Genomic DNA, 1,090,325 nt, shown 5'->3' with positions numbered 1-1,090,325 from the left:
TTACACAGTACTGCTTTAAAACTTAAAAAAAACATGGTAGTGAGGATTTCAAAACGGGAAACAGGGAAAAAAGAAAGCACAAGGTTTGATTGTTAGCCAATGGCATCCTAGCACTAAGACTCAGTAGACTTTGAAAATGTCGAGGACAGTTCTGTCTGTTATGCAACACACGTGCTTACTGCAACTGAAGAAGAAATGGCCAAAGTGAACGGGATTCATCAAACTTGCAGGAATGAAGGGGCTGACATTTTAACATTGTTAAAAGCATTCATAGTCACTGAATGAATTGTGCTGAAGGTAGATCCCTTAGAATGACATTAAAAAGCTTTTCTTTTTAAATTCACAAGTTTATTGAAAATACCAAGTATGTCCCGAAATCCATTGATTTGAAAGTTTTATTATTGTTTTATTTTTGGCTCAAAACTTTCCCGTTGTGTCAAACATCAAATATTCACATTTTCCAGCATTTCTCTGTTTACTTGACAGGTTAACCTGTTACCCGCCGTCCCCCCTGATCAGGGTGTAAGGGTTAACCCTAATCAGGATATGATTAGGGTTGTGTTTCACTCACACAGACCTCACACATATTTTTAGAAACTAGAAGGTCTTAGCTTTCAAATAAGGTATGACACTGGCATATCGACTGTAAACTCTCCAGTCAATATGCTAACCCTAATCCTAACCCAAACCCTAAGGTGGCAGTTAACAGGTTAAGAAATCTCAATGATAAATATGTAGACACTATTGTGTTCAGGCAGTACAAAGCAGTACATTTGCCTGGATACGTGCGGCAGGAACCCTGAAGCTCAGAAAGTTGATTTTGGATAAAATGTCCACTGTATATTTTATTCCGTATAAATATTTGGTCAAGTTCCGATGGGCAGCTCTACCTCTGCCGCTCAGTCAATCAGATGTTAGATACCTTATGTCACCTTCGCTTCGCCTACCGGCAGCCAAACACAAGGTAAACCTATTCATTGAAATGAAAAATATGTAGAAAAGTTAAAAAAAATGTTTAAAAAAGCTTTTTGTGTTTGAATCAAAGACGACCTCTTCGTACAGGGTGGACCCTGCGTTGCGTCAGTGGCACAAAGCTGCCTTTAGTTGGACCACGGGCCTCTCTGACCGCGGGCCGGACGTGTGCCTGTTGTGGTGTAGCTGTGACCAGTGTAGCCTTATCGCGTGGCTGTTGCTGTCCCGCTGTAGCCCACAGTGGCACGTGTTCTGTGTTTGTACAAGTGTTTTATAAAAGTTGTGTTCGATGTTTAAAAGTAGAAAAGTCCACTGGAAAGATTCGTGAATTCTTGTGACAGTGGGCGGAGTTTGACCGTGAGCTCATGTCGTTGGTGCTGCGTTCAGGTGCAGGAGAGAAGCTCGTCACTGTCTGGTTTGGACTGGAACGAGGCGCCGCAAAGACAAACTGACTGATCAGCGACATTAATACTTTACAACGTACATGAAATCATTATTTTTAAAATCATTTTTATTGAACTGATTTATTAAACAGATATTTGATATTCATTAATATAAAGATATGATTAAATATCAAAAATCTGTTTCTAATTTCATGCTTTATTCTTTCACACCCCACTAACATCCGTGTTCATACCAGTTTTGAATTACACTCATGTTTGTACCTTCCTTTGACCAAACAAAACTAATGGCTGTGCTCATTTCCCAAGTTTCAAGGACTGTGGCGGTTCAAAACAGAACAATTCCACCATTACAGAAATGTTTATTCTATAGATACCATGTGTTTTCATGAAAACAACAGGCTCACGTTTAGGGTGTCACGGTGGTGCAGCTCATGCCTCATAACAGGTCCCAGGTTCGACCCCCAGCTGGGCGAGGCCTTTCTGTGTGGAGTTCCCATGTTCTCCCAGGGGCTGTGTACTCCTGTGGCTCTACCACTAAAAACATGTACAATAGTGTTCAAACCCGCGTCTATCCAGTAGTATCCAGATTATGTTGCTACAAATGTGAACAATTTTGTTATTACACATGAAACATCTTATTTCCATACAAAAGGTTGCAATATATTTTTTCCTCATATTTAAAGCCACACCGCGTAGAATTTTACCCAATAAATAAAATTTAAATACAAGCATTTATTTTATGACAGATATTTTCACCATTAAAACATACCTCATAAATGTACAAACAAACATTTATGAGGCTCACCTCTCCTAAGATATGACTGTAAACTTTTTCCGGGTGTGGGTGTGTCTCCAGCTCGTTTCCATGGAGATGTGACGAAAGGCAGTAGAATTTGAGATTTAAACAGGCTAGGTTCTCATCCAAATCCATTCTTTTATTACTCATTGCACTAATAGCATTAGTGTTGAGCTGGTCATTAGGAACATGTTTTGTTTTGCCGGCAACAGTATAGTTTAAAATGTTACGCAGTGTACCTTTAAGTCAGGAAAGGTTGTTCTGTTCCCCTGTAACGTCTCTCACCTCATTTTGAACCCTTTTAGTCAAAATGTGATGAAGTGGGTCTGTTCTTATCACGGCCGTCCTTCAGAGTCACCATGTTAGTCATATATTGACTGTTTGACCACACACGGCATCCATGATAATACAGCACAAACTTCACGCATCAGGATGATTTTTCAAAAAAATGATTACTTTTACAACAAAAATGATTTCACCCTACAAAAAGAAAAACATGTCAGGCATAGCTCCTTTAAGGTCCTGTATTTTTGTGTCAGGTCATGTTTCGTCATATTGTGCGGCTCTTTATTATGGAAACTCAAAAGCAAACCTCAGAAGAAAGGCCCGGTCAGTGTTCGTCTTGAATGTTCCGTACGCTCCGTGTGCTCTCGTTATTTATGTTTGTTATAATGCCACTCTTTATGTACAATTTGTATATTAAAATGATTTATATTTCATGTGAACTCGTGTCTGGTTGTTTTTCCTGATTTTTTTAAAAACCCTCAGGTAAAACACAGGCCGACCGTTTAGGCCTAAACGTTTGTACTACAGGTGTTGTGTCGCCTCAAAACAACTCTCCTTTTTCTTTTGCAAACATACAAGCTTCACATACTGAAAACAAACATACATACAAACACACATACATACATACATACATACATACATACATACATACATACATACATACATACATACATACATACATACATACAAACATACATAAGATAAGATAAACCTTTATTGATCTCACAAAGGAGAAATTCACTTGTTACAGTCGGCGTTCAAGAAGAAGAGTTAATAAAGTGCAGCTGGTACAGAGATTATTGCACATTTTACTTCACAGTCTTATTGCACAGTCTGACAGCAGTGGGGATGAAGGCTTTGCGGTAGGGCTCCGTCCTGCACTGAGGGTGTCTCAGTCTGCCACTGAGAGAGCTGCTCAGCTCTTCTACAGTCCCGTGCAGTGGGTGGGAGGTGTTGTCCATGATGGAGGTGAGCTTGGCTAACACCCTCCTGTCCCTCACCTCCTCCACAGAGTCCAGGGGGCAGCCCAGGACGGAGCTGGCCCTCCTGACCAGCTTGTTCAGTCTGTTCTTGTCCCGCTCTGTGCTGCCCGGGGCCCAGCACACGGCAGCGTAGTGGAGAGCAGAGGCCACCACATAGTCATAAAAAGTCCTGAGCAGAGGCCTGCTCACTCCGAACGACCTCAGTCTCCTCAGAAGGTGGAGGCGACTTTGGCCCTTCTTGTACAGGGCGTTGGTGTTGTGGGACCAGTCCAGTTTATTGTTGAGGTGAACACCCAGGTACTTGAAACTGTCCACCTCCTCAACGTCCTCCCCCTGGATGTTCAGCGGTGTGTGCGGTAGTGGCTTCCTCGTGAAGTCGATCACCATCTCCTTCGTCTTACTGATGTTCAAGCACAGGTGGTTGCGCTCACACCAGTCCACAAAGTCTAGGATGACTGACCGGTACTCCAGGTCGTTCCCCTTAGACACACAGCCCACGATGGCGGAGTCGTACATACATACAAACATACATACATACATATATTGCAAACATTCATTCATGTAAATATAACAAATAAACAAAAAGGACAACGCCACCGGAGAAAAGGCACATAGGTTCATTCATTGAAAGACGACAGAAGATGTTCCAAAAGTATGACATTTATTTGATCATGTTTGCTTGATTTAAAATCTGTTGTTCACATTCCAACATTTTGATTTCAGATGTGTCGTTGAGTTCGTAGTGTCTTTTAACAGGTGGTTGTATGAACTAAAAGTACATACTCACAAGGCAGCAGGAGAAACAAAAGCCGGGACGTCACCAAACCCCTTGACCTATAAATTAAAAGGTTAGTCAGTAACGCCTACACAAGCTCCTGGGCTGGCCTGGTGCTTTGACAGTGCAGGGGCTACATCACACGAGGACCCCTGCAGACCCTGGACCGCCTTCCACCAGGCAAAGCCTTGGACGCCATGGGATGGAAGACTCTACAGAGGAGCTCGTATTAGCTGCCATACGAAGCACGGCGATAAATCTGCAAAATCTGCAATATACCTGACTGGAGACGTACGCCCTGGACACACACAGACGCCCTGGACACACGCGGCCCAGCAGACCAGAGACGTACGCCCTGGACACACGCGGTCCAGCAGACCAGAGACGTACGCCCTGGACACACGCGGCCCAGCAGACCAGAGACGTACGCCCTGGACACACGCGGTCCAGCAGACCAGAGACGTACGCCCTGGACACGCGCGGCCCAGCAGACCAGAGACGTACGCCCTGGACACACGCGGCCCAGCAGACCAGAGACGTACGCCCTGGACACACGCGGTCCAGCAGACCAGAGACGTACGCCCTGGACACGCGCGGCCCAGCAGACCAGAGACGTACGCCCTGGACACACGCGGCCCAGCAGACCAGAGACGTACGCCCTGGACACGCGCGGCCCAGCAGACCAGAGACGTACGCCCTGGACACACGCGGCCCAGTGGACCAGAGACGTACGCCCTAGACACACACAGACGCCCTGGACACATGCGGACCAGAGATGTATGCCCTGGACACACACGTACGCCCTGGACACATGTGGACGCCCTGGACACACGTGGCCCAGCAGACCAGAGACGTACGCCCTGGACACACGCGGACGCCCTGGACACATGTGGCCCAGCAGACCAGAGACGTACGCCCTGGACACACGCGGACGCCCTAGACACACGCGGCCCAGCAGACCAGAGACGTACGCCCTGGACACACGCGGTCCAGCAGACCAGAGATGTACGCCCTGGACACACGCGGACGCCCTGGACACACGTGGCCCAGCAGACCAGAGACGTACGCCCTGGACACACGCGGACGCCCTGGACACATGTGGCCCAGCAGACCAGAGACGTACGCCCTGGACACACGCGGACGCCCTAGACACACGCGGCCCAGCAGACCAGAGACGTACGCCCTGGACACACGTGGCCCAGCAGACCAGAGACGTACGCCCTGGACACACGCGGACGCCCTGGACACATGTGGCCCAGCAGACCAGAGACGTACGCCCTGGACACACGCGGACGCCCTAGACACACGCGGCCCAGCAGACCAGAGACGTACGCCCTGGACACACGCGGACGCCCTAGACACACGCGGCCCAGCAGACCAGAGACGTACGCCCTGGACACACGTGGACGCCCTGGACACACGCGGCCCAGCAGACCAGAGACGTACGCCCTGGACACACGCGGACGCCCTGGACACACGTGGCCCAGCAGACCAGAGACGTACGCCCTGGACACACGCAGACGCCCTAGACACACGCGGCCCAGTGGACCAGAGACGTACGCCCTGGACACACGCGGCCCAGCAGACCAGAGACGTACGCCCTGGACACACGCGGCCCAGCAGACCAGAGACGTACGCCCTGGACACACGCAGACGCCCTAGACACACGCGGCCCAGTGGACCAGAGACGTACGCCCTAGACACACACAGACGCCCTGGACACATGCGGACCAGAGATGTATGCCCTGGACACACACGTACGCCCTGGACACATGTGGACGCCCTGGACACACGTGGCCCAGCAGACCAGAGACGTACGCCCTGGACACACGCGGACGCCCTGGACACACGTGGCCCAGCAGACCAGAGACGTACGCCCTGGACACACGTGGCCCAGCAGACCAGAGACGTACGCCCTGGACACACGCGGACGCCCTAGACACACGCGGCCCAGCGGACCAGAGACGTACGCCCTAGACACACGCGGCCCAGTGGACTGGAGACGTACGCCCTGGACACACGCGGACACCCTGGACACACGCGGCCCAGCGGACCAGAGACGTACGCCCTGGACACACGCGGACCAGAAGTATGGAGAAAGACAAGAGGGCAAATGAATGAAAGAGAGGGGATTTTATAAGATTTTAAAGGGTTGGCGCCGCCTGCTGATGTTCAGAGTTATTTATAGTGGGAGGAAAAAGTGTGTGAACGCTTTGAAATTTCTCACATTTCTGCCAAAATTGGTCACTAAATATGGTCTGATCTTCATCAAAATCACAGGAATGATTAAACGTGTCTGCTTAAACTAACACCACCCAAACATTTACGTTTGATCATATTTTTATTGGCCATTAGATCGGCCATCACAATACAGCGTGGAAAAAGTAAGTGAACGCCCAGAAATCTCACTGAACTGCAGCAGTTTTGTAAAGAGGAATGGTCCGAGATTCATCTTGATCCTTGTGAGCGTCTAATCTGTAACTACAGAAAAACAGTTACTGCTGCATAAGAAGAGTCAGCAGATATTTTAGTACAAGGGATTCCACGCTGTTGTGAATGTCTCAGGTTTTTTTGCAACATATCTTGATAAACTTGTGAATAATTGTTTCTATTGATGAGATCACATTGTCCAGGCCCTGAGGCAACAAAACGGCCCCACACCATGATTCTCCTGCTCCAGACTTCACTGTGGGGATAAAGTTTTGATGTTGATGTGTTGTTCCATTTGTCCTCCACACATGACTTTGTGTCTTCCTCCCAAACTATTCAACTTTGGGTCCATCAGTCCACTGAATATTTGTCCAGTAGTGCTGTGGAGCATCCAAGAGCTCTTTCACAAACCAAAGTTGAATAGTTTGGGAGGAACACACAACGTCATGTGTGGAGGACAAAAGGAACAACACATCAACATCAAAACTTTATCCCCACAGTGAAGTCTGGAGCAGGAGAATCATGGTGTGGGGCTGCTTTGTTGCCTCAGGGCCTGGACAACCTGATATCATCAATGGATGAATTTATTTAAGTTTATCAAGATATTTTGCAGAAAAACCTGAGACATTCACAACAGCGTGGAATGGAATACCTTGTATTAAATATCTGCTGACTCGTCTTTTGCAGCAGTAACTGCTTTCCTGTAGTTACAGATTAGACGCTCACAACGATCAGGATGAGTCTTGGACTATTCCTCTTTACAAAACTGCTGCAGTTCAGTGAAACTCAGGCGGTGTATTTATTTATTCCTCCCTGTCCTGTGAATGTTTACATGTTATGGCCAAAAAAAACATGATAAAATGTAAATGTTTGGGTGCTATTAATTAGAAAATTATTTAAGCAGAGACTGTTTATTCCTTCCTGTCATTTTAATAAAGATCAGACCACATTTTATGACCAATTTAGGCAGAAATGTATGAAATTCCAAAGCGTTCACACTTTTTCCTCTATTAATAATAAAATTAAATGTTAAAATCCACTAACCTATATTCAACAATAAAGCTGGTAATGCCACACACACTTTAAAGCAGTAGCGTTGCTGTCTTTCTACATCTACAAATCTATTTGAAAATAAACACACACTTTAATAAGTCAAGAGCAAAGTTGAGGTATATTACTTTAAAATGGCTTTGCTGTCGTGAGGCCCATGAAGGTTTGTGTGGCCCTGAATGTTGGCCAACGGTGTTTCTTTCTGAATTACGGTTCTCTGGCGACCTCTAGTGGACATTCAGTGGAACTGATTGGTGCACATTGAGAAGCCATCTTTATTTTACACTACCCTTGATACATTGTACCTGCCCAATTTAGTACAATATAATATTCTCTGTAACAATGGGTAATAACCAATGGGTTACATATACAATGTAATAAAACATAAGACCCTAACCTCACCTTAAGTTAAATTATACTTTATTCATCTTAAGCCCTCACTTTAAAGTCTCATTACAAGTCTGACTTATGATTTTTGATTTTCCAGAGGATATGCCAGAAAAATATACACAAAGGTTTTCTCTGAAGAATAAAGTTCATGAAACACAAACTACATCTATTTTATGTGTCACAAAAAGCTTTTGCTTTTTAAAGATGTCCTTACTGTGGAACGACTATTTGTTTTTACTCAAGCAACAGATGCTGCAATACAATACTACTCATGTTGAAGTAAAAAGCAAAAGTAAAACATATTCAAGTAGTGTTTATGTAGTACATAACTTCTATCCGTGCAACAGCCTTGGTTTGGTTTACCAAATACACCGAGGAGACTGAGAAAAGTCAACAGTCGTATAGTTAGACACTCGGCACACACACGAACTGAAGACAGGTTAATAGCCAAAGAATAAAAGTGGGGGTTGGATTACTACGGGCACGTGACCGCAGCGGAAGCGCAGCCGTGCGGTGGATCTGATAAAGTCAGTCATGTCACGATACGAGTCGACCTTTCCTCCAGGAGTTTAGTGATTGTCTTGCCACTTTCCGCTGTTCGTGCGCGCCACAGGACACCGGGACTTTCCGTCCTCCTCCGGCCGTGACCCGTGCGTATAGAGCGTGCGTCAGAAACAAGGGACTTTCGGTTTCGCTTCGGTCCGCCCTCAGTCCGCGGAGAGCGTCGCTTGGGAAGAAGGAGCTGTCCTGAGTTTTAGGAACAATTTGAAGAGTCTTCTTTACATCTGAGGCGAAAACCTGGAGGGAACAGCAGTAAGTGTTATTTTGGCATGTTTCACTTCGCAGCTGTTAGCACTGAGCAGCAGTTAGCAGCAGTTAGCAGCAGTTAGCAGCAGTTAGCAGCAGTGAGCAGAGCCCACACTGTTTTTCTGAAAGTTTCATGCCTGCAGTGAGTTTTGCTGACGTTCCGAACAGTTTGCTGGCATTACTATGAGCAGAACGATACAAATATGACGCAGAGGCGGTGTGACTGAGCTGCGCGCGCGCGGGCTGGATGATACAGGATAAGACTTGATCCACTTTTTCCAAATATAAATATGTTAGAAATACACTGACATTGTTTTCAGGCTATGCAGCTGTAAGAACACTGCTTCTGTTTTAAACAGTGTTTCTTTGAGCAAGAGAAACCGAAAGTGAAATGTTGTGAGGGGAGCGTGAAGCTGCGTCATGTAAGAATGAATACAAGTTCACATTGATTCTGTCATTCTGCAGAATAAATAGCACTGACATTCATCATTTACAAGACTTTTACAAAGAGTTTCGTGACATGCGCACCGGGAGTCTGGTTAAAGTGATCGTCTGTAAGTTTGCAAAGTGAGAAGAGATCAAATGTGGCGGAAAGTAACAAAATAGAAAGTACAAGTAAAAAGTACAAATTATAGGTACTTTTACATAACTTTAGTACATTTTATGATGAATACCTTTTACTTTCACCTCACTACAGTTAAGTGCCACTGTCTCTGTACTTTCTACTACATTGGGTTAAAAGCAAAAGTATTTTATTTTCCAGGTGACCTCTCTATGATGAACTGGTTTAGTCCCAGTTTAGACTTGGTTTAGTGGTTTACTCCTTTAGACCTTGTTTAGACCTTGTTTGTACCTGGTTTAGACAGCTTTAGACCTAGTTTATACCGGGTTTAGACAGCTTTAGACCTAGTTTATACCGGGTTTAGACAGCTTTAGACCTAGTTTATACCGGGTTTAGACTTGGTTTAGTCCAGCTTTAGACCTGGTTTATACCTGGTTTAGACCTGGTTTATACCTAGTTTAGACCTAGTTTAGACCTAGTTTAGACCTAGTTTAGACCTTGTTTAGACCTTGTTTAGACCTTGTTTATACCTGGTTTAGACCTAGTTTAGACCTAGTTTAGACCTAGTTTAGACCTTGTTTAGACCTAGTTTAGACCTAGTTTAGACCTAGTTTAGACCTAGTTTAGACCTTGTTTAGACCTTGTTTATACCTGGTTTATACCTGGTTTAGACCTGGTTTATACCTGGTTTAGACTTAGTTTAGACCTTGTTTAGACCTAGTTTAGACCTTGTTTAGACCTAGTTTAGACCTTGTTTAGACCTAGTTTAGACCTTGTTTAGACCTTGTTTAGACCTTGTTTAGACCTGGTTTATACCTGGTTTAGACCTAGTTTAGACCTTGTTTAGACCTTGTTTAGACCTTGTTTAGACCTGGTTTATACCTGGTTTAGACCTGGTTTATACCTGGTTTAGACTTAGTTTAGACCTTGTTTAGACCTAGTTTAGACCTTGTTTATACCTGGTTTAGACCTTGTTTAGACCTTGTTTAGACCTTGTTTAGACCTGGTTTATACCTGGTTTAGACCTGGTTTATACCTGGTTTAGACTTAGTTTAGACCTTGTTTAGACCTAGTTTAGACCTTGTTTATACCTGGTTTAGACAGCTTTAGACCTAGTTTATACCTGGTTTAGACCTAGTTTAGACCTAGTTTAGACCTTGTTTAGACCTAGTTTAGACCTTGTTTAGACCTAGTTTAGACCTTGTTTAGACAGCTTTAGACCTTGTTTAGACCTTGTTTAGACCTGGTTTATACCTGGTTTAGACCTGGTTTATACCTGGTTTAGACCTGGTTTATACCTGGTTTAGACCTAGTTTAGACCTTGTTTAGACCTAGTTTAGACCTAGTTTAGACCTTGTTTAGACCTTGTTTATACCTGGTTTAGACAGCTTTAGACCTTGTTTATACCTGGTTTAGACAGCTTTAGACCTGGTTTATACCTGGTTTAGACCTAGTTTAGACCTTGTTTAGACCTGGTTTATACCTGGTTTAGACCTGGTTTATACCTGGTTTAGACCTAGTTTAGACCTTGTTTAGACCTAGTTTAGACCTTGTTTAGACCTTGTTTATACCTGGTTTAGACCTGGTTTAGACCTGGTTTAGACCTAGTTTAGACCTTGTTTAGACCTAGTTTAGACCTGGTTTAGACCTTGTTTATACCTGGTTTAGACCTGGTTTAGACAGCTTTAGACCTAGTTTATACCTGGTTTAGACCTAGTTTAGACCTTGTTTAGACCTAGTTTAGACCTTGTTTAGACCTAGTTTAGACCTTGTTTAGACAGCTTTAGACCTTGTTTAGACCTTGTTTAGACAGCTTTAGACCTTGTATAGACCTTGTTTAGACCTGGTTTATACCTGGTTTAGACCTGGTTTATACCTGGTTTAGACCTGGTTTATACCTGGTTTAGACCTTGTTTAGACCTTGTTTAGACCTAGTTTAGACCTTGTTTATACCTGGTTTAGACAGCTTTAGACCTAGTTTATACCTGGTTTAGACCTAGTTTAGACCTAGTTTAGACCTTGTTTAGACCTAGTTTAGACCTTGTTTAGACCTAGTTTAGACCTTGTTTAGACAGCTTTAGACCTTGTTTAGACCTTGTTTAGACCTGGTTTATACCTGGTTTAGACCTGGTTTATACCTGGTTTAGACCTGGTTTATACCTGGTTTAGACCTAGTTTAGACCTTGTTTAGACCTAGTTTAGACCTAGTTTAGACCTTGTTTAGACCTTGTTTATACCTGGTTTAGACAGCTTTAGACCTTGTTTATACCTGGTTTAGACAGCTTTAGACCTGGTTTATACCTGGTTTAGACCTAGTTTAGACCTTGTTTAGACCTGGTTTATACCTGGTTTAGACCTGGTTTATACCTGGTTTAGACCTAGTTTAGACCTTGTTTAGACCTAGTTTAGACCTTGTTTAGACCTTGTTTATACCTGGTTTAGACCTGGTTTAGACCTGGTTTAGACCTAGTTTAGACCTTGTTTAGACCTAGTTTAGACCTGGTTTAGACCTTGTTTATACCTGGTTTAGACCTGGTTTAGACAGCTTTAGACCTAGTTTATACCTGGTTTAGACCTAGTTTAGACCTTGTTTAGACCTAGTTTAGACCTTGTTTAGACCTAGTTTAGACCTTGTTTAGACAGCTTTAGACCTTGTTTAGACCTTGTTTAGACAGCTTTAGACCTTGTATAGACCTTGTTTATACCTGGTTTAGACAGCTTTAGACCTAGTTTATACCGGGTTTAGACCTGGTTTAGTCCAGCTTTAAACTTGGTTTCATTCAAATGATAAAAAAAAAACACTTAATGAACCATATTCAACACTTAAACACTTTTACTTTTCACTTATAAAGTACAAGATAACACTTTATGGTACACTACCTTTGATACATTGGACCTAACTTAATTTAGTACAATGTAATATTCTCTGTAAGAATGTGTAATAAGTTGTACCTATGGTTTAGATACACAATGGAATAATATGTATTTGTAGCTTGTAGGTACATCATTTAATAAGACATAACTCTAACCAAAACCTTAAGCCCTATCCCTGAGTGTCTCGTGTCCTATTACATTATGTACTTACACAGTGTTAATACAAGTTATTCCATCTAACCCGTAGTAGGTACAAGTTACAGTTACAGTACAGTTACAGTAGTTTACAGAGCACATTACATTGTACTAAATTTAGTTAGGTACAATGTATCAAGATAAGCCAATTACCAAGTATCACATTATATATGTATATAATACCAACTATTACTTTGCATACTTTTACTTGCGTAAAACTTTTATCAGACACTGTTACTTTTTTGGTCCTGTATCTGCACTTTTACTTAAATAAGAATATTGACCACTTCTTCCACCACTGCCCCTCTTTAACCAGAAGTTTATAAAAGAGGGAGAGCAGGAATTGTATTTTCTAAAGAAAAATGGTCAAGCTCCTCCCCCTCCCTCCTGATTGGACCTGACAGGCTGGTTCACAGGAAAAGCTTATCTCATTGGTCAGTGCAGGAGGATACTCGACTCTGACAGGTTGCTGAGATCTGGGAAGAACAGACTTTACAAAAATCTATGTTTATAACAGAGTCTGAACTTATTCACTGACTGAACAACAAAGTAAACCCTATTTAGCTGCTTATAAATGAGTAACAAACGATGAGGACAGTGTTGTAAAAATGTTGTAAATTATTAATGATAAAATAAGTATTTATACATGGATTTATAAATATCTCAGTCTTACAGGAGTTGTCTATCTAGCTGCTACTACTAGCCTTTTAATAGAGGGGGGGACTTACCCAAGCTAACCCCTCCCACTGGTCTATCTACTCAGCGTGAGAGCTGAAAACATTTGTGTTGCTGACGAAGCCAGTTGGAAAAGAAGCAAAACATCCTACACTTCAACTACAGTACAGACGATGACTCAAGAACCTTCATCTAAGATTTTTACAGATGCTTTAATACTGCACAGTCATCATAAAGTGTTGCCACACATTTTATTGCATTAAAATTATTACTAAATGTGGTTTCATTACACAAAGAGGTCGAATGTTGTTAATACAAAAAACCTGAAGGATCGAAAATTCATGACAGCCGTGGACTCACCAAAATATTTACTTGTTTCTTTAAAGAGCAGTGAGCCATCTAAATGTTCAAGTAAAAGCAAAAAACTAAATCTGAAGTGAAGTAAATCAGAACAAAAGTACCAAATATGCAGCGTGAATGAAAAGGAACAGAGATAGACATTTTCACTATTTCATTTCACAAACCCCATTTTTCGCACAAAACTTGGGCTACACCATAAACATATAATGAGCAGTCATTGAATAAATAAACATTATTTTTAAATTGCAAATGTCACAATGAGTCTCTACACAGAAAGGCCCACTAACCACTGAGCCATTGTGGAGCTCGCACAAAGTGATGAAACGGCAGCACAAGTGAAAGTAGAAATGCAAGATAATATTCTGTTGGCTTGTCTCTACTTTCACTTTTGCTCAGGGGATTTCCAGCTAAATGACGGTTGCTGTGCTGCTTGCATCTCTGACCCATCACGGGTATAAGGGATTCACCTGGAAAGTGACTTGACTATATATATATATATATATATATATATATATATATATGTATATGTATATATATATATATATATATATATATATATATATATATATATATATATATATATATATATATATTATTATCAATTATATAATATATATAATTGATTTTTTGGTTTATTTATGTTCTACAGAACCACATTTTTGTCGTGGAACATGTTACTGTTGTACTGATCAGTGCTGTCAAGGATCTAATCTAATCCTTTGCTCAAATTTCATGACAAACTATTCCTAGAGCTGCAGTTTGTAATTTGTAATTGTATAACTCTGGATTATATTACAAAGGTGTTCTCTAGTGATGGGCCTATGATTGATCTGATCATTCAAACAACAATGTCCGCTGAAACACGCCTGTTTGAAACTTCAGTCGCTCACATCGATTTGATCGTGTTGGTTATTCAGTCGTGTTTATGAGAAGTCGCAATAATGAGGCTTGTCCACAAGAGGTCAGTGTCTCGGGGATCATGAAGGGAACCTATTTCACATGTTGTTACAGTTGTTGTAGATCAATATTAATTATTCATATTAATAATCTAACCAACAAAGTGCAAAACCATGATAAAGATGTTCGACATTCTTCCTGAATACCTGCTAAATAAACTTAATGTTCCAAATACAGACGTGCGTTTGATCTAAACATACAACATCCATTTTCCTTTGATTAATCGTGGGTTAAAGAAAAAGTGAATTAGACCAAATGAAAGATGAATAACCGTCCTGTTCTGTCCCAGCCCATGATGCTCTGCAGGGCCCCCCTGCTGTGTGCGTGCCTGGACGTCCTGGTGGTCTATGGACTTCAACTGGCCCTGGTCTCTGTGCCCCTGTACCCCCGCCCGCTCCTCGGCCTGTGGGGCGGGGCCTGTGCCAGGGCCGCTGCGCTGCTGCTCTTCTGTGGCTCTATCACCGGGGCCCCTGCCTGGATGAGTGGCTCCCGCGGCCTCCAGAATCTGTGCGTGCTGTGCTTCCACTTCCCGGTCTACGCCAGCCTGCAGTGGGCCCTGGAGCGGGCCTTCCTGGAGGACCTGGGGGGCTTCACATGGATCAGGGTGAGGACATGCTTTAATACAGTGTTCTGCTGTGACTGATGATGTCTGATGAAGGTGATGTCTGATGAAGGTGATGTCTGATGAAGGTGATGTCTGATCAAGCTGCAGAGGCATAAGTTTGAAAAGCTTTGATCTAAAACCATCTAGCAGCATGCAAACCATATTCAAATTTTCACTCATGATCATCTTGAACAAAATAATTGATGATTAACGACAGTATCAGGATAAGTATCAAACTATTTCTTATGGTGAAATGAGTTCACAATTTTTTTTTTTTGAGTTGAGCACACTTTGCTTCTATTCTGTTGAGATCAGGTGAACATCTTTCCTTTGTTAATAATGCATACATGAACATAGTTTTGCTTTGCTCGGATGGCTTTGACTAAATATCTAATATCAGAGTTCATATACACATGTCCTGACATTGATTAAACATCTGTTTTTTTACCTGATGTGAAGAGTAAAGAGTAAATCAGTGGACTCGTCACATTAGTATTCTCAGTCTCTCACATCCTGACGTCTGTTTAGCCTTTTTGAAACTCCACAAACTAACAACAGCTTTCCCATTTCATTTTGAGTCGCCAGGGAAAAGTCCTGTTGCAAAGAGTCGTCCAAAAAAAAAGAATATTTGCATAATCCAGCAGTGTTAGCTAGTTCTCCTATGGTGTGGCCATTGAAGAGTGTGAAGCCTCTGCGTGTGCCTAGCCCTTCCCCCAGACCTCGGGTTGCCAAATGGATAAATGAAATCATTTTAGAATAGGCTGTGTTCGCTGAGCGACTCATTATGTTCCTCTCCAGGCACAGGGCCTTTAGTCTTTAGTCCTCCCTGACTCTGATGCTCTATGTTCAGGTTCTGCAGGGTTACGCCATCACTGTTCTGGCCTGCATTTACTGGAGCCGCTACATCTCCTCGCTGCTGCACTCGTCCACTCACACTCTGCTCTCCTGCGCCAGAGGGGGCGCTCTGGAGTGGGATGGCCGTTTGCTGAGGCTGCTGGGATACATGCGGCCGTACTTCTGGAGGTTCACTGTTGTGCTGGCTCTGGTTGTCCTCTCCTCGTATGGTCAGTGCACTCTGTCTGTCATCAGTCATATCACTGTTGCAATAATAACATTTCCCAAATCTGAGCTGCTGTTGGCTAAAGAGGCTGAGTCTCTGACAAGCTGTTGAAATATTTCATTCAAAATGTGGATATTTTTTAGAGGTAGCTATAATTCAGTTTTCACCAGTGTAAATGATCATTTCGGACATTTCTACCATGCCAACATCGTGCCATGCTCTTTCATTTGCAAATATTGACATATTTGGATCCATGTGCTGCTTGAGATGACGCTGTAATTCAGAAAGGCCCCGTCCAGGTGGGAATCCAACCTGAGACCTTCTAGCTGTGAAGCACAAATGCTAACCACTGTGTTGCCGTGCCGATGTTACAAAACTTCAGGGCCGTTTTCTCCAAATGAGGTTTTTATTCCACACCTGCAACAACATCTTCACTTCAGTCGCTCTTATAGACTCTAAACCTAGCAGTCTTGAACTCAACAACATTCCGAAGATTTTTGCAGAGGGATTTTTAAATATCTGACTCCGAGCCTGATTTATTGAGCTTCAATCCCCCTGAAATACAAATGTATTGATATTTGTTTGCATTCATGTTATTTCCTCACGTTTTGTAGTGAGTTTTAATTGGTCTTGCTCTCGTCCCCAGGTGAGATGGCCTTCCCTCAGTACACGGGGCGTGTTGCCGACTGGATCATGAATGAAGAGGCTCCCGATGCCTTCACTGAGGCCATCACATGGATGGTCTTCCTGACTGTGCTCAGGTACTGAGCTCCAACATCCACATCACTGTCACGTCATTCAATTATCTCCACACCCCACCACAAGCAAAAGTATTCAAACAAAAATCTGATTTAAAACTCAATAAATCAGGCAGGAGTTAGAAATTGAAAAATCCCTCTGAAAAAAAACTCTAGTTTGTACAGTTTGGAGTCTGTATGAGCCACTGAAGTGAAGAGTTTGTAAAGGCACAACACTGCTGAGTGACTTAAGACATGTGGAATGACATATACAGTAGTGTTGGTCCATATCATATCATGATACATGATAATACCAGTATTGATTTTTTAACACCGGTGTAACTTGAAATCTCATGATATAAGCAAGTCACACATGCATGCGCTTTGCGGATGTTTTGGTCTATCGGCTCATACAGCATGGGAAAGAAGCATGGCGTGTGTGGAGACAGAGGGCAGTGTGGTGGAGGAGGAGGAGCGAGTTTGCACAACGGGAGCATCATCAATAATTTGGAAATGGTTTGGATTTCGACTTGCAAACAAAGAGCAAATTACCGTCATTTGCAAGATATGCAAGCACATCGTCACTGCCAAGAGAGCTCGTTCTGTGAGGCCAAGAAGCAAAACAAAAGCCCTAGTTCAGCCCACAATCGCTGGAGCTTTGAGCAAACGCACGCCTTACCACAAAAGTAGTAAGTATTGGACACAGTCACATACTGTTTAGGGAAGGACATGATGCCCATACAAAGAGTGGGCTTCACAAAAATGTTTGACCCCAGATATAAACTACCCGGAGAGAGACACTTTTCTGAAGCCACACTGCCTGCATTGTCTTCTAAATGCCGTGGTGAAGTAGCGAGTGACCTATTGTCAGTGGAATATTTTGCATCAACTGACATGTGGTCAAGCTGGACAGTGGAACCGTATATAAGCTTAACCCTACACCACGTGAACAAAGAGTGGCAACTGAAGGATGCGTGCCTTGAAACAAGGTTTTTCCCCGAGGACGATACTGGGGAAAATATTGCTAATGGCTTGAAAGAATTCCTGAACTCGTGGAATCTGGTACATTTAAAATGTAACACTGACATGTGTAATCTAACTGTTTGTATTGTTTTAAATTTAGTACAGGTTAAAACATGTTGCCTCTGTTTACAAGGCACTATACCTGTGCCTTTAGGATCTTAACAGAGGCAACATGTTTTTTTTTTGGAAAGTAAATTTGACACAATGTGCCATTTCTTCCTTTAGTATATTGTAAACTCAGACATTTGTGGAGAAAACACTGTACATCTCATTAGTAAGCCTTTGGATACATTTGCAGGCTACTTTTCTAACAATATGTGTGACAGTGACACTGAAAAGTGACTCTGCAACTTCTGAAATAATCCTATAAACTCTTCCCTGTGAAGAATTGGGATGCCACAAATATGTTAGGAATTAATTTAGACCACTACTAACATTTGAATTTGTGCTCATTCTAGGCGTCAAAAGGAGGTTCTATTACATAATATAAAGTTGCTGATTAAACAGCGAGGCACCTTGTTTTGACATGGCAAGACCAAGAGGTGTTTGATTCAACAATGCGTGAAGTCTTTTGGAGTTTTGAAGCCTTTTCTGCTGAAGAATGTGTCACCATTTCATGTGTAAAGCCAGTGCTTCAGTTATTCAACAATGACTTTCTAAAGGTAAGAGATGGTGAAACTCAGCTGACCAAAGATATCAAAACAGCAGTACTAGGCTACACGAACAAAAGTTACTGAGACACTGTCACAGACAGCCTTATAAACGTGGATACTGTGCTTGATCCACGCAGTGTCTCAGTGAAGGTGAATGTAAAGCTGCACAGGTTCGAGTGATAGGTGAACTAGAGGCTCCTATGTCTGAGCAGGCAAGGCAGGGCAAGGAAACTTTATTTATACCGCGCATTTCGTACACAAGGCAACTCAATGCGCCTACAGCAGGGTAGTGATGAAGCAGGTGCAGATGTCACTGAAACCTCCCCATCTTCAGAAGGGCAGTTGACCCAAGGAGTCAAAAAGTCAACGTCGCTTACACGAAGCTGATGCTGTTTAAATATAAGGTATTTTAAATGCAAAATGGTTAAAACTACTCTATCGACACAGACATTTATATTGTTTGTCTGGTGTTATAAGTAATTTGCCTCAGGTGCTCTGTGGAGCGGGTCAGACTGTTTTTAAGGCAGGCTAGCTGATACCGTAGAAATGCTGCTGCTTGAATTACAAAAAAAAATATCTCCAGAAATTAGCAGCACTCTGGATAACTAGGAAATGAGGCCCTATGTCAAAAATCCTGAAATATCCCTTTAATGAACCACCAACAGTTGCACAAAAATGAGGAATCGCTGTTAGTGTTTACTTCCGTATTTTCTGGCAAGAGCTGCTGGGTTGACTTGCGGCACGCCATTGGTCAGCTTAATGGCTGGAAAAAGTAGTTCATGTACATGTTAAAAGGTTACGTTCCGTCACATTTCACTTCAGTTTCTATGTTAAGAGAGTAGACTGATGTGAGCAAAACTCTTGAGTATGTGGAAGCATAGCAAAGCCACAAAAGTGAAGATTTAAGGGCGCACTCACACTTGACATCCGAACCGTGCCACACTCCAGCTCGTTTGAGGAAAGGCCTGGATGCCCCGAACGGCCTGCGCTCACACTTACACAAACGAACCGAGCCGTGGCCGAACACGAGGAGTTGTTTACAAGTGTACGTCAGCAGCAGCAGCAGCGCAACATAATGCGGAAGAAAAAAAACCTTAAACAGCTGCATGAAATGTCTACTATGAGCCCCTGTCAAATCTCTTCACTCCACTTTTCTTTGCATTTTACTACAGTTTAACAAAAAGGGCTATGGTGAATATAATAGTCGATTTTAATAAAGCAGAGAAATAGAGAAGTGCGTCCCTCTGTCCCGCTCAGCTGAGGCTGGGGGTGGAGCAGCACCTGCCGCTCTGAGCCTTTCTTTGGAGTCATACAGCCTTCAAAACAACGCTACGAGAACAGAAGATATGAGTTTATGTCATTCATTGCTGCTTCGGCCCGGTTAAACAGCTTTATGTTGGTGAACTCCTGGAAGTATAGACTATACTTCGTATACGCTACATTGCGACAAAGCACTTAACACGAACACGCACCGAAGTCACAAGCGATAAAAGCACCGGCAGGTTTTATCTGTCCGACTAAAGCCTGCGGCCAAACCGGGTACAGCAGCAGAGAAGCACAGACGGTCCCGTAAAGTCAGCCCGAGACGTGCGTGAAGCGGCCAGGGCGTCGGGAGTGAGTGGTCGGGGAGACGAGCGGTATGTGGCCGGGGGTCCGGGGAGCCGCCCGGGAGAGAAGCGTTCGGGGGCCGGGGAGACGAGAGCGAGGCAGCCGCTGCTCTGTTTGATAAATACAGCCTTTTCTCACTGTTTTACGTGACAAATGCACCCGCCCATACAACCGCTGCTTGTATCTGTGCGTGTGCGCAAACACGAGCAGCCGAGCCGCGCTCTGGCCCCCCTCCTCTAAGCGGCCAAAGTCCGGAACCGAGTCCGACTCGGGCACGGATTGATTGCACTCACACTGCACAAACGAACCGCGCAGAAGGGGCTTCCAGCGCTTGGGCGCGGTTCGGATGGACAAGTGTGAGTGCGCCCTAAGTGTACATCGTCATGATTAACCTTTACTACTGTAGTAAATGTAACTTGTAACTTGATTTAAGTTATTTTCCCAAAATTAAGAGCCAAAGTTGTTTGTTCACGACCAATGTTTGACGGACATTTGGGCTGGTCGCAGATGTGCTACGGGTATTGCACTGATTTTACAACCAAGTTGCTTGTTATGTCGTTTTAAAGGGATTGTCGTCTTAATAAAATGTGCAATATCAAAGTATTTTGTCTCGCGTGAATTATATCGTCATTTATACCCTTTTCATAATATACCTTAATTATATTGTGATATAATATTTAGGCCATATCGCCCTGCCCTATTGAATATATCATCTTTTTTTTTTCTAGTGCAGTCTTTGAGTTCCTGTGTGACCTGACGTACAACTGGACCATGAGCCACATCCACACCATCGTCCAGGGCGAGGTGTTTCGCGCCGTGCTGAAGCAGGAGATTGCGTTCTTTAAGGCCACTACGACAGGTGAGGGGGTTACAGCTGTACTTTTTCATTGTAATCATATGACGAGCACTTGTTTAAGGGCCACTCAATGGTGTCTGTAGCTGAGCTGGAACTTCCAATAATCCCCCCTAGTACGTTTATGTACGTTTGTAGCAATGGGTGTTTCATTAACAATAGGATGATATAGTTATGAGTATTGTCACTATCTTGCTCTTTGGTGGTTAGAAAATGTAATGTTGATCTAAAACAGCTGAAACAAACTATCCAGTAGATCCACTTCCTGACTAAACTCTAAGGTTTGGTCTCCAATGCCTCTCAGTTTTTTAAACATATGCATTATCTGGAACATAGCTACATGTTTTATGTCACCTCTGGGCTATCTCTGTCCTCAGCTGCAGTTTCTAGCCAGATTCTAAACGTGAAGAAGCTTGTGTTTTAGTGTTGTTCTGTTCACATTCTACATCTCTGTAGACTGAAAGCAGTTCTAAATCCCTCTGAGCTGCCCTTTACCAGTGCTGAAGTGCCCTCAGGCGACCGGTGGAAGCACTGTTGTTTGTACGCAAGATACCAACTTCGTCTTGAGCAGCGCTTTTGTTGGGCCAGGCCAGGGCCGTGGGAAGACATTTTGGCTAGGGGGTGCTCAGAGACAAGATTGCCCCCCAAAACGCTATTTCTTTGCTTATTTCCTATTTATTTAATATTGCTTGTAATGCATAGACGATCCACCAGGGGGTGCTGTAGCGCCCTCAGCACCCTGGGTTTGGGCCAGGCAGAAGGTCGCCCCCTAAAATGTTCTCAGTAGGAAAGGCCACATGTTCCATGCCTTTTTCTCAGTCATTTGCGTGACATACAAGCTTTAAGGCTTATGTGGAAGAGATGTCCTCTTCAAGTACAGGGCAGTGAACCAAGCTCCTCTTAAATGTCCTTTAACTAAATGTCTTTGATGCCCGTCCTCTTTCTTCTGAACTCCAGGTGAGCTGGTGTCCCGTATCACAACAGACACCAACGACATGAGTGAGGCGCTGAGTGAGAAGCTGAGCCTGCTCATGTGGTACGCCGCCCGCTTCGCCTTCATCCTCTTCTTTATGGTGTGTCAGTCTGGGAAGATGACACTGCTCACCCTCATGGCCCTGCCTGTCATCTGGGTTGTCCCAGAGCTCCTTGGGGACTTCCGACAGGTACCACCAGCCACCACAGCACCACATTAACTGTTTTTGCCAGTGGCCCATTTTGAGTTTTAATGTCAAAAAGCTGACCAAGGTCTGCCTTTATGATCTGTATTTAAGTGTCAACATATTTCACACACGTATCCTTTCAAAAACAGTGACATAGGTATCCACGTGACACAACAATATGTAATCCAAATACGGTCATTTCTTTTGTGAACTTTGTGGCACGTGAATATCCCACTATCCATCTCACTATGTATTAGACCTTTTTGGAGAACTGCTCACAGTTGTTGTTTTATTGAGCCAATTTGTATACGTTGTAATACTTTTAAAGGGACTATACGGAGTTTAAAAATGTTAAAATGATGGTGTTAATTCGGGTCCGAAGTGCCGTCATGCACGATTTTAATATAGAAGCTGCAGTTACGCAAAAGGTCTGAGGTGGCAGTAGTAAGTATAAAATCACAAACTTGCGTCTAGCCCCTTTAACATGAGTTTGATTTACTTTGAAGGATATTTGTGTTTTATATATTTATATTTTCACTCATAGTTAGTGAGGAGCCATTAATGGTCAAACAACAAGTTTAGACTTTTTAAATCGTAATGATAATTGAAAAATGAAACGAAACTGTTCAAAACAGAGATATCTGCTTTTGCAAATGAGCTCTTTATATATACACTGCGTTCCAAATTATTATGCAAATGACATTTTTCTAAGATTTTCTAAATTGTCAACTAAAATGAGAGTCAGCATAATTTTCAAGTCTTTAACTGGTAGAGGATCATTTAAATGTGGTTGAAAAAATCTCCCAGTGATAACAGAATTTTTTTCAAAAATGAATGTAGCAAAAACCTCAAAATCCACTGTTCCAACTTATTATGCAACTCATCGTTTCAATACATTTTAAAGCTTGTAAATAACAGAAAATGGTAATTTGTTGAATTTGTAGCATTAGGAGGTCATATTTACTGAAATCAAAAGCTATTTCAATCAAAAACATCTTAACAGGTCAAGTTATATTTTACCATTGGAGCTTGTGTGATAGCAGCTTAAAAATTCTTAAATTCATTAAACTTGTGAGTTTTTGGACAGTTTCTGCTTGGATTTCTTTGCAGGATGTTAGAATAGCCTCCCAGAGCTGCTGTTTAGATGAAAACTGCCTCCCACCCTCATTGAAGTTTTTTTTTTTTGTTGAGGCTCCAAAGGTTCTCAATAGGGTTGAAGTCAGGGGAGGAGGGGGTCCACATCATGAGTTTCTCTCCTTTTATGCCCATAGCAGCCAATGATGCAGAGGTTTTCTTTACAGCAGGACATGGTGCGTTGTCATGCATGAAGATGATTTTTGTGGCCAAGAAATGGCCATTCATCAACTATCCACTACTCCATTGATTTGACCATCCAGGGCTACACGGCCTCATCAGTGAACAAGACTGTTTGAAAATGAGTCCTCATGTATTTCTGAGCCACTGCAGCCGTTTCTGCTCATGAGCTTCAATTGACAGTTTAGGGGAGGCCGGATAGAAGGTTTATGCACAACTGCAGCCTCTGGAGGGTCCTACACCTTGATGTTCGTGAGACTCCAGAGTCACCAGCAAATACCTGCTGCTTTGTAGCATCTGTTCTCTTAATCTGATGTGTTTGTCTGGCAGAAACCGTCCATAGTGTGCCTTTATCTGCACAAACCGGAGTGTGCTCAGAATCATCCACAAATCTCTTATCAGTATGATGATTATGCTTAATCTTTCATGAAATATCGAAGGTTTTCATACCTAGACCAAGGCATTCAACTATTTCACGCTTTTCATCAGCAGAGAGATCGTTTTTCTTTCCCATATTGCTTGAAAATGATGGTCTGCTTAATAAAGTGGAACAGCCTTTTTCAGTAGTTTGTCCCTTAACTGGGCATAACCTGAAAACTAATCATCCCAGGTCTCTGATATTAATGTCAGTGATTCACAGAGCCCCAAGGCACAACGCCATCCATGAGTTTCATTATTATTGTTTTTTTTTTTTACCTTTTTGACACAAAAATCCAATTTGCATAATAATTTGGAACACAGTGTATATAGTTCATCCAGGGTCATCATAGGCTTCTTGGTAACAGCTGTGGTCAGTGCTGTCCTTGTTCGGTCAGTAAGTTTAGGAGGACGGCCGGGTCCTGGTAGGTTTGCAGTGATGCCATACTCTTTCCATTCCTGGATGGTGAATTTAACTGTACTTTGAGAGATGTTCAAAGCTTTGGAAATCTTTTTAAGGCTGCAGTCTTCCCCATATTGATCCTAACTGAGACAATTGAACCAAAGTGAAGCTATTTAATGACACCTGGGAAAACCTGTGCTTTGTATTTAGGAGATGAGTAGTGAGTTTAAAACATTCATACCCTGTAAAATTGGGCTAATTTCTTCACAGTATTAACATTTTTGGAAATCCTGTTTTGGTGAGTTTTGTGAGCTAGAAGCCCAAATTATGTACAAATAAACAACTAAATACTTGAAATGGTTTAAGTTGTGGGCCCTGAATCTATAATCTATGGAAGTTTAACTTTTTGAATGGAATAATAGAAATAAATAAACATTTCCATGATATTCTATTTTTTTTTTAGAAAGGGTCTGTACAGTTCAACTACCTTTTCTTGCAGATCCTCTGACAATTCTTTTGCTTTCCTCATGACTCAGAAACCAGAAATGTCAGTGCAGCACTGGCTGAAAGATGCAAGGGTATGTCAGGAGCCCAAAAACTCACTGACCTTTTGTACGCACAATAATTACAAACACAGATCACAGGTGAGGATGGGAACCTTTAACAGCCATTCAAACCCATTTTATCAGGCCAAGAACACCAGGAATCTCTCTTTGAGCACAAATGCATTAGTGCAGTAGCTTAGTCATTGTAGTTCATTCTAACCAAGTTTCATTGGAGACAGAATTTATTTGTCAAGATTTAATTTTGTTTTCCTTGTTCAGGGCATTTCTGCCAAAGTCCAGGAGTCGTTGGCCAAATCAAACCAGGCGGCGACTGAGACCTTCACCAACATGAAGACGGTCCGCAGCTTCGCTAACGAAGACGGAGAGACACGTCGCTATGGCAACAGTCTGGACCACACCTACAGCCTCAACAAGCGGGAAGCAGCTGCCTATGCTGCTACCACCTGGGCCAACAGCGTGAGTCATGCTGTACATAAGGGCCGACAGCGTGAGTCATGCTGTACATAAGGGCCAACAGAGTAAGTCATGCTGTACCCAAGGGCCAACAGAGTGAGTCATACTGTACCCAAGGGCCGACAGCGTGAGTCATACTGTACATAAGAGCCGACAGCGTGAGTCATACTGTACATAAGGGTCAACAGAGTGAGTCATACTGTACCCAAGGGCTGACAGAGTGAGTCATACTGTACATAAGAGCCGACAGAGTGAGTCATACTGTACATAAGGGTCAACAGAGTGAGTCATACTGTACCCAAGGGCTGACAGAGTGAGTCATACTGTACATAAGAGCCGACAGAGTGAGTCATACTGTACCCAAGGGCTGACAGAGTGAGTCATACTGTACCCAAGGGCCAACAGCGTGGGTCATCCTGTACCCAAGGGCCAACAGCGTGAGTCATACTGTACATAAGGGCCAACAGAGTGAGTCATCCTGTACCCAAGGGCCAACAGCGTGAGTCATACTGTACCCAAGGGCCGACAGCGTGAGTCATGCTGTACCCAAGGGCCGACAGAGTGAGTCATACTGTACATAAGGGCCGACAGAGTGAGTCATACTGTACCTAAGGGCCGACAGAGTGAGTCATTCTGTACATAAGGGTCAACAGAGTGAGTCATGCTGTACATAAGGGCCAACAGAGTGAGTCATACTGTACATAAGGGCCGACAGCGTGAGTCATACTGTACCCAAGGGCCGACAGCGTGAGTCATGCTGTACCCAAGGGCCGACAGCGTGAGTCATACTGTACCCAAGGGCCGACAGAGTGAGTCATACTGTACATAAGGGCCGACAGAGTGAGTCATACTGTACATAAGGGCCGACAGAGTGAGTCATACTGTACCTAAGGGCCGACAGAGTGAGTCATTCTGTACATAAGGGCCGACAGCGTGAGTCATACTGTACCCAAGGGCTGACAGCGTGAGTCATGCTGTATATAAGGGCCAACAGAGTGAGTCATGCTGTACATAAGGGCCAACAGCGTGAGTCATACTGTATATAAGGGCCAACAGAGTGAGTCATGCTGTACCCAAGGGCCAACAGAGTGAGTCATACTGTACCCAAGGGCTGACAGCGTGAGTCATGCTGTATATAAGGGCCAACAGAGTGAGTCATGCTGTATATAAGGGCCAACAGAGTGAGTCATGCTGTACATAAGGGCCAACAGCGTGAGTCATACTGTATATAAGGGCCAACAGAGTGAGTCATGCTGTATATAAGGGCCAACAGAGTGAGTCATACTGTACATAAGGGCCAACAGCGTGAGTCATACTGTATATAAGGGCCAACAGAGTGAGTCATGCTGTACATAAGGGCCAACAGCGTGAGTCATACTGTACATAAGGGCCAACAGAGTGAGTCATACTGTACCCAAGGGCTGACAGAGTGAGTCATCCTGTACCCAAGGGCCAACAGCGTGAGTCATACTGTACCCAAGGGCCAACAGCGTGAGTTATACTGTACCCAAGGGCCAACAGTGTGAGTCATACTGTACATAAGGGCCAACAGCGTGAGTCATACTGTACCCAAGGGCCGACAGAGTGAGTCATACTTTACCCAAGGGCCAACAGCGTGAGTCATACTGTACCCAAGGGCCGACAGAGTGAGTCATACTTTACCCAAGGGCCGACAGCGTGAGTCATGCTGTACATAAGGGCGTGAGTCATACTGTACCCAAGGGCCGACAGAGTGAGTCATACTGTACCCAAGGGCCGACAGAGTGAGTCATACTTTACCCAAGGGCCAACAGCGTGAGTCATGCTGTACATAAGGGCCAACAGCATGAGTCATACTGTACCTAAGGGCCGACAGAGTGAGTCATACTGTACATAAGAGCCGACAGCGTGAGTCATACTGTACCCAAGGGCTGACAGCGTGAGTCATACTGTACCCAAGGGCCGACAGATTGAGTTATACTGTACCCAAGGGCCAACAGCGTGAGTCATGCTGTACATAAGGGCCAACAGCGTGAGTCATACTGTACATAAGGGCCAACAGCGTGAGTCATGCTGTACATAAGGGCCGACAGAGTAAGTCATGCTGTACATAAGGGCCAACAGAGTGAGTCATACTGTACATAAGGGCCGACAGAGTGAGTCATACTGTACCCAAGGGCCGACAGAGTGAGTCATACTGTACATAAGGGCCGACAGTGTGAGTCATACTGTACATAAGGGCCAACAGAGTGAGTCATACTGTACATAAGGGCCGACAGCGTGAGTCATACTGTACCCAAGGGCCGACAGAGTGAGTCATACTGTACATAAGGGCCGACAGAGTGAGTCATACTGTACCCAAGGGCCGACAGAGTGAGTCATACTGTACATAAGGGCCGACAGAGTGAGTCATACTGTACATAAGGGCCAACAGCTTGAGTCATACTGTACCCAAGGGCCGACAGAGTGAGTCATTCTGTACATAGGGGCCGACAGCGTGATTCATACTGTACCCAAGGGCCGACAGAGTGAGTCATACTGTACATAAGGGCCGACAGAGTGAGTCATACTGTACATAAGGGCCGACAGAGTGAGTCATACTGTACCTAAGGGCCGACAGAGTGAGTCATACTATACCCAAGGGCCAACAGCCTGAGTTATACTGTACCCAGGGCCGACAGCGTGACTGTACCCAAGGGCCAACAGAGTGAGTCATACTGTACATAAGGGCCGACAGCGTGAGTCATACTGTACATAAGAGCCGACAGCGTGAGTCATACTGTACCCAAGGGCCGACAGAGTGAGTCATACTGTGCATAAGGGCCGACAGCGTGAGTCATACTGTGCATAAGGGGCCGACAGCGTGAGGCATACTGTACCTAAGGGCCAAGAGTGAGTCATACGTTTCAAGTCAGGGACATGTTTGCTCCTGTGTTCGAGGCTTTGACGTTTGAACCAGGTGTTGTCGCTTCCATTCCACATTGTTGAACCCAGCCTGACCCTGTCTCTGTCTTGCAGATGACCACTTTGGCACTGAAGGTGTGTATCCTGTACTACGGGGGCTCCCTGGTGACGCAGGGTGCCGTGAGCGGAGGTGAACTCGTCTCCTTTGTCCTGTATGAGCTGCAGTTCGCCTCTGCAGTCGAGGTAGGCTCGAGACGTTCCACATCTGGACAAATATCCAACTGTATCTCCTCAGTTTTTTTTTTTTTTTTTTTTTTTAAATCTGTCTCAAGTCAGTTTCAAGCACATTAAGAAGCGTTAGAGGAAACCCAGTTGTGTTCTACCTTTTCAGACTTTTGCCACGCTATGGACCATAAACATTCATAATTGAAATTTTATGTGACAGACACACATTCACGGACACACAATCGTGAAGCATTGTGCACATACGTGGGCAGGTTGAGAGTTGTGTGCGGTGTGGAGCAGGACGCGCAAGAGCAACAGCAGCAACACAGGCTGTCAGTGTCTCTCTCTTCTCCACCTCGTTGTTCATAAACATCGCGCTACATTTGCAAAAGCCTGCTTTTTACGCACAAACACGGACCAAACTGCATATTTATCCAGTTAAACGCTGTCCTGAGATAAAGAGTGAATAGCGATGTTCTCTGTATAGCGCCGGTATCAAAGCAATTTTGTCCCATCACGGAAGCCAGGGACACAACTCAGTTTTGGGGCATTTTGAGTTGGACATAGACTCAGAAAGTCTCCAAGCATTCCAATGATGTGTAACACATAATATTTGGAGAAACTGTGGCAAAGCTAGGCACTCAGAATATCTCTAAGCAGAGGAAACAGCTTCTAAATCACTATCACTAGTGCCATGGACAATGACTATGTTATATTATCCTTAACCTGCACACACAACTTACAACCAGAAACAAAACGCAAACAAATCCAATCAACTGGACGCACCATGTTAGCTTACAGCACCCCTCCCGGGTAACTGCTCCAACCAGCAACCCTGCGTAGGAAAGTCATTTCAGTCGCTTGTATCCACGATCTTGTCCTTTCGGTCATTACCCAAGTGAATCGAGAGCTTTGCCCCCAACTCAGCTCCCTCTCTACAGCGATCGCATCACTGCTGACGCCGCACCGATCCGTATGTCGATCTCACGCTCCATCCTTCCCTCACTCAAGACCCCGAGATACGTTAACTCCTCCACTTGAGGCAAGGACTCTCCACCGACCTTTTTCCGATGGAGAACCATGGCCTCGGAGTTGCTGATCCTCATCCCGGCCGCTACACACTTAAAACTGGACCGTCTTGCCTTAAGGCATGTTTATTTATACCATGCATTTCAGACACTAGGCAAGCCGCCTTGAGTCACCTTTGTGTGCAGTGACATGTCATGAGTGAGTCCCCAAACCGTTCCAATTGTGAATCTGATTCTACTACAATTAACTGTGCTGTCTAAATCATATAACATATTTGTACTTTCAAATCACGTGAGTAACTTGTTCATTTGTGTCCCAGGCCGTGATGCGTTATTATCCCGAGGTGAAGAAAGCCATTGGATCCTCTGAGAAGATCTTCGAGTATTTGGACCGTAGGCCTCAGATTCCTCCTGACGGAACCCTGGCCCCCGAAAAACTGGAGGGAGACATTGAATTTAAAGATGTCAAATTCTCCTACCCTGAAAAAAAGGATGAGAGTAGCCTGGTTCTGAAGGTATGTAGTCTGTCGTGAGAAGAAGTGGGCTGGGAATTTTGAGTGCAGCAACTTAAAAAAAAACAAAAAAAAAACAAGAAATGCACAAACTTTTGCTCTTAATGGCCTTGCCCATCCTTATTCCACAACACTGACAGTGTGTTAGTGTCCACAAACCAGCTCTTGCTGAAGTCCCCAGAACCAGGTACAAACACTGGGCCCAGACTCTGGAACAAGCTGCCCACTGCATGCACCATCACTGACTCAAAACCTATTTAATCAGACTGGCTTTAATCTGAGCACAACTGAGCGTGCTTACATGCACTTGAGCTTCCTGGTTATCATCAGTTTTAATATTCCAGATTTGTCTTTGATCATATATTGTAAATTCCTGATTATAGAAATCTGAAAAATAGCAGTTTCTTTAGTCTTTATGACTTTTATGCAGTTCCTTAACTATAAAAGATAGAGACTTACCCTTATTTGTTCTTGAATCTGCTGATTTTTGACAGTCGACCTCTAAAAGACATGTTTCTATATGCAGTATTTCTGTGATGAAACCTTTACCAAATTAATTAACTTAATATATCGGCCTATATATCGGCTATTGGCCCTGTCAACCACCTTCATATCGGTATTGGACCCCAAAAATCCATATCAGTCAGGCCCTTGTGCAGGAGTACAGGGCTGGTCTCACAGACACTGAGGAGCAAGACCATGAAGACTTTTAAAAACCAATGAGATTTTAAAATCAATACGATAAGAAATGGGGAGCCAGCGCAGACCTCAAAACAGGTGTGATGCGCTCTAATCTAGACGATTTGTGATAGAAGCATGGATCTCGAATAGATGCTAAAGAACAAAGAGTATTGCCTTGGACAGTGATGAACAGTTTTCCCTGCATAATGTTTGCTCAGGGCACGTCGTTCAAGATTGTTCTGGGGAAGACCAACGCTCTGGTAGGACGGAACGGTTCTGGAAAATCCACCTGCGTCAAACTGATGGAAAGGTTCTACCAGCCCCAGGAGGGACAGATCCTGCTGGGCGGAGAACCTCTGAGCAGATATCAGAGCCAGTACCTCCACGACAAGGTAACACTGGGACAGAGGAGGGTAATATCAGCAGTAACAATGGGCCTCCTTCATGAAATCTTCTTAGTGCTCTTTTGGAAGAACAAGTCCTAAGAACAGTTAAAACTGCAGATTTACAATATTATCACAGTCAAAATGGACTAAAAAAATATATAATTTCTTTCTCATTCTCAATAACATTCTTAATAAAATAATTTCAGAGAATACACGTGATTAGTCTATTAGGCCCGAGCCTAATCTTTTTTTTCTTTTTTTTTCCGTTGAAGAGAATTATTTTTATTGTGAAATAACGCCAAAGTTTAGCGATAAAACGCAACACACACACACACACATACACACACACACAAACACACACACACACACACAAACACACATCTACACACACACACACACACACACACACACACACACACACACACACACACACACACACACACACACACACACACACAACACTCATATATGATAGACTTATTACATGCAAACTGACATATGTATAGCTGACAATGTATTTGTTCAATTTGATTATTATGGCTCACAGCTTGTTAAAAACCCCAAATTCAAAAACTCATAATTATATATATATATATATACTGTATATATATCAGAATATTTTTTTAATGGACTGTAAGCCATAATCATCTAAATTATAACAAACAAAAGCTTGTCATCTGTCACTTTGCATGTAATGAGTCTATATCATATATTAGTTTCACATTTTAAGTTGAGTAATAGAAGTAAGTGCATGTATGTATGTATATGAGTAGTCTTCAGAGTGGTCCTATGAAAGCTCATTTTCACCGTTCCCCTTTTGCTGAGGTCAGATTGCTGTGGTGAACCAGGACTGCCTGCTGTTTGCACGCTCTGTGGAGGAGAACATCAGATACGGCTGTGCATCGGCCTCTGAAGCAGACATCTGTGCGGCTGCAGAGCAGGCCCGTGCTCACCAGTTCATCACGACTCTGCTGTCGGACGGATACAACACAGGTCAGTCCATGGAGCAGGTGGATCCTGATGGAATACACGCCGGCGCCACAACTGTCCCTGCACAACCAGAGCAATACAGACTTAACAGCAAACAAGTCCATTAGTGTTGTCCTGAGGGCAGACTGGGTTTCCATGGGACGTTAAACGGAGCAAAAATAAAAAACATGAAGGCCTTAAATGTAATTCAACCATTAGAACTGCCATTAAATCTAAATTTTTACAAATGCTGACATTTCTCAACCATTTTTACTCTGTTAAAAATTACACTCTGCACATTTTGTTTGGAAGTCGCCCGTTACATCCAATTTGCTTCAAAATGTTCAAAACTGTCCCTCATTCCTCTCTGTGATGGAGTGTTTGCATTTGTGGCATTAAAAATCTAGTATTAGGACATTTAAGTATGATCAGTTCAGTCTGAACAGTACAATGTAACTTATTCAGCCAGTTAAGAGCTTCACTCATTTACACTTTTCTGTGCCCAGACGCCGGGGCGAAGGGCGGCCAGGTGTCGGGAGGACAGAAGCAGCGCATCGCCATCGCCAGAGCCCTCATCCGACGTCCGCAGATCCTCATCTTAGACAACGCCACCAGCGACCTGGACCCAGAGACCGAGAAGGAGGTACACTTTTTTGAATGGGATTTTCTCCTAATTGTCATTCAGCACTAGGGATGGGCACCGTTAAACGGTTCCTACTTGGAACCGACCGAAAAGCTCCGGTCGGGGGCGGCATCGAAAAATTTTAATTCTTTCGGTGCCAACTTTCGGTTCTTTTTCTCTCCAGACGTCAATATGTGACCAGCAATGAGTCTCAAAAAAGCTACATGAACGTGTGCGCAGATACTGACCCGCTTCAGCGCAAATGGAGCGAAGCAAAGATATATTTTATAGATGTAACTTATAGCGAAGCAAAACTTGCTAAACTTTTGTAATAGTGATGACAGAGCCGCGGTCTGCGTCAGGACTGAGCCAGGACGTATACTACACCGGTTGTAAAACCCAGAGCTAAACAAAACCAGTTATAAACTAGGACTAAACCAGGACTGAATAAGAAACTTGAGCTTTAGTCAAAGTGAAAAGCAAAAAAGAGCAGTGACAATAAGAAAGACGTCTTTACCTTTAGTGACAGACCCACGGAGGCTGAGCTTACGTGCTCTTGTTTACAACTGCGGCTGCAGCGACAGGAATATCGAAGATGGTTTGTTGAACGTGAGCGCTCACTCTGTATTAGACATTGTTGGTCCAGTTTTGGTAAATTGTCAGTGGCAGAGTGAGCGCTCACACCATGTGAGGATCTTTGACGTGTGAAGTTGCTTTCGCTTCGTCGAACAGCGCAGTGTGTTTAGAAAAGTTTAGCTGAAAGAAAAGCATGTCCTGATGTGGATCTGTCCTGTCTCTGCAGCTTAAGAGGTAATAACGTCCTTTCTTTCTTTTTATTACTGCTTAAGTGGAAATTGTGCTCAAAACACGAAGTCACAGGCGACGCTGCTGCTCCTGTGTAGCTTCTGCTGTGCCGTTTTAGGATTTTTTCCTGAACTATACTTTTAATACACGTTATTTTTATTGAATTAAAATAACATAGGTATCGAAAAAAGTACCGTTAAGGCACCGGAACCGAAAAGCAGGTATCGTTAAAGTACTTGGTATCGAAAAAAAACGAACGGTACCCATCCCTATTCAGCACCTTGGAAAGCTGTGGGTATCTCTTTCTGCGGATAGAGCAGCTACAGCCTCCTTTAAAAAAAAAAAGGAAGCAGCTAAGAATGCTCCTATAAAAAAAATATATGACACTCAGTCGGCTCTGAATATTGTCTAAAGAAGTGGTAGATAATTGATTTGCCTTGTTTTAGATTTGTATAGAAATAGATCTCAATGTGACTGAATGATGTAAGCTTGGTGTAAACCATATCAAAGCCAGAGAACACCAAACTTTACGAAAACACGCCCCACAGCTCACAGACCACTGGTCACAAGCACCTGCTAGTAGGGCTGGGTACCATTAAACGGTACCTACTTGGTACCAACCGAAAATGATCGGTGCTTTTTCTCTCCAGACGTCAATAAATGATCCACAGTGAGTCTAACAAAGCCGGAACTCCTGAGCAGCTTCAGCGCAGATGCAGATGTTTTCTTAAAGTGAAGCAAAGCTACAACTTACTAACACTTTAGTCATTATCAGAGATAGCAGAGCCACAGACTGAGCCAGGACTAAACCAGGACTAAACCTGGACTGAATAAGAAACTAGAGCTCTTAGACAAAGAGAAAAGCAGTGACAACAAGAAACACATTGGCTCTTTACCTTTAGCTTTAGCCCCACAGAGCCTGAAGTTACTGCTGTTGTTCCTAAACTCCAAATGGCTGCACCGGAGTATTTGGGATCAAAGATTGTTTGTGAATACTCACTCTGCCTTAGCCATATTTGGAACAGTTTTGGTAAATTTTTAGTGACAAAGTGAGGGCTCCCACTATGTACCACAGATCTTTGAAGTGTGAGGGCTTTCACTTTGTCGAACATCATTTAGCAGAAAGAAAACCGTGTCCTGATGTGGCTCTGTCTCTGCAGCTCAGGAGTTAATAATGTCCTTTGTCTCTTTGTATCGCTGCTTAAGTGGGAATTCTGTTACAGGTTACAGGTGACGCTGCTGAAGCCTGTGTTCTTTCTGTTGTGCCATTTTTGGACTTCCTCCTGAGCGATACTTTTCATGACATTATTTTAATTAAATTAAAATAACATAGGTATCGAAAAAAGAACCGTTAAGGCACCGGTACGGAAAAGCAGGTATTGTTAAAGTAGTGGTATTGAAAAGAAAACGAACGGTACCCAGCCCTAGTGCACCTATTGTGCATGTTTTTGGTTGATGTGGTAAAACAACATGTACACTCCACAGCCAGTGTTGGAAGGATATCCCTGTCAGCTCCTCTGCACCGTCCCCTTTGGAAAGAGGAAAATTATTATTATTATTATTATGGTTCTTCACGTTAATGAGTGTATAGAGAGGATGTGCTGTGCAGATCCTAAAACAGCAGATATTTGTTTGTGAAGAAGTGAAAATGGTGCATGTATCTGCAGTGTTGAATCTGCTGCATCTCCAGCCTGCAGGTTGAATATTATCTGAGAATTCTTTTTTTTTTTTTTCATTTAGACTTTTTAATATGAAACAATAGCGCAGGATCTGGTTTACCCATACACCCGCCACAGTTCCAGCTGCATGCAAACAAACTTTGAGATGGCTTCTGACAATGGGAAGTGAGGCACTAGGAGCCAGAGGATTAGAGGGAACAGACCATTCCAATGGATCGCTTGAGGAAAACCTGTCCTAGTTCTAGTTGTACTCCTAACTAACGCATTACCTCTGACACGGACCAACACTTCGGCTTTGTTTTTCCAGATCTATGACACGCTGCTGAAACTGCCCGGTAACTGCACGCTGCTGCTGATCTCCAACAAGATGGAGGTGGTAAAGAACGCGGCCCATATCGTCTGCCTCCACGATGGTGCGGTGCAGGAGCAGGGCTGCCACGAGGAGCTGATGGAGCGAGGGGGAATCTACGCTCGGCTGGTGGAGCAACAGAACACAGGCTTCCACAAACCGGGACAGACGCAGAGCTGAGGAGAGGTCGGCAGAAGAGCTGACATCGGGGATTTCTGTTTTGGTGACAGTCACAATTTTGTTTCTGTGAATAAAAATGTGTATGGACAAATACTAAATTAAAGCTGCAACAAAAGCCTATACTTTTCCATTCAAAGTCAATTTTTTTGCAATCTACTTGTTTTGTCGGCACGCTTTGGGGCCCCACTGCAGTGAGTTTGAGGCCCACCAGGTGGCCCCAGACCCCCCTTTGTGAACCACTGCTCTAAAAGCCTTGCTGTTCAATGTTTAGGATTCAGGGTGTGTGTAAACCTGGACATAAGCACCAAACAATGCTAGTCTCCTGGGATGAGTTAGAATGTCATGACATTTTATACTGTGTGTCCAGTGTTGCTTCTTTTTTTTTGGGGGGGGGGGGGATTTTTGTTTTTGTACAGAACCATGCTTTTTAAATAAACTTTTCCCAAAGAAGAATTGGAATCTTTTGAACTTTTATGGACTTGGTCTGGACTTTGTATAGGCATTTTTTGTTGACACACGATTATTCTACATTTTAATTTAAAGACAATTCAAATATAATATCTGTATATTATTATAATAATTAATCATATACTAATATTTGTATATCATTTCCTGACTTAATTTGCACTAACAAATATGTTGTTATAAAACAGAATCAAAGCATTGCAGTTTCTCATATTATCATTCAGATAAAACCACATGATACCTCTGGGTAGAACAGACACTCTCGTCCATTGAAATGAATGGACAGAAACTTGTTCTATTTATTTGTCCGAAATCAACACTGCAGTTTCTCTGCGTGGCCTGAAAACAGCTTTGTGTCCGTGTAGAACAGATTTTCTATAAATATGTGGAATGCAATCTCCAAATACATTTTTAATCATATTGGCGGAATTGAATTCCTACTAAAATGTAATTATAAACCCAAAAAACTACCCAACAAACTCTCAGACTTCCACAAGCAGGCGTTGCTCTCCTGGAGGCTGATGAACAAGCACAGTTTCTGGAACAATCAATATATCAAACATCACAGCGACTCACGTGGGTGCCATCATTAATTGTGCCCGCCCCTTTTCTCCTCTCTGTTAACATGGGACTGGAGAAGTTCACATAAAATCAGGAAACAAACACGAAAACAAAGCTGTTTTTCGGCTGTGTAGAGAAACGGTGCAGTGGTGACTTGTTGGTGCAAATGAACATTGGACTTTTTACACAAATCAATCTACTAAACATCAGATTTGAGCAGAGAATATTTTAAATGAACGGGCTTCGCGCTCGACCGGAAGTGTCTGTACAACGGAAGTGCCGAGACAAAGCAAAAAGTTGCAAAAGTAGGCGGGGCGGAATAAGGTGAATGCAAATCTCCAATTCTGCAGCGTGAATATGTTCAAGTTTGTAAATCCATACCAAAAGGAATAATGCATTTCTTAAAAAATACCAATTTAATAATGAAACACAGAAAATTCAGAACAAATTGTATGTAAGAGAAATTGGTGAACGTCGCACTGGAACTCAGTATTTGGGGAAATAAACTGGAGCAGGGCTTGGCTGGTTGGTGAGAAGCTGTGCATTTTTAATAAAGAAATCTCATATAAAATCCTACATAACATATACCCTGCCAAAAAAAACACGTGAAAGATTCAAACTTGACATAGATTACAAATGCGACTTTTGTCAAGCTGAACAAGAAACCATCATCCACCAGTGTTATCACTGCCCTTACAGTCAAGACCTATGGTCACATATACAGCAACTTATCCAGAACAAAGCTGGCCATGTGATCAGCCTCCAGGAGAGTGACATCATGCTTTATTTTGAGAATCCAAATATTCCCAAAGACCTTTCCGTTCTGATTCAGACTATTATCCACCTGGCCAAATATCATATTCATAAAACTAAGTGGGCACAAACAAAGTCAAAGCCAAATGGACTTCATTTCATGAACGAACTCAATCCGTATCTCAGAACAATAAAGACTGTGGCTAATCATACAGCCATCAAAGTCCATAATGCATCCTGCAAATACCATATGTTGCCACAGTAAAGGTTATATCTATATGCCATCCTGTATTCTAATGTCTTGATACAAACTTCACATGGTCTGTTATGTATGACTTTATTTGATGTATTTCTCTTTTCTCTTCATGTTTTTTCTCAGTTTGTTTTGTTCTGGCTCTATGTCTCCCTCCTGGCCTCTAAACTTGTGAATATGTGTTTACATGTAGCCTATACCGTACTTTTGCAGCACTTTTATTTTGTTATTACATTTCTGTTAAATATGCTCAACACTGATAATGCTTTTACTGCGGTGGGTAATCAAAGAGAGGATTTGGATGAGAACCTAACCTGTTTAAATCTCAATTTATTTATTTATTTATTTGAGCATACATTTTGTTCAAAGGAGTAGGCTGAAGCAAAAGCTTATGAGCGCCTACCCCCAACTCAAAATGATGAACTTTTCATTTCTCATAGTATAATCAGTGTAAACAAAACAACAACAAGGAACAATAGCAAAGAAAACAAAAGAAAACATGAAGAACTTGTTTCCTTTCAGTACAGCTTTTTGACTCGCAACCACTGTTTGAACTATTCACATAATAACAGAACCAAACACTATTACACTATTACTATTTCCTGCAAGATCGCTACAAAGCAAGTAACAAAGCGACCATTCATATATTTCTTTCAGTTTCCAATGCCAAATCAGCCACATTCACTAGTTTTCATGACATAAGGGCACATTAATACACGTATTATAGTCCGTGTTCTTGTTGCTCCAGTTGTCATTACCAGGCTCAAGACAATTTTAATTTATGTGCATTGTATTGTATTAGTATTATTTATATATATTTTATTATGTACAGTGTATGATGTGACCCCTACATCGAGTGGTGCGTTAAAAAGCCGGGTGTAGAGCGGGCCAGTTGAAGAGGGCAGTACCTCCCCATCAACAAACCTGCCCCCAGCCGCCCTAACAGCTGATTTTGTAGATGATGTTCGTCTGCTGTAAAGTGCATTAGCCAATGAGGTTTTTGAGCCCGTTGGAGGGGCTCATTCTTTGTTTTGTTTTGAGCAATAGAAATGACACATTGATACATTGCTCTTTTTATCTGTATGCTGTGTTTGTGCTGAGCTCCATGTCATGTAGGCTTTCATAATAAAGGAAACCGAAGCCTATTTACTGACATTTTTTAAATAAACTCATTACCTCAGAACATCAAATGTGGGGACTAGCGGAGCTAGTGTAAAAATAAAAATATGAAGTATCAATAAAACCTCTGGCGGACAACAACCAATCAAACAGCCGAACAGCTCTCACTTGACAGGAAGTACTCGCTGACCCACGTGACGGGTATAAAATCCAGAAAGCGGAAGTGTTCGGGCGCCATTTGGGCAGCGGCGGCTCCAAGTGATAGTAAGAACCGAGGAGCCGCTGTGGTGCAGACCCCCGAGTGTTCCCCGCTGCGGCTGCATGGAGGCTCCTGCCCTGCAGCCACACGACACGTAAGACCGACTGACTGCACACTCTCAACCCCCCCACGGAGAAGTTTAACCTGGGAGCGAGAGCCAGTTTCCACTGCTGCTGCAGCTAACGTTAGCTTAAAGAACAACTAACCCCCAAATCAACTTTTTTTTCTAGCTAAGTTGTATAAATGGGTATCTTATAGTGTTGTCTACGTGTATATGTCACTATTTTAACAATTTAGTGCAAATTTGTTGAAATCCTGTCTTTGTGTCCCAAACCGTCTGTGTGGCGCCATCTGCAGCGAACTGTCGGTACTGCATTTGATTTTTTGAATTCGGCACCCAATTAGCGGAGGGGAGAGAGATGATGTCAGGAGGCGAGAGATGATGTCACGGGCTCTGCCGCTCTGGGGTATAAAAAGGCTCAGTCTCGCTCACGCCCCCGTAGCGAGTTGGTGTTGGAATAACGAGAGAATATTTTCATCGATTGTCAGGTTTGCGATTAGTTGTCATAGCATTTAGGTAGATTTTATTAGGATAGCTTTTTTATTATAAATAAGTGTATAGTTTTAGTAGTGTTAGTTGTTGAATATTGTAGTTGTAATCACTAGTTGCTTTTATTGTTAGATTAGTTAGCTCAATTTAGCTTAGGGCGTTTGTTAGTATTGCTTTTAGTGGTCTATCGTGTATAATTTAATTGTTAGTTGTTAATTGTACTGTGTTAGGATGGGGAGGAAGTGTAGCGTAGTGGGGCTGGAGTTTGCAAAGACCATTTTACGTGCTGATTCCTTCGCCAACTTCACCGAGGTTGAACTGGGCTATGCTAGTCTTCTGCGTTTGAAGAGCGAGGCCGTCCCCACCGACACTCCTGCCCCGCCAACAATGTGAGGTGAGTGAGAAAAATAATGATTTACCCATTTTGGGTTTGGTAGTAATTGCATTGATTGTAGCTGCTGTAAAAAGAGGCACTTGGTTCACTCTGTCCCGGTCATTTCTGTCAGTAGTAGCTACTTTGCTCACAGATTGAGTCATGTACAGTATATAGAATTTTTATGTGCACGTCAGAATAGATCGTTATTGTAGTATCTCAAACAAATTCGCCGGTTTGGCCTCTGATAACACCAATCACATGAGTCGTGTAGATCTGTTGAAAAAATATGGCGTGTAAATAGACTCTGCAGCCTCAGCTCCAGGCGACGTGTCCCGCACTCGCTCACTGTGGCTGAGGAACAGCAGCCACCGGTTATAAGCGCGTCTACTCGCTGCCCGGGGCAGCCTGCTAATGCATCAGTCTGCAAAGTTACGCCAACACTGCGCAAATGTGCACGAGTCTGAGCACCAAACTAATCTAAGTTTGACATGACTGTAGCTTTTGACAGTAGCTACAAGCTAGCCTGTATAGCTAACGTATAGCTAGAACGTACTGTGTGTCGGAGGCTAAACTGACCCGCTCCGTGCGCGCTCTGCTCCCGTTTGATGCTCGACTGCGGTCAGTGAGGAGAGGGCTGACCACTCCAGGTGGACCGTGTGGTCAGTGAGGAGAGGGCTGACCACTCCAGGTGGACCGTGTGGTCAGTGAGGAGAGGGCTGACCACTCCAGGTGGACCGTGTGGTCAGTGAGGAGAGGGCTGACCACTCCAGGTGGACCGTGCGGTCAGTGAGGAGAGGGCTGACCACTCCAGGTGGACCGTGTGGTCAGTGAGGAGAGGGCTGACCACTCCAGGTGGACCGTGCGGTCAGTGAGGAGAGGGCTGACCACTCCAGGTGGACCGTGTGGTCAGTGAGGAGAGGGCGCTCACAGATGTGAGCTGTTCTTACGTGGTTTCAGAATCAGTATAGTTGTTATTGCCATTGTTGTTGAACAGGTTCACAAAATAGGATCAATTCTGATAATTATGTTCATGTTGACAAGTTTTCTGAACTGAACCAAAGTTTACACCTATTTGGACGCAGCTATTCAAAATGCCAAACCATTTGGAAGTTTTTAGTAGCCGACTGTAGCCAGAATTAACCTGATACAAATATTTGGTTGATCTGCTATAGGGTGGCATATTCTGAAGTATATCCTAGGTTGTATTCCTATAAATCATCAATACAAACAATGTGTTTGCATGTCACTTGTGTGTGCACTTTATAAATATTATTTATTGTTATGTTTTCAGCCAAAAGTGAGCAGAGAGAAATGTCCAGACTGATCCAGTCATTACAAGGCATGCAAGTGTCCAGGCCAATGTGAAGCCGAGCAGGCGACGCAAAGGTGAAATCTATTTATCCTTTATACAGTACTGTCATTTTATGTATAAAACAGTCTACACTTTTGTTTTTTTTATATACTGTAGTTAGACACAAGTTGTGTAATTACTGCCATTTTAAATGTGTTTTTTTTGTTTGTGTTTTGTACAGCTACTCAAGCCCGGACCGCTTACACAAGCGTCGGTTGTGGGACAGGGGACCTGATGGAAATCCCTCTTCCTGACAGTCCCAGAGCAGCCTCTACACCTTTAAAAAGGAGAAGGTGTGAGGTGTCAGCGTCTGACCCCAGCTTCCACATCGATGACAGTGCCAGCACTGTGAACTGTTCAAGGTACAAAGAAAATCTAGAGTTTTAATTGAAAAAATATATACAGCGTCCTGGTTTTTTGAGGGATGAAATATCCTTTATTTTATATAGCATTCCCACTGAAGTCCCTCCACACAAGGACAAAAAATATATTGTTCTTGAGGACCAACTGCTGGAGCTGTTTAGGCGATGTCCTGTCTGGGTCACTCAACAGTGTCCTCGCTGTGAGTTCTCCAGTCAGTGGTCCAGTCAGCCCATGGTGAACAACATCCCAGCTGGAAACCTACAGCTCTGTGCTGTTCACCAGCTCATCCTTTAGCCAGATTTCAAAGGCACTACAAAAACATTTTGTTTTTCCATATATTATCCGATGATAACAGATGTTTTAATTTTATAGTTCTTGGGGGCCTTCAATATTCAGGGACTGTCAGAGCAGTGCTTCTACAGGCATCAGGCAAAGCTCCTCATCCCTACAGTCAACTGGCAGTGGAAGCTGGAGCAGGATGACCTCATCAGGGAGGCTCTTGAAAGCGGCTCTGTGTCACTGGGCGGGGACATGCGGGCAGATTCACCTGGTAAATACATTTAATAAACATTTATCTGAAGTATTAAAAGTCAGCTAATGTATAACTTGCATTCATGTAGGACATTCAGCCAAGTATGGCAGTTACACCATGATGAATCTAACGAGTAACAAAGTCATTGACATCGAGCTAGTCAAGGTAAAACATTACAATACAAACATAAATATGTAACTTTGGATAACTGTGCATTATGATAGAACTCATATTCTTATTTTTTTGTCTTATTAGAGCAATGAGGTTGGAAACAGCGTGTGCATGGAGAAGGAGGGGTTTGTGTTTTGTGTCCCAGAGATTGGAAAAAAATGATGCGCTGGGCCAGAAAAGGTGAACGGAGGAAATGACGAGGTGGAAGAAAAGCATTGTGAACCATCTATATGAATCATCTCTACTGGTCACCATCAAAGGCTGTGGCTGAGTGGACATCTGGGCAACTACATTCAGAATGTCCACGGAAAACCCCCTGTCCCCTCGCTGTCTTCACAGGCCTTTGGTTGGGGATGATGCAAGAGTGTGGCCAAAATCAAGTATGTGTAATTACAACTACTCCTCCCAATATCTAATTTATATTGATGTATTTACACTTCACATATCAATTTATTATTCTTTGTAATTCTTTATAATTCTTTGTAGGCACAGCAGCATGCGAGAGACTCTTACTCTTTTGTTAACACCACGTTTTTTGAAAGATTAAGCTAAAATAAGCCCACAATACCACACTTCAAATATTGAGGCATTCCATAGTCTGATTCTCTCACAATAGTCTGGGCCTCTTATTCAAAGGAATGCTGGCCAGGTAATGATTCCTAAAGGTTCAACAAATATTCACTAGTTATTTTATCACTTTGAAATGTTTAGAAAATAGATACTGCATATTAATGTTTATTTGTGAAATTTTAGGGTGCAGGTTGGTGCCTTGAATTTTGATTTAAAAAAGGCAAATCGTCATAGTGTATCCAAAATTCAAGCGTGGAGACTACACAGTGAGAGCCATGAAGACCAGAGCTACCTCAGGTATGTCACATTAAAAACAACACAACCAATGCTTTTACAAGGACAAATGTTTTGTGCTTTGTTTACAGTCTACTTTGACCAACTAATGGCCCTGCTGTTTGAAAGTGTGGTCGAGGATCCTCTCCCATATCAGGAGCACACAGACAAAGGACCTGTGCCTGAACCATTCTGTGCCCATTGGACAACGTAATAGATTAAAATCAATGTTTCATGCAAGATTTAATTGTGGGCAGTAAAAAAAAAATGAAGCCTGTATATGTTCTGTCAGATATGTCACAGGAAGGTATATGCAGCACCACTGTTTCTAGAAGCTGAAAACTTACTGCATGTATATTTATTACAGTTGGTATTGTATAACATAACCAGTCAACTTTGTCTGTTCAATTTGTTTATTGCACACATCTATGTAGGCCAAGTGAGTGGCACATGCAGCTCAACCTCAAGTGAAATGTGAGCTGTAAGTTTGTAGTAAGTTTTACCAAAGAAATTGTGCTATAATTTGGAAATTGCACTGTTGTAAGAGCCAGAAGTGCAGAATCAAGTACTGGTACAAAACAAGATCTATAATTTTCATTAATATTTCAATATTCAACTAAAAAAAGCATACATATAAATACTTCATTATAGTCTTTACTCTACAGTGTCATCATTCAGTGGTAGTTTAGTGTATGTGTTAACGTTGGTTAAACCTTTTAGTTCACTAAATTTAGTAATAGAAATTACTTCAGGCTATTTACTTAGGGCTAACTGGCTCTTTGGGTTCACAATGTTACAGTCAAGCCTTTAGAGAAACATGACCTGAATGATTCTGTCTCACATCTTCAATGGCAAACCAAAAACAATTTCAAAAAGACAGTGTTCCTGCTCAATAATACAGGCCTACATTTATTTATTTGATATGTTTTGTGCACTTTGCTGTAAGAAAAATAATAAAAATCTTTGTAACACAAATAGCCACGTCTCTATATCACACACTCTGCTGAGGACACTGAGATACATCTCCCATGTTAACGTAGACCACAGCAAAAGTCTACATCTAAAATAGATCGGTAAATTCTGAAGCAGCCAGGACAGTTACGTCCCTTAGCTGCGATGCTAACGTCGATCGAGCTCAATGCTAAGCCGCTAGCTTTGTAAATGACAGAGGAATAAATGAGCCAGCGCCTCAGGTACAAGGCCGCTGTCTGCCACGATGCCCCCCCTGTGTAGAGAGAGCTGTCGAGCTGTCCCAGTGGAACAAGTTGCTAAATAAGTTAGCTCGCTGGAACTCCATGCTCCCATGCTCGGACTTTGTTTACGAGGAGCGCTGCAGGTGCAGCGTCGAAGTCAGAAGCCTCAAGCCCCTCCCACCCCTCACCCCTCCCGCGTGCCCCTTAGTCCTCCAGGCAACGCCCCCTTTCTGTTGAGATTTTCAAATCTGAGGCTCTGATACTGAGGCTCTGGAAGGAGGGGTTAGTAGCCCTTTAAGCCCCGTTTGGCGATTGTTTTGCTTTTGACATTTTGGCTTGTCTGAAGCTCTGAGGGTTTATACGCCGTGTGACATGGTTTGAGATAATGAAATGAATAAAGCATGATGAAATAAAGCGTTTTGCTACACTGTCACCGTGCACCGTGCATATCATCCATGCAGCAGGTCTATTCATTCAGCGCAGGTGGCAGCTGTCAAATTGTCACTTCTTAAACTGTCAGCGCTAGTTAAGTCGTAATAACTGGTTTGTCAAATAGTTACATCTTTTGACTCTTATTATGCAAATCGAATTCGCTGATGATAATGAAATTATAGCTGTTCTAGTCCATTGTGTGATCCAATTTGATGCGAAACTGAATTGAGATTGCACTAACTATTCTCCTGCAAAACACCTCGGAACAGGCAGGTTGCTTTCCGAACAGTTGGATCATTTGTATTCGTTGTTGAAATGCTGAGGTTGTAGAGGTATGCATGTCGTCACGTCCGAGGTGGGCATCTTAATTAAGTACATATTAATATTTCTACCGTGGGTCAAAACATCGTTCACAAACAAAGCGTTGCATCTGTGAAAAGATCGGTGCTGTACAAGATCGGTGATTTAAATGTGCCCGTCTGCTAAGGGATCCTTCGGCCCTGGGTCTCTATAGCCTGTCCGTCCATGGGAATGGATCTCTCCTTCTGTGGTTCTCCCCAAGGTTTCTCTTTTCTCCTGCCTGGTTTTCGAGTTTTTCTTTGCCGTGCTGGAGAGTCTAAGGACAGGGGACACCCGCGCCGCTCGTCGCTACCTCCTATTGGACATTATATTTGCCATTATATTTACCTGAACTTTTAATTGTCATATTTATTGCTCTGTTTTATTGCCTTAATGTTTGGAGCAGCCCTGTGAGGCGACTTCTGTTGTGATATTGGGCTACACAAAACCATTGAACTTGAAACTTGAAACTTGAAATAAACAGCTCTTCAAGCTCGGAATAATTACCTGTTTGCCCACAGTCACCAAAACATCAGGTGAAAATCAGTAACAGAGATCCTCCCTATATGTCTCTACACACTGCTGCTGTTTACTAGCACGGAATGGGGTCTTAAATCATGAGATACACACGGACAAACAGGCCCTAAAAGTCATTTAAATAGCATAAGATACATTTTATTGGAGTAAATAATGGCTTTTTCCAGGGGCGATTTTAGAGTTTGAAAAGATGGGGCCTCAATCCAGCTGTGTTCATTTAACAACACCAAATAAAGGGGGTCTGACATTTTTGAAAAAATAAACATAATTCCCTGCATTCTGGTGAATTTTGGTAGTCCTGGAACAGATATTGAGGGGTGGATACATTTTTCGTTTGGTCTTGTGAATTCATAGTTTTAGCACACTTACTGCCTGATTTACTGAGCAATATGGTTAATTGCAAGTGCTACTTTAAATTAGCACGATTTTATTACATGTTGCATCTGATATATGATTACAAACTGAGATATTAGTGGCACAAATTTGACATACATGAGTTGGTGCTGTGACTTTTTTGCTCTGATTCTGTGCTCTCTGACTCTGTGCTCTCTGACTCTGTGCTCGCTGATTCTGTGCTCGCTGATTCTGTGCTCTCTGTGCTCTCTGACTCTGTGCTCGCTGATTCTGTGCTCTCTGATTCTGTGCTCGCTGATTCTGCGCTCTCTGAAATCTGTGCGCTCTGACTCTGTGCTCTCTGACACTGTGTGTACTGTGCTCTGACTCTGTGCTCTCTGACTCTGTGCTCTCTGACTCTGTGTTCTTTCTGACTCTGTGCTCTCTGATTCTGTGCTCTCTGACTCTGTGTTCTTTCTGACTCTGTGCTCTCTGACTCTGTGCTCTCTGACACTGTGTGTACTGTGCACTGACTCCGCTCTCTGACTCTGTGCGCTCTGACTCTGCGCTCTCTGATTCTGTGCTCTCTGACTCTGTGTGCTCTGACTCTGTGCTCTCTGACTCTGTGCTCTCTGACTCTGTGTTCTTTCTGACTCTGTGCTCTCTGACTCTGTGCGCTCTGACTCTGTGCTCTCTGACACTGTGTGTGCACTGACTCTGCGCTCTCTGACTCTGTGTGCTCTGACTCTGTGCTCTCTGACTCTGTGTTCTTTCTGACTCTGTGTTCTTTCTGACTGTGCTCTCTGACTCTGTGTGTGTGCACTGACTCTGCGCTCTCTGACTCTGTGCGCTCTGACTCTGTGCTCTCTGACACTGTGTGTGCACTGACTCTGCGCTCTCTGACTCTGTGTGCTCTGACTCTGTGCTCTCTGACTCTGTGCTCTCTGACTCTGTGCTCTCTGACTCTGTGTTCTTTCTGACTCTGTGCTCTCTGACTCTGTGCGCTCTGACTCTGTGCGCTCTGACTCTGCGCTCTCTGACACTGTGTGTGCACTGACTCTGTGTTCTTTCTGACTCTGTGTTCTTTCTGACTCTGTGTTCTTTCTGACTCTGTGCTCTCTGACTCTGTGCTCTCTGACACTGTGTGCGCACTGACTCTGCGCTCTCTGACTCTGTGCGCTCTGACTCTGTGCTCTCTGACACTGTGTGTGCACTGACTCTGCGCTCTCTGACTCTGTGTTCTCTGACTCTGTGTTCTTTTTGACTCTGTGCTCTCTGACTCTGTGCGCTCTGACTCTGCGCTCTCTGACTCTGTGCTCTCTGACTCTGTGCTCTCTGACTCTGTGCTCTCTGACTCTGTGCTCTCTGTGTTCTTTCTGACTCTGTGCTCTCTGACTCTGTGCTCTCTGACTCTGTGCTCTCTGACTCTGTGCGCTCTGACTCTGTGCTCTCTGACACTGTGTGTGCACTGACTCTGCGCTCTCTGACTCTGTGCACTCTGACTCTGTGCTCTCTGACTCTGTGCTCTCTGACTCTGTGTTCTTTCTGACTCTGTGCTCTCTGACACTATTTGCACTCTGACACTCTGCACTCTGACTCTTCGGACCATGGACTGACATTCAATTGATTGGAGGCAGTAATTGTCAATCATCCTGATTGCTGGGAATTTCTCATTCGCTCTCTCTCTCCAGGGGATTGGTTGCAAAAGGAAGCTTTGTGGCAGTGGACAGTTTATGGATTGAAATCTTTGTGGATTCTATTTTATTTATTTTAGTTTATCAGGATCATTTCTCGTGTTTATCAAACAGCTCAAGAGGAAATACTGAGGCCATGATGGATGGATAGATTTTCTTTATTGTCCCACGGGGGGATATTTGTTTCAGTCAAACAAGGCAGCAATGTAGAGATGTGCAGTTGTAATTTTGAGGCTAAAAATAAATATATATTTCGGGGTTAGAGTGAAAACATCAGCCCCGGTAAAATAGCCTGGCAACGCCGCTGGCATTTTCAAATATTATTATCGCACAAAGTTTGTTGTAAATCCAAAGTTCTGGTCAAACTTATTTAGCTGCAGTTTTGGCAGAAATTGGCCAACATTTTTGGGAGAGAGAGTTGTTGTGTTTTGTCCAATGTGCTTTTGAATGTCGGGATCCATTTGTTTAATGGAATGTTTGCAAACCTGAAGAAATGATGTTGGCCTATGCCCAGATTTTTTGAAATTGTGATATTAAGTAAAGTATCTGGGCATTAGCTGCCTGCAGAAACCTTGGCTTTATGACGGTAAGATTGCTGATTCGAGTCCCTCCTTTGACAAGTGCATGACGTCGGTGTGTCCTTGGGCAAGGCAATTCACTCACATTGCATATATGCGTATATGAATGCGGTGCATGTGTGAATGAGTGCTTAGTGGTGGTCGGAGAGACCAGTTTGGAAGCCTGCCCAGGGCAGCTTTAGCTACAATTCCTGGAGTAGTCCAGCAGAAAGGAAGTCAAGAGAACTAGCATCATCATATAGTGTTAATCATTATCCTATCATCACTGTACTAAACTGTGTTTCAGTCAGCGGTGGAACAAGTCCTCAGATATGATTTCTTTTATATTATATCTTTCTTAAATCTCACAGCACTTTGGTCTACTTTGGTTTAGACATAAAACATGATGATAAAACGCCACATGTCAATAATAGACGGATGTGGATCTGTCTCACTGATGTTGCCCTGTGTCCTCAGCTCTTGTGTGGGGCTGGCAGCGGGGGACAGCATGGAGCAACACAGCGGGAAGCGTATCCGTAAGCCCTCCCTGCTGTACGAGGACTTCGAGCGGCCTTTCCTGCCCCTGTCACCGCCTCTCCATTCCAGCCCTGTGCCCGCCGTCACAGACTCGCTCTGCGGAAGCCGCCTCACCAACCAGCTGCAGTACCTCCACCAAGTGCTGCTCAAGTTCCTGTGGAAGCACCAGTTCGCCTGGCCCTTCCGCGAGCCCGTGGACGCCTGCAGGCTCAATCTGCCGGTGAGTGTATACCAGGGAACATGAAGGAAGGGGCGAAGCTGGACATAAGCGCGTGTTTGCCTTAGTCAGTGTATACCCAGGTCAATAAAAAGCATTAAAAGTCAAATTACATCTACATTTGATCTACATTCTTATAATGACATGGCGCAAGTATTTAGTTTAAAGCATAGTATTAGTAATATTTTTGGTATAGGCTTGTCAATTACAGAAATGATGGTTTGAAACCATTTGAGCTGCAGTTTTGGCTGAAATTGTACACAATTTTTTGTCAAATTCCTGTTCAATTTGCTTTTGAATATCACATTTTAATACACGAATATCATTTTTTTGAGATGTTTGTAAATTTGAATAAATTATTATAATAAAAAAAAAAAACTCTTCCTCACCCTCCGCGGGCGGTCTCTTTTTCCTCCTGCTCGGGTCCTCTACCAGAGGCCTGGGAGCTTGAGGGTTCTTTCGCAGTATCTTTGCTGTTCCTAGAACTGCACTTTTCTGGACCGAGATGTCTGATGTATTTCCTGGGATCTGCTGGAGCCACTCCTCCAGTTTGGGGGTCACTGCCCCGAGTGCCCCAACGACCACGGGCACCACTGATGCCTTCACCCTCCAGGTTTTCTCCAGCTCTTCTCTGAGCCCCTGGTATTTCTCTAGTTTCTCGTGTTCCTTTTTCCTGATGTTGAAGTCGCTTGGTATTGCTATGTCGACCACAATGGCTTTCCTCTGCTCTTTGTCCACCACCACAATGTCCGGTTGGTTCGCCATTACCATTTTGTCCGTCTGTATCTGGAAGTCCCACAGGATCTTGGCTCGGTCATTCTCTACCACCTTTGGAGGTGTTTCCCACTTTGACCTTGGGGTTTCCAGCCCATACTCTGCACAGATGTTCCTGTACACTATACCAGCCACTTGGTTATGGCGCTCCATGTAAGCTTTCCCTGCAGCATCTTACACCCTGCAGTTATGTGCTGGATTGTCTCATTGGCCTCTTTGCACAGTCTACACCTGGGGTCTTGTCTGGTGTGGTAGATCTGGGCCTCTATTGCTCTGGTGCTCAAGGCCTGCTCCTGTGCAGCCATGATGAGTGCCTCTGTGCTGTCCTTTAGTCCGGCTCTGTCTAGCCATTGGTAGGATTTCTGTATATCCGCCACTTCAGTTATGTTTCGGTGGTACATGCCGTGTAGGGGCTTGTCCTCCCATGACGGGACCTCCAGCACCTCATCTTCTGTTCCCCATTGTCTGAGACATTCACTGAGCACGTCATCTGTTGGAGCCTTGTCCTTGATGTACTTATGGATCTTGGATGTTTCATCCTGGATAGTGGCTCTCACACTCACTAGTCCTCGGCCTCCTTCCTTACGGCTAGCGTACAGTCTCAGGGTGCTGGATTTGGGGTGGAACCCTCCGTGCATGGTTAGGAGCTTTCGCGTCTTAACATCTGTGGTCTGTATCTCATCCTTTGGCCAGCTTATTATTCCTGCAGGGTATCTGATTACTGGTAGGGCGTAGCTGTTTATTGCCCGGGACTTGTTCTTGCCATTGAGCTGCTTCTTAGGACCTGCCTTACTCGTTGGAGGTATTTGGCCGTAGCCGCTTTCCTTGTCACCTCTTCGAGGTTGCCATTTGCTTGTGGGATTCCGAGGTACTTGTAACTGTCCTCAATGTCTGCTATTGTTCCTTAATAATAAATTATTATAATTATAATTATAATATGTATATGTATATATATATATATATATATATATATATATATATATATATATATATATATTATAATTATAAGAACGAGTTTCTCAAGTCAGGTGTTGCGTTAGACCAGAAGCTTATCTCCTGTTTCCAAAATGCATCACAAACTGCTTGAGAACGTTCTACTATGATAATTGGTGTTGAAAATAATTCATGTTCAAGAAGATGCACTTGTGTTTACTAACTGTTTATTCAGTTAAACATTCATTTTGAACTGTAGGCCGACTACATAAGAGGTCCTAATGAACTGTTTACAGTCAGTAGCTTTGTGTCAATCAATTTTCTGGTGACAAACTAAATCTCCTCTTCTGCAACTATGACCTGCTAAAGAACATGGGACAGTCCCAAGTATTTATTTACGGGTAATGTGGGCCATCTTACCAGATCAGATAATATAGGCCTCTGTTTGTGAGCGTGGGAAACATGTGCGCGTCTCCTGATTGGTCAACAATGTCACGTGATCACTGTCACAACAGCGCAGTTCATGCTGCTGCAGCTGCTGCTACTACGAGCTTCAACCTGGCGATAGTTCTGTCAAAATGGAGATAAACGTCGACAACACGAAGATGCAGGACGTATTTCTTTGGATTTTATCAGAAAAGTAAACGGGTGGAGCGGAGAAAGAGAAGCTAACGGACTCGGAGAAAAGGAGCAGGAAAGTTCGTCTCCAAACTCCGTAAGTGCTGCGGTTAAACTCTGCTCGCGGTTGAGATGTAGCTGGAAAAGGCTCTTGTGAACTTTTGGTGATAAAGTTGCGCTGTTTTGTGTGGGGCTGTTTTGTGTGGGGCTGTGGCCATGAAATGAGTTGTTTATGTCGCTGTTTCGAAAGAGGGAGGCGCCGTGTTGTTTTTCTGTCTTTTTTTCACTCTGTCATTGGCCGCTGCTTCTGTGTGTTCGCTTTGGAGATGCTATATTCACTCAAGTTTCTTCTGTGCGACCGAAATTGGGCATAAAAGTCGTGTAATGTGTGCTGACCATAAAATATCACGGTGAAAGTCATTATAGCTTGCAGAGTATAGACCCAGCTCCCAACCCAGCTTTGAGAATAGATTAACGGCGCTATTTTTTTTATCGCCCGATAAGAGTCTCGCGTTAACGCAGCACGTTAACGCCGATAACGGCCCACCACTATATATATATATATATAGTGCCTAAAGAGATACACGAGAGACAACAAAGCCAGACGAGTAAATCGTCTGTTCTAGGGATGTCACGGTAACCGGTGTAGCGGTAAACCCCGGTAAAAATTTTGACGGTGAAAATTACCGTCTTGTTTTGTGTTTTTATTATTATCTCGGTGAATAACCGCACTCGCGGTGTAGGCACGGTGAGCCTCACCAGCCACCGTCTCATCTGCTGCAGTTTCCGCGGCTATTGTCAAATATAAAGCTACAGGCATCACAAAACTTAGATCAGTTTGGTGCTCAGTCTCCTGCACAGTTGCGCGCTGTGTCAGCGTAGCTTTGTTGTGCAGATGCATTAGCCGCTCCCGCTAGCTACGAAGTAGAAGCAGTAAAAGTTCACTTGTCGTAATATAAAGCCGTATAACTTTCACCTCAGCGTCAGCGCGATGTCTCATGCGGTTCATCGCCCTCAGTGGTGCGTCTGTTAGAGCGGGGTTAGTTTAATATAATAGATCCATGGGTTAGCGAGTAGACGAGCCTACAGTCAGCCGGCGGATGTGGGCGGCTGTAGCGCTGCCCAGGTGAAGTGAGGGAGCGAGAGGGCGAGCGTGGGGCAGCGGGGCTCACTCAGCCTGGAGCTGGAGGCTCCTACGGCTGAAGCCACGGGGAAATGGCATAATTGTATGTTATAGCAAGTAAGTTAGCGTTTTAGCTGGAATGCTGATGTGAGACTTTGGGTTGAAGGAGAATGTAACGAGTCGCCCCATAGTGCGGCTGCAGCGCCACCGCCAGTACATAAACATGTCGCGGATACCTCTGCACGATGGCACAATGCGTTACGGGGCTCCCGGTGGCAGATTGCAATAGATTCACTCTCGCCGCAGTATTATGAATTTAATAATGATGGTATTTTCCCAAATCTGCAAAGCGAAAGCTCACTGGAAGGACAACAAAAATGTTCCTGATATAGACGGTTTATCTTCGTTTCTGACGCTATAAATAGTACATGTAATACCCTCGAAACGATCAACAACACATCGTTATAGTTCCTTTACTTTGATGTGAAAAGGCTTTGTCTGTATTTTTTTATGTAACAAGCACAATTAAACTTTTTTGAAACGATTTCAGTTTGTGTAGGACTATCAATGCTTTCTGAACATATTAACACACATTTTTAAAAAATACCGCGATAATACCGAAAACCGTGATAATTTTGGTCACAATAACCGTGAGGTAAAATTTTCATACCGTGACAGCCCTAGTCTGTTCGCAACAACCAGCGAAAGTGTACGCTATATATATATTTTGTGTGTGTTTGTGGCGTTGTGTATTTAAATCGCACTAAAAAAGCATCAAAAGAGAAAGATGCAAGTTTGCCATTTTATACTCACTACTGCCACCTCAGGTCATACGTGTAACTGCACCTTCTATATTAAAGGGATATTTCAGGATTTTTGACAATTTTGTAATTCATGCAGTTAGTATGTTTGAAGAGTTTCGTGGCGCTAGGCTAATGCAGGGCTAGTGCATTTCTACGATATCAGCTAGCCTGCATTAGAAACAGTCTGACCCGCTCCACAGATCACCTGAGGCAAATCACTCATAACGCCAGACTATCGATATAAATGTCTGTGTCGATAGAATAATTTTTGGAATATAACTGACCTTGCATTAGGGCTGTGCAATTAATCGAAATTCGATTACGATTTCGATTATTACACTAGACGATCACAAAAATTGCATAATCGAGAAAAAACGATTATTAAGGATGCCCTCCCGCTCGTCCATCCAAAGCGCAAAAGGTCCGTCCTGCGCGGTTTGTGTGAGCGCCTCTGATCAGCTGTAATACCAGTGCAGCGTGATAGAACTGTAAATAATATCGTACTAATATTTTTTTTTACCTAACTCTTTAGATAACGCCACTGTTAAGTGCTCACCTTGTGCTGAAAGGAGAACAGCTGTTTAGAAGCCTTTGCCCAGGCGCTGGTTTTGTTTAGTAGAAAAGTCTAAAACTCTTCTTCAGGAGCAGATCTCAACGGAGCTCAGACAAACTCTTATTACTTCATGATGCTGTGATGATTGTTTCTGTTCCCTTCGCATTTCACGTGCGGAAGGCTCATGCTTTGGTCTGACATAAAAACATTAGCGCTGTGTGATGATGTCATCAGGCCGCGCGGCTCTGTTGGACAGGTGTGAGGGGTGGCCAGCAGGGGGCAGGTATCCCTACAGAGTTAGTTTAGAAACGAACATATAAAAAAAAAAAAAAAAATGTTTTTATTGTCCAAAGAAAATATATTCCATAGTTGTTTTTTAAAATAATAATAAAAATGAATAAATAAAATAAAGTTGTTTTTTTTAAGGCAACAAATAATCGTTTGAATAATCGTGATTTCAATTATTACTAAAATAATCGTGATTATTATTTTTTCTATAATCGAGCAGGCCTACCTTGCATCACATGAATGATCACATTTTAGGGACTATTTTCTAGCAGGTCACTCCGCCGCAGCGTAGCTTATACAAACACGAAGCAGATGCTGCTCAAATATAATGTATTTTAAATGCAAAATGGTTAAAATTATTCTGAACATGACCGAAAGGTAATGTTCACGTGTCATAGCCTTTAGCCTGTTAGAAGCTATGCTAGCGCTAACAAACAAAGAAACCTTTGCAACACTCACCACTCAGATATAGCGACAAACCATCAGAAAATGATTCCTGTTAATCCTGTCTCAAAATGATGTCCATGGAGGCAGTTTTAGTCCAGTTTGTTGCAGCAGCAAATCGTGGCTCTTTATCTCTGTGGTGTCCTAGGGTTGGGCGATGTTCCCTTAATTGGCCGTTGACGATGTTTACAGTGAACCATCGTGATGGACGATGATATCGTCCATTTCTCATTATAAGCATTTTTAAAGACATTTACATAGCCCATATAGAAGCTGCATATTACTATGTATGCTAGGAAATGTGAGATTGTAGGAGAAATGGATCTAAACAAAACATGATCTGAACAGAGTCATGGAACAGAATTTTCAACAGAAATGTGTTAAAACTCGTGCGTAAAGTCTGAGAGGAGAACGACTTATTCAGAGCATCAACTCCTCCTCAATACCAAGACTCTTATCACACTAACAAATGTAAATGTTTAAGAAACAGTGGGTGAACGGGACAATATTTACAAGTTTGCGTTGTAGCTTACGTTTTTGAAGCCGCTCCACGCGGCGCCCGGTCCGTGAGCTTGTAACCTCGTAACTCCTGCACCGCCTCTTTCTCTCCTCTCTCTCCTTTCTCTCCTCTCTCGGTCCTTCGTGAGAATAATCTAAACCCATGCGTGCTCATCTAGCTCCGATGTGAGAGCCATCTCGTCATTTTAAAACGGTTTAAGTTTCTGTACGAAGCAAAGCAAAGCAAAACCACGCGCTGGTAAACCCTGAGCAGCAGAGAGAGAGAGAGAGAGAGAGAGCCCCGGGCTTCAGAAACAGAGCAGCTGCGTCTTACTTTAATAATTATGGCTAACACATCATGGCTTCTGGCAGGCTACTGAAACTAGCGCGCATATTAGTTTTATCCGTGATTTAATTTACCGTTCAATCCCTGCAAAGTTTGTAGGTTTACAAGGCCCACAGAAGACCAGTGCGTGTTTCTGACAGGAGGGGGCGGGGCATCACGATGGTGGCTCTCCATCGTCATGTTGCTCATCCATCGCGATGGACGATGATATCGTCCACAACCTTATGGTGTCCAAGTGTCAGCACCACTTTGTTTAATCTTAGTAAAAACATATTTTCTTTTGAAGACGTGTGAATTTATGCTGGACGTTCTTTATTTTTAGGGACCACTGTTTATTTCAGATAATTTGAATAAATTGTTACCCCAGTCAGCTCGGTGCAGCCCGTCTACACTGCTGCTGCATTCAGGTGACATTACGGTGCAGTAAATAATAAAAAAAAAAATATATATATATCGGCCGATATTTTCCCATATCGGACCGATACCGATATGTGAAAAAAAAGATGACAAATGTCGGTTTCAAATTGAATTCTCTAAATTGAATTTTTTTCCCTATTCACCTGCAGTGTCTCGCCTTAACACCTTTCTGAGTGACAGTGCAGGATTTTAGAGGCAGTTGTGGGCTCATTCTACACATTAGTACATGGCTGGAACATGTAGGGGGAGGAAAATACATCATTTTAACATTTTTAAACTCTGTATAGTCCCTTTAAATTTGATCTGCTGCTGCGGTATAAAGCCTTCATTAAAAGGCATTAAATGAATTCTGCCAAAAATGTGCCTTACCTTTGATCAAAAAGCATCAAATGTTTTCCCAATTGACATGAAATCTATTTTCCTTCTAAAATAATGGCACAACTTAATTTACAGTAAAAATACGAAATCTTTGGTCCAAAACATGTACAACTGCAGCTTTCGAATCCAAATTGATTAGGTATGGCAAGACAACTTTATTTATACTGCGCGTTCGCACATATTACAAAACTTTGGTGGCAAATGTGGTGGTCTTTTTCATTTGCATTAAAAATTGCTTTTTAATGCCATTTTAACGGCAGTATGAAGCATGAAATGAATTGTGCCAAAATTAAAGCATTAAATTACAACTGACATTTAATCTGCATTCTTATACAACTAAATGTATTTTTAGTTTAAAACATAGTCTTAATGGTATTTTTAGTATAGGCTTGTCAATTACAGCAATGATGGTTTTAAACCATTTGAGCTGCAGTTTTGGCAAATTGAGACAGCAGGCTGAGGCTGCCCACATACAAAGGCGTGTGGATGTGTTCTGTCAGACCTGTTTTTTACTCCCCCATAGTCAGTCACAGTCTCGAAGTGCTTCATCATACATTACGTAAAATAATGACACTGCCCTTTTAACAGTTAAACAGAGCTCAGCAGTTGACTGAAAAAAAGTGGGGGAAAACACCGAATTTAGGAACTCTGATCGCAAATGCTTGAAACGTTTACTTGGCATGCACATATTAATTTCCTGAATTGTGCTGTTTTTCTGGTCAGGATTACCACACGATCATCAAACAGCCCATGGACATGGGCACCATCAAGAAACGTCTGGAGAACCACTACTACCATGAGGCCAGCGAGTGCATCCAGGACTTTAGCACCATGTTCACCAACTGCTACATCTACAACAAGGTCTGGGTCTGTGTGCTGTGTCCTGGGAGCCGCAGGGTTTTGTAGACACAAATGTTGCAAATCATATGTAAAAGTTTGTAATAGTTTTTGACGTTGTTGCAATTATCATCCCAGGTTTCCACAGGAGTCTAAAAAGTGGTAGTGGGCAGTGAGAATTCTACTGCTAACTAGGGATGATTATGGTTAAGGATTTATTGTTGTTAATCTTCAAAACTACTTTAAAAACAAAAAAAATATTTACACACATTCTTTTTGGACTTGGCTTATTTCCATTTAACTTATACCATTGTTATATAGGGTGTTAAACACAAATATAAACCATAATGGGAAATGATTTTTTAAGTAAATGAAGTCTCGTAAGTGTTTTGTTATTCCCAGGCTCTCGGTTCGATTTGGCTGTAGCTGTGGGAATGAGCCTAAATCAAAACTTACAGCTGTAAAATAACAACTCAGAGCCACAGTCTCTTTTCTCTATATTGTGACGCTCATTGGTTTCCAGTGGGTCAAGACAAAGTCACGCTGCTGTGCACGTGGGTGCTTCCACGGATGAGCTCTTTCATGCTGCAGTGTGAGCCGTTTTGTGGAGATATAAACTCCTCCTGTTCTTTTAATTTGGATATTTGTGAATGAATACGAATGTGTGAGGCTCGTCTGTCTGTACAGACATAAAGCTTTTCATAGTGGCCTATTTTGCATTTCTTGGATTTAACTTGACCCCTGCTGAATCCCTGATTCTTTCATGTTGTGTCGCAGCCGACAGACGACATTGTGCTGATGGCCCAGTCTCTGGAGAAGCTCTTCCTGCAGAAGGTGGCTGAGATGCCGCAAGATGAGATCGAACTTCTTGCTCCAGCTCCTCGCTCCAAACCAGGCCGAGGAAGAGGCCGCAGAGCCAGCGGTGAGAAGCACTTTGTGGGAGATGTTGGAATAGTGTGTGTGGATTTGTAATGGAGTGGTGTGTGTTACAGCCACCCGAGCGCAGCAGGTGCCTGCAGTGTCCCAGTCGGCCTACTCGCCCTCCTCCTCAGACACTGGGGACTCCATGTTGGCCAGCTCTCCTACCACGGTGCTCACTCAGAACCTGCCTCCCGCCAACATCATGAGCCTGCCCCCGACGCAGCCCACCACCAAGGTACTCACAGGAGTTAGTGATGCGCGGGTTGTGGGTTCCACTGCAGTTCGGGTAGGGTCATGAAATTCTCCTTTGATTCACAACTTATTCCGTCATCTTCAGAGCAGGTTTTTGACATAAATATGCGGCGGATTTTCATAAAACAAGCAGAGTTTTGCAAGTTATAAAATATACACAACGTTGCGGGGCGGGCCGGGGGCATGTTGCACCTGCTCCAAATGCGGCCCCCCGCGGGCTGGAAAAAACCCTGACCCGTTCATCACTAACACGAGTACTTAACATACATGCTTATACCCTGCGTAAATACTCTGTCCTGTGATTTCTGCAGAAGAAAGGCGTGAAGCGTAAGGCCGACACCACCACCCCCTCCACCGTGGGGCTGTCAGTTGCGCTGCCCGTGGAGCCTCACATGGTAGGGCTGGGGAAGGGCGGTCACCGGAGCCGCGAAGGGGCTCTACACTCCTTCTCCCACCTGGAGACCCTCAACACTCCCGACCTAATCCAATCCATGTTGGGGGGGCCCGGGCGCAGAGTGGGCAGCGGGCGGCCAATCAAACCCCCTAAGAAAGACCTGCCAGACTCCATTCAGCCACAGGCGTCGCGCAGGGGCAAACTGAGCACGCAGCTGCGCTACTGCAGCGGCCTGCTCAAGGAGATGCTGTCCAAGAAACATGCTGTGTACGCCTGGCCCTTCTACAGCCCTGTGGACGCCACAGCGCTGCAGCTGCATGACTACCACGAAATCATCAAGGTCCCCATGGACCTGAGCAGCATGAAGGTATGACCCTGTATCACTCGTGTCATGCTCTTAAGCCCCTGTGCTGATGTTTCTAACTGTGCTCTGTCCAGAGAAAGATGGACGGCCGTGAGTACAGAGACGCTCAGCAGTTCGCCAGCGACGTCAGACTCATGTTCTCCAACTGTTACAAGTACAACCCTCCGGACCACGACGTGGTGGCCATGGCCCGCAAACTCCAGGTCTGTTCTTTCGTTACAGCGTTTGACTGTGTAAATGTGATGTACAGTGCCGTGAAAAAGTATTCTTACATTGTTATATTTGTTTATATTTACCACACTTAAATGTTTCTGTTCATCAAGACATTTTTTATATTACAGAAGGACATTCTCAGTGAATGCAAAATGCAGTTTGCCAGTGATTATTACATTTATTAGGGCAAAGAAAAATCCAAACCTCTCACGCCCTGTGTGAAAAAGTAAATGCCTTGCACTGCGTTCCATATTATTATGCAAATTGTATTTCAGTGTCATAAAGGTAAAAATACAATGTTTTTCAATGAAACTGACATCAATCTCAGATGATGATTAGTTGTTGGTTAAGCCCAGTTAAGGGAAAAACTACTGAAAAAGGACGTTCCACATTATTAAGCAGACCACCATTGTAACAACCCTGTGGTGTTGCCCCATGTATGGGGCGATACTTACCCTCTCTGCCCCCACCGTCCACTCCATTCCGAGCATTTGCCCCTGGGCCTTGGTCAACACATCCCATTTGTCCACCATTCACGCCACCGGTCGAGCTGCTTGCCTTCCTGGTTCCTAAAATGTCAGTCTGCTGAAAGCAGTGGCAGGAGCAGCAGTGCAGCGCAGGCTCATGTAAGGCTAGAATTGGAGGCCTTCTTGTCCCTCGGTAGCCGGGTATCTACTTCAACCTCAGTCAGTCCAAAGAAATATTGTTTTGCACAGTTAGAAAGCATCCGTAAAAACGGAAGTCCTATATGTCAATGATGTCATCACGTCACGCATCATTGGACTACATGTCCCGTGAGTTTTCTTAGATTTGGGTGCCCCATTGTGATATGCTTTGTGTTTTGGGGGTTTAATATAAGTACATTCTCCCATTTAGATAATAACACTGCGCCTGAGTGACCTATCTTGTACACACACGCCCAGACAGTGGCAGTGAGTTTATTTCATGTCACTGAATGATGTTATAAATTGATGTCCTTGCCTCATATGTAAATATTTGTAATCCCTAGCGTGGGGTTACTTTTGCTGGTTTTAAACCAAAATAAGAACTGAAACGTATCCAACTTGTGCGCCTTGTTGTCATTCAGAAAAGGGTGTATGCCAAGTAGTGTATGTCCTTGTGTGTGTATTGGTCCAAGATATTTAAAACTCCAATATCCTATGTTCCAGGAGGGAGACCTGGATGGCACCCCAGAAAAAGAACCTAAGATAGTACAAACATAATAGGGCCAATCCGTCACACCATTGTCAAGGGAAAGATAAGGGATCTCTCTGCTGATGAAAAGCGTGAGTGCCTTGGACTAGGTATGATAACCTTAGATATTTCACGAAAGATTAAGCGTAATCATCGTACTGTTAAGAGATTTGTGGCTGATTCAGAGCCCACACGGGTTTGTGCAGATAAAGGCACAATGAGGACGGTTTCTGCCAGGCAAATGCATCAGATTAAAAGAACAGCTGCTACAAAGCAACAAACAGGTATTTGAACCTGCTGGTGCCTCTGGAGGCTCTTGAACATCAAGGTGTAGGGCCCACTAGAGCAGGCGTCTCAGACATGTAGTCCGGGGGCCAAATGTGGCCCACGAGGTAATTTGCATTAAACACGTTAGAACTACATTTCCCATGAGGCACCGCGCGGTCGCGCCAATGCTGCTGCGGACGCGAGAATGTCAACATCAGACAAGGGAAGGGAGATGCGGCGCTTCTGCTGACAACTTATCAACTTTTTTCAACAGAGAAACAGGAAAATGGCATTTGGAGAGTGTCCAAGTCAACACATTCATTGATGTATTTATTATATGACAGGTTCATTGAAAATGAACACAGTACAAAACAAGTTTGTAGCTGATACTTTTTGCTAGCGCTCATTATCAGCTCCAATCCCTGCTTGGGCTTTTCTACACTAAATTAAAATGACAATTGTTGTACATTTTGCATTTCTTTAATAGGCTCACAGACAGAAACTGGACCTGACTCCTGAAAGATCACTGATGCCCTGAACCAAAATGGGATTAATTACAAAAAAACTAATTGTCTAAGTCTGTAATTTCAAATTTAGAAGCTCAGCAAATGTTTGGCTGATTGGAAACCTCGAGAAGCTTAAAAATATGCAGATAGGTAATGTACAGTCTATTTAAGTTATATTATAGCAAACAATAAAAAGTTGCTAAATCATAATTGACTTAATATAAAAGGCTTCGTCTTTTGCGGCCCCCTACCAACACTGGGTTTGCATTTTTGGCCGCCAGACCAAATGAGTTTGAAACCCCTGCTCTAGAGGCTGCAGTTGTGCATAAAGCTTCTATCCGGCCTCCCCTAAACTGTTCATTGAATGCTAATTGAATTGAATGAATAAGTTGTAACCACTAATGTCATTCAGTCAATCTGTTCCTTTTCTTTTGATGAAGTGAATCTGCTGCTGTGTCTGCAATGAACTGATTTTATAATGTACTTTGCTGGGCAAATGTATTGAATGTGTGAGCAAGCCAAAGGCACATTTCTGCCATCATTGTGCATGGTAGACAATTAACATTTTCGATTTGATTCGAAATACATGAAGACTCATTTTCAAACAGTCTTGTTCAATGATGAGTGCCATGTAACCCTGGATGGTCAGATGGATGGAGTAGTGGATGGTTGAATGGCCACCATATCCCAACAAAGCTGTGAGTTCAGTAGGAGGGGGCAAAGTCATGTTTTGGGCCAGAATGTGGAGAGAGCTGGTTGGCCCCTTTAGGGACACTGAAGGTGTGAAAATGAGCCATGCTTTCCCTAACAAAATCATCTTCATGCATGACAACACACCATGTCATACTGTCAAGAATACCTCTGCATCATTGGCTACTATGGGCATAAAAGGAGAGACGTTCATGATGTGGACCCCCTTCCTACCCTGACCTCAAGGTTGAGAACCTTTGGAGCCTCAAGCAAAACATCTGAGACTGGGAGGCAGTTTTCATCCAAACAGCAGCTCTGGGAGGCTATTCTGACATCCTGCAAAGAAACCCGAAAACTCACAAGTTTAATGGATGCACGAATTTTGAAGCTGCTATCAAATTCATGATGGTTATTGCTTCTGATCTCAGTAAATATGACCTCCTAATGCTGCAAATTCAACAAATGTTCAGTTAAATACAACCTAATTACAAAAAAATACTGTTTTTTTCAAACACATTCATATTATCCTTTAACAGTTAAAGGCTTGAAAATTATGCTGACTGTCATTTGAGTTAACCATTTAGAAAATCTAATAATTTGGAACGCAGTGTAATAACTGGTTGGGCCGCCCTTTGCAGCAATAACTGGTGAAGAGTTTGTCACATCACTGACGATGGATTTGAGCCCACTGTTCTTTGCAGAATTTGTTGAAGTCAGCCATATTAGAGGGCTTTTGTGCATGAACTGTCCTTATGAGGTCACACCACAGCATCTCAAATGGATTTAAGTTTGGACTTTGACCTGATCACTCCAAACTTTAATTTGTTCTTTTTGAGCCATTCAGAAGTGGATTTGTTCGTATGTTTGGGATCCTTGTCCTTCTGCATGGACAAAGAGCACTTGAACTGATGGCCGGGCGTTCTCCGCCAGGAGTTCCTGGTAGACCTCCTAGATGAGTCGTTGTTGCACTCTTGGAGTCATTTTGTGGCGTTATAGGTTTTGTTATGAGAGATTTTGTTGCCTACTTTATTTGACCGGTCTAAGTGTGATATTTTCTTGACTTAACTTGGTGGTAATCAGACTTGGGAGTTGGCCAAAGAAAATGAACTCAGAACCAAAAATGTGGTTATTCACAGCGAATCACAGAGGGGGCACATACTTTTTCACACAGAGCCATGGAGGTTTGGATTTTTCTTTCCCTTAATAAATGTGAAGATCATTTTGAAACAGCATTTGCTATTCACTGGGAATGGCCTTGTATGATATAAAAATTGGCGTGATGATCTGAAACATTTAAGTGTGGTCAATATAAACAAATGTAAGAAATCAGGAAGGGGGCAAATACTTTTTCATGGCACTGTAACATTACCAGCCAAAGTGCCATTTTGAACGTCGCAAAACTTTAATTTCAGTTAGATATATCATTTCAGCCTTAACCCTAGCTGTTTGTCTGTGTAGGATGTGTTTGAGTTCAGCTTCGCAAAGATCCCGGACGATCCTCAGTCAGAGCTCACAACCCCCTCCCTCAGTGCTCCGCCCACATCCTCTTCCTCCTCCTCCACCTCCTCTTCCTCCTCCTCCTCAGAGAGCGAGCCCAGCACCGAGAGCGAGGAGAGCGAGAGCAGCCCCAGCGAGGACAGTGAGGAGGAGCGAGCCCAGCGCCTTGCCCAGCTGCAGGACCAAGTGTGCACTCAGGTGACATGTTCCTCCTTCCTCTGTTTGACCACACGTTTGCAAATCTTAAGGAATTATTTATATACAGTATATATATATATTTTTTTTTTCCATTTGACCAGCATAGTCGTTCAAACATCTGTTACAGATGGAAACAAAAACTAGACTATTGTGCTCAGAAGTTATAAAGTATAATAAATGTATTTGTTTATTAAATAAACCATGGGTTAAAGTTCTCCGTCCCTGCGACGGATTTCCGTCATTTTGACCAATTTGGGAAACATGTCCGTCGCGTCCCCAGAAATGGTTAGAAATAAATCATTAAAAGTAATGTTGAGATAGTGTTGATGTAGTGAGCTTCTCATATTTATGCTATAACCGCGCATGCACATTATATTTTTGAGCACAACATAGTGAAAATATGAAAAACATAAATATGTGGCTTACTGTGGGGCTTGTTCTTTTGAATGCTCACTTTAGACTGAATGTTTTTGCTTATCCACTAAATCCTGAGCTACGCCATATGACAGCGACGGCCATGAGGATAATTCCTTACTGTTACCTTTCCTTGGGCTGTCTTTGCCACCGATGCGTACCACCGAGCACTAGGAGAAGGTTTGAAGCCGGAACTGGTGTGAGAGCGTGGGAGCTGATGAAGTTCACTGCCAACCTGTGGTCAACCTCTCTGTGCATCCGGAGGAAAACCAGCCACCTTGGAATGGTTGCCGAGAGTTTCACTTAAATCCACATTAGGACGCTTCTTTCATTTAAAATATTCACCACTTTTAGTTCGATCATGGTTAAAATAAAAACCTCAGTCGCCTCTAGACTCCAAAAATAGGAGCTCTTCGGACAAGCTGCCGTCATGTTTGTTTATTATTAGCGGCGCATGCGCAAGAAATGGGAAGGTGCTTTAAACCGGAAAATATTGTATACATGGCGTTATATCCCAGTTACTGTCGGAAAATCCCAGCCGAAATATCCGGGTTTCTCATAGCCCTTAGAGTCCAGTGCCCACATCTCTATGTGTCCTGTGTCCTCAGCTCCGAGTGGTGCACGAGCAGCTGGCGGCGCTTTCCCAGGGACCTGCAGTCAAACCCAAGAAGAAGAGGGAGAAGAAGGAGAAACGGGACAAAAAGAAGAAGAAGAAAAAAGGCAAGCGAGGGCGAGTGGGGCGCAGCCGGGCAGGTTCTGAGGAGTGGAAGCTCCCCAGTAAGAAGAGCAAGTCTGCCAGGGCCCCCCAGGCACACAGGGGCCTTGCTAAGAGGAGCCGAAGCACGTGAGTGCCACAGTCCATACATTCAACACACAAGTGAGGGAACAGTGGGGAAGTACTGTCATACATGTCACTTTGAATTTAAAACGTAAATAAGTAAAACGTAGTACAAGCCATATAGAACCATCAATACCAAAATAATGTTCCAAAACAGAATTAGCTGCAGCTTGGGCTGAAATTTGATTTCACGATTTAACATTTTTCAGTCACAGCTTTAATATTTGAACTTTCCCTCTTCTAAAAATAAAATGCTTCAACACTATTTTGTACACAAAAAAAATAATAATAATGGGAAACAATTGTAAAGTGCTTTGCCAAATGTTACAATGAACAGACTAAAGAAACGTGTAGTCTAACGTGCACTAACTGGCCTCACTTTTGAATAGACCTCAGTTTAGTATGATATAGGACCGCATTTGTATTGTTTTGTATTGTTTTTTCTCCAGGTTTTCTCCAGCTCTTCTCTGAGCCCCTGGTATTTCTCTAGTTTCTCGTGTTCCTTTTTCCTGATGTTGAAGTCGCTTGGTATTGCTATGTCGACCACAACGGCTTTCCTCTGCTCTTTGTCACCACCACAATGTCTGGTTGGTTCGCCATTACCATTCTGTCCGTCTGTATCTGGAAGTCCCACAGGATCTTGGCTCGGTCGCATTATCAGGCATCAGAAGGAACCCAGGGCCCACAGTACCAGCATATGGTCTTACAATAGCTCTGAGGATCTCATCCCGGTCCCCAATGCCAGTCAGGGAACCTCTGGCTCACACATGGAGGGCTGTGCGGCCCTCCAATGAAATGCCTCCCCAGACCATCACTGACCCACCACCAAACCGGTCATGCTGGATGATGTTGCAGCAGCAGAACGTTCTCCAGGGCGTCTCCAGACTCTGTCACGTCTGTCACATGTGCTCAGGGTGAACCTGCTCTCATCCGTGAAGAGCACAGGGCACCATTGGCCAAGCTGTACGGTGTTGGGCAGCAAGCACCGACCCAACTGGTGGACGTCGGGCCCTCATACCACCCTCATGGAGTCGGTTTCTGACCGTTTGAGTACCAACATGCACATTTGCGGCCCTCTGGAGGTCATTTTGTAGGCCTCGGGCAGTGCTTCTCCTGTTTCTCCGTGCACAAATGAGCAGATAGCGGTCCTGCTGCTGGGTTGTTGACCTCGGTGCCCCCCCCCGAATGGACGTGCCATTTTGGATGAGCATCACTCCCTGGGCAACTTCTGTGGGTTGTAGATGCCTCCTCATGATACCTCTAGTGGTGAGAACACTGGACAAATGCAAAAGTGTTCCAAAAATACGGTACAAAGGATGAAGACAGGGAAATGGTCTGTGGTCACCACCTGCAAAACCATGCCTCTTTTGGAGTGATCTTGCTAATTGCCTCTCATTTCCACCTGTTGTCTGTTTCATTTCCACAACACCAAGTGAAATTGATTCACAATAAGCGTGGCTTCCTAACTGGACAGTCTGATATCCCAGAAATTTGACTGACTTGGAGTTACATTGTGTTTTTTGAGTGTGCCCTAAGTTTTTGTGAGCAGTGTATATATACATATATACATATATACATATACATATACATTTATACAACTAATCATGTCGACTGTGTCGATCTGCATTTTTGTCCTTGTATCAGAGTCGGCCTGTAAAGATAATTTTATTTTTGACATCGATTCACCTTTTTAAATTGATTTTAAATCGATGAAATCGGCATGGTGAATATTTCTGTGTAGGTCAGTTAACAGTAGCCCCAGTGGTAGATGATGTAACAGTACAGCATAATTCTATATCTTATCTAGAATTATGGAATCAGTATCAGCCAGCATGAAGTGTCAAAGGACATCCCAAGTATTTATTTTTAGTGGGTGAGATGTATTCAGGTTTAGAAATGTTCTCTATAGAGGACACATTTGCATTGCTGGTAGTCAGGAGGTTAGACACATTTCAAAGTGCACACCTTTGTGAAATATCACCCTAGCACAAGAACCAGTTGCATAAAAAATCCACCCTTGAAAGTGAAAAATTATGCCAAATGAAGAGGGCCTGAAGGTTTTATTGTTTTAGCGCTTTGTACTTTGGCTAAAACGAGGTGGGCATGATCCAATCACAAGGCTTGAAACTTAGCCAAACAGCAGCAAAAGTCCTGCTGAATGTCCATCCTCTCAACCGGAGCCGTTCCAGATCATTATTACTGTGCTAACTTTATTCTGCCCAGCTCTTGCAGAGCTTTCTCATATAAGTATCGTGCACTACTTTTCAGAGGAGCTAAGAAGTCGTCGCCTGCTGTATTCTCCCCGCTGCCTCCTCCACCACCACTGCCTCACTATGACTCCGAGGAGGAGGAGGACCTGGTGCCTATGACCTATGATGAAAAGCGGCAGCTCAGCCTGGACATCAACAAGCTACCCGGGGAGAAGCTGGGCCGAGTGGTGCACATCATCCAGTCCCGGGAGCCTGCGTTGAGGGACACCAACCCCGAGGAGATCGAGATCGACTTCGAGACACTCAAGCCATCCACGCTGAAGGAGCTGGAGCGATACGTGCTCTCCTGCCTGAGGAAGAAACCGCGCACACTCAGCCACCACACAGGTACTGGCACAAACTCAGCCACCACACAGGTACTGGCACAAACTCAGCCACCACACAGGTACTGGGACGCACTCAGCCACCACACAGGTACTGGCACAAACTCAGCCACCACACAGGTACTGGCACAAACTCAGCCACCACACAGGTACTGGGACGCACTCAGCCACCACACAGGTACTGGGACGCACTCAGCCACCACACAGGTACTGGCACACACTCAGCCACCACACAGGTACTGGCACACACTCAGCCACCACACAGGTACTGGCACACACTCAGACACCACACAGGTACTGGGACGCACTCAGCCACCACACAGGTACTGGCACAAACTCAGCCACCACACAGGTACTGGCACACACTCAGCCACCACACAGGTACTGGCACACACTCAGCCACCACAAAGGTACTGGCACACACTCAGCCACCACACAGGTACTGGCACAAACTCAGCCACCACACAGGTACTGGAACACATTCAGCCACCACACAGGTACTGGCACACATTCAGCCACCACACAGGTACTGGCACACACTCAGCCACCACACAGGTACTGAACACATTCAGCCACCACACAGGTACTGGCACACATTCAGCCACCACACAGGTACTGGCACACATTCAGCCACCACACAGGTACTGTCACACACTCAGACACCACACAGGTACTGGCGCACACTCAGCCACCACACAGGTACTGGCGCACACTCAGCCACCACACAGGTACTGGCACACACTCAGCCACCACACAGGTACTGGCACACATTCAGCCACCACACAGGTACTGGCACACACTCAGCCACCACACAGGTACTGGCACAAACTCAGCCACCACACAGGTACTGGCACACATTCAGCCACCACACAGGTACTGGCGCACACTCAGCCACCACACAGGTACTGGCGCACACTCAGCCACCACACAGTTACTGGCGCACACTCAGCCACCACACAGGTACTGGCACACACTCAGACACCACACAGGTACTGTCACACGCTCAAACACCACACAGGTACTGGCACACACTCAGACACCACACAGGTACTGGCACACACTCAGCCTCCACACAGGTACTGGCACACACTCAGCCACCACACAGGTACTGGCACAAACTCAGCCACCACACAGGTACTGTCACACGTTCAGCCACCACACAGGTACTGTCACACGTTCAGCCACCACACAGGTAGTATCACAAGTTCAGACACCACACAGGTACTGGCACACACTCAGCCACCACGCAGGTTCTGTCACACGTTCAGCCACCACACAGGTACTGTCACACATTTAGCCACCACACAGGTACTGTCACACATTCAGCCACCACACAGGTACTGTCACATGTTCAGCCACCACGCAGGTACTGTCACAACTTCAGCCACCACACAGGTACTGTCACATGTTCAGCCACCACACAGGTACTGTCACAAGTTCAGCCACCACACAGGTACTGTCACAACTTCAGCCACCACACAGGTTCTGTTACAAGTTCAGCCACCACACAGGTTCTGTTACAAGTTCAGCCACCACACAGGTACTGTCACAAGTTCAGCCACCACACAGGTACTGTCACACGCTCAAACACCACACAGGTACTGTCACACGTTCAGCCACCACACAGGTACTGTCACATGTTCAGCCACCACACAGGTACTGTCACAACTTCAGCCACCACACAGGTACTGTCACATGTTCAGCCACCACACAGGTACTGTCACAAGTTCAGCCACCACACAGGTACTGTCACAACTTCAGCCACCACACAGGTTCTGTTACAAGTTCAGCCACCACACAGGTACTGTCACACGCTCAAACACCACACAGGTACTGTAACACGTTCAGCCACCACACAGGTACTGTCACAAGTTCAGCCACCACACAGGTACTGTCACACGTTCAGCCACCACACAGGTACTGGCACACGTTCAAACACCACACAGCAAACTCGCATCACTTCATGCCACTGGGATGATTTTTTTCTGTTCCCTTCGCATTTCACGTGCTAATGGCAAATGCTTTGGTCCGACAAAAATAAACAGCACTGTGTGATGATGTTTGCTTGAGGGCTGGCCAGCAGGGGGCAGGTGTAACATAGAGCTCTCAAAAGAGGATTCGTTTAGAAACGTGAGCATATTTTATATTATTTGGACTTTTTTAGTTGTCCAAAGAAAATGTTTTGCCTGTTTTTATTAATAAATATATAAAGGCGACAAATAATTATGATTTCAATTATGACTAAAATAATTGTGATTATTATTTTTTCTATAATGGAGCAACCCTAGCAACACTGATGAAACACTGTAACAAAGGTTTTCTGTGTTCTGAAGGGAAGAGCGCGAGTGTAGGCAAGTCTAAGGAGGAGCTGACTCTGGAGAAGAGGAAGGAGCTGGAACGGAGGCTGCAGGACGTGAGCGGACAACTCAACTCTGTCAAGAAACCTGCCAAAACTAAAGGTAAACTGTTCATCCTTTAGTTTAGGTTCAGAACAATTTTCCCAAAAATCCATGTTGTAATTTTTTATTTTTCTGTTGCAATCAAGGATTAGTTTAGGCTTGATATCATTTTCCCTGAAACCCCTGTGTGTTTGAGACAACAGATGCAAATTAGCCCATGGCGACAACTTGGCGTGGTGTGTTTACACATGCATGAGTCACATGTGTATTCATTAAAGGAATAGGCCACCGTTTTTAAATACTGAGATATGTTCTTTCCTTAGCTTAGATGAGTTGATATGTAGCTGTCTGGTTTTTACTGGAATAGCAATGGTCTATTCCTTAACAGGTTGTGTCCAAATTAATACACAAATAAACCATTAATTAATAAGACATTTTGAATAATCAAGGTTCGTGCAAATAACTCTTTTGTCGATGTTGTTTTTTGTAGTTGTTTGAGTAATAGCACAGGTCTTCTGCCCTGTGTGCACCTGAACTTTATATTTTTATATTTATTACTCTGTTTTACTGCCTTAATGTTCGGTGCAACTCCTGTTGTAATATTGGGCTGTACAAAACCTTTGATTGATTGTTTAGTCTGACATTTAGCGCCTCCTGGTGGTTATTTACTGTAACACAGGCTTGACATAACCGGCTAACTAAAGCTGCGTCCACACCAAACGCGTTTTGGGGCCTCCAAAGCGTCAGGTTTACTTTTAAAATACATGGAGGACGCGCCTCCGGGGGGGGGTCAAGATGTCCCGCAGCGCGTCACACGCCTGCTGTGCGGCTCTTTGTGAACCGGAGCTACAGCAGCTCTGGGACTTTTAGAAAGACACACATCAGTGCTTCTTTATCTAAACACCCAGGATTAAAAGTGGCAACAAGAAAGGTTATTTCAGTGGCTGAATCTGCGCTGGGAATGTGTTTGAGCCTCGAGGATGCCTGTTGTTACATTAGCACCGGAGAAAGCTAATGCTAAGCTAAACCTCCGGTCCTCACGTGAAAACGAGAAATATGCACAAATAAAGTCAATAAAGAACAATGATCACACACTGAGCTGGGCTGATGTTGTAGTTTATTACTCACATCATCTACAATTAGGTCCGGGAGAAAACCACAGCTTGTTAGCTCAGTTAGCTCGCATTGAGCTCCGGTTTTCTCCCATGACAACAAGCATTAAGCACTAATAACGTCAATGAATCCGTAACGACATAGAGCAGCTTTAGGACGTTCACACACTGAGCCGGCCTTCACGCATTTGTGGTTTATTGCAGACTTTCAATCAACAATGAGATGTAGCAAGTGTATTTCAGGCAACAGCTACTTCCAAGATGCTACGAACAGACTCTGAGCTGACGCGCGGCCAGAGCGTTTTGACGCTCGGTGACATTTGTGACAAGCGTCTGACTTTATTAAGCACAAGCGTCCAACAACGGGCGTGAGGCGCGTTTTTGACGCCCAAAGCGCGTTTTGGTGTGGACGCAGCATTAATGAGCCTTTGTAACTATGTAGTTTCTCACAGGGGCACATTGAAGAGCAAGAACTAATGGCGATGTTTAATTGTTGCTGTTGTTATGCAGCGGAGCCAAGTGTGGAGCCCCAGCCACAGACGTCTCAACTGAGTGGCAGCAGCTCTAGCTCAGACTCTTCATCGTCCTCCTCAGCTTCGTCTTCGTCAGACTCCAGTGACTCGGACTCCGGCTGAGGCTGCTTTCTTTTATAAAGAAGACATGTACAGTTTCCTCTGAGACACCAGAGGGCGCTCTCTCAGGAGGTCAGTGTGGGGCTCTCCATCTGAGGCGAGTGTGTGAGGTTTGGGGCAGCAGCAGCGTCACAGGAGCTCCAAACGTTCCTCCTCATGCACTGCAACACTTCAGTAAATGTCAGATTGTGTTTGGTTTATAACTTATGGACAAATTACTTTATTTTCTTTGTCAATGTACTTACTCTATTGCAGGACATTGTATTGCCCCCAAAGTATCGTGATTTATATTGTATCACAACAAACTCGTACGGGCTATATGCTATATTGTAGCAGTGCCTTGTAAAAAAAAAAAAGGTTACAGGCAGACAGTGAGTTACTAACGGAGGCGCAGCATGAGGTTAACATTGTGTCAGGAGCACATACTTTGACTGGAGGAAACTTCCTGCTCATCACTGTTTTTATCTTGAAGCTAACACTAAATGAAAATGTATATGGCACCAAGATTTTGAACGAGCCTGCTCAAAAAAGTAATAGGCCTGTCTTTAGTGTAAATATTTTTTGTTTTTTAATTGTTTTGGTGCTGTTTTCAGCTCTGAGATAAAATCTCCTCAATGAACACAGACGTTTCCTGCCAAGTATTTACATCCCACGTCATGTTTTTAACACGTCCCAGTGACTTCATACGTACCTCACTGTCCATTATGTTTTCTTGAACTAAATTTGTTTAGTTGTTGGGAAAATAGCAAGACCTCCGGAGGTCGCAATTGGAGTCACATGTCACTCGCCGCTTAGAGTCTATTGTCCCAGCCCGAGCGCTCTGCCCACAGGAGGCTCTGGGTCCTTCAGCCTAATCCATGATGGAGGTTCTGGCTCCTTCAGTCAGATCCATGACGGAGGCTCTGGTTCCTTCAGTCAGATCCATGTTGGAGGTTCTGGGTCCTTCAGCCTGATCCATGATGGAGGCTCTGGGTCTTTCAGCCTGATCCATAATGGAGGTTCTGGGTCCTTCAGCCTGGCTCGAGGTCCTTCAGACTAACCTGACTGATTGCAGTGTCACTGCTGCTGCAGCACCTTATCCTCACACACTCTGCAAACTTCAGCCCAGCTCTCCACTGCTCCTGGGCCTCCTCATGGGGCTGGACGTCCTTGGGGGGACGGGGTTTTCTTAAGGCTCTCAGGAGCCGTCTCTGGAGTAACGCGTCTAAAAAAAAGTGACTGTAATGACAGACGAAGCACAGGCCAAGGTCCAGACCCTGTTTACGACTAGGCCTGTCACAATAATAACATTTAAAGTTCAATATAATGAGGCAAGAATAGATTGTTTCAGCATAAAATGGTCTTCAATATCATTTACTGCAATCTCATATCTTCAAAAACACATGAGCTGCAAGAAACACAATGAAACACTTTTTACTTTATTAAAGTTGTTTTATTGTTACAAAAATAGAACAAAAAATGTGTAAAAATGCAACTAAATGTACTGAATATGATTATTGATCCCAAAAATCAGCTGTCATTAGTTGAACCATCATTATTGTGCCAGGCCTCATCTGAGCTGTGAAGATGTCTCTTTGCTCCTGACTGAATATGGACGTTAATCCATAGTTGTGCTTGTTATTTAAACTAATATAAGTATGTTTTGCACATTGATGAAACGTTTACAGTCCCAGACTGTAGTATTGTTACTGTTACACTGGAGAAGTATACAGTATTGTTGAATACTGTTGGAAGTACAGTTGTGAGAGTTTGTGGTTAAAGACTGAATGTTCTGTACATTTCTGATCTGCTTTAGCTGTTTCCTTTGACTCATAAGTTGTGGATTGGCACTTTGCTTATAACCAATTGTTTTTTAATCATCTGAGCAGTTCATTAAAACTGGTTGTGTATTTACAGATTGAGTTTGTTCTTGTTTTCAGGTCAAACACTCTCTCTCTCTCTCTCTCTCTCTCTGATTGGATCATATTGAACCTGAATCAAACTGTGAAAGTCAAAGTTTCTTGAGTAGAATCTCTCAGCTGTTGCCTAAACTCGTTTCTAGCTCTCACGGTCCCTCCTCACATCCTGATAGTTCACTTGAGTTCATTAGCTCTTCTCAGCCGGAGTTCATAGCGAGACAGTTGAGACGTGAATAAGACCGATCGCTAATGCTAACACGATGCTAATATAGCCTCCAACTTCCTGGTTGGCTCCAGAGGAAATGCTCTATATTATGACACATAACGGGCACATGATCTGTTTTTCTGTATTTACAATATAGATCTATGGTGCCGATAGATCTATCCTGCAGCTACTTTACTCTGCTACAAGAAAATAATTTGATTACTACAGCAAGGTTAAATAAATTGAATAGAAAATAAACTGCTCATGGAAGTTTGAGAATTGAGAATCAATGGGACAGAAATGTACAAACAAATTTTGTATCCTGCAGCTACATAATACTGTAATACAAAAATGTTTTAAGAAATCTGAAAACAGATTCTCCCACAAAGTTCTTAAAGAGGGGGTATTATGCTTATTTCAATCACATAGCACCAGTCTATAGCACACTACAATGATGACGAAACCTTCTGTTGGTTTGTAAATGCAGTAAATTAGAATAACTGCCTTGTATAAAATTGCTCTCTCAAAATGGCTGTAGCGAATGTCTTGAAATAGGCCTCTGTCTCTTTTTGTTGTTTGTTGTTTTTAATGAGGGAATGGCATAATATTATGATGTAAAGCTTGAAAAAGTCAATTTTGCATAATACCCCCCCTTTAATGGAACCTCTCTCCATGGTCTTTTCTCTGAACTTCTATCACCACCACAACTTGAAGTTCAGATACATCTTTCTGTGAATAATATGGACTAGTGTAATGCAACCACTAGGTGGTGGCAGAGAGCTTTGTAAACAGTACAGAAACGCCAAACCAAGTGTTCATCCTGGAAACAAGACAACAATTGCCCCCCTCTTCATTTTTAGGTTTGTATTAATACTTGCGAAAGAAAAATAGAAATCAAGTTCAATCATGGACAGACTTTATTATTTGAAAGCAAATGAGAGCAGGCATCAGAAGCTCCGCCTCCACATCAGCACGGTCCGGTCATCACTGTCAACACAAGAACACATGGTCAGAAATATCCAGGAATGGCGTAGTTCCACATGTCTGTTAACTCTGTTGTCCAGGACTTCAAGTGTGAACTAGGGCTGATTTTTTTTTTTAAAGCTCTATTTTAAAATCGCTTTGTTAATAAGCGATTTTAAGTTTAGTTGATAATAAGCTTGGTATTGATGAGAAATAAGTATAGATACTAAATTAGGCCTACTTGAAACCCTGAAAATAATTGTATATATGTATATATATATAATATATATATATATATATATATATATATATATATATATATAATATATATATATATATATATATATATATGCTGGCAGGGAAAGCTTACATGGAACGCCATAACCAAGTGGCTGGTATAGTGTACAGGAACATCTGTGCAGAGTATGGGCTGGAAACCCCAAGGTCAAAGTGGGAAACACCTCCAAAGGTGGTCGAGAATGACCGAGCCAAGATCCTGTGGGACTTCCAGATACAGATGGACAGAATGGTAATGAACCAACCGGACATTGTGGTGGTGGACAAAGAGCAGAGGAAAGCCGTTGTGGTCGACATAGCAATACCAAGCGACTTCAACATCAGGAAAAAGGAACACGAGAAACTAGAGAAATACCAGGGGCTCAGAGAAGAGCTGGAGAAAACCTGGAAGGTGAAGGCATCAGTGGTGCCCGTGGTCGTTGGGGCACTCGGGGCAGTGACCCCCAAACTGGAGGAGTGGCTCCAGCAGATCCCAGGAAATACATCAGACATCTCGGTCCAGAAAAGTGCAGTTCTAGGAACAGCAAAGATACTGCGCAGAACCCTCAAGCTCCCAGGCCTCTGGTAGAGGAAAAAGAGACCGCCCGTGGAGGGAGAGGAAGAGTTTTTATATATATATATATATATATATATATATAATTTTAAAAGCCAGAAGTCTTTTCTATTGTTTACAAAAATGGGAATAGCCTAAATCATGTCTGCATGTCTTGCTATTTGCTCTTAAGTGTGTCTTAGTGCTGTGAAATAATTAAGTTCTTGTCATTATCCAAAAACAGTCACCTATGAATCTCAAAGCTCACTCGAAGCTTACTGAGAATAAACTTAGTCCTTCCCGAAGGCTTTATTATAAACACTGATATTTTCACAGTACGTGCACGATTGAGACTGAGAAAATCAACTAAAGCACATGGTGGTTGTGCGCCGCCATCTGTCGCTGCTCCAGATCTGAATCTGTGGACAAAGCCATCAGCTGACATAAGCCAAAAATCACGTGCCTCTGCGATTTGGAAATAAAATTTAGAAATATTGTGATAAAATTGCAAATGCAACTAGAAAATTTTGCAATTGCTGCGCAATTGCGATTGACTGCGGAATCCTAGGCTACTAATGCAGAAATGGCAAAAAATGCATAAAAATTGTGAAAAAATTCATAATTGCATAAGAGTGCTTTTATCGTGAAAATCCTCATTTAGTTGCATTATAGTGCTTTTATTGTGAAAATCCCTATTAAGTTGCATTATAGTGCTTTACATGTGAAAATCCCTATTAAGTTGCATTATAGTGCTTTTATTGTGAAAATCCCTATTAAGTTGCATTATAGTGCTTTTATTGTGAAAATCCCTATTAAGTTGCATTATACTGCTTTATATGTGAAAATCCCTATTAAGTTGCATTATAGTGCTTTACATGTGAAAATCCCTATTAAGTTGCATTATAGTGCTTTACATGTGAAAATCCCTATTAAGTTGCATTATAGTGCTTTTATTGTGAAAATCCCTATTAAGTTGCATTATACTGCTTTATATGTGAAAATCCCTATTAAGTTGCATTATACTGCTTTATATGTGAAAATCCCTATTAAGTTGCATTATAGTGCTTTACATGTGAAAATCCCTATTAAGTTGCATTATAGTGCTTTTATTGTGAAAATCCCTATTAAGTTGCATTATAGTGCTTTATATGTGAAAATCCCTATTTAGTTGCATTATAGTGCTTTTATTGTGAAAATCCCTATTAAGTTGCATTATAGTGCTTTATATGTGAAAATCCCTATTAAGTTGCATTATAGTGCTTTATATGTGAAAATCCCTATTTAGTTGCATTATAGTGCTTTATATGTGAAAATCCCTATTTAGTTGCATTATAGTGCTTTTATTGTGAAAATCCCTATTAAGTTGCATTATAGTGCTTTTATTGTGAAAATCCCTATTAAGTTGCATTATAGTGCTTTTATTGTGAAAATCCCTATTAAGTTGCATTATAGTGCTTTATATGCGAAAATCCCAATTAAGTTGCATTATAGTGCTTTTATTGTGAAAATCCCTATTAAGTTGCATTATAGTGCTTTTATTGTGAAAATCCCTATTTAGTTGCATAATTGTGTTGTAATTGCAAAAATCCCTATTTTGTTGCAGAAACTGTAAAAACTGTTGAAATTGCAGAAACTTGACATTGTATAAAGTCTTAACATTGTATAAACTGTTTAAATCACTCACAGACTTCACTGTATCAGAAATCCTATTAAAATGAATGGGCAGAATTCCCCATACAAATCAATGGCAGAATTCCCAAGCCCGTAGAAAAAAACTGGAAAACTGTAGAACTCTAATTTTTTCAGAAAACTGACAAGTTGTGGAAGCTGAACAAGCACAAACTGCAGAAATTGCTGAAACTGTGGAAAAAACTGCAGAATCTGTGAATTTGCGGGAGCCCCATTATAACGAATAGGAAAAATCGGCCGAATATCGGCCGATTGCGGAAAAACCGGAAGTTGCAGAATTCCCAAAAGTAATAGCAGGATTCTCTCCAACATGCTGAACGTTTTGATGTATAACTTGTGGAAATCGCTGAAATTGTGAAAGTTGTGAAAGCTGCAGAAAATTTGGAAAAAAATACTATAATAATAATAATAAAGAACGTGAAAACCATTTATTGACTGCGGAAGGATTCCGCAGTCAATCAATAAATGATTGAGCCCTAGCGTGTGCACTGGGGCGGTTTGCCACCGAGTGTGAAGCGACTGGGATGAAGATCAGCTCCAAATCCGAAGCCATGGTTCTCCACCAAAAAGGCTAGAAGGTAAGATGGACAGACGGATCGGTCACTGTATGGGACTGTTGTGAAGAGGGAGCCAAGTCTGGAGCAAAGCTCTCGATTTACCAATCCATCTACGTTCCCACCCCATAGTTATGAGATCTGGGTAATGACCGAAAAAACCAAGAATGTGGATGGGTCAGTCTCACGACGCCACCTCTTTAAAACAATTCTCATAACTTAAGTACTTCCTGCATGTAGAAATAATTCACTGGCTCAACCAAATACAATTGCCACAACCTTTTGCGATACTTTTTTTTTTTGTATCAAATTGTGTTGATTCGTTGTACATTTCTTAGTTTACCAACTCAATTATATAAAACAAGAAAACATTATTATTTTAAGTTCAGCCAGCTTGAATTTAATGATTTATTTTTTGTTAAATTTGAGTTGTAAAAATACAGAATTTCAGCCATTTCCCCCCACAGAATTGATTCTGTTCAGCTCAAATATTGTTTATGTGGAGTTTCTGACTGACCACTGTCTTCTATGCTACAAAAAGAAGAGCCGTGCTTTCCCTAACAAGATCATCTTCATGCATGACAACCCACCATGTCATACTGTAAAGAATACCTCTGCATCACTGGCTGCTAGGGGCATAAAAGGAGAGAAACTCATGATGTGGACCCCCTCCTCCCCTGACCTCAACCCTATTGAGAACCTTTGGAGCCTCAACAAAAAAAACTTCTATGAGTGTGGGAGGCAGTTTTCATCCAAACAGCAGCTCTGGTTGGCTATGCTGACATCCTGCAAAGAAATCCAAGCAGAAACTGTCCAAAAACTCACAAGTTTAATGGATTTAAACATTTTGAAGCTGCTCAAAGAAGGGCTCCTATGTTAAAATATAACTTGATCTGTTAAGATTTTTTTTATTGAAATAGTTTTCAAGCTCTGATTTCGCTGTACGCAAGTTTGAATGGAATTATAAAATGAGTTAATGTTCACAACAGCCACCAAAGCAAATAGTAGATCCCTTTACCCTGCTCTGCCCTGTAGCTGATACAGTTTAAATGCTCGGCTGTGTCCACATACCATACATGACAGTGACACAGACATTTTGAGAGGCTCAACCATGAAAAAAGGCACTCCTGTCCTCCAGTCGAAAAAATACATAAATCACGATTTCACACTGCCACTGACATCGATATTTAATATAACATGCACAATACAATGTTCCATGATGTGGACCTAATAACTAGTTAGTCCTACCCTCATCCTATAAAGTCTGTCAAGACTCTGCATTATTTATTAGTATTAATACTCATCATAAATGCAAAGGTTTTATACACTTAAAACATACATCTGGTCTGTCCATGTCTTTGTTTTAACCATATAAAAAACAATAATAAGTCTTAAATAATAATAATAATTCACTGGGCTGTTCCTTTTGCTGTGCTCCCCCTCACAGGGGCACCTCCCCTCCCCACCCTTCCCTCTCCTCACCTTCCTGTCTCCTCTGGCCCTGGTCTACACTCTGCCCTGACTTAGCCTCTGTAATAGAGCTCATTTTAAATCCATTTTATAGTGCAACAAACAGCGGTAGAAAGTCAGTAACTTTAGCGATTCTGACACGGTCCGGACGTTCTTGACACGCAGCACTGACGTCCTCATACGATCGGACCTTTTGTTTCCATTCCCAAAATAATCCAGTCTTGCTGCACAAGTTTGTTCACGAAGTTGATCAAATGTGCTGTTTACTTTACTCCTGCGTCTTATCATCCATCCATCCATCCATCCATTTTCTTCCGCTTTATCCGGGGCCGGGTCGCGGGGGCAGCAGTCTCAGCAGAGATGCCCAGACTTCCCGATCCACACACACCTCCTCTAGCTGTTCTGGGGGGACCCCGAGGCGACACCAGGCCAGCTCGGAGACATAGTCCCACCACCGTGTCCTGGGTCTTCCACGAGGCCTTGTCCCACTAGGACATGCCACCTCAGCTGGCTCCTTTCGACGTTGAGGAGCAGCGACTCTACTCCGAGCTCCTCCCGGGTAACTGAGCTCCTCACCCGATCTCAAAGGTGTGCGCCCAGCCACCCTGTGAAGGAAACTCATTTCGGCCGCTTGTATTCGCGATCTTGTCCTTTCGGTCATTACCCAAATCTCATGACCATAGGTGAGGGCGGGAACGTAGATCGATCGGTAAATCGAGAGCTTTGCCCCGACTCAGCTCCCTCTTCACCACGACAGACTGATACAGCGACCGCATCACTGCTGACGCCGCACCGATCCGTCTGTCGATCTCACGCTCCATCCGTCCCCCACTCGTGAACAAGACCCCGAGATACTTGAACTCCTCCACTTGAGGTAAGGACTTCCCACCGACCTGAAGAGGGGAAACCACCTTTTTCCGGTGGAGAACCATGGCCTCAGATTGGGAGGTGCTGATCCTCATCCCGGCCGCTACACACTCGGCTGCAAACCGCCCCAGAGCAGCTGAAGGTCCTGGTTCGTTGAAGCCAACAGAACAACATCATCCGCAAACAGCAGAGATGAGATCCTGAGGCTCCCAAACCGGACACCCTCCGGCCCCTGGCTGCGCCTAGAAATTCTGTCCATAAAAGTAGTGAACAGAACCGGTGACAAAGGGCAGCCCTGGCGGAGACCAACACGCACCGGGAACAGGTCTGACTTACTGCCGGCAATGCGAACCAAGCTCCTGTTGCGGTCATGCAGGGAACGGACAGCCCTTAGCAGGGGGCCCCGGACCCCATACTCCCGGAGCACCCCCCACAGGGCACCACGAGGGACACGGTCGAACGCTTTCTCCAGATCCACAAAACACATGTGGACTGGTTGGGCGAACTCCCACGAACCCTCGAGCACTCGATGAAGGGTATAGAGCTGGTCCAGTGTGCCACGACCAGGACGAAAACCGCATTGTTCCTCCTGGATCCAAGGTTCAACTATCGGCCGGATCCTCCTCTCCAGCACCCTGGAGTAGACCTTACCGGGGAGGCTGAGGAGCGTCTTATCAATCAAACTTTATTTATGAAGCGCTTTTCATACCGAAAGGCATCACAAAGTACTTTACAGATTACAACATTTAAAACAATACGCCTGGCACAACCTCCCATATATATTATATTTTATATATTATATATCTGCAGCCCTGAGCTCCTCCTCAGGTCGTTCCAGAGGCGAGGGCCGTAATATTGGAAAGATGCCTCACCATGAGTCTTTTTGTTGACTTTAGGAATAACTAGGAGACCCCTGCCGGAGGAGCGAAGGGGCGTGAAGGTTCATAAGGTAAAAGCAGTTCTGAAAGAAGTTGAGCATTGAAACTGTATTTTCAGCACATATTGGCTTTGTAGGGCAATATTAATGAAAATAAAATAAATAATACTTATTTTTGGGAAGAAAAAATAAGCTGTGGTCATGAGAAGGGCACTTAAAAGGGCACAGGGCAAAGGGGCAGGTACTTGAGCACCACCTGGGCTCCATCTGTGCACGTCTCCGATACACAAGCATGGCCTCACCTGTGGGCTCTTGGCGCAGCAGTGGAAGCGCACGTCGTTTAGGGTGGAGTCGTCCAGACCCCACTGGTACTCCTCCATCTTAGTCTCCACGCCGCAGATGCCACCTTCACACTCCTGGCTCCAGTGTCCGTACTCTCCCCAGGACGTCCCAGGGCCCTCCAGCGTAGGGTGGCTGCTGCAGCGGAAGCGGATGTTGTTGACGGCTGTGTCATCGCCGAACAGCCCCTGGTGCGGCTCCACACGGAGCTGAAAGGAGCTGAGAACTCCGGAGGGGCAGTACTGAGTCGTGGACCAGTCACCAAAACTAAGGACAGAGAAACAAGTCATTCATGTATAAACAACCCATCAACACAGAATTTAACCTAGAACCACATTGCTCAAAGTTGCATAGAAAGTATATTATAGTCTCAAAAGAATTCACCCAAATCAGTCGTCTCATAATGGTTCATTCCCAGCCAAGGTTTGTTGTGTGTGTCAGTTATGGCGTGAGTAGGACACAAACAAAGTGGTGCGCAGGTCTTCAATATCATAGTATGTATTAGAAATACTCAGATGTTCAGCTATGAGGAGCTGCTCAGGGCTGCAGAGAACGTTCATGTTTTTAAAAGTAGGCTCAAGACCCACCCGCCCAAGGTACTTCACTTTGGTGACAACATGCAAAACATCATTACACAAATTAAAGTTTGGAAAAGTCATGTCTTCCTTGGTTTTACAAATCATAACCATACTCTTCAAACTATTGTACTTTATCTGCTCAACCTATGGTCTGGAACATGACACTGAGGAGCTGCTGTAAACCAGCCGCACTTGGACTAAACACGACTAAATCGTCTGCATACAAAAGATGATTCAGAACAGTATTTCCAGAGACACAGCCAGTGTTACAGGCTCTGAGTTTAGTCGACAGTTCATCTAAATACAGGTTAAATAACACTGGGGATTGAACACCCCCCTGTCGACCCCATTGCTCACTGTAAAGGGGCCAGATACACGGTTCCCCCATTTCATTTGCACTGTTTGCTGAGTACCAGTATGCTAAAAAACGCATAACATAACTGGGTAAACCTTTTTAAATCTAAACTGGTTATCTGTGGATCTCACAAGTTTTAAAATCCTGTCCAAAAGGACAGTTTCAATCATTTTGGACACTATGCTAGCCAAGGCTATCGGTCTGTAGTTATCTGAACAGCCAAGCTTCCCAGTTTTGTTTTTAATGACTGGAACCAATAACACAGCTAACATGGAGTCTGGTATAAAACCGTACACAAGAAAAGCAGTAAAACAGATAGAAAGCAGTGGGACAAGCCTCATACTAGCAAAGATACTCAGTAGAGATACCATCCAATCCTGTACTTGTGTTATTAGACAAGTTGGTTATTGCCTTAAAGACCTCATTTGTCGTATTGACGTCAACATTATTCATAGTATAGGATTCATTCGGAACACAATTAAACAAACTGCGGTAATGCTGCCGCCACAGTTCTAAAATGTTCTCAGTACCAGAGGCACCATCCACCACACAGGGCAGAGATGTTTAACTCGAGGTTATACCTTTCACTTCTTTCCCAAAGTTGTATGTACACTGCGTTCCAAATGATTATGCAAATTACATTTTTCTAAGATTTTCTAAATTGTCAACTCAAGTGAGAGTCGGTAGAGACTGGTAGAGGATCATTTAAATGTGGTGGAAAAAAAATCCTAGTGATAACAGTATTTTTTTCAAAAATAAATATAGTAAAAACCTCAAAATCCACTGTTCCAAATTATTATGCAACTCATCGTTTCAATACATTCATTCAATTCATTCATGCTGTATGAATACTTATGCACGCCCCACTTTTCACTTTTCTATTTTTTGATGTATCATGTTGCTTTCACTTCACAGTTGTCTGTTACTTGTGTGTGAACGTTCAGTAAAAAAATCAAAATAAAATCTTTATGTTTAGGGTTGTAAACATGACAAAATGTGCATAAGTTCAAGGTGTATGAATACTTTCGAGAGGCACTGTATCTTATCAGTATGATGATTATGCTTAATCTTTCATGAAATATCAAAGGTTTTCATACCTAGACCAAGGCATTCAACTATTTCACGCTTTTCATCAGCAGAAAGACCTTTTTTCTTTCCCATATTGCTTGAAAATGATGATCTGCATAATAAAGTGGAACACCCTTTTTCAGTAGTTTTTTCCTTAACTGGGTTTAACCTGAAAACTAATCATCCCAGGTCTCTGAGATTAATGTCAGTGATTCATAGAGCCCTAAGACACGATACCATCCATGTCTCCAGGAGGTGGGGGCGTTCCTAGGAGGACTCAGGCAAACCTATCCCTAAAATGGGTTAGGGTTAGTTGTCAGAAATTACTTCTGAATAAATCTTTGTAGCTAATATATCAACAAAATAAAACCATACATTTAAATCCATTCATTATTTTGTTTGTTTTTTGTCACTGAAAATATAGGTTAATTTTCACAGAAAATGCCTTATTTTTAAATGAAAATATGAAATGATAGAAATCCTACAATACAAAAGTTTCAAATTAATAAAACTTAATTACATTTTTTCCCTATTCATCTGTAGTGCCAGGCCTTAAAGTCTCAATTAAATAAATTAATCACCCTGATATTTTTCACAGTTTGAGAAACACTGATATAGACAGTTCTGTTTTCAAGTTCAGAAAACTTGTTTTTATTTTTAAATCACCAGCCCTTAGCGTTAAATGTTATATTTTTTGTCAAGAAATTGCTACATTGAATCAATCTTTGATATTAAACATGGATATTTATTGAATATCTAAATATAACACAAAAGAAGAAAAACATATTTTTAAGCTTGAAATATCCGACAGGAAAGGAAACAGCTAAATACATCTTTTTATCATATAGAATTCACCAGGATACAGGATAAAGGAAAAACATAATGGACTTCCAGAGCCCCTGTTACGTGGTCTCTGACCACAAGTCCACATCAAGGGCCAAGTCTCTGACCACAAGTCCAAGTCAAGTCCAAGTCTCTGACCACAAGTCCAAGTCAAGTCCAAGTCCCATGGTTTCTATATGTTTTACACTAATTCAAATCACGGCACAGTAAAAAAAAATTATAATAAAAAAAAAAACACCTGTAAATTATAAACAACTATCAGACAAATACAAGCCCAGGGCTTCCACACACAAATAATCAACATCACAATATTTCTGTGAAGTATAAGGCCATTCACAGTCAAATCCAGTGCAATGGTAAGTTTGGAAAACACACAGAAATAATATGAACTATTTAACACTGTCTACAGCTGTGGCCAAAGGCAGGCCCTGTGTCATTCATTCAGCTATTCCTCACACACCACTACATTTCTTAGTTCAGTTTTGTAACATCAGCATAAATTAGTTCACAGCTGTACTCTGTCACAAACATGTCTGCAGAATTAGCTTCAGCATGTTACTGAAGTTCCCTGTATCATACAGCCCAAAATGTTTCAACCATTTTGGTTGGATGTGTTACTGTTTGAATGTGATCCAGCACAAGTGACATTGCATTTTATTTTGTTTTTATTGTGTGCTGTGTTTTTAGTGTGTTTTATCTTTGCAGTGTACTTTAAAACTATCAATAAAGTTAGAGTCACATGCTTATACCACCTGATGTCATCACAAGACTTTTCACCCCAACCCCTGACGCAACAATCAGCACACCTGTGTCTGGCGGGAACGGGGTACAAACAAAGTAAGCACGGGGCAACGAGACGGAGGAAGGATGAGAACCAATGTGGACAAATGCTGCCCTCTGGTGGGACTTATAGAATCATTCAGAGGAGCCAAGCTGTATTAAAACAGAAAAGAAACCGCTAAATACAACTATGAAGGTAAGCTACATGCAAATAATATGCTAACATCAGCTAATGATGCGCAAACAGCGACTAAATGCTAATATCGGCAAAATCCCCTTTTAGAACAACCATATGATGTTGTGAAATATTAAATCCGTATGACCTGCGTGTCAATCGTGAGGGCTGTCCACTCTCTCATTGCCAATCAGAGGCCAGAGTCTGTTCACGTCACATCAGACACAGCCAGAGGTCGGTCCCAAAACATACACCTGGTCAGACCAGTTTGGCCCTGGCCTTCGCTGTGGAAAAGATCGACAAAGCAGGTGAAAGAGCCATTCGGCCGACACGCGCCTGTAAATGGAAAAGGAGCTTTTGGGAACGTAGTAGCACTTGTCGGATAAAGCTAGATCGAGAATACTACTGGTTAGAACATTTGACTGCCGCTAGTTGTATCCATGTAGGTGTCTCAGCGTGTGGAGGACGGGAGCCAGCCGGGAGGGATCGAGACTGAGTGAAGGAGTGCTGTGACGCTGAAAACACGCAGGCGCAGAGGATAACTCTGCCTTATGTGTAAATATTGTCGCAACACTCCACCATCATAGCCTAAGGCCCCGTAGTCTCAGACCTCTGTGCTGCTTTGCATTTCAGGGGCCCCGTGTGCGTGTGACCAGAGGGATCTACTGCCCTGGACCAGGAGGGAGTAGGAGGACGTACCTGCTTGTACACCGCACTTTACCGTGGACGGTGCCCTTTTTAGTATTGCAGTTTTATCATTTTATAGCCCACTTGGACTTTTAGTATAACGTTTTTATTTGTTCCAACACCTCCACAGCCCCCCTCTTACATGAACAGCTTTAATTCATAAAACAGTTGTTTTTGTAAGCATAATTTGATATTTAATCACATGATTTGACACGTGACATGACACAGCTGCTTGTTCTGGAGGCTGTTCCAATTGAGCTCAAATGCAGCAGTAAAAGGACACTCGGCTCGGTTTTGGAGGAGCCCACCCTCGAGGACATCAACGAAGTGGACAACGGAGGAAGGATCCTGGACGTTGAGAAAAAGCCACTGTGACATGTCTTTGTCTGCTGACATGGATTAGCTAGCAGTCAAAGCTTGCGCCCACTGACTGAGGCCTTTCTCCAGGACAGACAAATTACGGTCACTATCTAAAGTGCGGTCACTAGCTGGAGTGCGGTCACTATCCAAAGTGCAGTCACAATCCAAAGTGCAGTCACTATCTGGAGTGCGGTCACTATCTAAAGTGCAGTCACTATCTGGAGTGCGGTCACTATCTGGAGTACAGTCACTATCTGGAGTGTGGTCACTATCTGGAGTGTGGTCACTATCTGGAGTGTGGTCACTATCTGGAGTGTGGTCACTATCTGGAGTGTGGTCACTATCTGGAGTACAGTCACTATCTGGAGTGTGGTCACTATCTGGAGTGTGGTCACTATCTGGAGTGTGGTCACTATCTGGAGTGTGGTCACTATCTGGAGTACAGTCACTATCTGGAGTGTGGTCACTATCTGGAGTGTGGTCACTATCTGGAGTACAGTCACTATCTGGAGTGTGGTCACTATCTGGAGTACAGTCACTATCTGGAGTACAGTCACTATCTGGAGTGTGGTCACTATCTGGAGTGTGGTCACTATCTGGAGTGTGGTCACTATCTGGAGTGTGGTCACTATCTGGAGTACAGTCACTATCTGGAGTACAGTCACTATCTGGAGTGTGGTCACTATCTGGAGTACAGTCACTATCTGGAGTACAGTCACTATCTGGAGTGTGGTCACTATCTGGAGTGTGGTCACTATCTGGAGTGTGGTCACTATCTGGAGTGTGGTCACTATCTGGAGTGTGGTCACTATCTGGAGTACAGTCACTATCTGGAGTGTGGTCACTATCTGGAGTGTGGTCACTATCTGGAGTACAGTCACTATCTGGAGTGTGGTACTCACTATCCGGAGTGCGATTCGATGGTGTAAAGGAAGCTGCGGCTCTCGTCTTTGGCACAAATGAGCCTCACACCATTCAGAGCCGTGTCATCTGCTCCATATTGGTTCGATTCCACCTGCACACATGCAACAACTTCAATTAGAAACTTTTGCAATGGCTGCGGCCACTGTCGCCCGGAGCGCAGATTAAACTTGTCCTGTGCCGATGAAACTGGGCCATGCGTATCCATGGTAACACTCTGGGGTTACATGGCCAAACATCAGCTCTAGGAAAGACTTTGCTGCTGCAAAGAACTTTTGAATTTGATCTGGGCCCTGTGTACTACTCAGTACCCTTTACCCTCCAGTTCTAATGTTGCTAACTAGCTGCTGATGGGTCTGGCGACACTCAGCTTTTAATCCTTAGGGAATCTCAAAAACAGATCTAGCTACTAACATTTTGTCAGGGCGTTTAAAATAGATGTTATACTGAGCAACATTTAGCTGCTGCAGCAAAAATAACCAAAATGTTTGCAAGTTAGCGGGAGCTCGCAAAAACATGGCCAAATCCACGGAGTTGTGGTGAGGCTACTGCAAACTGAGGCAAATCAGAAATAACAAGGAACAGTCTCAACAGTATTTAAGGTTGGATTATATTTGAAAAGTATAGAAAATGTTGTCATTTTCTCAAACACGGCCCTTCTAATACCTACTTAAACCGTCTGTACATCTAAATAGGCCCCAGAGGCCTGCTGCTGCAAGGGCCTATTGTAATCGCAATGTAGTGCACTGTACCGAGGTGCAGGGAACAGGTGCATGGGTCCTTCATACTTATTATTGCAGGAAAATGAATGGGGGTATATGGCCAACAGTCATACGGAGGTGGATGACGAGAGCGAAGCCAAGAAACAAATCACTGCATAAAGGTTTAGAAAAAAATTATGAATAATTCACCCATCCGCTATGAACAAGTCAGTCTAAAACCTAATGATGTTTGAAGAAGGTATACTTGCACCAGCATTCGGTATCGGCACATACTCAAATTAAAGTACTCATACACGTATTGGTTGTAGGAAAAGTGGCTAAGTCCCTTCACTATTTAAAAGCACTTTACCTGATTTTATTTGTTTGTCCTCCATATCATAAAAACATTTGTGGGGAAAAACACTGTATCTAATTATATTATATTATCTTATATTTGTATCAATTTCATGAACTTGCAGTCTAATTTTCTTGCATTTCTGTGACGGTAACCCAGAAAAACGTCCCTGTAAGTTGAGAAATGTGCTCAAAAACTTGTTTCTGTGAAAAATTCAGAAGTTTGGAATGAGTTTAGACCACCACATTTTAATATAGTGGTTTCCTCTTTCAGCATAAAATCGGGTATAGGGCCTTTAAGCTCCACATCTGACTATAGTCAAACCAATGCAGAAAATCTCCATGAAAACTAGCTGGTGACGTCGTGGCTCCTGCAGAGTCAAGAGTCAGCTCACCGTAAAGATATTACTTTCGAGGTATTGCTCACGTATATATACAAATGCAGTAAAATAAAAGCTTGTATTGGTTAATTCCTCACCCTGACACTGAAGCCTACGGCGAAAAAGTTTTCCGGGCACGTCTCAGGCCAGGTCCAGTTGCCGAAGCGCTCCCCGTTTGTGACTGTGAGCAGAGAACTGTAGCTACGGGAGTTGAAAGCCATCCCTGCTCGCTGGAGGAAGACCTTCTCCTGGGCCTGAGCGCAGAGCAGCAGGGCGGTCAGGACGGTCAGCGTGGTCAGGGCCATGGTTCCTTCGAAAGCTCTGGACTTCCACATGTGCCGCGGTTTAAGTATACAGCGCTTTTCTCCACCAATCATTGACAGACTTCACACAGCTGCAGCTCGGGGACATTTTCTCTGCTAAATTTGGAAATATTTCAGCAGGACGGACCACAAAACTCTGAGTTTATGTCAGGATATTCTGGAAATCTCATGAGTGCATAACCTGAGAGGACTTTAGTGACACAAGAATCAACTTTTAGTCCAACTCTTTCAGAAAAGTAACATTAATAAATCCACTTCATTTAGATTCCTCGGGCAGAAACAAAATGTTGCTGATGAATTGTTTCTAGGCTAATTATGACCCTAGAGTTTTTCAATTTAGGCTCAATTCTCTTTTCTACCCCTACCACTTATAACACAGGGCTAAGAAGTGAGACAGCCCTCGATTTATCAGCATTACAACTGACATAGATATGGAGATCTAGGTTTTTTTCATTTTGTAATGGAATGGAAGCTTATTTGTATATTTTGATTAATTAGAACACAAAGAAAAAATAATGTCTCCAATTGTCTCTATACCAGAATATGAACCGCTTAATTTTTTTAGATTTAAATGACTCTCACGTGCGTTAAGTAGATCAATGTCACCCTTCCTAAAAGCTGATCCAGCAATTAGACACTGGACCATGAAAGCAGTGGGTCATGAGAATAATGATGATGTACCAAAGTGTTAAAATTAAATGCAACATGAAAAATGTCACGTGTAGCAGCAGCAAAGTGGAAATGTAGAATTCACACGTTTACAGCAATGTACTATTTTAATTATTGCACAAAGAGAACAAAGTCAAGGACAACGAGTTCTATAACTTTATAAGTGTTGTGAAAGTGCTTATTGATTCATTTTTCCAGCTTGTTCCATTGTTGTGTCAAACTACCCCTCCGTTTGGAGTCTGCATCAGTTTAGAGGGGTGTAAACCCTACGCCTCGCTGCTGAAAAGAACTGGGACACGCCTTCGTCTCAATGAATGCGAAAAAACGGAGGGGAAGCGGAAAGGGGGAGATTGAGACTGGGCCTTTAATGGTGCCTACACACCTAAGCACGCTCTTCAGGCGGAGCCACTGCTGCGCGATTCTGTAGAAAAAACTAAAATCTGCGCAGTTGCTGCTAAGCATTAAGATATGAATGAAAACGGTTTCCTGATTCTTTGTTTGTGCTTTTGAGACAGTGGAATAGTTTGACTAGCCTACATTTCTCTGACACTTGAGGCAAATCTTGCCTCTTTCCTCTCTGACATTTGCCTGGCTCTGCCATACCATTCCCTGTCCACACGAGCGATCGCAATGTCGTCACATCCTTTGGCCGTGGTAGGCATATTACATTTTCATGTACAGAACGTGCATGTAAAGTGTCCAGCTAGTTTTGTTGACAGATGAGTAGATAGTCTGCTAGCCTAGTATTTGCAACAAGTGAAAATAGACCATTCATCTGGCAGCCATGTTGACTGACAATCATGATTATGGGAGTCATTTACCAAGTGTTTGCTCAAGTGCAAAATAAGTCACACATGCAAAAGCAGAGTCAGTGTGTCTTTTTTCCTGACCCAGCAATCCTGCATTTTTATGATCTTTATATGTTGTACCCAGAAATAATTTTTCTTTTTGCACTTGCTATAAAGCGTCTGTCTTGTTAAATGGCTCTTTTTGGTGGTCATGTACGCCAGAATATAGAAGACTGTTTTGTTCAGCTGTTAATGCAACATAAAAAAAAAATATCGGTATCAGCTGATAGTTAGAGATTGATATCGACTAGCCCTTCGCTGCTGCTAACGCTAATACTGGATGGATGCTACAATGAGCCGTGGACAGACCTGGAGCAACGAGGAGACGCTGAGGCTGTGTCCGAATGTCCACACTATTCCCTATAGAGTGCACTATATAGTGGTCACGCCATTTTGTAGGGGTAGGTAGAAGTGGCACGAAAATCAAGGCACGTTCTGAATAATCTAGATGCAGATATTTCATTAATTGATTTTTCTTATTTTATTTAAAGCAGTACTAAGTAACTTATTTACCTTAATAAATCCGTTTCGTAGTCCCTGTGGGGGTAATACAAGTGTTTATGGGATGATTGGAGGGTCTTTCATCTCCCCCTGGTGTCTCTGGCCAGAAAACCATGTTTACAACTTGACTGCCACCGGTGCGGAGAAAGCAATACACACTAATGGAATCACGAAGGGGCAAAGCTAACTGCGGGCTAACGTCACTTTAAACAGTATTTACAGCCAAGTTTGAGTGAAAAAAAATATTTCTATTGTATAATTGGATGCACAGTAACCCTCTCGCCCTTCCTGTCTACTCTCCAAGACAATTAATAAATTAAAAAATGTAACTTTCTACTACACCTGCAGTTGCGCTTATGGCCTTTAGGGGGATGAGTTACTTAGTACTGCTTTAAGAAAAATCAATTAATCATTAATACGTAATAACGAATACAGTATAAATTGTATAAGCCACTCCAATAAACATCTCTAAAAAAAACATTTCGAAAAAAACCAATAACATCTGTGTGCGCTGGTACGTCACTGATAGCTAGTCACGTGATCTCTGGGGGGGGGACGACGACACATTCGGACACATCCTGAGCCTCCTGGATATTTGGGCAGATGTGCACAAACCCAACTGCTAGCAAAGACAAACAAAAATGTGTTTGTGTTCAGCGTGTTTAGCGAGAAAATGAAGCAGAGGCTTTGAGCGTGTTCTGAACAGCTGCGGCGTCAAAGTGGAAAAAACTTCGCCAAACTTAAATGAAAGTACGAGACGCTTTAATGAAGAGTCGAGGAACAAGACCAACAGTTTGTCCCATGGGCATAATAGAAACAAACAGCTCAGCAGACGAACAAACAAGCGGAGCTTGGACTTTTGTGGTCTGAATACACCCTCAGAGTGCAGACTCGGTACTTGTGAACTCTGGGGTACAGACTTGTGGGTGCAGACTCAGAGAGCAGACTTGAGGAGTTCACGAGTGTGGACTTTGGAACGAGTGAACTCGATGACATCACAGGAAGTAACTCATGAATATGGGGCTGCGAGCTTTTATAACATTAAATAACCTATCATATTAAAAGGGTGAGACAGTAGGCCAAGAGGAAAGATGTTTTAAAAACATAAATTACACACTTTTGCAGTAAACAAAAATATACTTTTACATTTTAGCCAATTCCACATTATTATTACAATTATATCCTACATAAATAAGGTGTTATGTGTAAAGTAATTCAAAATATCTATCTGATGTGCAAACTGAAACAATAAAAAAAAAAAAATAGGTCAAATATTATTTATTAACTTTTTTGGGGGGTTGCAAATTATTCTGAAAAAACGAACAAACAATTTAAAGTTTAAAGTATGAAACTGTTTTTGAAGATCCCATATAAAGATCTGTCTGCAGTGCCCCCTTAATAAAACAATGTAAACATAAAATGCTCAATAACTTGACGATGCGCCTTAGTATTGCTGAGCGTTGTGAGAAAATGAAAGCATGAACAAAGTTGTTTCAACACATCTGCTCAGAAAACCATCTTGAACAGGAGACACTTCTCTGAGGATAAAACTCTTCATAACTTCCTCTCAATTAATTGTACATAATACAATCATTTACTATTACTTCTTTGAAAATGATGTTTTTCTTTGGTTGCACATACTTTTTCTGACTATTTCCATCCCATTGTGAGATCAACCTAACCTCTAAGCCCTGTGAGACAACAATATTGGGCTATACATAACGATTGATTTAATTAATGTATTTTACTGAATGTTTCGTATTATCATTGAATTTATTAAGTAAATAACAGGCCATATCACGAGTTCTAAAGAAACATAGATTTAATGCAAGTTGTAATAAAATGTATGCTTTTAACTTAATTTTACCACAATATTTCATTCAATAGCTATAGAGCGTGCCATCGTGGTTTTCCTCTTTGGCTTCGTTTTGACCGTTTTGCTACTAAGCTTCAGGAGCATCTGCGGAGGTTCCCAGGGTCCAGCTGGAGAGGGCCACCTCAGGTCACAGGAGAGTGTGTGGTGCGTATGTCAGGAGGGGTTTGTGTCTATGGCTTAAATGGTGAGTATAGATGTAATGGTCGAGTTGTTGGTAGGGGAATACACTGGTGGTGATTGCGGTTGGTGTGACCAAAAAGAGGCAAACAGTTAAAAAAAAGTTTAAAATTTATTAAGAAATTTAGATAAAATTTGACAAGATAAAAACCCACAAAACAAAGTTTAAAATAGCTAGTTTAAGGGCACTATTAAAAAGTTAAACTAAAAGGAGAGTCCCATAGCGTCCTGTCCAGGCCGGGTCCGCCAACGAAGTCTGGACACAGAGCAGAGCAGAACAGCCGGGACGGAGAGTCTCAAAAGGCACTGAATGCACTCGGCCGTAGCGGCACTTAAGCGCCAGGCAGGGCTTCTCCACCCTGCCACTGCGTCTTCAGGTCCTGCTTTAATGTCACGCTCCTCTTCGCGACAGGCACAGCTCCACTCCAGCAACAGCTCCGCAACAGCGACAGGCACAGCACCACTCCAGCGACAGCTCCGCGACAGCGTCTTGTGATCGGAAGGTTGGAGGTTTGAATCCCTGTCCCCCCCTCAAATGCAGAGAACAAATTACTCTTCAGAGATTAATAAAGGATAACTTAACTTCCCACTATACGTACATTTTTACATGGCACCATTCCAGGAGTTCCAGGAATTGCTAGAACATTATTGAAGCTCTAGCAGTCGGGGAAAAACGTCCTCAAAGCCAGAAATGAAGCCAGCAGTTCAGTTACAGCCACTTGTTGAAATTCAGCTTTTATCAGAGAACAAAATACAAATAATGTATATTAGCAAGCACGCAAAAAAACAAAACAAAAAACAGTAAACCGTTACACCACCTCATCACTGACAAGCTCTCTCTTCCACTGGGCCCACCATCGGTTTTGTCATGAATGGGGCTGTTTTTACGAATTTTCCTCCATTTCTTCTTCACAGTCACCTTCTTGAGGCTCCTTTTGAAATATGTTAAGATTAGACCTACTTAATCTCAAACATACAGCATAAATAAGCACACAATTGAAACACGTTTGCTACATATCCAGGTTGACCCAAGTTGTGGAATTTTATAATCCAAGTTTATATGCTAACACATTTGAAGTAATTACTTTTTGTCATGTGCCAATAAATAAAACCAAGGGTTACTCCCTCAATTTAATTCCCATTCTTTAATAGGCATTTTGAAGCACGCCAGATAGATAGTAGTATAGACAGATAGTATTTAAAAGAAGTAAGAACACTGAGCATTTACTCAGAATGACGACAGAATAATCATTTCATTCTAACATTGACGCACAGACGTTTGACGAGCATTTCATGTAAAACTGGGCCAAAACGCAGACCATACTGACAGTGAAAGAATCACTAGCAGGGCTGCCAACTTTTCACCAAACTTTGGAGGGAGACATTGGTCGGTCCTGAGCTGGGGGGCTTTTTCATGGCAATAGTGTCTCGTAATCGTACTAAATTCTAAGCCAAAAGCAAGTCTACGATCTACATGACTGAGCACATCAGGAGCTGCATATGGATCAGAGGGGGTTTGGCACCACCCCACATGGCCATCAGAACCTATTGAAAGTGTGGGAGGGTACTCTGAAGGGGGGTTTAGGGGTCCTCCCCCAAGAAATGTGTTATTTATAGCCCGGCCTACCACAACTGCTAGATGCACTCATGCAGTGTTCATTTGAATTGAGTTTTAGCGCTTTGAGATGGAGCACGTTTTGAGAGAAATCATTATTATAGGGGCGACAGAGGTGCAGCTGGTAGAGCGGGTCGTCTCACGATCCCACCTCCTGAAAGTGCACACTGTCGTTGTGTCCTTGGGCAGGACACATTGCCCCCAGTGTCTGCGTACATCGGTGTGTGAATGAGCGTATGATCCTTGCTGTAAAGCGCTTTGAGTGCCTAATGTGAAAAGCGCTTTATAAGTTGAGACCATTTGCAATTTTCAGTTTTAGCCACGTTGGTGTAATGTACCATGACCTTTGACCTGGGAAAGTGGAATCTACCTTGTAACCTAGCATTAGGTCATATTCCAAAATGTGTCATGACACATTCCTTCCTGCTCCATATGGAATGCTGTGTCTGTTGCTATGGTGAGTCCAGGTCATTTCTGCCAAACTGTTGGTTTAGTTCACATTGCGACTCCGTCTTAGCAAACGCTCAGCACTTTCTCACAGTTTTTGATCGACTTTTACAAACATTTGTGACATTAGCAAAATGGAAAACGCCCAAGACACTTCTGACAGTGTTACAGAAGGAGCTGAAGCGTTTTCTGAAAAAGACCAACTCAAACAAAAGATCCAGGAGCTCCATGACAGAGAGCGTCAGTGGAGAGAGGAGAGATCAGGTCTCCTTCAGAGAGAAAGATGGAGACAGGAGCGTGACAGGCTCTGGTTGTCGTTCTTTCATGCCAGAGAACGACAGTCGTCAGAGACGCAATTTGAGAATGAAAGACGTTGGTGTGAAAGTCACAGTTACAAGACTTTGAAAGCGTCGCACGAGAGTCTGCAGTACGTGAGGAGCTTCTCTTAAACGTGTTAAAAGAGGATGAAAGGCATCTCATCATCGAAATTGAAAGAACATCAGAAATATGAATCCCTCAGACGACGAACACACAGGGTTCAGGAGCAGAAAACGTCCAGCAAACATTTGAGCCAGCGAACAGCGCCAAAATGAGCGAAGGCCACAATAACCACGCTTTGCTCACATTTGGGGATTTTCCCCCAGAACAAGGACAATTTCTGAACGATCCTTCAGTGACAGTTGTAGAAATGGTGCCACTAAGACCTAAGCATCAACAAATTAATATGTAAATAGGTCAAAATTACTTAAACTCAAAACTCAAAACTTTACAATAACTTTTACTATTAAGTCAAATGAAAACTGTGTCTCCTAATATGAATATATTCTTCTCAGGGATAAACACACATCTCAGCTCCCGTTGGTTTCCTCCGCAGGCCGGAGCACTGAGGCACCAGGCGGCCGTCCCAGGAGGAGAGCGCCCCCTACAGGAGACCAGGGCCCAGACAACGTTGAGCTGAGGAAACAGCTTAATGCAGGTGCAAGGACGATGCTGCTCGAACGACAGCGGCCACAGAGCAAGGACCTGCAGCTGCGTCTGGAAGCCTCTGACCCCGAGGTCCCGCACGGTGGGGTGGGAGGGGCCTCTGCCGCGAGCGGACCCTACGAAAAGCTGATTGGTCGTCAGGGAGGTAAATTTGCTGCCATTGGTGTGACAGGGCCGGTGTTAGGACAGGTCAGTGGTTGTAGGACTTGAGGGCGGGGGGAGGATTAGGACAGGATGGTGGTCACAGGAGTAGGGGGGGGGGGGGATTAGGACAGGACGGTGGTTACAGGAGTAGGGGGGCGGTTCTCTCACATCAATGGCATAAAATTTGCTTTTACTGAGCTAAGTTTGGTAGAGATTTGATAGTCCAGGATGGGACGGCATGAGGTAAATTAGCGAGGGGTAGGACATCGCGCGGCCTTTAGCGAGGGCTAGGACATCGCGCGGCCTTTAGCGAGGGGTAGGACATCGCGCGGCCTTTAGCGAGGGGTAGGACATCGCGCGGCCTTTAGCGAGGGGTAGGACATCGCACGGCCTTTAGCGAGGGCTAGGACATCGCGCGGCCTTTAGCGAGGGGTAGGACATCGCGCGGCCTTTAGCGAGGGCTAGGACATCGCGCGGCCTTTAGCGAGGGCTAGGACATCGCGCGGCCTTTAGCGAGGGCTAGGACATTGCGCGGCCTTTAGCGAGGGCTAGGACATTGCGCGGCCTTAGCGAGGGGTAGGACATGGCGCGGCCTTTAGCGAGGGCTAGGACATCGCGCGGCTTTAGCGAGGGCTAGGACATCGCGCGGCCTTTAGCGAGGGCTAGGACATCGCGCGGCCTTTAGCGAGGGCTAGGACATCGCGCGGCCTTTAGCGAGGGCTAGGACATCGCGCGGCCTTTAGCGAGGGCTAGGACATTGCGCGGCCTTTAGCGAGGGCTAGGACATCGCGCGGCCTTTAGCGAGGGCTAGGACATTGCGCGGCCTTTAGCGAGGGCTAGGACATCGCGCGGCCTTTAGCGAGGGCTAGGACATCGCGCGGCCTTTAGCGAGGGCTAGGACATGGCGCGGCCTTTAGCGAGGGCTAGGACATCGCGACAGAGGATAGGGTGTGACAGTATGGGGCGTGAGGGTTCTGTGTGTAACCGGACTGGGCAGCGACAAGTTAGCTTTTCTGAGTTCAGCTCTGGGACAGATGAGTCACAAAACCCCCCCATGTGCAGGACCCGGGGCAGGGCTCCACGCAGCTGCAGTGGACCTCGTTCTGTGGCTGCTGTCGCGGGCAGCATCGCTTTGTACCTGCGTTTAGGTTGTTTCTTCAGCTCAACGTTGTCTGGGCCCTGGTCTCCTGTAGGGGGCGCTCTCCTCCTGGGACAGCCACTTGTCGCCTCAGAGCTCAGGCCTGCAGAGCAAAATAAGGGGAACAGCTGGTGTGAGTTTAATCACTCCTTCCCTCTTAAACTCTGTATAGCTTCGGTAAGAGTGTAAGAATGTATGACAAATGTTTAGAGGTGATCAGGAACTGTCTGTTTTTGAAGTTACAAAGATGCTTTTACTCAAGTAAAGTGCTTGAACTTATTTTAATAGTAAACGTTGTTCGGTCAAATGAAAACTGTGTCTTCTAAAATATGAAAATATTCTTCTCAGGAATAAACACACATCTCAGCTCCCGTTGGTTTCCTCCGCAGGCCTGAGCACTGAGGCACCAGGCGGCCATCCCAGGAGGAGAGCGCCCCCTACAGGAGACCAAGGCCCAGACAAAGTTGAGCTGAGGAAACAACTTAATGCAGGTGCAAGGACGATGCTGCTCGAACGACAGCGGCCACAGAGCTAGGACCTGCAGCTGCGTCTGGAAGCCTCTGACCCCGGGGTCCCGCACGGTGGGGTGGGAGGGGCCTCTGCGGCGAGCGGACCCTACGAAAAGCTTTAGTCGTCAGGGAGGTAAATTTGCTGCCATTGGTGTGACAGGGCCGGTGTTAGGACAGGGCGGTGGTTGTAGGACTTGAGGGCTGGGGGAGGATTAGGACAGGATGGTGGTCACAGGAGTAGGGGGGGGGGGGGATTAGGACAGGACGGTGGTTACAGGAGTAGGGGGGAGGGGGGAGGTTTAGGACAGGACGGTGGTTACAGGAGTAGGGGGAGGGGGGAGGTGTAGGACAGGACGGTGGTTACAGGAGTAGGGGGGGGGGAGGATTAGGACAGGATGGTGGTTACAGGAGTAGGGGGGGGGGCGGCTCTCTCACATCAATGGCATAAAATTTGCTTTTACTGAGCTCAGTTTGGTAGAGATCTTATAGTCCAGGGTGGGACGGCATGGGGTAAATTAGCGAGGGGTCGGAAACCGCGCGGGGCATTAGCGAGGGCTAGGACATCGCACGGGGCATTAGTGAGGGGTAGGACATCGCGCGGGACATTAGTGAGGGGTAGGACATCGCGCGGGACATTAGCGAGGGGTAGGACATCGCGCGGCCTTTAGCGAGGGCTAGGACATCGCGCGGGGCACTACCGAGGGCTAGGACATGGCGCGGCCTTTAGCGAGGGCTAGGACATCGCGAGAGAGGATAGGGCGTGACAGTATGGGCCCGTGAGGGTACTGTGTGTAACCAGACTGGGCAGCGACAAGATAGCTTTTCTGAGTTCAGCTCTGGGACAGATGAGTCACCAAACCCCCCCATGTGCAGGACCCGGGGCAGGGCTCCACGCAGCTGCAGTGGACCTTGTTCTGTGGCGGCTGTCGCGGGCAGCATCGCTTTGTACCTGCATTTAGGTTGTTTCTTCAGCTCACCATTGTCTGGGCCCTGGTCTTCTGTAGGGGGCGCTCTCCTCCTGGGACGGCCACGTGTTGCCTCAGAGCTCAGGCATGCAGAGCAAAATAAGGGGAACAGCTGGTGTGAGTTTAATCACTCCTTCCCTCTTACCCAAACTGTACAGAGTTTAAGAACGTATGACAAATGTTTAGAGGTGATCAGGAACCGGGTCGTCTTCAGAAGTTTACCGTCATATTTTTGAAGTTACAAAGATGCTATTACTCAAGTAATGACATAGCATAATGAATTCTTTGGGACTGAACTTAGAATTAAACTCCTAGGATCTAATCAACAAGATGGATGACTTCCATCCTCTCCAGACTGGCACTCCTTTGTATCTCCTTTTGCCAGAAGCAAGACCCCCACTGGGATAGCAAGGAACCCGCTAAAAGTAAAAACAGGAACTGATACTAATGTTAAAACTCATTCACAAAGATGAAACTTCCTTGAGCTTTTAACATCTGCTGAAAAGCCACACTCCTCTGGATTCAGGATTGAAACCAACATCTTGGCTTTGTGTTTGAGGTCAGACAAAGTTCCCCCCCACAGACAGTGGATTTCCATGCAAAGACTGTCCTATCACAAAGAAAGAAACAGATTTCAACTGTTTGTTTCTTTGATGACACTCATGAAACAGGTCTGAAGCTGCTGGCCATGGACCCTCTGGACGAGACCAAAGACTCTTTACTGACAATGTGACTAATGTACATATTAACTGCCTCACTATGTGTGTCACACAAATGTTTGACTCTTTGTTGAATATGTATCAGTAATTGATGGAGTATTAACGTTGCCTTCAAAATTAGAGGTACGGCCTGATCTCGCTCTCTTATAAAACTTCTCTTTGTTGTGGTGACCATCCTCGTGGTCACACTCGTCTTCCCTCCATTTCAAACCTTGTGTTTCTCATTTATTTTTCTTTAAAAATATATTCATTTTTGAGCTCAGTATAATCGTATACGCTCCTTTTAAGTTGACAATTTACCATTTGGAGCAAATCCTGGTAAAAAAAAATAGCTTTACAAATTTAATTTTGTCTTTAATTTTGTAATTAATTAATTTATTGGTTTATTTGGTCGGGACAGTGCGTGTTAATTGACATACATGGGTCTCGTGCATGTAAACATGCCACACTGGATTGCAGCCTTGGGCTAATTCCATCCGTTTTTAGTGGTAGGGGAAACTGTTTTTTGATCACAATTGTTAAAAGCACTTTATGCAACATAATGAAGCCCTGGACGGGCTCGACCGAGCGCCGGCCGCAGTAGCTCTAAAGAGCAGCTCAGCGCGGCTCCACGAGAGTACCCGCGCTGGGCCTGAGCGAGTATACTGGAGAGCCTCTGGGGACCCACACAAGGAGAGAAGTGGTCAAACCAGGCGCACCTGGCTCCTCTCGGGCGCCACCAGGCTGACCACCACGGTGCCAAACCCGTCCTCCAAAACAAGTGCTGTCCACCTCCATAGCCTCCAGGTGAAAGATCGCCTCCATCCTGCGGTGTCTGTCGGCTTGGTGTTGAGCGCAGGCTACTCCAGCTCTGACCAAAATGTCCCCTTTGACCTCGCCATCGCCATCCGTAACTCCGGCCAATGATTATGTCCCTACATGTTTCGTGTGGGTCGGATCTCAGTGGCCGCGTTACATCGGTTGATTTTCAACCTACCAATCAGCGAGCAGGGGAGGCGGGGCTTGTAGAAGTAGCATTTGATCGCTCACTTCACTCACTTGGGCGCATTACATCGCCTACATGAAATCAGATCCAATCGTCTCAAACTATAAAAAGAGTTCACCCCTACCCCCTTAAAATGGAGCTCAATTGTGAAGATCCAGACCCTCTGTATGAAATGAGTATGAGGTAAGACCAGGCTACCTTTGACAATTTTTATTTAATTACTTTTAAAAACCCTTTGTAAATCGATCAGGCCAAACCGTATTAAAGATAATTAGACCAATGTAACAAAGATACTCCATCCACTACTGTAATTGTCATTCACCCCATTTAAGACCTGTTATACATTAAACCTTAATAATGTTGATGCTTAAGTGTGTGTGTGACCTCAAATTTTGAATAAATATTCACATTTGCATTTCTACGTGTTATTGTGCTTTGATTTCGTCAGTATAGTTAAAAGATTCAAGATTTCATTCCTTCAGATGTGTTTATAGATTTCTATAAGACTTTCTTCCTGAATGTCCATATTACTCTGTCAAAGAACAGAGTTTGAGCGATAGTGTTCTAGGGTTTGTTAGGATCTGGTTCTTTTGTATCACGCGAGAACAGTTATTTGGATATGGCCAAAGCAAACACTGGAGATATAAGTTTTCTCAAAGAAAAGGCTTTTACTGCCATTGTTCCAGTTACAAAGAAGTAAAACCAGCTGGTGACTTCAGAGAAAGAGAAGAAGTCCAGACCTTTTATCTCCTTTTATCAAAGTCTTGCTCCTCTGTGCTGAGAGGGTGACTGTCTATCTGTGAGTCAGTTGTTTGTGTCTCTGTGTTTGCAGATTATCTGTACTTTACGTTATGTTCAGAATGGTCACGTTCAAACCTCCGTACGGAGCACGGGCTTTACCAGCCCAGTGACCGAGACGGGTCTGCAGCCAGATACACTTGCAGTGACCGCAGAGCGTAGCCTGTTCTTGGGCTTAAACTGCGCTAGCTTAGCTTAGCTTAGCACCCCTGCTAGCTTAGCTTAGCACTGCCGCTCCACTAAGCAGAGAAAAGTGGCGCACAAACACAAATAATAACGTAATGCGGAAATGATCGGCAGTAAAGTCATTGCTTCGGTCATAGTACTTGCTAAACAGTTAAATGACAGCCTTAGTACTAGTTTACCTTTGCCCAGACACAAACTCAGATGAAACCTGTGGCATGACTAGCCCAGTAGCTCCGCTCTTCCTTGTCTCTCTCCTTTCTGGGAGATTGGCCTGGACATCGCCTGCTGTGTTACACAAGAAAATATTACCACGAAGAAGCTTTTAAAGCAAATTAAAAACCCCACACTTTCTTCAAATAGCCCACCCCTTTTGAAGCTAGCTGGCTTACTTTACAAAAATATATATCCATATGTATATATATGGGCAAGACATGGCTTAGGGTGATATTGAACATATATTTTATTTGGCTAAAACACAAGTGAAAGATTGTTTCCTTACTTTAGCGCGATCCTCAGCGAAGAAACGTCCACTTCATTTGAAAACAAAACTGTTGAAATGTACCGCAGGACGGACTGATGTGGATCGTATTCTTCCGCCAGTTTTGTCCAGATTGATTTTTACCAACAACATTTCTTAAGCTGTTACAGTAAGAGTTATTATTAAAAATAAGTATTCACTCTCAAAAAAGCTGAATATTATTTTATATTATTTTCTAGCACTATATGTGTGGCGCAGTAATATGGTTGTGGGGTTACAAGATCCGGTCTCTTTCTAAAACTTACCAAACTAAGTCAAGTTCATGTATTTAAATGTTACCCCAACACACCTCAAAGAGTTTTTCACCTTTGAACTTACTGACATAAGTTAAAGTTTTAAAACAATCATTGTCATGTGAAGACAAACTACACTCTTCCGTTACAATAACAAAATGGGCATGCGACTTTTAACAGTGCACAGCTCCGCGACAGGCACAGCTCCGCGACAGCGACAGGCACAGCTCCGCGACAGCGACAGGCACAGCTCCGCGACAGCGACAGGCACAGCGCCGCGACAGGCACAGCTCCGTGACAGCGACAGGCACAGCTCCGCGACAGGCACAGCGACAGGCACGACAGGCCTCAAATGCCCCCCCCCCCCCGTTTCTGCCCCTTGTGTAGCTCCAAACACTCCTTTTGTCTTCCCTTGTCCCGCCGTAGCACAGGTGTGTTGAGTGCGGGCGCAGGGGATTGGACAGTTGTTCTACACCGGGTGATGTTACTGTGGTGACGGGCCAGGTGCGCAAAACTAAAAAGCATGCATTTAAAGGTGCAGCAACAAAAACACAGCAAATGTAAAACATGTCCCAGGCACCAGATTACATGTAGTTGGCCCTGTTCTGGTTAGGGACAGCTTAGCTTTAGCTACAATCTGCCATGTTTTAAGTGTATTGTACTTTCTGTAAATCCAACCATCCGTCCGTCCGTCCGTCCATCCATCCATCCATCCATCCAGTATCTTCCTCTTATCCAGGGCCAGGTCATGGAGGCAGCAGTCTCAGCAGAGATGCCCAGACTTCCCGATCCACGCACACCTCCTCCAGCTGTTCGGGGGCCCTGAGGCGACACCAGGTCAGCTCAGACACATAGGCTGTTTCTCAATTGCGAGGATCTGTCCTCCGTTTGGCCACTTCGTTGACGTCCTCGGTGGTGGCTCCTCCAAAACGGAGCGGAGTGTCCTTTCCCCGCCGCCTCTGAGCTCAAATGGAACGGCCTCCGGAGCGAACGGCTGCGTCAGGTCACGTGTCAATCTATGCTCATTAAAACAACTGTTTTATGAATAACAGAGGCCAGGAAACTGTTTATGTGGAACAAAACTTTTTTAAAGTGAGTTCAAACTAGTAAAGTTTTGCGAGAAAAGAAAAAAGAAACTATGTTGCAGTGCATCATGGGTAATTTCAGCTCTCCGAGGCAGCGGAGGATCCACTGCTGTATCCAAAAATGAGTATGTATCCGTAAATGAGCCAAACGGAGGAGTCGAGCTGCGAGGGGGCGAGTGGTCCAGGTGAAATGGAACCACTTGGCGGCGCCGTGATGACGCGAATGACGTCCGAAGTGGTCGAGACGCCGAGGATCCTGGCAATTGGGAAACAGCCATTGTCCCACCAGCGTGTACTGGGCCTCTTCCCAATAGGACAAACTTCCTGAGGGAGGCGGCCAGGAGGCATCCCTAGCAGAACAGATGCCCTAGCCATCTCAGCTGGCTCCTTTTGATGTGAAGGAGCTGTGACTCAACTCCGAGCTCCTCCCTGGTAACTGAATTCCTCACCCTATCTCGAAGGGTGCGCCATGCCACCCTGTGAAGGAAACTCATTTCGGCTGTGATCTTGGTCGTTTAGTCGACTACTTGGTTGATGACGTTGTGGTCGACCAAGATTTTCATTGGTCAACTAAATGCACGCACTTTTGCAACAAATAAGATGCTATTTATTTACATGACACCAGGGCCTGTGGCAGATCTATCATTTACCTTGGGCTAAAATTTCATTATAAAAACAGATATATCAACGTTTTACAAACAGAGTGATGTTTGAATTGTTTGTGTAAAATGCTTTTGCAAAAAAAAAAAAAACATTGAGGAGAGAAATGAGGACGGGAGAGGCCGCTCCTGTGTGCACATAAGCAGCTGAGATCAGGGGCCCTGTGTCTTGGCGAAATGTTGCCTTATAGGCCAGACTTCTACAGTTGTTTAAACCTCAAATACCCTGGTTCTAGTAAAATAGCCGATACGTGAGTCTGACGCCTGTCTTCTGTCTGCGGCGCTACTGACACACTGACAACGAAACCGGAAGTACTGTAGTTCTGTCTTTATCCGAGATAAATAAGACGAGGAGCTCCGTGTAGCGTGAACAGATTCAACACTACACTGTACAGCGCTCGTGTTTACATTACGGCGAAAAAGAGACAAGTGTCTCAAGGAGATAAAAGGTGAGATTAATGTGACTTTTTTCCACATAAATGTGCGTTGACGTTGATGTATAAACAATAGTTACGGTAAGAGCTCCTGTAATTTTATGTCTAATGAGTGCAGTTTGGGTCAGAAAAGTTGTAGTTTTATCAGCGTCATGCCACGCCCCCTTTTAGTCGAATAATCGCTGCTCAGGGCAAGTTTTTGGTCGACCATGAAAATCTTTGGTCGGGGACAGCCCAACACTGCATCACTGCTGATGGTGCACCGATCCGTCTATCAATCTCACACTCCACCCGTCCCTCATTGAGGTGGAGAACCATGGCCTCGGATTTAGAGGTGCTGATCCTCAACCGCCCCAAGAGCACGCTGAAGGTCCTGATTTGATGAAGCCATCGTCTGCAAACAGCAGAGATGAGATCCTGAGGTTCCCAAACAAGACACCCTTCGACCCCTGGCTGCGCCTGGAAATTCTGTCCATAAAAGTAATGAACAGAACCGGTGACAAAGGGCAGCCCTGGTGGAGGCCAACCTGGGAACAGGTCTGACTTAATGCCGGCAATGTGAACCAAACTCCTGCTGCGGTGGACTGGTTGGGCGAACTCCCACGAACACTCAAGCACCCGATGAAGGGTATATACAGTGTGCCATGCGGGGCTGCCTTATCCACTGGGCTTGCATGGGCTGAAGGGGCCCAGGGTCCTACAAAAAAATAAATATATTATAGCTCAGGCAAGAACATATCTCAGTATGTAAAAACGGTGACCTGTTTCTTTAAATAGAGGGACCACCACCCCGGTCTCCCAATCCAGGGGCACTGTCCTAGCCTGGCTAACACCAGACTAAAATCACAAGTGATATTTAGTCTGGGGACCACCAATTCATTTTCTCGTAGGAGAGGTGTGGTTTACGATCGTCCATACTCGTTTATTGGGCGATAAGAAAAAAAAAAAAAAAGTCTATCATGCGTCTGCACGTAGCCATGGCCAATCGTATCATCGTATCCGATGATGTATGACGTACCCGCTGTAAACTTTTGAGCTAAATTATTTAGAACAAGGTCTAAAGCTTGATTGAAAAATACCATCGTGTCTGCTGCTGTCATGTTGGATCCGTAAATAAACTTTTTTTTTATCCGTGAATAAACTACAGGCTTCCGTATATCGAATAGTGCGTCATCGTCTTGCCGTCCCTCCTCGCTCTGTGATTGGTTCCCAAATCCACCGGAAAATTTGGGCCATGGTCCCCAGGCTGTTGTGCAGTTCGAAATAATTCGAGCGCACACAGCAGCATGGCGTTAGCCAGGTTAGCACTGTCCCAGACCGCCATGAGATGTTGTGAAGACATGTCAGCCAAGACAGTCCTACAACATCCAGAGAGAGAAATCTCTGTGGGGAAATTTGTTCTCTGCATTTGACCCATCCTCAATGTCGCTGGGTGACCTGTAGGAGCAGTGAGCTGCCAGCATGGGCTGGCTCACAAATCTCTTCGAGGCCGACCGATAGCCCTCCTCCATGGCTTCTCCAAACTCCTCCCATACCCGAGTTTTTGCATCCGTGACCGGACAAGCTGCAGCACGCTTGGCCTGCCGGTACCTCTCAGCTGCCTCCGGAGTCCCAAGCCAACAAGGCCAGGTAGGACTCCTTCTTCAGCTTGACGGCATTCTTTACTTCTAGGCGCCACCACTGAGCAAGCTGCAAGTGGCCACGCCGACAATGAAGGTGGAGAACATGGTCCACTTGGTCTCTGTTAGAGGATAACATTAAATCGCTATTTATCATACTGGGTCAGGCTGTACAGTCGTACTATCTCTGTCATAGCCTTGACTGTGGTGCTCAGGCGCCCACTCTCAGCCACTGAATGCTTGCGTATCAGTATGACGCTCTGAGAGGGTATGTATCCCTCTTCTGTGGAAGCATAGACAGACTTGAATGGTAGGACTTGCGCAATGTCTCGAGTTCATGTCTCTGGTCCCGCACCGATGGTAAATAAACTTCTCCTGCATAAGACATCCAGACTGCTGCCTGTTATTCATCTATCCTCTCGAACACCATTGTTATTTCTCTAACAGTCTCCATGTCTCCAACCTCCCTTGGAATTACGGAGGTGGGAGTTGAAGACCGTACTGACAGAGGGCTCCACCATACATTCCCAACATACCCTTACAACACGTTTGGGCCTGCCAGGTCTGACCAGCTTCCTCTCCTGCCAGTGAATCCAGCTCACCACCAGGTGGTGATCAGTTGACAGCTCAGCCCATCTCTTCACCCAGTGTCCGACACACATGGTCGGAGGTCTGATGACACAACTACAAAGTCGCTCATCTAGTGCCTCTCCCAGGGACTCCAAGAAAGCGGGGTACTCTGCACCGATGTTGGGCCCGTAGGCCGAGACAACGGTGAGAGACCTGTCCCCAACCCGAAGGCGTAGGGATGTGACCCTCTCCTTCACCGGGGGGAACTTCCAACACGTGGCGGCTGAGCTGGGGAGCTATGAGCAAACCCACCCCAGCCCGCCATCTCTCCCCCTGAATGTAAATGCAATGTCCATTGAGATATTATCATTATTAAATATTATTCCTAATATTCTGGTTATGAAAGGCTTATTGACTGCACGTAAATGAAGTTACTGGTGCCTCTTGGGGCAGTAACCCCCACTGGAGCAGACTCCTGATCCAGGAGAACATTAGACATCTCAGTCCAGAAAAAACCTAAGTTTATAAATAAACTTTATTTGTATAGTACCTCTCACAAATAAAATCACAAAGGATCACAAAAACATTACATTACAGAAAAATGAACATAGAAACAAACACAATCACAGCCTTGTCAACTTAAAGCTCAACAACAGTGTCTTCAACTGCTTTTTGAAAGGATCAGCAGAGTCAGCTGATGAATTTACAAGTCTCAGGGTGAAGAGTCGTGACTCTTGGCTCAGTGACTTAATGTTTCTCTTTTGTCCGTCAGCACCTTTTTGAGGTTCTGAGTGTCTTTGAAGAGTCTATTTTAAACTTGTTCCGATGTGGACAAACCACTGCGGTACCCAGACTTTGAACCTGTGACCGTTTCCTATGTTTCCTTTACGTTTTGAAACTGCAGGAGGCGTCCAGATGGACAGGAACTATTTAAAGAGTAGATTTCTCACATGTTACTTTTTACTTCTACTTAACAAACACTATATTTAAGAATCTATAAGTAGAGCAAAACATTTGATGTGCTTGGTCCACTCTAAGCATATGGGTACGTTACGTACATACAGTACACAGACATTTACAAGTATGTATATGGATGGATTGAACCTTATGGGCACCCCTCTGGGCAGCACTCGCTAAGTTGTGTTTTGGACAAATTCCAATGTCAGTTTTTACAAAATACGACAAAACAGAATGTTGTCTTCAATGAAAAAAAAAAATGGGTACAGAGCCTTTAAAGCTTGCATAACTGCCTTGTGAAATGTTCCGCAGTGTGGCTTTAATGCTGATCAGACTTATTCCTCTACATCAATCGTTCTTATGTTGTTGGCTTTTATTACTCGGCTCACAGCAATTCGGTCCTGTGTGCACGGCGTGTCTATAATCCAAAGCTTTTCAAAGACCCAACTCATTCCACGCAGTTAGTCTTTGTATTTTAAAATGACCCACTGAGGCAGAGTGACCTTCTATTCTTATGCGCACAGTTGCAGGAAGTCGTCCAGTATCCTGTGCTGTGGGGAGGTGCACAGTGAGGAGGGCAGACCCTCCTGCTGCAGTAGCTGTAGCCTGGAAAAGAAGCTCCAGACTTGGGCAGGGATGGCAGTGGAGTGGACCCTGTGGATGGTGGTTCTCCTGGGACTGAGCTGCACAGGCCATGGTAAGATCAAACTATGTTTATAAAAAATTGTAACTTTGAGCCTACTGTGTCAGGTGCATACAACAGTTTTCCATTTGTGAGTCTGAGGGATGCACCACATAAGGTTAAATACAAATAAGTAAAGTTCTTGCCCTTGATTTGAGCAAGAAGTCAAATCTGCCTTTGGAACAAGTATTCCTGCATTTAAAACAAACAAACAACAAAGAACAACTTAAAGCCACTACACCTGTATTTCTCTTGTAGTGGAACAACATTTGTTTTTTCCTCTCGTTTCCTTCTACGAGTCTGTGGGAGCTACTAAAGTGGAGACGTTGCAACAGTGTGAGAAAAGTGTATTTGGACAAAACAGCTTTTGAATATACAATTTCCCAAATAAACATTGAACAAAATTGAATTGGTGCAATAATTAAACCCTTATTGTTAGGGGTGTGTATCGCCTTGTCTCAGGCGATACAATACGTATCCCGATACACATGTCGCAATACAATACGATATATCCCGATATTGAAGTATTAGACGATTATTGCTATTATTTTTTATGACTTTGGAAACAACTTTTCAGTAAACTAGTCCACCTTCATTAGATTTGTATGAAATACTATCTATCTAGCTATCTAGCTATCTAGCGCTCGTGCTTTATGGTGATTATGTAACTTTGAACGGAAAATAGACTCTTGGAAACCTAGTAATGAAACCAACTGAACTGGGGATGCACGTGTTCTAGTATTTATATAGTGATCAGTAATAATGGATGAAACCAGACGGGTTATTCAAAACCTCATCTACTCCATAACGGGTGTCACTCGTCTCATCTCTTCAAAATCTTTTAGTGTTAGCAGCAGCAGCACAAACAAAGTCAAGGGGAAACTAAACACAGCAGCTCATGTTAAACTTGTGTCGTAGTAGTGCAATGGCGAGACACGGCTTTGTTTAATTCCGTAATAAAATGCTACGAAGCTAAATCCATGCTACGAAGCTAAATCCTCTCCGAACGCAGCGTTGACACACTCCGCAACATCTGAACACAGCTGGTGGATCTCGTAATAATCCAGGGCCGTTTCTCAATTCTCAGAGTGCAGACTCCGTACTTGTGAACTCCGGGGTGCGGACTTGCGGGTGCAGACTCGGAGAACGGACTTGAGGGGTTCACGAGTGTGGACTCGGCCTTTTCAGCATTTGGAACGAGTGAACTCGATGACATCACAGGAAGTAGCTCCTGAACATAGGGCTGTGAGCTTTTATAACATTAAATTCGCGTTTTTTTACATGCGCGCGATAAGCTGTAGTTCAGCTGGAGCGGCTCGGTGCGCGCGGAGGAGGGGCCGCTGCAGGCGGGGGCTCGCGGTGAGCCACGTGCTCAAAACGAAACGGATTGTGGGAAATATAGCTGGCGGAGAACGCACAAGTCTCCTCTGATGCATCCTCGGTAAAACGGGCGGAGCAAGTTCTCATCCGGGGATTTACAGCGAACTTGCAGACAAGCGAACTTTGAATTGGAACAGGACTTGGGCCGCGAGTCCACGAGCACAGAAGTCCACACAAGTACACAGATTGAGAAACGGCCCTCTCTGTCTTTGCTGTAAAAGCCCAAGGGGGGTGTAAAGTTTTAAAAGAGGGGGAGTCTCTCTCCTCCATGGTAGCACTCTTCGTGTGCTTCTCTAACTCTCACTAGATTCTAGTGAAGCGGGCTGCGTGCGCTGCCATCTAGCGGGCGGGAGTAAAGTGCAGGACCAAAGAGAGACGCTGCAATGAATGTTTCCCCAAAAATAGATGTTTAAATATCGATACGGCGCTTTTTGGATTGATACGAGAATCGTGCGACGCAATATCGCGATATATCGGCGGCTCAATATTTTTCAACACACCTACTTATTGTGAAGATTAGAGCATTTACTCGGCCCAGGTATAGTTACTCAAGTACATTTTACATGTTACTCAAGTACATTTTGATATATCACGATTTGTTTTGTTTCACACAATTTATGGTGTCATCGAAAATAAATCTTTTTCCCTCAGTTACTCACAGTACTCATGTAACTTTTTTTTAATTTTACTTGAGTAATTGTTTTGGCCACTACTTTTTACTTTACTTGAGTAAAATAATTTCAAAGTAATGTTACTCTTACTTGAGTAAATATTTTGGCGACTCAACCCACCTCTGGATCTTGGAAGCTAAGCAGGTTGAGCCTGGTTTGTACTTGGACCATTTGGGAACACCTGAGTGAATGTAGCGCGTGAGTTTTTAGTTTAGTTTAGGTCTGTTTGAATAGTGATTATGTTGCATAAGCTCATGTTGAATACTACAACATTTTAGCCAAAGCTAATCCTCAGTGTTCGTCTCTAGTGGGCCTTTACATAAAAATTAAACAATACTTAATAATACAGTACAACACAATAAAAACACAGCGGACAGTCAGTGGTCACATTCTGTTCTCTGATTAAAGAGTCTCTAAGTTTGTGTTTGACTCTCCCTTCAGTTCAGTGGGTGAACAGTTCCAGGCTTTTAATGCCTTATGCAGAGAAAGCTGATTGTCCAAGTAAAGTGTGATGTTTTGGGATCTGACAGTTCCCGTTCTGAGCTCCTCTAGTCCTCGAACCCACAGCCCTGAGAGAAACTACTCACTCACAGAAGACCTGTGGGGCTTGCCGATTCAAACATTTGTACATGTGCCCATTTATCTGTAAATTTAGTTTTACAGAGATGGACTTGGATCTTGAAGGAAAACAAACAGACACGGTCCTTTAAATATTCAATGACAGACTTGTGTTTTGAAACCACACTGCCACAGTTTGCAGGTGTTTTACCAGAATGAGTGGTTGGTGGTCAGAGCTGATGGCCGATGGTGCAGACTGGGCACTTCCATCAGTCTACTCTGTGGCAGCTTCGGCTACAGTAGTAGTACGGAGTGAATGTCCGGAAAAGAGCTATATAAAACCAATTATTATTAATCATTATTATCATTATCATTACTATTGTAGCCGAAGCTGGTCGCCTCCCGCGGGAGGTGTTCCAGGCATGTCCTAGTGGGACAAGGCCTCGTGGAAGACCCAGGACACGGTGGTGGGACTATGTCTCCGAGCTGGCCTGGTGTCGCCTCGGGGTCCCCCCAGAACAGCTGGAGGAGGTGTGTGTGGATCGGGAAGTTTGGGCATCTCTGCTGAGACTGCTGCCCCCGCAACCCGGCCCCGGATAAAGCGGAAGAAAATGGATGGATGGATGGATTATAATTATTATAATTTGTTTCCAGGTGAAAGTTTATTGTTAAGCGCAAATGGCCCCAACAAATAATAATAGTTTTGCTGCAGTGTCTCAGTGGTGCAGGAGTTTTCCATCAGCTTGAGAACAGTTTAATTCCCAGACTGTAGACCTGTATTCTCATTCGCTCTTGAGCCTCACACCTGCCAAAGGATTGTTCTGCTCCATTGCTTTCCCACCCAATCCAGACTGTAAGCCTGCCCCCACCCACTCCATTTCCTGTGACTATTCACTTCTGCCGAACACTTCCTGTTTGTGTGCAACCCACTTCCCCCTCGTCCTCCCTCCGCTCGCAGTGATGGTCGGGCTCCGTCTAGCCTCACTGTTAATGTGTGTCGTGCAGAGTTGACTTTTTGAACTTATGTCCAAAGCGCCAGCGCACACTCCGTTGGATGTCAGAAATCAAAATTCTGAATTCTTTTTCATTTTACTGAATAGTCGACGTATTCGCCTCTTTCAGGAGCTCGGCTTGCGCAGCGCCGTCTTTTGTTCATGGCCAAACTGCAGGTCTCAATTTGGCCGTTCTGCTCTCCCAAAATTTCATCCACTGAGCGGTGCTGTGATCAAAAAATGACTCAGTTTGTTGCGAAGCACACTTCCTGTTGCTGCATACTGCATTCAGACCAAACGCAATGGAGACATTTCTGTTCTGTTTTATTGCCTTAATGGTTTGTGCAGCCCTGTGAGGAAACTCTTGTTGTAATATTGGGCTTAACAAAACCATTGATTGATTGAGACTTCAGGGGCGAGTGATTTTAAATGTGTTCTGAAGTGTAGGAAGGAGCTCTTGACTGAAAAAGAACTGCTGTTTTGGTTCTAACTAGTTCCTCTTTGTTACTACCATGTCCTATGGATCTTTAACTACAGCTATACACACGAGCTACGCAAGGATCTCCATAGTATTTAAGCACATATCCAGCCCATACGTCCGAATAAAGGACTATTATTTGTGCCAGTGGACAATGGTGATTCCAGGTTAGCCCCGTTAGCTTGTTACAATCGCCTACAGCTCATTGTTGATGAAAAGTCCTCAATAAACCACAAATGCATCGAGCCGGGTTCAGTGTGTGAACATCTCAAAGGCTGCTTTATATAGTTACCGGCTGTATTGACGTTATTATTGCATAATACTTGTTTTCACCAGATCTATGCGCTGCTAAGGAGCTAGTTAGCTCCGGGCGAGCGGTTAGCAGCTCGGCTACGGACTTATTTTTTGACATGGCTGATGTTCTCACGGTGAAAACACAGACACGAGTTGTATTGGGCAGAGAGAAAATCAGAGGCTGTCAGTGCTTATGAAATGGCTGCTTTTTACTATAGTCTCCCAGGGACAGCTCACAGACCCCAGGGGCAACGCTTAGCTATCCTGCCTGGCCTTCGAGGCTCCGAGCCGGGCGGGAGACCGTACAGCGGGGCAGTGTGTGGCTGAGTGTCCGCTGAAGGCAGGCGGGGAGGTGGGAGGTACGAGCCCCAAATGCACAGAGTCAGAAAACATTGTTTTCTATTGACGTCACACTCCGCACAGTTCCATATGGCGCCATCTTGTGTGTCAAGGGTCTGATTGTTTGTGTTACGGATCATTAATAATATGGTGAAGAAATAGTGCTCAAACCTGTGTTGTGTGGGGCTAATCCCGACACGACGAAGAGAAAACGTCTCAAAATCCCAAAAGTAATTCATCACTAAGGAACAGAAACAGAAAAACTTTCGTACAAGAGATTTAAACTATGGCCACGCATCGCTCGTCCCGGGTGTCGAGTCTGACTTTACGGGGCAGCCTGTGCTTATTCTGCTCTGTGTCTGTGTCTGAGTTAAGTTAAGTTAAGTTAAGTTATACTGTATTAATCTCTGTAGAGAAATCTCTGTAGAGAAATTAGTTCTCTGCATTTGACCCATCTTCAGTGTTGCATGGGGCGACCTGTAGGAGCACTGAGCTTCCAGCCAGCATGGGCCGGCGCTCGGGGACCCATCTCCATGATGTGGAGCCAGGAGGATTTACCTATTGCACATGTTTTTTTTTAATAACCTACCGCTAACCTACGCAGACACGGGGAGAACATGCAAACTCCACACAGAAAGGCCCCATCCAGGTGGGAATCGAACCCTTTCGAGCTGTGTAACCGCTGCGCCACCGCGGTTAGCGCGTATCTTGGCTGATGTTCCCTGGTTTGGCCAGGGTCTGTCAGCTTTTATCTGACAGGTAGATGAGAAAAAGTGGCATCATACAGATTTGACAGCGGGGCTAGCTGGTAGCATGAAATAAAGCAAGTCTACGATGAGCTCATAGACTTATATTATTTCATGCTGCTGCCAAACGAAACCAGGTACAGTTAGCAGCTAGCAGAGAAATGAGACTCGGACAAATCGGCCGGGGAGAGTGTGAGGAGAAGGCCGGGAGGCGAGAGCGAGGCGGCCGGGGAGGAGCGCGAGTCGGCCGCTGTTACTCTCTTCGTTGATCAGGAGGTAAACAATACACGTTCTAAATACAGCCTTTTCTTATTGTTTAACCGCTCACATGACAGCTGTTTGTTTGGTTCGCTGGACAAGTTTAAGTGCACGCTAGGGCCAATGTCTTTCACTGTCATGATTACCGTGCATGTGTACATCACGATGATTATGTTAGCCTACCCATCACATGGCTCATTGTGAGTTAAATAAAACACATTAGCGGCTACAGAACGCCTGTAGTAGACACAATTACTCATTAAATGTACATGCGAGTCGTGCATAAACATTGTCGAACGCCACACAACATGGCGGCCGCTGCTGTGGACCGAGAAACGGAAAACCATCTATAGTCAAAGTCTGCATCATGAAATATCTACAGAATTGTATTCCTTTTTTAGAAGAAGATGAAGCAAGGAGAGCGAATGAAAACGCTACAGCTGACAGAACCAGAAGTTGCAAAGTCACATGTTACCCATAATGCAACGCAAAATTCAGTCGCTCCCCCGCCCATCGGATTAAATTTTGGGAGAGCAGAACGCATTTCTGACAAACCATTGTGCAAGTGTAATGGTCGGCTTCGGTTAGATCCTCACAGCCAAACCATGAATCTAGAGTGACAACAGAAATATTGCAAACAATATGACGCCACTTTTTCACCTGCTGCGACGCTGAATTATTCTCATTATATTTTCTTGACTCTCTCTGATGGACAACAATGGAAATCGCGCTCTCAGGATGTGCAACCGGAAATGCCTCCACCAGAAAAATGGGCGGGCAAAAGCTGCATTTCGAAGACGTAAGAACAGTGGGATCCCTCCTGAGAGCTGGGAACAGAAGAAGAACTTAACAAACCTTATCGAGCCACAAAGGAAACTGCACTGTCACTGTAGCTCAATAATAAAATCTTACAAACAATGAACTGCAAAACTACTTGTGAATATGGATAACTTTGAAGGAAAAGAAAACAAATAATTGGTAAAAATTGGGTACGTTGCACATTTCACATACACATTTACAAGTATGCAATAGTATAATATAATTTACAACAAGATGGTACAGATAGAATTATATGGCAAAATAACAGTTTTCATCATGACTTTAGCTTTTTAGGCCCATTTAAAACTCATTCAACAATAATGTGTGGGAAGACAGTATTTTACATCGTCTATAACCCTCTACGCCCGATGGAGAGGGTGAGCAGGAATGTCCGTTTGTCACGTGTCCTCTTGTCACTGTCCTAAATGTCTCCAGCTCAGAGCCGGTGCTGGCCGTTCTGGGGCCCTAAGCAAAAATCCACACGGGGGCCCTGCAGTAGCGCCCCATGGCTATTCGACGAAGAGAGAATCCATTTATGGTCAAAACAGTTCCACTGTTCAAGGGCAGAAGCAGAACATACAGACCTCAATTCAGGCCCCGCCCCCCTGTGTGAGGACCACTAACCACTAAACCACTGTGAGACTGGTATTTAGGACTACTACTAGTGTATTTCCCTTTTTAAAATAGTAAATGACAAATGGTCCTATTCTCTCACCTCTGGTCCCTGACCCACAGATTGGGAACCACTGATTTAAAACTAACTGAAACCTGCACCTGACGGTTATTTCTGTCCACTGACCACTGAAAATTAGCCTGTGAGTCGCCCAACCCGTTTTAGACTGTGCACATTCAGAGAACCAGAGTTACTGTAAGTTACTGTACTCGTGAGAACCATGTGGATTCAACTCAACAAAAAGGCCATGGAGAACGGCTTTTTACTCTCGTCTACTCGTCAAACTACTGTCCTGATACTCTAGACTCACCAGACACAATAAGAAGAGAGTTTAAATGAGAGTGAGGCCCAGAGTTGCAGCCCAGAGTCCGCGCAGAGAAAACATGAGAGCTGCGCCCGGACACAGGTGACATGATGCAGCCGCGCATGAGGCGAAGCACCGGGAGACAGACGCCGAGCGGGACACGAGCGGAGAAGCACTCGCGCTTTGGAAGAGACAGGGGGAAGGCGGTCGGTCTCTCCTGCTCATTCACTTGCAGGCTGCTCCGTGTTGGTGTTATATGTGGCGACGTAGGCGGAGAGTGAGTGCGCGCTGTCAGAGAGCCTGTCCTCGTAACAACGCGTTGATTAATCAGTGAAACAACACCGTAGTTTGACTGAGATGCGGGGCCCTTGCGGCTGCGGGGTCCCTACGCACCTTGCGTAGTTTGCGTATAGGAAGAACCGGCTCTGCTCCAGCTGACCGCCAGTCGCCTGTCCAGCTTTATGGGCTTTATCAGTGTGTGTTGTAGCCATCAATAAAAAGCACCAAAAAGAGCAGAAAAAAGCCCCAGGAGAGGCAGAACTTTTCTATTTGTCTGTGTCAAATCCTATCACTGTTGCAGATGACCAGAGTATGGAGAGTTAGTCTGACCTCACTGCTATGAAAAGTGCTAAATGTCAATAAGTGCTTTATGTGTCATTGTACAACCGTACAACTAAATTGTGCTCAGGTGTTAGTCCTGAGCCGCTACGACTGCCACTGTGTTTTGGAGGTCGGGGGAAACCGTAGCACCTGAAGGAAACCTGGCTGGCTGCCTTCAGTCTCCTCTGAAGCGCCTTCTGGGTTTGTTCCTGTTTCAGACCACTTCTTTCTTCCTCTTCCTCCTGTGCAGCTCCCTCCGCTCCGCTACACCCCAGAGAAAGGACTAAGGCCGTCTGAATATTGAGGACATTGAACATGTGCATGTGTGTGCACGCACAAGGCTGCCTTTTAAGGGGTCAGTACCCTGGGGGCTGAGGGTTGCCAATCTGGGCCATTGGCTTGCCAACCACCACTCACTGTCACATAGACCCTAATGTACATGTTTTTAGTGTTAGGGGAAACCGAAGCACTCGGAGGAAACCTAAGCAGATATGGGGAGAACATGCAAACTCCACACAGAAAGGCCCCGCCCAGGTGGGAATCGAACCCATGACTTCTTGCTGTGCGGCACAAGCATCAATCGCTGCACCACTGTGCCTGTTGTCCAAAGAATATTACAGTAAATATTGATGCACGATAATGCCAATTTGACCCAATAACTGATCCTTTCCCATGTGCCGAAACTGATAATTATGTATATATTTGCTCTTTATTTTATGACAAGAAATCAATGTAGCAGTTCACAGTTCTGCCCAAATTTTGTAAACTCTACCAAAAAATATGTGTATTAAAATACACTGCTCACAAAAACTTAGGGCACACTCAAAAAACACATCCTAAATGTCAATCAATTCGATATTTCGGATGAAAATCTTTATTCATAGTGTAGGGCAATGTGTTGAGAACAAAATAACATAAGAATGATAAATGGAAATCAAATTCTCAGCCCCTGGAGGTCTGGATCCAAAATTATAGTCAAAATCAAAGTGACAAATCAGGTCACTGGTTGATCCAAATTCTGTAGAAATGCCTCAAAACGAGTCTGTATCATCCTCAGTCGTGTGTGTGGCCTCCACGTGCCTGAATGCACTCCCTACAATGCCTGGGCATGCTCCTGATGAGACCACGGATGTCCTCCTGAGGGATCTCCTCCCAGACCTGGATTAGAGCATCAGTCAGCTCCTGGACAGTCTGTGGTGCGACGTGGCGTTGATGGATGGACCGAGACATGATGTCCCAGATGTGCTCTATTGGATTTAAGTCTGGGGAACGGGCAGGCCAGTCCATAACATCAATACCTTCATCATGCAGGAACTGCTGACACACTCTTGCCACATGTGGCCTGGCATTATCATGCATCAGAAGGAACCCAGGGCCCACAGCACCAGCATATGGTCTTACAATAGGTCTGAGGATCTCATCCCGGTCCCCAATGCCAGTCAGGGAACCTCTGGCTCGCACATGGAGGGCTGTGCGGCCCTCCAATGAAATGCCTCCCCAGACCATCACTGACCCACCACCAAACCGGTCATGCTGGATGATGTTGCATCAGCAGAACGTTCTCCAGGGCGTCTCCAGACTCTGTCACGTCTGTCACATGTGCTCAGGGTGAACCTGCTCTCATCCGTGAAGAAAACAGGCACCATTGGCCAATCTGCCAATCGCTGTGTTCTCGGGCAAATGCCAATCGGGCTGCACGGTGTTGGGCAGTAAACACCGGCCCAACTTGTGGACGTTGGGCCCTCATACCCCTCTCATGGAGTCGGTTTCGTTTCCGTTTGAGGACCAACATGCACATTTGTGGTCTGCTGGGTTGTTGATCTCGGTCGACCCCCCCCAGGTCTCCTGGTGTACTGGCCTGTCTCCTGGTATCTCCTCCATGCTCTGGACACTGCGCTGGGAGACACAGCAAACCTTCTTGCCACAGCACGAATGGACGTGCCATTTTGAATGAGCATCACTCCTTGAGCAACTACTGTGGGTTGTAGATGCTCCTCATGATACCTCTAGTTCCTCTTTTGGAGTGATCTTGCTAATTGCCTCTCATAACCACCTGTTGTCTGTTTAATTTCCACAACACCAAGTGAAATTGATTCACAATAAGCGTGGCTTCCTAACTGGACAGTCTGATATCCCAGAAATGTGACTGACTTGGAGTTACATTGTGTTTTTTTGAGTGTGCCCTAAGTTTTTGTGAGCAGTGTAGATAAAATAAGCAGTTTTACTTTGGGTTTGGGTCTCCACCGTTTCTAAATTAATCAATCAATCAATGGTTTTGTACAGCCCAATATCACAACAGGAGTTGTCTTACAGGGCTGTACTGAACATTAAGGCAATTAAACAAAACAAAACAAAACAGTCAATAAGACAATGTAAAGTTCAGGCGAATGAAGTATCTAGGCTAACATAATGTCCAAATAAGTGTCAGCATTGTCCTTAGACTCTCCAGCACGGCGAGCAAAAACTCAAAAACCCAGGGGGAGAACAGAGATCCACTCCCATGGACGGACAGGCTATCGAGACCCAGGGCCGATGGGAGCCCCTCAGCAGACGCGCCAAGATCACAGAACGTCCAGTCCTTGTTGGAGCTCCGTTCGGCCAGGGATCCCCGCCAAAGCTTAGGGTTTTTTACGGTTCCATCGTCTGAGCAGGTCTGTCTCAGTCTCTGCTCACCTGTGTCACTTTTTATTGAAAAAATAAGAATATACTACTTGCTACTTCGTATCTTTTTCTTTTTGTTGACATCATACTAATGAATTCTTGGATACAATACTGGAATATAGACAGAATACAGAGGCGTGTTTTCGTCTTCCCTCCCCCTGCTGTTTTGTGCGGTGCTGCTGTAACCTGCCGCTGACATGAGAAAGAAGTGATGCCACATCTGTGCCTGTGACGGTTTCAAGTTTGACTAATACGATACGACAGCACCAAAGCAAGACACTCTCTCCTGCTTTGGGCTCATGTGTCGTGTGGGAAAAACACAAGCTGCGTAGCTTATTTCATAAATCTAAGACAAACTTTTTCTTTTATAGTTTTCCAGTTTATTTCTACGGTATTGGGAATTCTGCCATTGATTTGTATGGGGAATTCGGCCCATTCATTTTAATAGGATTTCTGATATAGTTAAGTCTTTTAGCTATTTAAACAGTTTATGCAATGTAAAGAGTTTATGCAATGTCAACAGCTTTTACATAATAATATAATGTAGTGATGGTCTGAAAAGACATGACGTGAGTTGCACAAAAATGAATTCCAATATTAACTAGAAATGCTGCGCCATTGCGATTGACTGCGGAAATGCGGGAAGCGAATGCAGAAATTGCATAAACTCTTCAAATTGCATAATCAAATTTGCATAAACTGTATAAACTGCATAAAGTGGTAAAATGCATGAATGGGATAATTCGTATAAATTATGTAAACTGCATAAACGCTTTAAAATGCATAAACTGGTTAAATCCCATAAAGTGGTTACTTTGCATAAATTATTAATATTGCATAAACTTTTTAAATTCCATAAACTGGTCAAACTGTTGAAATGGCCTCAGCTGATTGGCAGAAGCTGCACAAATGGCTGAAAGGTCTGGAGTCTCTCCATTGGCTGGATTCCCCCATACACACTAATGCGACAGGTCCACATACACACCAATGCAAAAATTTCAAACTCCCGTATAAAAAAACTGGAAATCTGCAGAAGGCCAATTTTTTCTCAGAAGTGCAGAAATAGCAGAAAATGCAGAAAAAAGTGCAGAAAAGCATGGATTTGCGGCAGCCCCATTATAAGTCAATGGGAAACATCTCCGACATTTTGGCAGATTGTGGAAAAAACGTAAATTGCAGAAGTCCCAAAAGTAATAGCACCCTTCTCCTCAACATGCGGAACGTTTTGATGCATAACTTGCATAAATTGCACAAAGCATGAAGATGCTGAAAGCTCTAGAAAATCGGGAAAAAGATGGAAGATGAATAATAATAAAGAACATGAAAACCAATAATTGACTGCGGAAGAATTCCGCAGTCAATCAATTAAAATAAAAAATAGATACCTGAGATAGGTGATGCTGGCAAGTGAGATTAGCGGCTTGGCTGGTCTTGTGGTGTGAAGAAAGGTCCAGAGATCCTCATCTCTGCTGCACATTCGGACTTAAGCTTCCTTACCTTATTCCCACTCAAAAACCCAATCATTTGATGCTCCTCAGATGTAAGTGCTGGTGTTTTTAATGAAGCCAGACTCACCCAAACAGCCTCTTTTTGTTCAGACATTCTAGCCAACATCTGAAATGTGCTGTTCCAGCGTGAGGTACTTAATTCATGAGTTTTAATACCTGCTGTCCCATTTGCTCTTGCAATTCAGCAAGAAAGCTTATAAGTGCCTACCCCATATTCAAGATACTTTCATGCAACTAATGATTATTTTGTAATCGATTAATCTATGGATTATTTTTTACGATTAATCGATTAATGGCTTGGCTGTGAATGGTGTAGGAAAATAGTATTTATTATTTTATTTTTTATCACATAGCGCTACTGTGGCGTCGCTGAAGGATGTGCTGATGGAGTAAACTTAAAGTAAATGTTTCTTGGAGGCTCTTGGGGCTAATTCTGCTTTCTGATTGGATGAGACAGACAGATATTCATAAAATTGCCAATATACACAACACTAAGATAAGATAAGATAAGATAAGATAAGATAAGATGATACTTTATTGATCTCACAGATGGAGAAATTGCATTCGATGAGAGAGCATCCGGCAGCAGCACCCATTCAGTGCGCACCCACAGATTTTCATTAAAAAACTACATTTTCATGTAATTTTTGTAATTTTTGTTCTATTTGAGTCTGTGTGAACCAGAAAACGATTAATTGATTACTAAAATAGTTGTCGACTATTTCAATAATTGATTAGTCGTCGATTAATCATTTACTAGTCATTTCAGCCCTACTTTCATGCGTTTCAGGATTATTTGTAAGAGAATACAAACATAGTAGAAATCTGAAGATATACATGATTAAAACGCATGTGTCCAGCTGCAGGCAAAATTTCACATTACATTATGCCTGTTTAAATAAAAGTAATTTGCAAATAACAAGTTCATTCATCTTTTTTCTTTTTTTCTTTTTGTTTCTCATATATGGGTATACCCACATTACTCTGTGGGTGTACAGATCAATGATTTACAGCGATGTTGTTGCAGATTTCAACAGCACAACTGTTGATTAGCAGCATTGATAATTCGAAGCTTTTACATGTCACAGGTTGAAAATCTGAGGAGACTTACAACAAGACAACTTACATGTATGGAAAACGTAGAGCGAAAATAGGAAAGTTTGTGATTACTGATAGTTACTGATAGTACTGATAGTAATTTATTTATTTCATACTATATCTTTACTATAAAATAAATAAATAAACTATCATATAATATTGTAAGTGCAACAAATGCAGGATATAATAAACAAACCTCTGCAATGTTTTCAGCTGTGTGGCTTTGTGGAAAGTGTTCCCAGCACTCCCAGTACTCCCAGCAAAGTGGTGCAGATGTTATTTGTGTCATCAACAAAGTTTTTCCTCTTCATATTTTTGACACACATATCCTTGAGAGCCTAAAAGCGAGGGACAGATGAAACACAGAGATATTGTTTAGTTACTACACTGTTAGTGTAATGTGCACCTGGCATTTCATACTGTACCTCCTAGTTGGTATAATGTATGAGGGCTCAAGTGTCTGCAGCATCGCCCTGAAGCCCTCATCTTCAACTATGCTCAAAGGCCTTGATAATGATGTTTACAAGGCACCGACTCAGCACCTCCTAACTAAAAGCTTAGAAGGAAAAGGAAAAATATGTTTTTACTACAGGAAATAATTATACAAATCCAGACTTACCGGTGTCCGTTCCTGGAGCATTTCCTTTATTTTCGTGTCGCACCCTGTAATGCCGTAGCATAGATGATGTGTTCCTACACTGCATTCCAAATTATTATGCAAATGACATTTTTCTAAGATTTTCTAAATTGTCAACTCAAATGAGAGAATTTTCAAGTCTTTAACTGGTAGAGGATAATTTAAATGTGGTTGAAAAAATCTTCCAGTGATTTTTCAAAAATAAATAGTAAAAACCTCAAAATCCACTGTTCCAAATTATTATGCAACTCATCATTTCAACACAAAATGGTCATTTGTTGAATTTGTAGCATTAGGAGGTCATACTTACTGAAATCAAAAGCTATTTCAATCAAAAAAATATTAACAGGTCAAGTTATATTTTACCAAAGGAGCCCTTGTGTGATAGCAGCTTCAAAATTCTTAAATCCATTAAACTTGTGAGTTTTTGGACAGTTTCAGCTTGGATTTGTTTGCAGGATGTTAGAATAGCCTCCCAGAGCTGCTGTTTGGATGAAAACTGCCTCCCACCCTCACAGATGTTTTTTTTGTTGAGGCTCCAAAGGTTCTCAACAGGGTTGAGGTCAGGGGAGGATGGGGTCCACATCATGAGTTTCTCTCCTTTTATGCCCATAGCAGCCAGTGATACAGAGGTTTTCTTTACAGTATGACATGGTGCGTTGTCATGATGAAGATGATCTTGTTAGGGAAAACACTGCTCTTCTTTTGTAGCATAGAAGACAGTGGTCAGTCAGAAACTCCACACATTTTTCAGAGGTAATTTTCACACCTTCAGGGAGCCTAAAAGGGCCTAAAGGGGCCGACCAGCTCTCTCCTCATGATTCTGGCCAAAAACATGACTCCGCCACCTCTTTACTGACGTCACAGCCTTGTTGGGACATTGTGGCCATTCACCAACTATCCACTACTTCATCCATCTGACCATCCAGGGTTACACGGCCTCATCAGTGAACAAGACTGTTTGAAAATGAGTCTTCATGTATTTCTGAGCCACTGCAGCCGTTTCTGTTCATCAGCATTCAATTAACAGTTTAGGTGAGGCCCGGATAGAAGGTTTATGCACAACTGCAGCCTCTGGAGGGTCCTACACCTTGATGTTCGGGGGACTCCAGAGGCACCAGAAGCTTCAAATACCTGTATGCTGCGTTGTAGCATCTGTTCTCTTAATCTGATGCAGAAACCGTCCATATTGTGCCTTTATCTGCACAAACCCGTGTGTGTCTGAATCATCCACAAATCTCTTATCAGTATGATGATTACGCTTAATCTTTCATGAAATATCGAAGGTTTTCATACCTAGACCAAGGCATTCAACTATTTCACAATTTTCATCAGCAGAGAGACCCTATTTCTTTACCATATTGCTTGAAAATGATGATCTGCATAATAAAGTGGAACACCCTTTTTCAGTAGTTTTTCCCTTAACTGGGCTTAACCTGAAAACTAATTATCCCAGGTCTCTGAGATTAATGTCAGTGATTCAAAGAGCCCTGAGACACGATACCATCCCTGAGTTTCTTTTTTTTTTTTACCTTTTTGACACAAAAATACAATTTGCATAATAATTTGGAACGCAGTGTAGGGACATTTAACCTGTAAAAGATCAACAAACAAAACAACAAATAAACACAATTCTATTTATACCATACCCTCGTACTTACTTCGTTTCGTACAAGGGTCTCTAACTTCTCAATTGAGCTCCGTTATCAGGTGGGAGGGGTGAACTCCTTTGAAACCATTGGATCTGATTTTCGCTAGTGTTTGGTCGTGACGTATGTATTGCGCCCGAGTGAGTGAAGCAGCACTCACTCGCTATTTCAGATCCAGACACAGTGATAGAAGGGGTCAGAGAAGCCTGCACAATCAAAGGATCACAGAGGCTAGATAATACAGCAAAATACATTAGAAATCACTTTTGTGCTGCATGTCTGCTGGTTTTAGATGTTTTTTGAGAGAGTTTGGGGTCTCTCCCCCGGAAGAGAACAGCAGCCACCACTGCTTGAAACGTTTGCAGGTGATGTGCCTGAAATGACATTGCCCTGAAGTGACAAAGGCCCTGTGCTCATCTGTTCTTCCACAGCTGTGTCTAGTGACCCCTGGGTCCAGTGTCCTGTCAGCCGGAGGTGTAAGGACAAGTTTGGTGACGGAGCGTGTGACCGGGAGTGTAAGGAGGCCGAGTGTCTGAGGGACGGCTTCGACTGTGAGCCCGAGCGCACCATCTGCAAGTGAGTGTGGAAGGGTTAGTATGAACTGTTAACGTAATAGCGGTCAATAACATAATAACGATTGACTGATAACGTAATAAGTTAGGCTGGTTATTACGTTATGGGCTGGTTATTACGTTATGGACCTTGCAACAAGAAAATCCATTTATAATGTAATAACTGCAGCCAATAAACATTAATCAAGTTATTTGATACATCAACACAATGTGGTCTTCTTTTGGGTTTGTGCAATATGCTAACAAGGAAAAGACACTTTTTTTCTTTAAAAGCATTTAATTATAACACCATGCAAAGATTGTAAAAAAAGAAAAACATTGGCTATATAGAACTCGGACATGACGTCAGTGTTGCTGAGTGGTCAGGCTGAACAATTTTAAACACACCTCCAGTGAGCAATATATATATACATATTTTTAAAAAACTTGTCGCCCTCCGTGGGTGGTTTCCTCCAAGCTCGGGTCCTCTACTGTCGGCCTGGGAGCTTGAGGGTTCTGCGCAGTATCTTTGCTGTTCCGAGAACTGCACTTTTCTGGACAGAGGTGTCTGATGTATTTCCTGGGATCTGCTGGAGCACTCCACCAGTTTGGGGGTCACTGCCCCGAGTGCCCCAATGACCACGGGCACCACTGATGCTTTCACCCTCCAGGTTTTCTCCAGCTCTTCTCTGAGCCCCTGGTATTTCTCTAGTTTCTCGTGTTCCTTTTTCCTGATGTTGAAGTCTTGGTATTGCTATGTCGACCACAACAGCTTTCCTTTGCTCTTTGTCACCACCACAATGTCTGGTTGGTTCGCCATTACCATTCTGTCCGTCTGTATCTGGAAGTCCCACAGGATCTTGGCTCGGTTATTCTCTACCACCTTTGGAGGTGTTTCCCACTTTGACCTTGGGGTTTCCAGCCCATACTCTGCACAGATGTTCCTGTACACTACACCAGCCACTTGGTTATGGTGCTCCATGTAAGCTTTCCCAGCAGCATCTTACACCCTGTAGTTACTGTATGTGCTGGATTGTCTCAGGGGCATCTTTGCTCAAGCGATAGCGATAGTTGTTGTAACTGTACTTTATAAATAAATTTGACCTTGACCTTGATTAATCACACATTTGAAATTTGATTAATTACGATTAGTCTGACAGTGGCTTAGTGGTCACTGGTTCTCACACAGGAGGGGCAGTGCCCAAATTGAGGTCATTATTTTCCACTGCTTGCACTTCTGCACAGTGGAACTGTTTTTGACAAATAGCCTTGGGATGTGTACTGTCAGGCCCCCCAAGTGGATTTTTGTTTAGGGGCCCAGAAGGGCCAGCACCGGCTCGGGTTGTCAAGCACATTAATTGTTCAAATCTTTCCACAAATTGCTGCACAGAACATTCATTATTTTAGGGCTCCCAAATGCGCCGTTATAGCTTTACACACCTGCCTAAAAATTGTGAGACAACATATGCCGTGACAAACAAAATGCATTTGCCGTTTTTGTAATCTTCCGTCAGATAAATAACTCAGTGTGCAAGCAACTTCCTTGACCAGACTGACCTCTGATCGCTGACTGTAGGCAGCAGTGGGGACCGTGACATTCGTCTCGGTGTTTCCTCCGGGAGGACGACTTCATCTCAAAGTTCTCCGGCAGAAGTGTGTCCCAGTCTGAACCAAAACGACTGTTGGTGTCTTTGGCGAACAGGTGGGATGGTTATTTGGCGTAAAATAATTGATTGTAAAATGCTCCTTCGCCTGCACGCTTCGACTTAAAGCAGAACTTGAGCTAATAAAAAAGCGCCAGAACAATCGATAAATCCAACTTGTGGGTGTCATGGTATGAAAATTTAACCTCCCAGTTATTGTGACCAAAATTATCACAGTTTCCGGTATTATCACAATATTTTTGTGTAAGTAAGTGTGTTGCATATGTTCAAAAGAATTGATAGTCTTACACAAATAATTTAAATAATTTCAAACAACTTAATAGTGTTTATTATATTTCAGAATAATACAGCAAGAGTGAATCTATTGCTTTGGCAACCAACTCTTATCTGCCCCCTGGGAGCCCCATAATGCATTGCGCCATTTCAGTATGGAGGTACGTGGACACGGCTTATATGCCGGTGGTGGCGCTGCGGCCACACTATGGGGTGACTCAAGGCATTCTCCCTCAACCCAAAGTCCCCACATGATGCATTTCAGCTAAAACGCTAACGTTAACATTGGCTATAGAGTTGTTGATTGAGATGAGTCATGAGGTTTGAAGTATTGCTGCCTTTAGCAGACACTTTTTCCCTGCACGTTCTGCAAACAGAATAACCGTCTTCCATCAACTGTCCCTCGGCATTCTTAAAATACCCAAAATATGCCCATACTTCAGACTTGGTCCTCTTCTCCTTCGAACATGATTCCAGCTTCAAGAAAGTTTTGGTTGTAAACCACAAAGCGCGCCTGCACTTTGTAGTTTGCACCTGCACTTTGTATGTTCATCAATCCACTGAATACGTCATGTGTCGAGGAAAAATGAAACATCAAAACCCTCTCCTCGCTGTGAAGTCTGGAGCAGGAGAATCATGGTGTGGGGCTGTTTTGTTGCCACAGGGCATGGACAACGTGATTTCATCAATAGAAAAACTCATTCATAAGTTTGTCACGATATTATCCAGAAAGACCTGACCTGAATTTTAAGTGTACTGCACAGGGACGGCTGAGACATATGTCCCGAGACGAGACACGAGATTAAGTTCACAACAACATATTATGTTAAATGACTGTTATCAAATGGTTCTTCTCTCTGATCCTCATCTCGCTTCCCTCAGTCCAGGCCACATCCAGTACTGTCGCAACCACTACAGCAACTCCCACTGTGACCACGGCTGTGACAGCGCCCCCTGCGGGTGGGACGGGGGTGACTGTGTGCTGCAGCAGACGCCGCAGTGGGCCAAAGGGACGCTGCTGGTCCACACTCGCATCCCGCTCAGCCACGGGACCTTTGTGAACTCATCCGTGCTGTGGGCCCTCAGCATGGTCCTACAGTCCCCCCTGAGGCTGAGGGGGGCCGCTCCGTTTGGCCCCGGTAGAGACCTGTTCCAGTACGGCCCCGGGCAGCTGGAGGAGCTCCTCGCGCAGGCGTCCACCGCAGACGCTAACGGGTAAGTGCACCTCTGTAAATCAGGGCTGTTTTTGTGACAACGGATCAACAATAAAACTCGAGAAGCTTCAATTTAAAACTACCCAGGCCATACAAACACGAGCTGCATTGTTTGGAATAATCAAAAATGTTATGAAAAATACCTTTGCTGCTGCTAAAACGTAAAACTGTCGAGGCTGATAGAAAGACTATTATTTATCAGGGCTGGAAATCGATCGATCATTGTAACGGATTAATTACAAATCAGCAGTATTTCAATCAGAATCAGAATAGTGTTTGTTGCCATTGTTTGAGAACAGGTTCGCAAACTAGGAATTTTTCAAGGTACTATCGTGCAACATGAAACATAAGACACAGAAATTAGATAAAATAGCTATAGAAAATTTAAAACTATAAGGCTTTAAGAGCATGCATGAAGAAGATTAAATTGACAGAAACAATCAGGATAAATTATTGTAACCAAAGTTAATCGTGACTGATTGCAATATTGCTCGTCAAACAAGTAGTGGCGTAATGGTTTGGTCAAGTAAAGTAGGAGTGAAGTAAGCAAGTAGCCTGGTTTTGCTATACCTTCATACTCATTGCGTTTCGTACAGAGGTTCTGGACCTTCACAACTGAGCTCCGTTATCAGGTGGGAGAGGTGAACTCCTTTGAAACGATTGGATCAGATTTTCGCTAGCGCTTGATCAAGACTCAAGAAGGGGTCGACAAGTAATGCGCCCGAGTGAATGAAGCAGCTATCATACCTTTGGGGGCATTCCTTGCACATTCCAGTTATCATCATAAAGGCTGCTCTTTGTAGTTACGGCTTTATTGGCGTTTATTAGTGCACAATGCTTGTTTTCACGGGAGAAAAGGGGATCTCGATGCAAGCTAACTGAGCTAACAAGCTATGGTTTTCTCCCGGAGCTAATTGTAGATTATGTGAGCAATAAACTACAACATCAGCCAGCCCAGCTCAGTGTGTGATCATTGTTGAATGGTTCTTTATGTAGATGGTGGTTTTGGTGACTTTATTCATGCATGTTTCTCGTTTTCACGTGAGGACCGGAGATTTAGCTTGTAGCATTAGCTTTTCTCCGGTGGTAATGTTACAACAGGCATCCTCGAGGCCCAAACACATTACCAGCGCAGATTCAGCCACTGAAATAAGTTTTCTTGTCGCCTTTTAATCCTGGGTGTTTAGGTAAAGAAACACTGATGTGTGTCTCCGTGTTCCAAATGATTATGCAAATAACATTTTTCTCTGATTTCATAAATTGTCAACTGAAATGAGAGTCAGCATATTTTTCAAGTCTTTAACTGTTCGAGGATCATTTAAATCAAATCAAATCAAATCAAATCAAAACTTTATTTATAAAGCGCTTTTCATACAGAGTTGTAACACAAAGTGCTTTACAGATTAAAAGCAGTTCCCGCCCACCCAACCACCCACTCTTCCAAACAGACAACACTGCTCTCCCCACCCCCCTCCCCATAGCCACACACACACACGCAGCCACACACACGCAGCAACACACACACCCATACACGAAATAATGGACGTAGTGCTGAGGCTGGGTACAGATGAACCAGGTAAGGAAATGCCAAATGTGGTTGAAAAAACCTCCCAGTGATAAAATAATTAAAAAAATTAAATATAGTAAAAAAAACTCAAAATCTACTGTTCCAAATTATTATGCAACTCATCGTTTCAATACATTTTAAAGCTTGTAATTAAATAAAAATGGTCATTTGTTGAATTTGCAGCATTATGAGGTCATATTTACTGAAATCAAAAGCTATTTCAATCAAAAAAAAATCTTAAAAGGTCAAGTTATATTTTAACATAGGACCTTCTTTGATAAGAGCTTCAAAAATTCTTAAATCCATTAAACTTGTGAGTTTTTGGAGAGTTTCTGCTTGGATTTCTTTGCAGGATGTCAGAATAGCCTCCCAGAGATGCTGTTTGGATGAAAACTGCCTCGCACCCTCATAGAAGTTTTTCTTGTTGAGGCTCCAAAGGTTCTCTATAGGGTTGATGATTACGCTTAATCTTTCATGAAATATCAAAGGTTTTCATACCTAGACCAAGACAACTATTTCACGCTTTTCATCAGCAGAGAAATCCCTTTTCTTTCCCATATTGCTTGAAAATGATGATCTGCTTAATAATGTGGAATATCCTTTTTCAGTAGTTTTTCCCTTAACTGGACTTACCTGACAACTCATCATCACAGGCGTCTGAGATTGATGTCAGTGATTCAAAGAGCCCTGAGACACAATACCATCCATGAGTTTCATTGAAAAATGTTTCTTTTTTTGTTTGTTTCCTTTTTGACACTGAAATACAATTTGCATAATAATTTGGAAGTGAGAGTTGCTGTAGCTCCGGTTCACAATGAAGCTAATCCTCCGTGACTTGTTTACATCGGTGGGCCGACATAGCATCTGCCCTGGTGGCCCAGCTACAACGTATGTCACTGCTGGGGAAAGCACCTGATAGGGCGACGCTCGCGAACGCCCTGGAGGCGCATCAAATAGGGTTGGTCCAATACGCTACTGTCACCCCTCTTTCCTCTAGGTTACTTCTTCTTCTATTGTTGAAGCTCCGAGTGCAAGCTAGAAGCGAGCGTATAGCAATTTATAATAATGTTTACATTTATCATTTGAAATGGACTATGACAGTATCAGGGCCCCCAATCTGATGTGTAAATGAGAGTGTATAAAATGACTTTGCTGCTGATCCACTTTTGCACTTGCTACTCATTTTATATGTCTAATCTGATATGACCTGTACCTTTTGTGACCTCCACCTGGAGGTGTACTTACATTTTCTCGCCACTGTATATGCAATGTGGCAATGCAATTCATGCTGTTTAACACTGTTTTCCAGCACTGTTTAGTTAAAGGAATAGGCCACCGTTTTTACATACTGAGATATGTTCTTACCTAACCTTAGTCGAGTTAATATATACCCGTCTGGTCTTTGTCCGTGCACTCTGTCACGCAAACAGAGCACATACGCAGCCTCTCCCACATGTCATATAGCTCCAAAAAAGCTCACGATAGAAGCTACAAAGCTCTTCCACGTGTTCCCTATTTAAATAAAGTTACGTGAAGTGTTTTCATGCGAAGTATATTTACACAGAAATGTAGCATGTCGATTTTGTAAGCAGATAAAAAGGGGTACTATATTGTGAGGCGTAATGATACGAGGAGCACAGCGTCCGCGCAGTAACTCCTAAAGACTTCCCCCGCTCACTTCCGTCAATAGAAGCTGCGTGACTTGTAACTACTGACTTGACTTGAGTGACTTGAGCTATATGACATGTGGGAGAGGCTGCGTATGTGCTCCGTTTGCGTGACAGAGCGCATGGACAAAGACCAGACGGGGATATATTAACTCGGCTACAGTTAGGTAAGAACATATCTCAGTATGTAAAAACAGTGGCCTATTCCTTTAAGTTGGTGCATTGTGTACACCATTTCCAGACTTGGTGTATACCTGTTTATTTGACCGTACGCTGCGGTCAAATAAACAGGCATTTATCAGTGTTTTGGCAAAACTGCCAAAACCGGCACAAACACTTTGATTACGCTGTGCACACGTTTGATAAATGAGGGCCAGTGGGTGAGAGATGAAGATGAACTAAAGTCTGTGTAAAGTGTTGCTTCAAGTCTGTTTTTGAGGGAACATTAGAACATGGTTTAAAGCTCAAAAAGGTATATTTTGCAGATGTCTCCTTTAAAGGGGCTAGATGCAAGTTGGCCATTTTATACTCACTACTGCCACCTCAGGTCATACGTGTAACTGCAGCTTCTATATTAAGCTCGTGCATGATGCCACTTCAGACCCGAATTAACACCTTTTTGAGTGACAGTGCAGGATTTTAGAGGCAGTTGTGGTGAACAGGTCTGAGGTCATTCTACACATTAGGTCATTACTGGAACATGCGGGGGAGGAAAATACATAATTTTAACATTTACATTTTTAAACTCTGTATAGTCCTTTTAAGCTAGTAAATGTGAGCAGTTATAATAACCTCCTCTAAACTAACTCTTAACTTTGATGCATTGGCTATAAAAGGATGTTTTACTGCCGTAGTTCCCAAACTTTTTGGAGCCGTGGTCACTTCCCCAGGCCTAAGTGGGAGACAGAATCTTCCCCAAGATGAAGTAATTAAATGTACCTGGATGTAATCTGTTGTTGATCTGATGTTGATCTTCTATGCAGATCGCTTGTGGCGCTGCAGGTGGACAACCGGCCCTGCTCCTCGCTGCCCTCCACATGTTTCCTGTATGCCACAGAGGCGGCCAGCTTCTTGCGGGCGGCGCTCCAGCTGCAACCTGCGCTCAGAGCCTCGCTGCCTGAGCTGCAAGCCGTGCTCAGCCTCCGCGGGCTCCGGGAGGAGATGGGCAGCAGAGACAACGACCAGGTCCAGGTGGAGGTCACAAAAGGTACAGGTCATATCAGATTAGATATATACTTGTGTTTACTAACTGTTTATTCAGTTAAACATTAATTTTGAACTGTAGGCCGACTACATAAGAGGTCCTAATGAACTGTTTACAGTCAGTAGCTTTGTGTCAATCAATTTTCTGGTGACAAACTAAATCTCCTCTTCTGCAACTATGACCTGCTAAAGAAAAAAGTCTCTCACATGGGACAGTTGTGGCAGGAGTCCCCAAGTATTTATTTACGGGTAATGTGGGCCATCTTACCAGATCAGAAAATATAGGCCTCTGTTTGTGAGCGTGGGAAACATGTGCGCGTCTCCTGATTGGTCAACAGTGTCAACAGTGTCATGTGATCACTGTCACAACAACGCAGTTCATGCTGCTGCAGCTCTTGCTACTACGAGCTTCAACCTGGCGATAGTTCTGTCAAAATGGAGATAAACGTCAACAACACGAAGATGCAGGACGTATTTCTTAGGATTTGATAAGAAAAGGAAATGGGCGGAGCGGAGAAAGAGAAGCTAACGGACTCGGAGAAAAGGAGCAGGAAAGTTCGTCTCCAAACTCCTTAAGTGCTGCGGTTAAACTCTGCTCGCGGTTGAAATTTACCTGGAAAAGGCTCTCGTGAACTTTTGGTGATGAAGTTGCGCTGTTTCGTGTGGGGCTGTTTCGTGTGGGGCTGTGGCCATGAAATGAGTTGTTTATGTCGCTGTTTTGAAATAGGGAGGCGCTGCGGTGTTTTTTCACTCTGTCATTGGCCGCTGCTTCTGTGTGTCGCTTTGGAGACGCTATTCACTCACGTTTCTCCTGTGCGTCCCACGTTGGGCATAAAAGTCGTGTAATGTGTGCTGACCATAAAATATCACGGTGAAAGTCATCATAGCTTGCATTAACGCAGCACGTTAACGCCGATAACGGCCCACCACTAGTTTAGATCCATTTATCCTGCAATCTCACATTTTTCCTAACATAAACAATATGCAGCTTCTATATGGGATATGATAATGTCTTAAAAATGCTTATAATGAGAGAGGGACGATATCATGGTTCACTGTAAACATCGTCAACGGCAAATTAAGGGGACATCGCTCAACCCTAGTAGAAGGAATCACCCATTACTTCTGACTGGTTCTGGTGACTGCTGTGAAGTGCTTTGGGCCTGATGAAGGTAGAAAAGCGCTATATACAGTTGTGCCATTGATGGAGGAGCCGCTTAGCTCCTTTACATTCGACTCTAAACGACTCCCTCAGCTCCTCAACAGTCTCCTCTGAAGGAGTCGCTCAGCTCCTCTTCAGTCTCGTCTCAAGGAGCCGCTCAGCTCCTCTACAGTCTCCTCTAAAAGAGCCGCTCAGCTCCTCTACATTCTACTCTGAAAGAGTTTAAATCACTAATGAGGTAGGAAGTATACTCCGTGAAATTTCTCACATTTCTGCCTAAATTGGTCACTAAATGTGGTCTGATCTTCATCAAAATCATAAGAATTAATAAACAGTGTGCCCCCATGGTGCCCAACACCATGATTCTCAGTCTTAAAATGAACATAGTGTTTTGATATTGATGTGCTGTTCCGTTTATCCTCCACACATGACATTGTGTGTTCCTCCCAAGCAATTCAACTTTGGTTTGCGAAAGAGCACTTGGATGCTCCACAGCACTACTATAAAAATATTCAGTGGACACGTCATGTGTGGAGGACAAATGGAACAGCACATCAACATCAAAACCCTATGCTCACTGTGAAATCTGGAGCAGGAGAATCATGGTGCCGGGCTGTTTTCTTGCCTCAGGGCCTGGACAACGTGATCTCATCAATAGAAAAATGAGTTTATCAAGATATTTTGCAGAAAAACCTGAGACATTCACAACATGCATGGAATAAGTAAGTGAACCTCTGTATTAAATGTCTTACTGTCTCTTCTTTTGCATCAATAACTGCTTTTACTGTAGTTGTAGATTTGACGCTCACAATGATCAGGATGAATCTTGGATCATTCCTCTTTACAAAACTGCTGCTGTTCAGTGAGATTTGTACTTACTTATTCCTCCCTCTCCTGTGAATGTTTACATATTATGGCCAATAAAAATATGATAAAATATAAATGTTTGGGTGGTATTAGTTTAAGCAGACACTGTTTATTCATTCTTATGAATTTGATGAAGATCAGACCACATTTATTGACCAATTTAGGCAGAAATGTGAGAAATTCCACACGGTGTACTTACATTTTCTCGCCACTGTATATGCAATGTGGCAATGCAATTCATGCTGTTAAACACTGTTTTCCAGCACTGTTTAGTGTAGTGTGTGTTTAGTTAAGTTGGTGCATTGTGTACACCACTTCCAGACTTGGTGTATGGCTGCTTATTTGACCGTATGCTGCGGTCAAATAAACAATCATTTATCAGTGTTTTGGCATTGATAAATAAACACTTTGATTCCGCTGTGCGCAAGTTTGAGTGAGAGTTGTTGCCCAAGACGAACAAGATTAGTCCAAGTCTGTGTAAAGTGTTGCTTCAAGTCTGTTGTTGAGGGAACATTAGAACATGGTTTAAAGCTCAAAACGGTATATTTGCAGATGTCTCCTTTAAGCTAGTAAATGTGAGCAGTTATAATAAACTCCTCTAAACTAACTCTTAACTTTGATGCAATGGCTAAATGTGAGCAGTTATAATAAACTCCTCTAAACTAACTCTTAACTTTGATGCAATGGCTATAAAAAAGGATAACAAACTCAAGGAAGTTTTCCACATTCAAACTATTTTGGCTTGTCTAAGGCTATTAAAAATATGTAAGCCTAATTACATATATTAAAAGCAGGGCTATCGATCGATACATTTTTAAAATCACGATTATATCACACTTGTGATATTCGATTAATCGTGGTTAAGTTTTCTCTAATAATTATATTCATTTTTAATACTTGTCCAACATAAAACACTTACATTTGAAGTATTTGATTCTTGATTGCACATTTCATTAACCAAATATTCACAGTTTCATAATTATGGGAAAAGCCCAAGAGCTTATAAGCGGGATCTCTTCACCCCTTGATAAGTCACATTTTAGATACATTTTCTTTGAGGCTGAACATTGAATTCCCACCTGAACGGGGGCCTTGCTGTGTGGACTTTGCATCTTCTCCCCCTGTCTGCATAGGTTCCCTTTAGGTACACCAGTTTCTCCTACAACTAAAAACATATAAGCCAGGTGATACTGACCATTAGCCTGACTCCACACTGGAGATGGGTCCCTCACCCACTGCTCCATACGGATTGCATAACAGGATGGGTTAAATGCAGAGGACAAATTTCAATACGTGGACAATAAAGTGTGATTTAACCTTAATCTCCACGATCTGGGAACCAAACCAGAGGAAAGAGTACTAACCCCGGACTCATTTCTTGGTCTAATCTAATGTCTAAAGTCCACTCACTACTGACCTGTGACCTTCCGCAGTGCCCCTGCCATCATGGACGTGGGCTGTTGTGGCGGTAGCGGTCGGGCTGCTGCTGCTGCTGTCTGGCGTGGTGCTGATCGCGATGAGAAGGGCGAGGCGCCGTTCGATCGAAGGGGCTGCCCACAGAAACCGTGCCCTCTCCCCGAGCTCCGCCCGTCCCTCCAAGTCCAAAGCCTCGTCCTGGGGCGGCACAAACCCTGTCCATGACCACAGAGCCCACTCCGGGAGGGACCGGGACAAGACGGGTCTGAGGAAGAAGAAGAAGAACAAGGAGGAGGAGAAGAGGCGACGTCGAGAGCCGTTAGGAGAGGACGCCATCCGCATGAGGTCTCACACAATGCACAATCAACACACGACAAACTAAACTACACTGTAATTCGAATATGGCAATTTCAGGAAAAATATGTGCATGATGTTACACTTTAAGTTACTCTAAGCTACTCCGTTTTGCTGGACCGGCATGGTTGCATTCCCACATTGTATCGCCACATTTGCCAACAGCGAGTGAACTTTGTACCACAAAAGAAGACCAGCATTGCACCTCTACCATCTCACAGGACACCCCCTCCACACCCCCCACCTGCCCCTCACCATGTAAACACTAACACGTGCAGAGATCACAAGTGTTTGAAGCAGCAGAAGCAGCTAACACAGTCAGAGTTTAGCATTATGATAGAAGTTCACAAAATATGATGAACTGATAAAACATATGAGCGACCTGCTCTGATGCAGCTGAATCCTCATCAAATGTCCGTTTGTTTAATAATGCAGGGAGCCGTCACCTCCTAAAGGTGCGTACACACCTAACATCACGGACCGCGCTGCTGTCTCTATTTTAACGCTTGAAAGCCTTGCAATCAGACGCTCGTATGCAGTGGGGTAGCAAGGGTACAAAGAGGCCCCAAGCAAGAATGTCGGTAGGGGGCCCTCTGGTGGCCGCTCGGTGCACTGCGCACTGGGAGAGCGGGCATCATTTGGGCTGGAGCGGGTCACCTGCTTGGATTTCTTTGCAGGATGTCAGAATAGCCTCCCAGAGCTGCCGTTTGGATGAAAACTGCCTCCCACCCTCACAGAAGTTTTTTTTTTGTTGAGGCTCCAAAGGTTCTCAATAGGGTTGAGGTCAGGGGAGGATGGGGTCCACATCATGAGTTTCTCTCCTTTTATGCCCATAGCAGCCAATGATGCAGAGGTATTCTTTACAGCAGGACATGTTGCGTTGTCATGCATGAAGATGATCTTGTTCGGGAAAACACGGCTCTTCTTTTTGTAGCATAAAAGACAGTGGTCAGTCAGAAACTCCACATATTTTTCAAAGGTCATTTTCACACCTTCAGTGAGCCTAAAAGGGCCTAAAGGGGCCAACCAGCTCTCACCATGATTCTGGCCCAAAACATGACTCCGCCCCCTCCTTACTGACATCACAGCCTTGTTGGGACATTGTGGCCATTCACCAACTATCCACTACTCCATCCATCTGACCATCCAGGGTTACACGGCCTCATCAGTGAACAAGACTGTTTGAAAATGAGTCTTCATGTATTTCTGAGCCACTGGAGGGTCCTAGACCTTGATGTTCGGGACACTCCAGAGGCACCAGCAGCTGCAAATTACCTGTCTGCTGCTTTGTAGCATCTGTTCTCTTAATCTGATGTGTTTGTCTGGTAGAAACGATCCTCATTGTGCCTTTATCTGCACAAACCCCTGTGTGCTCTGAATCATCCACAAATCTCTTATCAGTATGATAATTACGCTTAATCTTTCATGAAATGTCGAAGCTTTTCATACCTAGACCAAGGCATTCAACTATTTCACGCTTTTCATCAGTAGAGAGATCCTTTTTCTTTCTCATATTGCTTGAAAATGATGATCTGCTTAATAAAGTGGAACATCCTTTTTCAGTAGTTTTTCCCTTAACTGGGCTTAGCTTGACAACTAATCATCACAGGCGTCTGAGATTAATGTCAGTGATTCAAAGAGCCCCGAGACACAATACCATCCATGAGTTTCATTAAAAAAAAAAAGTTTTTACCTTTTTAACACAAAAATACAATATGCATAATAATTTGAAATGCAGTGTAGGAACCATGACTCACTAAAGCATGCAGCAGGACAGGGATGAAAAGCGCCTTGGTGGAGAGATAATGTAACTGCATCACCAAAATCATTAGGAAGACTGTGTATATCAAGCGTTTTCTGCAGGCCTCTGAATAACGGACTGTTGGGGGCCCCAGGCAGCTGCCTGCCTTGCCTTATGGCAAGCTACGCCTCTGCTCGTATGTGTTCACCTCAGGTGGAGCCACTGCTGCTCTCTGATATTATTTCAATATGTGTCCCAGATAGCAAAATTGGTATGGCCCAGATGTGGCCCACATAAGACACGTTGATTTGGCCCACATACCGCGTGGATTATCGGCCATAACGCGGTCCACATCCGGTTACCACATCTGGCCCACAATAAACCCAGAACAGGTCCAACTCTTAGCCAGTAGTAAACCAGATTATTCAAAGGTGGTCCAGACATGGCCCACTGATGTTTGCCACCATTGGCCCACAGATATTTTGCCATTTTTGGGCCATTTTTGATATTTTGTATATGGGCCATATTTGGTTTGCCTCTGGTTATTCCGGTTTAAACTATCCTGGAACTGCCATGTTTAGCCATAAGTGGCCCATATATGTGTTTTCATTAATGGGCCATAGTTGGTCATTTGCATGTGGACCACATTTGGTTAACTGCTGGTTTATCTGGAGATATTGAGGCCACACGTGCCATGTCTTTGCCATGGCCCATAAACGTTATTCCAATAATGGGCCATGTGTTGTTATGTTTTACATGGCCCACTTCTGGTTTACATCTGTTTCCCGCGGGCCACACCAATGCCACAAGTGCCACTTCTTTGCCTGATGTGGGCCACATCGGCTTGCTATCTGGGGTGGGTTTGAATGTGCAGTACCTGTCTGTCCAGTAATCATGCCATGATAAAATCCCCTGTTAAACATGTTTGTAATCCAGCGCCTTGTTAAATGTGCCCGTGTTTTCACAAGTTTTTTAAAGCGTTTGATTCCTCCGATCCGAATGCCTGGGCTCGGGAAAGGCATTTCAAACCACAGCTGCTGATCGTTATGAATACTTCCTCTTCTCAAATGGTGTCTCCGTTTCACTTACAAGTGAAGAGGCAGTTATGTTGCTCCAAATTCAGATAATCAATAAATATTTCCTGAATGTGTTTATACTCCTTCTGCCTCCTCCCGCTCGTTCACGCCGCTCTGAACAGCTAGCCTGGCATCCAGACTAATCTCCGATGCTTATTAATTAATAAACAGGAGACTAGTCTGGCGACCCCGTCGTAGAAAAGCTACTGCTTGAGGCGGGACTAATGTGGGACAACCGAAGCGCATAGCAGCCAATGAGAACATAGCGGATGTGACGACAGAAACAGCGACAAGCAAGTTGTATCATTCGGACATTAACAATGGCGCTCCCTGCCACACGGAGTTCAGTAAATGACTTCTGTCGTTTATGTCAGAAAAACGTAAGAATACAAGCAAACTGGAGATTACGTGAAGTGGTTGCTTGTGTTGAAAAACTACAAAACAAAGGCGCAACAACGTGACGCCCGTTAAGGTAGCTGCTCTGATTGGTCGGTAGGCTCCATATCGCTGCGTCACTTCCTTTGAAAGCGCGCAATGGAGTGTTGCCAGACCCTCTTCTGTAAAGAAGCGAAGTCTGGTTGGTGAGACTACTGAACAGCTGCCGTGCGTTGCCGCTGAAGGACACCGCTCTGACGCACCTGCACACTCATCACCCGCACATACATACCTGCACTTACTGCACTTACACCGACAATACACAGGAATCAACTGCCCCACCGTGTGAACCGCGTTTGGTGTGCACACACTTTTGTGATCACAAAGCAAAGCAGCACTAGGCTCGTTCGAGATGGGGTTGTGGCTCGCCTGGATGATCAGCGACAGTAGAACGACGCAACGGGGGCGGGGAAAAAAAGTCTGAAGACCATCCGACCGCTCCACATGCAGAGAACAGAGCAGGGTTCACTTCTGACTCCTACTGACAAAAAAATTCAAAAAGACATAGCTTAGTGCAGCTTTAGGACCCGTTTTCTCAAATTAAGATTTTTCTATTTATTTATTTATTTATTTATTTATTTATTTCAGGGACAGTACATGTTCAAGGGGCTAAATGCAAGTTAGCCATTTTATACTCACTACTGCCACCTCAGGTCATACATGTAACCACACCTTCTATATTAAGCTCGTGCATGACGGCAATTCATAACTTTTTGAGTGACATTGCAGGATTTTAAAGGCAGTTGTGGTGAATAGGCCTGGGCTCTGAAAACCCTGTATAGTCCCTTTAATCAACATTTCTGTAAAAATGTCAGAATTAGCTACAAGCCTATTTTTCATGTATAGACCCAGGACAGATGTTACTTTCAGCCTAAAATCAAGAACAATAAAATAACATTTCTTAGGTAGAACAGAGAATGGATTAAATGAAAGAAAAGAAAACGTAACTCCATCTGTGAAAAACCTACAAAGCTAAGGGCCTCAACACAAGGGTAAAAATTGTAAACACAGCTCAAAATCCACAAACATCATTGAAGATCTGTGTGACAGACAGCCCAGAAATCTCTTATTTCTGGAAGACTTTTGGAAGGAAGAATCTTGGCTGCCTGTGTAAAGTGTTTAAAGTTGTAACATTTGCCATATTTTGAGCTATGAGGTATACACAAGTACCTTAAGTCTCTGGATGTTGTAGGACTGTCTTGGCTGACACGTCTCTGCAACATCGCGTGGCGGTCGGGGACAGTACCCCTGGATTGCCAGACCGGGGTGGTGGTCCCTCTCTTTAAGAAGAGGGACCGGAGGGTGTGCTCCAATTACAGAGGGATCACACTCCTCAGCCTCCCAGGTAAGGTCTACTCCAGGGTGCTGGAGAGGAGGATCCGGCCGATAGTCGAACCTTGGATCCAGGAGGAACAATGCGGTTTTCGTCCTGGTCGTGGCATACTGGACCAGCTCTATACCCTTCATCGAGTGCTCGAGGGTTCGTGGGAGTTCGCCCAACCAGTCCACATGTGTTTTGTGGATCTGGAGAAAGTGTTTGACCGTGTCAATCGTGGTGCCCTGTGGGGGGTGCTCCGGGAGTATGGGGTCCGGGGCCCTCTGCTAAGGGCTGTCCGTTCCCTGTATGACCGCAGCAGGAGCTTGGTTCGCATTGCCGGTAGTAAGTCAGACCTGTTCCCGGTGCGTGTTGGTCTCCGCCAGGGCTGCCCTTTATCACCGGTTCTGTTCATAACCTTTATGGACAGAATTTCTAGGCGCAGCCAGGGGCCGGAGGGTGTCCGGTTTGGGAGCCTCAGGATCTCATCTCTGCTGTTTGCAGATGATGTTGTTCTGTTGGCTCCAACAAACCAGGACCTTCAGCACGCTCTGGGGCGGTTTGCAGCCGAGTGTGTGGCGGCCGGGATGAGAATCAGCACCTCCCAATCTGAGGCCATGGTTCTCCACCGGAAAAAGGTGGCTTCCCCCCTACAGGTCGGTGGGGAGTCCTTACCTCAAGTGGAGGAGTTCAAGTATCTCGGGGTCTTGTTCACGAGTGAGAGGCGGATGGAGCGTGAGATCGATAGACGGATCGGTGCGGCGTCAGCAGTGATGTGGTCGCCGTATCAGTCTGTCGTGGTGAAGAGGGAGCTGAGTCGGGGGGCGAAGCTCTCGATTTACCGATCGATCTACGTTCCCACTCTCACCTATGGTCATGAGATTTGGGTAATGACCGAAAGGACAAGATCGCGAATACAAGCGGCCGAAATGAGTTTCCTTCGCAGGGTGGCTGGGCGCACCCTTCGAGATCGGGTGAGGAGCTCAGTTACCCGGGAGGGGCTCAGAGTAGAGTCGCTGCTCCTTCACGTCGAAAGGAGCCAGCTGAGGTGGCTAGGGCATCTGTTCCGGATGCCTCCTGGCCGCCTCCTGCGGGAGGTGTTTCAGGCATGTCCTAGTGGGACAAGGCCTCGTGGAAGGCAGGACACGCTGGTGGGACTATGTCTCCGAGCTGGCCTGGTGTCGCCTCGGGGTCCCCCCAGAACAGCTGGAGGAGGTGTGTGTGGATCGGGAAGTCTGGGCATCATCCCGGCCCCGAATAAAGCGGAAGAAAATGGATGGATGGATGGATGGAGGCATACACGTTTTTTGTATGTTATGTGTCTCATCTACGTTCTCAAGCCTTTTGGAAATAATTTCACCTTTTCATTATTCACATTATTAGACATTTTGATATGGGGTGCTAAACTTCCACTGTAAATCAGATTTTATTTGATTTATGTGCACAACATTTTTGGAGACTTTTCTTCACACTTTTAAAGTCAGAAACTGATGCGGTGTTGTGATTGAGGCCCCAGATGTGTATCGAGTTTAGGATCACACAAAGGAGTGCATTACAACCTGACTTTCGAACATTTGCACCCTCAGTTTTAGTTGCTTCACAATGTATTTGCGCCGTTTTTGGAACTCAGATGCACCCTCAGTCAAGGGTCAAGAAAAGATGTGACACTTGGCAAAAAAAAAAATTTGGATTGGAAACATTTCTACTACACAGTGTCTGGTTGAATAATTTCCACATAGTTTGTTTACTGTTCTGTGTAATTGGTCCACAGGCCTTTGAGGAGGGAGCAGGACGTTGGCAGTGACACAGACGTGACCCAGAGTTCGATGGAGGATGTTACCAGCCGCTGCCCCAAACGGCACGAGGCAGCGTTTGTGTGTGACCACAGAGGGGCAGCAGAGAGGGGCTACAGAGGGACATCGGGTCAGGGCCGCACTGTCCCACAGGGTAAGCTAAGTTTTAGTACTAACACATCTCAAGTAGACAAATTACATCAATTATTCATAATAACAATGACAAGTCTTTTTATCATTTATCATTTTTTTTGGCAAATTGCTACATCTTACCAAATATTATATAATATTGGAATTATTTGAAAATGTTAAGTCAACCTTTTGACCCTGTTAAGTGATTGTAAAACAGTGTTATTGATCTAATTAACAGGGTTATGTGTAAAAATGTAACATAACACTTTCAATTAATTTCAACATTTATTTCTTAGACTGCTGGGTAATGCTTTAGAATACAGCCCGCATTCCAGGTGTAAGTACGTGTATCAAGGGGAACAATGTGTAACAAGGCAGTACAAAGTGTAACACGGGGGAACAATGTGTAACAAGGCAGTACAATGTGTAACAAGGCAGTACAATGTGTAACAAGGCAGCACAAAGTGTAACAAGGGGGAACAATGTGTAACAAGGCAGTACAATGTGTAACAAGGCAGTACAATGTGTAACAAGGCAGCACAAAGTGTAACAAGGCAGTACAATGTGTAACAAGGCAGTACAATGTGTAACAAGGCAGTACAATGTGTAACAAGACAGTACAAAGTGTAACAAGGGGGAGCAATGTGCAACAAGGCAGTACAATGTGTAACAAGGGAGAACAATGTGTAACAAGGCAGTACAAAATGTAACAAGGGGGAACAATGTGTAACAAGGCAGTACAATGTGTAACAAGGCAGCACAAAGTGTAACAAGGGGTAACAATGTGTAACAAGGCAGTACAATGTGTAACAAGGGAGTACAATGTGTAACAAGACAGTACAAAGTGTAATAAGGAGGAACAATGTGTAACAAGGCAGTACAAAGTGTAACAAGGGGGAACAATGTGTAACAAGGCAGTACAATGTGTAACAAGGCAGTACAAAGTGTAACAAGGGGGAACAATGTGTAACAAGGCAGTACAATGTGTAACAAGGGAGAACAATGTGTAACAAGGCAGTACAACATGTTACAAGGGGGAACAATGTGTAACAAGGCAGTACAATGTGTAACAAGGCAGCACAAAGTGTAACAAGGGGCAACAATGTGCAACAAGGCAGTACAAAGTGTAACAAGGCAGTGCAATGTGTAACAAGACAGTAAAAAGTGTAACAAGGAGGAACAATGTGTAACAAGGCAGTACAAAGTGTAAAAAGGGGGAACAATGTGTAACAAGGCAGTACAAAGGCGTAGTAAAGATATTCAAAGAGCAATTAAGGGTGCTGAGCTATCACATAGTTGTGGCAAAAGGGAATGTGTTTTTTTTTGTAAATTGTGCATTAATTTTAATGTTGCAGGACAACAGCATTACTGTTGTGAAAGTGAAGACATGACTTTTTAGAGTGAGACACCGTTGCCTGTAACAAGCAGAAACAAGAGTGAACAGAGAAAAAATAAGCAGAAAAAGAGTCCAAAAATGATCACACTATCAAAGTGCATGTACACCATAAGTACATGTGATATGATGATGCAGTGGTTAGCGCTTTTACTTCACAGCTAGAAGGTCCCGGGTTCAATCCCTAAGTCAGACGGAGCCTTTCTGTCTAGATGTGCATGTTTTTCCTGTGCCAACATAGTTTTCCTCCTGTTTCCCTGACAACTACAAACAATAGGCTGCTCATCAGCACAGAAAGGCTTCGTCTGACTTAGAAATTAAGTGTGATCATTTTTGGACAATTGTTATTTTTCTCTGTTCACTCTTGCTTCTGCTTGTTATAGTCACATGTAAGAGTACCTGTACTTACATGTGTAATTACTTTCACTATACAAAATAAAGAACAATCAATAAAAATGCCCGGAGTTATGTCTTCACTTTCACCACAGTAATACTGTCCTGCAACATTAAAATGTATGCACAATTACAACGTTCCCTTTTGACACAACTCTCTGATAGCTCAGCACCATTAATTGTTCCGTTTCATTCATACTGTATTGGCTTGACAGTTTTGTTATGATTGTATGATGTCACTTTTGAATGAAATAAATAAAAAATGAAAATGAATACTTTTACTACACCACTGACGTAGTTACACATTGTTACATGTTGTACTGCATTGTTACACATTGTTCCCCCTTGTTAAACTTTGCACTGCCTTGTTACACATTCTTCCCCCTTGTTACACTTTGTACTATCTTTTTATACTTTGTTCTCCCTTGTTACACATGTAAGAGTACCTGTACTCACATGTGTAATTACTTTCTTGTTACCCGTACTTACACCTGGAACGCGGGCTGTATTCTGAAGCGCTACCGACTGCGGTAAAAGCAACAATCCATAACTCTAACTTTGACTCAACAGCTCCACCTCGAGGCTGGGAAAGGAACGCCATGCCTCCGCCTCTGCTCAGCCCTCCACAGCATGTACGTCCACCTTTTCACATGTTTCACACAAAGCGGGGCAGAAAAAGAGTTTAGGGAATGCAGCAGGGTGGGAGCGCTTCACTGAAGGGAATGAAATAATTGTCAAAGACTCTTTATTCGACATAGGCACGCAACAGACAACAAGCACACAAACCTGACCTGAAAAAAACTTTTAGAAAAAGACAAAAAGTTAGAACTACATCACTACATCACTTTATCTGACTTTATCTGAGGAATAGATCCCAAGAGGACTAAGGATGAATAAATTCCCTTCTTTTGGTACAAACAACAGATTTTAAAAAGAAATGGGAGGCCATTCTTAAAAAATGTTCGCTGCCAAAGTGCAGCGACGGGAACTACGCATCAAAACTTTTTAGCACATAAGCTAAGCGGTAAGAAACCGTCACACTTGAAAACACCCTCCGAGAACACATTGACGAACTATCGCAGTCCTTGACCCGCACCAAATTGGAGCAATATAGCGTGACCTGCAAGACTACCACGAAAACACTGTGTATTCCTGGTATAAGCGGCACTCCAGAACAAAAGTTTACTTTGTGATAAAAGCACCACAGAAGAACACTCTTCTTCATCTTATTCTTTCAGAACTGCTCCCAAAAATCTAAATGGAAAAATTGCCACTACCTGTTTCTGTAAACTATTTTCAATGTTTGAAATTGTAAATCTTTCACAACTCTATTTAATTAGAGAAAAGTGTAAATAATAATTACAAAGGTAAAAAATGATTGCGAAGCGCCATCAGCCATTGGAAATACTGGAAATATAATTTCTCTTTGTGCGCAGTCAAATATTTCAATAGCACGCTGGCCTACAGGTACATTTACTTTATAAACGTGTGTCAGAAACCAATAGTTCATAAATTTGATTATAATATGGAGAAATGTATCCGTAAAGTGAAATTTCATTCGCTAGGCTGTTACCAAATGGTCTCCCATCCAAGTACCGACCAGGCCCTTCCTGCTTAGCTAAAAAAAGGTCTGACGGGATCAGGCATAGCAAAGGTGGTATGGCCACAATAATAATAATAATAATAATAATAATAATGCATCGGTTTTATATAGTGCTTTTCTGGACACTCAGAGACGCTTTACATTGCATTATTCATTCATTCCATACTTGGTGGTGGTAAGCTACTATTGTAGCCACAGCTGCCCTGGGGTAGACTGACAGAAGCGAGGCAACCACTTACTCACTCACTACATTCGCTAGGCTTCCTGGTGTCCCCAATACAATATATGTATATATATATATATATATATATATATATATATATATATATATATATATATATATATATATATATATATATATATATATATATATATATATATATATATATATATATATATATATATATATATATATATATATAAAACGCTCTGAGGAAGGCTTATGCCGAAATGCGTTAGCGTTTACTCTATGTTGTAACCAAATACCCTTTACATTTTTTCTACAATAAATATATAATCTTGTCTTAATTTTACTTTTTTTTTTTTTAATGACATTTACGGCCTTAATTGTGGCACATCTTTTGTTGAATGAGATTGGATGCCCCATGGAAACACTGTATATTCAGAACAATTTCTTCAGAAACACTCTCCGAAAGCAGCATTTCCCGTTTAAGAGTTAAAGGGCCTATATCATGCAAAATCGACTTTTTGGAGCTTTTAGCCATGTTGTTATGCTATCTCCTTATAAAAAAAAAAGTGTTTTTTGGCTTCATTCACGCAGTTCTCAGCAATCCTCCTGAATCCTGCTCTCTGAGCAGCTGCTCCGCCCTCTCCTGGTGAACGACTGACCTGCTCAGTTGTGTCGTCACAGCGGAACGGAAGTGCTCGACGTCTGTAATATAATGTTTCAATTCTATGCTTATGGCCTGATTTTAACAGCTTTTTCATTATTTCGGTTGTAAGAAAGAAATAAAGGGAAAAAAAGAAGAAAAAAAAAAAGGATGTGCCGAGGTGCTTCCAGGTCAGCTGGGGCCAAAACAAATGAGATGTCATGTTTGCGCTGCAGCTGTGAAGATGGAGCTCGTTGTAACTTACTCTGGACACACCTGTTCATTTTTCTTACCTAACGATAATGTCACGGAGAAAAAGAAGCGCGTTTGAGGCCACTCGTCAGAAGTTGTTTTTTCTCTTCGGGATTCAGCGACTATCAACAAAATAGTGTTTTTCTGTGACTGTCACTGATGGATGTTTGGTGAACCTTCGCCAGAATCAAAGTGGATTAACTTTTATAACCAACGTATGGAAGCCCGTTTCCGCCATGTTAAAAAATAAAAGCCCAACAGGAAGTCGAAATTACGAGATTTAAAGTCATAATTTTGTGTGTTTAAATCACCAAATTTCATGTTTAAATCTCGAAATTACGACTTTTAAACTCATACTACGAGTTTAAATCTCGAAATTACGAGTTTAAATCTCAAAATTACGACTTTTAAACTCGTACTACAAGTTTAAATCTCGAAATGACGAGTTTAAATCTCGAAATTACGAGTTTAAATCTCGAAATTACGTCTTTTAAAACTTTTCAGATCCGTGATCATAGACGTCGGTACGGTGGGGACAGCGGAACCACTGGTGCAGATGTAAACAAACAGTCATGGAGGATTAACTTCATCGTGTTGTGAACCGGAGCTACAGCAACTCTGGGACTTTTACAAAGACACACAGAAGTGTTTATTTTACCTCAACACCCAGGATTAAAAGCAGTGACAAGAAAACTCATTAAAAATGGCTGTATCCACTATAGGAATGTATTTAGGCCTTGATGATGCATGGGCATTCCCAAAGCTAATGCTACGATCGTAGCATCATGAACTTCGATGAACTTCGGATGATCATGATCATGTGAAAATGGGAAATATGCATGAATAAAGGTCAATAAAACCACGGTCTACATAAAGCATCCCTTTAACAACGATCACACACTGAGCTGGGCTGGTTGATTTTGCAGTTTATTTCTCACACTTCATGTACAATTGGCCGTAGCCGATTGCTTAGCACCCGCAGCTAACTAGCTTCTTAGCAGTTCTAGCATCCAGCTCCAATAATGGATCTTGTGGAATTAAGAATTATACACTAAAAACGTCAATAAAGCCGGTAACCACATAATTCAGCCTTGAAGATTATCACACACTGGGTCGGGATTGACGCATTGGTGGTTGATTGCAGACTTTTTTTTTTTTGTCAACAATGTCGCCGATTGCACATGCTAACCGGGCAAACTAGCCATTGTCCACCGGCATCGCCCTTTTATCAAGCGGGTAGACCATAGGGGGGGTCCATAGGACATGGCAGAGGCAAAGAGGCACGAGTTTGCCCCAAAATAGCAGTTGTTTTTCAGGCATGATACGATTCCAAGATAGGGCTATGCCGGCTAGATCAAGCTCCACTGTTCAGACCGCATCAGACAGGAAAGAGAACGGCAAAAACATCCGGATTTTCAAAGTAAAATAGGGCTGGCGTCTATGATTACGGATCTTAAAAACTCGTAATTCCGAGTTTTAAAAGTCGTAATTTCGAGATTTAAACTCGTAATTTCAAGATTTAAACTCGTAGTATGAGTTTAAAACTCGTAATTTCGAGATTTAAACTCGTAGTATGAGTTTAAAAGTCGTAATTTCGAGATTTAAACTCGAAATGTTGTGTTTTAAACACAAAATTATGACTTTAAATCTCGTAATTTCGACTTCCTGTTGGGCTTTTATTTTTTAACATGGCGGAAACGGGCTTCCATACCAACGCAAGTCCCATAATGTAAAAACCCAATGGACCAGAGCGGTGAGTTTATCAAAACATGCGTTAGCTTGTGTGTTAGCGTGTGTGTTAGCGTATTAGCTTGTGTTTAGCCATTTATGAAGCTGTGTTGTTGTTGTGAAGTAACTTCACTTATTGCTGTTTATTTATATTACGGTAAAGTTGTATGTGTGGAGAGAGGGGGCGGAGTTAACTGAATCGAAGCGTTGTGTCTTCCGGGTTTGAAAAATACCTCCAGAAAACACTTATATTTATCACAAAAATGAGTGCTCTATAGTGGTAGAGGTACAATATATCATATAAATGCCTATACTTAACTTTGCAATGGCTAAAATAGCATGATACAGATCCTTTAACGCTGTGTTAAAGTAATCCACTCCACATTTATGAATGAACTGTTGTATGATGTGTAGGTGTGGTCAGGTGTGTTTGATGTGTATGTCTGTGGTCAGTCGGCAGAGTGGTGTGGTCCGGACGGCTCGGTGGTTCTAATCCGCGCAGTCAGGAGTGGACTGGACCGAGTGGTGCTGGAGCTGCTGAGGGCAGGAGTCCCAGTCAACAATACAGACCACACAGGTAAGAGGTCCACACCAACACAGACCACACAGGTACGAGGTCCACACCAACACAGACCACACAGTTAAGAGGTACACACCAACACAGACCACACAGGTAAGAGGTCCACACCAACACAGACCACACAGGTAAGAGGTCCACACCAACACAGACCACACGGGTACGAGGTCCACACCAACACAGACCACACAGGTAAGAGGTCCACACCAACACAGACCACACGGGTACGAGGTCCACACCAACACAGACCACACAGGTAAGAGGTCCACACCAACACAGACCACACGGGTAAGAGGTCCACACCAACACAGACCACACAGGTACGAGGTCCACACGAACACAGACCACACAGTTAAGAGGTACACACCAACACAGACCACACAGGTAAGAGGTCCACACCAACACAGACCACACAGGTAAGAGGTCCGCACCAACACAGACCACACAGGTAAGAGGTCCACACCAACACAGACCACACAGGTAAGAGGTACACACCAACACAGACCACACAGGTAAGAGGTCCACACCAACACAGACCACACGGGTAAGAGGTCCGCACCACCACGGGTAAGAGGTCCACACCAACACAGACCACACAGGTTAGAGGTCCACACCAACACGGGTAAGAGGTCTGCACCAACACAGACCACACAGGTTAGAGGTCCACACCAACACAGACCACACGGGTAAGAGGTCCGCACCAACACGGGTAAGAGGTCTGCACCAACACAGACCACACAGGTTAGAGGTCCGCACCAACACAGACCACACAGGTTAGAGGTCTGCACCAACACAGACCACACAGGTTAGAGGTCGGACCAACACAGACCACACGGGTAAGAGGTCTGCACCAACACGGGTAAGAGGTCTGCACCAACACAGACCACACAGGTTAGAGGTCGCACCAACACAGACCACACGGGTAAGAGGTCTGCACCAACACGGGTAAGAGGTCTGCACCAACACGGGTAAGAGGTCTGCACCAACACAGACCACACAGGTTAGAGGTCCGCACCAACACAGACCACACAGGTTAGAGGTCTGCACCGACACAGACCACACAGGTTAGAGGTCTGCACCAATACAGACCACATAGGTTAGAGGTCGCACCAACACAGACCACACAGGTTAGAGGTCGCACCAACACAGACCACACAGGTAAGAGGTCTGCACCAACACCGACCACACAGGTAAGAGGTCTGCACCAACACAGACCACACGGGTAAGAGGTCCGTTCCAACACGGGTAAGAGGTCTGCACCAACACAGACCACACAGGTTAGAGATCCACACCAACATAGACCACACAGGTAAGAGGTCTGCACCAACTCAGACCACCTGTCCATTTCGTGCTCGAGAGTTTTGAGCCAGTTGTTGCTCATGGACCTTAAAACAGCTCTTTACGAGCTCAAACCCACCACACCCACAACCTTGAGATTGTTCCAGCCAGATTAAGGAAGGAATCCTCTGACAGTTTAGGGCCCTGGCTCGTCTCCTTCGTTTTCACACCTGCCGTTCCTGTCCACAGTGTTGGAGAAACTTGCCTTCTTCAAGCTTCAGTCACAGACAAGGTTCAGTCGTGATTTAGAGCCGGACACAGCACCAACTCTGTGCTGTTGAGCGTGCAAAAATTAATATTGCTTTTTTTTTTTATATATATATATATATATATCCATATACACTGCACAAAGTAATCTTGTAAAAGTAAAGTTTTGTTTTCTTGAAATACGTACTTTTGTCCTTGATTTGAGAGTCTTATTTCTGTAACTCTGTCCATGGGGCAAGATATTTACACTTAAATTAAGATAACAGAAATCACTGCACTCAAAACTTTACTTTAAATCAAACTGCTGTAGTTGTTTTATCTTTATTTAAGGATAAATGTCTTGCCCCATGGACAAACTTCTTGAAATTGGACTCTCAAATCAAGGTCAAAAGTACCGTATTTTCCGGACTATAAGTCACACTTTTTTTCAGTTTGGCTGGGGGTGCGTCTTATACTCCGGAGCAACTACTGTGTGATTTTTTCCCCCTTTTTTAAAAATTCAAAATACTTTCACGTGCCGCTAGAGGGCACTGCAGGCTAATCGAGCAGCAGAAAGAAAGTTTGGAGAGAGCGAGAGACCCGAGGTTAAAGTAACATGTGCAATAATCTCTGTATCAGCTGCACTTTATTAACTCTGAGTGATCTTCTTGAACGCCGACTGTAACAAGTGAATTTCTCCTTTGTGAGATCAATAAAGGATTATCTTATCTTATCTTATCTTACAGCAATGAAGTAAACAAAACAAGCTAATCAGGGGCTAAAAGCTAGATGGCCACAGCTAAAGGAACAAGTTTGCTGATGAGAGCTTGAAAACATGGGAGAGGCATGTCAACGGTGCAGTTACATCTCCGTGCCAGGTAGTTTCCAAGGCGATTGATTTGGGTTTTCAAGAGTTTGTTATGTTCTTCATGCTATAGTTATCTAAACTGTTTATGTGACATTAACATACCAGACACCTATTGTTTATGCTTCATGTTATTAACCATCAATGTGCTATGTTAGCAAACTGTACGCCTATTCAGCCTGTTGTTTTTTCTTCATTAGGCAATGTTTGACAAGTGCGTCTAATACTCTGGAGCGACTTATCTATGATTTTTTCTTCTTCATTACGTATTTTTTGGCTGGTGCGTCTTATACTCCGGAGCGACGTATTACTTATTTCAAGACAACTTTTTGCAGTGTACTTAGCCGCAGTGCTGGTGCTACTAGACCTGACAGCTGCCTTAGATACCGTGGACCATGCTTGTCCTCATCTCCAGCCTCCAACACTTTGTCGGACCTCCACAACACCAAATCTCTTCTCCTCAAGTGTGCTGCAAGACTCTATTTATGGGCCTGTCCTCTTCTCTGCGTACATGCTGCCACTGGGACAAGTCCCCTCCACTCTCAGCATCAGTTCTATTTATATACTGATGATGTACACTTTTACCTCCGTGTGATCCCGAGTGTCTCCACAGCCACGTCCGTGAAATCAAAACGTGGCGTTCTCAAAACTTTCTCCACCTCAACGAGGGAAAGACTGAAAACATGATCTTCAGCCCGGACTCACCCCACAGCATACCTTGCTCGTCTACCATAGTTCTGTACAGTTGTAAAGAACTATGGGCCACTTTTGGCAATGGCCTTGAGATTGAATAGCAAGGCAGTGGCATTGACTTAATGAGGTCGCAGGAAAAAAAAACAAAAAAAATCGTCACTCCAATGCTTTCTGAGTCAGTGCAGGACAAATTAGATCCCTATCAGTTTGCCTACAAGCAGGCAAGGAATAACTGAAGTGAACGCTGTGAACGCTCTCACGCACACCTGGATGATTTTGAATGATGTTGTGTTTTAAGGGGCTCTATGGCAACTGTGAAAACCAAATTTCTGTTTTTTTGCACACAATACATTTTTATCTTATCAACAAAACACACTCCATATGTGAACACAAGTCTCTGGAACCTGTTTTGAATTTGGAGTGAATGGGGCAGATGGACTGACTCCGTGTTTCCACCTCCTCTTTTTGTCTCTGTACCTGTCTCTCCATGATTCCCCTTGTGTCCTGGCTCCGTCCAGCTGTCCCTCTCTTACCGCGCCCGGACTCTGAAGGCGTCTAAAGCACTGTCTCCTCGTTGTCTACCCTCCGCTCATCTCGCCTCTAAGCTTTCTTTTCTCCACTTGAATTGGCTCGTTGGGCGATATGGCTACGCTAGTTCCGCTAACCTAAAGTTGCTTTTTCATTTCCTATGGAGATTGTCTTAAGTCGCAACTAGATAAAGCTGAATTTACTTCAAGACTTTGGTAATGTTTCATGGGCAAGTTATGTCAGTAATCCACTCATTTTTATAGACATGTTCTGGTAATGGCAGGCAGATAACAATGAACTGTGACAACAATCCTGACTATCTTAAGGAGCTCAGCCGTTTGTTACACATGCTACGATGTACGGCATCATGTCTTTGGTGTTTTGGTTTTCTCATATGAAAACTCTTTCCTTTCTTTTTTTAATCTGTTCATTCTGATGCTCCTACTCTATCTGAACTGCCCCAAACACAACCAAATTTGATTCATCCTTATTGTACACATTTTTATGCTAGTGGAATCTGAAGTACCCAGGGGAAACCTAAGCAGACACGGGGAAAACATGCAAACATCACACAGATAGGTCCGTCCGTAGTGACTCAAGAGCGCTGGGCCACATTATCACAATAAAGTATAAAAAATATAGACAAGAAATTCATTTCATTTGCAGTTCCTTTATACATTTGACAATTCATCAAATTATAATGAGCCCATCTTCTCTGCTGAGGTTTTTACATCCTACATCAAGTATTAAAAACGCAGTGAGTGATCGTCTATTTGGAGCTCAGAAAATATGATTATTCGAGTGAGTCTAAGCTAATCTCTATAGAAAGGACAGGTCAGCGGAAATAGCAGCATGGGCCAACAGAGTTTGCTCCCTTCTCTTCTGGGTTTTCTTATGGGATGGTTGTTGTGGCCATCTGATCCTTTGCCTGCCCCCTCCTCTTTCTCGTGTCCCACCTGCTCTCATGCTCGCTGTCTCTCAGGGAGGTCGGCGCTTCACTGGGCATGCTCAGTAAACCACCTGTCTCTGGCGAGGACGCTGATCCGCTATGGAGCCGTGGTGGATCTGCAGGACAACAAGGTATGAATGCTTCATTCCCATGTCCAATGAGTTTTGTTGTCCAAAGCTACAGATCACTCTATTGTGCTTTTATTTACAGAATTACTCATTAAATGACTTATTTCTGAGAACATAAATCATAAATGTACAAAACAATTTGCAAACTCAGCTGATTTTTATATGGATACACAGTGGGAGGAAAGTATATGTGAACACTTTAGAATTTCTCACATTTCTGCCTAAATTAGTCATTCAATGTGGTCTGATCTTCATCAAAATCATAAGAATGAATATTGAATGTCTGCTTAAACTAATACCACCCAAACATTTTATCATATTTTTATTGGCCATGTAAACATTCACAAGACGGGAGGAAAAAGTATGTGAACCCAGGAATCTCGCTGAACTTCAACAGTTTTGTAATTCAAGTCAATTGATTTTATTTGTCAATTCATTTCACAATGAATTGGAATAGTTCATTCTCTCGTCCTTGAAAGTCCATCCTAAAAAGTCACATGACTGAAACCATCTACCTCCTACAGTTAGCCACTCTTTTTTCTCTTTCAGGGTGAAACAGCACTCTTCCTATCGGCGCTCCACGGTTGCTATGACACCGCCAGGCTCCTCCTCCTTCACGGGGCAATCCTGGACCTCCGGGACAGACGGGGACGGCATGCGGTGGAGGCAGCGCAGGAGGGCATGCACCACGCGCTGGTGGAGCTGCTGCTTGCTCATCAGATGCAGCGGAGGCCGGTGGAGAGCAGCTGTGACACTCTGTGGGACGACCGGGTGGCAGTGTACCCCTCCTCCTCCTGCTGGGGCACCGCTCAGGGCCTGCCCGGGCGGAGCGCATCCTTCTCTGGTGGAGTTGCCGCCTTGCCCCAAAGGTTAGCGCATTTTTGTTCAGATCTCATGTAACTGAGTGATTGTCACAGTTCTTCAGTATTTCATTAATATTAAACTAGGGATGGCCAAAACTAAAAATGTTCTTGATCGACCACCGAGCCTCATTAGCCAGTTGAAACTAGCCTGGTTATACCAGACCCTTGTACTCACTTCGTTTCGTACAAGGGTCCGGAACTTCTCAATTGAGCTCCGTTATCAGGTGGGAGGGGTGAACTCCTTTGAAACCATTGGATCTAATTTTCGCTATAGCGTTTGTAATGCGCCCGAGTGAGTGAAGCAGCTATCAAAACTCTTGGGGACATTCCTTGCACATTCCAAAGCTCCGATTTTAATTTCTGGATTTTTGGGAGCCGAGCCAGGACGGATTGAAGAGCTTCCATTTATTTCGTATCCGCCGCCATTGCCAAACTACAACCCGCAAATCGGCGCAAATGCTTGACGTCACCTAAAGCCTCCCCCCTTCGCTGAATGGTAGGTAGAAAGTCAACCGATGTAACGCGGCCACTGAGATCAAGCCCAGACGTACATAGATAGATAGATAGAAGATACTTTATTGATCTCACAGATGGAGAAATTACATTCGATGAGAGAGCATCCGGCAGCAGCACCCATTCATGTAGGGTAATTACAATTGACCGGAGTTTACGGATAATGTCCATAATGAGCGGGCTGAGGCAAGGAAGGCAGAGCTTGACCAGTGCAGATGGGATGGGGTCCAGTGGGCAGGTTGTGAGGTGAATTTTATTGAAGTGGTTAATGAGGTCAGATTCTGTGATGACTGATAGGGAGGAGAGAGTGGTATGAGATGGAAGGGATGAGTCGGGTTGAGGGTCTGTACTGGGAGAGATGTTCATGGAGAGCTCTTGGTGAATGTTGTCAATTTTGGATTTAAAGTAGTCTATGAAGTTATTGCATTTGTCTGTGGTGAATGAGTGAGTGATATTGTCAATGGGTTTGAGTAGTTTATTGACTGTGGCAAACAGAGTCCAGGGGTTGGAGGATCCAGAGTGAATGATACCAGAATAAAAAGCTGTGCGGGCAGATGTGCTGAGTGCTGATCTGTAATGATGACTGTGGTCCTTGTAGGCTTGTAGGTGTACAGTGAGTCCAGTTTTCTAATGTCGGCGTTCCAGTTGTCTGCGTTCTTTTTGGAGTTTGTGAAGTTCGGGGGTAAACCAGGGAGCAGAGCGGGAGAATGTGACTTTTGCAGTTTCAACTGGTGCAAGAGTATTGAGGCTGGATGTGAGTGTGTGATTGTAGTGAGCTACTAGGTCGACGGTGGAGTTTTCGGGGATGCTGGGTATGGAAACTGTGTTTGCAATATGGGAGGAGAAGGAAGTGAGACAGAGGGACTTTAGATTTCGGTTCGGCTAATTGTAAGTCCAGGATGAATTCGTTGAGTATGGGGCTTTTATTGTTGAGGGATCTTGTGTTCAATAGTTCAATCTTGAGAGTCTCTTGTTTTAAAGGGGGTGATGCGGAAATGGGAAATGACCGGAGGTTGAAGTGGTTCACGTGACGTTGGCTCGGATTACGTTGTGTGTTGCTGTAGAGACGCAGGGACGCAGGGACGCGGAAGAGAAGCAGTGAGGAGGTGTTTTGTCGTGGCTGTTATTCCCGGTGGATATGTGGATTAAGTTTCTGCGGGAGCCTCTGTGGATGTAGCGGTGGCGTTGAAGTAGTCCGAAGGTTTTTATTTCAGCGGTGAGCTCCGGAGTAGGCGATGGATAGCGGTTTAGCTGGAGTAGATGTTTAGTTGAGTACCGGAAAGCCATGAAGTTGATGGTGGAGTTTTTCAACCGTGGAAACAGGATGGAGAGCAGCAGAAAAACCAGGACCAGGTACTGCATCATCTGGGAGGGAAGGTTGAGCCGTCTTGGGCCAGGAGAATAGCATAGCCGCCCGAAAGTGCGGGTGTAAACCCGAACCACACGGGTCGGGTCCCTCGGTAGCAGAGATGTGCAGGTGGACAGGTCCAGGTAAGTGCTCCCGGCCTTCTCGCTCTCGTCTCCCCGATCGCCTCATGCTCGTCTCGGGGCTGACTTTACGGGGAGCGGCCTGTGCTTCTTCCGTGATTAGTCCGAGTCTCATTTCTCTGCTACTGTACCCTGGTTTGGCAACAGGCTTTGATAGATATGCTAAAAGCTGCGGGTGCATTTAGATCGCTTGTGATTTTGGTGCGCCCTTTTGCACGGGGGGTGCAAAAGGGTGCATTGCAACCTAATTTTGAAATGTTTGCACCCCTTAATTTTAATGGCATCCCAATGTACACTGCTCACAAAAACTTAGGGCACACTCAAAAAACACAATGTAACTCCAAGTCAGTCACATTTCTGGGATATCAGACTGTCCAGTTAGGAAGCCATGCTTATTGTGAATCAATTTCACTTGGTGTTGTGGAAATTAAACAGACAACAGGTGGAAATGAGAGGCAATTAGCAAGATCACTCCAAAAGAGGAATGGTTTTGCAGGTGGTGACCACAGACCATTTCCCTGTCTTCATCCTTTGTACCGTATTTTTGGAACACTTTTGCATTTGTCCAGTGTTCTCACCACTAGAGGTATCATGTGGAGGCATCTACAACCCACAGAAGTTGCTCAGGGAGTGATGCTCATCCAAAATGGCACGTCCATTTGTGCTGTGGCAAGAAGGTTTGCTGTGTCTCCCAGCGCAGTGTCCAGAGCATGGAGGAGATACCAGGAGACAGGCCAGTACAGCCTGGGGGGGGCCGACCGAGGTCAACAACCCAGCAGCAGCACCGCTATCTGCTCATTTGTGCACGGAGAAACAGGAGAAGCACTGCCCGAGCCCTACAAAATGACCTCCAGAGGGCCACAAATGGGCATGTTGGTACTCAAACGGCGTCCACAAGTTGGTTGCTTACTGCCCAACACCGTGCAGCCCGATTGGCATTTGCCCGAGAACACAGCGATTGGCAGATTGGCCAATGGTGCCCTGTGCTCTTCACGGATGAGAGCAGGTTCACCCTGAGCACATGTGACAGACATGACAGAGTCTGGAGACGCCCTGGAGAACGTTCTGCTGCTGCAACATCATCCAGCATGACCGGTTTGGTGGTGGGTCAGTGATGGTCTGGGGAGGCATTTCATTGGAGGGCCGCACAGCCCTCCATGTGCTAGCCAGAGGTTCCCTGACGGGCATTGGGGACCGGGATGAGATCCTCAGACCTATTGTAAGACCATATGCTGGTGCTGTGGGCCCTGGGTTCCTTCTTATGCATGATAATGCATGATAATGGCAAGAGTGTGTCAGCAGTTCCTGCATGATGAAGGTATTGATGTTATGGACTGGCCTGCCCGTTCCCCAGACTTAAATCCAATAGAGCACATCTGGGACATCATGTCTCGGTCCATCCATCAACGCCACGTCGCACCACAGACTGTCCAGGAGCTGACTGATGCTCTAATCCAGGTCTGGGAGGAGATCCCTCAGGAGGACATCCGTGGTCTCATCAGGAGCATGCCCAGGCGTTGTAGGGAGTGCATTCAGGCATGTGGAGGCCACACACACTACTGAAGATGATACAGACTCGTTCTGAGGAATTTCTACAGAATTTGGATCAACCAGTGACCTGATTTGTCACTTTGATTTTGACTATAATTTGGGATCCAGACCTCCAGGGGCTAAGAATTTGATTTCCATTTATCATTCTTTTTTTGAGTGTGCCCTAAGTTTTTGTGAGCAGTGTATTTTAATGGCGAGAAACTTTTGAAACTTGGATGGATCAGTTTGTTCTGGAGCCGGTGATGAGGTGCGCATTTGTGTTTTCTGGTTATATTTAGTCTGGGGACCACCAATTCATTCTCTCATAGGAGAGGTGTGGTATAGCCGTTTATTGGGCACTACGAATGTCTATCTATCTGCAGTAGCCATAGCCAATCGTATAATCGTATCAGATGACGCATGACGTACCAGCTGTAAAGCTTGTTTTCTGGCAACATATAGCCTACTTTCAGGAGTTATAATGCTGTAGCAATGAATGACATAAACCGAGCGTCATATCTTCTGTTCTCTTAGTAAGTAGATTTGACAACAGGTCTCAGAGCCTCTATACTGTTCACAAACCAAAAATGACAAAGAAATTGACAAAAATACGTTGCGAGAATGCGGCGCTGAGCCAGGATAAATGGCGCTCACGTCTGACACAAGGTTTATTTTTTAAATGGTACAAAACTGTCGGCTTGTTGATTATGTGATTATGACTGACTGATAAAAAATAAAAAGCGATCTGAAGCACAAGGGAGGCACAGATCATTGTTCTGTGCCTCCCTTCCTCCTGTCTGAGCGCTGCTCTCTGCTGCGCTGCAGGGCCGGTGGGCGGAGCGTTGAAAACACACGATGAACTAACACGTTCACAGGGCATGTTCATTTTGGATTTAATTTATTAATTTAAGCTAATAAGGCTTATTGGGACAAAACCAATGATAAGGACCCTGGCAAGGCTTTGGTTAAACAAACTATAATACAAATAAATAAAAGGTATGTAGGGAAAACGGCACTTCAGGGCATGGAGCAAAAGGGGCAGGGGCTCAGGGGCTGTTTCTGCGTCGTAACCCAGCAGCACAAAACCTGAACCAAACGAAGCAAGTCCATTTTCAGTGCAAATAAACTTCTCTTTTGTTTTCGTCAGTGATTGGTCAGCTGGCAGAGCGCAGTATCCTGCCCCTCACACCTGGAGGCCTCAAATCAACCAATCAACAACTGCACTGGTCCCGCCCAGAATCATGGGCCGCTCACCTCGACCAATCAGCACTCTGCAGGAAGTGACCTCGGAAGACGAGGACCGCGAAAGGCCACAGGACATCTCACGGGCCATAACTCCTCATTTCCTGTTCCCTCAGCCCGCACCCCGCCAGCGCTCCTTCTCCTGTACCCAGCATGCCCTTCAGCGCCGCGGAAGTGCCCCGCAGCCTGAGCCCAACTATGTCATTGTGACGCCACCAGCCACCAATGAGCTTGTGGAGAGGGCAACGTCGCCTCCAGTGGAACCCAACATCCGATCGCACCCTGAGAATTCACACAGGGAAGAGTCAGCAGCCACAAGCCCCGCCCACTCTGAGCAGAAGAGCAGGGAGCAGCTGCAGAGTCACAGCGACGCAACACAAACCACACTTTGAGCGGACTTTAGACAACACGTTTACACGAGCCAAGAGAAACATTGCTCAAATTAATCTAGAAATGAGACACATTTTGTTAAAATAAGCAAAGAAAAACAATCTACCAGAAGAAGTATTGTAGCACTTAATTCATTTTGGATTGTACTGGTGCCAATCAAAAACCTGCTCCTAATGAGTACCTGGACACAATAACGCCTCATTTTGCAGTGGGTAATAAAAGGATGGACTTGGATGAGGACCTAGCATATTTCAGTGGCAGATTTTTTTACTTGGCAAATGAGAATTACTCAAATTGAGGTTTTTTTTTGACATTTCAAATTTTGACATTGACCGCCCCTGATGTGTCAGATCCACGTCAGCTTCAGCTGTATACTGATATCTCTGATTGTCTTGTTATTACGCACCCTACCCTTAAGTTCAAAGTGAAATAAATCACTTAAAGTCTTACGCGTAACTGCAGCTTCTATATTAAGCTCGTGCATGACGGCACTTCAGACCCGAATTAACACCTTTTTGAGTGACAGTGCAGGATTTTAGAGGCAGTTGTGGTGAACAGATCTGAGCTCATTCTACACATTAGGACATGGCTGGAACATGTAGGGGGATGAAAATACATAATTTTTACATTTTCTAACTCTGTGTAGTCCCTTTAATTAAAGCAGTACTAAGTAACGTGTTTACCTTAATAAATCCTTCCCGTAGTCCCTGTGGGGGTAATACAAGTGTTTATGGGATGATTGGAGGGTCTTTCATCTCCCCCTGGTGTCTCTGGCCAGAAAATCATGTTTGCAACTTGACTGCCACCGGTGCGGAGCAAGCAATACACACTAATGAAATCACGAAGAAGAAGCTAACATGCTAACGGGCAAAGCTAACTGCGGGCTAACGTCACTTTAAACAGTATTTACAGCCAAGTTTGAGTGAAAAAAAATATTTCCATTGTATCATTGGATGCACAGTAACCCTCTGTCCCTTCACCTTTCCTGTCTACTCTCCAAGACAATTAATAAGTTAAAAAATCGTAACTTGCTACTACACCTGCAGTTGCACTTATGGCCTCTAGGGGGAAGAGTTACTTAGTACTGCTTTAAATACTGAAAAAGTTTCAATGGCTTTTAGTTACAATTTCTCATATACTATAAACTATAGGGAAACATAGAATCAATGTTATATTTAAGGTTTAGTTGAGTTGAGTTTACAGATTTATTTATTTGACAGGGACATGTAATCAGCATGAAAAGGTGCTTTGTACCAGACTTTAGCTCTTGAAGCTAATTTCCATCTGCAGTCCCCACATACTGTACAATTACAAAACAATGTGCAAAAAACATAAAAAATACAGTTCAATATATTTACAGTATTTACATTTTAGTTTAAAAAAAAAGTACATTTAATCAAAGGGAAACGTGTTCCTCTATAGTCTATACCCACCCCCTACCCATCTCAGATGTAAAGTTTTTTTCTTTTTTTTCTTTAATTCCTAACATGTCTATGGGCGTTTTCACACAGGCTCTAGTTATGTCGACCAAAAGGGACTTTCGGGCCGAGAGCGGCACTTTAGGGTCAGTGTGAATCCAACTGCAGCACGTCAAGCCGCTCTAAACAACCGCTCCGAGTGCGGCTGAAGCAGGTGGTCTCGGAGCGGCCTGACTGCGTCGGAGCTGGTGCGGCCGACCTCTGGTGAAGTATTCTGGCTTTGATGCCTCTTTTTTGTGCGAAGACATTATGAATACTTGCTGCATGAGGACGTTTGGACTACTGCTCTGATGAGGCGAAATGGATAAACTTTAAATTATCAAGGTACTCCTCTTTTCCCCGTCTTTCCCTTTCTTCTGCTGCAGTGACACTTTCCTCTTCATGAACTGATGAAAGTTCATTTCTCCTCGCTTCGCATCTATCACCCTCACTGTATTTAACCATGAGGGAGAGGAGTGTGCATGTACGTGCACGTGTCGGCACATTGACAGGTTGAAAAACCTGAAAATCATTAAAAAATTGGAACGACCAAATCATTAAAATTTTGACTCTCCATATAATTTCTATAGGGGGTGCTATCACTCCCCAATTTGAATTTTCCCAAATGAAAGTGTTTAGGACTGGGACTTTAACAACTGATAACAAAATGTAATGTTTGTTTGTATACTATATTTTACCCTTAGGGAAATTTGTCCCGGAAGGGCCCGGGGACCCTTCTCCATGATGTGGAGCCAGGCTGATGGTCAGAATCACCTGGCTGGAGGATTCACCTACCCTCATAGTTTTACTGTTTGAGCGAGATGAGTGCCGACACATGCTAACGTTCACAAAAGGCAACCAGATACGTTTATTTGTTTATTACTTACCCTTCCTGTGACCAGGAACATTTGCGCTTCTTCACCTGATGTATCTTGGCATCTGTAACCCATCCTGAGATAAAGCAGTGATAGTCCGGCTTCACCGGTGTATGAAGAGGGATTATGGACCACATAAATGCAGATAGATGTCCGCAAACGTTACGGCGAACTTTCACTGGTTTTAAGTGGCGTTAAACAGTTGATAAGGATCAAATCCGAAGGTTTCGATCTTCATTGTGTATCTGTTCAGCTCCTCTGCTGTCAAGTGTGCAATTGCTGGGTTGCAGGTTCTAGAATGTGATGATGTCATCGGACCCAGCGGGGGGCAGGAGCCAGTTTTTCCTATTAATAACATTACACTTTCACAAGTCATAGCTAAAAAGAAAATATATGAATTTAAAAAATGATCTTTAATATCAGTCACTGGGTCCAAGATCTCTCTGTACAAGACCAAAAATTTCCTCAAAACCAAAATATTTTTTCCTCTATATAATAGTATAAGCCTTTAGAATGCTGTGATGTCACCTGCAACCCAGCAATTTGTTGAAGTAGTATTTTGAATTCAACTAGTTGAGACGCAGATAGATACTGTTGCATTAGCCAGCGGTGTTCAAAATGGCGGCTAGAACTACAGAAGTCACGTGACTGAAACGCATGTATACTGGCTAGAAACTATGATTAAGAAGTCAGAATAGGGGCCAGGAGGTCAATCAATGATAGCAAATAGTGAAGCTTTTTGATTTCTCCATTTGGGACAGGTAAGAGACAGCGTTTCAAACAAATTAAACTTTGAATTACTTTTGGGATTTAGAACAAGATTAGAGTGAGATATCACTACAACTCCTCCACCTCGGCCTGTGCTAGAAAGCAGTCTGAAAATGGATATAGCTAGGAGGGTTAGATTCATGAAGCCTAACATACTGTAGTCATCCTGCTGAAGCCACATTTCATGACTTGCCTTCCACCCGTCTGTGACCTATACGCTACCATCAAAAGAACACATTTCTGTGTGCTCGTCAAAACATTTGACGGAGGACAGTGGCTACCAAAACGAACAAAATAAATATACACGGTGGTGCAGCCTCACAGCTAGAAGGTCCCAGGTTCGATTCCCACCTGGGACGGGGCCTTTCTGTGTGGAGTTTGCATGTCCCTTCCGGGTACTCCAGTTTCCCCTACCACTAAAAATATGTACAATATGTGTCTTATATGTCCCTTCTGTGTTTCTGTATGGCATGCAGCTCAGCTGTGTGTTGCAGGTAAGCCGCCCTGCCCTTTGTGTCATGCTTTCATACTACTGTTCTGTTTGTGCTGAGGTCTGAAGGTGCGTACACATCAAACGCTTTTCAGGCGTCAAAAACGTGCCTAAAGCCCGTAGTTAGACGCTTGTCACAAATGTCACCAACGCTCTGGCCGCACGTCAATGTGTGTTCGTAGCGCTACAACAGGCATCGTCGAGGCCCAAACACATTCACAGTGTAGATTCAACCACTGATATAAGTTTTCTCTTCGCCACTTTTAATCCTGGGTGTTTAGATAAAGAAACACTGATGTGTGTCTTTGTAAAAGTCCCAGAGCTGCCGTACCTCCCGTTCACAATGAAGCTAATCCTCCATACTTCTTGACATCTGCGGGCCGGTGTCCGACTTTATCTTACTGGCAGATCAACTTACTAGCATGACAGCCAGCTGTGTCTCCTCAACACCTGACGTGACTTCACGTCGTCTCAAAGCACGGATGTAAATAATGTAACTTTTGCCACATTTGAGCGTCTTTTTATATGTCTTCAAAGAGCATCGCTGCTGCGCTAGCAATGTGGAGCTTTTGAGGACAGCACCTCAGCGCATATGCCTAATGCAGGGGTGGGCAATTAATTTCATAAGGGGCCACATGAAAAGCCTGAATTGAGTCGGAGGGCCGCATCAACAATAACTAAAACTTACATCGGGATAATATATGGTGTGTATCGCCAGGGTCCATAAAGAAAAGCTCCAAAATAAAAAAACTTTTGATTGGGAAAATACAATGAGGACTTTTTGAATCAATGATAATAATGAGCCCGACAGGACTGTAAGCCTCATAAAAACGGCTCACACTTATTGCACTTTACAAGCCTGTGTCACAAGTCTCTGCTACATTATAGTCAATATTCATTCACTCCACACTCCGTGGTAGTAAGCTACTATTGTAGCCACAGCTGCCCAGGGGCAGACTGTCCATTTCCCACTTGCAAGTCACACAATGTGTTGTTTATATCCTGATTTCTTATTATGTCAGTTCCCTCTGCTGGACACCTGTGGAATCATTTCCTTTTATTCTTATTTAATCTGCCCCTAGTGGCTGGAGTGACATTCTGGTAATTAAAAAAATATCATAACTCCGCACAGGAATGGGCTTATGAATTTATGCTCTACAAGTTGTGGGCCGGACTGAATCATCTCCGTATATTTCTGGACGTATTTTGCCCAGTTCTGGCCTAATGGAACATTCTGCAAGTTGATCTACCAAAGCTGTTCTCTCACTTGTTCGCTCATATGAAATGTTTATGCACTGTCTGATGATTTATGCTTTATCGATCTGTCAATAAACTTATCATCCTCTGTACTTAAACTCTAGTTTAGGCTACATGTACTATTATTTGGGTTATTTTATGACTTTAAAACTGTATGTTTTACTCCTTTCATTGTATTTTGTAGGACAGTGCCTTCATTTGTTCAACAGAGACAATATTTTGGAACCAAATCACATTTTTATTGTGGTAACAGGCTATTGCTGTAATCAGTAAAGAAAGGAGAGAAATCATTGGGTCAATAATGTTAGCTTGCAGATGCAATAACAAAGTAAAAAATAACATTTGTACCGTCAGGGTCTTCCCTGTTTCCTAAATTCAGCAGCATCTTTCTGTCAACTTCACTAAAACAAAAGATCAACACTGATGTCATTAATGTGTAAAAATCAAATGTTGTAATTCTGGGCTAATAATAATAATAATAATAATAATAATAATAATTAATACGGTCAAAACTAGTCTGGAATGACATATACATGCAACAATGTGTTAATAATGGTGCCATAACTTTTTTTTTTAAATTGTATTTGTCCTTTATTTATCCCGGATAAAACTCATTGAGATTAAAAATCTCAAGAGTGTCCCGGCCAAAATTCTTTAAAATTAAAAAATGCAATAATTTGCCACAGAAAGTAAAAGGTACCCGTAATACATAATTATGAATAAATTATATTGTTACTTTACAGCCTGCAATTGCATCTTTTGGGTAGCATGTAACTGGGATTAAATGGCCGTATCGCCTTTGCTATGCCCAATCCTGACAGACCTAAGAAGCATGAGTGAGGTTAAGGTAAGGTTAAGGTATACTTTATTAATCCCTGTAGGGGAATTCATTCTCTGCATTTGACCCATCCTTGGGTTCGATTCCCCCGTCCCCGGTGGGAATCAAACCCGGACCTTCTAGCTGTAAAGCATGAGCGCCAACCGCTGTACTACCGTGCCGCCGAGTGAGTGGTGCTGGTCTGAGGGGCCGATGGCGCAGACTGGTTGCCTCACTTCCGTCAGTCTACACCAGGGCAGCTGTGGCTTCAATAGTAGCTTTCCACCACCGAGTATGGAGTATACGAATAGTGCAATGTAAAGCGTCTTTGAGAGTCCAGAAAAGCGCCATATAAAACCAATGCATTATTATTATTATTAAAGGCACTTGAAACACAAACCTGCGGGGGCTGCTCCTCCCTAAGTTAACCGGTCCGGTTCTGTCAAATTACCCCTATATTGATCCATCTCTCGTCTTTTTCTGAAGAGGAAATTATTTGTTAATATCTCAACAGTCCTTGGTATCGGACACCAAAAATCCATATTGCTTATAAAGATTTGCTGTGTGAGCAAGGGACAGAAAAAAGTTATGTGAATCATGTTTTTGGGGCCTAAAGTGACTCCAACTCCAACAGAGTGTAAATATCCAGATTACATTATAAAGTAGTGTCTGTACAGAGGGTATTTGCTTGCTGTGTGCAATCTGAACAGTGGAGCCTGATCCTGCCCGACTCTGACAGAGCTCAAAATTGCCAAATCGTCATTGTCGAGGATGGAAGTACAACACACAAGGACCGTGACGTCGCCCGGCATGGCGCAGCCGGGGCCCCACCCTGGAGCCAGACCTGGGGTTGGGGCCCGAACGCGAGCGTCTGGTGGCCGGGTCTCTGCCCACGGGGCCCGGCCGGGCCCAGCCCGAAGGGACGACGTGGGCCCGCCCTCCTGTGGACCCACCACCCGCAGAGGGATCCGTAGGGGTCGGGTGCGGAGAGGACTGGGTGGCAGTCAGAGGCAGGTGCCTCGACGACCTGGTCCGCATGCACAGCTTCTGGCGTTCGGGACATGGAACGTCACCTCGCTGGGGGGGAAGGAGCCTGAGCTTGTGCGGGAGGTTGAGAGATACCGACTAGATATAGTCGGGCTCACCTCCACGCACAGCTTGGGTTCCGGATCCCAACTCCTGGAGAGAGGCTGGAGTCTCCATTTTTCTGGAGTTGCCCGCGGGGAGAGGCGGCGGGCTGGGGTGGGTTTGCTCATATCCCCCCAGCTCAGCCGCCACGTGTTGGAGTTCACCCCGGTGGACGAGAGGGTCGCGTCCCTACGCCTTCGGGTCGGGGACAGGTCTCTCACCGTTGTTTCGGCCTACGGGCCCAACATCGGTGCAGAGTACCCGGCCTTCTTGGAGTCCCTGGGAGGGGTACTAGATAGTGCTCCGACTGGGGACTCCATTGTTCTGCTGGGGGACTTCAACGCCCACGTGGGTAACGACAGTGAGACCTGGGAGGGGGTGATTGGGAAGAACGGCCTCCCCGATCTGAACCCGAGTGGTGTTCTGTTATTGGACTTCTGTGCTAGTCACAGTTTGTCCATAACGAACACCATGTTCGAGCACAAGGGTGTCCATAAGTGCACGTGGCACCAGGACACCCTAGGCAGGAGGTCGATGATCGACTTTGTAGTTGTGTCGTCTGACCTCCGGCCGCGTGTCTCGGACACTCGGGTGAAGAGAGGGGCTGAGCTGTCAACTGATCACCACCTGGTGGTGAGCTGGATCCGCTGGCAGGGGAGGAAGCCGGTCAGACCTGGCAGGCCCAAGCGTGTTGTGAGGGTCTGCTGGGAACGTCTGGCGGATCCCTCTGTCAGTGGGGTCTTCAACTCCCACCTCCGGAAGAGCTTCACCCAGATTCCGGGGGAGGCGGGGGACATGGAGTCAGAGTGGACTCTGTTCTCCTCCTCCATTGTCGATGCGGCTGCTCGTAGTTGTGGCCGTAAGGTCTCTGGTGCCTGTCGCGGCGGCAATCCCCGAACCCGGTGGTGGCGCCCGGAAGTAAGGGATGCTGTCAAGCTGAAGAAGGAGTCCTACCTGGCCTTGTTGGCTTGTGGGACTCCTGAGGCAGCTGAGAGGTACCGGCAGGCCAAGCGTGCTGCGGCTCGGGCGGTCGCGGAGGCTAAAACTCGGGTCTGGGAGGAGTTCGGGGAGGCCATGGAGGAAGACTATCGGTCGGCCTCGAAGAGATTCTGGCAAACCATCCGGCGCCTCAGGAGGGGGAAGCAGTGCTTCACCAACACTGTTTACAGTGCGGGTGGGGGGCTGCTGACCTCGACTGGGGATGTCGTCGGGCGGTGGAAGGAGTACTTCGAGGACCTCCTCAATCCCGTCGTCACGTCTTCCAATGAGGAAGCAGAGGCTGAGGACTCGGAGGTGGGCTCGCCCATCACCGGGGCTGAAGTCACCAAGGTGGTGAGAAAGCTCCTTGGTGGCAGGGCTCCGGGGGTGGATGAGATTTGCCCTGAGTACCTTAAGTCTCTGGATGTTGTAGGACTGTCTTGGCTGACACGTCTCTGCAACATCGCGTGGCGGTCGGGGACAGTGCCCCTGGATTGGCAGACCGGGGTGGTGGTCCCTCTCTTTAAGAAGGGGGATCGGAGGGTGTGTTCCAATTACAGAGGAATCACCCTCCTTAGCCTCCCCGGTAAGGTCTATTCCGGGGTGCTGGAGAGGAGGATCCGGCCGATAGTTGAACCTCGGATCCAGGAGGAACAATGCGGTTTTCGTCCTGGTCGTGGCACACTGGACCAACTCTATACCCTTCATCGGGTACTCGAGGGTTCGTGGGAGTTCGCCCAAACAGTCCACATGTGTTTTGTGGATCTGGAGAAAGCGTTCGACCGCGTCCCTCGTGGTGCCCTGTGGGGGGTGCTCCGGGAGTATGGGGTCCGGGGCCCTCTGCTAAGGGCTGTCCGTTCCCTGTATGACCGCAGCAGGAGCTTGGTTCGCATTGCCGGCAGTAAGTCAGACCTGTTCCCGGTGCGTGTTGGTCTCCGCCAGGGCTGCCCTTTGTCACCGGTTCTGTTCATTACTTTTATGGACAGAATTTCTAGGCGCAGCCAGGGGCCGGAGGGTGTCCGGTTTGGGAGCCTCAGAGTCTCATCTCTGCTGTTTGCGGACGATGTTGTTCTGATGGCTTCAACGAACCAGGACCTTCAGCACGCACTGGGGCGGTTTGCAGCCGAGTGTGTAGCGGCCGGGATGAGGATCAGCACCTCCAAATCCGAGGCCATGGTTCTCCACCGGAAAAAGGTGGCTTCCCCTCTTCGGGTCGGTGGGGAGTCCTTGCCTCAAGTGGAGGAGTTCAAGTATCTCGGGGTCTTGTTCACGAGTGGGGGACGGATGGAGCGTGAGATCGATAGACGGATCGGTGCGGCGTCAGCAGTGATGCGGTCGCTGTATCGGTCTGTCGTGGTGAAGAGGGAGCTGAGTCGGAGGGCAAAGCTCTCGATTTACCGATCGATCTACGTTCCCACCCTCACCTATGGTCATGAGATTTGGGTCATGACCGAAAGGACAAGATCGCGAATACAAGCGGCCGAAATGAGTTTCCTTCGCAGGGTGGCTGGGCGCACCCTCCGAGATCGGGTGAGGAGCTCAGTTACCCGGGAGGAGCTCGGAGTAGAGTCGCTGCTCCTTCACGTCGAAAGGAGCCAGCTGAGGTGGCTCGGGCATCTGTTTCGGATGCCTCCTGGTCGCCTCCCGCGGGAGGTGTTCCAGGCATGTCCTAGTGGGACAAGGCCTCGTGGAAGGCCCAGGACACGGTGGTGGGACTATGTCTCCGAGCTGGCCTGGTGTCGCCTCGGGGTCCCCCCAGAACAGCTGGAGGAGGTGTGTGTGGATCGGGAAGTTTGGGCATCTCTGCTGAGACTGCTGCCCCCGCGACCCGGCCCCGGATAAAGCGGAAGAAAATGGATGGATGGATGGATGGTCATTGTCGAGGATGAAGCCAGAAAAGTTAAGCAAAAGAAGTGAGGGATGATTAGCAATGTGTAACTTATTTGTGAATCGTGCTGTCAAAAAGACATCCGAGACACTCCATGTACACAAAATTGTCAGTCATTTATTAACATGGACAGATGTTTTTTCAGCGAGGAACAGAGCATCAGAACAGGCGGCAGAGGCCTTTGGAGTGGAGAGGAGGATTTGGAACCATTTAACTAAAATAAAAGAGGTGGAACTTGAGAATGTGGAATCTGGGGGTTAGATTTGTTCAGTCACAATTACAGAGAATAGTATCTAACTCTTCACAAATGAGATGAGTTCAAGTTAAATGAGCCAGTTAGCAGATCCGATTCTGTCAGTAATGTCACGTCAGAGGAGCTGGGAGGCGGCTGGTGCTGGAGTGGGGCCAGTTCACAGACGGGATACCACCAGGGCTCAGAGTGAGAGCCAGAGGGAACCCCAGACACAGGGGTGTACTGAGATCCGGATGTGGGGCTGTGGGTGTGGGTCTGCAGGCTGTGGTCGTGGCTCTGTAGACGTGCCATCTTGCGTGCGTAGTACCTTCGGGAAGCGGCTCTCCATGAGGCCCTCCTGCGCCTCATGGCGTCCTCTGACTGGTCTCTCCGTGAAACACTAGACCGGCCCCTGCCCGGGACATAAGGGCACACAGGGAGACACAGAAAGTCAAGGAAAGCTGTTTTGAGGTATTGTACTTCGTGCCCCCTTTCATACTTTCAAAGGCAAGACACTGCTGGTGAAGAGGGGGGAAAATTAAATGTAGGTCCAATAAGGCAGAATTCACTTTCAAATTTCACTCTTTCTCTCTCCTCACCATCTTATAGACAATCACTTGAATTGAGAAAACTACAGCTAAAATCTCAACGTTGAACACAGCGTGAAAACTCTTTTCACCTGCCGTGTCTTGCCTTAAATGCATTAAAAAACAGCATTTGGAAGAGCCACTCACCGCCATATCAACTTTTTTGGGCTGATCACCTATATAGTAAATGTATAAATGGTTGTTTAATAGTGCTGTGTACATGTCTCGGTCATTATTTTGACATTCAAGGGCATATTGGTTTAAATCTTAATTTTGAGCCTAAAACGGTGTGGCGCTATCAAGTGGTTAAAAATATACCTTGTTGAATTTTGAATAATTGGCTCTGAATCCTTCTCTTTCTGTGTTGACCGACGTCAGCCAGCCTCACTCTAACACAGCCAATATCATGCTCCTCCAGGAAACGCCTTCTTAAGCGTATTTTTCAAATTTTGAATGTGGATGGAGTAAAGCTCTAGTCGGGGGTTAGTTGTTATTTAAGCTTTGGAGGCATAATGGGAATTTCCTCCATTAAACGTCAATACACAAGATACAAATGACTTGCATGTCAATTCACATACGACTAGAATTAACCAGGGACCTAAGAGTTTTCTGTATTACCCTGGGGAGATGTCAAACGTGGAGTTCATGCAAGACAGCCCAGGAATTTATAGGAACTGGAGGCTTTTGCCAAGAGGAATGGCCAGTTATATCATCCAAGGAAATATAGAGGTACATTCACAGCTACCACAAAAGAATCCAAGCTGTCATTGATGTTAAAGGGGACAACACACAGTATTACGGACTGGGATATGTAAACTTCTGGGTAGTTTTGGTAGTTTCTTATGTCATAATTCAAAAAGAGCAAACTCAGTTGTTTGACCATAACTGGCTTGCAACAACCTATAACTTGTTAAGTATTTTCGCTGTTTTAATGTATTTGCAATGCAACTGTATGCAGTATTACACTCGCATAACTGAGTGGAAAAGTACAGAATAAAAAAGCATTCAAAGCTTGCTGCAGCTCACACAAACACACATCCAAGGTCAAGTCAGGTAAAACAAATGTTGCAAACAAAGTACAGTCCAAGCACACATGCATTGTCTTAACTGTAGTCACTCTTGCACAAGTGGACCACTTCATATTAGGTAATGACGTTCAGCTGTCTAAAAAAAGGGACATCACGTTCAGTGCAGAGAGCTCTCATGGGAAGGCGCTGGGGGGGACATGCTGTGGGGCTGCTTTTCCTCAGCGGGGACTGGGAAGATTGTAAGAATAGTTGTGAAGATGGATGGAGCCAAATACAGGGACATTTTGGAGGAAAACCTGCTGGAGTCACAAGAGAACTGAGGCTGAGGCAGAGATTCACCTTCCAACAGGACAATGACCCTAAACACAAAGATAAATCTACAATGGGATGGTTCAATAAAAACATATTAATGTGTTAGAATGGCCCAGTCAAAGTCCTGACCTATATCCTATTGAAAATCTGTGGAATAATGTGAAAACTGCTGTTCACAAACACTCTCCTTCTAATCTGACTGTTTTGTAAAGAGGAATGGGCTAAAATGTCAGTCTCTACATGTGCTAATCTTGTAGAGTCAAACCCCAAAAGACTTGCTGCTGTTATTGCAGCAAAAGGGGGTCCCACAAAGAATTCATTCATGCTGTATGAATACTTATGCACGCCCCACTTTTCGGTTTTCTATTTTTTGAAAAACAACAGAATCATGTATCATTTAGCTTTCACTTCACAGTTGTCGGTTACTTGTGTGTGAACGTTCAGTAAAAAAATCAAAATAAAATCTTTATGTTTAGGGTTGTAAACATGACAAAATGTGCAAAAGTTCAAGGTGTATGAATACTTTCGAGAGGCACTGTATATGAGAGAAGACTGAGTTCAGAGACATTTTCACTGGTGTAGGCTGCCTATAAGAAGAGTTTAAGATTGAAATGGATAAAAGTGTCTCACTAGTGAAACTACCAAGGCGCAAAGAACCTGCTTCATTGATGGCACCGCTCAAGGAAGAACTTGAAGAGAAGCACCATTTGCACCAGCTGAGCGCAGCACATACTGGGTGAGCAGTATGGTGTCAGTGACTAAATCAAATGGAAAAACCAAGGCAAGTCTGCATTGACCCTAAACCTCTAAACAAAGCGTTGAAGAGGAGTCATTTCCCTTTTCCCACCATTGGAATTTGGCATGTTAAACTTGTGTGTACCACTCAAGAAAATCAACTTTGAGTTATCAGTCTACTGAATATTTTGCCAGTAGTGCTGTGGTGTATCCATGAGCTCTTTCGCAAACCAAAGTAGAATATTTTGGGAGGAACACACAATGTCATGTGTGGAGGAAGTTGTCACAGCATCATACACAGGATTAGATGAGTCATAAAAAATAAAATGCCAAAAATATCAGTAGTACGAATTGGCCAATCAAAATCTCTAAAAACCTGGTCGACCTCTAATAGATATATTTTACTATATATTTCTAGGTTTTGAAACCTTTACAATAATAAAACATGTTTAACCATAGGCTATTTGAGACATAGAAAAACCCATCAAATTAAATTATTTAAAATATCTGCTTATATATCAGCAATATTTTTACAAATCCCAGACAGAATATTCACAATTTCATTATTTTGTAAATTTGTAATTTGTAATTTTCTTTGCTCTTTTCACAAAACATTGCCAATAGGAAACAAAACAATATTTTGGAATGGGTCCAAATTAAGTACACAGCACTAAAACACTTATAATCAATAATCCATAAATGTGTGCAATTAATTAATATCAAATACCATGACCTTTTGTGCAGGCTGTTGTACTGTGTTGTGGTGTTATGTTTTTGGCCATTTGTGCCCGTTTTGTCTCCCTCTTGTGGTGCTTTGTTTTTTCTTTTAGGCTTGGTCCTTGTGGGGCGTGGACGCCGAGCAGGCACACCTGGCTCCAATTGCTCATCACTGCAATACAAAGACCTCAGACTTACCTCATACTGTGGTACTTCTGCTCTGAGGTATCTAGTAATCTGTGACTGTTGCAAAGTTCTAATTTTTGGCTCTGGACTTTTTATTCCTTTAGTACCCGTGCCTGCTCTTGAGCCACTCCCTGGACCAAGCCAAGCCACGCTTTGGGTGTTGTGTCTGTTTATGTGTCCAACTTTAAGAAGCCATAACATTGTCCATTGTTATTAAATAATCCACCATGTTTACTTATTACATAATACGGCAAAATGTATTACATAATGCGTTGGGCAGGTTTATTACAAAATATGGCAGTTTATTACAGGATGTGGCTTTATTAGAAAGAAATAAAAGGACAATCTTACTACATTTTGGACTTTTATTACATTATGCTGTGTAATTACATAATGCGGCTTAAAATCGGTATCTGACCCGAAAAATCCATATTGGACAGACTCTAGATGTGGTCATACATAATGTTAAATAAAATTGAACTTACAAACTATTTTGTCCATGCTGTATGGTCTAAGGCAGAATGAACAGAATAAAACAGTATGTACCTCCACGGGACAGAATGTGAGACAGGAGCAGCATGTGGGACAACAGGTGCAGAGTGTGGGACGACAAGGGCGGCGTCTTCAGCCTGTGAGGATGCACTCTGCCACAACTCTGAGTGCCCCAGGATGCCTGAGGGACAGACAGACATTCTTCAGACAGCGCAAAAGCATTTTTCTGTAAATAGATTCTCAGGGTGTTATCAGTATTGGGGCCATTTCCATTTGATCTGAGCACTTTTGAAGTAAGCATAAACCACAAACTTATCCAAGAAGTAAAACAAAAAAACAAAACAAAAACTTGGAATTATATGTGTGCAAAAAAGGTAAACTTGTGAGTTGTTTTAATCAGGAGGAATCTGTCCCATTAGGCTCTGTGATCGGTCTTATTGCTCTACATTCTGGTCACAAACCATTCCCTTCCACACTCAATTTTGAAGATTTAGATGACTATACCAAAAAAAGGAAATCACAGATATAGATGTTGTATGATGTGGGCGTGGCCAGTGTAAATCTCTTTATCTGAGACAAAGACACTCTTTGAATTGAACAAGTAATCACTTATACACTTGATGGCCCTGAATCAATTTACATGACCACAATGATGTGAGCCATATTATAGAACCCCCCGCTGAAACACACACTGGGATTTTGAGTATTTTTGGACGGGGGACACTCCAGGCATTTCCATCTGCTGCTGACTGCTTATTTGGACATTAACTGTATTTGGACATTATATTGCTTTGTTTATTATTTCATTGTTTTAATCTTTGTGCAACCCTGTGAGTCCTAGCCGATTTCAGGACCAGAGGTAGATGACGATTGCAGCTTATATAATGCTATGCTCAGCGTCAAAGCAGAAGCATAAACATGACTGTGGAGGCTTCAGAGGCCGGCGTTAAAAAGATCTTATGATATGAATGAAGCATGCTGCTTGAGCATGCTTCATTCATATCACCAAGGGAAAGCCCTTTCCTCAAGGGAAAGGGCTCAGGCTTTGTGTCTTGGATAAACTCCGACAAGCTGTAGCATCACAAACGTGGTTAAAGGCTAATAACATCCTTCTCATCTGGAGCAATAGTCCGATCTCAAGCAAGTCTCAGGACAAGCTAAGCTCCTCTCCCTCGCTCTCTCTCTTTCCCTCTGGTGCATATGTGTGGCGAGGAGAAATAGTGGAAGCATTGAAAAGTGCAATTCGTTTTCAGCATGTTGCTGGCAAAGACCTCTCACAAATACGTTCTGACCCACAGGTTTATCCCCAGTCTTCTGACAATAATAAAACATGTACTGTAAACTGCATAGAGACAAGTGAACAGAAGCAGAGCAGGAGCATTGTGATGCAGCAGTTGTAGCAACATTATTTTATCCTATTCTTCGTCTTCTTCCAGACGAAGGTAGAATAAAATAGGTTTAAATGAATTTGCCCCATCAGGTGTAAATTATATTGCCAAATAAATTGTTATTGTGATATTTCTTTTTATATCGTGACATACATTTTTGGCCATGTCGCCCTTCCCCATTAACTGATCCACTTTCATATGGGACTAAAATATTTAGTTTTGCAGAAATAGCTGTTGCTTTGCAGATTATTTCCGTTAGTGCCTCTGATCAAAAAGAGCTAAAGACCAGTGCCCTATTTTGATTGGTTTGGCCAGTATGAGCTTCAACATCTGCCACTATAATCTTAACACATTGAGTGCCATTTACTACGAAACTAGACACTCTAATACACTTTATGTGTGATTTTGGTAGCTCTGTGATGAGCAGAAGTGAAATAAATGACGATCAAATCTTGTAAAAAGTCAAGATCTGGACATTTCATATATATTACTGCGTTTCTTTTCATTATTTTTTTTTTAATCTGAGGGGGCGTGGTGTTGCATAGCGAACAGTTATAAACCCTACACTTCTCTCTCGCTCTCTGGAGTGCATTTGACAAAGCAGAGCGGCTTTCTGTGTATACATGTTTAAATGCACATGCGATAAAAGCGATCAATCTGCGGCAACAAGCGGTGTTTCAATACGAGTCAACAATGTTGTCGTTAAAAAAAAGGAACTTGAAACAAATATATTTTGGCATTTGAAACGAATATATTTAAGCAAATATATTTAGGCACATTTATGCAGCTGTAATCATCCTGAAATGTACGTTTGTTTATTAAGCCAAGATCTACAATAGCTGTCAGGTATTTTTCCTCCTCATGATCACAAAGCAAAGCAGGCACCAGAGGCTGAGGCGTTCAAGTATTGTATTCTAAATACCAAAAAATATAGGTCTGAGGAGCGTGAGTGACAGGGGAAAGCCAGGTGAGGGGAAGGGGGTGGTGGTGGAACAGAGCAGGCTTCACTACTCCACCTAATGATGAAAAAAAATAAAAAAGACATAACTTTAGCTTCAAGAGGTCATAAGATTTCAAAACTTTCAGAAGCTGCAGCATAACAGTACACAGTAGGTGGGCTAGACTGCGATGGCTAAACCTAAGGAGAGTCGCATGGACATGTGAAACACTAGTACTAGGGATGTCCCGATCCGATCACGTGAACGGAAATCGGGCCCGATCACGTGGCTACGGACTCGATCGGAATCGGGCAATACCTCCCGATCAGGACTCAGATATTTATGTGTGTCCATTCTCGTTGCTTTTGATCAGATTTCGAGCTACCGCGAACCACTTTCTGTCCCCCGTGGCCCAGCGCCTCGGTCACTCACTCACACCTGCTGCGTCAAACCACTCGCACCATCGCTCAGTCCGTGTCCCCCCCTTCGTCTGAGAAATCCACCAAGTGCCAGCGCAGGAGAACAATAACAACATCTCCGATAACCCGTGCAGAGTTTACTGTAGGCTAAGCTCTGTGTAAAACTATATTACACTGTAAAGACTAATAATCTTGCTTACTTGAGAAAAACAGACAGAGTTACTCTCTATATCCAAAACCATGAATGAAAACAAGTTGAATAATATAGTTTTTTTCCTTAATTTTTAAAACAATGTATTAGGTGTCGGATCGGGACTTGGTATCGGGCAATTCTCAAAATCAAATGACGGACTCGGGGGCAAAAAAACCTGATCGGGACATCCCTAACTAGTAATGCCCACTACTTTAAAATGAGTACGACTGCATGAAGTCACGTTATTTTTTTGTTTAGTGAGGGGCCTACACTGGAGCTCTTTTTCTCCCTCTTCACTCACTGCAAATCTCACACATCACGCAGCACGCGTCACCATCATGTGATCGTCTGTTCAATCAGTGCCAATCAAGGGCATCATGCGGCATCATGGCAGAGGCAGGTTTTCTGCCGGTATCTGATGCAGATAGCCCTCCATGTTGACGTTTAGCTCAGAAAGATTCCGGAAAGAAACAAAAGTAACTGCAGAAGTACAAACAAGAGTGGGAAGAACAACATGCTTGTTTAGAAAGTGTGAGTAGCGCTGGTAATCTCTACCAAACAATTGCCAGTAGCGAGAACAGGGCCTGAGCGGGACAGAGGCCATAGTGACACTGGGGCCAGAGCAAGAACGGGGCGACGGAGAAGCCGGGAGGACTACCTGTAGGAAATTAACATTGGAACAGCACTTATTAACATATCTGTGAATGTGAAATGTGAAGTCATAATCCTCACCATGGAGCTTGGGGGACACGCTCGCATTCACTGCCCTCTGGAGAAACACCACAGGACTGTCCCCCACTGCGTCCTGATGTGGCGGTCCATACTCTGGGCTGAGGGGCTCCGCTTTGACGCGTCCTGGACTGGGACAGAGCCGCTCCTGTTTGACCTGTGTCTCTGTGGGGTGGGACAACTCTTGGACACGCCCCTCATCCCTGGGTCGAATGTGTCCTTCAATCGCACAGCGGGCACCCTGCCCCAGACAGAGTGGTGCAGACACACTCTGGTCCCCAGACGAGCTGGTCAGGTCCTGATCTGGTTCATCTCGGGGGTTGGTGAGCGGTCCCGTAAGCAGATCCACTGTGGGGTACAGAGATTCATTTTAATATAAATAAATATATAGCATAGATTAGTTTAGATCAGGGGTGTCAAACTCATTTCGGGTCACGGAACGAAATCAAGCTCCCACAGCGGGTCGCGGGCCGCACATAATAGAATGAATGAATAATAATAATAAACTGTAGCTTCATTATAAACAATGGCTTACACTTGTATTGCACTTTACAAGCCTGTGTCACAAGTTCCTCAAAGTAGTAGTTATTGTTCATTCACCCCACACTCGGTGGTGGTAAGTTGTTATTGAAGCCACAGCCGCCCTGGGGCAGTATGTCCATTTACCACGTGGCTATATAATGTGTTGTTCATATCCTGAGCTCTTATTATGTCAGTGCCCTCTGCTGGACATGGGTGGAACTCTTTCCTTTTTTTTAAATGTAGTGCCCCCTAGTGGCTAGAATGAGCATTCTGGTTATTCTTTGAAAAATCCTAACTCCACACAGGAATGGGTGAGATACTTTTTTTTGACATACTCTAGAATTTATGCCGGATTAAATTCTCTTGCGGGCCGGATCAGGCCAGGTGGTTTAGATTATCCTGTTGAATACAACAAAAATATGGCAGCCCATAGAGCACAGTCACACCCGGCAACATCACACCTGGGGGCAACATCCAGGCCTAAGCTTGGTAATGTTCATGGTGTTTAAGTGCCGCAGGCTTCTTTTATTCAGACACTAGGATTAGAGATAGAGATAACGGCTGAAACATGTATGTTATGTGCAGCACTTTGGAAACACTTGTTTATAAAATGTGCTATATAAATAAAGTGGATTGGATGTACAGGTAAAGAATTCAACCTCTTTAATCTTAGTGTCTGATTTAAAGAACGATAAAATCCAGACCTCCAGATAATTTTGAGAAATATCATGACATAAAAAGAGTAAAAGAAAGCCAACGGTGGGTCTTTTTTTTATACCGGGAGCATCATAAATGTGGCCTTTCCTTGACTAGCAAGTAAACAGATGCTGTGGTCGGACTGAAAACGGCAGCTAACTCTGTCAGACAGCAGCAAAAACAAACTCCACACTTATAGCCTCACAGTGCAACATCCGCATGTCTCTTTCACCTGTCCCGCACCATACAACACACACACATCTGCCAAGGAGACACACAAAAGTGGAATGTTTTAAGAATGTCAGACGCAGACAGTGAGAGTCAGCGTATGGTTTGTGTTAAGAGTTTAACTTGTAGCTACATATAGGCTACATAAAGAAATTCAAGTAAACTGCGCATTGTATATTTTAAGTTCAAAAGACAATCAGACTTACAATTCACTGTTAGAAGTCCAGCTGATCCGTGACTGCAGCCTAAAAAATAACCCACATGGTCCAAATAGAGAGCAATAGTTTTCCTCTTGGAAGGTAAACTTTTGTCCTCAGACGACTCCTCGCATGTTTCCGTTTTGCCCATTAGACGAGTTTGTAGCTGATTTTACACTTAAATTCACCAGATCCTCTCCTCTCTTGCGTCCTAATAATCATAGATCCATGCGTAGCGTGTGGCTTCCTGTTTGTTTAGCCCGAGTATTCCCTGGGATTGAGTTGACAGGCGCTACAGCATCACAGTGCCTGGATTAAAAGGCACCACGCAATTATCGAGATCGACCTTTATTAAAATTGCAATTAGATTAAAATGAGATTAATTGCCCAGCCTTAATCGGGATACAAATTGTATTGGGACTAGGCAAAACACAACCCTATTATGTACATCAGATTTGATAAATAACTCAATTTCTTTCAACGACTATGAAACAATTGTTCAGTGTATTCCAAGCTTACAATTACAATTAATGAAAGAATGCTGACTAGCAATAGACTAAAGAGATTTTCTTGAGTATGAACTATCAGGCATAATCACAATACACTTCAAAGCGAAAAACTAATTCAGCCAAGAGAAGAAGGAAAAGCTTTTGGAACTCATCATTCTGTAATAGTTGGTAACATTATTATATATAATACTATACACTCAGTATTCTGGTATTAGTCTGTAACAATTTGGACGTGATGGTGGTGCAGTGGTTAGTGCTCGTGCTTCACAGCTAGAAGGTCTGGGTTCTTTCTGTGCGAAGTTTGCATGTTCTCCCCATGTCTGTGTAGGTCTCCTCCGGGTACTCGGCCTTCCCTCGCCACTAAAAGCATAGGCCTGAATGAGTGAGTGAGTGAGTGAGTGAGTGAGTGAGTGAGTGGTCGGAGGGGCTGATGGCACAGACTGGTTGCTTCACTTCCGTCAGGCTACCCCAGGGCAGCTGTGGCTACAATAGTAGCTTACCACCACCGCATATGGTGTAGATGAATAATGCAATGTAAAGCGTCTTTGACTGTCCTGAAAAGCGCTATAAAACCAATGCCTTATTATAAGCCGAATGCCCATCTCGACTGTGCATGCGTGGGTCAATCAGCCTAATTTCTGCTACCAAACAAACCACTTCGCCATTGAAATGTGTGAGCGAGTTCAGGTAGCGGAGCGTGAACACTGAAGTATATTGAGCCATAACCGTGAATTATAAGGCTTTATTATACGGCTCTTCACAACATAAGTAGAAGCTCCGTTGATTTGAATGGGATTTCCCAACGTTCTACCGGTCATTATTTTCTGATAAAGGACCTCTGAAAAAAATAATGACCGCTGCCCATGGCAACGGAGTTCGTGCTTTCATATCACTCCGCGCGTACGTAGTAGCGACACTATCTCTGTCCCCGTCACCGAGAGAGAAGTTGGGGGAATTGCTCGTGAAGTTAGAGTGAGTCTGACTTTCAATTTACCCAAAGATTCACCACCATTCCTCCAACTGCGCCTTCAACTAAGTAGCTAGGCTAGCTGCTAGCCTTGCTGCTTCTAGCCTAGCCAAACGCTGCAGCGCAACGCGCAAACTTTTGGGAACTATTTGTCGCGGAAGTCATTAAATAAACCTTTCGGCCTTCATAAAAGCGTACGAAGTTTATGTTGTGTGTGTTCAGTTGGCAAATGGCCGTATAATAAGCGGGATAATGTATAAAATAAGTACCTTCAGGGCGAAACAGACCCCTCCGCTTCGCGTCGGGGTCCGGTTCGCCCTGTCGGTACTTATTTTCCCGATAATGACCAGCGTTCTATACATTATCCCTTACTTATTTGTTTAAAGACTATAAGTATCAAGTGACATTTCTTGCAAATATTTGTTGTCAATATCTTGAAAGCGGGGGAAAAGTCAGGACGGCGGCTCCGTAGGCAGGAGCGGACCACAGCGGACCACAGCGGACCACAGCGGACCATAGCGGACCACAGCGGACCACAGCGGACCATAGCGGACCACAGCGGACCATAGCGGACCATAGCGGACAGGGGGACGACAGGACATGGGATCAGCCTGACACAGACACTACCACTTTTTAAATCATTTAAATTCGTCTTGACGTGCAGGGAAAAGTTTCAAAACGGTGTTGATGTTAAATATAGTGGGTACATTATTTCCGTCTGTCAAATTAGTGATCGATTAGCCATGTTGTTCACCATCAGATCACTCATAAAAAATACAAATGAAGTCATTTTAGATGGCATAGCCTATATGTGTATGTGCATCTCTTTGGTCACAAAAAGTTTAAATGTTCTGAATATCGGCGACATGAGGCCACAGTTTCAGACCCTGGACTTTGTCCAACAGTCGCTTCAAGGGTCACAAATGTTTTTCTCACATACATTTTCAAACTAAGTGAACAAGGACAGGTCGTCACTTTGACAGCATCTCTACATATGAACGGCGGTTCAGTTCCTTCAGTTTCTGTCTATCTCCGTGCGCAGCCGAGGTTGTAAAAATAGACTTTGTGCTAATATCGTAACAAGCTCCACGGTGACGACAAAAGCATTTTATATCATCAACTTTCCAGCGGTTAAAACGGTCCAAATCAGAGCGTTCTTCGTTGCTTTACGCTAACTATCAATATTGTTTGGTAGCCGAAACAGATTCCATTACCCATAATGCAACGGGCGACCCGAGATGGGCATTCGGCTTATTCATAACAATAGCCTATAAATTGACATTTCCTATGTCCAATACCATGCCCTCTAATCCAGCTTCTCTGGTGTAAACAGATCTATCAATCCCGGTTAGAGCAGGAGAACATGTTCAGGCTACAGACTCACGGGAGACGCGCACTTCACACTCCCGCTGCTCTGTACTGCTCCCCGCCTCCACACCGCTCTGCTGCTCGGGGACACGGCTGCGCACACGGCTTGGGGAGCTCGGTCGAAGCAGCAGCCGCAGCTCGGCTTCAGCCTCCCGCACACGGCCCTCCAGTCGCTGGATTTGCCGCTCTCTGTCCGCCACCAGCCGCTGCAGCTCATACGTCCTGGCGCTGTTTACAGCGCTCAGCACGTTCATCACGGACTCGATAGCGAGTCGCACGGCCTTCTCCACCACCGCGGACTCGTCTGCGCGCAGCTGCATGGTCCTTTCCACCAGTCCGTCAACGTGCGAGGCTCAGCGGCACAGGGACAGCGGCTTGAGAGCCAGAAAATCCAAACCAAAACAGGGGAGCTGTATGTACCAAACGTCCACAACTGAACCAAGTTTCCTGCGGACGACGTTGCTAACCGGGCGAGCGAGCTGCGTGATTGGCTGATCATCTTCTTTTTGTTGCTTTACGGCGGTCGGCGCTCAACGTGAGGGTGCATTACCGCCACCTATGACAGAGTGTGGGCCAGAGTATCTATCCATTTTAATTCAATTAAACTACACTCCAGACACCAGGAGATCCAAATCCACCTCATTATTTTAAACGCTGTTTAACTGGAAATACTCAATCCCCTGCCTTCTATTATTGTAAGGGGCTAACGACGTGTGGTGCGTTATTAGTGGTTATACCATGGTCTGGGTGAATACTCGATTCTGATTGGCTGGTGGGTGCTAACAAGCGTGCATTATTTTCGTATAACCGCACACGTAGTCCGGTAGTTAAATCACTGGGATATCACTCCGCTGTGGGCGTCGCCATAGCAACGCATGACACAGCTGAATCAGATAAACACGTAATTAGTGACTGACAAGAACGTATGAGATGGATTTTGTTTAATTTCAACGTTTTGGGCCAAAACAAAATGTTTGATAAATGGGAAGTAGAGGAGAGTGAGCAGCTAGGTTAGCTACTGTTAATAACATATGAGCTTTACATTTCTATTGAAAACGGTTAAGGCACTATTCATGATTTTCAGGCGTACATAAAATGATCCTGCATTTAAACATATTTGTCTGGATTAGTAAAGTCAATCATAAAAGTTTCAGTTCGTGGGGGCCAGGTGTAAGCGACTCCACCGCAGCTGTTTCCATAAACAGTTGAGCTCGTTGAACTAGCTAGCTAGCTTCAGGTTAAAAACATGGATCTATTAAACAGCGTAAAAGTGAAACAACTCCTGCCCACGAGTGCCGCACATCGGTGTTTACTTCCACGGAAAAGTGCCGGGTTAGTCCTGTTGTGTTGTGATTCCGGCGATGCAGCGTGTGCTTATGTTGTTTGGTTGCGCCTGACTGAGATCCTCGTAGCTGCGGAGAATGACTCGCCCTGAGACGAGCCTTCGGTGACCGGCTAATAACCAACACCACTCCGCTGCGCGTCGTGGTGTTCTTGACTCCGCGTCGTGCATTATAACCGTCGAATGCACGGCTCCTCGTTGTTTAATCCTTACTTACCACCAGGACAAATAGGAAGCAGATGAATCTTTGGAGGACGGGAATGCGTTTTAGTTTATTGAGTTTAACAGAATCAAGGGGCAACTGGCAAGAGAGAAAAGACCCTATAAAAACATGCATTTATGCAGAGGATGCAGGGTCTAAGTTGATGAGAATGTGCATCTACACACCACTCCGATTCTTGCAAAATTACCCCTTACTAAAGAAAATGTCCCCATTTCAAACAAACAAACAAACAAAACAAAAAACACTCAAGACACAGTACAGGCACATGACAGAAACACTGTAGGCCTACATCTGACACATGGCAACACAAGGACCCCATTGAAAAGCATTAGACACGTTAAAAACAACTTTAACGCCTGGTTTCTAATTTTTAAACACTTTCTAGGCTAGATATTCCACCTGAGATAACGCTGGGTTAGTCACAATTAAAGAAACCTGGTTGGTTTTAGTGAGAAGAATTTTTGAAATCTCGTACTTAATGAGGGTCGGACTGTTAGCATTGGAGCAGCGCGAGCTACACGTCACGCAAGGGCCGAGTCTACAGTGAAGATCCCGCCCTTATGCCCATTTTAGGAACATGCTTCGTCAGAGCAGGGGAGGGGGAGTCTGTAAATCTGCCATGATTTCCCCCTCGAACGGGGAGGAGTAGTCTATTCTTTTTAACAGTCTATGTGTTGCACCCATGAAATAAACGAAGATGAATGTGATGGGTGCATCACATTCATCTTCGTTTTAGGCAACTGTTAATTAATAGTCCTGGGTGGTTGACTCATAGATTGTAAACAAAAATTGACGTCTTATGCTCACTCCTCCCCGTTTACCATAATGACCACGGCCGTGGGGGAATTCATGGCGGATTTACAGACTCCCCCCTCCCCAGCTCTGACAAAGCATGTTCCTAAAAAGGACATACGGGCGGGATTTTCACCGTAGACTCGGCCCTTGCGTGACGTGTAGCTCGCGCTGCTCCAATGCTAACAGTCCGACCCTCATTAAGTATGAGATTTCAAAAATTCATATTACGAAAACCAGCCTGATTTCATGTGATTAACCCAGCGTTATCTCAGGAGGAATAGCTAGCCTAGTCTAGGTTTGAAAACATTGAAACCAGGCGTTAAAGTTGTTTTAAAGGTGTCTAAACTCCAATGCTTTTCAATGGGGGCCTAGTGGCGATATGGAGGTACTACAGCAATGGCGGAGCGATGGCAGCCCCCACGTTCGTGGTCAAAAAGCAGGGCAGCCAGCGGCCATTGGGTTGACTTCAAGCATTTTTCCGTTTTCTTCTATCTAGTACAACATAATACTCAATTTCCCATGAGTCCTTTCGTCTCTCATGTTCTTAAATGTACATTACTATGTTATTACACCGTTTTAGAATTACAATAAAAGTATATTCACACTTTGTAAATATATGGATAATTAAATGTTTTTAACTGTTGTCTGATCAAAGGTGAAAAGTGAATTATGTATTTAAATTATACTAAACTAAATATTATGTCCTATTACGATGTAATTAGCTTTTAATAAATGTATTCACTACACCCTCTCCCACTAAAAAACTAAATAAAATGTTGCCAAAACATTTTACATTGAATTAGAACAAATAAGTGTTTTGTTATCCTTAGCTTCTAGCATTGAACATACTATTCAATTGTATCTTTCTCATCAGAAATAACTACACATCTGGTGACTACAACTCCATGAATACAGGATAAACAGTACATGTTTTACCTGTTTTGATGTATTGACTGAAATTACTTTGTAGTGGTTATACTGTAATTCTGCAGGCCTTCTAGTGGTCATACGGCGTATGCGCATCACGTAGACTACACCACTGGATGGGCCTCCCAAGACCATTAGGTCACATATGGCTATCTACCATTCCATTTTACTTAATGCCTTGACATTATATCATGCTTAGAATGTAATATTCTCATTCACAGACTACTTTTGTATTACCTATAACCACACACTTATTTCTGGGAATATATCATTAACTCGCGTAGTGTAGTATTTACTCTTAAATTACTAGAAATACATTTCTGTAAAGCAACCTTTCTAAATAAAAGGTAAAAAGGTGAACATCCAGTAGATTCATGAACAGTTGAGTTGTATGCGTGCACAGTAATGTTCTGTTAAAGCGCTCAGCTGGATTTGACTGGGGATGGTAAGGCGTTGTCCTTGAGTGTTTAATCCCACAATAGCTTCGCAACTGTTTGAACAACTCATTCTCGAATTCCCTCCCCTGATCGTGGTGAATTCTTGCAGGGAAACCGAATCTGGGAATGAAGTCATCAAATAATTTGCGAGCAGCTGCCTCACCAGACTTGTTTGATGGAGCATACGCCTGCGCAAACTTAGTAAAGTTCTATTACTAAGATGTACTCCCCTCCAACGTTTCTTGTCTCTAGATGCAAATAATCAATAGAAATAAGTTCAAATGGGGCTAAGGTTGAGATGTTCTGTTTTGGAGTTTGAGTCTTTCTGTTGGGTTTTTTTGCTTAAAGGGAATATACGGAGTTTAAAAATGTTAAAACTGAGTATCCCCCCCACATGTTCCAGCAATGTCCTAATGTGTAGAATGAGCTCAGACCTGTTCACCATAACTGCCTCTAAAAATGCTGCACTGTCACTCAAAAAGATGTTAATTCGGGTCTGAAGTGCCGTCATGCACGAGCTTAATATAGAAGCTGCAGTTACGCATAAGACCTGAGTTGGCAGTAGTGAGCATAAAATGACTAACTTGCATCTAGCCCCTTTAAGCAATAACGGATAGCTGCAGAGCCGAAGCCGAGGCAGATCTACCGTGAAAAGCGAATCCACAGTTATAGTGCGCCCTCTGCTGGTAAAGACGGATATACAACGGTATTTAGCTTATGTTTTACAGTTGTATTGTTGGGATTATTTTGTGTAATTTAGTGTTGACATGTAACTTAGTTTACATGTACTATTATTTGGGTTATTTTATGCAATTAAAACTGTATGTTTTACTCCAATATTTCATTGTATTTCGCAGGACAGTGCCTTCATTTGTTCAATAAGGGACAGAGACAATATTTTGGAACAAAATAAAATGTTTACTGAGCCAACAGGCTATTGCCGTAATTAGTAAAGAAAGGAGAGAAATCATTGGGTTAATAATGTTAGCTTGCAGATGCAACAAAAAAGTTAAAAATACAATTTGTACCTTCAGGGTCTTCCCTGTTTCCTAAATTCAGCAGCATATTTCTGTTGAATTCCTCAACTTCACAAAACAAAAGATCAACACTGATGTCATTAATGTGTAAAAATAATAATAATAATAATAATAATAATAATAATAATAATTAAAGCCGCAAGCGGCATCGAACGGCCCTCGCGGGCCGTGCCTCCTTTAGCGCCTCTATTGCCGCGTCTATGTAACCCTACCGAGGGCGCCAGCGTTGCCAGACTGCATTTTATTGCCCCGCTGTGCCATTAATCTTTGTCAGTAAACATCAAAAATACATTTTTAGCCTCTCCATGTGAATAATGGCTCCAGCCTGCAGAGGGCGCTAGCGCGCCCATAATGTTTATATTTTCACAATTAGCATCAGACAGCCCTGACGGGCCGTACTTCCATGACCACTGTCCACAAGCTCCTGACAGAGGGCGCTAACGCGCTGAAATGTTGTATAATGTGAGATTTATGTTTCAGCCCCATTATGATAACATTGGGGGCCCCGGGCGTCACCATGGCGACACCGTACAAAATACGATATGGGTCTCATTGGCTTTTTGGATCGGGATGCCATCAACTATTTTTGTGCCGAATTTCATCCATTTCCGACAAAGTAATTTTTTTCCCATAATGCAATTTTTATTTTGCACCTGAAGGGGGCGCTACCACGCCCAGTGTCACTTTTTCACATTTGTTGTGTCCAGGGGTGAAAGGTCAAAAAAATGCATATTTCCGATTTTTAATCGGAGTTTGTTTGTGCGAATGGGAGCAATTTTTAGTTTCTGATGAATCGCAAAATACTTCGGAAAGATTGCGGCTTCGCCGCAAACAAACCGTACCACTTAGCCAAAAAATTTGGATAACTTTTGATGCCCCACATCTCGAGATGAGCTGGAGTGATTTTGAGCTCATTTGGTGAAACGCCCAAGGAGGAGTTCGTTAAAATGTGATGTCAGCGAAAACGCTGACTCAGCATTTTCCAGATTTCCTGTCATAATGGCGGACTTCCGGTTGGTCAGGGGGTGTGGCCACAATAATATTTTTTGTTTGTCGTCACATGACGAATGTCTGTACCGAATCTCGTCGCGCTGCGACAAAGTTGACGTATGTCCCGCCTCCATGGACGCAATGTATTTTGATTCACCATGGCAACACCGTACAAAATACGATATGGGTCTCATTGGCTTTTTGGATCGGGACGCCGTCAACTATTTTTGTACCTAATTTCATCCATTTCCGACAAACTAATTTTTTTCCCATAATGCATTTTTTCTTCTGCACCTGGAGGGGGCGCTATCGCGCCCAATGTCACTTTTTCACATTTGCTGTGTCCAGGGGTGAAAGGTCAAAAAAATGTATATTTCCGATTTTTAATCGGAGTTTGTTTGTGCGAATGGGAGTGATTTTTAGTTTTTGATGAATCGCAAAATACTTCGGAAAGATTGCGGCTTCGCCGCAAACAAACCGTAAAACTTAGCCAAAAAATTTGGATAACTTTTGATGCCCCACATCTCGAGATGAGCTGGAGTGATTTTGAGCTCATTTGGTCAAACGCTCAAGGAGGAGTTCGTTAAAATGCGACGTCAGCGAAAACGCTGACTCAGCATTCTCCGGGCTTCCTGTCAAAATGGCGGACTTCCGGTTTGTCAGGGGGCGTGGCCACAATAATATTTTTTTTTTGTCGTCACATGACGAATATCTGTACCGAATCTCGTCGCTCTACGACAAAGTTTACTTCGGCCCCTCCCCCATTGGCGTAATGTATTTCGATTTTTGTAGGTGGCGCTGTCGCGCCATTTTTTTTTTCCCCAACATGAAACACACATTTTAATTAATTTTTCGCCGGACCTGAATTTTGGGCAAAGTTTGGTGAGTTTTCGACTATGTTCAGGGGGTCAAATTCCTGCTCAAAGAGCAGAAGAAAGAAGAAAGAGGAAAGAATAATAATTAAAGCCGCAAGCGGCATCGAACGGCCCTCGCGGGCCGTGCCTCCTTTAGCGCCTCTATCTATCCACGCCATAGCCCTACCGAGAAAGCCAGCGAGGCCACACTACTTTTTATTGCCCTCATATGCCATTAATCGTTGTGAGTAAACATCTAAGCTACATTTTTAGCCCCTCCATGTAAGCAATGGCTCCAGCCTGCAGAGGGCGCTAGCGCGCCCGTAATCTTTTTAATTTCACAATTAGCATCAGACGGCCCTAATGGGCCGTACTTCCATGACCACTGTCCACAAGCTCCTGACAGGGGGCGCTAACGCGCTGTGATGTTGTAGAATGTGAGATTAATGTGTCAGCCCCATTAGATTAACATAGGAGGCCCTGGGCGTCACCATGGCAACACCGTACAAAATACGATATGGGTCTCATTGGCTTTTTGGATCGGGACGCCATCAACTATTTTTGTACCGAATTTCATTCATTTCCGACAAACTAATTTTTTTCCCATAATGCATTTTTTCTTCTGCACCTGGAGGGGGCGCTATCGCGCCCAATGTTACTTTTACACATTTGTTGTGTCCAGGGGTGAAAGGTCAATAAAATGTATATTTCCGATTTTTAATCGGAGTTTGTTTGTGCGAATGGGAGCAATTTTTAGTTTTTGATGAATCGCAAAATACTTCGTAAAGATTGCGGCTTCGCCGCAAACAAACCGTAAAACATAGGCAAAAAATATGGATAACTTTTGATGCCCCACATCTGGAGATGAGCTGGAGCGATTTTGAGCTCATTTGGTCAAACACCCTAGGAGGAGTTCGTTAAAATGCGATGTCAGCGAAAACGCTGACTCAGCATTCTCCAGGTTTCCTGTCAAAATGATGGACTTCCGGTTTGTCAGGGGGCGTGGCCACAATGATATTTTTTGTTTGTCGTCACATGACGAATATCTGTACCGAATCTCGTCGCTCTATGACAAAGTTGACGTTGGCCCCGGTTGGTCCCGCCTCCATAGACGCAATGTATTTTGATTCACCATGGCAACACCGTACAAAATACGATATGGGTCTCATTGGCTTTTTGGATCGGGACGCCATCAACTATTTTTGTGCCGAATTTCATTCATTTCCGACAAACTAATTTTTTTCTCATAATGCAATTTTTCTTCTGCACCTGGAGGGGGCGCTATCGCGCCCAATGTCACTTTTTCACATTTGTTGCGTCCAGGGGTGAAAGGTCAATAAAATGTATATTTCCGATTTTTAATCGGAGTTTGTTTGTGCGAATGGGAGCGATTTTTAGTTTTTGATGAATCGCAAAATACTTCGGAAAGATTGCGGCTTCGCCGCAAACAAACCGTAAAACTTAGCCAAAAAATTTGGATAACTTTTGATGCCCCACATCTGGAGATGAGCTGGAGCGATTTTGAGCTCATTCGGTGAAACGCCCTAGGAGGAGTTCGTTAAAATGCGAAGTCAGCGAAAACGCTGACTCAGCATTCTCCGGGATTCCTGTCAATATGGCGGACTTCCGGTTTGTCAGGGGGCGTGGCCACAATAATATTTTTTTTTTGTCGTCACACGACGAACGTCTGTACCGAATCTCATCGCTCTACGACAAAGTTTACTTCGGCCCCTCCCCCATTGGCGTAATGTATTTTGACTTTTGTAGGTGGCGCTGTCGCGCCATTTTTTTTTTCCCCAATATGAAACACACATTTTAATTAATTTTTCGCCGGATCTGAATTTTGGGCAAAGTTTGGTGAGTTTTCGACTATGTTCAGGGGGTCAAATTCCTGCTCAAAGAGCAGAAGAAAGAAGAAAGAAGAAAGAAAGAAAGAATAATAATATTTCCGAGAAAAACAATATAGTCGCTTTCGCGACAATGTTATATTATACATTTTTGGAAAGCTTTCAACGATCCGCACGCACCCGTGGGGTTCCTGGGTGGATGACGAGCGCTTCGCGCTCGTCATCCACTATATACCCCCATTCACACTATATACCCCCATTCATTTTAATACAATAATAAGTATAAAGGGCCCACACCTCCGGTGTGGGCTGTCACTGTTTTACATGGTGAGTTTACGGTTGACATGGGGACAGCGCTTCGCGCTGTTTTTGTGCGCTCCGCGCACTTAGGTTCAGTGCGCTGCGCGCACTGCGCTGTGATTGCGATTACAATAGGCCCTTGCGACGGCAGGCCGCTCGGGCCTAATTAAAGCCGCAAGCGGCATCGAACGGCCCTCGCGGGCCGTGCCTCCTTTAGCGCCTCTGTAACACCACTACATTTTATTGCCCTGATGTACCATTAATCCGTCAGTAAACACAGACGAAAAGTTGCATTTTAGCCTGTCCTTGTGAATAATGGCACCCACCTGAAGAGGGCGCTGGCGCGCCCACTATATTTTATTGCCCTTGAGTGCCATTAATCTTTGTCAGTAAACATGAAAACGGCATTTTTTGCCTCCATGTGAATAATGTCTCCAACATGCAGAGGGCGCTAGCGCGCCCATAATCTATTTAATTTCACAAGCAGCATCGGGCTCTATTTCACTGACCACCGTCTGTGCCTCGATTGTTGCATCTCCATTGCCGCGCCTCTGTAACCCTACCGAGGGCGCTAACGCGCCAACTACATTTTATTGCCCTGATGTGCCATTAATCTTTGTCAAAACTAAATATTTAGCCTGTCCATGCGAATAATGGCTCCAACCTGTAGTGGGCGCTAGCGCGCCCCAAATCTTTTTTGTTTCACAAGCAGCGTTGTACGGCCGTACTTCAATGACCACTGGCCACAAGCTCCTGACAGGGGGCGCTAACGCGCTGTAATGTTGTATAATGTGAGATCTATGTGTCTGTCCCGTCAGAAAAACATGGTGGGCCTCAGTCGTCTCCATGGCAACACCGTACAAAACACCGTGTGGTTCCTGTTAGCTTATTTTATCAGGATGCCATCAACTATTATTCTGCCAAATTACATACATTTCCTACAAACTAATTGTTTGACTACCAATGCATTTTTTCTTCTCAAACTAGAGGGGGCGCTATCGCGCCCACTGTCATTGGTTTACATTTGTTGTGTCCAGGGGTGAAGGGTCAATATACTGTTTATCTTTTTTTCATGGGAGTATTTTCACTTTTGTAGGTGGCGCTGTCGCGCCTTTTTTATTTCCCACAAATGGAACACATGTTTAAAAAAAATAAAAATCATTTTAACATTGAGTAAAACTTTGTGACTACACATACAGAAAGCACCAGCGTGCCTGGCATTTCTGACTTTACTTACATTAAGTGTGATTAAATCATGTGAGCGATCAGGCAAACACAGGATCTCATTATGCATCTCCACCTGTCATCAATGAACCACTATTCCACAGATTTAGCTTCTGTGTTGATTTATTTGAGTAACCCCCCCCCCAAAAAACGACTTAAATGTTCAATAAATGTCATGCTATTGTTGCAAATGCAAATATGCATTCTCTGGCCACTTTCTGTCCTTTCTTTAAGAGCAAATATTTTCCATCAGTATAATACATGTCTTATTTAATTATTGTAAATCACGTCATCACAGGAGTAAAAGTATATCTGTATAATATCTGTATATAAAGTACAAAGAACTCCCAGTTTAGAAACTACATCTCTCAAACTCCAGTCTGAGTGATTAACCATTGAGCCAAAGAGAAACAGAAATCTACTAAGAATTGTGATAAAATAACTCTCCCCTGATCACACAGCTCTTGTGCAGATATAAGTATCTCAGAAACAAATAATCTCTCCTGTCCTGGTTTATATTTGTAGTCCTTAAACTCACTAAACTAATCATGTCCAAACGGAGGCTGTTTCTGTGTCTGTTTCTGCTCCGCACAGAGCACGTCTCCTCAGCCCCTCCCATCCCTGTGTATTTTCTGCCTGGCAACAGCGCCCCTCCCCTCCCCCACGAGCCCCACCCTCCCCTCCCTCCGCTCTGATTGGTGGAGAGACGGCGCTATCTGTGACTCACTGGAGTCTATAAATAGAAGGGGGAGAGGACAGAACGTTCCAGACTTCTGCTGAAGTCACTTGTGAGTGAACCAGATTTGTCTTCTCAAACCTTGGCTTGCCTTTGCGATCATCGGATCATTGGATTACTGTTTTTTGGTTGTTAGTCTTTTGTAGTCTTTTGTGAGTTTTATCGTCTTTTGTGTGGACTTTTTTTTTGGATTGAGGACATCTTCTTCGGCTGGAGAAAGGACCGTCTGATCGTCTTTGACTTTCAGCAAAGAGCCACTTTCCCAGGAGAAGGTAAGAAAAAAAAATGTTTTACTCTCTTTATTGCTGTTTATTTCAAATGTGGGGTAAAGTGCTAGCTTTTTTGTGATTAAGTTTAGTTTAGTTTGTTAGCCTATTGTTCTCAGATGCTAATGTTGCTAGCAGGTGGTGTTTGAAGACCTTGTGCATTAAGGCTGGCTTTTGTGTGATTTAATTTACTTCTGCTGGATGCTTATTGTTGGCTAAATGTCTATCACACTGTTGTAGGTTGACAGAGTTCATTAATGTTGGCTTTAGTTTGATTTTCGTTTAGTTGTGGATGGAGGCCTCGTGTTTTCTTCAAATGCTAATGCAGCTAGCAGGCTTTTTTTCTGTCCCTGTGCCCTGTGCCACATGTTCAGTGATCACATAATAGAGCTAAAATACTGGCATAAAGATGCTAAATGTGCTATCACGCTGTTGTAGGTTTAGTTGTGGATGGAGGCCTCGTGTTTTCTTCATATGCTAATACGGCTAGTAGGCTTTTTTTCTATGTCACTGTGCCTTTGAAGTTGCGTCTCATGCTCCGGCGGCCATTACGTCTCTTCCATGTGCTATTATCTGCATAATAGGACACGGGCGGCCATTTTGTGTCTCATATGTGTAACAGGGCTCTGTTTTATTGATCCATGTTAACTTTACTGTCGTGTTCTGACCTGGCTCATGGTCCAGTCTCAGTGTGGTACTGGTTCAGACCTAATGTTCCTCCTCGTGAGAGATGTCTGTGTGATGGAGAGCCGCCATTTTGATTCTGGGACTGTGTTTGCATTAGACCTGCTGGTTCATCTTTTTTCATTCGTCATGTTGTAAATATGTTTTGGAACAGTTTTATAGTGTCACTTAACACCTAATGTTTCTTAAACAAAATAGCATGTTTTTTTAAAAACTGATTTTATGGAGATTAAGTTGGCTTTTCTATCCTTTTCAAATCACTATCTTATTGAAGTTGAATTGTTTTGTTAGTGAGGAACACTCTTATTTCTTGTTTGCATTAGGTGAAATGGTCCAGTTATTAACAGTTAGATCCTCTGTGGTGATGTGTTTTTTTGTGTTTCTCTGCTGTGAGAGCGTGTGTGATGAGGCTGTTTTATTGTGTGATGTGAAGGTAATGTAATGTAATTGTGTAATGTTCTGACTAAGGTTATGGTTCAGACCTGCTGTGAGGGGGAGGATGCTGCTCCTCTGTTTGTTATAGCAGCCAATGCTGTCGACCTGTTGGTTCATGACTTGTCGTCTTTCATGATGTGGAACATTCAGATTTATTGCACATGTTCTCTATGAAGATTTCTGCTTTAGTTCTGATGTTCTAGGTTAAGATTGAGTTGGTGTTTTGTGTTTTAAGTTGCATCGTGTATTTCTGATTAGTCCACTTTTTGCAATTGCTTATCTGATCTGTTTGTGAATGTTTGAAATTAACAATAGTTTTCAGTTGCTCATATAATCTGGAATGTTCCCACTGTGTGGCTTTAAAGTGATGGTCTGTACATTTCAGGCTAGTTTCTCGTTCTGTTAATGTCCTTGTGTTTTACTTAAAGCTTCATTGTGTAACTTTTAGGAGTGTTTTAAAGACCACTGTGATGGAAAGTAAAGGTGCCATGTTGACCACTCATATACAGCCGCTGGGTCACTACAAGGTCAAATACACACATTTGATCTGTTTTTACTGTGACACCTCACAAGTAAATTATCATTTAAAACTGTTGTGAAGAAGTCTTTGTTCTTGGTTTTGCCTGTTTGCATTGGGTGAAATTTGGAGCACAGTTAGCCTCTGTGTGGTGGTGTTTTTTGCTGAGACTCTGCTGTGGTAGCGTGTGTGATGTACAGGTGTTTATATTATAATATCTGAAGTGCAGTGCTGTGGGCAGCCATTTCGTCTTTGTAAAAGGTTCATACTGTCTTGTTAGGTTAAGTCTATTCCAGTTTTGTTCTTTTAGTAATACAGAAGGTTTAGTTTACCTGCTTCACTAGTTTCAATCACTTCCTGTGATCTTCCTCTGGAAGGAGGGAGATGAAGAAGATCACAGGAAGCGATCGAAACTAGTGAAGGAGGTAAACTAAACCTTCTGTGTTACTAAAGGAACAAAACTGTAATAGGCAGCCATTTTGTGTCTGCAGGACAGTTGCTCAGGCGGTTTTATTGCAATGTGAATATACATGGGTAACACTTTATTTTACATTACCCTTGATTACTTTGTACCTGCCACATTTAGTACAATGTAATGTTCTATGTAACCATAACACATGGTAACAGAGCAGATTACACTGTACTAAATGTGGCAGGTACAATGTATCAGTGGTAGTGTAAAATAAAGTGTTTCCTATAAATGTAATGTATTGATTCATGTCAACATTACTGTAGTGTTCTGGTACTGGTTCAGACCTGATGTAGGGTTTGTACTTGTGAGAGGAGGGACGATGTTCTGTGTGTTTAAGGACAGCCGCCATTTTGTGTCAGATATGATACTGCTAATGTGTTTGCATTAGACTTGTTGGCTCGACTGTGACACTTCACAAATAAATCATCATTTAAAACTATTTTGTTCTAGTAGCTTAACTGTTTGTGGGGAACAAGTCTTTGTTGGTGTAGCCTGTAGTGTGAAAATGTCCAGTTTTGACACAGTTGGCACCTATTTGTTTGCTTTTTTCTGGTTCTCTGTTGTGAGATTGCATGTGATGAACTCTCTGAAGTGCAATGCTTTGGTAAAGCAGCGTAAGGCTTGTTTCTCGTTCTGTTTGTTAATGTCCTTGTGTCTTAGTTAAAGCTGCATTATGTAACTCTCATGTGGAAAAAAAAGTTTATTTTTGTGGGTATTTGACTTGGTAGTAACCTGGTTCTCTCTTGTGAGATTGCATGTGATGAACAGGAGTACATATTCTCTGAAGCGCAGTGCTCTGGGTGTTCATTGTGTGCATTGCAGGTCATTTGTCCTTGTTTGAACACGTCTGTGCTGAGCTGTGTTTGCATTAGATGTTTTAGTTCATGATTTAAACATCTTAAATGTTGTGCAGCTGCTGTTTTACCAAGTCATGTGAATGTTCATGCAGTGATGATGAGGCTTGTTGAAGACTTGGTTTAGTTCTGTGTTTTGTGGATCATTTTAATATGGCAGGTCTTCTATTCACAATGAAGTCTGACCCTGGTGGGTCTTATTGTTTGTGTAGGCCTTGCAGAGTTCTGGTTCTTGTTTAGTCCTGTAGTGTCACGTTTTTACTGTACAGTTTTGTGCAACAGTTAAGTTGATCTGTTTGTGTATGTTTTACAGTGACAATAGTTTTTAGTTGCTCATATAATCTGAAATGTTCCCACTGTGTGGCTTTAAAGTGATGGTCTGTCCATCTTTGCCTGTTTACCTTATCTGCATTTAATTAAAATCTGTCTATGACCACTTTTAGACAGTTAGCCTCAGTATAGTTCTGGTCCATGCTTAGTGCGGATGTTGTTTCAGTGTAAGGTTTGTTAATGTCCTTGTGTCTTAAAGCTGCATTATGTAACTTTCATGTGGAAAAATAGTTTATATTTGTGGGTATTTGACCTTGTAACCCAGTGGGTGTATGAGTGGTCAGCATGGTGCCTTTACTTTCCATCACAGTGGTCTCTAGGACGCTCCAGGATCAATTGTTTGGAAGGTTTTCACTGCTGACTGAGCCTCTCACCAGAAAACCTCCAAAACAATTGTATATATATTATAATATCTGAAGTGCAGTGCTGTGGGCAGCCATTTCGTCTTTGTAAAAGGTTCGTACTGTCTTGTTAGGTTAAGTCTATTACAGTTTTGTTCCTTTAGTAATACAGAAGGTTTAGTTTACCTGCTTCACTAGTTTCAATCACTTCCTGTGATCTTCCTCTGGAAGGAGGAAGATGAGGAAGATCACAGGAAGCGATCGAAACTAGTGAAGGAGGTAAACTAAACTGTAATAGGCAGCCATTTTGTGTCTTGTAGGACAGTTGCTCAGGCGGTTTTATTGCGATGTGAATATACATGGGTAACACTTTATTTTACATTACCCTTGATTACTTTTTACCTGCCACATTTAGTACAAGGTAATGTTCTATGTAACCATAACACATGGTTACAGAGCAGATTACACTGTACTAAATGTGGCAGGTACAATGTATCAGTGGTAGTGTAAAATAAAGTGTTACCTATAAATGTACTGTTATAGTGATTCATGTCAACATTACTGTAGTGTTCTGGTACTGGTTCAGACCTGATGTAGGGTTTGTACTTGTGAGAGGAGGTTCTATGTGTTTAAGGACAGCCGCCATTTTGTGTCAGATATGATACTGCTAATGTGTTTGCATTAGACTTGTTGGCTCGACTGTGACACTTCACAAATAAAGCATCATTTAAAACTATTTTGTTCTAGTAGCTTAACTGTTTGTGGGGAACAAGTCTTTGTTGGTGTAGCCTGTAGTGTTGTGTGAAAATGTCCAGTTTTGACACAGTTGGCATCTATTTGTTTGCTTTTTTCTGGTTCTCTGTTGTGAGATTGCACGTGATGAACAGGAGTACATATTCTCTGAAGTGCCGTGCTCTGGGTGGTCATTGTGTGTATTGCAGGTCATTCTGTTTTATTGTGTGACGTGAGGATAAATGCTATGAGAGCGTGTGTGATGATATAAATGTAATGTTCTGACTAAGGTTATGTTTCACACGTGTTTGTCCTTGTTTGAAGAACACGTCTGTGCTGAGCTGTGTTTGCATTAGACGTTTCAGTTCATGATTTAAACATCTTTAATGTTGTGGACAGTTTTATCAAGTCATGTGAATGTTCATGCAGTGATGATGACAGTCTTGTTGAAGACTTGGTTTAGTTCTGTGTTTTGGGGATCATTTTAATATGGCAGGTCTTCTATTCACAATAAAGTCTGACCCTGGCTCATGGTCCAGTCTCAGTGTGGTACTGGTTCAGACCTAATGTTCCTCCTCGTGAGGGGTGTCTGTGTGATGGAGAGCCGCCATTTTGATTCTGGGACTGTGTTTGCATTAGACCTGCTGGTTCATCTTTTTTTATTCGTCATGTTGTAAATATGTTTTGGAACAGTTTTATAGTGTCACTTAACACCTAATGTTTCTTAAACAAAATAGCATGTTTTTTTAAAAACTGATTTTATGGAGATTAAGTTGGCTTTTCTATCCTTTTCAAATCACTATCTTATTGAAGTTGTTTTGTTAGTGAGGAACACTCTTATTTCTTGTTTGCATTAGGTGAAATGGTCCAGTTATTAACAGTTAGATCCTCTGTGGTGATGTGTTTTTTTGTGTTTCTCTGCTGTGAGAGCGTGTGTGATGAGGCTGTTTTATTGTGTGATGTGAAGGTAATGTAATTGTGTAATGTTCTGACTAAGGTTATGGTTCAGACCTGCTGTGAGGGGGAGGATGCTGCTCCTCTGTTTGTTATAGCAGCCAATGCTGTCGACCTGTTGGTTCATGACTTGTCATCTTTCATGATGTGGAACATTCAGATTTATTGCACATGTTCTCTATGAAGATTTCTGCTTTAGTTCTGATGTTCTAGGTTAAGATTGAGTTGGTGTTTTGTGTTTTAAGTTGCATCGTGTATTTCTGATTAGTCCGCTTTTTGCAATTGCTTATCTGATCTGTTTGTGAATGTTTGAAATTGGCAATAGTTTTCAGTTGCTCATATAATCTGGAATGTTCCCACTGTGTGGCTTTAAAGTGATGGTCTGTACATTTCAGGCTAGTTTCTCGTTCTGTTAATGTCCTTGTGTTTTACTTAAAGCTTCATTGTGTAACTTTTAGGAGTGTTTTAAAGACCACTGTGATGGAAAGTAAAGGTGCCATGTTGACCACTCATATACAACCGCTGGGTCACTACAAGGTCAAATACACACATTTGATCTGTTTTTACTGTGACACCTCACAAGTAAATCATCATTTAAAACTGTTGTGAAGAAGTCTTTGTTCTTGGTTTTGCCTGTTTGCATTGGGTGAAATTTGGAGCACAGTTAGCCTCTGTGTGGTGGTGTTTTTTGCTGACTCTCTGCTGTGGTAGCGTGTGTGATGTACAGGTGTTTATATTATAATATCTGAAGTGCAGTGCTGTGGGCAGCCATTTCGTCTTTGTAAAAGGTTCATACTGTCTTGTTAGGTTAAGTCTATTCCAGTTTTGTTCTTTTAGTAATACAGAAGGTTTAGTTTACCTGCTTCACTAGTTTCAATCACTTCCTGTGATCTTCCTCTGGAAGGAGGGAGATGAGGAAGATCACAGGAAGCGATCGAAACTAGTGAAGGAGGTAAACTAAACCTTCTGTGTTACTAAAGGAACAAAACTGTAATAGGCAGCCATTTTGTGTCTGCAGGACAGTTGCTCAGGCGGTTTTATTGCAATGTGAATATACATGGGTAACACTTTATTTTACATTACCCTTGATTACTTTGTACCTGCCACATTTAGTACAATGTAATGTTCTATGTAACCATAACACATGGTAACAGAGCAGATTACACTGTACTAAATGTGGCAGGTACAATGTATCAGTGGTAGTGTAAAATAAAGTGTTTCCTATAAATGTAATGTATTGATTCATGTCAACATTACTGTAGTGTTCTGGTACTGGTTCAGACCTGATGTAGGGTTTGTACTTGTGAGAGGAGGGACGATGTTCTGTGTGTTTAAGGACAGCCGCCATTTTGTGTCAGATATGATACTGCTAATGTGTTTGCATTAGACTTGTTGGCTCGACTGTGACACTTCACAAATAAATCATCATTTAAAACTATTTTGTTCTAGTAGCTTAACTGTTTGTGGGGAACAAGTCTTTGTTGGTGTAGCCTGTAGTGTGAAAATGTCCAGTTTTGACACAGTTGGCACCTATTTGTTTGCTTTTTTCTGGTTCTCTGTTGTGAGATTGCATGTGATGAACTCTCTGAAGTGCAGTGCTTTGGTAAAGCAGCGTAAGGCTTGTTTCTCGTTCTGTTTGTTAATGTCCTTGTGTCTTAGTTAAAGCTGCATTATGTAACTCTCATGTGGAAAAAAAAGTTTATTTTTGTGGGTATTTGACTTGGTAGTAACCTGGTTCTCTCTTGTGAGATTGCATGTGATGAACAGGAGTACATATTCTCTGAAGCGCAGTGCTCTGGGTGTTCATTGTGTGCATTGCAGGTCATTTGTCCTTGTTTGAACACGTCTGTGCTGAGCTGTGTTTGCATTAGATGTTTTAGTTCATGATTTAAACATCTTAAATGTTGTGCAGCTGCTGTTTTACCAAGTCATGTGAATGTTCATGCAGTGATGATGAGGCTTGTTGAAGACTTGGTTTAGTTCTGTGTTTTGTGGATCATTTTAATATGGCAGGTCTTCTATTCACAATGAAGTCTGACCCTGGTGGGTCTTATTGTTTGTGTAGGCCTTGCAGAGTTCTGGTTCTTGTTTAGTCCTGTAGTGTCACGTTTTTACTGTACAGTAGGGCTGCAACTAACGATTATTTTGGTAATCGATTAATCTACCGATTATTTTTACGATTAATCGATTAATCGCTTTACTGTGAATGGTGTATGAAAATTGTATTTTTTCATTTATTTTTAATCACATAAAGCTAAAGTGGCATCTCTTGAGGACATATTGATGGAGTAAACTTAAACTGTGTTGTAAAGTGTTTTTGTGGTGCCAGTTCTGCTTTATTAATTGGATGAGACACAGACAGATATCTATGAAATTTTCAATGTACAAAACTCTACAGACCCTAACTTGAAAAACAAAGTAGGTTTCCATCAAAAATAAAAACATTTCATGTAATTTTTGCTCTTTTTAAGTCTGTGTTGACTAGAAAACGATTAATCGATTACTAAAATAGTTGACAACTATTTCAATAATCGATTCGTTGTCGATTAATCGATTAGTTGTTTCAGCCCTACTGTACAGTTTTGTGCAACAGTTAAGTTGATCTGTTTGTGTATGTTTTACAGTGACAATAGTTTTTAGTTGCTCATATAATCTGAAATGTTCCCACTGTGTGGCTTTAAAGTGATGGTCTGTCCATCTTTGCCTGTTTACCTTATCTGCATTTAATTAAAATCTGTCTATGACCACTTTTAGACAGTTAGCCTCAGTATAGTTCTGGTCCATGCTTAGTGCGGATGTTGTTTCAGTGTAAGGTTTGTTAATGTCCTTGTGTCTTAAAGCTGCATTATGTAACTTTCATGTGGAAAAATAGTTTATATTTGTGGGTATTTGACCTTGTAACCCAGTGGGTGTATGAGTGGTCAGCATGGTGCCTTTACTTTCCATCACAGTGGTCTCTAGGACGCTCCAGGATCAATTGTTTGGAAGGTTTTCACTGCTGACTGAGCCTCTCACCAGAAAACCTCCAAAACAATTGTATATATATTATAATATCTGAAGTGCAGTGCTGTGGGCAGCCATTTCGTCTTTGTAAAAGGTTCGTACTGTCTTGTTAGGTTAAGTCTATTACAGTTTTGTTCCTTTAGTAATACAGAAGGTTTAGTTTACCTGCTTCACTAGTTTCAATCACTTCCTGTGATCTTCCTCTGGAAGGAGGAAGATGAGGAAGATCACAGGAAGCGATCGAAACTAGTGAAGGAGGTAAACTAAACTGTAATAGGCAGCCATTTTGTGTCTTGTAGGACAGTTGCTCAGGCGGTTTTATTGCGATGTGAATATACATGGGTAACACTTTATTTTACATTACCCTTGATTACTTTTTACCTGCCACATTTAGTACAAGGTAATGTTCTATGTAACCATAACACATGGTTACAGAGCAGATTACACTGTACTAAATGTGGCAGGTACAATGTATCAGTGGTAGTGTAAAATAAAGTGTTACCTATAAATGTACTGTTATAGTGATTCATGTCAACATTACTGTAGTGTTCTGGTACTGGTTCAGACCTGATGTAGGGTTTGTACTTGTGAGAGGAGGTTCTATGTGTTTAAGGACAGCCGCCATTTTGTGTCAGATATGATACTGCTAATGTGTTTGCATTAGACTTGTTGGCTCGACTGTGACACTTCACAAATAAAGCATCATTTAAAACTATTTTGTTCTAGTAGCTTAACTGTTTGTGGGGAACAAGTCTTTGTTGGTGTAGCCTGTAGTGTTGTGTGAAAATGTCCAGTTTTGACACAGTTGGCATCTATTTGTTTGCTTTTTTCTGGTTCTCTGTTGTGAGATTGCATGTGATGAACAGGAGTACATATTCTCTGAAGTGCCGTGCTCTGGGTGGTCATTGTGTGTATTGCAGGTCATTCTGTTTTATTGTGTGACGTGAGGATAAATGCTATGAGAGCGTGTGTGATGATATAAATGTAATGTTCTGACTAAGGTTATGTTTCACACGTGTTTGTCCTTGTTTGAAGAACACGTCTGTGCTGAGCTGTGTTTGCATTAGACGTTTCAGTTCATGATTTAAACATCTTTAATGTTGTGGACAGTTTTATCAAGTCATGTGAATGTTCATGCAGTGATGATGACAGTCTTGTTGAAGACTTGGTTTAGTTCTGTGTTTTGGGGATCATTTTAATATGGCAGGTCTTCTATTCACAATAAAGTCTGACCCTGGCTCATGGTCCAGTCTCAGTGTGGTACTGGTTCAGACCTAATGTTCCTCCTCGTGAGGGGTGTCTGTGTGATGGAGAGCCGCCATTTTGATTCTGGGACTGTGTTTGCATTAGACCTGCTGGTTCATCTTTTTTTATTCGTCATGTTGTAAATATGTTTTGGAACAGTTTTATAGTGTCACTTAACACCTAATGTTTCTTAAACAAAATAGCATGTTTTTTTAAAAACTGATTTTATGGAGATTAAGTTGGCTTTTCTATCCTTTTCAAATCACTATCTTATTGAAGTTGTTTTGTTAGTGAGGAACACTCTTATTTCTTGTTTGCATTAGGTGAAATGGTCCAGTTATTAACAGTTAGATCCTCTGTGGTGATGTGTTTTTTTGTGTTTCTCTGCTGTGAGAGCGTGTGTGATGAGGCTGTTTTATTGTGTGATGTGAAGGTAATGTAATTGTGTAATGTTCTGACTAAGGTTATGGTTCAGACCTGCTGTGAGGGGGAGGATGCTGCTCCTCTGTTTGTTATAGCAGCCAATGCTGTCGACCTGTTGGTTCATGACTTGTCATCTTTCATGATGTGGAACATTCAGATTTATTGCACATGTTCTCTATGAAGATTTCTGCTTTAGTTCTGATGTTCTAGGTTAAGATTGAGTTGGTGTTTTGTGTTTTAAGTTGCATCGTGTATTTCTGATTAGTCCGCTTTTTGCAATTGCTTATCTGATCTGTTTGTGAATGTTTGAAATTGGCAATAGTTTTCAGTTGCTCATATAATCTGGAATGTTCCCACTGTGTGGCTTTAAAGTGATGGTCTGTACATTTCAGGCTAGTTTCTCGTTCTGTTAATGTCCTTGTGTCTTACTTAAAGCTTCATTGTGTAACTTTTAGGAGTGTTTTAAAGACCACTGTGATGGAAAGTAAAGGTGCCATGTTGACCACTCATATACAACCGCTGGGTCACTACAAGGTCAAATACACACATTTGATCTGTTTTTACTCTGACACCTCACAAGTAAATCATCATTTAAAACTGTTGTGAAGAAGTCTTTGTTCTTGGTTTTGCCTGTTTGCATTGGGTGAAATTTGGAGCACAGTTAGCCTCTGTGTGGTGGTGTTTTTTGCTGACTCTCTGCTGTGGTAGCGTGTGTGATGTACAGGTGTTTATATTATAATATCTGAAGTGCAGTGCTGTGGGCAGCCATTTCGTCTTTGTAAAAGGTTCATACTGTCTTGTTAGGTTAAGTCTATTCCAGTTTTGTTCTTTTAGTAATACAGAAGGTTTAGTTTACCTGCTTCACTAGTTTCAATCACTTCCTGTGATCTTCCTCTGGAAGGAGGAAGATGAGGAAGATCACAGGAAGCGATCGAAACTAGTGAAGGAGGTAAACTAAACCTTCTGTGTTACTAAAGGAACAAAACTGTAATAGGCAGCCATTTTGTGTCTGCAGGACAGTTGCTCAGGCGGTTTTATTGCAATGTGAATATACATGGGTAACACTTTATTTTACATTACCCTTGATTACTTTGTACCTGCCACATTTAGTACAATGTAATGTCCTATGTAACCATAACACATGGTTACAGAGCAGATTACACTGTACTAAATGTGGCAGGTACAATGTATCAGTGGTAGTGTAAAATAAAGTGTTACCTATAAATGTACTGTTATAGTGATTCATGTCAACATTACTGTAGTGTTCTGGTACTGGTTCAGACCTGATGTAGGGTTTGTACTTGTGAGAGGAGGGACGATGTTCTGTGTGTTTAAGGACAGCCGCCATTTTGTGTCAGATATGATGCTGCTAATGTGTTTGCATTAGACTTGTTGGCTCGATTGTGACACTTCACAAATAAATCATCATTTAAAACTATTTTGTTCTAGTAGCTTAACTGTTTGTGGGGAACAAGTCTTTGTTGGTGTAGCCTGTAGTGTTGTGTGAAAATGTCCAGTTTTGACACAGTTGGCATCTATTTGTTTTCTTTTTTTCTGGTTCTCTGTTGTGAGATTGCTTGTGATGAACAGGAGTACATATTCTCTGAAGTGCCGTGCTCTGGGTGGTCATTGTGTGTATTGCAGGTCATTCTGTTTTATTGTGTGACGTGAGGATAAATGCTATGAGAGCGTGTGTGATGATATAAATGTAATGTTCTGACTAAGGTTAGGTTTCACACGTGTTCATGTTTGAACACGTCTGTGCTGAGCTGTGTTTGCATTAGATGTTTTAGTTCATGATTTAAACATCTTAAATGTTGTGCAGCTGCTGTTTTACCAAGTCATGTGACTATTCATGCAGTGATGATGACAGTCTTGTTGAAGACTTGGTTTAGTTCTGTGTTTTGGGGATCATTTTAATATGGCAGGTCTTCTATTCACAATAATGTCTGACCCTGGTGGGTCTTATTGTTTGTGTAGGCCTTGCAGAGTTCTTGTTTAGTCCTGTAGTGTCACGTTTTTACTGTACAGTTTTGTGCAACAGTTAAGTTGATCTGTTTGTGTATGTTTTGGTTCTCTGTGTGAGATTGTGTGTGATGAACAGGAGTAATTCTAAGGCTTTGTATTTTAAAAAGGCATTATGTTTACTCTTGTTGTTTCTGTGGTGCTGTGGCCATGTTGTGACTCACAGGACAGTGGTTTTGTTGTATTGATTCATGTGAACTTTCCTGTAGTATTCTGGTACTTGTGAAAGCGTGTAAGAGGATATAATGTTTGGTTCTCTTTCTGTTCGTTTATGTCCTTGTGTCTTAAAAGTGCATTGTTCATATTTTAGATTTAATCTAAATGAGTTCTGTTCTTGGGAGGACTCTGTTTACATGGTTGTTTGTAGTTTGTTGAGTTCTGGTCCAAGCTTAGTGCGGATGTTGTTTCAGTGTAAGGTTTGTTAATGTCCTTGTGTCTTAAAGCTGCATTATGTAACTTTTATGTGGAAAAATAGTTTATATTTGTGGGTATTTGACCTTGTAGTAACCCAGTGGGTGTATGAGTGGTCAGCATGGTGCCTTTACTTTCCATCACAGTGGTCTCTAGGATGCTCCAGGATCAATTGTTTTAAAAGGTTTTCACTGCTGACTGAGCCTCATCAGAAAATGAAAGTTACGTATGTAACTACGGTTCTATGAATCCCGGATGACCGCCAGAGCTTCTCGGCCTCTGGCGGTCAGGAGGGAACCTACTTAACAATTGATCCAGGAGTGTTTTAAAGACCACTGTGGTGGAAAGTAAAGGTGCCATGTTGACCACTCATACACAGCCGCTGGGTCACTACAAGGTCAAATACACACATTTGATCTGTTTTTACTCTGACACCTCACAAGTAAATCATCATTTAAAACTGTTGTGAAGAAGTCTTTGTTCTTGGTTTTGCCTCTTCGCATTGGATGAAATGTCCAGTTTTGAACAGTTAGCACCTATTTGTTTGCTTTTTCTGGTTCTCTGTTGTGAGATTGCTTGTGATGAACAGGAGTACATATTCTCTGAAGTGCAGTGCTCTGGGTGGCCATTGTGTGTATTGCAGGTCATTCTGTTTTATTGTGTGATGTTTGGATAGATGCTGTGAGAGCGTGTGTTAAGAACAAGAGTGTTGGCATGGCTGAAGGTTCAGCCTCAGTATGGTGCTCATTCAGACCTGATGTAGTGTTTATTGTTGTGGGTGGCCATTGTGTGTATTGCAGGTCATTCTGTTTTATTGTGTGATGTTTGGATAGATGCTGTGAGAGCGTGTGTTAAGAACAAGAGTGTTGGCATGGCTGAAGGTTCAGCCTCAGTATGGTGCTCATTCAGACCTGATGTAGTGTTTATTGTTGTGGGTGGCCATTGTGTGTATTGCAGGTCATTCTGTTTTATTGTGTGATGTTTGGATAGATGCTGTGAGAGCGTGTGTTAAGAACAAGAGTGTTGGCATGGCTGAAGGTTCAGCCTCAGTATGGTGCTCATTCAGACCTGATGTAGTGTTTATCGTTGTGACAGCACATCTGTGTGATAGAGAGCGGCCATTTTGTCTCAGATGTTTTGGTTCATGATTTCTCATCTTTCATGTTGTGGAACAGTTTCAATGTGTCGTGTATTCATGTTTGTTTTGGTGCAGACTTGGTTTGGTTCTGTGTCTTGTTGATTTGATTAATTGTTTTCATTTTAAGCTAATTTTAACTTGATAGATGCCTCTAAGATTTAATCTAAATGAGTTCTGTTCCTGGTGGAACTGTCTACATGTTTTGTATAGAGTTTGCATTCTGGTCCAAGCTTGGTGCGGATGTTTCAGTTTAAGGTTTGTTTCTCATTCTGTTTGTTAATGTCCTTGTGTCTTACAAGCTGCGTTATGCAACTTTTATGTGGAGAAAAGAGTTGATATTTGTGGGTATTTGACCTTGTATTTGACAGTGGCTCTGTTTTCTTGATTGATGTGATCTTTACTGTCGTGTTCTGACCTGGCTCATGGTCCAGTCTCAGTGTGGTACTGGTTCAGACCTAATGTTCCTCCTCGTGAGGGGTGTCTGTGTGATGGAGAGCCGCCATTTTGATTCTGGGACTGTGTTTGCATTAGACCTGCTGGTTCATCTTTTTTCATTCGTCATGTTGTAAATATGTTTTGGAACAGTTTTATAGTGTCACTTAACACCTAATGTTTCTTAAACAAAATAGCATGTTTTTTAAAAAACTGATTTTATGGAGATTAAGTTGGCTTTTCTATCCTTTTCAAATCACTATCTTATTGACGTTGTTTTGTTAGTGAGGAACACTCTTATTTCTTGTTTGCATTAGGTGAAATGGTCCAGTTATTAACAGTTAGATCCTCTGTGGTGATGTGTTTTTTTGTGTTTCTCTGCTGAGAGAGCGTGTGTGATGAGGCTGTTTTATTGTGTGATGTGAAGGTAATGTAATTGTGTAATGTTCTGACTAAGGTTATGGTTCAGACCTGCTGTGAGGGGGAGGATGCTGCTCCTCTGTTTGTTATAGCAGCCAATGCTGTCGACCTGTTGGTTCATGACTTGTCATCTTTCATGATGTGGATCATTCAGATTTATTGCACATGTTCTCTATGAAGATTTCTGCTTTAGTTCTGATGTTCTAGGTTAAGATTGAGTTGGTGTTTTGTGTTTTAAGTTGCATTGTGTATTTCTGATTAGTCCGCTTTTTGCAATTGCTTATCTGATCTGTTTGTGAATGTTTGAAATTGGCAATAGTTTTCAGTTGCTCATATAATCTGGAATGTTCCCACTGTGTGGCTTTAAAGTGATGGTCTGTACATTTCAGGCTAGTTTCTCGTTCTGTTAATGTCCTTGTGTTTTACTTAAAGCTTCATTGTGTAACTTTTAGGAGTGTTTTAAAGACCACTGTGATGGAAAGTAAAGGTGCCATGTTGACCACTCATATACAACCGCTGGGTCACTACAAGGTCAAATACACACATTTGATCTGTTTTTACTCTGACACCTCACAAGTAAATCATCATTTAAAACTGTTGTGAAGAAGTCTTTGTTCTTGGTTTTGCCTGTTTGCATTGGGTGAAATTTGGAGCACAGTTAGCCTCTGTGTGGTGGTGTTTTTTGCTGACTCTCTGCTGTGGTAGCGTGTGTGATGTACAGGTGTTTATATTATAATATCTGAAGTGCAGTGCTGTGGGCAGCCATTTCGTCTTTGTAAAAGGTTCATACTGTCTTGTTAGGTTAAGTCTATTCCAGTTTTGTTCTTTTAGTAATACAGAAGGTTTAGTTTACCTGCTGCACTAGTTTCAATCACTTCCTGTGATCTTCCTCTGGAAGGAGGGAGATGAAGAAGATCACAGGAAGCGATCGAAACTAGTGAAGGAGGTAAACTAAACCTTCTGTGTTACTAAAGGAACAAAACTGTAATAGGCAGCCATTTTGTGTCTGCAGGACAGTTGCTCAGGCGGTTTTATTGCAATGTGAATATACATGGGTAACACTTTATTTTACATTACCCTTGATTACTTTGTACCTGCCACATTTAGTACAATGTAATGTTCTATGTAACCATAACACATGGTTACAGAGCAGATTACACTGTACTAAATGTGGCAGGTACAATGTATCAGTGGTAGTGTAAAATAAAGTGTTACCTATAAATGTACTGTTATAGTGATTCATGTCAACATTACTGTAGTGTTCTGGTACTGGTTCAGACCTGATGTAGGGTTTGTACTTGTGAGAGGAGGTTCTATGTGTTTAAGGACAGCCGCCATTTTGTGTCAGATATGATGCTGCTAATGTGTTTGCATTAGACTTATTGGCTCGATTGTGACACTTCACAAATAAATCATCATTTAAAACTATTTTGTTCTAGTAGCTTAACTGTTTGTGGCGAACAAGTCTTTGTTGGTGTAGCCTGTAGTGTTGTGTGAAAATGTCCAGTTTTGACACAGTTGGCATCTATTTGTTTGCTTTTTTCTGAGAAGCTCTGGCGGTCAGGAGGGATGAAATAGAACGAAAGTTACGTATGTAACTACGGTTCTATGAATCCCGGATGACCGCCAGAGCTTCTCTGTCAGTGCTTACAGCACCGCCTCTGGCGGTCAGGAGGGAACCTACTTAACAATTGATCCAGGAGTGTTTTAAAGACCACTGTGGTGGAAAGTAAAGGTGCCATGTTGACCACTCATATACAGCCGCTGCGTCACTACAAGGTCAAATACACACATTTGATCTGTTTTTACTCTGACACCTCACAAGTAAATCATCATTTAAAACTGTTGTGAAGAAGTCTTTGTGCTTGGTTTTGCCTCTTCGCATTGGATGAAATGTCCAGTTTTGAACAGTTAGCACCTATTTGTTTGCTTTTTCTGGTTCTCTGTTGTGAGATTGCTTGTGATGAACAGGAGTACATATTCTCTGAAGTGCCGTGCTCTGGGTGGTCATTGTGTGTATTGCAGGTCATTCTGTTTTATTGTGTGATGTTTGGATAGATGCTGTGACAGTGTGTGTTAAGAACAGGAGTGTTGGCATGACTGAAGGTTCAGCCTCAGTATGGTGCTCGTTCAGACCTGATGTAGTGTGTATCGTTGTGACAGCACGTCTGTGTGATAGAGAGCGGCCATTTTGTCTCTGATGTTTTGGATCATGATTTCTCATCTTTTATGTTGAACAGTTTCATTGTGTCGTGTATTCATGTTTGTTTTGGTGCAGACTTGGTTTGGTTCTGTGTCTTGTTGATTTGATTTATTTGTTTTCATTTCAAGCTAACTTGATAGATTCCTCTAAGAATTTAATCTAAATGAGTTCTGTTCCTGGTGGGACTGTTTACATGTTTTGTGTAGAGTTTGTAGATATCTGGTCCAAGCTTGGTGCGGATGTTGTTTCAGTTTAAGGTTTGTTTCTCGTTCTGTTTGTTATTGTCCCTGTGTCTTACTTAAAGCAGTACTAAGTAACGTGTTTACCTTAATAAATCTGTTTCGTAGTCCCTGTGCGGGTAATAGAAGTGTTTATGGGATGATTGGAGGGTCTTTCATCTCCCCCTGGTGTCTCTGGACAGAAAACCATGTTTGCAACTTGACTGCCACCGGTGCGGAGAAAGCAATACACACTAATAAAATCACGAAGAAGAAGCTAACATGCTAACGGGCAAAGCTAACTGCGGGCTAACGTCACTTTAAACAGTATTTACAGCAAAGTTTGAGTGAAAAAAAATATTTCCATTGTATAATTGGATGCACTGTAACCCTCTCTCCCTTCGCCTTTCCTGTTGGCGTAGTATTTACTCTCCAAGACAATTAATAAGTAAAAAAATCGTAACTTTCTACTACACCTGCAGTTGCGCTTATGGCCTCTAGGGGGAAGAGTTACTTAGTACTGCTTTAAAGCTGCATTATGTAACTTTTATGTGGAAAGAGTTGATATTTGTAGATATTTGACCTTGTATTTGACAGTGGCTCTGTTTTCTTGTGTCATGTGAACTTTACTGTAGTGCTGTAGTACGCAGGTTCTGGTTCAGACCTGATGTCGTGTTCTGGTACATGTGAGAGCGTGTCATGTAAGAGGATGTAATGTTTGGTTCTTTCTCTTTGTTAATGTCCTTGTGTCTTACTTAAAAGTGCATTGTTCATATTTTAGATTTAATCTAAATGAGTTCTGTTCTTGGGAGGACTCTGTTTACATGGTTTGTTTGTAGTTTGTGGAGTTCTGGTCCAAGCTTAGTGCGGATTTTGTTTCAGTGTAAGGTTTGTTAATGTCCTTGTGTCTTAAAGCTGCATTATGTAACTTTCATGTGGAAAAAGAGTTTATATTTGTGTGTATTTGACCTTGACCCTGAAGTGCAGTGCTCTGGGTGGTCATTGTGTGTATTGCAGGTCATTCTGTTTTATTGTGTGATGTTTGGATAGATGCTGTGAGAGCGTGTGTTAAGAACAGGAGCGTTGGCATGGCTGAAGGTTCAGCCTCAGTATAGTGCTCATTCAGACCTGATGTAGTGTTTATCGTTGTGACAGCACATCTGTGTGATAGAGAGCGGCCATTTTGTCTCAGATGTTTTGGTTCATGATTTCTCATCTTTCATGTTGTGGAACAGTTTCATTGTGTCGCGCATTCATGTTTGTTTTGGTGCAGACTTGGTTTGGTTCTGTGTCTTGTTGATTTGATTTATTTGTTTTAATTTTAAGCTAATTTTAACTTGATAGATTCCTCTAAGATTTAATCTAAATGAGTTCTGTTCCTGGTGGAACTGTCTACATGTTTTGTATAGAGTTTGCATTCTGGTCCAAGCTTGGTGCGGATGTTTCAGTTTAAGGTTTGTTTCTCGTTCTGTTTGTTAATGTCCTTGTGTCTCACTTAAAGCTGCATAATGCAACTTTTATGTGGAGAAAATAGTTGATATTTGTGGGTATTTGACCTTGTGTTTGACAGCGGCTGTTTTCTTGATTCATGTGAACTTTACTGTAGTGTTCTGGTCTGGCTTAGGGTTCAGCCTCAGAGTGGTACTGTTTCAGACCTGATGCAGGGTTTGTATTTGTGACATGTCTGTGGTAGGAGGAGGAGCTGCCCTGTGTTTAAAGGCCCTATGTGACTTTGTTGATTGCAAACACAGAAAAGGAAATCACTAAATTAAAATGTTGTTTGTGGGCCAAACTCATTCCTAACTTTCGGAACATATTTGTAGCATCCAAACTTGTCAGTTTAAAGGCAATATATTAGACCTGTTGGTTCTTTCTTGTTGTGGAGCAGCGTCATGTTTAATGTAGTGATGATAACACTGTTGGTGCAGACTTGGTGTGGCTCTGTGTCTTGTGTACGTCTTTTTTGTTTATTGCCTTATACCTGATGGGTCCCACTAATGATGAATTCTACAGTTCAGATGAATTCTACAGTTTAGATCATTTGACTGTTTTGAGTTAATAGTTTTTAGTTGCTTATGTTATGTGGAATGTTTGGATGAAACGGGCCGTAAATGACTGTCTTCTTGGTACAACTGAGATAGTGGCTTACTACTGCTTGGGATAAGGTCTTTCTTTTGTTACTCTTTGGTGAAAATTTGGGAAGTGGAGCGTTTTCTGTTGTCAGATTTGGAAATGTATTGTCTGTGTCTGGCAGGTTGACTAAATCTCACTTTAGGCTATATTTGGTGTTAAACTAGATACATCTAGGATCATGTGGTTTTGGTTTTGCTGGTTCTGGCTTGGTCCATGTCTGGTCCTGTCTGTGAGGACACTGAGGACAGAAGTTGTTTCACATTAAACCTGAATTAAATCTTTAGCTGTTGACAGTGTGGACTGAGTCATACCAGTCCATGCTGTGGTCGTCTCTGCCTCAGTCCATTGATGCCAGAATGAGGTCAGTACCTTCTACAGCACCATCACAAGACTGAGGCTAGGATGATATGAAGTGTTGTTTCTCTATGCGTCTGACTTTAGATTTGATTGTTTGACCATTGTGTTGTTTACTCATTCCACTTTTGTATTTCAGATGCCGCGCGGCAAGGGGTCCAGGCGATCCCTTGCGGCCAAGAGGAGGAGGGAGAAGCAGCTCGCGGGGCAGTGCGCTGTTCCTGAGGAGGAGCTCGCGGGGCAGTCTTCTGTTCCCGTCGAGCTGCTCCCGGGGCAGTGCGCTGTACCTGACGAGCTGCTTGCGGGGCAGTCCGCTCTTCCCGAGGAGGAGCTCGCGGGGCAGTCCCCTGTTCCCGTCGAGCTGCTCCTGGGGGAGTCGTCTGGTCCCGTCGAGCTGCTCCCGGGGCAGTCGGCTGTTCACGAGGAGGAGCTCGCGGGGCAGTCCGCTGTTCCCGTCGAGCTGCTCCCGGGGCAGTCGGCTGTTCCTGAGGAGGAGCTCGATCCCTCTCCTCTTTGGCCCCCCGTCGAGGAACGTAAGTGGATTTCAGAATACTTCCACCTCCTTTTTAATTCTGTTTGATATTACAATGATTTCTCTTGTCTTTGAAGCCCGTGGACCCGGCTACCGACACCGTCCCCAGGTTTGGCCCACTGGAGTGTCCGGGAAGCAGCACCGGCTGGTGCTCCCGCAGGAGTCTCCCGACAAGAAGGCAAGTTCACGAGTTTGAGAAGGAAATAAATGTGTGACTTTTGATGTGCTGACAATCACTAAATACAGATTGTTTCTTTTTTGGTCTTAGTTCATTCTGCTTGTCGGGAACTCCCATCTGCGAGCCATCGTGGACCAGCACGTGCCGATGCAGGAGGGGCACTATTCCTTCGGCTTCAGCGCGACGCCTGGTGGTGGACCCTCGCACATCCACAGGGAGCTGGCTGGGACCACCCTGCCCCGAGGTGGGTACAGTTGTACTAGCAACATTTTTGACTTTAAAAAAAAAAAAAAAAAAATTTTTTTTTTTTTTTTTTTGACTTTGTCTCATATAGTTCAGCACGTTTGACCTCTGACCCTTCTCTTGTTGTCAGAGCCAGCTCTTGTCGTTCTGATGGCACCCTGCAACGGACTGACGACGTGCCGGACGTTGGACCAGGCTGCGAGGGAGTTCGGCCAGCTCCTGGCCTACGTCTGTGGACGCTGGCCCAAGGTGTGTACTTCACTTCTATGAGGTCTGAAAGTACTTCATTATTGTATTTAACATGTCTAAATTGTAATTTTGTGTTCGTAGGTGTGTGTCGTGGATTTTCCACCTCGGCTTAGCGCTGGGGTGGAGATTCAGACCCTCCTTCGGCAGGCGTACCACCGCATCGCTGTCGGCATGGGTATGTATAAAAAATGCAACTGTCATCACTATTTTCCTTAGAGTGGCGCATACTTTAACATGTTCTTTTTGTTGCTAACATCTGTTTTAGGGATCCGCTACTTCCGTGTAGCACACAAGTTTCCCCGGAGCGATGGGCATCTGTGGGCCAGGGATGGTGTAAGTACAGTCTCTCTCTTTAAAGTTGACCATTTTAATGACTGTTGTTTTATTTAACGTGGGTGAATGATGTGTTTCAGACTCACCTGAGCGACGACTTTGGCATGCCCATCCTCGTCCAGCTGCTGTGGCAGGCGTGCTACATGCAGCTGGAGCTGGATGACGCTGCCGCTGTTGCGCCGGTGTCTCCTCCCCCGCCCCGCCCGGTCACCAGGAGGGTTTCCCCAAGAGTGGAGGTGCCCGAGCCGCCGCCCGTGCCACCTCCACCCCCTCCTGAGTGGACCGAGGTTCGACGGGGCAGCAAGGTGAGAAACTGTTCCTGTTTTGTTAAAGCATTGTTAACTGAAGTTGCATTTTACTGACTGCTTTGTGTTTATCTCTGTCACTCAGCCTGGGATCTCCCCCGTGAGCCCCAAGGGACTGCTGCAGGCGCAGGAGGTTAGTGTTCTACTCTATAAAGCTATGGTTAGATTGTGAGTGCTGTAACTAAACTGTCTGTTTCCTTTGTTTTGAGGTGGAGACCGTGTTCTCCTTTCCCCTGTCGCCTTGCCTCTTCAGCCCTGCCATGCTGGTGGAGATGGAGCGCTTCTCTCCATCTCACGGCGGCTGTGGCCAGGGCATCGGCTCCTTTCCTTCGGGAAAGAAGGTAAGTATCAGATCATGTGTGAAATGTTGTTGTTTAATCATGATTTCTGAGCTGGTGAAATAACACGTTTTTTTTTTTTAGACGTCTCGGGCGAGGCGTCGCAAGCGTGCTGCCCCAAAGAGACGCCGGCCCACGCGGCAGGTAGGTGTTTTTAAGGCTGTGCTCTTTATACATTCTAAAGAAATTAATGTATATTTGTTATTTTGTTTATTGTAGGCGCGGGCAGCACAAGAGGTTGTGGCGGTGAGACCCGGCTCATCTGCCAGCTCCGTGTCTACTATGGAGGAGTACCAGGTCAGTGTCGTTTAAAGTGGCTGAATAAGTTTATACATTGTAACTTCTTTGATTATTAACAAATGTTGTCCTCTAGGTGGCGGCAGCTGTCGTGGAGGTGACACCAGGAACGTCACCTACCAGCGTGGTCATCCTGGACGGCTTCCTGGAGGACGAGGTGTGTGTACTTTTTATTAATTGACGTTCTATGATCTGTCACGGAATAGCATCTAACCCGTTATTCTTTTTGCAGCTGCAGTTCGTGGATGTGGGGGTGATTCCAGGAGCATCACTCACCAGTTCCCCCGACGCCCCAGTGGTCTTCGTGGACCAGGTGAGATGATGATTTTTATGTATCATTTTCAAAAGCAGCTACACTGAACAGAGTGAGATCCGCTTTAGTTTGAGAGATGTCTAATGGTTATGTGTTTTCTTTGTGACTTGTAGATGAAGAGGACCAGCCCCCTTTCAGCCAGTCAGCCTTCTCCACGCCGCAGCATTCCACCAGCTGTCCACGGGGAGAGCGCTTCTGACGCCAGGGACCCAGATAAGTCTTGCATTTGTTGTGCACAGTCTGACATGGATGTTAGTGATAGTGAAAGCCTTATCACGTTTGGTAGTAGCGATGTAGAGATGGAGGTTGATAGTCCTGTTGTAGCGTGTGTTGATATAGTTATGGAGGATAGCGTTCCCGTTGGTATGCCGAGTTGCGTTAGGGGTAGTTTTCATCAGGCTGATGACAGGTTCCCGTATGGAGGGGCTCAGTGTGCAGCCATAGCTCTGGTGGCATTAGCTCGGCACACTGTGTCCAGTGTGTTTACATGGCAGCAAAAGGATTTAGACAGGACTTTAGTGATTGGTGATGCTGTTTACACAGAGCTTAGGGATAATGACCTGACTCATGGGCACGAGCTCTTACTAGCTTCTGACTTGCCCAAAGAGTCAGTTATTGATGGTCAACCGTTTGAGTTTGAGTTCAGTCAGCCGGTCGCTGGGGCTGCAAATGTACTAGAGAGTGAGCTGATTGTTTCCGGTACCTGTGTGACCTTAGATGGTGGTTTAAGAGAGATGTTGGCACACTATGATGCATGTCTACTGACGATGTGTGGCAGCACTTGTGCAGTCATTAAAGACAGCGGTAGGTACGCGGTGGTGGACTCACACAGTCGTAGTGCGACTGGGATGGTTGACCCTGATGGTAAAAGCGTTGTACTGTACTTTAGCAGCCTGGATGATTTATATGCTCATTTTTGCGCGTTAGCTGATTGTTATGAAGTTGAATATAAGTTGTTTGAGATTACAGGTGTTGTTGTTGTGGTTGTTGGTTTGAAGTGTGAAGCGTCTGAGGTCATTTTGCCTCAGACGCCTGACACTTCTGACCAAAGGCCAAAGCGTAAAAGGTCAGTTAAAGCTAAGTCGTCTGTTCCCAAACGCACACTCACAAGTAAGAGGGTGAAACGTGAACGTGAATGTGATGATTTGGATGTTGTGGGTGCTGATATAGTTATGGAGGATAGTGTTCCAGTTGATAGTCCTGTTGTAGTGTTTTCTGATATAGTTATGGAGGATAGCGTTCCCGTTGATATTCCGAGTTGTGTTAGGGGTAGTTTTCATCAGGCTGATAGCAGGTTCCCGTATGGAGGGGTGCAGTGTGCAGCCATAGCTCTGGTGGCATTAGCTAGGCACACTGTGTCCAGTGTGTTTACATGGGAGCAAAAGGATTTAGACAGGACTTTAGAGATTGGTGATGCTATTTACACAGAGCTTAGGGGTAACGACCTGACTAATGGGAAAGATAACTTACTACCTTCTGACTTGCCCAAAGAGTCAGTTATTGATGGTCAACCGTTTGAGTTTGAGTTCAGTCGGCCGGTCGCTGGGGCTGCAAATGTAGTGGAGCATGAGTTTATTGTTTCTGGTTCTTGGGTCACCTTAGATGGTGGTTTAGGAGAGATGTTGGCACACTATGATGCATGTCTACTGACGATGTGTGGCAACACTTGTGCAGTCATTAAAGACGGCGGTAGATACGCGGTGGTGGACTCACACAGTCGTAATGCGACTGGGATGGTTGACCCTGATGGTAAAAGTGTTGTAGTTTACTTTAGCAGCCTGGATGAGGTGTATGCTCATTTTTGCGCGTTAGCTGAGTGTTATGGACTTGAATATAAGTTGTTTGAGATCACGGGCGTTGTTGTCGTGGTGGTTGGTCTGAAGTGTGAAGCGTCTGAGGTCATTTTGCCTCAGAAGCCTGACACTTCTGACCAAAAGCCGAAGCGTAAAAGCTCAGTTAAAGTAACGTCGTCTGTTCCCAAACACACACACGCACCTAAAAAGACCAAACATGATCGTGAATGTGATGTTGATTGGGATGTTGTTTGTACCGGTACCACAGATGATGCTCTTGATTTTATTCCTCTTCAGGAGAATGTTTGTAGGGCACTGTGTGAGAACCTTAACATTGACTATGAGAGACTCGCTGTAGCAGAACCAGAAACAACAGATCCTTTGAGATCGTTAAAGTTAGATGTGCCGTGTACAAATGATAAAATCGTTGCCGACGGTAACTGTTTCTTTCGCTCGATCTCGCAGGCTGTTAGTGGCACGCAGAAACATCATAGGAAACTTAGACTTGCGGTCGTTAAACATCTTAAAAGTAATGCATCAAAATACAATAGTCTTTTGCGCGATGGCTGCTCTTCTGTGGCCCAGTATATTAACGATAGTAATATGCATAGAGTTAACACGTGGGCCACTGAGATAGAGATCCAAGCAACAGCAGATCTTTTATGTGTAGATATATATACGTTTTTGAGTGGACGTTGGCTTAAATATGGTTGTACTACCAGGCCTTTGTCAACCAGCGGCATCTACCTCGAAAATATTAACAATATTCATTATGAAAATGTAACTTGCGTTAAAAACCCTGTGACCCATAGTTGTTACGGAAGCTGCCAAATTAATAGTTCTATTCTTATGGGTTACAACACTAGGTCTAGACAGGCAGATGCCCAATCAGTGGTTAGTCCAAACACTGAAACGAATGTACAACACAGTAAATTATCCAAGTACATTCAAAACAAAAAGCATAGAAATTTAAAAAGCAAATATGCCACAATTAAAGATAGACTGCGTGAAACATTAAGAAGTAGATATAGGGAAAATGTAGATTATAGACAGGAAAAGAAGGCTGCAGGCAAACTTAAATATAGAGACGATGTAGATTATAGACAGGGAAAGAAGGCTGCAAATAGAGCTGCAGTCAACCTTAAATATAGTGATAATGTAGATTACAGACAGGGAAAGAAGGCTGCAGACAAAGTTAAATATAGAGAAGATGTAGATTATAGAGAGGGAAAGAAGACTGCAGACAAAGTTAAATATAGAGAAGATGTAGATTATAGACAGGCAAAGAAGGCTGCAGTAAATCTTAAATATAGAGACAATGTAGATTATAGAGAACAAAAAAAGTCTGCAAGCAGCGCTGCAGTCAATCTTAAATATAGAGAGAATGTATTTTATAAAGAGGAAAAGAAGGCTGCAAGCAGTGCTGCAGTCAATCTTAAATATAGAGACGATGTAGATTATAGAGAGAAAAGGAAAGTGGCAATCAAGGCAGCAAATAAAGATAAATATTGTGCTAATCCAGAGTATAGACAAAAGAAAAAGGCAGCTAGCATTAAAAAGTATGAAGATAACTTAAAGCACAAACACGATGTCAGGGCCGCCAGTAAACAGAAGTACAAAGATAGTCCCAAACATAGGCAGAAAGTAAAAACCTATAGTAAAGTGAAATACCACAAAGATGAGCAATACAAAGCTCAAACTCGTGTTGCTTACAGAAATCGTAAAAGGCAAATTAAGCAACAATTGGCCGATAATTTTGATTTGGTTAAGGAACGCTTTTGGCGGGAAGTTGAACACGGTCCTGAACACATTTGTTGCGTGTGCTTTAAATTATTATTTATCAACCAGGTCTTACCTTGTAGAAAGGATGATTTTATGGTTGATCCGAAATGTGCTGCTGTTGCTGAGGCCTGTATCTCAGATGCCTATTTACATACGTGCAGTAAGAGTTGTCCGTCACCGTGTCCGCTGTCTGATTGTAGAGGGAGTTTGTGGATCTGCTACACTTGTAACTCTAAACTCAAAAAGGGTCAAATGCCGGCTGAATGCTCAATAAACAATTTACAATTAGATGATATTCCTCCTGAACTCGCGTGTTTGAACACAGTCGAACAGCATTTAGTGGCGCTCAATATAGTGTTTATGCAGATGTACGCTCTGCCAAAAGGGGGTCAAGGGGGGACTCATGGTCCGGCCACCTGTGTGCCGTCCAATATTATTGATACCACTAAGCTGTTACCGCGTCGTAGCATGGACGGATGGTTATTACCTGTGAAATTAAAGCGGAAACTTACTTACAAAGGCCATTATGAATATCAATACGTCGACACGGGTCGGATAAAGAGCGCGATAGCTTTTCTCAAAGCAAACAACCAGCATTATTTGGACATAGAGTTTGATGAAGAGTGGGTTAATGAGTTCATGAGGCAGGAAGAGGAAGCTATGGATACGGGGACGACACCGATGGAACAGGCGGGTCAGGGACAGGCGGGTCAGGGACAGGCGGTGCAGGGACAGGCGGTGCAGGGACAGGCGGTGCAGGGACAGGCGGTGCAGGGACAGGCGGTGCAGGGACAGGCGGGTCAGGGACAGGCGGGTCAGGGACAGGCGGTGCAGGGACAGGCGGTGCAGGGGCAGGCAACGCAGGGGCAGATGGGGACTGCACAGGGACAGGAAGCACAGGGACAGTCGGTGCAGGGACAGGCAACGCAGGGGCAGATGGGGGCTGCACAGGGACAGTCGGTGCAGGGACAGTCGGTGCAGGGACAGGAGATGCAGGGACAGGCAACGCAGGGGCAGATGGGGGCTGCACAGGGACAGGAAGCACAGGGGACGAAGGGGCGACCGACGAAGGGGCGACCGACGAAGGGGCGGCCGTCGAAGGGGCGCGCAGCGAAGGGACGCGTAGCAAAGGGACAGACGAAGGGACAGGGGGGAGAGGGACAGGCAGCACAGGGACAGGAAGGAGAGGGACAGGCAGCACAGGGACAGGCAGCACAGGGACAGGCAGCACAGGGAGAGGATGAAGATTTAGATGATGAGCATCTCCATGACCGTCAGCGTCATTGTATGTTCCAGGACACCTTCTTTATGCCTGCAGATATGGCTCAGGAGGCTCTTGACCACTACTTCCAGGGTGTACTGAATTTGGCTCCGGCAGAGGGGAACAGTCCAGTTAGCTTGCTCACTGATAAGGAAAATAAGGCTAAATGCTTCCCAAAAGAGTTCCCCTTTGGGCGTAATACGTTTCACACCCGTAGGCCTGTTCGTATTACTTTGTGCCGGTATTTCATTAACAGACTATTGCACGCGGACGGTCGTTTCGCGCGTAATCTCAAATTTCTATTCATGGCTCTGTACATGTTGGAAGTAGAGCAGGTTGTATCGAAGGTCTCCATAGCTTTGCGAAAGGGACATGCGTGTCAGGGTTCGGGTAATGCTGCTGCAGAAGAAGAATCTTTGGAAAATTTATTACAGTTTGATAGTGGTTATCGTTTTTTAAAGCCTATTAGAGGCACGCCCCCATACTGGCAAGCCACACTCAAAGACTTAATCGCGATGGTGCGCCAGCTTGGTATTCCAACATGGTTTTGTTCATTTAGTTCGGCAGATATGCGTTGGCCAGAAGTCCTCGAGGCCCTGTTAAAAATAGAAGGTAGTACCAGGAGCGTAGAGGACTTAAATTGGGCAGACAGATGTGATCTTTTGCGTCGCCACCCCACAACTGTCGCCCGTATGTTTGATCAACGGTGGCATAGATTTCAAAATACCGTCCTGAAGTCCCCGGCTCACCCGATAGGCGAAATTATAGATTCCTTTTATCGTGTAGAGTTTCAGCAGCGCGGAAGCCCTCACGTCCACTGTTTATATTGGGTTAGAGACGCCCCCAAGCTAGGAGTTAATACAGACGAGGAGGTAATTGACTTTATTGACAAGTACATTAGTTGTGAATTACCCTCTGATCCAAAATTATTGGAAAAAGTTACTTCAGTGCAGCAGCATTCAAAGCGTCACTCAAAAACGTGTAAAAAGGGAAAAAAGAAGTGTCGCTTTAATTTCCCGCGTCCTCCGTCCATGCGCACATTTATTAAAAAAGTAGACCCGGAGAGCGAACCGATTATGCCTAAAGAGGAAGCTGTGGCGTTTATGACTGCACTTAAAGATGCTATTGTAGATGAGAATGTTCCCATTGATAGTGTGGAGTCATTGTTTGCAGCTGCCGGTTTAACACAGGACTCGTTTGAAATGGTGTACCAGGCTTTAGGCGGTCACACTCATGTAGTTTTAAAGCGGGGGATTGAGGAAGTTTGGATTAATAATTATAACACGAAATTGTTGGATGCTTGGGATGCGAATATGGATATTCAGTTTGTTGTAGATGCGTGGGCGTGTATAGTTTATATAATTTCATATATTTCTAAGGCAGAGAGGGAGATGGGTTTGCTCTTGGGCGCTGCCCAAAAAGAAGCTTCCAAAGATAATGTTAGTGCAAAAGAGGCATTGAAAAAGTTAGGACGCGTTTATTTGCATAATCGGGATGTCTCTGCGCAGGAAGCTGTTTATCGCGTTACAAACATGCACCTTAAGGAATTCTCACGTAAAGTAGAATTCATTCCGACGGGAAACAACATTGTTAGATTGAGCAAACCTATCAGTCAGTTAGATGGTGATTCGGCTGCGGACGATATTTGGATGACCAACATTATAGATCGCTTTAAGAGTAGGCCAAACGATAGTACTTTTAATGACATGTGTATTGCTTCTTTTGTATCTGAATACCGTGTACTTAGTCAAACAGATACTTGTCAAAAGGCTATTCCTTTACTAAATTCTTTAGGTGCTGTCGCTAAACGGCAGAACACCAAGCCTGCAATTGTTAGGTATGCACGGTTTTCAGAGACAAAAGATTCAGAGTTATTCCATCTAAGCATCCTTCAATTGTTTTTACCGTATCGCGATGAAGCCGACCTTAAGCCGGCTCCATACGAAACATATAAGGACTTTTATGAAAATGGGGAAGTGCGCTATAGTGACGGGTCGGTGCATTCGGTGAAGGCGATAGTCGATGCGAATAGGTGTCGTTTTGAAGTGGAGGCTGAGGATCTGGATGAGATCCAAGAGGCAATGAACTCTGAAGAGCTTTTGGAAGAGGCATGGGCCGATCTCTGCCCAGAGCTGGAAGTTGAAAGGTTGGAGTCGAAGGAGGAGTTTAGGGAGATGTTGCAGGAGGTCCTCTCTGAGCATGAGCAAGAGCCCATCCCTGACTTGGCTGTAAGGAACGAGGACATTTGTCATTTGGAGAGGACAAATGTTATGAGTCGTCCAGAGGGTCTTGCACTTTTGCGAAGCCTGAATGAGCAACAGCTGTCAATTTTTTACAAAATACGGCAATGGTGCTTAGATAAGGTTGCCGGTAACAACCCTGAGCCATTGCACGTATTTATATCAGGTGGAGCTGGCACTGGGAAGAGTCACCTGATTAGGGCTATTCAGTACGAAGCGTCGCGGTTATTGGCTCCTATTTGTCATAGTCCGGATAACATTAGCGTTTTATTAATGGCTCCGACCGGGATAGCAGCGTATAACTTAGAGGCGGCGACAATCCATACGACGTTTTCTATCCCTGCGAATCCTCCAGCAAAGTATGGTAAGCTTGGAGAGGAAAAGTTAAGTACACTGCGCGCTAGATACATCGATGTTGAAATTGTTGTAATCGACGAAATATCGATGGTTGACAAAAGGGTTTTTGAGTGGATTGACGGTCGTTTGGGTCAAATTAAACAGACGGATGAGGAGATTAAATTTGGAAACGTTTGCGTTATTGCAGTTGGGGATTTTTATCAGTTAGCTCCTGTGGGGGGGGAGGTTCTGTATAAAGAAAATGTAGGCGTCGATTTTTTCAACGATTTGTTTAAAGTAGCGGAATTAAAAACTGTTGTTAGACAACAGGATAGTACTTTCGCGGACCTCTTAAACCGGTTAAGAGTGCGCACGAGAGGGACACCCATGCTCCAAAGCGACATAGATATATTGAAGCGTCGTGAAACAGGCGAAGAGCCCGACGTATTGCATATTTTCGCGAGGAGGGTTCATGTTGGGGAATATAACTTAAGAAAGCTTAGTAGCGTTTGTTCAGAGGTGATGACCATAGAGGCGCGGGATTTTGGGATTGATAAGGGCTCCGGTAAAATTAAGGAACTCCATGGTCATCTGTGTTTCCATAAGTCCAAAAAAATGAAACCTAGTTTGGCGGAGGCACTGCATATCGGCGTCAATGCACGCGTTATGCTTTGTAAAAACATAGATCTTTCTGACGGTCTAGTAAATGGGGTATGTGGCATTGTAACTTATATAGTCGAAGATCCCCAGAACAAGAGGTTTCCTTTAGCTATTTATGTGAAATTTGATGACGATAGAGTAGTGCGAAGACAAGGAAACAGACCCGTACCCCTGCAGACCTGACTGGTTCTACCCGCATAGGACCAGCTGAAGAACAGGTGAATAAACGCACCGAGAGGCGTAGACAGTTTCCGCTTAAACTCGCGTGGGCCTGTACAGTACACAAAGTACAAGGGGTTACTGTAGATGAAGCTGTGGTGTCCCTGAAGAAAATATTTACCGCGGGTCAGGCGTATGTGGCCTTAAGTCGCGTCCGAAGTTTAGAGGGTCTTGTAATTCAAGACTTTTCGGAAAAGGCCATTTACTGCAAGGACAACATTAGAGCCGCGTTAGAGAACCTGCCTCCCTTTGTGGTCGACAGTTTGCCCTGGCACAGACAAGAGGCACATGTTTTGACAGTATTTTTTATGAATGTACAGGGATTAGCCCGGCATGTGTCTGACTTAGCTTCACGCACACAGCTTTTGCAGCCTAACTGTATCGCTGTGGTAGAGACATGGTTATCTGTAGACTCATCTTTTGATGGTTGTCAAATTGAAGGTTATACCTTCCATAGTCGTCCCCGTAGTATCTCTTACCAGCGCAGTAACCACACAGCGTTGGTTAGTTTACGTGGCCAACAGTACGGTGGAGTTGGCATGTACTGTGAGGAAAACCTTAACTATGAAATCACAGTACGAGATTTCGATTTGGAGTGTTTAGTTAATTATTTTGCAGAGCATCAAATCATCATAGCAGTAATTTACAGGCCACCGTCTTATCCCATGTCTCTATTCAAATATAACTTTGACAGGTTATTGAATTGGCTGAGCTCACATTGTGCCACTGTGGCTGTGATGGGAGATTTTAATGACGACGTATTGAAATCTACAAGTCTCTGCAATTTTATGGTAGAAAGAGGATATGTTCAATACGTTACATCTCCCACAACTGAGAGAGGGACATTAATTGATCATTTTTATCTGAAGTCTAGTGAGTATGACATTGACTGTTCAGTTGTGCCAACATACTTTAGCGACCATGAAGGGATCGTTTGTTCTTTTAGGGGGAAGTGCGTTGAAATGCCGCGTTTAGATTAAATTTACTTTATAGTTTAAATGGACAGCTGTTGTTTGTCGTGTCGGCTCATCACATTGTTCCTTACATGTGACTTGTCTTTTGTTGCTTACAACTTTGTCTTCCCATGCCTTTTCATCATGCCCCAAGCAGTTCATTCCTCTCTTGATTATTGAGCATTCAGGCTTTGTCAAAATTGTATATAATATTTTCATAATTGGCAGCAATCATGTATTTTGACTTTTGTGTGTGTTTGTCTTTGGAAACACTTCGAGTGTTGTATATATTTATGTGTTGGTTCGTTTTGATGATAGCTTTAGATGTTGGATCATGGAAATTCAGTGATGGAGTATTTTGAGATATTTATTTGCAGAGGTTTTCTCTTTGCTGACAGGTTTTTTGTGAATCATGCATTACAATATTTGTCTTCCTCCTCTCGTTCTCTTTATTAGGTGAAGCTGTGCTCAGTCTTGTAGTTTTCTAATGTCATTTTGTCAGACTGGGAAAACTTATCTGTGACCATGCAGTTAAAGTTTTCCCATTTTGTCTGACAAAAGTACATTAGAAGATTACAAGCCTTTACACAGTGACATCATGTGAAGAGGGAGGTGTCTGAGGAAAACCAAACTTGTAAAGCAGGCGAACAAACAAACCTGTCTGTGAAGAGACTGCTTAGCTTTGGATCATGTGTTTGCTGATTTAGGCATTGTAGTTTTAGGGATTTCGGTTGTAATTGTTGTTGCTGTTGATTTAGTTTTGGCTTTATTGTGTGTTGTACCTTTACAGTGATGCGTGCACACATACTGTAAGGTTTGTTGTCTCTGGTCTTGAACCATTCTGACTGGTTCAAAGGGTCCCTCGAATGATAAATTATGTAATGTATATATAAATGCCAAATAATAATGTATGAATTGTATTTATAATGTATATTTTTATGTAATTTATGTAATGTTATGTATTTTATAATGTATTATTGATAGCAGAATGTAAATCATGTATTCGATTGTAATGACACTAATAATGTTAATAAATTTTCCTCTCCTTGAACCACCACCTTATCGTGGTGGAGAGGTTTGAGCGCCTGAAGGATCCTAGGAGCTATGTTGTGAGGGGCTTTATGCCTCTGTAGGGACTCCCAGGGCAAATAGGTTCTAGGTGACAGGCCAGACCAAGAGTGGTTCAGATAATATTAAATTAAACTACAATGAAGTGTTCACTGATTTATCCTCATTTTTTGTTGTTGTGTATGATGTAAATAGGTTTGAATGTATTCACAAGCTTTTTTAAAATGTAGTTATTTTGTAATAATGTGACAGAAATTGAAAATGTTTTGTGTATTTTAAGCGACAGTTGCTATTGTTTGAAACATATCTATAAATGATTTGTCAATGTCAATTTAAAGACTTATTCAACTCAATAAATGTTTTGTTACACTTGCTTACTTTCAAGGCTTGGTTATTTTTCTGGTGTAGAAATTTTATGACAAATTACAAAGGCAGCAGATGAAAGAATTCACAGACATATAGAGCAGATTAAGTGTTTCAGATACATGTCATGTTTATCTTAAATGGTCAAATACTGTCAGGTCTTTTATATTGTTTCCTGCCATTTTAGCTGCAACTTCTGAACACAAAGAAAACAAAAGATGTCATAATTGATTTTGGGAGAGAACGAGAAAACGCCTCACAGTGGTCTGTGGACTGATGGGGTGGAGGTGGAGAGGGTCTCAGACTTCATGTCAGTGTAAACACCTGCATTATTAAAGTCCCAATACCTGATATTTTTATTTCAAATAATCGGCACTTTACACAACTTGTAGGGTCACTTTTCAGGATCACTTTCGCCTATCATTTTACCATAGAAAGCATACTGCTTACATACATACTGCTGCACAGCATGGTATGCGAGCTGCTGCTGAGAAGGACCTGCAGTGCGTGATAAGGACAGCAGACAGGATCTTGGGCTCCGCTCTGACAAACCTGGACGACATCTACGCCACTCGACTCCTCACACGTGCAACCAACATAATGTACTGCAGGATCCCACTCACCCAGGAAACTCTCTTCCCCACTCTCTCCTCAGGCAGACTCCAAAATCCCAGGGCCCACACAAACGGGCTGCATAAAAGGTTAACCCACGATCAGTGGAAACATGGCCCAAAGTGCAATAACAGTTGTGTTTGTAATCCTTTTACAACTGAAGGTGTACTTTTAAAATAAACTCATGTTTGGTATTGGGATGAACGGGGTAGAGACTGAGTGCACTTTAGTGAGCTCCATCAGTGTTCTGGTCTATGGTTCCATTGTATAAAGATCTGTCTTATCTTTTCTACTTCTAAAACAAAAATTGCATCATTAGGTTGTGTTCTCATGATGTCACAAAAACAGCCTACAATTTAAAATCAAGTTGGCACAGTTACGAATTTTTTTGTGGTAACCATGATTACTATTGGTTTATGGCTGGACCTATCCATATGAAAAAACGTATCCCAAGGTCCAGCGTCTTCTCTCTCAGCACTAACGTCACATGACTTTCTCATGAAGGCATCCAAAAGTGCTGATATATTTCATTTGTCTTGATTTTTGGCTAAAATCTATCACAATGTTCAGGATTTTCTGTCAACATGTATGAAATTAGGTCAATGTATTTTCCCATAAATGTTCAAAGATTATTGTAAAAAAAACTAATAATAAGCTCAACGTGACTGAGTGGCACTTTCCAGCAACAACAATATGTTTGGTCACTGAGATGATGAGATTACGTATGAATGGGGGACAGTGCATTTTACCTTTCTCAGGTAAAATGTTAGCCTCTCCATGTGAGAAACAGCTCCAACCCAAATTCCGATTTTTAATCGGAGTTTGTTGCGCAAATGGGAGCAATTTTTAGTTTACAATGAATTGCAAAATTCTTCGTAAAGATTGCGGCTTCGCCGCAAACAAACCGTAAAACTTAGCCAAAAAATGTGGATAAGTTTTGATGCCCCACATCTCGAGATGAGCTGGAGCAATTTTGAGCTCATTTGGTGAAACGCCCTAGGAGGAGTTTGTTAAAATGCGACATCAGCGAAAACGCTGACTCGGCATTTTCCAGACATCCTGTCAAAATGGCGGACTTCCGGTTTATCAGGGGGCGGGCCTCTCCATGTGAATAATGGTTCCAAACTCCAGAGGGCGCTAGCGCGCCCATAATGTTTTTTATTTCACAAGCAGCATTGGACAGCCCTTACGGGCCTTACTTCAATTACTACTGTCCACACGCTGCTGACAGAGGGCGCTAACGCGCCGTGATGGTGTATAATGTGATATTTATGTGTCCATCCCATTGGAATAATATGGGGGTTCCCGGTCATTCCCATGGCAAAACCGTACAAATTACGGTATGGGTCCCATTGGCTTTCTTGATCGGGATACCATCAACTATTTTTATACCGAATTTCATCCATTTCCGAGAAACAATTTTTTTTCCCATAATGCATTTTTTCTTCTGCACCTGGAGGGGGCGCTATCGCGCCCAATGTCACTTTTTCACATTTGTTGTGTCCAGGGGTGAAAGGTCAATAAAATGGTTATTTCCAATTTTTAATCGGAGTTTGTTTGTGCGAATGGGAGCGATTTTTAGTTTTTGATGAATCGCAAAATTCTTCGTAAAGATTGCGGCTTCGCCGCAAACAAACCGTAAAACTTAGCCAAAAAATTTGGATAACTTTTGATGCCCCACATCTCGAGATGAGCTGGAGCGATTTTGAGCTCATTTGGTGAAACGCTCTAGGAGGAGTTCGTTAAAATGCGATGTCAGCGAAAACGCTGACTCGGCATTCTCCGGACTTCCTGTCAAAATGGCGGACTTCCGGTTTGTCAGGGGGCGTGGCCACAATAATATTTTTTGTTTGTCGTCACATGACGAATATCTGTACCGAATCTCGTCACTCTACGACAAAGTTGACCTTGGCCCCGGTTGGTCCCGCCTCCATAGACGCAATGTATTTTGATTCACCATGGCAACACCGTACAAAATACGATATGGGTCTCATTGGCTTTTTGGATCGGGATGCCATCAACTATTTTTGTACCGAATTTCATCCATTTCCGACAAACAAATTTTTTTCCCATAATGCATTTTTTCTTCTGCACCTGGAGGGGGCGCTATAGCGCCCAATGTCACTTTTTCACATTTGTTGTGTCCAGGGGTGAAAGGTCAATAAAATGGTTATTTCCGATTTTTAATCGGAGTTTGTTTATGCGAATGGGAGCGATTTTTAGTTTTTGATGAATCGCAAAATTCTTCGTAAAGATTGCGGCTTCGCCGCAAACAAACCGTAAAACTTAGCCAAAAAATTTGGATAACTTTTGATGCCCCACATCTCGAGATGAGCTGGAGCGATTTTGAGCTCATTTGGTGAAACGCCCTAGGAGGAGTTCGTTAAAATGCGATGTCAGCGAAAACGCTGACTCAGCATTCTCAGGACTTCCTGTCAAAATGGCGGACTTCTGGTTTGTCAGGGGGCGTGGCCACAATAATATTTTTTTTTAGTCGTCACATGACGAATATCTGTACCGAATCTCGTCGCTCTACGACAAAGTTTACTTCGGCCCCTCCCCCATTGGCGTAATGTATTTTCACTTTTGTAGGTGGCGCTGTCGCGCCATTTATTTTTTCCCCAATATGAAACACACATTTTAATTAATTTTTCACCGAACCTGAATTTTGGGCAAAGTTTGGTGAGTTTTCGACTATGTTCAGGGGGTCAAATTCCTGCTCAAAGAGCAGAAGAAGAAAGAAGAAGAAGAAAGAAAGAAAGAATAATAATATTTCCGACAAAAACAATATAGTCGCTTTCGCGACGATATCATATTATACATTTTTGGAAAGCTTTCAACGATCCGCACGCATCCGTGGGGTTCCTGGGTGGATGACGAGCGCTTCGCGCTCGTCATCCACTATATACCCCCATTCACACTATATACCCCCATTCATTTTAATGCAATAATAAGTATAAAGGGCCCACACCTCTGGTGTGGGCTTCACTATTTTACACGGTGAGTATACGGTTGACATGGGGACAGCGCTTCGCGCTGTTTTTGTGCGCTCCGCGCACTTAGGTTCAGTGCGCTGCGCGCACTGCGCTGTGATTGCGATTACAATAGGCCCTTGCGACGGCAGGCCGCTCGGGCCTAATAATATTTTTTACAAAAACAATATCGTCGCTTTCGCGACGATATCATATTATACATTTTTGGAAAGCTTTCAACGATCCGCACGCATCCGTGGGGGTCCTGGGTGGATGACGAGCGCTTCGCGCTCGTCATCCACTATATACCCCCATTCACACTATATACCCCCATTCATTTTAATGCAATAATAAGTATAAAGGGCCCACACCTCCGGTGTGGGCTTCACTGTTTTACATGGTGAGTTTACGGTTGACATGGGGACAGCGCTTCGCGCTGTTTTTGTGCGCTCCGCGCACTTAGGTTCAGTGCGCTGCGCGCACTGCGCTGTGATTACGATTACAATAGGCCCTTGCGACGGCAGGCCGCTCGGGCCTAATAATACGGTCAAAATTAGTCTGGAATGACATATACATGCAACAATGTGCCATTAATTTTAATTATATTTGTCCTTTATAAAAACTAAAACATGCAATAATTTGCCACAGAAAGTAAAAGGTACCCGTAATACATCATTATGAATAAATTATATATTTACTTTACAGCCTGCAATTGCATTTTTTGGGTAGCATGTAATTGGGATTTTTCATTGTTTTTACTAATTTACAACTACGCATCTACAATTTCAAAATTGGTTCACAAGAAATCAAAAAATGAAATAACTCGGTTACAGTTTTCTCCAGTAGCACCTCGTCCTCTACAGAAGCATCCTGCAAATAATGCTTAACATCCACCCTTTTACTGCCATTCTTTTGTTTTAGATATTTTATTTTGCCTTAAGCATATTTTTCCATGTCACTAGGACATTTATTTGAATATTCCTTGGTAGGAACATTTTTTTGTTATGTTGGTTCCGCTGGGGCATTTTAGTGTGTTGCACACCCCCAAGCATGAAAAACAGTGAGACAGCATAAGACCTCATTTCTGCCTTGTGGTTATGGGTCAGCCAGCGAGGTATGTTTGTGTATTATTTATACAATTTTATGTCTTTATTTTTACCTTATTGTAGCTCATGGTATTTTTATGTTGCACCTTTTAGTTCGACGGTGGCGTCGGTGACGACTGTGATGGTGTTGTGATCAAGCTCAAGTTGTGAACAGCATTAAACATTCTCAAGTCATCAGTATAAAGAACTCTTATTGACTTTTTAAGTAGTAAGACGAGGTGGAAGTGATAGTCGAACTCGGACCTGCATGATTCCCGGGCTCCTGGTGGCGACATCGTGTCATTGCACCAAGGACCAAGCTGCTGCAAATGTTTATGGAGACGCGCGTTCACCAGTTGCTACCTCATCAAGAAGTCCAGAAGCCAGACATTTAAGTTATGTTTGGAAAAGTGACACAAGGAGGTGGAAACAATAAGGAACTGTGTTAAGCCTGACAACAACAGCAAAACAAGGTAACAAGAAGGGAATTAATGCAACCAAGTTCAAAATTAATTTCTCAAGTCAAGTTAATAAGTTAAAAGGGACATTTTCATTAAGTATTAAGTATAACGTTTCAAGAAAGCCAAAATGTCAGAAACAAATGAAACAGAAATTGAAGTTGCAGAACAAGCTGCAGAAGAAGAGCAAATTGAAGAAACCTTAGAGCAAACAGTAAGAGTTGAGCAGCGTAAAAGTGAAAGGCCTCGCACACTTTCAGAAAAAGGAAAAGAATTTCATAAGAAAAAGTTGCAAGGGCTGCAACGTCACTTTGACAGCATTTATGACAGATTTCCATCTGGCATTGATTAAAGTTGCTAAAAAATCTGTGATAAAGGGAGATCCAGTGGACATTCTTGAAAGACATATAGACACTGTTCAAAGAGAAGTAGCTGAGCTTAATGATGTTTATGATGAATATAGAACAATTGATGGCCCACCACATAACATGCGTTCCAAGATAGACAAGTGCACATCAGTGACTGACGCAGTTGTGAAAAACGCTAAATCTCACATTGAAGGAGAAAAGCAAGAGATTGTATGGCCTGATGCTAGTTCTATATTTACATCTTCTAGCTCTGTTAGTAGTTCAGTTCATAGTCTGTCTAAGGCCAATACAGTTGTTTCTAATGCCTCTTCAGCCAAAAGACAAGAAGCTGCTGCAGAGTATGAAGCTACAAAGGCTGTGTTGCACATAATGACTGAACAAGAGAGACATAGAGAAAGAGTGCAAATGCTCGAAGAAGAAGACAAACGCATAACTGCAGAACAAGAAGCAGCTGCAGTGTCACAGCGCCTCCTAGAGGAGAAGGAGGAAACTGAGCGCAAGTTGATAAAGAGACAACAAGAAGAAAGTGCTGCAAGGAGAAAGTCGCTTGAGGACTTGAAAAGAGAAATTGAAAGACTGGAAAATCTAAAAAGATTCAATGCAGCGAAAGCAAAACTACAATAGTTTATGATGAAGACTACTTTTCAGTAAAGCAAGAAAGTTTCACTCTAAATCCTGCAAATGTACAGGCAGCAGAGCTCAAGAACACTACTTATCAGCCCTTACGACCACCAAGAGAGTCAAGCATCACTCATGAGAGTACAAGTGAGCTTGTAAAGGTTTTGGCAGAAGCTATGCCAGCCAACAGGCTATTGCCTGTTGGCTACCTAATAGACTACCTATCCCAGAACCCTCAGTATTTAGTGGGGATCCACTTAAGTTTAAGCATTGGAAGTCGTCTTTTCAAACTCTAATAGAGAGAAAGAACATTCCCACTGCAGAAAAGATATTCTTCCTACAGAAGTATGTTGGTGGTTCTGTTAAAGAAGCCTTAGATGGCTACTTCCTGATTGGCTCTGAAGATTCATATGAAGCAGCATGGAATATGCTCAATGAACGTTACGGTGAGCCTTTTGTCATTGCTAAGGCCTTTAGGGACAAGTTACACTCCTGGCCAAAAATCACTGGAAAAGATAGTGCAGAGTTAAGAAAATTTGTGGACTTTTTACAAAGCTGTCAATCTGCAATGACTAATAATGAGAATCTGAACGTCCTCAATGATGGTATTGAGAACCAAAGACTTGCTACTAAACTGCCAGACTGGTTAAGTAACAGATGGAATCGAAAAGCCACTGAGTACCAACTGGAGCGCAAACAGTTTCCACGTTTCAGTTACTTTGTTACTTTCCTGTCAATGGAGGCAAGTATTGCATACAATCCCATTACATCATTCCAAGCCATAAGACAAAGTGACTTTGACAAACCCAAGACAAAACCTCAGTTTACACCCCTTCAGAAGAGACAAGATACAGCAAAAATCTTCACAACCAACTCTACTGAAAGGGGCACGGTCTCCTGTGTCTTTTGTAAAAAGGCAGGACACAGTTTACACAAGTGTAGGAAGTTCACTGAGAAACCAGTAACTGAGAGAGTTAAGTTCATTCAAAGTGAAAGACTATGTTTTGGCTGTTTAAACACTGGCCATCTCTCCAAGAATGACATGCAGCACATGTTCCAAACGCCATCCCACTTGCTTGCATGAAGAAAAACAAAGACAAGAGACAACGAAAGAACAACATAAAGAGCCACAAGTAAGTGAACAAAAAGAAACCAAGCAACAAGTGACACAGGCACAGGACACGGTCAATGAAAGCACATCTAACAGAGTGACTCATGAAAGTAATAATACTCAGACATCTGCAATAGTACCTGTCTATGTATCCACACACAGTGAACCAAGCAAGGAAGTACTTGTCTATGCTCTGCTGGACACACAGAGTGATTTATCATTCATTCTCAATGAAGTAGCAGACAACTTGGACACAAACAAAACTCAAGTCAAGCTCAAACTATCTACAATGTCATCTAAGAAAACAACTGTCCCATGCACAAAACTTGAAGCTCTACAAATAAGAGGACTGTTTTCTAAGAAGAAACTTACTGTGCCAGTTGCTTACACACGTGACTTTATACCTGCAAGTCGTAGTCACATTCCTACTCCAGACACTGCGAGGGTTTGGCCACATTTGGAGCATCTCACTGAACATATTACTCCACCACTGGACTGTGAAATAGGGCTTCTGTTGGGGTACAACTGCCCACAAGCTTTGATGCCCAGAGAAGTTGTATGTGGAGAAGAAAACCAGCCATATGCCCAGAAAACTGATTTAGGCTGGAGCATCATAAGTTACTGTGATTCATGTGAAGCAGTCAGTGATGTGATTGGAGTAAGTCACCGCATCATTGTAAGACAAGTAATACCAGAGACTGAGTCAAATAACAAGCTAAAGAATGAAGTTCATTACATCTGTAAGACACAAGTTAAGGAAGTAACATTTCCGGATGTAATCAAAGCACTCGAATCAGACTTCACAGAAAGAGCAGTGGAAGAGACAAGCATTTCACAAGAAGATCTTCGCTTCCTCACAAAGCTACATGAAGGAATCAAACAAAAGCAGGACGGACATTATGAAATGCCGCTGCCTTTCAAAAGCGACAGACCAAATCTTCCCAATAACAAGTCAAGTGCAATGCAACGTTTAAGCAGTCTCGAACGCAGATTCAAGAAGGACCAAAGGTACTACACGGACTATGTAAATTTCATGAAGGACATAATCGCACGTGGTGACGCAGAGAAAGTACCAGAGAAGGAACTCTGTAATACCCCTGCCTGGTATATTCCCCACCATGGGGTATACCACCCCCAAAAGCCCGGCAAGATACGCGTAGTCTTTGATGGCTCTGCACAATATCAAGACACCTCACTGAATGAGCACCTGCTTACAGGACCTGACCTTACCAACACCTTGGTGGGAGTGCTCTGTAGGTTCAGGAAGGGCTCAGTAGCTGTAATGTGCGACGTGGAACGTATGTTTCACCAGTTTCATGTGACCCCTCAAGACCAGGACTACTTACGGTTTCTATGGTGGGAGCATGGCGACCTAAGTGCTCCGCCCTCAGTCTTTCGCATGAAGGTTCATCTCTTTGGCACTGCTTCTTCACCTGGCTGTGCCAACTTTGGTTTAAAACATCTAGCCTCACAAGGAGAGAACAAGTTTGCCCCAAACACAGTTAAGTTCATACAGAAGAACTTTTATGTTGACGATGGACTTGTCAGTGTTATGTCGGAAGTAGAAGCAATCAAACTGGTCAAAGAAGCAAGAGAGCTGTGTAGCACAGGTAAACTAAGACTACATAAGTTCATATCAGACAGTGAAAATGTGATAAAGTCACTGCCAAAGGAGGAGTGTGCTGAAAGTGTCAAGGACTTGGATCTGGCACTTGGAGAGCCGCTGATAGAAAGAGCACTCGGTGTACAGTGGTGCGTTTCTTCTGATGAGTTTCAGTTCAGAATAACTGTGAAAGAGCTCCCAATAACAAGAAGAGGAATCTTGTGCACAGTAGCATCAGTCTATGACCCACTAGGATTTGTAGCACCATTCGTCTTAAGAGGTAAACAAATCCTGCAACAGTTATGCCAAGAGAAAGTAGGATGGGACGAGCCACTCTCGGATCAACTCCGCACACAATGGGAAGCCTGGCTCCTCGATCTTCAAAACTTGTCAAAGGTGAGAATTCAAAGATGCATTGTACCTGCAAACACAGACATTGCACAGTGGGATTTACACCACTTTTCGGACGCTAGTGTGACAGGCTACGGACAATGTAGTTATTTAAGAACAGTCACTTCCAATGGGGATGTTCATTGTGCCCTTGTTATGGGAAAGGCACGCGTTGCCCCAACCAAAGTCACTACAGTTCCGAGACTTGAGTTAACGGCTGCAGTAGTCTCAGCAAGGACAAGTGTAATGTTAAGGAATGAACTGGAAATAAGTGATCTGCAAGAACATTTTTGGACAGATTCGAAAGTTGTGTTAGGATATGTGAATAATGATGCTAAGAGATTTCACGTGTTTGTGGCAAATAGGATTCAAAGAATAAAGTCACTCACAGACCCACAACAGTGGCATTATGTGCCATCTGAAAGTAATCCTGCAGACCACGCATCAAGAGGGCTAAGTGTCCAACAGCTACTCAACTCTAACTGGTTTAAAGGTCCAGAGTTTTTGTGGCAAAGAGAGCTACTCATTGAAAACGACAAGGATACTGAAGTCATGTCTAATGACCCTGAGCTTAAAACAGTTCATGTGCTCAACACCAAGGTACAAGAAAAGAGAATACTAGACCGTCTCACCAAATTCTCAGACTGGAGAAGAGCTGTTAAAGCTATTGCTCGTCTAAGGACATTTGTGAAAGATTTTAAAGGAGTCTCACAAACAAAAGGTGAAGACACAAACGTTGAAGACAGACAAGAACCAGAACTGTTCATAATAAAACTTGCACAAGAAAACACATTCAGCAAGGAAATCAGAGACTTAACACAAGGAAAAGACATTCAACTCAAGGATAAGACACACAAGTTGTACAACCTAAGTCCATTTGTTGATGAGCAGGGAGTACTTAGGGTTTGAGGACGTTTAACAAGATCTAGTCTTCACCCACATGTCAAACATCCTGCTATTATCCCCAAATCAAGTCATGTGTCGTTTTTACTCATTAAACACTTCCACGAGAAAGTGCGGCATCAAGGAAGAGGAATAACTGTCAATGAGCTGCGCTCCAATGGACTATGGATCACAGGATGCAGCAGTGCAGTTGCTTCACACATCTACAAGTGCACATCCTGCAGAATGTACAGAAGAAATACTCAAGATCAACGGATGTCAGACTTACCAGAGGATCGAATGGAAACGACACCCCCATTCTCATACTGTGGTATAGACTGTTTTGGACCTTTTTATGTAAAAGAGGGTAGAAAAGAACTTAAAAGGTATGGTCTTCTCTTTACATGTATGTGTTCTAGGGCAATACATATTGAAATGCTAGATGATCTCACTAGTGATGCTTTTATTAATGCGTTACGTTGTTTTATTTCTATTCGTGGACATGTAAGACAAATCAGGTGTGACCAAGGCACTAATTTTGTAGGTGCTAAGGGAGAGTTTTTGAATGCACTGAAAGGCTGTGACAAGGAACAGTTGAAACAATATGGATGTGAGTTTGTTCTGAATACCCCCTCTTCAAGCCACATGGGAGGTGTTTGGGAGAGGCAAATACGGACTATTCGAAGTGTTTTAACTGCGATTCTAGATCAGACCTCTAAGAGACTTGATAGTGCCTCCCTTAGAACATTCCTTTATGAAGTTATGGCTATTGTGAATAGCAGGCCATTAACAGTAGAACACCTATCGGATCCAAGTGTAGAACCTCTTACACCAAATCATATTCTCATGATGAAATCCAGCATCATACTGCCCCCTCCTGGCGAGTTTGTAAGTCAGGACCTGTACCTAAGAAAAAGATGGCGCCAAGTTCAGTTTTTAGCCATTGAATTCTGGACAAGGTGGAAGAAAGAATATCTTCTCAATCTTCAACAGAGACAAATCTGGCAAAAGGTTAAAAGGAACACAAAAGTGAATGACATTGTTATTCTTCAAGATGACAATTCTCCAAGGAACAAGTGGAAATTGGCAAAAGTAACGGAAATATATCCAAGCGCGGATGGAAGAATCAGAAAAGTAAAGCTCTTGCTCAGCGATTCAACCTTGGATAAGGACGGAAAAAGGACTGTCAAACCGGTGTATCTTGATAGACCAGTACACAAAACAGTTTTATTGCTAGAAGCAGAGTAAATATGTTTGTATAATGTTATATTTTTAAGTGAAATCACAATAGGTTTGTGATTGGTGGGAGTTTTACTGCCATTCTTTTGTTTTAGATATTTTATTTTGCCTTAAGCATATTTTTCCATGTCACTAGGACATTTATTTGTTTTTTTGTTAAGTTGGTTCCGCTGGGGCATTTTAGTGTGTTGCACACCCCCAAGCATGAAAAACAAGCATGGCGCGTCAAGGCCACGGCTTAAATAAGAGTGTGAGACAGCATTCTGCCTTGTGGTTATGGGTCAGCCAGCGAGGTATGTTTGTGTATTATTTATACAATTTTATGTCTTTATTTTTACCTTATTGTACCTCATGGTATTTTTATGTTGCACCTTTTAGTTCGACGGTGGCGTCGGTGACGACTGTGATGGTGTTGTGATCAAGCTCAATTTGTGAACAGCATTAAACATTCTCAAGTCATCAGTATAAAGAACTCTTATTGACTTTTTAAGTAGTAAGACGAGGTGGAAGTGATACACCCTTATAGCATAATCTTGTAAACCAAGGCAAGGCAAGGCAAGTTTATTTCCATCCATCCATCCATTTTCTTCCGCTTTATCCGGGGCCGGGTCGCGGGGGCAGCAGTCTCAGCAGAGATGCCCAAACTTCCCTATCCAAGTTTATTTGTAGAGCACAATTCATACACAAGGCAATTCAAAGTGCTTCACAGTTGCATAAATACAAGAAGGCAAATAGAATCAATAAAAACATCAACATAAAATTTAGCAACTACAGCAAAAAGCAAGAGTGCAGATAAAATACTTTCAGTCATATGCATCGGTAAAAAGAACTGTTTTCAGCCTGAACATTGTCAGAGTTGAGGCCTGTCTCACATCCTCATGAAGACTGTTCCAGATTTTAGCTGCATGAAACTGAAACGCAGCCTCACCGTGTTTATTATTGACTCTGGGAACCACCAGGAGACCCCTCCCTGAAGTTCTCAGGGCCCGAGATGGTTCATACGGCTGTAACATGTCAGAGATGTACTTTGGTGCTAAACCATGAAAAGACTTGTACACAAGCAGAGCTGTTTTAAATTCTATTCTCTGAGTGACAGGAAGCCAGTGTAGAGGCCGGAGCACTGGACTAATATGGTCGTATTTCCTGGTTCTTATCAGGACTCGAGCAGCAGTGTTATGGATGTGCTGCAGCTGTCTGATTGCTCGTTTAGAGAGGCCAGTGAGCAGGCCGTTACAGTCGTCTAACCTGCTGGAGACAAACACATGGATAAGTCTCTCTAAGTCTGGTTTTGACACTATTCCTCTGATCTTAGCAATGTTTTTTCAGATGGTTAAAAAGCTGCTGATGTTATTGCTTTGATGTGGCTGTTTTAGTTCAGGTCTGAGTCCATAATTACTCCTAGATTTCTGACCTGATTTTTTGGGTTTAGAGAGAGAGACTCAAACCAGTTAGTATTGTTTGCAGAAACTGGGTTTGCACAAGTTCAGGATTGTATTTGAGTCCAACCATGGCTCTTTCTGATGCAAACAACACTTTTTGTCTGAGATCCATAGCACGTATAAGAAACTGAACAGGGGTTTCTTTAGGCTCTTGTACTGCTCGAGTTAAGGCATGATAGAGTTCTGTAGCATCTTTCTCCATGTAATGTGTCCTAAGCACTTACCTTAAGGAGTTTAACGATAGCACTGCTCTACTTTCTAAGTAACTCTTTAATTTCACATCAGGCGCAATGGCTTGGATCACTGCCTAAACTATCTCTCCTTTATCATATCCTTTCTTTAGTCCACGTTCGATTTGTCTTTCAAGGCATGTGAAGTTTAACTTGTCTTTTTGTCCAACGTCTTCAATTTGTCATGGAATCAATATGCACTTGCTGCCAAAAGTACGGCTAAACCATTGTCTTCCAAAGATGTAACATTATGGCTTTCCGTGATAATTATCTCGGGGGAACGAGATAATTATCACGTTCTCCCAAGATAATTTTTTTGGGGAAAAAAAACAAACAAAAAAAACTTCTTTTTTTTTACCCCGAGATAAACTTGTTCCCCGAGATAATTATCACATTCGCGCAAGGTAATTATCACGTTCTCCCGAGACAATTTTTATAATTATATAATAATAATAATATATATATATATATATATATATATAATTATTTTTTCACAGTATAATATATATATATTATTATTTCTTAAAAAAAAAAAGAAAAAAATCACCCCTCAAATTTTTTGTTGTCTAATGTCACTTCCAGGGCTCCGTAGGTGGCAGTCAAGTTTCTGGCCATAGACACCAGGGGGAGATGAAAGACCACCCCCCCCAATGATCCCATAAACACTTATTACCCCCACAGTAACTACGAAAAGGATTTTTTAAGGTAAACGCGTTACTCAGAGCCCGAGATGGTTCATACAGCTGTAACATGTCAGAGATGGATTTCAGAGCTAAACTATGAAAAGACTTTTAACAAGCAGATCTGTTTTAAAGTCTATTTTCTGAGTGACAGGAAGTCAGTGCAGAGACCGGAGCACTGGACTAATGTGGTCGTATTTCCTGTTTCTGGTCAGGACTCGAGCAGCAGCATTTTGGATAAACTGCAGTTGTCTAACAGCTCGTTTGGAAAGGCCTGTGAGCAGCCGTTACAATAGTCTGACCGACTGGAGACAAATGCATGAATTAGTCTCTCCAAATCAGGTTTAGAGACTAGTTTCTTATTTTAGCAATGTTTTGAGGTGGTAATAGGCCGCTGATGTAATGGACTTAATACGACTGCTCAAATTCAGGTTTGAGTCCATGATTACCCCGAGATTTCCAACTTGATTTATAGGTTCTAGTGAAAGAGCTTCAAGATGACCAATGACAACCTCTCTGTGTTTTTGTGGCCAAAGACAATTATCTCAGTTTTATCTGTGTTTAACTGGAGAAAGTTATTTTGCATCCACACACTAATCTGTTTAATACAACACTGACTCTGCATATGAGATGGTTTTCCGCTGTGACAATGCAAAAAGCTGCAAGTTCCTCAAAGTGCGTATTGTCAGCGAGAGAACGCGTTTGCGGCCATAAAAACAGAGATTGCTGTTTCTCCAAAACCATGAATGCTAGATGGCTGATTCTTTAGTCTGTTATACAGGGTCCCACCCCGTACAAGAAACCAAGGTTTGGTCAAGTTCGATCTCATAGTTTTTCCACAAAGTCAGTTTCAAGTTTCTGAATAACCGTCAGTTTTCTCAGGTCTCACTTATGAAAACAACCCAAAACCACACTTTTGTTGACTGGCATGTTCATCCCTGCCACTGACTCTGCATATGAGATGGTTTTCCGCTGTGACAATGCAAAAAGCTGTGAGTTCCTCAAAGTGCGTGTTCTCAGCGAGAGAACGCGTTTGCGGCCATAAAAACAGAGATTGCTGTTTCTCCAAAACCATGAATGCTAGATGGCTGATTCTTTAGTATGTTATACAGGGTCCCACCCTGTACAAGACACCAAGGTTTGGTCAAGTTTGATCACATAGTTTTTCCACAAAGTCAGTTTCAAGTTTCTGAATAACCGTCAGTTTCCTCAGGTCTCACTTATGAAAACAACCCAAAACCACACTTTTGTTGACTGGGATGTCCATCCCTGCCACTGACTCGGCATATGAGATGGTTTTCCGCTGTGACAATGCAAAAAGCTGTGAGTTCCTCAAAGTGCGTGTTCTCAGCGAGAGAACGCGTTAAGGCCATCAAAACAGAGATTGCTGTTTCTCCAAAACCATGAATGCTAGATGGCTGATTCTTTAGTATGTTATACAGGGTCCCATCTTGTAACAGAAACCAAGGTTTGGTCAAGTTTGATTACATAGTTTTTCCACAAAGTCAGTTTCAAGTTTCTGAATAACTGTCAGTTTTCTCAGGTCTCAATTATGAAAACAACCCAAAACCACACTTTTGTTGACTGGAATGTTCATCCCTGCCACAGACTCTGCATATGAGATGTTTCTTCCGCTGTGACAATGCAAAAAGCTGTTAGTTCCTCAAAGTGCGTGTTCTCAGCGAGAGAACGCGTTTGCGGCCAAAAAAACAGAGATTGCTTTTTCTCCAAAACCATGAATGCTAGATGGCTGATTCTTTAATATGTTATACAGGGTCCCACCCTGTACAAGACACCAAGGTTTGGTCAAGTTTGATCACATAGTTTTTCCACAAAGTCAGTTTCAAGGTCCTAAATTACCCGTCAGTTTTCTCAGGTCTAACTTATGAAAACAACCCAAAACCAAACTTTTGTTGACTGGGATGTTCATCCCTGGCACTGACTCTGCATATGAGATGGTTTTCCGCTGTGACAATGCAAAAAGCTGCGAGTTCCTCAAAGTGCGTTTTCTCAGCGAGAAAACAGGTTTGCGGTCATAAAAACAGAGATTGCTGTTTCTCCAAAACCATAAATGCTAGATGGCTGATTCTTTAGTATGTTATACAGGGCCCCATCTTCTAACAGAAACCAAGGTTTGGTCAAGTTTGATTACATAGTTTTTCCACAAAGTCAGTTTCAAGTTTCTGAATAACTGTCAGTTTTCTCAGGTCTCACTTATGAAAACAACCCAAAACCACACTTTTGTTGACTGGGATGTTCATCCCTGGCACTGACTCTGCATATGAGATGGTTTTCCGCTGTGACAATGCAAAAAGCTGTGAGTTCCTCAAAGTGCGTGTTGTCAGCGAGAGAACGCGTTTGCGGCCATAAAAACAGAGATTGCTGTTTCTCCAAAACCATGAATGCTAGATGGCTGATTCTTTAGTATGTTATACAGGGTCCCATCCTGTAACAGAAACCAAGGTTTGGTCAAGTTTGATCTCATAGTTTTTCCACAAAGTCAGTTTCAAATTTCTGAATACGTCAGTTTTCTCAGGTCTCACTTATGAAAACAACCCAAAACCTCACTTTTGTTGACTGGGATGTTCATCCCTGCCACTGACTCTGCATATGAGATGGTTGTCCGCTGTGACAATGCAAAAAGCTGTGAGTTCCTCAAAGTGCGTGTTCTCAGCGAGAGAACGCGTTTGTGGCCATAAAAAGAGAGATTGCTGTTTCTCCAAAACCATGAATGCTAGATGGCTGATTCTTTAGTATGTTATACAGGGTCCCACCCTGTACAAGACACCAAGGTTTGGTCAAGTTTGATCTCATAGTTTTTCCACAAAGTCAGTTTCAAATTTCTGAATACGTCAGTTTTCTCAGGTCTCACTTATGAAAACAACCCAAAACCAAACTTTTGTTGACTGGGATGTTTATCCCTACCACTGACTCTGTATATGAGATGGTTTTCCGCTGGGACAATGCAAAAAGCTGCGAGTTCCTCAAAGCGCGTGTTTTCAGCGAGAGAACGCGATTAAGGCCATAAAAATAGAGATTGCTGTTTCTCCAAAACCATGAATGCTAGATGGCTGATTCTTTAGTATCTTATACAAGGTCCCATCCTGTAACAGAAACCAAGGTTTGGTCAAGTTTAATCACATAGTTTTTCCACAAAGTCAGTTTCAAATTTCTGACTAACCGTCAGTTTTGTCAGGTCTCATTTATGAAAACAACCCAAAACCTCACTTTTGTTGACTGGGATGTTTATCCCTACCACTGACTCTGTATATGAGATGGTTTTCCGCTGGGACAATGCAAAAAGCTGCGAGATCCTCAAAGCGCGTGTTTTCAGCGAGAGAACGCGTTTAAGGCCATAAAAACAGATTGCTGTTTCTCCAAAACCATGAATGCTAGATGGCTGATTCTTTAGTATGTTATACAGGGTCCCACCCTGTACAAGACACCAAGGTTTGGTCAAGTTTGATCTCATAGTTTTTCCACAAAGTCAGTTTCAAGGTCTTAAATAACCGTCAGTTTTCTCAGGTCTCACTTATGAAAACAACCCAAAACCACACTTTTGTTGACTGGGATGTTCATCCCTGCCACTGACTCTGCATATGAGATGGTTTTCCGCTGTGAAAATGCACATAGCTGCGAGTTCCTCAAAGTGCGTGTTTTCAGCGAGAGAACGCGTTTGCGGCCATAAAAACAGAGATTGCTGTTTCTCCAAAACCATGAATGCTAGATGGCTGATTCTTTAGTATGTTATACAGAGTCCCACCCTGTACAAGACACCAAGGTTTGGTCAAGTTTGATCTCATAATTTTTCCACAAAGTCAGTTTCAAATTTCTGAATAACCGTCAGTTTTCTCAGGTCTCGCTTATGAAAACAACCCAAAACAGAGATTGCTGTTTCTCCATAACCATGAATGCTAGATGGCTGATTCTTTAGTATGTTATACAGGGTCCATCCTGTAACAGAAACCAAGGTTTGGTCAAGTTTAATCACATAGTTTTTCCACAAAGTCAGTTTCATGTTTCTGAATAACTATCAGTTTTGTCAGGTCTCGCTTATGAAAACAACCCAAAACCACACTTTTGTTGACTGGGATGTTCATCCCTGCCACTGACTCTGCATATGAGATGGTTTTCCGCTGTGACAATGCACAAAGCTGTGAGTTCCTCAAAGTGCGTGTTTTCAGCGAGAGAACGCGTTTGCGGCCATAAAAACAGATTGCTGTTTCTCCAAAACCATGAATGCTAGATGGCTGATTCTTTAGTATGTTATACAAGGTCCCATCCTGTAACAGAAACCAAGGTTTGGTCAAGTTTGATTACAAAGTTTTTCCACAAAGTCAGTTTCAAGTTTCTGAATAACTGTCAGTTTTCTCAGGTCTCACTTATGAAAACAACCAAAAACCACACTTTTGTTGACTGGGATGTTCATCCCTGCCACTGACTCTGCATATGAGATGGTTTTCCGCTGTGACAATGCACAAAGCTGTGAGTTCCTCAAAGTGCGTGTTGTCAGCGAGAGAACGCGTTTAAGGCCATAAAAACAGAGATTGCTGTTTCTCCAAAACCATGAATGCTAGATGGCTGATTCTTTAGTATGTTATACAGGGTCCCATCTTGTAACAGAAACCAAGGTTTGGTCAAGTTTGATCTCATAGTTTTTCCACAAAGTCAGTTTCAAATTTCTGAATACGTCAGTTTTCTCAGGTCTCACTTATGAAAACAACCCAAAACCTCACTTTTGTTGATTGGGATGTTTATCCCTACCACTGACTCTGTATATGAGATGGTTTTCCGCTGGGACAATGCAAAAAGCTGCGAGATCCTCAAAGCGCGTGTTTTCAGCGAGAGAACGCGTTTAAGGCCATAAAAACAGAGATTGCTGTTTCTCCAAAACCATGAATGCTAGATGGCTGATTCTTTAGTATGTTATACAGTTTCCCACCCTGTACAAGACACCAAGGTTTGGTCAAGTTTGATCACATAGTTTTTCCGCAGTCAGTTTCAAGGTCTTAAATAACCGTCAGTTTTCTCAGGTCTCACTTATGAAAACAACCCAAAACCACACTTTTGTTGACTGGGATGTTTATCCCTGGCACTGACTCTGCATATGAGATGGTTTTCCGCTGGGACAATGCAAAAAGCTGTGAGTTCCTCAAAGTGCGTGTTGTCAGCGAGAGAACGCGTTTAAGGCCATAAAAACAGAGATTGCTGTTTCTCCAAAACCATGAATGCTAGATGGCTGATTCTTTAGTATGTTATACAGGGTCCCACCCTGTACAAGACACCAAGGTTTGGTCAAGTTTGATCTCATAGTTTTTCCACAAAGTCAGTTTCAAGGTCTTAAATAACCGTCAGTTTTCTCAGGTCTCACTTATGAAAACAACCCAAAACCACACTTTTGTTGACTGGGATGTTCATCCCTGCCACTGACTCTGCATATGAGATGGTTTTCCGCTGTGACAATGCACATAGCTGCGAGTTCCTCAAAGTGCGTGTTTTCAGCGAGAGAACGCGTTTGCGGCCATAAAAACAGAGATTGCTGTTTCTCCAAAACCATGAATGCTAGATGGCTGATTCTTTAGTATGTTATACAGAGTCCCACCCTGTACAAGACACCAAGGTTTGGTCAAGTTTGATCTCATAGTTTTTCCACAAAGTCAGTTTCAAATTTCTGAATAACCGTCAGTTTTCTCAGGTCTCGCTTATGAAAACAACCCAAAACAGAGATTGCTGTTTCTCCATAACCATGAATGCTAGATGGCTGATTCTTTAGTATGTTATACAGGGTCCATCCTGTAACAGAAACCAAGGTTTGGTCAAGTTTAATCACATAGTTTTTCCACAAAGTCAGTTTCAAATTTCTGACTAACCGTCCGTTTCTCAGGTCTCGCTTATGAAAACAACCCAAAACAGAGATTGCTGTTTCTCCATAACCATGAATGCTAGATGGCTGATTCTTTAGTATGTTATACAGGGTCCCACCTTGTACAAGACACCACGGTTTGGTCAAGTTTGATAACATAGTTTTTCCACAAAGTCAGTTTCATGTTTCTGAATAACTATCAGTTTTGTCAGGTCTCGCTTATGAAAACAACCCAAAACCACACTTTTGTTGACTGGGATGTTCATCCCTGCCACTGACTCTGCATATGAGATGGTTTTCCGCTGTGACAATGCACAAAGCTGTGAGTTCCTCAAAGTGCGTGTTTTCAGCGAGAGAACGCGTTTGCGGCCATAAAAACAGATTGCTGTTTCTCCAAAACCATGAATGCTAGATGGCTGATTCTTTAGTATGTTATACAAGGTCCCATCCTGTAACAGAAACCAAGGTTTGGTCAAGTTTGATTACAAAGTTTTTCCACAAAGTCAGTTTCAAGTTTCTGAATAACTGTCAGTTTTCTCAGGTCTCACTTATGAAAACAACCCAAAACCACACTTTTGTTGACTGGGATGTTCTTTCCTGCCACTGACTCTGCATATGAGATGGTTTTCCGCTGTGACAATGCAAAAAGCTGTGAGTTCCTCAAAGTGCGTGTTGTCAGCGAGAGAACGCGTTTAAGGCCATAAAAACAGAGATTGCTGTTTCTCCAAAACCATGAATGCTAGATGGCTGATTCTTTAGTATGTTATACAGGGTCCCATCCTGTAACAGAAACCAAGGTTTGGTCAAGTTTGATCTCATAGTTTTTCCACAAAGTCAGTTTCAAATTTCTGAATACGTCAGTTTTCTCAGGTCTCACTTATGAAAACAACCCAAAACCTCACTTTTGTTGATTGGGATGTTTATCCCTACCACTGACTCTGTATATGAGATGGTTTTCCGCTGGGACAATGCAAAAAGCTGCGAGTTCCTCAAAGCGCGTGTTTTCAGCGAGAGAACGCGATTAAGGCCATAAAAATAGAGATTGCTGTTTCTCCAAAACCATGAATGCTAGATGGCTGATTCTTTAGTATCTTATACAAGGTCCCATCCTGTAACAGAAACCAAGGTTTGGTCAAGTTTAATCACATAGTTTTTCCACAAAGTCAGTTTCAAATTTCTGACTAACCGTCAGTTTTGTCAGGTCTCATTTATGAAAACAACCCAAAACCACACTTTTGTTGACTGGGATGTTTATCCCTACCACTGACTCTGTATATGAGATGGTTTTCCGCTGGGACAATGCAAAAAGCTGCGAGATCCTCAAAGCGCGTGTTTTCAGCGAGAGAACGCGTTTAAGGCCATAAAAACAGAGATTGCTGTTTCTCCAAAACCATGAATGCTAGATGGCTGATTCTTTAGTATGTTATACAGTTTCCCACCCTGTACAAGACACCAAGGTTTGGTCAAGTTTGATCACATAGTTTTTCCGCAGTCAGTTTCAAGGTCTTAAATAACCGTCAGTTTTCTCAGGTCTCACTTATGAAAACAACCCAAAACCACACTTTTGTTGACTGGGATGTTTATCCCTGGCACTGACTCTGCATATGAGATGGTTTTCCGCTGGGACAATGCAAAAAGCTGTGAGTTCCTCAAAGTGCGTGTTGTCAGCGAGAGAACGCGTTTAAGGCCATAAAAACAGAGATTGCTGTTTCTCCAAAACCATGAATGCTAGATGGCTGATTCTTTAGTATGTTATACAGTTTCCCACCCTGTACAAGACACCAAGGTTTGGTCAAGTTTGATCACATAGTTTTTCCGCAGTCAGTTTCAAGGTCTTAAATAACCGTCAGTTTTCTCAGGTCTCACTTATGAAAACAACCCAAAACCACACTTTTGTTGACTGGGATGTTTATCCCTGGCACTGACTCTGCATATGAGATGGTTTTCCGCTGGGACAATGCAAAAAGCTGTGAGTTCCTCAAAGTGCGTGTTCTCAGCGAGAGAACGCGTTTGCGGCCATAAAAACAGAGATTGCTGTTTCTCCAAAACCATGAATGCTATATGGCTGATTCTTTAGTATGTTATACAAGGTCCCATCCTGTAACAGAAACCAAGGTTTGGTCAAGTTTAATCACATAGTTTTTCCACAAAGTCAGTTTCAAATTTCTGACTAACCGTCAGTTTTGTCAGGTCTCATTTATGAAAACAACCCAAAACCACACTTTTGTTGACTGGGATGTTTATCCCTACCACTGACTCTGTATATGAGATGGTTTTCCGCTGGGACAATGCAAAAAGCTGCGAGATCCTCAAAGCGCGTGTTTTCAGCGAGAGAACGCGTTTAAGGCCATAAAAACAGAGATTGCTGTTTCTCCAAAACCATTAATGCTAGATGGCTGATTTTTTAGTATGTTATACAGGGTCCCACCCTGTACAAGACACCAGGGTTTGGTCAAGTTTGATCACATAGTTTTTCCACAAAGTCAGTTTCAAATTTCTGAATAACCGTCAGTTTTCTCAGGTCTCACTTATGAAAACAACCCAAAACCACACTTTTGTTGACTGGAAGGTTCATCCATGCCACTGACTCTGCATATGAGATGGTTTTCCGCTGTGACAATGCAAAAAGCTGTTAGTTCCTCAAAGTGCGTGTTCTCAGCGAGAGAACGCGTTTGCGGCCATAAAAACAGAGATTGCTTTATCTCCAAAATCATGAATGCTAGATGGCTGATTCTTTAATATGTTATACAGGGTCCCACCCTGTACAAGACACCAAGGTTTGGTCAAGTTTGATCACATAGTTTTCCCACAAAGTCAGTTTCAAGGTCCTAAATTACCCGTCAGTTTTCTCAGGTCTAACTTATGAAAACAACCCAAAACCAAACTTTTGTTGACTGGGATGTTCATCCCTGGCACTGACTCTGCATATGAGATGGTTTTCCGCTGTGACAATGCAAAAAGCTGTGAGTTCCTCAAAGTGCGTGTTGTCAGCGAGAGAACGCGTTTGCGGCCATAAAAACAGAGATTGCTGTTTCTCCAAAACCATGAATGCTAGATGGCTGATTCTTTAGTATGTTATACAGGGTCCCATCCTGTAACAGAAACCAAGGTTTGGTCAAGTTTGATCTCATAGTTTTTCCACAAAGTCAGTTTCAAATTTCTGAATACGTCAGTTTTCTCAGGTCTCACTTATGAAAACAACCCAAAACCTCACTTTTGTTGGCTGGGATGTTCATCCCTGCCACTGACTCTGCATATGAGATGGTTGTCCGCTGTGACAATGCAAAAAGCTGTGAGTTCCTCAAAGTGCGTGTTGTCAGCGAGAGAACGCGTTTGCGGCCATAAAAACAGAGATTGCTGTTTCTCCAAAACCATGAATGCTAGATGGCTGATTCTTTAGTATGTTATACAGGGTCCCACCCTGTACAAGACACCAAGGTTTGGTCAAGTTTGATTACATAGTTTTTCCACAAAGTCAGTTTCAAGGTCCTAAATAACCGTAAGTTTTCTCAGGTCTCACTTATGAAAACAACCCAAAACCAAACTTTTGTTGACTGGGATGTTCATCCCTGGCACTGACTCTGCATATGAGGTGGTTTTCCGCTGTGACAATGCAAAAAGCTGCGAGTTCCTCAAAGTGCGTTCTCTCTGCGAGAAAACGCGTTTGTGGCCATAAAAACAGAGATTGCTGTTTCTCCAAAACCATGAATGCTAGATGGCTGATTCTTTAGTATGTTATACAGGGTCCCACCCTGTACAAGCCACCAAGGTTTGGTCAAGTTTGATCTCATAGTTTTTCCACAAAGTCAGTTTCAAATTTCTGAATACGTCAGTTTTCTCAGGTCTCACTTATGAAAACAACCCAAAATCTCACTTTTGTTGATTGGGATGTTTATCCCTACCACTGACTCTGTATATGAGATGGTTTTCCGCTGGGACAATGCAAAAAGCTGCGAGTTCCTCAAAGCGCGTGTTTTCAGCGAGAGAACGCGATTAAGGCCATAAAAATAGAGATTGCTGTTTCTCCAAAACCATGAATGCTAGATGGCTGATTCTTTAGTATCTTATACAAGGTCCCATCCTGTAACAGAAACCAAGGTTTGGTCAAGTTTAATCACATACTTTTTCCACAAAGTCAGTTTCAAATTTCTGACTAACTGTCAGTTTTGTCAGGTCTCATTTATGAAAACAACCCAAAACCACACTTTTGTTGACTGGGATGTTTATCCCTACCACTGACTCTGTATATGAGATGGTTTTCCGCTGGGACAATGCAAAAAGCTGCGAGATCCTCAAAGCGCGTGTTTTCAGCGAGAGAACGCGTTTAAGGCCATAAAAACAGAGATTGCTGTTTCTCCAAAACCATGAATGCTAGATGGCTGATTCTTTAGTATGTTATACAGTTTCCCACCCTGTACAAGACACCAAGGTTTGGTCAAGTTTGATCACATAGTTTTTCCGCAGTCAGTTTCAAGGTCTTAAATAACCGTCAGTTTTCTCAGGTCTCACTTATGAAAACAACCCAAAACCACACTTTTGTTGACTGGGATGTTTATCCCTGGCACTGACTCAGCATATGAGATGGTTTTCCGCTGGGACAATGCAAAAAGCTGTGAGTTCCTCAAAGTGCGTGTTGTCAGCGAGAGAACGCGTTTAAGGCCATAAAAACAGAGATTGCTGTTTCTCCAAAACCATGAATGCTAGATGGCTGATTCTTTAGTATGTTATACAGTTTCCCACCCTGTACAAGACACCAAGGTTTGGTCAAGTTTGATCACATAGTTTTTCCGCAGTCAGTTTCAAGGTCTTAAATAACCGTCAGTTTTCTCAGGTCTCACTTATGAAAACAACCCAAAACCACACTTTTGTTGACTGGGATGTTTATCCCTGGCACTGACTCTGCATATGAGATGGTTTTCCGCTGGGACAATGCAAAAAGCTGTGAGTTCCTCAAAGTGCGTGTTCTCAGCGAGAGAACGCGTTTGCGGCCATAAAAACAGAGATTGCTGTTTCTCCAAAACCATGAATGCTATATGGCTGATTCTTTAGTATGTTATACAAGGTCCCATCCTGTAACAGAAACCAAGGTTTGGTCAAGTTTAATCACATAGTTTTTCCACAAAGTCAGTTTCAAATTTCTGACTAACCGTCAGTTTTGTCAGGTCTCATTTATGAAAACAACCCAAAACCACACTTTTGTTGACTGGGATGTTTATCCCTACCACTGACTCTGTATATGAGATGGTTTTCCGCTGGGACAATGCAAAAAGCTGCGAGATCCTCAAAGCGCGTGTTTTCAGCGAGAGAACGCGTTTAAGGCCATAAAAACAGAGATTGCTGTTTCTCCAAAACCATTAATGCTAGATGGCTGATTTTTTAGTATGTTATACAGGGTCCCACCCTGTACAAGACACCAGGGTTTGGTCAAGTTTGATCACATAGTTTTTCCACAAAGTCAGTTTCAAATTTCTGAATAACCGTCAGTTTTCTCAGGTCTCACTTATGAAAACAACCCAAAACCACACTTTTGTTGACTGGAAGGTTCATCCATGCCACTGACTCTGCATATGAGATGGTTTTCCGCTGTGACAATGCAAAAAGCTGTTAGTTCCTCAAAGTGCGTGTTCTCAGCGAGAGAACGCGTTTGCGGCCATAAAAACAGAGATTGCTTTATCTCCAAAATCATGAATGCTAGATGGCTGATTCTTTAATATGTTATACAGGGTCCCACCCTGTACAAGACACCAAGGTTTGGTCAAGTTTGATCACATAGTTTTCCCACAAAGTCAGTTTCAAGGTCCTAAATTACCCGTCAGTTTTCTCAGGTCTAACTTATGAAAACAACCCAAAACCAAACTTTTGTTGACTGGGATGTTCATCCCTGGCACTGACTCTGCATATGAGATGGTTTTCCGCTGTGACAATGCAAAAAGCTGTGAGTTCCTCAAAGTGCGTGTTGTCAGCGAGAGAACGCGTTTGCGGCCATAAAAACAGAGATTGCTGTTTCTCCAAAACCATGAATGCTAGATGGCTGATTCTTTAGTATGTTATACAGGGTCCCATCCTGTAACAGAAACCAAGGTTTGGTCAAGTTTGATCTCATAGTTTTTCCACAAAGTCAGTTTCAAATTTCTGAATACGTCAGTTTTCTCAGGTCTCACTTATGAAAACAACCCAAAACCTCACTTTTGTTGGCTGGGATGTTCATCCCTGCCACTGACTCTGCATATGAGATGGTTGTCCGCTGTGACAATGCAAAAAGCTGTGAGTTCCTCAAAGTGCGTGTTGTCAGCGAGAGAACGCGTTTGCGGCCATAAAAACAGAGATTGCTGTTTCTCCAAAACCATGAATGCTAGATGGCTGATTCTTTAGTATGTTATACAGGGTCCCATCCTGTAACAGAAACCAAGGTTTGGTCAAGTTTGATCTCATAGTTTTTCCACAAAGTCAGTTTCAAATTTCTGAATACGTCAGTTTTCTCAGGTCTCACTTATGAAAACAACCCAAAACCTCACTTTTGTTGACTGGGATGTTCATCCCTGCCACTGACTCTGCATATGAGATGGTTGTCCGCTGTGACAATGCAAAAAGCTGTGAGTTCCTCAAAGTGCGTGTTCTCAGCGAGAGAACGCGTTTGTGGCCATAAAAAGAGAGATTGCTGTTTCTCCAAAACCATGAATGCTAGATGGCTGATTCTTTAGTATGTTATACAGGGTCCCACCCTGTACAAGACACCAAGGTTTGGTCAAGTTTGATTACATAGTTTTTCCACAAAGTCAGTTTCAAGGTCCTAAATAACCGTAAGTTTTCTCAGGTCTCACTTATGAAAACAACCCAAAACCAAACTTTTGTTGACTGGGATGTTCATCCCTGGCACTGACTCTGCATATGAGGTGGTTTTCCGCTGTGACAATGCAAAAAGCTGCGAGTTCCTCAAAGTGCGTTCTCTCTGCGAGAAAACGCGTTTGTGGCCATAAAAACAGAGATTGCTGTTTCTCCAAAACCATGAATGCTAGATGGCTGATTCTTTAGTATGTTATACAGGGTCCCACCCTGTACAAGACACCAAGGTTTGGTCAAGTTTGATCTCATAGTTTTTCCACAAAGTCAGTTTCAAATTTCTGAATACGTCAGTTTTCTCAGGTCTCACTTATGAAAACAACCCAAAATCTCACTTTTGTTTATTGGGATGTTTATCCCTACCACTGACTCTGTATATGAGATGGTTTTCCGCTGGGACAATGCAAAAAGCTGCGAGTTCCTCAAAGCGCGTGTTTTCAGCGAGAGAACGCGATTAAGGCCATAAAAATAGAGATTGCTGTTTCTCCAAAACCATGAATGCTAGATGGCTGATTCTTTAGTATCTTATACAAGGTCCCATCCTGTAACAGAAACCAAGGTTTGGTCAAGTTTAATCACATAGTTTTTCCACAAAGTCAGTTTCAAATTTCTGACTAACCGTCAGTTTTGTCAGGTCTCATTTATGAAAACAACCCAAAACCACACTTTTGTTGACTGGGATGTTTATCCCTACCACTGACTCTGTATATGAGATGGTTTTCCGCTGGGACAATGCAAAAAGCTGCGAGATCCTCAAAGCGCGTGTTTTCAGCGAGAGAACGCGTTTAAGGCCATAAAAACAGAGATTGCTGTTTCTCCAAAACCATGAATGCTAGATGGCTGATTCTTTAGTATGTTATACAGTTTCCCACCCTGTACAAGACACCAAGGTTTGGTCAAGTTTGATCTCATAGTTTTTCCACAAAGTCAGTTTCAAGGTCTTAAATAACCGTCAGTTTTCTCAGGTCTCACTTATGAAAACAACCCAAAACCACACTTTTGTTGACTGGGATGTTTATCCCTGCCACTGACTCTGCATATGAGATGGTTTTCCGCTGGGACAATGCACATAGCTGTGAGTTCCTCAAAGTGCGTGTTGTCAGCGAGAGAACGCGTTTGCGGCCATAAAAACAGAGATTGCTGTTTCTCCAAAACCATGAATGCTAGATGGCTGATTCTTTAGTATGTTATACAGAGTCCCACCCTGTACAAGACACCAAGGTTTGGTCAAGTTTGATCTCATAGTTTTTCCACAAAGTCAGTTTCAAATTTCTGAATAACCGTCAGTTTTCTCAGGTCTCGCTTATGAAAACAACCCAAAACAGAGATTGCTGTTTCTCCATAACCATGAATGCTAGATGGCTGATTCTTTAGTATGTTATACAGGGTCCATCCTGTAACAGAAACCAAGGTTTGGTCAAGTTTAATCACATAGTTTTTCCACAAAGTCAGTTTCAAATTTCTGACTAACCGTCCGTTTCTCAGGTCTCGTTTATGAAAACAACCCAAAACAGAGATTGCTGTTTCTCCATAACCATGAATGCTAGATGGCTGATTCTTTAGTATGTTATACAGGGTCCCACCTTGTACAAGACACCACGGTTTGGTCAAGTTTGATAACATATGTAGCAGCCGAGGCTTAACTTAAATCAAAAGTGTATCTACTTTAAGAATTACCAACAACGCCACCTTGGATTCTGGGCCCAAGGAACCACAATTATTTGTTTACAAGGTCACAGGTTCGAGAGGAGCGTGAAAATGGACAGACAGCAAAAGTTATTATACAAAATACTTTATTTTTAGTTTTATAAGAAAAGCATTGTTTTGTTAAATTTGTAAGTCTATTTTAAAAGCATTTAACACACGCAACCGCATTCACACTCATTCGTATCCACATCCACTCAAACAATGAATAAAACAAAACAAAACCTAATAATCCTATTGCAGTGTGGCGCTCAGGGCCAAGCTCCACAACTTGGAGACCAGGATAGGAACGAAGTCTTACAGCAGCCGTTGCGTATTAGGGCCACGCGGATGGCGATAGCCTTGTTACCTTGTTTGTGGAGGAGTAGTTCGTGAGACCAGCGGGGAGCGCACGCAGGTGCGGGAGCCCTCGCGCCCTGGTCAATTGAGTTCAGTTCAGTTCGTACGCAGCTTTAACTTTGTGCGCCGGGTGGGCGCTTACTTTAACCAAGCGACCAGCAGTTCGAAGCGATCACGACCATATGGCAAAAGGAAGGGGAGGTAGGAACAGGATCCTATGAAAATATGACTTGTTTTAGAAGGAGAAGCACGCATACATTTGTTTCCTGGAAGCACTGTGAAAACATACCGTCAATTGAAGCACTCCGCACACGATTCGCCCGGTCCTCTCTCAATACGACCGCGTTGCACCGCATACGCACGGCGAGGAAAAGCCCCAACGCCACAGCCCACGGGGACGGCAGGTAGAGCACGCGCACGGCAGAGGCGTGAGCTCGAGACAACGCCAACATGCTACAAACAGCACGGTTTTAGGACAGATCGAACTAGATTTAATGAATGAAAACCACACGAAAACTTACCAAAGACGCATACGGCGAAAGCGTAGTTCAGTTGCGCGGCCTTACGCCTTGTACAACTGAATCGTGTGTTTGGCACGAGACGCCGGCCAAACGCAGCAGCTCCGTCCCCAGGCTAAGCTATGCGACGTCAGAGGCGAAAGGGAGGGCAGAAGGTGCGTTGCGCCCCTAATATAGCATCGGGTGTAGCGGTGATTGGTTTGCCAGCGGAAGTGCGTACTACCACATTCCACCCCTTCTCCCTGGATCGTCGCCCCGACGATCGACCTTACCAAACGACTAATGCGGGCTCCTTGCTCGAACAAAAGACACTGCACTAGACATAGGATGGGCAGATCGCGGCAAATTATGTGGGTTTGGATGGCGACCGGCCGTGGGACGTGTGGACCTACGCACTCCTGTGTTGTCAACGGGAAGAATGAAAGGAGGATCAAGAGGGCCCTGCACTGACGGGCCAGCCACGGGCTCGTCTGAAACAACTGAAGGTAACTGGACAGGAGGAGCCTGTGTCGCAACTATTTGAACTGGAAGTGATTGTGGTGCAGCTTGAGCTGGCACAGAAAGCAACAAGTCTCCATCACCAGACAACTCATCCGACGGACGTCGCGGTACCATCGCTGGTACATCGCAAGGAGCCAACTGTAAAGGATCCGCCCCATATAGCGGCTTCACTACTGAGCGATGAACTCGTTTCACCAATGTTTGATTCTTCACCGGAGCAATTGTATAAACAGCTCCACCCTGAGAGGGGGCCTGCAAGACAACATAAGGGTCGGACTGCCACATATCACGAGTCTTACACCGACCCCGGACACCCAAATTTCTCAACAACACGAGCTGGCCTTCTCCTAAGGGTGCATCTCGCACACGCTGGTCATGTTGCACCTTCCTGCGATCCGCAGCTCCCTTTGAGCGTACCCTAGCCCTCTCAAATGCTAGTTGCAACCGGGTCTGATGTTCGACAATCCACTCGTGTGGTTCTCGGACTGCCACATATCACGAGTCTTACACCGACCCCGGACACCCAAATTTCTCAACAACACGAGCTGGCCTTCTCCTAAGGGTGCATCTCGCACACGCTGGTCATGTTGCACCTTCCTGCGATCCGCAGCTCCCTTTGAGCGTACCCTAGCCCTCTCAAATGCTAGTTGCAACCGGGTCTGATGTTCGACAATCCACTCGTGTGGTTCTCCGCCCACAGGATCTTCAACTCTTCCCAACAAAAAGTCTACAGGGAGCCTTGGCTCTTGGCCGAACAACAAAAAGAATGGAGATTCGCCGGTAGACTGGTGAGGAGTTGTGTTGTATGCGTACAATAGCTGAGGTAAGCTGGAGCACCAATCGCGCTTCCTAGATTCGGGCAGTGTACGAAGCAGGTTGTGCAGTGTTCTATTGAACCTTTCACACTGGCCATTCCCCATAGGATGGTAGGGAGTGGTTCGCGATTTAGCAACCCCATAGAAACCGCAAAGCTGTTGAATCAAACTACTCTCAAAACAACGTCCCTGATCTGAATGGATCCGAATGGGGACCCCGAATTTTGAGAACCATTCTGTAACTAAAACATGAGCCACAGTGGTGGCGCGCTGGTCACGAGTCGGGACAGCTAGTGTGTATTTGCTGAAAACATCAGTGATGACTAATACATTTTCAATTCCGTTTCGGGACGGTTCCAACAGGGTAAAGTCAAGTGCTATAATTTCGTTGGGCCTCGACGCCAAGAGATGACCCATGGGGGCGCGCGCCGGAGGGCGAGAATCTTTCGCAACCTGACACCTTTCACATTCACGACACCACAGTGCCACATCCCTGGCCATCCCTGGCCAGTAACAACGAGGTCTGAGAAGGGCCAAGGTTCGCTCAACGCCTTGATGGCCGTGCTCCTGGTGGACCTGATTTAAAACATCCTTAATTAGGGAGTTTGGCAGGAGCAGTTGTAACACCCTTTCGCCACCATCAGGGCGGAGCACCTGCCTGTAAAACAGCCCATCCTTCTCGACCAAACGATCCCACTGACGGAGTAACCCCTGGGCGGGCAGAGACATTTGCTGTCGCTCTGCATAACTAGGATGTCTCCTCTGCTTCCAAAAGGACACCACTTCCTGAATAACCAGGTCACTCTCCTGGAGAGCACGAACGTCGGATGGTGGGTGTCCAGGAAAGGCTGCCACTACTGCCTGGACTACCTCCACCTGCGGCTGGCACACAGCTTCCCGGAGAGACGGTGGCATCAAAGTCCCTGGTACAAGAGCTGCCAGTTGGTCTACACTAGGGCCATGCTGGCGCGACAATGCATCGGCATTGCGGTTGCTCTTCCCTGACCTATACCGCAATTCGAAATCGAAAGAGGCCAGTTGGGCTGCCCAACGTTGTTCAACGGCGCCTAATTTTGCTGTATTGAGGTGGCTCAACGGGTTGTTATCGGTAAAGACGACGCATTGATGACCTAACAGGTATTCTCGAAACTTTTCGGTCAAGGCCCATTTTAGAGCCAGTAGCTCCAGCTTCATGGAGCTGTAGTTGGACATATTTCTCTCAGTGGGCCGCAAGCCTCGACTAGCATACGCTATAGGCCGCACCTTCCCGCCCTGCTCTTGTGAGAGCACTGCGCCTAAGCCACTATGACTAGCGTCGACCTCAAGCACAAACGGCAACGAAAAATCTGCATAAGCGAGCACCGGTGCGGCGCAGAGCTTTGCTTTCAGAGCGCTGAAACTTCCCTGACACTCCTCATCCCAAAACTCTGTTCCCCATTTAGCAGCTTTCCTCTTTGCCTGACCGGACAACTCCGCGACCCGTCGATGTAATGGTGCAGCTAATTTGGCAAAACCCTCCACAAATCTGCGATAATAGCTCGCAAATCCTAAGAAAGAGCGGAGCTCCGAGACTGTGGTGGGAACCTGCCAATCGGCTACCGCCGCGATCTTATCTGGATCAGTAGACACGCCCTGATCGGAAATAACGTGACCCAGATAGCGAACCTCCCGCCTGAAAAAGCTGCACTTCGAGAGCTTGACCTTCAAGTTTTCCTGTTGCAAACGCCCCAGCACCCCCTCCAGCCGCTGCAGATGCTGCTGAACGCTAGATGAAAAGACCACGATATCATCCAGGTACAGCAACAGTGACTGTCCCTGCTGAGCCCCAAAGATCCTCTGCATAAGCCTTTGGAAGGTGCTGGGCGCGTTGCACAGACCGAAGGGCATCCGGTTCCACTCAAAAAGACCGAACGGAGTGCAGAATGCCGTCTTCGGCCGGTCGGCTTCAGTAACCGGCACCTGGTTATAACCACTCGCCAGGTCCATGGTTGAGAACCAGCAGGCACCAGTGAGGCTGTCTAGGGTTTCCTCAATCCTGGGGAGCGGAAAAGCGTCCTTACGGGTTTTAAGGTTTAACTGCCGGTAGTCCACGCAGAGCCGGAGACTACCATCCTTTTTCCGAACTAACACAATCGGCGACGCATAGGGGCTCGAGCTCTCGCGAATGATCCGGGCCTCTAACAGATTGTTTATGTGTTCCTTCACCAGTTCGTATTCGGACGGCGGGATTCGTCTATGTCGTTGACGTACAGGGGCATCGTCTAACAAGGGGATGTCATGCGAAATCAAAGTGGTGCAACCTAAATCCTGATCTGACGCTGCAAAGACCGACTCATACTGCCGGAGAAGGGTCCTAGCTGCAACTTGCTCCTCCTGAGGCAAGCTTGACAAATCGACGGCATCAACTTGATCTGCCACGGTGGACGCGGTTTGAGATGCTACATGTGCAGAAAAAGGTGGAACCTCGTCCACTCCTGCTGGCATGCTGATCACGTTGACATGGTCAAGAGTGCCCATTACAGTATGGGGATGGAGCAACAACTCTGTAGTCCCTACATTAACGACAGGAATATAGGCTGTTCCACGCACAACATGAACCAAGGCTGGTGATGCTAGCAACCCAGCTGGCAAGCCGAATTCAGGAGGCTCAAACAACACCGGAGAGTTCGAAAACTGTTCAGAACAGGTGGCCGTTATGATCTTCATGGAGCCACCCGGAATGCGACAGGCTCGCTTTCCGCGCACCCTCACCTTACCCGGATGGACTAATGGAGCCTGCAGGCTAGCTGTGTGGCACTTTTGCATGGCGTCCATAAGAAAAGTAGGACAGGAATCTGGAGTCATCTGAAAGAGTGAGGGGCCATACTCGCCAAACAGCTCTTGATAACACTTTTGAATTATATTCATTCCTAGAACACCGGGTGCCTGTGTAGATGTACTTCCAGGGGGGTCCCGCACAACCAGAACACCACAGTGAGGCATCTGTTTACCACATAGGACAACATCAAGCTCTAAGTAACCGATGTAGGGGATGGATAAGCCGTTAGCAGCCTTAAGCTTAAGCCAGTGGCAGGCCTTAAGTCGGTCTTCTCCCAGAGGTGCGAAATGTTCCATAAAGCAGCGTTCCGTGATGGTCGACACCATCGATCCTGTGTCCACCAGACATGGCACCGAAACACCACTCATACAAACCTTGATATGTGGACAGGAGGAAATGAGCTTCGGCGCGTCTTCCAAACCATTCGAAACATTGTCCGAGCCAGTGAGTGCCCCACCCGAGCCGTGGCCCTGCAACCCGGTGGGCACTAGTTTTCCGGATGTGACCGAGATTGCCCCTGCATCGGCAGCTGCGAACGATGAGGGTCACGTTGTCTGTCACAGTCCCGGGAAATGTGTCCAGGCTGTTGACATCGCCTACAGATAATAGGGCCAAAGCGCGGGGAGCGGTTACGCTGACGAGGATTGTGAGATTCCTCCAAGCGGGCAATGCTTTGTGTCAGACGATCAAGTTGCTCTTGTTGTCGCCGCAACATTTCCTTCATTTCGTTTACCTCGGCCCCCGGAGGAGCAGTAGTGGTACGCTGGTAACCACCCTGAACGGCGTACTGGATACCAAAGGCGGAGGGGACAGAATTACTGCGGGCACGCACCCCCGCTGGCAACCCCTCACGCTCCCACCTTAATGCTTCACCTCTGACGTCGAGCAAAGTGGCGGCGGGAGTATTACGGACATATTGCTTTAGCTCGCGACGGAGAGCGCCATCTAAGACTTGTTCGACGAATTGATCGCGAAGCAATGTTTCCGCGTTGGTCATGTTGTTGGGAGCGCGCTGTTTTACCCTCTCCATTAAAGCCATAAGCGCAAGGGAATACTCTAGCAAACTTTCGCCCTCTTGCTGCCGTCGGGAGAAAAACGCCTCCTGCAGTGAAACATAAGACTCAACGCATCCATAAAGGTCCTGCAAAATGGAAATTATCCGATTGGGATCCGATCGCTCCGCACTTGAACGATACTTAATTTCTTCTCTAGCCTCCCCTTCCAAATGGTCATATAAAAAGAACGCCTGATCTGCGGCAGATAAGTGCCTAGCACGTATACACGCTTGAGCTTCTTCTAGCCACTCACCTAGACTAGGACCAGACCTACCTTTGAACATTGGACATTTTCTGTCCCGCGGCACAAAAACTAGTCGATCCGTATTAATTGGGTTAGATGTAGAAGCAGCGATTGACGACGCACCTGATGTTGAGGCTGTATCACCAACAGTAGTCGGCACAGGTTGTGTACGTTCGTTACGCAATTGCTCATTGTCAGCCCTCAACTGAGCTAACTGTTCACGCAACTCCTGTGAAGCTTCCTCCATAATTTAGATGAAAGGGCAAAACAAACTGCTGTAATCCTGTTCACTATACAAAAAATGTATCAGAATGTTGACACGGACCAGCTATTCCCGGTAGCCGCGACAGTAGTAACCTAAAGGTGTTAACAAAGCAAAAAAACTATATGCAAGCAATAGTTTACACACAAAAAGAAACACAGCAAAACTAAAACATGCAAATAATCAAATGAAAAACCACAAAACATGCACAAAAATAATGCTTTAACTCAAGCAGTAAACAAAAATGCTTAGCACAGGAATTAATTACTTTTGTATAGACCTACTGGCTACAACTATCTAGTACCAAGTATTAGCAAAATCCTAAATACCCTGATTAAACCCACCAAAAGAAACGTTTTGCCTTTGTCCACTTTCAGTCCATCCTGCCTGCAGCGCCAAGAATGTAGCAGCCGAGGCTTAACTTAAATCAAAAGTGTATCTACTTTAAGAATTACCAACAACGCCACCTTGGATTCTGGGCCCAAGGAACCACAATTATTTGTTTACAAGGTCACAGGTTCGAGAGGAGCGTGAAAATGGACAGACAGCAAAAGTTATTATACAAAATACTTTATTTTTAGTTTTATAAGAAAAGCATTGTTTTGTTAAATTTGTAAGTCTATTTTAAAAGCATTTAACACACGCAACCGCATTCACACTCATTCGTATCCACATCCACTCAAACAATGAATAAAACAAAACAAAACCTAATAATCCTATTGCAGTGTGGCGCTCAGGGCCAAGCTCCACAACTTGGAGACCAGGATAGGAACGAAGTCTTACAGCAGCCGTTGCGTATTAGGGCCACGCGGATGGCGATAGCCTTGTTACCTTGTTTGTGGAGGAGTAGTTCGTGAGACCAGCGGGGAGCGCACGCAGGTGCGGGAGCCCTCGCGCCCTGGTCAATTGAGTTCAGTTCAGTTCGTACGCAGCTTTAACTTTGTGCGCCGGGTGGGCGCTTACTTTAACCAAGCGACCAGCAGTTCGAAGCGATCACGACCATATGGCAAAAGGAAGGGGAGGTAGGAACAGGATCCTATGAAAATATGACTTGTTTTAGAAGGAGAAGCACGCATACATTTGTTTCCTGGAAGCACTGTGAAAACATACCGTCAATTGAAGCACTCCGCACACGATTCGCCCGGTCCTCTCTCAATACGACCGCGTTGCACCGCATACGCACGGCGAGGAAAAGCCCCAACGCCACAGCCCACGGGGACGGCAGGTAGAGCACGCGCACGGCAGAGGCGTGAGCTCGAGACAACGCCAACATGCTACAAACAGCACGGTTTTAGGACAGATCGAACTAGATTTAATGAATGAAAACCACACGAAAACTTACCAAAGACGCATACGGCGAAAGCGTAGTTCAGTTGCGCGGCCTTACGCCTTGTACAACTGAATCGTGTGTTTGGCACGAGACGCCGGCCAAACGCAGCAGCTCCGTCCCCAGGCTAAGCTATGCGACGTCAGAGGCGAAAGGGAGGGCAGAAGGTGCGTTGCGCCCCTAATATAGCATCGGGTGTAGCGGTGATTGGTTTGCCAGCGGAAGTGCGTACTACCACACATAGTTTTTCCACAAAGTCAGTTTCATGTTTCTGAATAACTATCAGTTTTGTCAGGTCTCGCTTATGAAAACAACCCAAAACCACACTTTTGTTGACTGGGATGTTCATCCCTGCCACTGACTCTGCATATGAGATGGTTTTCCGCTGTGACAATGCACAAAGCTGTGAGTTCCTCAAAGTGCGTGTTTTCAGCGAGAGAACGCGTTTGCGGCCATAAAAACAGATTGCTGTTTCTCCAAAACCATGAATGCTAGATGGCTGATTCTTTAGTATGTTATACAAGGTCCCATCCTGTAACAGAAACCAAGGTTTGGTCAAGTTTGATTACAAAGTTTTTCCACAAAGTCAGTTTCAAGTTTCTGAATAACTGTCAGTTTTCTCAGGTCTCACTTATGAAAACAACCCAAAACCACACTTTTGTTGACTGGGATGTTCTTTCCTGCCACTGACTCTGCATATGAGATGGTTTTCCGCTGTGACAATGCAAAAAGCTGTGAGTTCCTCAAAGTGCGTGTTGTCAGCGAGAGAACGTGTTTAAGGCCATAAAAACAGAGATTGCTGTTTCTCCAAAACCATGAATGCTAGATGGCTGATTCTTTAGTATGTTATACAGGGTCCCATCCTGTAACAGAAACCAAGGTTTGGTCAAGTTTGATCTCATAGTTTTTCCACAAAGTCAGTTTCAAATTTCTGAATACGTCAGTTTTCTCAGGTCTCACTTATGAAAACAACCCAAAACCTCACTTTTGTTGATTGGGATGTTTATCCCTACCACTGAATCTGTATATGAGATGGTTTTCCGCTGGGACAATGCAAAAAGCTGCGAGTTCCTCAAAGCGCGTGTTTTCAGCGAGAGAACGCGATTAAGGCCATAAAAATAGAGATTGCTGTTTCTCCAAAACCATGAATGCTAGATGGCTGATTCTTTAGTATCTTATACAAGGTCCCATCCTGTAACAGAAACCAAGGTTTGGTCAAGTTTAATCACATAGTTTTTCCACAAAGTCAGTTTCAAATTTCTGACTAACCGTCAGTTTTGTCAGGTCTCATTTATGAAAACAACCCAAAACCACACTTTTGTTGACTGGGATGTTTATCCCTACCACTGACTCTGTATATGAGATGGTTTTCCGCTGGGACAATGCAAAAAGCTGCGAGATCCTCAAAGCGCGTGTTTTCAGCGAGAGAACGCGTTTAAGGCCATAAAAACAGAGATTGCTGTTTCTCCAAAACCATGAATGCTAGATGGCTGATTCTTTAGTATGTTATACAGTTTCCCACCCTGTACAAGACACCAAGGTTTGGTCAAGTTTGATCACATAGTTTTTCCGCAGTCAGTTTCAAGGTCTTAAATAACCGTCAGTTTTCTCAGGTCTCACTTATGAAAACAACCCAAAACCACACTTTTGTTGACTGGGATGTTCATCCCTGCCACTGACTCTGCATATGAGATGGTTTTCCGCTGTGACAATGCACATAGCTGCGAGTTCCTCAAAGTGCGTGTTTTCAGCGAGAGAACGCGTTTGCGGCCATAAAAACAGAGATTGCTGTTTCTCCAAAACCATGAATGCTAGATGGCTGATTCTTTAGTATGTTATACAGGGTCCCACCTTGTACAAGACACCACGGTTTGGTCAAGTTTGATAACATAGTTTTTCCACAAAGTCAGTTTCATGTTTCTGAATAACTGTCAGTTTTGTCAGGTCTCACTTATGAAAACAACCCAAAACCTCACTTTTGTTGACTGGGATGTTTAACCCTACCAATGACTCTGTTTATGAGATGGTTTTCCGCTGTGACAATGCGAAAAGCTGCAAGTTCCTCAAAGTGCGTGTTTTCAGCGAGAGAACGCGTTTAAGGCCATAAAAACAGAGATTGCTGTTTCTCCAAAACCATGAATGCTAGATGGCTGATTCTTTAGTATGTTATACAGGGTCCCATCCTGTAACAGAAACCAAGGTTTGGTCAAGTTTAATCACATAGTTTTTCCACAAAGTCAGTTTCAAATTTCTGACTAACCGTCAGTTTCTCAGGTCTCGCTTATGAAAACAACCCAAAACAGAGATTGCTGTTTCTCCATAACCATGAATGCTAGATGGCTGATTCTTTAGTATGTTATACTAAAGAATCAGTAAACTTGACCAAACCGTGGTGTACAAGACACCACGGTTTGGTCAAGTTTGATTACAAAGTTTTTCCACAAAGTCAGTTTCAAGTTTCTGAATGTCAGTTTTCTCAGGTCTAACTTATGAAAACAACCCAAAACCACACTTTTGTTGACTGGGATGTTCTTTCCTGCCACTGACTCTGCATATGAGATGGTTTTCCGCTGTGACAATGCAAAAAGCTGTGAGTTCCTCAAAGTGCATGTTTTCAGCGAGAGAACGCGTTTAAGGCCATAAAAACAGAGATTGCTGTTTCTCCAAAACCATGAATGGTAGATGGCTGATTCTTTAGTATGTTATACAGGGTCCCATCCTGTAACAGAAACCAAGGTTTGGTCAAGTTTGATCTCATAGTTTTTCCACAAAGTCAGTTTCAAATTTCTGAATACGTCAGTTTTCTCAGGTCTCACTTATGAAAACAACCCAAAACCTCACTTTTGTTGACTGGGATGTTTATCCCTACCACTGACTCTGTATATGAGATGGTTTTCCGCTGGGACAATGCAAAAAGCTGCGAGTTCCTCAAAGCGCGTGTTTTCAGCGAGAGAACGCGATTAAGGCCATAAAAACAGAGATTGCTGTTTCTCCAAAATGATGAATGCTAGATGGCTGATTCTTTAGTATCTTATACAAGGTCCCATCCTGTAACAGAAACCAAGGTTTGGTCATGTTTGATCACAAAGTTTTTCCGCAGTCAGTTTCAAGGTCTTAAATAACCGTCAGTTTTCTCAGGTCTCACTTATGAAAACAACCCAAAACCACACTTTTGTTGACTGGGATGTTTATCCCTACCACTGACTCTGTATATGAGATGGTTTTCCGCTGGGACAATGCAAAAAGCTGCGAGATCCTCAAAGCGCGTGTTTTCAGCGAGAGAACGCGTTTAAGGCCATAAAAACAGAGATTGCTGTTTCTCCAAAACCATGAATGCTAGATGGCTGATTCTTTAGTATGTCATACAGTTTCCCACCCTGTACAAGACACCAAGGTTTGGTCAAGTTTGATCACATAGTTTTTCCACAGTCAGTTTCAAGGTCTTAAATAACCGTCAGTTTTGTCAGGTCTCACTTATGAAAACAACCCAAAACCACACTTTTGTTGACTGGGATGTTTATCCCTGGCACTGACTCTGCATATGAGATGGTTTTCCGCTGGGACAATGCAAAAAGCTGTGAGTTCCTCAAAGTGCGTGTTCTCAGCGAGAGAACGCGTTTGCAGCCATAAAAGCAGAGATTGCTGTTTCTCCAAAACCATGAATGCTAGATGGCTGATTCTTTAGTATGTTATACAGTTTCCCACCCTGTACAAGACACCAAGGTTTGGTCAAGTTTGATCACATAGTTTTTCCGCAGTCAGTTTGAAGGTCTTAAATAACCGTCAGTTTTCTCAGGTCTCACTTATGAAAACAACCCAAAACCACACTTTTGTTGACTGGGATGTTTATCCCTGGCACTGACTTTGCATATGAGATGGTTTTCCGCTGGGACAATGCAAAAAGCTGTGAGTTCCTCAAAGTGCGTGTTCTCAGCGAGAGAACGCGTTTGCAGCCATAAAAGCAGAGATTGCTGTTTCTCCAAAACCATGAATGCTAGATGGCTGATTCTTTAGTATGTTATACAGTTTCCCACCCTGTACAAGAAACCAAGGTTTGGTCAAGTTTGATCACATAGTTTTTCCACAAAGTCAGTTTCATGTTTCTGAATAACTGTCAGTTTTGTCAGGTCTCACTTATGAAAACAAACCAAAACCACACTTTTGTTGTGGGATGTTTATCCCTACCACTGACTCTGTATATGAGATGGTTTTCCGCTGGGACAATGCAAAAAGCTGCGAGTTCCTCAAAGCGCGTGTTTTCAGCGAGAGAACGCGTTTAAGGCCATCAAAACAGAGATTGCTGTTTCTCCAAAACCATTAATGCTAGATGGCTGATTCTTTAGTATGTTATACAAGGTCCCACCCTGTACAAGACACAAAGGTTTTGTCAAGTTTGATCACATAGTTTTTCCACAAAGTCAGTTTCAAGATCTTAAATAACCGTCAGTTTTCTCAGGTCTCACTTATGAAAACAACCCAAAACCACACTTTTGTTGACTGGGATGTTCATCCCTGCCACTGACTCTGCATATGAGATGGTTTTCCGCTGTGACAATGCACAAAGCTGCGAGTTCCTCAAAGTGCGTGTTTTCAGCGAGAGAACGCGTTTGCGGCCATAAAAACAGAGATTGCTGTTTCTCCAAAACCATGAATGCTAGATGGCTGATTCTTTAGTATGTTATACAGGGTCCCACCCTGTACAAGACACCAAGGTTTGGTCAAGTTTGATCTCATAGTTTTTCCACAAAGTCAGTTTCAAGGTCTTAAATAACCGTCAGTTTTCTCAGGTCTCACTTATGAAAACAACCCAAAACCACACTTTTGTTGACTGGGATGTTCATCCCTGCCACTGACTCTGCATATGAGATGGTTTTCTGCTGTGACAATGCACATAGCTGCGAGTTCCTCAAAGTGCGTGTTTTCAGCGACAGAACGCGTTTGCGGCCATAAAAACAGAGATTGCTGTTTCTCCAAAACCATGAATGCTAGATGGCTGATTCTTTAGTATGTTATACAGAGTCCCACCCTGTACAAGACACCAAGGTTTGGTCAAGTTTGATCTCATAGTTTTTCCACAAAGTCAGTTTCAAATTTCTGAATAACCGTCAGTTTTCTCAGGTCTCACTTATGAAAACAACCCAAAACCTCACTTTTGTTGACTGGGATGTTTAACCCTACCAATGACTCTGTTTATGAGATGGTTTTCCGCTGTGACAATGCGAAAAGCTGCGAGTTCCTCAAAGTGCGTGTTTTCAGCGAGAGAACGCGTTTAAGGCCATAAAAACAGAGATTGCTGTTCTCCAAAACCATGAATGCTAGATGGCTGATTCTTTAGTATGTTATACAGGGTCCCATCCTGTAACAGAAACCAAGGTTTGGTCAAGTTTGATCTCATAGTTTTTCCACAAAGTCAGTTTCAAATTTCTGAATACGTCAGTTTTCTCAGGTCTCACTTATGAAAACAACCCAAAACCTCACTTTTGTTGATTGGGATGTTTATCCCTACCACTGACTCTGTATATGAGATGGTTTTCCGCTGGAACAATGCAAAAAGCTGTGAGTTCCTCAAAGCGCGTGTTTTCAGCGAGAGAACGCGATTAAGGCCATAAAAATAGAGATTGCTGTTTCTCCAAAACCATGAATGCTAGATGGCTGATTCTTTAGTATCTTATACAAGGTCCCATCCTGTAACAGAAACCAAGGTTTGGTCAAGTTTAATCACATAGTTTTTCCACAAAGTCAGTTTCAAATTTCTGACTAACCGTCAGTTTTGTCAGGTCTCATTTATGAAAACAACCCAAAACCACACTTTTGTTGACTGGGATGTTTATCCCTACCACTGACTCTGTATATGAGATGGTTTTCCGCTGGGACAATGCAAAAAGCTGTGAGTTCCTCAAAGTGCGTGTTCTCAGCGAGAGAACTCGTTTGCGGCCATAAAAACAGAGATTGCTGTTTCTCCAAAACCATGAATGCTAGATGGCTGATTCTTTAGTATGTTATACAGTTTCCCACCCTGTACAAGACACCAAGGTTTGGTCAAGTTTGATCACATAGTTTTTCCGCAGTCAGTTTCAAGGTCTTAAATAACCGTCAGTTTTCTCAGGTCTCACTTATGAAAACAACCCAAAACCTCACTTTTGTTGACTGGGATGTTTAACCCTACCAATGACTCTGTTTATGAGATGGTTTTCCGCTGTGACAATGCGAAAAGCTGCGAGTTCCTCAAAGTGCGTGTTTTCAGCGAGAGAACGCGTTTAAGGCCATAAAAGCAGAGATTGCTGTTTCTCCAAAACCATGAATGCTAGATGGCTGATTCTTTAGTATGTTATACAGTTTCCCACCCTGTACAAGACACCAAGGTTTGGTCAAGTTTGATCACATAGTTTTTCCGCAGTCAGTTTGAAGGTCTTAAATAACCGTCAGTTTTCTCAGGTCTCACTTATGAAAACAACCCAAAACCACACTTTTGTTGACTGGGATGTTTATCCCTGGCACTGACTTTGCATATGAGATGGTTTTCCGCTGGGACAATGCAAAAAGCTGTGAGTTCCTCAAAGTGCGTGTTCTCAGCAAGAGAACGCGTTTGCGGCCATAAAAACAGAGATTGCTGTTTCTCCAAAACCATGAATGCTAGATGGCTGATTCTTTAGTATGTTATACAAGGTCCCACCCTGTACAAGAAACCAAGGTTTGGTCAAGTTTGATCACATAGTTTTTCCACAAAGTCAGTTTCATGTTTCTGAATAACTGTCAGTTTTGTCAGGTCTCACTTATGAAAACAAACCAAAACCACACTTTTGTTGACTGGGATGTTTATCCCTACCACTGACTCTGTATATGAGATGGTTTTCCGCTGGGACAATGCAAAAAGCTGCGAGTTCCTCAAAGCGCGTGTTTTCAGCGAGAGAACGCGTTTAAGGCCATCAAAACAGAGATTGCTGTTTCTCCAAAACCATTAATGCTAGATGGCTGATTCTTTAGTATGTTATACAAGGTCCCACCCTGTACAAGACACAAAGGTTTTGTCAAGTTTGATCACATGGTTTTTCCACAAAGTCAGTTTCAAGATCTTAAATAACCGTCAGTTTTCTCAGGTCTCACTTATGAAAACAACCCAAAACCACACTTTTGTTGACTGGGATGTTCATCCCTGCCACTGACTCTGCATATGAGATGGTTTCCGCTGTGACAATGCACAAAGCTGCGAGTTCCTCAAAGTGCGTGTTTTCAGCGAGAGAACGCGTTTGCGGCCATAAAAAAAGAGATTGCTGTTTCTCCAAAACCATGAATGCTAGATGGCTGATTCTTTAGTATGTTATACAGGGTCCCACCCTGTACAAGACACCAAGGTTTGGTCAAGTTTGATCTCATAGTTTTTCCACAAAGTCAGTTTCAAGGTCTTAAATAACCGTCAGTTTTCTCAGGTCTCACTTATGAAAACAACCCAAAACCACACTTTTGTTGACTGGGATGTTCATCCCTGCCACTGACTCTGCATATGAGATGGTTTTCCGCTGTGACAATGCACATAGCTGCGAGTTCCTCAAAGTGCGTGTTTTCAGCGAGAGAACGCGTTTGCGGCCATAAAAACAGAGATTGCTGTTTCTCCAAAACCATGAATGCTAGATGGCTGATTCTTTAGTATGTTATACAGAGTCCCACCCTGTACAAGACACCAAGGTTTGGTCAAGTTTGATCTCATAGTTTTTCCACAAAGTCAGTTTCAAATTTCTGAATAACCGTCAGTTTTCTCAGGTCTCACTTATGAAAACAACCCAAAACCTCACTTTTGTTGACTGGGATGTTTAACCCTACCAATGACTCTGTTTATGAGATGGTTTTCCGCTGTGACAATGCGAAAAGCTGCGAGTTCCTCAAAGTGCGTGTTTTCAGCGAGAGAACGCGTTTAAGGCCATAAAAACAGAGATTGCTGTTTCTCCAAAACCATGAATGCTAGATGGCTGATTCTTTAGTATGTTATACAGGGTCCCATCCTGTAACAGAAACCAAGGTTTGGTCAAGTTTAATCACATAGTTTTTCCACAAAGTCAGTTTCAAACTTCTGACTAACCGTCAGTTTCTCAGGTCTCGCTTATGAAAACAACCCAAAACCTCACTTTTGTTGATTGGGATGTTTATCCCTACCACTGACTCTGTATATGAGATGGTTTTCCGCTGGAACAATGCAAAAAGCTGTGAGTTCCTCAAAGCGCGTGTTTTCAGCGAGAGAACGCGATTAAGGCCATAAAAATAGAGATTGCTGTTTCTCCAAAACCATGAATGCTAGATGGCTGATTCTTTAGTATCTTATACAAGGTCCCATCCTGTAACAGAAACCAAGGTTTGGTCAAGTTTAATCACATAGTTTTTCCACAAAGTCAGTTTCAAATTTCTGACTAACCGTCAGTTTTGTCAGGTCTCATTTATGAAAACAACCCAAAACCACACTTTTGTTGACTGGGATGTTTATCCCTACCACTGACTCTGTATATGAGATGGTTTTCCGCTGGGACAATGCAAAAAGCTGTGAGTTCCTCAAAGTGCGTGTTCTCAGCGAGAGAACGCGTTTGCGGCCATAAAAACAGAGATTGCTGTTTCTCCAAAACCATGAATGCTAGATGGCTGATTCTTTAGTATGTTATACAGTTTCCCACCCTGTACAAGACACCAAGGTTTGGTCAAGTTTGATCACATAGTTTTTCCGCAGTCAGTTTCAAGGTCTTAAATAACCGTCAGTTTTCTCAGGTCTCACTTATGAAAACAACCCAAAACCACACTTTTGTTGACTGGGATGTTTATCCCTGGCACTGACTCTGCAAATGAGATGGTTTTCCGCTGGGACAATGCAAAAAGCTGTGAGTTCCTCAAAGTGCGTGTTCTCAGCGAGAGAACGCGTTTGCGGCCATAAAAACAGAGATTGCTGTTTCTCCAAAACCATGAATGCTAGATGGCTGATTCTTTAGTATGTTATACAAGGTCCCACCCTGTACAAGAAACCAAGGTTTGGTCAAGTTTGATCACATAGTTTTTCCACAAAGTCAGTTTCATGTTTCTGAATAACTGTCAGTTTTGTCAGGTCTCACTTATGAAAACAACCCAAAACCACACTTTTGTTGACTGGGATGTTTATCCCTACCACTGACTCTGTATATGAGATGGTTTTCCGCTGGGACAATGCAAAAAGCTGCGAGTTCCTCAAAGCGCGTGTTTTCAGCGAGAGAACGCGTTTAAGGCCATCAAAACAGAGATTGCTGTTTCTCCAAAACCATGAATGCTAGATGGCTGATTCTTTAGTATGTTATACAGGGTCCCACCCTGTACAAGACACCAAGGTTTGGTCAAGTTTGATCTCATAGTTTTTCCACAAAGTCAGTTTCAAGGTCTTAAATAACCGTCAGTTTTCTCAGGTCTCACTTAAGAAAAAAACCCAAAACCACACTTTTGTTGACTGGGATGTTTATCCCTGGCACTGACTTTGCATATGAGATGGTTTTCCGCTGGGACAATGCAAAAAGCTGTGAGTTCCTCAAAGTGCGTGTTCTCAGCGAGAGAACGCGTTTGCAGCCATAAAAGCAGAGATTGCTGTTTCTCCAAAACCATGAATGCTAGATGGCTGATTCTTTAGTATGTTATACAGTTTCCCACCCTGTACAAGAAACCAAGGTTTGGTCAAGTTTGATCACATAGTTTTTCCACAAAGTCAGTTTCATGTTTCTGAATAACTGTCAGTTTTGTCAGGTCTCACTTATGAAAACAAACCAAAACCACACTTTTGTTGTGGGATGTTTATCCCTACCACTGACTCTGTATATGAGATGGTTTTCCGCTGGGACAATGCAAAAAGCTGCGAGTTCCTCAAAGCGCGTGTTTTCAGCGAGAGAACGCGTTTAAGGCCATCAAAACAGAGATTGCTGTTTCTCCAAAACCATTAATGCTAGATGGCTGATTCTTTAGTATGTTATACAAGGTCCCACCCTGTACAAGAAACCAAGGTTTGGTCAAGTTTGATCACATAGTTTTTCCACAAAGTCAGTTTCATGTTTCTGAATAACTGTCAGTTTTGTCAGGTATCACTTATGAAAACAAACCAAAACCACACTTTTGTTGACTGGGATGTTTATCCCTACCACTGACTCTGTATATGAGATGGTTTTCCGCTGGGACAATGCAAAAAGCTGCGAGTTCCTCAAAGCGCGTGTTTTCAGCGAGAGAACGCGTTTAAGGCCATAAAAAAAGAGATTGCTGTTTCTCCAAAACCATGAATGCTAGATGGCTGATTCTTTAGTATGTTATACAGGGTCCCACCCTGTACAAGACACCAAGGTTTGGTCAAGTTTGATCTCATAGTTTTTCCACAAAGTCAGTTTCAAGGTCTTAAATAACCGTCAGTTTTCTCAGGTCTCACTTATGAAAACAACCCAAAACCACACTTTTGTTGACTGGGATGTTCATCCCTGCCACTGACTCTGCATATGAGATGGTTTTCCGCTGTGACAATGCACATAGCTGCGAGTTCCTCAAAGTGCGTGTTTTCAGCGAGAGAACGCGTTTGCGGCCATAAAAACAGAGATTGCTGTTTCTCCAAAACCATGAATGCTAGATGGCTGATTCTTTAGTATGTTATACAGAGTCCCACCCTGTACAAGACACCAAGGTTTGGTCAAGTTTGATCTCATAGTTTTTCCACAAAGTCAGTTTCAAATTTCTGAATAACCGTCAGTTTTCTCAGGTCTCACTTATGAAAACAACCCAAAACCTCACTTTTGTTGACTGGGATGTTTAACCCTACCAATGACTCTGTTTATGAGATGGTTTTCCGCTGTGACAATGCGAAAAGCTGCGAGTTCCTCAAAGTGCGTGTTTTCAGCGAGAGAACGCGTTTAAGGCCATAAAAACAGAGATTGCTGTTTCTCCAAAACCATGAATGCTAGATGGCTGATTCTTTAGTATGTTATACAGGGTCCCATCCTGTAACAGAAACCAAGGTTTGGTCAAGTTTAATCACATAGTTTTTCCACAAAGTCAGTTTCAAACTTCTGACTAACCGTCAGTTTCTCAGGTCTCGCTTATGAAAACAACCCAAAACCTCACTTTTGTTGATTGGGATGTTTATCCCTACCACTGACTCTGTATATGAGATGGTTTTCCGCTGGAACAATGCAAAAAGCTGTGAGTTCCTCAAAGCGCGTGTTTTCAGCGAGAGAACGCGATTAAGGCCATAAAAATAGAGATTGCTGTTTCTCCAAAACCATGAATGCTAGATGGCTGATTCTTTAGTATCTTATACAAGGTCCCATCCTGTAACAGAAACCAAGGTTTGGTCAAGTTTAATCACATAGTTTTTCCACAAAGTCAGTTTCAAATTTCTGACTAACCGTCAGTTTTGTCAGGTCTCATTTATGAAAACAACCCAAAACCACACTTTTGTTGACTGGGATGTTTATCCCTACCACTGACTCTGTATATGAGATGGTTTTCCGCTGGGACAATGCAAAAAGCTGTGAGTTCCTCAAAGTGCGTGTTCTCAGCGAGAGAACGCGTTTGCGGCCATAAAAACAGAGATTGCTGTTTCTCCAAAACCATGAATGCTAGATGGCTGATTCTTTAGTATGTTATACAGTTTCCCACCCTGTACAAGACACCAAGGTTTGGTCAAGTTTGATCACATAGTTTTTCCGCAGTCAGTTTCAAGGTCTTAAATAACCGTCAGTTTTCTCAGGTCTCACTTATGAAAACAACCCAAAACCACACTTTTGTTGACTGGGATGTTTATCCCTGGCACTGACTCTGCAAATGAGATGGTTTTCCGCTGGGACAATGCAAAAAGCTGTGAGTTCCTCAAAGTGCGTGTTCTCAGCGAGAGAACGCGTTTGCGGCCATAAAAACAGAGATTGCTGTTTCTCCAAAACCATGAATGCTAGATGGCTGATTCTTTAGTATGTTATACAAGGTCCCACCCTGTACAAGAAACCAAGGTTTGGTCAAGTTTGATCACATAGTTTTTCCACAAAGTCAGTTTCATGTTTCTGAATAACTGTCAGTTTTGTCAGGTCTCACTTATGAAAACAACCCAAAACCACACTTTTGTTGACTGGGATGTTTATCCCTACCACTGACTCTGTATATGAGATGGTTTTCCGCTGGGACAATGCAAAAAGCTGCGAGTTCCTCAAAGCGCGTGTTTTCAGCGAGAGAACGCGTTTAAGGCCATCAAAACAGAGATTGCTGTTTCTCCAAAACCATGAATGCTAGATGGCTGATTCTTTAGTATGTTATACAGGGTCCCACCCTGTACAAGACACCAAGGTTTGGTCAAGTTTGATCTCATAGTTTTTCCACAAAGTCAGTTTCAAGGTCTTAAATAACCGTCAGTTTTCTCAGGTCTCACTTAAGAAAAAAACCCAAAACCACACTTTTGTTGACTGGGATGTTTATCCCTGGCACTGACTTTGCATATGAGATGGTTTTCCGCTGGGACAATGCAAAAAGCTGTGAGTTCCTCAAAGTGCGTGTTCTCAGCGAGAGAACGCGTTTGCAGCCATAAAAGCAGAGATTGCTGTTTCTCCAAAACCATGAATGCTAGATGGCTGATTCTTTAGTATGTTATACAGTTTCCCACCCTGTACAAGAAACCAAGGTTTGGTCAAGTTTGATCACATAGTTTTTCCACAAAGTCAGTTTCATGTTTCTGAATAACTGTCAGTTTTGTCAGGTCTCACTTATGAAAACAAACCAAAACCACACTTTTGTTGTGGGATGTTTATCCCTACCACTGACTCTGTATATGAGATGGTTTTCCGCTGGGACAATGCAAAAAGCTGCGAGTTCCTCAAAGCGCGTGTTTTCAGCGAGAGAACGCGTTTAAGGCCATCAAAACAGAGATTGCTGTTTCTCCAAAACCATTAATGCTAGATGGCTGATTCTTTAGTATGTTATACAAGGTCCCACCCTGTACAAGAAACCAAGGTTTGGTCAAGTTTGATCACATAGTTTTTCCACAAAGTCAGTTTCATGTTTCTGAATAACTGTCAGTTTTGTCAGGTATCACTTATGAAAACAAACCAAAACCACACTTTTGTTGACTGGGATGTTTATCCCTACCACTGACTCTGTATATGAGATGGTTTTCCGCTGGGACAATGCAAAAAGCTGCGAGTTCCTCAAAGCGCGTGTTTTCAGCGAGAGAACGCGTTTAAGGCCATAAAAAAAGAGATTGCTGTTTCTCCAAAACCATGAATGCTAGATGGCTGATTCTTTAGTATGTTATACAGGGTCCCACCCTGTACAAGACACCAAGGTTTGGTCAAGTTTGATCTCATAGTTTTTCCACAAAGTCAGTTTCAAGGTCTTAAATAACCGTCAGTTTTCTCAGGTCTCACTTATGAAAACAACCCAAAACCACACTTTTGTTGACTGGGATGTTCATCCCTGCCACTGACTCTGCATATGAGATGGTTTTCCGCTGTGACAATGCACATAGCTGCGAGTTCCTCAAAGTGCGTGTTTTCAGCGAGAGAACGCGTTTGCGGCCATAAAAACAGAGATTGCTGTTTCTCCAAAACCATGAATGCTAGATGGCTGATTCTTTAGTATGTTATACAGAGTCCCACCCTGTACAAGACACCAAGGTTTGGTCAAGTTTGATCTCATAGTTTTTCCACAAAGTCAGTTTCAAATTTCTGAATAACCGTCAGTTTTCTCAGGTCTCACTTATGAAAACAACCCAAAACCTCACTTTTGTTGACTGGGATGTTTAACCCTACCAATGACTCTGTTTATGAGATGGTTTTCCGCTGTGACAATGCGAAAAGCTGCGAGTTCCTCAAAGTGCGTGTTTTCAGCGAGAGAACGCGTTTAAGGCCATAAAAACAGAGATTGCTGTTTCTCCAAAACCATGAATGCTAGATGGCTGATTCTTTAGTATGTTATACAGGGTCCCATCCTGTAACAGAAACCAAGGTTTGGTCAAGTTTAATCACATAGTTTTTCCACAAAGTCAGTTTCAAACTTCTGACTAACCGTCAGTTTCTCAGGTCTCGCTTATGAAAACAACCCAAAACCTCACTTTTGTTGATTGGGATGTTTATCCCTACCACTGACTCTGTATATGAGATGGTTTTCCGCTGGAACAATGCAAAAAGCTGTGAGTTCCTCAAAGCGCGTGTTTTCAGCGAGAGAACGCGATTAAGGCCATAAAAATAGAGATTGCTGTTTCTCCAAAACCATGAATGCTAGATGGCTGATTCTTTAGTATCTTATACAAGGTCCCATCCTGTAACAGAAACCAAGGTTTGGTCAAGTTTAATCACATAGTTTTTCCACAAAGTCAGTTTCAAATTTCTGACTAACCGTCAGTTTTGTCAGGTCTCATTTATGAAAACAACCCAAAACCACACTTTTGTTGACTGGGATGTTTATCCCTACCACTGACTCTGTATATGAGATGGTTTTCCGCTGGGACAATGCAAAAAGCTGTGAGTTCCTCAAAGTGCGTGTTCTCAGCGAGAGAACGCGTTTGCGGCCATAAAAACAGAGATTGCTGTTTCTCCAAAACCATGAATGCTAGATGGCTGATTCTTTAGTATGTTATACAGTTTCCCACCCTGTACAAGACACCAAGGTTTGGTCAAGTTTGATCACATAGTTTTTCCGCAGTCAGTTTCAAGGTCTTAAATAACCGTCAGTTTTCTCAGGTCTCACTTATGAAAACAACCCAAAACCACACTTTTGTTGACTGGGATGTTTATCCCTGGCACTGACTCTGCAAATGAGATGGTTTTCCGCTGGGACAATGCAAAAAGCTGTGAGTTCCTCAAAGTGCGTGTTCTCAGCGAGAGAACGCGTTTGCGGCCATAAAAACAGAGATTGCTGTTTCTCCAAAACCATGAATGCTAGATGGCTGATTCTTTAGTATGTTATACAAGGTCCCACCCTGTACAAGAAACCAAGGTTTGGTCAAGTTTGATCACATAGTTTTTCCACAAAGTCAGTTTCATGTTTCTGAATAACTGTCAGTTTTGTCAGGTCTCACTTATGAAAACAACCCAAAACCACACTTTTGTTGACTGGGATGTTTATCCCTACCACTGACTCTGTATATGAGATGGTTTTCCGCTGGGACAATGCAAAAAGCTGCGAGTTCCTCAAAGCGCGTGTTTTCAGCGAGAGAACGCGTTTAAGGCCATCAAAACAGAGATTGCTGTTTCTCCAAAACCATGAATGCTAGATGGCTGATTCTTTAGTATGTTATACAGGGTCCCACCCTGTACAAGACACCAAGGTTTGGTCAAGTTTGATCTCATAGTTTTTCCACAAAGTCAGTTTCAAGGTCTTAAATAACCGTCAGTTTTCTCAGGTCTCACTTAAGAAAAAAACCCAAAACCACACTTTTGTTGACTGGGATGTTTATCCCTGGCACTGACTTTGCATATGAGATGGTTTTCCGCTGGGACAATGCAAAAAGCTGTGAGTTCCTCAAAGTGCGTGTTCTCAGCGAGAGAACGCGTTTGCAGCCATAAAAGCAGAGATTGCTGTTTCTCCAAAACCATGAATGCTAGATGGCTGATTCTTTAGTATGTTATACAGTTTCCCACCCTGTACAAGAAACCAAGGTTTGGTCAAGTTTGATCACATAGTTTTTCCACAAAGTCAGTTTCATGTTTCTGAATAACTGTCAGTTTTGTCAGGTCTCACTTATGAAAACAAACCAAAACCACACTTTTGTTGTGGGATGTTTATCCCTACCACTGACTCTGTATATGAGATGGTTTTCCGCTGGGACAATGCAAAAAGCTGCGAGTTCCTCAAAGCGCGTGTTTTCAGCGAGAGAACGCGTTTAAGGCCATCAAAACAGAGATTGCTGTTTCTCCAAAACCATTAATGCTAGATGGCTGATTCTTTAGTATGTTATACAAGGTCCCACCCTGTACAAGAAACCAAGGTTTGGTCAAGTTTGATCACATAGTTTTTCCACAAAGTCAGTTTCATGTTTCTGAATAACTGTCAGTTTTGTCAGGTATCACTTATGAAAACAAACCAAAACCACACTTTTGTTGACTGGGATGTTTATCCCTACCACTGACTCTGTATATGAGATGGTTTTCCGCTGGGACAATGCAAAAAGCTGCGAGTTCCTCAAAGCGCGTGTTTTCAGCGAGAGAACGCGTTTAAGGCCATCAAAACAGAGATTGCTGTTTCTCCAAAACCATTAATGCTAGATGGCTGATTCTTTACTATGTTATACAAGGTCCCACCCTGTACAAGACACAAAGGTTTTGTCAAGTTTGATCACATGGTTTTTCCACAAAGTCAGTTTCAAGATCCTAAATAACCGTCAGTTTTCTCAGGTCTCACTTATGAAAACAACCCAAAACCACACTTTTGTTGTGGGATGTTTATCCCTACCACTGACTCTGTATATGAGATGGTTTTCCGCTGGGACAATGCAAAAAGCTGCGAGTTCCTCAAAGCGCGTGTTTTCAGCGAGAGAACGCGTTTAAGGCCATCAAAACAGAGATTGCTGTTTCTCCAAAACCATTAATGCTAGATGGCTGATTCTTTAGTATGTTATACAAGGTCCCACCCTGTACAAGAAACCAAGGTTTGGTCAAGTTTGATCACATAGTTTTTCCACAAAGTCAGTTTCATGTTTCTGAATAACTGTCAGTTTTGTCAGGTATCACTTATGAAAACAAACCAAAACCACACTTTTGTTGACTGGGATGTTTATCCCTACCACTGACTCTGTATATGAGATGGTTTTCCGCTGGGACAATGCAAAAAGCTGCGAGTTCCTCAAAGCGCGTGTTTTCAGCGAGAGAACGCGTTTAAGGCCATAAAAAAAGAGATTGCTGTTTCTCCAAAACCATGAATGCTAGATGGCTGATTCTTTAGTATGTTATACAGGGTCCCACCCTGTACAAGACACCAAGGTTTGGTCAAGTTTGATCTCATAGTTTTTCCACAAAGTCAGTTTCAAGGTCTTAAATAACCGTCAGTTTTCTCAGGTCTCACTTATGAAAACAACCCAAAACCACACTTTTGTTGACTGGGATGTTCATCCCTGCCACTGACTCTGCATATGAGATGGTTTTCCGCTGTGACAATGCACATAGCTGCGAGTTCCTCAAAGTGCGTGTTTTCAGCGAGAGAACGCGTTTGCGGCCATAAAAACAGAGATTGCTGTTTCTCCAAAACCATGAATGCTAGATGGCTGATTCTTTAGTATGTTATACAGAGTCCCACCCTGTACAAGACACCAAGGTTTGGTCAAGTTTGATCTCATAGTTTTTCCACAAAGTCAGTTTCAAATTTCTGAATAACCGTCAGTTTTCTCAGGTCTCACTTATGAAAACAACCCAAAACCTCACTTTTGTTGACTGGGATGTTTAACCCTACCAATGACTCTGTTTATGAGATGGTTTTCCGCTGTGACAATGCGAAAAGCTGCGAGTTCCTCAAAGTGCGTGTTTTCAGCGAGAGAACGCGTTTAAGGCCATAAAAACAGAGATTGCTGTTTCTCCAAAACCATGAATGCTAGATGGCTGATTCTTTAGTATGTTATACAGGGTCCCATCCTGTAACAGAAACCAAGGTTTGGTCAAGTTTAATCACATAGTTTTTCCACAAAGTCAGTTTCAAACTTCTGACTAACCGTCAGTTTCTCAGGTCTCGCTTATGAAAACAACCCAAAACCTCACTTTTGTTGATTGGGATGTTTATCCCTACCACTGACTCTGTATATGAGATGGTTTTCCGCTGGAACAATGCAAAAAGCTGTGAGTTCCTCAAAGCGCGTGTTTTCAGCGAGAGAACGCGATTAAGGCCATAAAAATAGAGATTGCTGTTTCTCCAAAACCATGAATGCTAGATGGCTGATTCTTTAGTATCTTATACAAGGTCCCATCCTGTAACAGAAACCAAGGTTTGGTCAAGTTTAATCACATAGTTTTTCCACAAAGTCAGTTTCAAATTTCTGACTAACCGTCAGTTTTGTCAGGTCTCATTTATGAAAACAACCCAAAACCACACTTTTGTTGACTGGGATGTTTATCCCTACCACTGACTCTGTATATGAGATGGTTTTCCGCTGGGACAATGCAAAAAGCTGTGAGTTCCTCAAAGTGCGTGTTCTCAGCGAGAGAACGCGTTTGCGGCCATAAAAACAGAGATTGCTGTTTCTCCAAAACCATGAATGCTAGATGGCTGATTCTTTAGTATGTTATACAGTTTCCCACCCTGTACAAGACACCAAGGTTTGGTCAAGTTTGATCACATAGTTTTTCCGCAGTCAGTTTCAAGGTCTTAAATAACCGTCAGTTTTCTCAGGTCTCACTTATGAAAACAACCCAAAACCACACTTTTGTTGACTGGGATGTTTATCCCTGGCACTGACTCTGCAAATGAGATGGTTTTCCGCTGGGACAATGCAAAAAGCTGTGAGTTCCTCAAAGTGCGTGTTCTCAGCGAGAGAACGCGTTTGCGGCCATAAAAACAGAGATTGCTGTTTCTCCAAAACCATGAATGCTAGATGGCTGATTCTTTAGTATGTTATACAAGGTCCCACCCTGTACAAGAAACCAAGGTTTGGTCAAGTTTGATCACATAGTTTTTCCACAAAGTCAGTTTCATGTTTCTGAATAACTGTCAGTTTTGTCAGGTCTCACTTATGAAAACAACCCAAAACCACACTTTTGTTGACTGGGATGTTTATCCCTACCACTGACTCTGTATATGAGATGGTTTTCCGCTGGGACAATGCAAAAAGCTGCGAGTTCCTCAAAGCGCGTGTTTTCAGCGAGAGAACGCGTTTAAGGCCATCAAAACAGAGATTGCTGTTTCTCCAAAACCATGAATGCTAGATGGCTGATTCTTTAGTATGTTATACAGGGTCCCACCCTGTACAAGACACCAAGGTTTGGTCAAGTTTGATCTCATAGTTTTTCCACAAAGTCAGTTTCAAGGTCTTAAATAACCGTCAGTTTTCTCAGGTCTCACTTAAGAAAAAAACCCAAAACCACACTTTTGTTGACTGGGATGTTTATCCCTGGCACTGACTTTGCATATGAGATGGTTTTCCGCTGGGACAATGCAAAAAGCTGTGAGTTCCTCAAAGTGCGTGTTCTCAGCGAGAGAACGCGTTTGCAGCCATAAAAGCAGAGATTGCTGTTTCTCCAAAACCATGAATGCTAGATGGCTGATTCTTTAGTATGTTATACAGTTTCCCACCCTGTACAAGAAACCAAGGTTTGGTCAAGTTTGATCACATAGTTTTTCCACAAAGTCAGTTTCATGTTTCTGAATAACTGTCAGTTTTGTCAGGTCTCACTTATGAAAACAAACCAAAACCACACTTTTGTTGTGGGATGTTTATCCCTACCACTGACTCTGTATATGAGATGGTTTTCCGCTGGGACAATGCAAAAAGCTGCGAGTTCCTCAAAGCGCGTGTTTTCAGCGAGAGAACGCGTTTAAGGCCATCAAAACAGAGATTGCTGTTTCTCCAAAACCATTAATGCTAGATGGCTGATTCTTTAGTATGTTATACAAGGTCCCACCCTGTACAAGAAACCAAGGTTTGGTCAAGTTTGATCACATAGTTTTTCCACAAAGTCAGTTTCATGTTTCTGAATAACTGTCAGTTTTGTCAGGTATCACTTATGAAAACAAACCAAAACCACACTTTTGTTGACTGGGATGTTTATCCCTACCACTGACTCTGTATATGAGATGGTTTTCCGCTGGGACAATGCAAAAAGCTGCGAGTTCCTCAAAGCGCGTGTTTTCAGCGAGAGAACGCGTTTAAGGCCATCAAAACAGAGATTGCTGTTTCTCCAAAACCATTAATGCTAGATGGCTGATTCTTTACTATGTTATACAAGGTCCCACCCTGTACAAGACACAAAGGTTTTGTCAAGTTTGATCACATGGTTTTTCCACAAAGTCAGTTTCAAGATCTTAAATAACCGTCAGTTTTCTCAGGTCTCACTTATGAAAACAACCCAAAACCACACTTTTGTTGACTGGGATGTTCATCCCTGCCACTGACTCTGCATATGAGATGGTTTTCCGCTGTGACAATGCACAAAGCTGCGAGTTCCTCAAAGTGCGTGTTTTCAGCGAGAGAACGCGTTTGCGGCCATAAAAAAAGAGATTGCTGTTTCTCCAAAACCATGAATGCTAGATGGCTGATTCTTTAGTATGTTATACAGGGTCCCACCCTGTACAAGACACCAAGGTTTGGTCAAGTTTGATCACATAGTTTTTCCACAAAGTCAGTTTCATGTTTCTGAATAACTGTCAGTTTTGTCAGGTCTCACTTATGAAAACAAACCAAAACCACACTTTTGTTGTGGGATGTTTATCCCTACCACTGACTCTGTATATGAGATGGTTTTCCGCTGGGACAATGCAAAAAGCTGCGAGTTCCTCAAAGCGCGTGTTTTCAGCGAGAGAACGCGTTTAAGGCCATCAAAACAGAGATTGCTGTTTCTCCAAAACCATTAATGCTAGATGGCTGATTCTTTAGTATGTTATACAAGGTCCCACCCTGTACAAGAAACCAAGGTTTGGTCAAGTTTGATCACATAGTTTTTCCACAAAGTCAGTTTCATGTTTCTGAATAACTGTCAGTTTTGTCAGGTCTCACTTATGAAAACAAACCAAAACCACACTTTTGTTGACTGGGATGTTTATCCCTACCACTGACTCTGTATATGAGATGGTTTTCCGCTGGGACAATGCAAAAAGCTGCGAGTTCCTAAAAGCGCGTGTTTTCAGCGAGAGAACGCGTTTAAGGCCATCAAAACAGAGATTGCTGTTTCTCCAAAACCATTAATGCTAGATGGCTGATTCTTTACTATGTTATACAAGGTCCCACCCTGTACAAGACACAAAGGTTTTGTCAAGTTTGATCACATGGTTTTTCCACAAAGTCAGTTTCAAGATCTTAAATAACCGTCAGTTTTCTCAGGACTCACTTATGAAAACAACCCAAAACCACACTTTTGTTGACTGGGATGTTCATCCCTGCCACTGACTCTGCATATGAGATGGTTTTCCGCTGTGACAATGCACAAAGCTGCGAGTTCCTCAAAGTGCGTGTTTTCAGCGAGAGAACGCGTTTGCGGCCATAAAAAAAGAGATTGCTGTTTCTCCAAAACCATGAATGCTAGATGGCTGATTCTTTAGTATGTTATACAGGGTCCCACCCTGTACAAGACACCAAGGTTTGGTCAAGTTTGATCTCATAGTTTTTCCACAAAGTCAGTTTCAAGGTCTTAAATAACCGTCAGTTTTCTCAGGTCTCACTTTTGAAAACAACCCAAAACCACACTTTTGTTGACTGGGATGTTCATCCCTGCCACTGACTCTGCATATGAGATGGTTTTCCGCTGTGACAATGCACATAGCTGCGAGTTCCTCAAAGTGCGTGTTTTCAGCGAGAGAACGCGTTTGCGGCCATAAAAACAGAGATTGCTGTTTCTCCAAAACCATGAATGCTAGATGGCTGATTCTTTAGTATGTTATACAGAGTCCCACCCTGTACAAGACACCAAGGTTTGGTCAAGTTTGATCTCATAGTTTTTCCACAAAGTCAGTTTCAAATTTCTGAATAACCGTCAGTTTTCTCAGGTCTCACTTATGAAAACAACCCAAAACCTCACTTTTGTTGACTGGGATGTTTAACCCTACCAATGACTCTGTTTATGAGATGGTTTTCCGCTGTGACAATGCGAAAAGCTGCGAGTTCCTCAAAGTGCGTGTTTTCAGCGAGAGAACGCGTTTAAGGCCATAAAAACAGAGATTGCTGTTTCTCCAAAACCATGAATGCTAGATGGCTGATTCTTTAGTATGTTATACAGGGTCCCATCCTGTAACAGAAACCAAGGTTTGGTCAAGTTTAATCACATAGTTTTTCCACAAAGTCAGTTTCAAACTTCTGACTAACCGTCAGTTTCTCAGGTCTCGCTTATGAAAACAACCCAAAACCACACTTTTGTTGACTGGGATGTTCATCCCTGCCACTGACTCTGCATATGAGATGGTTTTCCGCTGTGACAATGCACAAAGCTGTGAGTTCCTCAAAGTGCGTGTTTTCAGCGAGAGAACGCGTTTGCGGCCATAAAAACAGATTGCTGTTTCTCCAAAACCATGAATGCTAGATGGCTGATTCTATAGTATGTTATACAGGGTCCCATCCTGTAACAGAAACCAAGGTTTGGTCAAGTTTGATCTCATAGTTTTTCCACAAAGTCAGTTTCAAATTTCTGAATACGTCAGTTTTCTCAGGTCTCACTTATGAAAACAACCCAAAACCTCACTTTTGTTGATTGGGATGTTTATCCCTACCACTGACTCTGTATATGAGATGGTTTTCCGCTGGAACAATGCAAAAAGCTGTGAGTTCCTCAAAGCGCGTGTTTTCAGCGAGAGAACGCGATTAAGGTCATAAAAATAGAGATTGCTGTTTCTCCAAAACCATGAATGCTAGATGGCTGATTCTTTAGTATCTTATACAAGGTCCCATCCTGTAACAGAAACCAAGGTTTGGTCAAGTTTAATCACATAGTTTTTCCACAAAGTCAGTTTCAAATTTCTGACTAACCGTCAGTTTTGTCAGGTCTCATTTATGAAAACAACCCAAAACCACACTTTTGTTGACTGGGATGTTTATCCCTACCACTGACTCTGTATATGAGATGGTTTTCCGCTGGGACAATGCAAAAAGCTGTGAGTTCCTCAAAGTGCGTGTTCTCAGCGAGAGAACGCGTTTGCGGCCATAAAAACAGAGATTGCTGTTTCTCCAAAACCATGAATGCTAGATGGCTGATTCTTTAGTATGTTATACAGTTTCCCACCCTGTACAAGACACCAAGGTTTGGTCAAGTTTGATCACATAGTTTTTCCGCAGTCAGTTTCAAGCTCTTAAATAACCGTCAGTTTTCTCAGGTCTCACTTATGAAAACAACCCAAAACCACACTTTTGTTGACTGGGATGTTTATCCCTGGCACTGACTCTGCATATGAGATGGTTTTCCGCTGGGACAATGCAAAAAGCTGTGAGTTCCTCAAAGTGCGTGTTCTCAGCGAGAGAACGCGTTTGCGGCCATAAAAACAGAGATTGCTGTTTCTCCAAAACCATGAATGCTATATAGCTGATTCTTTATTGTGTTATACAAGGTCCCATCCTGTAACAGAAACCAAGGTTTGGTCAAGTTTAATCACATAGTTTTTCCACAAAGTCAGTTTCAAATTTCTGACTAACCGTCAGTTTTGTCAGGTCTCATTTATGAAAACAACCCAAAACCACACTTTTGTTGACTGGGATGTTTATCCCTACCACTGACTCTGTATATGAGATGGTTTTCCGCTGGGACAATGCAAAAAGCTGTGAGTTCCTCAAAGTGCGTGTTCTCAGCGAGAGAACGCGTTTGCGGCCATAAAAACAGAGATTGCTGTTTCTCCAAAACCATGAATGCTAGATGGCTGATTCTTTAGTATGTTATACAGTTTCCCACCCTGTACAAGACACCAAGGTTTGGTCAAGTTTGATCACATAGTTTTTCCGCAGTCAGTTTCAAGGTCTTAAATAACCGTCAGTTTTCTCAGGTCTCACTTATGAAAACAACCCAAAACCACACTTTTGTTGACTGGGATGTTTATCCCTGGCACTGACTCTGCAAATGAGATGGTTTTCCGCTGGGACAATGCAAAAAGCTGTGAGTTCCTCAAAGTGCGTGTTCTCAGCGAGAGAACGCGTTTGCGGCCATAAAAACAGAGATTGCTGTTTCTCCAAAACCATGAATGCTAGATGGCTGATTCTTTAGTATGTTATACAAGGTCCCACCCTGTACAAGAAACCAAGGTTTGGTCAAGTTTGATCACATAGTTTTTCCACAAAGTCAGTTTCATGTTTCTGAATAACTGTCAGTTTTGTCAGGTCTCACTTATGAAAACAACCCAAAACCACACTTTTGTTGACTGGGATGTTTATCCCTACCACTGACTCTGTATATGAGATGGTTTTCCGCTGGGACAATGCAAAAAGCTGCGAGTTCCTCAAAGCGCGTGTTTTCAGCGAGAGAACGCGTTTAAGGCCATCAAAACAGAGATTGCTGTTTCTCCAAAACCATGAATGCTAGATGGCTGATTCTTTAGTATGTTATACAGGGTCCCACCCTGTACAAGACTCCAAGGTTTGGTCAAGTTTGATCTCATAGTTTTTCCACAAAGTCAGTTTCAAGGTCTTAAATAACCGTCAGTTTTCTCAGGTCTCACTTATGAAAACAACCCAAAACCACACTTTTGTTGACTGGGATGTTTATCCCTGGCACTGACTTTGCATATGAGATGGTTTTCCGCTGGGACAATGCAAAAAGCTGTGAGTTCCTCAAAGTGCGTGTTCTCAGCGAGAGAACGCGTTTGCAGCCATAAAAGCAGAGATTGCTGTTTCTCCAAAACCATGAATGCTAGATGGCTGATTCTTTAGTATGTTATACAGTTTCCCACCCTGTACAAGAAACCAAGGTTTGGTCAAGTTTGATCACATAGTTTTTCCACAAAGTCAGTTTCATGTTTCTGAATAACTGTCAGTTTTGTCAGGTCTCACTTATGAAAACAAACCAAAACCACACTTTTGTTGTGGGATGTTTATCCCTACCACTGACTCTGTATATGAGATGGTTTTCCGCTGGGACAATGCAAAAAGCTGCGAGTTCCTCAAAGCGCGTGTTTTCAGCGAGAGAACGCGTTTAAGGCCATCAAAACAGAGATTGCTGTTTCTCCAAAACCATTAATGCTAGATGGCTGATTCTTTAGTATGTTATACAAGGTCCCACCCTGTACAAGAAACCAAGGTTTGGTCAAGTTTGATCACATAGTTTTTCCACAAAGTCAGTTTCATGTTTCTGAATAACTGTCAGTTTTGTCAGGTCTCACTTATGAAAACAAACCAAAACCACACTTTTGTTGACTGGGATGTTTATCCCTACCACTGACTCTGTATATGAGATGGTTTTCCGCTGGGACAATGCAAAAAGCTGCGAGTTCCTCAAAGCGCGTGTTTTCAGCGAGAGAACGCGTTTAAGGCCATCAAAACAGAGATTGCTGTTTCTCCAAAACCATTAATGCTAGATGGCTGATTCTTTACTATGTTATACAAGGTCCCACCCTGTACAAGAAACAAAGGTTTTGTCAAGTTTGATCACATGGTTTTTCCACAAAGTCAGTTTCAAGATCTTAAATAACCGTCAGTTTTCTCAGGTCTCACTTATGAAAACAACCCAAAACCACACTTTTGTTGACTGGGATGTTCATCCCTGCCACTGACTCTGCATATGAGATGGTTTTCCGCTGTGACAATGCACAAAGCTGCGAGTTCCTCAAAGTGCGTGTTTTCAGCGAGAGAACGCGTTTGCGGCCATAAAAAAAGAGATTGCTGTTTCTCCAAAACCATGAATGCTAGATGGCTGATTCTTTAGTATGTTATACAGGGTCCCACCCTGTACAAGACACCAAGGTTTGGTCAAGTTTGATCTCATAGTTTTTCCACAAAGTCAGTTTCAAGGTCTTAAATAACCGTCAGTTTTCTCAGGTCTCACTTATGAAAACAACCCAAAACCACACTTTTGTTGACTGGGATGTTCATCCCTGCCACTGACTCTGCATATGAGATGGTTTTCCGCTGTGACAATGCACATAGCTGCGAGTTCCTCAAAGTGCGTGTTTTCAGCGAGAGAACGCGTTTGCGGCCATAAAAACAGAGATTGCTGTTTCTCCAAAACCATGAATGCTAGATGGCTGATTCTTTAGTATGTTATACAGAGTCCCACCCTGTACAAGACACCAAGGTTTGGTCAAGTTTGATCTCATAGTTTTTCCACAAAGTCAGTTTCAAATTTCTGAATAACCGTCAGTTTTCTCAGGTCTCACTTATGAAAACAACCCAAAACCTCACTTTTGTTGACTGGGATGTTTAACCCTACCAATGACTCTGTTTATGAGATGGTTTTCCGCTGTGACAATGCGAAAAGCTGCGAGTTCCTCAAAGTGCGTGGTTTCAGCGAGAGAACGCGTTTAAGGCCATAAAAACAGAGATTGCTGTTTCTCCAAAACCATGAATGCTAGATGGCTGATTCTTTAGTATGTTATACAGGGTCCCATCCTGTAACAGAAACCAAGGTTTGGTCAAGTTTAATCACATAGTTTTTCCACAAAGTCAGTTTCAAACTTCTGACTAACCGTCAGTTTCTCAGGTCTCGCTTATGAAAACAACCCAAAACCACACTTTTGTTGACTGGGATGTTCATCCCTGCCACTGACTCTGCATATGAGATGGTTTTCCGCTGTGACAATGCACAAAGCTGTGAGTTCCTCAAAGTGCGTGTTTTCAGCGAGAGAACGCGTTTGCGGCCATAAAAACAGATTGCTGTTTCTCCAAAACCATGAATGCTAGATGGCTGATTCTATAGTATGTTATACAGGGTCCCATCCTGTAACAGAAACCAAGGTTTGGTCAAGTTTGATCTCATAGTTTTTCCACAAAGTCAGTTTCAAATTTCTGAATACGTCAGTTTTCTCAGGTCTCACTTATGAAAACAACCCAAAACCTCACTTTTGTTGATTGGGATGTTTATCCCTACCACTGACTCTGTATATGAGATGGTTTTCCGCTGGAACAATGCAAAAAGCTGTGAGTTCCTCAAAGCGCGTGTTTTCAGCGAGAGAACGCGATTAAGGTCATAAAAATAGAGATTGCTGTTTCTCCAAAACCATGAATGCTAGATGGCTGATTCTTTAGTATCTTATACAAGGTCCCATCCTGTAACAGAAACCAAGGTTTGGTCAAGTTTAATCACATAGTTTTTCCACAAAGTCAGTTTCAAATTTCTGACTAACCGTCAGTTTTGTCAGGTCTCATTTATGAAAACAACCCAAAACCACACTTTTGTTGACTGGGATGTTTATCCCTACCACTGACTCTGTATATGAGATGGTTTTCCGCTGGGACAATGCAAAAAGCTGTGAGTTCCTCAAAGTGCGTGTTCTCAGCGAGAGAACGCGTTTGCGGCCATAAAAACAGAGATTGCTGTTTCTCCAAAACCATGAATGCTAGATGGCTGATTCTTTAGTATGTTATACAGTTTCCCACCCTGTACAAGAAACCAAGGTTTGGTCAAGTTTGATCACATAGTTTTTCCACAAAGTCAGTTTCATGTTTCTGAATAACTGTCAGTTTTGTCAGGTCTCACTTATGAAAACAAACCAAAACCACACGTTTGTTGTGGGATGTTTATCCCTACCACTGACTCTGTATATGAGATGGTTTTCCGCTGGGACAATGCAAAAAGCTGCGAGTTCCTCAAAGCGCGTGTTTTCAGCGAGAGAACGCGTTTAAGGCCATCAAAACAGAGATTGCTGTTTCTCCAAAACCATTAATGCTAGATGGCTGATTCTTTAGTATGTTATACAAGGTCCCACCCTGTACAAGAAACCAAGGTTTGGTCAAGTTTGATCACATAGTTTTTCCACAAAGTCAGTTTCATGTTTCTGAATAACTGTCAGTTTTGTCAGGTCTCACTTATGAAAACAAACCAAAACCACACTTTTGTTGACTGGGATGTTTATCCCTACCACTGACTCTGTATATGAGATGGTTTTCCGCTGGGACAATGCAAAAAGCTGCGAGTTCCTCAAAGCGCGTGTTTTCAGCGAGAGAACGCGTTTAAGGCCATCAAAACAGAGATTGCTGTTTCTCCAAAACCATTAATGCTAAATGGCTGATTCTTTACTATGTTATACAAGGTCCCACCCTGTACAAGACACAAAGGTTTTGTCAAGTTTGATCACATGGTTTTTCCACAAAGTCAGTTTCAAGATCTTAAATAACCGTCAGTTTTCTCAGGTCTCACTTATGAAAACAACCCAAAACCACACTTTTGTTGACTGGGATGTTCATCCCTGCCACTGACTCTGCATATGAGATGGTTTTCCGCTGTGACAATGCACAAAGCTGCGAGTTCCTCAAAGTGCGTGTTTTCAGCGAGAGAACGCGTTTGCGGCCATAAAAAAAGAGATTGCTGTTTCTCCAAAACCATGAATGCTAGATGGCTGATTCTTTAGTATGTTATACAGGGTCCGACCCTGTACAAGACACCAAGGTTTGGTCAAGTTTGATCTCATAGTTTTTCCACAAAGTCAGTTTCAAGGTCTTAAATAACCGTCAGTTTTCTCAGGTCTCACTTATGAAAACAACCCAAAACCACACTTTTGTTGACTGGGATGTTCATCCCTGCCACTGACTCTGCATATGAGATGGTTTTCCGCTGTGACAATGCACATAGCTGCGAGTTCCTCAAAGTGCGTTTTTTCAGCGAGAGAACGCGTTTGCGGCCATAAAAACAGAGATTGCTGTTTCTCCAAAACCATGAATGCTAGATGGCTGATTCTTTAGTATGTTATACAGAGTCCCACCCTGTACAAGACACCAAGGTTTGGTCAAGTTTGATCTCATAGTTTTTCCACAAAGTCAGTTTCAAATTTCTGAATAACCGTCAGTTTTCTCAGGTCTCACTTATGAAAACAACCCAAAACCTCACTTTTGTTGACTGGGATGTTTAACCCTACCAATGACTCTGTTTATGAGATGGTTTTCCGCTGTGACAATGCGAAAAGCTGCGAGTTCCTCAAAGTGCGTGTTTTCAGCGAGAGAACGCGTTTAAGGCCATAAAAACAGAGATTGCTGTTTCTCCAAAACCATGAATGCTAGATGGCTGATTCTTTAGTATGTTATACAGGGTCCCATCCTGTAACAGAAACCAAGGTTTGGTCAAGTTTAATCACATAGTTTTTCCACAAAGTCAGTTTCAAACTTCTGACTAACCGTCAGTTTCTCAGGTCTCGCTTATGAAAACAACCCAAAACCACACTTTTGTTGACTGGGATGTTCATCCCTGCCACTGACTCTGCATATGAGATGGTTTTCCGCTGTGACAATGCACAAAGCTGTGAGTTCCTCAAAGTGCGTGTTTTCAGCGAGAGAACGCGTTTGCGGCCATAAAAACAGATTGCTGTTTCTCCAAAACCATGAATGCTAGATGGCTGATTCTATAGTATGTTATACAGGGTCCCATCCTGTAACAGAAACCAAGGTTTGGTCAAGTTTGATCTCATAGTTTTTCCACAAAGTCAGTTTCAAATTTCTGAATACGTCAGTTTTCTCAGGTCTCACTTATGAAAACAACCCAAAACCTCACTTTTGTTGATTGGGATGTTTATCCCTACCACTGACTCTGTATATGAGATGGTTTTCCGCTGGAACAATGCAAAAAGCTGTGAGTTCCTCAAAGCGCGTGTTTTCAGCGAGAGAACGCGATTAAGGTCATAAAAATAGAGATTGCTGTTTCTCCAAAACCATGAATGCTAGATGGCTGATTCTTTAGTATCTTATACAAGGTCCCATCCTGTAACAGAAACCAAGGTTTGGTCAAGTTTAATCACATAGTTTTTCCACAAAGTCAGTTTCAAATTTCTGACTAACCGTCAGTTTTGTCAGGTCTCATTTATGAAAACAACCCAAAACCACACTTTTGTTGACTGGGATGTTTATCCCTACCACTGACTCTGTATATGAGATGGTTTTCCGCTGGGACAATGCAAAAAGCTGTGAGTTCCTCAAAGTGCGTGTTCTCAGCGAGAGAACGCGTTTGCGGCCATAAAAACAGAGATTGCTGTTTCTCCAAAACCATGAATGCTAGATGGCTGATTCTTTAGTATGTTATACAGTTTCCCACCCTGTACAAGACACCAAGGTTTGGTCAAGTTTGATCACATAGTTTTTCCGCAGTCAGTTTCAAGGTCTTAAATAACCGTCAGTTTTCTCAGGTCTCACTTATGAAAACAACCCAAAACCACACTTTTGTTGACTGGGATGTTTATCCCTGGCACTGACTCTGCAAATGAGATGGTTTTCCGCTGGGACAATGCAAAAAGCTGTGAGTTCCTCAAAGTGCGTGTTCTCAGCGAGAGAACGCGTTTGCGGCCATAAAAACAGAGATTGCTGTTTCTCCAAAACCATGAATGCTAGATGGCTGATTCTTTAGTATGTTATACAAGGTCCCACCCTGTACAAGAAACCAAGGTTTGGTCAAGTTTGATCACATAGTTTTTCCACAAAGTCAGTTTCATGTTTCTGAATAACTGTCAGTTTTGTCAGGTCTCACTTATGAAAACAACCCAAAACCACACTTTTGTTGACTGGGATGTTTATCCCTACCACTGACTCTGTATATGAGATGGTTTTCCGCTGGGACAATGCAAAAAGCTGCGAGTTCCTCAAAGCGCGTGTTTTCAGCGAGAGAACGCGTTTAAGGCCATCAAAACAGAGATTGCTGTTTCTCCAAAACCATGAATGCTAGATGGCTGATTCTTTAGTATGTTATACAGGGTCCCACCCTGTACAAGACACCAAGGTTTGGGCAAGTTTGATCTCATAGTTTTTCCACAAAGTCAGTTTCAAGGTCTTAAATAACCGTCAGTTTTCTCAGGTCTCACTTATGAAAACAACCCAAAACCACACTTTTGTTGACTGGGATGTTCATCCCTGCCACTGACTCTGCATATGAGATGGTTTTCCGCTGTGACAATGCACATAGCTGCGAGTTCCTCAAAGTGCGTGTTTTCAGCGAGAGAACGCGTTTGCGGCCATAAAAACAGAGATTGCTGTTTCTCCAAAACCATGAATGCTAGATGGCTGATTCTTTAGTATGTTATACAGAGTCCCACCCTGTACAAGACACCAAGGTTTGGTCAAGTTTGATCTCATAGTTTTTCCACAAAGTCAGTTTCAAATTTCTGAATAACCGTCAGTTTTCTCAGGTCTCACTTATGAAAACAATCCAAAACCTCACTTTTGTTGACTGGGATGTTTAACCCTACCAATGACTCTGTTTATGAGATGGTTTTCCGCTGTGACAATGCGAAAAGCTGCGAGTTCCTCAAAGTGCGTGTTTTTAGCGAGAGAACGCGTTTAAGGCCATAAAAACAGAGATTGCTGTTTCTCCAAAACCATGAATGCTAGATGGCTGATTCTTTAGTATGTTATACAGGGTCCCATCCTGTAACAGAAACCAAGGTTTGGTCAAGTTTAATCACATAGTTTTTCCACAAAGTCAGTTTCAAATTTCTGACTAACCGTCAGTTTCTCAGGTCTCGCTTATGAAAACAACCCAAAACAGAGATTGCTGTTTCTCCATAACCATGAATGCTAGATGGCTGATTCTTTAGTATGTTATACAGGGTCCCATCCTGTAACAGAAACCAAGGTTTGGTCAAGTTTGATCTCATAGTTTTTCCACAGAGTCAGTTTCAAATTTCTGAATACGTCAGTTTTCTCAGGTCTCGCTTATGAAAACAACCCAAAACAGAGATTGCTGTTTCTCCATAACCATGAATGCTAGATGGCTGATTCTTTAGTATGTTATACAGTTTCCCACCCTGTACAAGACACCAAGGTTTGGTCAAGTTTGATCACATAGTTTTTCCGCAGTCAGTTTCAAGCTCTTAAATAACCGTCAGTTTTCTCAGGTCTCACTTATGAAAACAACCCAAAACCACACTTTTGTTGACTGGGATGTTTATCCCTGGCACTGACTCTGCATATGAGATGGTTTTCCGCTGGGACAATGCAAAAAGCTGTGAGTTCCTCAAAGTGCGTGTTCTCAGCGAGAGAACGCGTTTGCGGCCATAAAAACAGAGATTGCTGTTTCTCCAAAACCATGAATGCTATATAGCTGATTCTTTATTGTGTTATACAAGGTCCCATCCTGTAACAGAAACCAAGGTTTGGTCAAGTTTAATCACATAGTTTTTCCACAAAGTCAGTTTCAAATTTCTGACTAACCGTCAGTTTTGTCAGGTCTCATTTATGAAAACAACCCAAAACCACACTTTTGTTGACTGGGATGTTTATCCCTACCACTGACTCTGTATATGAGATGGTTTTCCGCTGGGACAATGCAAAAAGCTGTGAGTTCCTCAAAGTGCGTGTTCTCAGCGAGAGAACGCGTTTGCGGCCATAAAAACAGAGATTGCTGTTTCTCCAAAACCATGAATGCTAGATGGCTGATTCTTTAGTATGTTATACAGTTTCCCACCCTGTACAAGACACCAAGGTTTGGTCAAGTTTGATCACATAGTTTTTCCGCAGTCAGTTTCAAGGTCTTAAATAACCGTCAGTTTTCTCAGGTCTCACTTATGAAAACAACCCAAAACCACACTTTTGTTGACTGGGATGTTTATCCCTGGCACTGACTCTGCAAATGAGATGGTTTTCCGCTGGGACAATGCAAAAAGCTGTGAGTTCCTCAAAGTGCGTGTTCTCAGCGAGAGAACGCGTTTGCGGCCATAAAAACAGAGATTGCTGTTTCTCCAAAACCATGAATGCTAGATGGCTGATTCTTTAGTATGTTATACAAGGTCCCACCCTGTACAAGAAACCAAGGTTTGGTCAAGTTTGATCACATAGTTTTTCCACAAAGTCAGTTTCATGTTTCTGAATAACTGTCAGTTTTGTCAGGTCTCACTTATGAAAACAACCCAAAACCACACTTTTGTTGACTGGGATGTTTATCCCTACCACTGACTCTGTATATGAGATGGTTTTCCGCTGGGACAATGCAAAAAGCTGCGAGTTCCTCAAAGCGCGTGTTTTCAGCGAGAGAACGCGTTTAAGGCCATCAAAACAGAGATTGCTGTTTCTCCAAAACCATGAATGCTAGATGGCTGATTCTTTAGTATGTTATACAGGGTCCCACCCTGTACAAGACACCAAGGTTTGGTCAAGTTTGATCTCATAGTTTTTCCACAAAGTCAGTTTCAAGGTCTTAAATAACCGTCAGTTTTCTCAGGTCTCACTTATGAAAACAACCCAAAACCACACTTTTGTTGACTGGGATGTTTATCCCTGGCACTGACTTTGCATATGAGATGGTTTTCCGCTGGGACAATGCAAAAAGCTGTGAGTTCCTCAAAGTGCGTGTTCTCAGCGAGAGAACGCGTTTGCAGCCATAAAAGCAGAGATTGCTGTTTCTCCAAAACCATGAATGCTAGATGGCTGATTCTTTAGTATGTTATACAGTTTCCCACCCTGTACAAGAAACCAAGGTTTGGTCAAGTTTGATCACATAGTTTTTCCACAAAGTCAGTTTCATGTTTCTGAATAACTGTCAGTTTTGTCAGGTCTCACTTATGAAAACAAACCAAAACCACACTTTTGTTGTGGGATGTTTATCCCTACCACTGACTCTGTATATGAGATGGTTTTCCGCTGGGACAATGCAAAAAGCTGCGAGTTCCTCAAAGCGCGTGTTTTCAGCGAGAGAACGCGTTTAAGGCCATCAAAACAGAGATTGCTGTTTCTCCAAAACCATTAATGCTAGATGGCTGATTCTTTAGTATGTTATACAAGGTCCCACCCTGTACAAGAAACCAAGGTTTGGTCAAGTTTGATCACATAGTTTTTCCACAAAGTCAGTTTCATGTTTCTGAATAACTGTCAGTTTTGTCAGGTCTCACTTATGAAAACAAACCAAAACCACACTTTTGTTGACTGGGATGTTTATCCCTACCACTGACTCTGTATATGAGATGGTTTTCCGCTGGGACAATGCAAAAAGCTGCGAGTTCCTCAAAGCGCGTGTTTTCAGCGAGAGAACGCGTTTAAGGCCATCAAAACAGAGATTGCTGTTTCTCCAAAACCATTAATGCTAGATGGCTGATTCTTTACTATGTTATACAAGGTCCCACCCTGTACAAGAAACAAAGGTTTTGTCAAGTTTGATCACATGGTTTTTCCACAAAGTCAGTTTCAAGATCTTAAATAACCGTCAGTTTTCTCAGGTCTCACTTATGAAAACAACCCAAAACCACACTTTTGTTGACTGGGATGTTCATCCCTGCCACTGACTCTGCATATGAGATGGTTTTCCGCTGTGACAATGCACAAAGCTGCGAGTTCCTCAAAGTGCGTGTTTTCAGCGAGAGAACGCGTTTGCGGCCATAAAAAAAGAGATTGCTGTTTCTCCAAAACCATGAATGCTAGATGGCTGATTCTTTAGTATGTTATACAGGGTCCCACCCTGTACAAGACACCAAGGTTTGGTCAAGTTTGATCTCATAGTTTTTCCACAAAGTCAGTTTCAAATTTCTGAATAACCGTCAGTTTTCTCAGGTCTCACTTATGAAAACAACCCAAAACCTCACTTTTGTTGACTGGGATGTTTAACCCTACCAATGACTCTGTTTATGAGATGGTTTTCCGCTGTGACAATGCGAAAAGCTGCGAGTTCCTCAAAGTGCGTGTTTTCAGCGAGAGAACGCGTTTAAGGCCATAAAAACAGAGATTGCTGTTTCTCCAAAACCATGAATGCTAGATGGCTGATTCTTTAGTATGTTATACAGGGTCCCATCCTGTAACAGAAACCAAGGTTTGGTCAAGTTTAATCACATAGTTTTTCCACAAAGTCAGTTTCAAACTTCTGACTAACCGTCAGTTTCTCAGGTCTCGCTTATGAAAACAACCCAAAACCACACTTTTGTTGACTGGGATGTTCATCCCTGCCACTGACTCTGCATATGAGATGGTTTTCCGCTGTGACAATGCACAAAGCTGTGAGTTCCTCAAAGTGCGTGTTTTCAGCGAGAGAACGCGTTTGCGGCCATAAAAACAGATTGCTGTTTCTCCAAAACCATGAATGCTAGATGGCTGATTCTATAGTATGTTATACAGGGTCCCATCCTGTAACAGAAACCAAGGTTTGGTCAAGTTTGATCTCATAGTTTTTCCACAAAGTCAGTTTCAAATTTCTGAATACGTCAGTTTTCTCAGGTCTCACTTATGAAAACAACCCAAAACCTCACTTTTGTTGATTGGGATGTTTATCCCTACCACTGACTCTGTATATGAGATGGTTTTCCGCTGGAACAATGCAAAAAGCTGTGAGTTCCTCAAAGCGCGTGTTTTCAGCGAGAGAACGCGATTAAGGTCATAAAAATAGAGATTGCTGTTTCTCCAAAACCATGAATGCTAGATGGCTGATTCTTTAGTATCTTATACAAGGTCCCATCCTGTAACAGAAACCAAGGTTTGGTCAAGTTTAATCACATAGTTTTTCCACAAAGTCAGTTTCAAATTTCTGACTAACCGTCAGTTTTGTCAGGTCTCATTTATGAAAACAACCCAAAACCACACTTTTGTTGACTGGGATGTTTATCCCTACCACTGACTCTGTATATGAGATGGTTTTCCGCTGGGACAATGCAAAAAGCTGTGAGTTCCTCAAAGTGCGTGTTCTCAGCGAGAGAACGCGTTTGCGGCCATAAAAACAGAGATTGCTGTTTCTCCAAAACCATGAATGCTAGATGGCTGATTCTTTAGTATGTTATACAGTTTCCCACCCTGTACAAGACACCAAGGTTTGGTCAAGTTTGATCACATAGTTTTTCCGCAGTCAGTTTCAAGGTCTTAAATAACCGTCAGTTTTCTCAGGTCTCACTTATGAAAACAACCCAAAACCACACTTTTGTTGACTGGGATGTTTATCCCTGGCACTGACTCTGCAAATGAGATGGTTTTCCGCTGGGACAATGCAAAAAGCTGTGAGTTCCTCAAAGTGCGTGTTCTCAGCGAGAGAACGCGTTTGCGGCCATAAAAACAGAGATTGCTGTTTCTCCAAAACCATGAATGCTAGATGGCTGATTCTTTAGTATGTTATACAAGGTCCCACCCTGTACAAGAAACCAAGGTTTGGTCAAGTTTGATCACATAGTTTTTCCACAAAGTCAGTTTCATGTTTCTGAATAACTGTCAGTTTTGTCAGGTCTCACTTATGAAAACAACCCAAAACCACACTTTTGTTGACTGGGATGTTTATCCCTACCACTGACTCTGTATATGAGATGGTTTTCCGCTGGGACAATGCAAAAAGCTGCGAGTTCCTCAAAGCGCGTGTTTTCAGCGAGAGAACGCGTTTAAGGCCATCAAAACAGAGATTGCTGTTTCTCCAAAACCATGAATGCTAGATGGCTGATTCTTTAGTATGTTATACAGGGTCCCACCCTGTACAAGACACCAAGGTTTGGGCAAGTTTGATCTCATAGTTTTTCCACAAAGTCAGTTTCAAGGTCTTAAATAACCGTCAGTTTTCTCAGGTCTCACTTATGAAAACAACCCAAAACCACACTTTTGTTGACTGGGATGTTCATCCCTGCCACTGACTCTGCATATGAGATGGTTTTCCGCTGTGACAATGCACATAGCTGCGAGTTCCTCAAAGTGCGTGTTTTCAGCGAGAGAACGCGTTTGCGGCCATAAAAACAGAGATTGCTGTTTCTCCAAAACCATGAATGCTAGATGGCTGATTCTTTAGTATGTTATACAGAGTCCCACCCTGTACAAGACACCAAGGTTTGGTCAAGTTTGATCTCATAGTTTTTCCACAAAGTCAGTTTCAAATTTCTGAATAACCGTCAGTTTTCTCAGGTCTCACTTATGAAAACAATCCAAAACCTCACTTTTGTTGACTGGGATGTTTAACCCTACCAATGACTCTGTTTATGAGATGGTTTTCCGCTGTGACAATGCGAAAAGCTGCGAGTTCCTCAAAGTGCGTGTTTTTAGCGAGAGAACGCGTTTAAGGCCATAAAAACAGAGATTGCTGTTTCTCCAAAACCATGAATGCTAGATGGCTGATTCTTTAGTATGTTATACAGGGTCCCATCCTGTAACAGAAACCAAGGTTTGGTCAAGTTTAATCACATAGTTTTTCCACAAAGTCAGTTTCAAATTTCTGACTAACCGTCAGTTTCTCAGGTCTCGCTTATGAAAACAACCCAAAACAGAGATTGCTGTTTCTCCATAACCATGAATGCTAGATGGCTGATTCTTTAGTATGTTATACAGGGTCCCATCCTGTAACAGAAACCAAGGTTTGGTCAAGTTTGATCTCATAGTTTTTCCACAGAGTCAGTTTCAAATTTCTGAATACGTCAGTTTTCTCAGGTCTCGCTTATGAAAACAACCCAAAACAGAGATTGCTGTTTCTCCATAACCATGAATGCTAGATGGCTGATTCTTTAGTATGTTATACAGTTTCCCACCCTGTACAAGACACCAAGGTTTGGTCAAGTTTGATCACATAGTTTTTCCGCAGTCAGTTTCAAGCTCTTAAATAACCGTCAGTTTTCTCAGGTCTCACTTATGAAAACAACCCAAAACCACACTTTTGTTGACTGGGATGTTTATCCCTGGCACTGACTCTGCATATGAGATGGTTTTCCGCTGGGACAATGCAAAAAGCTGTGAGTTCCTCAAAGTGCGTGTTCTCAGCGAGAGAACGCGTTTGCGGCCATAAAAACAGAGATTGCTGTTTCTCCAAAACCATGAATGCTATATAGCTGATTCTTTATTGTGTTATACAAGGTCCCATCCTGTAACAGAAACCAAGGTTTGGTCAAGTTTAATCACATAGTTTTTCCACAAAGTCAGTTTCAAATTTCTGACTAACCGTCAGTTTTGTCAGGTCTCATTTATGAAAACAACCCAAAACCACACTTTTGTTGACTGGGATGTTTATCCCTACCACTGACTCTGTATATGAGATGGTTTTCCGCTGGGACAATGCAAAAAGCTGTGAGTTCCTCAAAGTGCGTGTTCTCAGCGAGAGAACGCGTTTGCGGCCATAAAAACAGAGATTGCTGTTTCTCCAAAACCATGAATGCTAGATGGCTGATTCTTTAGTATGTTATACAGTTTCCCACCCTGTACAAGACACCAAGGTTTGGTCAAGTTTGATCACATAGTTTTTCCGCAGTCAGTTTCAAGGTCTTAAATAACCGTCAGTTTTCTCAGGTCTCACTTATGAAAACAACCCAAAACCACACTTTTGTTGACTGGGATGTTTATCCCTGGCACTGACTCTGCAAATGAGATGGTTTTCCGCTGGGACAATGCAAAAAGCTGTGAGTTCCTCAAAGTGCGTGTTCTCAGCGAGAGAACGCGTTTGCGGCCATAAAAACAGAGATTGCTGTTTCTCCAAAACCATGAATGCTAGATGGCTGATTCTTTAGTATGTTATACAAGGTCCCACCCTGTACAAGAAACCAAGGTTTGGTCAAGTTTGATCACATAGTTTTTCCACAAAGTCAGTTTCATGTTTCTGAATAACTGTCAGTTTTGTCAGGTCTCACTTATGAAAACAACCCAAAACCACACTTTTGTTGACTGGGATGTTTATCCCTACCACTGACTCTGTATATGAGATGGTTTTCCGCTGGGACAATGCAAAAAGCTGCGAGTTCCTCAAAGCGCGTGTTTTCAGCGAGAGAACGCGTTTAAGGCCATCAAAACAGAGATTGCTGTTTCTCCAAAACCATGAATGCTAGATGGCTGATTCTTTAGTATGTTATACAGGGTCCCACCCTGTACAAGACACCAAGGTTTGGTCAAGTTTGATCTCATAGTTTTTCCACAAAGTCAGTTTCAAGGTCTTAAATAACCGTCAGTTTTCTCAGGTCTCACTTATGAAAACAACCCAAAACCACACTTTTGTTGACTGGGATGTTTATCCCTGGCACTGACTTTGCATATGAGATGGTTTTCCGCTGGGACAATGCAAAAAGCTGTGAGTTCCTCAAAGTGCGTGTTCTCAGCGAGAGAACGCGTTTGCAGCCATAAAAGCAGAGATTGCTGTTTCTCCAAAACCATGAATGCTAGATGGCTGATTCTTTAGTATGTTATACAGTTTCCCACCCTGTACAAGAAACCAAGGTTTGGTCAAGTTTGATCACATAGTTTTTCCACAAAGTCAGTTTCATGTTTCTGAATAACTGTCAGTTTTGTCAGGTCTCACTTATGAAAACAAACCAAAACCACACTTTTGTTGTGGGATGTTTATCCCTACCACTGACTCTGTATATGAGATGGTTTTCCGCTGGGACAATGCAAAAAGCTGCGAGTTCCTCAAAGCGCGTGTTTTCAGCGAGAGAACGCGTTTAAGGCCATCAAAACAGAGATTGCTGTTTCTCCAAAACCATTAATGCTAGATGGCTGATTCTTTAGTATGTTATACAAGGTCCCACCCTGTACAAGAAACCAAGGTTTGGTCAAGTTTGATCACATAGTTTTTCCACAAAGTCAGTTTCATGTTTCTGAATAACTGTCAGTTTTGTCAGGTCTCACTTATGAAAACAAACCAAAACCACACTTTTGTTGACTGGGATGTTTATCCCTACCACTGACTCTGTATATGAGATGGTTTTCCGCTGGGACAATGCAAAAAGCTGCGAGTTCCTCAAAGCGCGTGTTTTCAGCGAGAGAACGCGTTTAAGGCCATCAAAACAGAGATTGCTGTTTCTCCAAAACCATTAATGCTAGATGGCTGATTCTTTACTATGTTATACAAGGTCCCACCCTGTACAAGAAACAAAGGTTTTGTCAAGTTTGATCACATGGTTTTTCCACAAAGTCAGTTTCAAGATCTTAAATAACCGTCAGTTTTCTCAGGTCTCACTTATGAAAACAACCCAAAACCACACTTTTGTTGACTGGGATGTTCATCCCTGCCACTGACTCTGCATATGAGATGGTTTTCCGCTGTGACAATGCACAAAGCTGCGAGTTCCTCAAAGTGCGTGTTTTCAGCGAGAGAACGCGTTTGCGGCCATAAAAAAAGAGATTGCTGTTTCTCCAAAACCATGAATGCTAGATGGCTGATTCTTTAGTATGTTATACAGGGTCCCACCCTGTACAAGACACCAAGGTTTGGTCAAGTTTGATCTCATAGTTTTTCCACAAAGTCAGTTTCAAGGTCTTAAATAACCGTCAGTTTTCTCAGGTCTCACTTATGAAAACAACCCAAAACCACACTTTTGTTGACTGGGATGTTCATCCCTGCCACTGACTCTGCATATGAGATGGTTTTCCGCTGTGACAATGCATATAGCTGCGAGTTCCTCAAAGTGCGTGTTTTCAGCGAGAGAACGCGTTTGCGGCCATAAAAACAGAGATTGCTGTTTCTCCAAAACCATGAATGCTAGATGGCTGATTCTTTAGTATGTTATACAGAGTCCCACCCTGTACAAGACACCAAGGTTTGGTCAAGTTTGATCTCATAGTTTTTCCACAAAGTCAGTTTCAAATTTCTGAATAACCGTCAGTTTTCTCAGGTCTCACTTATGAAAACAACCCAAAACCTCACTTTTGTTGATTGGGATGTTTATCCCTACCACTGACTCTGTATATGAGATGGTTTTCCGCTGGAACAATGCAAAAAGCTGTGAGTTCCTCAAAGCGCGTGTTTTCAGCGAGAGAACGCGATTAAGGTCATAAAAATAGAGATTGCTGTTTCTCCAAAACCATGAATGCTAGATGGCTGATTCTTTAGTATCTTATACAAGGTCCCATCCTGTAACAGAAACCAAGGTTTGGTCAAGTTTAATCACATAGTTTTTCCACAAAGTCAGTTTCAAATTTCTGACTAACCGTCAGTTTTGTCAGGTCTCATTTATGAAAACAACCCAAAACCACACTTTTGTTGACTGGGATGTTTATCCCTACCACTGACTCTGTATATGAGATGGTTTTCCGCTGGGACAATGCAAAAAGCTGTGAGTTCCTCAAAGTGCGTGTTCTCAGCGAGAGAACGCGTTTGCGGCCATAAAAACAGAGATTGCTGTTTCTCCAAAACCATGAATGCTAGATGGCTGATTCTTTAGTATGTTATACAGTTTCCCACCCTGTACAAGAAACCAAGGTTTGGTCAAGTTTGATCACATAGTTTTTCCACAAAGTCAGTTTCATGTTTCTGAATAACTGTCAGTTTTGTCAGGTCTCACTTATGAAAACAAACCAAAACCACACGTTTGTTGTGGGATGTTTATCCCTACCACTGACTCTGTATATGAGATGGTTTTCCGCTGGGACAATGCAAAAAGCTGCGAGTTCCTCAAAGCGCGTGTTTTCAGCGAGAGAACGCGTTTAAGGCCATCAAAACAGAGATTGCTGTTTCTCCAAAACCATTAATGCTAGATGGCTGATTCTTTAGTATGTTATACAAGGTCCCACCCTGTACAAGAAACCAAGGTTTGGTCAAGTTTGATCACATAGTTTTTCCACAAAGTCAGTTTCATGTTTCTGAATAACTGTCAGTTTTGTCAGGTCTCACTTATGAAAACAAACCAAAACCACACTTTTGTTGACTGGGATGTTTATCCCTACCACTGACTCTGTATATGAGATGGTTTTCCGCTGGGACAATGCAAAAAGCTGCGAGTTCCTCAAAGCGCGTGTTTTCAGCGAGAGAACGCGTTTAAGGCCATCAAAACAGAGATTGCTGTTTCTCCAAAACCATTAATGCTAGATGGCTGATTCTTTACTATGTTATACAAGGTCCCACCCTGTACAAGACACAAAGGTTTTGTCAAGTTTGATCACATGGTTTTTCCACAAAGTCAGTTTCAAGATCTTAAATAACCGTCAGTTTTCTCAGGTCTCACTTATGAAAACAACCCAAAACCACACTTTTGTTGACTGGGATGTTCATCCCTGCCACTGACTCTGCATATGAGATGGTTTTCCGCTGTGACAATGCACAAAGCTGCGAGTTCCTCAAAGTGCGTGTTTTCAGCGAGAGAACGCGTTTGCGGCCATAAAAAAAGAGATTGCTGTTTCTCCAAAACCATGAATGCTAGATAGCTGATTCTTTAGTATGTTATACAGGGTCCGACCCTGTACAAGACACCAAGGTTTGGTCAAGTTTGATCTCATAGTTTTTCCACAAAGTCAGTTTCAAGGTCTTAAATAACCGTCAGTTTTCTCAGGTCTCACTTAAGAAAACAACCCAAAACCACACTTTTGTTGACTGGGATGTTCATCCCTGCCACTGACTCTGCATATGAGATGGTTTTCCGCTGTGACAATGCACATAGCTGCGAGTTCCTCAAAGTGCGTTTTTTCAGCGAGAGAACGCGTTTGCGGCCATAAAAACAGAGATTGCTGTTTCTCCAAAACCATGAATGCTAGATGGCTGATTCTTTAGTATGTTATACAGAGTCCCACCCTGTACAAGACACCAAGGTTTGGTCAAGTTTGATCTCATAGTTTTTCCACAAAGTCAGTTTCAAATTTCTGAATAACCGTCAGTTTTCTCAGGTCTCACTTATGAAAACAACCCAAAACCTCACTTTTGTTGACTGGGATGTTTAACCCTACCAATGACTCTGTTTATGAGATGGTTTTCCGCTGTGACAATGCGAAAAGCTGCGAGTTCCTCAAAGTGCGTGTTTTCAGCGAGAGAACGCGTTTAAGGCCATAAAAACAGAGATTGCTGTTTCTCCAAAACCATGAATGCTAGATGGCTGATTCTTTAGTATGTTATACAGGGTCCCATCCTGTAACAGAAACCAAGGTTTGGTCAAGTTTAATCACATAGTTTTTCCACAAAGTCAGTTTCAAACTTCTGACTAACCGTCAGTTTCTCAGGTCTCGCTTATGAAAACAACCCAAAACCACACTTTTGTTGACTGGGATGTTCATCCCTGCCACTAACTCTGCATATGAGATGGTTTTCCGCTGTGACAATGCACAAAGCTGTGAGTTCCTCAAAGTGCGTGTTTTCAGCGAGAGAACGCGTTTGCGGCCATAAAAACAGATTGCTGTTTCTCCAAAACCATGAATGCTAGATGGCTGATTCTATAGTATGTTATACAGGGTCCCATCCTGTAACAGAAACCAAGGTTTGGTCAAGTTTGATCTCATAGTTTTTCCACAAAGTCAGTTTCAAATTTCTGAATACGTCAGTTTTCTCAGGTCTCACTTATGAAAACAACCCAAAACCTCACTTTTGTTGATTGGGATGTTTATCCCTACCACTGACTCTGTATATGAGATGGTTTTCCGCTGGAACAATGCAAAAAGCTGTGAGTTCCTCAAAGCGCGTGTTTTCAGCGAGAGAACGCGATTAAGGTCATAAAAATAGAGATTGCTGTTTCTCCAAAACCATGAATGCTAGATGGCTGATTCTTTAGTATCTTATACAAGGTCCCATCCTGTAACAGAAACCAAGGTTTGGTCAAGTTTAATCACATAGTTTTTCCACAAAGTCAGTTTCAAATTTCTGACTAACCGTCAGTTTTGTCAGGTCTCATTTATGAAAACAACCCAAAACCACACTTTTGTTGACTGGGATGTTTATCCCTACCACTGACTCTGTATATGAGATGGTTTTCCGCTGGGACAATGCAAAAAGCTGTGAGTTCCTCAAAGTGCGTGTTCTCAGCGAGAGAACGCGTTTGCGGCCATAAAAACAGAGATTGCTGTTTCTCCAAAACCATGAATGCTAGATGGCTGATTCTTTAGTATGTTATACAGTTTCCCACCCTGTACAAGACACCAAGGTTTGGTCAAGTTTGATCACATAGTTTTTCCGCAGTCAGTTTCAAGGTCTTAAATAACCGTCAGTTTTCTCAGGTCTCACTTATGAAAACAACCCAAAACCACACTTTTGTTGACTGGGATGTTTATCCCTGGCACTGACTCTGCAAATGAGATGGTTTTCCGCTGGGACAATGCAAAAAGCTGTGAGTTCCTCAAAGTGCGTGTTCTCAGCGAGAGAACGCGTTTGCGGCCATAAAAACAGAGATTGCTGTTTCTCCAAAACCATGAATGCTAGATGGCTGATTCTTTAGTATGTTATACAAGGTCCCACCCTGTACAAGAAACCAAGGTTTGGTCAAGTTTGATCACATAGTTTTTCCACAAAGTCAGTTTCATGTTTCTGAATAACTGTCAGTTTTGTCAGTGTTAGAGGATAACATTAAATCGCTATTTATCATACTGGGTCAGGCTGTACAGTCGTACTATCTCTGTCATAGCCTTGACTGTGGTGCTCAGGCGCCACTCTCTGCCACTGAATGCTTGCGTATCAGTATGACGCTCTGAGAGGTTATTCATCCCTCTTCTGTGGAAGCATAGACAGACTTGAATGGTAGGACTAGCGCAATGTCTCGAGTTCATGTCTCCGGGTCCCGCACCGATGGTAAATAAACTTCTCCTGCATAAGACATCCAGACTGCTGCCTGTCATTCATCTATCCTCTCGAACACCATTGTTATTTCTCTAACAATTTGGCGTCAACGAACATGTCTACAGCTGATCTGGTAAGTGCATTTTTATCCTTCGATAAAAGGGAGGGGGAATGGCCTTACCAGATTCACGCTTGATAGAAAAAAGAACAATGCAATGGGAAACGTACAATTAGTAAAAATGACATAATCTCATGTTATTGGTTAATTCTGGATGTTTGGTTCCGGTCGAGAGTAGGGACTTTAGGTCCACTAGGTGACTGGGGTATTCCGATGCACAAAGCTTGAACTGAAATAGCTGCAATAATCTGTGAAGCTCCATGCATACAGTTTAGAGTAGGTCAGGTTTTAAACTTGTTGACTCTACTGTTTATCCACATAGCCGTCATAGGCAAGAGTGAGGAACACATATTATAGACTATCTTGAGTGTAAAGCTTTGTTTAATGTTAATTTTAGTGTCAAACAAAAGGCCTCACACCGACATAGCCAGGAAGCTAGAATGCTCCAGAAAGCTGTAAACGAGTCTGGGTCCAGGTCACTGGTCTCTATGTCTGGTTTACGGATAGCAAGTGTGGGTCAAAGCAAAAGCTGTGGGCTACTGTGTAAAGCTGTTGTTTCATGTTACTTTTAATTTTGAACTAAGTGCTGAATATTGAGTCGGTAATAATTACATAGGCCGTGTAATTAATTACTAAGGCAGTTGGACTTAGAAATACGCCACAGTCAGAGGACTGTGACCACAGGCTGGTGTGAAAACTTGAATAGAACTATCTGTTTTTAGTGGTCATAAAAGCTTGTGGTTTAATATACATCTGCTGATTTTTCTTCTGACTATAGAATAGTTACAAGAAGTAGAGAGAGTAGTTGTACTGGTGCTAAGGGATTATGGGTAGGAGATGAACCTAGGATATTTTTCTCCTAAGAGAGATAACCCGCTTAGCACCGATTTTTGAGATGTGCACAAAAGAGAGGAACACGTACGCTCCATATACAACCTATGGAGGCTGTTGTGTTTGTTCATTTCTAATCTAACTGTGAAACTCCAGAATCAACTGATGAACATTGAGAGAAATGTAACTGATGGCTATGGCTCTGGATGCAGCGAGTAGATCTTTATTTCCATGTTTTTATATTTCATATTCTGTGCTTCCTTGCTTGGTTTGCTTTGTTTGCTTGGTTTATTTGATGTTTGTTTGAATTTTTTTCTTAGGGCCATAATGGACACACAGAGAACATAAAGTGTACTGAGTCATTTTGCGATAACAACATGCTTATTTGAGTAAAACTGTACATTCTTTGGTAATAAGATTACACTGACACCAACAAAGTAAAATAGAGGCAACACCATCCTCACAGTTACTCAGTACTCACAGCATTCGAGTACACTTGAGCGAGTAAAATCCAGTGGTGGAGGAATTGCTCGACACTCTTACTTAAGAGTTCAGATACAGATTCTTTTACTTGAGAAGAAGTGAAGGTATCTGACATGATTTTGACTTAAGTAGAAGTGTTGAGTTATGCATTGTGGAATGTGCTTTATAAGCGGAAGGTGAAGGTATTTAAGAGATTATTGTGCAGGATTTTAAAATCATTTGAATCCGGTTTAAACAAGGTCTAAAACAAGGTTTAAAGGAGTAAACCATTGGACTAGGTTTGAACCGGGTTTAAAACAAGGTTTAAAAGACTAAACCACTAAACCAAGTCTAAATTGGGTCTAACCAGTTCATCGTAATGAGGTCACTTTGAAAATAAAATGCTTTACTTTTAACCCAATTGAAAAATATAGTGAAGTAAAGTAGAGGTTCATTCATCATAAATTTACTAAAGAAAAGTAAGATGCCCATACCTTTACCTTTTGCTTGTACTTGTGCTTTTACTTTGTTGCTTTCCACCACTGCACTTGAGCGAGTAAAAACTAAATTATTTCAAAGTAATGTTACTCTCACATAAGTAATTTGCCAGAGATTTCACCTATATCTGGACTTATAAGTGAAGGTCTTGCTGTATAACACCGACCGTGTTCACAAGCAACAAACTACGAGAGTAGAGAGTTTTCACGGACACAGGGTCAAAGAAGAACAAGGGTCTGAATGAACAAAGTAAGGGATCTGTCAGTTTTATACAAAGGACAGATTGTGTTGTTAGGGGTGACCTGATGCTGTTCGGTTTCTTTGACATTCAGCAAGATGCAATGACATAATGTTAGACCAAATTATGAACATTTTCACTTATTTCAAAGTAAGAATAATTCAGGGAGAGTGATGCTCACATTTTGTGTCTCTGCCTTGTCTCCTCTGTCCACATCTACTGTTTCTCCTATCTGTTATTGTTTTGTCTCTGTCTGTGAAGGTCCATGAGCAGAGCGTTCCTGATAAACTCTTGCCTCGGAAGATTGTTGAGTCAGTTTAACAAAACAAAATGCCAACATTGTTTGCTATAACTATTTCATAGAATAGGGGGGTATGCTTTTGAATAATGATAATGCATTGGTAAAGCAATGATACAAGTTAAGAGTCCCCGTAGGGTAAACAATGTCCGCATTTTGAATCACAATCAATTGATGTTCACATGACGGTGATGATGAATTGAAAAATGTGTTATTTTTGTGAATTGATGCTGCTTTATAATCTGTTACAGGCCACAGGAACTGTGTGGAGGACTGATTTCCGGTGTCACAATGTCACAATGTCTCTGTTTTAGCTGCAACTTGTGAGTATAACAACTGGGTTTTAAAATACACAAGGAAAAATTCTATGAGGGAAAGATGTATAACTACAAGTAGTTATGTTAGTAAAAGGTATGACTTGGGTGTGATGAGCAATAAAAACAAATGATATTGATCACAGTCAGACAAATTTAAAAGTAAAATGCGCACAATCGAGAAGTTGAAATGGCTTGCATTTTTAGTTTATTAGCCCAATAATAGAATAGATGGATAAATGTTGTTCTGCTGTGATTTGCTTGAGAAGCCTGAGTTTGTAGGCCTGGTTCTAAAAGTACCAGGACCTGAAAAATATTATATTTTGTTATTTTGTCTTCACTGTTTAGACTTGTGGTAAAGTGAAATTTAACTCTGTCTTTCTAGGCTCTGAATGTCTATATAGGCTCTCAGTTGTACAGGAGTTGCACATCGTTAATCTTTATAAAAGATTTGAATATTGAGAGATGCCCAGATTACGGCAGGTTGGCTTCCTGGTTCCTTTAAAGATAGTTTAAGTATTTGCTTTGTTACATTTTGTGCCCAAGATTAGATTGGAGTAGTCAAAACACTTCCTTTGCTCTTCTAAGTAATGCCTCGAGAACAAGGTTCAAGACAAGGTCAGCTGGAGTCCAAACTGTGTTTAGGAGAAACATATTTGCGACAAAGGTAACCAGAGGTTTAGAATGCAAACTAAGTGTCTTAATAAATTCCAACATTAGTCGGAACAGTTGTTCCCAAAGTAGGGGTTAGGATCCCCCAGGAGATAGCGAGCACTGAGATAATATGAATTTTAAATAATTCCTAATTGCAAACAGCACTGATTTGAATATAAGAGGTCAAATAAAAGAAAATTATGCAAATAATATAAAAGAGTTTAAGTGTTGTTTTGCTTGACATTGTCTAAATTACTAAACACTTTATATCTCGAATAGTTCGCAAAGGGTTTTTGGGGGTCCTGACCAGAAATGTGTAAATTAAACTTTAGAGACCAATTTAATTTAAGTCTGGAATAGACAATTGAATTTAATATAGTAAAATATAGTTAAAGGTTTAAAGAAAACTTGTAGTACAGTATCTCAATTCTTGATGTTTTAATCTTAGTGATGTGGTTTTAAGAACCTAAAGGCAACTAAAATTAAACACATTAAAGACAAAAGGAGAAATGAATAACACTATGCTTACTTTCAAGCATGCTGCATTGACTCTTTTGAGGATGGGCCTTTTTTGATAAAGTACAGAATTTTTGCTTTTATTTTTGTGATGCTTTGCGTAATAGGACATGCTGAATTTTGTAGGTTTTAGATTTTAGATTTTACTTTGCCATTTTTGGTGGTGATGGGAAAAGGCAAGGGCCTGTTGCGCGTTGCGTGGGCATTGGTCCAAGTGCATTGCTCAAAGACCCTGAAATGAAAGTTCACCGAATCGATAGTCTGCCGAAGAGAAAGTCCGCCAAACTGATCGTCCACCGAACTGAGAGTCTGCTCTGCCTCGCTGAGAAACTGTCCTCGAAAACATGCCAACAAAAGCCCCGCTGCTGCTGCCCCTCGAAAGCCTTGAACAGTCGTCTGCAGGAGGACTAGTGCTCACAATTTGCCCAGGTCTGATGCCTTGCTCTCTGTACCACTTGGACCTACATTTTTTAAGTTTTTTTGCTATATACTTATTTTATATTTACTTTTTTTAGCAATTTTTGGTGTTTTTGCCGATGGGTCAGCGGCCCATGGGATCCTCTTTTGCTGCGATTTATAATTATTATTTTTTTTCTCATTTTGATATTTTTGACTATAGAATGCTCAAATTGGTCAATGAGTCTGCATCTTAAACAGCAAAAATAATCAAGTTAAAATAAATAAATAAATACATTTTATTGGATATTTTAAGAGATAACAATTTTTTACAAAAATAAAATAATAAAACGACAGACAGAGAGATTTGAATGTTCAGTCAGTAATAGTATGCAATAAACAACATTTTAGCCTCTCAAAAATAGAGTAATTCCCAAATTACTGTGTAGCGCAGTTGCATTGATCTGTAACAGCCGATAACATAACTTTGAAAGATAAATATCCACAAGTTACCACTCGTGTGAAATAGTTTTGTTGATAGGACTGTAGGGATTAATTTTTTGTTAGTACCCAAGGAGGGTTAAGGCTTAACAATTTGTTGTTTGTGTTTATGTTCTTTCTGAACTTTCTGAAATTGATAAAAGATGTCGTGAATTTAATTTAAGTAAATTGAGTGAGTTTTGCACAGAAATTGACTGTGCAGTTGATTCTGGATTTTGTTGTTGGTTTCGGTTTTAGGTAAAATGAGAAGTCCTAAATTTTGATCAGTGGAGATACTGGTGTATGTTAATTTGAAGCGTTTATGATAAAGGTGATCATTTACATTGGAAGACTTTAGGATGCTTAGGTTGAGATATTGTGTTGTTTGCAAAGAATTGTCAGTGGAGGCTGAATCCAGATTTGAACGCATCGTGTGTTCTTAGATTTAGATCTGAGGCTGTGATTTCGAGCTGTATGCAGCCTAATGAAGAGGTTTGCATACAGTGTAAGTAAAGCGGTGTCTTCAAATTTGAAATTTGTGCTGGCAAACATGTTTTACTTCGGACTAGCAAGAGTTTTCAGTGTAATCCAGTATCCCAAGAGTCACTCAAAAGGTCACACTTATGGCCCCAAAAGTATATTGCCCAGCTTTCAACACTAATCACGACTCTGGGTGCACACGGAGCTCGTTATAATTGTTGAAAAAAGGAGGGGCCAAGAAGCAGAGGAGATTTGCTCTCTGTAGAAATAATTGTGACTCTTTCTGATCTAAATAAACAAATAATGAGAAAACAAAAGTTACAGCAAGTAGTTTAATTTCAAGTCTAAAACCTGATAATTAAACACAGGGAAAGTATCAGAAATAACGCAACATAATAAAGAATAAAGAAAAGTTGTGTAAGTGAAACCCAGTTGTTCTGAAAATAGAAAATGTGTAATGCCATTATTGCTTCATACTAACAATACTAATGCCATGATTTAATTTTTACTATATTTTTACTATATTTACTATAAAATGATATTAAAGAGTGTGATTGTTTTGATTGTGAGTGTGTAACATGTTTTAATCCATATTATTTCCAGGTTGATGACGTTAATTTCCCACAGAGACAGGGAATTTACAGGAGGAATTCTGATGCAGGAGGGTCTGATTCAGGACGGGAGCTGATGAGCCGAGAACAATAATACCAATGGCATGATATAATATGGCCTTATGCAGGCCGGAGTGTGCTTCTTTATTGTTGCAGGAGGCAACGTGGAAGAAGAAAATGTTGGTTTGTTCTGGATGTCTGGAGGCCGTGCCTGAGCATCAGTATCCTTTGTGTATCTATTTTGTGTTTCCAAGCAAGAGAAAGAAACACTTATTATCTCATCAAATATTTTAACTTGCGAATGATAGTAATGATTGATATTCATGTCATGATGGCTGAAGCTGACTCTGGTGAAAGGTCATACTTAATCGGTAAGTTTGTAGAAATTATACTGATGTGTTGATGTTTGCAAGGTATAACATTCTTTCCACAGGCGACCTGAGAGACAGGTTGGATCTGGCAGGAAGGCAAACACACATCCATTGGAGTTTGAATAAAGTTTAAATGGAAAGATTCATCTTACACACTCCCACTGTTTTTTACATTTACTTCATATTTCATTATTATTTTCATCTATATATTCATAAGTGCTTTCATTTTATATTTACATTTTTTACATTAATTATTTTATATTTTATTATTCATTTTTCCTTATTATTTTCATTTATATATTCATAAGTGCTTTTATTCTATATTTACATTTTTACTTAGCTATATATACTTTATTATTTTACATTTTATTACTCTTTTATAGTTAATAAGCTTTCATGTATTTTTAATTTTACAGCATGTATTTTAGGTTTATTGTTCATTTATTTAGTGTTCATTTATTTAGTGTTTGTTTATTCTTTTCTGGCCATATCACTGAAGTCCGTCACTAGTGGCCAACACCGAGGGAGCGTTAAAGGCATATAGATTGATTAGGACTTAGTGTGAGGCTAGATATATATATTTTTTTAAATACTTTATTTCTATATTTACCTATTTATTATTATTATTATTATTATTATTATTATTATTATTATTTTAGCATTTTCTATTTTTCTATTTTATTCTTTCTATATATCATTACTCATTTTGGTCCAGTCAGTTTTCAGCTTATATTTTGATTTTGCATTTATATTTTTTAATCTTTGGTGCTTATTCTTTATGGCTTAGTTATTCAACTTACCAATTTCATTTTATTTCAATTCATAACTTTGCAGGTACAGATTCACAAGATAAAAGGGCAGGTATTCAATACTTGGTTATCTTGTGGTGAGGTTCTTTCATGTTATGTTTTGTGTGTGTTGCTCATTGCAGGTATGTTTAGGTCAAAAAGGAAGGGTTTTAAGCTCTATTTCAGAGGCCATTACGCCTGAAGTATAAGAGGATTTAATATATTTTGTCCTGAATGATGGTTTCTTGCTTAGCAGTTTTCAGTAACATTATTTTTAATCTTGATTAAAACATTGGAAGCAAGGGATAACAAATAATAAGACTTACGATCTCGTTAGATTTGAATTTTAAGGAAAATTCATTATGCACGAGTGTATGAGCTTGCACCCTTTTCAATGGACGCTGCCAATTCTCCACGCCATTCTATTTCAACCTGAAGACTTGGAAGACAATAGGGAACTCTTGGTGTGTGTGGGCAGAATAATCCCAAAGACACACCAAGAGGTGTTACGGCACGATAGTCTACTCGTGATCCGTATAGATCTGAAGCACCTGGAGGTGTTTTGACGGGCCTCACAAGTGTTGTGTTGAAATTAACCATCCGGTATGAAGATTGTTTCATGATTAATAGTTTGCTATGAGCATTCTCTTAATAAGTGAATATGATTTTCATGAGAATTGATTGATTCATATCTTTGAATATTGTGTTGTGTTTGTATTTTATTGTATGTACATTTTCTGACTTGGACCAATAATATATCATTTGCAGAAGAAACTGATTGGCGGCCATGATCTTTTACTTATCCCTGATAATTGGCAATCAGGTCGGGGATTTGAGGTTTGGTCATGGTACCCCCTTTCACACGCCTTTAGTACTTGATGCATGTGTTTTTATTGGTAGCAGTATTTGCCCCGATTGGGTGATTAGTGAATCTAATGATGCACATGTCTCAGTACTTTGGGGTCACTGGGAGGGGGGTCATTTACTTCCATCACAATGACCCGTATAACTATGTACTGTGGTACTTCACATGAAGTGTTGAATGTTGTTTTGAAATGTCAATTCTGTGTATGCTTCCACTTAGGGCATAGATAAACCATTTGAATTTTGATTTTATTCTAAAATCTTGGTTTTGGATTAAATTGAAACTTAGGTAGTTGATTCAGGTTTATTTTATGCTGGCGTTTAATTTTGATTTTTTTCACTTAGTCAAAACCACTAGAAAACTGTAGTTTTGAAAGGGAGGAGTGTTAGAGGATAACATTAAATCGCTATTTATCATACTGGGTCAGGCTGTACAGTCGTACTATCTCTGTCATAGCCTTGACTGTGGTGCTCAGGCGCCACTCTCTGCCACTGAATGCTTGCGTATCAGTATGACGCTCTGAGAGGGTATTCATCCCTCTTCTGTGGAAGCATAGACAGACTTGAATGGTAGGACTAGCGCAATGTCTCGAGTTCATGTCTCCGGGTCCCGCACCGATGGTAAATAAACTTCTCCTGCATAAGACATCCAGACTGCTGCCTGTCATTCATCTATCCTCTCGAACACCATTGTTATTTCTCTAACAGTCAGGTCTCACTTATGAAAACAACCCAAAACCACACTTTTGTTGACTGGGATGTTTATCCCTACCACTGACTCTGTATATGAGATGGTTTTCCGCTGGGACAATGCAAAAAGCTGCGAGTTCCTCAAAGCGCGTGTTTTCAGCGAGAGAACGCGTTTAAGGCCATCAAAACAGAGATTGCTGTTTCTCCAAAACCATGAATGCTAGATGGCTGATTCTTTAGTATGTTATACAGGGTCCCACCCTGTACAAGACACCAAGGTTTGGTCAAGTTTGATCTCATAGTTTTTCCACAAAGTCAGTTTCAAGGTCTTAAATAACCGTCAGTTTTCTCAGGTCTCACTTATGAAAACAACCCAAAACCACACTTTTGTTGACTGGGATGTTCATCCCTGCCACTGACTCTGCATATGAGATGGTTTTCCGCTGTGACAATGCACATAGCTGCGAGTTCCTCAAAGTGCGTGTTTTCAGCGAGAGAACGCGTTTGCGGCCATAAAAACAGAGATTGCTGTTTCTCCAAAACCATGAATGCTAGATGGCTGATTCTTTAGTATGTTATACAGAGTCCCACCCTGTACAAGACACCAAGGTTTGGTCAAGTTTGATCTCATAGTTTTTCCACAAAGTCAGTTTCAAATTTCTGAATAACCGTCAGTTTTCTCAGGTCTCACTTATGAAAACAATCCAAAACCTCACTTTTGTTGACTGGGATGTTTAACCCTACCAATGACTCTGTTTATGAGATGGTTTTCCGCTGTGACAATGCGAAAAGCTGCGAGTTCCTCAAAGTGCGTGTTTTTAGCGAGAGAACGCGTTTAAGGCCATAAAAACAGAGATTGCTGTTTCTCCAAAACCATGAATGCTAGATGGCTGATTCTTTAGTATGTTATACAGGGTCCCATCCTGTAACAGAAACCAAGGTTTGGTCAAGTTTAATCACATAGTTTTTCCACAAAGTCAGTTTCAAATTTCTGACTAACCGTCAGTTTCTCAGGTCTCGCTTATGAAAACAACCCAAAACAGAGATTGCTGTTTCTCCATAACCATGAATGCTAGATGGCTGATTCTTTAGTATGTTATACAGGGTCCCATCCTGTAACAGAAACCAAGGTTTGGTCAAGTTTGATCTCATAGTTTTTCCACAGAGTCAGTTTCAAATTTCTGAATACGTCAGTTTTCTCAGGTCTCGCTTATGAAAACAACCCAAAACAGAGATTGCTGTTTCTCCATAACCATGAATGCTAGATGGCTGATTCTTTAGTATGTTATACAGTTTCCCACCCTGTACAAGACACCAAGGTTTGGTCAAGTTTGATCACATAGTTTTTCCGCAGTCAGTTTCAAGCTCTTAAATAACCGTCAGTTTTCTCAGGTCTCACTTATGAAAACAACCCAAAACCACACTTTTGTTGACTGGGATGTTTATCCCTGGCACTGACTCTGCATATGAGATGGTTTACCGCTGGGACAATGCAAAAAGCTGTGAGTTCCTCAAAGTGCGTGTTCTCAGCGAGAGAACGCGTTTGCGGCCATAAAAACAGAGATTGCTGTTTCTCCAAAACCATGAATGCTATATAGCTGATTCTTTATTGTGTTATACAAGGTCCCATCCTGTAACAGAAACCAAGGTTTGGTCAAGTTTAATCACATAGTTTTTCCACAAAGTCAGTTTCAAATTTCTGACTAACCGTCAGTTTTGTCAGGTCTCATTTATGAAAACAACCCAAAACCACACTTTTGTTGACTGGGATGTTTATCCCTACCACTGACTCTGTATATGAGATGGTTTTCCGCTGGGACAATGCAAAAAGCTGCGAGATCCTCAAAGCGCGTGTTTTCAGCGAGAGAACGCGTTTAAGGCCATAAAAACAGAGATTGCTGTTTCTCCAAAACCATGAATGCTAGATGGCTGATTTTTTTAGTATGTTATACAGGGTCCCACCCTGTACAAGACACCAGGGTTTGGTCAAGTTTGATCACATAGTTTTTCCACAAAGTCAGTTTCAAATTTCTGAATAACCGTCAGTTTTCTCAGGTCTCACTTATGAAAACAACCCAAAACCTCACTTTTGTTGACTGGGATGTTTATCCCTGGCACTGACTCTGCATATGAGATGGTTTTCCGCTGGGACAATGCAAAAAGCTGTGAGTTCCTCAAAGTGCGTGTTCTCAGCGAGAGAACTCGTTTGCGGCCATAAAAACAGAGATTGCTGTTTCTCCAAAACCATGAATGCTAGATGGCTGATTCTTTAGTATGTTATACAGTTTCCCACCCTGTACAAGACACCAAGGTTTGGTAAAGTTTGATCACATAGTTTTTCCGCAGTCAGTTTCAAGGTCTTAAATAACCGTCAGTTTTCTCAGGTCTCACTTATGAAAACAACCCAAAACCTCACTTTTGTTGACTGGGATGTTTAACCCTACCAATGACTCTGTTTATGAGATGGTTTTCCGCTGTGACAATGCGAAAAGCTGCGAGTTCCTCAAAGTGCGTGTTTTCAGCGAGAGAACGCGTTTAAGGCCATAAAAGCAGAGATTGCTGTTTCTCCAAAACCATGAATGCTAGATGGCTGATTCTTTAGTATGTTATACAGTTTCCCACCCTGTACAAGACACCAAGGTTTGGTCAAGTTTGATCACATAGTTTTTCCGCAGTCAGTTTGAAGGTCTTAAATAACCGTCAGTTTTCTCAGGTCTCACTTATGAAAACAACCCAAAACCACACTTTTGTTGACTGGGATGTTTATCCCTGGCACTGACTTTGCATATGAGATGGTTTTCCGCTGGGACAATGCAAAAAGCTGTGAGTTCCTCAAAGTGCGTGTTCTCAGCAAGAGAACGCGTTTGCGGCCATAAAAACAGAGATTGCTGTTTCTCCAAAACCATGAATGCTAGATGGCTGATTCTTTAGTATGTTATACAAGGTCCCACCCTGTACAAGAAACCAAGGTTTGGTCAAGTTTGATCACATAGTTTTTCCACAAAGTCAGTTTCATGTTTCTGAATAACTGTCAGTTTTGTCAGGTCTCACTTATGAAAACAAACCAAAACCACACTTTTGTTGACTGGGATGTTTATCCCTACCACTGACTCTGTATATGAGATGGTTTTCCGCTGGGACAATGCAAAAAGCTGCGAGTTCCTCAAAGCGCGTGTTTTCAGCGAGAGAACGCGTTTAAGGCCATCAAAACAGAGATTGCTGTTTCTCCAAAACCATTAATGCTAGATGGCTGATTCTTTAGTATGTTATACAAGGTCCCACCCTGTACAAGACACAAAGGTTTTGTCAAGTTTGATCACATGGTTTTTCCACAAAGTCAGTTTCAAGATCTTAAATAACCGTCAGTTTTCTCAGGTCTCACTTATGAAAACAACCCAAAACCACACTTTTGTTGACTGGGATGTTCATCCCTGCCACTGACTCTGCATATGAGATGGTTTTCCGCTGTGACAATGCACAAAGCTGCGAGTTCCTCAAAGTGCGTGTTTTCAGCGAGAGAACGCGTTTGCGGCCATAAAAAAAGAGATTGCTGTTTCTCCAAAACCATGAATGCTAGATGGCTGATTCTTTAGTATGTTATACAGGGTCCCACCCTGTACAAGACACCAAGGTTTGGTCAAGTTTGATCTCATAGTTTTTCCACAAAGTCAGTTTCAAGGTCTTAAATAACCGTCAGTTTTCTCAGGTCTCACTTATGAAAACAAACCAAAACCACACTTTTGTTGACTGGGATGTTCATCCCTGCCACTGACTCTGCATATGAGATGGTTTTCCGCTGTGACAATGCACATAGCTGCGAGTTCCTCAAAGTGCGTGTTTTCAGCGAGAGAACGCGTTTGCGGCCATAAAAACAGAGATTGCTGTTTCTCCAAAACCATGAATGCTAGATGGCTGATTCTTTAGTATGTTATACAGAGTCCCACCCTGTACAAGACACCAAGGTTTGGTCAAGTTTGATCTCATAGTTTTTCCACAAAGTCAGTTTCAAATTTCTGAATAACCGTCAGTTTTCTCAGGTCTCACTTATGAAAACAACCCAAAACCTCACTTTTGTTGACTGGGATGTTTAACCCTACCAATGACTCTGTTTATGAGATGGTTTTCCGCTGTGACAATGCGAAAAGCTGCGAGTTCCTCAAAGTGCGTGTTTTCAGCGAGAGAACGCGTTTAAGGCCATAAAAACAGAGATTGCTGTTTCTCCAAAACCATGAATGCTAGATGGCTGATTCTTTAGTATGTTATACAGGGTCCCATCCTGTAACAGAAACCAAGGTTTGGTCAAGTTTAATCACATAGTTTTTCCACAAAGTCAGTTTCAAACTTCTGACTAACCGTCAGTTTCTCAGGTCTCGCTTATGAAAACAACCCAAAACCTCACTTTTGTTGATTGGGATGTTTATCCCTACCACTGACTCTGTATATGAGATGGTTTTCCGCTGGAACAATGCAAAAAGCTGTGAGTTCCTCAAAGCGCGTGTTTTCAGCGAGAGAACGCGATTAAGGCCATAAAAATAGAGATTGCTGTTTCTCCAAAACCATGAATGCTAGATGGCTGATTCTTTAGTATCTTATACAAGGTCCCATCCTGTAACAGAAACCAAGGTTTGGTCAAGTTTAATCACATAGTTTTTCCACAAAGTCAGTTTCAAATTTCTGACTAACCGTCAGTTTTGTCAGGTCTCATTTATGAAAACAACCCAAAACCACACTTTTGTTGACTGGGATGTTTATCCCTACCACTGACTCTGTATATGAGATGGTTTTCCGCTGGGACAATGCAAAAAGCTGTGAGTTCCTCAAAGTGCGTGTTCTCAGCGAGAGAACGCGTTTGCGGCCATAAAAACAGAGATTGCTGTTTCTCCAAAACCATGAATGCTAGATGGCTGATTCTTTAGTATGTTATACAGTTTCCCACCCTGTACAAGACACCAAGGTTTGGTCAAGTTTGATCACATAGTTTTTCCGCAGTCAGTTTCAAGGTCTTAAATAACCGTCAGTTTTCTCAGGTCTCACTTATGAAAACAACCCAAAACCACACTTTTGTTGACTGGGATGTTTATCCCTGGCACTGACTCTGCAAATGAGATGGTTTTCCGCTGGGACAATGCAAAAAGCTGTGAGTTCCTCAAAGTGCGTGTTCTCAGCGAGAGAACGCGTTTGCGGCCATAAAAACAGAGATTGCTGTTTCTCCAAAACCATGAATGCTAGATGGCTGATTCTTTAGTATGTTATACAAGGTCCCACCCTGTACAAGAAACCAAGGTTTGGTCAAGTTTGATCAAATAGTTTTTCCACAAAGTCAGTTTCATGTTTCTGAATAACTGTCAGTTTTGTCAGGTCTCACTTATGAAAACAACCCAAAACCACACTTTTGTTGACTGGGATGTTTATCCCTACCACTGACTCTGTATATGAGATGGTTTTCCGCTGGGACAATGCAAAAAGCTGCGAGTTCCTCAAAGCGCGTGTTTTCAGCGAGAGAACGCGTTTAAGGCCATCAAAACAGAGATTGCTGTTTCTCCAAAACCATGAATGCTAGATGGCTGATTCTTTAGTATGTTATACAAAGTCCCACCCTGTACAAGACACAAAGGTTTTGTCAAGTTTGATCACATAGTTTTTCCACAAAGTCAGTTTCAAGATCTTAAATAACCGTCAGTTTTCTCAGGTCTCACTTATGAAAACAACCCAAAACCACACTTTTGTTGACTGGGATGTTCATCCCTGCCACTGACTCTGCATATGAGATGGTTTTCCGCTGTGACAATGCACAAAGCTGCGAGTTCCTCAAAGTGCGTGTTTTCAGCGAGAGAACGCGTTTGCGGCCATAAAAACAGAGATTGCTGTTTCTCCAAAACCATGAATGCTAGATGGCTGATTCTTTAGTATGTTATACAGGGTCCCACCCTGTACAAGACACCAAGGTTTGGTCAAGTTTGATCTCATAGTTTTTCCACAAAGTCAGTTTCAAGGTCTTAAATAACCGTCAGTTTTCTCAGGTCTCACTTATGAAAACAACCCAAAACCACACTTTTGTTGACTGGGATGTTCATCCCTGCCACTGACTCTGCATATGAGATGGTTTTCCGCTGTGACAATGCACATAGCTGCGAGTTCCTCAAAGTGCGTGTTTTCAGCGAGAGAACGCGTTTGCGGCCATAAAAACAGAGATTGCTGTTTCTCCAAAACCATGAATGCTAGATGGCTGATTCTTTAGTATGTTATACAGAGTCCCACCCTGTACAAGACACCAAGGTTTGGTCAAGTTTGATCTCATAGTTTTTCCACAAAGTCAGTTTCAAATTTCTGAATAACCGTCAGTTTTCTCAGGTCTCACTTATGAAAACAACCCAAAACCTCACTTTTGTTGACTGGGATGTTTAACCCTACCAATGACTCTGTTTATGAGATGGTTTTCCGCTGTGACAATGCGAAAAGCTGCGAGTTCCTCAAAGTGCGTGTTTTCAGCGAGAGAACGCGTTTAAGGCCATAAAAACAGAGATTGCTGTTTCTCCAAAACCATGAATGCTAGATGGCTGATTCTTTAGTATGTTATACAGGGTCCCATCCTGTAACAGAAACCAAGGTTTGGTCAAGTTTAATCACATAGTTTTTCCACAAAGTCAGTTTCAAACTTCTGACTAACCGTCAGTTTCTCAGGTCTCGCTTATGAAAACAACCCAAAACCACACTTTTGTTGACTGGGATGTTCATCCCTGCCACTGACTCTGCATATGAGATGGTTTTCCGCTGTGACAATGCACAAAGCTGTGAGTTCCTCAAAGTGCGTGTTTTCAGCGAGAGAACGCGTTTGCGGCCATAAAAACAGATTGCTGTTTCTCCAAAACCATGAATGCTAGATGGCTGATTCTATAGTATGTTATACAGGGTCCCATCCTGTAACAGAAACCAAGGTTTGGTCAAGTTTGATCTCATAGTTTTTCCACAAAGTCAGTTTCAAATTTCTGAATACGTCAGTTTTCTCAGGTCTCACTTATGAAAACAACCCAAAACCTCACTTTTGTTGATTGGGATGTTTATCCCTACCACTGACTCTGTATATGAGATGGTTTTCCGCTGGAACAATGCAAAAAGCTGTGAGTTCCTCAAAGCGCGTGTTTTCAGCGAGAGAACGCGATTAAGGCCATAAAAATAGAGATTGCTGTTTCTCCAAAACCATGAATGCTAGATGGCTGATTCTTTAGTATCTTATACAAGGTCCCATCCTGTAACAGAAACCAAGGTTTGGTCAAGTTTAATCACATAGTTTTTCCACAAAGTCAGTTTCAAATTTCTGACTAACCGTCAGTTTTGTCAGGTCTCATTTATGAAAACAACCCAAAACCACACTTTTGTTGACTGGGATGTTTATCCCTACCACTGACTCTGTATATGAGATGGTTTTCCGCTGGGACAATGCAAAAAGCTGTGAGTTCCTCAAAGTGCGTGTTCTCAGCGAGAGAACGCGTTTGCGGCCATAAAAACAGAGATTGCTGTTTCTCCAAAACCATGAATGCTAGATGGCTGATTCTTTAGTATGTTATACAGAGTCCCACCCTGTACAAGACACCAAGGTTTGGTCAAGTTTGATCTCATAGTTTTTCCACAAAGTCAGTTTCAAATTTCTGAATAACCGTCAGTTTTCTCAGGTCTCACTTATGAAAACAACCCAAAACCTCACTTTTGTTGACTGGGATGTTTAACCCTACCAATGACTCTGTTTATGAGATGGTTTTCCGCTGTGACAATGCGAAAAGCTGCGAGTTCCTCAAAGTGCGTGTTTTTAGCGAGAGAACGCGTTTAAGGCCATAAAAACAGAGATTGCTGTTTCTCCAAAACCATGAATGCTAGATGGCTGATTCTTTAGTATGTTATACAGGGTCCCATCCTGTAACAGAAACCAAGGTTTGGTCAAGTTTAATCACATAGTTTTTCCACAAAGTCAGTTTCAAATTTCTGACTAACCGTCAGTTTCTCAGGTCTCGCTTATGAAAACAACCCAAAACAGAGATTGCTGTTTCTCCATAACCATGAATGCTAGATGGCTGATTCTTTAGTATGTTATACAGGGTCCCATCCTGTAACAGAAACCAAGGTTTGGTCAAGTTTGATCTCATAGTTTTTCCACAGAGTCAGTTTCAAATTTCTGAATACGTCAGTTTTCTCAGGTCTCGCTTATGAAAACAACGCAAAACAGAGATTGCTGTTTCTCCATAACCATGAATGCTAGATGGCTGATTCTTTAGTATGTTATACAGTTTCCCACCCTGTACAAGACACCAAGGTTTGGTCAAGTTTGATCACATAGTTTTTCCGCAGTCAGTTTCAAGCTCTTAAATAACCGTCAGTTTTCTCAGGTCTCACTTATGAAAACAACCCAAAACCACACTTTTGTTGACTGGGATGTTTATCCCTGGCACTGACTCTGCATATGAGATGGTTTTCCGCTGGGACAATGCAAAAAGCTGTGAGTTCCTCAAAGTGCGTGTTCTCAGCGAGAGAACGCGTTTGCGGCCATAAAAACAGAGATTGCTGTTTCTCCAAAACCATGAATGCTAGATGGCTGATTCTTTAGTATGTTATACAAGGTCCCACCCTGTACAAGAAACCAAGGTTTGGTCAAGTTTGATCACATAGTTTTTCCACAAAGTCAGTTTCATGTTTCTGAATAACTGTCAGTTTTGTCAGGTCTCACTTATGAAAACAACCCAAAACCACACTTTTGTTGACTGGGATGTTTATCCCTACCACTGACTCTGTATATGAGATGGTTTTCCGCTGGGACAATGCAAAAAGCTGCGAGTTCCTCAAAGCGCGTGTTTTCAGCGAGAGAACGCGTTTAAGGCCATCAAAACAGAGATTGCTGTTTCTCCAAAACCATGAATGCTAGATGGCTGATTCTTTAGTATGTTATACAGGGTCCCACCCTGTACAAGACACCAAGGTTTGGTCAAGTTTGATCTCATAGTTTTTCCACAAAGTCAGTTTCAAGGTCTTAAATAACCGTCAGTTTTCTCAGGTCTCACTTATGAAAACAACCCAAAACCACATTTTTGTTGACTGGGATGTTCATCCCTGCCACTGACTCTGCATATGAGATGGTTTTCCGCTGTGACAATGCACATAGCTGCGAGTTCCTCAAAGTGCGTGTTTTCAGCGAGAGAACGCGTTTGCGGCCATAAAAACAGATATTGCTGTTTCTCCAAAACCATGAATGCTAGATGGCTGATTCTTTAGTATGTTATACAGAGTCCCACCCTGTACAAGACACCAAGGTTTGGTCAAGTTTGATCTCATAGTTTTTCCACAAAGTCAGTTTCAAATTTCTGAATAACCGTCAGTTTTCTCAGGTCTCACTTATGAAAACAACCCAAAACCTCACTTTTGTTGACTGGGATGTTTAACCCTACCAATGACTCTGTTTATGAGATGGTTTTCCGCTGTGACAATGCGAAAAGCTGCGAGTTCCTCAAAGTGCGTGTTTTTAGCAAGAGAACGCGTTTAAGGGCATAAAAACAGAGATTGCTGTTTCTCCAAAACCATGAATGCTAGATGGCTGATTCTTTAGTATGTTATACAGGGTCCCATCCTGTAACAGAAACCAAGGTTTGGTCAAGTTTAATCACATAGTTTTTCCACAAAGTCAGTTTCAAATTTCTGACTAACCGTCAGTTTCTCAGGTCTCGCTTATGAAAACAACCCAAAACAGAGATTGCTGTTTCTCCATAACCATGAATGCTAGATGGCTGATTCTTTAGTATGTTATACAGGGTCCCATCCTGTAACAGAAACCAAGGTTTGGTCAAGTTTGATCTCATAGTTTTTCCACAGAGTCAGTTTCAAATTTCTGAATACGTCAGTTTTCTCAGGTCTCGCTTATGAAAACAACGCAAAACAGAGATTGCTGTTTCTCCATAACCATGAATGCTAGATGGCTGATTCTTTAGTATGTTATACAGTTTCCCACCCTGTACAAGACACCAAGGTTTGGTCAAGTTTGATCACATAGTTTTTCCGCAGTCAGTTTCAAGCTCTTAAATAACCGTCAGTTTTCTCAGGTCTCACTTATGAAAACAACCCAAAACCACACTTTTGTTGACTGGGATGTTTATCCCTGGCACTGACTCTGCATATGAGATGGTTTTCCGCTGGGACAATGCAAAAAGCTGTGAGTTCCTCAAAGTGCGTGTTCTCAGCGAGAGAACGCGTTTGCGGCCATAAAAACAGAGATTGCTGTTTCTCCAAAACCATGAATGCTATATAGCTGATTCTTTATTGTGTTATACAAGGTCCCATCCTGTAACAGAAACCAAGGTTTGGTCAAGTTTGATCACATAGTTTTTCCGCAGTCAGTTTCAAGGTCTTAAATAACCGTCAGTTTTCTCAGGTCTCACTTATGAAAACAACCCAAAACCACACTTTTGTTGACTGGGATGTTTATCCCTGGCACTGACTCTGCATATGAGATGGTTTTCCGCTGGGACAATGCAAAAAGCTGTGAGTTCCTCAAAGTGCGTGTTGTCAGCGAGAGAACGCGTTTAAGGCCATAAAAAATGAGATTGCTGTTTCTCCAAAACCATGAATGCTAGATGGCTGATTCTTTAGTATGTTATACAGTTTCCCACCCTGTACAAGACACCAAGGTTTGGTCAAGTTTGATCACATAGTTTTTCCGCAGTCAGTTTCAAGGTCTTAAATAACCGTCAGTTTTCTCAGGTCTCACTTATGAAAACAACCCAAAACCACACTTTTGTTGACTGGGATGTTTATCCCTGGCACTGACTCTGCATATGAGATGGTTTTCCGCTGGGACAATGCAAAAAGCTGTGAGTTCCTCAAAGTGCGTGTTCTCAGCGAGAGAACGCGTTTGCGGCCATAAAAACAGAGATTAATGTTTCTCCAAAACCATGAATGCTATATGGCTGATTCTTTCTTGTGTTATACAAGGTCCCATCCTGTAACAGAAACCAAGGTTTGGTCAAGTTTAATCACATAGTTTTTCCACAAAGTCAGTTTCAAATTTCTGACTAACCGTCAGTTTTGTCAGGTCTCATTTATGAAAACAACCCAAAACCACACTTTTGTTGACTGGGATGTTTATCCCTACCACTGACTGTATATGAGATGGTTTTCCGCTGGGACAATGCAAAAAGCTGCGAGATCCTCAAAGCGCGTGTTTTCAGCGAGAGAACGCGTTTAAGGCCATAAAAACAGAGATTGCTGTTTCTCCAAAACCATGAATGCTAGATGGCTGATTTTTTTAGTATGTTATACAGGGTCCCACCATGTACAAGACACCAGGGTTTGGTCAAGTTTGATCACATAGTTTTTCCACAAAGTCAGTTTCAAATTTCTGAATAACCGTCAGTTTTCTCAGGCTCACTTATGAAAACAACCCAAAACCTCACTTTTGTTGACTGGGATGTTTATCCCTGGCACTGACTCTGCATATGAGATGGTTTTCCGCTGGGACAATGCAAAAAGCTGTGAGTTCCTCAAAGTGCGTGTTCTCAGCGAGAGAACGCGTTTGCGGCCATAAAAGCAGAGATTGCTGTTTCTCCAAAACCATGAATGCTAGATGGCTGATTCTTTAGTATGTTATACAGTTTCCCACCCTGTACAAGACACCAAGGTTTGGTCAAGTTTGATCACATAGTTTTTCCGCAGTCAGTTTGAAGGTCTTAAATAACCGTCAGTTTTCTCAGGTCTCACTTATGAAAACAACCCAAAACCACACTTTTGTTGACTGGGATGTTTATCCCTGGCACTGACTTTGCATATGAGATGGTTTTCCGCTGGGACAATGCAAAAAGCTGTGAGTTCCTCAAAGTGCGTGTTCTCAGCAAGAGAACGCGTTTGCGGCCATAAAAACAGAGATTGCTGTTTCTCCAAAACCATGAATGCTAGATGGCTGATTCTTTAGTATGTTATACAAGGTCCCACCCTGTACAAGAAACCAAGGTTTGGTCAAGTTTGATCACATAGTTTTTCCACAAAGTCAGGTTCATGTTTCTGAATAACTGTCAGTTTTGTCAGGTCTCACTTATGAAAACAAACCAAAACCACACTTTTGTTGACTGGGATGTTTATCCCTACCACTGACTCTGTATATGAGATGGTTTTCCGCTGGGACAATGCAAAAAGCTGCGAGTTCCTCAAAGCGCGTGTTTTCAGCGAGAGAACGCGTTTAAGGCCATCAAAACAGAGATTGCTGTTTCTCCAAAACCATTAATGCTAGATGGCTGATTATTTAGTATGTTATACAAGGTCCCACCCTGTACAAGACACAAAGGTTTTGTCAAGTTTGATCACATGGTTTTTCCACAAAGTCAGTTTCAAGATCTTAAATAACCGTCAGTTTTCTCAGGTCTCACTTATGAAAACAACCCAAAACCACACTTTTGTTGACTGGGATGTTCATCCCTGCCACTGACTCTGTATATGAGATGGTTTTCCGCTGTGACAATGCACAAAGCTGCGAGTTCCTCAAAGTGCGTGTTTTCAGCGAGAGAACGCGTTTGCGGCCATAAAAAAAGAGATTGCTGTTTCTCCAAAACCATGAATGCTAGATGGCTGATTCTTTAGTATGTTATACAGGGTCCCACCCTGTACAAGACACCAAGGTTTGGTCAAGTTTGATCTCATAGTTTTTCCACAAAGTCAGTTTCAAGGTCTTAAATAACCGTCAGTTTTCTCAGGTCTCACTTATGAAAACAACCCAAAACCACACTTTTGTTGACTGGGATGTTCATCCCTGCCACTGACTCTGCATATGAGATGGTTTTCCGCTGTGACAATGCACATAGCTGCGAGTTCCTCAAAGTGCGTGTTTTCAGCGAGAGAACGCGTTTGCGGCCATAAAAACAGAGATTGCTGTTTCTCCAAAACCATGAATGCTAGATGGCTGATTCTTTAGTATGTTATACAGAGTCCCACCCTGTACAAGACACCAAGGTTTGGTCAAGTTTGATCTCATAGTTTTTCCACAAAGTCAGTTTCAAATTTCTGAATAACCGTCAGTTTTCTCAGGTCTCATTTATGAAAACAACCCAAAACCACACTTTTGTTGACTGGGATGTTTATCCCTACCACTGACTCTGTATATGAGATTGTTTTCCGCTGGGACAATGCAAAAAGCTGTGAGTTCCTCAAAGTGCGTGTTCTCAGCGAGAGAACGCGTTTGCGGCCATAAAAACAGAGATTGCTGTTTCTCCAAAACCATGAATGCTAGATGGCTGATTCTTTAGTATGTTATACAGTTTCCCACCCTGTACAAGACACCAAGGTTTGGTCAAGTTTGATCACATAGTTTTTCCGCAGTCAGTTTCAAGGTCTTAAATAACCGTCAGTTTTCTCAGGTCTCACTTATGAAAACAACCCAAAACCACACTTTTGTTGACTGGGATGTTTATCCCTGGCACTGACTCTGCATATGAGATGGTTTTCCGCTGGGACAATGCAAAAAGCTGTGAGTTCCTCAAAGTGCGTGTTCTCAGCGAGAGAACGCGTTTGCGGCCATAAAAACAGAGATTGCTGTTTCTCCAAAACCATGAATGCTAGATGGCTGATTCTTTAGTATGTTATACAGTTTCCCACCCTGTACAAGACACCAAGGTTTGGTCAAGTTTGATCACATAGTTTTTCCGCAGTCAGTTTCAAGGTCTTAAATAACCGTCAGTTTTCTCAGGTCTCACTTATGAAAACAACCCAAAACCACACTTTTGTTGACTGGGATGTTTATCCCTGGCACTGACTCTGCATATGAGATGGTTTTCCGCTGGGACAATGCAAAAAGCTGTGAGTTCCTCAAAGTGCGTGTTCTCAGCGAGAGAACGCGTTTGCGGCCATAAAAACAGAGATTGCTGTTTCTCCAAAACCATGAATGCTAGATGGCTGATTCTTTAGTATGTTATACAAGGTCCCACCCTGTACAAGAAACCAAGGTTTGGTCAAGTTTGATCACATAGTTTTTCCACAAAGTCAGTTTCATGTTTCTGAATAACTGTCAGTTTTGTCAGGTCTCACTTATGAAAACAACCCAAAACCACACTTTTGTTGACTGGGATGTTTATCCCTACCACTGACTTTGTATATGAGATGGTTTTCCGCTGGGACAATGCAAAAAGCTGCGAGTTCCTCAAAGCGCGTGTTTTCAGCGAGAGAACGCGTTTAAGGCCATCAAAACAGAGATTGCTGTTTCTCCAAAACCATGAATGCTAGATGGCTGATTCTTTAGTATGTTATACAGGGTCCCACCCTGTACAAGACACCAAGGTTTGGTCAAGTTTGATCTCATAGTTTTTCCACAAAGTCAGTTTCAAGGTCTTAAATAACCGTCAGTTTTCTCAGGTCTCACTTATGAAAACAACCCAAAACCACACTTTTGTTGACTGGGATGTTCATCCCTGCCACTGACTCTGCATATGAGATGGTTTTCCGCTGTGACAATGCACATAGCTGCGAGTTCCTCAAAGTGCGTGTTTTCAGCGAGAGAACGCGTTTGCGGCCATAAAAACAGAGATTGCTGTTTCTCCAAAACCATGAATGCTAGATGGCTGATTCTTTAGTATGTTATACAGAGTCCCACCCTGTACAAGACACCAAGGTTTGGTCAAGTTTGATCTCATAGTTTTTCCACAAAGTCAGTTTCAAATTTCTGAATAACCGTCAGTTTTCTCAGGTCTCACTTATGAAAACAACCCAAAACCTCACTTTTGTTGACTGGGATGTTTAACCCTACCAATGACTCTGTTTATGAGATGGTTTTCCGCTGTGACAATGCGAAAAGCTGCGAGTTCCTCAAAGTGCGTGTTTTCAGCGAGAGAACGCGTTTAAGGCCATAAAAACAGAGATTGCTGTTTCTCCAAAACCATGAATGCTAGATGGCTGATTCTTTAGTATGTTATACAGGGTCCCATCCTGTAACAGAAACCAAGGTTTGGTCAAGTTTAATCACATAGTTTTTCCACAAAGTCAGTTTCAAACTTCTGACTAACCGTCAGTTTCTCAGGTCTCGCTTATGAAAACAACCCAAAACCACACTTTTGTTGACTGGGATGTTCATCCCTGCCACTGACTCTGCATATGAGATGGTTTTCCGCTGTGACAATGCACAAAGCTGTGAGTTCCTCAAAGTGCGTGTTTTCAGCGAGAGAACGCGTTTGCGGCCATAAAAACAGATTGCTGTTTCTCCAAAACCATGAATGCTAGATGGCTGATTCTATAGTATGTTATACAGGGTCCCATCCTGTAACAGAAACCAAGGTTTGGTCAAGTTTGATCTCATAGTTTTTCCACAAAGTCAGTTTCAAATTTCTGAATACGTCAGTTTTCTCAGGTCTCACTTATGAAAACAACCCAAAACCTCACTTTTGTTGATTGGGATGTTTATCCCTACCACTGACTCTGTATATGAGATGGTTTTCCGCTGGAACAATGCAAAAAGCTGTGAGTTCCTCAAAGCGCGTGTTTTCAGCGAGAGAACGCGATTAAGGCCATAAAAATAGAGATTGCTGTTTCTCCAAAACCATGAATGCTAGATGGCTGATTCTTTAGTATCTTATACAAGGTCCCATCCTGTAACAGAAACCAAGGTTTGGTCAAGTTTAATCACATAGTTTTTCCACAAAGTCAGTTTCAAATTTCTGACTAACCGTCAGTTTTGTCAGGTCTCATTTATGAAAACAACCCAAAACCACACTTTTGTTGACTGGGATGTTTATCCCTACCACTGACTCTGTATATGAGATGGTTTTCCGCTGGGACAATGCAAAAAGCTGTGAGTTCCTCAAAGTGCGTGTTCTCAGCGAGAGAACGCGTTTGCGGCCATAAAAACAGAGATTGCTGTTTCTCCAAAACCATGAATGCTAGATGGCTGATTCTTTAGTATGTTATACAGAGTCCCACCCTGTACAAGACACCAAGGTTTGGTCAAGTTTGATCTCATAGTTTTTCCACAAAGTCAGTTTCAAATTTCTGAATAACCGTCAGTTTTCTCAGGTCTCACTTATGAAAACAACCCAAAACCTCACTTTTGTTGACTGGGATGTTTAACCCTACCAATGACTCTGTTTATGAGATGGTTTTCCGCTGTGACAATGCGAAAAGCTGCGAGTTCCTCAAAGTGCGTGTTTTTAGCGAGAGAACGCGTTTAAGGCCATAAAAACAGAGATTGCTGTTTCTCCAAAACCATGAATGCTAGATGGCTGATTCTTTAGTATGTTATACAGGGTCCCATCCTGTAACAGAAACCAAGGTTTGGTCAAGTTTAATCACATAGTTTTTCCACAAAGTCAGTTTCAAATTTCTGACTAACCGTCAGTTTCTCAGGTCTCGCTTATGAAAACAACCCAAAACAGAGATTGCTGTTTCTCCATAACCATGAATGCTAGATGGCTGATTCTTTAGTATGTTATACAGGGTCCCATCCTGTAACAGAAACCAAGGTTTGGTCAAGTTTGATCTCATAGTTTTTCCACAGAGTCAGTTTCAAATTTCTGAATACGTCAGTTTTCTCAGGTCTCGCTTATGAAAACAACGCAAAACAGAGATTGCTGTTTCTCCATAACCATGAATGCTAGATGGCTGATTCTTTAGTATGTTATACAGTTTCCCACCCTGTACAAGACACCAAGGTTTGGTCAAGTTTGATCACATAGTTTTTCCGCAGTCAGTTTCAAGCTCTTAAATAACCGTCAGTTTTCTCAGGTCTCACTTATGAAAACAACCCAAAACCACACTTTTGTTGACTGGGATGTTTATCCCTGGCACTGACTCTGCATATGAGATGGTTTTCCGCTGGGACAATGCAAAAAGCTGTGAGTTCCTCAAAGTGCGTGTTCTCAGCGAGAGAACGCGTTTGCGGCCATAAAAACAGAGATTGCTGTTTCTCCAAAACCATGAATGCTAGATGGCTGATTCTTTAGTATGTTATACAAGGTCCCACCCTGTACAAGAAACCAAGGTTTGGTCAAGTTTGATCACATAGTTTTTCCACAAAGTCAGTTTCATGTTTCTGAATAACTGTCAGTTTTGTCAGGTCTCACTTATGAAAACAACCCAAAACCACACTTTTGTTGACTGGGATGTTTATCCCTACCACTGACTCTGTATATGAGATGGTTTTCCGCTGGGACAATGCAAAAAGCTGCGAGTTCCTCAAAGCGCGTGTTTTCAGCGAGAGAACGCGTTTAAGGCCATCAAAACAGAGATTGCTGTTTCTCCAAAACCATGAATGCTAGATGGCTGATTCTTTAGTATGTTATACAGGGTCCCACCCTGTACAAGACACCAAGGTTTGGTCAAGTTTGATCTCATAGTTTTTCCACAAAGTCAGTTTCAAGGTCTTAAATAACCGTCAGTTTTCTCAGGTCTCACTTATGAAAACAACCCAAAACCACATTTTTGTTGACTGGGATGTTCATCCCTGCCACTGACTCTGCATATGAGATGGTTTTCCGCTGTGACAATGCACATAGCTGCGAGTTCCTCAAAGTGCGTGTTTTCAGCGAGAGAACGCGTTTGCGGCCATAAAAACAGATATTGCTGTTTCTCCAAAACCATGAATGCTAGATGGCTGATTCTTTAGTATGTTATACAGAGTCCCACCCTGTACAAGACACCAAGGTTTGGTCAAGTTTGATCTCATAGTTTTTCCACAAAGTCAGTTTCAAATTTCTGAATAACCGTCAGTTTTCTCAGGTCTCACTTATGAAAACAACCCAAAACCTCACTTTTGTTGACTGGGATGTTTAACCCTACCAATGACTCTGTTTATGAGATGGTTTTCCGCTGTGACAATGCGAAAAGCTGCGAGTTCCTCAAAGTGCGTGTTTTTAGCAAGAGAACGCGTTTAAGGGCATAAAAACAGAGATTGCTGTTTCTCCAAAACCATGAATGCTAGATGGCTGATTCTTTAGTATGTTATACAGGGTCCCATCCTGTAACAGAAACCAAGGTTTGGTCAAGTTTAATCACATAGTTTTTCCACAAAGTCAGTTTCAAATTTCTGACTAACCGTCAGTTTCTCAGGTCTCGCTTATGAAAACAACCCAAAACAGAGATTGCTGTTTCTCCATAACCATGAATGCTAGATGGCTGATTCTTTAGTATGTTATACAGGGTCCCATCCTGTAACAGAAACCAAGGTTTGGTCAAGTTTGATCTCATAGTTTTTCCACAGAGTCAGTTTCAAATTTCTGAATACGTCAGTTTTCTCAGGTCTCGCTTATGAAAACAACGCAAAACAGAGATTGCTGTTTCTCCATAACCATGAATGCTAGATGGCTGATTCTTTAGTATGTTATACAGTTTCCCACCCTGTACAAGACACCAAGGTTTGGTCAAGTTTGATCACATAGTTTTTCCGCAGTCAGTTTCAAGCTCTTAAATAACCGTCAGTTTTCTCAGGTCTCACTTATGAAAACAACCCAAAACCACACTTTTGTTGACTGGGATGTTTATCCCTGGCACTGACTCTGCATATGAGATGGTTTTCCGCTGGGACAATGCAAAAAGCTGTGAGTTCCTCAAAGTGCGTGTTCTCAGCGAGAGAACGCGTTTGCGGCCATAAAAACAGAGATTGCTGTTTCTCCAAAACCATGAATGCTATATAGCTGATTCTTTATTGTGTTATACAAGGTCCCATCCTGTAACAGAAACCAAGGTTTGGTCAAGTTTGATCACATAGTTTTTCCGCAGTCAGTTTCAAGGTCTTAAATAACCGTCAGTTTTCTCAGGTCTCACTTATGAAAACAACCCAAAACCACACTTTTGTTGACTGGGATGTTTATCCCTGGCACTGACTCTGCATATGAGATGGTTTTCCGCTGGGACAATGCAAAAAGCTGTGAGTTCCTCAAAGTGCGTGTTGTCAGCGAGAGAACGCGTTTAAGGCCATAAAAAATGAGATTGCTGTTTCTCCAAAACCATGAATGCTAGATGGCTGATTCTTTAGTATGTTATACAGTTTCCCACCCTGTACAAGACACCAAGGTTTGGTCAAGTTTGATCACATAGTTTTTCCGCAGTCAGTTTCAAGGTCTTAAATAACCGTCAGTTTTCTCAGGTCTCACTTATGAAAACAACCCAAAACCACACTTTTGTTGACTGGGATGTTTATCCCTGGCACTGACTCTGCATATGAGATGGTTTTCCGCTGGGACAATGCAAAAAGCTGTGAGTTCCTCAAAGTGCGTGTTCTCAGCGAGAGAACGCGTTTGCGGCCATAAAAACAGAGATTAATGTTTCTCCAAAACCATGAATGCTATATGGCTGATTCTTTCTTGTGTTATACAAGGTCCCATCCTGTAACAGAAACCAAGGTTTGGTCAAGTTTAATCACATAGTTTTTCCACAAAGTCAGTTTCAAATTTCTGACTAACCGTCAGTTTTGTCAGGTCTCATTTATGAAAACAACCCAAAACCACACTTTTGTTGACTGGGATGTTTATCCCTACCACTGACTGTATATGAGATGGTTTTCCGCTGGGACAATGCAAAAAGCTGCGAGATCCTCAAAGCGCGTGTTTTCAGCGAGAGAACGCGTTTAAGGCCATAAAAACAGAGATTGCTGTTTCTCCAAAACCATGAATGCTAGATGGCTGATTTTTTTAGTATGTTATACAGGGTCCCACCATGTACAAGACACCAGGGTTTGGTCAAGTTTGATCACATAGTTTTTCCACAAAGTCAGTTTCAAATTTCTGAATAACCGTCAGTTTTCTCAGGCTCACTTATGAAAACAACCCAAAACCTCACTTTTGTTGACTGGGATGTTTATCCCTGGCACTGACTCTGCATATGAGATGGTTTTCCGCTGGGACAATGCAAAAAGCTGTGAGTTCCTCAAAGTGCGTGTTCTCAGCGAGAGAACGCGTTTGCGGCCATAAAAGCAGAGATTGCTGTTTCTCCAAAACCATGAATGCTAGATGGCTGATTCTTTAGTATGTTATACAGTTTCCCACCCTGTACAAGACACCAAGGTTTGGTCAAGTTTGATCACATAGTTTTTCCGCAGTCAGTTTGAAGGTCTTAAATAACCGTCAGTTTTCTCAGGTCTCACTTATGAAAACAACCCAAAACCACACTTTTGTTGACTGGGATGTTTATCCCTGGCACTGACTTTGCATATGAGATGGTTTTCCGCTGGGACAATGCAAAAAGCTGTGAGTTCCTCAAAGTGCGTGTTCTCAGCAAGAGAACGCGTTTGCGGCCATAAAAACAGAGATTGCTGTTTCTCCAAAACCATGAATGCTAGATGGCTGATTCTTTAGTATGTTATACAAGGTCCCACCCTGTACAAGAAACCAAGGTTTGGTCAAGTTTGATCACATAGTTTTTCCACAAAGTCAGGTTCATGTTTCTGAATAACTGTCAGTTTTGTCAGGTCTCACTTATGAAAACAAACCAAAACCACACTTTTGTTGACTGGGATGTTTATCCCTACCACTGACTCTGTATATGAGATGGTTTTCCGCTGGGACAATGCAAAAAGCTGCGAGTTCCTCAAAGCGCGTGTTTTCAGCGAGAGAACGCGTTTAAGGCCATCAAAACAGAGATTGCTGTTTCTCCAAAACCATTAATGCTAGATGGCTGATTATTTAGTATGTTATACAAGGTCCCACCCTGTACAAGACACAAAGGTTTTGTCAAGTTTGATCACATGGTTTTTCCACAAAGTCAGTTTCAAGATCTTAAATAACCGTCAGTTTTCTCAGGTCTCACTTATGAAAACAACCCAAAACCACACTTTTGTTGACTGGGATGTTCATCCCTGCCACTGACTCTGTATATGAGATGGTTTTCCGCTGTGACAATGCACAAAGCTGCGAGTTCCTCAAAGTGCGTGTTTTCAGCGAGAGAACGCGTTTGCGGCCATAAAAAAAGAGATTGCTGTTTCTCCAAAACCATGAATGCTAGATGGCTGATTCTTTAGTATGTTATACAGGGTCCCACCCTGTACAAGACACCAAGGTTTGGTCAAGTTTGATCTCATAGTTTTTCCACAAAGTCAGTTTCAAGGTCTTAAATAACCGTCAGTTTTCTCAGGTCTCACTTATGAAAACAACCCAAAACCACACTTTTGTTGACTGGGATGTTCATCCCTGCCACTGACTCTGCATATGAGATGGTTTTCCGCTGTGACAATGCACATAGCTGCGAGTTCCTCAAAGTGCGTGTTTTCAGCGAGAGAACGCGTTTGCGGCCATAAAAACAGAGATTGCTGTTTCTCCAAAACCATGAATGCTAGATGGCTGATTCTTTAGTATGTTATACAGAGTCCCACCCTGTACAAGACACCAAGGTTTGGTCAAGTTTGATCTCATAGTTTTTCCACAAAGTCAGTTTCAAATTTCTGAATAACCGTCAGTTTTCTCAGGTCTCATTTATGAAAACAACCCAAAACCACACTTTTGTTGACTGGGATGTTAATCCCTACCACTGACTCTGTATATGAGATGGTTTTCCGCTGGGACAATGCAAAAAGCTGTGAGTTCCTCAAAGTGCGTGTTCTCAGCGAGAGAACGCGTTTGCGGCCATAAAAACAGAGATTGCTGTTTCTCCAAAACCATGAATGCTAGATGGCTGATTCTTTAGTATGTTATACAGTTTCCCACCCTGTACAAGACACCAAGGTTTGGTCAAGTTTGATCACATAGTTTTTCCGCAGTCAGTTTCAAGGTCTTAAATAACCGTCAGTTTTCTCAGGTCTCACTTATGAAAACAACCCAAAACCACACTTTTGTTGACTGGGATGTTTATCCCTGGCACTGACTCTGCATATGAGATGGTTTTCCGCTGGGACAATGCAAAAAGCTGTGAGTTCCTCAAAGTGCGTGTTCTCAGCGAGAGAACGCGTTTGCGGCCATAAAAACAGAGATTGCTGTTTCTCCAAAACCATGAATGCTAGATGGCTGATTCTTTAGTATGTTATACAGTTTCCCACCCTGTACAAGACACCAAGGTTTGGTCAAGTTTGATCACATAGTTTTTCCGCAGTCAGTTTCAAGGTCTTAAATAACCGTCAGTTTTCTCAGGTCTCACTTATGAAAACAACCCAAAACCACACTTTTGTTGACTGGGATGTTTATCCCTGGCACTGACTCTGCATATGAGATGGTTTTCCGCTGGGACAATGCAAAAAGCTGTGAGTTCCTCAAAGTGCGTGTTCTCAGCGAGAGAACGCGTTTGCGGCCATAAAAACAGAGATTGCTGTTTCTCCAAAACCATGAATGCTAGATGGCTGATTCTTTAGTATGTTATACAAGGTCCCACCCTGTACAAGAAACCAAGGTTTGGTCAAGTTTGATCACATAGTTTTTCCACAAAGTCAGTTTCATGTTTCTGAATAACTGTCAGTTTTGTCAGGTCTCACTTATGAAAACAACCCAAAACCACACTTTTGTTGACTGGGATGTTTATCCCTACCACTGACTTTGTATATGAGATGGTTTTCCGCTGGGACAATGCAAAAAGCTGCGAGTTCCTCAAAGCGCGTGTTTTCAGCGAGAGAACGCGTTTAAGGCCATCAAAACAGAGATTGCTGTTTCTCCAAAACCATGAATGCTAGATGGCTGATTCTTTAGTATGTTATACAGGGTCCCACCCTGTACAAGACACCAAGGTTTGGTCAAGTTTGATCTCATAGTTTTTCCACAAAGTCAGTTTCAAGGTCTTAAATAACCGTCAGTTTTCTCAGGTCTCACTTATGAAAACAACCCAAAACCACACTTTTGTTGACTGGGATGTTCATCCCTGCCACTGACTCTGCATATGAGATGGTTTTCCGCTGTGACAATGCACATAGCTGCGAGTTCCTCAAAGTGCGTGTTTTCAGCGAGAGAACGCGTTTGCGGCCATAAAAACAGAGATTGCTGTTTCTCCAAAACCATGAATGCTAGATGGCTGATTCTTTAGTATGTTATACAGAGTCCCACCCTGTACAAGACACCAAGGTTTGGTCAAGTTTGATCTCATAGTTTTTCCACAAAGTCAGTTTCAAATTTCTGAATAACCGTCAGTTTTCTCAGGTCTCACTTATGAAAACAACCCAAAACCTCACTTTTGTTGACTGGGATGTTTAACCCTACCAATGACTCTGTTTATGAGATGGTTTTCCGCTGTGACAATGCGAAAAGCTGCGAGTTCCTCAAAGTGCGTGTTTTCAGCGAGAGAACGCGTTTAAGGCCATAAAAACAGAGATTGCTGTTTCTCCAAAACCATGAATGCTAGATGGCTGATTCTTTAGTATGTTATACAGGGTCCCATCCTGTAACAGAAACCAAGGTTTGGTCAAGTTTAATCACATAGTTTTTCCACAAAGTCAGTTTCAAATTTCTGACTAACCGTCAGTTTTGTCAGGTCTCATTTATGAAAACAACCCAAAACCACACTTTTGTTGACTGGGATGTTTATCCCTACCACTGACTCTGTATATGAGATGGTTTTCCGCTGGGACAATGCAAAAAGCTGTGAGTTCCTCAAAGTGCGTGTTCTCAGCGAGAGAACGCGTTTGCGGCCATAAAAACAGAGATTGCTGTTTCTCCAAAACCATGAATGCTAGATGGCTGATTCTTTAGTATGTTATACAGTTTCCCACCCTGTACAAGACACCAAGGTTTGGTCAAGTTTGATCACATAGTTTTTCCGCAGTCAGTTTCAAGGTCTTAAATAACCGTCAGTTTTCTCAGGTCTCACTTATGAAAACAACCCAAAACCACACTTTTGTTGACTGGGATGTTTATCCCTGGCACTGACTCTGCATATGAGATGGTTTTCCGCTGGGACAATGCAAAAAGCTGTGAGTTCCTCAAAGTGCGTGTTCTCAGCGAGAGAACGCGTTTGCGGCCATAAAAACAGAGATTGCTGTTTCTCCAAAACCATGAATGCTAGATGGCTGATTCTTTAGTATGTTATACAGTTTCCCACCCTGTACAAGACACCAAGGTTTGGTCAAGTTTGATCACATAGTTTTTCCGCAGTCAGTTTCAAGGTCTTAAATAACCGTCAGTTTTCTCAGGTCTCACTTATGAAAACAACCCAAAACCACACTTTTGTTGACTGGGATGTTTATCCCTGGCACTGACTCTGCATATGAGATGGTTTTCCGCTGGGACAATGCAAAAAGCTGTGAGTTCCTCAAAGTGCGTGTTCTCAGCGAGAGAACGCGTTTGCGGCCTTAAAAACAGAGATTGCTGTTTCTCCAAAACCATGAATGCTAGATGGCTGATTCTTTAGTATGTTATACAAGGTCCCACCCTGTACAAGAAACCAAGGTTTGGTCAAGTTTGATCACATAGTTTTTCCACAAAGTCAGTTTCATGTTTCTGAATAACTGTCAGTTTTGTCAGGTCTCACTTATGAAAACAACCCAAAACCACACTTTTGTTGACTGGGATGTTTATCCCTACCACTGACTCTGTATATGAGATGGTTTTCCGCTGGGACAATGCAAAAAGCTGCGAGTTCCTCAAAGCGCGTGTTTTCAGCGAGAGAACGCGTTTTCGGCCATCAAAACAGAGATTGCTGTTTCTCCAAAACCATGAATGCTAGATGGCTGATTCTTTAGTATGTTATACAGGGTCCCACCCTGTACAAGACACCAAGGTTTGGTCAAGTTTGATCTCATAGTTTTTCCACAAAGTCAGTTTCAAGGTCTTAAATAACCGTCAGTTTTCTCAGGTCTCACTTATGAAAACAACCCAAAACCACACTTTTGTTGACTGGGATGTTCATCCCTGCCACTGACTCTGCATATGAGATGGTTTTCCGCTGTGAAAATGCACATAGCTGCGAGTTCCTCAAAGTGCGTGTTTTCAGCGAGAGAACGCGTTTGCGGCCATAAAAACAGAGATTGCTGTTTCTCCAAAACCATGAATGCTAGATGGCTGATTCTTTAGTATGTTATACAGAGTCCCACCCTGTACAAGACACCAAGGTTTGGTCAAGTTTGATCTCATAGTTTTTCCACAAAGTCAGTTTCAAATTTCTGAATAACCGTCAGTTTTCTCAGGTCTCACTTATGAAAACAACCCAAAACCTCACTTTTGTTGACTGGGATGTTTAACCCTACCAATGACTCTGTTTATGAGATGGTTTTCCGCTGTGACAATGCGAAAAGCTGCGAGTTCCTCAAAGTGCGTGTTTTTAGCGAGAGAACGCGTTTAAGGCCATAAAAACAGAGATTGCTGTTTCTCCAAAACCATGAATGCTAGATGGCTGATTCTTTAGTATGTTATACAGGGTCCCATCCTGTAACAGAAACCAAGGTTTGGTCAAGTTTAATCACATAGTTTTTCCACAAAGTCAGTTTCAAATTTCTGACTAACCGTCAGTTTCTCAGGTCTCGCTTATGAAAACAACCCAAAACAGAGATTGCTGTTTCTCCATAACCATGAATGCTAGATGGCTGATTCTTTTGTATGTTATACAGGGTCCCATCCTGTAACAGAAACCAAGGTTTGGTCAAGTTTGATCTCATAGTTTTTCCACAGAGTCAGTTTCAAATTTCTGAATACGTCAGTTTTCTCAGGTCTCACTTATGAAAACAACCCAAAACCTCACTTTTGTTGACTGGGATGTTTATCCCTGGCACTGACTCTGCATATGAGATGGTTTTCCGCTGGGACAATGCAAAAAGCTGTGAGTTCCTCAAAGTGCGTGTTCTCAGCGAGAGAACGCGTTTGCGGCCATAAAAACAGAGATTGCTGTTTCTCCAAAACCATGAATGCTAGATGGCTGATTCTTTAGTATGTTATACAGTTTCCCACCCTGTACAAGACACCAAGGTTTGGTCAAGTTTGATCACATAGTTTTTCCGCAGTCAGTTTCAAGGTCTTAAATAACCGTCAGTTTTCTCAGGTCTCACTTATGAAAACAACCCAAAACCACACTTTTGTTGACTGGGATGTTTATCCCTGGCACTGACTCTGCATATGAGATGGTTTTCCGCTGGGACAATGCAAAAAGCTGTGAGTTCCTCAAAGCGCGTGTTTTCAGCGAGAGAACGCGTTTAAGGCCATCAAAACAGAGATTGCTGTTTCTCCAAAACCATGAATGCTAGATGGCTGATTCTTTAGTATGTTATACAGGGTCCCACCCTGTACAAGACACCAAGGTTTGGTCAAGTTTGATCTCATAGTTTTTCCACAAAGTCAGTTTCAAGGTCTTAAATAACCGTCAGTTTTCTCAGGTCTCACTTATGAAAACAACCCAAAACCACACTTTTGTTGACTGGGATGTTCATCCCTGCCACTGACTCTGCATATGAGATGGTTTTCCGCTGTGACAATGCACATAGCTGCGAGTTCCTCAAAGTGCGTTTTTTCAGCGAGAGAACGCGTTTGCGGCCATAAAAACAGAGATTGCTGTTTCTCCAAAACCATGAATGCTAGATGGCTGATTCTTTAGTATCTTATACAAGGTCCCATCCTGTACAAGACACCAAGGTTTGGTCAAGTTTGATCACATAGTTTTTCCGCAGTCAGTTTCAAGGTCTTAAATAACCGTCAGTTTTCTCAGGTCTCACTTATGAAAACAACCCAAAACCACACTTTTGTTGACTGGGATGTTTATCCCTGGCACTGACTCTGCATATGAGATGGTTTTCCGCTGGGACAATGCAAAAAGCTGTGAGTTCCTCAAAGTGCGTGTTGTCAGCGAGAGAACGCGTTTAAGGCCATAAAAAATGAGATTGCTGTTTCTCCAAAACCATGAATGCTAGATGGCTGATTCTTTAGTATGTTATACAGTTTCCCACCCTGTACAAGACACCAAGGTTTGGTCAAGTTTGATCACATAGTTTTTCCGCAGTCAGTTTCAAGGTCTTAAATAACCGTCAGTTTTCTCAGGTCTCACTTATGAAAACAACCCAAAACCACACTTTTGTTGACTGGGATGTTTATCCCTGGCACTGACTCTGCATATGAGATGGTTTTCCGCTGGGACAATGCAAAAAGCTGTGAGTTCCTCAAAGTGCGTGTTCTCAGCGAGAGAACGCGTTTGCGGCCATAAAAACAGAGATTAATGTTTCTCCAAAACCATGAATGCTATATGGCTGATTCTTTATTGTGTTATACAAGGTCCCATCCTGTAACAGAAACCAAGGTTTGGTCAAGTTTAATCACATAGTTTTTCCACAAAGTCAGTTTCAAATTTCTGACTAACCGTCAGTTTTGTCAGGTCTCATTTATGAAAACAACCCAAAACCACACTTTTGTTGACTGGGATGTTTATCCCTACCACTGACTGTATATGAGATGGTTTTCCGCTGGGACAATGCAAAAAGCTGCGAGATCCTCAAAGCGCGTGTTTTCAGCGAGAGAACGCGTTTAAGGCCATAAAAACAGAGATTGCTGTTTCTCCAAAACCATGAATGCTAGATGGCTGATTTTTTTAGTATGTTATACAGGGTCCCACCCTGTACAAGACACCAGGGTTTGGTCAAGTTTGATCACATAGTTTTTCCACAAAGTCAGTTTCAAATTTCTGAATAACCGTCAGTTTTCTCAGGTCTCATTTATGAAAACAACCCAAAACCACACTTTTGTTGACTGGGATGTTTATCCCTACCACTGACTCTGTATATGAGATGGTTTTCCGCTGGGACAATGCAAAAAGCTGTGAGTTCCTCAAAGTGCGTGTTCTCAGCGAGAGAACGCGTTTGCGGCCATAAAAACAGAGATTGCTGTTTCTCCAAAACCATGAATGCTAGATGGCTGATTCTTTAGTATGTTATACAGTTTCCCACCCTGTACAAGACACCAAGGTTTGGTCAAGTTTGATCACATAGTTTTTCCGCAGTCAGTTTCAAGGTCTTAAATAACCGTCAGTTTTCTCAGGTCTCACTTATGAAAACAACCCAAAACCACACTTTTGTTGACTGGGATGTTTATCCCTGGCACTGACTCTGCATATGAGATGGTTTTCCGCTGGGACAATGCAAAAAGCTGTGAGTTCCTCAAAGTGCGTGTTCTCAGCGAGAGAACGCGTTTGCGGCCATAAAAACAGAGATTGCTGTTTCTCCAAAACCATGAATGCTAGATGGCTGATTCTTTAGTATGTTATACAGTTTCCCACCCTGTACAAGACACCAAGGTTTGGTCAAGTTTGATCACATAGTTTTTCCGCAGTCAGTTTCAAGGTCTTAAATAACCGTCAGTTTTCTCAGGTCTCACTTATGAAAACAACCCAAAACCTCACTTTTGTTGACTGGGATGTTTAACCCTACCAATGACTCTGTTTATGAGATGGTTTTCCGCTGTGACAATGCGAAAAGCTGCGAGTTCCTCAAAGTGCGTGTTTTCAGCGAGAGAACGCGTTTAAGGCCATAAAAGCAGAGATTGCTGTTTCTCCAAAACCATGAATGCTAGATGGCTGATTCTTTAGTATGTTATACAGTTTCCCACCCTGTACAAGACACCAAGGTTTGGTCAAGTTTGATCACATAGTTTTTCCGCAGTCAGTTTGAAGGTCTTAAATAACCGTCAGTTTTCTCAGGTCTCACTTATGAAAACAACCCAAAACCACACTTTTGTTGACTGGGATGTTTATCCCTGGCACTGACTCTGCATATGAGATGGTTTTCCGCTGGGACAATGCAAAAAGCTGTGAGTTCCTCAAAGTGCGTGTTTTCAGCGAGAGAACGCGTTTGCGGCCATAAAAACAGAGATTGCTGTTTCTCCAAAACCATGAATGCTAGATGGCTGATTCTTTAGTATGTTATACAAGGTCCCACCCTGTACAAGAAACCAAGGTTTGGTCAAGTTTGATCACATAGTTTTTCCACAAAGTCAGTTTCATGTTTCTGAATAACTGTCAGTTTTGTCAGGTCTCACTTATGAAAACAACCCAAAACCACACTTTTGTTGACTGGGATGTTTATCCCTACCACTGACTCTGTATATGAGATGGTTTTCCGCTGGGACAATGCAAAAAGCTGCGAGTTCCTCAAAGCGCGTGTTTTCAGCGAGAGAACGCGTTTAAGGCCATCAAAACAGAGATTGCTGTTTCTCCAAAACCATGAATGCTAGATGGCTGATTCTTTAGTATGTTATACAGGGTCCCACCCTGTACAAGACACCAAGGTTTGGTCAAGTTTGATCTCATAGTTTTTCCACAAAGTCAGTTTCAAGGTCTTAAATAACCGTCAGTTTTCTCGGGTCTCACTTATGAAAACAACCCAAAACCACACTTTTGTTGACTGGGATGTTCATCCCTGCCACTGACTCTGCATATGAGATGGTTTTCCGCTGTGACAATGCACATAGCTGCGAGTTCCTCAAAGTGCGTGTTTTCAGCGAGAGAACGCGTTTGCGGCCATAAAAACAGAGATTGCTGTTTCTCCAAAACCATGAATGCTAGATGGCTGATTCTTTAGTATGTTATACAGGGTCCCATCCTGTAACAGAAACCAAGGTTTGGTCAAGTTTGATCTCATAGTTTTTCCACAGAGTCAGTTTCAAATTTCTGAATACGTCAGTTTTCTCAGGTCTCACTTATGAAAACAACCCAAAACCTCACTTTTGTTGATTGGGATGTTTATTCCTACCACTGACTCTGTATATGAGATGGTTTTCCGCTGGGACAATGCAAAAAGCTGCGAGTTCCTCAAAGCGCGTGTTTTCAGCGAGAGAACGCGATTAAGGCCATAAAAATAGAGATTGCTATTTCTCCAAAACCATGAATGCTAGATGGCTGATTCTTTAGTATCTTATACAAGGTCCCATCCTGTACAAGACACCAAGGTTTGGTCAAGTTTGATCACATAGTTTTTCCGCAGTCAGTTTCAAGGTCTTAAATAACCGTCAGTTTTCTCAGGTCTCACTTATGAAAACAACCCAAAACCACACTTTTGTTGACTGGGATGTTTATCCCTGGCACTGACTCTGCATATGAGATGGTTTTCCGCTGGGACAATGCAAAAAGCTGTGAGTTCCTCAAAGTGCGTGTTGTCAGCGAGAGAACGCGTTTAAGGCCATAAAAAATGAGATTGCTGTTTCTCCAAAACCATGAATGCTAGATGGCTGATTCTTTAGTATGTTATACAGTTTCCCACCCTGTACAAGACACCAAGGTTTGGTCAAGTTTGATCACATAGTTTTTCCGCAGTCAGTTTCAAGGTCTTAAATAACCGTCAGTTTTCTCAGGTCTCACTTATGAAAACAACCCAAAACCACACTTTTGTTGACTGGGATGTTTATCCCTGGCACTGACTCTGCATATGAGATGGTTTTCCGCTGGGACAATGCAAAAAGCTGTGAGTTCCTCAAAGTGCGTGTTCTCAGCGAGAGAACGCGTTTGCGGCCATAAAAACAGAGATTAATGTTTCTCCAAAACCATGAATGCTATATGGCTGATTCTTTATTGTGTTATACAAGGTCCCATCCTGTAACAGAAACCAAGGTTTGGTCAAGTTTAATCACATAGTTTTTCCACAAAGTCAGTTTCAAATTTCTGACTAACCGTCAGTTTTGTCAGGTCTCATTTATGAAAACAACCCAAAACCACACTTTTGTTGACTGGGATGTTTATCCCTACCACTGACTGTATATGAGATGGTTTTCCGCTGGGACAATGCAAAAAGCTGCGAGATCCTCAAAGCGCGTGTTTTCAGCGAGAGAACGCGTTTAAGGCCATAAAAACAGAGATTGCTGTTTCTCCAAAACCATGAATGCTAGATGGCTGATTTTTTTAGTATGTTATACAGGGTCCCACCCTGTACAAGACACCAGGGTTTGGTCAAGTTTGATCACATAGTTTTTCCACAAAGTCAGTTTCAAATTTCTGAATAACCGTCAGTTTTCTCAGGCTCACTTATGAAAACAACCCAAAACCTCACTTTTGTTGACTGGGATGTTTATCCCTGGCACTGACTCTGCATATGAGATGGTTTTCCGCTGGGACAATGCAAAAAGCTGTGAGTTCCTCAAAGTGCGTGTTCTCAGCGAGAGAACGCGTTTGCGGCCATAAAAGCAGAGATTGCTGTTTCTCCAAAACCATGAATGCTAGATGGCTGATTCTTTAGTATGTTATACAGGGTCCCACCCTGTACAAGACACCAAGGTTTGGTCAAGTTTGATCACATAGTTTTTCCGCAGTCAGTTTGAAGGTCTTAAATAACCGTCAGTTTTCTCAGGTCTCACTTATGAAAACAACCCAAAACCACACTTTTGTTGACTGGGATGTTTATCCCTGGCACTGACTTTGCATATGAGATGGTTTTCCGCTGGGACAATGCAAAAAGCTGTGAGTTCCTCAAAGTGCGTGTTCTCAGCAAGAGAACGCGTTTGCGGCCATAAAAACAGAGATTGCTGTTTCTCCAAAACCATGAATGCTAGATGGCTGATTCTTTAGTATGTTATACAAGGTCCCACCCTGTACAAGAAACCAAGGTTTGGTCAAGTTTGATCACATAGTTTTTCCACAAAGTCAGTTTCATGTTTCTGAATAACTGTCAGTTTTGTCAGGTCTCACTTATGAAAACAAACCAAAACCACACTTTTGTTGACTGGGATGTTTATCCCTACCACTGACTCTGTATATGAGATGGTTTTCCGCTGGGACAATGCAAAAAGCTGCGAGTTCCTCAAAGCGCGTGTTTTCAGCGAGAGAACGCGTTTAAGGCCATCAAAACAGAGATTGCTGTTTCTCCAAAACCATTAATGCTAGATGGCTGATTATTTAGTATGTTATACAAGGTCCCACCCTGTACAAGACACAAAGGTTTTGTCAAGTTTGATCACATGGTTTTTCCACAAAGTCAGTTTCAAGATCTTAAATAACCGTCAGTTTTCTCAGGTCTCACTTATGAAAACAACCCAAAACCACACTTTTGTTGACTGGGATGTTCATCCCTGCCACTGACTCTGTATATGAGATGGTTTTCCGCTGTGACAATGCACAAAGCTGCGAGTTCCTCAAAGTGCGTGTTTTCAGCGAGAGAACGCGTTTGCGGCCATAAAAAAAGAGATTGCTGTTTCTCCAAAACCATGAATGCTAGATGGCTGATTCTTTAGTATGTTATACAGGGTCCCACCCTGTACAAGACACCAAGGTTTGGTCAAGTTTGATCTCATAGTTTTTCCACAAAGTCAGTTTCAAGGTCTTAAATAACCGTCAGTTTTCTCAGGTCTCACTTATGAAAACAACCCAAAACCACACTTTTGTTGACTGGGATGTTCATCCCTGCCACTGACTCTGCATATGAGATGGTTTTCCGCTGTGACAATGCACATAGCTGCGAGTTCCTCAAAGTGCGTGTTTTCAGCGAGAGAACGCGTTTGCGGCCAAAAAAACAGAGATTGCTGTTTCTCCAAAACCATGAATGCTAGATGGCTGATTCTTTAGTATGTTATACAGAGTCCCACCCTGTACAAGACACCAAGGTTTGGTCAAGTTTGATCTCATAGTTTTTCCACAAAGTCAGTTTCAAATTTCTGAATAACCGTCAGTTTTCTCAGGTCTCATTTATGAAAACAACCCAAAACCACACTTTTGTTGACTGGGATGTTTATCCCTACCACTGACTCTGTATATGAGATGGTTTTCCGCTGGGACAATGCAAAAAGCTGTGAGTTCCTCAAAGTGCGTGTTCTCAGCGAGAGAACGCGTTTGCGGCCATAAAAACAGAGATTGCTGTTTCTCCAAAACCATGAATGCTAGATGGCTGATTCTTTAGTATGTTATACAGTTTCCCACCCTGTACAAGACACCAAGGTTTGGTCAAGTTTGATCACATAGTTTTTCCGCAGTCAGTTTCAAGGTCTTAAATAACCGTCAGTTTTCTCAGGTCTCACTTATGAAAACAACCCAAAACCACACTTTTGTTGACTGGGATGTTTATCCCTGGCACTGACTCTGCATATGAGATGGTTTTCCGCTGGGACAATGCAAAAAGCTGTGAGTTCCTCAAAGTGCGTGTTCTCAGCGAGAGAACGCGTTTGCGGCCATAAAAACAGAGATTGCTGTTTCTCCAAAACCATGAATGCTAGATGGCTGATTCTTTAGTATGTTATACAGTTTCCCACCCTGTACAAGACACCAAGGTTTGGTCAAGTTTGATCACATAGTTTTTCCGCAGTCAGTTTCAAGGTCTTAAATAACCGTCAGTTTTCTCAGGTCTCACTTATGAAAACAACCCAAAACCACACTTTTGTTGACTGGGATGTTTATCCCTGGCACTGACTCTGCATATGAGATGGTTTTCCGCTGGGACAATGCAAAAAGCTGTGAGTTCCTCAAAGTGCGTGTTCTCAGCGAGAGAACGCGTTTGCGGCCATAAAAACAGAGATTGCTGTTTCTCCAAAACCATGAATGCTAGATGGCTGATTCTTTAGTATGTTATACAAGGTCCCACCCTGTACAAGAAACCAAGGTTTGGTCAAGTTTGATCACATAGTTTTTCCACAAAGTCAGTTTCATGTTTCTGAATAACTGTCAGTTTTGTCAGGTCTCACTTATGAAAACAACCCAAAACCACACTTTTGTTGACTGGGATGTTTATCCCTACCACTGACTCTGTATATGAGATGGTTTTCCGCTGGGACAATGCAAAAAGCTGCGAGTTCCTCAAAGCGCGTGTTTTCAGCGAGAGAACGCGTTTAAGGCCATCAAAACAGAGATTGCTGTTTCTCCAAAACCATGAATGCTAGATGGCTGATTCTTTAGTATGTTATACAGGGTCCCACCCTGTACAAGACACCAAGGTTTGGTCAAGTTTGATCTCATAGTTTTTCCACAAAGTCAGTTTCAAGGTCTTAAATAACCGTCAGTTTTCTCAGGTCTCACTTATGAAAACAACCCAAAACCACACTTTTGTTGACTGGGATGTTCATCCCTGCCACTGACTCTGCATATGAGATGGTTTTCCGCTGTGACAATGCACATAGCTGCGAGTTCCTCAAAGTGCGTGTTTTCAGCGAGAGAACGCGTTTGCGGCCATAAAAACAGAGATTGCTGTTTCTCCAAAACCATGAATGCTAGATGGCTGATTCTTTAGTATGTTATACAGAGTCCCACCCTGTACAAGACACCAAGGTTTGGTCAAGTTTGATCTCATAGTTTTTCCACAAAGTCAGTTTCAAATTTCTGAATAACCGTCAGTTTTCTCAGGTCTCACTTATGAAAACAACCCAAAACCTCACTTTTGTTGACTGGGATGTTTAACCCTACCAATGACTCTGTTTATGAGATGGTTTTCCGCTGTGACAATGCGAAAAGCTGCGAGTTCCTCAAAGTGCGTGTTTTCAGCGAGAGAACGCGTTTAAGGCCATAAAAACAGAGATTGCTGTTTCTCCAAAACCATGAATGCTAGATGGCTGATTCTTTAGTATGTTATACAGGGTCCCATCCTGTAACAGAAACCAAGGTTTGGTCAAGTTTAATCACATAGTTTTTCCACAAAGTCAGTTTCAAATTTCTGACTAACCGTCAGTTTTGTCAGGTCTCATTTATGAAAACAACCCAAAACCACACTTTTGTTGACTGGGATGTTTATCCCTACCACTGACTCTGTATATGAGATGGTTTTCCGCTGGGACAATGCAAAAAGCTGTGAGTTCCTCAAAGTGCGTGTTCTCAGCGAGAGAACGCGTTTGCGGCCATAAAAACAGAGATTGCTGTTTCTCCAAAACCATGAATGCTAGATGGCTGATTCTTTAGTATGTTATACAGTTTCCCACCCTGTACAAGACACCAAGGTTTGGTCAAGTTTGATCACATAGTTTTTCCGCAGTCAGTTTCAAGGTCTTAAATAACCGTCAGTTTTCTCAGGTCTCACTTATGAAAACAACCCAAAACCACACTTTTGTTGACTGGGATGTTTATCCCTGGCACTGACTCTGCATATGAGATGGTTTTCCGCTGGGACAATGCAAAAAGCTGTGAGTTCCTCAAAGTGCGTGTTGTCAGCGAGAGAACGCGTTTAAGGCCATAAAAAATGAGATTGCTGTTTCTCCAAAACCATGAATGCTAGATGGCTGATTCTTTAGTATGTTATACAGTTTCCCACCCTGTACAAGACACCAAGGTTTGGTCAAGTTTGATCACATAGTTTTTCCGCAGTCAGTTTCAAGGTCTTAAATAACCGTCAGTTTTCTCAGGTCTCACTTATGAAAACAACCCAAAACCACACTTTTGTTGACTGGGATGTTTATCCCTGGCACTGACTCTGCATATGAGATGGTTTTCCGCTGGGACAATGCAAAAAGCTGTGAGTTCCTCAAAGTGCGTGTTCTCAGCGAGAGAACGCGTTTGCGGCCATAAAAACAGAGATTAATGTTTCTCCAAAACCATGAATGCTATATGGCTGATTCTTTATTGTGTTATACAAGGTCCCATCCTGTAACAGAAACCAAGGTTTGGTCAAGTTTAATCACATAGTTTTTCCACAAAGTCAGTTTCAAATTTCTGACTAACCGTCAGTTTTGTCAGGTCTCATTTATGAAAACAACCCAAAACCACACTTTTGTTGACTGGGATGTTTATCCCTACCACTGACTGTATATGAGATGGTTTTCCGCTGGGACAATGCAAAAAGCTGCGAGATCCTCAAAGCGCGTGTTTTCAGCGAGAGAACGCGTTTAAGGCCATAAAAACAGAGATTGCTGTTTCTCCAAAACCATGAATGCTAGATGGCTGATTTTTTTAGTATGTTATACAGGGTCCCACCCTGTACAAGACACCAGGGTTTGGTCAAGTTTGATCACATAGTTTTTCCACAAAGTCAGTTTCAAATTTCTGAATAACCGTCAGTTTTCTCAGGCTCACTTATGAAAACAACCCAAAACCTCACTTTTGTTGACTGGGATGTTTATCCCTGGCACTGACTCTGCATATGAGATGGTTTTCCGCTGGGACAATGCAAAAAGCTGTGAGTTCCTCAAAGTGCGTGTTCTCAGCGAGAGAACGCGTTTGCGGCCATAAAAGCAGAGATTGCTGTTTCTCCAAAACCATGAATGCTAGATGGCTGATTCTTTAGTATGTTATACAGGGTCCCACCCTGTACAAGACACCAAGGTTTGGTCAAGTTTGATCACATAGTTTTTCCGCAGTCAGTTTGAAGGTCTTAAATAACCGTCAGTTTTCTCAGGTCTCACTTATGAAAACAACCCAAAACCACACTTTTGTTGACTGGGATGTTTATCCCTGGCACTGACTTTGCATATGAGATGGTTTTCCGCTGGGACAATGCAAAAAGCTGTGAGTTCCTCAAAGTGCGTGTTCTCAGCAAGAGAACGCGTTTGCGGCCATAAAAACAGAGATTGCTGTTTCTCCAAAACCATGAATGCTAGATGGCTGATTCTTTAGTATGTTATACAAGGTCCCACCCTGTACAAGAAACCAAGGTTTGGTCAAGTTTGATCACATAGTTTTTCCACAAAGTCAGTTTCATGTTTCTGAATAACTGTCAGTTTTGTCAGGTCTCACTTATGAAAACAAACCAAAACCACACTTTTGTTGACTGGGATGTTTATCCCTACCACTGACTCTGTATATGAGATGGTTTTCCGCTGGGACAATGCAAAAAGCTGCGAGTTCCTCAAAGCGCGTGTTTTCAGCGAGAGAACGCGTTTAAGGCCATCAAAACAGAGATTGCTGTTTCTCCAAAACCATTAATGCTAGATGGCTGATTATTTAGTATGTTATACAAGGTCCCACCCTGTACAAGACACAAAGGTTTTGTCAAGTTTGATCACATGGTTTTTCCACAAAGTCAGTTTCAAGATCTTAAATAACCGTCAGTTTTCTCAGGTCTCACTTATGAAAACAACCCAAAACCACACTTTTGTTGACTGGGATGTTCATCCCTGCCACTGACTCTGTATATGAGATGGTTTTCCGCTGTGACAATGCACAAAGCTGCGAGTTCCTCAAAGTGCGTGTTTTCAGCGAGAGAACGCGTTTGCGGCCATAAAAAAAGAGATTGATGTTTCTCCAAAACCATGAATGCTAGATGGCTGATTCTTTAGTATGTTATACAGGGTCCCACCCTGTACAAGACACCAAGGTTTGGTCAAGTTTGATCTCATAGTTTTTCCACAAAGTCAGTTTCAAGGTCTTAAATAACCGTCAGTTTTCTCAGGTCTCACTTATGAAAACAACCCAAAACCACACTTTTGTTGACTGGGATGTTCATCCCTGCCACTGACTCTGCATATGAGATGGTTTTCCGCTGTGACAATGCACATAGCTGCGAGTTCCTCAAAGTGCGTGTTTTCAGCGAGAGAACGCGTTTGCGGCCATAAAAACAGAGATTGCTGTTTCTCCAAAACCATGAATGCTAGATGGCTGATTCTTTAGTATGTTATACAGAGTCCCACCCTGTACAAGACACCAAGGTTTGGTCAAGTTTGATCTCATAGTTTTTCCACAAAGTCAGTTTCAAATTTCTGAATAACCGTCAGTTTTCTCAGGTCTCATTTATGAAAACAACCCAAAACCACACTTTTGTTGACTGGGATGTTTATCCCTACCACTGACTCTGTATATGAGATGGTTTTCCGCTGGGACAATGCAAAAAGCTGTGAGTTCCTCAAAGTGCGTGTTCTCAGCGAGAGAACGCGTTTGCGGCCATAAAAACAGAGATTGCTGTTTCTCCAAAACCATGAATGCTAGATGGCTGATTCTTTAGTATGTTATACAGTTTCCCACCCTGTACAAGACACCAAGGTTTGGTCAAGTTTGATCACATGGTTTTTCCGCAGTCAGTTTCAAGGTCTTAAATAACCGTCAGTTTTCTCAGGTCTCACTTATGAAAACAACCCAAAACCACACTTTTGTTGACTGGGATGTTTATCCCTGGCACTGACTCTGCATATGAGATGGTTTTCCGCTGGGACAATGCAAAAAGCTGTGAGTTCCTCAAAGTGCGTGTTCTCAGCGAGAGAACGCGTTTGCGGCCATAAAAACAGAGATTGCTGTTTCTCCAAAACCATGAATGCTAGATGGCTGATTCTTTAGTATGTTATACAGTTTCCCACCCTGTACAAGACACCAAGGTTTGGTCAAGTTTGATCACATAGTTTTTCCGCAGTCAGTTTCAAGGTCTTAAATAACCGTCAGTTTTTATCAGGTCTCACTTATGAAAACAACCCAAAACCACACTTTTGTTGACTGGGATGTTTATCCCTGGCACTGACTCTGCATATGAGATGGTTTTCCGCTGGGACAATGCAAAAAGCTGTGAGTTCCTAAAAGTGCGTGTTCTCAGCGAGAGAACGCGTTTGCGGCCATAAAAACAGAGATTGCTGTTTCTCCAAAACCATGAATGCTAGATGGCTGATTCTTTAGTATGTTATACAAGGTCCCACCCTGTACAAGAAACCAAGGTTTGGTCAAGTTTGATCACATAGTTTTTCCACAAAGTCAGTTTCATGTTTCTGAATAACTGTCAGTTTTGTCAGGTCTCACTTATGAAAACAACCCAAAACCACACTTTTGTTGACTGGGATGTTTATCCCTACCACTGACTCTGTATATGAGATGGTTTTCCGCTGGGACAATGCAAAAAGCTGCGAGTTCCTCAAAGCGCGTGTTTTCAGCGAGAGAACGCGTTTAAGGCCATCAAAACAGAGATTGCTGTTTCTCCAAAACCATGAATGCTAGATGGCTGATTCTTTAGTATGTTATACAGGGTCCCACCCTGTACAAGACACCAAGGTTTGGTCAAGTTTGATCTCATAGTTTTTCCACAAAGTCAGTTTCAAGGTCTTAAATAACCGTCAGTTTTCTCAGGTCTCACTTATGAAAACAACCCAAAACCACACTTTTGTTGACTGGGATGTTCATCCCTGCCACTGACTCTGCATATGAGATGGTTTTCCGCTGTGAAAATGCACATAGCTGCGAGTTCCTCAAAGTGCGTGTTTTCAGCGAGAGAACGCGTTTGCGGCCATAAAAACAGAGATTGCTGTTTCTCCAAAACCATGAATGCTAGATGGCTGATTCTTTAGTATGTTATACAGAGTCCCACCCTGTACAAGACACCAAGGTTTGGTCAAGTTTGATCTCATAGTTTTTCCACAAAGTCAGTTTCAAATTTCTGAATAACCGTCAGTTTTCTCAGGTCTCACTTATGAAAACAACCCAAAACCACACTTTTGTTGACTGTGATGTTTAACCCTACCAATGACTCTGTTTATGAGATGGTTTTCCGCTGTGACAATGCGAAAAGCTGCGAGTTCCTCAAAGTGCGTGTTTTTAGCGAGAGAACGCGTTTAAGGCCATAAAAACAGAGATTGCTGTTTCTCCAAAACCATGAATGCTAGATGGCTGATTCTTTAGTATGTTATACAGGGTCCCATCCTGTAACAGAAACCAAGGTTTGGTCAAGTTTAATCACATAGTTTTTCCACAAAGTCAGTTTCAAATTTCTGACTAACCGTCAGTTTCTCAGGTCTCGCTTATGAAAACAACCCAAAACAGAGATTGCTGTTTCTCCATAACCATGAATGCTAGATGGCTGATTCTTTAGTATGTTATACAGGGTCCCATCCTGTAACAGAAACCAAGGTTTGGTCAAGTTTGATCTCATAGTTTTTCCACAGAGTCAGTTTCAAATTTCTGAATACGTCAGTTTTCTCAGGTCTCACTTATGAAAACAACCCAAAACCTCACTTTTGTTGACTGGGATGTTTATCCCTGGCACTGACTCTGCATATGAGATGGTTTTCCGCTGGGACAATGCAAAAAGCTGTGAGTTCCTCAAAGTGCGTGTTCTCAGCGAGAGAACGCGTTTGCGGCCATAAAAACAGAGATTGCTGTTTCTCCAAAACCATGAATGCTAGATGGCTGATTCTTTAGTATGTTATACAGTTTCCCACCCTGTACAAGACACCAAGGTTTGGTCAAGTTTGATCACATAGTTTTTCCGCAGTCAGTTTCAAGGTCTTAAATAACCGTCAGTTTTCTCAGGTCTCACTTATGAAAACAACCCAAAACCACACTTTTGTTGACTGGGATGTTTATCCCTGGCACTGACTCTGCATATGAGATGGTTTTCCGCTGGGACAATGCAAAAAGCTGTGAGTTCCTCAAAGTGCGTGTTCTCAGCGAGAGAACGCGTTTGCGGCCATAAAAACAGAGATTGCTGTTTCTCCAAAACCATGAATGCTAGATGGCTGATTCTTTAGTATGTTATACAGTTTCCCACCCTGTACAAGACACCAAGGTTTGGTCAAGTTTGATCACATAGTTTTTCCGCAGTCAGTTTCAAGGTCTTAAATAACCGTCAGTTTTCTCAGGTCTCACTTATGAAAACAACCCAAAACCTCACTTTTGTTGACTGGGATGTTTAACCCTACCAATGACTCTGTTTATGAGATGGTTTTCCGCTGTGACAATGCGAAAAGCTGCGAGTTCCTCAAAGTGCGTGTTTTCAGCGAGAGAACGCGTTTAAGGCCATAAAAGCAGAGATTGCTGTTTCTCCAAAACCATGAATGCTAGATGGCTGATTCTTTAGTATGTTATACAGTTTCCCACCCTGTACAAGACACCAAGGTTTGGTCAAGTTTGATCACATAGTTTTTCCGCAGTCAGTTTGAAGGTCTTAAATAACCGTCAGTTTTCTCAGGTCTCACTTATGAAAACAACCCAAAACCACACTTTTGTTGACTGGGATGTTTATCCCTGGCACTGACTCTGCATATGAGATGGTTTTCCGCTGGGACAATGCAAAAAGCTGTGAGTTCCTCAAAGTGCGTGTTTTCAGCGAGAGAACGCGTTTGCGGCCATAAAAACAGAGATTGCTGTTTCTCCAAAACCATGAATGCTAGATGGCTGATTCTTTAGTATGTTATACAAGGTCCCACCCTGTACAAGAAACCAAGGTTTGGTCAAGTTTGATCACATAGTTTTTCCACAAAGTCAGTTTCATGTTTCTGAATAACTGTCAGTTTTGTCAGGTCTCACTTATGAAAACAACCCAAAACCACACTTTTGTTGACTGGGATGTTTATCCCTACCACTGACTCTGTATATGAGATGGTTTTCCGCTGGGACAATGCAAAAAGCTGCGAGTTCCTCAAAGCGCGTGTTTTCAGCGAGAGAACGCGTTTAAGGCCATCAAAACAGAGATTGCTGTTTCTCCAAAACCATGAATGCTAGATGGCTGATTCTTTAGTATGTTATACAGGGTCCCACCCTGTACAAGACACCAAGGTTTGGTCAAGTTTGATCTCATAGTTTTTCCACAAAGTCAGTTTCAAGGTCTTAAATAACCGTCAGTTTTCTCAGGTCTCACTTATGAAAACAACCCAAAACCACACTTTTGTTGACTGGGATGTTCATCCCTGCCACTGACTCTGCATATGAGATGGTTTTCCGCTGTGACAATGCACATAGCTGCGAGTTCCTCAAAGTGCGTGTTTTCAGCGAGAGAACGCGTTTGCGGCCATAAAAACAGAGATTGCTGTTTCTCCAAAACCATGAATGCTAGATGGCTGATTCTTTAGTATGTTATACAGGGTCCCATCCTGTAACAGAAACCAAGGTTTGGTCAAGTTTGATCTCATAGTTTTTCCACAGAGTCAGTTTCAAATTTCTGAATACGTCAGTTTTCTCAGGTCTCACTTATGAAAACAACCCAAAACCTCACTTTTGTTGATTGGGATGTTTATTCCTACCACTGACTCTGTATATGAGATGGTTTTCCGCTGGGACAATGCAAAAAGCTGCGAGTTCCTCAAAGCGCGTGTTTTCAGCGAGAGAACGCGATTAAGGCCATAAAAATAGAGATTGCTGTTTCTCCAAAACCATGAATGCTAGATGGCTGATTCTTTAGTATCTTATACAAGGTCCCATCCTGTAACAGAAACCAAGGTTTGGTCAAGTTTAATCACATAGTTTTTCCACAAAGTCAGTTTCAAATTTCTGACTAACCGTCAGTTTTGTCAGGTCTCATTTATGAAAACAACCCAAAACCACACTTTTGTTGATTGGGATGTTTATTCCTACCACTGACTCTGTATATGAGATGGTTTTCCGCTGGGACAATGCAAAAAGCTGCGAGTTCCTCAAAGCGCGTGTTTTCAGCGAGAGAACGCGATTAAGGCCATAAAAATAGAGATTGCTATTTCTCCAAAACCATGAATGCTAGATGGCTGATTCTTTAGTATCTTATACAAGGTCCCATCCTGTACAAGACACCAAGGTTTGGTCAAGTTTGATCACATAGTTTTTCCGCAGTCAGTTTCAAGGTCTTAAATAACCGTCAGTTTTCTCAGGTCTCACTTATGAAAACAACCCAAAACCACACTTTTGTTGACTGGGATGTTTATCCCTGGCACTGACTCTGCATATGAGATGGTTTTCCGCTGGGACAATGCAAAAAGCTGTGAGTTCCTCAAAGTGCGTGTTGTCAGCGAGACAACGCGTTTAAGGCCATAAAAAATGAGATTGCTGTTTCTCCAAAACCATGAATGCTAGATGGCTGATTCTTTAGTATGTTATACAGTTTCCCACCCTGTACAAGACACCAAGGTTTGGTCAAGTTTGATCACATAGTTTTTCCGCAGTCAGTTTCAAGGTCTTAAATAACCGTCAGTTTTCTCAGGTCTCACTTATGAAAACAACCCAAAACCACACTTTTGTTGACTGGGATGTTTATCCCTGGCACTGACTCTGCATATGAGATGGTTTTCCGCTGGGACAATGCAAAAAGCTGTGAGTTCCTCAAAGTGCGTGTTCTCAGCGAGAGAACGCGTTTGCGGCCATAAAAACAGAGATTAATGTTTCTCCAAAACCATGAATGCTATATGGCTGATTCTTTATTGTGTTATACAAGGTCCCATCCTGTAACAGAAACCAAGGTTTGGTCAAGTTTAATCACATAGTTTTTCCACAAAGTCAGTTTCAAATTTCTGACTAACCGTCAGTTTTGTCAGGTCTCATTTATGAAAAAAACCCAAAACCACACTTTTGTTGACTGGGATGTTTATCCCTACCACTGACTGTATATGAGATGGTTTTCCGCTGGGACAATGCAAAAAGCTGCGAGATCCTCAAAGCGCGTGTTTTCAGCGAGAGAACGCGTTTAAGGCCATAAAAACAGAGATTGCTGTTTCTCCAAAACCATGAATGCTAGATGGCTGATTTTTTTAGTATGTTATACAGGGTCCCACCCTGTACAAGACACCAGGGTTTGGTCAAGTTTGATCACATAGTTTTTCCACAAAGTCAGTTTCAAATTTCTGAATAACCGTCAGTTTTCTCAGGCTCACTTATGAAAACAACCCAAAACCTCACTTTTGTTGACTGGGATGTTTATCCCTGGCACTGACTCTGCATATGAGATGGTTTTCCGCTGGGACAATGCAAAAAGCTGTGAGTTCCTCAAAGTGCGTGTTCTCAGCGAGAGAACGCGTTTGCGGCCATAAAAGCAGAGATTGCTGTTTCTCCAAAACCATGAATGCTAGATGGCTGATTCTTTAGTATGTTATACAGTTTCCCACCCTGTACAAGACACCAAGGTTTGGTCAAGTTTGATCACATAGTTTTTCCGCAGTCAGTTTGAAGGTCTTAAATAACCGTCAGTTTTCTCAGGTCTCACTTATGAAAACAACCCAAAACCACACTTTTGTTGACTGGGATGTTTATCCCTGGCACTGACTTTGCATATGAGATGGTTTTCCGCTGGGACAATGCAAAAAGCTGTGAGTTCCTCAAAGTGCGTGTTCTCAGCAAGAGAACGCGTTTGCGGCCATAAAAACAGAGATTGCTGTTTCTCCAAAACCATGAATGCTAGATGGCTGATTCTTTAGTATGTTATACAAGGTCCCACCCTGTACAAGAAACCAAGGTTTGGTCAAGTTTGATCACATAGTTTTTCCACAAAGTCAGTTTCATGTTTCTGAATAACTGTCAGTTTTGTCAGGTCTCACTTATGAAAACAAACCAAAACCACACTTTTGTTGACTGGGATGTTTATCCCTACCACTGACTCTGTATATGAGATGGTTTTCCGCTGGGACAATGCAAAAAGCTGCGAGTTCCTCAAAGCGCGTGTTTTCAGCGAGAGAACGCGTTTAAGGCCATCAAAACAGAGATTGCTGTTTCTCCAAAACCATTAATGCTAGATGGCTGATTATTTAGTATGTTATACAAGGTCCCACCCTGTACAAGACACAAAGGTTTTGTCAAGTTTGATCACATGGTTTTTCCACAAAGTCAGTTTCAAGATCTTAAATAACCGTCAGTTTTCTCAGGTCTCACTTATGAAAACAACCCAAAACCACACTTTTGTTGACTGGGATGTTCATCCCTGCCACTGACTCTGTATATGAGATGGTTTTCCGCTGTGACAATGCACAAAGCTGCGAGTTCCTCAAAGTGCGTGTTTTCAGCGAGAGAACGCGTTTGCGGCCATAAAAAAAGAGATTGCTGTTTCTCCAAAACCATGAATGCTAGATGGCTGATTCTTTAGTATGTTATACAGGGTCCCACCCTGTACAAGACACCAAGGTTTGGTCAAGTTTGATCTCATAGTTTTTCCACAAAGTCAGTTTCAAGGTCTTAAATAACCGTCAGTTTTCTCAGGTCTCACTTATGAAAACAACCCAAAACCACACTTTTGTTGACTGGGATGTTCATCCCTGCCACTGACTCTGCATATGAGATGGTTTTCCGCTGTGACAATGCACATAGCTGCGAGTTCCTCAAAGTGCGTGTTTTCAGCGAGAGAACGCGTTTGCGGCCATAAAAACAGAGATTGCTGTTTCTCCAAAACCATGAATGCTAGATGGCTGATTCTTTAGTATGTTATACAGAGTCCCACCCTGTACAAGACACCAAGGTTTGGTCAAGTTTGATCTCATAGTTTTTCCACAAAGTCAGTTTCAAATTTCTGAATAACCGTCAGTTTTCTCAGGTCTCATTTATGAAAACAACCCAAAACCACACTTTTGTTGACTGGGATGTTTATCCCTACCACTGACTCTGTATATGAGATGGTTTTCCGCTGGGACAATGCAAAAAGCTGTGAGTTCCTCAAAGTGCGTGTTCTCAGCGAGAGAACGCGTTTGCGGCCATAAAAACAGAGATTGCTGTTTCTCCAAAACCATGAATGCTAGATGGCTGATTCTTTAGTATGTTATACAGTTTCCCACCCTGTACAAGACACCAAGGTTTGGTCAAGTTTGATCACATAGTTTTTCCGCAGTCAGTTTCAAGGTCTTAAATAACCGTCAGTTTTCTCAGGTCTCACTTATGAAAACAACCCAAAACCACACTTTTGTTGACTGGGATGTTTATCCCTGGCACTGACTCTGCATATGAGATGGTTTTCCGCTGGGACAATGCAAAAAGCTGTGAGTTCCTCAAAGTGCGTGTTCTCAGCGAGAGAACGCGTTTGCGGCCATAAAAACAGAGATTGCTGTTTCTCCAAAACCATGAATGCTAGATGGCTGATTCTTTAGTATGTTATACAGTTTCCCACCCTGTACAAGACACCAAGGTTTGGTCAAGTTTGATCACATAGTTTTTCCGCAGTCAGTTTCAAGGTCTTAAATAACCGTCAGTTTTCTCAGGTCTCACTTATGAAAACAACCCAAAACCACACTTTTGTTGACTGGGATGTTTATCCCTGGCACTGACTCTGCATATGAGATGGTTTTCCGCTGGGACAATGCAAAAAGCTGTGAGTTCCTCAAAGTGCGTGTTCTCAGCGAGAGAACGCGTTTGCGGCCATAAAAACAGAGATTGCTGTTTCTCCAAAACCATGAATGCTAGATGGCTGATTCTTTAGTATGTTATACAAGGTCCCACCCTGTACAAGAAACCAAGGTTTGGTCAAGTTTGATCACATAGTTTTTCCACAAAGTCAGTTTCATGTTTCTGAATAACTGTCAGTTTTGTCAGGTCTCACTTATGAAAACAACCCAAAACCACACTTTTGTTGACTGGGATGTTTATCCCTACCACTGACTCTGTATATGAGATGGTTTTCCGCTGGGACAATGCAAAAAGCTGCGAGTTCCTCAAAGCGCGTGTTTTCAGCGAGAGAACGCGTTTAAGGCCATCAAAACAGAGATTGCTGTTTCTCCAAAACCATGAATGCTAGATGGCTGATTCTTTAGTATGTTATACAGGGTCCCACCCTGTACAAGACACCAAGGTTTGGTCAAGTTTGATCTCATAGTTTTTCCACAAAGTCAGTTTCAAGGTCTTAAATAACCGTCAGTTTTCTCAGGTCTCACTTATGAAAACAACCCAAAACCACACTTTTGTTGACTGGGATGTTCATCCCTGCCACTGACTCTGCATATGAGATGGTTTTCCGCTGTGACAATGCACATAGCTGCGAGTTCCTCAAAGTGCGTGTTTTCAGCGAGAGAACGCGTTTGCGGCCATAAAAACAGAGATTGCTGTTTCTCCAAAACCATGAATGCTAGATGGCTGATTCTTTAGTATGTTATACAGAGTCCCACCCTGTACAAGACACCAAGGTTTGGTCAAGTTTGATCTCATAGTTTTTCCACAAAGTCAGTTTCAAATTTCTGAATAACCGTCAGTTTTCTCAGGTCTCACTTATGAAAACAACCCAAAACCTCACTTTTGTTGACTGGGATGTTTAACCCTACCAATGACTCTGTTTATGAGATGGTTTTCCGCTGTGACAATGCGAAAAGCTGCGAGTTCCTCAAAGTGCGTGTTTTCAGCGAGAGAACGCGTTTAAGGCCATAAAAACAGAGATTGCTGTTTCTCCAAAACCATGAATGCTAGATGGCTGATTCTTTAGTATGTTATACAGGGTCCCATCCTGTAACAGAAACCAAGGTTTGGTCAAGTTTAATCACATAGTTTTTCCACAAAGTCAGTTTCAAATTTCTGACTAACCGTCAGTTTTGTCAGGTCTCACTTATGAAAACAACCCAAAACCACACTTTTGTTGACTGGGATGTTTATCCCTACCACTGACTCTGTATATGAGATGGTTTTCCGCTGGGACAATGCAAAAAGCTGTGAGTTCCTCAAAGTGCGTGTTCTCAGCGAGAGAACGCGTTTGCGGCCATAAAAACAGAGATTGCTGTTTCTCCAAAACCATGAATGCTAGATGGCTGATTCTTTAGTATGTTATACAGTTTCCCACCCTGTACAAGACACCAAGGTTTGGTCAAGTTTGATCACATAGTTTTTCCGCAGTCAGTTTCAAGGTCTTAAATAACCGTCAGTTTTCTCAGGTCTCACTTATGAAAACAACCCAAAACCACACTTTTGTTGACTGGGATGTTTATCCCTGGCACTGACTCTGCATATGAGATGGTTTTCCGCTGGGACAATGCAAAAAGCTGTGAGTTCCTCAAAGTGCGTGTTCTCAGCGAGAGAACGCGTTTGCGGCCATAAAAACAGAGATTGCTGTTTCTCCAAAACCATGAATGCTAGATGGCTGATTCTTTAGTATGTTATACAAGGTCCCACCCTGTACAAGAAACCAAGGTTTGGTCAAGTTTGATCACATAGTTTTTCCACAAAGTCAGTTTCATGTTTCTGAATAACTGTCAGTTTTGTCAGGTCTCACTTATGAAAACAACCCAAAACCACACTTTTGTTGACTGGGATGTTTATCCCTACCACTGACTCTGTATATGAGATGGTTTTCCGCTGGGACAATGCAAAAAGCTGCGAGTTCCTCAAAGCGCGTGTTTTCAGCGAGAGAACGCGTTTAAGGCCATCAAAACAGAGATTGCTGTTTCTCCAAAACCATGAATGCTAGATGGCTGATTCTTTAGTATGTTATACAGGGTCCCACCCTGTACAAGACACCAAGGTTTGGTCAAGTTTGATCTCATAGTTTTTCCACAAAGTCAGTTTCAAGGTCTTAAATAACCGTCAGTTTTCTCAGGTCTCACTTATGAAAACAACCCAAAACCACACTTTTGTTGACTGGGATGTTCATCCCTGCCACTGACTCTGCATATGAGATGGTTTTCCGCTGTGACAATGCACATAGCTGCGAGTTCCTCAAAGTGCGTGTTTTCAGCGAGAGAACGCGTTTGCGGCCATAAAAACAGAGATTGCTGTTTCTCCAAAACCATGAATGCTAGATGGCTGATTCTTTAGTATGTTATACAGAGTCCCACCCTGTACAAGACACCAAGGTTTGGTCAAGTTTGATCTCATAGTTTTTCCACAAAGTCAGTTTCAAATTTCTGAATAACCGTCAGTTTTCTCAGGTCTCACTTATGAAAACAACCCAAAACCTCACTTTTGTTGACTGGGATGTTTAACCCTACCAATGACTCTGTTTATGAGATGGTTTTCCGCTGTGACAATGCGAAAAGCTGCGAGTTCCTCAAAGTGCGTGTTTTCAGCGAGAGAACGCGTTTAAGGCCATAAAAACAGAGATTGCTGTTTCTCCAAAACCATGAATGCTAGATGGCTGATTCTTTAGTATGTTATACAGGGTCCCATCCTGTAACAGAAACCAAGGTTTGGTCAAGTTTAATCACATAGTTTTTCCACAAAGTCAGTTTCAAATTTCTGACTAACCGTCAGTTTTGTCAGGTCTCACTTATGAAAACAACCCAAAACCACACTTTTGTTGACTGGGATGTTTATCCCTACCACTGACTCTGTATATGAGATGGTTTTCCGCTGGGACAATGCAAAAAGCTGTGAGTTCCTCAAAGTGCGTGTTCTCAGCGAGAGAACGCGTTTGCGGCCATAAAAACAGAGATTGCTGTTTCTCCAAAACCATGAATGCTAGATGGCTGATTCTTTAGTATGTTATACAGTTTCCCACCCTGTACAAGACACCAAGGTTTGGTCAAGTTTGATCACATAGTTTTTCCGCAGTCAGTTTCAAGGTCTTAAATAACCGTCAGTTTTCTCAGGTCTCACTTATGAAAACAACCCAAAACCACACTTTTGTTGACTGGGATGTTTATCCCTGGCACTGACTCTGCATATGAGATGGTTTTCCGCTGGGACAATGCAAAAAGCTGTGAATTCCTCAAAGTGCGTGTTCTCAGCGAGAGAACGCGTTTGCGGCCATAAAAACAGAGATTGCTGTTTCTCCAAAACCATGAATGCTAGATGGCTGATTCTTTAGTATGTTATACAGTTTCCCACCCTGTACAAGACACCAAGGTTTGGTCAAGTTTGATCACATAGTTTTTCCGCAGTCAGTTTCAAGGTCTTAAATAACCGTCAGTTTTCTCAGGTCTCACTTATGAAAACAACCCAAAACCACACTTTTGTTGACTGGGATGTTTATCCCTGGCACTGACTCTGCATATGAGATGGTTTTCCGCTGGGACAATGCAAAAAGCTGTGAGTTCCTCAAAGTGCGTGTTCTCAGCGAGAGAACGCGTTTGCGGCCATAAAAACAGAGATTGCTGTTTCTCCAAAACCATGAATGCTAGATGGCTGATTCTTTAGTATGTTATACAAGGTCCCACCCTGTACAAGAAACCAAGGTTTGGTCAAGTTTGATCACATAGTTTTTCCACAAAGTCAGTTTCATGTTTCTGAATAACTGTCAGTTTTGTCAGGTCTCACTTATGAAAACAACCCAAAACCACACTTTTGTTGACTGGGATGTTTATCCCTACCACTGACTCTGTATATGAGATGGTTTTCCGCTGGGACAATGCAAAAAGCTGCGAGTTCCTCAAAGCGCGTGTTTTCAGCGAGAGAACGCGTTTTCGGCCATCAAAACAGAGATTGCTGTTTCTCCAAAACCATGAATGCTAGATGGCTGATTCTTTAGTATGTTATACAGGGTCCCACCCTGTACAAGACACCAAGGTTTGGTCAAGTTTGATCTCATAGTTTTTCCACAAAGTCAGTTTCAAGGTCTTAAATAACCGTCAGTTTTCTCAGGTCTCACTTATGAAAACAACCCAAAACCACACTTTTGTTGACTGGGATGTTCATCCCTGCCACTGACTCTGCATATGAGATGGTTTTCCGCTGTGAAAATGCACATAGCTGCGAGTTCCTCAAAGTGCGTGTTTTCAGCGAGAGAACGCGTTTGCGGCCATAAAAACAGAGATTGCTGTTTCTCCAAAACCATGAATGCTAGATGGCTGATTCTTTAGTATGTTATACAGAGTCCCACCCTGTACAAGACACCAAGGTTTGGTCAAGTTTGATCTCATAGTTTTTCCACAAAGTCAGTTTCAAATTTCTGAATAACCGTCAGTTTTCTCAGGTCTCACTTATGAAAACAACCCAAAACCTCACTTTTGTTGACTGGGATGTTTAACCCTACCAATGACTCTGTTTATGAGATGGTTTTCCGCTGTGACAATGCGAAAAGCTGCGAGTTCCTCAAAGTGCGTGTTTTTAGCGAGAGAACGCGTTTAAGGCCATAAAAACAGAGATTGCTGTTTCTCCAAAACCATGAATGCTAGATGGCTGATTCTTTAGTATGTTATACAGGGTCCCATCCTGTAACAGAAACCAAGGTTTGGTCAAGTTTAATCACATAGTTTTTCCACAAAGTCAGTTTCAAATTTCTGACTAACCGTCAGTTTCTCAGGTCTCGCTTATGAAAACAACCCAAAACAGAGATTGCTGTTTCTCCATAACCATGAATGCTAGATGGCTGATTCTTTAGTATGTTATACAGGGTCCCATCCTGTAACAGAAACCAAGGTTTGGTCAAGTTTGATCTCATAGTTTTTCCACAGAGTCAGTTTCAAATTTCTGAATACGTCAGCTTTCTCAGGTCTCACTTATGAAAACAACCCAAAACCTCACTTTTGTTGATTGGGATGTTTATTCCTACCACTGACTCTGTATATGAGTCAGTGGTAGGACTCATATACAGAGTCCTACCACTGACTCATGTTTATCCCTACCACTGACTCTGTATATGAGATGGTTTTCCGCTGGGACAATGCAAAAAGCTGCGAGTTCCTCAAAGCGCGTGTTTTCAGCGAGAGAACGCGTTTAAGGCCATCAAAACAGAGATTGCTGTTTCTCCAAAACCATGAATGCTAGATGGCTGATTCTTTAGTATGTTATACAGGGTCCCACCCTGTACAAGACACCAAGGTTTGGTCAAGTTTGATCTCATAGTTTTTCCACAAAGTCAGTTTCAAGGTCTTAAATAACCGTCAGTTTTCTCAGGTCTCACTTATGAAAACAACCCAAAACCACACTTTTGTTGACTGGGATGTTCATCCCTGCCACTGACTCTGCATATGAGATGGTTTTCCGCTGTGACAATGCACATAGCTGCGAGTTCCTCAAAGTGCGTGTTTTCAGCGAGAGAACGCGTTTGCGGCCATAAAAACAGAGATTGCTGTTTCTCCAAAACCATGAATGCTAGATGGCTGATTCTTTAGTATGTTATACAGAGTCCCACCCTGTACAAGACACCAAGGTTTGGTCAAGTTTGATCTCATAGTTTTTCCACAAAGTCAGTTTCAAATTTCTGAATAACCGTCAGTTTTCTCAGGTCTCACTTATGAAAACAACCCAAAACCTCACTTTTGTTGACTGGGATGTTTAACCCTACCAATGACTCTGTTTATGAGATGGTTTTCCGCTGTGACAATGCGAAAAGCTGCGAGTTCCTCAAAGTGCGTGTTTTCAGCGAGAGAACGCGTTTAAGGCCATAAAAACAGAGATTGCTGTTTCTCCAAAACCATGAATGCTAGATGGCTGATTCTTTAGTATGTTATACAGGGTCCCATCCTGTAACAGAAACCAAGGTTTGGTCAAGTTTAATCACATAGTTTTTCCACAAAGTCAGTTTCAAATTTCTGACTAACCGTCAGTTTTGTCAGGTCTCACTTATGAAAACAACCCAAAACCACACTTTTGTTGACTGGGATGTTTATCCCTACCACTGACTCTGTATATGAGATGGTTTTCCGCTGGGACAATGCAAAAAGCTGTGAGTTCCTCAAAGTGCGTGTTCTCAGCGAGAGAACGCGTTTGCGGCCATAAAAACAGAGATTGCTGTTTCTCCAAAACCATGAATGCTAGATGGCTGATTCTTTAGTATGTTATACAGTTTCCCACCCTGTACAAGACACCAAGGTTTGGTCAAGTTTGATCACATAGTTTTTCCGCAGTCAGTTTCAAGGTCTTAAATAACCGTCAGTTTTCTCAGGTCTCACTTATGAAAACAACCCAAAACCACACTTTTGTTGACTGGGATGTTTATCCCTGGCACTGACTCTGCATATGAGATGGTTTTCCGCTGGGACAATGCAAAAAGCTGTGAGTTCCTCAAAGTGCGTGTTCTCAGCGAGAGAACGCGTTTGCGGCCATAAAAACAGAGATTGCTGTTTCTCCAAAACCATGAATGCTAGATGGCTGATTCTTTAGTATGTTATACAGTTTCCCACCCTGTACAAGACACCAAGGTTTGGTCAAGTTTGATCACATAGTTTTTCCGCAGTCAGTTTCAAGGTCTTAAATAACCGTCAGTTTTCTCAGGTCTCACTTATGAAAACAACCCAAAACCACACTTTTGTTGACTGGGATGTTTATCCCTGGCACTGACTCTGCATATGAGATGGTTTTCCGCTGGGACAATGCAAAAAGCTGTGAGTTCCTCAAAGTGCGTGTTCTCAGCGAGAGAACGCGTTTGCGGCCATAAAAACAGAGATTGCTGTTTCTCCAAAACCATGAATGCTAGATGGCTGATTCTTTAGTATGTTATACAAGGTCCCACCCTGTACAAGAAACCAAGGTTTGGTCAAGTTTGATCACATAGTTTTTCCACAAAGTCAGTTTCATGTTTCTGAATAACTGTCAGTTTTGTCAGGTCTCACTTATGAAAACAACCCAAAACCACACTTTTGTTGACTGGGATGTTTATCCCTACCACTGACTCTGTATATGAGATGGTTTTCCGCTGGGACAATGCAAAAAGCTGCGAGTTCCTCAAAGCGCGTGTTTTCAGCGAGAGAACGCGTTTTCGGCCATCAAAACAGAGATTGCTGTTTCTCCAAAACCATGAATGCTAGATGGCTGATTCTTTAGTATGTTATACAGGGTCCCACCCTGTACAAGACACCAAGGTTTGGTCAAGTTTGATCTCATAGTTTTTCCACAAAGTCAGTTTCAAGGTCTTAAATAACCGTCAGTTTTCTCAGGTCTCACTTATGAAAACAACCCAAAACCACACTTTTGTTGACTGGGATGTTCATCCCTGCCACTGACTCTGCATATGAGATGGTTTTCCGCTGTGAAAATGCACATAGCTGCGAGTTCCTCAAAGTGCGTGTTTTCAGCGAGAGAACGCGTTTGCGGCCATAAAAACAGAGATTGCTGTTTCTCCAAAACCATGAATGCTAGATGGCTGATTCTTTAGTATGTTATACAGAGTCCCACCCTGTACAAGACACCAAGGTTTGGTCAAGTTTGATCTCATAGTTTTTCCACAAAGTCAGTTTCAAATTTCTGAATAACCGTCAGTTTTCTCAGGTCTCACTTATGAAAACAACCCAAAACCTCACTTTTGTTGACTGGGATGTTTAACCCTACCAATGACTCTGTTTATGAGATGGTTTTCCGCTGTGACAATGCGAAAAGCTGCGAGTTCCTCAAAGTGCGTGTTTTTAGCGAGAGAACGCGTTTAAGGCCATAAAAACAGAGATTGCTGTTTCTCCAAAACCATGAATGCTAGATGGCTGATTCTTTAGTATGTTATACAGGGTCCCATCCTGTAACAGAAACCAAGGTTTGGTCAAGTTTAATCACATAGTTTTTCCACAAAGTCAGTTTCAAATTTCTGACTAACCGTCAGTTTCTCAGGTCTCGCTTATGAAAACAACCCAAAACAGAGATTGCTGTTTCTCCATAACCATGAATGCTAGATGGCTGATTCTTTAGTATGTTATACAGGGTCCCATCCTGTAACAGAAACCAAGGTTTGGTCAAGTTTGATCTCATAGTTTTTCCACAGAGTCAGTTTCAAATTTCTGAATACGTCAGTTTTCTCAGGTCTCACTTATGAAAACAACCCAAAACCTCACTTTTGTTGATTGGGATGTTTATTCCTACCACTGACTCTGTATATGAGATGGTTTTCCGCTGGGACAATGCAAAAAGCTGCGAGTTCCTCAAAGCGCGTGTTTTCAGCGAGAGAACGCGATTAAGGCCATAAAAATAGAGATTGCTGTTTCTCCAAAACCATGAATGCTAGATGGCTGATTCTTTAGTATCTTATACAAGGTCCCATCCTGTAACAGAAACCAAGGTTTGGTCAAGTTTAATCACATAGTTTTTCCACAAAGTCAGTTTCAAATTTCTGACTAACCGTCAGTTTTGTCAGGTCTCATTTATGAAAACAACCCAAAACCACACTTTTGTTGATTGGGATGTTTATTCCTACCACTGACTCTGTATATGAGATGGTTTTCCGCTGGGACAATGCAAAAAGCTGCGAGTTCCTCAAAGCGCGTGTTTTCAGCGAGAGAACGCGATTAAGGCCATAAAAATAGAGATTGCTGTTTCTCCAAAACCATGAATGCTAGATGGCTGATTCTTTAGTATCTTATACAAGGTCCCATCCTGTACAAGACACCAAGGTTTGGTCAAGTTTGATCACATAGTTTTTCCGCAGTCAGTTTCAAGGTCTTAAATAACCGTCAGTTTTCTCAGGTCTCACTTATGAAAACAACCCAAAACCACACTTTTGTTGACTGGGATGTTTATCCCTGGCACTGACTCTGCATATGAGATGGTTTTCCGCTGGGACAATGCAAAAAGCTGTGAGTTCCTCAAAGTGCGTGTTGTCAGCGAGAGAACGCGTTTAAGGCCATAAAAACAGAGATTGCTGTTTCTCCAAAACCATGAATGCTAGATGGCTGATTCTTTAGTATGTTATACAGTTTCCCACCCTGTACAAGACACCAAGGTTTGGTCAAGTTTGATCACATAGTTTTTCCGCAGTCAGTTTCAAGGTCTTAAATAACCGTCAGTTTTCTCAGGTCTCACTTATGAAAACAACCCAAAACCACACTTTTGTTGACTGGGATGTTTATCCCTGGCACTGACTCTGCATATGAGATGGTTTTCCGCTGTGACAATGCAAAAAGCTGTGAGTTCCTCAAAGTGCGTGTTCTCAGCGAGAGAACGCGTTTGCGGCCATAAAAACAGAGATTAATGTTTCTCCAAAACCATGAATGCTATATGGCTGATTCTTTATTGTGTTATACAAGGTCCCATCCTGTAACAGAAACCAAGGTTTGGTCAAGTTTAATCACATAGTTTTTCCACAAAGTCAGTTTCAAATTTCTGACTAACCGTCAGTTTTGTCAGGTCTCATTTATGAAAACAACCCAAAACCACACTTTTGTTGACTGGGATGTTTATCCCTACCACTGACTGTATATGAGATGGTTTTCCGCTGGGACGATGCAAAAAGCTGCGAGTTCCTCAAAGCGCGTGTTTTCAGCGAGAGAACGCGATTAAGGCCATAAAAATAGAGATTGCTGTTTCTCCAAAACCATGAATGCTAGATGGCTGATTCTTTAGTATCTTATACAAGGTCCCATCCTGTAACAGAAACCAAGGTTTGGTCAAGTTTAATCACATAGTTTTTCCACAAAGTCAGTTTCAAATTTCTGACTAACCGTCAGTTTTGTCAGGTCTCATTTATGAAAACAACCCAAAACCACACTTTTGTTGACTGGGATGTTTATCCCTGGCACTGACTCTGCATATGAGATGGTTTTCCGCTGGGACAATGCAAAAAGCTGTGAGTTCCTCAAAGTGCGTGGTCTCAGCGAGAGAACGCGTTTGCGGCCAAAAAAACAGAGATTGCTGTTTCTCCAAAACCATGAATGCTAGATGGCTGATTCTTTAGTATGTTATACAGTTTCCCACCCTGTACAAGACACCAAGGTTTGGTCAAGTTTGATCACATAGTTTTTCCGCAGTCAGTTTCAAGGTCTTAAATAACCGTCAGTTTTCTCAGGTCTCACTTATGAAAACAACCCAAAACCTCACTTTTGTTGACTGGGATGTTTAACCCTACCAATGACTCTGTTTATGAGATGGTTTTCCGCTGTGACAATGCGAAAAGCTGCGAGTTCCTCAAAGTGCGTGTTTTCAGCGAGAGAACGCGTTTAAGGCCATAAAAACAGAGATTGCTGTTTCTCCAAAACTATGAATGCTAGATGGCTGATTCTTTAGTATGTTATACAGGGTCCCATCTTGTAACAGAAACCAAGGTTTGGTCAAGTTTAATCACATAGTTTTTCCACAAAGTCAGTTTCAAATTTCTGACTAACCGTCAGTTTCTCAGGTCTCGCTTATGAAAACAACCCAAAACAGAGATTGCTGTTTCTCCAAAACCATGAATGCTAGATGGCTGATTCTTTAGTATGTTATACAAGGTCCCACCCTGTACAAGAAACCAAGGTTTGGTCAAGTTTGATCACATAGTTTTTCCACAAAGTCAGTTTCATGTTTCTGAATAACTGTCAGTTTTGTCAGGTCTCACTTATGAAAACAACCCAAAACCACACTTGTGTTGACTGGGATGTTTATCCCTACCACTGACTCTGTATATGAGATGGTTTTCCGCTGGGACAATGCAAAAAGCTGCGAGTTCCTCAAAGCGCGTGTTTTCAGCGAGAGAACGCGTTTTCGGCCATCAAAACAGAGATTGCTGTTTCTCCAAAACCATGAATGCTAGATGGCTGATTCTTTAGTATGTTATACAGGGTCCCACCCTGTACAAGACACCAAGGTTTGGTCAAGTTTGATCTCATAGTTTTTCCACAAAGTCAGTTTCAAGGTCTTAAATAACCGTCAGTTTTCTCAGGTCTCACTTATGAAAACAACCCAAAACCACACTTTTGTTGACTGGGATGTTCATCCCTGCCACTGACTCTGCATATGAGATGGTTTTCCGCTGTGAAAATGCACATAGCTGCGAGTTCCTCAAAGTGCGTGTTTTCAGCGAGAGAACGCGTTTGCGGCCATAAAAACAGAGATTGCTGTTTCTCCAAAACCATGAATGCTAGATGGCTGATTCTTTAGTATGTTATACAGAGTCCCACCCTGTACAAGACACCAAGGTTTGGTCAAGTTTGATCTCATAGTTTTTCCACAAAGTCAGTTTCAAATTTCTGAATAACCGTCAGTTTTCTCAGGTCTCACTTATGAAAACAACCCAAAACCTCACTTTTGTTGACTGGGATGTTTAACCCTACCAATGACTCTGTTTATGAGATGGTTTTCCGCTGTGACAATGCGAAAAGCTGCGAGTTCCTCAAAGTGCGTGTTTTTAGCGAGAGAACGCGTTTAAGGCCATAAAAACAGAGATTGCTGTTTCTCCAAAACCATGAATGCTAGATGGCTGATTCTTTAGTATGTTATACAGGGTCCCATCCTGTAACAGAAACCAAGGTTTGGTCAAGTTTAATCACATAGTTTTTCCACAAAGTCAGTTTCAAATTTCTGACTAACCGTCAGTTTCTCAGGTCTCGCTTATGAAAACAACCCAAAACAGAGATTGCTGTTTCTCCATAACCATGAATGCTAGATGGCTGATTCTTTAGTATGTTATACAGGGTCCCATCCTGTAACAGAAACCAAGGTTTGGTCAAGTTTGATCTCATAGTTTTTCCACAGAGTCAGTTTCAAATTTCTGAATACGTCAGTTTTCTCAGGTCTCACTTATGAAAACAACCCAAAACCTCACTTTTGTTGATTGGGATGTTTATTCCTACCACTGACTCTGTATATGAGTCAGTGGTAGGACTCATATACAGAGTCCTACCACTGACTCATGTTTATCCCTACCACTGACTCTGTATATGAGATGGTTTTCCGCTGGGACAATGCAAAAAGCTGCGAGTTCCTCAAAGCGCGTGTTTTCAGCGAGAGAACGCGTTTAAGGCCATCAAAACAGAGATTGCTGTTTCTCCAAAACCATGAATGCTAGATGGCTGATTCTTTAGTATGTTATACAGGGTCCCACCCTGTACAAGACACCAAGGTTTGGTCAAGTTTGATCTCATAGTTTTTCCACAAAGTCAGTTTCAAGGTCTTAAATAACCGTCAGTTTTCTCAGGTCTCACTTATGAAAACAACCCAAAACCACACTTTTGTTGACTGGGATGTTCATCCCTGCCACTGACTCTGCATATGAGATGGTTTTCCGCTGTGACAATGCACATAGCTGCGAGTTCCTCAAAGTGCGTGTTTTCAGCGAGAGAACGCGTTTGCGGCCATAAAAACAGAGATTGCTGTTTCTCCAAAACCATGAATGCTAGATGGCTGATTCTTTAGTATGTTATACAGAGTCCCACCCTGTACAAGACACCAAGGTTTGGTCAAGTTTGATCTCATAGTTTTTCCACAAAGTCAGTTTCAAATTTCTGAATAACCGTCAGTTTTCTCAGGTCTCACTTATGAAAACAACCCAAAACCTCACTTTTGTTGACTGGGATGTTTAACCCTACCAATGACTCTGTTTATGAGATGGTTTTCCGCTGTGACAATGCGAAAAGCTGCGAGTTCCTCAAAGTGCGTGTTTTCAGCGAGAGAACGCGTTTAAGGCCATAAAAACAGAGATTGCTGTTTCTCCAAAACCATGAATGCTAGATGGCTGATTCTTTAGTATGTAATACAGGGTCCCATCCTGTAACAGAAACCAAGGTTTGGTCAAGTTTAATCACATAGTTTTTCCACAAAGTCAGTTTCAAATTTCTGACTAACCGTCAGTTTTGTCAGGTCTCACTTATGAAAACAACCCAAAACCACACTTTTGTTGACTGGGATGTTTATCCCTACCACTGACTCTGTATATGAGATGGTTTTCCGCTGGGACAATGCAAAAAGCTGTGAGTTCCTCAAAGTGCGTGTTCTCAGCGAGAGAACGCGTTTGCGGCCATAAAAACAGAGATTGCTGTTTCTCCAAAACCATGAATGCTAGATGGCTGATTCTTTAGTATGTTATACAGTTTCCCACCCTGTACAAGACACCAAGGTTTGGTCAAGTTTGATCACATAGTTTTTCCGCAGTCAGTTTCAAGGTCTTAAATAACCGTCAGTTTTCTCAGGTCTCACTTATGAAAACAACCCAAAACCACACTTTTGTTGACTGGGATGTTTATCCCTGGCACTGACTCTGCATATGAGATGGTTTTCCGCTGGGACAATGCAAAAAGCTGTGAGTTCCTCAAAGTGCGTGTTCTCAGCGAGAGAACGCGTTTGCGGCCATAAAAACAGAGATTGCTGTTTCTCCAAAACCATGAATGCTAGATGGCTGATTCTTTAGTATGTTATACAAGGTCCCACCCTGTACAAGAAACCAAGGTTTGGTCAAGTTTGATCACATAGTTTTTCCACAAAGTCAGTTTCATGTTTCTGAATAACTGTCAGTTTTGTCAGGTCTCACTTATGAAAACAACCCAAAACCACACTTTTGTTGACTGGGATGTTTATCCCTACCACTGACTCTGTATATGAGATGGTTTTCCGCTGGGACAATGCAAAAAGCTGCGAGTTCCTCAAAGCGCGTGTTTTCAGCGAGAGAACGCGTTTTCGGCCATCAAAACAGAGATTGCTGTTTCTCCAAAACCATGAATGCTAGATGGCTGATTCTTTAGTATGTTATACAGGGTCCCACCCTGTACAAGACACCAAGGTTTGGTCAAGTTTGATCTCATAGTTTTTCCACAAAGTCAGTTTCAAGGTCTTAAATAACCGTCAGTTTTCTCAGGTCTCACTTATGAAAACAACCCAAAACCACACTTTTGTTGACTGGGATGTTCATCCCTGCCACTGACTCTGCATATGAGATGGTTTTCCGCTGTGAAAATGCACATAGCTGCGAGTTCCTCAAAGTGCGTGTTTTCAGCGAGAGAACGCGTTTGCGGCCATAAAAACAGAGATTGCTGTTTCTCCAAAACCATGAATGCTAGATGGCTGATTCTTTAGTATGTTATACAGAGTCCCACCCTGTACAAGACACCAAGGTTTGGTCAAGTTTGATCTCATAGTTTTTCCACAAAGTCAGTTTCAAATTTCTGAATAACCGTCAGTTTTCTCAGGTCTCACTTATGAAAACAACCCAAAACCTCACTTTTGTTGACTGGGATGTTTAACCCTACCAATGACTCTGTTTATGAGATGGTTTTCCGCTGTGACAATGCGAAAAGCTGCGAGTTCCTCAAAGTGCGTGTTTTTAGCGAGAGAACGCGTTTAAGGCCATAAAAACAGAGATTGCTGTTTCTCCAAAACCATGAATGCTAGATGGCTGATTCTTTAGTATGTTATACAGGGTCCCATCCTGTAACAGAAACCAAGGTTTGGTCAAGTTTAATCACATAGTTTTTCCACAAAGTCAGTTTCAAATTTCTGACTAACCGTCAGTTTCTCAGGTCTCGCTTATGAAAACAACCCAAAACAGAGATTGCTGTTTCTCCATAACCATGAATGCTAGATGGCTGATTCTTTAGTATGTTATACAGGGTCCCATCCTGTAACAGAAACCAAGGTTTGGTCAAGTTTGATCTCATAGTTTTTCCACAGAGTCAGTTTCAAATTTCTGAATACGTCAGTTTTCTCAGGTCTCACTTATGAAAACAACCCAAAACCTCACTTTTGTTGATTGGGATGTTTATTCCTACCACTGACTCTGTATATGAGATGGTTTTCCGCTGGGACAATGCAAAAAGCTGCGAGTTCCTCAAAGCGCGTGTTTTCAGCGAGAGAACGCGATTAAGGCCATAAAAATAGAGATTGCTGTTTCTCCAAAACCATGAATGCTAGATGGCTGATTCTTTAGTATCTTATACAAGGTCCCATCCTGTAACAGAAACCAAGGTTTGGTCAAGTTTAATCACATAGTTTTTCCACAAAGTCAGTTTCAAATTTCTGACTAACCGTCAGTTTTGTCAGGTCTCATTTATGAAAACAACCCAAAACCACACTTTTGTTGATTGGGATGTTTATTCCTACCACTGACTCTGTATATGAGATGGTTTTCCGCTGGGACAATGCAAAAAGCTGCGAGTTCCTCAAAGCGCGTGTTTTCAGCGAGAGAACGCGATTAAGGCCATAAAAATAGAGATTGCTGTTTCTCCAAAACCATGAATGCTAGATGGCTGATTCTTTAGTATCTTATACAAGGTCCCATCCTGTACAAGACACCAAGGTTTGGTCAAGTTTGATCACATAGTTTTTCCGCAGTCAGTTTCAAGGTCTTAAATAACCGTCAGTTTTCTCAGGTCTCACTTATGAAAACAACCCAAAACCACACTTTTGTTGACTGGGATGTTTATCCCTGGCACTGACTCTGCATATGAGATGGTTTTCCGCTGGGACAATGCAAAAAGCTGTGAGTTCCTCAAAGTGCGTGTTGTCAGCGAGAGAACGCGTTTAAGGCCATAAAAACAGAGATTGCTGTTTCTCCAAAACCATGAATGCTAGATGGCTGATTCTTTAGTATGTTATACAGTTTCCCACCCTGTACAAGACACCAAGGTTTGGTCAAGTTTGATCACATAGTTTTTCCGCAGTCAGTTTCAAGGTCTTAAATAACCGTCAGTTTTCTCAGGTCTCACTTATGAAAACAACCCAAAACCACACTTTTGTTGACTGGGATGTTTATCCCTGGCACTGACTCTGCATATGAGATGGTTTTCCGCTGTGACAATGCAAAAAGCTGTGAGTTCCTCAAAGTGCGTGTTCTCAGCGAGAGAACGCGTTTGCGGCCATAAAAACAGAGATTAATGTTTCTCCAAAACCATGAATGCTATATGGCTGATTCTTTATTGTGTTATACAAGGTCCCATCCTGTAACAGAAACCAAGGTTTGGTCAAGTTTAATCACATAGTTTTTCCACAAAGTCAGTTTCAAATTTCTGACTAACCGTCAGTTTTGTCAGGTCTCATTTATGAAAACAACCCAAAACCACACTTTTGTTGACTGGGATGTTTATCCCTACCACTGACTGTATATGAGATGGTTTTCCGCTGGGACGATGCAAAAAGCTGCGAGTTCCTCAAAGCGCGTGTTTTCAGCGAGAGAACGCGATTAAGGCCATAAAAATAGAGATTGCTGTTTCTCCAAAACCATGAATGCTAGATGGCTGATTCTTTAGTATCTTATACAAGGTCCCATCCTGTAACAGAAACCAAGGTTTGGTCAAGTTTAATCACATAGTTTTTCCACAAAGTCAGTTTCAAATTTCTGACTAACCGTCAGTTTTGTCAGGTCTCATTTATGAAAACAACCCAAAACCACACTTTTGTTGACTGGGATGTTTATCCCTGGCACTGACTCTGCATATGAGATGGTTTTCCGCTGGGACAATGCAAAAAGCTGTGAGTTCCTCAAAGTGCGTGGTCTCAGCGAGAGAACGCGTTTGCGGCCAAAAAAACAGAGATTGCTGTTTCTCCAAAACCATGAATGCTAGATGGCTGATTCTTTAGTATGTTATACAGTTTCCCACCCTGTACAAGACACCAAGGTTTGGTCAAGTTTGATCACATAGTTTTTCCGCAGTCAGTTTCAAGGTCTTAAATAACCGTCAGTTTTCTCAGGTCTCACTTATGAAAACAACCCAAAACCTCACTTTTGTTGACTGGGATGTTTAACCCTACCAATGACTCTGTTTATGAGATGGTTTTCCGCTGTGACAATGCGAAAAGCTGCGAGTTCCTCAAAGTGCGTGTTTTCAGCGAGAGAACGCGTTTAAGGCCATAAAAACAGAGATTGCTGTTTCTCCAAAACTATGAATGCTAGATGGCTGATTCTTTAGTATGTTATACAGGGTCCCATCTTGTAACAGAAACCAAGGTTTGGTCAAGTTTAATCACATAGTTTTTCCACAAAGTCAGTTTCAAATTTCTGACTAACCGTCAGTTTCTCAGGTCTCGCTTATGAAAACAACCCAAAACAGAGATTGCTGTTTCTCCATAACCATGAATGCTAGATGGCTGATTCTTTAGTATGTTATACAGGGTCCCACCTTGTACAAGACACCACGGTTTGGTCAAGTTTGATTACAAAGGTTTTCCAAAAAGTCAGTTTCAAGTTTCTGAATAACTGTCAGTTTTCTCAGGTCTCACTTATGAAAACAACCCAAAACCACACTTTTGTTGACTGGGATGTTCTTTCCTGCCACTGACTCTGCATATGAGATGGTTTTCCGCTGTGACAATGCAAAAAGCTGTGAGTTCCTCAAAGTGCGTGTTGTCAGCGAGAGAACGCGTTTAAGGCCATAAAAACAGAGATTGCTGTTTCTCCAAAACCATGAATGCTAGATGGCTGATTCTTTAGTATGTTATACAGGGTCCCACCTTGTTCAAGACACCAAGGTTTGGTCAAGTTTGATCTCATAGTTTTTCCACAAAGTCAGTTTCAAGGTCTTAAATAACCGTCAGTTTTCTCAGGTCTCACTTATGAAAACAACCCAAAACCACACTTTTGTTGACTGGGATGTTCATCCCTGCCACTGACTCTGCATATGAGATGGTTTTCCGCTGTGACAATGCACAAAGCTGCGAGTTCCTCAAAGTTTGTGTTTTCAGCGAGAGAACGCGTTTGCGGCCATAAAAACAGAGATTGCTGTTTCTCCAAAACCATGAATGCTAGATGGCTGATTCTTTAGTATGTTATACAGGGTCCCATCCTGTAGCAGAAACCAAGGTTTGGTCAAGTTTAAGCACAAAGTTTTTCCACAAAGTCAGTTTCAAATTTCTGAATAACCGTCAGTTTTCTCAGGTCTCACTTATGAAAACAACCCAAAACCTCACTTTTGTTGACTGGGATGTTTATCCCTACCACTGACTCTGTATATGAGATGGTTTTCCGCTGGGACAATGCAAAAAGCTGCGAGTTCCTCAAAGCGCGTTTTCAGCGAGAGAACGCGTTTAAGGCCATCAAAACAGAGATTGCTGTTTCTCCAAAACCATGAATGCTAGACCAATGATTCTTTATTATGTTATACAGGGTCCCATCCTGTAACAGACACCAAGGTTTGGTCAAGTTTAATCACATAGTTTTTCCACAAAGTCAGTTTCAAATTTCTGACTAACCGTCAGTTTCTCAGGTCTCGCTTATGAAAACAACCCAAAACAGAGATTGCTGTTTCTCCAAAACCATGAATGCTAGATGGCTGATTCTTTAGTATGTTATACAGGGTCCCACCTTGTACAAGACACCACGGTTTGGTCAAGTTTGATAACATAGTTTTTCCACAAAGTCAGTTACATGTTTCTGAATAACTATCAGTTTTGTCAGGTCTCACTTATGAAAACAACCCAAAACCACACTTTTGTTGACTGGGATGTTCATCCCTGCCACTGACTCTGCATATGAGATGGTTTTCCGCTGTGACAATGCACAAAGCTGTGAGTTCCTCAAAGTGCGTGTTTTCAGCGAGAGAACGCGTTTGCGGCCATAAAAACAGATTGCTGTTTCTCCAAAACCATGAATGCTAGATGGCTGATTCTTTAGTATGTTATACAAGGTCCCATCCTGTAACAGAAACCAAGGTTTGGTCAAGTTTGATTACAAAGTTTTTCCACAAAGTCAGTTTCAAGTTTCTGACTAACCGTCAGTTTTCTCAGGTCTCACTTATGAAAACAACCCAAAACCACACTTTTGTTGACTGGGATGTCCATCCCTGCCACTGACTCTGCATATGAGATGGTTTTCCGCTGTGACAATGCAAAAAGCTGTGAGTTCCTCAAAGTGCGTGTTCTCAGCGAGAGAACGCGTTTGTGGCCGTAAAAAGAGAGAATGCTGTTTCTCCAAAACCATGAATGCTAGATGGCTGATTCTTTAGTATGTTATACAGGGTCCCACCCTGTACAAGACACCAAGGTTTGGTCAAGTTTGATCTCATAGTTTTTCCAAAAAAGTCAGTTTCAAGTTTCTGACCAACCGTCAGTTTTCTCAGGTCTCACTTATGAAAACAACCCAAAATTGCACTTTTGTTGACTGCGATGTTTATCCCTACCACTGACTCTGCATGTGAGATGGTTTTCCGCTGTGACAATGCACAAAGCTGCGAGTTCCTCAAAGTGCGTGTTTTCAGCGAGAGAACGCGTTTGCGGCCATAAAAACAGAGATTGCTGTTTCTCCAAAACCATGAATGCTAGATGGCTGATTCTTTAGTATGTTATACAGAGTACCACCCTGTAAAAGACACCAAGGTTTGGTCAAGTTTGATCTCATAGTTTTTCCACAAAGTCAGTTTCAAATTTCTGAATAACCGTCAGTTTTCTCGGGTCTCACTTATGAAAACAACCCAAAACCACACTTTTGTTGACTGGGATGTTCATCCCTGCCACTGACTCTGCATATGAGATGGTTTTCCGCTGTGACAATGCACAAAGCTGCGAGTTCCTCAAAGTTTGTGTTTTCAGCGAGAGAACGCGTTTGCGGCCATAAAAACAGAGATTGCTGTTTCTCCAAAACCATGAATGCTAGATGGCTGATTCTTTAGTATGTTATACAGGGTCCCATCCTGTAGCAGAAACCAAGGTTTGGTCAAGTTTAAGCACAAAGTTTTTCCACAAAGTCAGTTTCAAATTTCTGAATAACCGTCAGTTTTCTCAGGTCTCACTTATGAAAACAACCCAAAACCTCACTTTTGTTGACTGGGATGTTTATCCCTACCACTGACTCTGTATATGAGATGGTTTTCCGCTGGGACAATGCAAAAAGCTGCGAGTTCCTCAAAGCGCGTTTTCAGCGAGAGAACGCGTTTAAGGCCATCAAAACAGAGATTGCTGTTTCTCCAAAACCATGAATGCTAGACCAATGATTCTTTATTATGTTATACAGGGTCCCATCCTGTAACAGACACCAAGGTTTGGTCAAGTTTAATCACATAGTTTTTCCACAAAGTCAGTTTCAAATTTCTGACTAACCGTCAGTTTCTCAGGTCTCGCTTATGAAAACAACCCAAAACAGAGATTGCTGTTTCTCCAAAACCATGAATGCTAGATGGCTGATTCTTTAGTATGTTATACAGGGTCCCACCTTGTACAAGACACCACGGTTTGGTCAAGTTTGATAACATAGTTTTTCCACAAAGTCAGTTACATGTTTCTGAATAACTATCAGTTTTGTCAGGTCTCACTTATGAAAACAACCCAAAACCACACTTTTGTTGACTGGGATGTTCATCCCTGCCACTGACTCTGCATATGAGATGGTTTTCCGCTGTGACAATGCACAAAGCTGTGAGTTCCTCAAAGTGCGTGTTTTCAGCGAGAGAACGCGTTTGCGGCCATAAAAACAGATTGCTGTTTCTCCAAAACCATGAATGCTAGATGGCTGATTCTTTAGTATGTTATACAAGGTCCCATCCTGTAACAGAAACCAAGGTTTGGTCAAGTTTGATTACAAAGTTTTTCCACAAAGTCAGTTTCAAGTTTCTGACTAACCGTCAGTTTTCTCAGGTCTCACTTATGAAAACAACCCAAAACCACACTTTTGTTGACTGGGATGTCCATCCCTGCCACTGACTCTGCATATGAGATGGTTTTCCGCTGTGACAATGCAAAAAGCTGTGAGTTCCTCAAAGTGCGTGTTCTCAGCGAGAGAACGCGTTTGTGGCCGTAAAAAGAGAGAATGCTGTTTCTCCAAAACCATGAATGCTAGATGGCTGATTCTTTAGTATGTTATACAGGGTCCCACCCTGTACAAGACACCAAGGTTTGGTCAAGTTTGATCTCATAGTTTTTCCAAAAAAGTCAGTTTCAAGTTTCTGACCAACCGTCAGTTTTCTCAGGTCTCACTTATGAAAACAACCCAAAATTGCACTTTTGTTGACTGCGATGTTTATCCCTACCACTGACTCTGCATGTGAGATGGTTTTCCGCTGTGACAATGCACAAAGCTGCGAGTTCCTCAAAGTGCGTGTTTTCAGCGAGAGAACGCGTTTGCGGCCATAAAAACAGAGATTGCTGTTTCTCCAAAACCATGAATGCTAGATGGCTGATTCTTTAGTATGTTATACAGAGTACCACCCTGTAAAAGACACCAAGGTTTGGTCAAGTTTGATCTCATAGTTTTTCCACAAAGTCAGTTTCAAATTTCTGAATAACCGTCAGTTTTCTCGGGTCTCACTGATGAAAACAACCCAAAACCTCACTTTTGTTGACTGGGATGTTTATCCCTACCACTGACTCTGTATATGAGATGGTTTTCCGCTGGGACAATGCAAAAAGCTGCGAGTTCCTCAAAGTGCGTGTTTTCAGCGAGAGAACGCGATTAAGGCCATAAAAACAGAGATTGCTGTTTCTCCAAAACCATGAATGCTAGATGGCTGATTCTTTAGTATCTTATACAAGGTCCCATCCTGTAACAGAATCCAAGGTTTGGTCATGTTTGATCACATAGTTTTTCCGCAGTCAGTTTCAAGGTCTTAAATAACCGTCAGTTTTCTCAGGTCTCACTTATGAAAACAACCCAAAACCACACTTTTGTTGACTGGGATGTTTATCCCTACCACTGACTCTGTATATGAGATGGTTTTCCGCTGGGACAATGCAAAAAGCTGCGAGATCCTCAAAGCGCGTGTTTTCAGCGAGAGAACGCGTTTAAGGCCATAAAAACAGAGATTGCTGTTTCTCCAAAACCATGAATGCTAGATGGCTGATTCTTTAGTATGTTATACAGGGTCCCACCCTGTACAAGACACCAGGGTTTGGTCAGGTTTGATCTCATAGTTTTTCCACAAAGTCAGTTTCAAATTTCTGACTAACCGTCAGTTTCTCAGGTCTCGCTTATGAAAACAACCCAAATCAGACATTGCTGTTTCTCCATAACCATGAATGCTAGATGGCTGATTCTTTAGTATGTTATACAGGGTCCCACCTTGTACAAGACACCACGGTTTGGTCAAGTTTGATTACAAAGTTTTTCCACAAAGTCAGTTTCAAGTTTCTGAATAACTGTCAGTTTTCTCAGGTCTCACTTATGAAAACAACCCAAAACCACACTTTTGTTGACTGGGATGTTCTTTCCTGCCACTGACTCTGCATATGAGATGGTTTTCCGCTGTGACAATGCAAAAAGCTGTGAGTTCCTCAAAGTGCGTGTTGTCAGCGAGAGAACGCGTTTAAGGCCATAAAAACAGAGATTGCTGTTTCTCCAAAACCATGAATGCTAGATGGCTGATTCTTTAGTATGTTATACAGGGTCCCATCCTGTAACAGAAACCAAGGTTTGGTCAAGTTTGATCTCATAGTTTTTCCACAAAGTCAGTTTCAAATTTCTGAATATGTCAGTTTTCTCAGGTCTCACTTATGAAAACAACCCAAAACCTCACTTTTGTTGACTGGGATGTTTATCCCTACCACTGACTCTGTATATGAGATGGTTTTCCGCTGGGACAATGCAAAAAGCTGCGAGTTCCTCAAAGCGCGTGTTTTCAGCGAGAGAACGCGATTAAGGCCATAAAAATAGAGATTGCTGTTTCTCCAAAACCATGAATGCTAGATGGCTGATTCTTTAGTATCTTATACAAGGTCCCATCCTGTAACAGAAACCAAGGTTTGGTCAAGTTTAATCACATAGTTTTTCCACAAAGTCAGTTTCAAATTTCTGACTAACCGTCAGTTTTGTCAGGTCTCATTTATGAAAACAACCCAAAACCACACTTTTGTTGACTGGGATGTTTATCCCTACCACTGACTCTGTATATGAGATGGTTTTCCACTGGGACAATGCAAAAAGCTGCGAGATCCTCAAAGCGCGTGTTTTCAGCGAGAGAACGCGTTTAAGGCCATCAAAACAGAGATTGCTGTTTCTCCAAAACCATGACTGTTAGATGGCTGATTCTTTAGTATGTTATACAGGGTCCCACCCTGTACAAGACACAAAGGTTTTGTCAAGTTTGATCACATAGTTTTTCCACAAAGTCAGTTTCAAGATCTTAAATAACCGTCAGTTTTCTCAGGTCTCACTTATGAAAACAACCCAAAACCACACTTTTGTTGACTGGGATGTTCATCCCTGCCACTGACTCTGCATATGAGATGGTTTTCCGCTGTGACAATGCACAAAGCTGAGAGTTCCTCAAAGTGCGTGTTTTCAGCGAGAGAACGCGTTTAAGGCCATAAAAACAGAGATTGCTGTTTCTCCAAAACCATGAATGCTAGATGGCTGATTCTTTAGTATGTTATACAGGGTCCCACCCTGTACAAGACACCAAGGTTTGGTCAAGTTTGATCTCATAGTTTTTCCACAAAGTCAGTTTCAAGGTCTTAAATAACCGTCAGTTTTCTCAGGTCTCACTTATGAAAACAACCCAAAACCACACTTTTGTTGACTGGGATGTTTATCCCTGCCACTGACTCTGCATATGAGATGGTTTTCCGCTGTGACAATGCACAAAGCTGCGAGTTCCTCAAAGTGCGTGTTTTCAGCGAGAGAACGCGTTTGCGGCCATAAAAACAGAGATTGCTGTTTCTCCAAAACCATGAATGTTAGATGGCTGATTCTTTAGTATGTTATACAGGGTCCCACCCTGTACAAGACAACAAGGTTTGGTCAAGTTTGATCTCATAGTTTTTCCACAAAGTCAGTTTCAAGGTCTTAAATAACCGTCAGTTTTCTCAGGTCTCACTTATGAAAACAACCCAAAACCACACTTTTGTTGACTGGGATGTTCATCCCTGCCACTGACTCTGCATATGAGATGGTTTTCCGCTGTGACAATGCACATAGCTGCGAGTTCCTCAAAGTGCGTGTTTTCAGCGAGAGAACGCGTTTGCGGCCATAAAAACAGAGATTGCTGTTTCTCCAAAACCATGAATGCTAGATGGCTGATTCTTTAGTATGTTATACAGGGTCCCACCTTGTACAAGACACCACGGTTTGGTCAAGTTTGATAACATAATTTTTCCACAAAGTCAGTTTCATGTTTCTGAATAACTGTCAGTTTTGTCAGGTCTCACTTATGAAAACAACCCAAAACCTCACTTTTGTTGACTGGGATGTTTAACCCTACCAATGACTCTGTTTATGAAATGGTTTTCCGCAGTGACAATGCGAAAAGCTGCGAGTTCCTCAAAGTGCGTGTTTTCAGCGAGAGAACGCGTTTGCGGCCATAAAAACAGAGATTGCTGTTTCTCCAAAACCATGAATGCTAGATGGCTGATTCTTTAGTATGTTATACAGGGTCCCATCCTGTAACAGAAACCAAGGTTTGGTCAAGTTTGATCTCATAGTTTTTCCACAAAGTCAGTTTCAAATTTCTGAATATATCAGTTTTCTCAGGTCTCACTTATGAAAACAACCCAAAACCTCACTTTTGTTGACTGGGATGTTTATCCCTACCACTGACTCTGTATATGAGATGGTTTTCCGCTGGGACAATGCAAAAAGCTGCGAGATCCTCAAAGCGCGTGTTTTCAGCGAGAGAACGCGTTTAAGGCCATCAAAACAGAGATTGCTGTTTCTCCAAAACCATGACTGTTAGATGGCTGATTCTTTAGTATGTTATACAGGGTCCCACCCTGTACAAGACACAAAGGTTTTGTCAAGTTTGATCACATAGTTTTTCCACAAAGTCAGTTTCAAGATCTTAAATAACCGTCAGTTTTCTCAGGTCTCACTTATGAAAACAACCCAAAACCACACTTTTGTTGACTGGGATGTTCATCCCTGCCACTGACTCTGCATATGAGATGGTTTTCCGCTGTGACAATGCACAAAGCTGAGAGTTCCTCAAAGTGCGTGTTTTCAGCGAGAGAACGCGTTTAAGGCCATAAAAACAGAGATTGCTGTTTCTCCAAAACCATGAATGCTAGATGGCTGATTCTTTAGTATGTTATACAGGGTCCCACCCTGTACAAGACACCAAGGTTTGGTCAAGTTTGATCTCATAGTTTTTCCACAAAGTCAGTTTCAAGGTCTTAAATAACCGTCAGTTTTCTCAGGTCTCACTTATGAAAACAACCCAAAACCACACTTTTGTTGACTGGGATGTTTATCCCTGCCACTGACTCTGCATATGAGATGGTTTTCCGCTGTGACAATGCACAAAGCTGCGAGTTCCTCAAAGTGCGTGTTTTCAGCGAGAGAACGCGTTTGCGGCCATAAAAACAGAGATTGCTGTTTCTCCAAAACCATGAATGTTAGATGGCTGATTCTTTAGTATGTTATACAGGGTCCCACCCTGTACAAGACACCAAGGTTTGGTCAAGTTTGATCACATAGTTTTTCCACAAAGTCAGTTTCAAGGTCTTAAATAACCGTCAGTTTTCTCAGGTCTCACTTATGAAAACAACCCAAAACCACACTTTTGTTGACTGGGATGTTCATCCCTGCCACTGACTCTGCATATGAGATGGTTTTCCGCTGTGACAATGCACATAGCTGCGAGTTCCTCAAAGTGCGTGTTTTCAGCGAGAGAACGCGTTTGCGGCCATAAAAACAGAGATTGCTGTTTCTCCAAAACCATGAATGCTAGATGGCTGATTCTTTAGTATGTTATACAGGGTCCCACCTTGTACAAGACACCACGGTTTGGTCAAGTTTGATAACATAATTTTTCCACAAAGTCAGTTTCATGTTTCTGAATAACTGTCAGTTTTGTCAGGTCTCACTTATGAAAACAACCCAAAACCTCACTTTTGTTGACTGGGATGTTTAACCCTACCAATGACTCTGTTTATGAGATGGTTTTCCGCAGTGACAATGCGAAAAGCTGCGAGTTCCTCAAAGTGCGTGTTTTCAGCGAGAGAACGCGTTTGCGGCCATAAAAACAGAGATTGCTGTTTCTCCAAAACCATGAATGCTAGATGGCTGATTCTTTAGTATGTTATACAGGGTCCCATCCTGTAACAGAAACCAAGGTTTGGTCAAGTTTGATCTCATAGTTTTTCCACAAAGTCAGTTTCAAATTTCTGAATATGTCAGTTTTCTCAGGTCTCATGAAAACAACCCAAAACCTCACTTTTGTTGACTGGGATGTTTATCCCTACCACTGACTCTGTATATGAGATGGTTTTCCGCTGGGACAATGCAAAAAGCTGCGAGTTCCTCAAAGCGCGTGTTTTCAGCGAGAGAACGCGATTAAGGCCATAAAAATAGAGATTGCTGTTTCTCCAAAACCATGAATGCTAGATGGCTGATTCTTTAGTATCTTATACAAGGTCCCATCCTGTAACAGAAACCAAGGTTTGGTCAAGTTTAATCACATAGTTTTTCCACAAAGTCAGTTTCAAATTTCTGACTAACCGTCAGTTTTGTCAGGTCTCATTTATGAAAACAACCCAAAACCACACTTTTGTTGACTGGGATGTTTATCCCTACCACTGACTCTGTATATGAGATGGTTTTCCGCTGGGACAATGCAAAAAGCTGCGAGTTCCTCAAAGCGCGTGTTTTCAGCGAGAGAACGCGTTTAAGGCCATCAAAACAGAGATTGCTGTTTCTCCAAAACCATTAATGCTAGATGGCTGATTCTTTAGTATGTTATACAAGGTCCCACCCTGTACAAGACACAAAGGTTTTGTCAAGTTTGATCACATAGTTTTTCCACAAAGTCAGTTTCAAGATCTTAAATAACCGTCAGTTGTCTCAGGTCTCACTTATGAAAACAACCCAAAACCACACTTTTGTTGACTGGGATGTTCATCCCTGCCACTGACTCTGCATATGAGATGGTTTTCCGCTGTGACAATGCACAAAGCTGCGAGTTCCTCAAAGTGCGTGTTTTCAGCGAGAGAACGCGTTTGCGGCCATAAAAAAAGAGATTGCTGTTTCTCCAAAACCATGAATGCTAGATGGCTGATTCTTTAGTATGTTATACAGGGTCCCACCCTGTACAAGACACCAAGGTTTGGTCAAGTTTGATCTCATAGTTTTTCCACAAAGTCAGTTTCAAGGTCTTAAATAACCGTCAGTTTTCTCAGGTCTCACTTATGAAAACAACCCAAAACCACACTTTTGTTGACTGGGATGTTCATCCCTGCCACTGACTCTGCATATGAGATGGTTTTCCGCTGTGACAATGCACATAGCTGCGAGTTCCTCAAAGTGCGTGTTTTCAGCGAGAGAACGCGTTTGCGGCCATAAAAACAGAGATTGCTGTTTCTCCAAAACCATGAATGCTAGATGGCTGATTCTTTAGTATGTTATACAGAGTCCCACCCTGTACAAGACACCAAGGTTTGGTCAAGTTTGATCTCATAGTTTTTCCACAAAGTCAGTTTCAAATTTCTGAATAACCGTCAGTTTTCTCAGGTCTCACTTATGAAAACAACCCAAAACCTCACTTTTGTTGACTGGGATGTTTAACCCTACCAATGACTCTGTTTATGAGATGGTTTTCCGCTGTGACAATGCAAAATGCTGCGAGTTCCTCAAAGTGCGTGTTTTCAGCGAGAGAACGCGTTTAAGGCCATAAAAACAGAGATTGCTGTTTCTCCAAAACCATGAATGCTAGATGGCTGATTCTTTAGTATGTTATACAGGGTCCCATCCTGTAACAGAAACCAAGGTTTGGTCAAGTTTAATCACATAGTTTTACCACAAAGTCAGTTTCAAATTTCTGACTAACCGTCAGTTTTGTCAGGTCTCATTTATGAAAACAACCCAAAACCACACTTTTGTTGACTGGGATGTTTATCCCTACCACTGACTCTGTATATGAGATGGTTTTCCGCTGGGACAATGCAAAAAGCTGTGAGTTCCTCAAAGTGCGTGTTCTCAGCGAGAGAACGCGTTTGCGGCCATAAAAACAGAGATTGCTGTTTCTCCAAAACCATGAATGCTAGATGGCTGATTCTTTAGTATGTTATACAGGGTCCCACCCTGTACAAGACACCAAGGTTTGGTCAAGTTTGATCTCATAGTTTTTCCACAAAGTCAGTTTCAAGGTCTTAAATAACCGTCAGTTTTCTCAGGTCTCACTTATGAAAACAACCCAAAACCACACTTTTGTTGACTGGGATGTTCATCCCTGCCACTGACTCTGCATATGAGATGGTTTTCCGCTGTGACAATGCACATAGCTGCGAGTTCCTCAAAGTGCGTGTTTTCAGCGAGAGAACGCGTTTGCGGCCATAAAAACAGAGATTGCTGTTTCTCCAAAACCATGAATGCTAGATGGCTGATTCTTTAGTATGTTATACAGGGTCCCACCCTGTACAAGACACCAAGGTTTGGTCAAGTTTGATCTCATAGTTTTTCCACAAAGTCAGTTTCAAATTTCTGAATAACCGTCAGTTTTCTCAGGTCTCACTTATGAAAACAACCCAAAACCTCACTTTTGTTGACTGGGATGTTTAACCCTACCAATGACTCTGTTTATGAGATGGTTTTCCGCTGTGACAATGCGAAAAGCTGCGAGTTCCTCAAAGTGCGTGTTTTTAGCGAGAGAACGCGTTTGCGGCCATAAAAACAGAGATTGCTGTTTCTCCAAAACCATGAATGCTAGATGGCTGATTCTTTAGTATGTTATACAGGGTCCCATCCTGTAACAGAAACCAAGGTTTGGTCAAGTTTAATCACATAGTTTTTCCACAAAGTCAGTTTCAAATTTCTGACTAACCGTCAGTTTCTCAGGTCTCGCTTATGAAAACAACCCAAAACAGAGATTGCTGTTTCTCCATAACCATGAATGCTAGATGGCTGATTCTTTAGTATGTTATACAGGGTCCCATCCTGTAACAGAAACCAAGGTTTGGTCAAGTTTGATCTCATAGTTTTTCCACAGAGTCAGTTTCAAATTTCTGAATACGTCAGTTTTCTCAGGTCTCACTTATGAAAACAACCCAAAACCTCACTTTTGTTGATTGGGATGTTTATTCCTACCACTGACTCTGTATATGAGATGGTTTTCCGCTGGGACAATGCAAAAAGCTGCGAGTTCCTCAAAGCGCGTGTTTTCAGCGAGAGAACGCGATTAAGGCCATAAAAATAGAGATTGCTGTTTCTCCAAAACCATGAATGCTAGATGGCTGATTCTTTAGTATGTTATACAGGGTCCCACCCTGTACAAGACACCAAGGTTTGGTCAAGTTTGATCTCATAGTTTTTCCACAAAGTCAGTTTCAAATTTCTGAATAACCGTCAGTTTTCTCAGGTCTCACTTATGAAAACAACCCAAAACCTCACTTTTGTTGACTGGGATGTTTAACCCTACCAATGACTCTGTTTATGAGATGGTTTTCCGCTGTGACAATGCGAAAAGCTGCGAGTTCCTCAAAGTGCGTGTTTTTAGCGAGAGAACGCGTTTGCGGCCATAAAAACAGAGATTGCTGTTTCTCCAAAACCATGAATGCTAGATGGCTGATTCTTTAGTATGTTATACAGGGTCCCATCCTGTAACAGAAACCAAGGTTTGGTCAAGTTTAATCACATAGTTTTTCCACAAAGTCAGTTTCAAATTTCTGACTAACCGTCAGTTTCTCAGGTCTCGCTTATGAAAACAACCCAAAACAGAGATTGCTGTTTCTCCATAACCATGAATGCTAGATGGCTGATTCTTTAGTATGTTATACAGGGTCCCATCCTGTAACAGAAACCAAGGTTTGGTCAAGTTTGATCTCATAGTTTTTCCACAGAGTCAGTTTCAAATTTCTGAATACGTCAGTTTTCTCAGGTCTCACTTATGAAAACAACCCAAAACCTCACTTTTGTTGATTGGGATGTTTATTCCTACCACTGACTCTGTATATGAGATGGTTTTCCGCTGGGACAATGCAAAAAGCTGCGAGTTCCTCAAAGCGCGTGTTTTCAGCGAGAGAACGCGATTAAGGCCATAAAAATAGAGATTGCTGTTTCTCCAAAACCATGAATGCTAGATGGCTGATTCTTTAGTATCTTATACAAGGTCCCATCCTGTAACAGAAACCAAGGTTTGGTCAAGTTTAATCACATAGTTTTTCCACAAAGTCAGTTTCAAATTTCTGACTAACCGTCAGTTTTGTCAGGTCTCATTTATGAAAACAACCCAAAACCACACTTTTGTTGACTGGGATGTTTATCCCTACCACTGACTGTATATGAGATGGTTTTCCGCTGGGACAATGCAAAAAGCTGCGAGATCCTCAAAGCGCGTGTTTTCAGCGAGAGAACGCGTTTAAGGCCATAAAAACAGAGATTGCTGTTTCTCCAAAACCATGAATGCTAGATGGCTGATTTTTTAGTATGTTATACAGGGTCCCACCCTGTACAAGACACCAGGGTTTGGTCAAGTTTGATCACATAGTTTTTCCACAAAGTCAGTTTCAAATTTCTGAATAACCGTCAGTTTTCTCAGGTCTCACTTATGAAAACAACCCAAAACCTCACTTTTGTTGACTGGGATGTTTATTCCTGGCACTGACTCTGCATATGAGATGGTTTTCAGCTGGGACAATGCAAAAAGCTGTGAGTTCCTCAAAGTGCGTGGTCTCAGCGAGAGAACGCGTTTGCGGCCATAAAAACAGAGATTGCTGTTTCTCCAAAACCATGAATGCTAGATGGCTGATTCTTTAGTATGTTATACAGTTTCCCACCCTGTACAAGACACCAAGGTTTGGTCAAGTTTGATCACATAGTTTTTCCGCAGTCAGTTTCAAGGTCTTAAATAACCGTCAGTTTTCTCAGGTCTCACTTATGAAAACAACCCAAAACCTCACTTTTGTTGACTGGGATGTTTATCCCTACCACTGACTCTGTATATGAGATGGTTTTCCGCTGGGACAATGCAAAAAGCTGCGAGTTCCTCAAAGCGCGTGTTTTCAGCGAGAGAACGCGATTAAGGCCATAAAAATAGAGATTGCTGTTTCTCCAAAACCATGAATGCTAGATGGCTGATTCTTTAGTATCTTATACAAGGTCCCATCCTGTAACAGAAACCAAGGTTTGGTCAAGTTTAATCACATAGTTTTTCCACAAAGTCAGTTTCAAATTTCTGACTAACCGTCAGTTTTGTCAGGTCTCATTTATGAAAACAACCCAAAACCACACTTTTGTTGACTGGGATGTTTATCCCTACCACTGACTCTGTATATGAGATGGTTTTCCGCTGGGACAATGCAAAAAGCTGCGAGTTCCTCAAAGCGCGTGTTTTCAGCGAGAGAACGCGTTTAAGGCCATCAAAACAGAGATTGCTGTTTCTCCAAAACCATTAATGCTAGATGGCTGATTCTTTAGTATGTTATACAAGGTCCCACCCTGTACAAGACACAAAGGTTTTGTCAAGTTTGATCACATAGTTTTTCCACAAAGTCAGTTTCAAGATCTTAAATAACCGTCAGTTGTCTCAGGTCTCACTTATGAAAACAACCCAAAACCACACTTTTGTTGACTGGGATGTTCATCCCTGCCACTGACTCTGCATATGAGATGGTTTTCCGCTGTGACAATGCACAAAGCTGCGAGTTCCTCAAAGTGCGTGTTTTCAGCGAGAGAACGCGTTTGCGGCCATAAAAAAAGAGATTGCTGTTTCTCCAAAACCATGAATGCTAGATGGCTGATTCTTTAGTATGTTATACAGGGTCCCACCCTGTACAAGACACCAAGGTTTGGTCAAGTTTGATCTCATAGTTTTTCCACAAAGTCAGTTTCAAGGTCTTAAATAACCGTCAGTTTTCTCAGGTCTCACTTATGAAAACAACCCAAAACCACACTTTTGTTGAGTGGGATGTTCATCCCTGCCACTGACTCTGCATATGAGATGGTTTTCCGCTGTGACAATGCACATAGCTGCGAGTTCCTCAAAGTGCGTGTTTTCAGCGAGAGAACGCGTTTGCGGCCATAAAAACAGAGATTGCTGTTTCTCCAAAACCATGAATGCTAGATGGCTGATTCTTTAGTATGTTATACAGAGTCCCACCCTGTACAAGACACCAAGGTTTGGTCAAGTTTGATCTCATAGTTTTTCCACAAAGTCAGTTTCAAATTTCTGAATAACCGTCAGTTTTCTCAGGTCTCACTTATGAAAACAACCCAAAACCTCACTTTTGTTGACTGGGATGTTTAACCCTACCAATGACTCTATTTATGAGATGGTTTTCCGCTGTGACAATGCGAAAAGCTGCGAGTTCCTCAAAGTGCGTGTTTTCAGCGAGAGAACGCGTTTAAGGCCATAAAAACAGAGATTGCTGTTTCTCCAAAACCATGAATGCTAGATGGCTGATTCTTTAGTATGTTATACAGGGTCCCATCCTGTAACAGAAACCAAGGTTTGGTCAAGTTTAATCACATAGTTTTTCCACAAAGTCAGTTTCAAATTTCTGACTAACCGTCAGTTTTGTCAGGTCTCATTTATGAAAACAACCCAAAACCACACTTTTGTTGACTGGGATGTTTATCCCTACCACTGACTCTGTATATGAGATGGTTTTCCGCTGGGACAATGCAAAAAGCTGTGAGTTCCTCAAAGTGCGTGTTCTCAGCGAGAGAACGCGTTTGCGGCCATAAAAACAGAGATTGCTGTTTCTCCAAAACCATGAATGCTAGATGGCTGATTCTTTAGTATGTTATACAGGGTCCCACCCTGTACAAGACACCAAGGTTTGGTCAAGTTTGATCTCATAGTTTTTCCACAAAGTCAGTTTCAAGGTCTTAAATAACCGTCAGTTTTCTCAGGTCTCACTTATGAAAACAACCCAAAACCACACTTTTGTTGACTGGGATGTTCATCCCTGCCACTGACTCTGCATATGAGATGGTTTTCCGCTGTGACAATGCACATAGCTGCGAGTTCCTCAAAGTGCGTGTTTTCAGCGAGAGAACGCGTTTGCGGCCATAAAAACAGAGATTGCTGTTTCTCCAAAACCATGAATGCTAGATGGCTGATTCTTTAGTATGTTATACAGGGTCCCACCCTGTACAAGACACCAAGGTTTGGTCAAGTTTGATCTCATAGTTTTTCCACAAAGTCAGTTTCAAATTTCTGAATAACCGTCAGTTTTCTCAGGTCTCACTTATGAAAACAACCCAAAACCTCACTTTTGTTGACTGGGATGTTTAACCCTACCAATGACTCTGTTTATGAGATGGTTTTCCGCTGTGACAATGCGAAAAGCTGCGAGTTCCTCAAAGTGCGTGTTTTTAGCGAGAGAACGCGTTTGCGGCCATAAAAACAGAGATTGCTGTTTCTCCAAAACCATGAATGCTAGATGGCTGATTCTTTAGTATGTTATACAGGGTCCCATCCTGTAACAGAAACCAAGGTTTGGTCAAGTTTAATCACATAGTTTTTCCACAAAGTCAGTTTCAAATTTCTGACTAACCGTCAGTTTCTCAGGTCTCGCTTATGAAAACAACCCAAAACAGAGATTGCTGTTTCTCCATAACCATGAATGCTAGATGGCTGATTCTTTAGTATGTTATACAGGGTCCCATCCTGTAACAGAAACCAAGGTTTGGTCAAGTTTGATCTCATAGTTTTTCCACAGAGTCAGTTTCAAATTTCTGAATACGTCAGTTTTCTCAGGTCTCACTTATGAAAACAACCCAAAACCTCACTTTTGTTGATTGGGATGTTTATTCCTACCACTGACTCTGTATATGAGATGGTTTTCCGCTGGGACAATGCAAAAAGCTGCGAGTTCCTCAAAGCGCGTGTTTTCAGCGAGAGAACGCGATTAAGGCCATAAAAATAGAGATTGCTGTTTCTCCAAAACCATGAATGCTAGATGGCTGATTCTTTAGTATCTTATACAAGGTCCCATCCTGTAACAGAAACCAAGGTTTGGTCAAGTTTAATCACATAGTTTTTCCACAAAGTCAGTTTCAAATTTCTGACTAACCGTCAGTTTTGTCAGGTCTCATTTATGAAAACAACCCAAAACCACACTTTTGTTGACTGGGATGTTTATCCCTACCACTGACTGTATATGAGATGGTTTTCCGCTGGGACAATGCAAAAAGCTGCGAGATCCTCAAAGCGCGTGTTTTCAGCGAGAGAACGCGTTTAAGGCCATAAAAACAGAGATTGCTGTTTCTCCAAAACCATGAATGCTAGATGGCTGATTTTTTAGTATGTTATACAGGGTCCCACCCTGTACAAGACACCAGGGTTTGGTCAAGTTTGATCACATAGTTTTTCCACAAAGTCAGTTTCAAATTTCTGAATAACCGTCAGTTTTCTCAGGTCTCACTTATGAAAACAACCCAAAACCTCACTTTTGTTGACTGGGATGTTTATCCCTGGCACTGACTCTGCATATGAGATGGTTTTCAGCTGGGACAATGCAAAAAGCTGTGAGTTCCTCAAAGTGCGTGGTCTCAGCGAGAGAACGCGTTTGCGGCCATAAAAACAGAGATTGCTGTTTCTCCAAAACCATGAATGCTAGATGGCTGATTCTTTAGTATGTTATACAGTTTCCCACCCTGTACAAGACACCAAGGTTTGGTCAAGTTTGATCACATAGTTTTTCCGCAGTCAGTTTCAAGGTCTTAAATAACCGTCAGTTTTCTCAGGTCTCACTTATGAAAACAACCCAAAACCTCACTTTTGTTGACTGGGATGTTTATCCCTACCACTGACTCTGTATATGAGATGGTTTTCCGCTGGGACAATGCAAAAAGCTGCGAGTTCCTCAAAGCGCGTGTTTTCAGCGAGAGAACGCGATTAAGGCCATAAAAATAGAGATTGCTGTTTCTCCAAAACCATGAATGCTAGATGGCTGATTCTTTAGTATCTTATACAAGGTCCCATCCTGTAACAGAAACCAAGGTTTGGTCAAGTTTAATCACATAGTTTTTCCACAAAGTCAGTTTCAAATTTCTGACTAACCGTCAGTTTTGTCAGGTCTCATTTATGAAAACAACCCAAAACCACACTTTTGTTGACTGGGATGTTTATCCCTACCACTGACTCTGTATATGAGATGGTTTTCCGCTGGGACAATGCAAAAAGCTGCGAGTTCCTCAAAGCGCGTGTTTTCAGCGAGAGAACGCGTTTAAGGCCATCAAAACAGAGATTGCTGTTTCTCCAAAACCATTAATGCTAGATGGCTGATTCTTTAGTATGTTATACAAGGTCCCACCCTGTACAAGACACAAAGGTTTTGTCAAGTTTGATCACATAGTTTTTCCACAAAGTCAGTTTCAAGATCTTAAATAACCGTCAGTTGTCTCAGATCTCACTTATGAAAACAACCCAAAACCACACTTTTGTTGACTGGGATGTTCATCCCTGCCACTGACTCTGCATATGAGATGGTTTTCCGCTGTGACAATGCACAAAGCTGCGAGTTCCTCAAAGTGCGTGTTTTCAGCGAGAGAACGCGTTTGCGGCCATAAAAAAAGAGATTGCTGTTTCTCCAAAACCATGAATGCTAGATGGCTGATTCTTTAGTATGTTATACAGGGTCCCACCCTGTACAAGACACCAAGGTTTGGTCAAGTTTGATCTCATAGTTTTTCCACAAAGTCAGTTTCAAGGTCTTAAATAACCGTCAGTTTTCTCAGGTCTCACTTATGAAAACAACCCAAAACCACACTTTTGTTGACTGGGATGTTCATCCCTGCCACTGACTCTGCATATGAGATGGTTTTCCGCTGTGACAATGCACATAGCTGCGAGTTCCTCAAAGTGCGTGTTTTCAGCGAGAGAACGCGTTTGCGGCCATAAAAACAGAGATTGCTGTTTCTCCAAAACCATGAATGCTAGATGGCTGATTCTTTAGTATGTTATACAGAGTCCCACCCTGTACAAGACACCAAGGTTTGGTCAAGTTTGATCTCATAGTTTTTCCACAAAGTCAGTTTCAAATTTCTGAATAACCGTCAGTTTTCTCAGGTCTCACTTATGAAAACAACCCAAAACCTCACTTTTGTTGACTGGGATGTTTAACCCTACCAATGACTCTGTTTATGAGATGGTTTTCCGCTGTGACAATGCGAAAAGCTGCGAGTTCCTCAAAGTGCGTGTTTTCAGCGAGAGAACGCGTTTGCGGCCATAAAAACAGAGATTGCTGTTTCTCCAAAACCATGAATGCTAGATGGCTGATTCTTTAGTATGTTATACAGGGTCCCACCCTGTACAAGACACCAAGGTTTGGTCAAGTTTGATCTCATAGTTTTTCCACAAAGTCAGTTTCAAGGTCTTAAATAACCGTCAGTTTTCTCAGGTCTCACTTATGAAAACAACCCAAAACCACACTTTTGTTGACTGGGATGTTCATCCCTGCCACTGACTCTGCATATGAGATGGTTTTCCGCTGTGACAATGCACATAGCTGCGAGTTCCTCAAAGTGCGTGTTTTCAGCGAGAGAACGCGTTTGCGGCCATAAAAACAGAGATTGCTGTTTCTCCAAAACCATGAATGCTAGATGGCTGATTCTTTAGTATGTTATACAGAGTCCCACCCTGTACAAGACACCAAGGTTTGGTCAAGTTTGATCTCATAGTTTTTCCACAAAGTCAGTTTCAAATTTCTGAATAACCGTCAGTTTTCTCAGGTCTCACTTATGAAAACAACCCAAAACCTCACTTTTGTTGACTGGGATGTTTAACCCTACCAATGACTCTGTTTATGAGATGGTTTTCCGCTGTGACAATGCGAAATGCTGCGAGTTCCTCAAAGTGCGTGTTTTCAGCGAGAGAACGCGTTTAAGGCCATAAAAACAGAGATTGCTGTTTCTCCAAAACCATGAATGCTAGATGGCTGATTCTTTAGTATGTTATACAGGGTCCCATCCTGTAACAGAAACCAAGGTTTGGTCAAGTTTAATCACATAGTTTTACCACAAAGTCAGTTTCAAATTTCTGACTAACCGTCAGTTTTGTCAGGTCTCATTTATGAAAACAACCCAAAACCACACTTTTGTTGACTGGGATGTTTATCCCTACCACTGACTCTGTATATGAGATGGTTTTCCGCTGGGACAATGCAAAAAGCTGTGAGTTCCTCAAAGTGCGTGTTCTCAGCGAGAGAACGCGTTTGCGGCCATAAAAACAGAGATTGCTGTTTCTCCAAAACCATGAATGCTAGATGGCTGATTCTTTAGTATGTTATACAGGGTCCCACCCTGTACAAGACACCAAGGTTTGGTCAAGTTTGATCTCATAGTTTTTCCACAAAGTCAGTTTCAAGGTCTTAAATAACCGTCAGTTTTCTCAGGTCTCACTTATGAAAACAACCCAAAACCACACTTTTGTTGACTGGGATGTTCATCCCTGCCACTGACTCTGCATATGAGATGGTTTTCCGCTGTGACAATGCACATAGCTGCGAGTTCCTCAAAGTGCGTGTTTTCAGCGAGAGAACGCGTTTGCGGCCATAAAAACAGAGATTGCTGTTTCTCCAAAACCATGAATGCTAGATGGCTGATTCTTTAGTATGTTATACAGGGTCCCACCCTGTACAAGACACCAAGGTTTGGTCAAGTTTGATCTCATAGTTTTTCCACAAAGTCAGTTTCAAATTTCTGAATAACCGTCAGTTTTCTCAGGTCTCACTTATGAAAACAACCCAAAACCTCACTTTTGTTGACTGGGATGTTTAACCCTACCAATGACTCTGTTTATGAGATGGTTTTCCGCTGTGACAATGCGAAAAGCTGCGAGTTCCTCAAAGTGCGTGTTTTTAGCGAGAGAACGCGTTTGCGGCCATAAAAACAGAGATTGCTGTTTCTCCAAAACCATGAATGCTAGATGGCTGATTCTTTAGTATGTTATACAGGGTCCCATCCTGTAACAGAAACCAAGGTTTGGTCAAGTTTAATCACATAGTTTTTCCACAAAGTCAGTTTCAAATTTCTGACTAACCGTCAGTTTCTCAGGTCTCGCTTATGAAAACAACCCAAAACAGAGATTGCTGTTTCTCCATAACCATGAATGCTAGATGGCTGATTCTTTAGTATGTTATACAGGGTCCCATCCTGTAACAGAAACCAAGGTTTGGTCAAGTTTGATCTCATAGTTTTTCCACAGAGTCAGTTTCAAATTTCTGAATACGTCAGTTTTCTCAGGTCTCACTTATGAAAACAACCCAAAACCTCACTTTTGTTGATTGGGATGTTTATTCCTACCACTGACTCTGTATATGAGATGGTTTTCCGCTGGGACAATGCAAAAAGCTGCGAGTTCCTCAAAGCGCGTGTTTTCAGCGAGAGAACGCGATTAAGGCCATAAAAATAGAGATTGCTGTTTCTCCAAAACCATGAATGCTAGATGGCTGATTCTTTAGTATGTTATACAGGGTCCCACCCTGTACAAGACACCAAGGTTTGGTCAAGTTTGATCTCATAGTTTTTCCACAAAGTCAGTTTCAAATTTCTGAATAACCGTCAGTTTTCTCAGGTCTCACTTATGAAAACAACCCAAAACCTCACTTTTGTTGACTGGGATGTTTAACCCTACCAATGACTCTGTTTATGAGATGGTTTTCCGCTGTGACAATGCGAAAAGCTGCGAGTTCCTCAAAGTGCGTGTTTTTAGCGAGAGAACGCGTTTGCGGCCATAAAAACAGAGATTGCTGTTTCTCCAAAACCATGAATGCTAGATGGCTGATTCTTTAGTATGTTATACAGGGTCCCATCCTGTAACAGAAACCAAGGTTTGGTCAAGTTTAATCACATAGTTTTTCCACAAAGTCAGTTTCAAATTTCTGACTAACCGTCAGTTTCTCAGGTCTCGCTTATGAAAACAACCCAAAACAGAGATTGCTGTTTCTCCATAACCATGAATGCTAGATGGCTGATTCTTTAGTATGTTATACAGGGTCCCATCCTGTAACAGAAACCAAGGTTTGGTCAAGTTTGATCTCATAGTTTTTCCACAGAGTCAGTTTCAAATTTCTGAATACGTCAGTTTTCTCAGGTCTCACTTATGAAAACAACCCAAAACCTCACTTTTGTTGATTGGGATGTTTATTCCTACCACTGACTCTGTATATGAGATGGTTTTCCGCTGGGACAATGCAAAAAGCTGCGAGTTCCTCAAAGCGCGTGTTTTCAGCGAGAGAACGCGATTAAGGCCATAAAAATAGAGATTGCTGTTTCTCCAAAACCATGAATGCTAGATGGCTGATTCTTTAGTATCTTATACAAGGTCCCATCCTGTAACAGAAACCAAGGTTTGGTCAAGTTTAATCACATAGTTTTTCCACAAAGTCAGTTTCAAATTTCTGACTAACCGTCAGTTTTGTCAGGTCTCATTTATGAAAACAACCCAAAACCACACTTTTGTTGACTGGGATGTTTATCCCTACCACTGACTGTATATGAGATGGTTTTCCGCTGGGACAATGCAAAAAGCTGCGAGATCCTCAAAGCGCGTGTTTTCAGCGAGAGAACGCGTTTAAGGCCATAAAAACAGAGATTGCTGTTTCTCCAAAACCATGAATGCTAGATGGCTGATTTTTTAGTATGTTATACAGGGTCCCACCCTGTACAAGACACCAGGGTTTGGTCAAGTTTGATCACATAGTTTTTCCACAAAGTCAGTTTCAAATTTCTGAATAACCGTCAGTTTTCTCAGGTCTCACTTATGAAAACAACCCAAAACCTCACTTTTGTTGACTGGGATGTTTATTCCTGGCACTGACTCTGCATATGAGATGGTTTTCAGCTGGGACAATGCAAAAAGCTGTGAGTTCCTCAAAGTGCGTGGTCTCAGCGAGAGAACGCGTTTGCGGCCATAAAAACAGAGATTGCTGTTTCTCCAAAACCATGAATGCTAGATGGCTGATTCTTTAGTATGTTATACAGTTTCCCACCCTGTACAAGACACCAAGGTTTGGTCAAGTTTGATCACATAGTTTTTCCGCAGTCAGTTTCAAGGTCTTAAATAACCGTCAGTTTTCTCAGGTCTCACTTATGAAAACAACCCAAAACCTCACTTTTGTTGACTGGGATGTTTATCCCTACCACTGACTCTGTATATGAGATGGTTTTCCGCTGGGACAATGCAAAAAGCTGCGAGTTCCTCAAAGCGCGTGTTTTCAGCGAGAGAACGCGATTAAGGCCATAAAAATAGAGATTGCTGTTTCTCCAAAACCATGAATGCTAGATGGCTGATTCTTTAGTATCTTATACAAGGTCCCATCCTGTAACAGAAACCAAGGTTTGGTCAAGTTTAATCACATAGTTTTTCCACAAAGTCAGTTTCAAATTTCTGACTAACCGTCAGTTTTGTCAGGTCTCATTTATGAAAACAACCCAAAACCACACTTTTGTTGACTGGGATGTTTATCCCTACCACTGACTCTGTATATGAGATGGTTTTCCGCTGGGACAATGCAAAAAGCTGCGAGTTCCTCAAAGCGCGTGTTTTCAGCGAGAGAACGCGTTTAAGGCCATCAAAACAGAGATTGCTGTTTCTCCAAAACCATTAATGCTAGATGGCTGATTCTTTAGTATGTTATACAAGGTCCCACCCTGTACAAGACACAAAGGTTTTGTCAAGTTTGATCACATAGTTTTTCCACAAAGTCAGTTTCAAGATCTTAAATAACCGTCAGTTGTCTCAGGTCTCACTTATGAAAACAACCCAAAACCACACTTTTGTTGACTGGGATGTTCATCCCTGCCACTGACTCTGCATATGAGATGGTTTTCCGCTGTGACAATGCACAAAGCTGCGAGTTCCTCAAAGTGCGTGTTTTCAGCGAGAGAACGCGTTTGCGGCCATAAAAAAAGAGATTGCTGTTTCTCCAAAACCATGAATGCTAGATGGCTGATTCTTTAGTATGTTATACAGGGTCCCACCCTGTACAAGACACCAAGGTTTGGTCAAGTTTGATCTCATAGTTTTTCCACAAAGTCAGTTTCAAGGTCTTAAATAACCGTCAGTTTTCTCAGGTCTCACTTATGAAAACAACCCAAAACCACACTTTTGTTGACTGGGATGTTCATCCCTGCCACTGACTCTGCATATGAGATGGTTTTCCGCTGTGACAATGCACATAGCTGCGAGTTCCTCAAAGTGCGTGTTTTCAGCGAGAGAACGCGTTTGCGGCCATAAAAACAGAGATTGCTGTTTCTCCAAAACCATGAATGCTAGATGGCTGATTCTTTAGTATGTTATACAGAGTCCCACCCTGTACAAGACACCAAGGTTTGGTCAAGTTTGATCTCATAGTTTTTCCACAAAGTCAGTTTCAAATTTCTGAATAACCGTCAGTTTTCTCAGGTCTCACTTATGAAAACAACCCAAAACCTCACTTTTGTTGACTGGGATGTTTAACCCTACCAATGACTCTATTTATGAGATGGTTTTCCGCTGTGACAATGCGAAAAGCTGCGAGTTCCTCAAAGTGCGTGTTTTCAGCGAGAGAACGCGTTTAAGGCCATAAAAACAGAGATTGCTGTTTCTCCAAAACCATGAATGCTAGATGGCTGATTCTTTAGTATGTTATACAGGGTCCCATCCTGTAACAGAAACCAAGGTTTGGTCAAGTTTAATCACATAGTTTTTCCACAAAGTCAGTTTCAAATTTCTGACTAACCGTCAGTTTTGTCAGGTCTCATTTATGAAAACAACCCAAAACCACACTTTTGTTGACTGGGATGTTTATCCCTACCACTGACTCTGTATATGAGATGGTTTTCCGCTGGGACAATGCAAAAAGCTGTGAGTTCCTCAAAGTGCGTGTTCTCAGCGAGAGAACGCGTTTGCGGCCATAAAAACAGAGATTGCTGTTTCTCCAAAACCATGAATGCTAGATGGCTGATTCTTTAGTATGTTATACAGGGTCCCACCCTGTACAAGACACCAAGGTTTGGTCAAGTTTGATCTCATAGTTTTTCCACAAAGTCAGTTTCAAATTTCTGAATAACCGTCAGTTTTCTCAGGTCTCACTTATGAAAACAACCCAAAACCTCACTTTTGTTGACTGGGATGTTTAACCCTACCAATGACTCTGTTTATGAGATGGTTTTCCGCTGTGACAATGCGAAAAGCTGCGAGTTCCTCAAAGTGCGTGTTTTTAGCGAGAGAACGCGTTTGCGGCCATAAAAACAGAGATTGCTGTTTCTCCAAAACCATGAATGCTAGATGGCTGATTCTTTAGTATGTTATACAGGGTCCCATCCTGTAACAGAAACCAAGGTTTGGTCAAGTTTAATCACATAGTTTTTCCACAAAGTCAGTTTCAAATTTCTGACTAACCGTCAGTTTCTCAGGTCTCGCTTATGAAAACAACCCAAAACAGAGATTGCTGTTTCTCCATAACCATGAATGCTAGATGGCTGATTCTTTAGTATGTTATACAGGGTCCCATCCTGTAACAGAAACCAAGGTTTGGTCAAGTTTGATCTCATAGTTTTTCCACAGAGTCAGTTTCAAATTTCTGAATACGTCAGTTTTCTCAGGTCTCACTTATGAAAACAACCCAAAACCTCACTTTTGTTGATTGGGATGTTTATTCCTACCACTGACTCTGTATATGAGATGGTTTTCCGCTGGGACAATGCAAAAAGCTGCGAGTTCCTCAAAGCGCGTGTTTTCAGCGAGAGAACGCGATTAAGGCCATAAAAATAGAGATTGCTGTTTCTCCAAAACCATGAATGCTAGATGGCTGATTCTTTAGTATCTTATACAAGGTCCCATCCTGTAACAGAAACCAAGGTTTGGTCAAGTTTAATCACATAGTTTTTCCACAAAGTCAGTTTCAAATTTCTGACTAACCGTCAGTTTTGTCAGGTCTCATTTATGAAAACAACCCAAAACCACACTTTTGTTGACTGGGATGTTTATCCCTACCACTGACTGTATATGAGATGGTTTTCCGCTGGGACAATGCAAAAAGCTGCGAGATCCTCAAAGCGCGTGTTTTCAGCGAGAGAACGCGTTTAAGGCCATAAAAACAGAGATTGCTGTTTCTCCAAAACCATGAATGCTAGATGGCTGATTTTTTAGTATGTTATACAGGGTCCCACCCTGTACAAGACACCAGGGTTTGGTCAAGTTTGATCACATAGTTTTTCCACAAAGTCAGTTTCAAATTTCTGAATAACCGTCAGTTTTCTCAGGTCTCACTTATGAAAACAACCCAAAACCTCACTTTTGTTGACTGGGATGTTTATCCCTGGCACTGACTCTGCATATGAGATGGTTTTCAGCTGGGACAATGCAAAAAGCTGTGAGTTCCTCAAAGTGCGTGGTCTCAGCGAGAGAACGCGTTTGCGGCCATAAAAACAGAGATTGCTGTTTCTCCAAAACCATGAATGCTAGATGGCTGATTCTTTAGTATGTTATACAGTTTCCCACCCTGTACAAGACACCAAGGTTTGGTCAAGTTTGATCACATAGTTTTTCCGCAGTCAGTTTCAAGGTCTTAAATAACCGTCAGTTTTCTCAGGTCTCACTTATGAAAACAACCCAAAACCTCACTTTTGTTGACTGGGATGTTTATCCCTACCACTGACTCTGTATATGAGATGGTTTTCCGCTGGGACAATGCAAAAAGCTGCGAGTTCCTCAAAGCGCGTGTTTTCAGCGAGAGAACGCGATTAAGGCCATAAAAATAGAGATTGCTGTTTCTCCAAAACCATGAATGCTAGATGGCTGATTCTTTAGTATCTTATACAAGGTCCCATCCTGTAACAGAAACCAAGGTTTGGTCAAGTTTAATCACATAGTTTTTCCACAAAGTCAGTTTCAAATTTCTGACTAACCGTCAGTTTTGTCAGGTCTCATTTATGAAAACAACCCAAAACCACACTTTTGTTGACTGGGATGTTTATCCCTACCACTGACTCTGTATATGAGATGGTTTTCCGCTGGGACAATGCAAAAAGCTGCGAGTTCCTCAAAGCGCGTGTTTTCAGCGAGAGAACGCGTTTAAGGCCATCAAAACAGAGATTGCTGTTTCTCCAAAACCATTAATGCTAGATGGCTGATTCTTTAGTATGTTATACAAGGTCCCACCCTGTACAAGACACAAAGGTTTTGTCAAGTTTGATCACATAGTTTTTCCACAAAGTCAGTTTCAAGATCTTAAATAACCGTCAGTTGTCTCAGGTCTCACTTATGAAAACAACCCAAAACCACACTTTTGTTGACTGGGATGTTCATCCCTGCCACTGACTCTGCATATGAGATGGTTTTCCGCTGTGACAATGCACAAAGCTGCGAGTTCCTCAAAGTGCGTGTTTTCAGCGAGAGAACGCGTTTGCGGCCATAAAAAAAGAGATTGCTGTTTCTCCAAAACCATGAATGCTAGATGGCTGATTCTTTAGTATGTTATACAGGGTCCCACCCTGTACAAGACACCAAGGTTTGGTCAAGTTTGATCTCATAGTTTTTCCACAAAGTCAGTTTCAAGGTCTTAAATAACCGTCAGTTTTCTCAGGTCTCACTTATGAAAACAACCCAAAACCACACTTTTGTTGACTGGGATGTTCATCCCTGCCACTGACTCTGCATATGAGATGGTTTTCCGCTGTGACAATGCACATAGCTGCGAGTTCCTCAAAGTGCGTGTTTTCAGCGAGAGAACGCGTTTGCGGCCATAAAAACAGAGATTGCTGTTTCTCCAAAACCATGAATGCTAGATGGCTGATTCTTTAGTATGTTATACAGAGTCCCACCCTGTACAAGACACCAAGGTTTGGTCAAGTTTGATCTCATAGTTTTTCCACAAAGTCAGTTTCAAATTTCTGAATAACCGTCAGTTTTCTCAGGTCTCACTTATGAAAACAACCCAAAACCTCACTTTTGTTGACTGGGATGTTTAACCCTACCAATGACTCTGTTTATGAGATGGTTTTCCGCTGTGACAATGCGAAAAGCTGCGAGTTCCTCAAAGTGCGTGTTTTCAGCGAGAGAACGCGTTTAAGGCCATAAAAACAGAGATTGCTGTTTCTCCAAAACCATGAATGCTAGATGGCTGATTCTTTAGTATGTTATACAGGGTCCCATCCTGTAACAGAAACCAAGGTTTGGTCAAGTTTAATCACATAGTTTTTCCACAAAGTCAGTTTCAAATTTCTGACTAACCGTCAGTTTTGTCAGGTCTCATTTATGAAAACAACCCAAAACCACACTTTTGTTGACTGGGATGTTTATCCCTACCACTGACTCTGTATATGAGATGGTTTTCCGCTGGGACAATGCAAAAAGCTGTGAGTTCCTCAAAGTGCGTGTTCTCAGCGAGAGAACGCGTTTGCGGCCATAAAAAGAGAGATTGCTGTTTCTCCAAAACCATGAATGCTAGATGGCTGATTCTTTAGTATGTTATACAGGGTCCCACCCTGTACAAGACACCAAGGTTTGGTCAAGTTTGATCTCATAGTTTTTCCACAAAGTCAGTTTCAAGGTCTTAAATAACCGTCAGTTTTCTCAGGTCTCACTTATGAAAACAACCCAAAACCACACTTTTGTTGACTGGGATGTTCATCCCTGCCACTGACTCTGCATATGAGATGGTTTTCCGCTGTGACAATGCACATAGCTGCGAGTTCCTCAAAGTGCGTGTTTTCAGCGAGAGAACGCGTTTGCGGCCATAAAAACAGAGATTGCTGTTTCTCCAAAACCATGAATGCTAGATGGCTGATTCTTTAGTATGTTATACAGGGTCCCACCCTGTACAAGACACCAAGGTTTGGTCAAGTTTGATCTCATAGTTTTTCCACAAAGTCAGTTTCAAATTTCTGAATAACCGTCAGTTTTCTCAGGTCTCACTTATGAAAACAACCCAAAACCTCACTTTTGTTGACTGGGATGTTTAACCCTACCAATGACTCTGTTTATGAGATGGTTTTCCGCTGTGACAATGCGAAAAGCTGCGAGTTCCTCAAAGTGCGTGTTTTTAGCGAGAGAACGCGTTTGCGGCCATAAAAACAGAGATTGCTGTTTCTCCAAAACCATGAATGCTAGATGGCTGATTCTTTAGTATGTTATACAGGGTCCCATCCTGTAACAGAAACCAAGGTTTGGTCAAGTTTAATCACATAGTTTTTCCACAAAGTCAGTTTCAAATTTCTGACTAACCGTCAGTTTCTCAGGTCTCGCTTATGAAAACAACCCAAAACAGAGATTGCTGTTTCTCCATAACCATGAATGCTAGATGGCTGATTCTTTAGTATGTTATACAGGGTCCCATCCTGTAACAGAAACCAAGGTTTGGTCAAGTTTGATCTCATAGTTTTTCCACAGAGTCAGTTTCAAATTTCTGAATACGTCAGTTTTCTCAGGTCTCACTTATGAAAACAACCCAAAACCTCACTTTTGTTGATTGGGATGTTTATTCCTACCACTGACTCTGTATATGAGATGGTTTTCCGCTGGGACAATGCAAAAAGCTGCGAGTTCCTCAAAGCGCGTGTTTTCAGCGAGAGAACGCGATTAAGGCCATAAAAAATAGAGATTGCTGTTTCTCCAAAACCATGAATGCTAGATGGCTGATTCTTTAGTATCTTATACAAGGTCCCATCCTGTAACAGAAACCAAGGTTTGGTCAAGTTTAATCACATAGTTTTTCCACAAAGTCAGTTTCAAATTTCTGACTAACCGTCAGTTTTGTCAGGTCTCATTTATGAAAACAACCCAAAACCACACTTTTGTTGACTGGGATGTTTATCCCTACCACTGACTGTATATGAGATGGTTTTCCGCTGGGACAATGCAAAAAGCTGCGAGATCCTCAAAGCGCGTGTTTTCAGCGAGAGAACGCGTTTAAGGCCATAAAAACAGAGATTGCTGTTTCTCCAAAACCATGAATGCTAGATGGCTGATTTTTTAGTATGTTATACAGGGTCCCACCCTGTACAAGACACCAGGGTTTGGTCAAGTTTGATCACATAGTTTTTCCACAAAGTCAGTTTCAAATTTCTGAATAACCGTCAGTTTTCTCAGGTCTCACTTATGAAAACAACCCAAAACCTCACTTTTGTTGACTGGGATGTTTATCCCTACCACTGACTCTGTATATGAGATGGTTTTCCGCTGGGACAATGCAAAAAGCTGCGAGATCCTCAAAGCGCGTGTTTTCAGCGAGAGAACGCGTTTAAGGCCATAAAAACAGAGATTGCTGTTTCTCCAAAACCATGAATGCTAGATGGCTGATTCTTTAGTATGTTATACAGGGTCCCACCCTGTACAAGACACCAGGGTTTGGTCAGGTTTGATCTCATAGTTTTTCCACAAAGTCAGTTTCAAATTTCTGACTAACCGTCAGTTTCTCAGGTCTCGCTTATGAAAACAACCCAAATCAGACATTGCTGTTTCTCCATAACCATGAATGCTAGATGGCTGATTCTTTAGTATGTTATACAGGGTCCCACCTTGTACAAGACACCACGGTTTGGTCAAGTTTGATTACAAAGTTTTTCCACAAAGTCAGTTTCAAGTTTCTGAATAACTGTCAGTTTTCTCAGGTCTCATTTATGAAAACAACCCAAAACCACACTTTTGTTGACTGGGATGTTCTTTCCTGCCACTGACTCTGCATATGAGATGGTTTTCCGCTGTGACAATGCAAAAAGTTGTGAGTTCCTCAAAGTGCGTGTTGTCAGCGAAAGAACGCGTTTAAGGCCATAAAAACAGAGATTGCTGTTTCTCCAAAACCATGAATGCTAGATGGCTGATTCTTTAGTATGTTATACAGGGTCCCATCCTGTAATAGAAACCAAGGTTTGGTCAAGTTTGATCTCATAGTTTTTCCACAAAGTCAGTTTCAAATTTCTGAATATGTCAGTTTTCTCAGGTCTCACTTATGAAAACAACCCAAAACCTCACTTTTGTTGACTGGGATGTTTATCCCTACCACTGACTCTGTATATGAGATGGTTTTCCGCTGGGACAATGCAAAAAGCTGCGAGTTCCTCAAAGCGCGTGTTTTCAGCGAGAGAACGCGATTAAGGCCATAAAAATAGAGATTGCTGTTTCTCCAAAACCATGAATGCTAGATGGCTGATTCTTTAGTATCTTATACAAGGTCCCATCCTGTAACAGAAACCAAGGTTTGGTCAAGTTTAATCACATAGTTTTTCCACAAAGTCAGTTTCAAATTTCTGACTAACCGTCAGTTTTGTCAGGTCTCATTTATGAAAACAACCCAAAACCACACTTTTGTTGACTGGGATGTTTATCCCTACCACTGACTCTGTATATGAGATGGTTTTCCACTGGGACAATGCAAAAAGCTGCGAGATCCTCAAAGCGCGTGTTTTCAGCGAGAGAACGCGTTTAAGGCCATCAAAACAGAGATTGCTGTTTCTCCAAAACCATGACTGTTAGATGGCTGATTCTTTAGTATGTTATACAGGGTCCCACCCTGTACAAGACACAAAGGTTTTGTCAAGTTTGATCACATAGTTTTTCCACAAAGTCAGTTTCAAGATCTTAAATAACCGTCAGTTTTCTCAGGTCTCACTTATGAAAACAACCCAAAACCACACTTTTGTTGACTGGGATGTTCATCCCTGCCACTGACTCTGCATATGAGATGGTTTTCCGCTGTGACAATGCACATAGCTGCGAGTTCCTCAAAGTGCGTGTTTTCAGCGAGAGAACGCGTTTGCGGCCATAAAAACAGAGATTGCTGTTTCTCCAAAACCATGAATGCTAGATGGCTGATTCTTTAGTATGTTATACAGAGTCCCACCCTGTACAAGACACCAAGGTTTGGTCAAGTTTGATCTCATAGTTTTTCCACAAAGTCAGTTTCAAATTTCTGAATAACCGTCAGTTTTCTCAGGTCTCACTTATGAAAACAACCCAAAACCTCACTTTTGTTGACTGGGATGTTTAACCCTACCAATGACTCTGTTTATGAGATGGTTTTCCGCTGTGACAATGCGAAAAGCTGCGAGTTCCTCAAAGTGCGTGTTTTCAGCGAGAGAACGCGTTTAAGGCCATAAAAACAGAGATTGCTGTTTCTCCAAAACCATGAATGCTAGATGGCTGATTCTTTAGTATGTTATACAGGGTCCCATCCTGTAACAGAAACCAAGGTTTGGTCAAGTTTAATCACATAGTTTTTCCACAAAGTCAGTTTCAAATTTCTGACTAACCGTCAGTTTTGTCAGGTCTCATTTATGAAAACAACCCAAAACCACACTTTTGTTGACTGGGATGTTTATCCCTACCACTGACTCTGTATATGAGATGGTTTTCCGCTGGGACAATGCAAAAAGCTGTGAGTTCCTCAAAGTGCGTGTTCTCAGCGAGAGAACGCGTTTGCGGCCATAAAAAGAGAGATTGCTGTTTCTCCAAAACCATGAATGCTAGATGGCTGATTCTTTAGTATGTTATACAGGGTCCCACCCTGTACAAGACACCAAGGTTTGGTCAAGTTTGATCTCATAGTTTTTCCACAAAGTCAGTTTCAAGGTCTTAAATAACCGTCAGTTTTCTCAGGTCTCACTTATGAAAACAACCCAAAACCACACTTTTGTTGACTGGGATGTTCATCCCTGCCACTGACTCTGCATATGAGATGGTTTTCCGCTGTGACAATGCACATAGCTGCGAGTTCCTCAAAGTGCGTGTTTTCAGCGAGAGAACGCGTTTGCGGCCATAAAAACAGAGATTGCTGTTTCTCCAAAACCATGAATGCTAGATGGCTGATTCTTTAGTATGTTATACAGGGTCCCACCCTGTACAAGACACCAAGGTTTGGTCAAGTTTGATCTCATAGTTTTTCCACAAAGTCAGTTTCAAATTTCTGAATAACCGTCAGTTTTCTCAGGTCTCACTTATGAAAACAACCCAAAACCTCACTTTTGTTGACTGGGATGTTTAACCCTACCAATGACTCTGTTTATGAGATGGTTTTCCGCTGTGACAATGCGAAAAGCTGCGAGTTCCTCAAAGTGCGTGTTTTTAGCGAGAGAACGCGTTTGCGGCCATAAAAACAGAGATTGCTGTTTCTCCAAAACCATGAATGCTAGATGGCTGATTCTTTAGTATGTTATACAGGGTCCCATCCTGTAACAGAAACCAAGGTTTGGTCAAGTTTAATCACATAGTTTTTCCACAAAGTCAGTTTCAAATTTCTGACTAACCGTCAGTTTCTCAGGTCTCGCTTATGAAAACAACCCAAAACAGAGATTGCTGTTTCTCCATAACCATGAATGCTAGATGGCTGATTCTTTAGTATGTTATACAGGGTCCCATCCTGTAACAGAAACCAAGGTTTGGTCAAGTTTGATCTCATAGTTTTTCCACAGAGTCAGTTTCAAATTTCTGAATACGTCAGTTTTCTCAGGTCTCACTTATGAAAACAACCCAAAACCTCACTTTTGTTGATTGGGATGTTTATTCCTACCACTGACTCTGTATATGAGATGGTTTTCCGCTGGGACAATGCAAAAAGCTGCGAGTTCCTCAAAGCGCGTGTTTTCAGCGAGAGAACGCGATTAAGGCCATAAAAAATAGAGATTGCTGTTTCTCCAAAACCATGAATGCTAGATGGCTGATTCTTTAGTATCTTATACAAGGTCCCATCCTGTAACAGAAACCAAGGTTTGGTCAAGTTTAATCACATAGTTTTTCCACAAAGTCAGTTTCAAATTTCTGACTAACCGTCAGTTTTGTCAGGTCTCATTTATGAAAACAACCCAAAACCACACTTTTGTTGACTGGGATGTTTATCCCTACCACTGACTGTATATGAGATGGTTTTCCGCTGGGACAATGCAAAAAGCTGCGAGATCCTCAAAGCGCGTGTTTTCAGCGAGAGAACGCGTTTAAGGCCATAAAAACAGAGATTGCTGTTTCTCCAAAACCATGAATGCTAGATGGCTGATTTTTTAGTATGTTATACAGGGTCCCACCCTGTACAAGACACCAGGGTTTGGTCAAGTTTGATCACATAGTTTTTCCACAAAGTCAGTTTCAAATTTCTGAATAACCGTCAGTTTTCTCAGGTCTCACTTATGAAAACAACCCAAAACCTCACTTTTGTTGACTGGGATGTTTATCCCTACCACTGACTCTGTATATGAGATGGTTTTCCGCTGGGACAATGCAAAAAGCTGCGAGATCCTCAAAGCGCGTGTTTTCAGCGAGAGAACGCGTTTAAGGCCATAAAAACAGAGATTGCTGTTTCTCCAAAACCATGAATGCTAGATGGCTGATTCTTTAGTATGTTATACAGGGTCCCACCCTGTACAAGACACCAGGGTTTGGTCAGGTTTGATCTCATAGTTTTTCCACAAAGTCAGTTTCAAATTTCTGACTAACCGTCAGTTTCTCAGGTCTCGCTTATGAAAACAACCCAAATCAGACATTGCTGTTTCTCCATAACCATGAATGCTAGATGGCTGATTCTTTAGTATGTTATACAGGGTCCCACCTTGTACAAGACACCACGGTTTGGTCAAGTTTGATTACAAAGTTTTTCCACAAAGTCAGTTTCAAGTTTCTGAATAACTGTCAGTTTTCTCAGGTCTCATTTATGAAAACAACCCAAAACCACACTTTTGTTGACTGGGATGTTCTTTCCTGCCACTGACTCTGCATATGAGATGGTTTTCCGCTGTGACAATGCAAAAAGTTGTGAGTTCCTCAAAGTGCGTGTTGTCAGCGAAAGAACGCGTTTAAGGCCATAAAAACAGAGATTGCTGTTTCTCCAAAACCATGAATGCTAGATGGCTGATTCTTTAGTATGTTATACAGGGTCCCATCCTGTAATAGAAACCAAGGTTTGGTCAAGTTTGATCTCATAGTTTTTCCACAAAGTCAGTTTCAAATTTCTGAATATGTCAGTTTTCTCAGGTCTCACTTATGAAAACAACCCAAAACCTCACTTTTGTTGACTGGGATGTTTATCCCTACCACTGACTCTGTATATGAGATGGTTTTCCGCTGGGACAATGCAAAAAGCTGCGAGTTCCTCAAAGCGCGTGTTTTCAGCGAGAGAACGCGATTAAGGCCATAAAAATAGAGATTGCTGTTTCTCCAAAACCATGAATGCTAGATGGCTGATTCTTTAGTATCTTATACAAGGTCCCATCCTGTAACAGAAACCAAGGTTTGGTCAAGTTTAATCACATAGTTTTTCCACAAAGTCAGTTTCAAATTTCTGACTAACCGTCAGTTTTGTCAGGTCTCATTTATGAAAACAACCCAAAACCACACTTTTGTTGACTGGGATGTTTATCCCTACCACTGACTCTGTATATGAGATGGTTTTCCACTGGGACAATGCAAAAAGCTGCGAGATCCTCAAAGCGCGTGTTTTCAGCGAGAGAACGCGTTTAAGGCCATCAAAACAGAGATTGCTGTTTCTCCAAAACCATGACTGTTAGATGGCTGATTCTTTAGTATGTTATACAGGGTCCCACCCTGTACAAGACACAAAGGTTTTGTCAAGTTTGATCACATAGTTTTTCCACAAAGTCAGTTTCAAGATCTTAAATAACCGTCAGTTTTCTCAGGTCTCACTTATGAAAACAACCCAAAACCACACTTTTGTTGACTTTGATGTTCATCCCTGCCACTGACTCTGCATATGAGATGGTTTTCCGCTGTGACAATGCACAAAGCTGAGAGTTCCTCAAAGTGCGTGTTTTCAGCGAGAGAACGCGTTTAAGGCCATAAAAACAGAGATTGCTGTTTCTCCAAAACCATGAATGCTAGATGGCTGATTCTTTAGTATGTTATACAGGGTCCCACCCTGTACAAGACACCAAGGTTTGGTCAAGTTTGATCTCATAGTTTTTCCACAAAGTCAGTTTCAAGGTCTTAAATAACCGTCAGTTTTCTCAGGTCTCACTTATGAAAACAACCCAAAACCACACTTTTGTTGACTGGGATGTTTATCCCTGCCACTGACTCTGCATATGAGATGGTTTTCCGCTGTGACAATGCACAAAGCTGCGAGTTCCTCAAAGTGCGTGTTTTCAGCGAGAGAACGCGTTTGCGGCCATAAAAACAGAGATTGCTGTTTCTCCAAAACCATAAATGTTAGATGGCTGATTCTTTAGTATGTTATACAGGGTCCCACCCTGTACAAGACACCAAGGTTTGGTCAAGTTTGATCTCATAGTTTTTCCACAAAGTCAGTTTCAAGGTCTTAAATAACCGTCAGTTTTCTCAGGTCTCACTTATGAAAACAACCCAAAACCACACTTTTGTTGACTGGGATGTTCATCCCTGCCACTGACTCTGCATATGAGATGGTTTTCCGCTGTGACAATGCACATAGCTGCGAGTTCCTCAAAGTGCGTGTTTTCAGCGAGAGAACGCGTTTGCGGCCATAAAAACAGAGATTGCTGTTTCTCCAAAACCATGAATGCTAGATGGCTGATTCTTTAGTATGTTATACAAGGTCCCACCTTGTACAAGACACCACGGTTTGGTCAAGTTTGATAACATAATTTTTCCACAAAGTCAGTTTCATGTTTCTGAATAACTGTCAGTTTTGTCAGGTCTCACTTATGAAAACAACCCAAAACCTCACTTTTGTTGACTGGGATGTTTAACCCTACCAATGACTCTGTTTATGAGATGGTTTTCCGCAGTGACAATGCGAAAAGCTGCGAGTTCCTCAAAGTGCGTGTTTTCAGCGAGAGAACGCGTTTGCGGCCATAAAAACAGAGATTGCTGTTTCTCCAAAACCATGAATGCTAGATGGCTGATTCTTTAGTATGTTATACAGGGTCCCATCCTGTAACAGAAACCAAGGTTTGGTCAAGTTTAATCACATAGTTTTTCCACAAAGTCAGTTTCAAATTTCTGACTAACCGTCAGTTTCTCAGGTCTCGCTTATGAAAACAACCCAAAACAGAGATTGCTGTTTCTCCATAACCATGAATGCTAGATGGCTGATTCTTTAGTATGTTATACAGGGTCCCACCTTGTACAAGACACCACGGTTTGGTCAAGTTTTTCCACAAAGTTTTTCCAAAAAGTCAGTTTCAAGTTTCTGAATAACTGTCAGTTTTCTCAGTTCTCACTTATGAAAACAACCCAAAACCTCACTTTTGTTGACTGGAATGTTTAACCCTACCAATGACTCTGTTTATGAGATGGTTTTCCGCTGTGACAATGCGAAAAGCTGCGAGTTCCTCAAAGTGCGTGTTTTCAGCGAGAGAACGCGTTTAAGGCCATAAAAACAGAGATTGCTGTTTCTCCAAAACCATGAATGCTAGATGGCTGATTCTTTAGTATGTTATACAGGGTCCCATCCTGTAACAGAAACCAAGGTTTGGTCAAGTTTAATCACATAGTTTTTCCACAAAGTCAGTTTCAAATTTCTGACTAACCGTCAGTTTCTCAGGTCTCGCTTATGAAAACAACCCAAAACAGAGATTGCTGTTTCTCCATAACCATGAATGCTAGATGGCTGATTCTTTAGTATGTTATACAGGGTCCCACCTTGTACAAGACACCACGGTTTGGTCAAGTTTGATTACAAAGTTTTTCCAAAAAGTCAGTTTCAAGATTCTGAATAACTGTCAGTTTTCTCAGGTCTCACTTATGAAAACAACCCAAAACCACACTTTTGTTGACTGGGATGTTCTTTCCTGCCACTGACTCTGCATATGAGATGGTTTTCCGCTGTGACAATGCAAAAAGCTGTGAGTTCCTTAAAGTGCGTGTTGTCAGCGAGAGAACGCGTTTAAGGCCATAAAAACAGAGATTGCTGTTTCTCCAAAACCATGAATGCTAGATGGCTGATTCTTTAGTATGTTATACAGGGTCCCATCCTGTAACAGAAACCAAGGTTTGGTCAAGTTTAATCACATAGTTTTTCCACAAAGTCAGTTTCAAGGTCTTAAATAACCGTCAGTTTTCTCAGGTCTCACTTATGAAAACAACCCAAAACCACACTTTTGTTGACTGGGATGTTCTTTCCTGCCACTGACTCTGCATATGAGATGGTTTTCCGCTGGGACAATGCAAAAAGCTGTGAGTTCCTCAAAGTGCGTGTTCTCAGCGAGAGAACGCGTTTGCGGCCATAAAAACAGAGATTAATGTTTCTCCAAAACCATGAATGCTATATGGCTGATTCTTTATTGTGTTATACAAGGTCCCATCCTGTAACAGAAACCAAGGTTTGGTCAAGTTTAATCACATAGTTTTTCCACAAAGTCAGTTTCAAATTTCTGACTAACCGTCAGTTTTGTCAGGTCTCATTTATGAAAACAACCCAAAACCACACTTTTGTTGACTGGGATGTTTATCCCTACCACTGACTGTATATGAGATGGTTTTCCGCTGGGACAATGCAAAAAGCTGCGAGATCCTCAAAGCGCGTGTTTTCAGCGAGAGAACGCGTTTAAGGCCATAAAAACAGAGATTGCTGTTTCTCCAAAACCATGAATGCTAGATGGCTGATTTTTTAGTATGTTATACAGGGTCCCACCCTGTACAAGACACCAGGGTTTGGTCAAGTTTGATCACATAGTTTTTCCACAAAGTCAGTTTCAAATTTCTGAATAACCGTCAGTTTTCTCAGGTCTCACTTATGAAAACAACCCAAAACCTCACTTTTGTTGACTGGGATGTTTATCCCTGGCACTGACTCTGCATATGAGATGGTTTTCAGCTGGGACAATGCAAAAAGCTGTGAGTTCCTCAAAGTGCGTGGTCTCAGCGAGAGAACGCGTTTGCGGCCATAAAAACAGAGATTGCTGTTTCTCCAAAACCATGAATGCTAGATGGCTGATTCTTTAGTATGTTATACAGTTTCCCACCCTGTACAAGACACCAAGGTTTGGTCAAGTTTGATCACATAGTTTTTCCGCAGTCAGTTTCAAGGTCTTAAATAACCGTCAGTTTTCTCAGGTCTCACTTATGAAAACAACCCAAACCTCACTTTTGTTGACTGGGATGTTTATCCCTACCACTGACTCTGTATATGAGATGGTTTTCCGCTGGGACAATGCAAAAAGCTGCGAGTTCCTCAAAGCGCGTGTTTTCAGCGAGAGAACGCGATTAAGGCCATAAAAATAGAGATTGCTGTTTCTCCAAAACCATGAATGCTAGATGGCTGATTCTTTAGTATCTTATACAAGGTCCCATCCTGTAACAGAAACCAAGGTTTGGTCAAGTTTAATCACATAGTTTTTCCACAAAGTCAGTTTCAAATTTCTGACTAACCGTCAGTTTTGTCAGGTCTCATTTATGAAAACAACCCAAAACCACACTTTTGTTGACTGGGATGTTTATCCCTACCACTGACTCTGTATATGAGATGGTTTTCCGCTGGGACAATGCAAAAAGCTGCGAGTTCCTCAAAGCGCGTGTTTTCAGCGAGAGAACGCGTTTAAGGCCATCAAAACAGAGATTGCTGTTTCTCCAAAACCATTAATGCTAGATGGCTGATTCTTTAGTATGTTATACAAGGTCCCACCCTGTACAAGACACAAAGGTTTTGTCAAGTTTGATCACATAGTTTTTCCACAAAGTCAGTTTCAAGATCTTAAATAACCGTCAGTTGTCTCAGGTCTCACTTATGAAAACAACCCAAAACCACACTTTTGTTGACTGGGATGTTCATCCCTGCCACTGACTCTGCATATGAGATGGTTTTCCGCTGTGACAATGCACAAAGCTGCGAGTTCCTCAAAGTGCGTGTTTTCAGCGAGAGAACGCGTTTGCGGCCATAAAAAAAGAGATTGCTGTTTCTCCAAAACCATGAATGCTAGATGGCTGATTCTTTAGTATGTTATACAGGGTCCCACCCTGTACAAGACACCAAGGTTTGGTCAAGTTTGATCTCATAGTTTTTCCACAAAGTCAGTTTCAAGGTCTTAAATAACCGTCAGTTTTCTCAGGTCTCACTTATGAAAACAACCCAAAACCACACTTTTGTTGACTGGGATGTTCATCCCTGCCACTGACTCTGCATATGAGATGGTTTTCCGCTGTGACAATGCACATAGCTGCGAGTTCCTCAAAGTGCGTGTTTTCAGCGAGAGAACGCGTTTGCGGCCATAAAAACAGAGATTGCTGTTTCTCCAAAACCATGAATGCTAGATGGCTGATTCTTTAGTATGTTATACAGAGTCCCACCCTGTACAAGACACCAAGGTTTGGTCAAGTTTGATCTCATAGTTTTTCCACAAAGTCAGTTTCAAATTTCTGAATAACCGTCAGTTTTCTCAGGTCTCACTTATGAAAACAACCCAAAACCTCACTTTTGTTGACTGGGATGTTTAACCCTACCAATGACTCTGTTTATGAGATGGTTTTCCGCTGTGACAATGCGAAAAGCTGCGAGTTCCTCAAAGTGCGTGTTTTCAGCGAGAGAACGCGTTTAAGGCCATAAAAACAGAGATTGCTGTTTCTCCAAAACCATGAATGCTAGATGGCTGATTCTTTAGTATGTTATACAGGGTCCCATCCTGTAACAGAAACCAAGGTTTGGTCAAGTTTAATCACATAGTTTTTCCACAAAGTCAGTTTCAAATTTCTGACTAACCGTCAGTTTTGTCAGGTCTCATTTATGAAAACAACCCAAAACCACACTTTTGTTGACTGGGATGTTTATCCCTACCACTGACTCTGTATATGAGATGGTTTTCCGCTGGGACAATGCAAAAAGCTGTGAGTTCCTCAAAGTGCGTGTTCTCAGCGAGAGAACGCGTTTGCGGCCATAAAAACAGAGATTGCTGTTTCTCCAAAACCATGAATGCTAGATGGCTGATTCTTTAGTATGTTATACAGGGTCCCACCCTGTACAAGACACCAAGGTTTGGTCAAGTTTGATCTCATAGTTTTTCCACAAAGTCAGTTTCAAGGTCTTAAATAACCGTCAGTTTTCTCAGGTCTCACTTATGAAAACAACCCAAAACCACACTTTTGTTGACTGGGATGTTCATCCCTGCCACTGACTCTGCATATGAGATGGTTTTCCGCTGTGACAATGCACATAGCTGCGAGTTCCTCAAAGTGCGTGTTTTCAGCGAGAGAACGCGTTTGCGGCCATAAAAACAGAGATTGCTGTTTCTCCAAAACCATGAATGCTAGATGGCTGATTCTTTAGTATGTTATACAGGGTCCCATCCTGTAACAGAAACCAAGGTTTGGTCAAGTTTAATCACATAGTTTTTCCAAAAAGTCAGTTTCAAATTTCTGACTAACCGTCAGTTTCTCAGGTCTCGCTTATGAAAACAACCCAAAACAGAGATTGCTGTTTCTCCATAACCATGAATGCTAGATGGCTGATTCTTTAGTATGTTATACAAGGTCCCACCCTGTACAAGACACAAAGGTTTTGTCAAGTTTGATCACATAGTTTTTCCACAAAGTCAGTTTCAAGATCTTAAATAACCGTCAGTTGTCTCAGGTCTCACTTATGAAAACAACCCAAAACCACACTTTTGTTGACTGGGATGTTCATCCCTGCCACTGACTCTGCATATGAGATGGTTTTCCGCTGTGACAATGCACAAAGCTGCGAGTTCCTCAAAGTGCGTGTTTTCAGCGAGAGAACGCGTTTGCGGCCATAAAAAAAGAGATTGCTGTTTCTCCAAAACCATGAATGCTAGATGGCTGATTCTTTAGTATGTTATACAGGGTCCCACCCTGTACAAGACACCAAGGTTTGGTCAAGTTTGATCTCATAGTTTTTCCACAAAGTCAGTTTCAAGGTCTTAAATAACCGTCAGTTTTCTCAGGTCTCACTTATGAAAACAACCCAAAACCACACTTTTGTTGACTGGGATGTTCATCCCTGCCACTGACTCTGCATATGAGATGGTTTTCCGCTGTGACAATGCACATAGCTGCGAGTTCCTCAAAGTGCGTGTTTTCAGCGAGAGAACGCGTTTGCGGCCATAAAAACAGAGATTGCTGTTTCTCCAAAACCATGAATGCTAGATGGCTGATTCTTTAGTATGTTATACAGAGTCCCACCCTGTACAAGACACCAAGGTTTGGTCAAGTTTGATCTCATAGTTTTTCCACAAAGTCAGTTTCAAATTTCTGAATAACCGTCAGTTTTCTCAGGTCTCACTTATGAAAACAACCCAAAACCTCACTTTTGTTGACTGGGATGTTTAACCCTACCAATGACTCTGTTTATGAGATGGTTTTCCGCTGTGACAATGCGAAAAGCTGCGAGTTCCTCAAAGTGCGTGTTTTCAGCGAGAGAACGCGTTTAAGGCCATAAAAACAGAGATTGCTGTTTCTCCAAAACCATGAATGCTAGATGGCTGATTCTTTAGTATGTTATACAGGGTCCCATCCTGTAACAGAAACCAAGGTTTGGTCAAGTTTAATCACATAGTTTTTCCACAAAGTCAGTTTCAAATTTCTGACTAACCGTCAGTTTTGTCAGGTCTCATTTATGAAAACAACCCAAAACCACATTTTTGTTGACTGGGATGTTTATCCCTACCACTGACTCTGTATATGAGATGGTTTTCCGCTGGGACAATGCAAAAAGCTGTGAGTTCCTCAAAGTGCGTGTTCTCAGCGAGAGAACGCGTTTGCGGCCATAAAAACAGAGATTGCTGTTTCTCCAAAACCATGAATGCTAGATGGCTGATTCTTTAGTATGTTATACAGGGTCCCACCCTGTACAAGACACCAAGGTTTGGTCAAGTTTGATCTCATAGTTTTTCCACAAAGTCAGTTTCAAGGTCTTAAATAACCGTCAGTTTTCTCAGGTCTCACTTATGAAAACAACCCAAAACCACACTTTTGTTGACTGGGATGTTCATCCCTGCCACTGACTCTGCATATGAGATGGTTTTCCGCTGTGACAATGCACATAGCTGCGAGTTCCTCAAAGTGCGTGTTTTCAGCGAGAGAACGCGTTTGCGGCCATAAAAACAGAGATTGCTGTTTCTCCAAAACCATGAATGCTAGATGGCTGATTCTTTAGTATGTTATACAGGGTCCCATCCTGTAACAGAAACCAAGGTTTGGTCAAGTTTAATCACATAGTTTTTCCAAAAAGTCAGTTTCAAATTTCTGACTAACCGTCAGTTTCTCAGGTCTCGCTTATGAAAACAACCCAAAACAGAGATTGCTGTTTCTCCATAACCATGAATGCTAGATGGCTGATTCTTTAGTATGTTATACAGGGTCCCATCCTGTAACAGAAACCAAGGTTTGGTCAAGTTTGATCTCATAGTTTTTCCACAGAGTCAGTTTCAAATTTCTGAATACGTCAGTTTTCTCAGGTCTCACTTATGAAAACAACCCAAAACCTCACTTTTGTTGATTGGGATGTTTATTCCTACCACTGACTCTGTATATGAGATGGTTTTCCGCTGGGACAATGCAAAAAGCTGCGAGTTCCTCAAAGCGCGTGTTTTCAGCGAGAGAACGCGATTAAGGCCATAAAAATAGAGATTGCTGTTTCTCCAAAACCATGAATGCTAGATGGCTGATTCTTTAGTATCTTATACAAGGTCCCATCCTGTAACAGAAACCAAGGTTTGGTCAAGTTTAATCACATAGTTTTTCCACAAAGTCAGTTTCAAATTTCTGACTAACCGTCAGTTTTGTCAGGTCTCATTTATGAAAACAACCCAAAACCACACTTTTGTTGACTGGGATGTTTATCCCTACCACTGACTGTATATGAGATGGTTTTCCGCTGGGACAATGCAAAAAGCTGCGAGATCCTCAAAGCGCGTGTTTTCAGCGAGAGAACGCGTTTAAGGCCATAAAAACAGAGATTGCTGTTTCTCCAAAACCATGAATGCTAGATGGCTGATTTTTTAGTATGTTATACAGGGTCCCACCCTGTACAAGACACCAGGGTTTGGTCAAGTTTGATCACATAGTTTTTCCACAAAGTCAGTTTCAAATTTCTGAATAACCGTCAGTTTTCTCAGGTCTCACTTATGAAAACAACCCAAAACCTCACTTTTGTTGACTGGGATGTTTATCCCTACCACTGACTCTGTATATGAGATGGTTTTCCGCTGGGACAATGCAAAAAGCTGCGAGATCCTCAAAGCGCGTGTTTTCAGCGAGAGAACGCGTTTAAGGCCATAAAAACAGAGATTGCTGTTTCTCCAAAACCATGAATGCTAGATGGCTGATTCTTTAGTATGTTATACAGGGTCCCACCCTGTACAAGACACCAGGGTTTGGTCAGGTTTGATCTCATAGTTTTTCCACAAAGTCAGTTTCAAATTTCTGACTAACCGTCAGTTTCTCAGGTCTCGCTTATGAAAACAACCCAAATCAGACATTGCTGTTTCTCCATAACCATGAATGCTAGATGGCTGATTCTTTAGTATGTTATACAGGGTCCCACCTTGTACAAGACACCACGGTTTGGTCAAGTTTGATTACAAAGTTTTTCCACAAAGTCAGTTTCAAGTTTCTGAATAACTGTCAGTTTTCTCAGGTCTCATTTATGAAAACAACCCAAAACCACACTTTTGTTGACTGGGATGTTCTTTCCTGCCACTGACTCTGCATATGAGATGGTTTTCCGCTGTGACAATGCAAAAAGTTGTGAGTTCCTCAAAGTGCGTGTTGTCAGCGAAAGAACGCGTTTAAGGCCATAAAAACAGAGATTGCTGTTTCTCCAAAACCATGAATGCTAGATGGCTGATTCTTTAGTATGTTATACAGGGTCCCATCCTGTAATAGAAACCAAGGTTTGGTCAAGTTTGATCTCACAGTTTTTCCACAAAGTCAGTTTCAAATTTCTGAATATGTCAGTTTTCTCAGGTCTCACTTATGAAAACAACCCAAAACCTCACTTTTGTTGACTGGGATGTTTATCCCTACCACTGACTCTGTATATGAGATGGTTTTCCGCTGGGACAATGCAAAAAGCTGCGAGTTCCTCAAAGCGCGTGTTTTCAGCGAGAGAACGCGATTAAGGCCATAAAAATAGAGATTGCTGTTTCTCCAAAACCATGAATGCTAGATGGCTGATTCTTTAGTATCTTATACAAGGTCCCATCCTGTAACAGAAACCAAGGTTTGGTCAAGTTTAATCACATAGTTTTTCCACAAAGTCAGTTTCAAATTTCTGACTAACCGTCAGTTTTGTCAGGTCTCATTTATGAAAACAACCCAAAACCACACTTTTGTTGACTGGGATGTTTATCCCTACCACTGACTCTGTATATGAGATGGTTTTCCACTGGGACAATGCAAAAAGCTGCGAGATCCTCAAAGCGCGTGTTTTCAGCGAGAGAACGCGTTTAAGGCCATCAAAACAGAGATTGCTGTTTCTCCAAAACCATGACTGTTAGATGGCTGATTCTTTAGTATGTTATACAGGGTCCCACCCTGTACAAGACACAAAGGTTTTGTCAAGTTTGATCACATAGTTTTTCCACAAAGTCAGTTTCAAGATCTTAAATAACCGTCAGTTTTCTCAGGTCTCACTTATGAAAACAACCCAAAACCACACTTTTGTTGACTGGGATGTTCATCCCTGCCACTGACTCTGCATATGAGATGGTTTTCCGCTGTGACAATGCACAAAGCTGAGAGTTCCTCAAAGTGCGTGTTTTCAGCGAGAGAACGCGTTTAAGGCCATAAAAACAGAGATTGCTGTTTCTCCAAAACCATGAATGCTAGATGGCTGATTCTTTAGTATGTTATACAGGGTCCCACCCTGTACAAGACACCAAGGTTTGGTCAAGTTTGATCTCATAGTTTTTCCACAAAGTCAGTTTCAAGGTCTTAAATAACCGTCAGTTTTCTCAGGTCTCACTTATGAAAACAACCCAAAACCACACTTTTGTTGACTGGGATGTTTATCCCTGCCACTGACTCTGCATATGAGATGGTTTTCCGCTGTGACAATGCACAAAGCTGCGAGTTCCTCAAAGTGCGTGTTTTCAGCGAGAGAACGCGTTTGCGGCCATAAAAACAGAGATTGCTGTTTCTCCAAAACCATGAATGTTAGATGGCTGATTCTTTAGTATGTTATACAGGGTCCCACCCTGTACAAGACACCAAGGTTTGGTCAAGTTTGATCTCATAGTTTTTCCACAAAGTCAGTTTCAAGGTCTTAAATAACCGTCAGTTTTCTCAGGTCTCACTTATGAAAACAACCCAAAACCACACTTTTGTTGACTGGGATGTTCATCCCTGCCACTGACTCTGCATATGAGATGGTTTTCCGCTGTGACAATGCACATAGCTGCGAGTTCCTCAAAGTGCGTGTTTTCAGCGAGAGAACGCGTTTGCGGCCATAAAACCAGAGATTGCTGTTTCTCCAAAACCATGAATGCTAGATGGCTGATTCTTTAGTATGTTATACAAGGTCCCACCTTGTACAAGACACCACGGTTTGGTCAAGTTTGATAACATAATTTTTCCACAAAGTCAGTTTCATGTTTCTGAATAACTGTCAGTTTTGTCAGGTCTCACTTATGAAAACAACCCAAAACCTCACTTTTGTTGACTGGGATGTTTTTCCACAAAGTCAAGTTTGATAACATAATTTTTCCACAAAGTCAGTTTCAAATTTCTGACTAACCGTCAGTTTCTCAGGTCTCGCTTATGAAAACAACCTAAAACAGAGATTGCTGTTTCTCCATAACCATGAATGCTAGATGGCTGATTCTTTAGTATGTTATACAGGGTCCCACCTTGTACAAGACACCACGGTTTGGTCAAGTTTTTCCACAAAGTTTTTCCAAAAAGTCAGTTTCAAGTTTCTGAATAACTGTCAGTTTTCTCAGGTCTCACTTATGAAAACAACCCAAAACCACACTTTTGTTGACTGGGATGTTCTTTCCTGCCACTGACTCTGCATATGAGATGGTTTTCCGCTGTGACAATGCACATAGCTGCGAGTTCCTCAAAGTGCGTGTTTTCAGCGAGAGAACGCGTTTGCGGCCATAAAAACAGAGATTGCTGTTTCTCCAAAACCATGAATGCTAGATGGCTGATTCTTTAGTATGTTATACAGGGTCCCACCTTGTACAAGACACCACGGTTTGGTCAAGTTTGATTACAACGTTTTTCCAAAAAGTCAGTTTCAAGATTCTGAATAACTGTCAGTTTTCTCAGGTCTCACTTATGAAAACAACCCAAAACCACACTTTTGTTGACTGGGATGTTCTTTCCTGCCACTGACTCTGCATATGAGATGGTTTTCCGCTGTGACAATGCAAAAAGCTGTGAGTTCCTCAAAGTGCGTGTTGTCAGCGAGAGAACGCGTTTAAGGCCATAAAAACAGAGATTGCTGTTTCTCCAAAACCATGAATGCTAGATGGCTGATTCTTTAGTATGTTATACAGGGTCCCACCTTGTACAAGACACCAAGGTTTGGTCAAGTTTGATCTCATAGTTTTTCCACAAAGTCAGTTTCAAGGTCTTAAATAACCGTCAGTTTTTTCAGGTCTCACTTATGAAAACAACCCAAAACCACACTTTTGTTGACTGGGATGTTCATCCCTGCCACTGACTCTGCATATGAGATGGTTTTCCGCTGTGACAATGCACAAAGCTGCGAGTTCCTCAAAGTTTGTGTTTTCAGCGAGAGAACGCGTTTGCGGCCATAAAAACAGAGATTGCTGTTTCTCCAAAACCATGAATGCTAGATGGCTGATTCTTTAGTATGTTATACAGGGTCCCATCCTGTAGCAGAAACCAAGGTTTGGTCAAGTTTAAGCACAAAGTTTTTCCACAAAGTCAGTTTCAAATTTCTGAATAACCGTCAGTTTTTTCAGGTCTCACTGATGAAAACAACCCAAAACCACACTTTTGTTGACTGGGATGTCCATCCCTGCCACTGACTCTGCATATGAGATGGTTTTCCGCTGTGACAATGCAAAAAGCTGTGAGTTCCTCAAAGTGCGTGTTCTCAGCGAGAGAACGCGTTTGTGGCCGTAAAAAGAGAGAATGCTGTTTCTCCAAAACCATGAATGCTAGATGGCTGATTCTTTAGTATGTTATACAGGGTCCCACCCTGTACAAGACACCAAGGTTTGGTCAAGTTTGATCTCATAGTTTTTCCAAAAAAGTCAGTTTCAAGTTTCTGACCAACCGTCAGTTTTCTCAGGTCTCACTTATGAAAACAACCCAAAATTGCACTTTTGTTGACTGCGATGTTTATCCCTACCACTGACTCTGCATGTGAGATGGTTTTCCGCTGTGACAATGCACAAAGCTGCGAGTTCCTCAAAGTGCGTGTTTTCAGCGAGAGAACGCGTTTGCGGCCATAAAAACAGAGATTGCTGTTTCTCCAAAACCATGAATGCTAGATGGCTGATTCTTTAGTATGTTATACAGAGTACCACCCTGTAAAAGACACCAAGGTTTGGTCAAGTTTGATCTCATAGTTTTTCCACAAAGTCAGTTTCAAATTTCTGAATAACCGTCAGTTTTTTCGGGTCTCACTGATGAAAACAACCCAAAACCTCACTTTTGTTGACTGGGATGTTTATCCCTACCACTGACTCTGTATATGAGATGGTTTTCCGCTGGGACAATGCAAAAAGCTGCGAGTTCCTCAAAGTGCGTGTTTTCAGCGAGAGAACGCGATTAAGGCCATAAAAACAGAGATTGCTGTTTCTCCAAAACCATGAATGCTAGATGGCTGATTCTTTAGTATCTTATACAAGGTCCCATCCTGTAACAGAAACCAAGGTTTGGTCATGTTTGATCACATAGTTTTTCCGCAGTCAGTTTCAAGGTCTTAAATAACCGTCAGTTTTCTCAGGTCTCACTTATGAAAACAACCCAAAACCACACTTTTGTTGACTGGGATGTTTATCCCTACCACTGACTCTGTATATGAGATGGTTTTCCGCTGGGACAATGCAAAAAGCTGCGAGATCCTCAAAGCGCGTGTTTTCAGCGAGAGAACGCGTTTAAGGCCATAAAAACAGAGATTGCTGTTTCTCCAAAACCATGAATGCTAGATGGCTGATTCTTTAGTATGTTATACAGGGTCCCACCCTGTACAAGACACCAAGGTTTGGTCAAAATTGATCTCATAGTTTTTCCAAAAAAGTCAGTTTCAAGTTTCTGACCAACCGTCAGTTTTCTCAGGTCTCACTTATGAAAATAACCCAAACCCTCACTTTTGTTGACTGGGATGTTTAACCCTACCAATGACTCTGTTTATGAGATGGTTTTCCGCTGTGACAATGCGAAAAGCTGCGAGTTCCTCAAAGTGCGTGTTTTCAGCGAGAGAACGCGTTTAAGGCCATAAAAACAGAGATTGCTGTTTCTCCAAAACCATGAATGCTAGATGGCTGATTCTTTAGTATGTTATACAGGGTCCCATCCTGTAACAGAAACCAAGGTTTGGTCAAGTTTATTCACGTAGTTTTTCCACAAAGTCAGTTTCAAATTTCTCACTAACCGTCAGTTTCTCAGGTCTCGCTTATGAAAACAACCCAAATCAGACATTGCTGTTTCTCCATAACCATGAATGCTAGATGGCTGATTCTTTAGTATGTTATACAGGGTCCCACCTTGTACAAGACACCACGGTTTGGTCAAGTTTGATTACAAAGTTTTTCCACAAAGTCAGTTTCAAGTTTCTGAATAACTGTCAGTTTTCTCAGGTCTCACTTATGAAAACAACCCAAAACCACACTTTTGTTGACTGGGATGTTCTTTCCTGCCACTGACTCTGCATATGAGATGGTTTTCCGCTGTGACAATGCAAAAAGCTGTGAGTTCCTCAAAGTGCGTGTTGTCAGCGAGAGAACGCGTTTAAGGCCATAAAAACAGAGATTGCTGTTTCTCCAAAACCATGAATGCTAGATGGCTGATTCTTTAGTATGTTATACAGGGTCCCATCCTGTAACAGAAACCAAGGTTTGGTCAAGTTTGATCTCATAGTTTTTCCACAAAGTCAGTTTCAAATTTCTGAATATGTCAGTTTTCTCAGGTCTCACTTATGAAAACAACCCAAAACCTCAGTTTTGTTGACTGGGATGTTTATCCCTACCACTGACTCTGTATATGAGAAGGTTTTCCGCTGGGACAATGCAAAAAGCTGCGAGTTCCTCAAAGCGCGTGTTTTCAGCGAGAGAACGCGATTAAGGCCATAAAAATAGAGATTGCTGTTTCTCCAAAACCATGAATGCTAGATGGCTGATTCTTTAGTATCTTATACAAGGTCCCATCCTGTAACAGAAACCAAGGTTTGGTCAAGTTTAATCACATAGTTTTTCCACAAAGTCAGTTTCAAATTTCTGACTAACCGTCAGTTTTGTCAGGTCTCATTTATGAAAACAACCCAAAACCACACTTTTGTTGACTGGGATGTTTATCCCTACCACTGACTCTGTATATGAGATGGTTTTCCGCTGGGACAATGCAAAAAGTCGCGAGATCCTCAAAGCGCGTGTTTTCAGCGAGAGAACGCGTTTAAGGCCATCAAAACAGAGATTGCTGTTTCTCCAAAACCATGACTGTTAGATGGCTGATTCTTTAGTATGTTATACAGGGTCCCACCCTGTACAAGACACAAAGGTTTTGTCAAGTTTGATCACATAGTTTTTCCACAAAGTCAGTTTCAAGATCTTAAATAACCGTCAGTTTTCTCAGGTCTCACTTATGAAAACAACCCAAAACCACACTTTTGTTGACTGGGATGTTCATCCCTGCCACTGACTCTGCATATGAGATGGTTTTCCGCTGTGACAATGCACAAAGCTGAGAGTTCCTCAAAGTGCGTGTTTTCAGCGAGAGAACGCGTTTGCGGCCATAAAAACAGAGATTGCTGTTTCTCCAAAACCATGAATGTTAGATGGCTGATTCTTTAGTATGTTATACAGGGTCCCACCCTGTACAAGACACCAAGGTTTGGTCAAGTTTGATCTCATAGTTTTTCCACAAAGTCAGTTTCAAGGTCTTAAATAACCGTCAGTTTTCACAGGTCTCACTTATGAAAACAACCCAAAACCACACTTTTGTTGACTGGGATGTTCATCCCTGCCACTGACTCTGCATATGAGATGGTTTTCCGCTGTGACAATGCACATAGCTGCGAGTTCCTCAAAGTGCGTGTTTTCAGCGAGAGAACGCGTTTGCGGCCATAAAAACAGAGATTGCTGTTTCTCCAAAACCATGAATGCTAGATGGCTGATTCTTTAGTATGTTATACAGGGTCCCACCTTGTACAAGACACCACGGTTTGGTCAAGTTTGATAACATAATTTTTCCACAAAGTCAGTTTCATGTTTCTGAATAACTGTCACTTTTGTCAGGTCTCACTTATGAAAACAACCCAAAACCACACTTTTGTTGACTGGGATGTCCATCCCTGCCACTGACTCTGCATATGAGATGGTTTTCCGCTGTGACAATGCAAAAAGCTGTGAGTTCCTCAAAGTGCGTGTTCTCAGCGAGAGAACGCGTTTGTGGCCGTAAAAAGAGAGAATGCTGTTTCTCCAAAACCATGAATGCTAGATGGCTGATTCTTTAGTATGTTATACAGGGTCCCACCCTGTACAAGACACCAAGGTTTGGTCAAGTTTGATCTCATAGTTTTTCCAAAAAAGTCAGTTTCAAGTTTCTGACCAACCGTCAGTTTTCTCAGGTCTCACTTATGAAAACAACCCAAAATTGCACTTTTGTTGACTGCGATGTTTATCCCTACCACTGACTCTGCATGTGAGATGGTTTTCCGCTGTGACAATGCACAAAGCTGCGAGTTCCTCAAAGTGCGTGTTTTCAGCGAGAGAACGCGTTTGCGGCCATAAAAACAGAGATTGCTGTTTCTCCAAAACCATGAATGCTAGATGGCTGATTCTTTAGTATGTTATACAGAGTACCACCCTGTAAAAGACACCAAGGTTTGGTCAAGTTTGATCTCATAGTTTTTCCACAAAGTCAGTTTCATATTTCTGAATAACCGTCAGTTTTCTCGGGTCTCACTTATGAAAACAACCCAAAACCTCACTTTTGTTGACTGGGATGTTTATCCCTACCACTGACTCTGTATATGAGAAGGTTTTCCGCTGGGACAATGCAAAAAGCTGCGAGTTCCTCAAAGTGCGTGTTTTCAGCGAGAGAACGCGATTAAGGCCATAAAAACAGAGATTGCTGTTTCTCCAAAACCATGAATGCTAGATGGCTGATTCTTTAGTATCTTATACAAGGTCCCATCCTGTAACAGAAACCAAGGTTTGGTCATGTTTGATCACATAGTTTTTCCGCAGTCAGTTTCAAGGTCTTAAATAACCGTCAGTTTTCTCAGGTCTCACTTATGAAAACAACCCAAAACCACACTTTTGTTGACTGGGATGTTCATCCCTGCCACTGACTCTGCATATGAGATGGTTTTCCGCTGTGACAATGCACAAAGCTGCGAGTTCCTCAAAGTGCGTGTTTTCAGCGAGAGAACGCGTTTGCGGCCATAAAAACAGAGATTGCTGTTTCTCCAAAACCATGAATGCTAGATGGCTGATTCTTTAGTATGTTATACAGGGTCCCACCTTGTACAAGACACCACGGTTTGGTCAAGTTTGATAACATAATTTTTCCACAAAGTCAGTTTCATGTTTCTGAATAACTGTCAGTTTTGTCAGGTCTCACTTATGAAAACAACCCAAAACCACACTTTTGTTGACTGGGATGTCCATCCCTGCCACTGACTCTGCATATGAGATGGTTTTCCGCTGTGACAATGCAAAAAGCTGTGAGTTCCTCAAAGTGCGTGTTCTCAGCGAGAGAACGCGTTTGTGGCCGTAAAAAGAGAGAATGCTGTTTCTCCAAAACCATGAATGCTAGATGGCTGATTCTTTAGTATGTTATACAGGGTCCCACCCTGTACAAGACACCAAGGTTTGGTCAAGTTTGATCTCATAGTTTTTCCAAAAAAGTCAGTTTCAAGTTTCTGACCAACCGTCAGTTTTCTCAGGTCTCACTTATGAAAACAACCCAAAATTGCACTTTTGTTGACTGCGATGTTTATCCCTACCACTGACTCTGCATGTGAGATGGTTTTCCGCTGTGACAATGCACAAAGCTATCTAGCATGAATGCTAGATGGCTGATTCTTTAGTATGTTATACAGGGTCCCATCCTGTAACAGAAACCAAGGTTTGGTCAAGTTTAATCACATAGTTTTTCCACAAAGTCAGTTTCAAATTTCTGACTAACCGTCAGTTTCTCAGGTCTCGCTTATGAAAACAACCCAAAACAGAGATTGCTGTTTCTCCATAACCATGAATGCTAGATGGCTGATTCTTTAGTATGTTATACAGGGTCCCACCTTGTACAAGACACCACGGTTTGGTCAAGTTTGATTACAAAGTTTTTCCAAAAAGTCAGTTTCAAGTTTCTGAATAACTGTCAGTTTTCTCAGGTCTCACTTATGAAAACAACCCAAAACCACACTTTTGTTGACTGGGATGTTCTTTCCTGCCACTGACTCTGCATATGAGATGGTTTTCCGCTGTGACAATGCACATAGCTGCGAGTTCCTCAAAGTGCGTGTTTTCAGCGAGAGAACGCGTTTGCGGCCATAAAAACAGAGATTGCTGTTTCTCCAAAACCATGAATGCTAGATGGCTGATTCTTTAGTATGTTATACAGGGTCCCACCTTGTACAAGACACCACGGTTTGGTCAAGTTTGATAACATAGTTTTTCCACAAAGTCAGTTTCAAATTTCTGACTAACCGCCAGTTTCTCAGGTCTCGCTTATGAAAACAACCCAAAACAGAGATTGCTGTTTCTCCATAACCATGAATGCTAGATGGCTGATTCTTTAGTATGTTATACAGGGTCCCACCTTGTACAAGACACCACGGTTTGGTCAAGTTTGATTACAAAGTTTTTCCAAAAAGTCAGTTTCAAGTTTCTGAATAACTGTCAGTTTTCTCAGGTCTCACTTATGAAAACAACCCAAAACCACACTTTTGTTGACTGGGATGTTCTTTCCTGCCACTGACTCTGCATATGAGATGGTTTTCCGCTGTGACAATGCAAAAAGCTGTGAGTTCCTCAAAGTGCGTGTTGTCAGCGAGAGAACGCGTTTAAGGCCATAAAAACAGAGATTGCTGTTTCTCCAAAACCATGAATGCTAGATGGCTGATTCTTTAGTATGTTATACAGGGTCCCACCTTGTACAAGACACCAAGGTTTGGTCAAGTTTGATCTCATAGTTTTTCCACAAAGTCAGTTTCAAGGTCTTACATAACCGTCAGTTTTCTCAGGTCTCACTTATGAAAACAACCCAAAACCACACTTTTGTTGACTGGGATGTTCATCCCTGCCACTGACTCTGCATATGAGATGGTTTTCCGCTGTGACAATGCACAAAGCTGCGAGTTTCTCAAAGTGCGTGTTTTCAGCGAGAGAACGCGTTTGCGGCCATAAAAACAGAGATTGCTGTTTCTCCAAAACCATGAATGCTAGACCAATGATTCTTTAGTATGTTATACAGGGTCCCATCCTGTAACAGACACCAAGGTTTGGTCAAGTTTAATCACATAGTTTTTCCACAAAGTCAGTTTCAAATTTCTGACTAACCGTCAGTTTCTCAGGTCTCGCTTATGAAAACAACCCAAAACAGAGATTGCTGTTTCTCCAAAACCATGAATGCTAGATGGCTGATTCTTTAGTATGTTATACAGGGTCCCACCTTGTACAAGACACCACGGTTTGGTCAAGTTTGATAACATAGTTTTTCCACAAAGTCAGTTACATGTTTCTGAATAACTATCAGTTTTGTCAGGTCTCACTTATGAAAACAACCCAAAACCACACTTTTGTTGACTGGGATGTTCATCCCTGCCACTGACTCTGCATATGAGATGGTTTTCCGCTGTGACAATGCACAAAGCTGTGAGTTCCTCAAAGTGCGTGTTTTCAGCGAGAGAACGCGTTTGCGGCCATAAAAACAGATTGCTGTTTCTCCAAAACCATGAATGCTAGATGGCTGATTCTTTAGTATGTTATACAAGGTCCCATCCTGTAACAGAAACCAAGGTTTGGTCAAGTTTGATTACAAAGTTTTTCCACAAAGTCAGTTTCAAGTTTCTGTATAACCGTCAGTTTTCTCAGGTCTCACTTATGAAAACAACCCAAAACCACACTTTTGTTGACTGGGATGTCCATCCCTGCCACTGACTCTGCATATGAGATGGTTTTCCGCTGTGACAATGCACATAGCTGCGAGTTCCTCAAAGTGCGTGTTTTCAGCGAGAGAACGCGTTTGCGGCCATAAAAACAGAGATTGCTGTTTCTCCAAAACCATGAATGCTAGATGGCTGATTCTTTAGTATGTTATACAGGGTCCCATCCTGTAACAGAAACCAAGGTTTGGTCAAGTTTAATCACATAGTTTTTCCAAAAAGTCAGTTTCAAATTTCTGACTAACCGTCAGTTTCTCAGGTCTCGCTTATGAAAACAACCCAAAACAGAGATTGCTGTTTCTCCATAACCATGAATGCTAGATGGCTGATTCTTTAGTATGTTATACAGGGTCCCATCCTGTAACAGAAACCAAGGTTTGGTCAAGTTTGATCTCATAGTTTTTCCACAGAGTCAGTTTCAAATTTCTGAATACGTCAGTTTTCTCAGGTCTCACTTATGAAAACAACCCAAAACCTCACTTTTGTTGATTGGGATGTTTATTCCTACCACTGACTCTGTATATGAGATGGTTTTCCGCTGGGACAATGCAAAAAGCTGCGAGTTCCTCAAAGCGCGTGTTTTCAGCGAGAGAACGCGATTAAGGCCATAAAAATAGAGATTGCTGTTTCTCCAAAACCATGAATGCTAGATGGCTGATTCTTTAGTATCTTATACAAGGTCCCATCCTGTAACAGAAACCAAGGTTTGGTCAAGTTTAATCACATAGTTTTTCCACAAAGTCAGTTTCAAATTTCTGACTAACCGTCAGTTTTGTCAGGTCTCATTTATGAAAACAACCCAAAACCACACTTTTGTTGACTGGGATGTTTATCCCTACCACTGACTGTATATGAGATGGTTTTCCGCTGGGACAATGCAAAAAGCTGCGAGATCCTCAAAGCGCGTGTTTTCAGCGAGAGAACGCGTTTAAGGCCATAAAAACAGAGATTGCTGTTTCTCCAAAACCATGAATGCTAGATGGCTGATTTTTTAGTATGTTATACAGGGTCCCACCCTGTACAAGACACCAGGGTTTGGTCAAGTTTGATCACATAGTTTTTCCACAAAGTCAGTTTCAAATTTCTGAATAACCGTCAGTTTTCTCAGGTCTCACTTATGAAAACAACCCAAAACCTCACTTTTGTTGACTGGGATGTTTATCCCTACCACTGACTCTGTATATGAGATGGTTTTCCGCTGGGACAATGCAAAAAGCTGCGAGATCCTCAAAGCGCGTGTTTTCAGCGAGAGAACGCGTTTAAGGCCATAAAAACAGAGATTGCTGTTTCTCCAAAACCATGAATGCTAGATGGCTGATTCTTTAGTATGTTATACAGGGTCCCACCCTGTACAAGACACCAGGGTTTGGTCAGGTTTGATCTCATAGTTTTTCCACAAAGTCAGTTTCAAATTTCTGACTAACCGTCAGTTTCTCAGGTCTCGCTTATGAAAACAACCCAAATCAGACATTGCTGTTTCTCCATAACCATGAATGCTAGATGGCTGATTCTTTAGTATGTTATACAGGGTCCCACCTTGTACAAGACACCACGGTTTGGTCAAGTTTGATTACAAAGTTTTTCCACAAAGTCAGTTTCAAGTTTCTGAATAACTGTCAGTTTTCTCAGGTCTCATTTATGAAAACAACCCAAAACCACACTTTTGTTGACTGGGATGTTCTTTCCTGCCACTGACTCTGCATATGAGATGGTTTTCCGCTGTGACAATGCAAAAAGTTGTGAGTTCCTCAAAGTGCGTGTTGTCAGCGAAAGAACGCGTTTAAGGCCATAAAAACAGAGATTGCTGTTTCTCCAAAACCATGAATGCTAGATGGCTGATTCTTTAGTATGTTATACAGGGTCCCATCCTGTAATAGAAACCAAGGTTTGGTCAAGTTTGATCTCACAGTTTTTCCACAAAGTCAGTTTCAAATTTCTGAATATGTCAGTTTTCTCAGGTCTCACTTATGAAAACAACCCAAAACCTCACTTTTGTTGACTGGGATGTTTATCCCTACCACTGACTCTGTATATGAGATGGTTTTCCGCTGGGACAATGCAAAAAGCTGCGAGTTCCTCAAAGCGCGTGTTTTCAGCGAGAGAACGCGATTAAGGCCATAAAAATAGAGATTGCTGTTTCTCCAAAACCATGAATGCTAGATGGCTGATTCTTTAGTATCTTATACAAGGTCCCATCCTGTAACAGAAACCAAGGTTTGGTCAAGTTTAATCACATAGTTTTTCCACAAAGTCAGTTTCAAATTTCTGACTAACCGTCAGTTTTGTCAGGTCTCATTTATGAAAACAACCCAAAACCACACTTTTGTTGACTGGGATGTTTATCCCTACCACTGACTCTGTATATGAGATGGTTTTCCACTGGGACAATGCAAAAAGCTGCGAGATCCTCAAAGCGCGTGTTTTCAGCGAGAGAACGCGTTTAAGGCCATCAAAACAGAGATTGCTGTTTCTCCAAAACCATGACTGTTAGATGGCTGATTCTTTAGTATGTTATACAGGGTCCCACCCTGTACAAGACACAAAGGTTTTGTCAAGTTTGATCACATAGTTTTTCCACAAAGTCAGTTTCAAGATCTTAAATAACCGTCAGTTTTCTCAGGTCTCACTTATGAAAACAACCCAAAACCACACTTTTGTTGACTGGGATGTTCATCCCTGCCACTGACTCTGCATATGAGATGGTTTTCCGCTGTGACAATGCACAAAGCTGAGAGTTCCTCAAAGTGCGTGTTTTCAGCGAGAGAACGCGTTTAAGGCCATAAAAACAGAGATTGCTGTTTCTCCAAAACCATGAATGCTAGATGGCTGATTCTTTAGTATGTTATACAGGGTCCCACCCTGTACAAGACACCAAGGTTTGGTCAAGTTTGATCTCATAGTTTTTCCACAAAGTCAGTTTCAAGGTCTTAAATAACCGTCAGTTTTCTCAGGTCTCACTTATGAAAACAACCCAAAACCACACTTTTGTTGACTGGGATGTTTATCCCTGCCACTGACTCTGCATATGAGATGGTTTTCCGCTGTGACAATGCACAAAGCTGCGAGTTCCTCAAAGTGCGTGTTTTCAGCGAGAGAACGCGTTTGCGGCCATAAAAACAGAGATTGCTGTTTCTCCAAAACCATGAATGTTAGATGGCTGATTCTTTAGTATGTTATACAGGGTCCCACCCTGTACAAGACACCAAGGTTTGGTCAAGTTTGATCTCATAGTTTTTCCACAAAGTCAGTTTCAAGGTCTTAAATAACCGTCAGTTTTCTCAGGTCTCACTTATGAAAACAACCCAAAACCACACTTTTGTTGACTGGGATGTTCATCCCTGCCACTGACTCTGCATATGAGATGGTTTTCCGCTGTGACAATGCACATAGCTGCGAGTTCCTCAAAGTGCGTGTTTTCAGCGAGAGAACGCGTTTGCGGCCATAAAACCAGAGATTGCTGTTTCTCCAAAACCATGAATGCTAGATGGCTGATTCTTTAGTATGTTATACAAGGTCCCACCTTGTACAAGACACCACGGTTTGGTCAAGTTTGATAACATAATTTTTCCACAAAGTCAGTTTCATGTTTCTGAATAACTGTCAGTTTTGTCAGGTCTCACTTATGAAAACAACCCAAAACCTCACTTTTGTTGACTGGGATGTTTTTCCACAAAGTCAAGTTTGATAACATAATTTTTCCACAAAGTCAGTTTCAAATTTCTGACTAACCGTCAGTTTCTCAGGTCTCGCTTATGAAAACAACCTAAAACAGAGATTGCTGTTTCTCCATAACCATGAATGCTAGATGGCTGATTCTTTAGTATGTTATACAGGGTCCCACCTTGTACAAGACACCACGGTTTGGTCAAGTTTTTCCACAAAGTTTTTCCAAAAAGTCAGTTTCAAGTTTCTGAATAACTGTCAGTTTTCTCAGGTCTCACTTATGAAAACAACCCAAAACCACACTTTTGTTGACTGGGATGTTCTTTCCTGCCACTGACTCTGCATATGAGATGGTTTTCCGCTGTGACAATGCACATAGCTGCGAGTTCCTCAAAGTGCGTGTTTTCAGCGAGAGAACGCGTTTGCGGCCATAAAAACAGAGATTGCTGTTTCTCCAAAACCATGAATGCTAGATGGCTGATTCTTTAGTATGTTATACAGGGTCCCACCTTGTACAAGACACCACGGTTTGGTCAAGTTTGATTACAACGTTTTTCCAAAAAGTCAGTTTCAAGATTCTGAATAACTGTCAGTTTTCTCAGGTCTCACTTATGAAAACAACCCAAAACCACACTTTTGTTGACTGGGATGTTCTTTCCTGCCACTGACTCTGCATATGAGATGGTTTTCCGCTGTGACAATGCAAAAAGCTGTGAGTTCCTCAAAGTGCGTGTTGTCAGCGAGAGAACGCGTTTAAGGCCATAAAAACAGAGATTGCTGTTTCTCCAAAACCATGAATGCTAGATGGCTGATTCTTTAGTATGTTATACAGGGTCCCACCTTGTACAAGACACCAAGGTTTGGTCAAGTTTGATCTCATAGTTTTTCCACAAAGTCAGTTTCAAGGTCTTAAATAACCGTCAGTTTTTTCAGGTCTCACTTATGAAAACAACCCAAAACCACACTTTTGTTGACTGGGATGTTCATCCCTGCCACTGACTCTGCATATGAGATGGTTTTCCGCTGTGACAATGCACAAAGCTGCGAGTTCCTCAAAGTTTGTGTTTTCAGCGAGAGAACGCGTTTGCGGCCATAAAAACAGAGATTGCTGTTTCTCCAAAACCATGAATGCTAGATGGCTGATTCTTTAGTATGTTATACAGGGTCCCATCCTGTAGCAGAAACCAAGGTTTGGTCAAGTTTAAGCACAAAGTTTTTCCACAAAGTCAGTTTCAAATTTCTGAATAACCGTCAGTTTTTTCAGGTCTCACTGATGAAAACAACCCAAAACCACACTTTTGTTGACTGGGATGTCCATCCCTGCCACTGACTCTGCATATGAGATGGTTTTCCGCTGTGACAATGCAAAAAGCTGTGAGTTCCTCAAAGTGCGTGTTCTCAGCGAGAGAACGCGTTTGTGGCCGTAAAAAGAGAGAATGCTGTTTCTCCAAAACCATGAATGCTAGATGGCTGATTCTTTAGTATGTTATACAGGGTCCCACCCTGTACAAGACACCAAGGTTTGGTCAAGTTTGATCTCATAGTTTTTCCAAAAAAGTCAGTTTCAAGTTTCTGACCAACCGTCAGTTTTCTCAGGTCTCACTTATGAAAACAACCCAAAATTGCACTTTTGTTGACTGCGATGTTTATCCCTACCACTGACTCTGCATGTGAGATGGTTTTCCGCTGTGACAATGCACAAAGCTGCGAGTTCCTCAAAGTGCGTGTTTTCAGCGAGAGAACGCGTTTGCGGCCATAAAAACAGAGATTGCTGTTTCTCCAAAACCATGAATGCTAGATGGCTGATTCTTTAGTATGTTATACAGAGTACCACCCTGTAAAAGACACCAAGGTTTGGTCAAGTTTGATCTCATAGTTTTTCCACAAAGTCAGTTTCAAATTTCTGAATAACCGTCAGTTTTTTCGGGTCTCACTGATGAAAACAACCCAAAACCTCACTTTTGTTGACTGGGATGTTTATCCCTACCACTGACTCTGTATATGAGATGGTTTTCCGCTGGGACAATGCAAAAAGCTGCGAGTTCCTCAAAGTGCGTGTTTTCAGCGAGAGAACGCGATTAAGGCCATAAAAACAGAGATTGCTGTTTCTCCAAAACCATGAATGCTAGATGGCTGATTCTTTAGTATCTTATACAAGGTCCCATCCTGTAACAGAAACCAAGGTTTGGTCATGTTTGATCACATAGTTTTTCCGCAGTCAGTTTCAAGGTCTTAAATAACCGTCAGTTTTCTCAGGTCTCACTTATGAAAACAACCCAAAACCACACTTTTGTTGACTGGGATGTTTATCCCTACCACTGACTCTGTATATGAGATGGTTTTCCGCTGGGACAATGCAAAAAGCTGCGAGATCCTCAAAGCGCGTGTTTTCAGCGAGAGAACGCGTTTAAGGCCATAAAAACAGAGATTGCTGTTTCTCCAAAACCATGAATGCTAGATGGCTGATTCTTTAGTATGTTATACAGGGTCCCACCCTGTACAAGACACCAAGGTTTGGTCAAAATTGATCTCATAGTTTTTCCAAAAAAGTCAGTTTCAAGTTTCTGACCAACCGTCAGTTTTCTCAGGTCTCACTTATGAAAATAACCCAAACCCTCACTTTTGTTGACTGGGATGTTTAACCCTACCAATGACTCTGTTTATGAGATGGTTTTCCGCTGTGACAATGCGAAAAGCTGCGAGTTCCTCAAAGTGCGTGTTTTCAGCGAGAGAACGCGTTTAAGGCCATAAAAACAGAGATTGCTGTTTCTCCAAAACCATGAATGCTAGATGGCTGATTCTTTAGTATGTTATACAGGGTCCCATCCTGTAACAGAAACCAAGGTTTGGTCAAGTTTATTCACGTAGTTTTTCCACAAAGTCAGTTTCAAATTTCTCACTAACCGTCAGTTTCTCAGGTCTCGCTTATGAAAACAACCCAAATCAGACATTGCTGTTTCTCCATAACCATGAATGCTAGATGGCTGATTCTTTAGTATGTTATACAGGGTCCCACCTTGTACAAGACACCACGGTTTGGTCAAGTTTGATTACAAAGTTTTTCCACAAAGTCAGTTTCAAGTTTCTGAATAACTGTCAGTTTTCTCAGGTCTCACTTATGAAAACAACCCAAAACCACACTTTTGTTGACTGGGATGTTCTTTCCTGCCACTGACTCTGCATATGAGATGGTTTTCCGCTGTGACAATGCAAAAAGCTGTGAGTTCCTCAAAGTGCGTGTTGTCAGCGAGAGAACGCGTTTAAGGCCATAAAAACAGAGATTGCTGTTTCTCCAAAACCATGAATGCTAGATGGCTGATTCTTTAGTATGTTATACAGGGTCCCATCCTGTAACAGAAACCAAGGTTTGGTCAAGTTTGATCTCATAGTTTTTCCACAAAGTCAGTTTCAAATTTCTGAATATGTCAGTTTTCTCAGGTCTCACTTATGAAAACAACCCAAAACCTCAGTTTTGTTGACTGGGATGTTTATCCCTACCACTGACTCTGTATATGAGAAGGTTTTCCGCTGGGACAATGCAAAAAGCTGCGAGTTCCTCAAAGCGCGTGTTTTCAGCGAGAGAACGCGATTAAGGCCATAAAAATAGAGATTGCTGTTTCTCCAAAACCATGAATGCTAGATGGCTGATTCTTTAGTATCTTATACAAGGTCCCATCCTGTAACAGAAACCAAGGTTTGGTCAAGTTTAATCACATAGTTTTTCCACAAAGTCAGTTTCAAATTTCTGACTAACCGTCAGTTTTGTCAGGTCTCATTTATGAAAACAACCCAAAACCACACTTTTGTTGACTGGGATGTTTATCCCTACCACTGACTCTGTATATGAGATGGTTTTCCGCTGGGACAATGCAAAAAGTCGCGAGATCCTCAAAGCGCGTGTTTTCAGCGAGAGAACGCGTTTAAGGCCATCAAAACAGAGATTGCTGTTTCTCCAAAACCATGACTGTTAGATGGCTGATTCTTTAGTATGTTATACAGGGTCCCACCCTGTACAAGACACAAAGGTTTTGTCAAGTTTGATCACATAGTTTTTCCACAAAGTCAGTTTCAAGATCTTAAATAACCGTCAGTTTTCTCAGGTCTCACTTATGAAAACAACCCAAAACCACACTTTTGTTGACTGGGATGTTCATCCCTGCCACTGACTCTGCATATGAGATGGTTTTCCGCTGTGACAATGCACAAAGCTGAGAGTTCCTCAAAGTGCGTGTTTTCAGCGAGAGAACGCGTTTGCGGCCATAAAAACAGAGATTGCTGTTTCTCCAAAACCATGAATGTTAGATGGCTGATTCTTTAGTATGTTATACAGGGTCCCACCCTGTACAAGACACCAAGGTTTGGTCAAGTTTGATCTCATAGTTTTTCCACAAAGTCAGTTTCAAGGTCTTAAATAACCGTCAGTTTTCACAGGTCTCACTTATGAAAACAACCCAAAACCACACTTTTGTTGACTGGGATGTTCATCCCTGCCACTGACTCTGCATATGAGATGGTTTTCCGCTGTGACAATGCACATAGCTGCGAGTTCCTCAAAGTGCGTGTTTTCAGCGAGAGAACGCGTTTGCGGCCATAAAAACAGAGATTGCTGTTTCTCCAAAACCATGAATGCTAGATGGCTGATTCTTTAGTATGTTATACAGGGTCCCACCTTGTACAAGACACCACGGTTTGGTCAAGTTTGATAACATAATTTTTCCACAAAGTCAGTTTCATGTTTCTGAATAACTGTCACTTTTGTCAGGTCTCACTTATGAAAACAACCCAAAACCACACTTTTGTTGACTGGGATGTCCATCCCTGCCACTGACTCTGCATATGAGATGGTTTTCCGCTGTGACAATGCAAAAAGCTGTGAGTTCCTCAAAGTGCGTGTTCTCAGCGAGAGAACGCGTTTGTGGCCGTAAAAAGAGAGAATGCTGTTTCTCCAAAACCATGAATGCTAGATGGCTGATTCTTTAGTATGTTATACAGGGTCCCACCCTGTACAAGACACCAAGGTTTGGTCAAGTTTGATCTCATAGTTTTTCCAAAAAAGTCAGTTTCAAGTTTCTGACCAACCGTCAGTTTTCTCAGGTCTCACTTATGAAAACAACCCAAAATTGCACTTTTGTTGACTGCGATGTTTATCCCTACCACTGACTCTGCATGTGAGATGGTTTTCCGCTGTGACAATGCACAAAGCTGCGAGTTCCTCAAAGTGCGTGTTTTCAGCGAGAGAACGCGTTTGCGGCCATAAAAACAGAGATTGCTGTTTCTCCAAAACCATGAATGCTAGATGGCTGATTCTTTAGTATGTTATACAGAGTACCACCCTGTAAAAGACACCAAGGTTTGGTCAAGTTTGATCTCATAGTTTTTCCACAAAGTCAGTTTCATATTTCTGAATAACCGTCAGTTTTCTCGGGTCTCACTTATGAAAACAACCCAAAACCTCACTTTTGTTGACTGGGATGTTTATCCCTACCACTGACTCTGTATATGAGAAGGTTTTCCGCTGGGACAATGCAAAAAGCTGCGAGTTCCTCAAAGTGCGTGTTTTCAGCGAGAGAACGCGATTAAGGCCATAAAAACAGAGATTGCTGTTTCTCCAAAACCATGAATGCTAGATGGCTGATTCTTTAGTATCTTATACAAGGTCCCATCCTGTAACAGAAACCAAGGTTTGGTCATGTTTGATCACATAGTTTTTCCGCAGTCAGTTTCAAGGTCTTAAATAACCGTCAGTTTTCTCAGGTCTCACTTATGAAAACAACCCAAAACCACACTTTTGTTGACTGGGATGTTCATCCCTGCCACTGACTCTGCATATGAGATGGTTTTCCGCTGTGACAATGCACAAAGCTGCGAGTTCCTCAAAGTGCGTGTTTTCAGCGAGAGAACGCGTTTGCGGCCATAAAAACAGAGATTGCTGTTTCTCCAAAACCATGAATGCTAGATGGCTGATTCTTTAGTATGTTATACAGGGTCCCACCTTGTACAAGACACCACGGTTTGGTCAAGTTTGATAACATAATTTTTCCACAAAGTCAGTTTCATGTTTCTGAATAACTGTCAGTTTTGTCAGGTCTCACTTATGAAAACAACCCAAAACCACACTTTTGTTGACTGGGATGTCCATCCCTGCCACTGACTCTGCATATGAGATGGTTTTCCGCTGTGACAATGCAAAAAGCTGTGAGTTCCTCAAAGTGCGTGTTCTCAGCGAGAGAACGCGTTTGTGGCCGTAAAAAGAGAGAATGCTGTTTCTCCAAAACCATGAATGCTAGATGGCTGATTCTTTAGTATGTTATACAGGGTCCCACCCTGTACAAGACACCAAGGTTTGGTCAAGTTTGATCTCATAGTTTTTCCAAAAAAGTCAGTTTCAAGTTTCTGACCAACCGTCAGTTTTCTCAGGTCTCACTTATGAAAACAACCCAAAATTGCACTTTTGTTGACTGCGATGTTTATCCCTACCACTGACTCTGCATGTGAGATGGTTTTCCGCTGTGACAATGCACAAAGCTATCTAGCATGAATGCTAGATGGCTGATTCTTTAGTATGTTATACAGGGTCCCATCCTGTAACAGAAACCAAGGTTTGGTCAAGTTTAATCACATAGTTTTTCCACAAAGTCAGTTTCAAATTTCTGACTAACCGTCAGTTTCTCAGGTCTCGCTTATGAAAACAACCCAAAACAGAGATTGCTGTTTCTCCATAACCATGAATGCTAGATGGCTGATTCTTTAGTATGTTATACAGGGTCCCACCTTGTACAAGACACCACGGTTTGGTCAAGTTTGATTACAAAGTTTTTCCAAAAAGTCAGTTTCAAGTTTCTGAATAACTGTCAGTTTTCTCAGGTCTCACTTATGAAAACAACCCAAAACCACACTTTTGTTGACTGGGATGTTCTTTCCTGCCACTGACTCTGCATATGAGATGGTTTTCCGCTGTGACAATGCACATAGCTGCGAGTTCCTCAAAGTGCGTGTTTTCAGCGAGAGAACGCGTTTGCGGCCATAAAAACAGAGATTGCTGTTTCTCCAAAACCATGAATGCTAGATGGCTGATTCTTTAGTATGTTATACAGGGTCCCACCTTGTACAAGACACCACGGTTTGGTCAAGTTTGATAACATAGTTTTTCCACAAAGTCAGTTTCAAATTTCTGACTAACCGCCAGTTTCTCAGGTCTCGCTTATGAAAACAACCCAAAACAGAGATTGCTGTTTCTCCATAACCATGAATGCTAGATGGCTGATTCTTTAGTATGTTATACAGGGTCCCACCTTGTACAAGACACCACGGTTTGGTCAAGTTTGATTACAAAGTTTTTCCAAAAAGTCAGTTTCAAGTTTCTGAATAACTGTCAGTTTTCTCAGGTCTCACTTATGAAAACAACCCAAAACCACACTTTTGTTGACTGGGATGTTCTTTCCTGCCACTGACTCTGCATATGAGATGGTTTTCCGCTGTGACAATGCAAAAAGCTGTGAGTTCCTCAAAGTGCGTGTTGTCAGCGAGAGAACGCGTTTAAGGCCATAAAAACAGAGATTGCTGTTTCTCCAAAACCATGAATGCTAGATGGCTGATTCTTTAGTATGTTATACAGGGTCCCACCTTGTACAAGACACCAAGGTTTGGTCAAGTTTGATCTCATAGTTTTTCCACAAAGTCAGTTTCAAGGTCTTACATAACCGTCAGTTTTCTCAGGTCTCACTTATGAAAACAACCCAAAACCACACTTTTGTTGACTGGGATGTTCATCCCTGCCACTGACTCTGCATATGAGATGGTTTTCCGCTGTGACAATGCACAAAGCTGCGAGTTTCTCAAAGTGCGTGTTTTCAGCGAGAGAACGCGTTTGCGGCCATAAAAACAGAGATTGCTGTTTCTCCAAAACCATGAATGCTAGACCAATGATTCTTTAGTATGTTATACAGGGTCCCATCCTGTAACAGACACCAAGGTTTGGTCAAGTTTAATCACATAGTTTTTCCACAAAGTCAGTTTCAAATTTCTGACTAACCGTCAGTTTCTCAGGTCTCGCTTATGAAAACAACCCAAAACAGAGATTGCTGTTTCTCCAAAACCATGAATGCTAGATGGCTGATTCTTTAGTATGTTATACAGGGTCCCACCTTGTACAAGACACCACGGTTTGGTCAAGTTTGATAACATAGTTTTTCCACAAAGTCAGTTACATGTTTCTGAATAACTATCAGTTTTGTCAGGTCTCACTTATGAAAACAACCCAAAACCACACTTTTGTTGACTGGGATGTTCATCCCTGCCACTGACTCTGCATATGAGATGGTTTTCCGCTGTGACAATGCACAAAGCTGTGAGTTCCTCAAAGTGCGTGTTTTCAGCGAGAGAACGCGTTTGCGGCCATAAAAACAGATTGCTGTTTCTCCAAAACCATGAATGCTAGATGGCTGATTCTTTAGTATGTTATACAAGGTCCCATCCTGTAACAGAAACCAAGGTTTGGTCAAGTTTGATTACAAAGTTTTTCCACAAAGTCAGTTTCAAGTTTCTGTATAACCGTCAGTTTTCTCAGGTCTCACTTATGAAAACAACCCAAAACCACACTTTTGTTGACTGGGATGTCCATCCCTGCCACTGACTCTGCATATGAGATGGTTTTCCGCTGTGACAATGCAAAAAGCTGTGAGTTCCTCAAAGTGCGTGTTCTCAGCGAGAGAACGCGTTTGTGGCCGTAAAAAGAGAGAATGCTGTTTCTCCAAAACCATGAATGCTAGATGGCTGATTCTTTAGTATGTTATACAGGGTCCCACCCTGTACAAGACACCAAGGTTTGGTCAAGTTTGATCACATAGTTTTTCCACAAAGTCAGTTTCAAATTTCTGAATACGTCAGTTTTCTCAGGTCTCACTTATGAAAACAACCCAAAACCTCACTTTTGTTGACTGGGATGTTTATCCCTACCACTGACTCTGTATATGAGATGGTTTTCCGCTGGGACAATGCAAAAAGCAGCGAGATCCTCAAAGCGCGTTTTTTCAGCGAGAGAACGCGTTTAAGGCCATAAAAACAGAGATTGCTGTTTCTCCAAAACCATGAATGCTAGATGGCTGATTCTTTAGTATGTTATACAGGGTCCCACCCTGTACAAGACACAAAGGTTTTGTCAAGTTTGATCACATAGTTTTTCCACAAAGTCAGTTTCAAGATCTTAAATAACCGTCAGTTTTCTCAGGTCTCACTTATGAAAACAACCCAAAACCACACTTTTGTTGACTGGGATGTTCATCCCTGCCACTGACTCTGCATATGAGATGGTTTTCCGCTGTGACAATGCACAAAGCTGCGAGTTTCTCAAAGTGCGTGTTTTCAGCGAGAGAACGCGTTTGCGGCCATAAAAACAGAGATTGCTGTTTCTCCAAAACCATGAATGCTAGACCAATGATTCTTTAGTATGTTATACAGGGTCCCATCCTGTAACAGACACCAAGGTTTGGTCAAGTTTAATCACATAGTTTTTCCACAAAGTCAGTTTCAAATTTCTGACTAACCGTCAGTTTCTCAGGTCTCGCTTATGAAAACAACCCAAAACAGAGATTGCTGTTTCTCCAAAACCATGAATGCTAGATGGCTGATTCTTTAGTATGTTATACAGGGTCCCACCTTGTACAAGACACCACGGTTTGGTCAAGTTTGATAACATAGTTTTTCCACAAAGTCAGTTACATGTTTCTGAATAACTATCAGTTTTGTCAGGTCTCACTTATGAAAACAACCCAAAACCACACTTTTGTTGACTGGGATGTTCATCCCTGCCACTGACTCTGCATATGAGATGGTTTTCCGCTGTGACAATGCACAAAGCTGTGAGTTCCTCAAAGTGCGTGTTTTCAGCGAGAGAACGCGTTTGCGGCCATAAAAACAGATTGCTGTTTCTCCAAAACCATGAATGCTAGATGGCTGATTCTTTAGTATGTTATACAAGGTCCCATCCTGTAACAGAAACCAAGGTTTGGTCAAGTTTGATTACAAAGTTTTTCCACAAAGTCAGTTTCAAGTTTCTGTATAACCGTCAGTTTTCTCAGGTCTCACTTATGAAAACAACCCAAAACCACACTTTTGTTGACTGGGATGTCCATCCCTGCCACTGACTCTGCATATGAGATGGTTTTCCGCTGTGACAATGCAAAAAGCTGTGAGTTCCTCAAAGTGCGTGTTCTCAGCGAGAGAACGCGTTTGTGGCCGTAAAAAGAGAGAATGCTGTTTCTCCAAAACCATGAATGCTAGATGGCTGATTCTTTAGTATGTTATACAGGGTCCCACCCTGTACAAGACACCAAGGTTTGGTCAAGTTTGATCACATAGTTTTTCCACAAAGTCAGTTTCAAATTTCTGAATACGTCAGTTTTCTCAGGTCTCACTTATGAAAACAACCCAAAACCTCACTTTTGTTGACTGGGATGTTTATCCCTACCACTGACTCTGTATATGAGATGGTTTTCCGCTGGGACAATGCAAAAAGCAGCGAGATCCTCAAAGCGCGTTTTTTCAGCGAGAGAACGCGTTTAAGGCCATAAAAACAGAGATTGCTGTTTCTCCAAAACCATGAATGCTAGATGGCTGATTCTTTAGTATGTTATACAGGGTCCCACCCTGTACAAGACACCAGGGTTTGGTCAAGTTTGATCTCATAGTTTTTCCACAAAGTCAGTTTCAAATTTCTGAATAACCGTCAGTTTTCTCAGGTCTCACTTATGAAAACAACCCAAAACCACACTTTTGTTGACTGGGATGTTTAACCCTACCAATGACTCTGTATATGAGATGGTTTTCCGCTCTGACAATGCGAAAAGCTGCGAGTTCCTCAAAGTGCGTGTTTTCAGCGACAGAACGCGTTTAAGGCCATAAAAACAGAGAATGCTGTTTCTCCAAAACCATGAATGCTAGATGGCTGATTCTTTAGTATGTTATACAGGGTCCCACCCTGTACAAGACACCAAGGTTTGGTCAAGTTTAATCTCATAGTTTTTCCAAAAAAGTCAGTTTCAAGTTTCTGACCAACCGTCAGTTTTCTCAGGTCTCACTTATGAAAATAACCCAAAACCTCACTTTTGTTGACTGGGATGTTTATCCCTACCACTGACTCTGTATATGAGATGGTTTTCCGCTGGGACAATGCAAAAAGCTGCGAGTTCCTCAAAGCACGTGTTTTCAGCGAGAGAACGCGATTAAGGCCATAAAAACAGAGATTGCTGTTTCTCCAAAACCATGAATGCTAGATGGCTTATTCTTTAGTATCTTATACAAGGTCCCATCCTGTAACAGAAACCAAGGTTTGGTCAAGTTTAATCACATAGTTTTTCCACAAAGTCAGTTTCAAATTTCTGACTAACCGTCAGTTTTGTCAGGTCTCATTTATGAAAACGACCCAAAACCACACTTTTGTTGACTGGGATGTTTATCCCTACCACTGACTCTGTATATGAGATGGTTTTCCGCTCTGACAATGCGAAAAGCTGCGAGTTCCTCAAAGTGCGTGTTTTCAGCGACAGAACGCGTTTAAGGCCATAAAAACAGAGAATGCTGTTTCTCCAAAACCATGAATGCTAGATGGCTGATTCTTTAGTATGTTATACAGGGTCCCACCCTGTACAAGACACCAAGGTTTGGTCAAGTTTAATCTCATAGTTTTTCCAAAAAAGTCAGTTTCAAGTTTCTGACCAACCGTCAGTTTTCTCAGGTCTCACTTATGAAAATAACCCAAAACCTCACTTTTGTTGACTGGGATGTTTATCCCTACCACTGACTCTGTATATGAGATGGTTTTCCGCTGGGACAATGCAAAAAGCTGCGAGTTCCTCAAAGCACGTGTTTTCAGCGAGAGAACGCGATTAAGGCCATAAAAACAGAGATTGCTGTTTCTCCAAAACCATGAATGCTAGATGGCTTATTCTTTAGTATCTTATACAAGGTCCCATCCTGTAACAGAAACCAAGGTTTGGTCAAGTTTAATCACATAGTTTTTCCACAAAGTCAGTTTCAAATTTCTGACTAACCGTCAGTTTTGTCAGGTCTCATTTATGAAAACGACCCAAAACCACACTTTTGTTGACTGGGATGTTTATCCCTACCACTGACTCTGTATATGAGATGGTTTTCCGCTGGGACAATGCAAAAAGCTGCGAGATCCTCAAAGCGCGTGTTTTCAGCGAGAGAACGCGTTTAAGGCCATCAAAACAGAGATTGCTGTTTCTCCAAAACCATGAATGCTAGATGGCTGATTCTTTAGTATGTTATACAGGGTCCCACCCTGTACAAGACACCAGGGTTTGGTCAAGTTTGATCACATAGTTTTTCCACAAAGTCAGTTTCAAGGTCCTAAATTACCCGTCATTTTTGTCAGGTCTCACTTATGAAAACAACCCAAAACCACACTTTTGTTGACTGGGATGTTCATCCCTGCCACTGACTCTGTATATGAGATGGTTTTCCGCTGTGACAATGCACAAAGCTGTGAGTTCCTCAAAGTGCGTGTTTTCAGCGAGAGAACGCGTTTAAGGCCATAAAAACAGAGATTGCTGTTTCTCCAAAACCATGAATGCTAGATGGCTGATTCTTTAGTATGTTATACAGGGTCCCATCCTGTAGCAGAAACCAAGGTTTGGTCAAGTTTAAGCACAGTTTTTCCACAAAGTCAGTTTCAAATTTCTGACTAACCGTCAGTTTCTCAGGTCTCGCTTATGAAAACAACCTAAAACCACACTTTTGTTGACTGGGATGTTTATCCCTGGCACTGACTCTGCATATGAGATGGTTTTCCGCTGGGACAATGCAAAAAGCTGTGAGTTCCTCAAAGTGCGTGTTCTCAGCGAGAGAACGCGTTTGCGGCCATAAAAACAGAGATTGCTGTTTCTCCAAAACCATGAATGCTAGATGGCTGATTCTTTAGTATGTTATACAAGGTCCCACCCTGTACAAGAAACCAAGGTTTGGTCAAGTTTGATCACATAGTTTTTCCACAAAGTCAGTTTCATGTTTCTGAATAACTGTCAGTTTTGTCAGGTGTCACTTATGAAAACAACCCAAAACCACACTTTTGTTGACTGGGATGTTCATCCCTACCACTGACTCTGTATATGAGATGGTTTTCCGCTGGGACAATGCAAAAAGCTGTGAGTTCCTCAAAGTGCGTGTTTTCAGCGAGAGAACGCGTTTGAGGCCATAAAAACAGAGATTGCTGTTTCTCCAAAACCATGAATGCTAGATGGCTGATTCTTTAGTATGTTATACAGTTTCCCACCCTGTACAAGACACCAAGTTTTTGTCAATTTTGATCACATATTTTTTCCACAGTCAGTTTCAAGGTCTTAAATAACCGTCAGTTTTCTCAGGTCTCACTTATGAAAACAACCCAAAACCACACTTTTGTTGACTGGGATGTTTATCCCTACCACTGACTCTGTATATGAGATGGTTTTCCGCTGGGACAATGCAAAAGGCTGCGAGTTCCTCAAAGCGCGTTTTCAGCGAGAGAACGCGTTTAAGGCCATCAAAACAGAGATTGCTGTTTCTCCAAAACCATGAATGCTAGATGGCTGATTCTTTAGTATGTTATACAGTTTCCCACCCTGTACAAGACACCAAGGTTTTGTCAATTTTGATCACATAGTTTTTCCACAGTCAGTTTCAAGGTCTTAAATAACCGTCAGTTTTCTCAGGTCTCACTTATGAAAACAACCCAAAACCACACTTTTGTTGACTGGGATGTTTAACCCTACCAATGACTCTGTATATGAGATGGTTTTCCGCTCTGACAATGCGAAAAGCTGCGAGTTCCTCAAAGTGCGTGTTTTCAGCGAGAGAACGCGTTTAAGGCCATAAAAACAGAGAATGCTGTTTCTCCAAAACCATGAATGCTAGATGGCTGATTCTTTAGTATGTTATACAGGGTCCCACCCTGTACAAGACACCAAGGTTTGGTCAAGTTTGATCTCATAGTTTTTCCAAAAAAGTCCGTTTCAAGTTTCTGACCAACCGTCAGTTTTCTCAGGTCTCATTTATGAAAACAACCCAAAACCACACTTTTGTTGACTGGGATGTTTATCCCTACCACTGACTCTGTATATGAGATGGTTTTCCGCTGGGACAATTCAAAAAGCTGTGAGTTTCTCAAAGCGCGTGTTTTCAGCGAGAGAACGCGTTTAAGGCCATAAAAACAGAGATTGCTGTTTCTCCAAAACCATGAATGCTAGATGGCTGATTCTTTAGTATGTTATACAGTTTCCCACCCTGTACAAGACACCAAGGTTTTGTCAATTTTGATCACGTAGTTTTTCCACACTCAGTTTCAAGGTCTTAAATAACCGTCAGTTTTCTCAGGTCTCACTTATGAAAACAACCCAAAACCACACTTTTGTTGACTGGGATGTTTATCCCTACCACTGGCTCTGTATATGAGATGGTTTTCCGCTGGGACAATGCAAAAGGCTGCGAGTTCCTCAAAGCGCGTTTTCAGCGAGAGAACGCGTTTAAGGCCATCAAAACAGAAATTGCTGTTTCTCCAAAACCATGAATGTTAGATGGCTGATTCTTTAGTATGTTATACAGGGTCCCACCCTGTACAAGACACCAAGGTTTGGTCAAGTTTGATCTCATAGTTTTTCCACAAAGTCAGTTTCAAATTTCTGAATAACCGTCAGTTTTCTCAGGTCTCACTTATGAAAACAACCCAAAACCTCACTTTTGTTGACTGGGATGTTTATCCCTACCACTGACTCTGTATATGAGATGGTTTTCCGCTGGGACAATGCAAAAAGCTGCGAGTTCCTCAAAGCGCGTTTTGAGCGAGAGAACGCGTTTAAGGCCATCAAAACAGAGATTGCTGTTTTTCCAAAACCATGAATGCTAGATGGCTGATTCTTTAGTATGTTATACAGGGTCCCATCCTGTAACAGAAACCAAGGTTTGGTCAAGTTTAATCACATAGTTTTTCCACAAAGTCAGTTTCAAATTTCTGACTAACCGTCAGTTTCTCAGGTCTCGCTTATGAAAACAACCCAAAACAGAGATTGCTGTTTCTCCAAAACCATGAATGCTAGATGGCTGATTCTTTAGTATGTTATACAGGGTCCCACCTTGTACAAGACACCACGGTTTGGTCAAGTTTGATAACATAGTTTTTCCACAAAGTCAGTTTCATGTTTCTGAATAACTATCAGTTTTGTCAGGTCTCACTTATGAAAACAAGCCAAAACCACACTTTTGTTGACTGGGATGTTCATCCCTGCCACTGACTCTGCATATGAGATGGTTTTCCGCTGTGACAATGCACAAAGCTGTGAGTTCCTCAAAGTGCGTGTTTTCAGCGAGAGAACGCGTTTGCGGCCATAAAAACAGATTGCTGTTTCTCCAAAACCATGAATGCGAGATGGCTGATTCTTTAGTATGTTATACAAGGTCCCATCCTGTAACAGAAACCAAGGTTTGGTCAAGTTTGATTACAAAGTTTTTCCACAAAGTCAGTTTCAAGTTTCTGAATAACCGTCAGTTTTCTCAGGTCTCACTTATGAAAACAACCCAAAACCACACTTTTGTTGACTGGGATGTCCATCCCTGCCACTGACTCTGCATATGAGATGGTTTTCCGCTGTGACAATGCAAAAAGCTGTGAGTTCCTCAAAGTGCGTGTTCTCAGCGAGAGAACGCGTTTGTGGCCATAAAAAGAGAGAATGCTGTTTCTCCAAAACCATGAATGCTAGATGGCTGATTCTTTAGTATGTTATACAGGGTCCCACCCTGTACAAGACACCAAGGTTTGGTCAAGTTTGATCTCATAGTTTTTCCAAAAAAGTCCGTTTCAAGTTTCTGACCAACCGTCAGTTTTCTCAGGTCTCACTTATGAAAACAACCCAAAACCACACTTTTGTTGACTGGGATGTTTATTCCTACCACTGACTCTGTATATGAGATGGTTTTCCGCTGGGACAATGCAAAAAGCTGCGAGTTCCTCAAAGTGCGTGTTTTCAGCGAGAGAACGCGTTTAAGGCCATAAAAACAGAGATTGCTGTTTCTCCAAAACCATGAATGCTAGATGGCTGATTCTTTAGTATGTTATACAGGGTCCCATCCTGTAACAGAAACCAAGGTTTGGTCAAGTTTAAACACATAGTTTTTCCACAAAGTCAGTTTCAAATTTCTGACTAACCGTCAGTTTCTCAGGTCTCGCTTATGAAAACAACCCAAAACCACACTTTTGTTGACTGGGATGTTTATCCCTGGCACTGACTCTGCATATGAGATGGTTTTCCGCTGGGACAATGCAAAAAGCTGCGAGATCCTCAAAGTGCGTGTTTTCAGCGAGAGAACGCGTTTGCGGCCATAAAAACAGAGATTGCTGTTTCTCCAAAACCATGAATGCTAGATGGCTGACTCTTTAGTATGTTATACAGGGTCCCACCCTGTACAAGACACCAAGGTTTGGTCAAGTTTGATCTCATAGTTTTTCCACAAAGTCAGTTTCAAATTTCTGAATAACCGTCAGTTTTCTCAGGTCTCGCTTATGAAAACAACCCAAAACAGAGATTGCTGTTTCTCCAAAACCATGAATGCTAGATTGCTGATTCTTTAGTATGTTATACAGGGTCCCACCTTGTACAAGACACCACGGTTTGGTCAAGTTTGATAACATAGTTTTTCCACAAAGTCAGTTTCATGTTTCTGAATAACTGTCAGTTTTGTCAGGTCTCACTTATGAAAACAACCCAAAACCACACTTTTGTTGACTGGGATGTTCATCCCTGCCACTGACTCTGCATATGAGATGGTTTTCCGCTGTGACAATGCACAAAGCTGTGAGTTCCTCAAAGTGCGTGTTTTCAGCGAGAGAACGCGTTTGCGGCCATAAAAACAGATTGCTGTTTCTCCAAAACCATGAATGCTAGATGGCTGATTCTTTAGTATGTTATACAAGGTATACTCCTCTGGTGCCACGATCAGCGGGATTCTCTTCTCCAGCACAGTGTCTCCAGTTTGCAGGCAGAGATAAGCTTTGAATCTCCATGACCCTATTTGCCACGAATAGCTTCCATTGAGTAGAGCTGCTTCGAATCCAATGAAACACAATCATGGAATCTGTCCAAAAACACATTTCATTTTCTGTCACGTCCAGATTTTTTTCTACTTTCGTCTTTGAGGCAATTAGACTGGTTGTGCAGTGTCCATTTGTTTTAGTACATTTCAGATAAGCTGCGGCACAAAAAGCTTTCTCACTTGCGTCAGTAAACACGTGTATTTCTTTGTGCGTAACGACTGCATTTAAATCTTCAGACTCTTCAGCATCATAGTCTCAGATGACACCAGGCCAATAGTTGCACTTTTTAACTGCATTTTAGAATCAAATCCTGGATGGATGGCAGAAAACTTTCTCCAGCTTAACCAGGACAAAACTGAAATGTTAATCATCGGCCCTGAGAGAGAGACTTTTACCCAAACTACAGTCACTGTCTTTAATCCTTCCTCACAGGTGAAGAACCTGGTGTGATTTTTGACTCTGAGCTGACTTTTATTCCACACATCAAAAATATCACAAAGATAGGTTTTTACCATCTAAAGAACATAGCCAGAGTCCGCCCCATTCTCTCTCGGGCCAACACGGAGACGCTAATGCATGCTTTTATCACCAGTCGTATCCACTACTGTAATGCCCTGCTTTCTGGTCTTCCCAAAAAGAGTATCTCAGGTTTACAGCAGCTCGTGTCCTGACGAAGACCAGGAGGCGGGACCACATTACACCGGTTTTAGAATCGCTGCATTGGCTCCCCGTGTGTTTCAGGATCGATTTTAAAGTTCTTTTAATGGTTTTTAAATGTCTTAATGTTCTTGGTCCTTCTTATCCTTCAGAATTGCTTTAACCTTATGAACCTTCTCAGCCCCTTCGCTCCTCCGGCAGGGGCCTCCTAGTTATTCCTAAAGACAACAAAAAGACTCATGGTGAGGCGTCTTTCCAATATTACGGCCCTCGCCTCTGGAACCACCTGAGGAGGAGCTCAGGGCTGCAGAGAATGAAAATGTTTTTAAGAGCAGGCTCAACACCCACCTATTTAGCTTAGTCTTTAACTGACTAATATATTTATTTAATCCTAATATATAAAATGTATATATATAGGAGGTTGTCCCAGGCGCATTGTTTTAAGTAATCTGTAAAGCACTTTGTGATACCTTTCGGTATGAAAAGCGCTTTATAAATAAAGTTTTATTGATTGATTGATTGATTGATTGATTGATTGATAGCGGCGAGCAATTATGATTGATTTCAATTCAGATATTTCAGAACACCACTGATGCCATTTTATCTGTAAGTCCTCGGGAAGATTTACGTGAAATGTAAATGGAGACAAGAGACCAATCGGGTCAAAAATGCGCGCAGCTGTCTGCAGTACACCCTGTTTTGTCATTTTTAAAGTTCAGATGTACCATCAATTTGTCCGTTTCAAACATGAATTCGTCGCTATAGGCTATATGCACGCTTCACTTCCGCGTTTAGTCAAGCCAGAAAAAGAACTTCCGGTTCAACGCCGAGCACTGTTTGCAGATGACGATGGCTGAGTCTCTCGACTTTACGCGCTGTTTGCTGGAACTTCCCAAACTATCCATTAATGATATACGGCGGATAGTGCGTTCATGTAGCTCAACTCCACAGAGCTTAATGGAGAAAGGCTTCAAATTTTATGTTTGTTCCTATATAACCTGCTTTGAAGGTAAGTCACTTATGCCAATGCTAACTTGTAACTAGCATCACAATTCCGTGATAGAACCGCATTTACTGTTTTTACTTAAGACCTTATTGTAGCAGGTTGACATACTAGTGTAGGGTAGTGTTTCAAATGTTATGTCTGTAATTTCCAGTGTCAGGTAAAAGCTGTCTCAGGAGAGGTGACAGTAAGAGCTCGGTGCTACCACTCCATGAAGAAGTCCGAAGCTCCTCACCAGCTGAGTGTAGGGACAGTTTCTAAATATCACATTCAGTCCTGTCAGATTTGTTCTGTTGTTCCTAGTTCTTTGGAAGTTGTTTTAAGATTAAATGGTTCCACGGTGCATTTAGTCGGGCAGATACTTACTTTGTAGCTGGGCACAGTTTGCAGCAAATCACTTGCTGTCTCAAAAAAGTAAATTAAGCTTAGCGAGCTGAAACAGCGGTAAGCAGTGGCAGCTATGCCACTAAGAAAAGGAGAGTTGGACTATTTGACACCTATCATGTGTATACAATATTTTTTCCTGTGCAACATGCATATTCGAAATTTAGATTTCCAACCTACAGACTCCCTCCTGGAACCGCCACCTTAACGTGGTGGAGGGGTTTGAGTACCCGAATGATCCTGGGAGCTATGTTGCCAATTAGGCTCTCTTTTACTCTACTTTTTAGCACAATTCATTCAAAAATATACACCATTGTCTTGTAAAACTCATCTTAAACAGTATTCTGTATGTTTCAGTTTACGCTACGAGATTCTTTACCAGTTGTGCTTATAAGGAGTTCCTGCTCTTGTGTAGCTGGGAAGGCAATGTGCAACCATCTGGTTGCACTCCTTTACCAAACTGCTCATTACTCTCAGTGTGGGATATCAGCTGTGCCACCTGTCCTGTCATGCACTGAAATTGAGCAAAAGTGGCACAAACCTCGAACTATGGTTTGCATTCTTTTATTTTGCACAGTATTTGTTGTTCCATAGTACTTGTCATCAGTCATTCTCCATGTACTTTGCAGGGAGTAAAGCCTGGACCTGTGGACCGTATGGTTGTTGTCAAGGCCAAAGCAGGAACTACATCAACTAGCGGAATAAGGTATAAGATAGGACTTGATCTCACAATGGAAAAATTCACTTGTTACATTGGCTCTCAAGAACATTCAGAGGGTCAACAGCAACAGCAAACAAGTAGTATTAAATAGAGGTATCTTATGTACTGATAAAGGTAGAAAAGCGCTATATAAGTTGAGTTATTATCAACTATATTGTTATATTTTAGTTGTAGTACATTTACGTTTTAAATGGTTTAAATTTCTGGTGATACAAAAAAGCCGTATGTTTTATTACATGGCACTTGGTGTGAAAAAATACAATTTATCAAATTTACTGAACTAAATATCACGCATTAGAAGACATGAGATTTTTTTTTTTATGTTGAGACTTTAGTAGTTTTGAAATAGTTGAAACACTTTAGTTACTCAATTGTCCCCGCTTGATTAGACAAAGTAGCAGTACAAGTAGTACAGTATTGTACAGTATTGTCATTAAAACAGGTGGGAAAAAAAATCTTATGTACTTTGAAATGTATAAACAGCAATATTCATTCAGCTTTTTTTTAGATCCTCACTCTACAAGGGATACAGTGGTGAGCTTCCAGCCCCATCCACCCTCAACCCTTCAGCTCACTATGCTGCATTTGACCCAAGCGTCTTGCCCTTGATCTGCTGCATGAACATCTCGAGCGACAAACCCCTCGTTGAGTCTCAGTTTGGAAAAGTGCAGGCTGGCAGTTTTCTGTCCTATCACCATCCTCCTCCATCGTCTCCTCATGTTTTGACCACACATCAGGATGCACCGCCTTTTCCAAAACTACCACTGGATGACTACCACATGACATCGACTGACTGTAGTTTTGTACCAACGAGCCAGGAACAGCTTCATCTGCACTCTCTGTGTGTAACATTGTCTCAGTCTCGCCTCATTGAAGCCTCAACCAGAGGTCAAAGTGCAGCACCTGAGTGGCATCTTCTGAGGAAGGAGAGGGTGACTGCATCTCACTTCAGAGAGGTGTGTCATGTGAGAGGAGACCGATCTGCTGACAACCTGGCTGCGAGGATCATACAGGGGGTGAGACAAACGGCACACATGAAGAGGGGGCTTGACATGGAAGCAGGAGCTTTAAAAGACTATGCGACCATGAAAAATGTCAACCTCACACAATGTGGGCTGGTTGTGCATCCAGATGCGCCATGGTTGGGGGCGTCACCTGATGGGCTGGTGTATGATCCGCTGGAGAGGCCAGTGTTCGGCCTGGTGGAAGTGAAGTGTCCCAATGTTCAGAGCTTTGTTGACTGTGCGTACCTTACAGCACAGCAAGGCCAGCACAAGCTAAAGGAGAGCCACTCCTACTATTGGCAGGTACAGGGGCAACTCTTAATCACTGGAATGGCATGGTGTGATTTTGTTGTGTGTGCCAATGATGATATGTTTGTGCAGCGCATTCATAGGGATGAGGCAGTTCTGATCACTCTGAAACAGAAGTGTGATTTGTTTTTCTTTTATACATACCTCCTGAAGTACTTGTCCTCAAATTAAAACTGTACAATGCAATTAATCTTACTCTTACTGTTTGTTCTTAACAACTATCCAATTTGAAAGTAAAACTTGTTTGATCCTCAATATGCATCATAAGGAAACTTATGTCACGTTTGGTTGTAATTGTATTTACTGATTTCATGTTTGAGAATGGGTTTCATTGTTGTTTTTGGAAAATCCCCAAATAATTGTTGATAGACTTGTTTCTGTAAATAAAATGTATATAGTTAAACCAAAAATATTGAACAACAAATCTTTAACAGTCCAAGTTTCATTGGATCAAATTACAAATAAAGCACTTTATTTACACACTTTTGTTGGTCTTAATTACACTACACACAAATTGTCTTGACATCTACATTTCTAAATGATTGTATTCATTATAGACAACTATATACAAATGATTGTATTCATTATAGACAACTATATACAAATGATTGTATTCATTATAGACAACTATATACAAATGATTGTATTCATTATAGACAACTATATACAAATGATTGTATTCATTATAGACATAACTCTAAAAAAAAGAAAGAAAAAAGCTCCCACACACTGTATCACCTTTTTGGTCAATTATTGTCGCAACGTTTCAATCAAACTGACTTTTGTCGGGCTTCCCTGAAGCCTGATGACGGTCAGTTTGATCGAAATGTTGCAACAATAATTGACCAAAAGGGTGATACAGTGTGTGGGAGCTTTTAGATTATAGACATTTACTACATACAAATCATTAATGGATAAATTAAGTAAAACAGAGTGAATCTTCAAAGTTCTTTTCTGGCCCAGGCTTTGACAAGGGGTCCATTCTGGTAGTTAATCAAGACACAGGCCACAGCAAAAAGCTGGTTGATGCAGCCAGTTAGGGACAAGGGGATCTCAGTGCTGAACAGTTTGTGCTCCTTCACCCTTCTGATCACACGCTCCACATGGACTCTTAGCCTCGCAATGAACTGAGTCTCCCTGACCTCTTCTCTTGACAGCTGCTGCTTCTTCCTCAAGAAAGCAGGTATGTAGACCTTGCAGGGAACAAGATCCTCTACAAGGAATCCCTTATCCACCATAATAGCCATTGAGGGCTGAAGAAGAGGGACCAGACCTGACTGCTTTAAAATCTCTCTGTCACTGATGCTGCCTTGGTACAGTGGGGAGACAAACATCACTGGACCATGAGGAGCCATCCCAATGAGTCCCTTGAAGGTGCTGTGGGACTTGTAGTTGGAGTACATCTCGCTCTGCAGGAGGGAGTCTGGGGTCTGGCAGCGCAGCTCAGTGCAGTCCAGGATGACATGTGTGTCGGAGTAGTCAGAGAAAACCTCAGGCAGATTCTGCTTAATGGTCATCTCATCCAGCCAAATGCCAATTGCTCCAAGCACCGTGTATAGAAAGTTGGCCCAGGTGGTGATGATGCGGCTCACGGTGGATTGGTGAATCTTAAACCTCTGAGCCAGGTCTTTCTGCGCTGGGCCCAATGACAAGTACATCATGAAGAGAAAAAACTCATTCATTGGCTGAAGAGACTGCGAGAAAATTACAAAAATATAGGATTATTTATTTTGCATTAGTCTGTTCCAAGATTATGGCTACAGTGTAGCTTGTGATTTTAAATAAAAAAATAAAAATGATGTAAAAATTACCGTTGGTAGAGAAGGGCGGATAATCTGAGCTCTGGTAACACGCACAATGTCATGTGTGGCTGGTTCAATCTGGCTCCAGAATGACATCAGGTGGGCATAACTTGCAAACCTGTTCATGGAAAAAATACTATGCTTAGTCAAAAACATTCAAAGGATACTTTAGGATTTCAGAACACAAGGAAATAACTAGAGTAATGGAAAAAATATATATAGTATTTTTCTGTGTTGACACCACATATTTGATCATCATTTTTTGAATACTTGTCAAGAGTACACTGCAGTATTTTGACTCAAGCAAGACAGCAAATAAGAACATAGCCTACGGTATTATGACATATGACTACAGTTTTCATATTTATCTCACGCAACTCAACAACAGTAGTAAATTGCAGAGGACATCTCAGACATTTGCATAAACTACTGGCCTTTCACTGACAAACAGCTTTCCTCGTTTATTCAGAGTTGCTCCTCTTGTTTTATGATTAGCTAGGCGCTAATGCTATTTTAATAGCTACAGTTATGTGTTGATAACATTCCTTACCTTGTATAAAACCTAATGTCCTCATCTGAAGCAGCAAACCGTTCCAAGCCAAACTTATTGCTGATGGCCATCTCCTCCATCTGTCTCCGGAGCTCAGCGTTCTCTGCCCGGACCTCCGCAATAACACCAAGGGCTAAGTCCAACGCACACGGCTCAGCAGAGGAGCAGTAGTCGTGGTCAGGACGTCGTACATCCATTTCCTCCTCGGGGTCATCAGAGGGAGAGTCCGGTCGCTCTCTTCGCTCCCAAACACCAGGACGAGGGGCAGGAAGGGAGAAATTATTCCATTCAAAAAGAACGGGGACAGCTCCACTTCTTAAACGCCGACGCCCTTGTGGATGTGATGGCTCCTTTTTGTCAGCTGGCAAAAAATGACGACTACAGACCCGAGTATGGTTTGTAATCGGAAAATGATCTCTCCGGATGTTGACAACCCACTTTTTTCGCAGCTCTTCCTCTTGTGGGAGCGTAAAAAAACTCAAAGCAGAGCTACATCTGGCTGAAACTGGACACTTAGGAACACAACAGGATTCTCTTGATGTGCTATCTTCTCTTGTTTGGAAGGTAAACTTCGTCTTTTTTGATGTCATCGTGTAGACACACAACCACACAAACAGGCACACAAAAAACAACACTGTTTTGACTGTCCGAGAGCTAGCGTCGCGGCAACCGGAAAGACGTCATCTGGCTTGTTTTAAACCGGAAATACGTCACGTCTCACTGTGCAAATAGCCCATTGGGGTCCCAGGACAATCCTAAAACTTGGATTTTGACCTTTAATTTCCACAACTTCTGCGTCCTCGTTTTTCTTCCAAATGTTTTGCAACTCTTGTGAATTCGTACTCCATTTACACAGCTTCATGTTCGCTCTGTTTGACAGGGTGATAGCTTCGTCCACGTCCTCAACACCAGTGATAAAATCATCCACATATAAGCATTCATTCAATTTTTTCACTTTGTTCGGATACACATCTTGGTATTTTTTCAGATGGTGTTTTATAGTGGCCGCCAAAAGAAATGGACTGGCTGACGCACCAAATGGCACGTGCGTCATCCTCATTACGCACACCTTGATTTCTTCGAAGGGAATTGGTTTGTCTTTTAGCCACAAAAAACACAACACATCTCAATCTTTCTCGTTCAAAGAAATTTGTAAGAACGCTTTAGTCACTTCTGCCATCATTGCAATTTTATGTTGCCTGAATTTGATCAACATATCGAGCAGGTCAGGATTTAGATTCGGTCCGGTGTGTAACGAGGTCATTTAACGAGAGCATTTCTTTTTCATGAGAAGAACCATCAAACACCACATGTAATCTTGTTGTACTTCTGTTCTCTCTTATTACTGGATGATGTGGCAAATAGTAGATCAGATTTTCGGTTTTCAAATTGTCCACTCGTTTGATGATCCCCTCCGCCAAATATTCGCGAGACAGACTATTCAAATGATACAGAGCATTGTTGTAATTATCTGACAAATTCAAATTGTCCTTCCAAGGTAACGAAACCTCATATCTGCCTTGTTTCAATGTTACAGATTCTTCAAATGTTGTCAATGTGTCCACATCAGGGTTTTTGTCTGTGTCCACATTAATTCCAAGCGACTCTGTTTCCCAAAAACTGCGTAATTGATCTGTAATCATTTTTTCTTCACCAACGCTTAAATGAAGCACCTCAACTTCAACAGGTTCAATTGTCACATTCATAACTGGGACAGACACAACTCCTTGAATGAGCCATCCAAATTTGCTCTCCACAGCAACAAGTCCTTTTTCTAATCTTTCCGTTTTTCCGGTGACATTATTCCAATAATAATCTCCTCCAATCAGTATTCCCAACTCTTCCGTTTCCATACCACGCACGGGTGTATCAGCCACCTGTAGGCCCTTTTCGTGTAAACTGTCTCAGTTTTTCATACACAGTCTTTAATTTTGATGAGCACACTGTGGGCGTCTCCAATAATTACACATTCACAGATTCGTTCGTTTTCACTATTTCGTACTCTATTTCCTTTTGTCTCACTCGGGCATGATAGGTACAGACTGATGTATAGTGTTTATGTCCACAATTTTCACATTTGAGGCCGTGCACTCTGCAATTGGGCGCTAGATGCCTTGGACCGAGACACACAAAACACCGTCCAGTTTGTTTTAATTTTTCACGTCTGGTTTCCACAGTAAATTCTGTACATTCTGAGGGCTTGTGGTCCCTTTGTCCACAAAACAAACATTCACTCATTTCATTTTGACTCGATGTATGAAAGGTTGCAGCTGACGGCACGATGTCAGCGTGTCTTGAACCTTTTCTCATTCTTTGTTCTCTGTCATAAAATGCATTTTGTTCTTCCCGTTGTGGAGGTTCTCCTTTTTGTGTACGATTTGCAGTTCGTTCTCTGCTTTCCACTTCCAGTTTTAAAAAATCCATTAAATCTTTCGCTTTGAGTACATTGTCCCCTTAATGAAATGGGACATAAGAGACTTCCATAAGTATCATATACAACCCCCATTGCGTCTAGGCTTCGTACTTATACTTCACAGTCATCATACAATTTGCGCAGTGACACAATATCATTTGCTCTTTTTACAGGAGTCATATTCAACAGTTTATTCATGTGAGCATTTATCACCAAATCCTTGCAACCGAAACGACTTTGCAGCATGTTAATGGCACTGTCATAGTTTTCTTCGGTGCGAGCAAGTCCAGCAACAGCACTCGCTGCAGTGTTTGTCAGAAATGATTTTAGTAGCTGAATCTGTCCATTTGTTGTTGTTGTGAATTGCAGTTTCGAATTGACTCCAAAAACCTTGCCACTCGCTTATTTCTCCAGAAAACTTTTGTATGATCAGTTTGGGAAGTTTGACCGTGTTATTTCAAGGGCCTCTGTTGCTTTGGCCTGAAAAACGTGTACTGCCCATTTCATCCTCCGAGCGCAATGCGCACCTTATTCTTGTTTTTCTCAAGTTAATGTTCCATGTACTCCAAAGTTGACTTCACTTCTTGCTCCAGTTCGTCATCCTTTATTCCAGCTTCGATATCTCGATCATAATCCGTCAGTGTTTGTTCCTTCACCATTAATTGTTCCATGTATTCTTCCAAAACAAACAAATCTGGCAGGTCCTTTCTTAGTTCAGTATCAATGCTTTGCGTCAATTTTGTGGCTGAACTTCGTACCGCTCCCCTTACTCTTTTCAAACGTGAAATACCTTCAGCCATGACTACTTTGTTTGTCCGCACCACTTCCTTTGTCTTTCGTCCGTGTTTAGAGATCCCGGGTTTTCGGCAGCAGTCAAAGAACTTCGTAGGCAGAGTAAAAGTTTACGTTTCTTTATTTCATATATTTTAATTTTAAAGGGGTAAAAGGGATTGGGAAGAAAAGATCTAAAACATGTGCGACTGGAGCGTGCACACGCCTGGTCCTGTCAGGATGTCTTCAATTTGAAGGCGCGCATGGAGCGCGCAGCGGTGCGCGCAAAAAAGGGCGCTTCAGTATGGAAAGCCAAAACTAGCATAATTCGCCTCTATCGGCCGGCGTTCAAAACGCTGTTTTTCAAAATAAAATGCTGCTTTTTACGGCTAACGCCGATTGGCGCTACAAGATAAAACGCCGCTTTTTACGCCTATCGCCGATCGGCGTATTCATATATTGTATAAATGCTAATTATCTCCACCCTGAAGTTTGGACAGCCAGTAAAATGGATGGTTTTGCAGCCAATGGGAACAAGCCAAACCCTTCTCTGCAAAGGCAAGAGCAGTGCACCATCGATCGTCTCTGGGCTGAAACCAGGAGGACACTTCTGCCTCAGGTAAGTCGTTTTCTACTGACAAAGAGAAAAGCAGTGTGCTCTTCCACTGTAACTAAGAACTAGAACTATTTTTGCAATGGGGAAGGTGTCAGTGTGGTGCGATAGGAATGCTAGTTAGCAGTTAGCACTAGCTCCACCCTGTCAAAGGGCCTTTGTTTTGATAGAATAGCTTAAGGCTAGCAAACTTTTCTCACTTGAGTTTTTGACTACAAACATTGCATGGGAGAGACATTCTTATGCCTGTTGATGTTGACAGACAACTGATGTGTTTGTAGGGTCATACATACATGAGTCTTCTGTGTAAACGGAGCTACCGTGTTATGGTTGTTTGGAAGTGTAATAATACTACTCTGTCAGCCCTCATTGACACGCAAAAAACATTGCACATTCACAATAAAATATTGAAGATATTTGGGGTATAATAAAGGGGGAAACAATTACAGTACTTGGCAAAGAATAACCACAATATATCCGATTAATTATGTTCCATATTTCAGTTTGATGACTATAACAAATTAATTTTTAGATTTTGTCTGCTACATAGCAGAATCTTCCATGGTAATCAACAAGCCCCAGCATGGATGATCCTGTAGGTGACCGCTGCATCCAGGAGCTCATCTTCAGATATCAAGGATCTTCAACAGGAGCAGCTGAAAGACTGGCCTGTTGCTCAAGTGAGTGAACATGATGACACTTGTATGCTGTGTAGTCTCATACTGTGCATATTGTACAGTTATGCATGAGACAGGCCAGTCTTTCAGCAGCTCCTGATGAAGTTCCATGATATCTGAAGATGGGCTCCTGGATTATCCATGCTGGGGCTTGTTGTTGGTGTCATTGTAGCAAAACAAATAACATGCATAACTGTACAATATGCACAGTATGTTATTTGTTTTGCTACAGTGACACCAACAAAACACAAGCATCATGAAGATCCTCGCTTTACCTGCTTCACGGCCGCCTTCTACCCGGACAGGAGTGGCCCTCATGAAGTTAAGTAGACACTGGTTGTCCAAGCCTGCTGCAGCATTTGAGCCACATGGTGTTTGTGCTACATTTCAACTACTAGCAGGCCATTCTGATAATATATAAGAAGTATGTCGATTTAGAGGTCACACGCTATGAGCTGGAAATGTATAAGTTCAACAAATGACATGTCACTTAACATTTGACACACACCAAGGTGAATGGATAGATCAGTTCAACCGTATAGCTTTTGCTGCGTGCATTGCTTTGATGGTGCCGTGATGGTGGTGAGGCACATTGCTGTTGAGAGGGGATGGAGCTGGATGAAGCGGGCAAGGAGCTGGATGGAGTGGGCTGTGATGGTGGTGAAGCACCTTGCTGTGAAGAGGGCAGGGAGCTTGTGGGAGGACTCGCTGCAGCGCTGGCTGGAGGTGTGCTGAGCAGCATCCTTTGAAGAATAAAAATACTAACAATTACTTCAAAAGTACTGTGTAGGTCCTCACATTAAGGCTGCATCTTAAACTGTCATCTGCTGACTGCAAAACTTCAAAGGAAACTATGGACAAACACAAGGAAATTAAAAAAGATTTCCCAAAAAACTTAATCAAAATTCACAATGAAAAAGAAGCAGAGAAGGTGTCATGGTTTACAGTGTAGCGTGGAAAATAAACCCAAAATGCAGGACTGCAAACAAAAAACTGGTGATGTTAAATAACGGAAGAAACAATAACAAAATCCACAGCTGACAAAATGGGGCAACTACACTTAAAGAAGCCAGGGCTGACGCTGACAATGAACCGACAAAGGACAAGAGAAACACAGGGGTATAAATACATGAGGAAACAGGGCACAGATGGAACACATCAGGGCGGGGCAAGCAATTAACACAGGCTAAGTAAAGCAAAAACACAAGGAACAAACTGAAACAGGGGACAGAAAACAGATCATGACAAAAGGCATATTAAAATAAAACACTGAGTATATGACAACAGACATGACACAAACCTTTGGTAGTAAATATAAAGCGCTCCTATTTAGGATGTTGCTTGCATGAAACTCAGCCGGTGAGCTTTCATTGAGTGGAATAATCTGTCTTGCGCCATTGACCCGGCATAGCTGAAAATTCTCAGGACAGCCAGGTATATTCTCTCTCGAAAAATGTTCCGTTTGGCTATGAAGTATTCCACATATAATTCAGCCAGCTGTCCTAAAATACACCAGGTTAAGGCAGCTCTTCTGTGAGAGGCAGTGGAGTCCATATGATTGTCAAGGCCACCTTCACCATTCAGCGCAGAGGCAGTAACAACTGCTGAACATGCCCTCAACAGTCCAGAGGTGGAAGTTGCTGCTGATCCATCCACACCATCTGTGAGGCATTTTGGATCCTCAGTTTGAAATTTCTCATCCTGGATTAAAACAAAGAAAGTGTTACTGGTCCCCACCGAGGAGACCATTAAATTCATTAAAAATAAGGTCACAGGGATGCACTGTCAAATTTTCAGGAGTTACCCCACCATGCACAAAAAACGGGAAAATGTGTGTCAAGTGTGCTTAGCTGAGGTTTACTCAGCAACCCCTACTACAGGCCGGACATGGTACTGCAGGAACACACACTTCACACACTCGGCACATCTGCGCATGTGCAGACAATGGACGGGAGGCTTCAACTTCGTACCAAACAGGTAAGCTTTTATTACTTTAACTAAATATTATTATTATTATTACTTATTATTAGCTTTAAGACTACATCTTAATTTATCTCTATGTTAAATGCATCTTCATGTGACCACAGAATGATATTTTGACATTTTTGGAAGAGACTTAGCGTTAGCATGGCAGCTAGCGATAGCTAATGGTTAACAGACAGTCCCAGCATGCAGCACCTGGGCTACAACAAAGGTCTGCTTCATCTACTTAAATTATAAGTTTTTGATGGGGGATAAAACTTGTGGGCCAGGGAACAAACTGTGGAGTTAGCATGGGTCGTGTGGTTAGCATGTGGGTTCAACTTCAACTTCATATTAAACTGGTAAGCTTTTATTACTTTATCTGAATTCATCTCCGTGCTAAATGCATCTTCAGAACAGTGCATCTGCATGATGTGGCCTCAGGGTGTATTTTGACATTTATGGAAGAGATATTTGGTGCTAGCATAACAGCTAGCGCCTGCTAATGGATAACAGAAATTCACAGCATGCAGCATGTGGGTTGCAACCATTGAATAATATATCAACAAAGGTCTGGTTCACCTACTTCCATTATAAGTTTATGGGGATAAAACTGGTGGGCCAAGGAACATGTCGCGTTAGCATGTCACGCTAGCATGTCGCGTTAGCATGGGTCGTGTTGTGCATTGGCATACAGTAGATACCATGGATTAGATGCATTTGCGATTATATTTACATTACTGGCTTATGAAACATGACATTACTGAATGTCTGATCTCGACAGGCATTGCACACCACTGGGTATATTAATCTATTAATCTGACATTTTTAACAAGCAGCTAATTTTGTTCACTTTGAAGGTTTATTTCCAAACAGAACTTCACATTGCACTATGTACTATGTAGCAGACGGTATAGGAGAGAATACTTTGTGCTTGTATAGGCCAATGTTCAAAAAGCTCTGTTTCAATTTCTTCACATTTGTTTTATATCTTTGATAAGTAAAATCCTACCGCTTTTATATATTTCTGACTGTTGTTTTCATGATTCTCTTGATGATTAGTTTTATATGGCCAGGTTCACTGATTAGGAGAATATTGATTCACTTATTTTAATGTGATCAGTTATCAATCTATAATATTATATATAGCTGTTTACAATATAAATAAAATAAGCACAGTATGAAGTTGGAACTGCTACTATTCACTATATTATGGCTTACATAACTTCAAGTTCAGAACTTCTAGTTAAAATTTTGAGACTGAAATTACAGTATGTGCATGAACAGTGGGCGCCTGACTTTGGGAACCACTGGGATTCTCAGCATACCTTTTTGGTATTGCGTTGTTCATTGTCTGACTGAATTACAAAATGAGTGAAGTAAAATACTGTATAATCAATAGTGCTATTTTCTTACATGTCATATCATTTTTGTATTCAAGATTTATGATGACTGAAAGACGAAGGAGAAGGATAACTCCCACAGAGGATGCAATTGAACATGTCGGGAAACCCCTGACAAAACAGCAGAACTAGAAGTAAAGTACATTGACTCCTACTGTGTGTTTACCACCTGGCAAATTTAAATCCATATACTTGTGCAGAATATACTGCCATAGTATCTGTAGTATAGCTGATGTTACTAAGCTATCGCGAGAACAAGACGAGAGATGACAGAATGAGAGACCAGAAAGGAACATGCCATGTGTTAATAAAATAAGTTTAAAAGTTGAACTTAATGACTGATTATTGGAACAACAGTCCAATTTTTCCAAAGGAGACTTTGTAGTGGAATACAGAGGGGAGTTAATCAATTTTGATGAGTCAATAAGAAGGAGGATTTATCACAGGATGTTCTGTTTTTATGTTCGACTTTCACTGGAATCAAAAGACGTGGTGGTAAAGTTCTGATTTTGATTTCTTAATTTTAAATGGCACATACAAATTTGATCATAATGTTTTAAGCTAACATGTATACCATAGAAAAATGATATGTTAAAAATGTAATCTAATCAATAATTCAGTTCAATGTTTTTTTGTTGATCCTTCAGTATTGACACAGCCCAGGAGGATGGCAGCCTGGGAAGACTCATCAATGATGACCACAAGCATCCAAGTTGCCGAATGAAGATGATTGCGGTAGAGGCCAAACCGCATCTCTGTCGATTTGCTTTGAGGGACATACAGCCAGGGGAAGAAATAACATATAACTATGGTGGAAATGATTGGCCGTGGAGAAAGCAGGTATGTCAGTGTCAACATTGAGCTAATCTCACATTTCAGTTGCTTTTGTTGTGTCTACCATTATTTAGATGTGTACAATTATAGAAACTTTGCAGCCTGTCACACAGTTAGAGATTTTTATGAAGGGATGTAAATTCATTTACCGAAGGTTTGCAAAATTCAGTAGAGTTGAATGTGCTATCACCTACAAATTGATAACAATCATGGGGTGTTTCAGTGTCGCTATCAACATTGTTTAATTGTGATAGATATTAATTCAATGTGACAGATGTGTTTCTGATATGTTGCTAATCATGCTCCAGACAAAAGACCAGCCAAAGAGAAAAAACACCAAGTCCTGTGAGTCTCAGCCCTCCAGACTAACAGAGATGGATGACGATGACTTGGGAGCCACGATTCTACAGGTAGGAGTCAGTCAGTTTGAACAGCAGTATTTATTTTGTTGGCCAATATGTCCCTTGTGCGCGCTTTCTTCAATTTAGTCCAGGTCAACTTTAGTGTCAGACAAGCACACTGCTGGTTTTCTATCTCAGTGGGGACCACCATGCTTTACAGTGGCTGCTCTTACACATACTTGCCATTGTTCCTGGTGGGGACCTTGTTATACTTCACACTCTTAAAAGACTGGGAACATTGGCGTCTATTTTACACACTTGCTGTCCTTCCTGGTGGGGACCACGGCAGCTGTATTATAATCTACACTTTTAAGTCACCCTAATGAGACTTCAACACAACACAAAGTATTATAGACTGACTTTAAGACAGGCTTAATTTGCATCTATAATATTCACCGGGTCATCTACCAGAGCTCAGTCTACCCCTCTGACACTTGGTATTGACCTCTTTTAACCTATAGAGAAATCAAATTATTTATAGACGGACTCCGACATTATCGGCAATGTATAAGTCTTCCATTTTGTTTTTCCTGTAGCTGATTATCAAATGTAATACATGTGTTTCTGATATGCTGCTCATCAGTGATCAAGTCTTATTCCAGACTTAAGACCAGCCAAAAGCCACCACGTCCTGTGAGTCTCTGGCCCCCAGACTAACAGAGTTGGATGAAGGTGACTTGGGAAACACAGGCTCGTCTACTGCAATGCACTCCTCATCGGGATCCCTGGCAGGAGCCTGCAGAGATTGCAGTACATTCAGAATTGCGCTGCCAGGGTCCTGATGAGGGTGCGTAAGTCTGAACACATCACACCCATCCTCCATAAACTCCACTGGCTTCCTGTTAGGTTCAGGATTGAGTATGAGATCTGCCTCCTGACCTATCAGTGTGTCTACGGCAGCGCACCGGTGTATCTTAAGGAACTCATAAACAGCCACAAACCAACCCGACAGCTCCACTCCTCTGACAGCCACCAACTCCTGGTCCCCAAGACAAAGCTCCGCACTATGGGAGATGGGGCGTTCCAGGCAGCTGCTCCTCCCAACCATCTGAGGAACCATCTGTGACGTCTACACAGGCCACAGATGACAAGCACAAACAAAAAAAACACAGAGGAAAGGATCAAAAGGTAAATCTGGTCACATTTTGAGGTTTGTTGCCCAAATGATGTAAATATACTCAAAAACTATCAAAAATTATTTTGGTATGTCGATCTATAGGGCGACAACAGACCAAGAGGAAGAAGTGGGACATGGATGAGATTGCTGCTGTGGAGAGACACCTGATGTCGTTCATCACATGTTGCCAGGTTCCTCGGAAAAGTGACTGCGATAAGTGTATCAACATGGAAAAAATAGCTCTTAAAAACAGAGATTGGCTGGCCATTAAGTTTTATGTAAAGCACCGCATTAAAAGTCTGTAAAGGAAATTTTAAAGCCCTGGTTGGCAAATGTTCATGTTGTTCGTTGAGTGGACATAAAAGTGGCATTACTGAGAGCGGTACCTGTGACAATGTTTTGAGTCAGTATTTCTTTGTATTTTGAAGATACATTTAACATTCCTATACACTTTGATTTCTCAGGCATTTCTGCCATTTATTTCTACTTTGATTAACAGAAATTAGACAAAGACAATTGTCTTTTGAGTTGTATGGCATTAAGCCATTGTTCCATGGACTGGAATGTGCAATGTTTTTTGCGTGTCAATGAGGGCTGACAGAGTAGTATTATTACACTTCCAAACAACCATAACACTGTAGCTCCGTTTACACAGAAGACTCATGTATGTATGACCCTACAAACACATCAGTTGTCTGTCAACATCAACAGGCATAAGCATTTTTCTCCCATGCAATGTTTGTAGTCAAAAAGTCAAGTGAGAAAAGTTTGCTAGCCTTAAGCTATTCTATCAAAACAAAGGCCCTTTGACGGGTCGGAGCTAGTGCTAATTGCTAACTAGCATTCCTATCGTACCACACTGACACCTTCCCCATTGCAAAAATTAACATCTAGTTAGTTACAGTGGTAGAGCACACTGCTTTTCTCTTTGACAGTAGAAAGCGACTTACCTGAGGCAGAAGTGTCCTCCTGGTTTCAGCCCAGAGACGATCGATGGTGCACTGCTCTTGCCTTAGCAGAGAAGGGTTTGGCTTGTTCCCATTGGCTGCAAAACTATCCATTTTACTGGCTGTCCAAACTTCAGGGTGGAGATAATTAGCATTTCTATTAAAATATATGAATACGCCGATCGGCAATAGGCGTAAAAAGCGGCGTTTTATTTTGTAGCGCCGATCGGCGTTAGATGCAAAATGCGGTGTCTTATTTTGAAAAACGGTGTTTTGAACACCGGCCGATAGAGGCGAATTATGTTTGCTCCATACTCCAGCAGGTGCGTTCAAAGGATTAATGGCACGAATTATTACGCATGGTCAGTCACGAATATGCGTCCCGCACTGCTGCGTGCGGTTGCGTGCTGCTGCGGGTTATTGAGAATTGTTGCGTTCTGTCAAAAAATCTGTCAAGAATTGGGCGAATGTGGACAAGATCACCTGCCGCGCACACCGGGTTGGAGGCGGAGCAGAGACATCTCGCTCCGCCGTGCTCTCCCCTGACTCGTTGGGCTCGTGCCAAAAAATCGGGTTAAAAAAAAAAAAGCAAATAGACCAGCTCAGCATCGGGCCTGTCCATATTGGCCGACTGAAGAATAGCAATAGTTTTTCACAGTCTATGGGACTGTCACACCAGTTCAACCCCACTCCTGTCAACGTGAAACACGGGCAAACACAGACTGAATCTATTGAAAGCCACTAAAAGGTGCGCATGGGCGGTGACCCGTGAACTGCCATTATAAATGTGCGGGTTCCCGCTTTCTCTCTCGCTCTGCCTCCACTTCAATAAAACAGTCCTGTCCTCCAAAAAGACCCTCTGCTTTGCCGCCTTCTACACCTCACATCGGTCAGTTACATTGGTGGCAGCGGTGCTGCCGTCGCCACCCTGTCCGGTGGTTGCGGCAGTATGGACGGACTTTGTCACGTGGAGATGACTTTATTTTGCGGTGCGCATGGGCTAGGCTGCTAGCTAGCCCGTACACCACGAGGTACGTAGGTGTCGTGGTGAATGTCGGGGTGCGGTTCTCTCCCACATAGTTTGGACATGTGTTTGAGAGGAACATGGCTGTTCTGATTGCCGCTGGACAACCGGACTTTGGGCACGCCTTGGCTGGGAGATGGACGACTGTCTGAAGGAGTGTGTGCTGCAGAGGTGCGCCTGATTGATCAGCGGCGACCAGGGCCGTCGTCGGGGTGCCAGATGTCCAGTCCCCTTTGGCGCCAGGTGTGTTGGGGATGCCCGAATCCAGTGCCGTCCTTCAGGAGCCATTGTTGACGTGGTTGTGCCTGTTGGGGTGTCCTGTTGCCATGTGCCGGGAGGCCTGATGTTCCCTGCGTGTCCCGCCGGTGCCTGGATGCCAATGATTCCCAGTGCGTCTCGATGCATCCTGTGCGTCTTCCAGCTCTCGCTGTTTCCTCCTGCCATTTTCCAGGGGCTTGTGCTGGACAGTATGCCGCGGACTCAGATGGTTTCCCTAGGCCCTCATAATGGCCCTCATTTATCAACATTGCGCAGAGAAGGGTGTATATTTTGGGTGCATTTTGGAAATACGCAGGAACGCTCGCGAGATTTATGAACGTGTGAGTTCCGCCCAGATCCGTGCGTACGCACCTGCAGCTGTTAGTAAATGCCGCAGCTGAAACCCATCGTATTTATGAAAGTCACGCCTATAAATATTCACCACCAAGCTCTTCCACGCCTAGTTTTCGCGACATGGATCAACGGAAGACGACCAGACTTGTGAAAAAGAAGAACTTCACAGAGCAAGAAATACAAACGATAATTGTTGAAGTTGAAAAAAACAAGTTGATACTCTTCAGAAGCCTGAAGAGCGGCATTAAAGGAGCACACAAAAATAAAATATGGAATGAAATAACAGCGTTGGTAAACTGCGTGGGACCTGTGACAAGGACCACTGATGAGGTAAGTTGTATAGTATTGTGTATCATAATTTATATTATGATAACGCTCATGAATGTGTTAAATCTTAACTATGTATAACCTTTTTATTTTAATTTACAGGTAAAGAAGAAATGGTCCGATCTGAAAATTGGTACAAAAAAAAGAGTTGCTGCTATTAAAAGAAGTTTAAATCAGACTGGTGGGGGGGGGACCAGACCAAAGCTCACTATTGTCAGCGACAGAGGAGCGGGTGGCAGCCCTAATTGGCACGGCCTCAACGGAAGGAGTTGTTGGTGGTGATGGCGACACCGACATGTTTGAGGAGACCCTTGCATGTGAGTCCTATCCAAGGACTAGATTTAAATCTGTCTAAACAAATGATTATTTATTTGTGTAATATAGGCCACTGACACAGATTTTCATGATGTGCTTTATTGTAGAACACGAGCCAACGCCAGGCACCAGCGCGCAGGCAGACACAGAGGCTGGGACCAGCACACAGCCTGGGGATGGGCCTGTACCTGTCAGCCAAGATACTGCAGCACGATCCGCCCGACAACAGGCCTCAGTGTTGACTGAGGAGGTCCTGGCAAGACAAGACGTCATATGTAACCAGCTCGTTTTGATTAATAAGGCTCTTCTGTCAATAAATGACACCTTGAACAAAATAAATGACAATTTAAAAAAAAATATGGAAGTGTTCCAATGATGTTCTTACTTCAAAATAATTGAATGAGAGCCTGTCTAAGCCGTATGGCCCGGGGTGCAGGGGGTGCTGGCCACTGTTCTCTTGGTATCGCCTGCTCCGCGTGTGCGTTTAATGGCACACTGTGGTTCTCTGCGATGTTGTGGAGGACCGCACAGGCCAGGATTATATGGCACACTTTCTCCGGGGAGTATAAGAGCGTTCCCCCTGCATGTCCCAGGCAGAGCCACCTTCCCTTGAGGAGACCAACGCAGCGTTCCACTGTGGCACGCGTCCTTGTGTGCGCTTGGTTGAAGCGCTGCTCCTGTTGCGTGTGCGCATCGGCAAGAGGAGTTATTAGGTACTCCAAAAGTGGACAGCCTTTGTCACCTAGAGCATGAAAATTAATGAATTGAAAGGTAACCTACATTTATTGAAGAGCTGCCAGCCGCGTTTAACTCACCGAGAAGGTAACTTTGTCTTCTGAGAGCTCCCTCCTGCAATTTTTGGCCCACGCTGCTGTGCTGAAAAATAAATGCATCGTGGGTGCTCCCAGGCCACCGAGCTACAATGTTTAAGAGACGCAGCTTGGCATCACTGATGAGCCGCACATTAATAGAGTTGAAGGAATGTGTTGTTTTCCACTCGTCACCTTAAAATGATAAACAAGTCTAAACCTCGTGTACTATCTCATGTTGTCTTTACCTTCTGTCGTAGCAACACACTTCTCTGCATGTTCAAAACTGGAAGAGAGATCAGGAAGTCAACGATGCTGCACTATCAGCTAATAACACATACCAGAGATATAGATGACCATGATTCAGGAGGTTCAATCAAGAAGATTTATTTCCCTAACAAGTCATCTAATACAGAGCTCTGCTTCCCAGTCCCTGACAATCGAATCTCTTAGCCTCCAGCCGCACCGGAGGAGACTGAGGTCATAGTGAAGTCAGAGTATTCATATATTCATGAGCCTAGGCTACGTGTAGTTGTTTCCATTGGTTGGTAATTTTGTAGCTCCTCCCTCATCACCATTTTATGATATCACTCCGCCATTCCATTCTCGAGGACGGTGTAGCAGTTTTGTTATTTTTCCCACACTGTGGCCTCGGTGCATGGACATTTTGGATACATTTATCTTTGGTATTTCCACTGAATCTTGGCTGTAACAGAAAACTCAAAAACACTTTGCATGCATTGTAATATAACACTAAAGAGCCATATAAACGAGAAGCTCACAAATAAATTTTATAATACTTCAGAGTGATAGCTCTTTCTATTCACAAATGCGTAGTCATTGACGGATGGCGGTTTCAGACGCACATGTGTGCAGTCAATTGTCCCAATGACATCAGGAAAGCCGGCAATCTCATTGAATTCCCTCTTAATCATTTCTTGCCGGGCATTGTCATATGGGAATCGGATGTAGCGTGGTGTCAAACTTCGGATGGCAGCTAGCACAGACGGTAGGATGCGGCTCATAGTTGGCTGGGTTATTCCAGACCTGTCTGCTATTTCCCTTTGGAACGACCCAGTGGCCAGGAAACCCAGCGTGGACAGCACCTGAAGCGGCACTGAAATGGCACAGGAGCGCCTGAGCTGCGGCTCCAGGTCTGCGCACAACTCTATTAATACGTATCTCGGTAGACGGAATCTACTGATCAACCAGTCCTCTGACTCACTCAGTAAGTCACTTCGATCACGGAAGACCCTCTCTCGTCTTAATGCAGCATGTGCATCTTCTAACAGCGCAAGGTCTGCCATTATTGAGAGGGGGTCTTTTGTGACTTCATTCCTCTATTTATGGCTGTGCTGGACCCGCATTGACCAATTGCCTTTCCGCACTGATTGCGGGGGACTTAAAAATGAATGAATGAATGAATGTATTTTAATTAGCCTCATTAATGACTTAATCCATCAAATTGCATCTTGCAGCTTATCTAATGAAAATGACTACCTTGGCGCGAACAATTAGATTGCATTTTTGCAATGAGTGTGGTGTGAATAAAATATTGTTATGTTGATGTCATGTCATGAGGTGTTTTGTTGTTCACCTCTTGATTTTTCGGCGTGATATACGATGGAGATTGGTGTATATTTGCACCACCTCCTGACCTGGTGTAGGATTTGAGCGCACCGTGCACCTGGTGTACGGTGCGCTCACATTGATAAATGCCAAAACATGCAGAGATTTTTCGTACACCCCACATACGCTCTGATTTCAGCGTACGCAAGTTTGATAAATGAGGGCCAATGTGCTGTGTTTGTTTATGCATGTATTATTAATACATTGTTGTTGTTGTTTTTTTGTTCATATTGTGGAGTGTTTTTCCTGTTCTGGAGAAATGAGGACATTTCTTGAGTGAGGGGGGAGGTATGTAAGCCATTAAACAGGTGCGCATGGGCGGTGACCCATGAACTGCCATTAGGTGTTGTAGTGGCTATTTGTCCTTAAACTTAAATCAAAAAACAAAAGGTCCAATTTCACAAATGGCCACTGAGGCTGCGTGGTGACTTTGGGTTTACGCAGGGTAAGAGGTACCAAAATCAAAATGTCCATGCGGAAAAATGCGTTTGAGGAGGTTTATTCACAACAGTAAGCAAGCTCACAGACATTTCTGCTGCCTCTCTGTAGCTGGTAAAAAACCATATGCCCTCGCAGCCTGAGGTCCCTCCCACCTTGACCCACTTATGTAAATCAACGAAACCAACAGTGACCAATAAACAACGACGTAAATAATTATCTAAATTAGCGGAAATATCAAACAAGAAATAATATGCATAAATGCAAAATAAGCAAATTAACTTTAGCAAGAAAGAAAATAAATTAGGCTATAACTTAACTTAAGCCTAAAATAAACAAAAGTACAAAATAGCTCCAACAACCCAGCCCCTAATTGTGACGGAACCTTTCCCACAATTAACTTTAGCATTACAAAAAGAGCTATTTTCTAAATGTAGCCTAAGCTAGAGTCTTTGCATCTTCACTTTCTCCATGCCTGAAAGAAACAAATAGATGGAAGACAGAGATAGGAGAAAGAATGAGCTACATAGTCATTTGTTGGCCTCCAAGAGGAGACAGAGCTTGGTTATTGGTCTGTCCAGAACACTGGTCTTCGTTTGGACCTTCACAGAGCGGACCAGTCCTCTTGAGTCAGCTGTGGTGCTCAGAACTCTTCCCATCATCCATGAGCCTCTTGGAGCTGCGGCATCAGCGATTAGGACAATATCTCCTGAGTAGAAGTTCCTTTTTTCCTTTGTCCATTTTTGTCTTTCTTGCATTACAAGCAAATACTCTGATGTCCATCTTTTCCAGAAGAGCTCTGCAATGTACTGCACTTGCCTCCATCTCCTCTTGATGTACAGGTCCGATTTTTCAAACAGGCCTGGTGGCAGAATGGGTTTGCCTTTTAACAGGAGAATGTGGTTTGGAGTGAGTGCTTCCAAGTCATTGGGATCTTCTGAGACCTTCGTTATTGGCCGGTCATTGAGTATTGCCTCTACCTCACAAAAAAGTGTCTGCAGGCCTTCCTCGTCCAGCATTTGTTGTCCGACAACAGAGGTAAGTACACTGCGCACAGAGCGAATCAAACGCTCCCAAACTCCACCTTGGTGAGAGGCCGCTGGGGTGTTGAAACTCCACTTCACTCCTTCCTGTACAAAAGTTCTTTCAATTTTAGAGTGATTTAAAGCAGCTAGAGCCTGCCTCAGCTCCTTCTTTGCACCAACAAAATGTGTTGCCGTTATCTGACCTTATACTTGTCACAGGTCCTCTTCTGCAGATAAATCTTCGCACAGCATTGATGCAGGAGTCTGTATCGAGGGAGTGCGCCACCTCCAGGTGTATTGCGCGGCTGCTCAGACAGGTGAATATCACTCCATATCGCTTCAGCACAGTTCTCCCTTTCTTCACTTCCAGTGGTCCGAAATAGTCCACTCCCACATCTGTAAACGGTGCTTTATCAGGCACAACCCTTTCCTCAGGTAAGTCTGACATTTTCTGTTCTCCAAGTTTTCCTCTGTACCTTCTGCACACAGTACATTGTGAGAGAATCTTCCTGGTTGCAGAATTGGCATTTATGATCCAATACTTCTGCCTCAATCTGTACAGCATGTGGTTGCGTCCAGCGTGTCCAAGTTGGTGATGAATGTGACGTAATATAAGTTGGGAAACATGCAGATCCTTTGACAAAATAACAGGATGTTTTACCTCCAACGGCAGGGCAGATTTAGACAGGCGCCCACCAACTCTGAGGATGCCATCTTTAATGAAAGGATCGAGACGATACAGAGGGCTATCTTTAGATACAGTCTTTGGATCACGTTTTAGTGAGGAAACTTCACTGCTGAATCTTTGATTTTGTACAAACTGAATTATTGCCCTTTCAGCTTCCTCCAAACGCTCTGGTGTCAAGCTGGATTTTCCAAATGTGGCTTTGAATTTTTTAAGCTCATTTTGGACATTTTCATTCTGCTTGACCACATATTCCTTTCTCTTTCGGCTCAAAAGTAAAAGTTTTTCTTTCAACTCCAACATCCAGGCCACCGACGTTTTAAGCTTTCTCCAGGATGAGAAATAGTGAATGAGTCGACCAATGGAATTGTCACTGTGTGTTGTAATAGCATTCACTTTAAGTTCCTTTTTCACCTCTGGATCATCAGATTGGATGGATGAGGAGTCCAAGTCAAGTTTTGGCCATTCGGTGGGAGGCAAGTGCAAAAAATCTGGTCCCTTTAGCCATTCTCCTTTTCCAAACTCCTGAGCTCTTAGTCCTCGAGATGCTTCATCTGCAGGATTGTCTTTGGTAAATCTCTTCCGGCTTTGGAGTCTTTGTAATGCAATGCAGTGATTACTTAGTAAAACAGGATCTTCAACTCTGAAAGGTAAGTCAATGCAATAATGTCCATTGTTAAGCACTGTTGTATCCTTCTCAATTTTCATGAATTTAATGTCCTCTCTTGACATGTCAAGTTGTTCATCAAATGTTCCTTCATTAAAGTCATGATTGTACTGCTGCATCAACATATTTTCCAAGTGCTCCACAGATATGCGATTAGCAGTTACAACAGTGCATCCTGATTTGACACAAGCACCTCCAGAGTCTCCAGCACGAAGAGGCCCGTTTATGACCCAACCAACTCTGGTCCTCACTGCATACGGTCCACCACATTGACTGTTTATTAGTTCCCATGGCTCCAAAACTTTGAGACAGTTAGTTCCAATGAGCAAGTCCACATCTGCGTCCACTTCATGTAGCCTAATGCTGCTCAGATACGGCCATTTGGCAACATCATCTTGACATGGCACATTGACTCTAGACACAGGCATTGTTGTTTGAGTCAAAACAGATGGCAGCTCAATAAAGTCCTCATTGTCAAGACCAGACACCTCCAAACCGGTTATTACAGTGGTATTAATGGTTTTAGTTTGTCCCATTGTCCTTAAAAGTATGTTACAGTTTTTGCCTGATACTCCCAACCTTTCAGCCAGACTTGCAGTGCAGAAGGTACCAGAGCTTCCAGGGTCCAGGAAAGCATAAGTGTGTACAGCTTTGTTACTTTTCTGACTTTTCACCTGCACAGCCACAATGGAGAAAACAGCAGTGTCCTCTTCACCAGCCCCAATATGACCACACGTCTGCTGCTGCTCTGGTACAGTGCTCACAGTTCCTTTAGAGGTTATCCTGGTAGAATCCTCTTTCTCCACATGCAGGACAGATGGGTGTTTCCTGTGACACACTTCACAATCCAAGCGACTCCTACAGTCTTTGCTTGTGTGTCCATATTTCAAGCACCCAAAACAAACACCTTTCTCCTTTAGAAAGTTAATTTTGTCCTGTTGCGTCTTCCTTTTAAACTGAAAGCACTTTTCCAGAGTGTGGTTGGTGAGATGGCAAAACAGACATTTGAGCTGATTACTATGAGTTGAGTTTTCCTTTTCTTTATGTTCATCATTTATTGCATTGATGCTGGTGGCAAAGGTATCACTTTTCCTCTTCTGCTTAACTTGAGTGAACACCTTTGTGTGGCTGGCTGAAGAAACATCATTAATATTTCCAAACAGTGGGTCTGACACAATTTTGACTTGCTTTTCAATCAAATTGACAAGATCAACAAACACAGCTCTGCTTCCAGTTTGCACCAGTATGTCACATGCCACATTTCTCCACTTGTCCCTCAGCTTGTATGGGAGTTTCATTAGGATTGTCCTGAGGTTAGCTGGCATGTCCAATTCCTTCATGTACTTTATATGATGTACTATGTTGGAGCAACCTCTGAGGAACAAAGCAAACGACTGCAGAGTAGCTACATCCTCAGGTTTTATTGAGGGGCAGTTGTTGATTTTGTCCATATAAGCAGAGGAGATTTTGTGTTCACTGCCAAAATGTTCCATCAAAAGTGTCTTTGCTCTTTGGTAACCAAGTTCAGAGGGGAGATGCTGACAACTTCTTACAATGTCTCTTGGCGGACCCCTTGTGTATTGTTCTAGGAAGTACAAACAATCACTGAAATTTTGAGTTTTATCTTCAATACAATTTTCGAAGGCTCTGAGAAAAGATTTAAAATGGAGAGGGTCACCATCAAATACAGGTATGTTTCTCATAGGCAGAGCTGAGGCTGTGTTTTGTTGGACCAACAGGGCAGTAATTTCATTTTGACGCTGCATGATGTTCAAAATGTCTGGAGTGTTGGTTGATTGAATATTGTCATGAGCATTTTGCAAAAACAGTGATTGAGTACTTTGTCTTTGGGGAACATGAATGACATTTGGTATGGGTGGTTTTATTACATGTTTGGGTTTGACACTGGCAGAGACAGAATTTAATGAGCGCATGAGGGGAGGTTCAGAGCTCTTGATAGGCACAAAACGTTCAGCATTTGGATTTAGTCCATATGTTCCTTGAGTTTCTGATCTTTCCAAATAAGAATTCATGCAATCTGATGCTTTAGAGGCACATTTTGACACTTTTGAGCCACACTTTGAGTTTATTTCCAGAACCTCCAATCTTGCATTTTGCACCTTTAATTCTGCCTCCAGAGCAAGTTGTTCCTTTTCTCTTCTTAAATGTTCCCGTTTCCTTCTTAATTCCTCTTGTTCAAGTTTTACTTGTTCCTCCTGTGCCTCCAACATGTGCTTCTGCGTTAGAGCAGCAATGCGCTCCTGTAATGCTGCCTTTTCTGCTTGCACTAATATTTTTGCAGACGCACTTGATGAAGCCTTTGACACTTTAGAGACCGTTTTTGAGCGCGCAACAGAGCCTTTATTGGATACACTGTCCTCAGGCCCTATATCAGCTTGATTTTCAGGAGGCTTGATTGGAAGTTCATATGAATGGCCTGCATTTGACAACCAACCCTTGGCATCATCAACAAAGTTTGAAAAAACATTTTCCTTTTGTTCAAAATATTTATTTTGTTTTTCCTTTTCATCCTGAGGTAAGTCCAGTGACACAAACGCTAAATGATGTTGTTTAGCCTCATCAACACATGTTATCATTTTATCCAAAAGAGACTTGACTGCATCAATATTGTCTGCAGAATGCATCAATTGATCCATTTGACTCATGTACGACTTGGCCTGTTTGTACTTCTTAGATCTTTTTTCCTGACACGTTTGTATAAAAAACATCATTCCTTTAACGGTGTAGCTTGTGCGCCTTTTAGTGGAAAGCGCCGTGTCACTAGTGACTTTGGATGCAACGTCAGACATTTTACTTTTTTATTGACGTTGTTGGCCAGAGTTATTTGCAAAGAGGCTGGGACACGTACCATGCAGAACTGTTGCTTGATGGTTGCGATGGTTGGTTTTGCGCACGGAGTTGGTGCGCGCCGTTGTCGTTGAGTGGGGCCGTGAATCAGCTGTTGAGGCTTTGGGCCTGTGCGAGTCCAAATTGCGACAATATGGCTCATCCACGCGTACATGCAGCTCCAGCGCTCCAGTGCCGTCCCCGTTACACGATGCGGCGTCCGGCGAAGTTTTACACAGACGGATGGGTCGGATTGCGATGTTTGTGTCCAGCCCGCGCCGCCTCCACCGCTCGGCCCAGCCTTTGTCTTGGTTCCAGCGTCCAGGTGCGTAATCCAGGCTTTCCAGGGGTAATCCAGCAAAATAGTCCAGTTTCCAGGTAAAGGCAGGTTTTTTACTTAATGTAGTGGCTATTTGTCCTTAAACTTAAATCAAAAAACAAAAGGTCCAATTTCTCAAATGGCCACTGAGGCTGCGTGGTGACTTTGGGTTTACGCAGGGTAAGAGGTACCAAAATCAAAATGTCCATGCGGAAAAATGCGTTTGAGGAGGTTTATTCAACAGTAAGCAAGCTCACAGACATTTCTGCTGCCTCTCTGTAGCTGGTAAAAAACCATATGCCCTCGCAGCCTGAGGTCCCTCCCACCTTGACCCACTTATGTAAATCAACGAAACCAACAGTGACCAATAAACAACGACGTAAATAATTATCTAAATTAGCGGAAATATCAAACAAGAAATAATATGCATAAATGCAAAATAAGCAAATTAACTTTAGCAAGAAAGAAAATAAATTAGGCTATAACTTAACTTAAGCCTAAAATAAACAAAAGTACAAAATAGCTCCAACAGGTGTGTTTAAGATGAGCGAGGCGCTGCAGGCCGGTCAGATTCGTGTCCAAGATGGCCCCGCCTCGCTCTGACGCCACCTGTGCGACGGTGCCCGTATTCTCGTGAGACCGAGGCGGCTGGAGCGCCTTGGGTTGGCGAGCGAAGTTGCTTTTCTCCGCCTCGCTCGGCTGGCTGAACTACAAAGGCCAAAGGGATTGTGGGAAATGAAGTGCTGTAAACACGTACGCCGACAGAGGACTGACAGATGATTGGATACGAGTTGTGTTTAGATCGGAAACGTGTTGCCCTGACGCTCCGCAGCTTCCTGCCTCATCTTTTCTCATCACAGAGATCTACTTAAATCTGCAGAAATGCTTCAGAGTCCTCATATTTGACAGAAAGTGCCAGTGTGTTCAACATATGGCCTACATTTAAATAAGCATATTATTCTAATCCTAGAGGAGAGTCTGTTATTTTTGCTGTAGTGATGGGGCTTCTGTGTGGTGTGTGGGAGAAGCAGAAATGTGTTCACAAACTTTTAAAATAGTTTAATTCCCAAACTCTTTCTAACAAACGCGAGACGCTGCGTGATCTGAGACTCCTCTCTGTTCTCGGGGCTGAGATGTGTCTGCCTTGATTAGAAGTGCCTTGCTCCGCCCTCGGACGCCACCGCCTGGTCTCGTCTGGAATCGAGGCGAGGCGCACTTCATCTTAAACACACCTATTATAAATGTGCGGGTTCCCGCTTTCTCTCTCACTCTGCCTCCACTTCAATAAAACAGGGACACGGTCCAGACCTGTCTTACAAAAAGACCCTCTGCTTTGCCTTCTTCTACACCTCACATCGGTCAGTTACACTATCAAGACAAACGCACACGCTTCATGTCAAATAAGTCAGTGCAATAGTCGCACAGTTTGGGCTGACTTTAGTCCACAGAATAAGCATAAAAACACTACACTCACTGTGCACTCGATCTTCTGGGGATCCGGAGTCCTCAGCTCCAGTTGGAAAAACTTTAGAATCCACAAAAACAGGCGCCTGTCTCCACCTGCCCCACGCCCATCACCGCTTGTTTTACGTGTCTAAGGTTGTAAATAAGTCTTAAAGGGGGCCTATTATGCAAAATCGACTTTTTCAAGCTTTACATCATGTTATTAAGTCATTCCCTCATTAAAACCATGCCTGAAGTGTTGCCTTGGCACATTCACGTATTTTCGAGTAATCTGTAGAAACTCTGATGGCGGCCATTTTAGGGATAAAACGCCTGATTCCTTCAGGAAACGCCCTCGACCTCCAGGATACGCCTCCGACCTTTCGTCACCAGCCGAGTAACCAATCACTGCTCTTCAGCAGAACCCCCTACCCGCAGTGTCTAGCCCTAAGATGTAAACAGAGTCATCATGGAGGATTAGCTTCATGTGTTGTGAAACAGAGCCACAGCAGACTTTTACAAAGACACACATCAGTGTTTCTGTTATCTAAACACCCAGGATTAAAACCGGTGACAAGAACGCTTATTTCAGCGGCTGGTTCTGCGCTGGGCCTTGATGATGCACAGAGCCTCCGGAGAAAGCTAATGCTAAGCTAAACCTCGAGTCATCACGTGAAAACGAGAAATATGCACAAATAAAGTCAATAAAACCACCACACACATAAAGAACCGTTTAACAATGATCACACACGGAGCCAGGCTTGTTGATTTGGAAGTTTATTGCTCACATTTCATCTACAATGGGTCATAGCCGAGTGGTTTTCTCCCGGAGCTAACAAGCTAGCCGCGACAAGCTAACGGGAAAATTCACTGAATACAAGCATATTATGCATTGAAAACGTCACTAAAACAGGCAACTGCTTGAAGCAGCCTTTATGATGATCACACACTGAGCCGGGCTTGTTGATTTCGTAGTTTATTGCTCACATTTCATCTACAGTGAGTCGTAGCCGAGTGGTTTTCTCCCGGAGCTAAGGCACTATTAGCCGCGACAAGCTAACAACCTTCACCTTCACAACATTCATTGAAAACAGGCAGCATATTATGCACAAATAACGTCAATAAAGCAGCAACTACTCGAAGCAGCCTTTACGATGATCACACAATGAGCCTGGCTTTACACATTTGTGGTTTATTACAGACTTTTCATCAATCATGAGCTGTAGTCGAGTATAACAAGCTAACGGGTAACCTCGAAAAAACTTTGTCCACCTGCACAGATAATGTCCGTCTTTGAATCGTATGGTCTCCTGCAGATCCTGGTGTCGTCCATGGGGGTATAGTTAGAGATCCATAGGGCATGGCAGATGCAAAGAGATAGCCTCCAAACAGCAGTTATTTTTCAGGCAAGAGCCCCTTCCAAGCGTCCGGTGTGGAAGGTTCGTCTCCAAATAATATCCTGTGTGGCCATTGTTCACAAAGTGATAAACAGTAGGTCCTTTCCAACAATAAAAATTAAAATGCACCGATCGTAGTTTCAATACAGTTGAGACAACGAGCGCAGTGTTGTTGTGATGCCACAGACAGCGTGTGGAGGGGGCGTGTCGGAAAGGGTCAGAGGTTCTTAAAGAGACAGGGGCCTATTTCAAGTCATTTGCTACCACCATTTTGAAAGAGCAATTTTATACAAGGCAGTTATTCTAATTTACTGCATTTACAGACCAACAGAAGGTTTCGTCATCATTGTAGTGTCCTATAGACTGGTGCTATGTGGCTGAAAAAAGCATAATACCCCCTCTTTAACTTATCCATGGTGTAGCTGCTGCACGCGTTGTTGTTTTGGTGCGAGGCAGCGTGGGAGATGCATTCAGGGACAGCGGGAAAGCCGCACTTCTTACTGTCCCTTTTTTTCCCGACAAACGCGGGGAAAATCGTGGCTAATATACAACAATGAGGTTCTCCAGCGGGGGGGCAATAGGGGTGGCAGGGACTGGCTCCCAAACATCAGGAGGACAACGTCAGCACCTGAGGAGCGGCAGCGGCAGGTGCCCGCATCGTGCCTGTGTGTAAACCCAGCATTACGTACAATACACAAACTATCCACCAGGGGGTGCTGCAGCACCTTCAGCACCCTGGGTTCCCACGGCCTTGACTGCAACCCCCATACAGCCACCAGGTCACTGAGAGGTCAACTACGCACTATTTTTTTCCCCATAAAAAGTTGCATAGTGCACCTTTAAATGGAGCGTGTAGTGCCTCCGGCGCCTGCCACTCCCACACTGAATGAGTGAAACCAATGCATCCCTCAGGTCGCATTTAGTCAGATCCGAGCTGCAGATACACGCACGCACGCACACACCCGCACGCACACGCTCACGCTCACGCATACACACGCACACACACACACACACACACACACACACACACACACACACACACACACACACACACACACACACACACACACACACACACACACACACACGGAGGGGCTGCTGCCTTTTTAGCCCACACCTCCCTGCTCCTCCACCGGCCACGCACCTCCGCCACAGTCTCGCTCTTTGCAAGCGGAGCTATGGCGGCTAAAGCTCGCAAGCAGACCGGGGGGAAGAGCGCCGTGACCCCGCTGAACCCCCTGCTTTCTTCACCCTCATCCTCCGGGAAAAGTAGCGCCAGGCGAGGGGCGGCTAGGGACGGCAAATCCCCCCCGGGCTCCCATCACGCAAACGGGCTGTCGGGGTTCAGGCACAGGCTGGCGGGCAGGCTAACCCCGTCTGCAGCCGCGAACATCGGGACTGTCCTTTTTCTGGGTGAGTTTGGGTTGGACTAGCTTCCGTAAATTAGCTGTTAGCTTAGTGCCAGATTCGTGCTAACCGCTGTAATGATGCATTCGTAAAATTGCAATAACCACATTTCCTTTCTGCTATCATTAGCTTCTGAATGCTAGCTTGACATCACAAATTGCATGCATTCATTGGTTTCTGCAGGCACAGCGTGACACTATAGTCCTATAATGCAGTTTCCCCAAAGTTTAAAGGTGCGCGAGAGTGCGGAACAATGTAAACAAACGTGATGTGTCTTTAAAGTGCACCTTGCGGGTTGTTGCATACTTCTCTTATTTTTGATGGGAATAATGCCTGTGGTTTTAATCCTAGTTTTACACCAGTGAGGCTGTGATGTCAGAGAGAAATGGATGTATGTTTTATGAACTATGCAATAGCCTGCACGTCAACAGATAATGACATGTCTCAGTGATGGCATTAGTCTTTGTTCATAATATAGGCTATTTCTTTAAAGGTACACTGCGTAACATTTTGGACTATACTGCTGGCGACAAAATGAAACATGCTCCTAATGACCAGCTCAACACTGAAAATGTTATTACTGCAGTGTGCAATCAAAGAATGGATTTGGATAAAAGCGTAGCCTATTCAAATATCAAATTATGCCGCCTGTAGTCACATCTTCATGGAGACGAGCTGGAGACGTACCCACTCCCGATAAAGTCACAGTCATGTCTTAGGAGAGGTGAGCCGCTCTCAGCAAAAGCTAATGTTTGTTTGAACTTTTATGAGGTTTTTTTCTATGATGAAACTATCTTTCATAAAATAAATGCTTGTATTTCAATTTGATTTATTAGGTACAATTCTACACGGTGTGGCTTTAAGATGCCTGCTTGACAAATGACAAACCATATTGTCTTAGACCAAGTTTGCTTAAAAGAGGATATTTTGATTAAAAATCAACGTATTAGTATTTTTAGCCACAATTAATGCGAGAAGGCTATTACTGGCTTGCCATGTCTTTTTGCGTGTGAAAATTAGGTATGTGGACATCATTTTCAAACTCAATCAAAAGGCAAGTAGAGCAGCTAAAGCGGAAAGAGGAAACCCCCTTTTGAATACAATAAAACATATTTATGTTCAGTATGAAGAAAGTTACAGTGTTTTTTAGTTCAAAATCAGAATCTATCTTTTGTCTCTCCCATTCCATTGAAACGAATGGAGATCAGTGTGACCTAAAGACAGAAATGACCATAACTTTTTGAATATTCAAGATAATAAATAATTATAATGCGCGCTTTACATTGCATTATTCATTCCCTCCATACTTAGTGGTGGTAAAGCTACATTTGTAGCCACAGCTGCCGTGGGGTAGACTGATGAAAGCGAGGCAACCAGTCTGCACCATGAGCCTCTCCGACCACCACCAACCACTCACTTACACACTACATTCATCAGGCTTCCTGGTGTTCCCAAACGGTCTCCTATCCAGAAGTACTGACCAGGCCCTTCCCTGCTTAGCTTCCAAAGTCTGACGGGATCGGGCAGAGCAAAGGCGGCCACTACTACTGCCAAGATATTATATTGAAATTTCAGTAATGATTGATTTCACATATTTCTATTCATTGTGCATTTTTGCTCCTTTAGTTCATTTAAACATTGGAGTTTGGTTTAATTATGCTATTTTCAGTGGTGTCAGTGGATAGAGTAAACAACACTAACGGCAGTGGACAGAAAGCGAGGGAAAACCAAACCAAAATGTGGAGCTGAGCAGCTGAATGGTGCTGATGCCAACGTTTCCACACATGCATTCTGGGAGATACAAAAAAATGTTCACAAAACTTTGAGCAGCAGACAACATCAAGATGCTCTTTATGTCTACCTATCTGTCAACAGTGGCCACAGTCTGGGAACGGTGTTTCTAGAATTCTTGCATGTTGAAGTTAAAGAGAAATATAGATATCAGCGACAAAAGACAAAAATGGCCACTGCTTTTTTAGAAATTTCCTCACACCTACAGAAACCTTTCACTCATGGTTCCTACTTTGCTTGTATGCTGTTGTAGTGTTCAGTGACATTTGTCCGAAACTGCATGAAATTTAAAAAGGACAGACAAAGGTCCGGGCTCTTTCAATCTTGCTGTTTTGTTACATGTTTGTACTTAGTTGTACAGTATGCATTAATGCGCTTCTGTGTGTCCACAGCTGCAGTGGTCGGATATTTTCACTGGTAAGTACATTTTTTAATACATTTTACTGAAATGACTTATTTTTCAAAGGCAGCGTGTTATTCACTGAGCACATCTTTTGAACAAATGAACGAGTAAATATACAGCGTCACCAGTTGGATAGAGCATACATCCACGGATCCAAAGGGCAGTGGCTCCATTCCCAAATAGTGCAGACTGTCATTGTGCCCTAGAGTCACCCTCTGCCTGTGTGACTGTGGTGGAGAGCGTGATGGCGGAGATTATCAACCTTGCCTCTGTTGCTCTACCCCAGGGCAGCTGTGGCTACTATAGTAGGTTACCACCACCGGGTACGAACTCGAATGACCAGACTAATAGCCAGCGCTTTGAGAAGCTTGTCAACTCAAGCATGGAAAGCACAATAACATTATTATAACCAGAATACTGTATATTAAAGGAGCTCCTTTTGACGCATTGCATTTTCATTTTTGTTATTTCATGTTTAGCCCATGAAAAACCAACTGTATTTATTTGTTTTGCTGTGGAGGATTGAAATGTTGTGCAAGAGTGAACACTGTGTCCAACCTCCTTCATTAGCCTGGCCAGACAGCCACTACTGCTTTTTGTTTCTGTTCCAAAGCTGGACTGTCTGGAGCTCTATTAACATCCACTCATTTTTGAATAGTTTGTTTATCGATCCAATCACAGACAGGAAGACCGAACTGACTAGTATAACATTTCCTTAAAAGTAACGCTTCTTAATCTGTTGACATGTTACTGGCCGTCCCCTCTGATCTGGGGGTTCGGGGTATAGGGACACCAAATGTTATGTACCTGTGTAGTGCTTTTACGTGTAATCAATTTAGAAGTCGAAGGGTGACGACAAATGACCCCTTTCCTCGTGTTTGTGATGGTTTTGAAGGCTCTTTCATTACCCTCAGAAGAAGTAGATTTTGCCGCTTCACCTTCTCTTCAAACATTTTCTTCATGTTGTTGCCATCTATTGAAGCAGCCATATCACATTCGTGCGGACCTGTAGGAATTCAAAATCTGAACCAAGTTGCTAAATTTTGCTCCTTGTCAAAAATGACATCGCCACTCGACTGGGCCCTTGTTTAGAAAACACACAGCATGACACTCACGTCATATCTTTTCTCTGATTGGTTTATGCTGGTCAATTACACCCAATGGGGATGGGTTACTACCAGGCTATTGGCTGGCCAGGCTGTTCATGTATAGTTTTACCTCTGGAACAAGTCATGCATATTAAATAATTTTGTCCCTCACAAATAGAAAACTCAGTGATGTGTACAAACAATCTAATCTGAGGACAAACTGGTATCTCTGTTTATTTGATTATTTTAGAATTGTTTTTAAATTGACCATGAATCCGGGATAAAGATGAATTGCATTTAATTGATTTTGCATTTCCATCACAAATGTCTGTCTGAAATACAAAAAATAGACTGTGTAGTAAAATAAATAAAAAATCCTTGTTCACGGTGTATTTCGTCTTCTACCACTTATCCCTCTGTTGTTTCCTTTTTCTGGCTCTTCTGTGCAGGTACCATCTCTTCCAGCTCTTTGAAAATGACAGACACTTCTCTCACCTGTCCACTCTTGAGAAGGAGATGGCGTTCCGCACAGAAATGGTGTAGTTTTCCCTCTGCTTTACTTTTATGTTTTGCCAATATGTGTTATAGAGTGTTAGTGTGACATTCTGGTGCTGGCAGTGAATCAGCCACAACCATCTGCCATGTCAGTCGTATTCCATACTTCATTTGCCAGAGCTGCATGAAATATTTATATCACGTTCTTCTGTAACTGTGTTTAAGGGCCTGTACTACTCGTACTACAAGACCATTATTGAGGCCCCCTCCTTCCTGGACGGGCTGCACATGATAATGAACGACCGGCTCACGGAGTACCCCCTGGTTATCAACACGCTGCAGAGGTTCAACCTGTATCCAGAGGTAAACGCAGCTGCAGTCGCAACATTTGTCCTGGTTCATTCTTGATCCTGTATCTCAAAGGTTCGCTCTGGTTTCTGCAGGTGGTCCTGGCCAGCTGGTTCCGTGTTTACACCGGGGTCACGGGCTACTTTGGGATCCCCACCAAGATGTGCTGGAACATCAACCGCGGAGAGGGCCTGACCCCAGTGGAGAGCTGTGAAGGTAACACCGCGTCTCCATGGAGCTCAGCCTAAACACGCGGAAATACACGCTCTGCTTTTGTCTGCTGGGTTTGGAGAGGCAGGAAGTTAGTGCTTACCAAACCTTCAACACACAGCAAAAGAAAGAAAAAGATGTGCTTTTTAGTTGAAAGGAAGATATTTGTTTGACACCACAAACTTTAAGTTCAGCTGTTTCTGCCAATGAAGGCTGATGACTAAAGAGAAACACCGTAGCAAAACCCCACTTTCAGGTTTTGAGCTATTACCTGGAAAACTAAAAATTTACTTGATCTTCGCAAATAAGGTGTTTAAATATTGTTTAAACATTTCTGCATAAATGTTCAGACTTGCATGAAAGTTGCAGTTTCAAAATGTTTACTTTGCTTATTTATTCTGCTGATAAATGTGTGTTGCACACAGTGGCACAAATAAGGCATACGTAATATATGCCTTGCATAGGGGCGCCGAAAGGACAGGGCGCCAATACGATGGAGAGAAAAATATATTTAAAAATAGTCGATGCACAAGGGACAGCGCCCCATACCATCTAGACCATTTCCTCATAGCACTTGACAGCGGTGCCCCATTGCTTTGACAGTGCGCCATCGTACCAACAACAGCAACATCATTATTCACTTGTGGTGCCATCTGCTGACAAAGACCTAGAGATGGGCAGCACGGTAGCACAGCGGTTAGCGCTTGTGCTTCACAGCTAGAAGGTCATAGTTCGATTCCCACCAAGGACGGGGCCTTTCTGTGTGGAGTTTGCATGTTCTCCCCGTGTCTGCGTAGGTTTCCTCTGGGTACTCCGGTTTCCCCTACCACTAAAAACATGTACAATAGGCCAGGATGAATGTAAGTGTGTTTGAGAGTGCGCATGGGGGACGACGGATGGAAATTAGCCCAAGGCTACAATCCGGTGTGGCTTATTCATTAACTTGCACTGCACTTTGTTTGGTGGGACGAGAGAAGCCGCGGAGACAGACAAACCATGGCATGGCAACCAGGTATCAGGGGAAACATGTTAAACTTGTATCTGTCGCCAACTCACTATTAACCTGCAGAAAAGAGCCACGTTTGCTCTCTTTCTTACAACATGGACATGCGTGTCTTCTTTAATTTATGATAAATGTATAAATCACGTGTTAAAAGCCCCGCACGGTTGAAGTGCTGTGATGTGGAGTGCTCCGGTGTGTGTTGAACGCGTCAGAGGACGTGCTGCGGCGCTGTGTTCTGGTGTGTGTGGGCCTTTAGTGCTGGTCATCACAAGGAGCAGGCTTGTTCAGGTTAGCTTAAACACGTAGTAGCACCGACTTTGTGTCTGCATACACCCCAGCAACTGGGTAGTTGCCCCCCTGGTTGCACACACAATTTGTGAGATTTCGGTTTCCCTTTGAACACATTATCAGGGCAGTGTGAGGAGGGGCAGATGAGGGGAGGTCAGTGCAGATCAGAGTTAAGAGTTGATTACCCACTGCAAAAATGATATTTTCTGTGCTGTGTATAAGTAAAATCCATAATATTGCGCATTGTGCCTTTTTAAAATCTTGCTTTATCAATTTTTCTGATTTTGTCACTGATTTAAAAAAAAATGTATATATATGATGAAGGCCACTGGCCAAAACGCATTAAATAAAGGAACACCGGTGTTGCAAGCTGCGAGAGATTTTTTCTCTTCTTTGTTAGGGCAAATATTGCACAACCATATTGCAAGTTACTTCAGTGTTGTTCAGCCCTAATTAAAACACATTAAATCTGACAGGCATGGAAACAATTCTCAAACTTCATATTGCTACGATGAAACAGAATACAGATGAGTTCCTTCTGTCCTTTTTTTCTTTTCATACAAATTGCGACTGCAGTTGGGATGGTAATATTTGACTGTTTTGATTAAATGAGCTGCAGTGCAACAAACTGCTGTCATCCCTGTTTCTGTGGGAGATGAGTCAGTGTCATTGGTGGAGCGTGGCACCCTGCGGCCCACGTAAACCCTCTGTTCACATCAAACTGGTGCAGTGCTCCTTCATTCAGAGCTGATACAAGAAAAAAAAAAAAAAGAACTCCTAAAGTCAGGTGCCCCATTGTGTTTGTGAAATTTAGTCCAAAAGGATGTCGTAAAGCTTTTGGTAGGGCTTTCGTGGGAATTCTGTCATTTCTATCGTTTCTAACCTCATTTGATCAAATATTAAAGCAAATATTTCTTTAAATAGGCCACGAAGAATGTGTTGGTGTTGTCTTGTCACTCTGAAGAGATAATAAACAGGAATAAAAGCCTTTAATAAAAACCTCCACTGTTTAACACCGCATGGTTTTGCTTTGCTTTTGAAGTTACGCAACTAAACAGCTTTTTAGTGCCGCGATGGATCTCACAGCGAAGCGAACAGTGCATGGGTTTGGATGAACAGAGCAGGAGGTAAGAGCAGACTGATCGAGCGACGTGTGGACCAGCTAAAGACACATATGTGAACTGCTCGCCCACTGTTTCTTAAACTATGCAAATAATGAGCTCCACTTTACATTTATGCCGTCGTCCTCCTCGGATAATTTTACGCACGGGTTTGTACACTTTTCTGTTGCAAAATTCGTGTTCCAAGACCGTTCCGATCCCTTCATCCTTCAATGTCACATTTTTCTTAAAGGGGGGGTATTATGCAAAATCGACTTTTTCAAGCTTTACATCATGTTATGATGTCATTCCCTCATTAAAAACATGCCTGAAGTGTTGCCTTAGCACATTCACGTATTTTCGAGTAGTCTGTAAAAACTCTGATGGCGGCCATTTTAGGGATAAAACGCCTGATTCCTTCAGGGAACGCCCTCGACCTCCAGGATACGCCTCCGACCTTTCGTCACCAGCCGAGTAACCAACCACTGCTCCTCAGCAGAACCCCCTCCCCGCACTGTGTAGCCCTAAGATGTAAACAGAGTCATCATGGAGGATTAGCTTCATGTGTTGAAAACCGGAGTTACAGCAGTTCTGAAACTTTTACAAAGACACACATCAGTGTTTCTGTTACCTAAACACCCAGGATTAAAACCGGTGACAAGAACACTTATTTCAGTGTCTGGTTCTGCGCTGGGCCTTGATGATGCACAGAGCCTCCGGAGAAAGCTAATGCTAAGCTAAACCTCGAGTCATCACGTGGAAACGAGAAATATGCACAAATAAAGTCAATAAAACCACCACACACATAAAGAACCGCTTAACAATGATCACACACGGAGCCAGGCTTGTTGATTTGAAAGTTTATTGCTCACATTTCATCTACAATGGGTTATAGACGAGTGGCTTTCTCCCGGAGCTAACAAGCTAGCTGCGACAAGCAAACGGGAAAATTCACTGAATACAAGCAGCATATTATGCATTGAAAACGTCACTAAAACAGGCAACTGCTTGAAGCAGCCTTTATGATGATCACACACGGAGCCTGGCTTGTTGATTGTGTAGTTTATTGCTCACATTTCATCTACAGTGAGTCGTAGCCAAGTGGTTTTCTCCCGGAGCTAAGGCACTATTAGCCGCGACAAGCTAACAACCTTCACCTTCACAACATTCATTGAAAACAGGCAGCATATTATGCACAAATAACGTCAATAAAGCAGCAACTACTCGAAGCAGCCTTTATGATGATCACACAATGAGCCTGGCTTTACACATTTGTGGTTTATTGCAGACTTTTCATCAACAATGAGCTGTAGTCGATTATAAAAAGCTAACGGGTAACCTCGAAAAACCATTGTCCACCTGCACAGATAATGTCCGTCTTTTGAATCGTATGGGCTCCTGCAGATCCTGGTGTAGTCCATGGGGGTATAGTTAGAGATCCATAGGGCATGGCAGATGCAAAGAGATAGCCTCCAAACAGCAGTTATTTTTCAGGCAAGAGCCCCTTCCAAGCGTCCGGTGTGGAAGGTTCGTCTTCAAATCATATCCTGTGTGGCCATTGTTCACAAAGTGATAAACAGTAGCTCCTTTCCAACAATAAAAAATAAAATGCACGGATCGTAGTTTCAATACTGTGGAGAAAGTGTTGTGATGCCACAGACAGCGTGTGGAGGGGGCGTGTCGGAAAGGGTCAGAGGTTCTTAAAGAGACAGAGGCCTATTTCAAGCCATATGCTACCGCCATTTTGAAAGAGCAATTTTATACAAGGCAGTTATTCTAATTTACTGCATTTACAGACCAACAGAAGGTTTGGTCATCATTGTAGTGTGATATAGACTGGTGCTATGTGGCTGAAAAAGCATAATACCCCCTCTTTAACATGAACAATATTTTTTCAACCCTGTCCGTCATAAGAAGGAGAGAAATTATTCCTAGCGAAACCACTGCTTCAAAATAAAGTTGAAAAAAGTGAGCAATTATATTTTTGATATGATAACTGAAAATGTGGTATCTATCGTTATCGTGATATAAACCAGCCCATATCGTGACATATGATGTTTTCCATCTCGCCCAGCACTAGCTTTAGGGTGTGATTTTTTGACTTGTGTGGACTGAACTGCGGGGAAAAGGCTGTGATTAATAGTCAGTTCCTGGCAGTATCAGGTTATTGAACCTTTAGCAAAGCAAAGTCCACATTTGTCCAGACTTTGTTTACTGTAACACTGTTTTGTGATAATTATGTGGGGTAAAAAAGGGTTTTGGAAAATTCAACACTGAACATGGACAAAACCAGGTTCAGACTTTAGAGATAAGAAGTTATAAAGTCCACACGAGAGGAAACATGCCACAAATAGATGAATAGATAGATTCAATAAACTTGAAGGCGAAATGATTTTCTGTGAGAAGATATTTATAAAACAGAATCCACATGATTGTATTGATTTCATGTCATCAATCCTGTCAGGCCTTTTGTTTCTGTGATGTGACATGTCTGATTGTTTTTTGTGCTCAGGAATGGGGGACCCAGCGTACTTCTATGTAACCATAGTGTTTGCTCTGAATGGACTGATGATGAGCCTCTTCTTTATTTATGGAACTTATCTCAGGTAAAGCCTTTTCTGCTTCTGAAATTCAACTGTGGTCATGATATTTTACGATTCAAATGGCCTTGACATTCTTTGAATGAACTCTTCTAAAGTCTTTCTATGGCATTAAAACTCGGGCTGCACAATATATCGATTAAAAAAATATTGTATCGCGATATTAGGTTATTACATTGTGTTGAAATTGTTTAGTGAAATATTGCAATAATATTGTTGCGATATTGCACAGCCATATTGCAAGTTACTTCAGTATCGTTCAGACGTAATAAAAACACATTCAATTTGACAAGCATTAAATTTGAATTTATTTGGAAACTTTGTACTGTCATTGTAAACGGTACACTTGTGTACTATGTAATGTCAAAAGAAAAGAAGAAAAAAAAATATGGTCCAAAAAGTTTGTCAATTTGCTTTTAAATGTCCACTTTTCCCACTATTCCATAATTGGTCACGTTTACAAAATACCAGCGGTCACATAATGGCGGACCTCGGTCCGAATCTGGACCTACACACAAGTCCGTCCGGACCCGAATCTTGGATCTGCACTTTGGACCGAACAGTCGAGCAGCTGTGTGGTCTTTCTCTCTGTCTCTTTGTAGCAGAGCCTTAATACAGCCCAGATAAACAGGAAGAGAAAGAGCTCTGCTCCTTGACACTTTTGTTTTTAAAACGGTGGAGAAATGACTGAAATACAGTCCTGCTGTTTCCTGATATTTTATTTTTAATGAGCAGTGAGCAGGTCTGGACTTGGACTAAACCGAGTCCAATCAGGGCTCTGTGAGTAGCACTGAGCAAAGAAACACAGCTCTGCTTTGGTAAGTAATACTGTATATAGGCGTTCTGCTAATTAGGAGCCAAAATGTATTTTTTACAAGATTCAAAGCCCAGTAATTATTATTGGATTTAGTAAAGGCTAAAAGAAAAAAAAACCCATATAGCCTAATCATAAATTAACCCTGAATGTTCTGGACCATTTTTTTTTCAATTTGGACCTAAGTGAATTTGAATTAAGGACCTCCTCCTCATCCGCACCATGGGCCGCTCTGAGCGGACGCACGGCACAATGAAAACCTGCGGCTTATATTCGAGTGCGGCCTGTATGTGTACATGGCAATTTAGCTGCTGCAGCTTATAGTAAGGTGTACTTAATTGGCTGAAATTTACAGTATATACCCTACAGTACACAGAAAACCATGACTGTTATGTGGAAACAATAGCCGCTTCTTCTAACTGTGATCTTTTTCTGTTTCCTCAGCGGCAGCCGGCTGGGAGGCATCGTCACCTCGTTGTGCTTTTTCTTCAATCACGGCGAAGTGCGTACTCTTCCTCGTTCGATACCATCGTCAGTTTTGTGGAGAGCCCCGTGGGCATAAGCCTGTGAAGCGCATTAAAAGTCCCCCCATGAAAAGGGCTCAGAAAGCGGTGGTATTCAGCAGAGTTTCAGTGCGGCCTTTAAAGGAGCTTAAGCCGTTGCTCTGCACTTCTTCCCACCCACATCCTTCTCACGACTAAAGGGAAGTCTATAACAGATCAGTTCTGAGATGCTTCATTCGCACACACTGCCACAGCGGAGTCGTCTAAGCAAGGATTTCCACAGGTTTCTTGTGGACAATAGGCTGTTAAGGAAATTCCATTATATTATTTAAGTTTTCTGCAGTTATTAGCATCTCTTATATCATAAGATTAGGACTACATTTGGGTTTGATAATTAACCTTACACACAGTACACCGATGGTTTTTGAAACAAAGTAAATTGTTAATACACTTGAGGCAAGACACGGCCTAAGTGGTCAATGTTTTCTCTCTTAACCAGTTCTCTGGAATATTTTTGTGATTGTTGTGAGCTAAAATGCCTGATTTCACAGGCTATATTTCCAAAAAATGTGATTTTCTTCTGCTTAAAACAATATATTTTTACATCAAAATCAAACTTTTGGGGAATAACTCCACTCAGGTGTGGATAGTGGGCGAAGGAAACAGGCACCTGTCTGTTGCTCTGAGTCACACAACCCTGATAGAATAGAGCCTTGAATAAGTGAATGAGAGTCCAAGGAGAACAGATCAAAGGACGAATGTCTGTTTATTTCACTCTGTAACATTGAGCTTTGGCTCTGGTTCAGCTCCTCACACTATATTGTTACATGTACGCTGTGTATTGTGCTTGTTTTGCTGCTTGGAACTGTGGGGTGTTGCATCTAATTTCAACAACATGTTTTCTTTGTGTATTTCCAGAGCACTCGAGTGATGTGGACCCCTCCTCTCCGGGAAAGTTTTGCGTACCCCTTCCTCGTGCTGCAGATGTTGCTCCTAACACACATTCTACGGTACATCCTTAAATTATCTGTGCCAAAATGACGGCCTTAATTATAAAGGCATTCAATTGGATTGAAGCTGGCATTAAATGTAAACTTTTTGTAAAGTAAAGCTCTATTTTTCCTGCACATGCTCTGAATACTCCGGCCTGAAAGTCATTCAGTTCCATTTATTCGGCTGAAATGATTCACTTCTTTCCCCTCCAAAGTTTCCAGTTGGGTCCGATTTGCTTCTGGATGATAAAAAATCACCTAATTTCTGTCTGAGAGAATGTTTACAAATCTTTAGAAATTAAATATGTGTTGATGTTTGTTTTTTTTGGGGGGGGGAAGTTTGAATCTAACCAATCAGGAAGTTGATATGCAAATTTAGCCTTTCCCATCCTGGGAAGAAAAATATTTTTTGCGTTTACGTTTTGGTGAATCGCTCGAGGCTGGCTTTTGATGCCTGGAAGGTGTGTGGAATAGGGGACCAGCTCAAAGTGTGTCTGTTCAGAGCAGGTGAACGCATCATGAGGAGGAAAGAGTCCAGGAGAACAACATTCCAGAAAAAAAGGACACCGATCATCGAATTTAGAACATAACCACCTCTCCTACATCATAAAGATACAAGCAAAACACTTAACTGCCTGGAAAGAGGAGCAAAAGCTTAATGACAACACGGCAGCTGTGGCTTGAAATGCCTTTCCCGAGCCCAGGCATTCCGATCAGAGGAATTATACACTTCAATAAACTTTGGAAGACACGGACACAGTGAAGATCGCACTGTCTGGATTACAAACATGTTTCAAAGGGAATTTTATCATGACATGATAACAGACACAATATTGCATTGTTATAATATCCAGGAGAGAGGCAAGAGGGAGGAAAGTGGCAAGATTTTCAGAGAAAGGTAATAAAACTATTCAACAGTTACCAAAGCACAAGCAAAAAATCAGAAAACAATTTTCATTCACATCTTACAGCAGCAGCGCAGTTTTTTATTTATATATTTTAATTTTTTTACAGCAGTGTCTCCTCCTGAACGTGTGTCTGATTGTAAAGCCTTAAGCAACAGCGCGATCCGTGCGTTAGGTGTGTAGGCACCGTTATCCGGATACAGATTTTAGGCCGTATCGCCCTGCCCTAATCCTACTCTTTAATAATCATTTTCAGAACGTTCTTCAGTAGTTTTTGCATATTCATTTTCCTAAATCGGTCGTGTCTCTCATTCTTTGACCACTTTAGGGCACGCGGTCCCAGCAGGATGGCGATGGTGGCTCTGGGCGTGTCCAACCTCTGCTTCATGCTGCCGTGGCAGTTTGCGCAGTTTGTGTTGCTCACTCAGGTAAACGCAGCAAACTCTAAAGATTTTGCACGAAGTTGATTTGTTAATGGAAGATGAACATCACCTTTTTCTTGTCTCAAAGGTGGCGTCTCTTTTCGCGTCTTACATCCTGGGGTACCTGGCTGCGAGTAAAATGCAGTCCGTCCTGGTCACTCATATGGTAGGTCACTGCTCTGTCAGTAAATGGAAATGAGTTGAGAGGAGTTTCTGATTGACGTTAGTTGACAGAGGTGGTCAGTAAAAGTACATTTCCTGCTTTACTGTACTTAGAGTTTTTGAGGATCTGCACTTTACTTGAGAAGTGGTTTTGCTGAGAACTTTCTACTTTCACTCCACTACATGCGAAAAATAAATACTTTATACTCTTTATAAAAGGCTCCAAAGTAAAAAGAATATCTGTCCTTGTGTGTAGTCCATTTTAAAAGCCTAAGGATGCATATTTCATGAACAACAGGTGGCGCTGTGCAGATGTACTGTGAATGCAACTGGCTTTAAATATTTCACACACAAAAATTACCAGGCAACTTTTACTCTTTTTGGAGTCATATTTGACCAGTAGTATCTGTACTTAATTACTCAAGTAATGACATTAAGTACTTTGTGTATGTGTGTCATCATTACTTACCGTTAAACTGAAGGCTGCAGACAATCCACACCTGAAAAGTTACATCCTCCAAAAACAATCTGCGTTTCTTTGTAATGGGTGTGTTGTAACTTCTGTCTAAAGCAGTAACCAAGTATAAATACCTGATTTATGTCATATTGATGTAATAGAACAAAGAAATAATAATACATTGGTTTTATATTTTGCGCTTTTCTGTACCCCCGAAGACGCTTTACATTGCATTATCCATTCACTCCATACTTGGTGATGGTAAGCTACTATCGTAGCCACAGCGGCCCTGGGGTAGACTGATGGAAGCAAGGCAACCAGTCTGCGCCATTGGCCCCGCCCACCAACACCAACCACTCACTCACTACATTCACCTGGCCTTCCTGGTGTCTCATACAAGAAAATGTATTCTTTTTTTTAAATATATATTTCAACCGATTTATTTTAAAGTTAGGAAGTTTAAATGTTTTGCACATTTTATAAAATGTGCAAAATCGTCCACCTGGTCTTGCATTTTGATGTAAAGTAAGTAATAATGTACAGCATGTATATTCTTTTTTGTAAAATCCCTCCTTTCCGGTTCTCTGTAACTAATCAGAGTCTAGTATCCTCCCACGTTGACCAAAGAGAGGAGCTTTTCCTGTGAACCAGCCTGTCAGCTCCAATCAGGAGGGAGGGGGAGGAGCTTAATTGATCACTTTTGAAAATTCTGTTCCTGCTCTCCTCATTTTGCAAACTACGAAAGGCTTTCTGATTGAAGAGGGCAGGAATTTGATTGTTTACTTTAAAATTTCATCTCCATCTCTTTTCAAAGTTAGATTAGGATCAATATCAAAACAAAATTGCAGTTTGAATAATATTGTGGAAGTGCTATTAGTACAAGCTTTCAGCAGTGTTTTGAAATAAGATGTGAAAGTCTACCAAGCACTACCACTGATGCCGGCCCAATAGTAAAATAGAGCACTTCAAACAGGATAAAGTGCAGTGTTTTGGGCCTTAAGCTTCTTCCCGTTTTATCTCCGCGGCGCACCAGGCCCGGAGCCAGGACTGTGGGCGTTGGAGATAAGGAGCGGAGCCAGAAGATTCTTCACGGCCCTGAGCCCAGAGCGATGAGAATAGAGGAGACTGTTTAAAAAGCAGAGACCACACACATGAAAATTCTAAAATGACATCCTCATCATACCCGGAGAGGTCTTTTGTTTAATAATACGAATGGCTTGTGAAGTGGATTGCACTTCACAAGCTTGAGTTGAACTTTGTGGTCGTGAACTTGTCGCCAAACGACTCACACAGTACAGTCGCACATGCAAAGTGGATGAAGTGTCTACTACGACATTTATGGTCCTTCGAGCGGGATATTCACCTGTGAGAGCCAAGATTTCAATGTATGATTACAAGATGACTGGGCACTAACGTCTAGGCTAGGGCTGCTCGATTATTGAAAAAATAATAATCACGATTATTTTTGTCATAATTGAAATCACGATTATTCAAATGATTATTTGTTGCATTTAAAAAAATCCATCAAGAAAGTGACAAAAATCCATCAAAAAAATTACAAAAATCTATCAAAAAAGTGACAAAAATCCATCAAAAAAATTACAAAAATCCAGAAAAAAGTGACAAAAATCCAGCAGAAAAAAGACAAAAATCCATCAAAAAAGTGACAAAAGTCCATCAAAAAAGTGACAAAAATCCATCAAAAAAAGACAAAAATCCAGCAGAAAAAAGACAAAAATCCATCAAAAAAGTGACAAAAATCCAGCAGAAAAAAGACAAAAATCCAGCAGAAAAAGACAAAAATCCAGCAGAAAAAGACAAAAATCCAGCAGAAAAAAGACAAAAATCCAGCAGAAAAAGACAAAAATCCAGCAGAAAAAAGACAAAAATCCAGCAAAAAAGTGACAAAAATCCAGCAGAAAAAGACAAAAATCCATCAAAAAAGTGACAAAAATCCAGCAGAAAAAAGACACAAATCCATTAAAAAAGTGACAAAAATCCCAAAATTGAAAAAATTTTTTTTGAAAAAAACAAACAAAAAACAATTATAATCGTTTTTTTGCGATTATGCTTATTTTGTAATCGTTTACTGTTGTAATCGAAATCGTAATCGGATTTCGATTAATTGCACAGCCCTAGTCTAGGCCACTGTTGCCCCATTTGCTCTCAAAACGCCAGCCCACTGTCAGAGGTATGTCATACAGAGGTGTCCAGGAAAGTCATCTGCGTTTTAGATGATAGACATGTTTGCTGGTTGCAATCATAGACCATTACTGTGTATCATACAGTAAAATGAAATAGCTTCCATTTTCACTGCAACTAGAGCCTAGTGAAAGCATTTGATTTTGTTTGAGCTCAGGTTTGAATAAAAGATCTAGTTTTGTAAATCAGATGTATTTAAGTTATTATGAAAAAATTAAATCTAATCAAAAATTAAGATTGATCAATATGAGGAAAATGATTGTGATTTTTTTTTTTTTGCCAGCCTTACCAAGGTTTTTCTAGCCCCGTGGTTCCTAAATGAATTTTCTCATGAAATGTTTGCCCTTCAAAGTCCCGCCAGGCCTAGATCACAAAAGAACAGGAGCAAACCAGGCGTCTAACTAAAATGAACCGATCTGTTTTAACGCAAGGAAAACAATGCCCCGTTTGTGAACACTGAGTTTGCCTATCATCGACATCCCGATCGCTCGTATTGATGTCGTCATATTTGTGTGAGAGGATTAGACAGTGTAGCCTTGTGAATGTGGATCATGAGGGCTCTTAGTTGAAAAGCTGAAAAACAAAATGGTTTATTCCTGCTGATATTCATCATAAACAGGCATTGTTTTTCACCGTAGATAACGCTGGCTGTGTGCTTCATCCTGATGTTTGGCAACTCCATGCTCCTGACGTCCTTCTACGCCTCGTCCCTCATCTCTATTTGGGTGAGTTATGACCCCTTCATAACTACACGACTCCTCCCTTGCTGCTGTGTAAAGTTATTCCTGATTTGGCAGATTATCACGGCCCTGAGAGACCGGTTTGCTCAAGTCTTCAAACCGGGCATCATTATTTGGGTAGGTGACTGTAAAATCTGTAAAATGATTGAATACATTGACTATGTATGCAGCAATAATTCATCGAAATGTGGGTCTAAAAGTAAAAAAAAAAAAAAAAGTTTTAATCACATAACTCATTTTGGGACATCAGATTCTAACCTCAGGAATCAAACGGTTTAGAATGTTCTTGTTTATTTTGGGGGGATTTACTCGTCTCCTCTTCTCAGGTGATGCAGGGCTTGGCGTGGGTCGGCTCCACCGTTCTACTCAAGTTCATGCTGTCCACCATTTTGGGAGCCTCTGATGACGTAAGCCACAGCTATGTAGCATATGTTTCCATGTAGAAAGGTCCTATTTCATGCGTCATTCAGGCTTTTTCAGCTAGTCTTTTGACAAATATCGCCGATCTAATGCCAATGAAAGTGATGGAGACTTTCCATTTGGAAAGAGCTATATCAGGGCTTTTAAGTGAATCCCACAGCTTCCAGCTTCAGCAAAATGCTACGGCTAGCAACAGTATGCTAATGCTAGCTGCAACTAATCAAGTCTGGGACAGAAACCGATTGGATCATCTAAAGAAAGTCATTTTAAGAAAGTCTCTTGGTATTGGCTAATATTGGTTGGTTGGTTGATATCGGCAGAAATGGACCAATCCAGGTTTTTTGCTTCCGATACCGATACTGGGGGTTGAGTATCATTAGAGGTTAAGAGGTTAATAAATCAGCCCTAAGGGCTGGAAAGTCTCGTACCAGAAGCACTTCCGGTTCTTTGCTCGGATACAAACAATCAGCTGTTTGAATTGAATAGTGTAAAATGCTTTTGTGACTTTGCGAGCAGTTAGGCTTAGCACTTTAGCACAAAACGCCAATCAAGCAGCTGGCCAGCACCAGTCTGCTGTTGATAAAATAATTTACAGAGGCAATTTATACCAAAGACTTGAGTTTATTTAACTTTTTCTTTTAGTTAACCTCTTAACCCCCACCTTAACTGAGCACATTTTCTCCAGTTTGGCAACAAGCATTAAACACAACAAAAAAGCGACTAAGTTACAAAAACGTGACAAAAAATTGACAAAAAAGTTATTAAAAAAAAAGCTCTCTTTTACAGTAGTATATAGAAATAGTAGCCTTATTTTCCTCAGCCTTGATCTTTTCTGCAGCGTAACTAACTTCACCTCTTCTCTATCAACACCCATGATTCTCCTCAGTCAGCTTCATCTTCAGCTTCATCCTCTACAAAACCCCTCTCTCTTTATGAATGCATCCAAGCTTTTGTTTCACTCTAGGCTCACATCAGCGCTCTGATCAAGTCCAAGTTCACGAGCTACAAGGACTTCCACACCATGATGTACACGTGCGCCGCGGAGTTCGACTTCATAGAGCTGGAGGTAAACGCACAAGACCTGTCCGAACCTCTGGGGCACAGCACTGATGAAACTGTGTGTCTTTTCTCGTTAGACTCCGGTCCGTTATCTGAAAACGCTGCTGCTTCCCATCAACGTGCTGGTGGTGGCTGTTATTGCTTGGAAGGTAAGGTACTAATACTATCTATATATTTTTTTTTTTTTACTTGAAAAGTTGCGTCCAGCCCTATTTCATCACAAAACAGAAAACGACGTGAGTTTCATCATTATACGTTACAATGATTATGGAAATATTTAAGACTTATTTTCAACATATTTTGAACGAAATGAATTGTGACTCAGAGATGTAGAAAGTCTTTTAGGGAGCTTCTTGAAAAGGGCTGGAGAGATACCCCTGTAATCAGTGAAGCCTTTTAACCAGTAAAAAGATGTGTGGTGAATTTTTAGCATCAATGTAAATGTGAACATTTTCCAATCCAAACCCAGCGTAATTACAACATCAAACATGTGCTGTATCTTCGAGGGAATGTTGATTGTGTAAACCTGAACCATTATTATTCCAGGCTCGCTGTAATCTCTCGGCGTCCGCCTCTGCTCGGCTCTGAACACGAGGATCAGATCGAGCACCTACACAACAAACGCCTCCTAATACCGTTATCCTCCTGTTTCCAGACAATCCAGGATATAGTCCGATTCCTCCGAGAGGGAGCCAAGACTTCAGACAAGACGGATGCAGCTGACGAAGCCGGGTAAGCGTTGCTTTAACACCGCCTTTTTCTGTTCCTTTTTGGCTTTTTTTGTTGTTGTGTTTTTGTTTTTTGTTTTTTTGTTTTTCTTTTCCTGCACGTTTTCCTCATTGTTTTGTGGCTTTTCTTCACTGTTTAGTCATTTTTTTGGTCGCTTGTGTATTGTGTCACATTTTCATCCTCGTTTTCGTCGCTATTTTGACTTTTTTTTTTTCTTTCAAGAAGTTTTACATTTGGGTAAAGCCAAACTGGAGAAAATGTGCTCGGTTTAGGTGGGGGTTAAGAGGTTAAAGCAGGGGTGTCTGTACATTTTTCTGAATGTGGCCCTCAGAAAAACGTTTAAACAACTAGGCCGCACTCAGTAGAGGTCCGATATATAACGTCACCTCTATTGTTTTAAAGTTAGCAAATTCAATACAATGTTAACTATGCTTTTTAATTGAATATGCTTAAAGTAAAAAACCGCCTGCATCACAGCTTTCTATTAATGGATTTTCATTTATTTTTAACAAAAGAAACAAAAGAAATAACACAATTACTCACCAGCACAGACTGAGATGTAGCTCACAGCAACTTAAAGCAGTACTAAGTAACTTGTTTACCTTAATAAATCCTTTTCGTAGTCCCTGTGGGGGTAATACAAGTGTTTATGGGATGATTGGAGGGTCTTTCATCTCCCCCTGGTGTCTCTGGCCAGAAAACCATGTTTGCAACTTGACTGCCCCCGGTGCGGAGAAAGCAATACACAACAATGTAATCACAAAGAAGAAGCTAACATGCTAACGGGCAAAGCTAACTGCGGGCTAACGTCACTTTAAACAGTATTTAGAGCCAAGTTTGAGTGAAAAAAATATTTCCGTTGTATAATTGGATGCACAGTAACCCTCTCTCCCTTCGCCTTTCCTGTCAGCGTAGTATTTACTCTCCAAGACAATTAATAAATTAAAAAATCGTAACTTGCTACGACACCTGCAGTTGCGCTTATGGCCTCTAGGGGGAAGAGTTACTTAGTACTGCTTTAACATGAATCCCTTCCAAAAATATATTAACATCCACTGACTTTATCAGGAATTGTGATCATTAACACATGGATACTGTGTTCATTACTGCAGCAGTATTGTTGCAGATTAAACACATCTCCCTGTTTCTTTTTCTCTGCCATCTTTTGTTCGTCTTTTAGATTTTTTTCTTTGATTGCTCTGATTTGGCGGCACCACTGCCTTGTTCAAGATGGCAGCACCACCAAGCGTTAAGACTGAGAATTGCATGCAGTCAAGCACTTGTTTCATATGTGGGACATATTCAATTATATATATATTAAAAATGATAATTATTTTATCTTTAGAATTTGCAGCGGGCCAATTAAAAATGGGCCCCTGGCTTAATGGAAAAGGCCTTAAAGCCACACTGTCACACTATTACAAATATTCTTATAGTTGAAAGATGTGGACTAAAACATAGCCAAATATAATGAGACTGAAATAGCTTAGGTCCTCATCCAAATCCATTCTTTTGATTACCCACTGCAACAATAACATGTTCTGCTGCCAGCATGTTTTGTATAGCTGGGACAGGGATTGGTACCGGCATCCCAGCACCATACACTCCTCCAGAATGTGCCATTTTGTTGAAATATGTGACTTTCCTGCAATAAACCAATGTCATTTCACTTACAGGTCTGACGTAGCTGCGAGAGGAGAGGTGAGACATTGATTGACGTTATCTTTCTCCAACATTGTACAGAAATAACTATATTTGATCTCTTATCCACATGTGTGCATATAACACCCCTGGAGTTGGGAATTGTTCTTTCCATGTCAATTAAAAACAGGGTCTCCTCAGAAGCCAGGACTCTAGGACTCTCCTGGCTTAATGAAGGCACATATAATGTAGCCGATCAAAAGTTTAAGACCAATTTAAAAAAAAAAAAAAAAACATTTTGCATCTTAACAAGGTTCCAGTTAGAACTTCAATATGCAAGAAGAAAGTGAAATCTGTGCAAAAATGTTGATTCAGTATATGTTTTCTGTCAGGTAGTCACACTGTCATGACTTTGTCCTGATGGAAAAGGAAAAAAAAAAAAAAAACATGATCGTGGTTGTTGAGCTGCATAAGCAGAGCGTCTCACAGCACGCCATGCCCCAGATGAAGGCCGTTCTTGGAGCCGACAGCAGCCCAATAACCGGTGGTTCCCACGGACGAGGGCCTCAGTCTGAGGGATATTCTCTGTAACATCTGCACAGAGCCAACAGCCGTTTGACCTTTGCCCTGCACCACCTGATGCCCTATTGTTCCACTGAAGGAAAAAGCTCCAGATCATTATGGCGCCCCCTCCCTGTGGCTTGTAGAAAACATCTCAGGTGGATCTGCTTGTGATGCCAGTAACGTAAACCTTCAGGATCATCAAGGTCACATTTTATTTTTTCTCATCAGAGGATAAAACTTTCTTCCCCCTTTCAGTGTAAAGTTAAAAAGAAGTAAAACGGGCAGTTCTGTGACTCAAGGAGACGAGGCCTGACTGTCCCACCTCAGCAGCAATGGCGTGCTACAAGAGGCTCTGCTTATGCAGCTCAACAACGCGACCACGCTCTAAACGACTTTTTTTTGTGTGCCTTTGCCATCAGGACATCATAACCTTACAGAAAATGACACTGAATCCACATTTTATTTTAGTTAATTTATTATTTTATTTTGCATACTAGCTGTGACCCGGGCCTCCGACCTGTGATGTTCTGAGATGAGTTATTACAAAAAAATGTCCTCTAACCTGTCACTCACTACAGCTATAGACCTGCACTATAGTAGACAAGTGGTTCCCAGCCTTTTTACTTGACGCCCTCCCTGCATATGCTGTAGTTGGGCCACGCCCGAAATGTATATAACAATGAATGCTAAAAACAATTTCTAACAAACTGCAATTGGAGTGCATAATACACCCGTACTCCTTGCTCAGTCATATTTGATTATTTTTGGCTCGCTCGTGTTTGGGCTGTTGTTGGACAACTGTCTGCTGTACTTTTTTATAAAGCTTTTGAGACAGAAAATGATCAGGATTGGATCTTACGCGTTTGTCTGCGCCTCTGACATTTTTCAGCTGGCCTTAAACTTTTGATCAGGAGTGTATATTATGTGTGGGGTTGTCTGTTTTTTTGCATTTCAAGGCAGTTTTCCTTTATATAGACTTTTTTCGCCCTGTAATTCACATAGTAGCAACGTTTCCGTGGCGCAGTAAATGCATTTGAGAACAATAATAAATTGAATATGCACAGAGTTTTTGCCTTTTGGTATTAAATGGAATTTGGGCATGAAAACGGTATTAAATCTGGCTTGCTGCTCCAAGTAAGGCGCTGGAATGGAGTTCTGGGCTTGCTTCTCTTCGCTTTACCTTTTCTACACTTAATTATCTCCGTCCCCTCTCATTGTCTTATTACTGTGAAATGAACACCCGCTCTCTCTCCTCCTTTGAAATGAGACGCTCCTCGTAGTTCCCGCTGGCCTGTTTCACTCCATATTGGAGTTGAAATAAAGATCCGTTCTTGTTCGTCTGTGTAACTTTCCCCTCATTTGTCCGTGTGTCACGTTGCAGCTGGTGTACCACAGTCTGCAGCTCGTGGCCTTCACTGTGCTGGCCGCGCTCATCATGAGGCTGAAGCTGTTCCTCACCCCTCACATGTGCATCATGGCCTCGCTCATCTGCTCCAGACAGGTCAGATACGCTCACCACAGTTTTCTCGTTAACATTTTAGTTTCAATGTCAGAGTGAAACATAGTTCAAGCTAACCCTTCACAATGCCAATTCTATGACATTTAGTCAAGTAGAGCGACGGAGATTTCCAGGAAGTAACTACAACATTGCGGCGCTTCCTCATCATTTCCTTTCGTGTTCATTCATAAATATTCACAAGTTTGGTATCCACGTGTAGCACAAAAGGCAACCGAGGTGATAATCCAAATATGGTCTCAAAATGAGAATTTTTTTTAACTCTTGCAACAACATCTCAGTAGCTCCTGCAGACTCCAACCTTTCCAGTCTTGGACTTAAAGCTGCTCTCAGGGTTTCCATGTTTTCGGTCTGGAATAGTTGGAGCCTATTCACACATTGCATCACTAGATGCACCACCTTTGAAACAGCGAGCTAACTTTGGCTGGATCCGAATTGAGCAAATTGGTAAGAGGTCTAAGCCCAAATCGGAAATGCATCAGTGTCCGCCATGATAAGAAGTGTCTGAATAGTGCTGTCAGTTAGGAAGGAGGTAGGGAAAGGAGCTGCAACAGTTAGCAGCTAACACAGAGTTAAAGGATCTGTATCATGCTTTTTTAGCCATTCCACAGTAAAGTATTATTACATTTATATGATATATTGTACCTCTACCACTATGGAGTACTCATTTTTGTGATAAATGTAAGTATTTTCTGGAGGTATTTTTCAAACCCGGAAGACACAACGCTTCGATTCAGTTAACTCCGCCCCCTTCTCTCCGCTCATACAACTTTACAGTAGTAGAAATAAAATACCACAGCAATAAGTGAAGTACTTCACAATGCAGTTATAAGGACGGAGTTGACGTCTGCAACACAGCTTGCAACAAGCTAACACGTGTTTGGATTGACTCACTGCTCTATCGTGGCCGCTCCATCACATTATGGGACTCGCGTTGGTTATAAAAGTAAATCCACTGTGATTCTGGCCAAGGTTCACCAAACATCCCTCATGAGACAGTCACTGAAAAACACTATTTTGGCTGATAATCACCGTATCCCGGAGAGAGAATACAACTTCCTCGTAGACAAGCGTGTTCTTTTTTTTTTTAGGTAAGAAAAAAGAACGGGTGTCCAGAGTAGGTTATAAAGAGCTCCTTCTTCACTTTTAGAGAAAGAGAGAAGTGTCGGCGTGTCCAAAATCATCTATAACCAAACAAACGATGTGGGCTGTAAGTACATTGGAAGAGTAAATAGAAATCACAAAGCTGTCCCACAGGCTTTACTGTAAAATAAGTGCAAAGTAACAAAAGTGAAATAGATTACTCTGATATATGATTTAACTGTATGTTTTCCTCCCAGTTGTTCTGCTGGTTTGGGGAGAAGCTGAAGCAGCAGATGGCGGTGTTCTGTGTGCTGGCACTCATGGCCGTGCAGGGAGTGTCCAACCTGCAGTCTCAGTGGGGCATCATCGGGGAGTTCAGTAACCTGCCCCAGGAGGAGCTGCTGGACTGGATCCAGGACAACACTCAACCCAGTGAGAAGCTCTCCACACACGGCACCTCAGATCATCTACACTTAATCTGCTCAGACAGGAGTAGATTAGACATAGATCTCTGATATAGATCTCTGATATAGCACTTACTTAGCACTTGTTACCGTATTTTCCAGACTGTAAGTCGCACCAGCCACCCTGTGCTCTGTTGACAAGCTTCTCCCGGCAGCAGTTGTTCAAGCACCCATTTGTTGTGTTCCTCTAGCTGTGGCCATCTAGCTTTTAGGCCGTGATGAGTTTTTTTTGGTTTTCTGCCTTGAATTAAGAGTAACGTCCGCTTTTCGCCACTTCCTCACAAGTTTCTCGCTTACTAAAAACTTTCTTTCTGCTGCTCCATTAATGTTTTCAGTTGCATATTTCTCCAATCTGCAGACTATAATTTTCTTTTTGTGTTCAGACTAGCAGATAATGGTATACAGTGGCTCCTCGTCTTAACGCGGTTTACCTTTCGCGGCCTCGTTGTTTTGCGGATTTATTTTTTAGTACAATTTTGCATGCTTTTTTTTACAGCGTATGAACGGCATATGCGCATTATGTTCCGCGTCCTGATTGGCTAGTCATAGACTAAACCTCCTCGTGCATAGAGGATCTTTGTCAGTGTCCCGCTGACAGAGTCATACAGGCCGGAGCGGGTCCGACTCCGCATTCACTTTCTCTGCACTTTTCCGCTAGCATGTGGCGCTTGCCTCAGCTAAACACTCGCCTTCTGAAGCTGAGGCGAGAGCAGCTCACGATGTTTCCATCCCCACGTCTCTAATGTCAATCTAAACATCTTGTAAGACAAAAAAAATCCCCCAGTGACACCAGGCATAAGGGAGAACCCATATGAACTAGTGAGAAAAGTGTATAAAGTGTGGTTTTTCAGTCAAAAATACAAAAATGTGACACAAACACATTGAATGACATTTTTATGTTTCCAATTTGTTTTTATTTTCCATCATTCCTCTGGCCACCGATGATGGACACCGATCTTTAGAAATGATAAATGCCTGGATTTTTTGCACTGAAAATATTGAGTTTGGGCATTAAATGGGCATTAAAAAAAAATATAATAATTGTTTAACTATGGCCTGTTTGAGTGATAAAATAAAATACATCAAATTTAAAAATTTAAAATATCGACCAATATATTGGCTATTGGCCATGCCAACCCCCATTTATAATATAAACCGTGTTTGGAGTTATTTCACTCTTTTTTGTTTCCTACATAATCCCATGCGTTCATTCACAGTTTAATGTCTTCAATGACGATCTCTGTGTAAAGGGTGTTGAAAATAAAGAAAAGCCAATACATTAAAAGTGTTTCCAAACTTTTGATGGATGCTGTACCTTTACAGGATTTCTCAAACTCGCGTGAAAGAAAGAAACCGACTGCTTAATTTCAGCACTCAACTTGCCTTTCTTACTACTAGCTAGTGCAGCTGTCTAGTTTTCTTCATTCCACCTCTGTCTGTACTTTGTCTGCTCAAATGCCGATGCGAGACTTTGAAAAGCATTTAAAAAAAAAGCCTGAATGGTGGACTTTAGACCCAACGTAAAACTCTTTTTCCCCGTAGCGGCGGTGTTTGCTGGAGCGATGCCGACCATGGCCAGTGTGAAGCTGTCCACGGGCCGGCCGATCGTCAACCACCCGCACTACGAAGACTCCGGGCTCAGGTACATCGCAGACAGAGAACGTTGTGTCCCGCGAAGGCTCGTCTAAGTGTCGCCCTTGATCTTCCAGAGAGAGAACGATGCTGGTGTACTCCATGTACAGCCGCATGTCCGGGGAGACGGTGAAGAAGAATCTGATGAAGCTCAAAGTGGACTACTTTGTTCTGGAGGACTCCTGGTGCACACGGAGAACAAGGTCCCAGTAGATCATTTCTACGATCATTTCACACGACACACATCATTTCCTGAGAACCTTTTTTCAGTCAAACTAGTCACAGTTCAAGAGGCGAAAGCGCAAACACCAAATAAATCCTATCGTGATAAATGTATTATAAAAAAATAAAAATATTATACTTAAAATAAAGCTGCCACAGAATTGGCTGTGGATTGTATTAAAGTTGGGGTACCTGATTTTTTGGTGTTGTAGAATACATTTATTTTTGCCACCTCAGAGTATGTTGTAAACACAGCAAAACACAGACCTTGTTGTATTGTCTTAACCTAAGGTTTTATTGAGAAATAGATAATGGAAGTCTAATCTAAATTAGTGGAATTTATCTTGGGGGTGCCTGCCCCTGCTTCACTTTGTCACCACTCAATGTTGTATATGGGTGTGAAATGTGCATATAGTTACATTCTTTAAACAATATGAATACACAGGAGGGACTGTGAGAGCCAGAAACAAGTTTGGGCCAAAACAAAAAATTTTACTGTTTGAACAGGAAAAATCAGGTACCCCAGCTTTAAGTAGCTCCTTAACAAATAGGATCCAAAACCGATGAATTCCAAAGCTCCACTGATTTATAATCTGTCTGTCTATCCTGCATGAACTTACTGTTCTCTGGTATCCCCTCCCAGGCCGGGGTGCAGCATGCCTGAGATCTGGGACATCGAGGACCCGGAAAACGTGGGTAAAGTCCCCCTGTGCACGCAGATATCCCGGAACTCTCACCCGCACTTCACCACTGTGTTCGCCAACGAGGTTTACAAAATCCTGCGGGTCCCCAAAGGCAGCAAACAGCACAGATAACAGCCAGCAACCCCCCAACGACCAAGTGACCCCGCGACCCTGCGACCAGCACCAGCCACCACTTTGATACAATCCGCTTTGGCACAAAACACGCTGCTCTTTATCCCACTCTCTTGACATTTCAGTTGTGTGAAATGGCTGCTGCCCTCTGCTGGTGGATTTTATTTCTCCATGTACGTGCATTAATACTGACTAAAGTAGCAGGTAAATGTATGAAAGAGATGCAACACAAAAGCAGTTTCTGTGCGCTATTAGTTACTCTACGGATGTGGAAACAAAAGGGGGTAAATGTAGATGTAGTCGTATTGTGATATCAATCAGGCACCTCTACTTTACTAAAATTTATAATGCCAAGGCCAAACTCTAGGGTTGGGCCAGATATCGTCCCCTTAGAATTATAACGTTCTGTCTGACATTTTGAACACATATTGTTTTTGGACTCATTCTTCACACTATATCAAAGTTTTGCAGATTTTGGTGTTTTTGAGGGTTTCATAAGAAAAAAAACACATTACCCGTTTCATCATACTTTTTTCCCCTTATATTGATGATCTCTATTCATTTACCGTATGTTCTGGACTATAAGTTGCACTTTTTCTCATAGTTTGTGCAACTTTTATATCAAAATATATCATTTCACATGTTTATTGTCACACTGACAGCGGGAGAGTGCTCTAGGTTTGTGTAACAGTGTCTGCTACTCCTGTTTCACTGAGGATTTAAAAACGGTGTTGGAGCAGCAGAAAGAAAGTGGAGTGAGCGAGAAACTTGTGATAGACTGGCGAAAAGCAGAGGTTACTTTTACTGCAATGAAGAAAACAAAAAAAAAGCTAATCACGGGCTAAAAGCTGGATGCCACAGCAAGAGGAATGAATTCACAAATGAGAGCTTGAACAACGTGCTGCCAGGAGAGGCTTGTCAAAGCTGCAGTTATGCCTCCAGGCCCAGGAAGTTGGGGCGACTTATGTTTTTTCTTATGCATTTCTTGGCTGGTGCATGTGCGACTTATAGTCATACCATCATTTTTGGACTATTGTCTTGAGCGCACCTGAATATAAGCCACACCAACAAAATTTTAAAAAGAGAAATATTTTTGTACATATACTATAAGCCGCAGGTGTCCATGTCTCATTAAACACCGAATAAAGAAATACATAGAATGAGAGATTAATTAATGATTAAATACAAATAGGTCATGGCGGATCTTTTATGACTCTGTCCGGCAAAATGACGAAGAGAAATGATCCCTACTGGGGATGACTTCATGACAAATGTTTAAGATGATCATAAATACATTTTATTCTGGGGTGTTTGGTCTCGAGGTGTTGGTCAGGTGATTGTGGGGGACACATCCCATGAAATCTGGGAACCCCTGATTTGACGCGCAAAAATCCTACTACAAAAAAAGTTACTGACACAAATCTGTTACTGCTCCTCTGGATGTGCTGTAATACTTGTGCCAAACCTGTAGGTGGCGTTGAAATGAAAGAATTGGGCAGTGCCTACATTTCATTTCAGTGAAGTATCTCAACAACAGCTCACTATTACATTTGTAACTAATACACAAAGTCCCGCTGTGCTCCGCCTCCATGTTTCCTCCTCCTCCTTCGTCTTTCGGGACCAGTCCGTGATGTCCAAACTGTGAAGCAATACTTGTGTACAATGCCTGTATGTACTTTAATGCACATGGTGGATCTCTGCGGAGGTCACTTCTAGTTTACGGTTTGTATAATTTATTTCAGTCAGTATTTTTTACACAGTACCTTTATCGAGACAGTGTTTGTAAAAATGTGTTACCTGCCAAATGGATGTATTTGAAACGAGTGTGTAAATATCTGCTTTTTTAGACTGTCAGTGATGTTTTCAGTGTCTCTGCCAAAGGAAGTCGTATAAAGGTGCCTATTTTGTCGTGCTATTGGCACAACCATTGTTATATTGTCATGTCTATGTTGTTGTATCACTACAAATAGATAGATAAATAGATAATTTAAAGAAAATACGCTGTTACAACCAAGAGCTAAATCAAGTAGCAAAATATCGATGGACTCTTCCTATTGATCTACAAACGCGTTAATGCACAAAACTGAATTTGCCATTTGGTAAAGTGTAAATATCAGTGCTGTCAGAGAGGAGAACCTCAGCCAAAGCTTCTGTGCTTTGATTATCGAAGGGAGCAACGTTAATGTCACTGAAAGGGTGAGCACCCCCCTTCTTCTAATTTAGTCAAAGGAGGAGATGGTTAACGCTTGTAAACTGAGCAGCTGAACATAATGACATCTTCAGCTTTGATACTTTCCCTTTTAGATTGTTATTAAATGAAATATCTGCAGCCTATGATTTAATTTTCTATACTGTAGAGCTAAACATCCACAGTCCACATTCAGTGGCTGATCTACTGGCCGCTATTGTTGACGTTAATGTGTGTTTTAAGACCCAGAGAATCACCCTGAATATTTACCGATTTAAAGAAGTCACAAAGGGCATGATACACAGCCACCAGGGGGAGCTGTTTTACAATAATGACCTTTGACGGACGGTAGTTAGCTTTTATATTCCTTTACTCTGAATTTGTGAGTGAATTTTTTCTCCCCAGGTTGAGGTATTAAAATTCTCCTTTTGTTTTCACCCAGAGGGGGCGGGGATTCAGTAAAAGACCGCTAAAACTTGTTCCAGACTTGCCAGCTTGCTAACTGTCCACATAGGTTTGCATTGAATGGCCTTTCTCCTTTTAATTTCTACGGATTAACTGCTTTAAATGAGTAAACGACGCACTTAACATTAGAGGCTGAGCAAACTCTACAGTAATCTTATGTGCCAATTCTATTCATTTATTACATTGTTTTCTATTATGGCCGAGATGCTTTTAAGTTGAGCTCCACTGTTTCGTTCCCTCTCACTGATAGCACGTGTTCGGTTTTTCCTCTTTGCTACACAAAAAAAAAAACTTTAAAGGGGTGTGACTGTGCAATAGATACAGACGGCAATGCGTCATACAAGGGGGTGCTGCCAAGCCGAGGGGGGAGAAAACCTCATGGAAATCATAATTTGTCTCTCTTTTTAGCAGTTTTCTCGCTGACTGTTCCAAATGATTTTGCAAACTATATTTCAGTGTCATGAATGTTAAAAAAAAAAAAGTTTTTGTCAATGAAACTCATAGATGGCATTGTGTCTCAGGGCTCTTTGAATCACTGACATCAATCTCAGGTACCTGGGATGATTAGTTGTCAGGTTAAGCCCCGTTAAGGGAAAAACTACTGAAAAAGGACATTCCACATCATTTTCATGAAAAGCGTGAAATAGTTGAATGTCTTGGACTAATACAACTGCAGCCGTTTCTGCTCATCAGCATTCAATTAAGTTTGGGGAGGCCAGATAGAAGGTTTATGCACAACAGCAAGCCAGCAGCTTCAAATACCTGTTTGCTGCTTTGTTGCAGCTGTCCTCTTAATCTGATGTATTTGTCTGGCAGAAACTGTCCCCATAGTGCCTTTATCTGTACAAACCTGTGTGTCTCTGAATCAGCCACAAATCTCTTCTCGGTACGATGATTATGCTTAATCTTTCATGAAATATCGAAGGTTTTCATACCTAGTCCAAGGCATTCAACTATTTCACGTGTTTCATCAGCAGATCCTTTTCTTTCCCATATTGCTTGAAAATGTTGGTCAGCTTAGTAATGTGGAAAACCTTTTTCAGTAGGTTTTCCTTAACTGGGTTTACTTAACAATTAATCATCCCAAGCATCTGAGATTTATGTCAGTGAGACACAATACCATCCATGAGTTTCATTTAATTTTTTTTTTTTTTTTTTTTTTTACTTTATGACTCTGAAATACAATTTCCATAATCATTGGGAAAACAGGGTAAACATATTCATCACACGCCAATAAAGTGAAAGTCAGGTCCATATGGAAGTCTTGTCACAGCGAATTGTTCAGTAGAAGTGATAGACGGCACACGTTAGCATTGCTTTGCTAAAGTTAGGAGACGTTAGCATGAAGTTGCATAGCTTCCTGGTTAGCATTGTCTGTTTTTTAAGTATTTATAGGCTGTTGAACCACTTTGCTCCTTTCCATGTCTCAGTATCTATATTTAGTAGAAAATATATTCAAAGTCAGCATTTGTTAGCGTTATGGTGGAGAAATGGGAGAAAGTTAAGTTGGGCATTGGCAAAGATGCCGTCTGTATCTATTGTTCATAATCAATATCCTGTAAGGGCATTTCTTTTTCAAAAGGGATTTCTGTCTTTTCACATTTGAAAAAGAGGACTGAAACCTTTTCTATATATGAATGTGCTACTGTGGTTGTGTGAAAACAGGCGGATGCATAATTCATCAAACTTTTCTGCCAGTGTTTTTCAGTCAAGTGCCCCTTCTCAGTCTGGTTAAGCCTGTTTGTTTTGTCTTTTATATCTGTCTTTTCAAAGAAATAAAAAAAAAACAATATGATAATCCAAGGATTTTAATGGAATGACCACATTTTGTTACATAGTGTGCACATGCTGTTGGACGTGTTTTCAGTCCAGCACAGAGCCGTAGACCTCCACCTCACACACGTGTAAATACTCTGTTTGTCCTGGGATCACGATGTTGACATATTGACCGTCTATCCCGTTACATTCGAAGCCCTGGGTGAAGCCTCCAGGGATACTACTGATCACTGCACACCTGAGAGGAGAGATCACACTTTAGGCTAGCTCAAGTGGTAAGTCACCCGACTTGAGACTTGAGATTGACGAGGTACAACACCAATGCTCCGGCAACGGGGAGCCAGGACACCAGGTCAGAGGGGAGTTGACACCAGCCCCCCCAATGGAGATTGGGTACGAAGCCCCAATAAGTGCAATCACGCTGAACAAGGCAGCGACTGACGTGAAAAATAAGATCATGGCAAAATTGTCCAGCAGGCAACCCTGAAGCCAATTACAGAGGCTAAGAGAAGTACTGTCAGAAAGTCTCCTAGAAGATGTGAATGCAGCTCTGAGAGCAATTCTTACATCAACCATCACTGAAACCAATGAGCTGATATACTCCACAGCAGCAGTGATCCTCGAGACACTTAGCTATCGTAAGAGCAACCATGAGATGAAATACCCACCATGGAAAAGAAGGCTGGAGGATAACATCAAGGCAGCACGGAGAGAAGTGAGTCAATTGACAGAGGCCTTGAAAGGTGCAATGAAAAAGCAATCACCCAAAAGGTACAGCCAGATGCCCATACCTGAAGCATTGGAAACTGCCAAACAAAGGCTCCAAGCCTTTCGTCCGCCGCCTATAGAGATACATGAGAGACAACGAAGCCAGACAAATAAATTGTCTGTTCGCAACTCAACCAGCGAAAGTGTATACGCTCAGTGGCAGGGTAACAATAATAGAGCAGACCCACCAGGGATGGAAACTGAACAGTACTGAAAGGTATATGGGAGAAGGAGGCAGCACACAACAGTGAAATGAACCAGCTGCTGAGAGATGGGAATCACCCTGAATGGTTAACTGAAGCACGCACAATCCTGACCCTGAAGGATCCCTCAAAGGGTCCAGTCCCATCCAACTATCGGCCAATAACCTGCCTCTCCACAACGTGGAAGCTCATGTCAGGCACCATAGCGGCTAAGATAAGCAGGCACATGGATCAATACATGAGCACAGCTCAGAAGGGAATCGGTAAAGATACCAGAGGTGCGAAACACCAGCTCCTGGTAGACAGAACAGTCACTCGAGACTGCAGAACCCGACACACTAACCTGAGCACTGCCTGGATTGATTACAAGAAAGCCTACGACTCACTGCCACATACTTGGATCAATGAATGCCTGGAGCTATACAACATCAACAGGACTCTAAGAGCCTTCATTGCAAACTTGATGAGTTTGTGGAAAACCACCCTTGAAGCCAATGGCAAGCCACTTGCACAAGTGGCATATTCCAAGGAGACGCCCTGTCCCCACTGCTGTTCTGCATAGGTCTGAACCCCCTCAGCCAAATAATCAGACTGGCTATGGATACTGACTCAGGGCCACCATCAGTCACCTTCTCTACATGGATGACATCAAGCTGTACACTAAGAATGAGTGAGACATCGACTCACTGATCCATACCACCCGGATATACAGTGCAGACATTGGGATGTCATTCAGACTAGAGAAGTGTGGTCGGATGGTGACTCAGAGAGGGAAGGCAGTCCACACAGAAGGGGTCTCACTCCCAGAAGGAACAATAGCAGACATTGAGGACAGTTACAAGTACCTCGGAATCCCACAAGCAAATGGCAACCTCGAAGAGGTGACAAGGAAAGCGGCTACGGCCAAATACCTCCAACGAGTAAGGCAGGTCCTAAGAAGCAGCTCAATGGCAAGAACAAGTCCCGGGCAATAAACAGTTACGCCCTGCCAGTAATCAGATACCCTGCAGGAATAATAAGCTGGCCAAAGGATGAGATACAGACCACAGATGTTAAGACGCGAAAGCTCCTAACAGTGCACGGAGGGTTCCACCCCAAATCCAGCACTCTGAGACTGTACGCTAGCCGTAAGGAAGGAGGCAGAGGACTAGTGAGCGTGAGCCACTATCCAGGATGAAGCATCCAAGATCCATAAGTACATCAAGGACAAGGATGACGTGCTCAGTGAATGTCTCAGACAATGGGGAACAGAAGATGAGGTGCTGGAGGTCCCGTCATGGGAGGACAAGCCCTTACACGGAATGTACCACCGAAACATAACTGAAGTGGCGGATATCAAGAAATCCTACCAATGGCTAGACAGAGCCGGACTAAAGGACAGCACAGAGGCTCATCATGGCTGCACAGGAGCAGGCCTTGAGCACCAGAGCAATAGAGGCCCAGATCTATCACACCAGACAAGACCCCAGGTGTAGACTGTGCAAAGAGGCCAATGACACAATCAGCAGCACATAACTGCAGGGTGTAAGATGCTGGCAGGGAAAGCTTACATGGAGCGCCATAACCAAGTGGCTGGTATAGTGTACAGGAACATCTGTGCAGAGTATGGGCTGGAAACCCCAAGGTCAAAGTGGGAAACACCTCCAAAGGTGGTAGAGAATGACCAAGCCAAGATCCTGTGGGACTTCCAGATACAGACGGACAAAATGGTAATGGCGAAACAACCGGACATTGTGGTGGTGGACAAAAAGCAGAGGAAAGCCGTTGACATAGCAATACCAAGCGACTTCAACATCAGGAAAAAGGAACACGAGAAATACCAGGGGCCCAGAGAAGAGCTGGAGAAAACCTGGAGGGTGAAGGCATCAGTGGTGCCCGTGGTCGTTGGGGCACTCGGGGCAGTGACCCCTAAACTGGAGGAGTGGCTCCAGCAGATCCCAGGAAATACATCAGACATCTCGGTCCAGAGAAGTGCAGTTCTAGGAACAGCAAAGATACTGCGCAGAACCCTCAAGCTCTGGTAGAGGACCCAAGCTTGGAGGAAAAACAGACTGCCCGCGGAGGGTGAGGAAGAGTTTTTTATTTTCTCATATTTTCTCATTCCCCCGGGATAATTTGTGGTGTAAAAATAAAAAATAATAATCATCATTTTTGTCTGTCACCTCCAGGGCTCCGTAGAAATAAAGACTTGGAGCTTCAGGTGATAGTACTTGAACATCAAATAAAAGAACTGACAATTAAAAAACAGCTGCCTTTCAAGTGCAGGGTTCTCTCCCAATATGGATGACAAAAGAGCCAGTGCAAGACACCGTGCCTGAGAAGTTTAAGATCTATCGTCCAGATGTGAGAGCGATTATTGACTGTACTGAAATCAGATGTGAGAGTCCTTCCTCCTTAACACTACGGTCTGAAACAGTTCAAGTTACAAAAACTGCACAACGTTTAAAGGTCTAATTGGGGTTAATCCGTGTGGCTATGTAACATGTGTCAAAACTATACACAGGATCATTTCAGATGTAGAGAAAACCAAACCATCTAAGCTTTCGCTGCGTCAAATAACATCATAATTAAGCAGTTTCGCTTTCAATGACTCTGTCAACCAGTTGTGGGCTGTGTGCCTTCTTTTGTTTCAGAAGACAAACCCGTTTGACATGTCTCAATATTGCCTCTTTGTAAATATGTAAAATGGAAATTGTTATCAATAAGAATATTTCTGACAAGATTAACATTTGCTATATTCAATTCCGAGTGTCTATTGTAAGCATGTCTAGGAAGTGAGAGAATATAAATATGAAGTCATTGAAGTTAACCCTTTGCTGAAGCAGGTCGTTTTGATTCACACGCCCGTAAAATGACGTCTCCAAATTAAAATCATTGCTGTTAATGTCCCTTATGGAATTAACGTAATACTCTTGCATGTGAGTCTCTAGTTGTAGCCACAACAATCAGTATGACTATCAGATCCACTATTGGCAAGTTATTACCTACAGCACTGAATAAAAAAATAATTGTCTTTATTCTCACCAACATTTTTTGAAGAAAATAAAGGTCCACAGCTGCAATAGATAGGTGGAACCAAAACACACTCTGAAATATATGTTCAAATGGTAGTATTTTTATAGGCTCAAACAGGTAGAGATTAGATCGGGCCCAAAAAATCAAGCCCGACCCGACCCGAGCCCGCGGTTATGAAGCCCGACCCGACCCGAGCAATTAACGTGAATTGTCAGCCCGAACCCGAAACAAACCCGATGTAAATAATTATTTATTTAAGGCTCAGATAGGTGCATCTGCACAGCAGCACTATGTTTGCGAGGTACGCGGCTACGCGCACGGCATACGTGCACGCAGCACGCGGCGCGGAGCAGCCAGCGCCGCAGCTCAATGTGTCTTGTCTCCTCTTTTCCGTCTCTCTCTCCTCCTCCTTCATGTTTCATAAACATGGCGCTCTACAAAAGCTACTTTTTACGCAGTAACAGGAACCAAACTGCTTATTTATCCACTGTTAATGAAACGCTGTCCTGAGAGAAAGAGTGAAGAGTGATGTTCTCTGTGTGGCGCCGGTATCACAGCCTGACCACGCTGCTTAAACGTGACAACACAGCAGCACGTGCGCCTGCACCACCTCCCTCCCGGACTCCCCTATTTTATATTGCGTATTGCCACATTTTGTATCCAATAGACTCCGCCTATTGCATAGATTTTTATTAGAGATTATAATGACATTAATTTAAAAAAAAAAAAAAAAAAAAAAAAAAACTTGAGCCCGACCCGACCCGAGCCCGACTCTCATGCGGAAATCTCGGCCCGGCCCGGCCCGAATGTCGGGCTCGGGCCGGGCTCGGGCTCGGGCCAAAAATCTAACCTCTACAAACAGGTCAACAATAAAAATTAACATTGTATATCAATTTTTACATGGTAATGTCCATGCGTTTTACAGGACCTTTGTCTTACCCAAATCTATCATTTTGACTATTAACATGTGGGGCTATGTGACTGTGGTACGTATAGGAATGCATTTAATGGTGCACGTCCCGCCGGCGGGACGTAGCTTCTTTGTAGATTCACGAGGCACTGCAGACACACAACATTCTCTGAGGTAACATGTCTAAACTTATGTCATGTTTGCCTTTTTTATTAATAAAATATTGAAAGCTTTGTTCTCATAACAGCCGTTCCTGTGGTGGAGTTTGTCTGTCCTGGTAATGAAAAATTCCCTGAAGATCCCATAATATTTTGTGAAGACTAAACCCTCCCCTCTGAGACCTGTCGTTTGATATCTGCCATCTGCTACAAAGGTGGGACATACAGATCACATACGTCATGGTTGTGTTGAAATGGTGTTGTCAAGGTTAATGCTCAGGATGTGTTCGGACAACTTGAAGTTCCATAAAATACTAACTATATTCAACTAACATCATAATGCAACGTAACCTTAACTGACCACTAGATGGTGGTGTTGGTTTAACTATTTCCACAGCAACACACGACAAGCACAGTCAAGTGAACACAAAAAAGATGATATTTGTGGCCTTCATGAATTGATGTGAAACAATGAGAACAGCCTGAACACTAGCGTAGCAGAAGAAGAAGAAGTTTTATTAATGAAGTAGGTATGGGATGTCCCTGCCATGGTGTTAGAGCCAGAAAACACTTGAACATAAACCGCTTTTCCCCTTAAGGAAAAGTCGTTTTATTCACATTTCCATATCTGAGTTTTATATTTTGGTATGAGAGACCTTTGAGAGTCCCAAAAGGTCACTTGTCTCTGGTCCATATTTGATTAATGTTAGGCCATTTCCAGCCTTTTAGAGCATTATTTCAGGGTTTCCGTGAGGCATTAAAAGTCATTAAATGAACTGTGCTCAAATAAAGGTGTTAAATGTCATTAAAAAGCATTACAATAGAAAATGTAAATTGGAAAATGATGACATTCCTTAATTAGTTTTACTGTATAAGCTAAGGAGTCATTTATACAACTCATTTCCAACAGGGGTCTGCAGCCTCAAACATCAAAAGAGCCACTTTGGTCATTTTATAGTTAGATAAAATGATATATAATTAGACAGTATGATGAATGATGATGAATTAATGAAATAAAAGGCAAAATTATGTACAGTATTTGAAATTGAACTGATTGTAGGAACTAAAAGCAGATCTGGATCATCCTTAGCTACAAAATTTCAACAAATCATTTGCCACTGAATCGTTCTGACACAGACACTACTATTGTAGCCACAGCTGCCCTGGGGTAGACTGACGAATGCGCACCATCGGCCCCTCCGACCACCACTCACTCACTCACTCACTCACTCACTCACTCACTCACTCACTCACTCCACTCACCCCAGGCTTCCTGGTGTTACCAAATGTCTCCCATCCATCCCATCCCATCCCATACTGACCAGGCTCTTCCTGCTTAGCTTTGGGAATCGGGCAGAGCAAAGGCGGTATGACCAAAAATACACATGATGGATTTACTTATTTCATCAACTACAGCGTACAGACGATGACTCAAGAATCTTCATCGAGGATTTGTTTCATGAAAGCTCAGAAGAGTCACATGTGGCTCTTGAGATAGTAAGTTGCCATTTTGGCTGAAATCGACCCCAAAAAAAAAAAAAACTCACCCATTTTGTCCGGGTCTCTTTCCTCTGTCTGATGAAATGTTTATAGATTTTTTTTTCCTGTGCTTGTGGCATTAAAATATAGTATTTGGGCATTAAAAAGCATTACATTTGACTTGCTTCTGCCTGTATACACCATTGTACCATTGTATTTATTATTTTGAAGAAAACGTCCTTGTGTTTCAGTTAAGACCATGTACTACAATCACTGAGGTACCAGAGCTCCTCGATTTGTAGACTTCCAGGAACATCACAGACACAAATTCATTCATAACATATGTGTAGCATCCCAATTCATCAAACGGACGAGTTTATAGGCAACATTTAAATAAAGGTCAATTAAAGTGATAGTCTGTAAATGTTTTACAAAGGTAATAGTTTGTGCATCATTGAGCCCCTGGGCCTGAAATTTGACGTGACACAAGTAATATTAAATTAAAGCCGCAAGCGGCGTCGTGCGGCCCTCGCCCCTGGCATTCCCCCCCTTGCAACCGCCCCTGCTCGCTGTCGCCCCATGCGAGCCCCCCGATTGCTATGCTCCTTGTGAGCCCTTCTGATCGCTCTTGCCCCTGGCGACCTCCCCCTTGCGAATGCCCACGTTCGCTGTCACCCAAACCTGCTTTAGCCTCTGTCTCACACCCAAACCACTCTCTTACGCCTGCTAACCCATCCCACTCTCGCCTGAGCCTTTGTCACACACCAGCCTCACTCTTGTCCCAAGTAGCTTTGGTGCCGGCCCACTGTTGCCTCAGCCTGAAGGCCCCCTGTCCTCAACCTGGGCTGCTGTTCCAGATATGAAGCTTGTAACACAAGCCTATAAGTAATGTAAGTCTATCAAAGATAACAAACGGAAACAGGAGAATCAGAAACAGACGTTGCATCAAACTTTTCATACTTGTTGTAGGAAGACACGTTGTACTGTAATGTGGAACGAACCAGAGGGGTGTTTAAATGGAACACCTCTCTGCAATGGTCTGCACGAGTGAAGAGGGGGAAGGGAATACACAATTGTGTCACACTACTTGGTTCTCATTGTGTACCTTTATCAGGCTCGAAAATATGTGAATCATTTGAAAAAACAAAGAATTGGAAAATTGTCATGGCAGTGTTTGAACTGGCAACCTCCTATACCAGAGACCAGCACACTATCACTGAGCTATAACTACATACTGTAAATGACCTGATGTGGGCAAGTATTCTCTAGAATAACGCTCCAAAATTAGGTCCCAGCACCTGAGGAGAGGTAATTTTTGGTCAATTTTCCCCCTCCATTTTCTAGATTGTTTTGACATTGTCCCTGGTGTTGCCTCAATAGTTTCCCTACTATCCTGCCATGTCTTTAGTTATGCAAATTCTGTAAGCGTTGTTCCCACTTTTTGCATGAGGGTGGGACCATAGGTGCTGAATTATGTAATTTCCAGTAGGTGCCGAGAAAAAAAAAAAAAAGATAAAAATAGTAAAGATCAGAATCGATCCAGCAGCCTCATAGTTATGAACCCAATGCTCTACCTATGACACTATACAGGCACAGTTAGAATTCTAGCTGAACAAAGCAATGTCTTATGAAACTCCCCGTGCATTAGAAATGTTAGGACTAGCTACCTCCTTAACCTAAGACGACCTTTTACCACTGAGATATAAGTCCATACAAACATGGGCCTGATGAGGGCAAGGCTTCTCTAAATTTCTGGGCCGAAATTAGGGGACAGCACCCAACTGGAGGAGAGGGAACATTTCCCCATTTGTCATGAGGGTGGGACCAAAGGCGGTAAATCATGTTCTTCCCAGAAAGAGCCAAAAAAAAGAAAGAAAGAAAGAAAGAAAGAAAAAAAACAAAAAAACTTATGAAGGTCAGAATTGATCCAGGGGCCTCTTGGTTATAAACCCAATGCTCTGCCCATGACAATATACAGGCACAGACAATACATTAGTAGAACAAAAAAATATCTTATGAGACAATGTGTACAGTGGTCCATGTAAAATGAGAAAGCATAAGAAAAGTGTGAAGGCTGTGTTAGGACTAGCTCATTCACTGAAGAAAACCTTGCTACTACTGAGATATAAGTCCATACAAACATGGGCCTGATGAGGGTGAGGGTTCTCTCAATTCTCAGGCCAAAATTAGGTGACAGCACCCCACTGGAGGAGAGGGATCATTTCCCCATTTTTCATGAGGGTGGGACCAGAAATTACTGAGTCCAAAAGAAAAAAAAAAAAAGGTGGTGGCTGGGATCGATCCTACAACCTAACGTATAGGAACCCGCCACTCTACCAATGGAGCTTCACAAGCTTAGTGAATACTGCAACCAATTGAACATTAATGTTATGAAAGACTGCACTTGTCTATTTGCAGAAAACGGACATTAAAGCTTAAGCATTAATATATTTCATCTTTTTAATTAGGGTAAATTCCTCTGACCGCCCAAAGATTTGATGAGAGGGTGCATCAGCCCAGCAGCACCCTCCATATAAAGAATATTTCGTTGAAAGCGAAATAGTACGAGGAACACACAGAGGGACGGACAGGAAACGGGTAAACTAAACTTCCTGTCACTATAAACTTTAGAAAAAGTTGATTTTTGAGTCAAAAACGTCTAAATGAAAGCGTCTTTCTGTGACAGAGGGGTAGTATAAACATGTACGAGTCTAAAACTGTAGCCGTTGTAAATAAAGGAGGAAATTTGGAAAATTGACGAATTTCAGAGAAAACTCTTACAGATGCCAGCATGCTGCCTGGCTAAGACCTCTGGCCATTTCCACGGAGGATGGGTGGGACCACTTAGAACCACTTAAAACCCACTTAAGGCCCAAAGGCGCGAGTGTGTGTCCAAGTTGGTGGAGGCTCTCCGTCACTGAATTATTTTTTTCAAATTTGCAGGTGGCGCTGTTGTGCCATTTTGCACGTCCCACATTGGACACTCACATTTTCGTAAATTTTTCACCAGACCGGATTTTTCGGTGATTTTTAATTGAGTTTTCGCGCACGTTCAGGGGGTGAAAATCCAGTTTTAAGAGGCGGAAAGAAAGAAAGAAAGAAAGAAAGAAAGAAAAATAATCGTTTTTTGCCAAAAAAAACCTAAGCCGTTGCCGTTACCACCACATGCTGTACACCGTTGGAAAGCTCTGGCTAAGGCGCACAAAAAAGTTGTGGGTCATTTTTTTCTGGCGTGTACGTGGAGCGCGCGGTTGGCCGCTGAAGCCCCCGGGAAGGCTTTTCTGCAAACGCAAAAACAATATAGGCGTTTTTCCATTGTAGCTGTTTTTACACATTAGACATTTTCGGAAAGCTCTGGCCGAGTCCTATGCGTCTGTCGTGGTCGGAGGTCGCTGTCGTGTCCGTTGTGCACTCCGTACGCCATCGAAGCGCACCCTGGTGCCCCCCTGCGTTGCAGAAGCAATAGACCCTACCGCCATGTATGGCGCTCGGGCCTAATAATCGGATTTTCTTCTAAAGATATAATCTCTGATGAGACAAAAAAAGTAACCTTCCAATGTTACTGGTATGACAATCTCTGAGATGTTTTCTACCAGCCACAGGGAGGGGGCGCCATAATGAGCTGGGGCTTTTTCCTTCAGTGGAACAATGGAGCTTCAGGTGGTGCAGGGCAAAGGTCAAACGGCCGCTGGCTCAGTGCAGATGTTACAGAGAACATTGGCTCAATCCGAAACCATCAAATTGTAGCCTCTAAGCACTAACACTAGCAACTAACTCCTTAACCTTTCATGGGTCAACTGTTAGATCTGTGCAGTTTGGGAACTAGAGCTTCAGCAGCATTTGAACAATCCGTCCATCCTTAAACAGGGGAAAGGGAAGTGACATCACCAACAGCTGCTTTTCTTCTTCTTTAAAGTTATTGGTGGAGTGCAAGCCAAACAAAAGTGCATGTCGCCCCCTAGTGTACAGTGTCCAACAACAACATAGTGTCCAAACAAAGACATTTAAGGAGCAAAATAAATCCAAATGATACAAACATTTCCCTTTAGTGTTATTTTATTTCAACAGCTGTTTCATAAAGCTACATTATGCAAATGATCCATGTGGCTTAAGTTTCTACTAAATGAAAACAAAAACATTTAATCCGTTTACTGAGTTTACTCTTTAACACTGACATGTGACTGAGCTGTGGAGACAACAACATGGATTTATCACTTTTATAAAGTTTGGCTTGTGCAGAATCTTAATTTTTAATTATTTTTATTTTTATTATTAAATGTGCTCCTGTCAATCAACAGTGGTTGTGCATGAATCACTCGGGGGTGGGGGGGTTTGGCGCAGTGGCTTGTGGGACGGCACATAGCTCCTAATCACTGGTTAGTTAGCATCAGAGGTCCCTATGCTAAAGTGGCTATGATAGTTAGCATCAAGGCTCCTTTTCCTAACAACTTCCTAACTGACTTACCAATTCGGAGGCAACTTGCCATGGCGGACGCTGACGCACATCCGGTTTGGCGTAAGAGCTCTTAGCAATCTGCCCGTTTCGGAAGCAGCAATTGTCTGTGGGAACCTCTGGTTATTGGGCTGCAGTCCGCTCCAGTAACAGAGGATCCTCCAGCCAATCAGATCCGCCGGCTCAATGCGGTTGACTTTTTTGGGGTCTTCCACTTGACTTTTTAAAAATCTTTTCAGAAATTCCAAATGACTGTCTTACAAGAACCTTCTTTTTTTATCTTTACCATCAGGATGTCTGACAGATGTGTTTCTGCCCCAATTTCAAAATGGAGTTTCAGTTTTGTCAACACCTGATATTTGAATTCTAGACTACAGATCTTTCCATTGTCTTCCTCTCCTTTCCCCGTCTCCTCCGTCTGAGCAGCAGTAAGGTTTTTGGACTAACGCTCTCTCTGCCCCGTGTGTTTATTTGTGCTGGTGCTGCGTTGGTCCAGTGCAGTGACAGATATGCGCTCGTCTCTCCTTTTCCCACCGATCCTGTCCGGCTGTGTGCTGTGTGCCTGCGACCGAAACATCAATGTCTCATCACATCGAAGACGCCCCGGTGCACTGAACTTGGCTTGTTTTAAAGGCTCGAGTGAGAAAAAGACAGACGTGTCAGAGTAACGTAAATACCATAATAAACAGGGAATGAAAACGCTGCAGTTGAGAAAGTCCGTACAGTTTCTTCTTGTGTGATACAAATTCCTGTTAAACACACTGTTAAACTCAAAGGCTGTGTCCGAATGTCCACATTATTCCTATTTATTACACTACAGTATATCGAAATCCGGCCTTTCTGTAGTGGTGTCTGAATGTCCAGGCAAGAACAAGTCTAGTGCATTCTACAATTTCCCACAATGCATTCTCAATGGTAGTGAGCAGCGATGTCATTTTGACGGGTCAGTTTAGACAGTGCACAAGAGGGACAGCGACAGGTCTTTGAACTAAACTCAACATGACTGAATCTGTGTTGTTTTTGCAAACGAAGAAACGAAATCACTACGTTCACGATGTTTTTCAATGACGATAACGTAACTCTGACGAGCTAAAATAAGCTCTTGGGTTACAAAGCATGACGAGACGAGAGCCAAAAATTTTAATTGTGAAAGTAATACACCTTATGTGTGAGTTTGGGAGCTCTGTGATGAACAGAACTGAAATAAATGATCAAAAACTTGCGAAAAGTCAAGATCTGGACATTTCGTATATTATCGCGTGTCCATAGCTATAACATAGAATACGCTGTGGTGCTACATCATGAAAAATAGTCTGGATTGTTGGCATTCTGCAGTTAAATCCCCAAAACAGCGCAGCACTCAATGTGTCAAGAATTTACGAGACGACAGCGTGAGAAGGTGGTCCGTCACAGAATGAAGGTCTCTGGTTCGATTCCCAGATCAGGTGGGCCTTTGTGTTGGTTGGTTCTCTCCAGGTACTCCAGTTCCCCTCATCAACCAAAAACATTCACAAGTTAAGCCCAGGTGGTTCTGGATCTTGACGGGTTACTCCAGCGGGGAAATGTGTCCTCAAATGCAAAGTAAGAGCTTTATTTGTTATTGCACAATTGTACAACGAAATTGCGTCCAGGTGTTGTGTTAGCCCTGAGCCGCTGTTTTTGGAGGTTGGGGAAACCGGAGTGCTGCCGTCATTGCTCCTCTGAAACGGTGCACCGCCACCTGGGTCTGTCCCTGTTACAGTGCGTGGTGTCCTGCACTGGTCAGCTGCTCCACCACATCCTTCCTCTTCCTGCACAGCTCCCTCCGCTCCACAACAGTCTTTCACCATCATCTCCTCGTTTGTTCTGTTTTTTGTGACGCCTCCCCTGTGCTGCAGGTGTGGGAGCTCTAAAGACACTCATTTGTCTAGTGTTAGGACAAATTTCTCTATGGACAGCGTATGAGCATGTAACATGATAGAACTGGTCCCCCTGCACTGCCTCTTAGTTTTGGGTAAGTTTTTTCCTCTTTGTTTTCTGGTTTCATTGAATTAGTTGGCTGGTGTTACAACAATACAGTATATGTAGGTTGTTCATATTAAGTGTAACTGTGGTAAATCTGTTGCTTGTGTGCACTCATTCACTCCTCCTCTGTCCAGCCGGGGTCCAGGCCAGTCCGAAGACCAGTCGGCCGCTCTGCAGTGTAGGCATGGGGAACACTGGGGTCGCAGTGCCAGAGCAGTGACTAGGACCTGGAAGCCAAGAAGCCGAGTGAGCCAACCCAGCCTGGCAAGAACCTATAACTCTGGTGAACTACAACTGTGGACTCTTCCCCAGACACTCTTCGAGATCGGGTGAGGAGTTAGCCGAGAGGAGCTCGGAGTAGAGTCGCTGCTCCTTCACGTTGAAAGGAGCCAGCTGAGGTGGCTAGGGCATCTGTTTCGGATGCCTCCTCGGGAGGTTCTCCAGGCATGTCCTATTGGGACAAGGCCGCATGGAAGACCTAGCACATGCTGGAGAGACTCTGTCTCCGAGCTGGCCTGGTGTCACCTCGGGGTCCCCCGAGAACAGCTGGAGGAGGTGTGTGTGGATCGGGAAGTCTGGGCATCTCTGCTGAGACTGCTGCCCCCGCGACCCGGCCCCGGATAAAACGGAAGAAAATGGATGGATGGATGGATGGATGGATGGATGGATGGATGGATGGATGGATGGATGGATGGATGGATGGATCCAGTGCGATCTTCATTGTGTCTATGTTTTCATAAGTTTACTGAAGCGTATAATTCCTCTGATCTGAATGCCTGGGCTCGGGAAAGGCATTGCAAACCACAGCTGCTGCGTTGTCCTAGATTTTCCTCTTCTTTGGATGTGTTTCCATTGTCTTTATGATGTAGTTGAGTTGTTGCTCCAAATTTGATGATCAGTGTCCTTTTTCCCCCTGAATGTTGTTCTCCTTCCTCCCGCCGCTCTGAACATGTGACGTGTGTTGAGCTCTGATCACACCGTGCAGACGGCCCTGTCGGGATGCCAGGTCATCACCCACACCAGGGCGCTCATGTCACATTGACAGCCACAGTAATGAAGCGCATGATAAGCGTTAGGTATGAAAGCACCTTTAGAATATTTTCACTTTGATTTGCATAATATTCATGCATAAAAGCGGTGTATGATTAAAAAGATGCAGCTGCACTTGTTACACCGTGTGTTGCAAACGTATTTGACTCTAATTCACTTTGCAAATGCCTCAAACAACATAGAGCTGTGAATATACTTATTAATATTAATATTACTTATGAATTAACTGCAATGTATTCTAAATACATGTATTCAGTTACTATCTCACATAGAAATGACTACAATGGGACTAAACCGAAAAGCATTTTCATCCAAAAGACAAAGATTACACTGGACAAGGCCTGGAACAGCAGCGACGACAAAACACATTTAGAAATGGCGTCCTGCGACAAAGTGGAGCTCATTCGTCAGTGAAAGCGTCGTTCAACAAACTCCGGACTGCGCCGTCAAAGCTCATTAACGGAGAACCGGCCCGGGAATGACGCAACTGCGCTCGACCGGACACTTTCTAAATAAAACCTCCCCTGTCCCCATCGCGCTAACCAAAACGTATGACCCGGCCGTCCGCCTTAGCAGCGACAAAACGAGGCCGCGGCACGTCGTTTGTTTCACCGCGGGGGGACGATTGGGCAGTTTCAGCTCCTGCTAAGAGCCGGCGATTAAGGCACAGCGTTTTGATTTTTCACCCCATTTCCCAGATTAGACTCCGGAGCAATACGCGAGTTAGCATTCAAAAGACGTCCCCAAACTTTATCCCAGAGTCTTGATTTGTGTGATTTTTCTCCCAAGTAATCGTAGATGTCACGCGCAAACCAAGTTAGGCCCCATTTGTGTCGGACGCCGCGCCAAATTTATGCATTAAAATGTCCGCTTGCACCGCACCGGCGCGGGAGGAATTAACAATGAACGCGGAGGATTAATGGGCTCCTGCTCTTTAGGCTAACGCAAATTAGGACTTCGGCTTATTCTTTACGTTCACTGAGTGCTATTTCATTTAGGGTAATTTCTGTACAAGCTTGTTTCAGAAACGCTAAAAGAGAGAAACTGGAAAATAAATACTTCTGGAAGTCAAAAGAGGTTGCTGCTGGAAGAAACAAAACTGCAGACTTACTTTTAACCCTTTTTCTCAGTCTTGCTATATGTATATGTTCCAAATTATTATGCAAATGACTGTTTTCTTTGATTTTCTAAATTGTCAACTCAAATGAGAGTCAGAATCATTTTCAAGTCTTTAACTGGTAGAGATCATTTAAATGTGGTTGAAAAAACCTCCCAGTATTGTTTTTCAAAAATAAATATATTTAAAAAACTGTAAATCTACTGTTCCAAATTGTTATGCAACTCATCGTTTCAATACATTTTAAAGATTGTAATTAACTGAAAATGGTAATTTGTTGAATTGCATTAGGAGGTCATATTTACTGAAAAAGCTATTTCATTAAAAAAAAATCTTAACAGGTGAAGTTATATTTTAACATAGGAGCCCTTGTGTGATAGCAGCTTCAAAATTCTTAAATCCATTAAAATTGTGAGTTTTTGGAGAGTTTCTGCTTGGATTTCTTTGCAGGATGTCAGAATAGAGCTGCTGTTTGGATGAAAACTGCCTCCCACCCTCATAGATGTTTAGCTTGTTTATGCTCCAAAGGTTCTCAACAGGGTTGAGGTCAGGGGAGGAGGGGGTCCACATCATGAGTTTCTCTCCTTTGATGCCCATAGCAGCCAGTGATGCAGAAGTATTCTTTACAGCAGGACATGGTGCGTTGTCATGTGTGAAGAGGATTTTGTTCGGGAAAGCACGGCTCTTCTTTTTTGTAGCATAGGAGAAAGTGGTCAGTCAGAAACTCACATCACTCACACCTTCAGGGATCCTAAAGGGGCCAACCAGCTCTCTCCCCATGATTCTGGCCCAAAACATGACTCCGCCCCTCTTTACTGACGTCACAGCCTTGTTGAGACATGGTGGCCAGTCACCAACTATCCACTACTCCATCCATCTGACCATCCAGGTATACACGGCCTCATCAGTGAACAAGACTGTTTGAAAATGAGCCTTCATGCATTTCTGAACCACTGCAGCCGTTTCTGTTCATCAGCTTCAATGAACAGTTTAGGGGAGGCCCGGATAGAAGGATTATGCACAACTGCAGCCTCTGGAGGGTTCGACACCTTGATGTTTGCGAGAGTCCAGAGGCACCAGCAGCTTCAAATACCTGTATGCTGCTTTGTAGCATCTGTTCTCTTAATCTGATGTGTTTGTCTGGCAGAAACCGTCCTTATTGTACCTTTTATCTGCACAAACCCATGTGTGCTCTCAGCCTCAAATCTCTTTACAGCACGATGATTACGCTTAATCTTTCATAAAATATCAAAGGATTTCACACTTACATCAAGGCATTCAACTATATCATGCTTTTCATCAGCAGAGAGATCATTTTTCTTTCCCATATTGCTTGAAAATGATGATCTGCATAATAAAGTGGAACGTCCTTTTTCAGTAGTTTTTTCCTTAACTGGACTTAACCTGAAAACTAATCATCCCAGGTCTCTGAGATTAATGTCAGTGATTCAGAGAGCCCCGAGACACAATACCATTGACACTGAAATACAATTTGCATAATCATTTGGAACGCAGTGTACGTGGTTTATAAACAATTATGTACAGCAATGGTCAGTACCTAATTCATCATTTATAAAACATTTACAAAGTATTCTCATCATTTGTTAACCGATTGCCATTGTTACTCACCTCATGTCTCCATTAAGTCTGACTTATTGAAATTAAAAGATTGCACATTAATGTCCAACCGGAACTCGTTTCTAGCTCTCACAAAACTGAGCTCATTTTGATTAGTCTGGCATTTTACCACATCTATGCCCATGTATTAATTTGAAAAAGGCTTCATAATTAAACACAATATTGTTAATTATCATCGCTAACCACTTTCTGACACTTAGGAACATCGGTCCTTAATTTGGCACCTCATTCTTATGGATGTGCATCAGTGAATGGCCTCGGAGCGATGATTTGTCAAAGCTCGCGTCAATGAGCCTGCCCGGACCATCGCTCACAGTTAGGCCCCCCTCCCGCCAATCCGCCACGACTCTCCCTTCTCCTCCTCATGCAAAACAGTCATTGGAGGAGGAGAGATGAGCCGCGGCGCTCGGCGAGGGTAAATGCGACAGTGATTCCGAGAAGGCCGCGCTAATTTGCGGCGCTTCATCATCTTTTGTTCTGACAGGACGATGGGTGCAGAAGCAGAGGAGGGACGGGCGCGCGGTTGGATGTTTTATGCAATGCGGTTTTATTTTTGACATATTGTTTCAAGGTTGTGAAATGAAATTAGTTTTGTCCTCCTTCAGTACATTGGATATGCAATGGTTTGTGAAAAAAGGCTGTGCGTGTAATTATAAAGTATTGATTGTGAGCATGCAGGCTAGTTTTAGTTTGACAGTGACCCTGAAAAGTGACCCTGAAAAGTGACCCTGAAAAGTGACCCTGAAAATATGCTTAGCTCATCATCAATGAAGAGGTGAGATATTAGAAATGGATTAAGTAGATATAGTATACAAGAGATCAAAGATTATCCATTCAGCCCCATTCATGGTAATGAGCCCATGTTGTCAGTGTAAGTAGTATGTTCCTGAAAGGAACAGGCCACCATTTTTCCATACTGAGATATGTTCTTACCTGAGCTTCGACGAGTTGATACGCACCTGTCTGGTCTTTGTGTGTGCCCTCAGTCACACAAAACGACCAAAGATGTTGTTAGCATTTGGCCTCTCCCAATGTATTCCTATAGCTCCAAACAGGGGTGAAGTTAGAAGCGATCACGCTCTTCCACGGGCACAAAGACCAGACAGGTACACATCAACTTGTCTAAGCTCCGTTAAGAACACATCTCAGTATGGAAAAACTGTGAACTATTCCTTTAAGCACTAGCATACTGTTGCTAGCCGCGGCATTTTGCGGCGATCAAAAATACAATTGCAGAGGTTGAACAAACTCAACGATTACATTCTCCAGGTTCTGTGCTTCACAATGACATGTCCATATTGATGGAGGTTTAAGTGTTTAGGTGTTGTCCATGATGGAGGTGAGCTTGGCTAACACCCTCCTGTCCCTCACCTCCTCCACAGAGTCCAGGGGCAGTCCAGGACAGAGCTGGCCCTCCTGACCAGCTTGTTCAGTCTGTTCTTGTCCCGCCCTGTGCTCAGCACACGGCAGCGTAGTGGAGAGCAGAAGCTACGACAGAGTCATAAAAAGTCCTGAGCAGAGGCCTGCTCACTCTGAAGGACCTCAGTCTCCTCAGAAGGTGGAGGCGACTGTAATCTTCTGCCTTCTGTTATTCAAGAAGTCACTCATGAACATTTGCGCTGCTAGCTTCTGTGAGCTGCAAGCTATTTATTTTTAATGGAGCCATGAACAACGTGGTCTCTCTGACAACAGTCTGTACTTGTTTGTTTGTCTAGTTAGCGTCAAACAGTCAACGCTATACTGCCACCTTGTGGTTTCTCAATAGTATGCCTATCATTACAGCCACTTTGGCCATTCTTGTACAGGGCCTTGGTGTTGTGGGACCAGTCCAGTGTATTGTTGAGGTGAACACCCAGGTACTTGGAACTGTCCACCTCCTCAATGTCCTCCCCCTGGATGCTCAGCAGTGTGTGTGGTAGTGTCTTCCTCCTGAAGTTGATCACCATCTCCATTGGCTTACTGATGTTCAAGCACAGCCCACGATGGCGGAGTCGTCGGAGAACTGCAGATGACAGCTGTCCGTCATTTAAAGCCCTGACTTCAGGAAGTCTCCATCACTTTCGGTCCCGGAGATATCAGCTTTTTTCGACGCTAGATCGAAATCCCCAAATATCGGCCTGATGTATTGACCTCTAATTACGACACCATCACACTTCTCACACGAGAACTTTTAACTTTCACCGTCAGAGAGCCTGGGAACCCCCTTCCTCGTTGGTGTCACACTGGCCGCCCGCGTATACGACATGTTCCGCCGCATTACCGCAGAGTAAACACAACAGCAAAAAAAAAAGTCTCCACTTTCTAGCGCTTGTCCATCAATAATGCGCATTCCCATCACTCCTGGTGTCTTCCTGGACCCGGCTCCCGTATATCGGCACTGCGGCCCGTTCCCCAAAGTGAATCAAGACGTTCACTGACAGGCGAATGAACGGACGGGGCTCGCTGACTTAACCCTGATGAATGGCGCGCCCAGGTGTTTTCAATAACGACAATAAGCACTGCAAGCCACAGCCCCTCTGATACAGCTATAATGCATTATTAGGCCATTAGAGGCGGCCCGACGGAGACCACTTACGCGCCGGCCCTATCAATAATGCCGTGTCCCAGTCGGCGTGCGGGCCCGGGGAATTAGTCATACCCATATTCTATTTAATCAAAAAATCAGGAGACGACGCATAAAGAATCTCATTACATTTTAACAGGGTTACAGTAACCCGGGAGGACCGCGGGTTTAATTTTCATAAGAGCATCCATTCCTCAATTATGTCAAGCGGAGAAAATGTAAATGGCAAATGGAGAGCTAACGATATCTAACCAGCGGCGCATTGGCAGCCGCAGAGAGGGGGGACGAGGAGGAGGAGGAGGGAGGGGTCTTTGAGTTTGTGAGAATGTTACAAAGGCATGTCGTATCATCGCACATCTGTCAGACCCCTCCCGCTTCAACTACGGCGCGCCGGACAATGGAGCGCAACAGTCCCGGCAACTGAAAAGGAAAAAGAAAATACAGTAGTGTGAAAATTCTTCCTTTTTTATACCATGGTCTGGGTGAATACTCGATTCTGATTGGCTGGTGGGTGCTAACAAACGGTGCAGTGTTGACACGTTGGTGCAAATGAACATTGGCCATTTTACACAAATCAATTGACAAAGCATCAGATTTGAGCGGAGGACGTTTTCCCTCGTTCTCCGTGTAAATGAACGGGCTTCGCGCTCGACCGGAAGTGTCAGGACAACGGAAGTGCCGAGACAAGGCAAAAAGTGGCAAAAGTGGGCGGGGCGGAATAAGTTGAATAACCGCACACGTAGTCCGGTAGTTAAATCACTGGGATATCACTCCGCTGTGGGCATCGCCATAGCAACGTATGACACAGCTGAATCAGATAAACACTTAATTAGTGACTGACAGGAATGTATGAGATGGATTTTGTGTTCAATTTCAACATTTTTGGCCAAAACAAAACTTTTGATAAATATGAAGTAGAGGAGAGTGAGCAGCTAGGTTAGCTACTGTTAATAATATGAGCTTTCCATTTCTATTGAAAACGGTTAAGGCACTATTCATTATTATCAGGCGTACCTAAAATGATCCCAGCATTTAAGCATATTTGGCTGGATTAGCAAAGTCAAACATAAAAAAGTTTTAGTTTGTGGGGCCCAGGTGTGAGCGACTCCACCGCAGCTGTTTCCATAAACAGTTGAGCTCGTAAACAGCGTAAACGTGAAATAACTCGAGTGCCGCATATCGGTGTTTACTTCCAGGGAAAAGTGTTTCCGGGTTAGTCCTGTTGTGTTGTGATTCTGTGCTGATGTTGTTTCGTTGAGCCTGACTGAGATCCTCGTAATCGCTGCGGAGAATGACTCGCTCTGAGACCAGCCTTCAGTGACCGGCTAATAACCCACATAAAATAGTTCCGTAGTCTGGCAGATTTAGTGACTTCAGTAAATGAAACAAACATTTGTTATAAATGTTACGTTTGTGGGACCATGGTTTAAGCGGATTAAACAACTCGGAGCCGTGCATTAGACGGTTATAATAACTCCGCTGCGCGTCGTGGTGTTCTTGACTCCGCGTCGTGCATTAAAGCCGTCTAATGCACGGCTCCCAGTTGTTTAATCCTTACTTAAAAAATACTGTAGTTACATTTGCTGAATGTTTCCAATGAAGTTAATTTCTAAAACACTGTTAACCTTGACCTCCCACACCTGAACCGAGCACATTTTCTCCACTTTAGCGTTCCAAAAATACAAAAACAAGGATGAAAATAAAACAAAACAGCGACAAAAACACAATACACAAGCAACAAAAGCTTAAAAAAGTGATAAAAAAGCAAAAAAAGAACAAAGAAGTGGCGAAAAACAACAACTCTATTAAAATAGCGACAAAAACATGACTAAAAAGCATAAAAAAGCGATGAAGAAAGCAACAATAAAATGACAAAAACACGACAAAAATCCTATGAAAACACGACACACACAAAAAAACAGACAAAAAAGAGGCGTGTTAGCGTGTGTGTGTTAGCCGTTTATGAAGCGGTGTTGCAGATGTCAACTCCTTATAACCACATCGTGAAATAACTATTTATCACAAAAATGAGTATTCCATAGTGGAGGAGGTACAATATATCATATAAATGCCTATATGTTACTTTGGAATGGCTAAAATAGCAGGATACAGATCCTTTAAGGTGTGATTTAAAAACAAGAAGGGAATCAGCCTGTCTAATATAAAGGGGCAGCTCATTCCACAGTTTAGGACCAACAACAGAAAACACTCGGTCTCCATTAAGTTTGTGCTTGGTCTGAGGAACCACGAAGACCATGACACCCGGGGGCCGGTCAATCTGGGGATAATGTGGGGCAAGGCCATTGTGGCATTTAAAGTAAAATAATTGTATTTCATTTTGAACTATTTTCAACCCTTCACTCAACAAGCCGGGAGATTTTAGATACCAACTTTTTACTGTGGTGCAGTAGAGAAGCGTTGTTTAAGTCGTCAGCCCTTGTGCGCGATGGAACCCGGGCCCCTCACATAATAAAGTGCTAATTGCGGCGGTGCAGTGAGCAGAGAGGTGCTAGCAGGGCGCCCAGCTGCTGAAAGATCAGCACGGCTCGTATTAGCTCCTCACTCAGGGCCGATTACAGTGTGGCCTGTACTCGCTCTAATGTACTTTACACTGAGGTCACAGACAACAGTCCATGTAACCTGTCAGGAACAGTAGAAACCGCCTGGGGACCCATCCACATCTAGATCTTAGTCAGGGAGTACCTAGCCAGAAGATTAGCCTCGTGTAGGTGTTTTGGTGAGGGGTACATGTTAAGTATGAATAAGCATTAGTAATCTGTCTAGTGTTACGGGTTAGAGCAGGCAAAGCATATTGTTCATGACCTGCACACTGCAAAAAGTCATCTTGAAATAAGTGACATTTTCCAGATATAAGTCATTCTGTCTGTGATTTAAGAGTCTAATTACAAGAAATCTGTCTATTTACACTTACATTAAGAAAAAAGAAATCGCCTCACTCAAAACTAGATTAAAAAAAATCTTAATTTACTTGAAATAAAACTGATTTGTTTCGTCTTGTTTTCACTAATAAGGGCTCCAAAACTATTAATGCATTTAAGAAAATGTATAAGTTAAACATGATAGAGAAGTATAGAACACTTGAATGAAGACCATTAGAAAAGAAGTCGATCGAGGAAACAAAGCATCATTTTTGATTGTTGAAGTTTAAGTTTTGTGCTTAAGTGTTACCATCGTTGGTATTAGAGAAAGTGTATAATGTGTCATCTTTGGACACAGAGTCACAGTTGTAAAAGGGGTTAGGCAGAATAAGTCTTGGCTTCAGCCTAAACCCCTTTCGGTCAGGCATCATTTAGATTAAATTCTTAATGTATGTGTTTTCTTATTGTAAAATGTCTAAGATATTTGGAAAACATGTGACATGTGATTTAAATGTTCATAATGACCGAAGAAAATAAATTAACTAACTAACTAACTAACTAGTGTTACATAAACCCACCCAGACACGGGAAGAACATGCAAACTCCACGCACACAGTCTCCTCCTGGATAGCCTCAGAGATAGCCCAGGTGCAGAGTAAAAAGGCCTGAAGAATTAGCTGCTTCTGACCTTTCAAATCCTTCAAAGCAGACTTCATGAAGTTTCCACAATTCAACAAGTGTCATTGAATGTAACAACTGTATTCTCAGCATTAATCCCTTGGTGTGCTAATCCCCTGCCTGCTGCTGTATGCTCCAGTGGACCGGCCTGGGGTAAAGCCGTCATATGACTGCAGCCTGCACATCGGCCCGGATCAAACGGCACAGATCAGCGCAGGAAACACTGCCCACAGCCGGAGGAAACGGCCTGTCTGCAGGACTTAAGCCAATCATGTCCTCTGCCTCACCTCCACACCGGCCCCTGCCTGCCCCCGCTCCTTAGCTTTGGCTGGCTGCTCCAAGGCTGTTTTTAGACATGTATAAACTGCACACTACTTTCTTCTGACGCATTGATCGGTCTTAAAGCTTCAGTATAGACCATAGTACTGCCTTGTGAATGCCTGATTCCAGAAGCCTGGTGTGTGTGTGTGTGTGTGAGTGAGTGGTTGGTGGTGGTCGCAGGTGTGTGCCGCCACGCTTGTCAGTCCACCCCAAGGGCAGCTGTGGCTACATTATGTACCACCACAAAGTATGGACTGAAAAGTTCCCTTCCCTTCGTACAAACGTAGTCCTCTACATTGGACCCATGCTGCTGCATTTGCTCTCTCTCTCTCTCACAGCACTGACATGTGCCTTCAAAGCGAGGAGGACAGTTACAGACGGCAGAAGTCTCCGAGCTAATCCGCTCAGTAAAATAAATATAAATATCTCATCAATAAGTGAAGTTACTTTACAATACAGTCATAAGGAGTTGACACCTGCAACACAGCTTCATAAATGACTAACACTCAAGCTAACACACACAAGCTAACACACACAAGCTAACACACACAAGCTAACACACACAAGCTAACACACACAAGCTAACACACACAAGCTAACACGCGTTTTGATTGACTCACCGATCTGTCCTGGCCGCTCCATCATCAGGTGTTCACATTATAGGCGGCTGCATATATGAAAAAAAAACACCTAACCCCAAAAAAATTGCTACAAAAGGTTTTTCAATGGTTTTCTGTAGTATCAGGTGTGCTTATTAACATACTAAAAGTCTACCAAAATCTGACCACTGGAAAGGTCTATTTTTCAAGATGGCGTCCAAGAGGGTGGCGAGATCCTTAAAATGCCCATTACTCCTTTATTATTCATCCTAGACAAGTCCTTTTGGTTCTAACCCCATGTTTTGGGTGTCTAGGAATCCAATGGGCTTGTTCAAATTGTAGTCACATGATCACATAATTATGATATACAAATCGTGGACAAAGACTCTATATATTAACATTAGCGAGTTGTCATGGCAACGGCACACATTTTCAATGCAACCTTTGCTTCCCAGAGGCTTAGAGGGGCAGGGATGGGCTATTTTAAAGCCCCAACCCTCTTCTTCCCAACGCAATAAAAGGTACGTCATTTACTCACGAAGATATTCACTAAAGTCTGCGAGGTGAGCGATCACGTCGGCCCTGACATGGTAGATCTGGAAGGTTAAAACCCTTCCAGGTCCACCATGTCAGGGCCGACGTGGCCTCTCTGTTATCTGAGCATTTTATCAGTTAGCATATTTAAATTATAGTGAAAGGATTACAATTACAAAGTGATTACAAATCTTAATTATTTTTAAAGAAATACCTTTGATTTGCACCAGATTTACAAATAGTCATTGTCACACTGTTCCTCCCACAAAGGTGGATTATGTGGATTGGCACAATTTTCCACTTGACGTGGTCCACAAGCAGGTGTGCGTGGTGGTCCACATCCTCTGCAACTACACCGTGGTTTTCGGCAGGTAGTTGTGCATAAATATCTCATTCTTCTGGAACTCTATAACTCCAGAAGGTTGTGTCGCAACCTGTGAAAGCGTGAATAAACAGCAACTGAGAACACAAGTCACCCCCCAAGACTTGTTTCATCTCGCTGATGTTTTATACTTTAGGAAGTGTGGATTTGTCCAAATGAAAATAGAAGTCCCTGTTTTTCATCTCAGCCTAGTAGAGAAGAAGAATATGTAAGTCTGTATCTTGGTCTATCAAGATCCTGGGCTGATGTTGGGACACCTTGATTGCAGCCTTCACAACGTCCATGTCTGCATCTCCTGTGCTGATAACATTGCAGCTGTTCTTCTGCAGTTCCTCAGTCACAAGACCAATAAGTTCTTGTTTGTTACATGGTCTGCAAAGAAAATCTTCTTTTCCCACAAACTCAATTTTGCACTGAAGGATCTTCACTGTAGCCATCACAAACTACAGTTGCTTTACCATAATGACATATCAAGCAAAGAATGTCATAAATGTCATTTGCTCAGAGTGTATTACCAGATTATGGTGTGGATCGGAAAGGCGAGTGACATGAATGTGGTGGATGGGGATGGAAACCTGGTCTCACCATACCCTCATACTCACTTCGTAAAGAGAGTCTTCTTCTTGTGGATTTTCCCAATTGTGCTCTGTTTTCAGGAGGGAGGGGTGAACTCCTTTTAAAGTTTTAAATTATTGGATCTGATTTTACCCAATCGCTAGCGTTTAGTCGTGAAGTAATGAGTGAAGCAAAGCTATCAAATGCTTGACGTCACCTACAACATCTGCCTCCCCCGCCCGCTGAATGGTAGGTTGAAATTTAACTGATGCAACGCAGCCACTGAAATCAGACCCAGACGTTCATGTAGGGAAATCATAATTGACTGGAGTTTACGGATGGCTAAGGTCAGGCCAGTTTGTGCCAGTTCTGACCGTTAAAACTGCCGCCCTGAAAAGTCTCCTGTAGATGATCCACTGTAATTGCACAACTACCTGCCGAAAACCACGGTGTAGTTGCAGAGGATGTGGACCACCACGCACACCTGCTTGTGGACCACGTCAAATGGGAAAACTGTGCCAATCCACATAATCCACCTTTATGGGAGGAACAGTGTGACAATGACTATTTGTAAATCTGGTGCACATTAAAGGTATTTCTCCAAAAATAATTAAGATTTGTAATCACTTTGTAATTGTAATCCTTTCACTATAATTTAAATATGCTAACTGATAAAATGCTCAGATAACAGAAAGGCCACGTCGGCCCTGACATGGTGGACCTGGAAGGGTTTTAACCTTCCAGATCTACCATGTCAGGGCCGACGTGATCGCTCACCTCGCAGACTTTAGTGAATATCTCCGCGAGTAAATGACGTACCTTTTATTGCGTTGGGAAGAAGAGGGTTGGGGCTTTAAAATGAGCCCATCCCTGCCCCTCTAAGCCTCTGGGAAGCAAAGGTTGCATTGAAAATGTGTGCCGTTGCCATGACAACTCGCTAATGTTAATATATAGAGTCTTTGTCCACGATTTGTATATCATAATTATGTGATCATGTGACTACAATTTGAACAAGCCCATTGGATTCCTAGACACCCAAAACATGGGGTTAGAACCAAAAGGACTTGCCTAGGATGAATAATAAAGGAGTAATGGGCATTTTAAGGATCTCGCCACCCTCTTGGACGCCATCTTGAAAAATAGACCTTTCCAGTGGTCAGATTTTGGTAGACTTTTAGTATGTTAATAAGCACACCTGATACTACAGAAAACCATTGAAAAACCTTTTGTAGCAATTTTTTTGGGGTCAAACCATATATGCAGCCGGCTATTATGGGACTTGCGTTGGTTATGAAAGTTAATCCACTTTGATTCTGGCGAAGGTTCACCAAACATCCATCAGAGACAGTCACAGAAAAACACTGTAGTTGCCGAGTCCTGGAAAGAAATTCCAACTTCTGGCGAGTGTCCCCTTGTTTAGGAAGGTTGAATAAAGTCCTGTCCTTGCAGCCTCGCAAAGCTTTTCTCTGTGACATTATCGTTAAGGTAAGAGAAAAGAACAGGCGTGTCCAGAGTAGGTTAGAAAGAGCTCCTTCTTCACAACTTTCAGTGCAAACATGACATCTGTTCAGACGCTCCGGGGGTGCGTTTGTTTTCACCGCAGGGGCAGCGTGGACGTATTGTGCACTTCCTTTTTTTTTTTTCTTTCAAAAGAAATCAGGCCGTAAGGCACTACATTACAGATGTCGGGCTCTTCCTGTTTGACACTATGATGTAAAAAACGTCTCAGTGTCACAAGTAGTTTTCCTGCAGAGGGAGGAGCAGCTGCTCAGAGAGCAGGATTCAGGAGGATTGCTGAGAACTGTGTGAATGAAGCCACAAACCACTCGGGGGTGTTTTTGATACACAAATAGCATAACAACATGGCTAAAAACTCCAAAAAGTCGATTTGGTATGATATAGGACCTTTAAAGCATTGATGGGCTGTTGAACCACTTTGCTCCTCTCCATCAGGGTTGCCAGGTTTCAGCAGCCAAACCCACCCAAAAAATCTGAAAAACCACCGAATATCTGCGACATTCAATGTGGCAGGAATTTTCAATGCTTCTACTGTTTCACAGAGCCCATGTGCTCCTGTGATGATGAGGACCCGCCTCTTTCTCCCTCTCTTACTGAAAAAGCAGCTCAGAGAGCCTTTGATTTGAGATTTTGCATTGAAAACTTTGTATTTTTTTGCCCGCAGCAAGGCTTAAAAATGACCTGGCAACCTTGCTCTCCCTGTCTCTGTATCTTTTTGTAGAAAAAAAACAAATTATGAATTATGAATTGAAAGTAATGGTGGAGAAATTGGAAAAAGTTCACATTTTTCCCTTCTGGCTGCTTCAAAAATAACCATATATGGGCAATTGGGGTTCGGTACAGCAGGCTGAGTTATATTTTTCAGAAGCTTTTTACTCCACTACATTTCTACATAAGCTCTAGAGTGAAAAGTAAAAAGTAAAAGGACACATATTTTGTCTCATTTTAGGCCTTGTAACGCACACTTCAGAACAGCAGGTGGCAGTGTGCAATTGTACCGTCAACCCGATGACTCACAGCAAAGAAGAAGATTTGTCCCCGTCGTGTTGCCGTTCACAGGTCATTAACTTCATGTTTTCTTCATGAAGCCGCAAATGTATTATTCACAACACTTTATTTGTACTTTATACTTTGAATCCTTATGTGTATTTTGGAGTAATATTTGATCCGTTGTATCTGTACTTTCTCTCAAGTAACGGAGTCAAGTGCTTTCACCACATCTGAGGATATCGCCCGCTCAAAGCACCCCGCAATCTTGAGGAAACACCTTGCAGGGACTCATTTATCCGTGGATGGGTTCCATTAAAAATATTACTCTAACGTGTTCATTGGGCCTAAATAACCGTGTAACAGAACCCCCCCCCCCCCAGCCTAATGTCCCGTAGGTAATGAGACCGCGTGTTATCGCTCTCTCCATCAGACTGTGGCAGGTGAGCAGCTTTGTCCTGGAAGAGACGGATTCAGGCGCGGGAGGTCGAGGTGCGCCGGTAATCCGGGCAGCTGTGTTACCAGGATTAGGAGGAGGCCAAGGCCGTGGGCGCGACCACCCGAGACAAGGGTTACCGCGGCGACGACCTGGCGGAGGAACTGTCTGCTTCGGGTTTAGCGAGGACCTTGGTGGAAAGTGGGTGATCAGTGAAAGTCCACTCACTCTGCTGTTGCTCTATCTACGCATTTTAATATGGGACGCTGCAGGTGGAAGGGAAAAGAGATTCATTTAAAGACATTTTGTGCATAAATTGCCAAAATTGACGATTTTTTCTGTGACGGAATTTATAATGGGTAGACCCAGGTTTACATTTATGGTTTTATTTTGTTGAGATCTTAGTAACAAATTCTTTTTTTTAATAAGATAGTTAGGCCTATAAGTAAAAACATCTGTAAAAATGCAAATTTTGCATCATTATAAAGGGTAAGTTACGTCATTTTGTACTCTTTTTATACAGACATTAAACCTAACGGAGAAAACTAGCTCAAAATATCAACCACTGCGTGAGAAATCAATATTTTCACCTCGCCTTAAAACTCACTGCAGGTAAGACTTCTAATAAAAGTATATCTCAGTGAAACGCAGCCACAGACTCTTATTTCACAGATTTTCAAAGATCTTACATAAAGGTGTGTCTACCCATGTAAGAATAAAAGGGGCCCTAAAATGGATCCTTGGGGTACTCCCCTTGATAAAACATAATCCAGAGATACAATCATGTTCATATCTGTCATCAAACCATTTTTAAACCTTCAATAGTTTGTTTAGTTTATTTCACGTTTTAAATAGACATAGTCACTCCAAGGCCTCGTGGAAGACCCAGGACACGGTGGTGGGACTATGTCTCCGAGCTGGCCTGGTGTCGCCTCGGGGTCCCCCCAGAACAGCTGGAGGAGGTGTGTGTGGATCGGGAAGTTTGGGCATCTCTGCTGAGACTGCTGCCCCCGCGACCCGGCCCCGGATAAAGCGGAAGAAAATGGATGGATGGATAGTCACTCCGTTTCAACTCTCTTAATGTTTTCAAAACCAGGAATTGCTGCCTCCCCTTCACTGGATTACTATATTTATCAAGCTTTTTATCAGCTAATACCAAGTTGAAAATGGCCATGCTGCTAAATTGTCATTTCAAATCTCACGAATAGATTTTAAAATGTGTAGTATCAATGAAAAGATATCCATATGTATCCTAAAAATCAACAACAAAGCACAGTTCATATAAGAACCAAAGACTTAAACGATCCAAATCAGCTCTGTGCAACACTGTGCTGTATGTGTCCATGCGCCACTGTCGTGAAGGCTGACTGATGTAGTGGCGTGGCCCCGGGCCCCTGGGGACCCCTAATTGAATTGGTTTCCAGAGAATACTAATGGGCTCTAATGTTGAGATAACTGGTGGTCTAACAGCAGCGCTCATTGACAGCCTGTGTGTCCACGCTGTAATAGACATGTCACAGTGACAGGAGGGAGGGGGAAACATGGATAAACTCCGCCCACACGGACCACCCCTCTGTTTACAACATGTCTGACAAAAGAACAGAGGAGACTCTTCAGGGAGGGGCCCTAAGATGTGTAAAATAACCAACAATATGGACAATGCTCAAAACACTATTCCCAATCTGACATCTGTGCAGACACTTTCCTTAAAACTAAATTATCATCTCATTATCACCTGATGTACAGTAAATAGAACAATTATGTTACCCTCCAACAGTAATGATAACTGAAGTGCAAACATTTAGGCATTTTATGACTTTAAGATGTTTTATCATAAACATTAGCTTCAGCCAATACCTTTTTGTCAGTTTAAATGGAGTTGACGTGCAATAGGATGTGCAATCATTTGTACATACTCTTGACTGAAATGAATCCTTCAGTCTCAACAGTGGACAGAGGGAAAAATATCATATATTGCAATTGTACATAATACGACGCGATCAAATGAAAATATTTTGTCGTCAGAAGACCCCTAATAATAATTTGCAGCTTTGCGACCCTTAAAGAGTGATCTTGATTTGTTTTCAATAGATGTGTGATTCCAGTTGCAACATAGTTTATTAGCCTTGAATTATTTATTTATTTGACCTTTATTTAAAGGTACACTGCGTAACATTATAGACCATCAACACAAAACGTGCTTCTAATGACCAGCTCAACACAGAAAATGCAGTGGGTAATCAAAGAATGGAGTTGTATGAAAACCTAACCTATTTAATTCTCAAATTCTACTGACTTTAGTCACATCTCCATGGAGACGAGCTGGAGACGTACCTCCTGGTAAAGTGTCATGTCTTAGGAGAGGTGAGCCACTCACAGCGAAGGCTCATGTTTGTTTGTACATTTATGAGGCATTTTTCAATGAGGAAAATATATATCGTAAAATAAATGCATGTATTTCAACATTATTTATTGGGTAAAATTCTGCGCGGTGTGGCTTTAACCAGGTCATTTATTTTACAAGAGTGACCTGACCGAGAGCCAGCAGGATCCATAAACAATTTACAGTAACATCAGAATAGCACAGCAAAGCCTTGAACTTGGAACTTTGTATATATATATATATATATATATATATATATATATATATATATATATATATATATATACAAAGTTCCAACCACCATATATATATATATATATATATATATATATATATATATATATATATATATATATATCAAAGTTCCAACCACCATATATATATATATATATATATATATATATATATATATATATATCAAAATAGATTTAAAACAGGAGGAATGGATCCTGTGAGTGAAGGCTGTAACTGGTGCTAGGTTAGAGTGTGATGAGTGACTATAAACATGAAGAAGAAAAAACAAAGCATTATTTTACAGTTGCTGCTTATAATTAAACACTACTTCAGCCGTACTTCTCACACACATCTCTATGTCTTTCTGCAGATATTGTAGCGTCTCCGTATCGGCCCGGGGGGACTCACACATGTGGATGACGGGCCCCGGGTGCGGCCCCAGAGCGAGGAGGAGGAGGATCCAGCAGCCGGCTCCAACAACAACCACAGCAGGCGGAACAATAAGCACGCAGTCAGACGTGTGTGGGCAGAGACAGGCTGACTGCGGCCCGCCAAAACGTACCACAGAGAGGCCACTGCGGAGAAATAAACACACGCACAAAGAGACTCACTGAAGGCGGAAAATAAGGAACGCCATGATGTGTCGGATTGACAGATTGAAAATTGAACCGAGGCTTGTTTTGCGAATTGATCTGGTCATCGTTTTAGTGTTAGCTGATTTCTTCTCTAAGGTACAGATACTACTGGTCACATATTACTCCATTAGAAGTAAAAGTTATATAACCTCTTAAATCCCACGTTAACCAAGCACATTTTCTCCACTTCAGCTTTACCCAAATCTAAAAAGGCTTTTAATGTCGAGTAATTGCCCTTAATTTTTAATATGCTGTTTTAATGTCTGATTTCATTACTGTTTTTCTGTGAAGCGTCTCTGAGTGTCTTGAAAAGTGCTATACAAATAAAATGTATTATTTACTATAAAGGTTTACAGCCTCTAGGCCAGGGTAACGCCCCATTTGAAAGCTAAGGCCTACAAAACTCATCTAGACGGATCTTTTTTTTTTGCCGCATTGTCGTAACTTTTTTTTGTTGTGTCTTTGTCGCATTTTTTGCCACTTTTTTGTTGTTTTCATCTCATTTTTTCATCACATTTTTGTCATTTGTTTATCACATTTTTGTCATTTTTTCATCACATTTTTGTCATTTTTTGTCATATTTTTGTCAATTTTTTCATTAATTTTTTTGTCATTTTTTCATCACATTTTTGTCATTTGTTTATCACATTTTTGTCATTTTTTCATCACATTTTTGTCATTTGTTTATCACATTTTTGTCATTTTTTCATCACATTTTTGTCATTTGTTTATCACATTTTTGTCATTTTTTCATCATATTTTTGTCATTTTTTGTCATATTTTTGTCAATTTTTTCATTAATTTTTTTGTCATTTTTTCATCACATTTTTGTCATTTTTTGTCAATTTTTTTATTAAAATTTTTGTCATTTTTTCATCCCATTTTTCATCCCATTTTTGTCACTACATTTGTGTCATTTTTTCATCACATTTGTCATTTTTTTCTTCACACTTTTGTCATTTTTGTCACTACATTTTTGTCATTATTTCAACACATTTTTGTCATTTTTTCTTAAATTTTTTGTCATTTTTTCATCACGTTTTTGTCTTTTTTTATGGCTTTTGTGTTGCTCTTTTGTGGCTTTTTTGTTGTATTTTCGACGCTTTTTTGTGACTTTTTTGTTGGATTTTTGTGATTTTTTCATCCCCATTTTCATCTTAGTTTTTCAAGAAGCCCTCACATATGGCTAAAGTCGAACTGGAAAAAATGTGCTCGGTTCAGGTGGGGGTTAAGACATTTTAAGCAAACGTGCTGAAGTACTTGCTGTAAAAAAAAAAAAAAAAATGAATTGCGCCTGAATTGACCACCCGTACAGTAACACGGCGGGGACAAACCTTCTTCTTTGTCATGAGTCTGTGGTATTTGACAGTACATCTGCACAGCGCCACCTACTGTTCTGGAGTGTGCATTATTAGGCTTTTAAAACGAAGTAAACAAATGGCAAAATTTACTTTTTACCTTGGAGGCTTTATCGAAATGTTGTGGAGTAGAAAGTAGTATATTTGTATGTACTTAGCAAGAAACACTACTCAAGTAAAGTACAGATATTCAAAAACTTAAGTACAGTACTTTAGTAAATGGCAAATGGCAATTTAAACTTTAGATTGGGAACGAAACTAACTAATACGAAGAAACAGCGTCTGAAACACATGGAGTCGGCGACAGGTTTAGTAATTGTAAATTGTGTCCATTTTTGCATAACGTTGCCAAACGAAGAGTCCCAAAAGAACCATGTGCAGCTGCATTTGTAAAAACTTTAGTGAAACTGTGCGAGAGAATTAAAATCAGCATTTGTTTAGGACCACTTTTGTAATTATAGTGAATTCATGAGACACAGAGGAATATCTTATTATGGGATATTATTTGAAAACATTCACAGCAATTTGTTAACTTTAGTTATGGCTAGTAATATTCAATGGCCTATTAATTATTTTAAAATCATGATTTAAAAGCATAACGATAAAAGATAACACAGGCTGAATGTTATAGGTTTGGAATTAAAACAACCCTTAAATAAACATAAAAATATCCATACAATGCCTTGTTTCTTTCTTTTTTATGTGAACATTTAGACAGCACTGTGAAGGCTTGCATTTTCTTCCTTAATTTTAAATATGAATAATTTTAAAATGAAAAAAATATTCTCTTACAAATAGATTCATCTATCGGTACATCTAGTTTTTACTTGTATCATTTGTATTCTTGTATAATCTTAAATTATTGTTGCATATTTGCAAAAACAAAAATTATACTTATGCAAATTATACAAATGGACTGAATGGAAACAAAATACGGCAGTTGTGTTGGTGTACAGTGTGGTATTGTCTTTCCAACTCTTACCACAAGAGGGAGTTGTATGAATGAGTAGACGCATGAATACTTTGAGGATTTCAGGCCTGTAAAAACCAAAACGGTGCCAAGTTACTTAACAATGAACGATGAAAACAAAGATGATTTAACTAAAGTGTCCGTTTGCGCAGGTCAAACGATGACCTCTGAATCATTTGGGAGCACAGAGAAGCGTATCAGAAGTCCGGCCTTTACCTCAATATCCTGATTCCATATTTTCACACGTTCGCCTCCAGCAAAGTGCCATTGTTGGGGGACGCATTAGCAGATGTTAAGTGCGTCTTTGGCAGTCACCCCCTCGCTCTGTCCATCTCCACCCGCGGGGACAGGAGGACGCGACAGCCCGGGCAAGGAAAGGGGAAAGGAGAGGCCCCTCTGACAGCGTTTGTCATCCGCCGGGGCCCGAGAACTTCTGAATGAGGAAAATGATTGGATTATGTTGAGGCTAATGAGCGGGGGCATACTTAAATCCATCTGCAGTTTTCTGCGGAGCTCGGGCCGATTCAGAGCGCTGTCAGCAGCTTTCCGGAGCCGCACTGCACGGCCCTGCCGCCGACCGGGACTGCAGGGGGGGAGGAGGGGGGGGGAGAGACATCATACGGATCACTTCACTTCAAATAAGTGGGACTGTTTATCTTGATTTGTTATTAAATGTTGATTATTTGACTTGTTTCAACATGGTTTTGACTGTTTGCTACACATTATATTGTTTTAATTGCAGCACAGTGTTATTTTGACAGTGTGTTTTGTTATTAGAAGATATATTCTTGTCACATGTGTAACTGAGAGGGGCCCCGGAGCGTCCATGTGGCACCTATTTTGTATATGTGAGATCGCAAACTCATCAATTTCAACAAAGACCTAAACTGTTCTTTGATTGGGACCGGAGCTATAGTGGGCCAATGTGGAACAACTTAATTATTGACAATTCATTTATTTATTTACATCTTCTATGACAACATTTGTGTCTGTACCAGAGTACCAGGTACAGGTAGGCTATATTCAATATATGTATATGTATTCTGAGCTGCTGTTTTGTTTGATGCCTGTTGTAGGCACTGTCTAAGGCTGTGTCCGAATGTCCCTAGTCCCTAAGCCTTCATTCTCTACATAGGCCCGCACTATATAGAAGACTACATAGAAGACAGAAGACCACTACCACTCCGGGAATAATGTATTTCTGTGATAAAGACCAACCAAACTCAAGAGAGAGTGGAATATGTATGGATAAATATGAGTCAGATACGTTTTATTTCACATGGATTCGACATGAATTAAGAAAATGGCTTAGATTCTTCGCCCTTTTTTGTCCGAGAGACGAAGCTATCGGTCATTTAACAGACTGAGCTAAAGGTAAGCGGCTAACATTAGCATGTTTTCCCCTTAGCCGTTCATATTCAAGTCGTGTATTGATGAATACACAACAAGCGATTGAAACAGATGATTTCATTCAGTCGTGTTTAGTTCAAAGACCTGTCGCTGTCCGGCTCTTGCGATGCATTGTGGTCTATATTGACCCGTGTATTGACCATCGCTGCTCACCACTTTTCAGAATGCATTGTGGGAAATATTACTTTTTTCTCTCTGGACATTTGGACACCACTACAAAATGGCGCATCCACTATATGGGGATAGTATGGACATTCGGACATGGAGAGAACATGCAAACTCTACACAGGAAGGGCTCCAACTCCAAACCAGGACCTCCTCGCTCATTCACCGTGATTTTAAAACGGAAGTATCATCAGCAAGTCATCTTTTTTTTAGCTTTAACCCTTGGTTTAAAGGAACAGGCCACCATTTTTCCATACTGAGATATGTTCTTACCTGAGCTTAGACGAGTTGATACGTACCTGTCTTCTCTGTGTGCCCGTGGAAGAGCTTGGTAGCTTCCAATTTCACCCCGTTTGGAGCCATAGGAATACATTGGGAGAGGCCAAATGCGAGCAACATCTTTGGTCGTTTTGTGTGACTGAGGGCACACACAAAGACCAGACTGGTACGCATCAACTCGTCGAAGCTCGGGTAAGAACAAATCTCAGTATAGAAAAATGGTGGCCTGTTCCTTTAGCATTGTTCCTTTGTCAAAGACAGACCTGAAGTACTGCAGTATTTCACTACAGTCACACAGTTTTGAGTTATCTTCAAGTTAATCCTGATTGTAATTGTGCGGTTTCTTCTTCTACGGTGTCTACGTTATTTACTTCCTGACACTGTCCTCTGCATTTTTAAAGCCCATAATCCAACAATGAATCAGTTCCGAGCCGTTCCGCTCGAAGTGTGTGTAACAGGCCGATCTGAAGCTGTCAACCGCGCCGTAAATCGAAACCGAGTTACTTTTTTCATTCCCACAGCTGGCTTCAGGACGTTCATATTTAATCTTACAACGCTGAGGCCCCAAACGAATGATTTTGAGTCCCATTTGCTGGATACGTCCACTTTAAAGGGATTACTCAGTGTCAGTGCCCCGTCACGTGGTAACGTTTAGATCCACGCAGGTTTCCAACATCCCAAAGAGCCGTCACCGTCAACAATAGCATTACATTAACCTGCATTGACTACACATTCTTTTGAACCTAGCCTCGGTGACATTGCTTCAATACCTGACATATGGACACCGCGTCCTCCTCCTTTTGTGGCGGTTCCCTCCCTGTTGTCAGCTCCACAAAGCCCAGCGTTTACCCGGAGCAGCGCGATACGTCAGCGCCGCAAATCAGGTTAGCCATTAGCCCGTTGTTCCGTCATTAGCCCCGTGGCTTTTGTCGCGGCTCAATGGGCCCCTGCTGTGGACCCGCGGCCGGAGCGTGTCCTCACACCACGGGCCGGGACGGAGTCAAAGGGAAGACGGTGCGTGTTTGTTTTACTGATGGACGCGTCAGGGATCGTTCGACGCTAACGTAACGGGATTAGCGACATTAGCTCAAGCTAGGTTATACGACTGTAGAACGATATCCATTCATTGATTTTTACTGTAACTGCCAATTCAGTGGGTAGTCATTTAGAAATTCAAATAGATTATTGCTTAGAACAGAATCTCAAAACTTTATTCATTCAGTCATTTCAGCCCAGGGACAGTTTCCGAGAGCGAGGGCTGAACCACAAGTCGGCGAAATCTTTTGAAATCATTGTCGTATTTTATTTTTCTACAGAACAAACAATAAAGAAATCAAATCAATATCAATGAACATATATCTTTTTTTTTTAGCTATATTAATATGTAGGTTTGCCCATTAGCCTACCAGATTATGCTAGTTAACCTTGTTGTATTTTTGCGATAGCTTTTTTAATAACTTTTTTAGGGTGGAGGGTGCCATGTTTTTATTATTATTAATCAAAGCAGCTCTGTGCAAAGGGCCAGATCATTTTCTTGAATCAGTGTTTCTTATTTTGAGCTTGTTCGGTTTTGTGTGAGGCTGGAAACAATTTCCGGGCGTCCGTTTTCATACAGGGGCTCGTCATATAATTAGAATATCGTGGAAAAGTGCTTTCATTCCTGTTATTCGACTATCATTTCGATTTTTATGGCTCAGCTTGTGAAAACCCCAAATTGAAAATCGCAGTAAATTAGAAAATGGACTGCGAGCCACACTCATCAAAATTATAACAAAGGCTTGAGATATTGTCACTTTGCATGTAATGAGTTTATCATAATTACTTTCACAATTAAAGGAACAGGCCACCGTTTTTCACTGAGATATGTTCTTACCTGAGCTTAGACGAGTTGATGTGTACCTGTGTGGTCTTTGTGCCCGTGGAAGAGCGTGATCGATTCTAACTTCACCCTGTTTGGAGCTGTTGGAATACATTGGGAGAGGCCATATTCTAACAACATCTTTGGTCGTTGTGCATGGCTGAGAGCACACACAAAGACCAGACAGGTACACATCAACTCGTCTAAGCTCATGTAAGAACATATCTCAGTATTGAAAAACTGTGGCCTGTTCCTTGAAGTGAATAACAGAAATAAATGAACTTTTTCATGATATTCTAATTATGAAACAAACACCTGAATATCTTTTTTTTTTTTTTTTTTTTTTCCAGGGAAGTCTCCATAGGGCAGGGGTCGGCAACGTCAGGCCCGCGAGCCAAATCTGGCCCTCCAGCACAGAACCTCTGGCCCTCAAAATGATTTTGAGAAACATTATTATGCAAATAAGAGATCAAAATCCTTTTACAGTGCTCTAGAAATGCAAGAAATAGTGTCAGTATTCAAAAAATGCCCTGCCACTTGGTCCTACAGTAAAACAATGAATCTCAACTGGTGGGTCAGGACCCAAAAGTGGGTCGCAGATCCTTTTTCAGTGGGTCGCGAGTCTAGGAAACATTTTTTTCAATATGTTCCATCTGAAACTGCATGGAATTTCAGATTTAAAGGCATATCTACTGCTTGTTCAATAAAAACGTGTGTGTGAAAAAACAATATTTTGTACAATACATGACAAATTAATGTTTTATTTGGCTTATTTGGGCCTGTCATCCAAGGGTAGCGTTGGGTCCCGACTTGGGAACCACTGATGTAAAACTTTGGCATTTGGAGTTACTTTAGGCTACAATGTTGATGATGAAAATTGGCCCTCCTCAATGCAAACTTGCCTACCCCTGCCGTAGGGGAACCTAATATAATTCTTTTTAGTGGCAGGGCAAAGCGTTGCACCTGGAGGAAAACAGACAGATAAACATATTGTAACCTGTTAAAATCTTTGACCTTAGTAGAACACCAGGTCAAGATTGAGATCAAATCAGGAATAATTGTCCGCACCTTTACTTTTCTTGCCCCAGGCGTTTTTTTCAATGTCTAATTCCTGATATATTGAGCTTAGCCAAAAACATTTTATATTTTTAGTAGCAAGATCCACTCCAAACATTATGTCAACAAAATAAAAGCATATCTTTAAACCTGGCATTGTCCATGATTCAGATGTTCACGTCTAAAATTACAGATGATAGAAGAAGACAGAATTCCGTCTGTGTTAACTTTGGCTCCGGACACAGATGTACAATTGCAAAAATGAAATAAAATAAACCCCCCACATTTCAGCGTTGCCGGTAGAAACACCCGTATCGATTTGCGTCTCTGTGCGCGCGTACGTCCCGTCGACCCGTCCGCCGTTATCGTCACTTCCTGGTCCGCGGCCGGTCACCGGGAGAAAGGTGGTGGTGGGGGGGGGGCGACAGCCGAGCGAGACAAAGAGAGAGCTGGAGATGGAGAGAGGTACAGAAAAAAAAAGAAAAGAAAGGGAGAAAGAAAAAAAAAAAAACGACCCGAGCCCATGGTTTCACCGCTTTCCGAGAGCTTCCATCCCGAGGAGCCCGGCTAATCACATTACCCGAGAAAACTTTTACTTATGGCTAATGGAATTCGCTTCAAATTGAAACGCCGGGGAGAGAGGGGGGGGGGGAAAGCGGATTTGCATTGATCGAGATATGTATAGAGCCAAAGACAGTCTATCTATTCTGTGAGGGGAATTAAAGGCCGCTAAGCCTATAGAGCCAGACTGTATAATCCTATGTTCCAAATCAATACTCCCCCCCCCCCCCCCCCCCCCCCTCTCCGCACTGTCTTCTTCTTCTGCCCCGCTCTCGTCATGTACGTTCGGCTCGCTCGTTTGTTTATCTTTTTGCTGTAAATCCTTCGGCGCTGGGCATAGGAGCTCGGCGGTTCTGGCCCTTTGCCGGGTCGGTTTCGATGTGAAAGGCCGGGTTCTTTTGGACGAGGGTGAGGGTTCAGCGAGTGAGGTTACGGAGAATGTGGACCGGCACCCGGCGGCTGACTGCGCTCTGACAGTCAAACACAGCATAGGGTACGATATAAAAGACTGGATACAAGTTGGGATGGATACAATCAACTCACCCAGAACCGCCCTGCCCTCGTAACCTGGCATGCTCTTACTGTTTCTTTTTAGAGTGCATCAAAAAAAAGTAGTTCCCAACCCCTCCCCAAATGCTTTAAAGAGGAAGAATTATGCCTTATGAGGTATTTGGTCCCCTCCTGGAACCGCCACCTTAACGTGGTGGAGGGGTTTGAGCACCTGAATGATCCTGGGAGCTCTGTTGTCGGGGGCTCCGTGCCCCTGGTAGGGTCTCCCACGGCAAACAGGTCCTCGGTGACGGGTCAGACAAAGAGCGCTTCAGAAGCTCCATATAAGAGACCGACAGGCCCGTTTAGAATCATGAGGCCGTCCTTCTGTGGACCCTCCACCTGCAGGGGGCGCCACAAGGGGCTGGTGCAATGTGATCTGAGCAGCTCCAACAGCTGCCCCCATGACCCGGAAACGGACAGGTGGAGGAAAATAGATGGATGGAGGTATTTGGTAATAATGTCAAACACACCTTTTATTACTATCTTATTCTTGTGCAATATTACGCAATATTAATCTAAATCAGCTGGAACTAAATATCCAGTAGTTTCACTTCCTGATTCTCCAAGCGAGCTAAATAAGCCCCACCCACTGCTGACAACACAGTGTTATCCAGATTCAGAAACACTTCATCCTATTAAGAAACATTTTCACTGATGGGGAGTGTCTTCATTTCGCAATGAAGGCGGCATGGTTATATAGTGGTTTTCGCTCGTGCTTCACAGCTAGTCAGTCCCGGGTTCAATTCCCACCTCGACAGGGCCTTTCTGTGTAGAGTTTGCATGTTCTGTGTAGGTTTCCTGCGGTTACTCCAGTTTCCCCTACCACTAAAAACATGTACAATAGACCAGAATGAATGTAGTGAGTGAGTGAGTGAGTGAGTGAGTGAGTGAGTGAGTGAGTGAGTGAGTGAGTGGTTAGTGGTTGTTGGAGGGGCCAATGGCACAAAACGGTTGCCTCGCTTCTACCCCAGGGCAGCTGTGGCTACAATAGTAGCTTACCACCACTGAGTATGACATGAATGAATAATGACGACAGTGTAGCGCTTTGAGAAGCTTGGTAACACAGGCTTGTACATCGCAATACAAGTGTAAGGCATTATTATTATTAACTTAGCAAGAGATCTGAAGGTGAGGGAAGCATATCCTGGATGCATAGGACGTCATACATACTGTAGATACATAGAATTTAATTCGCTGTCTCTACTAGACCCAGAAGCAAGAAACAATGCAAAACTTGTACATTTAAATGTTCTGTAGTTTGTTTTTCATAGTTTCTTATGGATCAGATGGATCATCGCTCATGGTTCAATTTGCCCCATTTTCTCTTCTTTGAAAACACCAAGACAGTTGTGTTTATTTAACAAGAAATCTGCCTAAGCTATTTATCTGCTTGTACCTAACAAAATGACCAACCAACATCAGAAAAAAAAATTGACCAACATTTTTTTGGTTTTGTTTTTTGTGACGTTTGTTTTTGTATCACACGGAAATTTCGCATAGAGTAGTAAAAAAACACTTTTTTCATAAAAGTGGGGTAAGTTGACGGCAAATTTTTCAAATCTAAATCTAAATTTTCAAAATATAAAGGTGGTTCGACTTACCCACTGGCTCATTTTACCTCACTCTACCCTACTGTGTGAAAACCAACACTTTATGCAATCAAGAAAACTTGCCAAAGCTTAGGCTATGTCTTCTCTGGTCCTCAAATGCAGAGGTAGTTAATTGTGACAGCATCCATATTTTCATCTCTTTTACAGTCATTAATTGGTGAAGCTAGCTTTGCTCACGAACCCTTCGATTTGTGTTTACATACGGCAATTCTTCCATAAGTAAAGCCTTGCAAAGTGAGCTCGTACTCGACATGAGTCCGCCGTGCTCGGCCCTAATCGCATCAGCGCGCTTTAACTGGGCCGCATTGATCAGCGTGGGCCAATCATTCCCGCTGGCACTCCATCAATCCCATCCATATTCAGCCGGCTGCCTAAACACCCTGACAGGTCCCATCCAAACCCCCGAGAATGTGCTAAACGACCCCGCGCGCACCGCCACGCGACCGCGGGCCCATCAGTCAGGAGGGCAGCGCGACCCCGCCATCGTCACCGTCAGCAGCACATCTGATGACGAAGAAACCCCCCGATGAGATTACCAAGCCGGGCCGCGGGACTAAGTGGCACTCCACACAAATGGAGCCCTAAGAAGATAATAACGGTACAATTGCTCTTACAGGGACGCGGTTATTCAATTAGAGCCGGCCGGAGTGGAAGTGTGCAGGACTCGGGGCGGGGCTGAAGACGCGATGGACAAAAGCTTTTTGACAAGATAATCCTCCAGAAATATTTGCGCTCGCGTGATATCACAAACGGAGAGGTCTTACAGTATTGTTGCCGGCATTTGAGCCGACCACCGGCCCCGCACAGCAACGATCAAGTCTCACGGCCGAGACCTGACGCCTGCTTCTGTACACAAAGAAATGTTAGGAGCTGTTACAGTGCTCCAGTACAGGGGACCCCCAGAATCAGTCAACCAACAACTCGAGACCCCCGTCTGTAAGATAAAATTAACATTTATAATCATTTATAGGCCCCTCGTGGAACCGCCACCTTAACGTGGTGGAGGGGTTTGAGCACCTGAATGATTCTGGGGGCTCTGTTGTCGGGGGCTTCGTGCCCCTGGTCGGGTCTCCCATGGCAAACAGGTCCTAGGTGACGGGTCAGACAAAGAGCGGTTCAGAAGCCCCTTATGAGAGACCAACAGGCCCAGGTTGAATCGTGAGGCCGTCCTTCCATGGACCCACCACCTGCAGGAGGAGCAATAAGGGGCTGGTGCAATGTGATTTGGGCAGCTACAACAGCTGGCCCCACGACCCGGCAACGGACAAGTGGAAGAAAATGGATGGATGGATCATTTAAAGGGGGGGTATTATGCAAAATTTACTTTTTCAAGCTTTACATCATGTTATTATGTCATTCCCTCATTAAAAACATGCCTGAAGTGTTGCCTTGGCACATTCACGTATTTTTGAGTAATCTGTAAAAACTCTGATGGCGGCCATTTTAGGGATAGGTTTGCCTGAGTCCTCCTAGGAACGCCCCCACCTCCTGGAGACGCCTCCGAGCTTTCGTCACCAGCCGAGTAACCAACCACTGCTCCTCAGCAGAACCCCCTCCCCACTGATGCCACAGACAGCGTGTGGAGGGGGCGTGTCGGAAAGGCTCAGAGGTTCTTAAAGAGACAGAGGCCTATTTCAAGACATTCACTACAGCCATTTTGAGAGAGACATTTTATACAAGGCAGTTATCTTAATTTACTGCATTTACAGACCAACAGAAGGTTTGGTCATCATTGTAGTGTGATATAGACTGGTGCTATGTGATTAAAAAAAGCATAATACCCCCTCTTTAAAAGAACAGGCCACTGTTTTTTCACACTGAGATCTGTTCTTACCTGAGCTTAGACTTAAAGTTGATACGAACCTGTCTGGTCTTTGTGCCCGTGGAAGAGCTTGGTCGCTTCTAACTTCACCCCGTTTGGAGCTATAGGAATATACTGGGAGAGGCCAAATGCTTAAAGCATCTTGAGCCTGACTGAGCACACGCACAACGACCAATGACAAGTACGCATCAGCTCGTGGCCTGCTCCTTTAAGATTTATTTGTTTTCAATCAAAAATACAATTCAATTCAATGTCAGAGATGTAAAAGATGTTGTCTCAAAATCATCTTGCGACCCCCACTTCAGTGTCTTGAGATCCCCCAGGGTGTCCCAACCTCCGCTTTGGGAACCACTGCTCTAGTATATCAGACTAGGGACAGGCCTGCAGGACATGAACGCTTCACGGAACGACACATCTGGGTTTGAAAAAGCAGGTTTATCCACAGCTGTTTGTGTAGGGCCTGAAGACCACTCACTAACAGACAGTGCAGTACAGTACGCATGCTCGTGGTACAGCTCTGGGGTGTTAGAGAATTAACAATGGTGTTGGAGAGGATAGATGAAGAATAGGCAGCAGTCTGGATGTCTTATACAGCAGAAGTTTATTTACCATCGGTGCGGGACCCGGAGACATGAACTTGAGACATTGCGCTGGTCCTACCATTCAAGTCTGTCCATGCTTCCACAGAAAAGGGATAAATACTCTCTCAGAGCAAACATTCAGTGGCTGAGAGTGGGCGCCTGAGCACCACAGTCAAGGCTACGACAGAGACAGTACAACTGTACAGCCTGACCCACGAATAGTACGACCCAGTATAAATAGCGATTCAATGTTACCCTCTAACATGGGGGAAGTGACGGAACCACGATTAAGGCCTATAGGGAAGTAGAACAAGTTTGTGGTTGGTCAGTGTCGTAATGCTCAAACCTTTCACACCCAGTACCACCTCATAAATGATTTGACCTTCCAAGTACCACTCAGGACTAACCAGGTCAGAAACAGGTCTCCAAATCGGACTCAGTTATTTCTAAACTGGTTGCACTCTAAAACTCTAACTAAGACGAGTCCTAAAGCATAAATTAAAATGATCTAAACTTATCTCTGATTAAATGGAATAAAGTTTAAAAAGGACGATGGACTCTGTGTGCCACCAGTGTAACATACAGTTTAAGAACCTCTGGGTTTTTCCATCCAAACTTACTAATTTGATAGTACTTTACAGTTCTTCTGGGCTCTTTGGCAGCATCCAGCGTGAGCCGTTGAAAGTCCCCCCCCCCCCCCAGGATCCCGCTCCTTTATAATCCTGTTTGGTCCCCCTTTCCCAGGATTAGAGTTCCAGGGTCTGTCTTCAGAACATCTGCCCGGAGCCGTCGACGTGCCTTCAGTCAGGACAACTTCTATTACTTACAAATTACAGCTTCACTAACCACGTTACTCTGCGGGGCCCAAACCGGGTTACGCACAGGGGCCCGACCAGGCAAGGGCAACCCACAGGGAAAGATGTTTTTATCCAATCAATACGGCTGAAACGGCTGCACGTTATAAAACAGAGAGGTAAGTTGGATGGTGTAGTTTGCTTTGAGTTCAGCAGTCTGTAAAAAAATCTATTCTGGTGGAAACTCGGGCCATTTTGGGGGGTTTTATGCATGTTTCACTGTGCCATGACATAGAAATAAAAAGGAGAAGTGGCGTTCAATCGCGATTAATCGTACTTGTGAAATTTGATTAATTACGGTTCATTTTTCTCTTATAATTACATTCATTATTAAGGCGAGACACTGCAGGTTAATAGGAAAAATAAATAAATTTACAGATATCAATTTGAAACTGTTGCTGTCGATCACTGGCATAAATGTGAGAAAAAATACATTGCAAGTTTTCTGTCATTTTATCTTTTCATATAAGAACGAGGTGTTTTATGCCTAAAAATGCCCCAAATTTCCCATCTTTTCGGCGACGAGATCTGAATAATGGATAGAGCTACATTCAAATTTATGGTTTCATTTTATTGATGAATGAGTTACCAAGACTTTCTCAGACGGGATTTTGAATTTCTTGTTTAGTTTTAAAATAAGCTGTTTTTTAGTGGAAAAAATTGAAAAAATGTAATTTTCGCCTTGTGTTTTGACATTCAAAACTCGATAAATGGGGCTTAGGGATTAAATAATAAAAAATCCCTCTGAAAAAATCTTCCAAATATTGTTCAGTCCAAGGCTGGACAATTTGAAGTCTTTAGGTCCGACTGACGTGGACATAGTGTCGCCACAATGACAGAAAAATGTGTTTTGAGAAAAAGGGCCTTGAACTTGCATTCTCCCATATAAGTCTATGGGAAATCATTGAATCAGCGCAATATTTAAACATGTTATTGTGAAGATTAGTCATATTTTCTGTTTCCGGGTGAAAGCTTGTATGTTCAGAGACCAATTTGGCCCAAAACCTGAAAACTGAAAAAATTTAGTTTTGCCTGTAGTGTCTCCCCTTAATATTGGCCGACATAAAAAAAATTAAAGCATTACTTTAACCAAATATTGACAGTTTCATGCTTCTACAGGAGAAGCCCAACAGCTTATAACAAGGATCTCGCTCGCCCATGGCTTTAACATTTCTACACATGCTTGATAATCACATTTTAGATATGTCCTCTTTGATGCTGAACATTTTGAACATAATCTGCAAACTTTGTTTAAGGTTGATATTAAAGTGATTTCTGTTGAAATAGCAGATCTAGATAAGCCTCTGATACATTAGTTGCTCTCTGCGCTTTTGTTACATAAAAGTAGCTCATCATGTGAAAAGGTTGGAGACCCCTGGCTTACAAAATGTAGATAATACAAGTGTCTCTCAGGTCATGTGTGGCTCAGATACAGGAGTGTGTTTGGTCAAAACATATGATGCGAATACTTGAATTAATCACAATAAAAATGTGTTTAGATGAATTGTGAGTTAAAGGAACAGGCCACCGTTTTTCCATACTGAGATATGTTCTTACCTGAACTTAGACGAGTTGATGCGTACTTGTCTGGTCTTTGTGCGTGCGCTCAGCAGTCACGCACAGACCAAAGATGTTGTTAGCATTTGGCCTCTCCCAGTATATTCCTATAGCTCCAAATGGGGTGAAGTTAGAAGCAAACACGCTCTTCTACGGGCTCAAAGACCAGACGGGTACATATCAACTCGTCTAAGCTCAGGTAAGAACATATCTCAGTATGGAAGAACTGTGGCCTGTTCCTTTAAAGCTTTAACGTTTACAGCCCCAATCCTAATGTCTGCAGTAAGTAAGCCAGTCCGGAATCCGCTAGCCTGCTCAATGTATTTTTCCTATAGTCATTCGTATTAGCCACCAAACATTGAAGATCTTGAACGATCCAGATGTTTTCAGCAGCTTTCAACCCATCGAACACATATTGGCGAGACCTTTTTTTATTTTTTTATTTTTATTTCAAAAATATACATTTCTTTATTAACTACAACAAAAATACAATAAAGCAAACAAGTGTTAAAATACAAATTTGGATTCCGTGGCCATAAGACCGTTGGAAGAGTTAAAAAATTAAGAAGGGAGGTCCTAGCAAAATGGAAAATTCACAAACTGTTCGTTTCTAAAATTGCTTGTCAGGTACCCCTTAAATTCCCCCATAGACCCATGCTGAGTGACACAGCCATAGTCCAGGATGTTAAGCATTTGTACAGCCAGAACAAAACCCGACCTCCGCACTACCCCCGCCACAGGCAGCGTCCCATCAGGCAACACAAAGTGTGGTCTGCGTACATTGTAGGGTAGAACCTTTTGATACATTTTATATGCAAAACATGACAGTGCAAAGTTACAGTGCAGTTTGCAGTGTGATCAGACCTAGCCTTCTGTAATGCTCAGGCACCTGACCTTTTGAGATTGTACTTTTGATACAAATTAGCATATAAAAGAGTCCTTTGTAAGGTCGGATACACATCCAATGGCCACTAAACATCATCTTGTAATGTGTTAATGATAAAGAAACCACAACAATTATTTAAATACAATGAAAAGGACAAAACATACCTCGCCATACTTTAGTATAGTGCCTGTCTTCACTATTCATTTGTATGGAGAATATTAAAACAGGTCTGGGATTCGATGGCTTGCAAAATGTGCACATTTGCAGGAACAGGCTCAGATGGGCCTCATCATATGGCCTTGCTGTCCAGTTCCCCTGGCAGGTAATCGGAGCACCTGCTCTTAGTGGGATAAAAAGGGGGAGACGAGAGAGAACAGTGGTGCAGTGCAGCGGGAGCAGAGCATGGGGGACATGGGGTTTGGCATTTTTACTCTGCAGCTGTCCGCCCTCTGCTCACAATACAAACGCAAAATCCAATTCATCTTTCCATTCAGTCATGCAAATTCCAAAACCCCGGAAAAAGTCAAACCTGCGTCAGGTTTACTCTGCTACTCGTGGAATTAGCTTCACTGATTTCCTGGTTAAAGGAATAGGCCACCGTTTTTACATACTAAGATATGTTCTTACCTCACTTTAGACGTGTTAATATATCCCCGTCTGGTCTTTGTCCGTGCGCTCTGTCACGCAAACGGAGCACATACGCAGCCTCTCCCACATGTCACATAGCTCCAAAAAAGCTCACGATAGAAGCTACCAAGCTCTTCCACGTGTTCCCTATTTAAATAAAGTTACGTGAAGTGTTTTCATGCGAAGTATATTTACACAGAAATGTAACATGTCGATTTTATAAGCAAATAAAAAGGGGGACTATATTGTGAGGCGTAATGATACGAGTAGTAAAACGTCCGCACAGTAACTCCTAAAGGTTATTGACGGAAGTGAGCGGGGGAAGTCTTTAGGAGTTACTACGCGGACGCTGTGCTCCTCGTATCATTACGCCTCACAATATAGTCCCCCTTTTTATTTGCTTATAAAATCGACATGTTACATTTCTGTGTAAATATACTTCGCATGAAAACACTTCACGTAACTTTATTTAAATAGGGAACACGTGGAAGAGCTTGGTAGCTTCTATCGTGAGCTTTTTCGGAGCTATGTGACATATGGGAGAGGCTGCGTATGTGCTCCGTTTGCGTGACAGAGCGCACGGACAAAGACCAGACGGGGATATATTAACACGTCTAAAGTGAGGTAAGAACATATCTTAGTATGTAAAAACGGTGGCCTATTCCTTTAAATAAAGGCCAAACGGTGAATATTCGAACTGTCTATCCTTAATTCACAATTCATCATTTTAACTGAATTGTGAAAAAGTAAGTTGCAATCAGCACTTTGAAACAAAAACAGATAAAATCCTAACCACATTAACAGGTTGTATACGTAAAGAGATGATTCTGTGTTTGCTGCAGCTCCTTCCAAATGAACCACGACATTAAAAACTGCAGTAGCGACATAGGCCTTTCCTTTGTGCGTCTTTAGATTAATGCGGTGCAACGCTCTGGAATCTGGATTGCACATTGTACCGTACATAGTAGACGGCTGCATGATTGCGTACTGTGTCTACGTTAACAAGAGAGGCTTAATCTGCTGAAAGTGAGCCGTGCAAAGCCGTGATAAACTGCGAAAGAGGGAGAGTTAGCTTAACTTAATCCCTCTGAGGTTCTTCTCCACACCTCCGCACTTACACGGCCAACATTCATCACCGGCTTTCAGGCTGTGCGGCCGGGGCAATGAGAGGAGCGCTCCATCCACACCGCGGAGACACGGGACAACTGGAAGTCACCGAGTGCAATGCCACAGTCCATGTAAGGCACTCGACACAGGCATTTGTTATACAATCACACACTATTCCTCCTGTGTTGATAAATGATGTTTTTAGTGCTTTCAACTGAGGAAAAACTGTAGTAGTGTTGCAGGTTAATGTCGAGTTGAATGCCTTGGAGGGAAAATAGTTTGCCTGACTCTAATCCAGTCCAATCATTTAATCATAACACGTACTTAGGCATGATAGGAGAATTCTTCATTTCTGAAATACGTGTTAGGTCACTTTGCGCATGCACATCTGGCCTGAAAACAAGATTGTCTCACATCAGTGTAAATGAGGGAATCACAGTCTAAAAGCAGCTCCATGCTGTAAGGCCATTCCATCTCTGTAGTGCAGTCATAACCTTGAGTCCATAATAAATAAATAAATAAATAGGCTAATAGCTAATAATGAGTGCATTTATAAGCAGCTGTGGAAGTTAGCACTAGCCGCACTAGCATTAGCCTAACCATGAGTGTTCTACAGAGATGGTATGGCCTTACAGCATGACCCAAGATGATAAATGAAGATGCTTTAAGACTGTGACGCAAATATTTCTAGTTCCTTTATAGTTCCAGCTCCTTCACAATGACGTGAGACAGACGGCTCTCCCATCTTCTGACCACTCACACTTGTTGACAAAGTGACCTGACGTGTATTTCAGAAATGATGTCTTGCAGGCCTGTCACAGTTCCTCAGATATACCGTTCCAAAGTTTGAGGTCACCCAGGCCAGTTCTATAGCTGCTCTACTCAGAACAACAGTTTCCACAAGTGCAGCATAACTGACCCTCTAACACAGTGGTTCTCAACCTGGGGGTCGGGACCCCCAAGGGGGTCGCGAGACAAATTTGGGTGTTTTTTTTTAGGGCATATTATAATATGTTATTGTCGCATGTGTGTGCTATTTTACCAGAGTGCCATTATAGGTTCGTAATTTGATTAATTTTATCTTAGCCATTTGTAGGCAAATGTTCCAATTTCTCACGGTGTGACCCAGGCGGGGGGTCACAAACCCCTTTAACTGTTATAATGGGGGTCGTGGCTCCAAAAGGTTGAGAACCACTGCTCTAACGCCATTAGCCAACACAATGTACCATTAGAACCTCTGCACCTATGTAGGTATTCCATTCAAATCACCTGTTTCCTGCTAGAACTGGCATTCACAACATTAACAAAGTCTAGACTGTATTTCTGATTAATTTAATGTTATCCTAATTGACAAAAGCAGTGCTTTTCTTTCAAAAATAAGGACATTTTAAGTGACCCCAAACTTTTGATCGGTATAGTGTAGATTTAATATATTGAATATATTGCAATACATGTTGTTGACTGTTTTATGCTGCTGAAACTAAATCACAGTAACCTTTTTTAAAAAGTATCTTTAGTAACACACAAGTTTCATTAACATAGGCTCAGACACTCAGTATCACACAGTGTAAACGTTTCAGTATTAAAGCTAGTGGTTAAACATATCTGCACAGGGCCAGAGAAGGGGCAGACAGAGGTGGAGATTTTCAGTAATTGGCAGTTCAGTCCTAATCCCTGTATTTCTAAAGAGTTTAGCAGGATAATCCCACATCTGAACAAACCAACACAACTCCACTTGCATATCGATGAGAACAGACTCATTTTACACTTGTTAGGTCTGAAAATGAAGGTTAGGAAGGAGAAGGGTTTGGGAGATTATAAAGATAAAGAGAGACACGTCGCTCGTGTATGAATGTAATGTGTGAGTGAGTGTTAGTGGTGCTGGTGGGGCCGATGGGCAGCCTCGCTACCACAGCGCAGCTGTGGCTACAATACTAGCTTGCTACCAGCGCGGATTAAGTGAATAATGCAACGTAAAGAATCTTTGAGTGTCCAGAAAAGTGCAACATTAAACCAAAGCATTTATTCTTATAATACACATAAATAAATAGTAGCTCACCACCAAGTGTGAAGTGAATAAATAGTAAATAATAAATCAGTGGTGTCAAACTTGTTTTTTTGGGTCATGTGGCTCGCGGGCCGCATATATTGTAAAGGACTGTGGCATCATCAATAACGGCTTACACTTATTGCACTCTATCAGCCTGTGTCACATGTTTCTCAAAGTGCTACATAAAGTCATTATTCATTCACTCCACACCCAATGGCAGTAAGTTGCTATTGTAGCCACAGCCGCCCTGGGGCAGACTGACCATTTAGCACATGGCTATAATATGCTGTTTATATCCTGATCTCTTATTATGTCAATGCCCTCTGCTGGACATGTGTGGAATTCATTACATTTTTTTAATTTAAGCTGCCCCCTAGTGGCTGGAGTGAGCCTTCTGGCTATTTCCGTAAAAATCCATAACTTCGCACAGGAATGGTCTAGAGACTTACTTTAGACGTACAGTACTCAGCAATCCATCAGAAGATGCACAAAGGCCCGGACACTGCAGCTCCTTGGATCATTCGGCGGTTCAAGGAAGCTGCATTTATTTATCATGGTTTATACCAGTGAAGAGGCTATTCGATGAAGAATGAAAGTTCCATTCTAGATAGCTTTATCATCAAAAATGGTAAACCCATTCACTCTCTCATTCATACACCAGTGTATGCAGACACTGGAGCATAGACTGTATGTATAAATGGACAGCTTCTGCTCACTCCTCCCCATAACCGTAGTCATTAGTTATGGGGGAAGTCATGGCGGATTTACAGACTCCCCCTCCCCAGCTCTTTTTTAGGAAACATGTTCCTAAAAAGGGCATAAGGGCGGGATCTTCACTGTAGACTTGCCCCTTGCGTGACGTGTAGCTCGCGCTCCTCCAATGCTAACAGTCCAGTCTTCTTACGAAAACCAGCCTGGTTTCTTAAATTGTGACTAACCCAGCGTTATCTCAGGAGGAATATCGAGCCTAGTCTAGAGTTGAAAAAATTGAAACCAGGCGTTAAAGTTGTTTTTAACGTGTCTAAACTCCAATGCTTTTCAATGGGGCGCTAGCGGCGATACGGAGGTACTACAGCAATGGCGGCCCCCAGTGTCGTGGGCATAAAGCAGGGCAGCCAGCGGCCATTGCACTGGAGGCAAGTAGGGTGAAGTGTCTTGCCCAAGGACACAACGACAATGAGCATTTGCATCCAAATCAATCTACGCAGGATTGTCAAACCCTCAGTTTATCATGAATGACATTTCAAAGTATATGCGCAGTGTGGATGATGTATTTTGGGGGGGTTAGAGTTCATGTTGATGAGGGAAGTGGACCGTGGTGTGTGAATGCAGGTGAAAGGTCAGAGAAGGGAGAGAGTTCAGCTTCATCACAACCAATGTTCGAAAGCATAAGTAACATGGGCCAAGGAGGAGGGATATAACTTGGGACTGGCTCATGGCTCATTGGTACAGTAAGGTCATGTGTCACATCCATGTTCAATAAAGAAGTAGATGCATTCAGGGAAAGCTAACTTACAATAGTAACGTATATGTTATGTCTTTGTTTCTATTGTAGACCTCCACTCTGTTCTTTGTGCTGTACATTTTACTGAAGCGCCTGCTCTTCCCATCTCGTTGCAGCACATTCATCTGCGTCTCCTTCAATTTACCTCAGCGCCGCCGAACCTGCGGGGCAACGAGCTAATTAGCTAATAACCCGCTAATCACATTTGCAACCGCCGGGCCTCGGAGGTGCCCCATTAGCATCCGCCACTGTCGTCGAGGGCCCAAGAACTCCCTCAATATTCACCAGAGGTTTCCCGTATCCCCCATTCAACGCCAAAGCTCCCATCCATTCAGGGGGCCGTCCCGATAACAACGCGGCGTCCTTTTCAATGTCTGCCTTTACTGTAAACCGGGCGCGCGCCGCTGCTTCCTTTAAGAGCTCTCCTCGCCTCCCCAATTAGCCGTCTAATTTGGCTAATGGAGCAATAATGGAGAGAGAGGTTGCTGAAGACTCCGGCTCAGCACAATGTCCTCCAAAAAGCCTCCCCCATTCCCCTCCCTCCGCCTCCCCCCCACGGCAGGACGACAGATTAGATTCCACCAACAATGGTATCAGAATGCCCCCTTTATAGACACACACGGGCAGATAGGGCCGGCATGTTTGGGACGGGGTGAGCGTAAACACACACCGGAGTCGCCATGTCCCCTTCTGTGTCCAGCGACTTAAGGATGCTGTTTTATGGGGGGGGGAAAGTCGTTGGTATAATACTCCAGGTCCGCTGCTGATGGACCTGAGTATTGTAGAGATCACCGTGATGGGAAACAAAGGCACTATGCTGACCACTCATACAGTCGCTGGGTCACTACAAGGTCAAACACGCTCAAATATCAACTTGTTTTTCGCATAGAAAGTTGCATAATGTACCTTTAATGGGGCTAGATGCAAGTTGGCCATTTTATACTCACTACTGCCATCTCAGGTCATACGTGTAACTGCACCTTCTATATTAAGCTCGTGCATGACGGCAATTCGGGCCGAAGTGACACATTTTTGAGTGACAGTGCAGGATTTTAGAGCCAGTTGTGGTGAACAGGTCTGAGCTCATTCTACACATTAGGACATGGCTGGAACATGTGGGCGAGGAAAATACTTAGTTTTAACATTTTTAAACCCCGTATAGTCCCTTTAAGGTTGTAATAATAATAATAATAATAATAATAACAATAAAGCATTGGTTTTCTATAGCGTTTTTCTCCCATTGAAGTGCTGACCAGGCCCTTCCGGTTCAGGCAGAACAAAGGCGACTTGCAACGGTAAGATCGGCACCAACAATTTCTCTTTTCACATGGGCCACAACAAACATAATCTGGGCCTGACACATCTCACATCTCCAAAGTCAGCTTTGAGTGATGCACAAGAAATATATATTATTTATGCACTTTTTATACTTTCTGTCTTTTTTGTCTAACCTTTTTTTTACTGACGCATACACTGCTGTGTTATCTCCACTGCACCAACTTAAACAAACTCTCAGAGTGTTCAACCCAACACTTTGCTCTGAGTCAGCTCAGCATCCTATGGCATCTTCCTGCTTCAGCACTGAAGGCTACATTTCAACTGCCCAGGCTCCTGCTGCAGCAAACTTAAAGCCTTTGGGCCCGGAATAGCACAACTGTGGGAGTCCATTAATAATTATAGTATATATATATATATATATATATATATATATATTGTTTGTTTGTTTTCTGCCGGCCCACCGGGAAACGTCCCGTCTCCCGATTACCCAGCATGCCTTTGATTTTAGCCTCTTTTTCTTAATAGACTCTGTAAGGTAACGACTGTTTCCTGTCAAATGACTAAATGAAGAGTCCTTTTGTACAAGCAGGTACCTCTGTTTTGGATAAGTATTACTGCACTCTAAAGAGTTTAGTCTGTTGCAGGAGAATCTCACATTCTGCTAACTCTTGTGAAACTGAGGTTGAGTGAATTGGATGAAGAACAAGTGACTTTATATTTTTGGCTTTCGTGGTCATTTCCTGAAGTCCATCCAGTCCGGCAGGCGCTCGGTGATGACATCATGACTCTGGCCTTAATCTGCTCTACTGTGCTCTTCAGACGGCCCGGTCTCTGCTGCGGCCCCGCCGGTGTTTATGGAGCCGGGCTGGAGATTAGGCTCTTCTCTGCGCTCTCCACGCCGCCAGACCCCCTCCCCACCCCGGGCCCTGTACGCGATGGTTGGGGACCCCCTTATCGAGGCCTGGAGACCCTGTATCTGCCTCTCTGCGCGCGAGGGAGAGTGGGAGCAGAGGAGTGTGGGGCGGTGGACTTGAAAAAGGGTCAGAGCGTCAGATATGCCTGTCGCCAGTGTTGTCATGGCCTGGAAACTCCAACGCACGCAGCGAGGCATCATGGGAGGCGGCTTATCGCGGGGCCTGCTCAGTATTGCCTTATGTTGTTGAAACACTCACTTATCGGGGCCTCATATTTGTTAAATGTGTCAGCGTTCTCGGTGTGGGGCGGCGGAATGTAAAAATGATTCTTAAACATTAGGGAGCTGCAGGTCAGGTGTGACTGAGGCTTTTTTAAAAGAAGAAAAGTATTTTCAAAACTTCAAGCAAATACACAACTGATCGATTCATCAACAACTAATCGATTATTAAAATGGTCAACAACTATTAATTGATTAATTGTTTTCTGGTAAATACACACTCCAAAAGAGCGGAATTGACAAGACAATTTTGACTTTGTTTTTAAAGCGAGGGTCTGTAGTGTTTTGTACTTTGTAAATGTCATAAATAGGATCTGTCTGCGTCTCAGGACAATTATCCAATCAGAATGAGCTCTGATTTTTGCCAGATCCTATTGTATAAACCAGCAGCCTCTAGTCATTAAAGCTTAGTGGCTGAACTCTGGAGGTTCTTAGCTTTCAAATGTGGAATGGCCTGTTCACTTTTGAGCAAATTCAGCTCTTGTGACTTTTTTCTAAAGCACTATCAGCCTCCTACCAACAGTGTTCATTTTGACATTCAGTTAATTTCAGCCTTTAAACGAAAATGTCATTTAATTCTAGTGTAGATTTAGGCTGTATCCACACAAAGACAAAAGGCTTATGTTTTCAGAAACTTTCTTTGTAAGCCTGAAGCCAGCTGAGTAAATGTGTGCGTCCACATGGGTCGACTCAGGTCTGTGAAAACAGCGTAATTCATCTTCCAGGCCTGTGTGAGGCGCTGTGACACTAACACAGATAATAGAACAAGATGTAGAGGCGCATGTGCAGTAAACTATTGTGGAATGTAAACAGTGAAAATGAAACGGATTCAAGGATTTATGATCTACAGAAGAGACGAGGAGGACAGTTTATTCTTCAGCCGTAACGGGACTAAAGCAGAAAAACCTGTCAGTGACTTTTACTGTCAGTCCAAAAACACAGACTGACTCGGCCGTGTTTTTCTACTTGTGGGCTGCAGTGGAGCAAAGAGGAGCGGAGTAAAACCATCATAGATCCATGAGTAAAACTCATTCTAAGGTCAGTAGATTATGGATAACAGACACCACTCTGGAGCTGTGATGTCATCGTTTTAGTAAAAGTTGCAGAGACGTCGTAACAACAGAGCCATGTAAACGGAGTTTTGAGATCTTTCCACTCCGGGACCGAGTTTGGAAAATGTTTGTCTACAGACCCCCAAAACGCCGGGCTCGTGTGGACGATACACTGGATTAATAAAATATCTTTGTGTTTGGTCCTCAGCTTGACTTCGTATGGACAGGGCCTCAGTCACATAATTCTCTCCAATTTGAGTCAAGTTTTAGTCGACTAAAATTGCATGTAATGTAAATTTCGAATAAATCTAAGATTCACTTAGTCAACACTATTATAATCATATTTATATAATCATATTTAACCTTTTAACCCCCACCTGAACCAAGCACAATTTCTCCAGTTCACTCAAATCTAAAAGCTTCTTTAGAAAAACATCAAAATAGCGAACATGCTCCTCTGCTTCATGTTTGTTCTCCAACATGAACAAGCTCAGAGGATTTAAATGATTCTGCATGGGGCTCTTTCAAACTGTCACTGGAAGTTTGGAGGATATTAGTCTCTTCTTCACATTTTAGTCATAGCTTTAGTCGGCAAAAAATGACATTGACTAAAATTATGACGAAATATTTTAATGGACGAAATGGACACTGCCGACAAACGACGCTCCATCACTGCGTCCTCAAGCCACGCCACATCAGCTCTATGTGGGGAATAACACCTTTCATACCCAAATGATTAAGCGATTTATCAACCCAAAATACTCGTTAGTTGCAGCCCGACTCAGGAACATGAATTTTTTGAACGCAGAAATGTCCGGGACCCAGCAGGGATGCACCCATGCCAATCCTAGAATCTGGTATCTGCTCAATATCTGGAGCTTGTATTTGAGCTTGAAGTCATACTGTCCCGACACTGGGGATATTTTAATATATGCATATTCTTGCCGTTCCTATTTCGTACCGTCCCGGCATATCAATGACAGTTCCTAATTGTAGTTTCAGTAGTGCTAATGCTGGAAGTGATAGCCCTGTGTTTGTGTGATAAGGCCCGCGGTGCTGGCGCCACGTTGACCCTCCTCTCAGCAGCGCCGCGGTGGTTCCCAGGCCGCCCATATCTCTGGATGAGACGCTGTGTGGACTCCTCGACTTCTGGAAGTGTGTGAGGGCCGTCGGATTTATGGGGAGAAAGGAGGCCCGCAAAAATAAGCTTCCAAAAAGGATAAGGGAAGGTTGGCTTAAGATTGTTGCTACTCTGACAAATTGGGTGTTTAGATAATGAAGAGTATAGAGTTTGGGATTTGGATGTTAAATGTTTAAAAGATTCGCTAAATACTGTCCTTTACCTGGATGTCACTGACTGTTCTGATCCGGGGCTGCTGCAGTTTGTCAGGTCAAAGTTCAGAAACATGTGCCCAAAGAATCAGGTCAGCTTGACACCTGAACATCCTGAATGACCAGGTTATTCCATCAGTGGATGCTTTTCTTCTTCCCCGATGGCACGGGCGTATACCAAGATGATGATGCCAGGATTCATCATTGTGAAAGAGTGGTTCAGGGACCATTGGCCACAGAGTCTAGATCTTAAAAATCCATTGAGGATCTTTGGGATGTGCTGAAGAAGGCTTTGTGCAGTGGTCACAGTCTCCCATCGTTAATACAAGATCTTGGTGAGAAATGAATACAACAGTGGATCTGGTGCTGACTAAATTGCCTTTAAACTGTATAACTTGGGTCAAACGTTTTGAATTTACTTCCACAAGCTTCTCTCAATAGTTGGCAGGAGTTTTGGTCCATCCCTCCAAACAGAACTGGTGTAACTGAGACACAGAAAAGCCTTGCCTTTTCAGGTCTGCCCCACATTTAACTGGACTGAGATCAGGACTTTGTGCTGACCACTTCAAAACATTGACTTTGTTTTCCTGAAGCCACTTTGTAACCAGTTTGACAGTTTACTTTGGGTCATTGGCCATTTGGACCCATCTGTGTCCAAGCTTTAACTTCCTGACTGATGTCTTGAGATGTTGCTCCAATATTTCCACATAAAGTCCGTTCTTCATGTGAAGTGCACCACAGCAAAACCACCCCACAGCATGATGCTGCCCCCCCGTATTGCACAGTTGAGATGGTGTTCTCAGGCTTTTTCCTCCATGTTGGTACAGGACTTGTTTCACTGTGGATAATGACAAACACCGGATTCTTTCTGATCTGTATGATGCCTGGTTAATCCACCATTGTTTTAACCAATAAATCTGGCATCTTCAAGTGTCTGGAACCAGACTTGTGCTTCCAAGATCATGACATCATCATCTGGGCTTTCCCAAATTGTTTATAGTTATAGTAATCTTAGTGTATGTAAACTTCTGACTTTGTAAAAAGTAAAAAAAAAAGAAAAACTCTATCTCTCATTCTTCTGGCATTTAGTAAATAGAAATATTTTTTTAAATTGACCTAAAAAAAATAAGTTAATTTTGGTTTCACGTCAGACAGTGAGAAAAAAATGCAAATGTGTCTTTTTATAAAGTGTGTGTAAACATCTGGTTCTTGCTGTAGTTGTGCAGAGGTGCATTTCTAGCAACTATGGCTCCAGGGTTCTAATGGTACATTGTGTTAGATAATCATGTTGAAGGGTAATTGATGATTAAAAAACCCTCGTGCAATTATGCTGCTCTGCTGGAAACTGTTGGGCTGTTCAGAGAAGCTAAAGAACTTTTGAGTGGTAGAGCGTGTGACCTTTTTGTGGCGACTTTTTTTTTTAAAGTAAAGGTTAAGGTGCTTTATTTGTCATTATACCATGGTCTGAGTGAGTACTCAATTCTGATTGGCTGGTGGGTGCAAACAAGCGTGCATTATTTTGGTATAACCGCACACGTAGTCCGGTAGGTAAATCACTGGGATATCACTCAGAGCATCGCCATAGCAACGCATGACACAGCTGAATCAGATAAAGGCGTAATTAGTGACTGACAGGAACGTATGAGATGGATTTTGTTTAATTTCAACGTTTTTGGCCAAACAAAACGTTTGATAAATGGGAAGTAGAGGAGAGTGAGCAGCTAGGTTAGCTACTGTTAATAAAATATGAGCTTTCCATTTCTATTGAAAACGGTTAAGGCACTATTCATTATTATCAGGCGTACATAAAATGATCCTGCATTTAAACATATTTGTCTGGATTAGTAAAGTCAAACATAAAAGTTTCAGTTGGGGGGGCCCCGGTTTGAGCGACTCCACCGCAGCTGTTTCCATAAACAGTTGAGCTCGTTGAGCTAGCTCGCTAGCTTCAGGTTAAACAGCGTAAAAGTGAAATAACTCCTGCCCACGAGTGCCGCACATCGGTGTTTACTTCCAGGGAAAAGTGTTTCCGGGTTAGTCCTGTTGTGTTGTGATTCTGTGCTGATGTTGTGTCGTTGAGCCTGACTGAGATCCTCGTAATAGCTGCGGAGAATGACTCGCTCTGAGACGAGCCTTCAGTGACCGGCTAATAACCCACATAAAATAGTCCCGGTCGTCTGGCATATTTAGTGAGTTTAGTAAATGAAAAAAAACAACATTTATTATAAATGTTACGTTTGTGGGACCATGGTATAAGCGGATTAAACAACTCGGAGCCTTCGTGAAGTTCTTGACTCCGCGTCGTGCATTATAACCATTTATTATACGGCTCTTCACAACGTAAGTAGAAGCTCCGTTGATTTGAATGGGATTTCCCAACGTTCTACCGGTCATTATTTTCTGATTAAGGACCTCTGAAAAAAAAATGACCGCTGCCAATGGCAACGGAGTTCGTGCTTTCGTATCACTCCTCGCATACGTAGTAGCGGCACTATCTGTCCCCGTCACTGAGAGAGAAGTTGGGGGAATTGCTCGTGAAGTTAGCGTGAGTCTGACTTTCAACTTACCCATAGATTCACCACCATTCCTCCTCTCCAATTGCGCCTTCAACTAAGTAGCTAGGCTAGCTACTAGCCTTGCTGCTTCTAGCCTAGCAAAACGTTGCCGAGCAACGCGCAAACTTTTGGGAACTATTTGTTGCGGAAGTCATTAAATAAACCTTTCGACCTTCATAAAAGTGTACGAAGTTTATGTTGTGTGTGTTCAGTTGGCAAATGGCCGTATAATAAGCGGGATAATGTATAGAACGCCGGTTCGCCCTGTCGGTGCTTATTTTACCGATAATGACCAGCGTTCATACATTATCCCTTACCTAATGCACGGCTCCTCGTTGTTTAATCCTTACTTATACAACAACTGTACAACAAAATGTGTCCTCTGCATTTGACCCATCCTTCAGCGCCGCTGGGATGTCCCGTAACTATGGTAAGTGTCAAACTGCCAATTTGTGTATTTTTTGGCTAATATCTCATTGTCATTATTGGGAGAACCTACATGGAACAAAAACTGTCTCACAGTTCAGTGTCTCTGTCAGCACATATCAAATCCGGTACCTTCCATGGCACATCCCAAACACATCCTTCAATGGGGTCAAGATCTAGACTCAACCCAGCTCATGCTCCCTGAACAACTCTTTCACAACGTGAGCCTTTTGAATCCTGGCATTGTCATATTGGAGTATGCTTGTGCCATCAGTGAAGAAGAAATCCATTGATGGAATATCCAATAACTCATTCTTTGGGCTGAACGTAGACCCGACCAACTGCAGTGACACCAGATCAGAACAGCCACATCCAGGTAAAGGACACTTATTGGATGCAGCCCAGTAAATGAAAGAGAAAAAAATCCACAACATTAGTCTAGTCTACTGCTTGTGACGTAAACTTAGGAATGGACATCACTTCGGTATCATTACAAGCCAGAGTTCAAACCCTCTGCACGATCAAACTTTATCATTTGACCAGGATTCCCATTTAAATATTTAGCTTCTGTCCCTCAGGTGGTCAGCGTCAGGTTGTGTTGGAGGGGGGGGGGACAGATAACAGCCACAGTCAGACCAAATAAAGTGCGTTGGTTTGGCTCTCCTGATGCCACACACGACCATCACGAGCTCGACGTCAGGAGAATACACAGACAGGTCACCTCTAAGGGAAGGAGGATCCAGGGACTTCAGGAGAGAAATGCTCACAATGGTATCACAAATATGTACACAGCATACCTCGGAGTCGCTCTAAACAGAGATACGGGTTTGGAATGCGGGTGCGTCAGGATTTTAAAGACCAGACCAAATATCAAGTGCATATATAGCAATGACATGACTCCAGTCCCAAAACAAACAGACTTTTGGGGGATTTTGTGCCTTCAGTGTGCCGCCTTCAGGGGAGCACTGAAGGGTCCTGCCGAGTGAAGGACATCCGCCGGCCTTCACAAACATGTGGTCCACTCCAATCCCACAACGAGAAACGGGAAACCTCTGACTGAATCAAAACCAAATGTGGTTTGGACTAAATGGATAATAATTAAGGGGAGATTGGTCTCTTAAACCTGTCTGGTCTTTGTGTCCGTGGAAGAGCTTGGTCGCTTCTAGCTTCACCCCGTTTGGAGCTGTAGGAATATGCTGGGAGAGGACAAATGCTAACAACATCTTTGTGAGGGCACGCACAAAGACCAGACAGGTACGCATCAACTCGTCAACTCGCTCAGGTAAGAACATATCTCAGTATGAAAAAACAATATTTTTGAAGGTTTCTTTTTCTATATCTTATTCCTATCCTGATTTATTCAGTTTTGAATTTCAAAAAACAAGGCAATATTTAAAAAAAAAAAGCTTATTTTAAAACCAAACAAGATCCAAAGTCAAAACTCTGGGAGGCTATTCTAACATCCTGCAAAGAAATCCAAGCAGAAACTGTCCAAAAACTCACAAGTTTAATGGATTTAAGAATTTTGAAGCTGCTATCAAAGAAGGGCTCCTATGGTAAAATATAACTTGACCTGTTAATATTTTTTTGATTGAAATAGCTTTTGATTTCAGTAAATATGACCGCCTAATGCTACAAATTCAACAAATGACCATTTTCAGTTAATTACGAGCTTTAAAATGTATTGAAACGATGAGTTGCATAATAATTTGGAACAGTGGATTTTGAGGTTTTTACTATATTTATTTTTGAAAAAAATACTGTTATCACTAGGACATTTTTTCCACCACATTTAAATGATCCTCTACCAGTTAAAGACTTGAAAATGATGCTGACTCTCATTTGAGTTGACAATTTAGAAAATCTTGTCATTTGCATAATAATTTGGAACGCAGTGTATATACATTTTTAAACTTCATCTAGTCCCTTTAATGGTAGAAAGCTCTGAAAAGAAGTTAAGCGAAGACATGTTTTAATGCATAGCTCTGAGAAAACCTTATCGTCCACCTCTGCTCAGCCCAGAACACAATGTGAACGTAGTAAAGCTACCCAGGCAGTGACCCTTCACCAACCCGATAAAGAAAATACAGAAAACAATGTATCGATGAATTCCGAAGTACAAGCCCTGCTCTGTTTGGACAGACTTAATTTGCAGCTACTTCATCACCACCGTTTCCTCGTATTGGCACCATTCTCTGCGTTTAAAGCCTCTTAAATTGTTACAGGCCTGTCAAGTTCGGGACAAACCCCTGCGCCCGAGGTCACAGCGGGGTCCCATCCGAAGAACAACACGCGCTCGTTGGTTAAAAAAAAAGCCCGGCCCAGCGGCTCGTGGACGGCCCTGACACTTTCGCTGGTCCGGCGTGGAGGAAGCGGCCGGCCATTCGTTCCGAGCCGCTGTTTTGGTTTGTGCCACTTTTTTACGAGCGAATGAGACGGGGACTTCCTGCGACCCGTTTGTGTGGACCACCCAGCTTCCACGCTTTGGCTGAGAAAACATGCAGTTTACTGGGTATTGTGTGTTCTATAAGGTTATAACGCTGAATGATCGCCTTCGTGACGGACACTTGGAGAAAAGCAAACCAAAATCCTGCTGCAAGTCATTCCATTAAACTCGCTTAAATATAGAAATACAATGCATTAATATAATCTCACACAGCTACAGCAGGGGGAGGCCCTCTAAGCTTAAAACCTCTGGTCCCTAAGATGATTTTGGGAAAGATCATAACACACATCAGACATACCACAGTGTCGATATATCAATACATAACGGCTACTTTTTAAGTATCGATACTGGGCAAAAAGTATTGTTACTAATTTGCATGTGTGAAAAGAAAATGGCAGCAATTATAAAAACAAAAGGACGATTTATTTCCTTGTTCTGTGCCAAAACTGTCCACAGCAGCAGAGGATTGAACCGAGTCAGTCATATCATTCTGGTTTAGGTTCGGTTTGTCATTAAATAATTCATTTTAAACTTTGTTTCTGTTTTAGTTTTAATTAACCAGTTAAAGTAAAATCATTTTAATTTAACTATTAACTATATATAATAGTATAGTATAACTAGTTTCACAAATGTATTTTGATTGAAATACATTTATCCATATGAAATGACCAGTATCAGTATCTACAAAAATAACCCCAAAAGTATTGTTACACAAGCAAGACTATAATTTCGAGAAATACCTGCTTTGTGATAAGCCAAAATACCTGCAAGCCATATGCAACTTCTGAACAAATCATTTATTTAAGGTCATTGGTACAAAAGGCTGGAAAGAAGTATGAGAAAATGTAATTTATGTGTCAATAATTGTGTTGGAGATTAATTACATATTAGAGTGTGCAAAAAGTGAGATATTGGTTTTCAGAGAGACATATCTGCCAAAGTATTATTGTAATTATCCATCCATGTTCAAGTTGGTGATCCTGTTTCAATCAAAAAGCACAAAGAGCACCTGTAGCCTTGGTGCCTTCTTAAAGAGGGTTCTCCCACTGTATCAGTGAAGTGTGTTGCTTTGTTTTGTTTTGTATATTACCTTATGTCAGCAAGACATGTTTAAGTTTGTGCTCCATACCATGTATATGGTGAGGAGCAAAAATAATGAATGAATGAATGAACAAAAAATGGTGGTATCGCCCATCACTAGTTCCCGCCCTCACTTATGGTCATGAGATCTGGGTAATGACTGAAACGATGAGATCACGGATACAGGCGCCTGAAATGAGTTTCCTTCGCAGGGTGGCACCCTTCCAGATCGGGTGAGGAGCTCAGTCACCCGGGAGGAGCTCGGAGTGGAGTCGCTGCTCCTTCACACTGAGGTGGCTCGGGCCACATGGGTTTTGAAGGCCTCCTGGTCACTTCCCACAGGATGTGTTCCAGGGATGTCCTATTGGGAGGAGGAGAACAGCTGGAGGAGGTGTGTGTGGATCTGGAAGTCCGGGCATCTCTGCTGTGACTGCTGCCTCTGTGACCCGGCCCCAATAAAGCGGAAGAAAATGGATGGATGGATAAAACTTATTGTCACAAAGCAGACATGTCCTCCCCCGACCTATGCGGTAACACTCAGCACGAGCACCGAACATCATCATCAGCAGGCAGGTGGAACAAAAGTAGCAGAAGAATATAAGAGACATTAATGGTTGTGCACAAGTTACAGTTCTCAAGAAACCATGATCTTTTCTAAATGAATCAACATGAAAGCGGATAGTGTTCCCGAACTGGACTCACCGAGAGGGCGACTGACTCAAGGCACTTTTCCTCCCAGGTTATTTGAGGTAGAAGTGGTTTGCCAAACCATGTCAAAAAATGTGACAACGGTCGACCGTCTCAGTTTTGATCAGCAGGCGTTCAAGCCTCCAATAAGAGGGGTTTGATTTGTATAAGTCTAAAATTACACAAAGGACTGACAAAAGCTCAATCTTCTGCCAAATCAAAAGACAAACCACTGAGAGAAGTGACAAAGTTCTGAATGATACAAGACATGAAAAAGCCACGTTACAAAGCATCAGAACTTAAACTTCCCCGTCCTGTTTTGTATTGGGAGAATGTCAGGGCCTTTACCCTTGTTTCTGTGCTCTTCTGTAAACGGAGGAGACAGGGTCATGTCCCTCACTCCAAAGTTCACAACCTCTGACTCATGTTCCCTAACTTTCACTGTCCCAACAGGGCGCCACACGCCTCTGCATTATTTGACTACACTCGGCCCGGCCAGGTGGTATTCCATTAGAAAGATTAAACAAATGCAGTAACAAAAGGCAGGCGGGGCTGGCAGCTCCAAACACGTAAAAACAGCTGCAGATGGACAATGCTGTGTTTTGTAGTGTTTTTGTTACCTTCAAAATAAGGCTGAGGTAAATCCTGGAGAAACTTTCCTGAGTTGCGCCTCAAGTGTGGGGAATATATTCTGTCATTTACCAGCTCATTTTCATTTCTGAATCATTAAAATGCCTCCACGACAAAAAATGGTTCTTTAATTGTCAAGGAAAAAGCTCTATTTTCAAGTTCACTTAAAAAAAGCAAACAGGCCCAAATGAACAGTTTCATTTTGTGGAACCATGGCATAAGTGCATTAAACAACTCAGAGCCGTGCATTAAGCAGTTTTATTATACGGCTCTTCACAACGTAAGTAGAAGCTCCGTTGATTTAAACGGGATTTTCCAACGTTCTACCGGTCACTATTTTCTGATAGAGGACCTCAAAAAAAAAGAATGAGCGCTGAACGGAGTCCGTGCTTGTAGTACAGGTCTTTCATATAACTCCGCACGTATGTAGTAGCGGACACTGTCTCTGTCCCCGTCACTGCGAGACAAGTTGGGGGAATCGCTCGTGAAGTTAACGTGAGTCTGACCTTCAACTTACCCAGAGATTCTCCACCATTCCTCCAAATGCACCTTCAGCTACGGAGCTAGGCTAGCTACTAGCCTTGTTGCTCCTCGCCTAGCCAACGAGCAAACTTTTGGTAACTATTTGCAGCGGAAGTCATGAAATAAACCTTCATAAAAGTGTATGAAGTTTATGTGTGTGTGTTCAGTTGGCAAATGGCCGAATAATAAGCACTTTGCGTCCAGGTCCTGTCCTGTCGGTTCGTATTTTCCCGAAAATGACCAGCTTTCTATACATTATCCCTTACCTAATGCACGGCTCCTCATTGTTCAATCCTTATTTAAAGGAATAGGCCACCGTTTTTACATACTGATATATGTTCTTACCTAACCTTAGACGTGTTAATATATCCCCGTCTGGTCTTTGTCCGTGCGCTCTGTCACGCAAATGGAGCACATACGCAGCCTCTCCCACATGTCACATAGCTCCAAAAAAGCTCACGATAGAAGCTACCAAGCTCTTCCACGTGTTCCCTATTTAAATAAAGTTACGTGAAGTGTTTTCATGCGAAGTATATTTACACAGAAATGTAACGTGTCGATTTTATAAGCAGATAAAAAGGGGTACTATATTGTGAGGCGTAATGATACAGGAGCACAACGTCCGCGCAGTAACTCCTAAAGACTTCCCCCGCTCACTTCCGTCAATAGAAGCTGCGTGACTTGTAGAGCTCGCAGAGAACAGTTGAAGAAGCGTCGATGACTTCTGAACGATGCCTTTTACGTGCATCGTGCTGTGATAACAAGCAGAAAGTATATAGTGTAGTAATGTTTCACAGATTTCCAACTCACCCCGGACGACGACACAGGACTCAGGACCTCGACCATGAGGTAGGAATGCGCAGCACTTTCCCAAAATATATTTTCTGCTTGTTGAAAAGGCTCTGTACAAGTCACGCAGCTTCTATTGACGGAAGTGAGCGGGGAAGTCTTTAGGAGTTACTGCGCGGACGTTGTGCTCCTGTATCATTGCGCCTCACAATATAGTCCCCCTTTTTATTTGCTTCTAAAATCGACATGTTACATTTCTGTGTAAATATACTTCGCATGAAAACACTTCCTGTAACTTTATTTAAATAGGGAACACGTGGAAGAGCTTGGTAGCTTCTATCGTGAGCATTTTTGAAACTATATGACATGTGGGAGAGGCTGCGTATGTGCTCCGTTTGCGTGACAGAGCGCACGGACAAAGACCAGACGGGGATATATTAACACGTCCAAGGTTAGGTAAGAACATGTCTTAGTACATAAAAACGGTGGCCTATTCCTTTAATGCACTTTGAGGAGGACTTCTTGACTCCATGTTGTGCATTAAAACTGTAAAATGCACAGCTCTTTGTTGTTTAATCCTTACATATTCTGACCTAATTGTTTTGTTTATTGCTATTTATAGACCACTATTTTACTATTACTTGTTTTACATTAACTGAACTGAACTGAACATTATCCTGCTCCACTTTGACAGCACATTTTCCTGCCTGTTTGCACCCTGTGTGTTTCTTGAAAGCTATTGTAACGTGTGAATGTCTCCGTTGTGAGGTCACTAAAGTTCTATCTTATCTCTTATCTTATCGTACAGCGATGAGTGAGACTATGGCAATTTGGATCATGTAATGCTCATCGAGATGCTAGAATCTGTCGTAACCACTACTAGTCTGACTGACACTAACGTTACAACAACAACACATTATTACAAAACTCTCCACATGTCGGCATCTTGTCAGAAACAGGGCAGTGCTTTATTCACCATCGTAGGGTCTGAATCAACTGACTCCGTTCAGGTCCTTTAAAGGTGTGAAAGTACCAGCTGCCACGTTTTCGCAACTGGATTAGTACGAAACATTAAGCTTCTTCTCAAAAAAGTAAGTCTGTAAGCTGAAAAGTTTTTCTTAACCTAGAAGCTAGCCCTCTTCAGATGTAAAACACACCTGAATCAATAGAGTATTTAAGGGAACCGTTTAGCACGATTGTCATTTGAAGACTCTGTAAGACTCAGATTTCCTGTGGAGTGCGCGGCGAAGGCTGCACCCGCGACGTTCAGTGACAAACTCCGACTTTCGAAAACCACTTGACAGCCCTTTTTAGCTTTGATCTCCCAGCATTAACTCCGATGTTCGCACCTCCCGAGCGAACAACGGCCCGGCGTTAACAGACAAGTCCGTTTGGGGGAGCACTTGAAGAAGGCCGCGGGCGCCCGACAATCCCGTCTCCTCGGAAAAAACATCAACAAACTCTCCAAGAGCTCCCCACACAAATGGCTTTTGGGCTATTCTTCTCGTTGGATGCGTAACGCGGCAGTCGGGGCTGTAATTGGCGGTGGAGCTGCTCGGCGAGCCCCCGGGGGCGTCTGCAGCTCGGCGGGTAAGCCCGGTTGTCATCTCGAACATTGTGCACCTGTGAGGGACTCCTCCACTTGAAAGACGCCGGGATTTGGGGAGGATTTGGTCGTGAACGGCGGGCCACTTTGCACCTTGACGCGGTAAATGCTTCAAATGGGTTCCGAGTGAATGAGTAAGAGCCCTGAGGGGAAGCGAGGGACTGCGGAGCCATGGAGATGGTGTTAGGACAAGCAGCTGCGCAGGCCAAAACAGAATGGCAGCGCTGCAACGATGACAAGCGCAATTATTTCATCAAACGTTGGCAATCATGGAGCTCTCTGTGGCACGTAGCATCAACGATATTATTGATGCAGGACAATTTGCTGTGGGAAAATGGAAGAGGCGTGTGTTTGGACTTGTCGAGCGACGATGTTTACTATTTGGGCACAATATGTGAGAGTATTACACAAATTCAGCATATTAATATACATTTGAGGTGTTTTAGCTGGTTATGATTTAGATTTAGGTTCGGGAAATTTGTCCTCTGCATTTGACCAAATCCTTCGAAGCGGCTGGGGCGACCCGTAAAGAGCAGTGTGCGATGGCAGTACCGCGCCCGGGGACCCATCTCCAGCTGTGGAGCAGAATCACCTGGCTGGAGGTATCACCTTCTGTACATGTTTTTAGTGGTAGGGGAAACCGGAGGAGACCTACGTAGACATGAGGAGAACATGCAAACTCCACACAGGTGGGAACTGAACTCGGGGCCTTTAAAATAACCCTTCTTATTGAACGTTTATTAATTTGAAAATGGGGTGAGGGAATTGCCGAGAGATACAGTGTGGTTAAAAATATGACATGAGCCCAGCCCCAAAGAAAACTCTTCGGAGCCAGGCTTTTAAGCAGTGTTAGGGAGGTCCATAGCTACATAGTTTACCAAGTGTCTTTTGGTATTAGCACATGAAGTGCTAAAGTTGACATTGACATAATGTCAGCTCTCCGCCATGAGAACCCAAGAGAGGCGCTTTCCTCACTCCTTAACCTACCATGAAAAGCCTCGTAAAGTAGAAATTGAAAACCTGCACGGCCATAGCCTGGGAGTACCCATGCTGCTGTGTGCGCTCGTATCATTTGGAACTGCACAGCAGCCTGGGGACCATGCCTGAAATGTTCACATGGATTTGGGAACCAATCACAGAACGAGGAGGGACGGCAAGACGATGACGAGCTATTCGACATACGCAAGCTTGTAGTTTGTTTACGGATAAAACGTTTTTTCTTTTTTAAGTTTATTTACGGATCCAAAGATGACAGCAGCGACTCCATAAGAGGATGTACCCGTTTACAGCAGGTACATCATACCTCATCTCTGATACGATTGGCTGTGGCTACGTGCAGACGCATGATAGACATTTGTATCGTCCAATAAACGACTATGGACGATCGTAAACCACACCTCTCCTACGAGAAAATGAATTGGTGGTCCCCAGACTAAATATAACTTGTGATATTTTGGGTAGCACGGCCCCGACCATCTCTTTAGTGTAGCCATAACCTTGGTTTCATTATGAATAAATCTAATCGAAATTCTAGTTCAATTCCTCGACACTAAAGACACAACAAAGGAGATTCTTTCCTTGTGATATGATGTTTTTAGCAGGAGCAGAGCCTCCTCACAAGATGATGTGAACGTTAGCTCCAGCTGTGTTAGCAAGTGTGACCAATCTCCAGAACCTATTGTACATGTTTTGGGGTGATGGGGGAAGACGGAGCACCCGGAGGGGCCGCATCCAGACACAGTTTTTTAAACTGGTTGCTGTTCTTTTAGTACTTGGTCCCCTCAAACACTAAATTATTACAAGAAATGCGAACAATTGTTTGTTTGGACCAAAAGTTTGCACACCCTCATCTATCCAAACGCTGTGATACAAATTCATTTTGTCTCATATTTCTTCCATCTGCAGGGGGCCGGTCCAGAGCTGAGAGTTCCCAGTGTGGCACTGCAGGCATGTTTACTGCATCTTTAATCCATGCAGTATTTATTACTGACAGAATTCAGGCCATTCAACGTGGAACATATAGTGCGTACGGGAGTTGCGAAAAGCCTGTTGGCACACACACATTTCTCCTCAGAGGTACTTAGCGCATTAGAGGAAACAAAACAGATCTGGCTCTCAGCGCAGAGTGTAATCCCCAGGCATCCAGCGCCGGGACCTCGGACTCTGCGGAGAACGCTCGGTTTAGGTTTAGAGGTCGGCGGGGCAGGACCTGACTGGATGATCTATACATGAAGAGCACACGCACACTGACCACAGACTGGACTGCGATCTGAGTTAAAGACAGACACATAATGAAAGAATGATATTTAGTGATGTTTTAAAGGTCCTATATCATGCAAAATCGACTTTTTAGAGCTTTTAGCCATGTTGTTATGCTATTTCCTTATCAAAACCACCCCCAGAGTGGTTTGTGGCTTCATTCACGCAGCTCTCAGTAATCCTCCTGAATCCTGCTCTCTGAGGCTCCTCCCTCTCCTGGTGAACGACTGAGTGTTCAGTTGTGTCGTCACAGCGGAACGGAAGTGCTCGACGTCTGTAAAGCAATGTCTTACAGCCTGATTTTAATTTGTAAAACAGTTTTTTCATTATTTCTGTTGTAAGAGAAACAAAGAGAAAAAAAAAGTGAACAAAAAAAAAAAAAAAAAAGAAAGGATGTGCCGAGGTGCTTCCAGGTCAGCTGTGGCCAAAACAAACACCCCTGAGCGTCTGAACAGATCAGTCATGTTTGCGCTGCAGCTGTGAAGATGGAGCTCGTTATAACTGGACACACCTGTTCTTTATTCTGACCTAACGATAATGTCACGGAGAAAAAGAAGCTCGTCTGGCTACGAGGACGGGAGTTTATTCAACCTTTTTCAAGAAGAGGCCACTCTCTCAGAAGCTGTTTTTTTCTCTCCGGGATTCGGCGACTCTCACCAAAATATAGTTTTTCTGTGACTGTCTCTGATGGATGTTTGGTGAACCTTCACCAGAATCAAAGTGGATTAACTTTTATAACCAACGCGAGTCCCATAATGTAAACCAGAGTGGTGAATCAGTCCAAGTGCGTGTTACCTTGTGTGTTAGCCATTTATGAAGCTGTGTTGCAGATGTCAACTCCGTATAACTGCATCGTGAAGTAACTTCACTTATTGGTGTTTATTTATATTACGGTAAAGTATGTGCGGAGAGAGGGGGCGGAGTTAACTGAATCGAAGCGTTGTGTCTTCCGGGTTTGAAAAATACCTCCAGAAAACACTTGTGTTTATCACAAAAATGAGTGCTCAATAATGGTAGAGGTACAATATATCATATACATGCCTATACTTCACTTTGGAATAGCTAAAATAACATGATATAGATCCTTTAAGACATCAGAGCTCCATTGGTTAGATAGTGAGGGCGCCTGTTCTGGCCACCCCAAGTATATAACGAAACATTTCTGATGTTGTTGTGCACGATCCCCCTCCAGTGTATAAAACACATGCACCTGTACAGAGGAAAGTCATACTTTTGCCAAACTCAAAACCTTTTTTTTTTCCAAAGATTGATAGGAGGGCGGCGCCACTGTTATAGTGTCTGAAACATCAAACTGGTGCATTTAAGAGAGGTTTAAACCTGTTACAATAAAATGTTTGTTTTTAAGGTTATAATCATGTACAGTTATTAAATTAAACTTGCTGGAAAAAGAAGGGCCTCAAATATAGGTCATCATTTGGGCACCGCTGACAGAGCAGGGTTTCTACAAGTCAAATGTGTTGCTTTTTAAAGACATTCTAATGCCTAAATAGGATATTTTTAATGCCACAAATGCACACAATCTTGGCATGTTTCATTTTGTAAACATTTTTAAACATTCAATAAAACTGGGGAATGAGGCAAAAATCTATGATATTCACAACTAGATTGGACACGATGGAATCTTTTGAACTAAAGACTGTAAAGTTTAAGAAATAGTTTTGAATGCTTTTTAATATCCTTTCATTGGTGTCATGTTTTTCTTCTCACACATATCAAAAACCCCCCTGAAAGTGCCCGACGAGGAGAAGTGGACGCCGACAGTTTGAGAAATGTGCACATTTACGCTCTACACGGAAACAAACAGGAGTGTGAGTGTGCCTCGCTAAAGTACATCATCCGTCTCTCGTCGGGGCTGGTAGGTGGTAAGTGTGTGTGTGTGTCTGTGTGTGGAGTCAGGGCCGGTGGGGGGGGCAGAAAACGCCCGTCCCGTGGGATTAACTCGTCCTGAGAGAAGGTTTGAGAGGCTTTGGGATCTGGCAGTCCTCAGCTCCTCCAGGCCCCGTCTGAAGAGCTGCTCACACACACACACGCACACGCACACGCACACACACACGCACACACGCACACACACACCCACACGCTCACTGAGGAGGAGGCAGATAGAGAAGTGGGAGTTGACTAACACTCCAAAGTCACTCTCCCTTTTTGAGCTGGTGCTGCTACTTCCTCCACTGATCTGTTCACTGAGTCACGATCGACACCTCTGGCTCTATCTGAAACAACCCGCCCCCGAAAATAGACAAAGTATGAACATTTTGAGGGGGAGAACTCATAATCTTTCCATTTTGGGCCCGTTTTAACAAATACATGTGTTAATTTTCACAATGGTGACGAAATTTTCGGCTCCCAAATAGCTCTTCATTTTTGCCCATACAGTTGAAATGAAGACACAGTGCATAATACAGTGTTCTGCAGTCGGCTCCAGTAACGGTTCTGAAAGGTTTTTTTGCTGTTGTTCCTTGTTGTTGTTTTGTTCCTTTTACATTGATTGTACTATTGTGAAATGAAATGTTTTATCATATTGAGTTAGGAGTGGGCGCTCAAGCTTCTTGCTTCGGCCAACTCCTTTTGAGCAAAATGTTTGCTCAAATAAATAAATAAAATAACCAGGATTTTAACATGTTTTTGAAAGGCCTTAAAGGGGCTGGGTGCAAGTTGGCCATTTTATACTCACTACTGCCACCTCAGGTCATACGTGTAACCGCACCTGCATATTAGACTCGTGCATGACGGCACTTCAGACCCGAATCAACACATTTTTGAGTGACAGTGCAGGATTTTAGAGGCAGTTGTGGGTCTGAGCTCATCCGACACATCAGGACATGGCTGGAGCATGTAGGGGGAGGAAAATACATAATTTTAACATTTTTAAACTCTGTATAGTCCCTTTTAATGTATCAACTTTGCATATGTGAGAGGGGATAGAGTTCCAGAGCTGGACTCACTGAACAGGCCGACTGGCTGAAGGCACTTTTCCTGAGGGACTAAGAGGGACTGAGGGTTTTAGATTTGAGTAAAGCCACATTGGAGCAGACTGCAACAGTGTAACAGCAGCGGCACCGTGTGAAGCTGACGATAGAGCTCAGTGGGGGCAGAGTGACAGACAGGAGCTGCTGTTGTTGTGGCCTGAGGAGGTGACAGCGGCTGGTGTGAGGGCGCTGACGGACAAACACTCTCCTCTGCAGACGACCCGCGTCCACCACCACCACCACCCATGTCCTCATTCATACATGCATCCAATATGTTGTTGTGGCGGAGTTTGAACAAATACTGTCCGTGTCCCGGGGCGTCTCTCACGTCCTGTCTCCTGTCTCCTGTTATCAGCGGCTCCAAGGCAGAGGCACCAGGCCCAGTGTTAATGTGTTTAAATGGGAGAAAGGACACACCTGCAGCGCGGCCTGGGTCCTCTATCACAGACATCAACAGGGCTCACAGTGACCAGACACAAAGCAGACGTCAGGGACATCAGGGACATCAGGGACATCAGGGACATCAGGGACATCAGGGACATCAGGGACATCAGGGACGTCAGGGACCACAGTGCACTCACATGAAAAATGCTCCTACTATTTTACTTTAGCTTATATTTTATTGCTTTACCTATATTCTAGGATTGGGTGATCATTTATTTCTACCAGTAGAAATGTGGAGTGGAGCTGATCCAAGAGTCGTCAACTCTGACACAGATTTAGCCACTTTCCAAACCTCTTGTGACTATGTTTGGAAACAGGGCAAGCAGTTTGCGATTCACTCACTCAGATGTGACAGGGGAAGAGTTTAGGTGAACTTCAGTGGATTTAATTCTATCACATCGTCATCGTGATGCACACAAACAAATATCGTGATACATGTTCAGGCCCATATCCATCAACCCTACTATATACATTTGTCATTTCCACTATAAGTTTTTTAAGGTGAGACACTGAGTTATCAATTTGAAACTCTTTGTGAGCATCACTGACATAAATATGAGGAAAAAATGTATTATGCAATTTGGCAAGTTTTCTGTCATTTAAGGTTTATGTATAGCAAAGAATAAAATGTAATTTTATGCATAAAAATGTCAAAAATGGCACATATTTTCAGCACATAAATCTATATAATGAATCGAGCCAGGTTTAAATGTATGGCCTAATTTGTTGATATAATGTTAGTGACTAGGGCTGGGATGATCCACTTTTGTCATGATCCAATACTAGTAATATGTTTATCTTATAATGTGTATAAAGAAAACAGCCACGTGTCCATGTGTTTATAAACCAAATGCCATTTGACATTTATTTGGGCTGTGTCACTGTTACTGGAAAACAAAGGCGTGTGTGATAAACATGCCTCCTAACACAAGTATTGGAAGTTTCGATACTTGGTATTGCAGCTCAAAGTATTGAGATTGGATCAGATTTTTTGTTCCAGCCAAATTAGTTACATAGACTTTTCAGAGACGATCTTTTTATATATATAATATATATAATCTATTTATATATAATCTATTTATAAGTAATAGTATAAGTATAAAAATTCTAATTTTCCCCTTGTTTTTGTTTAATTCACTCAATAAATCATGTTAGAAATTAGATACTTAAACTTAAATGTATTAAACCCCTATATGTGTAACATTTCGTTTGTATATCTATATATATAGTCTGTATATAGGAGCTACTTCAGTGGAGATATTGTCGCACCAATGTGAGAAAAATGCAGTTTGAGCCCTTGAATGAAACATTTCCAAATCGTGAAACACTGAACCAGTGCAACAGATAAACATGTCATTGTGAAGATGAGGTATATTTGTGTTTATATGTTTGAAAGAATTGACTTTTTCCTGCAGCGTGTCCTTAAACCTAACATCAGGAATAACCGGTTTGAAACACTGTATTAGGATCTGCAGCTGGGCCTGTCCGGCTCCTCCGCTCCTCCTGGCAGACTCCGGCTCGAAAACCTGACAAATGTTTAATAACACCATTCTCAGTTTGCTGTTTTTCTAATGGCCCCTAATGGCACATTGGCACATGAAGACGGACGGCCATCTTTGCACCAGATAAACTCCTGTCCCTCTTCCTCTCCCGGGCCGCTAATGACGGACAGCTTGAAGGCACACTCCCGGGGGCGCCAATCAAATTTGCAGGGCCGTAATTGGATTAGAGCTGGCGAGGGGGGCGTGTGTGTGTGTGGGTGGGGGCCCCTCGTCTGTGGCTCCGCTGATGGGGACAAAAGAGCCGGCTGTCAGCGTGGGACCGGCCCCCACAACCCACAGTGCGTGTGGTCACAATGCGGAGGCTGTCTGTGCGGCGCGCGGCCCATTGTGGGCCATTGTGCGGGACGGGCCGGTGGCTGTCGGCCCGGGTGTCATTGTAACATATGGATCTGTGAGGGAGCGCTGTAATGGTCTGTAATCAGGTTCCACGGCCAAACCAAACAGCACCCAGAGGAGAGCAAACACGTGTTCACGTCTGCACCCGTCTGCACCCGTCTGCAGGCTTCACCCAAATCTAAGAGCTTCTTCAAACAAGTGTCAAAAATTAGACTCAAACGAGGATGACAACATAACAAAAGAGCGACAAAAACAAAAGAGCGACAAAAACGTCAGGAAAATAACAATGAAAAGTGACAGAAAATGCAACCACAAAAAGGCCACAAAATCTGTACGACAACTCAGTGAGCCTCACAGCAACACCAAGCACAAACAAAATAAAAATACAATCAAAAGCACACAAAAAAAATAGATACAATTTTATATATATATATGTATATAAAATATATATGTATATAAGGATGGTCCTTAAAATCGAAATTTAGAACATTTAAGCTCCAACCCTTGGAATCTGTTTTAATAGTAGAGAAAACTCTCCTGGTGATTTTTTTTTACCTCTGCCTCATCGACCTTCAAGTTTTACCCTCTGGAACCCTTAGAGATGCTTTTGGGAGTGAATCAAGCAAATATGATTTGAAATGAAATGAAATATAGAAAAGACAGAATCCCCTCTGAAAAAGTCTTAAATATCTTAAAAAGTCGAAAATATGGGGAATTTTGGGCATTTTTAGGCATAAAACACCTTTTTATTTATTAAAAAGAAAACATTAAATAACAAAAAGCTTGCAATACTTGTTTTACTCATATACAAGTCAGTAATTTACAGCAAAAGTTTCAAATCAATATCATTAAATTTGTTAAAATGTTCCCTCTTCACCTGCAGTGTCTGAACAAAATGTCTTTTATTTCCAATACCTACTTTGTTCTATGCAAATGTAAATGAATTATACGTAAGATGTATATATTTTAACACAACATGGAACACAATTGGAGTCTTTTTAGTTTTTAGAACACAATTCTGCAGCCTCAAGAATCCACAGGATTGTCATTCGGCAGGGTAAATGTTGGTAAATTTGAAAAAATATCAGGGGAGTTTTTATGACTATTCGAACAAACTTCAGGGGTTGGAGCTTAAAAAAGTAATTAATTACTTTTTCTAATAGGAATTTAATCTCATTCCTATTAGAATGAGATAAAATATTCCATTCCATTGCCATAGGCAGCAGTAAATAAATGCGTTTTCAACATGGATTTAAACACAGTCAGAGTTGAGGCCTGTCTCACGTGATTACCCCTAGATTTCTAACTGCAAATGCAACTGAAATACCCACAAAACAGCACCAGCGTAGAAAACGCCACCAAAAAGTGACCAAAAAAACACTAAAGTGAAAATAAAAGCAATGAAAAACAAAAGTGACGACAGCACAGCAACAATGCGAGCAAAAAGTGAGTTTTAGATGAGTTTTATAGGTCTTAACTTACACATGAGGGGTTACTGTGGCATATAGGCTGTAAACTTTTAGATTTGGATAAAGCTGAGAAACTGCACTTGGTTAAGGCAGGGGTTAACATGGATTTTTACATGAAAACAATAACAGAAGCCACATGATGCCAAACATTTGTTCCCGACATAGAGTTGGCAAAAATATTACTGTGACTAAATTTATGACAACATATTGTAGTCGACGAAATTGACACAAGAGACAATAGTTTCAGTTAAAGTCATTTGGATCACGGTGTGCAACAAACTAAAATAATCATAAGCTCAATAAGCTTCAACATAAATATTTCCTCTCTTTACCTCTTTAAATACAAAATTATTATTGTTAAAGCTGATATTAAATCAAACACGACTGGTTTCCCCCAAGGGTTTTTATCATTCAACAAACTCAAAATATATTTCCCTGACTTTGTTGAATAAGTAAATGTTGCACAAACTAAATTGTGACTCACACTAATGAAGCATGTACATATCAGGTCAAATAAATGCAAGTGTAAGTGAAAAATGACTTAAAAACGGCTTCAAAAACAACACAAACGACGGGGACAGACTTTCTTCCTTGGTGTGACTCAGTGGGTTTTGACAGTACATCTGCACAGTGCCACCTGCAGCCCTGGAGTGTGCATTATTATTATTATTATTATCATTCGGCTTTTAAATTGAACCAATACATGGACAAACTGACTTTTTTCTTTGACTGATGATAAGCGTCCCAGCTCCTCCACCTCCCGGTCCCTGTCCTGGCGCTCTCTCTCTCTCTCTCTGTGCTGTGTTTTGCCGTCGCAGGCGAAGCGTGAAGCCTCACTTAGCTCATTGGCTGCTCCCTCAGCGCGGCCCGGACACAAAGGCTGCTGTCGCCCGGCCAAGTCCTGCGCCGCCGCGACGAGACGGTGACGAATCCGGAGCACAAAGGCCCTACAGCCGCACACAGACACGGAGAGCAGGAGGGGCGGGCTTTCTCCAGGTATTTCATCTGCTTTTAGGATAAAGGCAGAGGGATAAAAGGATAAGGTGGAGGTTGGAAAAGATGGATTACAAGCTCTTGATAATGGCTTGACAATGGGTCAAAGCTCCGGAGGACAAAAGTTACAAAAGGCGACCAAACAAGTTGAGTGTATTTGTAGAATAAAGATGGCTGATGCTCTATTAGATGAGTATATGTATATTCAGCCTTCTGCAAAGAGATTTAATAGAACTCAAATAGAGCATTGAGGTCACCACATTCTTCTGGAAGTCCCAACAGCCAAGACCAAACGACGGCGTGATCCCTTCTCAGTCGCTGTGCCCAGACTCTGCAGTCAGCTCCGTCACTGACTTTGGCCTTTTCAAATCCAGGCCCAAGCCTAATTCACCCCGGATAGACTCAAACAGACAAAAGCAGCGATTAGGAAGATTTATTGACATGTATATTCAGACCCTGATATCAGACCCGGGCGTAGACATCGATGTGTGAAAGTCAGTATGGATGAAGAGCTTAGAGTTAGGGATGTCTTCCCCCGGAGCCTGGACACTGGTGGTGGTATGGAAGACCTGTGAAGATGCAGCAGGGAGAAGACATGGATGGAAGAGACAGAGATGGGGTGGAGGCGGGTCACAGCACAGCTGGGAGGCGAGCGAATCATGATTGCTGGGGCTTAAAGAGGGGGTATTATGCTTTTTTCAATCACATAGCACCAGTCTATATCACACTACAATGATGACCAAACCTTCTGTTGGTCTGTAAATGCAGTAAATTAGAATAACTGCCTTGTATAAAATGTCTCTCTCAAAATGGCTGTAGCGAATGTCTTGAAATAGGCCTCTGTCTCTTTAAGAACCTCTGACCCTTTCCGGCACGCCCCCTCCACACGCTGCCTGTGGCATCAGTGGGGAGGGGGTTCTGCTGAGGAGCAGTGGTTGGTTACTCGGCTGGTGACGAAAGCTCGGAGGCGTCTCCAGGAGGTGGGGGCGTTCCTAGGAGGACTCAGGCAAAGCTATCCCTAAAATGGCCGCCATCAGAGTTTTTACAGATTACTCAAAAATACGTGAATGTGCCAAGGCAACACTTCAGGCATGTTTTTAATGAGGGAATGACAGAATAACATGATGTAAAGCTTGAAAAAGTCGATTTTGCATAATACCCCCCCTTTAACAGCTGAACTGAGGGCGATGATTGGCTGCTACAGAGGTGCGGCTCTTACGCTGATGGCTGAGGTGGAGGTGTGGCCCTGTCGGAAACAATCATTGGCTGGAGGCATGTGATGCTAAAATTAGTCTCCCAGGTTGAATTAACACCTAGGCTTCATTTAAGGCGAGGCCACAGGTGAAAACTGAATCTCAGCGTTGTGATTTTTAGCTAGATCCCACATGTGAATGCCTTGGGATTGCCTGGGAGCAGACAAAAACACGTTTCCGGATCAACTATATTTTCAGCCGGATCAAGCTCCACAGTTCAGATCGCACCATGCAGGAAAGAGAGCAGCAACAACATCTGGGTTTTCAAAGTAAACACCCTCCACATTGACTTTATTTTTATGAAAATGTCACTCACCAACCTTCACAAATATTGACGTACTTTGTATCCTCGTGCACTGCATGAGGCGACTGAGATGACGCCGTAATCCAAATATGGTCGTTTCAGGGAGACAGCAGCGGCTAAAGACGAGATGTTGCTAAACTTTATGGCCTTTATAATAATAATAATAATGCATTGGTTTTATATAGCACTTTTCTGGACACTCAAAGACGCTTTACATTGCACTATTCATTCACTCCATACATTGTGGTGATAAGCTATTATTGTAGCCAAAGCTGCCCTGGGAAGCGAGTCTGCGCCATCGGCCCCTCCGACCCCCACCAACCACTCACTCACACTCTCACCACATTCGCTAGGGTTCCTGGTGTTTCTAAATTGTCTCCCATTCAAGTACTGACCAGGCCCTTCCCTGCTTAGCTTCAAGGTCTGACAGGATTGGGCATTCTCCAAGTGAGGGCTTCATTCCATGACAACAACATCTCCCACTCCACACTTTTCCAGCTTGATTTATTGAAAAAATTGTGATTATCCCCCCACTTTTCCACTAGATTATTAAAACACAGATAGAAGATCAAAATCCCCCTGATCAAAAGTGTGTAACTCATATAACAAAAAAATAAAATCATACATTTGGATTGATCCATTATTTCGATTTTGTTGCTAAAATTGTGGGTAATTTTGGCAATTTTTATGACAAAAAATACCTTTTCCCTTCATATTTATATCAGTAATCTATAGCTAAAGTTTTGAATAGATATCTGTAGATGATTTGTCCTTGTTCACCTGTAGTGCCTCGCCCTGATACTGTTCCAGGTCTGTTTTAGACACCGTAATAACGCGGTAAAGCTCTTTAAGGTACAGTAGGATTAGGACTCGCCAGAGCCCGGAGTTGGCTGGTGCCGCTGAGACGCCCGGCCTATCAGCGCAGGGGCCGTGTATCTTACCCCGAGGAAGTCGCAGACCATCCCCTGCGCTTATCTCTGATTGGCTGGCTCCCGGCGGCTTTATCTTTTATTGGCTGGCTCCTCTTGTCAGCCTTATCTTTATTGGCTGCTCCTCCTGAGGACAGCCTGGCTTCAGGGGCAGGACGGCTCAGGCCCTCACTGACAGCTCTCAACACTGTGGGAAAACACAAGCACACTCAACAGTTACAGACCCCTTTACCTGTGGGAGGCTTTGGGTCAGAGAGGCCTGTGGCACGGAATGACAGCCACGTCTCAGGCATTTTTGAAATACTTATCCTACAGACACCCGTGTTAAATAGATTACTGTTTTATGTTTTCAGTTTTCATATAATGTATTTTGTGCATAAAAATGACCAAAATAGCAGCGACGAAATCTAAATAATGGATAGACCCTGGTTTAAATTTATAGTTGCTCAAGCTGCTCAAGACGTTAGCATGCTACCAGTTAGCATTTATCTTCAACCATTGACAGTTGATTCAATCAACTTCAACACGAAACACACGTGTGGTTCTCATCTATGAACACTGAGGAAATCTATATTAGATACATGTTGTATCTAAGGCTAGATGTTTGTTTAGGGCTTTCTCTTGGAGAGGTCAGAGCTGAGCTTTTGAAGCTAAATGCTAACCGGTAGCGTGCTAACATCTTGAGCAGCTTAAACACTGACTGACTGGTTTCTTCAAACAAACGTGCGTCTCTGGGGGCATGTTTTTACTGTTATCTTCTTGAGCAATGATTACCATTAAATAGAAATGTCATGGTCAATCAGTAGTTTTTCATTTTGAGTAGCGATATTGTTACATAAGTTAAGTTATACTTGTTGTAATTTCTCCATCTGTGAGATCAATAAAGTACCATCTTATCTTATCTTATCTTATCTCTTGTAGTACAGCATAATTCTACTTCGTTATTCAAAATGGCCGTCAAAACAACAAAAGTCCCATGACTGAAAAGCAAGCATAAGTGAATAAATCTGTAAAAATCTGGAGGGGGGTTCAAAGCTCAAAAAATAAATTAAAAAAACCCTCTGAACCCTCTGAAAAAACTTCACAATCTTTGTTAAGTTTGGAGTCTGTAGGAGCTACTACAGTGACTGTCGATGCATGAGTGGAACAAAAACCTCATTTACGGCACATTTCTCCGCTCTTCTGTACCGGGCGCCTCGCAGAAGGAAAAATACCATATTTGGGTTATAGTGTCATCGCGAACACCCTTCAGGACATGTGTATGTAAAATCTGTCAATATTTGTGAATGAATGCAGTACCTGAGGAAAAGATGGCTTTGCGAAGCGACATGGTAGCTAAAACGTCATAAAATAAACATTGTATGGGGATTGTTTTTTGTTGTCCTTCTCTGGTAAATTCTAAAAGTAACTGCAAATCTTTTATTTTTCGCTCAAGAATTAGCAGGGAAGTTGTTATTAGCAATATTATTTTTTATTATTGCTACAGTGACCCTCACAAAATACTTAAGTAATCAAAGCCGAAAGTACAAATCAATTAAACACTTTGCGGCTTCAAAAAAATGGAAGACTGTGATTAAATTATGGCTCTTTTTTTTCGGCTATAAAATGTCTAATGCGTGAAAACATAAAAACACCAGAACTGATCATCACATTTAATGAATTGCTTAATGGGAATTAGGGAAAACAAGATTATTATCCTGAGATGAAGGAAAAACCTCATAGAGCGGTTTCGGAGGCTGACGGACTTTGGTGAGACACATGGTCCTGGGCGACTTGCTAACATGGCCGCTTGTAGGTGGAGCTCCATGGCAGTTTGAAGAGCAGTGGAGGTGTCGGGAGGCTATCAGCCAGTCCCTCTGTGCAGTCGCCTCGTCTGTGTGAACCACAAACCCGCCTCAGGTCTGCGGACACTTCCTGGAGTCTGTGTATCAGCCTGAAAAACACACGCATTCACTTCCACCACAATCACTGATAAATCTGTCGACAGGGAGTGGGACGTGGACTCTTCACCTGAGCAAGCCGGTTCATTACGAAGCTTTACATTCACAGGCTGGGGGGGGAGAAAGTCAGCGAGTCATGGAAATAGATTCCAACCCCCAATTTGGGAACCCCATAGGCCATGCTGCTGCGCTGGAATCAATCACTTATATTCGTTATAGTCATAATACATAGGCTAACAACGGCAAGGCAAGTTTATTTGTAGAACACAATTCATACACAAGGCAATTCAAAGTGCTTCACAGTAGCATAAAATTACAAGAAAACAGATCAAATCAAACATCAGCATAAAAACTCAACCAAACAATGAAACCATTGCAGATTCCCATTAATAAATACCCACTGTGCAATCATCTGCTAAATTGCGGACTTTTAGCTCCAATTTGAGGCTATTTAAATCCAAATCAGATGAACGGTGTGGGAATTACAAGTGTTTTTATGTGAGCCTCCCAAATTTTCAAGGGACCAAAAGTAATGGGACAAAGTAACAATTATGAATCAAACTTTTTTATTTTTAATATGTGGTTGCAAATCCTTCATCCTTCCAATCACAGCCTGAAGTCTAGAAGGCACAGACATCACCAGACTCTTCAGTTCCTGTTTGTTCTTGGGGCATTTTCCCTTCAGTTTGATCATCAGCAAGTGAAATGTTGCTCAGGTGGATTCATGTCAGGCAATTGACTTGGCCACTGAACAACATTCCACTTCTTTGCCTTAAAAAGCTCTTTGGTGGCTTCTGCAGTAGCTTCGGGTCGTTGTCCATCTGCACTGTGAATTTGGCTGAATATGACCACATTATATTGTCCGAAACACTTCAGAATTCATCCTGCTGCTTTTGTCAACAGTCCCATCATCAATAAATACAAGGGAACCAGTTCCATTGGCCCAAACAAGCCCATGCCATGATGCTGCACCACCATGTTTCACTGATGAGGTGGGATGTTTTGAATCATGAGCAGTTCCTTTACTTCACTCTGGTACAAGTTGATCTTTGTCTCATCTGTCCTGGATGTTGTTTCAGAACTGTAAAGGCTTTTATAGATGTTTTTTGTTTTGTTTTTGAGGCTCACCAGTGGTTTACACCTTGTGGTTAATGGTCTGTATTCTCTCTGGTGAAGTTTTCCCTTGATTGTTGATTTTGACTCACATACACCACCTCCTGGAGAGGGTTTTTGATCTGACCTGTTGTTTCTTCTTCTTTGGTCATCCACCACATTTGTTGTCCGTGGTCTTCCAGGTCTTTTGGTGTTGAGCTCACCGGTTCTTTCTTTTTTATAATGTTCCAAACTGTTCATTTGGCCACGCCTAATATGTTTGTTATCTCTCTGATGGGTTTTAGCCTAATATTGGCTTGCTTCACTGACAGTGATAGCTCTTTGGATCTCATATTGAGAATTAACTACAACGATATGCAAATATCACACTTAAAATGAACTCTGGACGTCTCATCTGTTCCTTATAAATGTGATAATGAGGGAAGAGCAGACACCAGGCCATGGGACACCTGAGCAGCCACTTGTCCCATTACTTATGGTCCCTTAAAAAGTGGGAGGCTCACAACACTTATAATTCCTACACCGTTCATCTGATTTGGATGTAAATACTCTCAAATTAAAGCTGAAAGCCTGCAGTTTATGTACATCTTTGGTGTTTCATTTGAAATCCATTGTGGTGGTTTATAGAGCCATATACATGAGAATTGACCAGTAACAGTCTGCAGCAAATAGGCAGAACGGAAAAAATAAACAACTTAATTTAATAGATTTTTACATTGATTCAATATTGAACTATAGCAAAGCTATAATTTTGTGACAAACTCAGAAATGCAACAGAGGCATCAAACTGTTTGAGCTGTCATTGAGCTCATGTACCAGTGACAACAAAACACTGGGCTCTAAAGCCAGGCTGAACTGAGGAGACCCTCGTCAGCGATCCACAATGGAGAAAGGAACTTTTTTTTTCCCAAGAGAGGTGAGAAATAGCACAGACAGGAATAAATATAAATATTTGATGAATAAAATAAGGTTTGTGCAGCAGCAGAGTTGAATGTGGGATACGGCTTTATGATTTGAGTTGAAAATGCTGCCCAGTCCCACACGATGCAGGACATCTGGTACTAGGCTGAAAAAGAGGATTTTGCCGATGTTAGCATTTAGCCTCTGTTAGCACAACTTAAGCTGGTGTTAGCATCTGCATGTAGATTACCTCTTTCCTCCAGCAGAAGTGGCTGAGCTGTTAGCGCTCTTGCCTCACAGCAAGAAGGTCCCTGGTTCGATTCCCAGACTGTGTGGGCCTTTCAGTGTGAAGTTTGGATGTTTCTCTCTGTGTCTGTGTAGGTTTCCTCCGGGTGCTCCAGGTTCACCCATCAACATGCACAATAGGTGAAATTCCACTTTGCCCCAGTGGCATCGGAGGATGGGTCAGCTGCTAGAGTGCACCTTAGTACTTGCCTCGTCACGTTCTGTTGTTCCTTTAGAAACGTGTATTCCATTCCTGGTCCATTTGTAAAAGGTGCAAAAATAGTATACTTCTAATTAGTTGTTCCCTTTATTCTGTTAGATATTGGCACTGGATACTCCACATTGGTAACAAATATGTAGTTGGCTAAAGGCTGTGTAGAAATCACGAAACATGCTGTATTCCTTTAAAAATCCATCCTGAGAGGCCTGTCCTTTATCTCTGAATCTGTAGCTCCATCTCACAAGTCCTCACCCCATTCACAGACCAGACCCCGACAGCCGGACGTCCTGACACACTGTATGTTTGTTTACTGTCCCGTCCTATACGCTGCCGATGACATCATGCACGGTCCGAGGAGGGGAGACGGTCACTGTGGCAACAGCCTCGGCCCTTATCGCTCCAAAAGCCTTTTAAAAGAGAAAAGAAATGAAGATTTAAGGCCCGAGGAAGCAGTGGCTGATGGTTAAGTGAATTAGCCCGGCCCCATCTCCTCCATTTAAGAGCAGTTCCCGTATTCGCTGCTTATTAACCCGATTCTGAGCGTGTGTTTTTCCAAGTGTGCGGCCGATATGTCGCAATTCAACCGGGAGAGGCTGCACTCGGATTTGGCCGCACGAGATGAAAGATCACTCACCGTCAGGCAAAGAAAACAGGCGTCGTAGCTCAAAAACACTGGCAGTGGTGAGACAAGTGCGAAGATTAAGATTAGAACTGACCAAAGACGAGCTGCGTCCAAGCAGCGACATATAAACTCCAGCAGGCTACGGTCGAAGCCGCGATTCCTCACTGAAACAACCAAGTGCAGCGTGAGGAAGAGTTTACTGACCGGATGAAGGCAGGTGCAAACATCACTGATGAGCAGAATAATGGACTTGTTTGTAAAATGTTCTGTGGAGAGACTGAGGAGCTGATGGTTCATGAAAGAAAGAAACCACGAGGCGCTATTCCGACATCAAAATTCTACCCATGATACATTGTACCTAACTAAATGTAGTACAATGTAATGGGCGTTTAACAATGTGTAATAAGTTGTACCTATGGGTTAGATACACAATGGAATAATATGTATTAGTAGTTTGTAGGTACATAATGTAATAACACATAAGCCTGACCTTAAGTCCTAACCCTAAAGGTCTCGTGTCCTATTACATTACAAAGTACTAATACAAGTTATTCCATTGTGTATGTACTACATAGATAGAAGTTATTTCAGATTGTTACAGAGCACATTACATTTTACTAAATTTAGTTAGGTACAATGTATCAAGGTAATCCTCTATTTACATTTTTCTAAAAAGCCTTTATTTGAAGGATATAGTTACTTAAAAATAAAGGTTAACCTTCATCAAACGTCTTCTTCTGTCGACCCATGTTTGTGTTTTTGATTTTAAAGTTTCTATTTTCTGGCAGTGTTGGGCATTTTACTTTCAAAAAGTAATTAGTTACAGTTACAAATGACCTCTCCCAAAAAGTAATCGAGTTCATCACTCAGTTACTATGCTGTAAAAGTAATTAGTTACTAATTATGATGATATTTCCATATTATGTTTTGTCAAAGATGTTCATAATAACTGAATGAAAAATATAACAGTACATTAAGCATTTGTTTAAAGTGAGCAGATTGTAAATGGCCATATGCCTAGAAATAAAAAATAAAAAAATCGAACATTTAAGCCACTAAACAGGTGTGTATGGGCAGTGACCCATGACCTGCATCATATAAATGTGTGGGTTCACACTTATTGAAGTGGCTTTCTCTCTCTCTGCCTCCACTCAGTAAACGGGGACATGGTCCATGTGCACATGTTTAGTGGATTACAATATCTTTAAGTAGCATCGTTATACTGAAACGCCGTTATTCCCAACACTGTTTTCTGGACCAAAGAGCCCTTTCACTGAACAATGATTTCACTAAACTTCCATAGAGAGGGGGCCAGTCTTCCTGTGCTCGCTGCAAGTATATCTCTATTCAATAGGTCTACACAAAAAACAACAACGTGTCCCGATATTAGGTGGTGCAATATCTGTATCGCAAGAGGCCACAACATATCACAACATCACTACATCGGACTGAGATCGACACATTTTTTGCAAACTCAGCCAAAAAATGCACTGAATTTATAAATGTGTAAAAGTGCGAATTAAAGTTTAATTTAAACTTTTCCTAATTGAGTAAAATTGTAGTCTTGTTTTGGTGCTGATCTTGTTTCGATACAATTTGCTGAACAACTAGTTTACTTACAGTTTGTGTTTAATAAGAATGAAACATATCGTGTTGAAATGGTTTAGTGACATAATATCGTTATGGCGATATTGCACAGCAGTATCGCACTGTTCAACATGAGAGCAGGGTGACAGAGCATCACTTAGGACCCAGCCCTTGATCTCCGTAAGTATCTGGATCAGACACCAGATTTATTCCATTGTTTTATAATAAGAGGCATCAAATCGCTCTTTTTTACAATACACACTATTACAGATCACTCCTGAATCCTGTTTCCTTAGGCAGTACTTTATTCCAGATCTCAACTGGTGGAATACAAATATAAAGTAGGTCACGGAACCATTTTTAGTGTCAGGGTCCAGGGAACATTTACTTCAATATTTATCATATTTTCTCTGTTAAAAAAGGGGTGTTCTACAAAATTGACTTTTTTGAGTCAATGTTTTTCTCTGAAAAACAGACCTGGAGTTGTGTTTCGAGGTACTTGCGCATCTTTGAGTAATCTTTGACTCTTCCCCGGTTGACTGTTCACAGCAGCAGCAGTTCCCGAACAGCTCCTCCTGAGGTCCTACATATCCAAGAAATGTTTTCCTCACCTCTCCATCTCTAATAAGATTCATCCTTTCATTGCGGAGTAAAAAGTCCTCGCCATAGCTTCACCACAGCCACTATTTCGGATTTGTTTCTTCATCTTTATAGGAGCGGCTGAAGGTAGCAAGAGGAGGGATTCTGGATATGTATTGTTTCAGCTGCATAAAGCTACATACCCCCCCCCCGATACCATGGCCAGAACTGTCCTGATCATAACTTCTGCTTCAGGCTGATGCTTATGGGTCTTTGTTTGGTGCGACCGCTCATCATATGGTGCGACTAATAATAGCACAACCTGTATTTAATTCCAAATAAAATCTCATTTCTGTTGCTGAAATGTTGGCACACCTTGCTGAGGTGAATTCTGAAAAGCTTTTGATCAGTTTTATCCAACTTTTGGGAAAAATAAGTCTGTTAACTATATTTAAGAGGGTTTACGACATTAGTTTATTTTTTACAAAAGCGAAAAGTACAAACACTTTCCTTAATGTTTCCTGATACATGTTCTAATTTAAAGGGGGGGGGGGGGGGTATTATGCAAAAAAACTTTTTCAAGCTTTGCATCATGTTATTATGTCATTAAAAACATGCCTGAAGTGTTGCCTTGGCACATTCACGTATTTTTGAGTCATCTGTAAAAACTCTGATGGCGGCCATTTTAGGGATAGGTTTGCCTGAGTCCTCCTAGGAACGCCCCCACCTCCTGGAGACGCCTCCGAGCTTTCGTCACCAGCCGAGTAACCAACCACTGCTCCTCAGCAGAACCCCCTCCCCACTGATGCCACAGACAGCGTGTGGAGGGGGCGTGTCGGAAAGGGTCAGAGGTTCTTAAAGAGACAGAGGCCTATTTCAAGACATTCACTACAGCCATTTTGAGAGAGACATTTTATACAAGGCAGTTATTCTAATTTACTGCATTTACAGACCAACAGAAGGTTTCGTCATCATTGTAGTGTGCTATAGACTGGTGCTATGTGATTGAAAAAAGCATAATACCCCCTCTTTGAAGCAAAGCAAAATGAAGGAGATTAAGGTGAATCACAGTGGCACCACATGACTTTTATAAAGGTCATTGCTTAAAAACAAACCACTTCAATAATTCATATGAAGCTGTGGGTAAAAGACATTCTTAGTGAACAATAGCATTACATGATATTTTTCTATTTTAAAATCCCTATACGTCAGTGACCCTTAAACCAGCCATAGTCTGTGGGAGAATGTAGTGTTTTGCATCACGTAGACCAGATGCAGTATTTGTATTTGTGCTGCTGGGGTGACGGCGTGGTGCTCGCTCATAAATCCCTCGTGAGAACATGTGACACAGACATGTATCTGATCAGGTTATGGCAGAGTGATGGCTCTGGTCGGCCCGGGCCCTGCAGAGCTTCTCCCTCTTATCCGCTCGGCTAATCAGCCCTGTCCAGACGGGGCACCGGCACAATCTGCCGCTCTGTCGCCTCATTGGCCGATAAACAGGAAGTGATTTACTCTTTTACCGTAAACCTGCCAATAATAGCTCTGACGTGAGGTAATGGTACAGGGGACACTTAGATTTGGGGAATAACGTCAGTATTGTCAAGACTTCTGAAGCGAACAGGACATGACATGATGATAAAGAAGTCACTTTACTTTACTCCAGTTCTGTTTTTGTTGAGGACTTTCTACTTTTACTCCTCTACATTTGAAAGAAAATGTAATACTTTCTACTCTCTACTTTTCTTGTGGAAGATACTTGGTTTTAACATTTTTAAACTCCGTATAGTTCCTTTAACCTCTTAACCTTCTAAAATGAGAAGTATACCGATATTAACCATAAAGATAATGAACCGAGCGCTTGCATTTGGGGCATTTCGACACAAAGCCTAAGCCATATTATAAAGGTCATAGAAAGTCTCCCTCTCACATAAAGTACTTGTTCGACACTTAAGCGTCATAAACAAACCCCAGAAGCAGACCCTCCTCCTCCTCCTCCTCCTCCTCCCTGGGAACGGCCCGGCGGACACCAGGCCATCACTGTCAGCGCTACATACCGCTCCGATAAGAGCGGCAGGACCGGGCTGTCAGGACGCCGCCTCCAGATCAGAACCAGGGCCTTTTCGGAAACCCTCCGCCGCTCGGGCCGGTCCTGCAGACCCCGCGGTGCCAGAGCCGTGCACCGGGGGCTCATTTAGGAGCTTTACTAATTGTGTCTCGCTAATGGAGCCGTGGTCTGCCGCTGATAGTTTATCTGAGCCCAGTTTTCTCACACGCTGATAACACGTGAGCTCCATTTTAGACAGGAGTCAGGTGTGGTCGAGCCGGCTGATCCTCTGCACTCTCACTGAGCAGTTTCTTTTTGTGGATTCCATTATTTCATTGATGGGCTGTGAAATTGTAGAATATTCATGTCATTTACACCAGTCTAATGAGGGAACATGTCAATTCTAAACCTCCTTCCTAACTTTCCCAACGCATTTCTAATGTCCTTATTCTTCACAGGGATGAGCTTCTCACCTGAGCATTCACAATCAATCAATACTGTTTGTTCCACTAGAGCAGAGGATACAGAATAGCGGACGGTTCGGACCCGATTCTTTGGATCCGCACTTTGAACCCTTGGAAAGACGAGCAGCTCTGAGGTCTTTCTCCTTCTGTCTGTGTTGGACAAACTTTTTTTTTAAACGGCCCAGGAATGACAGGCTTCGCTAAAGTTTAAAAACCGAGAAGACAGGATTCAATCAACTGCATTCTTTTCAAAGCACAGAAATTATGATTAGATTGAATAAAGGTTAAAAAAAAATCCCCTTAGAACTGTGAATAAACCCTGTATCTTTGCTTGACAATTTGTTTTATTTTGGAAAAATCAGAGCCTTAACCTCTTAACTCCCGCCTGAACCGAGAGGATCTTTTTCCATCATTTTTGTTGGGTGTTCAACTCAATTTTGTAACTTTTTTGTCATTTTTTTTTTTCTTTTTTGTCACATTTTTGTCATTTTTTGTATCACATTTTTTGTCATTTTTTCGTCAATTTTTTATCACATTTTTGCTATTTTTTGTTACATTTTTGTCATTTTTTTGTCACATTTTTATCACATTTTTGTCACATTTTTGTAATTTTTTTGTCACATTTTGTCGCATTTTTGTCATTTGTTCTTCCATTTTTTTGTCAATTTCTTGTGACATTTTTGTGACATTTTTGCCACTTTTTCCTCAATTTTTCATCACTTTTTTCGTCAAATTTTTGTCATTTTTTTGTCACATTTTGTCACATTGTTATCATTTTTTGTCACATTTTTGACATTTTTTCTTCCATTTTTTGTCAATTACTTGTGCCATTTTTTGTGCCATTTTTGCCCCTTTTTCATCAATTTTTCGTCACCTTTTGGTCAATGTTTTCTCACTTTTTTGTCACATTTCCATCATTGTTTTCGTCTCAGTTTTGTTGCTATTTTCACAGCTTTTTTCCAGAAGCTTTTGGACTGGGGTGAAGCCAAACTGGAGAAAATGTGCTGGGTTCAGGTGGGAGTTAAGGGGATAAAACAGTGTCTCAGATGCATATTTACAGTGGTGTGCAATAGTTTGGGCACCCCTGTAAATGTTCATGATTTTCCTTTATAAATCATTGGTTGTCTGGATAAGAAATTTCAGTTAAATACCATCATATAGGAGACAAACACAGAGATATTTGAGAAGTGAAATAAAGTTGATTTATGGAAATGAGGCATGTGTCATTTGATTGATTTCAACACCTTAAGTATGAATTATTAGAAATGACAATTGGTTTGGTCCTCAGTGACCCTTGACCTTTGGGCAAAACAAGGGGTGTTCATTCTAAGTTCCTTCATTTCATTCCAAGAAAAACACTTGCTCCCTCCAGTAACATGTGGTGGTGGTTCCATCCTGCCGTGGGGCTGTGTGGCCAGTGCAGGGACGGGGAGTCTTGTTAAAGTTGAGGGTTGCATGGATTCCACTCGATATCAGCAGATTCTGGAGAACTATGTCCATGCAGTTCAAGCAGTTTGTGGCTTTGGTGGATTTATGAGTCTTTTCATACGACGACCAAACTGCTGCGTTTGTCCTTGGGTTTCAGAGACAAAATCTGTCAAATAAACCCAAGAAAGTTGAAGTCTGGACTTAGTGGAGTCCTTTTGACGTACCACAACACACCAGTGACATGGCGTAAAGCTGTGGTCTTATGTCGGCCCGTTACAGTGGTGTGTGGAGTGCTCTTATCAGGCCTGGAGAGTCTGCCAGGGTCAGGGGGAGGGGGTCCAGTCCAGGGACAGGCTGTCTGTCTGTGGGCTAATCCTGCAGGACACTGTCTCTGCTGACCTCTGCTCTGCTCCAGCCGCTCCACAGCTCCACCATGGCAAGTGTCTCCCAGCAGTCAAGCATGTCTCAAGTTCTCTGTTTTCCAGACTCTGAAAAGTGTTCTGTTTTATGCTACTGTGGCATCAAAATACAGTATTAAGGCATTAAAAAAGCATTTCAACCTGAAACGACTCGCAGAAACAAAGCGGCACTAGAGGAGTTTTCACTGGACATGAATCATGTTTGGCGCTCGGAGCCCTTTGGAAAACAGTGGATAAATGGTGTGAAGTGCATAAATGAATGTAGCAGAGTCTGGACCAGTGTTAATTTCGTCGACTAAAATATTTAGTCTTAATTTTAGTCAGAGTGATATTTTTGACGACTAAAATTGGACTAAAACTAAATTAAAATTTTCTCTTGAGACTAAAACTGTGACTAAAATGTCCAGATATGTTAGTCGACTAAATTAAGACTAAATAAAAATGAAAGGGAGAGACTAAAATCATCCAAACTTCTATTGAAAGAGCCTCAGATCATGTAAATTCTCTGCCAAAGGATCAGCTCTGAGCTTTGTTCATGTGGAGCAGCTCCATGAAGCGGAAGAGCTTTATTAAATATGATTATAATACATATTATAAAAGCAAAGTCGACGAAATTAGTCTTAAATTTAGTCGACTAAATTTACTTGCAACTTTAGTCGACTAAAACTAGACTAAAATCAAATTACATTTTCGTCAAAAGACTAAGACTAAAACTAAATTAAATTAAAGCCGCGCGCGGCGATAAAGGCCCTCGCCCCTGGCGCACTCCCCGCTCGCTCTCGTCTCTTGCGACCACTCGTCATCACACTAGGTCCTTGCGAGCCCCATGATTGAACTTGCTCATTTTGACGTGAAAATCCCTATTAAGTTGCATTATTCTGCTTTATATGCGAAAATCCCTATTAAGTTGCATTAAAGTGCATTTTATGCGAAAGTCCCTTTAAGTTGCATTACAGTGCATTATATGCGAAAGTCCCTTTAAGTTGCATTACAGTGCATTTTATGCGAAAGTCCCTTTAACTTGCATTACAGTTTATTATATGCGAAAGTCCCTTTAAGTTGCATTACAGTTTATTATATGCGAAAGTCCCTTTAAGTTGCATCACAGTTTATTATATGCGAAAGTCCCTTTAAGTTGCATTACAGTGCATTATATGCGAAAGTCCCTTTAAGTTGCATTACAGTACATTATATGCGAAAGTCCCTTTAATTGCATTATAGTGCTATTGTGAAAATCCCTATGTAGTGGCATAATTGTGTTGTAATTGCAAAAATCCCTATTTTGTTGCAGAAACTGTAAGAACTGTTGAAATTGCAGAAACTCTTAACACTGTATACACTGTTAAAATCACTGCCAGACTTCACTGTATCATAATCCTATTAAAATGCCGGCAAGAAAAGAGAAAGCATTAGAAAAGTGTCACAGCCATATTTGAACCAGCAACCTCCTACACCAGAGACAAGCACACTATCACTGAGCTGCAGCTCCATGGTACTTGGACTGTGATGTGCGCTAGTTTTGTCTAAGTTATCGAGCAGAAGTTAGTTCCCAGCATCCCACTGGAGGAGAGAGGTAGCTTCAAGTCATGCCCCCCCATACATTTCCTCGATTGTTTTCGACATTTTCCCTTGTGTTGCCTCAATTGTTTTCCTACGATCCCCCCATTTCTAGCTCTTTAGTGACGCATATGAAAGCGTTTTTCATGAGAGTGGGACCGTAGGTGCGGTTAAAAAAAAAAAAAAAAGAGCAAAGGTCAAAATTGACCCAGCAATCTCATGGTTGGAAACCCAATGCACAAGCAATAACGCTACACGGGCACAGCAAATCTTATGAAACGTGCTGTACTCATGTGACAATGTCTGCAGTGGCCCATGTAAAAGGTGAAAGCAATAGAAAAGTGTCAAGGCTGTGTTTGGACTAGCAACCTCCTTCACTTGAAACATGGGCCTGATGACAGCTTGGCTTATTTAAATTCCCAGGCTGCAATTTTGTACCAGCAACACACTGGAGGAGAGGTTTTTTCCCCGTTTTTAATGAGTGTGGGACCATAGGCAATGATGCATGTTCTTACCGGAAGGTGTTGAGTCCAAAAGAAAAAGGAAATAAAAAAAAGTTTAGGTTGGGATTTGATCCTGCAACCTCCTGCACACTAGCTCAGCACTCTACCAATGGAGCTACTCAGGTTGAGTGAACTGCTACGAAACGTCCCGCAATCATGTGTTTTAGGCTGTGACAATGTGTGCAGCGGGCAATGGAAAAGGTGAAGGCAATATGAAAGTGTCAAGGTTGTGTTTGGACTAGTTACCTCCTTCACTTGAGACGAACATGCTATCACTGAGCTGTAATTCCAAGCAAACATGGGCCTGATGACTGCTTGGGTTTTCTAAATTCACAGGCTGAAATTTGATCCCAGCAACACACTGGAGGGGTAATTTCCCTGTTTTTAATGAGTGTGGAACCATCGGCGACGATGCATGTTCTAACCAGAAAGTGCTGAGTCCAAAGAAAAAAAAAATGAAAAAGAGTCAAGGTCAGAATTTGATCCAGCAACCTCCTGTACACTAACCCAGCTCTCTACCAATGGAGCTACTTAGGCTGAGAAAAATATAGCGGAGGTGAAATAAATGTCATGAGAGACTCCGCACTTGTGTGTTTGCAGGAAACGGATTAACAGCTTAGAAAATAATATATTGTATCATTTTGTAATTGGGGTAAATTCCTGGCTGCCCAAAGAATCGTTGAGAGGGGGTTTCAGCCCTGCAGCACCCTCGATATTGAAGCTATTATTTGGAAAGACCCATATAGTATGAGGAACACACAGAGAGACGGACAGGAAACAGTCGAATTGAACTTCCTGTGATTGTACAGTTGAGAAAAACGTGACTTTGGAGGCAAAAACGTCCAAATTAAAGCTGATGTCTGTTAGAGAGGGGTATTATAAGTATATACAAGTCCAAAAGTGTAGTTTTTGTGAAGAAAGGGGGAAATGTGGAATACTGGCGAATTTCAGAAGAAACTCTGACAGAGGCCAGCACGCTGCTAGGTTAAGACCTCTGGCGATTTTCACGGAGGATGGGCGGGCCACTTACAAGCCACTTAAAAGACATTTAAAGGACTTTTTGGCGATAGCGGCTGCGTGTGCACAGCATTAGGTCCAGGTGTGGAATGTGCACGCGCGCCGGATTGGGTCCGTTCCAATCCGGCCAAGTCTGTGAAAGATATGAGGCTTTGAAATTTGCTAAAAATGGCCTCTCAGTTGCGGCCTTGTCATGACCACGCCCAATAATTTAAAAAAAATTGAAATGATGATTTAGAAAGCCACATGGGTTTGGGACATGTTGGCCAAAATTGGAGGCTTTGCATTGAAAACTCGGGGATCAGGGGCCAGAAGTTCAAGAGGTACGATTTTGAAGGTTTGAGGTTCGGGCCAAGATGGCCGACTTCCTGTAGCATTTAGGGCGGGGTCATAATATCATTTTTGACATGTCCTGACGTGGTCTATGTCCCTGGCCAATGTCACGTTTGTACGATGATTTTTTTTGCGACCGCTCCTCCATTGGGTCAATGTAAACCGCCTGTTTGAGGGGGCGCCACAGAGTCAACTTTTATTATTTTCTCTCGCAAACCCCACCCAAAATTAGAGCTTGCGGAGCACTACGTTTTGACCCCTGTTACTTGCGAATCGGTTCACGTTTGCTACGTGAATTCTTGCGTTTTCGTCCCCCGTTATCGATTTTAATTAGTCCCTCGCGGGACACTGCGTGTCCGTTGCTCGGGCCTAATTATACAGAAAATTAAGCGAGATAGAGGCATGTTGTAATAGACTTTTTTGATCAGTGCGACGTGCCGAATCAGGATATCACCTTTGTTTTCACTTTCGTGCAAGTGTAATTTTGAAGGTATAGGTAGGGGGCGCTATTTTTGGGAAAATTGTACAATTATCAAGGGTAATCAGTACGATCCATAGAGGGGCTTATGTGATCCAAATATGAGTGTGATCTGAATTTGCGTGCCCCTGTGAGTTGTCACCAAAGAGGCGGGGAAAAAGCATGTTTTTTAGCAGAGCGGTAGAGACAAACCGTAACAGATATCCGAACAAAAGAGCTCGATTATTGTAGCTCTACGCCTCTAGATTACACTCACCAAGTTGGATGTCATTTGGTTCAAAACCCTTCGAGTGACTTGACAAAATATCAGGTGAAGAAATTCAGGTTACAATTTTCAATCCAATATGGCCGACTTCCTGTTTGTCAGAGGGTGGAGTTATAATGATGTTTTAAGTTTGTCTTGATGTGCTCTATCACTGTACTCAAAGACAAATGTTTAGGCCAAAAAATGCATGCTTCCAAATGAATGGGGGGCGTGCATGTGGGGGCGCCACTGAGGCATTGTTCAAAGTGTTGTCTTGCGAATATCAAAATAGTTAATTTTACACCAACCTTGAACCGTTGGTCAAATAAAATTGACTTTTCGTTAATGTTCAGGGGGTCAAAATTGAGATCAAAGACGTAATAATAATAATAATAATAATAATAATAATGGAAACGATTTTTCGGCCATTATTTTTCTCCCACAAAGACATTACTCAGAGTGACGTGGCTTTGATATGTTGTTCCCCATCACAGACAAGGTCTGTATGATTTTTTCCACACCTCCATACCATCCCGTTTTTTTTTAACGAATTTTTAAAGACAAAACCTTTGAGGGGGCGCCAGTGAGTCATTTTTGGCGATAGCGGCTGCGTGTGCACAGCATTAGGTCCAGGTGTGGAATGTGCACGCGCGCCGGATTGGGTCCGTTCCAATCCGGCCAAGTCTGTGAAAGATATGAGGCTTTGAAATTTGCTAAAAATGGCCTCTCAGTTGCGGCCTTGTCATGACCACGCCCAATAATTTAAAAAAAATTGAAATGATGATTTAGAAAGCCACATGGGTTTGGGACATGTTGGCCAAAATTGGAGGCTTTGCATTGAAAACTCGGGGATCAGGGGCCAGAAGTTCAAGAGGTACGATTTTGAAGGTTTGAGGTTCGGGCCAAGATGGCCGACTTCCTGTAGCATTTAGGGCGGGGTCATAATATCATTTTTGACATGTCCTGACGTGGTCTATGTCCCTGGCCAATGTCACGTTTGTACGATGATTTTTTTTGCGACCGCTCCTCCATTGGGTCAATGTAAACCGCCTGTTTGAGGGGGCGCCACAGAGTCAACTTTTATTATTTTCTCTCGCAAACCCCACCCAAAATTAGAGCTTGCGGAGCACTACGTTTTGACCCCTGTTACTTGCGAATCGGTTCACGTTTGCTACGTGAATTCTTGCGTTTTCGTCCCCCGTTATCGATTTTAATTAGTCCCTCGCGGGACACTGCGTGTCCGTTGCTCGGGCCTAATTATACAGAAAATTAAGCGAGATAGAGGCATGTTGTAATAGACTTTTTTGATCAGTGCGACGTGCCGAATCAGGATATCACCTTTGTTTTCACTTTCGTGCAAGTGTAATTTTGAAGGTATAGGTAGGGGGCGCTATTTTTGGGAAAATTGTACAATTATCAAGGGTAATCAGTACGATCCATAGAGGGGCTTATGTGATCCAAATATGAGTGTGATCTGAATTTGCGTGCCCCTGTGAGTTGTCACCAAAGAGGCGGGGAAAAAGCATGTTTTTTAGCAGAGCGGTAGAGACAAACCGTAACAGATATCCGAACAAAAGAGCTCGATTATTGTAGCTCTACGCCTCTAGATTACACTCACCAAGTTGGATGTCATTTGGTTCAAAACCCTTCGAGTGACTTGACAAAATATCAGGTGAAGAAATTCAGGTTACAATTTTCAATCCAATATGGCCGACTTCCTGTTTGTCAGAGGGTGGAGTTATAATGATGTTTTAAGTTTGTCTTGATGTGCTCTATCACTGTACTCAAAGACAAATGTTTAGGCCAAAAAATGCATGCTTCCAAATGAATGGGGGGCGTGCATGTGGGGGCGCCACTGAGGCATTGTTCAAAGTGTTGTCTTGCGAATATCAAAATAGTTAATTTTACACCAACCTTGAACCGTTGGTCAAATAAAATTGACTTTTCGTTAATGTTCAGGGGGTCAAAATTGAGATCAAAGACGTAATAATAATAATAATTAAAGCCGCGCGCGGCGATAAAGGCCCTCGCCCCTGGCGCACTCCCCGCTCGCTCTCGTCCCTTGCGACCACTCTTCATCACACTAGGTCCTTGCGAGCTCCATGATTGAACTCGCTCATTTTGACGCGAAAATCCCTATTAAGTTTCATTACAGTGCATTATATGCGAAAGTCCCTTTAAGTTGCATTACAGTGCATTATATGCGAAAGTGCCTTTAAGTTGCATTACAGTGCATTATATGCGAAAGTCCCTTTAAGTTGCATTACAGTGCATTATATGCGAAAGTCCCTTTAAGTTGCATTACAGTGCATTATATGCGAAAGTGCCTTTAAGTTGCATTACAGTTTATTATATGCGAAAGTCCCTTTAAGTTGCATTACAGTGCATTATATGCGAAAGTCCCTTTAAGTTTCATTACAGTTTATTATATGCGAAAGTCCCTTTAAGTTTCATTACAGTGCATTATATGCGAAAGTCCCTTTAAGTTTCATTACAGTACATTATATGCGAAAGTGCCTTTAAGTTGCATTACAGTGCATTATATGCGAAAGTCCCTTTAAGTTTCATTACAGTGCATTATATGCGAAAGTCCCTTTAAGTTTCATTACAGTGCATTATATGCGAAAGTCCCTTTAAGTTTCATTACAGTACATTATATGCGAAAGTGCCTTTAAGTTGCATTACAGTGCATTATATGCGAAAGTCCCTTTAAGTTTCATTACAGTACATTATATGCGAAAGTGCCTTTAAGTTGCATTACAGTGCATTATATGCGAAAGTCCCTTTAAGTTGCATTACAGTGCATTATATGCGAAAGTCCCTTTAAGTTTCATTACAGTTTATTATATGCGAAAGTCCCTTTAAGTTTCATTACAGTGCATTATATGCGAAAGTCCCTTTAAGTTTCATTACAGTACATTATATGCGAAAGTGCCTTTAAGTTGCATTACAGTGCATTATATGCGAAAGTCCCTTTAAGTTTCATTACAGTGCATTATATGCGAAAGTCCCTCTAAGTTGCATTACAGTACATTATATGCGAAAGTCCCTTTCAGTTGCATTACAGTGCATTATATGCGAAAGTCCCTTTAAGTTGCATTACAGTGCATTATATGCGAAAGTCCCTTTAAGTTGCATTACAGTGCATTATATGCGAAAGTCCCTTTAAGTTGCATTACAGTGCATTATATGCGAAAGTCCCTTTAAGTTGCATTACAGTGCATTATATGCGAAAGTCCCTTTAATTGCGTTATAGTGCTATTGTGAAAATCCCTATGTAGTGGCATAATTGTGTTGTAATTGCAAAAATCCCTATTTTGTTGCAGAAACTGTAAGAACTGTTGAAATTGCAGAAACTCTTAACACTGTATAAACTGCTAAAATCACAGACAGACTTCACTGTATCATAATCCTATTAAAATGCCGGCAAGAAAAGAGAAAGCATTAGAAAAGTGTCACAGTCATATTTGAACCAGCAACCTCCTACACCAGAGACAAGCACACTATCACTGAGCTGCAGCTCCATGGTACTTGGACTGTGATGTGGGCTACTTTTGTCTAAGTTATCGAGCAGAAGTTAGTTCCCAGCATCCCACTGGAGGAGAGAGGTAGCTTCAAGTCATGCCCCCCCCCCCCCCATACATTTCCTCGATTGTTTTCGACATTTTCCCTAGTGTTGCCTCAATTGTTTTCCTACGATCCCCCCATTTCTAGCTCTTTAGTGACGCATATGAAAGCGTTTTTCATGAGAATGGGACCGTAGGTGCGGTAAAAAAAAAAAAAAAAAAGAGCAAAGGTCAAAATTGACCCAGCAATCTCATGGTTGGAAACCCAATGCACAAGCAATAACGCTACACAGGCACAGCAAATCTTATGAAACGTGCTGTACTCATGTGACAATGTGTGCAGTGGCCCATGTAAAAGGTGAAAGCAATAGAAAAGTGTCAAGGCTGTGTTTGGACTAGCAACCTCCTTCACTTGAAACATGGGCCTGATGACAGCTTGGCTTATTTAAATTCCCAGAATGCAATTTTGTACCAGCAACACACTGGAGGAGAGGTTTTTTTCCGTTTTTAATGAGTGTGGGACCATAGGCAATGATTCATGTTCATGAAGGTGCTGAGTCCAAAAGAAAAAGGAAATAAAAAACAGTTTAAGTTGGGAATTGATCCAGCATCCTCCTGCACACTAGCTCAGCACTCTACCAATGGAGCTACTCAGGTTGAGTGAATAAATCAGCAGATGTAAAGTTAATGTCATGAGAGATCCCGTACTTGAGTGCTTGCAAGAAACGGATTTACAGTTTAGAATTCTTCAGGTCATGTCCCCCCCCCCCCACCGCCAACCCCCCACCTCACACCCCCCGACACTTCCCCAATTGTTTTGGACATTTTCCCCAGTGTTGCCTCAATTGTCTCCCTACTATCCCCACATTTCTTTCTCTTTAGTGACGCATATTTTGACAGCGTTCTTCATGAGGGTGGGACCATAAGCGCGGTAAAAAAAATAAAAAAACAGTTAAGTCAGATTTGATCCAGCAACCTAATGGTTGGGAATCCAACACTAAAGCTACAATGCCACACAGGCACAGGAACTTCTGGGAAACGTCCCGCAATCATGTGTTTTAAACTGTGACAATGTGTGCTGCGGGCAATGGAAAAGGTGAAGACAATATTAAAGTGTCAAGGTTGTGTTTGGACTAGCTACCTCCTTCACTTGAGACAACCATGCTATCACTGAGCAGTAATTCCATGCAAACATGGGCCTGATGACTGCTTGGGTTTTCTAAATTCACAGGCTGAAATTTGATCCCAGCAACACACTGGAGGGGTCATTTCCCTGTTTTTAATGAGTGTGGAACCATCGGCGACGATGCATGTTCTAACCAGAAAGTGCTGAGTCCAAAAGAAAAAAAAAATGAAAAAGAGTCAAAGTCAGGATTTGATCCAGCAACCTCCTGTACACTAACCCAGCTCTCTACCAACGGAGCTACTTCAGCTGAACAAAAAAACAGCGGATGTGAAATAAATGTCATGAGAGACTCCGCACTTGTGTGTTTGCAGGAAACGGATTAACAGTTTAGAAAATAATATATTGTATCATTTTGTAATTGGGGTACATTCCTGGCTGCCCAAAGAATCGTTGAGAGGGGGTTTCAGCCCTGCAGCACCCTCGATATTGAAGCAATTATTTGGTAAGACCCATATAGTATGAGGAACACACAGAGAGACGGACAGGAAACAGTCGAATTGAACTTCCTGTGATTGTACAGTTGAGAGAAACGTGAATTTGGAGGCAAAAATGTCCAAATTAAAGCTGATGTCTGTGACAGAGGGGTAGTATAAGTATATACGAGTCCAAAAGTGTAGTTTTTGTGAAGAAAGGGGGAAATTTTGGAAAACTGGCGAATTTCAGGAGAAACCTCTGACAGAAGCCAGCATACTGCCAAGCTAAGACCTCTGGCGATTTTCACGGAGGATGGGCGGGCCACTTACAAGCCACTTAAAAGCCAATTAAAGGCATTTTTGGCGATAGCGGCTGCGTGTGCACACCATTAGGTCCAGGTGGGGAATGTGCACGCGCGCCGGATTGGGTCCTTTCCAATCCGGCCGAGTCTGTGAAAGATATGAGGCTTTGAAATTTGCTGAAAATGGCCTCTCAGTTGCGGCCTTGTCATGACCACGCCCAATAATGGAACAAAATTTGAATTGATGATTTTGAAAGCCACATGGGTTGGGGACATGTTGGCCAAAATTGGAGGCTTTCCATAGAAAACTCGAGGATCAGGGACCAGAAGTTCAAGAGGTACGATTTTGAAGGTTTGAGGTTCGGGCCAAGATGGCCGACTTCCTGTAGCATTTAGGGCGGGGTCGTAATATCATTTTTGACATGTCTTGACGTGGTCTATGTCCCTGGCCAATGTCACTTTTGTACGATGAATTTTTTTGCCACCGGGCTCTCATTGACTCAATGTAAACTGCGTGCTTGAGGGGGCGCCACTGAGCCATATTTTATTATTTTCTCTCGCGAACCCTACCCAAAATTAGAGCTTGCGGAGCACTACGTTTTGACCCCTGTTACTTGCGAATCGGTTCACGTTTGCTACGTGAATTCTTGCGTTTTCGTCCCCCGTTAACGGTTTTAATTAGTCCCTCGCGGGACACTGCGTGTCCGTTGCTCGGGCCTAATTATACAGAAAATTAAGCGAGATAGAGGCATGTTGTAATAGACTTTTTTGATCAGTGCGACGTGCCGAATCAGGATGCCACCTTTGTTTTCACTTTCGTGCAAGTGTAATTTTGAAGGTATAGGTAGGGGGCGCTATTTTTGTGAAAATTGTACAATTATCAAGGGTAATCAGTACGATCCACAGAGGGGCTTATGTGATCCAAAGATGAGTGTGATCTGAATTTGCATGCCCTTGTGAGTTGTCGTCAAAGAGGCGCGGAAAAAGCATGTTTTTTAGCAGAGCGGTAGAGACACACCGTAACAGATATCTGAACAAAAGAGCTTGATTATTGTAGCTCTACGCCTCTAGATTGCACTCACCAAGTTAAATGTCATTTGGTCCAAAATCCTGGGAGTGACTTGAAAAAATGTCAGGCGAAGAAATGCTGGGTAAAATTTTCAATCCAATATGGCCGACTTCCGGTTTGTCAGAGGAAGTAGCTATAATGACGTTTTACGTTTGTCTTGATGTGCTCTATCACTGTACCGAAAAACATAGGTTTAGGCCAAAAACTCATGCCTCCATTTGAATAGGGGTCAGACTTGAGGGGGCGCCACTGAGGCATTATGCACAGTGTGATTTTGCAGACTTCAAAATATTGAATTTTTCACCAACTTTGATCATTTAGTCAAATAAAATTGAGTTTTCGTTAATATTCAGGGGGTCAAAATTGGGGTCAAAGGCGCACCAAAATAATAATAATAATAATAATAATAATAATAATAATAATAATAATGGAAATGATTTTTCGGCCATTATTTTTCTCCCACAAAGACATTACTCAGAGTGACGTGGCTTTGATATGTTGTTCCCCATCACAGACAAGGTCTGTATGATTTTTTCCACACCTCCATACCATCCCGTTTTTTTTATACGAATTTTTAAAGACAAAACCTTTGAGGGGGCGCCAGTGAGTCATTTTTGGCGATAGCGGCTGCGTGTGCACACCATTAGGTCCAGGTGGGGAATGTGCACGCGCGCCGGATTGGGTCCTTTCCAATCCGGCCGAGTCTGTGAAAGATATGAGGCTTTGAAATTTGCTGAAAATGGCCTCTCAGTTGCGGCCTTGTCATGACCACGCCCAATAATGGAACAAAATTTGAATTGATGATTTTGAAAGCCACATGGGTTGGGGACATGTTGGCCAAAATTGGAGGCTTTCCATAGAAAACTCGAGGATCAGGGACCAGAAGTTCAAGAGGTACGATTTTGAAGGTTTGAGGTTCGGGCCAAGATGGCCGACTTCCTGTAGCATTTAGGGCGGGGTCGTAATATCATTTTTGACATGTCTTGACGTGGTCTATGTCCCTGGCCAATGTCACTTTTGTACGATGAATTTTTTTGCCACCGGGCTCTCATTGACTCAATGTAAACTGCGTGCTTGAGGGGGCGCCACTGAGCCATATTTTATTATTTTCTCTCGCGAACCCTACCCAAAATTAGAGCTTGCGGAGCACTACGTTTTGACCCCTGTTACTTGCGAATCGGTTCACGTTTGCTACGTGAATTCTTGCGTTTTCGTCCCCCGTTAACGGTTTTAATTAGTCCCTCGCGGGACACTGCGTGTCCGTTGCTCGGGCCTAATTATACAGAAAATTAAGCGAGATAGAGGCATGTTGTAATAGACTTTTTTGATCAGTGCGACGTGCCGAATCAGGATGCCACCTTTGTTTTCACTTTCGTGCAAGTGTAATTTTGAAGGTATAGGTAGGGGGCGCTATTTTTGTGAAAATTGTACAATTATCAAGGGTAATCAGTACGATCCACAGAGGGGCTTATGTGATCCAAAGATGAGTGTGATCTGAATTTGCATGCCCTTGTGAGTTGTCGTCAAAGAGGCGCGGAAAAAGCATGTTTTTTAGCAGAGCGGTAGAGACACACCGTAACAGATATCTGAACAAAAGAGCTTGATTATTGTAGCTCTACGCCTCTAGATTGCACTCACCAAGTTAAATGTCATTTGGTCCAAAATCCTGGGAGTGACTTGAAAAAATGTCAGGCGAAGAAATGCTGGGTAAAATTTTCAATCCAATATGGCCGACTTCCGGTTTGTCAGAGGAAGTAGCTATAATGACGTTTTACGTTTGTCTTGATGTGCTCTATCACTGTACCGAAAAACATAGGTTTAGGCCAAAAACTCATGCCTCCATTTGAATAGGGGTCAGACTTGAGGGGGCGCCACTGAGGCATTATGCACAGTGTGATTTTGCAGACTTCAAAATATTGAATTTTTCACCAACTTTGATCATTTAGTCAAATAAAATTGAGTTTTCGTTAATATTCAGGGGGTCAAAATTGGGGTCAAAGGCGCACCAAAATAATAATAATAATAATAATAATAATAATAATAATAATAATGGAAATGATTTTTCGGCCATTATTTTTCTCCCACAAAGACATTACTCAGAGTGACGTGGCTTTGATATGTTGTTCCCCATCACAGACAAGGTCTGTATGATTTTTTCCACACCTCCATACCATCCCGTTTTTTTTATACGAATTTTTAAAGACAAAACCTTTGAGGGGGCGCCAGTGAGTCATTTTTGGCGATAGCGGCTGCGTGTGCACACCATTAGGTCCAGGTGGGGAATGTGCACGCGCGCCGGATTGGGTCCTTTCCAATCCGGCCGAGTCTGTGAAAGATATGAGGCTTTGAAATTTGCTGAAAATGGCCTCTCAGTTGCGGCCTTGTCATGACCACGCCCAATAATGGAACAAAATTTGAATTGATGATTTTGAAAGCCACATGGGTTGGGGACATGTTGGCCAAAATTGGAGGCTTTCCATAGAAAACTCGAGGATCAGGGACCAGAAGTTCAAGAGGTACGATTTTGAAGGTTTGAGGTTCGGGCCAAGATGGCCGACTTCCTGTAGCATTTAGGGCGGGGTCGTAATATCATTTTTGACATGTCTTGACGTGGTCTATGTCCCTGGCCAATGTCACTTTTGTACGATGAATTTTTTTGCCACCGGGCTCTCATTGACTCAATGTAAACTGCGTGCTTGAGGGGGCGCCACTGAGCCATATTTTATTATTTTCTCTCGCGAACCCTACCCAAAATTAGAGCTTGCGGAGCACTACGTTTTGACCCCTGTTACTTGCGAATCGGTTCACGTTTGCTACGTGAATTCTTGCGTTTTCGTCCCCCGTTAACGGTTTTAATTAGTCCCTCGCGGGACACTGCGTGTCCGTTGCTCGGGCCTAATTATACAGAAAATTAAGCGAGATAGAGGCATGTTGTAATAGACTTTTTTGATCAGTGCGACGTGCCGAATCAGGATGCCACCTTTGTTTTCACTTTCGTGCAAGTGTAATTTTGAAGGTATAGGTAGGGGGCGCTATTTTTGTGAAAATTGTACAATTATCAAGGGTAATCAGTACGATCCACAGAGGGGCTTATGTGATCCAAAGATGAGTGTGATCTGAATTTGCATGCCCTTGTGAGTTGTCGTCAAAGAGGCGCGGAAAAAGCATGTTTTTTAGCAGAGCGGTAGAGACACACCGTAACAGATATCTGAACAAAAGAGCTTGATTATTGTAGCTCTACGCCTCTAGATTGCACTCACCAAGTTAAATGTCATTTGGTCCAAAATCCTGGGAGTGACTTGAAAAAATGTCAGGCGAAGAAATGCTGGGTAAAATTTTCAATCCAATATGGCCGACTTCCGGTTTGTCAGAGGAAGTAGCTATAATGACGTTTTACGTTTGTCTTGATGTGCTCTATCACTGTACCGAAAAACATAGGTTTAGGCCAAAAACTCATGCCTCCATTTGAATAGGGGTCAGACTTGAGGGGGCGCCACTGAGGCATTATGCACAGTGTGATTTTGCAGACTTCAAAATATTGAATTTTTCACCAACTTTGATCATTTAGTCAAATAAAATTGAGTTTTCGTTAATATTCAGGGGGTCAAAATTGGGGTCAAAGGCGCACCAAAATAATAATAATAATAATAATAATAATAATAATAATAATAATGGAAATGATTTTTCGGCCATTATTTTTCTCCCACAAAGACATTACTCAGAGTGACGTGGCTTTGATATGTTGTTCCCCATCACAGACAAGGTCTGTATGATTTTTTCCACACCTCCATACCATCCCGTTTTTTTTATACGAATTTTTAAAGACAAAACCTTTGAGGGGGCGCCAGTGAGTCATTTTTGGCGATAGCGGCTGCGTGTGCACACCATTAGGTCCAGGTGGGGAATGTGCACGCGCGCCGGATTGGGTCCTTTCCAATCCGGCCGAGTCTGTGAAAGATATGAGGCTTTGAAATTTGCTGAAAATGGCCTCTCAGTTGCGGCCTTGTCATGACCACGCCCAATAATGGAACAAAATTTGAATTGATGATTTTGAAAGCCACATGGGTTGGGGACATGTTGGCCAAAATTGGAGGCTTTCCATAGAAAACTCGAGGATCAGGGACCAGAAGTTCAAGAGGTACGATTTTGAAGGTTTGAGGTTCGGGCCAAGATGGCCGACTTCCTGTAGCATTTAGGGCGGGGTCGTAATATCATTTTTGACATGTCTTGACGTGGTCTATGTCCCTGGCCAATGTCACTTTTGTACGATGAATTTTTTTGCCACCGGGCTCTCATTGACTCAATGTAAACTGCGTGCTTGAGGGGGCGCCACTGAGCCATATTTTATTATTTTCTCTCGCGAACCCTACCCAAAATTAGAGCTTGCGGAGCACTACGTTTTGACCCCTGTTACTTGCGAATCGGTTCACGTTTGCTACGTGAATTCTTGCGTTTTCGTCCCCCGTTAACGGTTTTAATTAGTCCCTCGCGGGACACTGCGTGTCCGTTGCTCGGGCCTAATTATACAGAAAATTAAGCGAGATAGAGGCATGTTGTAATAGACTTTTTTGATCAGTGCGACGTGCCGAATCAGGATGCCACCTTTGTTTTCACTTTCGTGCAAGTGTAATTTTGAAGGTATAGGTAGGGGGCGCTATTTTTGTGAAAATTGTACAATTATCAAGGGTAATCAGTACGATCCACAGAGGGGCTTATGTGATCCAAAGATGAGTGTGATCTGAATTTGCATGCCCTTGTGAGTTGTCGTCAAAGAGGCGCGGAAAAAGCATGTTTTTTAGCAGAGCGGTAGAGACACACCGTAACAGATATCTGAACAAAAGAGCTTGATTATTGTAGCTCTACGCCTCTAGATTGCACTCACCAAGTTAAATGTCATTTGGTCCAAAATCCTGGGAGTGACTTGAAAAAATGTCAGGCGAAGAAATGCTGGGTAAAATTTTCAATCCAATATGGCCGACTTCCGGTTTGTCAGAGGAAGTAGCTATAATGACGTTTTACGTTTGTCTTGATGTGCTCTATCACTGTACCGAAAAACATAGGTTTAGGCCAAAAACTCATGCCTCCATTTGAATAGGGGTCAGACTTGAGGGGGCGCCACTGAGGCATTATGCACAGTGTGATTTTGCAGACTTCAAAATATTGAATTTTTCACCAACTTTGATCATTTAGTCAAATAAAATTGAGTTTTCGTTAATATTCAGGGGGTCAAAATTGGGGTCAAAGGCGCACCAAAATAATAATAATAATAATAATAATAATAATAATAATAATAATAATGGAAATGATTTTTCGGCCATTATTTTTCTCCCACAAAGACATTACTCAGAGTGACGTGGCTTTGATATGTTGTTCCCCATCACAGACAAGGTCTGTATGATTTTTTCCACACCTCCATACCATCCCGTTTTTTTTATACGAATTTTTAAAGACAAAACCTTTGAGGGGGCGCCAGTGAGTCATTTTTGGCGATAGCGGCTGCGTGTGCACACCATTAGGTCCAGGTGGGGAATGTGCACGCGCGCCGGATTGGGTCCTTTCCAATCCGGCCGAGTCTGTGAAAGATATGAGGCTTTGAAATTTGCTGAAAATGGCCTCTCAGTTGCGGCCTTGTCATGACCACGCCCAATAATGGAACAAAATTTGAATTGATGATTTTGAAAGCCACATGGGTTGGGGACATGTTGGCCAAAATTGGAGGCTTTCCATAGAAAACTCGAGGATCAGGGACCAGAAGTTCAAGAGGTACGATTTTGAAGGTTTGAGGTTCGGGCCAAGATGGCCGACTTCCTGTAGCATTTAGGGCGGGGTCGTAATATCATTTTTGACATGTCTTGACGTGGTCTATGTCCCTGGCCAATGTCACTTTTGTACGATGAATTTTTTTGCCACCGGGCTCTCATTGACTCAATGTAAACTGCGTGCTTGAGGGGGCGCCACTGAGCCATATTTTATTATTTTCTCTCGCGAACCCTACCCAAAATTAGAGCTTGCGGAGCACTACGTTTTGACCCCTGTTACTTGCGAATCGGTTCACGTTTGCTACGTGAATTCTTGCGTTTTCGTCCCCCGTTAACGGTTTTAATTAGTCCCTCGCGGGACACTGCGTGTCCGTTGCTCGGGCCTAATTATACAGAAAATTAAGCGAGATAGAGGCATGTTGTAATAGACTTTTTTGATCAGTGCGACGTGCCGAATCAGGATGCCACCTTTGTTTTCACTTTCGTGCAAGTGTAATTTTGAAGGTATAGGTAGGGGGCGCTATTTTTGTGAAAATTGTACAATTATCAAGGGTAATCAGTACGATCCACAGAGGGGCTTATGTGATCCAAAGATGAGTGTGATCTGAATTTGCATGCCCTTGTGAGTTGTCGTCAAAGAGGCGCGGAAAAAGCATGTTTTTTAGCAGAGCGGTAGAGACACACCGTAACAGATATCTGAACAAAAGAGCTTGATTATTGTAGCTCTACGCCTCTAGATTGCACTCACCAAGTTAAATGTCATTTGGTCCAAAATCCTGGGAGTGACTTGAAAAAATGTCAGGCGAAGAAATGCTGGGTAAAATTTTCAATCCAATATGGCCGACTTCCGGTTTGTCAGAGGAAGTAGCTATAATGACGTTTTACGTTTGTCTTGATGTGCTCTATCACTGTACCGAAAAACATAGGTTTAGGCCAAAAACTCATGCCTCCATTTGAATAGGGGTCAGACTTGAGGGGGCGCCACTGAGGCATTATGCACAGTGTGATTTTGCAGACTTCAAAATATTGAATTTTTCACCAACTTTGATCATTTAGTCAAATAAAATTGAGTTTTCGTTAATATTCAGGGGGTCAAAATTGGGGTCAAAGGCGCACCAAAATAATAATAATAATAATAATAATAATAATAATAATAATAATGGAAATGATTTTTCGGCCATTATTTTTCTCCCACAAAGACATTACTCAGAGTGACGTGGCTTTGATATGTTGTTCCCCATCACAGACAAGGTCTGTATGATTTTTTCCACACCTCCATACCATCCCGTTTTTTTTATACGAATTTTTAAAGACAAAACCTTTGAGGGGGCGCCAGTGAGTCATTTTTGGCGATAGCGGCTGCGTGTGCACACCATTAGGTCCAGGTGGGGAATGTGCACGCGCGCCGGATTGGGTCCTTTCCAATCCGGCCGAGTCTGTGAAAGATATGAGGCTTTGAAATTTGCTGAAAATGGCCTCTCAGTTGCGGCCTTGTCATGACCACGCCCAATAATGGAACAAAATTTGAATTGATGATTTTGAAAGCCACATGGGTTGGGGACATGTTGGCCAAAATTGGAGGCTTTCCATAGAAAACTCGAGGATCAGGGACCAGAAGTTCAAGAGGTACGATTTTGAAGGTTTGAGGTTCGGGCCAAGATGGCCGACTTCCTGTAGCATTTAGGGCGGGGTCGTAATATCATTTTTGACATGTCTTGACGTGGTCTATGTCCCTGGCCAATGTCACTTTTGTACGATGAATTTTTTTGCCACCGGGCTCTCATTGACTCAATGTAAACTGCGTGCTTGAGGGGGCGCCACTGAGCCATATTTTATTATTTTCTCTCGCGAACCCTACCCAAAATTAGAGCTTGCGGAGCACTACGTTTTGACCCCTGTTACTTGCGAATCGGTTCACGTTTGCTACGTGAATTCTTGCGTTTTCGTCCCCCGTTAACGGTTTTAATTAGTCCCTCGCGGGACACTGCGTGTCCGTTGCTCGGGCCTAATTATACAGAAAATTAAGCGAGATAGAGGCATGTTGTAATAGACTTTTTTGATCAGTGCGACGTGCCGAATCAGGATGCCACCTTTGTTTTCACTTTCGTGCAAGTGTAATTTTGAAGGTATAGGTAGGGGGCGCTATTTTTGTGAAAATTGTACAATTATCAAGGGTAATCAGTACGATCCACAGAGGGGCTTATGTGATCCAAAGATGAGTGTGATCTGAATTTGCATGCCCTTGTGAGTTGTCGTCAAAGAGGCGCGGAAAAAGCATGTTTTTTAGCAGAGCGGTAGAGACACACCGTAACAGATATCTGAACAAAAGAGCTTGATTATTGTAGCTCTACGCCTCTAGATTGCACTCACCAAGTTAAATGTCATTTGGTCCAAAATCCTGGGAGTGACTTGAAAAAATGTCAGGCGAAGAAATGCTGGGTAAAATTTTCAATCCAATATGGCCGACTTCCGGTTTGTCAGAGGAAGTAGCTATAATGACGTTTTACGTTTGTCTTGATGTGCTCTATCACTGTACCGAAAAACATAGGTTTAGGCCAAAAACTCATGCCTCCATTTGAATAGGGGTCAGACTTGAGGGGGCGCCACTGAGGCATTATGCACAGTGTGATTTTGCAGACTTCAAAATATTGAATTTTTCACCAACTTTGATCATTTAGTCAAATAAAATTGAGTTTTCGTTAATATTCAGGGGGTCAAAATTGGGGTCAAAGGCGCACCAAAATAATAATAATAATAATAATAATAATAATAATAATAATAATGGAAATGATTTTTCGGCCATTATTTTTCTCCCACAAAGACATTACTCAGAGTGACGTGGCTTTGATATGTTGTTCCCCATCACAGACAAGGTCTGTATGATTTTTTCCACACCTCCATACCATCCCGTTTTTTTTATACGAATTTTTAAAGACAAAACCTTTGAGGGGGCGCCAGTGAGTCATTTTTGGCGATAGCGGCTGCGTGTGCACACCATTAGGTCCAGGTGGGGAATGTGCACGCGCGCCGGATTGGGTCCTTTCCAATCCGGCCGAGTCTGTGAAAGATATGAGGCTTTGAAATTTGCTGAAAATGGCCTCTCAGTTGCGGCCTTGTCATGACCACGCCCAATAATGGAACAAAATTTGAATTGATGATTTTGAAAGCCACATGGGTTGGGGACATGTTGGCCAAAATTGGAGGCTTTCCATAGAAAACTCGAGGATCAGGGACCAGAAGTTCAAGAGGTACGATTTTGAAGGTTTGAGGTTCGGGCCAAGATGGCCGACTTCCTGTAGCATTTAGGGCGGGGTCGTAATATCATTTTTGACATGTCTTGACGTGGTCTATGTCCCTGGCCAATGTCACTTTTGTACGATGAATTTTTTTGCCACCGGGCTCTCATTGACTCAATGTAAACTGCGTGCTTGAGGGGGCGCCACTGAGCCATATTTTATTATTTTCTCTCGCGAACCCTACCCAAAATTAGAGCTTGCGGAGCACTACGTTTTGACCCCTGTTACTTGCGAATCGGTTCACGTTTGCTACGTGAATTCTTGCGTTTTCGTCCCCCGTTAACGGTTTTAATTAGTCCCTCGCGGGACACTGCGTGTCCGTTGCTCGGGCCTAATTATACAGAAAATTAAGCGAGATAGAGGCATGTTGTAATAGACTTTTTTGATCAGTGCGACGTGCCGAATCAGGATGCCACCTTTGTTTTCACTTTCGTGCAAGTGTAATTTTGAAGGTATAGGTAGGGGGCGCTATTTTTGTGAAAATTGTACAATTATCAAGGGTAATCAGTACGATCCACAGAGGGGCTTATGTGATCCAAAGATGAGTGTGATCTGAATTTGCATGCCCTTGTGAGTTGTCGTCAAAGAGGCGCGGAAAAAGCATGTTTTTTAGCAGAGCGGTAGAGACACACCGTAACAGATATCTGAACAAAAGAGCTTGATTATTGTAGCTCTACGCCTCTAGATTGCACTCACCAAGTTAAATGTCATTTGGTCCAAAATCCTGGGAGTGACTTGAAAAAATGTCAGGCGAAGAAATGCTGGGTAAAATTTTCAATCCAATATGGCCGACTTCCGGTTTGTCAGAGGAAGTAGCTATAATGACGTTTTACGTTTGTCTTGATGTGCTCTATCACTGTACCGAAAAACATAGGTTTAGGCCAAAAACTCATGCCTCCATTTGAATAGGGGTCAGACTTGAGGGGGCGCCACTGAGGCATTATGCACAGTGTGATTTTGCAGACTTCAAAATATTGAATTTTTCACCAACTTTGATCATTTAGTCAAATAAAATTGAGTTTTCGTTAATATTCAGGGGGTCAAAATTGGGGTCAAAGGCGCACCAAAATAATAATAATAATAATAATAATAATAATAATAATAATAATGGAAATGATTTTTCGGCCATTATTTTTCTCCCACAAAGACATTACTCAGAGTGACGTGGCTTTGATATGTTGTTCCCCATCACAGACAAGGTCTGTATGATTTTTTCCACACCTCCATACCATCCCGTTTTTTTTATACGAATTTTTAAAGACAAAACCTTTGAGGGGGCGCCAGTGAGTCATTTTTGGCGATAGCGGCTGCGTGTGCACACCATTAGGTCCAGGTGGGGAATGTGCACGCGCGCCGGATTGGGTCCTTTCCAATCCGGCCGAGTCTGTGAAAGATATGAGGCTTTGAAATTTGCTGAAAATGGCCTCTCAGTTGCGGCCTTGTCATGACCACGCCCAATAATGGAACAAAATTTGAATTGATGATTTTGAAAGCCACATGGGTTGGGGACATGTTGGCCAAAATTGGAGGCTTTCCATAGAAAACTCGAGGATCAGGGACCAGAAGTTCAAGAGGTACGATTTTGAAGGTTTGAGGTTCGGGCCAAGATGGCCGACTTCCTGTAGCATTTAGGGCGGGGTCGTAATATCATTTTTGACATGTCTTGACGTGGTCTATGTCCCTGGCCAATGTCACTTTTGTACGATGAATTTTTTTGCCACCGGGCTCTCATTGACTCAATGTAAACTGCGTGCTTGAGGGGGCGCCACTGAGCCATATTTTATTATTTTCTCTCGCGAACCCTACCCAAAATTAGAGCTTGCGGAGCACTACGTTTTGACCCCTGTTACTTGCGAATCGGTTCACGTTTGCTACGTGAATTCTTGCGTTTTCGTCCCCCGTTAACGGTTTTAATTAGTCCCTCGCGGGACACTGCGTGTCCGTTGCTCGGGCCTAATTATACAGAAAATTAAGCGAGATAGAGGCATGTTGTAATAGACTTTTTTGATCAGTGCGACGTGCCGAATCAGGATGCCACCTTTGTTTTCACTTTCGTGCAAGTGTAATTTTGAAGGTATAGGTAGGGGGCGCTATTTTTGTGAAAATTGTACAATTATCAAGGGTAATCAGTACGATCCACAGAGGGGCTTATGTGATCCAAAGATGAGTGTGATCTGAATTTGCATGCCCTTGTGAGTTGTCGTCAAAGAGGCGCGGAAAAAGCATGTTTTTTAGCAGAGCGGTAGAGACACACCGTAACAGATATCTGAACAAAAGAGCTTGATTATTGTAGCTCTACGCCTCTAGATTGCACTCACCAAGTTAAATGTCATTTGGTCCAAAATCCTGGGAGTGACTTGAAAAAATGTCAGGCGAAGAAATGCTGGGTAAAATTTTCAATCCAATATGGCCGACTTCCGGTTTGTCAGAGGAAGTAGCTATAATGACGTTTTACGTTTGTCTTGATGTGCTCTATCACTGTACCGAAAAACATAGGTTTAGGCCAAAAACTCATGCCTCCATTTGAATAGGGGTCAGACTTGAGGGGGCGCCACTGAGGCATTATGCACAGTGTGATTTTGCAGACTTCAAAATATTGAATTTTTCACCAACTTTGATCATTTAGTCAAATAAAATTGAGTTTTCGTTAATATTCAGGGGGTCAAAATTGGGGTCAAAGGCGCACCAAAATAATAATAATAATAATAATAATAATAATAATAATAATAATGGAAATGATTTTTCGGCCATTATTTTTCTCCCACAAAGACATTACTCAGAGTGACGTGGCTTTGATATGTTGTTCCCCATCACAGACAAGGTCTGTATGATTTTTTCCACACCTCCATACCATCCCGTTTTTTTTATACGAATTTTTAAAGACAAAACCTTTGAGGGGGCGCCAGTGAGTCATTTTTGGCGATAGCGGCTGCGTGTGCACACCATTAGGTCCAGGTGGGGAATGTGCACGCGCGCCGGATTGGGTCCTTTCCAATCCGGCCGAGTCTGTGAAAGATATGAGGCTTTGAAATTTGCTGAAAATGGCCTCTCAGTTGCGGCCTTGTCATGACCACGCCCAATAATGGAACAAAATTTGAATTGATGATTTTGAAAGCCACATGGGTTGGGGACATGTTGGCCAAAATTGGAGGCTTTCCATAGAAAACTCGAGGATCAGGGACCAGAAGTTCAAGAGGTACGATTTTGAAGGTTTGAGGTTCGGGCCAAGATGGCCGACTTCCTGTAGCATTTAGGGCGGGGTCGTAATATCATTTTTGACATGTCTTGACGTGGTCTATGTCCCTGGCCAATGTCACTTTTGTACGATGAATTTTTTTGCCACCGGGCTCTCATTGACTCAATGTAAACTGCGTGCTTGAGGGGGCGCCACTGAGCCATATTTTATTATTTTCTCTCGCGAACCCTACCCAAAATTAGAGCTTGCGGAGCACTACGTTTTGACCCCTGTTACTTGCGAATCGGTTCACGTTTGCTACGTGAATTCTTGCGTTTTCGTCCCCCGTTAACGGTTTTAATTAGTCCCTCGCGGGACACTGCGTGTCCGTTGCTCGGGCCTAATTATACAGAAAATTAAGCGAGATAGAGGCATGTTGTAATAGACTTTTTTGATCAGTGCGACGTGCCGAATCAGGATGCCACCTTTGTTTTCACTTTCGTGCAAGTGTAATTTTGAAGGTATAGGTAGGGGGCGCTATTTTTGTGAAAATTGTACAATTATCAAGGGTAATCAGTACGATCCACAGAGGGGCTTATGTGATCCAAAGATGAGTGTGATCTGAATTTGCATGCCCTTGTGAGTTGTCGTCAAAGAGGCGCGGAAAAAGCATGTTTTTTAGCAGAGCGGTAGAGACACACCGTAACAGATATCTGAACAAAAGAGCTTGATTATTGTAGCTCTACGCCTCTAGATTGCACTCACCAAGTTAAATGTCATTTGGTCCAAAATCCTGGGAGTGACTTGAAAAAATGTCAGGCGAAGAAATGCTGGGTAAAATTTTCAATCCAATATGGCCGACTTCCGGTTTGTCAGAGGAAGTAGCTATAATGACGTTTTACGTTTGTCTTGATGTGCTCTATCACTGTACCGAAAAACATAGGTTTAGGCCAAAAACTCATGCCTCCATTTGAATAGGGGTCAGACTTGAGGGGGCGCCACTGAGGCATTATGCACAGTGTGATTTTGCAGACTTCAAAATATTGAATTTTTCACCAACTTTGATCATTTAGTCAAATAAAATTGAGTTTTCGTTAATATTCAGGGGGTCAAAATTGGGGTCAAAGGCGCACCAAAATAATAATAATAATAATAATAATAATAATAATAATAATAATGGAAATGATTTTTCGGCCATTATTTTTCTCCCACAAAGACATTACTCAGAGTGACGTGGCTTTGATATGTTGTTCCCCATCACAGACAAGGTCTGTATGATTTTTTCCACACCTCCATACCATCCCGTTTTTTTTATACGAATTTTTAAAGACAAAACCTTTGAGGGGGCGCCAGTGAGTCATTTTTGGCGATAGCGGCTGCGTGTGCACACCATTAGGTCCAGGTGGGGAATGTGCACGCGCGCCGGATTGGGTCCTTTCCAATCCGGCCGAGTCTGTGAAAGATATGAGGCTTTGAAATTTGCTGAAAATGGCCTCTCAGTTGCGGCCTTGTCATGACCACGCCCAATAATGGAACAAAATTTGAATTGATGATTTTGAAAGCCACATGGGTTGGGGACATGTTGGCCAAAATTGGAGGCTTTCCATAGAAAACTCGAGGATCAGGGACCAGAAGTTCAAGAGGTACGATTTTGAAGGTTTGAGGTTCGGGCCAAGATGGCCGACTTCCTGTAGCATTTAGGGCGGGGTCGTAATATCATTTTTGACATGTCTTGACGTGGTCTATGTCCCTGGCCAATGTCACTTTTGTACGATGAATTTTTTTGCCACCGGGCTCTCATTGACTCAATGTAAACTGCGTGCTTGAGGGGGCGCCACTGAGCCATATTTTATTATTTTCTCTCGCGAACCCTACCCAAAATTAGAGCTTGCGGAGCACTACGTTTTGACCCCTGTTACTTGCGAATCGGTTCACGTTTGCTACGTGAATTCTTGCGTTTTCGTCCCCCGTTAACGGTTTTAATTAGTCCCTCGCGGGACACTGCGTGTCCGTTGCTCGGGCCTAATAATAATAATAATAATGGAAACGATTTTTCGGCCATTATTTTTCTCCCACAAAGACATTACTCAGAGTGACGTGGCTTTGATATGTTGTTCCCCATCACAGACAAGGTCTGTATGATTTTTTCCACACCTCCATACCATCCCGTTTTTTTTTAACGAATTTTTAAAGACAAAACCTTTGAGGGGGCGCCAGTGAGTCATTTTTGGCGATAGCGGCTGCGTGTGCACAGCATTAGGTCCAGGTGTGGAATGTGCACGCGCGCCGGATTGGGTCCGTTCCAATCCGGCCAAGTCTGTGAAAGATATGAGGCTTTGAAATTTGCTAAAAATGGCCTCTCAGTTGCGGCCTTGTCATGACCACGCCCAATAATTTAAAAAAAATTGAAATGATGATTTAGAAAGCCACATGGGTTTGGGACATGTTGGCCAAAATTGGAGGCTTTGCATTGAAAACTCGGGGATCAGGGGCCAGAAGTTCAAGAGGTACGATTTTGAAGGTTTGAGGTTCGGGCCAAGATGGCCGACTTCCTGTAGCATTTAGGGCGGGGTCATAATATCATTTTTGACATGTCCTGACGTGGTCTATGTCCCTGGCCAATGTCACGTTTGTACGATGATTTTTTTTGCGACCGCTCCTCCATTGGGTCAATGTAAACCGCCTGTTTGAGGGGGCGCCACAGAGTCAACTTTTATTATTTTCTCTCGCAAACCCCACCCAAAATTAGAGCTTGCGGAGCACTACGTTTTGACCCCTGTTACTTGCGAATCGGTTCACGTTTGCTACGTGAATTCTTGCGTTTTCGTCCCCCGTTATCGATTTTAATTAGTCCCTCGCGGGACACTGCGTGTCCGTTGCTCGGGCCTAATTATACAGAAAATTAAGCGAGATAGAGGCATGTTGTAATAGACTTTTTTGATCAGTGCGACGTGCCGAATCAGGATATCACCTTTGTTTTCACTTTCGTGCAAGTGTAATTTTGAAGGTATAGGTAGGGGGCGCTATTTTTGGGAAAATTGTACAATTATCAAGGGTAATCAGTACGATCCATAGAGGGGCTTATGTGATCCAAATATGAGTGTGATCTGAATTTGCGTGCCCCTGTGAGTTGTCACCAAAGAGGCGGGGAAAAAGCATGTTTTTTAGCAGAGCGGTAGAGACAAACCGTAACAGATATCCGAACAAAAGAGCTCGATTATTGTAGCTCTACGCCTCTAGATTACACTCACCAAGTTGGATGTCATTTGGTTCAAAACCCTTCGAGTGACTTGACAAAATATCAGGTGAAGAAATTCAGGTTACAATTTTCAATCCAATATGGCCGACTTCCTGTTTGTCAGAGGGTGGAGTTATAATGATGTTTTAAGTTTGTCTTGATGTGCTCTATCACTGTACTCAAAGACAAATGTTTAGGCCAAAAAATGCATGCTTCCAAATGAATGGGGGGCGTGCATGTGGGGGCGCCACTGAGGCATTGTTCAAAGTGTTGTCTTGCGAATATCAAAATAGTTAATTTTACACCAACCTTGAACCGTTGGTCAAATAAAATTGACTTTTCGTTAATGTTCAGGGGGTCAAAATTGAGATCAAAGACGTAATAATAATAATAATAATAATAATAATAATGGAAACGATTTTTCGGCCATTATTTTTCTCCCACAAAGACATTACTCAGAGTGACGTGGCTTTGATATGTTGTTCCCCATCACAGACAAGGTCTGTATGATTTTTTCCACACCTCCATACCATCCCGTTTTTTTTTAACGAATTTTTAAAGACAAAACCTTTGAGGGGGCGCCAGTGAGTCATTTTTGGCGATAGCGGCTGCGTGTGCACAGCATTAGGTCCAGGTGTGGAATGTGCACGCGCGCCGGATTGGGTCCGTTCCAATCCGGCCAAGTCTGTGAAAGATATGAGGCTTTGAAATTTGCTAAAAATGGCCTCTCAGTTGCGGCCTTGTCATGACCACGCCCAATAATTTAAAAAAAATTGAAATGATGATTTAGAAAGCCACATGGGTTTGGGACATGTTGGCCAAAATTGGAGGCTTTGCATTGAAAACTCGGGGATCAGGGGCCAGAAGTTCAAGAGGTACGATTTTGAAGGTTTGAGGTTCGGGCCAAGATGGCCGACTTCCTGTAGCATTTAGGGCGGGGTCATAATATCATTTTTGACATGTCCTGACGTGGTCTATGTCCCTGGCCAATGTCACGTTTGTACGATGATTTTTTTTGCGACCGCTCCTCCATTGGGTCAATGTAAACCGCCTGTTTGAGGGGGCGCCACAGAGTCAACTTTTATTATTTTCTCTCGCAAACCCCACCCAAAATTAGAGCTTGCGGAGCACTACGTTTTGACCCCTGTTACTTGCGAATCGGTTCACGTTTGCTACGTGAATTCTTGCGTTTTCGTCCCCCGTTATCGATTTTAATTAGTCCCTCGCGGGACACTGCGTGTCCGTTGCTCGGGCCTAATAATAATAATGGAAACGATTTTTCGGCCATTATTTTTCTCCCACAAAGACATTACTCAGAGTGACGTGGCTTTGATATGTTGTTCCCCATCACAGACAAGGTCTGTATGATTTTTTCCACACCTCCATACCATCCCGTTTTTTTTTAACGAATTTTTAAAGACAAAACCTTTGAGGGGGCGCCAGTGAGTCATTTTTGGCGATAGCGGCTGCGTGTGCACAGCATTAGGTCCAGGTGTGGAATGTGCACGCGCGCCGGATTGGGTCCGTTCCAATCCGGCCAAGTCTGTGAAAGATATGAGGCTTTGAAATTTGCTAAAAATGGCCTCTCAGTTGCGGCCTTGTCATGACCACGCCCAATAATTTAAAAAAAATTGAAATGATGATTTAGAAAGCCACATGGGTTTGGGACATGTTGGCCAAAATTGGAGGCTTTGCATTGAAAACTCGGGGATCAGGGGCCAGAAGTTCAAGAGGTACGATTTTGAAGGTTTGAGGTTCGGGCCAAGATGGCCGACTTCCTGTAGCATTTAGGGCGGGGTCATAATATCATTTTTGACATGTCCTGACGTGGTCTATGTCCCTGGCCAATGTCACGTTTGTACGATGATTTTTTTTGCGACCGCTCCTCCATTGGGTCAATGTAAACCGCCTGTTTGAGGGGGCGCCACAGAGTCAACTTTTATTATTTTCTCTCGCAAACCCCACCCAAAATTAGAGCTTGCGGAGCACTACGTTTTGACCCCTGTTACTTGCGAATCGGTTCACGTTTGCTACGTGAATTCTTGCGTTTTCGTCCCCCGTTATCGATTTTAATTAGTCCCTCGCGGGACACTGCGTGTCCGTTGCTCGGGCCTAATTATACAGAAAATTAAGCGAGATAGAGGCATGTTGTAATAGACTTTTTTGATCAGTGCGACGTGCCGAATCAGGATATCACCTTTGTTTTCACTTTCGTGCAAGTGTAATTTTGAAGGTATAGGTAGGGGGCGCTATTTTTGGGAAAATTGTACAATTATCAAGGGTAATCAGTACGATCCATAGAGGGGCTTATGTGATCCAAATATGAGTGTGATCTGAATTTGCGTGCCCCTGTGAGTTGTCACCAAAGAGGCGGGGAAAAAGCATGTTTTTTAGCAGAGCGGTAGAGACAAACCGTAACAGATATCCGAACAAAAGAGCTCGATTATTGTAGCTCTACGCCTCTAGATTACACTCACCAAGTTGGATGTCATTTGGTTCAAAACCCTTCGAGTGACTTGACAAAATATCAGGTGAAGAAATTCAGGTTACAATTTTCAATCCAATATGGCCGACTTCCTGTTTGTCAGAGGGTGGAGTTATAATGATGTTTTAAGTTTGTCTTGATGTGCTCTATCACTGTACTCAAAGACAAATGTTTAGGCCAAAAAATGCATGCTTCCAAATGAATGGGGGGCGTGCATGTGGGGGCGCCACTGAGGCATTGTTCAAAGTGTTGTCTTGCGAATATCAAAATAGTTAATTTTACACCAACCTTGAACCGTTGGTCAAATAAAATTGACTTTTCGTTAATGTTCAGGGGGTCAAAATTGAGATCAAAGACGTAATAATAATAATAATAATAATAATAATAATGGAAACGATTTTTCGGCCATTATTTTTCTCCCACAAAGACATTACTCAGAGTGACGTGGCTTTGATATGTTGTTCCCCATCACAGACAAGGTCTGTATGATTTTTTCCACACCTCCATACCATCCCGTTTTTTTTTAACGAATTTTTAAAGACAAAACCTTTGAGGGGGCGCCAGTGAGTCATTTTTGGCGATAGCGGCTGCGTGTGCACAGCATTAGGTCCAGGTGTGGAATGTGCACGCGCGCCGGATTGGGTCCGTTCCAATCCGGCCAAGTCTGTGAAAGATATGAGGCTTTGAAATTTGCTAAAAATGGCCTCTCAGTTGCGGCCTTGTCATGACCACGCCCAATAATTTAAAAAAAATTGAAATGATGATTTAGAAAGCCACATGGGTTTGGGACATGTTGGCCAAAATTGGAGGCTTTGCATTGAAAACTCGGGGATCAGGGGCCAGAAGTTCAAGAGGTACGATTTTGAAGGTTTGAGGTTCGGGCCAAGATGGCCGACTTCCTGTAGCATTTAGGGCGGGGTCATAATATCATTTTTGACATGTCCTGACGTGGTCTATGTCCCTGGCCAATGTCACGTTTGTACGATGATTTTTTTTGCGACCGCTCCTCCATTGGGTCAATGTAAACCGCCTGTTTGAGGGGGCGCCACAGAGTCAACTTTTATTATTTTCTCTCGCAAACCCCACCCAAAATTAGAGCTTGCGGAGCACTACGTTTTGACCCCTGTTACTTGCGAATCGGTTCACGTTTGCTACGTGAATTCTTGCGTTTTCGTCCCCCGTTATCGATTTTAATTAGTCCCTCGCGGGACACTGCGTGTCCGTTGCTCGGGCCTAATTATACAGAAAATTAAGCGAGATAGAGGCATGTTGTAATAGACTTTTTTGATCAGTGCGACGTGCCGAATCAGGATATCACCTTTGTTTTCACTTTCGTGCAAGTGTAATTTTGAAGGTATAGGTAGGGGGCGCTATTTTTGGGAAAATTGTACAATTATCAAGGGTAATCAGTACGATCCATAGAGGGGCTTATGTGATCCAAATATGAGTGTGATCTGAATTTGCGTGCCCCTGTGAGTTGTCACCAAAGAGGCGGGGAAAAAGCATGTTTTTTAGCAGAGCGGTAGAGACAAACCGTAACAGATATCCGAACAAAAGAGCTCGATTATTGTAGCTCTACGCCTCTAGATTACACTCACCAAGTTGGATGTCATTTGGTTCAAAACCCTTCGAGTGACTTGACAAAATATCAGGTGAAGAAATTCAGGTTACAATTTTCAATCCAATATGGCCGACTTCCTGTTTGTCAGAGGGTGGAGTTATAATGATGTTTTAAGTTTGTCTTGATGTGCTCTATCACTGTACTCAAAGACAAATGTTTAGGCCAAAAAATGCATGCTTCCAAATGAATGGGGGGCGTGCATGTGGGGGCGCCACTGAGGCATTGTTCAAAGTGTTGTCTTGCGAATATCAAAATAGTTAATTTTACACCAACCTTGAACCGTTGGTCAAATAAAATTGACTTTTCGTTAATGTTCAGGGGGTCAAAATTGAGATCAAAGACGTAATAATAATAATAATAATAATAATAATAATGGAAACGATTTTTCGGCCATTATTTTTCTCCCACAAAGACATTACTCAGAGTGACGTGGCTTTGATATGTTGTTCCCCATCACAGACAAGGTCTGTATGATTTTTTCCACACCTCCATACCATCCCGTTTTTTTTTAACGAATTTTTAAAGACAAAACCTTTGAGGGGGCGCCAGTGAGTCATTTTTGGCGATAGCGGCTGCGTGTGCACAGCATTAGGTCCAGGTGTGGAATGTGCACGCGCGCCGGATTGGGTCCGTTCCAATCCGGCCAAGTCTGTGAAAGATATGAGGCTTTGAAATTTGCTAAAAATGGCCTCTCAGTTGCGGCCTTGTCATGACCACGCCCAATAATTTAAAAAAAATTGAAATGATGATTTAGAAAGCCACATGGGTTTGGGACATGTTGGCCAAAATTGGAGGCTTTGCATTGAAAACTCGGGGATCAGGGGCCAGAAGTTCAAGAGGTACGATTTTGAAGGTTTGAGGTTCGGGCCAAGATGGCCGACTTCCTGTAGCATTTAGGGCGGGGTCATAATATCATTTTTGACATGTCCTGACGTGGTCTATGTCCCTGGCCAATGTCACGTTTGTACGATGATTTTTTTTGCGACCGCTCCTCCATTGGGTCAATGTAAACCGCCTGTTTGAGGGGGCGCCACAGAGTCAACTTTTATTATTTTCTCTCGCAAACCCCACCCAAAATTAGAGCTTGCGGAGCACTACGTTTTGACCCCTGTTACTTGCGAATCGGTTCACGTTTGCTACGTGAATTCTTGCGTTTTCGTCCCCCGTTATCGATTTTAATTAGTCCCTCGCGGGACACTGCGTGTCCGTTGCTCGGGCCTAAATATGTTGTCAAAATTAACACTGGTCTGGACACTGGTGAGGGCAGAGGATGAGTCTGAAGCGGGGCCAGTGGACGACAAGCCTCGATGACCGGAGTAGGGGCGGAGGAGGGTCACAGCACGCTGGGAAACGACCGAGGTAGTGTGAAGGAGAGGCTTAACCTCTTAACCCCCGCCTGAACCGAGCACATATTCTCCAGTTCAGCTTTACCCAAATCTAAAAGCTAAAAAGCGACGATAAATGAGAGATAAATGAGGATGAAAACGCAACGAAAGAAGTTCCAAAAAGTGACAGAAATCCAAGAAAAAAAGTGGAAGTGAAAAGCAGAAAAATATGGCAAAAGAGTGACAACAACATGTTAACAATGCAACAAAAAAGTGGATCAGTTCTGTAGGTCTTAGCTTTCAAATTAAGCTTTAAATTTTGGGTAAGGTGCTGCAGTTTATTTTATGAACTTCTGTAATAAAACATCAACCTGTCCAGGGATTGCGGGTGGAAATGAACATATTTGCTATAATCTGGCACATGACATCTCTTCTCTAATGTTTTTTTGTGTATTGTCCCTGATCAAATAAAAAATAAAATACAAAATGCAGGTTGTAGGTCGTCCAGGTTGAATTTACTCTTAAGCTTCACTAAATTTGACTTGCTGACTTTTGACTTTTATTGTTTTTCTGCTTTTTTCTGCTACCCTGTATCCCCTGGCTATTTAGCTTCTTAATGATCTTATTGTAGGTTCTGCCTGTTTAGTACAAAATACATATATATACCGTTATGTTATATATACTGTATCTATGTCAAACAAAAGGGAGAAAGGGGCAGTTTGGCATCATCGTCCGCGAGTTTTGGGCGGAGTTGTCGTAGCGTTTTCGAAGGATGGGTCAAATGCACATGACCAGGGTTTACTACTTTCATGAACTATTCCTCGTATCTCACTCTTTTTCTTGACACGTTTCTACCGATGGAAATGAAGAGTCAGAATATCAATCACTGAGCGGGTGGCGCTGCTGTTTAGAGAGGGGGGTAAGTGTGGGAGTCAGAGGTCACTCAGCGTCCGTCCACAGCTCCTCTCCGAGCATGAACGGCTGTCAACAAGACCCCTACCCTAAATCAACACTCTGTCCCGCTCCGGATTCTCCAATGTTGTTTTTACACTTTCTACTAAAGCCACTCGGCGGAGCATTCCAGGGTAAACATGCAACGGTGGGAGGAAAAAGTAAGTACACCGTTTGGAATTTCTCACCTTTCTGCCTAAATTGGTCATTAGTTTAAGCAGACACAGATCAGTCCACATTTTATGATCAATTTAGGCAGAACTGTGAGAATTTTTTTTCTTCCCACTGTATGTTGCTACGGCACAAACGGTCGCCAAATAAATAGGACTGCAACAATAAACAGTGGCATAACAAACTAACACTTGGATAACTATAGTTAAAGAGACTAGAAGCAAGTTATACTCACTACTGCCACCTCAGGTCTTACGCGTAACTGCAGCTTCTATATTAAGCTCGTGCATGACGGCACTTCGGACCCCAATTAACAAGAAACGGCAGGATTTTAGAGGCAGTTGTGGTGAACAGGTCTGAGCCCATTCTACACATCAAGACATGGCTGGAACATGTAAGGGGAGGAGAATAAATAATTGTAACATTTTTAACCTCTGTGCAGTCCCTTTAACTTCAAAATCACAGAAATATCTTCACCTGCGCCTGCTCCTACAAATGCAGACGTTCTGTTAGCCGTCAAATCCTGGACCTGTTCACCTGTTCACATTAGTCCAGTGCTCCGGTCTCTCCACTGGCTTCCTGTTGCTCAGAGAATAGAGTTTAAAACAGCCCTGCTTGTGTATAAGTCCCTTCATTGTCCAGCACCAAAGTCCATCTCTGACATGTTTCAGCTGTATGAACCACCTCGGGCCTTGAGATCGTCAGGGAAGGGCCTCCTGGTGGTTCCCAGAGTAAATAATAAACATGGTCAGGCTGCATTTCAGGTTTATGCAGCAAAAGTCTGGAACAGCCTCAATGAGGATCTGAGACAGGCCTCAACCCTGAGCATTTTTAAGTCCAGGCTGAAAGGACACCTTTTTACTGCAGCCTATGGAGATTGAAACTTTTTTATTTATTTATTTTATTTTATGAAATTGTAAGTAATGATTTGTTTTCTTGATTTTCATTGTGTTTTTAATGCTTTTTTGTGTGTTTTTAATGCTTTTTATTCTATTTTTATTATGTTTGGTGCTACTGTGAGGCACATTGAGTTGTCATGTACATGAAATGTGCCATACAAATAAACTTGCCTTGCCTTGCCTTCAAATTAATCGTATGGTGAGTTATGTTTTGTCCGTTTTTCTGCCGTTTCTGTGGTTTCTTTATCATTAACATGTTGTAAGATGAAGTACAGTGGATTTGTATCTGGCCCTGCAAAAAGCGGAAAGCTGACTGAATTTGAGCTCAGAGGACACTTAACACATTGAGGCCGCGCTGTTTTGGGGATTTAGCTGTAGAGTGCCAACAATCCATGCCAGTTTTTACGATATTTGTAGCACCACAGCGTATTCTATGTTATAGCTATGGACACATGCTTTGGCTCGTTTGAAAGGTGAGATTCTAAACTCTAAGGAGGCGGGAGGAGTCGAAACACACATTCAAGAAAACTGTATAGATCATCTGAATTTGGAACAACACAACCACCTCTACTACATCATAGAGACACAAGTGAAACGGGCACAGTGTCTGCAGACAGGTCCTGCACACTCTTCCTCCTCTTCTGCAGACATTTGAGGAAGACCAGCCCTGCATCCACCTCTTTAACTTCAGCCACATGAATGACATCGCTGTGGCGTCCAAACACCTCGCCCCTCGTCCATTAACCACCGGCTCGTGATTGTCAAAGTCCCAAAATCCATTAGAACAAACCGAGACGATTCTCAGACAAGATTGATTTCCATTATCAACACGGGCCTAAACTGTTTGGTGCCATGTTTCCAGAGCCTGTCGGACCGTGCGCGCCTCACTCAGAGGTGAGACTGTGTACATTAGGCTTCTATAGATTTATTTTAACACCACTGGGCAGGGCTTTTTCTCTGGAGAGACCGGACAGTCACACTCATGTCGGGTCTCCGCTATAATGACTGCTCCTTTGTCGGCAGTGTACCCTTCCCTTAATAGAAGATCGAGTGGCACAAGGATAGGAAAAGCTGGGTCTGGCGATATTGCAATGAAAGGTTGGTAAGTAACTATGTGTGCCCTCTTTCCTTGAGTCATTACCGCTATTACAGGTTAGTGCTGTTTCCATGCTCTTACTGTGCTGTAAAAAATGTGGCCTTTGCTCTGCCCAATCCCGTCAGACTTTGGAAGCTAAGCAGGAAGGGCCTGGTCGGTACTTGGATGGGAGACCGTTTGGGAACACCAGGAAGCCTAGCGAATGTAGTGAGTGGTGGCGGTCGGAGGGGCCGATGGCGCAGACTGGTAGCCTCGCTTCCGTCAGTCTACACCAGGGCAGCTGTGGCTATAACATTAGCTTACCTAGAACCTAGAACAGAGAATCACCTAGAACCCTATCACCTAGAATGGAGTGAATGAATAATACAATGTAAAGCGTCTTTCGAGTGTCCAGAAAAGCACTATATATAAAACCAATGCATTAATGAAGCCTAGGCGTTAATTCAACCTGGGAGACGATTTTCAGCATCACATACCTCCAGCCAATGATCGCTTCCGAGAGGGCCACGCCTCCACCTCAGCCATCAGCGTAAAAGCCGCACCTCCATAGCAGCCAATCATCGCCCTCGGTCCCGCTTTTAAGCCGCAGCAATCATGGTTCGTTCGCTTCCCAGCTGCGCTGCGACCCGCCTCCACCCCATCTCCGCCTCTTCCATCCACGGCTTCTCCCTGCTGCGGCTTCACGGGTCTTCCATACCACCACCAGTGTCCAGGCTCCGGGGGAAGACATCCCTAATTACAAGCTGTTCATCCAAACTGACTTTCATACATCGATGTCTACGCCAGGGTCTGATCGCCAAAACTAATATACATGTCAATAAATCTTCCAAATCACCGCTTTCGTCTGTTTGAGTCTATCCAGGTTGAATTATTATCAACGCCCAGACCAATACAAGAATCTCATGCCATTCAGAACATGTTTGCTGAGATCCAGCGGGTTTATACATACTGGAGACATTTGGTTGCCTGTCTTGAACACCATTAAAACTACTGTTTTAGCAACAATAGTTATCAACTAAACACATTTTTATTAATAAATACGTTTTTATTTTTAGTCATGTTTACTTTTTCACTTCCTTATTGGTCACGGACAGTAAGTGAGAGAATCCGCGGTGCCATCACTTTGACCAATGAGACGAGTTTTCCTGTGAGCCGGCCAATCAGGTCCAATCAGGAGGGGAGGGGGAGGGAGCGGGATCGTTTACTTTTGAAAATTCTGTGTGGAGTTGATTGTTGACTCATGAAATCAATTTGTATCCTCATTTTACAATTACTCTAAATGTTAAAATATTTTGTGCTAATTCTTATGGGCAATGAAAGGATTGTATCACAGATCTAAAGCTTCTATAAATGCTTTAAAGATTGCCCAACTATGATTGAGAGCTATGGAATACGTCTTCTTTTTCTTCTTTCCTTTTTTGTCCAAACAAAGTCTATTTCTCTTGTGTTATTACGGGGTTATCAGTGTAGAATAGTTACAAGTGTAGAGAAGCAAACACAGGAGAACGACGGGAGGCGATGAAGTCAAGAACCTGCTCCTCTCCGGCCTGGAGCCCTGTGGCCCACAATAAATCTGGAACAATCTATGGCCATATTTACACACAGTGCGTTCTTTGCTAGGTTGTCCTTTTATTTCCAAATAAATGCAACGTGAATCTGAACAAACGCTTGAGCGACGTGTATCTGGTTCGTGCGTAGAGGTCATGAGCTCACGAGCCGCTCGCTGTCAATGCGGAAGTGAACATGGAGATTCTTTTTGGACTTTTGTGTAGCGACTTCTTGATGTGTCTGCTCCTCGTCTCCGAATGTCTTTTCACCCACTCCTTTCACAGATTTAGCCGTGCCGTCCCAGCGGGCTGCAGTGCTTCTTAGCGGCTAATGTTTACATGACACTTTGAGCCGAGTGCTAATGCTGAGAGGCATTTAGCTGCTCCTGAACATGACCGCCCCCCCCCCCTTTCCCTCCCCCTGCTGTGCGGGATGAAAGCCCCTGACCAGCCGCCGTGGCTCTGACTCATTTGCTGAGATTTTCTGCTTGACTTGAAGCACGAGGAAGAGCAGCACCTCCACTGGGCGGCTGGCTTTTCCCCTCAGCCGCTCAGGAAGGCAAGGAGATGAGCATTTAGTCAACTAAATCGCTCTAAGCTACCACCTTAGGAACATTGGTCTAGTTTCATTATATTTTAAGACAAGGACAGTGTAATTTGCGCTGCAAGCTGGATTGTCAATGTCGACATGCCAAGACAGAAACGTTTCACTGCTATGATGTTCACCAACCACGAAAATCTGACTTCAACCTTTATTTAAGCAGTAAATACACATCTATATGTCCCCTCTCTTTAGCCATTCCAGATGGATTTTATTACGATAACCTTCACTGTTTTATCAATCAGGCATTTTGGCAATTTAGTGTCCAATGGATCAAGTGGTGGTGAAATGTTTCACACTACAGTTGGAGACTTGAGTTGCTGCTGGTCATGGAGATGTCTCTGAGACATCCCCTGGAGATAAGATGAGTCTCCAGGTAGTCTTGGTGAAGTCTTGGTGTTGCCAATACTATTTGTTGTCTTCAATCTGTGAGACGTTTCTGTGACGTCACTGCAATGCCTCAGAGACCTGTCGGATACCAAGGAGATCTCAAAGAGTCGGATGGTATCTAACAGGATACCATCAGGTCTCTGAGACATTGCAGTGATGTCACAGAAACGTCTCACAGGTTGAGGGCAACAAGTAGTGTTCGTGACATTGCCACAGATGCTTGAGACCAGACCTCTCAGAGACCGCACTTCGCTGAAATCGGACCAGTTCATTTTACCATGACTGCCTGGGGAATAATCTTACTTCTACGGGACCTATCGGCGACATCTCCATGACCAGCTGCAACTCTAGTCTCCAACTAGTCTCCAGGCCGGTGAAATAGGCCCTTTGTATGTGCGTGACTGGCAGTCTCTGCAACTCTCTCCAGTGAGCTAGGTACTTAAACCAAAAAGAGCAGTACTAGGTGTTATGAAAGGCCTGTCTAAATAGTTAAGTCTTTAGTCAGAACTTGAACAGTGGCAGGTCATTGATGACTCGCAGCTCGACTGGGAGGGAGTTCCACAGATTAAGGGCTGCCACGACAAAAGCACGATCTTCCCATGGCCTGGACCCGGACCTGAGCACATCCAAAACCATCCGGGTGTGCAGGGCTGGACTACATCGACACTAAACTTGTTGGTGACATTATTGGCTGAGAGAAGGGCACCAAATGCTCCTGTTTCTGAGGCCAAAGCTACCCTTCATATACCAGACTTCCTAAAAGTTTGTCTTTTTGTCCAGGGCAGGACAAAGTGTTGCTTCCACCATAGAAACCATGCACGGATGAATGTGTTTCGTCTTTTGATTCTGATCAAGCGAAGAACATCTTGAAAAAGAACTTAAATTTGTTGTTGTAATGACCTCACAAACTCCTTTTCTTTCATAATCGGCACTGAAATCTCTAAGGTACACCAAAGTCCTCTGGCTAAACCATCCACACTAGGTGGAAAAGCAGATAACGTCCTTTCCGCATACAGTGAGTTCAAAGTGGGTCAAGAGGCAGGCACCCGTAATCCTGCTGTGGCTTTTTGACCCGTAGCGACCGTTCTCCGGGGTCAAATACATGAAGTGGATCGCGTCTGGCAAATGGTGCGGGCGACGTGTGGGGCTCTTTACGCCTCTGACACCGGGGGAACGCCGTGTCGATGTACCTGCGGCGGATAAACAGGCGGATTAAAGCGCAGATCGATAATATTGACGGAAAGACACAGGGCAGCGGCGGCGGAGGTGATTACTGTGAGCGAACATGGAGAGCGCATACATGCATGGATTATGAGCGGGTGGCGGTCTGGGCTCACGACGTGCCAGTGGTACGTGTTGACTGCAGCGTATGCCAGCCTCTTAATGTGTGAGATGGTGTAACTAAGCGCTGATAATTCCCCCCCAATAGCAACACTTGGACAACAATAGGCCTTTTGCACTGGGTCAGTTGGCTCCCCTCCAGGTCTCCGCTGTTATTTTAGCCGCTAATTTGGATAATCCCAGCGATTCTAGAAACATTCAACGCTGGTTGCCAAAGAAGGAGATGCCAGAGCATGAGACGGCAACATTCAAAGTTTTACATTATTACGCTTTGTGCAGGCATTCGGTAAAGATCTCCGACACTTGTTGGCCGTGATCTTACACTTTGTTGATTAGAAAATGCAAAATGATCTAAATCATAATATCCGGTAGTTTCATCCGTAAACCACTCTCCTCGGCTGCACAGATGATTCTATAAAAACTAGTGCATGAGAAACAGATGAGGGCCAGTGCATCAATGGTCTGGGATTCCTATAAATGATGACCGGTGCACATACAGGGGCTGAACATGCATAAAACAAGCAGGCTTGACTTGCTCATGTCAAGTAAAGACTTACTTGATACGTACTTGAGTCTTAGTCTGGCTAACGCCAGAAAAAATATCACAAGTGATATTTAGTCTGGGGATCACCAATTCATTTTCTCGTAGGAGAGGTGCGGTTTACGATCGTCCATAGTCGTTTATTGGGCGCTACGAATGTCTATCATCGGACCTGCTTTAAACTTTTGAGCTAAACCATTTAGAACACGGTCCAAAGCTTGATGGAAAGATGGCGTCGCGTCTGCTGCCGTCATGTTGGATCCTTAAATGAGCTTCTTTTTTTCCCCGTAGACAAACTTCAAGCTTCCGTATATCGTCTTGCTGTCCCTCCTCGTCCCCATGGTCCTCAGACTGCTGTGCAGTTCGAAATGACTCAAGCACACTGCAGCCTGGGTATTTCCAGGCTACTGGAGTCTATGAAAACATTTTAAAATTACTTTATTAAGTAATGGACCAGCTTTGGGCATGCAAAATGAATCACAGGTATGGAAAAACAAGTGTGTATTTGGCCTAGGAGTGGCCCGGCTGTATGAATGGTCTCCCGGATCAATTGTTTGTTTCCGGTTTCTGGTAGGTTTTCTCGGCTGAATGTATGTGTCACCATGGCCATGGTTCCGTCTGCAGTGAAAACCTACCAGACTTTTCCAAGTCTCCATGCAGTCATGGAGGTCTTGCAGGGGTCAAGAGGACGTCGATTTGAATCGATTTTCCTTTGAATAGCCCAATATTAAAAACAAAAAAAAAAAGTAATAAGTCCCATAATAATGCCATGTGACTTCTTGCATTTTTGTTTTGGTAATGTCTTGTTAAAAAAAAGTACATAATTATTGTAACTGCTTTGTATTGGTTATATTCAGATTTTTTTAGTTAGAGTTACTTTCTACTATTCGCAGCATTAGTTCTTCTGAGAATGTCTTCCATATAGAAATAGCCCTGTGTGTTATCCCTAACTTAATCCAAAATCAATCAAATTGAATCAAGTTGGGCCCTTATTAAGTAAATCAAATCGAATCAAGTTGGGAAATCCAAATTGATACATACTTTGTATGTGCACAATCAATCCGAGTTGCAGAGATTTTCCTTAACATCTCTGCATCTCTCCTCTGGTTAGATATCGGCCCTTAATAGTTCATTTACATCCAATCCAATTCAACTTTATTTATATTGCATTTTAAAAACAACACTATTGACCAAAGTGCAGTACACACAGAACAGGGCAAACAGTTAAAGGTAAAAAACTCAACATAGACATAAACAAACACAAAAGCAATGAGAAACACAAGACACACCACACGGACAAACCTCTTTTCTTGAGTTGGTGACACTGGCCGTACACCTGCACAGCGCCACCTACTGTTCTGCATTGTTTGGTGTAAAATATGCTACTAGTTTTTACTCTTTACTTTGGAGCCTACTTTCTACTCATAGTCATGTAGTGAGTAGAAAGTACTAGAACAAAAAGCACAGGGTCTATGTAGATACTTTTCCCAATATATTTTGTCGACCCAGTAACATATTTTGTGCCGTATCTAGAGTGGAGCTGTCAAAAGAATAGTTGTGTGAATGTCCAGTTGAGAGATGCGTGCGGAGCATAAACAGGATAAAGACGGCGGGTGTTGAAGGAGGAGGCTGGGGGTCTGCTGGGGTGAATAAAGGTTAGTCAGGGCTATAACAGGGGCTCTTTGCACATGAAGCAGCAGGGGCCCACCCTCTGAGGGCCGGCTGTTAGCACCCCAGCCCCTCCAGGCACCCATGGGCCCCTCCGGCACACTCACATTTAATCACACCACACGGCCTCGCTCACAGACGGGCGGGAACAGGCTAAAAGCAAACCTGTGTCCGAGGCAGCTTACAAAGTCTCTGTAAAGGAGCGAAGGATTCTGATTTACGGACTATATATGGAGTAAGGTCAACACTAAAAACATGTACATTAGGGTGTATGTTTGTATTTGAGAGTGAGTGGTCGGGGGTGGTCGTACACCTCCTGCTTCAAACCCCAAAAGTCCAAAGGCTTGTGAGGTCCCCCTTTCACGGTCGGTATTCGTACTAAAAGTCAAGATCACTTTAGCCCTACTACAACACTCACATGCATCAAAACGCCTGTATTACAATACATGTCACACATTTATCCTCATCTAAACAAGTCTGGAAGTTTGTAAAATAAAATAACTAGATAAATCGATGTCCATTGGCATCCTTGTTCTCCCAGCGTTTGTTCTTGTGAAGTCACGTGTGCCACCTTCTGCTGAATCAATGGGCAAAGCAGTGAACGTCTGTGATGATGCCAGTGTTTTTGTGAGAGTCGCTGCTGCCCTCTCTGTGAATTTCCAACTACCCGAGCAGTGCTTAGTCTGAAAAAGGTAGATGGCCTCTCTAAACCAGCTGTTAAGGGACTATCTCACCGACCTTGACACTAGCTGGAGACTCGAGTTGCCGCTGGTCACGGAGATGTCTCTGAGACGTCCCCTGGAGACAAGGGGTCTCCAGGCAGTCTCGGTGAAAACAAACAGACTGTACAAAGACTTTTCAAGGTCTCCATGGAGTCTCCACGTGGACGCGGTCTCAAGCAGTTGTGTCGCCGAAACACCATTTGTTGTCCTCAACCTGTGACACGTTTCTGTGACGTCCCCGCAATGTCTCCGAGACCTGTCAGATACCAAGGACATCTGAAAGAGACTCCAGAAGACTCTTTGAGATATTGTTTGTACAGAATAAGGACAACAAATAGTGTTCGCAACATAGTCCGCGGACCAGCGGCAACTCGAGTCTCCAACTGGTCTCCAGTACAGTGATATAGGCCCTTTGTGTGCGCTCAATCAATCCTCTGGTAGATAAGGCCCTACAGACAACTGCAGTACATCCAGAACGCTGCTGCTCGAGTCCTGACAAGAACCAGGAAAGACAACCATATTAGTCCAGTGCTCCGGTCTCTGCACTGGCTTCCTGTCACTCAAAGAATAGAATTTAAAACAGCTCTGCTTGTGTACAAGTCGTTTCATGGTTTAGCACCAAAGTACATCTCTGTACTTTGCTGCCTTGAGAACTTCAGGGAGGGGTCTCCTAGTGGTTCCCAGAGTCAGGACTAAACATGGTGAGGCTTAAGCTAAAATCTGGAACAGTCTTCATGAGGATGTGAGACAGGCCTCAACTCTGACAATGTTCATATCCAGGCTGAAAACAGTTCTTTTTACCCGTGCATATCACAACTGAAAGTATTTTATCTGCACTCTTGCTTTTTACTGTAATACATTTTTATTTTGATGTTTTATGATTGATTCGATCTGCTTCTTGTATTTTTATGTAACCGTGAAGCACTTCAAATTACTGTGTGTATGAATTGTGTTCTACAAATAAACTTCCATTAAGGTTATTCAGTCTTTGATCCAATGTCGTTCTGACCTTCCATCGCTCACTTACCGACAGCTCTTTGTCAAAGTGAAAATCTGTGGAGCTGACGTGTGGACTTCCGAAGCTCAGGTCAAACCGACGGTGAGACACAGAGGCGAGGCTCACAGTCCGCCGTCCCGGGACCTGAAGTCATATTTAGAGACGGGACTGTGATCTTCTCCTCGGGGAGGTCAGCTCCTCTCCGGTCGATGGCTCCGCACGACCGCGACACAATCACAGCAGTGCTCCTTAAAGCTGTGTAGCCGGGCCGGGTTAGCTGTTAGCTTTTAGCGCCGCCGTCGTGCCGCTAAAACCTCGCCCGCGTCCGTGCTAAAAGGCTGGGGGGTGTTGCGGCGCTATTCCGTGATACTCTCCAGGCGTCGGTGTCTGTCGCAGCGGACGAGTATGGCCTTTTAAGTAACAGAGTCGTCAATTATTCACGGGCCCGGGTTGGAACATCTCTGGTTAGAGGTCTGACACTTGTTTGACCAGGCGGATCTTCGACAGATTGGAGAGGAGTTGGTTGAAGAGGAAACACAAACCAATCCATGCTTGAAATCTGAGCAACTGTGTCTATTTTCAAGATCTTCGAGCAAAATCTGTGGTTATATTTGTTCTAAATTTCATAGTTCTACTTATCTTTTCAGTGCTAACCTGACAAAAGCAGATTGATACTGTATGTGCAGCGCTGTAATACTATTCTGCAATGGCCAATGGGCGCCAAACCCTTTCTCTGGAAAAAGGAGCCTTTTAATTGAGACAAATTACTTAAAATCGCTTTAATTACGCTACTTTATGTTGAGTTTGAGAGGGTTTGAACTCATCCATCCATCTATTTTCTTCCACTTTTCCATTTCCGGATCATCACATGGCACCAGCCCCTTATGGCTCCTCCTCCAGGTGGTGGGTCCACAGAAGGACGTCCTCACAATTGAAACCGGGCCTGTTGGTTTCTCATAAGGGGCTTCGGAACCGCTCTTTGTCTGACCCGTCACCTGGAACCTGTTTGTCCTGGGAGACCCTACCAGGGGCACAAAACCCCCCGACAACAGAGCTCCCAGGATCATTTGGGTGCTGAAACTCCTCCATCACGTTAAGGTGGCGGTTCCTGGAGGGGGGGTTGAACTCATCTACAATAAAATAAAAATATCTGCACAGCTGGAGAACTCCCCAACAATTTTCACTACGTACGAGTAACGTAGCCTGAGATTGTCACAGCCCCTCCTGCACCTCAGACCTCATCCGTCCCCTCCCCTTTTTTCTCATTGCAGGAGAGAAGACAGGTGTTCCAGCACTGTTGATTATACTTACCAAACCAGAATACCTACCTGTTTTTTCCTGCTTCAGATCTCCGAGCTCCAGCCACCTGTCATCCCACTCCATCCTGCGCCGTCCTGGTCTGTCCCCCTCCATCCCGTTCCGCTCCATTCTACTCTGGGAAATATCTGCAAGGAAGAAGACACCTACCTACCTCTGTTGTGAAATAAATACTTACCTTTGTGCACCTTTGTCCGTGTCTGCTCCTGGGTTCTTTGCCTGATACGGAACAGAGATATCTCTTCACTGGAGAAAGTGCTATCTTATACGGAGTTTAAAAATGTTAAAACTAAGTATTTTCCTCCTCCTACATGTTCCAGCCATGTCTTAATGTGTAGAATAAGCTCATACCTGTTCACCACAACTGCCTCTAAAATCCTGCACTGTCACTTAAAAACATCTCCAGGCCATATTCCAGACACACACAGCATGTACTTTGAAGTTGTACTACAAATGTTCTAGTCATAGCTGCCTGAAGTAACCACAGCGTTTCCCCCAGGCTGTCTCTGTCCAAGTTGTCTTTTTGAACTTGAACAACTTCCACTCACTTCCTTCTCACAGAGCATTAGCGTTTTTGTTTTTGCCTCATCGGTCCCTGATCCGTCACATCCTCCTCCAAAGCTCCCCCCGCGCTCACATCTGACCTACCCTTCACCAGGCCACGGGGGTAATCCCACTGAGACTGGACCAAACACAGGCAGGAGGGGGTCAGGAGAGCTACTTTACACTCCTACACAAGTTACTTCTGCCATGTTCTCTGAAGGTCATGCCTTCACGGGCTGCTTCAGAACGCACTTATACTCGTGAACACTATTTACATTGTAGGTATTACTGAAAGTGGTTATTTGTGAATGAACACAGATGGAACCATGTTTAAAACAAAAAAAAAGTTCAAATGAGTGGCCTTTTGCTTTGATGACTGCTTTGCACTTTTGACATTTTCTCATTGAGCTTTACAATGTCGTCACAGAAATGGTTTTGACTTCAGACTGTTAAACCATTTCAGGGACAAGGCCCTTATTATATGAAGCTCATTGAGTTACCCGGGAGGAGCTCGGAGTAGAGTCGCTGCTCCTTCACGTTGAAAAGGAGCCAGCTGAGGTGGATAAGGCATCTGTTTCGAAACCTCCTGGTTGCCTGAATGGGGAGGGTTGTTCCTATAGGGAGGAGGCCTTGTGGTCTTCCAGGACACGCTGGTGGGACTATGTCTCCGAGCTGGCCTGGTGTCGCCTCAGGGTTCCCCCAGAACAGCTGGAGGAGGTGTGCATGGATCAGGAAGTCTGGGCATCTCTGCTCAGACCGCTGCCTCCGCGACCCGGCCCCGGATAAAGTAGAAGAAAATGACTGGATGGATGCATTGGTTTTATATAGCGCTTTTCTGGACACTCAAAGACACTTTACATTACATTATTCAGTCCCTCCATACTCGGTGGTGGTAAGCCACTGTTGTAGCCACAGCTGCCTTGGGGCAGACTGACGGAAGCGAGTCAACCAGTCTGCACCATCGGCCCCTCCGACCACCACCAACCACTCCCTCACTGCATTCGCCAGGCTTCCTGTTCCCAAACGTTTTTTCCAAGGTCTGACGGGATCGGGCAGAGCAAAGGTGGTGAGGCCAAAACATATTCTATTGTCAGTTCTGTTGTTTCACCCTGTATTGTTTCCTGCATAATCCCTTGTGTTCATTCATAGTTGAATGTCTTCAATGAGAATCACACAATGGAAATAGTGTTGAAAATAAAGAGAAGTGTTTCCAAACTCTTGGTCGGTCCTGTGTATGATGTGTATGAGGAGGGTTCACACGGGGAATTAAAAAGCATTAGATTGGATTCAAACTGGCATTAATTGTGGGCCTCGCCGAGCAGGTGTGCATAAATGAAAAACAAATCACACAGGTTGTGAAGAGAAAGAACGGGAGTGTAAACGGGGCCGAATCACCGACCGTAACAGCTGTTCAGTTTGAGCTGAAATTGACCAAATCTTTTTCCCGTGTCCAATTCTCTTTCCTCCGTTTCAGGAAATGTTTGCTAATCTTAAGAAATATATTTTTCATGGATTAGTGGCATTCAAGTGATCGTCTGTAAGTTTGCAAACTGAGCAGACATGGAGTGAAATGTGAAAGAAAACAGTCAAATTCTTTAACCAGAAAGAACCTTCTTATGGTGCGTTCCAGGTAACTGGTATTTTTCCCACTTGAAAATTGCGACCTTCGACCTCTGAGCGTTCCAGGTGAATAAACTGGATCCAGCAAAGGTTTACGATGACGTACTCCAGATTATCCAGTTTTTGCTTCTGATTTCCAAAACCGCGCCCGACTCCTTCACACACACATTGGCGGGATAGAAAGCAAGAAGGAAGATTTGGTCAGTGGGCCTGAACGGCAGACTGTTTTGCCGTTAATCTGCTGCCGGGGCTCAGACGGCGCAGACAGGGCCCCGCAGTTGAACTTAACCTCGCCGTGGCCCGAAAAAAAAAACCGCCGCGGCAAGTTAGCACCAGAGCCCGGCTTCAAAGAGCCCCGCGCAGCGAGACGCGGCGGTAATTAGTCATATGAACGAGGGGGGGGGGGTCTGTCAGGGGGCAGCAGGTGAAGCAAGGTCCACGCCGCTGAAAACATGACCCACTTCAAAGACGCCCAAACGCTCTGATCGGATCTGAAGTGTTTCTCAAATAATTCTCGCTTTTTTTTATATATATATAAGGATCAACACATATTTTGGGATTCAGGATCAGTTTGTGAGAATATGAATCTGGTTTTTCACTCATTTTTACTTTGCTTGTTTGATGACATTTCAGATTCACTAAAATAATGTGATTTGAAAGAAGAAAGTAGAACTGCCACTGGGACAAGTGAAATAATGGAGGTCCAGTGCCCGACTAAATATTCACGGGTCCAAACGACTCACTACTTACTTTGATGTGTTTTTATCTTGTCCTGTTGTGATTTTATCATTGTATCTCATATAAGGTGTCCATGGGTGTTTTGAAAGGCGCCGACAAATAAAATGTATTATTATAATCGATCGATTTTGCATTGCGTCTTTAAATGTTGTTTCAATATTTATGATAAAATAGATATTTGTGGCATTAAACTTGACGTGCTTCTGCCTGCGTTAACACTGAAGTTGGTAGCTGTCCAGTATAGGAAATTTGAGTGATGAAATGATTGGGATGAGTTTGTTGAATAGCCTGTGAAACCTCAGAGGAACACTAGTTTTGTGCATTTGTATCATACAGTGAGAGGAAAAAGTAAGTACACAAATTTCTCACATTTCCGTCTGAACTTGTCACTAAATGTGGTCTGATCTTCATCAAAATCACAGGAATGATTAAACAGTGTCTGCTTAAACTAGTACCACCCAAACATTTACATTTGATTATATTATTATTGGCCATGACATGTAAACATTCACATGACAGCGTGGAATAAGTAAGTACACCTCATGAATCTCACTGAACTGCAGCAGTTTTGTAAAATCCAAGATTCATCCTGATCTGAGCGTCTAATCTACAACTACAGAGAAGCTGTTATTGCTGCATAAGAAGGATCAGCAGATATTTAAAACAGGGGTTCACTTACTTATTCCACACTGTTGTGAATGTCTGCAAAATATCTTGATAAACTTGTGAATTCATTTTTCTATTGATGACATCACGTTGTCCAGGCCCTGAGGAACAAAACAGCCCCACACCATGATTCTCCTGCTCCAGACTTCATAGTGAGGAGAGGGTGTGATGTTGGTGCTGTTCCATTTTTCCTCCACACATGACGTTGTGTGTTCCTCCCAAACTATTCAACTTGGGTTTGTGAAAGAGCTCTTGGATACTCCACAGCACTACTGGAAAAATATACAGTGGACTGATTAACCCAAAGTTGTTAGTTTGGAAGGAACACCCAACTTCATATGTGGAGGAAAACTAGAACAGCACATCTGTTTTGTTTCCTCAGGGCCTGGACAACGTGCTATCATCAGTGGAAAAGGTAATTAAACACAGGTTTTTGAAGACGTTCACAACAGCGTGGTATAAGTAAGTGACCCCCTGTATTAACCCTAGAACACTAAACATACATTTATGTGATTTTCATTTTGATGGTTTATCTGAGTGTCCTGGGTCTCTGGGCTTCAGCTTTGTCTTTGACATCTTTGATGGCCTGGGTGTTTTCCTAATCCAGAACACACTTTTTCCTACTGACGGATTTTCAGGTGATTTTCACCCAGTGATAGAGATAGAAGGTCGGGTAGGGTTAGTGTATTTAATCAGGCTCTTGCCCCTTTCATGGTTGACATTCAGGGCTGCCACATTTATTTTTCGGACTTCAGCTCCAGCTTTGCTCCGGTCGCAGAGCTCGGTGTCTCTGGCCTCACAGTAAGTGAGAAACACATAGTTATTTTAGTCAACTGCTCATTTATACACATTCAAAATCAGACATATTTATTTCTCTCTCCTGTGGCTGTTTGTGCCGAGGATACTGAGCCTGAACCAGAGAAGTCTCACATGTCCCACGAATGGGTCGACCAAAAACCAAGTTTCCATCTTCATTATTTTAGTTTTTAGGATTTTTTTGTTCCAGTAGTTGTGGAGCATTTTTATATGGTCCCCTCATGATGCTTTTCTTTCATTTTATCAGACATGACACAGTTTAATATAGAAGAACACGACTCAAATGTGTCAAGTATTGTCATGATAGATTTTGATAAAGTACTTTATCAGGTGTATTATCTCAGGGTTAAAAAATCACCCGGCGTTAGTTATGGTGTTATGAATTTGAGCGATAGTGTTCTAGTTTTAAATATCTGCTGATCCTTCTTATGCAGCAATAACTGCTTTTCTGTAGTTGCAGATTAGACGCTCAGATCAGGATGAATCTCGGACCATTCCTCTTTACAGAACTGCTGCAGTTCAGTGAGATTCAGGCGGTGTACTCACTTATTCCTCCCTGTCCTGTGAATGTTTATATGTTATGACCAATAAAAGTATGGTCAAATGTAAATGTTTGGTGGTATTAGTTCAAGCAGACACTGTTCACTCATTCCTGTGATTTCAATAAACATCAGACCACATTTTATTACCAATTTATGCAGAAATGTGAAAAATTCCAAACGCTGTACTTTTTCCTCCCACTGTATATCAAGGTCAAAAAGACACTTAAGGACGGACAAAGGATAGGTCATATTCTTAATTTCGTGGGACCACTTCTGGACCCGCACAACGATGACATTTCCTATATCAGCAGTTTGGAAAGAAACCATGAAAGGCAGATATCGACCACGCCTCGGGCCGTCCTGTTTGACACTCTTGTAAATATGCGCGGGGGGGCCCTTCCTAATGCGGATTTACATGGCCAAAAACACAGCCGCCCGTCCCCTCGTATCGAATATCTCCCTGTAGGCAAATGGTCGCCCGCTGCGGCGCTCGCTAATCTGTTAAAAATGGTCGGGGAGGTGCCGGGGTCGGGTCAAAACAAGAGCCATTTCATTACCGTAGCTCAAATGTCCCCGCGGCAAATTCGATCAAGAGGCGATTATTCTGACTCCGATTCCACTCTTCGGGGGGGGGATTGGATGGCGTTTACTGCTGACCTTTTCGCGCGGAGGGCCATTTATCCGGAGAATAATTGTTGGGAAGGTTTCCTCGTCATATCCCTGAGTGCTGCTGTAGATGCTGAGATCCTGTTAGGGGCCGCCGTGCCGAAAGACAAAATCATCAAATGCTCCAAGGGACAAATGCACCAAAACAGGCCGGGCAAGATGTCTGTATACACTCTCAGTCGTCCAGCCTGTGGCCAGATCCCGGAGAGGTTTTAGGGACCACAGGAGCTCATCTCTGCTGTCTGTATGTCCGTCTGTTGGGTATTTGAAGAGTCTTTATCATTTGCACTTTGTCGGCTTGAAAATGCAGTTTTTCATGTGATAAAACGCCACCCGTCGCCATATTGGATACTGTTTCTTATACAAATAATGTCACAAAGCTACAAACTCCTCATCTTTCATGCTTTTCTCACTTTTTTTTTTAACAGTCACAGAGAGGCAACAGAGTTTACTACAACATATGGGGTATGGCACAAAATGCAGCCACACCCTAAAGCGTAAAAATAGGTCCCTTAAAATTACACTGGTAAGTCTGGCTTCAAACAAGAACAAAGGCAGGATAAGCGAAGAAATACAACAATTTTATCATAGTTTCACCATATTGAATATCCAGTGGTCATGACATTGGAACATAGTAATACTCAGTTTAAGTTTGTAATGTGAATGGCAGATTGTGTTTGATATATTGAGTTTTTCTCAGTAAACCAGGCCTAAAAGCTGTTCCGGTCAGATGCTCCATATTGTCAGAACTACAGTTTTAATCTTGTAAACTGAGTAAGTTCATGATTAGAATCGATCTAAACAATTTGTGTGGATTTTGTGGATTTTGGACACATCAGGCTCCGAATTCTACAATTTATTTTGCTTTAACACAAAATAAATAGTGCGTTAACAGGCCTTATGCTGTGGGAGTTTTCAGTACTCACACGTCACTACACAAAACATTTCATAATAAGCATCCGGTTACAATACATATGTTATACAGTATATAAAATGATAACAAATGATTAGCAACTAGCTACAGGTCTGACGTAATGCAATATAAAAAGTAGGTGGTTTATTTTACAGTACCTTGATACATTGTAACTTACAATCTGTAACTTGTACTTATGTAGTACACACACAATGGAATAATGTGTAGAAGTACTGTAGAGGTACATAATGTAATAAGACCCTTAGGGTTAGGTTGAAGTGAAGGTCTTCTGTCCTATAACATTATGTACCTCCAAACTACAAATACTATTGTTCCATCGTGTATCTAACCCAGTGTTTTTCAGTCACTGTTTGTGCTGCGAGATATTGTCTGGTGTGCCTTGGGAAATGATCCAACTTCACCTAGTTGGTCTAAAAACAAACAAATTCATTATTATTAAATAATGTGCTGCTGTTTAGTCTCTGTGCTGTCTAGTGATCAGCAGAGTCACCATGTAATACTCTTCAGTATCAGTAAGTGGCCGTGGGTGTGACACTGGCATTGGGGCTATAGGGAGATGGTGTGCCTCATGATTTTTTCAATGAAAATGTTGAAAAACACTGATCTAACCCATGGGTTATTACGCATTGCTACAGAGCACATTCAGTTGTACTTAATTTGTCAGGTAAAATGTATCAAGGGTCATGTAAAGTCAAGTAAATGGTTCTGGAAAGGAAAAGGTTTGTTTGCTCTCTCCAGGTCAGAGGAAAGTCCTCGCCTCAGGGCCTCGTCCACGAGTGAAAGGCAAAGATCTCGATGTAGCACTGCATCTACATTCCCCTCACACATGAGCACGAGAAAGGACCAGAACCCAGACACGAGGAGTCAAAATGCGTCTCCTCAGCTCGAAGTAGAGCCGCTGCTCCTCTTCAGCCAAATATTCAACAACACCGTGGGCATTTCAGGTCACACTGATGCGCCTCCACCTCTCCTACAGCTGACCAGACCGTGTGATGGCGAGACAAGACAAGCCCCTGCGTTTCGATGTTGCCATAGTAGTTGATGTGGAATATGCAAAATGGTGTCATCCTCTCGGGGCACATTCAAATCCACTCATTTGTGTTTCGGACATGGACCGGCTGTTTTGCATCAGGATTACTCGTATATCCTCAGCTGTTCACAGTTAAAGGTGATTAGGCAGGTCAGGGACTGTGAGGCTGTGAGAACAAATGTGCCGAGACCATCGCACCCCGAACACCCGGGGCGTCAGAGTAGTAATAATGGGACTGCTTTTTTTGTTATGGTAATTTTTTCTTTGTTATGCTAATTATGTGTAAACAATCACACCTCCCTAACCCACGTGGTGTCTAGACACAATGGCGCCACTACAGGTGCATGGGGCACCTGCATGCAGGTGTATGGGCAACCGGTTCACACCACAGCAGACCCCCCTCCTCTCACCCTTCCCCTGATGCAAAAGCATGTGACCCAATAGCTGTAACGACCTCACACCACAGCAGACCCCCTCCTCTCACCCTTCCCCTGATGATAAAGCATGTGACCCAATAGCTGTAACGACAATTGGTTGACGATGTTGTGTGTGACAAACTGTTTTTAAAAGTTTACTTTTAAGTAACATTAAACAGCTATGCTTTAAGAGCTAAGCTGCAATGTTTCATTTTTATTAGTCTTAACTTAGTTATACTAGTTTTGGCTATTCCAAAGTCATTTTGATTGTTAGTTTGTAAGCTTTACTTCTGTAATGTTTCTTTAGTGGAATAATACAATACTAATAAGAATAGTGATAATAATATATTGTGTTGTTTTCATTATTTTATTTTAGAGAAATGTGTGCGGGCGTAAATACGGGATTCTGTAAACAAAACAACATAAAAATAAAACGGTTTTGTTTACCGTTTTCCATAGGAAAACAAACACTGAATTAACGTTACAGATAGAGCAGTGTTTTTGTGTCTGACTTGGGTGTCTTTGAGCTAATGCAGTAGTAGTAGTTCATTCCTTTAAATGTAAAAACATTTCCAATTTTTTGTGTACAACACGACCGAAAGGGTTTAGGCTGAAGTGAAAACTTATTACGTCTAACCCAGTTTACCCAGACTTCCACCAGAGAAAAACAAAACACAAACATTAATAATGAACAATATCAAGTGTCAAACAGAAGAGAAATGAGCATGTATCTGGAGTTAGTCACATACATTTCTGTATTCCAACAAATATGTATACATACATTTTTAATTTAGTTGAAACTAAATCATGTCATTATTATTTTTGATTTATTTTTTCTTACTTTATTCATCCTAAGCTGATATATTCTTGAATTTTAGCAGCTTTAAACAACTTTTTGAAAGCTTTGACTGTTTGGGACAGTTTTAACTGATCTTCCACAGATTAACACCTCTTACAGAAATACATCCACTCTTTTTATTCTTTTTAGCTTTTTTGAAAATAGCAGTTCCTCGGAGGTTATACTGACTTTTCCTGTGTTCAAAAAGCTCCTGGATGGGAGGGGGGAGAAGATTATGCTTTGTACACTATTACTAATGTATTTAGATCAACAAGATCATGGATTTTCAGTAGGCTCAGCTCTACAAAGATAGGGTTCGTTGGTGCATAGAAATCTGCTTTAGTGATAATTCTTATTGCTTATTTTGGAGTACGAAAATAGGATGAGTATTGGATTTATTATTTTTCCCCATATTTCCAGGCCATCATTTGGGTAAGGAAGTATGAGTTATACAGTAATAGAAGAGATTTTTTATCGAGTACAGTTTTCAATTTGCCAACTACAGCAATGTTTTTTTCTAATTTTGTTTTTTAAGATAAGATAAGATAAACCTTTATTGATCTCACAAAGGAGAAATTCACTTGTTACAGTCGGCGTTACTTATATATATATATATACTTATATGCGATTTCCATTCAAGTTTACCATCAATGGTAACTCCTAGATACATGCATTGTTTTGGCATGGCTGTAGTGATGCAGTGTCTGCCTTCTCAGACTACTTAACTCGCTTAGCTGATGAATATGCATGTGGGCTCACGTTGCTAAAGCTAGGGGTCAAGAAATCTGTTGTTTGAAGCCTCTTCAGAGGGATCATGTCCCAACATAGATCTGAAGTGATTTTAATCTGTCTGTAAATAAAAACCCGTTTTTAAAAGTTTACTTTTAAGTAACATTAAACAGCTATGCTTAATATCCAACGTTTTATTTCTGTTAGGGTGCTATTGTTTCTAACTTTTAATCGCACAAACATGCTGATGTAAGAACTTTTTTCAAAGTATGCTGCACTTTGGTTGTTTTTATAAGTTATATTGTATTTTGCTTCAAACTGTGTTCCTTTTGTGGTGAGAATGGGGACATAATGGCTTTTACAATAATTATAACATTTAGTTTTTTTATTTTAGTGAAATGTGTGCGGGCGTAAATACGGGGTTCTGTAAACAAAAACAACATAAAAATAAAAACGGTTTTGTTTACCGTTTGAACCAGCTGAAGAGTCCTGACCACCTAGGTGTCTAGACAAGGCTGACACCTGACATTAACATACAGTATGCGCATGATCCTCACCCCCCTCGCCACCTGCCCGGTGATAAGGAGTTTGCTCAAGGTTCTATCTGATTCTGAAAAAAGAAAAGAATGAACTATGGATCAAAGCAAAGCTTTTGCATGTCAAAGACTGACAAAGACTACAACTCCAACCCAAACCAAAAGTCATGCAAACTGCAACCACTCTTAACATAATGGAAAGTACACAAACCAAAGAAAGCACTCCAAACATCCAACCTGCGATCAATGCAGCAGACCTTCACCACCAAAATTTGACAGAGATCACAGTTTACTGGTATATTTTTCTTTAAAAGCAAAATGAAATATCAGACCTGCTCATCAAACGACAAAAACAACTCAACTACCACACCTAAATGAGCTCAATTTGTCAACCAAAACCATAATCACAAAGCTGCCAAACAAACTGAAAGAACAGTTCAGATATATTGCATGTGGCGTCCAAGAAGCACTTTCACTGACATTATAATTTTTGTTGAGTGTCAGTTAAAAATCATCACTGATCCCTTATTTGGTGAACTTCAAACTCAAAGTGTCGACTAAGAAACTGTGAAACCAAAAAACAAGACACGAACCAATCTAATATCAGATCTGTAAAAGTTAATAATCCCAACTCTACGTTTTTGTTCACAACCTGAATCTCATTATTTAAGTTGTGGTCCCAAGTTCACAACCCTGCAACATAATGGGAAGATTAATTTTGTTTAGGAAAAGAGACTTTGCTTTAAATGTTTTGGGTATGGACATTTTACTGTTTCATGTAAATGTTTCAGTGGATAAATCTATCAAACAGTGATCTGTCTGAGCTCAATCCTGATGTCCATAGTACTTTCTCAACAGTTGAATCACAGCAAGCCCAAACGGGGACCAGTGGAGTTGGTAAATTTTCAATCATTCCAGTTGATGTGAAATCAAACAAAGACAATAAAATAGTTCAAACATATGCATTTTCAATAACATCAACATCAAGTTTCTGCACAGAATCACTTCTGCAAAACTCAACTTGAAAGGACAGAAAACAATTAGCAAACAATGTCACCTCAACAAACACAATCTACTTAACCTGACAATTGATCTTTCAGTTTTCCAGTTGTGATGGTAATGACTTCTATTCCGGGGGAGTCAAAAGACAATACCAGTGACAAAAGTGAGTTTGCTTAAGTCATGTGGATCTTCCAGAAATTGAGTCAAATGTTGAATTGCTAATCAGATTGACTGCTCCAAAGTTGCACTAGCCACAAAAAACAGTAAAAATGATGGCCCTTTTGCTGTTAAAACGTCATTAGGATGGATTGTAAATGGTACTTGTACGTGACATAAACATGTCAACTTTGGTCAAACTGTTCAATAATCTGCTCTATGTCACTCTGGTCTGTCCACACTCGTATTTGCTGCAAACACTTACTTCACATGCACATCTGTGAATACACTCACACTGTTGTTCTATGTTCTATGTTCATGTGTTTTATGTTTCAAGTTGCACGATCTAACGAAAAATAATTCCTAGTTGTGAACCTGCTCATAACCATGACATTAAAAACGATTCTGTTTCTGATTCAAGCAAAAAGGATTGACAAAACGGGGAAGGAATGAGAGACAAAAGTGGCAAATAATGTATACGGGAAAAACGACAATGCTATTAGCAAATTGAGTTGTTTATGGTTTGTAAAGGTTTCGAAAAACAAAGATGACAAAATAGCAAAGTATGAACATTAGTTTAGGGAAAATCTAAACTAAATGTCCTAAAGTTAAATATGGTTGCCGATGGTTAAATATGGTTGCCGATGCACACAATCTACATAACCTGACAGATGATCTTTCCGTTTCCAGTTGTTAAGGCAATGAGCGTGTTGTAAACTCAAAAGACAAAACCACAGTGTCTAAATCCAGTGTTAAACCTAGACCGAAACACATGTCAGCAAGCTGAATAATCCAACGTACTGAGAACAAATCTTAACCATTTTCACAATAATTGCATAATGTTGCCTGAGGAAGAGTCCCAAAAGAACTATATTGTAATTAGAGTAAATTCATGAGTCACAAATTAGAGTGAATATCTTATTATAAAAGATTATTCACACCAGTTTGTTTTTCATTTGATACAGCTAATAATATTCTATTACCTATTTCTTTTACATAAGATGAAAGTCATAATGATAACAGGCTGATTGTTCAAAAGGTTTTCTTTTAAAACAACTCTTAAATAAACTTATAATCAATTAATCTCTTGTTTCTTTGTTGTGAGCCACACGGTAAAGGATTTGAGAAATTCTCTGTATTTTCTTCCTTAATTTCACGAATAATCACAAAAGGGCAACATTTTTCTACACAGTAATCGTAATTTAAAATTTTAGGACTGTGTAATTCATTGTTAAAAAATGACTCAAAATGGGAAGGTTGTGTTTCTACTATGGACTCCTTGATTGCCTCTTGTTTATTTTGCATAGTTGGCAAACCTTCTCGGATTTATAAATGTGTTTGTCTTCAAGGGGGCGTCTGTGTCACTTAGACAGTAAAATGAAAACAAAAAAATGGAATTTGAATATTTACAGTATAGTTAGGTTCATTACAGCACTATATTAATCAAGCTGCACAACAGTCAGAATATTAAGTAATACTTACTATTCACAAATATAAAGAAACCACTTTTCTGTGTTTTTTTATCATGTACACATCATAAGACGATGTTTACTGTCCATTGGACATGTATTTGTGTATCCAACTCACAAAAGCAGAAACTTCAACGTGATTCAGCATTTAGCTCAGATTACCCTTTTTTAGCTAGTACAGGAGGTAAAGGCAAATCTTACATTAGAAAAGTTGTACTTTTTAAAATGCTTATATATGTTGTGATTTATATTTTTTGCTTAATTTAAACGTTTTTGTTAAATGTACACAGGATACCAATGTTATTATTTTTTGTTTCATTCGAAAGTAACAATAAAAACAGCTCCCCAAAAGTCTGAATGAAAAAAGAGTAGAAAACAAGAATATGAATCTGTTACTTTACAGTCCCTTTACATCTGTCTGTTATTTTGTTCACGTCCAACTTTTCTAAATATTTGCAGTTTTACAGATGTCGTGTGCATTTTATGTACAGCATATACAATATACAAGTAAACATGTTTGTTCAAAGTAAATATCTCACATTATCTATGTTCAAGTCTAATTTACATCCTTCTTTAACATTGCAGTTTATGCATTCTTGAATGCCAGGAGAGTTCCTGACTCTTTTACTTATTTCTGAAGTTCATACCATAAACTAATTCCTTTCACAGTTTGTTCCATTGTTTTGGAATTGATCCTGTGTGTGAAAGTTTTGAAGACTATCTAGTCGAATAGTTTTTATTTGTAAAAAGAAAAGGTTTAGTGTGCTATGTCCATAAAGGTTAAATTGTTTTATCTTTATAAACTTACTAACATTTTAATTACATTTGAATCAAGTTATAGGATTAGTAAAACAACGTGAAACTAACATGTTTTACTAAGACAAAAAATTTAATTGATATTGTAAAATTTACTTCTGTGGTAAAAGACTGCCTTAAGATTTACATTTCTGCTGAATTATCAGGGTAAACTGTGTACAGACACGGTATTATGGCGTTAAAAAAATACTATTTTATATTTCTTCAGGGCCATCACTAGCTTTCTGCTATCGTTATATGTTGTTTGGGATGCCTATTTGCCAAACTATTGCACAATGACTAGGCTAATTGCTAAAAAATGCTATTTAAAACAGACAGTACAGGGAGGTAAACTAAAACATTTTTGTTTTTGTCTTTTTAAAGGAAGATGTTGAAATTATATTTTCCATACAACTAAGATGTATTTGAGTACCATGACCTTCAACAGAACCACAAAAGTTGCTTTGTAAATAATCAGCAGTATCTTTAAGATTATAATATAATAATTATAACTTGATCAGTAAAACAACGTGAAAGTATACATGTTTTACTGAGACAAAAAATTTAATAAATTGATATTGTAAAATTTAGTTCTGAGCAAATCAAGAAGATTGATTTGCGAGAAATTGACTTTATGTAACAGAGTGATGGATTAGGCTATTTTTACAGTGTGTTATTTATACAAAATACTTTACTTATACTTGTTTGTGCACATTACCTAGTTCTTTGATTGCATCGTTTTCTTATATGCACCTCACAGTGTAGGAGCAGCTAACAAGGGAGTCTCTCCAATTTGAGATCAATTCAGTTTTTATCTTATATGAAGTGGAAAGTCTCGCTCTTCATTTTGTTTTTAGATTTATTTTGGTCCAATCACTTTATGGAACCAGATAGTGAAATGTAGGGAGACACAACAAACAAGTTGTTAGAGGTTGACTACTCATAATAATAAGTGAAGTTTCAAAGGAACAGTGTTTGGTTTTGATTATTTGTAAATTGTTATGGCAGTTGAGAGATTTATGAGGAAAAAACACATAACATTCTTTGTGAAGTGAATTTATATAGTTGGAAGTTAGCTTCGGGATAACCGGTAGCTTCGGGATATTTGGATCTATAAGGGACCCCAGTGCACATTATTGTCTTTGCCCAATGTACTGTATGTCATAAAAGTATTTGCTTGTGGCTCATGCAAGGTAGTGAATCTCAAATACATCTTAGTTGTATGGAAAATATAATTTCAACATCTTCCTTTAAAAAGACAAAAACAAAAATGTTTTAGTTTACCTCCCTGTACTGTCTGTTTTAAATAGCATTTTTTAGCAATTAGCCTAGTCATTGTGCAATAGTTTGGCAAATAGGCATCCCAAACAACATATAACGATAGCAGAAAGCTAGTGATGGCCCTGAAGAAATATAAAATAGTATTTTTTTAACGCCATAATACCGTGTCTGTACACAGTTTACCCTGATAATTCAGCAGAAATGTAAATCTTAAGGCAGTCTTTTACCACAGAAGTAAATTTTACAATATCAATTAAATTTTTTGTCTTAGTAAAACATGTTAGTTTCACGTTGTTTTACTAATCCTATAACTTGATTCAAATGTAATTAAAATGTTAGTAAGTTTATAAAGATAAAACAATTTAACCTTTATGGACATAGCACACTAAACCTTTTCTTTTTACAAATAAAAACTATTCGACTAGATAGTCTTCAAAACTTTCACACACAGGATCAATTCCAAAACAATGGAACAAACTGTGAAAGGAATTAGTTTATGGTATGAACTTCAGAAATAAGTAAAAGAGTCAGGAACTCTCCTGGCATTCAAGAATGCATAAACTGCAATGTTAAAGAAGGATGTAAATTAGACTTGAACATAGATAATGTGAGATATTTACTTTGAACAAACATGTTTACTTGTATATTGTATATGCTGTACATAAAATGCACACGACATCTGTAAAACTGCAAATATTTAGAAAAGTTGGACGTGAACAAAATAACAGACAGATGTAAAGGGACTGTAAAGTAACAGATTCATATTCTTGTTTTCTACTCTTTTTTCATTCAGACTTTTGGGGAGCTGTTTTTATTGTTACTTTCGAATGAAACAAAAAATAATAACATTGGTATCCTGTGTACATTTAACAAAAACGTTTAAATTAAGCAAAAAATATAAATCACAACATATATAAGCATTTTAAAAAGTACAACTTTTCTAATGTAAGATTTGCCTTTACCTCCTGTACTAGCTAAAAAAGGGTAATCTGAGCTAAATGCTGAATCACGTTGAAGTTTCTGCTTTTGTGAGTTGGATACACAAATACATGTCCAATGGACAGTAAACATCGTCTTATGATGTGTACATGATAAAAAAACACAGAAAAGTGGTTTCTTTATATTTGTGAATAGTAAGTATTACTTAATATTCTGACTGTTGTGCAGCTTGATTAATATAGTGCTGTAATGAACCTAACTATACTGTAAATATTCAAATTCCATTTTTTTGTTTTCATTTTACTGTCTAAGTGACACAGACGCCCCCTTGAAGACAAACACATTTATAAATCCGAGAAGGTTTGCCAACTATGCAAAATAAACAAGAGGCAATCAAGGAGTCCATAGTAGAAACACAACCTTCCCATTTTGAGTCATTTTTTAACAATGAATTACACAGTCCTAAAATTTTAAATTACGATTACTGTGTAGAAAAATGTTGCCCTTTTGTGATTATTCGTGAAATTAAGGAAGAAAATACAGAGAATTTCTCAAATCCTTTACCGTGTGGCTCACAACAAAGAAACAAGAGATTAATTGATTATAAGTTTATTTAAGAGTTGTTTTAAAAGAAAACCTTTTGAACAATCAGCCTGTTATCATTATGACTTTCATCTTATGTAAAAGAAATAGGTAATAGAATATTATTAGCTGTATCAAATGAAAAACAAACTGGTGTGAATAATCTTTTATAATAAGATATTCACTCTAATTTGTGACTCATGAATTTACTCTAATTACAATATAGTTCTTTTGGGACTCTTCCTCAGGCAACATTATGCAATTATTGTGAAAATGGTTAAGATTTGTTCTCAGTACGTTGGATTATTCAGCTTGCTGACATGTGTTTCGGTCTAGGTTTAACACTGGATTTAGACACTGTGGTTTTGTCTTTTGAGTTTACAACACGCTCATTGCCTTAACAACTGGAAACGGAAAGATCATCTGTCAGGTTATGTAGATTGTGTGCATCGGCAACCATATTTAACCATCGGCAACCATATTTAACTTTAGGACATTTAGTTTAGATTTTCCCTAAACTAATGTTCATACTTTGCTATTTTGTCATCTTTGTTTTTCGAAACCTTTACAAACCATAAACAACTCAATTTGCTAATAGCATTGTCGTTTTTCCCGTATACATTATTTGCCACTTTTGTCTCTCATTCCTTCCCCGTTTTGTCAATCCTTTTTGCTTGAATCAGAAACAGAATCGTTTTTAATGTCATGGTTATGAGCAGGTTCACAACTAGGAATTATTTTTCGTTAGATCGTGCAACTTGAAACATAAAACACATGAACATAGAACATAGAACAACAGTGTGAGTGTATTCACAGATGTGCATGTGAAGTAAGTGTTTGCAGCAAATACGAGTGTGGACAGACCAGAGTGACATAGAGCAGATTATTGAACAGTTTGACCAAAGTTGACATGTTTATGTCACGTACAAGTACCATTTACAATCCATCCTAATGACGTTTTAACAGCAAAAGGGCCATCATTTTTACTGTTTTTTGTGGCTAGTGCAACTTTGGAGCAGTCAATCTGATTAGCAATTCAACATTTGACTCAATTTCTGGAAGATCCACATGACTTAAGCAAACTCACTTTTGTCACTGGTATTGTCTTTTGACTCCCCCGGAATAGAAGTCATTACCATCACAACTGGAAAACTGAAAGATCAATTGTCAGGTTAAGTAGATTGTGTTTGTTGAGGTGACATTGTTTGCTAATTGTTTTCTGTCCTTTCAAGTTGAGTTTTGCAGAAGTGATTCTGTGCAGAAACTTGATGTTGATGTTATTGAAAATGCATATGTTTGAACTATTTTATTGTCTTTGTTTGATTTCACATCAACTGGAATGATTGAAAATTTACCAACTCCACTGGTCCCCGTTTGGGCTTGCTGTGATTCAACTGTTGAGAAAGTACTATGGACATCAGGATTGAGCTCAGACAGATCACTGTTTGATAGATTTATCCACTGAAACATTTACATGAAACAGTAAAATGTCCATACCCAAAACATTTAAAGCAAAGTCTCTTTTCCTAAACAAAATTAATCTTCCCATTATGTTGCAGGGTTGTGAACTTGGGACCACAACTTAAATAATGAGATTCAGGTTGTGAACAAAAACGTAGAGTTGGGATTATTAACTTTTACAGATCTGATATTAGATTGGTTCGTGTCTTGTTTTTTGGTTTCACAGTTTCTTAGTCGACACTTTGAGTTTGAAGTTCACCAAATAAGGGATCAGTGATGATTTTTAACTGACACTCAACAAAAATTATAATGTCAGTGAAAGTGCTTCTTGGACGCCACATGCAATATATCTGAACTGTTCTTTCAGTTTGTTTGGCAGCTTTGTGATTATGGTTTTGGTTGACAAATTGAGCTCATTTAGGTGTGGTAGTTGAGTTGTTTTTGTCGTTTGATGAGCAGGTCTGATATTTCATTTTGCTTTTAAAGAAAAATATACCAGTAAACTGTGATCTCTGTCAAATTTTGGTGGTGAAGGTCTGCTGCATTGATCGCAGGTTGGATGTTTGGAGTGCTTTCTTTGGTTTGTGTACTTTCCATTATGTTAAGAGTGGTTGCAGTTTGCATGACTTTTGGTTTGGGTTGGAGTTGTAGTCTTTGTCAGTCTTTGACATGCAAAAGCTTTGCTTTGATCCATAGTTCATTCTTTTCTTTTTTCAGAATCAGATAGAACCTTGAGCAAACTCCTTATCACCGGGCAGGTGGCGAGGGGGGTGAGGATCATGCGCATACTGTATGTTAATGTCAGGTGTCAGCCTTGTCTAGACACCTAGGTGGTCAGGACTCTTCAGCTGGTTCAAACGGTAAACAAAACCGTTTTTATTTTTATGTTGTTTTTGTTTACAGAACCCCGTATTTACGCCCGCACACATTTCACTAAAATAAAAAAACTAAATGTTATAATTATTGTAAAAGCCATTATGTCCCCATTCTCACCACAAAAGGAACACAGTTTGAAGCAAAATACAATATAACTTATAAAAACAACCAAAGTGCAGCATACTTTGAAAAAAGTTCTTACATCAGCATGTTTGTGCGATTAAAAGTTAGAAACAATAGCACCCTAACAGAAATAAAACGTTGGATATTAAGCATAGCTGTTTAATGTTACTTAAAAGTAAACTTTTAAAAACGGGTTTTTATTTACAGACAGATTAAAATCACTTCAGATCTATGTTGGGACATGATCCCTCTGAAGAGGCTTCAAACAACAGATTTCTTGACCCCTAGCTTTAGCAACGTGAGCCCACATGCATATTCATCAGCTAAGCGAGTTAAGTAGTCTGAGAAGGCAGACACTGCATCACTACAGCCATGCCAAAACAATGCATGTATCTAGGAGTTACCATTGATGGTAAACTTGAATGGAAATCGCATATAAGTATATATATATATATAAGTAACGCCGACTGTAACAAGTGAATTTCTCCTTTGTGAGATCAATAAAGGTTTATCTTATCTTATCTTAAAAAACAAAATTAGAAAAAAACATTGCTGTAGTTGGCAAATTGAAAACTGTACTCGATAAAAAATCTCTTCTATTACTGTATAACTCATACTTCCTTACCCAAATGATGGCCTGGAAATATGGGGAAAAATAATAAATCCAATACTCATCCTATTTTCGTACTCCAAAATAAGCAATAAGAATTATCACTAAAGCAGATTTCTATGCACCAACGAACCCTATCTTTGTAGAGCTGAGCCTACTGAAAATCCATGATCTTGTTGATCTAAATACATTAGTAATAGTGTACAAAGCATAATCTTCTCCCCCCTCCCATCCAGGAGCTTTTTGAACACAGGAAAAGTCAGTATAACCTCCGAGGAACTGCTATTTTCAAAAAAGCTAAAAAGAATAAAAAGAGTGGATGTATTTCTGTAAGAGGTGTTAATCTGTGGAAGATCAGTTAAAACTGTCCCAAACAGTCAAAGCTTTCAAAAAGTTGTTTAAAGCTGCTAAAATTCAAGAATATATCAGCTTAGGATGAATAAAGTAAGAAAAAATAAATCAAAAATAATAATGACATGATTTAGTTTCAACTAAATTAAAAATGTATGTATACATATTTGTTGGAATACAGAAATGTATGTGACTAACTCCAGATACATGCTCATTTCTCTTCTGTTTGACACTTGATATTGTTCATTATTAATGTTTGTGTTTTGTTTTTCTCTGGTGGAAGTCTGGGTAAACTGGGTTAGACGTAATAAGTTTTCACTTCAGCCTAAACCCTTTCGGTCGTGTTGTACACAAAAAATTGGAAATGTTTTTACATTTAAAGGAATGAACTACTACTACTGCATTAGCTCAAAGACACCCAAGTCAGACACAAAAACACTGCTCTATCTGTAACGTTAATTCAGTGTTTGTTTTCCTATGGAAAACGGTAAACAAAACCGTTTTATTTTTATGTTGTTTTGTTTACAGAATCCCGTATTTACGCCCGCACACATTTCTCTAAAATAAAATAATGAAAACAACACAATATATTATTATCACTATTCTTATTAGTATTGTATTATTCCACTAAAGAAACATTACAGAAGTAAAGCTTACAAACTAACAATCAAAATGACTTTGGAATAGCCAAAACTAGTATAACTAAGTTAAGACTAATAAAAATGAAACATTGCAGCTTAGCTCTTAAAGCATAGCTGTTTAATGTTACTTAAAAGTAAACTTTTTAAAAACAGTTTGTCACACACAACATCGTCAACCAATTGTCGTTACAGCTATTGGGTCACATGCTTTATCATCAGGGGAAGGGTGAGAGGAGGGGGTCTGCTGTGGTGTGAGGTCGTTACAGCTATTGGGTCACATGCTTTTGCATCAGGGGAAGGGTGAGAGGAGGGGGGTCTGCTGTGGTGTGAACCGGTTGCCCATACACCTGCATGCAGGTGCCCCATGCACCTGTAGTGGCGCCATTGTGTCTAGACACCACGTGGGTTAGGGAGGTGTGATTGTTTACACATAATTAGCATAACAAAGAAAAAATTACCATAACAAAAAAAGCAGTCCCATTATTACTACTCGTCAGCTACGGCAGGTTTACTGGAGAAGTCGCACACTGGGACGTTCACAGTGATACATGGAACTACTGTCACCCTCGGTTTTAGGTCAGGGCTGATCAATTCAATTTACTGGGCCAGATTTTCCCAGAGGTCATTAGCCGCTGGGCCCTCATTTGGCAAGTCCGGTCCAATGGGCTTTTGGTTTTAACTTCACAGACTGACGACCTTATGGAGCTCATTGAGGAAACACCAAGACTAAAGAATCTAACATATTTTTAGTGCTTTCACCCTTTTTTGCTCCCGACATAACCCCATGTGTTCATTAAAAAAAACATTTCCAAACTTTTGAATGGTACTGTATATTACCATCATTGCTCAAATAAAATTTAACATAAAAAGCTTAATATGTGAGCATTTTAAGCCACTTTAAAAAGCAGAGCAAGCAGCAGATACCGTATTATAACTCTCATGGCGTTCGGGTGGGTTCATTTTTTAAGGCCAGACATGAAGCACACACCAGAAGCACATGGCTACTTAATGTGCGTAACCATAAGAACATATTTTAGCGCGACCGTCACAGCTGCTGGACTCGATTCTCCTTCTCTTACTACGCATTTGTGCATGGGGCAAGATTTATACTTCAACCAAGAAAGAACCTCTACAACCTCTTATATCAAGTAAGAGATTTTCTTAATCTGATACATTTTTTTTTTAACGTGCATTATGCAACTATGGTCTTTAAGACACTCCAGGATCCACACACTTTGAGCATAATAATCCAAATTTTAGTTGTTTTGACTAGTTAAGAAGTACTTGGGCATTTGTCCTCGATTATTTCACTTGTTCTGAGATGTTTCCGACTCGTTTCGATACATTTCGTCCTTATTTCAGATCATTTTCTTTCCCAATGGGGTAAAAAAATTGGTCTTATCTCATTGGCAATTTTACTTTCTTATTTCAAGCGAGATTTACCTTAGAACTGGTCTGAAACGTCCTCAAACAAGCAAAGCAAACTTGGTCCGACCAGAAAAAGTGTCTAAATGAGCGAAAACCGACAAAAACAAGATACATTTCCTCAATTCAAGTCATTTAAGCCAATGCTTGATATTTACTTTTTGCAGTGCATTATTTGGAAGAACCCTCTCCTACAAAACAACTGATCTTGGAGCGTTGTAGAGACCACTGTGATTGAAAGTAAAGGCGCCATGCTGACCACTCACACAGCTGCAGGGTCACTACAAGGTCAAATACGCACAAATACCAACTTTTTTTACTCCCATAAAAAGTTACATAATGCAGCTTTAAGTGTAAAACAAAAAACTTTCCTCATGGACTGATTTCTTACAATATAGTTGAGACAAATTTATTCGGATCCAAGGTCCAGCTGTCCAGGACCTCTTACATAGTGGGTTAGTCAGCAGCACATATGCAGGGGGCTGGATTGTGCCTCTTTTCTCTTTACCTAAGAGAACACATCTCCTCCAGTTTTTCTGTGATATGGTCGTTGGGACGTCCCAAACTCCTCCGAAAGCCGCTGGATACTTGTCACCCAGTGCACGCGAGGCCTCCAAGTGTGAATAATACCTGGGAGGGAGTGACGCGTCAGTGGGAAAGCTTTTAGCACATTATCCGCTGGCAATTGCGGCGTAATCGAGTTGGGCAGTGCAGGTCTCTGATTAAATATCTGCAGCAGCGGATTTGCATCGGGGGGTCAGTCTCCTAATAGGTTTAGTGGGCGCCGGGCTCTTGCGCTGCTCTCACTGAAAGGCTGTGACATTGTGGAGGGGAGAGGAGAAGTCCGCGGTCAGCGCTTTGGAGGCGCGTTCAGGGGCCCCTCTGCGCGATGGGGGAGGAGGCGCTCAGAGGCGGCAAGTCGGATTTTATACAGGCAGAAAACTCACACAGTCATTAAGGGTTTGGTCTGGCTCGAAGGGGAAGGGAAGCTTTATTTTGTGGTACCATGGTCATAATGTTGTGGCTCTTTGAAAACATACTTGAAACAGAACTTTGTGTAAGTCTGAGCGATCCTGCACATTTATTCAACACGAGGGATATTCTCTGAAAGTGCACCACGGATGCAGACAAAGAAGAGAAAAATCTAAACTTTGTATAATTACTCCACAACTACTTTAATAAATGATTTAATTATGAATATAGTTTTCGACTAAATAAAGGAAGACACAAAGACATGGAGAGGAGCAAAGTGGTTCAACTGCTCATAATTACATAAATAAATAATATGCTAAAACTAGCTAGTGCTAGCTACGACTGCCGTTTTTCATTTCTACTGAACAATCTGCTGTGAATAGAGTTTGGGAATGTGATGACATATAGCTAAGCATTATGGGATTACCAGCAGTTGTAAACTAATGGAGATTTTAAAAGTTAAAATACTGGAGTTATTGTTCACATTAAAACACTTGGACACCACAGTATTTACCAGCAGTAACTCAGCAGCTCACGAAGTTATTCCACAGCTTTTTTCTCCACGGTTTATACTGTTTTTAGCAAATGTTAGTCAATGGAAATGTATGCTAACAGCTGCAAAGATGGCGGATCTCCATGGTAACTGTGGAATTTCCCGAACTCTATAAACATCCATATGAACCTTATTTAGACTTCACTTTATTTGTATGTGATAAATAAGTTTATATGTTGCCAGAAAATGGCTAAAAAGAGTGAAAAATTGTGTTTCCCTAACGATTCTGTTTTCCCCCTCGGCAAGGCCACGCCCCCTTCTATGACGTTGTGCCGTCTGTATCTGTGGTCTGGAATAGTGAAGCCAGTGCCAACTATGGCGAGGTAAGAATGTCCGTTTCATGGCATTTATATAATGTCTTAAGTTTCTCTATAATGAACAGATTATAGAATGATATTTAGTGGCCGTTAGACGTGAACCCGACCCACAATAAGCAGAAAAAACTGAATATGTTTTAATATTTGGATCAGAAGCCACTTTTACACGTCTTTTTCATGCATAACTTCCATCCAGGCTTTGACTTCCTTTAATTGAGGTCGATGGGTTGACAACAGCTGAAAACATCTGGATTGTTCATCATTTCTGAATTTCTGAGGCTAAATGCTAACGGGCATAGGAAAACTAAACTGAGTTTCCCTGGGTAGCCGCTCGCTAACTGTTTGCCGCAGTAATAAGCCATTTGTCCTTTGTTTGCCGTCGTATAAAGCGTTAAATTTATACGACTCCAATCTTTAAGTCAGGGAATAAGAATAATGTAAAACATTTCTGGACAATTAGCATTTTGCCCATTATCTGCAAAATTCTTCTCTTTTAGACAAGGGTCACACACCTCTGCAGTTTAGTTTTCGTGCCAAATACAGAAAGTGCAATACATCGCTTCATAGAAAAAGTGAAACATGATTTAGATTATTGTCCTTTTGTTGGAGCTGTTTTTCTTGATTTAAAGCGAGCATTTGATATGGTCGACCAACAAGTTTTATTGTCTAGACTAACAAAGTTTAATTTGTCAGAACAAGCCGTATCTTGGATGAAATCATCCATCCATCCATCCATTTTCTTCCGCTTTATCCGGGGCCGGGTCGCGGGGGCAGCAGTCTCAGCAGAGATGCCCAAACTTCCCGATCCACACACACCTCCTCCAGCTGTTCTGACCCCGAGGCGACACCAGGCCAGCTCGGAGACATAGTCCCACCAGCGTGTCCTGGGTCTTCCACGAGGCCTTGTCCCACTAGGACATTCTTGGAACACCTCCCGCGGGAGGAATTCATACTTGTCAAATCGAACTCATTGTGTGACAGTCAGTGGTAACAACTGTCAGGTTGGCTTTCCACAGGGTTCCATACTTGGACCCATACTGTTCTCATTTTATATTAATGACTTACCAAATATTTGTCCACATATCCATACCCAGCTTTATGCAGATGATGCAGTCATTTTTACCAATGCAAAATCTGATAAAAGTCTCAGAAAAAGTGACTTTAGCAATGTGCTGCATGAGTGGCTCAGTAAGTCCTGTCTTTTATTGAAAACTGTGAGTATGATATTTTCAAAACGCCCAACAGCAAGAAGCTCAAATGTATTTGGAGAGAAGCTACATATTGTGGACAAATTTAAATATCTTTGTGTTATCTTAGACCAAACGTTTTCTTTTAAAAATCATGTTAAAGGAACTAGATGCAAGTTGGCCATTTTATACTCACTACTGCCACCTCAGGTCATACGTGTAACTGCACCTTCTATATTAAGCTCAAAAAACAACTTTTTGAGAAACAGTGCAGGATTTTAGAGGCCGTTGTGGTGAACAGGTCTGAGCTCATTCTACACATTAGGACATTGTTGGAACATGTAGGGGGAGGAAAATACATAGTTTTAACATTTTTAAACTCCGTATATACCCTTTAAACATATGTGTAAAACCAGGCATGTGACCACTGACCACTGTCCTTATGTTTTATGTCTCAAGTTTAATTGTGTGGATGATCTGTGTGATGATCCTTAGTCTTTAATGTTGTTCACTGGTCTTTGTATATTCTTGATCTGCATTGTCCCTTTAAATAAATATATAAAATAGTAAGCCTCAAAGTGAAGTCTTTCTGCTGTCAGTGGGACTTTCACCTTTTTCTGTCTCGTCACATGGTTCATGACGTTGTGCTGTCTTCATCGATAGGTCTGTAAGGAGATCTAGAGATTTGGGTTCAGTTCAGTGCGAGAGTTAAGAGGCTAAAGTAAAAACACATAAACGTGGTTGTACTTATTCCATGACTGTCCGCCACAGCAGAAGAGGGATCTGCTCGGCGATCCGGCTCCAATATTCAAACGACTCTTTGACACATTGTCCAAACAAAGCAGCGCCTAAATCATGTGTTCTGTCGCCAATGAGCCGCGGCGCCGAGTGTCCAGGCCCCCGTCCACCGCTCTATCGGCTCTATCTGCCAGTGAGGAAGCAAAAACACCGCGCCTGATAACAGCTGTGCCCTCGCAGATGTCTAGACCGGACTCCGGCCCCCTATCAACATGAAAGCACGGCAAATCAAAAAGCCAGGTCCAGAGCCTTTTCCCGCGGCCGATAGAACGCGACGTCCGAGAGGCGCTGAGGTCCACACGGGGAAAACCTGCGAGACGACTTCAGTGAATAAAGAAAACAGAAGGAAAGAATAAAGCATACTGTCCATAAAGTCCAAAGATCCAAGAAGAAATCCACTGATGAAATAACCTGGTCATTCAGAATGTTCTGGTCGTCATATTACACTGGAAAAAGGACCATCCTGAGATAAAATGACTTAAAATCTCTTGAATGAATGAAGGCACTTTTTTAATCAGTTTGACAGAATCTAAGATCAGATAAAAACAACACCTAAGACTAGACCAAATCTACTCAAACTTGAAAAATAAGTTTATATTGTATTGTGCGTATTTGACCTTGACGTTTTCTGATGAGAGAGTGCGTCCACTGTGAAAACCTTCCAAACAATTGACCCTGGAGCGTTGTAAAGTCCACTGTGATGGAAAGCAAAGGTGCCATGCTGACCACTCACACAGCTGCAGGGTCACGACAAGGTCAAATATGCAGAAATAGCGACTTTTTTTGTTTGTTGCATGAGCAAATGTCTAATGCACCCTTAAATGAACAGGCCACCGTTGTTCCATACTGAGATATGTTCTGTCCCGAGCTTAGACGAGTTGATGTGTACCTGTCTGGTCTTTGTGTGTGCCCTGATTGACGCAAAACGACCAAAGATGTTGTACCTGTCTTTGTGCGTGCGTCATGCAAATGTTGTTAGCATTTAGCCTCTCCCAGCAAAGGAATAGCTCCAAACTGGGAGTACTCCGACGATATTACTGCGCGGACATCGAAGTACTCCAGATGTTATTACGCCTTCCAATATAGTTCCCCTTTTTATCAGCTTAGAAAATAACATGTTTAATTTTGTGTAACTAGACTTGGATCGTCTAAAGGCTCATGTAACTATATTTAAATAAGGAAAACGTGGAGCAGCTTGGTAGCTTCTAACTCACCGCAGTTTGGAGCTATTCCTTTGCTGGGAGAGGCTAGACGCTAACAACATTTGCGTGACTGAGGGCACGCACTAAGACCAGACAGGTACACATCAACTCGTCTAGGCTAAGGTAAGAACATACCTCAGAATGGAAAAACGGTGGCCTGTTCCTTTAAGATAAGTTTTTTTTCCAGTGTAGTGTTGCTCAATGTAGACGTGACCAACTGCAGCAACTACAGAGATGTGTACGATTCCACTCAAACCACTGATCTGGGATATTGGTCGGGGAGAACCAGGCTGGAGGGTTAGCATCATAGACTGTATATATAAATGGACAGCTTCTGCTCACTCCTCCCCGTTTACCATAATGACCACGGAATTCATGGCGGATTTACAGACTCCCCCTCCCCAACTCTGACAAAGCATGTGCCTAAAAATGGCATAAGGGCGGGATCTTCACTGTAGACTCGGCCCTTGTGTGACGTGTAGCTCGCGCTGCTCCAATGCTAACAGTCCGACCCTCATTAATGTACGAGATTTCTAAAATTCTTCTTACGAAAACCAGCCTGGTTTCTTAAATTGTGACTAACCCAGCGTTATCTAAGGAGATTGAAAGATTGAAACCAGGAGTTGAAGTTGTTTTTAACGTGTCTAAACTCCAATGCTTTTCAATGGGGCACTAGCGGCGATACGGAGGTACTACAGCAACGGCGGCCCCCAGTGTCGGGGTCATAAAGCAGCCAGCGGCCATTGGTTAGCATATACCAGTGGTTCTCAACTGGTGGGTCGCGGAGAACCCTTTCCCAGAAAACCTTTCTCACAATTTCTCACAACTATTATCCAGTTACAGCTTTAACGTCTTCAACCCCGCCCTAACCAAGTGCATTTTCTCCAGTTCAGCTTCACCCAAATCTACAAAACTCATCTAAAGGGATCATTTTTGCATTGTCAGCACTTTCTTCATTTTGTTTTTCATTCCTTTTTGGTTGTGTTTTTGTCACTGCTGCATTTTCATGGCTTTTCGTCAAATTTCAAGAAGCCCTTTAGATTTGGGTAATGTCGAACTGGACAAACTATGCTCGGGTCAGGTGGGGGTTAAGGCGAGACAGGTGAATAGGGAAAAAATGTATATTTACAGATATCAATTTGAAACTTGCTGTCGATCACTGGCATAAATGTTAGAAAAAAATACATGGCAAGTTTTCTATCATTTTATCTTTTCATATAAGAACAAGGTGTTTTATGTTTTACTGTGTTAAAAATGCTAAAAATGCCCCAAATTTCCCATCTTTTCGGCGACGAGATCTGAATAATGGATAGAGCTACATTCAAATTTATGGTTTCATTTTATTGATAAATGAGTTACCAAGACGTTTTCAGAGGGGATTTTGGATTTCTTGTTTAGTTTGAAAATAAGCTGTTTTTTAGTGGAAACATTTGTAAAAATGTAATTTTCGCCTTATGTTTTGACATTCAAAACTCAATAAATGGGGCTTAGGGATTAAATAATAAAAAATCCCTCTGAAAAAATCTTCCAAATATTGTTCAGTCCAAGGCTGGAAAATGTGAAGTCTTTAGGTCCGACTGACGTGGACATAGTGTCGCCACAATGACAGAAAAATGTGTTTGGAGAAAAAGGCCCTTGAAATTGCATTCTCCCATATAAGTCTATGGGGGAACATTGAATCAGCGCAATATTTAAACATGTTATTGTGAAGATTAGGTATATTTTCTGTTTCCGGGTGAAAGCTTGTATGTTCAGAGACCAATTTGGCCCAAAACCTGAAAGCTGAAAAAATTGAGTTTTGCCTGTAGTGTCTCCCCTTAAGAGGTTATGTAATGGTTGTCCAATAATGATTTGAGATTATCCAACCGCAGTACACGCTTTCCTCTTCTTTGCAAAGACGTGTATCTGTGATCAGGGGTGACTTCTTTGAATTCCCGATGGCAGTGATTGACAAAAATACCTTCGATCGACGGAAACAAGAAGAAAATCCTCTTTGGAGAAGATGAAGCAGATACCTTCGGAAAATGTTTGACAGGTGGTTAATTTGGATATCAGAGGAGGACGACTGTAAGTATTTTTGCGTCGTACATAACAGATTGTATGTTTATTCGGGTCGTCCCGTCCCATCCTCGGGTAACGGTGGGTCCCGATGCCAAACCCGTGAGAACCTCTGGCCTGTGCTGTGCATGTTGTAAATCAGTCGGGTTAAACTTGTGATCCGGTGAGTGAATGGCTTACTGTGAGTCACTACTCCCGGCTTCAGGACTGCGAGAGGCGTCTTTGGGGAAAGTCCTGGAGGCTCCAGGGTTGAAGCAGGTTCGGGAGCTCAGTGGAGTGTGTCCCAGGACGGATTAGCCCCCAGTGTGCACCGCTGTCACGTGCTCCATGATGTCAGTCCAGCACATCAAACATATATGAGATACAAAGGCCACAATATTAGTGAATTAGTAATGAATAGTGCTGTAACAGTTATTTTGATTCTTTTTAAAGCCTGGAAATCAGATTCCTAATCTCAAAAGGACTTTCTATAGGCCTAAAGGATAAATAATGAATAAATAAAAAGCATCAGATGAATGGAGGAGCATTTGAATATTCGGCAAATTGTGCAGAATAATTGTGTAAAACGGACAAAATAAATACTGAACATTTGCATATACATTTTGTCATCCATTTATGGCAAATATCGAGACAATTTGTCCAATTCATACAACACAGAAGGAGAAACACAAGTAACAAAAGGTGGATGGAACCGTTGATCTCAGCGTGTTTGGAGTTTTGTGTGTGTGAAACAAATCATAAGATGGACAAAATAATAGATGATGATAATAATGACTGTGACGGGAACAATAAAGTGATAGAGAAAATACCAAAGATAAAGTAGAAAAAACAAATGGGGACAATTACCATAACAACACACAAACATAATTATCATTAAAAAAATGAAGATAATAATAGATGAATAAGATGAACATATTTTTTGATAAACAAAGACAATTAGATTTAATGCCTCACGGAACAACTGTAATGAAAAAAAGAAAAGGACCTCAAATTGAAAATTAAATCTGGCTGCCATGAGCATCAATCAATCAATGAATCAATCTGTTATTACTCTACTTCTTATGAATAGATATGGGCTGTGTTATATATCAGAACAACACTTATATAAAATACAAATACTGTGAGCTGTGATGATGATGATTTGATAATAACAGTAATACTAAAATGCTGATATATTGGATGAATAATTAATAATGAACAATTATACACTTGTTATAAAGCTTATAAGTAGCATTTTGTGAATGTTGACTTAAAGTGACTGTAAGTCTGTAAGTTTAAATGTTTTGCAAATTTCGTAGATTGTGTAAAACTGACCTGGAGTCTGAAATTTGACGTAACATAAGTCATACTAAATAATAATATTTTTTATAAAGCCCCTCCCTTCGCTGATTTTAGGAACTAATCAGAATCCCCGGGATACCACTTTGACCAATGAGACGAGCTTTTCCTGTGAACCGGCCTGTCAGGGCCAATCAGGAGGGAGGGGGAGGGGCTTTATCACTTCCTTTTGAAAATTGTGTCATGACTCTCCTCATTTTCCAAATAAGAGTGGCTCTCTGATCTAAGAGGATTTGATTGTTTACTTTCAAATTTCACTCTATCTCTCCTCACTTTGCAAACTTACAGACTATCACTTTAATGTAATGCATTGTTGCATCTCATGTACACATTGTTTCATCACTACAAGCTAACAAGGACTAAACTAAGTTAGTGCAGCAACCACATTATTTAAATTATTTAAAATATATGAATGGGGGTGGGAGTAAATAAGTTTGTTTCTTCCCACTCCTTTTCGAGCTAAAATGTTATTTATTTTAATGTGTTGGCCAATTATAGTGTGTTGTATATAAAGGTAAAGATCTTGGACAGACATGGCACCTTGTCTCTGTATTTGTTTGTATAGTTTTGTTTATATGGCTCGAAATAAAATGCTAAATTCAAATTCAATGATTTTCAGTGATAATTAAGGCCTTCGTTTCGTCATCCTCTAACTTTAATGGGAAAAGCGTGACATCATCAAACAGGTCAAAGGTCTAAAAGGGTGTAAATGAGGGTCAGGGTCAGCCTGGCCGGAGCTCGAAACGATCACGTCTCTCACTTTGCCATTTCGCGTAAAAAGCCTGAAATCCACGGCCTTCCTCTGCGCGTTCTGACGCTTGGCTCAGTCCCACATTTCTCGCGTGTGGTGTGGGCCACCGAGGAGGGAGCGTGCGTGCGTGCGTGCCATCCCACCAGGCCTGTGATTGGACGGCCCCGCGGGTTAAAACGAGGAGGGAGAGGCTGGACTGGAGCTTCCCCCCCCCATAAGCGCAGTCCCCGCCGCGGCCTCACATCTGGCTCTAGTCCCTTTAAGTTCAGACCCGGGATATGCGTCGGTCCTTCCCCGCGCTCCTCAAAGGGACTCCCTCAGCCTCGCGTTGCGTCTCGACTCCTATTTTCCTCTTATTTTCCATTTTGCGTGTCTCCAAACCTCCGGCGGCGGGACGATCGTTTTTGGACTTGTAGGAAAAATTACTCAGGACTACCCCGACCCCCGAGATGGAGTACACCTCCTCCCCCAAGCCGCAGCTTTCGTCGCGGGCCAACGCGTTCTCCATCGCCGCGCTCATGTCCAGCGGCAGCGGCAAAGCCAAGGACAAGGAGGCGGAGGAGAGCACGATCAAGCCGCTCGGTAAGTCCCGGGAGAGCCGCAGCAGCAGCAGCATGACGCAGTGCCACGGACGGCTCGCAACACATCCCATAATTCAGAAAGCGTGTGGATCGAGCATAATCATGGGGGAAAAAATGAAAATACGTTTTGGTTGGTTTTGCGTTTCCTCCAAAAAAGGTGTTTTACGCATGACGCACGGTCGCTTTTGTTTTTGTTCCGGACTGCAATCTCTTTATTTATGCGGGCCTATTCGATTTCTAATGTTTAACTTGGCTTTAGGCCCAACTGTTTTACAATTTCATATTTTTTTTAACGAGTGTATTAAGTTTGTAATCACGACGCAGTTATAGTTTGGTTGATTTCGGCAGTGCGTAAAACGGTTTGGATCAAAACCAAGTGAACGCGTCAGTCGAGTCTCTGCGGGTTGTTTGCGCTGTCACGGCTTCCGCTTCTTGGCCTTAGTTCGTGCGTAATTTGTTTCTATCTGTGCGGATTTATGTTTGCCTGAGTAAAGAGTCAAAGGAGGAAAAGAGAAATACATTCAATTAATTTTAAACAAAACGCCGTATGGTCAGATTTTTTGAAAACATTTTTGAAGACTCTTCTATTCGGTGTTATTTTCTTAACCCCCGCCTTCACCGAGCACATTTTCTCCAGTTCGGCTTTACCCAAATCTAAAAGCTTCTTGATTTAATTCCTTGCTATGGGCCAGTGTGGCGCCTCTTTTGAAAGCTAAGACCCTCAAAACGGATATGAATTGATCTTTTCCCTTGCGTTGTTGCGTCCATTGCTTTTCTTGTTTGTTTTTTTGGCTCTATTATGATTGTTTTCGTTGTGTTTTGTTCCAAGAAGCTTTTAGATTTGGGTAAAGCCACACTGTAGAATATGCGCTCTGTTCAGGTAGCTTGGCTTTTGGGTCAGACGTGATTTTATGTGGCGTTAAAAAAGGCTCTATGTTATTGTTAATCACAGACTAATTCACAGGCGGGTTTAAAGTCGAGATAAAGTCGAGTAAAGATGTTTTATTATTATTATTATTATTATTATTATTATTATGATTATTATTATGATTATTATTATGATTATTATTATGATTATTATTATGATTATTATTATTATTATTATTATTATTATACAACAGAGCCTTTAAATAAATGTCCGTTTGTGAGTGAGTCATCGGCCGTTGTTCCGTGCGCGGGACTTAATCGCCCTGTGCGCGCGGTGTTTTCTGTAAACTATGAGCTCATGGGGAAAGTTGCCCGCCCCGTGCTCGCGCGCCCTGACCCGTGTCCGCGTGCATGTGTTGCGCACACAGAGCAGTTCGTGGAGAAGTCCTCCTGTGAGCAGCAGCAGGCGCTGGCCTCGCTGGACCTGGCCTCTCTGCAGGACGCGCACGGAGACTTCGGCGGCGGCGGCGGCGGCGCGCCCGCAGTGTGCACGGAGCCGCTCATCCCCACGAGCCCCGGCGTGCCCAGCGAGGAGATGGCCAAGATCAGCTGCAGCCTGGAGACCAAGGAGCTGTGGGACAAGTTCCACGAGCTGGGCACCGAGATGATCATCACCAAGTCCGGGAGGTGAGAGGGGATTCACCCGCAGCACGCCGCTCTGTTACACTGTATATACTCACACACAGGAGGGGGTATGCAAATACTGACAACACGGATAATACATAATAATATCAGCAAACATGTACAAGGTAAATCCAGACAGAGACACCCACATAGCCTAGTTCTTTATTTTAATGTAAACGGGGACTGTTGAAGACACGCAACTCCCCATGGGTAATAATAATAATAATAATAATAATAATAAGAAGAAGAAGAAGAAGAAGAAGAAGAAGAAGAAGAAGAAGAAGAAGAAGAAGAAGAAGAAGAAGAAGAAGAAGAAGAAGAAGAAGAAGAAGAAGAAGAAGAAGAAGAAGAAGAAGAAGAAGAAGAAGAAGAAGAAGAAGAAGAAGAATATCAACTGGCCAATGTTGTTTTTTTCCCGGAAAGCGTTGACTTCATGCGCAAATCTTACATTTAGCTTGTAGGCTACATCTGATTTTTTTTTTTATTATAATAATAATTATTGTTTATTTGGGAGGTTTGGGTTGGAGGGTCACGTTAAATAAAAAATAAAAAACTGGTAGTTTTAAATCGGCCACATAAGTCCTGGTTAAAGGTCGTGTTCAGCGCCTGTAGCCTTTTGTTTTTACGCGAAATGAAAACCATTGACTGGAGACAATTGACGTTGACAAACATTGATAAATGACGTCATGCTCCTTTTTTATGTTACTTGACTTTACTCAAAGTATTTATATTGATCTTATTCATTGAATAAAGCGCGGGATATTTACCGATCTGTTCCTGTAACGAAAGGCCTCGCGCGTCATTGTGCGTAACGAGCACGGCGGCCTCGGAAAACGACTTTATGTATTTAGACACAATCATGGCCTATTTGAAATATATCATTATACGCTACAGTTACGCGTATAATAATATATATTTAATACAATATATAATACATAATTAAATATGTGTTGTATCAGCCAAAGACCAAACGCCACATTTCCGCTGAACTCTTGATGGAAACAAAGCGGCCGGTGCGCGCGCCGCTCCAGAGCTGCCTCGGTAAATTAACGTGCCGGTTGTTGCAGGAGGATGTTCCCGACCATCCGCGTGTCCTTCTCGGGGGTGGAGCCGGACTCGCGCTACATCGTGCTGATGGACATCGTACCCGTGGACAACAAGCGCTACCGTTACGCCTACCACCGCTCCTCGTGGCTGGTGGCGGGGAAGGCCGACCCTCCGCTCCCGGCCAGGTACACGCTCTCCCACGCGCTCACGCACGCACTCACTCACCCACGCACGCACTCACTCACTGTCTGTCTGTGCACGCGCTGCACCACGGGCCCAATGGATTATTATACTTCAAACATGTAGGGGAGAGTGGGGTCGGATGAGCCACTTTTTGCTGTGGTGGTTGTTGTGTATAAAAAAAGTATAATTTAAATACAACATTGTGTTATTTCCACACATTTTGGGATGTTTTCTAGTTGTTTGCATCTTCAAAATTCGTCTGGAACATCCGGTTTTAAAGGTGGTGTTCTTCAAAAATAGGTGAAATTGACACTAAAAAAGTCTTATTTTTTACATTTTAGTGTTTCCCATTAGCAATTGTATATATATATAATTTAAAGCCACACTACATAGACTTTTACCTAATAAATAAAATTGAAATACAAGCGTTTAATTTATGACAGACATTTTCATCATTGAAAAATACCTCATACATGTAAAAACAAACATTTATGAAGCTCACCTCACCTATGATGTGACTGTAAACTTTACCGGGAGTGGGCGTGTCTCCAGCCCGTCTCCATGGAGATGTGACTAAAATCAGCAGAATGTGAGACTTAAACAGGTTCGGTCCTCATCCAAATCCATTCTTTTATGACACACTGCAGTAAGAGCACTCTCTGCATTGAGCTGGTCATCATAGTCCAAAATGTTACGCAGTGTACCTTTAATGTAATATCTCATTTTAATTTGCTCGTCTCTACTAGATCCAGAGCCACCAATAAACAAAGCAAAACGTATAGAATTTAAATGTTCTGCAATTTGTTATTCATTGTTTCTCAATTTACCCCGTTATTTCTTCTGACCGAATTGTTTTTGTGATCAGGCCAAAAATTCACTCTGCACAGCAAAAAAAGCTTTTTCTTAAAAATGGGCTTTATTTTACTTCTTTTTTTTTATGTCAGTCCAGTTCAACTCATGTAAAGATCAAATCTATAATCTCACATAAAAATACAAATATTTTATTATCGAAATATAAGGGTGGTTCAACTTACCCCACTCTCCCCTAAGGGCCTGCTCTTCTTCTTCTTCTTCTTCTTCTTCTTCTTCTTCTTCTTCTTCTTCTTCTTCTTCTTCTTCTTCTTCTTCTTCTTCTTCTTCTTCTTTTTCTTTATCTTTTTTTTCTTTTTCTTCCTCTTCTTCTTCTTTTTCTTTTTCTTTATTTTTTTTTCTTCTTCTTCTTCTTCTTCTTTATCTTTTTTTCTTTTTCTTCCTCTTCTTCTTCTTTTTCTTTTTCTTTATTTTTTCTTCTTCTTCTTCTTCTTCTTCTTCTTCTTCTTCTTCTTCTTCTTCTTCTTCTTCTTCTTCTTCTTCCACATCCTAGTGAATTTCTCCTTTGTGAGATTAATAAAGGTTTATCTTATCTTATCTTATCTAATATAAGGACTGTGAACATATGATCTTGAATTATTCCAGTGAAGAATCTTTGACCAATTTGAGCTATGTTGACCTGGCAAGTGAAAGAACGAGTTATTTAACATTAGAAAAAAAAATTTGCGCCTATTATCTGGAGTAAAATGTGATTTGTAGTGGAATTTGAAGTACAATGAGATGCTTCCTTAATGATGCTAGCTCTTCTCTTAGCCACTAGGCTCCGCTTAGTTCAAGGAAATGCTGCTCATTTTCAAAACACATCATAACCAAGGCCAGTTAAAATAATCAAATATTCAAAATAATTCTTCAAATATTCAAATTAATTCTTCTTGTACTACAGGCCTGTCTTTGTTCATTGTCGGTGATTTATTTATTTATTTTGTTGGTTTGTTTGCTGTGCTCCAGGCTGTACGTGCACCCGGACTCTCCGTTCACGGGGGAGCAGCTCCTCAAGCAGATGGTGTCGTTCGAGAAGGTCAAGCTCACCAACAACGAGCTGGACCAGCACGGACACGTAAGAGCGAGACCTGCAAAGAAATCACAACAATGACAGTGATAATGTGAAGCCTTCAGAACATCAGGCTCGCACGCTCTGCTTTCGAAACAGTGTTGATGAATAGAAGGGAAATAAAAGAGGGGGGGAAAAAGAAATGAGGGAAAAAAGGAAAAGAGGGGGGAAAAGAAAAAGATGATGGGAAAAAGGGACAAGGGGGAAAAAGAAAAGAGGGGGAAAAAAGAAAAGATGATGGGAAAAAAGAAAACAGGGAAAAAAGGAAAACGGGGAAAAAGGAAAAGATGAGGGGGAAAAGGAAAAGAGGGGGAAAAAAGAGGGGGGAAAGGAAAAGATGATGGGAAAAAAGGACAAGGGGGGAAAAAGAAAAGGGGAAAAAAGGGGGGGGAAGAAAAGAGGGAAAAAAGGAAAACAGGGGGAAAAGGAAAAGAGGGGGGAGGAAAAGAGGGGAAAAAAGGAAAAGAGGGGAAAAAAGGAAAAGATGATGGGAAAAAAGGACAAGGGGGAAAAAAGAAAAGGGGGGGAAAGAAAAGAGGGGGAAAAAGGAAAACAGGGGGAAAAGGAAAAGATGAGGGGGGAAGGAAAAGAGGGAGGAGGAAAAGGGGAAAAGGAAGAGGGGAAATAAAGAAAAAGAGGGGATATAAAGGGAAAAAAGGGATAAAAGGTAAAGAGGAGGCACAAAGGAAAAGACGGGAGAAAAGGAAAAAAGGGGGAAGAGGGGGTAAGGATAAAGGGGATAAAAAGGAAAAAAATGGGATAAAAGGAAAAGACAGATAAATACTGCTAAATATTTATTAATAACGCTAAAAAACAAGACAGGATTAGGTTATCAGAATTTAAGATAGTTCAAATTATGCAAGATACAAATACCATTTAAATACAGCATGGCATAAATAAATAGGTTTTTATTTTACAAAACACAATTAGGCTTAATGTTTTCCAGTGTTTATAGGGTTTTAGCCAAAGGTTTAGCAAAAACTAAGGGCCCGGGGACCAAATGCGGCCCACCTAGCACTTCACTCCGGCCCGTAAAGCATGATCAATCCCAATATGGTTTATATAATATCATACATACTATATAATATAATGGGTGAAAACCACTCATGGGGCTGCGGATGGAAATTAGCCTGGAGCTAAATCTGGCATATTTACAGCACGAGTTGTCTGTTCATTAATATGCACTGTCCCATTCAAATAAATTAATACATGAAATTAAATGTTTTCAAAAATGTGAACTGAAAATAGTAGAAATGCCACGGAGCAAAGGTGCAGTAGGAGTTTTCTTATTCCTTCGCTTTCCTCCATTCTCTTGTGTTTGTGGAGCAGATCTAATACTCCAGTGTCCAACTTGATTTGATGCACGTTACTTGAATCGTCTCAGTAATATGTTATATTCCTTAGTTACTGAAAAAAGTCATTTATTTTTGTAAACCCCAACACTGAATGGGACAAGTGATAAAACAAGCTGAGATAAAAGAGAAAATGCATTGAGTCGGGTCATAAACTAATAAAATAGTGAAACAGTCAAAGGCCCAACTAAATCTTCATCAGTCAAAACAACTCACTTTTAACCTCTTAACTCCCACCTCTTTTTCCTCACGTCATCAGATTTTTTTTCCATCATTTTTTTGTTAGGTATTCAACTCATTTTTGTAACTTTTTTGTCATTTTATTGTCATTTTTTGTCACATTTTTGTCATTTTTTCGTACATTTTTTTTATCACATTTTTGTCATTTTTTCGTAATTTTTTTGTCAAATTTTTAGCACATTTTTGTTATTTTTTTGTCACATTTTGTCACATTTTGGTCAATTTTTTGTCACATTTTTGTCACATTTTGTAATTTTTTTGTCACATTTTTGTAATCTTTTTGTTACATTTTTGTCATTTTTTCGTCCATTTTTTTTATCACATTATTGTCATTTTTTCGACATTTTTTTGTCACTTTTTTGTCAAATTTTTAGCACATTTTTGATATTTTTTTGTCACATTTTTGTCATTTTTTTGGCACATTTTTGTAAATTTTTTGTCATTTTGTCATCCATTTCTTGTGACATTTTTGTGACATTTTTGTCGCTTTTTCATCAATTTTTAATCACTTTTTTGTCAATGTTTTCTCACTTTTTTTGTCACATTTCCATCATTGTTTTCGTCTCAGTTTTGTTGCTTTTTTCACACCTTTTTTCCAGGAGCTTTTGGACTGGGGTAAAGCCAAACTGGAGAAAAAGGTGCTCGGTTCAGGTGGGAGTTAAGGGGTTAAACGATTCTGCTCAATATGAGGGGTTTAAACTAATCTAGATGTTGATTTATATTTTGGAGCGTACTGTAGTGTTGCTGTTAACTTCTTCTTGTGGTGTACAATGTGTAGAACCTGAAATGTCCCGCAGTCTGGCTTTAAAAAAAAAAAATCAATAGCCCTCCAGTCCAGCAGCTTTTGGATTTGGGTGAAGCTGAGCTGGAGACAGCGGAGGGTAAGACAGTGTCAGGCGTGGACGGCCCAGTGCGCTCAGACGGCGTGTTCTGCATGTTCCTTTGCATTTTGCCGCCGTCTGCCATGTGACCCATTTCACAGTAAAATGACCTCGGGCCGTGTCTCCGCAGATCATCCTGAACTCCATGCACAAGTACCAGCCGCGCGTGCACATCATCAAGAAGAAGGAGCACACGGCGTCGCTGCTCAACCTCAAGTCCGAGGAGTTCCGCACCTTTGTGTTCGTGGAGACGGTGTTCACGGCGGTCACGGCCTACCAGAACCAGCTGGTGAGCAGGGTCACACTGCAGCCAATCCGTCTGCCCCGTCTCTTTAGCTTGGAGTCTGAGAGGTCATAGGAGGGACTAGGGCGGGGCACCGTTACATTGTTTTAGACACCGATACCTGAACGATACTTTTTTCGGTACCTATCTTAAATCATTTGTCATATAGAACCATAAACCAGATTAATAATGTTCATTTATTTCTTTTCCATCCATTTCAATTCGTTTGCATTTGTGTGAAACAACCAAAACAACCTTCCTTTCACTATAAAAGGGCCGAACAAACTTTCCACACTTTTGATTTTTTCCACTTTTTAACAGATTTTTTTCTCCACATTACTTGCCAATTTTTCCACTTTTCAACCATTTTTTCCCATGTTTTTTCGCAGTTTTTTTTTCACGTTCCCATTTTTTCCATGTTTCTTTTCCCAGTTTCCCACACCCTCCTTTTTGTTCCCTTTCTTTTTCAATTTTTCCACTTTTCCCCATTTTTAACCACGTTTTCCCCAATTGACTCTGTGCCATAGATATAATATAATAAAGATGAGTGAGTCCCATTCAGCCCCATTCATTGAAAAAGGTTCCTGAGTCCTGTGTGAACCTTAATGGCCGCTCTGTTTCCTCCTATGCAGCCTGTTCCTGGGCAGAGCCTCCACAGAGTTCCAGAGCTAGAGCAATGTACTGAAAATGCTTCCAAATTTCTGGCTGATGAACAAAAAACAGCGTGGTTAAAAATATTTCACCTCCCCCAGCGTGGTCACATGGGTTATAGCGATTTTTAGAACAAGGAAAACTCTTTGGAGCCAGGCTTTTAAGCCGTTATTGGGACGTTTGAAGTCCCATTAGAATCAATGCTCCCAAGTGTCTCTTGGAGTCGCCCCTGGCCACCAGGGGGTGGTATTACAGCAATGTCAGCTCCCGCCATGAGGACCTGACAGAAGCGCGTTTCGCGCCCATTGCTCTGTGCATAACTTCAAATCAAAACAACGCTGCCCATGAAGTGACTTCCTGTTTCGATCCAGCACACCAAAATAAAAGCACCATCTTAGTCATCAGTTCAGCTGTTCATTAGTTCTACTTTCTTTCTTTCTAACTATTAAAGGGGCTGGAAGCAAGTTCGCCATTTTATACTCACTACTGCCACCTCAGGCCATATGTGTAACTGCACCTTCTATATTAAGCTCGTGCATGACGGCAATTCGGGCCGAAGTGACACCTTTTTGAGTGACCGTACAGGATTTTAGAGGCAGTTGTGGTGAACAGGTCTGAGCTCATTCTACACATTAGGACATGGCTGGAACATGTAGGGGGAGGAAAATACTTAATTTTAACATTTTTAAACTCCTTATAGTCCCTTTAACGGACAAAACACTTAAAATCTTATGTTCTTGTAATGTTGCAAGTACCTTCTGAGCTAATCAATGAGACGAGCTGTGTGCTTTTATTTTGGCGTGCTGGATCGAAGCTATGCACAGTCAATTTTTCCTTTTTTTTTGCACTTCCCCCTTTCTTCTTTTACATTTTGTTCCCCTCCATTAATTTCCCACTTTTTAATGACCGACAGCAGACAAAGCTTGAATATAAAGATTTCACATTTCTTTGGGTTCCTGCTTTCGATACTTTCATCTTTCCGATACCAGTAGTACGGACACCTTTTTTCCGATGCCAGAATGGCATGGTTTAATGTTAGCGGTGCCCAGACCGAGGCGTGATTTGGCAAAGGCGACACAACATCCATCAGCTGGAAATGTCAGTTGTTCATTTGCTCATTTCACAAATCATTCAATACTCATTCATATCAAACAATGTCCTTATTACAGCTCCTTCTCTGTCCTGAACTGATGAAGAGAGGACACTTCTTTTAGCTCATCGCACCAACTATTATATATATATATATATATATATATATATATATATATATATATATATATATATATATATATATATATATATATATATATATTTGAACTCCTTTGCTTGATAAACAATGTTCTGAGAAAGTAGTTCTGACAAATGAAGTTCTGAGTGTCCCTCTGAGATTATAATGACTTTCCCGCTGGGAGGAAATGATTTGTAAGGATTTGAGGGATAAATCACTATCATGAGGTGCATTATCGATCAGTCTTACAGTTTTTTTGTAACAGAAAGATGGGATTAGTTCTGGTTCTCCCAAATCTCAATGAAGAGCTTTTCATTTGCAAAAACAATGAATGTTCCATAATGAAGTTTCTCTTTTTGTAGAAGAGTCTTTATATCTGTTTTTGCAAATTAACTCTTAATTGCAATAGTTTCTGATACTTTCAATCAACAACTGCACACGGCAAGAATAGGAAATGCTTTTCCTTTGCTTCTGGAAGGGTTTAAAGTGGAACATAGTAAATCCAGTCTCTATCAACATGCTCTTCAGAAAGCTGACGGTTTTATTTTTCGCCAATGTCTGCTCAAATTCTGGCAACTCAATCAGCTATAACAGAAAATGGAAAATGCCCAAAAGAACATAACAGTAAGTCACTTTAAAGGAACAGGCCACAGTTCTTCCATACTTTGATATGTTCTTACCTGAGCATAGACGAGTTGATGTGTACCTGCCTGGTCTGTGTGCGTGTCCATGGAAGAGCGTGGCAGCTTCCAACTTCATCCCCGTTTGGAGCTATAGGAATACACTGGGAGAGGCTAAATGCTAGCAACATGCGTGACTGAGGGCACGCACAAAGACCAGACAGGTACGCATCAACTTGTCTAAGCTCAGGTAAGAACAGATCTCATTTTGGAAAAACGGTGGCCTGTTCCTTTAAAATCATAGCAAACTCTTTCTGAACGCTTTGTACAACCTGCTTTTAAAGCATCAACAACAGAATTTTCCTTTATGACGAGAAGGAAAAAAACATTGCACATCCACATTTTCAGCTAATATGTCTGAGGCGTAAATGCTGACGTGCAGAACCTGCTAATAATGGACTAACATATCAATGAAAACCTGTTCATGTGCTCACAGATCACCAAGCTGAAGATCGACAGTAACCCGTTTGCCAAAGGCTTCAGAGACTCATCGCGGCTCACCGACATGGAAAGGTACTGGGGGCTCCTGCACACTACTTCTACTACTACTACTACTACTTCTACTACTACCTCGATGTGATTTCCTTCATTATGGTGCATTTTAGATCATGAATGATATTTTCAGCTGCTCCTTTATGCCCTCATGATTTAGTTTTTTAAAGCCCCGGTCATATTGGGGCCCCTCAACAATTGCCCGGTGAGCCCCCCTTCATAGTTACGGCCCTGCCAATAAGTACAATGAACCATACAGCCTTGTGCATAGTGTCATATGAGCTGAGGCACTAATATGTGGCCTTGTTAAGATTCTTTTGTATTGTTATTAAGTCACAAACCTCACAGAATCACTGGAGAAGTATTATTTAAAGGGACTATTCGGAGTTTAAAAACGTTAAAATGATGTATTTTCCTCCGCCTACATGTTCCAGCAATGTCCTAATTCGGGTCCGAAGTGCCGTCATGCACGAGCCTAATATAGAGACTGCAGTTACACGTATGACCTGAGGGGGCAGTAGTGAGTGCAAAATGGCCAACTTGCATCTAGTCTCTTTAAAGATGATATTATTTTAGTCAAAGTAATATTTTGACCGAATAAAATTTGGACTAAAACTAAATTAAAAGTTGATGATGAGACTAAAACTAAAATGCCCAGATATTTTCGCCGACTAAAATATGACTAAACAAAAATGAAAAGAAGAGACTAAAATCATCCACTGACAGTCACTGCCAAAGGATCAGCTCTGAGCTTTGTTCATGTGGGAGCAGCTCCATGAAGCAGAGGACCCAGATTAAATATGATTATCATAAATATAACAAACGCAAAGTTGGCAAGATTAGTCTTAATTTCAGTCAACTAAAGCTAAACTAAAATTGAAGAGAATTATTTGACTAAATCTCGACTAAAACTAGATTAAAACATGTTGACAAAATGAACACTGGACTGCGCCCTGCGTGACATGTAGCAAGATAAATAAAACAAAAAAAAAGCTTTATTAGACAACTGGAGCGCTACAATTGGGAGAAAACGTTCGATCCTGGTCTGGTTTTGACTGAAACGTAGCGTAAAGGACGGGGTTTTGTTTATATTCAGCTGGTGTGAATGGATAGAATAAACAATAAGGACGAGCCTGGCAAGTGTATGGCTGTTTGTGTGTGGTTGTTTGTTTATGGTTGTTTGTGTACGGTTGTTTGTGTACGGTTGTTTGTTTATGGCTGTTTGTGTATGGCTGTTTGTGTATGGCTGTTTGTGTTTGGCTGTTTGTGTATGGTTGTTTGTGTATGGCTGTTTGTGTTTGGCTGTTTGTGTATGGTTGTTTGTGTATGGTTGTTTGTGTATGGTTGTTTGTGTATGGCTGTTTGTGTATGGCTGTTTGTGTATGGTTGTTTGTGTATCGTTGTTTGTGTATGGTTGTTTGTTTATTCTTGTTTGTGTATGGTTGTTTGTGTATGGTTGTTTGTTTATGGTTGTTTGTGTATGGTTGTTTGTGTATGGCTGTTTGTGTATGGTTGTTTGTGTGTGGTTGTTTGTGTATGGTTGTTTGTGTATGGTTGTTTGTGTATGGCTGTTTGTGTGTGGTTGTTTGTGTATGGCTGTTTGTGTATGGTTGTTTGTGTGTGGTTGTTTGTGTATGGCTGTTTGTGTATGGTTGTTTGTGTATGGCTGTTTGTGTATGGCTGTTTGTGTATGGTTGTTTGTGTATGGCTGTTTGTGTATGGCTGTTTGTGTATGGTTGTTTGTGTGTGGTTGTTTGTGTATGGCTGTTTGTGTATGGTTGTTTGTTTATGGTTGTTTGTGTATGGTTGTTTGTGTATGGCTGTTTGTGTATGGTTGTTTGTGTGTGGTTGTTTGTGTATGGCTGTTTGTGTATGGTTGTTTGTGTATGGCTGTTTGTGTATGGCTGTTTGTGTATGGTTGTTTGTGTATGGCTGTTTGTGTATGGCTGTTTGTGTATGGTTGTTTGTGTGTGGTTGTTTGTGTATGGCTGTTTGTGTATGGTTGTTTGTGTGTGGTTGTTTGTGTATGGCTGTTTGTGTATGGTTGTTTGTGTATGGCTGTTTGTGTATGGCTGTTTGTGTATGGCTGTTTGTGTATGGCTGTTTGTGTATGGCTGTTTGTGTATGGCTGTTTGTGTATGGTTGTTTGTGTATCGTTGTTTGTGTATGGCTGTTTGTGTATGGTTGTTTGTGTATGGTTGTTTGTGTATGGTTGTTTGTGTATGGTTGTTTGTGTATGGCTGTTTGTGTATGGTTGTTTGTGTACGGCTGTTTGTGTATGGTTGTTTGTGTATGGCTGTTTGTGTATGGTTGTATGTGTATGGTTGTTTGTGTATGGCTGTTTGTGTATGGTTGTTTGTGTATGGCTGTTTGTGTATGGTTGTTTGTGTATGGCTGTTTGTGTACGGTTGTTTGTGTACGGCTGTTTGTGTATGGTTGTTTGTGTATGGCTGTTTGTGTATGGTTGTTTGTGTATGGTTGTTTGTGTATGGTTGTTTGTATATGGTTGTTTGTGTATGGTTGTGTGTGTATGGTTGTTTGTGTATGGCTGTTTGTGTATGGCTGTTTGTTTATGGTTGTTTGTGTATGGTTGTTTGTGTATGGTTGTTTGTGTATGGTTGTTTGTGTATGGTTGTTTGTTTATGGTTGTTTGTGTATGGTTGTTTGTGTATGGTTGTTTGTTTATGGTTGTTTGTGTATGGTTGTTTGTGTATGGCTGTTTGTGTATGGCTGTTTGTGTATGGTTGTTTGTGTATGGTTGTTTGTGTATGGTTGTTTGTGTATGGTTGTTTGTGTATGGCTGTTTGTGTATGGCTGTTTGTGTATGGTTGTTTGTGTATGGCTGTTTGTGTATGGTTGTTTGTGTATGGCTGTTTGTGTATGGTTGTTTGTGTATGGTTGTTTGTATATGGTTGTTTGTGTATGGCTGTTTGTGTTTGGCTGTTTGTGTATGGTTGTTTGTGTATGGTTGTTTGTGTTTGTTTGGCTGTTTGTGTGTGGTTGTTTGTGTATGGTTGTTTGTGTATGGCTGTTTGTGTATGGTTGTTTGTGTATGGCCGTTTGTGTATGGCCGTTTGTGTATGGCCGTTTGTGTATGGTTGTTTGTGTATGGCTGTTTGTGTATGGTTGTTTGTGTATGGCTGTTTGTGTATGGCTGTTTGTGTATGGTTGTTTGTGTATGGTTGTTTGTGTATGGCTGTTTGTGTGTGGTTGTTTGTGTGTGGTTGTTTGTGTATGGTTGTTTGTTTATGGTTGTTTGTGTATGGTTGTTTGTGTATGGTTGTTTGTGTGTGGTTGTTTGTGTATGGTTGTTTGTGTATGGTTGTTTGTGTGTGGTTGTTTGTGTGTGGTTGTTTGTGTATGGTTGTTTGTGTGTGGTTGTTTGTGTATGGTTGTTTGTTTATGGCTGTTTGTGTATGGCTGTTTGTGTATGGTTGTTTGTGTATGGCTGTTTGTGTATGGCTGTTTGTGTATGGTTGTTTGTGTATGGTTGTTTGTATATGGTTGTTTGTGTACGGTTGTTTGTTTATGGTTGTTTGTGTATGGCTGTTTGTGTATGGTTGTTTGTGTATGGTTGTTTGTGTGTGATTGTTTGTGTATGGTTGTGGATACACAAACGAGCGGCTTCCCGTCAATTCTCGATCCCCGCCCCCAATCTCCTCCTCCAATCAGCTGACAGCCACCTCCGCCACCAAACCATCCGCGCTCCCGCCGATTAAGCCCCGCCCCTCCCACTCTCCATCTCCACCACTGCTCCTCCCGTCTGCCGGGCCTCTCCCTTTTTCTTTCCTTTTTTTCTTTTCTTTTCTGTTCGGGGGGCCTGTGAATTATCCCTGATCAATCGATCTCCGGGGAGCTGCAGAAATCTCGTTAGTCTGGAGTCTACCACCGCACTAAAACAAACTCTAATTCAATTGGCCGCTTTGACTGATTGAAAGCAGCGTGACCCCCCCCCCCCCCCGTCCCCCAAACCCTTCCTCCCTTTCTCCGTATCTCCCTCTTTCTGCCCGTGCGGGAGCTTAAAGGCGATGGCTGATAAAAACACACACATTTGTACCGCTCCGCTGACAGATATTGCACTTTGCTAACCTAATTGAAGCTTGGTCGGGTTGGGGAGGGGGGGAGGGTGAGGCGGGAGGGAGGGGGGGAGGGGTGAATTGGGAGGGGTAATGTGGGCGCGCGGCACACACTCGCTCCAGAAGAGACAACAATTTGTGTCAGTGCGTTTGCGACGAGCTGTCCGACAAGACTCGAATGAGCTAATGCACTTTGTGGGATGCAAGGACATGAAGACGAGCGACACAAAGGAGAAATTATACAGAGCAGCCACGGGCGGATCCATAACTACATATACTCATGTACTAAATACTCAAAGTGCCAGAATAACAGTGTGTATTGAGTTGACTGCTTTTCTGCTGATTTTTCGAATAATAGGACTGAGGGACAAAATATCATTGTGGCAATATATCGCAATATTGTGATACGTGTATCGTATCGGAAATCATGTATCGCAATGCTTTCGATACTCAACTCAGAAATAGAGAAATATACATGTTCCAGCAGGGTCCTAATGTGTAGAAGGAGCCCAGACACTGTCACTCAAAAAGCTGTTATTTCGGGTCCGAAGCGCCGTCATGCACGAGCCTAATATGGAACCTGCAGTTATGCGTAAGACCTGAGGTGGCAGTAGTGAGTATAAAAATGACCAACTTGCATCTCGTCTCTTTAAACATAGGGCTGGGTGCCGTTACATTTTTTCGATACCAGTACTTTAACGATACTTGGTTTTCGATACCTGTCTTATATCTGCAATTTTACAGTATCGGGTTCATCTCCGGTGTCAGGAAATGTGTGGAAAATGGGGGATAATTTGGGGAAAATTGGGAGAAATTGTGGCAAAAATAAGGAAAATTTGTAAAAAAAAAAAATAAATAATAAAAAGTTGTTTACAAATAGGAAAAATGTATGTAAAAAAAAATAAGAATAAGGAAAAAATATGAGAAAATTGTAAATAATATTAATGATAAAAATGAAAAAAAGACCGAAATAAAGAAATTGGGAAAATGGCGCTTAAACATTGGGCAAAAAACAAGAAAAAATGTGACAAAATAGGGACAGAATAAAAAAAAATGGGGAAAAAAATTATTATATAATTATAATTCATTATTTGAGCCGAAACAACCAAGTCACACCTTTAATGCTGTCCCTGGACCAAACAGGCTTCAAAACTTGAATCTAAAGAGAGAAGTGTTTTTTCACTACCTGCTTTCGATACTTTGATTTTTTTAATGCTGGTAGTAGCTACCTAAACCTTTTTCTGATACCAGACTGGTATTGTTTAACGGTACCCAGCCCTACTTACAGATAGTTTTGTTGAGATCAGAGTTGGTGCTGCCGGTTGGTTGGTTAAAATTCCTCTTCCATTTGTACTTTTCAAATGTCAAAATATGGATTTATTTGTCAGAGATCGGCTGGATTCTCCATAGGGTTCTCAGGGCCCACCAGGCAACAAAACGTCTAGTACATTATACGTACAATGTTAGCAGTGACAAAATACTAAAAGGTTCTATATAGTGAGTGAGATATGAGGTAAAGTTATGAAAGTGGGAGTAATAATAACAATACTAACATGTAATAGTCTTTAAAGTAGGGAAATGAATAAATACGTTCATGCATAAAGTCAGTCAATACACATAACCATGCTGTTTTTCATTATGGGAAATTACTGTTTAAAGAATGATTAAATTGTGTATATTATATATTCAAAGTGGAACCACAACAAAACCAAGGAGGTCATTATCAGGTTGCCATGCTTCCTCCACCGGGCTGAACTCTCCCCTTCCCTCTCTCTGCTGCCCCCTGCTGTGCACAGTGACAGTGTTGTAGATGTGTAGAGATTCACGTGTGGCCTGTGTGTCTGACTCTTGCTGCAGGGAAAGTGTGGAGAACCTGATCCACAAGCACTCGTACGCGCGCTCGCCCATCCGGACCTACAGCGGCGACGAGGACGGGCTCCCGGAGGACGGCCACGGCACGCACTCCAGAGGTCAGCCGTGCACACACACATGCACACACGCACGCATGTTTGTAATTCTATCTTAGTGAGGACACTCATAGGCATAATGTATTACTCAGACCCTAGCCTTAATCCTAACCCTAAACCAAACCTAACCCTAAAACCACATCTTGACCCTCAAACAGACCCTCAAACTGGTCCTTGTGTTGTGTGGTGTGCGATATTTGCATCATTGAACGTTCTATTTTCTTTTGTAAAAGTATGACTTTTGTCCACTCTCAGAGGCCACTTTGACACGTTAAAGTAAGAAGTAAAAATAATAACAAAAAACTGTACATTCAGTATTGATCTCTAACAAGGCTTTGACGTCACACAAATGTAGTCTACGGGTTGACGACAGTCCCAAACATCTGGGTTATTTGTCATTTGCAATGATTGATGGCGGCTATAGGAAATGTATACTGAAGAGGCTCCCGAGTTATGAAAAGTTTCTCAGAGTAGCCACTTTTGAGTTCTGCTTGTTTTACACTTTCACAAATTGGATGAGCAACACAAAAGCGATCACAACCCTTAAGGCTTAAAACAGGACATTTTAAATGGCACATAAGATGCAACATGTTTTGTTTTAAGGCTCCAAATCTTCAGTGTAAATGAGAGATTGCTGCATAAATGGTGGTTTTCAATTCAAACAAGTTCTGGACATGATCTGGAATCGTCGCCTGTCTTCGTAACCCTTTGCTTACTCACTTGTCTCCCTGTCCCGCCCAGGCTCCGCCTTCACCGCCTCGGACAACCTGTCGCTGAGCTCCTGGGTCACCACCACCTCGGGCTTCTCCGGCTTCCAGCACCCGCAGTCCCTGTCGGCCGGCCCGTCCCTGCCGCACCCCATCCAGGGCTCGCTGCCCGCCTACGGCCGCCTGGCCATGCCCCCGCTGACGCCCACCGCCCTGGCCTCGGGCGGACCCACCTTCCCGTCCTTCCACATGCCCCGCTACCACCACTACTTCCAGCAGGGGCCGTACGCCGCCATCCAGGGACTGCGCCACTCCTCCACCGTCATGACGCCCTTCGTATGACTCCCCAAACACGGGTGACGGGGAGGAGCGCTGAAGGGAAGCCCTCTCTTAGCTCCTTTGTTATTGTGTTGGAGTCTGATACTGAAATGGGTCATTTTTTTGACTCATTTACCGCAGAACTAAAACTTTGTGAATGCTCAAAAACAATACTACTCAGATGATCACATTTTATGATATTTTAAAGCCACAAACACTACAAAAGCAACTAATGTTTACTAAAGATTTATAACTATTCACTTAAAGATGATTTAATCCGGCCCCTGACTTGTAAAACACAGATTCCTGAGTATGTCAAAAAAGTCTCTAGCCCGTTCCTGTGCAGAGTTATGATTCTTTAAGGAAAACAACATTGTGCTCATTCCAGCCACTAGGGGGCAACTTGAATTTAAAATAGGGAAATAATTCCCCCCCTGTCCAGCAGAGGGCACTGACATAATAATAATAATAAGATATAAACAACACATTATATTCTCAATAGTAATTCACTATTTACATTATATGTCGCCCGCGACCCACCGAGGAAGCTGGATTTCGGCCCTCAACCCAAATGAGTTTGACACTCCTGACTTAAAGGGACTAGATGCAAGTTGGTCATTTTTATACTCACTACTGCCACCTCAGGTCTTGCGTGTAACTGCAGCTTCTATATTAAGCTCTTTCATGACGACACTTCGGACACGAAGTAACAACTTTTTGAGTGACAGTGCAGGATTTTAGAGGCAGGTCTGAGCTCATTCTACACATGAGAACATGGCTGGAACATGTAGGGGGAGGAAAATACTTAGTTTTAACATTTAAACTAACTCTGTATAGTCCCTTTAACTTTAACATTTTTAAACTCCATATAGTCCATCTAATAAAAGAATTAGTTTAAAATGGGTTTTTTAAGGTGAAAGTTGGTGCAAATATTGGTGCAGCTAACAGGAAACTCACCAAAAATGGTGCATTTTGAACCTTTTATTTTCAACATTTTGGTAGGTTTGGCTTTAAAAACTTCGAGGAATGCTTTTAATTTCAAAGGCGGTTAGATTTAGTGCTAGTTTGAATCAAACGTGATGCTTTTTAGTGATTTTTAAAGCCTAAATTGCATCTTTATAAATTGTTTTAAGAAGATGCAAGTAATTGTGATAACGCAGATTTAGAACGAGACCAGCAATAGTCAAGAAAATATATTTTTAAAAAGTCTTGCATACTTTTTTCACTTATCTTTACACTTATCTTAAAAGATAAAAGAAATCACTGCACTCAGAACCAGATAAAAATAAAATCTTAATTTTCTCAAATCGAGGACAAATGTCAACTTGTGCTGAAACGTTTGAGAACCTACAAGGCCACAGTCAAACTCATTTGCATGAGATTTGCATATTTTACATCTGCGTTTATGTAGTATACTTGCAATTTAGCATGTGGCTTAGTAAATCAGGCCCTTAATCATAAATTACTCTGCACTTACGAACTTGGTGATCGTTAGAGTGGCTGGATTTCCAAAAAACAAATTAAAAAGTGAACAGAAACAAAGCATATTTACATAAGTAGCATTTTTGAGAGTCATGTCTGTGTTTCTGTTGAGAAGCTTTTACTTTGACTCTTACTTTGACACTTTCTACGCTACTTTTCTATTGAAAAAACTCCCAAAGTACAAGGTCAATGTCCCATTTCAAGCCTTTTCATGTAGCCTCCAGAACAGTAGGTGGCGCTGTACAATTGTACCGTCGACGCCAATGACTTACAGCAAACACAAAAATCTGTCCCGGATCGTCTAATCGTCTCAAATTTCTCCTCTCGAAATATGAATCCGTATCATTTCAGTGTCCGACTCCTTGGTAGCAAAACAAATGGAATTGAAAGAGGTCTGAAAACTTACCGAACCCCGCTGCAGCAGGAACTCTTTCTACTGCGTCGGCCATTTTGGGACCGCTGAGAGAAGGTCCCAGAGGCATGAAGGAAATCCAGAGGACTACGGACATATACAACAGAAAAAGAAAAAAAAAAGAAAAGCTTTTGAAGGAGCCAACATTTGGTTGTAGCGTCGTCCGGAGGATAAACGTGGCAGCTTGTGAGACTGAGAAGAGAAAACTTTCAACACACGATGGCAGTTTATGAGCTGTGAATCGCTTTTTTGGGTGGGGGGTGGGGGGGGAATTTGTAGCTATTACGTCTGACTGTTCACAATGCTACGGTGAATCTCGTATGTACAGGAATCAAGAAAACTTGTAAATTTACAACAACAAAAAAGCAAAAAACCTTACGACGCATGCGGACTGCAGTAGACCAATGCACTGGATTAAACCTTATACTCGATATTACGGAATGTTCAGCAAGGTTTTCATTTGTCACACCGGTTTAAGCTCGTTTTTCACATACCTCAAGCAAAGATGGACATCGCAAAATAATCGGACCATTTAAGCGCGTATGACAAGATAAAGTACTCGTTTCAACGCAATAGGCTCTGGATGGTTTTGGCTAACTTCCTGTCGGCCTGTGTAAGGTAAAGACTACTTCCTGTCAGCAGTTTTAAAGTACGCTAAAGATAAAATAAGTTCAATAAACGACAAACCGAGTGGGTTTTATAAATAATTGTTTAGACGGTGGCCCTATTTTACCCAAAGATCTTTAATAACACTCATAGCCATACGTTTGTTGACGTCACAGCTCTACTTCCGGGTCCCGAGATGTGCGAGAAACTACAAAAAGCTCTTTAATACCGCAATCAAAATCTCTGAAACTCAACAGAGAGTTACTGAACATACTTATTTATCAGGCCCATTAGCCAAATATGCTGTACCTACTGCAATAAAAGTAATATTTACTGGTACTTCCGGGTTAGCGGAGAAAAATGCTAACGGCGCAGCAGCTATACGCTAAACCCCGGAAGTACCGACTTTAGTAAATAATACTGTTTAAGCAGTATGTGCAGCATTTTTGGCTAATGAGTCTGAGAAATAAATAAATAGGTTCAGTAACTCTCTGTTGAGTTTCAGAAATATTAGTTGTGTTTTTTAAGAGTTTTTAATCTCGCATATTTGCCAGTTTGCTAGGGCCCGGAAGCGGAAGTCGTGACGTCACACGTAACAAACAAGCAATACGTTGGAACAAAAGGCAGTTCTGGCGGCCATCTTGCGACTGGCCCTTCTAACCCAGAGCAATATAATCAAATGGAAACAACACTTATTTCCTTGATACTGTTTTGATCTAATTTGAGTTATTTCATGACTCTTTGTTTTTGTGATTGACCTCATGTCAGATCTGGCACGAAAATAATATTTTTGCAGTTTTTCAAATCAGTTTTATCGGAGGCACAGACATTAACTCCATTTAGCCTATTCATAGATTTTCCTCGGTCAGACACTTCAAATCATTCACTTCTATTTATACTTTAAAACGCTTTTGAGTACTTTGCTGTACTTTTTAACACCACCTGACCAACATTTATTGAACATGGGACAGTGATACAGTGAAGGCTAACCACTGAACCCATCTATGAAAATGTTGCTCCTGGTTTTGCATTGGTGGCAATAAGGGTTAGCCTCGCTAGCCAGTCACAAGATGGCCGCCATGATTGCCACGTCAACGAGCGTTCAATCATTCATTAGAGTTTTTTTTTTTTTTTAAATAGCTTTGATTTTACCATTTGTTAGTGTGGTAAAACGTTAGCCTAATTTAACGTTAGGCTAATGTTAAATTAACGCTAGCCTTTAGCTTCAAGGCTAAAACCGCCACAGTTACAAACACAGAAGTCTCCTCTTTACTTTACATCCTGAGTGAAGTTTGTAACATGTGGTAAGTGATTATCAAAGAACTGCTTGTTTTCAGCCTCGTACTGTTTGATTGTAATATTTTAGCAAAACACAGCTAACTCCCCATAGGAATAAAACACAGACAGGAAGTAGTCGTTACAGAAGGAAGTTAGCATCATGTTGCAATGCTACATTCCTCTTATATTTGCGATTTGACCTGTTTGTCTGATTTGAAAGATTCTGCGATGTTTATGATTTCACTTCCTTATTGATGATGGACACAGGAAGTGGCATAAGGAGAAGTGAACATCCCATAGCCGTCGCCGGGCAACCATACTGTACATAAGGGCCATGAGCGAGTCCCAATACTTCCCTTGGAATATAGAGGCAATTTTAACTCCAAAATCACTGCTGTAAAACCATAGTCAGAACTCACCATAGGCATCATCCCATTGAACTGAGGAAGCAACAAGTCTATATATTTATTATTTCTAATGATTTCTAAAGAGTTGTAGTTCTTCCCCTAATTGAGGTATAACATCTGATGTAGAAAAACATCAAATACTCTCCTATTTTCCAAACAGTGCAGTGCATTTTCTACGGCTATACGACTTGGAAGGATTGTCCAACAAATAATTCATTTACATCAGAATAATAGAACAATGTATCTGCCCAGCTGATGATCATAAAGTTCAGTTTAGGTCGTTTTAGTGAAGGTTACAGCTTTAAGGCCGTGCCAGTGTATTCTCATTTACATCTTTTCTCAATCATTTCATCATTTTACAGGTTATTTTAGGCGGCAGACGGACATAATTCTTATTTATTTTATTTGGTTGTTCATCATAAGACATTGACGACGCTGTGTATACAATATTATACAACTTTATTTCAGAATAAGACATTTCAGCGCCGCATAAAATTGTCTGTTATATTTCGGTAGGAAACAATGGAAGCTTTATTATTGTCTTTTCCTTTTTTTCAAATCGGAAAAGGCTATTCAGATCGGACAGGCAAAAATACATAGGCCTGTTTAGAGGAATTAGCAGTTGTTAAAAAAATAAATGAATCCATACTGTACAAAATGTAAAAAAACTACAAGTGGATTTTCTCATGTGGGTTCATTTTGTTGTAGCTGAAATGTTTTGTTCTCCTCTCTTCCCGTTTTCTTTTGTTTGTTTTTTCAAGTGCAATATATTTATTTTTGCTTTGGGGGAATTGTGTAATGTACTTTGCCACAGTTGGAAAAAAAAAAAATATTTGTAAACTTGACAAATATATATCACCAAACACCATGGCTCGTTTATTGATGACAGACAGATGCACTTTTTTTTTTTTTTTTACAGTTTGTGATGCGATAAGGAGAGTTTAGGAGCTGATGTGGGGAAAGGAAGACTCTCTAGGTCCTTCAGGAACACTGACAAAAAACTTCATACGAAGATCAATCTTACTGGCATTTTTTCAAACTTTTCACTTTTTTCCAAAAGAAGTTCCAGGATGCACTTTTAAATTTTGAAAAGGTACAAACACACATGCACAACTTTGTGGTAATTGATTATTATCCCCATCATCTCAAAACACATATCAAATTGAATAACTTTGTGACATATTCTTTCATATGAGGCGGAACCAAAGAAATTGGTTTTGGGTCCTGAATTATGTGGGAACAACTGTATGTGGCTGTGGTCAACCCTTAAAGGGGTTAGATGCAAGTTGGCCATTTTATGCTCACCTCTGCCACCTCAGGTCATACGTGTAACTGCGGTTTCTATATTTAGCTCGTGCATGACGTCAATTCGGACCTGAAGTAACACATTTTTGAGTGACAGTGCAGGATTTTAGAGGCAGTTGTATTTTTAATTTTGGAATTTATTTATTATAGGGACAGTGCATATTCATACACATTATACATGCAAATATGCCAGAATTAGCCTAAGGGCTATTTTTCATCTGTAGTCCCAGGACAGTTGTTATGTGTCCTCCTGAAGGGAATATAAGTACAATTATACACATAACACAATTTAGTAAAATGCAATATTTAAAAAGAAAACAGCACTCTTGATATCACAAACCAAACATGACAGACATTACAACAAGACTGTTACCAGCTCAACAAATACAGAGACAACAGACAAGGACAAGAGGTCAGCAGGGGGCAGCGAGAGGTGATCCTGTCAGTGCTGACAGCTCTGATTCTCAATAAGACATTTTTTAAGCTGTATTTTAAATGAGTTATGTATTGATATTTAGGCCCGAGCGCCGTCAGCGCTGGCGAAGGGCCTCTTGAAATTGTGTAGAGCACTCCCCCAAAGTGAAGCGCTCGCCTCCTCTCAAACATGCACGAAGTCCCATCAGACGGCAGAGTGGGCGGTGATCAGTAAGTATTGTACAAAATAAGGTATTTACGACTTTAGATTTTGTACAGGTCGACTTGAATAAAGTCAAAGTCGGGTCGACCAGTTGTATGATGACGTCATCATATTGACAGTGTAGAAAGAACAGACACACATTTAAAAATGAACAGTTTGTATTAAAGTTCACTGTAACATTAACAATGTGAAAAGTGCAGGAAAAAAACTTTCAAGCCACAAGCATAAACAAACAACTGCATAGAGAGAGGGTGAGAGATGAACACACATGATGTTGACTTTACCCCATAAAGTCCCATATTATGAAGAGTTTTTGAGGATCTGTACTTCAGGTGGTGGTCAGTGGTCAGTGGCATCGTTGGCGCAGATGTGTGCAGTCGTGCTTCCGTCTGTGCCCCAAGGGAAAACAGATGCTTCATACATAGCTTACCACCACCATGTGTGGAATGAATGAACCAAAATCTCCTGCAGTGTGTGAAGCACTTTGGTGAAAATGAATTTCCATTCCACTTGTGAGATGTTTTTGAAGTACAAATTATTTTCATCTTTCAAACGAAGTGGAGTAAACACTTCGTTTGAAAGATGAAAATAATTTGTACTTCGTCACATTTTTATATAGTCTAAATTATTCCAAGTAAACGGTAAATTAGTAAAATCTGATGTTATGTCTGTACCATGATGTTATGTCTGTACCATGAACCAGTCCCTCCAGGATTTCGAGGGCTTCTTTTGGGATTGTTGTGGGCTAAAATGCCTGATTTAAAACATTATATTTTTACATCAAAATCAAACTTTTCTTCACATTTTACATCCGATTTAACCTAAGAAAATACTTAAACTATTTTAAATAGTTGTATCATCTAAAAAAACAGAAGCTTGTGGGATTCAGGGTTTTCAAAACATCAGACGTCCAGTTGAAGCGCTACACCATAGTCATTTTTCACTCACAAAGGTACGATGGGCGAAACGTCTTGCCCAAGGAAATGACAACAGTCTGCATCAGTCAGAGTTGGGTTCCGAGCCACTGACCTTGGATTCAAGGGCGAAAACTTCAACCATCTGAGCCACTGTTGCCCCCAAATGACAGTTCAGCCTCAAAAATGATGCACATGGTCCAAATACAGCGATGGATAGTTTTCCTTTTCGAAGGTAAACCTTTCGTCCATGTGCAGCGTCCTGATCCTCTGACGGCTCCTCGCCTGTTTCTGTTTTGCCCATTTGACGAGTTAGCGTGAGTTTGTAGCTCATTTGACACTTAAATAGATTCAAATTGGATTAATTGCCCAGCCTTTTTTTCGGGGAAAGTGTAAAGCTCAGTAACTGGGAAGGATGCAGAGGTCACTGGTCAGTTGAAGTCGTCTCGTTTTGTTAGAAGCTGTAATTGGCTGATGTATGACTATGTGTTCTACTGTAGCTGTTGGTGGCCTGGCTGGAGCTGTTGCGTGTCTGCGGAAAGTGGTGTGCTACAACAATAAGCACCTGGTAGGACACGTTAAAGGGGGGGGGACCCAAGACTAAATATATAAACTTGTCTCTGTCATTCAGCCAAGAGACCTGTGTAGCCTGGTATAATAGAGGGGGTAATGGTAACATCTCAACTTAATTTAGGGTTACACTGCATTCCAAATTATTATGCAAATTGTATTTCAGTGTCAAAAAGGTAGGAAAAAAAAACGTTTTCAAGGAAACTCGTGGTGATTTGAATCACTGACATTAATCAGAGACCTGGGTCAGGTAAGTCCAGTTAAGGGAAAAACTACTGAAAAAGACCGTTCCACATTATTAAACAGACCATCATTTTCAAGCAAAGGATCTCTCTGCTGATGAAAAGCATGAAATAGTTGAATGCCTTGGTCTAGGTATGAAAACCTTCGATATTTCATGAAAGATGAAGCGTAATCATTGTACTGTTAAGAGATTTGTGGCTGATTCAGAGCACACTCGGGTTTGTGCAGATAAAGGCACAATAAGGACGGTTTCTGCCAGACAAATACATCAGATTAAGAGAACAGCTGCTACAAAGAAGCATACAGGTATTTGAAGCTGCTGGTGCCTCTGGAGTCTCCAACATCAAGGTGTAGGACCCTCCAGAGGCTGCAGTTGTGCAAAAACCTTCTATCCGGGCCTCCCCTAAACTGTTCATTAAAGCTCATGAACAGAAACGGCTGCAGCGGCTCAGAAATACATGAGGACTCATTTTCTGACTAACTGGTACAAAAAGAAGAGCCATGCTTTACCCTAACAAAATCATCTTCATCATGACAACACACCATGTCCTGCTGTAAAGAATACCTCTGCATCACTGGCTGTTATGGGCATAAAAGGAGAGAAACTCATGATGTGGACCCCCTCCTCCCCTGACCTCAACCCTATTGAGAAGCTTTGGAGCCTCAACAAGCAAAACTTCTATGAGGGTGGGAGGCAGTTTTCATCCAAACAGCAGCTCTGGGAGGCTATTCTAACATCCTGCAAAGAAATCCAAGCAGAAACTCTCTGAAAACTCACAAGTTTAATGGATTTAAGAATTTTTAAGCTGCTATCACACAAGGGCTCCTATGTTAAAATATAACTTGACCTGTTAAAATGTTTTTGATTGAAATATCTTTGGATTTCAGTAAATATGACCTCTTAATGCTACAAATTCAACAAATGACCATTTTCAGTTAATTACAAGCTTTAAAATGTATTGAAACGATGAGTTGGATAATAATTTGGGTATGTAGTAGATTTTGAGTTTTTTAACTCTTTTAACTCTTTATTTATTTATTTCAAATACTGTTATCATTTGGAGGTTTTTTCAACCACATTCAAATGATCCTCTACCAGTTAAAGACTTGAAAATTGTGCTGACTGTTATTTGAGTTGACAGTTCAGAGAAAACTGTCATTTGCATAATAATTTGGAACGCAGTGTAAATGTAAAAATACCACCCAATAGTGCTTCTATTATACCGGCATTGGCCCAGTATTTCAGCAGAAACACCACATCACTAACCGCCGTTCATTTCCCAGCATGTTCCCCCCAGACATACGACACACAGACAAAACGACCCCCCTTCCATCACCAGCAGCGGCATCTCGATCGCCGCGGACACACTGACGGATCGATCTCCGGTCCGCCGTTTCACCAAGGAAGACGGCCACCGACGGCTGCCACGACAAGAATCACCTCCATCCTTCGAAAAGAAATATATATAAACAAATAAATAACATCCCGTGTCGCCGTGATCGGATTAAAGCGGCAAAGTGGAAGGGCAGGGGACAAGCCTTCCGTGAGCTATGGCCCGGCAAATTGGAGCCAACAGCGCAGCCCCGATCGGAGGAGTCCATTTCAGGGCATAATTTACACAGTGAGGAGGAGCATGAGCTGAATGCAATGTCATTTCCATCCATTTTTGCATTTTGGGCCTTTCTCCCTCCACCCTCCACCCCCTTCTCAACCCCCTAAGCTTTTAGCAACCATTTGGCGGGGAAACAAACCGGCGGCATTAGCAAGAGGTGCTTCTAAACGGCCGCACATCCATCGCAATCGCAATCCGGCAAATGGCTAACAATATGCTAATAGGCTAAGAGTATAGAGCGAACGGGCCCGGACAAGTCATTTAATGCATGTTTTATCTGCGCAACGGCGGGCCTCGTCAGCCCCGATCTGACCCGACAAGATGTGCCAAGTCGAATTTGGAGATAAAGTGCTTTTAACAAACGGGGCAGCGAGCTTTAGAGAGAGAGGGGGCCCCCCCAGGAAAGGACAAAAGAACAGACACGCGCGGGAGTCAGTGGTGACATGCGAAACCTGCTGGCAAACCATCCGGAATCAGTTTAGGCGCAAATGCTCCGTGAAAGCAAAGTTTTGGGGAGGACGAAGCAGATCTGACAGGACTCCCTAATGTAGCGAGAGAAATGGGGAACAAATAAAAGCTGAATGGGTAGATTATGGAAATGCAAGAGTTTGTAAGTGTCTAATTAGCGCTGCTAAGATAAAGAAGTTGGCACATTCCAGATTATTTTTTTTTCCTTTCCGGTTGGATGAGGTCTATGAATATGCATCAGGGACCAGGGACTATGTCTTCTCCCGTCTGAAAGTAAATGAAGTCATGTAAGCAAAGAGGATTGTACAATGACACAACGACGGCAGTTACACTGTAAATTCCGATTGAGGAGGCAACATGAAATAAAGTGTTAAAATTACTAGGAGACCTGAAATTTTACCCACTATTCCATGTAAGAAGTACATTTTCAAGAGAAAATTTTCCGTTTTACAGCAACATGTTTCCGCTCCAATAACAGGGTTTTGCCAGTAATTACTAACTTTACATGATGCCAGTAATGATTATTTGTCGTCCTGTTGTGCTCACGCTCAATCTAAAGTATCCATTATAAGATTCTGTCCCATTTACTAGGATTTGCCAGTTTTTAATAATAAAGGCTTAACATTGGCTTGACTTGCTTTTCTCTTTACCCAGCACATGGTTTTAGAATATTCCATTAACCAGTACTAAGCATAATAGTACAGGTTAAGGCCATATTTAAGTAACAAAAGTAATCAGTACTCGGAATTCCCAGTTGTCAGTACTAACATGTCTAGTAATCAGAACTTGTATCATAAGCAATGAATACTGTGAAAGCCGTCTTAATCATACTAGCGTTACTAGTAATCATGGCTTAACATTGGGCGTAATAATTATGCATCGGGTTTACAACTTATCACAAGTAAGTGCAATGAGTTGGCATTTACAGTGTAGGAGAACCATTCCGAAGACCGTAATGAATTCATTTTAATCTATATTCTTCTATGAACTGTCTGTATAAACGGGCGCAAGCAACAGCTAAGGTTAAAGGCGCTATACCTGCTTTTTCTTCTCGTCATGGAATGGAATTAGTTTTGTCCTGCTTTAGTATATTGTAGGAAAAGCCCTGTGATTTCATGGACTTGGGGGCCAGTTTTCTCGCATGTCTGTGAAAGTGGTCCTGAAAAGTGACTGAATTAGGATGCTACTAACATGTTTGGAAAGTTAGATTTATTTGTCACATGCAGGTCAACACACAGTCAACAGTGCAATGAAATGTGCTTGGATGAGAAGAACCTGCCAACTCACTTATATAGAAATAATAAAAACAGTATAGTACACGCAATCTTCATTCAGTCACATATTGAGAAGTACAAGAAGAGAGGTGGGAAACATATGGCACTGCTACTTGTTCTGTACTGTTTTAGTTCAGGGTACTAGCTGTCCTTTAGTCTCTTTGTGTGTGCCGTAAAACTCCTGGCACACACAAAGAGTTTGAAATGGGTTTGGACATTTATCTAACATTTTAATTTAGTGGCTTCCTCTTTCATTGTTTGTAATAAAAAATAAAATCAGGCATAGGGTCTCTTAACCTGTCACTTACTGTCCTTTGTGATCAGGGGTTAGGTTTATGGTTAGGGTTAGGAACGACAAATGTGATGTGAGCTTCACTCACACAGATCTCACATATAGCTTCAGAAACTAGAAGGTCTTGGCTTTCAAATGAGGTATCACACTGGCGTATACTGTAAGCTCTCCTGTCAATACGCTTTGAGATGTGGATACGCAGAATTGCTAACCCTAACTCTAGCCCACTCTGCGGTCAGCAGAGGATCTATCTGTTAAGGAAACTGACCTCTTTTAATGTAAACAAAAGGACTCTCTGCAACTTTTACTGCTGTTTCATGGAGAGCCTATTCACTTTTTCATTTGTTTGCTGGTTCAAGGGTTTGTCCGTGAAAGAAAACGGCAAAACATTGTCAAAACCTGCTAAAATCATTGGAGTTAAACAAAGAGACCTTCAGTCTCCATGGGAGGAGCAGGAGCTAAAGAAGCTAAATGTATCTTGGGTCAGCCTCTCCATGCTCTGTTCTCTGGAGGACGTTTTCATGTACCTTTTCAGAAAACAAATAGTTTCTCCAACTCTTTTGTCCCCTCTGTCACTGAACTGTTGAATTCTAAAAGGAGTGAGTTTACTAAGTGATGCTGACCTTTTTGAAATGTGTCCTTTTTTATTATCTACTGTTGTCTGTACTGTTGGAAGTGACTCAGAGTGAGCGTTGTGATGTGTTTGTGCAATATCTGTCTGAGGTTGCAGCAAATGAATTGTCCTTGAAGAATCAATAAAGTTTTCTGAATCTGAACCCAGAGGTGGGCAAACTGCGGCCCGTGGGCCAGATCTGGCCCCCAAGCAACTTTGTCTGGCCATCAACTCTCTTTCCATAATTCATATCATTTTTCTGAATTTTCCACGGCACAATTGTGGCTCTCTCACACATCGCATTCACACTGATAGCAGTGTGTTTTTCAGAATCAGAATCTGAATAGTTCTTCTTGTCATTGTTTGAGAACAGATTCACAAACTAGGATTTTTTTTTCTTGGTGCAGGAATCAGAGGCACCACAGTCCTGACAGTGGGTTGTCTGGCCAGCCAAACTACATGCTTTTTCATAGATATTTCAAAGACATATAGTCTGGGAGCAGCATAATCTCAACGATTTCCCGGTGGGTGTGATTGACAGACGGCATCAACCAATCAGAGCAGCGCTATACGTCGCAGCAACAAGTGGCAGGAAGCCTTTTCAAAAGCGGCCTTATTTACGAGGAACACTTCGAACGCTGTTTCTTGCTCCGGTTTTAGGGATTACATTTTTTTTAATGATTTAAAACTGACAAAAGAGCAGAAGAAAACATCGTATCACTCGCCACGCACGCCATCTCTATTGTTTTGGTAGAGTGTGGTGACGGTTTTCGCCCTCTTGGGGGAATGAAGTTCCGCCTCTCGGTGCATGATTGGACCGATGTGGGTAAAATCGTGAAATGATCGGCTGCGAGGAGCTGTCCGGACGGTTCTTCTTTTGAACAGAAAGAAGGAGTGTCTGGCAGGCCAGGCAAGACAGTGGGCTCAAATGGCTCTACATAATCTAGTGCATTTTACAATGGGAGTAAATTGAGCAGAATTAAGTTGAAGTTATTGTTGGTGTGCCCCTCTGACTCAATTCAGGTTACTTATATGGCCCCTTGTAAAAATGTATTGCCCACCCCAGCTCTAACCCTGAACTGGCAGATTATGGTTTAGGTGTACTTTATTGTCCCCGTGGGGAAACTGGTCCTCTGCATTTGCCGCTGGGACGACCCAGGAGGAGCATTGGGCGACCGCAGTGCAGCGCTTGGGGACCCGTCTCCAAATGTCAGGCTGATGGTCAGAAACACCTGCTGGAGGATCAACCTATTGCACAAGTTGTTTAGTGTGAGAGGAAACCGGAGAACCCAGAGGAAGAACATGCAAAACTCCACCTGACCCAGGACCAAACCCACAGGACGTTCTTGCTGTGAGACGAGCGCTATGAGGGTTGACGTGGCCGTCTTACGTTTAGCTGGACGGTCCGACTAGCACAATACTGTTGTGTCCTTGGCCAGACACTTCACCCACTTTTCTTCCGTCTGAACTGTAGGGACTGACACACAGTTCTGAGGTTTGCTACAAATGAATTGTCCTTTTGGGATCAATAAAGTTTTCTGAGTCGGATTCTCGAAGTAGACAAGAGTAAATTTCACGCTGGTTTTAGTCTTAGGATCTGGAAAGTGTGGGATCCGGGTTCATAATGTCTTCTTATTACCAAACCAAAATATGGATATCTTAGTCTCAGTCCTCCCATCACTGCCCCAGAAAAGCCGTGTCTACAGAAGCCGCTCTCCCCACCTCTGTCCAAACTTCTTGAATCTGACATCTCCTCTTCCATTTAAGCGGTGCGTCAGTACTTTAGCATCCCGTCCTCTGGGGTGTCGTCTGCCTTTATCTCCCCCCGTTCTCCATAATCTGCCCGCGCACTGTGGCAGGTGTCCAGACTCGGCGCGGCTCCTGCAAAGACAAGCAGCTCTGATAGCAGGGAAACGGCCGCATAACAAGGTCTTATTACGATGATGAAATGTCCTACAAGCCCCCAAACACCCTCTTAAAGACGTCCCGGGCCCGATAAGGGAGTGCCGGGGTGGGACGGAGTAACCAAATCACAGGGGGCCGTCAAGCTGCTGTCATGCATAATTAATTGGGGCCTTCATGACGGTCTACACAAAAATCCATGGTCATTCGATTAGGGGCCTTTGGAGGACTCCGAAGTGCAGCGCTGTCGGAGCCGCTTTCCCCCCGCGCTCACCTTCCGGACGCGCCGCAAACGTGACAGCACTGTGAGGCGCATTAAGACAAGGCGTGGGCCGAAAACTTTTAATGTGGTTCAAGGAATGCGACGGACAAAGGATTTTACTTTTTTTTTTCCTCGTATATTCAAAAAGAGTTCAGTCGAGCTTCGTTGTCAGTAGAAGAATGAAATTGTGTCACTTCTCAGACCCTTAGAGCAATGTCAAAATATTAGCGGGCCGAGTCCAGATCATTGTTGTTGAGCTAAAACGCAGCAGTTTTGCAGAGTCCACAGAGAAAAGTGCAGTCCGGCTTAATATTCCAAAACATATTGTCCCTGTTTTACTCTGTGTATTACTCTGCCCGTCAGCTGGGGGCGCCATATAAGAGGTTTCCTGCGTTCAGCCTCTGACCAGTGTTAATTTTGACAACATATTTTATTTTAGCTTTTGTCTTTTGACTAAAATTTAATTTAATTTCAGTCCAAAAAAAAGTTTCAATTTTAGTCTAGTTTTAGTTGACTAAAATTGCATGTCAATTTATTCAACTAAAAATTAAAACTAATTTAGTCAACTTATGTTTATAATATTCATTATAATCATATTTAATCATGGTCCTCGACTTCATGGAGCTTCTCCCACATGAACAAAGCTCAGACCTGTTCCTTTGGCAGTAAATTTAAAGAGGGGGTATTCTGCTTTTTTCAATCACATAGCACCAGTCTATATCACACTACAATGATGACCAAACCTTCTGTTGGTCTGTAAATGCAGTAAATTAGAATAACTGCCTTGTATAAAATGTCTCTCTCAAAATGGCTGTAGTGAATGTCTTGAAATAGGCCTCTGTCTCTTTAAGAACCTCTGAGCCTTTCCGACACGCCCCCTCCACACGCTGTCTGTGGCATCAGTGGGGAGGGGGTTCTGCTGAGGAGCAGTGGTCGGTTACTCGGCTGGTGATGAAAGCTCGGAGGCGTCTCCAGGAGGTGGGGGCGTTCCTAGGAGGACTCAGGCAAACCTATCCCCATCAGAGTTTTTACAGATTACTCAAAAATACGTGAATGTGCCAAGGCAACACTTCAGGCATGTTTTTAATGAGGGAATGACATAATGACATGATGTAAAGCTTGAAAAAGTCGATTTTGCATAATACCCCCCCTTTAAATGATATGAAGCTCTTTCAGACGGTCAATGCAAGTTTGGATGATTTTTGTCTCTCCTTTTCATTTTTATTTAGTCTTATTTTAGTCGACTAAAGTATCTGGACATTTTAGTCATAGTTTTAGTCTCATGAGAAACTTTTAATTTAGTTTTAGTCCAATTTTAGTCGGCAAAAATATCACTTTGACTAAAATTAAGACTGAGCTTTGCGAAATCGCTCCGGTCACTGGATACAGTTTACCATGGAGCACTTATCTCAAATCTCTCACTCACCACTGTCTTCTTTACTCCCATGTAGGTTGGCTGTTTCTCTCCTCAAGACGTTTTATTCATTGGCACTTGTTCAGTTACAGCCTTCGTTCACAGGATCGAATCCCCCATTCAGTTCCTAATGTAAGGACTGACATGGGGAAAAAGGCTTTTAAATATTGTGCTCCTTCTGATTGGAATCAGCTGCAAAATGAGCTGAAGAAGAAGGTTGAGAACATTGCAGTGTACCTTTTCATCCAAATCGCTAGCCCTAATCCCAGCCCTGTGTTTGGTGCTGCTGTGGGTCCGGGGTGCGTTTCCATTGGTGTTTCAATGGTCCTCATGTGGTCGATTGCTGAATTATGAACTATGTTTCCTGCTGCACAATGCATCCTCCCAATGGTTTTAGAATTGATGCGATAACAATGGAAACTTGACTTATATTGTTTCTGTGAAATGATAAAACTAATGGAACGACGTGCCTCTCTCATTACAAACACTCTCATTCATCCTGGCCTACTGTACATGTTTTTAGTGGTCAGAGAAACCTACGCGGACACGGGTAGAACATACAAACTCCACACACAAAGGTCCCGTCCAGGTGGGAATTGAACCCAGGACTATTTAGCTGTTAGGCAGGAGCGCTAACTGCTGCGCCCCCGTGTCACCATCTTGTATTAATGATGGGAGAGTGTGACCACTGCACAAAGCCTTCTCCAGCACATCCCAAAGCTCCTCATAGGGGTTAAGATCTGGACTGAAGCAACTGATCCATCCCATACTCCCTGACCCACTCTTTCACAATGCGAGTCAGGCGAATCCTGGCATCGTCATCTTGCCATCAGGGAAGAAGTCATTCACTGATGGAACAACCTGGTGTTTCAGGATGTTCAGGTTGTCGGCTGATCTCATTCTTTGGGCTCATAGTGTTGCTGAACCGAGACCTGACCAACTGCAACAGCATGTAAACAAGCAGCAACCTCCCTTTCTCTTGGTACAGCTCCATTTTTGCCTTTCTCTGCAAACTGTATTTGTTGTTTCTGTGCTCCACATTGTTTTACTGGATACTTTTGTCCAACTTTACCGTGTTTTGTGAAGTTTGGCGGATTATTTTTACGGCAAAGACGCCATAACGGTCTTGAAGAAAGCAGCTTTTTAAAAGTAAACTGCTAGCTTATGAGCTAAAGACATTTGAAACCGACACATTTCTTCTTCTGAAACACTGAAGAGGCACCAAGAGGCCGACACACATGCAGCACAGTGGAGGCGTCACAAGGAAGGAAACAAAATGGAACAAACAGGGAGGTATCCGGGCAAGACTCGCAGCTAAAACACACACGCCTTCTTTTGTTCTGGCTAATGGACGTTCGCTGACTTCCCAGAAAATGTTGAAAGGCGGTTGTGGAGCGGAGGGAGCTGCACAGGAGGAAGAGGAAGGAGGAGGTGGAGCTGAAAAGTGCAGGACACCACGCTCTGAAACAGGGTCAAACCCAAGAGGTGGTGCACCGTTTGAGAGGATCAGTGGAGCACAAAAGGCAGCCAGCCAGGTTTCCTCCGGGTGCTACGGTTTCCTCTTTCTACAACCAGAAGAGGTTACCAGTTTTCCTTTCATTTTCATTGTAAGTTCTAAGACGTTATATATTAGTTAAACCATTGTAACTCTGAAACATCCAAAAGCACTTTCAAAACTTAATTTATAAAGTTCATATTCGTTTCATATTATAAAAGGGACAAAGCTGCAATAAAAAGTAACCCACAGTCCACCCAACAGTTCCACCTCCAAAAATCTTTAACGTTAACTAATTTGAAAGCTAAGACCTGTAAAACTCATCTAAGATTTTCCCTTCACCAGTCACTTTTTCATTACTTTTTTGTTGTTTTTTCCATCCTTGGTTACGCTTTTTCCGCTATTTTGACGGTTGGCTCAGTTAAGGTGTGGGTTTGGAGGTTAACAAAGTTTTGGTTAAATTTGAAATTAAAATGAGTGTTTCATGGTAAGTTACTACATTTACATTATTCGTTTAAACTCTCTCTTTTTTCTTTTACTTTATTCAAAAGGTCTTTGGGAAAAATAAATAAAACATGTTCATTTTGAACTAGGGCCATTTCCTTGCTAGTGCCAAGTGCAGCTTCATTCTAAGCTAAATGCTGCCCCCTGCTGGACATTTACACACAAAAAAACCTCCAATAAATAGCAGCTTTTTTATTCCAAAAAAGCATTTTCATATTTAGAAATTAAAGATGCATATAATCATACCTTTTTAAATACATGTGCGCCGAGAGCTCCGACGTCTCTGCGCACAAACCCATCCCCAGGAAGTACTTTCTATCTTTCTTTTTACAAAGTATTCTGTCAGTACTTGCACATAGCACATAGCTTTCAAATCACTTTCACAAAACATCACAGCTTTGTATTGGAAGACAACTCTCTCTCTCTCTCTCTGTGTGGTCACCACCATCGACGTACTCAAAAAAAACACGATGAATTAAAAAAAAAAGAAAAACTTTCTATATTATTTATATTTTTTCTCTCTTCAGACAGATTCGCTTCAGTTCGTGACCGCTGCTGCCTGTCCCATAAGTGGAGAACAGTCCGGGCCAAGAGCGAGTCTCTAGTCTAGGCTTGATCGGCGCGGCCCTCTGGGATCAGAGAGGTGAAGAAAGTGCTGACAAAGGCCCAGGCCGTGGTGAGGAAGCCCGGGTCGGGGGCGGCGGCAGCAGCAGCAGCATCAGCAGCATCAGGTCGGGCCTCCTCCGTGTTGTCGTCCAGGCCCTCGTCCATCAAACGCTCCTGTAACAGGACAGAACACATCAGAGATTAGGTTTCGGTACCATCCCTCTCCAGGTCATCCTTTTGTTTCTCGTGCACTGTATATTTGTTGGAAAAGGAGATGCTCCAGTGTTAAACTGAAAGAGAGTCTAGAAAGTACCATTTCCTGCATGTCCTGCTGTGGGTCTGCCTCTTGTTGAGCAGCTGCGCCTCGCTCTCCTCTCACAGGCTGCTGCTCCGCTCTGAAGGGGAACCAGCCGGCTTGATGCCTGGGAGGGAGAGACACTTTTATACATGGTTCAACATTATGTCAGGTGGAAAATCAACAACACAGATGGAGTCTCCATTAGGTGGCCTGATGCCCCGTATTTACACACACTTATCAAAATCAGTGTGTAAAATAAGGCTAGTTAATGTCAGAATGGGAGGTGACGGTGTTTCAGTGAGTTAAAGCTCGCCCCTAATTTAGACTTTGAGATCGCTGAATCATTTATACTTTAATGAAGGCTCTTATTCATTAGCTTCTATTCTTATAATCCAGAGTGTGGTGCTACCTCTTACTGAAACAAGCTCATTTATGACTGTGGTTCATGCTTCTTAATGAGACACAAAGAAAAAAAAAAGGTGACGTTTGTGCATTTATTTATCTTTTCCGCTGGTTCACCTGGATGTGCACATGCGGGCTTGTGCACGATCACCAACCACTGAAGATATTATTGACAAGCCAATGATCTGAGGGAGCTACAGTGCACTTTCAACAATCAGCACCATTGATGGATTCAATTACACTGGGGATTCTAAACTTTTTTTTTTTTACACTGATTTAGAACATTTTCTTGCAATGCAGAATCTGAAAATAACACACATTTTTTCTTTGTCAGGTCAGGTTTTTGTGCTAAGGGATTTTTTTTCCATAAGGCACAGGATTTTACTTTCTGTCATTCTGTTAAAACCAACCCTAAGGATGTTCCCCCAGCCACAGGCAGCCACATTTCTCAGAAGTGAACTTGCATATCAAACAATAAAAGTGCCTGAATATAGCTTTCATGAATCGTCACCAACACAAGCTCGTTTGTACCAAAATATTTGCACAAATGTAAATGATGTTCCAACCAGCCCCAGTCTCTCCCATAATGTGGACAGACAGGCTGCAGGACGGAAGACATTAGAAAAACAACCCCTTTCAGCAACATTTGGCCGAGGGGTAAGAAAAAAATCGACCTGACTGAGCAAAACCAATGTGATTTTTGGGATTCAGCACATCAACGTTGTCCTAAATCAGCTCACACATTTGCTTGTTTGTTATTTATTGGTTTATTTGGTAGGGACAGCGCTTGTTATTGAACAAGCCTTGGGCAAATTTCCATCCCTCGTCCCCCATGCGCACACTCAAACACACTGTACCTGGAGGAAACCTACATAGAAAGGCCCCATCCCTGGTGGGAATCAAACCTGTACTCACAGGTAAACCAGCAGCATGGCCCCCAGCACCATGACAAAGCGGCTGAAGGAGGAGTAGAAGTACACGATGCTGAGCAGCACCCCCGCCCGGGACACGGTGTAGAGCCAGTCCAGCCAGTCGCGGTTCAGCTCGTCGTCGTTCAGCACCGCCCCTCCCTGTGCGTTCATCTGGATGTTGGGGTTCACCTGCAGGTTAGGGTTCACGGCGGGCGGGTTCTCGGGCAGCGGGTTGGGCCCCAGTGGAGGCTGGACGGCCGGCTCAGGCTGAGGAGGAGGAGGAGAGGTGGAGTGGGCGGAGGGAGCCGAGGGGCTGGGCGACTGAGAGGCGGCTACAGCAGCTTGACTGGAAAAAGCAAGAAGAACATTGTCAATTCAGGAGACTTCAGCCGTGTAGTGAAGCAGGTGTCAATGTGACTGCACAATCTCAATCTCTGTAGTTAAGTAATTGTTTATCTTTGAGCTAATCCCTTTGTCAGTTCAGGCTGCAGCAAACCAATGGAACCATGAAACATTTCATTTACAACACAATGAACCCATTTTTCTCCATATTGTTCACAAATCTGTTTAATCTGTGCCTTTATTTGTTTCACACTGCCGCAGCACCGTCATCTGGTTCCTCTCCTTCACCATGTGACAGACTTGTAGAGTGAAGAGCAGGAGGTTTTATGTGGTTGCCTCGGTACCTGGGGTCAAGCTTTATGCAGATTCCTCTGAATGGTGTTAGAACCATATCTGCCTTCCATCCGCTCCAGGATAACACGCTTCAGGTCGGCTATCAGTTTGGGATCATCATCTAACTTCTCCAGCACACCTTCTAAATGGGCCAACCTGGGGAACCAGTGAGGACATCATTGTGTCAAGCTGCTGCTTCTGGCTTCAGCACCTCATTCACACATTGTAGAACACTTATGTCCTGCCATGTCAACTGGGGAAGTGTCTTCGGCAAACACAGGTTTGATAGTTTGGGCTTGCTCCAGTATTCTCTCCACAATTTGCTGTTGAGCCCCCCATCATCACAGTCCGTCATCAATGCGTGCTCAGGGATGTTGTGTTGACTGCTCGGCAAACTCCAAAAGCTCGGTCTGTGCTGGCCCTCTGTTGCGCAAGCGAGTTGTTTATGGCCAGATTCAAGTTGTGCCTAAAGCAACTTAACCATGGCCATTTCAACTGCTGGATGGCCGCAACATCACATCATTGTCAGTAGTTATACAGGCGATCTTGTTCTCCTGTATTTTCCATTCCATTCAGACTGCACTGCCCACTCTTTATTCACGTACTGGACTGTCACTGACATGTAGAGCATCATATTACTGCTGGACCACATGTCCGTTGTCAGGGCCAAATATTCAAATCACCCAGCTCTCTTGAGATGCTACTTCTGACCTCGTTAAAAGGATTTGGGACAGCCGTCGTGGAGAAATGTTTCCGACCTGGCAACTGGTACTGCTTATCAAGGGTTTGCAGAATGGCCTTGGCTTCTTCACTGTATTGAACAGCACCATTTCTTTGGCCTGGTGGCAAGTTACCGCATCAGTCAACTGCCTCCACCTGTCACTCTCAGTTTAATTCTTTTGTATGCAAAAGCCAATAGCAAGTATTTCCTGTAGCACTAGCCTTGGCATCTCTGAATGATTCCATAACCCCCACTAGAAGGCAGTATTTGTCCACATTTGTCCTCTGTGGGGGCGCCGCCCACAACTGTGGTTGTGTCATGTAGTGGAAACACAAGCGTGTACTTGGTTGTGTCGGTACGTGACAATGCGAGTACATAGATCGTGGTGTGTGCTGTAGAGCCGTGTTCAGTGGAAAGACGGCTTTAGTTCAGCGCTTTGGCCCAGGGCTGAGCTCAGTTGCAAAACTTGCTGACACTGATCCTGTTTGACCCTGGTCTGACCTGCAAAAACATTGCCAGTGGAAAAGGTGTGTAACTGGGTCATAAGAGTGGATGAAATGAAATACTAGTCCAGGTCTGTTTTTGACGAGGTACATTATAACATGATAATAGTACTGCAATTTGCATGAAACGGTTAATTCCTTTTAAGTATTACTGGATGCTCTTGGAGTTACATCCAGACAAACTGAGTCAAGTGCCTTGCCCAAGGACATATTTCCGGTATGTTCTGGTTCTGAACCTTAGTCCACTTGGTCTAACAAAGTAAATCCCTCTGTGTGTCTGGACTTACTATTGCATGTAGTAGTGCCGCGCGTACATCTGCTGCCACCACAGCACCTGCATGGGCATGTACATGGGGTGTGGAGGCATGTTCTCAGGCAGGCCGCCCTGTAGAGGCACCTCCGGACCCCCAGGCCTGAGAGAGAGAGGACATTATTACATATTCACCACAGATTTCATGTCTATTTTAGTTTAGAAAAGTCTCACCACTGAGGAAGACCGGGGGCGCTATACGGAGGGAGCCCTCCTCTGTATCTCAGGCCATCGGAGTAAGAGGAAGGACCGTCCTGACCCGATGAAGAGGAGCCTGAACTGTCTGGACTCTGCACAAACAGGACAAATCACAACTGGGTCATTACTGGGATTTTTATAGACGGACTTGTACAGGGGTTCGCAAACTTTTTGGGGCCGTGGCGTCAAAAATGGCCAAACAACCAACCAACAGGAAAAATCAAGCATTTAAATGTATGTAATGTAATCCGTGATCTGTGGATGGGAGGTTTGCGAATTTTTGCAACGGCCACTCTGCAACACGGCTTTTCTCGTCACTTCGGAATCCCCCCGCCAGGCTGTGTTTCCAATCGCAAAACGATTTTATTGAGCGCCGATGCCTTCAGGGAAAGAACTGACAATGGGCCTCATTCACGACGCTCACAAATTTGTTCTTAACGCCTTCTTAGGGTTTGTGGCATTCACAAAACGAGCTCTTAGTGGAAAACGTTCCTCTGTAAGAACAAATCCTGAGAACAGTCAGAACGATTCTTAAGCACAAAAATATCTCCAGTTCTGTTCATGTTCTGCTCCTGATGTAACCCAACATTCTGAGTGTATTGATTAATGTATTGATTAATTTCAGAATGTAAATATGCCTTTATTCAGAAACAAGTTGGTAATGTCACTTGCACTTTTATCAATGGCAAGTAAAGTACCAATGTATTACGGCTACATTTTTTTAATGCCTTGGTTCACAAATAGCACGACTGACACTGCCTTGGTAAGTACGGATTTTAAGAAGTTTCTTAAGAAGATGTTCATGAATGAGGCCCACTGACCATTACAACACCACCTGAAAATGTGTACAGTTTTTATTACATTGTGAAAAAACTACGTTTCCACTCCCCACTAATGTATGCCAAATAGAAACAAAATTTGTGTTCCTTTTCTTTCTTTTGTTCTGTAGCATTTTAGCATAGTAAAATTGAAAATACTACTAAAACCATTGCTTTATCAAAGGTTGTTACTAATGGTAGTACAGTAAGTGCTTGTGAATGACAGTTAAATGGATCCTGTAACATCTCATTTGGTCAAACAAACTGAGAAAATCACAATATTTCCTCCTATAATCACCACATCATCAACATTTGACATAGTGCCATTCCTGATACTCACGTTGGTGGTGGGTGCAGAGCCGTCCATGAGGGGGCTGTGGGCCTGGGGGGAGCTCGGGGGGCTGCGGGAGGCACACACCAGGTGCATCATGTGGTACTCGTCCTGCTGTGGGGCCAAAGACGAGGAGACAGAGAGAGAGAGAGACAGAACAAGCTTTCAGGAGGAGGGCAGGGGCCGAAATGTCCCGAATGCACTCACAATAACACGCCTTTGTTTGGCTTTTGTTCCACTGACTAGAACTGCACTGGAGCCTCAGTCTGCTCTCTGCTGCTCCACACAAAAGACCTCACAAAGGCAACTGTACACCCCTCCGCTGTGAGCATTAGATCATAAAACCAACACAAATATATCTAAAAACAAAGGCACATACTGTATTACACTACTGATTCTTTATGGTGGTGATTAGGTCCATAATCTCACTCTACAACACCAGAAAATCTCCACAAAAACTAGGAATGCACCGATTCAATCCTGGTGTTGGAGCCGATACTGAAACAAATATCAGGTATCAATCCCAAATAGCCAATACTGAACCGATACCTCTTTTGGCTCTCACTGTTTTAAAACACAACTTTCAACAACTAAACCTCGGTGAATATGGGCACGCTGGATCTTGGAACCTGAGGCATTAAATCACTGAGTGAGTTTTCACATCTACAAACATCATTTTCCTCACCGCGCCGTTACTAGCAGCAGCATGCTAATGCTATAGCGGTGAAGTACAGTGTAGTATTGTGCATGCCTGTGTACCTTTCTGAGCACATCCCCGAGTTGAACATGGTCCTGAAGAAGCTGCCCCGAATACACAAGCCGCTGGTCCTTAGACGACTGTAAAACAAAACATTCTTATGGAGTAAAATAAAACAATATAGTGAACTTTGACCATTTTACTGGCCGATACACTACGCCAAAACAAGATAATTCAGTAAAAAAAGAATTACCGGTTTGCTGGGATATACGTTGGAGATGTGGCTCTTCAGTCTCTCCACTGTCCAGTTGAGGAAACAATTGATCGTCTGGTCTTCATATTTCTGATTTGGGGCTTTGATAACCAGGGTGACGGGAACATCCATAGCTCCTGGGTCCATGGTACATGACACCACCTTCCACCACCTTCTCTGCTGCTGCTGCTGCTGCTGGGACCGAGACTCAGAACTCCACCCTGTGAGGGGAGCTTCTCAGGTCCTCATGCTCTCCTGACACTTTCTACAGCCCATTCTCCAAAACAAGACGTCCCACTTTACAACATTCCTTTCTATTCCCTCCTCAGAGCTGCCAAGTCTGTAGAGAGTAAAACAAAAGAGTCATTTGCAAATGCATTCTCTACAATATTGAAGCTCAACCGTTCACGGTAACAGGTTTTTCAGAAACACTGGCTCAAATGAATTTAGAGAATTGAAGAAGTTGAAATATATATATATATATATTATTATTATTATGTTTCCCTTCATTTAACCAGGAAAGTCCTACTGAGATTAAGAATCTCTTTTTCAGGGTAGTCTTGGGTAGTCATGTATTGTACCAGTTTTTAGTGGTAGGGGAAACCAGAGGACCCGGAGGAAACCTACGCTTACACAGAAAGGCCCCATCCAGGTGGGAATGTATTTTATTGTTTTTTTTTTAAGTACAACAATTAGTCAAGACAACAAATGACTCTAACCCTAATGGGCCTAAAGTGGGGCCCTCCGGGGCAAACCTATGTTTACTTTTTTGGGCGCGACCGAATTAAGGGTATTATCAAAATCAGCCGATAAAAAGGCAGATATCTCCGGTATCAAAAGTGACAGATTCCTGACTTGCTGGAAAGAGCTCAGTCAAAGCTGTAAAATGAGTCCTCCCAACACTTCCTGGGCCTCAGGGGAGCAGAGAAACATCGCAGTGACAGGTCAGTCACAAGTTTTTATATTTTAGATATTTTATGTTGCAGACTTTTGCATATAATTTCGGAATCAGAAGAGACTTACCCTTATTCTTTTTACATCTACTGATTTTTGTCCTTCAAACAAGCTCCCTCTGCAAAAACATTGCAGGGATCTGCATAATAAGTCTTTTTTGCACCATTCCACTTTATGTTTAGCAAGTGAAAGAATGTTTTGACAGTCCAGTCGAGAACAACTTTCCTCAATCAGAACTTTACTTTAAATGAGTCCTGGTTTAGGCCTTTTCTAGTCTACAACTCATTTAAGTCCCGGCAAACACACCCTGAGGTAAATACCCTGGTCTGGGTAGCCTGCATTTTGGAGCAGAAGAAGCCAAAAATAACCCCGCTTCTGTGTTTACATCTGTGGACGGGTGCCGAATTGCGTCATATTATTTACCCTCAAAACAACTGTCTGCCCATGTAACATCGCTGAACTGGTTTAGCTACATTTAGACGTGGAAACAACCTATTCCAACAGATTAATATCTAAAAGCAATATGCGCCAATGTAATAGTTTTGATCAAGTCAAATGTCTTCTAAACGATTTAATTTAACTGTTTTTGTTTTATCTCTCAAACAGAAAGCGTAGCCTGTGGCTAGCGTTGGTGCTAGCAGGAGTTTAACAAGGTTTTTTTTTTTAAATGGTTAACAACGTTTTATCCTTGGGAGATAATGCGGTGATTTGGCTACATTTCTCACCCTGTTCAGTATTACAGCCGCAGTGAGCTCGATTTAGGTGAGATTACCTGAAGTTCCAGGCCCACTGTCGTCTTTTCCGTGTCTTGTTGTTGTTACGGGCGGGTGAGAAAGCGGAAGGACGTCCCTGGTCACGTGTCTCTCAACAGCTGATCGCGAGTCATGCGCGTGAGGATTTATGTTTATACCAGTTGCAGAGAGTGAACTTTATTGTGTATTAATGGTCACATATATTTTTGATACCACCAAAGAAACAAATCTACGCATTTGTTACTTAAAGATTCGCGACATTGAGGTAAAAAAAAAAAAAGGAATTTATTTTCTTTTTTTTTTATTTAGTTTTTTGAATATTTTACAATTTGAATTAAAAGTAATTAAAAAGAGATAACAGTAAATAAGTAAATGAAAAATAAAAAAGGGGAGGTAACTCTAACGTTACATTTGATTGCTTGAATTAGTACTAAGTAAAATTTGACCTGCTTCATTACATCATGCAACAAATTAAAATAGGTTGGAGTGTTTTTTTTATTCCAATTTAATAATATCAGTCTTCTCGATAGCACTGAAATACATTTGACAACAGTTTTGTGCTTGTTAACAAGAATAGCAGTTACTAAGTGTGTTCCACAAACATCAGTCATTTAAAATGTTTTGTTCTGTTAACTGTTATGTTGGGACAGTTCCAAAAAGTGTGATCTAGTGAAGCCTGTTTCTGCCGCACTGGTCACTGTGTCCACCCTATGGAACATTTTGGAAAGCCGTACTTTGGAAAGGCGTAGCCTGTGTAATACTTTGAATTGATCCATTGTGTAAATTTGAAAGATAATGTCAGAATTATAGTGCATCCTGGACAATAATTTTAGTATTTTTTATTCTCAAATTGTGAAGCAATGTCATTGTTTTCAAAGAAATCTAGGTCAAATGCCTCATAGAATCAAATGTAAGGCTATATAGTGAAGGGCTTAATTTTGACACAATTAATATACTGACTTTCAATGCTTTTTAATCCCCTGCACAGACCCTGCTGTGAGCAAATATAGATTGACAATAAACACCTGATTTCTTCAGTAAACAATATTATTAAAAATACTTAAAGATTTCTGCAACAACAGAACTTAGGTTCTTTATTTGAACGTCAGCGTATTGACAGGTTCATACAGAGTAAATTATGTTCAATAGTTTTTCTTTTCTCAGGTTTGAATATTTGATTGCACTCCACCAAGTTGATGATCACCATCGTCATCATGACTCATGTTTACCCAAATCAGATTTTGTTAAAGAGTAAATGGTTTACGCTGATCTCACATAAAAGATAAAACATACAGGAAGTCCATCCAGAAAAGGCACCATGTGAATATATGGACTGTAAAATATGAAAAATATGTTTGTTCTTCCTTATGATTAAAACCAAAACCTAAGTTTTGAACTAATATCATGATATTCAAAAGCAGATTGGACACAGAGGACAACTTCTCAGCAAAATGTGTAGAGTTTCAGTCAAAACTGAAAGTGAATGTTTTCAAGGGAACTGACAAGTTTGTAACAGCCTTTACGTTTAAAATTTTGTAAAGGTGTAAAGTGGTAGGGGAAACCGGAGGAAACCTACAAAGACACGGGGAGAACATGCAAACTCTACACAGAAAGGCCTTCTCCTGGTGGGAATCAAACCCGGGACCTTTATTTTGGCACTATTATTTTAATAACTTTTAAAACTTGTAATGGTTTGTAATGCCCAACGAGAACCTTGTTAGCAGCCATTTTTTTTCAGTCAGTCTTCTCTCAAATGTTACAGTCAACTGAACCTTGTGTATAATTTTTTTCAACCATGACTTGCATTTTTGAATGTGATGTAGCCCACTACTGAGCTTCTTCACCATGAATGACATACTGGGAGGTTTGGGAGGTTACTGGGACATTGAGAATAGGCTACTATGATGAATAGCTTTTTTTTGGTCACATCCCTGTTTCAGTTCATGGCTTTGAGCTTGTGCAGGACCTCCTTGGTGAGCTTCTTACTGTAGCGGTTGATCTTCCAGTGCCCGGGCATCCATCCCAGCAGGAAGCGGTGGAAGTCTGTCCAGGCAAACGCAAACATCTCCCTCCACTCTTTCTCCAGGGCCACAAAGTCCACGTCCTTATCCGCGGCCTTCTCCAGCTCAGAGAAATAATAATCCAACAGCGGCGGCACCTTCTTCTCGCACTCCCTTTCCTCCATGCAGCTCCCCAGGAAGTAAACCACGTCCTTCATCCCACAACCCCCTCCCACGTACTGGAAGTCCACGGCTGACACCTCTTTGCCGGTTTGGGAGAAGCAGAAGTTGGCGAGCTTGGCGTCCCCGTGGACTATCGTTTTAAAGCGGCAGTCGGTGAGGATTCTGTCGATAGGACTGGCTGCCGCTTTGAGCTCGAGGTCGTCCATCGCCTCCAGTTCGTCCGGTCTGGTGTCCAGGTGCCAGTAGGTCCCCAGTGGCCACAGTCCATCCGGGTCCCTGCCCAAAAAGAGAGCGTGGAAGTGGGCCAGCCAGCTCAGGCAAGCCCTCATTTCTTTGTCCCCAACACTGGTCCTAGAAAATGGGAAAAAAAAGAGTGTACATAATGAACAATTTGGTTAGTAATTGTCTGTCACTAACAGAGCCGGAGCTGGCCCTTCTGGGGCCCTAAGCAAAAATCCACACGGGGCCCTCCAGTAGCGTCCCATGGTTATTCGACGAAGAGTGAACCCATTTACGGTCAAAAACAGGTCCACTGTGCAGTAGTGTAGGGCAGAAGGGGAACATAATCAATCAATCAATCAATCAATCAAATTTTATTTGTATAGCGCCCAACAACAACCAGAAGGTGCCCAGAGCGCTTTCCAGGATAAAAACAAGAATCATAGTAGACAAAAATAAATACAAAAACACATAAAAACAGCAGTCGAGTCGGTGGCTATGTATCGAAGGCTTTCCTGAAAAAATGTGTCTTCAACTGTGATTTAAAAACACTCAGCTCTGTGATATTTCGAAGCTGGACCGGAAGTGCGTTCCACAGCTTTGGGCCTTGCACTGCAAATGACCGGCCTCCAAACTTTTTGTATTTGAACTTGGGAGTGACCAGGGAGGTGTGTTCAGAGGAGCGCAGAGTTCTGGCTGGTTCGTAGACCGTTACTAATTCGGCAAGGTAGGCCGGGGCCAGACCATTGATGGCCTTGAAAACAAACATCAGGACCTTAAAGTCCACCCTAAACGCCACCGGGAGCCAGTGGAGAGAGCGGAGGACTGGGGTGATGTGTGAGCGTCTGGAGGTGTTGGAGAGGAGACGAGCTGCTGCGTTTTGTACCAGTTGAAGTCGATTGAGGAGTGATTGGTTAAGTCCAGTGTAGAGGGCGTTACAGTAGTCTATCCTCGAGCTGATGAAGGCATGGATGGCCTTTTCCAAGTCAGCTCGGGACAAGAAAGACTTGATCTTACTCAGTAGCCTTAGCTGGTAAAAGCTTGCTTTCACAACTGCACCTATCTGTTTATTAAAGATCATGCCACTGTCAAAAATAACACCCAGGTTGCGGATGGCGGGGGCAAACTGAGGTGTAGGAGGACCAAAACTGGGGGAACTGTGAGGTGAGTCCGGGGTGAACAGGATGTACTCAGTCTTTCCTTCATTCAGGTGAAGGAAATTCTGGGAGAGCCATTGTTTGATGGTGTGAAGGCAGTTGTAGAGAGGGTCCAATGCAGCACTGTTGCTCAGAGTCACAGGGAGGTAGATCTGGAGGTCGTCTGCATAGAAATGAAAGTGGACGTTGTGTTTAGAGATAAGTTGACCAAGTGGCAGCATGTACAGTGAAAACAGAATAGGGCCAAGAATGGATCCTTGGGGCACACCGGATGACAGAGGAGCAGCTGAGGAGGAACAGTCATTGAGCATTACGGAAAAAGTTCTGTTTGTGAGATATGATGAAAACCATCTGAGAGCCATGCCCTGCAGACCGACAGTGTGTTGAAGTCGGGAGATGAGGATGTTATGATCCACGGTGTCAAATGCAGCGGTCAGGTCCAGTAGCACCAAAACCACAGAGCTTTTACTGTCCAGGGCTCCCAGGATGTCATTATGGACCCTCAGTAACGCTGATTCGGTGCTATGCCTAGACCTGAAGTCGGACTGGAACTTATCAGCTATTGCGTGCAGTTGGAGGTGAGACTGAAGCTGGGAGACAACAAGCTTCTCCATCAGCTTAGACAGGAACGGCAGATGAGATATTGGGCGGAAGTTGGACAGTGTGGAGGGATCAAGGTTGGGCTTCTTGAGCAGCGGTCTGACAATGGCATGTTTGAGAGCAGTGGGAACAGTGCCCAAACTGAGACAACTGTTTATAAAGGAGACAAGGCAGGGACCCATGATGTCAATAGCCTCCTTCATAATCTTGGTAGGAACAGTGTCTAGAGGGCAGGTGGTGGCCTTCAACTCATGGACCGCTTTTTTGAGGTCCACAAGGGTAACTGCCTCAAAGTTCACCAGCATACATTGCACCGCTTGGGAGGGCATGATAACAGAGGGGGCTTGTGTGATGGATTGCCTAACAGACGAAACCTTGTCCAAAAAGTACTGTTTGAATGCGTTACATGTTTGTTCAGATACATCAGTCAAACCAACAGACACCGGATTTATCACAGAGTTAATAGTGCTGAACAGGATTCCAGGGCGATGGCTATTGCTATTGATGAGATTGGAAAGGTATTGTCCTTTAGCTTCCTTCACTGCTGTCTGATAGGTGGCAAGACTGTCTCTAAACATCTCCAGTGACACCTGCAGCCTATCCTTCTTCCATTTGCGCTCTGCCTGTCTACACCGACACCTAAGAGCCCCTCAATTCAGGCCCCGCCCTCTGTGTGAGAACCACTAACCACTAAATCACTATGAGACTGGGATTTAGAACGACTAAAGTCTATTTTGGGAACCGCTGATTTAAAACTAACTGAAACCTGCACCTGACGGTCATTTCTGTCTGACAACTGAGAATCAACCTGTGAGTCGCCCAATTTGTTTTAGACTGTGCACATTCAGAGAACCAGAGTTACTGTAAGTAACTGCGCGCATGAGATCCGTGTGGATTCAACTCATCTTTGAGACAAAAAGGCCCCGAAACAACGCCTTGATTAACCCCTTAACTCCCACCTGAACCGAGCACATTTTCTCCAGTTTGGCTTTACCCCAATCCAAAAGCTTCTGGAAAAAAGCTGTGAAAATAGCAACAAAACTGAGACGAAAACAATGATGGAAATGTGACAAAAAAGTGAGAAAAGTTTGACAAAAAAGTGACGAAAAATTTATGAAAAGTGGCAAAAATGTCACTAAAATGACCCAAAAAAAGACAAAAAAAGTGATAAAAAAATACAAAAAATTGACAAAAAATGGATGAAAAAATGACACAAAAAAGTGATAGAAAATGGACAAAAAGTTGACGAAAAAATGACAAAAAAAGTCACGCGTGAGGATTTATGTTTATACCAGTTGCAGAGAGTGAACTTTATTGTGTATTAATGGTCACATATATTTTTGATACCACCAAAGAAACAAATCTACGCATTTGTTACTTAAAGATTCGCGACATTGAGGTAAAAAAAAAAAAAGGAATTTATTTTCTTTTTTTTTTATTTAGTTTTTTGAATATTTTACAATTTGAATTAAAAGTAATTAAAAAGAGATAACAGTAAATAAGTAAATGAAAAATAAAAAAGGGGAGGTAACTCTAACGTTACATTTGATTGCTTGAATTAGTACTAAGTAAAATTTGACCTGCTTCATTACATCATGCAACAAATTAAAATAGGTTGGAGTGTTTTTTTTATTCCAATTTAATAATATCAGTCTTCTCGATAGCACTGAAATACATTTGACAACAGTTTTGTGCTTGTTAACAAGAATAGCAGTTACTAAGTGTGTTCCACAAACATCAGTCATTTAAAATGTTTTGTTCTGTTAACTGTTATGTTGGGACAGTTCCAAAAAGTGTGATCTAGTGAAGCCTGTTTCTGCCGCACTGGTCACTGTGTCCACCCTATGGAACATTTTGGAAAGCCGTACTTTGGAAAGGCGTAGCCTGTGTAATACTTTGAATTGATCCATTGTGTAAATTTGAAAGATAATGTCAGAATTATAGTGCATCCTGGACAATAATTTTAGTATTTTTTATTCTCAAATTGTGAAGCAATGTCATTGTTTTCAAAGAAATCTAGGTCAAATGCCTCATAGAATCAAATGTAAGGCTATATAGTGAAGGGCTTAATTTTGACACAATTAATATACTGACTTTCAATGCTTTTTAATCCCCTGCACAGACCCTGCTGTGAGCAAATATAGATTGACAATAAACACCTGATTTCTTCAGTAAACAATATTATTAAAAATACTTAAAGATTTCTGCAACAACAGAACTTAGGTTCTTTATTTGAACGTCAGCGTATTGACAGGTTCATACAGAGTAAATTATGTTCAATAGTTTTTCTTTTCTCAGGTTTGAATATTTGATTGCACTCCACCAAGTTGATGATCACCATCGTCATCATGACTCATGTTTACCCAAATCAGATTTTGTTAAAGAGTAAATGGTTTACGCTGATCTCACATAAAAGATAAAACATACAGGAAGTCCATCCAGAAAAGGCACCATGTGAATATATGGACTGTAAAATATGAAAAATATGTTTGTTCTTCCTTATGATTAAAACCAAAACCTAAGTTTTGAACTAATATCATGATATTCAAAAGCAGATTGGACACAGAGGACAACTTCTCAGCAAAATGTGTAGAGTTTCAGTCAAAACTGAAAGTGAATGTTTTCAAGGGAACTGACAAGTTTGTAACAGCCTTTACGTTTAAAATTTTGTAAAGGTGTAAAGTGGTAGGGGAAACCGGAGGAAACCTACAAAGACACGGGGAGAACATGCAAACTCTACACAGAAAGGCCTTCTCCTGGTGGGAATCAAACCCGGGACCTTTATTTTGGCACTATTATTTTAATAACTTTTAAAACTTGTAATGGTTTGTAATGCCCAACGAGAACCTTGTTAGCAGCCATTTTTTTTCAGTCAGTCTTCTCTCAAATGTTACAGTCAACTGAACCTTGTGTATAATTTTTTTCAACCATGACTTGCATTTTTGAATGTGATGTAGCCCACTACTGAGCTTCTTCACCATGAATGACATACTGGGAGGTTTGGGAGGTTACTGGGACATTGAGAATAGGCTACTATGATGAATAGCTTTTTTTTGGTCACATCCCTGTTTCAGTTCATGGCTTTGAGCTTGTGCAGGACCTCCTTGGTGAGCTTCTTACTGTAGCGGTTGATCTTCCAGTGCCCGGGCATCCATCCCAGCAGGAAGCGGTGGAAGTCTGTCCAGGCAAACGCAAACATCTCCCTCCACTCTTTCTCCAGGGCCACAAAGTCCACGTCCTTATCCGCGGCCTTCTCCAGCTCAGAGAAATAATAATCCAACAGCGGCGGCACCTTCTTCTCGCACTCCCTTTCCTCCATGCAGCTCCCCAGGAAGTAAACCACGTCCTTCATCCCACAACCCCCTCCCACGTACTGGAAGTCCACGGCTGACACCTCTTTGCCGGTTTGGGAGAAGCAGAAGTTGGCGAGCTTGGCGTCCCCGTGGACTATCGTTTTAAAGCGGCAGTCGGTGAGGATTCTGTCGATAGGACTGGCTGCCGCTTTGAGCTCGAGGTCGTCCATCGCCTCCAGTTCGTCCGGTCTGGTGTCCAGGTGCCAGTAGGTCCCCAGTGGCCACAGTCCATCCGGGTCCCTGCCCAAAAAGAGAGCGTGGAAGTGGGCCAGCCAGCTCAGGCAAGCCCTCATTTCTTTGTCCCCAACACTGGTCCTAGAAAATGGGAAAAAAAAGAGTGTACATAATGAACAATTTGGTTAGTAATTGTCTGTCACTAACAGAGCCGGAGCTGGCCCTTCTGGGGCCCTAAGCAAAAATCCACACGGGGCCCTCCAGTAGCGTCCCATGGTTATTCGACGAAGAGTGAACCCATTTACGGTCAAAAACAGGTCCACTGTGCAGTAGTGTAGGGCAGAAGGGGAACATAATCAATCAATCAATCAATCAATCAAATTTTATTTGTATAGCGCCCAACAACAACCAGAAGGTGCCCAGAGCGCTTTCCAGGATAAAAACAAGAATCATAGTAGACAAAAATAAATACAAAAACACATAAAAACAGCAGTCGAGTCGGTGGCTATGTATCGAAGGCTTTCCTGAAAAAATGTGTCTTCAACTGTGATTTAAAAACACTCAGCTCTGTGATATTTCGAAGCTGGACCGGAAGTGCGTTCCACAGCTTTGGGCCTTGCACTGCAAATGACCGGCCTCCAAACTTTTTGTATTTGAACTTGGGAGTGACCAGGGAGGTGTGTTCAGAGGAGCGCAGAGTTCTGGCTGGTTCGTAGACCGTTACTAATTCGGCAAGGTAGGCCGGGGCCAGACCATTGATGGCCTTGAAAACAAACATCAGGACCTTAAAGTCCACCCTAAACGCCACCGGGAGCCAGTGGAGAGAGCGGAGGACTGGGGTGATGTGTGAGCGTCTGGAGGTGTTGGAGAGGAGACGAGCTGCTGCGTTTTGTACCAGTTGAAGTCGATTGAGGAGTGATTGGTTAAGTCCAGTGTAGAGGGCGTTACAGTAGTCTATCCTCGAGCTGATGAAGGCATGGATGGCCTTTTCCAAGTCAGCTCGGGACAAGAAAGACTTGATCTTACTCAGTAGCCTTAGCTGGTAAAAGCTTGCTTTCACAACTGCACCTATCTGTTTATTAAAGATCATGCCACTGTCAAAAATAACACCCAGGTTGCGGATGGCGGGGGCAAACTGAGGTGTAGGAGGACCAAAACTGGGGGAACTGTGAGGTGAGTCCGGGGTGAACAGGATGTACTCAGTCTTTCCTTCATTCAGGTGAAGGAAATTCTGGGAGAGCCATTGTTTGATGGTGTGAAGGCAGTTGTAGAGAGGGTCCAATGCAGCACTGTTGCTCAGAGTCACAGGGAGGTAGATCTGGAGGTCGTCTGCATAGAAATGAAAGTGGACGTTGTGTTTAGAGATAAGTTGACCAAGTGGCAGCATGTACAGTGAAAACAGAATAGGGCCAAGAATGGATCCTTGGGGCACACCGGATGACAGAGGAGCAGCTGAGGAGGAACAGTCATTGAGCATTACGGAAAAAGTTCTGTTTGTGAGATATGATGAAAACCATCTGAGAGCCATGCCCTGCAGACCGACAGTGTGTTGAAGTCGGGAGATGAGGATGTTATGATCCACGGTGTCAAATGCAGCGGTCAGGTCCAGTAGCACCAAAACCACAGAGCTTTTACTGTCCAGGGCTCCCAGGATGTCATTATGGACCCTCAGTAACGCTGATTCGGTGCTATGCCTAGACCTGAAGTCGGACTGGAACTTATCAGCTATTGCGTGCAGTTGGAGGTGAGACTGAAGCTGGGAGACAACAAGCTTCTCCATCAGCTTAGACAGGAACGGCAGATGAGATATTGGGCGGAAGTTGGACAGTGTGGAGGGATCAAGGTTGGGCTTCTTGAGCAGCGGTCTGACAATGGCATGTTTGAGAGCAGTGGGAACAGTGCCCAAACTGAGACAACTGTTTATAAAGGAGACAAGGCAGGGACCCATGATGTCAATAGCCTCCTTCATAATCTTGGTAGGAACAGTGTCTAGAGGGCAGGTGGTGGCCTTCAACTCATGGACCGCTTTTTTGAGGTCCACAAGGGTAACTGCCTCAAAGTTCACCAGCATACATTGCACCGCTTGGGAGGGCATGATAACAGAGGGGGCTTGTGTGATGGATTGCCTAACAGACGAAACCTTGTCCAAAAAGTACTGTTTGAATGCGTTACATGTTTGTTCAGATACATCAGTCAAACCAACAGACACCGGATTTATCACAGAGTTAATAGTGCTGAACAGGATTCCAGGGCGATGGCTATTGCTATTGATGAGATTGGAAAGGTATTGTCCTTTAGCTTCCTTCACTGCTGTCTGATAGGTGGCAAGACTGTCTCTAAACATCTCCAGTGACACCTGCAGCCTATCCTTCTTCCATTTGCGCTCTGCCTGTCTACACCGACACCTAAGAGCCCCTCAATTCAGGCCCCGCCCTCTGTGTGAGAACCACTAACCACTAAATCACTATGAGACTGGGATTTAGAACGACTAAAGTCTATTTTGGGAACCGCTGATTTAAAACTAACTGAAACCTGCACCTGACGGTCATTTCTGTCTGACAACTGAGAATCAACCTGTGAGTCGCCCAATTTGTTTTAGACTGTGCACATTCAGAGAACCAGAGTTACTGTAAGTAACTGCGCGCATGAGATCCGTGTGGATTCAACTCATCTTTGAGACAAAAAGGCCCCGAAACAACGCCTTGATTAACCCCTTAACTCCCACCTGAACCGAGCACATTTTCTCCAGTTTGGCTTTACCCCAATCCAAAAGCTTCTGGAAAAAAGCTGTGAAAATAGCAACAAAACTGAGACGAAAACAATGATGGAAATGTGACAAAAAAGTGAGAAAAGTTTGACAAAAAAGTGACGAAAAATTTATGAAAAGTGGCAAAAATGTCACTAAAATGACCCAAAAAAAGACAAAAAAAGTGATAAAAAAATACAAAAAATTGACAAAAAATGGATGAAAAAATGACACAAAAAAGTGATAGAAAATGGACAAAAAGTTGACGAAAAAATGACAAAAAAAGTCAAAGACAAAAAAAAAAAAAAAAAAAGTTACAAAAATGAGTTGAATACCCAACAAAAAAATGATGGAAAAAAAATCTGCTGACGTGAGGAAAAAGATCCTCTCGGTTCAGGTGGGAGTTAAGAGGTTAATCAGTGTAACAACACCGTAGACTGAAATGTGGGGCCCTTGCGGCTGCGGGGGCCCTAAGCAACTTGCATAGTTTGCCTATAGGAAGAACCGGCTCTGGTCACTAATGTCTGTGTTTTAAGTCAAGTTCAGTCACCTCTGTACTGGCAAATATCTGCAAAAAGTGCACCCCCCAAAATGTTCTTGAGAGCTGTGGTCACAAGTCAATTTCTTCTTTTTTAGATCAATAAAGTGATGTGCTGTTTTGTGACTTGCTTCAGGCAATAACAAACTTTTAGGGCGGTGGCGGACCTGATGTTCATCCAAAAATATTGCACTGTCTCTCTTTATCACAGAGATACATTATTCCCGGAGTTTAGCCACTTATTGTAGCCTAGATGTAGTCACTGATTCTGCTGGCGTTCCAGACAATGGGCTCACTCCTTTCTGCAGCCGCAGTGCGCGTGTTGACATGCAGCGAGGAGAACATGTGTTGGGCAACATTGCACTTGAATATATAGTCTAAAGTGGTTCCCAAGCTGGGGGCTGCCTGGGATTGCAGAGGTCATAAGTGATTTTTATTATTTGAGCAAATTATATGGTTAAAAACATCAAATATGACTGAGAAAGGACTAAGGGCACATTAGACACTCAAATTCAGTTTATTTGTATGAAATAAGTAATTATTAGCATTAGCATTATTGTCATGTTTTAATGCATTTGTAGGTTGGGAACCACTGGTCTGCTATATAGTGCAGGCCCATATAACTACTTATTTTTATGAAAGTGACCCTGAAAACTATGAAATGTACCAATAAACTTGTCCATGCTACAAATATTTCAGGAATCCAAAGTGTGGAAAACAATTAACCTTTTAACTTAGTGGCTTCCTCTTTCATTGTCAGGTATAGGGCCTTTAACTTTATTTATACAAATAAACTGAACAAAAAATGATCTTCTTTTCCTTAAGTGCCCTGTTGCTCACAAAGATTCAATTAGAATCACTGATTAATGCAGAAATGTTTTATCTGAAAGTATTTCCTCCGTGTTTTGCATGACATTTCTATGTGTTGGTCCTGTTTAGAGCATGTATTTAGATAAATGTAAGACAAGACTAAAGAATAGCATGCAGTGTTTTTCTATAAAACTTGCTTGTGGTCATCAGCTCATGTTAGGGTTGGATAAACTTCCAGCTCTTATCTCAGACAGAAATCTAAAGAAAGATTTTAAATATGACATTCAAAATGAACAGCTCTCCTCACATGTTCTCCATCAGATGCCTTTACCTCCTCTGGTCATATCCAGCCACATCCAGGTCTTCTAACACAATCAGCATCTCGTCGCCGCGGGAACAGGAGGCCAGGCAGACGGGGATCCGGCAGCTCGGGTTGGTGGAGTAGTTTTGGTACCAGTGTGTTTCCACCTGGTAGGAGCGGACCTTCCGCTTGTGGGACAGGTCCGTGTTCTGGCCCCCGGGATGGCCCGATGCTGCTGGGAACTGCACGTGTTTGACCACCACCGAGGGGCGCTCACAGCCCTCCAGGTGCACCCTCACGATCTCCCCATACCCACTCCATAAAGTCTGGATCTTGGCCCCCAGGCGCAGTGAGGTGGCTCCACAGGACTTCAGAATGAGCGCCTGGTACTCTGGGTTCATCTCTGAAGAGAGAGTTTGAGTTGTTTTATGGTGAATGAAATATTAATAAAACTGAGATAAACTACTACTAAGAAATAACATTGTGGTCGTAAAAACAAAACAAAACCTTGAAATAAACTAAAATATGAAACATGGCTAGTAGTTACAGGAAGAAAATGTTCAATCTTCTGAGACCCAGAGAGAATAAAAAGGCCAATGACACTATTCATTAGTTGTTTGTATACATTACATTGAAAAAAATGACTCTATACAAACCCATTTTGCCAAGAAACTTAACAGGTCACTACTTCTGTTGGATTCAGAAGCTTAAGATACAACGTGGAGAAGTCTGGTCTCTGAATGAATTAATCTTCTCCTTTAAGTGAAGCAACTATGAAGATCTCCAAAACAAGTTAAAGACTAATAGTAGTACCAAATTCTACTGGGTGCTTCTTGTATTATTACTATAACAGTATGGTCTGTGCCACCATACTTTCAGCTGACATTAGTGGGAAACATTAATAATGCATTAAAAATAGAATCGATCACAAAGCATGAGATTTACATTTTCCATATACATATCAGACAACCATTTATAATTTTGATTTGCTGTTGAGAAACTACAGGTCGTGATACCACACATATAGACTTTGTTTTTTTTAATTAGGTCACAAAATGACACGTGTTTCTAAGGACAACAGAAAAAGACAGAAAAAACATAACAGAAAAATAATCAATGAAAGCCAAAAAAAAACCAAGTACAACCAATTAGAAAACAAACAAATGAAAAGAAATGAATGAATGAAATGAAGAAAATGAAGAAATATATGAACTAACGATTATTGGTAATCGACCAATCCATTACCTTCAGTCAATCGATTAATCGCTGTAAATGGCGCACGTAAATCATGCACCTTTTCAAAAAAATGTTTTCTTTCTATCACTTCACTTTCACTATCACTACTTTCATTCAAACTAACTGTGCTAATATTTGGCCGCTGTTGCTCACCTGACGAAAAGCTTTAGCTTCAGCTCACGGAGGAAACATGAGATGGCGCAGTCGGATCGTCACGTAAATAATGAGAAATGGGAGAACTCGTTAGCAATTAGCACGCGAGCCTCAGCTAAGCGGCCGGTTTGTTTTGCTGTTACACTTCCGTGTTCTTACCGGAAGTGCAGTGATAAGAAGGTGGTGGTAAATGCCGCCATCTGCCGTCCAAATATTGTGGTGCTAAAAAAAATAACAGACTTTTCCCCCCTTTCTTTTAACTTCTTAACCCCCGCCTTAACAGAGCACATTTTCTCCAGTTCGGCTTTACCCAAATCTAGAAACCAAAAAAGTGACAAAAGAGGGACAAAAACATGCGGGAAAAGCAACAATAGCAATACAAAAACGTCAAAAACACACGACTGAAGAGTGATGAAAAAGTAACAACAAAAAAAACTACAAAAACGGTTTTGTAGGCTTTAGCTTCCAAATTAGGCGTCACATTGAGCTATAGGTTATAAGATTTGGGTAAAGCTGAACTGGGGAAAATGTGTTCAGTTTACTTTCTAATGTCTAATTCGTATTTTACCTTAAAAGGTCTTGTGGTGGTTATTTAGCACAGATATCAACAAGGGAAATTCCTCATCTGTACCTGCCCACGCGCCCAGAAATCTGCAATAAAACAGAGGTTTAATCGAACCCTTTTCCTGGCCTTACTGTGGACCTGTTTTTTCTCCATAAGCAAATCTCAGATTTTTTTAACACCTCCCGATTTGGTCATTTTGGGTCAGGGTATCTGTCAAAGATATGTTTCATGGTTTGCAGTCCCAAATCAATGTCAATGGTAGTGTATAGACTCAGAGGACGACCTTCATTGAGGAAATCATAACCATCTTTTATGTAACTAAATTTATCGTCAAAAGATGGCCCAGGAAGAAGTCTATACAAAGAGACATTAAATGTATGTGTGCTGCTGCTTAAGGGACTTTAACCAGATAAACCCCATTCACACTGAAGAGAGGCCTCGCAAGAGAAACGTTGCCTTATGTAACCCTGTGATCAGTGTGGGGAAAGTCCCTCTGTCCTCCGGCCCTGACCGTATGAATTGGGCCTTAAAATGCTCCATTTGTATTTCGTCACATAATCATTGCAAATAATTATTTTTATAAAACCCCGTGGATAAAATTTGCAGCAAAAACATAGTTAATCAATATTCCCCTTGCAACTTCAAATCAAATTGTATTATTCCCAAAACCTCAGCCACCCACCACTACAGATGAAAACTGACCTTTTTGTGGACAGCTGGTCTTTGATCGGAAGGTACAGTTGCGAGAAAGAGTAAGTACAGCGTTTGGAATTTCTCACATTCTGCTTAAATTGATCACTAAATGTGGTCTGATCTTCATCGAAATCAAAAGAATGATTAAACAGTGTCTGCTTAAGCTCAAACATTTACGCTGGATCATAATTTTGCATGCATGTTGTGAATGTCTCCGTTTTTTATGCAAAATATCTTAACAAACTTGTGAATGAATTGTTCTATTGATGATAGCACGTTGTCCTGGCCCTGAGGCAACAAAACAGCCCCACACCAGGATTCTTCACAGTGAGGATTTTGATGTTGATGTGCTGTTCTATTTTTCCTCCACACATGACGTCGTGTGCTCCTCCCAAAATGTTCAACTTCGGTTTGCAAAAGAGCTCTTGGATGGGTGCTGGAAAAATATACTGTTGGACCCAAAGTTGAACAGGTCACTGCCCCGAGTGCCCCAACGACCACCCTCCAGGTTTTCTCCAGCTCTTCTCTGAGCCCCTGGTATTTCTCTAGTTTCTCGTGTTCCTTTTTCCTGATGTTGAAGTCGCTTGGTATTGCTATGTCCATTGCTATGTCCATATTGTTTACCATTCTGTCCGTCTGTATCTGGAAGTCCCACAGGATCTTGGCTCTGTCATTCTCTACCACCTTTGGAGGTGTTTCCCACTTTGACCTTGGGGTTTCCAGCCCATACTCTGCACAGATGTTCCTGTACACTATACCAGCCACTTGGTTATGGCACTCCATGTAAGCTTTCCCTGCCAGCATCTTACTGTGACATGACGAGTGGTAGTGGTATATTAAATTATAATGCCAGACAACGCCATCCAGTAAAACTGGAACAATGTGCTTTAAGGCACACAGGTTCGACCCATAAGGACAGAGGCAGCATGTTCCTTTTTCACACAGTTTGGTTTATTTCCATGTTGTACTTTTATCTTTCCGTTTCTTGTTTCATACTTTTTGTTCACATTAGATGTTTCGCCGTTCTCGTTACATCCAGTTGAACAGTTTGTACACTTTAAGTCTCAGTTGGTTCACAGTATTTTCATTAGGTCACGTCAGCTTTTCAGTTCGTACAAAACAAAAGGAAGCAAGGGAAACAAGAGAAAGCAAGACAGCAGCAGTTGGGTCCACCTAAACGTGAATAAAAAAAGGTTAGCTACGGAGCAGTTCTTCTACAAAAGGCTATCCACGAGGCAAGGCAAGCTTACCGTCGCACGCCCACATCGAACTCTACCCGGCCGGTGTGGTGCTTCGATAGCCCCCGGTTACGCAAGGGCCCCAGCAGACCCCGGACCAAACACGCTGAGAGAGCGAGACTCGGACGCCATGGAGTGGTGCGCCTGAAGTCAACAGCCACCGGCGACACTAGAATACAGCTTGCGTTAGCGGCAACCCAATATTTAAGAATGAGGAAAGAATAGGCCATAGCTACCTGCACCCGTGGAACATCGCGCACAACCTCTGGGCCAGCCCAACCAGGCCCGAGGGCACCAGGGAGGAAGACAGAGGAAATGCTGTGAACCAGGGTGGGCTTTTATACCTTTTACGCAATGGCACCATCTGCTGTCCATTATTTATTTTAAAACACATTAAGTTTTATTAGAATAAAAAGGCATACATATAACTGATAATGCCACATTACACCCTGCAGTTATGTGCTGGATTGTCTCATTGGCCTCTTTGCACAGTCTACACCTGGGGTCTTGTCTCTGGTGTGATAGATCTGGGCCTCTATTGCTCTGGTGCTCAAGGCCTGCTCCTGTGCAGCCATGATGAGCCTCTGTGCTGTCCTTCAGTCCGGCTATTTGTCTGGCAGAAACCGTCCTTATTGTGCCTTTATCTGCACAAACCCGAGTGTGCTCTGAATCAGCCACAAATCTCTTAACAGTACGATGATTCTGCCTAATCTTTCATGAAATATCGAAGGTTTTCATACCTAGAACAAGGCATTCAACTATTTCACGCTTTTCATCAGCAGAGAGATCCTTTTTCTTTCTTTAAGTGACGCCTTCATTTATTTGGCTTCATGCTGTCTGCCCCCCGGCATCGCTCGCCCCACTATTTGAGGACTGGACTAGTCAATGAGGACACACTATGCACGTATGGTGTTCATACACTGTAAAAAAAAGCATGCAAAATCGCACTATAAATAAATCTGCGAAACAGGGAAGGCGCACCGCATTATAGCGAGGGACCAGTGTAGTGGTATCCGAATGTCCAAAGCGAAAAAAATGCACAATGCATTCTGAAAAGGAGTGAGCGGTGATGGTCACTGACGGGTCAATGTAGAACACAACTGACTGCTTGAACTATACAAAACATGAATGAGTGAAAACCGCTGTTTTAATCATGTGTTGCATATGTTTTAGGGAATAAAGTTGTTGAATATAAATGTTGCGGTGAAAAGTTGCTGACGTTAGCTGCTTGCCTTTACCTTGAGTTGTTGATCAATAGCTTCCACAATAATCTAGCCATTTTCTTCATTCATGTAAAATCCATGTGAAATAACCGGAGTGCTGGATCCAAAAAACAATACAATTCCACTGTCTGTGAATAGGTGATGTTAAGGGCTTTGAGTGTGTAAAGCATGTAGAAAGGCACTATATATGTGACCATTTATTTTTACAGAAGGTTGATTACATGTTGACAATACAGACACTGTAAAGCTTGGCTCGGTTATCACCCCTTAACTCCAGAGAACCTACATCGCCACCAAAAACATCTTGTCCAGTGAGCTTGTTGACATTCAGGCTGCTCATTCTCAGTAACGGATTATGTTTCCACACCTGAAAAAAAATAGGTGGAATCGATTTGATTATGTGGCCTGAAATTATTAAACAATATCATCTGCAAAGGCTGAAGATGAATTTGGACACTGGTTTGTTCTTATAGCATGATTAATTTTTGTACCTGACGGTTTCGGCTACAACTGTAGCCTTCCTCAGAAGTTGTCACGTGGTGTTGCTGTGATGTGTCTGGTCAGCTCATTTAAACCGTTTTTGACACTATCTTCCAGCTAGAGTTGTAGCCGAAAGTGTCAGGCACGAAATGGAGGCAACAACAATAGCATAATTCTTAGAAGACCTAATAAACCTAATCGGATTGGTGAATCTTTGTCTTTGTACCATATGTTACCAGACAGCTCTGGTATAATTGTCTTTTATAATGAATTTTTTAAAATGTATGAATTGTCTTTTATGTGTTCTATGTCTCGGTGTGGACTTGGAGTCTGATAAATAAAGATGGTGATGAATTTACATTGTATTATTACATTGGTTATTTGTGAACTCCAGTTGTCATTTTCAGGCTATTAATGCACGGGTCATAAGTGGAAGTAATATCTTAGTACTCGTTACTAAACTTTCTTATGCACATTGTAGGAAGCAAAGAAGAACAGAAACATGTCGAGGTGTGACACAAAATATCGGATTGGCCAGTGTTCCTCTTGGGCTTTTAATGTTCTGAATTTTTGTTGGTGTTGTGTTTAACATATATTATTTGCCAATTTAAGCAATATATTATTTTAAAGTTGAAACTGAATCTGAATCGTACCGTCATCTTTGTACCCATACACCTCCACTTCACAGAAGGTCAGTTTTTTGCCTAAACTAACCCAGCGACTAAAAAGTCCTCAGAAAATCCAAATAAAGAGATACAGCATGTTTATATTGAGCCAAAATCAGCTGCAGCAAAACAATCAAAATGCTGTAGCTACTGGATAAGTTACTATAAACACACGAGAAAATCTACACGGAGTGTAGGCAATATATTATTTTAAAGTTGAAACTGAATCTGAATCGTACCGTCATCTTTGTACCCATACACCTCCACTTCACAGAAGGTCAGTTTTTTGCCTGTTCCTGGCAGAAACACATTGACAAAACGTCCCTCCACACGTTCAGAAGGGGAAAAAGTTTCGGAGATTCCTTTTGGCATGCGTGGAATAGTGGCCATTCTGAAAAACAGAAATACACTTAAGGATTTTTCTGTTGCAGCTTCCATGCTCCTTCAGGGTCTAAATACAAGGTCTACTCCGTTCACGTACAGGGGATTGTCATTCCCATTGTTTTGTAAGGAGTTGCCAACACGGATTTCAGCTCCCTTAATATTATCATGGCAGCAGTCTCCTCTGCTCGTGACAGTGACAGAAGTAATAACGTAGGTGTCTTTCAGGTCCACTCTCCACCAGGAGTTGGTGCTTGTGGTGGTCTGAATGCAGGAGTTTGTGGAGTTACGATTCCCATCAATGGCATGAGAGGCAGGTCCGAACTCATCAGCACCACTCTGGGCCGCCTCTCCACCCAGAGCCAAATTCACTACAAAACAGAAACACGTATCAGCATGTTGTTAGAATGTACAGTATTATAGAGCTCCACAGTCCGACCCACTCCCGGTCATGTGTCGGGGTCCGACACAAAAAATGGCATGTATTTTTAGCGTTGACTTTTCGGAAAAAGTCAATTATTAAGAGTTTAATGGCAATACGCCGGCTAATCAGCCATGTGCTATACCGACACCTGCGCGGGTGTTTTACAAGAAAGAAACAAACAATACTTGAAAATATGACAAAATTACTTTTATAATTTTGCAGTTTATAACATTTTAGACAAATCTTCAATTTTACCTTGTATGTTTCAGGCCATTATGTGGAAAGTAGGAAACAATATCGTCTGCAAAGGCTGAGGATGAATTTGGAATTCGCTGGTGAATCCTACTGTCTGTACCATACGTTAAGTCAGCTCTGTGGAAGCACTGGTACAGTTGTCTTCTATAATCAATTTTTTTAAAATGTGTGTGTTGTCTTTTTTGCGTTCTATGTCTATATGGACATGGAGTCTAAATAAATAAATAAAGATGGTGATGAATTTACTAGGGATTCACCGATGCCGATACAAGTATCAGGCTGAAACCACATGCTTGGGCTCATTCATGAGGCCCCGATACCAGAAACCAATACCACTTGACGTGTGGCCGGCGCTCGTACGGGGCGCACCTCTCAGCTGAGGAGGGAAAATAACAACAAACTGGAGAATTCTTTATTGGAAATACAATATTCCACATAGAGCAGACCTTATTACAGGCGACACTCCCTCGATCAGAGTCTGTGCTGGATTAACCAGAGCTAAATGTTGTTAGTGCTGCAGTGTGGAGTCTGCAGTGTTTACAAGAGGCTAACGTTGCTAACTCGGGGCAAACACTTCTGCCGACTTTTACGCCGTTTTATGCCCAGGGGTTTATTCATCTGAAAAACTAACCCAGCGACTAAAAAGTCCTCAGAAAATCCAAATAAAGAGATACAGCATGTTTATATTGAGCCAAAATCAGCTGCAGCAAAACAATCAAAATGCTGTAGCTACTGGATAAGTTACTATAAACACACGAGAAAATCTACACGGAGTGTAGGCAATATATTATTTTAAAGTTGAAACTGAATCTGAATCGTACCGTCATCTTTGTACCCATACACCTCCACTTCACAGAAGGTCAGTTTTTTGCCTGTTCCTGGCAGAAACACATTGACAAAACGTCCCTCCACACGTTCAGAAGGGGAAAAAGTTTCGGAGATTCCTTTTGGTATGCGTGGAATTGTGGCCATTCTGAATAACAGAAATACACTTAAGGATTTTTCTGTTGCTGCTTCCATCAGTGTCTAAATACAAGGTCTACTCCGTTCACGTACAGGGGATTGTCATTCCCATTGTTTTGTAAGGAGTTGCCAACACGGATTTCAGCTCCATTAATATTCTCATGGCAGCAGTCTCCTCTGTTCGTGACAGTGACAGAAGTAATAACGTAGGTGTCTTTCAGGTCCACTCTCCACCAGGGGTTGGTGCTTGTGGTGGTCTGAATGCAGGAGTTTGTGGAGTTACGATTCCCATCAATGGCATGAGAGGCAGGTCCGAACTCATCAGCATCACTCAGGGCCGCCTCTCCACCCAGAGCCAAATTCACTACAAAACAGAAACACATATCAGCATGTTGTTAGCATGTACTGTATTATTTGTAAGGGGTGAAATGTTATGCAGTGTGGCTTTAATGGAAAGTTTAGACTTTCCATTAAAGCCAATTGTGTGTGCTTTGTTACACTCAGCTCTACGTTCAAAAGAAGTGAGCCAAGAATGTTCCCTTGTGGAACACCTAGAGTAACATTTCAGGGCTGCCAACTCTCACGCTTTCACCATGAGACACACGCATTTGAGTGCCTTCACACGCTCTCACGCCACACTCCTCATATCACACGCTCAACTAAAAATCATCCCTGACTTTTTGCAGTGAGCAGACGCTTTATTTTGTCTGTGTGCCCGAACGCTCCCAGCGCCAGCTCTCCCGGGCCATGGGAGAGAAAAAGGCGCGTGTGCTCCGTATGTGACGAGGCGGCTACAGGAGCCCCGACACTCACATCGTCCACCTGTTCGCTCAGCTCACTCCACTCCTGGCCGCCTCCGAAGCGACAGGCCTACTGCCTCCTCCGCCCCGGTCACCTCCACCGCTGCTGCCCCACGAGGAGCTCAAAGTGAGCAGCATAAGGCAACGAGTTTGAGAAATAAAAGTCCTAATGAAATAATAAACAACGGTCACAGTGGAGATCACGTTGAAGCTAAACCTCTTTAACTTAAGTTTTTTTTTTCCCTCTTGCGCGAGGGAGAGAGAGGCAGAGAAAAGTAGGCTAGCTAATACATTGAATAATCATTCAAAGTTTAATCGTCAAACATGCTCTAACATACTGCAAAATACATGGATCAAATGTTCATATTTTCTAAAGCTTGTGCTGCTTTTTGTTGGTAATAACTGGAATGACTGACGCAGAGAAACAGACATTGTGTCATTGTACCTTTTGGCAGGGCTGTAACGATGAAGGGGCCTCTGGGCATTTGCTGAGAGGCCCCAATTTGAAAGGGGCCCAGAAATATAATTCTTTAACACCAGTAAATAGACCAGCTAAAATTATTGTTTATGATCTAAAATGCACCAGATTGCAGGAAATCATATCTGAATTCTAAAAAAATTCTTCCCCCAAACCCCCCCTTCAGAGTGCCCTCCCACACTTTCAATAGGTTCTGATGGTCATGTGGGGTGGAGCCAAACCCCCTCTGATCCATAATGCAGCTCCTGATGTGCTCAGTCATGTTAAACGTAGACTTTTTTTTGGGGGGGTTAGAACTTAATATGATTACGAGACACTGTCGCCATGAAAAAGGCCCCCCAGCTCGGGACCGACCAAAGTCTCACTCCAGAGTTTGGTGAAAAGTTGGCAGCCCTGACATTTGAATACTGTTCATCACATTCAAACATGTTTTGTTTTCATAAAGGTAGTTGGAAGACCAGCTAACTGCTTGCTCTGACAGGCCAATACCTCTTGATATTTATCTTTGTTTAAAGCAAACTAAATGCTTTATCAGGTTTTTGTCAACTAGCAAGCTGAATAATTAACATCAATGCTTATTGTTTTAGTTTTATTGTGCTTCAGAATTATTGCAGTTTATCAGTTTATTTATATTTCGAGATCTGATGAAGTAACTTTAGAAATGGTTTTACAACATAGGTATGATATATACGAGAGAGCCAGTGTTCCAATCAGCCCCATTGAATGAATTCTACTGTCTGTACCATACATTAAGTCAGCTCTGTGGAAGCACTGGTACAGTTGTCTTCTATAATCAATTAAAAAAAATATATGTGTTGAATTGTCTTTTTAGTGTTCAATGTCTCTATATGGACTTGGAGTCTGATAAATAAAGATGGTGATGAATTTACATTGCGTTATTATATTGGATGTTTGTGCACTGAAAAGGTGTCCACTTTTTAGTGCTGCTGTACAAAAACCAGCATGGTTCAAAATATGAACCAAGCCCAGTGCTGTCACATGTGCCATAGCGATTTTTAGAAAAAATAAAAAAATTTGGAGCCAGGCTTTTGAGCCGTTCTAGGAAGTCTAAAGTCCCATTAGGCATCCTGGTATATTAAGGGTCTTTTGGAGTCGAACCTGACCACCAGGGGGTGGTACTGCGGCAATGTCGGCTCCCTGCCATGAGGACCATAGAGAAGCATGTTCCTCGGCCATTGATTTACAATCAAACATCTAGCATGTAGCATCAGTGACATTAAATGGTCTTTTTTAATGTCATTTACAGCTGTGTTTTCCAATCAGGGGTAAGTGGACCCCTGGGGGTATTCCAGAAGTTAGCAGGGGGTACATGGAACTATTTCAATTTGAAAAGAATGGTGAAACGGAATACTAGTTGAACATACTTTTGAAAGGAAAAGCTATATTTTTGTGGTAAAATGGTTTTTGAGATAATTTTAGGTTTATATTGAACATACAGCATTGCCTTTTAACAAACACATTTCAAGTTATGCCTTTCTAAATAAACTGCAACACCATTAAGCTCAAAAATCTAATGAAGGCACTGAATGCCTTGGTGTGGTGAGGATCGATGACTCTTACCTGGCTCCACTTCGTATCCGTAGACCTCCACTTCACAGATGTTCAGAAATTTATCCAGTGTTTGTTGAAACACATTGACATAACGGGCTTTCAGAGGTTCAGAAAAAGTAAAAGTTTTAGACTTGCCTTCCGGGAGTTCCCAAATCCAATCCACTCTGAAATATTGGAAGACATCAGTTTGGTCAACATGCATGAAGAATCAATTATCCAGATGTAAACAGTAGCAAAGTTCAAACAGGTGCATTGAGCATTTAATTTGTCTGTTTGAACTTACAAAGGATTGTCATTTCCATTGTTTGCTGAAGATGTTCCCACGCGGAGGTCAGCGTATTCCAGACTGCTTGAGCAGCAGTCTCCTCTGTTGGTGATGATGATGGAGGAGATAATGTAGGTCTTCAGCAGGTCCACTCTCCACCAGGGGTTGATGATGGTGAATGTTTGAGAACAGGAGGAATCGTCGTAGTTAGTAGATTCAGGTTTCCCATCGATGGCATTAGAAGCCGCTCCGAGCGAATCCAATGTGTCAATCTGGGTTGCTTTTCCGCGTCGAGCCAAATTCACTGTAAATCAGATTGTAGAAACATGCTAGCCTATGTTACACATCTGGAAAGATGGGCCAACTCTCCTTTGTGGTGCAACACATTTATTTCAGTTGCACAAGCTGTAAAACATTTAAAAAATAATATCAAAACCACGGGGGCCTGCTCGGCACAGCCCAAAGGGACGACGTGGGCCCGCCCTCCTGCGGACTCACCACCCGCAGAGGGATCCATTCAAGTATCTCGGGATCTTGTTCACAAGTGAGGGACGGATGGAGCGTGAGATCGATAGACGGATCGGTGCGGCGTCAGCAGTGATGCGGTCGCTGTATTGGTCTGTCGTGGTGACGAGGAAGCTGAGTCTGGGGCAAAGCTCTCGATTTACCGATCGATCTACGTTCCCACCCTCACCTATGGTCATGAGATTTGGGTAATGACCGAAAGGACAAGATCACGAATACAAGCGGCCGAAATTAGTTTCCTTCGCAGGGTGGCTGGGCGCACCCTTCAAGATCGGGTGAGGAGCTCAGTTACCTGGGAGGAGCTCGGAGTAGAGTCGCTGCTCCTTCACGTTGAAAGGAGCCAGCTGAGGTGGCTCGGGCATCTGTTCCGGATGCCTCCTGGTCGCCTCCCACGGGAGGTGTTCCAGGCATGTCCTGTTGGGACAAGGCCTCGTGGAAGGACAGGACACGCTGGTGGGACTATGTCTCCGAGCTGGCCTGGTGTCGCCTCGAGGTCCCCCCAGAACAGCTGGAGGAGGTCTGTGTGGATCGGGAAGTTTGGGCATCTCTGCTGAGACTGCTGCCCCCGCGACCCAGCCCCGGATAAAGCGAAAAGGGATGGATGGATGGGTCTTTACCATTCTCCTATGAAAATTAACCTTCCTCTTGTGTGACTGTACATTTTTCCTTGGCACATACACTAGTAGCTTAGCTGAACACACAAAACTGATGTGCTTATGGTCAAACATAGCTTAAAGGTTTGTTTGGAATGTCCTTATAACATAAATTGCCTTTTTTACAATACTCGCAAGTTTCTCTGAGCACTTGTGTCATGAACTTAACCTTGTACAGAATTAAAACAGTATTTTTGCTTGGTCACGGCGGTTACCGTTGGACCAGCATCTGCCATCTTAGAAACGTTAACTTGGTCGTGACTCGCGTCAACAAAAGACAAAAGACTTCCAGGCTAAACACAACTTACTCTAAAAGGTACAAGACGGGTTGGTATTATTATTTTTTTATATTTAAAAATTATAATACTGGAGCTTGCTGCCTCTGTTTCACTCATATCACATACTGGTGGGACTTCTTCTGTAGCGCCAGCTACTGATACCAAACGCACCAAGCGCCAGCTGCTGGTGTTGCCAAGTATTGCATGTTACATTAAAATACAGTTAAACCTTAAAATAGCGAAAAGGGAGCGTATATCAACAGTATTTCATATTTGTTTTCTGACCTTAAAGAGTTTTTAATGGTTGGCAACTATTTTAATCTGAAGTAAAACAGATATCTTTCTATTCTATGTTTATGTTCTTAAACATTATGCCGGTCATCCTATAATTCTCTTGGAGTCTTTGCAGAAAAAAACACTGTCCTGTTTCACTCTAAGCATGCCCCTCACTCCCACCCCTGCGTGCTGTCTCCGATTGCTTCATAAGATGCCTGCAAAGAAGGGATGGGAATCTTAGGCCTCTGTCCGATCCGACTCGCATCTCGATACACCTGCCACAGTCCGATTCATTTAAGATACACTTGGTCATACCAGAGCTGCGATGCGATTCGAATCATCACCAAGACCACGATGCATCTGGATCCACACATCTGTAACCACCACCAGCCCGATACCATTCCATTTAGGCCAATTATCACGATGCATCTCCATGTTTCGTGATCCACGCTTTGCTTGATGCAATGATTCAACAGAACCAGCTCAAATAAATTAAGATTTGACACATATTCACAATTATTGAGGCCATTAATTGATATTAGACCACTTTAAAGGTAACTACATATTTTTTTTATGTAGACTGCATATTTAAACTTTTTTTGGTTTTGTATCCTATATATTCTATGGGTTTATTCACTTCAAGATTGTTTGTTCTTTAGTTTTTTCAACAATTTTGGGGGCACAATTATTATTAATCTATGATCAGTATTGTTAAATTAAAAAGGCGATTGTGTGCATTATTTCCACATTAATAGCGTTCTGCACATGGGACGTCCTTCATTCAACACAGCGCAGAGGCCAACTCAACTCCACACCGCGGATGCGTTTCTGAACTTCTGCTGCTCTTAACCTGGAATTTACCGGTAAGACACAAGGAGTATCATGTGCACGCACGCAGATGACGCGCGCAGTGGCCCAAGGGGCTTTACATCCGTAGCGTATCTAGATTAAACCGATATGAGCGCGTAAAATCCGATGCATCTTATGTTTATGCTCTGCACTGCATCGATCTGTGGCTTCTCTGCCGATGCACTCGCATCTCTCGTGCACAAATCGGTGAATCGACTCAAGTCGGTTTTTCGTCCCATCCCTACTGCAAAGAGAATAGCTAAGTCCAGATATCTTACATCATTGCTTTTCAACTCCGTCTTTATTTTATTATCAGACCATAAATTTGAGGTGTCACTGTCTTCTGGCAATGCAAAGGAGAAATGCAACAGTGACAAGACGGAAATTGCATAAACAAATTGTTGCTTCGACCCATTACATTAGCAGAGAACTTCCTTATTTGAAAAGGGGCCGGTGATTTTAAGGCGGGTCGCAGTGCAGTGGGTGAGGGGCCCAACAGGAGGCTTGTGTCCACACTTGTTTCGGTCGTTAACATGCTGCATTTGAGGGAGCAGTGCACTTTTGCCGTAGATGTGTATATTTCCACTGTCAACGTTGTCACTTTGGAATTTGCCCTCATTGCCGTGTTCCTGATCGCAGATCGATTTTATAGTGGAAATGGGAAATGCGTCCAAAAGAAAGAGGGGACCGACGAGCACCGTTACAACACCTGTAAATGTCAAACAAGTTTGCCTGTCTATGCACACTCTCCCGATCTGCTCGCAAACATGCAGTTGCCCTTTGCATTTCCAGATGTTCTCTTCGTCGACTGGATTTATTTGAGAAAAGCCTTCCACGGGAGACAAATCTCCTTGAATGTGTGTAAACTGGCCTGTGTACTCGCTTGATTTAACCTCTGTAGGTGATTATTTCCTTCAGGTTTTCTCAAATCCTTGATTTATAACAACTCAACCGAAACTTTCAAAATCGTCTCTAGTGTATTGACAATGGAGGCTGATTACAAAACTGTAAAATGTATTTTCAAATATTGTCAGGCAAAACGTAAGAATAAAGAGTTCTGAAAGGTGTAAATTTTCAAAAAAAGTTCCCACGCCCTGCCCAGTACTTACCCTTTGCCTTGAATCCATAGACCTCCACTTCACAGAGTGTCAAATATTTGTCTGCTCCTGGTAGAAACACATTAACGTATCGCCCCTCCACGGGCTCAGACATGGTAAAGGTTTGTGATGATCTGATGTGTGAAATCCTTGCCACCCTAAAAAAGGAAAAATAAACATGACATGCAAGTATGAGGAAGATGACAGGAAAGCTACAAATAAGATAAACAATTAAGGCTACGACTAATAATGTACAAGCCTACATCGGATTGTCATTTCCATTATTATCAAGTGAATTTCCCACGCGGATCTCAGCGCCGTCCAGCCTCTCGTGACAGCAGTCTCCTCTGTTAACGATGGTTATTGAGGTGATAACGTGAATGTCTCCCAGGTCCACTCTCCACCAGGGGTTGGTGGTTGTGAAGGTGTGACTACAGGAGTTTTTATAGTAAATAGATTCCCAGTTCCCATCAATGGCGTTAGAGGCTGCTCCGAGCTCATTGTACGTGTCGATCTGAGTCGCTTTTCCACGTAGAGCCACATTCCCTATGAAATCAGACAATAGAAATACGTAAGCACAACACAAAAATGATACTAAAAGTCATCTGCTTTTATGTTCAGATGATATGAAGTTGCCAACCACTGAAGACAGAAAACATGATCTTCAAGATGTAGAGGTTTTGGCCTGATTTATGGATAATATGTTTATATTTTCTGCCTATCAACATGAAACATCTAGCATGAAGTTGAATGTCTTCTCTGTCAGAGAAGAAGAGATACAGTCCCGATCAAAAGTTTAAGATGGCAAAAATTCACTTTTTGTATGGTTGTATGTTATCGTGGTTGTGTTGTTGAGCTGCATAAGCAGAGCCTCTGGCAGCACACCAATGCTGAGGTGGGACACATTAAGACAGTCATTCACAAGATCCTGAGGGTTATGGAACAAAAAAGTCCAGTGAACCACCTAAAAAAAAAATGACACTGCACTAAGCCGGAGGACTAAGTTGGCTGGAGGATCGGGGACCCAAGATGGGTGTGCTACCATGCCACCCATCTTAAACTTTTGGGTGGCACGGTAGCACAGCGGTTAGCGCTCTCCCTTCACAGCAAGAAGGTCCCGGGTTCGATTCCCACCTGGACGGGGCCTTTCTTTATAGAGTTTTCATGTTCTCCTCGTGTCTGCGTAGGTTTCCTCTGGGTACTCCGGTTTCCTCTACCACTAAAAACATGTACAATAGGCCAGGATGAATGATGTGTGTGCATGAATGTATGATCAGAGGGACCACTGGCGCAGATGTGTGCAGTTCCGACAGTGCTTCTGTCAGTCTCCCCCAGGGGAAACTGAAGCTACATACGTACATGTAAAGCGCTTTGTGACCATGTCTGTGAAAGGCACTATATAAATAAAGCTCTTCTTCTTCCAACTGAAGGCCGTTACTGGAGCCGACTAAAGCCCAATAAGCAGTGGTTCCCACAGATGAGGGCCTCAGTCTGAGGGATGCTCTTCATAACATCTGCACCACATGAGGCTCCATTGTTCCACTGAAGGAAAAAGCCCCAGCTCATTATGGTGCCCCCTCTCTGTGGCTTGTACAAAACATCTCAGGTGGATCTGCTTGTTATGCCAGTAACGTTGGAAACCATCAGCACCACCAAGGTGCTGTAGAAATGTTGTCTGAAGGTTATTGGGCTGCAGCCGGCTCCGGTAGCGGCCTAAATGTGGGTCGACAATTGTCCAGTGTGATAGACAGCCAATCGGATCCTCCGGCTCAGGTCTGGTGAGTTTTTTTGGGTATTCCACTTAACTTTTGTGTTCCATAACCCTCAGGATCTTTTCAGAAATTCCAAATGACTGTCTCCTGTGGACAGAGAAATAACAGGGACCGTGACGTTTCCTGGTATGGTGCAGCTGGGGCCCTGGGCCTGGGATTGGGGCTCGCATGCAAGCATCGGGTGGTCAGGCCTCTGCACACAGGGCCTGGCAGGGCCTGGCAGGGCCTGGCAGGGCCTGGCAGGGCCTGGCAGGGCCTGGCAGGGCTTAGCCCGAAGGGGCAACGTAGCCCCGCTCTCCTGCCGACCAACCACCCACAGAGAGATCCGTAGGAGTAGGGTGCAGAGAGGACTGGGTGGCAGTCAAAGGCAGGTGCCTTGACGACCTGGTTTGTGTACATGACTTCTCGCTGACATGGAATGTCACCTTGTTGCAGGGAAGGAGCCTGTGCTTGTATGGAAGGTTAAGAGGTACCAACCAGATACAACTCCTGGAAAGAGGCTGGACGCTCCCCTTCTCTGGCGTTGCCCACAGCGAGAGGCAACAGGCTGGGGTGGCCTTGCTTACTGCTCCCCAGCTCAGCTGCCACATGTTGGAGTTCAACCCAGTGAACGAGAGGGTCGCGTCCCTACGCCTTCTGGTCGGTGACAGGCCTCACACCATTGTCTTGGCCTATGGGCCCAACATCTGTGCAGAGTACCTGGCCTTCTTGGAGTCCCTGGGAGTTTTTTTTTTAGACGGTGCTCCGACTGGGGACTCTATTGTTCTACTGGAGGATTTCAATGCCCATGTGGGCAACAACGGTGAGATCTGGACAGGTGTGATTGGGAAAAACGGCCTCTCCGATCGGAACCCAAGTGCTGTTCTATTATTGTTACAGTTTGTCCATAATGAACACTATGTTCGAGTACAAAGTTGTCACCAGGACACCCTAAGCTGGATATTGATGATCGATTTTGTAGTGTGTCATTGGATCTCCGTCGTTGGATCTCCAGCTGCGTGTCTCAGACACTGAGCTGGATCCGCTGGCAGGGGAGGAAGCCGGTCAGACCTAGCAGGCCCAAAAATGTTGTGAGGGTCTGTTGGGAATGTCTGGTGGATACCTCTGCCAGCAGGGTCTTTAATTTCCACCTCCAGAAGAGCTTCTCCCAGGATGGGGCGTGAGATCGACAGATGGATCAGTGCAGCATCAGCAGTGATGCCGTCGCTGTATTGAACTGCTGTGGTGAAGAAGAAGCTGAGTCGTGGGGCAAAGCTCTCGATGAACAGGTCAATCTACATTCCTGCCCTCACCTATGGTCATGAGATTTGGGTAATGGCCGAAAGGACAAGATCACAGATACAAGCAGGTGAAACTAGTTTCTTTCGCAGGGTGGCTGGGAGCACCGTTCGAGATCGGGTGAAGAGCGCAGTTACCCGCGAGGAGCTCGGAGTAGAGTCGCTGCTCCTTCACATCAAAAGGAATCAGCTGAGGTGGCTCGAGCATCTGTTTCGGATGCCTCCTGGTCGCCTCCCTCGAGAGGTGTTCCAGGCATGTCTCATTGTTCAAAACCAGAACGTTTTTTAGCCTTTGCCGTTGGGCCTCATGGCAATGTGAGTACCTCACAGAAAATGCATAGATTTGGTCCTTTAAAAGCAAGTGGTTCCAAAAGTTTGATCAACTACAAGACAATTTCAGTTTAATTGTTATTTTCAATAAAAGGTTTGCTTAATTCTTGTGTCACTCTCATTTCTTCTTGTTGCATAGTAAAGTTTTTCTTTTCTTTTTTGAGCACGTGTGCCTTACGGCAAAGTGCCCGACGAGTCTGCGCTGCTCCTGCAGAGTAAACAAACACGCCACCTGTATGGCGTCAGATAACTCTCTTTAAGTTGAGGGCGCAAATACAACATCAACGCGCGCATTACACAGCAATCGAGGGCGCATGCACAAAAACTATATCAGAGGCTTATGTGTCTTCATACGCCCAGTGTTTGCATTTCAGCAGCTGTTTTCAGCCCACTGCGCCCTCTCTCTTCCAAAGTTTGACCGCTCGGTTTCCTTCTTCATTCAGCACGTTAAGTCATCAGAATAAGGCTGACCACCGCTCGCCTGCAGCCGCCTGCAGCCGCCTGCAGCGCCTCGCTCATCTTAAACACACCTATCATTTCTGATCGGATCATTTGTCTGTCGGTTTATACAGGTTTAAACCTGTGGCTCTGAGGCTCATAATGAAACCACAGCAGGTCTGGGACTAAAACTGTACATGAAATCAAAGAGGAAACACCTCCTGCCTTTGTTCTGGTTCTGGTGGTACAAAAACACAGATCAGTGGTGCACAATACAAACAAATACGTATAGTGACTATCATTACACTTTAGTCAGAATATTTTTAATTTTTTTGTTGAATAAAACTAAACAATAAGTTTTGAATATATTCTACATAAAATAATAATATTAAATGCCCCAAAGATAACTTTCTTTTTTAAGTTAAAAACAATGTTTATAAGTATATAATTGAAGGTAGGTAGAGGCAACAGCCCCCCCTGGTTTTCACATCACCAGCCGCCACTGCTGTGTAGGCTAAGCGAGGAGAGAGGAGTGAGAACGGACGGGAAGACACTGCCTCCTCTCTTAACCACTGCCTCCTCTCTTAACCACTGCCTCCTCTCTTAACCACTGCCTCCTCTCTTAACCACTGCCTCCTCTCTTAACCACCGCCTCCTCTCTTAACCACCGCCTCCTCTCTTAACCACCGCCTCCTCTCTTAACCACCGCCTCCTCTCTTAACCACCGCCTCCTCTCTTAACCACCGCCTCCTCTCTTAACCACCGCCTCCTCTCTTAACCACCGCCTCCTCTCTTAACCACCGCCTCCTCTCTTAACCACTGCCTCCTCTCTTAACCACTGCCTCCTCTCTTAACCACTGCCTCCTCTCTTAACCACTGCCTCCTCTCTTAACCACCGCCTCCTCTCTTAACCACCGCCTCCTCTCTTAACCACCGCCTCCTCTCTTAACCACTGCCTCCTCTCTTAACCACTGCCTCCTCTCTTAACCACTGCCTCCTCTCTTAACCACTGCCTCCTCTCTTAACCACTGCCTCCTCTCTTAAGCACTGTCTCCTCTCTTAACCACTGCCTCCTCTCTTAACCACTGCCTCCTCTCTTAACCACCGCCTCCTCTCTTAACCACCGCCTCCTCTCTTAACCACTGTCTCCTCTCTTAAGCACTGTCTCCTCTCTTAACCACTGCCTCCTCTCTTAACCACCGCCTCCTCTCTTAACCACTGCCTCCTCTCTTTACCACTGCCTCCTCTCTTCACCACTGCCTCCTCTCTTAACCACTGCCTCCTCTCTTAACCACTGCCTCCTCTCTTAACCACTGCCTCCTCTCTTTACCACCGCCTCCTCTCTTAACCACTGCCTCCTCTCTTAACCACTGCCTCCTCTCTTAACCACTGCCTCCTCTTTTAACCACTGCCTCCTCTCTTAACCACTGCCTCGTCTCTTAACCACCGCCTCCTCTCTTAACCACTGCCTCCTCTTTTAACCACTGCCTCCTCTCTTAACCACTGCCTCCTCTCTTAACCACTGCCTCCTCTTTTAACCACTGCCTCCTCTCTTAACCACCGCCTCCTCTCTTTACCACTGCCTCCTCTCTTAACCACTGCCTCCTCTTTTAACCACCGCCTCCTCTCTTAACCACCGCCTCCTCTCTTAACCACTGCCTCCTCTTTTAACCACTGCCTCGTCTCTTAACCACTGCCTCCTCTCTTTACCACTGCCTCCTCTCTTAACCACCGCCTCCTCTCCTCTCTTTACCACCGCCTCCTCTCTTAACCACTGCCTCCTCTCTTAACCACTGCCTCGTCTCTTAACCACTGCCTCCTCTCTTTACCACTGCCTCCTCTCTTAACCACCGCCTCCTCTCCTCTCTTAACCACCGCCTCCTCTCTTTTAACCACTGTCTCCTCTCTTAACCACTGCCTCCTCTCTTTACCACTGCCTCCTCTCTTAACCACTGCCTCCTCTTTTAACCACTGCCTCCTCTCTTAACCACTGCCTCGTCTCTTAACCACCGCCTCCTCTCTTAACCACTGCCTCCTCTTTTAACCACTGCCTCCTCTCTTAACCACTGCCTCCTCTCTTAACCACTGCCTCCTCTCTTAACCACTGCCTCGTCTCTTAACCACTGCCTCCTCTCTTTACCACTGCCTCCTCTCTTAACCACCGCCTCCTCTGTTTACCACTGCCTCCTCTCTTAACCACTGCCTCCTCTTTTAACCACCGCCTCCTCTCTTAACCACCGCCTCCTCTCTTAACCACTGCCTCGTCTCTTAACCACTGCCTCCTCTCTTTACCACTGCCTCCTCTCTTAACCACCGCCTCCTCTCCTCTCTTAACCACCGCCTCCTCTCTTAACCACTGCCTCCTCTCTTTACCACTGCCTCCTCTCTTTACCACTGCCTCCTCTCTTAACCACTGCCTCCTCTCTTAACCACCGCCTCCTCTCTTAACCACCGCCTCCTCTCTTAACCACTGCCTCCTCTCTTAACCACTGCCTCCTCTCTTAACCACCGCCTCCTCTCTTAACCACTGCCTCCTCTCTTAACCACTGCCTCCTCTCTTTACCACTGCCTCCTCTCTTAACCACTGCCTCCTCTCTTAACCACCGCCTTCTCTCTTAACCACCGCCTCCTCTCTTAACCACCGCCTCCTCTCTTAACCACCGCCTCCTCTCTTAACCACTGCCTCCTCTTTTAACCACTGCCTCCTCTCTTAACCACTGCCTCCTCTCTTAACCACTGCCTCCTCTCTTAACCACTGCCTCGTCTCTTAACCACTTCCTCCTCTCCTTACCACTGCCTCCTCTCTTAACCACCGCCTCCTCTCTTTACCACTGCCTCCTCTCTTAACCACTGCCTCCTCTTTTAACCACCGCCTCCTCTCTTAACCACTGCCTCCTCTCTTAACCACTGCCTCCTCTCTTAACCACTGCCTCGTCTCTTAACCACTGCCTCCTCTCTTTACCACTGCCTCCTCTCTTAACCACCGCCTCCTCTCCTCTCTTAACCACCGCCTCCTCTCTTAACCACTGCCTCCTCTCTTTACCACTGCCTCCTCTCTTTACCACTGCCTCCTCTCTTAACCACTGCCTCCTCTCTTAACCACTGCCTCCTCTCTTAACCACTGCCTCCTCTTTTAACCACTGCCTCCTCTTTTAACCACTGCCTCCTCTTTTAACCACTGCCTCCTCTCTTAACCACTGCCTCCTCTCTTAACCACTGCCTCCTCTCTTAACCACCGCCTCCTCTCTTAACCACTGCCTCCTCTCTTAACCACCGCCTTCTCTCTTAACCACTGCCTCCTCTCTTAACCACCGCCTCCTCTCTTAACCACTGCCTCCTCTCTTAACCACTGCCTCCTCTCTTAACCACTGCCTCCTCTCTTAACCACTGCCTCCTCTCTTAACCACCGCCTCCTCTCTTAACCACCGCCTCCTCTCTTAACCACTGTCTCCTCTCTTAAGCACTGTCTCCTCTCTTAACCACCGCCTCCTCTCTTAACCACCGCCTCCTCTCTTAACCACCGCCTCCTCTCTTAACCACTGCCTCCTCTCTTAACCACCGCCTCCTCTCTTAACCACCGCCTCCTCTCTTAACCACCGCCTCCTCTCTTAACCACCGCCTCCTCTCTTAACCACTGCCTCCTCTCTTAACCACTGCCTCCTCTCATAACCACTGTCTCCTCTCTTAACCACCGTCTCCTCTCTTAACCACTGCCTCCTCTCTTAACCACTGCCTCCTCTCTTAACCACTGCCTCCTCTCTTAACCACTGCCTCCTCTCTTAACCACCACCTCCTCTCTTAACCACTGCCTCCTCTCTTAACCACTGCCTCCTCTCTTAACCACTGCCTCCTCTCTTAACCACCGCCTCCTCTCTTAACCACCGCCTCCTCTCTTAACCACTGTCTCCTCTCTTAAGCACTGTCTCCTCTCTTAACCACTGCCTCCTCTCTTAACCACCGCCTCCTCTCTTAACCACTGCCTCCTCTCTTTACCACTGCCTCCTCTCTTCACCACTGCCTCCTCTCTTAACCACTGCCTCCTCTCTTAACCACTGCCTCCTCTCTTAACCACTGCCTCCTCTCTTTACCACCGCCTCCTCTCTTAACCACTGCCTCCTCTCTTAACCACTGCCTCCTCTCTTAACCACTGCCTCCTCTTTTAACCACTGCCTCCTCTCTTAACCACTGCCTCGTCTCTTAACCACCGCCTCCTCTCTTAACCACTGCCTCCTCTTTTAACCACTGCCTCCTCTCTTAACCACTGCCTCCTCTCTTAACCACTGCCTCCTCTTTTAACCACTGCCTCCTCTCTTAACCACCGCCTCCTCTCTTTACCACTGCCTCCTCTCTTAACCACTGCCTCCTCTTTTAACCACCGCCTCCTCTCTTAACCACCGCCTCCTCTCTTTACCACTGCCTCCTCTCTTTACCACTGCCTCCTCTCTTAACCACCGCCTCCTCTCCTCTCTTAACCACCGCCTCCTCTCTTTACCACTGCCTCCTCTCTTAACCACTGCCTCCTCTCTTTACCACCGCCTCCTCTCTTAACCACTGCCTCCTCTCTTAACCACTGCCTCCTCTCTTAACCACTGCCTCCTCTTTTAACCACTGCCTCCTCTCTTAACCACTGCCTCGTCTCTTAACCACCGCCTCCTCTCTTAACCACTGCCTCCTCTTTTAACCACTGCCTCCTCTCTTAACCACTGCCTCCTCTCTTAACCACTGCCTCCTCTTTTAACCACTGCCTCCTCTCTTAACCACCGCCTCCTCTCTTTACCACTGCCTCCTCTCTTAACCACTGCCTCCTCTTTTAACCACCGCCTCCTCTCTTAACCACTGCCTCGTCTCTTAACCACTGCCTCCTCTCTTTACCACTGCCTCCTCTCTTAACCACCGCCTCCTCTCCTCTCTTAACCACCGCCTCCTCTCTTTACCACTGCCTCCTCTCTTAACCACTGCCTCCTCTCTTAACCACTGCCTCCTCTTTTAACCACTGCCTCCTCTCTTAACCACCGCCTCCTCTCTTTACCACTGCCTCCTCTCTTAACCACTGCCTCCTCTGTTAACCACCGCCTCCTCTCTTAACCACCACCTCCTCTCTTAACCACTGCCTCGTCTCTTAACCACTGCCTCCTCTCTTTACCACTGCCTCCTCTCTTAACCACCGCCTCCTCTCCTCTCTTAACCACCGCCTCCTCTCTTTTAACCACTGTCTCCTCTCTTAACCACTGCCTCCTCTCTTTACCACTGCCTCCTCTCTTAACCACTGCCTCCTCTTTTAACCACTGCCTCCTCTCTTAACCACTGCCTCGTCTCTTAACCACCGCCTCCTCTCTTAACCACTGCCTCCTCTTTTAACCACTGCCTCCTCTCTTAACCACTGCCTCCTCTCTTAACCACTGCCTCCTCTCTTAACCACTGCCTCGTCTCTTAACCACTGCCTCCTCTCTTTACCACTGCCTCCTCTCTTAACCACCGCCTCCTCTCTTTACCACTGCCTCCTCTCTTAACCACTGCCTCCTCTTTTAACCACCGCCTCCTCTCTTAACCACCGCCTCCTCTCTTAACCACTGCCTCGTCTCTTAACCACTGCCTCCTCTCTTTACCACTGCCTCCTCTCTTAACCACCGCCTCCTCTCCTCTCTTAACCACCGCCTCCTCTCTTAACCACTGCCTCCTCTCTTTACCACTGCCTCCTCTCTTAACCACTGCCTCCTCTCTTAACCACCGCCTTCTCTCTTAACCACCGCCTCCTCTCTTAACCACCGCCTCCTCTCTTAACCACTGCCTCCTCTCTTAACCACTGCCTCCTCTCTTAACCACTGCCTCCTCTCTTAACCACCGCCTCCTCTCTTAACCACTGCCTCCTCTCTTAACCACCGCCTCCTCTCTTAACCACCGCCTCCTCTCTTAACCACTGCCTCCTCTTTTAACCACTGCCTCCTCTCTTAACCACTGCCTCCTCTCTTTACCACTGCCTCCTCTCTTAACCACCGCCTCCTCTCTTTACCACTGCCTCCTCTCTTAACCACTGCCTCCTCTTTTAACCACCGCCTCCTCTCTTAACCACTGCCTCCTCTCTTAACCACTGCCTCGTCTCTTAACCACTGCCTCCTCTCTTTACCACTGCCTCCTCTCTTAACCACCGCCTCCTCTCCTCTCTTAACCACCGCCTCCTCTCTTAACCACTGCCTCCTCTCTTTACCACTGCCTCCTCTCTTTACCACTGCCTCCTCTCTTAACCACTGCCTCCTCTCTTAACCACTGCCTCCTCTCTTAACCACTGCCTCCTCTTTTAACCACTGCCTCCTCTTTTAACCACTGCCTCCTCTTTTAACCACTGCCTCCTCTCTTAACCACTGCCTCCTCTCTTAACCACCGCCTCCTCTCTTAACCACTGCCTCCTCTCTTAACCACTGCCTCCTCTCTTAACCACCGCCTCCTCTCTTAACCACTGCCTCCTCTCTTAACCACCGCCTCCTCTCTTAACCACTGCCTCCTCTTTTAACCACTGCCTCCTCTTTTAACCACTGCCTCCTCTCTTAACCACTGCCTCCTCTCTTAACCACCGCCTCCTCTCTTAACCACTGCCTCCTCTCTTAACCACCGCCTTCTCTCTTAACCACCGCCTCCTCTCTTAACCACCGCCTCCTCTCTTAACCACTGTCTCCTCTCTTAACCACCGCCTCCTCTCTTAACCACCGCCTCCTCTCTTAACCACCGTCTCCTCTCTTAACCACTGCCTCCTCTCTTAACCACCGCCTCCTCTCTTAACCACTGCCTCCTCTCTTAACCACTGCCTCCTCTCTTAACCACTGCCTCCTCTCTTAACCACTGTCTCCTCTCTTAACCACCGCCTTCTCTCTTAACCACTGTCTCCTCTCTTAACCACTGTCTCCTCTCTTAACCACTGCCTCCTCTTTTAACCACCGCCTCCTCTCTTAACCACCGCCTCCTCTCTTAACCACCGCCTCCTCTCCTCTCTTAACCACTGTCTCCTCTCTTAACCACTGCCTCCTCTCTTAACCACTGTCTCCTCTCTTAACCACTGCCTCCTCTCTTAACCACTGCCTCCTCTCTTAACCACTGTCTCCTCTCTTAACCACCGCCTTCTCTCTTAACCACTGTCTCCTCTCTTAACCACCGCTTCCTCTCTTAACCACTGCCTCCTCTTTTAACCACTGCCTCCTCTCTTAACCACCGCCTCCTCTCTTAACCACCGCCTCCTCTCTTAACCACCACATCCTCTCTTCGCTTGTCCCCGCGCTATGTTCAGGAGGTGAACTGAAGAAGAAGCACTTGTTGTCACTCCTGGTTGTCTTAAGCATAGTAAAACACACGCACTCTGTACACGCCCACAGTAGGTGACACGCGCTCAAGCCACGGTGAATGGTGCGCATGCACAGCTCGGTGGACGGTGCACTGCGCGCCTGGACCTCGACCCTGTCCCGGTTTTCAGGCTGTGAAATGTGGTCACCGTATATCTACTTATTAAAGAGACTGTAATCAGGTTAACATGGCACATTTAGCTTTTGGCCAAATATATTGTTATTTAGCTGTTTAGCCACATTACTGCTGTGTTTTTTCTGTGCTGCCAGACAGTTTTTTACATTGCAGTGCATAAAAAATGTATTGACCAAGTTTTGTTTTCATTGCCAATCAACAAACACATTTAAGAATGGGATTTAAGATCACCCTCTCTGTGTAAAACTATATTACACTGTAAAGACTAATTGTCTTGCTTACTTGAGAAAAACAGACTTAGTAGAGCTACTCTCTATATCCAAAACCATGAATGAAAACAAGTTGAATATTGTAGTTTTTTTTCTTAATTTTTAAAACAATGTATTAAGTATCGGATCGGGACTCTGTATTGGGCAATTCTCAAAATCAAATGACTCGGACTCGGGGGTAAAAAAAAGTGATCGGGACATCCCTACTCTCAGGGTTATGCTGTATATAAGCCTCTGCCCTCCAACGCAACCTACTAAACCACCTACCTTTGAATCCATAGACCTCCACTTCACAGAGGGTTAAATATTTAGATGTTCCAGGTACTAACACATTGACGTAACGCCCCTCCACATATCCAGACATGGTAAAGGTCTCCATTGTGGCGATGTGTGAAATATTTGCCACTCTTAAAAAAAAGAGAAAATGACAAATAACACGGTTTTAGACCAACTCAAAGGAAGACGACCGGAAAACTACAAATGGACAACGTTAAAACCCTACATTGGATTGTCATTTCCGTTGTTCTTATTAAGGTAATTTCCCACGCGGATCTGGGCGCCGTCCAGCCTCTCCTGACAGCAGTCTCCTCTGTTGACGATGGTGATGTGGGTGATGACGTAGTTGTCTCGCAGGTCCACTCTCCACCAGGGGTTGGTGTTTTTGTAGGTGCGAGAACAGGATTTCCTACTGTAGACAGAATCACGGTTTCCATCGATGGCATGAGAGGCCTCTCCAAAGTAATTGAATGTGTCGATCTGGGTCGCTTCTCCGCTCAGGGCCAAATTCACTGAAACGTCAGACAGCAGAGACACATGAGCCTGAAGAATGAAGAAACTCCAACTAAACTCTTTCTGACTCTTACGTGGGCTGGAAGCAGAGGCTGTTTTCACAAGGAGCAAAAACACAACTGGGATGTACTTCTTCATTTTCTGCAGACAATAATGTATAAGCATCTGGAAACATAGATAATGATTTTAATACTTTTTAATCTGCCTACCTTCAACTGGGAGGCCCATACTCATACTCCTGCTGTAAGTAAAGAGATGTTGAAGGAAAATGTTAGAGACTCTCAAGTATTTGTGTCCAAACTTGCTGTGATTTTACAACTGGGGCGGCCCAAAACTCAAAAGCATACTCCCCCATAGTTTCAGAAATTGCACAACAACTGGCGTCTGCTCCACATCTGCAAAGTCTCACAAATCTGTCTGGTTCTACTCTAAACATGTTGGCTCAGCCGTGAACATTCGAAAGGCATCAAAGAGTGGAACAAACTGAAATCAGAAACTTTCCTTAGACCTGAAGGATTTCTCAAAGTGATGTTGGAAAATGGGATAATATAATATGATTCTGTGTGAACTGATGGTTGTAACAAGTGAATGGTTGAACGAATCAATATTTGCACTTGAGTGGTTAAATGCATTTTATATTGTACATTTTGTGTTGTAGCTCACCTGCTCAGGGACTGCAGATGGAAACGAACTCAAGCTAATTTAGCAAAGCGTCTTCAATTAATGTTTTTTGCACATTGTCTGTGTTGAAATAAACTAATACCTAGAGCCTATAGCCACTGGGTCACTGAACGGTCAAATACGCACAAATACCAACTTTTTTCTGCTTAAAAAGATGCTTAATGTACCTTCAACGCCTTTAACACAGTTTGTGGTTTACACACAGTGATCAGAGCTCTACTCTCTTTCTCAAAGCACAGGGCAACAGTGACCTTTATTTTGACCAGTGTTGTGCTACAGGGACAGCTTGGTGAATCAGAAGTAATATTATCAATTTGTGTTTGGAAGTCTGCTTTTGTTACCCCTTAATTAAAAGGAGGTGATCCAACTGTTTTAACTACCTACAGGCCAATATCAAATGTGCGCGTCTTGTCAAAGGTTCTTGAGTCTCTTGTCTGTGATCAGCTCAAAGGGTTCCTGTACTCTAATGAACTCCTTTCTAAACAGCAATCCGGCTTCAGGAAAAAGCACAGCACCACCACGGCTGCTACAAAAGTGATAAATGACATACTTGTTGCTCTTGATAAAAAGCAATATTGTGCTTCCCTCTTTATTGATTTGTCAAAAGCTGTTGACACTGTGGATCATGCTATTTTAATGCATAGGCTTCTTTGTTTAGGACTGTCTAATCATGTTGTTTCCTGGTTCACAAATGAGTGACAGGACCCAGTGTATTAAATGTGATGGTCTGTGTTCTGAATTTTTGAATGTCCACAAGGGGGTGCCACAGGGTTCAATATTAGGACCCCTCCTGTTCATCATGTATTTTAATGAACTAGGACCAAATGTGTCTGACGCTAATATGCATTTTTTGGCTAATGACACAATAATCTACTGTTTTGGATTGAACCCTGTTAAAGCTGTAGAATCTCTGCAGAAAGCTTTTGATGTCGTCCAGCACACACTTCTGCTGCTAAAACTTGTCCTCAATGCTGAGAAGACCAAACTAATGTTGTTTTCAAACACTAAGAAGGGTCCTCAAACAATCGCCTTAGTGTCCACTCTTGAGGGAAGTGTCATAAAAAAAAAGCTTAAACTCAAATTGGGCTTTTTCTTTCAAAATAAATTTTGTTTTTCTTTTGAGGCAAACAAGCGCCTTGTCACTGTTGTACATGAATGCGTCTGCTCAAAGTCTCCATAAGATTGACACTGTATATCATGCTTCTCTGAGGTTCATTACTAACTGTAGGGCCTTGACCCATCACTGTGAACTGTATTCTCGAGTGGGATGGCCATCTTTGTCCTCCAGGAGACTGGGTCATTTGCATACTTTTATTTATAAGGCCATGCTTGGTCTACTGCCCTCTTACATCTGTAGCCTAATCTCACAGAGGCTCCTACAGTTTGCGTTCAAATGATCATTTGTTGCTCACTGTTCCATTTGCCCGAACAGAACTGGGAAAAAAGGCTTGTGTTCACTCTGCTCCTTCTGCATGGAACTTCATGTTGCAAAAAGACTGGAAAATAACTGAGCTTATTTCATTGAACGCTTTTAAGTCCAGACTGAGGACACTTGAGTCGACCTCTTTACGTTGTAACTGTTTTTCATAATGTGTATAACGTGTATTGTAATTCTAATTCTGTATCGTTTGCTGCCTCTTGTCCGGGACTCCCTTGAAAAAGAGGTTTTTAATCTCAATAGGACTTTCCTGATTAAATAAAGGTTAAATAAATAAATGAGGAAATCAAGCTGATAATTAATTTTAATGGACGTAGATCGTGTGACTATACTTTTTCAGAAGATAAATATTGAAAGAAATGGCTCTTGACCCAGTGAAAACAGTTCCACGACTGACTTTTGGTGTCCTGACCCACCAGTTAAAGGGACTAGATGCAAGTTTGCCATTTTATACTCACTACTGCCACCTCAGGTCTTATGTGTAGCTGCACCTTCTATATTAAGCTCGTGCATGACGGCACTTCGGACCCGAAGTAACACCTTTTTGGGTGACAGTGCAGGATTTTAGAGGCAGTTGTGGTGAACAGGTCAGGGCTCATTCTACACCTTAGGACATTGTTGAAACATGTAGGGGGAGGAAAATACATAATTTTAACATTTTAAAGTTCTGTATAGTCCCTTTAAGGTCCACTGGTTTGAAGCATCTTCCTATGCAAAAACAAATAAAGCACTTACTTTACTTGTACAATGATAAGTAAAGTAATTGCTTTATTTGTCATTACAGCCACTATGAACTTGTGTTCAGGTGTTAGTCGTTATTGGCTGTCATTGTGGGCCAACCTGACCAGCATGTTTTTGGAGGTCGAGGAAACCCGAGCACCAAGAGGAAACCTGGCTGGCTGCCTCTGATCCTCTGAAACGGTGCAGCGCCTCCTGGGTTTGTCCCTGTTTCAGAGCGTGGTGTCCTGCACTGGTCAGCTCCTCCACTTTCTCCTTCCTCATCCTCCTGCGCAGCTCCCTCCGCTCCACAACAGTCTTTCACCATGTTTTTGGAAGAGTTCAGCAGTTAATCTGTTTTATTCTCCAGTGAACGCCCATTAGCCAGAACACTAATAGGGATAGAAGGCAAGTGTTGGACTCACTTAGCTGTGAGTCTTTCCCGGATACCTCCTTGTTTGTCCCTTCCTTGTTTGCCTCTTGTGATGCCTCCACTGTGTTGCAGCTGTGGGGCCTCTTGGTGCTTCTTCAGTGTTTCAGAAGAAGAAATGTCTAGGCCTCAAATGTCTTTAGCGCACAAGCTAGCTGTTTGTTTACTTTTAAAAAGCCGAACCCCACAAAAACACGACAAAGATGAACAAAAGCATCCAGGAAAACAATGTGGAACACAGAAACCACAAAAGGAGTTCACAGAAAAAGGCAAAAAACAAAGCAAAAAAAACACGCAGCTGTACCAACAGAGAGGGAAGTTGCTGCATGATAAAATACAATCATGAAATTATTAAAGGCCTTCTCAGAAGCTGAGGGAGAGTTGAAAAATCGTTTTCCTTAAACAGGGACCAGATGGACAGGTGCATCATGGGTAAGAACAGAGCGAGAACAGAGAAGTGCTGCTTCACTGATCAACCACAACAGACTCTAAATTTACTTTAGTGACAATCCAGAAACACGCCTTCTCTGCACCAGTGGAGCTCAGCACTAACTGTGGTTCTGTCTCTTTGACATTTGTATCAATATCTGTCGTCACTCAGTAAAACAGATTCACATACAAACCAATTTGGTTTTGAAATGATATGTTTGAGAAAAGGCTCTCCCCAAGGCACTGTTTTGGCCCCACTCCTGTTCACTGCTAATAGATGTCTCACAATAATAACTTTATATTATATGCACTAATGGTAAAAAATAAATAAAGTAGCTTTAGACGAGGACAAGCCGACCTGCACAGGTGCATCCTGGGAAAAGAGGAGAGAAAGAAGGAGCTGCTTCACTGATCAACCATCAACTTTCAGTTTCACTGCACTCATTTTACTTTTGGCGGTTCTTTTATTCATGAACAATAACGATCTCATGGTGCAGGCTTTTTATAAATGCTCCTGCAGCTCAGCAATAGGCCCAGGAGCTTGTATTTATTAAAGACAAATAAACACTAATGTCAAAGTTAAAATATTACGATGTCCCTGTTTCACTGAATACTATAAATTACTTCACTTCTTTCACTTCTTTTAGGCTTTTAAAACATGTAAAAACTTCCTACTTCACCTCCAGGAAAACAAATATAAGTTCTACTAATAAAAACACATTCATTCATTTCATGCAGAGTTTATTTTTGAAAGTGAATCCACATATTTCATGACAGACACAAAGCAGATGCAGCGACTGATGATTCAGAGGCTGATATTGGAAGTGTTGGACTCCTCTGTGCTGCTCTAGTCTGAGTCACACACACCCGCCCATGATGGTCCTGTTGGTCTGTGAGTGAGAGCCCTGGGACACTCGGCATGTGTACCGCCGCTGGCCTGAGCTCCAGTGGGACGTGGGGATGGACAGGGAGCTGCTCATGTGAAACCTGCGCTCCGGTCCCAGGACGGCGGTGCTGCTCTGGACCCCACTGCTTACTGGACTCCCATCAGCCAACCAGCTCACCTGAGCAGAGGGCCCCGCCTGAGAGGACACACAGAGCAGAGACACTGTGGGAGACTGGAGCTGTGCGGGGGACGGAGGGAACACTGTCACCACTGGAGGAGGAGCCGAATCGTCTGGAACAACAAAACACAAAGATGTCAGCGGAAATATAAGTGTTTATCCAGACAAAGTGTGGGGAAACTGTCGGCAGGAAACCAGTGTGAGCAGTGTGCAATAACCACACATGTTACTTTTAGCTTCTGTTTAATTATTCTGACACCACTGATACATCTATTCATAGGTTTTTCTAGTAAATGTGTATGTTTTATTGTTGTGCTTGATGTCCCTCATGCAATATTAGGATTTGTTTTTGTTTTTCCATCCTCAAACACAGATGTTTAATGAGAATTTTCCTCTATGAGTTAACATTCGGAAATGATTCGGTTTTACAAATACTGTCTCTCTAACACTGTCTTGTCTCGTCCTAAACACTTCCACAGATTCACTCTGATGCCTAAACTCACAAAATAAAGTGAACGATTCAGTAACAATGGAGCAATGCCGTTGTTTGTTATTTACGACAGTAACATGCATTTTGGTCCTCTTGCTACACTAGGTAAAAATGACTTCATGGTGAAAAAAATTTAGTTTGAAGCCTCAGGTTCAGAAAAGATGCAGAAGTTTGAAATTACATTTTGAATCCGTTTTATAGAAGAGGTTTGAAAAATAGTGATCACAATGTGAGTCTGTGGAGTCAAAGGGCCGACAGCGGCAACACATTTGAGTGACTTGGAGACAAAAAGTTGGCAATAAATGGGTTCAAATATTTAAAAAGTGACATTATTTCTATATGTATGACAAGAGGAGGTCAATCTCCAAAATGAAAAAAAAAAAAAATACATTGTTCCTTCATGGAGTTATTAAAAATACTTACTTACCTACAAAATAAAATAAAAGTTTTTAAAAAATCAATCCTTCACTTTGTTTTTATAGCTGTCTAAATGTATCTATCTTAAACACTTTTATCATACAATAGTATTTAAAGACTTTGGTTTAAATGCACAGATAATCACACACATGAAATAATTTCAAACTTCATTCCATTGATTCTAAAATATCACTAAAGTGGGTTGTTAAAATAGGATTAAATTAAAAGAAATAACTCTCTAAAAATGTGACTCAAACGTTTGTTGCAACATAAATGAAAATAACCATATAAATGAGAGTGTGGAGAGTCTTACCTGTGACCCAGAGCTGGGAGCCTGGGCCGAATACCACAGTGCTTCAGTTTGTAGAAACACTCGTACAAAAACCTCCTCACTCTCACTTCCTGTGGACACTCAGCACATGTCCAGCCCCTTCATCTGTGTCCCTCTGGTCCATGAGAGACCTGAGGAGGTCATCAGGAGGTCATCAGGAGGTCATCAGGAGGTCATCAGGAGGTCATCAGGAGGACAGAGGACACCAGGACGGAGCTGTGAGGAGACGACAGACAGAGACAGAGAGCAGGAGAAGAGGAAGTGAGGAGCTTAGGTTTTTGTCACACTCTACATCACTGTGATACCCACTCCTTTACAGTGTCATCATATGTGATACAGTAATAAACTCCAGAGTCTCCTTGGTCCACATTGTTGATGGTGAAACGATAATCTCTTTTAGACTGATGAGTGCATGTGAATTTGGAGGAGGACACACCAGAGCCGTAGGATGGAGAACTATAGGAATGGTGAAATCTCAACAGAAACTGTGGAACTCCTCCTGGAGCCTGTTTGTACCACTGAGCCTCACTATTCTCCACATGTCCCAGGTTGCAGTCCATGGAGACGCTCTGTCCTCTCCTCACCGTCACATCTGGAGGCTCCTGAGTCAGCCGCGTCACAGCGCTCACACCTGGAACGAGAACAAGAGCTGAAGTGAGGAGAGAGAGTGGGAGTGAGCGGAGAGCAGCAGGGACAGCAGCCTCCTTACATGTGAGAGCACAGCCCAGAGTGCACAGGCTCCACAGCATGTTGTCAGGGAATGTACTCATGAGTCGCCGGGCGGCTTATAAAGACAGAGAGGAGACGCAGGAGGAGGGACTCAGCACTCAGCACCAACACTGCACCTCATCCTGTCTGAGGATATCTGCCATGTCGCCTCAGAGCCAAGATCAGACTCAGAATGATTAAGCAACTTTTAGAGTTTTAGAGATGAACCAATATCTATGTTTGCTTTAGAACTTGGGTGGTTTCCTTTGGGTTTCTGCGGTTTTCCGCATCAACACAAAACACGTACAATAGGTTCACGTTCCAGCTATATCTACTGTTGTCCGTGACGCTAACTGCAGGTCTGCTGACAGGTCGCCCAAGCACTGAAGGACAGGTCAAATGCAGAGAACAGGTTTCCACACGGGGACAATAAAGTCCTTTAACTTAATCTGGTCTAAGTCTGAGAGCAACATCATAAAAACTAAAAACATTTCTGTTCTTACACTACAAATGTCTTCTACAAACAGGTAATGGTCGTAAACACGGCTCAACCCACAATGGATGACATTAAGAGGTGCGTCTGAAGGTTTTACCATGGTCTTCACAGTCCTGACATAGACATTGTTGCAGATCTGAAAAAAAAAAAAACTGCTGCTCTTTACTTCAACAAACAAAAAATCCTTACTCATCCGGCTATAACTGTAAATGGCAAAACAATCCTAAATGTGACAGAGCACAAATATCTAGGTCTCACACTCGACCCCTTCCTTAACTTTGATGAACATATAATAAAACCTTAAAGCTTAATTTAGCCACTTTCAAAAGCAGAAGAAACTCCCTCTCAGTTGAAGCAGCCGAAAGTTTCCTTAACGCTATACGAGCGATCGCGATGTCGTCACATCCGGGGGCCGTGGTAGGCATTTTACGTTTTAAACTAAATGATAAGAATCCCATGATCGGCAAAAACAATGTTCATAAACAGGGCATCGCTTCCCTTACGCTAAAACATATCGATCATTTTATAAAACCGTGTTAGAGGCCTGGATACATCAGCTGTTGCCGACCATTCACCAAAACATCCTGTGAAAAAAAGTAAACAATAAAAGCGATCGCTCGTATGGTTCTGTCCAACTTCTCCTACTGCATCACCAGCTGGTCCCAAGCAAACAAAACCAGCCTAAAGAAACTAGAATCTCTACAAACATGCTCTGAAAATCTTAAAATCAAAACCACCACTGTCACATTCTGAGCAAATATGAAATGCTTCACTTCAATAACTTTGTTTCTCTCTGATTTTCTCTTTGAGTGTCCATAACCCGGCCCCACCTCCACTCAAAGAATTCCTTCATCAGGCAGCAGATACAGCAACAAGAGTAACTAGAACAACCTCCAGGGGGCAGTGTAGTTTTCCCAGACACAAGTCCGCCTTTGCACAGTCTGCGTTCTCTTACACAGCATAAAGACATGGAACGAGCTCCCCACTGAAATATTGAGCTAAGATGATCTCTGTATGGCCTGAATAAACAATAAAATAACAAGATGTTTATATTTTGTAAGGTTTGAGAGTCTGTTTACATGATGACTGTGTGTGGTAATTGTCGTAGGACTGGATGGCCCAGAATTTTCTAAAACTTAATGAATCTAAAACAGAAATTGTTGTTTTTGGAAATTTGCCCGACGCTTCTGTTCTCTTACTGTCACCAGTCAGCCAGGACCCTTGGCGTGGTTCTAGATGGATCCTTTAAGATGGAAAAGCAAATAGGCTCAGTAGTAAAGTCTAGTTTTTACCAACTGCGTCTTTTGAGTAAAATTAAGCCGTATTTGCCACATTCTGATCTGGAGCGTGTGATCCATGCCTTTATAATGTGCCGCTTGGGTTATTGTAACTCGTTGTATTGTGGGCTGGACCAAAGCTCGATCCATCGCCTGCAGTTGGTACAGAACGCTGCAGCGCGTCTGCTCACTGGTACCAAAAAGTTTGAACATATAAGCCCTGTGTTGGCCTCTCTACATTGGCTCCCTGTTAAACATAGAATTAACTTTAAAATGTTGTTGTTGGTGTTTAAGTGTTTGAATGGGATGGCTCCACCAGACCTTTCTGAGCTTCTGTCTGTCCATACTCCAACCAGAACATTGAGGTCAGCCAACAAATTCTGTTAGACAAACCGAGGTCACGAAAGTCAACCAGAGGGGACCGGGCTTTCGCAGTTGCGGCTCCGACACTTTGGAACTGTCTTCCCTTAAATATTAGGGCAGCCCAGTCTTAAAACATGTTTAAGTCCTTGTTGAAGACCCACTTGTTTGTGAAGACTATTTTAAATTTGAATAGTGTATTTTATATATATATATGTATTTTTGTGTACAGCACTTTTAAATGTGCTTTATAAATGAACTTGACCTTGACCTTGACCTAGTCTATTTTATGAACATGAAAAGGAATGATTATTATTGAATAAGCCTTACATAAGGCCATAGAGCTGACATCATGTGGAAAACAAGCTGATAATTCATTTTAATGGACTCATATAGAGTTACTACACTTTTTCAGAAGATGAATATTGAAAGAAATGGCTTGCCACCCTCTGAAAACGGTTCCACGACAGACTTTTGGGTCTTGACTCACCAGTTAAGGTCCACTGGTTTGAAGCATCTTCCCATTGAAAAACAAATACAAGTATGAAATTGTACAAGGATGTCTCATAAGCTGAGGGAGAGTTGAAACAGCAGTTTCCTGAAACAGGGACCAGATGCACAGGTGCATCTTGGGTAAGAACAGGGCGACAACAGAGAAGTGCTGCTTCACTGATCAACCACCAACAGACTCTAAAGTTACTTTAGTGACAAGCCAGAAACACGTCTTCTCTGCACCAGTGGAGCTCAGCACTAACTGTGGTTCTGTGAACTTCCCACACTCTTTTCTCTTTGACGTTTGGTTTGTGTGAATCTGTTTTACTGAGTGACGACTGATATTGATACAATTTGGTTTTGAAATGATACATTTGAGAAAAGGCTCTCCCCAAGGCACTGTTTTGGCCCCACTCCTGTTCACTGCTAATAGATGTCTCACATTAATAACTTTATATTATATGCACTTATGGTATAAATAAAGTAGCTTTAGACGAGGACAAGCCGACCTGCACAGGTGCATCTTGGGAAAAGAGGAGAGAAAGAAGGAGCTGCTTCACTGATCAACCATCAACTTTCAGTTTCACTGCACTCATTTAACTTTTGGCGGTTCTTTTATTCATGAACAATAACGATCTCATGGTGCAGGCTTTTTATAAATGCTCCTGCAGCTCAGCAATAGGCCCAGGAGCTTGTATTTATTAAAGACAAATAAACTCTAATGTCAAAGTTAGAATATTGCGATGTCCCTGTGTCACTGAATACTATAAATTACTTCACTTCTTTCACTTCTTTTAGGCTTTTAAAACATGTAAAAACTTCCTACTTCACCTCCAGGAAAAAAAATATAAGTTATATTAATAAAAACACATTCATTCATTTCATGCAGAGTTTATTTTTGAAAGTGAATCCACACATTTCATTACAGACACAAAGCAGATGCAGCGACTGATGATTCAGAGGCTGATATTGGAAGTGTTGGACTCCTCTGTGCTGCTCTAGTCTGAGTCACACACACCCGCCCATGATGGTCCTGTTGGTCTGTGAGTGAGAGCCCTGGGACACTCGGCATGTGTACCGCCGCTGGCCTGAGCTCCAGTGGCACGTGGGGATGGACAGGGAGCTGCTCATGTGAAACCTGCGCTCCGGTCCCAGGACGGCGGTGCTGCTCTGGACCCCACTGCTCACTGGACTCCCATCAGCCAACCAGCTCACCTGAGCAGAGGGCCCCGCCTGAGAGGACACACAGAGCAGAGACACTGTGGGAGACTGGAGCTGTGCGGGGGACGGAGGGAACACTGTCACCACTGGAGGAGGAGCCGAATCGTCTGGAACAACAAAACACAAAGATGTCAGTGGAAATATTAGTGTTTATCCAGACAAAGTGTGGGGAAACTGTCGGCAGGAAACCAGTGTGAGCAGTGTGCAATAATCACACATGTTACTTTTAGCTTCTGTTTAATTATTCTGACACCACTGATACATCTATTCATAGGTTTTTTTCTAGTAAATATGTATGTTTTATTGTTGTGCTTGATGTCCCTCATGCAATGTTAAGATTTGTTCTTGTTTTTCCATCCTCAAACACAGATGTTTAGTGTGAATTTTCCTCTATGAGTTAACATTCGGAAATGATTCGGTTTTACAAATACTGTCTCTCTAACACTGTCTTGCCTCGTCCTAAACACTTCCACAGATTCACTCTGATGCCTAAACTCACAAAATAAAGTGAACGATTCAGTAACAATGGAGCAATGCAGTTGTTTAGGTTTTTTACGACTGTAACAAGCATTTTGGTCCTCTTGCTATACTAGGTAAAAATGACCTCATTGTGAAAAAAATGTGTCAGGGCTTTAGTTTGAAGCCTCAAGGTTCAGAAAAGATGCAGAAATTTGGAATTACATTTTGAATCCGTTTTATAGAAGAGGTTTGAAAAATAGTGATCACAATGTGAGTCTGTGGAGTCAAAGGGCCGACAGCGGCAACACATTTGACTTCATGGAGTTATTAAAAAGTTCAAACATATAATACTTTAATATGAAAAGAGGAGAGTTAGACCGTCAAAATAAAATAAAAGTTTAAAATATCAATCCTTCAGTTTTCTTTTTATAGCTATTGAAATGTATCTATGGAGCCCTGGATAATAAATACTTTTATCATACAATAGTTTTTAAAGAGTTTGGTTTAAATGCACAGATAATCACACACATGAAATAATTTCAAACTTCATTCCATTGATTCTAAAATATCACTAAAGTGGGTTGTTAAAATAGGATTAAATTAAAAGAAATAACTCTCTAAAAATGTTAATCAAATGTTTGTTGCAACATAAATAAAAATAACCATATAAATCAGAGGGTGGAGAGTCTTACCTGTGACCCAGAGCTGGGAGCCTGGGCCGAATACCACAGTGCTTCAGTTTGTAGAAACACTCGTACAAAAACCTCCTCACTCTCACTGACGAGGACAGAGACACTCTCACTTCCTGTGGACACTCAGCACATGTCCAGCCCCTTCATCTGTGTCCCTCTGGTCCATGAGAGACCTGAGGAGGTCATCAGGAGGTCATCAGGAGGTCATCAGGAGGTCATCAGGAGGACAGAGGACACCAGGACGGAGCTGTGAGGAGACGACAGACAGAGACAGAGAGCAGGAGAAGAGGAAGTGAGGAGCTTAGGTTTTTGTCACACTCTATATCACTGTGATACGAACTCCTTAACAGAGACGTCCAATGTCTTACAGTAATAAACTCCAGAGTCTCCTTGGTCCACATTGTTGATGGTCAAACGATAATCTCTTTTAGACTGATGAGTGCATGTGAATTTGGAGGAGGACACACCAGAGCCGTAGGTTGGAGAGCTATAGGAATGGTAAAATCTCAACAGAAACTGTGGAACTCCTCCTGGAGCCTGTTTGTACCACTGAGCCTCACTATCCTCCACATGTCCCAGGTTGCAGTCCATGGAGACGCTCTGTCCTCTCCTCACCGTCACATCTGGAGGCTCCTGAGTCAGCCGCGTCACAGCGCTCACACCTGGAACGAGAACAAGAGCTGAAGTGAGGAGAGAGAGTGGGAGTGAGCGGAGAGCAGCAGGGACAGCAGCCTCCTTACATGTGAGAGCACAGCCCAGAGTGCACAGGCTCCACAGCATGTTGTCAGGGAATGTACTCATGAGTCGCCGGGCGGCTTATAAAGACAGAGAGGAGACGCAGGAGGAGGGACTCAGCACTCAGCACCAACACTGCACCTCATCCTGTCTGAGGATATCTGCCATGTCGCCTCAGAGCCAAGATCAGACTCAGAATGATTAAGCAACTTTTAGACTCGGGTTTTAGAGATGAACCAAAATCTACCCACAACATTATTGCAGATCTGAAAAAACAAACAAAAAACTGCTGCTATTTACTGTAACAACCAAAAAATCCTTACTCATCCGACTATAACTGTAAATGGCAAAACAATCCTAAATGGGACAGAGCACAAATATCTAGGTCTCACACTCGACCCCTTCCTTAACTTTGATGAACATATAATAAAACCTTAAAGTTTAATTTGGCCACTTTCAAAAGCAGAAGAAACTCCCTCTCAGTTGAAGCAGCCGAAAGTTTCCTTAACGCTATACGAGCGATCGCGATGTCGTCACATCCGGGGGCCGTGGTCGGCATTTTACGTTTTAAACAAAATGATAAGAATCCCATGATCGGCAAAAACAATGTTCATAAACAGGGCACTGCTTCCCTTGTGCTAAAACATATCAATCATTTTATAAAACCGTGTTAGAGGCCTGGACACATCAGCTGTTGCCGACCATTCAACAAAACATCTTGTGAAAAAAGTCAAGAAGAACAGCGATCGCTCGTATGGTTCTGTCCAACTTCTCCTACTGCATTACCAGCTGGTCCTAAGCAAACAAAACCAGCCTAAAGAAACTAGAATCTCTACAAACATGCTCTGAAAATCTTAAAATCAACACCACCACTGTCACATTCTGAGCAAATATGAAATGCTTCACTTCAATAACTTTATTTCTCTCTGATTTTCTCTTTGAGTGTCCATAACCTGGCCCCACCTCCACTCAAAGAATTCCTTCATCAGGCAGCAGATACAGCAACAAGGGTAACTAGAACAACCTGCAGGGGGCAGTGTAGTCTTCCCAGACACAAGTCCGCCTTTGCACAGTCTGCATTCTCTTACACAGCATAAAGACATGGAACGAGCTCCCCACTGAAATATTGAGCTTAGATGATCTCAGAGCCTTCACTAAAGGAGTGAAAGTATGGTTCATGAACAACCAGAGATGTGAGCATTCATTTCATTAAATTAACTGTATGGCCTAAAATGTAATCTAAAGATAAAGAACATGCTCGAAAGTTCTTTTACCGGGACAGGATGTTTATATGTTGTAATGTTTGAGAGTCTGTTTACGTGATGACTGTGTGTGGTAATTGTAGTCTATTTTATGAACATGAAAAGGAATGATGTGTCTTAGAAAACCACATGGGGTCACTGTGCATATAGCCCATTAAAATGCAACCTACAGCCTTCTGTTACATTGTAGATGTAGTATGTTTTAGCTTCTTGCATTGATACTGTAAAAAGGTCTTCAGCCAAGGACTCTTCGAAGTATGCAGGCAGTCTCGGAGCCCTTTCTTAGCCGTTCCTAAAGCTCCGAATACTATTGGCATAATTTGAGTTTTGGTGTTCCACATGCGCTTGATTTCAATCTCCAGATCTCGATACTTTGTGATTTTCTCCGCTTCTTTCTTTAACATGTTTTTGTCATCTGGGATCGTCACATCAAACAAATAGCACATTTTGTTGTTCTTGTCATGGAGCACAGTGTCTGGTCGATTTGCCGTGATAGTACGGTCTGTAGGGATGGTCATGTCCCACATGAGCACACAGTCACCATTGTCTACCACTTTTTCAGTTTGATGTTCATACCACTTCTCATTTGTCCCTGAACCCATTCTTTGCCATAGTGCCCAATGGAGGTTGGTTCCAACCTTGTTGTGTCTGTCCAGAATCTCTTTTTTAGCCAAGATTTTGCAGCCAGAAACTCTATGACTGATGGTCTCTTCTGCCTCTCCACACATGCGACATGTGCTGCTGACCTGCACGCCCATCACGTTCTTCTGGTGGTATCGGGTATTTAGAGCTTGGTCCTGTGCAGCTATAACTAGGCTCTCAGTTTCACATTTGAGTCCTGCACTCCACAGTCAAGAGTATGCGAGTTCTGTATCCACATAACGCTCTTCAGCATGTTTGGCAAATCGGCCATGCAGGGGCTTGTTCTTGTAGCGTTTCACTCTAGCTGCCATTATATTACCTTTGAGCAGAACCTTCGTTTTCTCAGCAGTGTTGTTTGATCTTGTGGGCACATCGTACTTGACTTTGATTTCATGCCCTCTTTGAATCATGGACTTGCGCTGTACTTGAACCTTTTTTTTATTTTTATTTTTATTTTATTTTATTTTTTTATTTAATAACTGTGCATGTGGACAATATTATGCCGTGGGGGCATAAGAACAACACAAGGAAAAAGACGCACTTTGGTACAAAAACAAGATACAGACATAACAAAAACACACACAGATAACAGACAGCGAGGGGTAACAGAGAGCCGAGTAAAGCATACAGAAGAGACAGATAATACGTAACCACAAAGGGACAACAGCAAACAGATGAGGGACGCTAGGAAAAACAATACAAGAATACAGAAATACAAAAATACAAAATAGAGCAGTAGAGCAATGGAGCAGTAGGAGCCATGACAACCATGAGGTGGCAAGCAGTGTTAAATTTTAGTTTTGGTCTTAGTCTTTTGACTAAAATGTAACATCATTTTAGTCGATATTTAGTGGAAGAAATCTTTTCAATTTTAGTCTAGTTTTAGTCGACTAGAATTGCATGTCAATTCAGTCTACCAAATTTGACAAATTTAGCCGACTTTGCACCTATAATATCCATTATACTCATATTCAATCTTGTCCCTCTGCTTCATGGAGCCGCCGCCACCTGAATAAAGAGGATATTAAGAATGAAATTACAGATCAGAAGGACGGACAAAGGAAAAACACAGCGACAGAACGGTAAAGGAAGGGACAGCCCTTTTACCCAGTTCTGATTCACTCTGCGATACCATACTTTTGGCAGACAGTCATTGCTTTCACTGCTTTTTTATGTTCAGAGTATTTAGCAGTGCTAATATATTGTTCCAAATCCTTTTTAAACACAAGAAACAGAGGTTTTGAGTTGGAGAATTTAGCCCTATGAATATGAAATCTCGCAAGAATAATGATGAGATTGATCATGAACACCTCATTGAGAGAGGTTTTATCCGCTCGGTAGCCAAATATAACATATTTATAGTACAGCACAAACGAGGGGATGACGTGAGTGCAGACAAGCGCCTTAACCTCCTTCCAGAAAGCCTTGGTGACAGAGCAGGACCAGAATAAGTGTGACACTGTTTCAGGGCAGCTCTTACAGAACGTACAATTTACATCGATATCTTTTTTAAATTTAGTAAAAAATTGGTTCACTGGGTAGAATCGATGCAGCAATTTGTAAGAAATCTCCTTGACTTTATTGGTTAAAAAAAATTCCTGTGGCAAGGTCCACACATAGCGCCATTCAGCATCAGGGACAAACCTGGCCCAGTACGAGATCGCTGCTGGGGAAGTTGAGATGGTTTCCTGGAACAGAGCTCTTATTCTGCCATTTCTGCCATTTTCTACAGATGAGAAACAGATTTTACCGACATATGTTTGGGTAGGGTTCGTGGGTGGCACTGATACTGGGGCCTGAACATTTGAACTTTTACATAACATCTGCAAACCGGAGGGAATTGCATCAAACACAATAGCATATTCTCGTGGGGGAACTGGTATTTGGAACCTTTCCAGAAATTCTGTATACTCATATAAGGCACCGTTGTTGTTAAAGAGTTGACTAATTAGAGTAATGCCATTACTGAACCAGTGTTCAAAAAATAGGGATTTGTTTTTAAAGACAATGTGCCTATTATTCCAAATATAGCACGAATGTGGCGAGAAATTATGTTTGTAGATCAATGCCCAAGAAAGCAGAGCCTGCTGGTGGAATGTAGACAGTTTAGTCGGAATTTTCTGAATGCTGTAGTCGCAGAGTAGAACAAATTTTAAACCCAGGCCATTGAGTGGGCTATTCTTAATCTGGAAGTTAAGGAATTGCACAGCTATAAGGAAGAGGTAAGGAGACAAGGGGCAACCTTGGCGGACTCCACGATTCAGTGTGAATCTTGGAGACGTACCATGGCTTAATTTGATGGAGCTGTTACTGCCAGTGTATAATGTTTTAATGGCTTTGAGGCAGAGATCCCCAAACCCAAACCTTTGCATAGCTTGTAACATAAATTCATATTCCAGTGAGTCAAAGGCTTTTTAGAAGTCCAGAAAGAGGATCAAACTGTCATCTTGTACCAGCTCACTGTAGTCAAGTATGTCCAGGACAAGTCTTAAGTTGTTAGATATACGTCTATTTTGCATAAACCCTGACTGGCACTCATCAATGATCTTCGGTAAAATCATCTTGATTCTAGAGGCAAAGATTGAAGCGAGAATTTTGTAGTCATTATTAAGTAATGAGATGGGGCGCCAGTTGTCAAGTAACATGGGATCTTTTTTTGCTTTTGGTATGAGAGTTATCAGACCTTGACTCAGTGTAGCGGGAAGTGAACCTCTTTCTATCGACTCCTCAAACACCTTCATCAAAAAGTTACTTAAATTGGTTGAAAATGTCTTATAAAATTCAGATGTTAAGCCATCGTTTCCTGGAGATTTATTTGATTTCAGTGATTTAATTGCGTCCTCTACTTCTTTCACATCCATAAGACTATCACAGCGTTTTTTGTCCAATTCTGGAAGCTGTTCTGGAGTTGGCAGTGTGGAGAAAAAGGCATTAGCTGACTGTTGGCAAAAAGTAGAGGCATAAAGGTTACTGTAAAATTGGGCACAGTAGTTAGAGATAGCCTTTTGATCGGCAGTAACAGCACCATCTATTGACAGCTTTTTAATGGCATTTTTATTGGCTTGTTGTCGCTCTAGTCTAAAAAAGTAGGCAGAGTTCTGCTCACCCTCTTCAATCCACTGTCTGCGTGATCTCACATACGCCCCTTTGGCTTTTTGTTTGAATATCTCGTCCAACCTATGCTGCAGCTCATTGAGCTCAATTTTTTCGGGCTCCGTAATATCATTAATCGATTTCGACAGGAGAGAGGTAATTTTAAGAATTATATCATTTTCAGTTTCCCTTTTTCTCCTTGCTACATCACTGCTAAATTTGCGGAGATATTTGGCAGCCTCAAATTTAAAGAGCTCCCAGTTAAGACTGTAGTTTTCTTGTTCTCGTGCTTTCCCCCCAAATTCTTCTATCAAATTAGAGATTCTAGTAACCACCTCCTCACACTCTAAGATTAAATTGTTTAGTTTCCAGTATGAGGTTTTGGGATGATTCTCTGAGGGACAGATGCTGAGACTTATTGTCTTGTGGTCAGTCAGTGGGGCAGGTATTATCTCCGATCTTGTGTTGTTCAGACTATTCGATACTAACCAGTAATCGATCCGGGATTGCCTCGATAGATTTTTGTTTGCCCATGTATATGACTTCAGTAATGGATGGCTATCTCTCCAGGAATCAGTCAACCCAATTTTTTGAGCCAAGGCCTTCACAAAAGCACCCGAAGAGTCTGATCTTTTGGGGGGCCATCTATCCAGATTATTATCTAAGACAACATTGAAGTCGCCTCCCATTATGATAAAGGACATGGGATATTTTTTAACCCATAAGGACAGTCGGTTTTCTAGGTTGTTGAATAACTGTCTGTTGTCATTCTGGTCATTGAACCCATAGACATTTGTCATAATGTAATGGTCATTATCTTTTTCCAAGATTAGGATAATGTAACGGCCAGCCTTATCAATATCAGAGTGTAAGATTTTGCCATTGTAACGATTTCTTAGGATACCGACGCCCGCTGACCGCTCAGTGCCGTGGGCAAACCAGACGTCACCCCCCCATTGGGATCTCCAAAAGCTCTGAACTGACTCTGTTGAATGACATTCTTGTATAAAACAGAAATCAGAATTATGCTGTTTGCACTATAAAAAAATAGCTTTACGCTTCATTAGATTCCTCAACCCTCTCGCATTTAATGAGATAATAGACAAAGACATGTACCACACAGCCAAAAATCAAAACAAACACACAAAAAGGTGTTAAACCAACCCCCACTTTGGTGTAACACTGAAAAAACCAAGTCTCTTTATGGCCTCAAAGAGGGGACATAAGAGACCATGAGCCGCAAACCTTGTGTAGTCTCCTAGGCAGTTGAACAAAAAGTGTTTAACAGAAAGTGACCTGCTATATATGACAGGTAGCTATTCATAAGTTTAAGTTCATAGGTTTTGTCAAATACTAATAACCTTAGCATTGAGCCTGACATATTGTGTTGAGCAGTAGGCCATAGCATATGTCACAAAACAGCCTATGTTAACCGTATAGTTACCCATTCCCATGTTGCGAGTGATCAGGTGGGAAGATTTCTTTCCCGTTAACAAATGCTCGGCCGCCGGCGAAGTGCGCCGAACGGCCTTCCTTACGTGCTTTGTCCACAGCAGGGTAAAGGAGCCGCCGGTTCTCCCTCTCTTCTGGAGACAGGTCCTCCGCGAATTTCAGATGTCTGTTCATCAGTAGAGTTGAGTCTCTGCCTGCACGTCAGATAGCGTCTCTGTAGTTGCGATGGGAAAACCGCATGATGACTGGTCTGGGCCGCGTGCTGTCCGTCTTCTTAGGGCCAAGTCTCTCAGGAGTCTGATGAGGCGCCCATCAGACTGCTCCAGGTATTCACACAGCCCTGCTATAGCAGCCTCTTCAGCTGTTTCAAGCTGTAGCAGACCTCGGCCTCCCAGCCGGCGTGAGATGTACAACCGGTCTACATCCGCTTGGGTGAAGAAGTCCACGCATTGTTAGCAGTTTCCTGGTTTTACTATCCATATTCTTCACATCCTGCTTTGTCCAAGGTACTATACCAAAGCTATAGGCTCCGACTTGAGGACTATTCTGATTCGCCGATAGTATTCCTTTATTATGATTATTGTTATTATTATTATTATTATTATTACTTGTATTTTTATGTGTGAGCGGCGATGATTTGCTTTCAGCGCAGAGGGAGGTGCGAGCGGATTCAAGGCTTGCACTGCTTCTCTTCCTCGATTTGAGCGTCATTTCAGAGATGCCTCTGGTCCCAATAAGTTTATGAATGATAAACTGTCCCTGTTTACTCATAAACAGACTACAGTTGCGTAAACACATCGACTCACGGGGCTCAGTCGGACGGGGCTCAGTCGGCCCAGCGTGTGTGACTGGGAGGAATGACAGCAGTGCTGAGCCAAAAGAGGGTCAGATCGTAGTTTACTTTATGCCCTCGAAGTATTTTACAACAGACCGTTTTTTCTAAGATTTATTTTAGTCGTGCCAGCTCCCAGTTTGGGCTGCGCCATTGAGACAAAGAGCCACTACAATGAGGCTGAAGAGCTGGGATGAAAATAAAGGTTGATTACATAAGCCCACAGAGCTGACATCATGTGGAAAACAAGCTGATAATTCATTTTAATGGACTCAGATAGTGTTACTACACTTTTTCAGAAGATGAATGTTGAAAGAAATGGCTTGCCACCCTCTGAAAACGTTTCCACGACAGACTTTTGGGTCTTGACTCACCAGTTAAGGTCCACTGGTTTGAAGCATCTTCCCATTGAAAAACAAATACAAGTATGAAATTGTACAAGGGTGTCTCATAAGCTGAGGGAGAGTTGAAGCAGCAGTTTCCTGAAACAGGGACCAGATGCACAGGTGCATCATGGGTAAGAACAGGGCGACAACAGAGAAGTGCTGCTTCACTGATCAACCACCAACAGACTCTAAATTTACTTTAGTGACAAGCCAGAAACACGTCTTCTCTGCACCAGTGGAGCTCAGCACTAACTGTGGTTCTGTGAACTTCAAAGACTCTTTTCTCGTGTTGATGTTCCAATAGCAAACAAAACAAACAACTGAAATGGGAAACTATTGTAAGGTCTATATGTGAATCTGTTTCACTGACTGACGACACCATACAAGTTGGTTTTGAAATGACACATTTGAGAAAAGGCTCTCCCCAAGGCACTGTTTTGGCCCCACTCCTGTTCACTGCTAATAGATGTCTTACATTAATAACTTTATATCATACGGTATAAATAATGTAGCTTTTGACGAGGACAAGCCGACCTGCACAGGTGCATCCTGGGAAAAGAGGAGTGAAAGAAGGAGCTGCTTCACTGATCAACCATCAACTTTTAGTTTCACTGCACTCATTTAACTTTTGGCGTTTTTTTTATTCAGGGACAATAACGATCTCATGGTGCAGGCTTTTTATAAATGCTCCTGCAGCTCAGCAATAGGCCCAGGAGCTTGTATTTATTAAAGACAAATAAACTCTAATGTCAAAGTTAAAATATTGCGATGTCCCTGTGTCACTGAATACTATAAATTACTTCTTTCACTTCTTTTAGGCTTTTAAAACATGTAAAAACTTCCTACTTCACCTCCAGGAAAACAAATATAAGTTCTACTAATAAAAACACATTCATTCATTTCATGCAGAGTTTATTTTTGAAAGTGAATCCACACATTTCATTACAGACACAAAGCAGATGCAGCGACTGATGATTCAGAGGCTGATATTGGAAGTGTTGGACTCCTCTGTGCTGCTCTAGTCTGAGTCACACACACCCGCCCATGATGGTCCTGTCGGTCTGTGAGTGAGAGCCCTCGGCATGTGTACCGCCGCTGGCCTGAGCTCCAGTGGGACGTGGGGATGGACAGGGAGCTGCTCATGTGAAACCTGCGCTCCGGTCCCAGGACGGCGGTGCTGCTCTGGACCCCACTGCTCACTGGACTCCCATCAGCCAACCAGCTCACCTGAGCAGAGGGCCCCGCCTGAGAGGACACACAGAGCAGAGACACTGTGGGAGACTGGAGCTGTGCGGGGGACGGAGGGAACACTGTCACCACTGGAGGAGGAGCCGAATCGTCTGGAACAACAAAACACAAAGATGTCAGCGGAAATATAAGTGTTTATCCAGACAAAGTGTGGGGAAACTGTCGGCAGGAAACCAGTGTGAGCAGTGTGCAATAATCACACATGTTACTTTTAGCTTCTGTTTAATTATTCTGACACCACTGATACATCTATTCATAGGTTTTTCTAGTAAATATGTATGTTTTATTGTTGTGCTTGATGTCCCTCATGCAATGTTAGGATTAAAACATTAGGATTAGGATTAAACACAGATGTTTAGTGTGAATTTTCCTCTATGAGGAAACATTCTGAATTGATTCAGTTTTACAAATACTGTCTCTCTAACACTGTCTTGTCTCGTCCTAAACACTTCCACAGATTCACTCTGACGCCTAAACTCACAAAATAAAGTGAACGATTCAGTAACAATGGAGCAATGCCGTTGTTTAGGTTATTTACGACAGTAACATGCATTTTGGTCCTCTTGCTATACTTGGTAAAAATGACTTCATGGTGAAAAAAATGTGTCAGGGCTTTAGTTTAAGCCTCAAGGTTCAGAAAAGATGCAGAAATTTGAAATTACATTTTGAATCCGTTTTATAGAAGAGGTTTGAAAAATAGTGATCACAATGTGAGTCTGTGGAGTCAAAGGGCCGACAGCGGCAAGACATTTGAGTGACTTGGAGACAGAAAGTTGGCAATAAAAGGGTTCAAATATTTGAAAAGTGATATTATTTCTAAATGTATGACAAGAGGTGAGTAAGACATTAAAAATAAAAAAAAGGTTTTGAAAAATATAAATCCTTAATTGAGTTATAGCTTTCTAACTTTACAAGCACATGTTTGTGTCTGAAATATGTATTTTTGGAGCCCTGGAAAAGAAATACTTTTACAATACAGTCATTTTTAAAGAGTTTCCTCAGTTTAAATGCACAGATAATCACGCACATGAAATAATTTCAAACTTCATTCCACTTCATTTTAAAATATCCCTAATGTGGGTTGTAAAAATATTGTCATACAATATTGACTGACACAACATTTTCAGTTTACTTAAATAGTTAAGTTGAAAATGTCTGGATCATAATGAAATGTAATGGTTGCCATTGGAAACAAGAAACAAATTTAATTAAATAAAAGAAATAAATGTCTAAAACATGTGAATCAAACGTTTGTTGCAAGATAAATAAAAATAACCATATAAATGAGAGTGTGGAGAGTCTTACCTGTGACCCAGAGCTGGGAGCCTGGGCCGAATACCACAGTGCTTCAGTTTGTAGAAACGCTCGTACAAAAACCTCCTCACTCTCACTGACGAGGACAGAGACACTCTCACTTCCTGTGGACACTCAGCACATGTCCAGCCCCTTCATCTGTGTCCCTCTGGTCCATGAGAGACCTGAGGAGGTCATCAGGAGGTCATCAGGAGGTCATCAGGAGGTCATCAGGAGGTCATCAGGAGGACAGAGGACACCAGGACGGAGCTGTGAGGAGACGACAGACAGAGACAGAGAGCAGGAGAAGAGGAAGTGAGAAGCTTAGGTTTTTGTCACACTCTATATCACTGTGATACCCACTCCTTAACAGAGCTGTCCCATGTCTGACAGTAATAAACTCCAGAGTCTCCTTGGTCCACATTGTTGACGGTCAAACGATAATCTCTTTTAGACTGATGAGTGCATGTGAATTTGGAGGAGGACACACCAGAGCCGTAGGTTGGAGAGCGAGAGGAATGGTAAAAATACAACAGAAACTGTGGAACTCCTCCTGGAGCCTGTTTGTACCAGCGAGCCTCACTATTCTCCACATGTCCCAGGTTGCAGTCCATGGAGACGCTCTGTCCTCTCCTCACCGTCACATCTGGAGGCTCCTGAGTCAGCCGCGTCACAGCGCTCACACCTGGAACGAGAACAAGAGCTGAAGTGAGGAGAGAGAGTGGGAGTGAGCGGAGAGCAGCAGGGACAGCAGCCTCCTTACATGTGAGAGCACAGCCCAGAGTGCACAGGCTCCACAGCATGTTGTCAGGGAATGTACTCATGAGTCGCCGGGCGGCTTATAAAGACAGAGAGGAGACGCAGGAGGAGGGACTCAGCACTCAGCACCAACACTGCACCTCATCCTGTCTGAGGATATCTGCCATGTCGCCTCAGAGCCAAGATCAGACTTAGAATGATTAAGCAACTTTTAGACTCAGGTTTTAGAGATGAACCAATATCTCTGTTTGCTTTAGAACTTGGGTGGTTTCCTTTGGGTTTCTGCGGTTTTCCTCATCAACCCAAAACATGCACAATAGGTTCACACAGCTATATGTACCGTGACCCGAACTGACCCTGACAGGGGCGCTACTGAAGGACAGGTCAGATGCAGAGAACAGGTTTCCACACGGGGCAATAAAGTCCTTTAACTTAATCTGGTCGAAGTCTGAGAGCAACATCATAAAAACTGAAAACATTTCTGTTCTTCCTTCAACATAGTGCACTGTCAGAGCACTGCTTTACTGTATCATCTACAGTAATGAGCGTAAACACGGCTCAACGATCGATCTCCATCTCCCTGATTGCTCTCAGGGTGAAAACTGCCAACTTTATGCTGATGACACAGTTATTCATGTGTCAGCAAAAACATCTGCGCTGGCTGGGCAGCAGTTAACACAGGCGTTACTTAACATCTCAGGATGGCTTCAGCTGTCCCATTTAACTTTAAATGTAAAGAAAACTTTCTCAATATGTTTCTCTATCAGCCCGAGGTCCCCTGACACCATTCAGGAGGTTCATGAAACAAAATACTTGGGCATAATCTTAGATAAACACCTAAAGTTTCAAAGTCAAGTCACGAACGTCTGCAGGAAAGTGAAAGCTAATCTGAACTGTTTTCGTTTTATAAGAAGAGAATTATCACACCACACGGCTCTATTGTATATGCATGCAATGTTTTTTTTCACATTTGTCATACGGCATTACAGCAGGTCACAAACATCAGCGTCCACTCTGAAACCAGTCACTTCTCTGTATCAACAGGCAATTAAGATATTTGACAAGAAACCTTTGAGAGGCATCATTGTGATATCAGACGTCACATAATCACATAAAACCATTGACTTGCTCCCTTCCGGCCTACTTACAGGACACTGCTAATGTCCTTAAAAAACTAGGAGAAATCCAGTACGATTTGAGCTATTTTTCAGTTACCATGGATGTGGAAGCACTTTATACAAAACATCGAACACGAGGAAGGTCTTCATGCCCTACAATATTACTTGAATAAAAGACACAATCTTGATGCTGACCCCCCCACGGATGTTTTGGTTGCTTTAACAAAGTGGACTCTACATAACAATGTCTTCCTTTTTCAGGACAAACTCTACAAACAAAACTATACCTGGGATTTTGGGAGGAGAGAGTAGTAATTATGGGACTGCTTTTTTTGTTATGCTAATTTTTTCTTTGTTATGCTAATTATGTGTAAACAATCACACCTCCCTAACCCACGTGGTGTCTAGACACAATGGCGCCACTACAGGTGCATGGGGCACCTGCATGCAGGTGTATGGGCAACCGGTTCACACCTCTGCAGACCCCTCTCCCCTCTCACCTGCCCTCCCCTGCTGCAAAAAGCCTGTGTCCCAATGGATGTAATGACAATTGGTTGACGGTGTTGTGTGTGACAAACTGTTTTTAAAAGTTTACTTTTTAAGTAACATTAAACAGCTATGCTTTAAGAGCTAAGCTGCAATGTTTTATTTTTATTAGTCTTAGCTTAGTTATACTATCTAGTTTTGGCTATTCCCAAGTCATTTTGATTGTTAGTTTGTATTTACTTCTGTAATGTTTCTTTAGTGGAATAATACTACTACTAATAATAATAGTGATAATAATATATTTTGTTGTTTTCATTATTTTATTTTAGAGAAATGTGTGTGGGCGTAAATACGGGGATTCTGTAGACAAAACAACATGAAAATAAAACGTTTTTGTTTACCGTTTTCCATTGGAAAACAAACACTGAATTAAAGTTACAGATAGAGCAGTATTTTCGTGTCTGACTTGGTTGTCGTTGAGCTAATGCAGTAGTAGTAGTAGTTCATTCCTTTAAACGTAAAAACATTTCCAATTCTTTGTGTACAACATGACCGAAAGGGTTTAGAATGGAAGTAACGACAATTTGGCTGACGGTGTTGTGTGTGACAAACTGTTTTTAAATGTTTCGTTTTTAAAGTAACATTAAACAGCTATGCTTTAAGAGCTAAGCTGCAATGTTTTATTTTTATTAGTCTTAACTTAATTATACTATCGATTTTGGCTATTCCAAAGTCATTTTGATTGCTAGTTTGTAAGCTTTACTTCTGTAATGTTTCTATAATGGAATAATACTACTACTAATAATAATAGTGATAATAATAATAATATATTTTGTTGTTTTCATTATTTTATTTTAGAGAAATGTGTGCGGGCGTAAATACGGGATTCTGTAAACAAAACAACATAAAAATAAAACGGTTTTGTTTACCGTTTTCCATAGGAAAACAAACACTGAATTAACGTTACGGATAGAGCAGTGTTTTTGTGTCTGACTTGGGTGTCTTTGAGCTAATGCAGTAGTAGTAGTTCATTCCTTTAAATGTAAAAACATTTCCAATTCTTTGTGTACAACACGACCGAAAGGGTTTAGGCTGAAGTGAAAACTTATTACGTCTAAACCAGTTTACCCAGACTTCCACCAGAGAAAAACAAAACACAAACATTAATAATGAACAATATCAAGTGTCAAACAGAAGAGAAATGAGCATGTATCTGGAGTTAGTAACATACATTTCAGTATTCCAACAAATATGTATACATACATTTGTTTTATGTTCATTTACTTGAAACTAAATCATGTCATTATTATTTTTTATTTATTTTATTTTATTTTTTCTTACTTTATTCATCCTAAGCTTATATATTCTTGAATTTTAGTAGCTTTAAACAACTTTTTGAAAGCTTTGACTGTTTGGGACTGTTTTGACTGATCTTCCAGGTCGTTCCACAGATTAACTCCTCTTACAGAAATACAACGACTCTTTTTATTCTTTTTCGCTTTTGCTTTTTTGAAAATAGCAGTTCCTCGGAGGTTATACTGACTTTGCTCCTGTGTTCAAAAAGCTCATGGATGGGAGGAGGGAGAAGATCATTACATGCTTTGTACACTATTACTAATGTATTTAGATCAACAAGATCATGGATAGGTGCATAGAAATCTGCTTTTTTTTTGAGTAGGAAAATAGGATGTGTATTGGATTTATAATTGTTTCCCCATATTTCCAAGCCATAATTTAGGTAAGGAAGTATGAGGGAGTTATACAGTAATAGAAGAGATTATTTTATCGAGTACAGTTTTCAATTTGTCAATTACAGCAATGTTGCTAATTTTGTTTTTAATTTACTTATATGCGATTTCCATTCAAGTTTACCATCAATGGTAACTCCTAGATACATACATTGTTTTGGCATGGCTGTAGTGATGCTTTTATCACTGTGTCTGCCTTCTCAGACCACTTAACTCGCTTAGCTGATTAATATGCATCCTGTATGTGGTCACGTTGCTAAAGCTAGTTTTTATTTTAGTGAAATGTGTGTGTGGGCGTAAATACGGGGATTCCGTATATTGTGCATGACTTGGTTGTCGTTGAGTTGGTGCAGTAGTAGCACAGAGGAAACACGCCTAAATAAAACATCAAATGATGTAAAGATGAGCCCATAGAGCGTGTTTGAAGTAAAACATTTCAATCTGCCTCCCGGCTGAAGAGTCCTGACCACTTAGGTGTCTAGACAAGGCTGACACCTGACATTAACATACAGTATGCGCCTGATCCTCACCCCCTCGCCACCTGCCCGGTGATAAGGAGTTTGCACAAGGTTCTATCTGATTCTGAAAAAAGAAAAGAATGAACTATGGATCAAAGCAAAGCTTTTGCATGCCAAAGACTGTGTTCAGAGCGTGTCACAATATTAAAAAGGAATTGTATGATATCAAACATGTGGACAGTGTAGCAAAACGTGTCTCGTAAAAGTTAAAAATCAAGTAACTCAATGAGGTCATCAATTTTGAGGATCCATGCAGATGCCAAAAGAGCAGCATAGAGGTAAAAGAGACTGTGTTAAAGGAAAAAAACATAAACTGGAGAAAATTGGCTTTCAATGACAAGACTGAGGCGGTGGATGCAACAAAGACTACCACTCCAACCCAAACCAAAAGCCATGCAAACTGCAACCACTCTTAACATAATGGAAAGTACACAAACCAAAGAAAGCACTCCAAACATCCAACCTGCGATCAATGCAGCATACCTTCACCACCAAAATTTGACAGAGATCAAAGTTTACTGGGACATTTTCTGTAAAAGCAAAATGAAATATCAGACCTGCTCATCAAACAAACAAAAAAACAACTCAACTACCACACCTAAATGAGCTCAATTTGTCAACCAAAACCATAATAAAGCTGTCAAACAAACTGAAAGAACAGTTCAGATATGTTGCATGTGGCGTCCAAGAAGCACAGAATCGCAAGACAAATTTCACTGACATTATAATTATTGTTGAGTGTCAGTTAAATATCATCACTGATCCCTTATTTGGTGAACTTCAAACTCAAAGTGTCGACTAAGAAACTGTTAAACCAAAAAACAAGACATGAACCAAACTAATATCAGATCTGTAAAAGTTAATAATCCTAACTCTACGTTTTTGTTCACAATCTCATTATTCAAGTTGTTGTCCCAAGTTCACAACCCTGCAACATAATGGGAAGATTAATTTTGTTTAGGAAAAGAGACTTTGCTTTAAATGTTTTGAGTATGGACATTTTACTGTTTCATGTAAATGTTTCAGTGGATAAATCTATCAAACAGTGGTCTGTCTGAGCTCAGTCCTGATGTCCATAGTACTTTCTCAACGTTGAATCACAGCAAGCCCAAACGGGGACCAGTGGAGTTGGTAAATTTTCAATCATTACAGTTGATGTGAAATCAAACAAAGACAATAAAATTGTTCAAACATATGCATTTTCAAAAAACATCAACATCAAGTTTCTGCACAGAATCACTTCTGCAAAACTCAACTTGAAAGGACAGAAAAGAATTAGCAAACAATGTCACCTCAACAAACACAATCTACTTAACCTGACAATTGATCGTTCAGTTCAAGTGAGTTTGCTTAAGTCATGTGGATCTTCCAGAAATTGAGTCAAATGTTGAATTGTTAATCAGATTGAATGCTCCAAAGTTGCACTAGCCACAAAAACAGTAAAAAATGATGGACCTTTTGCTGTTAAAACGTCATTAGGATGGATTGTAAAATGGCACTTGTACGTGACAGGGAGCAAAACTAAAGGATGCTTCCCTATAGGAAAAAAAAGTGAAGCTAAAAGAAGTGAAAAGGAAATGCAGCAGAAAAGACTGTGACCAATGTGAAAAGATACAAAAACACTGTTCAATAATCTGCTCTATGTCACTCTGTGGTCTGTCCACACTCGTATTTGCTGCTAACACTTACTTTACATGCACATCTGTGAATACACTCACGCTGGTGTTCTATGTCAAATTGTTGTCTTTATCATAGTTTCTTCTTATGCATGCCCTTATAGTTTTAAGTTTTTATAGTTCATGTGTTATATATTTTATGTTTCATGTTGCACGATCGACCGAAAATAATTCCTAGTTGTGAACCTGCTCATAACCATGACATTAAAAACTATTCTGTTTCTGATTCAAGCAAAAAGGATTATCAAAACTGGAAAGGAATGAGAAACTATGAAAATTAGCACAGACAAACCAAATCACGTCACCCAACAGATAAAATCAGAGTCTCACACACTCAAGCAAAAGTGTCCAAATAAATATCTTTGTGTTGTACAAGAGAAACAAAAGTGGCAAATAATGTATACGGGAAAAACGACAATGCTATTAGCAAATTGAGTTGTTTATGGTATTGTAAAGGTTTTGAAAAACAAAGATGATAAAATAGCAAAGTATGAAAGTTAGTTTAGGGAAAATCTAAGCTAAATGTCCTAAAGTTAAATATGGTTGCCGATGGTTAAATATGGTTGCCGCCGCACACAACCTACATAACCTGACAGATGATCTTTCAGTTTCCAGATGTAAAGGCAATGAGCGTGTTGTATACTCAAAAGACAAAACCACAGTGTCCAAATCCAGTGTTAAACCTAGACCGAAACAGATGTCAGCAGCAAGCTGAATAATCCAACGTACTGAGAACACATCTTAACCATTTTCACGAATTGCATAATGTTGCCTGAGGAAGAGTCCCAAAAAGAACTATATTGTAATTAGAGTAAATTCATGAGTCACAAATTAGAGTGAATATCTTATTATAAAAGATTATTCACACCAGTTTGTTTTTCATTTGATACAGCTAATAATATTCTATTACCTATTTCTTTTACATAAGATGAAAGTCATAATGATTGTTCAAAAGGTTTTCTTTTAAAAACAACTCTTAAATAAACTTATAATCATATAATCTCTTGTTTCTTTGTTGTGAGCAACACGGTAAAGGATTTGAGGAATTCTCTGTATTTTCTTCCTTAATTTCACGAATAATCACAAAAGTGCAACATTTTTCTTCACAATAATCGTAATTTAAAATTTTAGGATTGTGTAATTCATTGTTAAAAAATGACTCAAAATGGAAAGGTTGTGTTTCTACTATGGACCCCTTGATTGCCTATTGTTTATTTTCCATAAATTGGCAAACCTTCTTGGATTTATAAATGTGTTTGTCTTCAAGGGGGCGTCTGTGTCACTTAGACAGTATCATGAAAACAAAAAATTGGAACTTGAATATTTACAGTATAGCCAGGTTCATTACAGCACTATATTAATCAAGCTGCACAACAGTCAGAATATTAAGTAATACTTACTATTCACAAATATAAAGAAACCGCTTTTCTGTGGTCATCATGTACATATCATAAGACGATGTTTACTGTCCATTGGACATGTATTTGTGTATCCAACTCACAAAAAGCAGAAACTTCAACGTGATTCAACATTTAGCTCAGATTACAATTGTTTAGCTAGTACAGGAGGTAAAGGCAAATCTTACATTAGAAAAGTTGTACTTTTTAATATGCTTATATATGTTGTGATTTATATTTTTGCTTAATTTAAAAGTTTTTGTTAAATGTTCACAGAATACAAATGTTATTATTTTTTGTTTCATTGGAAAGTAACAATAAAAACAGCTCCCCAAAAGTCTGAATGAAAAAAGAGCAGAAAACAAGAATATGAATCTGTTACTTTACAGTCCCTTTACATCTGTCTGTTATTTTGTTCACGTCCAACTTTCTAAATATTTGCAGTTTTACAGATGTCGTGTGCATTTTATGTACAGCATATACAATATACAAGTAAACATGCTTGTTCAAAGTAAATATCTCACATTATCTATGTTCAAGTCTAATCTACATCCTTCTTTAACATTGCAGCTTATGCATTCTTGAATGCCATGAGAGTTCCTGACTCTTTTACTTCTTTCTGAAGTTCATACCATAAACTAATTCCTTTCACAGTTTGTTCCATTGTTTTGGAATTGATCCTGTGTGTGAAACTTTTGAAGACTATCTAGTCAAATAGTTTTTATTTGTAAAAAGAAAAGGTTTAGTGTGCAATGTGCATAAAGGTCAATTATTTTACCTTTATAAACTTACTAGCATTTTAATTACTATTTTTAAATCAAGTTAAAGGATTAGTGAGACAATGTGAAACTATACATGTTTTACTAAGACAAAACATTTAATTGATATTGTAAAATTTAGTTCTGTGGTCAACGACTGCCTTAAGTTTTGCATTTCTGCTGAATTATCAGGGTAAACTGTGTACAGACACGTATTATGGCTTTAAAAAATATTATTTTGTATTTCTTCAGGGCCATCACTAGCTTTCTGCTATCGTTATATGTTGTTTGGGATGCCTATTTGCCAAACTATTGCACAATTGCTAAAAATGCTATTTAAAACAGACAGTACAGGGAGGTAAACTAAAACGTTTTTGTCTTTTTAAAGGAAGATGTTGAAATTATATTTTCCATACAACTAAGACGTATTTGAGTACCATGACCTCCAACAGAACCACAAAAATTGCTTTGTAAATAATCAGCAGTATCTTTAAGATAGGCAGTAGCTGGAGGTTAAATAAAAGACCAAAAGGTCTAACCTAAAAAAACGGTTGAGATTCACTACCTTGCACGAGCCACAAGCAAATACTTTTATGACCTATAGTACATTGGGCAAAGACAATAATGTGCACTGGGGTCCCTTATAGATCCAAATATCCCAAAGCTAACTTCCAACTATATAAATTCACTTCACAAAGAATGTTATGTGTTTTTCCTCATAAATCTCTCAACTGCCATAACAATTTACAAATAATCAAAACCAAACACTGTTTGTTCCTTTGAAACTTCACTTATTATTATGAGTAGTCAACCTCTAACAACTTGTTTGGTTGTGTCTCCCTACATTTCACTATCCGGTTCCATAAAGTGATTGGACCAAAATGAATCTAAAAACAAAATTAAAAGCGAGACTTTCCACTTCATACAAGATAAAACTGAATCGATCTCAAATTGGAGAGACTCCCTTGTTAGCTGCTCCTACACTGTGAGGTGCATATAAGAAAACGATGCAATCAAAGAACTAGGTAATGTGCACAAACAAGTATTTTGTATAATCACACACTGTAAAATAGCAAATCAATCTTATTGATTAGCACAGAACTAAATTTTACAATATCAATTTATTAAATTTTTTGTCAGTAAAACATGTATAGTTTCACGTTGTTTTACTGATCAAGTTATAATTATTATGTTATAATCTTAAAGATACTGCTGATTATTTACAAAGCAATTTTTGTGGTTCTGTTGGAGGTCATGGTACTCAAATACGTCTTAGTTGTATGGAAAATATAATTTCAACATCTTCCTTTAAAAAGACAAAAACGTTTTAGTTTACCTCCCTGTACTGTCTGTTTTAAATAGCATTTTTAGCAATTGTGCAATAGTTTGGCAAATAGGCATCCCAAACAACATATAACGATAGCAGAAAGCTAGTGATGGCCCTGAAGAAATACAAAATAATATTTTTTAAAGCCATAATACGTGTCTGTACACAGTTTACCCTGATAATTCAGCAGAAATGCAAAACTTAAGGCAGTCGTTGACCACAGAACTAAATTTTACAATATCAATTAAATGTTTTGTCTTAGTAAAACATGTATAGTTTCACATTGTCTCACTAATCCTTTAACTTGATTTAAAAATAGTAATTAAAATGCTAGTAAGTTTATAAAGGTAAAATAATTGACCTTTATGCACATTGCACACTAAACCTTTTCTTTTTACAAATAAAAACTATTTGACTAGATAGTCTTCAAAAGTTTCACACACAGGATCAATTCCAAAACAATGGAACAAACTGTGAAAGGAATTAGTTTATGGTATGAACTTCAGAAAGAAGTAAAAGAGTCAGGAACTCTCATGGCATTCAAGAATGCATAAGCTGCAATGTTAAAGAAGGATGTAGATTAGACTTGAACATAGATAATGTGAGATATTTACTTTGAACAAGCATGTTTACTTGTATATTGTATATGCTGTACATAAAATGCACACGACATCTGTAAAACTGCAAATATTTAGAAAGTTGGACGTGAACAAAATAACAGACAGATGTAAAGGGACTGTAAAGTAACAGATTCATATTCTTGTTTTCTGCTCTTTTTTCATTCAGACTTTTGGGGAGCTGTTTTTATTGTTACTTTCCAATGAAACAAAAAATAATAACATTTGTATTCTGTGAACATTTAACAAAAACTTTTAAATTAAGCAAAAATATAAATCACAACATATATAAGCATATTAAAAAGTACAACTTTTCTAATGTAAGATTTGCCTTTACCTCCTGTACTAGCTAAACAATTGTAATCTGAGCTAAATGTTGAATCACGTTGAAGTTTCTGCTTTTTGTGAGTTGGATACACAAATACATGTCCAATGGACAGTAAACATCGTCTTATGATATGTACATGATGACCACAGAAAAGCGGTTTCTTTATATTTGTGAATAGTAAGTATTACTTAATATTCTGACTGTTGTGCAGCTTGATTAATATAGTGCTGTAATGAACCTGGCTATACTGTAAATATTCAAGTTCCAATTTTTTGTTTTCATGATACTGTCTAAGTGACACAGACGCCCCCTTGAAGACAAACACATTTATAAATCCAAGAAGGTTTGCCAATTTATGGAAAATAAACAATAGGCAATCAAGGGGTCCATAGTAGAAACACAACCTTTCCATTTTGAGTCATTTTTTAACAATGAATTACACAATCCTAAAATTTTAAATTACGATTATTGTGAAGAAAAATGTTGCACTTTTGTGATTATTCGTGAAATTAAGGAAGAAAATACAGAGAATTCCTCAAATCCTTTACCGTGTTGCTCACAACAAAGAAACAAGAGATTATATGATTATAAGTTTATTTAAGAGTTGTTTTTAAAAGAAAACCTTTTGAACAATCATTATGACTTTCATCTTATGTAAAAGAAATAGGTAATAGAATATTATTAGCTGTATCAAATGAAAAACAAACTGGTGTGAATAATCTTTTATAATAAGATATTCACTCTAATTTGTGACTCATGAATTTACTCTAATTACAATATAGTTCTTTTTGGGACTCTTCCTCAGGCAACATTATGCAATTCGTGAAAATGGTTAAGATGTGTTCTCAGTACGTTGGATTATTCAGCTTGCTGCTGACATCTGTTTCGGTCTAGGTTTAACACTGGATTTGGACACTGTGGTTTTGTCTTTTGAGTATACAACACGCTCATTGCCTTTACATCTGGAAACTGAAAGATCATCTGTCAGGTTATGTAGGTTGTGTGCGGCGGCAACCATATTTAACCATCGGCAACCATATTTAACTTTAGGACATTTAGCTTAGATTTTCCCTAAACTAACTTTCATACTTTGCTATTTTATCATCTTTGTTTTTCAAAACCTTTACAATACCATAAACAACTCAATTTGCTAATAGCATTGTCGTTTTTCCCGTATACATTATTTGCCACTTTTGTTTCTCTTGTACAACACAAAGATATTTATTTGGACACTTTTGCTTGAGTGTGTGAGACTCTGATTTTATCTGTTGGGTGACGTGATTTGGTTTGTCTGTGCTAATTTTCATAGTTTCTCATTCCTTTCCAGTTTTGATAATCCTTTTTGCTTGAATCAGAAACAGAATAGTTTTTAATGTCATGGTTATGAGCAGGTTCACAACTAGGAATTATTTTCGGTCGATCGTGCAACATGAAACATAAAATATATAACACATGAACTATAAAAACTTAAAACTATAAGGGCATGCATAAGAAGAAACTATGATAAAGACAACAATTTGACATAGAACACCAGCGTGAGTGTATTCACAGATGTGCATGTAAAGTAAGTGTTAGCAGCAAATACGAGTGTGGACAGACCACAGAGTGACATAGAGCAGATTATTGAACAGTGTTTTTGTATCTTTTCACATTGGTCACAGTCTTTTCTGCTGCATTTCCTTTTCACTTCTTTTAGCTTCACTTTTTTTTCCTATAGGGAAGCATCCTTTAGTTTTGCTCCCTGTCACGTACAAGTGCCATTTTACAATCCATCCTAATGACGTTTTAACAGCAAAAGGTCCATCATTTTTTACTGTTTTTGTGGCTAGTGCAACTTTGGAGCATTCAATCTGATTAACAATTCAACATTTGACTCAATTTCTGGAAGATCCACATGACTTAAGCAAACTCACTTGAACTGAACGATCAATTGTCAGGTTAAGTAGATTGTGTTTGTTGAGGTGACATTGTTTGCTAATTCTTTTCTGTCCTTTCAAGTTGAGTTTTGCAGAAGTGATTCTGTGCAGAAACTTGATGTTGATGTTTTTTGAAAATGCATATGTTTGAACAATTTTATTGTCTTTGTTTGATTTCACATCAACTGTAATGATTGAAAATTTACCAACTCCACTGGTCCCCGTTTGGGCTTGCTGTGATTCAACGTTGAGAAAGTACTATGGACATCAGGACTGAGCTCAGACAGACCACTGTTTGATAGATTTATCCACTGAAACATTTACATGAAACAGTAAAATGTCCATACTCAAAACATTTAAAGCAAAGTCTCTTTTCCTAAACAAAATTAATCTTCCCATTATGTTGCAGGGTTGTGAACTTGGGACAACAACTTGAATAATGAGATTGTGAACAAAAACGTAGAGTTAGGATTATTAACTTTTACAGATCTGATATTAGTTTGGTTCATGTCTTGTTTTTTGGTTTAACAGTTTCTTAGTCGACACTTTGAGTTTGAAGTTCACCAAATAAGGGATCAGTGATGATATTTAACTGACACTCAACAATAATTATAATGTCAGTGAAATTTGTCTTGCGATTCTGTGCTTCTTGGACGCCACATGCAACATATCTGAACTGTTCTTTCAGTTTGTTTGACAGCTTTATTATGGTTTTGGTTGACAAATTGAGCTCATTTAGGTGTGGTAGTTGAGTTGTTTTTTTGTTTGTTTGATGAGCAGGTCTGATATTTCATTTTGCTTTTACAGAAAATGTCCCAGTAAACTTTGATCTCTGTCAAATTTTGGTGGTGAAGGTATGCTGCATTGATCGCAGGTTGGATGTTTGGAGTGCTTTCTTTGGTTTGTGTACTTTCCATTATGTTAAGAGTGGTTGCAGTTTGCATGGCTTTTGGTTTGGGTTGGAGTGGTAGTCTTTGTTGCATCCACCGCCTCAGTCTTGTCATTGAAAGCCAATTTTCTCCAGTTTATGTTTTTTTCCTTTAACACAGTCTCTTTTACCTCTATGCTGCTCTTTTGGCATCTGCATGGATCCTCAAAATTGATGACCTCATTGAGTTACTTGATTTTTAACTTTTACGAGACACGTTTTGCTACACTGTCCACATGTTTGATATCATACAATTCCTTTTTAATATTGTGACACGCTCTGAACACAGTCTTTGGCATGCAAAAGCTTTGCTTTGATCCATAGTTCATTCTTTTCTTTTTTCAGAATCAGATAGAACCTTGTGCAAACTCCTTATCACCGGGCAGGTGGCGAGGGGGTGAGGATCAGGCGCATACTGTATGTTAATGTCAGGTGTCAGCCTTGTCTAGACACCTAAGTGGTCAGGACTCTTCAGCCGGGATGCAGATTGAAATGTTTTACTTCAAACACGCTCTATGGGCTCATCTTTACATCATTTGATGTTTTATTTAGGCGTGTTTCCTCTGTGCTACTACTGCACCAACTCAACGACAACCAAGTCATGCACAATATACGGAATCCCCGTATTTACGCCCACACACACATTTCACTAAAATAAAAACTAGCTTTAGCAACGTGACCACATACAGGATGCATATTAATCAGCTAAGCGAGTTAAGTGGTCTGAGAAGGCAGACACAGTGATAAAAGCATCACTACAGCCATGCCAAAACAATGTATGTATCTAGGAGTTACCATTGATGGTAAACTTGAATGGAAATCGCATATAAGTAAATTAAAAACAAAATTAGCAACATTGCTGTAATTGACAAATTGAAAACTGTACTCGATAAAATAATCTCTTCTATTACTGTATAACTCCCTCATACTTCCTTACCTAAATTATGGCTTGGAAATATGGGGAAACAATTATAAATCCAATACACATCCTATTTTCCTACTCAAAAAAAAAGCAGATTTCTATGCACCAACGAACCCTATCCATGATCTTGTTGATCTAAATACATTAGTAATAGTGTACAAAGCATGTAATGATCTTCTCCCTCCTCCCATCCATGAGCTTTTTGAACACAGGAGCAAAGTCAGTATAACCTCCGAGGAACTGCTATTTTCAAAAAAGCAAAAGCGAAAAAGAATAAAAAGAGTCGTTGTATTTCTGTAAGAGGAGTTAATCTGTGGAACGACCTGGAAGATCAGTCAAAACAGTCCCAAACAGTCAAAGCTTTCAAAAAGTTGTTTAAAGCTACTAAAATTCAAGAATATATAAGCTTAGGATGAATAAAGTAAGAAAAAATAAAATAAAATAAATAAAAAATAATAATGACATGATTTAGTTTCAAGTAAATGAACATAAAACAAATGTATGTATACATATTTGTTGGAATACTGAAATGTATGTTACTAACTCCAGATACATGCTCATTTCTCTTCTGTTTGACACTTGATATTGTTCATTATTAATGTTTGTGTTTTGTTTTTCTCTGGTGGAAGTCTGGGTAAACTGGTTTAGACGTAATAAGTTTTCACTTCAGCCTAAACCCTTTCGGTCGTGTTGTACACAAAGAATTGGAAATGTTTTTACATTTAAAGGAATGAACTACTACTACTGCATTAGCTCAAAGACACCCAAGTCAGACACAAAAACACTGCTCTATCCGTAACGTTAATTCAGTGTTTGTTTTCCTATGGAAAACGGTAAACAAAACCGTTTTATTTTTATGTTGTTTTGTTTACAGAATCCCGTATTTACGCCCGCACACATTTCTCTAAAATAAAATAATGAAAACAACAAAATATATTATTATTATTATCACTATTATTATTAGTAGTAGTATTATTCCATTATAGAAACATTACAGAAGTAAAGCTTACAAACTAGCAATCAAAATGACTTTGGAATAGCCAAAATCGATAGTATAATTAAGTTAAGACTAATAAAAATAAAACATTGCAGCTTAGCTCTTAAAGCATAGCTGTTTAATGTTACTTTAAAAACGAAACATTTAAAAACAGTTTGTCACACACAACACCGTCAGCCAAATTGTCGTTACTTCCATTCTAAACCCTTTCGGTCATGTTGTACACAAAGAATTGGAAATGTTTTTACGTTTAAAGGAATGAACTACTACTACTACTGCATTAGCTCAACGACAACCAAGTCAGACACGAAAATACTGCTCTATCTGTAACTTTAATTCAGTGTTTGTTTTCCAATGGAAAACGGTAAACAAAAACGTTTTATTTTCATGTTGTTTTGTCTACAGAATCCCCGTATTTACGCCCACACACATTTCTCTAAAATAAAATAATGAAAACAACAAAATATATTATTATCACTATTATTATTAGTAGTAGTATTATTCCACTAAAGAAACATTACAGAAGTAAATACAAACTAACAATCAAAATGACTTGGGAATAGCCAAAACTAGATAGTATAACTAAGCTAAGACTAATAAAAATAAAACATTGCAGCTTAGCTCTTAAAGCATAGCTGTTTAATGTTACTTAAAAAGTAAACTTTTAAAAACAGTTTGTCACACACAACACCGTCAACCAATTGTCATTACATCCATTGGGACACAGGCTTTTTGCAGCAGGGGAGGGCAGGTGAGAGGGGAGAGGGGTCTGCAGAGGTGTGAACCGGTTGCCCATACACCTGCATGCAGGTGCCCCATGCACCTGTAGTGGCGCCATTGTGTCTAGACACCACGTGGGTTAGGGAGGTGTGATTGTTTACACATAATTAGCATAACAAAGAAAAAATTAGCATAACAAAAAAAGCAGTCCCATAATTACTACTGGAGAGGTACGTCTACAGTCCCACAAACAAATTCAGACAATCAATCAGGTTTTACGGGAGATACATTGACGATCTCCTCTTTGTATTTGCAGGCACTGAGCAGCAGCTACGTGGGTTCCATGAATACCTGAACACCTCCAACACAAATATAAAATTAAGCCTCGAGTACAGTCATGCAGCGATCAACTTCCTAGATCTGGCCATCTCTGTGGACCCTGAAGGACTGATACACACATCTATCTACAGGAAGGACACGGACCGCAACACCATCTTGAGAGCGGACAGCTTTCACCCCAGGAGTTTGGTCTCTACCATCCCTTTGGGGCAGTTCCAAAGACTACGAAGGATCTGCGACTCCAACTTGGAATTTGATACACAAACCAACATCATGTACAAGCGATTTAAAAACAGGGGCTACAGAGACAAAACACTCAACAATGCCTTATCAAAAGTAAAATCCATGGAAAGATCCAGCCTTTTCAAGAAGAAGCTGCACAAAAAGACAAACAACAAGGTCTTTTGCTCTCTTCAATATAGTAACTTAACTTAAAAATCAAACAAAATTGGGACATTCTGAGGAGCGATCCCTCCCTACATGACGTTTTCACTGAACCGCCCTCTTTCGCAATTCGAAGGTCTCCGACCCTGAAGGACAAGGTGGTCAGAAACTGTTTGCCCGCCCCAAAGCCCAAACAGTTCTGGCCCAAACCGGTGGGTACTCGCCCATGCGGTTCTTGTAACCACTGCACGCACATCAGTCGAACAATTATTTTTAAAGACTTGTTGGGACAAAAAACTTTTCAATGCAAGCACTTTGCTAACTGTAGCACAACGCATGTAATAAACCGTCTGGATTGTCCCTGTGGGTGTTTTTATATCGGACTGACAAAACGCAGACTACGGGATAGGTTTTCTGAACGCAAATATGCTGAACGTACAAACAATCCCAGTTATCCGATCGTGGTGCACATGAGCACTTCAAACTGCAATCTCAATCACCTAAAAGTTATGGTACTGGAAGTCATCCCTAACAACATCAGGGGAGGAGACCGTATCAAAAGACTAGCCCAAAGGGAAACATTCTGGATAAACACCTTGGGAGCTACCCGCCCCCCAGGGCTTAATGAGGACATGGACTTCTCGCTCTTTCTGTAGCAAATAAGCGATTCAACATATGGGGATTTTTTTACTTTGTTTCATTTTTTGTCCGCTGCCCAATACCTTGTTTTATGTTTTGTGTAAGGTTTGGTGCAAAATAATACCTGACTTGCTTCAACATGTACCTGTGAGATGTGCTTCAATATAAAAGTGTGTACATTAAGGATATGTTTGGTAATAGCGCTATCACCAACTTTAGATGTTCCATGTTTGTCTTGGCCTTCTATGTTTTTGAGCTCTCTGGTTGTAGTTGGATGTGTCTATGCAATGTAAACTACCATGTATTCAATAGGTGGTGTTTTCTCCATAGATGTATCTAATGCATTCCACATCACAAGCTAGTAATGTATCTTCAGACTAGCTGTGCTTTTTATTCTTAAATTTTGTATCTATATCATCTCAGACATGACTTCTCAGGTGACGTGAGACTATTAATAGCACGTGTGCTTGATTAGTCTTTACACTGTCTGCCCTGATGAAGACCTAAGCGGTCCAAACGCGTTGGTGTCCCTCACAAAGTAAAGGATTTTTACTACAAGTCGGTTGTGCCTCGGACGTCCTTTTCTCTTCAGTTTTCATCATATTCTTAGTCAAAGTAATATTTATTGTGACTAAATTTGACTAAAAACATAAACACTTATATTTCCTTCACAATAACTTATTTCAGGTATTTTTATAAAGGTAAACATGTTACTAAGTTCTGGTTTAACTCAGTTTATTGTTTACACTCAGTTACCAAAGCTGTACTCTTTTCTCGAGGCACAGAGCACATGATGCAAACAGTGAACACCTTTATTACATTTTCATATAAAAACACAAAGACCGACCAGTGTTTTGCTGCACTTGGTCTCTCTGATTTTCTGACACATTTTCTACTTTGGCCATGTGAGACAACTTTGTGAATCTGAAGTAAAACTTTCTCTGTAACTTCTTAAAGTTGATCTTATGGATCTATTTAATGAAACGTTTCTTTGTTGATGATCAGGTAACATCATCAACATCAACGCCCGATAGACAGAATAATCATGTTTGAATAACATGTGTTGAGTAAAAGGCCGTCTCAGAAGCTGATGTAGTTTCTGAAACAGCAGTTTCCTTAAACAGGGACCAGATGCACAGGTGCATCATGGGTAAGAACAGGGCGAGAACAGAGAAGTGCTGCTTCACTGATCAACCACCAACAGACTCTAAATTTACTTTAGTGACAAGCCAGAAACACGTCTTCTCTGCACCAGAGGAGCTCAGCACTAACTGTGGTTCTGTGAACTTCCCACACTCTTTTCTCTTTGACGTTTGGTTTGTGTGAATCTGTTTTACTGAGTGACGACTGATATTGATACAATTTGGTTTTGAAATGATATGTTTGAGAAAAGGCTCTCCCCAAGGCACTGTTTTGGCCCCGCTCCTGTTCACTGCTAATAGATGTCTTACATTAATAACTTTATATTATATGCACTAATGGTATATAGTAGCTTTAGACGAGGACAAGCAGACCTGCACAGGTGCATCCTGGGAAAAGAGGAGAGAAAGAAGGAGCTGCTTCACTGATCAACCATCAACTTTCAGTTTCACTGCACTCATTTAACTTTTGGCGGTTCTTTTATTCATCAACAATAACGATCTCATGGTGCAGGCTTTTTATAAATGCTCCTGCAGCTCAGCAATAGGCCCAGGAGCTTGTATTTATTAAAGAAAAATAAACTCTAATGTCAAAGTTAAAATATTGCGATGTCCCTGTTTCACTAAATACTATAAATTACTTCACTTCTTTCACTTCTTTTAGGCTTTTAAAACATGTAAAAACTTCCTACTTCACCTCCAGGAAAACAAATATAAGTTCTACTAATAAAAACACATTCATTCATTTCATGCAGAGTTTATTTTTGAAAGTGAATCCACATATTTCATGACAGACACAAAGCAGATGCAGCGACTGATGATTCAGAGGCTGATATTGGAAGTGTTGGACTCCTCTGTGCTGCTCTAGTCTGAGTCACACACACCCGCCCATGATGGTCCTGTTGGTCTGTGAGTGAGAGCCCTGGGACACTCGGCATGTGTACCGCCGCTGGCCTGAGCTCCAGTGGGACGTGGGGATGGACAGGGAGCTGCTCATGTGAAACCTGCGCTCCGGTCCCAGGACGGCGGTGCTGCTCTGGACCCCACTGCTCACTGGACTCCCATCAGCCAACCAGCTCACCTGAGCAGAGGGCCCCGCCTGAGAGGACACACAGAGCAGAGACACTGTGGGAGACTGGAGCTGTGCGGGGGACGGAGGGAACACTGTCACCACTGGAGGAGGAGCCGAATCGTCTGGAACAACAAAACACAAAGATGTCAGCGCAAATATAAGTGTTTATCCAGACAAAGTGTGGGGAAACTGTCGGCAGGAAACCAGTGTGAGCAGTGTGCAATAATCACACATGTTACTTTTAGCTTCTGTTTAATTATTCTGACACCACTGATAAATCTATTCATAGGTTTTTCTAGTAAATATGTATGTTTTATTGTTGTGCTTGATGTCCCTCATGCAATGTTAGGATTTGTTTTTGTTTTTCCATCCTCAAACACAGATGTTTAATGAGAATTTTCCTCTATGAGTTAACATTCTGAATTGATTCGGTTTTACAAATACTGTCTCTCTAACACTGTCTTGTCTCGTCCTAAACACTTCCACAGATTCACTCTGATGCCTAAACTCACAAAATAAAGTGAACGATTCAATAACAATGGAGCAATGCAGTTGTTTGTTATTTACGACAGTAACATGCATTTTGGTCCTCTTGCTATACTAGGTAAAAATGACCTCATAGTGAAAAAAATGTGTCAGGGCTTTAGTTTGAAGCCTCAAGGTTCAGAAAAGATGCAGAAGTTTGAAATTACATTTTGAATCCGTTTTATAGAAGAGGTTTGAAAAATAGTGATCACAATGTGAGTCTGTGGAGTCAAAGGGCCGATAGCGGCAACACATTTGAATGACTTGGAGACAGAAAGTTGGCAATAAAAGGGTTCAAATATTTAAAAAGTCATAATATTTTTACATGTATGGAAAGAGGGGAGTAAGACATTAAAAATGAAAACAAGGTTTTGAAAAATATAAATCCTTAATTGAGTTTCTTCAGTTTAAATGCACAGATAATCACGCACATGAAACAATTTCAAACTTCATTCCACTTAATTTTAAAATATCCCTAATGTGGGTTGTAAAAATATTGTCATACAATATTGACTTACACAACATTTTCAGTTTACTTAAATACTTAAGTTGAAAAGGTCTGGATCATAATGAAATGTAATGATTGCCATTGGAAACAAAAAACAAATAAAATTAAAATAAATAACTCTCTAATACATGTGAATCAAACGTTTGTTGCAAGATAAATAAAAATAACCATATAAATCAGAGTGTGGAGAGTCTTACCTGTGACCCAGAGCTGGGAGCCTGGGCCGAATACCACAGTGCTTCAGTTTGTAGAAACGCTCGTACAAAAACCTCCTCACTCTCACTGACGAGGACAGAGACACTCTCACTTCCTGTGGACACTCAGCACATGTCCAGCCCCTTCATCTGTGTCCCTCTGGTCCATGAGAGACCTGAGGAGGTCATCAGGAGGTCATCAGGAGGTCATCAGGAGGTCATCAGGAGGACATCAGGAGGACAGAGGACACCAGGACGGAGCTGTGAGGAGACGACAGACAGAGACAGAGAGCAGGAGAAGAGGAAGTGAGGAGCTTAGGTTTTTGTCACACTCTATATCACTGTGATACGTACTCCTTAACAGAGGTGTCCCTTGTCTTACAGTAATAAACTCCAGAGTCTCCTTGGTCCACATTGTTGACGGTCAAACGATAATCTCTTTTAGACTGATGAGTGCATGTGAATTTGGAGGAGGACACACCAGAGCCGTAGGTTGGAGAACTATGGGAATGGTGAAATCTCAACAGAAACTGTGGAACTCCTCCAGGAGCCTGTTTGTACCAGTGAGCATCACGATCCTCCACATGTCCCAGGTTGCAGTCCATGGAGACGCTCTGTCCTCTCCTCACCGTCACATCTGGAGGCTCCTGAGTCAGCCGCGTCACAGCGCTCACACCTGGAACGAGAACAAGAGCTGAAGTGAGGAGAGAGAGTGGGAGTGAGCGGAGAGCAGCAGGGACAGCAGCCTCCTTACATGTGAGAGCACAGCCCAGAGTGCACAGGCTCCACAGCATGTTGTCAGGGAATGTACTCATGAGTCGCCGGGCGGCTTATAAAGACAGAGAGGAGACGCAGGAGGAGGGACTCAGCACTCAGCACCAACACTGCACCTCATCCTGTCTGAGGATATCTGCCATGTCGCCTCAGAGCCAAGATCAGACTCAGAATGATTAAGCAACTTTTAGAGTTTTAGAGATGAACCAATATCTATGTTTGCTTCAGAACTTGAGTAATGTAGACTCTGTGTGGTCTTAACTCTTAAACTAGTTCAGATCGTGGCTCAAACTGAAAAAAAAAACATATGAATTAAGACAAAAACACCAACATTTACAAACATAACTCTCCTCTGGTTTAAAACAGCTGCAGGTTAAAATAGAAAAGTGAAAAGTGGGGCGTGCATAAGTATTCATACAGCATGAATGAATACTTTGTGGAACCCCCTTTTGCTGTAATAACAGCAGAAAGTCTTTTGGGTTCTGACTCTACAAGATTAGCACATGTAGAGACTGACATTTTAGCCCATTCATCTTTAAAAAACAACTCAAGCTCTGTCACATTAGAAGGAAAGCGTTTGTGAACAGCAGTTTTCAGATCTTTCCACAGATTTTCAATAGGATTTAGGTCAGGACTTTGACTGGGCCATTCTAACACATTAATATGTTTTTATTGAACCATTCCATTGTAGATTTAGCTTTGTGTTTAGGGTCATTGTCCTGCTGAAGGTTTTCCTCCAAAATGTCTCTGTATTTGGCTCCATCCATCTTCCCAACTATTCTTACAGTCTCCCCAGTCCCCGCTGAGGAAAAGCAGCCCCACAGCATGATGCTCCCCCCCCCCCCGTATATTTGACATTGAGGATGGTACACTCAGGACGATGAGCAGTGTTAGGTTTGCTCCATACATAACGTTTTGCATTTGGGCCAAAATGTTCCATTTTTCTCTCATCTGACCAAAGCTCCTTCTTCCACATGGAGCTGTGTCCTCCATATGACTTCTAGCAAACTTCAAACTGGATTTTTTTATGGCCTCCTTTCAATAATGGCTTTCTTCTTCCACTCGTCCATGAAGGCCAGATTTGTGTAGAATACGACTCATAGTTGTCCCATGTACAGATTCCCCCAGCTCAGCAGCAGCACTTCGCAGTTCCTCCAGAGTTATCATGGGGCACTTGGTTTCCTTTCTTACCAGTGTTCTCCTTGTTCGCTCTGATATTTTAGGTGAACGACCACGTCTTGGTAAGTTTGCAGTGTTGCTTTACTCTTTCCATTTCTGAACGATGGATTGAACAGTTGCTCCGGGAGATGTTTAAATCTTGGGAAATCTTTGTATAACTTAATGCTGCTTTAAACTTCTCCACAGCTTTATCCCTGACCTCTCTGGTGCTCCTTGACCTTCATTATGCTGTTCAGTGACCAATACACTCCGACCACAGCTCTGAGGGCCTAAAAGAACAGCTGAAATTATACTGAGAGTAGATCACACACAGGTGCCTCTATTTAACCGTTAGGCCAAGGTGTGAACATTCTGGAGTCATTAGAAATGTTTTAAAGGCAATTTAATGCACTCAGAAAATGCTGTATGAATACTTATGCACGCCCCACTTTTCACTTTTCTATTTTTTGAAAAATAACAGAATCATGTATCATTTTGCTTTCACTTCACAGTTGTCGGTTACTTGTGTGTGAACGTTGAGTAAAAAAATCAAAATAAAATCTTCATGTTTAGGGTTGTAAACATGACAAAATGTGCAAAAGTTCAAGGTGTATGAATACTCACGAGAGGCACTGTATATGCATGCAATGTTTTTTCTCACATTTGTCATACGGCATTACAGCAGGTCACAAACATCAGCGTCCACTCTGAAACCAGTCACTTCTCTGTATAAACAGGCAATTAAGATATTTGACAAGAAACCTTTTAGAGGCATCATTGTGAAATCATACGAAAGCACAAGCTTTTTACTTTTGAAAACTTTGTAAATTTTAGTATACTGAAATTGACTTTTAAATGTCTGAACAATTGTGTGTCACCTCTGTTCTCTGACCTCATGGTGAGGGGGGGCTCTCTCAGACCTTCCACCAGAGCTTCAGTTAATGGGGATTGTGTGCTCCCAAAATGTAGAAAATCTTTTGGACAGTGGAGCTTCTCCTTCAGAGACTGTGGAACTCTCTCCCTACGGCTCTGAAACTGCAGATGAACGTTACCATCTTTACCAGAGGCTTAAACAGTGGCTCAGATCGACCCAAAGGTGTTCACATGTGTAAAATGTGCCTTATCTAGTTTAATAATGTGTTTTATTGTAACCGTGTTTAATAATGTGTTTTATTTTTAAATCCTAAAAGCCCCTGTGGACAGGTGTTGAAAATTAGCACATGTGCTATAACACTTTAAACAATGCATCTGGTTCGTCCAATGGAACTGCTATGTCCATATTAAATAAATAATGAAAAATGAAATGAAATGAACCCACAATGGATGACATTAAGAGGTGCGTCTGAAGGTTTTACCATGGTCTTCACAGTCCTGACCTAAACATTATTAAAGATCTAAAAAAAAAAACTGCTGCTATTTACAGTATGTGTCAGGGCTCATTACTGGGGAAATGGCTCCACATTGTGGTCGTGTATTATGCTCTTTGACATGTCTTTAATTGATAAATAGTTTGAGTTTAGTTTATTTAGTTTATTTTATTTCTTATTTGGTGTCTTGCACCTAAAGGTGCCCAGCCCGCAAGGGCTTATAAGACACAAAAATGAAGGTAGAAATCCGAAAAACATCAAACAAAGTGAGACTTATTAAACGTGCTCAGTGTTTTCCCTAATGAATGATTCCCTGGGTTTTAAAACAAACATTAAGGTTATCATTAGCAGCTAGTAGGTTAGCTGCTGAACACACCATGTGTAACTGGTGTACGTAGGGTTTGTGCCTTTGCTTGGCACCGTTTTACGTCACGCCCCCTTCGCTTCCACATTCCTTTGCAGCCGGTGTTGGCATTTAAGCGGCGTGTACGCTGGTAGACGCTGCTCTCTCCCTCGCCAGAAGACCGCCCGCTATCACTGCCCTTTTGTAGTTTTTGTGCTGTAACCTCAGTAGGTCTGCGTGTTGTGCTTGCGGTGGGTTCATATATTGTGTTTTGTGTTGCCAATCCCGTGTCTGTGTTGTAGATGCTGAGAATAAAGAAGCAACGCACACCAGAAGTTCTCTCAGAGGTGCAGATGTCGAGGAAACTCAAATCATCAGGACTTGAGTGTGTGGTTAGGTGGCCTGATGTGTGTCCGTGGCTTGGAGAGCTAATGTGGCTCAAACATAATTCCCCTGACGTCGGCTACATTATAAATTTGTCTGCTGTTGTTGTGTATGTTTGTTATTTTAATATTATGTGTTTACTTCTTAGACGCTGTTGGCCATTGCTGTTTTTATTTGGGCCTAGTTACTGGTTGAGTTACATGTTAGGCTAGAGTTTCATATGTTTTGTTTCTGTTTACATACTTATCATTTCCTATTATTGGTCCCATTTTGGTTTTGTCTCTGTCTCCTAAACCCTGTAACTCACACTGTTTAGTTCTCTGCTCCAGGATCTGGTCCAGGCATGGTTGCCCCAGACGGTGGGGGGTTTGGTGATAGTCCCTCACTCCTTTTGGCACCACTGATGTGACGTATATGTTGCTCTCATTGATCAGGACGGGTGTGTGTGACTCAGATAGGGCTGCACGATATTGGAAATTAGTGCGATATGCGATATGGGTGTCTAGTATTACGATAACGATATTATTGCGATATTATATTCTTTCACCTAAAAATGCTATTTGCAGGAATCGCCAGAGAAAATCTATTAAAAAAAATGAACATTGCAATTAAGATCACAACTCAATTATTTTCAAATCTAGTAAGGTACAAATATTTATACTAGTGTTGATCTTAATAGTCTTGCCTAAAGTTGCCTTTTCCATCATTCTGCAGACAAAAGAAATGACTCAAGCATTTCAAAGATTGCATTTATTTGCATTATAACATATTAATGTGTGCAGGTGCATTTTTCATGCAAATTGGCCATTTTGAGGCAAAAGCTTTCACAAAACAACAAACCACATTCAGTGTTTGTACCTAGAAAAATAAAATCTTTAAACTTAAAGTGCAATTGCAATTGAAAACATGTCGTACCTGAAATATTAAAATCTGTAAACTTACATTACATTCACTAAACTAGAAATGCAATGGCTGCGCCATTGCGATTGACTGCGGAAATGCGGGAAGCGAATGCAGAAATTGCATAAACTCTTCAAATTGCACAATCAAATTTGCATAAACTGGTAAAATGCATAAAATGTCATGTTGCATAAACTGTATAAACTGCATAAAGTGGTAAAATGCATGAATGGGTTAATTTGCATAAATTATGTAAATTGCATAAACTCTTTAAAATTCATTAATCCTAAATGGCATAAACTCTTAAGTTGAATAAACGCTTTAAAATGCATAAACTGGTTAAATCCCATAGAGTGGTTACTTTGCATAAATTATTAATGTTGCATAAACTTTTAAATTCCATAAACTGGTCAAACTGTTGAAATGGCCTCAGTGCTTGATTGGCAGAAGCTGCACAAATGGCTGAAAGGCCTGGAGTCTCCCCATTGGCTGGATTCGCACATACACACCAATGCAAAAATTTCAAACTCCCGTATAAAAAAACTGGAAAACTGCAGAAAGCCAATTTTTTCTCAAAACCCACAAGTTGCAGAAGCTGAACATGCACAAAGTGCAGAAATTGCATAAAATGCAGAAAAAAGTGCAGAAAAGCATGGATTTGCGGCAGCCCCATTATAAGTCAATGGGAAAAATCTCCGACATTTCGGCCGATTGCGGAAAAAACGTAAGTTGCAGAAGTCCCAAAAGTAATAGCACCCTTCTCCTCAACATGCGGAACGTTTTGATGCATAACTTGCATAAATTGCACAAAGCATGAAGGTGCTGAAAGCTCTAGAAAATCGGGAAAAAGATGGAAGAGGAATAATAACTAGAAATGCAATGGCTGCGCCATTGCGATTGACTGCGGAATTGCGGGAAGCGAATGCAGAAATTGCATAAACTGTTCAAATTGCATAAATTGCTTAATTTGCATAGTCTAATTTGCATAAACTGGTAAAATGCATAAAATGTCATGTTGCATAAACTGTATAAACTGCATAAAGCGGTAAAATGCATGAATTGGTTCATTTTCATAAATTATGTAAATTGCATAAGCTCTTTAAAATTCATAAATCCTAAATGGCATAAACTCTTAAGTTGCATAAACGGTTCAAAATGCATAAAGTGGTTAATTTGCATAAATTGTTAATATTGCATAAACTTTTATATTCCATAAACTGGTCAAACTGTTGAAAGTGCTTGATTGGCAGAAGCTGCACAAATGGCTGAAAGTCCTGGAGTCTCCCCATTGGCTGGATTCCCCCCATACACACCAATGCAAACATTTCAAACTCTCGTATAAAAAAACTGGAAAACTGCAGAAGGCCATTTTTTTCTCAAAACCCACAAGTTGCAGAAGCTGAACATGCACAAAGTGCAGAAATTGCATAAAATGCAGAAAAAGTGCAGAAAAGCATGGATTTGCGGCAGCCCCATTATAAGTCAATGGGAAAAATCTCCGACATTTCGGCCGATTGCGGAAAAAACGTAAGTTGCAGAAGTCCCAAAAGTAATAGCACCCTTCTCCTCAACATGCGGAACGTTTTGATGCATAACTTGCATAAATTGCACAAAGCATGAAGGTGCTGAAAGCTCTAGAAAATCGGGAAAAAGATGGAAGAGGAATAATAATAAAGAACATGAAAACCAATAATTGACTGCGGAAGAATTCCGCAGTCAATCAATAAAGAACATGAAAACCAATAATTGACTGCGGAAGAATTCCGCAGTCAATCAATTATATAGCTATGTGCCAATAGACTTGCTGTCTATGTTTTTCAATTTCAAACATAAAATAAAACATAAAGTGTCCAGGCCTTCACTGAGTGCAAATTATTTCAACAAATAACACGTACAACCTCAATAGTAAACTAAACTACAAGTTTTTGGCCAAAAAAACCAACATGTTGACATTGGCAGGTTTCAAACAAGTGCGTTGGCATGTAACCACATTACCTGATGTACTGAAAAGTCTTTCTGAAGGTGAGCTACTTGCTGGTATGCAGAGGTATTTTCTGGCCAATTTACTCAACTGCGGGAAATTGACCTGATGAACATTCCACCAAGATAGAGGGTCATCTTCACTGTCGATGGTGGGAGACACGAGGTAGCTGTTGAGTTCCCCATCCAGCGAACGTGATGATGCTGTAGTAGATGTTGGAGCCGGGGCACACTTGAAAAAACTGCCCAGGGATCTTTTGGACGTCTTCTGGATGTCTTCTTGTGGATCCATGTTGTCATGTTGAGCGTCATGGCTTTGCTCCTTAAATATACAAATTGAAATGATTAAATTAGATTGTTATTAAATAAAGTTTGAACAGATTACTGCGTTGACACCATTTACCTTTGGGAATGTTGCTTCCATTTCTGAAATCACTCGGGCTTTGATTTCATGCAACTTGTCACTGCTGATGTAGCCTGCTTTAAACCGAGGATCCATGAAGCAGGCCATATCCAGAAGTTCTTGAGTGGCTGGGTCGTCATATTTGGAGTTCAAGTAGTCCAAGATCTTCTTCTTAATAGATTTTGTCAAATCACTGTCTTGTTCTTTTGCAGCAAGAACTGAGGTGTTGAAGACGTGAAGTACTGGTTTCACATATGAAACGCTAACATAGCACTCACTTGAAAGGGCATCGGTGAATTCTTGTAGAGGCTGCAATGCCTGATTTATGGATTCTAAAACATCCACGTCCTGCCAAGTTGGAACCAAGTGTCTGGACTTCCTATCTGCTGACAGGACGTCACTCAGGGCTCTCTGCTGCTCAAGAACTCGCTGAATCATCTGTTGTCTGGACCCCCACCTTGTGGGGCATTCCGTTATCAGTGCATGCTCTGGGAGGTTGTGTTCTCTTTGTGCTTTTTTCAGGGCAGTCTTCTCCCTCCAACTATGGGAGAAATGCCCCACCAACTTCTTGCAAAGTCTTGTAATACGATCGTCACCTTTGACTGCATTCTCTGAAACAAAAGAAAAAAACAAAAAAAACAAGGTTTAATATCTAAATGCATAAAATAAATACACAAATAAATGTTAATGAAACATTTAAGGCCCTATATGAGATTTTTTATTCTCCTTGTAGTTAAATCTGTTTTATCCTTCAGTAGTATAAAGTAAAAAATGACTTTTTTTTACTCTAATTACTTTGTATATAGCCTTTTTTAATCACTTGTTAACTGGTATTGCGCTCTTAAACTCATCCTTGTCCAGAATTTGTTGGAAATGTTAGAGATGGACGATAAATAATGATGATAAATAAATAGTGACTCTATTTCATCGTCAAATCACGTATAGGCCCTTGATATGTCAAATGTAAAGATTAATAAATTATCATTAACACTCACCAATTGCCAGATGCAAGCGATGGCCAAAGCACTGCAGTCTGACCCAGTGGTTGATCTCGGCAGCCTTTACCACATTCGCTCCGTTGTCTGTTGTTATTGCCACTTGTTTGTCTTCTGGCAAGTTCCAGTTGGTCAAAACATCCCGCAGGGCAGCAGCGATGTTATCACCGGTGTGTGAGTCGGGGAAGTAAGCGACTTCCAGGCAGCGTGTAATCAGTTCAAATTGGCTTGTCAAAAAGTGAATAGTAAAGCTCATGTAGGGCTCAGTGGTTCGACTGGACCACAAGTCCGTGGTGCTAGCGTAAAAGTCCACTTCACGGAGCTCTTCCTTTACAGACTTTACACATGACTCGTACATCTCCGGAATTGCGACTTGTGAGAAATAGGTTCTAGATGGCACTTGATATCGCCTGTCGAACTCCTTTGCCATTTCTAAAAAGCCCTCTTTACACACCACGTTAACGGAGAGTGTGCATTTGGCTATGTATCGCGTAATGGCTGCAGTTATTGCTTTGTGTCGCTTCGATGTTTTCGCATAAGGAGTGACAGAAGCGAAACTGTCGCTAATGTTTGTTTGCGGGTTTGCCTTTCGTTTCAATGACTTTACCGGAGTTGGCTGTGGCGTTTTATACACAGCGTAAAGTTCCTTGTGATTGTGTTGCAAGTGGCTGTGGAGATTAGTCGTGTTCCCCCTCGACGTAGCCACTCTTTTTCGACATGATTTGCAAATAACTTGCGCCTGCGTTTCGTCTTGTGCACTAAAACCGAAGTAGTCCCATATTCTCGAGGTACAATGTCTTTTTGGAATAAGTTGCTCTCCGCTTTCGTCCTCATTCTCTTCGTCACCCGCCATGCTTGTTTTTCTTATTGCACGTCCTCCGCCGCGCATGTGCTTGCTCTGGCCAATAGCGAGGCAGCAACTGAGAAACCGCAGCGGAGTGGTCAACGTGCGTATATAAGAATATGCATGATTTAGACATTAAATTATTTGAAATTATCGCGCATCTTTTCGATATGGATATCGCACGTGCCAATATCGCAATGGCGATATTTTTTCGATATATCGTGCAGCCCTAGACTCAGAGTCCAACACTTCCAACATCAGCCTCTGAACACAGGACACACTCTGTTGTTTAAAGCTGCATTGACTTTTGAATTGATCATGAAATAATAATAAATGATGGAAAGTGTTTCATTTTATACAGAACAACAATGATCTTCCTAAAGACAAAGTTAGTCGTTAGAATGATCTTACTAAAAAACTATTTGATTCTAACAGAAACACTCATTTCAACCTGAACTCTGGCGAAAGAGACTCGTTTAGGTGTCTTAACAACAACGAAGATATCATCATTCGAGAAGCGGACAAGGGGGGAGCCACCGTAGTTTGGGGTAAGGCACAGTACATTGAGGAAGCCCTTAAACAGCTCAACAACACACAATACTACTGTCCACTCATTTCCAACCCTTTGACACAAATAAGGCAGGGACTTGAAGACATTTTGGACCATGCAGTGGAACAAAGTTGGATAAATAACAATGAATACAAATTCCTACTGCCATCCAACACCAAAGTAGCCTCCTTCCACATGCTTCCAAAAATTCACAAAAGTCTACAGAATCCCCCTGGGAGACCGATGATCAACGGAATCGACACCTTAACTGAACCAGCATCTAAGTTGATTGATTTTCACATAAAACCATTGACTTGCTCCCTTCCGGCCTACTTACAGGACACTGCTAATGTCCTTAAAAAACTAGGAGAAATTCAATACGATTTGAGCTATTTTTCAGTTACCATGGATGTGGAAGCACTTTATACAAACATCGAACACGAGGAAGGTCTTCATGCCCTACAATATTACTTGAATAAAAGACACAATCTTGATGCTGGCCCCCCACGGATTTTTTGGTTGGACTCTACATAACAATGTCTTCCTTTTTCAGGACAAACTCTACAAACAAACAAAAGGCACTGCGATGGGCGCTGAATTACGCGGGACTATACCTGGGATTTTGGGAGGAGAGGTACGTCTACAGTCCCACAAACCCATTCAGACAATCAATCAGGTTTTACGGGAGATACATTGACGATCTCCTCTTTGTATTTGCAGGCACTGAGCAGCAGCTACGTGGGTTCCATGAATACCTGAACACTTCCAACACAAATATAAAAGTAAGCCTCGAGTACAGTCATACAGCGATCAACTTCCTAGATCTGGCCATCTCTGTGGACCCTGAAGGACTGATACACACATCTATCTACAGGAAGGACACGGACCGCAACACCATCTTGAGGGCGGACAGCTTTCACCCCAGGAGTTTGGTCTCTGACATCCCTTTGGGGCAGTTCCAAAGACTACGAAGGATCTGCGACTCCAACTTGGAATTTGATACACAAACCAACATCATAGTACAAGCGATTTAAAAACAGGGGCTACAGAGACAAAACACTCAACAATGCCTTATCAAAAGTAAAATCCATGGAAAGATCCAGCCTTTTCAAAAAGAAGCTGCACAAAAAGACAAACAACAAGGTCTTTTGCTCTCTTCAATATAGTAACTTAACTTAAAAATCAAACAAAATTGGGACATTCTGAGGAGCAATCCCTCCCAACATGACGTTTTCACTGAACCGCCCTCTTTCGCAATTCGAAGGGCTCCGACCCTGAAGGACAAGGTGGTCAGAAACTGTTTGCCCGCCCCAAAGCCCAAACAGTTCTGGCCCAAACCGGTGGGTACTCGCCCATGCGGTTCTTGTAACCACTGCACGCACATCAGTCGAACAATTATTTTTAAAGACTTGTTGGGACAAAAATCTTTTCAATGCAAGCACTTTGCTAACTGTAGCACAACACATGTAATAATACACCGTCTGGATTGTCCCTGTGGGTGTTTTTATATCGAACTGACAAAACGCAGACTACGGGATAGGTTTTCTGAACACAAATATGCTGAACGTACAAACAATCCCAGTTATCCGATCGCGGTGCACATGAGCACTTCAAACTGCAATCTCAATCACCTAAAAGTTATGGTACTGGAAGTCATCCCTAACAACATCAGGGGAGGAGACCGTGTCAAAAGACTAGCCCAAAGGGAAACATTCTGGATAAACACCGTGGGAGCTACCCGCCCCCCAGGGCTTAATGAGGACATAGACGTCTCGCTCTTTCTGTAGCAAGTAAGCCATTCAACCTATGGAGATTTTTTGATTTTGTTTCATTTTTTGTCCGCTGCCCAATACCTTGTTTTATGTAAGGTTTAGTGCAAAATAATACCTGATACTTGCTTCAACATGTACCTGTGAGATGTGCTTCAATATAAAAGTGTGTACATTAAGGATATGTTTGGTAATAGCGCTATCACCAACTTTAGGTGTTCCATGTTTGTCTTGGCCTTCTATGTTTTTGAGCTCTCTGGTTGTAGTTGGATGTGTCTATGCAATGTAAACTACCATGTGTTCAATAGGTGGTGTTTTCTCCATAGATGTATCTAATGCATTCCACATCACAAGCTAGTAATGTATCTTCAGACTAGCTGTGCTTGCTATTCTTAAATTTTGCTTTTAAATTTTTAATTTTGTATCTATTTCATCTCAGACATGACTTCTCACGTGACGTGAGACTATTAATAGCACATGTGCTTGATTAGTCTTTACACTGTCTGCCCTGATGAAGACCTAAGCGGTCGAAACGCGTTGGTGTCCCTCACAAAATAAAGGATTTTTACTACAAGTCGGCTGTGCCTCGGACGTCCTTTTCTCTTCAGTTTTCATCATATTCTTAGTCAAAGTAATATTTATTGTGACTAAATTTGACTAAAAACATAAACACTTATATTTCCGTCACAATAACTTATTTTAGGTATTTTTATTAAGGTAAACATGTTACTAAGTTCTGCTTTAACTCAGTTTATTGTTTACACTCAGTTACCAAAGCTGTAGTCTTTTCTCGAGGCACAGAGCACATGATGCAAACAGTGAACACCTTTATTACATTTTCATATAAAAACACAAAGACCGACCAGTGTTTTGCTGCACTTGGTCTCTCTGATTTTCTGACACATTTTCTACTTTGGCCATGTGAGACAACTTTGTGAATCTGAAGTAAAACTTTCTCTGTAACTTCTTAAAGTTGATCTTATGGATCTATTTAATGTTTCTTTGTTGATGATCAGGTAACGTCATCAACATCAACGCCCGATAGACAGAATAATCATGTTTGAATAACATGTGTTGAGTAAAAGGTCGTCTCAGAAGCTGATGTAGCTCTGAAACAGCAGTTTCCTGAAACAGGGACCAGATGGACAGGTGCATCATGGGTAAGAACAGGGCGAGAACAGAGAAGTGCTGCTTCACTGATCAACCACCAACAGACTCTAAATTTACTTTAGTGACAAGCCAGAAACACGTCTTCTCTGCACCAGTGGAGCTCAGCACTAACTGTGGTTCTGTGAACTTCCCACACTCTTTTCTCTTTGACGTTTGGTTTGTGTGAATCTGTTTTACTGAGTGACGACTGATATTGATACAATTTGGTTTTGAAATGATATGTTTGAGAAAAGGCTCTCCCCAAGGCACTGTTTTGGCCCCACTCCTGTTCACTGCTAATAGATGTCTTACATTAATAACTTTATATTATATGCACTAATGGTATAAATAAAGTAGCTTTAGACGAGGACAAGCCGACCTGCACAGGTGCATCCTGGGAAAAGAGGAGAGAAAGAAGGAGCTGCTTCACTGATCAACCATCAACTTTCAGTTTCACTGCACTCATTTAACTTTCGGTGGTTCTTTTATTCATGAACAATAATGATCTCATGGTGCAGGCTTTTTATAAATGCTCCTGCAGCTCAGCAATAGGCCCAGGAGCTTGTATTTATTAAAGAAAAATAAACTCTAATGTCAAAGTTATGATATTGCGATGTCCCTGTGTCACTGAATACTATAAATTACTGAACTTCTTTCACTTCTTTTAGGCTTTTAAAACATGTAAAAACTTCCTACTTCACCTCCAGGAAAACAAATATAACTTCTATTAATAAAAACACATTCATTCATTTCATGCAGAGTTTATTTTGAAAGTGAATCCACACATTTCATGACAGACACAAAGCAGATGCAGCGACTGATGATTCAGAGGCTGATATTGGAAGTGTTGGACTCCTCTGTGCTGCTCTAGTCTGAGTCACACACACCCGCCCATGATGGTCCTGTTGGTCTGTGAGTGAGAGCCCTGGGACACTCGGCATGTGTACCGCCGCTGGCCTGAGCTCCAGTGGCACGTGGGGATGGACAGGGAGCTGCTCATGTGAAACCTGCGCTCCGGTCCCAGGACGGCGGTGCTGCTCTGGACCCCACTGCTCACTGGACTCCCATCAGCCAACCAGCTCACCTGAGCAGAGGGCCCCGCCTGAGAGGACACACAGAGCAGAGACACTGTGGGAGACTGGAGCTGTGCGGGGGACGGAGGGAACACTGTCACCACTGGAGGAGGAGCCGAATCGTCTGGAACAACAAAACACAAAGATGTCAGCGGAAATATAAGTGTTTATCCAGACAAAGTGTGGGGAAACTGTCGGCAGGAAACCAGTGTGAGCAGTGTGCAATAATCACACATGTTACTTTTAGCTTCTGTTTAATTATTCTGACACCACTGATACATCTATTCATAGGTTTTTCTAGTAAATGTGTATGTTTTATTGTTGTGCTTGATGTCCCTCATGCAATGTTAGGATTTGTTTTTGTTTTTCCATCCTCAAACACAGATGTTTAGTGTGAATTTTCCTCTATGAGTTAACATTCTGAATTGATTTGGTTTTACAAATACTGTCTCTCTAACACTGTCTTGCCTCGTCCTAAACACTTCCACAGATTCACTCTGATCCCTAAACTCACAAAATAAAGTGAACGATTCAGTAACAATGGAGCAATGCAGTTGTTTAGGTTATTTACGACAGTAACATGCATTTTGGTCCTCTTGCTATACTAGGTAAAAATGACTTGATGGTGAAAAAAAATGTGTCAGGGCTTTAGTTTGAAGCCTCAAGGTTCAGAAAAGATGCAGAAGTTTGAAATTACATTTTGAATCCGTTTTATAGAAGAGGTTTGAAAAATAGTGATCACAATGTGAGTCTGTGGAGTCAAAGGGCCGACAGCGGCAACACATTTGAGTGACTTGGAGACAGAATGTTGGCAATAAAAGGGTTCAAATATTTTAAAAGTGATATGATTTCTAAATGTATGACAAGAGGAGAGGTCAATCTCCAAAATGAAAAAATAAATAAATACATTGTTCCTTCATGGAGTTATTAAAAATACTTACTTACCTACAAAATAAAATACAAGTTTTTAAAAAATCAATCCTTCACTTTGTTTTCATAGCTATCTAAATGTATCTATCTATAAATACTTTTTATCATACAATAGTTTTTAAAGAGTTTGGTTTAAATGCACAGATAATCACACACATGAAATAATTTCAAACTTCATTCCATTGATTCTAAAATATCACTAAAGTGGGTTGTTAAAATAGGATTAAATTAAAAGAAATAACTCTCTAAAAATGTTAATCAAATGTTTGTTGCAACATAAATAAAAATAACCATATAAATGAGAGTGTGGAGAGTCTTACCTGTGACCCAGAGCTGGGAGCCTGGGCCGAATACCACAGTGCTTCAGTTTGTAGAAACGCTCGTACAAAAACCTCCTCACTCTCACTGACGAGGACAGAGACACTCTCACTTCCTGTGGACACTCAGCACATGTCCAGCCCCTTCATCTATGTCCCTCTGGTCCATGAGAGACCTGAGGAGGTCATCAGGAGGTCATCAGGAGGTCATCAGGAGGTCATCAGGAGGTCATCAGGAGGACAGAGGACACCAGGACGGAGCTGTGAGGAGACGACAGACAGAGACAGAGAGCAGGAGAAGAGGAAGTGAGGAGCTTAGGTTTTTGTCACACTCTATATCACTGTGATACGTACTCACTAACAGACTTGTCATATGTCTTACAGTAATAAACTCCAGAGTCTCCTTGGTCCACATTGTTGACGGTCAAACGATAATCACTTTTAGACTGATGAGTGCATGTGAATTTGGAGGAGGACACACCAGAGCCGTAGGTTGGAGAACTATTGGGATGGTAAAAATACAACAGAAACTGTGGAACTCCTCCTGGAGCCTGTTTGTACCAGCGAGCTGCACTAGTCTCCACATGTCCCAGGTTGCAGTCCATGGAGACGCTCTGTCCTCTCCTCACCGTCACATCTGGAGGCTCCTGAGTCAGCCGCGTCACAGCGCTCACACCTGGAACGAGAACAAGAGCTGAAGTGAGGAGAGAGAGTGGGAGTGAGCGGAGAGCAGCAGGGACAGCAGCCTCCTTACATGTGAGAGCACAGCCCAGAGTGCACAGGCTCCACAGCATGTTGTCAGGGAATGTACTCATGAGTCGCCGGGCGGCTTATAAAGACAGAGAGGAGACGCAGGAGGAGGGACTCAGCACTCAGCACCAACACTGCACCTCATCCTGTCTGAGGATATCTGCCATGTCGCCTCAGAGCCAAGATCAGACTCAGAATGATTAAGCAACTTTTAGAGTTTTAGAGATGAACCAATATCTACCCACAACATTATTGCAGATCTGAAAAAAAAAAAAAAAAAACTGCTGCTCTTTACTTTAACAAACACAAAATCCTTACTCATCCGACTATAACTGTAAATGGCAAAACAATCCTAAATGTGACAGAGCACAAATATCTAGGTCTCACACTCGACCCCTTCCTTAACTTTGATGAACATATAATAAAACCTTAAAGTTTAATTTGGCCACTTTCAAAAGCAGAGGAAACTCCCTCTCAGTTGAAGCAGCCGAAAGTTTCCTTAACGCTATACGAGCGATCGCGATGGGGGGGCCGTGGTAGGCATTTTACGTTTTAAACAAAATTATAAGAATCCCATGATCGGCAAAAACAATGTTCATAAACAGGGCATTGCTTCCCTTGTGCTAAAACATATCGATCATTTTATAAAACTGTGTGAGAGGCCTGGATACATCAGCTGTTGCCGACCATTCACCAAAACATCCGGTGAAAAAAAGTAAACAATAACAGCGATCGCTCGTATGGTTCTGTCCCACTTCTCCTACTGCATTACCAGCTGGTCCCAAGCAAACAAAACCAGCCTAAAGAAACTAGAATCTCTACAAACATGCTCTTCTTAAAATCTTAAAATCAACACCACCACTGTCACATTCTGAGCAAATATGAAATGCTTCACTTCAATAACTTTATTTCTCTTTGAGTGTCCATAACCTGGCCCCACCTCCACTCAAAGAATTCCTTCATCAGGCAGCAGATACATCAACAAGGGTAACTAGAACAACCTCCAGGGGGCAGTGTAGTCTTCCCAGACACAAGTCCGCCTTTGCACAGTCTGCGTTCTCTTACACAGCATAAAGACATGGAACGAGCTCCCCACTGAAATACTGAGCTTAGATGATCTCAGAGCCTTCACTAAAGGAGTGAAAGTATCGTTCATGAACAACCAGAGATGTGAGCATTCATTTCATTAATTTAACTGTATGGTCTAAAATGAATAAACAATAAAATAACAGGATGTTTATATTTTGTAAGGTTTGAGAGTCTTTTTACTTGATGACTGTGTGTGGTAATTGTAGTCTATTTTATGAACATGAAAAGGAATGATTATTATTGAATAAGCCTTAAATAAGCCCACAGAGCTGACACCATGTGGAAAACAAGCTGATCATTCATTTTAATGGACTCAGATAGTGTTAGAAGATGAATATTGAAAGAAATGGCTTGCCACCCTCTGAAAACGGTTCTACGACAGACTTTTGGGTCTTGACCCGCCAGTTAAGGTCCACTGGTTTGAAGCATCTTCCCATTGAAAAACAAATACAAGTATGAAATTGTACAAGGATGTCTCATAAGCTGAGGGAGAGTTGAAACAGCAGTTTCCTGAAACAGGGACCAGATGGACAGGTGCATCATGGGTAAGAACAGGGCGACAACAGAGAAGTGCTGCTTCACTGATCAACCACCAACAGACTCTAAATTTACTTTAGTGACAAGCCAAAAACACGTCTTCTCTGCACCAGTGGAGCTCAGCACTAATTGTGGTTCTGTGAACTTCATTTCATTTTTTTTCCATTTATTTATTCATTTGAGCAGAAAAAGTATGTCAATATTTTACAGAAGGAAAAAATACAAAACAAGGCTTTGTGCTCAAAAGGAGTAGGAAGAAGTTCAAAGAACTTATAGTAAACCTACCCCTTATCTCTCATTCAAGTAATCATCACATAAACTTTCCGCTAGACTCATGCAAGAAACCGATGCATGAGTCTGGGCTTACATATTGATATAAATCGTTTATGATCATACAAAATGTCAAAGAATTTCATCATTTACAGTCTACCAAAAAATGAAAATAAAGGATTTATCATTTACAGTCGTAAATAAATAAATACAGCATATGGTACATAAGAGTTATACCAAGGCACATCTCTCTTTCGTTCTGATCACACAAAAATATATATAATATCGCTCAGCCCTGCTATACCAACTATACCCAAATGTACAAGCTCTGTATAACCATGTAGAAATAGAAACTATCTGTCCATAGTCACTCACTCAAGATTGACAGGGAAAGGGAAAGAAAAAAGACCTGTATACATCACATTGGTATGTAATCCATGAACATATTGAAAACATGTGTTTTGTCCTTTGTCATGTAAACTTGAACTAACAAGCTGACCTCACTTTGAGTTCACACAAAATGATTTCCAAACGCACAAAAACTTACTGTTGTCAATGCAAAATAATGCTTTAGGGTCTTAACTTTCTTTTTATTTTGATATTCATATCCAGGCAACCACACACAAAAACACAAGTGTGTGCCTGTCTCAGAATGTAATAGTAATTATGATACTTCGCTAGCATACTTTTTAAAGATTACGGGCCCGATCTTGTGCATCAAAACGGAGACGATAGCGTGACATTTTGCGCTCAGTAGGAGCGCACTTTGTGATCTTGCCACTCCAGACTTAGCGCATTTAAGTGGGTGGAGACACACATTTTCCTCCAACCAGATCGACTCCGCGTCCAGGAGAGTGGTTGTGGGGGGTGAACATGTGCTTTTGTTTTGCTTCGCGTTCACGCCAAGCGCGGGCCGATCCGCGCCACAGCGGACGCTGTAGCTCTTTTTCTCTCGAGACGTGAACATGGTTTAGCTCACGATGGGGTAAATAAAGTTTTTAGTTTGACCTGTGAGAGCCTAAGGCTTAAGAAAGAACGCAAGACAGCGCAATGTAAACGAGGAAGTGAATGTCAGCCGTGTTTCCATCAGTGCAGTCGCCTCCTCTTGTGACGCCCCCTCACAGGTGGCGGAGGCGAATGGCACATATAGCGCCGCCACTTGGAAAATAATTCGCCAAGAGCCTGAGCTGCCCCGTGCGCCGCCACAAGATCTGGCCCTACGTCTTTACATGTTCTTTTAAAGTGTCCGAGTGTTTTGCTCCGTTTAGCCTCTTTGTCGAACTCATTCCACAGTGTTATTCCTGCTTGGGAGATACACATACTTTTAAAGGTGGTGTGAACGCAATGTTTTCTCATCACAAATTCTCCTCTTAAATTATAATGCCCTTTCTACTGTTGAACAATTTTTGGATGTTTCTAGGGAGAAGATTTCGGCTTGCTTTATACATTACAATAAGAGTTTTAAATGTAATTAAGTCTTCAATTTTCATTACATGAGATGTTAAAAACAGCACATTTGTATGGTCCCTAAAACCAACGTTATGAACGATTCTTATGGCTTTTTTCTGAAGTTTGTAGAGTGGATCTAAATGAGTTTTATAAGTGTTACCCCAAGCCTCCGTACAGTAGCTGATGTATGGGAGAATTAATGAATTATATATGATATGTAAGGCTCTATATTTTAGCAGATGTCTAGCTCGGTGCATTACTGATATACTCCTTGCCATTTTTGATTGTATGCTTGTTATATGGGGTTTCCAGCTTACATTATGACTTAAAATCACACCCAGAAATTTGCATTCATAAACTCTCTCTACTTCCATATTATTGATTTTAAGTTTTACTTCAGTATCTTTCATTCGTTTACCAAAAATCATCATTTTAGTTTTCATAATATTCATAGACAATTTGTTATTATCGAACCATTTTTTCAGTTTATTTATTTCTGTTGAGATTTCCGCCATAAGAAGCTGTAAAGCCTTTCCTGAACCCAGGATCGTTGTATCATCAGCAAATAGTACGAATTTCAATTTAGAGGAGGTCTAACAAAGATCATTTATATATAGTAAGAAAAGCATCGGACCCAAAATTGATCCTTGTGGCACCCCACAAGTAATATGCTGCATCTCAGACGTGCATTCCTCGAGTTGAACATACTGTTTCCGATCTGAGAGGTATGATTTGACCCAGTTCAGTGCAACTCCACGAATGCCTTTTTTTTTTCCATTTTCTGCAGTAGTATTTGATGATTCATTGTGTCAAATGCCTTTTTAAGGTCTATAAATATTCCTACAGAGTATAACTTTTTGTCAATGATATTAGTTATTTCCTCAAATACTTTTGTTAATGCTAGGGCAGTTCCTCTATTTTTTCTGAAACCATACTGACATTCATTGAGTAGATTGTGTTGTTCTATAAACTTATCAAGACGATTTGAGAAGTTTTTCAAGGATCTTGAAGAACTGAGGTAGAATCGATACCGGTCTGTAATTTGGTATCTCATGGCTATCACCATTCTTAAATACAGGCAAAACTTTTGCAATTTTCACAACTATCCAAGATTCTGGAAAAACATTTTGCTGCCCGCCTGGACAGCTTTGTGAACAAACATAATTTACTCAGTGATTGTCAGTATGGGTTCAGAAACAACAGGTCAACTACACATGCTTTAATTAATCTAAGCGAAGAAGTCACCAATAATATTGACAATAATCTGTATTCGTTGGGTATATTCATAGACCTCCAGAAAGCTTTTGACACTATAGATCACGAAATACTATTAAATAAACTACATAACAATGGGATCAGAGGGATCACTAACAATTGGTTGAAGTCATATTTGACTGCAAGAAAGCAGTATGTACAAATTGATGAACATATATCAGGATGGAGGAACCTAACATGTGTCCCTGAGTCCCTCAGGGGTCAATATTAGGACCCAAACTGTTTTTGCTATACATAAATGATTTGTGTGAAGTTTCAACTAAGTTAAAATTTATATTATTTGCTGATGACACAACTATACTAGGCTCCGGCAAGGATCTGCAACTGCTCATATCAAAGGTCACAACGGAACTATACAAACTCAAAGAATGGTTTAATAGAAATAAACTATCGCTGAACATATCGAAAACAAAAATGATTTTATTTGGTAAACGGAATAGTGACGTTCAGATTCAAATCAATATTGACAATGTTCGAATAGAACAAGTAAAGGAATATACATTTTTGGGTGTGATCCTCAATCACAAAGTTAGCTGGAGACCACAAATAGATAATATTCGTGGGAAAGTGGTAAAAAATATGGCCATAATGGGTAAGTGCAGATTTTTCCTGGATCAAAAGGCTCTCTTCACCCTGTACTGTTCATTAATCTTACCGTACATTAACTATTGCTCAGAGGTCTGGGGAAATACCTATAGTAGTCATTTACAGGCCTTATTTAGACTCCAAAAGAAGGCCATTAGAATTGTGCATAATGTTGGGTAAAGGGACCATACAAATATATTGTTCTTAAAATCTAACACCATGAAACTTGATGACATCATACAACTAAACTCTTTGTTACAAATATATAAAGCTGTAAATAACCAACTCCCTAACAATATACAACAAATGTTTGGTAAAAGAGAGGGAAGTTATGATCTAAGAGGAACCCACAATTTGAAATACAATGTATTCATTCTACCTTAAAAAGTCACTGTATCACTCGGAGAGGTGTACATCTGTGGAACAACTTAGATGAACACTTAAAAGGCGCTGACAGTCTACAGCATTTTAAAAAACTGTATAAGAGAAGTGTGTTTGAGAAATATGTTAAAGACCTGTGACTTTGTCTTCCTATCATACTCAGTAAGTAATTGTGTATTCTTGTGAATTTGTGAAGTGCCACAGCATTGCTGATATAACTAATGTCACCAACCCTTTAGTCCTTTTGATCTGTATTGCAGGAACTTGAGAGAATTTACTTGCGAAAGATAACCAAATGCTGTTATTGCTCATTGCCACGGAATACCATTTAACAACATATTATTAGGGCAGGCGAGAGATGGACCAGTTGGAGGACTCCCCTCTTTTCAACAGGTCCATTAACCTTGTCTTTTAAAGCACTAGTATAGGTTACTTAGGTTACTAAACTGCTCACATCAACAACCTGGTTAGGGCAGCTGGGTGGGAGCACGCTGATGGGGGGCTACTGCCCTCAACCAACGGGCCACATTACACCCTGGCTTTTTAATGCACCTCACAAAATAAGGCAAACAATCAAAAACCACTAAAACAAGTTAAAGTAATAATGATAATAATTATAAAAACAAATAAATAAGTAGACAAATCACTATTGCAATGGCAATGTGGTAATGGAAATGACAGCAAGAAGAAACATGATATTTTGGAGAATGCAATCACCATCATTGTTGTTAAGGTGATGGTGAAAATAGTAAAATGCTAGGCACCAGTGATGTATGTATACGTGTGTGTGCATATATGTCTATGTATGTATGCACATATATATGTATATTATAAAAAAATATAAGAAATGCAATACTTGAAAGAATGATGTAAATCAATAGAATGGTGACGGGGTTTTATAAGTAATGACTGATTATGGTATTTCGTGAATGGGAAAGAAACATGAAAACAATAATAACAATAACAACCATATGTAATAATGTGTTGTAATGTGTGTTGTAACACTATTATTATCACCCCATTGGGGACTGCAGCTGGAAAGTAAAACTAATCTTGAATTCGGGGTAGGCACCTATAAGCTTTCTTGCTTCGGCCTACTCCCTTTGAGTTTTTCTGTTCTGTGACTAAGTAATGTATATAATGTAAACAATGTAAATATAATGACTCAAATAAATCAAATCAATCAATCAATCAATTTTCATTTGACTTGGAAATTTCCCAGTCTGGAGAGATAGATTACAGATATAGGTCATGGGCACTACAATTTCATGTATGACCCTTTTGATAAGAGTTATATCAACTTCATTGTATCCCTAGATTTTTTGCTCTTGCATTGATTAACAACATCTATAATTTCTTTTTTATCTGTAGGAGTCACAAACAATGAATCTTTGCTTTCCAGTACATTTTCTAGAACATTTACATTGTCCAAATTGTTAATCTGATTTGCCATTTCGGGCCCAATGTTGACAAAATAGTCATTAAACATATTTACAATGTTGCTCAGTTTGGCTTCTTTTTTCCCACTATGCGTGATATAATCTGGAACAGGGTTTTTTCCCTTCTTATGACACTATTTAATGTACTCCAGAGGCCTCTCATACTATTTTTATTTTTCTCAAGCTGATTTGTATAATATTCTTTCTTAGATATTTGCTTTATATTGGTTAGCTTATTTTTATACCTTTTATATTTTGTCTCGGATTCTAAGGTTCTTTTCCTTAGAAATGTTTTGTACAGAGCATTTTTTCTTTTTACATGCATTCATTATACCTTTTGTTATCCATGGCCTCTCCTCCTTTTTTGCTTTCATTTTATATGTTTTCGTTGGACAATGTAATTCATAGAGATATTTAAATATTTGCAGAAATTCATTGTATGCGTTGTCTACCTCATTTTTGTCAAGGACTTTGTCTCAGCTTTGTCTTGATAAGCTTTGTTGAAAGGCATTCATTGAACTTTCACTCCTGGGTCTATACTTTATCTTTTTATATGGTTTAGTCTCCAAATGACGGTCCTGTTTTACGTTAACTAGTGTAAATATCGGTAAGTGATCGCTTATGTCATTTATTAAAATCCCACTTTGATGAACGTTCTCCAACATGTTGGTAAATATGTTATCAATTAGAGAAGCAGACGTAGCTGTTATTTTTGTAGGTAGTGTAATCAATGGATAAAATGTATTACTGTACAGTGCATTTAAAAAATGTTCCGTTGGTCCATGACTTTTGTGTTTCAATAAGTCGATATTAGAATCGCCACAAAAAATTATCTCTTTCGTGAGTGAACTTCCCACACTCTTCTCTCGTGTTGATGTTCCATGAGCAAAAACAAAACAAAAACAACTGAAATGGGAAACTATTGTAAGGTCTATATGTGAATCTGTTTCACTGACTGATGACACCATACAAGTTGGATTTGAAATGATACATTTGGGAAAAGTCTCTCCTCAAGGCACTGTTTTGGCCCCACTCCTGTTCACTGCTAATAGATGTCTTACATTAATAACTTTATATTATATGCACTAATGGTATAAAGTAGCTTTAGACGAGGACAAGCCGACCTGCACAGGTGCATCCTGGGAAAAGAGGAGAGAAGGAAGGAGCTGCTTCACTGATCAACCATCAACTTTCAGTTTCACTGCACTCATTTAACTTTTGGCGGTTCTTTTATTCATCAACAATAACGATCTCATGGTGCAGGCTTTTTATAAATGCTCCTGCAGCTCAGCAATAGGCCCAGGAGCTTGTATTTATTAAAGACAAATAAACACTAATGTCAAAGTTATAATATTGCGATGTCCCTGTGTCACTGAATGCTATAAATTACTTCACTTCTTTCACTTCTTTTAGGCTTTTAAAACATGTAAAAACTTCCTACTTCACCTCCAGGAAAACAAATATAAGTTCTATTAATAAAAACACATTCATTTATTTCATGCAGAGTTTATTTTTGAAAGTGAATCCACATATTTCATTCCAGACACAAAGCAGATGCAGCGACTGATGATTCAGAGGCTGATATTGGAAGTGTTGGACTCCTCTGTGCTGCTCTAGTCTGAGTCACACACACCCGCCCATGATGGTCCTGTTGGTCTGTGAGTGAGAGCCCTGGGACACTCGGCATGTGTACCGCCGCTGGCCTGAGCTCCAGTGGGACGTGGGGATGGACAGGGAGCTGCTCATGTGAAACCTGCGCTCCGGTCCCAGGACGGCGGTGCTGCTCTGGACCCCACTGCTCACTGGACTCCCATCAGCCAACCAGCTCACCTGAGCAGAGGGCCCCGCCTGAGAGGACACACAGAGCAGGGACACTGTGGGAGACTGGAGCTGTGCGGGGGACGGAGGGAACACTGTCACCACTGGAGGAGCCGAATCGTCTGGAACAAGAAAACACAAAGATGTCAGTGGAAATATAAGTGTTTATCCAGACAAAGTGTGGGGAAACTGTCGGCAGGAAACCAGTGTGAGCAGTGTGCAATAATCACACATGTTACTTTTAGCTTCTGTTTAATTATTCTGACACCACTGATACATCTATTCATAGGTTTTTCTAGTAAATATGTATGTTTTATTGTTGTGCTTGATGTCCCTCATGCAATGCTAGGATTTGTTTTTGTTTTTCCATCCTCAAACACAGATGTTTAGTGTGAATTTTCCTCTATGAGTTAACATTCTGAAATGATTCGGTTTTACAAATACTGTCTCTCTAACACTGTCTTGTCTCGTCCTAAACACTTCCACAGATTCACTCTGATGCCTAAAACTCACAAAATAAAGTGAACGATTCAGTAACAATGGAGCAATGCAGTTGTTTAGGTTATTTACGACTGTAACATGCATTTTGGTCCTCTTGCTATACTAGGTAAAAAATACCTCGTGGTGAAAAAAATGTGTCAGGGCTTTAGTTTGAAGCCTCAAGGTTCAGAAAAGATGAATCCGTTTTATAGAAGAGGTTTGAAAAATAGTGATCACAATGTGAGTCTGTGGAGTCAAAGGGCCGACAGCGGCAACACATTTGAGTGACTTAGAGACAGAAAGTTGGCAATAAAAGGGTTCAAATATTTAAAAATTGATGTCATTTCTAAAGAGCAGAGGTCAATCTCCAAAATGAAAAATATATATATATTGTTCCTTCATGGAGTTATTCAAACGTTCAAACATATAATACTTTAATATGTATGAAAAGAGGAGAGTTAGACCTTCAAAATAAAAATAAAAGTTTTGAAAATATCAATCCTTCATCTTTTTTTTTCTAAATGTATCTATGGAGCCCTGGATAATAGATACTTTTATCATACAATAGTTTTTAAAGAGTTTGGTTTAAATGCACAGATAATCACACACATGAAATAATTTCAAACTTCATTTCATTGATTCTAAAATATCACTGAAGTGGGTTGTTAAAATAGGATTAAATTAAAAGAAATAACTCTCTATAAAATGTTAATCAAACGTTTGTTGCAACATAAATACAAATAACCATATAAATGAGAGTGTGGAGAGTCTTACCTGTGACCCAGAGCTGGGAGCCTGGGCCGAATACCACAGTGCTTCAGTTTGTAGAAACACTCGTACAAAAACCTCCTCACTCTCACTGACGAGGACAGAGACACTCTCACTTCCTGTGGACACTCAGCACATGTCCAGCCCCTTCATCTGTGTCCCTCTGGTCCATGAGAGACCTGAGGAGGTCATCAGGAGGTCATCAGGAGGTCATCAGGAGGTCATCAGGAGGTCATCAGGAGGACAGAGGACACCAGGACGGAGCTGTGAGGAGACGACAGACAGAGACAGAGAGCAGGAGAAGAGGAAGTGAGGAGCTTAGGTTTTTGTCACACTCTATATCACTGTGATACGAACTCACTAACAGAGCTGTCCCATGTCTTACAGTAATAAACTCCAGAGTCTCCTTGGTCCACATTGTTGATGGTCAAACGATAATCTCTTTTAGACTGATGAGTGCATGTGAATTTGGAGGAGGACACACCAGAGCCGTAGGTTGGAGAGCTAGAGGAATGGTGAAAATACAACAGAAACTGTGGAACTCCTCCTGGAGCCTGTTTGTACCAGCGAGCATAACTATTCTCCACATGTCCCAGGTTGCAGTCCATGGAGACGCTCTGTCCTCTCCTCACCGTCACATCTGGAGGCTCCTGAGTCAGCCGCGTCACAGCGCTCACACCTGGAACGAGAACAAGAGCTGAAGTGAGGAGAGAGAGTGGGAGTGAGCGGAGAGCAGCAGGGACAGCAGCCTCCTTACATGTGAGAGCACAGCCCAGAGTGCACAGGCTCCACAGCATGTTGTCAGGGAATGTACTCATGAGTCGCCGGGCGGCTTATAAAGACAGAGAGGAGACGCAGGAGGAGGGACTCAGCACTCAGCACCAACACTGCACCTCATCCTGTCTGAGGATATCTGCCATGTCGCCTCAGAGCCAAGATCAGACTTAGAATGATTAGGAAACTTTTAGACTCAGGTTTTAGAGATGAACCAATATCTATGTTTGCTTTAGAACTTGGGTGGTTTCCTTTGGGTTTCTGCGGTTTTCCTCATCAACACAAAACATGCACAATAGGTTCATGTTCCAGCTATATGTACTGTTGTCCGTGACGCTAACTGCAGGTCTGCTGACAGGTCGCCCAAGCACTGAAGGACAGGTCAAATGCAGAGAACAGGTTTCCACACGGGGACAATAAAGTCCTTTAACTTAATCTGGTCTAAGTCTGAGAGCAACATCATAAAAACTGAAAACATTTCTGTTCTTACACTACAAATGTCTTCTACAAACAGGTAATGGTCGTAAACACGGCTCAACCCACAATGGATGACATTAAGAGGTGCGTCTGAAGGTTTTACCATGGTCTTCACAGTCCTGACCTAAACATTATTGCAGATCTGAAAACAAAACTGTTGCTATTTACTTTAACAAACAAAAAATCCTTACTCATCCGACTATAACTGTAAATGGCAAAACAATCCTAAATGTGACAGAGCACAAATATCTAGGTCACACACTCGTCCTAATCTTTGATGAACATATAATAAAACCTTAAAGTTTAATTTGGCCACTTTCAAAAGCAGAAGAAACTCCCTCTCAGTTGAAGCAGCCGAAAGTTTCCTTAACGCTATACGAGCGATCGCGATGTCGTCACATCGGGTGCCGTGGTAGGCCTTTTACGTTTGAAACAAAATGATAAGAATCCCATGATCGGCAAAAACAATGTTCATAAACAGGGCATCGCTTCCCTTACGCTAAAACATATCGATCATTTTATAAAACCGTGTTAGAGGCCTGGATACATCAGCTGTTGCCGACCGTTCACCAAAACATCCTGTGAAAAAAAGTAAACAAGAACAGCGTCGCTCGTATGGTTCTGTCCCACTTCTCCTACTGCATTACCAGCTGGTCCCAAGCAAACAAAACCAGCCTAAAGAAACTAGAATCTCTACAAACATGCTCTGAAAATCTTAAAATCAACACCACCACTGTCACATTCTGAGCAAATATGAAATGCTTCACTTCAATAACTTTATTTCTCTTTGAGTGTCCATAACCTGGCCCCACCTCCACTCAAAGAATTCCTTCATCAGGCAGCAGATACAGCAACAAGAGTAACTAGAACAACCTCCAGGGGGCAGTGTAGTCTTCCCAGACACAAGTCCGCCTTTGCACAGTCTGCGTTCTCTTACACAGCATAAAGACATGGAACGAGCTCCCCACTGAAATATTGAGCTTAGATGATCTCAGAGCCTTCACTAAAGGAGTGAAAGTATGGTTCATCAACAACCAGAGATTTGAGCATTCATTTCAATAAATTAACTGTATGGCCTAAAATGTAATCCAAAGATAAAGAACATGCTCGAAAGTTCTTTTACCGGGACAGGATGTTTATATGTTGTAATGTTTGAGAGTCTGTTTACGTGATGACTGTGTGTGGTAATTGTAGTCTATTTTATGAACATGAAAAGGAATGATGTGTCTTAGAAAACCACGTGGGGTCACTGTGCATATAGCCCATTAAAACGCAACTTACAGCCTTCTGTAGCATTGTAGATGTAGTATTTTTTCGCTGCTTGCATTGATACTGTAAAAAGGTCTTCAGCCAAGGACTCTTCGAAGTATGCAGGCAGTCTCGGAGCCCTTTCTTAGCAGTTCCTAAAGCTCCGAATACTATTGGCATAATTTGAGTTTTGGTGTTCCACATGCGCTTGATTTCAATCTCCAGATCTCGATACTTTGTGATTTTCTCCGCTTCTTTCTTTAAGATGTTTTTGTCATCTGGGATCGCCACATCAAACAAATAGCACGTTTTGTTGTTCTTGTCATGGAGCACAGTGTCTGGTCGATTTGCCGTGATAGTACGGTCTGTAGGGATGGTCATGTCCCACATGAGCACACAGTCACCATTGTCTACCACTTTTTCAGTTTTGTGTTCATACCACTTCTCATTTGTCCCTGCACCCATTCTTTGCCATAGTGCCCAATGGAGGTTGGTTCCATCCTTGTCTGTCCAGAAACTCTTTTGTAGCCAAGATTTTGCAGCCAGAAACTCTATGACTGATGGTCTCTTCTGCCTCTCCACACATGCGACATGTGCTGCTGACCTGCACGCCCATCACGTTCTTCTGGTGGTATCTTGTATTTAGAGCTTGGTCCTGTGCAGCTATAACTAGGCTCTCAGTTTCACTTTTGAGTCCTGCACTCCACAGTCAAGAGTATGCGAGTTCTTTATCCACATAACGCTCTTCAGCATGTTTGACAAATTGGCCATGCAGGGGCTTGTTCTTGTAGCGTTGCACTCTAGCTGCCATTATATTGCCTTTGAGCAGAACCTTCGTTTTCTCAGCAGTGTTGTTTGATCTTGTGGGCACATCGTACTCGATTTTGATTTCATGCCCTCTTTGAATTATGGACTTGCGCTGTACTTGAACCTTGTCGAAGTCTCTCAGGAGTCTGATGAGGCGCCAATCGGACTGCTCCAGGTATTCACACAGCCCTGCTATAGCAGCCTCTTCAGCTGTTTCAAGCTGTAGCAGACCTCGGCCTCCCAGCCGGCGTGAGATGTTCAACCGGTCTACATCCGCTTGGGTGAAGAAGTCCACGCATTGTTAGCAGTTTCCTGGTTTTACTATCCATATTCTTCACATCCTGCGTTGTCCAAGGTACTATACCAAAGCTATAGGTAACCACTGGTACAACTAAGTTATTGATGGCAGCAATCTTGTTCTTTGAGTTCAGCTCCGACTTGAGGACTGTTCTGATTCGCCGATAGTATTCCTTTATTATGATTATTGTTATTATTATTATTATTACTTGTATTTTTATGTGTGAGCGGCGATGATTTGCTTTCAGCGCAGAGGGAGGTGCGAGCGGATTCAAGGCTTGCACTGCTTCTCTTCCTCGATTTGAGCGTCATTTCAGTGATGCCTCTGGTCCCAATAAGTTTATGAATGATAAACTGTCCCTGTTTACTCATAAACAGACTACAGTTGCGTAAATACATCGACTCATTCACTAAAATGAGCCGATGAATGAATGGGCTGATGAATGAGCGCGGTGCACAGGCACATATGAGAGGAGAACATGGACGGGGCTCAGTCGGCCCAGCGTGTGTGACTGGGAGGAATGACAGCGGTGCTGAGCCAAAAGAGGGTCAGATCGTAGTTTACTATATGCCCTCGAAGTATTTTACAACAGACCGATTTTTCTACGATTTATTTTAGTCGTGCCAGATCCCAGTTTGGGCTGCGCCATTGAGACAAAGAGACACTACAATGAGGCTGAAGAGCTGGGATGAAAATAAAGGTTGATTACATAAGCCCACAGAGCTGACATCATGACGAAAACAAGCTGATCATTTATTTTAATGGACTCAGATAGTGTTACTACACTTTTTCAGAAGATGAATATTGAAAGAAATGGCTTGCCACCCTCTGAAAACGGTTCCACGACAGACTTTTGGGTCTTGACTCACCAGTTAAGGTCCACTGGTTTGAAGCATCTTCCCATTCAAAAACAAATACAAGTATGAAATTGTACAAGGACGTCTCATAAGCTGAGGGAGAGTTGAAGCAGCAGTTTCCTGAAACAGGGACCAGATGCACAGGTGCATCATGGGTAAGAACAGGGCGACAACAGAGAAGTGCTGCTTCACTGATCAACCACCAACAGACTCTAAATTTACTTTAGTGACAAGCCAGAAACACGTCTTCTCTGCACCAGTGGAGCTCAGCACTAACTGTGGTTCTGTGAACTTCAAAGACTCTTTTCTCGTGTTGATGTTCCAATAGCAAAAAAAAAAACAACTGAAATGGGAATCTATTGTAAGGTCTATATGTGAATCTGTTTCACTGACTGACGATACCATACAAGTTGGATTTGAAATGACACATTTGAGAAAAGGCTCTCCCCAAGGCACTGTTTTGGCCCCACTCCTGTTCACTGCTTATAGATGTCTTACATTAATAACTTTATATTATATGCACTAATGGTATAAATAATGTAGCTTTAGACAAGGACAACCCGTCCTGCACAGGTGCATCTTGGGAAAAGAGGAGAGTAAGAAGGAGCTGCTTCACTGATCAACCATCAACTTTCAGTTTCACTGCACTCATTTAACTTTTGGCGGTTCTTTTATTCATGAACAATAACGATCTCATGGTGCAGGCTTTTTATAAATGCTCCTGCAGCTCAGCAATAGGCCCAGGAGCTTGTATTTATTAAAGACAAATAAACACTAATGTCAAAGTTATAATATTGCGATGTCCCTGTGTCTCTGAATACTATAAATTACTTCACTTCTTTCACTTCTTTTAGGCTTTTAAAACATGTAAAAACTTACTACTTCACCTCCAGGAAAACAAGTATAAGTTATATTAATAAAAACACATTCATTCATTTCATGCAGAGTTTATTTTTGAAAGTGAATCCACACATTTCATGACAGACACAAAGCAGATGCAGCGACTGATGATTCAGAGGCTGATATTGGAAGTGTTGGACTCCTCTGTGCTGCTCTAGTCTGAGTCACACACACCCGCCCATGATGGTCCTGTTGGTCTGTGAGTGAGAGCCCTGGGACACTCGGCATGTGTACCGCCGCTGGCCTGAGCTCCAGTGGGACGTGGGGATGGACAGGGAGCTGCTCATGTGAAACCTGCGCTCCGGTCCCAGGACGGCGGTGCTGCTCTGGACCCCACTGCTCACTGGACTCCCATCAGCCAACCAGCTCACCTGAGCATAGGGCCCCGCCTGAGAGGACACACAGAGCAGAGACACTGTGGGAGACTGGAGCTGTGCGGGGGACGGAGGGAACACTGTCACCACTGGAGGAGGAGCCGAATCGTCTGGAACAACAAAACACAAAGATGTCAGCGCAAATATAAGTGTTTATCCAGACAAAGTGTGGGGAAACTGTCGGCAGGAAACCAGTGTGAGCAGTGTGCAATAATCACACATGTTACTTTTAGCTTCTGTTTAATTTTTTTTTGTACGTTTTATATTATTCTGACCACTAGGTTTTCTAGTAAATGTGTATGTTTTATTGCTGTGCTTGATGTCCCTCATGCAATGTTAGGATTTGTTTTTGTTTTTCCATCCTCAAACACAGATGTTTAGTGTGAATTTTCCTCTATGAGTTAACATTCTGAAATGATTCGGTTTTACAAATACTGTCTCTCTAACACTGTCTTGTCTCGTCCTAAACACTTCCACAGATTCACTCTGATGCCTAAACTCACAAAATAAAGTGAACGATTCAGTAACAATGGAGCAATGCAGTTGTTTAGGTTATTTACGACAGTAACATGCATTTTGGTCCTCTTGCTATACTAGGTAGAAATTACCTGATAGTGAAAAAAATGTGTCAGGGCTTTAGTTTGAAGCCTCAAGGTTCAGAAAAGATGCAGAAGTTTGAAATTACATTTTGAATCCGTTTTATAGAAGAGGTTTGAAAAATAGTGATCACAATGTGAGTCTGTGGAGTCAAAGGGCCGACAGCGGCAAGACATTTGAGTGACTTGGAGACCGAAAGTCGGCAATAAAAGGGTTCAAATATTTAAAAAGTGATATTATTTCTAAATGTATGACAAGAGGAGAGGTCAATCTACAAAATGAAAAAAAAAAAAAATTCTGTTCCTTCAAAAAGTTCAAACATATAATACTTTAATATGTATGAAAAGAAGAGAGTTAGACCTTCAAAATAAAAATTAAAGTTTTGAAAAGATAAATCCTTTTTATAACTATCTAAATGTATCTATGGAGCCCTGGATAATAAATACTTTTATCATACAATAGTTTTTAAAGAGTTTGGTTTAAATGCACAGATAATCACACACATGAAATAATTTCAAACTTCATTCCATTGATTCTAAAATATCACTAAAGTGGGTTGTTAAAATAGGATTAAATTAAAAGAAATAACTCTCTAAAAAATGTGAATCAAACGTTTGTTGCAACATAAATAAAAAATAACCATATAAATGAGAGTGTGGAGAGTCTTACCTGTGACCCAGAGCTGGGAGCCTGGGCCGAATACCACAGTGCTTCAGTTTGTAGAAACGCTCGTACAAAAACCTCCTCACTCTCACTGACGAGGACAGAGACACTCTCACTTCCTGTGGACACTCAGCACATGTCCAGCCCCTTCATCTGTGTCCCTCTGGTCCATGAGAGACCTGAGGAGGTCATCAGGAGGTCATCAGGAGGAGAGAGGACACCAGGACGGAGCTGTGAGGAGACGACAGACAGAGACAGAGAGCAGGAGAAGAGGAAGTGAGGAGCTTAGGTTTTTGTCACACTCTATATCACTGTGATACGTGCTCACTAACAGAGCTGTCCCATGTCTTACAGTAATAAACTCCAGAGTCTCCTTGGTCCACATTGTTGACGGTCAAACGATAATCTCTTTTAGACTGATGAGTGCATGTGAATTTGGAGGAGGACACACCAGAGCCGTAGTCTGGAGTGCTCCAAGAATGGTAAAATCTCAACAGAAAGTGTGGAACTCCTCCTGGAGCCTGTTTGTACCAGCGAGCATCACTATTCTCCACATGTCCCAGGTTGCAGTCCATGGAGACGCTCTGTCCTCTCCTCACCGTCACATCTGGAGGCTCCTGAGTCAGCCGCGTCACAGCGCTCACACCTGGAACGAGAACAAGAGCTGAAGTGAGGAGAGAGAGTGGGAGTGAGCGGAGAGCAGCAGGGACAGCAGCCTCCTTACATGTGAGAGCACAGCCCAGAGTGCACAGGCTCCACAGCATGTTGTCAGGGAATGTACTCATGAGTCGCCGGGCGGCTTATAAAGACAGAGAGGAGACGCAGGAGGAGGGACTCAGCACTCAGCACCAACACTGCACCTCATCCTGTCTGAGGATATCTGCCATGTCGCCTCAGAGCCAAGATCAGACTCAGAATGATTCGGAAACTTTTAGACTCAGGTTTTAGAGATGAACCAATATCTACCCACAATGGATGACATTAAGAGGTGCGTCTGGTCTTCACAGTCCTGACCTAAACATTATTGCAGATCTAAAAAAAAAAAAAAAAAACTGCTGCTATTTACTTTAACATCGACTCCTTCCTAATCTTTGATGAACATATAATAAACCTTAAAGTTTAATTTGGCCACTTTCAAAAGCAGAAGAAACTCCCTCTCAGTTGAAGCAGCCGAAAGTTTCCTAACGCTATACGAGCGATCGCGATGTCGTCACATCCGGGGGCCGTGGTAGGCATTTTACGTTTTAAACAAAATGATAAGAATCCCATGATCGGCAAAAACAATGTTCATAAACAGGGCATTGCTTCCCTTGTGCTAAAACATATCGATCGTTTTATAAAACCGTGTTAGAGGCCTGGATACATCAGCTGTTGCCGACCATTCACCAAAACATCCTGTGAAAAAAAGTAAACAATAAAAGCGATCGCTCGTGTGGTTCTGTCCCACTTCTCCTACTGCATTACCAGCTGGTCCCAAGCAAACAAAACCAGCCTAAAGAAACTAGAATCTCTACAAACATGCTCTGAAAATCTTAAAATCAACACCACCACTGTCACATTCTGAGCAAATATGAAATGCTTCACTTCAATAACTTTATTTCTCTCTGATTTACTCTTTGAGTGTCCATAACCTGGCCCCACCTCCACTCAAAGAATTCCTTCATCAGGCAGCAGATACAGCAACAAGGGTAACTAGAACAACCTCCAGGGGGCAGTGTAGTCTTCCCAGACACAAGTCCGCCTTTGCACAGTCTGCATTCTCTTACACAGCATAAAGACATGGAACGAGCTCCCCACTGAAATACTGAGCTTAGATGATCTCAGAGCCTTCACTAAAGGAGTGAAAGTATAGTTCATGAACAACCAGAGATGTGAGCATTCATTTCATTAAATTAACTGTATGGCCTAAAATGTAATCCAAAGATAAAGAACATGCTCGAAAGTTCTTTTACCGGGACAGGATGTTTATATGTTGTAATGTTTGAGAGTCTGTTTACGTGATGACTGTGTGTGGTAATTGTAGTCTATTTTATGAACATGAAAAGGAATGATGTGTCTTAGAAAACCACGTGGGGTCACTATCGCCCATTAAAATGCAACCTACAGCCTTCTGTTACATTGTAGATGTAGTATTTTTAGCTGCTTGCATTGATACTGTAAAAAGGTCTTCAGCCAAGGACTCTTCGAAGTATGCAGGCAGTCTCGGAGCCCTTTCTTAGAAGTTCCTAAAGCTCCGAGTACTATTGGCATAATTTGAGTTTTGGTGTTCCACATGCGCTTGATTTCAATCTCCAGATCTCGATACTTTGTGATTTTCTCCGCTTCTTTCTTTAACATGTTTTTGTCATCTGGGATCGCCACATCAAACAAATAGCACGTTTCGTTGTTCTTGTCATGGAGCACAGTGTCTGGTCGATTTGCCGTGATAGTACGGTCTGTAGGGATGGTCATGTCCCACATGAGTACACAGTCACCATCGTCTACCACTTTTTCAGTTTTGTGTTCATACCACTTCTCATTTGTCCCTGAACCCATTCTTTGCCATAGTGCCCAATGGAGGTTGGTTCCAACCTTGTTGTGTCTTTCCAGAATCTCTTTTTTAGCCAAGATTTTGCAGCCAGAAACTCTATGACTGATGGTCTCTTCTGCCTCTCCACACATGCGACATGTGCTGCTGACCTGCACGCCCATCACGTTCTTCTGGTGGTATCGGGTAGTTAGAGCTTGGTCCTGTGCAGCTATAACTAGGCTCTCAGTTTCACTTTTAAGTCCTGCACTCCACAGTCAAGAGTATGCGAGTTCTGTATCCACATAACGCTCTTTTTTCTACGATTTATTTTAGTCGTGCCAGATCCCTGTTTGGGCTGCGCCATTGAGACAAAGAGACACTACAATGAGGCTGAAGAGCTGGGATGAAAATAAAGGTTGATTACATAAGCCCACAGAGCTGACATCATGACGAAAACAAGCTGATCATTTATTTTAATGGACTCAGATAGTGTTACTACACTTTTTCAGAAGATGAATATTGAAAGAAATGGCTTGCCACCCTCTGAAAACGGTTCCACGACAGACTTTTGGGTCTTGACTCACCAGTTAAGGTCCACTGGTTTGAAGCATCTTCCCATTCAAAAACAAATACAAGTATGAAATTGTACAAGGATGTCTCATAACCTGAGGGAGAGTTGAAGCAGCAGTTTCCTGAAACAGGGACCAGATGCACAGGTGCATCATGGGTAAGAACAGGGCGACAACAGAGAAGTGCTGCTTCACTGATCAACCACCAACAGACTCTAAATTTACTTTAGTGACAAGCCAGAAACACGTCTTCTCTGCACCAGTGGAGCTCAGCACTAACTGTGGTTCTGTGAACTTCAAAGACTCTTTTCTCGTGTTGATGTTCCAATAGCAAAAAAAAAAAAACAACTGAAATGGGAATCTATTGTAAGGTCTATATGTGAATCTGTTTCACTGACTGACGACACCATACAAGTTGGATTTGAAATGACACATTTGAGAAAAGGCTCTCCCCAAGGCACTGTTTTGGCCCCACTCCTGTTCACTGCTTATAGATGTCTTACATTAATAACTTTATATTATATGCACTAATGGTATAAATAATGTAGCTTTAGACGAGGACAACCCGACCTGCACAGGTGCATCTTGGGAAAAGAGGAGAGTAAGAAGGAGCTGCTTCACTGATCAACCATCAACTTTCAGTTTCACTGCACTCATTTAACTTTTGGCGGTTCTTTTATTCATGAACAATAACGATCTCATGGTGCAGGCTTTTTATAAATGCTCCTGCAGCTCAGCAATAGGCCCAGGAGCTTGTATTTATTAAAGACAAATAAACACTAATGTCAAAGTTATAATATTGCGATGTCCCTGTGTCACTGAATACTATAAATTACTTCACTTCTTTCACTTCTTTTAGGCTTTTAAAACATGTAAAAACTTACTACTTCACCTCCAGGAAAACAAGTATAAGTTATATTAATAAAAACACATTCATTCATTTCATGCAGAGTTTATTTTTGAAAGTGAATCCACATATTTCATGACAGACACAAAGCAGATGCAGCGACTGATGATTCAGAGGCTGATATTGGAAGTGTTGGACTCCTCTGTGCTGCTCTAGTCTGAGTCACACACACCCGCCCATGATGGTCCTGTCGGTCTGTGAGTGAGAGCCCTGGGACACTCGGCATGTGTACCGCCGCTGGCCTGAGCTCCAGTGGCACGTGGGGATGGACAGGGAGCTGCTCATGTGAAACCTGCGCTCCGGTCCCAGGACGGCGGTGCTGCTCTGGACCCCACTGCTCACTGGACTCCCATCAGCCAACCAGCTCACCTGAGCAGAGGGCCCCGCCTGAGAGGACACACAGAGCAGAGACACTGTGGGAGACTGGAGCTGTGCGGGGGACGGAGGGAACACTGTCACCACAGGAGGAGCCGAATCGTCTGGAACAAGAAAACACAAAGATGTCAGTGGAAATATAAGTGTTTATCCAGACAAAGTGTGGGGAAACTGTCGGCAGGAAACCAGTGTGAGCAGTGTGCAATAATCACATGTTACTTTTAGCTTCTGTTTCATTATTCTGACACCACTGATACATCTATTCATAGGTTTTTCTAGTAAATATGTATGTTTTATTGTTGTGCTTGATGTCCCTCATGCAATGTTAGGATTTGTTTTTGTTTTTCCATCCTCAAACACAGATGTTTAGTGTGAATTTTCCTCTATGAGTTAACATTCGGAAATGATTCGGTTTTACAAATACTGTCTCTCTAACACTGTCTTGCCTCGTCCTAAACACTTCCACAGATTCACTCTGATGCCTAAACTCACAAAATAAAGTGAACGATTCAGTAACAATGGAGCAATGCAGTTGTTTAGGTTATTTACGACTGTAACATGCATTTTGGTCCTCTTGCTATACTAGGTAAAAATGACCTCATGGTGAAAAAAATGTGTCAGGGCTTTAGTTTGAAGCCTCAAGGTTCAGAAAAGATGCAGAAGTTTGAAAATACATTTTGAATCCGTTTTATAGAAGAGGTTTGAAAAATAGTGATCACAATGTGAGTCTGTGGAGTCAAAGGGCCGACAGCGGCAAGACATTTGAGTGACTTGGAGACAGAAAGTCGGCAATAAAAGGGTTCAAATATTTAAAAAGTGATATTATTTCTAAATGTATGACAAGAGGAGAGGTCAATCTACAAAATGAAGAAAAAAAAAAAAATTCTGTTCCTTCAAAAAGTTCAAACATATAATACTTTAATATGTATGAAAAGAAGAGAGTTAGACCTTCAAAATAAAAATAAAAGTTTTGAAAAGATAAATCCTTTTTATAACTATCTAAATGTATCTATGGAGCCCTGGATAATAAATACTTTTATCATACAATAGTTTTTAAAGAGTTTGGTTTAAATGCACAGATAATCACACACATGAAATAATTTCAAACTTCATTCCATTGATTCTAAAATATCACTAAAGTGGGTTGTTAAAATAGGATTAAATTAAAAGAAATAACTCTCTAAAAAATGTGAATCAAACGTTTGTTGCAACATAAATAAAAAATAACCATATAAATGAGAGTGTGGAGAGTCTTACCTGTGACCCAGAGCTGGGAGCCTGGGCCGAATACCACAGTGCTTCAGTTTGTAGAAACGCTCGTACAAAAACCTCCTCACTCTCACTGACGAGGACAGAGACACTCTCACTTCCTGTGGACACTCAGCACATGTCCAGCCCCTTCATCTGTGTCCCTCTGGTCCATGAGAGACCTGAGGAGGTCATCAGGAGGTCATCAGGAGGAGAGAGGACACCAGGACGGAGCTGTGAGGAGACGACAGACAGAGACAGAGAGCAGGAGAAGAGGAAGTGAGGAGCTTAGGTTTTTGTCACACTCTATATCACTGTGATACGTGCTCACTAACAGAGCTGTCCCATGTCTTACAGTAATAAACTCCAGAGTCTCCTTGGTCCACATTGTTGACGGTCAAACGATAATCTCTTTTAGACTGATGAGTGCATGTGAATTTGGAGGAGGACACACCAGAGCCGTAGTCTGGAGTGCTCCAAGAATGGTAAAATCTCAACAGAAAGTGTGGAACTCCTCCTGGAGCCTGTTTGTACCAGCGAGCATCACTATTCTCCACATGTCCCAGGTTGCAGTCCATGGAGACGCTCTGTCCTCTCCTCACCGTCACATCTGGAGGCTCCTGAGTCAGCCGCGTCACAGCGCTCACACCTGGAACGAGAACAAGAGCTGAAGTGAGGAGAGAGAGTGGGAGTGAGCGGAGAGCAGCAGGGACAGCAGCCTCCTTACATGTGAGAGCACAGCCCAGAGTGCACAGGCTCCACAGCATGTTGTCAGGGAATGTACTCATGAGTCGCCGGGCGGCTTATAAAGACAGAGAGGAGACGCAGGAGGAGGGACTCAGCACTCAGCACCAACACTGCACCTCATCCTGTCTGAGGATATGTGCCATGTCGGCCTCAGAGCCAAGATCAGACTCAGAATGATTCGGAAACTTTTAGACTCAGGTTTTAGAGATGAACCAATATCTACCCACAATGGATGACATTAAGAGGTGCGTCTGGTCTTCACAGTCCTGACCTAAACATTATTGCAGATCTAAAAAAAAAAAAAAAAAACTGCTGCTATTTACTTTAACATCGACTCCTTCCTAATCTTTGATGAACATATAATAAACCTTAAAGTTTAATTTGGCCACTTTCAAAAGCAGAAGAAACTCCCTCTCAGTTGAAGCAGCCGAAAGTTTCCTTAACGCTATACGAGCGATCGCGATGTCGTCACATCCGGGGGCCGTGGTAGGCATTTTACGTTTTAAACAAAATGATAAGAATCCCATGATCGGCAAAAACAATGTTCATAAACAGGGCATTGCTTCCCTTGTGCTAAAACATATCGATCGTTTTATAAAACCGTGTTAGAGGCCTGGATACATCAGCTGTTGCCGACCATTCACCAAAACATCCTGTGAAAAAAAGTAAACAATAAAAGCGATCGCTCGTGTGGTTCTGTCCCACTTCTCCTACTGCATTACCAGCTGGTCCCAAGCAAACAAAACCAGCCTAAAGAAACTAGAATCTCTACAAACATGCTCTGAAAATCTTAAAATCAACACCACCACTGTCACATTCTGAGCAAATATGAAATGCTTCACTTCAATAACTTTATTTCTCTCTGATTTACTCTTTGAGTGTCCATAACCTGGCCCCACCTCCACTCAAAGAATTCCTTCATCAGGCAGCAGATACAGCAACAAGGGTAACTAGAACAACCTCCAGGGGGCAGTGTAGTCTTCCCAGACACAAGTCCGCCTTTGCACAGTCTGCATTCTCTTACACAGCATAAAGACATGGAACGAGCTCCCCACTGAAATACTGAGCTTAGATGATCTCAGAGCCTTCACTAAAGGAGTGAAAGTATAGTTCATGAACAACCAGAGATGTGAGCATTCATTTCATTAAATTAACTGTATGGCCTAAAATGTAATCCAAAGATAAAGAACATGCTCGAAAGTTCTTTTACCGGGACAGGATGTTTATATGTTGTAATGTTTGAGAGTCTGTTTACGTGATGACTGTGTGTGGTAATTGTAGTCTATTTTATGAACATGAAAAGGAATGATGTGTCTTAGAAAACCACGTGGGGTCACTATCGCCCATTAAAATGCAACCTACAGCCTTCTGTTACATTGTAGATGTAGTATTTTTAGCTGCTTGCATTGATACTGTAAAAAGGTCTTCAGCCAAGGACTCTTCGAAGTATGCAGGCAGTCTCGGAGCCCTTTCTTAGAAGTTCCTAAAGCTCCGAGTACTATTGGCATAATTTGAGTTTTGGTGTTCCACATGCGCTTGATTTCAATCTCCAGATCTCGATACTTTGTGATTTTCTCCGCTTCTTTCTTTAACATGTTTTTGTCATCTGGGATCGCCACATCAAACAAATAGCACGTTTCGTTGTTCTTGTCATGGAGCACAGTGTCTGGTCGATTTGCCGTGATAGTACGGTCTGTAGGGATGGTCATGTCCCACATGAGTACACAGTCACCATCGTCTACCACTTTTTCAGTTTTGTGTTCATACCACTTCTCATTTGTCCCTGAACCCATTCTTTGCCATAGTGCCCAATGGAGGTTGGTTCCAACCTTGTTGTGTCTTTCCAGAATCTCTTTTTTAGCCAAGATTTTGCAGCCAGAAACTCTATGACTGATGGTCTCTTCTGCCTCTCCACACATGCGACATGTGCTGCTGACCTGCACGCCCATCACGTTCTTCTGGTGGTATCGGGTAGTTAGAGCTTGGTCCTGTGCAGCTATAACTAGGCTCTCAGTTTCACTTTTAAGTCCTGCACTCCACAGTCAAGAGTATGCGAGTTCTGTATCCACATAACGCTCTTTTTTCTACGATTTATTTTAGTCGTGCCAGATCCCTGTTTGGGCTGCGCCATTGAGACAAAGAGACACTACAATGAGGCTGAAGAGCTGGGATGAAAATAAAGGTTGATTACATAAGCCCACAGAGCTGACATCATGACGAAAACAAGCTGATCATTTATTTTAATGGACTCAGATAGTGTTACTACACTTTTTCAGAAGATGAATATTGAAAGAAATGGCTTGCCACCCTCTGAAAACGGTTCCACGACAGACTTTTGGGTCTTGACTCACCAGTTAAGGTCCACTGGTTTGAAGCATCTTCCCATTCAAAAACAAATACAAGTATGAAATTGTACAAGGATGTCTCATAACCTGAGGGAGAGTTGAAGCAGCAGTTTCCTGAAACAGGGACCAGATGCACAGGTGCATCATGGGTAAGAACAGGGCGACAACAGAGAAGTGCTGCTTCACTGATCAACCACCAACAGACTCTAAATTTACTTTAGTGACAAGCCAGAAACACGTCTTCTCTGCACCAGTGGAGCTCAGCACTAACTGTGGTTCTGTGAACTTCAAAGACTCTTTTCTCGTGTTGATGTTCCAATAGCAAAAAAAAAAAAACAACTGAAATGGGAATCTATTGTAAGGTCTATATGTGAATCTGTTTCACTGACTGACGACACCATACAAGTTGGATTTGAAATGACACATTTGAGAAAAGGCTCTCCCCAAGGCACTGTTTTGGCCCCACTCCTGTTCACTGCTTATAGATGTCTTACATTAATAACTTTATATTATATGCACTAATGGTATAAATAATGTAGCTTTAGACGAGGACAACCCGACCTGCACAGGTGCATCTTGGGAAAAGAGGAGAGTAAGAAGGAGCTGCTTCACTGATCAACCATCAACTTTCAGTTTCACTGCACTCATTTAACTTTTGGCGGTTCTTTTATTCATGAACAATAACGATCTCATGGTGCAGGCTTTTTATAAATGCTCCTGCAGCTCAGCAATAGGCCCAGGAGCTTGTATTTATTAAAGACAAATAAACACTAATGTCAAAGTTATAATATTGCGATGTCCCTGTGTCACTGAATACTATAAATTACTTCACTTCTTTCACTTCTTTTAGGCTTTTAAAACATGTAAAAACTTACTACTTCACCTCCAGGAAAACAAGTATAAGTTATATTAATAAAAACACATTCATTCATTTCATGCAGAGTTTATTTTTGAAAGTGAATCCACATATTTCATGACAGACACAAAGCAGATGCAGCGACTGATGATTCAGAGGCTGATATTGGAAGTGTTGGACTCCTCTGTGCTGCTCTAGTCTGAGTCACACACACCCGCCCATGATGGTCCTGTCGGTCTGTGAGTGAGAGCCCTGGGACACTCGGCATGTGTACCGCCGCTGGCCTGAGCTCCAGTGGCACGTGGGGATGGACAGGGAGCTGCTCATGTGAAACCTGCGCTCCGGTCCCAGGACGGCGGTGCTGCTCTGGACCCCACTGCTCACTGGACTCCCATCAGCCAACCAGCTCACCTGAGCAGAGGGCCCCGCCTGAGAGGACACACAGAGCAGAGACACTGTGGGAGACTGGAGCTGTGCGGGGGACGGAGGGAACACTGTCACCACAGGAGGAGCCGAATCGTCTGGAACAAGAAAACACAAAGATGTCAGTGGAAATATAAGTGTTTATCCAGACAAAGTGTGGGGAAACTGTCGGCAGGAAACCAGTGTGAGCAGTGTGCAATAACCACACATGTTACTTTTAGCTTCTGTTTCATTATTCTGACACCACTGATACATCTATTCATAGGTTTTTCTAGTAAATATGTATGTTTTATTGTTGTGCTTGATGTCCCTCATGCAATGTTAGGATTTGTTTTTGTTTTTCCATCCTCAAACACAGATGTTTAGTGTGAATTTTCCTCTATGAGTTAACATTCGGAAATGATTCGGTTTTACAAATACTGTCTCTCTAACACTGTCTTGTCTCGTCCTAAACACTTCCACAGATTCACTCTGATGCCTAAACTCACAAAATAAAGTGAACGATTCAGTAACAATGGAGCAATGCAGTTGTTTAGGTTATTTACGACTGTAACATGCATTTTGGTCCTCTTGCTATACTAGGTAAAAATGACCTCATGGTGAAAAAAATGTGTCAGGGCTTTAGTTTGAAGCCTCAAGGTTCAGAAAAGATGCAGAAGTTTGAAAATACATTTTGAATCCGTTTTATAGAAGAGGTTTGAAAAATAGTGATCACAATGTGAGTCTGTGGAGTCAAAGGGCCGACAGCGGCAAGACATTTGAGTGACTTGGAGACAGAAAGTCGGCAATAAAAGGGTTCAAATATTTAAAAAGTGATATTATTTCTAAATGTATGACAAGAGGAGAGGTCAATCTACAAAATGAAGAAAAAAAAAAAAATTCTGTTCCTTCAAAAAGTTCAAACATATAATACTTTAATATGTATGAAAAGAAGAGAGTTAGACCTTCAAAATAAAAATAAAAGTTTTGAAAAGATAAATCCTTTTTATAACTATCTAAATGTATCTGCAGAGCTCTGGATAATAAATACTTTTATCATACAATAGTTTTTAAAGACTTCGGTTTAAATGCACAGATAATCACACACATGAAATAATTTCAACCTTCATTCCATTGATTCTAAAATATCACTAAAGTGGGTTGTTAAAATAGGATTAAATTAAAAGAAATAACTCTCTAAAAATGTTAATCAAATGTTTGTTGCAACATAAATAAAAATAACCATATAAATCAGAGTGTGGAGAGTCTTACCTGTGACCCAGAGCTGGGAGCCTGGGCCGAATACCACAGTGCTTCAGTTTGTAGAAACGCTCGTACAAAAACCTCCTCACTCTCACTGACGAGGACAGAGACACTCTCACTTCCTGTGGACACTCAGCACATGTCCAGCCCCTTCATCTGTGTCCCTCTGGTCCATGAGAGACCTGAGGAGGTCATCAGGAGGTCATCAGGAGGTCATCAGGAGGTCATCAGGAGGTCATCAGGAGGTCATCAGGAGGTCAGAGGACACCAGGACGGAGCTGTGAGGAGACGACAGACAGAGACAGAGAGCAGGAGAAGAGGAAGTGAGAAGCTTAGGTTTTTGTCACACTCTATATCACTGTGATACGAACTCCTTAACAGAGGTGTCCCATGTCTTACAGTAATAAACTCCGGAGTCTCCTTGGTCCACATTGTTGACGGTCAAACGATAATCTCTTTTAGACTGATGAGTGCATGTGAATTTGGAGGAGGACACACCAGAGCTGTAGGTTGGAGAACTATGGGAATGGTGAAAATACAACAGAAACTGTGGAACTCCTCCTGGAGCCTGTTTGTACCACCAAGCTGAACGATCCTCCACATGTCCCAGGTTACAGTCCATGGAGACGCTCTGTCCTCTCCTCACCGTCACATCTGGAGGCTCCTGAGTCAGCCGCGTCACAGCGCTCACACCTGGAACGAGAACAAGAGCTGAAGTGAGGAGAGAGAGTGGGAGTGAGCGGAGAGCAGCAGGGACAGCAGCCTCCTTACATGTGAGAGCACAGCCCAGAGTGCACAGGCTCCACAGCATGTTGTCAGGGAATGTACTCATGAGTCGCCGGGCGGCTTATAAAGACAGAGAGGAGACGCAGGAGGAGGGACTCAGCACTCAGCACCAACACTGCACCTCATCCTGTCTGAGGATATGTGCCATGTCGCCTCAGAGCCAAGATCAGACTCAGAATGATTAAGCAACTTTTAGAGTTTTAGAGATGAACCAACATCTACCCACAACATTATTGCAGATCTGAAAAAAAAAAAAAAAAACTGCTGCTCTTTACTTTAACAAACAAAAAATCCTTACTCATCCAACTATAACTGTAAATGGCAAAACAATCCTAAATGTGACAGAGCACAAATATCTAGGTCTCACACTCAACCCCTTCCTTAACTTTGATGAACATATAATAAAACCTTAAAGTTTAATTTGGCCACTTTCAAAAGCAGAAGAAACTCCCTCTCAGTTGAAGCAGCCGAAAGTTTCCTAACGCTATACGAGCGATCGCGATGTCGTCACATCCGGGGGCCGTGGTAGGCCTTTTACGTTTTAAACAAAATGATAAGAATCCCATGATCGGCAAAAACAATGTTCATAAACAGGGCATTGCTTCCCTTACGCTAAAACATATCGATCATTTTATAAAACCGTGTTAGAGGCCTGGATACATCAGCTGTTGCCGACCATTCACCAAAACATCTGGTGAAAAAAAGTAAACAATAAAAGCGATCGCTCATATGGTTCTGTCCAACTTCTCCTACTGCATCACCAGCTGGTCCCAAGCAAACAAAACCAGCCTAAAGAAACTAGAATCTCTACAAACATGCTCTGAAAATCTTAAAATCAACACCACCACTGTCACATTCTGATTAAATAGGAAATGCTTCACTTCAATAACTTTATTTCTCTCTGATTTTCTCTTTGAGTGTCCATAACCTGGCCCCACCTCCACTCAAAGAATTCCTTCATCAGGCAGCAGATACAGCAACAAGGGTAACTAGAACAACCTCCAGGGGGCAGTGTAGTCTTCCCAGACACAAGTCCGCCTTTGCACAGTCTGCGTTCTCTTACACAGCATAAAGACATGGAACGAGCTCCCCACTGAAATATTGAGCTTAGATGATCTCAGAGCCTTCACTAAAGGAGTGAAAGTATGGTTCATGAACAACCAGAGATGTGAGCATTCATTTCAATAAATTAACTGTATGGCCTAAAATGTAATCCAAAGATAAAGAACATGCTCGAAAGTTCTTTTACCGGGACAAGATGTTTATATGTTGTAAGGTTTGAGAGTCTGTTTACGTGATGACTGTGTGTGGTAATTGTAGTCTATTTTATGAACATGAAAAGGAATGATGTGTCTTAGAAAACCACGTGGGGTCACTATCGCCCATTAAAATGCAACTTACAGCCTTCTGTAGCATTGTAGATGTAGTATTTTTTAGCTGCTTGCATTGACACTGTAAAAAGGTCTTCAGCCAAGGACTCTTCGAAGTATGCGGGCAGTCTCGGAGCCCTTTCTTAGCAGTTCCTAAAGCTCAGAATACTATTGGCATAATTTGAGTTTGGTGTTCCACATGCGCTTGATTTCAATCTCCAGATCTCGATACTTTGTGATTTTCTCCGCTTCTTTCTTTAAGATGTTTTTGTCATCTGGGATCGTCACATCAATCAAATAGCACGTTTCGTTGTTCTTGTCATGGAGCACAGTGTCTGGTCGATTTGCCGTGATAGTACGGTCTGTAGGGATGGTCATGTCCCACATGAGCACACAGTCACCATTGTCTACCACTTTTTCAGTTTTGTGTTCATACCACTTCTCATTTGTCCCTGAACCCATTCTTTGCCATAGTGCCCAATGGAGGTAGGTTCCAACCTTGTTGTGTCTGTCCAGAAACTCTTTTGGAGCCAAGATTTTGCAGCCAGAAACTCTATGACTGATGGTCTCTTCTGCCTCTCCACACATGCGACATGTGCTGCTGACCTGCACGCCCATCACGTTCTTCTGGTGGTATCTTGTATTTAGAGCTTGGTCCTGTGCAGCTATAACTAGGCTCTCAGTTTCACATTTGAGTCCTGCACTCCACAGTCAAGAGTATGCGAGTTCTTTATCCACATAACGCTCTTCAGCATGTTTGGCAAATTGGCCATGCAGGGGCTTGTTCTTGTAGCGTTGCACTCTAGCTGCCATTAATTTGCCTTTGAGCAGAACCTTCGTTTTCTCAGCAGTGTTGTTTGATCTTGTGGGCACATCGTACTCGATTTTGATTTCATGCCCTCTTTGAATCATGGACTTGCGCTGTACTTGAACCATGTCGAAGTCTCTCAGGAGTCTGATGAGGCGCCCATCAGACTGCTCCAGGTATTCACACAGCCCTGCTATAGCAGCCTCTTCAGCTGTTTCAAGCTGTAGCAGACCTCGGCCTCCCAGCCGGCGTGAGATGTACAACCGGTCTACATCCGCTTGGGTGAAGAAGTCCACGCGTTGTTAGCAGTTTCCTGGTTTTACTATCCATATTCTTCACATCCTGCGTTGTCCAAGGTACTATACCAAAGCTATAGGTAACCACTGGTACTGCTAAGTTATTGATGGCAGCAATCTTGTTCTTTGAGTTCAGCTCCGACTTGAGGACTGTTCTGATTCGCTGATAGTATTCCTTTATTATGATTATTGTTATTATTATTATTATTACTTGTATTTTTATGTGTGAGCGGCGATGATTTGCTTTCAGCGCAGAGGGAGCGTCATTTCAGTGATGCCTCTGGTCCCAATAAGTTTATGAATGATAAACTGTCCCTGTTTACTCATAAACAGACTACAGTTGCGTAAATACATCGACTCATTCACTAAAATGAGCCGATGAATGAATGGGCTGATGAATGAGCGCGGTGCACGGGCACATATGAGAGGAGAACATGGACGGGGCTCAGTCGGCCCAGCGTGTGTGACTGGGAGGAATGACAGCAGTGCTGAGCCAAAAGAGGGTCAGATCGTAGTTTACTATATGCCCTCGAAGTATTTTACAACAGACCGATTTTTCTACGATTTATTTTAGTCGTGCCAGATCCCAGTTGGGGCTGCGCCAATGAGACAAAGAGCCACAACAATGAGGCTGAAGAGCTGGGATGAAAATAAAGGTTGATTACATAAGCCCACAGAGCTGACATCATGTGGAAAACAAGCTGATCATTTATTTTAATGGACTCAGATAGTGTTACTACACTTTTTCAGAAGATGAATATTGAAAGAAATGGCTTGCCACCCTCTGAAAACGGTTCCACGACAGACTTTTGGGTCTTGACTCACCAGTTAAGGTCCACTGGTTTGAAGCATCTTCCCATTCAAAAACAAATACAAGTATGAAATTGTACAAGGATGTCTCATAAGCTGAGGGAGAGTTGAAGCAGCAGTTTCCTGAAACAGGGACCAGATGCACAGGTGCATCGTGGGTAAGAACAGGGCGACAACAGAGAAGTGCTGCTTCACTGATCAACCGCCAACAGACTCTAAATGTACTTTAGTGACAAGCCAGAAACACGTCTTCTCTGCACCAGTGGAGCTCAGCACTAACTGTGGTTCTGTGAACTTCAAAGACTCTTTTCTCATGTTGATGTTCCAATAGCAAAAAACAACAACTGAAATGGGAAACTATTGTAAGGTCTATATGTGAATCTGTTTCACTGACTGACGATACCATACAAGTTGGATTTGAAATGATACATTTGAGAAAAGTCTCTCCTCAAGGCACTGTTTTGGCCCCACTCCTGTTCACTGCTAATATATGTCTTACATTAATAACTTTATATCATACGGTATAAATAATGTAGCTTTAGACGAGGAGAAGCCGACCTGCACAGGTGCATTCTGGGAAAAGAGGAGAGAAAGAAGGAGCTGCTTCACTGATCAACCATCAACTTTCAGTTTCACTGCACTCATTTAACTTTTGGCGGTTCTTTTATTCATGAACAATAACGATCTCATGGTGCAGGCTTTTTATAAATGCTCCTGCAGCTCAGCAATAGGCCCGGAGCTTGTATTTATTAAAGAAAAATAAACTCTAATGTCAAAGTTATAATAATGCGATGTCCCTGTGTCTCTGAATACTATAAATTACTTCACTTCTTTCACTTCTTTTAGGCTTTTAAAACATGTAAAAACTTCCTATTTCACCTCCAGGAAAACAAATATAAGTTCTACTAATAAAAACACATTCATTCATTTCATGCAGAGTTTATTTTGAAAGTGAATCCACACATTTCATTACAGACACAAAGCAGATGCAGCGACTGATGATTCAGAGGCTGATATTGGAAGTGTTGGACTCCTCTGTGCTGCTCTAGTCTGAGTCACACACACCCGCCCATGATGGTCCTGTTGGTCTGTGAGTGAGAGCCCTGGGACACTCGGCATGTGTACCGCCGCTGGCCTGAGCTCCAGTGGGACGTGGGGATGGACAGGGAGCTGCTCATGTGAAACCTGCGCTCCGGTCCCAGGACGGCGGTGCTGCTCTGGACCCCACTGCTCACTGGACTCCCATCAGCCAACCAGCTCACCTGAGCAGAGGGCCCCGCCTGAGAGGACACACAGAGCAGGGACACTGTGGGAGACTGGAGCTGTGCGGGGGACGGAGGGAACACTGTCACCACTGGAGGAGGAGCCGAATCGTCTGGAACAAGAAAACACAAAGATGTCAGTGCAAATATAAGTGTTTCTCCAGACAAAGTGTGGGGAAACTGTCGGCAGGAAACCAGTGTGAGCAGTGTGCAATAATCACACATGTTACTTTTAGCTTCTGTTTAATTATTCTGACACCACTGATACATCTATTCATAGGTTTTTCTAGTAAATATGTATGTTTTATTGTTGTGCTTGATGTCCCTCATGCAATGTTAGGATTAAAACATTAGGATTAGGATTAAACACAGATGTTTAGTGTGAATTTTCCTCTATGAGGAAACATTCTGAATTGATTCAGTTTTACAAATACTGTCTCTCTAACACTGTCTTGTCTCGTCCTAAACACTTCCACAGATTCACTCTGATGCCTAAACTCACAAAATAAAGTGAACGATTCAGTAACAATGGAGCAATGCAGTTGTTTAGGTTATTTACGACAGTAACATGCATTTTGGTCCTCTTGCTATACTTGGTAAAAATGACTTCATGGTGAAAAAAATGTGTCAGGGCTTTAGTTTGAAGCCTCAAGGTTCAGAAAAGATGCAGAAGTTTGAAATTACATTTTGAATCCGTTTTATAGAAGAGGTTTGAAAAATAGTGATCACAATGTGAGTCTGTGGAGTCAAAGGGCCGACAGCGGCAAGACATTTGAGTGACTTGGAGACAGAAAGTTGGCAATAAAAGGGTTCAAATATTTGAAAAGTGATATTATTTCTAAATGTATGACAAGAGGTGAGTAAGACATTAAAAATAAAAAAAAGGTTTTGAAAAATATAAATCCTTAATTGAGTTATAGCTTTCTAACTTTACAAGCACATGTTTGTGTCTGAAATATGTATTTTTGGAGCCCTGGAAAAGAAATACTTTTACAATACAGTCATTTTTAAAGAGTTTCCTCAGTTTAAATGCACAGATAATCACGCACATGAAATAATTTCAAACTTCATTCCACTTCATTTTAAAATATCCCTAATGTGGGTTGTAAAAATATTGTCATACAATATTGACTGACACAACATTTTCAGTTTACTTAAATAGTTAAGTTGAAAATGTCTGGATCATAATGAAATGTAATGATTGCCATTGGAAACAAGAAACAAATTTTATTAAATAAAAGAAATAAATGTCTAAAACATGTGAATCAAACGTTTGTTGCAAGATAAATAAAAATAACCATATAAATGAGAGTGTGGAGAGTCTTACCTGTGACCCAGAGCTGGGAGCCTGGGCCGAATACCACAGTGCTTCAGTTTGTAGAAACGCTCGTACAAAAACCTCCTCACTCTCACTGACGAGGACAGAGACACTCTCACTTCCTGTGGACACTCAGCACATGTCCAGCCCCTTCATCTGTGTCCCTCTGGTCCATGAGAGACCTGAGGAGGTCATCAGGAGGTCATCAAGAGGTCATCAGGAGGTCATCAGGAGGTCATCAGGAGGTCATCAGGAGGACATCAGGAGGACAGAGGACACCAGGACGGAGCTGTGAGGAGACGACAGACAGAGACAGAGAGCAGGAGAAGAGGAAGTGAGAAGCTTAGGTTTTTGTCACACTCTATATCACTGTGATACCCACTCCTTAACAGAGCTGTCCCATGTCTGACAGTAATAAACTCCAGAGTCTCCTTGGTCCACATTGTTGACGGTCAAACGATAATCTCTTTTAGACTGATGAGTGCATGTGAATTTGGAGGAGGACACACCAGAGCCGTAGGTTGGAGAGCGAGAGGAATGGTAAAAATACAACAGAAATTGTGGAACTCCTCCTGGAGCCTGTTTGTACCAGCGAGCTGCACTATTCTCCACATTTCCCAGGTTGCAGTTCATGGAGACGCTCTGTCCTCTCCTCACCGTCACATCTGGAGGCTCCTGAGTCAGCCGCGTCACAGCGCTCACACCTGGAACGAGAACAAGAGCTGAAGTGAGGAGAGAGAGTGGGAGTGAGCGGAGAGCAGCAGGGACAGCAGCCTCCTTACATGTGAGAGCACAGCCCAGAGTGCACAGGCTCCACAGCATGTTGTCAGGGAATGTACTCATGAGTCGCCGGGCGGCTTATAAAGACAGAGAGGAGACGCAGGAGGAGGGACTCAGCACTCAGCACCAACACTGCACCTCATCCTGTCTGAGGATATCTGCCATGTCGCCTCAGAGCCAAGATCAGACTTAGAATGATTAAGCAACTTTTAGACTCAGGTTTTAGAGATGAACCAATATCTATGTTTGCTTTAGAACTTTAGTAATGTAGACTCTGTGTGGTCTTAACTCTTAAACTAGTTCAGATTGTGGCTCAAACTGAAAAAAAACATATGAATTAAGACAAAAACACCAACAGTTACAAACATAACTCTCCTCTGGTTTAAAACAGCTGCAGGTTTGTCTGACACATAAATCATGTTCAGTTTTGTTCAGTGTGGCCTTAAAAAGGTTTTCCTGTGTCTGGGTTTCCTCTGAGTTTCTGCGGTTTTCCTCATCAACCCAAAACATGCTCAATAGGTTCACACAGCTATATGTACTATTGACCGTGACCCGAACTGACCCTGACAGGAGCGCTACTGAAGGACAGGTCAGATGCAGAGAACAGGTTTCCACACAGGGACAATAAAGTCCTTTAACTTAATCTGGTTGAAGTCTGAGAGCAACATCATAAAAACTGAAAACATTTCTGTTCTTCCTTCAACATAGTGCACTGTCAGAGCACTGCTTTACTGTATCATCTACAGTAATGAGCGTAAACACGGCTCAACGATCGATCTCGATCTCCCTGATTGCTCTCAGGGTGTAAACTGCCAACTTTATGCTGATGACACAGTTATTCATGTGTCAGCAAAAACATCTGCGCTGGCTGGGCAGCAGTTAACACAGGCGTTACTTAACATCTCAGGATGGCTTCAGCTGTCCCATTTAACTTTAAATGTAAAGAAAACTTTCTCAATATGTTTCTCTATCAGCCGGAGGTCCCCTGACACCATTCAGGAGGTTCATGAAACAAAATACTTGGGCATAATCTTAGATAAACACCTAAAGTTTCAAAGTCAAGTCACGAACGTCTGCAGGAAAGTGAAATCTAATCTGAACTGTTTTCGTTTTATAAGAAGAGAATTATCACACCACGCGGCTCTATTGTACAGTGCCTCTCGTGAATATTCATACACCTTGAACTTTTGCACATTTTGTCATGTTTACAACCCTAAACATAAAGATTTTATTTTGATTTTTTTTACTTAACGTTCACACACAAGTAACAGACAACTGTGAAGTGAAAGCGAAATGATACATGATTCTGTTATTTTTCAAAAAATAGAAAAGTGAAAAGTGCATAAGTATTCATACAGCATGCATGAATACTTTGTGGAACCCCCTTTTGCTGTAATAACAGCAGAAAGTCTTTTGGGGTTGGATTAGCACATGTAGAGACTGACATTTTAGCCCATTCATCTTTAAAAAACAACTCAAGCTCTGTCACATTAGAAGGAGAGCGTTTGTGAACAGCAGTTTTCAGACCTTTCCACAGATTTTCAATAGGATTTAGGTCAGGACTTTGACTGGGCCATTCTAACACATTAATATGTTTTTATTGAACCATTCCATTGAAGATTTAGCTTTGTGCTCCGGGTCATTGTCCTGCTGGAAGGTGAATCTCCACCCCAGCCTCAGTTCTCTTGCTGACTCCAGCAGGTTTTCCTCCAAAATGTCTCTGTATTTGGCTCCATCCATCTTCCCAACTATTCTTACAATCTCCCCAGTCCCCACTGAGGAAAATCAGCCCCACAGCATGATGCTCCCCCCCGTATATTTGACACTGGGGATGGTGCACTCAGGATGATGAGCAGTGTTAGGTTTGCTCCATAAATAACGTTTTGCATTTGGGCCAAAAAGTTCAATTTTTGTCTCATCTGACCAAAGCTCCTTCTTCCACATGGAGCTGTGTCCTCCATATGACTTCTAGCAAACTTCAAACGGGATTTTTTATGGCCTCCTTTCAATAATGGCTTTCTTCTTCCACTCGTCCATGAAGGCCAGATTTGTGAAGAATATAGTTGTCCCATGTACAGTTTCCCCCAGCTCAGCAGCAGCACTTCACAGCTCCTCCAGAGTTATCATGGGGCACTTGGTTGCCTTTCTGACCAGTGTTCTCCTTGTTCGCTCTGATATTTTAGGTGGAGGACCACGCCTTGGCGGTGGTGCTATACTCTTTCCATTTCCGAATGATGGATTGAACAGTGCTCCGGGAGATGTTCAAATCTTGGGAAATCTTTGTATAACTTAATGCTGCTTTAAACTTCTCCACAGTTTTATCCCTGACCTCTCTGGTGCTCCTTGACCTTCATTATGCTGTTCAGTGACCAACACACTCCGAACACAGCTCTGAGGGCCTAAAAGAACAGCTGAAATTATACTGAGAGTAGATTTCACACAGGTGGCCTCTATTTAACCGTTAGGCCAAGGTGTGAACATTCTGGAGTCATTAGGAATGTTTTAAAGGCAATTTAATGCACTCAGAAAATGCTGTATGAATACTTATGCACGCCCCACTTTTCACTTTTCTATTTTTTGAAAAATAACAGAATCATGTATCATTTTGCGTTCACTTCACAGTTGTCGGTTACTTGTGTGTGAACGTTCAGTAAAAAAATCAAAATAAAATCTTCATGTTTAGGGTTGTAAACATGACAAAATGTGCAAAAGTTCAAGGTGTATGAATACTCACGAGAGGCACTGTATATGCATGCAATGTTTTTTTTCACATTTGTCATACTGCATTACAGCAGGTCACAAACATCAGCGTCCACTCTGAAACCAGTCACTTCTCTGTATAAACCGGCAATTAAGATATTTGACAAGAAACCTTTGAGAGGCATCATTGTGATATCATACAAAAGCACAAGCTTTTTTCACCTCTGTTCTCTGCCTCATGGTGAGGTGTCAGGTTCTCTCAGACCTTCCACCAGAGCCTCAGTTAATGGGGATTGTGTGCTCCCAAAATGTAGAAAATCTTTTGGACAGTGGAGCTTCTCCTTCAGAGGCGACACTGTGGAACTCTCTCCCCACGGCTCTGAAACTGCAGACGAACGTCACCATCTTTACCAGAGGCTCAAATCGGCCCAAAGGTGTTCACATGTGTAAAATGTGCCTTATCTAGTTTAATAATGTGTTTTATTGTAACTGTGTTTAATAATGTGTTTTATTGTAACCGTGTTTTATAATGCGTTTTATTTTTAAATCCTAAAAGCCCCTATGGACAGGTGTTGAAAATTAGCACATGTGCTATAACACTTTAAACAATGCATCTGGTTCGTCCAATGCAATTGCTATGTCCATATTAAATAAATAATGAAAAATGAAATGAAATGAACCCACAATGGATGACATTAAGAGGTGCGTCTGAAGGTTTTACCATGGTCTTCACAGTCCTGACCTAAACATTATTAAAGATCTAAAAAAAAAAACTGCTGCTATTTACAGTGTGTGTCAGGGCTCATTACTGGGGGACATGTCTTTAATTGATAAATAGTTTGAGTTTAGTTTATTTAGTTATTTTATTGCTTATTTGGTGTCTTGCACCTAAAGGTGCCCAGCCCGCATGGGCTTATAAGACACAAAAATGAAGGTAGAAATCCGAAAAACATCAAACAAAGTGAGACTTCAGTGTTTGCCCTAATGAATGATTCCCTGGGTTTTAAAACAAACATTAAGGTTATCATTAGCAGCTAGTAGGTTAGCTGCTGAACACACCCTGTGTAACTGGCGTAGGGTTTGTGCCTTTGCTTGGCACTGTTTTACGTCACGCCCCCTTCGCTTCCACATTCCTTTGCAGCCGGTGTTGGCATTTAAGCGGCGTGTATGCTGGTAGACGCTGCTCTCTCCCTCGCCAGACGACCGCCCGCTATCACTGCCCTTTTGTAGTTTTTGTGCTGTAACCTCGGTAGGTCTGCGTGTTGTAGTGCTCGCGGTGGGTTCATATGTTGTGTTATGTGTTGCCAATCCCGTGTCTGTGTTGTAGATGCTGAGAATAAAGAAACAACGCACACCAGAAGTTCTCTCAGAGGTGCAGATGTCGAGGAAACTCAAATCATCAGGACTTGAGTGTGTGGTTAGGTGGCCTGATCTGTGTCCGTGGCTTGAAGAGCTAATGTGGCTCAAACATAATTCCCCTGACGTCGGCTACATTATATATTTGTCTGCTGTTGTTGTGTATGTTTGTTATTTTAATATTATGTGTTTACTTCTTAGACGCTGTTGGCCATTGCTGTTTTTATTTGGGCCTAGTTACTGGTTGAGTTACATGTTAGGCTAGAGTTTCATATGTTTTGTTTCTGTTTACATACTTATCATTTCCTATTATTGGTCCCATTTTGGCTTTGTCTCTGTCTCCTAAACCCTGTAACTCACACTGTTTAGTTCTCTGCTCCAGGATCTGGTCCAGGCATGGTTGCCCCAGACGGTGGGGGGTTTGGTGATAGTCCCTCACTCCTTTTGGCACCACTGATGTGACGTATATGTTGCTCTCATTGATCAGGACGGGTGTGTGTGACTCAGAGTCCGACACTTCCAACATCAGCCTCTGAACACAGGACACACTCTGTTGTTTAAAGCTGCATTGACTTTTGAATTGATCATGAAATAATGATAAATGATGGAAAGTGTTTCATTTTATACAGAACAACAATGATATTTCTAAAGACAAAGTTAGTCGTTAGAATGATCTTACTAAAAAACTATTTGATTCTAACAGAAACACTCATTCCAACCTGAACTCTGGCGAAAGAGACTCGATTAGGTGTCATAACAACAACGAAGATATCATCATTCGACAAGCAGACAAGGGGGGATCCACCGTAATTCGGGGTAAGGCACAGTACATTGAGGAAGCCCTTAAACAGCTCAACAACACACAATACTACTGTCCACTCATTTCCAACCCTTTGACACAAATAAGGCAGGGACTTAAAGACATTTTGGACCATGCAGTGGAACAAAGTTGGATAAATAACAATGAATACAAATTCCTGCTGCCATCCAACACCAAAGTAGCCTCCTTCCACATGCTTCCAAAAATTCACAAAAGTCTACAGAATCCCCCTGGGAGACCGATGATCAACGGAATCGACACCTTAACTGAACCAGCATCTAAGTTGATTGATTTTCACATAAAACCATTGACTTGCTCCCTTCCGGCCTACTTACAGGACCCTGCTAATGTCCTTAAAAAACTAGGAGAAATTCAGTACGATTTGAGCTATTTTTTAGTTACCATGGATGTGGAAGCACTTTATACAAACATCGAACACGAGGAAGGTCTTCATGCCCTACAATATTACTTGAAGAAAAGACAAAATCTTGATGCTGGCCCCCCACGGATTTTTTGGTTGCTTTAACAAAATGGACTCTACATAACAATGTCTTCCTTTTTCAGGACAAACTCTACAAACAAAACTATACCTGGGATTTTGGGAGGAGAGGTACGTCTACAGTCCCACAAACCCATTCAGACAATCAATCAGGTTTTACGGGAGATACATTGACGATCTCCTTTTTGTATTTGCAGGCACTGAGCAGCAGCTACGTGGGTTCCATGAATACCTGAACACCTCCAACACAAATATAAAAGTAAGCCTCTAGTACAGTCATGCAGCGATCAACTTCCTAGATCTGGCCATCTCTGTGGACCCTGAAGGACTGATACACACATCTATCTACAGGAAGGACACGGACCGCAACACCATCTTGAGAGCGGACAGCTTTCACCCCAGGAGTTTGGTCTCTAACATCCCTTTGGGGCAGTTCCAAAGACTACGAAGGATCTGCGACTCCAACTTGGAATTTGATACACAAACCAACATCATAGTACAAGCGATTTAAAAACAGGGGCTACAGAGACAAAACACTCAACAATGCCTTATCAAAAGTAAAATCCATGGAAAGATCCAGCCTTTTCAAGAAGAAGCTGCACAAAAAGACAAACAACAAGGTCTTTTGCTCTCTTCAATATAGTAACTTAACTTAAAAATCAAACAAAATTGGGACATTCTGAGGAGCGATCCCTCCCTACATGACGTTTTCACTGAACCGCCCTCTTTCGCAATTCGAAGGGCTCCGACCCTGAAGGACAAGCTGTTCAGAAACTATTTGCCCGCCCCAAAGCCCAAACAGTTCTGGCCCAAACCGGTGGGTACTCGCCCATGCGGTTCTTGTAACCACTGCACGCACATCAGTCGAACAATTATTTTTAAAGACTTGTTGGGACAAAAAACTTTTCAATGCAAGCACTTTGCTAACTGTAGCACAACGCATGTAATAAACCGTCTGGATTGTCCCTGTGGGTGTTTTTATATCGGACTGACAAAACGCAGACTACGGGATAGGTTTTCTGAACACAAATATGCTGAACGTACAAACAATCCCAGTTATCCGATCGCGGTGCACATGAGCACTTCAAACTGCAATCTCAATCACCTAAAAGTTATGGTAGTGGAAGTCATCCCTAACAACATCAGGGGAGGAGACCGTATCAAAAGACTAGCCCAAAGGGAAACATTCTGGATAAACACCGTGGGAGCTACCCGCCCCCCAGGGCTTAATGAGGACATAGACTTCTCGCTCTTTCTCTAGCAAATAAGTGATTCAACCTATGGGGATTTTTTGATTTTGTTTCATTTTTTGTCCGCTGCCCAATACCTTGTTTTATGTAAGGTTTGGTGCAAAATAATACCTGACTTGCTTCAACATGTACCTGTGAGATGTGCTTCAATATAAAAGTGTGTACATTAAGGATATGTTTGGTAATAGCGCTATCACCAACTTTAGGTGTTCCATGTTTGTCTTGGCCTGCTATGTTTTTGAGCTCTCTGGTTGTAGTTGGATGTGTCTATGCAATGTAAACTACCATGTATTCAATAGGTGGTGTTTTCTCCATAGATGTATCTAATGCATTCCGCATCACAAGCTAGTAATGTATCTTCAGACTAAATTTTGCTTTTTAATCTTTAATTTTGTATCTATTTCATCTCAGACATGACTTCTCACGTGACGCGAGACTATTAATAGCACGTGTGCTTGATTAGTCTTTACACTGTCTGCCCTGATGAAGACCTAAGCGGTCCAAACGCGTTGGTGTCCCTCACAAAATAAAGGATTTTTACTACAAGTCGGCTGTGCCTCGGACGTCCTTTTCTCTTCAGTTTTCATCATATTCTTAGTCAAAGTAATATTTATTGTGACTAAATTTGACTAAAAACATAAACACATGTTTCCTTCACAATAACTTATTTTAGGTATTTTTATTAAGGTAAACATGTTACTAAGTTCTGCTTTAACTCAGTTTATTGTTTACACTCAGTTACCAAAGCTGTACTCTTTTCTCGAGGCACAGAGCACATGATGCAAACAGTGAACACCTTTATTACATTTTCATATAAAAACACAAAGACCGACCAGTGTTTTGCTGCACTTGGTCTCTCTGATTTTCTGACACATTTTCTACTTTGGCCATGTGAGACAACTTTGTGAATCTGAAGTAAAACTTTATCTGTAACTTCTTAAAGTTGATCTTATGGATCTATTTAATGAAACGTTTCTTTGTTGATGATCAGGTAACGTCATCAACATCTACGCCCGATAGACAGAATAATCATGTTTGAATAACATGTGTTGAGTAAAGGGCCGTCTCAGAAGCTGATGTAGCTCTGAAACAGCAGTTTCCTTAAACAGGGACCAGATGCACAGGTGCATCATGGGTAAGAACAGGGCGAGAACAGAGAAGTGCTGCTTCACTGATCAACCACCAACAGACTCTAAATTTACTTTAGTGACAAGCCAGAAACACGTCTTCTCTGCACCAGAGGAGCTCAGCACTAACTGTGGTTCTGTGAACTTCCCACACTCTTTTCTCTTTGACGTTTGGTTTGTGTGAATCTGTTTTACTGAGTGACGACTGATATTGATACAATTTGGTTTTGAAATGATATGTTTGAGAAAAGGCTCTCCCCAAGGCACTGTTTTGGCCCCACTCCTGTTCACTGCTAATAGATGTCTTACATTAATAACTTTATATTATATGCACTAATGGTATAAAGTAGCTCTAGACAAGGACAAGCCGACCTGCACAGGTGCATCCTGGGAAAAGAGGAGAGAAAGAAGGAGCTGCTTCACTGATCAACCATCAACTTTCAGTTTCACTGCACTCATTTAACTTGTGGCGGTTCTTTTATTCATGAACAATAACGATCTCATGGTGCAGGCTTTTTATAAATGCTCCTGCAGCTCAGCAATAGGCCCAGGAGCTTGTATTTATTAAAGAAAAATAAACTCTAATGTCAAAGTTATAATATTGTGATGTCCCTGCGTCACTGAATACTATAAATTACTTCACTTCTTTCACTTCTTTTAGGCTTTTAAAACATGTAAAAACTTCCTACTTCACCTCCAGGAAAACAAATATAAGTTCTATTAATAAAAACACATTCATTCATTTCATGCAGAGTTTATTTTTGAAAGTGAATCCACACATTTCATTACAGACACAAAGCAGATGCAGCGACTGATGATTCAGAGGCTGATATTGGAAGTGTTGGACTCCTCTGTGCTGCTCTAGTCTGAGTCACACACACCCGCCCATGATGGTCCTGTTGGTCTGTGAGTGAGAGCCCTGGGACACTCGGCATGTGTACCGCCGCTGGCCTGAGCTCCAGTGGCACGTGGGGATGGACAGGGAGCTGCTCATGTGAAACCTGCGCTCCGGTCCCAGGACGGCGGTGCTGCTCTGGACCCCACTGCTCACTGGACTCCCATCAGCCAACCAGCTCACCTGAGCAGAGGGCCCCGCCTGAGAGGACACACAGAGCAGAGACACTGTGGGAGACTGGAGCTGTGCGGGGGACGGAGGGAACACTGTCACCACTGGAGGAGCCGAATCGTCTGGAACAAGAAAACACAAAGATGTCAGTGGAAATATAAGTGTTTATCCAGACAAAGTGTGGGGAAACTGTCGGCAGGAAACCAGTGTGAGCAGTGTGCAATAATCACACATGTTACTTTTAGCTTCTGTTTAATTATTCTGACACCACTGATACATCTATTCATAGGTTTTCTAGTAAATATGTATGTTTTATTGTTGTGCTTGATGTCCCTCATGCAATGCTAGGATTTGTTTTTGTTTTTCCATCCTCAAACACAGATGTTTAGTGTGAATTTTCCTCTATGAGTTAACATTCTGAAATGATTCGGTTTTACAAATACTGTCTCTCTAACACTGTCTTGTCTCGTCCTAAACACTTCCACAGATTCACTCTGATGCCTAAAACTCACAAAATAAAGTGAACGATTCAGTAACAATGGAGCAATGCAGTTGTTTAGGTTATTTACGACTGTAACATGCATTTTGGTCCTCTTGCTATACTAGGTAAAAATGACTTCATGGTGAAAAAAATTTAGTTTGAAGCCTCAGGTTCAGAAAAGATGCAGAAGTTTGAAATTACATTTTGAATCCGTTTTATAGAAGAGGTTTGAAAAATAGTGATCACAATGTGAGTCTGTGGAGTCAAAGGGCCGACAGCGGCAACACATTTGAGTGACTTAGAGACAGAAAGTTGGCAATAAAAGGGTTCAAATATTTAAAAAGTGATATTATTTCTATATGTATGAGAAGAGGAGAGGTCAATCTCCAAAATGAAAAAAAAAAAAAATACATTGTTCCTTCATGGAGTTATTAAAAATACTTACTTACCTACAAAATAAAATAAAAGTTTTAAAAAAATCAATCCTTCACTTTGTTTCCATAGCTATCTAAATGTATCTATCTTAAATACTTTTATCATACAATAGTTTTTAAAGAGTTTGGTTTAAATGCACAGATAATCACACACATGAAATAATTTCAAACTTCATTCCATTGATTCTAAAATATCACTAAAGTGGGTTGTTAAAATAGGATTAAATTAAAAGAAATAACTCTCTAAAAATGTGACTCAAACGTTTGTTGCAACATAAATGAAAATAACCATATAAATGAGAGTGTGGAGAGTCTTACCTGTGACCCAGAGCTGGGAGCCTGGGCCGAATACCACAGTGCTTCAGTTTGTAGAAACACTCGTACAAAAACCTCCTCACTCTCACTGACGAGGACAGAGACACTCTCACTTCCTGTGGACACTCAGCACATGTCCAGCCCCTTCATCTGTGTCCCTCTGGTCCATGAGAGACCTGAGGAGGTCATCAGGAGGTCATCAGGAGGTCATCAGGAGGACAGAGGACACCAGGACGGAGCTGTGAGGAGACGACAGACAGAGACAGAGAGCAGGAGAAGAGGAAGTGAGGAGCTTAGGTTTTTGTCACACTCTATATCACTGTGATACGAACTCCTTAACAGAGGTGTCCCATGTCTGACAGTAATAAACTCCAGAGTCTCCTTGGTCCACATTGTTGATGGTCAAACGATAATCTCTTTTAGACTGATGAGTGCATGTGAATTTGGAGGAGGACACACCACAGCCGTAGGTTGGAGAGCTAGAGGAATGGTAAAATCTCAACAGAAACTGTGGAACTCCTCCTGGAGCCTGTTTGTACCACCAAGCTGCACGATCCTCCACATGTCCCAGGTTGCAGTCCATGGAGACGCTCTGTCCTCTCCTCACCGTCACATCTGGAGGCTCCTGAGTCAGCCGCGTCACAGCGCTCACACCTGGAACGAGAACAAGAGCTGAAGTGAGGAGAGAGAGTGGGAGTGAGCGGAGAGCAGCAGGGACAGCAGCCTCCTTACATGTGAGAGCACAGCCCAGAGTGCACAGGCTCCACAGCATGTTGTCAGGGAATGTACTCATGAGTCGCCGGGCGGCTTATAAAGACAGAGAGGAGACGCAGGAGGAGGGACTCAGCACTCAGCACCAACACTGCACCTCATCCTGTCTGAGGATGTCTGCCATGTCGCCTCAGAGCCAAGATCAGACTTAGAATGATTAAGCAACTTTTAGACTCAGGTTTTAGAGATGAACCAATATCTATGTTTGCTTTAGAACTTTAGTAATGTAGACTCTGTGCACTCTGTGTGGTCTTAACTTAACAGACCTGTTCCCGGTGCGTGTTGGTCTCCACAGGGCTGCCCTTCGTCACCGGTTCTGTTCAAAACCTTTATGGACAGAATTTCTAGGCGCAGCCAGGGGCCGGAGGGTGTCCGGTTTGGGAGCTTCAGGATCTCATCTCTGCTGTTTGCGGACGATGTTGTTCTGTTGGCTTCAACAAACCAGGACCTTCAGCTGCTCTGGGGAGGTTTGCAGCCGAGTGTGTAGCGGCCGGGATGAGGATCAGCACCTCCAAATCTGAGGCCATGGTTCTCCACCGGAAAAAGGTGGCTTCCCCTCTACAGGTCGGTGGGGAGTCCTTACCTCAAGTGGAGGAGTTCAAGTATCTCGGGGTCTTGTTCACGAGTGAGGGGCGGATGGAGCGTGAGATGGACAGACGGATCGGTGCGGCGTCAGCAGTGATGCGGTCGCTGTATCGGTCTGTCGTGGTGAAGAGGGAGCTGAGTCGAGGGACAAAGCTCTCGATTTACTGATCGATCTACGTTCCCACCCTCACCTATGGTCATGAGATTGGAAATGAGCTTCCATCACAGGGTGGCTGGGCGCACCCTTCGAGATCGGGTGAGGAGCTCAGTTACCCAGGAGGAGCTCGGAGTAGAGTGGCTGCTCCTTCACGTCGAAAAGAACAGCTGATGTGGCTCGGGCATCTGTTTCCGATGCCTCCTGGTCGCCTCCAGGCATGTCCTACTGGGAAGAGGCCTGCTGGGAGGCCCAGGTTAACTGGTGGGACAATGTCTCCAAGCTGGCCTGGTGTCGCCTCAGGGTCCCCCTAAAACAGCTGGAGGAGGTGTGTGCATGGATTGGGAAGTCTGGGCATTTCTGCTGAGACTGCGGCCTCCACGACCCTGCCCAGGATAGATCGGAGGAAATTGGATGGATCACGTACAGGGCTCAGTCGGCCCAGCGTGTGTGACTGGGAGGAATGAAGAAGAGATCGTAGTCTACTATATGCCCTCAAAGTATTTCACAACTAGGGCTGGGTACCGTTCGTTTTTTTTTTCAATACCACTACTTTAACAATACTTGCTTTTCGGTACCGGTGCCTTAACGGTACTTTTTTCGATACCTATGTTATTTTAATTGACTTAAAATAACGTGCACAGGAAAAGTATCGTTCAGGTGGAAATCCGAACACGGCACATCAGAAAACAGGAGCAGCAGCGTCACCTGTAACTTCATTTTTTGAGCAGAATTCCCACTAAAGCAGTGATAAAAAGAGAGAAAGGACATTATTACCTCCTGAGCTGCAGGAACAGACCAGATCCACATCAGGCACCGTTTTCTTTCAGATAAACTTTTTTAAACACACTGCTCTGTTCGACGAAGTGAAAGCTCCTCACACGTCAAAGATCTGTTACATAGTGAGAGCGCTCACTCTGTCACTAAAAATGCACCATACCTGCTCCAAAAATGGCTAATGCAGAGTGAGCGCTCACCTTTTCCAGAAACAATCTTTGAACCCAAATGCTGCGGTGCAGCCATTTGGTGCAGCTGGAGTTTAAACAACAGCAGTAACTTCAGGCTCTGGGGCTGAAGTTAAAGGTAAAGCCCATGTGTTTCTCGTTGTCACTGCCGTGTTGTCACTGCTTTTCTCTTTGTCTAAGAGTCTAGTTTCTTATTCAGTCCAGGTTTAGTCCTGGTTTTTAACCAGTTTACTATAAGTCCTGGTTTAGTCCTGGTTTAGCTCTGCCATCTCTGATAATGACTGAAGTGTGAGTAAGTTACAGCTTTGCTTCTACATTTGTGCTGAAGCTGCTCATGAGTTCAGGCTTTTTAGACTCACTGCGGATCATTTATTGACATTTGGAGAGAAAAATTACCGAAAATTAGCACCGAAAAATAAAACATTTTTCAATACCGCCCCCTACCGGAGCTTTTCGGTCGGTACCAAGTAGGTACCGTTTAACGGTACCCAGCGCTATTCACAACAGACCGTTTTTTTTACTATTTATTTTGGTTGTGCCAGCTCCCAGTTTGAGCTGCACCAATGAGGCAAAGAGCCACTACGATGAGGCTGACGCTCATGCGACCCACTGAAAACAGTTCCACGACAGACTTTTGGGTCTTGACCCGCCAGTTAAGGTCCACTGGTTTGAAGCATCTTCCCATTCAAAAACAAATACAAGCATGAAATTGTACAAGGATGTCTCAGAAGCTGAGGGAGAGTTGAAACAGCAGTTTCCTGAAACAGGGACCAGATGCACAGGTGCATCATGGGTAAGAACCGAGCGAGAACAGAGGCGTGCTGCTTCACTGATCAACCAACAACAGACTCTAAATTTACCTTTTAGACTCGGGTTTTAGAGATGAATCGATATCAATGTTTGCTTCAGAACTTGAGTAATGTAGACTCTGTGCACTCTGTGTGGTCTTAACTCTTAAACTAGTTCAGATTGTGGCTCTACTTGAAAAACATCATATGAATTATTTAATATGCATGTACTTCCAGACTAAAACACCAACATATATAAAAGCATAACTCTCCTCTGGTTTAAAACACTGTAATGAATTATCTGACAGCTGCACGTTTGTCTGACACATAAATCCTGTTTAGTTTTGTTCAGTTTGGCCTTAAAAGGTTTTCCTGTGTCTGGGTTTCCTCTGGGTTTCTGCAATTTTCCTCATCAACCCAAACTGACCCTAACAGGAGCGTTACTTAAGGACAGGTCAAATGCAGAGAACAGGTTTCCACACGGGGACAATAAAGTCCTTTAACTTAATCTGGTCGAAGTCTGAGAGCAACATCATAAAAACTGAAAACATTCCTTCAACATAGTGCAGTGTTAGAGCACTGCTTTACTGCATCATCTCCGGAATAGTGACACGACACTACAAATGGCTTCTACAAACAGGTAATGATCATAAACACGGCTCAACCCACAATGGATGACATTAAGAGGTGCGTCTGAAGGTTTTACCATGGTCTTCACAGTCCTGTCCTAAACATTATTAAAGATCTGTGGATAAACCTCCAAAGGGCAGTGCGTGACAAACAGCCCAGAAACCTCCCAGTTCTTGAACACTTTCTATAATCCCTCAAATTAGAAGTGAAGGACTCTTGGCTGAATATAAAAGTACTCTATACTTCCATATTTGGGGGCTGTGAGGCATTATTTTGAAAATTTAAATGATGTTATTAAAACCTGACTTTTTGGAGATCATGTCAACTTCCTCTTGTCTGGCTCCTCTCGCTCATTTCATTGTGTGCTGGTTACCGTCCCCCTGGATCTGCTGCGGTCTTTTTAAAGGATATTAGTGACTTTTTATCTTCAATAATAAAGTTGGAAAATGTTTTAATCCTTGGAGATTTTAATATCCATGTTGATGACAGCACATCCTCCCAAGCAGTGGAACTTTTAACAATGACAGAAACTTTTAATTTTGAGCAACATGTCTCTGGCCCTACCCATCAAAAGGGTCAAACTTTAGATCTTGTTTTTTCATTGGGCCTTAATGTTGCCAACCTTTGTGTAGATGATGTCCACACGAGTGATCACTGCTGTGTTTTATTTGATCTAATCTCTGGTCCTGAGTCTGTGCCTTCTGAGTTTTGGTCACAGAGGCGGATCATCACAGAGAACACAGCAGTTAGTTTCTCCACTTTGTTTGATTTGAAATTGTCCTTGGAATGTAGTGATGTGGACAGTCTCATCCATAGCTTTAACAGCCACTGTGAGCTCATTTTGGATCAGGTTGCACCTGTCAAATCGAATCCGGTGTCTCATAAAGCAGCGTGTCCCTGGATAAATGATGGTATTCGTAATATCAAGAGACTATGTCGGAAAACCGAGCATCTGTGGAAGTCCACCAAACTTGAGGTCCATAGGTTACACCTTAGAGAACTTGTGTTTTCTCTAAATGAAACGATAAAAAATGCCAGATCTGACTACTTCCGTCAGCTGATCACCATGAATAAGAAACAACCTCAAGTATTGTTTGATACCATTAACTCTATTGTATGTCCTGCTGCTTCTCCTGTGTTTTGTAAAGCTGACAGCAATTAATTTCAAAAGTTTTTTATTGATAAAATCCAGGATATCAAAGATCATCTTCCAATGCTCTCGTTTTGCACACCTGGTGCTGTTGAGCTTGTTCCCCACGAGTGGTCCTCTTTTAGCCCTGTAACACAGGCCGATGTCTCAGCTCTGGTAACCAGAATGAAGCCGTCTTTCTGTGTGTCTGATGTTCTGCCCTGTAAACTTTTTGTAAAAATATTTGATGTCATTGGCCCCTGGGTGACCAATCTGATCAACCTTTCACTGTCAACTGGTGTTTTCCCCATTTCTTTGAAACACGCTATTGTGGAACCTCTTCTCAAAAAGCCTAATCTGGACCCTACAGATCTAAAAAAAAAAAAAAACACGCCCATTTCTAAACCTCAATTTTCGGCCACAGTGTTGGAGAAGGTGGTTTCTGATCAGTTGGTACCCTTTTTGGAGGAATACAACATTTTTGACACTTTCCAGTTCAGTTTCCGTAAGCAACACTCCACAGAAACTGCCCTGCTTAAAGTGTCTAGTGACATCATCATGTCTGCGGACTCTGGAAAATGTACTGTTCTTGTTTTATTAGATCTATCATCAGCATTTGACACTGTGAATCATCAAATCTTGTTGACAAGACTGCGTGACCTGGTCGGAATGTCAGGATCAGTCTTAGAGTGGTTCTCCTCTTACCTGTCGGGGAGGAGTTTTAGTGTCGTGGCCATACCGCCTTTGCTCTGCCCAATCCCGTCAGACCTTGGAAGCTAAGCAGGGAAGGGCCTGGTCGGTACTTGGATGGGAGACCGTTTGGGAACACCAGGAAGCCTAGTGAATGTAATGCGTGAGTGAGTGAGTGGTGGTGGTCGGAGGGGCCGATGGCGCAGACTGGTTGCCTCGCTTCCGTCAGTCTACCCCAGGGCAGCTGTGGCTACAATAGTAGCTTACCACCACCGAGTATGGAGTGAATGAATAGTGCAATGTAAAGCGTCTTTGAGTGTCCAGAAAAGCGCTATATAAAACCAATGCATCATCATCAAATCAGTTCCCGTCTGACTCTGCTGATTTGCTGTGTGGGGTCCCTCAAGGCTCTGTTTTGGGCCCGATTTTGTTTTTACTCTATGTCCTTCCATTAGGACAAATTATCCAGAGTTTTGATGATGTTTCCTACCATTTGTTTGCTGATGACATTCAGCTTTACTGCTCTTTTAAGCCCTCTGAGTTCCAGAAACTAAGCTCTCTGCTGAAATGTCTTGCACAAGTTAAACAATGGCTCGGTGCAAATTCCCTACAACTAAACTCAGACAAAACAGAGGTGCTGGTTATCGCCCCTGATGGCGCTATTCCAGGGATTCATCAGTATTTGGGCGACCTGAGTCTATCTGCTAAAACAAGCCTTAGAAATCTTGGCGTTAACTTTGACAAAGCAATGTCCTTAGAGCATCACTCTAAACTGCTGACAAGGAACTGTTTTTACCAACTGAGAAAAATCTCTAAACTTAGATCAATTGTGTCCAGAGATGATCTTGAAATGATTATCCACGCCTCTGTGTCTTCTCGTTTAGACACGAGAATGCACTGTTACAATCGTCTAAACAAAAAGGCGCTGTCTCGTCTTCAGCAGGTACAAAACTCTGCCGCGAGGTTACTGTCTCGCACAAATAGAAGGGCTCATATTACTCCCATTCTGAAAGCCCTTCATTGGCTTCCAGTCAGTTTTCGCTTCCATTTTATAATCCTGGTGTTGACCTTCAGAGCGTTGCATGGTCAGGCTCCCTCCTACATTAGAGACTTGTTGTGTCCGTATACCCCCTCTCGGAGGCTCAGGTCTCAGGATCACAACCTTCTCATGGTCCCTCGTACTCGTTTCAAGACCAGAGGAGATCGCTCCTTCCAGGTGGTCGCGCCGACGCTCTGGAACGATCTTCTGCTTTCCCTGCGCTTACTTGATAGTGTATGAATAAACATTACTTACTTACTCTTGCTTCATTATTCACAATTTTGACCTGCAGTGCCTAAACTTTCTCAACCCACTGTACACTCTGCATCTGTCAAAAACGTACAAAAGTCTGTGCATCAAAGTTTATATGAAACTGCTAAAGAAGTACTACAAACCATGTTAAATGTTTTCATGCAACTCTTTTGTAAAAATGTATGACTTAAAGTGATTGTTGAGATGCTGCTTATGTGACAAAATGAGGTCATGTTTTCCAACAATATGAGTCATTTTCAGTTTTATGTAAAAAAGATGGTCCCATAATGTAAAGGCTGTATTCAGTAGACTCTTATTCTGCAAAGACCTGACAGTACATTTAGTAAACATGTTTATGCTGTAAAGATGTGATTCTGTAAAACATGTCACTTTTCACACCATTAACACTTGGACAAACATCTGTTGGACGATCGTCAGGATGAGGTGCAGTGTTGGTGCTGAGTGCTGAGTCCCTCCTCCTGCGTCTCCTCTCTGTCTTTATAAGCCGCCCGGCGACTCATGAGTACATTCCCTGACAACATGCTGTGGAGCCTGTGCACTCTGGGCTGTGCTCTCACATGTAAGGAGGCTGCTGTCCCTGCTGCTCTCCGCTCACTCCCACTCTCTCTCCTCACTTCAGCTCTTGTTCTCGTTCCAGGTGTGAGCGCTGTGACGCGGCTGACTCAGGAGCCTCCAGATGTGACGGTGAGGAGAGGACAGAGCGTCTCCATGGACTGCAACCTGGGACATGTGGAGATTAGTTCGGCTCGATGGTACAAACAGGCTCCAGGAGGAGTTCCACACTTTCTGTTGTATTTTCACTATTCCTATAGTTCTCCGGTCTATGGCTGTGGTGTGTCCTCCTCCAAATTCACATGCACTCATCAGTCTAAAAGAGATTATCGTTTTACAATCAACAATGTGGACCAAGGAGATTCTGGAGTTTATTACTGTCAGACATGGGAAACCTCTGTGAGTGAGCTCGTATCACAGTGATATAGAGTGTGACAAAAACCTAAGCTCCTCACTTCCTCTTCTCCTGCTCTTTGTCTCTGTCTGTCGTCTCCTCACAGCTCCGTCCTGGTGTCCTCTGTCCTCCTGATGACCTCCTGATGACCTCCTGATGACCTCCTGATGACCTCCTGATGACCTCCTCAGGTCTCTCATGGACCAGAGGGACACAGATGAAGGAGCTGGACATGTGCTGAGTGTCCACAGGAAGTGAGAGTGAGGAGGTTTTTATAGCAGCGTTTCTAAAGCATGTGGTATTCGGCCCAGGCTCCCAGCTCTCGGTCACAGGTAAGACTTCTGGGAGGGGGGCGCCTGGGATTGCAGGGGGTCAGGTCATAAATAATAATAACTTGTACAATCCTCACACCATCAAAGGATGGACTTAATTGTGTTGTCAGCTTAAGCATGTTTGTTTCCACACTCACAGGCCGACAGGACCATAGGTGGGAGCAACATCCGGGTTCTTTTGCTGAGCCGCGCCCCCTTTAAGGCGCCTTCCGTTAAACAAGAGTTCAAAAATGCATTGGTGTTTGTGGGATCAGGATCTGTTCTCGTTCTGATGATGAAATATTCATCATCAGAAGCGAGATCAGAACCACAGGGAAATGGCAAACACATAAACTCACTGTCACAAGACGATTGGAAGATTTTTTATTTTACTGTGGAAAATGATATGAGCGAGTTTATGGATAGAACTACAGTGGTTTGCATAAGTATGGGCCCCCCCTTTAACTTTTTGACATTTTGCCACGCTATGGACCACAAACATAAATATATTTCATTGACATTTTTTTGTGAAAGACACACACTAAGTGACATACAATCATCAAGTCAAATGAAATTCATACATAATTTTGACTTTTTTTTATGAGTAAAAAACTGAAAAGTGGAATGTGCATAAGTATCTACCCCCTTTCCTTTTAGTGAAACAATTGTCTTCAGAGGTTTCCTGATGATTTCATATGATCACATGTTGACCCAATGACTAAATAGAGTCTACCTGTGTGTAATCTAATGTCAGTTCAAATACAGCTGCTCTGTGATGGTCTCAGAGGTCTGTTAGAGACTATTGTGGAGCAGAAGCATCATGAAGTCCAATAACACACCAGACAGGTCCTGGATAAAGTTTTTGAGAAGTATGCAGCTGGGTTAGGTTATGAAAAGATTTCCAAAGCTTTGGAGAGTATGGCATCACTGTAAACCTACCAAGACCAGGCCGTCCTCAACTTACTGACCGAACAAGGACAGCACTGACCACAGCTGCGACCAAGAAGCCCATGACCCTGGATGTACTGCAGAGAGCTACAGCTCAGGTGGGGGAAACAGTCCACACAACAATTCTTAGTTGTGCACTGCACAAATCTGGCCTTTCTGTTTTACTGAGTGACGAGTGATATTGATACAATTTGGTTTTGAAATGATATGTTTGAGAAAAGGCTCTCCCCAAGGCACTGTTTTGGCCCCACTCCTGTTCACTGCTAATAGATGTCTTACATTAATAACTTTATGCACTAATGGTATAAAGTAGCTTTAGACGAGGACAAGCCGACTTGCACAGGTGCATCCTGGGAAAAGAGGAGAGAAAGAAGGAGCTGCTTCACTGATCAACCATCAACTTTCAGTTTCACTGCACTCATTTAACGTTTGGCAGTTCTTTTATTCATGAACAATAACGATCTCATGGTGCAGGCTTTTTATAAATGCTCCTGCAGCTCAGCAATAGGCCCAGGAGCTTGTATTTATTAAAGACAAATAAACACTAATGTCAAAGTTATAATATTGCAATGTCCCTGTGTCTCTGAATACTATAAATTACTTCACTTCTTTCACTTCTTTTAGGCTTTTAAAACATGTAAAAACTTCCTACTTCACCTCCAGGAAAACAAATATAAGTTCTACTAATAAAAACACATTCATTCATTTCATGCAGAGTTTATTTTTGAAAGTGAATCCACACATTTCATTACAGACACAAAGCAGATGCAGCGACTGATGATTCAGAGGCTGATATTGGAAGTGTTGGACTCCTCTGTGCTGCTCTAGTCTGAGTCACACACACCCGCCCATGATGGTCCTGTTGGTCTGTGAGTGAGAGCCCTGGGACACTCGGCATGTGTACCGCCGCTGGCCTGAGCTCCAGTGGCACGTGGGGATGGACAGGGAGCTGCTCATGTGAAACCTGCGCTCCGGTCCCAGGACGGCGGTGCTGCTCTGGACCCCACTGCTCACTGGACTCCCATCAGCCAACCAGCTCACCTGAGCAGAGGGCCCCGCCTGAGAGGACACACAGAGCAGGGACACTGTGGGAGACTGGAGCTGTGCGGGGGACGGAGGGAACACTGTCACCACTGGAGGAGGAGCCGAATCGTCTGGAACAAGAAAACACAAAGATGTCAGCGCAAATATAAGTGTTTATCCAGACAAAGTGTGGGGAAACTGTCGGCAGGAAACCAGTGTGAGCAGTGTGCAATAATCACACATGTTACTTTTAGCTTCTGTTTCATTATCCTGACACCACTGATACATCTATTCATAGGTTTTTCTAGTAAATGTGTATGTTTTATTGTTGTGCTTGATGTCCCTCATGCAATGTTAGGATTTGTTTTTGTTTTTGTTGTTTTTGTTGATGTTTAGTGTGAATTTTCCTCTATGAGTTAACATTCTGAATTGATTCGGTTTTACAAATACTGTCTCTCTAACACTGTCTTGCCTCGTCCTAAACACTTCCACAGATTCACTCTGATGCCTAAACTCACAAAATAAAGTGAACGATTCAGTAACAATGGAGCAATGCAGTTGTTTAGGTTATTTACGACAGTAACATGCATTTTGGTCCTCTTGCTATACTCGGTAAAAATGACCTCATGGTGAATAAATGTGTCAGGGCTTTAGTTTGAAGCCTCAAGATTCAGAAAAGATGCAGAAGTTTGGAATTACATTTTGAATCTGTTTTATAAAAGAGGTTTGAAAAATAGTGATCACAATGTGAGTCTGTGGAGTCAAAGGGCCGACAGCGGCAACACATTTGAGTGACTTGGAGACAGAAAGTTGGCAATAAAAGGGTTCAAATATTTAAAAAGTGATATTATTTCTAAATGTATGAGAAGAGGAGAGGTCAATCTCCAAAATGAAAAAAATATATATATTGTTCCTTCATGGAGTAGTGAAAAGAGGAGAGTTAGACCTTCAAAAAAAAAAAAGTTTTAAAAATATCAATCCTTCATTTTTTTTTTTTTTATAGCTATCTAAATGTATCTGTGGAGCTCTGGATAATAAATACTTTTATCATACAATAGTTTTTGAAGAGTTTGGTTTAAATGCACAGATAATCACACACATGAAATAATTTCAAACTTCATTCCATTGATTCTAAAATATCACTAAAGTGGGTTGTTAAAATAGGATTAAATTAAAAGAAATAACTCTCTAAAAATGTTAATCAAGCGTTTGTTGCAAGATAAATAAAAATAACCATATAAATGAGAGTGTGGAGAGTCTTACCTGTGACCCAGAGCTGGGAGCCTGGGCCGAATACCACAGTGCTTCAGTTTGTAGAAACGCTCGTACAAAAACCTCCTCACTCTCACTGACGAGGACAGAGACACTCTCACTTCCTGTGGACACTCAGCACATGTCCAGCCCCTTCATCTGTGTCCCTCTGGTCCATGAGAGACCTGAGGAGGTCATCAGGAGGTCATCAGGAGGTTATCAGGAGGTCATCAGGAGGTCATCAGGAGGTCATCAGGAGGACAGAGGACACCAGGACGGAGCTGTGAGGAGACGACAGACAGAGACAGAGAGCAGGAGAAGAGGAAGTGAGAAGCTTAGGTTTTTGTCACACTCTATATCACTGTGATACGTGCTCACTCACAGAGCTGTCCCATGTCTGACAGTAATAAACTCCAGAGTCTCCTTGGTCCACATTGTTGATGGTCAAACGATAATCACTTTTAGACTGATGAGTGCATGTGAATTTGGAGGAGGACACACCAGAGCCGTAGGTTGGAGAACTATTGGAATGGTAAAAATACAACAGAAACTGTGGAACTCCTCCTGGAGCCTGTCTGTACCAGCGAGCTCCACTCTTCTCCACATGTCCCAGGTTGCAGTCCATGGAGACGCTCTGTCTTCTCCTCACCGTCACATCTGGAGGCTCCTGAGTCAGCCGCGTCACAGCGCTCACACCTGGAACGAGAACAAGAGCTGAAGTGAGGAGAGAGAGTGGGAGTGAGCGGAGAGCAGCAGGGACAGCAGCCTCCTTACATGTGAGAGCACAGCCCAGAGTGCACAGGCTCCACAGCATGTTGTCAGGGAATGTACTCATGAGTTGCCGGGCGGCTTATAAAGACAGAGAGGAGACGCAGGAGGAGGGACTCAGCACTCAGCACCAACACTGCACCTCATCCTGTCTGAGGATGTCTGCCATGTCGGCCTCAGAGCCAAGATCAGACTCAGAATGATTAAGCAACTTTTAGACTCAGGTTTTAGAGATGAACCAATATCTATGTTTGCTTTAGAACTTGGGTGGTTTCCTCTGGGTTTCTGCGGTTTTCCTCATCAACTCAAAACATGCACAAAAGGTTCACGTTCCAGCTATATGTAGTGTTGTCCGTGACGCTAACTGCAGGTCTGCTGACAGGTCGCCCAAGCACTGAAGGACAGGTCAAATGCAGAGAACAGGTTTCCACACGGGGACAAGAAAGTCCTTTAACTTAATCTGGTCGAAGTCTGAGAGCAACATCATAAAAACTGAAAACATTTCTGTTCTTACACTACAAATGTCTTCTACAAACAGGTGATGGTCGTAAACACGGCTCAACCCACAATGGATGACATTAAGAGGTGCGTCTGAAGGTTTTACCATGGTCTTCACAGTCCTGACCTAAACATTATTAAAGGTCTTTAAAAAAAAAAAACTGCTGCTCTTTACTTTAACAAACAAAAAATCCTTACTCATCCGACTATAACTGTAAATGGCAAAACAATCCTAAATGTGACAGAGCACAAATATCTAGGTCTCACACTCGACCCCTTCCTAAACTTTGATGAACATATAATAAAACTTTTAAGTTTAATTTGGCCACTTTCAAAAGCAGAAGAAACTCCCTCTCAATTGAAGCAGCCGAAAGTTTCCTTAACGCTATACGAGCGATCGCGATGTCGTCACATCCGGGGGCCGTGGTAGGCATTTTACGTTTTAAACTAAATGATAAGAATCCCATGATCGGCAAAAACAATGTTCATAAACAGGGCATTGCTTCCCTTGTGCTAAAACATATCGATCATTTTATAAAACTGTGTTAGAGGCCTGGATACATCAGCTGTTGCCGACCGTTCACCAAAACATCCGGTGAAAAAAAGTAAACAATAAAAGCGATCGCTCGTATGGTTCTGTCCCACTTCTCCGACTGCATCACCAGCTGGTCCCAAGCAAACAAAACCAGCCTAAAGAAACTAGAATCTCTACAAACATGCTCTGAAAATCTTAAAATCAACACCACCACTGTCACATTCTGAGCAAATATGAAATGCTTCACTTCAATAACTTTATTTCTCTCTGATTTTCTCTTTGAGTGTCCATAACCTGGCCCCACCTCCACTCAAAGAATTCCTTCATCAGGCAGCAGATACAGCAACAAGGGTAACTAGAACAACCTCCAGGGGGCAGTGTAGTCTTCCCAGACACAAGTCAGCCTTTGCACAGTCTGCGTTCTCTTACACAGCATAAAGACATGGAACGAGCTCCTCACTGAAATATTGAGCTTAGATGATCTCAGAGCCTTCACTAAAGGAGTGAAAGTATGGTTCATGAACAACCAGAGATGTGAGCATTCATTTCAATAAATTAACTGTATGGCCTAAAATGTAATCCAAAGATAAAGAACATGCTCGAAAGTTCTTTTACCGGGACAGGATATTTATATGTTGTACGGTTTGAGAGTCTGTTTATGTGATGACTGTGTGTGGTAATTGTAGTCTATTTAATGAACATGAAAAGGAATGATGTGTCTTAGAAAACCACGTGGGGTCACTATCGCCCATTAAAATGCAACCTACAGCCTTCTGTTACATTGTAGATGTAGTATTTTTAGCTGCTTGCATTGATAGTGTAAAAAGGTCTTCAGCCAAGGACTCTTCGAAGTATGCGGGCAGTCTCAGAGCCCTTTCTTAGCAGTTCCTAAAGCTCCGAATACTATTGGCATAATTTGAGTTTTGGTGTTCCACATGCGCTTGATTTCAATCTCCAGATCTCGATACTTTGTGATTTTCTCCGCTTCTTTCTTTAAGATGTTTTTGTCATCTGGGATCGTCACATCAAACAAATAGCACGTTTCGTTGTTCTTGTCATGGAGCACAGTGTCTGGTCGATTTGCCGTGATAGTACGGTCTGTAGGGATGGTCATGTCCCACATGAGCACACAGTCACCATTGTCTACCACTTTTTCAGTTTTGTGTTCATACCACTTCTCATTTGTCCCTGAACCCATTCTTTGCCATAGTGCCCAATGGAGGATGGTTCCAACCTTGTTGTGTCTGTCCAGAATCTCTTTTTTAGCCAAGATTTTTCAGCCAGAAACTCTATGACTGATGGTCTCTTCTGCCTCTCCACACATGCGACATGTGCTGCTGACCTGCACGCCCATCACGTTCTTCTGGTGGTAGCTTGTAGTTAGAGCTTGGTCCTGTGCAGCTATAACTAGGCTCTCAGTTTCACTTTTGAGTCCTGCACTCCACAGTCAAGAGTATGCGAGTTCTGTATCCACATAACGTTCTTCAGCATGTTTGGCAAATCGGCCATGCAGGGGCTTGTTCTTGTAGCGTTTCACTCTAGCTGCCATTAATTTGCCTTTGAGCAGAACCTTCGTTTTCTCAGCAGTGTTGTTTGATCATGTGGGCACATCGTACTTGATTTTGATTTCATGCCCTCTTTGAATTATGGACTTGCGCTGTACTTGAACCATGTCGAAGTCTCTCAGGAGTCTGATGAGGCGCCCATCGGACTGCTCCAGGTATTCACACAGCCCTGCTATAGCAGCCTCTTCAGCTGTTTCAAGCTATAGCAGACCTCGGCCTCCCAGCCGGCGTGAGATGTACAACCGGTCTACATCCGCTTGGGTGAAGAAGTCCACGCGTTGTTAGCAGTTTCCTGGTTTTACTTAACCTGGCTAACACCAGGCTGCTGTGTGCGCTCGAATTATTTCGAACTGCACAACAGCCTGGGGACCATGGCCAAATCTCCGGTGGATTTGGGAACCAATCACAGAGCGAGGAGGGACGGCAAGACGATGACGCGCTATTCGATATACGGAAGCTTGTAGTTTATTTACGGATAATTAAAAAAAAAGTTTATTTACGGATCCAACATGACAGCAGCAGACACGATGGTATTTTTTGATCAAGCTTTAGACCTTGTTCTAAATAATTTAGCTCAAAAGTTTACAGCGGGTACGTCATACGTCGTCTCATACGATGATATGATTGGCTAGGGCTACGTGCAGACTTTTTTTTTTTTTTTTCGTATCGCCCAATAAACGACTATGGACGCTCGTAAACCACACCTCTCCTACGAGAAAATGAATTGGTGGTCCCCAGACTAAATATCACTTGTGATTTTAGTCTGGTGTTAGCCAGGCTAGGTTTTACTATCCATATTCTTCACATCCTGCGTTGTCCAAGGTACTATACCAAAGTTATACGTAACCACTGGTACTGCTAAGTTATTGATGGCAGCAATCTTGTTCTTTGAGTTCAGCTCCGACTTGAGGACTATTCTGATTCGCCGATACTATTCCTTTATTATGATTATTGTTATTATTCTTATTATTATTACTTGTATTTTTATGTGTGAGCGGCGATGATTTGCTTTCAGCGCAGAGGGAGGTGGCGAGCGGATTCAAGGCTTGCACTGCTTCTCTTCTTCGATTCGAGTGTCATTTCAGAGATGCCTCTGGTCCCAATAAGTTTATGAATGATAAACTGTCCCTGTTTACTCATAAACAGACTACAGTTGCGTAAACACATCGACTCACGGGGCTCAGTCGGACCAGCGTGTGTGACTGGGAGGAATGACAGCGGTGCTGAGCCAAAAGAGGGAGAGATCGTAGTTTACTCTATGCCCTCGAAGCATTTTACAACAGACCGTTTTTCTAACATTTATTTTAGTCGTGCCAGCTCCCAGTTTGGGCTGCGCCATTGAGACAAAGAGCCACTACAATGAGGCTGAAGAGCTGGGGCAAGGATGACGAGCTGGGATGAAAATAAAGGTTGATTACATAAGCCCACAGAGCTGACATCATGACGAAAACAAGCTGATCATTTATTTTAATGGACTCAGATAGTGTTACTACACTTTTTTAGAAGATGAATATTGAAAGAAATGGCTTGCCACCCTCTGAAAACGGTTCCACGACAGACTTTTGGGTCTTGACCCGCCAGTTAAGGTCCACTGGTTTGAAGCATCTTCCCATTGAAAAACAAATACAAGTATGAAATTGTACAAGGATGTCTCATAAGCTGAGGGAGAGTTGAAGCAGCAGTTTCCTGAAACAAGGACCAGATGCACAGGTGCATCATGGGTAAGAACAGGGCGACAACAGAGAAGTGCTGCTTCACTGATCAACCACCAACAGACTCTAAATGTACTTTAGTGACAAGCCAGAAACACGTCTTCTCTGCACCAGTGGAGCTCAGCACTAACTGTGGTTCTGTGAACTTCAAAGACTCTTTTCTCGTGTTGATGTTCCAATAGCAAAAAAAAAAAAACAACTGAAATGGGAAACTATTGTAAGGTCTATATGTGAATCTGTTTCACTGACTGACGACACCATACAAGTTGGATTTGAAATGACACATTTGAGAAAAGGCTCTCCTCAAGGCACTGTTTTGGCCCCACTCCTGTTCACTGCTAATAGATGTCTTACATTAATAACTTTATATCATACGGTATAAATAATGGAGCTTTAGACGAGGAGAAGCCGACCTGCACAGGTGCATCCTGGGAAAAGAGGAGAGAAAGAAGGAGCTGCTTCACTGATCAACCATCAACTTTCAGTTTCACTGCACTCATTTAACTTTTGGCGGTTCTTTTATTCAGGGACAATAACGATCTCATGGTGCAGGCTTTTTATAAATGCTCCTGCAGCTCAGCAATAGGCCCAGGAGCTTGTATTTATTAAAGACAAATAAACACTAATGTCAAAGTTATAATATTGCGATGTCCCTGTGTCACTGAATATTGTAAATTAGTTCTTTTAGGTTTTTTTAAATAATGTACTACTTCACCTCCAGGAAAACAAGTATAAGTTCTACTAATAAAAACACATTCATTCATTTCATGCAGAGTTTATTTTGAAAGTGAATCCACACATTTCATTACAGACACAAAGCAGATGCAGCGACTGATGATTCAGAGGCTGATATTGGAAGTGTTGGACTCCTCTGTGCTGCTCTAGTCTGAGTCACACACACCCGCCCATGATGGTCCTGTCGGTCTGTGAGTGAGAGCCCTCGGACACTCGGCATGTGTACCGCCGCTGGCCTGAGCTCCAGTGGGACGTGGGGATGGACAGGGAGCTGCTCATGTGAAACCTGCGCTCCGGTCCCAGGACGGCGGTGCTGCTCTGGACCCCACTGCTCACTGGACTCCCATCAGCCAACCAGCTCACCTGAGCAGAGGGCCCCGCCTGAGAGGACACACAGAGCAGGGACACTGTGGGAGACTGGAGCTGTGCGGGGGACGGAGGGAACACTGTCACCACTGGAGGAGGAGCCGAATCGTCTGGAACAAGAAAACACAAAGATGCCAGTGGAAATATAAGTGTTTATCCAGACAAAGTGTGGGGAAACTGTCGGCAGGAAACCAGTGTGAGCAGTGTGCAATAATCACACATGTTACTTTTAGCTTCTGTTTCATTATTCTGACACCACTGATACATCTATTCATAGGTTTTTCTAGTAAATGTGTATGTTTTATTGTTGTGCTTGATGTCCCTCATGCAATGTTAGGATTTGTTTTTGTTTTTCCATCCTCAAACACAGATGTTTAGTGTGAATTTTCCTCTATGAGTTAACATTCTGAAATGATTCGGTTTTACAAATACTGTCTCTCTAACACTGTCTTGTCTCGTCCTAAACACTTCCACAGATTCACTCTGATGCCTAAACTCACAAAATAAAGTGAACGATTCAGTAACAATGGAGCAATGCAGTTGTTTAGGTTATTTACGACAGTAACATGCATTTTGGTCCTCTTGCTATACTAGGTAAAAATGACTTCATGGTGAAAAAAATTTAGTTTGAAGCCTCAGGTTCAGAAAAGATGCAGAAGTTTGAAATTACATTTTGAATCCGTTTTATAGAAGAGGTTTGAAAAATAGTGATCACAATGTGAGTCTGTGGAGTCAAAGGGCCGACAGCGGCAAGACATTTGAGTGACTTAGAGACAGAAAGTTGGCAATAAAAGGGTTCAAATATTTAAAAAGTGATATTATTTCTATATGTATGAGAAGAGGAGAGGTCAATCTCCAAAATGAAAAAAAAAAAAAATACATTGTTCCTTCATGGAGTTATTAAAAATACTTACTTACCTACAAAATAAAATAAAAGTTTTAAAAAAATCAATCCTTCACTTTGTTTCCATAGCTATCTAAATGTATCTATCTTAAATACTTTTATCATACAATAGTTTTTAAAGAGTTTGGTTTAAATGCACAGATAATCACACACATGAAATAATTTCAAACTTCATTCCATTGATTCTAAAATATCACTAAAGTGGGTTGTTAAAATAGGATTAAATTAAAAGAAATAACTCTCTAAAAATGTGACTCAAACGTTTGTTGCAACATAAATGAAAATAACCATATAAATGAGAGTGTGGAGAGTCTTACCTGTGACCCAGAGCTGGGAGCCTGGGCCGAATACCACAGTGCTTCAGTTTGTAGAAACACTCGTACAAAAACCTCCTCACTCTCACTGACGAGGACAGAGACACTCTCACTTCCTGTGGACACTCAGCACATGTCCAGCCCCTTCATCTGTGTCCCTCTGGTCCATGAGAGACCTGAGGAGGTCATCAGGAGGTCATCAGGAGGTCATCAGGAGGACAGAGGACACCAGGACGGAGCTGTGAGGAGACGACAGACAGAGACAGAGAGCAGGAGAAGAGGAAGTGAGGAGCTTAGGTTTTTGTCACACTCTATATCACTGTGATACGAACTCCTTAACAGAGGTGTCCCATGTCTGACAGTAATAAACTCCAGAGTCTCCTTGGTCCACATTGTTGATGGTCAAACGATAATCTCTTTTAGACTGATGAGTGCATGTGAATTTGGAGGAGGACACACCACAGCCGTAGGTTGGAGAGCTAGAGGAATGGTAAAATCTCAACAGAAACTGTGGAACTCCTCCTGGAGCCTGTTTGTACCACCAAGCTGCACGATCCTCCACATGTCCCAGGTTGCAGTCCATGGAGACGCTCTGTCCTCTCCTCACCGTCACATCTGGAGGCTCCTGAGTCAGCCGCGTCACAGCGCTCACACCTGGAACGAGAACAAGAGCTGAAGTGAGGAGAGAGAGTGGGAGTGAGCGGAGAGCAGCAGGGACAGCAGCCTCCTTACATGTGAGAGCACAGCCCAGAGTGCACAGGCTCCACAGCATGTTGTCAGGGAATGTACTCATGAGTCGCCGGGCGGCTTATAAAGACAGAGAGGAGACGCAGGAGGAGGGACTCAGCACTCAGCACCAACACTGCACCTCATCCTGTCTGAGGATATCTGCCATGTCGCCTCAGAGCCAAGATCAGACTTAGAATGATTAAGCAACTTTTAGACTCAGGTTTTAGAGATGAACCAATATCTATGTTTGCTTTAGAACTTTAGTAATGTAGACTCTGTGCACTCTGTGTGGTCTTAACTTAACAGACCTGTTCCCGGTGCGTGTTGGTCTCCACAGGGCTGCCCTTCGTCACCGGTTCTGTTCAAAACCTTTATGGACAGAATTTCTAGGCGCAGCCAGGGGCCGGAGGGTGTCCGGTTTGGGAGCTTCAGGATCTCATCTCTGCTGTTTGCGGACGATGTTGTTCTGTTGGCTTCAACAAACCAGGACCTTCAGCTGCTCTGGGGAGGTTTGCAGCCGAGTGTGTAGCGGCCGGGATGAGGATCAGCACCTCCAAATCTGAGGCCATGGTTCTCCACCGGAAAAAGGTGGCTTCCCCTCTACAGGTCGGTGGGGAGTCCTTACCTCAAGTGGAGGAGTTCAAGTATCTCGGGGTCTTGTTCACGAGTGAGGGGCGGATGGAGCGTGAGATGGACAGACGGATCGGTGCGGCGTCAGCAGTGATGCGGTCGCTGTATCGGTCTGTCGTGGTGAAGAGGGAGCTGAGTCGAGGGACAAAGCTCTCGATTTACTGATCGATCTACGTTCCCACCCTCACCTATGGTCATGAGATTGGAAATGAGCTTCCATCACAGGGTGGCTGGGCGCACCCTTCGAGATCGGGTGAGGAGCTCAGTTACCCAGGAGGAGCTCGGAGTAGAGTGGCTGCTCCTTCACGTCGAAAAGAACAGCTGATGTGGCTCGGGCATCTGTTTCCGATGCCTCCTGGTCGCCTCCAGGCATGTCCTACTGGGAAGAGGCCTGCTGGGAGGCCCAGGTTAACTGGTGGGACAATGTCTCCAAGCTGGCCTGGTGTCGCCTCAGGGTCCCCCTAAAACAGCTGGAGGAGGTGTGTGCATGGATTGGGAAGTCTGGGCATTTCTGCTGAGACTGCGGCCTCCACGACCCTGCCCAGGATAGATCGGAGGAAATTGGATGGATCACGTACAGGGCTCAGTCGGCCCAGCGTGTGTGACTGGGAGGAATGAAGAAGAGATCGTAGTCTACTATATGCCCTCAAAGTATTTCACAACTAGGGCTGGGTACCGTTCGTTTTTTTTTTCAATACCACTACTTTAACAATACTTGCTTTTCGGTACCGGTGCCTTAACGGTACTTTTTTCGATACCTATGTTATTTTAATTGACTTAAAATAACGTGCACAGGAAAAGTATCGTTCAGGTGGAAATCCGAACACGGCACATCAGAAAACAGGAGCAGCAGCGTCACCTGTAACTTCATTTTTTGAGCAGAATTCCCACTAAAGCAGTGATAAAAAGAGAGAAAGGACATTATTACCTCCTGAGCTGCAGGAACAGACCAGATCCACATCAGGCACCGTTTTCTTTCAGATAAACTTTTTTAAACACACTGCTCTGTTCGACGAAGTGAAAGCTCCTCACACGTCAAAGATCTGTTACATAGTGAGAGCGCTCACTCTGTCACTAAAAATGCACCATACCTGCTCCAAAAATGGCTAATGCAGAGTGAGCGCTCACCTTTTCCAGAAACAATCTTTGAACCCAAATGCTCCGGTGCAGCCATTTGGTGCAGCTGGAGTTTAAACAACAGCAGTAACTTCAGGCTCTGGGGCTGAAGTTAAAGGTAAAGCCCATGTGTTTCTCGTTGTCACTGCCGTGTTGTCACTGCTTTTCTCTTTGTCTAAGAGTCTAGTTTCTTATTCAGTCCAGGTTTAGTCCTGGTTTTTAACCAGTTTACTATAAGTCCTGGTTTAGTCCTGGTTTAGCTCTGCCATCTCTGATAATGACTGAAGTGTGAGTAAGTTACAGCTTTGCTTCTACATTTGTGCTGAAGCTGCTCATGAGTTCAGGCTTTTTAGACTCACTGCGGATCATTTATTGACATTTGGAGAGAAAAATTACCGAAAATTAGCACCGAAAAATAAAACATTTTTCAATACCGCCTCCTACCGGAGCTTTTCGGTCGGTACCAAGTAGGTACCGTTTAACGGTACCCAGCGCTATTCACAACAGACCGTTTTTTTTACTATTTATTTTGGTTGTGCCAGCTCCCAGTTTGAGCTGCACCAATGAGGCAAAGAGCCACTACGATGAGGCTGACGCTCATGCGACCCACTGAAAACAGTTCCACGACAGACTTTTGGGTCTTGACCCGCCAGTTAAGGTCCACTGGTTTGAAGCATCTTCCCATTCAAAAACAAATACAAGCATGAAATTGTACAAGGATGTCTCAGAAGCTGAGGGAGAGTTGAAACAGCAGTTTCCTGAAACAGGGACCAGATGCACAGGTGCATCATGGGTAAGAACCGAGCGAGAACAGAGGCGTGCTGCTTCACTGATCAACCAACAACAGACTCTAAATTTACCTTTTAGACTCGGGTTTTAGAGATGAATCGATATCAATGTTTGCTTCAGAACTTGAGTAATGTAGACTCTGTGCACTCTGTGTGGTCTTAACTCTTAAACTAGTTCAGATTGTGGCTCTACTTGAAAAACATCATATGAATTATTTAATATGCATGTACTTCCAGACTAAAACACCAACATATATAAAAGCATAACTCTCCTCTGGTTTAAAACACTGTAATGAATTATCTGACAGCTGCACGTTTGTCTGACACATAAATCCTGTTTAGTTTTGTTCAGTTTGGCCTTAAAAGGTTTTCCTGTGTCTGGGTTTCCTCTGGGTTTCTGCAATTTTCCTCATCAACCCAAACTGACCCTAACAGGAGCGTTACTTAAGGACAGGTCAAATGCAGAGAACAGGTTTCCACACGGGGACAATAAAGTCCTTTAACTTAATCTGGTCGAAGTCTGAGAGCAACATCATAAAAACTGAAAACATTCCTTCAACATAGTGCAGTGTTAGAGCACTGCTTTACTGCATCATCTCCGGAATAGTGACACGACACTACAAATGGCTTCTACAAACAGGTAATGATCATAAACACGGCTCAACCCACAATGGATGACATTAAGAGGTGCGTCTGAAGGTTTTACCATGGTCTTCACAGTCCTGTCCTAAACATTATTAAAGATCTGTGGATAAACCTCCAAAGGGCAGTGCGTGACAAACAGCCCAGAAACCTCCCAGTTCTTGAACACTTTCTATAATCCCTCAAATTAGAAGTGAAGGACTCTTGGCTGAATATAAAAGTACTCTATACTTCCATATTTGGGGGCTGTGAGGCATTATTTTGAAAATTTAAATGATGTTATTAAAACCTGACTTTTTGGAGATCATGTCAACTTCCTCTTGTCTGGCTCCTCTCGCTCATTTCATTGTGTGCTGGTTACCGTCCCCCTGGATCTGCTGCGGTCTTTTTAAAGGATATTAGTGACTTTTTATCTTCAATAATAAAGTTGGAAAATGTTTTAATCCTTGGAGATTTTAATATCCATGTTGATGACAGCACATCCTCCCAAGCAGTGGAACTTTTAACAATGACAGAAACTTTTAATTTTGAGCAACATGTCTCTGGCCCTACCCATCAAAAGGGTCAAACTTTAGATCTTGTTTTTTCATTGGGCCTTAATGTTGCCAACCTTTGTGTAGATGATGTCCACACGAGTGATCACTGCTGTGTTTTATTTGATCTAATCTCTGGTCCTGAGTCTGTGCCTTCTGAGTTTTGGTCACAGAGGCGGATCATCACAGAGAACACAGCAGTTAGTTTCTCCACTTTGTTTGATTTGAAATTGTCCTTGGAATGTAGTGATGTGGACAGTCTCATCCATAGCTTTAACAGCCACTGTGAGCTCATTTTGGATCAGGTTGCACCTGTCAAATCGAATCCGGTGTCTCATAAAGCAGCGTGTCCCTGGATAAATGATGGTATTCGTAATATCAAGAGACTATGTCGGAAAACCGAGCATCTGTGGAAGTCCACCAAACTTGAGGTCCATAGGTTACACCTTAGAGAACTTGTGTTTTCTCTAAATGAAACGATAAAAAATGCCAGATCTGACTACTTCCGTCAGCTGATCACCATGAATAAGAAACAACCTCAAGTATTGTTTGATACCATTAACTCTATTGTATGTCCTGCTGCTTCTCCTGTGTTTTGTAAAGCTGACAGCAATTAATTTCAAAAGTTTTTTATTGATAAAATCCAGGATATCAAAGATCATCTTCCAATGCTCTCGTTTTGCACACCTGGTGCTGTTGAGCTTGTTCCCCACGAGTGGTCCTCTTTTAGCCCTGTAACACAGGCCGATGTCTCAGCTCTGGTAACCAGAATGAAGCCGTCTTTCTGTGTGTCTGATGTTCTGCCCTGTAAACTTTTTGTAAAAATATTTGATGTCATTGGCCCCTGGGTGACCAATCTGATCAACCTTTCACTGTCAACTGGTGTTTTCCCCATTTCTTTGAAACACGCTATTGTGGAACCTCTTCTCAAAAAGCCTAATCTGGACCCTACAGATCTAAAAAAAAAAAAAAACACGCCCATTTCTAAACCTCAATTTTCGGCCACAGTGTTGGAGAAGGTGGTTTCTGATCAGTTGGTACCCTTTTTGGAGGAATACAACATTTTTGACACTTTCCAGTTCAGTTTCCGTAAGCAACACTCCACAGAAACTGCCCTGCTTAAAGTGTCTAGTGACATCATCATGTCTGCGGACTCTGGAAAATGTACTGTTCTTGTTTTATTAGATCTATCATCAGCATTTGACACTGTGAATCATCAAATCTTGTTGACAAGACTGCGTGACCTGGTCGGAATGTCAGGATCAGTCTTAGAGTGGTTCTCCTCTTACCTGTCGGGGAGGAGTTTTAGTGTCGTGGCCATACCGCCTTTGCTCTGCCCAATCCCGTCAGACCTTGGAAGCTAAGCAGGGAAGGGCCTGGTCGGTACTTGGATGGGAGACCGTTTGGGAACACCAGGAAGCCTAGTGAATGTAATGCGTGAGTGAGTGAGTGGTGGTGGTCGGAGGGGCCGATGGCGCAGACTGGTTGCCTCGCTTCCGTCAGTCTACCCCAGGGCAGCTGTGGCTACAATAGTAGCTTACCACCACCGAGTATGGAGTGAATGAATAGTGCAATGTAAAGCGTCTTTGAGTGTCCAGAAAAGCGCTATATAAAACCAATGCATCATCATCAAATCAGTTCCCGTCTGACTCTGCTGATTTGCTGTGTGGGGTCCCTCAAGGCTCTGTTTTGGGCCCGATTTTGTTTTTACTCTATGTCCTTCCATTAGGACAAATTATCCAGAGTTTTGATGATGTTTCCTACCATTTGTTTGCTGATGACATTCAGCTTTACTGCTCTTTTAAGCCCTCTGAGTTCCAGAAACTAAGCTCTCTGCTGAAATGTCTTGCACAAGTTAAACAATGGCTCGGTGCAAATTCCCTACAACTAAACTCAGACAAAACAGAGGTGCTGGTTATCGCCCCTGATGGCGCTATTCCAGGGATTCATCAGTATTTGGGCGACCTGAGTCTATCTGCTAAAACAAGCCTTAGAAATCTTGGCGTTAACTTTGACAAAGCAATGTCCTTAGAGCATCACTCTAAACTGCTGACAAGGAACTGTTTTTACCAACTGAGAAAAATCTCTAAACTTAGATCAATTGTGTCCAGAGATGATCTTGAAATGATTATCCACGCCTCTGTGTCTTCTCGTTTAGACACGAGAATGCACTGTTACAATCGTCTAAACAAAAAGGCGCTGTCTCGTCTTCAGCAGGTACAAAACTCTGCCGCGAGGTTACTGTCTCGCACAAATAGAAGGGCTCATATTACTCCCATTCTGAAAGCCCTTCATTGGCTTCCAGTCAGTTTTCGCTTCCATTTTATAATCCTGGTGTTGACCTTCAGAGCGTTGCATGGTCAGGCTCCCTCCTACATTAGAGACTTGTTGTGTCCGTATACCCCCTCTCGGAGGCTCAGGTCTCAGGATCACAACCTTCTCATGGTCCCTCGTACTCGTTTCAAGACCAGAGGAGATCGCTCCTTCCAGGTGGTCGCGCCAACGCTCTGGAACGATCTTCTGCTTTCCCTGCGCTTACTTGATAGTGTATGAATAAACATTACTTACTTACTCTTGCTTCATTATTCACAATTTTGACCTGCAGTGCCTAAACTTTCTCAACCCACTGTACACTCTGCATCTGTCAAAAACGTACAAAAGTCTGTGCATCAAAGTTTATATGAAACTGCTAAAGAAGTACTACAAACCATGTTAAATGTTTTCATGCAACTCTTTTGTAAAAATGTATGACTTAAAGTGATTGTTGAGATGCTGCTTATGTGACAAAATGAGGTCATGTTTTCCAACAATATGAGTCATTTTCAGTTTTATGTAAAAAAGATGGTCCCATAATGTAAAGGCTGTATTCAGTAGACTCTTATTCTGCAAAGACCTGACAGTACATTTAGTAAACATGTTTATGCTGTAAAGATGTGATTCTGTAAAACATGTCACTTTTCACACCATTAACACTTGGACAAACATCTGTTGGACGATCGTCAGGATGAGGTGCAGTGTTGGTGCTGAGTGCTGAGTCCCTCCTCCTGCGTCTCCTCTCTGTCTTTATAAGCCGCCCGGCGACTCATGAGTACATTCCCTGACAACATGCTGTGGAGCCTGTGCACTCTGGGCTGTGCTCTCACATGTAAGGAGGCTGCTGTCCCTGCTGCTCTCCGCTCACTCCCACTCTCTCTCCTCACTTCAGCTCTTGTTCTCGTTCCAGGTGTGAGCGCTGTGACGCGGCTGACTCAGGAGCCTCCAGATGTGACGGTGAGGAGAGGACAGAGCGTCTCCATGGACTGCAACCTGGGACATGTGGAGATTAGTTCGGCTCGATGGTACAAACAGGCTCCAGGAGGAGTTCCACACTTTCTGTTGTATTTTCACTATTCCTATAGTTCTCCGGTCTATGGCTGTGGTGTGTCCTCCTCCAAATTCACATGCACTCATCAGTCTAAAAGAGATTATCGTTTTACAATCAACAATGTGGACCAAGGAGATTCTGGAGTTTATTACTGTCAGACATGGGAAACCTCTGTGAGTGAGCTTGTATCACAGTGATATAGAGTGTGACAAAAACCTAAGCTCCTCACTTCCTCTTCTCCTGCTCTTTGTCTCTGTCTGTCGTCTCCTCACAGCTCCGTCCTGGTGTCCTCTGTCCTCCTGATGACCTCCTGATGACCTCCTGATGACCTCCTGATGACCTCCTGATGACCTCCTCAGGTCTCTCATGGACCAGAGGGACACAGATGAAGGAGCTGGACATGTGCTGAGTGTCCACAGGAAGTGAGAGTGAGGAGGTTTTTATAGCAGCGTTTCTAAAGCATGTGGTATTCGGCCCAGGCTCCCAGCTCTCGGTCACAGGTAAGACTTCTGGGAGGGGGGCGCCTGGGATTGCAGGGGGTCAGGTCATAAATAATAATAACTTGTACAATCCTCACACCATCAAAGGATGGACTTAATTGTGTTGTCAGCTTAAGCATGTTTGTTTCCACACTCACAGGCCGACAGGACCATAGGTGGGAGCAACATCCGGGTTCTTTTGCTGAGCCGCGCCCCCTTTAAGGCGCCTTCCGTTAAACAAGAGTTCAAAAATGCATTGGTGTTTGTGGGATCAGGATCTGTTCTCGTTCTGATGATGAAATATTCATCATCAGAAGCGAGATCAGAACCACAGGGAAATGGCAAACACATAAACTCACTGTCACAAGACGATTGGAAGATTTTTTATTTTACTGTGGAAAATGATATGAGCGAGTTTATGGATAGAACTACAGTGGTTTGCATAAGTATGGGCCCCCCCTTTAACTTTTTGACATTTTGCCACGCTATGGACCACAAACATAAATATATTTCATTGACATTTTTTTGTAAAAAAAAACACACTAAGTGACATACAATCATCAAGTCAAATGAAATTCATACATAATTTTGACTTTTTTTTATGAGTAAAAAACTGAAAAGTGGAATGTGCATAAGTATCTACCCCCTTTCCTTTTAGTGAAACAATTGTCTTCAGAGGTTTCCTGATGATTTCATATGATCACATGTTGACCCAATGACTAAATAGAGTCTACCTGTGTGTAATCTAATGTCAGTTCAAATACAGCTGCTCTGTGATGGTCTCAGAGGTCTGTTAGAGACTATTGTGGAGCAGAAGCATCATGAAGTCCAATAACACACCAGACAGGTCCTGGATAAAGTTTTTGAGAAGTATGCAGCTGGGTTAGGTTATGAAAAGATTTCCAAAGCTTTGGAGAGTATGGCATCACTGTAAACCTACCAAGACCAGGCCGTCCTCAACTTACTGACCGAACAAGGACAGCACTGACCACAGCTGCGACCAAGAAGCCCATGACCCTGGATGTACTGCAGAGAGCTACAGCTCAGGTGGGGGAAACTGTCCACACAACAATTCTTAGTTGTGCACTGCACAAATCTGGCCTTTCTGTTTTACTGAGTGACGAGTGATATTGATACAATTTGGTTTTGAAATGATATGTTTGAGAAAAGGCTCTCCCCAAGGCACTGTTTTGGCCCCACTCCTGTTCACTGCTAATAGATGTCTTACATTAATAACTTTATGCACTAATGGTATAAAGTAGCTTTAGACGAGGACAAGCCGACTTGCACAGGTGCATCCTGGGAAAAGAGGAGAGAAAGAAGGAGCTGCTTCACTGATCAACCATCAACTTTCAGTTTCACTGCACTCATTTAACGTTTGGCAGTTCTTTTATTCATGAACAATAACGATCTCATGGTGCAGGCTTTTTATAAATGCTCCTGCAGCTCAGCAATAGGCCCAGGAGCTTGTATTTATTAAAGAAAAATAAACTCTAATGTCAAAGTTATAATATTGCAATGTCCCTGTGTCTCTGAATACTATAAATTACTTCACTTCTTTCACTTCTTTTAGGCTTTTAAAACATGTAAAAACTTCCTACTTCACCTCCAGGAAAACAAATATAAGTTCTACTAATAAAAACACATTCATTCATTTCATGCAGAGTTTATTTTTGAAAGTGAATCCACATATTTCATTACAGACACAAAGCAGATGCAGCGACTGATGATTCAGAGGCTGATATTGGAAGTGTTGGACTCCTCTGTGCTGCTCTAGTCTGAGTCACACACACCCGCCCATGATGGTCCTGTTGGTCTGTGAGTGAGAGCCCTGGGACACTCGGCATGTGTACCGCCGCTGGCCTGAGCTCCAGTGGGACGTGGGGATGGACAGGGAGCTGCTCATGTGAAACCTGCGCTCCGGTCCCAGGACGGCGGTGCTGCTCTGGACCCCACTGCTCACTGGACTCCCATCAGCCAACCAGCTCACCTGAGCAGAGGGCCCCGCCTGAGAGGACACACAGAGCAGGGACACTGTGGGAGACTGGAGCTGTGCGGGGGACGGAGGGAACACTGTCACCACTGGAGGAGGAGCCGAATCGTCTGGAACAAGAAAACACAAAGATGTCAGCGCAAATATAAGTGTTTATCCAGACAAAGTGTGGGGAAACTGTCGGCAGGAAACCAGTGTGAGCAGTGTGCAATAATCACACATGTTACTTTTAGCTTCTGTTTCATTATTCTGACACCACTGATACATCTATTCATAGGTTTTTCTAGTAAATGTGTATGTTTTATTGTTGTGCTTGATGTCCCTCATGCAATGTTAGGATTTGTTTTTGTTTTTGTTGTTTTTGTTGATGTTTAGTGTGAATTTTCCTCTATGAGTTAACATTCTGAATTGATTCGGTTTTACAAATACTGTCTCTCTAACACTGTCTTGCCTCGTCCTAAACACTTCCACAGATTCACTCTGATGCCTAAACTCACAAAATAAAGTGAACGATTCAGTAACAATGGAGCAATGCAGTTGTTTAGGTTATTTACGACAGTAACATGCATTTTGGTCCTCTTGCTATACTCGGTAAAAATGACCTCATGGTGAATAAATGTGTCAGGGCTTTAGTTTGAAGCCTCAAGATTCAGAAAAGATGCAGAAGTTTGGAATTACATTTTGAATCTGTTTTATAAAAGAGGTTTGAAAAATAGTGATCACAATGTGAGTCTGTGGAGTCAAAGGGCCGACAGCGGCAACACATTTGAGTGACTTGGAGACAGAAAGTTGGCAATAAAAGGGTTCAAATATTTAAAAAGTGATATTATTTCTAAATGTATGAGAAGAGGAGAGGTCAATCTCCAAAATGAAAAAAATATATATATTGTTCCTTCATGGAGTAGTGAAAAGAGGAGAGTTAGACCTTCAAAAAAAAAAAAGTTTTAAAAATATCAATCCTTCATTTTTTTTTTTTTTATAGCTATCTAAATGTATCTGTGGAGCTCTGGATAATAAATACTTTTATCATACAATAGTTTTTGAAGAGTTTGGTTTAAATGCACAGATAATCACACACATGAAATAATTTCAAACTTCATTCCATTGATTCTAAAATATCACTAAAGTGGGTTGTTAAAATAGGATTAAATTAAAAGAAATAACTCTCTAAAAATGTTAATCAAGCGTTTGTTGCAAGATAAATAAAAATAACCATATAAATGAGAGTGTGGAGAGTCTTACCTGTGACCCAGAGCTGGGAGCCTGGGCCGAATACCACAGTGCTTCAGTTTGTAGAAACGCTCGTACAAAAACCTCCTCACTCTCACTGACGAGGACAGAGACACTCTCACTTCCTGTGGACACTCAGCACATGTCCAGCCCCTTCATCTGTGTCCCTCTGGTCCATGAGAGACCTGAGGAGGTCATCAGGAGGTCATCAGGAGGTTATCAGGAGGTCATCAGGAGGTCATCAGGAGGTCATCAGGAGGACAGAGGACACCAGGACGGAGCTGTGAGGAGACGACAGACAGAGACAGAGAGCAGGAGAAGAGGAAGTGAGAAGCTTAGGTTTTTGTCACACTCTATATCACTGTGATACGTGCTCACTCACAGAGCTGTCCCATGTCTGACAGTAATAAACTCCAGAGTCTCCTTGGTCCACATTGTTGATGGTCAAACGATAATCACTTTTAGACTGATGAGTGCATGTGAATTTGGAGGAGGACACACCAGAGCCGTAGGTTGGAGAACTATTGGAATGGTAAAAATACAACAGAAACTGTGGAACTCCTCCTGGAGCCTGTCTGTACCAGCGAGCTCCACTCTTCTCCACATGTCCCAGGTTGCAGTCCATGGAGACGCTCTGTCCTCTCCTCACCGTCACATCTGGAGGCTCCTGAGTCAGCCGCGTCACAGCGCTCACACCTGGAACGAGAACAAGAGCTGAAGTGAGGAGAGAGAGTGGGAGTGAGCGGAGAGCAGCAGGGACAGCAGCCTCCTTACATGTGAGAGCACAGCCCAGAGTGCACAGGCTCCACAGCATGTTGTCAGGGAATGTACTCATGAGTCGCCGGGCGGCTTATAAAGACAGAGAGGAGACGCAGGAGGAGGGACTCAGCACTCAGCACCAACACTGCACCTCATCCTGTCTGAGGATATCTGCCATGTCGGCCTCAGAGCCAAGATCAGACTCAGAATGATTAAGCAACTTTTAGACTCAGGTTTTAGAGATGAACCAATATCTATGTTTGCTTTAGAACTTGGGTGGTTTCCTCTGGGTTTCTGCGGTTTTCCTCATCAACTCAAAACATGCACAAAAGGTTCACGTTCCAGCTATATGTAGTGTTGTCCGTGACGCTAACTGCAGGTCTGCTGACAGGTCGCCCAAGCACTGAAGGACAGGTCAAATGCAGAGAACAGGTTTCCACACGGGGACAAGAAAGTCCTTTAACTTAATCTGGTCGAAGTCTGAGAGCAACATCATAAAAACTGAAAACATTTCTGTTCTTACACTACAAATGTCTTCTACAAACAGGTGATGGTCGTAAACACGGCTCAACCCACAATGGATGACATTAAGAGGTGCGTCTGAAGGTTTTACCATGGTCTTCACAGTCCTGACCTAAACATTATTAAAGGTCTTTAAAAAAAAAAAACTGCTGCTCTTTACTTTAACAAACAAAAAATCCTTACTCATCCGACTATAACTGTAAATGGCAAAACAATCCTAAATGTGACAGAGCACAAATATCTAGGTCTCACACTCGACCCCTTCCTAAACTTTGATGAACATATAATAAAACTTTTAAGTTTAATTTGGCCACTTTCAAAAGCAGAAGAAACTCCCTCTCAATTGAAGCAGCCGAAAGTTTCCTTAACGCTATACGAGCGATCGCGATGTCGTCACATCCGGGGGCCGTGGTAGGCATTTTACGTTTTAAACTAAATGATAAGAATCCCATGATCGGCAAAAACAATGTTCATAAACAGGGCATTGCTTCCCTTGTGCTAAAACATATCGATCATTTTATAAAACTGTGTTAGAGGCCTGGATACATCAGCTGTTGCCGACCGTTCACCAAAACATCCGGTGAAAAAAAGTAAACAATAAAAGCGATCGCTCGTATGGTTCTGTCCCACTTCTCCGACTGCATCACCAGCTGGTCCCAAGCAAACAAAACCAGCCTAAAGAAACTAGAATCTCTACAAACATGCTCTGAAAATCTTAAAATCAACACCACCACTGTCACATTCTGAGCAAATATGAAATGCTTCACTTCAATAACTTTATTTCTCTCTGATTTTCTCTTTGAGTGTCCATAACCTGGCCCCACCTCCACTCAAAGAATTCCTTCATCAGGCAGCAGATACAGCAACAAGGGTAACTAGAACAACCTCCAGGGGGCAGTGTAGTCTTCCCAGACACAAGTCAGCCTTTGCACAGTCTGCGTTCTCTTACACAGCATAAAGACATGGAACGAGCTCCTCACTGAAATATTGAGCTTAGATGATCTCAGAGCCTTCACTAAAGGAGTGAAAGTATGGTTCATGAACAACCAGAGATGTGAGCATTCATTTCAATAAATTAACTGTATGGCCTAAAATGTAATCCAAAGATAAAGAACATGCTCGAAAGTTCTTTTACCGGGACAGGATATTTATATGTTGTACGGTTTGAGAGTCTGTTTATGTGATGACTGTGTGTGGTAATTGTAGTCTATTTAATGAACATGAAAAGGAATGATGTGTCTTAGAAAACCACGTGGGGTCACTATCGCCCATTAAAATGCAACCTACAGCCTTCTGTTACATTGTAGATGTAGTATTTTTAGCTGCTTGCATTGATAGTGTAAAAAGGTCTTCAGCCAAGGACTCTTCGAAGTATGCAGGCAGTCTCAGAGCCCTTTCTTAGCAGTTCCTAAAGCTCCGAATACTATTGGCATAATTTGAGTTTTGGTGTTCCACATGCGCTTGATTTCAATCTCCAGATCTCGATACTTTGTGATTTTCTCCGCTTCTTTCTTTAAGATGTTTTTGTCATCTGGGATCGTCACATCAAACAAATAGCACGTTTCGTTGTTCTTGTCATGGAGCACAGTGTCTGGTCGATTTGCCGTGATAGTACGGTCTGTAGGGATGGTCATGTCCCACATGAGCACACAGTCACCATTGTCTACCACTTTTTCAGTTTTGTGTTCATACCACTTCTCATTTGTCCCTGAACCCATTCTTTGCCATAGTGCCCAATGGAGGATGGTTCCAACCTTGTTGTGTCTGTCCAGAATCTCTTTTTTAGCCAAGATTTTTCAGCCAGAAACTCTATGACTGATGGTCTCTTCTGCCTCTCCACACATGCGACATGTGCTGCTGACCTGCACGCCCATCACGTTCTTCTGGTGGTAGCTTGTAGTTAGAGCTTGGTCCTGTGCAGCTATAACTAGGCTCTCAGTTTCACTTTTGAGTCCTGCACTCCACAGTCAAGAGTATGCGAGTTCTGTATCCACATAACGTTCTTCAGCATGTTTGGCAAATCGGCCATGCAGGGGCTTGTTCTTGTAGCGTTTCACTCTAGCTGCCATTAATTTGCCTTTGAGCAGAACCTTCGTTTTCTCAGCAGTGTTGTTTGATCATGTGGGCACATCGTACTTGATTTTGATTTCATGCCCTCTTTGAATTATGGACTTGCGCTGTACTTGAACCATGTCGAAGTCTCTCAGGAGTCTGATGAGGCGCCCATCGGACTGCTCCAGGTATTCACACAGCCCTGCTATAGCAGCCTCTTCAGCTGTTTCAAGCTATAGCAGACCTCGGCCTCCCAGCCGGCGTGAGATGTACAACCGGTCTACATCCGCTTGGGTGAAGAAGTCCACGCGTTGTTAGCAGTTTCCTGGTTTTACTTAACCTGGCTAACACCAGGCTGCTGTGTGCGCTCGAATTATTTCGAACTGCACAACAGCCTGGGGACCATGGCCAAATCTCCGGTGGATTTGGGAACCAATCACAGAGCGAGGAGGGACGGCAAGACGATGACGCGCTATTCGATATACGGAAGCTTGTAGTTTATTTACGGATAATTAAAAAAAAAGTTTATTTACGGATCCAACATGACAGCAGCAGACACGATGGTATTTTTTGATCAAGCTTTAGACCTTGTTCTAAATAATTTAGCTCAAAAGTTTACAGCGGGTACGTCATACGTCGTCTCATACGATGATATGATTGGCTAGGGCTACGTGCAGACTTTTTTTTTTTTTTTTCGTATCGCCCAATAAACGACTATGGACGCTCGTAAACCACACCTCTCCTACGAGAAAATGAATTGGTGGTCCCCAGACTAAATATCACTTGTGATTTTAGTCTGGTGTTAGCCAGGCTAGGTTTTACTATCCATATTCTTCACATCCTGCGTTGTCCAAGGTACTATACCAAAGTTATAGGTAACCACTGGTACTGCTAAGTTATTGATGGCAGCAATCTTGTTCTTTGAGTTCAGCTCCGACTTGAGGACTATTCTGATTCGCCGATACTATTCCTTTATTATGATTATTGTTATTATTCTTATTATTATTACTTGTATTTTTATGTGTGAGCGGCGATGATTTGCTTTCAGCGCAGAGGGAGGTGGCGAGCGGATTCAAGGCTTGCACTGCTTCTCTTCTTCGATTCGAGTGTCATTTCAGAGATGCCTCTGGTCCCAATAAGTTTATGAATGATAAACTGTCCCTGTTTACTCATAAACAGACTACAGTTGCGTAAACACATCGACTCACGGGGCTCAGTCGGACCAGCGTGTGTGACTGGGAGGAATGACAGCGGTGCTGAGCCAAAAGAGGGAGAGATCGTAGTTTACTCTATGCCCTCGAAGCATTTTACAACAGACCGTTTTTCTAACATTTATTTTAGTCGTGCCAGCTCCCAGTTTGGGCTGCGCCATTGAGACAAAGAGCCACTACAATGAGGCTGAAGAGCTGGGGCAAGGATGACGAGCTGGGATGAAAATAAAGGTTGATTACATAAGCCCACAGAGCTGACATCATGACGAAAACAAGCTGATCATTTATTTTAATGGACTCAGATAGTGTTACTACACTTTTTTAGAAGATGAATGTTGAAAGAAATGGCTTGCCACCCTCTGAAAACGGTTCCACGACAGACTTTTGGGTCTTGACCCGCCAGTTAAGGTCCACTGGTTTGAAGCATCTTCCCATTGAAAAACAAATACAAGTATGAAATTGTACAAGGATGTCTCATAAGCTGAGGGAGAGTTGAAGCAGCAGTTTCCTGAAACAAGGACCAGATGCACAGGTGCATCATGGGTAAGAACAGGGCGACAACAGAGAAGTGCTGCTTCACTGATCAACCACCAACAGACTCTAAATGTACTTTAGTGACAAGCCAGAAACACGTCTTCTCTGCACCAGTGGAGCTCAGCACTAACTGTGGTTCTGTGAACTTCAAAGACTCTTTTCTCGTGTTGATGTTCCAATAGCAAAAAAAAAAAAACAACTGAAATGGGAAACTATTGTAAGGTCTATGTGTGAATCTGTTTCACTGACTGACGACACCATACAAGTTGGATTTGAAATGACACATTTGAGAAAAGGCTCTCCTCAAGGCACTGTTTTGGCCCCACTCCTGTTCACTGCTAATAGATGTCTTACATTAATAACTTTATATCATACGGTATAAATAATGGAGCTTTAGACGAGGAGAAGCCGACCTGCACAGGTGCATCCTGGGAAAAGAGGAGAGAAAGAAGGAGCTGCTTCACTGATCAACCATCAACTTTCAGTTTCACTGCACTCATTTAACTTTTGGCGGTTCTTTTATTCAGGGACAATAACGATCTCATGGTGCAGGCTTTTTATAAATGCTCCTGCAGCTCAGCAATAGGCCCAGGAGCTTGTATTTATTAAAGACAAATAAACACTAATGTCAAAGTTATAATATTGCGATGTCCCTGTGTCACTGAATATTGTAAATTAGTTCTTTTAGGTTTTTTTAAATAATGTACTACTTCACCTCCAGGAAAACAAGTATAAGTTCTACTAATAAAAACACATTCATTCATTTCATGCAGAGTTTATTTTGAAAGTGAATCCACACATTTCATTACAGACACAAAGCAGATGCAGCGACTGATGATTCAGAGGCTGATATTGGAAGTGTTGGACTCCTCTGTGCTGCTCTAGTCTGAGTCACACACACCCGCCCATGATGGTCCTGTTGGTCTGTGAGTGAGAGCCCTGGGACACTCGGCATGTGTACCGCCGCTGGCCTGAGCTCCAGTGGGACGTGGGGATGGACAGGGAGCTGCTCATGTGAAACCTGCGCTCCGGTCCCAGGACGGCGGTGCTGCTCTGGACCCCACTGCTCACTGGACTCCCATCAGCCAACCAGCTCACCTGAGCAGAGGGCCCCGCCTGAGAGGACACACAGAGCAGGGACACTGTGGGAGACTGGAGCTGTGCGGGGGACGGAGGGAACACTGTCACCACTGGAGGAGGAGCCGAATCGTCTGGAACAAGAAAACACAAAGATGCCAGTGGAAATATAAGTGTTTATCCAGACAAAGTGTGGGGAAACTGTCGGCAGGAAACCAGTGTGAGCAGTGTGCAATAATCACACATGTTACTTTTAGCTTCTGTTTCATTATTCTGACACCACTGATACATCTATTCATAGGTTTTTCTAGTAAAAGTGTATGTTTTATTGTTGTGCTTGATGTCCCTCATGCAATGCTAGGATTTGTTTTTGTTTTTCCATCCTCAAACACAGATGTTTAGTGTGAATTTTCCTCTATGAGTTAACATTCGGAAATGATTTGGTTTTACAAATACTGTCTCTCTAACACTGTCTTGTCTCGTCCTAAACACTTCCACAGATTCACTCTGATGCCTAAACTCACAAAATAAAGTGAACGATTCAGTAACAATGGAGCAATGCAGTTGTTTAAGTTATTTACGACTGTAACATGCATTTTGGTCCTCTTGCTACACTAGGTAAAAATGACTTCATGGTGAAAAAAATTTAGTTTGAAGCCTCAGGTTCAGAAAAGATGCAGAAGTTTGAAATTACATTTTGAATCCGTTTTATAGAAGAGGTTTGAAAAATAGTGATCACAATGTGAGTCTGTGGAGTCAAAGGGCCGACAGCGGCAAGACATTTGAGTGACTTGGAGACAGAAAGTTGGCAATAAAAGGGTTCAAATATTTAAAAAGTGATATTATTTCTATATGTATGACAAGAGGAGAGGTCAATCTCCAAAATGAAAAAAAAAAAAATACATTGTTCCTTCATGGAGTTTTTAAAAATACTTACTTACCTACAAAATAAAACAAAAGTTTTAAAAAAATCAATCCTTCACTTTGTTTTTATAGCTGTCTAAATGTATCTATCTTAAATACTTTTATCATACAATAGTTTTTAAAGAGTTTGGTTTAAATGCACAGATAATCACACACATGAAATAATTTCAAACTTCATTCCATTGATTCTAAAATATCACTAAAGTGGGTTGTTAAAATAGGATTAAATTAAAAGAAATAACTCTCTAAAAATGTGAATCAAACGTTTGTTGCAACATAAATAAAAATAACCATATAAATGAGAGTGTGGAGAGTCTTACCTGTGACCCAGAGCTGGGAGCCTGGGCCGAATACCACAGTGCTTCAGTTTGTAGAAACACTCGTACAAAAACCTCCTCACTCTCACTGACGAGGACAGAGACACTCTCACTTCCTGTGGACACTCAGCACATGTCCAGCCCCTTCATCTGTGTCCCTCTGGTCCATGAGAGACCTGAGGAGGTCATCAGGAGGTCATCAGGAGGTCATCAGGAGGTCATCAGGAGGTCATCAGGAGGACAGAGGACACCAGGACGGAGCTGTGAGGAGACGACAGACAGAGACAGAGAGCAGGAGAAGAGGAAGTGAGGAGCTTAGGTTTTTGTCACACTCTATATCACTGTGATACGTACTCACTAACAGAGGTGTCCCATGTCTTACAGTAATAAACTCCAGAGTCTCCTTGGTCCACATTGTTGACGATCAAACGATAATCTCTTTTAGACTGATGAGTGCATGTGAATTTGGAGGAGGACACACCAGAGCCGTAGGTTGGAGAACTATCGGAATGGTGAAAATACAACAGAAACTGTGGAACTCCTCCTGGAGCCTGTTTGTACCAGCGAGCTGCACTATTCTCCACATGTCCCAGGTTGCAGTCCATGGAGACGCTCTGTCCTCTCCTCACCGTCACATCTGGAGGCTCCTGAGTCAGCCGCGTCACAGCGCTCACACCTGGAACGAGAACAAGAGCTGAAGTGAGGAGAGAGAGTGGGAGTGAGCGGAGAGCAGCAGGGACAGCAGCCTCCTTACATGTGAGAGCACAGCCCAGAGTGCACAGGCTCCACAGCATGTTGTCAGGGAATGTACTCATGAGTCGCCGGGCGGCTTATAAAGACAGAGAGGAGACGCAGGAGGAGGGACTCAGCACTCAGCACCAACACTGCACCTCATCCTGTCTGAGGATATCTGCCATGTCGCCTCAGAGCCAAGATCAGACTCAGAATGATTAAGCAACTTTTAGAGTTTTAGAGATGAACCAATATCTATGTTTGCTTTAGAACTTGAGTAATGTAGACTCTGTGTGGTCTTAACTCTTAAACTAGTTCAGATTGTGGCTCAAACTGAAAAAAACATATGAATTAAGACAAAAACACCAACATTTACAAACATAACTCTCCTCTGGTTTAAAACAGCTGCAGGTTTGTCTGACACATAAATCATGTTCAGTTTTGTTCAGTGTGGCCTTAAAAAGGTTTTCCTGTGTCTGGGTTTCCTCTGGGTTTCTGCGGTTTTCCTCATCAACCCAAAACATGCACAATAGGTTCACACAGCTATATGTACTATTGACCGTGACCCTAACTGACCCTGACAGGGGCGCTACTGAAGGACAGGTCAGATGCAGAGAACAGGTTTCCACACGGGGACAATAAAGTCCTTTAACTTAATCTGGTTGAAGTCTGAGAGCAACATCATAAAAACTGAAAACATTTCTGTTCTTCCTTCAACATAGTGCACTGTCAGAGCACTGCTTTACTGTATCATCTGCAGTAATGAGCGTAAACACGGCTCAACGATCGATCTCCATCTCCCTGATTGCTCTCAGGGTGTAAACTGCCAACTTTATGCTGATGACACAGTTATTCATGCGTCAGCAAAAACATCTGCGCTGGCTGGGCAGCAGTGAACACAGGCGTTACTTAACATCTCAGGATGGCTTCAGCTGTCCCATTTAACTTTAAATGTAAAGAAAACTTTCTCAATATGTTTCTCTATCAGCCGGAGGTCCCTGACACCATTCAGGAGGTTCATGAAACAAAATACTTGGGCATAATCTTAGATAAACACCTAAAGTTTCAAAGTCAAGTCACGAACGTCTGCAGGAAAGTGAAATCTAATCTGAACTGTTTTCGTTTTATAAGAAGAGAATTATCACACCACACGGCTCTATTGTATATGCATGCAATGTTTTTTTTCACATTTGTCATACGGCATTACAGCAGGTCACAAACATCAGCGTCCACTCTGAAACCAGTCACTTCTCTGTATAAACAGGCAATTAAGATATTTGACAAGAAACCTTTGAGAGGCATCATTGTGATATCAGACGTCACATAATCACATAAAACCATTGACTTGCTCCCTTCCGGCCTACTTACAGGACACTGCTAATGTCCTTAAAAAACTAGGAGAAATTCAGTACGATTTGAGCTATTTTTTAGTTACCATGGATGTGGAAGCACTTTATACAAAACATCGAACACGAGGAAGGTCTTCATGCCCTACAATATTACTTGAATAAAAGACAAAATCTTGATGCTGGCCCCCCACGGATTTTTTGGTTGCTTTAACAAAATGGACTCTACATAACAATGTCTTCCTTTTTTCAGCACAAACTCTACAAACAAAACTATACCTGGGATTTTGGGAGGAGAGGTACGTCTACAGTCCCACAAACCCATTCAGACAATCAATCAGGTTTTACGGGAGATACATTGACGATCTCCTTTTTGTATTTGCAGGCACTGAGCAGCAGCTACGTGGGTTCCATGAATACCTGAACACCTCCAACACAAATATAAAAGTAAGCCTCGAGTACAGTCATACAGCGATCAACTTCCTAGATCTGGCCATCTCTGTGGACCATGAAGGACTGATACACACATCTATCTACAGGAAGGACACGGACCGCAACACCATCTTGAGAGCGGACAGCTTTCACCCCAGGAGTTTGGTCTCTACCATCCCTTTGGGGCAGTTCCAAAGACTACGAAGGATCTGCGACTCCAACTTGGAATTTGATACACAAACCAACATCATAGTACAAGCGATTTAAAAACAGGGGCTACAGAGACAAAACACTCAACAATGCCTTATCAAAAGTAAAATCCATGGAAAGATCCAGCCTTTTCAAGAAGAAGCTGCACAAAAAGACAAACAACAAGGTCTTTTGCTCTCTTCAATATAGTAACTTAACTTAAAAATCAAACAAAATTGGGACATTCTGAGGAGCGATCCCTCCCAACATGATGTTTTCACTGAACCGCCCTCTTTCGCAATTCGAAGGGCTCCGACCCTGAAGGACAAGGTGGTCAGAAACTGTTTGCCCGCCCCAAAGCCCAAACAGTTCTGGCCCAAACCGGTGGGTACTCGCCCATGCGGTTCTTGTAACCACTGCACGCACATCAGTCGAACAATTATTTTTAAAGACTCGTTGGGACAAAAAACTTTTCAATGCAAGCACTTTGCTAACTGTAACACAACGCATGTAATAAACCGTCTGGATTGTCCCTGTGGGTGTTTTTATATCGGACTGACAAAACGCAGACTACGGGATAGGTTTTCTGAACACAAATATGCTGAACGTACAAACAATCCCAGTTATCCGATCGCGGTGCACATGAGCACTTCAAACTGCAATCTCAATCACCTAAAAGTTATGGTAGTGGAAGTCATCCCTAACAACATCAGGGGAGGAGACCGTATCAAAAGACTAGCCCAAAGGGAAACCTTCTGGATAAACACCTTGGGAGCTACCCGCCCCCCAGGGCTTAATGAGGACATGGACTTCTCGCTCTTTCTGTAGCAAATAAAATATCACCAACTTTAGGTGTTCCATGTTTGTCTTGGCCTTCTATGTTTTTGAGCTCTCTGGTTATAGTTGGATGTGTCTATGCAATGTAAACTACCATGTATTCAATAGGTGTTTTCTCCATAGATGTATCTAATGCATTCCACATCACAAGCTAGTAATGTATCTTCAGACTAAATTTTGCTTTTTAATCTTTAATTTTGTATCTATTTCATCTCAGACAACACATGACTTCTCAGGTGACGCGAGACTATTAATAGCACGTGTGCTTGATTAGTCTTTACACTGTCTGCCCTGATGAAGACCTAAGCGGTCGAAACGCGTTGGTGTCCCTCACAAAATAAAGGATTTTTACTACAAGTCGGCTGTGCCTCGGACCTCCTTTTCTCTTCAGTTTTCATCATATTCTTAGTCAAAGTAATATTTATTGTGACTAAATTTGACTAAAAACATAAACACTTATATTTCCTTCACAAAAACTTATTTTAGGTATTTTTATTAAGGTAAACATGTTACTAAGTTCTGCTTTAACTCAGTTTATTGTTTACACTCAGTTACCAAAGCTGTACTCTTTTCTCGAGGCACAGAGCACATGATGCAAACAGTGAACACCTTTATTACATTTTCATATAAAAACACAAAGACCGACCAGTGTTTTGCTGCACTTGGTCTCTCTGATTTTCTGACACATTTTCTACTTTGGCCATGTGAGACAACTTTGTGAATCTGAAGTAAAACTTTCTCTGTAACTTCTTAAAGTTGATCTTATGGATCTATTTAATGAAACGTTTCTTTGTTGATGATCAGGAAACATCATCAACATCTACGCCCGATAGACAGAATAATCATGTTTGAATAACATGTGTTGAGTAAAAGGCCGTCTCAGAAGCTGATGTAGCTCTGAAACAGCAGTTTCCTTAAACAGGGACCAGATGGACAGGTGCATCATGGGTAAGAACAGGGCGAGAACAGAAAAGTGCTGCTTCACTGATCAACCACCAACAGACTCTAAATTTACTTTAGTGACAAGCCAGAAACACGTCTTCTCTGCACCAGAGGAGCTCAGCACTAACTGTGGTTCTGTGAACTTCCCACACTCTTTTCTCTTTGACGTTTGGTTTGTGTGAATCTGTTTTACTGAGTGACGACTGATATTGATACAATTTGGTTTAGAAATGATATGTTTGAGAAAAGGCTCTCCCCAAGGCACTGTTTTGGCCCGACTCCTGTTCACTGCTAATAGATGTCTTACATTAATAACTTTATATTATATGCACTAATGATATAAGTAAAGTAGCTTTTGACGAGGACAAGCCGACCTGCACAGGTGCATCCTGGGAAAAGAGGAGAGAAAGAAGGAGCTGCTTCACTGATCAACCATCAACTTTCAGTTTCACTACACTCATTTAACTTTTGGCGGTTCTTTTATTCATGAACAATAACGATCTCATGGTGCAGGCTTTTTATAAATGCTCCTGCAGCTCAGCAATAGGCCCAGGAGCTTGTATTTATTAAAGAAAAATAAACTCTAATATCAAAGTTAAAATATTGTGATGTCCCTGTGTCACTGAATATTGTAAATTACTTCACTTCTTTCACTTCTTTTAGGCTTTTAAAACATGTAAAAACTTCCGACTTCACCTCCAGGAAAACAAATATAAGTTCTACTAATAAAAACACATTCATTCATTTCATGCAGTTTATTTTTGAAAGTGAATCCACACATTTCATGACAGACACAAAGCAGATGCAGCGACTGATGATTCAGAGGCTGATATTGGAAGTGTTGGACTCCTCTGTGCTGCTCTAGTCTGAGTCACACACACCCGCCCATGATGGTCCTGTTGGTCTGTGAGTGAGAGCCCTGGGACACTCGGCATGTGTACCGCCGCTGGCCTGAGCTCCAGTGGGACGTGGGGATGGACAGGGAGCTGCTCATGTGAAACCTGCGCTCCGGTCCCAGGACGGCGGTGCTGCTCTGGACCCCACTGCTCACTGGACTCCCATCAGCCAACCAGCTCACCTGAGCAGAGGGCCCCGCCTGAGAGGACACACAGAGCAGAGACACTGTGGGAGACTGGAGCTGTGCGGGGGACGGAGGGAACACTGTCACCACTGGAGGAGCCGAATCGTCTGGAACAACAAAACACAAAGATGTCAGCGCAAATATAAGTGTTTATCCAGACAAAGTGTGGGGAAACTGTCGGCAGGAAACCAGTGTGAGCAGTGTGCAATAATCACACATGTTACTTTTAGCTTCTGTTTAAGTTTTATTGTACGTTTTATATTATTCTGACCACTAAGTTTTCTAGTAAATGTGTATGTTTTATTGTTGTGCTTGATGTCCCTCATGCAATGTTAGGATTTGTTCTTGTTTTTCCATCCTCAAACACAGATGTTTAGTGTGAATTTTCCTCTATGAGTTAACATTCTGAATTGATTCGGTTTTACAAATACTGTCTCTCTAACACTGTCTTGTCTCGTCCTAAACACTTCCACAGATTCACTCTGATGCCTAAACTCACAAAATAAAGTGAACGATTCAGTAACAATGGAGCAATGCAGTTGTTTAGGTTATTTACGACAGTAACATGCATTTTGGTCCTCTTGCTATACTAGATAAAAATGACTTCATAGTGAAAAAAATGTGTCAGGGCTTTAGTTTGAAGCCTCAGGTTCAGAAAAGATGCAGAAGTTTGAAATTACAGTTTGAATCCATTTTATAGAAGAGGTTTGAAAAATAGTGATCACAATGTGAGTCTGTGGAGTCAAAGGGCCGACAGCAGCAACACATTTGAGTGACTTGGAGACAGAAAGTTGGCAATAAAAGGGTTCAAATATTTAAAAAGTGACATTATTTCTAAATGTATGACAAGAGGAGAGGTCAATCTCCAAAATGAAAAAAAAAAAAAATACATTGTTCCTTCATGGAGTTATTAAAAATACTTACTTACCTACAAAATAAAATAAAAGTTTTAAAAAAAATCAATCCTTCACTTTCTTTTCATAGCTATCTAAATGTATCTATCTATAAATACTTTTATCATACAATAGTTTTAAAGAGTTTGGTTTAAATGCACAGATAATCACACACATGAAATAATTTCAAACTTCATTTCATTGATTCTAAAATATCACTAAAGTGGGTTGTTAAAATAGGATTAAATTAAAAGAAATAACTCTCTAAAAACGTTAATCAAGCGTTTGTTGCAAGATAAATAAAAATAACCATATAAATCAGAGTGTGGAGAGTCTTACCTGTGACCCAGAGCTGGGAGCCTGGGCCGAATACCACAGTGCTTCAGTTTGTAGAAACACTCGTACAAAAACCTCCTCACTCTCACTGACGAGGACAGAGACACTCTCACTTCCTGTGGACACTCAGCACATGTCCAGCCCCTTCATCTGTGTCCCTCTGGTCCATGAGAGACCTGAGGAGGTCATCAGGAGGTCATCAGGAGGACATCAGGAGGTCATCAGGAGGTCATCAGGAGGACAGAGGACACCAGGACAGAGCTGTGAGGAGACGACAGACAGAGACAGAGAGCAGGAGAAGAGGAAGTGAGAAGCTTAGGTTTTTGTCACACTCTATATCACTGTGATACCCACTCCTTTACAGTGTCATCATATGTGATACAGTAATAAACTGCAGAGTCTCCTTGGTCCACATTGTTGATGGTCAAGCGATAATCACTTTTAGACTGATGAGTGCATGTGAATTTGGAGGAGGACACACCAGAGCCGTAGGTTGGAGAACGATCGGGATGGTAAAAAAACAACAGAAACTGTGGAACTCCTCCTGGAGCCTGTTTGTACCAGCGAGCTGCACTATTCTCCACATGTCCCAGGTTGCAGTCCATGGAGACGCTCTGTCCTCTCCTCACCGTCACATCTGGAGGCTCCTGAGTCAGCCGCGTCACAGCGCTCACACCTGGAACGAGAACAAGAGCTGAAGTGAGGAGAGAGAGTGGGAGTGAGCGGAGAGCAGCAGGGACAGCAGCCTCCTTACATGTGAGAGCACAGCCCAGAGTGCACAGGCTCCACAGCATGTTGTCAGGGAATGTACTCATGAGTCGCCGGGCGGCTTATAAAGACAGAGAGGAGACGCAGGAGGAGGGACTCAGCACTCAGCACCAACACTGCACCTCATCCTGTCTGAGGATATCTGCCATGTCGCCTCAGAGCCAAGATCAGACTCAGAATGATTAAGCAACTTTTAGAGTTTTAGAGATGAACCAATATCTATGTTTGCTTCAGAACCTGAGTAATGTAGACTCTGTGCACTCTGTGTGGTCTTAACTCTTAAACTAGTTCAGATTGTGGCTCAAACTGAAAAAAACATATGAATTAAGACAAAAACACCAACATTTACAAACATAACTCTCCTCTGGTTTAAAACAGCTGCAGGTTTGTCTGACACATAAATCATGTTCAGTTTTGTTCAGTGTGGCCTTAAAAAGGTTTTCCTGTGTCTGGGTTTCCTCTGGGTTTCTGCGGTTTTCCTCATCAACCCAAAACATGCACAATAGGTTCACACAGCTATTTGTACTATTGACCATGACCCTAACTGACCCTGACAGGGGCGCTACTGAAGGACAGGTCAGATGCAGAGAACAGGTTTCCACACGGGGACAATAAAGTCCTTTAACTTAATCTGGTTGAAGTCTGAGAGCAACATCATAAAAACTGAAAACATTTCTGTTCTTCCTTCAACATAGTGCACTGTCAGAGCACTGCTTTACTGTATCATCTACAGTAATGAGCGTAAACACGGCTCAACGATCGATCTCGATCTCCCTGATTGCTCTCAGGGTGTAAACTGCCAACTTTATGCTGATGACACAGTTATTCATGTGTCAGCAAAAACATCTGCGCTGGCTGGGCAGCAGTTAACACAGGCGTTACTTAACATCTCAGGATGGCTTCAGCTGTCCCATTTAACTTTAAATGTAAAGAAAACTTTCTCAATATGTTTCTCTATCAGCCGGAGGTCCCCTGACACCATTCAGGAGGTTCATGAAACAAAATACTTGGGCATAATCTTAGATAAAACCTAAAGTTTCAAAGTCAAGTCACGAACGTCTGCAGGAAAGTGAAATCTAATCTGAACTGTTTTCGTTTTATAAGAAGAGAATTATCACACCACACGGCTCTATTGTATATGCATGCAATGTTTTTTTCACATTTGTCATACGGCATTACAGCAGGTCACAAACATCAGCGTCCACTCTGAAACCAGTCACTTCTCTGTATAAACAGGCAATTAAGATATTTGACAAGAAACCTTTGAGAGGCATCATTGTGATATCATACAAAAGCACAAGCTTTTTTCACCTCTGTTCTCTGGCCTCATGGTGAGGTGTCAGGTTCTCTCAGACCTTCCACCACAGCCTCAGTTAATGGGGATTGTGTGCTCCCAAAATGTAGAAAATCTTTTGGACAGTGGAGCTTCTCCTTCAGAGGCGACACTGTGGAACTCTCTCCCCACGGCTCTGAAACTGCAGACGAACGTTACCATCTTTACCAGAGGCTTAAACAGTGGCTCAAATCGGCCCAAAGGTTCACATGTGTAAAATGTGCCTTATCTAGTTTAATAATGTGTTTTATTGTAACCGTGTTTAATCATGTGTTTTATTTTTAAATCCTAAAAGCCCTATGGACAGGTGTTGAAAATTAGCACATGTGCTATAACACTTTAAACAATGCATCTGGTTCGTCCAATGTAATTGCTATGTCCATATTAAATAAATAATGAAAAATGAAATGAAATGAACCCACAATGGATGACATTAAGAGGTGCGTCTGAAGGTTTTACCATGGTCTTCACAGTCCTGACCTAAACATTATTAAAGATCTAAAAAAAAAAAACTGCTGCTATTTACAGTATGTGTCAGGGCTCATTACTGGGGAAATGGCTCCACATTGTGGTCGTGTATTATGCTCTTTGAGATGTCTTTAATTGATAAATAGTTTGAGTTTAGTTGATTTAGTTATTTTATTTCTTATTTGGTGTCTTGCACCTAAAGGTGCCCAGCCCGCATGGGCTTATAAGACACAAAAATGAAGGTAGAAATCCGAAAAACATCAAACAAAGTGAGACTTATTAAACGTGCTCAGTGTTTGCCCTAATGAATGATTCCCTGGGTTTTAAAACAAACGTTAAGGTTATCATTAGCAGCTAGTAGGTTAGCTGCTGAACACACCCTGTGTAACTGGCGTAGGGTTTGTGCCTTTGCTTGGCACCGTTTTACGTCACGCCCCCTTCGCTTCCACATTCCTTTGCAGCCGGTGTTGGCATTTAAGCGGCGTGTACGCTGGTAGACGCTGCTCTCTCCCTCGCCAGACGACCGCCCGCTATCACTGCCCTTTTGTAGTTTTTGTGCTGTAACCTCAGTAGGTCTGCGTGTTGTGCTCGCGGTGGGTTCATATATTGTGTTTTGTGTTGCCAATCCCGTGTCTGTGTTGTAGATGCTGAGAATAAAGAAACAACGCACACCAGAAGTTCTCTCAGAGGTGCAGATGTTGAGGAAACTCAAATCATCAGGACTTGAGTGTGTGGTTTGGTGGCCTGATCTGTGTCTGTGGCTTGGAGAGCTAATGTGGCTCAAACATAATTCCCCTGACGTCGGCTACATTATATATTTGTCTGCTGTTGTTGTGTATGTTTGTTATTTTAATATTATGTGTTTACTTCTTAGACGCTGTTGGCCATTGCTGTTTTTATTTGGGCCTAGTTACTGGTTGAGTTACATGTTAGGCTAGAGTTTCATATGTTTTGTTTCTGTTTACATACTTATCATTTCCTATTATTGGTCCCATTTTGGTTTTGTCTCTGTCTCCTAAACCCTGTAACTCACACTGTTTAGTTCTCTGCTCCAGGATCTGGTCCAGGCATGGTTGCCCCAGACGGTGGGGGGTTTGGTGATAGTCCCTCACTCCTTTTGGCACCACTGATGTGACGTATATGTTGCTCTCATTGATCAGGACGGGTGTGTGTGGCTCAGAGTCCGACACTTCCAACATCAGCCTCTGAACACAGGACACACTCTGTTGTTTAAAGCGCCATTGACTTTTGAATTGATCATGAAATAATAATAAATGATGGAAAGTGTTTCATTTTATACAGAACAACAATGATCTTCCTAAAGACAAAGTTAGTCGTTAGAATGATCTTACTAAAAAACTATTTGATTCTAACAGAAACACTCATTCCAACCTGAACTCTGGCGAAAGAGACTCGATTAGGTGTCTTAACAACAACGAAGATATCATCATTCGACAAGCGGACAAGGGGGGATCCACCGTAATTTGGGGTAAGGCACAGTACATTGAGGAAGCCCTTAAACAGCTCAACAACACACAATACTACTGTCCACTCATTTCCAACCCTTTGACACAAATAAGGCAGGGACTTAAAGACATTTTGGACCATGCAGTGGAACAAAGTTGGATAAATAACAATAAATACAAATTCCTACTGCCATCCAACACCAAAGTAGCCTCCTTCCACATGCTTCCAAAAATTCACAAAAGTCTACAGAATCCCCCTGGGAGACTGATGATCAACGGAATCGACACCTTAACTGAACCAGCATCTAAGTTGATTGATTTTCACATAAAACCATTGACTTGCTCCCTTCCGGCCTACTTACAGGACACTGCTAATGTCTTTAAAAAACTAGGAGAAATTCAATACGATTTGAGCTATTTTTCAGTTACCATGGATGTGGAAGCACTTTATACAAAACATCGAACACGAGGAAGGTCTTCATGCCCTACAATATTACTTGAATAAAAGACAAAATCTTGATGCTGCCCCCCCACGGATTTTTTGGTTGCTTTAACAAAGTGGACTCTACATAACAATGTCTTCCTTTTTCAGGACAAACTCTACAAACAAAACTATACCTGGGATTTTGGGAGGAGAGGTACGTCTACAGTCCCACAAACCCATTCAGACAATCAATCAGGTTTTACGGGAGATACATTGACGATCTCCTCTTTGTATTTGCAGGCACTGAGCAGCAGCTACGTGGGTTCCATGAATACCTGAACACCTCCAACACAAATATAAAAGTAAGCCTCGAGTACAGTCATACAGCGATCAACTTCCTAGATCTGGCCATCTCTGTGGACCCTGAAGGACTGATACACACATCTATCTACAGGAAGGACACGGACCGCAACACCATCTTGAGAGCGGACAGCTTTCACCCCAGGAGTTTGGTCTCTAACATCCCTTTGGGGCAGTTCCAAAGACTACAAAGGATCTGCGACTCCAACTTGGAATTTGATACACAAACCAACATCATGTACAAGCGATTTAAAAACAGGGGCTACAGAGACAAAACACTCAACAATGCCTTATCAAAAGTAAAATCCATGGAAAGATCCAGCCTTTTCAAGAAGAAGCTGCACAAAAAAGACAAACAACAAGGTCTTTTGCTCTCTTCAATATAGTAACTTAACTTAAAAATCAAACAAAATTGGGACATTCTGAGGAGCGATCCCTCCCTACATGACGTTTTCACTGAAACGCCCTCTTTCGCAATTCGAAGGGCTCCGACCCTGAAGGACAAGGTGGTCAGAAACTGTTTGCCCGCCCCAAAGCCCAAACAGTTCTGGCCCAAACCGGTGGGTACTCGCCCATGCGGTTCTTGTAACCACTGCACGCACATCAGTCGAACAATTATTTTTAAAGACTCGTTGGGACAAAAAACTTTTCAATGCAAGCACTTTGCTAACTGTAGCACAACGCATGTAATAATACACCGTCTGGATTGTCCCTGTGGGTGTTTTTATATCGGACTGACAAAACGCAGACTACGGGATAGGTTTTCTGAACACAAATATGCTGAACGTACAAACAATCCCAGTTATCCGATCGCGGTGCACATGAGCACTTCAAACTGCAATCTCAACCACCTAAAAGTTATGGTACTGGAAGTCATCCCTAACAACATCAGGGGAGGAGACCGTATCAAAAGACTAGCCCAAAGGGAAACCTTCTGGATAAACACCTTGGGAGCTACCCGCCCCCCAGGGCTTAATGAGGACATGGACTTCTCGCTCTTTCTGTAGCAAGTAAGCCATTCAACCTATGGGGATTTTTTGATTTTGTTTCATTTTTTGTCCGCTGCCCAATACTTTGTTTTATGTAAGGTTTGGTGCAAAATAATACCTGATACTTGCTTCAACATGTACCTGTGAGATGTGCTTCAATATAAAAGTGTGTACATTAAGGATATGTTTGGTAATAGCGCAATCACCAACTTTAGGTGTTCCATGTTTGTCTTGGCCTTCTATGTTTTTGAGCTCTCTGGTTGTAGTTGGATGTGTCTATGCAATGTAAACTACCATGTGTTCAATAGGTGGTGTTTTCTCCATAGATGTATCTAATGCATTCCGCATCACAAGCTAGTAATGTATCTTCAGACTAGCTGTGCTTTTTAATCTTTAATTTTGTATCTATTTCATCTCAGACATGACTTCTCACGTGACGCGAGACTATTAATAGCACGTGTGCTTGATTAGTCTTTACACTGTCTGCCCTGATGAAGACCTAAGCGGTCCAAACGTGTTGGTGTCCCTCACAAAATAAAGGATTTTTACTACAAGTCGGCTGTGCCTCGGACCTCCTTTTCTCTTCAGTTTTCATCATATTCTTAGTCAAAGTAATATTTATTGTGACTAAATTTGACTAAAAACATAAACACTTATATTTCCTTCACAATAACTTATTTTAGGTATTTTTATGAAGGTAAACATGTTACTAAGTTCTGCTTTAACTCAGTTTATTGTTTACACTCAGTTACCAAAGCTGTACTCTTTTCTCGAGGCACAGAGCACATGATGCAAACAGTGAACACCTTTATTACATTTTCATATAAAAACACAAAGACCGACCAGTGTTTTGCTGCACTTGGTCTCTCTGATTTTCTGACACATTTTCTACTTTGGCCATGTGAGACAACTTTGTGAATCTGAAGTAAAACTTTCTCTGTAACTTCTTAAAGTTGATCTTATGGATCTATTTAATGCAACGTTTCTTTGTTGATGATCAGGTAACGTCATCAACATCAACGCCCGATAGACAGAATAATCATGTTTGAATAACATGTGTTGAGTAAAAGGCCGTCTCAGAAGCTGATGTAGCTCTGAAACAGCAGTTTCCTTAAACAGGGACCAGATGGACAGGTGCATCATGGGTAAGAACAGGGCGAGAACAGAGAAGTGCTGCTTCACTGATCAACCACCAACAGACTCTAAATTTACTTTAGTGACAAGCCAGAAACACGTCTTCTCTGCACCAGTGGAGCTCAGCACTAACTGTGGTTCTGTGAACTTCCCACACTCTTTTCTCTTTGACGTTTGGTTTGTGTGAATCTGTTTTACTGAGTGACGACTGATATTGATACAATTTGGTTTTGAAATGATTATGTTTGAGAAAAGGCTCTCCCCAAGGCACTGTTTTGACCCCGCTCCTGTTCACTGCTAATAGATGTCTTACATCAATAACTTTATATTATATGCACTAATGGTATAAATAATGTAGCTTTAGACAAGGACAATCCGACCTGCACAGGTGCATCTTGGGAAAAGAGGAGAGAAAGAAGGAGCTGCTTCACTGATCAACCATCAACTTTCAGTTTCACTGCACTCATTTAACTTTTGGCGGTTCTTTTATTCATGAACAATAACGATCTCATGGTGCAGGCTTTTTATAAATGCTCCTGCAGCTCAGCAATAGGCCCAGGAGCTTGTATTTATTACAGAAAAGTAAACTCTAATGTCAAAGTTATAATATTGCGATGTCCCTGTTTCACTGAATACTATAAATTACTTCACTTCTTTCACTTCTTTTAGGCTTTTAAAACATGTAAAAACTTCCTACTTCACCTCCCGGAAAACAAATATAAGTTCTACTAATAAAAACACATTCATTCATTTCATGCAGAGTTTATTTTTGAAAGTGAATCCACATATTTCATGACAGACACAAAGCAGATGCAGCGACTGATGATTCAGAGGCTGATATTGGAAGTGTTGGACTCCTCTGTGCTGCTCTAGTCTGAGTCACACACACCCGCCCATGATGGTCCTGTCGGTCTGTGAGTGAGAGCCCTGGGACACTCGGCATGTGTACCGCCGCTGGCCTGAGCTCCAGTGGGACGTGGGGATGGACAGGGAGCTGCTCATGTGAAACCTGCGCTCCGGTCCCAGGACGGCGGTGCTGCTCTGGACTAAGGCTGCAACTAACGATTATTTTTCTATCGATTAATCTATCGATTATTTTTTCGATTAATCGATTAATCTATCGATTATTTTTTCGATTAATCGATCGATTATTTTTCATGTTACCGATTATTTTTTCATTTAAAATGAAGAAAAAAACATTGATGTGTCCAAATGGCATGGCTTTTATATATTTATTTACTACTAGTCTATTTTCCCCACTTTTTAAAATAGTAAATGGCAAATGGGCCCATTCTCTCACTTCTGGCCCTGACCCACAGTTTGGGAACCGCTGATTTAAAACTAACTGAAACCTGCACCTGACGGTTATTTCTGTCTGACCACTGAGAATTAGCCTGTGAGTCGCCCAATTCGTTTTAGACTGTGCACATTCAGAGAACCAGAGTTACTGTAAGTTACTGTGCTCGTGAGAACCATGTGGATTCAACTCCTCTTTGAGACAAAAAGGCCACGGAGAACGGCTTTTTACTCTCGTCTATCCATCAAACTACTGTCCTGATTCTCCGCTAGACACGACAACAAGAGAGTTTAAATGAGTGTGTGGCCGATGCCCCGAGTCTGCGCAGAGAAAACATGAGAACAGCGCCCGGGACACGGGGACGGGATGCAGCCGCGGAGGAGCCGCGCATGAGGGCAGCATGAGGCGAAGCGAGAACCGGGAGACAGACAGCCGAGCGGGGCACGAGCGGAGAAGTAGCCTACTCGCGTGTTGGGAGAGACGGGGAAGGCGGTCGGTCTCTCCTGCTCATTCACTTGCAGACTGCTCCGTTTTGGTTTTATATGTGGCAAAGTAGGCGGAGAGTGAGTGCGCGTCAGAGCCTGTCCCCGTAACAACGCGTTGATTAATAAGTGAAACAACACCGTAGTTTGACTGAGATGCGCGGCCCTTGCAGCCGCGGGTGTTTTCGTTTCACATGTTCGTTCATAGCCGTTGTGCTGTAGCCTGGCTAACGCCAGACTAAAATCACAAGTGATATTGCAGTTCGAAATGATTGGAGCGCACACAGCAGTCTGGCGTTAGCCAGGTTAGTTGTGCTGCTGTGATATGACATTTCCGCTCGACAGTGTGCAAACAACAACATTATTAGGCCGTTTCTGGAAATACTCCCACACTTTTGACGACTTTTGCCGTGCTTTTTCCCCCTCGGTCGCAGCGTTTGCATTACGCGCAGCCATGCTGGAAGTGAAATGTAAACAAGCGACGCGTCGACGCACAAAAACGGCGTCGACGTATTTACGTAATCGACGACGTCGACGACGTCGACGCGTCGTTGCAGCCTTACTCTGGACCCCACTGCTCACTGGACTCCCATCAGCCAACCAGCTCACCTGAGCATAGGGCCCCGCCTGAGAGGACACACAGAGCAGAGACACTGTGGGAGACTGGAGCTGTGCGGGGGACGGAGGGAACACTGTCACCACTGGAGGAGCCGAATCGTCTGGAACAAGAAAACACAAAGATGTCAGTGGAAATATAAGTGTTTATCCAGACAAAGTGTGGGGAAACTGTCGGCAGGAAACCAGTGTGAGCAGTGTGCAATAATCACATGTTACTTTTAGCTTCTGTTTAATTATTCTGACACCACTGATACATCTATTCATAGGTTTTTCTAGTAAATGTGTATGTTTTATTGTTGTGCTTGATGTCCCTCATGCAATGTTAGGATTTGTTTTTGTTTTTCCATCCTCAAACACAGATGTTTAGTGTGAATTTTCCACTATGAGTTAACATTCTGAAATGATTCGGTTTTACAAATACTGTCTCTCTAACACTGTCTTGCCTCGTCCTAAACACTTCCACAGATTCATTCTGATGCCTAAACTCACAAAATAAAGTGAACGATTCAGTAACAATGGAGCAATGCAGTTGTTTAGGTTATTTACGACAGTAACATGCATTTTGGTCCTCTTGCTATACTAGGTAAAAATGACTTCATGGTGAAAAAAATTTAGTTTGAAGCCTCAGGTTCAGAAAAGATGCAGAAGTTTGAAATTACATTTTGAATCCGTTTTATAGAAGAGGTTTGAAAAATAGTGATCACAATGTGAGTCTGTGGAGTCAAAGGGCCGACAGCGGCAACACATTTGAGTGACTTGGAGACAGAAAGTTGGCAATAAAAGGGTTCAAATATTTAAAAAGTGATATTATTTCTATATGTATGAGAAGAGCAGAGGTCAATCTCCAAAATGAAAAAAAAAAAAATACATTGTTCCTTCATGGAGTTATTAAAAATACTTACTTACCTACAAAATAAAATAAAAGTTTTAAAAAAATCAATCCTTCACTTTGTTTTTATAGCTGTCTAAATGTATCTATCTTAAATACTTTTATCATACAATAGTTTTTAAAGAGTTTGGTTTAAATGCACAGATAATCACACACATGAAATAATTTCAAACTTCATTCCATTGATTCTAAAATATCACTAAAGTGGGTTGTTAAAATAGGATTAAATTAAAAGAAATAACTCTCTAAAAATGTGACTCAAACGTTTGTTGCAACATAAATGAAAATAACCATATAAATCAGAGTGTGGAGAGTCTTACCTGTGACCCAGAGCTGGGAGCCTGGGCCGAATACCACAGTGCTTCAGTTTGTAGAAACACTCGTACAAAAACCTCCTCACTCTCACTGACGAGGACAGAGACACTCTCACTTCCTGTGGACACTCAGCACATGTCCAGCCCCTTCATCTGTGTCCCTCTGGTCCATGAGAGACCTGAGGAGGTCATCAGGAGGTCATCAGGAGGACATCAGGAGGACAGAGGACACCAGGACGGAGCTGTGAGGAGACGACAGACAGAGACAGAGAGCAGGAGAAGAGGAAGTGAGGAGCTTAGGTTTTTGTCACACTCTATATCACTGTGATACCCACTCATCAACAGAGCTGTCCCATGTCTTACAGTAATAAACTCCAGAGTCTCCTTGGTCCACATTGTTGACGGTCAAACGATAATCTCTTTTAGACTGATGAGTGCATGTGAATTTGGAGGAGGACACACCAGAGCCGTAGACTGGAGAACTATAGGAATGGCGAAATCTCAACAGAAACTGTGGAACTCCTCCTGGAGCCTGTTTGTACCAGCGAGCTGCACTATTCTCCACATGTCCCAGGTTGCAGTCCATGGAGACGCTCTGTCCTCTCCTCACCGTCACATCTGGAGGCTCCTGAGTCAGCCGCGTCACAGCGCTCACACCTGGAACGAGAACAAGAGCTGAAGTGAGGAGAGAGAGTGGGAGTGAGCGGAGAGCAGCAGGGACAGCAGCCTCCTTACATGTGAGAGCACAGCCCAGAGTGCACAGGCTCCACAGCATGTTGTCAGGGAATGTACTCATGAGTCGCCGGGCGGCTTATAAAGACAGAGAGGAGACGCAGGAGGAGGGACTCAGCACTCAGCACCAACACTGCACCTCATCCTGTCTGAGGATATGTGCCATGTCGCCTCAGAGCCAAGATCAGACTCAGAATGATTAAGCAACTTTTAGACTCAGGTTTTAGAGATGAACCAATATCTATGTTTGCTTTAGAACTTGGGTGGTTTCCTTTGGGTTTCTGCGGTTTTCCTCATCAACACAAAACATGCACAATAGGTTCACGTTCCAGCTATATATATTATTGACCGTGACGCTAACTGCAGGTCTGCTGACAGGTCGCCCAAGCACTGAAGGACAGGTCAAATGCAGAGAACAGGTTTCCACACGGGGACAAGAAAGTCCTTTAACTTAATCTGGTCGAAGTCTGAGAGCAACATCATAAAAACTGAAAACATTTCTGTTCTTACACTACAAATGTCTTCTACAAACAGGTGATGGTCGTAAACACGGCTCAACCCACAATGGATGACATTAAGAGGTGCGTCTGAAGGTTTTACCATGGTCTTCACAGTCCTGACCTAAACATTATTAAAGGTCTTTAAAAAAAAAAAACTGCTGCTCTTTACTTTACGAACAAACAAAAAATCCTTACTCATCCGACTATAACTGTAAATGTACTGTAACTGTAAATGGCAAAAACAATCCTAAATGTGACAGAGCACAAATATCTAGGTCACACACTCGTCCTAATCTTTGATGAACATATAATAAAACCTTAAAGTTTAATTTGGCCACTTTCAAAAGCAGAAGAAACTCCCTCTCAGTTGAAGCAGCCGAAAGTTTCCTTAACGCTATACGAGCGATCGCGATGTCGTCACATCCGGGGGCCGTGGTAGGCATTTTACGTTTTAAACAAAATGATAAGAATCCCATGATCGGCAACAACAATGTTCATAAACAGGGCATTGCTTCCCTTGTGCTAAAACATATCGATCATTTTATAAAACCGTGTTAGAGGCCTGGATACATCAGCTGTTGCCGACCATTCACCAAAACATCCGGTGAAAAAAAGTAAACAAGAACAGTGATCGCTCGTATGGTTCTGTCCCACTTCTCCTACTGCATCACCAGCTGGTCCCAAGCAAACAAAACCAGCCTAAAGAAACTAGAATCTCTACAAACATGCTCTGAAAATCTTAAAATCAAAACCACCACTGTCACATTCTGAGCAAATATGAAATGCTTCACTTCAATAACTTTATTTCTCTCTGATTTTCTCTTTGAGTGTCCATAACCTGGCCCCACCTCCACTCAAAGAATTCCTTCATCAGGCAGCAGATACAGCAACAAGGGTAACTAGAACAACCTCCAGGGGGCAGTGTAGTCTTCCCAGACACAAGTCTGCCTTTGCACAGTCTGCATTCTCTTACACAGCATAAAGACATGGAACGAGCTCCCCACTGAAATATTGAGCTTAGATGATCTCAGAGCCTTCACTAAAGGAGTGAAAGTATGGTTCATGAACAACCACAGATGTGAGCATTCATTTTATTAAATTAACTGTATGGCCTAAAATGTATTTTAAAGATAAAGAACATTCTCGAAAGTTCTTTTACCGGGACAGGATATTTATATGTTGTAATGTTTGAGAGTCTGTTTACGTGATGACTGTGTGTGGTAATTGTAGTCTATTTTATGAACATGAAAAGGAATGATGTGTCTTAGAAAACCACGTGGGGTCACTATCGCCCATTAAAATGCAACTTACAGCCATCTGTAGCATTGTTGATGTAGTATTTTTTAGCTGCTTGCATTGATACTGTAAAAAGGTCTTCAGCCAAGGACTCTTCGAAGTATGCGGGCAGTCTCGGAGCCCTTTCTTAGCAGTTCCTAAAGCTCAGAATACTATTGGCATAATTTGAGTTTTGGTGTTCCACATGCGCTTGATTTCAATCTCCAGATCTCGATACTTTGTGATTTTCTCCGCTTCTTTCTTTAAGATGTTTTTGTCATCTGGGATCGTCACATCAAACAAATAGCACGTTTCGTTGTTCTTGTCATGGAGCACAGTGTCTGGTCGATTTGCCGTGATAGCACGGTCTGTAGGGATGGTCATGTCCCACATGAGTACACAGTCACCATTGTCTACCACTTTTTCAGTTTTGTGTTCATACCACTTCTCATTTGTCCCTGAACCCATTCTTTGCCATAGTGCCCAATGGAGGTTGGTTCCAACCTTGTCTGTCCAGAATCTCTTTTGTAGCCAAGATTTTGCAGCCAGAAACTCTATGACTGATGGTCTCTTCTGCCTCTCCACACATGCGACATGTGCTGCTGACCTGCACGCCCATCACGTTCTTCTGGTGGTATCTTGTATTTAGAGCTTGGTCCTGTGCAGCTATAACTAGGCTCGCAGTTTCACTTTTGAGTCCTGCACTCCACAGTCAAGAGTATGCGAGTTCTTTATCCACATAACGCTCTTCAGCATGTTTGACAAATTGGCCATGCAGGGGCTTGTTCTTGTAGCGTTTCACTCTAGCTGCCATTAATTTGCCTTTGAGCCGAACCTTCGTTTTCTCAGCAGTGTTGTTTGATCTTGTGGGCACATCGTACTCGATTTTGATTTCATGCCCTCTTTGAATTATGGACTTGCGCTGTACTTGAACCTTGTCGAAGTCTCTCAGGAGTCTGATGAGGCGCCCATCGGACTGCTCCAGGTATTCACACAGTCCTGCTATAGCAGCCTCTTCAGCTGTTTCAAGCTGTAGCAGACCTCGGCCTCCCAGCCGGCGTGAGATGTACAACCGGTGTACATCCGCTTGGGTGAAGAAGTCCACGCATTGTTAGCAGTTTCCTGGTTTTACTATCCATATTCTTCACATCCTGCTTTGTCCAAGGTACTATACCAAAGCTATAGGTAACCACTGGTACTGCTAAGTTATTGACGGCAGCAATCTTGTTCTTTGAGTTCAGCTCCGACTTGGGGACTGTTCTGATTCGCCGATAGTATTCCTTTATTATGATTATTGTTATTATTATTATTATTACTTGTATTTTTATGTGTGAGCGGCGATGATTTGCTTTCAGCGCAGAGGGAGGTGCGAGCGGATTCAAGGCTTGCACTGCTTCTCTTCCTCGATTTGAGCGTCATTTCAGAGATGCCTCTGGTCCCAATAAGTTTATGAATGATAAACTGTCCCTGTTTACTCATAAACAGACTACAGTTGCGTAAATACATCGACTCATTCACTAAAATGAGCCGATGAATGAATGGGCTGATGAATGAGCGCGGTGCACAGGCACATATGAGAGGAGAACATGGACGGGGCTCAGTCGGCCCAGCGTGTGTGACTGGGAGGAATGACAGCAGTGCTGAGCCAAAAGAGGGTCAGATCGTAGTTTACTATATGCCCTCGAAGTATTTTACAACAGACCGTTTTTCTAACATTTATTTTAGTCGTGCCAGCTCCCAGTTTGGGCTGCGCCATTGAGACAAAGAGCCACTACAATGAGGCTGAAGAGCTGGGGCAAGGATGACGAGCTGGGATGAAAATAAAGGTTGATTACATAAGCCCACAGAGCTGACATCATGACGAAAACAAGCTGATCATTTATTTTAATGGACTCAGATAGTGTTACTATACTTTTTCGGAAGATGAATATTGAAAGAAATGGCTTGCCACCCTCTGAAAACGTTTCCACGACAGACTTTTGGGTCTTGACTCACCAGTTAAGGTCCACTGGTTTGAAGCATCTTCCCATTCAAAAACAAATACAAGTATGAAATTGTACAAGGATGTCTCATAAGCTGAGGGAGAGTTGAAGCAGCAGTTTCCTGAAACAGGGACCAGATGCACAGGTGCATCATGGGTAAGAACAGGGCGAGAACAGAGAAGTGCTGCTTCACTGATCAACCACCAACAGACTCTAAATTTACTTTAGTGACAAGCCAGAAACACGTCTTCTCTGCACCAGTGGAGCTCAGCACTAACTGTGGTTCTGTGAACTTCCCACACTCTTTTCTCGTGTTGATGTTCCAATAGCAAAAAACAACAACAACTGAAATGGGAAACTATTGTAAGGTCTATATGTGAATCTGTTTCACTGACTGACGACACCATACAAGTTGGATTTGAAATTATACATTTGAGAAAAGGCTCTCCCCAAGGCACTGTTTTGGCCCCACTCCTGTTCACTGCTAATAGATTAATAACTTTATATTATATGCACTAATGGTATAAATAATGTAGCTTTAGATGAGGTCAAGCCGACCTGCACAGGTGCATCCTGGGAAAAGAGGAGAGAAAGAAGGAGCTGCTTCACTGATCAACCATCAACTTTTAGTTTCACTGCACTCATTTAACTTTTGGCGGTTCTTTTATTCAGGGACAATAACGATCTCATGGTGCAGGCTTTTTATAAATGCTCCTGCAGCTCAGCAATAGGCCCAGGAGCTTGTATTTATTAAAGACAAATAAACACTAATGTCAAAGTTAGAATATTGCGATGTCCCTGTGTCACTGAATATTGTAAATTAGTTCTTTTAGGTTTTTTTAAATAATGTACTACTTCACCTCCAGGAAAACAAGTATAAGTTCTACTAATAAAAACACATTCATTCATTTCATGCAGAGTTTATTTTGAAAGTGAATCCACACATTTCATGACAGACACAAAGCAGATGCAGCGACTGATGATTCAGAGGCTGATATTGGAAGTGTTGGACTCCTCTGTGCTGCTCTAGTCTGAGTCACACACACCCGCCCATGATGGTCCTGTTGGTCTGTGAGTGAGAGCCCTGGGACACTCGGCATGTGTACCGCCGCTGGCCTGAGCTCCAGTGGGACGTGGGGATGGACAGGGAGCTGCTCATGTGAAACCTGCGCTCCGGTCCCAGGACGGCGGTGCTGCTCTGGACCCCACTGCTCACTGGACTCCCATCAGCCAACCAGCTCACCTGAGCAGAGGGCCCCGCCTGAGAGGACACACAGAGCAGGGACACTGTGGGAGACTGGAGCTGTGCGGGGGACGGAGGGAACACTGTCACCACTGGAGGAGGAGCCGAATCGTCTGGAACAACAAAACACAAAGATGTCAGTGGAAATATAAGTGTTTATCCAGACAAAGTGTGGGGAAACTGTCGGCAGGAAACCAGTGTGAGCAGTGTGCAATAACCACATGTTACTTTTAGCTTCTGTTTAAGTTTTTTTTTACGTTTTATATTAATCTGACCACTAGGTTTTCTAGTAAATGTGTATGTTTTATTGTTGTGCTTGATGTCCCTCATGCAATGTTAGGATTTGTTTTTGTTTTTCCATCCTCAAACACAGATGTTTAGTGTGAATTTTCCTCTATGAGTTAACATTCGGAAATGATTCGGTTTTACAAATACTGTCTCTCTAACACTGTCTTGTCTCGTCCTAAACACTTCCACAGATTCACTCTGATGCCTAAAACTCACAAAATAAAGTGAACGATTCAGGAACAATGGAGCAATGCAGTTGTTTAGGTTATTTACGACAGTAACATGCATTTTGGTCCTCTTGCTATACTAGGTAAAAATGACCTCATAGTGAAAAAAATGTGTCAGGGCTTTAGTTTGAAGCCTCAGGTTCAGAAAAGATGCAGAAGTTTGAAATTACATTTTGAATCCGTTTTATAGAAGAGGTTTGAAAAATAGTGATCACAATGTGAGTCTGTGGAGTCAAAGGGCCGACAGCGGCAAGACATTTGAGTGACTTGGAGACAGAAAGTTGGCAATAAAAGGGTTCAAATATTTAAAAAGTGATATTATTTCTAAATGTATGACAAGAGGAGAGGTCAATCTCCAAAATGAAAAAAAAAAAAATACATTGTTCCTTCATGGAGTTATTAAAAATACTTACTTACCTACAAAATAAAATAAAAGTTTTTAAAAATTCAATCCTTCACTTTGTTTTCATAGCTCTCTAAATGTATCTATAAATACTTTTATCATAGAATAGTTTTTAAAGACTTTGGTTTAAATGCACAGATAATCACACACATGAAATAATTTCAAACTTCATTCCATTGATTCTAAAATATCACTAAAGTGGGTTGTTAAAATAGTATTAAATTAAAAGAAATAACTCTCTAAAAAATGTTAATCAAGCGTTTGTTGCAACATAAGTGAAAATAACCATATAAATCAGAGTGTGGAGAGTCTTACCTGTGACCCAGAGCTGGGAGCCTGGGCCGAATACCACAGTGCTTCAGTTTGTAGAAACGCTCGTACAAAAACCTCCTCACTCTCACTGACGAGGACAGAGACACTCTCACTTCCTGTGGACACTCAGCACATGTCCAGCCCCTTCATCTGTGTCCCTCTGGTCCATGAGAGACCTGAGGAGGTCATCAGGGGGTCATCAGGAGGTCATTAGGAGGTCATCAGGAGGTCATCAGGAGGTCATCAGGAGGACAGAGGACACCAGGACGGAGCTGTGAGGAGACGACAGACAGAGACAGAGAGCAGGAGAAGAGGAAGTGAGAAGCTTAGGTTTTTGTCACACTCTATATCACTGTGATACGTACTCATTAACAGAGGTGTCCCATGTCTTACAGTAATAAACTCCAGAGTCTCCTTGGTCCACATTGTTGATGGTCAAACGATAATCTCTTTTAGACTGATGAGTGCATGTGAATTTGGAGGAGGACACACCAGAGCCGTAGTTTGGAGAACTATGGGAATGGTAAAAATACAACAGAAACTGTGGAACTCCTCCTGGAGCCTGTTTGTACCAGCAAGCCACACGATTCTCCACATGTCCCAGGTTGCAGTTCATGGAGACGCTCTGTCCTCTCCTCACCGTCACATCTGGAGGCTCCTGAGTCAGCCGCGTCACAGCGCTCACACCTGGAACGAGAACAAGAGCTGAAGTGAGGAGAGAGAGTGGGAGTGAGCGGAGAGCAGCAGGGACAGCAGCCTCCTTACATGTGAGAGCACAGCCCAGAGTGCACAGGCTCCACAGCATGTTGTCAGGGAATGTACTCATGAGTCGCCGGGCGGCTTATAAAGACAGAGAGGAGACGCAGGAGGAGGGACTCAGCACTCAGCACCAACACTGCACCTCATCCTGTCTGAGGATATCTGCCATGTCGCCTCAGAGCCAAGATCAGACTCAGAATGATTAAGCATCTTTTAGATTTTTAGGGATGAACCAATATCTATGTTTGCTTTAGAACTTGGGTGGTTTCCTTTGGGTTTCTGCGGTTTTCCTCATCAACACAAAAACATGTACAATAGGTTCATGTTCCAGCTATATGTAGTGTTGTCCGTGACGCTCTTTCTGTCCATACTCCGACCAGAACATTGAGGTCAGCCAACAAATTCCGAGGTCACGAATGTCAACCAGAGGAAACCGGGCTTTCGCAGTTGCGGCTCCGACACTTTTGAACTGTCTTCCCTTAAATATTAGGGCAGCCCAGTCTTAAAACATGTTTAAGTCCTTGTTGAAGACCCACTTGTTTGTGAAGACTATTTTAAATTTGAATAGTGTATTTTATATATATATATATATGTATTTTTGTGTACAGCACTTTGGGCAGCGATGCTGTTTTAAATGTGCTTTATAAATGAACTTGACCTTGACCTAGTCTATTTTATGAACATGAGAAGGAATGATTATTATTGAATAAGCCTTACATAAGGCCACAGAGCTGACATGTGGAAAACAAGCTGATCATTCATTTTAATGGACTCAGATAGTGTTACTATACTTTTTCAGAAGATGAATATTGAAAGAAATGGCTTGCCACCCTCTGAAAACGGTTCCACGACAGACTTTTGGGTCTTGACTCACCAGTTAAGGTCCACTGGTTTGAAGCATCTTCCCATTGAAAAACAAATACAAGTATGAAATTGTACAAGGATGTCTCATAAGCTGAGGGAGAGTTGAAGTAGCAGTTTCCTGAAACAGGGACCAGATGCACAGGTGCATCATGGGTAAGAACAGGGCGAGAACAGAGAAGTGCTGCTTCACTGATCAACCACCAACAGACTCTAAATTTACTTTAGTGACAAGCCAGAAACACGTCTTCTCTGCACCAGTGGAGCTCAGCACTAACTGTGGTTCTGTGAACTCCCCACACTCTTTTCTCTTTGACGTTTGGTTTGTGTGAATCTGTTTTACTGAGTGACGACTGATATTGATACAATTTGGTTTTGAAATGATACATTTGAGAAAAGGCTCTCCCCAAGGCACTGTTTTGGCCCCACTCCTGTTCACTGCTAATAGATGTCTCACATTAATAACTATATTATATGCACTTATGGTATAAATAATGTAGCTTTAGACGAGGACAAGCCGACCTGCACAGGTGCATCTTGGGAAAAGAGGAGAGAAAGAAGGAGCTGCTTCACTGATCAACCATCAACTTTCAGTTTCACTGCACTCATTTAACTTTTGGCGGTTCTTTTATTCATGAACAATAACGATCTCATGGTGCAGGCTTTTTATAAATGCTCCTGCAGCTCAGCAATAGGCCCAGGAGCTTGTATTTATTAAAGAAAAATAAACACCAATAGTAAACTTATATGTGTCACTGAATATTGTAAATTACTTCACTTCTTTCACTTCTTTTAGGCTTTTAAAACATGTAAAAACTTCCTACTTCACCTCCAGGAATATAAGTTCAATTAATAAAAACACATTCATTCATTTCATGCAGAGTTTATTTTTGAAAGTGAATCCACACATTTCATGACAGACACAAAGCAGATGCAGCGACTGATGATTCAGAGGCTGATATTGGAAGTGTTGGACTCCTCTGTGCTGCTCTAGTCTGAGTCACACACACCCGCCCATGATGGTCCTGTTGGTCTGTGAGTGAGAGCCCTGGGACACTCGGCATGTGTACCGCCGCTGGCCTGAGCTCCAGTGGCACGTGGGGATGGACAGGGAGCTGCTCATGTGAAACCTGCGCTCCGGTCCCAGGACGGCGGTGCTGCTCCGGAGCAGAGGGCCCCGCCTGAGAGGACACACAAAGCAGAGACACTGTGGGAGACTGGCTCTTTTTCCCCAAAGCATACCTTACCTTGGTTGTGGTCAAAAATCATCACTTGCCGCCGAAGTGCTGTTCCAATGTTCAAGTGGTCTGAAGGCAGGTGTCCCTTTGGTTAGCATGTGGAAGCCATAATGCACCACCCAAGTGGTGCTGTCTTGTGTGACTCATTAAAGCACTTAAATTCCACTTTTTCAGGAAAAAAACTTGTTTAATGGCTCTGCAGCCAGTGTTTATTTTTGTCTTGTGTCTTTTTTACAAAAAAAATCAAGGTTTTGTCAAGATTTGGTCAAATAATTAATTTAGTTTTTGTATTTTAGTCGATATTAGAAAAACTGAATCTATGATTTGTTAACTTGAAATGTACGTAAATACGGATGAGAAAATGAATACATTTTCTCATCAATATTTGATATCATGCTCTTTATACGAAATTGACACAACTGTGTGTAATTCGGATGTCATCCAGATTTTTTCCTTCAAAATTCTAGTTGAGGCTCACAACCCATAATCTTCTCCTTTATGTATATGATTGTTGTGTCTGCTCTTCCTTATTATGCACTTTTCTGGGTTAACGTAATACTGCAAAGTAGTTTCTCTGTCTGATCTATTGAGACAGCCCAGAACGCGACACTAATTAACCATTTTGCTGTTTCAAACTTCGTGGTACTGTTGGTTTTGATAGATAAGTATATGGGTGAGTATGTCCATCATGTTCGACTTCGGAAAAATGACGTCACCGGCAAACACACTATTCACTTTATTCCGCCCCGCCCACTTTTGACTCCTTACCGGAAAAGGTGAATAGAGCGCCACTGTCCCAACCACTCCTGGTCACACAACAAATACAAAAAAAATCCCATTTATTTTTATCACTGACTTTTCGAAAAAGTCAATTCTTAAGAGTTTAATGGCACGACGCCGGCTAATTCCTTTTGAAATATATAGAAAGGAAGAAAGGCAGTAGGATTGATTATGCGTATTTATTATTCCTCTATAATCAAGTAAGTGTTGCTGCTTGGAACGGTTGTCATCCTATTTGCTCAAAATTACAAATTGAGAATTACGGTAGGCAAGTTATGGATCTGTTGAGAGGACCCTCCCAACAGGCTCAAAAACCTTGTCTTTTAGTGCACCACACAGCATAGGAACATCATCTACAATATCAGCTGTTAGGGCAGCTGGGTGGGGGTTTGTTCATGGGAAGCTACTGCTCTCTTCAACTGACCCGCTCGACACCCTGGCTTTTAACGCACTACACTATGCAGGGCTTACATCATGCTTCACACATACCTCAATTAAATAAATAAATAATAATTATTATTATGTTGAGGATGGTAATGACAACTGGGAAGTAGCAAGATCTTGGATCAGGGGTGGATCTAGAGGGGTGGCACGGGGTGGCAGCTGCCACCCCTAGTAAAGGTCCTGCCACCCCAGCTGCCACCCCATTGTCATGTGATGTCTCACATCTGCTCCAGAAGCTACTTGGGTGCTTACAGAGGCCTCACTCTCAGTTCTTACTTTTTTGACAGGAGAAAGAATAATAACAACAAGGAGCCAGGTGCAACTTCTGTGGCTCCAAAGGCCTGGTTATTTAATGCATAGTGATGCTGATTTCTTTTCTACAACAAATGTTTAAATTTTACCTGAGTTAGAAACCCCTTACTTATATTATGAACAGTGCTACTATATACATTTTGGGGGGGCTCAGCCTGCATCTAAACGGAAAAATTACCTTGCGATCAAGCAAAACTTGCATACTCCCCGCTATAAACATTCGACATTGTAAAATGTGTTGCCACCCCAGAAATGATCCCTGACCCTGCTTGCCACCCTGTGATTATTTTTCCAGATCCGCCCCTGTGGAGTATAATACACAATACATTAATATGCATTAGTGTACCTTTATAATATAAAAGTACCTCTCGGTAAGGTTTGGCACTGGTAGCAATATAAAAGAAATATATTAATGATTGCATTTTGTACTTGCTTTGTACTAAACATCGTACATGAAACATGATGGTTGTTGTAGTTGTGCTTCATCCAATTAATTCCATAAATAGTTCAAATATTGTTTTGTAAGTTGGTCTGTGTTCATGTAGCTGCTTGAAATGTAATAAGTTCTCTTTGGATGAAGTCTTGTTGATGTTGTGATCCTTCTGTACCAGTGTGAAATGTTTTTTTATTGCTCTGAATTTGGGGGTAGGCGCTCATAAGCTTCTAGCAGAATGTATACTGCTCAAATAAACAAATAAACTCAACTAATCAGCTATGTGCTAACTACTGACACCTGCACGGGTATTTTGCAAGAAAGAAACAATATTTAAAAATATGACGAAATTACTATTATAATTTTGCAGTTTATGACGTTTTAGACAAATCTTCAATCTTACCTTGTATGTTTCATGCGCGTGAGTTAGCACATAGCTGATTAGCCGGTGCCCTGATGTTAAACTCTTAATAGTTGACCTTTTCGAAAAGTTGACACTAATAATACATGGGATTTACTATGTTGGACCCCAACCATAGACTGTAAAAAATAATGGACGTCTTCTGCTCACTCCTCCCCATTTACCATAATGACCACGGTCGTGGGGGAAGTCATGGCGGATTTACAGACTCCTCCTCCCCAGCTCTGACGAAGCATGCTCTTAAAAAGAGCATAAGGGCGGGATCTTCACTGTAGACTCAGCCCTTGTGTGACGTGTAGCTCGCGCTGCTCCAATGCTAACAGTCCGACGCTCATAAGTACGAGATTTCAAAAATTCTTCTTACGTAAACCAGCCTGGTTTCATAACTTGTGACTAACCCAGCGTTGAAGTCTAGTGTCTAGTGTTGAAAAAAAAGGCGTTAAAGTTGTTTTTAAGGTGTCTAAAGTCCAATGCTTTTCAATGGGGGCCTAGGGGCGATATGGAGGTACTACAGCAATGGCGGAGCAATGGTGGCCCCCAGTGTCGTGGTCATAAAGCAGAGCAGCCAGTGCCCATTGACCCCAACACGTGCCGGGAGTGGGTGGGACTGTTGAGCTCTATACTGCGGACCCTCCCTCTGGTGAGTGTGTTGCTGTCCCACCTTGTTGGGAGGAGCCTTAAGTCCACAGCTGCTGCAGCCTGTTCAGTCACTCACCTGAGCTCCATCTGCAATCAGCTCTGATACAAGAACACACTCATGAGCTCCAGTCATTTAGTCACCTTCACTTCAGAGGTGACCGTTCCTAGCCACGCTATCAAACAGCTTTCCAAAGAGCATCACTATCATCTAGGTATGAAATAACCAGGCCTTAAATGTCATCAACAAGTAATAAATGTGGGGATTAGGCGTTTACCAAATGTTTCCTTCCGTGTAAAGGAATGACATGTTGCATTTTATTGTTTTAACTTTTACCTCTATAAGTTTATCAAAAGTACATTGAATACTATGGCCATGTTTTTTCAGATACTTTCCATACAAACTACTCAGTGCATTAATTAAAATGTTCCTACAAAATCAATGACAGAATTGCCCAAATTCCGCGGACCTGGTTACCAAGGATCCGATTTAAAGTCTGAGAAGATGCCAGTGGATCCACGTCATCATAATAGGGACTGAAACTGCTGCAGTCTAGGGGTGTTCAATGTGAAGGTTGTGACGCTCAGGGGCCCATGGAGGTACATCAGAGGAGCCCCAAAATAATTCAGTTTATTTTACAGACAGTGGAGGAAGCGGAGAAAGGTTTGTCTGCAAACTCAGTGCCACCACTAAACTCTGCTTGCAGATGAAGTGTAGCTGGAAAAGGTGGTTCTCGGGCCTTTTGGTGATTTTAATACGTTGCACAGTTTCGTGTGGGGCTGTGGGCATGGAAAGAGTTGTTTGTGCCGCTGTTTTGACAGAGAAATGAAAAGGGAGGCGCTGCAGTGTTGGCCGCTGCATTCTGTGTGTTCACATTTGGGGACGCTAAAATCACCCACGTTTCTCCTGTGCGTCCAAAATCGGGCTTAAAAATCAAACATGTTTGATTTCCTACGACTGGAGTCTAGTCACTTCTTTCTGTCGCCCACACTACACGATGAGTCCAGTCGTAAACCTTATCAGCAGCAAAGTTCAGTTATTTTATCCCTATTGTAGGAGTAATCTGCCAAGGTACAAACATAATGGGTACACTTGCTGGGTTGCCAGGACTCACACGCCAAACCAGCCCTGAAGTATCTGAAAACCCAGACAGAAGGTGTGACTGGAAATAATTATACACTGCTCACAAAAACTTAGGGCACACTCAAACACATCCTAGATGTCAATCAATTCGATTTTTCAGATGAAAATCTTTATTCATAGTGTAGGGCAATGTGTTGAGAACAAAATAACATAAGAATGATAAATGGAAATCAAATTCTCAGCCCCTGGAGGTCTGGATCTAAAATTATAGTCAAAATCAAAGTGACAAATCAGGTCACTGGTTGATCCAAATTCTGTAGAAATTCCTCCAAACGAGTCTGTATCATCCTCAGTCGTGTGTGTGGCCTCCACGTGCCTGAATGCACTCCCTACAACGCCTGGGCATGCTCCTGATGAGACCACGGATGTCCTCCTGAGGGATCTCCTCCCAGACCTGGATTAGAGCATCAGTCAGCTCCTGGACAGTCTGTGGTGCCACGTGGCGTTGATGGATGGACCGAGACATGATGTCCCAGATGTGCTCTATTGGATTTAAGTCTGGGGAACGGGCAGGCCAGTCCATAACATCAATACCTTCATCATGCAGGACCTGCTGACACACTCTTGCCACATGTGGCCTGGCATTATCAGGCATCAGAAGGAACCCAGGGCCCACAGCACCAGCATATGGTCTTACAATAGGTCTGAGGATCTCATCCCGGTCCCCAATGCCAGTCAGGGAACCTCTGGCTCGCACATGGAGGGCTGTGCGGCCCTCCAATGAAATGCCTCCCCAGACCATCACTGACCCACCACCAAACCGGTCATGCTGGATGATGTTGCAGCAGCAGAACGTTCTCCAGGGCGTCTCCAGACTCTGTCACGTCTGTCACATGTGCTCAGGGTGAACCTGCTCTCATCCGTGAAGAGCACAGGGCACCATTGGCCAATCTGCCAATCGCTGTGTTCTCGGGCAAATGCCAATCGTGCTGCACGGTGTTGGGCAGTAAGCACCGGCCCAACTTGTGGACGTCGGGCCCTCATACCACCCTCATGGAGTCGGTTTCTGAGCGTTTGAGGACCAACATGCACATTTGTGGCCCTCTGGAGGCTCGGGCAGTGCTTCTCCTGTTTCTCCGTGCACAAATGAGCAGATAGCGGTCCTGCTGCTGGGTTGTTGGCCTCGGTCGGCCCCCCCCAGTTCTCCTGGTGTACTGGCCTGTCTCCTGGTATCTCCTCCATGCTCTGGACACTGCGCTGGGAGACACAGCAAACCTTCTTGCCACAGCATGAATGGACGTGCCATTTTGGATGAGCATCACTCTCTGAGCAACTTCTGTGGGTTGTAGATGCTCCTCATGATACCTCTAGTGGTGAGATAACTGGACAAATGCAAAAGTGTTCCAAAAATACGGTACACAGGATGATGACGGGGAAATGGTCTGTGGTCACCACCTGCAAAACCATTCCTCTTTTGGACTAATCTTGCTAATTGCCTCTCATTTCCACCTGTGTCTGTTTAATTTCCACAACACCAAGTGAAATTGATTCACAATAAGCGTGGCTTCCTAACTGGACAGTCTGATATCCCAGAAATTTGACTGACTTGGAGTTACATTGTGTCTTTTGAGTGTGCCCTAAAAAAAAAAAAAAGTTTGTCACAATGTATCGATTCACTCACGTCTCCTGAGCTGTAGCGCCTGTGCATATCTGTGCCAAACAGTGCGCGCTCGCCGGTAAAGCCTGAAGAAACAGCGTCCAGTGTTAAATCCACCCCAAAACATGTGAGGTCAGCAGCAAACTCAATAATCCAAAGTGCACAGAGCAAATCTGATCCAAAGGAAGAGCCCCAAAGAACCGTGTACTGCTGCTTGTGGTGCGGTAAAAACGAATACGGCGCTCATGGGACACTAATTAACACAAAGATCAAAGTTCAGTGGGTTTGCAACTAAAACAGGCATTAAAGAAGTATCTGAATGTACATGTAATTAATGAATAATATGCAATATGTAAAAAAAAAAAAAGGGTTGTATCAATGCATCAATTAACTCACGTCTCCTGAGCTGTGTAGCGTGTGTCGTGTGCATGAACAAATATGTGCCAAACAGTGCGCACTCACCAGTGAAGCCTCAAGAAACAGCGTCCAGTGTTAAATCCACCCCAAAGCATGTGATGTCAGCAGCAAACTGACCTCACAGCAGCAAACTGATGTCCGTGAATTAATTCACGAACATCATCACTAAACACTCTTACAACATTTATAAAGTTGTAGAACTCTTCGTTTGTGACTTTATTCGCTTTGTGTAACAATTAAAACAGTCCATTGCGTTAAACGTGTGTGTTCTACGTTTTCGCTTTGCTGCTGCAAATGCTATTTGCGCTGCATTGGCGACTTTTGCAATTTCTTTCCAAACTTTCGATACGTCTCTAATGCCATGACACACGGGGTTCATCGCTGCTGCGCCCGCTGTCTCCCGCTGTCTCCACGCTGTGTCCCGCTGTCTGTCTACCCGTGCCGCTGTGCTCTGAGCCCGGGTCCGGGCTGTCTGTCCCAGGTCTGAGCGCACCTCGGCAGCCTCCGCTCAGGCCCGGGCTCAGAGCGGAGGCTGCGGGTGCCAGTCCCCACCCTGCATTAGTTTTTTTGTTGGTGTTTTTTTGTTTATTTGGTCGAGACAGTGCATGTTGTTGTCACCGTTATTCTGTGGTTTGAGCCGCTGTTCAGCTGAAATTGACACGGAAATGCTAGTTGATGTCGGACGGAGATTGTCTGAATATAATGAGCATGCATGTGTGGCCAGGTGTGCTATTTCTCCCTTCCACTTTTTATATTATTGTGACAGAGGGACCTCGTCCGAGCCCGCGGGAAAGCTGCCGCCACCCTCCTAAGCCCACACGCACACATCCACACTCACCTGTTGCCGGTTCCTGTTTCCCCTCCGTCTGTTCCGCGTTTTTGAACATTATTATTCAAACATCCATCGCGGTGTTCTTAGGTGCACACTAGAGTGCGGATCGGTCCGTTGTTTTCTGTCCAAGCCCGGCCCTCATCCGACAGAGCAGTGCTCGAATCTGAACCGAGCCCATTAGGCATGTAGATATTTGTGTCCGAGTCCAACCGAGCCCAACACAATTAAAGTCACAATATTTTCATAAGCCTATGGGGCCTGTGCCTGCCCACCCTCCCCTCTCTCTCTCTCTCTGCGCCTTCCTCTCTTCGCTGTAAACTTTCTGTTCTATTCTGAACATATATTAGCTGGTGATTGCTCTACATTTTGCCAGACAAATGAACAGAGACTTCATACAGGATGCCTGTTCGTAAAGTCTCCCCTTGATCTCGGAGCGTTTGAGGCAAAACATGTGCGTAACGCGTAAAGCAGGCAGCAGCGAGGAGTGAGGACGCAAAATACCCCCGCACCGCTGCTGCTTAGCGGTCCCCCTTATCGCCCTGATGTGTCCGAGTCCGAACATAAGTTATATATACTTGTCCGAGTCCGACCCGAGCCTCAACATAAGTTCTAATATTTGTCTGAGTCCGACCGAGCTCGTCGGGTTTGTACGGGTCCCGTCGGACTTGCAGCACTCTATTGCAGACCATGCTAACATTTAACCAATGTTTGCATGGACTAAAACAATAGAGCTGGCACCTCCGCCCCAAACAGATTTAATAGGAATTAAGTGAATTTGTAAAATTCCATCTCAAAGTCTATTACGTGTGAACACCGCGGAACACCGTGAGTGTGTTGCTGTCCCACCTTGTTGGGAGGAGCCTTCAGTCCACAGCTGCTGCAGCCTGTTCAGTCACTCACCTGAGCTCCATCTGCAATCAGCTCTGATACAAAGAACACACTCATGAGCTCCAGTCCTTTAGTCACCTTCACTTCAGAGGTGACAGTGACAGGTCATAGCCTCGCCGTCCAAAGAGATTAAGATTTTTGTGGTCTTGGCTCGTTTTTGTGTTGTTGTTTTTTATTGTTTCAGTAATTTACATTCTGTTTTTGTTTCATCTATACATCAGGGTTTCCAAAGAGCATCACTAAGCCTCTCAGCCTAGGTGCCGATCCCGTGGGTGCTGCGGGCTGGAGCACCCGCTAAAATCTTTGGGCACCCAGGCGAATTTGCCAAATCAGCATTGTCCGTACGCATGCGTGGTAATGTTCCGGTCAAAGTTCACATCTACCCACGGTGTCAACAAAATCATAGTAGAACAACCAACTATTTAGTGACTATTGCGTCGCTTGGAGTGGTTTCACGGCGATTTGCAGGTTCCATTGCAGTGTGACTGTCCACGTGGGCTTAATCAGTCTACGAAGAGTTTTGCTCCATTCACATTTACGAGTTTTGCTCCATTCACATTTACCAAATGTTTCTCTGTGCAGGAATGACATATCGCATTTTATTTTTTAACGTATACTCAAAAGTACATTTAATACTATATCTGTGGTTTTTGAGCTACTTTCCATAGAAACTACTCACAGTGCAACACTGACAGATTTGGGTAGTTCGAAAAGTAAATTTATTCTAGTCCCTGCACTCACTACTGCCACTTCAAGCTTGTGCGTAACAGCACTTCAGACCTGAATTAATGATGTTTTGAGTGACAGTGCAGGATTTTAGAGGCAGTTGTGGTGAACAGGTTTGGGCTCATTCTTCATATTAGGACTGGAACATGCAGGGGGAGGAAAATACATAATTGTAACACTTTTAAACTCAAAACAAAACGACAGAACTGCCCAAATCCCGCGGACCTGGCTTCCAAGGATCCAAAGCCATTAGAGCTATTTGGTAATGGGGAACATATGTTGGTTATGAGGAACATGGGGAAATATTGCCTTCTTAAGTTTGTAAGCGTAGTAATAGTGTACCAATGTTCCGGTTTACAGACGGCTAAACGTGTTCTGCCACGTAGGTTTTTGTGGAACAGTGGCCCTTCCACTTTAAAAAAAAAAAAGTGCTATTTTTCCCTATTTACTCTGCTGCCCTCAATCCCACATCCAGATCCCCAACCCAGCTGATGTTCCCGAGTCCTCCTCCACTGATCGCTATGACATCAAACCGCCATTAATATAAGCCCTAACCCTAAATCCAATAAAGAATAAAGAGCATCACAACCAGGGTTGCAATTTTTCAGCAGCAAAATCTGCCCTTGATATACGGGATCAACCCACGTATTCGGTCGGATCGGGTACCTCAAATTTACGGCAAACTCTGGGGGTTAGAAAGTACACATAATTAATATTTCTTACATTGTTGACTTACAACGTACAGTGCATTCATATCCATAAAAGCCACACAAAGTCAGCTGCGTCTTGCGGAGTGTCCAGTTTTATGGGGTAAACGTATTAGCATGTTTAGATCTCGCCAAGCCAATAGCTGTCATATGACTTTGCTGTCACACAAACAAACATAGTAAAAATAAGAACATAAAAATGTGCTAAACTAATTAGGGTTTTTGGTCCAAGTGGAATGTGAGACAAATGCGTACAAATTGCTTTGTTTTCTGTTCCACTCAAGAAGGAAAAAACAGCCCAATCAAACGGGAGGGAAAAGCAGCTGTCACAAGACTTCACAGGCGCAAACAAATTTCATTGTCAATATTAAACAATCTTTTAGACTTCACTCCTCCACAGACAAGAATAGATCAGTTGTTTATTAATCCTGGCCACAGCTGTGATGAGTGTGGGAAGTCATTCAGCTCTGAGCATGTGCATGACCTGACCATAGTTGTAGGTGATATGTTCTCCATTTTATAAAAGTACAAGTACAATACATATTACAATGGCAAAAAACTGCACAGAGACATGAAGGCAACAGTCAAGTCCTGTCATTCAGCTGCGATGAGTGTGGAAAAACTCTCCACTTCTGTCATCAACTGTGTTGGGCATGCGCTTTTGCCATTATTTGTTTCTGGGGACATAAAGTAATATAACAGCACCATCACACAGGGGAGAGACCTTACAGCTGTGATATAAATGTTAAAGTCCATACACAAAAAAATGACGCCTTAGAGATAGAACACAAAAACTTAGCTCACGTACATCAGACTGCAAAGATGAGAGGAATCCAAGAAACGCTGCCATACAGCTGTGATGAGTGTGGGAAAACCCTCCTACTATAGTGGCTCATGTTTTAGGGAATTCCTTCCTTGCACGAGTCTCTTAAAGTTTGATAATTTGACCAACTTGTTCATGGGGATTGACCGCGGGGTATTAGAATCTGGTGCAAACACAGAAAACAGCACAGAGGCCTGAAAGCTGTTTCTCTACAAATCCCATGACGCTCCGTTGTGCGGCTGTGATCAGTGTGGGAAAAGGCATTTTGATTTCTGTGCCCGTCTGTACATCCTCTCCACCGCAGAAGTAAACTACTACTAGCATTCGTCAGTATTTCTTCAGGGATACGGTGGATTATACCTAACATGGTCTCACGTGTTTACACCATGGGCTTTTTTATCTGTTATTTAACATTATAATTGTCAGGGTGTTTCTGGGAACAGAAGTAAAATAAAGGAAAAAAACAGCCCAATCACACAGGAGGAAGACGCATCTGCCACATGAGACTTCACAAACGCAAACAAACTGGCAATACACACATAGATAATACTCACAAAACAAAACAGAACAAAGCAAATTTTCACAAATATAATTCCAACAAAGGAAGAACATTTTTCAAAAGGCACCAAGTTTACAAGTTACTTTTTAACTTTAAGTTTAATTTAATTTTGTATCAGCAAAACTATGCAACTTTCTAAGAGAATCCAAGTTTTGGCTTCATTATCCTCATCATTCCACACTACCAAGCTAATGCTGATGAGTAGTTCCAGACAGTACTTGCTAACAGCTGTGACCAGTGTGGCAAAGTCAGTCTACAAAGTGTCTGACAACCAGGAAATATATCGGTCACCTCACTGGGTGAACAGGATTCAAACAATGAAGTCTGAAAAGTAATGTATACTTTAACTTTAGACACAAAAAAGAACAGATAAACCCCGTTCACACTGGAGAGAGGCCTCGTAAGTAGTAAGTCTTGCCTACAGCTGTGATCAGTGTGGGAAAGGCATTCAGCTCTGAGCTGGAAGTAAAGATGATTAATACCTGACCTGATCATAATTGTTGGTCGTATATTCTCTGTGTTTTATTAAAGTACAAGTACATTACATATTACATCGACAAACAACATCACAGAAACATGAGGGCAACATTTCACCATTATTTGTTTCTGGGGACACAAAGTAAAATAATAGCGCCATCACACAGGAGAGAAACCTTGCGGCTGTGGAGTCTTTGATGTTCTGCCCTACATCTGTGACATGGGAAAGACGGACATGTGATATAAAAGTCCATACACACAAAATGAAGCCTTAAAGATAATATAAGACGGATATACCTCACGTACATCAGACTGCAAAGATAAAAGGAATCCAAGAAACACTGCCATACAGCTGTGATGAGTGTGAAAAAAACGTCTGTTATAGTGGCTCATGTTTTAGGGAATTCCTTCCTTGTTTGAAGATATGACAAACTTGTTTATGGGGATTGACCGCGTTTCCTTCCTCCTGGTTATTACAATCTGGTACAAACACGAAACATGGAGGCAATTCCCACAGGAGAAAGGCCTGAAAGCTGTTTCTCTACAAATCCCGTGGCGCTCCGTTGTGCGGCTGTGATCAGTGTGGGAAAAGGCATTTTGATTTCTGTGTCGTCTGTACATCTCTCTGACCTATCCCGCAGAACCAAAGTTGCTGTAACTTGTTTTTTTATTTCTTCAGGGATACAGTGGATTATAGGTAGAAGAAGCAGTTGCCACATGAGACTTCACAAATGTAAACAAACTGGCAATACACACATAAAATGGCATATATGAAGACGAATAGCTTTTCTGTTGAAGTAGCATGTAACAATAGATTATACTTTAACTTACCTCAAATAAAGGTAAACTGATGCTACCCCCTCAGTCTGAAGAAGGCTCTGTAACACGTATATAATGAATACAATATTACTTCTCACAGAAATGAACACATTCACACTGGATAGAGGCCTGAAAGCTGGTTTTGTTTCCACAAATCCATTAGTTGTGCAGCACAGCTGTGATCAGTGTGGGAGGTCATTGTGATGAATCTAGAAAGTTTTAAATCATTGAAGTTTTTGCGGAGCTGCCCAAACTCCCTGTCTATGGAAGGCTCAGAATAAAAGTCCATTTAATAAGTAAGGGATAATGGTAACATGTGGAGAAAATTCAAACAATTCAGTTTAAAAAACTATTCATACTATAGACACACATATGAACAGATAAACCCCGTTCACACTGGAGAGAGGCCTCCTAAGTTGTTAGTCTTGCTTATAGCTGTGATCAGTGTGGGAAAAGTCCTTCTGAACTGTGTCCCTGACAGTTTGCAAAGTGCATCATATGGAGTAAATAACAGCAAGATGCCTCCCACCCTCATAGATGTTTTGTTGAGGCTCCAAAGGTTCTCAATAGGGTTGAGGATGGGGTCCACATCATCTCCTTTTATGCCCATAGCAGCCAGTGATGCAGAGGTATTCTTTACAGTATGAAGATGATTTTGTTTGGGAAAGCACGGCTCTTCTTTTTGTACCATAAAAGACAGTGGTCAGTCAGAAACTCCACGTATTTTTCAAATGTAATTTTCACACCTTCAAGGATCCTAAAGGGACCGAGCAGTTCTCTCCCCATGATTCTGGCCCAAAACATGACTCTGCCCCCCCCCCTTGCTGAGGTCACAGTATTGGGACATGTGGCCATTCACCAACTATCCACTACATTGATTTGACCATCCAGGGTTACACGGCCTCATCAGTGAACAAGACTGTTTGAAAATGAGTCTTCATGTACTTCTGAGCAAAACAAAAATTAAACTCTATGAAACCCTATGTACTCCCCAGCTTCAGGGAACTCTTGCCGGATCCTGCTCACCGCGCAGTAGAGGATGACCACGCGGATGTGTTCACCCAAATACCCCCAGCACCACCGGACTTAATTCTTATAGGCCAGGTGCCTATAAGAACTGAAAAAAAGGTGGTGCATGCGTTTTAAACAAAGTTTGGAATGACTGAATAGATTATTATAATCTACCTATAAACTAACCTGTTCATCATGGACTTGGGCATGTCTCCGAACAGTTGTACGTATGTGGCGTACACTGCCTGGAGAACATAGGGGTTGAGAGCCACTGACTCAAATCCGGAGTGCTGGGTTATGCAGGTGTCCACACCCACCTGCTGACATCTGCGCATTACCTACATATTTGTATAATTATGTTTGGGTATAATTTCTATCAAAAATACCTTTGGGGTTTCCCTGCAGCATACATTTTCCCTTGGGGACAAAGAGGTGCAGTGGCCGTAGGTGCACCTATTGAGGCAGAGTCTACAATATTATAACTATATTATAAAACTATATATATAGTCTTAGGTCTGACTCTGACTGGGGTCATTAATTACATTTACAGTGGTTAAATTTGACAAAAAGGCCGCAACATAAGGAGTTAGTTTATAATTATATGGGAATGTGTTGCTCCCCCTGTGTCAAAGATTCGATTCAGACAGGTTAGCATTTGGAGTACGGATCCCTACAGGATTGCTCTTCAAGACCTGGGACCTACATGCAGAATGTACTACCTCCGTAGCCTCGGATCCCCTCGTGGCGCTGGCTAGCTCGCGAGCTAGTGGCTCAAATTGGTAGGGCTGAGGGCCTGTGTCGGTATTTTTTATTTTTTTTTACATAAAATCCCTGTGTGGCTCTATACCCAGTTGGTCTCTTATGTTCAGCACATAACACAGGTGGGGGCCCTTATACAGTATCTGTGATGTCTCTACAAAAACAAATGGTGATGCACATGATAATGATGCGAACCGTGTGGATGGAACAATCAGTATTGTTTCTCTTATTTCTAACACGGAATCCAATCAGTCCTCTTTATACAGGACCCTGACAGTTCCCTCTGCTGGTGGTGAATCCATAGGAGGCAGGTCCACGTCGTCCTTTCAGATGGAGCTCAATCAGGCGCTCACGTGCAAGCCCCATCCTCATGATTGACCTGTGGGTAGGACACTCAATAATGCTCTTTTTGAAACACAGAATCCATTCATTTAATTCCATAAACCCGAGATATCCAATTGGGCTTCAACTTTGCTTCATCTTTACAAAGATTGATTAAAAAAGCAGGGAACATCCTTCCAGACCACTGAGGACACCTAAAGAAAAAAATGTGGATTACTAACTAAAACTAAACCTGGCTGAAAACTGAGGTGCTGGATAGGACGCGTTGAGCAACAGGCTACCCGCTAACATGAGCCAGGGTGCACAGTGCTGGGCAATCTGCCAGGCCTGCAGCATGGGTGCAACCAAAACGCTGGTTAGTCAGTCACTTATGAGAGAATTTAGTCGGCATGGAAGAGAGATGGATTAAAGCGATCGTTGCCTTTATGAGAAGCGACACGCTGTACAGAAAAGGCGCAGAAGCGATGGAACACACCGGTGCGTGGCTCACAGCCAAACAGCGGCACTAGAAGCAACACTGTGTGTCTTTCCCTTTGTGTGTGGGGAGTCTGCCGAGGCTGAGCTGGGTCCATTTCGTTAGTCAGTCACGGATGGATATTCAAAAGTAGAGGAGTTGACAGCTTGCAGGCCAGTTAAAATGTTTGAACTTTTTAATTGTAGATTTCTCTTATGGTAGAATTCCAGCAATGTTAAATCAGTATACACAATAACATAAAGTGTACTTTGACCAGAGTGGGAAAGGAATTCTGCAAAATGTGAGTCATATATTTAGTAACAATCATAAAAATCCCCCCAAAAATACAAATAGTGGCAACAAAAACAGCTCGCACATACGACGTGACAAAACTGAGCAGGCTATGGCAGATTCACACAGAAGACTGAATGATACATTTGTTTAAGCAGTGAACGGGTCGTAAGGGTCCCACAATTCAGCTGTGATGAGTGTGGAAAAAGACTCTTCCTGTAGGAAAGACATAAGCAAAAGGTTTATTGTGCCGTATTTCCATCCACGCTGACAGCGGTGGTAGCTCCGCCGCTGGCCCATCGAGCCCCTCGGCAGGTAGTAGTGGCTCTTGTCCTAGCCTGTGGTAGGTCCCAGTCAGCTTTTTATGTTCCTTGGTTCTGCGTATCTATGTGCTTCTTTTTGGTCACTTGAAACAATTACAATCAGTCAGTTCAGGAGGAGCCACTGCTGCTGCGCAATACATATATTAAAAAAAAAGGTGCTCTTGCTGAGCACTAATATGTGAATGAAAATTATTTCCTGGTTCTTTGTGCTTTGGTGACAGTGGAACAGTTTTACTAGCAGGCTTTTCTCTGACACTTCATGCAAACCTGTCCGCTTCATTCCTCCTGCCTCTACCTGATATGATCTCAATGCGTGGTATGGTATTTCCCCCTTTAGCATCAATGGCAGCTTGGAGTCTTTTGTGGTAGTTGTGGAGAAGGTTCTGTATAATCTAATGGTAAAGCGGCCCATTCCTCTTGTCAAAAAGCCTCCAGTTCCTGTAAATTCCTGGACAGTCTTACTTGAACTGCATGTTTGAGCTCTCCCCACAGTGGTTCAAGGATAGCGATGTCAGGAGACTGAGATGGTCATTAACGGGACTTTCACTTTATTCTGTTGGAGCAGTGAACCACCTCCATACTTCACAGTAGCTATGGTGCAATTCTTATCATAGGCCTTGTTAACAATAAAAAAGTGCACCTCATCCACAACTACCATAAAAAATCCAAGCTATCATTGATGTTAAGGGGGGGCAATAGACATTAAAAACTTGGGTATATAAACTTTTGATCAGGGTCATTTTGGTACTTTCTTTTTTTAATGAACGCTTTAGTTTTTGCTTATTGACTTGCAATGTGACGACTCGGAGCACACCAAACATCAGCAGCTTCCCCCTTGCAGACGTTTACAGCTGACACGACAAAGGCAGGTTTACAGAAGTGCACCCTTTTGCAAGAGAATTTTGAGTCTTTTTGGCATGTGAAAAGACTTTCTCTTTACACTTGTTGTCAAGGTTGAGCGATGAACATCTCTGACATTTTACGCATCTCACTGACTGCTCTTACGCCAGACATGGCATGTATACTGAAATCCAGAATGTCTGCAGGAGGTGTGGCTGTAGCAGGAAGGCACAATTTTCCACCTCCACTATTGCCGTGCTTAAATTTGTATATGCACCTCTGTAATAAATTCTGTTACTATTTTTTTAATCCTTTTATGTTGACTCGCTTGGTTATTTTATGTGGAGCGTCTGACCATTTTTGCCAGTCACCATAGACCAGGGGTCACCAACCTTATTTCAGCTGAGGGCTACTTTAAGAGCATTAAGTTGTTCGAGGGCTACCAGTTAAAAACAAATCCTAAAGACTTAAACGTACACTGTTCACTTTTAGGATATTGACCCCATATTATATTAAAATAGCTTTATTTTAAACTCATACCGAGTCACAAGAACCGAAATAACTAATTTTAAGAATTAGATTCAAGAAAATGAAGTGTTTTACACGTTAGAAAAGGTCCCAAGGGCCCACTGGACATGCCCCAAAGGGCCCCTGGGTGCCCCCGGGCACCACGTTGGTGACCCCTGCCATAGACCATGGATAACGAGGTTGATAAACGCCGCACACAGTATCATCCATCTCATTGAAATCTGTATTCGACCCATGATTATTTAATTCAAAAGTCACATTTTACATTGTTAAACTGTGTTGCTGATAAAAAATCCTTTAGTTGATACTTAATATACTTAATGATAATGGCATTTTCAAACAGGTTCAATCAATCATCAATGGGGCAATTAGTTTTGCAGCACAAGGATACACAAAATCATAAAAGAAAAACATCATGCATTTACCAATCCAACAAGATGCCCAAGTGAAAACCTCACAATCAACAGAGTCTTTGGCAATTTTATGTACAAGAGGACAACAAAAAAATACTATTCCCCCTCACACAGAATTTGATGCCTGTATACTCCTATGGTCAGAGTTTAGAATAGAGATGGTTACAGGTATGAAGGAGTGTTGGAAACTGTTTTTCCCCACCAATGGAGCCCTGAGCATCGAACTAGAAGGCAAGTTGTGTTGCAGGACTCATCAGACATGAGACCAATGTCCATGCGCCACAGCAGAGAATGACCCTGAAGTACTTTATCACAAAGCATGAACTCTGTAGCCAGTACAAATTTCTTGATGCCTGACCAGCCTACTTACTTGTCACGTTGGGAATGAGTAGTGGTGGGAATCTGGAAAATTAGAGTCTCAAAATCTAGTCTTTTGAGAGACACAGTAGCACAGCGGTTAGCGAATGTGCTTCACAGCTAAAGGGTCCCGGGTTCGATTCCCACCTGGACGGGGCCTTTCTTTGTGGAGCTTGCATGTTCACATCATGGAGGTCCTTTACTAAGCGTTTTAACACGTACAAACATGGTTGAGTGTACTAAAGTGGAGCAAAGAACAAGTACAGTTGATATTTGTGTTTCTAAAAAAAAACAGCAAAGGCCGCAGGGCAAACTTGGCGAACGGGTCCTCCTGAATATACAAACGAAGGTCATTTTACCACAGTGTGCAAAATTTGAGGCGGGGAAAATGCAAATGATTGAGTTTAGCGATCGCTGTCATATTTATCATGACTATGTGAAGTGACAGAAATGAGTACTTTGGAGAAGCAGGTGTAAACCTTCGCGCAGAACAATATAATGCAGTTTGTGCACCGGTGTAGCCTGGCTTTAGCCATCCGTAAACTCCGGTCAATTAAAATTTCCCTACATGTACGTCTCGGTCTGATCTCAGTGGCCGAGTTACATCGGTTGAATTTCAACCTATCATTCAGGCGCTACCATTTGCGCTGCATTTGCTGGTTGTAGTTTGGCAATGGCGGCGGATACGAAAGTATCCGCCGCCTTTCAGGCCCATATCAGCAATATCACCCGTTCTGCATATTTCCATCTCCGGAACATCACCCGCCTCCGCCCCTCCCTCACCCCCAATACAGCTGCCATTCTGGTCCACAGTCTTGTCACATCCCGGTTAGATTACTGTAACTCACTCCTCTTTGGTCTCCCCCAAAAATCACTCCACAGACTCCAGCTCGTCCAAAACTCCGCCGCCCGAATAATCACCAGAACTCCGTCCACTCATCACATCACCCCAGTTCTTCAGCAGCTCCACTGGCTCCCCATCAAACATCGCATTCAATACAAGATCCTTCTCCTCACCTTCAAATCTCTCAATAACCTGGCCCCTCCTTATCTCTCTGAGCTCCTTCATGTGCCTCCTCCCTCCCGCACCCTCCGGTCCTCCTCTGCCCCTCAGCTGTCTGTACCTACTGCCCACTTAGCCACCATGGGTGCTCGAGCTTTTAGCCGCTCAGCCCCAAACCTCTGGAACTCACTCCCCGCTGAACTCCGACAAATGACCTCACTGCCCCTTTTTAAATCGCGTCTCAAAACCCACCTATTTAAAGTTAGCTACTTACTTTGATGTGTTTTATTTTTCATGCTTTTATCATTGTAGCTCATGTAAGGTGACCTTGGGTGTTTTGAAAGGCGCCGACAAATAAAATGTATTATTATTATTATTATTATTATAATGGAAGCTGATATGACCGTGGCCTGTGCGCTCCGTACACGCAGCACATGTTCTTTGGACAAGCGAGTGGAAACCGCTGGATGAGCGCTTGGAGGGTATTTGTTTTTGTTTATTTTGTTTTTACGTGCACAATCATGCATGATTAAATAAATAACAGCAACAGACACACATCACAGGCAATATCTCTGGGCTATTTCTTTAAAACCAAGAATATGTATTTTTATTGAAAAAAAGTTGTGTAGTGTATAGTGACTATATATTTTATATATTGTGGTCACCCATTGTGTGAGGTGTCTGAATGTCCATAGCGAAAAAAAGTAATACACTCAACATTTCCCACATTGCATTCTGAAAAGGAGTAAGCAGCGATGGTCTAGACGGGTCAATGTTGAACACAATGTACTGGGAACTAAACACAACATGAATGAGTGAAAACAGTCGTTTAAATCGTGTGTTGTGTGTTTTTTAAGAATAAGGTTGTTGAATATAAATGGTTACGGTGAGAAGTTGCTGATGTTAGCTGCTTACCTTTACCCTGAACTGTTGATCGATCTCTCTGCTTGCCGACTACTCAAGATGTTTTCAGAAATTCTAAATGACTGTCTTACTGGTTTCTAATTAAAATATCGGCAAAGAGGGAGACTGAAGGAGTTTGTTGTGTGTTTCCTTGTTTTGCAAAACAATCAACCAATCACAATGCTTGCGTTCTGCAGCACTTGCCTTGTGCGGCAGGTGAACTTCAGCGGCAGATGCAGCTGTTGCGGACTCACTGATTGGCTCAGTCAATGCGGAGCTGTCACTGAAGTATACACTAGCCAAAAGCTGTTTTTGTTTCCACAAATCCAATAGCTGTGCTGCACAGCTGTGATCAGTGTGGGAGGTCATTCTGATTGTGGGTTTCACTGAAAAACTGAAAATCCACTTGGAAGTATTCTCTACCAACATTACTTCAGGGATATGGTGGATTGGTCCACGTAAACTTTAACGTCAGTTTGGTTTCTGGGGAAGGAAGTCAAATCAGTAAACTAGCCTTTTAGTTCCTTAGAATATCTCTAGTTTTCGATCGTTGAAGTTTTTGCAGACTTGCCCAAACTCCCTGTCTACTCCATTGGGTGGAAGTCTCTGAACAACAGTCCTTTTAATAACTAACATAACTCACTCTCAGAGTGAGTTATGCTTTAGACACAAAATGAACAGATAAACCCTGTTCACACTGGAGAGAGGCCTCATGAAGTCTTGCCTACAGCTGTGATCAGTGTGGGGAAAGTCCTTTCTTAACTGTGACACATGGTCACACACGATGGGCTTGGGTACGTTTTTTTTTTGAGCAGAGTCTGTTTCAGAGTGAGACATATTTGCCTGCCTTATGTGGATTTTGGACTTTTAGAGTTGATCTTTGCTGCAGGGGCTGCACTTCCCTCCGCTCGGCCTTTGCATCGGTGCTGAAAATCTATTTCTGGATGAACTTTGAATAGTCTATTGTAGTGTTGCTGCACTCGCCCTGAACAGACCCTTACAAAAAAATTAGAATATCATGGAAAAATTTCTTTATTTCCATAATTCCATTCAGAACGTCAAACTTCCATAGATTATAGATTCAGGGCCCACAACTTAAACCATTTCAAGTATTTAGTTGTTTATTTGTACAAAATTCAGGCATCAGCCTGTGGCATTGAGGCATCAGCCTGTGGCATTGAGGCATCAGCCTGTGGCATTGAGGCATCAGCCTGTAGCATTGTCAGGGAGTTATGGAAGCCCGGATTTCCTTGATGCTTGCAGTCAGCTCTTCTTTGTTTTTGGGTCTGGTGTCCCTCATTTTCTTCTGGATAAAACCCCATAGATTCTCAATGGAGTTTAGGTCCGGCGAGTTGGCTGGTCAGTCAAGGACTGTGATGCCATGTGCATCAAATCAGGTTTTGGTGCTTCTGGTGGTCTGGGCTGGGGCCAGGTCCTGCTGGAAGATGAAATCTGCATCTCCATACAGATCCTCAGCAGAAGGGATCATGAAGTCCTCTAAAACATTCTGGTGACTGATGCGGTGACCTTGGATTTCATAAAGTAGAGTTTACCAACACCTGCACTGGACATTGCACTTCAAATCATGTCCAACTGTGGATATTTCACACTGGACCTCAAGCAGCTTGGGTTCTGTTCCTCACCCGTCTTCCTCCAAACCCTTGGACCTTGATTTCCAAATGAAAGGCATGCTTTACTTTCATTGGAAAAGAGGACCTTGGGCCCCTGGCCAACAGTCCAGTCCTTCTCCTTGGCCCAGTTGAGGCGCTTCCTACGTTGCCTCAGGCTCAGAAGTGGTTTGACCCGACAGTTGTCGCCCATCTCCCAGATGCATCTGAATGTGGTGTTTTTTGAAGCTGTGACTCCTGCCTCATTCCACTCTGTCTGGATCTCTGCCAGATTCATGAATCTTCTCTGTTTGATAATCCGCTGAAGCCCACGGTCAGCTCTTCTGCAGGTGCATCTTCTGACACATTTTGTCATTCCACTAGACTTTCCATTGATGTGCTTGGACACAGCACTCTGAACAGCCAGCCTCCTCAGCTATACACTTTTGTGGCTTGCCCATCCTGTGGAGGGGATCGTTGATGGTCTTCAGTTTGCAGTCTTCCCCATATTGATCCATTTTCCTCATATTGATATCAAAAATTTATGGCTAAAGTTTCAAATAAAAAAAATCTCTGACATTTAGCTGTTTTTTTTTTTCCTACTCATTAGATCATTTTGTAAGTGGAAACTTACTCCCGGACTTTTCAATGGTCTTTAAGGAATTGCAAATGACAACTGGGGATGTGCAGGGCTGCCACTGAACACCTTGAAGCTCTGAACATGTGAGGCACAGCGCTTTACATTTTCCGTAGTTTTTCTTGCAGGATTGGCCCCTTCATTATGGACTCTGAATTCATTTATTAATGTGACTGCAGAGACCACACAAAGTTAATCAAACATGGGCTAAACTTGGCGCAGTAATACATGTTTCAATAGAGGAGGTGTCGAAGAGGTATTCAAATAAATATACCCAAAAGCGGCACAAAAATAACTTGAATGGACAAATGCCAAGGAATAAAATGCAATGAACCAACAAAGACAAGGGAAAACACAGGGGTCTAAATACACAAGGAAAAGGGAACAGGTGAAACACATTAGGGCGGGGCGGGTCATCAACACAGGGGAAGGCAAAGCAAAATCACTAGAACAGAACAGACATGTCAAAAATAAAACAAAAAGAACATGGACATTGACAAAGACAAGACTCGAAATAGATAACTAAATAAAACCATCCAGGGGCAGGTAAACCTAAACCTACACTTGCATCCAGGCATTTCTGCCCTACAAAAGCAAAGTGAGCTACAACTAAGTACTACCAAAAACCGGAAAAGTTTGGATGACACTGCGGCTCGCCTGGATGATCGGCGAGAGTAGCCAACGCAACGGGGGTGGAGAAAAAAGTCTGAAGAACATCCGACTGCTCCACATGCAGAGAACGAGACTGGCCGCAGATCACGCAGTGTCTCAGTCAGATATCGCATTAAAAAAAAAAAAAAAGGTTAACCTAAATAAAATTCATTTACCTCCTGCTCTGTTTCCTTTATTCCAGTGACATCATTCTTCCTCAGAGTAAACTTTCCCATTTGTTTGTTGGAGTTTGTGAGATAAAATATTTCCTCTAAATCATGAGTTTGTTCTGAAAAGCATCAAACGTGAGGTCTATTTTAGGGGCATTTCACAAACCTTAAAGGGGGCCTATTATGCAAAATCGACTTTTTCAAGCTTTACATCATGTTATTAAGTCATTCCCTCATTAAAACCATGCCTGAAGTGTTGCCTTGGCACATTCACGTATTTTCGAGTAATCTGTAGAAACTCTGATGGCGGCCATTTTAGGGATAAAACGCCTGATTCCTTCAGGAAACGCCCTCGACCTCCAGGATACGCCTCCGACCTTTCGTCACCAGCCGAGTAACCAACCACTGCCCCTCAGCAGAACCCCCTCCCCGCAGTGTCTAGCCCTAAGACGTAAACAGAGTCATCATGGAGGATTAGCTCCATGTGTTGTGAACCGGAGCCACAGCAGACTTTTACAAAGACACACATCAGTGTTTCTGTTACCGAAACACCCAGGATTAAAACCGGTGACAAGAACACTTATTTCAGTGTCTGGTTCTGCGCTGGGCCTTGATGATGCACAGAGCCTCCGGAGAAAGCTAATGCTAAGCTAAACCTCGAGTCATCACGTGGAAACGAGAAATATGCACAAATAAAGTCAATAAAACCACCACACACATCAAGAACCGTTTAACAATGATCACACACGGAGCCAGGCTTGTTGATTTGGAAGTTTATTGCTCACATTTCATCTACAATGGGTCATAGCCGAGTGGTTTTCTCCCGGAGCTAACAAGCTAGCTGCGACAAGCTAACGGGAAAATTCACTGAATACAAGCAAATTATGCATTGAAAACGTCACTAAAACAGGCAACTGCTTGAAGCAGCCTTTATGATGATCACACACTGAGCCGGGCATGTTGATTTCGTAGTTTATTGCTCACATTTCATCTACAGTGAGTCGTAGCCGAGTGGTTTTCTCCCGGAGCTAACAAGCTAGCCGCGATGAGCTAACGGGAAAATTCACTGAATACAAGCAGCATATTATGCATTGAAAACGTCACTAAAACAGGCAACTGCTTGAAGCAGCCTTTATGATGATCACACACGGAGCCTGGCTTGTTGATTGTGTAGTTTATTGCTCACATTTCATCTACAGTGAGTCGTAGCCGAGTGGTTTTCTCCCGGAGCTAAGGCACTATTAGCCGCGACAAGCTAACAACCTTCACCTTCACAACATTCATTGAAAACAGGCAGCATATTATGCACAAATAACGTCAATAAAGCCGGCAACTACTCGAAGCAGCCTTTACGATGATCACACAATGAGCCTGGCTTTACACATTTGTGGTTTATTACAGACTTTTCATCAACAATGAGCTGTAGTCGATTATAACAAGCTAACGGGTAACCTCGAAAAACCACTGTCCACCTGCACAGATAATGTCCGTCTTTGAATCGTATGGGCTCCTGCAGATCCGGGTGTCGTCCATGGGGGTATAGTTAGAGATCCATAGGGCATGGCAGATGCAAAGAGATAGCCTCCAAACAGCAGTTATTTTTCAGGCAAGAGCCCCTTCCAAGCGTCCGGTGTGGAAGGTTCGTTTCCAAATAATATCCTGTGTGGCCATTGTTCACAAAGTGATAAACAGTAGGTCCTTTCCAACAATAAAAATTAAAATGCACCGATCGTAGTTTCAATACAGTTGAGACGACGAGCGCAGTGTTGTTGTGATGCCACAGACAGCGTGTGGAGGGGGCGTGTCGGAAAGGGTCAGAGGTTCTTAAAGAGACAGAAGCCTATTTCAAGTCATTTGCTAACGCCATTTTGAAAGAGCAATTTTATATAAGGCAGTTATTCTAATTTACTGCATTGACAGACCAACAGAAGGTTTCGTCATCATTGTAGTGTGCTATAGACTGGTGCTATGTGGCTGAAAAAAGCATAATACCCCCTCTTTAATAGAACTCAGTCATAGTTAATTTGTTCAGATCTACCCTCAGGATATCGGAGGGGGGGTCACAGCATGTTTGTGATCACAGCAGACTCGTGTCCAATCATCTGAGCGTTTTCCCGTCATGGGGCCATGGAGCCGCTGCAGTACCTTTGGAGAGATGCAGCGCCTGGTCAAGTCGGCTGGTCTCGTTGGGTCTCACGATCTTTCCGTGCCCGTGACATCAGACAGAAATCTAAGCACCGTGCATCTGCAGTCGGCTGTCAAAACCGGTCCGTGTGGCTCATCTCGAACAGGTGACCCACTCTGTTGAATTGTGTGGTGGTTTAGCATCTTTGAGTGTGGATGACTGCAAGGTCGTCTACTGTCATGATTGTGCACATGGATCCCTGCCCGTCTTCCAGGGTTGCCAGGTCTGGGCAGCCAAACCCGCCCAAAAATATCTGAAAACCGCGGACATACGGCGCGGCTGGAATTTTCAATATTGTTTACTAGTTAAAGGAATAGGCCACCGTTTTTACATACGGAGATATGTTCTTACCTAACCTTAGTCGAGTTAATATATACCCGTCTGGTCTTTGTCCGTGCGCTCTGTCAGGCAAACGGAGCACATACGCAGCCTCTCCCACATGTCATGTAGGTCCAAAAAAGCTCACGATAGAAGCTACCAAGCTCTTCCACGTGTTCCCTATTTAAATAAAGTTACATGAAGTGTTTTCATGCAAAGTATATTTACACAGAAATGTAACATGTCGATTTTATAAGCAAATAAAAAGGGGTACTATATTGTGAGGCGTAATGATACGAGGAGCACCATGTGGGAGAGGCTGTGTATGTGACAGAGCGCACGGACAAAGACCAGACGGGAATATATTAACTCGACTAAGGTTAGGTAAGAACATATCGCAGTATGTAAAAACGGTGGCCTATTCCTTTAAAGGATCTATATCATGCTATTTTAGCCATTCCAAAGTTAAGTGTAGGCATGTATATGATATATTGTACCTCTACCATTATGGAGTACTCATTTTTGTGATAAATATAAGTGTTTTCTGGAGGTATTTTTCAAACCCATTCAGTTAACTCCGCCCCCTCTCTCCGCACATACAACTTTACCATAATATAAATAAACAACAATAAGTGAAGTTACTTCACAATGCAGTTATACGGAGTTGACATCTGCAACACAGCTCGATAAATGGCTAACACACAAGCTAATATGCTAACACACAAGATTACACGCGCTTGGATTGGCTCTGGTCCATCGCTGTTTACATTAAGGGACTTGCGTTGGTTATAAAAGTTAATCCACTTTGGTTCCCCAAACATCCATCAGAGACAGTCACAGAAAAACACCATTTTGGTGATAGTCGCTGAATCTCAGAGAAAAAAAAAACACTTCTGGTGACGAGTGGCCTCTGCTTGAAAAAGGTTGAATAAAGTCCTCGTAGCCAAACGCGCTTCTTTTTCTCCGTGACATTATCATTAGGTAAGAATAAAGAACAGGTGTGTCCAGTTATAACGAGCTCCATCTTCAGCTGCAGCACAAACATGACTGATCTGTTCAGACGCTCAGGGGATGTGTTTGTTTTGGCCTCAGCTGACCTGGAAGCACCTCGGGCACATCCTTTTTTATTTTTTTTCCCTTCACTTTTTTTTATCTCTTTGTTTCTCTCTTACAACAGAAATAATGAAAAAGCTGTTTTACGAATTAAAATCAGGCTGTAAGACATTACATTACAGACGTCGAGCACTTCCGTTCCGCTGAGACGACACACAACTGAACAGGTCAGTCGTTCACCAGGAGAGAGCGGAGAGCTGTGGGAATGAAACCGCAAACCACACTGGGGGGGGGGTTTGATAAGAAAATAGCATAACAACATGGCTAAAAGCTCAAAAAAGTTGATTTTGCATGATATAGGACCTTTAACAGAGCCCATGTGCTCCTGCGATGATGAGAAACCGCCCCTACCTCCCTCGCTTATTGAAAAAGCAGCTTACAGAGCCTTGGATTTGCCTTTGAAATAGTGATTTTGATCAAAAATGAGATAGAAATAGACAATTTGAAATTGATTACAGCAAGGCAAAAAAACGCAAACAGTTTATTTCACCCGCGGAATGGCTTTAATAACCGCCCAATTCCACGGTTTAACCGCGGACCTGGCAACCCTGCCGTCTTCAGCTGTATAGATGCACCTGGAGCTGTTTCCAGGAGGAGAGGCGTTGACGCGGGAGTTTTCTACCTGCGTAAAGTCATCTGTGCATCCTCAGGGTATTGTGTGTAGCAGGGCGTAACAACTGACAAAATGGTAATAGAGTAGAGACCTCGTAGGATAATGTATAATAAGTTACTGTAATTTGTATCTGCTTGTGTTAACCTTATAAACAACCAATTCGGAGAAGAACAACATGAACTTTGTGTAATGATTTTGCTTGTGTCATTGTTACATCAATGTCCTGCCTTGAAAATTACTGGCAGATCTATGATGGCCAAAGTATAAGATCAGTGATGGAAAACAAACTTGTTTTGCTGAAACTTGCACATACCATCTGAGTCAAGGTCAGTTTGTGCGTCTGGTTTAGAGGCAGGACTAACAGTACAAAATACTAAGACAGACTTCCATAGATAGACCAAAAAAAAAAAAAAAATACTTGTTAAGATGTGACGTGTATTTTGTGCTATTGATTAAATAAAGACTTCTTCGAACGGACACCTTCTCTTGAGTTTCTTATGTCCCGGAGCAAAAGGATCCCACATTACCCTCAGGGGCCAGGACTCCCATGGAAATGAAATTTAAATAAACGCTACTGTAAAGGAGTTGTCTACAGTTGTCCTAGTACCTCCACCCATAACAGATTTCATGGGAATTAAGTGATTTATAAAATTCCATCTATTACGTGTGAACGCCGCGGACCCTCCCTCTGGTGAGTGTGTTGCTGTCCACCTTGTTGGGAGGAGCCTTCAGTCACAGCTGCTGCAGCCTGTTCAGTCACTCACCTGAGCTCCATCTGCAATCAGCTCTGATACAAGAACACACTCATGAGCTCCAGTCTCTGCTTGTTGTTTTTTTTGTTTGTTTGTTTAAAGGGGCTATATCATGCTATTTTAGCCATTCCAAAGTTAAGTATAGGCATGTATATGATATATTGTACCTCTACCACTATGGAGCACTCATTTTTGTGATAAATATAAGTGTTTTCTGGAGGTATTTTTCAAACCCGGAAGACACAACGCTTCGATTCAGTTAACTCCGCCCCCTCTCTCCGCGCATACAACTTTACCGTAATATAAATAAACAGCAATAAGTGAAGTCACTTCACGATGCAGTTATACGGAGTTGACATCTGCAACACAGCTTCATAAATGGCTAACACACAAGCTAATATGCTAACACACATGCTAACCTGCGTTTGGATTGACTCACCCTCTGGTCCATCGCTGTTTACATTATGGGACTCGCGTTGGTTATAAAAGTTAATCCACTTTGATTCTGGCGAAGGTTCACCAAACATCCATCAGAGACAGTCACAGAAAAACAATATTTTGGTGATAGTCGCTGAATCCCGGAGAAAAAAACAGCTGAGTGTCCTCTTCCTGAAAAAGGTTGAATATAAACTCCTCGTCCTCGTAGCCAAACGCGCTTCTTTTTCTCCGTCCGTGACATTATCGTTAGTTAAGAATAAATAACAGGTGTGTTCAGAGTAGGTAACGAGCTCCATCTTCACAGCTGCAGCGCAAACATGACTGATCTGTTCAGACGCGATGTGTTTGTTTTGGCCACAGCTGACCTGGAAGCACCTCGGGCACTTCCTTTTTTTTTTTTTTTTTTTTTTTTTTTTTTCATTTTTTACTCTTTGTTTCTCTATTACGACCGAAATAATGAAAACGCTGTTTTACAAATTAAAATCAGGCCGTAAGCATAGAATTAAGACATTACATTACAGACGTCGAGCACTTCCGTTCCGTTGTTACGACACAACTGAACACTCAGTCGTTCACCAGGAGAGGACGGAGCAGCTGCTCAGAGAGCAGGATTCAGGAGGATTACTGAGAGCTGCGTGAATGAAGCCACAAACCACTCTGGGGGTGTTTTTGATAAGGAAATAGCATAACAACATGGCTAAAAGCTCCAAAAAGTCGATTTTGCATGATATAGGACCTTTAAAATAGTTTGACATTTACGTACTGTCTTTTGTTTCATTTATACAACGGGGTTTCCAAAGAGCATCACCATGCCTCTAGGCTTAAATGTCATCAACAAGTAATAAATATTAGGCATTTACCTTTTACCCCATAAGTTGATCAAAAGCATGTTGATTGCTATGGCCATGGTTTTTGAGTTACTTGTTTTTTATGAATATTGTCCTCCAACAACAATGACAGAAGTGCTCAGACATGGTTACCCAGGATCCAAAGTCATCAGAACTGGGTACTCTAGCCTCCAAACCAGCCCAAAAGTATCTGAAAACCCGCGTGAAAACCACAGTCAGGGAAACCCTGGTACTCTGAAAGAAGGTCTGGAGATGTTGAAGAACCCTGCACAAGGATTATACCGTTTTTTTTGTGTTTTAAAAATAAATAAATTAGGACCTTGATGTATGTCCGCGTGTTTTGGGGGGTGCATTCAGATGCCTTTGGACGGGTTAAAGGAATGGGCCAGTGTTGTTACATACTGACATATGTTCTTACATAAGTTCATTTGTACCTGTCTGGTGTTCACGTGTGCGCTCAGTCACGGGAAATGTACCCCATAAAAATGACACACATTTCTAAGTGTTGTGGCGATTTCGTATAAAGAGCATGATATCAAATATTGATGAAAAATGGATTCACTCACGGGGAGGCAAGACTGCGAGATCACCACTGAACAAACTGGCATTTGTTTTCATTTCATATGGACCTTCATCCAATTAACTTCAGTTTGTTAATAAAACGTTGTGTTTTTTTTTGCATTCAGTCTTCCTTTGGACAACTGTGTGAGAAGTTTTGGGGTCCAATCACGAGGGTTTATCGCGAAACCTTGTGCGTTTGTCAAATTGATAATCGTCTCGTTAATTGGTGTGAGCTGTTTCTCCAGCACGGCGGCACATCCGGGTCTGGACCAGATTTGTGACGTCTGTGAAAACTCTTTTTCCACTCACATTTGCTGTCTGTGTTTCCCCTTGTTCCCCATAACCAATAAACGTTGAACCAGTAAGTTAGCGCACCCTGGTGGATACTTTTTCGCCCAAAAATGAACAGATGAACCCCATTCACACTGGAGAGAGGCCTCGTAAGATAAGTCTTGCCCATGTATGTGATCAGTGTGGGGAAAGTCTTTCTGAACTGTGGCCTTGGGCTTAAAAATGTTCCAGTATTTCATAAAATATCTATATCTGTGAAGTCTCTACAAATCCAAAATGGTGGTGCACATAATTGTGATGTGAATCGTGTTGGAGAACGCTCACTTTTATTTCTAACACTGAATCCAATCAGTCCTCTTTACACCCGACCCCTACAGTTCCCTCTGCAGGTGGTGAACCCACAGGAGGCAGGTCCACGTCGTCCTTTCAGGCTGAGCCCAATCAGGCCAATCAGATAGCCCTGTGGGTAGACATTTATTTAATTACAAAAACCTGAGAGATCAACTTGTTTTCTTCATATTTACAAAGATTGGTGCGTATATGTACAATAAACCATCTGAAAAAAAAAAATCTTTCACCAGTTGTTTACCCGTGCCCATAATTTTTAGTAGTTTCTGGCATTTTAATACTTCAGAAATTAATAAATAATATGTTAGACTTCAACCTGTATATTGTTGATCATATATTCTCTGTTTTATTAAAGTACACGTACATTACATATTACTCCAACAAACAACGTAAAAGAATCATGACGGCAGCGTTTCACCATTATATGTTTCTGGGGACATAAAGTAATGTAAAAGTGCCATCACACAGGGGAGAGACCTTACAGCTGTGGAGTCTGAAGTTCTGCTGTACATCTGTGACGTGGGAAAGTCGGACACGTGATATAAATGTTGAAATCCATACACACAAAATGACACCTTAGAGAGAGAGCACAAAAACATGTCTCACGGACATCAGACTGCAAAGATGAGAGAAACTCGGCCATACCGCTGTGATGAGTGTGGGAAAACCCTCCTGCTATAGTGGCTCATGTTTTAGGGAATTCCTTCCTTGTACGAGTCTCTTAAAGTTTGAAAATATGACCAACTTGTTTATGGGGATTGACCGTGGGGTATTAGAATCTGGTGCGAACACAAAACATGGAAAACATGGAAGCTGTTTCTCTACAAATCCCATGACGCTCCGTTGTGCGGCTGTGATCAGTGTGGGAAAAGGCATTTTGATTTCTGTGCCCGTCTGTACATCCTCTGACCTTCACCGCAGAAGTAGACTACTTGAAGCATTCGTCAGTATTTCTTCAGGGATACGGTGGATTATATCTAACTTGGTCTCACGTGTTTACACCATGGGCTTTTTTTTTATCTGTTATTCAACATTATTAATTGTCAGGCTGTCCTTTGTTTCTTGGAACAGAAGTAAAATAAAATAAAAAACAGCCCAATCACACAGGAGGAAGACGCATCTGCCACATGAGACTTCACAAATGCAAACAAACTGGCAATACACACATAGATAATAATCACAAAACAAAACAGAACAAAGCAAATTTTCACAAATATCATTTCAACAAAGGAAGAACATTTTTCAAAAGGCACCAAGTTTACAAGTTACTTTTTGACTTTAATTTTGCATCAGCAAAACTATGCAACTTTCTAAAAGAATCCAAGTTTTGGCTTCATTATCCACATAATTCCACACTACCAAGCTAATGCTGATGAGTAGTTCCAGAAGGACAGCTGTGACCAGTGTGGCAAAGTCATTCTACAAAGTGTCAACCAGGAAATATATCGGTCACCTCACTGGGTGGACAGGATTCAAACAATGAAGTCTGAAAAATAATGTATACTTTAACTTTAGACACAAAAAAGAACAGATAAGCCCCGTTCACACTGGAGAGAGGCCTCGTAAGTCTTGCCTACAGCTGTGATCAGTGTGGGAAAGTCATTCAGCTCTGAGCATTTGTTTCTGGGGACACAAGGTAAAATAATAGCGTCATCACACAGGAGAGAAACCTTACAGCTGTGGAGTCTCTGACTGAAAATGGACCCATTTGATCAGGTTAAAGTGCATACATGCAAGACAGAGCCTGTAGATAGAGCAGATAAACTTACCTCATGTATCATCAGACGGGTGTTGGTCTGAATGCCCCACTGCCTGAACGCCCTAGTCCGAATGCCCCAGACTAATTAGCCTGAATGACCCCTGCCAGGTGTAGGATTAGAATTTGGAAGGTTTGAGGGCACAAAGTAAGGCTAGGTTAGGATTAATCATTATTTATTATTAAGTTTAGACCACAAAACCACTAACATAGAGGTTAGTGATCAGGATAGGATCAGGCCTTTTACACATGCCAATCTGTTTAACATGGTCATGAGTTAATGAGCATGACACTAATCGCCCAAGTATTTTCTCACCTATGTGAGGCTGTTATTATATACATGTCAATTTGTTTAAACATATGAACATTCACACCTCTGGGATCACAAGTTGTTCAGCCTGCTACTTGTTGTTTCCCCCCACCACTTTGGTCAATTCTGTATATTTTTTCAGTACATAAATGAATATTTAAGAAATAGACTTGGAATTTAAAACATGAAGATTGGGTGTGTGGGGCATTCGGGTGGGGAGTGGGGCATTTGGACCACGGGTGGAGCATTCATAGTATCACTATACACAAGCTCCTGTGAATGGAATCATCTGCTCATCAATGGACACATTCTGGTCGAGCCTGAGATTTGCAGCGTTTCAGAATGTGGTTCACAAAAGACCTCACCTTCCAGAATTGTCAGACTTTCTCAATCAAATCATTACCACTGAGCACTTTGAGGGAGCGCCTCAGTCTGAGAAATCTGTCACATGGCTTTGGACCAGTACAAAAAAAATGATACATTTCATCAGCTGATGAAGTGGGTCCCCACTTCTTGCCAGTGACATAGCGCAATCTGCAATCATTTTCATCAAATCTTCATCATTATACTGTGCTGTGTCAACCAGTGGGGTTGTGAAAGGGGGGCTTTCACCCCTCCTTTCACTGTATGTGGGAGTGGTCTGTTATTTTGCTTTTTGTATTGTTTGGTCTAATTTAGTTGATCGTTCTGATTGGTTTGGTGCTGTCAGCTCAGCTGGGGATTAGTGGTGACACCTGGGGTAGCTGGGCTGCAGCACTGGGATTGATTTAAAGGGGGGATGTTATGTTTCATTTGTTGTGTATGGTTTTTTTAGGTTCCGGTAATCAAGTATATTGCTTTAATATGATTTGATTATTGTTTGTATAATTTGTGATTGTTTATTGCTTATCTTTGTTTTGTTTTGGTTATGTTTAAAGACCACTTGGCCACTTTGCTTCCAGGTGGGTGAGGTGGGGCACTCCTACTAAACTTGGTAGGTGTGGATTGTCCAGGAGAGAGCAGTTTGCCGTGAGGCTGCACCAGTTTTTTTGTGTTTGTCTCCTTTGTTCTTTAAGTTAAGTCCTAGGCTTTTTGTTTCGTTTTATTTTTCATGTTTTTTTTGTAAATAAATAATTTTTTGAGCACTATTTTGATGCCTCCTCGCCTGCCTTCACGGGACATCCAGTAACATCCCTACAGGGGTCCATTCCTCCCGTTAAAGATTTCTTTTGTGGTAGAATTCCTGCAATGAAATATCATTATACACAATAACATAAGATATACGGGACAATTAGAAACATATGAACACATATCACTAGGCCTGTCATGCAGGTGTGACCAGTGTGGGAAAGGAATTCTGCAATGTGTGACACTCAGATGTGTAATAATGATCATAAATGTTGCCTCTTAAGTACGAGTAACAAAAACAGCTTGCACATGCATGACATATTCATGACTTGTTCAAGTCCCTAGATATGAGACGTGCAAAGCCATTTTCACTGGTGATAACCATTGTAATGTTGATTTATTCATGTTCACAACAACACTTTGTTTGAGTTGCCAATGTCTATGTGGCCTAACAAGCGGTAGCAAGGGGCCTTTTACTAAAGTGTTAGCGGTACAGACCCTAAAATTGTAGTCACAACACCATCCTTGATTTGTGGGTCAAGGGAACCCAAGAATTAACTTCCCCCCCCCACACATTTAAGTCACGCAGGTTCGTTTACTTCATGCCCGTCAGTGACCCGGGGCTCTCAGTCACCCATTGACTTTTATGGGCTCTGCACAATTACAATGTTGATTTTTGCATTAAATACGTATGTGCACGGGACGTGCATGTCGAGAGGAGGCGAGCGCCTCGTTTTATGTGCGCTCCACGCACTTTGGGGTAGTCTATCCGATTACAAGAGCCCCTTCGCCAGCCCTGATGGTGCTCAGGCCTAATAGCTCAGTTACAGACTGGTGAATGTAATCTGCTCAGCTGCACTGTGTCCACACTCATATTTGCTGCTAAAGCATAGTTTAAATGTAATCTTCTTACTTATGCCCTTATAGTCTTATAGCCTTATAGTTTAAAGTCTTTATAGTTTATTTATCTAAAGTTATATGTAAGCCTATATGTTTTTAATGTTTCATGTTGCACAGTCGACCGAAACAAATTCCTAGTTTTTAACCTGTTCATAACCATGGCAATAAAACCAATTCTGATTCTGAGTAACAGTGTTATTACAGTTATTACTCGCACGAGTCGCACCTGGTCAGTGAAATTAAATAATCAACTCAGCTGTTGACAGGTGTGAAATGACGAGGCCACAGATATGGTAGCCTCCAGTAGCAGATGTTGGTCATAAGACTGTTTTTTCAGTAGTAGCAACACTTTCATCTTCAAGTCAATTGTGTCCATTGTAACACTGTGGCTGGAGCCAAAATCAGTAAATTGGTAAGAGGTCTAAAGGTGCGTCCACACCAAACGCAGCCTTTCATTGAAAATACATGGAGGACGCGCCTCCTGTGCAGTCTCCTGGGAGCTAGAGTTGGGAAATGTTGATGTCCTGATGTCGATCAGGAGTGACAGACGTTGTAGCTGAGCAGCCTTTATGATGATCACACACTGAGCCAGGCTTCACACATTTGTGGACTGACTTGACAGACTTTTAATCAACAATGAGCTGTAGGCGATGGTAACAAGCTAACGGGGCTAACTGGGCCTATAGCCACTGGCCACCGGCACAAAATATGTCCCATATTCAATCATATGGGCTGGATTTTGCTTAAATACTAGGGAGATTTCACGTAGACCATGGGGATACAGTTTAAGATTCATAGAACATGGTAGTAGCAAATAGGGAGACTAGTTTGTCCCAAACAGCAGGTATTTTTCAGGCAAGGGCTATTTCCAAGATGGCTATGAACACACTCTGAGCTGACGTGCGGCGACATTTGTGACAAGCGCCTGACTTCACGAAGGACAAGCGTCCAACTACAGGCTTAAAGCGCATTTTTGACGCCTGAAAAGCACCTGTGTCAGCGTCTGCCATGACAATAAGCCTCTGAATAGTGCTGTCGGGAAGGAGCCTCAATGTGAAATATTGTCAGGGGCACGAGTGGACCGTTTTATGTCTTTTGTGTGTTTTATTCTGCACGTTTTATGCATGGTTAGTTTAAAAACCATGCTCTGCCCAGCATTGATTGGGAACACCACGCGGCAATTAGGGATGGGCGATACCACATTTTTTGGAATCGATACGATACCGATACTTTTGGGGTCATTTTTGTCGATACCGATACTGATACTGGTCATTTCATATGGGTGCATGTATTTCAATCAATATACATCTCTAAAACTGGTTATTTTATACAATTAACTGGTCAATTAAAATTATATTACTTTAACTGGTTAATTAAACAATACTAATGTGAAATTGAATACATAAACAAAATGTTAAATTAATACTTAAATGACAAACAGAACCTAAAACAGAATGATATGCCCAGTTTAATCCTTTGCTGTTGTGAACTGTTTTGGCTCAGAACACAGAAATAAATCATCCTTTTGTGTTGATAATTGCTGCCCCGCCTTCTTTTAGAATATGCAAATTAGTATCGATACTTTTTGCCCAATATCGATACTTTAAAAATAGCCGTTTGGTATCGATATATCAATACTTTGGTATCGATCCGCCCATCCTTAGCGGCAAGAACAGTGTGGCCGTTCGGTGCAGCAGGAATGTGGCAGCCAGTCGACCCATCGGCGCAGCGAGACACGTCAGGGGCGCCAGCGCGCGGCGGCCGACAGTGAGGATGTGTGAACAAAGTGGGGCGATGACGCAAGAGTGGCCACACCAGCAGCAGCGTTCTGCCGCGCCACAAAGGAGAAGAGGCTTCATTGCAAAAAGTATTTAACTAGATCAGTATAAACATCTCAATTTGAGCATAATAATCCAAATTGTAGTTGTTTTGACTAGTTAAGAAGTTCTTGGGCATTTGTCCTAGATTATTTCACTTGTTCTGAGATGTTTCTGACTCGTTTCGATACATTTCGTCCTTATTTCAGGTAATTTTCTTTGCCAATGGGGTAAGAAAATTGGTCTTATCTCATTGGCAATTTTACTTTCTTATTTCAAGCGAGATTTACCCTAGAACTGGTCTGAAATGTCCTCAAACAAGCAAAGTAAACTTGGTCCGATCAGGAAAAGTGTCTAAATGAGTGAAAACCACTCAAAATAACATACACATACATTTCCTCAATTCAAGTCATTTAAGCCAATGCTTGATATTTACTTTTTGTAGAGTTCTGTCAAATAAATGCCTGTGCTTCACGCACGCCTCCAAAACTAGGATTGATTCCATCTTCTAAACGCGTGGCACCACTAGCGCGCTGTGCCTCGCACGGACAGTGTGGCCACTTCCAATCCGCTTCAATAAAAGTAAAAACTCAGCTGACGCCAGCAGCGCTTCGCACGCCGGTGGTGTGGCCCCGGCCTGAGCCAACAGGAGCCACTGACGGAGAGGACAACCACAAAAAAAAGGTTACGGACTGGTCCAGCACGTTGACGGGATCTTAACCTAGTTTAGATTTCCCTTTTAAAGGATCTGTATCCTGCTATTTTAGCCATTCCAAAATTAAGTATAGGCATTTATATGATACACTGCTCACAAAAACTTAGGGCACTCTCAAAAAACATATCCTAGATGTCAATCAATTCGATTTTTCAGATGAAAATCTTTATTCATAGTGTAGGGCAATGTGTTGAGAACAAAATAACATAAGAATGAGAAATGGAAATCAAATTCTCAGCCCCTGGAGGTCTGGATCCAAAATTATAGTCAAAATCAAAGTGACACATCAGGTCACTGGTTGATCCAAATTCTGTAGAAATTCCTCAAAACGAGTCTGTATCATCCTCAGTCGTGTGTGTGGCCTCCACGTGCCTGAATGCACTCCCTACAACGCCTGGGCATGCTCCTGATGAGACCACGGATGTCCTCCTGAGGGATCTCCTCCCAGACCTGGATTAGAGCATCAGTCAGCTCCTGGACAGTCTGTGGTGCGACGTGGCGTTGATGGATGGACCGAGACATGATGTCCCAGATGTGCTCTATTGGATTTAAGTCTGGGGAACGGGCAGGCCAGTCCAGAACATCAATACCTTCATCATGCAGGACCTGCTGACACCCTCTTGCCACATGTGGCCTGGCATTATCAGGCATCAGAAGGAACCCAGGGCCCACAGCACCAGCATATGGTCTTACAATAGGTCTGAGGATCTCATCCCGGTCCCCAATGCCAGTCAGGGAACCTCTGGCTCGCACATGGAGGGCTGTGCGGCCCTCCAATGAAATGCCTCCCCAGACCATCACTGACCCACCACCAAACCGGTCATGCTGGATGATGTTGCATCAGCAGAACGTTCTCCAGGGCGTCTCCAGACTCTGTCACGTCTGTCACATGTGCTCAGGGTGAACCTGCTCTCATCCGTGAAGAGCACAGGGCACCATTGGCCAATCTGCCAATCGCTGTGTTCTCGGGCAAATGCCAATCGGGCTGCACGGTGTTGGGCAGTAAGCACCGGCCCAACCTGTGGACGTCGGGCCCTCATACCCCCCTCATACCCCCCTCATGGAGTCGGTTTCTGACCGTTTGAGGACCAACATGCACATTTGTGGCCCTCTGGAGGTCATTTTGTAGGGCTCGGGCAGTGCTTCTCCTGTTTCTCCGTGCACAAATGAGCAGATAGCGGTGCTGCTGCTGGGTTGTTGGCCTCGGTCGGCCCCCCCCAGGTCTCCTGGTGTACTGGCCTGTCTCCTGGTATCTCCTCCATGCTCTGGACACTGCGCCTGGAGACACAGCAAACCTTCTTGCCACAGCACGAATGGACGTGCCATTTTGGATGAGCATCACTCCCTGAGCAACTTCTGTGGGTTGTAGATGCTCCTCATGATGCCTCTAGTGGTGAGAACACTGGACAAATGCAAAAGTGTTCCAAAAATACGGACCAAAGGATGAAGACAGGGAAATGGTCTGTGGTCACCACCTGCAAAACCATTCCTCTTTTGGAGTGATCTTGCTAATTGCCTCTCATTTCCACCTGTGTCTGTTTCATTTCCACAACACCAAGTGAAATTGATTCACAATAAGCGTGGCTTCCTACTGGACAGTCTGATATCCCAGAAATTTGACTGACTTGGAGTTACATTGTGTTTTTTGAGTGTGCCCTAAGTTTTTGTGAGCAGTGTATATTGTACCTCTACCACTATGGAGCACTCATTTTTGTGATAAATATAAGTGTTTTCTGGAGGTATTTTTCGAACCCGGAAGACACAACGCTTCGATTCAGTTAACTCCGCCCCCTCTCTCCGCACATACAACTTTACCGTAATATAAATAAACAGCAATAAGTGACGATGCAGTTATAAGGGGTTGACATCTGCAACACAGTTTGATAAATGGCTAACACACACAAGCTAACACTCGTTTGGATAAACTCACCGCTCTGGTCCATCGCTGTTTACGTGATGGGATTCGCGTTGGTAACAAAAGTTAATCCACTTTGATTCTGGCGAAGGTTCACCAAACATCCATCAGGTCACAGAAAAACACTATTTTGGTGATAGTCGCCGAATCCCGGAGAAAAAAACAACTTCGGACGAGTGGCCTGTTTTTTAGGAAGGTTGAATAGACTCGTAGCCAAACGCGCTTCTTTTTCTCCGTCCGTGACATCATCGTTAGGTAAGAATAAAGAACAGGTGTGTCCAGAGTAGGTTATAACGAGCTCCATCTTCACAGCTGCAGCACAAACATGACGTCTGTTCAGACGCTCAGGGGATGAGTTTGTTTTGGCCTCAGCTGACCTGGAAGCACCTCGGGCACATCCTTTTTTTTCTTTTTTTTTTTCTCTTTGTTTCTTTCTTACGACAGAAAAAATGAAAAAAGCTGTTTTACAAATTAAAATCACCCTGTAAGGCATTACATTACAGACGCCGAGCACTTCCATTCCGCTGTGACGACACAACTGAGCACGTCAGTTGTTCAGCAGGAGAGGGCGGAGCCTCAGAGAGCAGGATTCAGGAGGATTACTGAGAACTGCGTGAATGAAGCCAAAAAACACTCTGGGGGTATTTTTGATAAGGAAATAGCATAGCAACATGGCTATAAGCTCTAAAAGGTTGATCTTGCATGATATAGGACCTTTAATATTTTTAGCCTTTAATGTTGTTTTTATCTAGGCCTCTAAATATACTGTATTTAATTCCTTTTTATTAGGCCCGAGCGCCATCAGGGCTGGCGAGGGGCCTCTTTTAATCGTATAGAGTCCCCCCAAAGTGCGCGAAGCACAAAACGAGCGCGAAGTGCTCGCCTCCTCTCAAACACTCACCAACGCACCCCTCTCGTCGTGCACATGTATCCAAAAACAAACATTGTAGTTGGACAATGTTTGTTTTGTCCAACAAACATTGTTGTCAGGTTAAGCCCAGTTAAGGGAAAAACTACTGAAAAAGGACGTTCAACTTTATTAAGCAGATCATCGTTTTAAGCAATATGGGAAAGAAAAAGGGTCTTTCTGCTGATGAAAGGCGTGAAATAGTTGAATGCCTTGGTCTAGATAAAAAACCTTCAATATTTCATGAAAGATTAGGCGTAATCATCATACAGATAAGAGATTTGTGGATGAGTCAGACACACTCGGGTTTGTGCAGATAAAGGCACAATATGGACGGTTTCTGCCAGACAAATACATCAGATGAATAGAACAGTTGCTACAAAGTAGCAGACATATATTTGAAGCTGCTGGTGCCTCTGGAGTCTCCCGAACATCAGGTGTAGGACCCTCCAGAGGCTACAGTTACGCATAAAACTTCTATCCGGCCTCCCCTAAACTGTTAATTGAAGCTCATGAACAGAAACGGCTGCAGTGGCTCAGAAATACATGAAGACTCATTTTCAAACCGTCTTGTTCACTGATGAGGCCGTGTAACCCTAGATGGTCAGATGGATGAAGTAGTGGTTAGTTGGTGAATGGCCACAATGTCCCAACAAGACTGGGACGTCAGTAAGGAGGGGGCAGAGTCATGTTTTGGGCCAGAATCATGGTGAGAGAGCTGGTCGGCCCCTTTAGGATCCCTGAAGGTGTGAAAATGACCTCTGAAAAATATGTGGAGTTTCTGACTGACCACTGTCTTCTATGCTACAAAAAGAAGAGCCGTGCTTTCCCGAACAAGATCATCTTCATCATGACAACGCACCATGTCCTGCTGTAAAGAAAACCTCTGCATCACTGGCTGTTATGGGCATAAAAGTTTTAGATTGAGGGAGACATAAGCTTTGCTTTGGGCTGGGCGGTCGGCGAGGGCCAATAATTGCCGCTTTACGGCTATATTTAATTATATTCTTGTAATGTTGCAAGTACCTAGCCTGGCTAACACCAGAATAAAATCACAAGTGATATTTAGTCTGGCGATCACCAATTCATTTTCTTGTAGGAGAGGTGTGGTTTACAATCGTCCATAGCCGTTTATTGGGCGCTACGAACGTCTATCATGCGTCTGCACATAGCCATATCCAATCGTATCATCGTATGAGATGACGTATGATGTACCCGCTGTAAACTTTTGAGCTAAATTATTTAGAACAAGGTCGACGGGAACAGAGTCGCACCTGAGTTCAACACAGGTGAGTGTTGCGTTCAAAGACGTGGCATGCACCTGTTTCTGTCAGGTGAGACTCTGTTCCGTGGTTTTATTTGGGTTTGGATTGGACAGAGAGGGTCGCAGCCTTAACATCTATTGAACAATTCTTAGGGTTGGTTTGGTCTTTAGTTGCACTTTAAATAGCAGAATGTTTGTCTGATCCATGGTGAGGTCAGGTTAAAAGATAGTTCATGCATCTACTTCAAGCACAGGGGCAGAGTCGCATCAGATCTGCACACAGGTGACTGTCGCGTTCAAAGACGTGGCATGCACCTGTTTCTTTCAGTTGAGACTCTGTTTCGTGCTTTGATTTGGGTTTTGGTCACACCTGATATCCACACAGGTGACTGTTGCATTGGGACCACAACTTTTGCACGGGTCACAATAGCTGATACCTACCGTAATTTAGTAGGACTACTATTTTCTGTAAATATTTAGCCATGTCAAGCCATGTGTGCATCATTATTTAGGTTATTCAACTTTTTATCCTCATTAACACTAAAAGCACCTCTGTAACAAAAAACTGAGTTTTGGAAATGAAGCGATGCAGTATAGCAAGGGTCTCCAAGTACATTTCCCTGGGTCCAAAATATATGGGGAGTGTATCGACGGGGTCCATAAACAAAAGCTCCAAAATAAAATAAAAAATGTTTTGATTGAGAAAATATGATTGAGGAAACTTTTTTTCAATAAATGAATAATAATGAGTCTGGCAGGACTGTAGCCTTATAAAAACGGCTTGCACTTGCATTGCACTGTACAAGCCTGTGTCACAAGTCTCTGCTACATTATGGTCAATATTCATACACTCCACACTCCGTGGTAATAAGCTAGTATTGTAGCGACAGCTGCCCAGGGGCAGACTGTCCATTTCCCACTTGACTACAATGTGTTGTTTATATCCTGATCTCTCATTATGTCAGTGCCCTCTGCTGGACACGTGTGGAATTATTTTCTTTTATTTTTTTTAAGGTGCCCCCTAGTGGCTGGAGTGAGCATTATGGTAATTTATTTAATAAAATCATAACTCTGCACAGGAATGGGCTAGAGACTTACTTTTTACTTTTTATGCCGGATGTGGGCCACGGGCCATATTTTGCCCAGGTCTGCTCTAGCTCTTCTCACTGCATTTACTTTGACTTTTAATTGTGATACAATATTTCCTTCATCTGTAGTCTGATCATAACCATTCACAATGTTGTCCTTTTCTCTCTCTTTCTCTTTCTCTCTCTCTCTCCCTCCCCTGTCTCTCTCTACCTCCCTCCCTCCCTCTCTCTCTACCTCCCTCGCTCCCTCTCTCTTTCCCTCTCTCTCTACCTACCTCTCTCTCTCTCTCACTAACTCTCTCTCTCTCACTAACTCTCTCTCTCTCACTAACTCTCACCCTCTCTAACTCTCTCTCTCTCTCTCTCTCTTACTAACTCTCACCCTCTCTAACTCTCTCCCTCTCTCTCTCTCTCTCTCTCTCTCTCTCACTAACTCTCTCCCTCTCCCTCTCTCTCTCTCACTAACTCTCACCCTCTCTAACTCTCTCTCTCTCTCTCTCTCTTACTAACTCTCACCCTCTCTAACTCTCTCCCTCTCTCTCTCTCTCTCTCTCTCTCTCTCTCACTAACTTTCTCCCTCTCCCTCTCTCTCTCTCACTAACTCTCACCCTCTCTAACTCTCTCTCCCTCTCTTTCTCTCTCTCTCTCACTAACTCTCACCCTCTCTAATTCTCTCTCTCTTTCTCTCTCTCTCTCAAACACGCACACACACACACACACACACACACACACACACACACACACACACACACACACACACACAGTATGTTATGTATCTGAGTAAGTCAAAATGTGTGTGAATGGTTAAATCTTCTATGTATTTCACACAATGACCAATAACTGGCTCATCTTACCCCACTCTCCCCTATGCATATAAGTCTGCACCTATGTTAAATGTTATGGAGGGGGGTTTGAATCAAATAAAATTGATGGTTTCTAATCTACTGAGTATTGTGGCATTTTATTTGAAACGCAAATTGTATATTGTTGACAGTATTGAGCTTTGAGGTAACACACAACTGGGTAAATAAGACCCACTAAAAAGGTGTAGCATTTTTAAAAGTGTAACTTTCTTTATACAACAAACCTGATGTGTCGGCTACTTGTCATTTATACAAATGGGATAAATTAAGCTGTTTGATGGATTGACAGAAAATAATGTAGTATTTCCAGAGTGAATGGGCTCTTCTGGATCTGGATCCGTCCCCAATCATTCATCAGTCTTCATTCCATTTAGATAGTTTTGTACATTATTGAAGGTGCATTATGCCACTGTTATGAAGATAAAAAGTTAATGTCAGTCAGTTGTATTTGACCTTTCAGTGACCACTGGCTGTGTTTGTGGTTAGCATAGCGCCTTTGCAGATGGTAAACTACAGACGGCGTCTTTGGAATCGCCCATGTGGTCATGTTTGAAAACAGTTAAGGGAGAAAAATGTTTTTTCTTTCTCTAATTATTCAAAAACTACTTTAACAAATGCTGAATTATGAATAGATTAGGGAAATTCCACAGTTACCATGGAGATCGGCCATCTTTACAGCTGTTAGCATACATTTCCATTGACTAACATTTGCTAAAAACTGAATAAAAAGTGGAGAAAAAAGCTGTGGAATAACTCTGTTAGCTGCTGAGTTACTGCTGGTAAATACACACACTGTGGTGTCCAAGTGTTTTCATGTGAACAATAACTCCAGTATTTTAACTTTTAAAATCTCCATTTGTTTACAATTGCTGCGAATCCCATAATGCTTAGCAATATGTCATCAACTAAATAAAGGTAAAAAGACATGGAGAGGAGCAAAGGGATTCATAAAGAATGCTAACAGGATGGTATAGATGGTATAGATCAGGGGTAGGCAAGTTTGTGCTGAGGCGGGCCGACTTTCATCATCGCCAAAACACCAAGGGCCAAACCTCAACGTTGTAGCCTAAAGTAAATAACTTTTTCCTGCAAATGCCAAAGTTTTACATCAGTGGTTCCCAAGTCGGGACCCAACGTTACCCTCGGATGATAGGCTCAAATAACCCCAATAAAACCTTTATTTGTCGAAAAAAAAAGTTTCCTAGACTCGCGACCCACTGAAAAAAGGTTCCGCGACCCACTTTTGGGTCCCGACCCACCGGTTGAGAATCACTGTTTTACATGATATAGTGTTAGACCAAGAGGGACATTCCGCCGGGGCATTTTTAAAATACACTGCCACTATTTCTTGCATTTTCAAAGTACTGTATGTAATGAATTTGATCTCTTATTTGCCTGATAATGTTTCTCAAAATCATCTTGAGGGCCAGAGGTTCTGTGCTGGAGGGCCGGATTTGGCCCGTGGGCCTGACGTTGCCTACCCCTGGTATAGATGCTATAATTTGAGGGTTTCGGATGGAGCCTGTGTCGTTGTTTTTTGGTAGCGAAAGGTGTCAGCCCGTGGTTATGCTGAACAACGTCCACAAGATGGCGCCTCGTGCTCACGCGCCCGGCGGGGAGAGAGGAAGAGTCCCAACACATAGATCATCTATAGAAAAGAGGTTCCACGTTAATTTATCAAGAACACAAGTTTGCTCCATTTTAAAGTGAGCTATTGCTTCAACAGAATAACTGCCACACATTGTATAGATTAGTTTAAACTTTCTTATTGATCTAAAAATGTGTATGAGTAAATTCCAGTGAGCTTTCACCGTAGCACGTAACTGTTTTGTTACATAGTCCATCTTTCTTCTCACATGGCTTCTACTGACGCAAGTAAACATTCGCTACTTGCCTTGAGACTTTCGTATTTTACACAGATATAATGTTGTTCGAGCTCAAACACGCGCACATTAATGGTTAAACCTTTTATATGTATATTTAAGTGCTTGCTATATTGATGACAAACTGCTTCAACTGTTAGCTAGCGATGTTTACCGAGCTCAACAGCATCTTGAACACTTCCCCGGATAAAATATCCCAGGTAAATCTATTTTCTTCTCCTTATTAAATGTCATTTAAGACTACTACGTAGACACAGGCTTTTCAAAGTTGTTACTGCAGTGAAATAGTAATTGTGTCACTTGTGGTAAAGGCTGTGTTAGCATTAGCATTGGCTGTGTTTGCGAGCATCAGTAACGCATTTGCAGCGATCGTAAATATGAATATTGTGGCGTTTCAGGGCGAGCTTACTGTCATCTCAGAAAGACGATGTGATGCCTCGTTTCTCATCCACCACTTCCTGTCGTTTTATCTGCGAGGTAAGTGTACAGAGCTACAAGACGGGCTCACAAATCCACCCCATACACAAACAGACATTTCTGTGCATGAAATACTACTCCAGGTCTGTGTTTTCTCTTCCAGCTCGCTGTAAAGTGTGTTTTCTGGGCCTGGCACAGTCCTTCAGTCACTACAATGCAGTCAGTCAGAGATTGGTAAGTGGAGTCCTCATTTCCACACAGTTGTCTCTTTTTTTGTCCCTTTTTGGTTGTGTTTTCATAGTTTTTTTGTCTTGGTTTATGCTGCTTTTTCATCACCTTTTTGTTTTGCTTTTTCGTCACTATTTTGTCATTCTTTTTTCATTCTTTCGTCACTTTTTGTAGCTTTTTTGTCATTCTTTCGTTACTTTTTTAAAGTTTTGTTCATGCCTTGTTTGTTTCCTCCCCTCTAGGGTGTAAGTCTGGTCCAGGCAAAGGAGAAAGGGCAGCTGGTGTTTCTGGAGGGTCTGCAGGAGTCCATAGCACATTTAATTCCACGTGAAGGCAACGCAGGCAGCGACGCGCTTAATTTTCTCAGGTAATTTTCTTGTGACAGGATTAGCTCGGCCCATGTGCTTTTGCCAGGATGATTTAGAACAGTAGCTCTCAACATGGGAGGTAAACACAAAGTGAAGATCTGTATCTTTTCTTCATCTTTTGTTCTTTATTAATACAGGTTTTCCATAGGACATTAAAAGAGCCTTAAATGTCTTTCCATATATTACCCAATACTACATTTCTTGGAAAACATTTGAAAACATTGTTAAGTTGTGTCTCTCCTACAGCGCATGTGCGCGAGGTTTGCTAAGTACCGCGTTATTGCTCGGGTTTGAGCGGTTCAAACGGGGTACTGCAGTGGTATTCACCTGTGTGTGTTATCGATGGAAGTAAACCAAGTTATACCAAACTAAGTCTAGTTATTGAGTCAACAAAAATGTGGTCCAATACACATCCAACTGCTTATTTTTGAGCACTTTACGTTCTTAACTTTTTACAACATTCACATTATCCAGTTATAGTAGCTCAAAAACGGAGTCGGCTGAAGCTAGAAAGCTTCTATACATCTACCCCATAATGAGTGTTATAAACATTTACATGAATAGTTGGAAATTGTCTCGTGCTCTTTGTTTTTGTTCTTGTTTTTCTTTATTTTCAGACATTTTCTTGGAATGGAATGGAAATCACAAATTCCACATGATTTTATGTTTTGTTTCTCACAATTTATGGCACCATTGAAAATAAATCAGACTTTTTCACTCACAGTTACTCACCGTACTCAAGTAATATGTTTTTCAAGTATTTTTTTATTTTTATTTTTACGCGAGTTATTGTCACCACCTTCCACTTCTACTCAAATAAAATGACTTGAATAAATTATAAATAATACATTTTATTAGTGCAAATCTTAAAAGAAAGAAATGAAATATGCAGCATTGGCATAAAAAAAAATTAATTTGGCTTACTGCCATCAATAAACCTTATGCCGGAAGTTTGCGTGGGCACTGTCATGAATATTGCCCGCCCCTTCACTCCTATTAGTTTACATAGGGCTGGAGAAGTCCAGATAAAATCAGTTCTACAGGGACACAAAGCCGATTTTAGGCCACAGAGAAACAGTGCAGTGTTGACTAGTTTGTGCAAATGAACACTGGACATTTTACACAAATCAATCGACTACACATGAGATTTTAGCGGCACGCATTATCCCTCGTTCTCCGCTTAATGAACGGACTTCGCGCTCTGCTGGACGTGTCAATGGAAGTTCCAAACCGTGACACGAAGAGGCAAAATAGGCAATAGACCACCCATAATAAAATTTAAAAAGTGTTTTTGGGTTAAATGTTCTGCAGTATGATTTCAAAACTGAAAATGCTGAAATGAACAAAAGGCCCCGATATGTCTTTCATGTTGAGCTTTATTTGTGCACAGGGATCCTGCGCGGGGCCTGCAGAGTTTGTTTGAGTTGGTGCGGGACAGTTGCAGCGGTCCCGCGGCTGCTCCGGGACCCGAGGAGGAGTGGGGCCCCCCGGTGCTTCTGGTGGATGATCTCAGTGTCCTGCTCAGCCTCGGTGTGAGTGTGGGGGCGGTGCTGGACTTCAGCCACTACTGCAGGGCCACTGTCTGCTCCCAGCTGCAGGTAGCGCAGCATTTAAGTTGTTTAGATTCTAGTATTGCTCGCAGAAAGTTGTGAAACTGCTTATAATGTCATTCCTGTGAAGATTTTGGATGTTTTAAATGTGTATAGAAAGTTAAGAGTGAGTTTGGATCATAACTAAGAACTAGCCATTTAAAAAGTAAAGGTGAAATATTGGTGAATGTTGTAACTGTGGTTTAATTGCTGTTTTTGTGCCGCTGCAGGGAAATGTGGTGATGTTGGTGCACTGTGAGGAAGAGGAGGATGATGCAGACGATGAAGGGGCTGAACAGCTGTTGCGCGGCCTGACTCACCAGTGCACGCTCACTCTTCAAGTACAGGGACTCCCCACGGGCTACTGCAGGGACATCCACGGACAGGTAAACTGTGACAGACCTTTATATCACCAGGGCAGCGTTATGAGCAGGTACTTTGTGTGTTTGCAGATGGAGGTGTGTTGGAGAAGGAGACAGCCTGACGGGCAGCAAAGGCTCAGGAAACTGTTCCAGTACAAGGTCCACGATAAAGGAGCCTCCTTTTTTGCCCGCGGAACCTCAAGCGCGGTTCTCTAGGGAACGTGAAAGAAAAAATACTGTTTTTAAATCCCAAAGAACTTTAATGGAGCAATGGACTGATGAACTGTAGACTCACACAGGACATTGAAGCCTTTTCTGTTATGTTTCACTCCTCAGAAAACATTTTGTTACTTTTATTTTACAAAATAAATGGAATTTTTCCTTGAATACATTTTCATTGTCCTAACTTTAGGTATTTTGTGAGTTTGTACCATTTACCTGGAAACAAATGGTCAGATTTACTCAATAACAATATGCAGTACTATCTACATTTGTCAAAAACTATTCATCATGAAACAAATTCATCTGCAGTTCTGACTGAAATATTACGCCATCTTTTGCTGTCCAATTTAGTTTTGAATATCAAAATGTATTGTCCTGTTTGATTGAATGTTTACAAATTTCATGGAGTGAGATTTTTTTTTTTTTACATTTGTGGCATTAAAAATGAAGTTAGACATTAAAATGACATGAGAAAGCATTCAATTGGACTTGCTAGTGCATGTAGAAACCCTGCTTCATGGATGCTGCCTTCATGTGCTCTCGTAATTATGGGAAATACCACTTGCCAAGTGGACAATTGCACTGGTAAACTGTGAGATAATTTTTGATGCCCGAGTTCCTGAGATGAGATAACCTTTGACCTTACAACACGACAGCAGTGATATTATGTTTTTATGTCTTTTATCAGAATCAGAATAGGTTTTATGGTTTGAGAACAGGTTCACAAACTAGGTTTTTTTCTCGGTGCAAACGTGCGACATAAAACGTAACACAGAATTAAGATAAATAAGCTAAAATACTTTAAATTATAAGGCTATGGGGCATGCATAAAGAATATTAAATAAATAAGATAAATTGAAAAGCAACATGGTAAGACAACAATTTGACATTGGGAAACAGCGGGATTGTTTTTACAGATGTGTAGGCGTATAAAGTGATATCAAATGATTACCGGTAAGTGATAGTGATAAAGTGATAGGGTGATATCAGTGGATTACACACAGTGCAAGTGCAGATTACATCTATGAGTCTGTAACTAAGCAATAGAGACTTGTTTTTTATTCATGAGTCTGATGGCGAAGGGAAAAACTGTTCAAGTGGTGGGAATTATGGGTCTGCATAGACCGTAGCCTCCTGCCTGAGGGGAGGGGGGTGAATAGTCCCTGTCCAGGGTGAGAATGTTTCAAGTTTCAAGTTTAATGGTTTTGTATAGCCCAATATCACAACAGAAGTCGCCTCAAAGGGCTGCAACAAACATCAAGGCAATAAAACACAGCAACAAATATGACAATTAAAAGTTCAGGTAAATATAATGGCAAATATAATGTCCAAAGGTAGCGATGAGCGGCGTGGGTGTCCCCCGTCCTTAGACTCTCCAGTACGGCAAGGAAAAACTCAAAAACCCGGCAGGAGAAAAGAGAAACCTTGGGGAGAACCACAGAAGGAGAGATCCACTCCCATGGACAGACAGGTTATAGAGACCCAGGCCGAAGGATCCCTCAGCAGACGGGCCAATCACAGACTGTCCAGTCCTCAGATTCCAGAATGCCAGTTCCTCCGTTCACCCAGGTTCCTCCATTCGATCTAGACAGGCACTCCCGAGGGGGAGTAGGACAGGAGACACCATGTGAATAGTGATGAACAGATTACAGATAAATTAAGTATTGTATCATGATAAAACAAAGTCTGCAGTAAGAAGAAGAGGATAGCGCTCAGTGGACCGTACTTCCCACAGCAGTGTTTCTCCTGAGGCAGCTTTACTTCAGGCTGTGGGTTAGTGCTTTACCTAACTGACCTGATCATAAGCTAATTCGAAGAGGTACGTTTTGAGCCTAGTCTTAAATATAGGGACTGTGTCTGCTTCTTTAACGTGGGCTGGGAGTTTATTCCACAAAACCGGAGCTTGGTAGCTAAAGGCTCTGCCTCCTACAGTAATTTTGGAGACTCGAGGAATTACTAGTTGCCCTGAGTTTTGAGAGCGGAGAGCTCAATGGTCAGCAGTGATGCGACCCACACGGCTCCGGGTCCTGGAGGTGAACAGGTCTTGGAGAGATGGGAGCTCACAGCCAATCACCCTCTCAGCAGCAGCACAATGCGCTGCAGTCGGTGCTTGTCCGGGTCTGTAGCACCGGGGAACCACATGGTGATGGAGGAGGTGAGGATGGACTCGATGATGGCCGTGTAGAACTGCACCAGGATCTTGGTCAGCACCCTCTGCTGGGCCTTCTTGATGAGGGAGCTGATGGTTGGCTCCTATTTGAGGTCCTGGGTGATGGTGGTGCCCAGAAAACGGAAGGAGTCCACTTTGAAGATGGGGGTGGGAGAGTCCACGATCAACTCCACTGTCTTCTGGGCGTTCATCTCCAAGTTTTAGCTCATTGTTACGAAGCTGATACTATGCATCTGGAGCTTTAGCTACTCAATTTTAAAGAGGGGGTATTATGCTTTTTTCAATCACATAGCACCAGTCTATATCACACTACAATGATGAACAAACCTTTTGTTGGTCTGTAACTGCAGTAAATTAGAATAACTGCCTTGTATAAAATGTCTCTCTCAAAATGGCTGTAGTGAATGTCTTGAAATGGGCCTCTGTCTCTTTAAGAACCTCTGACCCTTTCCGACACGCCCCCTCCACACGCTGTCTGTGGCATCAGTGGGGAGGGGGTTCTGCTGAGGAGCAGTGGTTGGTTACTCGGCTGGTGACGAAAGCTCGGAGGCGTCTCCAGGAGGTGGGGGCTTTCCTAGGAGGACTCAGGCAAAGCTATCCCTAAAATGGCCGCCATCAGAGTTTTTACAGATTACTCAAAAATATGTGAATGTGCCCAGGCAACACTTCAGGCATGTTTTTAATGAGGGAATGACATAATAACATGATGTAAAGCTTGAAAAAGTCGATTTTGCATAATACCCCCCCCTTTAATATTGTGCCTTTTTCCACTTATCATCTTGAAAAAAGTATATGTTTTTTGTTTTTTTTAATCAAAACAGATACAAAGTAGCAGTAGTTCAGCGGTGTGTAGACCATTTCCTCATGTAAATGTGTGTGTGTATAGTGTATACTTTACTATGACACAAAAGCACTTGAATACAATGCACTCGTAATTTCCACTTGACTGCTGGAAAGGCTCATCTTTACCAGAGCACATGAAGGCAGCATTATTTTTGATTGGATTTTATTGAACTGTCCATTTTGATATTTTTTATCTTAACACACTTCATTTCCACATGAAAAATCAAATCTAACATTTATGTCTCAAATGTTCAAATGCTCATCTCCAAATGAATGTGTCTGCCGTGTTTTGCCACCCGTGTCCGCTAGATGGCGCCCTGCTCCACCGCTCAGTGGATGGAGGAGACGGAGGTGAAGGGGTCGGAGTGGAGAGGTCTCGCGCAGGATTTGACACACACCAGACGGATTTTGGAAGGGATTTCTCCTCCTGCTCTATGACATTATCACTTCATTGCATTGACCAGCGGGGCCTGACCACAATCAGCGGGACGAGCGCGACAACCCCTGCCTCTGATCGCGTCGGATTTGTGAAGTTTATCCAGGCAAGTGTGTGTGTGTGTTGTAAACAGTGAGGCTAATACCTGCTGCTGCTATTAGCATGGCTAGGTTAGCTTCGCTGTGACAGCATGGGAGCGTTTGCATCATCCAGTGACACACCAGCTTTACGGATGCTTTTACACACACACGTCTTCATTTTGCTGCTTGAATGTGAAAGTTCAGCTAAGAATAAAGATGTTTTCCTCTTCAATTGCGCTAAATTATGCTTTAGCCACTAATAGCATAGACAGTTATTCAAGTCATGACAGTGTGTTTTGTAGCTTATCCATAATTGAATGCACGAAGTCCCCGTCCTCACATGTTCGCATTAAGGAAACAAATGTCCAGTTTATATTTGTGCTGTTTGTTAAATGCTAAAGTGTGTTTGTTTAGCTGGATGTTGCTAATTCGATGCAGGGTTCACAGGGTTCACTGAGCTAAAAGCTAGTGTTGGCTAAGTGTCTTATGTTTCTGATCTCATGTGAATGTGTAAATCAGTAAATTGCAAAGCAGCCTGGCGGAGAGGGGCTGACGTTGACTGGACACGTGGTTTACGGTTGCTCTAGTGTAACATGAGAGCGTTATGAATATTCCAAGCTTTATAGTATTCTTGACCCCTTAACTCCCACCTGAACCGAGCACATTTTCTCCAGTTTGGCTTTACCCCAATCGAAAAGCTTCTGGAAAAAAGCAACAAAACTGAGACGAAAACAATGATGAAACTGTCACAAAAAGTCACAAGAAATTGACAAAAATGTGACCAAAAAAATGACAAAAATGTGATAAAACTTTGACAAGAAAATTACAAAAAATTTACCAAAAAATGACCAAAAAATGACAAAAATGTGATAAAAATTTGATAAGAAAATTACAAAAATTGTACAAAAAAATTACAAAAAATGACAAAAAAAAGACAAAAATGTGACCAAAAAAATGACAAAAATGTGATAAAACTTTGACAAGAAAATTACAAAAAATTTACGAAAAAATGACCAAAAAAAGACCAAAAAATGAGAAAAATGTGATAAAAAATTAACAAAAATTGGACCAAAAAATGACAAAAAAAAGACAAAAATGTGATAAAAATTTGACAAGAAAATTACTAAAATTTGATGAAAAAATGACAAAAAAATGACAAAAATGTGATGAAAAATTGACAAAAATTTGATGAAAAGTGGACAAAAATGGACCAAAAAATGAAGGAAAAAAAAAAAAGACAAAGTTGCAAAAATGAGTTGAATACCCAACAAAAAAATGATGGAAAACAAAATCTGACAACGTGAGGAAAAAGATCTCTCGGTTCAGGCAGGAGTTAAGAGGTTAATTGCATTTGCGAGGTCAAAATGTGGTTTTACGAGTCAAGAAGTCAGTTTTAATGGACTTGCCTCTCAATAGCATCCATCATCGGTTTGTAAGATGATTCTTGCCTGTACAAAACCCGGATCCTGTTTCAAAGCTTGGCAATCTCTCATGCAGCTTGCCTTTCCTTACGCTCAGGCTGAGAATTGGCTCACCGAGTAACACCCGATTCGTACAAGGACTAAAGAATCGTCGATATAGTAAGAGGAAAAGGAAAAAACTTGACAATAAATTAGTGATCCTCAACGATCGATCCACAATACCCCTTAAAGTGATAGTCTGGAAAGTCTAAATGCACTACATATTTGATAAAATGTGCAAAATTGATCACCTGGTCTTGCTTTTTGATGTAAAGTAAGTAATAATATATATATATGTTGTTTTTTTGTAAAGTCCCTCCTTCCCGGATCTCAGCAACTAATCAGAGTCTAGCATCCTCCTGCGTTGACCAATGAGACGAGCTTTTGCTGTGAACCAGCCAGTCAGGTCCAATCAGGAGAGGTGGGGGAGGAGCTTGATAGGTTACATTTGAAAATTCTCTTCCTGCTCTCCCCCTTTTTATAAACGAAGAAGGGCTTTCTGGGTAAAGAGGGGAGGAATTTGATTATTTGCTTTCAGATTTCTCTCCATCTTTCCTCACTTTGCAAACTTACAGACCATCACTTTAATGACAAAGTGTAGGAAAACAACTTTGCTCTGACACTCAAAACTGAGCTCAGGAGCATCCTTTTTCCACTGATCGTCCATGAGATGTTTCTAAAAGCTGACCAGAGCCCACCTGTGCCAAATGAAATGGATTGGACTTGATTTGGAAAGACACACACCTCTATAAGGTCCGAGATCAGAAACTAAGCCCTGAAGTGGCTGTGGGACCAAATAGAGAGGTGTGTGTCTTTCCAAATCAAGTCCAATCCATTTCATTTTGCACAGGTGGGCTCTGGTCAGCTTTTAGAAACATCTCAAGGACGATCAGTGGAAAAAAGATGCTCCTGAGCTCAGTTTTGAGTGTCATGGCAAAGGGTGTGCATACGTACAAATGCAATATTTCAGACCATTACTCTTAATGCATTTATAACACATTCTTAAAAACTTTTTTTTTCACTTTGTCATTATGAGGTATTGTGTGTAGCTTTGGAAAAAAAAAAAAAAGTTTGGAAAGAGGCTTTAAAGAGGGGGTATTATGCTTTTTTCAATCACATAGCACCAGTCTATATCACACTACAATGATGATGAAACCTTCTGTTGGTCTGTAAATGCAGTAAATTAGAATAACTGCCTTGTATAAAATGTCTCTCTCAAAATGGCTGTAGTGAATGTCTTGAAATAGGCCTCTGTCTCTTTAAGAACCTCTGAGCCTTTCCGACACGCCCCCTCCACACACTGTCTGTGGCATCAGTGGGGGGGGGGTTCTGCTGAGGAGCAGTGGTTGGTTACTCGGCTGGTGACGAAAGCTCGGAGGCGTCTCCAGAAGGTGGGGGCGTTCCTAGGAGGACTCAGGCAAACCTATCCCTAAAATGGCCGCTATCAGAGTTTTTACAGATTACTCAAAAATACGTGAACGTGCCAAGGCAACACTTCAGCCATGTTTTTAATGACATAATAACATGATGCAAAGCTTGAAAAAGTCGATTTTGCATAATACCCCCCTCCCCTCACCTGGCTTTCCCCCGCATCTAGAGGAGATTATTGTTAATGCATCGGCGCCGGACCGGCAAAACGGGATTGCTTAGAGCAGCTTTAACATAACAAAATGTGGGAGAAGCTAAGACCATAATGTACTGTATGCTTTTGTTGTTACTGTACATCGTCACTGTGTCCAAAGGCAATGCACTTCTCTCTTTCAATTCTTTATTGACTCATGTTTTAAAGTCAAGACTCCGTTCACTCTGCACATTTTAAGCAGTTCTTCAGAAGCATTAACATCTAAAGAAATCTAAACATCAAAAGTGCCAAACTAAGTACAAGAAAGTTACACATTTAATACCCAAAATGCCCCCAAACCCGCCACTTTAGTGCACCTTTATGTGAAAGTGATCTACTTGCGCTGACAGAGAAGACATCGAACTTTGCGCCCGTTTTTGTTTCATGTGGATAGGCCCATTAATTGCAGAGATATCGTTTTGAAAAACTTTGCGTACCCCTTGTATCGTATCTCGTATTCAAATTAGCCCTGACCTCCATGACTTAACACGCGCATAATTCCTGCGGTTACTCATTAACGGGGCCTTTCCCCTCAGCTCCCCTCGGTCGTTAAAACTCCTGTCATCTGCACAGGGCTCGTCGTCGCGTTTGCCAGCACGGCTGCGAGCTCTTCAGCGCCGAACACGTTTTTACTATTATGCAACTATGGCGCCTATTGTGCTCAAGGCATGGTCGCATTCTCTTCGCTGAGGTCGGAGGCACCTCTAGGGCAGCGGCCAATGGATCCGCTCGGGGCTGAAAATGCCTTCAAACTGGGCATTTTAGGGAGCGTGGAGAAGAGGTAAGTGGGGGCCGTACACTCTGTCTCTCACTTTGTCCAATTTTTTTCCCGGCGTGTTGCTTTGTCGTACGGCTGCACCAAATCTGACAGTTGAATGCGATCTGCAAAAAGGTTAAATTGTTCTTTCTCTGACAGGCAATTAGATGGGCAATTATTGCTTTAGAATTCAGATTTGCCTCACAGTAGATGTTTTTAACAGGTCCAGTATCATTCAAAATATGAGAAGACCTAATTAGGAACTTCTAAACTCACAAAAGAATCATAATGAAAAGGTTTAAACGGCTAAAGAAGTCATGATGGAGACAGGAGATGTTTTGTTTGCCAACGATTTGAATCCAGGTATGAATCATCCGTGCTGCAATGAAGAATGTAACATTTTCTTCACACACAGACAATCTCTTTTGACTCCTCTTAGGCCACAGCTACTTTATTAACAAGTGAAAAGTTGAACTGGGTACCGTTAAATGATACCAGTCTGGTATCGGGAAACATGTTTAGGTATTGAAAAAATGAGGCCAGGCAACTTTATTTATACTGCGCATTTCGTACACAAGGCATCTCAATGCGGCAATTGATTAAATCTTTATTCAAGTTTTGATGCTGTTGGTGAAAAAATCTAGGACAAAATGGGAGGGAAATGGTGGGAAAAAGAAAGAAAATTGAAAGAAAAAAAAAAGTGAAACACATGGTGAAAACATTTTTTAATAAAAGAATGAAAATGGGAAAAAAAACAATAAGGAAGCAAGTAGAAAAATTGGGTGGGGGGAAAGAAAATATTGGAAACAATTTTGGGGGGAAAAAGTGGCCAAGGTTTGTTTCACCTCAAAAAAACAAAAAAAAACTATTTGTTTCACCTTAAAATGTCTTGGTTTGTTTCACATGTATTAAAGTTTTTAATACTTTAATACATGTAAGAGACATTAAATGGAAGGAAAGGGAATTAATTTGTTTTATGGTTCAATATGACAAATATATTAGTATATGTATCATATAAAATATTGTTCAGGTGTGCTATCGAAAACAAAGTATCGTTTAAGTACTGGTATAAAAAAATATGTTACAGCACCCTTGATACATTGTACCTAACTAAATTTAGTGCAAATAATTGTACCTGGGTTAGATACACATTGGAATACTATGTATTTGTAGTTTGTCGGTACATCATGTAGTAAGACATAACTCTAACCTTAAAGGAATAGGCCACAGTTTTTACATACTGAGATATGTTCTTACCTTAGCTTTGACGAGTTCTTTAGGACCTGTCTGATCTTCCCCCGTGCCTTCAGTCACGTAAACACAGCGCAGACGGCGTTAGCATTTAGCCTCTCCCTCTCTCCTCTATAGCTCCAAAACTGGTCAAGATAGAAGCTACCAAGCTCTTCCACGTTTTCCCTATTTAAATATGGTTACGTGAAGTGTTCCACTACAAAGTATAATTACACAAAATTAAACATGTGGATTTTCTAAGCGGATAAAAGGGGAACTATATTGTAAGGCGTAATAATACCAGGAGTAATTTGGCATCCGCACAGTAAAGTGAAGATTACTGCACGGATTTCAAACTACTCCTGGTATTCGAAATCCGAATACCAGGAGTATTATTATTACGCCTTACAATATAGTCCCCCCTTTTATCCGCTTAGAAAATCCACATTGTTTAATTTTGTGTAATTATACTTTGTAGTGGAACACTTCACGTAACCATATTTAAATAGGGAAAACGTGGAAGAGCTTGGTAGCTTCTATCTTGACCTGTTTTGGAGCTATAGAGGAGAGAGGGAGAGGCTAAATGCTAACGCCGTCTGCGCTGTGTTTACGTGACTGAAGGCACGGGTGAAGATCAGACAGGTCCTAAAGAACTCGTCAAAGCTAAGGTAAGAACATATCTCAGTATGGAAAAACGGTGGCCTGTTCCTTTAAAGGGGTGAGATGCAAGCTAGTCATTTTATACTCACTACTGCCACCTCAGGTCTTATGCGTAACTGCAGCTTCTATATTAAGCTCGTGCAACACCTTTTTGAGTGACGGTGCAGGATTTTAGAGGCAGTTATGGTGAACAGGTCTGAGCTCATTCTACACCTTAGGACATTGTTGGAACATGTAGGGGGAGGGAAATACTTAATTTTAACATTTTTAAACTCTGTATACAGTCCCTTTAAGCCCTAACCTAAGGGTCTTTTGTCCTATTACATTATGTACCCACAAAGTACTATTACAAATTACTCCATTGTGTATCTCACCCATAGGTACAAGTTATTACACATTGTTACAGAGCACATTGCGTTGTACTAAATTTAGTTGGGTGCAATGTATCAAAGTACTGTAAACAATATCCAGGCCTAGTCAAACGTTTATGGTGATTCTTCTACATGTGTCCAGTCCTTGAAGAGCACCTGTGCTCTCGTAGACCCACAAGCACTCTCCTTGTTCTCGTTTCAAAGAGCAAAAAGTATAAATTGGAAATGGTGTTTGGATAACAGGCCACCATACGTTTTTCCATACTGAGATGTTCTTACCTTAGCTTAGCTTAGAAGAGTTGATGTGTACTGTACCTGTCTGGTCTTTGTGCGTGCGCTCAGTCACGCGAAAAGACCAAAGATGTTGTTCACATGTCACATTATTACTATAGACCCAAACGGGGGTTAAGTTAGAAGCGACCAAGCTCTTCCATGTTTTCTCTTTTTAAATACAGCTACGTGAGTATTTTCTAAGCGGATCAAAAGGGGTACTATATTGTGAGGCGTAATAACACCGTAGGAGCACTCCGACGTCCGGCTGTAGTTTTTAATACTGAAAAGTATCTTTTTAAAGAATAAAGTATTAAAATTACTACGCCCTCATAGACCTGTAGTAGCTGAAACGTTGCAGTAGAGTACTAATTTTTCAGTACTGTTCCTTCAACAATACTTGGTTTGCAACGCCAGTTCCTGACCGATACTTTTTTGATACCAATACTAAAATATGTGTCATCTAGAAACACAAAACTAAACAATAATGTTAATTTATTCCAGAAGAGACCACTTCCTTTACATTTATGTCCCTGGACCCAGCAGTATCCAAACTTGTTCTCTATAGCAGGGCTTCTCAACCCGGGGGTCGGGACCCACTAGGGGGTCGCGAGACAAATTTGGGGTGTCGCCAGAGCATATAGATAAAATATATATTTTAATAATATTATTATGGTGTGGTAGCATACATGCTATTTTACCAGGGTGCCATTATTTGTTCTAAATTTAATTCATTTTTGTTTTAGCCATTGTTTTTTTGTTTTTTAAGAGTTATATAGTTTAACCTCTTAACTCCCGCCTGAACCGAGAGGATCTTTTTCCTCACGTCATCACATTTTTTTTCCATCATTTTTTTGTTGGGTATTCAACTCATTTTTGTAACTTTTTCATCATTTTTTTGTCTTTTTTTGTCAAAGTTTTGTAATTTTTTTTGTCGTATTTTATCACATTTTTGTCAATTTTTTTTGTGGCATTTTTTTCCATTTTTTTTTCCATTTTTTAAATCAAATTTTGGTAATTTTTTGGATTTTTTTGTCATTTTTTGTCACATTTTTGCCACTTTTTCATAAATTTTTCGTCAATGTTTTCTCACTTTTTTGTCACATTTCCATCATTGTTTTCGTCTCGGTTTTGTTGCTATTTTCACACCTTTTTTCCAGAAGCTTTTGGACTGGGGTAAAGCCAAACTGGAGAAGTTTCAGGTGGGAGTTAAGGGGTTAATGTATCGGTTTTTCCCATGGTCTGACCCGGGTGGGGGTCACGATCCTAATTAACTGTTATCATGGGGGTCGCGGCTCTGAAAGGTTGAGAACCACTGCTCTATAGACAGTATTTTTTTTAATATATACTTTCATTTTTTCCCTCGGTACCAGTTGAACGTCATCAATACAACGATATCCAGCGCTGCTTATGATGAGAAACATTAAAGTTACAACTCGTCAGCGATTACCACAAAAAAAAGGCAAAAAAAAAGGCATTTAAGACCCAAGAGCTTGATCCGTCCACAGAAACATTGCGAAAGCTTTGATACTGCAGTTTGCAGCTCAACCAGCGCCACCACACTTCGCCGTATTGCCAACATTTGTCGTCCTGGTGTCGCAGTTCGCCACCTCTTTGCCACCTCTTTGCCACTCGCCCGGTCCCTATGTGCGGTTTATAGACTTCTTGGAGGAGCGTTCCCCCGTCAGCTCAATCCAGGATTAGATTCAGCTTTGCCAAATCTGCCCCACAGCGCTAACTTCTCCGCACGCAGCTATCCCCGCTTTGGAAGTTTAATTTGTCTTCAAAAAGCCACATTACAATGGATCAAAGCCTGCTAAGTAGCACTGGGGGAATCCATTGTTCGCTGGGACGTGTTTACTGTGACGGCTATTTTTAACATCACCTCCAGAGGCTCCTGAGTTGCGGGCCTCCCCGGGGAATGTCACCTCTGCTCCCGGGACGACGAGCGGAGCCATAATGCAAGGGAACCGCTACGACGCATCTGACAGGCTAAAGAAATTAAGATCAGTCCAGGTATTTTCTTTTACTGAAGGATATTTGGGCTGCACGTATAGCACCAAGTTATCGTCCATTGTCATACCAGGCGACGCAATATTAGAGCTGAACAATGTTGAAATAACTTGCGATATGTGATGCGGCTGTGCAATATCGCAATATTTCACTAAACTATTTCAACACGATCTGTTCCATTCCGATTAAACACAAATTGAGTTAAACACAAAAGACTTAAGAAAAACACTACATCAGGGCCAGGACAAGACCAAGATTATACTAAACTAAAACTGAACATCCACACATTTCTAAGTTCAGTGCATTGTTCTGTTTTGGCTGAGTTATCAAACAAGTGTGGATCTCAGTCAGATGAAGACTTGAGTGATGTTGTGATATATTGTGCGATACAGATATTGCATCGCCTAATATCCCGATTCAATATTTTTTGCGATTATATTGTGCAGATCTACGCAATGTCATGTCTGCCAAGTTTTGTGTTTGAAAATAAGGGAAATTTTCCGGAAAAAGGTCCCATCACCACAACCAGGCTCCGAGATGAGGTAAAATATCGTAATTTCCCAACCAAAACAGGAACGCTATGCTAACCACACGACAACTGGCCACCCAGGCCACTGCAGGCGGCATTTCTCACGAGTCTACTGTTCAGTTTGGAGAGGCAGAGGAATCTTATATTGTTATTTTGCTCTAATACGGGAGATTAGGGTATATGGGGCGACAGTGGTGCATTTGGTAGAGCGTGTTGTCTCGTGATTGGATGGTCGGGGATTCAAATCCCAGCTCGTGAAGATGCACACTGTGCATTGTTGTGTCCTTGGGCAAGACACTTCACCCTCCTTGCCTCCAGTGTCTGCGTACATTGGTGCATGAGAGTGATGTGTTGGGTGGATGGGGGTCTGGTTCCTTGCTGTACAGTGCTTTGGGCCTGATAAAGGTAGAACATCATTTTAAAAGAGCTAGATGCAAGTTGGCCATTTTATACTCACTACTGCCACCTCAGGTCATCCCTGTAACTGCAGTATCTATATTAAGCTCGTGCATGACGGCACTTCGGACCTGAATTAACAACTTTTTGAGTGACAGTGCAGGATTTTAGAGGCAGTTGTGGTGAACAGGTCTGGGCTCATTAGGACATTGTTGGAACATGTAGAGGGAGGGAAATACATGATTTTAACATTTTTAAACTCTGCATAGTCCCTTTAAAGTTGAGACCATATACCAATACTAATTAGAGAGAGTGGGGGTAAAGAGGGGTCAAAATGGGAAACACGAGAGCGATGCCCGATGTCCAAATCACAGAAGCACCTATACATCGCAAAATCAATGAAATCTCTCACTGGAAAAAACTGCAGAAAACAAAGGTTTTGGTCAGGATTTTCCTAATTAAGTTGTTTGTCATCAGGGTGGGAACCTCAGGGTGAACTGTACGCAATACACCGTTCACGATAGCGTTAATCTCACAGTAGTGCGATAATCCATATTGCACAAACTAAGTAATATGATCTTATAATATATATCGTATACAACGATCTTTCACCCAAAAAAAAAAGAAGAAAAAAAAAAGAGTGGTGCGCACTGAATGGGTGCTGCTGCTCTCTCATCGAATGCAATTTCTCCATCTGTGAGATCATCTTATCTTATCTTATATAATAATAATATCAAAATTGTTACTTTACAAAAAAAGACAGGCTTCATATTTTGACTTATTTTATATTTTCTTTCATTCTCACTTTTTCTGAAATAAGTGAATAAATGACCCCTGACTTGGCTACGGTGTCTTTGGCATCATTTGCTTTTAATTACACAACAAATCACTGTCCTGTTTCCAAAATGAACAAATTAAGAAGTTCATTTTGTTTCTAACTACAAAACTTCATTAGAAGGATGTATTAGTGATAGTGTTTGGTCCTCACTGTATTGTTGGGCATTATTATAGCTGTGAAAGCAGTTAAGCACTGCAGCATTATCACATTATCAAAAGTATTGGTATTGTATTGGGCCATAAAATAACACGATTTATTGCAAAATCGATTTATCGTCAGTATCACGCCCCTATTTTATATTCATACAGTTTTCCGACAAAATGTGTCCTCTGCCTTTGACCTACAGTAGTCTTTGATTCTACTGGGGCAATCTGTACGGTTGCGTTTTTGTCACTTTTGCGTGGCTTTTTGTGGTTGCATTTTCTATGCTTTTTTTTGTCACTTTCCTGTTACTGTTTCGTGGCCTCTTCGTTACGTTTTCGTCACACATTTTTGTCACTTTTCATGGATTTCTTCCTGATGAGTTTGTTGCTCTTTTGTGGCTCTTTTCACACTTTTTCAAAGATGCATTTAGATTTGGGTAAAGCCAAATTAGAGAAAATGTGCTCGGTTCAGGTGGGGGTTGCTGCTCCTGCACTGCTTCAAACATTTCCACTCATTTTGTGACTCTTGCACCAGAAGCGTGTGTTAACATGGCGCAGGGCATACGTGTTTGAGCTTTTCAGATACACGTCTGATGACGGCAAACTTTTTCTCATTTGTTTGAAGAATAAAAATACCCATTATTTTTTTTAATGACCTCCACCTGAACTGAGCACATTTTCTCCCTTCGTCTTAGCATCAAAATAGCAACAAAAATGAGAGACAGACAAGGATGAAAATGCAACATGACAAAAACATAACACAAAGAAATGTGACTAAAGTGCAACAAAAACAATACGGAAAAGCGACAAAAGAAATAAAAAATAACAAAAATAAGACAAAGTGACGGCAGCAACACGAGGAAAAATCAATCAGTTTTGCAGGTCTTGGCTTTCAAATGAGGCCTTACACTGTCCTATAGGCTGTCAACCCTCTAGTCGACAAGCTTTTAGATTTGGGTAAAATGGAGAGATTAAAAATGAGACATTTGCAAATTGATTTCTTTAAAATACTTCCAGTATTGTACTTCATTTGCGGCACATGTCACTCTTTTGACTTGATTGAGTAAACCAGTAGAATTAACCCCGTTATCAAGAGTGGTGCGCACTGAATGGGTGCTGCTGCCGGATGCTCTCTCATCGAATGCAATTTCTCCATCTGTGAGATCAATAAAATATCATCTTATCTTATCAGTATTTTTTCATTTACTTTCTGGCGAGGCTCTTGTTAAATTTGATCTGGAGTTGGCAGAAATCCAGTGTTGGTTTTGGAGTCACTGTGTGTCTTCAGGCTTATTCTGTGCGTGCCTAATAAGTGAGGGATTACTCCTGGTTAGTGTTACCGATAACAAGCCCGAGCCGTTGTGTGCACTGGTGAAATGTTTCCTGATAGAACTGATCTGAACTGATATGGACCGTGCACTTGGTAAACAAAGACGACGAGTACGACTCGAGGTGTGGATCTGCCACAGGTCAGAAGGAGGTCACCGCTGAGAAGCTCAGCACGGCTGTAGGCGGCGTGATTCAGAAGGTATTGTATTTGGACTGCAACCGTTTCCTGCATGGATTCATTGTTAGGGAGCATATTTTAGGTTAAGAGAGACCTACAGGTGAAACTCACTTGTGAGGGGGCGTCACGAGAGGAGGTGACTGCTCTGATGGGAGCATCACTGACATTCACTTCCTCGTTTACATTGCGCTGCCTGGTGTTCTACCTTAAGCCTTGGGCTCTCACAGGTCAAACTAAAAACTTTATTTACCCCATTGTGAGCTTAACAATGTCCATGACTAGAGAGAGAGAGCTGCAGCCTCCGCTGTGGCGCGGATTGGCCCGTTTGGCAAGCTGTTTCACATTTGAAGTTGAATTACAGAAACCTTTTCACGATATTCTAGTTTCTTGAGCTTTAACCATGTCGCAATGTTCCTTCATCAAAAACATATCTGGTGTTTTCTTCAACTTCATTGGACGCTTCGATCTGTATTTGGCTGGATTTTGTTGCGTCTTAGGGGAACACAGAACTGCTTTCCACATTTTTCAAGCCTGTAATCTAGAACTGGTCCGGTTCTGGACTATTCTCCACTCTCTTATTGTTAATGTTATACTATATTGTTACTGTTAGCAATTTGGAGCCCCCACTTCAAATAACTTTCAATTAGTTTTCACAAATATAGGGCTAACATTTTTAACTTTTTGTATTTTGAAATCATCTCGGGACCCCTGCTTGATGCCTCACGACCCCCTGGAGGGTCCTTACCACCAATCGCAGTGGCCTCCCTGACGATTCAGAGAAATATTCTTGCACACAACGGACCTGTCAAAGTGCTCCAATAATACTCACATTAAGCTCCATTTCTTTACTGACTTTGTGGGTTTGGATCCACAGACCTGCCTGTTTTGTCCATTTGCAGAACGTCACTACTATTTGTGGAACATACACGGGCAAACAGGAAGTGGAGTAAACCAATCAGAGAAGGGCGGCGTAATTAGCAGTTCTGCTGTAATATTAAAACAGGATTATGAATCACAAAACTCATCTACTGTCAATGTGTTTTTGGTCATTTACCGCAGATATGGAAAAAAGCTCTGGGCTCTCCTGTGCGTCGCCTGTAGATTGTTATTGAAGGGACTTCCACATCCCAAGAGTGACGCTTGCGAACAACACGTGACGCTAGGGCCGGGTGATTTTTTTGGGGGGGAAAAAACATCACGATTATTTTCTCCATATTGATTGCTCTCGATTTCGATTTCTTTTTTTTTTTGTCAAAAGAATAAAAGTGGCCTTTCCTGGAATGCTGGATAACTGTCCTGCAGCAAACAACACCTAAGCACATCTGTAAAGGAGCCGCAAAAAGAGAATGTTTGAAGTCTGCCAGAAGCAGACGACGATCGCATGGTTTGCGCTCGGAGCCTCACAAGGACACGACTTCACAGAGTTCAGCACTAACAACTTAATATGTACATATTAAGAAATACTAGTAAACATCACACATTTCTAAGTATAAAATACGATCAAACTTACAATTCACTGTCAGGAGTCCAGCTAATCCACTCTTCTTTTGGCTGGGTCCAAATACAGCGATCGATCGTTTTCCTCTTTGAAGGTAAACTTTTCGTTTGCAACGTCCTGATCCTCAGACGGCTCCTCGTGTTTGTTTTGCTCATTAGACGAGTTAGTGAGTTTGTAGTAGATTTTACACTTAAATTCACCAGATCCTCTTCTCTTGCTGTCGCATGTGCCTTCCTGTTTGTAGTTCCCAAGGGCTTGATCTGACAATGGCTGCAGCATCACGGCGTCCGGAATTCTTTTTCCATTATACAACAGAACTGGCCAAATATCAATTAAAATGCACCACACGATTATTGATATTAAAATCGAGATTAGATTAAAATTCAATAAATTGAAACCATCCCTATTGAACGGACTTCTTTGAGCTTGGCAGCAGCAGCTACAGCGAGCCCTCTGCCCAGACTGACACCCCGTGTATCAAATATACAGAGCCAGGCCAATAAAACATAACTGTTTTCAATAGATTACCAACCAAATTAAGGACGGTAGATTCCAAGTTTCAAGTTTATGAAATTGATTCATGCTGGCAGTCAAAGACTCAATATCAACATTGTTTTTAATTTAGTTTAGTTCATCACATTGAATCAAAACAAGCCTTAAAATCAGGACCAAACCAAACTTAAAAAGTTTAACTAAATTGGGTAAATCATGACTAAAACAAAACCTATACCAAGTGACTCATTGTTTTAAGGCTGTGTGAATGAGAAATGTATGACTCGGTCAGAAGATCCGTTCCAAGTTTTTGCGATGTATCCTGGCTTATTGCGCCGCCTAACAATAACTGGAGATATATTTTGAGTTCAACATTATTAGTCCTAATACAAATGCGTACTCATTGCAATACCACAAATCCAATTGAAACATTTGTCAGTGTGAAAATGTCCACCTTGCATTCATCTGGCCCCGTCACATTTTTCTGCCTGACCCTGCTGCTGTCGATGTGAGTCTGTGGTTCTCCTGATGCGGGGAATGCGTCCACACCTCGGTGAACACATGTGGTCTGAGAATATGCTGAATGAGGCGAGTGTTGGAGCTGCATGTGACTGCAGTCTGAGAGAGAACACACCCTGAACTCACACAGACACAGTGTGGCTCTTATTAAACACCCCAAACACCTCCGCTCTGTTCCCACGGAGAATCTGACCACGGTTATACCCGCAAGATCAAGGCCCGACGCGCAGTGGAGGTCCAAGTACTTGATTTCATTACGTGAGATACTACTGGTCTAATGTTACTCCAATTAAAGTAAGAGTTGTTGTTTAAAGTAGAAAGTACAAGTCAGTTTAAGTCAGTGTCGTGAAGAGTAGCTTTGCGGCTTGAAAAACATGACCACCGCCCAAGCACCTCATTTCTTTGGACGACACTCCAAATGGAGCTTTTTCAGTTTCAGACTTAAAGGGATATTTCAGGATTTTTGACATAGGGCCTTCCTAGTTATCCAGAGTGTTGCAGATTTCTGGAGATATTTTTGTTTGTAATTCATGCAGTTCTTATATTTGAGTTACGTGGCGCAAGGCTAGCGCATTTCTATGGTATCAGCTAGCCTGCATTAAAAACAGTGTGACCCGCTCCACAGAGCACCTGAGGCAAATCACTTATAACGCCAGACTAATCATATAAATGTCTGTGTCGATAGAGTAATTTTAACCATTATGCATTTAAAAGACCTTAGATTTGAGCAGCATCAGCTTCGTGGTTGTATAAGCTACGCAGAAAATAGTCATCTATATTCCAAAAATCGACACAGACATTTATATGGTTAGTCTGGTGTTATGAGTGATTTGCCTCAGGTGCTCTGTGGAGCGGGTCAGACTGTTTTTAATGCAGGCTAGCTGATACCATAGAAATGCACTAGCCTAGCACAAGCCTAGCGCCGCGCAACTCTTCAAATATAAGAACTGCATGAATTACGAACAAAAATATCTCCAGAAATCAGCAACACTAGGAAATGAGGCCCTATGTCAGAAATCCTGAAATATCCCTTTAATGAAGTTAATACTTAAGTTTTACAAATGTTTAGGGTTAAGGCTCGGGTATGATGCATGTTATGAGTCAAAACATGATCAGCTGCAGGTTTTACTGAAGCTCTGTTATTTTTCTGTCAGTTTCCAAATTGCATCTAATTTGCTTTTTTAATGTCTGTTTTTCAGTACACATTTGTAGAGTTTTAAACATATGGATATTGTTCTAATTTCAATCGATGTGCAGCAGTTTGCCTTCACCCTTTTGTCTTCCTCAGCAGGTTGTTGATATTTTTCAGATGCTCTTTTTGCATTAGTTTGACATTTTCAGTATCTGGCAAGTGTCTACCACAGCTGTATTTACTTATAAGGCTTTGTATATAGTTATAAGAAACTCGTAGGACTGCTCCCTCTGTACTAGAGTACCTTCAGTCTGATGGGCTAGGGCTGCACAATTTTGAGAAAAATACCTAATTGCGAAAAAAGCATCTTTCGTTTTAATCTTCTCTCTCTTTCTCCCTATTCAGCTGCATAAAAGTGTTCTCTAATCACAAGCTGCCAAACGCTGCTTGTTTTATTAAAATCCACCTCCATTTATTTATACCATCTCCATGATGTGAAGCCAGGCTATTTAGTCAGAATCACCTGGCCAGAGGATTCACCTATTGTACATGATTATGATTGTCGAACATGTCTTTCACTCAAACGGCGGAGGAGCAAGGCACAAAAATAAACAACTAAAACCTCACCCCCTTGAGGTTGGGTTATCGCAGTAGCTAAAACCTCAACTTAGATTAGATTAAAGTTAAGTGCAGCCCTGTGATGTGCCTTACGCTCTTCACTCTCAGGACGTCTACACTTCAGTGTCGTGCTCCTACAGATTGGAAGTCTCTGCAGAGCTTCCGATCTGTGTAACTTTGGCTCAGTTGTTTTTGGAATTTTATATGATTGATATGCCTGTGTTGGACTTTGTAAAAGAGATCTGTGAACCTCAATGGGACTTTCTGAGATCAATGGTGGTTCAACTGAGATAGAAATATACAAGTTGAAGTTACTGGTCGAAAATTTGTCCATTAAAAGTGAAAGTTGCTCGGTCAAATTAAGTGAAATTGACGTTGTTACTGACCACCTCCGCTCTCTATTTAACTGTATTTAAATCAGTGGAAGTCTCTGTTACAGCGTGATAAAATAAACTTGCCGCAAAAAATAAAAACGCCATAGATTTGTAGAAGTCAAAAACCGTTGGCCTTGAGGTGTGTGCTGTTCCCATGTTTGAACAAGAAGCTCACCGGAGCTGTATAATTACATTGAATGGGGGTTTTGAGAACTTAAAGTCCTGGTTTTAAAGCACACCAACAGGAAAAGCCATCATCATTATCCTCTTAACGCCCACCTGATCTGAGCACATTTTCTCCAGTTTGGCTTTACACAAATCTAAAAGCTTTTTGAAAAGAAAAGCGTCAAAAACGAGACAAAAATGTGACCAAAACATGCAACAATAAAGTCACAAAAAGCGATGAAAAAGTGACTAAAGAGCAACAAAATCTTCAATAACACAACAAAAAAGTGATGATGAAATAAAAAATGTGACTTCAACAACATTAGATCAATTTTGTAGCTTTCAAATGATGCGTTACTCTGGCCTAAAGGCTGTAAGCTCCAGTTTTAGATTTGGGTAAAACTGAACAGGAGAAGGCATGGGTTAAAAGTCACTGAATGAATGGTGCCAAAATTCAGGCCTGAAATGTCATCATGTAAGTCAGTGTAATCAATTTGACGCCAAGAGAGATTCAATCTAACTTTCTTTGGAAATAGTGACATTGTTCAACTTTTTGTCTTAACTTTGTCAGTAATATCATGTAAAACGCCTTCATGTCCAGGGTGCATTCATTTTCAGCTGTAAATTCATATCATTGGTCCCGGGTTTCATCAGCGTTAGATCGGCTGATATTGGCCTGATGTATCGGCCGCCCGGTATATTGGTGGACCTCCAGTTTTTTGCTTCAGTTTATGATATGCCCCCTGCTGTGCCCCTCAGGTCCCTGGATGCCCCGCGCCGCCCCGCCCTCGGCCGCCCAGTGCTTCCTAATGGCCGGCAGTTGACCCCGCCCACCAGGATGACGCTGCGGGAGCAGCTCAGAGAGAAGATCTCCGCAGCCTTTTACCGCCACGGGCTGCTGTGCGCCTCCTACCCTGTGCCCATCATCCTGTTCACCTCCGCCTCCATCCTCACCTGCTGGTACCTTCATGTTTTTGTTATAGTAATATTAAGTCACTGCCTTAAACAAAATGGCACGTTAAAAAGTTTCAAGTTTTAGGTATGATTTTCCTAATGTATTTCCATTTTAGCCTTGTGTTGGTCCTGATTTATTATTATTATGGAACAAAAATTTTGCAAAAGAAATACTGTTGTTATTCAGAGCGTCATCTGCTCCTCAATATTAAGGCTCATATTTCACTTTTACAAATGCATCTTGGAGTTAATTATTTCATTTTTTTCAATTTCAACGTAATTTTTAAGAAGCACAGTGGGCAGTATTCAGCACTTCATCATGAGTCTCTGAAGCCTGCGCTGCACACGCTGTGTTTGTGGCTTTAGCTTTGTGGTGAACCAAACCTCCTTCTCTCTCCCCTCTTTCTGTCCTTCACCGATTTATCCATGTCCATGCTCTCTCAGCTCCAATGTGAGCGTGCATCATCCCTTACCATACCATACCATACCATACCATACCTTGGTATGGTATGGTATGGTATGCTTGCTTTAGTAGGTTTGGTATTTGGTTGTAAATGAAAAACAATCCTCATTCAAAGTTTTCTCTTCCTTATCTCCTGCTTCTACGTCTTGACAGTTAAAATTGTAGTATGGACTGTATTTTTTAATATATTGTATAAAACTTGGTAAACCTCTAAACATGCTCTGTAATTTTATGAGTCTTAAACACCGTCACAATCTGTTCAGCCCAACTCCCCCCAATATGTACAAAACGACTTTACCCATATCTGTTTATTAGCGCGAGACAACAACCCCAAAAACATGATGTGACGTATTTGACTTTGCATTCTGTGGTTTTGGTTAGAAAAGTTTCGGATTAGCTTCAGAGTTGAGCTTCAGTTCCACTCATTTGACCTGTCCATCTGCAGTAAGTGCCCCCCCCCCCTCAGCTGCGCCGTGACTCAGCAGGACCGCTCCACTTAATGACTGTCCAGCTGAACGGATGCGGGTCAGGGAGTTTGTCCGACCACGAGGTTTTAAACGCATTGACCCAGGCTGTCGACGCCGGGTCATTTGTAGATCAAGAATTAAGTCAAACTCAAAAAGTGCTCAATAAATTCCCCCCCCCCCTCCAAATTCGCCTGGAGATTTAGTCGTTTGATTTGAGTTGATAGAAGTAACTCTCCGCTGTCCTTACACCACCTGACAGCAGGGGGGCCCCGCGCAGCACCTCCTCCCGCTCTCCGGAGCAACGGTGAGGGCGGACCGGAGCGCAGGTCTGTGAGAACATGCCCCGTCCGTCCCACTGTCAGGAGGGGGCCAGGCCAGCACAAAAGAGGCCATTGTGGAAGTACAGTGACCTCCGAGAAAACGCTGTGAATTCAGACAGAGCAGAGCCGCGGAGTCGCGTCACGGGTGAAGGCTCTCGAATGTTTTAAAGCACAGGGAGTTTTAGGTTTGGTTTATAATCTGCAGGAAATAAGTTCTTGTGCGGCAATTGCCTTTCGGTACGTTTGGGGAGTGAAGCATTAGAGGAACATTTCGGGCAAAAAACATCCAATATATAGATTTTGCAATTGATGCATTTTAATTTATTTCGGCATAATACGATACCGATATTCACATGGCGATATCAATACTTTTGATAACGTCATGCATATTCTGCTCTCCCCACAATCTCATCCACCGGGCAGGGGCGACTGATTGTTGCATTGCATTATGGGTTGTCGCCATCACAACATTTGTCTGCCAGTGTTGAGTGTTTTCATAAACACCATCCGCTCTTTCAACTAGCAAGAACAGTTCATGCTTTCGTTTTCTCACACTGCAGATATCCGTTCTCTTCAATCGTTCACGCATTTCAGGCACTGTCAATCGTTTGTTGCTGAAGTGCACTGCCTGACAAACGGGGTCAGTTTTTGCTCACAGCGCCACTTAGTGGATGGAGATTTTGAGAGAACAGAATGAACAGAGCAGAATAGATTACTACTTAGATTAGATTACTATTTGGAAGCAAGACAGTGTTTTTTATTTGTGAATGAGCGATATCCTCAACCTCCAAAACAGACTGGTCAGGTTGGCTCACAAACAATTGGAGAAATAGGGAAAATATTGGAAAAATTAAAGGGAAAATTGAAAACAAAAAATGATGACAAAAAATTGGGAGAAAAATAGTAATGGCCTTAAAAATGGCCATAATGGGGCAAACATTGAAAAAAAGCAAATAAAACATTTATTTGAGCTGAAACAACTGTCACTTCCTTTAATTCTGTCCAACAGCTTCCAAACTTGGATCTAAAGATTTATTTATTTTTGCCGGTGTCTGCTTTGTTTGTCGACATCATGTACCTAAACCTTTTTTCAGTACCATACTGGCATCGTTTAACAGTACTTGGCCCTACTTAAGATTCATAAAATTAAAGATGGAACTAAAGATCTTAGACCGTAAAGACCAGATGGGAGCTCTGCGTGGCCTGAATTGGCCCCCGGGCCGCCTGTTGTGATCACTGCATTGGCATATATGAAACGGCATATTGTTTTGGATCAGTTTTACTACATGAGGCAGCAGCGCTTGTCTCCTCCTCCAAAGTGGGATGATTCCAGTTCTGACCAGTGTGGACTGCTGTGTCCTCGGAGCGATGTGTGTGTTCTTTGGCTCACGCCACTCTGGGAATTGTTTTCACTCCTCAGTCAGAAATCCTTGCTGGGAGCATCTGACTGTGGTTACATGCTGACAAATGCAGATTCAGCAGGTGTTCTCCAATCCAACTGTGTTTCTGGAGCACATTCTATCAACAACAGTTTCCAAAGTGCTGCACAAGAAAAGAAAATATTACTAGAGACTAAAACATTGTTAAACCAGAAGCAGTGAATAATTATAAATCGTATTGGGACTCAATTGGTATTTTTAATTGAGCTTTAAGTGTTTCAGGAACTGTTTTCTGACTGTATAGTATTCTGGGACATTTCACATGGTAACGTAATGTGTGGACACTCAAGGATTGATTTCTTTACGTGTCAGTTACTTATTACCAAACTCCAGTGGTGAAGTTCCATCTCTAAAGATAGATTTTTAACTGTGAAACAATGTTCAGCACTGCTTTAACCCTCTACATAATTGCGAAACCGTCCCGACGCTCTCTCCTCCGTGTCTGTTGTAGCTACCCGCTGCTGAGGCTGCCTCTGCCCGGGACAGGCCCAGTGGAGTTCACCACAGGGGTGCGAGACTACAGCGTCCCCTCCGCTGAGCCCCATGGGGATCTGGGAGAGCGGCCAGACTGGGTAAGAGCGCACACACACAAAATATACGCTATGACCTACATTGTAGCATCCTGGCAGGGAGCTGGTCACATTCTGCTCCCCCGGAGGGCGTTACATTCTGCAGATGTTCGTGCAGTCTTTGGGCTGTGGTCAACTTGTACAGCATTGGTGCTATAAGTGAGTGTTGATACAGGGTTTCCATAGGGCATTAAAAAAGCATTTAAACTGTCATTCAATTGGATTCAAACTGGCATTTAATCTATTCTCAATACCTTAGAGAACCAGCTCAGTGACATTGCTCAACTGTTTTTACTGCATTCATTCATCAAAAACACTTCAACATAATGTCAGCTGCAGTTTCGAGTTTACTCAAAAGTTGTCTGTTATGTCCAATTGAGTTTGAATAAATGTTTACAAATCTTCCGAAAGATTTTTTGCATTTGTGACATTAAACATGGAAGGTTAATATGCTTTATTTACAACTACTGTACAACGACCCGCAAGGAGCAGTGGGCGTTGGCAGTACTGCACCCAGGTCCCATGTCCAGATGGTCTGAATCACATGGCTGGAGGTTTTACCTATTGTACATGTTTTTAGTTGTAGGGGAACTTGAGAAAACCTACGCAGACATGGGGGGAACATGCAAACTCCACACAGAAAGGCCCCGTCCAGGTGGGACTCGAACCCAGAACCTTCTATTTGTGAACCACGAGCGCTAACCGCTGTGCTACCGTGCTGACCTATGTAGTGAATGAGGGGTTAGGGACTAGGATGGACATTCAGACACAGCCTTGTTTGCAAAATGAGGAGAGCAGGAATAGAATTTTCAAAAGTAAATGATCAAGCTCCTCCCCCTCAATCCTGATTGGACCTGACAGGCTGGTTCAAAGGAAAAGCTCATCTCATTGGTTGACGCGGGAGGATTCTAGACTAGGATTCTGATTAGTTTGAGATCTGGGAAGGAGGGACTTTACACAAAATAATTTATTATTACTTACTTTAAAAATGTTAAAAGGAAGTATTTTCCTCCCCCGACATGTTCCGGCCATGTCCTAATGTGTAGAATGAGCTCAGACCTGTTCACCACAACTGCCTCTAAAATCCTGCACTGTCACTCAAAAATGTGTTACTTCTAGGGGTGTAACGGTTCACGGGGATGTATTGAACCGCTTCGGTTCGGCCTGTTCGGTTCGGTCCACTTGCGTACCGTTTCGGTTTATTATTTTCATTAAATAATGTAAATTTATTATTAGCGTCATATTAACTGCCGCGGAACAAAGTTCCTACGCGAGTTTCCGCACGGACGCTATTGAAGCTGCATGAGTAGCTGAAGGCTCTGGCTTTAAGTATTTGATTAAAAGTCTTGAGCCTCGCTACAATATCCCATCACGTCCGCACTTCAGCCAAAAAGTTATACCAGCGCTCAGAGCCGGTTCTTCCTATACGCAAACTACGCAAGGTGCGTAGTGTTGCTTCACTGATTAATCAACGCGTTGTTACGGGGACAGGCTCTTCCAGCGCGCACTCACTCTCCGCCTACCTCGCCACATACAACACCAAAACGGAGTAGTCTGGTGAAGTGAATGAGCAGGAGAGACCGACCGCCTTCCCCCTGTCTCTTCCAAAGCGCGAGTGCTTCTCCGCTCGTGTCCCGCTCGGCGTCTGTCTCCCGGTGCTTCGCCTCATGCGCGGCTCCTCCACGGCTGCATCATGTCACCCGTGTCCTGAGCGCTGCTCTCATGTTTTCTCTGCGCGGACTCTGGGCCTCACTCTCATTTAAACTCTCTTCTTATTGTGTCTGGTGAGTCTAGAGTATCAGGACAGTAGTTTGGCGAGTAGACGAGAGTAAAAAGCCGTGTCCGTGCCCTTTTTGTTGAGTTGAATCCACATGGTTCTCATGAGCGCAGTTACTTACAGTAACTCTGGTTCTCTGAATGTGCACAGTCTAAAACGGGTTGGGCGACTTACAGACTAATTCTCAGCGGTAAGACAGAAACAACCGCCAGGAGCAGGTTTCAGTTAGTTTTAAATCAGCGGTTCCCAATCTGTGGGTCAGGGACCAGAGGTGAGAGAATGGGACCATTTGCCATTTACTATTTTAAAAAGGGAAATAGACTAGTAGTAGTCCTAAATCCCAGTCTCACAGTGGTTTAGTGGTTAGTGGTCCTCACACAGGGGGTCGCTTTTATTTATTTTAGCAAGAATTCTATTGTGTATTGGCAGCTTTTCAAAAGAAAAATTTTGTTAGTTCTTATTTATTTGTACCGAAAATTAACCGAACCGAGCCCTCCAAAACCGTGAACCGAACCGAATACAATTTTAGCGTACCGTTACACCCCTAGTTACTTCAGGTCCGAAGTGCCGTCATGCACAAGTTGGGGGGGTATTATGCAAAATCGACTTTTTCAAGCTTTACATCATGTTATTATGTATCTGTAAAAACTCTGATGGCAGCCATTTTAGGGATAGGTTTGCCTGAGTCCTCCTTCGTCACCAGCCGAGTAACCAACCACTGCTCCTCAGCAGAACCCCCTCCCCACTGATGCCACAGACAGCGTGTGGAGGGGGCGTGTCCGAAAGGGTCAGAGGCTCTTAAATAGACAAAGGCCTATTTCAAGACATTCACTACAGCCATTTTGAGAGAGACATTTTATACAAGGCAGTTATTCTAAATTACTGCATTTACAGACCAACAGAAGGTTTCGTCATCATTGTAGTGTGATATAGACTGGTGCTGTGTGATTGAAAAAAGCATAATACCCCCTCTTTAATATAGAAGGTGCAGTTACGCATAAGACCTGAGGTGGCAGTAGTGAGTATAAAATGACTAACTTGTATCTAGCCCCTTTAACATCAAAATGCAAGACCAGTTAGTCAATTTTGCACATTTTGTAATACATTTAGACTTCCAGACCAGCACTTTACCTGTCATTAAATTGGATTCAATCTTTTTTGTTTTGCTCAATAATGAGACATTCAGCTGTAGTTTTAGCTGAAGAGTTTTTTTCTGACAGGATGCTTGTTATGTCCAAGTTGTCTTTGAATATTGAAACTTCCCCTAATTTCACTGCAAATCTTAGATATGAATACAGATTTGTCTTTATTTAAAATGGCATTAAGTCGTTAAATCTGACCTGTATAAACCACTTTGTATTCCGTTCGGTATGAATTGTGCTCTTCAAATAAAGTTGCCTCACCTTGCCTGTTTACACAGAAACCCCCCAAAACATGTCTACGTCTAAGCTCTCAGTTGTACAGGAGTTGTCCATCCTAGACGAAGGTTCCTGAGTCATCGTCTGTTCGCTGTAGTTGTAGTGTCGGATGTTCCACTGGCTCAAGATCCCCCAAAATTCTTCTAAAAAAAAGTGACTTTTCCGTAAAGAGTTCCATCAGCGTCATGTGTCCGTGTGTCGTGTGTTTTGTGGCAGTACCGCGGCCTCCCGGTGGCCTACATCCAGCAGGTGTTGGTGAAGGCGGCCGTGTCTCCGTGGGACAGCAGCCTGGTGCCGGTGGACGCCTTCCGCTCGCCCCTCGGCCGAGTCTTCAACCTGCTGGAGGAGATCCGCAACCACGTCCACACGGATGGGTAAACTCCGCTACTAAACTACTGTCCATAACTACAAGGGCTGGGTACCATTACGTTTTATTTTCATACCAGTACTTTGACGATACTTGGGTTTCGATACCGATACATGAATGATACTTTTTCCAATACCTATGCTGAAATCTAGAACAAGAAACCAGAACTATAATGTGTGAGAGATCTGCACATTTACAATATCGGGTTCATCTCCAATGTCAGGAAATGTGGTGGAAAATGTTGAAATGTTGAAAAAAATGGGGAACAATTGGAGGAATTTATGGCAAAAATAAGGAAAACTGGGGGAAAATAAGGGAAAAAATGGAGAATACATTGAGTTAAAATTGGGGAAAATATTAGTACTAAAAACAAGCAAAAAATTTGGCAAAAATAAGAAAATTCAAATAGGGATTTGTTTTCTTTTTTTAAAATAGGCGGGGGGGAATGGGGGGGTGGGGGTTGGGGAGCTTGAAACACCCAAGTTACATGCAGTTTCTTAAGTTCGACTTTACCCAAATCTCAAAGGTTACTGCCTATAGGCCAGAGTAATAGTAAAAGTAGTTATTTTTTCATAGCTTTTTTGCTGCGTCTTCATCTTCGACTCTTTTGTTGCTTTTTTTGTCACTTTTTCATTGCCTTTTTGTCACTTTTCTGTTGCTGTTTTTTGTTTTTTTTGCGTTTGTCACATTTTTGTCACTTTTTTTGGCTTTTTTGGGGCTTTTTCCTCATTTTCATTGCTATTGTGACGCTTTTTTCAAGCTTTTAGATTTGGGTAAAGCCAAGCTGGAGAGAATGTTCTTGGTTCAGGTGGGGGTTAAGAGTTTAATGGTGTAACTGGACCAGTTTATATCTATAGATGTACCTGCTTTCAATATTTATACAGTGGTTTAATGGTACCCAGCCCTGTCCATGACCACTGCACCTGTAATACCCAGATTTAAGGCTCATAAATGTGTCTGCTGTGTGGACTGATGGTTTCTGCATAATCCTACTCTCCTTGTCCCATCGTCAGCTCGGGGGCGCGCAGTCTGGAGAGCCTGTGTCTGCAGGTGTCCGACCTGTTGCCCGGGTTACGCAGGATGCAGTCCGTCCTCCCGGAGCACGGCTGCCTCCTGGTGTCTCCCGGGAACTACTGGCAGAACCAGCGCGAGCTGTTCGACACCGACCCCGACCTGCTCAAGACCATCCAGAAGCACGAGCCCAAGGGCCTGCACACCTCGGCCACGCTCAGAGGTACAGGGAGGACGTGGACCAAGTGGTTCATGAGGGCCTCTGTGGTTTTATATAATGATAGTACTGTAGAAGGAGAGGGGAGGTGCTCTTCAGTGATCTATGTCAAAGGCTAGACTTGAAACAGAGGAGGGCCTTCTGGATCTGAAATCTACAAATCTATGTTTTTTATTCCACAGTTGGGTCCTGAGAAACCTTTTTGGTAGTCAAAAAAGCGGTTTTAAAGGTGTATTATGGAACTTTAAAAATAAAATAAAATTTGTTTGACATTTTTGTGACCCAGTTGTGTCTGGGCAGTTAGCATGGCACCTTTAGTTTCCATCTCGTTGGCCTCTACAACGCTCTATGATCAATTATTTTGTAGGTTTTCTTGGTGGAATGGTACTGTATGCGTAACCACCACCAAAACTTACCAGGAGCTCCAAGAACAATTGTTTCTTGAGCATCACAGAGGAATCTATGATGGAAAAGAAAGACCATGCTAATACGTCATACGTCCACTGGGTCACTATAAGGTCAAATAGGCACAAATAAAAAGACTTTTTTCTCATAAAAAGTTCCACAATGCACCTTTAAAGTGATGAAAGAGAGCTTTTTATCATGTTATAATCATGAAAAGCGTATCTGGAGACTGATCTTTGAAGTTTCTAGTGTCTAGTCTTATACAATACTCCTCCTGTTTACCCCGGGCTCCTCCCAAGGCGCTACAGGAACAGGACATGCTTTCCTTACCTTACAATCTCTTGTAAGGCTTGTCCCTCCATCACAGAGCAGTGGCAGGCAAAAACAGCTGCCGAAGCTTCATCACGCAGCAGTCCGCTCATAAACTCTTTTCTTTTCACATTTAAACCTCCCACACTCCCCTCTGGAATAAACGGCAGACCACTCTCAGCTGTGATTTAAACTCCTGTCTCATGAAAATTCTCAATTAGAAACTGCATTTTCTAAAAGTAGTTCAACCTCTACAAACATGTTTAGAACAGCCTGTGAATCTTCTATTAGTTTAGCAGAACATAATAGTCCTTATCTCTCAAATTTGATTATTTCAGCACTCGGTAAAATACTCTCATAAATAAATAAACTGTACCTTCTGCAGGTACAGTTTGTAACTGTCCGTGTTCTGTTCTGTGTTCCAGACCTGCTGTTTGGTGTCCCAGGAAAGCACACAGGAGTGAGCCACTACAGCAGGAAGAGGGTGGTGACCTACACCATCACTCTGGTGCTGTCCAGATACGACGCCAGGTTAGTCAGCATATCTATAATGTCTTTTAAGGGATATTTCAGGATTTTTGACATAGGGCCTCATCTATAACGTCTTTACTATGAAATGACTCAAATCAGTCACAGTCAGACAGTTGTGACCCCCACACATTACAGTCATTAAAGGGATATTTCAGGATTTTTGACATAGGGCCTCATTTCCTAGTTCAACACAAACATTTATATGGGTTGTCTGGTGTTATAAGTGAGTTGCCTCAGGTGCTCTGTGGAGCGGGTAAGACTGTTTTTAATGCAGGCTAGCTAATATCGTAGAAATGCGCTAGCCTTGCATTAGCCTAGCGCCACGAAACTCTTCAAATATAAGAACTGCTTGAATTTAAAAAAAAATATCTCCAGAAATCAGCAACACTCTGGATAACTAGGAAATGAGGCCTTATGTCAAAAATCCTGAAATATCCCTTTAATGACTGTAATGTGTGGGGGTCACAACTGTCTGACTGTGACTGATTTGAGTCATTTCTTAGTAAAGACGTTATAGATGTTCCTGGAAGCATGTGTCATGATCTCCATTTGGAAATGGCTTGAGTGTTGCATAAACATTTCTGCAAAGATCATAAACGTCCTGGGGGTAGACACCTATAAGCTTTCTTGCGTCGGCCTACTACCTTTGAGTTTTTCTGTTCTGTGACTATGTAATGTAAATAACGTAAACAATGTAAATATAATAACTCAAATCAATCAATCCTTATTCGAAAATATATTAAATGCAGAATGGGTCATTTCTGGTCTGGTTGGTAAGGCCAGGTGTCTGTGAGAGATGCTGCGCAAGATCTGTTTCTAAGTTAAATGTTTTGTAATTGCTGTAAAAGGAAGGAAGAAGCAAAAGGAAAGGAAAACAGTAGTAAATTACATAAACAACTGCATTGCTCCATAAATGTATGTTTGTGTCAGGGTGGATCTTTGGGAGTGTTTAGGAACTGGTATTTGTGTGAAAATGGTTACATTTGCACTGGCAACTAAAGACTTTCAGGCTTTATGGCCAGCTGTTATTCCAATCTGGCTATACAAGGACCATTTAGGGGTTAGCAAGTGATGAAATGACAAATGTTGATGTAAGTAATAAAAGGTCAAAAAGCCATTGGTTAGTTAGATGTGTGTCAGACAGGGGGACAGTGTTGAAAAGTGAGCTCGGCGGACCGCCAAAGAAAACACTGCTTATTTAGACCAGTGGTCCTAAACCTTTTCTCAACTCATATTGATTCATCGCTATCTCTAATTATCGTGTGCACATTTAAATCGCCTGGTTCTGGGACTGAAGACTTTAAAGGGATATTTCAGGATTTTTGACATAGGGCCTCATTTCCTAGTTATCCAGAGTGTTGCTAATTTCTGGAGATATTTTTTTTGTAATTCATGCAGTTCTTATTTTTGTTAGTTTTGTTAGTTTCGTGGAGCTAGGCTAATGCAAACCTAGTGCATTTCTATGGTATCAGCTAGCCTGCATTAAAAACAGTGTGACCCGCTCCACAGAGCACCTGAGACAAATCACTTATAACACCAGACTAACCATATAAATGTCTGTGTCGATAATAATAATAATTTTAAACATTTTGCATTTAAAGTAACTTATATTTGAGCATCAGCTTCGTGGTTGTATAAGCTACGCGGTGGCGTAGTGATCTGCCTGAAAGTAGTCCCTCAAAATGCAGTCATTCATGTGATGCAAGGTCGGTTATATTCCAAAAATGATTCTATCGACACAAACATTTATATGGTTAGTCTGGTGTTGTAAGTGATTTGTCTCAGGTGCTCTGTGGAGCGGGTCAGACTGTTTTTAATGCAGGCTAGCTGATACCATAGAAATGCGCTAGCCTTGCACTAGCCTAGCACCACGAAACTCTTCAAATATAAGAACTGCTTGAATTTAAAAAAAAATATCTCCAGAAATCAGCAACACTCTGGATAACTAGGAAATGAGGCCTTATGTCAAAAATCCTGAAATATCCCTTTAATGACTGTAATGTGTGGGGGTCACAACTGTCTGACTGTGACTGATTTGAGTCATTTCTTAGTAAAGACGTTATAGATGTTCCTGGAAGCATGTGTCATGATCTCCATTTGGAAATGGCTTGAGTGTTGCATAAACATTTCTGCAAAGATCATAAACGTCCTGGGGGTAGACACCTATAAGCTTTCTTGCGTCGGCCTACTACCTTTGAGTTTTTCTGTTCTGTGACTATGTAATGTAAATAACGTAAACAATGTAAATATAATAACTCAAATCAATCAATCCTTATTCGAAAATATATTAAATGCAGAATGGGTCATTTCTGGTCTGGTTGGTAAGGCCAGGTGTCTGTGAGAGATGCTGCGCAAGATCTGTTTCTAAGTTAAATGTTTTGTAATTGCTGTAAAAGGAAGGAAGAAGCAAAAGGAAAGGAAAACAGTAGTAAATTACATAAACAACTGCATTGCTCCATAAATGTATGTTTGTGTCAGGGTGGATCTTTGGGAGTGTTTAGGAACTGGTATTTGTGTGAAAATGGTTACATTTGCACTGGCAACTAAAGACTTTCAGGCTTTATGGCCAGCTGTTATTCCAATCTGGCTATACAAGGACCATTTAGGGGTTAGCAAGTGATGAAATGACAAATGTTGATGTAAGTAATAAAAGGTCAAAAAGCCATTGGTTAGTTAGATGTGTGTCAGACAGGGGGACAGTGTTGAAAAGTGAGCTCGGCGGACCGCCAAAGAAAACACTGCTTATTTAGACCAGTGGTCCTAAACCTTTTCTCAACTCATATTGATTCATCGCTATCTCTAATTATCGTGTGCACATTTAAATCGCCTGGTTCTGGGACTGAAGACTTTAAAGGGATATTTCAGGATTTTTGACATAGGGCCTCATTTCCTAGTTATCCAGAGTGTTGCTAATTTCTGGAGATATTTTTTTTGTAATTCATGCAGTTCTTATTTTTGTTAGTTTTGTTAGTTTCGTGGAGCTAGGCTAATGCAAACCTAGTGCATTTCTATGGTATCAGCTAGCCTGCATTAAAAACAGTGTGACCCGCTCCACAGAGCACCTGAGACAAATCACTTATAACACCAGACTAACCATATAAATGTCTGTGTCGATAATAATAATAATTTTAAACATTTTGCATTTAAAGTAACTTATATTTGAGCATCAGCTTCGTGGTTGTATAAGCTACGCGGTGGCGTAGTGATCTGCCTGAAAGTAGTCCCTCAAAATGCAGTCATTCATGTGATGCAAGGTCGGTTATATTCCAAAAATGATTCTATCGACACAAACATTTATATGGTTAGTCTGGTGTTGTAAGTGATTTGTCTCAGGTGCTCTGTGGAGCGGGTCAGACTGTTTTTAATGCAGGCTAGCTGATACCATAGAAATGCGCTAGCCTTGCACTAGCCTAGCACCACGAAACTCTTCAAAAATAAGAACGAATGAATGCATGAATTACAAAAAATATCTCCAGAAATCAGCAACACTCTGGATAACTAGGAAATGAGGCCCTATGTCAATAATCCTGAAATATCCCTTTAACAGGACGTTTCTCAGTCGTCCATGGGCCCATTTTTGCCAAATGTGTTCACCAGAACGCGCACTGCTTAGTCACCCACGAGAGAGAAGTGTCGGCTCTCCACAGCTGTTTGCTGCCTAACGCCTCTCCCCCTCGGACAAAATGCTTTAAATAAATAATTTTATTTTCATTTACTGGGATGCAGATGAATTCCAACAATTAAAATGAATGTTTTTGATGATTTAGCCCTATTTGGATTTGTCAGACAAGTCTTCAATTTTCCCATGGCACCCCTGGACTTGCCCTTGATTTCGACTCTTACATCAAAGTCAGTAAAAATGTGATATATATATAGACGTGTAACAGATCACGGTCTGCTTTTCTTTCACAGATGGTCCCTTTACAATGTCGATCGATGGCGGGAAAAGAAATGCCAATACTGCTACGAAAATGAATTGATTACAACTCCTGCAAATGTTTGAACCCCCGCTGGGCTCCTCTCTAACTTGGACTTCCTGTGCTGTGCGTGTGCAGGTTCCTGAGCAGCCTGCGGTCCCGCCTGAAGCAGCTGTACCCCTCGGCCAACTGCAGCCTCCGGGACGGTCACATGGTGCACGTGCATTTCAAAGAGGAGATAGGCGTCGCCGAACTCATCCCCCTCGTCACCACCTACATCATCCTGTTCGCCTACATCTACTTCTCCACACGTGAGGCCCGCACATGATCCCATATGTGTTCATTCACAACGATCTACAATGTAAATAGTCCTGAAAGATAAAACAATACATAAAAAAAAGTTTATTTTTTGTTTGTATTTTCAATAACTGACTGTGAGTACATGAATACATTATAATGCAAAAGAATACAGCAATGTTTTTGGACTTCCTCTACAGCTGTAAAGCGTTCAAACCAAGGTCTCATGTCTCATCAGATAAGTGGCCTGAGCAAAACATCAGCCAAGGCCGACTTCAAGGCCAGTTAAAAAGAGGAAATATCAGCGAGTGAAAGTAAAGAGTGTCCTAATCCCGCAGTGTTTGTTAATGTAAAGCTTCTTTCCCGTGCAGGCAAGATCGACATGGTCAAGTCTAAGTGGGGTCTGGCTCTGGCGGCCGTGGTGACCGTCCTCAGCTCTCTGCTCATGTCTGTGGGGCTCTGCACGCTGTTCGGACTCACGCCCACGCTCAACGGAGGGTAGGATTGTTTACATGACCTATTTTTTATTGTTATGAGGGCACTGCAGGCGGAACCCGTTTCTTTCAACTTTCATGGCTTAGGGTCAGTTTGCTTAACCTGTGTATAAACTTTCACCCGGAAACAAATAAATGGCCTAATCTTTGCGAGGTGTTTAACAATGATTGCACCGATTCAAAGCTTCTCCATTGAAAGCTGTGCGCTCAAAATGCTGAAGCTTCCAGTGCAGTCAATTTCAGCAGCTGGAACTGACCCGAAGTGTCCAGGAGTACAAGGAGAGACGTGAGAGAGGTCGGAAACAGTGAAGGATATTAAAATTAAAAAATCACGGATTGTAATAATACAAACAGGGTTTCTATGGGGCATTAAAAATCATTATGTCATTAAATTAATTGTGCCAAAATCAAGGCCATAAATGTCATTAAAAAGAATTCAACTGGACTCGAACCGCCTTGTGAACTTGTACTCCGTGCACCCCCTACCTAAAGGGTCTGGCAGTTTATGTAGAAAGCACGCTCTTCTGTACTCTGTAGTTGAAGTGTAGAGCCAAGCTAACCCCTCCCAAGTTGTATTTATCTAGTCTGAGCTGGAAGCCTAAGTGTCGCTGACGAATCCTTCAACTACAGAGTACAGATGATGACTCAAGAACCTTCATCGAAGATAAAAAAGACCATGTTCCGTTCAAAATTAAAGTCTCCCAAAACTGCACAGTTTACTGCGAAACATAACTTTTCCTATCCTTTTTTTTCCCAATCTGAAATAGTTCCAAATACCTGTACCTGTATACCTGTTTGTATAAACTCTGACAGAGAAAAGTCATTAAGTCACAACCAGCTCTTCTTGCAAAAGCTGCCCGGGACCCGTCTGAATGATAGCCGTGCTTTTTGCCTTGGTTTGCATTGGTTGTTTCTGTGCTCCACATTGTTTTACTTGACGTTTTTGTACGTCTTTGTCATGTTTTTGTGAGGTTCGACGTTTTTTTTTTTTTTTTACTGCAGAGAGTCCATAATGGTCCTGAGGAAAGTAGCTTTGAAAAGTAAATAAACCGCAGCTTTATGAAACACTGAAGAGGCACCAACAGCTGCAGCACAGAGCAGGTGTCACAAGGGGCACTATGGGAAACAAAAAAAGGGACAAACGAGGAGAAGATGTCGAAAGACTGTTGTGGAGCTGACCAGTGCAGGACGCCATGCTCAAAAAAGCAACAGGGATAAACTCAGGTTTCCCCTACCTCCAAAACCTCCTGGACACAATTTCGTTTTAGCTTTTAAGACTTGAATAAAGACGTGGCAAACAAGTGCTTTTGCGAAATAAAGTGAAGTACAGATTCTCTCTAGGTAAGTAATAATTAAGATTCATCACAGTCGGGATTCCGCAAAGCCCACAGTCTGTAAACCACTGCCAGATTTGTGTACATAAAACCCTGGGCTAATATTGACTTTGACCGTCCCTGTGAGAGAACCAGAAGAACGGCTTCACACACGCCCCGCTTTCGTGGTGTTGACAGTGCGAGGCCAAAGAGTCAGTGTGTCAGTGTGCACGGAAGGGACAGGGGGCGGGGACGTACCCATGTCAACACACATTGGGCCGTCCAGTCACAGGCCAGTGCGGGGAATGAAGTTACCGTGGCGTGACCGCGGCACATGGCGGACCAACCACTCGCTTCCCGGCGGCTCCTCGCGTGCGCTATGGGCGGGACTCGGGGGTTTCTGAGTAGCGTGGCGGGAGTAAGAGGAAATATCTTCAGGGTAAACTTACAGTAACCTGTGTGTGTGTGTGTGTGTGTGTGTGTGGTGACGCAACGGGGATGTGGAAACAGGTTTTCCCTGAGTCATCCTGTGTTGTCGTTGAAATACTACTGCACTGTAGTTTTGCCCGTAGAGTTGAATGAGTTTGTTTATTTAATTTCTTTGACAGGAGCATTCATCAGCGTATGAAAAGATGCTTTGTACCAGACTTAAGCTCTTTCCATCTGCTGTCCCCGAGACAGACGATTACACAACACTGTAAATATGTACAGACAGTGCTATTACATGTTTTTTAACAAAGTGCATTTCATCAAAGGGGGAACTTAAAAGTGGTCCTCTGAGATATAAAGTTTAGTTGTTGTTTTTTGTTGGGTTTTTAACGCTTAGAGTCCTGTTGAAAAAGCCTACTGTTTTCTCAGGCTCATGTATGTACAGGTTTATACACCGTTTGAATGAGTCTAAGAACACTCTTGTTTGGACGCATGTGAATCGCACCGTCAGTGCCGTATGTTACCAGTCAGCTCTGTGGAAGCACTGTTGCAGTTGTCTTTTATAAAAAATGAATAAATATATCTGTTGTGTGTCTTCATATGGACCAGATAAATGATGACGAATACTGCTATACATTCATTAATTAATTCAAGCTTTATTAACCTCTTATCCCCCACCTGAAACAAGTACATTCTCTACATTTTGCCACCCCCCTGCTTTAAGATGTGAGTAATGCGCTGCATCTGGTTAAAACCAACTCTCTCCTATTCATTTTCATTGATAAATATGGGTGCAGTACACTTTTTGGCCACTAGCGTCAGATTGGGGGCGCTGTTACACTCCTTTCACAAAGCTAAGGAAACACTGTTGTGGTGACCCACTGGTACTTTTTCATTTTGGCCCTCGGAGACAAAAGGTTTGGGCACCCCTGTCTTAAAGCATGTTGAAAGAAGCGAGCAACAAAGAAGCAACAAAAGGGTATAACATTTCACTCACATTGTCATAAAGATTGTATATCCTGCCTCCATGGGTGTCTTAATTTGCCTTTTTTTGGGACATAGACCTAAACATTAGCTGTGAGTATTGAATGGATGTGTCTTGGTTGTGTTTGCAGTGAGATCTTCCCTTACCTGGTGGTGGTGATCGGGCTGGAGAACGTGCTGGTGCTGACCAAGTCTGTGGTGTCCACCCCCGTCGACCTGGAAGTCAAACTACGCATCGCCCAAGGTGCCAGTCTGCTTTTTCTACCTTCTGCTTCAGACAAAGAACTATATGAAGAGAACTACCTCTTACCTCTTCACCTCAACTGAGCGTTTTTCTCCAGTTTAGCTTTACCTTCCCACCATCCTTGTCTTCGTCGCTATTTTGATGCTTTTTTCAAGGAGTTTTAAGATTTGGGTCATGCCAAACTGGAGAAAATGTGCTCAGTTCACGTGGGGGTTAAGAGGTTAAATAGTAGAGGTTTTACTTTTTCAAATGCAAGCAGTGGACTCTGTTTGTATTCATAACCTTGTACTTTATTCCTGTGCTGAGATTAAAATGTGCAATTATTTATCCTTAAAACATATGCACGACACAATCCCCACGTGCCACACACAGACCTAAGCTTTAAAGAATGTTCAAAGTTATTTTAGTGTGAGTCCTGAAGAATAGAATGTTTGTTGCTGATGTTAAAATCCCTCCCATATGGATTGTGTTTCCCCAGGCCTAAGTAATGAGAGCTGGTCTATCATGAAGAACATGGCCACGGAGCTGTGCATCATCCTCATTGGTTATTTCACCCTCGTGCCCGCCATCCAGGTGAGCCCGAATTTTACTCAAAAGTACTAAAATTATGGACCAAAAACATAATGAATTGCTGAAACCTTCTGTCAGATTTACTTTACTATTTAATTCCCACAGAGACATATTTTTAAATTAATTAAATATTATAATATCAAAGCTGAGGCACCAAAGTAATTCTAGTCTATTTTTAGGCTCCATATGCATGACAGGTCCACTTTAAAATGCCATTCAAAGGCTTTCCCTTTGTGTGACCGCTGTGTGTTGAATCTTTTCAGGAGTTCTGTCTGTTTGCTGTGGTGGGGCTGGTGTCCGACTTCTTCCTGCAGATGTTCTTCTTCACCACTGTGCTCTCCATAGACATCCGCCGCATGGAGGTAAAGACTAAACCGTCTGTGAACATTAAAAGGAAGCAAGAAGTTATCCCAACAATTCAACTGTTGTTTTTTATATTATTTACTAAAACTTTTCACAAAATAAGGTGCAATTAAAACTGCTCTAAAGTGGAAGTACATTTGCAAGGTTTCCACCAGGCATTAAAAAAAAGTCATTAAGTGAATTGTGCCAAAATGAAGGCTTGAAATATCATTAAAAAGCATTCAATTACAGTTGAAAGTACTGGCATTTCATCTAAATGTCTTGGAAAACAATGACATTGCTTTGATAAATATGACTTTTTGACAAACCGCAGGAGTTCATCAAAAATTGATTCCTCAATTTGAGCAGTTCTCGATACTTTCTGTTTCCCCCCGGACACGTAACTTAAATTAGAACTAAAAGTACTCACTTAAACCTTGAAAAAAAAACTATATGCATCCATTTTGGAAGTGTAGGATGTGATACTGCTGCTGTACCAGGATGAAAGGAGCAGCTGTTTTTATAGAAACTTTTTTAGATTTAGCAAGTGTGGCTAATGTTAGCCTAGTTTACATGTATCCGTTAGCATTGGATATTAAGCTGTTTTTTCTCCTTAAACATATCAACAAAGGAAATGATACAAATGCAGCCTGTACAGTCACATGTGTCCTGTCTGTACTGGACTCATGGATGCATTTGGAGGAATGTTAAAGGCCAGTTTTAATATTGTGTGTGCTTTGAAATAATGCACTGTTATCTGTTCTGCAGAAGTGCCACTGCAGTGACTGTTCACTGCTCGTGATACAGGGCACATGGTAAAAGAGACTTAAGTTTCCTACAGCAAATATAGTGCATTAACAGGGATGTTTTTCTTTTAACATATCGAAGTCTGTATAGAGAATCCAGTTTTATTTTCCGTATCGGGAAACTAGTCAAAAGTACAAACGTTTTGGTCCCAAGCTCAAAAGTTTCCCATTGTGTCCAATTTACTTTTGAATATTGACATTTCTGGGTTTGCATGTTCTCCCCATGTCTGTGTAGATTTCCTCCGGCTCCTCCGGTTTCCCCTACTACTAAAACATGTACAATAGGTTAATCCTCCGACCAGGAGATTCTGACCATTGGCCTGGCTCCACATCTGGAGAAGTGTCCCCGAGCGCCGGCCTACACATTTATATTGATCAAAAAGTAACAAAACATGTGAAAGTTTAGTTTCTATGCTGTTCCCATAATTGACACGTGTGTAATGATTTCTATATACATTATTAAAGTGCTTTATAGAAGAGTCATCTATAAAACGTAGATAATCCTTATGAAAGTGACAGTGAAGAGTGGACAGTTGTTGCACAGATGTTTTTATGGTTTGTGTATTGTGTAAATCAGACTCATTGTAATCTGAGCGTGGTGACTTCCAGCTCGCTGACCTGAACCGCCGTCTCCCGGCTGAGGCGGGGCTGCCTCCTCCCAAACCAGGCCCCCTGCGCTCCCGAGAAGTGCCCCCTCCCTCCAGGCCGTCCCCCCACACCATCACCCTGCAGACCCCCCCTCTGAGGAGCTTCCCTAGGCTGCCCAAGCGTCTGCGCGTGGTCTACTTCCTCGCTCGCACAAGACTGGCTCAGCGGATCATCATGGTGGGTGTAAAGAGACCCACTCTGATCGTCAGGGAAATAAATACAGGTTTCACTCACACTCTAGTAATAAAAAGTAGTAGTTACTCTGTTACTGTGAGTAACTGAGTAACTGTTTGAGTATAAAGTTTGGTTCATGTTTGAGTAGTGACATCAATTATGAGAAACAAAACATGAAATGATGTGAACATTACCATTAAAGAAGAATTGAAGAATTAAGTTAATTAACAAAACTCAATAGGTCAAAATGAAGACTTTCCCCTTTTTGTATACTCAAGTAAGAAACATTATTCATGTAGAAGTCTAAAGTACATGTACTTAACTTTGCAACGGCAAAAAAACAAAGTATGTTGAAGTATGTTGCTACATTATGACTAGAAATGCACCGCTTTTTAATTTACAATATCAACGTTTGGGGCTGATACAAACAGACACCAGGAGGCTGTCCTTTAAGGCCCTGTACCTGCTTTTTATATATGTATTAGTTTATAATAGTTTATAATTAGTTTTGTCCTCCTTCAGTGCACTGTAAACTCTTTGTAGACAAAAAATGACTATGCATTAAATTATAAAGCAGTTGTATTAATTTCATATACGTGCAGGCTAGTCTGTTAGCATTTCTGTGACAAGGATCCTGAGAAGTCACCATTCAACTTTAGAAAAGTGCCTTTGAAGAATTTGGAGTTGAAGTTGAAAGAGCAAAAACAAATGGTTACAGGCCAAATTTGTGAAGAAATTATTTGTCGTCCCATTAATGAGATTTTTAGTTTGGACAAAATATTTCTGTTGACAAAATGAACACTGACTGAATAAAACAGGACGTCCGAGTCCAGGCCACTCTCTGTGGTCAGTCAGTAAACTGATGTCTCTCCCTCAGGCCGGCACCGTGATCTGGATCGGGATCCTGGTGTACACGGACCCGGCCGGGCTCAGGACGTACCTGGCTGCGCAGGTGTCTGAGCAGAGCCCCCTGGGGGACGCTGGGGGTGCCGGACACCTGGGCGTGGCTCCCGTGTTCCGTGGCGCCGACCCGACCAGCACGCTCAGCGTCCACCCACCTCCGGAGCCCACCCCCCTGCCGGAGAACCAGTCCCAGGGCCACGACGCCGGGCTGGGCGTCCTCTCCCACGGCCCCCATCCCGCGGTGCCACAGATCACATGGGAGACAGACGACGAGGAGGGCTGGAGGAGGCTGTCCTTCAGGCACTGGCCCTCGCTCTTCGGATATTACAACATCACTCTGGCAAAGAGGTCAGGGCTGGGGCTCAGATGTGTTTGTGTTTCTTTATAACTGACTGAACTGTAAACAAACCCTCTTAAACTGTGGGTTTTCTTCTTTATATTTGATTCTTATGGCATTTTTTTCTCTATGTAACATTTATAAAGTGAATAGTCTATAATATTACGTTAAAACAAAAATTAAGGTAAGAAGATATCTGAAAAGAAAAGCTACACTTTTAAGGTGAAAAAGTATTCAGCCTCTAGACCAGGGGCAGGCAAGTTGGCTTAGTGTTGGGCAAATTTGACTAATGAATAGTTCAGGGGCTTTCGTCATATCCGTCCTCATGTGGTGATTGGGGGCATCTTCGAGGCAAGTTGGAAGTATTTGACAGTAATTTGGTAGTAATTGACAGTATTTTCAGTCTTTTTAGGGCACATGTATTTGACCCCTGATTTGTGTAATAATATCTGTACTCCAGTCATCATGAGGGCCAGTGGTTCCATGCTGGAGGACCGGATTTTGCCCCTGGGCCTGATGTTGCCGACCCCTGCTCTATACAAAAAAAAAAAAACTCTTTGTTTGCTGTTTACAGGAACACATAGATTGCTATGGATGTTTTTTTAACGCATATAAAGAGAAAAGCATTATTCTGATGGAAACGTAGAGGCTCGTCGGTTCTTACTGACTCCAAAGTGCTCCACACAAGTGCTCTAAGTGTTGTGTCTCTGTCGTGTTGCAGGTACATCAGTATCCTGCCGGTGATTCCCCTCACTCTGCACCTGAGTCCACAGGAGGCCATGGACACGAGGCACCCCCAGGACACGCGGCACCCGCCCCCTCCGCCCATCCCCAAAGTGTCCGTGGACCTCCAGACCGACATCACCCTCTACAAGTCAGTAACAAGGCCTTCAGTGGTTCAGTGCATAAGGGAAAGTAGTGGCCAAAGTCTGTTGTGTCAACTGCAGTACGTGTTGGGAGGGTCTGAACTGTGTCTTCGATCAATGGATCAAATTTCTTGATTTACATTTATGTATTCTAGCAAAACTTTCAACAAATTCTGGTATTCATTTCTTACTGCTGTATATACAGCACATTGTAGCTTTTTAATAATAAAAACAAAGTGATTTGGATGCAGGACAACTTGACTGCTATTTAAAACCGCCCTCACCTGCCCCGTCACCATGTCAACACAAACACGTGCAGGGATCACAAATGTTTGAAGCAGCAAAAGCCGCAACTGTTAGCAGCTCACACAGTCAGAGTTTATCAGTTCACCATTGTAAACTTTTGTCATAATACTAAACATCTGAGCAACCTGCTCTGATGTCATTTCATTAATAATCCAATATCTACAGGGAGCTGTCAAACCTCATTCCTCATAGTTTCATGCACCAGGAACAGTGTGAGGTGTTCAAGGGTCGTGGAAATAAAACATCTTTGTGTGCACTGTAAACTTAGTTCAAATGGGAGTGGTCTCAACTCTTATTTATTATGCTGATAAATTTCCATTTATCATTGAATCCATCATCAATGCAGTATGTGCAGGGGGAGTGAGGGGCATGGGTGAGATAGACATGAGATCTAGTAAAATGTCCCTAAACGTTTAATTATCCTGGTTGTTAGTGCAATCTTTAAAGAAAAATTAGATATTAAATGATATATTGCAAAGCTAGAAGAGGTTTTGTCAGGCCCTTAGTAAGCAGCCCGTTCTGTGCAGTGCTTGTATCTGTGTCTGTGTGGTGATTTATCATTGGGGGGTTGTGACCTTGACTTTAGTTCATTTCTCCTGGAGATAACCCTCAAATAGGCCAAGGTGAACGCGCTGTAAACTACACCGCAGCAACGGACGGATCTGCAAAACATGGAGCTGTTGTGTAACGTGACTTTGTTTTACTCTAGCAGAGCCACAAATATGTGAGGGAAGTTGAGAATGAGTTTCGAACACAACTAACGTTTTTATTTAGTGATTTCCTCTTTCATTGTTTGTAATCGGGAAAAAGGTCATAGGTCATGTGTGTCAGATCTAAGCAGAACTGCACAGAAAGAGCTGTTATCATGTGATGTGTGGGGGTTGGGGTGGGTTTAAGGGGGTAGACAAGATCCCCCTCAGTATTAGCTGTAATGAGTAGACTATCCACCAGGGGGTTAGTGTAGGAGGGGGCTACTGTAGCTGGGGCAAAGCACAGTCTGCTTTACATTTAGGGTTAACCAGAGTTCGGGGAATCTTACTGGAGCTACAAGGAGAGGGGCGTGTCCATGAAAAAGCTCCAGTTTGAGCATAAAACGATGAATCTAACATGTAGACATGTGAAGCGTGCCGCCCATCAAAGGCTGCGAGAAGTGTAACTCTTAGGTCGGAGTTTGCTTTGAAGTACGCAGGTGTGGGAAACTCCCGAAGTGTTAGAGACCAACTAATGAGATGGTTCATATATCAAAAACAGTGCAAGGGATGTAAATCACATGAACATGGAGCTGTCGTTATGACACAGGAGAGAACATAATTCTAGCTTCTGCTAATTAAACGGCCTTGAATTGATATCTTAAGACAGAGAGGTATTTCAGATTATTGTCAGGGGGCTTTGTTGTCACAAGGATTGTCCAAAAGATAAATTGTGCGGAATGTGGCCAAAGGCTTTAAGAGGTCTGTTTTTTGCAGAGGGGCTCCTGGCAGGATGGACTAGGCGATGCTTGAAGGGACTATACAGAGTTTAAAAATGTTAAAATTATGTATTTTCCTCCCCCTACATGTTCCAGCCATGTCCTAATGTGTAGAATGAGCCCAGACCGGTTCACCACAACTGCCTCAATATCCTGCACTGTCAAAAAGTTGTTCATTCGGGTCTGAACAGTGCTTGATTTGATCCCCAAATTAAACAGGGTAATGGATCCAGGAAATATCTAGAAGGATGCAGCAAAAAATGTATCTGATATAATGGTGTTTAATGAGAGTTTTTCGGCAAATGTTTTGGCCTGTTCTAGAGGTTAGATTTTAGGCCCGAGCCCGAGCCCGGCCCGAGCCCGACCCGACATTCGGGCCGGGCCGAGATTTCCCGCATGAGAGTCGGGCTCGGGTCGGGCTGGGCTCAAGTTTTTTTTTTTTTTTTTTTTTGTTAATGTCATTATAATCTCTAATAAAAATCTATGCAATAGGCGGAGTCTATTGGATACTAAATGTGGCAATACGCAATATAAAATAGAGGAGTCCGGGAGGGAGGTGGTGCAGGTGCGGGGGGCCGGCGCACGTGCTGCTGTGTTGTCACGTTTAAACAGCATGGTCAGGCTGTGATACCGGCGCCACACAGAGAACATCACTCTTCAGTCTTTCTCTCAGGACAGCGTTTCATTAACAGTGGATAAATAAGCAGTTTGGTTCCTGTTACTGCGTAAAAAGTAGCTTTCGTAGAGCGCGATGTTTATGAAACATGAAGGAGGAGGAGAGAGAGATACGGAAAAGAGGAGACAAGACACATTGAGCTGCGGCGCTGGCTGCTCCGCGCCGCGTGCTGCGTGCACGTATGCCGTGCGCGTAGCCACGTACCTCGCAAACATGGTGCTGCTGTGCAGATGCACCTATCTGAGCCTTAAATAAATCATTATTTACGTCGGTTTTGTTTCGGGTTCGGGCTGACAATTCATGTTAATTGCTCGGGCTGGGTCGGGTCGGGCTTTATAACCGCGGGCTCGGGTCGGGTCCGGCTTGATTTTTTGGGCCCGATCTAATCTCTAGCCTGTTCCCCCAATCCATCACATCAGACCAAAAGTGTTCCTGAAAATACTAATTTACAAATTAAGCACTGGTCTGAAGTGCCGTTATGCACAAGCTTAATATAGAAGGTGCAGTTACACGTGTAGCCTGAGGTGGCAGTAGTGAGTACAAAATGACCAACTTGCATCTAGTCTCTTCAAGTAAAAATGAAGGATTATGCTTTAATTTAATTAGCGTTATGAAGAATGCACTAAGTGATGGTAATGGATTATGATTTTGACAAATTAAGATTAAAATTCGATTTTGTCGCTGAATATGTAGGCAATCTTGGCATTTTTTATGCACAAGGCCTTGTTCTTATACAGTATGAACAATGAAAACTTAAAGAAAACTTGCAATACATTTTTTGGTCATATTTACTCAGTAATGCTCAGCAAAAGTTTCAAATTGATATTTCGACATTTATTTTTTCCCTATTCACCTGCAGCGTCTGCACTTTGGAAACTGTTCAGTTGATAAAATGTGCAATATAAATGAAGTGGATTTGCATTTAGTTATTTTAAGAGGCTGAATAATGCACTTTATAGAATTTCCCATCATGACACGGTGTTTTATGTCCACATGTGACGGTCCACTCTGTGTCCATGTCTCCGCCTCTCTCAGGGTGGCAGCGTTGGGTTTGGCGGCCGGTGTCCTCCTGGTCCTCCTGCTCTTCTGTCTCTACCGCGTCCTGTGTCCTCGCAACTACGGCCAGAACGGCGTGGCCACCGGGAGGCGCCGCCGAGGGGATCTGCCCTGTGACGACTACGGCTACTCCCCCCCAGTCAGCGAGATCTCCCCCCTGCTGCTGCGGGGACACAGCATGGTGAGAGAATGAGCCTTAGACGTTCCAGCTAAAGGAACCGGGATGGGACTAAAGCTGCTTCACTCAGGCTTTGTATGACCTGGCCTGGCATCCAGCAATCTGTCAGAGCTTGAATTGGATTAGTGTTATGTTACGTGGCAGCAGCCTTAACCACTAGGCCACCAGCGCTTCTAAACCCGTCAGGACCCAAAAGCGCGTCACAGAACCACTTTCATCGGGTCGAAAGCCCTGACTACAAACATTTCTTTCAGCATGAATTTACTGAATAGAAATTACTTTTTCCTTCTTGTTCAAACACAAATGCTTCACAATTACATAAAATGACAACAGTTAAAATCAATCCATAAAACATAAATATAATCATTAATTTGACACGTATAGAGCATAGCGTGCAGATTAAAAAGAAAAGATTTGTTTTCATATCTGGTTATATCTGTGGTTCTCAACTGGTGGGTCCTAAAGTTGGTCACGGAGAAAGCTTTTCCCTGGGAATGTTCTGTTCTGTCAATATTTCTGACAGTGGGTTTTTCAGGTTTTCCTTGCCGTGTCGGAGAGTCTAAGGACGGGGCCGCCCCGAGGCCTCGTGTTTATTTGGACATCATGTTTGCCTGAACTTTACATTGTCTTGTTTATTGTTTTGTTTCATTGTTTTAATGTTTAGTGCAGCCCTGTGAGGCAACTCTCATTGTGATATTGGGCTATACAAAACCATTGATTGATTGATTGATTGATTGATCATCTGAAAAAGAATGGAAACCCCACATCAGTCTGGTCAAATGGTCTTGGTTTTGGATTTATATGTCAAGCTTATTCAGCAGTAATTTGTGGGAGAATACAGTTTTACATTTTTCAGAGAGAGACACTGAAGGTGACTGAAAACATGTTCTCCTTGTTTCCGTGGGTCAAAGACACAGATTTTAGTTTTGTGTGAGTTCAGCTGGATGTGTGTGAGTCTACGGGCGCATGTTCACCTCCCGTCAGTGACATGTTCGTAGATGTCAGTGTGCGTACTTGTGGTAGGACGCATTGCTGTGTATTAGCTGACCCAGTGGGAGATGGGTCGTCAAAAGTATCGTTACTAAAAGTAGCATTAATGCTCTTTTTTTTTTTGCTTTTCTCCTGTGTAGGACATCGAGTGCTTGGCCAGTGACGGGATGCTTCTGGCCAGCTGTTGCCTGGCGGGACAGATCCGTGTTTGGGACGCACAAACCGGGGACTGTTTGACGGTTATTCCAAAGAATACGTGAGTCAAAGCATGTTGTGGATTCAGAAATTACAACACACATCATTTCCTACTTTATTTTGGTTTTGCTTTTTTGCAATGATGTCAGCTCCACTTTTCAATACTATGATGTTCTTACCTGAGCTTAGACGTGTTGATACGTACCTGTCTGGTCTTTACGCGTGCGCTCAGTCACGCAAAAAGACCAAACATGTTGTTAACGTTGAGCCTCACCTCTCCTTTAGTTGAATAACAGAAATGAATGCACTTTTTAACAATATTGAAATTCTCCGAGTTACACCTGTACAGTTATATGACTTCTGTGGTTTGTCTCCATCCAACATATTATAAGAGGATGTTTAGTGGCCATTCGATGTGTTTGTCTTGAACAAAAGTGGAAACTTGACTGAATATGGTTTAGCATTTAGCTCAGAGGACACTATTATAATCTAATTCTGATCTCTTCAAATATCTGTACATTCACTACTCATTTTGAACTTATTCCACGCTATTCAAAGCATTATTTCCCATTTCATTTGCAAACTGAGCCTGTCTGAACCCTGGGTGTATGTTGTCCTTCAGCTTGAGGCGCAGCAGCAGCAGTGGCTGCTGGGAGCAGCGTGACGGTTGGGACTGCTCCACCCCCTCTGGCCCAGAGTCGGACTGTCTGTGCTCGGAGGCTCCTGACCTGTCTCTGGGAGCGGACGTCCCATCTGATGACGAGGGTTTCCCTGTGAGGCGACGCTCCACCCCATCCCGCCCCGCCCTGTTCGCTGACCAGCCTGACCTGACCCCGCTCATAGACACTAACTTCGGCTCCCAGCCCCCCGCCGGCCCGTCCACCCCACCCCGAGCCGGCTTCCACTTTGGGGGGCTGGTGGAGCGGGCGTACCTGGAGCACGAGCCGCCCTCTCCCTCCGCTTACCCCTGCCCCTCGCCGGCCTCGTGCTCCCCGCCCAGCGCAGCTTCCGGAGCGGGCGCTCTGATGCAGAGGAGGGCCAGCCTGGGGGAGGCAACCGTCAACCCTCCCACCCAAGAGAGGGCAGCGACGGGAGGGGCGCAGGCCGACTGGGACAGCTCCGTTTGGGCCATGGAGCTCAGGGGGAACCTGATCGCAGCCGGGAGGAGCAGCGGCAAACTAGAGGTGAAGATCATGGAGAAACTAGGCCACGTTACAGAAATATAATGCCAGATTTATCAATATCCAAACATCCAATATCTGTGTCAATCATCCTTCATTTTGTCCACATCCAAAAGTCTAAAATGTACATTTAGTCAACTTTACATGAATATTATTTAATATAGTTGGCTTTGTATTGAAATGAAATGAGGATTTTTTTTACTTAGTCCTTTTTAGTTGATTAATATCTTGAGATTTTAAACTTCATTTTACTCTCATTAAAATCCCTATACCTGATTTTTTTTTTGATAATCAATGTAAGATGGAAATGAAAATGTCGTGGTCCAAAGTCATTCCTAATTTAGTTTATAGGCGCGTTTCACAACTGGCCGGGTCACTTTTCAGATTAACTTATACAAAAATGCTACATAATAGCCTGCAAGTTCATGAAATGTATTGAAAATAAATAGATTCACAGTATTAATTCCACAAATATCCAAGTTTAAAATATATTCAAGAAGGACAAAATAAACTGTTCCATTACTCGATAAAGATATGAGGTATAGGGCCTTTAACTACTTTAATAATAATAAACCAACGCCGATAGATTCCTCAGCGCGTGTCATTTATTCAGGTGCTTAAACATTTTAGCACATTAGCCAAAAACTATAAAGCTAAAAAATGCATTTTTTGTTGAGTAGATTTTACAGTAAATCAGACTGTTAGATATAAGCAAAATACTGGTTTGCTGCTGCAGTTTTTAAACCACTTACTGTAAGTATGAGAACACTGACTATGATATAAACTGTCTCTGGTTCAGCTGTGGGATGCAGTGGAGGGGAAGCTGCGCTGCGTTAATGAGGACGGCGTCTCTGGGATCACAGCTCTGGCCTTTCTCAACAACAGGTTTGAAGCCTTTTCTGTTTTGAATTTTCCCAGTTGTTCAGAGTGAGTAATGTTTGTCTTGGTCTCTTTTTATTAAGAATCGTGGCAGCTCGTCTGAATGGGTCTCTGGACTTCTTCACCATCGAGATCAACAAACCTCTCGGGCTGCTGCAGTACAGAGGTAACTGTTTATCCAATCACTGCATTTGATACGTACAGAATGAAGCCAATACTAAAGCAAATAAATAACAATCAGGAGAGGATTTAAATTAGTGATGACCTAATCCGCTAGTTCATGCTGGCTGATACCGATCCAATAGTCTTTTTTGTTATATAGCATTATATAATATTGATGATATTGCACACTTATTTGAATATTGTGACTTGCTTTTGATTGTGTATGTTAAATGTGTCTTGTTAAAGGCTACAGATGAAAATCAGCATAGTGCTTAATCTGGTGCAGCCATCTTTTTGACACAACTGTACATTGTCCTTCAGTTACAACAAATAAACTAAACTAAAAGACATAAGCACTCGGAGCACATGGCTAATTATTGTGCATAAACAAAAGAGCGTCTCTACGGAGCGCCCTCATCACCACTGTTGGACTCAATTCTGCCTGAGTGTTCAATTGTAGCTTAGCAATAGCATTACCAGTAAACCTGCAGGCTGGAGCCGCTGCAGATTTACGGCCATCTTTGTCATTTCAGCCACCGGTTTTCCAAACTGAGATATGTTCTTTCCTGAGCTTAGATGTTGGTTCGCCTTATAATATTGTACTAGCGCTGCTCGATTATTGAAATAATAATAATCACGATTATTTTTGTCACAATTGAAATCACGATTATTCAAACGATTATCTGTTGCCTTTAAAAAAAAGACTTTATCTTTCTCTATCTTTATTGTATTTATGTATTAATCAAAACACTACATTACACTTTATGTTTTCTGGACAGTCATAAAAGTACAAATGATTTCAAGTACGCCTTGATTAAAGAGAGGTCCCTGTTTCACACCTGCCCCCTGCTGGCCAGCCCTCACACCTGCGCAAGCAAACTGAGCAGCGCGGCCTGATGACATCATCACACAGCGCCGTTTGTTTTTATGTCAGGCAAAAGCATGAGCCACGGCACGTGAAAAGCGAAGGGAAAATAATCCCAGTGGCCTGAAATAACGCAAGTCTGCTTTGCAAAAAAAAAAGAAATTGAAAAAAAAAAATTGAAAAAAAAAAGAATTCTAATAGTTTTTTTGCGATTATACTAGTTTTGTAATCGTTGACTGTTATAATCGAAATCGTAATCGAATTTCGATTAATTGCACAGCCCTATATTGTACCCCTTTTTATCTGCTTAGAAAATCGACATTATAATTGTATTGCACTTAGATTTGCAATTAATGTTTTGAAATCCAGATACGGTTCATAGTGCACATTTTTAAAACAAATACGGCTGTTGCATGCATTAAAGAAGAGAGAGTGCACTGTGTTGAACCAGTTTAGGAAAAGATCACAATTACATGATGAAAATATTGAAGACAGTAATTGATGTGCGTGTGATTGCAGGAGGCCCGAGCCGCGTCAGCCTGCCCGCCTCGCCCTGCTACAGCAGCGAGGACGTCATCAGCTGCCAGCTCACCCGCTCAGTGCAGTGCGCACATCAGAAGCCCATCACTGTGCTGCGGGCCGAGGCGGGGCGAGTGGTGACCGGCAGCCAGGACCACACTGTCCGGGTAAACGCTTTAGGAAGGAGTCAAAGAAACGTGCAGAGTCCGAATGCTAAAAACATGTATATGTTTGTCTGGCCGCAGGTCTATCGACTGGAGGACTCCTGCTGTCTCTTCACCCTTCAGGGTCACTCTGGAGGAATCACAGCTATTTACATTGACCAAGTGAGTGAAGCCACTGGCCCTGGACACCAATGGGCATAATTGATAAGTGTGTTAACCAATCAGAGATAAATCAGATTAAATAAAAAACATATAAAACAGGGGTGTCCAAACCTTTTTCATGGGGGGCCGCATACTGAAGCGTACACAGGGTGAAGGGCCATGGATCGGTGGTTAGCGCCCCACACCTTTATTTCTGCTGAAAACCTTCATGCCAGCTCTGTCTCACAGTAAAAGGTTAGTTGTTTGGGTAGAATTGTGTGGAATTATTACATTTCAAATAAAAAGGACTATCTCTGATGATGTGTCAGAAAAAAGGCAGAGGGCCACCAAAAATTGGTCTGAGGGCCGCATTTGGCCCCCGGGCCGCACTTTGGACACCCCTGATATAAAATAAAAAGACATATTTGGAAGTGATCTTCTGTGTCATCACACAAACTGAAGAAAATGAGCAATTGGTTTATTTAGTGGAAAAGAGTTCTTCAAACAAATGTGTGATCCTGGTTTCAAACCCGCGTCTGCGTCCTCAGACTATGGTCCTCGCCAGTGGAGGGCAAGACGGCGCCATCTGTCTGTGGGACGTCCTGACGGGGAGCCGCGTCAGCCATGTTTACGGTCACCGCGGTGACGTGACCTCGCTGGTTTGCACCACCACGTGCGTGATCAGCTCCGGGCTGGACGACCTCATCTGCATCTGGGACAGGAGCACCGGGATCAAGATCTACTCTATACAACAGGTGCCGTAAAAACGAGCAACACGGGTTTAGGCAGCCTAATATCCTCATTCAAATCCATTCAGACTCTATAAGGCATCTTTCAGTCGTTTTTAAGTGTTGGTCCATAAGAAGAAGGAGTGAGAGTGAAATTTGAATGTAAAAAATCAAGTTCCTCCCAACCTGATTTGACCAGAGGGGCCTTTCACAGGAAATGTCGTCTCTGATTAGTTGCTGAAATCGGCAAAGGGAGAAACTGAAAACATATTATTTAATATTACTTATGTTAAGTCAGATTTCAGATCCAGGTGGTCAGTTATACGCACTCTATGTACATTTAAATATTTTGTGTGTTGGTTAGAAAATGCTATAATGACAAAGTGTAAAATAGTGATCAAGATTATTACTAAAACCCTGCTAAAAAAGCATAATTCCCTCTCTTTAAAAGTTTCCAAATACCTTCTTTTACAAAATGTACTATATAAACTTTTAATTCTCCAGATGAAGTTGTCTTGGGCTTTGAGGTCACAAAGTCTCAAACTACAACACAGAACAGCCGACCTTTTCTGTACTTCCTTTGAGTATGTGGCTTGACCGTAGCGAGTATTTTTTTGCAGGAGGTCGGCTGCGGGGCGAGCCTGGGGGTGATCTCCGAGTCCCTGCTGGTCACGGGGGGCCAGGGCTGCGTCTCCTTCTGGGACCTGAGCTACGGCGACCTGCTGCAGACGGTCTACCTGGGCCCGAGCGGGGACGGCCAGGGCGTCAGGCAGCTGCTCGTGCTCGACAACGCCGCCATCGTGTGCGACTTCGGCAGCGAGCTCAGCCTGGTCTACGTGCCCTCGGTCCTGGAGAAGCTAGACTGAAGCCTCCGAGGGGGGGGTAAAAACTGGGTGGAATTACGGTCGGTCTGCAGGTGTGCTACTGTGTCATTGTAGGCTTATTTTTGGTCTCAAGACTCAAAACTGCCCTTTGTCCCAGTCTGTTGAGAAATATTTGGACTCAACTGTTGGAGACGGGTCAGGTTAAGCAGGCAACCTTTCGTTTTCAAGAAGACCTGTCGCTGATCTATAGAGAATTTTAATATTTATTGATCATTGGAGGCCGCTGGATGGGCTACTTTTGCAGTTCTGCCTGCTGAGAAGTTATATTTGGTGATGGAAGACCGGATTTGTCCATTTCCGATGATCAAGCAGAATCTCAACTTGAAATGTTGGCGATGCAAGCCAGTTTGGAGAAGACGGAATACTTTTCCTGGCCAAGAAGTCCCCAGTTACTCGGGCCCTCTATGCTGCGAATGTGTTTTTTCTTTTTATTCTTAAAATTCTAGCCCTTCCACCGATATGAAAATGAAGATGCTACTGCTATGTCTATTTGACAAACTTTCTGGTGGTCGGCGTGTCTAAAGAGCTGATATATGATAAAAACAGCCTCCTTGTGGGGAGATGTAAAGGCTTATTATTTATTAGCGAGGTGTTTTTTTTTAAGAAGCGCGATCACTCTTGGCTAATCGGGGTTGTAATTTATAGAGGGACGTTTTAAGCAAAAAAAGATTCCATTCTTGTGGGTTCATTTGAGAACTAATATTGTCATCGCTGCAGCATGTCCGGGTTACACTGAAATCCAAAATGTGCACGTCATAGATACAGACGACATCTCTGGAATCGCCCATATATGGTCATTTTTAAAAACAGTTAAGGGGGAAAACATATGAACATAGTTTCTACTAAATAAAGATTCAAAGACATGGGGAGGAGCAAAGTGGTTCAACAGCCCATAAATACATGAATAACGGAGAATGCTAACTTGATGCTACATGTTAGCATCGGGCTAATGCTAACGGTTAGCTCGTGCTAGCTACAACTGCCGTTTTTTCACTTCTACTGAACAATCTGCTGTGAGAAAATATCCATATGGGCCTGATTTACACTTGACTTTATTTGTGTGTGATAAATAAGTTGATATTCCACCCGAAAATGGCAAAAAAGAGTGGAAAATTGTGTTTCTCTAAAGATTCTATTTTCCCCCTCGGCGAAGCCACGCCCCCGAGATGCCGTCTGTATCTATGCTTAAATGCTAATGTTCAAAAATCATGTTTTATTAAAGGGCTTATATCATGCAAAATCAACTGTTGTGAGCTGCTAACCAGGTCGTAATGTTATTTCCTCATCAAAAACATACCCAGCGGAGTCATGTTTTGTTTTGCTTCAGTAACCCGGTTTAGCCTCTAAAGTTGAATGGGTTTTGTCTAGATATACTACAAAAATATCAAGTCTGAAGTAATTTTAAAAACCTGAAAAAGGCATAATATAGGACCTTTTCTTGATGAGCTTGAGTCTGCGCCTTACACTTATTGAGATCATGTGAACACTAATTGTAGCCTTGTAGGGCCAAAGCAATTTTAATCTAAAGAGCAGACTATGTGAAAACTGGGAACTTTTATTTCAGTGTGACACTAACACTGCTGCTATTACTCGTATTAATATATTTGATACCGATACGTACAGTTATGTGTAATACGTAAAATGTAAGTCTTGAAATTTGAATGTGTTCATGGCCTTTGTTTTCAGATGAACCCACGCATGGATTAGGGGAGTTGAGGGGAAACGTGATGGGGTCTGGGGCTGTATACAGAACAGGTGATTTAGGGGTCCAGTATAATAACGTTGTTTTTTTTTTTTTTTTTTTTTTAAAGAAATAAGGAAAGGAAAATCCCATTGCATATTTAACTCCAATTACATTTCTTTTTGTAATAAAGTGAAATATAAAGGGGCTAAAACAATACCCTGTGGAACTCCTGCCCAGGTTTTTGCAATGGACTGTAAACCATACAGGGGCTCCACAGGGGACTGTTCTGGCACCGCTATTATTCACGTATGAACACAAACAGATTGAACATTCAGCAAGAATTATTCAATGCTTTGCCAAAACTAGCTTCAAAGCATATCTTACTGATGCATTTTGCTGGTTACCACTCGTTAAAATATTACATAGATTTTATAAACATGAACAAAAAGCCTCTATCCACTGTTCTGTATCGATCTTACAGGGGGAGCTTTAGCCCCTCAGCTCCACGTGGCTACCTCCTTTTTCCAAACTGCTTGTATTTGCGTATACTGACATCGTGTTTACTTTGGCTACTGTATTTTCTAATGCTAAGTTGTGCCCTCTAGAGATTTTTCACGTCATATTGTACAGATCTTGCGTTGGATTCGACCAGAGTTTGTCCGACAACCTGCTGTGAACAAGGACATTGTTTTCGAAATCTAGTGCTTTACTGTTTTTTTTGTTTTGTTTTTTTACATGTTATCATGCACCCAATACTTTTGAATGCATCTACTTCTGTGCTTGAAAGCTTTATGTAGTGTTTGGGCTATAAACAAGCGCTAGCAAGGATTTTAAACTTTGGAAAACTGTCTGTGAATGAAGAAAAAAATAGGATTAGGCTACATATTTCCTGTAGCTTGGAAACGCTAACAGAAGCCATTCAACATAGGTCTGTCTTTTGATTGGATAGTGCGAAATGGGGCTTAAAGACTAATAAACATGTAAACCAGCCAAAAGGAGGTTTGTTAAATTAGTGGTTCTCAACTGGTGGGTTGCGAGACTTTGCCAAAAATGACTTCTGAAATCAGGCTGTTTTGATTTGGCAGCCTAATCATCAACTCAAATAATGCATTTTATTAGCATGCGCTATTACAAGCTCAATCTCAAGTTGAAATTAATATTTTTAATCGGGTCGCGACTGATACACCATCTGAGAACCACTCTGTTAAATGTATCTAATAGACTACCACATGTACGACATTTTTACTGCAAAGTTACTGTTTACGGGTATGTACCGGTGCCGAGCTAGGCATCTGGTACCGAGTCCTGCGTCTTAGGTGTGTCACGATAGAAAATTTGAAGTTCGATATATAGAGGCTGGAAAATATCTTGATAAACGATAATGTTGAGGACCATTTTATGTCGACGAAACAGACCTTTTCTTTAGCATATAGCGTAACAATGACAATCTTTAGCTCTAAATGCTTCTAACCACATTTTAGATCGATTGAAACCACATTGATGTACTTCAGTGAAAATAACAGTATTGTATAGAAATAGATTTAAAAAAAATCTCTAAACAGGAACATCGGGCTGACAGTGACACCCCAGTTTACGACAGCTGTGTTAGCTTAATCCAAAAAATGTGTTCCAGAAAAATTATTTGATACAGTGGAGTCTATTGTGGCTTGTTTTTGGAAGTGTTAGTTTGCTAGCAATTACAGCTAACACGCTAATTTTCAGCAGCTAGTTATTTCAACTTAAGCTTTTGAGAAAATGCCCCGCAAAATGTACAAAAACAATAATTGTTTATTTATTATGGCCTCTGTTAGTATTGTTCATGACATAAACTGCGGAATGTACGTCAACGCCAGCTATGCTAAAATGCTAACAGCTCAGCGATGCTCACGCTAACAGACTCAAACAAGAATGGCTTGAATAGAGAAACTGTGACTTATTTTTAGAGCTGCATTTGAACGCACACTGCACGTGCTTAGGCCTATGGTTTAGCTGAGACGCAGCGAACAATTGGCTTGTTGCACAGAACGGCTATGCTAGTTCCTTTGACCTGAAGGTGTGAGCGCCAGTACTTCCTGTCTGTATTCTTTTCCTGGAATAATAATCACATTGTCTACAGATTATGTTGTGGGCGGTGAGTTCCCGGTCGATGATCATTTTCTGTGTTCAAATCATGATGTAACAAGTTCAGGGGAGACGCCTGTGATCATAAAGGATTAATAGTTTGTTTTGAAGCTAAAGGCTAACATGCTATAAAAGAATATACATAAAAAGGCACGATTTCAAATTGTGTAATGCATTAACCCCCTAACTCCCACCTGAACCGAGCACATTTTCTCCAGTTTGGCTTTACCCCAGTCCAAAAGCTTCTGGAAAAAAGGTGGGAAAATAGCGACAGAACTGAGACAAAAACAATGATGGAAATGTGACAAAAAGTGAGAAAACATTGACAAAAAAGGGACGAAAAATCTATGAAAAAATGACCTAAAATTTACAAAAATATGACAAAAATTTGCCAAAATGTGACAAAAAATATGACAAAAATGTGACAAAAAATGACAAAAATGTGACAAAAAAATGACAAAAAAAGTTACAAAAATGAGTTGAACACCCAACAAAAAAATGATGGAAAAAAATCTGATGTGAGGAAAAAAGATCCTCTCGGTTCAGGCGGGAGTTAAGAGGTTAAATTAGCCTTTAGCTTCAAGACAAACTCACTGATCCTTACAAACATGAACGTCTCCTCTATGGAAATATTTCTACCAGAAACTCACTGGTCTGAGCTAATCTTTATGGAAATTAATACGAACAGGAAGTACTAGCGCCCACAGCTTCAGCTCAGAGGAACTAGCATAGCCACATTGTGCAACAAGCCGATTTAGTTTATTTAAAAATAAATTATATGTCATTCAAATGAACACAAATAGATATAAAAAAAATCAAAATTGAATTGAAACACCTTTATAACATTAATATTGCATTACAAAAGAAAACCGTCCAAACTGAATTGAAACCGTGGTGGGTCGGCGCCTAAAATGATTGTTTTGATCATTCAGCCTATGATCAATTCTTGTGATCTCTATGAGGAAATGCAGTATTTGGCCAGATCCAGTCCAAGTTTACCCGGGACGTTTTTCCGCCCTCTGTCCTATGTCCCAGTGAATTTATCCAAAACCACTGATTTGTCCAGGTTTTACACAAGCTCTGTACCTGGTGTCCCCTTTTTTTCACCATTGACAACAGCCTTTTTTAACAGCTGTTAGTTGTGGTCCAAACCACATACAAAAAATGTAAAGTTTTATAAATGCTCAAAGGGCTTTTTTTCCACAGCTAAAGAAAAGTAACGTATAAGGCCTTTAATGAGTTTGGGTGATCATTTTTCATTTAAACATAATTGACATAAGTCCTAGTTTAATTAAAAATAAATAGTACAGAAAATGTACCATAATAATACTAGCCTACATGATCGTTGTTGGTCCTAAACACTAATTGTAAAAGCTGTATCTTGGCGAAAACTTGTGGCAACTGCAACTCGGCAGCCATTTTAATTTATTCAATTTTGTATCTTCTGTACACAGTGAAAAAGCTTTAGTTATTTTTGTTTTGTAGCTAAGGGGAGTGTTTGGGGGGGGAGGGGGCTCGGTGTGGGAATTTAATGGTTGGCCTCTTTTACTGAATGTTTCTAACGTTGGCCTTGTCACACTGTAGTCCATATCATTGTGTTTCCGATAACAGCTTGATGCAAAGTTTAGTTTTTGCACTGGTGCCTACACAGCGACCAATATGAATTTAAGCTTTCAAAAAAAACGAGTTCTGCGCAACTTTGAGAAGAAAGTTGCAGTTTCCTTTAACCTACGCAGGCAGTAGCGGTGAAGATATCTTTTGTAACATAAAAATATTTGTACTAATTTTCAAATAAAGAGGCTTTGATACAACAATGTTACAATGTTCTTGCGTGTTTATTCATTTTTACAATATTTGATTTTGAATATGTTGGAACACTCTGATATCTACAGCGTTACAAAGATGAAATAATCGACAGATAATAGAGTGTGTTATAAGGTGTTTGGCGTCCCAGCTGTTAATTGGTTTCAAAAGAAAGGAGAAAGTTCAGCAGAAAGAGCCAGGTGAATGAGTGGAGTGTTGTGTAGACAAATCGAAAAAAAAAAAAAAAAAAGCTAGAATGCCCCACTGCAGCATGGCGCCAGCTTCAAGTAAGCTGTAGAAAAAAAGGTGTCAACAAAAAAACGGCCTGAGCGTTGGCGAGAGTGCTTGCTGCTCAGCCAAGTTTCCCTGGGCCCCAAGACGAGAGGGGCGTTAAAAAGCCAATTTTCTATTATGAGTCATTTATGTTATGGAAAACGGGTATGGGTGAAACCTTCTTGCCCCGGGCCCCAGAGAGTCTGTCGACGGCACTGATTACAAGCCTTTTTGGACATTGGGCTGAATTTGTGTTAGAGTTAAAAAGTACAAGTAAACATGAAGATATTACTTGTTAGTTCATCTCTACAATAGCCATCCCATTAGGTTTATTCCTTTTATTGGGAATGTCACGAGATTTTACCAGATGTCTGCCATCCTGACTGCGAGAAGTTGTTTTCCTCATTTTGGGCTCCGTAACAGCATAAATGATAAGGTCCTATCCACAGACTGTAAAATTAAGAATGTACTTATTGTAGCCTACTTCTTCCTGTAAGCGTAAGGAAATGGCGGCTGGCTCTGGAAATTCCAGGCTCTTATGGAGACTTTCAACTGAAACTTTTTTGCCCTTCTGTAAAGTCAGTATTGATTCACGTCAACATGCCATGTATTCTTTTAAATTCTAGATAATGGCTCAAAAACCCAGACAAATTACTAGCATGAACACACTTCAGCTAGCCTTGTTGAACGTTATGGGGGAAGCCTCGCTCTCTCGGTCCCTTCTTAATTTTACAGTCTATGATCCTAACCACCATAAACTGGAGGGAAAACACCCTCCGCTGTGTCTTTTGGATTTGTATTTATTGTGAGTAGCTGTCAGTGAACCCTGAGTTGGCTCGCTGTTTCGAAGTTTGGCGCATCTCGCAATGCATTGTGGGAATGCAACCATTCCGGGCTGGCAAAATGGAATAGCTTTTGAGTGCACAATTAAAGGTTAGGCTAATGTTTTAATTATAAATGCCGGAATATATTTTACAATATTTCAGATTTTCAGAATGTAACAGTTTTTCTTTTGGGCACAGGAAGTAACATAAAATGTCCATATCTGTTGCCGTGCCAGCCTGCTTTACCAATGGTCCATTCCCTCTTACTGTGTCACCATTGTTTCAGAACACGACTTGATAACATTACCACCACAATGGAGTAAAACTATGATACACAGGAATGATCAAACAAAAGATTTGAAAAACATGAAAATTAACTCACAGACTTCGAACGCTCCACCGAGCATTGACGGATCAAAGCTGGGACCAGGTGCAGAAAAAGCACCAGTAGAATCAAAAGACGTTGACAGAAGTGCATAGTGAAGTGGTCCCAAAAAGCCACTAAAGAAAGGACAAAGCGACTGATGTACGAAGTCAAAGCTAGCGTTCAGTCTCCAGGCACGTAACGGCGCTCTACCAGAGTCTGTGTCACTCCCAAAAAACAGTGAGTGGGATTGGAAAAGCTCCGGGGTTAATGATGGAAGGCCGAGGTCAGACAGCGAAGAGGAGTGGACCGAGAGGGCACCCTTGACTCGTCACCGTTTTAAAGCCAATGCAGTGTTTTGTTTTATAGGATTCCACAATAGATCAGGGAACACTTTTTTTTGGTTATTTCTAAAATGTTTGGAAACTTTGATTAGGAATGTTTATTAAGGTTAAGCATAGTTTCAGGCTTAGATTTTGACATTTGATTATACAACAGCAAAAAAAATCAAACGTTCTCTTCTTGGCTTAGTTATAAACACAGTAATTTCATAGTAGTACATTCAAACAACTTCACTCCTCTTTCACCATTTTGTATTACTCCGACAAGCTACATCTGAATTTGTTAACGAAAACCAACTCAAATAAATAATATTGAATTTCTTCATATCAAAATATTTATTTATTAATAAATCACAGTGCTTACAGAAGACATACACAGACAACCAATCATTCTTACTTTTAAAAAGCAGCTAGCAGCTTAAGCAAATAGGCTAAAGTATTGACAGGAGAATTTGATTCGCGAAAGTACTAATAAAAAAAATTTGTAGCAACATAGATTCCCGCGGCTCACTCAACAAATAGGAAAAATCGCTAATAGTTTGTAATGTGTAGGTTTTGATGATTGACCTACAGTATGTACTCGCATTAGCCTGATAGTTTGTGCATAACGGATAGACATGGATAAAACAAAAGGCACCCATAATAAACAGACGCATCCTCACCCAGCAACATCAGCAACCCATTTCTAAAGTGACTGTTAATCGACCTGTTATGATATTAACTGGAGAATCACAATCTTTAGTCATGTCTGGTAAAATAATTGACATACGTTTTTATTCTTACTCTGCTCAACAGGAAATCTCAGCTACTTGCCTTGTTTTATCCTTTTTAAAAAGCAGAATATTCATATTTCCACTCAATTTTGACCCCAATAAGCATTAGTATTATTGTGTAGTTCCTTTTTCGGCGGTGCATAAAGTGTTTGAACTGTTTGACTTCACAGTCCACCCCTCTTTTGCTCGTCTGCCGTTCAGCCCTAGGGCTTGAGACTCCACAGGGGGTCCAGGCTGCTGAGCGGGTCCCCTTCCTCCTGCGCCCGTGTCCCGTGCAGCCCCTGCCCCTCCGCCGGCTGCAGGAAGCTCTGTTTGGTCACCCGCTGCTTGCCCTTGCCCCCGCCCTCCATGGAGAACGCCTCTGGAGCCAGCGAAGCCAGAAGCTCCAACGAGGAAGGGGCCGGGGCTGGGACGGGCGCTTCGGCGGGCGGCGGACTGACCGATTCGGGCTCTGGGTCCGGAGACAGGGCGTCTACGCCGTTGTTGTTGTTGCCGTCACTGGGCGGAGGGGGCGTGAGGGCTTTGGTGGGGGACAGAGTGGGGGTGGAGAGGGGAGGGGTGAGGTCAGGAGGGAAGCAAGGTGTAGGGGAGTCTGGGGCATGCTCCTCAGGCCCACAGTCCATGGAGGGGTCGGTGGCGCTGGGCGGGCGCACGCTCAGCTTGGCGATGGTGGCCTGGATGGAGCTGATGGGCAGGTCTGCGCCCATGACGATGTCCTGCTGGGATTCTTGTCGGGAATAGGACTGAAAAGACAGGAAACTGCATGACAAAATGCTCCAATGGGTGAAGGGGGTGAAATATTTGGTGAAGAGCAACATTCCTTCAAACTACATCAAGGTAAGTCAGATTTAATGCTTTTTAATTCCAAAATGAATATAACCTCCTGATCAAAAGTTTAAGACCAGTTGAAAAACAACAACAAAAAACACATTTTGCATGGTTGGACCTGAAAGGAATAGACCACTATTTTTACATACTGAGATATGTTCTTACCTTAGCTGTGACGAGTTCTTTAGGACCTGTCTGATCTTCCCCCGTGCCTTCAGTCACGTAAACACAGCGCAGACGGCGTTAGCATTTAGCCTCTCCCCCTCTCTTCTATAGCTCCAAAACAGGTCAAGATAGAAACTACCAAGCTCTTCCACGTTTTCCCTATTTAAATATGGTTACGTGAAGTGTTACACTAGTAACAGTATAAGTATAATGACACAAAATTAAACAATGTGGATTTTCTAAGCGGATAAAAGGGGGAACTAGGCGTAATAATACCAGGAGTAATTCGAAATCCACGCAGTAATCTTCACTTTACTGCGCAGTAATCTTCACTTTACTGTGCAGTAATCTTCACTTTACTGTGCGGATGCCAAATTACTACTGGTATTATTACGCCTTACAATATAGTCCCCCCTTTTAGCGTGGAAGAGCTTGGTAGCTTCTATCTTGACCTGTTTTGGAGCTATAGAGGAGAGAGGGAGAGGCTAAATGCTAACGCCGTCTGCGCTGTGTTTACGTGACTGAAGGCACGTGTGAAGACCAGACAGGTCCTAAAGAACTCGTCAAAGCTAAGGTAAGAACATATCTCAGTATGGAAAAACGGCGGCCTAGTCCTTTAACACGGTTCAAAGTAGACCTTATTATGCAACAAGACAAAAAGAGAATGAGACAAAAAAAAAAAAAGCTCCTATTGAAAATGTGGTTTCATTGTCATTTTCTGTCAGGTATTCACACCGCCATAACGTCCTGATGGCAAAGGCAAAAAAACAAACGTGCGTTTGGGTTGTTGAGCCGCAAAATCAGAGCCTCTCGCAGCACGCCATCGCTGCTGAGGTGGGACACAGTAACGGTTATTTGGAAATTCTTAAAAGATTCTAAGAGTTATGGAACAAAAATGTCAAGTGGAGGAGTAAATAAAAGTCACCAGCGCTGAGCCAGAGGACCTGATTGGATGTCCATGAAGACACCGAGCGATCCTCTACCAACAAAATCTAAATACTGTCCAATTTACAGATATATTGAGATTTGCACCATGGTACTTTTTGTATTTTATTTATGCCCAAAATCTTAACTTAAATACTTAAATAACGACACTAGCAAACTACTATTATTTCTGATACTATTACCATTACCACTACAGCTACAGACACGAGAGCGAGTGCAGTACCTGATCTGCCCACAGCGCCGGATATTCCTTTGAAGCATAATGCAACAACAGAAATGTTAGAACTGGCTGAACCTTCCACAGCGTCTCAGGACACTTCAGAATACAGTTGAACAGGCGCTCGGAAACAGGAGACAGATTCTGGTGAGATTGAGACACTGACCTTGGCGGCTGCAGTGCTGTTGCTGATGCTGCAGGGGGCAGTAGTGATGCCGTGGCGCTGTAGGACCTGCTCGGCGTGCTTCAGGACAGCCTCGTAGCAGAACTTCAAGTGCATCTGGAAACGATGGAACGACGAAAAATAAATAAAGCTTAAAAACAACAGCAATTCAGCAATATTTGGTTCACCTCATGCAACTGAGCAGAGCTGATATTTAAATAAATGATTGTATTGTTACATGTTGTAGTACCGTATTATTCCACTTGAGTCAAAATGACAGACTTAACTATGCGTGATGTCATCAGACACACATGAAGACAACATTCAAGTATAAATACACAATTTTATTCTACAGTAAGATTGAAAGGTACTTGCAAGAAGAAACTATCCCATGAAACTGAATGAAAATCAACTCTGTATCGTCCCTTTAAATCAGAAGCCAGACCTTCTCCTGCAGCATGTTCTTCCTCTGCTGCCTCATCTTCTTGACCAGCAGGACCAGGTCCGGGATGCCGTTCCCCGCCTCCAGCTCCTGCACGGCTGCGTACAGGAGGCAGAAGGCTCCGGTGCGACCCACTCCGGAGCTGCGGGGGATAAAGATTTTAGATGTAATATATTCTTTTTCCACGATCAGAGGAAAAAGAAAATAAAGAGGCAAAAAACTAGAAGAACATACACTTGTACAGTAAAAGTATATATATATATCGACAACTTATTGTTATTACAATAGTAGGCGACTATATCAATAAGACATTACTTTCCAATTTGTCCTCAGTTTTTTTTGGTATTTTTGAGTCTTGTTTTGACACAGGTTGATGGGATTTGTTTAGAATAATACAAGTGTGACAGGGCACTGGTGGTAAATACAGGAAGCAGCAGATACTAGGGGTGGAACAATGCAAAAAAATAAAATGTATGTGGAATTTCCCATCTATTTGCGACCCTAATCCAATTTAAGGCTTTTAAAAAACAACAACATTTAAGGCCTTCATTTTGGCACAGTGAATGAGCCCTGGATCCCTCACCTGCAGTGCACCACCACAGGAGTGTGCTGCGGCCTCTGGTGCAGATAGTGTCCGTGGATCTCCTGGACGAAGCGCAGCAGGTTACTCTTACTGTCCGGAAGGCCCCTACAACACACGGAGTCATCAGAATTAGAGCAGAAGATCACACAGTGTATAATACTGCAGTACGATGGCGTACAGCTCGGGCCAGGAGGTGAACTGCAGGTGGACCACAGTGCGCCGCAGGCTCTGCTCCCTGTACTGCAGGCTGATCATGCGCTCTGTGTGAGTGGGCGTGGTCTTCAGTGTGGTCAGGCTCAGGGTGATGGGGCCCTGGGCGAGCTGCTGCCCACGCTCCGTGGGGAAGTAACGCAGCACCTTTCCCTGAGGAGAGAAGGTGTCAGGTATCAGTGTGGAGACAAACAACCTGGTCATCAGCCTGTCACAAGTACAACTATTGTTGGAAAAATGACCTGTGGGTCAAATGAAACCAGTCAACAAAATATAATAAAACAGCATAAAGGGAGTTTTCTCCATTTCACTGACATTAAATTCAAGATGAAAGTCCAGTCTAAAACCCTTAATATCCGTACCTTCTCTATCTCCTGCTCGGACACCAGCATGACGATGAGTGACACCTTCTGCTCGTACACCATGAGCCAGAAGTCTGCGGCGGTGCCCGTGAGCGGGGCCTGTGTGGCGATGAGGCGTGGGCAATAGGGAGACAGATCCTCCACGAAGCTGGCATTAATGTAGTCGTCCTTCCCCGACTGCAGCACCACCCGGTTCACGTCGTACGGCATGACGTCCTGGTGCCTGTTCTTCATGGTGTAGCAGCGCGCGATGGCGATGGACAGCTGCCGGGCGTCTTTCTCCTGTTGCTCCAGCAGCTCCTTCCACCGGGCGTCCAGAACCGACGCGCCCCCCTCGCTCTCCGAGGGCTGCTCCAGAGTCTCCACCTGCGATCTGTAGCGCTCCAGCTGGTTGTAAAGGCGCGCCACCCGCTCAGGCGCCTGGTACGGGTCTCCCTGGATGACGAGGACCCCCTGGGAGTTCTTCTTGCGCCTCTCTCCGTCCTGCGGGTCGGCCTTGGTGGGCTGGAGCACATTGGTGGGCGTCTTGGTGCCCCCATGTTGGCTTTCGGGACTGGACGAGAGCAGGTCGTCGGTGCTGGAGTTTTGCCGTTGAAAGAGGGACGTGGAGGGAGAGACCGCGGAGGGAGAGGGGAGGGTGGGGTTAGCAGTGGGCGTGGTGGCGGGTCTCGGCTGCGGGGCGACACCCAGAGGGGCGGGGGAAGGCGGGGCGGGCGAGGGAGATGGTGACGGAGAAGGGCAGAGAGCGTTGGGTGGCACCGTGGGGGCTCCTGGAGTGGGCTGGATCATGTGTGGGGCGGGTGGAATGTGCGGCGAGGGAAGAGGGGGCACAGAGGGGGGCAGCTGAGGGGCAGGTGAGGGCCCGCTGGTTCCCGGAGCGGGTGAGTACATGGTCGGGGCGGGGGGGTGAACCATTTGAAGAGCAGGCGGTTGGGAAGGGGCTGGCTGTGGCGCTAAAGGCTGTTGGGGAATGACGTGCGGCGCTCCGGGATAAACTCCTGCCCCGCTGTGACCCGATGGGGGCTGATGCAAGGGGGGTATGTGGGGAGTGGGGCCCCTGGGCACATGCACCTGGGGCTGGGGACCCGGGACCATGTGAGCCTGGGACACTAGGGGCAGCTGTGGTCGTAGTGAGGGGTGCACAGGCTGACTGACGGGGGGCATGTAGTTCTGGGAGACAGGGGGGACTGCCCCGCTCGAAGGGGGCACGGGCACCATAGGGCCACCTGGGATCTGCATCTGTGCGTGTGGGGGCCCCTGAGGGCCCATGTGCTGCTGCTGGGGGAGCATGTGTGGAGCAGGATGCCCTGGTGGCATGTGTGGGTGGTGCAGATAGGGCTGAGACGTGGGCGGCGCGGGCTGTGATGTGTGGGGCATCTGTGGAGGCGGGACCTGTGTGGCCATGGGAGGGGTGTGAGCGGGCCGTTGCATCATGTGCGGAGGCTGATGGGGCATGTAGCCATGTTGGGCAGGGAAGCCCTGGGGAGGGTAGCCGTTCTGTTGAGGTGCAAAGGGCTGCTGATAGTGGGTGGGCATACGCGGCTGAGCGGGCTGTGGGGGCATGTACCCATGGGGGTAAGTCTGGGGGGCAGGGTATCCCTGAGGTGGAGGGAACTGCTTTGGTTGCTGCTGTGGTAGTGCAGGAGCTTGTCCAGGGGCTTGCATGGGTATCCCTGGTTGGGGCATGTACTGAGGGTATGCACCCATGTGAGGGGGAAGACTGTAGCCCGTTGAAGCAGGCGGCCCAGGGGGGCGTGGTGTTGGGGCGTAGCTGGGAATGGGAGATGGGATACTGTCCACTGCAGTGGTGGAGGGCCGCACTGGTGTGGGCACTTGGGACGGGGGCCCAGGATATCTCGGCACCGCTGCCTGTGGGGGCATGTGGTGCATCTGCTGAGACGGCATCTGGGGCATTTGAGGAGGGGGCATGTGTGGGGCCATCTGAGGCACAGGTCTGTGTAGGAAGGGGCGCTGTGTGCCCGGCAGAGGCCCAGAAGTGGGAAACTGTGCAATGCGGGCGAGGAGCTCAGGAGGGGGGAGGTTGGCTGGAAAGCGGGGCACAGCTGCAGGTGGAGCCCCGGGCCAAGGCAGAGAAGTGCTAGGGCCAGGGGGCAGGAAGGCTTCCGGACCAGGCAGACGCGGTGCTCCTGGGGGGACAGCGGTCAGATCTGGGGGAAGGCTGCGCAGCTCGTCAGGGAGGTCACCCCCTAGTGCCAGGATGGCAGCGCTGAGCTGGGCCAGCTCGGCGTCCTCCAGACTGGAGCAGGCGGAGTCTCCATCAGGGGCCTTTGGCTGTAGCGAGGGCTTGGCTGCGGTGGGTCGGGCTGGAGGCTTCTTCTGGTCTCTGCGGAAGCCAAAAAGAACAAAAAAGTAGTGGGCAGGTTAAGGGAAGGCATTTATAGTAGATGTCAATTTGAATTTTGTGCTGTAAATTACTGACATAAATGAAAAAAATTTACAGGAAGTTATCTGTTATGTTTACATACTGAAAAACCAAACCTTCACTTTTGGAGTTCAAAACATGATGAATCAGGTTTCTCGTGGCATAAAAACCTCAAAATGTGTTTTTATGTGTAATATATCCCAAGTCGTCAAAACATAATAGAATAAGCATTGTAAAGTTTGTTCTATTTTTACATGTTAAGGAAGAAAAATTGCCAAAACTGTTGACCACTGCGTTAAAACTAGATGTACCTGTCCAGAATGGGCTTCCTCTCCACGGCTCTGGTCTGGCACAGCGCCTTGGTCTTCTCCAGCAGACGGGAGGCTTTGGTCTCCAGGTCGTCGTAGAAGTCCTTTCCCTCCTGGGACTTCTTCATGAGGTCTTCATACGCCTCATAGGAGCCCACCAGCCCCTGCACCGTGCCGTTCCACTGTTGCTCCGTCTGGGTCAGGCCTTTGCGCACGGAGGCGTACTGCACGTTGGCTTCGGTGAGAGCTTTGAGGATGTTCTCTTGAGCCGCCAAGTTCTGGTCTATGTAAACTTTCAGCTGCTCGTACTTCTTTAGCTGCTCCTCGAAGACGTGCTGTGGGGAGAGGATTTACAGAGCTCAGCAAATGTGACGATTTAGCCAAACTTTTTTTTGTTTTTGTTTGAGCGTACCTTCATGTCCCCCCTCTCAGTGGTGACCAGTGTGGAGGTGATGTCGTCCTGCTGGATCTGGTCCCGGAGCTGTTTCTCCAAGGAGCTCCTCTGGTCCCTCATCTCCTGCACTTTCCCAAGGATCCGCTTCATCGTCTGCAGTCCGGCCACCTCCTCTGTTAAGTTCAACATGAATGACTAACATATTCAGAACAGTAAACAGCAGATTTCTGACCTTTGTGATGGATAATGTATAATAAATTCCATTCAGCAACAAAGGGGTAACAGATGAAAAAAAAAAATATCACATGTTGAATGCAAAGCCAGTACTCTGATCATTGCAACCATTGAAATTGCAATTTTGTTGATTGTGCAGCCACAAATATCCTAGTTTAGATCAGTGGTTCTAGACTTGTGTTGCTTCAGGGACCATCTTCAGCCAATCATAAGCAACAACTAAAGAGAAAAAAATATAACTTTTAACTTTCAACACTGCAAATGTTCCTGCGACTCACTTTTGGCCCCGACCCACCAGTTGAGAACCATTGGCTTAGCCTGCAGCTTGTTCTGAAATGCATGCAATTCTTGTATTAGTTTAGCACTTTACATTTGTGTCTTCTCCCAAAACGCTAATGCAGTACATGTCTGTGAGCTCTGAATATTAACTTAGAAATCCAAAAATTTAGTTCAGTTTTGGGAAAGTGCGTGAAGTATTTTGCTCCAAAAACCACGACATAACATGTTGTGAGATAATTGTATAAACTGCATGGCAAATTGTAAAATGTTAGGGTTTATACAGAGGTAGAAACAAATCCTATTTAATGCTTTAGTGTCAAATATATTTTTAATGCCACACAGGCCTATATAATCTGTTTGATGGAATGTTTTCAAATCTTAAGAAATTAAATATGTACAGAGGAATTATCAGAACCTTTCAGATACAATACAATGGCCAACATTTGAGCAGAATAAAGGGTACAATTTCACCCAAACTTGCATTTTAATGTGTTAGTATCATTTTGTATCATTAACTTTCCAATAAAATTAGGTTACGTTCAGACGGCAAGCTGAACAAATGTGATTTTTTTTGCATCTAACCTTTTCATGGCAGCCTGACATTCATTCTGAGTTAAAGTCGGGGGTGGGGAGGAAAAAAAACACATGCACTTGTTCTGAATGAAGCTAGCCTCATTTTAAGAGATAAGAGACGGTTGTTTGGGCAGTGGCCTTTTGCAGTGATGTCTGCATAGAGAAACACACTGCTGTGGAGTTCAGCTGATAGTCAGGTGAGCCACTTGACTCATGTGTTTGGTCTGTTAGTTTCCTGCACTGTGTTTCAGTCAGTGTTTACTTCTGCAAACAGAAGTAAACACTGACTGTGTGCTATTCTGCGTAGGCCCGACACATTCAATATGTGGATCACAGTAGGTCATTCAATAGAAGATAAGCACCACACCTCACGCACGCCCTTTCTGCAATTGTTACAACTTCATCTTTGCTTGTTTAGTGATGTTTATTTCACCCTTTTTTGAGGTTGTGGTCCTTTTGATTTAGTAACATAGACGACCTTGCATAAAGGCTGAATGTAGTCTTAGATTTAATGCCAGGTTGAATCCTATGTGATGCTTTTCAAAGACATTTAAGTTCATTTAATGACTTTCAATACCCTGTTATAAGACAAATGTAATGTCTTTAAACGGCGTTGCAAACTCCAGAACACTGGACCCTCACCTTCTGACAGCTGGGGCGTGGGCAGGGCCTCCCTCAGGCTGTCCAGCGGCCCCCCGAGCAGGCGCAGGTTGTTGATGTGCAGGTTCATGGCGCGGTGGAGCTCCGTGTTGGTGAAGCTGGCCTTCTCGTGCGCCTCCATGTACTTCTCCAGATCCCGGCGGATCTCGGCCAGCGCCTGGGCCTGTGCCGCGGTGTGGAGCTCGGCTGAGACGCCAGCCCCGACAGCCTCCTGCATGGCCCGCTCCCCCGCCTCGTCTGCCTCCAGGACGTCCTGGATCTCCCTCAGCGAAGACTCCACGTCGGTGAAGACGCCCGACAGCACTGCAGGAGGAAGAACTAGGATTAACGCCAGAGTTTAAGTTCTGTGCACAACACACATATCAAGCCCTCAGGAAAATTGTCATGTTGTATTTGCTGCCGAAAATACTTAGAAACTAGAAAGTACCTGTCAGTTGAATGCTTTTGAAAATATGACTTATGGATAACATCTGTTGTAAGTAATAATTATTTTATTTCAGTGAAGCAGCAAGAAATGTTGGTCAAGTAATTTTTGTTTTAATGTTTAAGCTACTGACATGAAGTGACATATATGGAGGTAAAGTTCCATAGCAATTTGACTTTAAAGATGTTTAACAAAACTCGGATGTGGCAAACGTGGCAGCCATCTTGTGACTGTCCCTATAGCAACCAATACAAAACCATGAGCAACATTTTCATTGGTTCAAGGGCAGAATGTGGGAAACACTCACTCACTGTTTGTGATTGGTTTATTACTTCTAAGTCTCGTATCTCAGTCAGGATCAGGTCATTTCTTTGAAACGTCTGTTTTTTAGTCGTGTTGTTTAGCCGTATTAGCATTATTTTCTCCATTCATTCCCAGGGTTGAGTGGTTAGCATTCACTGTATCAATGTCCTATGTTCATTACATATTTATATTTGATATACCGTAAATGGAAGTGAATGATTTGAAGTGTTTGAAAATCCAAGAACAAATGGAGCTTAAGTCTCTGCCTCCAATAAAACTGGAATAACATTTGAAAAACTGCAAAAACGTTATTTTCTTGTCAGATCTGACATGAGGTCACTCACAATAACAAAGAGCATCATGAGAGCGGCGGAGAAGCCCCTCTCCGCTCCATTAAGGACATGTACTCCTCCCGTCTAACCCGCATAGCCGACAGAATCACCAGGGACCCTTCGCACCCATCACACAGTCTCGTCAAGGTAATGCCTTCAGGGAGGAGACTGCGGAATCCATGGGCCAGGTTCAGTCGACTAAAGAACAGTTTCATACACCGGGCCATCAGGAAGCTGAACTCCCTCCCTTCCCTGCCCTCACTCCCTACCTCGCCCTTCCACAACAACACGAAAGAATGATCATTTCAACTCATTGACAAATTAATCGACTAATAAAAATCTTTGAACCTTTGAATCTTATGAAATAACTCAAAATAGATCAGTATCAAAGAAATAAGTGGTGTTTCCATTTGATTACATTCCTCCGGGTTAGAAGGCCAGTCACAAGATGGCCGCCAGAACTGCCATTCATTATTACTATGGTCATGTCCTATCTAGAGTTTTACTAAAGATTTATCTTAGCAGTTCATTGTGGGGGAGCGGTCATAGTTCTACAGACCCTGCATGGACTGCACCAGGCTCTTGACGGTGTCGGGCCTGACACTCAGAGCGGCGCACTTCTCCATCAGCACCGGCGGGATGTGGCTGTACATGTCCAGGTTGTCCACTGAGTCCGGCTCCAGGCCCAGGGAGTCCATGAACTGTCTGGGAACAGAGGATACCGTTTCAAAGAATGAATACAGTCATTCCTGGTCAAAAGAACATGTGCAGTTTCTCTCGCAGACTAAACACAATGAATGCAAGAAAACATACATGGCATATTGTAGGTTTTCATCTACATAAAAACATTTTATAAGCTTGTAGTGATAGGAAAGGTAAAAATAAATAAAAACAATAGAATATGCCTATTTGTTGTGGTTAGATAAATACATCAAAGTCAGCATTTGTAGACTTTCCTTTTTGGATACTGCCTCCATCCAAGAGGAAATGACCACGTTCATTGGAAAATCAACCAGTTTTGCCGTACTACAAAGCTGGATAACTTTGTAGCATGATAGATCTCCATGGAAACATGTCCTTAACACAAAACCTGCTCTGGACCAGGTTTACTTCCAGCTTAGATAAGACGACAACTATTTGACCAATCAGAGGACAGAATCCTCTGTGCTGTACGAAAGGGAGTGAGGAGCAGAGGGGGAGGAGGAGGAAGCACTTTGGCAGCGGCGACAGAACTTCTTTACATCAAAGCACGGATAGAGTTTATAAAGGAGCGACATCATGTTATAATTTTTTATAACATATATTATAACACTGCGAGTATTGTATTATGTTTATGGCTCTATAATCGCCTATATTCAGTAGTAACAGCATATTCAGTGTTGATCTGGTCATTAGGAGCATGTTTTGTACTGATGACAACAGTATAGTCTAAAATGTTACAGTGTGCCTTTGACTGATACCATGCTTTGTTGTAGTAATCCAGGACTGGTTCAACCTGCTTCGTAGTACAGCCCTCTGGCTTGCAAAACCATAAAAAAACTGGAAGGTTTGTAAAAATTCTAAAGGTAACTTACTCTAGTGTTTCATTTTTGCTTTCAACTTTGCCCATGACGTCTCGCAGCAGCTTGGCCTTCTCCTCACTGGAGCAGAGAAACATGTTAGACCGACACATCCACTCATTTCAAAGGGTTTCGTGAGGAGCTTGTTCTAATTCACCTGTAGAGGGACGAGGCCTCGTGCGCCGCCATCGGCACCAGTTTGCCGAACAAGTCGGGCCCCGTGACACTGGGGTCTGTGGGGTTCACGGGCAGAGCCTTCACCAGAGGAGCGCCTGAGTGCACAGATCAGATCATCACAAATGGAGCAACACAAAATGCCAGTTCAACGTTAATAGATTTGTTTTTTGTCTCATTTCATCACAAAGAAAAGTAAACCAGGTACAGTGACCTTCAGTTTATCAAGACAAGTGAAGTATCAGTATCATTGAATATTTCATTATTTACAGAGGGGGGTCGTACTCTGTTACATTTACCCAAGTACTTAAGTAACTTTTTGAAGTAACTACTTTTGCAACTACAGTACTTAGTACTTCTACTTGCGTAATAATAAAATGAAACTGTGCTCTTACTTAAGAGTGACACAGTGAGTAAATCTTCATTTTGATTTGAAAAATAGATGCATTTTGTTTATATTCTACTTTTTTTTATATATTACAATTTTCACATTATTTCATGCTTTGTCAGAATTGATGTCAAACTTCATGTATCAAACTACTCACAGTACTCAAGTAAAATGTTGAGGACATTTTTACTCTTTGAGTAAATATTTTGTCGACTCTACCCACCTCTGAATATTAAATCCATGAATCAGCATTTTTCATTTTGATTGAAGTATTTAAAAATCAGTCTTGAGTTTGTAAAAGTGACTGTAGTTTCCTCTAGACCAGCGCCCTCTAGTGTCCTAGACTGTGAATGCCACAATAGTTCATATCATACAGGAATGGGTGGATGATAAACAAAAATAAATATTTTGATAATTTGGGGGTCAAACTCAACAACATTTTAATTTAGATAGCTGCGTCGCTCAAAAAATGCCTTGAATAAAGTCAAAAAAGTGCAGAAAAAACATTTTAAACTTTTATACAGATTACACATCAAGCATTTATTACTTTTATTTGAGCAGCAGCTTTACTTTTTCCGGTTTCTGTTTGAATTGGAGAAAGATTACCATCCATTTGAGTCAGGAAGTGGATTACTCTGATTACCTTTGACTGAAGCGAGCGACTCCAGAGCAGGAACCGCCTCGTGATAGATGAAATCATTGTCCTTTTTAGCCGAGTTAAACCTGAGTGCACAAACAGAGACAGTCAGCGCACGAAGGAAGAGAAGAATCAAAGATGAACAATGCTCGTCTCACTTTCCGCCGATGACGTCCATGGTGAATCTCAGAGCCTCTTGGACACTGTCGGGTTGACCCTAGCATGAGCAGAGGAAAGAGCAGTTGCTAAATGCATTTATTTATTTATTTTAATTATTTTGTTGTCAAAGCCAAGCGCCCCTCACCTTGGCCAGTTTAATGGCTTCACTGAGCTTGTCCAAGGAGCTCTGCAGGTAGGCCAGCTAGAGGGAACACAATGTTTCAATTTACCAAGACAAAAAGAAAAGTGAAAAAACGCGATAAAAAGAGCACACCAACCCGCTCTCCGAACTTCTGCTGCTCCTCGGCCTGTTTTCCCATGTGCAACTGTGAAGACAAAGCATCAAGTCGCTCAGAGAATGCTCAATATGTTTTTGAGATGAGAAACAATCCAATATTTTCAAATAAAGTCCCAGAGTGACGTTTACCAGTTTCTCCAATGTAGGGGAGGTATGTTTTCAAAAGGGTTCTGAAGTATTTCATCTTATCTACCAAGCAATTTCTTGCAATACATTGATCAGGCACATTCTTCCAAGTTTTACACTCCGTTTCATCCAAACCCTGCTCCCATTTATTTGAAATCCAGTTGAATTTTTGGCAGGGATTACCGGTGGAAAAAGACGCCATAACTTAATTGCACTGACCACTGGCTTACTCCAATAAGACAGCCTCCATTTTTTAAAGGAGAAAGCAAAATAATGTTTTGCTGGTGTGAGTGAAGTGATTGGAAAGTAGGGCTGCTACTAAAAATATTTTGGTAATTGCCTGTGAAAGGTGCATGAAAATAGTATTTTTTCCCAACCTTTTCCACATGAAGCTAAAGTGACGGCGCTTGAGGATGTGCTGATGGAGTAAACTTAAAGTGAATGTGTGTAGGCTCTGCTTTCTGAGTGGATGAGACATTGACACATATTATTATAACTTACAATGTAAAAACACTGCATACCCTAGTTTATTTTATTTTTTCAATCAAATAGTTTTTCATTAAAAAAATACAAACGTTTCATGCCATTTCTGCTCTATGTGAGACTGTATTTACCAGAAAATTATAAATTGACTACTAAAGCAGTTTTTGAATTTCGATTAGTTGCTACAGCTGGAAAGCAATCGTCTTATTTTTACTAAATGAAATTTCAGACTTTTTAAGCGGGAACCCTGTTATCATTATAAACTGACCATTGCATAAATACTTTCAAAGGTGAAGATGCATGAGGATAATCTTAAAATCAGCCATTCCAGACACTCCATAATAACACTTAATGATTTCATGCATTATTCATCCACACTTGGAGGTGGAACACATGGGGGAGAATGACGAAAGTGAGATGAGGAGAACCTTAGAAATAAGTTTCTGCAGTTCTTGAAAAAACATTCACTAATGACTATTTTTGTAGTTATAAACTGCATTTAGTTACAGTAGTTGTCTAATGGCATTTATTCTAAATTCAAAAGAATTTGAAGACTTTTTGCAGCATTCTTTACTCCCATTTACCTAACGCTCTGAAATACAAATATGACCTGTCAGGATGTGCGTAACTGTCTCCGTCTTCAGAACTCACATGTGCGATAGAAGCAAAGTAATAGATCTTCATCTGGACCAGTTTCTTCCAGTCCTTCTGGATCTTGCCCAACATGGAGGCCGTCTCAGAGTTCTCCAAAGCCCTGCACGCCTCTTTGTAGTAGTCCACCACCTGAAAACACCACATTCACTGCGGTTACATGACGAAGGGAAAGTCGAATCTCTCACCTATTCAGACCAGAACAGGATCGCTCCAACCCAAGTAAACACGACAGATTTGATTGGGGGGCGCTGAGCCGATCGACGACTGGATTCAGATTAGAGCCCATTCCAGTTTGATTGGGCTAAGCAACTGTGCACACTGTCCCTATCCCTGAAGCTAACTGTCAGGCTGTCAAGGAAAACGCCATATTGTCAAAAACCATCATGTTAGTTGCTTCTAATGAACAGCCATCGTTCAACAAAGCTGGAAGCCTAATCACTGGGGGAAACCCTTGCGTAAGCTGTGGGAGTTTAGTTAAAGATCAGTAGGACGTCACAGTTTTGGTCTGAAAGCACCTTGGGCTAAACGGGGCAAACTGGGCTAGCTCCTTGTTAAAAACATAGCAGCCAAAGGGAAATGGTGCACAAAGCCATCCACCCTCACCCTGCCCCATGCTGGCCAGGAGTTGCACTGACATTCGGATCAGGGTCATGTGACTGGGACAAGACTGGTTTGACAAAACAGACAGGAGTCAAATCTTTAGCCTAGTCTTATTAGACTTCACATGTAAACGTAGTGACTGACATCTCACACTCCGCCTCTTTATCAAACGCCATCGTCCACAGATATGCCCTCACCTGTGCGCTGATACGAGCCACCAGGAAACTCTTGCGGTTGTCCAGCATCGACTTCTCCAGGAGACACTCTTGGGCTTGACCCTGACACGCACAACAGTGACATTATCACATTATTATATCACAGTGAGGCAGAGGCACCAGCTTAGAACCACAGCACAATAATAATCAATGTCTTTAGGGAAATGGGAAATTCCTCTCTGTTTGAAATAATCATCAGTCTACAGAATGATCCATAAACATGTTTTATAAACAAAGTCTAGTGATAAAAACTCATACATTTTTGAATTGTCGTAGCTTCCTTCGTGTAAAGTTTTGTAACAAGCTTCTCATCACTATGGCTTTTATGGCAGGTCACGTTGTATCGTATAGTTTCCAAACCTCATAACGTAATAAATGTAATATTAATACACATAGCTCATAATGGGATGTTTTGTGACTGTAAGAGCTGGGGCATTGACCGTTACAGCTTAGATACTGATTAGTAAGGTAAAGAAAAGTGAAGAGCTGGGACCTTTGCTTTTGCACTTTCCAAAAAAACTCACTGTCAGACCGATCAACAGCGACTTTTAAAGCTATTTAATGCCAGAAAATCAATCCATTGATCATTTCGGCTGCATTTGATTATGTTTAGCATCATATTTGTATCTTGTATGAACGCATGGAGTAAGCCAAAGTAGAGGAATGTCACTATTTTCAAAGAAATGTCGATTTAATGGCAGTTGCTGGTTAGATTGAGTGAATCCCCTTGGTTGCCGCTGAACTCACGAGCATGAGGTTGATGTTGAGGTTGAGGATCTGGTGGCTCATGTCCACGCTGTAGTTGTGGCTGAAGTGGTCGCGCAGGTACGAGAAGGCCCCGGCGGAGCACTGGAAGTGAGTGCACGACACCTTCATTCCCTGGGACACAGGACAAAGGACACAGGACATGCTTAATGATGGGTATATAATGTGGGAAAATGGATAACAATTGGGATTTTTTAAATTTTATCTTAATGGTTAAATAATGGGGAACGTGTTTTCTGCCCTGTTGGCTCCAGGATAATTATCTTTTGGAGCAGAAAAGCAATGTCATAGATGTTTTGCAACACATTTTTGCAGATTTCTGATGGTTTGCAAAGATAGCACTTCATCATCGAGATATTTATTTTGATCGACATCACCCAGCCCTAGTCTAAATGGTAAAGTTAAAACGAAACAAAAAATGCATTGATTAAACTACACTCGCCAATTATAGGCAACTGTATGACGATTAAAGGCTGTGGACGCGACAGACAGATAAGGAGCTCACTGCTTTGAGCTGTGAGTTTGGGATTTAAGCATCGTGTGTGTGTATGTGGTCCGTTACCTCCTCTGACACTCGGTTGTCCATGGCTCCCAGCATGGAGTGGAGGGCCCCTGGAATCAGACACAGTATGAATGAGAGAACCATGTTTAGCCCACATCATGTAATCGAGAGGCAGAGCTGTCAGAATGTGTAATGTAAACTAATCACCCAGATTGTAGAGAATGCAGGCTTGTTCGTAGCTGATGTCTTCGTGTGTGACAGTCTTTCCGGAAAAGATCTCTGTCCTGGAACACAAGAGACAAGGTTTGAACACTGTGGCAATGATTTTGGTCTCTACTTTACTCCAATAACATTGCTAAAGCCTGTGCTTCTGACCAGACAAGGGACCCCCTAATGTTGGCAACCACTGCCCTAAAACATGTTCTTTTATAGATGGGAGCAACATCTAAGTCACTGAAAGATTGGCGCCCCCTTTGGGTGAAACAGAAGCTCTCTAAACCCCGGCATTCACCGAGCACATTTCCTACAGTTTGGCTTTACCCAAATCTAAAAGCCTCTTGGATATAGCCTCAAAATAGCGACAAAAAGCAACAAAAACGAAACGTAAATGAGGATCAAAAACCGATGCAAACAAGTCAAAAAAGCATCATAGAATTCATTAAAAAGCGACAAAAAACTCCAACAAAAATGCAACAAAAATATGATGTAAATGTGGTTGAAAACAAAGAAAAAAGCATCAAAAGAGCAACAAAAACGTGACAAAAAAAAGCAAAGAAAAAGCGTCAACAATACGACAGCAACAACATGAGGATAAATGTTCAGAAGATCCGTTTTGTAGGTCTTAGCTTTCAAATGAGGTGTTACACTGGCCTATAGGCTGTAAACTCCAGTCAAGAAGCTTTTAGATTTGGTAAAGCCGAACTAGAAGAAATGTGCTCAGCTTTGATGGGGATTAAGGGGTCAATGATCAGTCTGAGAACTTAGTCTGGGGAAAAAAACTAACCTTTTGGTTTTATTTGTCAAATATGAAAAGGCAAAGGAAGTGATCTGTTGCTTCAGATAATTGACAGAGGACATTAATGCTTTTGAAGTGAGCAGCTGAACCTCACTGTGATCATCACATCAGTAACATTTGCGCATCTTTTTCACTTGTCAGTTTATATTGTATCTTCACAGACAGAAGCAATCAATAAACTAGCTCCAATATTCAATCCATCCAAGTACCGACCACGCCCCTCCTGCTTAGCTTCAGATCTGACGGGATCGGGCAGAGCAAAGGCGGGATGGCCAATATATCAGATCAGTTTGGAATTCATTGATTTTGTCTGATTTTAGGAAAATATGAGCGAAAGTTATTTCTGTAATAAATCTCATCTAAATAAAACCAAGCCCATTTTTGAAAAAGGACCAAAAAACAAAACAAACATGGAAACACAGTGTTCATAATGTGCTCAAATGTGATGTTTTTGCTGTTGGGGAGGGACAGCTCTCTAAATCAAACAAACATCGTAAAAGCAATTATTCTTCCATCCTCAAAAGGAGACATAATGCAGCTGCATCACTGTAATCAATTATTCAGAATGAAACAATATTATGCCAAATGAATAATAAATGAAGAGTTGGATTAGCCAAACACAGATGTGATGATGCCGAACAGACGGTCCTCCACATCTGGCTCTGAGGAGCTCGTCAAGTGATAAGTGTTAGAAATATGACTCTACTAAAATGTGCTGACCATGAGATGGGCACGGCGGCCTCCTGCCCCGGGCCCATAGGCACTCTGCTCTGGAGGTAGTGCAGCTGACCAAAGTACTTCCTCAGAGTACTGCATCCCTCAAAGTCCCGCGTCACGTTCACTGCACTCTGGAAAACACAAACGCACACAATGACGTTAGGTTCAGGGCTGACAGAAAACAGAGCAGACACGAGGCACGCGGCTTTGAATATGACGAGCAGCAGGGAATCAAAACGTGTTCATGTCTGTAATGCAGCTGCCGCTTTTTCAAAGTGAACGGATGTCCCTCCAGTGCCTCAAACTAATCATGAATATAACAATACAGGAAGAAAAGCTCTTTTATCAGAACAAGACTTTACAAATATGACATGAATGGTCTGAAAACTTAGTTAAATAAGTCAGCAATCAACATGTAATAGAATGTTACACACATAGGATTGACAGTAACACAGTCTGGATTCTCTGAACGTGCTTTCCATGTGACAGAATGGACAATAAAGCAATACTTGAGGAATGTGAGGAAATGGATCAGTTCTGTTAAGGCTTAATGTGCACTCCAGAATAGTGCTGCAGCAAACGATTATGTTGGTAATCGATTAATCTGCAGATTATTCTTACGATTAATCGCTTAGCTGTGAAAAGCTCATAAAAACTATTAAAAAAAGGTCAAACTTTATCCTACACAAAGCTAAAGCGGCACCGCTTTAGGACGTGTTAACGCCATAAACTTCAAGTGTTTGTAGGTGGAGCTTAGTGCTTTTAAAAAAAAAGTCACTACAGTCGAATTTGCTGAAAGCTGCACATGGATCAGGCCATTCCTCATTTGAAAGCCAAGAACTTCTAGAATTCAGCCACTGAGCTATAATGACTGGGACTTTATCAAGGTCACGGGGTGGGATTTAAAAAAAATTAAATATAAGATCTGGCAACAACAAGAGTGGAGCTCGTTCTGCTCTCTGATTGGATAATTGTCCTGAGACACAGACAGATCATATATTATGAAATTTACAATGTACAAAAAGTAGTTTTTCATCAAAAATACTTTAACGTACGACTATTGACCTAACCTGACAAACTAAATTGAAAAAGAAATTGTACATGTATAGAACTGCGACTGGGTACATTCACTTTTAGAAAAGTGCTGCCTCACAGCAGCTCCTCCTGGCAGTGTGACCATGCTCAGAGCCATCCACCCTGACCCGTCTGTGCACACGGCCTCAGGAGTTTCCTGGTGTTTGAAGCCACACTGTAGCAGAGCTTGGCTGACTTTTGACAAATTTAGCCCACGCTTTGCTTCGTCCTTCCATAATATTTCAGCTCTGAGAGAATTGACTGCATTTATTGTGCAGCTGCAGCCACGTTACAGCGCGGGAGGGCATCCTGCAGCTCCAGGGTGCAGTGAATACCATGGAGAGAGTGTGTGACACCTGCAGCTCTCCATTGTCTCCAACATAACTGTATGTTTGGATTGGAGCTGTTATTGTGTCTTTCTCACGTCAGTTCTTTTCTGGAAATAGCGCACTTGTGTAGCGCTCTATGATTAAAAGTAGGTGTACGATTATATAAATCTATAATAAAAGTAGAGGCTTATTGTCTGGAAATAACGCTATATTTTCATGTCATTTTTGCTCTTTTTGAGTCTGTAAACCAGAAAACCTTTCACCCATTGCTAAAATAGTTATCAAAATGTCAATAATCGATATGTTGTTTCAGCCCTATTTCAGATAAGTAAAATCTTTAAACTTTTATAAAAGACTTTGCCGTGTCTCCCGAGCACCCACCTGCCTGAGCGTCTCCATTTTCTTCAGCTGTTCATTGTAGTTGTCTGGATTCTCTCCGTAGTTCTTCAGGATAAACTGGACGAGACACAAACGGTGAAGGTGCAGGTTAGATGATGAAAGCAATACTCTTCATCGTGGTAACAGAGCATTTACAGTTACATTTCTATTTTATATTGTCGCAGTCTGACACAAATATCACAGAGAGGCATTTTCCCTTGGGAGAAGTTCACAGACTAAAAAAAAAAAAAAAAAAAAAAAAATTCAGGCCTTTACACGACAACTGCAGACTTGTTTATTATATATAAACATTCTGGTATCCCATTTCACATTTCCCGTACCCACTGAACTGTCCTGAATTGCAGGTTATTTAGTCAAGTCAAGTTTAGGAGTGTCCAGGAGGTGGACACAGTGATGGCAGTAAATTATTATCGACATAAACGCAGAGGGCAAAGATCTGCTGCTACATAAACTTTGACTTGAAGCTTGATATCACCATGAAGTGACTTCTTGTCACCGCGTTCAGGAAATGACACAATAACAATGACTTTCCTTAGACCTAACATTGGTACCATTATCTGCTTCAAGGTGATGAAATACGGGTCAATAACAGATGACTCTACTCTCGAAGTTACTGGAAGAGTACAGCACTTTGTCCACAGCAATAATATACTTAGGGTGCAAATGCATTGTGCAGTTTTTACAACATGGATCTCTCAGGTCACTAGGGTCTGGTGATGGACAGAAATGACTGAGTCTTCATTTGGGAACTTATCTTAACAAAAAGCATTACGTGATATTCTTGTAAACTGTCAAATATTATGCAAGCAACAACTTTGTTTAGGCTGACTGACCTGACTTCACAATAAAGGACTAAAGCGCGATTAAAAGCTCCCATTTTCTTTTGCACCTGCAGTTTTTATGGTTGTTGGGTTCTTGTGTTGTTTTTGTCTCCAGCAGGTCAAGTTCAATGCTTTTTAATGCCCATGTAGAATGTAGAATGTAGAAACACAATAATACTGATGCTACAAAGGCAAAACCCTGTGCATTTATTATATAGTACATAACATTTTTATCAATGTGTCAAAAAAGTGGTGTATTTTTTTTTAAATCTGCAACCCGATGCGTCTTGGGCTAGATTATTAAAATTTACAATAAACGTCTGCTGGTAATAAGTTGAACGAGGGAAGGAATTCTGAATAAATGGTATATATTATTGTCTTCATTATAACACAACTCATTCATTCAGTGACTCAAGTTCAAAAATGACTTCCACATTATTATTCAAATTACAGCTGGCCCAGCTCAAACATTTGCATATAAGCAACTACAATATCACGACAGGCAAGGTTTATAAGGTTTAACCCGAGAACACTATCGCTCAAATTCATAACACCATCACTAACGCCGGGAGTGAATACACCCGATAAAATCAAAACATGACAATACATTTGAGTCGTGTTCTTTTATATTAAACTGTATCATGTCTAATACAATGAAAGAAAAGCATCATGAGTGGACCGTATAAAAATGCTCCACAATTACTGGAAAATTAGGAATTTGGGAACAAAAAATTGCTACAAAATAAAATAATGAAGATGGAAACTTGGTTTTTGGTCGACCCATTCCTGGTTCAGGCTCAGTGTCCTCGGCACAAACAGCCACAGGAGAGAGGAATAAATATGTCTGATTTTGAATGGGTATAAATGAGCAGTTGACTAAAATAACTATGTGTTTCACTTACAGTGAGGCCAGAGACACCGAGCTCTGCGACCGGAGCAAAGCTGGAGTTGAAGTCGGAAAATAAATGTGTCAGTCCTGAATGTCAACTATGAAAGGGGCAAGATACACTAACTAAATACACTAACCCTCCGACCTTCTATCACTATAGAGTTCGGGAAAATCCACAGTTACCATGGAGATCCGCCATCTTTGCAGCTGTTAGCATACATTTTCCATAGACTAACGTTGGATAAAAACAGTATAAAACGTGGAGAAAAAAGCCGTGGAACAGCTCTGTTAGCTGCTGAGTTACTGCTGGTAAATACATCTAACTCACTGTGGTGTCCAAGTGTTTTAATGTGAACAATAACTCCAGTATTTTAACTTTTAAAATCTCCATTAGTCTACAATTGCTGCTAATCCCATAACGCTTGGCCATATGACATCACATTCCCGAACTCTATCGCTGGGTGAAAATCACCTGAACATGTGTCAGTAGGAAAAAGTGTGTTTTGGATTATAGGAAAACACCCAGGCCATCAAAGATGTCAAAGACAAAGCTGAAGCCCAGAGACCCAGGACACTCAGATAAATCATCAAAATGAAACTCACATAAATGTATTTGCTCGGGTGAAAACCACACAGCAATAGTGTTCTAGGGTTAAGATGAATGGATGTCCTGAAAACAACATCCATCACAATTTCGTCATCTCTTGCTGCCAAACGTGTGGTTTCTGAATGTGCTGCTAATATAAATAAAACCTTTAATAATAATAATCACAATAATAGTAATGCTTTTAAGCAAGCTGTGCTGTCATGTTTGTGTCAGCTGCATGTGACAGTGACATCACCAGGAAAGATTGTCCTGTTGATTGTGAAGCTAAACCCAGAGAATTCATGGCACTCACTTCAGCAGCTGTTTAAAGGTATTATCCAGTTAATATAAACAAATAGTTGACAATAACAATACTCTTATGACACACTAACAGCTACAGGCTAACGTTAGCAAACAAAGGCGTAGTAAAGTAGCCTAATTAGCTAACTAGCACGCAGCTCCTTCTGGAAGCTTCTCCGAGTTAAACAGCTGATCGTTTGGCGTCTGAGGGAATTTCGCGATGTTTATTAAGTTGATCCCGTTAGCCTCCCGTAATCCGTGTCCGTGGAGCCCTGCTGCCGTGTCTCTCCTCCACACCCAGCCCAGCTCACCTGCCTGACGGACGGGCTCAGCTGGAACTCCCCTGCCTCTTTCAGATCCAGCCAGATCATGGGCATACGGGGGACGGCCTCCATCGCGGCGGCAGACGGGGGGCTCTACCCCGGCAGTCGGGCCCCTCCACACGCCGGTAACGCGCTGCTGGGATGATGTTGCGGTCGGGCTTTGCTCGCAGAGGCTTTGGCTTCTTCCCCCAAACAACTGTGTCATGTATCCATTTGCACTTCCACCGGAAATGGGCAGAGCACGTGACGCTGGAAGAGGCGGAAACAGGCCGCGGGGTTTGATGGGGAATGTAGTTTCAGTGGCAACCAGACGTACGCAACGTTATGCAGAATAAAATAAGATAAAGCAGGGGTAGGCAACGTCAGGCCCGGGGGCCAAATTCGGCCCTCCAGCATAAAACCTTTGGCCCAAAGAGAATTTTGAAGAAACATTTATTTATAAATCAGAGACCAATTACGTGAAAAGGACTCTAAAATGTGGAAAATACTGTCAATATTTTCACTTTTCCCAGCAAAACACCCCATTAGGTCATATATTATTGGCAAAACTTATATTTGTAGAGAAAAGATGCTTTACTTTTGGGCTACAATTGTGAGCTTCGGCCCTCGGTGTTTTGGCAATGAAGACAATCGGCCCTCCATGACACAAACTTGCCTACCCCTGATCTAAAGGACACCAAAACTGACCGTAAGAATGACCATTTCACCTGTGCGTTTCTACTTGGATATTGTATTGGATTTGTTGTTTTTCAAAAGATTTTGTAGTCTTATATCAAATGGGCAAAGGCAGACAGACAGACAGACAGACAGACAGACAGACAGACAGACAGACAGACAGGCAGGCAGGCAGGCAGGCAGACAGACAGACAGACAGACAGACAGACAGGCAGGCAGACAGACAGACAGACAGACAGACAGACAGACAGACAGACAGACAGACAGACAGACGCTCACATAGAAAAATAAAAAGGATTTTTTTTTATTCTGCTATCACAACTTCCCACGATTGGTACAATGTTAGCAAAACAAATCATATAATAAGTGATGTTTTTGAAACTTAACATCAATCTCTTCTCCTTTCACCTATTCTATCTCATTGTTTGTAAATAAATGCCCACTCGGTAGGATTAATCTTTAATTGAAATTCTTAACAAAGCATCTTTATTCTTTCCCTGTTTCAGATAATAAATGCCAAATAGCTTATCATAATACATCAACAATATTGTAGTCAAAACATTTGCAAAAACAGCCCCTGCCAGCAGATGTCAGTATAGAGTCAGCGATGCTTGTAACAGTATTTTAAGCCCTGAGATCATCAGGGCTTTGTTTTGGTTTGGTTTCCCACCGCGTAGCCTAATATACTCCTGATTTTTGTTTTCCTTGGTATTGTTCCAGTACTGTGGAGAAGGAGATGAAACCATGTTATTCATTGCTTCATAGCATATTTATATATAGCCTCAACAAGTACTTTAAATCATATTCCTAAAACTCTCAATATTCCGCTATATGACACGGAACTTAAGGTGTGCGTTATCTATAAAGCCGGAGAGAGTAAGACGTAAAATAGTGCTGCAAAGCCTAAGAGAGTTTGTTGTGGATGAGCTGAGTTGTTAATCTGACAGGACTCGAGCGCCGCGCAGCATCAAAGCCAAAGAACAGGAGCTTAAATACTCACGCTTTGGAACTATACTACAGCAACTTAACGCCCGAGAAACGCAGAAATGACATGGTGTACATCTGGAGGAAAAAAAAACTACTACTACTACTTTTATTTTGTATAAATCCTGCCTCTTAATCCTGTTTCAGCCACCAGGGGGAGCTGGCGCCTGGCCCGTTGTGACACATCCTCATCATCCTCATCATCGGTGGTCCAGTGCCTTCAGCCACAACACGGACCCCCTCGTACCCCCTCCATCGCTACCCGCCACCTCGCCGGAGACGCCCTGTCACGTCGCCATGGTAACGAGCCAGACAGGGGGGAACTTCTTCTTCTCCGGAGCCTCGGATTGGATCAGGAGATGGACAGAGACGGCCCGGAGAATGAGAGAAAGAGCAAGAGAGGAGAGTGGAGTTTGATTTTTGGCTTTGTTTAATTTCGCACAGAGATGCAGAATGAAACGAGTTCACTGCTTCTCCCGTCGGGTTTGTACTAACCATCTCCGTCGCCTTTTCTGTGTCACTCAAAAGCAGAAGACTCTCTGGAATCCACTTCATCACTTCTCTCACATGTGATTAACGATGTTCAGTGGTCCCGCCTGTTGATTCTGCAGAAGATCCCGCTGTTTCCCGGTCTCCTCAGTCTCCTCTCAGTTATTTGTCTTGTCTTGAAAAATGAAACTTTGCCGTAGTAGCTCTGAGGCGGCCGCCGTGGCATTTGAATAGATTGCTGAAGTGTAGCGCCCGCGGTCCACCGAAAATCCCATTATGTGTCATTCACAGTATGGCGGTCAGGGCGACGTTATTCTGTGGGCAAGTGGTTGTTTGTTGAAAAGTGCCTCTTAACCCCCTCCTGAACCCGAGCACATTTGCTACAGTTTGGCTTCACCCGTATCTAGAAGCTTCTTGAACAACAACAAAAAAAAACGTCAAAAAGAGCGACAAAAACAGGACAAAAAAAGCGACAAAAACCAGACAAAAAAGGCAACGAAACAAACAAGAATAAAGGTGATGAGAAAGCAGCAAAAAAGCTACAAGAAGTGACAAAAACGTGGCGAACACACATCTCAAAAGCAACGAAAAATGCAATGAAAAAGCAACAAAAAAACAACAAAAACCTGACAATAAAGCAAAGCAAAAAGCGTTAAAAAAGATGGTGAAAAAGCAACAAAACAACTACATTGACAAAAACGTGGCAAAAACACAACGCAAAAGCAACGAAAAAAAGCAATGAAAAAGCTACAAAGAATGACAAAAACATGACAAAAATGTGACAAAAAAGCGACAAAAATGTGACATAAAAGAGACAAAATTGCGGCGACAGCGTGACAAAACAGTTGCGATCGCTTTTGTAAGTCTTAGCTTTCAAATGAGGCGTTACACTGTTGCTCTCCAGTCGAGAAGCTTTTAGATTTGGGCAAATGTGCTGGGTTAAAGGAACCTGCCACCGTTTTTCCATACTGAGATATGTTCTTGCCTGAGCCTAGACGAGTTGATACGTACCTGTCTGGTCTTTGTGCGTGCGCTCAGTCACGCAAAACGACCAAACATGTTGTTAGCATTTGGCCTCTCCCAATGTATTCCTATAGCTCCAAACGGGGGTGAAGTTGGAAGCTGCCACGTTCTTCCACGGACACGAACAAAGACCGGTACGTTTCAACTTGTCTAAGCTCATGTAAGAACATATCTCAGTATGGAAAAACAGTGGCCTGTTCCTTTGAGGCGAGCCGGGGTTAAGAGGTTAACGAAAGTCCTTTCCAGAGACAGCATTTGCACATTTGCAATAATACGCTTATAAGGTTTGCTGATCAACGTCTCCTCATTGTCACCGGGACAACCTGTGAGGAGCAGTGGGCAGCCGTACGGTACTTGTGGTGACCTCCAGATGTTGAGACTGTCAACTCACCGAGTATGAAGATTGACCTGTGGATGTTTTTAGTGGTACGGGAAGAAACCATATGCAGACACGGGGAGAACACACGCACAAAAAGGTTCTGAAGCTTTAAGGAAAAGGAAAAGAAAGCTGCGTATTTGACCTTCAAGTGACCCAGCGGTTGTATGAGTGGTCAGCATGGCGCCTTTACTTTCAATCCCAGTGGACGCTCCAGGATCAAATGTTTGGAAGGTTTTCACAGCTGACGGAGCCTCTCACCAGAAAACCGCTCCACAACAATTGATCCTGGAGCTTTATAACAACCACTGTGATTGAAAGTCAATGTGCAATGCTGACCACTCATACAGCCTCTGGGTCACTACGAGGTCAAATACACACACATATCACCTTCATATCAACTCTTTTTTAAAGATAAAGAGTTGCATAGTGCACCTTTAATTAGAAGCGCATTTCAGCCGAAGTTCAGAAACTTTCTTTGGGAGCACAAAGTCAGCTTAGTAAATGTGAAAACGCCGCAATTCATCTTCCAGGCCTGTGTGAGGCGCTGTGACGTTAACACGGATAATAGAACAAGATGTAGAGGCGCATGTGCAGTAAACTATTGTGGAACATAAACAGTGAAAATGAAACTGATTCAATGATTTAGGATCTACAGAAGAGACGAGGAGTTTATTCTTCAGACGTTACGGGACAAAAGTAGAAAAGCTGTCAGTGACTTTTACTGTCAGTCCAAAAACACAGACTGACTCGGCCGTGTTTTTCTACTTGTGGACTGCAGTGGAGCAAAGAGGAGCGGAGTAAAACCATCATAGATCCATGAGTAAAACTCATTATAAGGTCAGTAGATTATGCATAACGTAACGATTATATGTGATGTCATCGTTTTAGTAAAAGTTGCAGAGACGTCGTAACAACAGAGCCATGTAAACGGCGTTTTGAGATCTTTCCACTCTGGGACCGAGTTTGGAAAATGTTCGTTTACAGACCCCCAAAACGCCGGGCTCGTGTGGACGATACACTGGATTGATAAAATATCTTTGCGTTTGGTCCTCAGCTTGACTTCGTATGGACAGGGCCTGAAAGGAAAATGCTCTATAATTATACACAACAGCGCAAATGGAGATCCATGGAGCCAAATGAAGCTTCCTCTACACTACAAGAAAATATGTTGATTACCGCACCTTTAATGCAGTGCATATTGATCAGCAACTGTGTAAATATGCCAGACTTAGCCTGAGGGCTGTTTTTCATCTGTAGCCCCTGGACAGATGTTACTGTATGTGTGTGCTGCTGTTGTTTGGCAAGACACGTCCGCCCTTCTGCCCAGTCCACTCACTGTAATGTGGCTGACAGGGCCATTTGCTGAAAACATCTGGAAACCGCTGCTGTAAAGAAGAAGAAGAAGAAGAAGCAACATGGACCAGATGTATTGATTGAAACAGAAAAGAAGAACAGAAAACCAAATTGATACACGTTTTTGCACCTAAACCACAATATGGGAAGAGGAAGAACTACTTCTCCTGTAGGACACTGGTGGTGAAGAAGAGGAGAAACACGGAAAGGTTGGCTGATCATTCTGCTGCTGAGGTGGAGATGGAGGGTGGTCACCAAAACAGTGGGTAGAAGGCGAAGAGAGAGTGCCTTTATATGAATCGGGCAATGAATGAGGCAAAGGCAACGGTTTGAACTGAAATGACTGCGACTCCTGATTTTGCTTCTTCAGCCTGTCACATTAGATTACATTTGGCCAACGATCGGGAACATTCTGTTGTATCAGAGGCACATTTTTTTTCTCCTCTGAGCAGGTGCGGTGGATGACAGATGCACTGATAAGAGCGGGCTAAACGACAAGAAGAGAAGAGAGAGGATGGGAGCAGATAAGATATTTTTGGAATCAGAGACAGGGGAGTGTCAGAGGACAAAAACAGAAGATGTGATGTTCTTTATTGTGCTGCCTTTTAGCGACATCCACAATGATGAAAGTTCATATAAACCGTGGTACTGGTGGTACTTCTACTCCTTCAGGAGGTTGGACGGCACAGTCTCGGGTCTGGAGTAGGGCTGGGTACCGTTACATCTGGACCGTTATGATGATTTTGAGACAATATTTTGTATCTTTCTGACATTGAATTTTAGTGAAATTAAGTCGGATATCAGATTACAGTATTCAAACTAACCTCATTAAAGCAGATTTTAACCTCTTACCCCTCGCCTTAAGCGAGAACATTTTCTTACCCAAACCTAAAAGCTCCTTGACTGGAGAGCAACAGTGTACCGCCTCATTTGAAAGCTAAGACCTATTTGTCACGTTGTCGCCGCATTTTGGTCACATTTTTGTCATGGTTTTGTTGTTTTTTGTTGCTCTTTTATTGCTTTGTTGTTGTATTTTCGTCTTTTTTGTTGTTTTTTGTAACTTAACCTCCTGACTACCAGGAAAAAAAATCACTTTTTTTTTTTTAATCCTCCATTCTCCCCCCAAGGTAATTAGAAAACTGAAAAACAAAACAAAACAAGTTTTTATTTTTAAGATATCATGTGTCCACTACAGTGGACATAGGAAGGCCACACGTGTGAAACTGAACCATGGTGGCAAAGTTAGTGCCAAAGAAAATACCAAAATTCAGTCAACATTAGAACAAGTTTAGCATCTAAAAAACTGTCCATCATCACGTTTGTTTTGCTTTGTTGGAATGATACTTCAAGGAGTAATTCCTCTTGGAGACACAACATCTTGATCTGCCACACCTTGATGGATGTTTTGTTCACCTCACTGAAGATGGATGGACCAAAGTCTCAGAAGTTGGCTGAGGTTTCCACTTTTGATGTGGGGGTGTAGTTATTTTCTTTATCTTTGGCATTATTTCCTCCATCAAATTGGACGAAATAACTACAAATGTCCACTACAGAGGATGTTATTGAAACACTTAAATACTGTGGTAAAACACAGTTATACCGTGTATTAATGTGCTGTCCTTTGTAAAATATGCAAACAACATTTCAATCCAAAATTTGCTCCATAAATAGTTTTATAAATTAACTTTTCCCATAAAATGTGCTTGCACTGAGAGCCTCCAAGTTACCAAAGCCCCGCCCCTTCTAAATGTCCTCTGCAGAGGCCAAAAGGAGTTAATTCAGTAGTATGTACTGGGCGCGAGATAGTCAGGTTTAGAAATGTCCTCTACAGAGGACTGGTACTCAGGAGGATATGGCCAGTCCGCCCTTGAGTTTGATATAAGGGACTAATCAGATTCTATCAAATGTAAACAATCCTTCCTGAGTTTATCAGTAACACAACTCTACTAAAACTCTAACCCTGTGCGTGTTCTTAAGTTAACAGTTTTCCTAATGCAGTTAAAATAACTAAATGTACCAATCAGCAAAATGAACCTGACAATTAGCAACAATAACAATGGAAAAGGGTTTAGCTTCATTTGCAGGGCATGCTAATTATTATTATTATAACTATTGTTATCAATCAGAAGAATGATCATCATCAATTATTACCCGACTTTTCTTATTATATTGTGAAAACCACAACAACACTTTTATTTTCATTTTCTTATTGCTGTTGTTTTTAGTTGTTTCTCCAAAGAAGAAAGGTCCTCAAATCCCCCCCCCCCCCCCCCCGCCACACACACACACACACACACACACACACACACACACACACACACCCTCCAAACTTTGATCTAATGCCAGTCATATAAAAAGAGACCCACATTTGCAAACTGCTCCTGAGAGCACCCCCAGAAGACAAAGCTGCTATGGAACGTTTGCATTGATTTTCAATGGGATGACAGCATTTGGTTTATTTTAGTGTCACTACAGAAACATGTAAAAACTGTTCAAACAAGGTTACTACAGTTGTATGACCAGCTCTATAGGTAAATGACCAAAGAAAGCTCATTCAATTTGGATCACATTTATAAAGGTTATGCGAGTATTACTGACTCTGCAAGAGCAAAAATGTGGAGTTTAGTATACATACTGGTCAATGAAGGCTTAAAATGATTTTTTTTTAAAAAGACACATATTTGGCATGTTTGTGTCAAGCAGAAGTAGATCTATGAGTCTGAGTTCTTAAAGAAGAAATAAATATGAAAGTATAGTGAGTTTATGGCTGTTAAAGTAGAGGCTGCATTTCGCGTCTTAGTGTGTTAATTTTTCAGGAAAATCTGCCAATACAGAAAAAACCAAACCCTTTAAAACAACTAATCTTCTGACCTATCCCAACGGCTAATGAAAATAGAAACCTCATACAATTTGGAAAGCTTGTATTTAAGCTATACAAGCATGTGTGCATTACAAACAGCACAACAGTGGACTTTTGTGTGCATTTTGGCTTATATAGGGTTAAAAATATAAAGTTGTGACACATTGGTGTATATATGTGTGAAGCGGACGGAGATCTGTGAGTCTGAGTTTTTAAAGTAGAAAACATATGAAAGTATACTGAGGCCACGTTTCGGGCCTTAGGGTGTTAAGTGTGACTTTTTTCCCAGTCTCAGCTCTGGGAGGCGAAAATGATCCTGAGGCAAATGTGAGGAACATCCAATAAACAAAGAGAAAATGCCTTAACAATGAAATGTCAAAGTTCACAAAAAGTCCCTATAGGGAGCTGTGAGGGTTAATATATAATATATTTACAATTCAGCATTTCTAACATAACGGAGATAAGGATAATGGAAAGAAAGAAAGCCATGTGACTGAAACCCATGCATTGAATGACATGTCACTGCCATAGCAACAGGGCAGTAAAAATAATGATGATGTCATCTGCATCAACCATCTCATTAGTTATGATCTGACAATGACAGTTTACTTCAACACTCACACTGTGTGGAGCTGTGATCTGATTTCTTCACAGCCAGAGTGAAGTCTACACAGAAAAACATTAATCGTCAATGCAGGGCTCTTTTTCACCCGAGTCTTGGAATATTTAACAGAAAATAGCACCATGAGCAGCCCAAGACCGAGTCCTGTCCCAGGCCCCTCTGTGACCAGGACATCCACGTCTGGTTCCTCAAAATCTATCCTTTCTCGGTCTAAATCGAACACATCGAAGAAATCTGTGACCTATAAGTTGCCAGCTGACGTGAAAATGAATTACAAAAGACGCATTTGAAGCCAGCGGCAGAGTGGACACCCTCCCCAGTCCCCGACAAATCTCTACAGCTCATGTTTTTAACTGAGGAGGAGCAGGCAGGACCTACAAAGACCAGCCCAGAACAGGAGCAGGGATGGTTTTCAGTGACCTCAAACCATCCTGCAAGAGACATCTCCACTGTCCACACATTCGAGGAGACAGTGATGGATGAGACAGAAGAATCTATGAGCCAAACAGAAGAAACAGAAGATAGACGACTCTCCTTTAGACGAAATTATGCCAAAGATTTCCACAGAAACGCTGCAGCCACTGGTTCTCTCGTTTTGGGGCAAACTTGGATCTTTGAACCTACAGGAAGGTCCTGGTTGAAATGTTTATGGAGATTTCTAACGGTTTCTGCAGGCCTTCAGGAACACGGTGGTGGAGGGGAGAGCAACACAGCAGCCTTTGCAGGTGTCTGAGAAGGCAGTGAACAAAGCCATGCACAGAGGTCTCAGAGAGAGCTTTAAGGCGGCAGCCAGCTCCTCTCACCAATCCACAAAAGGTCTACAGAATCTTTTGAGTGCGGAGGCCAAATCAACGTTGCTCTGGGCTGCTGCCGAATTATGGGAAAGCGCCTCCCTCTGCCCGAAAACAGTGAATACAGGCCTCGTAAGCAGAAAATGAAGGCTCTGATGCGCTGCGCAAGAGACATGTTGCGCTCCGCCCAAGTGAGAACATGCTGTAGTGGACAGGCCTCACCTGAAGGGCAGCCTCAGGCTGAGAGTCAAGACCAGCCACTCCCTGCTTCACCCAGCTGCCCTGCAGTGAGTGCCTAGTTTCCTGGACGAATGAAATAAGGCTCTCATGAAGATAATATCGTCCAGCCCAGTTAACATAACCTCCTCTGGAGAAACGCTCTGAGCCAAAACCCTGTGAGGAAACACAGAGTGAGGAGGAGCCCAGATGTGCCAACCTGCGCACTTTTGGATCCAAACTGTGCCCACTGAGCTAAGGGGACAAGTATGCCTGGGATTGACCTGACAGGCGCTGCAGCATTGCACTGTCCATATTTTTCTCCAGACTGCAACAGAACTGTAGCCTGGCTAACCCTAACCCTGAATATAAGTTATATTTAGTCTGGGGACCACCAATTCAATTTAATGCACGTAGCCATAGCCAATCATATCATCGTATCAGATGACGTGTGACGTGCCCGCTGTAAACTTTCAAGCGAAACTATTTAGAACACGATCTAAAGCTTGATCGAAAGATGGTGTTGCGTCTGCTGCTGCTGTCATGTTGGATCTGCAAACAAACCACAAGCTTCCATATGTCGAATAATGCGTCACTGTCTTGCCGTCCCTCCTCGTTCAGTGATTGGTCCCCAAATCCATGCGAAACATTGGGCCATGGTCCCCAGGCTTTTGTGTAGTTTGAATTGATTCAAGCACACACAGCAGTCTGGTGTTAGCCAGGCTAACAGGACTGGCCAATTCTCCTCGATTAAAACGCACCACGCGATTATCCTGATCGACCTTTATTAAAATCACAATTAGATTGAAATTTGATTAATTACCTAGCCCTAATAAAAAAACAAACAAAAATACAATGAAACAGTGCGAGGTCTTAGCTTTCAAATGGCGTATTGGCTGTAAGCTCCTCTCGATTTTAGATTTGGGTAAAGCTGAACTGGAGACAATGTGCTCGGTTGAGGCGGGGGGTAAGAGGTTAATGCCTCAAGGGGTATGTCGGACCAAAAAGGTTGGGATCCCCTGGTGTAGATGTTTAAAATGTACAAAGTTCAAATACTACTCAAGTACAGTATTGATCCACAAAGACTCTACTGAAGTACTTGGGTAAATGACTTCCTGAGCTCTTCTGGTGCAGCCCTCGTCACTTCTCTCACCCTCGTCACTGAGATGATCAACACTTTTTATTCTAATTAGCACGTTGTTATTTCAAAGGAACCAAACATGAACAAAGGAGATGACAGCGAGTGTGTTTACGTCTCCTTGGGTGATTCGGGGGAAAGCGCCCGATGCTTTCCGAGCGCTCCCGCCGTTGCTATGGTTTCGATGGCTGCAAAGTCTGCATCTCCGTGCAGCGCGGCCCTAATAACCGGGTTTGGGCTCCCTCCACAGCACAGCGCATTAGGAGCGGCTGTTGGACAGTAAACAGCGTGCGGCAATAATGCAAATAGAATCATTTATGAGGAGAGAGGGGGGGGGGACGTCAGCGTCAGAGCCGGACTGTGATTTTAAACGAACTAGAAATGAGTTAAACAACAACAGAATGCAGTGGTTTGTGAACGGAATGAAAACCAAAGGCAGGCAGTAATCAGCGACATTTACTCCAGCACAAATACGTCTCATTTACACCCACAGTATTGTGTTCAAACCATCGTTTCTCTCTGTCATTGTGACGGACAGGGTTGTAAATGGGTTGTAAATGATACATATTCCAATAATGTCCTTATGTGTAGAATGAGCCCAGACCTGTTCACCACAACTGCCTCTAAAATCCTGCACTGTCGCTCAAAAAGGTGTTAAGTCGTGTCCAAAGTGCCGTCATGCTTAATATAGAACCTGCAGTTACACATATGACCTGAGGTGGCAGTGGTGAGCATAACATGGACAACTTGCATCTAGCCCCTTTAAGGCTCAGATTTCACTACTAGAAATGCAACTTGGAGCTTATTATTTGCATTTCCTCTATTTGAACTTGTTTAAAGGGGCTGGATGCAAGTTCGCCATTTTATACTCACTACTGCCACCTCAGGCCATATGTGTAACTGCACCTTCTATATTAAGCTCGTGTTTGACGGCAATTCGGGCCGAAGTGACACATTTTTGAGTGACCGTACAGGATTTTAGAGGCAGTTGTGGTGAACAGATCTGGGCTCATTCTACACATTAGGACATGGCTGAAACATGTAGGGGGAGGAAAATACATAATTTTAACATTTTTAAACTCCTTATAGTCCCTTTAAGCACCATGTTCCACACTACTTATAGCCTATACTTCCAACCAACAACAGTTAAACACATTTACAGACAGTCATTCAGTGTAAAATACTGAAATAGGCTGGAATGAACTCAGAAAGCAGCACTTTCACACCACATCCAGGAGACCTCAGACTTCGGTCCTGTGCAAATTATTTTTATTTTTTCTTTATTTATACTGGTTTGTCCCTTGAGACTCCCTTGAATTGATTTGAGTTGAATGTGCCACATAAAAAGCAGATTTTTTATTCCATGGGGTCCCTCGATAATGCTTATCCTGTGCGAAAAGGGCTTAAGAACATGAGTAAATGTAAGTACCCACTCCCACTACAGCACGGTGGTGCAGCGGTTAGCGCTCGTGATTCACAGCTAGAAGGTCATGGGTTCGATTCCCACCTCCAAACCTTTCTGTGTGGCGTTTGCATGTTCTCCCCGTGTCTGTGTAGGTTTCCTCTGGGTTTCTCCTACCACTAAAGACATGGTAGGAGCTCTTTTAAAGGTAAGTTGTGTTGTGTTTACTCACCCCTTTTGTTTAAGTTGATTAACTACCTGGATGACTGAGAAACTACATTGTTTTATGGTAGGAGGTGGCTCTGCTGGCAAACCGGTGTAAAGAAAACAACCTGGTCATCAACGTCTCCAAAACCAAGGAGATGGTGGTGGATATGAGGAGGGGTGGGGGACGCACCATCACGCCCCTTTATACATCCATGGGGCCACAGTAGAGAGAGTTCCCTATACACATCTCTGGGGACATGAAATGGGACCAACACATCTCCGCCGTAGTAAAGCAGTCAAGGCAGCGGCCACATTTGACATCTCAGAAAAACTTGTACTGCGCTACAGTGGAACCAGTGCTCAGGAGAGTGGTGCGCTGTGCCGAGCGCATCACAAGGACTTCTCTGCTCCATCCTGAAGAGCTGTATCAAAAGGACTGCGTGAAGAGGGCACAGCGGATCATGGCAGAAGTTCACCACCCCCACAGGAGCTGTTTCAGTAGCTGCCCTCTGGAAGGAGGCGTCACTCTCTTTTTGATGGATCTGGGAGGTTCAACACGAGCTTCATCCCCCAGGCTATACGCCTAATGAACACCCTCTTAAAGGAGGAACAAAGAGATTCAACATGAGCTACTCCCTTGGCCTCATGAACACTTTATTGTAGCTACTTCTCATGCTTTTTTTCTTTCTCTGCTTAAAATGACAGAGTATCTATCTATCTATCTATCTATCTATCTATCTATCTATCTATCTATCTATCTATCTATCTATCTATCTATCTATCTATCTATCTATCTATCTATCTATCTATCTATCTATCTATCTATCTATCTACAATATGCCAGGATGAATGAGAGTGTGTTTGATAGTGCGAGTGCGGGACAATGGATGCAAATTAGGCTACTATCTGGCGTGGTGTGTTTACACTGCGTTCCAAATTATTATGCAAATGACATTTTTCTAAGATTTTCTAAATTGTCAACTCAAATGAGAGTCAGCATAATTTTCAAGTCTTTAACTGGTAGAGGATCATCTAAATGTGGTGGGAAAAAATTCCTAGTGAAAACAGTATTTTTTTCAAAAATAAATATAGTAAAAACCTCAAAATCCACTGTTCCAAATTATTATGCAACTCATCGTTTCAATACATTTTAAAGCTTGTAATTAACTGAAAATGGTCATTTGTTGAATTTGTAGCATTAGGAGGTCATACTTACTGAAATCAAAAGATATTTCAATCAATAAAGTATGAACAGGTCAAGTTATATTTGACCATAGGAGCCCTTGAGTGATAGCAGCTTAAACATTCTTAAATCCATTAAACTTGTGAGTTTTTGGACAGTTTCTGCTTGGATTTCTTTGCAGGATGTTAAAATAGCCTCCCAGAGCTGCCGTTTGGATGAAAACTGCCTCCCACCCTCATAGAAGTTTTTTTGTTGAGGCTCCAAAGGTTCTCAATAGGGTCGAGGTCAGGGGAGGAGGGGGTCCACATCATGAGTTTCTCTCCTTTTATGCCCATAGCAGCCAGTGATGCAGAGGTATTCTTTACAGCAGGACATGGTGGAGATGATTTTGTTCGGGAAAACACAGCTCTTCTTTTTGTAGCATAGAAGACAGTGGTCAGTCAGAAACTCCACATATTTTTCAAAGGTCATTTTCACACCTTCAGGGATCCTAAAAGGGCCTAAAGGGGCCGACCAGCTCTCTCACCATGATTCTGGCCCAAAACATGACTCCGCCACCTCCTTACTGACGTCACAGCCTTGTTGGGACATGGTGGCCATCCACCAACTATCCACTACTCCATTGATTTGACCATCCAGGGCTACACGGCCTCATCAGTGAACAAGACTGTTTGAAAATGAGTCCTCATGTATTTCTGAGCCACTGCAGTCGTTTCTGTTCATCAGCTTCAATTAACCGTTTAGGGGAGGCCGGATAGAAGGTTTATGCACAACTGCAGCCTCTGGAGGGTCCTACACCTTGATGTTCGGGCGACTCCAGAGGCTCCAGCAGCTTCAAATACCTGTTTGCTGCTTTGTAGCATTGTGCCATTATCTGCACAAACCGGAGTGTGCTCTGAATCATCCACAAATCTCCTATCAGTACGATGATTGCGCTTAATCTTTCATGAAATATCGAAGGTTTTCATATCAACTATTTCACGCTTTTCATCAGCAGAGAGACCCTTTTTCTTTCTCATATTGCTTGAAAATGATGATCTGCATAATAAAGTGGAACACCCTTTTTCAGTAGTTTTTCCCTTAACTGGGCGTAAACTGAAAACTAATCATCCCAGGTCTCTGAGATTAATGTCAGTGATTCATAGAGCCCCAAGACACGATACCATCCATGAGTTTCATTATTATTGTTTTTTTTTTTACCTTTTTGACACAAAAATCCAATTTGCATAATAATTTGGAACGCAGTGTACATGCATGAGTCCCATGTATGTTCATTAACAAGCACTATCCCGACCAAATAAACAAACAAACACCTGCTTTCTCATTTGCAACCACACCACACTCATCAATAGACCTCCACGTCGCTTCACATCAGGCTCGAGTGTCTAGTTAAGCACACACTCAGTTAAGTCTATTTTATCCGCCGCTCGGCCTCGCCTGGCTGCTCTTTGGCTGCTGTGGGCCCTGGAGCCGGGTCCACAACGCCCCGGCAAACAATTCAACCCAAATTAGACAAACAAACTGCATGCGCAAATATTGGAAGTGCATGAAGGGAGCAACTTTAATTCGCTGACTTCCATTTGCATTGTACTGTTGCCTGCAGTGTCAATCTCGGCAAATCCATTAGAACAACAACAACAACAGCAGCAGCAGCAGCAGCACGGGCTCTCCGCATCGGGCTGTGGGCTCCTGCGGGCTGCGGAGGAGGAGGAGGTGCAAACTCGTGACGGTACGTGCCGCAGGGTCAAAAACAAGTCACCCGCAAGCAACAGGAGCAGGTCAAAGCAGCCGGAGCAGCATACAAAACAGGAGCAACCCACTCTGTCCTTTCTCAAGTCCACAACATGCACTCTGGGGCAAACCGCCAGCCATGAGCTTTATGGATGTTAATGGCGGCGTTTGGGAGGATATACGTAAATAATTCATGAACTTTGACCTCTCTGTGTACACCAGACATGATGCAAACAAGAACATTTTAAGTAGGTTTTGATTTGCATCTCACTGACAGCATCACAAAACGCTTAACAAACTTAAAGGGACTATATAGAGTTTAAAAATGTTTAGATTAAGTATTTTCTTCTCCCTACATGTTCCAATAATGTCCTAATGTGTTGAATGAGCCCAGACATATTCACCACAACTGCCTCTAAAATCCTGCACTGTCACTCAAAAAGGTGTTAATTCGGGTCTGATGTGCCGTCATGCACGAGCTTAATATAGAAGGTGCAGTTACACATATGACCTGAGGTGGCAGTAGTGAGTATAAAATGGCTAACTTGCATCTAGCCCCTTTAACTTTACTGTGAAATTATTTTACTCAAGAAGTCAAAAGTGGTGATCAAAATTATGAGTAAAAAAAGTGTCCATCCATTTATGATTCAGCAGTGACATAAATGATGAGAAACAAAACAAGAAATTATCATTCTTTTCGGATCAAATTAAGATATATAAGATAAGATAAACCTTTATTTATCTCACAAAGGAGAAATTCACTTGTTACAGTCGGCGTTACTTCACAGACTTATTGCACAGTCTGACAGCAGTGGGGATGAAGGCTTTGCGGTAGCGCTCCGTCCTGCACTGAGGGTGTCTCAGTCTGCCACTGAGAGAGCTGCTCAGCTCTTCTACAGTCCCGTGCAGTGGGTGGGAGGTGTTGTCCTTGATGGAGGTGAGCTTGGCTAACACCCTCCTGTCACTCACCTCCTCCACAGAGTCCAGGGTCTGACCAGCTTGTTCAGTCTGTTCTTGTCCCGCTCTGTGCTGCCCGAGGCCCAGCACACGGCAGTGTAGTGGAGAGCAGAGGCTACCGCAGAGTCATAAAAAGTCCTGAGCAGAGGCCTGCTCACTCCGAAATGACATCTTTTATATGTCACAAAAAGCTTTTGTGGTTTAAAGTGATAGTCTGTAAGTTTAAATGTAATAGATTGTGTATAATTGAGCACCTGAGTGTGAAATTTGACGCATTTGATCCATGCAACTAATCAGAATCCACGGGCGGTCACTTTGACCAATGAGACAAGCGGCGACCACCAACCACAGAACACGATCTGACAGACACCTGTGTGTGATTGGCTCACGCACTTCAGCTGCGTCTCAAACCCCACCTCCAGGTGCTCCTGCACAAGGGGGGACTGTCCAAGGAAGTAGAGCAAGGCTCGCCGCTCTCTTCTGTTCCGCTGAACGAGGTAAGAGTGCGATGTCAGGGGGATCGCCGAGTCGTCACACCCGAGGCTTTAGTGGGCAACGCAATGTATGTAGTAAATACATAATGATAGTTCTATGGTGGGTCAAAACATCGTTCACAAACAGAGCATTGCTTCTGTGAAAAGATCAGCACTGTAAAAGATCTGTGATGTAAAATAGCTTCAGGCTCTGAGAAATCACCCGTCAAAACATCTGGTGTATTCACGTTGGATCAACTACGATCTAACACTCCAGGACCGAAAGCTTGTTTACTTCAGACCTTGGATTTACAAGGAAGATGAGAGGCCAGATGAGGAGGAGAGCGAGACAAACGGAGGAGAGAGGAAAGGATGCTGTTTCTGAGGCGCAGGTCAACACTGAGCATTGAGTTAAAACCTAGGAAATGGAAATAAGCCACTATATTGTATTTTAACCCAGAAAATAAGCTGTAAAACCTGCTTCCATGTGAGCCTACATTATTACATGACGGATTTGGACTTGAACATATTGTGCTTGTTGTAAATGAGGCATTATTTCTCCAGTGTTAATATGATGATGTCATCACACGACTAGTCGACTCGACTGCCACTCCCTTGACAATAAAGTCGACCTCTAATAATCAGTAGCTGTCAATGCCCTAATGAATAACCATTCCAGCCCACTATGGCACAGATGGTAAAGTGAAAGTCTTTTAAATGTACATTTTCTTGTTTGGTTCTCAGAAAGAGCCTGACAGATCTTATGTCTTGAACCAGTTTGCAAAGGGAATCTCTCCCATTTCCACAATCCAAGCACCCTTCCAGGTCAAGGCCGACTTAACTGAACATAGGAGATTGTAAGCTTTCAAATGAGGAATGGTATGTCTTTATGTCATGTGTCCTCCTATGCAGCTGAAGGCGACCTAAGTTTAGTTATAGTGCCTTTTTTCAGACCAAAACTATTTTCCTGGCATCAGGGAGAAGACTGCGCCCATCTCACCATTCCTAAAGAAAAGTGTCATTCAGTATGGTTTCTTTAAGAGCGAATAATCCATTTTTGAAGGAAGGACTTCCATTTTCGATGTATACAGTATTCTGGACTCGACATGCCGATGTGAATTTTAAGTTTGCCGTCTCATTTCTCAGCGGATCCAATCTGCGGCGGAATAATGCCTCTGTGTTTGGTCTTATCACAGCGAGAGCAGATAAATGTTTCCCTTCTGCAGACAAACGCAGAGGGAGATACAGGCGGAGCAGAAATGAGCTGTCAGGCGCCGAAATTCATTTAAAAGCTTTCACTAAATATGTTGTGGGAACCAGGCCTTGTACAACTGCACGGTCTGATTAGCCCGAGAGGTTAAGAAAGCAATACTTGGGGTAATTTAGACATCAGGGTTCAGTCAAAGGTTTGTAGACCGAGTGTAACTGCAAGCGAGTTTTTGGAGCGTTACATTTATTTTATGTGTTGCAGGGGTAGGCAGGTTTTCTTGGGAATGGGCCAATTGTCTTTATTGTAAACAGACTGAGGGCCGACGCCGCTGATTATCAGCCCAAAGTTAACACAACACTGGAAAAATGACCATCATGAGATAAATGACTTAAATGAATTAAAGTTCTTCTATGTCAAATTGAAGTCGGTTTGAACTGATCCAAGATACAAATGCTAGCGCCAGTGGAACAAGAATAAAACTAGAAATCAGACAAAAACTACTAGAGGTTTTATCTAAGACCAGACCAAATCAACTCAAACCTTAGATTTAATCTGTTCATTCAAGGAGATTTATGTCATTTCTTCCTTAAAACAGTTTTTCTTTTTCCAGAGCACCTTTTTTTCCTCCCATTTAACTCTAATAATGTTAAAAGTACTCTCTGATTTGTGTAATAATGTTTCTCAAAATCATCTTGAGAGCCAGAGGTCCTGTGCTGGAGGGCCGGATTTGGCCCCCGGGCCTGACGTTGCCTACCCCTGATGTGTTGGATTGAAGCGTCCCAGGTGATGGTGGTGTTTGTAATGAGAGGAAGTGTGGTCAAAGCGGGTCCACACTAATCAAGTGTGCGCAAATATTATGCAGCCATTTTCCCCTAACACAAAATGGGAAGAAACCTCTAAAAAACCCTGAAAAGTCAAAAACTGTTAAAGCTGGTCAGAGCAATTTTGAAAATATTGGGATGGGACTTTAGAACCGTCAAATGTTTTGTTGCCAAGAGCCAACAGGATTGTTAGAAGTGAAATAACAGAAAAAGACGCAAAGTCACCAGTAATCAAGCGTGGATCCATTACCAGTGCTGTCATTTTCAGCAGCTGTAACTGACCTGAAGTGTCCATGTTCAGAGCTCATAGACATCGCCAACGCGAGGAAAGTGTAAACCCGACCACTATTGATCAAGACACATACGCTGAAATAAATGTATGTATGTATGTATGTATGTATGTATGTATGTATGTATGTATGTATGTATGTATGTATGTATGTATGTATGTATGTATGTATGTATGTATGTATGTATGTATGTACTGTATGTATGTACTGTATGTATGTACTGTATGTATGTATGTAGCCCGGACACTGGTGGTGGTAGGACGACCCCGGGCTGCCATTTGTGCCGAGGAGAGGCCAGGCAGAGTAGGGGCGGAGGAGGGGCGGAGGAGGGTCGCAGCGCGGCTGGGAAATGGCCGAGTGATTGACAGGAGAGCTTGAGAAGAGGATCCTGATGAGTGGCTGAAGCCGTGATCATGATTGGTAAAGGCTGCCGTTGATTAGGTGATGAATGAAGGCTGCGGATACGTCTTCAAGGTTGGGTTTTGCGCTGAATCTTCATTTTAGCTTTTGAGTCTTGATCAATAGTTGTGATTCCACGTTTCTCATATTGGCAACGTCTCTGAGCACTGAACACCTTGTACTTCTGGACACTTCAGTTCGGTTACAGATGCTGAAAATGGAATATAACAGTTTCCTGATGGCTCACACACTTGATTTTTCTTCATTTCTTTTAGTTACCTTGTGTTTTTATGGGATAATGTTGCTACTTACAACCCTATTGGCTTTTTGCAACAAAATGTTTCATGGTTCTTTCTTCCAGTCCCTATATTTGTTTTGATTTCAAACATTCTGCATCGCTCTGACCAGCTTTTAACAATTTGTGACTTTTCAGAGTTTTTCAGATGTCTTTTCCTTCTCGTTCCTGTAGTGTGAGGGGAACATGTCGACCTGCTTTGACCACGCTTCCTTTCATCTCCAACAGCCTTTCAGATTTACTCCGTTCGGAGTTTGAAATGTGAAGAGAAATAACAATATGGTCCAAAAAACTCACTTGTGGATTCATATTGCAAGGCTTTTTACTCAGGACCTGCTTTGTTCACCGGGTGTTGAATGAATATGATTTGAGGCTCTTTGATGGAAAAGCGAGCAATTAAGAGTCAAATCCTTTCAACAGACACTCGGATCTTGTTCCTATTTGTCATGTACATTTTAGGCGAGGTGAATAGGGATACTTTTAGAGGTATCAATGTGAAACTTTTGTTGTCGATTAGTGGCATAAATATGAGGAAAAAATGTATTGCAAGACAAAATGACCAAAATTTGGCCTAAAAATGCCCAAATTTTAAAATATTTTCTGCAATAAAATCTGAATAATGGATAGAGCAGCAGGTTTTTATTTTGTTGACATCGCAGTAATAAATACATTTTCAGAGGGGATTTTGGATATCAAGGGAAGACTCATTTGTTAAATTCAAAACTCAATAAATCAGTTAGGAATAAAAAATAAAAAAAAAACCTCCAAAATAATTGAAGCTACTTACATGGAGATGTTGTTGCACCAATGTAAAAATGTCCCTTGAAAATACAATTTCCCAAATAAAATCAACAAGCGAGTTTAAGCAACGCTACAAGTTGTGGTGGAAACGATCATTTCAGCAGCTCTTAAAAATGTTGACCTTTGTGTTATACGCGGCGTTTTCCCATAAGTATCATGCAAAAATCGTAATTAGAATCAGCGGCATCTCATCGTTGTTTATTCACCGATCAATAAACCCGGCTTATCCGTGTCCTAACGCTTTACCCTCGCTCATAAACGAGGCGTCAAAATCCTACTGCGCCGTGCTCAAGGCTAAGTGTGGTTTATCAAATCCGCCCGAGCCTGTGTAATTAGCCCGGGACGGCTGTAGATTTAGATTACACTTCAAAAAATAACACACAAATAAAGATTAATGCCGTAGAATATAACAAAAATACAAAAAAGATGGTAGATATAATAGATTCCAGAGTTTATCGCACCGGAGAGAGCTGTGGAGATGTTGCGGACAGTGCCGTGTAAACGTTTGTGCAGAAGATCATTTCTTTTGGAAGAGCGTTTCAAAGGCTCGCAGCTTCAGAAGAAAAACACTGTTGTCTCCAAATTCAGTGAGACAAATCTTTGCCAAGGAAGAGCAGCAATATTATGAATTATTTTAAAGGATCTGTATCCTGCTATTTTAGCCATTCCAAAGTTAAGTACAGGAATTAATATGATATATTGTACCTCTACCACTATGGAGCACTCATTTTTGTGTTTTCTGGAGGTATATTTCAAACCCGGAAGACACAACGCTTCGATTCAGTTAACTCCGCCCCCTCTCTCCGCTCATACAACTTTACTGTGGTATCAATAAAAATACCATAGCAATAAGTGAAGTTACTTCACGATGCAGTTAAAAGGAGTTGACATCTGCAACACACCTTCATTAATGGCTAACACACACGCTAACACACACGCTAACACGCACACGCTAAAAAAAACATGCTAACACACACACACTAACACACACGCTAACACACACGCTAACACACACACACACACACGCTAACACACATGCTAACACACACACACGCTAACACACACACGCTAACACACACGCACACGCTAACACACACATGCTAACACACACACACACGCTAACACACATGCTAACACACACACGCTAACACACAAGCGAGAAAACAACTTCTGACAAGTGACCTCTTCTTTGGCAGGTTGAATAAAGTCCTCGTAGCCAAACGCGCTTTTTTTCCTCCGTGACATTATCGTTAGGTAAGAAAAAAGAACAGGCGTGTCCAGAGTAGGTTAGAAAAAGCTCCATCTTCACAGCTTTTTTCCTTTTTAATGAAAAAAACGGCTTTACATATTAAAATCAAGCCGCAAGTCAGTTGTTTTCCTTCAGAGGGCGGAGCAGCTGCTCAGAGAGCAGGA

At 42.4% G+C, this 1,090,325-nt stretch overlaps 19 protein-coding genes and 1 gene segment (V, D, J or C); 8 read left to right on the top strand and 12 right to left on the bottom strand.

Annotated features, from left to right (window-relative positions):
- The first annotated feature begins 8,731 nt into the window (after window positions 1-8,731).
- Window positions 8,732-35,769, top strand: tap1 (transporter 1, ATP-binding cassette, sub-family B (MDR/TAP)). The gene is made up of 13 exons (XM_079562231.1): window positions 8,732-8,898; window positions 14,805-15,119; window positions 15,970-16,183; window positions 16,826-16,940; window positions 20,929-21,059; window positions 22,011-22,216; window positions 25,172-25,369; window positions 28,364-28,492; window positions 29,823-30,017; window positions 30,914-31,087; window positions 31,912-32,074; window positions 32,557-32,693; window positions 35,463-35,769. Exons 2-13 carry the CDS (start codon window positions 14,808-14,810, stop codon window positions 35,682-35,684), a joined length of 2,196 nt encoding a protein of 731 aa, XP_079418357.1. The 5' UTR covers window positions 8,732-8,898; window positions 14,805-14,807; the 3' UTR covers window positions 35,685-35,769.
- A 3,286-nt stretch (window positions 35,770-39,055) lies between these two features.
- On the top strand, window positions 39,056-71,758 carry brd2b (bromodomain containing 2b). Its single transcript, XM_079562228.1, has 12 exons — window positions 39,056-39,188; window positions 48,843-49,122; window positions 57,018-57,155; window positions 57,909-58,053; window positions 58,124-58,287; window positions 58,616-59,065; window positions 59,137-59,265; window positions 63,391-63,627; window positions 64,650-64,885; window positions 67,148-67,476; window positions 69,806-69,931; window positions 71,494-71,758. Exons 1-12 carry the CDS (start codon window positions 39,157-39,159, stop codon window positions 71,616-71,618), a joined length of 2,391 nt encoding a protein of 796 aa, XP_079418354.1. The 5' UTR covers window positions 39,056-39,156; the 3' UTR covers window positions 71,619-71,758.
- A 2,862-nt stretch (window positions 71,759-74,620) lies between these two features.
- Window positions 74,621-88,813, bottom strand: vmo1b (vitelline membrane outer layer 1 homolog b; the record flags this gene model as incomplete). Its single annotated transcript, XM_079561577.1, has 4 exons — window positions 74,621-74,705; window positions 81,270-81,573; window positions 87,055-87,167; window positions 88,607-88,813. 4 exons carry the CDS (start codon window positions 88,811-88,813, stop codon window positions 74,703-74,705), a joined length of 627 nt encoding a protein of 208 aa, XP_079417703.1. The 3' UTR covers window positions 74,621-74,702.
- A 19,259-nt stretch (window positions 88,814-108,072) lies between these two features.
- notchl (notch receptor, like) lies at window positions 108,073-160,048 on the top strand. Its single transcript, XM_079562230.1, has 12 exons — window positions 108,073-108,184; window positions 124,266-124,410; window positions 127,205-127,537; window positions 131,754-131,977; window positions 135,436-135,763; window positions 142,111-142,286; window positions 144,621-144,682; window positions 148,917-149,040; window positions 153,633-153,730; window positions 154,277-154,596; window positions 159,269-159,756; window positions 159,790-160,048. The coding sequence occupies exons 1-11, from the start codon at window positions 108,124-108,126 to the stop codon at window positions 159,753-159,755; spliced, it is 2,358 nt and encodes a 785-aa protein (XP_079418356.1). The 5' UTR covers window positions 108,073-108,123; the 3' UTR covers window position 159,756; window positions 159,790-160,048.
- Window positions 160,049-169,690: 9,642 nt separating this feature from the next.
- Window positions 169,691-182,345, bottom strand: LOC306966433 (uncharacterized protein). Its single transcript, XM_079561198.1, has 4 exons — window positions 181,871-182,345; window positions 177,371-177,715; window positions 173,755-173,881; window positions 169,691-170,055 (listed from the first exon to the last, which is right to left on the bottom strand). The coding sequence occupies exons 1-4, from the start codon at window positions 182,172-182,174 to the stop codon at window positions 169,713-169,715; spliced, it is 1,119 nt and encodes a 372-aa protein (XP_079417324.1). The 5' UTR covers window positions 182,175-182,345; the 3' UTR covers window positions 169,691-169,712.
- A 32,240-nt stretch (window positions 182,346-214,585) lies between these two features.
- tbx20 (T-box transcription factor 20) lies at window positions 214,586-701,474 on the top strand. Of its 3 annotated transcripts, XM_079562256.1 has the most exons (9): window positions 214,586-214,631; window positions 214,708-214,788; window positions 685,076-685,332; window positions 686,397-686,561; window positions 688,378-688,486; window positions 691,084-691,242; window positions 694,232-694,308; window positions 700,218-700,333; window positions 701,072-701,474. In XM_079562256.1, exons 1-9 carry the CDS (start codon window positions 214,617-214,619, stop codon window positions 701,377-701,379), a joined length of 1,287 nt encoding a protein of 428 aa, XP_079418382.1. In that variant the 5' UTR covers window positions 214,586-214,616; the 3' UTR covers window positions 701,380-701,474. The 3 variants fall into 3 exon arrangements, with proteins under 3 accessions (XP_079418382.1, XP_079418381.1, XP_079418380.1); XM_079562255.1 differs by lacking the exons at window positions 214,586-214,631; window positions 214,708-214,788 and adding an exon at window positions 683,413-683,779 and having other exon boundaries at window positions 685,074-685,332; window positions 700,221-700,333; XM_079562254.1 differs by lacking the exons at window positions 214,586-214,631; window positions 214,708-214,788 and adding an exon at window positions 683,413-683,779 and having other exon boundaries at window positions 685,074-685,332.
- Window positions 455,356-457,024, top strand: LOC306966762 (uncharacterized protein; the record flags this gene model as incomplete). The annotated part of the gene is made up of 3 exons (XM_079561576.1): window positions 455,356-455,371; window positions 455,449-455,525; window positions 456,049-457,024. The coding sequence occupies exons 1-3, from the start codon at window positions 455,369-455,371 to the stop codon at window positions 457,022-457,024; spliced, it is 1,056 nt and encodes a 351-aa protein (XP_079417702.1). The 5' UTR covers window positions 455,356-455,368.
- On the bottom strand, window positions 457,795-459,624 carry LOC306966761 (uncharacterized protein; the record flags this gene model as incomplete). Its single annotated transcript, XM_079561575.1, has 3 exons — window positions 459,206-459,624; window positions 458,665-458,773; window positions 457,795-458,547 (listed from the first exon to the last, which is right to left on the bottom strand). Exons 1-3 carry the CDS (start codon window positions 459,400-459,402, stop codon window positions 457,795-457,797), a joined length of 1,059 nt encoding a protein of 352 aa, XP_079417701.1. The 5' UTR covers window positions 459,403-459,624.
- On the top strand, window positions 485,017-512,198 carry dpy19l1l (dpy-19-like 1, like (H. sapiens)). Its single transcript, XM_079562280.1, has 22 exons — window positions 485,017-485,293; window positions 487,471-487,495; window positions 489,019-489,106; window positions 489,290-489,427; window positions 489,508-489,628; window positions 494,526-494,619; window positions 495,872-495,929; window positions 496,849-496,940; window positions 498,156-498,255; window positions 498,338-498,415; window positions 501,709-501,795; window positions 501,868-501,927; window positions 502,137-502,217; window positions 503,195-503,296; window positions 503,367-503,438; window positions 503,945-504,021; window positions 505,695-505,719; window positions 507,605-507,724; window positions 509,080-509,254; window positions 510,829-510,928; window positions 510,996-511,121; window positions 511,784-512,198. Exons 1-22 carry the CDS (start codon window positions 485,059-485,061, stop codon window positions 511,953-511,955), a joined length of 2,226 nt encoding a protein of 741 aa, XP_079418406.1. The 5' UTR covers window positions 485,017-485,058; the 3' UTR covers window positions 511,956-512,198.
- A 17,780-nt stretch (window positions 701,475-719,254) lies between the features above and the next one.
- herpud2 (HERPUD family member 2) lies at window positions 719,255-727,587 on the bottom strand. The gene is made up of 9 exons (XM_079561836.1): window positions 727,496-727,587; window positions 725,770-726,109; window positions 725,579-725,656; window positions 724,829-724,933; window positions 723,647-723,762; window positions 723,450-723,575; window positions 721,268-721,609; window positions 719,966-720,074; window positions 719,255-719,826 (listed from the first exon to the last, which is right to left on the bottom strand). The coding sequence occupies exons 2-9, from the start codon at window positions 725,914-725,916 to the stop codon at window positions 719,653-719,655; spliced, it is 1,197 nt and encodes a 398-aa protein (XP_079417962.1). The 5' UTR covers window positions 725,917-726,109; window positions 727,496-727,587; the 3' UTR covers window positions 719,255-719,652.
- A 6,855-nt stretch (window positions 727,588-734,442) lies between these two features.
- Window positions 734,443-741,084, bottom strand: pkdc (protein kinase-like domain containing). Its single transcript, XM_079561707.1, has 3 exons — window positions 740,946-741,084; window positions 739,587-739,959; window positions 734,443-735,302 (listed from the first exon to the last, which is right to left on the bottom strand). The coding sequence occupies exons 2-3, from the start codon at window positions 739,955-739,957 to the stop codon at window positions 734,705-734,707; spliced, it is 969 nt and encodes a 322-aa protein (XP_079417833.1). The 5' UTR covers window positions 739,958-739,959; window positions 740,946-741,084; the 3' UTR covers window positions 734,443-734,704.
- A 3,851-nt stretch (window positions 741,085-744,935) lies between these two features.
- Window positions 744,936-767,122, bottom strand: LOC306967277 (uncharacterized protein). Its single transcript, XM_079562234.1, has 10 exons — window positions 767,039-767,122; window positions 766,678-766,963; window positions 766,443-766,582; window positions 754,889-755,171; window positions 754,638-754,783; window positions 750,966-751,251; window positions 750,692-750,846; window positions 746,291-746,561; window positions 746,049-746,200; window positions 744,936-745,031 (listed from the first exon to the last, which is right to left on the bottom strand). The coding sequence occupies exons 1-10, from the start codon at window positions 767,100-767,102 to the stop codon at window positions 745,018-745,020; spliced, it is 1,797 nt and encodes a 598-aa protein (XP_079418360.1). The 5' UTR covers window positions 767,103-767,122; the 3' UTR covers window positions 744,936-745,017.
- A 74,804-nt stretch (window positions 767,123-841,926) lies between these two features.
- Window positions 841,927-844,160, bottom strand: LOC306966087 (immunoglobulin lambda-1 light chain-like; the record flags this gene model as incomplete). The annotated part of the gene is made up of 4 exons (XM_079560720.1): window positions 841,927-842,246; window positions 843,437-843,515; window positions 843,717-844,042; window positions 844,121-844,160. The coding sequence occupies 4 exons, from the start codon at window positions 844,158-844,160 to the stop codon at window positions 841,927-841,929; spliced, it is 765 nt and encodes a 254-aa protein (XP_079416846.1).
- A 3,383-nt stretch (window positions 844,161-847,543) lies between these two features.
- On the bottom strand, window positions 847,544-849,771 carry LOC306966086 (immunoglobulin lambda constant 6-like). The segment is given in 3 exons: window positions 849,732-849,771; window positions 849,459-849,653; window positions 847,544-847,860 (listed from the first exon to the last, which is right to left on the bottom strand).
- A 32,387-nt stretch (window positions 849,772-882,158) lies between these two features.
- Window positions 882,159-884,535, bottom strand: LOC306966085 (immunoglobulin lambda-1 light chain-like; the record flags this gene model as incomplete). Its single annotated transcript, XM_079560719.1, has 4 exons — window positions 882,159-882,478; window positions 883,977-884,294; window positions 884,373-884,447; window positions 884,502-884,535. The coding sequence occupies 4 exons, from the start codon at window positions 884,533-884,535 to the stop codon at window positions 882,159-882,161; spliced, it is 747 nt and encodes a 248-aa protein (XP_079416845.1).
- Window positions 884,536-901,059: 16,524 nt separating this feature from the next.
- On the bottom strand, window positions 901,060-903,436 carry LOC306966084 (immunoglobulin lambda-1 light chain-like; the record flags this gene model as incomplete). The annotated part of the gene is made up of 4 exons (XM_079560718.1): window positions 901,060-901,379; window positions 902,878-903,195; window positions 903,274-903,348; window positions 903,403-903,436. The coding sequence occupies 4 exons, from the start codon at window positions 903,434-903,436 to the stop codon at window positions 901,060-901,062; spliced, it is 747 nt and encodes a 248-aa protein (XP_079416844.1).
- Window positions 903,437-908,468: 5,032 nt separating this feature from the next.
- Window positions 908,469-910,689, bottom strand: LOC306966083 (immunoglobulin lambda-1 light chain-like; the record flags this gene model as incomplete). The annotated part of the gene is made up of 5 exons (XM_079560717.1): window positions 908,469-908,788; window positions 909,899-909,939; window positions 910,009-910,071; window positions 910,250-910,571; window positions 910,650-910,689. The coding sequence occupies 5 exons, from the start codon at window positions 910,687-910,689 to the stop codon at window positions 908,469-908,471; spliced, it is 786 nt and encodes a 261-aa protein (XP_079416843.1).
- Window positions 910,690-981,316: 70,627 nt separating this feature from the next.
- Window positions 981,317-984,691, top strand: elp6 (elongator acetyltransferase complex subunit 6). The gene is made up of 7 exons (XM_079561675.1): window positions 981,317-981,541; window positions 981,740-981,818; window positions 981,922-981,992; window positions 982,229-982,353; window positions 983,745-983,952; window positions 984,174-984,329; window positions 984,396-984,691. The coding sequence occupies exons 1-7, from the start codon at window positions 981,488-981,490 to the stop codon at window positions 984,519-984,521; spliced, it is 819 nt and encodes a 272-aa protein (XP_079417801.1). The 5' UTR covers window positions 981,317-981,487; the 3' UTR covers window positions 984,522-984,691.
- Window positions 984,692-987,918: 3,227 nt separating this feature from the next.
- Window positions 987,919-1,037,609, top strand: scap (SREBF chaperone). The gene is made up of 23 exons (XM_079561861.1): window positions 987,919-988,082; window positions 1,005,409-1,005,609; window positions 1,008,744-1,008,864; window positions 1,012,273-1,012,430; window positions 1,013,437-1,013,657; window positions 1,014,791-1,014,896; window positions 1,018,952-1,019,124; window positions 1,019,482-1,019,608; window positions 1,022,462-1,022,574; window positions 1,023,053-1,023,147; window positions 1,023,408-1,023,506; window positions 1,024,902-1,025,117; window positions 1,025,992-1,026,365; window positions 1,027,076-1,027,228; window positions 1,030,706-1,030,907; window positions 1,032,035-1,032,150; window positions 1,032,712-1,033,273; window positions 1,034,070-1,034,155; window positions 1,034,233-1,034,315; window positions 1,035,696-1,035,862; window positions 1,035,941-1,036,021; window positions 1,036,549-1,036,755; window positions 1,037,349-1,037,609. Exons 2-23 carry the CDS (start codon window positions 1,005,488-1,005,490, stop codon window positions 1,037,592-1,037,594), a joined length of 3,828 nt encoding a protein of 1,275 aa, XP_079417987.1. The 5' UTR covers window positions 987,919-988,082; window positions 1,005,409-1,005,487; the 3' UTR covers window positions 1,037,595-1,037,609.
- A 7,902-nt stretch (window positions 1,037,610-1,045,511) lies between these two features.
- Window positions 1,045,512-1,068,841, bottom strand: ptpn23a (protein tyrosine phosphatase, non-receptor type 23, a). The gene is made up of 24 exons (XM_079561280.1): window positions 1,068,602-1,068,841; window positions 1,065,677-1,065,751; window positions 1,063,896-1,064,023; window positions 1,062,368-1,062,444; window positions 1,062,221-1,062,270; window positions 1,061,641-1,061,772; window positions 1,060,876-1,060,956; window positions 1,060,076-1,060,207; window positions 1,058,796-1,058,843; window positions 1,058,663-1,058,719; window positions 1,058,517-1,058,575; window positions 1,058,365-1,058,444; window positions 1,057,317-1,057,431; window positions 1,057,175-1,057,240; window positions 1,056,160-1,056,305; window positions 1,054,524-1,054,844; window positions 1,052,814-1,052,968; window positions 1,052,405-1,052,736; window positions 1,049,711-1,052,054; window positions 1,049,317-1,049,501; window positions 1,049,139-1,049,243; window positions 1,048,559-1,048,697; window positions 1,048,117-1,048,230; window positions 1,045,512-1,046,538 (listed from the first exon to the last, which is right to left on the bottom strand). Exons 1-24 carry the CDS (start codon window positions 1,068,683-1,068,685, stop codon window positions 1,045,999-1,046,001), a joined length of 5,565 nt encoding a protein of 1,854 aa, XP_079417406.1. The 5' UTR covers window positions 1,068,686-1,068,841; the 3' UTR covers window positions 1,045,512-1,045,998.
- Window positions 1,068,842-1,090,325: the final 21,484 nt, after the last annotated feature.

This window comes from Gobius niger (assembly GCF_951799975.1).
Source record: "Gobius niger genome assembly, chromosome: 8".
Classification (NCBI taxonomy): Eukaryota; Metazoa; Chordata; class Actinopteri; order Gobiiformes; family Gobiidae; genus Gobius; species Gobius niger.
Note: the sequence above shows the minus strand (reverse complement) of the source record. Positions and strands in the feature narration are given on the sequence as shown.

Excerpts from the sequence above, each read along its gene's own strand:
- scap (XM_079561861.1), top strand. The coding sequence starts at position 1,005,488 with ATGACGCTGCGGGAGCAGCTCAGAGAGAAGATCTCCGCAGCCTTTTAC. Across the intron at positions 1,022,575-1,023,052 it reads CAAACTACGCATCGCCCAAG|GCCTAAGTAATGAGAGCTGG; the intron begins GTGCCAGTCTGC and ends GTGTTTCCCCAG. Across the intron at positions 1,035,863-1,035,940 it reads GCCAGGACCACACTGTCCGG|GTCTATCGACTGGAGGACTC; the intron begins GTAAACGCTTTA and ends GTCTGGCCGCAG.
- tbx20 (XM_079562254.1), top strand. The coding sequence starts at position 683,647 with ATGGAGTACACCTCCTCCCCCAAGCCGCAGCTTTCGTCGCGGGCCAAC. Across the intron at positions 685,333-686,396 it reads ATCATCACCAAGTCCGGGAG|GAGGATGTTCCCGACCATCC; the intron begins GTGAGAGGGGAT and ends CGGTTGTTGCAG. Across the intron at positions 700,334-701,071 it reads CCACGGCACGCACTCCAGAG|GCTCCGCCTTCACCGCCTCG; the intron begins GTCAGCCGTGCA and ends TGTCCCGCCCAG.
- tap1 (XM_079562231.1), top strand. The coding sequence starts at position 14,808 with ATGATGCTCTGCAGGGCCCCCCTGCTGTGTGCGTGCCTGGACGTCCTG. Across the intron at positions 16,184-16,825 it reads GGTTGTCCTCTCCTCGTATG|GTGAGATGGCCTTCCCTCAG; the intron begins GTCAGTGCACTC and ends TCTCGTCCCCAG. Across the intron at positions 28,493-29,822 it reads AGTTCGCCTCTGCAGTCGAG|GCCGTGATGCGTTATTATCC; the intron begins GTAGGCTCGAGA and ends TTTGTGTCCCAG.
- pkdc (XM_079561707.1), bottom strand. The coding sequence starts at position 739,957 with ATGAACCCAGAGTACCAGGCGCTCATTCTGAAGTCCTGTGGAGCCACC. Across the intron at positions 735,303-739,586 it reads GCTGGATATGACCAGAGGAG|GACCAGTGTTGGGGACAAAG; the intron begins GTAAAGGCATCT and ends CCCATTTTCTAG.
- ptpn23a (XM_079561280.1), bottom strand. The coding sequence starts at position 1,068,685 with ATGGAGGCCGTCCCCCGTATGCCCATGATCTGGCTGGATCTGAAAGAG. Across the intron at positions 1,052,055-1,052,404 it reads AGGAAGCCCATTCTGGACAG|AGACCAGAAGAAGCCTCCAG; the intron begins GTACATCTAGTT and ends TGGCTTCCGCAG. Across the intron at positions 1,048,698-1,049,138 it reads CCTGTGGTGGTGCACTGCAG|CTCCGGAGTGGGTCGCACCG; the intron begins GTGAGGGATCCA and ends TATCCCCCGCAG.
- elp6 (XM_079561675.1), top strand. The coding sequence starts at position 981,488 with ATGTTTACCGAGCTCAACAGCATCTTGAACACTTCCCCGGATAAAATA. Across the intron at positions 981,542-981,739 it reads CCCCGGATAAAATATCCCAG|GGCGAGCTTACTGTCATCTC; the intron begins GTAAATCTATTT and ends GTGGCGTTTCAG. Across the intron at positions 981,993-982,228 it reads ATGCAGTCAGTCAGAGATTG|GGTGTAAGTCTGGTCCAGGC; the intron begins GTAAGTGGAGTC and ends CCTCCCCTCTAG.
- notchl (XM_079562230.1), top strand. The coding sequence starts at position 108,124 with ATGGCAGTGGAGTGGACCCTGTGGATGGTGGTTCTCCTGGGACTGAGC. Across the intron at positions 131,978-135,435 it reads CCAGGTGGAGGTCACAAAAG|TGCCCCTGCCATCATGGACG; the intron begins GTACAGGTCATA and ends GACCTTCCGCAG. Across the intron at positions 135,764-142,110 it reads GAGGACGCCATCCGCATGAG|GCCTTTGAGGAGGGAGCAGG; the intron begins GTCTCACACAAT and ends ATTGGTCCACAG.
- brd2b (XM_079562228.1), top strand. The coding sequence starts at position 39,157 with ATGGAGGCTCCTGCCCTGCAGCCACACGACAC. Across the intron at positions 49,123-57,017 it reads CCTGCAGGCTCAATCTGCCG|GATTACCACACGATCATCAA; the intron begins GTGAGTGTATAC and ends TTTTCTGGTCAG. Across the intron at positions 69,932-71,493 it reads GAAACCTGCCAAAACTAAAG|CGGAGCCAAGTGTGGAGCCC; the intron begins GTAAACTGTTCA and ends GTTGTTATGCAG.
- herpud2 (XM_079561836.1), bottom strand. The coding sequence starts at position 725,916 with ATGGACCCAGGAGCTATGGATGTTCCCGTCACCCTGGTTATCAAAGCC. Across the intron at positions 725,657-725,769 it reads ACGTATATCCCAGCAAACCG|TCGTCTAAGGACCAGCGGCT; the intron begins GTAATTCTTTTT and ends TTTGTTTTACAG. Across the intron at positions 723,763-724,828 it reads GCTCTGCACCCACCACCAAC|AGTCCAGACAGTTCAGGCTC; the intron begins GTGAGTATCAGG and ends CTGTTTGTGCAG.
- dpy19l1l (XM_079562280.1), top strand. The coding sequence starts at position 485,059 with ATGGCGGCTAAAGCTCGCAAGCAGACCGGGGGGAAGAGCGCCGTGACC. Across the intron at positions 489,629-494,525 it reads CCCAGTGGAGAGCTGTGAAG|GAATGGGGGACCCAGCGTAC; the intron begins GTAACACCGCGT and ends TTTTGTGCTCAG. Across the intron at positions 498,416-501,708 it reads CCGTCCTGGTCACTCATATG|ATAACGCTGGCTGTGTGCTT; the intron begins GTAGGTCACTGC and ends TTTTCACCGTAG.
- LOC306967277 (XM_079562234.1), bottom strand. The coding sequence starts at position 767,102 with ATGAAGAAGTACATCCCAGTTGTGTTTTTGCTCCTTGTGAAAACAGCC. Across the intron at positions 766,964-767,038 it reads AGCCTCTGCTTCCAGCCCAC|TGAATTTGGCCCTGAGCGGA; the intron begins GTAAGAGTCAGA and ends CTGACGTTTCAG. Across the intron at positions 750,847-750,965 it reads AATGGAAATGACAATCCTTT|AGTGGATTGGATTTGGGAAC; the intron begins GTAAGTTCAAAC and ends CCAATATTTCAG.
- LOC306966433 (XM_079561198.1), bottom strand. The coding sequence starts at position 182,174 with ATGCAGCTGCGCGCAGACGAGTCCGCGGTGGTGGAGAAGGCCGTGCGA. Across the intron at positions 177,716-181,870 it reads GTGTGAAGTGCGCGTCTCCC|TGGATCTGCTTACGGGACCG; the intron begins GTGAGTCTGTAG and ends TGTACCCCACAG. Across the intron at positions 170,056-173,754 it reads TCACATTCTGTCCCGTGGAG|GGGCCGGTCTAGTGTTTCAC; the intron begins GTACATACTGTT and ends TGTCCCGGGCAG.